The 955,364-nt window shown below is 48.6% G+C and overlaps 349 protein-coding genes across 349 annotated transcripts, besides 2 other annotated features; 171 read left to right on the top strand and 178 right to left on the bottom strand.

The window, feature by feature from the left end:
• Nucleotides 1-4,500: 4,500 nt before the first annotated feature.
• On the top strand, nt 4,501-5,083 carry N7473_008938 (uncharacterized protein; the record flags this gene model as incomplete). Its single annotated transcript, XM_057154877.1, has 2 exons — nt 4,501-4,522; nt 4,596-5,083. The coding sequence occupies 2 exons, from the start codon at nt 4,501-4,503 to the stop codon at nt 5,081-5,083; spliced, it is 510 nt and encodes a 169-aa protein (XP_057006007.1).
• A 6,370-nt stretch (nt 5,084-11,453) lies between these two features.
• Nucleotides 11,454-13,204, bottom strand: N7473_008937 (GMC family oxidoreductase; the record flags this gene model as incomplete). The annotated part of the gene is made up of 2 exons (XM_057154876.1): nt 11,454-12,745; nt 12,805-13,204. 2 exons carry the CDS (start codon nt 13,202-13,204, stop codon nt 11,454-11,456), a joined length of 1,692 nt encoding a protein of 563 aa, XP_057006006.1.
• Nucleotides 13,205-14,509: 1,305 nt separating this feature from the next.
• Nucleotides 14,510-15,955, top strand: N7473_008936 (uncharacterized protein; the record flags this gene model as incomplete). Its single annotated transcript, XM_057154875.1, has 8 exons — nt 14,510-14,543; nt 14,593-14,722; nt 14,862-15,072; nt 15,124-15,216; nt 15,295-15,408; nt 15,512-15,670; nt 15,700-15,798; nt 15,848-15,955. 8 exons carry the CDS (start codon nt 14,510-14,512, stop codon nt 15,953-15,955), a joined length of 948 nt encoding a protein of 315 aa, XP_057006005.1.
• Nucleotides 15,956-17,578: 1,623 nt separating this feature from the next.
• N7473_008935 (uncharacterized protein) lies at nt 17,579-17,779 on the bottom strand (the record flags this gene model as incomplete). The annotated part of the gene is made up of 1 exon (XM_057154874.1): nt 17,579-17,779. The coding sequence occupies one exon, from the start codon at nt 17,777-17,779 to the stop codon at nt 17,579-17,581; it is 201 nt and encodes a 66-aa protein (XP_057006004.1).
• A 2,383-nt stretch (nt 17,780-20,162) lies between these two features.
• Nucleotides 20,163-20,639, bottom strand: N7473_008934 (uncharacterized protein; the record flags this gene model as incomplete). The annotated part of the gene is made up of 1 exon (XM_057154873.1): nt 20,163-20,639. One exon carries the CDS (start codon nt 20,637-20,639, stop codon nt 20,163-20,165), a length of 477 nt encoding a protein of 158 aa, XP_057006003.1.
• Nucleotides 20,640-24,099: 3,460 nt separating this feature from the next.
• N7473_008933 (uncharacterized protein) lies at nt 24,100-25,309 on the top strand (the record flags this gene model as incomplete). The annotated part of the gene is made up of 3 exons (XM_057154872.1): nt 24,100-24,190; nt 24,244-24,553; nt 24,607-25,309. The coding sequence occupies 3 exons, from the start codon at nt 24,100-24,102 to the stop codon at nt 25,307-25,309; spliced, it is 1,104 nt and encodes a 367-aa protein (XP_057006002.1).
• Nucleotides 25,310-26,097: 788 nt separating this feature from the next.
• N7473_008932 (uncharacterized protein) lies at nt 26,098-27,145 on the bottom strand (the record flags this gene model as incomplete). The annotated part of the gene is made up of 3 exons (XM_057154871.1): nt 26,098-26,209; nt 26,285-26,545; nt 26,622-27,145. The coding sequence occupies 3 exons, from the start codon at nt 27,143-27,145 to the stop codon at nt 26,098-26,100; spliced, it is 897 nt and encodes a 298-aa protein (XP_057006001.1).
• A 1,193-nt stretch (nt 27,146-28,338) lies between these two features.
• On the top strand, nt 28,339-28,704 carry N7473_008931 (DUF1993 domain-containing protein; the record flags this gene model as incomplete). The annotated part of the gene is made up of 1 exon (XM_057154870.1): nt 28,339-28,704. The coding sequence occupies one exon, from the start codon at nt 28,339-28,341 to the stop codon at nt 28,702-28,704; it is 366 nt and encodes a 121-aa protein (XP_057006000.1).
• A 1,259-nt stretch (nt 28,705-29,963) lies between these two features.
• On the bottom strand, nt 29,964-31,231 carry N7473_008930 (MBL fold metallo-hydrolase; the record flags this gene model as incomplete). Its single annotated transcript, XM_057154869.1, has 5 exons — nt 29,964-30,440; nt 30,494-30,602; nt 30,678-30,818; nt 30,877-31,013; nt 31,169-31,231. 5 exons carry the CDS (start codon nt 31,229-31,231, stop codon nt 29,964-29,966), a joined length of 927 nt encoding a protein of 308 aa, XP_057005999.1.
• A 4,649-nt stretch (nt 31,232-35,880) lies between these two features.
• Nucleotides 35,881-37,998, top strand: N7473_008929 (uncharacterized protein; the record flags this gene model as incomplete). The annotated part of the gene is made up of 1 exon (XM_057154868.1): nt 35,881-37,998. One exon carries the CDS (start codon nt 35,881-35,883, stop codon nt 37,996-37,998), a length of 2,118 nt encoding a protein of 705 aa, XP_057005998.1.
• Nucleotides 37,999-39,023: 1,025 nt separating this feature from the next.
• On the bottom strand, nt 39,024-40,480 carry N7473_008928 (putative cytochrome b5 reductase; the record flags this gene model as incomplete). Its single annotated transcript, XM_057154867.1, has 2 exons — nt 39,024-40,300; nt 40,351-40,480. 2 exons carry the CDS (start codon nt 40,478-40,480, stop codon nt 39,024-39,026), a joined length of 1,407 nt encoding a protein of 468 aa, XP_057005997.1.
• A 711-nt stretch (nt 40,481-41,191) lies between these two features.
• On the top strand, nt 41,192-43,029 carry N7473_008927 (cytochrome P450; the record flags this gene model as incomplete). Its single annotated transcript, XM_057154866.1, has 3 exons — nt 41,192-41,324; nt 41,425-42,261; nt 42,341-43,029. 3 exons carry the CDS (start codon nt 41,192-41,194, stop codon nt 43,027-43,029), a joined length of 1,659 nt encoding a protein of 552 aa, XP_057005996.1.
• A 673-nt stretch (nt 43,030-43,702) lies between these two features.
• N7473_008926 (putative MFS transporter) lies at nt 43,703-45,232 on the top strand (the record flags this gene model as incomplete). The annotated part of the gene is made up of 4 exons (XM_057154865.1): nt 43,703-44,073; nt 44,129-44,590; nt 44,641-44,782; nt 44,834-45,232. The coding sequence occupies 4 exons, from the start codon at nt 43,703-43,705 to the stop codon at nt 45,230-45,232; spliced, it is 1,374 nt and encodes a 457-aa protein (XP_057005995.1).
• Nucleotides 45,233-46,219: 987 nt separating this feature from the next.
• N7473_008925 (phosphatidylinositol-specific phospholipase C/glycerophosphodiester phosphodiesterase family protein) lies at nt 46,220-47,588 on the top strand (the record flags this gene model as incomplete). Its single annotated transcript, XM_057154864.1, has 2 exons — nt 46,220-46,530; nt 46,583-47,588. 2 exons carry the CDS (start codon nt 46,220-46,222, stop codon nt 47,586-47,588), a joined length of 1,317 nt encoding a protein of 438 aa, XP_057005994.1.
• A 348-nt stretch (nt 47,589-47,936) lies between these two features.
• Nucleotides 47,937-48,260, bottom strand: N7473_008924 (uncharacterized protein; the record flags this gene model as incomplete). The annotated part of the gene is made up of 2 exons (XM_057154863.1): nt 47,937-48,106; nt 48,173-48,260. The coding sequence occupies 2 exons, from the start codon at nt 48,258-48,260 to the stop codon at nt 47,937-47,939; spliced, it is 258 nt and encodes an 85-aa protein (XP_057005993.1).
• A 1,335-nt stretch (nt 48,261-49,595) lies between these two features.
• N7473_008923 (uncharacterized protein) lies at nt 49,596-50,359 on the top strand (the record flags this gene model as incomplete). Its single annotated transcript, XM_057154862.1, has 2 exons — nt 49,596-49,902; nt 49,959-50,359. The coding sequence occupies 2 exons, from the start codon at nt 49,596-49,598 to the stop codon at nt 50,357-50,359; spliced, it is 708 nt and encodes a 235-aa protein (XP_057005992.1).
• A 494-nt stretch (nt 50,360-50,853) lies between these two features.
• N7473_008922 (uncharacterized protein) lies at nt 50,854-52,977 on the bottom strand (the record flags this gene model as incomplete). The annotated part of the gene is made up of 11 exons (XM_057154861.1): nt 50,854-50,971; nt 51,058-51,142; nt 51,235-51,504; nt 51,581-51,677; nt 51,741-51,870; nt 51,922-52,052; nt 52,106-52,191; nt 52,242-52,335; nt 52,384-52,558; nt 52,641-52,796; nt 52,856-52,977. The coding sequence occupies 11 exons, from the start codon at nt 52,975-52,977 to the stop codon at nt 50,854-50,856; spliced, it is 1,464 nt and encodes a 487-aa protein (XP_057005991.1).
• A 552-nt stretch (nt 52,978-53,529) lies between these two features.
• Nucleotides 53,530-54,474, top strand: N7473_008921 (uncharacterized protein; the record flags this gene model as incomplete). The annotated part of the gene is made up of 2 exons (XM_057154860.1): nt 53,530-53,688; nt 53,791-54,474. 2 exons carry the CDS (start codon nt 53,530-53,532, stop codon nt 54,472-54,474), a joined length of 843 nt encoding a protein of 280 aa, XP_057005990.1.
• A 435-nt stretch (nt 54,475-54,909) lies between these two features.
• Nucleotides 54,910-57,039, bottom strand: N7473_008920 (3-oxoacid CoA-transferase; the record flags this gene model as incomplete). The annotated part of the gene is made up of 8 exons (XM_057154859.1): nt 54,910-55,044; nt 55,105-55,326; nt 55,398-55,515; nt 55,576-55,607; nt 55,673-56,054; nt 56,116-56,302; nt 56,363-56,647; nt 56,727-57,039. 8 exons carry the CDS (start codon nt 57,037-57,039, stop codon nt 54,910-54,912), a joined length of 1,674 nt encoding a protein of 557 aa, XP_057005989.1.
• Nucleotides 57,040-58,165: 1,126 nt separating this feature from the next.
• Nucleotides 58,166-60,481, bottom strand: N7473_008919 (Zn(II)2Cys6 transcription factor; the record flags this gene model as incomplete). Its single annotated transcript, XM_057154858.1, has 3 exons — nt 58,166-59,681; nt 59,742-60,230; nt 60,282-60,481. 3 exons carry the CDS (start codon nt 60,479-60,481, stop codon nt 58,166-58,168), a joined length of 2,205 nt encoding a protein of 734 aa, XP_057005988.1.
• A 740-nt stretch (nt 60,482-61,221) lies between these two features.
• N7473_008918 (uncharacterized protein) lies at nt 61,222-62,912 on the bottom strand. Its single transcript, XM_057154857.1, has 2 exons — nt 62,672-62,912; nt 61,222-62,612 (listed from the first exon to the last, which is right to left on the bottom strand). The coding sequence occupies exons 1-2, from the start codon at nt 62,778-62,780 to the stop codon at nt 61,324-61,326; spliced, it is 1,398 nt and encodes a 465-aa protein (XP_057005987.1). The 5' UTR covers nt 62,781-62,912; the 3' UTR covers nt 61,222-61,323.
• A 449-nt stretch (nt 62,913-63,361) lies between these two features.
• Nucleotides 63,362-65,457, top strand: N7473_008917 (uncharacterized protein; the record flags this gene model as incomplete). Its single annotated transcript, XM_057154856.1, has 3 exons — nt 63,362-63,533; nt 63,942-64,762; nt 64,834-65,457. 3 exons carry the CDS (start codon nt 63,362-63,364, stop codon nt 65,455-65,457), a joined length of 1,617 nt encoding a protein of 538 aa, XP_057005986.1.
• A 194-nt stretch (nt 65,458-65,651) lies between these two features.
• N7473_008916 (uncharacterized protein) lies at nt 65,652-68,644 on the bottom strand (the record flags this gene model as incomplete). Its single annotated transcript, XM_057154855.1, has 6 exons — nt 65,652-65,940; nt 66,379-66,794; nt 66,849-67,047; nt 67,102-67,164; nt 67,433-68,541; nt 68,591-68,644. Coding segments are annotated over 6 exons (1,842 nt in total). The 3' UTR covers nt 65,652-65,939.
• Nucleotides 68,645-69,099: 455 nt separating this feature from the next.
• Nucleotides 69,100-70,844, top strand: N7473_008915 (uncharacterized protein; the record flags this gene model as incomplete). Its single annotated transcript, XM_057154854.1, has 5 exons — nt 69,100-69,334; nt 69,395-69,538; nt 69,590-69,696; nt 69,751-69,885; nt 69,945-70,844. 5 exons carry the CDS (start codon nt 69,100-69,102, stop codon nt 70,842-70,844), a joined length of 1,521 nt encoding a protein of 506 aa, XP_057005984.1.
• A 350-nt stretch (nt 70,845-71,194) lies between these two features.
• Nucleotides 71,195-72,393, bottom strand: N7473_008914 (DUF3431 domain-containing protein; the record flags this gene model as incomplete). The annotated part of the gene is made up of 3 exons (XM_057154853.1): nt 71,195-71,288; nt 71,342-71,923; nt 71,999-72,393. The coding sequence occupies 3 exons, from the start codon at nt 72,391-72,393 to the stop codon at nt 71,195-71,197; spliced, it is 1,071 nt and encodes a 356-aa protein (XP_057005983.1).
• A 1,059-nt stretch (nt 72,394-73,452) lies between these two features.
• Nucleotides 73,453-73,873, bottom strand: N7473_008913 (uncharacterized protein; the record flags this gene model as incomplete). The annotated part of the gene is made up of 2 exons (XM_057154852.1): nt 73,453-73,469; nt 73,525-73,873. 2 exons carry the CDS (start codon nt 73,871-73,873, stop codon nt 73,453-73,455), a joined length of 366 nt encoding a protein of 121 aa, XP_057005982.1.
• A 1,247-nt stretch (nt 73,874-75,120) lies between these two features.
• On the bottom strand, nt 75,121-75,909 carry N7473_008912 (putative allergen; the record flags this gene model as incomplete). The annotated part of the gene is made up of 1 exon (XM_057154851.1): nt 75,121-75,909. One exon carries the CDS (start codon nt 75,907-75,909, stop codon nt 75,121-75,123), a length of 789 nt encoding a protein of 262 aa, XP_057005981.1.
• A 2,919-nt stretch (nt 75,910-78,828) lies between these two features.
• On the bottom strand, nt 78,829-80,719 carry N7473_008911 (GMC family oxidoreductase; the record flags this gene model as incomplete). The annotated part of the gene is made up of 3 exons (XM_057154850.1): nt 78,829-79,043; nt 79,098-80,315; nt 80,368-80,719. 3 exons carry the CDS (start codon nt 80,717-80,719, stop codon nt 78,829-78,831), a joined length of 1,785 nt encoding a protein of 594 aa, XP_057005980.1.
• Nucleotides 80,720-82,855: 2,136 nt separating this feature from the next.
• Nucleotides 82,856-83,617, top strand: N7473_008910 (ankyrin repeat domain-containing protein; the record flags this gene model as incomplete). Its single annotated transcript, XM_057154849.1, has 1 exon — nt 82,856-83,617. The coding sequence occupies one exon, from the start codon at nt 82,856-82,858 to the stop codon at nt 83,615-83,617; it is 762 nt and encodes a 253-aa protein (XP_057005979.1).
• Nucleotides 83,618-83,701: 84 nt separating this feature from the next.
• On the top strand, nt 83,702-84,169 carry N7473_008909 (ankyrin repeat domain-containing protein; the record flags this gene model as incomplete). Its single annotated transcript, XM_057154848.1, has 1 exon — nt 83,702-84,169. One exon carries the CDS (start codon nt 83,702-83,704, stop codon nt 84,167-84,169), a length of 468 nt encoding a protein of 155 aa, XP_057005978.1.
• A 553-nt stretch (nt 84,170-84,722) lies between these two features.
• N7473_008908 (uncharacterized protein) lies at nt 84,723-85,223 on the top strand (the record flags this gene model as incomplete). The annotated part of the gene is made up of 1 exon (XM_057154847.1): nt 84,723-85,223. One exon carries the CDS (start codon nt 84,723-84,725, stop codon nt 85,221-85,223), a length of 501 nt encoding a protein of 166 aa, XP_057005977.1.
• A 2,435-nt stretch (nt 85,224-87,658) lies between these two features.
• N7473_008907 (uncharacterized protein) lies at nt 87,659-88,122 on the top strand (the record flags this gene model as incomplete). Its single annotated transcript, XM_057154846.1, has 2 exons — nt 87,659-87,832; nt 87,916-88,122. The coding sequence occupies 2 exons, from the start codon at nt 87,659-87,661 to the stop codon at nt 88,120-88,122; spliced, it is 381 nt and encodes a 126-aa protein (XP_057005976.1).
• A 500-nt stretch (nt 88,123-88,622) lies between these two features.
• Nucleotides 88,623-90,269, bottom strand: N7473_008906 (serine hydrolase domain-containing protein; the record flags this gene model as incomplete). Its single annotated transcript, XM_057154845.1, has 7 exons — nt 88,623-88,778; nt 88,850-89,371; nt 89,421-89,522; nt 89,581-89,689; nt 89,766-89,826; nt 89,883-90,107; nt 90,179-90,269. 7 exons carry the CDS (start codon nt 90,267-90,269, stop codon nt 88,623-88,625), a joined length of 1,266 nt encoding a protein of 421 aa, XP_057005975.1.
• Nucleotides 90,270-91,113: 844 nt separating this feature from the next.
• On the bottom strand, nt 91,114-91,873 carry N7473_008905 (uncharacterized protein; the record flags this gene model as incomplete). The annotated part of the gene is made up of 3 exons (XM_057154844.1): nt 91,114-91,484; nt 91,551-91,680; nt 91,769-91,873. 3 exons carry the CDS (start codon nt 91,871-91,873, stop codon nt 91,114-91,116), a joined length of 606 nt encoding a protein of 201 aa, XP_057005974.1.
• A 2,130-nt stretch (nt 91,874-94,003) lies between these two features.
• Nucleotides 94,004-94,755, bottom strand: N7473_008904 (uncharacterized protein; the record flags this gene model as incomplete). Its single annotated transcript, XM_057154843.1, has 3 exons — nt 94,004-94,383; nt 94,439-94,510; nt 94,572-94,755. Coding segments are annotated over 3 exons (636 nt in total), but the record flags the coding sequence as incomplete, so codon positions are not given.
• A 1,931-nt stretch (nt 94,756-96,686) lies between these two features.
• N7473_008903 (LysM peptidoglycan-binding domain-containing protein) lies at nt 96,687-97,323 on the bottom strand (the record flags this gene model as incomplete). The annotated part of the gene is made up of 2 exons (XM_057154842.1): nt 96,687-97,058; nt 97,132-97,323. 2 exons carry the CDS (start codon nt 97,321-97,323, stop codon nt 96,687-96,689), a joined length of 564 nt encoding a protein of 187 aa, XP_057005972.1.
• Nucleotides 97,324-97,743: 420 nt separating this feature from the next.
• Nucleotides 97,744-99,198, top strand: N7473_008902 (uncharacterized protein; the record flags this gene model as incomplete). The annotated part of the gene is made up of 2 exons (XM_057154841.1): nt 97,744-98,384; nt 98,427-99,198. 2 exons carry the CDS (start codon nt 97,744-97,746, stop codon nt 99,196-99,198), a joined length of 1,413 nt encoding a protein of 470 aa, XP_057005971.1.
• A 3,500-nt stretch (nt 99,199-102,698) lies between these two features.
• On the bottom strand, nt 102,699-104,763 carry N7473_008901 (MFS transporter; the record flags this gene model as incomplete). Its single annotated transcript, XM_057154840.1, has 7 exons — nt 102,699-103,246; nt 103,298-103,698; nt 103,751-103,900; nt 103,952-104,169; nt 104,223-104,235; nt 104,300-104,399; nt 104,502-104,763. The coding sequence occupies 7 exons, from the start codon at nt 104,761-104,763 to the stop codon at nt 102,699-102,701; spliced, it is 1,692 nt and encodes a 563-aa protein (XP_057005970.1).
• A 1,649-nt stretch (nt 104,764-106,412) lies between these two features.
• N7473_008900 (uncharacterized protein) lies at nt 106,413-107,429 on the bottom strand (the record flags this gene model as incomplete). The annotated part of the gene is made up of 2 exons (XM_057154839.1): nt 106,413-106,890; nt 106,948-107,429. 2 exons carry the CDS (start codon nt 107,427-107,429, stop codon nt 106,413-106,415), a joined length of 960 nt encoding a protein of 319 aa, XP_057005969.1.
• Nucleotides 107,430-107,933: 504 nt separating this feature from the next.
• Nucleotides 107,934-108,992, bottom strand: N7473_008899 (uncharacterized protein; the record flags this gene model as incomplete). The annotated part of the gene is made up of 5 exons (XM_057154838.1): nt 107,934-107,995; nt 108,048-108,497; nt 108,554-108,617; nt 108,690-108,754; nt 108,812-108,992. The coding sequence occupies 5 exons, from the start codon at nt 108,990-108,992 to the stop codon at nt 107,934-107,936; spliced, it is 822 nt and encodes a 273-aa protein (XP_057005968.1).
• Nucleotides 108,993-110,120: 1,128 nt separating this feature from the next.
• N7473_008898 (uncharacterized protein) lies at nt 110,121-112,530 on the top strand (the record flags this gene model as incomplete). The annotated part of the gene is made up of 7 exons (XM_057154837.1): nt 110,121-110,302; nt 110,369-110,426; nt 110,476-111,057; nt 111,120-111,495; nt 111,551-111,681; nt 111,742-111,958; nt 112,016-112,530. The coding sequence occupies 7 exons, from the start codon at nt 110,121-110,123 to the stop codon at nt 112,528-112,530; spliced, it is 2,061 nt and encodes a 686-aa protein (XP_057005967.1).
• A 218-nt stretch (nt 112,531-112,748) lies between these two features.
• N7473_008897 (uncharacterized protein) lies at nt 112,749-114,266 on the bottom strand (the record flags this gene model as incomplete). Its single annotated transcript, XM_057154836.1, has 3 exons — nt 112,749-113,326; nt 113,493-113,788; nt 113,845-114,266. The coding sequence occupies 3 exons, from the start codon at nt 114,264-114,266 to the stop codon at nt 112,749-112,751; spliced, it is 1,296 nt and encodes a 431-aa protein (XP_057005966.1).
• Nucleotides 114,267-115,696: 1,430 nt separating this feature from the next.
• On the top strand, nt 115,697-116,842 carry N7473_008896 (zinc-binding alcohol dehydrogenase family protein; the record flags this gene model as incomplete). The annotated part of the gene is made up of 1 exon (XM_057154835.1): nt 115,697-116,842. One exon carries the CDS (start codon nt 115,697-115,699, stop codon nt 116,840-116,842), a length of 1,146 nt encoding a protein of 381 aa, XP_057005965.1.
• Nucleotides 116,843-117,455: 613 nt separating this feature from the next.
• On the bottom strand, nt 117,456-119,548 carry N7473_008895 (MDR family MFS transporter; the record flags this gene model as incomplete). Its single annotated transcript, XM_057154834.1, has 6 exons — nt 117,456-117,917; nt 117,985-118,145; nt 118,219-118,722; nt 118,782-119,052; nt 119,123-119,201; nt 119,274-119,548. 6 exons carry the CDS (start codon nt 119,546-119,548, stop codon nt 117,456-117,458), a joined length of 1,752 nt encoding a protein of 583 aa, XP_057005964.1.
• Nucleotides 119,549-120,979: 1,431 nt separating this feature from the next.
• On the top strand, nt 120,980-121,828 carry N7473_008894 (uncharacterized protein; the record flags this gene model as incomplete). The annotated part of the gene is made up of 1 exon (XM_057154833.1): nt 120,980-121,828. The coding sequence occupies one exon, from the start codon at nt 120,980-120,982 to the stop codon at nt 121,826-121,828; it is 849 nt and encodes a 282-aa protein (XP_057005963.1).
• Nucleotides 121,829-122,195: 367 nt separating this feature from the next.
• N7473_008893 (uncharacterized protein) lies at nt 122,196-126,352 on the bottom strand (the record flags this gene model as incomplete). The annotated part of the gene is made up of 5 exons (XM_057154832.1): nt 122,196-123,906; nt 124,003-125,311; nt 125,369-125,600; nt 125,655-126,010; nt 126,070-126,352. Coding segments are annotated over 5 exons (3,891 nt in total), but the record flags the coding sequence as incomplete, so codon positions are not given.
• A 3,875-nt stretch (nt 126,353-130,227) lies between these two features.
• On the top strand, nt 130,228-131,044 carry N7473_008892 (putative extracellular soluble lytic transglycosylase; the record flags this gene model as incomplete). Its single annotated transcript, XM_057154831.1, has 2 exons — nt 130,228-130,373; nt 130,438-131,044. The coding sequence occupies 2 exons, from the start codon at nt 130,228-130,230 to the stop codon at nt 131,042-131,044; spliced, it is 753 nt and encodes a 250-aa protein (XP_057005961.1).
• Nucleotides 131,045-131,258: 214 nt separating this feature from the next.
• On the bottom strand, nt 131,259-133,146 carry N7473_008891 (Zn(II)2Cys6 transcription factor domain-containing protein; the record flags this gene model as incomplete). Its single annotated transcript, XM_057154830.1, has 4 exons — nt 131,259-132,134; nt 132,196-132,336; nt 132,435-133,022; nt 133,087-133,146. The coding sequence occupies 4 exons, from the start codon at nt 133,144-133,146 to the stop codon at nt 131,259-131,261; spliced, it is 1,665 nt and encodes a 554-aa protein (XP_057005960.1).
• A 671-nt stretch (nt 133,147-133,817) lies between these two features.
• Nucleotides 133,818-135,003, top strand: N7473_008890 (F-box protein; the record flags this gene model as incomplete). The annotated part of the gene is made up of 2 exons (XM_057154829.1): nt 133,818-133,954; nt 134,010-135,003. 2 exons carry the CDS (start codon nt 133,818-133,820, stop codon nt 135,001-135,003), a joined length of 1,131 nt encoding a protein of 376 aa, XP_057005959.1.
• Nucleotides 135,004-136,422: 1,419 nt separating this feature from the next.
• On the bottom strand, nt 136,423-138,048 carry N7473_008889 (cytochrome P450; the record flags this gene model as incomplete). The annotated part of the gene is made up of 4 exons (XM_057154828.1): nt 136,423-136,642; nt 136,703-137,396; nt 137,461-137,846; nt 137,946-138,048. Coding segments are annotated over 4 exons (1,359 nt in total), but the record flags the coding sequence as incomplete, so codon positions are not given.
• A 720-nt stretch (nt 138,049-138,768) lies between these two features.
• N7473_008888 (putative C2H2 finger domain protein (Kin17)) lies at nt 138,769-140,351 on the bottom strand. Its single transcript, XM_057154827.1, has 6 exons — nt 140,202-140,351; nt 140,107-140,145; nt 139,962-139,995; nt 139,877-139,909; nt 139,692-139,813; nt 138,769-139,637 (listed from the first exon to the last, which is right to left on the bottom strand). Exons 1-6 carry the CDS (start codon nt 140,218-140,220, stop codon nt 138,886-138,888), a joined length of 999 nt encoding a protein of 332 aa, XP_057005957.1. The 5' UTR covers nt 140,221-140,351; the 3' UTR covers nt 138,769-138,885.
• A 520-nt stretch (nt 140,352-140,871) lies between these two features.
• Nucleotides 140,872-143,153, bottom strand: N7473_008887 (uncharacterized protein; the record flags this gene model as incomplete). Its single annotated transcript, XM_057154826.1, has 3 exons — nt 140,872-141,431; nt 141,505-142,894; nt 142,968-143,153. The coding sequence occupies 3 exons, from the start codon at nt 143,151-143,153 to the stop codon at nt 140,872-140,874; spliced, it is 2,136 nt and encodes a 711-aa protein (XP_057005956.1).
• A 461-nt stretch (nt 143,154-143,614) lies between these two features.
• On the bottom strand, nt 143,615-144,631 carry nctB (negative cofactor 2 transcription regulator complex subunit NCB2). Its single transcript, XM_057154825.1, has 4 exons — nt 144,486-144,631; nt 144,390-144,416; nt 143,982-144,241; nt 143,615-143,910 (listed from the first exon to the last, which is right to left on the bottom strand). The coding sequence occupies exons 1-4, from the start codon at nt 144,505-144,507 to the stop codon at nt 143,791-143,793; spliced, it is 429 nt and encodes a 142-aa protein (XP_057005955.1). The 5' UTR covers nt 144,508-144,631; the 3' UTR covers nt 143,615-143,790.
• A 776-nt stretch (nt 144,632-145,407) lies between these two features.
• On the bottom strand, nt 145,408-146,677 carry N7473_008885 (SDR family oxidoreductase; the record flags this gene model as incomplete). Its single annotated transcript, XM_057154824.1, has 6 exons — nt 145,408-145,444; nt 145,494-145,864; nt 145,922-146,235; nt 146,286-146,333; nt 146,517-146,601; nt 146,669-146,677. The coding sequence occupies 6 exons, from the start codon at nt 146,675-146,677 to the stop codon at nt 145,408-145,410; spliced, it is 864 nt and encodes a 287-aa protein (XP_057005954.1).
• A 1,304-nt stretch (nt 146,678-147,981) lies between these two features.
• N7473_008884 (zinc finger CCCH domain-containing RNA-binding protein) lies at nt 147,982-148,692 on the top strand (the record flags this gene model as incomplete). The annotated part of the gene is made up of 2 exons (XM_057154823.1): nt 147,982-148,282; nt 148,364-148,692. 2 exons carry the CDS (start codon nt 147,982-147,984, stop codon nt 148,690-148,692), a joined length of 630 nt encoding a protein of 209 aa, XP_057005953.1.
• An 821-nt stretch (nt 148,693-149,513) lies between these two features.
• Nucleotides 149,514-150,643, top strand: N7473_008883 (non-structural maintenance of chromosomes element 1 family protein; the record flags this gene model as incomplete). Its single annotated transcript, XM_057154822.1, has 3 exons — nt 149,514-149,631; nt 149,700-150,319; nt 150,386-150,643. The coding sequence occupies 3 exons, from the start codon at nt 149,514-149,516 to the stop codon at nt 150,641-150,643; spliced, it is 996 nt and encodes a 331-aa protein (XP_057005952.1).
• A 1,964-nt stretch (nt 150,644-152,607) lies between these two features.
• Nucleotides 152,608-156,050, top strand: treA (alpha,alpha-trehalase treA; the record flags this gene model as incomplete). Its single annotated transcript, XM_057154821.1, has 4 exons — nt 152,608-152,619; nt 152,684-154,423; nt 154,478-154,765; nt 154,830-156,050. 4 exons carry the CDS (start codon nt 152,608-152,610, stop codon nt 156,048-156,050), a joined length of 3,261 nt encoding a protein of 1,086 aa, XP_057005951.1.
• Nucleotides 156,051-156,303: 253 nt separating this feature from the next.
• Nucleotides 156,304-158,710, bottom strand: cat1 (catalase catB; the record flags this gene model as incomplete). The annotated part of the gene is made up of 5 exons (XM_057154820.1): nt 156,304-157,398; nt 157,448-157,612; nt 157,662-158,077; nt 158,132-158,357; nt 158,423-158,710. The coding sequence occupies 5 exons, from the start codon at nt 158,708-158,710 to the stop codon at nt 156,304-156,306; spliced, it is 2,190 nt and encodes a 729-aa protein (XP_057005950.1).
• A 1,834-nt stretch (nt 158,711-160,544) lies between these two features.
• N7473_008880 (uncharacterized protein) lies at nt 160,545-161,477 on the bottom strand. Its single transcript, XM_057154819.1, has 2 exons — nt 160,938-161,477; nt 160,545-160,857 (listed from the first exon to the last, which is right to left on the bottom strand). The coding sequence occupies exons 1-2, from the start codon at nt 161,329-161,331 to the stop codon at nt 160,646-160,648; spliced, it is 606 nt and encodes a 201-aa protein (XP_057005949.1). The 5' UTR covers nt 161,332-161,477; the 3' UTR covers nt 160,545-160,645.
• A 378-nt stretch (nt 161,478-161,855) lies between these two features.
• On the top strand, nt 161,856-163,878 carry N7473_008879 (GMC family oxidoreductase; the record flags this gene model as incomplete). The annotated part of the gene is made up of 4 exons (XM_057154818.1): nt 161,856-162,250; nt 162,323-162,900; nt 162,954-163,619; nt 163,673-163,878. The coding sequence occupies 4 exons, from the start codon at nt 161,856-161,858 to the stop codon at nt 163,876-163,878; spliced, it is 1,845 nt and encodes a 614-aa protein (XP_057005948.1).
• A 315-nt stretch (nt 163,879-164,193) lies between these two features.
• Nucleotides 164,194-165,320, top strand: N7473_008878 (SDR family oxidoreductase; the record flags this gene model as incomplete). Its single annotated transcript, XM_057154817.1, has 3 exons — nt 164,194-164,213; nt 164,263-164,500; nt 164,553-165,320. The coding sequence occupies 3 exons, from the start codon at nt 164,194-164,196 to the stop codon at nt 165,318-165,320; spliced, it is 1,026 nt and encodes a 341-aa protein (XP_057005947.1).
• A 151-nt stretch (nt 165,321-165,471) lies between these two features.
• On the bottom strand, nt 165,472-166,020 carry N7473_008877 (cupin domain-containing protein; the record flags this gene model as incomplete). Its single annotated transcript, XM_057154816.1, has 1 exon — nt 165,472-166,020. The coding sequence occupies one exon, from the start codon at nt 166,018-166,020 to the stop codon at nt 165,472-165,474; it is 549 nt and encodes a 182-aa protein (XP_057005946.1).
• A 799-nt stretch (nt 166,021-166,819) lies between these two features.
• On the top strand, nt 166,820-167,465 carry N7473_008876 (DUF427 domain-containing protein). Its single transcript, XM_057154815.1, has 4 exons — nt 166,820-166,984; nt 167,045-167,150; nt 167,206-167,286; nt 167,341-167,465. The coding sequence occupies exons 1-4, from the start codon at nt 166,904-166,906 to the stop codon at nt 167,370-167,372; spliced, it is 300 nt and encodes a 99-aa protein (XP_057005945.1). The 5' UTR covers nt 166,820-166,903; the 3' UTR covers nt 167,373-167,465.
• Nucleotides 167,466-167,484: 19 nt separating this feature from the next.
• Nucleotides 167,485-168,113, bottom strand: N7473_008875 (uncharacterized protein; the record flags this gene model as incomplete). Its single annotated transcript, XM_057154814.1, has 3 exons — nt 167,485-167,788; nt 167,846-167,944; nt 167,995-168,113. 3 exons carry the CDS (start codon nt 168,111-168,113, stop codon nt 167,485-167,487), a joined length of 522 nt encoding a protein of 173 aa, XP_057005944.1.
• A 1,506-nt stretch (nt 168,114-169,619) lies between these two features.
• Nucleotides 169,620-170,183, top strand: N7473_008874 (cupin domain-containing protein; the record flags this gene model as incomplete). Its single annotated transcript, XM_057154813.1, has 1 exon — nt 169,620-170,183. The coding sequence occupies one exon, from the start codon at nt 169,620-169,622 to the stop codon at nt 170,181-170,183; it is 564 nt and encodes a 187-aa protein (XP_057005943.1).
• A 224-nt stretch (nt 170,184-170,407) lies between these two features.
• On the bottom strand, nt 170,408-171,448 carry N7473_008873 (SIR2 family NAD-dependent protein deacylase; the record flags this gene model as incomplete). The annotated part of the gene is made up of 1 exon (XM_057154812.1): nt 170,408-171,448. The coding sequence occupies one exon, from the start codon at nt 171,446-171,448 to the stop codon at nt 170,408-170,410; it is 1,041 nt and encodes a 346-aa protein (XP_057005942.1).
• Nucleotides 171,449-172,852: 1,404 nt separating this feature from the next.
• N7473_008872 (transcription factor domain-containing protein) lies at nt 172,853-175,078 on the bottom strand (the record flags this gene model as incomplete). The annotated part of the gene is made up of 2 exons (XM_057154811.1): nt 172,853-173,972; nt 174,027-175,078. The coding sequence occupies 2 exons, from the start codon at nt 175,076-175,078 to the stop codon at nt 172,853-172,855; spliced, it is 2,172 nt and encodes a 723-aa protein (XP_057005941.1).
• Nucleotides 175,079-175,708: 630 nt separating this feature from the next.
• Nucleotides 175,709-176,117, bottom strand: N7473_008871 (uncharacterized protein; the record flags this gene model as incomplete). The annotated part of the gene is made up of 2 exons (XM_057154810.1): nt 175,709-175,832; nt 175,903-176,117. The coding sequence occupies 2 exons, from the start codon at nt 176,115-176,117 to the stop codon at nt 175,709-175,711; spliced, it is 339 nt and encodes a 112-aa protein (XP_057005940.1).
• Nucleotides 176,118-177,157: 1,040 nt separating this feature from the next.
• On the bottom strand, nt 177,158-177,382 carry N7473_008870 (uncharacterized protein; the record flags this gene model as incomplete). Its single annotated transcript, XM_057154809.1, has 1 exon — nt 177,158-177,382. The coding sequence occupies one exon, from the start codon at nt 177,380-177,382 to the stop codon at nt 177,158-177,160; it is 225 nt and encodes a 74-aa protein (XP_057005939.1).
• A 1,513-nt stretch (nt 177,383-178,895) lies between these two features.
• N7473_008869 (putative polyhydroxybutyrate depolymerase) lies at nt 178,896-180,284 on the top strand (the record flags this gene model as incomplete). Its single annotated transcript, XM_057154808.1, has 4 exons — nt 178,896-179,117; nt 179,182-179,770; nt 179,830-179,973; nt 180,025-180,284. 4 exons carry the CDS (start codon nt 178,896-178,898, stop codon nt 180,282-180,284), a joined length of 1,215 nt encoding a protein of 404 aa, XP_057005938.1.
• A 725-nt stretch (nt 180,285-181,009) lies between these two features.
• N7473_008868 (uncharacterized protein) lies at nt 181,010-181,279 on the top strand (the record flags this gene model as incomplete). The annotated part of the gene is made up of 1 exon (XM_057154807.1): nt 181,010-181,279. The coding sequence occupies one exon, from the start codon at nt 181,010-181,012 to the stop codon at nt 181,277-181,279; it is 270 nt and encodes an 89-aa protein (XP_057005937.1).
• Nucleotides 181,280-182,727: 1,448 nt separating this feature from the next.
• Nucleotides 182,728-184,662, bottom strand: N7473_008867 (uncharacterized protein; the record flags this gene model as incomplete). Its single annotated transcript, XM_057154806.1, has 6 exons — nt 182,728-182,968; nt 183,015-183,723; nt 183,834-183,987; nt 184,044-184,082; nt 184,237-184,527; nt 184,594-184,662. The coding sequence occupies 6 exons, from the start codon at nt 184,660-184,662 to the stop codon at nt 182,728-182,730; spliced, it is 1,503 nt and encodes a 500-aa protein (XP_057005936.1).
• Nucleotides 184,663-185,576: 914 nt separating this feature from the next.
• N7473_008866 (uncharacterized protein) lies at nt 185,577-186,914 on the top strand (the record flags this gene model as incomplete). Its single annotated transcript, XM_057154805.1, has 3 exons — nt 185,577-185,704; nt 185,762-186,417; nt 186,473-186,914. 3 exons carry the CDS (start codon nt 185,577-185,579, stop codon nt 186,877-186,879), a joined length of 1,191 nt encoding a protein of 396 aa, XP_057005935.1. The 3' UTR covers nt 186,880-186,914.
• A 62-nt stretch (nt 186,915-186,976) lies between these two features.
• N7473_008865 (uncharacterized protein) lies at nt 186,977-188,171 on the bottom strand (the record flags this gene model as incomplete). The annotated part of the gene is made up of 2 exons (XM_057154804.1): nt 186,977-187,429; nt 187,452-188,171. 2 exons carry the CDS (start codon nt 188,169-188,171, stop codon nt 186,977-186,979), a joined length of 1,173 nt encoding a protein of 390 aa, XP_057005934.1.
• A 1,451-nt stretch (nt 188,172-189,622) lies between these two features.
• Nucleotides 189,623-192,105, bottom strand: N7473_008864 (uncharacterized protein; the record flags this gene model as incomplete). The annotated part of the gene is made up of 2 exons (XM_057154803.1): nt 191,891-192,105; nt 189,623-191,819 (listed from the first exon to the last, which is right to left on the bottom strand). The coding sequence occupies exons 1-2, from the start codon at nt 191,944-191,946 to the stop codon at nt 189,623-189,625; spliced, it is 2,253 nt and encodes a 750-aa protein (XP_057005933.1). The 5' UTR covers nt 191,947-192,105.
• A 9,170-nt stretch (nt 192,106-201,275) lies between these two features.
• Nucleotides 201,276-201,279: a sequence feature (Short protein (N7473_008863, KAJ5886189.1) was converted to a misc_feature.).
• A 54-nt stretch (nt 201,280-201,333) lies between these two features.
• Nucleotides 201,334-201,404: a sequence feature (Short protein (N7473_008863, KAJ5886189.1) was converted to a misc_feature.).
• A 2,317-nt stretch (nt 201,405-203,721) lies between these two features.
• N7473_008862 (uncharacterized protein) lies at nt 203,722-205,303 on the top strand (the record flags this gene model as incomplete). Its single annotated transcript, XM_057154802.1, has 6 exons — nt 203,722-203,802; nt 203,878-204,479; nt 204,583-204,644; nt 204,704-204,785; nt 204,835-204,944; nt 204,999-205,303. The coding sequence occupies 6 exons, from the start codon at nt 203,722-203,724 to the stop codon at nt 205,301-205,303; spliced, it is 1,242 nt and encodes a 413-aa protein (XP_057005932.1).
• A 490-nt stretch (nt 205,304-205,793) lies between these two features.
• N7473_008861 (type I polyketide synthase) lies at nt 205,794-212,419 on the bottom strand (the record flags this gene model as incomplete). The annotated part of the gene is made up of 5 exons (XM_057154801.1): nt 205,794-209,699; nt 209,787-209,996; nt 210,076-211,659; nt 211,769-212,063; nt 212,124-212,419. 5 exons carry the CDS (start codon nt 212,417-212,419, stop codon nt 205,794-205,796), a joined length of 6,291 nt encoding a protein of 2,096 aa, XP_057005931.1.
• A 1,551-nt stretch (nt 212,420-213,970) lies between these two features.
• On the bottom strand, nt 213,971-215,809 carry tpcJ (oxidoreductase tpcJ; the record flags this gene model as incomplete). Its single annotated transcript, XM_057154800.1, has 1 exon — nt 213,971-215,809. One exon carries the CDS (start codon nt 215,807-215,809, stop codon nt 213,971-213,973), a length of 1,839 nt encoding a protein of 612 aa, XP_057005930.1.
• A 1,343-nt stretch (nt 215,810-217,152) lies between these two features.
• N7473_008859 (uncharacterized protein) lies at nt 217,153-218,088 on the top strand (the record flags this gene model as incomplete). Its single annotated transcript, XM_057154799.1, has 2 exons — nt 217,153-217,597; nt 217,688-218,088. 2 exons carry the CDS (start codon nt 217,153-217,155, stop codon nt 218,086-218,088), a joined length of 846 nt encoding a protein of 281 aa, XP_057005929.1.
• Nucleotides 218,089-218,429: 341 nt separating this feature from the next.
• On the bottom strand, nt 218,430-219,857 carry N7473_008858 (uncharacterized protein; the record flags this gene model as incomplete). The annotated part of the gene is made up of 3 exons (XM_057154798.1): nt 218,430-219,031; nt 219,087-219,268; nt 219,331-219,857. The coding sequence occupies 3 exons, from the start codon at nt 219,855-219,857 to the stop codon at nt 218,430-218,432; spliced, it is 1,311 nt and encodes a 436-aa protein (XP_057005928.1).
• Nucleotides 219,858-220,827: 970 nt separating this feature from the next.
• On the bottom strand, nt 220,828-221,910 carry N7473_008857 (uncharacterized protein; the record flags this gene model as incomplete). The annotated part of the gene is made up of 1 exon (XM_057154797.1): nt 220,828-221,910. One exon carries the CDS (start codon nt 221,908-221,910, stop codon nt 220,828-220,830), a length of 1,083 nt encoding a protein of 360 aa, XP_057005927.1.
• A 2,661-nt stretch (nt 221,911-224,571) lies between these two features.
• Nucleotides 224,572-225,599, bottom strand: N7473_008856 (aromatic alcohol reductase; the record flags this gene model as incomplete). The annotated part of the gene is made up of 3 exons (XM_057154796.1): nt 224,572-225,190; nt 225,254-225,504; nt 225,558-225,599. The coding sequence occupies 3 exons, from the start codon at nt 225,597-225,599 to the stop codon at nt 224,572-224,574; spliced, it is 912 nt and encodes a 303-aa protein (XP_057005926.1).
• Nucleotides 225,600-226,181: 582 nt separating this feature from the next.
• On the top strand, nt 226,182-226,977 carry N7473_008855 (putative short chain dehydrogenase/reductase; the record flags this gene model as incomplete). The annotated part of the gene is made up of 2 exons (XM_057154795.1): nt 226,182-226,212; nt 226,262-226,977. The coding sequence occupies 2 exons, from the start codon at nt 226,182-226,184 to the stop codon at nt 226,975-226,977; spliced, it is 747 nt and encodes a 248-aa protein (XP_057005925.1).
• A 3,486-nt stretch (nt 226,978-230,463) lies between these two features.
• N7473_008854 (mannitol dehydrogenase family protein) lies at nt 230,464-231,972 on the bottom strand (the record flags this gene model as incomplete). Its single annotated transcript, XM_057154794.1, has 1 exon — nt 230,464-231,972. One exon carries the CDS (start codon nt 231,970-231,972, stop codon nt 230,464-230,466), a length of 1,509 nt encoding a protein of 502 aa, XP_057005924.1.
• Nucleotides 231,973-233,787: 1,815 nt separating this feature from the next.
• On the bottom strand, nt 233,788-235,602 carry N7473_008853 (sugar porter family MFS transporter; the record flags this gene model as incomplete). The annotated part of the gene is made up of 4 exons (XM_057154793.1): nt 233,788-234,184; nt 234,265-235,048; nt 235,118-235,443; nt 235,505-235,602. 4 exons carry the CDS (start codon nt 235,600-235,602, stop codon nt 233,788-233,790), a joined length of 1,605 nt encoding a protein of 534 aa, XP_057005923.1.
• A 1,638-nt stretch (nt 235,603-237,240) lies between these two features.
• Nucleotides 237,241-237,765, bottom strand: N7473_008852 (putative dUTPase; the record flags this gene model as incomplete). Its single annotated transcript, XM_057154792.1, has 1 exon — nt 237,241-237,765. One exon carries the CDS (start codon nt 237,763-237,765, stop codon nt 237,241-237,243), a length of 525 nt encoding a protein of 174 aa, XP_057005922.1.
• A 330-nt stretch (nt 237,766-238,095) lies between these two features.
• N7473_008851 (uncharacterized protein) lies at nt 238,096-238,503 on the bottom strand (the record flags this gene model as incomplete). The annotated part of the gene is made up of 1 exon (XM_057154791.1): nt 238,096-238,503. One exon carries the CDS (start codon nt 238,501-238,503, stop codon nt 238,096-238,098), a length of 408 nt encoding a protein of 135 aa, XP_057005921.1.
• A 2,105-nt stretch (nt 238,504-240,608) lies between these two features.
• On the top strand, nt 240,609-241,811 carry N7473_008850 (uncharacterized protein; the record flags this gene model as incomplete). The annotated part of the gene is made up of 2 exons (XM_057154790.1): nt 240,609-240,981; nt 241,039-241,811. The coding sequence occupies 2 exons, from the start codon at nt 240,609-240,611 to the stop codon at nt 241,809-241,811; spliced, it is 1,146 nt and encodes a 381-aa protein (XP_057005920.1).
• Nucleotides 241,812-241,931: 120 nt separating this feature from the next.
• N7473_008849 (oxidoreductase, short-chain dehydrogenase/reductase family) lies at nt 241,932-242,876 on the bottom strand (the record flags this gene model as incomplete). Its single annotated transcript, XM_057154789.1, has 4 exons — nt 241,932-242,140; nt 242,192-242,343; nt 242,399-242,599; nt 242,659-242,876. 4 exons carry the CDS (start codon nt 242,874-242,876, stop codon nt 241,932-241,934), a joined length of 780 nt encoding a protein of 259 aa, XP_057005919.1.
• A 553-nt stretch (nt 242,877-243,429) lies between these two features.
• Nucleotides 243,430-245,173, bottom strand: N7473_008848 (cytochrome P450; the record flags this gene model as incomplete). Its single annotated transcript, XM_057154788.1, has 4 exons — nt 243,430-243,596; nt 243,665-243,931; nt 243,993-244,653; nt 244,724-245,173. The coding sequence occupies 4 exons, from the start codon at nt 245,171-245,173 to the stop codon at nt 243,430-243,432; spliced, it is 1,545 nt and encodes a 514-aa protein (XP_057005918.1).
• A 1,139-nt stretch (nt 245,174-246,312) lies between these two features.
• N7473_008847 (putative serine peptidase, family S28) lies at nt 246,313-248,131 on the bottom strand (the record flags this gene model as incomplete). The annotated part of the gene is made up of 3 exons (XM_057154787.1): nt 246,313-247,576; nt 247,647-247,861; nt 247,925-248,131. The coding sequence occupies 3 exons, from the start codon at nt 248,129-248,131 to the stop codon at nt 246,313-246,315; spliced, it is 1,686 nt and encodes a 561-aa protein (XP_057005917.1).
• Nucleotides 248,132-251,687: 3,556 nt separating this feature from the next.
• Nucleotides 251,688-253,775, top strand: rglA (putative rhamnogalacturonase B; the record flags this gene model as incomplete). Its single annotated transcript, XM_057154786.1, has 8 exons — nt 251,688-251,943; nt 252,013-252,114; nt 252,167-252,434; nt 252,514-252,777; nt 252,834-253,055; nt 253,128-253,455; nt 253,626-253,682; nt 253,746-253,775. 8 exons carry the CDS (start codon nt 251,688-251,690, stop codon nt 253,773-253,775), a joined length of 1,527 nt encoding a protein of 508 aa, XP_057005916.1.
• A 191-nt stretch (nt 253,776-253,966) lies between these two features.
• On the bottom strand, nt 253,967-257,466 carry N7473_008845 (glycine decarboxylase subunit P; the record flags this gene model as incomplete). Its single annotated transcript, XM_057154785.1, has 2 exons — nt 253,967-254,247; nt 254,325-257,466. 2 exons carry the CDS (start codon nt 257,464-257,466, stop codon nt 254,192-254,194), a joined length of 3,198 nt encoding a protein of 1,065 aa, XP_057005915.1. The 3' UTR covers nt 253,967-254,191.
• Nucleotides 257,467-258,153: 687 nt separating this feature from the next.
• Nucleotides 258,154-260,241, bottom strand: N7473_008844 (putative phthalate transporter; the record flags this gene model as incomplete). The annotated part of the gene is made up of 8 exons (XM_057154784.1): nt 258,154-258,333; nt 258,442-258,903; nt 258,968-259,185; nt 259,255-259,400; nt 259,477-259,594; nt 259,671-259,799; nt 259,874-259,913; nt 260,018-260,241. The coding sequence occupies 8 exons, from the start codon at nt 260,239-260,241 to the stop codon at nt 258,210-258,212; spliced, it is 1,461 nt and encodes a 486-aa protein (XP_057005914.1). The 3' UTR covers nt 258,154-258,209.
• A 4,184-nt stretch (nt 260,242-264,425) lies between these two features.
• On the top strand, nt 264,426-266,053 carry N7473_008843 (dienelactone hydrolase; the record flags this gene model as incomplete). Its single annotated transcript, XM_057154783.1, has 3 exons — nt 264,426-264,672; nt 264,730-265,167; nt 265,218-266,053. The coding sequence occupies 3 exons, from the start codon at nt 264,426-264,428 to the stop codon at nt 266,051-266,053; spliced, it is 1,521 nt and encodes a 506-aa protein (XP_057005913.1).
• A 423-nt stretch (nt 266,054-266,476) lies between these two features.
• N7473_008842 (GNAT family N-acetyltransferase) lies at nt 266,477-266,985 on the bottom strand (the record flags this gene model as incomplete). The annotated part of the gene is made up of 2 exons (XM_057154782.1): nt 266,477-266,724; nt 266,781-266,985. The coding sequence occupies 2 exons, from the start codon at nt 266,983-266,985 to the stop codon at nt 266,477-266,479; spliced, it is 453 nt and encodes a 150-aa protein (XP_057005912.1).
• Nucleotides 266,986-268,226: 1,241 nt separating this feature from the next.
• Nucleotides 268,227-269,171, bottom strand: N7473_008841 (cysteine hydrolase family protein; the record flags this gene model as incomplete). The annotated part of the gene is made up of 1 exon (XM_057154781.1): nt 268,227-269,171. The coding sequence occupies one exon, from the start codon at nt 269,169-269,171 to the stop codon at nt 268,227-268,229; it is 945 nt and encodes a 314-aa protein (XP_057005911.1).
• Nucleotides 269,172-272,644: 3,473 nt separating this feature from the next.
• On the bottom strand, nt 272,645-274,250 carry N7473_008840 (MFS transporter; the record flags this gene model as incomplete). The annotated part of the gene is made up of 4 exons (XM_057154780.1): nt 272,645-273,817; nt 273,869-273,983; nt 274,037-274,099; nt 274,147-274,250. 4 exons carry the CDS (start codon nt 274,248-274,250, stop codon nt 272,645-272,647), a joined length of 1,455 nt encoding a protein of 484 aa, XP_057005910.1.
• Nucleotides 274,251-274,962: 712 nt separating this feature from the next.
• Nucleotides 274,963-275,926, top strand: N7473_008839 (uncharacterized protein; the record flags this gene model as incomplete). The annotated part of the gene is made up of 3 exons (XM_057154779.1): nt 274,963-275,077; nt 275,260-275,474; nt 275,681-275,926. The coding sequence occupies 3 exons, from the start codon at nt 274,963-274,965 to the stop codon at nt 275,924-275,926; spliced, it is 576 nt and encodes a 191-aa protein (XP_057005909.1).
• A 159-nt stretch (nt 275,927-276,085) lies between these two features.
• N7473_008838 (NAD(P)-dependent alcohol dehydrogenase) lies at nt 276,086-277,158 on the bottom strand (the record flags this gene model as incomplete). The annotated part of the gene is made up of 2 exons (XM_057154778.1): nt 276,086-276,872; nt 276,932-277,158. 2 exons carry the CDS (start codon nt 277,156-277,158, stop codon nt 276,086-276,088), a joined length of 1,014 nt encoding a protein of 337 aa, XP_057005908.1.
• Nucleotides 277,159-280,829: 3,671 nt separating this feature from the next.
• On the top strand, nt 280,830-282,758 carry N7473_008837 (fungal specific transcription factor domain-containing protein; the record flags this gene model as incomplete). Its single annotated transcript, XM_057154777.1, has 3 exons — nt 280,830-280,863; nt 281,006-281,405; nt 281,468-282,758. 3 exons carry the CDS (start codon nt 280,830-280,832, stop codon nt 282,756-282,758), a joined length of 1,725 nt encoding a protein of 574 aa, XP_057005907.1.
• A 2,168-nt stretch (nt 282,759-284,926) lies between these two features.
• Nucleotides 284,927-285,442, top strand: N7473_008836 (uncharacterized protein; the record flags this gene model as incomplete). The annotated part of the gene is made up of 1 exon (XM_057154776.1): nt 284,927-285,442. The coding sequence occupies one exon, from the start codon at nt 284,927-284,929 to the stop codon at nt 285,440-285,442; it is 516 nt and encodes a 171-aa protein (XP_057005906.1).
• A 1,010-nt stretch (nt 285,443-286,452) lies between these two features.
• Nucleotides 286,453-287,318, top strand: N7473_008835 (type 1 glutamine amidotransferase; the record flags this gene model as incomplete). Its single annotated transcript, XM_057154775.1, has 3 exons — nt 286,453-286,681; nt 286,741-286,967; nt 287,022-287,318. 3 exons carry the CDS (start codon nt 286,453-286,455, stop codon nt 287,316-287,318), a joined length of 753 nt encoding a protein of 250 aa, XP_057005905.1.
• A 292-nt stretch (nt 287,319-287,610) lies between these two features.
• N7473_008834 (aldehyde dehydrogenase family protein) lies at nt 287,611-289,211 on the top strand (the record flags this gene model as incomplete). The annotated part of the gene is made up of 4 exons (XM_057154774.1): nt 287,611-288,012; nt 288,080-288,552; nt 288,617-289,034; nt 289,098-289,211. The coding sequence occupies 4 exons, from the start codon at nt 287,611-287,613 to the stop codon at nt 289,209-289,211; spliced, it is 1,407 nt and encodes a 468-aa protein (XP_057005904.1).
• A 712-nt stretch (nt 289,212-289,923) lies between these two features.
• Nucleotides 289,924-292,686, bottom strand: N7473_008833 (Zn(II)2Cys6 transcription factor). Its single transcript, XM_057154773.1, has 2 exons — nt 291,873-292,686; nt 289,924-291,815 (listed from the first exon to the last, which is right to left on the bottom strand). Exons 1-2 carry the CDS (start codon nt 292,665-292,667, stop codon nt 290,988-290,990), a joined length of 1,623 nt encoding a protein of 540 aa, XP_057005903.1. The 5' UTR covers nt 292,668-292,686; the 3' UTR covers nt 289,924-290,987.
• Nucleotides 292,687-295,878: 3,192 nt separating this feature from the next.
• Nucleotides 295,879-297,028, top strand: N7473_008832 (methyltransferase domain-containing protein; the record flags this gene model as incomplete). The annotated part of the gene is made up of 4 exons (XM_057154772.1): nt 295,879-296,210; nt 296,359-296,379; nt 296,592-296,610; nt 296,661-297,028. The coding sequence occupies exons 1-4, from the start codon at nt 296,187-296,189 to the stop codon at nt 297,026-297,028; spliced, it is 432 nt and encodes a 143-aa protein (XP_057005902.1). The 5' UTR covers nt 295,879-296,186.
• Nucleotides 297,029-297,683: 655 nt separating this feature from the next.
• Nucleotides 297,684-298,916, top strand: N7473_008831 (FAD/NAD(P)-binding domain-containing protein; the record flags this gene model as incomplete). Its single annotated transcript, XM_057154771.1, has 1 exon — nt 297,684-298,916. The coding sequence occupies one exon, from the start codon at nt 297,684-297,686 to the stop codon at nt 298,914-298,916; it is 1,233 nt and encodes a 410-aa protein (XP_057005901.1).
• A 1,911-nt stretch (nt 298,917-300,827) lies between these two features.
• N7473_008830 (putative acid phosphatase) lies at nt 300,828-302,300 on the top strand (the record flags this gene model as incomplete). The annotated part of the gene is made up of 4 exons (XM_057154770.1): nt 300,828-301,019; nt 301,073-301,319; nt 301,408-302,195; nt 302,265-302,300. 4 exons carry the CDS (start codon nt 300,828-300,830, stop codon nt 302,298-302,300), a joined length of 1,263 nt encoding a protein of 420 aa, XP_057005900.1.
• A 338-nt stretch (nt 302,301-302,638) lies between these two features.
• N7473_008829 (MFS transporter) lies at nt 302,639-304,499 on the bottom strand (the record flags this gene model as incomplete). The annotated part of the gene is made up of 3 exons (XM_057154769.1): nt 302,639-303,658; nt 303,718-304,035; nt 304,086-304,499. 3 exons carry the CDS (start codon nt 304,497-304,499, stop codon nt 302,639-302,641), a joined length of 1,752 nt encoding a protein of 583 aa, XP_057005899.1.
• A 2,444-nt stretch (nt 304,500-306,943) lies between these two features.
• On the bottom strand, nt 306,944-307,165 carry N7473_008828 (uncharacterized protein; the record flags this gene model as incomplete). The annotated part of the gene is made up of 1 exon (XM_057154768.1): nt 306,944-307,165. One exon carries the CDS (start codon nt 307,163-307,165, stop codon nt 306,944-306,946), a length of 222 nt encoding a protein of 73 aa, XP_057005898.1.
• A 2,121-nt stretch (nt 307,166-309,286) lies between these two features.
• Nucleotides 309,287-311,059, top strand: N7473_008827 (DUF1996 domain-containing protein; the record flags this gene model as incomplete). The annotated part of the gene is made up of 6 exons (XM_057154767.1): nt 309,287-309,619; nt 309,672-309,894; nt 309,981-310,172; nt 310,233-310,779; nt 310,836-310,889; nt 310,954-311,059. The coding sequence occupies 6 exons, from the start codon at nt 309,287-309,289 to the stop codon at nt 311,057-311,059; spliced, it is 1,455 nt and encodes a 484-aa protein (XP_057005897.1).
• A 3,462-nt stretch (nt 311,060-314,521) lies between these two features.
• N7473_008826 (carbonic anhydrase family protein) lies at nt 314,522-315,440 on the bottom strand (the record flags this gene model as incomplete). Its single annotated transcript, XM_057154766.1, is given in 3 exon segments — nt 314,522-314,709; nt 314,721-314,891; nt 314,993-315,440. The coding sequence occupies 3 exon segments, from the start codon at nt 315,438-315,440 to the stop codon at nt 314,522-314,524; spliced, it is 807 nt and encodes a 268-aa protein (XP_057005896.1).
• A 20,649-nt stretch (nt 315,441-336,089) lies between these two features.
• Nucleotides 336,090-336,677, top strand: N7473_008825 (DUF3237 domain-containing protein; the record flags this gene model as incomplete). Its single annotated transcript, XM_057154765.1, has 2 exons — nt 336,090-336,498; nt 336,568-336,677. The coding sequence occupies 2 exons, from the start codon at nt 336,090-336,092 to the stop codon at nt 336,675-336,677; spliced, it is 519 nt and encodes a 172-aa protein (XP_057005895.1).
• A 2,280-nt stretch (nt 336,678-338,957) lies between these two features.
• N7473_008824 (ankyrin repeat domain-containing protein) lies at nt 338,958-340,460 on the bottom strand (the record flags this gene model as incomplete). The annotated part of the gene is made up of 1 exon (XM_057154764.1): nt 338,958-340,460. The coding sequence occupies one exon, from the start codon at nt 340,458-340,460 to the stop codon at nt 338,958-338,960; it is 1,503 nt and encodes a 500-aa protein (XP_057005894.1).
• A 1,124-nt stretch (nt 340,461-341,584) lies between these two features.
• On the bottom strand, nt 341,585-344,496 carry N7473_008823 (uncharacterized protein; the record flags this gene model as incomplete). The annotated part of the gene is made up of 5 exons (XM_057154763.1): nt 341,585-341,736; nt 342,169-343,418; nt 343,478-344,159; nt 344,238-344,438; nt 344,490-344,496. 5 exons carry the CDS (start codon nt 344,494-344,496, stop codon nt 341,585-341,587), a joined length of 2,292 nt encoding a protein of 763 aa, XP_057005893.1.
• A 2,473-nt stretch (nt 344,497-346,969) lies between these two features.
• On the top strand, nt 346,970-348,182 carry N7473_008822 (uncharacterized protein; the record flags this gene model as incomplete). Its single annotated transcript, XM_057154762.1, has 2 exons — nt 346,970-347,753; nt 347,869-348,182. The coding sequence occupies 2 exons, from the start codon at nt 346,970-346,972 to the stop codon at nt 348,180-348,182; spliced, it is 1,098 nt and encodes a 365-aa protein (XP_057005892.1).
• Nucleotides 348,183-349,941: 1,759 nt separating this feature from the next.
• On the top strand, nt 349,942-350,509 carry N7473_008821 (uncharacterized protein; the record flags this gene model as incomplete). The annotated part of the gene is made up of 3 exons (XM_057154761.1): nt 349,942-350,177; nt 350,236-350,318; nt 350,427-350,509. 3 exons carry the CDS (start codon nt 349,942-349,944, stop codon nt 350,507-350,509), a joined length of 402 nt encoding a protein of 133 aa, XP_057005891.1.
• Nucleotides 350,510-363,051: 12,542 nt separating this feature from the next.
• Nucleotides 363,052-364,449, top strand: N7473_008820 (MFS transporter; the record flags this gene model as incomplete). The annotated part of the gene is made up of 1 exon (XM_057154760.1): nt 363,052-364,449. The coding sequence occupies one exon, from the start codon at nt 363,052-363,054 to the stop codon at nt 364,447-364,449; it is 1,398 nt and encodes a 465-aa protein (XP_057005890.1).
• Nucleotides 364,450-365,183: 734 nt separating this feature from the next.
• Nucleotides 365,184-365,690, top strand: N7473_008819 (uncharacterized protein; the record flags this gene model as incomplete). Its single annotated transcript, XM_057154759.1, has 1 exon — nt 365,184-365,690. One exon carries the CDS (start codon nt 365,184-365,186, stop codon nt 365,688-365,690), a length of 507 nt encoding a protein of 168 aa, XP_057005889.1.
• Nucleotides 365,691-367,426: 1,736 nt separating this feature from the next.
• On the top strand, nt 367,427-368,276 carry N7473_008818 (uncharacterized protein; the record flags this gene model as incomplete). Its single annotated transcript, XM_057154758.1, has 3 exons — nt 367,427-367,564; nt 367,631-367,863; nt 367,961-368,276. 3 exons carry the CDS (start codon nt 367,427-367,429, stop codon nt 368,274-368,276), a joined length of 687 nt encoding a protein of 228 aa, XP_057005888.1.
• Nucleotides 368,277-369,254: 978 nt separating this feature from the next.
• Nucleotides 369,255-369,767, top strand: N7473_008817 (DUF1993 domain-containing protein; the record flags this gene model as incomplete). Its single annotated transcript, XM_057154757.1, has 1 exon — nt 369,255-369,767. The coding sequence occupies one exon, from the start codon at nt 369,255-369,257 to the stop codon at nt 369,765-369,767; it is 513 nt and encodes a 170-aa protein (XP_057005887.1).
• A 1,634-nt stretch (nt 369,768-371,401) lies between these two features.
• Nucleotides 371,402-373,905, top strand: N7473_008816 (uncharacterized protein; the record flags this gene model as incomplete). Its single annotated transcript, XM_057154756.1, has 2 exons — nt 371,402-371,886; nt 371,956-373,905. Exons 1-2 carry the CDS (start codon nt 371,488-371,490, stop codon nt 373,903-373,905), a joined length of 2,349 nt encoding a protein of 782 aa, XP_057005886.1. The 5' UTR covers nt 371,402-371,487.
• Nucleotides 373,906-375,490: 1,585 nt separating this feature from the next.
• On the bottom strand, nt 375,491-376,318 carry N7473_008815 (ankyrin repeat domain-containing protein; the record flags this gene model as incomplete). Its single annotated transcript, XM_057154755.1, has 2 exons — nt 375,491-375,947; nt 376,002-376,318. 2 exons carry the CDS (start codon nt 376,316-376,318, stop codon nt 375,491-375,493), a joined length of 774 nt encoding a protein of 257 aa, XP_057005885.1.
• A 1,502-nt stretch (nt 376,319-377,820) lies between these two features.
• Nucleotides 377,821-378,495, bottom strand: N7473_008814 (uncharacterized protein; the record flags this gene model as incomplete). Its single annotated transcript, XM_057154754.1, has 3 exons — nt 377,821-378,072; nt 378,138-378,424; nt 378,483-378,495. The coding sequence occupies 3 exons, from the start codon at nt 378,493-378,495 to the stop codon at nt 377,821-377,823; spliced, it is 552 nt and encodes a 183-aa protein (XP_057005884.1).
• Nucleotides 378,496-380,121: 1,626 nt separating this feature from the next.
• erg6 (sterol 24-C-methyltransferase) lies at nt 380,122-381,417 on the bottom strand (the record flags this gene model as incomplete). Its single annotated transcript, XM_057154753.1, has 3 exons — nt 380,122-381,016; nt 381,108-381,142; nt 381,214-381,417. 3 exons carry the CDS (start codon nt 381,415-381,417, stop codon nt 380,122-380,124), a joined length of 1,134 nt encoding a protein of 377 aa, XP_057005883.1.
• A 713-nt stretch (nt 381,418-382,130) lies between these two features.
• On the top strand, nt 382,131-383,374 carry slt11 (Pre-mRNA-splicing factor ECM2; the record flags this gene model as incomplete). Its single annotated transcript, XM_057154752.1, has 2 exons — nt 382,131-382,268; nt 382,331-383,374. The coding sequence occupies 2 exons, from the start codon at nt 382,131-382,133 to the stop codon at nt 383,372-383,374; spliced, it is 1,182 nt and encodes a 393-aa protein (XP_057005882.1).
• A 346-nt stretch (nt 383,375-383,720) lies between these two features.
• N7473_008811 (LYR motif-containing protein) lies at nt 383,721-384,236 on the bottom strand (the record flags this gene model as incomplete). Its single annotated transcript, XM_057154751.1, has 3 exons — nt 383,721-383,815; nt 383,923-384,099; nt 384,164-384,236. The coding sequence occupies 3 exons, from the start codon at nt 384,234-384,236 to the stop codon at nt 383,721-383,723; spliced, it is 345 nt and encodes a 114-aa protein (XP_057005881.1).
• Nucleotides 384,237-384,461: 225 nt separating this feature from the next.
• N7473_008810 (putative ribosome associated DnaJ chaperone Zuotin) lies at nt 384,462-385,932 on the top strand (the record flags this gene model as incomplete). Its single annotated transcript, XM_057154750.1, has 3 exons — nt 384,462-384,614; nt 384,686-384,826; nt 384,886-385,932. 3 exons carry the CDS (start codon nt 384,462-384,464, stop codon nt 385,930-385,932), a joined length of 1,341 nt encoding a protein of 446 aa, XP_057005880.1.
• A 1,139-nt stretch (nt 385,933-387,071) lies between these two features.
• N7473_008809 (uncharacterized protein) lies at nt 387,072-388,904 on the top strand (the record flags this gene model as incomplete). The annotated part of the gene is made up of 1 exon (XM_057154749.1): nt 387,072-388,904. The coding sequence occupies one exon, from the start codon at nt 387,072-387,074 to the stop codon at nt 388,902-388,904; it is 1,833 nt and encodes a 610-aa protein (XP_057005879.1).
• A 163-nt stretch (nt 388,905-389,067) lies between these two features.
• On the bottom strand, nt 389,068-389,797 carry N7473_008808 (uncharacterized protein; the record flags this gene model as incomplete). The annotated part of the gene is made up of 3 exons (XM_057154748.1): nt 389,068-389,082; nt 389,136-389,588; nt 389,654-389,797. 3 exons carry the CDS (start codon nt 389,795-389,797, stop codon nt 389,068-389,070), a joined length of 612 nt encoding a protein of 203 aa, XP_057005878.1.
• A 1,334-nt stretch (nt 389,798-391,131) lies between these two features.
• Nucleotides 391,132-391,329, top strand: N7473_008807 (uncharacterized protein; the record flags this gene model as incomplete). The annotated part of the gene is made up of 1 exon (XM_057154747.1): nt 391,132-391,329. The coding sequence occupies one exon, from the start codon at nt 391,132-391,134 to the stop codon at nt 391,327-391,329; it is 198 nt and encodes a 65-aa protein (XP_057005877.1).
• Nucleotides 391,330-391,479: 150 nt separating this feature from the next.
• N7473_008806 (class I SAM-dependent methyltransferase) lies at nt 391,480-392,424 on the bottom strand (the record flags this gene model as incomplete). Its single annotated transcript, XM_057154746.1, has 1 exon — nt 391,480-392,424. The coding sequence occupies one exon, from the start codon at nt 392,422-392,424 to the stop codon at nt 391,480-391,482; it is 945 nt and encodes a 314-aa protein (XP_057005876.1).
• Nucleotides 392,425-393,917: 1,493 nt separating this feature from the next.
• On the top strand, nt 393,918-394,298 carry N7473_008805 (uncharacterized protein; the record flags this gene model as incomplete). Its single annotated transcript, XM_057154745.1, has 1 exon — nt 393,918-394,298. One exon carries the CDS (start codon nt 393,918-393,920, stop codon nt 394,296-394,298), a length of 381 nt encoding a protein of 126 aa, XP_057005875.1.
• Nucleotides 394,299-395,677: 1,379 nt separating this feature from the next.
• Nucleotides 395,678-397,176, top strand: N7473_008804 (SNG1 family protein; the record flags this gene model as incomplete). Its single annotated transcript, XM_057154744.1, has 3 exons — nt 395,678-395,792; nt 395,873-396,958; nt 397,025-397,176. The coding sequence occupies 3 exons, from the start codon at nt 395,678-395,680 to the stop codon at nt 397,174-397,176; spliced, it is 1,353 nt and encodes a 450-aa protein (XP_057005874.1).
• Nucleotides 397,177-397,556: 380 nt separating this feature from the next.
• N7473_008803 (Con-6 family protein) lies at nt 397,557-397,948 on the bottom strand (the record flags this gene model as incomplete). The annotated part of the gene is made up of 3 exons (XM_057154743.1): nt 397,557-397,611; nt 397,694-397,819; nt 397,896-397,948. 3 exons carry the CDS (start codon nt 397,946-397,948, stop codon nt 397,557-397,559), a joined length of 234 nt encoding a protein of 77 aa, XP_057005873.1.
• Nucleotides 397,949-399,083: 1,135 nt separating this feature from the next.
• Nucleotides 399,084-400,963, top strand: phoD (phosphate:H+ symporter; the record flags this gene model as incomplete). Its single annotated transcript, XM_057154742.1, has 3 exons — nt 399,084-399,616; nt 399,690-400,189; nt 400,272-400,963. Coding segments are annotated over 3 exons (1,725 nt in total), but the record flags the coding sequence as incomplete, so codon positions are not given.
• A 1,845-nt stretch (nt 400,964-402,808) lies between these two features.
• On the bottom strand, nt 402,809-403,033 carry N7473_008801 (uncharacterized protein; the record flags this gene model as incomplete). The annotated part of the gene is made up of 1 exon (XM_057154741.1): nt 402,809-403,033. One exon carries the CDS (start codon nt 403,031-403,033, stop codon nt 402,809-402,811), a length of 225 nt encoding a protein of 74 aa, XP_057005871.1.
• A 551-nt stretch (nt 403,034-403,584) lies between these two features.
• Nucleotides 403,585-404,527, bottom strand: N7473_008800 (bZIP transcription factor; the record flags this gene model as incomplete). Its single annotated transcript, XM_057154740.1, has 2 exons — nt 403,585-404,454; nt 404,513-404,527. 2 exons carry the CDS (start codon nt 404,525-404,527, stop codon nt 403,585-403,587), a joined length of 885 nt encoding a protein of 294 aa, XP_057005870.1.
• Nucleotides 404,528-405,081: 554 nt separating this feature from the next.
• On the top strand, nt 405,082-406,710 carry N7473_008799 (uncharacterized protein; the record flags this gene model as incomplete). Its single annotated transcript, XM_057154739.1, has 4 exons — nt 405,082-405,651; nt 405,702-405,826; nt 405,891-406,392; nt 406,441-406,710. The coding sequence occupies 4 exons, from the start codon at nt 405,082-405,084 to the stop codon at nt 406,708-406,710; spliced, it is 1,467 nt and encodes a 488-aa protein (XP_057005869.1).
• A 971-nt stretch (nt 406,711-407,681) lies between these two features.
• On the top strand, nt 407,682-408,641 carry N7473_008798 (HpcH/HpaI aldolase family protein; the record flags this gene model as incomplete). Its single annotated transcript, XM_057154738.1, has 4 exons — nt 407,682-407,831; nt 407,883-408,034; nt 408,089-408,324; nt 408,379-408,641. 4 exons carry the CDS (start codon nt 407,682-407,684, stop codon nt 408,639-408,641), a joined length of 801 nt encoding a protein of 266 aa, XP_057005868.1.
• Nucleotides 408,642-409,129: 488 nt separating this feature from the next.
• N7473_008797 (RraA family protein) lies at nt 409,130-410,512 on the bottom strand (the record flags this gene model as incomplete). The annotated part of the gene is made up of 1 exon (XM_057154737.1): nt 409,130-410,512. The coding sequence occupies one exon, from the start codon at nt 410,510-410,512 to the stop codon at nt 409,130-409,132; it is 1,383 nt and encodes a 460-aa protein (XP_057005867.1).
• Nucleotides 410,513-411,887: 1,375 nt separating this feature from the next.
• On the top strand, nt 411,888-412,975 carry N7473_008796 (Acetyltransferase GNAT family; the record flags this gene model as incomplete). The annotated part of the gene is made up of 2 exons (XM_057154736.1): nt 411,888-412,863; nt 412,938-412,975. 2 exons carry the CDS (start codon nt 411,888-411,890, stop codon nt 412,973-412,975), a joined length of 1,014 nt encoding a protein of 337 aa, XP_057005866.1.
• Nucleotides 412,976-414,226: 1,251 nt separating this feature from the next.
• Nucleotides 414,227-414,481, bottom strand: N7473_008795 (uncharacterized protein; the record flags this gene model as incomplete). The annotated part of the gene is made up of 1 exon (XM_057154735.1): nt 414,227-414,481. One exon carries the CDS (start codon nt 414,479-414,481, stop codon nt 414,227-414,229), a length of 255 nt encoding a protein of 84 aa, XP_057005865.1.
• A 254-nt stretch (nt 414,482-414,735) lies between these two features.
• N7473_008794 (uncharacterized protein) lies at nt 414,736-416,926 on the top strand (the record flags this gene model as incomplete). The annotated part of the gene is made up of 9 exons (XM_057154734.1): nt 414,736-414,880; nt 414,945-414,997; nt 415,057-415,329; nt 415,385-415,462; nt 415,523-415,918; nt 415,972-416,027; nt 416,081-416,370; nt 416,441-416,526; nt 416,591-416,926. 9 exons carry the CDS (start codon nt 414,736-414,738, stop codon nt 416,924-416,926), a joined length of 1,713 nt encoding a protein of 570 aa, XP_057005864.1.
• Nucleotides 416,927-417,983: 1,057 nt separating this feature from the next.
• On the top strand, nt 417,984-418,412 carry N7473_008793 (uncharacterized protein; the record flags this gene model as incomplete). Its single annotated transcript, XM_057154733.1, has 1 exon — nt 417,984-418,412. The coding sequence occupies one exon, from the start codon at nt 417,984-417,986 to the stop codon at nt 418,410-418,412; it is 429 nt and encodes a 142-aa protein (XP_057005863.1).
• Nucleotides 418,413-418,944: 532 nt separating this feature from the next.
• Nucleotides 418,945-421,159, top strand: N7473_008792 (alpha-galactosidase D; the record flags this gene model as incomplete). The annotated part of the gene is made up of 5 exons (XM_057154732.1): nt 418,945-419,054; nt 419,106-419,395; nt 419,464-419,520; nt 419,571-420,369; nt 420,427-421,159. 5 exons carry the CDS (start codon nt 418,945-418,947, stop codon nt 421,157-421,159), a joined length of 1,989 nt encoding a protein of 662 aa, XP_057005862.1.
• Nucleotides 421,160-421,560: 401 nt separating this feature from the next.
• Nucleotides 421,561-422,545, bottom strand: N7473_008791 (PQ-loop repeat-containing protein; the record flags this gene model as incomplete). The annotated part of the gene is made up of 3 exons (XM_057154731.1): nt 421,561-422,122; nt 422,199-422,453; nt 422,514-422,545. 3 exons carry the CDS (start codon nt 422,543-422,545, stop codon nt 421,561-421,563), a joined length of 849 nt encoding a protein of 282 aa, XP_057005861.1.
• A 300-nt stretch (nt 422,546-422,845) lies between these two features.
• Nucleotides 422,846-424,536, bottom strand: N7473_008790 (alpha/beta fold hydrolase). The gene is made up of 4 exons (XM_057154730.1): nt 424,384-424,536; nt 424,050-424,307; nt 423,580-423,993; nt 422,846-423,519 (listed from the first exon to the last, which is right to left on the bottom strand). The coding sequence occupies exons 1-4, from the start codon at nt 424,446-424,448 to the stop codon at nt 423,261-423,263; spliced, it is 996 nt and encodes a 331-aa protein (XP_057005860.1). The 5' UTR covers nt 424,449-424,536; the 3' UTR covers nt 422,846-423,260.
• Nucleotides 424,537-425,622: 1,086 nt separating this feature from the next.
• On the top strand, nt 425,623-426,825 carry N7473_008789 (uncharacterized protein; the record flags this gene model as incomplete). Its single annotated transcript, XM_057154729.1, has 1 exon — nt 425,623-426,825. One exon carries the CDS (start codon nt 425,623-425,625, stop codon nt 426,823-426,825), a length of 1,203 nt encoding a protein of 400 aa, XP_057005859.1.
• A 472-nt stretch (nt 426,826-427,297) lies between these two features.
• N7473_008788 (uncharacterized protein) lies at nt 427,298-427,621 on the top strand (the record flags this gene model as incomplete). The annotated part of the gene is made up of 1 exon (XM_057154728.1): nt 427,298-427,621. One exon carries the CDS (start codon nt 427,298-427,300, stop codon nt 427,619-427,621), a length of 324 nt encoding a protein of 107 aa, XP_057005858.1.
• Nucleotides 427,622-428,191: 570 nt separating this feature from the next.
• N7473_008787 (S53 family peptidase) lies at nt 428,192-430,523 on the bottom strand. Its single transcript, XM_057154727.1, has 3 exons — nt 430,183-430,523; nt 429,138-430,108; nt 428,192-429,081 (listed from the first exon to the last, which is right to left on the bottom strand). The coding sequence occupies exons 1-3, from the start codon at nt 430,289-430,291 to the stop codon at nt 428,359-428,361; spliced, it is 1,803 nt and encodes a 600-aa protein (XP_057005857.1). The 5' UTR covers nt 430,292-430,523; the 3' UTR covers nt 428,192-428,358.
• Nucleotides 430,524-432,299: 1,776 nt separating this feature from the next.
• On the bottom strand, nt 432,300-433,325 carry N7473_008786 (NAD(P)-dependent oxidoreductase; the record flags this gene model as incomplete). The annotated part of the gene is made up of 1 exon (XM_057154726.1): nt 432,300-433,325. One exon carries the CDS (start codon nt 433,323-433,325, stop codon nt 432,300-432,302), a length of 1,026 nt encoding a protein of 341 aa, XP_057005856.1.
• An 841-nt stretch (nt 433,326-434,166) lies between these two features.
• On the bottom strand, nt 434,167-434,820 carry N7473_008785 (uncharacterized protein; the record flags this gene model as incomplete). The annotated part of the gene is made up of 1 exon (XM_057154725.1): nt 434,167-434,820. The coding sequence occupies one exon, from the start codon at nt 434,818-434,820 to the stop codon at nt 434,167-434,169; it is 654 nt and encodes a 217-aa protein (XP_057005855.1).
• Nucleotides 434,821-435,581: 761 nt separating this feature from the next.
• N7473_008784 (uncharacterized protein) lies at nt 435,582-437,105 on the bottom strand (the record flags this gene model as incomplete). The annotated part of the gene is made up of 4 exons (XM_057154724.1): nt 435,582-436,041; nt 436,202-436,377; nt 436,406-436,605; nt 436,658-437,105. 4 exons carry the CDS (start codon nt 437,103-437,105, stop codon nt 435,582-435,584), a joined length of 1,284 nt encoding a protein of 427 aa, XP_057005854.1.
• A 61-nt stretch (nt 437,106-437,166) lies between these two features.
• Nucleotides 437,167-437,364, top strand: N7473_008783 (uncharacterized protein; the record flags this gene model as incomplete). The annotated part of the gene is made up of 1 exon (XM_057154723.1): nt 437,167-437,364. One exon carries the CDS (start codon nt 437,167-437,169, stop codon nt 437,362-437,364), a length of 198 nt encoding a protein of 65 aa, XP_057005853.1.
• A 994-nt stretch (nt 437,365-438,358) lies between these two features.
• N7473_008782 (putative amino acid permease family protein) lies at nt 438,359-440,053 on the bottom strand (the record flags this gene model as incomplete). The annotated part of the gene is made up of 2 exons (XM_057154722.1): nt 438,359-439,821; nt 439,897-440,053. 2 exons carry the CDS (start codon nt 440,051-440,053, stop codon nt 438,359-438,361), a joined length of 1,620 nt encoding a protein of 539 aa, XP_057005852.1.
• Nucleotides 440,054-440,915: 862 nt separating this feature from the next.
• Nucleotides 440,916-441,248, top strand: N7473_008781 (uncharacterized protein; the record flags this gene model as incomplete). Its single annotated transcript, XM_057154721.1, has 2 exons — nt 440,916-441,093; nt 441,202-441,248. The coding sequence occupies 2 exons, from the start codon at nt 440,916-440,918 to the stop codon at nt 441,246-441,248; spliced, it is 225 nt and encodes a 74-aa protein (XP_057005851.1).
• Nucleotides 441,249-442,993: 1,745 nt separating this feature from the next.
• Nucleotides 442,994-443,510, bottom strand: N7473_008780 (uncharacterized protein; the record flags this gene model as incomplete). The annotated part of the gene is made up of 2 exons (XM_057154720.1): nt 442,994-443,016; nt 443,117-443,510. Coding segments are annotated over 2 exons (417 nt in total), but the record flags the coding sequence as incomplete, so codon positions are not given.
• A 164-nt stretch (nt 443,511-443,674) lies between these two features.
• N7473_008779 (uncharacterized protein) lies at nt 443,675-444,704 on the bottom strand (the record flags this gene model as incomplete). Its single annotated transcript, XM_057154719.1, has 2 exons — nt 443,675-444,280; nt 444,348-444,704. The coding sequence occupies 2 exons, from the start codon at nt 444,702-444,704 to the stop codon at nt 443,675-443,677; spliced, it is 963 nt and encodes a 320-aa protein (XP_057005849.1).
• Nucleotides 444,705-449,647: 4,943 nt separating this feature from the next.
• N7473_008778 (uncharacterized protein) lies at nt 449,648-453,876 on the bottom strand (the record flags this gene model as incomplete). Its single annotated transcript, XM_057154718.1, has 5 exons — nt 449,648-450,233; nt 450,293-451,750; nt 451,805-452,990; nt 453,040-453,498; nt 453,558-453,876. 5 exons carry the CDS (start codon nt 453,874-453,876, stop codon nt 449,648-449,650), a joined length of 4,008 nt encoding a protein of 1,335 aa, XP_057005848.1.
• A 2,205-nt stretch (nt 453,877-456,081) lies between these two features.
• N7473_008777 (uncharacterized protein) lies at nt 456,082-457,059 on the bottom strand (the record flags this gene model as incomplete). The annotated part of the gene is made up of 2 exons (XM_057154717.1): nt 456,082-456,753; nt 456,799-457,059. 2 exons carry the CDS (start codon nt 457,057-457,059, stop codon nt 456,082-456,084), a joined length of 933 nt encoding a protein of 310 aa, XP_057005847.1.
• Nucleotides 457,060-457,482: 423 nt separating this feature from the next.
• N7473_008776 (uncharacterized protein) lies at nt 457,483-458,706 on the bottom strand (the record flags this gene model as incomplete). Its single annotated transcript, XM_057154716.1, has 2 exons — nt 457,483-457,957; nt 458,015-458,706. 2 exons carry the CDS (start codon nt 458,704-458,706, stop codon nt 457,483-457,485), a joined length of 1,167 nt encoding a protein of 388 aa, XP_057005846.1.
• Nucleotides 458,707-459,293: 587 nt separating this feature from the next.
• fhpA (flavohemoprotein) lies at nt 459,294-460,556 on the bottom strand (the record flags this gene model as incomplete). Its single annotated transcript, XM_057154715.1, has 1 exon — nt 459,294-460,556. One exon carries the CDS (start codon nt 460,554-460,556, stop codon nt 459,294-459,296), a length of 1,263 nt encoding a protein of 420 aa, XP_057005845.1.
• Nucleotides 460,557-462,243: 1,687 nt separating this feature from the next.
• N7473_008774 (uncharacterized protein) lies at nt 462,244-462,985 on the bottom strand (the record flags this gene model as incomplete). Its single annotated transcript, XM_057154714.1, has 3 exons — nt 462,244-462,610; nt 462,668-462,801; nt 462,860-462,985. The coding sequence occupies 3 exons, from the start codon at nt 462,983-462,985 to the stop codon at nt 462,244-462,246; spliced, it is 627 nt and encodes a 208-aa protein (XP_057005844.1).
• A 1,209-nt stretch (nt 462,986-464,194) lies between these two features.
• Nucleotides 464,195-464,921, top strand: N7473_008773 (SGNH/GDSL hydrolase family protein; the record flags this gene model as incomplete). The annotated part of the gene is made up of 3 exons (XM_057154713.1): nt 464,195-464,454; nt 464,531-464,719; nt 464,774-464,921. The coding sequence occupies 3 exons, from the start codon at nt 464,195-464,197 to the stop codon at nt 464,919-464,921; spliced, it is 597 nt and encodes a 198-aa protein (XP_057005843.1).
• Nucleotides 464,922-468,078: 3,157 nt separating this feature from the next.
• Nucleotides 468,079-469,170, top strand: N7473_008772 (uncharacterized protein; the record flags this gene model as incomplete). The annotated part of the gene is made up of 3 exons (XM_057154712.1): nt 468,079-468,402; nt 468,453-468,753; nt 468,818-469,170. 3 exons carry the CDS (start codon nt 468,079-468,081, stop codon nt 469,168-469,170), a joined length of 978 nt encoding a protein of 325 aa, XP_057005842.1.
• A 1,448-nt stretch (nt 469,171-470,618) lies between these two features.
• On the top strand, nt 470,619-472,682 carry N7473_008771 (putative GABA permease (Uga4); the record flags this gene model as incomplete). Its single annotated transcript, XM_057154711.1, has 8 exons — nt 470,619-470,718; nt 470,789-470,934; nt 471,007-471,054; nt 471,112-471,259; nt 471,314-471,846; nt 471,906-471,992; nt 472,045-472,429; nt 472,492-472,682. The coding sequence occupies 8 exons, from the start codon at nt 470,619-470,621 to the stop codon at nt 472,680-472,682; spliced, it is 1,638 nt and encodes a 545-aa protein (XP_057005841.1).
• A 426-nt stretch (nt 472,683-473,108) lies between these two features.
• Nucleotides 473,109-475,217, top strand: N7473_008770 (uncharacterized protein; the record flags this gene model as incomplete). Its single annotated transcript, XM_057154710.1, has 5 exons — nt 473,109-473,306; nt 473,356-473,565; nt 473,620-474,101; nt 474,159-474,386; nt 474,437-475,217. The coding sequence occupies 5 exons, from the start codon at nt 473,109-473,111 to the stop codon at nt 475,215-475,217; spliced, it is 1,899 nt and encodes a 632-aa protein (XP_057005840.1).
• Nucleotides 475,218-475,539: 322 nt separating this feature from the next.
• N7473_008769 (putative GPI anchored protein) lies at nt 475,540-476,070 on the bottom strand (the record flags this gene model as incomplete). Its single annotated transcript, XM_057154709.1, has 1 exon — nt 475,540-476,070. One exon carries the CDS (start codon nt 476,068-476,070, stop codon nt 475,540-475,542), a length of 531 nt encoding a protein of 176 aa, XP_057005839.1.
• A 221-nt stretch (nt 476,071-476,291) lies between these two features.
• On the top strand, nt 476,292-476,558 carry N7473_008768 (uncharacterized protein; the record flags this gene model as incomplete). Its single annotated transcript, XM_057154708.1, has 1 exon — nt 476,292-476,558. One exon carries the CDS (start codon nt 476,292-476,294, stop codon nt 476,556-476,558), a length of 267 nt encoding a protein of 88 aa, XP_057005838.1.
• Nucleotides 476,559-477,465: 907 nt separating this feature from the next.
• N7473_008767 (glycoside hydrolase family 55 protein) lies at nt 477,466-480,270 on the bottom strand (the record flags this gene model as incomplete). The annotated part of the gene is made up of 3 exons (XM_057154707.1): nt 477,466-479,094; nt 479,148-480,057; nt 480,116-480,270. The coding sequence occupies 3 exons, from the start codon at nt 480,268-480,270 to the stop codon at nt 477,466-477,468; spliced, it is 2,694 nt and encodes an 897-aa protein (XP_057005837.1).
• A 2,115-nt stretch (nt 480,271-482,385) lies between these two features.
• Nucleotides 482,386-482,897, top strand: N7473_008766 (uncharacterized protein; the record flags this gene model as incomplete). The annotated part of the gene is made up of 2 exons (XM_057154706.1): nt 482,386-482,585; nt 482,639-482,897. 2 exons carry the CDS (start codon nt 482,386-482,388, stop codon nt 482,895-482,897), a joined length of 459 nt encoding a protein of 152 aa, XP_057005836.1.
• A 308-nt stretch (nt 482,898-483,205) lies between these two features.
• Nucleotides 483,206-484,539, bottom strand: N7473_008765 (MCT family MFS transporter; the record flags this gene model as incomplete). The annotated part of the gene is made up of 2 exons (XM_057154705.1): nt 483,206-484,162; nt 484,216-484,539. The coding sequence occupies 2 exons, from the start codon at nt 484,537-484,539 to the stop codon at nt 483,206-483,208; spliced, it is 1,281 nt and encodes a 426-aa protein (XP_057005835.1).
• A 618-nt stretch (nt 484,540-485,157) lies between these two features.
• N7473_008764 (uncharacterized protein) lies at nt 485,158-485,517 on the bottom strand (the record flags this gene model as incomplete). Its single annotated transcript, XM_057154704.1, has 2 exons — nt 485,158-485,380; nt 485,432-485,517. The coding sequence occupies 2 exons, from the start codon at nt 485,515-485,517 to the stop codon at nt 485,158-485,160; spliced, it is 309 nt and encodes a 102-aa protein (XP_057005834.1).
• Nucleotides 485,518-485,566: 49 nt separating this feature from the next.
• Nucleotides 485,567-487,425, top strand: N7473_008763 (fungal specific transcription factor domain-containing protein; the record flags this gene model as incomplete). The annotated part of the gene is made up of 3 exons (XM_057154703.1): nt 485,567-485,620; nt 485,683-487,302; nt 487,357-487,425. The coding sequence occupies 3 exons, from the start codon at nt 485,567-485,569 to the stop codon at nt 487,423-487,425; spliced, it is 1,743 nt and encodes a 580-aa protein (XP_057005833.1).
• An 881-nt stretch (nt 487,426-488,306) lies between these two features.
• N7473_008762 (threonine/serine exporter family protein) lies at nt 488,307-490,547 on the top strand (the record flags this gene model as incomplete). Its single annotated transcript, XM_057154702.1, has 1 exon — nt 488,307-490,547. The coding sequence occupies one exon, from the start codon at nt 488,307-488,309 to the stop codon at nt 490,545-490,547; it is 2,241 nt and encodes a 746-aa protein (XP_057005832.1).
• Nucleotides 490,548-491,553: 1,006 nt separating this feature from the next.
• Nucleotides 491,554-492,283, top strand: N7473_008761 (uncharacterized protein). The gene is made up of 3 exons (XM_057154701.1): nt 491,554-491,788; nt 491,870-492,092; nt 492,165-492,283. Exons 1-3 carry the CDS (start codon nt 491,578-491,580, stop codon nt 492,247-492,249), a joined length of 519 nt encoding a protein of 172 aa, XP_057005831.1. The 5' UTR covers nt 491,554-491,577; the 3' UTR covers nt 492,250-492,283.
• Nucleotides 492,284-492,613: 330 nt separating this feature from the next.
• N7473_008760 (uncharacterized protein) lies at nt 492,614-494,164 on the bottom strand (the record flags this gene model as incomplete). The annotated part of the gene is made up of 1 exon (XM_057154700.1): nt 492,614-494,164. One exon carries the CDS (start codon nt 494,162-494,164, stop codon nt 492,614-492,616), a length of 1,551 nt encoding a protein of 516 aa, XP_057005830.1.
• Nucleotides 494,165-495,141: 977 nt separating this feature from the next.
• N7473_008759 (anoctamin family protein) lies at nt 495,142-497,665 on the bottom strand (the record flags this gene model as incomplete). The annotated part of the gene is made up of 4 exons (XM_057154699.1): nt 495,142-496,821; nt 496,892-497,186; nt 497,280-497,433; nt 497,572-497,665. The coding sequence occupies 4 exons, from the start codon at nt 497,663-497,665 to the stop codon at nt 495,142-495,144; spliced, it is 2,223 nt and encodes a 740-aa protein (XP_057005829.1).
• A 2,112-nt stretch (nt 497,666-499,777) lies between these two features.
• N7473_008758 (uncharacterized protein) lies at nt 499,778-499,978 on the top strand (the record flags this gene model as incomplete). Its single annotated transcript, XM_057154698.1, has 1 exon — nt 499,778-499,978. The coding sequence occupies one exon, from the start codon at nt 499,778-499,780 to the stop codon at nt 499,976-499,978; it is 201 nt and encodes a 66-aa protein (XP_057005828.1).
• Nucleotides 499,979-501,381: 1,403 nt separating this feature from the next.
• Nucleotides 501,382-502,585, top strand: N7473_008757 (magnesium transporter CorA family protein; the record flags this gene model as incomplete). The annotated part of the gene is made up of 2 exons (XM_057154697.1): nt 501,382-501,935; nt 502,000-502,585. 2 exons carry the CDS (start codon nt 501,382-501,384, stop codon nt 502,583-502,585), a joined length of 1,140 nt encoding a protein of 379 aa, XP_057005827.1.
• Nucleotides 502,586-502,910: 325 nt separating this feature from the next.
• On the bottom strand, nt 502,911-506,361 carry N7473_008756 (aromatic acid exporter family protein; the record flags this gene model as incomplete). The annotated part of the gene is made up of 7 exons (XM_057154696.1): nt 502,911-503,025; nt 503,080-503,888; nt 503,938-504,027; nt 504,080-505,766; nt 505,822-506,106; nt 506,162-506,266; nt 506,318-506,361. 7 exons carry the CDS (start codon nt 506,359-506,361, stop codon nt 502,911-502,913), a joined length of 3,135 nt encoding a protein of 1,044 aa, XP_057005826.1.
• A 2,529-nt stretch (nt 506,362-508,890) lies between these two features.
• On the top strand, nt 508,891-509,721 carry N7473_008755 (uncharacterized protein; the record flags this gene model as incomplete). The annotated part of the gene is made up of 2 exons (XM_057154695.1): nt 508,891-509,035; nt 509,096-509,721. 2 exons carry the CDS (start codon nt 508,891-508,893, stop codon nt 509,719-509,721), a joined length of 771 nt encoding a protein of 256 aa, XP_057005825.1.
• Nucleotides 509,722-511,503: 1,782 nt separating this feature from the next.
• Nucleotides 511,504-513,897, top strand: N7473_008754 (uncharacterized protein; the record flags this gene model as incomplete). The annotated part of the gene is made up of 4 exons (XM_057154694.1): nt 511,504-511,507; nt 511,618-513,540; nt 513,599-513,785; nt 513,840-513,897. 4 exons carry the CDS (start codon nt 511,504-511,506, stop codon nt 513,895-513,897), a joined length of 2,172 nt encoding a protein of 723 aa, XP_057005824.1.
• A 2,324-nt stretch (nt 513,898-516,221) lies between these two features.
• N7473_008753 (WW domain protein) lies at nt 516,222-516,889 on the top strand (the record flags this gene model as incomplete). Its single annotated transcript, XM_057154693.1, has 2 exons — nt 516,222-516,732; nt 516,795-516,889. The coding sequence occupies 2 exons, from the start codon at nt 516,222-516,224 to the stop codon at nt 516,887-516,889; spliced, it is 606 nt and encodes a 201-aa protein (XP_057005823.1).
• Nucleotides 516,890-517,365: 476 nt separating this feature from the next.
• N7473_008752 (FAD-binding oxidoreductase) lies at nt 517,366-519,055 on the bottom strand (the record flags this gene model as incomplete). Its single annotated transcript, XM_057154692.1, has 2 exons — nt 517,366-518,745; nt 518,798-519,055. The coding sequence occupies 2 exons, from the start codon at nt 519,053-519,055 to the stop codon at nt 517,366-517,368; spliced, it is 1,638 nt and encodes a 545-aa protein (XP_057005822.1).
• A 562-nt stretch (nt 519,056-519,617) lies between these two features.
• N7473_008751 (Zn(II)2Cys6 transcription factor domain-containing protein) lies at nt 519,618-520,223 on the top strand (the record flags this gene model as incomplete). The annotated part of the gene is made up of 1 exon (XM_057154691.1): nt 519,618-520,223. The coding sequence occupies one exon, from the start codon at nt 519,618-519,620 to the stop codon at nt 520,221-520,223; it is 606 nt and encodes a 201-aa protein (XP_057005821.1).
• A 625-nt stretch (nt 520,224-520,848) lies between these two features.
• Nucleotides 520,849-521,118, top strand: N7473_008750 (uncharacterized protein; the record flags this gene model as incomplete). Its single annotated transcript, XM_057154690.1, has 1 exon — nt 520,849-521,118. One exon carries the CDS (start codon nt 520,849-520,851, stop codon nt 521,116-521,118), a length of 270 nt encoding a protein of 89 aa, XP_057005820.1.
• Nucleotides 521,119-521,934: 816 nt separating this feature from the next.
• On the bottom strand, nt 521,935-522,373 carry N7473_008749 (extracellular guanyl-specific ribonuclease RntA; the record flags this gene model as incomplete). The annotated part of the gene is made up of 2 exons (XM_057154689.1): nt 521,935-522,300; nt 522,359-522,373. The coding sequence occupies 2 exons, from the start codon at nt 522,371-522,373 to the stop codon at nt 521,935-521,937; spliced, it is 381 nt and encodes a 126-aa protein (XP_057005819.1).
• Nucleotides 522,374-523,314: 941 nt separating this feature from the next.
• On the bottom strand, nt 523,315-525,337 carry N7473_008748 (amino acid permease; the record flags this gene model as incomplete). The annotated part of the gene is made up of 8 exons (XM_057154688.1): nt 523,315-523,715; nt 523,776-524,147; nt 524,196-524,290; nt 524,344-524,523; nt 524,580-524,737; nt 524,803-524,929; nt 524,982-525,093; nt 525,151-525,337. 8 exons carry the CDS (start codon nt 525,335-525,337, stop codon nt 523,315-523,317), a joined length of 1,632 nt encoding a protein of 543 aa, XP_057005818.1.
• Nucleotides 525,338-529,790: 4,453 nt separating this feature from the next.
• On the bottom strand, nt 529,791-531,519 carry N7473_008747 (trehalose-6-phosphate synthase; the record flags this gene model as incomplete). The annotated part of the gene is made up of 5 exons (XM_057154687.1): nt 529,791-529,860; nt 529,961-530,303; nt 530,354-530,727; nt 530,802-531,171; nt 531,231-531,519. The coding sequence occupies 5 exons, from the start codon at nt 531,517-531,519 to the stop codon at nt 529,791-529,793; spliced, it is 1,446 nt and encodes a 481-aa protein (XP_057005817.1).
• Nucleotides 531,520-531,748: 229 nt separating this feature from the next.
• Nucleotides 531,749-534,288, bottom strand: N7473_008746 (uncharacterized protein; the record flags this gene model as incomplete). The annotated part of the gene is made up of 4 exons (XM_057154686.1): nt 531,749-531,782; nt 532,490-532,642; nt 533,024-533,137; nt 533,201-534,288. 4 exons carry the CDS (start codon nt 534,286-534,288, stop codon nt 531,749-531,751), a joined length of 1,389 nt encoding a protein of 462 aa, XP_057005816.1.
• Nucleotides 534,289-534,980: 692 nt separating this feature from the next.
• N7473_008745 (putative nuclear envelope protein Brr6) lies at nt 534,981-536,940 on the bottom strand. Its single transcript, XM_057154685.1, has 3 exons — nt 536,744-536,940; nt 535,748-536,664; nt 534,981-535,679 (listed from the first exon to the last, which is right to left on the bottom strand). Exons 1-3 carry the CDS (start codon nt 536,877-536,879, stop codon nt 535,320-535,322), a joined length of 1,413 nt encoding a protein of 470 aa, XP_057005815.1. The 5' UTR covers nt 536,880-536,940; the 3' UTR covers nt 534,981-535,319.
• Nucleotides 536,941-537,468: 528 nt separating this feature from the next.
• On the bottom strand, nt 537,469-538,488 carry cwc26 (putative cell cycle control protein (Cwf26); the record flags this gene model as incomplete). The annotated part of the gene is made up of 1 exon (XM_057154684.1): nt 537,469-538,488. The coding sequence occupies one exon, from the start codon at nt 538,486-538,488 to the stop codon at nt 537,469-537,471; it is 1,020 nt and encodes a 339-aa protein (XP_057005814.1).
• A 237-nt stretch (nt 538,489-538,725) lies between these two features.
• On the top strand, nt 538,726-539,333 carry N7473_008743 (MGMT family protein; the record flags this gene model as incomplete). Its single annotated transcript, XM_057154683.1, has 3 exons — nt 538,726-538,840; nt 538,915-539,041; nt 539,147-539,333. The coding sequence occupies 3 exons, from the start codon at nt 538,726-538,728 to the stop codon at nt 539,331-539,333; spliced, it is 429 nt and encodes a 142-aa protein (XP_057005813.1).
• Nucleotides 539,334-540,340: 1,007 nt separating this feature from the next.
• On the bottom strand, nt 540,341-542,439 carry N7473_008742 (serine/threonine-protein kinase; the record flags this gene model as incomplete). Its single annotated transcript, XM_057154682.1, has 5 exons — nt 540,341-540,778; nt 540,840-541,074; nt 541,132-541,210; nt 541,271-542,097; nt 542,267-542,439. 5 exons carry the CDS (start codon nt 542,437-542,439, stop codon nt 540,341-540,343), a joined length of 1,752 nt encoding a protein of 583 aa, XP_057005812.1.
• A 725-nt stretch (nt 542,440-543,164) lies between these two features.
• Nucleotides 543,165-544,106, top strand: N7473_008741 (uncharacterized protein; the record flags this gene model as incomplete). Its single annotated transcript, XM_057154681.1, has 1 exon — nt 543,165-544,106. One exon carries the CDS (start codon nt 543,165-543,167, stop codon nt 544,104-544,106), a length of 942 nt encoding a protein of 313 aa, XP_057005811.1.
• Nucleotides 544,107-545,101: 995 nt separating this feature from the next.
• On the bottom strand, nt 545,102-545,545 carry N7473_008740 (uncharacterized protein; the record flags this gene model as incomplete). The annotated part of the gene is made up of 2 exons (XM_057154680.1): nt 545,102-545,422; nt 545,471-545,545. The coding sequence occupies 2 exons, from the start codon at nt 545,543-545,545 to the stop codon at nt 545,102-545,104; spliced, it is 396 nt and encodes a 131-aa protein (XP_057005810.1).
• A 2,739-nt stretch (nt 545,546-548,284) lies between these two features.
• On the bottom strand, nt 548,285-549,361 carry N7473_008739 (zinc-binding alcohol dehydrogenase family protein; the record flags this gene model as incomplete). The annotated part of the gene is made up of 1 exon (XM_057154679.1): nt 548,285-549,361. One exon carries the CDS (start codon nt 549,359-549,361, stop codon nt 548,285-548,287), a length of 1,077 nt encoding a protein of 358 aa, XP_057005809.1.
• Nucleotides 549,362-550,191: 830 nt separating this feature from the next.
• On the top strand, nt 550,192-551,046 carry N7473_008738 (alpha/beta fold hydrolase; the record flags this gene model as incomplete). Its single annotated transcript, XM_057154678.1, has 1 exon — nt 550,192-551,046. The coding sequence occupies one exon, from the start codon at nt 550,192-550,194 to the stop codon at nt 551,044-551,046; it is 855 nt and encodes a 284-aa protein (XP_057005808.1).
• Nucleotides 551,047-551,843: 797 nt separating this feature from the next.
• Nucleotides 551,844-553,101, bottom strand: N7473_008737 (SDR family oxidoreductase; the record flags this gene model as incomplete). The annotated part of the gene is made up of 3 exons (XM_057154677.1): nt 551,844-552,180; nt 552,245-552,777; nt 552,843-553,101. The coding sequence occupies 3 exons, from the start codon at nt 553,099-553,101 to the stop codon at nt 552,085-552,087; spliced, it is 888 nt and encodes a 295-aa protein (XP_057005807.1). The 3' UTR covers nt 551,844-552,084.
• An 887-nt stretch (nt 553,102-553,988) lies between these two features.
• N7473_008736 (bZIP transcription factor) lies at nt 553,989-555,516 on the bottom strand (the record flags this gene model as incomplete). The annotated part of the gene is made up of 3 exons (XM_057154676.1): nt 553,989-554,080; nt 554,133-555,045; nt 555,115-555,516. 3 exons carry the CDS (start codon nt 555,514-555,516, stop codon nt 553,989-553,991), a joined length of 1,407 nt encoding a protein of 468 aa, XP_057005806.1.
• Nucleotides 555,517-557,742: 2,226 nt separating this feature from the next.
• Nucleotides 557,743-559,397, bottom strand: N7473_008735 (putative MFS monosaccharide transporter; the record flags this gene model as incomplete). The annotated part of the gene is made up of 2 exons (XM_057154675.1): nt 557,743-558,604; nt 558,655-559,397. 2 exons carry the CDS (start codon nt 559,395-559,397, stop codon nt 557,743-557,745), a joined length of 1,605 nt encoding a protein of 534 aa, XP_057005805.1.
• A 3,978-nt stretch (nt 559,398-563,375) lies between these two features.
• N7473_008734 (L-lactate dehydrogenase (cytochrome)) lies at nt 563,376-564,997 on the top strand (the record flags this gene model as incomplete). Its single annotated transcript, XM_057154674.1, has 3 exons — nt 563,376-563,481; nt 563,534-563,847; nt 563,921-564,997. 3 exons carry the CDS (start codon nt 563,376-563,378, stop codon nt 564,995-564,997), a joined length of 1,497 nt encoding a protein of 498 aa, XP_057005804.1.
• Nucleotides 564,998-566,550: 1,553 nt separating this feature from the next.
• N7473_008733 (uncharacterized protein) lies at nt 566,551-567,811 on the bottom strand (the record flags this gene model as incomplete). The annotated part of the gene is made up of 3 exons (XM_057154673.1): nt 566,551-566,889; nt 566,943-567,261; nt 567,321-567,811. The coding sequence occupies 3 exons, from the start codon at nt 567,809-567,811 to the stop codon at nt 566,551-566,553; spliced, it is 1,149 nt and encodes a 382-aa protein (XP_057005803.1).
• Nucleotides 567,812-568,386: 575 nt separating this feature from the next.
• Nucleotides 568,387-571,779, bottom strand: N7473_008732 (P-loop containing nucleoside triphosphate hydrolase protein; the record flags this gene model as incomplete). Its single annotated transcript, XM_057154672.1, has 1 exon — nt 568,387-571,779. The coding sequence occupies one exon, from the start codon at nt 571,777-571,779 to the stop codon at nt 568,387-568,389; it is 3,393 nt and encodes a 1,130-aa protein (XP_057005802.1).
• Nucleotides 571,780-572,789: 1,010 nt separating this feature from the next.
• N7473_008731 (uncharacterized protein) lies at nt 572,790-574,349 on the top strand (the record flags this gene model as incomplete). The annotated part of the gene is made up of 3 exons (XM_057154671.1): nt 572,790-572,802; nt 572,861-574,055; nt 574,106-574,349. The coding sequence occupies 3 exons, from the start codon at nt 572,790-572,792 to the stop codon at nt 574,347-574,349; spliced, it is 1,452 nt and encodes a 483-aa protein (XP_057005801.1).
• A 1,453-nt stretch (nt 574,350-575,802) lies between these two features.
• On the bottom strand, nt 575,803-576,386 carry N7473_008730 (uncharacterized protein; the record flags this gene model as incomplete). The annotated part of the gene is made up of 2 exons (XM_057154670.1): nt 575,803-576,019; nt 576,091-576,386. 2 exons carry the CDS (start codon nt 576,384-576,386, stop codon nt 575,803-575,805), a joined length of 513 nt encoding a protein of 170 aa, XP_057005800.1.
• A 2,165-nt stretch (nt 576,387-578,551) lies between these two features.
• On the top strand, nt 578,552-580,038 carry N7473_008729 (Rab family GTPase). The gene is made up of 2 exons (XM_057154669.1): nt 578,552-578,805; nt 578,889-580,038. The coding sequence occupies exons 1-2, from the start codon at nt 578,760-578,762 to the stop codon at nt 579,821-579,823; spliced, it is 981 nt and encodes a 326-aa protein (XP_057005799.1). The 5' UTR covers nt 578,552-578,759; the 3' UTR covers nt 579,824-580,038.
• A 1,555-nt stretch (nt 580,039-581,593) lies between these two features.
• Nucleotides 581,594-581,824, bottom strand: N7473_008728 (uncharacterized protein; the record flags this gene model as incomplete). The annotated part of the gene is made up of 1 exon (XM_057154668.1): nt 581,594-581,824. One exon carries the CDS (start codon nt 581,822-581,824, stop codon nt 581,594-581,596), a length of 231 nt encoding a protein of 76 aa, XP_057005798.1.
• Nucleotides 581,825-582,053: 229 nt separating this feature from the next.
• On the top strand, nt 582,054-583,905 carry N7473_008727 (uncharacterized protein; the record flags this gene model as incomplete). Its single annotated transcript, XM_057154667.1, has 2 exons — nt 582,054-582,093; nt 582,173-583,905. 2 exons carry the CDS (start codon nt 582,054-582,056, stop codon nt 583,903-583,905), a joined length of 1,773 nt encoding a protein of 590 aa, XP_057005797.1.
• Nucleotides 583,906-586,285: 2,380 nt separating this feature from the next.
• Nucleotides 586,286-587,469, top strand: N7473_008726 (DUF3431 domain-containing protein; the record flags this gene model as incomplete). The annotated part of the gene is made up of 3 exons (XM_057154666.1): nt 586,286-586,593; nt 586,787-587,356; nt 587,412-587,469. 3 exons carry the CDS (start codon nt 586,286-586,288, stop codon nt 587,467-587,469), a joined length of 936 nt encoding a protein of 311 aa, XP_057005796.1.
• Nucleotides 587,470-588,365: 896 nt separating this feature from the next.
• N7473_008725 (alpha-ketoglutarate-dependent dioxygenase AlkB family protein) lies at nt 588,366-589,517 on the bottom strand (the record flags this gene model as incomplete). The annotated part of the gene is made up of 1 exon (XM_057154665.1): nt 588,366-589,517. One exon carries the CDS (start codon nt 589,515-589,517, stop codon nt 588,366-588,368), a length of 1,152 nt encoding a protein of 383 aa, XP_057005795.1.
• Nucleotides 589,518-590,127: 610 nt separating this feature from the next.
• N7473_008724 (zinc finger protein) lies at nt 590,128-591,171 on the bottom strand (the record flags this gene model as incomplete). The annotated part of the gene is made up of 1 exon (XM_057154664.1): nt 590,128-591,171. The coding sequence occupies one exon, from the start codon at nt 591,169-591,171 to the stop codon at nt 590,128-590,130; it is 1,044 nt and encodes a 347-aa protein (XP_057005794.1).
• Nucleotides 591,172-591,980: 809 nt separating this feature from the next.
• On the top strand, nt 591,981-592,208 carry N7473_008723 (uncharacterized protein; the record flags this gene model as incomplete). Its single annotated transcript, XM_057154663.1, has 1 exon — nt 591,981-592,208. The coding sequence occupies one exon, from the start codon at nt 591,981-591,983 to the stop codon at nt 592,206-592,208; it is 228 nt and encodes a 75-aa protein (XP_057005793.1).
• A 318-nt stretch (nt 592,209-592,526) lies between these two features.
• N7473_008722 (uncharacterized protein) lies at nt 592,527-592,940 on the bottom strand (the record flags this gene model as incomplete). The annotated part of the gene is made up of 1 exon (XM_057154662.1): nt 592,527-592,940. One exon carries the CDS (start codon nt 592,938-592,940, stop codon nt 592,527-592,529), a length of 414 nt encoding a protein of 137 aa, XP_057005792.1.
• A 558-nt stretch (nt 592,941-593,498) lies between these two features.
• N7473_008721 (purple acid phosphatase family protein) lies at nt 593,499-595,049 on the bottom strand (the record flags this gene model as incomplete). The annotated part of the gene is made up of 2 exons (XM_057154661.1): nt 593,499-594,850; nt 594,914-595,049. 2 exons carry the CDS (start codon nt 595,047-595,049, stop codon nt 593,499-593,501), a joined length of 1,488 nt encoding a protein of 495 aa, XP_057005791.1.
• An 846-nt stretch (nt 595,050-595,895) lies between these two features.
• N7473_008720 (zinc-binding alcohol dehydrogenase family protein) lies at nt 595,896-596,992 on the bottom strand (the record flags this gene model as incomplete). The annotated part of the gene is made up of 2 exons (XM_057154660.1): nt 595,896-596,599; nt 596,653-596,992. 2 exons carry the CDS (start codon nt 596,990-596,992, stop codon nt 595,896-595,898), a joined length of 1,044 nt encoding a protein of 347 aa, XP_057005790.1.
• Nucleotides 596,993-598,577: 1,585 nt separating this feature from the next.
• Nucleotides 598,578-599,011, top strand: N7473_008719 (uncharacterized protein; the record flags this gene model as incomplete). Its single annotated transcript, XM_057154659.1, has 2 exons — nt 598,578-598,586; nt 598,685-599,011. 2 exons carry the CDS (start codon nt 598,578-598,580, stop codon nt 599,009-599,011), a joined length of 336 nt encoding a protein of 111 aa, XP_057005789.1.
• Nucleotides 599,012-600,344: 1,333 nt separating this feature from the next.
• Nucleotides 600,345-602,695, bottom strand: N7473_008718 (uncharacterized protein; the record flags this gene model as incomplete). The annotated part of the gene is made up of 5 exons (XM_057154658.1): nt 600,345-600,527; nt 600,587-601,068; nt 601,354-602,179; nt 602,234-602,542; nt 602,618-602,695. The coding sequence occupies 5 exons, from the start codon at nt 602,693-602,695 to the stop codon at nt 600,345-600,347; spliced, it is 1,878 nt and encodes a 625-aa protein (XP_057005788.1).
• Nucleotides 602,696-604,200: 1,505 nt separating this feature from the next.
• Nucleotides 604,201-605,045, bottom strand: N7473_008717 (putative short chain dehydrogenase; the record flags this gene model as incomplete). Its single annotated transcript, XM_057154657.1, has 2 exons — nt 604,201-604,709; nt 604,760-605,045. 2 exons carry the CDS (start codon nt 605,043-605,045, stop codon nt 604,201-604,203), a joined length of 795 nt encoding a protein of 264 aa, XP_057005787.1.
• A 1,155-nt stretch (nt 605,046-606,200) lies between these two features.
• N7473_008716 (uncharacterized protein) lies at nt 606,201-606,640 on the top strand (the record flags this gene model as incomplete). Its single annotated transcript, XM_057154656.1, has 2 exons — nt 606,201-606,260; nt 606,338-606,640. The coding sequence occupies 2 exons, from the start codon at nt 606,201-606,203 to the stop codon at nt 606,638-606,640; spliced, it is 363 nt and encodes a 120-aa protein (XP_057005786.1).
• A 447-nt stretch (nt 606,641-607,087) lies between these two features.
• On the bottom strand, nt 607,088-608,556 carry N7473_008715 (uncharacterized protein; the record flags this gene model as incomplete). The annotated part of the gene is made up of 4 exons (XM_057154655.1): nt 607,088-607,421; nt 607,474-607,638; nt 607,680-607,972; nt 608,329-608,556. The coding sequence occupies 4 exons, from the start codon at nt 608,554-608,556 to the stop codon at nt 607,088-607,090; spliced, it is 1,020 nt and encodes a 339-aa protein (XP_057005785.1).
• A 568-nt stretch (nt 608,557-609,124) lies between these two features.
• N7473_008714 (uncharacterized protein) lies at nt 609,125-610,540 on the top strand (the record flags this gene model as incomplete). Its single annotated transcript, XM_057154654.1, has 1 exon — nt 609,125-610,540. One exon carries the CDS (start codon nt 609,125-609,127, stop codon nt 610,538-610,540), a length of 1,416 nt encoding a protein of 471 aa, XP_057005784.1.
• An 853-nt stretch (nt 610,541-611,393) lies between these two features.
• N7473_008713 (uncharacterized protein) lies at nt 611,394-613,102 on the top strand (the record flags this gene model as incomplete). Its single annotated transcript, XM_057154653.1, has 3 exons — nt 611,394-611,611; nt 611,661-612,629; nt 612,691-613,102. The coding sequence occupies 3 exons, from the start codon at nt 611,394-611,396 to the stop codon at nt 613,100-613,102; spliced, it is 1,599 nt and encodes a 532-aa protein (XP_057005783.1).
• Nucleotides 613,103-613,846: 744 nt separating this feature from the next.
• N7473_008712 (putative C6 transcription factor) lies at nt 613,847-615,678 on the top strand (the record flags this gene model as incomplete). The annotated part of the gene is made up of 3 exons (XM_057154652.1): nt 613,847-614,707; nt 614,767-615,056; nt 615,114-615,678. 3 exons carry the CDS (start codon nt 613,847-613,849, stop codon nt 615,676-615,678), a joined length of 1,716 nt encoding a protein of 571 aa, XP_057005782.1.
• Nucleotides 615,679-615,789: 111 nt separating this feature from the next.
• N7473_008711 (cupin domain-containing protein) lies at nt 615,790-616,232 on the bottom strand (the record flags this gene model as incomplete). The annotated part of the gene is made up of 2 exons (XM_057154651.1): nt 615,790-616,156; nt 616,207-616,232. 2 exons carry the CDS (start codon nt 616,230-616,232, stop codon nt 615,790-615,792), a joined length of 393 nt encoding a protein of 130 aa, XP_057005781.1.
• Nucleotides 616,233-616,962: 730 nt separating this feature from the next.
• N7473_008710 (zinc-binding alcohol dehydrogenase family protein) lies at nt 616,963-618,182 on the top strand (the record flags this gene model as incomplete). The annotated part of the gene is made up of 3 exons (XM_057154650.1): nt 616,963-617,236; nt 617,290-617,548; nt 617,600-618,182. The coding sequence occupies 3 exons, from the start codon at nt 616,963-616,965 to the stop codon at nt 618,180-618,182; spliced, it is 1,116 nt and encodes a 371-aa protein (XP_057005780.1).
• A 107-nt stretch (nt 618,183-618,289) lies between these two features.
• On the bottom strand, nt 618,290-618,763 carry N7473_008709 (uncharacterized protein; the record flags this gene model as incomplete). Its single annotated transcript, XM_057154649.1, has 1 exon — nt 618,290-618,763. The coding sequence occupies one exon, from the start codon at nt 618,761-618,763 to the stop codon at nt 618,290-618,292; it is 474 nt and encodes a 157-aa protein (XP_057005779.1).
• A 722-nt stretch (nt 618,764-619,485) lies between these two features.
• Nucleotides 619,486-620,764, bottom strand: N7473_008708 (palmitoyltransferase YKT6). Its single transcript, XM_057154648.1, has 6 exons — nt 620,564-620,764; nt 620,430-620,488; nt 620,348-620,371; nt 619,916-620,285; nt 619,742-619,834; nt 619,486-619,690 (listed from the first exon to the last, which is right to left on the bottom strand). The coding sequence occupies exons 1-6, from the start codon at nt 620,582-620,584 to the stop codon at nt 619,655-619,657; spliced, it is 603 nt and encodes a 200-aa protein (XP_057005778.1). The 5' UTR covers nt 620,585-620,764; the 3' UTR covers nt 619,486-619,654.
• A 235-nt stretch (nt 620,765-620,999) lies between these two features.
• N7473_008707 (RNA helicase SLH1) lies at nt 621,000-627,041 on the top strand (the record flags this gene model as incomplete). Its single annotated transcript, XM_057154647.1, has 1 exon — nt 621,000-627,041. The coding sequence occupies one exon, from the start codon at nt 621,000-621,002 to the stop codon at nt 627,039-627,041; it is 6,042 nt and encodes a 2,013-aa protein (XP_057005777.1).
• A 128-nt stretch (nt 627,042-627,169) lies between these two features.
• N7473_008706 (uncharacterized protein) lies at nt 627,170-627,793 on the bottom strand (the record flags this gene model as incomplete). The annotated part of the gene is made up of 1 exon (XM_057154646.1): nt 627,170-627,793. One exon carries the CDS (start codon nt 627,791-627,793, stop codon nt 627,170-627,172), a length of 624 nt encoding a protein of 207 aa, XP_057005776.1.
• A 599-nt stretch (nt 627,794-628,392) lies between these two features.
• N7473_008705 (uncharacterized protein) lies at nt 628,393-628,638 on the top strand (the record flags this gene model as incomplete). Its single annotated transcript, XM_057154645.1, has 1 exon — nt 628,393-628,638. The coding sequence occupies one exon, from the start codon at nt 628,393-628,395 to the stop codon at nt 628,636-628,638; it is 246 nt and encodes an 81-aa protein (XP_057005775.1).
• A 663-nt stretch (nt 628,639-629,301) lies between these two features.
• N7473_008704 (uncharacterized protein) lies at nt 629,302-629,751 on the bottom strand (the record flags this gene model as incomplete). The annotated part of the gene is made up of 1 exon (XM_057154644.1): nt 629,302-629,751. The coding sequence occupies one exon, from the start codon at nt 629,749-629,751 to the stop codon at nt 629,302-629,304; it is 450 nt and encodes a 149-aa protein (XP_057005774.1).
• Nucleotides 629,752-631,064: 1,313 nt separating this feature from the next.
• Nucleotides 631,065-631,423, top strand: N7473_008703 (uncharacterized protein; the record flags this gene model as incomplete). The annotated part of the gene is made up of 2 exons (XM_057154643.1): nt 631,065-631,093; nt 631,156-631,423. The coding sequence occupies 2 exons, from the start codon at nt 631,065-631,067 to the stop codon at nt 631,421-631,423; spliced, it is 297 nt and encodes a 98-aa protein (XP_057005773.1).
• A 422-nt stretch (nt 631,424-631,845) lies between these two features.
• On the bottom strand, nt 631,846-632,846 carry N7473_008702 (uncharacterized protein; the record flags this gene model as incomplete). Its single annotated transcript, XM_057154642.1, has 2 exons — nt 631,846-632,401; nt 632,452-632,846. The coding sequence occupies 2 exons, from the start codon at nt 632,844-632,846 to the stop codon at nt 631,846-631,848; spliced, it is 951 nt and encodes a 316-aa protein (XP_057005772.1).
• A 1,009-nt stretch (nt 632,847-633,855) lies between these two features.
• Nucleotides 633,856-634,461, bottom strand: N7473_008701 (uncharacterized protein; the record flags this gene model as incomplete). The annotated part of the gene is made up of 1 exon (XM_057154641.1): nt 633,856-634,461. One exon carries the CDS (start codon nt 634,459-634,461, stop codon nt 633,856-633,858), a length of 606 nt encoding a protein of 201 aa, XP_057005771.1.
• A 1,353-nt stretch (nt 634,462-635,814) lies between these two features.
• N7473_008700 (fungal specific transcription factor domain-containing protein) lies at nt 635,815-638,424 on the bottom strand (the record flags this gene model as incomplete). Its single annotated transcript, XM_057154640.1, has 7 exons — nt 635,815-636,144; nt 636,221-636,837; nt 636,894-637,068; nt 637,128-637,315; nt 637,367-637,640; nt 637,696-638,264; nt 638,319-638,424. The coding sequence occupies 6 exons, from the start codon at nt 638,422-638,424 to the stop codon at nt 636,284-636,286; spliced, it is 1,866 nt and encodes a 621-aa protein (XP_057005770.1). The 3' UTR covers nt 635,815-636,144; nt 636,221-636,283.
• An 849-nt stretch (nt 638,425-639,273) lies between these two features.
• On the bottom strand, nt 639,274-641,019 carry N7473_008699 (alpha-keto acid decarboxylase family protein; the record flags this gene model as incomplete). Its single annotated transcript, XM_057154639.1, has 1 exon — nt 639,274-641,019. One exon carries the CDS (start codon nt 641,017-641,019, stop codon nt 639,274-639,276), a length of 1,746 nt encoding a protein of 581 aa, XP_057005769.1.
• Nucleotides 641,020-641,399: 380 nt separating this feature from the next.
• N7473_008698 (uncharacterized protein) lies at nt 641,400-643,872 on the bottom strand (the record flags this gene model as incomplete). The annotated part of the gene is made up of 2 exons (XM_057154638.1): nt 641,400-642,915; nt 643,000-643,872. 2 exons carry the CDS (start codon nt 643,870-643,872, stop codon nt 641,560-641,562), a joined length of 2,229 nt encoding a protein of 742 aa, XP_057005768.1. The 3' UTR covers nt 641,400-641,559.
• Nucleotides 643,873-646,731: 2,859 nt separating this feature from the next.
• Nucleotides 646,732-648,274, top strand: N7473_008697 (ADP-ribosylglycohydrolase family protein). Its single transcript, XM_057154637.1, has 3 exons — nt 646,732-647,182; nt 647,231-647,655; nt 647,719-648,274. The coding sequence occupies exons 1-3, from the start codon at nt 647,031-647,033 to the stop codon at nt 648,099-648,101; spliced, it is 960 nt and encodes a 319-aa protein (XP_057005767.1). The 5' UTR covers nt 646,732-647,030; the 3' UTR covers nt 648,102-648,274.
• A 728-nt stretch (nt 648,275-649,002) lies between these two features.
• On the top strand, nt 649,003-649,761 carry pfy1 (profilin; the record flags this gene model as incomplete). The annotated part of the gene is made up of 5 exons (XM_057154636.1): nt 649,003-649,030; nt 649,106-649,121; nt 649,224-649,308; nt 649,400-649,534; nt 649,630-649,761. The coding sequence occupies 5 exons, from the start codon at nt 649,003-649,005 to the stop codon at nt 649,759-649,761; spliced, it is 396 nt and encodes a 131-aa protein (XP_057005766.1).
• A 336-nt stretch (nt 649,762-650,097) lies between these two features.
• Nucleotides 650,098-651,288, bottom strand: N7473_008695 (uncharacterized protein). The gene is made up of 5 exons (XM_057154635.1): nt 651,168-651,288; nt 651,044-651,070; nt 650,919-650,967; nt 650,842-650,857; nt 650,098-650,780 (listed from the first exon to the last, which is right to left on the bottom strand). Exons 1-5 carry the CDS (start codon nt 651,196-651,198, stop codon nt 650,484-650,486), a joined length of 420 nt encoding a protein of 139 aa, XP_057005765.1. The 5' UTR covers nt 651,199-651,288; the 3' UTR covers nt 650,098-650,483.
• A 733-nt stretch (nt 651,289-652,021) lies between these two features.
• On the bottom strand, nt 652,022-652,597 carry N7473_008694 (uncharacterized protein; the record flags this gene model as incomplete). The annotated part of the gene is made up of 1 exon (XM_057154634.1): nt 652,022-652,597. One exon carries the CDS (start codon nt 652,595-652,597, stop codon nt 652,022-652,024), a length of 576 nt encoding a protein of 191 aa, XP_057005764.1.
• A 197-nt stretch (nt 652,598-652,794) lies between these two features.
• On the top strand, nt 652,795-653,244 carry N7473_008693 (DASH complex subunit DAD4; the record flags this gene model as incomplete). The annotated part of the gene is made up of 5 exons (XM_057154633.1): nt 652,795-652,797; nt 652,861-652,917; nt 652,973-653,017; nt 653,075-653,159; nt 653,216-653,244. The coding sequence occupies 5 exons, from the start codon at nt 652,795-652,797 to the stop codon at nt 653,242-653,244; spliced, it is 219 nt and encodes a 72-aa protein (XP_057005763.1).
• Nucleotides 653,245-653,645: 401 nt separating this feature from the next.
• On the top strand, nt 653,646-656,148 carry N7473_008692 (actin-related protein ARP5; the record flags this gene model as incomplete). The annotated part of the gene is made up of 5 exons (XM_057154632.1): nt 653,646-653,841; nt 653,904-654,224; nt 654,276-655,213; nt 655,263-656,039; nt 656,119-656,148. 5 exons carry the CDS (start codon nt 653,646-653,648, stop codon nt 656,146-656,148), a joined length of 2,262 nt encoding a protein of 753 aa, XP_057005762.1.
• Nucleotides 656,149-657,625: 1,477 nt separating this feature from the next.
• N7473_008691 (putative AMP-binding enzyme) lies at nt 657,626-659,410 on the bottom strand (the record flags this gene model as incomplete). Its single annotated transcript, XM_057154631.1, has 4 exons — nt 657,626-658,531; nt 658,583-658,719; nt 658,770-659,034; nt 659,093-659,410. The coding sequence occupies 4 exons, from the start codon at nt 659,408-659,410 to the stop codon at nt 657,626-657,628; spliced, it is 1,626 nt and encodes a 541-aa protein (XP_057005761.1).
• Nucleotides 659,411-661,992: 2,582 nt separating this feature from the next.
• On the top strand, nt 661,993-662,837 carry N7473_008690 (MARVEL domain-containing protein; the record flags this gene model as incomplete). The annotated part of the gene is made up of 4 exons (XM_057154630.1): nt 661,993-662,139; nt 662,227-662,330; nt 662,411-662,533; nt 662,678-662,837. 4 exons carry the CDS (start codon nt 661,993-661,995, stop codon nt 662,835-662,837), a joined length of 534 nt encoding a protein of 177 aa, XP_057005760.1.
• Nucleotides 662,838-663,983: 1,146 nt separating this feature from the next.
• nte1 (lysophospholipase) lies at nt 663,984-668,705 on the bottom strand (the record flags this gene model as incomplete). Its single annotated transcript, XM_057154629.1, has 2 exons — nt 663,984-668,238; nt 668,329-668,705. 2 exons carry the CDS (start codon nt 668,703-668,705, stop codon nt 663,984-663,986), a joined length of 4,632 nt encoding a protein of 1,543 aa, XP_057005759.1.
• A 1,561-nt stretch (nt 668,706-670,266) lies between these two features.
• Nucleotides 670,267-674,126, top strand: N7473_008688 (putative vesicle-mediated transport protein (Imh1); the record flags this gene model as incomplete). Its single annotated transcript, XM_057154628.1, has 4 exons — nt 670,267-670,389; nt 670,487-670,949; nt 671,023-674,032; nt 674,084-674,126. The coding sequence occupies 4 exons, from the start codon at nt 670,267-670,269 to the stop codon at nt 674,124-674,126; spliced, it is 3,639 nt and encodes a 1,212-aa protein (XP_057005758.1).
• A 320-nt stretch (nt 674,127-674,446) lies between these two features.
• On the top strand, nt 674,447-675,223 carry N7473_008687 (GNAT family N-acetyltransferase). The gene is made up of 2 exons (XM_057154627.1): nt 674,447-674,522; nt 674,621-675,223. Exons 1-2 carry the CDS (start codon nt 674,483-674,485, stop codon nt 675,106-675,108), a joined length of 528 nt encoding a protein of 175 aa, XP_057005757.1. The 5' UTR covers nt 674,447-674,482; the 3' UTR covers nt 675,109-675,223.
• A 573-nt stretch (nt 675,224-675,796) lies between these two features.
• Nucleotides 675,797-678,246, top strand: N7473_008686 (anoctamin family protein; the record flags this gene model as incomplete). The annotated part of the gene is made up of 4 exons (XM_057154626.1): nt 675,797-675,878; nt 675,976-676,129; nt 676,204-676,924; nt 676,987-678,246. The coding sequence occupies 4 exons, from the start codon at nt 675,797-675,799 to the stop codon at nt 678,244-678,246; spliced, it is 2,217 nt and encodes a 738-aa protein (XP_057005756.1).
• Nucleotides 678,247-679,109: 863 nt separating this feature from the next.
• Nucleotides 679,110-680,419, top strand: N7473_008685 (transcription factor kapC; the record flags this gene model as incomplete). The annotated part of the gene is made up of 4 exons (XM_057154625.1): nt 679,110-679,163; nt 679,380-679,395; nt 679,573-679,835; nt 679,907-680,419. The coding sequence occupies 4 exons, from the start codon at nt 679,110-679,112 to the stop codon at nt 680,417-680,419; spliced, it is 846 nt and encodes a 281-aa protein (XP_057005755.1).
• Nucleotides 680,420-682,089: 1,670 nt separating this feature from the next.
• Nucleotides 682,090-682,847, bottom strand: N7473_008684 (uncharacterized protein; the record flags this gene model as incomplete). The annotated part of the gene is made up of 2 exons (XM_057154624.1): nt 682,090-682,419; nt 682,638-682,847. 2 exons carry the CDS (start codon nt 682,845-682,847, stop codon nt 682,090-682,092), a joined length of 540 nt encoding a protein of 179 aa, XP_057005754.1.
• A 489-nt stretch (nt 682,848-683,336) lies between these two features.
• Nucleotides 683,337-685,195, bottom strand: N7473_008683 (GMC family oxidoreductase; the record flags this gene model as incomplete). The annotated part of the gene is made up of 3 exons (XM_057154623.1): nt 683,337-684,283; nt 684,349-685,059; nt 685,150-685,195. 3 exons carry the CDS (start codon nt 685,193-685,195, stop codon nt 683,337-683,339), a joined length of 1,704 nt encoding a protein of 567 aa, XP_057005753.1.
• Nucleotides 685,196-686,970: 1,775 nt separating this feature from the next.
• On the bottom strand, nt 686,971-687,372 carry N7473_008682 (uncharacterized protein; the record flags this gene model as incomplete). Its single annotated transcript, XM_057154622.1, has 3 exons — nt 686,971-687,134; nt 687,195-687,254; nt 687,366-687,372. 3 exons carry the CDS (start codon nt 687,370-687,372, stop codon nt 686,971-686,973), a joined length of 231 nt encoding a protein of 76 aa, XP_057005752.1.
• A 1,005-nt stretch (nt 687,373-688,377) lies between these two features.
• On the top strand, nt 688,378-689,379 carry N7473_008681 (uncharacterized protein; the record flags this gene model as incomplete). The annotated part of the gene is made up of 1 exon (XM_057154621.1): nt 688,378-689,379. The coding sequence occupies one exon, from the start codon at nt 688,378-688,380 to the stop codon at nt 689,377-689,379; it is 1,002 nt and encodes a 333-aa protein (XP_057005751.1).
• A 515-nt stretch (nt 689,380-689,894) lies between these two features.
• On the top strand, nt 689,895-690,542 carry N7473_008680 (uncharacterized protein; the record flags this gene model as incomplete). Its single annotated transcript, XM_057154620.1, has 1 exon — nt 689,895-690,542. The coding sequence occupies one exon, from the start codon at nt 689,895-689,897 to the stop codon at nt 690,540-690,542; it is 648 nt and encodes a 215-aa protein (XP_057005750.1).
• Nucleotides 690,543-690,818: 276 nt separating this feature from the next.
• Nucleotides 690,819-692,210, top strand: N7473_008679 (M20 family metallopeptidase; the record flags this gene model as incomplete). The annotated part of the gene is made up of 3 exons (XM_057154619.1): nt 690,819-690,899; nt 690,968-691,785; nt 691,850-692,210. The coding sequence occupies 3 exons, from the start codon at nt 690,819-690,821 to the stop codon at nt 692,208-692,210; spliced, it is 1,260 nt and encodes a 419-aa protein (XP_057005749.1).
• Nucleotides 692,211-694,283: 2,073 nt separating this feature from the next.
• fphA (putative sensor histidine kinase/response regulator) lies at nt 694,284-698,483 on the top strand (the record flags this gene model as incomplete). The annotated part of the gene is made up of 1 exon (XM_057154618.1): nt 694,284-698,483. The coding sequence occupies one exon, from the start codon at nt 694,284-694,286 to the stop codon at nt 698,481-698,483; it is 4,200 nt and encodes a 1,399-aa protein (XP_057005748.1).
• Nucleotides 698,484-699,624: 1,141 nt separating this feature from the next.
• Nucleotides 699,625-700,755, bottom strand: N7473_008677 (uncharacterized protein; the record flags this gene model as incomplete). The annotated part of the gene is made up of 1 exon (XM_057154617.1): nt 699,625-700,755. The coding sequence occupies one exon, from the start codon at nt 700,753-700,755 to the stop codon at nt 699,625-699,627; it is 1,131 nt and encodes a 376-aa protein (XP_057005747.1).
• Nucleotides 700,756-702,025: 1,270 nt separating this feature from the next.
• N7473_008676 (uncharacterized protein) lies at nt 702,026-703,345 on the top strand (the record flags this gene model as incomplete). The annotated part of the gene is made up of 3 exons (XM_057154616.1): nt 702,026-702,049; nt 702,100-702,335; nt 702,400-703,345. 3 exons carry the CDS (start codon nt 702,026-702,028, stop codon nt 703,343-703,345), a joined length of 1,206 nt encoding a protein of 401 aa, XP_057005746.1.
• A 262-nt stretch (nt 703,346-703,607) lies between these two features.
• N7473_008675 (putative RNA helicase/RNAse III) lies at nt 703,608-708,082 on the bottom strand (the record flags this gene model as incomplete). Its single annotated transcript, XM_057154615.1, has 7 exons — nt 703,608-706,050; nt 706,101-707,162; nt 707,214-707,361; nt 707,420-707,672; nt 707,743-707,791; nt 707,855-707,883; nt 707,942-708,082. 7 exons carry the CDS (start codon nt 708,080-708,082, stop codon nt 703,608-703,610), a joined length of 4,125 nt encoding a protein of 1,374 aa, XP_057005745.1.
• A 735-nt stretch (nt 708,083-708,817) lies between these two features.
• On the bottom strand, nt 708,818-709,024 carry N7473_008674 (uncharacterized protein; the record flags this gene model as incomplete). The annotated part of the gene is made up of 1 exon (XM_057154614.1): nt 708,818-709,024. One exon carries the CDS (start codon nt 709,022-709,024, stop codon nt 708,818-708,820), a length of 207 nt encoding a protein of 68 aa, XP_057005744.1.
• Nucleotides 709,025-712,128: 3,104 nt separating this feature from the next.
• N7473_008673 (uncharacterized protein) lies at nt 712,129-713,283 on the top strand (the record flags this gene model as incomplete). Its single annotated transcript, XM_057154613.1, has 1 exon — nt 712,129-713,283. The coding sequence occupies one exon, from the start codon at nt 712,129-712,131 to the stop codon at nt 713,281-713,283; it is 1,155 nt and encodes a 384-aa protein (XP_057005743.1).
• Nucleotides 713,284-713,537: 254 nt separating this feature from the next.
• Nucleotides 713,538-715,402, bottom strand: N7473_008672 (uncharacterized protein; the record flags this gene model as incomplete). Its single annotated transcript, XM_057154612.1, has 5 exons — nt 713,538-713,779; nt 713,852-714,063; nt 714,120-714,916; nt 714,970-715,161; nt 715,232-715,402. The coding sequence occupies 5 exons, from the start codon at nt 715,400-715,402 to the stop codon at nt 713,538-713,540; spliced, it is 1,614 nt and encodes a 537-aa protein (XP_057005742.1).
• A 1,011-nt stretch (nt 715,403-716,413) lies between these two features.
• N7473_008671 (glycoside hydrolase family 88/105 protein) lies at nt 716,414-717,517 on the top strand (the record flags this gene model as incomplete). Its single annotated transcript, XM_057154611.1, has 1 exon — nt 716,414-717,517. One exon carries the CDS (start codon nt 716,414-716,416, stop codon nt 717,515-717,517), a length of 1,104 nt encoding a protein of 367 aa, XP_057005741.1.
• A 3,043-nt stretch (nt 717,518-720,560) lies between these two features.
• N7473_008670 (uncharacterized protein) lies at nt 720,561-720,894 on the top strand (the record flags this gene model as incomplete). The annotated part of the gene is made up of 2 exons (XM_057154610.1): nt 720,561-720,704; nt 720,760-720,894. 2 exons carry the CDS (start codon nt 720,561-720,563, stop codon nt 720,892-720,894), a joined length of 279 nt encoding a protein of 92 aa, XP_057005740.1.
• A 432-nt stretch (nt 720,895-721,326) lies between these two features.
• On the top strand, nt 721,327-723,141 carry N7473_008669 (amidohydrolase). Its single transcript, XM_057154609.1, has 3 exons — nt 721,327-721,839; nt 721,896-722,140; nt 722,203-723,141. The coding sequence occupies exons 1-3, from the start codon at nt 721,468-721,470 to the stop codon at nt 722,972-722,974; spliced, it is 1,389 nt and encodes a 462-aa protein (XP_057005739.1). The 5' UTR covers nt 721,327-721,467; the 3' UTR covers nt 722,975-723,141.
• Nucleotides 723,142-723,993: 852 nt separating this feature from the next.
• N7473_008668 (aldehyde dehydrogenase family protein) lies at nt 723,994-725,793 on the top strand. The gene is made up of 3 exons (XM_057154608.1): nt 723,994-724,146; nt 724,207-724,986; nt 725,046-725,793. Exons 1-3 carry the CDS (start codon nt 724,108-724,110, stop codon nt 725,670-725,672), a joined length of 1,446 nt encoding a protein of 481 aa, XP_057005738.1. The 5' UTR covers nt 723,994-724,107; the 3' UTR covers nt 725,673-725,793.
• Nucleotides 725,794-726,810: 1,017 nt separating this feature from the next.
• Nucleotides 726,811-727,258, top strand: N7473_008667 (uncharacterized protein; the record flags this gene model as incomplete). Its single annotated transcript, XM_057154607.1, has 2 exons — nt 726,811-727,134; nt 727,196-727,258. The coding sequence occupies 2 exons, from the start codon at nt 726,811-726,813 to the stop codon at nt 727,256-727,258; spliced, it is 387 nt and encodes a 128-aa protein (XP_057005737.1).
• A 2,066-nt stretch (nt 727,259-729,324) lies between these two features.
• N7473_008666 (uncharacterized protein) lies at nt 729,325-729,698 on the bottom strand (the record flags this gene model as incomplete). Its single annotated transcript, XM_057154606.1, has 3 exons — nt 729,325-729,367; nt 729,422-729,538; nt 729,589-729,698. 3 exons carry the CDS (start codon nt 729,696-729,698, stop codon nt 729,325-729,327), a joined length of 270 nt encoding a protein of 89 aa, XP_057005736.1.
• A 1,647-nt stretch (nt 729,699-731,345) lies between these two features.
• On the top strand, nt 731,346-732,754 carry N7473_008665 (mitogen-activated protein kinase HOG1; the record flags this gene model as incomplete). The annotated part of the gene is made up of 7 exons (XM_057154605.1): nt 731,346-731,352; nt 731,377-731,540; nt 731,634-731,789; nt 731,848-732,204; nt 732,300-732,378; nt 732,446-732,629; nt 732,682-732,754. The coding sequence occupies 7 exons, from the start codon at nt 731,346-731,348 to the stop codon at nt 732,752-732,754; spliced, it is 1,020 nt and encodes a 339-aa protein (XP_057005735.1).
• A 2,138-nt stretch (nt 732,755-734,892) lies between these two features.
• Nucleotides 734,893-735,291, top strand: N7473_008664 (uncharacterized protein; the record flags this gene model as incomplete). The annotated part of the gene is made up of 1 exon (XM_057154604.1): nt 734,893-735,291. The coding sequence occupies one exon, from the start codon at nt 734,893-734,895 to the stop codon at nt 735,289-735,291; it is 399 nt and encodes a 132-aa protein (XP_057005734.1).
• Nucleotides 735,292-736,230: 939 nt separating this feature from the next.
• Nucleotides 736,231-737,927, top strand: N7473_008663 (uncharacterized protein; the record flags this gene model as incomplete). The annotated part of the gene is made up of 2 exons (XM_057154603.1): nt 736,231-736,482; nt 736,551-737,927. The coding sequence occupies 2 exons, from the start codon at nt 736,231-736,233 to the stop codon at nt 737,925-737,927; spliced, it is 1,629 nt and encodes a 542-aa protein (XP_057005733.1).
• A 486-nt stretch (nt 737,928-738,413) lies between these two features.
• N7473_008662 (uncharacterized protein) lies at nt 738,414-739,592 on the top strand (the record flags this gene model as incomplete). Its single annotated transcript, XM_057154602.1, has 1 exon — nt 738,414-739,592. The coding sequence occupies one exon, from the start codon at nt 738,414-738,416 to the stop codon at nt 739,590-739,592; it is 1,179 nt and encodes a 392-aa protein (XP_057005732.1).
• A 311-nt stretch (nt 739,593-739,903) lies between these two features.
• N7473_008661 (putative glycosyl hydrolase) lies at nt 739,904-742,645 on the bottom strand (the record flags this gene model as incomplete). The annotated part of the gene is made up of 2 exons (XM_057154601.1): nt 739,904-741,313; nt 741,368-742,645. 2 exons carry the CDS (start codon nt 742,643-742,645, stop codon nt 739,904-739,906), a joined length of 2,688 nt encoding a protein of 895 aa, XP_057005731.1.
• A 1,643-nt stretch (nt 742,646-744,288) lies between these two features.
• N7473_008660 (glycoside hydrolase family 76 protein) lies at nt 744,289-745,775 on the top strand (the record flags this gene model as incomplete). The annotated part of the gene is made up of 3 exons (XM_057154600.1): nt 744,289-744,397; nt 744,448-745,151; nt 745,206-745,775. The coding sequence occupies 3 exons, from the start codon at nt 744,289-744,291 to the stop codon at nt 745,773-745,775; spliced, it is 1,383 nt and encodes a 460-aa protein (XP_057005730.1).
• Nucleotides 745,776-746,267: 492 nt separating this feature from the next.
• Nucleotides 746,268-747,494, top strand: N7473_008659 (zinc-dependent alcohol dehydrogenase; the record flags this gene model as incomplete). The annotated part of the gene is made up of 3 exons (XM_057154599.1): nt 746,268-746,388; nt 746,454-746,744; nt 746,803-747,494. The coding sequence occupies 3 exons, from the start codon at nt 746,268-746,270 to the stop codon at nt 747,492-747,494; spliced, it is 1,104 nt and encodes a 367-aa protein (XP_057005729.1).
• A 248-nt stretch (nt 747,495-747,742) lies between these two features.
• Nucleotides 747,743-749,626, bottom strand: N7473_008658 (GMC family oxidoreductase; the record flags this gene model as incomplete). Its single annotated transcript, XM_057154598.1, has 3 exons — nt 747,743-747,823; nt 747,877-748,040; nt 748,090-749,626. The coding sequence occupies 3 exons, from the start codon at nt 749,624-749,626 to the stop codon at nt 747,743-747,745; spliced, it is 1,782 nt and encodes a 593-aa protein (XP_057005728.1).
• A 1,098-nt stretch (nt 749,627-750,724) lies between these two features.
• On the top strand, nt 750,725-752,531 carry N7473_008657 (catalase; the record flags this gene model as incomplete). Its single annotated transcript, XM_057154597.1, has 7 exons — nt 750,725-750,755; nt 750,815-750,944; nt 751,001-751,235; nt 751,294-751,386; nt 751,442-751,861; nt 751,914-751,998; nt 752,053-752,531. The coding sequence occupies 7 exons, from the start codon at nt 750,725-750,727 to the stop codon at nt 752,529-752,531; spliced, it is 1,473 nt and encodes a 490-aa protein (XP_057005727.1).
• A 620-nt stretch (nt 752,532-753,151) lies between these two features.
• Nucleotides 753,152-755,183, top strand: N7473_008656 (glycoside hydrolase family 1 protein; the record flags this gene model as incomplete). The annotated part of the gene is made up of 4 exons (XM_057154596.1): nt 753,152-753,529; nt 753,585-754,068; nt 754,130-754,741; nt 754,810-755,183. 4 exons carry the CDS (start codon nt 753,152-753,154, stop codon nt 755,181-755,183), a joined length of 1,848 nt encoding a protein of 615 aa, XP_057005726.1.
• A 445-nt stretch (nt 755,184-755,628) lies between these two features.
• On the top strand, nt 755,629-757,711 carry N7473_008655 (mediator of RNA polymerase II transcription subunit 17; the record flags this gene model as incomplete). The annotated part of the gene is made up of 3 exons (XM_057154595.1): nt 755,629-755,909; nt 755,973-756,358; nt 756,423-757,711. The coding sequence occupies 3 exons, from the start codon at nt 755,629-755,631 to the stop codon at nt 757,709-757,711; spliced, it is 1,956 nt and encodes a 651-aa protein (XP_057005725.1).
• Nucleotides 757,712-758,419: 708 nt separating this feature from the next.
• Nucleotides 758,420-760,039, bottom strand: N7473_008654 (putative MFS transporter; the record flags this gene model as incomplete). Its single annotated transcript, XM_057154594.1, has 4 exons — nt 758,420-758,771; nt 758,828-759,472; nt 759,529-759,790; nt 759,847-760,039. 4 exons carry the CDS (start codon nt 760,037-760,039, stop codon nt 758,420-758,422), a joined length of 1,452 nt encoding a protein of 483 aa, XP_057005724.1.
• Nucleotides 760,040-760,827: 788 nt separating this feature from the next.
• Nucleotides 760,828-761,168, bottom strand: N7473_008653 (uncharacterized protein; the record flags this gene model as incomplete). Its single annotated transcript, XM_057154593.1, has 2 exons — nt 760,828-761,000; nt 761,054-761,168. The coding sequence occupies 2 exons, from the start codon at nt 761,166-761,168 to the stop codon at nt 760,828-760,830; spliced, it is 288 nt and encodes a 95-aa protein (XP_057005723.1).
• Nucleotides 761,169-762,278: 1,110 nt separating this feature from the next.
• N7473_008652 (NAD(P)/FAD-dependent oxidoreductase) lies at nt 762,279-763,556 on the top strand (the record flags this gene model as incomplete). The annotated part of the gene is made up of 4 exons (XM_057154592.1): nt 762,279-762,300; nt 762,380-762,675; nt 762,723-762,911; nt 762,969-763,556. The coding sequence occupies 4 exons, from the start codon at nt 762,279-762,281 to the stop codon at nt 763,554-763,556; spliced, it is 1,095 nt and encodes a 364-aa protein (XP_057005722.1).
• Nucleotides 763,557-763,907: 351 nt separating this feature from the next.
• Nucleotides 763,908-764,853, bottom strand: N7473_008651 (SDR family oxidoreductase; the record flags this gene model as incomplete). The annotated part of the gene is made up of 4 exons (XM_057154591.1): nt 763,908-764,093; nt 764,170-764,326; nt 764,382-764,489; nt 764,543-764,853. The coding sequence occupies 4 exons, from the start codon at nt 764,851-764,853 to the stop codon at nt 763,908-763,910; spliced, it is 762 nt and encodes a 253-aa protein (XP_057005721.1).
• Nucleotides 764,854-765,419: 566 nt separating this feature from the next.
• N7473_008650 (phosphatase PAP2 family protein) lies at nt 765,420-766,691 on the bottom strand (the record flags this gene model as incomplete). Its single annotated transcript, XM_057154590.1, has 3 exons — nt 765,420-765,958; nt 766,025-766,545; nt 766,606-766,691. 3 exons carry the CDS (start codon nt 766,689-766,691, stop codon nt 765,420-765,422), a joined length of 1,146 nt encoding a protein of 381 aa, XP_057005720.1.
• Nucleotides 766,692-769,740: 3,049 nt separating this feature from the next.
• N7473_008649 (uncharacterized protein) lies at nt 769,741-771,644 on the top strand (the record flags this gene model as incomplete). The annotated part of the gene is made up of 3 exons (XM_057154589.1): nt 769,741-770,156; nt 770,212-771,272; nt 771,331-771,644. 3 exons carry the CDS (start codon nt 769,741-769,743, stop codon nt 771,642-771,644), a joined length of 1,791 nt encoding a protein of 596 aa, XP_057005719.1.
• An 879-nt stretch (nt 771,645-772,523) lies between these two features.
• Nucleotides 772,524-773,079, top strand: N7473_008648 (uncharacterized protein; the record flags this gene model as incomplete). The annotated part of the gene is given in 2 exon segments (XM_057154588.1): nt 772,524-772,705; nt 772,725-773,079. 2 exon segments carry the CDS (start codon nt 772,524-772,526, stop codon nt 773,077-773,079), a joined length of 537 nt encoding a protein of 178 aa, XP_057005718.1.
• Nucleotides 773,080-773,599: 520 nt separating this feature from the next.
• Nucleotides 773,600-774,458, bottom strand: N7473_008647 (uncharacterized protein; the record flags this gene model as incomplete). Its single annotated transcript, XM_057154587.1, has 3 exons — nt 773,600-773,816; nt 773,884-774,166; nt 774,218-774,458. 3 exons carry the CDS (start codon nt 774,456-774,458, stop codon nt 773,600-773,602), a joined length of 741 nt encoding a protein of 246 aa, XP_057005717.1.
• A 3,750-nt stretch (nt 774,459-778,208) lies between these two features.
• Nucleotides 778,209-779,693, bottom strand: N7473_008646 (uncharacterized protein; the record flags this gene model as incomplete). Its single annotated transcript, XM_057154586.1, has 5 exons — nt 778,209-778,793; nt 778,851-779,059; nt 779,205-779,241; nt 779,298-779,581; nt 779,633-779,693. 5 exons carry the CDS (start codon nt 779,691-779,693, stop codon nt 778,209-778,211), a joined length of 1,176 nt encoding a protein of 391 aa, XP_057005716.1.
• A 1,155-nt stretch (nt 779,694-780,848) lies between these two features.
• N7473_008645 (Oxidoreductase short chain dehydrogenase/reductase family) lies at nt 780,849-781,778 on the bottom strand (the record flags this gene model as incomplete). The annotated part of the gene is made up of 4 exons (XM_057154585.1): nt 780,849-780,938; nt 780,996-781,296; nt 781,384-781,679; nt 781,731-781,778. 4 exons carry the CDS (start codon nt 781,776-781,778, stop codon nt 780,849-780,851), a joined length of 735 nt encoding a protein of 244 aa, XP_057005715.1.
• A 1,599-nt stretch (nt 781,779-783,377) lies between these two features.
• On the bottom strand, nt 783,378-784,178 carry N7473_008644 (short-chain dehydrogenase; the record flags this gene model as incomplete). The annotated part of the gene is made up of 1 exon (XM_057154584.1): nt 783,378-784,178. The coding sequence occupies one exon, from the start codon at nt 784,176-784,178 to the stop codon at nt 783,378-783,380; it is 801 nt and encodes a 266-aa protein (XP_057005714.1).
• A 673-nt stretch (nt 784,179-784,851) lies between these two features.
• N7473_008643 (NADPH-dependent FMN reductase) lies at nt 784,852-785,496 on the top strand (the record flags this gene model as incomplete). The annotated part of the gene is made up of 1 exon (XM_057154583.1): nt 784,852-785,496. The coding sequence occupies one exon, from the start codon at nt 784,852-784,854 to the stop codon at nt 785,494-785,496; it is 645 nt and encodes a 214-aa protein (XP_057005713.1).
• Nucleotides 785,497-786,275: 779 nt separating this feature from the next.
• On the top strand, nt 786,276-787,327 carry N7473_008642 (uncharacterized protein; the record flags this gene model as incomplete). The annotated part of the gene is made up of 5 exons (XM_057154582.1): nt 786,276-786,317; nt 786,383-786,538; nt 786,597-786,700; nt 786,765-787,081; nt 787,137-787,327. 5 exons carry the CDS (start codon nt 786,276-786,278, stop codon nt 787,325-787,327), a joined length of 810 nt encoding a protein of 269 aa, XP_057005712.1.
• A 5,179-nt stretch (nt 787,328-792,506) lies between these two features.
• N7473_008641 (uncharacterized protein) lies at nt 792,507-793,382 on the top strand (the record flags this gene model as incomplete). Its single annotated transcript, XM_057154581.1, has 3 exons — nt 792,507-792,853; nt 792,920-793,149; nt 793,207-793,382. The coding sequence occupies 3 exons, from the start codon at nt 792,507-792,509 to the stop codon at nt 793,380-793,382; spliced, it is 753 nt and encodes a 250-aa protein (XP_057005711.1).
• Nucleotides 793,383-794,169: 787 nt separating this feature from the next.
• Nucleotides 794,170-797,410, top strand: N7473_008640 (ATP-dependent 6-phosphofructokinase). The gene is made up of 4 exons (XM_057154580.1): nt 794,170-795,035; nt 795,111-795,572; nt 795,647-796,790; nt 796,974-797,410. Exons 1-4 carry the CDS (start codon nt 794,295-794,297, stop codon nt 797,018-797,020), a joined length of 2,394 nt encoding a protein of 797 aa, XP_057005710.1. The 5' UTR covers nt 794,170-794,294; the 3' UTR covers nt 797,021-797,410.
• Nucleotides 797,411-797,481: 71 nt separating this feature from the next.
• On the bottom strand, nt 797,482-799,394 carry isn1 (IMP 5'-nucleotidase ISN1; the record flags this gene model as incomplete). Its single annotated transcript, XM_057154579.1, has 8 exons — nt 797,482-797,685; nt 797,748-797,887; nt 797,953-798,747; nt 798,911-799,058; nt 799,117-799,131; nt 799,195-799,215; nt 799,280-799,290; nt 799,370-799,394. 8 exons carry the CDS (start codon nt 799,392-799,394, stop codon nt 797,590-797,592), a joined length of 1,251 nt encoding a protein of 416 aa, XP_057005709.1. The 3' UTR covers nt 797,482-797,589.
• Nucleotides 799,395-800,558: 1,164 nt separating this feature from the next.
• Nucleotides 800,559-801,278, top strand: N7473_008638 (uncharacterized protein; the record flags this gene model as incomplete). Its single annotated transcript, XM_057154578.1, has 1 exon — nt 800,559-801,278. The coding sequence occupies one exon, from the start codon at nt 800,559-800,561 to the stop codon at nt 801,276-801,278; it is 720 nt and encodes a 239-aa protein (XP_057005708.1).
• A 250-nt stretch (nt 801,279-801,528) lies between these two features.
• On the bottom strand, nt 801,529-803,529 carry N7473_008637 (putative MFS quinate transporter; the record flags this gene model as incomplete). The annotated part of the gene is made up of 5 exons (XM_057154577.1): nt 801,529-802,608; nt 802,677-802,747; nt 802,823-802,880; nt 802,959-803,148; nt 803,252-803,529. The coding sequence occupies 5 exons, from the start codon at nt 803,527-803,529 to the stop codon at nt 801,529-801,531; spliced, it is 1,677 nt and encodes a 558-aa protein (XP_057005707.1).
• A 1,789-nt stretch (nt 803,530-805,318) lies between these two features.
• N7473_008636 (uncharacterized protein) lies at nt 805,319-807,217 on the bottom strand. The gene is made up of 3 exons (XM_057154576.1): nt 807,112-807,217; nt 806,501-807,065; nt 805,319-806,425 (listed from the first exon to the last, which is right to left on the bottom strand). The coding sequence occupies exons 1-3, from the start codon at nt 807,162-807,164 to the stop codon at nt 805,637-805,639; spliced, it is 1,407 nt and encodes a 468-aa protein (XP_057005706.1). The 5' UTR covers nt 807,165-807,217; the 3' UTR covers nt 805,319-805,636.
• Nucleotides 807,218-808,725: 1,508 nt separating this feature from the next.
• Nucleotides 808,726-809,215, top strand: N7473_008635 (alcohol oxidase; the record flags this gene model as incomplete). Its single annotated transcript, XM_057154575.1, has 2 exons — nt 808,726-809,068; nt 809,124-809,215. 2 exons carry the CDS (start codon nt 808,726-808,728, stop codon nt 809,213-809,215), a joined length of 435 nt encoding a protein of 144 aa, XP_057005705.1.
• Nucleotides 809,216-809,416: 201 nt separating this feature from the next.
• On the top strand, nt 809,417-810,715 carry N7473_008634 (glucose oxidase; the record flags this gene model as incomplete). Its single annotated transcript, XM_057154574.1, has 4 exons — nt 809,417-809,843; nt 809,910-810,124; nt 810,347-810,425; nt 810,498-810,715. The coding sequence occupies 4 exons, from the start codon at nt 809,417-809,419 to the stop codon at nt 810,713-810,715; spliced, it is 939 nt and encodes a 312-aa protein (XP_057005704.1).
• A 1,487-nt stretch (nt 810,716-812,202) lies between these two features.
• N7473_008633 (putative endo-1,4-beta-glucanase) lies at nt 812,203-813,545 on the top strand (the record flags this gene model as incomplete). Its single annotated transcript, XM_057154573.1, has 2 exons — nt 812,203-812,523; nt 812,632-813,545. Exons 1-2 carry the CDS (start codon nt 812,331-812,333, stop codon nt 813,543-813,545), a joined length of 1,107 nt encoding a protein of 368 aa, XP_057005703.1. The 5' UTR covers nt 812,203-812,330.
• Nucleotides 813,546-813,997: 452 nt separating this feature from the next.
• Nucleotides 813,998-814,447, top strand: N7473_008632 (GNAT family N-acetyltransferase; the record flags this gene model as incomplete). The annotated part of the gene is made up of 1 exon (XM_057154572.1): nt 813,998-814,447. The coding sequence occupies one exon, from the start codon at nt 813,998-814,000 to the stop codon at nt 814,445-814,447; it is 450 nt and encodes a 149-aa protein (XP_057005702.1).
• A 479-nt stretch (nt 814,448-814,926) lies between these two features.
• Nucleotides 814,927-816,222, top strand: N7473_008631 (cobalamin-independent methionine synthase II family protein; the record flags this gene model as incomplete). The annotated part of the gene is given in 5 exon segments (XM_057154571.1): nt 814,927-815,409; nt 815,486-815,874; nt 815,944-815,962; nt 815,973-816,134; nt 816,157-816,222. The coding sequence occupies 5 exon segments, from the start codon at nt 814,927-814,929 to the stop codon at nt 816,220-816,222; spliced, it is 1,119 nt and encodes a 372-aa protein (XP_057005701.1).
• A 411-nt stretch (nt 816,223-816,633) lies between these two features.
• N7473_008630 (uncharacterized protein) lies at nt 816,634-816,969 on the bottom strand (the record flags this gene model as incomplete). Its single annotated transcript, XM_057154570.1, has 1 exon — nt 816,634-816,969. The coding sequence occupies one exon, from the start codon at nt 816,967-816,969 to the stop codon at nt 816,634-816,636; it is 336 nt and encodes a 111-aa protein (XP_057005700.1).
• A 162-nt stretch (nt 816,970-817,131) lies between these two features.
• N7473_008629 (5'/3'-nucleotidase SurE) lies at nt 817,132-818,240 on the top strand (the record flags this gene model as incomplete). Its single annotated transcript, XM_057154569.1, has 4 exons — nt 817,132-817,321; nt 817,383-817,591; nt 817,666-817,896; nt 817,956-818,240. The coding sequence occupies 4 exons, from the start codon at nt 817,132-817,134 to the stop codon at nt 818,238-818,240; spliced, it is 915 nt and encodes a 304-aa protein (XP_057005699.1).
• A 554-nt stretch (nt 818,241-818,794) lies between these two features.
• Nucleotides 818,795-819,690, top strand: N7473_008628 (NPP1 family protein; the record flags this gene model as incomplete). The annotated part of the gene is made up of 3 exons (XM_057154568.1): nt 818,795-818,900; nt 819,020-819,143; nt 819,198-819,690. 3 exons carry the CDS (start codon nt 818,795-818,797, stop codon nt 819,688-819,690), a joined length of 723 nt encoding a protein of 240 aa, XP_057005698.1.
• Nucleotides 819,691-820,128: 438 nt separating this feature from the next.
• N7473_008627 (putative ABC multidrug transporter) lies at nt 820,129-824,961 on the bottom strand (the record flags this gene model as incomplete). Its single annotated transcript, XM_057154567.1, has 14 exons — nt 820,129-820,227; nt 820,284-820,723; nt 820,789-820,948; nt 821,017-821,223; nt 821,282-821,592; nt 821,650-821,743; nt 821,794-821,969; nt 822,019-822,293; nt 822,347-822,965; nt 823,025-824,075; nt 824,132-824,379; nt 824,439-824,601; nt 824,653-824,697; nt 824,752-824,961. The coding sequence occupies 14 exons, from the start codon at nt 824,959-824,961 to the stop codon at nt 820,129-820,131; spliced, it is 4,098 nt and encodes a 1,365-aa protein (XP_057005697.1).
• A 1,014-nt stretch (nt 824,962-825,975) lies between these two features.
• On the bottom strand, nt 825,976-827,979 carry N7473_008626 (fungal specific transcription factor domain-containing protein; the record flags this gene model as incomplete). Its single annotated transcript, XM_057154566.1, has 5 exons — nt 825,976-826,518; nt 826,598-826,797; nt 826,848-827,146; nt 827,204-827,386; nt 827,501-827,979. 5 exons carry the CDS (start codon nt 827,977-827,979, stop codon nt 825,976-825,978), a joined length of 1,704 nt encoding a protein of 567 aa, XP_057005696.1.
• Nucleotides 827,980-830,315: 2,336 nt separating this feature from the next.
• N7473_008625 (putative MFS transporter) lies at nt 830,316-832,053 on the top strand (the record flags this gene model as incomplete). Its single annotated transcript, XM_057154565.1, has 4 exons — nt 830,316-830,568; nt 830,631-830,743; nt 830,817-831,011; nt 831,070-832,053. The coding sequence occupies 4 exons, from the start codon at nt 830,316-830,318 to the stop codon at nt 832,051-832,053; spliced, it is 1,545 nt and encodes a 514-aa protein (XP_057005695.1).
• A 632-nt stretch (nt 832,054-832,685) lies between these two features.
• Nucleotides 832,686-833,679, top strand: N7473_008624 (uncharacterized protein; the record flags this gene model as incomplete). The annotated part of the gene is made up of 5 exons (XM_057154564.1): nt 832,686-832,779; nt 832,843-833,174; nt 833,234-833,295; nt 833,357-833,572; nt 833,637-833,679. 5 exons carry the CDS (start codon nt 832,686-832,688, stop codon nt 833,677-833,679), a joined length of 747 nt encoding a protein of 248 aa, XP_057005694.1.
• Nucleotides 833,680-834,445: 766 nt separating this feature from the next.
• N7473_008623 (MFS transporter) lies at nt 834,446-836,182 on the top strand (the record flags this gene model as incomplete). Its single annotated transcript, XM_057154563.1, has 2 exons — nt 834,446-834,793; nt 834,866-836,182. The coding sequence occupies 2 exons, from the start codon at nt 834,446-834,448 to the stop codon at nt 836,180-836,182; spliced, it is 1,665 nt and encodes a 554-aa protein (XP_057005693.1).
• A 2,162-nt stretch (nt 836,183-838,344) lies between these two features.
• On the top strand, nt 838,345-839,955 carry N7473_008622 (glycoside hydrolase family 76 protein; the record flags this gene model as incomplete). The annotated part of the gene is made up of 4 exons (XM_057154562.1): nt 838,345-838,444; nt 838,547-838,794; nt 838,865-839,314; nt 839,380-839,955. The coding sequence occupies 4 exons, from the start codon at nt 838,345-838,347 to the stop codon at nt 839,953-839,955; spliced, it is 1,374 nt and encodes a 457-aa protein (XP_057005692.1).
• A 443-nt stretch (nt 839,956-840,398) lies between these two features.
• On the bottom strand, nt 840,399-841,230 carry N7473_008621 (glycoside hydrolase family 75 protein; the record flags this gene model as incomplete). The annotated part of the gene is made up of 3 exons (XM_057154561.1): nt 840,399-840,656; nt 840,721-841,080; nt 841,135-841,230. The coding sequence occupies 3 exons, from the start codon at nt 841,228-841,230 to the stop codon at nt 840,399-840,401; spliced, it is 714 nt and encodes a 237-aa protein (XP_057005691.1).
• Nucleotides 841,231-842,991: 1,761 nt separating this feature from the next.
• On the bottom strand, nt 842,992-844,480 carry N7473_008620 (cytochrome P450; the record flags this gene model as incomplete). Its single annotated transcript, XM_057154560.1, has 5 exons — nt 842,992-843,242; nt 843,269-843,674; nt 843,725-843,967; nt 844,044-844,185; nt 844,263-844,480. The coding sequence occupies 5 exons, from the start codon at nt 844,478-844,480 to the stop codon at nt 842,992-842,994; spliced, it is 1,260 nt and encodes a 419-aa protein (XP_057005690.1).
• A 20-nt stretch (nt 844,481-844,500) lies between these two features.
• On the bottom strand, nt 844,501-844,913 carry N7473_008619 (uncharacterized protein; the record flags this gene model as incomplete). The annotated part of the gene is made up of 2 exons (XM_057154559.1): nt 844,501-844,652; nt 844,733-844,913. The coding sequence occupies 2 exons, from the start codon at nt 844,911-844,913 to the stop codon at nt 844,501-844,503; spliced, it is 333 nt and encodes a 110-aa protein (XP_057005689.1).
• A 1,877-nt stretch (nt 844,914-846,790) lies between these two features.
• On the top strand, nt 846,791-847,838 carry N7473_008618 (uncharacterized protein). Its single transcript, XM_057154558.1, has 5 exons — nt 846,791-846,856; nt 846,907-846,974; nt 847,027-847,409; nt 847,462-847,529; nt 847,584-847,838. Exons 1-5 carry the CDS (start codon nt 846,847-846,849, stop codon nt 847,772-847,774), a joined length of 720 nt encoding a protein of 239 aa, XP_057005688.1. The 5' UTR covers nt 846,791-846,846; the 3' UTR covers nt 847,775-847,838.
• Nucleotides 847,839-848,254: 416 nt separating this feature from the next.
• N7473_008617 (opsin family protein) lies at nt 848,255-849,161 on the bottom strand (the record flags this gene model as incomplete). Its single annotated transcript, XM_057154557.1, has 2 exons — nt 848,255-848,974; nt 849,036-849,161. The coding sequence occupies 2 exons, from the start codon at nt 849,159-849,161 to the stop codon at nt 848,255-848,257; spliced, it is 846 nt and encodes a 281-aa protein (XP_057005687.1).
• Nucleotides 849,162-850,280: 1,119 nt separating this feature from the next.
• On the bottom strand, nt 850,281-851,675 carry N7473_008616 (NAD(P)/FAD-dependent oxidoreductase; the record flags this gene model as incomplete). The annotated part of the gene is made up of 1 exon (XM_057154556.1): nt 850,281-851,675. The coding sequence occupies one exon, from the start codon at nt 851,673-851,675 to the stop codon at nt 850,281-850,283; it is 1,395 nt and encodes a 464-aa protein (XP_057005686.1).
• A 531-nt stretch (nt 851,676-852,206) lies between these two features.
• N7473_008615 (GMC family oxidoreductase) lies at nt 852,207-854,129 on the bottom strand (the record flags this gene model as incomplete). Its single annotated transcript, XM_057154555.1, has 2 exons — nt 852,207-853,835; nt 853,911-854,129. The coding sequence occupies 2 exons, from the start codon at nt 854,127-854,129 to the stop codon at nt 852,207-852,209; spliced, it is 1,848 nt and encodes a 615-aa protein (XP_057005685.1).
• Nucleotides 854,130-855,129: 1,000 nt separating this feature from the next.
• Nucleotides 855,130-855,659, top strand: N7473_008614 (VOC family protein; the record flags this gene model as incomplete). The annotated part of the gene is made up of 3 exons (XM_057154554.1): nt 855,130-855,193; nt 855,267-855,475; nt 855,537-855,659. 3 exons carry the CDS (start codon nt 855,130-855,132, stop codon nt 855,657-855,659), a joined length of 396 nt encoding a protein of 131 aa, XP_057005684.1.
• Nucleotides 855,660-856,058: 399 nt separating this feature from the next.
• N7473_008613 (aldehyde dehydrogenase family protein) lies at nt 856,059-857,570 on the top strand (the record flags this gene model as incomplete). The annotated part of the gene is made up of 1 exon (XM_057154553.1): nt 856,059-857,570. The coding sequence occupies one exon, from the start codon at nt 856,059-856,061 to the stop codon at nt 857,568-857,570; it is 1,512 nt and encodes a 503-aa protein (XP_057005683.1).
• A 299-nt stretch (nt 857,571-857,869) lies between these two features.
• On the bottom strand, nt 857,870-858,652 carry N7473_008612 (uncharacterized protein; the record flags this gene model as incomplete). Its single annotated transcript, XM_057154552.1, has 1 exon — nt 857,870-858,652. The coding sequence occupies one exon, from the start codon at nt 858,650-858,652 to the stop codon at nt 857,870-857,872; it is 783 nt and encodes a 260-aa protein (XP_057005682.1).
• A 484-nt stretch (nt 858,653-859,136) lies between these two features.
• Nucleotides 859,137-860,150, top strand: N7473_008611 (isopenicillin N synthase family dioxygenase; the record flags this gene model as incomplete). The annotated part of the gene is made up of 1 exon (XM_057154551.1): nt 859,137-860,150. One exon carries the CDS (start codon nt 859,137-859,139, stop codon nt 860,148-860,150), a length of 1,014 nt encoding a protein of 337 aa, XP_057005681.1.
• Nucleotides 860,151-860,582: 432 nt separating this feature from the next.
• On the bottom strand, nt 860,583-862,598 carry N7473_008610 (transcription factor domain-containing protein; the record flags this gene model as incomplete). Its single annotated transcript, XM_057154550.1, has 4 exons — nt 860,583-860,944; nt 860,999-861,472; nt 861,535-862,039; nt 862,102-862,598. 4 exons carry the CDS (start codon nt 862,596-862,598, stop codon nt 860,714-860,716), a joined length of 1,707 nt encoding a protein of 568 aa, XP_057005680.1. The 3' UTR covers nt 860,583-860,713.
• A 1,173-nt stretch (nt 862,599-863,771) lies between these two features.
• N7473_008609 (FAD-dependent monooxygenase) lies at nt 863,772-865,019 on the top strand (the record flags this gene model as incomplete). Its single annotated transcript, XM_057154549.1, has 1 exon — nt 863,772-865,019. One exon carries the CDS (start codon nt 863,772-863,774, stop codon nt 865,017-865,019), a length of 1,248 nt encoding a protein of 415 aa, XP_057005679.1.
• Nucleotides 865,020-867,363: 2,344 nt separating this feature from the next.
• Nucleotides 867,364-875,457, bottom strand: N7473_008608 (type I polyketide synthase; the record flags this gene model as incomplete). The annotated part of the gene is made up of 6 exons (XM_057154548.1): nt 867,364-868,200; nt 868,260-874,551; nt 874,610-874,943; nt 875,001-875,058; nt 875,118-875,204; nt 875,260-875,457. 6 exons carry the CDS (start codon nt 875,455-875,457, stop codon nt 867,364-867,366), a joined length of 7,806 nt encoding a protein of 2,601 aa, XP_057005678.1.
• Nucleotides 875,458-876,827: 1,370 nt separating this feature from the next.
• N7473_008607 (putative polyketide synthase) lies at nt 876,828-885,005 on the bottom strand (the record flags this gene model as incomplete). Its single annotated transcript, XM_057154547.1, has 1 exon — nt 876,828-885,005. The coding sequence occupies one exon, from the start codon at nt 885,003-885,005 to the stop codon at nt 876,828-876,830; it is 8,178 nt and encodes a 2,725-aa protein (XP_057005677.1).
• A 1,380-nt stretch (nt 885,006-886,385) lies between these two features.
• Nucleotides 886,386-886,796, top strand: N7473_008606 (uncharacterized protein; the record flags this gene model as incomplete). Its single annotated transcript, XM_057154546.1, has 1 exon — nt 886,386-886,796. One exon carries the CDS (start codon nt 886,386-886,388, stop codon nt 886,794-886,796), a length of 411 nt encoding a protein of 136 aa, XP_057005676.1.
• A 20-nt stretch (nt 886,797-886,816) lies between these two features.
• N7473_008605 (Major facilitator superfamily domain general substrate transporter) lies at nt 886,817-888,032 on the top strand (the record flags this gene model as incomplete). The annotated part of the gene is made up of 4 exons (XM_057154545.1): nt 886,817-887,073; nt 887,143-887,323; nt 887,509-887,758; nt 887,860-888,032. The coding sequence occupies 4 exons, from the start codon at nt 886,817-886,819 to the stop codon at nt 888,030-888,032; spliced, it is 861 nt and encodes a 286-aa protein (XP_057005675.1).
• An 85-nt stretch (nt 888,033-888,117) lies between these two features.
• N7473_008604 (uncharacterized protein) lies at nt 888,118-890,360 on the bottom strand (the record flags this gene model as incomplete). The annotated part of the gene is made up of 5 exons (XM_057154544.1): nt 888,118-888,351; nt 888,415-888,963; nt 889,031-889,643; nt 889,702-890,110; nt 890,171-890,360. 5 exons carry the CDS (start codon nt 890,358-890,360, stop codon nt 888,118-888,120), a joined length of 1,995 nt encoding a protein of 664 aa, XP_057005674.1.
• Nucleotides 890,361-892,672: 2,312 nt separating this feature from the next.
• Nucleotides 892,673-893,176, top strand: N7473_008603 (uncharacterized protein; the record flags this gene model as incomplete). Its single annotated transcript, XM_057154543.1, has 3 exons — nt 892,673-892,690; nt 892,788-892,857; nt 892,923-893,176. 3 exons carry the CDS (start codon nt 892,673-892,675, stop codon nt 893,174-893,176), a joined length of 342 nt encoding a protein of 113 aa, XP_057005673.1.
• Nucleotides 893,177-893,905: 729 nt separating this feature from the next.
• On the top strand, nt 893,906-894,451 carry N7473_008602 (uncharacterized protein; the record flags this gene model as incomplete). Its single annotated transcript, XM_057154542.1, has 1 exon — nt 893,906-894,451. One exon carries the CDS (start codon nt 893,906-893,908, stop codon nt 894,449-894,451), a length of 546 nt encoding a protein of 181 aa, XP_057005672.1.
• A 936-nt stretch (nt 894,452-895,387) lies between these two features.
• Nucleotides 895,388-896,156, top strand: N7473_008601 (uncharacterized protein; the record flags this gene model as incomplete). The annotated part of the gene is made up of 2 exons (XM_057154541.1): nt 895,388-895,555; nt 895,629-896,156. 2 exons carry the CDS (start codon nt 895,388-895,390, stop codon nt 896,154-896,156), a joined length of 696 nt encoding a protein of 231 aa, XP_057005671.1.
• Nucleotides 896,157-906,669: 10,513 nt separating this feature from the next.
• N7473_008600 (retrotransposon gag protein) lies at nt 906,670-907,233 on the top strand (the record flags this gene model as incomplete). Its single annotated transcript, XM_057154540.1, has 1 exon — nt 906,670-907,233. One exon carries the CDS (start codon nt 906,670-906,672, stop codon nt 907,231-907,233), a length of 564 nt encoding a protein of 187 aa, XP_057005670.1.
• Nucleotides 907,234-915,117: 7,884 nt separating this feature from the next.
• On the top strand, nt 915,118-915,462 carry N7473_008599 (uncharacterized protein; the record flags this gene model as incomplete). The annotated part of the gene is made up of 1 exon (XM_057154539.1): nt 915,118-915,462. One exon carries the CDS (start codon nt 915,118-915,120, stop codon nt 915,460-915,462), a length of 345 nt encoding a protein of 114 aa, XP_057005669.1.
• A 13-nt stretch (nt 915,463-915,475) lies between these two features.
• Nucleotides 915,476-916,007, top strand: N7473_008598 (uncharacterized protein; the record flags this gene model as incomplete). The annotated part of the gene is made up of 2 exons (XM_057154538.1): nt 915,476-915,631; nt 915,687-916,007. The coding sequence occupies 2 exons, from the start codon at nt 915,476-915,478 to the stop codon at nt 916,005-916,007; spliced, it is 477 nt and encodes a 158-aa protein (XP_057005668.1).
• Nucleotides 916,008-916,504: 497 nt separating this feature from the next.
• On the bottom strand, nt 916,505-919,282 carry N7473_008597 (OPT family oligopeptide transporter; the record flags this gene model as incomplete). Its single annotated transcript, XM_057154537.1, has 8 exons — nt 916,505-916,840; nt 916,894-917,183; nt 917,254-917,431; nt 917,506-917,769; nt 917,839-918,120; nt 918,166-918,282; nt 918,347-918,907; nt 918,977-919,282. The coding sequence occupies 8 exons, from the start codon at nt 919,280-919,282 to the stop codon at nt 916,505-916,507; spliced, it is 2,334 nt and encodes a 777-aa protein (XP_057005667.1).
• Nucleotides 919,283-928,184: 8,902 nt separating this feature from the next.
• On the top strand, nt 928,185-928,682 carry N7473_008596 (uncharacterized protein; the record flags this gene model as incomplete). The annotated part of the gene is made up of 3 exons (XM_057154536.1): nt 928,185-928,311; nt 928,386-928,601; nt 928,651-928,682. The coding sequence occupies 3 exons, from the start codon at nt 928,185-928,187 to the stop codon at nt 928,680-928,682; spliced, it is 375 nt and encodes a 124-aa protein (XP_057005666.1).
• Nucleotides 928,683-933,909: 5,227 nt separating this feature from the next.
• N7473_008595 (chitin binding domain protein) lies at nt 933,910-934,647 on the top strand (the record flags this gene model as incomplete). Its single annotated transcript, XM_057154535.1, has 3 exons — nt 933,910-934,020; nt 934,050-934,147; nt 934,185-934,647. Coding segments are annotated over 3 exons (672 nt in total), but the record flags the coding sequence as incomplete, so codon positions are not given.
• A 2,883-nt stretch (nt 934,648-937,530) lies between these two features.
• N7473_008594 (Zn(II)2Cys6 transcription factor) lies at nt 937,531-939,447 on the bottom strand (the record flags this gene model as incomplete). Its single annotated transcript, XM_057154534.1, has 3 exons — nt 937,531-937,941; nt 937,998-938,448; nt 938,516-939,447. The coding sequence occupies 3 exons, from the start codon at nt 939,445-939,447 to the stop codon at nt 937,531-937,533; spliced, it is 1,794 nt and encodes a 597-aa protein (XP_057005664.1).
• A 2,855-nt stretch (nt 939,448-942,302) lies between these two features.
• Nucleotides 942,303-944,755, top strand: N7473_008593 (uncharacterized protein). Its single transcript, XM_057154533.1, has 6 exons — nt 942,303-942,521; nt 942,573-942,586; nt 942,641-942,778; nt 942,833-943,073; nt 943,148-944,337; nt 944,389-944,755. The coding sequence occupies exons 1-6, from the start codon at nt 942,385-942,387 to the stop codon at nt 944,589-944,591; spliced, it is 1,923 nt and encodes a 640-aa protein (XP_057005663.1). The 5' UTR covers nt 942,303-942,384; the 3' UTR covers nt 944,592-944,755.
• A 384-nt stretch (nt 944,756-945,139) lies between these two features.
• Nucleotides 945,140-946,225, top strand: N7473_008592 (2,4,5-trihydroxytoluene oxygenase; the record flags this gene model as incomplete). The annotated part of the gene is made up of 1 exon (XM_057154532.1): nt 945,140-946,225. One exon carries the CDS (start codon nt 945,140-945,142, stop codon nt 946,223-946,225), a length of 1,086 nt encoding a protein of 361 aa, XP_057005662.1.
• Nucleotides 946,226-948,168: 1,943 nt separating this feature from the next.
• On the bottom strand, nt 948,169-949,693 carry N7473_008591 (NAD(P)/FAD-dependent oxidoreductase; the record flags this gene model as incomplete). Its single annotated transcript, XM_057154531.1, has 2 exons — nt 948,169-949,495; nt 949,626-949,693. The coding sequence occupies 2 exons, from the start codon at nt 949,691-949,693 to the stop codon at nt 948,169-948,171; spliced, it is 1,395 nt and encodes a 464-aa protein (XP_057005661.1).
• A 504-nt stretch (nt 949,694-950,197) lies between these two features.
• N7473_008590 (fumarylacetoacetate hydrolase family protein) lies at nt 950,198-950,897 on the bottom strand (the record flags this gene model as incomplete). The annotated part of the gene is made up of 3 exons (XM_057154530.1): nt 950,198-950,373; nt 950,435-950,768; nt 950,814-950,897. The coding sequence occupies 3 exons, from the start codon at nt 950,895-950,897 to the stop codon at nt 950,198-950,200; spliced, it is 594 nt and encodes a 197-aa protein (XP_057005660.1).
• Nucleotides 950,898-952,465: 1,568 nt separating this feature from the next.
• On the bottom strand, nt 952,466-953,710 carry N7473_008589 (uncharacterized protein; the record flags this gene model as incomplete). The annotated part of the gene is made up of 3 exons (XM_057154529.1): nt 952,466-952,748; nt 952,815-953,002; nt 953,270-953,710. The coding sequence occupies 3 exons, from the start codon at nt 953,708-953,710 to the stop codon at nt 952,466-952,468; spliced, it is 912 nt and encodes a 303-aa protein (XP_057005659.1).
• Between the last annotated feature and the right edge of the window lie 1,654 nt (nt 953,711-955,364).

Raw genomic sequence — 955,364 nt, 5'->3', positions numbered from 1 at the left:
TATTCCTACTTCTTTGTGTTTATTATATAATACTTATAGACTAAGGAATCAGAAAATATAATTTAATTAGTAGGTTATCTTATAAAAATGTCAAGAAAAAGCCTTACGTTAGCTGGAATTGTCGGACTTTAAGATTTTGAACTTGCGCTTATACGGATATTTGTTGGATAGTAATTAGTTATTTCTTGGATATCTATTGAATATCTAATAACTATCCAATGAATATCCGTATAAATCTCCTGAGCTAATTAGAGATTTTAACAGGGTGCTAAACTGTTTTATCCTATTAGGCCTTTGCTAGAATAATGTAGGGAATGTGATATATCGCTTCTTTATCTTCTAGTCGCTTCTAAGTTACGGTCGCGCAAGCTATACTATAAATAGCCCCCTGATCTCCCTTGCTAGGTTACTTTAGTAAGTACTTAAATTCTTCTTTCTCGTTTTATTAGTTATGCTATACACCTTACTTACTTCCTTATCTCACGACTATATCTTAATCCTAATATTCTAATAGTCAATACCTAGTATCCTAATATACTAAGTCCTTTATTGATCTAGATATCCTATAACTAGACGACTTTCTTAACTTCCTAAGCTAAGAAGGTAGCACTTCAACTCCTCTTTCCGATTATTCTCTGCCCCCTATATAACACCGTACTGTTTGCGCACCGGAATCCCTTCGTCAGGTTGGAAAGTATCTTCAAAAGCATTATATCCTTTTTAACAACAACCCGACCGACCCTGATATAGAGAGTTCCCGGAAGAAGTTTATCGAGTAGTAGTTAAAGACAGAATTTGGTAAGAAAAAGGACTTACAGAAGTCAATTCAATAGGAAAGTAAGTAAAAGACTTCCGATGTTTAGGACTGCTTTAATTAAGTTGTATATAAGAAGACTAGTGAGCCTAAGGTTATATATAGGCGCTGCTAGGCTATTCTTATCTATCTAAGTTATCGTCGGGCCGGGACGTCTCCAATAAAGATACATATAAAAAGTATTATATATACGAAGCCTCCTGTCCTAAAGAAGCAGGGTATTAATCAACTACTACGGGATATAGTTAGTCTTTCCCTGATAATCAAGAAGCCTTATTTATATTTTAACTCTCTTTAGCTGTATACTCAGATATCTCCTTTCGATTAGTCTATCTTTTAACAAAAGATTCTTGAGTTTATAACAACGTCGCGGCTCCTATTTCGGATTATCGAGCATACTAGTTTTATAAGTCTTCTAGACTATGCTCGAACTGCAGACTCAAAGCTGAATATTCCCTCTGCCCGGACTATCCGACGACTGCTAGATATATCAGTATAAGACTAATAGCAAAAGATACTCGATAAGCTCCCGGATAGATACCGGATCTTAATTGCACTAGATTGCTAGATATCTCTATTTAACTAAGTATTTATAGTACTTACTAGTTACTTTATTAATTAAGATTAGAACTATTATAAAGTACTACTTAGGTTCGAGTATCTCTATAGATCTTATACTAGTAGTAATCTAAATAACACTGTTATTCAGATTCTACAACACCACAAGATTGCTAACCGAGTTCTATTAATCACTACTAATAATACTACGAACAACAACACTATAATGACTGGTATCCACGAGACAGTCTAGTCCCTTCTTTAATCTAGTACCTCGATCTTTCGAGTCCCCTGTATTACTTATATTATCTAGCTTAGTCTATAGGAGCTCCTTAGGAAGCTAAGGGCAGTACCTAAGAATAATAAAGCTAAATCAGAGTAGTTAAATAAGCAAACTCTGGAACTCTAGGCAAAGTCCTCTGCTAATTCACTTGTGAATACTCTTAAAAAGGTAAAGTATCCTTCCTCTAAACCTCTTCCTTCTTTAATAAATAGTACTAAATACTACTATAGGTCCGAGGGTTTGCGGTATTTATTAATATAAGCCTATAGCGCTGCGAGGTATTCCTAGGACTCTAAAAAAAGGAGCCGAAAATAGTTCTAATTCAGGATATCCGTACACGCTGGAACTTAACCTTCTTGATACTCACCTGCGCACAAAAGCTTTAATCCTACTTTGATAAGTATTGTACTACAAATCAATATACTTATTTTAAGCTCAACAAGGAGAAGTAGCGCTAGGTTAAGTACCTTCTATTAGTCACTAAGCCTTTCTTTAACTTTACAAATATCTTATCAAAGACTAGGGACTGCACAGTACACTATATCTTTAGTATCTACAATAGACTCTTTACCTACCTTAAAGAGGCTAAGAAGAAGCTAAGATATAAGCGTGTGCGCTAGAAGAAAAGTATGCTTTAAGCACTTTAGCTAGCACAGAAAAAGCTCTCTAAGTATTACAGTGTAACCGACAACAGCCTATATAGTACAACCTATACGCTTACAATAATCCTTTACCTATCAAAGAAGCTATAGTACTTTGATAATAAAGATTAGAGGGGTAGGGATATTGATTTTATAAAGTAATATCAAGAAGTATTTCGAAATGAGTTTGCAATATATTAGAAACAGGCTTAGATCGAAGCTTAGCAACCTAACGTCTTAGAGACTATTAATAATACAGAGGATAAAGAGCTTATATTGCTTTACGATTCGCAATAAACTAAACTCCCTACTATTACGTTTAATAGCTAATAAGATAAAGTTATACGATATCTCTTAACGGGTAAGTCTCTAGTTTACTTAATCTAATAGTCTATTATAACTAATAAAAATAAAGGGTTAAGTAAGGGAAATCTATGTGTTTACTAGAAGGAACATAAACAGGAGTTTCTAGTGCTTGCTAAAATAGTACGAGATATTCTATCGATCCCTGCTAGTAGAGCAGGAGTTAAGCGCTTATTCAATTGTGCTCGCGATATCTGTTATTATCGCTGTGGGTAGCTGAAGCTAGATACAATTAGGGGTCTGATACTTTATTATTTCTTATCCAAATTTAAGCTGAAGCAGACAGAGATTGAGATAATAAAGGAGTATCTCTTACCTAGCGAAGCTGCTATGCTTGATCAGAGCCGTTAATCTACGCTATCGCTTGAATTCCTGGAGCCGATTAGTGACGATGAGGAGGAAGGAATCGAAGGATACCAGGAAGAGTTACAAGAGGAGGAATCGGACAATAATAGAGATAAGTTAGTTATCTCTCACTCCTTAAAGCGGCCTGTAGATATTTCAGATCTAGATAATAGTATCCTGCAAGGAGAAATAGTATTCGATAGTACACAGGCACGGACTAGCAGTAGGAGGATTCGGAAGAAACCGCGGCTTCCAGATAGATTTGAGATTGGCAAGCTATAGTACTATATATTAAAGAATGTCAAATTTATTTAATATATTATTAGTATGAACTTCTGTATTATAGTGGAGTAATTTATTCAACAGTGATTAAGAGACTCATTACAAAACATTACCTCGAAATTTGCACAAGTTATGCATGCTGAATGTGATCACGAGGCTTGGCATGTTTATACTGTTTTCAAATCCACTGGATATCCGCGGATATCCAACTTTTTGAAGTTGAAATCCGCATCCAATCCGCGCGGATAGTTGGATATCAGAATCGCATCCATATCCGCAATCTGCGGAGCGGATGTGGAGCGGATTTGGATTTTCGCGGATGCTGCCGCAGCCTAAGACTAACCGTTTTAAGATACCTATAGTTAATATCGTCGGCAGGGCTACTAATAGTAGCACATTTTACGTTGGCTGTGCGTTCGTGTCGGATGAGAAGGAGGATTCATACCGCTGGGTGTTAGGGGAACTCCGTAGTATCCTATATTCCTGTTCGATACCCCTTCCTACCACTATTTTTTCTAATAACGCGGATAGCCTGCTGGCTGTATTAGCTGCAGAGCTTCCTGAGACGAGAGCTTTGCTTTGTATTTGGCATATCCAGAAGAATATTAAGAAGAGATTAAGGCTTATAATTATATAGTATCTCCTTGTCTATCTTAAGATAGAGGGAGATATTAGGAAGGAAATTAACGCGAAGTGGAAGGCCGTAAAGCAGCTCTTCAATTAAGTTATCTTCGCACCTACAATAGCTAAGATAGAGACTGCTTAGGAGAACTTCAGAGAGGAATTCAAACACAAGGTTTTTGCAGAGGCAATTCGCTATATCACTTATCAATAGATATAGGATAGAATGCGGCAGCGTTTCCTTCGCTGCTACACTAACTAGGCCCTCCACTTCGCTGAAACCTCTTCCTCGCGGGTAGAAGGGGCCTACGCCTATATTAAGCGATTTACCAGGGTTTCAATCAGGGATTTGCTAAGTGTTATACTAGCAATTCGAACTAGTGTATCCACTCGTCACATTGCAATCAACTAAGCTATCGGAGAGGATCGTCAGAAGCTTCTAGATAACCTGCTTAGGCCCTTATTTCGGTTAGTATTGGGTTGGGTAGCTCCGTATACCTTATAGCTGGTTGCACAGCAACTAGCTGTATACCAAAGGGGGAGACTAAGCTAGCAGATTGCACTCACTACCATCGGCAGGCACTTGGATTACTATGTATCCACGAGATTCTGGCGGTAGTTGAAGCTGACGCACCTCTCGCAAGGAGTCAGTTCCATCGGCAATAGTGGCTACTAATATCTCAAAAAGATGATTACCAGCCACTTTGCCTAGAGGAAGTGCTTCGGATCAATGACCCTATCAACGCTACTGCTGCTGGGCGCCCCCGCGGAGGAGCGAATCATGCTCGAAAGGATCCCAATATAGTGGCTGCGAAGGAGGCTGCTAATGCTACTGCCCGGCAAGCAACCCCCCGCAGATCCACTCGGTTATCCCGGTCCACCAAGCGGGATGCCTCGGCATTTGAGACTGTGAGGAAGCGTACGGATCGAATTGCGCGCGCGGCTGCAAAGGATTCAGTGAAGAAAGGTGCTGCGAAGGCTTCGGCGAAGGAGAAGGGCGCTGCTGCAAAGGATTCGGCGAAGAAAGGTGCTGCGAAGGCTTCGGCGAAGGAGAAGGGCGCTGCTGCAAAGGATTCGGCGAAGAAAGGTGCTGCGAAGGCTTCGGCGAAGGAGAAGGGCGCTGCGAAGAAGGATTGGGTGGAAAAGGGTGTAAAGCGTGGGCGAAAGGCGCGGTAAAATCGATTAGTATTATAGTATCCCAGCTTCCTAATTAGGAAATCAACGCTGTTCTAAAATCTCTGCGGATTTGAGCGATTTGGATAGAAGAAAGGATGGTGAAATGAGGAGGTGGATGGGGAAATTCGAGGTTATTATAAAGGGCTGGTAGGGGTGAAAGGGCGTTGCCATGGAGTAGTGATTGTTGTGGCAGCAAGGGATATGATATTTACTGACCCTTACGTAGGCACATTGCTAAAGTCGAGGTGACACTATATGGAACATTCCAAATTTCTTATGTATTGAGATATGTATACATAAATAGCTTGGCATGTTTATGCAGAGGTCGAGTGTACCTTTTGGTGGTGGGTCCGCGCTAACCCGAAAGTGGTTTAGTATGTCGTGCCGTGAACGTTCTTGTCGTGCCGTTAACTGGATCCTTTATATATAGTCTTCTTACATAGAACAAAAAATTACAAGAAGGATTAATAGAGAGATTAGGCGCCTAAGCTAAAAGCAGTGTAACTTGTTAGCGTAGCCTACGTGCAGGATATCTCCTTAGCGGTGCCACTATAAATAACTGCTGAAGGGTCACCGACTCGGCAGAATCCTCGGGCTCTCCTGGGCCGAAGGCACCTCTCTGTGAATAGCCTCATAGCAAGATGTCGTAACACTTAATTGAATCTTGAAAAACTTATCAAACTTCTAGGAAATAATATAGAATTTATAATAGAATGAACAGGATAAACAGTTATATGAGGAAATCAAAGGTCTTCGGAGTGCTATGTAGCCTCCTGCCTGGATAGGTCAGCCAGATCGAAAAAGATCAAATCCGATAGATCTGATGAGATCTAGTCAAAGATAGATAAATTCGGTTGATGAAGTATGAATCTCCTAGGGAAGGATTTCTTGACGGGTTAGATGATAGAGGGTCAACAAAGCGGGGCGTTACCTACACACATAGGCCGACACCTTTCCATTCGTATTCAATCAGGAAGATCTTTCTATTCTAATAAAATATCTCTATCAACCTATCAACATCAACCTTTTGACTTCTGAGCTTGCTTAGAATCTTCAACTTCACATAAAATTTACAAATTGAGAGCTATACAATTAAAAGGAATTTAAGTACCATTAATACGGTTAAGTAATAGAATTTCTCCATGGTACCATAGTCATTCAAGTGAAGAAAACAAGTCCACGATCCTCGGAGAATCTCTAAGATGTATATCTATACAGAGATTCGCTGCTCTGCTAGCAATAATCTGGTGAGATTAAGGAATATTATAGAGTAATACTGAATTAATTTAAAGAAGATTCGTTTCTACTAGCTTCTAAACTTACCACTGGCTTTTCTTACTAGATAGGCAACTCTAGCTGGGAGAGGTCTGATATGATATTAGTGGAATTAAATATTTTGTTAGGCCGGGCAGGTTGCCTACGGTTGCACCACGGACCCAAGGGTGCGAGAGCGCTCACCACTAGCCAACCAGAGGTCGAACCGTTGGTATTGGTAGTATATACTTCGTACTAGTTGACAGTAGGGAAAAGGGTAACCGTTCACTAGTACTCAAAGAGTACCTAGATACAAGAGCCATACTTTAGTATAACAGTTTAACTTCGAAGAATTCCAAAGATGCATAGATACCAATTTGAATAAGTAAAGAGGTGAGAGTTGGGTATAAATATGTTCCAAGGCAGCGGAGACGTAGGTAGCCAACAATATTTCTTATACTAGGTGGTCAGAACATCAATGAGTCAATTTATAATTCTCTCTAGCACCCTGGGTACTTCAATTGCCTGATTCTTGATTGGTGGAACCACCCAATGGCCCTCAAGTGTGTTGCGACGACACTGGCTGGATTATTACTCTTACCACAAATGTAAATCTCGCTTTGACCAGATAGTTGTATACATGCCAGGATTCACAATTCAATCTTGAAATCATATTTGCGTCTGTGCGCAGAAGTCACCGCACCCTTCTTCGTACTGTAATGCTCCGAGAGCTCGAGCTCTCCGTCTGCCGCCCTCCAAACAGATACAGCCCCCGTTAAAGTAAACGTCAGCCTGCTGGTACGGAAATTTCATTACGTTCTTCTTCCATGTACAAACAGACGTCTATTAGATACGGTCGGACACCGAGGTAGGGGGCTACTAGTCCTGCCTAGTAGAATTACCAACCTGTCTACGGACAGCAAAGTTCGGGACATATATAAAGGAGGCCAGCCGCAAGCAACAATGAGAGTGCATCGACGTATTCTCATGACATTAATTGCCTGCTCGCCTAATAGCAAGCCCTACTCGGTACTATATTGATCTCTACCAACAGTTCTACGACGTTGTTGCCTCATAGCAAGAGTTGGAAAACTCACTGCGCAGCTCCAAATGCCTAAAAGTTTGTGAAATATACTTAACTACACGTTTCATATCCCCGGCTGACTCTGGATTTTGTCCCAGATATAGGAGAGAGGATTGATCCTACAGGAGATCAGTGTTCTCAGTCCAAAACAATCGCTACTGAAAACGACACTGGGAATAATGCTTCGTGTGATAAGTCGCCAAGTCAAGATACACTGAAAGAATATAAGGCGCACCTGGTACAGCTGGAACAATCCTTTAAGCAGGAACTGCAACGGCTAAAAGGTCAGCTGCATTGATATAGTTAGCCAAAACTCACAAAATTACAAGCGCATTTAACCCACACATAAGCACAACTTGAGTATCTCTTTGAGAAGTGGATAATTAGACAGTAAACGAAGTAGAAATATCCAAGAAAATGCAGTGTTGTATTTGATTCACTTCGGCTGACGATTTGCGCTTAGTTACTGGACTCTTCCTCTTTTGTACCACTGCTCGCCTTTAAGACGCTGGTTCGACTTATAAATGCGCTTTTCACCCAGCATCGTAATCACGAATATAGCGATGATAAAGCAAATGGGTTTCGAAGAGCTTTAGAAATCCGTGATATCCCTGTCACAACTTTGACAACTTTCTTCCGCAAAATCATAGCCCTTAATTCCGTGTCCGATCAACCGTTTTGCTTCATTGACCTGCCGGTACGGGAGCAACTGAAAATCAGGATTAAAAAATGTCGCTATGAAGTGGAACAGCTGAAGGAGAACATTAACTATCAACAAAACGCCGTGTATCGGAGGTACATTAAATGGTGAATATTTCTGGACAATATAATTTTGTATCTGAGCTATCGAATAGTGGTCTGTCAATACCTAATTAGAGTAGCCAACAGGGATAGGTGACGGGGTAATTCTCGCATTTTTCGCGTAACCGTCACAAATGCCAATTTGGGCGGGGAGAATCAGACTAGGTGGGGCGGGCGATGCACGACTTCTCTCACGGTAGTACTACCACCCAATCAGAACTTCTGATTACTTATACCCAATCCGGCATACTATTTAGCAGGACACATTTTAAATCGAATTTGTGAAAAATTCCGGGCCACATTAGTTAAAGTAGATAGGGCGCCGATGCAGAAAATAACGGGATATTGTCTTAACATATACAAAACTCCACTAAAATCATTTGAGTCAAATGAGAGCAGTAAACCTTGGTACATGTCGAGATCCTCACTATCCAGTAGGATTTTGTATCGTCATAATTATATTTCTCCTCCGGGGCCATAGCGCGTATTTTAATATCATTTTTGCGAAGATCCACTATTTGGGATACTGAGTTTTCACGCAACATGCCCTAGCGGCCGAATCTACGGTGTGATACGCACGACTGGTAAATTCGGCGTAGATGAGCTCACTGCATAACTACTTGAGGCATTGTGGCACCTCTCATCAACTTTTCTGTCAAAGAAGCTGTCAAAGAAGCTGCAATCTAGATACGAAAATAAACGGCCCCCGAAAAATGGAATCCCCGCCACGAAATACCACCCAAATCTCGGATGGCGTTGAGCCTACAGCAGAAGCTGGATTATGTGTGGACGAAGCATCAGAGGCAAAAGACACTCTTCATCGTGTGCAATTTGAATTTGTGAGCCTAATTCCAGATAGAGTTGCTCGCAGCCATGCAATGAAGATGTATTGGCGCCAGAAAAAGGGCGGTCGAGAACGACAAGAGAAAAAATGGAACGAAAATCAACGTCCTATCCTACCATTGTTGGTGAAGAAGACATCGGAACTCCAGCAACGTGTTCCGGAAGAACTGGGACTTCAAGAGGTGACCCTGGGTGAAAATAAAGACAGTGCCCAGAACATACAAAACACGACTTCACTGAATCTTTCGTATCAACTTTGGGAGGGGCTTCAATTTCCTTTCTCTGATATACTATATCGAGGGAAAAATGGCCGCCCATACCAAGTTACGGTACACCATCGAAAATTGTTCTATCACTGTCAGTGTTGTTGTGTATCAAGAGGATGTGAATCGGAAGCTAATCGCTCTTCTTTTTCATTTAGGGCTAGCCATGCATGCGGACGAGATCCATTCACACCTCAAAACAGACACAATTAGTCCATTTAGAGATATCTGGATGCCTCTAGATCTGTCAAACCCTGCCTCCTTCAATGGAATTATGGCACACGCAGCTGCACACTTATCTCAAATCCAGTACAAAGAGGGCAACCAAGACAGTTTGGAGTTTAAAACAGACGCTATCGAGAGTGTCAACAAATGGCTCAGTGATCCAGCTACTGCATTGAATGATGAGGTCTTTGCGGCTGTTTTAAGACTTTTCACATTCGAGGTCAGTCGATATTGGTTTCACTTGCGTTTGCTTGCCATATATTCCAGTGAATCAAAACTTAATTGACACAAATCATATTAGCGACACTGGGGAACTTCTGAGCGATCTGATTTGCACAAAAACGGGCTGCGTCAAATGGTAGAAGCAAGAGGAGGTTACAAAACCTTTGAAACCAATTGGAAGCTTCAGTTGGCTTTATCTGTGTAAGTTGATTGACAATTGGGGCGGCCACAAGACTTGTTCCTAACTACAATTCTGGCTGACAGAGTATATCTCACGCCGGAGCCAAGCTGGTATGGCTTTTCAGTGAAAGCGCTGAGTGATTTCTTTTGCGACGCACTAAGTCTTTCCTATCCACCTCGGTCTATTCAGAGCCCACGCCTAAAAGAAATGAATTCGCCTGATCTGCGGCACTTGGGAAACGCCATCAGCTTATTACGACAGAAATGTTCTGAAAAGAAACCACACGATAGAGACATCTATTCGGAACATGGCCCAGAAATGTCCGTTTTTGCAACCATCATTTTCATCTGCGTCGGAATTACACAATGGAGACATGAAGATGATATAAATACGTGGCGCATCGACCTGCCTTCCCTTGAATCTCTGCTCTTCACGTCTTATGAAATTTGGGTCGACTCGGAAGAAAAACTTTCTGAACTTATCTGGGATCAGTTTGCACACAGGAAAGAGAACCTTCTGCTGAAAAACCAAATTGTTACTTTAACGGGGTCTTTACGTGGCATAAATCCACTAGCACTCCATGGACTTGAGCTCTGTCTGTTAGATAGACTAATATTATGGATAAAATAAGACAAAAGTCACATCCTATAATAGCGTAGTCCTATAGTCGTTCGAGGCATTATTAATTAGAGCGTAAAATCCTCCAAATTGTCCATCTCAGCGACTCCAAACTATCACGTAGAATATGCAACAGGACAATAATTAACTATTTCTTTCTCCTTTGCTTGACCCTTCCAGCCTGAAATGTCAGAAGATTCTAATCCATAGCGTCAACACTATTTATAAGGGTCAGCGATCTCTGGGCGGAGAGGGGGAGTTTTCCCATTTTTAGGTAGATTGTATAAGGTAAGACGGCTCCCACAGAAAAGACCTACGACAGCAGTGGAAAACACCTCATCTTCAATAAATTACATCACCCAAGAATGCACCAACCGGGTTCCAAACCCCTAAGATAGCGGTTTCTCCGTTATCCAGAAAAAAACCAAGAGACCTTAGATCGCGAAGTTCAAAGTCACGGTCATCGGCATACGTATTTCATTACATTCCCCTAAGAGATTGCTGACCGTCCATCTGTAATCTAAACGCCCAGGACCTCATGATCAGTATTCATATCCTGATGACCTCCCGGAGAATGAATTCTTGGGACAAGCGGGCATGGAAGGAGCGTTAAACACGAACTATATCCGCATCTGAGAATGAAGTCGTGCGGTCCTTCCATGAACGAAATTTTAGACGTGAATGTATATAAAATAGAAAGACAATGGCAGCTCGTACGTTATAATAAGAAGCGCCATTTATGAGGACGATGAATGATGAAAGATGCGGTTGTTCACTACGTACATATTCTTCAATCTTAATAGACATTTCACTAACTCATAGGAAGCGGCAGAGTAAGAACGGAATTGAGCAATTGAAGAGTAGGGCCTATCGTAAATTCTAGGACCCCAATTTGTAGAGATCCGCGTGGTCACGCTTGATGGCATCAGCACCCTTCTCACCGATCATGTAAACGGTGTTCTGAATACGACAATCCGGGATCTCGGGGATAACAGAAGCGTCAATGACGCGGAGGTTGTGAATTCCATGCACCTTGAGACCAGGGTCAACAACACCCTGTTTGATGTCCTTGGAAAGACGAGCGGTTCCGCAAGGGTGGAAGGAAGTCTGGGAACGGTCGAGAACAGTTCTCTTCATGGCTTCATCATCATCGAGCGGCATATCCCAGGGATAGTCATCCTCAACGATATCCTTAAATCCTTCGCCGTTCTTCAGAACATCATAGGTAAATCTGATACCTTCGCGAATAGCGATGATATCGAGATCATTGCTGAAGTAGTTAAGGTTAATATTAGCCTGCTGAAGGGGGTCCGCGCTGTTCAAGGTCACCTCGCCACCTTCAGAAACAGGCCGGACAAGGTCAACCATAACTGTCATGTAACTGCCCTTCAAGGGATGGGGGAAGTGCCACTGGAACGCGCTACCAAACAGGGGAATGAAATCGAGCTCGAAATGCGGTTGTCCTTGTGGGCAGAATGGATCAAGGTTATTGTTCGCAGCCTTAGCCTTGCGATACTCCGGCGACTTCTCGAGATATGAGTCAATCCGAGGGAAACCAATCAGTTCTAGGAAGGGAGAGCCCATAGGACCGGCGTGACCCTTCGAATAAGTGGACAGGACTTGGTCGCGAAGTTTGCCTTGACGGAGGACGTGGCTATCCATAGAGAACTCATCTTTAAGACGAAGAACGAATGGAACACCAGGGTGGTCAAGCAGATGTTGGCCAACATGGGGGGAGTCGACAATAACGGGAATGTTATGCTTGTTCAGTTCCTGAGCCGGTCCAATACCACTAAGCATAAGAAGCTTCGGGGTCTCGAACACACCCTGGGATACGATAACTTCGCGTTCAGCATAAAAGTTCAATTCTTGACCGGAAGAGGTAATCACAGTGATACCCTTTACGGTCCGATCGGCGCGATTGATAATAAGAGACTTAGAGTGGACCTCGGGTAAAATAGTGATGTTGGATTTTCCGTCAAGCGCAAGGAAACTACCAGACCGGCGACCATGGTAGATTGTATTGACGCTATGCACAAGGCCACGCATTTCACCGTCAAAGATATTTTCGGTGATAGGCTCTCCAGTAGACTTCCAGGCCTTCGTGAGCAGCTCACGGAAGCCCTTCATCTCAGGGATCAAATCGGCGTGCGCAATTGGAATAGGGCCTCCTAATCCAATTTTTTTAGCTCAGGAGGATAGATGCCCGCGTCGTCATGATAGGTAACACTTTTGCGAAGGTAGTGGACAAGAGGTTCCCAGGTCCACTCTTTTCCACCATATTTCTCCCAAAGGTCATAGGTTCCCTTAGATCCAGGAACCCAGGAGAAGTAGTTCAGGGAAGAGCTACCACCCAAGGCCTTGCCGCGCGTATTAGGCTTCTCAACGCGCTCGTAGTCGTCACGCTTAACCATAGTGGTCTTGAAGGCCCAGTCATATTGGGAGCCTCGCAATTCCATAGCAAGTCCTGGGGTTCGGATCTCTTCATTGTCTTTAGAAGTGGCTATACCAGCTTCGACAATGAGAACGCGAACGTCAGGGTTCTCCGCCAGCCGGGAGGCAACTATATTGCCTGCGGTCCCACCACCAACGACAATGAAGTCGAAACGGGCACCATCTTGTGGAGACATGATGTAGAGCTCTGCCGGATGGATGGAGTCTAACAGAAAAGTGAAAAGAGAAGTTGAAAGATGTGAGTGAAATAATAAAGTACAGGTGAACCGGTCCGAACATCGTGGTTTTATATCCAGTTTGTTATCTGAGCCGGCCCATGAGCCTGTCATAGAATCCTAGTTTCACTATTTTCAATCTGCATATACAGAGGGGTTCCTGATCCATCATCAAGCCTATGACGACCGCCACTCTTCAACTACCACATAATTGCATTGGTGTTGTCCTGAAATTCGTCAGCCTTTTGTTCAAAATGTAACATAGGAGAAAGTGGAAATTATGACGAACCAACTAGAAGTGCTGTGAGAAGCTCACCATATCTTCGACCGGCTTAATTGTTGGCTGAAAGCCAGTGATCAGCGAGCATACACACTTTACAGGGGGTCTGGATGGCGCGGGTCCCTCCATGCATCCTACAATCTCCCCTTCGAGCAAGAGTAAACAGTTCAAAATGTGAGGGAAGCATACGTGTTCCTCATTCATGGGTACCGATAAATTCCAGGTGGAGAGCCAAACCAACTAGCCTTGATGCACCAGGTGACGTCGCCTGAGACTCCTGATTTTGAGTCCTTGCATAATCTAAATTCATCAGGTTAATGACCATCCGGCCCGTAGCCCCGAAAAAGCGGCACGACGATCAAAATTTAGACGCTTGGCCTCAACGCAGCACCTAAAGATACAGAATCCGTGGCGGATATCGGGAGTAGGAAGATGGGATTGTAACTGTCAGGGACTGATATCTCAGTGGCCCTTGTAATTGCTCAGTTGAATGTGACTCGTCAAAGGATCAACAAAGGTGCTCCGTATGGCATGAGTATGTGATTTTGACGCGTGAATATGGGGTTAGGAAATACTGTATGGCCAATTAGAGGCTTTGTACGGATCCTACCCGCCTTGCCAGCTTTGGTAGTACTACTAAATAAAGTAACATAGTTAAATGATGAGGTAAGTTGACATCTTGGAACACTTCACTAGCAGAATTTCTGAATTCAAGTTTATCCGCCATGTAGGACTATTACAGTGTGGTCGATGAGTTGCCAAATCTGGGCAATTTTTTATCGGCGTGGCTCGAGGAAGTCCGTATAGGACCATCGATACACGGCGTAGGCATATTGAGATTCCCTGGCACATTAAGGGGTGATGAATTATCTTGGATCAGTGATTGACTATGACCGGAACCCGCAAATTATTTTATATCCAACTGTCTTTCCTCCTACAATCGTTCACATCTTCTCTTTACTGACACTTACCTCTTACACGCAATCATGTCTGCCGATAAGTATTATACTCTTGCTGAAGGTGATTTTTTCTACGAGCCGAAGAGTTATGTCTACTAAGATTGAGATAGGATGTCCTTTCGCTAGCGACAGCACCGCAGTTTTAATTCGGAATCGTGGTCCGAGCGGTTTGGGTCTCCTTCAGGACACCCAGCTCATTGAAACACTTGCGCACTTCAACCGCGAAAGAATCCCTGAGCGGTATGAGCAATAATTTCTTTGCGTTAATTTGACATGTTGCTAATTGCCGTTGTAGAGTTGTCCATGCAAAGGCTGTTGGGTGGGTGAATTCAATCCCTATCTGCTGGCTTGGTGCGCATTAATCATGACTTTCTTCCAGTGCTTACGGAGAATTCGAAGCGAGTGAAGACTCTTCCGACTTGACTTGTGCGAGCTTCCTTAGCAAAGCTGGAAAGAGAACGCCGCTTCTGCTTCGTGTTTCTACTGTCGGGCCCGAGTCAGGCTCTGCCGATACTGCCCGAGATGTTCATGGCTGGGCCATGAAGATGTACACCGATGAGGGTAACCTGGACCGGGTTTTCAACAACACTGTAACATTTCGTCATTCTAATTTGGTGCACACAAGCTGATATTATTCTAAGCCCGTGTTTTTTATTCGCGACCCTATCAAATTCCACTCAGTGAACCGTTCCCATAAGCGAAACCCACGAACCCACTTGCCCGATCCGAATATGGTAAGTTTCACATGCTTTTTGGAATCGACAGAAGTACTGAACTAGCATCAATAAGTTTTGGGAGTAAGGCTCTTTAAGACCATATTATACACAACTATCACCGTATTGACACTTCCCAGCTTCCATGTCGGAAACCCGGAGGGAATTCATCAACTTTTGGTCCTCTTTAGTGACAGAGGAACCCCTGAATCTGTTCGGTTCCTCAACTCATATAGTTGACACACTTACAAGTGGGTCAAAGAGGCAACGAAATAGCAACTGCTATAACTGGCTCATACTGATCGATTATACCTAGAACGGCTCCTTCAACTACACCAAGATTCACATCAAGTCTCGCCAAAGGGTGAAGAACCTTACACATGAAGAGACAACTCGGATCGCAGGAGAGGATCCCGACTATATGATTAGGGATATGTATGAGGCCATCGAAAGAAAGGAATTTCCGGAGTGGGACGTTTTTGTTCACATGATAACCCTTCTGAGGCTCAAAACTACCGTTGGAATATCTTCGACATGACGAAGGTCTGGCCACATAAGGATTTTCCGTTGAGGAAAATCGGCAAAATAACTTTAAATCGCAATGTGAGTGATACGATCTTCCTATCTGAATAAGTTTGTGCTAACCGTTTAGCCCAACAACTATTTCACAGATATCGAACAGGCGGCCTTCTCGCCATCCACTATGGTCCCCGAATTTGCCGCTTCTGCGGATCCTAGGAAGACACTGATAATATCCTAATGAGATACTTTCTAATTTTTGAATTAGTTCTGCAGGCCCGTTTGTTCGCATACCCAGATGCAGCTCGCTACCGTCTTGGCGTCAACAACTGCCCACCAATGTGGCCAAAGCGCCAGTCTACTGCTACGGCGGTGCGTTGCGGCCATTCTCCAGTGCATAATTAATAAGCAAGACTGGTGCTAAATCATGTATAAGATTGACCGCCTCTGGGGCCGCCCTTCTACTGATGCCTTAACCTCCGTCCCGGTGACATGAAATGCCCTGTGTAATGAAACGCCCCCCAGGTACTCGCACATTCAAACAAGGTCACTCCTACCCCGCATATTGAAATATGCTATAGAAGAGTGTAAGAAAGGATCATTTGATTTCTTAGTTGATAGCTCGATTCAACACAAAATTACACCCTGTGAGCGTGGCAGGTTACAGGACCACAGGCACTACTCGAGAACCAGCTCTTTGCTACTACGACGCCAAGATCATCCACGAAAACACATGGGATAGATGAGAAAGTCTCCGTAGCATTATTTCGCCGAACTAGTTATCTATGTTGGATTTTAATATCATTATGATTGTCTTACCTGAGAAGATGCCAATTCTAGTGGAAGTCTTGGCAGTATAAAGGTACATTAAATAATAATACTGAAAAAGGGAATACACAGGAACTGTAACGATCATATAACTTAGTGTATGGAAATTTAGTGTATAGAAATTGCTACCGCCCTTAAACGGAATAGCCGCGCCACGCGACCTCTGCAAGTCGGTGATTAGCTGCTTTAAGGAAACATGACTTTCCTTGAAGCATTTCAGGACCACATCAAACTATAAGCGTATACAGTGCTGCAGGGAAAGTCATCTACCTATAGAGAAAATGCTTTACCGCTATTTATCGTGCCACTCTATCTATACCCTCTAAACTCTATGTCCGACAAAAGCTTATTATCATAACCTTAAATGAATAGCCTAGTACCTCCATCAGTCTTAGCGCGACATCATATGCTACAACTCAAACGACAATCAGATTTAGTTTAGCTCAGGGCTAGCCTCTTTAGACTTAGCTCCTTGTGAGAAGAAGGTTTACGTAGGGCCAGCCTCCAGTGCGATCCGAAAAAAATTCCAGCACTTCATTTCCTATCCCTCGGGGGATCCCGTTAACCCTAAACTCCACGTGACCTATAACTCAAGGCAGCAAGATATAGGGTTCTACCAAAAGCACCACAAACTACCGTTTAACCTTGTATCTTATCAACGGTCCTAGTAAAAACCGTTAAACGATGAAGTTTGCCCAGATAAACGTAGCGATGTTTGCTCGGCCGTTGACGGTCACGGCCAAATAGCACGTTCGGTTTTATCAAACTGACCGCTACGGCGGTGCGTAGCGGCCATTCTCCAGTGCATAATTATTATTCAGATTTCGCCGGCAGAATTCCGATTTAGCCAAGTTCCATTAAAATTTGGCCAAGTCCCATCGCTGTTGAATTCTTCTACACCACTACCTAATTTTCATGCATTATCACAGAGGTCTTGGAAATAGATCTTATACACCCAACAAATACAATCAATTCACTACTGCTCTCTAAGTACATGAATATAGGACATAGTACTAGCAAAAATGCATAGTATTCATCATTTTCGACGTCGCCGACGCAGGTTCCTTTGCACTATAGCTGGCGGAGGAGAATTACGAGGTCTTCCCTTCTTTGATGCATTCTGGCTAGCCCTGCGCTGTGTAGGCTCTGCCACGATGGAAGCTGGGCCATCCACGATGGAAGCTGGGCCATCCACGATGGAAGCTGGGCCATCCACGATGGAAGCTGTGCCATCCATGATGGTAGCTAAGCGTTCCCTAGCTAGGCGTTCCTCTGCCACGCGTTCTATGTATGTAGCTGCGTCTTCAGATTCAACTGATAGCGGCCTGTACGTTAGCCTACCTTCCCCCTGCTGTGATCGTTGTATAATGACATGGAAGATGGGCATGCCCTTCTCCTTGCTCGCTACTCGACAAAGTTGCTGGATAGTCAACACTGTAGGGTCACTATCACTAGTAAAACTAGTAGGTTCGAGCTAGCGCGCTGTTAATGGCCTAGTCTTACTAGTCGGAAATACGTCCCGAGCGAGTAAGGGAGTATCCTCGATATCCGCCGAGTAATCAGCGCTGCGTAAACCTTGTAGTCGGCGATGTAGATCGGATAAGAAGACATGTAGGGAGCTCTATTGCTGAGAGGATGATACGTATATCGTGGTATGGGCATCTATACTCTAGTGATTAGCATATGAACTAGAGAGATAGGAATATGATTTAGAGAGTAAGGAATATTACCCTTGATTGGGTGAATATCATAATCCACTACTTTTAGGTAGTAGGTTATATTGAATACAATATCCTCATCAACCGGAGGCTTAACCACTAGTGGTAGGCGCCTAGTATAAGCATTTCGGGCCTGGCTTGTAGTACTAGAGAGAGCCGCAAAGCGTGTATTGAGCTGTGGCGGTGCCTGTATACCCGGAACCGATGGTGCGCTGGTTGAAATTGATGATCTACCGGTTGGAATCGATGGTGTACTGGGTAGAATTGATGGTGTACTGAGTAGAATTGATGATGTACTGGATGAAATCGATGGCGACGGTGTATTTGCAGCTGCTGATAGTGTAGCTCCTAGTTGATAGATAGCAGCTAGTATAGTTTCGATAGGAACAGCCTGCTGGGATGCTATTTTTGCGATAAAAGAAGACAGATTTTTTTGAGGATATAGTCGATAGAAAAGATAATATAAACAAGAGAAAGGATGAGATGAACGATAGCAAGGATGAGATGAATAATGGAAAGGATGAGATGAACGATAGCAAGGATAAGATAGACGATGGAAAAGGAAATATCATAAAGGATCAGGATCCTTGTATTCAGCTGCTTCTACTTCCGCGCCCTGCTGCTATTGGGTGTTCGGGCCCCATCTAAACGCGCTAAGGGGCCTAGTACTAACCTCTAATATAGGTAAGGCACCTGATTGGTAGTATAAAAGGGCCCGCTCGCGTAGGGCTTTATAGACCTAGCGATATGGCTGCTCTCTCTCACCACGGAGCTGAATAAGAGGATCCTCAGGGTTAAATGGCTCGCCTACCTCCTGGAGCCCAATTTCATAAAGCTGCGTATGACACTAAGCTAGAGTAGCAGATGGAAGATATTCAGCAGGGTCCCATTCAGCTATATCCTGCTGGAGCCTAATAGAATAGTATTAGAAAATCACAGAATAGTAGAATATAGAATTATACTAGTCTAGAAGATTATAATCAAGAGGCTCCTGGCAATCAGGAACGCCTGGGCCAGGGTAGTAGTAATTCATAATCGGCTTCCCTGGGACTATATGTGGCCGCTTAGCCTGCGGGCGAATACGGTGTATATTCCAGATATCGTTAACAAATGAATGAATTCGAGAACGGAGAATAGGTATGTATATAGAGAGAAGTGCTATCTAGACATCGATTAGTATAATATTATAAGGAAATGTGTCGCCGGAATACTTCTACTTACCTGCTCAGGGATACATTGCTTTGAGAAGATTCTATTATTTAGTAGCTGATTGAAGTATTTATGATAAACGAATAGGCTCGATGTAGAAAGCTGTCCCTACCAGGATTCAATTCGCTGATTTTCAACACTCCGGCCGTAGATAAAATATTCTCTTAGCTGGAGAAGAGATTGCAATGTTGCTGGATCTAATGTTGATGGAAGCAATCTCGATGACGATGGAAGCGATCTCGATGGAAGAATATCTGATGTTAATGGAGGGTTTTGACGGAGCATAAGATGAGCATCACTAATTAGCACTGTTTCAGTACTAAGGTCGGTGCGAAGTTTTCGTGGTAAATACCTATTAGAAGCAGCGTAGTTAAGGTATTGACGAAGCACACTTACTGCGGTACGCGCAGATATTCCTACGTATATCCACATAATGCACCGAGAGTAGCTATCAATGGCTGCGTATATCTCAATCCCAAAAGGCTCTAGCTTTATATAGCCGTTAAGGTGCCACACTGTATTAGGCCCCTCGCAGGTGTAGGCCTTTCGCCGCCGTTGTAGGCCAGCTTGGCGCCGCTCAATAGCACTAGGATTAATCGATCGGTAGATTTCGTAGGCCCGGGCTCTATTATTATATAGTCGTTAGCTATATTCTCATCCGGAGCGACTATCTTAACAATGAAGGCGGTCATCTTACTCAGAGATGAATATTCTATGGCGGCGTAAGAAGACCCGTTGTAAACGGCGGCTATATCCTTCGATCTCTCCAATCTGATCTTCCGTCATAAGAATCAACTCGACCTCTTCTTCCTGCGCTTCGCGCTCGCGAGGATCGTCAATGCGGAGCCGAATACCAAGTTTCTTTCGAGTGCGGCGTAGGGTACGTTCAGAGGATGGCATACCCTTCTTCGCAAGGATCATAAGGATCTCCTCAGTACTCAATGATAGCCGGAGGAGCTCACATACGATCGCATCGCGAGCGCCTGCAGGTAGGTAAAGCCGGCGTGTACGGAGGCCCCAGGACTGTAGGCGCCGGGATATCGTATTCGTGGAAGCGCACACGCCGTGCGTATGGAGAAGGAAGATGCGAATAGCCTCATGCGAGCAATTCGAACCCGCAAGTTGGGTGATTTCCCTCCGGTAGGGCTCAAGATCAAGCTGGGGGCACATGGCGGAGGCCGAAGGATAGCGAGCTGCGAGCTGCCGAATACGGCGATTTCTGCAATAAAATCCAATCAGCATCAATTTCCTAATAGGGAAAGGCTTATCAATACTACCGTATACTGGAGGTAGGGGTGGTTGGGTAGGAGGAAGTGTGAAGAGGGAAGATAGTCATGAAAGCTTGAATATCTATATAGATCAAAGGGGTCATGTGACCTAATCTGGCTAGGGCGGAGGGAAAAGCGGTCAATTTTATGATAGGTTTTATGCACTGGAGAATGGCCGCTACGCACCGCCATAGACCGCCCTACCAACTTCTATTTTGAGACTGTTTACTTTTTGCTCAGTGGGCAATATTCAATTTTCCTCTTAGTGTTCAACGGTTAAAAGGGGCGCTATCTAAGGTCAATTTTTAAGTTTTACAGCTCTTTGCCTGTGCTATAGTTTGAAGGCTATTAATGTTAATAGTCATATATTTTTTATTTTTATCAATACCGTATATACCAGCAACTATAATACTCAAATAACAGTGTTGAAATCATCTCTTGTTTTTCAACAGTCAAACCACGAGTTATTAAGGCAGATTATAGATACAGTATCACTATTATCGACTGCCTTGCATGAATTAACTATGATTGTTGAACGAGATGGCGATTGTTTAGTCTAGCAAATACATTAATAGTCATAGGATGAGTAAAATATGTTCAGCATTCCCCGATATTGTTACTTATAGTATGGTGAAACTTCATATAGAGATTTAGTAGGCTTTAGCCTTTTTAAAAATTTGAATTCGCTGAGTCTGACGAGTGAAAGTTGTTTCCAACATTACCTTACTTAAGTTACAAGTTAAGAATAATTCTAGTACTAATATAAGGTATTGTAACATATACCGGGAACCTCCACCCCTCGTTGTTATCCGTATGATTCGCAGTATTTACTCCTATACCCTCTTAAAATCTGAATGGTTGGTTCTATTTCAACCAGCAGATTTCTTACAGCAGGCTGTGCTTAAAATTCCCCTCGATGTCTCCTATCTATCAACGTCAGGGGCGGACATCGTACGCAACCAGGTCGAGATCGACTGGGATCCCTGTATCTACCTTGTGGCGTCGGGCTAATAACTGGCCTTCTATTGCCGATAAAGCCGCTAAGCAGCAGTATCTTACCCCGCAAGAGGAGCAAGCACTGGTAGAATATGTGCTGCGGTTAGCGGACAATGGCTATCCGCTTCTAGTTAGGTTTCTACGATCGCTCGCTCTGGTTATTGCGCGCTAACGATCCTCGACTTTCTAGATCACAGATCCCCGCCTTAAGATCCGACCTCCGGGAAGAATTGGCCGCAGGACTTTTACCTACGCTACCCGCAGTAGAAAGCGCGACGGTTACGAGCGATCGATTGGAAGCGAGATGACCGGTAGATCGAAGACAAAGTCCGACCTCGGTTTGCTATTATTAGCCGAGAGCTAGCCGATCCCGCTATTCTCCCGGAAAATGTATATAATATGGACGAGACCGGAGTTCTGCTTAGCGTTCTCAAATCCCTCAAAGTCCTTGTCTACAGAGACGATTTGAGAAAGCATCGAGGGACTACGGTGAAGCGGACGCTAGTTATAGCAATCGAATGTATTTCCGCCGATAGCCGGTGCCTCGATCCTCTTATTACCTAGCCGGCCGCTACCTATCGTAGCTCGTGGACCACTCACCCTACCCCCGGATAGCATTTTGCCTGCTCCGAAACAGGCTATACGAACAAAGACGTTAGTCTGTACTAGGTGGAACATATGTTCGATCCGTAGACTCGAGATCGAGTAGGCGATCGGCCACGACTCTTAATCTGCGATAGTTTAGGAACTTATAAGTCTTTAGAGGTTATAAAATTTTGCCTTGCTAACCGTATAATCCTGTGTTATCTCCCCTCTTATATATCTCACAAACTGTAGCCGTGCGATATAAGCGTCTTCGGTCCTCTGAAAACGGTATATCGGGCACAGGTTGAGCAGGCATACCGGGCTAGTGTGAATACAATCGGCAAGCTACACTTCACCTATCTTTATAACAGCGCCTGAAATGAGGCATTTAAACCCTGGAATATACGATCCGCCTGGTCGAAGAGCGGCCTCTTTCCATTCGATCCGTCTCGCGTCCTCCGAGAGTTTCCAGCGCCCCGAACCGAGATACAGACCACGATCCCTGTGGATCCTCAGACCGTATCGTTTAACGTCTGTCACACTCCAAATACCTCTGACCAGTACTCTTTGCTTCGTAGCGAGGTAGAGAAAGACACTCAGAATCTGGATAGTGTATACAAGCATCGCCTGTAGACACTTAGCCGCGCCGCCGAAAGGGTCTTTGCGGAGCGCGCCTTGTTGCTGGAGGAGAGCCGGATCCTATTTAAGCAGAACAATGAAAAGATCTGCTAAAAGCCTAGTGGCACGACAGTTATAGGACACGCAAAAGTAATGAGCTACGAAGATATCGTTGAGGCGCAGAAGAAACGAGACATAACAGTGACGAAAGACCACATGAGGAAAAGCAGGTCGAAAGGCAGGGATAAGCCCCCTTCCAAATCAGAGGAGAAGCGTAAGGCTGAGCAGGAAATTCAAGCCTGGAATATGAGTGGTCATTGCTCAGTTTTAGATTTATAGACTTGTTCGGCATCCTAGAACTTCTGTGTTTCCGTTAATTGATCGCCCAGGAGTGGCTTATAGTAATTTCGTCTAGTCGAGTGTTAGATATTATATATCTCTGCCTGCTCGCGTATCGTTATTTACTATATAGTGATACCCAAAAACGTAGTTATCTAAGCTATCGGGATGTACTTATGCCGTCGCTGTAGGCAACCACTGTAAGTTGTTCGACAGCCTCACTGTTGACTAATTGACGCTGTTTGTAAGTTAGTTGTGGCTTGTACTTATGGGTCAGCCAGCATGGCGTTCCCGTGAGGCTGAGCTCCCGAAGGTGCCTCGGGTTCAATCACCTCTGCTTAGTCATTGCCGATTCAAGAGGAACGCATTAGCGATCTCGCCGCTGCGGCCATTTACCTTCTCTCACCGTCCGGCAACGGCGCGACTTTCAGTATGCCATTCCAATTTATCAACAACGATAACGTTTTCAATGATGCTACGAGGAAGCGGATCCGCAGGCATGCAGCCTTGGGGAGAAACAAGGGCAGGAAGATCTCACGCATGTCTAGGAAAGAAGTGTTGACGAACACCACGACAGAATTCCGAGTTCCCCTGATTATGGGTGGAACGTCAGTCGAAAGAACAGAAAGATATGATGAGATCGAGCGCCCGATCGATGATGGGCTTTTTTGCCCTGACCTCTTACCGGGCGAACCCAAAGGACTTGTAAAGAAAGGTGAGTATCGCACACGCTCAAAAGATCCCTGTCGTATCGCGTAGATTAGGCGTGAATGTGGATATTGATGAATAACGAGAAATTCCAAGTTATCTCCTTCCTGTGCGCGATGCGATTCTCTCCGGAACTAGATGACGGTCTCGACTATAGAGGTCTTGGCGTCCCAACGTGTGTCCAATACATGCTTGTTGACGAAGCCTGTACACTCTAATGGAAATCTCTCCGTGAAATGCATCGGTTGACTCGACTACAGGTTTCCATAGCTCGATGGCGACGGCCCTCTTCTGCCTGGATAACATAATGGGCAGATCGGAGAACAAGTTACAGGCACTGCGCCATGCATCGCGTACAGTCCGCCTGGTGAACCAGAAACTCTCGTTGAAAAGTGCGATCACTGACTTCACCATCGCGGCCGTAATCAGCATGGCTCAGTATGAGCACCACCAGAACCGATTCCAACAGGGTTCTGCTCACGTGCAGGGCCTGTGGCAGATTTCTCAGTTGCGTGGTGGAGTATCAAACCTGACTGGAAGCCCTTCTGGCTTAGGGCAGAAAATGCTGCGGTACGCCCCCGCAGCCAAACGCACCAATCGCGTTTATACTAATATTCCTGGAGGATCGATCTGGAGTCCTCGTTACAATTAGGCTCACCCACGGCGTTTACGCTTAAAGAGGCCGAAAATGGATGCAGACCCTTATCGGGATTCCCTAGCATGTGCCTGCAGTCAGATGACTCCATTCTGCCTCTAGCCTTCGGACAATACCCAGCCAGGGCACTGCCCGCCAACTATCGAGATCTGTTCGTCGACGTGTTGTTTCTGGCATCGTTGCTCAATAATGCGATTCTTGGCAATGCGCCGAAAATGGACGCCATTGAGTTGTACCAGGATATTATCTTTCTCGGCTACCGTTTAGTCAACCTTGGGCCACTTGGCGGCCTACCCCGCGGGATCTCGCGGCTTCAGAACAAAGTACACCTAGGCTTGGCTGCCTTCTTGGTGACGTTCCTGCAGGGGTGGGATGGTCGAGTTGCCCAAAATGATCTTTTGGCAGAAATGCTTATTTCAGAAGCTCGGCAAGCTTTCAACGCTGACCTGGATGGGCGGGAGACGTTACTCTGGTTGCTTTTCATAGGAGCAGCCGCTTCAAGGCTATGGAAGTATCCTGTGTGGGTTTCAGCAGCAAAATGCACGTTGCACAGCCTGAAAGTTATGAGCTGGCAAGACGCTAAGGTACTCCTTGCTGCATTTCCATGGGTTGATGCCATTCACGATACATCAGGGCAGGCGCTCTGGCAGGAGGCCAATGCTAGTGGCTAGGATTGTATATGTGGCGAAGGCACCTTCATACACATCTCTGGGTGGGCGATTCCGTGAGCAATCTATGAAGGTATATTTTGCGTTGGTCTCAAGCGCCTGTACTGTGCACTTTCTGGCTTCATAGACTGGGATACATGGTATTCGTTGCCGACTTCCATCAGATTTGGCCACTTTTCGTTTTGCCACCATCTGTGGTGAACTATGCAACAATAGCAGCACTAGCCACAGACATTTGATATGCCCGGTGCGCTCTCTCGCTGTTTGGACCCGCCACGTTCTCCACCACTGAAAGATCTCTACGCGTATACTGTTGTTTTTCATGGCAATTTGAGCCTTTGGCAGGCTTTTCTAGTCGGCAGTATCTTGTTCACGGCTATTGGCCTATCATGATTCGATAATACGTCTTTTAACCATCTCTTTCGAGGGAAAAGAACCGAGGGATAAGTAGTCCGCAGCTCCATATTTTGAACGTTTCACTCTCGATTTCCCACTTGAAGAAATAATGGGAAAACAATGACCGGAAGAATCCCCCGCAGGGTAGCTATAAGTGAATGGTAGTTTGATAATATTAAATAACATTACAAAACAAATGAAAGGAAAGTCAGGTAAATATAATTAATACATTCGCATCCTACCCTCAATGTTGTACCAGCCTCTAAGAAATCATAAGGACGTTGGCTCCCCTTCACCCGCCACCATCAACTGCCAGGATCCAGCGATGCCTTGCCCTCGCGAAGTGGGATAACCGGAGCGTACAAGCGAAGGTCGGCCGAAGAGCTTCGTCTCCTCTAAGAGAACTCATTCGGGAGCCTGGTCAATGTTCCCAATTCCTCGATAGTTTCCGCCCACAGCTTCTTCTGCACGGCTTGCCCCGCAGGCGACAGAAGATACGGAGATGGCCTGATCACAATGGGTCGTTAGTTACGATTCCTCTTTATGGGCTGATGGATAGGTAACACAGGGGGTTATTCATACTCAATGATCTCCTTGTCTCCGAGGAATCCTCCATGTGATTCTGGCCCTGCTACGACGGCCGCATTGACGAAGAGCCGCCCGCCGACCTCTACGGGCCGTGCGAACAGGGTCTTCACGACACCCATGACCATACGCATATGGAGCGGCAGAACATCGGTCATGTTGGTGTTGACCAAGCCTGGACAAACCATGTTCAAGACCACCTTGGATTTGTCGAGTCGCGGAGCGAGGCTGTACATGAAAATGGCACACAGAAGCTTGCTGTCATTGTATCTCTCATTTGGAAAGAAAAATTCCTTCGAGTCCATATGCTCAAGCACCGATTCGCCGGGCTTACAAGGGCGCCTTTTTCTCGAGAGATGTGGTAAAGTACATTCTGCTACCCACCCAAGTGATGCGGGACGGTTGGACAATCTTCTCCGCGCTTGCCTCGAGGTATGGCAATAGTTCGGCAACCAGGAGGGCATTTGAAAGATAATTCACTTGGGTGACGCGTTCGTGGCCACTTGGGCTTCGTTCGAGCTTGAGAAGTCCAATACCCGCGTTGAGGAGGAGGATATTGACCGAAGGCACTTCGAGCTGCAACACTTTGGCGAAACTTTGCACACTCTTATAGCTGTCCATGTCAAGCTCCAACACGGTGATCTTTGCGTGGATGTTAAGTCGCTGAAGCTCCCGTTTGCAAGATTCGCCTTTCGAGACGTTTCTCACCGCGAGAACGAGGTGAGAGACATGCAGCTTGAGTAGCTGGCGGGCGGTCTCTAAGCCGATACCTGCAGTAGCGCCGGTGATCAAAGCCGTTTTGCCATGGAGGTCGCTATTCGGAGGCAGCGACGTGACCTTAGGTTGAGGGAAATTCATCTTGGATGGAACGATTTAGACGGTGTTAATGTCGTAGTGGGAAGCGCGAAAGGCACCCTTCATCCCTTATATACGGTCGGCAAGTAATGCGTACTGCACTTGGTGAATAACAATTCATGATGACGCTTCACCCTGGTCCCATGGGACTACCGCGGAAACATGTTTCTAGATTCTCATTACCAACATGTCTTGTTACATCGGGAGATACTTCCAATACGGTGTTGCTGCTGCCTAATAATATTTCTCTGAAGGTAATAATAATACGACTTAGCTAGTTATTGACAACTAATAATATATCAGTTTCCGTTCAATCGGAGTCCAGCTTCGCAGTTCTCTTTGCTACGGGCTCCAGCTTCCGTAGGACTGGTATACGCCGCCCAACAGTCGAGCTAATTGACTGAAAATTCAGAGTGGACCGAATAAGGAAACCAGTCTCGTATTCGCTGTTTTATCTTTATTGTGGATCTTTTGATGGCGTCACTTATGCGGCCGATCTGGCCCGCATTAGGAAGCCTCCCTTCTATTGGAAGATCTAAAAAGTCGGAGGCAGCTTAATTCTCACAGCCGTTTCCTAATTGGTCCAGTCGGCGGGGCTCCGCAAATCAACCAGTCCTGATTGGGAAGTCTCTCTTCCATTGGACTGTTTCTGCATACGAGGAAAATCCGAAACCTTATTCAAGTTCGCTCTTATATAGGCCGGTTAGTCATTTCTCCTGACCCGCTGCGCACGATTTGCAATCATCACCAACTAACTCCGGCCGACACAGTTCGCATTCATAGCCGGAACGGAGTTAGTATAGACATTTGGCCACTGAGGCTGAGATGCGGTAAGTCTTGTGACGTTATGGCGCGCTGGCTCCGCCGAATGTTCTGGGCGTGGTATCTTAGAGTCTTCGCCGGCATCGTGAGCATCCGGCAAAGACAAAACGGCACTACAAGGTTCGGACGAAGTTCGTCCGGTACCACCGATGGTATGGCAGGCATGAAGGGTTCTTGTGGTCTCTCTTTGATCTATGTGGCGTTAACATAGCCTCTGTTACCGGTCGCCTGCTTCTCTCACTCTCCCACTATTTCCTTCACTTATCAATTGCACCACGTTTGATACAGCCCAACCATAAGATCACATCATTTCGGCGCCTCTCTATGATTTCAGTGTCCCCACCTTTGTCAAAGGACTGAAGGTGCTAGCGCACATGCTGGAAATGGGCGCGGATCACGCCAGGGAGAATGGCATCCCAATCGACGACATTGCCGGCTGGAAACTAGCCGAGGACATGCTCCCGCTATCCTTCCAGGTGCAAACAGCCAGTAATACGGCCAAGAACTCACTACCTCGCGTTGCTGGTACCGAGGCAGTTCCCATGGAGGACAACGAAAGGACCGTAGCCGAGCTCCAGAAGCGGATCACTAAGATTGTCGAGCTACTCAAGGCAGTGGAGGCAGTCAAGTTTGCCGGCAAGGAAACAGATCAAGTTCTCATGAAAGCCGGCCCAAAGGAACTCGAGTTTACAGCGAAGACTTATATCACCTGCTTTGCCCTGCTTCTATTTTCATATTAATATAACCTATGCCATCCTTCGTGCCAAGGGTGTCAACATCGGCAAGTCCGACTACCTGTCCCTTTTCCTTCCGAACCGAATCGCACCAAACCAGCATTCGTCAGAGTGAGCGCTCAGCAAAACTCCTTACCATGATTATGCTGCGCAGATATTGATCCTTCTGCATCATCGTAAACTTGCTGTGAGGTGACCCATTTGTTGTCTATTGTTATGGGGGAACCGTTGACGGGTCAATAATAGGTTGTTAGCACTGTGGTCCTCCTTAGGTTTTCATGTCTTGGTTGCATTTCAAGCATACATCGTTTGTTTCATCGGCGCTTTCTTGTTTGGCTTGGAAGCTCGTTATATAGTGGAGAGGACGGGAAGGGGCTTCATGAAAGGGAGAGAAACAGCCGACTATTCATTTGAGGAAGCAGATCGCTCTTCCTAGTCGCTCTTTACGCTCAAGGAATTGAGGCTCTTCGCAATCTTTCTTCAAGTACCCTATGAGTGAAGGAGCTTTCAGAGAAATAGGTATCTTGCGCAATAAAGCGGGTTTCTGAGACAGATCCTTCTATCTGTTCTGACCTTTGTGCCTCCTCGAGTAACCCAAGGGTCCTCTAAGACACTGAGGAACCGGTCCATTCCACATATCAACTATGAACCAACTCTGCAGGTATGAGTCATGCATAATCCAAAAGAATTAATGAAAGCAAAACTTGTTCACCGACAGCAATAGCGCGAATTCTGTAAGCGCTGGGGATGTAGGCATTCGTAGGTGCTCGTACAATATGAAATATACCTAACAAGCATCAAGATTCCGATACCAACGTAGAAGATCTTTTCCGCATAATCCCGATCGCCCATTTACTGTTGAGAAGAGGATATTTTTGGATGAGAGGGAAAGAAATGCGCCAACTAGGCAGCAAAAACTAAGTGTTGAAGACCGAGGGGGAGAAGGGGACTATAATGACCACTGAATATAAGAGTACTCTATACCCTCTATGAATATGACTACCTGTCATACCAAAACATTATGAAATAATACAGTCACCAGCGATACACAGAGCTGATTCCTCAACATCATCAGTGAGAAAATGCAACAGCCAAATCAGATGATGGAGAGAGAATGATTCAGATTTGTCTCGGTTACCCAAGAGCCGTCGGGAACTGTCCGACAGAACACATTAGAGATCACAAGCAAGGTCTATAAATCACTAGTGAACAAGCCAAAGGGGGCAGTTATACATATTATGCCTACTAGTGAATGAATTCTTGGGCTAGTTAGAGTCTCTCGCCACAGCACCTTTGAAATCCTCCAGAAACCTCCATCGGCCAGCTTCCTTCCATCCGTTCTTCTTCCACTCGTTGACTCGACCTGGGAAAAAGTCTATAACATCCAACAAGCTGCTATCATGAGCGATAATGACGAAGACATCCTCGCTCGCATCAAAGGGTATCATCTTTCCGATAGTAGCCTCTGCGACAGGGACATTGTGGCTTGGAGCAGGTGCCAATCGGCTGTAATAAGGCTCTACGCGGCTATGGCTCGGGTGAATTGCCTCAAGTACAGAACCGGGGCAGATCGTACCCTGTAAATACGGCGGAACGGAGAACGGCGATGGTGAAAGCTCACGCGGAAGGGGGAGATACTTGCTGGGTCTCAGGGAGCCGCAGTGGTGGCAGCCGTCAGCACCCATAAATATAAATGTCGAAGGGGTCGTACGCGCTAAAGCACACATATGTCCAATAGCGTGCTGAAGAGTTAAGTGAGCTTTCTAGACATATACGATAGCTGGGCCGCACTTACGCCTGGGGAATCCAGCAAGTAGAAACTGCCGTCACCGAAAAAGTCCATAGCGTGGAAACCGCCGATTTCTAGCCCTGCTGCAAAATCAATTTCCCGCAAAGGCCGACCCCTGAAACAATAGGTTAGTGTTGCGTCGTGAGTGAGATAGGGCTATCTCGATGTGGAGACCGAGGAGCAGGCCTACGCATAGTCACTTTCCAAGATCACTCCATTGGGATCAGCGGGATATCCAGGAAGGAACGCATCTTTGAACCCCGAACCGACGACGAGTTCGACATGGGACGGAAAGGTAGAAGGATCGCCAATATGGTCGGCGTGCCAGTGGCTAGGTATACCAGGACAGTGTTAGCAACACTGAGTATGTTCTCTGATATGGTTCGTACCTCAAAATGATGGAATCAATTTCGCTCGGCACGACACGGCCGTCTTCTTTGAGGATAGTCGCAATATCCTTCTCTACATCCATCTGCAGACCTGCCAACCCACTGCGAATGACCGGGGGAAGGACTCTTTGTCCGTCCTGACGCCCAGATCAAAAAGAACCTTCTTTCCCTGGGAGTTTTCGACGAGGAAAACGTAGGCTGGACAATCCAATGTCTCATGGCCCGGCAACGGATCTTTAACGAAAAAGGCCAATGGACAGCGAATGCGAGCTGTACTATTGACGACGCTCACATCCACTACATTTTGCGAAAGTGGAATCCCGAGATCTGTAGCAACACCAACCTTCTGAGCCATTGCTGCTTAAGGGGATTTCGGTGGTTCACAGTGAGATAAATATCAGCAGGTACAAAGCGGTTGTAAACATAGGAAGAGCACCAATACGAAGGGCGGAGGTTATTTAAATAATTTTGTCCTTCTCATTTCTAGTCCATAATCCGAAGGGATGGCTACAGACCCCACACACGGCAAGGGCGGGAAGCACGATCCTAGACAGCATTGATCCTGTGCCGTAGGGTTAGCGGCGTACCGGTAGCAATTAGCCTGGCCTAGCAAATCTCCAGCAAGGCAGCCAAATAGCAGCACAGGGGCCAAGAGAGGCAATATTAACTCCACATAGATCGAGGAGAGACCACAAGAACCCTTCATGCCTGCCATACCATCGGTGGTACTGGACGAAGTTCGTCCGAAACCTTGTAGTGCCGCTTTCTCTTCGCCGGATACTCACGATGCCGGCGAAGACTCTAAGATACCACGCCCAGAACATTCGGCGCAGCCAGCGCGCCATAACGTCACTAGAGTTACCGCATAACAGCCTCATTGGCCAAATGTCTACGCTAACTCCGCTCCGGCCATAAACGCCAACTGTGTCGGCCGGAGTCAGTTGGTGATGATTGCAAATCGTGCGCAGCGGGTCAGGAGAAATAACTAACCGGCCCATAAGAGCGAACTTGAATAAGGTTTCGGATTTTCCTCGTATACAGAAACAGTCCAATAGAAGAGAGACTTCCTAATCAGAACTGGTTAATTTTGCGGAGCCCCGCCGACTGGGCTAATTAGAAAACGGCGGTGAGAATTAAGCTGCCTCCGAGTTTAATAGGAAATCTTCCAATAGCAAGGAGACTTCTAATAGGGCCAGATCGGTTGCACACGCCACCAAAAGGCCCACAATAAAATACCCAATACGAGATGAGTTTCCCTATCCGGTTCTCACTAAAATTTAGCTGGACTGTTGGGTAGTAAATACCACAACGCTACGGAAGCCAGAGCCCGCCGACTCCCGCCGGTACTGAAAAATCACTTTTTTGACTACAGAACTGGAGGATTCTAATTGACCGGACACTGATATATTATTAGTTGTCAATAACTAGCTAAGTCGTATATTTATTACCTTCATAGAAATATTACTAGGCAGCAGCAACATCGTATTAGGAGTATCTCCCGATATAACAAGACATATTGGTAATAAGAATCCAGAACCATATTTCCGTGTTAGTCCTATTGTTGGAGCGCCTACTACACCTACATATAGCGGTCTCTGTAACAAGCCAAGAGGACATTTCGGAAACCACCTGTATATTCAAAGAAGGTAGCAAGACTGCGGAAAGGGCAGAGGAGAAATCTACCTAGCGATAGAGATTATCTAGACAAATTTAGTCATCCGAATCTATCAGAGTGTTCATAATTAAGAGATATACTGATTTGCCGTTGGTATGAATATTATAACAGGCCTAGATTGACTTTGTTAAAATATTTAAGGGTTTATACTGCTTTTGTTTGAAAAATACACAGCAAAACTAAAGAGAGTCGAAATATAATCACCCGGTCTCGGCCATTTTTCCACTGGCAGGTCTTGGGCGTGCTGGGTATCATATAGACCTCACCAGGCGTGGGTTAGGGTTAGGTTTGCAATATCGTTACCCGCCTAGCGCTAACCCACCGCAGATTTTGGTGTTGAACATAACGGTCACTAAGATAGTCAATAGAACAGGGCCACGTTCGTTATATGTCTACCTAGCTACAGCACTGATCTAGAAGATCGAGGATCGTTGGAGCGCGATGACCAGAGTGAGCGATCGGAGAAACTTGAGTAGGGACGGATAGTCGTTGTTCGCTAACCGCAAGACATATTCCACCAGCGTTTGCTCCTCTTGTGGAGTCAGGTACTGCCGATTGGCGGCTTTATCGGCAATTCAAGGCTTGTTATTGACCCGACACCACAAGGTTGATACAGGAATGCCGGTCGAACTTGACCGAGTTTCGTACGATGTCCGCCTCTGGAATTGACGGGCAGGAGACATCGGGGGTAATTTTAAGCACAGTATGTTTGCTGCAGGGTATCTACTGCTTGGAATGAAGTCATTCTGTGGACGACTTCGTTCAATCTGCAGCCCTATGGGATGTTCTTGGACGTGAGCCTGGACACCAGGATAGGGTCATCGATAACCTTGCTGGTAGCATCAGCAGCGTTCAGTCGCCCAGATTGCGTAATGCAGTCTACGGCTCATTTGTTTGCGTTTCTCCTCGATCATTCTAGCTTCTAACTACTCGACAGATCTTTTTAGCCGCGTCAATACGGACCTTGGTGCTAGGCTTCAACGAGTGACCGAATCCAAGGTTCAGGAATAGTATGCCCCTTTCTAGCGTGATAGAAATGCCGTGATAAACACAGCATCGGGCCTTGCCAGATTTCAATCTAATTGAGTCCAAAAACCATATAGTCGTTTATTATTATTCGGAAACGCAGAACAAATAGTATCGTCAATGATGGTTTTTTTTTCTCGGATGGATACATAGAAGGCCACGTAGACAGGGTGTATTCCAATTCCTACCTTCAGGCTTCATACGTTCAGAGCCACCTCAGCCCATCAAGATCTGGTGTGGAAAAGTGGAGAGTTTCATTGAAATAGCCTAGAATTGTTCAAGCGCCAACCAAGTTTTCCGATGTGTTTATATGCGATCTTGTTGAGAAAGGTCTTGTGGCTTTGAGTCTTAGGAAAGCCTAATTGTACTTGATGACACAATTTATTTATTTCCAAGAGAGTCTGACTGTGGTCGCCTATGAAGAGAGGCTTCAGTGTATTAGCAGCAATAAAGATAAATCATTTGAACTTTAGCATTGTGCTGGGTTGAAAGGTTGCTGGAATAAGGTGACCAACCACCCGAGGGCAACCACATAAGGGGTTGTTTATGCTTTGTTCAGCAGCCCGAGCCATTCTCTTCTAAAAATACCGGTTATTCAAAGTTACAAGAGTTGGAATTTATATCAGCACCAAATTCTCTTATTCCACAACCCCTTAAATCCTTATCGCCGTAATGCATTTGTACTAGGCTCCGCAAGGTATTTATTAGCATGTAATAGTGAAATACTAGTTAGTACGACTAGGAGCTTACTTACCTCGTGAAGATTGTCTCGTTTAATTAGAATTCTTCTTAACACAGTATTACGCGAAGTATGCTGATCACTGTGAGTAGTGCGTAAAGGGTAATAGTTACCCTGATCGTCGTTGTAAAAAGGAACAATGACGATATGTGCTGAGACGGCTAGTTCCGACCTTGTCGGTACTACTTCGGATTCCAAGAGTATCTTGTAACCGTATCGTTGCTACGGGTTTAGGTCCTATTGAGTATCTTGCAGAACGTGCCAGAGTACGCACTAATTCAGCACCGAGTCTTACCACGAAGTACGCTCCCTCACTTATAGGTTAGGTTGTCCTAAAGGCGAGCTATAAAGTAGAGTACGAAAGGTAGTTACTCAGTAATAATATATAATCAATCGCGAGGAACTAAATAAATAATGGTAAGATTGAGTCCTGATATATCTAGTCCTCCCTATCGGGTAATGATTGGGCTTAGTTAATCTATTTTATTTAGTTAGTTAAATCCTACTTGTATTGTTCTAGTTATTCTATATTATCCCACTAAAAATGCCTAAAAATAACAGAATCCAGAGCTAGGCAACGACTTCTACAGCTTCACTTGATTTAGTGTTAAGAGGCTCGGCATAGCATTAGCTTTACGAAAGGAGATAAGCCTTCAGTTTGTATTTTTCCGGATTCGGTTGATAATCAGTTTGAGGGTGGGAGGTCGGGGGCCTGGGTGGTCTGGGTAATATCACCAACACTCACCCTAAGGTCAAATCCAACGCCATTTTAGAGCGCAGGGCACGTTGAGAATTGACCGCGAACTGTAATGGGCTTAATTATGGCTGAGCGGACGGGAAGCCCTGTTCTCCACACCCTATGGTCGCATATACTAGAACAGTCATTTTGATGGAAGATATCAAGTAGAGTTCATGCATTGAACTGTCGTTTTCGACTCGTATAAAAAGCCTGAGCATGGGTCCTCGGTTTCTCAGAAGACCGCGTCCCTGCTGTCCATGTTCTTTCTGGTGGAATCCCATACTCTCAAATGTTTGCTGATGGAGATATGGCTGAATCCATTTTTGAGGGTTCACAAAATGATTCCCAGAATAAACAAGCACCCAGGTTTGAATGCTCGCTCATGGCCATGGTTCCTTCTAAAATACAGGAAAGATAAGCTCCCACATCCAGTATCGAGAGGCTGGAAAAGTTGTCCTACGACAATTCTCCCATCACGGCTCAGCTGCGAAGTTCTGGTGGCGACACTCATACAGTACTGTACATTAGTAAGCTCTGTTGTAGTAACTAGTGGATACTGAGACCGTTGCCCCGCACTCAGCTGAGCTAGTACATGACTATGACACCGAGTCAGCACCTGTTCTATACACCTTCCATTTTCAAGGATATGCTGACTCATTCAAGCTAGTATGGGGCTTTGTCACTTAGCTGTCGGAATCTTGGGCTATCTACCCTCTTTAGTACCTTTCATGAAGTTCTCAACAATCCTGTCTTTTTTGAGACATTGAAAAGGTACATTTTTTGGCGACATATTTCGGACAGCGAGTGAATGTCTCTGTACCCCACATGGAAGGAAAGTCACCACTATACGAAGCCGCATGCAGCGGAAATCTCGACCTGGTCAATACTCTCATCGAGAGCGGCGCAGATGTCCAGGAGACCAACGATCACGGCTGGACGCCTATTAACGCTGCATCGGACGAAGGCCACATCGAGGTGGTAAAGCTACTACTCGAGCATGGAGCGAACGCCAAAAAACAATCCGACACAGGCTGGACGTCGGTACATTCAGCTTCTGATAGTGGCCATGCCGGTATTGTCAGACTTCTTCTTGAGCATGATGTTGACATTACGATTCCAAATGTGGAAGGGAGTACACCTGTTCACTCTGCTTCTGCATTTGGTCATATTGAAGTGGTGAAGCTACTCTTAGAGCATGGCGCAGATATCACTGTCGCTGATGAGCGAGGTTGGCTGCCCATTCACGCTGCATCGGGAGGCAATCATGTCGATGTAGTGAAGCTTCTGCTCGAGAATGATGCAGACTTGACAAGTCAAACCCAAGGTGGAGACCCCCCACTTAGTGTGGCTTCTCACGAGGGTAACATCCATGTGGTGAAGTTGTTGTTGGAGCATGGCGCGAATGCGATGATTCCGGATAAAGATGGATGGACACCTGTCCATTTAGCTTCAGGGAATGGTCATTTAGAAGTAGTGAGCCTACTACTTGAGAATGGAGCAACTGCCACACTTCCAATTAACGATGGGAGAACACCCATCTTAATGGCCGTGGCTGGTGGTCACATCGACGTGGTCAAGTTGCTTCATGACCACGACGGCGATTTTGCGACCCAAGCTAATAGCGGTTTCACCCCTCTATCCATGTCCGTCTACGATGGGAATACTCAATTAGTGAGACTACTTCTCGAGTGGGGAGCTGACCCCAACACACCACGAATTCACGGATCTACCCCATTGTCTATTGCTTCATTCAATGGGTATATGGAGGTGGCCCGACTACTGCTGGATCACGGCGCAGATCACACGATTCCAAACGAGAACGGGCGGACACCTCTTTGTTTCGCCTCCGACATGGGTCATATAGAGGTGGTGAAACTACTTTTAGAAAGAGGCGCCGATCCAACAGTGAGAATCGACGATGGAAGCACCCCTCTACTGCTCGCCGTCATTGACGGCTACACCGAGATTGCCAGGCTACTTCTGGACAAAGGTGCTGATACCGATGTTCCAGGTCCCCTCGGAATCACACCTCTGGGTATGGCTGCCTGCGAGGGATACATCAAGATTGTGCAGCTCCTTCTTGATCAAGAGGCAGATATCGCTGCTGTGGATGAGGATGGAAGCACAGCACTACATGCCGCTTCGAGGAAGGGACACACAGATGTAGTCCGTTTACTTCTTGAGCATGGTGCGGATGTGAGGTTAGCAGATAAACGGACGAAAAGCACACCAATACATTTGGCCTCTTTCGGTGGATTCGTCGATGTGGTCAAATTGCTGTTTAATGAGGGTGCAGACATCACCGCTGTGGCCGATGATGGAAGCACCCCGCTACATTATGCCGCTTTTAATGGAAAAGTCGAGGCAGCTAGGCTACTGCTAGAGGTTTCGAGTGAGGGTCTTGATACTGGCGATCTCTATGCTCGAACTCCACTTTTCTGGGCCACAGCTTGCGGCCATGATGGCGTTGCCGAGCTTTTGCTTTCTCATGGAAGCTCTGTGGATGCCAGAGATCACTACGGCGCAACACCTCTATTGGTGGCAGTGAGAAACGGGAATGAAAAGGTTGTGAAACGACTAATATCACTGTCAAAAGTGGATGTCAACTCAAAAGACGTCCTGGGCCGGACGTTACTTGAGTGGGCGTCGAAAAGTGGAAAACCGGAAATTGTCCAGATCGTTCGCGAGCAGGCTGGGATATCTCATGAAGATGACTCTGAGATCAAGTTAGATGATTCGTCTGTCCTCAATGATTTCCAAACGGGATACGATTGGTTATGTGATGTGTGTACGCGGGCATCCTTGGGTAAAGAGTCATCATACCAGTGTGTCAAGTGTGCTGACTTCACGATTGATGTATGCGTGGAATGTTTTGAGGCTGGTGCTCGATGTCTAAACTTGTCTCATGAGTTGACGCTGCATCGGCGCGATGAGCCAACCTGAATCTTATGAGCTAGTGGCATGGTTTGATACTGGACGTAATGTATGATAGATGAACCAAGAATCTCTGATCACCCCGAAGTGAAACGTTTTCGCCTTATGAATGTTGCGATAGTCACATTTTCTCTCAGTAGTTATGAGTTTATAGCCAGGAAATGAGCTATGTTGTCACCACTTCTTGATACAACATCTTTCCACAAGTGGGATAAAGAGGGCCGATGCAAGACTCTCACTCTATGCAGGAAATCTGGAGGACATGGGGTTTTAATCGCGAAGCATCGAGACTAATATGCCTATTGAGGTAATTTTCTCGCCTCTTGCCCAAATTACCTCTCATCACCAATACCTCGGTAAATTCCCGAATCACCATAGTTTTGACGGACTCGGCAAGCCGATAGACCATGGAACGCTTCCACCCGAGACCCGATCAGTCGCATCGTTTAGTCTAAATTAATTTGCAGTATATCGTGCTATATTTACTATGCTCAATTCAAAACGCCATGCCAAAGAGCCTCGGTCCAATCTAAGTACCGACACATCCATCCCCACCCAAGCCTATGAAGCAAACGCCTGCATAAGCAAGCCCGAAAACCACCCCATCGGGCGCAAACCGTGCAGGTTTCAGGAAAGATAAGTGGAGAGAAGTGTTTCGGAGCTCCCGAAAGTGCGTCAATGGCTTTAACAAAAGCCAAACTCAAATCAAACTCAACATTATTATCAATCATTCAATTCAAATCAAATTTCGTTGGGCCATCGGACACGGTACCGCTTCAAGGAAGACGGGCCGGGACGTGCTGAGCTTTACTGGTGCGGTGATTTGTGCAGAGCTTCTTGCTGGAAAGGGTTGCTCCACATTTTAAACTAAATGAGGCTAATTACACTAAAAAAAATTCTAGAACAAGGTTGTTATAGAAAGGTGTTGATTTGAACCTCGGCATTTTCCCCTTTTGGCAAGGAACCCTACCATTATTATCTCATACAAGCACCACCAGTTAACTCCCTCTATACTATACATGACAAATCCAATTCTAGAAGCAAAACACCTCATCGCTCATCTTCGACACCGTCCCTGGCTTTTTGAATCCCAGCGTAGCCAGATTCTTCTTCGTAGCACCAATCATACCAGGCGGTCCACACAGCAGAACCTTCGTATCAGGACCAGGGGCAGGCATATGCTCACGCAGGACATCAGCATCCACAAAGCCAGTACCATAGTTCCAACCTCCCGGCGCGGTATCCAGCATATACCAAACTTTGAAATTACCAGGATACCTCCGAGCAAAGGCATCCAGTTCCTCACGCAACAAGATATCCGCCTCGCTGCGGTTCGCGTAGACCAGGCTGATCTGAGTTCTATCGGCGTCGTTCTCGCAGATCGCCCGGATCAGTTGATACATGGGTGTAATCCCAGTGCCGCCGGCGACCATGCCGATATGCCGCGCGACATCCTTGGTGTACTTCATCGCGCCCTTGGGTCCGCGGAAGGGTACATTTTCGCCGATCTCCAGGCCGGAGAGGTATCTGCTCATCAGGCCGTCGGGGTAGCATTTCACGACTAGCTCGAGACGACCGCGGTCGAGGTTGTTGGAGGTAGGCGTGTAGGAGCGGGTGACCGTGGCGCCGTCGACAATCGCCTTGATGGCGACGTGTTGGCCGATTGGTAGACCGAGGACTGTGGTTGGATCGGGGAGACCGAAGACAAAGCGGTAGACATTGGGGGAGAGTTGGTGCTTAGCCACTAGGGGTAGGTCCTGGTAGGTTTGAGGCTCGAGGAATCCACGCGTGAGGTGCGGGTCGACTCGGATGACCTTCTTGGACTTAATGCGTGGTGGGTATCGCATGAAGCCGGAGTCGATTTTGGTGAAGCGACTCGCCTGCTTGGCTGCGTAGACACCAATGGTGCCGCAGATGAGGCTGGCGGCGAGGAAGCCATTTACGAAACCGCCACGCGGGAGACGGATAAGGTGGGAAATGGAGGTTAGGCCATTGGTAAAGTGTGTGCTGGAGCTGTAGATGTAGATGGCTGGGATGATGGCGCTTAAAGTGCCGGCCACAACTGCCACAGTGCCTATTGACGAGGTCTTGGGGGTTTCCGGTGTGCTTTGTGAGACGACGCGCACTGCCTTGGGTCGCACGTATTGCTGCGCATCTTTGAGAGTGCCTACTAGGTAGGGTTGCATTATCTCGCGAGCGTCTTCAGAGTGGCCGACATCCTCGTAGGCCGCGGTGGCATCCTGACCTGCTACTTCAACGAGGACTTCTGCGCCACCAGGATGATCTTGCAGGTACTCGGTGATATCAAAGACTGTGCGCAATTAGCAATTGACTCGATGAGTATGTGGCAGAGCAACTTACCTTGTCCGTGAATGACAATCCAGGTATCAGTCTTGGTGTTATGCGCCGCGATTTCTTGCATAGAATACTCAGGCAAGACCACCTCGGCCTTCCATTGAGCTTTCAGCTCTGTCGTCTCTGTAGTAGCCATTCTCCAAGCTTGTGTTAGACAATATAGAATAGTAACCAAGTCAAACACAAACAGCGAAAGAGAAGAATAAATCAAGTCGCGGAATCACCGACCAAGACACAGCCCACACATATCTTCTCTCTAAAGATCCAATCAAATGAAAGAAAGTAACAATTCGGTCATCTTCCATGCATAAATGCCCCGTTCAATGTGTATCCACCATCCAAAAACACAATTCAACCTCGGCGCAATCAAACAAAGCCAGGAACAAACGGCACATCACTCCGTCGTACCCGACTGCCAACGACAACGGCACGCCGACTTGGAAGCCGATCCACCGCGATCCCGAGAAAAACGCCACTATCGCGCTGCATTTCATGTCTGATCGGGAATGGCGTCGGCCTTGCCAGGTACATCAGGTACATAGTGGGGGTGCAAATTGTGCAGTGGACGATCATCGCTCGATTCGAGTTGGGACGGTGGGCCCGCGATCGCAAATTGCTGAAACTGCCGAGGCAGGCCATCAGGCTGCGCAGAGGGATATTGCGCGTATGTAGGAGTAGTTGGGAATTATGCAGGGAAGTTGATTGCAAATTGAATGGATAGGAGTGGAGTTGGTCGGGTTGATTTGGATTGGAAATGATTATATTAGTTCGCAGGGTTTCCTGAGTGCTTTCCTGGGTGCTTTTCTTTTCTGACTTTGATAGTTTTTAAAGAACATAATCAGTCAGAATGATCGTCAAACAATTTTACCTGCTGGGAGAGCCTAGCTCTACAGCTCGGAATGTTGAATTTGAGGAGAAGCTTGACTTTGAAGGATTGCAGCACTGGATTGCTGGCCAGTTTGCCATTGTCGAGCCAAACGGTATGTTCCAACTGAGTTCCTTGGGAATGACAGCTTTAATCATCTTAAGGTTTTACGCATGTTAAGCATAATCACCAACATGACTAACCAACTCTTCCAGGCATTGGCTTCCAGTCTTCTGATGTAACAATATCCAGCGTCTCCGAAGTTCTCTCCTCCACAGACCCAATTGCCATCTCCATAGACGGCAAGCCCGTCCGCGAGATCCCCGGCCCCAAGGGTCTCCCCTTCGTGGGCAACTTCTTCGAGATCTACCCAGACCACTTGGGAAACCACCAGCGACTCTTCGATCAATATGGTCCCATTTTCCAAACGACCAACATGGGTCGCACAATCTACCACACGAATGACCCCCAACTGAGCGCTATCGTCTTCGCAGAGTCAGATTTCTTCTCTAAGAAAATCAATGAAGCTCACCCTCTATATCCCATCAAGAACCTAGAAGCAGGCGTCTTCCTCGGTGATACGGATACTCCTGAGTGGCGCGCTGCACACAAGTTCCTCCCACCGGCATTGGGCCCCAAGGCTGTGCGTCACTACGCGCCGACGATGCAATCTACTGTCGAAGACGCGTTCAACGTATTCGATCAGCTCGATGAGGCGGGCGAGGCCTGGAATGTTTATCAGTATATGCTGAAGCTGGGTTCGCAGGCGGTTGGTAAATTGGTGTTGGGTATTGACTTCAAGCACTTTACCAGTCCTGATGCGCCGCCTCACGAGCTCGTGTATCGCATTGCTGAGTCGCTGACGTTGAATAAGAAGGTGGCGGCGCGGGGTGATTGGTATGCTAAGCTACCGTTTGGTGATCCCAAGAAGCTGCGGGATGCGAGATGGCGTATCATTGAGATGGTCAATGAGTCGATTGCGAATGCAGAGCGTGGTGGTGTCGAAGACTTGCCCTTGCAAGATGCTGCATTGAAGGCGACTAACATGGTCGGTAAGTACTTCACCAATCCCTTATCTACATCCCTGCCTATATCTATATCACTCCGCAGCCTAACTAACGAACTATCCAGACTACGCAATCCGAGCAACAGACAACAAAGGCGAAAAACTCCCCAAATCCAGCCTCATGCAAGCCCTCGTCGTCGCCACAGGAGCAGGCTTCACAACAACCAGCTCCCTCCTCTCCTGGCTAATCTACTCCCTCGTCAACTACGACGGCATGCAAGAGCGCCTCCTCCAAGAACTAATCGACAACGACATCAACGCCGACACCCAAATCACCGCCGACCTCACCGACAAACTCACCTTCATGGACAAATTCATCAAAGAGACCCAACGCCGCCATAACCCCTCCTACCAACCCGCCCGCACAGCAAAGGTCTCTATGATCCTACCAGGCGGGTACAAACTCCCCGCCGACGCAGTCGTCATCCCAGCCCTGCACCATGTCCACAATAACCCCGCCATCTGGGATAACCCGGCTCGATTTGACCCGGATCGTTGGGATACTGATGTGGTGCGGAACCGTCATAAGGCGGCTTATATCCCCTTTGCGGCGGGTCCGCGGATGTGCATTGGCTTTAACTTTGCGCTGCAGGAGGTGAAGGTTTTCTTGCCGAAGTTATTGTATCGGTATAAGTTTACGAGGGAGAATGATGGGCCTATTGAGTATGATCCTATGTTCCAGTTGATTCGACCGAATAATTTGTATGTAAGGGCTGAGAGGCGGGTTAAGTGGCCGCCTAAGACGGAGGTTTGAGGTGGGAGAAGATGGTGATGAATGGCGAAGGATGTGAATATGAGGATGGAGATGGTCTGGCTTGAGCGTGTATTATATTGAGATGGTGTCATCAATTAATTGATCAATTTTGTCAACTATGATCCCTTTTGGGTTTGACGTCTAGCGTTTGATAGTCTTGTAGGTAGTCGCTGTTATTCTGGTTACCTCGGATCTTCTGAGGGGTGTTCCGTGTACGATTTGAGCTACAGGTAAATTCTGATTTGGACTTGAACTGAACCTTCAAAGAGGTTTTTCGAAAGAGGCAATTTATTCATTCCATGGCGATGTCATTGTTTTGATGTTGGCGTAAACCCTGCATTAGCGCATTGGCGTACACATCAGGCGTCTTGATGGCGCATCTAATCAAAGCGTGATCAACTTATGAAATTCGACCAATGAAAGTGCTTCGCTGACATATCTTAATTCTCCTCCGTTGACACTACAGTACATATCCGGTTTTAACTGCTGCCTGTTCAGATGGAAAAAATCGACTCCACTCCAAACCCCCCATTAGCCAACCACCGCACCCCGTTACCCGCAACAATCGCCGAATCCGAGATTCTCGGAGTTATTTACTCCAACGACATCTTCTCCGATCGCGTTTTCCCCCTCATCCAACAACTCCTGGTGACCACCAAACACGCAGGAAAACATGACAGCTCTATCGCACGCTCTAGACGAGCTCGGTCTGCGGACCATGTACCACTCCACCCGAGACGTCAAGTTCCTCTGCGCCCAGCGTTTCGTACGACTCTTCGCGTATGGCGGGTCAACGCTCATCCTCGCATCATATCTATCGGCTATTGGAGTCACGGATGACCGAATTGGTCTGTTTATGACCCTTACACTGGTCGGCGATGTGGTGATTAGCTTCTTTCTTACCCTGTTCGCGGACGCGATGGGTCGCAAGGCTGTGTTGGCGCTGGGATCGGCGTTGATGGCTGGTAGTGGCGTTGTTTTTGCGCTGTCTGGGAATTTTTGGGTGCTCCTTGCGGCGGCGGTGTTTGGAGTTATTAGTCCAAGGTGAATGGTCTTTTACTTTAGTATAACACTTCACTAACGAGTTTCTATTATATAGTGGTAACGAGATTGGACCCTTCCGCGCTGTGGAGGAGTCGACTCTGGCTCATCTTACGCCGCACGAGAAATTGCCTGATGTATTTGCGTGGTACTCGCTGGTTGGAACTGCGGGTACCGCACTCGGTCAATTGATCTGTGGGTGGACGATAAGCTCACTGCAAGACCTGCACGGATGGGCCTTTATTCCGTCCTGCCGTATCATTTTCTTCGTCTATGCGGGCGTTGGTCTTGTCAAGCTCATCCTTACACTTGCTCTGACCCGCAAGGTTGAGACAGCTAAGAAGCAGGAGCAACAGAATGGCGAAACTCGCCCGCTGCTTGCTGATCAGGCGCCCGTGGAGCAGCAGCCTGCACCGAAAAAGTCCTTGTTCGCATCTATCGAGAAGGATCTATGGTCGCTCGTGATTCGATTGTTTATTTTGTTCGGTATCGACTCGTTTGCGTCGGGGCTGGCATCTCTGTAAGTCATTGCACTCACTTGAAAAGCTTTGACGGGGCTAACTTGAACAGATCCTGGATGACATACTTCTTCCACCGCAAGTTCAGCTTGCCCGAGGGCGAACTCGGGACTATCTTCTTCGTGACGAGCTCTATCTCTGCGGCATCAATGCTAGTCGCATCCTCGATCGCTAAGCGTATCGGCAATGTGAAGGTCAGCATCTCTCACCCCACGCATCTAATATCCCACTAACAATCAATCTAGACAATGGTATTCACACACTTGCCCTCGGCAATCTGTCTAGCCCTGATCTCCGTCCCCAATAGCTTACCGCTAGCGCTGACATTCCTCGTCCTGCGCGCATGTTCGCAAAACATGGATGTCGCACCGCGCTCTGCCTTCCTCGCCGCAGCACTGCCCTCTGACAAGCGCACCGCCATCATGGGCGCCGTCAACGTGGTGAAAACCACCAGTCAAAGTCTAGGTCCACTGCTAACCGGCATTCTTGCGCGTAACAACATGTTTGGCGTGTCGTTTATCATCGCTGGTTGTTTAAAGGTTAGCTATGATTTGGGCATGTTGGTGAGTTTTGCGGGGAAGGAGGCGGAGAAGAGGAAGCAGACTGCTCGTGAGACTGCTGGGGATGAGGAGGAGACTCAGTAGGATGTGCAATGTCATACTTGTATCATACTATATTGGGCTCGTGCGGTGTGGGATGATGGTCGATGTGGTAACACAGACCACTGCCTTATGGTTTACTAAAAGCGTTTTGATTCATGTTTCGGGTTCAATAATGTTTGCATTCATGGCTACAATTTGATGGCATACATAGAATAACAAGAACTTTCCACTATACACCTGCTAGGCATATGGCGGTCGGAAAGATCACCGATGATGCCATTTGGGGGCTGTATTCCTTGTCAAAGTTAGCAAAAGAAACCAGCAGATTTTCTGTCTTTAGAGAGCGACTTCAAATTATGATCTGCCCTAAATGGCGATCATGTCTGTATTCATATCCCTAGTGTTCATATCTCTATCATTTCCAATTGCAAATTCATTTATTGACTCTTCCTATCTGACGGCAAAATAATAATGCAGGTACTACTCAGCACTAAGCATAAGCAGTAGTGCCAAGCATCTACCCTGCGCCACTCGATGTTCGATCCGAGTAGTTGTGTGGAGTTCCATCTTGGGGTGATACTAGCCGATGCGACCCCGAAAGTATAAGCAATACAGCCTCCATCCTGAACGTTATTTCCTTTCCATTCCATCCCACGGAATAATCCTCACACATTCGACAGTGACGCAAGTCCTCAAACTCCTCTTATTCTCCTTGGTAAATAAATTAAGCCGCCGGAAGTAAAATTCACCGGTCTGGCGCATACAACCCCCAAAAAAGCTCTCGAGTCGCACTGTTCCACGTTTAGGCAACCGCTTTTCCCAAAAGCTTACCTGGCCCATCTCACCAACCACATCTCTCGCCCCCTAGGTTACTTTTTGATTCTGTCTTTTCGCCCAGTATCGTAGGCAGAACTCAAATCACTAATGATGTGGTGCGACCCCACTAGCTCATTCATATAACACCCGATTTCCCGGATCGACGGGAGGTTATAGCAATCAAGCTTCGGTGCACTTCTTGTCTCCGTTGGTATGGCTATTCAAGGGTCCACCAGCTTCCAGTCTAGTCTCGACGCTGCAGCTGCACCGGCTGACTCGGTTCTGCAGGGGATCCCGGAAGAGGAGGAGGGTGTCTATCTGCTCCATGATTATGACCTGGAGGGTCATGCTCAGGAGTCGAATGCTCGAGAGAAAGCTGGCACTTCAAGGAAGAAGACATCACTAAGTTCTCGGCTATTTCCATGGAGTTGTGGGCTTAAGAAATGCGATTCAAGGCTCTGGTGGAAGAGGGCGCTCTTCTGTGGAACTGTTAAGCGGCTGTTCTGGATTCTAGTCGCTATCCTGTATTTTGAAATACTCTTGTCATCTCTCGGGCTCAAGACTGATTGTATACAGCGGCCTCGTTAGCCTCTTCTCCTTCGCATGGGACAGTATCCTCTCCGTCCTCGCCGATAGTCGCGATGCAGGCATCCTCCCCGGCCAGCGGCCCTCACTCTTCTCAGACTGGCTCACACATGGCGTAATCCCAATCGCCTGCCATTCACACAACGACTACTGGCGGCGGGTTCCGCTATTCTCAGCCTTAGCAGTAGGCTGCACTAGTGTGGAAGCCGATATCTGGCTCGACGGCGACGAGTTACTCGTCGGACATACAATGCGCACTGTACTCCCGAATCAATCACTGCGCAGTCTATACATCGACCCCCTTCTCGATATTCTAGAGCAGCATAATCCTGCCAGCAATGTCTCAACATCAGAGACAGAATCACCAATTGAAACAGACTTCGCGCCAGTCGGCGTCTTCGTCACAGAACCCAGTCAAACTCTAATCCTACTCATCGACTTCAAAGCATCCCCCGAACTCCTCTGGCCCCTCCTCATGAAAAACCTTCAACCTCTCCGCCAAAAGGGTTACCTAACACATTTCAACGGGACAACACTCATTCAACGCCCGATTACCGTCGTAGCAACGGGTAGCGCACCTTTCCACCGCATCCAAGACAGCACCACATACCGCGACATATTTTACGACGCACCGCTCGATAAACTCACCCTCGAACCCGAACCTGAATTCCAATCTACCACAAACTACACCTCGGATACAGAGCCATCATACACAAAGTACAACAGCTACTACGCCTCTGTCGACTTCCACGCCAGTATCGGATCTATCCCGCTGGGTCGACTATCGCAGGACCAGCTGGCTAAAATCAGGGCTCAGATTGCCGCTGCACATGACCGGGGCTTGAAAGTGAGGTATTGGGGTACACCTGGATGGCCGGTTGGATTGCGGAATTATGTGTGGAGGGTGCTGGTTCGGGAGGGTGTTGATATGTTGAATGTGGATGATTTGAGGGCCGCGAGTAGAGTGGATTGGAGGGAGAAGGGTTGGTGGGGGTGAGTATGTGTTATTTTTCTTTACACAGAAATCAAATATGGACTTCAAGAAATTCTCATGTTGAATGTTTATTCGTAGAGGAGTCACATAACGAGCATCTTACTAGCATTTCACTCGGTGGTTAAAAAGTAATACCCCTTCGCAGTCCTTCAAAGTCCTCCAATCTCGTCAGTAGATTACCTCCTATGACCCATTCATGACCAATTGGCTTTCTTATGGTCCAACAATTCGTCCATCTTTTGCCAACCTTCTGTTCCAAGAATTGCAGTAATCCAAGTAGCGGACAGTAACCAGGGCGCGCCCTAACAGCCACCATATCCTTAGCATCGAGTTTCTCAGACTCCAAGAGATCTAGACGAAGGAGATATGCATATCGAATCTCTTGAAATCGCCATAGTGGGATAAGTACCAACTCTGCAAGGAGATGGAAGTAATTAATGGAGCGTACTTGCCTTTATTATTCTTCTCTATCCCGGTGACAACTTCGAAAGGGTGGTCTAAGAATACCGCCTTGGCATTTGCTGGAATGAGGTGTTAAATTAGTTCCAGGCTAGAAGGATTCGTAGATTTCAATTTTTGGTACGTACCCTTGATCTGTTCACGAATCAAGTGTACTTGAAGTGGGTTCTGCACAAGAGCTTGAACTCTGCTTTCGTGGAACTTGATTCGAGTCATGATATAGATTTGAATTGATAAGCTTAATCCAGATAGTTTAAGTGTTGAGAAGCCTGGTTGGTTACAAGGAGGAATCGTGAGAGTGAGTGGACAAGGGGCTTGCTTAATAGAAGACAAAGAAGCAGCCCGGTACTTCCCTGGCGCTTGAAAGAAATCAAACGTGGGTTATCCCGATTCTGGTGCCCAAAATAGTTGAAAGTTCCTTTGTCTTTCAGGTCGATGTTTGCTTTGGAGCTTGGAATAAATAAGGTTGCTCTGGAGGAATCACCATGCCCATCATATGCAAATCGGATTATCAGTCTGTCTAATAGTCTTTCTACTCGTCTATCTCTCTTGACTGGTCTTTCGAATGGTCTTGCGAATGGTGTTTCTAATCAATGGACAAAAGAAAGATAATGTCGCCAGTTACCATAATCTCTCATTTTCTCGCATTTTAGTGATACACCAGAATATTCGTTCATCTTGGACAGGTGGGATCTTGAGAATGTCAGTTTTTTTTCGAGCTCCTCGTCTTGAGCCTTTCAATTTGACTCAAGACCGACATCTGAAACCTCGTTTCTCGAGTACAAATAAATAAGGCTGTGGCAGCCTCGGAATTCATGGTGATTTCTTTGTTCAATGCTTCTACTATTATACCGAGCTCGGAGCTTCAAAAATCATGGATCAATTTCGATTTCGTTTCTCAGCTGGAGTCCTGAGTTCTGAAATTCAAGTCCTTGATTAATTGCTGACTGTGGCCCTTCTTGCCCAATCTCTCAATTTTATACATCTACATCCTTGGCATAATGTTATCTCGTTATAATCTTCGCCGTCGTTCCAACGCACTACCCGAACAGCCCCCGAGGGTTCCCTGCTGGACCAAATTCCTCGCAAATCAATCACCGAGTCAGACATTGACATTTACAGGTCCTATGTAGATGAGATTGAGGAAGAAGAAGAAGAGGAATATGAGCCCGTTCAGCCAGCAAGTGTCAGAAGATGGAAGCGATGGGGGAGAGAGGAAACAATTAATGATTGCGTGAACCTTGATCCGGAGTGAGTACACTTCCACTAGATCAAATTTATGGAATTTTCTTTCAACGTTTGGTGTAGAGACGTTGAGGGTCTAATTGCGAGATGTCACGAAAGACTCCGGGACAATATTATGCCACATATTTTCGAGCAGAGACTTAAAGAATATGAGGCGATGAGGGAGGAGCGCAGGTAAGCCATTCTCCCAAAATTCTTCTCACATACAGATATTTTCTGATGATCACGAGAATAGACAGTTGGGTTTCTTCCGAACTGGAGGGCCTGAGTTGAGAAACTCTCGGACGCATAAAAGTCCATCGAGAAATGGAGCAAGAATTCGTCATTGGTCAAGATGAAGATTCAACAGAGCAACTACCCAACATCACAGCGAACTTGCAAGCATATCGATCTAAGAAGCTTGTACGGTATCCGAAGCTCGTTACTTATTGGTCGAATGGGGAGCAGCTTTGTGAGCAACGGCCTTTTGATTGGGATGAGTTTGAAGTCCTCAATCAAGCGCATGGTGGACATAAAGGTTTTTGGAGGGAAGGCGTAAGTATTGGAGGTTCTAATCTTGGTCTACGGTCTCACTCACAATCTCTTGTCAAGAAGGTTGGGCCTGGCTCCCAAGGTCAGTTTCCTCTCGTGACATTAGGTGGATTCCCAGGCTGGAGGAACCTTATACAGGTACGCTTTCCATCAACTTAAAGTCAAAAAGCGCACCGAATAAGAAAATCGCCAACTTTCTCGCACACTTGAAGGTCCATCTAGCCCTCCGCCTCCCAGGCTACCAATGGTGGGTCGAACTACCTTTCATGTACGACACCGGCGCAAGTTGCATGTCCATATACCACGGCGACCTAAACATGCTCATGGGCCCGCCCCGGATCCCCCCCAAACCCCTGGTCCCCCGTCCTCTACGCCTCATCCTACACAACCGCCTCGGGCGCTACACTGATGAACGTCATCGAAATAGAAGTCACCCTCCTCGACAGTCGCGATCCCAGCGCGAAAAGTCTAACACGCTGGACTCGAATGGAATGTACCGTCAAGCCGGGCTTTTACAGAGGCGCAAGTTCAATGCCTAGATTGGATGGCCCGCTTCTTAGGAGACAGTTTTATGTGGGTTCTGAGCCGCCGGATTATAGGTGTATACATCTTGCGACTTCTGAGGCGGCGCTTGCGCTTAATCTTCCGGCGAGGGATTTGGGGCAGAATCCGCCGCCGGCACCGCCGTTTACGACGAATGCTGTGCTGTCCGGGAATAGGTTGGGGCCGCATCCTAAGGGGTTGGTTGTGCCTGCGAACATAAAGAAGGCTATGCCGGTGCCGGCGGATCCGAATGAGGTTCCTCCTTGAAGAGGATCGTTTTGTTTTGGTGGGTAGGGGGTATGAGAAGTTCATGTACTGAGATTTTCTAAATTCGGTTCGGTGCAATGTATAGATTCATTGTTCGTTTCAATAACTTAGTAGTAAGACGACCAATCGCGTTTTCTTATGAACGAACTATAAACAACTAACACCCATCCTAATCCCTTTCAAAATACCAATCAAAACATCGTTCCAAAAGGTCATAACCCTCTCAAAGAATCATCATAAAGTTCGGGTTCCGGTCATCATTACATCCGGCATATTTATCATATTTCCCATTCCTCTTGTCACGATTCACCTTTGCACAGTATAGCACGTTAAATAGAATCCTGTCAATAACATCGTTATTAGCATCACATTCCAAACAGAGATGGAGAAAGAGAGGGAGAGGGAGAGGGGGTAGTGTCAAACTCACATAAACCACGCAAACACCAATAATCCCAGAATAATAGTATGTCCACGGTGGAAGTACGGTTTATCACGCGCGGGATAGTTGAACGCTGTAAAAAAAAACCACCAGCATTAGCAATTCCACCACAAAATAGGAGACGGTATAAGTTCTCGATGTAGTCTGGAGTCAAGGGCAACATACTAGCAACAAACCCTCCACAATTCGCGATCGCAAGCTGCAACGCAGACGTAGTCGCCCTCTTATAATGACCCGCCGAGTTATTCGACATCCACACCAGGATACAGGGTACACTAGCGTATTGACCCGTAGCCATGAGGAAGGTCATTCCATATTGGACGTGCGGGTTCTTGACGTGGGAGATGACGGCGTAGCCGATTATAGCGATGGGAAGGGTGAAGAGCATTACTGTGCCGCGGAGGCGGAGGCGATCGGAGATGAATGCTACGAGGACTGTAGATTGTTAAATGTGCGTTGTTTTGGAAAGATTGAGGTTGGAAGGGACGGGGGGAAGGGGGGGGATGGTTACCTGTGATTACGGCTGCGACGGCGTAGGGGATGACGGACCATAGTTGGACTTCGTTTGCGTCTTTGGCGAAGCCGAGGTTTTGGATGATTGTTGGGAGCTAGTGAGCGTTAATGACGGCTGTTTTTTTTAGAGCCGGGGAGGGGGATGGGACGGGACGTACGAATAGACCGAATGAGTACATTCCGGAGAGAATGCCAAAGTACGCGGTGGCCGAGAACCAGACTTGTGGCTCCAGGATACCTCGACGGACTTCGGACCATTTGAATGCGTCTTCTTCGACGGCCAGAGTTCTATGGTCTGTTAGATGATGTTAATTTAAGAGGGAATGAGTGACCTCTTACCCATCCGGTGATTTGGGGTTATCCAGCAGCAGTCTCTCCCGACCAAACTCCTTCTCCTCTTGGGTCAAGAAGGTTGCAGTCTCCAAGGAGTTGGGGAGGACGAGGAAGCTCAAAGCACCGCACGCAAAGGTCTATATGATCAGTCATTATCTATAGTTCCTCCGATTTTTCTGGGTGAACGTACCAGCAGTCCCTCGATGATGAGAATCCATCGCCAGCCTTCCAGTCCACCACGTGGACCAATTTCTGCCAGGCCTCGAGCAAGTAGACCTATTTTCATTAGCTTCATGCCAGAAAAATAACATGGCTTCGCCACTTACCACCAAATGCACCCGACAAGGACGCAGCGGTATAAAACAGACCAATGCGCAGCGCCAGGTCTCCGCGTCGATAGAAAGCAGACAAATATAGTACCTATAACCCATCAGAAAACGTCCGTAAAAGAAACTCGACACAACGTACCATGCCAGGGAGCAATCCTCCCTCTGCGATTCCCAGTAATGCCCGCACGGCGACAAAGCCGGCATAGTTCTTGACGAACCCCAGACACATGGTAATAATACCCCACAGCGCCGTCAAAAAGGGCAGCCACAACTTTGGCGAAGCCTTCTTCAGCACGAGATTACTCGGCAATTCGCTGTAGGTTGGATGTCAATTCTGGTTCTAGTTCGGACCGGGCTGGGCTAGGCTAGGCTGGACGCCTTGATGTGACTGCTCACCTGCAGATATACGTGAGATAGAACACGGTCAGGCCGACATCGTACTGATGATCAGTGATCTTAAGATCTTTCTCCAGGCCGATAATTTTGGCATTTCCAACGTTTGTTCGGTCGAGGAATGAGCAGAGGAATAGCAGTGCTAGCATAGGTAGGATTCTATCGCTTGATTAGGGGTTGTGACTTGTTTTTTTTCTACTCTGTCATGGGTGACTTACCGAGTATCCAGCTTAAATAGCACCCGTCTTGTTAGCTTCTGCTGGTGATCATGGTCGCCAAAGCGATTGAGTTCGCTTTGCTTGGGATCCTCCACTTCCATCACGCCTGGCTTATGTTCCATGATCAATCAATGCGTGATGTCCTCTCCGTCGAGTCCTTGGTGCGTTTTCTGCAAGGAGGTGGAGAAAGGGAGAGATGCAGAGAATGAAGAGACGAGAATGTCAGCGACCTTGCAGGACCAGCCCAGATAAAAAGAAGGAATCTTGCCCGCGCTCGGAGGCCAATTCTACAGCCGATTCATATTGAGTTTGGACACTTTAGTCTTTGGGTGTGTATTTTTTCATCTTGTTTCCCCGCAGTTCCCCGGATTCGCTAATTCCGTGGGGGGCGACTTTGTTGGGCTCCCTAGTTTCTAAGTGGATTGTTGTACATACCGAGTACGGTAGTTGAGTACTGTCGTGTTGCTTAGCCAGTTTGGCACTTTTAGCCTGCTTGGCTGTTTCAATGGTAAAATGACCGTATCGCCATTGTTATCTGAGCGCCCGGTATCGGCATCCAAAAGTGCACGCCGGACCTCGGGACTTGATCCTTCCCCGTTGCTTCAAATTGGCATTCGGGAACTTGGATCTTGGACCTTCAACACCTTCCTATTCACCACCTCTCAGAACAAACCATGTCCAAACTCTCCACCAGCCTAAAGGCATTGATCAATTCCCCCGCCGCACGGCCACATACCGTGCCCGCGCCTCCAAATATCGCTCATGTCTACCGGACTATCCAGCAGACAGCAGCGGCTAACAATGTCTCGCAGCCCTCGTGGCTTGCGCTGTCGGTATGTCGCCATTTTTCTAATCCAGCTGTACAATTCCAATCCCACCAAGATAGCCATAGCTATATCCCAATTCTATTCAAAGCACTAACACCTCCTACCTAGACCGCCGCAACAATGACCATGAACTCCCCCGAATCCCTCACAGCCCTCCACGAACTCATAACCACCACAAACCCCACAACCGCCCTCCCCGCCGCCGAACTCATGCGCGAAGTCGGTCTCAAATGCATCAGTTTCAACGGCATCCCCCGCACAATCAACTGCCTAAACGCCTTCCGCGCAGCTCTCCCCGAAGAAATCACCTCCAACCTCTCCACAACACCAACCCGTACCCCCAACCCAGAAAATATCGCCTCCATCTCCGCCCGCGGCCACGCCCTCTGGGACTCAATCTACCGACCCTTCGAGAAAAAGCTCTACTCGAAGCTTGGGGCGTCACACCCGGATCTGCCCGTGCATATCCTGCACGCGAATTACGGTGCGCTGTTGTCGGATCCGGAGCGGGAGACGGGGGCGTCGGCGGGGAGGGTGTTGACTTCTATTGTGGCGGTGGCTTGTTTGAGGGCGCAGACGGGTGTGGGGCCGCAGGTTTTGTCGCATGTTTTTGGGTTGAGGAAGGCGTTGGAGGATGGGAGTTGGGAGGGGGATGTCGAGAGTGAGGAGGGGGCAAGGTGGTTGGCGAGTGACGAGGGGAATATGTGGATTTTGGAGAGTGTGGATGCGATTGTGGAGGCTATTGGGGCTGGGAATGGGTCGAACTTTGCGCCGGGGAGGGCTAAGTTGTAGTGGAGGTGGAGAGTGATTAGGAGATATAGACATTCGTTGCTTGTTATGTTGTATATAGTATTTTTCGCTCTTAAAGGTAGACCGAACTCAAGGGAAGTCAATGTACATGGAAATATGATACAGAGGGATTCTAGAACATGGTAGATTAGAAGCTATCAGCGGAGTGAGAAGTACTCAGGTCTGAGTGACTCGAGAGTAATTGGCGACAGTGAGGGCATATCATGCACAGACTGATACCAGACAGGAAGCATCTAATATCCCATATCATACTTCTTATTTAAAGACGTTATCAATTCATTGCAGAAAACTAATATAATAGAGAGTCAGTCAAATCCATCATGATAAGAGAACAATCAGAATTCTAACAATGCATAATGCAATCTACTGTATATACAAATCACCCCGTATAATATGAACCTAGACTTCCATCCACCGTCACTCCATAATCACCAAATTCTCCGCAACCGTAAATTCCGCATCAGTCTTACTACGCACCTCCTCCACCTCCACACCTGGAGCCAACTCCGTCAAGGTAAGTTCACCCGTCTTCCTATTGACCTGGAAAACACACTATTCCCCACCAAAACAGTCAGCATCAATCCCAAATCTCTGGAATGGACATCCACTTACCAAATCCGTAATAATAGTACTAACAACATTCGCCCCCGTCAACGGCAAACTACACTTCTGCACAATCTTCGGCGATCCATCCTTAGCTACGTGGCTCGTGGCAACGACGATTTTCGTCTGGTCCGGGTTCGAAATGAGATCCATGGCTCCGCCCATGCCCTTGAAGACTTTGCCCGGAATCATGTAGTTGGCGAGGTCACCGTTGGCGCTGACTTGGAGGGCCTGGGATAGAAGTTAGATATTGAGGAAGATATTTATGAAGGTATATATGTAATTGGTTCGGTTCGACTTACACCCAAGATGGAGACGTCGACGTGGCCGCCGCGGATCATCCCGAAGGATTCAGTGCTGTCGAAGGTTGCGGCGCCGGGGACGAGGGTTACGGTTTCTTTGCCGGCGTTGATGATGTCGCTATTAGTTGGTTAGTGGCTTTATTTATGCTAGAATGTATGGGTGAGTAGGGATACTCACGGATCAACCTCAGCCTCGGTGGGATATGCGCCCTATTCAAATCAGATCAGTCAATAAGCACACAAAAAGACAATCCTTAACATAGTGATCAACATACCATGCCCAAAATACCATTCTCCGATTGAATCCACACCTTGACATCCTTCGGCAAAAACGACGGCGCAAGAGTTGGAATACCAACACCCAGATTCACATAATATCCCTGCTTCAACTCCTTCGCCGCCCGACGACCAATCCTCTCCCTCTCAATCTGCGCCGCATCCTTGACAGATCCGTTTGCATCGCCCGTCTCGCTCTCACGCAGTTTCTTAATCTCAATGTGTTTCTCGTCGGTGGCTGGTACGATGCGGTCCACGAAAATACCGGGGAGATCTACGTCGTTGGGATCGATTGAGCCGATGGGGACGATGTTCTCGGCTTCGACGATGGTTAGGGTTGCAGCTTTGGCCATGATCGGGGCGAAGGCTTTGGTTGTGTATCTATAGTGAGGGAGGATGAGTAACGATGTTTGAATGCAGTTGAAGACGGGGTTGTACTCACCGGAATACACAGTTACCAGCTTCATCGACCTTCCATGCCCGCAGGATCGCAACGTCGCCCGTCAGGGCAGTCTCCATGAGATACGTCTTGCCATTGAACTCGCGTGTCTCCCGTGGTTTACCCGATTCGAGCACCTTGCCGGATTCATCCATTCGCACGGGGATCTTTCCCTCCTGGATGAACGTGTCTAAAACAATCAGTACACTACATCTCGTCTTCTCTCCGCCTCAGCACTGTATAAACTTACGAACACCAGTCGGCGTGAAAAACGCCGGAATCCCCGCCCCACCAGCTCTTAGTCTCTCTGCAAGTGTCCCCTGCGGACACAACTCAATCGCAATCTTGCCTGACAAATACTTCTTCTCCAACGCCTTGTTGTTCCCTAAATACGACAGGATCAAGCGATCGATCTGACCCGCGTGTGTCAACGTCGATAACCCGCCTTTACCCGCCGCACCGGCGTTATTCGAGACGGCAGTTAGCGAGTGCAATTGATCCGCGCCACGGCGGTGCATCGCGTTGATTAGTGTTTCTATACCAGTCAGCTTATCAACACATAAACAGAATCTAAAACATAATCTGAATTTCAATCCGAGGAGTATCAGACTCACCTGCAACACCACAAAGACCAAACCCCGAGCTCAAAATCGTCGATCCACTCTTAATATCCGCAACCGCAGCATCCGCATCCTTATACACCTTCGACCCGCCACGTTCAATCTTCAGCGCGAGAGAACTAGCCTGCGCCGTCGATGAGTACCGGCTCTGCATGTGCGACTGCATGTTCGGCCGAGCACTTCGCAGCGCCGATGGCCGCGTACTAGCGACACCGACAGCGCATCGGGCGGCCAGGTATAGCCGTGGTCGGCAGGGTGTGAGCGCTTTACGCGATAGCGTTGAAGAGGATACTCGTAAAGATGCCATTTTGCGTTTTTGTGTTTTGGTTCATTCTAGAAGAGAGAGAGAATTGGAGAGAAGCTTGCGATTAAGAGCTCTGTTGACAACGGCTCTTCGGGGCTACTTTTGGTTGCCGAGTGGCGGCGGCCGAAAACGGGGCGGGTCGAGGGGTTGACCAACCAACCTACTAACTGTACTGTAACTAACAGCTCTAGTGCAGTTAAAGCAAAGGTCGGCATTGTTCGGGGCTCAGTGGATGTCCGGGTATTCTTTTTACTCCGGCGTCTGAGGGATTGATATCATTGCGCTAATTTACAGCAGCAGTTCGCATACTATACATCATGGTGTATTACCGAAAATCGTCGCAGCCGTGGCCGTATCCCCCTCCAAACCGACCGAATCTTACCAACTTGTTTCCCGGCCGGAGACTTCGAGTTCGAGCTCGGTCTACTTGATCCTCCTGCGATAATTCCCTTTCATATTCATGTCTTTTCCCACTATCCCACCTATCAACATTCTGCGGAGCTAACGTTCTTGCCTCCGGGTGGACATCATCTTCAATTATGTATCAGCTCTGTCTGCCTTGCTGAAGCTCTTCTTCGCGAAGCCGTTGCTTTGCAAGGCCCCGGCTAGCTGCAGCTTCGATTGTGCTTTCACCTATCATACTTGTACCCGATGGACCAGGGGTGAGCATTGTGTGATCGAGCATGGTAGGTGTTGTGTTGTAGGGATGTGCCAAGTAGAGCAGAGCTGTGTAGGTTTGTAAGATCGGCCGAGCCTTGAATCAAGAATAGAGGTTTTGATTGGGGTTTATGTTTGCATGGATTGATGTTATTTCCACGTTGGATAATCTTGAGGACATAGTTTTATCGTCTGACCACGTATAAAGTCATGGAATGGAGCATTGGAGTGTCTTTCGTGAGGTTCTTGGCGATGACGTTCTGTTGGACCCATCAGAGAATGGAAGCTGCAAGTTTGAGATGGGCGACTGAGACACCGAGAGCCAATCCCACACTTGGATACTGTAGGAATAGATGGTATATATAGAGATTGCTCAAACGGGGGTTCACCCCTTAGATGCTGGATATCAACGCTCTTACCAAATACAAAACTATATACAAAGCCCCAATCAGACAAATCCGACATAACATCCTCAAAAATTAAAATCAGTACTCGCAAAATCAAGCCAATCCCAACTAAGCATATCATCCACGGGTACATCCGGTATAGACGCACCAAACGCACTCCCAGCCCGATTAACCGCATCGATAATCTGATCATCCGACATGGCCGAGAACTGCATCGGTTCCGTCCACAGATCTCCCGGTGGGAGAACGGGTTGTGTCGCAGTCAGCGAGGGACCCTGTTCACTCAGACACGTGTTCGGTATGACAGGGTCTGGCAGATCGAGTGATCTTGTATCAGGACGAGGGTGTGAGTTCGACATGGCTGGTCCGCGGCGGATAAGTTCACGTAGGAATCGTCCGTATAACACTGACGCGCCATTACGGTGGGATGGCGTCGCGCCGATTCTTTCAAGGACGCCGGCTGTTTCTTCGATTAGGGTTCTCACGCTGGGTGCTAGACTTGAGCGGCTGTCGCCTGGTGTCACGCTTAGACTAAGCGCGGAACATGCGGCGAAGGAGATCATGATGACGGTGTTATTGGGCATGGATTTCAGGCGGGATTCGCCTTGGATAGCTGCTCGAAGGACGTTGAGTGCAGAGGAGAGTCCTGCTGCGCGGAAGAACCGTTTTACTTCGACGGGGGCTGTGGGGTGGTTGATGACGCCGCCGTAGGTGGATAGTTGAGTGTGTGTGACTAGAATCTCGACGTATGGCGGGAGAGATCGTGGACCGCCCTCGCTGATGGCTAGTGCCCATGTTGCGAACCAGCGCTCGTAGAAACTCTCGATGGTCGTTTTGATAGCCTGGGCAGCTTCGGATCCGGTGTCGACGATGCGATAGCTGTCGCAGCTTGATTTGACTTTTCTGAAAAGCTCGTCGAGGTCGCGGCGTAGAACGGCCATTGAGTTCATCGGTCCGTCGCGTCGATCGGCAATGTCGGATCGATGCCAGGCGTCGCAGTTCTCGATGAGCGCTGTTGGAGGGACAGTGTAGCTTCTTCCGCGAGCAAGGCAGACTCCTCGTTCGACCACGAATAGCGCAATCCATGTTCTCTCTCGCCGTCGGAGTAATCGACGACCCCATTCGGAGTTGGGATTGACATCATCGAATCCATCCATGTGTAAGGCTCGCTTGGCATCGATGCAATCAGCTCGAGCCAATCTACCTAATGATTCCTTTTCGAGGCTTGACGAGGGGGTGACGATTTTGTTCAAGGATAGGTCCAGTGCCACTGTCAGTGCCATGGCGATATATGAACAAGTATCATCATCTCCAAGCCGTTCTCCGGGCGCCATCCATGGTACATTGGCCATGAAGGCCAGTACAATTTCAACCGATCGGTATCGATGTGTTATCACACGCTTAGCTAGCCATTTGCAATGCCTAGATAATCTCGTAGATAGGGCAGCGGCAGACGGCAAGAAAAGAGCCGCTCCTGACATGATCGAGGTAAACAAAAATGACGACTGCGAGCGCACAAAGGATGCCGTATGTACAAGGGGATCCAGCCCCCATCGCGTATGTGCAAGATTTTGGTAGAAACTATAGCCGTCAGATTAGCAGGGCTTTATTCCAAATTCTATTCTTTCCGGTATGACTTACAAAGAAAACAAAGACTCTGCCTCGTCGAACGTGACAAGTCCCAGATCTACTGGATCCAAGTCCGGTCCAACATCCAAGTTCGCCTGTGCAGGTACAAAGAACGATTTTGCACTCACCTCGCCCGAGTCATTACTTTCCTGTGGTACTGTCGACGGCGCAACAGACGGGGGCATGGGTGACTTCTGGGCATGTCGAACGCCCGTGGGAGACAGTTGCAGATCCGAAGCCCTGGCCAGTAACTGTAGAGGATTCTCCGCATCATCAAGAGTAAGACTCTCATCTACCATCGCCTCCGGCAGACCGCGCACACGACCAGAGCCATCTGCAAATGCATCCGAATCACCCTGTAACTGGCCCTGGAATCGACTCAGCAGCTCCTGAAGTCCCGAGATAGCTTTTTGGGCATCATCCGGACTCGACGAGTCCACTTTGGGCCTTTTAATAGCCTGCTCAATCTGGTGTATAGCCTTCTCCAGGCCTTTGCGCTTACTACGATCAGTCAGCGTCAATCTCGTCCACAATAGCAGAAGCTATACTTACTTCTTCACCCCCTTTTGCCTCCCCAAATGATGGCTGGGAACAATACAATCCGCATTACTCTGTCGACACTTCTCGCAGCTCGAGTGGCCCGCCGGCCGGTTACAGCGGATCTTGCTCCGGCGGCAGTTCAGACATGCAGGTTGTTTGCCATTATTGGGCTGCTGGGCAGGCGACGAACTGCTCGCCGACCGGACCTCCATGAGTTTGTTTGCAAGCTAGCTGGAGAGGTCATGTGACGAGTTTTGTTTGTTCCATTTGCGCTTGTGCTGGGCTCTTTCCAGGTTGTGAGACTCGCTGTCGGCTCGGCGTCGGTTACGAGGAAGGTGGAGGAAACTCGACCACGCCGATTCTTGTCCACCCCCCGTCTCGCTCCATTCATAGATTCATAAGTCTCCGCCTCTTCAACCAGCCCTGCCGGGCTAGCTCAATCGGTAGAGCGTGAGACTCTTAATCTCAAGGTTGCGGGTTCGACCCCCGCGTTCGGCTATTCCTACAGATAACCTGAGATCATTTCTTTTTTGTTGTGTTGGAATTGGTAGAGTTTTGGAGATTTTAGGGCAGTTGGTGTACCATTTGATATTCTTTTTTTTGTTGACAATTTTTTTGGTTTGGTTTACATGTGTAAGATGTTTGTTTGCTTTGACTAATTGAGTGGAAGCTTGCCTGGATGCCTGGATTATGTTGTTCTGACGGGTCTGGGATACATATATCGAACATACACCCGCTTATGTTTGAAGCACTTAGGAAAACATTTTTTTCCTGCCAATCAATCAAACTCTTCAGACGTCTCTACTTGATCGGTTGCCATCTTTCCTGCAATCGTCCTCACAAACACCCCGAACGAACCCATACTAATTTACCAACCTACCCGGAAAGCTACACGAAGACTTCGGTTCGCTTCGCAGGCTTCCATCGGCATTAGCTATTTCGTAAGTTGACACGATGTGTCCACACACAAACAACATTTCAACAAAAAACCAAATTCATACAAATTGATCATTCATCCTCATTCAAACAAACTCGGTCGGGTATATGACAACATTTACTTCTGGCGCGGGCTCACCAAAGTCCACATATCCAGCGGCTTAATGCTAAACGCCCCATTGGCGTGCAACTTGTAATTCTTATCCTCCAACTCAAACGAGACATCTTTAATGATACTCGCCAATGTGAAGAACGACCACTGCCACGCCCACGCCTTACCAATACACTCGCGCTTGCCATTGCCGAAGCCCTTCTTCGCGGCGGCGGGCAGCTGGTCCCATTTCTCGCCGAGGACTTGCTCCGGCTTGAACTCTTCGGGGAACTCGAAGACGGCTGGGTCGCGGTTCACGGAGTTCAGGATTGCGATCATGGGCTGTTTGTTGGGGATTTGGTACTCGCCGCCCGCGAGGAGGATGGGGGTTTTGTCGTTCTCATCTTTGGGAGGGATGGGTTCGATGTTGAAGCCTGGTGCGGTTGCGGAGAGACGGATTGCTTCGCGGAGACAGGCTTCGACGTAGTTGAGCTGCTTCAGGTGGGCGAGGTCGATGGGGTTGTTGCCAACGATGGAATCGATTTCCTCCTGGGCCTTCTTGAGAGGCTCCGGGTTCTCCATTAGGTAGTACAGGGCGTAGGAGACGAGGTTTGCGGCGGTGGCGGCTCCAATGAAAATGGTCACGATCTCGTCGAGATGTTGCGAGTCTGTGAGTTTCTCACCGGTCTCTGGGTCGACGCCATTGAGGATCGCATCCAGCATATCCTTGCGAGTCTGGTCGGCATTATTCAGACGGCTGTTTTTGATGTCTTTGGCGTACGAGCGCATGGTTTTCGTGAGAGAAGAGAAGCGGCTCTGGTAGAGAAGATTGAGAAGCTTTGGGCGAGTTGGTCGCTTCATCGCTTCCATCGTAGCACCCTCCCATGCATCGACCATCTTCTTCGCCTTGACGGATTCCGCGTCCTTTCCGAGCACGTTCACCCGCTGGTTGAAGAAGCACTTCATGCAGGAGGCCAGCAAGATTCGGTCTAGATCATCGGTGGCCAAGGTACGCTGCTTGGTTCCGGATGTCCACTTTTTGGTCAGATCGGGGATGACCTCGGCCATGTCGACGAAGACAGCGTCTGTCGCTTCCTGAGTGACGTGGGGGTACATGATGCGGTGGGCAATGCCCCAGGACTTCATCTCACTGTGTTTGGCAGTGAAGAGACTGTCATGCACGGAATAGCGAATTTCCAGAACGGGGCCAGTCACACACTTGCGGAATCGTGTTTCGTCGCAAATTTCTTCGAGAAGGGCGACGCTGCCAATGAAGACAATCTGGTGACCCAGAGCGTTGATCTTGAAAATGGGACCTATTGCCCACGATTAATCTAGCTGGCTTGCGACAGCTATTCTCAACCTCTGCACGTACCATATTGCTTGGCCAGCTTGTTCAGCGAGTTCCAGGTCTCGTTGGGGTTGACGTCAAAAATGTTACCCAGCAGTGGCACGCCAGCCGGGCCAGGAATCTCAGTAGGCATGATGGAAAACGGAGTGGGGGATTATCGCTATACTATAACACAAACAACAAGAACTTCCACAAAAAAGAGCAGAGAAAGTAGAGGAAGGACCAGAGAGAACAGAAAATCAAGCTGGAGCGACACAAGAGCGACACAAGAGCGGGGGTGCAGGGACCTAAAAACTTCAGAGACCGGACCCTCTTCAGCTTTTCGCCTCTCTTCAGCTTGCATGTTTTCCCGATCGACAGATCTTATTGACCTTGTTCATTGGACCCAAGAACGGGATTAGCGCCTGTCAAGGCTCCATCGTTCATCACAATGTTCGGCGTAGCTGGCAAGATCGGCACGATCGCGATGTAATAGCGCAGATTGGCGGGCGCTGACCAAGCCCTGATAGGTAGTCCGCCAGAGCTATCTGGAGCCCATCTGCAGCCATCGGGGGCCACATCTGGAGAGGTCTAGCGCACTACGGGCTGTAGTGCAGCCATCGGGAGGCAATAGGGTTCGTCTGGAATGTCAGCCAACTTGCTCTCCGTAAAGTTTTGTGCCTTGTTCATGTCGCGCCCGTATCGCTCTCGGAGTCTTGCTCCATCGGTCCCCATATGCACATGTTGTTGACCGCTGTTGTGGCTTCTGCCCCTTCGCTCGGGTTGTGGGGAGCTGCTGCTTTGTGTGTTGTGCTGATGATCTTCTGGATGTTGATTGGCGTAATGGACACGATGTGCCGAATCACAAACAGTCTGAGTGGCTGCCAGCCGCAAGCTCGGGCGGCGAGTGGGTCTCTAGTCCGTGATTGAAGCGCTGGGACTCCGGGAGGCTTGTTGACATCATGTTGATGATCCACTTGAGGAGGCTGGGGCGAGGGTTCCCATGCTATGATGGTGCAGCTTCTTTCAGGGTAACTGTAGATTGTGTGACCGAGTTCTTGCAGGAATGGATCGCGGTCGAACTCGTCCAGTTGTTCTGCAGGTATCACAAACATGTCAAGTTTATACCCATACCCGCCGATCCCCGCTGATTGCGAGGATAGCCTCAAGCCATCGGGCAGGGCATCCATTCATATACCCAGGGAATTGACCCTGATTACCAGTCAGGCTCCCCTATTCCCAATTCGTTATAATTCGGTTAGAGTCGTTCCTTAAACCCGTAGTGCCCGTCGTGTTAACAGTTCCTCGTTGCCAGAAACACGCTCGGACAAGTGGGGCTCCCACGAAGAAGCTGCCACTCGAGCGCTGAAAGAACCAACTGTGACCGTCGACAATGAACGGCTTATACGCACGCATCATAGCACCCTCGGACCTTGTCCCTTTGTATATGAAACCACCGAGGCCGATGGAAAGTCCATCTGGGTAGTAAGCATTGGGCCCAACGTGCCAATGTACGACACACACGCCGGCGGACGCGAGATCCACATCCACCCGGAGTATTTACTCCCTCAGCTGTCGAAAGTGTATAGCGGGAGTCGCCCGGATCCCCTGCGTCGTGGAATCAATCCCCGACGGTTTCTCACAGCATCGGACTTGGAGTTATTGCGCCGGTTCTTTCCTGCAGCTGTTGGTGCGCGGGTCCTCATCTCGGGGTTTATTATTGTATTGTTTCAAACTCGCAAGGATATCGAGGCGTCATGGTTGGAGGGTTGTGTACCGTCGTTTGGACTGCTAAGACTGGGATACGGAATCGCAGTTCACTATCCCGCGGTCGCTGTCGCCGACAGTGGCAATGCAGTGGCTGGCTCGCCGGAGAAAAACGAGTCTGTCACATCCTTGGGTCTGAAATTGCGATTCGCAGATGATTCACAAGGTATCGCGGTTGCGACTCATGGCTTTGTTGATTTGAGAACAGCGCAAGGGAACATCGCGCATAAGGAGAAGAGTTGGCTGGCAAAGACCAAGTCGACATTTTCAAAGGCGACCGCGATAAAAGTCAAGGAACGTGTCAAGATGGGAGCTGCCGTGGACTCGCCGCTGGGGAAAAGCGTGTGGTTCGTTCAGGAGCCGAAAGAGGTAAGACGGACTGCCAACGAAGGAGAAGGCGAAAGGAGTTCACGAGACCTCGTGACTGCTAACATGATAAGAAAATCGGACATGTCACGACGACATACGACCATCCCCTCGCGTGCTCGTCCACATTCCCACAGACCATCGACCATGATACCTCAATTGTCACAGGAGATCATCTCCCGAAAGTCTTGAATCCACCGCGTGCACCTAAAATCATTGGCTGGGGCAACTATTGTGATGCATTGGATGGCAAGCTGGCCTTCACAATGACACTCAGTGCTCTGAGCGAGACACCCAAGCAGAAGAGTCGGATGGACCCGTTCGGCACCATGCAGAAGGCTGCCGTCGAGGGAACCGAATATCTGTGGAACAGAAAGGCGCGTACACAATCAGCTGCACTACTGTGGCGAGCAATGCACGACGGCACTGAGAAGGAGGGACTGTCGGGCTCGGTACTGTGTCTGGGAGAACCCACAGAACCCAATTGTCGTGCAGTCTTGTTCAAGCATTTTGAGACGCCAATTAGCCCCCAGCATTTCCATGTCAGTGGTGTGGCCTCTGCCCGGGGTGATACCTCGTGGTCGAGTATCGATGGAGGCTTTGTGCTACCTCCTGAGATCCGCACGGCTGAGATCATCTGTGAGACGGACGAGTCTACGGGGCTGCCACTGGAGGATCAAGCGTGGGATATTGAGTAATGATGGTAGTCAGGACTAGCACTTATATGTCATGACCATACTATTGCTGAGGCTGGAGTCACTCAATCGAGCATAAAAAGCAATTAAAGATCCAGCCAAACAAACCGAGTTGGAGATGGGCTAGTGTCAGAAATACTCATGGAAGGCTTTTTTGTGGAATGATCATTCTCAAAATCTCTCCCATTCCAGCTGATTTACAACATGAGCTTTGCTTCACGCACCCGGTCAAAGGCTGTGTACCAGGAACTCTCAGTGCTCAACTCGGCATTGAGCCCCAGAGCCCTCGCCTCACTCAAATCCAAATTGCGATGAAAGTCCACGAGTTTCATCATAATCCCTCTTGAACCAGTATTCCGAATGCTGGTGTACATGATCTCTTCCATGGGGCCACGCTCCTTGCACAGGGCCTGGAACTCCTCCTTGTGGCTTTCGACGTTATCTGGTCCAGTGACACTACCTTCACTAGGCCCGACATCCTCCAATCTAAAGTATCAGGCGAGGATTGGCCAGCGCTTCTCCCATGATAATGGGGCTGCATCATCGCCGATGTTGAAAGTTTGGGAATGAGCTTCTTCGGTATTCCCTCTCTCATTGCTGCGATGGCGTCAGCTTCAGTTGATGACAAGCTCGATAATGTTATCGCTGCTAAGCTTTCCGGCGCTGGTGCAAGCCAAGAGGAGGTTTATCACAAGGAGAAGAGCTGAAGTTGATAACCTACTAGGTTTTGTGGGTCCCCTTCCGGCTGTTTTATTTCACACCCGTGAGAAAGAGGATCTTAGCTACAGTAACTCGCCTGACCCATGGCCGTGAAAAGGCTTAGATGCCGAAGAATGTATCATTTCAAAGTTTGAACCCAATATGAAATTTCGTGGAACTCAAACTAAGCCCGAGTTTTAATTCTGGGAGTCAGGCATAAGCGACCAATCTTCAAATATGCGAGAGAATGGATCGACTTGAGTCTCTTCCATGTCAAATCCTATCCCCAGCATGCTAGATGGCCAAAGCTCGTCGTCTACCAGATCAGATCTGTCTGGGAAGGGCATGTCCATGTCTACTGTCACGACCGTATTACCCTCTGCCGGGGCTACCGAGTCGGCAGGGACCTTAGTTATTGTAGACAATTCTTCTGTAGTATCTGAATCGTCGATTCCATTTTGATTCTGAAGAAACTCAAGAAGTGAGAACTTGGACGTGGTTTGCCCTTCTTGAACTCCTAGTTGTCGCAGACTGGACCGCCATGCACATGTGAGTGTCTGAGAAAGCATTTGGTCTCTGTGCATATTGTAGAAACTGGTCACAATATCAAGGCTACTTATCAGAGTATTTATTTCCGATTGCTGTAGACAGAATATTAGCCATCGTTTCATACGAGCAGGGAAGATAACGCTTACGATTTCCGCGACAATTGGGTAGATCGTTGCCGGTCGCTCCAAAATAGAGACGATTGTCTGCAATGATACTTTCAAAGTATCGTCGTGGTCTAACTCCCATAGATTGGCGATGATATTGGCGCATTGGTATGCGTAGATGCCAATTGATTGATCCGTAAGTCTGGTAAGGTCGGCTTCACGCAGCGTATCGGACCATAAGCTGCACATTTTGATAGCATGATGTAGACAAATGCTTCGGCATTGCTCGGCGTACGAAAGTGGCACTTCTTGCTGAACTGGTTCTGGAACAGACTCTCGAATACCGGAGATCATCATTCTATAGAGATCGCAGTAGCATTGATGCCAGAGTGAGTGTAGACTCACGTATCCCGAAAGGTCACTTGTATAGGCACGGCAGAGAAGATTCCGTGAATTGTTTCGCAGATGATTGGGTAGACAGAGGGCAAAACCATTCAGCAGGTTATCCAAGTTTTGTATTCTGTCTCGTGCTGTATAGGGATTGGTTCTGGATGAGATTATTTTCTTGGTTAATCTAGATAGAATTAGTTCGGAACCCATCAAGTAGCGCGTAAATGTTTACTTACTCGAGAATAGCGTGCCGTATGTTCATGAGTCGAGTGATATGTCCCATGATTCCGATACCTGCCTCCAACTCGGCGTTCGCGTTGGCTGGCTCCAACACAGATGTTTCAATAGGAATATCAAGATCAAAATTTCTTCCCTCGCACGGCAAGCTGATATGCATCGTGCTTGCTGTGCAAAGGGTGAGTTCAGAGATTCCTCCAGCATACATCTTATCAAACATGAAAATTGACCACATCAGCCTTCGGCGGCTTTCTCTCAACACGAACGGCAGTTTATCGGTAGTCTCATGGTTCAAGCGCATGCCATATGCCATTCGCGTTGCCAAAGCGGAAGCTGTCCACATATGGGAGATTTTTCTCTCAAGTGAGTACCAGCATACCAATAGGACGATTAGTTGCAGGTTTTGAATTTTCATCTCGCCTGTTCGCGACCAGATTTGTGCTTCAATCTCTTCCAGCCATCGTGAAACATAGCTCTTATCAGCATTCTGGTTGATGAAGCGCGAGGCAATACCGCAGACGCAGCACAAGGTCACCGGATCGAGAGTGTCATGGTGAAAATCCCGCAAAAATGACGATTTATGGAGGAAATTGAACTGTGGAATGACGTGGAAGTACTTGAAGTATGCGTTGACATGACTTTCGAGGAATATCTTGTTTGATGCAAGGTTGATGTCCTTGACGGAATTGGACTGAGTGAGGTCAAAGACACCCGGAACTGACTCTAATCCATTCAAATCGCGGAGGTTAGATAATGTCGGTTCGTTCAGAGTGTTATTTCCAGGACATGGTGCTGGGTCCAATGGAATTTTCCGCCGCTTGCTGGGCAGGTATTGACAGTCAAGTCTACGCTGTTCACAGTTGCGACATGTCGGCCATCCGCCACTGCATCGGGACTTTGATGCACGGCAAGGACGACAAGCTCTAAGTCCACGCCGTCGCTCAATCCCGCCAATCGTGTACTTTGTCCGTTGCCTCGAGTTCGCCGCATGCGCTTGGTTCAGAGGTAAATTGATGCCAGCCGAGTCATTCGGGGCCTTCAAGAATGAGCAAGTGAAATTTAGTCTATTGCAGTTTGAGCAGCCGTTGAGCTCACCATCGCAGCGGACCTAACTCAGGTTAGTATCTGAGCTATAGATAATTTCCTCCTCAACGTACTTTTCGCTTCCTACACTGCAAACAAGTTTGCTTCTTGGTTGCATCATCCGCCATTCTGTAGAACTCCCAGGATCTCGCATAGAGAAGACTATGAGATGGTTCAAAGCAGCCTCTAAAATTCCATCCAATCGATGAGGACATGACTCTTATGTATGGCGAATTACCCGAGGCTATGATTGGGTTCGTGCCGACCGGTTTCCCCACACAAAAGACCACCTTGAGGCCTATCGTAGACTTTCCCCGCATTTGCACGTATTTAAATGCATTTTAAGCCACTTGAAAAACGTGGCTGGCGGCTTTCGGTCACCGATAGCCGGACTCTCACTCTGTGAAATCGCGGTAGTCGGCCGTTCGCCATTTGGTCTACGCATGAGAAATGAGGCTTTGGCAGCTTAACAATTGCCATGAGAAGATGTGATTCAAAAGTCAGGGTTCGCCCTCAGTAATGAAAGGAGATGTGAGAGGGCCTACGAGAAATCGTCTGGACAATCGAGCGACTGAAAATAGTCATGGCATTGTCATCAATCACAAAGCACTTCAATCGGACGCTTGCGTTGTCTTGCACGTTGATTGCACTGTCACAGCTCAACTATGGCTTCGATAATCAAGCGTTCTCGACAACTCAGTCGATGACTGCTTTTACTAAACAGTTTGGAGAATATAACCCAAAGACGAAGCAGTACGCTATCCCAGCCTACTTTCTATCACTGCTCAATAGCCTGAACTATATCGGATTCGCGGTCGGTGAGTGTTGACAGACCATTCTTGACGGCTGAATTAGGCTGATGAAAATGCATCGTCAAGGCTTGATTCTAGGCAGTATGGTCAGCCAAAAATATGGTCGGCGCCTTTGCATGTTTGTCATGAGTTGCTACGCTCTTGTCACTGCAACCATCACTGTGACTTCACAAAGCAGAGAGCAAATACTCGCTGCACGTATATTGAATTGTGAGACGCGCAGAAAAATCGAGTTTCTATACCAGGATCTGACCCTTACAGATGTATACATTGGCTTTGAGCTGTCTGTCGTCCCAGTATATCAGTCTGAGATCGTCCCAGCTCCGGTGCGTGGGTTTATTGTTGGGACATACCAGCTGAGTATCAATGTGAGTATACAATGCTATTATTTGGGGATGAATCATCAACTGACAATTACATAGCTGGGAGGAGTTATAATCAACAGCATCTGTCGTGGCACTAGCACCTTGGAGGGCAATAATTCCTGGAGAATTCCTTTTGGCTTATTCTATGTTATCCCCTCTATCATACTCTGTCTGATTTGGTTTATTCCAGAGGTAGGTATCTCTACCTTTCCGAGTCACTATATTACTCGTCTAAAATTCTGTCGTTCCAGTCACCTCGTTGGCTCCTACTTCAAGAACGCGTCGAAGAAGCCGAAAAATCCCTCAAGCGCCTCCGCTATGGAACAATGACTGACGACGCAATTGCTACCGAACTAGCGTCCTTGCAAGTTGGTCTTGCCATCGAGCCAGAAAAGGGTGCATTCAAAGAATTATTCCAAGGGGTCAACCTCAAGCGCACTGCCATTGTCATAGCAATCAGCTTCTTCCAACAAGCTACCGGCCAAGCCTTTGCCAGTCAGTACGGCGCGATATTCATCAAGTCGCTCGGGACAATCAACACCTACAATTTCACAATCATCACTAGCTGTATTGGCGCGCTGGTCTGTCTCTGCTCAAACTTTCTCAACGACAAGATTGGTCGACGAAAATTGTTCATCGCCGGTGGCATCATACAATTCGCAGCCTTGCTCACCATGGGTGGTCTGGGTACGGCTAATCCTGTTACTAGACAAGAGAGTTCCGCAATAGCCTCTATGGTTGCAATTTTCGGTGTCGGCTTTGGTCTAGGGTGGGGACCTCTCACATACGTCGTCGTCACAGAACTACCTGCGTTGTCGCTTCGTGATCACTCACAGCGCGTGTCATTCCTGACTAACATCGCTGTGAACTTCGCGGTGACTTTTTCTATCCCGTATCTTCTTGATGATAAATATGCCGGTCTCCACTCGAAGGTTGGATTTATTTTCGGGAGCATCGCAGTATGTGCCTGTGTCTTTGTTTACTTCTGCGTGCCAGATTGTCAAGGGAAGTCACTTGAAGAAGTGGATCGGCTCTTCCACGAGGGTGTGCCTGTGAGAAAGTTCCGTGACTATTATCTACCGCCGCTTGATATTGTCCCAACGGATAAGAAGGAGCTTGAAAAAGAGCATGAATCCATGGAAAAGGTTTGAAGTCTAGGGTTTAACGCGAAATAATGGCACAATTTGAAAGGAGGTCAGAGATAGAAAGCTGTATTGTGGCATTGAGACAGTCTCGAGAGGCAAGGGGGAGACTTTCAAATACATCTACACTTTTCTAGAAAAATGGCCTTCTTGGCCGCTACTTAGATAAGCTTTTACTGAGGCTTCTGTAAACCCCAGCCAGAATATAGGATGATACTGTGTCTTAATAATGGATGTATTCTGTGGTGTGCTTGAATGCCACACTCAAATAAAGAGACGCCAGGTCTCAAGTAGAATTAGAGATTAAGTTATGTTTCAAAAACGCTTCACATCGCCGAAAATATTCGATCTCTTGCCGATCAATGGATGGGTGTTAGAACCTGATTGAAAGTCGATGGATTCGGACCACACCAGCCATACAAATCGCAGCGACACTGTTCCTCGGTTGCACAGCTAGAATGATGGTCAGTCTTAGTTTCTGAATAATGAACAAGTTATCAACGTACTAGACAGCAGGCATCCCAAAAATAATATGCCACAGCTTCTCAATCAGCCAACCAATACCATAATTGTCCGTCATGTCAGTGGTAGCAATCCATTCAAGAATGCGAATATAATCACTTTGAGGACGTTCTTGAATTCGCTCCCTAGTCACGGCAAATTGTGCGCAGCACTGATGGCCGATATCAGTCGGTGCTTCGCTAGGGTCAATTCCAAGGAGATAGCCAAGAAGCTCGGGTAGTTGATTGATCATATACTGGTAGTCCCAATCAATTGTTACGGGATGTTCTTGGAATATTGTGCTTGGACAGCCGGGTCTGTTTGTGCATCGTAGATTTACGTAGCCGTTTATGCTGACAGCTTCGTAGCGGAGGTTTTCGAGCACATTTGGGGTGTTTGGTCCTCCAACGTCGTTGTGCCATTGCTCTTCTCGGCCGTGTATGAAGATTGTATAAGGTGCGAGGTTATCATAGTTGTCGATGATGTAGCTGAGGTATGCGCTTGCTTCGTGGCCTTTTCTAGAATATGGGACAAGGAATTCGTCATCGGGGTGCTCGTCTAGGGAGTAGACGTAAGGTGTGCATTTGCTGTTTGGTTTGGTTAGCTGTTGAGACCCGGACAATTTTTGAACGATGCTGAGAGAAGGTAGTAGCTTGACATACTAATCTTCGCAGAATTCATCTATCCAATCCGTTGATTCCGGTCCTGACCTTGCAGCCACAATACTGACGTCCTCGGCATTTTCGTGAGGAATAACGGAGCGCTGCAATCCACCGTTAAATATATTATCCAACTGGTAAGTATTTGAACTTTCCCCGTAGGGATCATTCTGTGATGATTCCTCTGCTGAGGTAGCTCCATTCAAAGTGGAAAGGGAGATTTTGTAAGGGCTCGTGTTGTCTGGAAAATGACCTGTGAGCTTCGGAATGAAAAGAAAACTCTTGGTGCAAACTATACCATCTGATAGTAGATTTTTCTTTTGGGCTTCTTCAGCCTGAAGCTCTCCAGTCCTAGACTGCCATGGCGTTTGATCCCTCTCAGACGCCAGATCTTGCATGCGATAACGGACTAGTAAGAAAATGGCGGGCACCGTCAACAATAGAAGGACCCTTTTGAAACCAACTGTGGGCTTTCGAAACATCGAGAGCCCGAAGGACCTCGATGAGCTTGGTCTGTACATGATAGAAGGCAAGGGCATGCCAAGCCGTTAGTCAATGATCTCAAAATATTCAGCGGGAAGATCCGTAATAAATTCTCTCTGACTGATCGTCGAACACATGGTCCCTGACAGGGACCGGAGATAACAGACGGCTAGTCATCAATATGTACGCTTTTGGGTGTTCCGTGGCGGGATCATCACTCTGAGCAAGATTTCGTGTTGCCATTTTCCCCCACACGGACGTTTCGGGCCACGTTCAGGGACGGAAACGGTCAATGTTACAGATCATAGTGTCCAGACCACGGTCGGTGCTATTTCACCCCTCGATATCGGTAAGATCCGATTGGACGTAGATTCAAGGATTCAACTTCCTCCAGCTTTCGATGGCATTGTGCGGGGACTGTATAATAAGTATGCTGAATCAGGTCTTGTGGGTGCTCCATAGGTACCACGGACGACCGCCACGTATGTAACATTCTCGCCTCGGCCTTTTCTACGAACAGGTAAATCACAGAGGTTCTTATCTATTAATTTGATTTTATCCTGCAAATGTTCGATCATCCCGTAGTGTCGTGATTGTCATCGGTGTGGCCAACATTGTCTTGGGCCGTTTTCGGCCCGAAGCGTCGAAGCACGTCCAGTCCCGAACTTCGGCATCTCCATCATCCTGAGATACTTATTCCGACACTTTAATTTTGCATGCAGATCTTGTGCCTTTTTGCTCATCTACTATTCTTGGCTATCAAATTCCACACTTGGTGAAAAGGTATCAAGAATGAGCGACCGGCAGAATCGTATTTTGTAAACTCATAATGTCTATGAAATGCACGCTTGTAACACAAGAAATGGTAACTTCCTTCGTCCACCTCACACTATTTTGGCATCGCAGTCGAGCATGGCAGCAAATTATTAGATGCTTCGTATTAAAAGTAACCTCCAATGTTGAAAAGCCGGGTGTTAAGTTCCAATGTAGTCTGTCCCATCAGTTAACATTTTCCTTCACTACCCATACTTCCAAGGAAGACATACCTCCATCAGACTCAGCAGCAAAGATCTTCCAAGATCGAATATACGGCATATCCTCATCAGGATTGGTACAGGTATCATTCACAAGAATCTTGCTCGGACCAGCACAATGTTCATAAAGGAACCCGCGAACTTCAGTTTCATCCTGTCCAAACGCCGAGGCATAAGAGTAAGCCCTCTGGCTCTCGTCAAGGCTGATGCAAATTTGGTTGCCCGTCCCTTCGGTGGTGATGAGTAGCTCGCCGTTTTGTGGCGCGTCGCCGCAGCTAAGGCCGTCCCATGCGTCGAAGTACCACCAGTCTGATGATGCGGATGCGAGGAGTGCGAATAGGGATTGTAGGAGAATATGCATAGTATAGAGGAGGGTGGAATATCTGCGTTGATCGTCTGTTGAGAGTGATTGCTGGGTATGTGCCTTATATGTCGTGGGGGACGCTTTGGGATGATTTCCGCTTTAGGAAATGGACCCCTTCTCAGATGTGATCCCTGGTTGGTGTGGAAGTGTTGATATCATTGGAGTCATGGGAGTATGGACAGGGGTAGATGGGATTTATCATCCACGTATGATCTATTGGTTGTATTGCCAAAAGTACACCCTGAATTTGTTCATTGTGATTTGCATGTAACTGAGAAACTGCGGTAGCTGGGCAGATAAGCGCTAAATTGGCCACCATCTCCTGAGGGCTTCCGATTCAACTAATTTTCATCATTACCATTTTCTTCAATGATGAGGGCTTGTGCTCGTGATAGCCCCTGAAAATCTGGGTACGTAATTATGCTTGCTCTTGAACCATGAACGTGAACCTTGACAAAGAGAATTCCATGTCCATGTGAAAAACATTCGAGAATGGTCAGGGATGTACTTTGGCAAAGCAAAATATTAGACACAAGGCTTTGGAAATGAGAGTATTTCTTTCCTTTTTTAAGCCTCGTCAACGTTTATATACTTCAAAAAAACCCCTGATAAAGATGCAAGTGAATGCCTGATAGGTGGATACTTCATGTGCTTACCTAACGCGATCCAATCGGGCGCCGACCCGATTCCTGAGTCGGTCTGAGTTTACACAGACTAGGTAGGCGGTGAAACAGCATCTACTAGTCGTCTTAAAAGGGAAAAGTCAAGACACTAGTAGGACTAAATAAGTGACGAGGTACGTATGCAATGATGCGGTCATGCACGCCACATCGCACACAGAAGCCACGACTCTGAAGCAGCCAGAGAACCTGAAACAAAGTGTCTATGCAGATATGGCGCACTTAGGCAGGTATGGAAGCAACTGAATTGAATATTTGAAAGATGTGTTCATTTTTAGAACCCAGTAGTAGGTCCAATTCTATGGTATGATATGGTAAGGTGGGGGGCTTAACATGGATATTTGCAAAACAAGAAATCCACAAGATCAAGGACCAGCCTGATAGTCTAGATCCACTGGGGGAGGGCGCATAAGTTTGTAACCGATAAAGGACAAGTACCAACTGGTATACACCACGATGTGAAACACCGGCGTCGAAGGCAAAAAAAGCAAGATTCTAGATTTTTTATACTTGCGTGACATGCCACACAAGCATCCACTTCACTCAAGTCAAATCAACGACGACTTAAGAGTAGTCAATGGTGACAGCCAGACGAACAGCGCCGGAGGCGAGGTTACCACCAATACCACCAATGTCAGTCTCAGCCTTGGTGTAGGCGTTGCTGACAGTGCCAGCATTGGAAGTGATAGAAGAGCAAGTAGAGCCGAGAGCATCGCAGATCTCCATACCCTGGACGGTGAGGCCGGCGTTCTGGGCGGCAATAGCAGAGACATCGAAGCCGGACCAGCCGCTGTTGACCGTGGAGCCGAAATCGAATTCACCCCAGGTGGAGGCGTAGCCACCATTGGAGTCGGTGGGGATCGAGCCAGCGGCAGCGGCGAAACCACCGTTGGTGTCCTCATCGAAGGCGAGATACTTGGTGGCACCGGCGGCGAGGGTGAAGGTCTTGCAGGCGTTACCGTACCAGCCGTCCATCTTGCCATCGGAACCGTACTTGTTCCAGACAGCGACGGTCCAGTCCTCGGTGTTGGAGCCCTTGAACTGAATCACGTACTTATACTGGCTGGCATCGGATTCAGAGACCTCGATGATGTTGCTGCCGTACGGGTTGCCGACGTTACCGGTGTAGGTGTTGCCGCTACCGCTGGCACTGGTGACACCGCCGAAGCCGGAGGTCGAGTAGGAGCCGCTGGAAGGAGTGTTGGTCCAGGCACCGCCGGAAGAGGAAGAAGAAGATGAAGCAGCGCTAGTGGTGGTGGTGGTTGCGACCTGGCGGCGCTCGTGGCCTTCGGGACGAGCGATGGCGCTGGTGGTGAGGGCTGCCAGCAGCAGGAGAGACTTGGCGAACTGCATTGTTGCGAGGGTTTGATATAAAATGAAGGATGTAATCACGTCGAGTGATCAGACAGAAAGGAATGTCCTGGACAAGTCGTAATGAGGGGACTTGTAGAAAGGAATGACAGAAGTTATCGAAACTTCCTGAAGCAAAAAAAAAAGGAATGTAGAAGAGAATGAAAGTGGTGTTGAAAGAGAGAAAAGTTTGGAAAGTAGCGGAGAGGCCCGTTATATACCTAGATTCTGTTTTCAGTCTTTAGTTCTGGAAGCGACAGAGTCTGATGGGCCCAGTGTTACGTCTCGCCTTCGCCTCCACAAAGCCCAAATAACCAGTCATAGACCATTGTGCCTGGTCCCCGAAAGGGGTTATCCATGGGCTGGTACACCGGGCTGCAAGGACGTCAAGGGCTGGAAGTGGTTTACGAATAGGAAACGACGGAGGTGCGTAGACATTTGGGATTCCAGAAGGGCCGATGCCGTGGGTTGACGTGTGGCCATTTGGGCCTGGTGGGTTACGGTGGCTTGCGGGCTTGGTCTCGATTGGCGCTAAGATCGGAGAAGAAGTCTAACAAGTCTGGCCAGTGGTTCTTTTTGGAGGAGTTTGTTTTCGCTGTGTACACACGGTAATTTTCTCATTGGTCAGGGATATTTCAGGCATGAAAGACGTTGTGGGGGAAGAAAAGGTGATTGTCGTGATTCGTGGACCCCTGATTTTGGGCGTTTGAGGTTACCACCACCCAATGTTCGGGGTTGTGTCGCCTAAGACTTTAGCGCTTTGTGTCTGGATCAATCTTTAAGACGGGAGACAAAGAATTCATTCTCTATAGATTCCTTGGTTCGGGGATAAAAAGACCTCTGTTTTAAAAATGGCTTCTAATACTGACACTACATTTGACAATAGGACTGAATTGGGTTGGACAGGTCGTCATTCAACTTTTAGAATACAGATTATGTGTCCAGCGGCACTTAAAACTCGGCCAAACCCCGTTTACACATGCTACAACACCGGATAATCGTAGTGGACACTGTCGTTAAACTTTGCATTGGCTTCATGGCTCATTCGCCTTAGCGATGCAACTTAGCGTCAAACAGTGGGCCACCGTTTGCTCGGCAGTGTCGTTCAGTGGGAGATCGCACAGTCTTAACTACGCGCTAGCGGATTCTTACGAACTGGACTGGATTCTAGACCTTCCGGCGGAGTCCTCGGACGCAATTGATCAGTGCAGGTTCTTGTTTGACCGCGCATTTGCAATTTCTCCCACCGTTCTTCGATCTGTGTGACTGTACGTTATTCTTGGCTTACATGGAATATTCACTCCCTATTCTTGGTTCAGGGGTAATTCGAATATTCTTGCGGTTACGTGGTTTTTTCCCGACTGCCGAATTTGCAGCGCCATGGACAGTCATAATGTGGTCAAGGGCATGAATTAAAGCATTGCAATTGGGTTATAACCCCCGTAAAGTGGATAAAGACAGGGTATCATGGCCAATGATAATACATTATAATGTCTTGGCAGGGCAAAGCAAGGCTTTGGGCCAATCACTACCCGTCGCCGATCACCAACTTTGGTGAGCGAGAAGAGATTTCCATGGGACGAGTCTAACAGTGCCCAAACTTTTTGTGTGTTGTCATTGTTTGAATGGAAAGAGTCTTTCATGTGTTGCTTTTAATAAATCTCATGGCCAAGCTGGGTATTTTCAAAGACTTTGCCGTCGCAGGTTGGGTGAAAGTGCCTGTTTGCCATCCATCATCGATGCCAGTGGACTGACTGAAGAGGCTGCTTGCTGTAGAAATCTGGCTGTTGATGCAATGTCAATACATTGTGTTTGATTTCCGCCATCACATTATTAACCGATTTCTTGGCGCTTCAGACTCGTCTGGAAACAATGTACCACTTCCTGGCAAACGATGGCTATGAATTCCCGATCAGGAAAAATACCCGGACCAAGAGGGATTGCTACACTAGACTACCCACTTGGCCATCTGAGTCCCATTCACGCCCTGAATGAGGGGAATTCTGGAATTGCAGTCTTTCTGGCCAACTTGTGTTCCCCCGACCTTCTAACGGCTTTGATCGACCGTTGTGGGCCTTTTTCGTGCGCGATCAAACTTTTGCGGACTCCGCCTGTTTTTCCGTCCCACTGAGGGGTCAGTCAAGAAGGTCTGGGCTCATTGGAAGTCTCAGCCGGTGAGAATTGAAAGAAAGATTCCTTGTTCTGGACTATTTGTATAGAAAAATGGACACTCGGCCTCAATTCTGTGATGATCTTTACGTAGGAGGGAGTCTTGATGTCATAGCATGTGTTTCGCCGAGACAATTGAAGTTTAAATAGAAACATGACATATGAGTTACATCCAAGATTAGGTATTTGTTTTGTTTCTATGATTAAGGCTGGGCATTTTGTTTATTGGAATTGTAAGTTCGGTCTTTCTTCAAGCATGAGAATTGTTGGTGAGGTCATTGTTATCTAGATCCGCCATGGGTCCAAATTTCGCACGCTAAACGATAGGGCAGCTCCTACAAAAAAAATCTCTTTTTGAAAGGGAAAAAAGTTATCATTCTCACAGAAAACGCTCTGAGTATTATTAGGCGATTAGAACATGTTAAGGGTCGGACTTGGTGGATTGTTTACTATTTCCCGATCGAGGACACGCTTTTGGAGAAAATTTTTATGCACATGGATAAATTGAGTTTGAATCCATCATAGAGACATGGGCTTCACAGGCCCTACATGAGACATGATCACATCATTCGTAACATACAGGAAACCGGAATCTATCCTTCCAACAATACAACATCATAAACCTTTGAACCTTTGAAACCCAATCAATGTACCTCCCATATTAAGACATTTCGGCCAGAGCGCAGAGACATATTTGCAAAGAGAATTTTTGGGGCGTGTCGTATCGATCCCAATTCTTGGAGATACCAAGTCCTAGAGGCGGTACTGCTTCTTGATCATATCGGCTGCCTTCTCGGCCACGGCGTAAAGTGTGCTTGTCAAATGCCCGCATAGTTGGAAAGGTAGGACGGAAGCATCGACAACGCGGACATTCTTGGTGCCGTAAACTCTGAGCTCGGGGCTAACAACACCTCCCCTGCTGCGTGGAAGCATGCTTGCAGTTCCAACTGGGTGGAAGTTCGACCGATCTGAGATGTTGTCAGCCACCTTTTCTAGTCCTTCGGAATTCTTTGTGCACATACAATTCATCTTAACCCAGTCGTCCCATTGGGAGTTGGAGGCAGTATCAGGGAGATTGTCCATTCCTGGAGCGAACTCTTCTGCCACAAAGTCGCTCAGAGGAGCAGTCGCAAATGCCTTACGAATAAATTTAGCCACATCGACCTGGGCGTCGAGGTCCTGTTTGAACATGAAATAATTCGGGTTGATAGAAGCTGGCGCAGAGGCGTTGGCGGATTTGATGTGAATACTGCCTCTCGAGAAAGGGAGTAGCGGCCAGTACTCAGACATGAACGATCCCGCGATTGGAAGGAGGACGACTTCGGCGAAAGGAACTTGCGCTTCGAAAATCAAGTCGTACTGAAGCTTGAAGGCGGCTAGAATATTTGCTTCTTGAACTGCACCCTTAGATGAGTTAGATACAACCTTTGCATACTCAGCCATGCTTGAATTGATATAGGAAGCAACGTTGGTAACATTCGATCCGTATATCTGGTTAGCAGACGGCAAAACGGAAAAGGTTGGAGAGCCGAGCCAAAATTCTGTCCCTTGAAAAGAAAGCCCGTTGTTCGTTTGATCCTGCAAGTTCTCACCAACAGTAGAAATGTTAACCTTGACAGGGATGTTATACGTACTGAGAATATCCGGGTTCCCAATACCGGATACCTCTAGGAGAACGGGTGATTTCAAGGATCCAGCGGACAGGATGACTTCCTTGGAGGCGTATATCGTCTCAACGCCGTGATGAGGATTGGTCACCTCGACTCCGACTGCGACTGCCTCACTGTTAGAATCGTTGGACCATATGATCCTGTTCGCCAAAGTGTTCGTAATGATCTTGAGATTCGAACGGTTCTGGTAGGGCCAGTAGTAAGCTCTGGCAGCATCTTCTCGCACATTCTCCTTCGTGTTGACTGTGTTAGGGTGAGAAGTAAGGCCAACCATACTACCACCGTTGACGTCGCGGTTAAAAGGAACACCTAGTTGGTTAAACGTTTGGTCAAGCATGGGGAGCATAGTGCGGTTGGTGATTTCCGTAGGCCAGCCCACTTTCAGCGGGCCGTTCTCTCCGTGGTAGGTGATATAATAGTCGGCACCTCGAGATATCTGGTTCAGGCTGGGTATCTGGAACATTTCGGACTTTTGATAGTATGGGAGGAGACTGCCCCAGTTCCATCCCTTATTTCCGAACAACTCCCAAGCATCAATTTGGACACTTTGAGCTCGTGTGTAAGACATGCCTAGGAAGAGGAATTAGAATCAGGGCGAGCCGTAATAGATAGAGAAATTTACCGTTGATAGTGCTTGTTCCGCCGATAGCCTTTCCAGCACGCATTATTTGTTTCGATCCGCCGGCATATTTTTGATTCTCGGTCTGGTAGGCCCAATCGATATGTGTCCCGAAAGCACGTCCATAGCCTGCAACATTGGTGACATTGGGATTGTTGAAGACTGAATCGCCGGCTTCGATAACTGCGACGGTAACACCCTTTATTTCGGAGAGTCTGTTGGCAACAACCAATCCACTTGTTCCTCCACCCACGATAATGAAGTCATATTTTTGTGCTGGGTCGTCCTCATTTTTTGCTTGCACTGTACCTAACAAGTAGGCCAGAGAAGCAAGTGCGATAATTTGTGTTCTCATTTTGCGAGCAATGGAGCAGGATCTTGAAAGCGTGGTGAAAGCAAGCCTGTAAAACTCTCGAGGGAGATGAGACTTGAGTTTTACCGGACGGTTGAGGGGGAGACCTCTATGTGTATGTTTCTGGCATTGACTACTGAGTTCCCCGTTGGGTTCCTGGCCAACGTTGGAATGCTCGGAATGGCATTCTTAGGAATGTTCTTCCAAGCATGGGTGATAATAAGCGACCGGTGATAATAAGGACCCCGCAACATGATCAGCATATTAGTAACCTGATAACATCATAAGAACACATAAATCACCAGATAATTGTGATTCCCGAGATACCATTTAGTAGTTAACTGGGTGGTCCCGAGACTATGGGTGTTGGGCCCAGGATCCCGATAATGTGAATTGTTGACGTCAAGGTTGTAAACAAATAAACATCCCTCCTAACCAGGTCGCGTCAACAAAATCAACTGCAGTATTTTGGTACATTACTGACTACTATACTCCGGGTAAACTCAGTTATGGAGCTTGCCATCTACTATGTAAACAAAGCCCTAAGTTTGGAGGTGACGTATAATCTCCCCTATCCCTCCTCGCTCGTACTATCACGTGATTAGACAGATTCACGGAGCTGTAAAGGGGGATTGGACCAAGTGCATTGTCTTTGCAAATACAGTTATGTACCATTGGGTACCTATTATTTAAAGGTTGATCAATTCTCAGGTAAAGAAGGGCTCTATAACATTGTGGTCCAGCATATAATGAAATGAGGACACCACGACATTGGTCGCAGTCAACATAGGGCTGAAAGTATATATCTCGGCTCGTGCAATTTAACTACGTACATGTGAGCACGCGACTGTTGCTCAGATTGAGTTCAGTTTTAATCATTTCAATTTGAATTCCTGTAAACAAAATGGCTAGAAGAGAACTTTCAAGAATGATTCTCAAAAGAATCAAAATATGGGGGTAAGATGGACTTAAGTAGATGAATGCGAAAAATGATGCCCGTCATCTAACAGCGGTGAGATGTTCGAGACCATAGGATGATCACATGACAGATAGGCTCAAAATAATGACCTTGATTCCTTTTTATCATTGACCTTATCGTCCAAAAAGGCCTGTGAAAGGTTGATGTTAAGGCTTGAGTAACTGAAGATGGTCATAGGGGAGCAAAACGATACAAAACTATCACAGATTTCAAAGCTGGCATAACCTGAGTAGCCAGAGTGTGATTGACAAAATTTCCAATGTCTGAAAGGTATAACAACACAGCCATGCTCGAGTTTCAAAGACTTGGGGCTGAGCAACGAATAACATGGCCTGATACTGTGTAGACAGTATTTGTACCGCTGTTTGTTGCATGCCGAGGGACGGTTCCTACCCTTGTCCATGCAAGAGCGATACACCTTTGTGGTCAGAGAGCCGCCCGGGTTGGTCGCCTAAATGTGACCAAAGTACTGGAAAATGAGTGGTGACCGAGAGGGCCTTTCTGGCCCCCATTGAGACCTAACCTCCAGCTTCTGCACGCTGATATAATCATGTTTGATTGGCAGCTTCGAAAGAAACAGGATTGGAATCCTCTGCCCGCTGTCGGTTTTCTTTCGACATCACCCGCCGAGTTGGCTGCTCCCCACTCTTCTGCTCCATGCCGACTTAGAGATACCCATCCTCTGGATGCATCTGCGACCAGCACCTAGTGCCTGACCGTCCACTAATTCGAGGCTAAAATACCCACCAGCTGAGCCAAGGCGCTCTCTCAAGAGACGTCAACGACTACCTGACTAGAATGGACAAAAGAGACTACACAGATGAAGAAGACCCGGGATCAGACTCATATCAGTTGCCGAAGAGGCCGAAGAGGCCGAAGATTTCCACCATGGTAGCTCTGCCACCCTGCAGCATGCCTCGTACACTGTCGCCTGGATTTGCGCGCTTCACATCGAGATGGCAGCAGCTATAGCCATGCTGGATGAGACTCACGACTCTCTACATACGTACCCAGTTGACAGTAATACTTATAAACTGGGACGCATCAAACAGCATAATGTCGTCATTGCAAGTTTACCAGCTCACCAGTATGGAATGAACAATGTGGCGAACGTTGTAACCAACCTCAAACGGACATTTCCATCAATATGAGCAGGCCTGATGGTCGGAATTGGTGGACGTATGAATGTCGCTGTGGAAAACCAGCAGCCTTTGCATATAGCATGCCGACAAGGGTTTGATGATGTTATAATGCTTCTCATCGACAAAGGAGCAGATGTCAACGCAGTTCATGGGTATGACAAAACACCGCTTTTCTACGCCTGCCAAAACGGCCATTTCTCTACTGTGAGGCTTCTTATCGAGAATGGAGCCAGAGTGGACTTTAGGGGGGCACAGGGTGCTGCCTTTCTGATCGCTGCATTGGAATCTGGACATTCGGATGTAGTGAGATTCCTTATTGAGAATGAAGCAGATGTGAACGCTAGAGGGGATAATGAGCTTTCACCTCTTTTTTTGGCATCGAAGATGGGACACGAGCCATTGGCCCAGCTTCTTGTTGACCGCGGAGCGGATGTCCACACAAGAGACAGAGAAGGGAGGACACCTCTTTTCTCAGCCGCACATCCAGGAATAGCGAATCTCCTGATCAAAAGGGGTGCAGAAGTTAATGCAAAAGATAAACAAGGAAATACACCCCTTCTGATCGTCGCTGGGGGCTTCCATGTTGAGTCACGGTCCTTCAGCGACGAAGGAGCCGACGTTAGCTGTGGAAATGAAAGTTCAAACCCTCCACCACTAATGACGAAATGCGAGCCCGTGGCGAAGCTACTTATTGAAAAGGGGGCCGACATTAATGTCAAAAATTCAATCGGAATTACGCCAATCAGCTTGGCCTTGATGAGGAGGGGGGAAAGAAGCTAGCAAAGCTTCTCCTCGAGCACGGAGCAGACTTCAGCGCGTCAACCGAGTTCGGAGACAAATAACTTGTTGGACGCCATCGGGAACATGGACGAATATTTCGTGAGACTTCTTATTGATGGCGGAGCCAACGTCAACGTACGAGATGATATGGGATATACACCTTTGTTAACCGCCACGGAAAGAGCGAGTAGTGAAGCCATCGTGAGACTTCTTATTGACGGAGGAGCCGACGTCAACGCAAAAGATGGGTTTGGAAACACGCCTCTGTTAATTGCTGCGATAAGAGCGGATAGTGAAGCTATTCTGGAACTTCTTGTTGATCAAGGAGCCGATGTCAACGCAAGAAATTATTCTCAACATACAGCTCTGATCACAGCCATGGAAAGAGCTGATGGTGAAGCCGTCGTGAGACTTCTTCTTGATCGAGGAGACAACGTCATCGCAAGGGACATGAAAGGAGTGACAGCAATCGGACTAGGAGCGGACGGCGGAGCTACCGAGGAACTTCTCATTGACAATGGAGTCACAGATCTATTCAATCCATACATATGATTCGCATTTGATATAATATCCAATTATTGGGTGATCTTGTCTCGCCAGTCCGGGGTTCATTTTGAACGTGTTGTCAATTTGTAGATCGGTCAAGGGTAACAATTGTAAGAAGCATTGTATCAATGAAGGAACCTAAATTTGTGGCATGCGTCTTTGCGTAGAGTTACTTTGAATAAAAAGCTTCGGTGATATCAATTCATGGACTCGTACAAGATTTTGACACCACGTGTAACATGTAGCCATACCATTACCCTCAGCCCCCCGAATTAATGTGTGGAAAGACCAGAAAATCTTCAGAGAACCATGAAATGTCAATTTCATTCCAGTGATGTGGCTGCTTGAAATGAGTTAATACCAAGTCACTTTTGATACTGCCGGTGTATGGACCTGTTCCGATATCATTTTGCCCCGACGCTCTTTTTGTACTGGCAGTCCGCAGTGACGGCGTTGCCGTGGCGCAAACTGTTTGTGCCCGTGTTTGTGAGGTTCATTGCGGCTTCCTTCCATGGGTGTTAGGGTGGTTGCGAGGGTGGTTTGTTGCTCCTTCCTCACGATGCTGGCGGTTGCCAGGGATGGCGAGCTCGCGGCCAGTGGCCGTGTTTATATTCCCTCTTCTCTCCTCTTCTCTCCTCACACCGCTGGTTGTCTTGCTCACTGTGTTGGCTTGCTCCCTTTGGCGTTCTGCTTGTCCTCTTACGAGGCTTTTCCCATTCCCCTTTTCTTTTCAGATTCTGTCGTCCCGATGGCCCTCCCAGCTATCTGCTCGCCCCGATCTGCCCGCCTCCTTCTCACTGGGACGGTAGAGACGCCAACTTACGCTTCGATCATGGCCAAGGCCCGCCCCGCTGTGAAGGACCCGCCGATCTACTTTCCTGGTTTGAAGCCCCTTGCCCGTCCCTGGCGTCTTCATCCTCAGTATCGAGCTCATGTCGATGACTTGAAGAAGAAACCCCTCCCCGTCGAGGCCAAGCAGTCCTCATTGCCTGTTCCTCGTCTGGGTGGTCGCCAGAACAGTTTGGCCGTGCCCCTTCCCCCCCCCCTGTTTCCATCCTGAAGCGTGCCGGGGCTCCCGCCAAGTCAACCGAACGTAATGTCTCCTTTGGGGATGTAATCGTGCATGAAGTTGAGCGGTTCCCATGTGCTGTCTTCCCCCCTCTAGCTTCGCGGTTTTCGAACCCAAGCGACGGATCTCCCTCCCTCCCCCAGTGGAGCCCATTACGGAATTGCCGCGTCGACAATTGCATCTTGAGGTTACTGTCCGAGGTCCTTCCTGGAAGGAATGGATTAGTTTTACCGCCTGTGGAATTGCCTTCGTTGCTGCTCTGTGGTTGCACGGTTGACTGGGGCTTGTTTTGTTTTCCTTTCTTTTATTTTGCTGCGTTTCGCTCTGATTTTGCCTGTGGGACCGGCCTGGGCTTTGCGTTGCTGCGTTTCTTGCTTCTTTGCGTTGCTGCGTTGCGCCCGCTGCCCCAGTGCGACTCGCTTTGAAATTTGCAAAACCCCAAAAACAAATGGGCCTTGTGCTCTCCCTAGCGTTGCCCCTTCTCGCTGTCTGTTATTTGCGCTTCTTGCTTTTCTTCTTCTCTTGGCGGATGGGGATCTTCGGATACCTGCCCGTCTGCGCTGATGAGGCCACAGGATCCACCCCTCCGAACGACGAACCCTCATCCCCCGAACGATCCCGTCGAATGACCTGAGTTGCAGAGGTTATGCCCCCCGGAGGCTGATAGGGGAGGATGGTGGCTTCGCCTTTGAGCGAAACAGGTCAGTTCACTTCACGGTTTGCTTTACTATTTGTTGACACCATTGATAGACCTTTGGGCGACTCGCCGGATCCCGATTCCAGACACAAGGCCGCTGGAGGCAGACCGGGGTGGATGGTGGAGGGCTCTTGCCCAGATCCAGGCGTGTCCTCTCCATTTTATCCTGAAGTGACTTTTGCTGACAAGCTCCCAGGCTTGAAAGATCCACGCCGGATCCCGATTGCAGATACAGGCCGCTGGAGGCAGACCGGGGAGGATGGAGGTGGACTTTGCCAAGAAAGAGACATGTTTTCTCCATGCCATGATGGAGCCACTGCTGACGACCTCGTTGACTCGATAGACCCCATGAACTCCGATTGCAGAAAGGAATGGCCGCTGCGGGCAGACCTGGGGGGATATTGCTGGGCTCTCGCCCAGAAAAGAGTGAGCTTCCATCATGTCGCAGCACAGCGCTCGTACTAATCTTCCTATATGCCCGAGGCCGTTGACGGAAAGCCGAGCAACTGTCCGATCAACTTCTTTGACAAAAGAGTGTTTGGCAGTTACTGGGGACGCAAGGAGCGCATCTCGTAGGGCTCGGTTGGAGCTTGCTGTCTGACAGTACCTGCATGTAGTGATCAATGCATTTCGTAATACCGAGATTCTTCTCTTTTCTCCTGGTTTACATTTCCATTTTCCATTTGAAATTCCTGCGTACCGTCCAACGTGAGATTCCATGGAGTGATTCTGGATCAGATCTTGCTCTTTGGGCTCGTGACCAGCGTGCTGCTTAACCGGCCCTCTTGTCAAACTGCTGGGGTGGGTCTTCAATCGGATGTCCACTACGTGCCTCGGGGGCAATTCAATTGCAGAGCTCGATAGAATCGTCAGCCAGCGTCGCAGCACATGAGCCACTGTAGAAGTCGCTGAGGCACGCAAACCATCACCTATCATTAGCTCGTGATCTATCTGTTTATTCCTGTAAGTCTTCTGAGCAGCTAGGAGCATCCATGAAGTGAAAAGCCGCTTGGAACCACTGGTGGTGGGACAAATACAGGCGAAATTCCAGGAGTCACTCTCAGAAGTGGAAATTTTGATTTTGAAAGGGAGTGATTTGATACGAAAAAACAGAGAAATTGATTCATGCGGCTATTGACCCACTCTGACGAACACCCTTTCGAGGAGCACTTGTCCAGACCACATCCTCTGAGCTCCCGTGACATTTGCCTCGTACCCCAAGGCGAGGTCGCGAGGGTTGCCTGTGGCCTGAGTGTTGGAGGCCAGTGAACCGATGACAGCGGCAGCAGAAGCACTCATGTGCACACCGTGGCGATGTTTTCAATCAGACCGTGTGCAATAATCTCACCCAGGAGCTCTGTAGAGATGATACCGCAGTAACCCATCAGCACCGCTGACAGAGTAACCGAGTCCGAAGGGGAGTCTAGATCAACGCAATTTTGCACAATGTGGACCACTGTTGAATCACCACACGGTATTGTGTGTAAGGAGTCAGAAGGGATTTTGGCCACTGCAGCCTTTGAAGGGGAAATGACTTAAGTGTGTGTGGCTCGAGAATTTGCCATGTGCTGATGTCCACTGGTCCATGTTGTAGAAAATTGCATTGATCTGGACTCTCTTTCGTCGAAGATAGTAGGTCAGTTTCGATTGTATCGGATTCGTGAGCTCAATTCACGTGTTCTGGGTCGCATTCTCAGATGGTGATGATGCAAATCCCCGAGTTCGGAAAATGGTCCCGGGTGAGCCAGGGGATAGCAAGTTGCAGCCTGTAGATGTCATCAATCAGATCTTTGGCCTAGAGGAGCTTGTCTATATGCTGGCTCTCAGCATCGGTAGTGCTAGTGTCATCGTGGGTTATGTTGAAAACCACTGCCCCGTGGAAGTACCTGACGCGGTAGCTGTGGTATCTCAATGACGGCCAGGGATTCGGCCATACTGTCTGGGAGACACCACAGGACAGGGTCTCTCTCGTATGTTGATCACAAGATAGAGGTTGGCAAACTTGAATGGGAGTTTGAGTTTCGCGGACACCTCAACGGTGACCTGTACCATGAAAAAGGCGAGTGCGAACATGGTGTCCATCGCAAGAAGACAAGTTGGCGCGACACTTCTCTCACATACACCGACAAACACTCGAAGCGCGTGTTCGAGGGGGTCAAGGCTTGGCGACGTTCCCAGAAATTGGCATTCTGATCTGAGCCTTCTGGGGAAGGAAGAGCCATCATAATTGCTGTCAGCATGCTTTGGGGCATCCAATGCGGTGGCTTTGGCCCTCTAGTCGACGATCCAGGATGGCCCCTAATTTAACCTTGTATTTGTGGTGAAGTACTCAAATGGGTTAGCTTGGCCTGGTCCGGCTTCCCGCTGCGGGTACCCTGACACGTGATGATACCCTTCGGCTTTTCTCTTAATCCGCCACCGATATTATCGACCAATGAAAACTAAGGATCATATCAAAGCCAACTACTCATGTTGTTGTCAAGTTGGGGCCGGGAACGAGCGCAGAATATCTTCAATATTAAGCATACGCTGAAAATTTAAAATAATGGGGAGAAAAAACTCAATGTTGTACTTGATTTAAATTGGAAAAATAGCCACCGAGAGGCTTCTATGAATGTGAGATTTGAAGGATGAGCTTATACATGGAGCATCGCCGAGATCCTCTTGCCAGGTTGACATCATATACTCTCCTTCTACAATCTCCCACTGACACCAGCGTTTTCCCTTTTGCGTAGAGCTTTATACAGTACCGTTTCTAACTCAATCAATAGACCTGTCACAGCGGCGTCACCGGGTGGCATGAGTTGAGTGAAAAGTGCAGCTGTAATCCCCGTTTGTTGATCGATCCACTAGTCGCCGAGATGTGGTCGTTAGAAAATTTCATGAAATTTGTTGAGAAATAGTTTGAATTTTATCTTACCCAATGTAGGTTCGGCAGCCCACTCCAATTCACTGTCCCACTTGGTCGGCGACCGGGAATGTCCTTCAACGTTATCGTTCCAGCCAAACAATGGTCTGCCTGGTCAATGTCATCGACTGACTTGATCCCAAGAACCCGTCGCATCTGACCTCCAAGCGGCTTGGGCATTGCCGCCCGAGAGGCATCGCTAAGCTGTGGTCGACATAGTATATCAACGCTTGCTTTTGTCAACAGCGGCTGTCCACCCCTCAGGAGAGCTGTCAGGAGTTTGATAAAGTCATTCGGTGTGCTCCAAAGTCCGATTCCTCCCAGATCATCTTTCAGTGGCTGGCCCAGAATGACTGGACTGGGTTTCACAGATTTTGTTCCCTGTCCAATACTCACACGGTTCGCCATCTCTAACTTTTGGGGGAGAGTCTCCGGATATAGCTCTGGATGGAAGGTTGTCGATGTAGCTCCGAGCTTGGACCAGATGTTTGACTGCATGTATTCTTCGAGTGAACAGTTGCAGACAGTTTCAATCTGCGATGATCAGTTGATACCGGTCCATAATGTGTTCAAACTAGCTTACCAAGCGCCCGGCCCAGTCCAAACCGGCTCCATATCCCCATGATGTTCCGGGTTCGAAGAGAAGTGGGTGAGTGTATCCATCCTTGTAACAAGAATAGTGAGTCTTTAAATTTCGAATTTGTAGAGAAGTGGCAGTTTCAAAAAAAGAACGGGAGACTTACCAAACTCCCGGAGAAAGTGTGTGCCTTTCGGCCCTCAGATTTGGACCACGTTTTCAACAGACTCGATGAACTGTCGTATACGAAGCCAGAAGCGTGACACACCAGGTCACTGGGTATTTGCAGATGGGATCAGTATATTGATGATTTCCCAAGATATGAGCCAGGAAAGACGAGGTTTAGCTTACCGGAGAGTTATCTTTCCTTGAACTGGTTGAAGCTCTGGTTGCATCACCCCTTGAGAACTACCTATATAACGTCAGTAATTGGGCTCTCCCAGAGCACTGGTGATGATATCCGTGTACTTGGCTTCATGTCTCGTAGGATCTGTATATTCTTGAGCTGCGGGACCCTTTCGCGAACATCATCGTCTAATGAAAGGACTCCACGTTCGACGAGTTGCATCACAGCTACCGCAGTTACAAGCTTCGTCATCGATGCGATCCAGTACAATGAATCTAATTTCAGGGGCTCTACATTATGTGCATCGGCATTTGTTCTCCCAGATGTGCGGCTGTAAAGTGTTTTCCCTACTCAGAAGCAAGTCAGACCCGGGGAACTCCGTGTTGAGTGCATTGGATGTTGATAAATTCTGTCATACCCGATCTGTCGACCACGATGAACACTGCACCATGCAACGATCCCGTCGAAGGATCTGTGAATCCGTCCAAAATGCGATCGAGGGAATCCATAACTCAATTTGGTTTGGGATGATCGAAAATTGTTTCTAGCTCACAAAGGCCAACGAGATGTTCTCAGTTTCAAGATATTTCTCATTGTAATGACTACCCGTCACATTGCCTTGATCAATACGAAGGTCAACTGTGGATGCTAGCCGAGGTCCAATTACTAACTCTCCACGTTTGGGCGACCGAGGCTGAATTCATGACTACAACATTCACGATATTCTTTACATAATGGAGGTTACATTCTTGTTATAAATGGCGAAATAATCGAGTTAAACATAGTACAGTCGGCTAGAGCAGAGAAAACCGATGTATCTCTACTCCCGGGTTGCTTTCTACTTTAGTCTTTTGCGCTCGCGTGGATAGTTGAATACGCCCCAGAAGAAGGGCTACTATATGATGAATCTTTGATGCTCAGGCTGCTATTGTTTATTTTCGTCGAGATTTCAAAATGAGGGGCTCATCACTTACACTTCATGAGCACGCGACTTCCCCGCACATCAGGGTCTCGCTCCCCGCTTCCCCGGAATCGGCGTTCTCGCGGAGATCTTGCATTGTGTTGTGGTTATTTCTCGGCAAAACAACGGAGCTTTTCAATGGCCAATCGCAAATTGTTATTTTGTTAGCTTCAGAGAGACTAGTAGGATTGTCATAGTTCCGTCGAGCTTAGTACATTCATCGAGATTTTGTAACTAGTTAGCGATTTACAGAGAGTGGTTGCAATTAGCGACTAGTAATACAAGTTATGATACGTGTAAAACCCACCCCCTCCTCCATCAAAGATAGGAAAAGTAGGCACTGCTCATTAGTCTGCCACAATTAATCATCTTTATATGGGAATCGATGCATCTTAGGACAACATCACCGATGCAGCAACGATACCCACAACAGCATTCAGCATAACCTTGTTTGACGACGCGCCATTACCCGTCGGGGTTGATGTCGACGTACCCGTGCTGGCCTTACTGGCCGTAGACGTTGACCCGGATGCATTGGTGGAAGATACCGCTGATGTACCAGTGGAGGAACCGGCAGAGGCGGTCGCCGAGGCTGTGGAGGTTGTGGAGGTTGTCGACGCGGCGGAGTTCGCGGCGCCGGTAGAAGCAGCGCTTGTAGAGACAGTCGTGGAGGTGGTCAGGGTAATTCCGCAAACAGCCAAGGCATCGAACGTGAATGGCATATTCCAGGCTTCGCAAGCTGATTCCTGACGAACGATGGCGTCTAAATATCACGCGACTTTTTATTAGTGATCGATTTGGATCGCGAATGGAGCGTGACGGAGCTTACCAGGTAAGACGGAGCTGGCGCACTTCGTTCCCAGGCAGCAAAAGTAGGTTTCGCGGTATTTCGTCTGGTCGCACATGCATGTCGCGTCGTTGGCGCAGGACCCGTTGAAGGAGCTATAGAAGCATTTATTCTGATCGGGACAAAATATGTCAGTCACTGGTATCCCTCATTGCGATGATTCAGGCTGGGTTCGTAAGGAAACAAAAGATGTCACTTACATCACAGGTAGCATTCTCATTCTGCTCTGTTTCGTTGAAGGCCGCAGCCACTAGAGGCGTGCCCAGGAGCCCGAGGAAGGTAAAAAGAGAGGAAAGACGCACCATGTTGGTGAATTTTAAGCGAATGACTGAAAGGAGCGACAATAGTTGAGAGAAAGTTGGATGTCTCTCCAAAATCTCCCGCACGGAACAGCGGCGGCCCCTTTCTTTTGTAGAGAGATGTGATTATCGTTTGAAGAGCGCTAGCTTACTTTGGGTGGGCTTTGCCATGGGTTTGAAGACTTAAGTTAGTTAGTGCTCTTTTCTGACTCAATTGTTTAGATGGCATTACACAAGACCCATCGGGTCTAAGCGCCTAGTGTAATTTCTCAAGAGCCGCGTATGCCAGGATAGAGGGTCGATTGGACTTCCGGCTGGGGGCTAAGCTTCCGGTCCACTCGCCATATGGGGTGAATTACTACATCGAGTTGGACTGAGTCGGGATAAAACCGAGCGGAGGATATAATTAGTCATTGACAGGGTCATCCCTATAACCTAACTAATTAACTAACTATTATTTTGACGCGTGATGTGCAAATACTGTATGCCCGGCCGCATGTCGAGGAACTAATGAAGTTGATCGTGTCAAACTGCTCTCCTGAAGTGATTTCACTCGAATGGGAGCCTACATTCATATCAGGTGTACAGCATCAACTCGGACGGAGGAAAGATCTCGGTCAGGCAAAAAGAGCGAGATTAATCGTTCATGAGAGACTTGAAGTGAGCGTCCGTGTGTATGGAGTACCTAGAGCAAACAAGAAACTATCCAGTCTTAGTGGTGGATTAGCCAATTATCCTGTACCAGGCACACCAATCAGCACGCTTGATTCCCACCGGCTACACTAACCGAGGGAAGCCATTTGCTTACTGGTGCATGTTTGCTGCGTATTTTGTAGCATGGAAAATTCGCCAGTACACACACACTCTCGCTGGCAGAGTAGCGACTAGTCCGTGCTGAAAAGTACACACTAGCTAGGAATCGTGAATTCGCATGTATTTCTTGGGCAAACACAGTTAGAAAGATTACAGCCTATTTATGACATGGGCTTTAAATTTTTGATGACTGTGCATCAGGTCATCGTAGCAAGGCTCTGAAGAAGTGCGACGTTTTGATCAGACATTGCAGGACCCCAAGACGTGCCGATAAGACGCGTTCTCGCTTCCGTCGTGTTCTCGGAAGGTGTACACGGGGTATCGACTTCGTGAGCAGCCAAGGCCATATGTCAATGATGAAGCCGAAGGAAACTGCCAATGACATCAGGCTACACATGAATCTACAAAAACACGAGAAATAAGACAATGATATCCAACGCAAAGTTTGTGTGGTCTCAAACACATTCGTTTTCCCTGCTTCCTATCCAAGACGACCTCGTGTCAGATATCTGGTCCTATACGGAGGAGGCTCATAGTGATAATTTTCGATATTGCTGACTGGCGAAGAGGATGTATTCATCTCGAAATCTCGAGTCACCAATATGCTGGGTTGACTTTTTATCAACAATGTGACAGCTACGGAGTACTTGGAGATGGGCCAATCAGGGCAACGGAATCAAAAAGGGGAGATTATTGAATTGAGTGATTGAATGATTGATTGATTAAGAAACATGAAATGAGGGTGCTTATGGGGGTTGAAATACCCATGAACTTACAGTATAACGGAGGTCCACGGAGGTTGAATATCCTGGTGCCTAATGACAACTTAAATGACTGAGATTCGCCATATAAAAGTGTTGCACCATCTAGAAATCAATTGACGTGATATTCATCCTTGTTTTGGTACGAGTAGCAACCCATTGGGGTTGACACTTTTGCTTTCTAGAGGCAACTTTGAATTGTCGGTCATGTTGCCTGTGGGATTGCGACGGTGACGGTCCCTGTTGGAACCTAGTTCTATGCTGCCAAGTTGCCGTTGCTGCCAATAACTTGTGCCTTGCCGTGTGCTGCTGATGAGATTCGGGAACAACCGATCGACGAAGACTTTTGTCGGGGGGATGCTGGCTGCAATAATAGCGCAGCATATTTCTATGGTCGAGGAGATCGATACGAAAGGAAGCATCTTCGGTCGTGTATAATTTGATGACATATACTAGGCGAACAACACCGGCGTCACAAGCACTGTTCTTCAGTTAGCAAAAAGTCAAGAGAATGAATATAGGATGGCTGACAATGCCCCCAGCGAGAGGAGAAAAACAAGTATCATTTTCTTTTGGTGTGATATGTGGAGTCTTGGAAATCATCACATTGGCAGATAGACTGCATATCGCATGGGCGAGGTACCAATTCACCTAGTATAGTTCTCATCGGAAGTAGTAGGACCACGATGTCGGACACCAGAAACTGAGAGCCAAACGCAATCCAGAATGGCAATGCTGGAAAGCAAGTAAAGCTACTGAGCTTGTATTTCCACGGAGTCCATGAGGCGCCAATCGGATGACACCTGAACGACGCGGCCAGTATGAAAGTCAGACCCATCGCCACAACGAACGTGGTGGGAATAACCGTAATTATAGAATGAGCAATGACGATTTCACGAGGACTGTTGCAGCTGTATATAGCAGATGTGATACAAGCCGATACTATAGACTCAAACCGCAAGAGGTTAGGAATGATGGTTAATGGAGCTGGGATGACGCGCCTTGATGGCTACTTGGGATTGAGCAATGGGAAGTGTGCTCTCGTGACGCCCGGTCCCGTACTTGACTCCTTTAGATGATTAGGTTTGCTCGAATTCGTGTCAAAGGTCAACCAACTAGGTCTGAGTCACCTATGACAATGCAAATAACATTAGCCATGGTTACAGCTGTGGCTGCCATGATCAACCAGTCATCCGCCCCTTTCAGCCGCAAGACAAAAAAGCGAGCCGCTATACGGAGAGTCACAATAAGAGCGGTAACAATAATCATGATGACTGTTACAATCACAACAGTTTCCCCTTGATCGGTGTAGTCCTGCATTGTTTAGCCTATGTCTTTATACCTTCTTACTTCCGGGAGCCATACTTGGACTCCATTAGTTGTTCCCAATGGGGACCCCCCGATTGGAAAAGGCTGGGTCTCACTTCCAGCTGTACTATTGTCGACGGTATGTGTTGACAAAGACATCGGTTTGGGGGTAAGGCTGAAGAGCCCACCGGGGCAAATAAGGAAGAAGGCTAAGAGTTTTCTGTCTGGACGGCGTTCTGGCTTCGGGGGACGTAGGGATTAATACGACTTCTTTTCTTATAAGATAGGCTAAATCATTCAAACAGGAGGAACCTTGAAACACGGCGACCCTTGATCTTACATCTTGGCATTTGATCCATGCCATCGCCCGATTCGACAGGAATTATCGCGAAGCCTGAGACCAATGTAGTGCATGCACCCCGCAACTTAATTCAAGGATAACGCGCAATTCCGCGAAAAAATTGACGGGAAAACCTTTAGAGTCTACGAATAAATCAGCCCAGGGTCAAAATTAAAGAGTGGAGCCGGATTTTTTACTTTTGTGGTATTCGACTACGGAGCCCCCTACCGCTCTGTAGTTGGCCTCAACCGAGCAAAGGTGGAGCCGAAACGATGACCGACGTTCGGGAGATATGGGTTACAACTCGGCACATCTTAACTAGCACGCCAACAATTGTCCAATGATTTTCAGGCTTTGCAGAAGGCTAGGTGAGAATCTCCCATGGTTGACGTATAAGGTGTATGAGAACAGGTAGTAGATTTCATGAGAGAAAAGCTAATGAGGTGAGGGACAGACTCAAACGTGAAATCCACCGAGCTGTTTTACCAAGTCTAAGCCGTGGCTAGTCGATCATCAAACTCAGTCTGGAACTTTCGCTGGCGTACAAGGTCCCTTTGCTCCCCTCGAGCATATTTAACGCCAAGGCCGATGTTAAAGACCTCTCTGATGTCTTTTAAGGTCATGTCTTGACCTCGGGTAAGTAGAAATACACGGCGCTGGGTAAAATATCGTCAATATGGCCATCATCCTTGGAATAAAACAGCCGCCAAATTGACCTACATCCAACCAGTGAAGCATAGAACGGGACTGAAGCCGAATGCTCCAGATGGTGTTATGTTTACCGCAGCAGGAGGTGCGTGCCTATTACGACCGTACCGTAGATGGCTATCGATACATACACTAACCAACTTAACGAAGCCTAAATTGGGTACCTTGTGATATAACCTAATAAGGCCCTTGATGGAACTCTTAATAAGGGTCATGATCGGAGTCCTAATTAGGGTCCCGACGAGGGTCTTAATACGGGTCTCAATGAGGGTCCTAAATAGCGCCGTAACGATGGTTTCATGAGGCAGAATGAAGCTCTTGCCCAATGCTGGGCGGCTATTCCATAAAGCTGAAGGCTGCATAGCTAAATGAGACTGGTGTGGCGTATAATGGCCCCTTCAGCGACTAAATACACATATATCGTTGCTAGGTATAGGAGAGCCAGATTTGACAGTCTGACTAGTGTGCGTGGACTCCTTAAGTAGCGGAGTATAGATACAATCTATACCTAGTGATAGCCACTATCTCAAGAGCATCGCCATGGTAAATCTCAGCTCAATAAGTCTTCTCACGGTGTGGGGCTGTATCTTGGCCAAAAGGTGCAATCGAAATGGCATTATGGTGAAGTAAATACAGTGTGTTGTTTATCGAAGGTTAGTCCTCAAGAGTTAATTTGACATCGCCCATGGGGGTTTCCGATTCAAAGGGTCGGTGCCAGAATATATTGTAGTCTCTCCAGAGTTATCACGCATGCTTACAGCTTGCTATTACGATCCATGATACCATATTCGTTTTTTATGATAATAGCTTAGCTGCTATCCTGCGACGGAATTCTCGAGGGTACTGATCGAATACTCCATTCACAAAAGACCAACACAAACATAGTCCCTTAACCACAAGCCCGAACAATCAGTCCCACCGTCGGATTCCAGGAATAGAAATCATAAAGTGTAATCCCCGCGTCGGACACAATGTCTGCGCACGTATCGCCGCTGACTACTAGGTGGAATTCATCGCAGTCATCTGTGATGCCAGACTCGTAGGGAGTTTGGGTTGTCACTCCGTTCCCGGTCGATGTCAATGTCGTGGTCGTGGTGGCTGTCGTCGTCGCCGACACGACTGTTGTGGAAGAGAAAATGCTGATGGTTGTGCTGATCAGGTTCACCGAGCTCACAGATATGGTGGTGAAGTTGACGTGTACGCAGTAGTATAACCCTGGTAACAGCTCGCAGCCGTCGCCGAGCTCAGTGACGATGGGATTCTGAGAGCAAAAGAAGATGGTTAGCCTACAATATTAACTATTACACGCTAGGGTAGATGCATGTCCACGTTACCCATTCCTCAAATTCTACCTCCGTCATTCCAAAGTACGTTTCCAACAACTCACAGGTTAGCCCAGAAGAATACTCAACCCATTGCGTGCAATCCTCAGTTGTTCTAGGTGCGGCAGTGCCTGCAGGGGAGACGAGATACGCCTCGGTGAGGGAGGTCACCAGACAATGCCAGAAAAGGTGCGCGAGCTTCATTATGGAAGGCATAGAATAGCGCTGTACGGGATGGTACCGCAATAGTGTGTGGATTTTTGAATGTTTACTGTAAGTTTGAAACTCGATTGCAGTAAGAGGGCGAGCAGTATGGCCTGGAAATGGCCTCACTATAACTGACATTCATACGCCAAGGACTCTCGAATATCGCTTATCAACTTAGAGCAGTTGTCCCTGTGTCGCCCATGGTCGACGCATTGAGTTGTTGCGCCAATCGAGAATTGACTTCTTGGATCAAGTAATCTAATTAAACTATTCCACTGGGCGCAAATTTAGCTTGACTCGCTTCCCCCGCGCCTTGTCATAAGCTTGATCCTCACCTCCAATCTCCCCCACCCGCAGCCAACCCCTCGCACGCCAACCACCAAACTACGGTTCCCATCTGCATTTACCGCTACAACAATGTCTCTCAACTCGCTTCCAGCTGAGATACTTCAGCAAATTGGGGAATATATCACATCACTCTCGACTCTAAACGCCATATCCCGCGCCAACTGCCGCTTTCATTTGATATTCGATCCGCTGCTCTATGCACAGGATGCCCAGCGGACGCGCGGCCAGTCTGCTAGCGCCGGAGGAGGTGCGGCTGCAGTCCGCTGGGCGGCCCAATATGGCCTGATGCGAACGATGCAGAAATCTCTCGAGGGCGGGTCTGAGATTCCTTCGCGGGGCCCCTGGATGCACGTCGTCCATGAGCCTGCGGGACGGACTGTTTACGGGGTGAGAGTTGACTGGCGGTTTCGAGACCCGGTGCCACCGCCGCATCCGCTGTGCCTGGCGGCTCAGGGTGGGCATGTGGATATCATCGAGTTTCTTTTGGATGTGAAAGGGTGCGATGTCAATGTGACTGATCAGCGGGGGTTGTCGCTGCTCGAGATAGCCGTTGTACATGGGCACGTACAGCTTGCGGAGGGGTTGCTTCGCAGGGGCGCGAATCAGCTGTCGGGGCGGCAGCTTACTGGAAGCCTAGCAAAGGTCGTTAGTTCCCCGATGCAGCTCGCAGTGCTCCTTGGGAAATTGGATATGATGCGCCTTCTCTGGGAGTACGGGTCGTTTTTACTATAGCAAAGTTAGATGGAGCTTAGGGATGCATTTGAGTGTGCGATCACGAAGCGAAATATGGAGGCTATATACGCTCTACTCAGCTACGGGGTGCGTGTGAATATAGGAGGGCCACACAGGAATTCGACGGGGCCGCTAGAATTGGCGGCCAGAATTGGGGACGTGGAGCTCGTAGAGTTGTTCCTGAGTGCAGGGGCGCGCCCTCGCTATGCTGTATCTGACACGGAGTGTGCGCTGGTGCAGGCAGTGATGAGAAGGGACGAAAAAATCGCGAGCCTTGTCATCAGCGATAGTACCTGTATGCAGAAAACGATAGCTCTGACGTTAGCCGCGTCGCAGGAGGATAGGCAACTTGCTAGGTTTCTCTTAGCGCGTGGAACGCATCCGGACTTCGATGACTTAGAGTACTCTGACGTACATTGTCCTAAGGGTTACGCGGATACTTGGCACTTTGCTTCACCTCTTGCTCATACGGTGAATGAGGGCCACGCGCATTTGGTGCAGCTGCTAGTAGAGAGCGGCGCAGATGTGAATGTTCCTTTCGAGGGCTTTGAGAAGAGCAAGTCGTCTAGACAGACAGGTTCAGTGCTTCAGCTCGCGATGGAGTTGGGCAATAGAGATATTGTGTCGTTTCTTCGCGAGAATGGGGCACAGGAAGAGGTTGAAAGCTACGAATATAGAAGCAACAGGCTGTGGTGGGAGGAAAACGACTCGCCAAACGCAAACGAGATCAGAATAAAGAGATTGCGGAGACATATGGGAGTCAACAGTTGTACGGGCTCTATATCAAGCTAGTGAAATTGTCTGTAACATTGATCTGCATTGACACTCAGCATTCTCTACCCCCCGTATCATATACCGCTATCCAAACTATATTATATGGCGATATTTGGATCACGCCAGTATCCAACCAGGTGGCCCGAAAAATACACGAGGCGTTGCTGTGGATGGACTATTCTGGAGAATATACGCACTCATGGAAAAGAAGACATAGGGCTCTGGAGCGTTTAGCAGTGCCTGCAGACGAGAATTCCAACTGAGTTTCATAATGTCAATCAATCAATCAATCAATCAATCAACACTCTATTAACCTGTTGCAGCCTAACTAGTGGCGTAATGGCTATGCAGGCGCTCCCTCCGGCGGAAGCAAGAGTGATCCGAATGCCAGCCCACACGCATGAAACAGTAAATACAAAGGAAAACGGCGTCATGCCATATAAACCAGCCCAAAAACCAGCCCAAAAACAGTATCCAAACGCCCTCAGAGCCCTCAATCCCACGATATATCTCTCAATCCGCCCTCACATTCGTCTGCTGCTTCCTCTGCATCCCCATCCCTGCTTTCCCTCTCCGGTGTCCGCATCATCCTCCTGCTTCGTTCTCGATTGGTGGCGTTCGTTGTTGATGTTGGATGTATTCTTCCACGACCTCTCGGTTAGCCGTGGGTTTGGCGTTCCTCCTACCCAGCGTCTTCACCCCCTGTGCCTAGAGTTTCATAATGTCCTTAGCGAAGTAATCAGCGAAAACAAGTCAGTTTTTCCCAAGCGTTTTGCGTCTTTGTGAGAAGACAACATCATAACATACAGCCTTCACCCGGCCAATCGCTATCGCTGCCGTCGGAGTCGGTAAGGTGGAAGAGTTCATGGTATAAGGTCGTGCTGAGAGACGTGAGCTCCAAAGGGTCTGTCTTTGCCCCTGCGGTTGGATAGTTGGTCGAGCACCTGGTTTGGCCCCGAAGGCTGTATCGCAGAGTTATGGGCATATGTGAAGCCCGCGGGACTGCCAGCCATTATTTATGAAGGCCACCATGAAAGTCAGGAAGTGGCTCTTCGACGCCTAGGATCGATCTGCGGGGGTTCCATTCGGCCCCCAAATGGCATACATATCAAGACACGAATGCGCGCTATCCTTTTTGGGTTTAGCCTGGAGCATTGTCATCTCAGATTCCTGTGCTTATGCAAGATCTGTCCGAATCTCAGACATTCTCGACTTCGATTGATAGCCTCAAAGAATCAAGGGCAGAGAATACATCTAACCGCATGATAATTTGAGTTTGAATAGGAAAAGCGACTTGAAGAGAATATCCTGCGATAATGTAAGAAGAACCCTCGAGCATCGCTATCTTTTCATGTGTGTCTCATTTTATCAGTTTCAATTACCAATGGTGGGAGTTCCAGGTCGCTCTAAAGGATGCCGTACCTGCAGGCGGCGCAAGAAAGGTGTAAGTCGACAGGCCCCAAGCTACATCGGAGGAATACCCCGGCTCTCATGAAGATAACCGAAGGTGTAGTGTGACTTGGTTCAGCCCTCGTGCGGACAATGTCGAAAGGCATGCATCCCATGCGAGGGATATGACAAGTCTTTGACTATACATCGATACTACGAAAGCAAACAAGGTCCAGAACTCTCAAGCGCCAAGGGAAACGATTACACTCAGAGCAGTTTACAGCTGAGCCCCACGCCTGCGTTTGTGATTTCACGGCCACAATCACTTTCGTCAGGAACCATCATGGACCAGGTCACTTTTTCCCGTGCCGCTTTGGAATCTGCCTTTGAAGGAATGTTCTGGCACTCATATCTACCAAACAGTCGATGTTCGGCTCTTCTTGATGAAAATCAGCGTACTCTTGGAGGTTCGATTAGTGTAGTGAGGGATCTTCTCCCACACAGTGCCCTCCTTCATACTGCTATTGGCGCTATGGCCCTCCGATCGGCGGCGAGTGTGGATGACAACCCACATTCGATGAAGCAACAAGCAATCAGGCTTCACGGCATTGCGTTGCAGCAGATGAGAAAAATACTCACCACCAATAGCAAGAATAATCTAGAGCTTCTTTGTGCTACGCGAGTATTCAGCTTCTACGAGGTACGCCACTATGCCAGCCAAGTTTCCTAACCGGCCATGTTACATTAATGACTCACTTTCCCACAATTCGAATTAGGCATTATATGGAAGTGACTGGGTTGACAGGAGCCAACACTATCGTAGCTGGAGTGTGCATCACTCTGGCGATCTGGCGCTGATGGTTTCTAAGCCCCCGATATATTATTGCACGGGCGTCGCTCATCGAATATTTGTTGATGGACGGGTCAATCTAGTACTTCTCTCTTTCATCGTGCCTTAGAGACAAGCTAACACTTCAACAGGTACTTCATGCACTTGTAACCCGAAAGAGGTCTCCTTTTTCGGAACACTGTTGGATGAGTGATCCATGGAAGTACCACGCGAAGACGGCTAAGGATTTACTGGTGGACATCATTCTTGAAATTCCCTCCTTATACGAGGGCATCGATCAACTGGAAAGCAAAGAGCATTTGAACTCGAACTTACGCCAAGAGCTTCAGCAAGCTGCATATTTTACCATCACCCGCTTAAACCGATGGGCTGCAAAATTTGCCATTTCGCTGGAAACTTCACGACCAGAGTGGCAGTCTCCGCCTAGTTTCACGAATGACCAAATAGCTGGGATACACCTCATGACCTTCTACTGGGCCACGCTTATGATCGCTCATGATTTATATCAGAGGGTTTCAAATGAATCGTCAATTAATTTCGGCATCGACGTCGACGATTGTTGTCGCAAAATCATCCGCTGCATCCCGTTGTTCCTCCATCCATCTACTGGTATTTTCCGCCAGCATCTCATGCCGTTCCCAGCCATGACAGCGATTCGGCATTTGAACTCGACACAGCCACCAATATTGAAACCAGAACGCGACTACCTTCTGTCAATTTCGGAATTTCCAGAGTTTGCTGGAATACGCAAATTCATGTTGAGTCTAGATCCACAGATATCCGGCGGCTTTCGAGGTTCTGACATAAACACGGAAAAAAGGGGTTTGATATTTCACCGGGTGAATGTATAAATTCTGGTTCTACTTCCTCGTAAAGGCTAGCCCTCATTTCAGTATTTAGGTTGCATTGATATTCTCTGGCCAGTGCAGGCGGCCAGGAACGGAAGGACGAGCAAGCACACTAGCATAATGCTAGAAGATTAATTATCAACAATCTTTGTCATATGGCTAGTATCAACTTGAGGGATACTACAATTAACCGACTATGTTCTGGGGGTCAATACTCCCTGATTGAAATTTGTACAGCATGCTTCCGGATATAAGGAATTTTAGAACATAAATACTGCTGTATGTTGATTTTTTGTGCCGAATCTGATATACCTTAGGCCGAAGTCCAGCGACTTCGTAGCTCAAAAGATAGATTCTAGGCCAGGTATATTGACTTTTCATAAGGGCAAACACTGTGCACTCATGGCCAATGTTTCATCATAGCTGATGGTCTAAAGTGACTGCTTGCCCTGCGTCTCGATAGGAAGGAAGCACATCGCCACAAACGAAGCCAGGATCAACGCGCCGGCGGCATAAATGGGCGCGACTGGATCAGTACTGGCATAAATTCCAATGATTGGCGCCATGAGACCTGCGATTCGGTTCAAGCAACTAGCAATACCAGATCCCGTGCCACGATTGGGAGCAGGGAAAACCTCAGGCGTGTAGGCATACAGAACACCGTACATGATCATCTGGAAGAATGACTCCAGTGAGGAACAGACTAGCTGGATATTTGGATCCTTCGAAGCCGTGAAGCAGAATAAGAGAATTCCTGTGATCAAAGTCGAACCGGCCATCGTTCCCTTGCGACCGATGTATTTGATATCGACGGTCACCCATCCGAGAAGCGGCCCGGGAATACCACATACTGCGGTGATGGCGTAGTTCCGATAGGTCTCGTAGGTGGTAGAGTTTGCACTCAAGTATTGCGGGAGGAAAGCGTTGAAAAGTGTGTAGCCCATTCCGATGCATGTCCAGCAGAACCAGATGAGAATGGCTAAAATAGGATTAGCAATGCTATAAGATGGGACTATTCGTGATAACGTACTTGAAAGTGCGGTTCGCTTGTTCTTGAAAAGCGGGGCAACCTGCTGATATGAGAATCTTTCGAGAGACCTCTTGATGATTTCTCCAGTAGAAAGGCCCTGTTTCTTATCCTCTTCAGGATATCCCCCAATCTCATTGAGAATTTCTTCTGTGAGCCATGTGGTGGTCTTGTTCTTGTAGGCAATTCCTTGAACAGCAGCCACAGCCTCTTCTTGACGACCTCTGGAGACAAGGAATTTTGGCGACTCGTACAACGTGAAGAGGAAGAAACGGCAGAGGAAACCGACGAAAGTCATGGCTCCAAGAGACAATACAAGGTATCGCCAACCCCAGTTGTTTGCCTTTGTGCATGTCGCATAACTTTCGCAGGAGAAGTTGGGGATGAAAGCCCAAGCAAGCATACTAACTTCAAGTCAGTTTCCTGACAAGGGAAAAAGTTAATCACATTACAAACCTGGCAATCAAAGTACCAGCGGACCACCATGTAGCCAGTCCACTGAGAATACTACTAGAATTGGGAGGAAGGCATTCCAGGAAGACGGCCGCGTCAACAGGCAAGTTTCCGCCGACACCGAGCCCCAAACAGGCATAAAGCGCACATGTGCTGCATTAAATGTCAGCTTGGTAAATTTTCCAGGCCTTGAGACACACTTACCCAATCCAGCTCGGTGCGCCACCAGCAGCAAGACCAAAAGTACCACAGATACAGAGGGTCATATTGAAAGCTGGGCGTCTGCCAATTGCGTCTGAAGCAATACCCCAAAATGAAGCACCGATAATGAGACCGACAAAGAGAGAGCAGGTCGCAAATCGAGAATCAGTCTCAGAAACACCAAACTCCATAGCGACCGGAGTCAAAGTGAGGGCAACACCCTGCAGTTTATCAGCGGGAAGTTTTCGACTAAATCAATGAATATAAGTCGTACCTGCAGCCAGAGGCTATAAAGTAAGGGGAATTTGTTAGTCAATAGCGCTTGCCGAGGCAATTGATGTGTAAACGTACTTGTCAGCAACCCAGCCCATGCCGCAGAGAACGAACAGCCCCCATTGGTATCTACCCATGCCAATGTCTTGAACGGCTCGATTGATGATTTTCGCTTTCCCTGGAGTTCGAGCCAATTTAGCTTTAACTCAAAGTGTGAGGGAGTGGACATCAAATCTAGTCTTTAGACGACATGACTTTTAGTCGAACTTGGTATACATACGATCGTAAACAGTGTCGTGGCCCGAAGCAGCGATATCGGATTCAACTTCAGCTCGGAGAGCTTCCAAGGTTAGCGTTGTACCAGCATGAGCACCGCTAGTACCCTTCTCTTGAAGGGAAGCTCTATCAAGGCTGGAGTTTGATCCATTATTTGTGGGGTCTTGAGTCTTTGGTGCAGAGCCACTGGCAAGAGGTAACACAACCTCGGGGAATCCTCGACGGTCGCGGTTGGTTAAAAGGTCCTTCCAATTCAAGTCAAACATGGTGCGCGGGTCTTAGTGATCGCAACAGGGCAACGAATAAAATTGAGGGGTGAGGTGATCGGTTGGTGCAACGGATTGATGCTACTCGCGCGAAGGGCTATGCTTGTCGTCTCGCTTTCGGTATGTCTTTAGTATATGGTTGTTAAATCGGGTGTGGCGTTTGGCGCGATGGTGGGTGGAGTCCGTCCGTAGATGCAAGGGCTCATCAAGGCAATTCGAATGGTAGTCGACACCGGAAAGATTGCGCGATGGGACAGCGAAGATTTCGAAATTGGCGCAACGGGAGTGAAAATGCAAGTATTTGCTGCTACTTTCGGAGCTTCGAGTTTGCGCTAGACGTTGAGTATGGATCAAGTTCTTTGACTTTGAAACTATCTAGCGGTCGATGGTCGTCGGCAACGATATTCTGGAAATCCGAAGAGTTGAGCCGAATCGGCGTGAAAAGGATCAAGTTGCTTAGCTGAGGTCGACCGATCGGGAGCAATAGTTAGAATACCTTCCTCAAAGAGTGAGGATTAAGGACGTCTGATCTCAGAAAACGCTTGAGAGAATCGGAAGAGGACAATGGAGGCAGAAAGTACGACATCCGCTTCTTATTATTATCATTAAAAACTCGCCAAAATCTTTCATGAAGCCGAAACAACCTTAGATAATATCAATTTACCCGTGCGGTGCATGCAATGTCGGCCAACCAGACAAGCTTCATATGGCCCTATGGGTCAAGCTACAGCCACTGATGTATGGCGTACGCCTCAAGTATCCACACTCGATCCACCGAGTCAAGCCTCGTTCGGAAGGACAATTGCAATCCGACATTCCGGCCATCTGCCAAGAATGCTAAGCGAAGATTGGACAACGCAAATCTCGCGGTTTTTCTCGGGCCCTCATGGGTCTTGAAATCAAGTTTATGCGTGTTATTCCGCTTATTACTGCTCCACTTAATGTCCGCCGCGAAAATTCTTTACATAATATCGACTTTGGCCTCTCTGAGTTCCCCGATCTACCCCGATTGGCCAAGGGGCAAATTCGATTGCTGAATAAGCCTATAGGCGTGCCTGGGTCCATTGAGGTCTCATTCTAGGCGGTAGCTATATTGGATGAGTAATGGTTCAATGGTAATCATTGAAATCAAATTGTATAGATAAACATCATATTCTACATGAAGACTCATAATGTCTTTAGAAATAATTGACTGCCATATGCACGAAGTCAAAGTGAACTGTTGACTCGAACAAACACATTAGCATCTCCAGCAAGGTGTCGTTGGTAAACAAAACATGTTTAGAGATATAATAGCATTGGTGAGGTATAAATATAATTTTCAGTAGAAAGGCCCCAAGAAAAAGAAACAGAAAATGCAAAGGCACAGTACAACCACAATCATGATTTGGATATTCGAGCAAAGGCTAAGCTTCGACGAGTGGCCCCTATGGAGAGCGACGAAATGTACATATAAGAGAGGCGGTAGGAGCGTTCAGTGGTGTCTTCGTAATTTGTACAGCTCTGTCGTTGATGTTCACAAAAGTGCTCAATTTGGAGCGTCATTTCGATGGGCCCTCATATTCCTCGTTCAAACCGGCTTCCAAGGTATTTTGATTGAGCTGTCTCGGCCTATTCCTACCCTCTATGAGATGAAACAATACCTGGCCCTACCAGTAGTCAATGTGATCTGCAGGTTTCTCTTGGACCTGAACTTCAAAAGGCAGCTCGCTCCCCAAAAGCCTTGCAATTTCATCTGCCTCAATTGGCCAATCGAACTGGACCACATACTTCGGGAATCCGACTGTCATCATCGGCTTTAGAAGATGCACCAAGCCATCCATGTTTGGATATTCGTCGTCAACACGCCCATCAGTTAGCTCGACGCGAAGGCTCTGCAGCGACTTCATCTCAGCAATGGCCTTCCAGGCAGACTCCCAGAAGAAAGGTATGTCCAGAGGCCAGAAAGGTTCCGCTACTGCCAGGTGCGTATCGCACCAGATAAGTTGGAGTAGGAAGTAAAAATGCACAGATCGAATGCTATGCAGGCGCTGGGGCAGAATGGTATGTTGGAGATCCACGACTGTCCGTGTTTGGCGGAAGCTGAGGATGTTTCGGGAGTAGAGTAGATCGATTGATTCCGAGTATCTGGATCTAATTAGTGGGGTTTTACATGATTAGGTGTGGAAGGCTCGAGCAACATACGCCTGTCGGCATGAGCGCAACAGCCCTAGTCTTATGGGGTACGGAGAATCGTCCTCGGGCTGGTAGCCCCCTAGGTTCGGATTCGGGGCCGTTGTGCCATCTTGCTTGTAGCGACCGCCCCAACAGCTGTGCCTCCGCCCCGGGACATCTGGGTCCTCATTAAAACAGCGCCGACTCAGAAGTCGTTGGTGTGCGCTGGCAACATGGAGTTCAGGATGATGTGCAGGAGCCAACACCTCCCGATAGATCAGATACCGGATCTCTTGTGGGAGTTTGGCAAAAAATGCAGATTGCTGCTGATCACAGGTTGATTGATGACGACTTTTTCCAACCAAGTCAGTGTTGCCAGGTGGAAGTTGCAGAGTCAGGGCCCGTTCGCGGACAGCTGGCAGGGGGCCGGGACGGTCGCTGCTGCGCGTGCGTCTCTCGGCTAGTCTCTTTTTCTCTCGGCGTCGAGTACTAAAACCCCATGACCATTTCATGGCGATGGCGTCTTAGTCGGGTTGGGTTAATAGTTGATGGAAAGAGGGCGGGGGGGGGGGGGGAGGAAGCAATGAATTTAAGTCTTACAGGTGTCAGGCTGCGTGCGAGGCGGATTCGATCTCGGCATCAAACCCTGGCGATTAATCTAGGTACGAGCATTGCAACAATCTGCTTTTTTGATGGCCAATAGACGGGCATTTTCTGGCCGGATGGAATTATCTTATTTTTGTCGTTTCCTATGTATGTTTTTTCAGGCGCCCAGGTATCACGGTGCCTTTGCTAATTGCCCAATACTGAGAGCTTGCATCTAAGGATGTAGCCGATCCCTGACAGGATACCAATAGTAGAGAGAAACTTCAAGCATTACAAGTTAAACTTGATTCCATACGGAGATAAACACCCATTCACAAATATAGCAGTCAAACTGAGAAAGATTATACCTCCCCAACGTATAAACCAGCGACACTTCATGGACCCCTATCCCGAAAGACTACAATCGATCCTTACCTCTGCACGACGTCCCCGTTCTCCTTAACCTCTTTCCCCTCCTTGATAAACCTGATAGCTATAGAACTGTCAGCATCATGTATCAAATCCACAATAAAAATCCAACATACCCGACCCACAAAGCGCAATCGAATCCGCATTGACTTGCGATTCCCGGTTGACATCGTCGCTTCCCTCCTGCGCCAACTTCCGACACCTATTCCACCCATACCTGATCTTCAAAATGCTCGGCCCGTCGACATCTAGTGACTTGCCCGCAACACTTGTATGCGACAGCTCGTGCAAAATCACTTTGTCAAGCAGCGAGTCCACGTCAATGGGCGTGAGCAATGTGTGCATCTTCGACAGAGCTTTGCTGACTCCCTGGTAGAACATAGCTTTGGTTTTAGCGTCCTTCAAGCTCTTAGTATCCACCGATTTCATCCAGTTGATGAACCACGGGCAGATTTGAACTTGGGACGGTTTATCACTGTCTTCAGACGGCAATGTGTAGGCTACGGTAATTCCGACGCCTTTGCATGCTTCAAATGAGTCGTTCTTCTCCATAACCTCATCGAGGTCTGTGTAAACGTTATATTAGGGAGGTTGTGAGTGTTTTTTTGAATAGAAAACCTACCCTTATCGTACCACTGGCCGCCAGACCTTGATTCGAAGCGGTCGAAGCCGCAGTACACCACGATCTGGTCATGTGTCAGCCACTTGCATCCCATTCACGCTTGACCTGGCCTGCCCAGCTGAACTAGAAGACTTACTGTATTGCCATCCGGGACCTCGTTGTCCTTACGATCCTTCGCCCTGATGAGCATCCCCAGACGCGCTGTTACAATCAGCAATTCGGCCCCGAGAATCAGAACATAAAAGCAAATAGACATACTTCTGAGTACACCCAGTCGTTTGCTATTTGGCTCTTCGCCGTCTTTCATAAACATCCACTTGACCACATTGCGGATGTTGTCCCTATTCGGGCCCAGGTCCTGATTCGTAATCACCTTAGTGAGTACGTCGTATTCATCACTCGCCATCGCAAAGGCCCTTTCCACGGCGCTAGAGACCATGTCGCCGATTTCTGGAGAGCAGAAACTTGTCATTCGAGGGTCAATCGGAAGAGCTTGTCCGGCTTACCATTTGTTTGGCATGATTTATCAAGCTTCCATGACAGCCCCTTAGCACTGACCACGCTGATTAGGCCAAAGGCACAAAATAGGCCTTTGAGAAACCTCATCGCCAACAATTAGACGAGTCAGATGACGGGAAAATTTGAGATGACTTGACAAAATGCCCGCAAGAAGGGATACTGGAAGATCATTGCACTGTCCGAATGGTAGTATCTTATATCTTCACAGATTTGAAAGGGCATCTGGTGGTCTGCGACTGGCCCCGTTCATCCAGCGACCTGAGTTTCATCACTGCAACATGGTGCCTGTGCGAGGGGCGGTGCACCGGGATACTGAATTGATAACCATTGCTAAATTTGTCGCGTTGGTTATCCAACATGCACAGTATGGCCCCCGGTAAGGCTCACTTCCATTCAACCTGCCAGTAAAACTTTCCCGTCGAATTATCTAGCGGTGACATGGCAGCATGCAGGGTCCAAGGAATGCATCATTTCCCGGGGACCAGGCAGAGTCAATATAGTTGATTGGGCAACTTTCCAGGCCCAGATACAATCCTGAAAGGCGTCCCATGTGGAAGCCCCCAATTTACAAGGACCCCCGGACCAACAACGTCCGTGCGTTGAACGCCTTGGCTCCGGCCCCTGCAGCGGGCTGCTCGGAATAAGAAGTATGAGACCGCCGCGATGTGGGGTCCGGTCTATCAAACAGGGTCTGGCGTACTACTACTTGTAGGTTTTTTGTAACTATCACCAGTTATTGACAATCTGAATTCAGATCCCATAACATGGACATCCATGCGATGGGGCTAAAGGGCCAGATTTGAAACATACGACTTCGTGTCAGATACAACAACTACCTCTGATTTGATGCTCAGGCAACCAGAAGGCAGAACAACAAAGCAGAGCATGGGTGGTGCTGGACTCTCAGAACTGTTTCTGGAGTTTCTGCCTTGACCCGATGCGTGGCGAAGGGGGGTTTTGAGGTATGGCGAAGGTATAAAGTATACCATGCAATCCGCTGGGGTCTTCAAATGCGCCAAGTGACATTTCCTCATGTTCCATGATCACAATGAGGTCTCTCTTTATGACATCGTTCTTGGTTTCGGTGGCCATGGCCTGGCCGGTTGAAGTACCACCACAGGAGACTGAGTCCCCGACTCGTGTTGAAGAGAGGGACATCGGCCAGGTGCTCGCGATTATCCCTACAACCACTGGGCAGATTGGAATCAACCCAGTTTTGGTGGATCCAGTGTTTGTCGCCTTTTTCTCTTGCTCTTTTCTTCCCCGAATGTTATCGCTTATGCTGATGGATACTAGTGCGACAGACGGACCATACGCTACATATTTCTCAAACTATATCGACAACAAGGGCAACGTAAGCATACCGTCGCACCAATTTGGGGGCATCCACTGATAATATCCAGTGGAAAGCAAAAGATACAGAACATATCACCCAGGTCCAAGTCAAAACCAAAGATAATAAGCCCACAACAGCTACCGTAACAGCCCCAGTAGCCGTTATGACCGGACCCAGTGGCGACCTTGACATCCTCATGACGCCCAAGCTCCAAACGCAATTGGAAAACATGATGAACAAGGCACCTGCCTGCTCGAAGAAGCGAGAAGCAGCATGTGGAATCACTAAGTTCCTCGAAGATTTCAAAGCCGACAATTCCGAGGTGATCAAAGCCCTGAAAGATGCCGTTAAAGACATCCAATTCCTAAGCGAAGAGGTGCTCAAAGCTCTGGGTACTTCTGCTACCGCACAGGAAGCCCAGATGGTTGCAACCGGAATAGGTAGCATGAGCTTAGTCTGGATGGCTTTCCATGTCTACGCAAAGAACCATCTACCGCTCGTGTTTGGTATTAAAAGGCCGCCGAAGAACAACTTGCCCACCACAGAGGACCCTCCTGCTGATCCCAAGAAGTGTCCGGCGGATGCGCCCAAGGGGAAGGATGCCCCGCTCTGCGGAGACTGCAAGGGGGATAAGAATGTTTGTCAGGATGTATGTATCTCGCCTCCCGCTGTTTTGTCCAGTCGTGACTGCTAATGAATTGGCTCATATAGGGCAAATACAAATACTGTGAATGTCTTGACGTAATCAAGCCCATTTTCTACACCTTTGATAAGGCTTGGCTCGATGCACAGGCCGATGCAATCAAGTATGCTCTTGCACATATGGACGACAAGCCTAAAGTAACCTGCTCCGACACTGGTTACAGCAACGCTGTCGCGGTTGACGTCTCTTTTGTCAACAGCCTTGCAGATAAATTCTGTAAGGGCGATTCGAAGAAAGAGCGACATATGACACTTGCTGGCAACGACATTTCGTCAGATGCGTATAAGAAATACACCTTTGACCTGGCGTACGCGCCGCCTAAAGATGTGAACGAGCAGTGTGACACAGATTGTCCGGGAGCGATCAAGGCCATGACATCTAACTGTAAGTTTTCCCTGGGACTAGAGAGCGATAATGTACTAACGGCATGGAATAAAAGGCCAAGGACTTGACAGTCATAGCGTGCAGAGAGGAGCAAACGTGACTCTTCCATGTGGCGCAATTTATAGCTACAAGATCAACATTCCCGATCGCCCAGACCAAGCGGACATCACTTGTGCCAATGGAGGTGTATGTAGCCCATCTGATTGATGATCTCGAGTGCCCCGTTAATGTCCATTTTCAATCCAGGACTACAGCAAGGCCATTGATGTGGACGTGTCCTTCTTCAAACGCATGTCTGAGAACTTCTGCGGCGGAGACCTCTCCAAAACCCCTAAGAAGGACCTGACCAGCGACGACATCAAGTCCAGCGCTTACAAGGGCTACAAGTTTCACTTTGAAACCGACTCAAGAACGGATTGCCTACCCGACTGCAAGGCTACGTTTGAGAAGATTGCTCCGAAGTGTAAGCCGCACTCCTAGCTTCAGCCACCAGTTCCCAGACACTAACAAAGAATTACAGGCCAAGGCCTCAACAGCCACTCAATCCAACCATCTGGGAGTGCCAAATTTTCGTGTGGGACCAGCTTCAGCTACAAAATCGAGAAGCCCGGTCAAGCACCTCCGACAACAACACCAGGAAACAAGCTCGGCTCGATCAAGTGTCATGGTGCCAACGACTTCGGCAGCCATGCAGACATCTCCCCCGACTGGCAGAACTCGTATACCGGGTGGGCGTGTGCAGGCACTGCTATTCCAGATAATATCATGGATGAAAAAAGTGCTCCAATTGTGTGGCAGACAAAGACAAATGATGCACCGTACTATTACTCGATATCGTGGGTCAACGGGTGCAGAGGAGAAAAGCAGAGCCCTTGGGCTCCGCTGGGGGATCAGAAGTTCCCAGATAGTAACGACCAAGTTACGTGCCAGAAGTTGCTGAGAAAGGATTTCACAGACTGTAACAATGGGGGTGTTGGGGGATATAGGGATGCCGGATGTCTGCGGTATGAGTTCAAGGCGCAGTATACCAAGTAAGGTGGAGCAAGGGTAAGAGGGAGGAGACTCCGGGTATATAGCCATGTTAGAACTGATTTAATATTAAGTTGCTTTTTGGGTTGCACACGTGAGACTCTTCGTCGGTATTTACCGCAACTTCAGCGGGACACTGAGAATCAAAGGAAAAGCCAATTCCATCCGTCCACCGAGGCGGATGAACCGGGAGTTCAAAATAGATATATGCGAATTCCAGCAAATCAGTACGTTGTCGCAGGCATGCCTAGTACATCTTCAAACCACTGCTCATTCCCCAAGTCCATCGACTGCATCCAGGTCATTTGGTCAAGATCAGGCACATGGTAATTGTGTGAGATGGTGTCAGGGTTGACATTCCGAGACATCCTGGTCTCTACATCTTGTACCTGAGACGTGAGGTGCCACCGAGGTTCAGCCCACATGCGACATCTGTTCAAAAGCTTCGATAGATATTTTAGTAGGTGGTCGTTGCACTGAAGTTCCGGCTCCTTGCTACTCATTTCAATTCTCTGCAGCATGGCATCGATGGTTGGAATCAGATCGACTGTGCTGCGCACCACCTGGCAGTCCCATTCTGGGTCTTTCAGGGTTGAGAGATATTTCAAGAGCGTGATACTTAGAATCATTTGCGACCAAAAATGAAAAGGTTGGCCGACAAGTTTCGAGCAGGGGATTTTGTAGAAACTCTTCAGCCATGACTTGATGTTCTCAACTGATAGCCATAAACACTCGAAACGTTCGAGTCCCAAATTGATCCCACCGTCATTCCTTTGTCCAGATGGATGCAAAGCAAGTGAGTCTGTATTGATGGAATATGCTAGGTGATTAATATATATTTCGACATAATTTGTTTGTGTATTAAGGATGTCTGTATGAGAAGCCCGAGGGTAACCCCGGTAAGAAAAAGAATTAGCGATTCGGCGAATGAGATACTTGACCAGCTCCTCGCCTGTAGATCTGCTTACCAATATGGGGATGGTCTGGCCGGAATGATGCGCGGAGCTCTTGCAGTTGTCTTCGCAGAGCTTTAATATAGAATAAACGAGGAGCCGATGCCAAGGGTGTTGATCCCGTGGAAAGGTAATCTGCTTCGTCTTGACGCCGGATATCCTCCGCTCTTTGCTTTAACAACTGTAACCGGACTTGAGATACGAATAACTCATCTGAGTGGCATGGTTTACTCATGGCAATGAGTCGAAGCGCGTCCTCTGTTTGTGGCGTCCATCGTAAGGCATCTTGACGCCCAAGATGGGACGAGATACTGAAAAAGAAAAGGTCAGTAAGTTAGTTTAATAGATGAAAAGACGGTACACGTACTTGGAACTCAGTATAAAACATGCCAGTACTGCCCGCTGCCTTTCCAATAACTCATGGGGCGTTTTATCAGCCGGGCTCTGGCTATTGTCATCAGCCCGCCCTTGGGTGATCGTCATCATAACTTCCACATCTTTCGAGGACGGCTTAAACAATCGCAAATCATATACAAGTGAAATGGCGAGCATCATGAGTCGCGAAAGAAGGTCTGCTCTGCCGAGGAAAGCATCCGTGCTCCATGTTAAATACGTCAACAGTCCCTGCAACAGGTCAATGTTTGACTGGACTTCAAGCAGAGCTGATGTGAATAAAACATGCTTCAACTCTTCAATTTTAGGTAGCCTTTCTTGTGTTGAGAAGGTGGTCACTGTGTGGATGGCTTGGAACAGGAAAGGTCTATTCTGCCGCAGATACCAGGTTGTCATATTCGGAGTCAAGTCGATGAAAGGGAAAAATGGCAGCATGCGCGATCGGAAAAAATTTAGTCGCTCATCTGCCTGGATCGATAACCCATAATTCGGAGACAAGGGGTACTGATTAGGCAGTAATATTGCATTTTGGTGCGGCGAGACTGTCGCAATGGAACCCGCTGCGAACGTCGACCCATCACTGAATGCAAGATTTGTGTCTGTCGGGTTCACTAGAGTACTGTTCGAATGAGACGTAGTCGATGAAGCGCTGCCATATCCATTGGTCGGTTGAATGACGTTGACAGCAGGTCCTGTCTCCCCCGAGCACCGATGAAAGATTGTATGGCAGATAATAGGCTCTCCATCTTCTCTTCCAGCCGAGAGAAATGCGTATCGGACGCCTCGGCTGCGGCTGTCTGCGCAATGCGCCTGCGAACCGATTCCGATGACTCACAGGTTTTATCGAGACGAATGCATCTAGAAGACGATTAGTGGGGAGTTGTGTTACAGGTGTTCCACTTGTCGACCTTTCACAATCATCACCGGGGGCCGTACGCACACAGCGGCTTTTTGCCTTGTAGCACTGCGTGCAAGCCTTCCCATAGGTGCTTGATTGGCCGTGGGATCCTGTTGATCTCTCCATCGTATCGACTGCTCATAAAGCTTGAGCTAGGCTAGAAAGTCCGGATACTTTCAGTTGATGACAGTTGGTAAGGTCCAGTGGCCCGGGCGGGAGATCCCGTTTTGCGCGTGTTGATCGCCAGGCCGGAGAGAGTCCGTCGGCTTATATCTTTCCACGCGTGATCGACCGGATTCCGCTCTCCGAAGTCCGATTCGTGCTGAGAATTATCTTCCAGGTTTCCGTTTCGTCCTGACGCCACCAAATATAACTGATAAGGGAGAATGAAATTGTCTACTAGTCTTCAGTGGGTAATTGATCTGAACGGGCCCTGTTCGATGGCGCTCAAACGCAATTTGCCTGAAGTTTTCATGGAGATACAAAATGTACAGTTGAATATACAAGACTAGCTCGAAAGCCCAAGCGGTGCATGCACATGGCCATCAGCCGTACGCCTAGAGAGGTAGTTTCGGGGCCCATGTTAGATCTCAATCAGAAGGACTTGAGTTGAACTACAAATTATCTTCGTTTCAATAATTCAGGGCGATATCATGGGGCAACAACGAACTGTACGAGATTGGGCAATTGCAAAACCGGAGTTCAGTCCGTTCATACCGTGAAACTCAGCCACCAAATCCGTGTACTGTACAAGCTGACAGTAAACATTAAAAATCCTGGGCATCTTGGACCTTGAATTATAATGATGGCGATACATACACCTGTTCTTCATTCTGCGGGATCACAAACTTCCACTTTACTCTCAAACGATACGCAATTATTTACTTCTTTAAAACCAGCAGCAGATTCCAATCACTCGTTTACAGAAATGTCTCCTCAAAATCAGGCGGCATGGATTCCCGCCAAAAAGGTCATTCCTTTCAAAGTTGGCGATGCGCCCTACACCCTTCCCGGTCCCGGCCAGGTCGTGGTCAAGAATGGCGCTGTGGCTATTAACCCTTTCGACTGGGTGTTGCAATTCATCGGCCCGGCACTTGCTGGGTATATCAAGTACCCTTTCATATTCGGTTCCGACGTTGCTGGAGAAGTAGTAGAGGTCGGACCCAATGTGGAGCGCTTCCACGTTGGCGACCGAGTGTTCGGTAGTGCTGTAGCGTTGGCTAAAGAGGTCAACAGCCCGGCAGAGGGAGGTTTTCAGCTTTACACCGTGATGCGACAACATATGCTTTCGCCTACCCCTTCTCACATTACCGATGAACAAGCCTGTGTCTTGGGGCTCGGTCTTGGGACAGCAGCGTACGGTCTATTCCACCCAGACTACCTGGGCCTCGATGCGCCCCAGATTCCCGCACTCATAAATGCTATGGGCAAGACAGGCAAGCCACGCACTGTAATCATCACTGGCGGTGCGTCGAGTGTTGGGAGCAATGCCGTGCAGCTCGCTGTGTCTGCCGGTTATCAAGTCTTGTCCACCTCCTCGGCCAAAAACTTTGACTATGTCAAGGGCCTTGGAGCCACCCATGTCTTCGACTACAAGAGCAAAACGCTTGTCAAGGATCTCCTTGATGTGCTAAAGGGCCATGAGCTTGTGGGTGCTTACACCATTGGCAGTGGCGCAGTCGAAGTATGCACCGATGTTATGAAGAAACATGATCCCAAGCTCACTAGAAAGCGTATCGCCGTGGCTGGTGCTATCATTCCTGCCAAGAAGCTCACGTCTTTCGTCGGGAAGGGCATATTTTTAATGGGCATGGTAGGCGGCATGATCAAGTCGACTGGTACACGCCTAGTCACTGGGGTTGAGGCTAAATTCATCCTCATCGATGGCCTAGTCGATCCCAAAGGTGTCGTTGCTCGTGTCTACATGGACTTCCTGCCACATGCGCTGGAGCAGGGCCATTTTGTACCAGCTCCTCCACCGCGGGTTGTTGGCAAGGGACTGAACAAGATCCAAGAGGCTTTGGATCTTCAGAGGAAAGGAGTCTCGGGGAAGAAGCTTGTCGTGATGCTGTAGTTGAGTGTCCAATGGCAGTTGGAACAAGCCCTCGCTATCGTGGAACAGGATGTCAGCTTCACTATTTTCCCAATATATACCCGATTACTGGTTTTATCCACGCGCCATGCATGTGCAGTACAGTTAATGGCCGTAATATTGTGTTCTAATCCTGTTGAGAAATCATTATTGTTCTTTAGACTATCAATTTTGAGAAGAAACGAGTTGCGTACCTTATTGAACAAGGAATTTGAACGGGGATCCAGCTAGCCGTGCAGCTGGGGCCACCGTGTTCGAAAATGCGGAAAACAACTGCCGAGCAGAATGGGATACAAGATCCTTTCTCAATGAGATCGTTAATGCATGCTGTTGTATGCAATTCTCGTGCTTCTAGTGTAGTTTCTCCGGTGTAATCTTTTGGCAACATGAAGAAATGGTGATATTAGAGATTCTATGGCTATCCAGCTACATTCCATCTTAATTAAGGCCAATCTTTCAATAGATTTGACGCAAAAATATTATTGCAGGGACAACATAAAAAGGTGAAATCGACAATGGAATGCTACGGCGTTGGTAGAGAGATAGCCGCAAGAGCCAGCAATAATTTGAACACACCCAAATCGCCACCCGGCAACTACTTTGCTCCATTCGTCCACAATTCCCTCACTCCTGCCTCCTGGATCATCGGCTTTTTCTCAGGCTTGTCTGGTGAGTCCTGGCTGATGGCCTGGAGGTCCTTCACTTTCCGAATGTCCTTCCATCCAAGACCAGGAGCAAAGACCAGGACAGCTATGCTGACGGCAACACCGAGATACATGACATTATCGACGCTCTTGGCGTAAGCCGCAAGGACTGCAGTCAGCTGAGAGCCGGAAACTAGGTTGCGAATGGAGTGTACACCGGTATCAATGATGATATCTGGAGAGATACCGATTTCAGCGATGCGCTGCTGGAGCTGACGACGAAGACTGTTGCTAAAGATGGCGTTTGCAGCAATCAAAGAAGTTGACGCGCCGATGTTCTGCCAGAAAATGACAATAGCCATGGCGAGGGAAATCTGCTCTGCGGGCACGAGGTTTTGTATAGCGATGAAGGGCTATAGAGAAGACATGGAGAAGACATGGTCAGCGGATAAAACCATATTTGCGACGGGGAGAACTTACAGCAGCTGCAGTGCAACCACTTGCAATACCGTACAGAATCTGATAACCAATCCAATTTGCAGCCGAGGTCGAGGGGCTGAGTGTTGATAAAAGACCGTAGCCAACGGCTGATATTGCGCCTCCCGCAAGCAAGAATGGGAGATAGTATCCCAGAACGGAGACTTTGTCGTGGGGGCACAAATGATTAGCATAAAACTTAATAGAAGCTAACTAGTCGAAACTAGATACGCTTACTCAGAACCCCCGAAATCACCGTAAATACGACCAAGCCGAGTGTGATTGGAAGCATATGCACACCACTCATTAAAGGAGAGTCATTATGAATAGCCTGAAAGTAGATTGCAATGTAAAAGTCGGCCACAAGAACACTAGAAAGGCTGAAGAACATCGTCATGGCCGCCGACCAGATGATCTTGTGCTTTAGCATTGCAAATGGCACCATGGCATTGTCACCCTGCCTATGCTCCCAGGCCAGGAAAAGAGCGAAAGTGACGACAGCACCAACCAGCAAGCCAATCACGACGGAACTATCCCAGGGGTATTGATTACCGCCGAATTGAAGTCCCAAAAGGAACATGACGACTGCGGGGCAGATGAGCATGAAACCTGGGAGATCAAGAGACTTGATGGCATTCTCGAGAATCTCCATGGGTGGCCTCTTAGCCTTTGGTTCGGGGACATTGTTGAAGAGAAGGAATCCGCCGACAACAGCGCCCAACGGGAGGTTGATGTAAAAGCCTAAACCGCGAACTTTAGCCCAAGGAGCGATAAAAATGGAGGGTGATGGAAGAACCTACACCATCGCCAAGACACCTTAGTGGTAAAAGCTCCACCAATAATTGGTCCTGTTGCAAGACCCAGCTGTCCCATACCCATGTTGAGCCCCATGAAAAGCGCCTGTTTTCGTGTTGGGAGCACTGCGGAAATGGTTGTCACAGCTCCATTAGCCACCCCAGCAGAACCGATTCCTGCGATTGTACGGCCAACAATAAACATGGGCGACGACTGAGCTGCTCCGCAAATGGCAGATCCAGCTTCGAAGATAAAAAAGAAAACTAGGAAAGTCCACTACATTGTCGTTTCGTCAGAATCCAAGTCACAAATTTACAGGCTGTTCAAGCCGCAGGCTATATCTCACCTTGATCGGAAACTGGCTATAAATCTTGCCGCTGAGAGGCTGGAAAGCTGCACTTCCGAGCTGATAGGCACCGCCATACCTAAGAATAGTAAATCAGCGACTTGCAAGAGTTATCTGCGATGTTCATAGAGGACAGTCGAACTGTACATACCAGCCAACGTCCACCAAAGAGTTGAACTGGGAAGTAATAACCGGAGTGGCCGTGGAAATAACAGCAAGATCTAGGAGGAAGAGAAAATAGGCCAAAGTAACTGAAGTTAGAATGAGCGTAACTGGGAGCCCCGTAGGGTACTCGTACTTGAGGTCTGCATCTTCGCTGGAAGGACTGTCTTCAGCACCGTCCTGCTTCTGTACTGAGTGATTGTGCCAAGTTTTTGCCCCATCTTGGGGAGGCTTGTCCAGAGAGTAAGATATCGTCTCCGCCATTGCAACAGAGTGTGTCGCAGAAATACTTTGGCTGAAAGGCTTGTGATGCTGCTATAGTGTCAGCAATTTAAATTCCCATGCCGTGCTAAATAGTGTATATATGAGGGACATTCTCCTGATGACTAACACCTTGCAGCAATTAGTTGTGCAAACTGCACAGGAACCCTGAGGATTGAGGTAATCGGAGTCTGCTTCCGAAATCCGGGCGCGTCGTAGAAGTCCCCTGTAGCAAGCAAGGTCATGATCTCAAATCTAGCGTAGGAGGCATCTAGCTATATTTCGGATTTGGACCCGAGTGCGGACCTGATCGGAGTCCATCTCCGAAGCCCCAAAAACCATCAGCTATTCAGGTCTACACTCAGAACTAATATCGTAAGTATCCAAAGCCCCTGACGGTTGCTACAAGACAGGGGAAAATTATGACTGGTTACTCGGGGACCTGAAATTAAAGAAAAGACTAGTTTTATTTACCGAGGCGGAGAAAACAGTAGTTCTTAGTCATCAACCCTGCCAAAATTGTTCGGTGCCATGGTCTTAGGGTCGCAATCCGACTCATGGAGGGGCAATCCTAGAACGAGACGGTTCATCGGGTGAAGAGGCCTGAAGGGGTTGAGAGTAAAGCAGCATGGCAGTAATTAAGCTGAAGAACAAACAATGAAGCAAAAACAAAAACATACAACAGCCAGGATTCGCATGTGGTCACCCACCATACTACTAACTGGCCGGCGTGTGGCTTAAGTACGGCTGAGCGGACGGGAAGCCCTGTTCTCCACACCCTATGGTCGTATGTGCTCGAAAGGTTGGAACATCAATCCAAGTAGAGCAGGAACGGCCAGATCAGCCTCGATTGGGCTCAGAAAACATGTTAAGCATATGGAGACGTCCCCCTTTTTTTTATCTCACAATCTCCGTCAAACATCCTATGTATTCCAACGGAACACTCGATTCTCGATTTTACATTTCAGTCTTCCATACTCGTCATGTGACCATCTTCATATCGAGTTGAAGGGCCCCGCCCATTCATCCCATTTACATTGACAATTGATCGCAATCTCTTGACAATTTCTGTGTGCTTTAATACAGACCCATCTCAATACCTAGATGGTCAAGCTCTGCATTGAGGAACTATGCCTGTTCGCGGCTTTCCATTGTCATCTATCATAGGTCACTGCAAGTAGAATGTGGGGATGTGGAGCATGGAGCATTGACCGCCAGTCACAATGAGTCAATCTGAATCACTCTGATTTAACTACCCCACGTCATAAGCAGCCAAGTCAGGTCCCTTTCAATAAATTTTAGCCCAGCGCTAAATGAATTATAAATAAGCCACTTGGGTCTACTCTATTCAACCATCACGCCATCCTTCTGTCCAAATATACAATATCCAACCTGTCGGAACAAAGTCTTTCTATCACATATCCATCATTCGCCATGTCAGCCCTTTCAAATCCACCCAGCCGGGCCAGCCCTATCGTTTTCTACGACATCGCCATGCGCCCTCCAGTCGAGGAAAATAGCTGCGCAGTAAACCCTTGGAAAACCCGACTGGCACTCAATTTCAAAGGCGTTCCCTACACAACCTCATGGGTGCCGTTACCCGACATTTCCAAAGTTCGCAGCAAGCTCAAAGTACCACCGTGCCGCAAGTTTGCCGATGGTAGCGACTTCTATACTCTGCCCATTATTGAGGATCCCGCCACCGGCTCCCTAGTTGGCGACTCTTTGGATATCGCGGTATACCTACAAAAGACGTATCCAAACTCAGGCGCGGGCGACCTGTTCCCCCCTCAAACGCTCGACTATGTCTACATCGCCGATCCTCCAATTATCGTACCACTATCGGATTGTCAGAAGGGTGAATTTTCAGAGTACGCCAAATTCAACATGAGTGTCGATGGGGCCTTTACTGCACATACACAGCTCTCGGTCCAGTGTTTTCCGTTCGATCCAGCTACTGCCGAGATTAGTAAGGCGGAATTCGTTCGCCGTGCGGGTGCTTCATCCTGGAAGGACTTTGAATTAGTTGGCGAGGCGCGAGAGAAGGTGAAGGACTCATTCCGGAACACGCTAGGTGAGCTAGCCAAACTATTCCGGAAGGACCCTAGTGGACCCTTCGTCCTCGGAACAAGGGCTAGCTATGCAGACTTGATTGTTGGTGGATGGCTCCGGATGATGCGGGCGGTTCTACCGGTGAGCGAATGGGAAGAACTGAAGAGCTGGCATAATGGTATTTTCGGACAGTTGCATGATGCATTGGAGGTATATGCGCAAGTGAAATAAGGGTTTGCATATAACTCGGTTAGGATTATCTCGGCGTCCGCCTTTCAAAGACCTACACCGTCAACAAAATGTAAAATCACACTTTCCACTCCAATTGGGTTCCGAAGTGGATCTAATTTGGCGTATCTGCTTCCTAATCAGAATAGCATTCTGTGTAAATTTAACGCCATATAGCGGATTTTGTTTCGATTGGATAGCATTTTGGTAAGCCATCGATTCCAGTATTGTTAAAAAAGAAAAAAAACAGGAATATGTAAATTGAAGTCTGGAGGTTTGATGACGCTATGTAGTGCCTTCCAAAGCCGACCTCGAATTGCAATAAAAAACTAACCGATAAAGATGCATACAAAGCAATCTTTTCGAAACATCACTCCTCGATCTGCAAGTTCTTCCCAACCTCAATCTGCAATAACCTCCTAACAGGTCGACTCTCAGCCCGACTCGATCGATCCTTCACCAACTCCAAGATAACGCGCTTGAAATTCACCGCCAGATCTTCCCAAACAAGATCTGGATTCAAAGCCTTAGCAAAAACACGCATCGCGGAGACAGGAACATTCATAACGTCGCAGACTTCTTCGGCGGAGAGGGGCTTCTGCATTGTCTTGATGAATTCCGCCTGCAAAGACGATGCGAATTCCGCGAATTCATCTTTCGTTTCAATCATGGCCTTTTCCTCTTTCCCTGGAATATCATCGGCAGTAGCAGGGGGTGCTGGCTCCAGCTTCTTCCCCGTCAAAATCTCATGAATGAATTCTTCGTCGAGAGGCTCGATGTTACCGCCGAATTGATCCTTCTTCCCAACTTGCCACGGAACACGCTTAATCTCCGCATCGCCGAGAACCTGTCTCGTGAGTTTGAGGTTGTTGGACTGAGTGTCCTCGTCAATTTCGTCAAAGTCCGCAGATGACAGCGCTTTGTACACCTTAATGTTTTGAACTTTCAGCGATTCGGGCTTGACGCGCCAAAGCGCCGCGATTCCATTATGTGTGATCATTAGCCTCTGGCAGGCTTCTTTCATCCGTGCCCAATCTTTACTCTTGCATGCTTCGGAGACTTGCTTCTTTAGTTCTGCGAAAGCCGCGGATCGCGAGGTGTAGACGCTTGCCGCGATGAGATCATCGTTGGCGCGCCGTTCACCTCCCTCTCCAAGATGCTTTAAGTAACCGATCATCCTAGTGTAGCCTTGCGACTGTTTCTCAAGTTTAAGTGGCAGCTGCGCGAGCAGCCGCGCCGCGACGGGCTGGAGATCAATATCCTCCGTCGTAAGCATGCGCATGAAGACAGTGATGATAGTCCGTGAATGCGCGAGCTGGATATTTCTCAGCTTGCAGAACTTCACCATTTCAGTCATGCGATTTGCTTTGATAATGGCCACATTTTCGTTCTTGGTCACCACTCGGACGATGGCTTTGTCGAGAAGTTTTTCCAGATTCCCATAGAATTGTCGGAGTGGCCAGCCTGTGTACGGGTAAAGTGCAACGACGGTTTCATACCAGATCCAGTCAGCGGGGCTTGTGGGAAGGTCGTTTTGGGGATTTAACCCGAAGAGTTGCCAGACCATGCTGAGGGGACGCACTCCTGAGCCGGCGATTGTCAAGAGATTACCAAAAAGCCCGCGCATTAGCCTTGTGACAGTATCCTCGGCTTTCTCTAGTTCCATGGGCTTCGAAGTCCTCATCGCCGCGAGCTTCGACATGGCGGCCATTAACAGGGCGCTCATCAAACGACCAGTCACCGGGCTTTCGGGTTGAATATCATATTCTCTGGACGAAACCGCTTGTGCAAGCGTGTTCCTCATGATGATTCGAAGTGCAGCGATGTGCGGTTCATTGCATTTCTCCATCCATCGCACTGTGTAGGGGCTTTTCAGGTTGACGAATTCATCCCAGCAGACCCAGGCAAGCATTGATCCGGTTCCTGATGATTGGCTCAGGTATGGTAATGCCAAGATGGGCTGGGAGGGTCCTACGGCGCTTTTCAGTGGACCGTCATGATTGGCTTGCGACTGTTCTACGATGATGCCGGCGTCGAATCCTTCCAGGTGCAGGATTCTCGAGTCGAGGGCGCAGCATTCGCTAGCAAAGTCAGTGTGATTCGAGGTATACTTTAGTGTTTACTGGGGGAGGGGGAATTTTCCAGAAGCGGGCTGACTTCGGGTTGGTTGCACATACCTAGCATCAATGGTCGTGTGGTTCAAATTACCCAAAAGCTCATGATAAAGCGTCGTCTCAATGTTCAAAAGCATCACACCCATATCTCCCGCGTATGTCTCAAGGTACCCCGAAAGAGTTTCAAAAGTCATGGACTTCACTGCCTCAACATTATTTTGAATGGTGGTTTGGCGAACAAGGCGCTTCAGATCGTGCGTTCGCTTCGAAGTCGTTTGAGAAGATATCATGTTAGCCAGGCATGAGATCACCGGCTCAAGGGCTTTTTGCATGTCTTTTGTGATCTTTCTCAATTCACCGAGCATATTATTCTTCTTCTGCACGGATTTTGGATCTCCAGCACGGTGTTCATGCATCAGGAATTTGGTGTAGTCGTCTCTCAATGGGGCTGCAACGACGCTGATTTTAGCGGAGAGTGCAGCCACCAGGGAACTGGAGAGTTCTTGTATGTCTTTCTGGTTCAGAAGCACCTGGAGCTGTGGAATTACAGCAGATATGTCTTCTTCCAGGTTTTGGATCCGATCGACTGAAATTTCATCGAACAACTTCTGTAGATCTTGGGGTTGCACCAACTGGCCGGTAGTGGGGAGGATGATCGAATTTGCGTCAGCGAGGTTAATGATTCGGTCTATCCTCGGGTCTAGGATAGAGTCAATGCCCACAGACTCGAGTACAGTTGTCATATCTGAGCCAAATGCTAGTCTCGACGTATTGAGATGTGCTCGATTGGCAATGCCTCTGTAGAAGTAGTACTTCTCGGAGATCTGAACCAGAATCAAAGACTGTGGTCCAGCAAGTGCCGTCACTGCATTGATATTCGCCGAATTCATCAACGAAAGAACACCATTGTTATCCTTGGGCTCTGTTTCTGGCTTGATTTGAACAATGAAGAGTGCATTGATTCGGTAGGTGGGTGCAAGATTCCGAGCATTGTCTGTCATTCGTTCGTCGACAATCACCACAGCATTTTTGAGTTGCTTGTAGTAGTCCCGGAGGGCATCTTCATTGGAAAATGGGACATTTAAAGGGACTGTTCCGGTTGCAAGTAGAATTGGGCCCTGGAGCTCGGCTCCAAAGATGCATGGGAGAACAACAGCGGACTGCTCCTCTCTTGTGGGTACCTCCTCGTCTAGTAGTTTGAACTCAAGACTGGTGCCGAACTCTATGATCTGTGTCTTCTCCAAATCAATGAAAAAAGGAAGAGTGACTGAATGGGTGGTGAATACGACATTTTCTTTCATGATGACCTTCTGCAGGCTTTCTGAATTCAACGCTGTGTCCTGTTTGACTGATTCAATCACTGGAACTGTTTCTGTATACATATTAGACTTCTTCGTAGCTTCCCTCGTTTGAAGATGGCAGTACTTACTCCGTGTAGTCGATTCGGGAGTAGAAATAGTGAAGTCGGCGCGTTTAATTGCTTCTGGGAAGGCAGGGCTGACCAGCTTGTCACTGTGGCACATCATGTTCCGGTCCGTGGTTGCGGCGGGTAATATCGAACAAATCAACGAGTCTCCATCGCGTTTTATTACCAACGGGCAACAGATGGTTGCGTCTCCGATTGTCGCTGCGTCTAAGGGCACCGGGATGATGTAAAGAATCTGTCAACAACAAGTCAGTCGATGCTAGAGACAAGGATAGATTCTGAATTTTACCTTTTCCACATGATCGGCGACTAGCAAAGCAGGGTGTGTTCCCAGGAACCTTGTGATGAGTGTAGACTGATAGCCGGAGATAAACACGCAGATTTCTTTCTCTGTTAGAGAGTTCTGGTTGATCTTGACGTAATCGAGGAGATCCTTTCCATTGAGAATATCTCCACTGTGGGTGATTCCCGGGAAGGTAGTTCTTGCAAGCCAGCAGCATGCATTACACGATTTATCCGCGAAGCAGAAGTCGTAGTAAGTGGGTGTTCGTTCTGATACTGCCAGAATCGTAATTTGATCTGAGACGACAGGGATCTTGAATGTTGGTGCTGGTGCTTGCATAATTTGAAAGTCCTCAAATACCTCTGCATGTTGTTAATATTTACTTCACCATCCACGTACTCATTGAAAAGAGAAGGCATACTCAGATGATCCTCGAAGCCGGCCATTCGCCTTAGAAGGACCTCGCCCATCTCGCCCAAGTCCATGGCATTGAAAAAGAAGTCTTCCGGGTAGGAAGAGATATCGATTTCTTCGATGCCATTTTCTGTCCGACAAAGAAGGATTTTCTCCGGGCTGAATGGGTGTGCAGAGCCGACCGGGAGATCTTCAAGGATCGTTTGAATCTGGGCCTTCGAGGTTGCGAGAGGGTTGAAGAAGGCTTTCCTGACTCGTTCCATGGCAGCTGGGATGAAGCCGATCGCGACCTGTGAGGAGAGTAAATACGAATGCTCATGTAAAATGCTGAGCGAATGGGCAAGGTATTTGTACCCACAGATGGTTGCTTAAGCTTTATCCTTCAGCCTCACCTCGTGAGTCAGTGCTGGACTGCGGACTCCCAAAGTTGATTAGCGTGAGTTGACGTGTGGTCCAAGCGCCGATCGCCTGGGAACCTCGCGGTGGCCTTAAAATAAGGCGTTGGCAAGCAAAGGAAGCCTGAAGCAAGGAAAAAATCTCAGTTCGACTATCCAAAGAGAAGTGTCTCGCTCTAAGGAGCAGGAAGATAAGTAAAACAAAGAAGGGCAAGGCCTAAATAGGCCAAAGCAATCAATCGCGCGCTGGGCCAAGAACCTGCGGTCTAAATCCAACAGGGGTTTCCTCGGGAGGGAAACTCCATCAGGTGTTGAATGAAGTGGGGTAGTAAACCTCGTTCGAAATACTATTTGTGTCGTGGCTTCCTTGTTTCTAGTATATCATTTTGAGAATCGGGAGCTTCAAGTCCCCTTCCCTACTCATGTAAGCCAGGACACCCTAACGTGTCCTCGCATGGTCCGCTTCGTTTATCTCCTAAACTGATTCAAATCATTGTTTTGGATTGGTTCCCGTTGGTAGAATAACCCCATTCTTGCATGTCCTACTGTATCAGCTTGCCGGGATACATAGTTGCAGGCACCAGGCACCGATGGGTTTCATGGAGAATTTCAGCACCTATTATAACGATGACTCATACAGTGATAGTTCAAAAGTCTGAGTCTAGAGACCAGAGGAATCACCGAATAGGTATACTTCCACTTCTTGGGCTTTGCAAGATCTTTCTAAAGGGCTCGGTATTCGATATACAGCATGGAATTGTTCGTTGTGTGGAGGACTCCATCCGTATAAATTGTTTATTACCCAATACAATGGCTAGCAGTCAAATGCTAAGCAGATCTCCCAGCTCTCCTTGTGTATTCTGACGTAGCAGTGGCATGTGGTTATAGCGCTCCCTAGCAAGACATTCCCACTGGCCAGCAAACACGCCAAAGCAAGCTCAACCGTATGAATGGTATAGTGCGCTGGCTCAAGCCGTCTGCCGAGGTGGTTCAGGGTTACCCGGATGTCAGGTGTGATGAGGTTCTGGTAGACGCTATGACAGTTAGCATGATTCTAGATCCAGATCCTCTCGACACCATCATGAGAACCCATCTTGTTGCCACCCTTGGTGACTCCATCGGTATAGCCTTGTTCAGCAATCCTGATCCCCCGCTGCAGGCCCTTCCCGCTTCGAGCCCGTTCATAGCGACGTCTTTGAGATCACCGGTGGGGGCATCGCCAACTCTTTTGTGACCATTTGGTGCATACCAGAGATGCTGGCTTGGATTGATGACAATAGGCAGCGAGGATCTTGCCTCATGCTGTGGAGTATACATGCATGTCCTGGGAACGCTAGGCCTTGGCTGGAGAGCCACTCCCCCAGAGGCCAGCAAGGTAGTCTTCGCCCTGGTCACAAACTCTGTCGAGTATTCCGCTGGAGATTGCTGGTATAAAGACAGAATTGAGGCATTGTTCCCTTTCTGCCCGCCTTTCCATACTTCAATCCGAAGCCACCGGTAGAGAATCACGGCCCAACCAGTGTAAATCCACCATCGGCGCGTGTCGGCAGTCCATGTCTCGGTTTCAAGTTCGGGGTTTGCGCTCTCGGGTAATACGCACAAGTCGAATCTCGGATATTTCGTTGAAGCTCCCCGGCCGCTGTACTTGGGGAGTTTGGAAGCAGTACGCCTTTGGAGTGAAGTTCGTGGAGCTTGGGCCTTGACACGGTGAACGAAGACACCCACGGTGGCCTAGTTGGTAAACATCTAGGTCGTCGTAAACCTCCGGCGGTGGGAGGTTCGAAACCGGGTGGTGTCGGTGTACTTGCAGAATCGACTCCACTCTCTCCATGATCGTCTAGTTTCATTACCTGACGGCCAGTGGGGCGGAGTTAGCGGGTGACTTGGGCCACTGTCCCACCTGGGCGGCGCGGTTTCGGTCTTCACTTTTTTTGTTATTTTTTTTTTTGGTAATTATTTTTTTGTTGCTTTGATTTTGTAATTGTTGATTTTTCGGTGGATGAGGAATTAAAGAGGATGAGATGGGAGTGTGTACATACGTCAGGGGAGCTATATGTGTCACGTCTAATTAAAGTTGCCAAGAAGACCGGGAACCGGAAAAGACCAACGTGGATCGAGTATAAGATATAAAGTCAGCAATGTTCGGTAGATAGTGCGAACAAGAACATGATAGATGGTGGGTAATGATATTCAATAACGGTGTACAAAATTATCATTATGGCGTAATAGATATCATGGAATTAATGGGGTTCGCTTCTATTATGTCCATAGCTCCTGCCGTGCATGGAACAGGCAGTGTAGGGCGGGTCAAAACAAAACACAACCCGGGCGTGGTGATCCAACATTGCGGGAGTCGGCCAGTTAGCAGAGGTATACTGTAGCTCATAAACCATGAGAAGAACAACTTGGGGGTATGTATGGGTCGACATGCTCCCTCTGATGTCTCCGCGTATTGGGGAGATGCAATACAATTTCCTCGCAAGTGGGCGCCAAGAAATGGCAGGGAAATAATTTCCGAAAAAGAAAGTGAGCCGCAGTGGAGCTCGGTCGATTTGAACCTGCAACTTTCCCGATTTGGCGGGAGATTCGCCTGATGGCTACGACATCAGTTCTGGGAATAGCATCAGCCACGATGGCACGTCCTCTACTTACACACCCCATTACTCGATCACCAGCGATCAGAATGGCTTAAAACTCGAATGAGAGATAAATGAGGCCATTTTGAGACTACCATTCGAATTTTAATGAATTCAATCCATAGGAAGGCGGTGGAATTACCAAAATTCATTCGCAATGGGGAATGGGAGAGAACTTATATAGGGTAAAAAGTTGTCTATTTAAATCCACCCCCTCCGATAGTCGAGTGGTAATGTCTGGACTCCCCTGCACTCCCTGTGATTAAGGTGAAAGTGGCAGTGGCTAACCTTCGACCCCAAAGCAACGGACCCGGGAGGGAGGCAGGACTTCCTCGGTCAGTCGTCACCTGGGGAGGTGTCGGAAGCTTTGCCAAGACTACACATAGGGCAGAAAAGTCATTGTGGTTACCTTCCTGGTCCCAGTACGCCCGTAGCTAGTAACATTGCCTATATCAAGGGGACCCTCAGTGTGTGGGATCAGCGTCTGCGATCTTTGAGCCTATACCGGTCTAGGACCCTCCAAAGCACTGTGAGGTGTGGGGATTTTTTTACATTATCTAACTTTTGGTATTTTATTTGTTTTCGTTTCTATTCCCACCCCCTTCCCATTTCCCACTCTTTGCCTCCATACACTTTTCTCCCGTGCTGATCCTTGTTACATCGTCCATTTTGATACTCCATATCAAGAATATGGGGTCCTGATCCCGAGGCTTGATAGCCCCACCACTCCCGCGATCATCTTCCCTCCGCCAATAAACATCCCATCCACACCACGCATCCACTCTCCGTCATGCTGCTCCTCCAATAACAACGCGCGGGAAATCTAAACCCCTACATCAGCGCATCTTAGCCTGAGTGATCACCATTACCCGAACAGGAAATTGGTTGCTGACGAGCTGATCGTCTTCTCCAGATACGACGTCCGCGATCAGCTTTGCCCAGATGGGAAAATCGTCGAGAAGCTGAAACATTGCGACCATCGTCTGTCGCTGCTGGAGACTACATCCGTACAAGAGCAGTCAGCTGCTGCAATGCCATGCTCGAATATAAAAATCGCCTCTCAGTCGCTCCAGACATGTTCTTGGAAGCACCGCAACTTCTTGACCACCGCATCCAACCTTCTACAAGACTACAATGGCGATTCTCAAGCCCACTTTGCTCACAGCACTCGCAGCAATGGTTACTACAACCCAAGCCCAATCCGCCAACCCCGGCGTTGGCAGCAACCCCAACGCCCAAGGCGCAACCGACGACGTGACGCCCAGCACCGGTCCAAACGGGTACACCCACACCATCTCCCTCCATCGCCTCTCACTCCTAGATCACCACTAACTACCCTCCCAGCTCCGAAGACTGGCTAAACACCGGCCTCACCAGCACCGGCTGGACACCGCCCTACCTCGCCCTCTCCTCCGTCCTCCACATCTCCCTCTCCCAATTCTACGCCACCATCGGCTCCCCCTGCGCCCAGTACGACCAATACTTCCAATCCGCCAGCTCAAAGTACACAATCGACCCCGTCATCCTCGCCGTAATCGCCATGCAAGAATCCTCCTGCAACGCCTCTGCCGGCGGACCCACCCCTGGCCTGATGCAGGTCTCCTGCGACAACTACCCGAACGGGGTATGCACGGATTCCATCCAGGATAACGTGGACGCGGGCACAAATTATCTCAAGTCTCAGCTTGATGCGGCGGGTGGGAATGCGATTCAGGCATTTGGCGCGTATAATGGGTGGTTTACGGCGGGGAGTGGGTTGAATGGGGATAAGGGGTTGACGGTGGATTATCCATGTTCAGAGGAGGGGAGGGCGAATGGGGTGCCGCAGAATTTGGATTATTTGCATCAGGTGCTGAATGGGTGGTTGATGGGGTTGGATGTTTATGGGGATGATGCTTGGATTGGGACTTATAGGTGTGATCAGAATTGTGATGATGGGAGTAATTGTTGATTGGATATTCTGGTGGAACGAATGGTTGAGAGTTAGAGTTATGATTGGAGATTATGTACATTGAGATGGGATCATTTGAACAATTTGACATCCCTTCCAGAGGTGATTGAGTAGAGAATCCACTTTGTACAGACATTTATGACGGGGAGATTCTTCTCCGGGTTAAAATAAACAACGCCAATCGAGATGTTCAAAAAACTACAGACTACAACCCCTATAAACTCTCCTCCGGCGGCGCATCCAACAGATTCGGTTCCACCGTCCTATCCACAAGCTCCATATAATGCTGTTTCGGAATAGTCAAATACTGAGGATCGAAATCCCTCAACGCCAGCGCCATAAACCTCTGTTGCCGAGGATTTACCCGGTGCCACACAGCCCAAAAGATCTCACTAAGGCGAATCGCAGACTCATAGCCCCGCTCAGAACCAAGCATCAAAGCGTTCTGACACCAAGCGAATTTCTCCCAATTCCCTGCTTCAGCGTAGGGATTGAGGATTTGGCTTAGTCCCCATAGTAGCGTGGAAAAGCCCCATGACTTCATGCTATCTTGGACACAGTACGGGACGGACCGGCCGATTTCGTCGTGATAGAACATTGATAGGAGTAGGTCTTCGTCTTGGGTGCGGTTGGTTGGTGGTGTGGATGATTGGTTAGTGTTTGTGTGGGATAAGACCAGGCCGCGGGCTTCGTAGATCATGCGGTGGCTGATGGAGAGTGCGACCCAGAAGACGATGTGGAGTTTTGCGTTGTCGAGTGATGAGAAGCGATAGGATGCACCGAATAGATTGTCTGTTGGGGGTAGTCGAGGGTTGAGAATTGTGCCGGGTCCGCATTCTGAGGGTCCGCCGCCGAAATCCTTTTTGTGAGCGGCGTACCATGCCATGAGGGCGTCTTTATGGGCAATACATTTTGTCAGAACTGTTTGACAGGCTTGATGGTCTGAGGCGTCGACGGTGTTGATTGCGTCCACGATGGGCGAGGCCTCGCCGTAGAATTTCATTAGGCCGTTTACGGGACGGTCGTCACAGGGTTTTGTGAGGTAGTCGTAATCTTCTGGGGACATGCCCGTGCCGGTGGTTGAGAATAGCTGGGGATAGTTAGCGAGAGGTTCTGTGGGAATTGATAGAGGCAATGAGACATCCACATACTATTCGTAGCTTTTGATGTTGATTATAGATGGCGTCGATTAAAGGGTTCCTCCCTGCTTTTCGACGAAAATGCCTTAGGATTGCGTTGGTGCCTGCAATATGCGCAACCCATACATGCAGCCCATGGGGGCAGTAACATGACTATTAGATGACATGCGTATTAGCTTCGATCGATCTTTATCTTCTGGAAAATTCGATGTATCATGCACGATCAACAAAGGGGAGAAGGGGGTGCATACCTCTATTTCTTGAAACACAATCGTAGTGTAAACAATATCGTCGCAATAGTTGTTTTGACTCATCATGGTGGAAAGATGTCGAATGGCACTATTGTACAACTGAATGCCATGATGGAAAAGACGTTTATCGTTTCGCAGCTTGCCCAAGTAGAAACAAGCCAACGCCGCAATCGCCTTATCCAACATCTGCGTCTTCTTAGGCAGCGCCGAGAAGCCCGAGATCAGATAATGCCACACATCCAGGTTATAGCTAGTATCAATACTCTGGGGGAAATAGATATTGGCAAATTCCGAAAACATCTGGCTGCGCATTGCTGGGCCCGAAGCCACGAACTGCGGCATAATCCATGGCTGCTGCGGGTGCGGCGGCGGGCGCTTCATGACTTGAAGCTTCCCCGCGCCCTTGGAAGGACCACTACCACTGGCAGCACCACCATCGGCAGCAGCAGCACCACCACTAGTGCCAGCATTAGTGGATCGTTTGGGCTTTGTAGTGACCTGATGAACGAAGAATCGGTCCCTGTCGTAGCCCAAACACTTTATCCCCGTCTTCAGGCACCGTGCGCACTCGGGTTCTTGTTGATCGCACTACTTTCCCAATCAGTCACCATCGCGAGGCTGTCACGTCACAAGATAAAAGGCGGGCGCCCACCTTGATCTTCCGCTTCCGACACGTCCTGCATCCTTTACTCTGCCACGGAATGCCACCCATCTTCGCTCCTGCACGATCTCTCGTCCCGGGGGTTGTTCGAGCCGATATCAATTCCAACTGGGACTGGAGGAAGACCGGGGATTCTTGGGAGATTTCCTGAGTCAGGAATTACAGCGGGCGGGCGGGTGAGCGGGGGTTTCTTTCCAGGGAGCTTTCAGCTTTGCCTGGGCCTTGCTGGTTGGTCGTGGGGCGGAAGGGGGGAAGGGGGGACTCTTGACGACGCATCCAATAAGATTGGATAACTTGAGGCTGACTTAACCGTGCTTGGTTTAGTCAAGGATGCGGTGGACATTTCGGCCAGTGCAACCGGAACGTAAAATTACAAATTCATACCGGTCGATCAAGTCAGCTGTGCTTGGGTGTTTGGTGGAGTGCTGAAATGTACATCCCTGCTGTTTAAATAAGGTAATAAGGTTTTATGCTTAGATTTGGTGGACTGGAAATTTCATGACTTGATAACAAGGCTTGAATTATTGTATTATACCAGATAGCAGCGATTCAGAGTGTTTTAGAGAACTAGTTTCCCCTAATGCGTGTATAGATCAATTACATAGGGGCATGCTTTACGTATCACTGACGTTGACCGGCTTAAAGGTCCACGACCGTATCCCGAATTGATTCTCTCAACAGCAACACTAACTTGCACAGCCCAATAATTGGGCTTTTTCCTCATGGTCCAGCACTGGCAAGTCATTGCACCCGCGCGCAAAGAAACAACTGGCGTCCTAGGCGAGTGGATGGACGCCCTAGCCTCAAACAGCGCTGGAGGACTCGTTCCACTCCTAGCAGTTCCACTTAATGCCCACCGGTCGGCCGATCATAACACCCAAAGCTATTGACCAGCGCTAACTGTATTACTCCAGTGAGCAAATTGACGGATTCGTGCCGGGCGAAAATGCCGAAGATAATGAAGACGGTGATTTCATCTGCTCAAAGCAAACACGACGGGACGGTCTCTCCCAGAACCACTCCGGCAAAGCCGCAAGAATCGAGCGTCACAATGCAACAGAAATCAGCATGACGAGCCCGAAATCACTTCTTAATTTTCCCTCTACGATTCATCACCAGATATTCTCATACCTTGATTTTGTGGAAGATGTGCTGAGATTCAGCTTGACGAATCGATACTTCTGGGCGGTCGGACTCTCGCATATCGAAGACCACATTATCAATTCTCTCGCGCCATGGGCCGGCGAGAAGATCATGTGCGTCAGCGATAAAAGCGACCCGCACGATTTTCCACCCGGTCTTCTCAACGCGACTCAGGCCGAAGAGGTCAGGGAACTAAACAAAGTGTACGATCTGAACTCATTCTCCATCCGAAACACCTACAAAAAGATCGGCGGGCCACCACTATCGCAAAGACTCCAAAGATGGTTCCTCGACTACGAAGCAAGTCACTACATGGGCTCCGCAAATCGAGCAGAAATTATGATGGGTCTCAAGCCCGAGATTCTAGAGTTCTATCCGCGGGATCAGCGGTGGATACTGCGTAATTTGACGACTCGAGAATACGTCCGGGGAGAAGTAATCGCACTCAAAGAGGAATTCATCCACGGTCCTCAGATTGAAGTCTTTGGTTTTGCGGAGGTGTTGATCTCGCGGATCTCTTGGTCGTCGGAACCTGAGAAGATTGGTGGCGGTGATCATATTACGCGGGGGAAATGGGCGGGTCATCGATTTGATATTACGCCGCTGGCTTGGCTTCAGGAGAAACACGGCATGGAAGGTTGGAGGGATGTTAGTAATGAGATATTGCGAGAGATTGATTTAACTCTCGGGGGTCAGCTGGGTGATGATTGGCGGGATCAGATGGCGAGGAATTATGGGGAAGCATGCGAAGCAGGCCCTTGTTGAGTATTCTTGAGTTTTATATTAGGCAGTGAGTGTGTAGACGAGTTTGAGGCAATAAAACACATTATAGATTCCATTACTTCAGGGGGCACTATAATTCAGTCAGATATTCATGGACCATACTCCATTCCATTTTTCAGACACTGCACACAATAAGACCTGTGAGGCAGCTCCATCATCTTTAAACCACTGGGTTATCAAATCCAAGTGATCAAAAACCAAGCAGCAATAATCGTGCCATCTCTTCGCATACATTAATGACTCAAATAAATTCCCGCGGCACTTTTCAATTCCGACGCTTTTCATCTTGGACGAAAGCTGAACCCGTGAAACGCCGCTGGAGGCTCAGGTGCTGGAAGGGGCTGCATTCTCCGATCGAGCGTTAAACACGGGGCATTCGTAGTACTCAGATCTTTCCAAGGTGTCGACTTTTCATTCGCACGATCACAGAATACGGATGGCAACTTGAGCGGTGGGCGGTAGTCGAGAACTTCATGTCATGCAGATATGTTAGTGCATCTGTTTGATAGGTGTGATATAGAGAATGCGTTGATTACCGTGTCGCAAATTCCGACGTCTTGTGCGCTTTCCTTCGAAAATATTTAGGCTGTAACAACAAGGTTGTAGATGAGCAAGACTATTCCTGTGTGACTTGTGTTTCTGAAATTTCGAGTTCAGCATACCAAGAAAGCAGGAGTGCGATGGCGGAGTATATGATGATCGCAGTTACCACGGAGCTCAAGGGGACACATGTATTTTGGATAGTGTCAAGGAATTTATTGCAGTCTCCGATGTTTTGGGGCAGGGAATTTTTGATATGGTGTGGGAAGTGATTAGTGGTGTAGCCTTGAAGGTAATCTGTGATCAAGTATGGAAGGTAATCCGCAATGTAAGATGGAATTTGTAGGGGAGTCATCATTAGGTTAATCTAGAACTGGCCCTGGGAAGGGGCGAGGCTTGTCTTATAAGGATAAGCTAATGACTGAATGTTAGCTCTTTCGCTTTCTATGTTTGGCTCGTTTGCTACTACGTGCGGAAGTTTTTTGAAGATGGCAGCTAAGACGAGAGAAGAGTTTGAATATTACAAAGAAGAAAGGGCCTCAATCTGCTAGATGATCTTCGCTTTCACCGATTATGAGCTTAATCATTGCCCAAATTCGTGACTGTGGTATAAATTGAGATGATCATAGTATAGTGGGCCTTCTTCGCCCCTGTACAGGTGAAAGAAGTATGTGTAGATATATTTTGTGTGGTGTGCCTTCATATCTATCACCGAGAGAATGCTGCATGCAAGATATGGGCCTCACCTTTTAGACATCTTATTGGCGGTAGATTGCTCGGCCTGTCAAAATAATATTCTAATACCAGAGAATTTACTTGCCCATTAAACCAAAAATCAAATTCCTAGGACGCTAATGTCATGTGCAAATTGGCTATATGCAATATGAAAAAGGTCCCTCCAGCAGTCAAGCCTCAATAAGACACCGATGTCCCTGCGGAGCCATCAAAAAGAAAGACTTCATAACCATATCCTCCTCCGACATACCTTCTTTAGTTGAAGGATGCGCATAAGGGAACTTGCGAAAGAAAAGTGCTGCACCAAGACGCAGCTCAATGCGGGCGAGATGCAATCCAATACAAACTATCGACATAATTAGCGCCGACAACAAAAAGAAATTCCAAAGCGTTTTTCAACACTCACCCCTTGAGCCTCCTCCAAAAGGCAACGACGCATCTTTCATATCCTTTGTCACATCCTCCCATCGTTCAGGCTTGAAGTCATTTGGATCTGGGAAAATCGCTGGATCCCTATGCATACTGTAAGACTGGGTGGAAACTGTAGTTCCGCCTGGAACAAAGTATCCATCAAAGTTGGCTCCCTCGGAAGGGGTAGACCGGGGTAGACCAAATGGGACTGCGGTATACAATCGGAGTGTCTCATTGATGACTTGATTCAAGTAAGGCAAATCACGCAGATTGCGGTCAGCCACTGGTTCGGGTAAGCTCGCTAATTCTTCGACTAGCTTGTCTCGGACCCGGGTATCGCGAGAGACTGCGTAGATGAGATATGTCAATGTTACAGCAGTAGTGTCGCTGCCTGCGACGATGTACCCTTGTGCCTCTGACCGGATCTGCTCCAGGGTGAGGCCACTTTTCTCTGAGTCGAATATCTTTGTGAAGAGGGTTGGCTTTGGGTCGTTTGGATTCTCGGCAATCATTTGCTTGTATCGCTCGATGGATTTGAATGAGTAGCTTCCGAGTCTTTTCCCTGCGTCTGCTGTTTTCTTGAAGACTGGGAGCGGCAGGTATCTGCCTAAGTTGACAAGGAGTGGAAAGGTAGTTCGAATGGGCTGGAGGCTGGAGATATGTTCGAGATCCAAGCTGTATTGAGTTTTCTGTTCAAGTTGTTTCTGATTAGCCGTCTTCCTCGAAATTTCCTTTGGTCACAAGAGATATTACCTCTCCAGCCTCAAGCATCCGAAACGACTCCCCAAAACTAAGCTCGCCAATAACATCCGTCGCCATAAACAACCACCACTTAAAAACATCAGCTACCCCCCGTTTCCCCATCTCCTCCGCTATCCTGTCAATAGCCATCTGCACCCGAGACAAGATAATAGGTTCCATCCGCGTAAGCGACGAATCAGAAATAGGCGACGCCAGCAAACGCCGACGCGCAGAATGAAAGTGTGGGTCTCCAGTTGTGAACATATTCTCGAAGCCACCAGGAACGAGCTTGCGATACCAGTCCGATTTCAGGAAACGACTGTTTGTTCTGTGGATTTCTTTGACGGCGCTGATGTCGCAGATGTCAACGCGGCTAGGGCCGGTGCGAACAATCGGGCCTGTTTGGGACAAGCTTTTGGTCAGCACTTTATTTCTGGGCTAGTCGCTTGGTAACAGACAAAGGACTAGGTCGATCACGTCTTCAAGAAGCTACTGACCATATTTCTCGTGTAGCTGATGAATGTAGAATGGGACTTGGCCGTTCAACCAGTAGTAGATATACACCAGGTCTGTCCATTTCGAGTTCTCGGGACCCGGGATCCTGGAGAGTGGACTAGCAACCCGTCTGTATAAAGCATGCTGTGGGTATAATTAGCCGCTTGGGCCCGATCCCATATCACCTATGTTAATAGCAGCGTACCAGACAAAAAAGCCCAATCAAAGAACTCAAAATCATCGGGATATTGCTGAAACCCTCCATGACTGAAGAACTGCAACTCGCTGCAGACCTTTGTGCTGCTTTTTCCAGCGAAAGATGGAATGCAAACTTCGGAGGATTTATCTCACTTATTGCATCCTGCGATAGTTAAGAGAACTACTTTTATGGATAACCCCCGCTTTCGGTGACACCACCGCTGACGGTCCGACTTGAGCGCGAGGGCGAAAGGGGCATGCGCGAGTTTGCGTTCGGTCTTTCGTCAAAAGCCGAGGAGGATGATCTGCATAGATGCAGATGTGGCTGAAGCGGGGCCGTGTTTAGGTTGCAATCGCGGAAAGCCACAATGGAAACTCCGAGTGAAGGGATGAGTTGAATGTTTTTGCTTTGTGTGATGCCGCGGTAGTACAGTTTCATTCTTCTCGGACTTACTATTGATTTCATAGTGTACGTTTTGAACAAACCACAGAAAGGATTCACTGTTGGAGTCTCTCCGATGAAAACGAAAAGAGCGGGTGGTGCAACTCGAAGTCCCAATATGGGCCAGAATAGGCTACCAGATATGGATCAGGGCCAGGTGGCATGACTTTGCAAGTATGAATTATGTTTGTATTACGAACAATGATCTCATCTATTTCGTGCAGGAGGCAGGGTATAATAAGGAAGTAACTTGAACCGAACAAACGCCCAATGACGACACTGGCCCAACCACACAAGAAAGCCTATGCAAGCTTCGGCCGCTTAGAGTTAAACACAGAGTCCGGCCTGGAGCGCTTGCGCTCTGCAGCTTCCATCTCGGCTTTCATAATCCTCTCCTGCTCTGACATTTTCTTCGGCTGAGCCATCACTGGTCCCTTCCTCCCAGCCAGGGGGTTCTTCTTGGGGCCCGATGCAAACACGTTCTTCGGTTTTTGCGCACCGCCAAAGGACATGGAGATTTTGGCTGGGGCTTGAGAGGTAGTTGGAGTTGAGGCACCTGTGTCTGTCGGGGCAGGAGAATCCTTGGCATCAGAAGAATCGTCCGTCGCTGGCACGGTCGTCGTCTGGGTTGAAGCTGGGGCGGCATCTGGCTTTGGCTTTGCGCTGAATCCAAAATTCAACTTGACCTTTTCACCCTCTTCCCGCTGCAGCAACCTTTCCTCGGAGTTTTCTTCCTTCTCCTTGTCTCTGGCCATGCGCTGCGCCCGCTCAACCTGCTCCTGGATTAAGCGCTGCTCACGCTCTTCGTCGCCTTTATCTTGTCGCTCTTTCTTCATGACCGCCTCGCGTCTGCGCATCGTCTCAGGGCTGTTATCGATCCACGAGATGAAAAGGCCCTTCTCGGTCTCTTCCACCCGACAAATTCCATTCCTTCCCAGGTATGCGGTGAAAGCGGATAGCGATTTCCATTCCGTAGCGTTCATGTGAATGTGGGTCTTGTCGGCGATGACTTGCTGGTAGAAATGATTGGCGTTGACCTGCTTTTCTCCGTGTGCTGTGGAGATGTTAGCAATCAAAATCATCAACAGGGTAGGAGGACACTGCGTACTTGTTCTCAAGAGGTCAACGAACTGCTTCTGGAACTCGTTGGAGAATTGTTTAATGTGTTTCTTGGGATCTTCGCCTATGAGCAGCATTTGTCGGACATGCGCTTCACTTTGGACGTGGCACCTTGTAGAACCAGATGTTAGCTCATGGACCTCGTAATAGACTGGACAAAGGGAAAGTACTTACTTGAAGCCATTCTCGTCGCGCATTTGCCGTTCGCTTTCGAATCGATGTCAGCTCGTGGACCCCGCAATGAAATTGTGAGACTTACCATGCCTGGCAGTACCATCTCAATCTGCCCAATCCTAATGATCAAAGAGCCCGGTCAGTATTCGTAAACCTCGGTATGCAATAGCTCGACGTCTGGAAGAGCGCAACGCCCCGGAAGAGCTCATAATCCTCCAATAAAGACTCACCTTTGCTCTTGATCTTGTTGCCAATGGCCTTAGTGCTGCCTGGGTGTCAAGTTAGCTGATTGTACCAACCAAACGGTAGTTCGAAGAAAGCTTACCGGCCTCTGCGCGTGGCATGTTCGCGGATGTGTGTTGTTATGGCGGAATCCTCCGGCTGAGAGAAGATCTGAAGAATCTAGGGGCTGGATTTGGGGTATTGAGACCTCAGATCGTGTCCAAAGTGTAAGGTAGTGGTGATTGTAGTGAATAGCCAGAGGTGATCTGTGACAAATTGCGGGCGGAGTGGCGTCGCGAGTGATAATCTCTGTCACGTGCAGATAGGCAAGGCAGGTCCCACCCAAATTTAAGCTACTCAATTGGTCTGCTGTATAGATCTGATCATATCCAACTACAATGATACAAAATATTCAGAAATACAGTTAGGAGAAACTTGAAATTTAACTCATGTCCCATATGAATCTGTGTACACTAGTCTAAGAGACCAAACCGAAACTCCGGAGTCCCCACCCAGCACCTGTATCATGAACCCGCTTTTCTAGTAGGCATCAAAGCATACGAGCACAAGACAAATGTAGACGAAACTTGAGAAAACACAAGGGTTTTCAAAAAATAAAAAATAAAACGAGAAAAAAAACAAGAAACCGACCCGCTTCGCCCCATGTTCCGATATTCCAGATGAAAAGGGAGCCATTAAGAGAATCAAACAGTAAAAGAATCAAACACGCTCAGTCGTTACACAGCCGTCACGGCTGTACTCGTCACGCCCACCTATGCCAGGGCAAACTCGTGGATGGCGGACGGGCCATTCTCGTTGTAATCGACCCGGGTCATGAAGCCCTTCGTGGCTCCCTGGTCGTTAACGAAGATGACCCGACCAGCCATCTGCGCACCGAGGAAGGTGGCTTCCTCGGCGCCGTGTCCGCCCTGTGTAGCGCTGGGGCCATGACTGGCGCCCGGGGCGTTACGATTTCCCTCGTGCTTGAACTCGGGGAAATAGTCGGGCAGCCTCAGACACTTGACGGAGTTCGGAGTCTGCGAGTGTCCGGTCGAGCGGTGGTGAGCGGACATGTTGGGGTCCATACCGGGGGTGCCAGGGGTGGCGCCGGCCATGGGAGGGTTGTTGTGGGTGGCAGCCACGAGAAGGGGGTTGACGCCGTGGGCCGCCGGGTGATACATGGGGCCAGGCTGCCCCATAGGTGCCGGGGTGTTGGTGCCGCCAGTTGGGAGAGGAGTGCTGAAGGCGGAGGGAATTTCGGATGTGAAGATGGTGGCGGAGGGGGAGAGGATGTACTTCTGGGTGATGACACCAAGAAGAGCCTGGGCAAAGCCTACACGTTCAAACCGTTAGTCAAACTCCAATACAGGGGTGAAGATGGAAATTCTAGAACAATCATCACTAACCTCGAACACGGCTACCGCATCCAACGATGATGAGGGAATCCCAAAGTTCGCTGCGCTTGGTCGCATCCGGAACGGCGAGGATGGTTCGGTGGATCTGAGTAGCGAGATCCTCAAGAATGCCGTTGGTTAGACGCTTTTTAACCTTCAGTAGAGGCGTGGCAAGTAGGAAGCGCTCGGCGCCAACCTCAATTTCCCGCGTGTGACGGATGTACCGGCGGGAACCGCTGGCAGGTGCGTTATCATCATCCAATGGGACAAACTCCTCGAATTGGAATGTCGCCTTCTCCTTCTGGTGGTTAGGGGCGTTCTTCTGCTTGGGTTCCGCACCACCCTTCTTGGTGGTCTTTTCCTTCTCGATCTTGGCAAGGTACTCGGTAGTGTCACCACTGACGATGGCAGCAACGTCCAGGACACCCTCGTCCTCTCCTCCATTGGTATCAGTACCAGTCTGGGTACCCTCGCCAGGACCACGAGGAACGAGGTCATTTCCACTCTGTCCGCCAGTCGAAGCAGCAGCGGCCGGATTCGTGCCTTGGTGTGCGGTAGCCGCAGCCCCGGGAAGTGGTGTACCGGGAGCTAGAATTTCGGCAATGTTGCTCCGCTTGAGCTGTTCGCACATCTCGCGGGTGAAGCCCTTCGGGCCAAGGAGCTCGACGAGTCGATCGGTCATGGCATCACCACCACATCCTTTCATTGCAATACCTCGGCCATGTTCGTTGGGGATGAAGTCGGTCACCGCAGTCACGTCGGCCTTGGTCTTTCCGATGTCAACAATCAAAGCAGTCGGCACACCGTAGCCCCACATTGTAGCAAGTGCAGAGTCCATGATATTAAAGGCGGGCACCTTGAACTTCTCGAAGACGAACTGGGTGATCATCTCACGATCGCGCGCGGTCCAGACTGGCTGGCCGATCATCAGGATCGGAGTGTGGAATGGGGGACTCAGTGCATTGTAGACGTGAGTCAGGAGGGCGTAGAAGCTGGGCCAGTGGACAATGCGTCCGTTGACGATCGGATACACGGCGCCTTCGTCGGAAGTCACGTCCTCCTCGTAGAAGGTCTCTGGCTGGGCCTCAGTCTTGTCGGTCGCGTCGGCGCTGTCGCCGGCAGGCTTCTCGGTTTTCTCAGTAGGCTCGTTGTTGCCAGTGCCATCTTGGCCAGCGGACTCGGCGTCCTTCATTTCCACGTCCGTCTTGGGAGGGTCGGTGGTTTGAGCGCCATTTCCATTGCTAGTATTGACTGTCTGGTGTCGCTCGCGGATTCGGTAAGGCTCGTATTCTCCCATCTTCTGGCCAGGGAACATGCGCGTGGGGAAGCGAAAGCGCGCGGGCGTAAAGGTTTCCGGCAGACCGAGCTGCGCCAGGGTCATTTGCGAACCTGGCGCAATCAGCTGGGGGGAGTGTTAGCTAGTGAACCTGTTGCTGATGAAAATAACATGACCAAGGGTATGAAGCTTCACGTACCAGGATATGCTCATCCTTGAAGGGTGGCATGTTGGAGCGTCTGCGAGCAAGAAACACGGGAGGCTCTTCGCGCTGCGTGCCCTTCTGGGGTGAAGTCTTCTCGGGGGAATCTTTCCGGGGAGATTCCTTCTGGGTGGTCTTGGGCTTCTTCTTCCCAGTAACCTTGAGCTTGGGGCGTTTTCCCATCTTGGCTTAGCGTGAAAGGAGTCTTGTCAGTATAATCACGTGGAAAGGCGGTGAGATTGTCGCCTGAAAGATGAGGCGGTGAAGCTGTCACGTGTGGATGAGGCGAAAAGGGAGAAGTTGGATCACGTGTTTTTATGGGCGCCTTATTTTTGTGGCCTGAGGCCCAACGCAAACATTTGGACAGCTCCAGAAACCAAATCTTTACATAGCGTGTATACTGCGCCAGCTACTTAGATTTTAATGATTCCCATATACTAGAATATTGCACAAAATAATAATGCTAGAGGTTTCAGCATTTTTCCCCATGATCCACAGCAATGTCTGAGTTTTCCGTTTGAACACCTACTTATCAGGCTCAATCAAGGGCATGACTACTAGCATATCTAGGGGAGAAAATATAAGTCGTATATCGGGCTTCACGGGTAAATTGTCTGAAATTTTCATAATGCATCAAAAAACATGTCATTAATGATATTGCGCCTCACTTGTATGCACTTTGAGTAGCTGCTGAAAATGAAAAAACCATCAAGAAAAACTCCAAGGCCGCACCATCCCGTAGAAACAGCAAAAATAACGCCCGCCGGTGTCCATTTTCCTCTATGACCAGCATGAGTTCGTTATGGAACTAGATGTCATCTTATTCCGGGCCTGCGTTGTACTTCTCAGTTGCAGACCGGAAGAGCTCCTGCTGTTGACGAAGGAGCTCCTCCTCGGATAGACCACTCTGCTCCATCTTGCTTTGCTTCTTCTCTCGTGACTATTCCGAACACAATGTCAGCTGCTGCAACTCAGAACGATCTGGGGATGGATAACATTGTGCGTGCGCACCTTCAACTGTTCCCGGTGCTCCTCGGCCACCGCAAGTACGTCCGGAATGTAGTCTGCAAAGCCAAGATCCCGGAGCGCCTTCTCAACATGTTCACATGCGATGGTCTTCTTGGCTTCCTTCTCGCTGATATCGTTGGCCTCAGACGAGATCAAGGTGATGAACTCGACGCAGCATTCCATCAGCAAGTCGCGCGCGTCCTTGGAGAAGGTCTGGCCCATGCTGGGAGGAAGGATCTCGGTAATGATCTTTTGGACCGTCGCTGTCGTCAACATTATTAGCAAAGTTCAACCAAACGCGCTAGATCGTTGGCGTTGGCGCCGGAAACAAAGGGTGCTCCCAAAGCGAAAGATCCAAATCAGATAGAGGGAAGATTCTGGAATGAAGTTTGCAGCAGTGTCTGGTCATACCTTTGGGAAGCGACAGGTCATCGTTGGCTAAGTGAGATCCAAACATGTCAGCTTGCGCGCGCGCGCACGTCATGAGTCTTGAAAGAGGACACTTACAACCAAACTCTCGATCGGACATGGTGTTTAAATGTGTAAAGGTAGATGGAATATATGAAAGATAACGTTCGCAGCCACGAGGAAAGACAAAGAGAGAGCTAGCGGCAAGGCTGAGGCGTGGCTCTTTTTTTCTTGGAGTTCCTGCGTGGGGCGGACTTGAAGCAATTAAATACTGCCCCGAGGCGCGCAAGACTCGGCTCCATATATTTTCCTGCCGGCAGATGCTCACCGCCTGCAACCACATTTATTCTCAATTTTTTTTCTTCAAGCCTGCATTTCTTTTCTTTCCTTCATCAACCACAGTCTGCTTTCGATACTTCCTCAAGAGTGGATTTCAATGTGAATTCACTCTTGAGGCTGGTCACTAATGGTAAGCTTGCAATCCCTCGTCACTTCCCTTTTGCTTTTTTACTATGATGAACATCGTTGTCGCCCCTATCATACCAAACCGTGGTGATTACACTGTCCTAGCCAAACGGACGAACTGATATCTGCTGTCTACTACTGCTTCTGCATATGACTGGATTATGAAGAATCTTCGACTGACTTCTTCAAGATTGCTAGGAACACAAATTCGATGATGGTGTGACGATCCAAATTATGGGGCCTTCGCTTGGAATTTTATCTTTTCATTCTGTTCCAACACACTCTTTTCTCGAGTATACACAATAGGTACGAATATCATGCCTTTTTCTCAATACACACACTCTTTGTATGATGATCATCCTACATTCCATGCTAAGTATGAAGGTGTTCTGCACCTAATGCTTATAAAATGTACCTGCTTTTCATCTTTCGGCTGATTACACCTCAATTACCCTTGACATTGCACCCATTGCTTTCTATGGCATTCGTACTGATTGCTGTACAGTTTCCTAGTCCGTATGATCTCGAATTTAGTTATAATCAATGACTTTCAAATCTATTCTTGGAAAGCCTCGAGCTCCTTGTCGTTCCATCTGCGTATTATTAGCACCATCCGAGTTTTCATAGAGCTGTAAAACATACGAGAAGAATCGCCCGCTGAGGTCCTTGGGTGCGTCCAGCACCAGCTTGGCCATAACATGACCTGGCTGCTCGGGCTTGACAAGCTTGCCGTCCTTGTGGGCACCTGCAAATTTGGAGTGCATCTCGGCGTCGAGATTCGTGGCGTGGTCCTCACGTAGCTCCCGTTGCATTTCGGTGTCGACCATGCCAGGCCGGATGGCCACAGAGGTGATATCGGGCTCCTCGTTGCCCAAGCTCATGGCGAAGTGGTTCATCGCGGCCTTGGTAGCTCCGTAGAGACCCCAACCAGGGTAGCCGGATACAGCGGCGCCAGAGGAGGTGAAGATAATCTTTCCCTTGGACTGGCGGAGGGCAGGCAGAGCTGCCTTAGCCTGTAGATTTGTCAGTGGCACAGTTCGCTAGTCTTGTGTGGAAGGACAATAGCATACGAAGGCAACCAAACTGAAAAAGTTGACATCGAAGTCTTTCTTCCACTGGTCGACATCGGCGGCAGCAATCTTGCCGACCTGTCCCAAGATGCCGTGGTTCAGCACCACTCCGTCAAGCTGGCCGAAGGACTTGATGGCGGCATCCACTGCCTTTTGAGCGAGAGAGAAGTCAGCCAGGTCGCCGTTGACCACCTCAACCTGCTTGGAGTACTGCTCCTTCAGCTTCTCGAGAGGCTCGACACTGCGGGCCACCACAACAACATTGTGTGCTTGGGGTGCTGTGAGAAGGTACTTGGCAATCGCAAGACCGATACCTGAGAGGTTGTCAGTCCTAGCTGGGGAGACATGGAGGGTGGACTCTGACCTCGCGAGGCACCCGTGACAATGATAGTCTTGGCTGCCATATTGAACGCTGTGAGTGTGGTTAGCGTCGAGTCCAGTAGACTAACAACAAATTAAGTTCCGTGGACAAAGGCGGTTCCTGCCTGCTGCCAGTGGCCGGCGATATCACAGCACACACGGGCTTTCCAAGAGGTAAGGATTCCTCGCACGCACGTGGCTGGGGAATTGACCGCGACGAGAACAAGAAACGCACAATTTGAATTACGATACACACAAGCAAGCTTGTACGTGGAACGCTTCGATATGACTGGATGGATGAGAACTGCAGAATGCTGACACTGAAGAGGCCGTTTGGGGCGGGGCTTAATAATCCCGCGGGGTACCTATGGATGGCATTCTGCTTACAGACGTCATGGTGCGCTAGTTTACGGCATTAATTAAAACCTTTGTTTGAATAATAGAGTTATTTTGTGGGCAATCCAAAAAGCTATGACCTATATGGAAGCTATAAAAATAAATCAAGGTGCCATCTTCTGGAAGGTCACTAAAACTATATTTGGATGTACTCAGTGTCACTGATGTAAGGATATATATCGGACCCTCCACTTCATGTACCCGACCTCGAAAAGTGACATCGACTGGAGAATTTGCACGAGTAGAGGTAGATTACCTATTCCAGGGTTGAGAATGGGTCGAGAATACTTTGATCCCCAAATCCAGCAAGTAGAGCATCAAAAACAGCCAAGACCCAACAAGACAATTCCAAGCATCAAACAAGGGTTATGACCATCTTCCAGGTCAGGCTTTCAACTCCCCCTCCTCCGATGGCCTAGTTGATATCCACCGTAAATTGGTGAATTATTGGTGTGCCCTGGAGGAAAGGACAAACAAAAGAAGAAAGTACTGGGCCGGTGTTGACGCTTCGAGCTCCACGGACGGCCGGGCACACCCCTAGGCGGGGGAGATTTTTTTTGGAGATTTTTTTGGGTAATATTATTTTTCTGGTAGTCAAAACTTATCCTAGAATGGTATATTGAATTTATCTCAACTCTCTGATATCTTTTTTGACTATGTTGGAGGGTGTAAATCGCTGTATCGGCGGCACTGGGGACTGGCGATGTTGTTCGGTGTCCGTGGATGGCGATGCAGGAACAAGGCGAAGTATATAGGGGAAGCAAAAATGGAGGTTCGATTCACGGGGGATACGATTTGTCTTATTTCGAAATTTTTGATATTTGGCTGTGGCTAGTTAGATATGGCTCGAATATTAGTCTAGTATTCCGTTATCCAACGGCTCCTGAAGCCGTGGTGAGGTAAAACCAGCTCGTCACTTTGAACTCTTGCTGGCTTGCGCAATCATGACTTTTCTATGGTTACCTTACGGAAGCTCAAATGCTCATGAATTCATTCAGGCAAATCTTCTCTATTGCATATTCACTTTCTCTAGTATATACAAGGATAGTAATTCCTGACACATCTCCGAGGCCCGAGTACCTCGGATGATAGTTGTTCCGACCACAGCTCCCTGGCTTTAGTCAGCTGCGCCACTGGAGCTCTCCAGAATCTTCAGGCATCCGATATCACCAAGCAGTCGTCCGCTCCCTCGCAATTTCTCGCTCCGTGCCTTCTGTCGCCTCCCCTTCGCGAACCTCCTCCACCTCTCCATCCTTACACCCTAATTTCACCCCGGCGACCAAAAACCTCCACATCAGCCCATCATGGCCAACTACCTCGCCTCCATTTTCGGTACCGAGCAGGATAAGGTCAACTGCTCCTTCTACTACAAGATCGGCGCATGCCGCCACGGCGACCGCTGCTCGCGCAAACACGTCAAGCCCTCGTACTCGCAGACCGTTCTCATGCCGAACATGTACCAGAACCCGGCCTACGATCCCAAGAACAAGATGAACCCCAGCCAGCTGCAGAATCACTTCGACGCTTTCTACGAGGACATATGGTGCGAGATGTGCAAATATGGTGAACTCGAGGAACTGGTTGTCTGTGACAACAACAATGACCGTAAGTCCGGCTTTTCGAGGATTTGATCTCATTGAGAAGCATTTGGCGCAAGTAACTAACATTCCTCTTTTTTCTCTACAGACCTGATCGGTAACGTCTACGCTCGATTCAAGTACGAAGAAGACGCACAAGCAGCATGCGATGCATTGAACTCCCGGTGGTACGCTGCGCGACCCATATATTGCGAACTATCACCCGTGACGGATTTCCGAGAAGCGTGTTGTCGACTCAACAGTGGGGAGGGATGTGTACGTGGGGGATTCTGCAATTTCATTCATCGCAAAGATCCCGGCCCCGAGTTGGACCGAGAGCTGCGACTGAGCACAAAGAAGTGGCTCAAGGAACGGGGTCGTGATGCTCGCAGCGTTAGCCGCAGCCCAACCCCTGAGCCCACTCGACGGAGATTCTAAGCGCTGAGTGGTTGAGTGACGGTGGTCTCTTTTCTCTTTTTCTCTTTTTGCAAATGTGGTTTTTTTTCATCTTCTTGTCTTCATACTCCCGGCGTTGGGCGAGGCCTATGGGCAATTCGATTCCGCTTTCGAGGGGGGTTCAGCATTTTCTTCTGCTGATTGGCATCTTGTATTTTACTTCATGATATCAAACCTACAAGGTATCGTTTTTAACACGGTTGAATAATGATTGCTCGCCTATGACTTTGTACTGCTGCCGCCAGTCACCTAACCGACAGCCACTTGGTAAACTAGTGAGTTAAGTGCCATCCAGGACTCGTTTAATCCTGTATAGTATGCACTTGTAATTCGGTTCCCTTGCATATGAAAGTATTGCTGACCACTAATTGCCACCATGGGCTGATGGTAAATATCTGTCACCATGTATACTCGATCGTAATTGACATGGTGAATGTTGTGCTCCGAATACTAAGAGTAGACACCTACATGATGCAGTTTATTGTGGATGAGTCTCATGTTCACAAGCCAAATGCTATGTTTGAATTGTTAGTACCAGAGGTATCAAAAGGTGGAATACTTAAAGTAATTAATGAATATCCAGAATTGATTTGCTTCGTCGGTTTGGGAAATATCCGATGATGTAGATGCCATCAAAGGACTATCAACTCTTTGTCTCCGGCAAGTCTTGGCACCCCACACGCGGCGCGTCAAATCGCGTCCCACCACGTCCTTCATATTTCAAGAAGTGAGCAGACAAGCAACGACAGGCCTTCTTCGACTTGGAATCATAGCCGCAGAGCTTCTCCATAGTCTTCGACATCATGGAAACCAACGGATACGATGATCGAAATCGTGCCTTTTTACAGGCCTTCATGGCACGTTCTACCATGACCTTTGAAGAGGCACAACCAGTTCTAGCAGCGATACTCTCTGCTAATCGTACGTAAATATCACCCTTTTTCCTCACATTAGTCCTCAAAAGCATCACTGACCACCGATACGCGCAGAAGGAACCACTGTCGACCCAGAGGGCATCACACACGAAGACATCGGCGCCTTCGTAGACGCCGCAAACTCAGCCATTTCACCCTTTGACCTAGAAATCCGAACCACCCGCCGACAAGACCCAAAAGAAGCCAACCAAGACGCACCAAATACACCCCCCGTACTAGTATACGCCCTCGTCAATACAACAAGCGATCCCCTAACCCAGCTCGCGACGACCTACTCCGCTGACGAAATCGCATTCGTCAAGCGCGTCCTCGACTTCATGTTCGACACAAATAACAGACGCCGATGCGAGGGGATGGTCATCACGCAGATGCAAGCCGTACAACTGGCAAAAGCGGGCGAAGATCGACGCAGGTCTACCAATGTTGGAACACAGCAGGAAGGCGGTGCTGCGCAGAACTTGACCATGACGCAGGCGCAGGATATGATGAAGTCTTTGGTGTCGGAGGGTTGGTTGGAGAAGAGTCGGAAGGGGTATTTGAGTTTAACTCCGCGGGCGTTGATGGAGTTAAGGACTTGGTTGGTCTCGACGTATAATGACGATGAAGAAGATGGGAGGAGGAGGAGGGCTCCTCGTATTAAGTTCTGCGCGGCTTGCAAGGATATTATTACGGTGGTGAGAATGCGATTCGAATCTGTCTTGGAAGCTGGGGTTTGCGGTGAACTGACTATCAGCTTATAGGGCCAACGGTGTGATGATCATGAATGCTTGGGTCGTCTTCATGATCACTGCGTGCGCAATTTCTTCCGCATGCAACAAGCGGAGAAATGTCCTGTCTGCAAGGAGGACTGGTCTGGAGAAAGCTTTGTGGGCGAGAGAGCTGTGGAGGAGGCGAGTCGCGTAAGACCGAGTACCAATGTGCGACAGCGAACCCAGGATACCCCGGAAGCAGATGGCGATTCTGGTGCTCCTGAAGACAGCGAAGAAGAAGAGGGGTGAACATGGGGAGACAATTCTATGATGACAGCATGATCTGGAATCTTCATATCGTGCGATATACCTCGCTTGATAAATCCTCGAATGCCTCGACCAAATGCCCTCCCTCTCATCCGCGCCATCGAGTTGCGACTCTGAACTCCAAGTCCCAACTACTCACGATGATACACGGCTATGGATGACCACGCTGCCCATATGGGCGCAAGAGAGAGAGCTGGTTCGCTCGGCTCATTGCCGAACATAGCATTGGTCACTGATGAGCGCCGATGGTCGCTCAGATGGCTGTGTCTGACAACTCGAGGACTGGAATTATTCACTATTCATACCATAGCCTAGACGGATTGGCTGTCTTTGATAGAGCCGGCTTATGACAACTAAGAGTTCAGAATTATTCACACCCATCCTGTTCACTTTTCTTCGTATGTCGAAACGCCCTGCTGGGCTCACACTTGTAGTACTCCAGTCGTGGTGGTAGCTGATTTGTCTTAGTCCCAACGACGATCAGGAACCGGATTCCACTTCGACAAACACCCATGTCAGATCGAACCCGGATTTGACGCATGCCCGCATGATCCCGATACGCTTATTTTCAGAGGTGCAGAGTCGTGACCCTACTTGGTATATGGTTTGGTTCATGCAGGGCCAATCTGCTAGCCGCCTGCTTCGTTTACTCGGTGAATGACCATCCTCGGGTCTACATTATAATAAAGTACGGTAAATATTTATGAATAGGAAAGAAAACCACCTCATAAACAACAGTCTCGAAAGGACCTCTCTACTGTAACTGAAAAATGTTGAGAATGGGGAAATGGAATCCACTTAGTGCCTCAGGCACCCATCCAAGCCTTTGGCGTTCGACGGTCGCACAGCTACCACAACCTTAACTGAATGAGAATACCTCTATCATGTCCATCATATCCATCAATTCCCCTGATTTAATTTCCCTCGAAAGTTCACAGGAGAAGCACCTCGTGCACCGTCCCTTTTCCTGGCCCCCTCATACATATAACCTTCGTCCTCTCCATAAGGACCTGCCTCTCCCGGCAAAGCCATGACGGGCTTTTGTCGGGCATTTTATGGGCCCATCCAGTGAGCCGTCCCGGACCCCATACACTCACCCCCACACCCCAAACTTTTCCAAGCCTTCCAAGGATCCTGGCGGGCTCAATGACGGTATGCCGCTTCCCCAACCGGCCGCTGCCTGGTTACTGGGACCGAACTGGGCCAGTCTCTCGGTGATGGAATCTTCGGAACACTAAAATGGAAAAGTACCGGCATCGAGCGGCACAAGTCGAACCCCAGAAACTTACACCACTAACCCAAAGTCAGCCAATATCGTCATGTCAGGAAAGATTCCTTGAAGGAGTTCGACCTTAGCCGGTTCTTCCGGTTGCCACCCATAATAATAGAAAAAAGATGGGGTTATTGGGAATTGCCCAGTCAAAGTCTCTTGGGTGAATGCACCAGCCTCATACGACATTCTCCACGACTCTCGGCTTGGCGGGGCGACTGCACTGACGACTCCACTGGGGAGGATCTGCAGCTCGTATTATTAACTTGCCTTCACTGAGTTTTGGTGTCGTAACTCCCATTGCAACGTGAATGTAAGTAACTTTGATTACTTCCCCACATTGAACTCAACGGATGAGATGGGCCTGAGCGATTTGGAGATGCAAGTACTGCTGGATCAAGGTCCAAGTGCCATGTGGTTCTGGGATCGGCGCTCATTTTCCTGAATTTAAACTGAAGGGTTGTTGCATTTAAATAGCTAGTGCATCGTCACTCTTCTTTTAACATCTTTGTATCTAGTTGGTTTCATCACCTCCATCTGTCTATCATCATTGCTTCCTCGCTTTACCACCGCCTCTTTCTGACAGGAGTATAAGCAGAAAGAACCCCGCTTCTTACCCAGCGGACGATTCACTCTTTCAAGACTGAGTGTCCTCAACGGGAGGATAGACTGCAAAATGCAGTTCAAGGTGAGTGACACACTCTATAATATGCATCTATCCTCTTAATGAACCAGTATTAACAACTGTAAAGTCTTTCCTCTGGACAGCACTGCCAGTGCTTCTCCAAGGCTCACTGGCGGATGCGGCTTCCCCAGCAAGCCGTGTGAACAGATGCCTGAAGACCTATTCAGGCCATGGTGCCTTTGCATCAACCAATGCCAGCAAAAACGTCTACCAGACCGACTTTGATGGCGTAACCTGGGATGACGACAACTGGCTCCTGACAACTACTACCTTGGAACAGGGTCGCTTCCAATCACGAGGCTCCGTCGCCAACGGCTACCTCGGTATCAACGTTGCCAGCGTTGGACCTTTCTTCGAAGTGGACGATGCTGAAATGGGAGGCGATGTGATTTCCGGATGGCCGCTCTTCTCGCGACGTCAGTCGTTCGCGACGATTAGTGGATTCTGGGATTCCCAGCCTACCACTAACAGCTCGAATTTTGGCTGGATCTCCCAGTACGGCAGTGACAGCGTTATCAGCGGTGTTCCTCACTGGAGTGGTTTGATTTTAGAGCTTGACAGCAACACTTACTTGGATGCCAAGGTTGATAACTCGACTATCTCGGGCTTTACCTCTACCTATGACTTCCAGGCTGGTGTCCTGTCTTGGTCTTACCAGTGGAAGCCCCAGGGTGACTATGGTTCCTTTGACATCAAGTACCGTCTCTTTGCCAACAAGTTGTATGTCAACCAGGCTGTCGTGGATATGCGGATTGTTCCCTCCCAGGACTCGAATGGAACTATCGCCAATGTCCTGGAGGGATATTCTGCTGTTCGCACAGACTTTGTGAAATCTGGCGAAGATAATGGAGCTATTTACTCCGCTGTGCGACCAAATGGTATCGCCAACGTCACGGCTTACATCTATGCCAACCTTACTGCTACTTCCAACGTGGATCTTTCTTCGCGGAAGCTGGTTGATAACAAGCCATATGTCAGCCACAACTCCTCCTCCATCGCCCAGACTGTGCCCGTCACTTTCAAGAAGGGACAGACCGTGCGTGTGACCAAGTTCGTTGGTGGCGCTTCCACAGATGCCTTTGCGAACCCGCAGGATATTGCCAAGGCGGCAGTTTCGGCTGCAGCCATGAATGGATATGACAAGTCCCTGCGTACTCACGTCGTGGAGTGGGCCAGCGTGATGCCCGATGACTCGGTTGATCGCTATGCCTTCCCCAACGGCACTTTGCCCGATGATAGCCACATTGTCGATTCTGCCGTGATCGCAGTGGCAAACACCTACTACCTCCTGCAGAACACCGTCGGCAAGAACGCCATGAAAATGTCCAACAGCACTACGCTCAACCGAGACAGCATTTCCGTCGGCGGTTTGACGTCCGACTCCTACGCTGGCCAGGTCTTCTGGGACGCTGATGTCTGGATGCAGCCCGGTTTGGCCGCGTCGCACCCCGAGTCTGCTCAACGGATCACCAATTACCGCGTGGACAGGTATGGCCAGGCACAGGAGAATATCAAGACTGCCTATGCCGGGTCGCAGAACCAAACTTACTTCTCACCCGATGCTGCGATTTATCCCTGGACTAGTGGACGGGCTGGAAATTGTACCGCTACCGGTCCATGCTGGGATTACGAGTACCACTTAAATGGTGACATTGGATTGTCCATCATTAACGAGTGGGTTGCCAGCGGTGATAACAAGACTTTCCAGGAAAGCCTCTTCCCTATATATGACTCGGCTGCTACTCTGTACGCCGATCTGCTGGTGCAGAATGGATCTTACTGGACGCTTAAGAACATGACTGATCCTGTGAGTCTACGATCCCTCTTTCTTCTCTGTTGATGACAATCTAACAATGTCCAGGACGAGTATGCGAACCACGTCGACGCCGGTGGTTTCACCATGCCGCTCATCGCCCAGACTCTAACGTACGCCAATAAATTCCGCCAGCAGTTTGGTCTCGCCGAGAACACAACCTGGGACGACATGGCCAAGAACGTCCTTGTCATCCGCGAGAACGGCGTCACCCTGGAATTCACCACTATGAACGGCAGCGCTGTCGTGAAGCAGGCCGATGTTGTCCTGAACACCTACCCTCTAGACTACACTTCCAACTACAGCGCCCAGGATTCTCTGAACGACCTCGACTACGTGAGTACCCCTTCACCATACCCTCCAAAAAGAAAGAAACCAGTCCAAGCTAACACCAACACAGTACGCGAACAAGCAATCCCCCGACGGCCCCGCAATGACATGGGCCATCTTCTCCGCCGTCGCCAACGAAATGTCCCCCTCCGGCTGCTCAGCCTACACATACGCCCAATACGCCTTCAAACCCTACATCCGCGCCCCCTTCTACCAAATGTCCGAACAACTCCTCGACAACGCCACCACAAACGGCGGCACCCACCCCGCCTTCCCCTTCCTAACCGGCCACGGCGGCTCCAACCAAGTAGTTCTATTCGGCTACCTAGGCCTCCGCCTCCTCCCCGACGACATCCTCCACGTGGACCCCAACCTGCCCCCGCAAATCCCCTACCTGAAATACCGCACTTTCTACTGGCGCGGATGGCCTATTTCCGCGTGGTCGAATCACACACACACCACGCTGGCCAGAGCACACAGTCAACCGCTCTCGACGGCAGATACCCGTTTCAAAAACGGATCTATAACTGTGCACGCCGGTCCAGAGTCAAACTATACCTCGTACACACTACCCGCTCGCGGCAGTGGAATCGTCATACCAAACCGCCAAATCGGCTATATAAACACCATCCCCGGAAACCTGGTCCAATGCCAACCGATTACAGCAACCGATTCCTACGAACCAGGTCAATTCCCCATATCCGCCATTGACGGCGCCACATCCACGAAATGGCAACCCGCACTCGCAGCAAACGTTAGTGCTGTGACCGTATCCTTCGGGACAGAGATGGGCCAATTAGTCTCAGGCTTCAAGTTCGATTGGGCGCAAGCTCCGCCCGTTAATGCAACGGTGATCTTCCACAACAACTCGCTTAATGATCCTGCCCAGGCGTATGCCTCTGGTTCGAGCAAGGATTACCAGGTGGTTAGCATGTTGAGCAATATCAAATTGTCGAATCCTTATGAAGAGGGGACGACGAATTTGGATGCGATTGCCATCCCCGTTGGTAATACTACTAATGTGACGTTGGCTTCTCCGGTGCCGGCGGCTAAATATGCGTCGCTGCTTATTGTGGGTAACCAGGCTCTTGATGAGGTTGATATTAAGGCGAAGAATGGGACTGGTGCGACTGTCGCGGAGTGGGCGATTATTGGGCAAAGTCAGAACGAGACGCAGTCTGGTGGAAATGCTAAGAGGACTATGAATGTTCGGTATGCGGCTGCTATGGCTGGTTCACGATCGTTTATGGATCGCCGCCAAAAGAAGGCTTCCATGAAGAGTGGATTGTGATAGCGTCACATGGAGGGGTTGACGATGATCGATCGAGATGATTTGTACATATACGTTTACACCGAGGTTTAGTTCTCGCATTGAGCAGAATATAATCTACCATTCCTGGTGTCATTGTGATTCTGATACCTGCAGGACGTAGTACATACAACCGTCGTGGCGTGACTTAGTTAAGATAATAATAGTGATAGAGGCAACCCAAAAGCAAAGCATCGCCCAATCGCGAGGATATAAATAGAGTGACTCTAATGGTCTATTCATCGAGCGCAAATCGATCCAAAAACTTGAATGTGAGAAGTCCATCCTTGACATGGTTGGCGAAATCCTCATCGATCTCATCGGCAACGTACACCCCGTCCCGATCACCAGAAATCTGTGCATCGTCCAACGCATGGGTGCCCTGGCCCAAGGTACCGATGGGCTTTCCGAAACGGAAAGCATCAACAAGGATTTCCAAGGGTCGACCAGCTGGGTACAACGAGCTCGCACCGGAGGCCTTGGCCGTGGGAGATGCAGTGAAAGAGTTCGAGTTGAACAGCCCTTCGGCACCGTCTGCAACAATAACAGCATCAAAGTTGATGGCATCGGTTGCCGAGTAAGTCTGGTTCACACCATCGGCCAGTCGTTCACCGACAACAACCACGTCGACACCCACTTCCTTGAGCAGGCCCTGCAGAGTTGCACCCTGCGCAATGGATGATGAGTTCGAAACGGAGGCAAGAACGCCGACTTTCAGGCCTTCCAGATTCAGCAACTTCTGTCCGAACGCACCAATGTTGGCCGTAGTATTGTCGTGGTAGTAGGTCGGGTCGGGCTCGGGCGCATCAACACCGATCGCCTCGGCAACACGCTTTGCAAGGTCATTGCTGATGCGGTTCAGCTGGATGATGACATTGTTGCGAACGATGGAGCTTCGGACATTGGAATTTTCGAAGCGCATTGCGTCCACAACGAACTGCTTCTCCGCGGGCACTAGGGAGTTCCAGAACAGGCGCGGCTGCGACCAGACATCCTCAAAGGTAGTGCTGACGGCACGGAGTAGCTTCCCGCTGGTGGTACGGTCGGGCGTGGTGAAGAAGCCGTTGCCGACGGTTTGGTTGGCCTGTTTGGGGGAGCCGTTGTTGAGCGTGTTGGGTGTGTAGGCATTCGGGTTGAGAGGGATGAACATCTGGCCAGCGCCATCGCGGTTGTTGTTGTGAATGGGGACGCGTGGGCGGTTGATGGGCAGCTGTTCAAAGTTGGGGCCGCCGTTCCGGTTGAGTTGAGTGTCCAAGTAGGAGAAGAGACGACCCTGGAGGAGGGGATCCTCGGTAAAGTCGACACCTCGGACAATGTGGCCAGGTTGGAACTGGGATTGTTAGCAGATGTTGAAGAATATCGAGGCGCAGCGGACGTACCATGACTTGTTCAGTCTCCGCAAAGTAGTTCCTGGGGTTTCGATTCAGCTGCATCTTGCCCAGCTTGGTGACGGGGACAAATTCCTCAGGAACGATCTTGGTCGGGTCCAGAAGGTCGAAACCGAATCGAAGTTGGTCGTCTTCGTCCATTATTTGAACACCGAGCTGTGGGCCATTAGCAAGATGAAGGTATACCAAAGATGGCAGCACATACCTCCCACTCTGGGAAACGGCCGGCTTCGATAGCTTCAAAAAGATCCTGACGCATAAAGTCCCCATTCTTACCAGACACCTGCTGTGCCTCCTCCCACACAAGACTGGCCTTGCCCTGCAGGCCCTTCCAGTGGAATTTGACCAACTTGGATTCACCGTCACTGGTGACTAGACGGAAAGTGTGCACACCAAAACCGTCAAGGTGTCGGAAGGACCGGGGAATACCGTGGCCAGCCATTGCCCACATAAGGGTGTGCAGAGTACTGGGCTGCTGGCTGAAAAAGTCCCAAGCAGAGTCGTGCGCAGTCGCTGCCTGAGGGATTTCGTTATCGCCCCGAGGCTTCACCGCGTGGATCAAATCAGGGAATTTGATGGCATCTTGAATGAAGAATACGGGAATGTTGTTGCCAACAATATCTAAATTCTGTCAGAGGTATGTCCTGTCGGGGTTTCAGGGAAGAAGATACATACCAAAGTTTCCTTCGTCGGTATAGAAACGAGTTGCAAAGCCGTGTACATCACGAGCGGTATCAGCACTTCCGCGGCTTCCGGCGACGGTCGAGAAGCGAACGAAGACAGGAGTCTCTTTATCCTTCGCAGAGAGGAACGAAGCAGCAGTGATGTTGGACCAGTTACCGTAGGAAGTGAATACACCATGGGCACCGGCACCACGGGCATGGACGGCACGTTCAGGAACCTGTCAAGTCAATTGATGTCAGTGAATGATGCTCCCTTCCTCCACAAAAGACAAGAGATACTTACTCGCTCATGATCAAAACGCTGGATCTTTTGGCGGAAGATGAAATCCTCCAAGAGAGTGGGCCCACGCTCTCCAGCCTTCAAGCTGTTCTGGTCTTCGATGGGACCGCCAACATCCGAGGTCAGGAAAGCGTCCTCGTCGTTCAAATAGAAATTGGACAAGAAATCTTCAGTGCCTGCAGCGGCATCCCCCTCGTCACGACGATGCAGGCCAGATGCCTCACCCGTCATGTAAGGACAGGCAGCATTGGCAATGCCAACGAGGCCCGTAAGGAGGGCAAGTCCACGCATTGTATTGACTGCGAGAGGTAACTCAATTCGAAAGGGAATAATATAATGGACGAGTAGCGAGTATAAGAATCTTTGTGGGTAACTTGGGGGGAGTTGGAAGTTTTGTTTAGAAGAAGAAGAAGAAGAAGCTATGCCGGGGGGAATGGAATCTATTTGACTGCCAATCTTGGAAAGAGCCAATGGCGGATCCCATTTAGTCTAATGATGCAGGACCAAGGAAACCACATGGGCATCGTGCAGGCACGACCGGCTCGCGCCTGCCAACCCAGCGGGGAGATGATTATTCTAGCAACAGCGGGCCCGAACAGTACTGTAGAACTCCAGCTTGGTGATACGCCTTGGCTGGTCGCCTGGTGGAGAAGATGTGGACACCGAATTGATCAGAGAAGTACAAGTCTCGGTATCCTGCAGATACAAAGATCCTGGACATTCTCTAGCTGGAGACCGTTTGTCCTCCGGCCGTCTCAAAATTAAGACCGAATCACCGATGGTTTGGTATCCACCAGAGAATCGAGTAGTTTGAACTTCCAATCATGTAAGACCAGTAAATGTAAGATCACATAACCTGACGAGTATCGTTGCAATCGACCAGCACGGCAAGGAAGCGATCCCCCACCGGCCGAAAGCCTGCAACAAACATCTTGGCGGGGCTTGCCCGGACTTAATCGGAGAAAAAGCCTAGAAAGGAGAACCAAGGACCGATCAGAGCATGTATCGAAAGTGGACTTGCAACTTGGCAGTATGTGATGGTGTTCTGCAGTTGATTTTCAAGCGAAATGGTCGAGCCCCGTTGTGCTTGGTAATAGCGTTGGTCTGGATGGGAGCCACTGATCTGCAGTGCTCCCTCCATTCAGGGCTGCCGGGTTTGTAAAACCTCAGATGATGTCGGCCTTGGCAGTGAGAGTGCAGTAGCATTGCAGCTACTCTCTTAGTGTAGCTAGCTGGTGTAGCTAGCAGCCATCCTCCAGTGGTGCATCCAATTTCCAAGTAGAGGACGGCCTGCATGACGTATCGCGCGGGTTGGGCTTCAAGGTGGAACCAGGGGCTTTTGCATGGTCGCAAATTGAGGCTTCGCATCCACAGCTAATTATTTTCCGATTGATGGTGTCGAGCATCTCAAATCATAGCCTGCCGATCTGCTTCATATACTCCGTACCTTCAGCCATATACCCGCGACATTGTGGTAGCAGGCAGCAAGTGCTGTTGATGGACACCGGGGTGAAAGGAGATTGCAAGTGACAGGGGTAAGAAATGCCGAGTTGCAGCGTTGCGTAAGAACCTCTTCGACAGCTATCTACACTGTCAATCTTCACCGTACTCAGCCCGATGGATTTCTCCCCGTAGTTTTACCGATCTTGGCTTTTCTGATCAGCCGGGGGAAGGGGGCCTGTGGCTGGCTTGCGACGCTTATGACTGGTTGATGCTGTGTGACGGCCAAGCGACAGGCCTGTTGCTACAGAGGCTTGAAAGAGAGGGGAGTGGCAAAAATAGACACCTCAAGACTTGTATTGTGGACGCTGTCTGTTTTAGCATGTTAGCATGTTCTTTGTCACCTGGTGTTGCCGAGGAGAATAGCTGGCACAGCTGGCTATTGGGCGGGGAAGCTTGGCGAGGGAAAAGAAATTATCCATAGGAAGTCAATTGGAGCTATGTCTATCTACTTACTGACAGCTAAGATTTATTTTTGTATATCCAGTTCGAACAAGTTGGAGACCTGGACGGCCGTACATGGATATCGAGTATTCGATTGCCCTACACGATACGTTCGTGGTCTAGTTGTCTCCAAGAGCTCCGGGACATATTTCTCAAAAACTGACAGCATTTGAATCAAAAGCATGCGACAACCCAAGCATAGGTAAGTATTTTTTAATGCAATACATAGGCTAGCACAACGACACAAAGTCCCTTCAAAGCTCTATACAAAAAAAATCTATACTACTTCCGCGCCATCGAGGCAACTCCACTCGTGGAACCGGGCGCACTGTGGTCCACAAACCCAAACTTCTCATACAAGGGAGCCCCAGCCTTACTAGCATCCACATACGCTGCGACCCCTTCACGATCGGCCAAATCACAACCCCATTGGACGAGCATAGAGCCAGCACCTCGCTTTCTGTAGTCCGGGTGTGTACCAAGCATGTCAAGATCTAACATCGGAGATTAGCACAGAATACTATACACACTAGGGTAGGTAAACAAGTAGGCGAACCCGGGGCCCATCACTTACAATAATGCCTCAAATCCCCCATAATACGAATCCGATCTTGATCGACCCCACCAAAAAAGGCCTCACATTCATCTCCAGGCTGCTCCTCATGCCAAGCTGGATAGCGACGACCCCGATCGGAAAGCTTGGACGTGTCCCATTTCGCATACGCAACTAACCGCGGTCGGCCCTGCTTGTCGGTGGACTGTGTATCGACCACTTTGATATATTTTTGGAAGGGCTTGTTGATCATGTCGTTGCGATTGGCATCGGTCCACCATTGGCGCATTGCGGGGGTGTTTGGGAATAAGTGTTGCATGTCTGGGTCTGTGAAGGCCGAAAACCATAATTCGGTGATGGTAGGGACATCTTCTAGAGTGGCTGGCTCGAGCTTGAGAGTGGCTGCGGTCGCCATGTTATGTTTGTTCGGAGGGTTTATGTCGTGGAAAGTGGAGGGACTGGGCTGGGTTTCACTTGAACGGCTTCGTGCTGTCAACAAGGTCGTCGTGAGTAAAATGCGGGCGTGGCGGTCGGTGTGTCCTGATTTAAAAGAGTTCGACGATAGAACGGATTGGAAATTCCTCGTTCTGACGCAGTGAGCTAAAGTAAGCCCCTCCTAAACTAATGCACGACTTCGCTTCGGTCTTACTGTGGCCTTGAAAGAAACCGGCCAATCACATTCAAATTGACACGAAATTGAGACGTTACCGTGGTACGAACGTGATTTGAGCTGAAAATAAGCTACTGAAGGATATTCATTTCAGGAAGTTGCATTAAAGTCTCCAGGAAAGTTAGTAGTTATCGAGCGAATAATATTGGCCGATGTTTTGTTTAGTCGATTCGACTTTCTATTCGGGGCTTATGCACTAGTCTACAGCCTCGTACTTCCAAGACCTGCCCCTCCTTGCAGTGTCCCGCATCCCAAACTAGCAACTCATCATGTTTCAAGACTTTGAAATTTTCTGTCAACTCCCTTTACACTATCTCATCGTGGGAGGTGGCACCGCGGGGTTAGCAGTCGCAGCCCGCCTCAGCGAGGACCCGGAGGTGAATGTGGGGGTGATCGAGGCAGGCCCTTCAGCTCTAAATGGGGAAGATGATGGTGCGATCACAGTGCCAGGCCGTTATGGCGAAACCATCGGATCCAAATATGACTGGCAATTTGAAACTATTCCTCAACCAGGTATTGGAGGGCGATCACTCAAATGGCCTCGAGGGCGAGTTCTTGGAGGTACCAGTGCATTGAATTTCATGGCTTGGAACCGTGGACACCGCGAAGATTATGATGCATGGGCTCGGTTAGGAAATGAAGGCTGGGGATGGGATGATCTACTGTAAATTGTTCCAAAGATCCGGTCGGGTCGCAGACCATTTTATCAAAACTTCGATTTGACTAACGGCCGCAGTCCATATTTCCAACGAAGCGAGACCTTCCACCAACCCAGCGCTGCACACCAAGAACATTACCACTCGTCCTATGATGCTGAATTCAATGGGACTGATGGGCCCCTTCATACTACGCATATCAAGCAGTACGGTCCAGCACATCAGTACTGGCATGCCACTCTTAATCAACTGGGGGTGGCCTCCAGTCGTGACAGCCTCGCTGGCTTCAATTGCGGAGCCTGGAACATGGTGTGCACAATGGATCCTCATCGCCAGGAGCGAAGTTACTCTGCATCGGCCTACTATGCCCCGATCGCCGAGAGGAAGAATTTGCATGTATGGACTGATGCGACCGTGCTGAACGTGCTCATCGAGATGGTTGATGGAGAATGGTCTGCAACTGGGGTGAGAGTGCGACATGGTGACAAGGAGATGGAAGTGAAAGCTGTTCGCGAGGTGATTTTGTGCGCAGGTAGCATACAATCACCACAAATATTGGAGCTCTCCGGCATCGGTCCGAGAAAAGTACTCGAAGCAGCTGGAATCGATGTGAAAATCGAGAACTCGAATGTTGGAGAGAATCTGCAAGACCACATGAGTATGGCATTTTTCTTCATCTGGACAGAGAACTTGGCCTAACAAATTTCTCAGTGACGGCGACTATTTTCGAAGTTCTACCAACTCTTTCATCTCGCGACGACATTCTCAGCGACGGTATCTTGCGTGAGGCTGCCGACCGGGCTTATTACGCTTCACAGACAGGACCATGGACCGTCTTACCCTGTTCTGTCGCTTATTGCCCTCTATCTCAAGTGGCATCTCCAACTGAACAGACCCAGTTGCACATAGACGCCCAAAAAGTTGCCCAAGAGACGGGCCGGTTGCAAAACGAACTTCTTGTCGAGCAATTCAATCCAACGAAGGAGTTGCGAGGCCAGCTCGAGTACATCTTTGATCTGGGTAATTGGAGCACATATTTCCAGTCGGAGCCGGGAAAGAAATACGGGACTTTGTTGCAGATGCTTCAATATCCATTTTCGAGAGGCTGCATTCACATACCCCCACGGAAAGACCAGTCACACAAGATTACAGTTGACGACAAGCCTATCATTGATCCACGGTACTATCTAGGACCTGGAAATATCGACAGACAGGTGATGGCTCTAGGCCAACGAATGGCCAAAAGAATTACTAAGACAGAGCCTCTTGCAAAAATCATACAACGGCAGGTCTTTCCTCCTCCGCCTGATGAGTCGACCTCTGAACCGAGCGTCTATGAGGATTTTGTCTCAAATTACACCGTCACGGATTGGCATCGTATGTCTCCTCTCCCACACATCCTGTTACTTCATGGCTAACGTTCGACCTAGCGGTTGGGACCTGTGCGATGGGAGGAAGCGAAGGGGCAAAGGCTGGGGTCGTTGATGACCGGCTACGGGTGTATGGAGTGCGCGGCTTACGTGTTATAGACGCTAGCACTATGCCTCTGCAGGTTGGTGCACATATTCAAGCAACTATTTATGCTATTGCAGAGAAAGGAGCTGCCATGATTCGGGAGGACTGGGCTGAATCTTGACTGATTGGGTGAGCAATTACGACGTCGGGATTTTGTCACCGTTTTGAAGAGACAGAACGATGGCCAGGGAATCTTTTTAGTTGTGCATAATCCAGACGATATAAAGCAAAGTTCAACTAGCCAGGTCTTGGATGCAAGAGTCGTCCCCCCACATGGAGGAGTGGGGGTGTATGGTTATCCGATTGATCTCGCCCATCATCCCGTTCTCGGAGTTATTCCGAATAGATATTACCCCATGCCCACCCCACGCTGGGTCATCCCAGCTCCTCATCGTTCAATAATCCACGGACCTGACGCATTCCAGGCACTTATAAGATGGCGTCGCAGAAGCCCTCGTATGGCACACAGTCCGTTATTTGAGGAGTACAAAGCTAACAGAACCAGTCATGTCCTAGTCACTGGCTCAACCGGCTTCATCGGCGCCCATGTCGTTGACAACCTTCTGGCGCGTGGGTTCGCAGTTCGTGGCGCCACTCGATCAGCAAAGAAGGGGGAGCAGATGAAAGCTGCGCGACCGCAATATGCCTCGAAGTTGGATTTCGTCGTGGTGGAAGATTTCACGAATGTCGGTGTCTTTGATGCCGCGATGGAAGGAATCGATGCTGTCATTCATGTTGCGAGTGTACGTTTGATCGTTCTCGTGGGCGCTTTCATATCACTAACAGCGGATACAGCCATTCTTCTATGATACCACCAACAACGAGCAAGAACTCATTCTGCCTGCTATAAACGGCGTCAAGTCTATTCTGGCTGCTTCGGCCAAGCCTGGAAGTCAAGTCCGACGTATCGTGTTGACATCTTCCTTCGCCTCGGTCGTTGATATCGACAGCAATCCTTCTCCTGATTTTACTTACACTGCTGCTCACTGGAACCCCCTCACATACGAAACGGCGATTGATCCCGAGTCTAGTTCAGTTGTCGCATACCGTGGATCCAAAAAGTTCGCGGAGCTTGCCGCATGGGAATTCGTCAAGAATGAGAAGCCGCAATTTGACCTAGTCGCACTCTGTCCTCCCATGGTCTTCGGTCCCGTCGTCCACCCAGTTCCAAATATTGAACAATTGAATGAATCCAATGCGGTTCTTTGGAGTGTCGCTGCGGGTGTCGACCCTCTTCCCGGTGTCCGTGTGCCTGCCTGGATCGATGCTCGAGATCTGGCTGAGGCACATGTTCAAGCTCTTCTCACTCCCGAGGCTGGTGGGAAGAGATTCATTCCTGCATCTCCTGAGCCGTTCTCGTATGAATATGCAGCGGACATTATGAAGGAAACTTTTGATTGGGCAAACGCCTCTGTGACTAGCAACTACAAGGCTGGAGAGAAGCCGCATGCGCCTTATGGTGTGGATGGGCAGACGGTCGCTCGGGAGCTTGGTGTGAAGTACCACAGCTTCAGAGACACAGTAGTGGACTTTACCAAGCAAGTAAAGGAAACTCTTTCTTAGATTGGTTCGAGTTAGCAGAGAGCAATCATAAGACAAAAAATCAAATACGAGCATCCGTCGGAGTTTATATTACAGCCATATTGATCGAACCCGATGTGCATCTTTGAGCAAACAGCAGCTTTGAATTTATTTAGTCCTCCAAGAAATCCACCTAATCCTCCTCTGCCGGGTCAAAGATAGGCCCAGCTGGCGTCTTCTCCAGTCGCTCACCATCCTCCGTGACAATCTCCTTGGCAGGAACAACTACAACGAACAGCCTAGCAACATCCGTGCCACGATTCACCCACTCATGATTTGTTCCTCGACACACAACAACATCATGCGGCTTAAGAACCTTCTCAACTCCATCGTCGGTGATTAGGCCCACAGTCCCAGACAAGATGACAGCATAATCCAAGCTCAAGGTTCGATGCATCCATCCGTTCTCAGCGGGAGGAAGGTCAAGAATGCGACAGGATGGTCCCTTGGTATCGGCCAGAGGAACGAGTGTTCGATTCGGGTCTGGAAGGTCGCGCATGTTATCCGCTGGGAAACCGCGCGACCGATGAATCTGCACCACGCCGAAGCCAGAGTCTGGGCCAGGAGTGGTAAATTCTGGCGCAGTCGTTGGATCATATGGAATGAGTGTTTCGTCGGAGGCGAAGTAGGCTTTGCCCTTGGAATCGTGGGCGGTAATAACGCGACGAACAGGAGTGTCCATTTTGATTGGATGTGCGATTGAGAGATGTAATTGATTACTTGAAGATATGATGTAGAGAACTTACTACATACTGGGTGACTGGCCTTTACTGTTACTTAAATACTAGACCTCTACAGATGCTTCCATTTTTTATCTCGGTGGTCTTGTGCTTATTTTTCGGGCAATAGTTAAACCTGAATCCGTTGAAGTGATTGTTAATCGAAGCATTTATAAGCCTGGGGCCAAAACGTTCCACTCCACCGTGGCCCTGAAGATTTGATTGGGAGAAAAGACCAGCGACTATCCTTTGTGTAAGAAAGGCGCTCAAGCTAACCTCCAAACAGTCGGAAACCCGTAAGAGAATGGCATTAACAAGGCTGTACCCGACTCACCAGCCTTCAATCAAGCTACCTGGCTCGGACAATCCAGGTGGATTAAGGCCGAAATTTTGACTAATATCACGATTTACCTAAATTAAAAAGAACTATAGAGAATATATGAAGCAAATGGAAATGGGTGACAAATTGAATAAAATGAGTCGCAAAAATAAGCCCCACAAGTTGAAGAGAGGTATTTGCTGTAGTAATTAATCTAAAGGATTAGTTCGATACGCTTTCAACGAAGCTTGAAGATCGTCGGAACAATGGGATTGTGAGCATACAGAAGCATTAACTAATCAGATCTCAAGCGAACAGAGAATTTCGGGGCGAGGAAACTCTTAAGTCACTTTCTCAGCGGGATAAGGAACCTCCACGTTGAAAGTTGAGTGTCGTCTTCCCCGCACCACTACTCCCGTGACATCCGTGTTCGCCAAACCAGACACTTGCTGACACCCAAACATCCGTCTCCAAAGCTCGACCATCATCAACCCATCTTACGAGGACACTATAGGAGACAGGTTACCATGCCAACTGCAAAAGCCAGTGTTGGAGACCTAGTGCTGGCTGAAGCTGATGCCTGGGAGACAGTCGAAGGGAATGTATACGTACGTTGAGGGAAAGGAACGGGGGGATCGAGCCCCTGCTGATGCTTCAAAATCCGGCAGTTTCCGCGCTCAGCCATTAAGGACCCGAATACTTTCCTGAGCTCTGATACGAAGACTTTCTGCCCATGGAAGGGTGAGGCAGAGTATTATTCGGTAAAGACTGGCGGTAGGTCAAAATTTGTATCTGGTTGTGAGTAGATAGTGCTAACGCACTACTTTAGACACCGTCATTCAGGATGCTGCCTGGTATTACGCAAACCCATATGAGAAGGCGACGAATATCAAGGATCATATCGCGTTCTGTAAGTCGAATCATTCTCTCATACTGGAAGACTGCGCTGATTACTATTCTCCAGACAAGTCCAAGGTTCTGGTAACTGTGGAATAGGGTGCTGTACCCGAGACTTATTTCACACGGGATTTCAGATTTTTCTTAGGAAGAACAGGAATAAATGTTCTATATTGGACAGCCGAATGAAACAATTAAGAGCCTCCGGCTCTCAGAAGAAAGCCCCAATACCCAAACCAACTAAAGCAAGCCAGCTGCCCGTAGCTTTAACATTTGCGGCTCCCTTGGACGGCTTCACAGACTCTTTGTGAGTGTCCAGTATCTTTACATCTGTATGTGTCGGGCCAGCAGTGCTTGTAGCGGTTGCATGGACATCGTTATGGAAATCCATCGTTTTCCATGTGTCGGGTACTATCGTGTGTCCCTTGTCGTACGCATTGGCAGTAGCACAATCAGAGGCGCTGGATGATTGAGCTGCGATATAGTCTGGGCTATCGGGGCAATTGACGTAGCAACTATGATTTTCTATGAGTAAGTGCTCTGAAATCAAGGCATGGCTCTTAGCAACTCACTTTGCAATATTTGCCGACCCTGAACATTTGCAATCCCAATTATCTGATGCGCATTTTTGGAGTGCCTTTTTCATGATCACAACGCAATTATCTACAATCCTGCTTGAAATTAGACTTTTTGCTTCGAGTAAAGTTCCCTTAGTACTTACTGTTGAGAAGCACACTGTGGGCTGTCACTTGGCACGGCTGCGCTCTGTGACACCGGTGTCACCTCTTGGGCCGAGGCGAACAAAGCTGTTGTAGCTAGTAGGAGGGTAAAATAGCGCATTTCAAGACCAAGATACTGTTGAAACCTAGGTTGAAAATTGCTAGAGAACAATGTAATATATATGTAGAAAACCGCAGTGCTTAGAACAAGAGCAAAATTAATCATTTTCCTAGCAACCCCCAGCTAAAGATATAGAAGGAGTGGTCCAAGGCCACGAAGAGGTTACATTCAAGTGGTGACGAAGGTAATGGAACCCTCAGACTTCTATCTAAGTGATCTGGGCCTGTTCCTGACGGCACGTTGGTGGGAGTGGAGATTGAAAGTGAGGTACATCCTCCTGGAAAGAGACTCCGGGGTCCTCTGAGGGGCCCAGGGATTCACCACAGTAAGGCGCGACTAAGTACCACGGATAGGGAGAGGTGCAGCTACCCATGGTAATATGATGAATCAAATCCCGACGAATTTGGAAAAGCGCTATAATCTCAAAGATGAAGAGCATATCAGATAATTGGATTTCTTGGCCTCCTCCTCTGAGGGCCGAGCCAAAGACAAGAAAAGCCTTCGTACCGGCTTGCCGAGCAAAATTTCGGCCCCCGATACTGTAGATCAATCGCTGGAGTCGATGAGATCAATCTGTCGCCTTAAGATCATGGACTCATCTCAGGGTCGCATTCCGTTGCCCAAAGGGGTTTGGGTTAAATTCTTCGGTCAACACCGATGCTTCCGTCGCCCAATGGAAATGGTACTGTGGCCGGATGAGGAATGTGAAGTCCTTTATCATTATCCTTATCGCCTTAGCCATATTTAACAAGCAACAAGGCTTGGATGGTGACGGGTACCTGAATAATGGACGGCAGATCTTCCAGGGTTCTAGCTCGTTGACAGCACGGAGAAATTAGCCGATAGCACGCATGCGACGCGAACAATATGCCCAGTGTTACAAGGGCTTTCTCTCATCAACCAAGGATCTGAGCCTTCACTTGGTGAATTTGGAATCTACAACATTGTCCGGCAAGTGTTTCGCTAGAGCCTTCGCCATCGGTACCTAGATCAATAATATTGAGAAGGTCGTCTCACTGGACTGACAATAGTTATCCCCAACTTCTCAATCGAAAATCGATCCATAATCCGGAAGGGGAAGGTCAGGTGTATTGTCACACGCTCGTATATTCCGCCGGCTTGGCCTGTTCCGCATACTGACCCCGTTTGTGATGTAGGTAGCAACTTGGCTAAATATGAGCCGGAGAAACTAGACGAAAGGATAGTGTTAATGAAGATAGTGAAGGTCTGGCTCGTTAGAGTCCTAAGCCCATTAGAAATATCAAACTCACCATTGTGGTTTTCCAAATGAACTTGCATTTTTTTGTTCTTTCCTGTGCCACCGGGTGAACCACCCGCCTCACAATCCTGAAATGATGCCATAATGATGCACGGCGCCATTTCTATGGCTCTTTCTTTTTTGACTCCAAGAATAGGATTTGAATATTCCCCATTGATTTCACTCTCCTTTCCAAGGTCTTATCATCTCTCCAGCTCCAAAGGTCATGAGAACACACTTGGCAGATAATGTCCCCGTACAAGAAAAACGACCTCCCCTATATCCACCGCTACATCACCACCCACAGTTCCGACGGCGAGGCAGTGTTTGTCTCCCATGCTCAAATCCCCGACTACATGCCATCACAGCCAGCCGGAGAAGATGGGGAGATCGCACTCCTATACGCTACAACAAGTGTCCCCGCCAACATCGATGATGAAGCTGATATCGCGATGTATGACGAGTTTCTCCACCAACCAACTGGGCTTACGACCGAGGAAGGAACTGCATTCCGAATGATCGATCTTCGACCTGGTAAAATTACCCCGATGCACCGTACAGTCAGCATTGACTATGGAGTTGTCGTGGAGGGTGAGGCCGACTTGATACTTGACTCGGGGGCAAGTCGACATCTTCGACGAGGCGACGTTAGTGTACAGCGCGGTACGGCACATTCTTATCGAAATCGGAGCTCGTCAGAATGGTGTCGAATGCTATTTGTATTTTTGCCCATGCAGAAGATTACAATTAAAGGGAAAGAAATGGGTGAAGAGGTATACAACGAGCATTATAAAAAGCCCGGGGAAGATTGAGATCTCTAACCCACCAGGTACCCATTTTTCTTGCAATTAAGAGAATTCTCGAGGCAATTTGAAGGGACTATCTTTTATACTCAATACCTGCCAGTATCTACATCATTCGTTTCTTGCTCGTTCAATCACATTTCGTCATTCTGGTTCTACGCAATGACTCGTTTGCCGCCAAAATAGATACACGTCCTCCTCTCCCCCATTGGATTGGCCGGATCATTCGGGTGTCAAGGCTGCGATGCAGGTCTTGACATAATTTGCGCTAATTTGTTACTCAAGTGGCCCTCCAACATCCTTTTATGCCCTTCGGAAATCTTGAGTCGTTCGTCCATCTGGCTCGCCACTCTTGCGATACACTCATCAAGACTTGGACCCCCTTCGAATTCTCGATCGTCTTTCATTGAATCCACTGCGACTTTCCACAGGGCTTCCAGGTCTTCTCTCCAGCCAAGCTCATCCGCAAATTTGCGTACACCTTGGTCACAAGAGCCTAGAAGACATACATCCTCTTTCCTGTTCCCGATATCTCCGGATCTTTCCATATTGATTAAAAGTCTCGGAGTCCCCTCTTTAACGAGGCGTGGTAGTTGTGAACATGGCGCAACCTTCAAACTCGTACCCATGACAAGCATAAGGTCAGCCTCTGGCACGAGTTTCTGTTTCTCATCAAACTCAAAGGGCAGGGATTGACCAAAGAAAACGACATTAGGCTTGACTGCGCCGCCACATTCAGCCTTCAGGCAATAAGGCACCTCGCCCTCGCGAATCGCCTTTTTCATCAGATCGTCAGGGTACTCGGTCTTGCATTTCCAACAATGCTGACTCTTCCAGTTCCCATGGGCCCAGAGAATCTTATCTGTTGGAACACCAGCGTCCTGCTCAAGCCCGTCGATATTCTGGGTGAAGGCAAAATGGAGCACATTCTTCTTCGCTAGGAGTGCCAGAAACGCATGAGAGATAGTCGGCTTGAGATTTCCGGGATGGCGAGCTTGTGCGATCGCGTAGAATGGCTCTGGAGTGTGAGAGAAGTAGCTGATGTGGAAGATTGCCTCAGGATAGGGCAGATTCAAAGGCGCGAGTCTGTCGTATAGACCGGTGTTGGGTGATCGGAAGTCAGGTATTCCGGCGGCAGTACTGATACCAGCACCAGCCAGGACAACGACGCGAGTGATTTCACCGTTCTTAATACGGCTTGAAATTGTTTGCAGATCGATTTTCTCATCCATATGTGCGGTCGCTTGTGACATTTTCTCGGTCTGGGAGGCCATGGCGAGTTTGCTGATTTGATCCTGTTGTCAACGAGCGACGCATTCGTCAACGGAGAGGATTATTGATTGAAAATTGTAGCCTAGCTCAAAACAAAACAAAACATCAGGTGATTTGGCTTTGTTTACCACTCGATTTGAGTCGAATTATCGCTGACATTGGTACGTCTTCACCCCTCAAAAGTGGGGCATTGAGGCTCATTGGGCAGGACAGCCTTCTGCAAGCCTGCCCCTCGTCGTCATGTAAGCACAAGAAAAGGTCAAATCCAGCCAACCTTCACTAGGTACATGTGCCACGTTGGTCAACTCCGTTGGCATTGCTAGATTAAATAAAAACTTTGATAGGCTGTCTCCGCTCATTATCCCGCAAGCCCCCAACTATGGATGCGTTCACGAGTAAACAATTTGCTTCCACAGCCGGCCTAAGATATGCCTTGACCAATTCCCACGCTGTCAAAAAGAGATTTTGAATTCCCCCTCCAGCAGCGACAGTGTGCTCGTACGCAGCCTGGAGTCCATTGAACAACAACCAGTCGGTGCCTGCACCCTCATGTATGTGCCCGAATACATGCAGTCTAGGTTGAACTCTCCATAATGTTCGTAGTAGATTAGCACAACCCAACTTTTGTAAGTCAAGATGACCAAGTGTTGGACCGTGAGTAATGAGTATATCAATTCCATCTGGCACCGAGCCAGTCCATACGTCTTCATTCCGGGGATATTGAAATGCCCAGTTACCGTGGCGTGGAGTACATGGACTTCCATAGACTCTGAGCTGACGTCCATTCGAACATGATATTGTCACTTCCTCATTTTCTAAGTAAATGATATCACCCCAGTCCAGTTGAGCGCGCTCATACACTGCAGGTGCTCGGCCTGATGAGTTGTTCCAGGATGAATCAAGCAATAAGTCATGATTACCAGCAATAACGATTTTTGTAGGATGAGGCAGGTCGCACAACCAGGCGAGTGCTGCCTGGAGTTCTTGAAAAGATCCAGATTGTGTGAGATCACCGGCGTGAATCAGGATATCTCCGTCTGGAATGTTGATTTGAGTATTATGAGTATCGGAGATGCAGACGATCGCGACTGGATTAGTGAGTGGTGTAGCTGGAATGGGTTTATGCCAACTGTAAAGCTTCCACGCGAGGAACATGCAAGGTTTGGCCCAGAACTTTTGCCATGGTCCAGGTCGCTGTCGGTCAAGGAGCTCTTTGAGGCTGGGCATGGTAAAAGAATTTAAACCCGGGGAAAGTTTTGGTGGTCAGAAGTAGGCATGTATGGCATGGAGAATGGCATTCTGCTCACGAATCCAGGCCATGTTGAGAGCCTCGAAGAGGAATAACATTATCCAAATAGGCTTAGCTTCACTATTGGACTAAACCATCCTTCTTACAAAAAGTGACGTCATTCAATAGCTCCGGGATCATTCACTCGGTCGGGAGCAGTCGCGTTTGTCAGCTCCGTCAATAGATCCATCCACTCTGGCGTGTCCAGCGCGATATGAGCGCTTTCGTCAAGCATTTGACCCCACAAGTCCTCCAAAGGGGCAAATCCAAGCTCGGAACTCACGAACTCAATTGGCTGGTCATGTATAGCGAGATTATGTACCTGTTCAGGACCGGCGAAATGGAAACCCTTGGAATCCTGTACATTCTTGGCGGCCGGTATAGCACACTGATCGTGCAAGACAGAGAAAGGAAGGCCAGGAGATGATGTCAATTGAGCTTGCATCTCACCGGATGAGACTGGTCTCTTTTCTTGTTTCCAATGCCGACGGAGAATGTCCATCATCGCGTTGATACATTTTCGGGCAACCGCCGAAGATTGTTGCGCGCGGCTTAGCAGTCGGCAGGCATCAAGAACCTCTTCTTTCCTTTTACAAGCAAGGATATCATCCCAGTTGAAACAAACATCGATAAGTAGGATGACCGCTGCCATGAACACATGATGCATGACCGCCCAGAAAAAGGAGCTGTTTGGAGTGAACAAAGGTTCTTCCTCGTCCATTATGCGCTTAATTTCCAAGACCTTCCGGGCGGACTGGAGAGACACAACGTGCGAATAAGAGTATTTCGGATCTTTAGCACCTCGAATGAAGTATTGACGATGTAGACGGCAAAGACGTGAATGGTAGGCTTGTTGTATCAAGGCACGTTGCCACGCAATCTCCGGTCGCCCACGGTAAATGTTGGCAAACTGGCGACGTGACGACGTATCAAATCGAAAGAACGTCGGAAGCTCCGAGTACGCTTGTTGAAGCTTGCGATCCAAGTCGAGTATAATTTCGTATGTGATTTCCTCGCCCTGAAGATGATGGGGCGCTCCTGCATCGACAATCTCCCGACATACCTCGGCCAATCTCAGACGATGCAGGCTGTAGGACATACACGTTGGGGTCGACAATGGCAACTCAGTTTCGTTCCCGATCGAGTCATCTTCAATATTCAATGGTCGCCGTACATTCATGTGTTGAGGTTGGATCGTGTATGTCCATTCCTGGGGCCCACTGAGGAAACCCACTAACCTAAGACGAGATTATTAGTGGGAGGACCTTTGGTAGCATGCGCAGAGAACTTACCAGTCATAAGATGCCAGATCCCACCATAATCGCCGCTTCAACTCGATCTCACTCTTGTCAAATCCCTTTTCTTGACGCGCGGCTACAACTTGAGGGCAATCGAGTAAATGGAGACCAAGACTTTTGGCCTGGCTCACAAGTCCACCCTGCGAAAACAGCGAGCTCACAGATGGGTTCAGGGTCAAACTAGACAAGTGATGCCCAATGATCATCGCGGCCTGTAAGCCCTCGACCGTTGGATATGCAACATAGTTGCTTTGAATCAATGCTGCGCCAGCGAGAAACACTGTCTCGCGGCTGCAGATCTCGGCAACATCTGGAGAGTCGGTTGAGAGCAGCTGATAGAACAAAGCCGTGGCAATAATGCTGAACAATAGTGCGATCTGATTCAAGTCCCCCGATTCACCACGAGCAATTGCTTCGTACAAGGCATGAATGTCTCGCTTGGTTCTGGCAGGAACTACAAGGTGATACTGGTAGTCGAGGTGATTTTTGTAATAGTCGAAGAGCCTTAGTGCATCAGCCTCCGAGGGCAGATATGATGCGAGACAAATGGTGGCCGGATGCGCAAGAGACACAGAACCGCTAGTGCGAAGTAGAGAATGGAAGCTGCCCGAGGCGGCGTCCGCGTGTTGTCGGGATGATGGTATGCGCTCATAGCCTGACAGCTCTTCTCGGAGCGCTGCTGGAACGGCACTAGGGACCCGGTGGCCCATGAGAATCTTCTCGAGGCAGTCGGCCGTCATGAGTGGATCCTCTCCTCTTCGGCTCTGACATATGTCCCGAGAGCTTCTTGTTGCCTGTATCATTCGAGACGCAGCAACAATATTGCAAGGTCTATCGTCCCCCTGAGGACCAGGGGGTACCCCGGGGCTCGGCTTTGGGTCATTGCTGCCATAACTGCAATCAATCCGACGAGATACACAGCTGCCACATGGGAATTGCCGGTCGCATTTAGTCTTTCTCTTCCGACAAGACTCGCAAGATACTGGGTCTTGTCTAGGCTGCTTTTGCGGGGTATCGGTAGTCTCGTGGGTTGTTTTGCGTTTCATGATCGCCGATGGCCGTTGAATATGAAGGAAGAAGGGCTGATCGGAAACAGTGATTGACTGGCAGGGAAAAAGAAGGCAGCAGGGCGTGACTCATGATTGAGGATTGACCATTCTGTTTGGATATTTTCAACAAAAGACCATACCCAAATGTTTGCTGCTCTACTGCTACAGAGGGCAAACCTGATCATGCACGATGCTAAACAGGTCGTATCCGCGGTAGAACGACGGCGGGAAGAAGCTGGAGAACGAGCTCGGACACTCCGCGGACGCTCCGGCCCCCACTCGATTCCTAGCCTCGTTGCATTTTGTTTTTTTGTCCTCGTACTTGCACATTCAGCACAATGAGGGATACAGTTTCATGAAATTCAAAGTAATTTTCAACTGACACATCGTTCTAGCCAAAGCTCTAGAGAGACAAATAAACCCTAGATGGCGCTCCATTGCCATAAATCTGCATTTGGGTTACATGTGGATTTTTCGTCGACAAAAGGTCATAGTGATATGGCAATTATTCGTGTAAATAGACAACTTGTTGAGAACTATGGATGGTCGCTATTGATATTTTCTGGATTTTCACTGTTGCTCGGTGGGTTGTTACTCGGACTCGCAAATTTTCGGGTTCCAAACCGACTAAACCGTGTATCGGAACCCTGTCACACCAGCAATGATAAGTTCGTCGCGATCTGCCTTCTTGTTACAACGCCGGTACCAAAGGGCCAGAGATAAGACGGCGAGGAGAAAGACAATGTTTACTCTAGCGTGTCCAATTAGTCGGGGCTTGTATGGCTTTCAATAATGCTGAAGCGACACAATAGTTCACTTACCCGAGTACGGTATATACGCCAGGTCGGTATCGAGGTGCATCTTTCTCGAAAACCAAGCTAGTAATGATGCCACCAATACCATCAAACGCAATTAGAGTAGCACTGGAAAATGCACGTGTCCACTGACCACGAATGTTGTTGGCCTGCCATGTCATGCAAGCAGCAACATAAACATGACTAACGCAGCGAATACTCATGGGGGCGCAGAGAGGCATTGAGATGCCCCAGCCTCGAATCCCATGCCCTCGGAAAGGATTATCGGGAGAAAGTATGCTATGGCATATGTGTTGATAGTCAAGCAGCTCTATGAAGAATTGGAATTAGTGGGAAAAACAGCCAGGCCTGCTTTTGAAAGACCGACCTGAACAATACTGCGTATCCCCAGATTTTAATATCAAGTGTTGGCTTCAAGAAACCGTCGAATTGTAAACGCCTCTGGCTCGGCATCATGTCGATCACGATCAATGCGGCGGATGACGAAAGCACATTCTTCCTCGGTGAGACATTTCCAACGTCCCGATGCTTTATCGGGAAAGTCAACAATGAGAATATAACAGAGAACACCAAGACCAACAGTTATCTGGCAAAGTTAGGATCTGAAAAATAGCGTCGGAATTATGGAACCATAACAGACCATTCCTTCCATTGTGAAAATAGAAAATACAACGCCAACCTGAAATTCCCTGAATACCATCCATATGAATCAGCCCAAAAGCTAGAATACCTGCCAAGGCCGATGCTACACAGCCTATACCGTAGAATACGGAGAATCGTTTCTGCAACTCATCTAATGAAATCGGCGAAAGCAGATTAGCAAAAGTCTGTACATGGAGGTATGTATATACTGAAAACTCACAACGAAGGTACCAGCAGGATAGCAAATACATGCATCCCGGGACATAACCAGCCGCAAAAGCTCCTAGGAGTATACGGATGGCAAGTACCTGACCCCAGGTTTTGGCGAATCCCAGTCCCTATGAACTTGATCAGCAAGAACATGCCCCAACATTATCGGAAAAAACTCACAAGCATCAATATTCCTCAAGAAAGAATGATAGACGATAAAAATTCAGGAGGTCCAATCTTTCGGATCAAAATCATTGATGGCGGTTGGAATGTCACGTAGGTGACAAAGAACATTAGGACCACGAGGGACTTCCCACAGACCATTAACGCCATACAGTTCGGGGAACACTGAAACATACATATCGATAGCCCACAAAATCAAGGTCTTTCAACATTCTACGCGCATAAGTTACTCTTGGCCATGGGCATTATGGCAGTGATTGGTCCACCCTGCGATGGCTGCCATTCCGACATTACCTCGATCCTTCAAATTAACCGAGTAACCCAGAGCTGCCCCCAAAACGAGGCGCAGATCAATTCGCCGCATTACCTGCTTCTCACGGTGGGAGAGATCGTAGTCATTCTCGACGAAATCCTTTGTGGCAGTCGCCGTTTCTGCACCCTTGGTTACCATGACGATCATTGAGTAGAGTGTCGATATTGTAACCAACGCAGTATCTGAGAGGCAAGGTGTGCAAAAGTTGGAAAAGGCCAACAATGGATACAGTCGTTTTATATTCGCATCTAAACACTACCTCGCTTTCCAAAGTCCCGGAGGCCTTTGGGCTCAAGAGCTCAGCGATTTCAGAAACATGTCGAGAAACGCAAATTGTACGACTCAGGCCACTAAGAATGTGTCTGTGTCTCCGGATCCGAATGATTTTACTCCAAGCATGCGGCGAAAATCCAGGAATCTCTTTCTCTTCATGTCAAAGTCATCCTTGCTCGAGGAAGGGACCGGTTGGATATCAAAATTGGCCTATCCGACTCGCGGGGTAGACAGGGATTTCTAGAAATGAGCAAGGATAGTGAAAGCTTCTGAGTTCAGTGTTGGCCTCCACGGCAGAATAGCGTCTCCTAGATAAGCGGGATTTCTGCTAATTAGCGCCACTCGAGCCTATGGTAATAGCCAGACACATGAGCTTCGGGTCGGATCCGATCCGCAACATGTACTTCAGCCGATCACCAGGAGGCATTGCATGAGAAAAGCTTGAACTGCCCTGTGTGGCTTGTCGGATCAAGGCAAAAATCGTAAGATGAGAATAATGAGAGTAAACACTAGATTGGGCATACTTGGAGAAAACCAGTGGACCCGAGGGATGAACAAGGAACAGCCACTCACCAGAAATTTATTGGCTTATGTTAGACGACTTTGAATTAAAGAAGAGATGATATAGTCGCTTTGTTGCTTGATGATTGTCGTTCAAGCTCAAACACAGAGTCGGTTCCGAAATGACTAGAAAGACGGCACCCACGTTAGTAGACAGGAGTCCAAATTGACAGTAACAACAGGATTAATTTGAAGGATCAATTTGTTTGAAAATTCTGGGCCAGAAATTATCATCTCAGCCAATTTATTGTTTCAAGTCTCCAGATGGGATTCTGAACACGGCCCCTGGTTACTGTTGGCAATGCCGCGGCAGTTCACGAGATTGCCAATATAGACGTCCATCAACTATGAGAAATTAGTATGACATTAGACTTCACCGATCTCTGAAGAAAAAGATCTCGGAACCGGTGTTTTCATCACATCGCTTCGACAGGGTTACTCCGCAAGTTCTTACCCCGCACTCCCGCACGCCACCATGCGACTCTGGGATACGCACAGGCTTCAATCTAACCCGAAAGGCAGAGAGGAGGCTATATGACACTTGGTGTCCACCAAAAGCTTTAACCGACTCTGTTCACGGATCCGAAACGTGGGGAAATCGCGTTATTCGCGACATTCATGGAGCTACGGAGTATGTCCCGCATCAAGAGTTTCGAATGTGACCTTGGTGAGTTGCCAAATCTGTCTAGTATTCAGCTTCACGATACGAGCAAAGAATAAGCGACTCGTCCTCTATATAACACTCGTCGTATGTCCGTGAGCAAGATCTTCGGCATTACAACTTCACGGATCATCTACACCTGAGATTTATTCCAAAATGACTTACTGGGCAACCCTGGCAGGGCTGGCTAGCTTAGCCGGAACCACTTCTGCAGCAGCTTTAGGGGCATATAATATCGACCCTAGCTCTGTTTCGGTATCCGGTCTTTCCAGTGGTGGATTTTTCTCGGCCCAGCTCGGTGTGGCATATTCGAATGTCTTCCAGACTGGCTTCGGTGTGTTTGCGGGTGGTCCATTCGATTGCGCCCGCAACCAAGCGGTAAATCCCCCATTATTCGGACCATGATACCGAATCGCTGGGTTAATTGACATGTTGAATACAGTACACTTCCTGCATGTACAACCAAAACCCATCTATAACTACGCCGATTGCCAATATGAAATCTTGGAGCGGCAATAAAATCGCCCCCACGAGCAACTTGCAGAACCGCAAAATATATCTGTGGGGAGGCTCCGGGGACACCACCGTTGGACCAAACGTAATGAATGCGCTGAATTCTCAATTGAGCAATTTCGATACCTCGGCCGATGTTTCATATGTAACAACAAGCGGTGCTGTCCACACCTTCCCAACTGACTTCGATGGCTCCGGTGACAACTCGTGCAGTATGTCATCTTCGCCATATATTAGCAATTGCAACTATGACGGTGCTGGGGCAGTGCTAAAGTGGATGTATGGCACCTTGAACGCAAGAAATACCGGAACACTCTCTGGTACTGTGGTGTCTTTCGCCCAGACTGGTGCGTACGGCGCTGCTGGCATGGATACTACTGGCTACCTTTATGTTCCAGCTAGCTGCCAGAGCGGAACCACGGTCTGCAAGCTCCATGTTGCTCTGCATGGATGTCTGCAAAGCTATAGCAGTATTCAGATGAAGTTTGTTCAAAATACTGGCTATAATCAGTGGGCTGGTAAGTGGAACCTTTCCTTGAATACCACGCAAATCTAACTTGTGTACACTGTCTCCTAGATACCAACAACATCATCATTCTCTACCCCCAGGCAATCCCTGACAATACCCTGCACACCGTCTGGAGCGGTACTCAGTTGAGTAACCCAAATGGCTGTTGGGACTGGGTGGGCTGGTATGGCACAAATGCTGATCAGATTGGAGGTAAATTAATTTCATCACGCCGATGTTTGAAGCATTTCTAACAACTCTTAGGAGTCCAAATGGTTGCCATCGTCAACCAAGTTGCGCAAATCATGAGTGGTAACAGTGGTGGTAGCACCCCCACTAGCACTACCACCTTGGCTACGACCACCAAGCCTACATCTACGACCACGTCATCGGGAAGCACTGGAACGGGTGCACCTCTCTATGGGCAGTGCGGTGGATATGGCTGGACCGGGCCCACGACCTGTGCTCAAGGGGTGTGCACTGCTTATAGTACTTTTTACGCCCAGTGCCTGCTACCTCTCTAAAGGTCGAGGGATTTCCTGCCACGGGAACTTCGCCGTTCTCTATTTTAGGTGCTTGCGTCACCCGGACGCATAACAAGTGCGTCTCAGCTTCGCTGTTCAAATAACTTACCTATCAATTTGAATTGTCATATAGCCCTGATGGCCTCGCAACTTCTTTGTTCGATTCCGTAATCTGCGTGAAGAATTTTTCCATTCCTTCATTGAGTAAGACACAAGTCAAGGCCAGAAATAAAGCAGTCACAACTAATTATCTAAGTACGAGAGTAACGGAGGTGACAGCTGTAGAATGTTTGATCCTGTTTCATCCACTAATTCTATAGGTCTCTATTAATGAGGAGCCATGCCCAGAGGCCAACTTCCCAAGCTGGGATGTTCGGAAACGGAGTGCCATAATTCATAGATTCATTGAAATTATCACTTGCTCTAAATGTAGTCACACTATACAAACCATCTACACATGAGAAATCCGAAGCGTAAAGGTACCCGGGAAACATAATATTGTCTCAAGATATCACAGACATAGAAATAAAAGGAACGCAAAGAAGACATTATATCTAAATGAGGCAGAAATAAAGCGGTGATAGCCCCAGAAGCATCTTCACCATGAACACAAGCCTAAAAAACAAACAAACAGCAAAAACTCTTCAATGTAAAGCTAGGACTTCGCTTCGCCATCGACCATAACAGCCTAGCCATGATAGGGCCTTTATTAGGACACACTACAAATGTCCACTCAAGCAAAGGCTGCTCCCCCAGTCGAGCCATGCAGTCTATTCCAGGGAGTGAAAAATCTTATCAGACAGGCGAATCCAACCATTCCGGCTGAAATTGCGAAAGTTGCCTTGAGGCCTGCCATGTACGCAAGTAGAACACCGTTTATGTCGTTGGGAAATGCTGCACGAATCTGTGTTGCTGCCGTTGCGATTACAGCCATAGGATCGACATCTGGAGCCGTTGGTGTTAACTTTTTGAGCATCGTGTTCACGAAGGCTTGACTGCACCGCTGAGACGCTGAAAGCTCCGAGTGTTTGGGCCACTGAATCAGATTCGTAGAGTAAATGAAGAGTCTCAGCGACATCTGATGGGACTTGCTCACGAAAAATATAAGCTCTCACTGTTGACATATCTTGAGAATCCGCAGTTACTTGGACAATGTTCATAGGAATCAGCCATGGAATAACAAAACCGAAGGCAGCGAGAATTTGATACCAATCCATTTTCCAGTCGGGGTGCCAAGTCCCATGTGTAGATCAAGCCGGTTCCAGTCGTTGCGATAGCAGTACCCACAAGCAAGACTGGTGTTGCAATGCCGGTTCTTTCCACAAACGCGCCTGCAACGATCGCTGCGATACTAAAGGTTACCACCGTAGGCAGATTCCGTACTCTGGACCCGATAGGGCTGGTATTGTCAATGCTTTGGAAGTAGGTTGGAAGGTAGTATAGGAGAATGAAATAGGAGCCGGCCAAGAAAAACATATATGTTGAAGGGGCCCAAAGAGAGCGCTTCTTGAGCAAGCGCCCCGCAAGCTATGCCCTCGACCGTTGATTCGCCAGACGCCAAAATCAGCACCATCCCACCAGTCGGCCAAAATTTCCTCCAACCCCATGCGACAAATTCCGAAGATAGCGAACTTCTCGTCGAAGATATCATGGATAATGTCTCCTGCGCTTGCACTTCCAAAATGTCTCCACTCCTAGAAGTGGCCCCCACCACTCTTGAAGAAATACCAGCCATCCTTATAGAGCACATTAAACCGCTTTCTAGATTGTGAGGAGCTTTCCTCGGATGAACCAAGGAATTCTTTTAGAAGATCCGCCAATGTCTTCTCCTCTGTATCCTCAGCTTTGCAGGTATGGTGCATCCAACATTGCTCACGTAGATATGGAATGGGTGATATTTTCCAAAACAGTGATCTGATTCTTCCAATTCGGTGGGTTCTATCTCTTTGTCGGCGTCCACTATATCTTCATCGCGCACTGCTGTGTCGGTGTCGAGGTCAAATGTTTGAAGAGGCAATTCGGGAAAGTCTCGGTCGTATGTTGTGATGAGATATGAAAGACATGTTCTGGCCACTTGGTAATGAGCCTTCGAGCGGGACCATCCTTCCTTGGCTTCCAGGTACTCTATCACTGAAAGATGAGGGAACCGCCAGACGTTTGATTGTGTATGAATGGTAAGGAAGTTCTTGCAAAGGGTAAGCAGGCCTTGTTCAGTCACCTGGTCCTCCAAATGGAACAGGTTCCCCTCTGAATCAATGTGGATGGCGGAAAGGAGTTCAGTGCTGGAAAAAGGCTTGTATGTGGTCATGTTCTATAGCAGAGCCCGCTTGGCAAGTGATTTATCAGGCTCATCTAAGCATTCCATCTCCGCCCAAATCTCGTCATACGCCGCTTTAATATCATCCGGAAGGGACTCAAGTCGCTTCATGAGGCTTGGTCTTGTTTAACACTCGAGGATTTGATGAATTTGAAGATATGCCCATTGGAACATTCCTTGGCAACGTTCGAGCAGCTTTTCAATGACGATCTCTTTCACTGATTTCAGGAAGGACTTGGACGGTTTTTGTGCCATCCTATCAAGTTCAGCGTCAAGGTAACTTCTGATATCCTCTTGATTGGTATCTGCGGAGATAGCGATCTTCAGACTGTCCTCGAGCTGCTTCCTGATGTCAGAGTCTGGTTGGCTGGAAATAAAGATTTTCACCGGGTTCTTAATCCGTTATGATATACCGATCGTCAGGATCACATTCATCCATGGCATCAATAATTAGAGTCGTTGTTCTGTATCCGTCCAAGCAGTCCTGGACAAGCTCCACGCACTGGTCAGGGCGGAAGTCGGTGCCATTTTTACGAGCCTTTTTAAAGGCCTCTGTGATTCGAGACTGGATATGCTGAGGTTTTTGCGCAGGAATTGAAAGTTGTCGGACAAAGCTTTGGAGGATAGAATCTGGTTGGGCACGTCGTGACCCGTTGCGATCACAGTAGAAAAACGCAAATCCTTCGTCATTAATAGCGCCAGTGGCGGAACTCCGAATTCGGTCCACAACACTCGATGTGAGATATGTCTTGCAGGTTCCAGCAGTTCCTTGGAGCCACAAGACTGCCGAAGACTTTTTGTTCTCCCAAGACCGGAAATCAGCATGCTGCAAAAGCCACTGACCCGTGCGGGTGGTTCTCCTCTCTCTGATATTATCGCGATTCTTGCCAAATGGAATTGATGAAATCCATTCTAGTACCTTGATACGTTTCGCTTCTTCCATTTTCTCGAGAATATAGTTGACATCTTGGTCAATCCGGAAAGTCGAACCGTTGAAGGTCTCCAACATTCCAATCATTCGTTTGTCAGATTCCGAGCTGCGCTTACTCTCACAGGTTTGAACATCACGAATAAGTTCGTCTTCTTGCTCTGTAATTTCTGCAAGAGCTCCAACCGTCTTGTCTGGATTCAATTCACGATAAATTCCAGAGTGCGTCTAACCATATTCATCGAGAAAAGCGTTCCAGAATCTGCGAGCAGCTTTAGTGCAGTGGCATAAATTTTCAACAGACCAGACTCGAGACTCTTCTGCGCGGTGTCCAAAGGTGAACCAGAGACCTGCGGGAGGTAGACTTGTTCATATACCTGCCCGCGACTGAAAATGCGTACAACCTTTTCGGTGGTACCAAGAAGTGCACACATTTGCGCTACCTCGGCAACAGGAATCTAAAAGCCGATTAGCGTATACGATTCACCCGTATTTTCGAAACCGCGATACCTACCTCCATCAAAGATTTCACAACAGCCCAGGCCAGGCTAGCCTGTATGGGTGCAAATTGAATTGCGACGTTTCCCGATGTTTCCAGCTTTTTCTAACCAGTCCACGATTCGGCATGTGTAGTCTCGCAGAACAATGTCCTCACCACCACAAGAGACCTAAAATTTCATTTCACATTCTTCTTGCTTCTGGCTCACCACAGCCACCAGATCGTTGATTATGAATTCAGCAGACACGGATCTAATTTCGTCCAGACCCAGATTCTTCAATATACCCTGCTTGGGTGGAGGTAACTGGGCCAGCGCATCTGGCCAAAGGTCTCTTGGGACGAGTTCAGCTTTGGGCTTTTCGTCGATAGCTATAGAATAACTCGCTGCTTTTTCGAAGGGGGCAATAGCAGACTGCTTGGAGGTGTGTGCTTTTTCAGGCACCTCTTTGACCTGGGACACATGTCCTGGTGCTGGTGTTGATGCGGGAGGGGCTTTAATCTTGGATAGAGGGAAAACAACTCAGTATGTTAACGTATCACCGGAAGATGGTTCTGTCCAACGAACTGGTGCTTCAACTGTCTTTTGCTCGACATTTTTATGCCTATGACGCTTGCTCTTAAGTTTCTTCAACATGTTATGCCCAACTTTCAAACCTTGTTTCGATTTCAGCGGAAAGGAAGTCGGATCTCGACACTGAGAAGCAGAGCTCGGCTTGTTGTGGAAGTATATTCCCGTCGATAAACAGGTGTGGTAAAAGATGTGCATGTCTGCCTTAAGCGAACCACCCGGACCCATTCTTCTTTCAGCTGGCGCTCGTGTAAGAGTTTTATTTGCCATCTGCATGGCGGGAGAGAGATCGTGGCTGCGCTACGGTGGATTGAGTGCAGATCAATCGGACAAACATGACGGATCTGTCGGAGCGCCTAAACCAGAGACCCCTCGGAATATCAGCCACCCTAGAGTGTATGCAAATTTAGAGGAAGAGGGCCATTGCATAGGGTAACTGTGTGCTGAAGCCCAAAAGGTCTAAGTGTTCAAAGTGGATTAGGGAGATCGAATAACGTTCTTACTTTAGTTCAGCTGAGGGTGTCAGTGCGGGACGAGGGTGAGATAGGTGAGAACTTTAGATCAGGGTGATAGGTGTGGGAGCGAGGTGAAAGCGGTTGAGGTGTTACAGCACAACGGCAACGGGAGCGCCGCTAAAGATGCCGTCGAGTATTGATGCCGATTGACAACCTCGTGGAAATTTTCGGACATCCCTTGTTCGCAATAAGGCCCTGAGTCTCTTTCTTCTTATGGCGAAAGGAATTCCAAATTATCTCCACTAATATATTGTTGAACATCTTTTTCCTTTCACATTCAACGATATGTATCTGAAATAACCATGATAGTTTGGGCTTTGATACATGCGATTTCAGTGGCTGGCTGGACGCTAAACCCTTATTAGCAAAAGGCCAAGCACAAGCTAGCTCACAATTTCTGTCTGGCCATGCTATCTCTCATATCCGCTTTCCCCCTGTTTTGTAAGTGAATAACTCTCAATAATTATGCAACCCAACTCACCAGCCCCAGGCTTGTACATCACAGGACTAGGATCCCAATATCCGCCATACTTGCTACGTTCCGAGGACCTTGATCAACTCGCAGCGCGCTTACACGATGTGAGCAGTCCAGGGTAAATTTTCCGAACTCGATTGCTTGGACATGGAAATTGTCTAATCTTGTGTACTAGAATCCAAAAATTGCTCCGGGTCAATCGTTCAACGGGGATTGAGACCAGATCTGCAGTCAAACCGTACGAGGCAGGATTTGCAACGCAGACGGACCCATCTTCAATCACCGAGATTGATCAATTTTTCCGTCAAGCTGGAGTCGACCTGGCCATCCGAGCATGCCAAAAGGCCCTCACAGAAGCACGGGTGTCTCCCCAGCAAATCACCCACACGATTGCGGTAACCTGTACCAACCAAGGTAACCCGGGGTACGATTTTCACGTGGCCCGTGAATTGAACCTCCCACCCCATGTCGATCGCATGCTTCTTCACGGCGTTGGATGTGCAGGTGGGCTATCAATTTTGCGAGCCGCGGCGCAGATAGCCGGTGGAGCAAGTCTACGACGGAAACCGGCCCGTATTTTGGCATTTGCTTGTGAGCTGTGTACGCCGAATGTGCGACATTATCTGTCTATGGCAGAGTGTAGCACGGATACCGATCAGGTCAACATCGCAGCGGCTTTGTTCTCGGATGCTGCGGCCGCTTTTGTTCTTTGTAATGAGTACGCTACAGCTCAGGATGAGAAAGTCACTCCTCAATTTGAGCTTCTTGAATGGTGTTGTGATTTGGTCCCGGACACCGCTGAGCATATGACATTTTATGCTGATATAGATGGTTTGTTGGTCTTCGTTCGCTCTTCTAAGTAACACGGGCTCATCTACATATGTAGGTTATCGAGCGAGTCTCGATCGAGATATTCCCAAATACATCAAAAGTGCGATCAGACCGATGTTTGAGAGACTTCTGCCATCATACGATGAGCAATTCAAGTCTCGTTCAACAGCAGAAGGACAACTGTTAAGCCCTCTTGGGATCTGTGATTTCGACTGGGCCTTGCATCCTGGAGGGAGAGCTATCATAGATGGCGTAGCAGAAGTCTTGCAGCTTTCTGAGGATCAACTGCAAACAAGCCGGGAGATATATCGCACACGTGGAAACTCATCTAGCGCATCGGTCTTGATTGTCTTGGATCGGCTTCGTTCCAAGAGTAAAAAGGCCCACGTTGTTGCTACTTCCTTTGGCCCCGGTCTGGCAATTGAAATGGCACTCTTAAGAAGGTGTCAGATGAATATGTGATGACCTCTAGGGCTCGAGTGCTTCCAAGATTTACGGTATGAATCAATATATGTATCTCACTTCCAAGTTCAAGGAGTCTGTAGCACTCTTAGATCCATTATTTCAGTGCAAACCCCATGAAAAAAGGTTTTATGGGATACGTTTTCTCATGCGGGATCTGTGACTTTGCAAAGACATCCCCCCAGGTATGCCGTATGCTTGATGCCGAAGTTCTTTGCTGCTGGTCCTCTTCGGCCGAGATCAACCGCGCCCAGAAAGTTGTGTAAACATGAGGGATAGCAATTCGAACGGAGCCAGCGTAGCCATGGTCTCGCAAGGGACGGTTCATATGTCTTCCATCGTACGCTGCCTCTGCAGCCATTATGAATGCTGGTGAGGGCAAGACAGGAGAGGAGGTTACTGAGTCTATGGCTTCAGAGTTGGCGTACAGGAAGGCATCATAGCGAAGGCCTGGTTCAATTTTATTCTCGTCACGAAAACTTCGAAAGAAACTAATAAGATTGGTTAGTAGTGCTTCGGGTGCTGAGAGTGAAGTATTATGAATTGAAAACTTGCCTGCAAAGATCAATTACTGAGGCCCCGTCCACAGATAAATCCTCTACCCACTGTATCTTCCATCGCAGTCGAATAGATGGGAAATTTCGAGGGAAAACTAGCGCAGAGTCCGTCGCATGAATGAAAAACTCTTTAAACCTTAGCCACGCCGATTCATCACCAAATGAGGTCCGTATGCACACAAAGCCCCACGCTGGTTGCTGTTCAAGGTGCTTCTCGAGCGCCTTAACCCATGGTAGCTTGTTACATCCCGTAATGTTTCTAAGATCATCTTTTGAGAAATTTTGCAGTTCAGCTCTCCGGATAGCTTTAACCCGTTCAAAGGCGACCTCAGCGTTTGCACGCGCTCTCCTCTCCGTGTCCATCTCCGCAAGGATCAAGTCAAGAGCAGCGTGAAATTTCTTTTTTGTGTTCTGCGACCACCGAGACTGATTCGTCATTTCTCTCTGGTCCTCAGGGGTACAATCGCCGAAAGGGGTATAGAGAATTATAATTGCTTCCGCCTCAGTAAGGTCATCCGTCCCGGCGGCCTTCTGGATTAGCTCGTCGATACTCAATCCGACGTAGAAATTGCAAAAAAAATTCGCGTCTTGCAAGGGCCATCGTCGTAGTATTTTTAGACGATCTTCGGTGGTGAGAATGGAAGCATCACCTTCGTTGACTGCTCTCTCCCACTTGTCGATATTATCTTGCGGCGGTTGTGGCCCACCAAATTCAAGGTCTGCCCAGTTGACCATGCCTCCTATCTTGTCAGTGGAATCAACGAAGTGAAAAGGAACAATACAGGGAGAGCGCTGTCGATAGGCCGGAAGTAAAAAGGAAGCACAAGAGGTTGGAATTCGATGATATGCAAGTGCCAAGAGACAACGGTTTCAGGTAGTCGTGTGACCGAGGGGTGATTCAGATTCTCATCCTGTTTATTGCGCATTTACGCGACTGACTACTCCTAGCCCCGCAACGCTAAAGCAGTTCCGAAGACGTAATTTAAGATCAAGCTTTTTGCAGGATATAGCTTATTTATCCAACGATCCAAGCACATACGACCATAGGGTGTGGAGAACAGGGCTTCCCGTCCGCTCAGCCGTACTTAAGCCACACGCCGGCCAGTTAGTAGTATGGTGGGTGACCACATGCGAATCCTGGCTGTTGTATGTTTTTGTTCGCCTTTTTTTCCTTATCGTTGGGATGATGGATGGTTGCCCTGGCCGCTTTAGTATTCAGCCCTTTCAGGCCCCTGAAGCGCTGACGTAGCCCACAGAAAATATCATAATAGGAAAGTATCTCTTTCCGCTTTATGTTAAGCGCGGGAAGATTGCTTTTCTGTTGTCGGCGAAACGACCACTAAAAACTGTCCTATCGCTGCCGTAGACTCGCTTCATCTCTTTCAAAACTGAGCAGTTGGAAAGAGTCTCCCTTGGCCACAAAAACGACGGGTTTTCCCCGGGATTCGCTTCCTTAGGCCAAGAATGCCCCGGGAGATTTTCCCATCGAGTGCCAACCCAGCCTTAAGTTGGTTGACCCAGCGTGAACTCACTCCCATGGCAGCGGTATACTCTCGACGGTGATTGCAATGCTTAAAGCACAACCCATTTTTTAAATGTCATTTCCACAGGAGGAAATTTTCAGGACAGAGAAAAAGTCAAGATGGGATGAATTTAGGATGGGAGGAAAACTAGAACCTAGTTAGGCTGCAACAGGTTAATAGAGTGTTGATTGATTGATTGATTGGTTGAGGAAAACTAGAAGGGAGGGAAATTAGAATAAGAGAAATTTAGCTACGAGGGAATATTTGAATAAGGGATATTCGAGGAGTGTAATTTTGGCACTATGCTAACTTTCAAGTTGGCTAAAACTAGGAGTAATTAATATTCCTGTCATTGTAATATTACCGCTTTGGGGATATTCGAGCTGCTCGGTTTAACGGAGATAAGACTAGCCAGCAAATGACTGGCTTTATTCTTATCTATCGTAAGAAGGCTCCAAGCTCCCATACTTCCTATACCTTAAGATTAAATCTTAAGATATAAAGAAATATTATTAATTGCTTGATTATTCTAGACTTCATATAACCAATATAATCGCAATAGGTATTATTATTTAACGCTCGCGCTGGTTGCTACGATAGAGAGAAAATCTCTCGTAGGTAACGTAATAATAAGAAAACGACTCTTACTTTACCAGCTTCAATCTAAACAGAATGGTGCCGTACACCCCTGAAGCGTGGGTTTGGCATGCTAGTAACACTTATCCGACGTTCCTCATGTTTTCCCGAGAGTCTCCCTTCATCATCAAAAACCATCTCAATATGGCTATCTGCCTGCCTGAGTACAACTAAAGTCTTCAGGGGTTTAATTGTTTTAATACCCGTGCTTGTATCATGCATCGATGGTATATGTGTAACGTTTGAGTGGAAAGCAAGTGCAACCAGATCTAGCACATTCTCCCACTGTGAGATGAATACACCTGAGATGCAAAGCGTATAGAGAACATAAGTCACTGCAATCACGATATAGCATAGGAGGATGATCATTGAAACCAGTGTTGAAGGAATGATGCCTGTCGTTCTGCGAAGGCCGTAGGCGAAGCCTGTGACAGCGGTTTGAAACGTTAAGCGGTGGTATTGCAAGTCCGAAGGAGATGCTGTAAAGAGTTGTCCGCCACTTATTTGCAGCACTTGATTGATATTGGTGATATTGCCTTGGAGGGTTTTATCGGCACTAACACGAGCCATACGATCTGCCAGAAGAACTGCAAGAATGGCTTCGATTTTCTCTGCCATGTACTGGCTTTCTCCATTAGACAAACTCGTTGCGGCTAACAGGATGTCAAATGGGCTAGAGGATGTGTTCTGTGCTGTGACGAGAGCCGGGTTGGCGAGCGAGGCCCACGCTGGGCTAATGCTCACGTGGCGGCCACGATACCGACTGGGAGATTCATCCTGTGGCTGGTACCAGTTGATTGGCTCGCCGTTAACAATATACGGGAGCCCAAGAAAAGACGACTTGATAGTCACATTTGCCCATCGCGCATCAATAGTGCAGGCATAAGTGGTTCTGCCTAGGGACTGCTCATCAATGGGCATGATTACGGCACCAACAGATGCGCGTACCAGGTTCAGATCGGATAGATCAACCCATGTGATAGGTGATGTAGCTGACCCAAGGCTGTCATTATTTAAGTTCACCGCATACTCAACCAGACTAGGTTGGTCTGTCTCGCTCGCAAGCGTTGGGAATTTGGGTGCAACTGCAGAACTTCCACCATTACAAGCAACATAGACTGCAGGTTGGAGCGCATCAACCGACCAAGTGATGTCCTGGTATGTGCAAAAATTCTGTTCCCTGATGCCGCCTCCTGCAGAATAACATCGAGCGCCATTCGCCCTGAGCCAGATCTGCCGGATCGTATTCACCACGTTGGCAATCGCATCAGGTTGTACAGTTGCAGTCGTAATCTCTGGTTGATAGAGTGTAAAAGGACCTCGGAACCGCGCATTTAGTGTTCTGATAGAGACTTCACCTGGGATCTGGACGCTCTCCGGCATTGCGCGGATACTTCCAAGGGCCTCATGTCCCCAGTACTTGAAGAAATTATCGGCAAGAGAGGTCCAAACACTCAAACTGCCGCATGTCTTCGGTGAATGGGTACAAGTTTTGTTATCTGTCAATGACAGAGTCGAAGGCCACAACTCCTCGGCGGTCGCATTTAGGCAGAAGGAGGTTTCGCCTGCTGGCCAGTCACCTAACGTAGGTTTCATTGCGGTCGCCGAAGATGGCCCGATGCTCACTCCGAGAAGAGTACATATGATAATTGCTGGGATGATAAGATTTTTCCGTTCAAACGTAGCACGAGACGTAGCCCAGAATTCTTTCGACCAGAGATAGGAGATTTGGTTAAACTGAAGTCCGACGGCGATAGAACCAAACGGTAATCCGTCGCCGAAGACCAGTTGCTTGACGGTCTCTGAGAACAATATTTTCCCCAAGGATGAAAGCATCAATAGTTCGTGTAATTTTGCGGCGAATTGTAATGCAAGTAGCTTCTCCGTATCCTGGCCGCTTGTCCCGGTGAGCTCTTTGCCTACCCACAACCCAGCCGCATTTAGAACGACAATGATTATTGCTGATGCTATCGCCAGCAAGTGGTGGACAGTAGCAAGCCAAGCTGATCCAGGTGCCCTGTTCATAAGCAATTCTATATCATCAAACCCTTCCTTTCTTGGGTATGCTGGCCATTGAATTTGCTGAAGCGTGGTCTTTAGAGACGTGACTTTGCGCCATCTATTCTTCCGGGCATTTCTCGGCCCAGTTTCAGGCTTCTTCACAAGTGACTGAAGCACAAGTTCCGTCTGGTTGACGCTTTTTAGGGGAGCTTCTTGTTGTGCGCTATCTCTAGTTAAGATTGTGCTATTATCCTTGTGAGATAGGGAACTATTCTGAATGTATCGACACTTTACCTTTTGTCACTAGTATTGTTATCCGAACCGGCATCAGCCTCATTTGATATCCTCATGGCCTGTATAATTGGACTAGACAAAGGAAAGTTTTGGTGTTGAGCATTCAAAAATTCGGTGGACGGTGGTCTCAGGTCCCGTGAAGTTTAGGTCTCTTATTCAATTGAGAGAAAAATTTTGTGCGATCCTGGGCAGCCACTCGCCCTATTTTATGCCAGTTATGGGGACGGGGTTGCCTGGTGGCTGGGGCAACCTCGCCCTTTTAGAGCGATGCCAAGGTAGGGACAAGCATAGCCACTACGAGAATAATGTAACAGTATCTTCCACCTTAATGCATGACCGGGGCATTGGTGGATGTGCATGGACTTTCTGCCTCGGCGCTTAGCCACCCTACACTGCCTTGGGATTCCATGCACTATATTCGGACTAAAGGGGGGCCAAGAATCCGAATTTTATCACACATCAAATAATTTGCATGAATTATTGAGAATATACCAGATCGTGACAGGTAGGAAAGTCACAATTAGGTTTCTATACTCACATCGCGAAATCAACCTCTAAATCCTAAGTTGTGTTGACATATTTTAAATGGGGAATTACCTCTCTGGGTGGGGGCGCACAGGTGGGTGAACACCCTTCTAAAGCCCGAGTCTGTAAAAGTGGCGAGCCGCCCACGAGCAGATGGTGGGCGCTAGGTGAGCACCACCATAGTATTGGCTATTGTATGTTTTTGTTTTTAGATTCTATTTTAACCGCTTTACTCCGTACTCTTCAGCCCCTTCAGGCCCCTTCAACTGAAGCCTTGGACCCCCGCCTTCAATTCTTCATCCGAACGCCCTGAATACCCCGGAAGCGCTGGCGTTGCCCCTCGGCTAAACCATCCCCGTCTCAAAGACTATCCTTCTGCCCCCTGACTTGGCCCCTGTCTTGGCTTTTTTCAAAGGCCGAAATTGACCCTTATCGGGGATGCCTAGCTGACCCGGAAAAATAGGTACTCGTGGCTTATTGCCCACCCATACCCGCGGTATGGGTGGGCCATGGCGTAATGGGAACTCACACAGCAGTGGGATTTTACTCCGTACACTCTACCACCTTGATTGAATCACTAGTGGAGTGTTGATCCGGTCCGCCTTTCCGACTCCCCCCGTGGCGGCCAACTTTGCTTCAACGTCAGCCGTTTCATTGCTAGGAACGCCTAAGTATACGGGTATCCAACGGATCTCGACGGGAATCTGGTAAAACGTGGGCGTTTGCTGCTATTGTATTGATCGGAGGGCCCGTATATGGTTATAGGTGCTCTTTAGCAAGTGCTGGTCCGACGACCACTTAGGATTTTCCGCCGCTTGGATAGCGGCCTGGCAGTCGGGGAATATAACTATCTTTGTAGGTCTCTGGTTATCAGGCTGGTTGACGAATTTAGCAAGCGCTATTTCAATGTCGTTGAGCTCGACAGCGTACACTATCGAATCGTCGGTGGTTCTAAGGTGTCGTCGTTCGAAGATGCCGTCCCGTGGGACCACGGCCGACGGAGGAACCATTCCTTTATACCCACTACTAGGTGTAGAAGAGGACTATTCGGACGCTGATTGAGCATATCGGCAGAGAGACTCTTAATATTATCATGCGAGGTTCGTACCACCTCTACATCTTGGTCAATGACGTATTGGATCTATGCCTCCCATTGCGCCAGAACAAACGCTTTCCGAGATATCCCATCTTAGTGATTTAGGACACCGTCTTTCTTCCACCGGAAGGCTCCTGGTGGGCTCTATCCCTCGGGATTCTTCTATCTAGTGCTACGTGGGCCCCTCATGGTACTCAAGTACTCAAGTTGCGGCCACTTCGGGCCTTTCGGGCCTGTCTAGATCCTGATGGCTGTTTCCTAGATGATATGTTCTATATTCAGCGTAATTAGTAGTAGATGCAGTTCAATATTTAGTACCGCGGCGCTTATCGACTTGAATGCCCCGCTAATCAAAATTGCCGCGCGACGTTGTATCCTAGCGAACTCGTTCACGATCCACGTGAGTTCACCGGCTGGTATCGACCTAGCAAGAGGACAGTGCCACGCCTATACCTAATAGGACATTTAGGGCACGACCACTGCCTAGTAAATTTCCTCATAGCGAGAAGCGAGGCACTCTATGTAGGACCTATCACTCCCTGGAGGGCTTAGAGGTTGCCGTTTCCTTAGTTACAAGCTTCTGCCAATCTGTGTTGAAGTCAAGGTGCTTGTCCAGCGAAACACCTAGGTAAATAGCCGACTAGGTTGGTTGTATCGAGAGACTATCGCTGACATAAAAGTATAGCGATTACAAATATCTTGGATTGAGCACTATATAAGTGGCATGAATAGCAAAGTGTAGTCTGATAAGCAGGGAGGTGGTCCGAAAAGCGATTCTTTTGTTAAGGAATTTAATACTAATAGTTAATAACAGATTTATTGTCATCTTCCTCCATCCTTTGTCTAATACTCGTCTACTTGGAATCTCGACCAAGTTTTATCGCTCGCAGAGCTATTAGTATTATCGTCGATCACAAGTCTGCGATTCGTTCGAGATTGTGAACAACATTCTTTGGATCTACCGCTTTCTTCCGAGACAGACAGAAGAGAAGCTTGCCTATAGATATAGGCAAGTGTTTCGATAATTTGCTAGCGATGTTATAATTAATATCTAGTCGAGATCACTAAGAGAGGGCTAGCATAAGTAGATATCTATATCTCCTAACTTAAAACGCACTTTTCCTTAGCAACTTATATGAACAAAATGAAACTAATTATAATCGGTAGAGAGACCGAAAATAACATTTTGAACCCTATTCTTATACTGTCGTTTTCTATAAATCATACTTTTATTAGAGTTAGTCTCGTTTCCAAAAGGCTAGAAGCGAAGAGAAATCACTCACATATGTAGGCAAGAGCCTAAGGAACACCGTAAGAAGTCTCCCTCTTCTTCGTTTCCACGATGACGAAATTGATAGCCGCGTTATCCTTCTCAACACACTAGCTATACCATAGGGAATACTTAGGGACTCCCTGTACACGGTACATCTCCTCCTTGTAGATAATCGACTCTAAGGGAAAAGCGGTGCCCGGACGAGATAGGGATCAGGTTTAGATCAGAGGTACGTTTGTCGGGGGATATAGAGTGCACAGCGCTGAGAAGTATCCCGAGCCAAAGTCGCAACCCGAGTTCATGCTTTCCTATCAGAGCGGGAGACTATGGAGTTAATCTTATTACGAACAAGCGCTCAGCAGATTTAATAAATCAGTGATTAGCTCGTAAATATTTCCTGATCAAACTAACCGCAATCGTATAGCAATCCAAACGAGGCTCGAAATAGCGCCTAGTCCATATTATAAGTTTAGACTAGATGAAAGACGGTTTCGACGTCTCAGAGTTAAATGGTCCCGACTGCTGATAAAGGGAAGAGACAGATTCCCCGTGAAGATGCTATAGAGAGGCTGGCCGTCTTATATCTAGTGGTTTAGAAAGAGAAGTAGAGGCAGGGCTATTGAGCAGATATAGCAAAGAGAGTGATAATTCTGAACTATAAAAAAGATCGCAGCAGGTAGAAAGCTCGGAACCTTTCTGGGTGTCGGAGGGGGAGTGAGAGTCATCCCGCCTAAGTGAGGCAGTCACGCTGAATGACCGCTCCCTTTCTAACGGAAACATAATCCCTCATTTGCACTTCCCCTACAGTGCCGCCCGATATTGCCTTCCATATCTGGAAACGCAGAGGTGCTGTTTGAAACCCTAATCACATGACGAACTAAACCTTATATAGGTAAGTCCGTATTTAAAGATTGGTTCCAGGTCTGCATGGTAACAAGAGTGGAAGTATTAAACCGTATAATCATGTACTGTTACATATCCAAAATAACCATACCCACCTTAGCGTCATTTGCTCTCCGTCCTGAGAACCCAATACCTGCAGTCACTCAAACCACTAACAAAATAGCAAGAAACATCTATTCCTGGCAACATAAGATAACAAATCCTCAATATAATACGGATGATATAACAGAAGTCATCCCATAGCGGAGTAAACTATACTCTTACAAAGTTCAACTTTTTTAAAGTAATAACCTACACTAGCTAAGTTTACCGGTTCCTCAGAGCAACAGAGTCAACTGGTGAAGATACTGTACAAAGATTCAGATAAAAAGAGTGCTAGTGAACTAATCCATCAAGCTTCATAGGGGTTAAAATGCCCTTACGAATACATAACTCGGAGGTACCCAGGTTGTAAGTCTTCGTAGATTAGGGTAGAGCCCCGGCCCCACACTACTTTAGGAGCCCCAGGGCTCATCCAAACTTAGATTCCTCATAGCTTCAATATCATCCAAGTTTCCTGCTACTGCTTCACATTAAGAGTAAGAGGTGTCAAAAGTACACGGCGCGGGGTTATTAGCACGATTGAAAATATCAACCAGCCACAGTGGTACCTGACAAGTCATTATATCTGATCTCTATTTTCCTCACGTGTCTCTTTCGGCCTAAACAATGATCGCGGCGCAGGCGGCGTATTTATAATGTTAGCAGACACCGTATCTATCAGGAGTAATTGCAGGGTTATTCGCTGAGTCGCAATGACACTTTCCGGAATCAATATAAACATCTTAGTGACATACTTCTAAAGCCAGAAGCGTCTGTAAGTATACAATCAACTTACACAGATCCACCACGTTGCGCGTGTGAATTTCAAGGCATTTAAATAGCGAACTTTGAAACTATGCCTCAGATATCCAACGCAAGCGTCGAGTACCTTAGCAAGTAAGCGATAAGTATATAGCTAGAAGCTTAATGAACCTAGGTAGTAAGAATATAGGTGTCTGAATATGCTTACACTCTCTATGTTCTCGACTGGTAATATTGAAATGCGCCTGAAGGAGAAGAAGTATCGCCGTTTTGGCATACATGTCAAGCGAAAAAAATTTCGATACTTTTAGTCGGTCCCAAACATTATTATTATTCACTTGGGAGACCTTTCCCTCCCTTCATCATCGAATATATAAACGATGCGTTCTACCGAGTGGGGTAAGTGCTACCTTAGACATACGTAGGTGCCCAAAGCGGCTATATTTTTATAGAAACGACGTAATTAGCATAATTCGTCCTTTAACATAATAGTAAAATGTATTGTGGTCGATGGGATATATTGCGCTGAAAGGTCGACTTGGTGGAATGAGTGTAACTTATACCTGCGCAGCGAGCTTTTAAGCGGATCTGTGTTATCCCCAGAGGCGATTAAAAATAGCCGACATCGCCAGTAGAGTAATAGTCACGAAATTGGTGCGAACAGCTTGTCGCGCAAGAATATTCAGCTCAGTCAGTGTCATACCTTCCGTTACCCTAATTCATCTAGATAGGGACTATCCATAACATCAAGCCTATCTTAACCCGCCTATATAACCACTAGTATTACCGAAGCGCAGCTCCGCCACGACAGTTGAGCCGCATTCTCTACAGACTCACCGCCTAATCTCTCTTTATAGCCTTTGCGAACTTAATCGGGCTGTCAACGACTCTAGGTTTTCACCTGCATAATATATTGCGTACCACAGAAGAAAGGTTGGCTCAATTGATGGCTGAACTTCTCACAGTGGTTAGGGGGATCGCCTCCTTCGCTCAGATACTCGGACTTGTTATCAAGAGTACAGAAGTGATCGTTTCATTTTGCTCCGCTGTCTATAATGCACCGATTGAGCTTCGCCGTATCAAGGAGAAACTTCTCAACCTCTAGATAAGCCTTGAAGGTATTTAAGACTAGCTAGATAAAGTCAACGACGATGACCTTCTGCCGCTAGATATATACTACATTCTACAAAACACTGTAGAGTCAGTTTTTGAAGAAGTGACTACGCTACATAAAAGGTGCAGTAAGTCGTTGAATGGCGAACCTCGGGGTACTGGGAAGCGATTGAAATGGGCTTTCGTCGAGAGACATCTTATGACCGGCATACTCGAGCGTCTGCGAGACTCAGAACGCACACTGAGTTGTGTTTTACAATTGTTGAACGTGTAAGCGCTTACGGTTGGTTGTACAAAGTTCACTTCTGATATGTTATGTATGCAGGCGACTGTTGCTATTGATATATGCATCACAAAGAGAGCTCCACCAAGGACGCAGACCGATTGCATATCAACAAAAGTCGATCACCAACCCACCGCTGTCAAAATGTCGACACCACCGAGAGACTGTAATAGGCGTTGACTCGTGGATCCATAAATTCAGACTCTACGGCTTTTTTTCGCTTATGTCTTCGGTCGATAATACAGAGTGGAAATCGCGGGTCTGTATAGGCTTCAAACCACCTACATGGATATTATCTAAGTCTATCGCAATTGATATCCATTTGGAAAGGGCTGGGTTTCTTGGGGATGGAATTCGTATTCTACCTGGAAGTATTCGCCTGCAAAACTAAGTCCCTCTAGCATCGCCGTTTATGACTGCCTGCTCCTTAGGAGATATTAAGTTGATTGCACAGTATCTAGCCGAGGGAACTGGACAGCTTGGAGATAGGGCTGTCTGCTGCGGAAAAACACCTCTTCTAGTAAGATTGATGTAATCTCTTACGATTTAATATGTCGTTTTTTTAATGTCTAGTTGTAGCTAGCTATCGAGGGGCAGTATCTGGATGCAGTCTAATATCTTCTGGAATTAGGTGCCGATCCTAATATCGGAGATGATAGTCAGATGTGAGTACATGATAGGACCCGAGTATTGTATAAGCCTTGCTAACCTCTATGAATACGATTGGGTAGACTTCCTATTTTTGTAGTAGCAGGGATGTTATCAGATAAGAAGAGGTTCTTCCCGCAGCTTCCCCTAAAGTGGGCTCCGTGGCTTGAGGCTTTTAAGCTCCTGGTAAAGCATGGCGCTTCTGTGCACGAAGTTAACCGCGACAAGACCTTGAGTATGCTAAATATCAACTATCTATTCGGAGACGAACAAACTATGGACTACTTCAGGATCCTTCTATTAGAGGGCTATATCTACTGGGAGACGGCTGATAAATCCGCTTAGTCGGCGGTTTTTACGGCTATCAGAACGAGGAAAAATTCTTTGTAAGCCTTGCAATTTCTGGTTAGAAATGGCGTCAATATGAGCAGAGTCTTTGATGATGGTAGGTCACTACTTTATCTAGCTGCGGAGCTTGCCGATGATGTGGAAGTTCTCGAGTATCTCTGCACTCAGGGATGTCTGGATGATCGTGACAGGCAGGATATGTGGGGTTGGACACCTTTATATTACAGTATTATTGCTGTTTATCTGCGCAACAGTCCAGATATACTCCAGAAGGTTCGATTCCTTCTGTCAAAAGGTGCGGATGTTAATATTAAGGGGAGGGTACAAGAAATCTTTTACTTAGAGAGAATGCCCGCTGATGAGTTTACACCTGGTGAGATGTGCCGAGCCTTGAGTCTTTCTCTGTATAGGAAATTTGAAGGTGAAGCCAGGATAGCGGGGTTGCTTTTGGAAGAGGTTAATGAAGGGACCGATAATCTCAGCTAGTAGGCTGGCTCGAGTATAATAATGTCAACCAAAATCGGTACTCTATGCACTATCTCCTGATATACACGGAGAAGCAAACGAGCTTATTGACGTTACGACACTTTCGTACGGGATCTCTATGTAATCCTGTCGGATCAGGCTACTCTGAGATTACAACACTCGGGTACCCCGGCAATTATGTACGCTCAAGGGTATTTCAACCCCCCTGAGCTCCTTAATTTATGTTCTTTCTCGAATTCAGAATCATATCTTTACTTCAATCAAAATAAATTCTTCTCCTTTCTGATTCCGTCGCTCTGATTGGCCAATCCTTAGTACTCCATAACTGTGTAGTCATTGACAAATAAGATTGTTAAGAAATTGAAATCAGGATTAGAAGATTCCGTGTAGTATATAGGCTTCGGTCACTCTACCTACCGCATTGCGGTTGAATATAAGCTTCTATTCGATTGTGTAGCGGACGTATCTTCGAGGGTCCTTATTGTATATGCCACTATCCTATTCGGCAAATGGTAGAAAATTGAGTTGATCCGACTACGGCTGATCTGTGGCACGATACAGTACGGGGCAGGACTATGTAGGAGAGTACAAGATTGCGGGCGTGCTACCGAGGTACCAGGAGTGGGGGCACACTGCCAATTTCCTATAGGTCGACAATCTGGGGTTGATCTGCATTTTTCACAAAAAGAGCTCTGGGTTATCCCAAACATCACTCTTTACTTGCTATGCTAGGTCGCCTAGAGCTGTATTCCGTAAAGGGTAGCCAGGAATGCATGATGCCCAATGAAGACCCGAAGCCGCCATATGGCGATAAGCGATAGTGATCACAAAACAGAACTTACTGTCAAGCCTTGCCTATCAACTTGACCCAAGATGGACACCCAGGGCAGTGTCAGACCCTCTGTGGTGAAGCAACTAAAGGATGGAGGAGGGAAGTTGACAGATTGCTAACTGTCGCTGGTTTGCTTAGTTTTGCATGGAGCCTTCTTGTCGAGAAGTTCTCGAAGTTCTCGTCATCCACGCTTCAGGAACTTGTATCGATACAGCTGGGGTACAAGATCAGGTAATATTACAATGTATATTCATAACTCGTAATTAACGCTATTCCACATTGGGTTTCTCTGACGATGTGATTAGGGTTTGAAAGAGTATCTCTCTGTTTCCAGATATGGAAGGCAAAAACAGGCGGCACTGTACCTTACCTTCTTACGTTCCGAATCTTTGTCCCGCTCCCCAAAATGCTTAAAATCTAGAAAGAGGAACTTCGCAAATGCCTCAGCTATAAACCGGCTGACTCGACTGATCACACAATCAAGATCTTTACGACCTATGTAGAAGGTTATGAATAAGACTAAATCCAGTTTCGGGCAACTGTTTATCTCTAGTCTTAATCTAGAGGATGTGCAGATGATGATCAGTCTCGAGCCCACTCTTAAGGACCGGAGCTTAGAGCCGTGACTGCTATTACGATACCACCGGAGCTTAGTACGTGATCCTGGAATCAAATAAGGAACACAGCACGTTACTACTGAAGCAAGCTGACGCCCTAGGAATGATCGATCGCGCTACATCTAGAAGTCTACTAAGAAAGGCTATTATCCGACTAATGGTCGATATACTGTTTATTTATGCTCACGATATTGTCACCTCGAGAAATTCGACCGCTGCTCGTTCTCTTTGCTTGCAGGTGGAGAGGCAATAGGGCTACGGTCTAGTGGTACGAGATAACCGACGTCACAGACTAGTTAGGGAGCCGGATTATGCAGTTTGGTATGGCGAGATCGAGGAAACCGGCGTGAATGTCGTTATTGTGGAAGCGAAGAGAAGACAATACGCATCGACTGGCCTACCACAGTGTCTGGCCTATATGGGTAAGTACCTTATCATATTTCTACTGTGATTGAAATTTAACTCTCTCCTAGTAGGCGTATATAGGTTACGGAAAGAGTCTGGCAAGGAGGACTGCGCTATCTATGGCATCGCTTCAGACGACTGAGAATTCACCTTCCTTGAAATTAATAACAAATTTAAGGTATGTTGCTATATGATCTTTAATAGAAATAGGCATCTCGGTCTAATTACTAAATAATGGTCCGAACGCCATCTCCAAGCCCCGACTAGAGACTACAATGAGGTTCTAGGTTTGCTCGTCCATTGTTTCCAGCAGTCAGCGACGATGTCGCCTACTTATTCGAAGGAGCCGTCTCGACATACTTATATCAAGGAGATCTCCGGATCTATAGTTTATTCATTAGCGGATGGAGATGTCTATATAGGTGATGCGTCGCTTTGATCCGTTTGATTTCTATTTTACCCTGCCTCTCTCTAGCTACTTAGGTAAGGTTAATCGGCTTTTATTAGTTACACAACTATTGAATAATAATTGTAAACGAGGAATTGAAGTTAGATAAGAGATGAAATGGATGTGTAGTAATATAGAGACAAACAAAAACATATCACAATTAGTCACAAGTCGTAGGAAACATAAATACTTAGTCGTAGATCGGCGCGCGACGCAGTGACGAAGGATTACATGCAACATCGTGGTCAACGTAGTCAGTATATACCACTTAGTCGCGGAACCCCGAGCAGGGCTCGTTTAGCGAGAAGTCCTCTAGGGGAATCCGATACCACTAAACGAGCGTGGCCGATTATGCCTACTACCGCTACTACTAGGCCAACTACTATTAGTGCCGGCTACTTTGCCTACCTCGCCGGGCATCTCCCTGCTCTAGGTTATACCGGTAGCGTGAGGCATAGCGCGTGGCGGAGGTATTACAGTATACTACAGGGATTCTAGTGTAGGTGCCGGAACGGATCTATCGAAGATCGGTACTGAATTCGCTATAATAAATAGGGGAACCTCCCAAATACCAAGCTTCCGCTAAGTAAAATACGTGTAGATAGATTAGTTAGTTCCGAGCGACCTGATTAGCTTAGATAGAGAGGTAGGAAGGCAGCCACAGAGCTCCAGCACCCTTCCCCTCTCTCTTCTCTCTAATCTCATTATTCGCTACGGATTGCACTCTTTTTCTAAAGACTATGTCCTTGTCACAATACTACATAAATAATATAGATGCGATAACTCTCTATGTTTGCACTATTAGGTACCTAATAGGTTAGCATAGGTTACCCACTCGACCCAAGTGAGTTCTATCGATTGTGCCGCAGTCAAGCCAAGAACTAGAGATAGGGACAGGCTTATTAAGGCTTAGTGCACGCTTATAACTAGTCGCCCTCTGTACGTGGCAGGACGACCCGTCTGATTTCTGAATTACTGAAGTCGCTCAGCTTTACTATATTACAGGCATAAGCCAGCATTGGGTCGTTTTTCTTCATAGTTACGGTCGACTTGAGGCAAGAGAGTAAAGTTAAGAAGATAGAAGAGAAATGGAAGAGATGGAAGGAGAAAGGACGGACAGGAGGGGCAGCAAGGAAAGCAACAAAGTAGTGTCTGTTCTCACCCCGCGAATAGCTTCCTCTCATTACAAAGGGCCTTTACGCGTTTTGGGGTTAGGCTTCACCTCTCTAAGTGAAGAATATTCATGTGGGTGAACTGCCACCCAAAGCCGCCTGCCACCCAATGGTGGGTGCTAGGTGAGCATCACCATAGTATGGCTGTTGTATGTTTTTGTTTTGAAGTTTTTGTGAATTAGTAGAGAGAGCTAGTTGATCAATCTGAAAATACCACGGAAGTTTGACTCTATTATTTTAAAAGTCTCTGGTTTTTGTGATTTTTCGCTAAGTGTTTGCTCTCAAGTTTGTTATTCACGACACGATTTCCTCGAAACACGCGTTCCCGCTCGGCGGACTACAACTTGGTTCAAGTACTGGATGGGACCCATACTAAGGAGCGACTTAACATTCTAACATCGTAATTTTTGCCCTCCATCGCAGCCACTTATCTGAATTAAAGTAAGATTTGCTGTGTCTGGTCTTTATTCCCGGGTGTCATTCAGTGTCATCCAATGTCATCCGGCTTGCATGCCCCTCCTGCGTCCCCGAACTTCGGGGAACGAATATCGGGAACAACCTCACGATAATTCCTGGCATCGCCACCAGGGGTAATAAAGTCTGGTCGGGAACAGTCGGCGCCGATTGGATTAGACCCCTTGGATTGCATAATGTAGGGCAGAGGCCTGACATGATGACAGCCTATCCTGCACAATGATAGTTCACCGTGTCGGTAGGCAGAAATATATAGTGCACAGACATTAATCGAAAACCTAGTATTCATAACGATCTAACGCCTGTTTTCCTGAGAGACACAGCGACTAGTAGAACAACCGAGGCAATAGACAATCACCGAGAGCATGGATATCCTCATCGTGGGCGCTGGAATCGCTGGTCTCGGCGCCGGAGTTGCTCTACGCAGGGCAGGTCACAGAGTGACGGTGGGCACCTCCCTCGATTCCAGGAATCCCGTATCGACAAGACGACTCAATTTCTAACATGCCGCTAAAATACAGATTCTCGAACAATCCTCGTTGATGCATGAAGTTGGCGCGGCCATCACCATCAAGCCCAATGCTTCACGCGTCCTTAAGTCGTGGGACTTCGTCCCCGAGCGGTCTGGTATGGTAGCCCTGCGCGGAATGAGCCTAATCGACGGTACCAACATGAAAACGCTCGTGCCTACCTATTACAAAGACTGCGAATCGAACTGGGGACTGCCTATGTATGCTGTTCACCGGGTTGATTTGCACACCCAGTTGAGAGAGCTTGCCACCCAAGTAGAGGGGCCAGGACGACCCTGTGAAGTACGAGTGCGGGCCAAAGTGGTCGATTACGATGCTAAGAACGGAAAAGTGACAACCGAAGCTGGTGAGGTCCTGCAAGCTGATCTTGTTGTTGCGGCTGATGGAGTACACTCAACGGCCGTCAAGCATGTTCTCGAAGACGACCAGATTGTTCAGGCCGGGGACACCGGTTGGGCGTGTATGCGGTGGCTGGTTCCGAGAGATGAGATTCTCGCAGATCCGGAGACTGCACACATGATTGTAGACTCGGCTACGAGATACTTCACGGCAGCTGAGGGTGCCGCTGGTTTGGTGTGGTATCCGTGCAGAAAGTAAGTCTTGTTGTGTATGCCCTTCTATATTCCTGAATCGCGATGTTGTCCAACCACGCCGATGGTTGACAATGTGCTGACTTTATGTGTGTGAAATTTGTAGCAATGAAGTCCAGAATTTCCTGTACCTCTCGCGGGAGTTCAATACCTCCCACGTCGGAGAAGGTAATTGGTGGGCTGGTTCCTGACGAGCTGAGGCACTGACGACTGATGCTGCGAACTAGATTTCCGAGCTATGGTGGAACCGAGCATGGCCCTGGAATATGCTGAAAAACACTTTGCCCCTGAGCTACACACCGTAATCAGGTGAGTTATCACTAAAATACTAAATCATTCATTTGCTCATCCCCGACAGGAAAGCAAGAGATGTCAAGTTCTGGAAGCTAGTAGCTAGAGGACCGATTCCTAAGTGGCACAAAGGCCGCCTGGTCCTAATCGGAGACGCAGCTCATCCTATGCTCACCTGTAAGTCTCGAAAGAAAGAGCCACTTTATGTTGCGGTTGGTAACAATAATACAGTCCAGGGCCAAGGTGGCGGACAAGCCATCGAAGACGGTGCCGCCCTCGGCATCTTGCTCGATCAGATTCATGACCCAGATGCAATCGAGGAAAGACTACAACTATTCGAGCAGGTCCGCCGAAACAGAGGATCAGCTCTCCAAATCTTGTCCAACACAAACCCGCCGGCATCACAGAGCGTTCGCGATGCTGCCGCCGCGTATCTCCCTGCTGGCACGAGGTTGGATTCCACCGACGACATCAACGACTATGTCTTTTCGTTTGATGTGATTGGGGAATGTAAGGCTGTGCTTGCCACTGCGTAGAGTTGTAGTTAGAGAGAGAAATTTGATAATGGGGCCGATTAAGATCACAAGAGATCCAGTGATAAGACTCGTTACTCCAGCTAGGTTATGAAAATTAGAATCAATCGTGGATTAGATCATGCAGAATTCAATGACAGCGTAATGAAAGTACATAGGATTGAAGCTATTAGGATACAGTAACATTCCATAAATTCAGCTACGTATGAAGCAGGTGATGGTTTCCTAGCCAATGATAGTGCGATAAAGACTGCTCCTGTTCAGAAATGGGGTAAAAGAGAGTTTCAAAGTCAGTTGTTCGCCCCCTGACTAATGTGAGAATTAGTGTCTCTGCTGGTCGTTTTCATGAGTGTCACCTTGCTCAGACTGTAATTTCGCACAGCCCTTGCGGCACATGACTTTGCCTGTACATCGCGGAAACAAAACGCATATTTCTATATCAATCTGTATATGTATTCACAATCTGGTCTATATAAAACAAAATCTACACACGCTAATTCGAAGAGAAATAAGCCAAGGCGTTCTCCATCTTCTCCTGGAGAAGTTGGACGTGCCCAGGCATAGGCAGCTCGAAATGATCACCATTAACAGAAAAAGTCTTCACCTCTCCACCGGTGTACTTCTCCCACCCATTGGGACCGAGGTTCTCCTGGCCCTTGTTGGGCACATGGCAGGCAAAAGTACCCAGTTTGGGATCCTCCATGAAGCCCGGGTAAGGCTTAGTCGGCACACCCTGAGCCTCCAGCTTCTGAATGTGAGCTGGATCATCCGATACGCGATTGATCAAGCCTCGCTCCGCCCAAATGACAGCCGTTTTGGCGGGCCGCTCGGATGCTGTCATCGGCGCCGGCGAGTACTCATTCATGGCGAAGAAGAACTGACGCATATGTTCGCGACGGGCTCCGAGGGCACTCCACTGTCCATCTCGGTTGACTATTCCCTCCAGAACGGCGTCACTGGTGTCAGCCTCAGCGAGTAGCTTGCCTTGGTCAATTGCCCGAGGACGAGGGCACGGCATGTCAATCAAGAGGAGGCCCTTGACTGTGCGCCCGGCCTGGGCCAGCTGGCGGGACATCTCAAAGGCAACAAAGCAGCCGACAGAGTATCCTCCAATCATCAAAGGACCAGTAGACTGCGCCTTAAGTAGCGCATCGACGACCAGCTTGGCAACACCATCGATGCCGACCTTGCTGTTCATGCGAGAGGGGCAACGGAGGAAGGGCGAGTCGATGCCGTAGACGACCTGATTGGACCCGAAGGGGCGCAAATGAATGAAGGACGCGACCGTACCGGTTCCATCGGTCATCATGTACAGCGGAGTGCTGCCGGCTTCAGGGCGGCCCTGTAGGAGGGTAATTCTGACACTAGGAAGAGGCGACGTGTCTGTGTCAAACCCCGGTGATAGAACCGACGGCTCCTCCTTCTCCACGTTGTACAGACTTGACGCTGGCGAGGTAGGGGTGAAAGGGGTGAACGGGGCGGCCGGCGTCATGCCATCTTCATCACCACTGGAAGGCGTGTCGCTGCTATCATTGGCGTCCGAGTCGTCTGGGTTACCACCTCCAAAGACGCGACGAAGGTCACCGATTGTGTGATAATCGAAAACAAAGGAGGCGGGCAAATCGACACCCTTCTCAGTAACGGCAGCAACGACCTCAATGGCCATGATGGAATCAACACCGATATCGGCAATCTCTGCGTCGTCAGTGAACTCGGAAGGATCACTTCCAGTTGCTGCGATGAGGCTTTCGAGAATAATCTGGAATGCCCGTGAGTTTGCAGTCTCCGGTTCTTTAGCCTTTTGCTGTGCTTTGCTCTGTTTGATAGGAACTGTGGCCATAGCAGCAGACAAATTCTCATGGGTCATTTTCTTTTCCTTGACAGGAGGCAGGGATACCGACTTGGGAGCTGCATGCTGGGGCCCTGTACCAACAGCATGTGGTCTTGTGCTGAGAATGTGGCGCCAAGTGGCCCTCTTGAACTGCTGGTATCGCAGGTCAGTGGACAGCATAACAATCTTCCACGTCTCCGGGTCGAAGACGTAGGCTGAGCAGAAAGCTGTGGTGCCTTCCCATCGTGAGATGTGCGTGTACGTCATGTACTCCTTGTCAGCCTTAACAGGCGCGAGCTGCTCGATACTGTCGTAGCCCATGAGAGCATAGGTCAATGGCTGCGGCGTATTTGGGTTACCGTTCACCATGAAGCCCGCCAGATGCAACAAGGCCTCACCCCAATATGGCGATGCCGTGAATCGGGTGCCGGTCGGGTCGGGTTTGATTTTGATCGTCGCAGCGGCCTCCTGATAGTCGCCCGCAACGTACGCCTCTTGAACGCCACGGAAGTCGGGCGAGAACTCGACTGCATTAGCGAACAGCGCGAAGAAAACATCGGGTTGCATGCGGTGACCTGAGCCATCCTTAGACAGTCGAATTCGCTCCTCCATCTTGGCCTTGATGAAGAAAGAGACTCGGTCCAAATCGGCCTGAGACTTCTCGGGGATTCGATATTTGACTACCACTGATCCGAGATCGAAGGTCTCGCCGGTTTTGGAAGTGGCCTTGAAAGTGGCCAGGACGACTTCAGACGAGGCGCTCTCCATGGTGGCCGTGGTTACCAAGTCGCCATCAACGCCAACAAGATCGCGAGTGAGCGGCGCGAGCAGATGGGGCTCGTGGAAGGTAAGATGAGAAGCTGTCACGCCAGTCTTGCCGCCACTATACTCGAACGCATACTTGGCCACTGTCGCAGCGGCGTCGCAGAAGACAGTGCCGGAAGCGAGACCGATTTGCTGCATCCTGTGACCATCAATCACGCCCATGAAGCCATGGTCAGAAAGACCAGCTCGGAAGGTGACTTTAACCTGTCCTTCAGGTGTAATGGTCTTGTTAACGAGGTACTGGGCCGTCGAGGTAAGGAAAGGCTCTGGTGCAGTTGCCATGGCTGGAGCAGAAGCAGGGACCATTGCGCCGTTGTTCTTGTCAGTGTGTGTGATCCAGTAATTCTTGACATCCCATGCATATGTTGGGAGAGTCAGCAGCTCGAGCTTGCTCTCGTATGGGGCGTGCAAGGCAAGCCAGTCCACGTCAATGCCGCTGGTGTAGGCTGCCACGAGAGTCTTGGAGATGATTGCCCAGTTGCTGTTGTTTGCGTCGATAGTGTGATTGATTCTAGCCGCTGGCGGCGAGAGTGTAGATCGAACAAACGAGGTGCACACTGGACCGGGGCCAATCTCGATCCAGAGAGGATCATCATTCTTAAGTGCGGACTTGACAGCGTTGAGGCCCCCGGAGAAGTCGACTGCTTGGCGCGTCTGGCGTACGAGGTAGTCTTCACTGAAGACGCCCGGTACATCAACCACAGATGCAAGCAAGGTCGACGCCACGGGAATCTTGGGCGGCAGATATGTCACGCCACTGGCGAGAGCCTTGTACTCGGGTAAGATGGCGTCCATCTGGAAGGAGTGGAACGCGAACGGGACAGGGAGCATCTTAGTGCGTAGATTGGTGTCCTGGACAGTCATACTTGTTTGCATGCGTGCCAGGTCCTCGGCCGTTCCACTGATGACGGTGGCCGTGGGGCCGTTGATGCAGGCCACTCCACAAGTAGTCTCCCCAAGCCGGGCGAGGTGCTCTCGCACGGTTGCCACGGGTGCCGAAACGGAGAGCATAGCCCAAGAGTTAAGCTCGCATCGCTCGAGGAGAAGCAGGGCACGCTGGCCGACGAGGTACAGCGTGTCCGTCAGCGAGAGGACTCCTGCCGCGTGCAGGGCTGCGTACTCGCCCAGACTGTGGCCCATGACCATGGATGGCTCGATCCCTGCCGAGGATCTCCAGAAGGCAGTCAAGGCAATCTCCAGTGCGACAACGGCGAGCTGGACCTGCGCAGCGTTCTTGGTAGATAAGTCAACGTTATCGGTGGTGATTATGTCCAGGAATGCCGGGAACTGGTGAGAAGCACAGATGGCCGCGCAAAGGTCGACGGTCTTGCGGAAAACGGGGCTTGTATGGTACAGCTCGCTGCCCATGCCTGCATAGTGGGAGCCCTGACCAGTGAAGGCGAAGACAACGGGAGGAGCGGATGATTTCTTGGCTGAGTTGCTGGTGCGTTGGATCTCAGCCTCGAGCTTCGAGACGGCGTCTTGTAGTGTTGAAGCCGCAATCGCGAATCTGAAAGGGTGGTGCACTTTTCGAGCAGTTGTCGAGTAGGCTACATCTTGCATCCGGGCATTGGGGTTCGCACGGAGCCACTCCGCGAGTCGACGCATGTTGGCAAGGTGAGATGCAGGTGTCCTGGCTGAACTGGCGATGACATGACTCGATCGGACGTCAAGCTCCTGTCGCTTGGTGAGACTGGCTTGGTCTTGCTTGTACTCTTCGATGAGGACGCTTGCGTTGCCACCCTAGAGACATAGGATACCGAACGTTAGCGTAATGATCCTTGCAAGAGAAATGGATGAATAGAGCAGGGACATAGTAGGTAAACATACAGCCGCGTCGAAGTTGTTAATTAGAATGCGCCTGGGCTTCCCATCCGCCGACTTGAACTCGGTTGGCTTGGTGGGAATCATAACGCTGGGATCGTCTCCGAGAATCTCCAGCACGTTAGGGTTCATAGCATGTGGCATGCCAGCCTGAGGCGGGATAATTCCCTTCTGAAGCATGAGAATGCTCTTGAGAATTGAGGACATACCAGCAGCCTGAGGTAAAATATCGCATATCAGTATGAATTGCCATTCGTTAACCAGCCTACTCCTGGTGCTGATTTCAGGAACTTACCGCTTCAGAATGGCCGATATTTGCCTTGATGGCTCCGACTGGCAGAGGCTTGCCGCTCGGTCTCGGCAGGAAGACCCTGGAGACTGCTCCCATCTCGGCCTTGTCACCAACCTGGGTCCCGGTACCATGCATTTCGATGTACGAGACATCATCGGGGTTCACTCGTGCGTTCCGGAGGACCTTCTTGAAGAGACTCTCCTGCGCGTTGGCATCAGAAGTTGTGATGGAAGTCGCGTTTCCAGAGTGGTTTCTGGCCGACGAGGCAATGACGGCCAGGATATTGTCATTATGAGCAACGGCGTCTTCAAGTCGCTTCAGGACGAGGGCACCGCTGAAGTCAGCACGGCAGTATCCGTCTGCGTCGTCACGGTAAGTCTTGCAGCCACCTGTTTCAGATAACACACCAGCCTTGCTCAGGAAGGTAAAGGAATGGGGATCAGACAAGATGGTCGTGGCACCTGCAACAGCCATGTCGACATCTCTTGACAACAGACTCATGCATGCCAGGTGGATGGCCGAGGTAGAGCCCGCGCAGGCCGAGTCGAGTGCGTATGTTGGGCCTTCCCACTTCATCTGGAAAGCCAATCGGCCAGGGCCAAAGGCACGTTGGATGCCCTGTAGTGTATAGGCATCACATCCCAGCGCATGATGGCTGACCTTGAGCCAGTCATCGAAACTCTGCGCGAAGAAGACAGCGGTCTTGTTAGGATCAGTCGTCTTTGTCTGGCCTGCGGAGTATCCGGCCGTCTCCAGAGCCTCATATGCGCTCATAAGGAAGTGTCGGTGAACCGGCTCCATCAAAAGCGCCTCACGCGGCGAGATCTGGAAGAACTTGGCGTCAAAGTGGCCGGGATTCTTGATGAAGCATCCGTGTCTACATGTCATGGTGCACTTGCCAGAGCTGTGCTTGGTGCAGTAGTACTCATCCAAGTCCATCCGCTCAGCTGGAATTTCTTGATGACAGTCTTGGCCGGTGACGATAACGTTCCAGAACTCGTCCATGTCCTCGCTGCCGGGCCCCTTGCCCGACATTCCCACGATCGCGATGGCGCCCTCTCGGAGGCCTACGCCTTCATTGGAAGCTGATGATGACTGCAGGCCGTCTTCGATGGATACCTGTCTTGTTGCTTTGAGAACACCATTGATGTACGCTGAGTGGCCACTGGGGCCCATCATCTTAACCTCGACATGCTCTGACGACGTGCCGAGGTAGGTATTAAGCTTTCCAACAATCTTGACGAGATCCAGGCGTTGTGACAGTGTTTGCAAAGCCGCAACTCTCAGCAGATGGCCCCAGCTGGAGTAGGTTGTGCTAGCGTCGTCGTCGGTCATGCCCCATACCTTAAAGCCTGGGCGAAGAGGCGTTTCCAAGAGAGCCGAGTTCCCGACAACGTAGTCCATGTCGGATTCAGAGACATCGAGAGTGTGCTGCAAGCCGCGGATACCGGCTATCTTGTGATTGGGGAGATTCTTCAATTCAGGGAATTGGGTGAAGATGAGCTCCAAGACTGAAGGTGGTCCAATGATGGTGTTCCAGCGGTCTCCCGTGAAGCCAACCTTGGCTCTCTTGGAAGAGGGAATGCCCTAAGCACCAGTTTGATTAGATTAGTCTGTCTCAAATCAAGATTGATCGACTCTCCCAGGACTTGCATGGTCCCGATGCTTCGATCTCGTGATAAGAATAAAGACTTACCACGTCATCTTGGAATTGCTTGAGCTTCCTTTCGAGCTCATCCAACGAGATACCCAAGATAGCCCAGCCCCAAACTCCAGGGCGGTCCTCCCGGGTTCTTGCCCGCCCAAACATTAGACTGCAGACTCGAACCCATACCCGGCCGGCCTCGATAGAGGAATCGTACAGAATGTTGAAATTCGTTGCGATTGGTACGGAAACAGCGTTCCAGAGACCGGCAGAGATACCAACTAGATGTGTTTCGGGCCTACCTTCGTCACCTGGGTGGAGCAATAGTGGCTCGCGGTTGGCAGTCCTTCGAAATGGGAGATTCAGGTTAGAGAAAAGGCAGTATTGGAGAGGGAAGAAGACCTACTCTAATAGCAGAACCGCTCTAACGGTATATAGTAGCATGGCATGGACAAGGCCAGCCTGATCGCTCGAACGACGATATTTCTGAGCGAGCTCTTGGAAATTTGAAGCATGTCCAAAGCTCTCTTGTAAAAAGCCATCCATGTTTCTCACCTCGGCCTTGAAGGCAGAGAACAGATCGTTCAAGAAGGATTGGAGCCATGGCGTCGTTGTGGCCTGGTCAAAGACATAGTCCATGCCATCAACCCATGAGTCTGTGAGGTCTCCAAAAAGGAGGACGGTGGGAGGAGTTGAGCCCATTGTTATTGCTGTTGTTTGCCTTCTCTAATTGTATAGATAGACCTTGGGGCGATGATGAATCGCTACAGACAGTGGAAACAATGGACAGTCAAAGACACATCTTATGTTTATGCAACTGCATTGACACCCTCTCAGCCTAGCACAGAGCGCGTAATCTAACGTGATCTTGTTCCCGATCATGGTTGGGCTGATAACGGCCTCGCCGTACCCGAATGTCTGTCCGAAACGGCTGCGTCCCCGATCCTCCCTGATAACCCTTGTTTCACCGAGATATTATGTCAGCTAAGCAACTCCCGCGTGGAGTAAGGTTCCTTTCGGGAATTTCACTTAACCAGGGTGAGGTACTTTTGCCCTTGTACATCAACGCCTCACTGTCAAGTTGCCATCCCGAATGGAGTTCAATACCCAGAGATCGCTTGTACTGCCCAAGTGAGGAACATTGAGGAAGTTGAACGTATTCCCCCGGTCATGACTTGCGGCCTGAGACATAAATACGACGTGGATTTCAGGAGCAAAGTGCGGTCTTGGAATATTCATGTCATGTAGCCCTTTCCCTACATCAGTAACCAGCATCCGTAACCAGAATGAGTGGTTTGAGTTAGAAATTGAGAGTATTCAGTTTGAGTAGAATTCCGTGCTTAAGATTGCTCATTCCCTGTCGCCCGTGGATGGAATAGAGAGCAAGTGATGTCATCAGGGGCATTAGATATTTTGAGCCGCCACACCCGAAGACGAAAAATCATACACAAGTGTTGCCCCAAGGCATCTCGAATGCCACTGGACCCTGCATCCCCCCGTGCACTGCTGGCGAAGCTTTCGCTTGGCTTTGCTTTGCTGGTGCATAGCGCCCTGTGTGCTAGGTGGCGGGGCGAAGAACTCGACTAGCTTCAGCCCGAGGAAGTGAAATTTTTGAGGGCTCACTTAAAAGATTTGCAACCAATATGCTCTAGTTGCATCGTGTACACATTTTTTTTCGGTAGGAATCGGCATATCGTCCATATTTTGATTGTGTATTGAGGATCTCCCGTCGCGTAACTTGAAGAGAAAACTCGAGGCTCCATATTGAATTTTAAGTTGGGAAAGACAAATAAAAGTTAAGTAGAGATGAGCGAAAATATGGAAATCTTTGAAAATTGTCAAGTACTCCACTGCTGCAAGTAAGAAGGTGGGAAAATTGGAATGGAAGCTGTGTTGTTGTGACATGAGGTTGATCTACGTCACGTGAGCGGGAGGATCTGGCGATTCTCCAATACGAGGAGTGGCGTCTTCCTAACAACAAATTCTGGTCAAGAGATCGCGAAAAACTATATCCTGAGATTCGCTACCTATACACACGCACACTTTAGTGTGGCGGGTATATGTGGGCTCTATATAGAGGAGAAGAAAATATGGGCAGTACAGGCTGCAGGCAGCAAGTGTGCTCAGAACGACTAATTACATAGCATGGATCGCGCGCCCAATCCGCCTGACTGGGGTGGGTAAACAACCCGAGCTTCATGACACGACCCAAAAGTACCTGCAGGTCTCACGGTCCCCGCTGGTGATGACACCTTAAATACCCGCATCAGTCTGCTTGAATGGCGCGGTTGGCTCCCACTCGTGCCAGGCCTTGCAAATGGGGTCAAGTTCCTTGGCCCAGTCACCGCCAATCGGCTTGGGAATCTTGTCCGCCGACTCCAAGACAGTCGCTCCGAAGCCCTGGCTGCTGTGCCAGGTAATGTGGCAGTGCAGAGCCCAGACACCAGGGTTGTCCAGGGGCCACGCGATGGCAAGGTATCCGTTACTGGGCATGGTGGCCGTGTCACGGCGAGGCGGGTTCTTGAACTGCCATCCGTACGTTCTTCCAGTCCATTGCTCGTAACCGGTGGAGAGGATGAGGAAGTCGTGGCCGTGGAGATGGATGGGGTGGGAGATACCGGTGAAGGGCGTCTTGTCTTCAATGACCAGAACCACCCATTCCACCTCGTCACGACGAAGGGAGCTCTTCGCCGTCGCGTTGGATCCAACCTGGAAAATGTTGTCGGTTGCGGGAATGGCCTTCAGGTCTCCGTTGATCACGTCTCCGAGTGCCGGGTTCGACCAGTTCACCCACATGAAGGATCCCTCGTTGACCCACCAGCGGAGGTAGGTGTTGTTGTCAACCCACTCGGGTCCAATGGTCTCGGTCTGGATGCCGGCGACGACATTTGCCAGGTCCAAATCGACAGGAACCCAGGGCTCCAAGTTGGAGGGCTGCTCGTCCACGCAGAGATCCCATGCGATGATTGCACCATCCACGCTTGCGCTGGTCGGGTCCGCGGTGCTTGACTTGTCGTATCTCACAATGGCGCTAATGTTGTTTGCGCCGGCGCCGTTGGGAATACACAACGGCTGGAAACCACTGCGCAGCCAGTAATCGGCCGGAGGTGCGTTCGCCTCGACAATAACGTCGTATCGCTGGCCCATGTCGATGAAAATGCTCTTGGTCTGGTATGGCACGATAGGCACGAAGTCCATGGCGATAACCGTCAAAGTGTGGTTGTCAATGCTGAATTGAACCCAATCCTCCTCTGCGACGTTGAGAAGTCGAAGACGATATTTCTTGCCCTGCTCAAAGTGCAACTCGAACTTCTTGCCATCGCTCAGGCAGTTGGGGTCAGCCTTGGTCGCGTTGAGCGCCGTGCAGTTGCCGGTGCCCATGCCGTTGATCAGACCAGTGTCAGAACCGTTGAAGGTAACGTTGAAGTTGGCGACAGTGGCCCAGTGCAGGTCGGCTGTTTCATGGTCCCAGTCTGTGATGAAGACGGCCCCGAGATCCTCGTCGTAGTCGGCCGTGGCAGGACCGTTGATGATCAGCGGTCCGTACAGACCATTGCTGTATTGGAAGCTGAAGTGGCTGTGGTACCAAGTTGTGCCGTACTGGTCGGCGTGGAAGCGGTACGTCATGCTTGTCCCAGGTGCAATAGGGCATTGCGTGACACCGGGTGTTCCATCATTAGCATTGTTGTTGAGCTGGCGCACACCGTGCCAGTGGATAGACGAGCCGTTGGTCTTGATGTTGTTGGTGACATGGACGACAATCTCGTCTCCCCAGTTGGCCACGATGGCTGGGCCGGGCATAGTTCCGTTGGCCGTCAGACATTTGCGCAGGTACCCGTCTGGGGCACAGTCGATCTCCTCAAGGTTCAACCAGTACTCGACAGTGTGGTTGGTGTAAAAGACCGTGTCGTAGTAATTGGTGTTGATGTCGTGCTCACCCCAGCATTGACGGGACTTGGGGCCGTTTTTGCATCCTGGGGTCAGGTTGGTTTTGCGAGGAGTAGCCCCTGGGCCAAGGGGGGCAGGGATCGATGCAGCCGATACCCCTGTTGCTGCAAGGGCAAGCAGGGAGAGGAAAGAAAGCCCTACCATAGCTACGAGCAGCAATTGACTTTCTACTCAGACAGGGAACTGTTCGAGGAAGCTTGAAGTCTTTGAACCAAGGACACGAGAAAAGTCCGGGTGCCCCCCGTTGTTTTCTAGCTCTTCTACTAATGAGCTGTTCCTAATCGTGACTCCTTTCACATCTCACGATCTATGCTGCCCGATATGAGAAATGCGGGCATGTAGTTCGTATATTGTTCGGGGATGTACTTCGGGGATCAGCTGACATGAGCACCATTCGGGTACGTAGGTACTCGGCGAAAGCCATCTTCGGGGTGGCATGCAAGATGGATGCCAAGAGTGAAACCTACACACCACAAATAGAATAATAGTTTGTGCTAGGAGGTGGGAAAAAATGTCGTCGTTCTAAGCGAGAGGTCCTTGAATGCTGCGATGCTTGAGTCTGCTGTTCTCGCCTTAGTCGATGAAAGCTCACTTCAATTTAAATAGCGACACCTACTATCCGTATCCAGTATAGCGTGATACATAGTGCCACCAATCAAAGGCAGAACATCAAACCAATTGCGTTCGTCCTACTAAGTAGGCGATTCTCCATCAAGGCCATCGATTGCAAGGAGAGTATGCCTTCCGGGGTGGTCGTTCTTCCTTGTCAGTTGGCGGGAGCTTCTTGGCTGCGAATGGATCCATGGTAAATCGCCAGCTCGAATGTGTATGAAGAGGCAACTTGGTGATCAACATCCAGGAATTCCGGCATATTTAAAGCTGATGGATGCAACGAATTCAATTTTCTCAAACTACCTCAATAGATACATAGCCTATCTAAAGAGATCATTCACTTGTGCAGGGAAGCTCAACCCGGTCCTATAACCACTTTCTCGGATCTTTGCCAACCTTCTCAATTACGGAAATAGTGAGCAGATTATCTGCGAAATCACCTCGCCAGTGGAGGACTTTGAGCAGCAGACTATCCTCAATATGGTTAAATTGCCTCGTTGTTGCTCATAGGAACGGATGCATGAATATATTATGCAGGTATATGAAACATCTCCGGGCTACTTTCCTCAGGTCCATGCGTTCGGACTATCGGACCTTCTAGAAGTAAAGCCGAGGGAGGAGCACAGCTTCAATGAGTTGTCTAACTGCTTTTGGTTATACAAAGATTTAAATCCGAGGGAAGCTTGAGGTAGATCAATGTGCTTACAAATGACAGCACACTTAGGTACCTAGGTACAGCTCTAGCTCGGACGTAATCCTGTCAGCTGCCGAGCTGAGCTGAAAGTTGTGGTTACTCATCATGGCATGACAAAGAAAAGCGCATCATCATTCATAATTCTTGCAAACTGTGTTCTCCCACAAACAATCTTTACAACATGGCGACCGTAACAAAGAAGTCAGTGTTGATCACCGGCTGCAGTACCGGCGGCATTGGCTGGGCCATGGCCAAGACCTTTCACCAGCGAGGGTTCCATGTCTTCGCCACGGCACGCGACCGCTCTAGGACCGGGAGTCTCGACGAGCTAGAGGATATAGAGATTCTTGAGCTAGATGTGACAATCCCCAAGACCATTGCGCAGTGTAAGGAGATAGTCACAAAACGAACTGGCGGGCGTCTCGATGTCCTAGTGAACAACGCTGGCGTTGAATTCAATAGCCCGTTACTTGACACGGACATTGATGAGGCGAAGAAGCTATTCGAAGTTAATGTTTGGGGTCCTCTTGCCATGGTCCAGGCATTCGCTCCGCTAATTGTCGAGGCCAAAGGAGTTGTTTTCAACCAGAGCTCTATCGACGGGGCATTGAATATGGTATGGGCGGGTAAGTTGTCCTCCTTTTAGTGCTTGCAAGCTACTCTTCCTGCCTCATGAGCAGCTTTACTCACATCGCAATTTGTGTGCTCTTTTGTAGGTATCTTTGCAAGCTCCAAATCCGCTGTCGCACGCATGTCAGAAACTTTGCGTGTCGAACTTGAACCACTTGGTGTTCGTGTCGTGACGTCCATATGCGGATCCGCTGATACGCCTATGTTCGGTAAGCCCGGTGGTCCTATGGAGATACCCGAGTCATCATATTATCACGGCGTCGAAGCGGAAGCGTGGAAAGAGCGGATGGATCATCAGCGTCAAGCCACGGATGTCGACGTGCTCGCTGGAAAGTTGGTCAAGGATATCATTGGTGGGACGAGGGGAGTTATATGGCATGGGGCGTTTGCTTCGTTGGTATGGTGGGCGAGCTGGTTGAATGTTACGCGGTTCGTGGATAGGATGATCAACTCCGCTCGGGGGTTGAATAAGGTCAAAAGGATATAGGGGGTCGACATCCTAGATTGTTGGAAGTGCTTGTCAGCAATTTGTTGCACTGAATCCAAAGTTGTGATAATTAGCCTCTATGTGGTATATATGCACCCGGAGCCAAACATTTAATCTGAAGCTTCAAAGGGGAGTGTTTTCAAGTTTGAAACCGCTTAATTTTGTCTCAAACAATATATCCAAGCAGTACGATCGGTTCAGGCCACACCTACCGGTTGAGCACTCGAAAATTACGATGTCTAATCATTGAAAAATAAGTGTCTTGATGAAATCTGGATGCTTGCTCACAGAAAGACTCCCTACCAGTCTAGGTACGAAAATAACATCATGCAGATACTGCCTTACTTCTTCAACACAACTTCCAACAGCGCCGTCTGCCCCTGGCCGTGAACCTCCTTCAGCTCAAGCCTCTCATCCGCTGCCCGTAACAAGGCCTCCCACTCGGCGCGAGTACGTTCCTTAGCACCCAGTCCCACCAACATCATTATATCCTGTCGTCGCATCGCGCGCTCTTCATGTAGAGGCGTCCCATCACCAAGGCATGGCAGCACTCTGTCACTGATTAGCACAGGGGTTCCTGCGGGCGAAGCTTCAAGGCCGGGGACAAGTGCTCGAAGAATGGAAATCGAGTCAGCATCAGCCCAGTTATGGAAGACGTGGCGGAGGAAAAATGCCGCAACGCCGTTTCCACCGGCCTGCTGCGGCTCGAAAAAGTTGTGTTGCTGCAGGTCGATGCGGCTAGCCACGGAGGGATCCTCCTCGCCTAAGACACGTCGGCCCTCGGCGAGCATCTTCTCACTGTCTTGGACGCGGAAGGAGAGGTGTGGGAAGCGGCGTGCCAGTGCGAGCGAGACGTGTCCGCTACCACCACCAACGTCGATAACTGTGCCCTTGAGAGTGTCCCATGGGAATATGTCACTAAGGACGTTGGGTTTACGGTCGACTGGGTGCCATCTCTGTCAGCTATTTTCAAAGAAGAAGAACGCTCATGGTCTTACTGGTCGTAACACCTGCCATAGCTTTGGCAAACCGGGCGGCCTTGTCTGGGTTTTTATCGTAATAATCAAACATGGTCGAGCCCAGACGCGTTGTGAATGGTGAGTGTACGAGATCCGAGACTTGAGGGGACGCCTTGATGCAGTCGGCCGTTGAGGAGGCAGATTTGAACATATCGTCCATGCTGCACCAATCAGGTCAATTCATTTCCACTAATTGAGGCGTCGATGGGAAATTGAGACTCACGAATATTGTCCAAGTCCAATCAGATTATCATCTCGGCCAAACGCAGCGCTGCATGCAGTGTGTGCGAACCAACCATCCTTCACCTCACGGAAGATACGGTGTGTGCAGAGGAATCTCAGCACCTGCAGCGCTCGGCCTGCATCCATACCCGCCTGCTTAGCGATCTCTTCCACGGAGATACCCTGTTCGCCCGCAACGGGCACGATCTTGAAGAAGTCAAACTCGAAAGCGACCTGGAGGGCAGCCAGGTCATTGCTTGAGCCCATAAGGCTGCGCATTATGCTCCGCGGGCCGACAACCAGAAGCCGCAGATCCTCGAGTGAGGCAGTGAGCTTGCTGCGGAGAGTGGCATATTCAGGCGTATCAGGCAACTCAGCCGAGTCTGGCGAGAAGTCTGGAGCAGGCAGGTTCTGAGAACCTAGCAACGTCTTAATATTGGCCGCGTGGGTTACAATGTCCAGCGCAAGAGCGAGGATGTCAGTTGTGTCGGTGGGGACATTATTGGTGCCATTGGTGAAGACGCCCATGATTGCGGTTGGGTGCGGATTTGAGCGCCATTATTACTCAGGGTATGAAGTAATGTTATAAAACCTCGTTGTGGATCTCTGTGAATAAGGAATATGCAGATGCCCCGCGCGAAGATGATGCCCGAGTGTAAGAAATAGCGTTACTAACACGGGAATTTGCTCAGAGAGAACACCCCCGAGGAGCCGTCCGTTCGGGGACTCTGCTGCCTGGACGGGGAACAGGGGTTACGCCCGGTGACAAAAATCGCGCTCCTCTTCTCGTGGTTACTATTATCGGTCTTCGGTCCCGAATCGCGCATCCGGGTCTACTATCTTTCTCTAGACTGGGATTATTCCTAGAAAGTCTCGAATCAGGCCCTCAAATGCATGTCTCAAGGACTTTTTGTCGATCTGAAACGAAAAAATTGAAATTCAGGCCACTCGGTTGGAAGGATTCAGGTGCTAGAAACACGAAGAAGGGTTCGACCTGTATGACCACATACAGGAGCGGACAAGCATTCAATGTGTTCACGGCTGAGGTACTGGGATAATCCGGAAGGTAGTGTTAGTAGCTACAAACTTGAAGCTGTCTGAAATGTATCTCAGATTTTTGTAGGCAAAGTTGATAAATTGCTCTCATCTAAGTAGGTACGATGTTCCTTGCGACTCCCTGGTTTTACATAAATCGGCTGGTCTGTTGAAGCTCCGACCTGATTACTCCCGTTCACAATCCTGTAAAGTAACTGTTGTGCTTGCAAGTAAGAAGATCCGACTTAAGGGGCTATTTCTGCCTGGTCGTTGTAAATCAAGATGTGTAGATTCAGGTACAGTATAGATATACAATGTTTTGCGAGTACTTAAATTTCATTCATTTCTCCCTTCATCAATGTCAACTGGCTCCATTCTTCATCCTCTATAATAAACAAATATGTTTGGAAGGAAATAAAAGTCGTCGGTGAAACTCCAGCCGTTCTAAAAGTGTTTGCAAGTGCTATACAAGCACTGAGTTCATGATCTCATCTGTCGTATGGAATGAAAATAGTCTCTTAACATCTCCAGCTTTTCGCTCAAGCCACAGTCGTGCATAATCACACGCAATGACAAATGCCATATGTCGTGAAGGATCTGGAAGGCTGGCCAACGCGTTGTGCTGATCTCGCAAATGCAGTGTGAGTTGCGACAACAGCCTCTCTAGTTTGCGGAATGACAGCAGGTATAGCCGCTGTCGGAGATCCATCTCATCATCCTCCTCTAGTTCAAATACTCCCCATGATAGTCGAGGCTCGATAATGTCTCCCAGAGACGTTGTGGTGCTACTTGGAGTGGCAACACTCGATTTATTTCCCAAAGACGCAAAATCGGCCACTGATGATGAGGATGAGAACGACGATCCCCTGCGTACCGTGGACTCATTCGCAAGCATCTTGAAGTCATCGATCACATACCCAATAAGCATAGTGACAGCCATAATGTGAATAGGCTCGGAATCGTCGCGACTGTGTATGCATCCCATAGATTCCTCTGATGATACGATGCATTGCTTCAATCTTGCAAGTTGCGCGTCCAGAGACAGCCGCTGATCATTGCTGCTGCTGGCGCCGCGCATCGACGCTAGTAGCTCCGTCACACCCGCGTGGCAGGTGCATTCACCCTGGCCATGCAACCCGTGAAACGTCCCCATGTCCATCACGTCGTTATTGTGGTTGGTACCGAAGAATGTATCTAGGTCACCGAGTGTGGGAGTGGGATCGGTCATTGAGAAGTGCCCAGGTATCATGCCTGTGCCGGTGGTGGTACCAGTGACTAGGCTGCTAAAGTCCAGCAGCTGTGTCGTAGTATGCATTGGATTGGTTTCAATGCTTGTTTGAAACATGTAGTCGTCCAGAATATTTGTGTTACTATTGTGTATCTCCACTGGCTCGTCCGATGTCACACAATCATTAGACTGGGTAGCAATTCTATTCGAGCTGTTGCTACTGGCACTAGTACTCGTGCGAGTATCGCCACTGGATGGCTGTCTTGAAGGCCTCCCCGGCCGTGAAGTTTTGCGTCCTCGCTGTGGAGGAGGGATCATGATGGGCGGTGCGTCTTTGTGTGTCCTTCGTGAGAGGCCGTAGATGCAATCAATTTCGTTTCGCTCACACCTCGAACAAGTGGGCTTGCGCTGGCTACAACGCACTTTGGATTCGTTGCAAGCGTTGCACGAGGCGCGTAGCCGCACCTTATTCTCGTCCAACATTGCTGGCCAACTAGACTCGATTTCTCTGTGTGATAAGGGATAGAGCAGGTGCATTACAACCTACTGTTGAATAAAAAATGACAGGGTTGGATAACCTAGTTTCTGTCGAGCTATGCTAGCCTTATGTATGCTGGGATAGCTCCCCTGTCCAACGGCATCATAACCCATGCTTGCCATGCCCCACTGTACACGACAACCAACAAAGGCCACCAACTTGAGTTGGCGCTGACCACCTTGAAATTTACCCCACCCAGACTGCTACCATCAATCCGTATCATTCCAGATCGAGTATACCGTACGGTGTTTGTCTGAAGAGTGTGGTCTTCAGCTGCGTGGCTGAATCGCAGGATCTACTGTCATGCACTGCAATTGGTTGCCTGGACTGGTAAACCCTGCACTAAGCTTTGGTAGCCCGTGAAAATGCTTGTTCGTCGAATTCAGTGGAGCAGATAACGGGAGCGTTCTCCAATTCCGCGAGCAACTAGGCGTTTCCTCAGACAAAATGTTTATAATTATGTTTTCATCTTTTGTGACTTGCAGATACGATAACGCCACCGAACAAATCGGCATACTGAATTTTCCGAAGCAACGTTTACCGTCAGCACTAGCTTCGGCCTGCCCGCCGCTTCCGCTCTGTTTCAGTTATATGCGGGGCCCGAGAAGGCTGTCGCCAACGCTTAAGACCGAAGGAAGCACCAGGGGAGCTTGAAAATAGTAGTTGGTGGACCCCTATCGCATAATACGAATGTCCGCTATTAGAACCTGCACTATTATAGCCTGAAGAACTATTCATTGGCTCAACGGATTCTTCGCCTCCGAATGGTTACATGTGCTCCTGCAGTCCTGCTTAGCCTATCTCGTATTAAACAGACCACGTGTGTAATTGGGCAGCCTAATCAAAACTAAGCCTAGTAGATCTTCATCACCGCCTACGTGCTCCGTATATGAGATAGTCTTGAAGGGGTCAAGGCTGACGGCTAACCAAACCTTGTCATACTGTAAGTTAAAACCCGCGGGTGGATCACTGGGTCGAGGGTCCGTGGGTTTTAAAACCCGACCCAATAATTCTAGAAAATGTCCATAGCACGCTAAGCCCGAGAGTTTTCGTAGATCTTACGATACCAGGCGTGCTATTGCTATGCATTTACTAGATTTGCTTTATTTACGCATGTGTTCTTTACAGTATAGTAATTACATCCGTCTATTTACCACTCAAGAAGTTAGAAGGGAGAATGAGAAGTTTTGATACCAATTCCCAAACCTGGGAGCAATAGATCTGGTATTTTGAGCTACCCGTATGGGCTCAATACGCCTCCATTCTCCAGTGGCGGGGTTACCGTCGTTTTCCGGATGGAATATGAAGGTCGCCCTTGATAAGTCAAGGCTTACTGCAATTAAGCGAACCGGTCATCAATTGACGAATCAACTAGAATAGTTTATAATGCTTGTCAAGGAGGAACTAACGACATCCGAATATTATTTCATAGTGCATGAATTAGATCCTTCGAACGAGCTTTACTTTGCATAAATCACGTGTAGGTACGTGCATGTTGATCTTGGCAGTTCGCGCGTCGGGTCGGATTTCCCCCCTTGCAGCGCTTGCAACCCTTGACCCTGCATGATCCAGGGTCGTGGCCATTGTCAGGATCGCCCGCAGGGCGTGGCAAGGTCTAGATTGACTAGCCTCGTTATTCTAGTCCTTTTTGGTGGAACCCTGACCGGGAGGAATAGTCACTCCTCATCGGTTAGTGGTATGATATTGAATATTCCAAGCGCCACTTTGAGTTTGGCACTTGCCGAGGTGCACTATCCCGTCGGTCGAATTATCTGAATAAAGAAGGTCTTTACAGGGTTGCGGGTGGTGAGACTGATGGCTTACTCTAGTGCCACGGTGATCTGGAAAGTCTCGTATCTGGTGGGCCGCGGGTGTGGCATCAGTCTGTGCTCTGGATGGACAACTAGGTTCCCGGGAAGTCCCGCTCTGGAAGTCTTCAGGACAAAGCCAGGTATAGGCGGGGGATAACATGATACGTGTAGGTTTGCGCCTCGAATCTGGGCCGACGTAAGTGTCATCTGTTTAACTTTCCAACCTTGTTAAGGCATGTCTTCAATGCAGATTTACTATCGGGACTCTAGACAGATTCTGGAAACGATCCTGCCCTTTTCAATAACGGTTAGAACCCTTTACGAATACTACTTAACCTGATGTTCATTCTCTCTTAGCGAGGGGGCTGAGCGTCAGAATCTACATGCTAAGCTAATATAGCGTGGCTTGGCGTTTCGCTAACCGCAAGATGCGGGCGGAAAGCTAGATCGGGCGATATGCCCATGATTTGCAGTGCTAAAGCTCACTCCAGGTGTTATCAATGGCCACACACAATCTGTTATTGTCAATATCTTGGAAATGTATCCATTGATCTAAGTGCCAAAATAATCAAGTTTATCCTCTTTCAAAGTCGCTCAATTGACAACTTCACGCTCATGACGATCTCAACTTTAGTTTGACTTCTGAGCGATCGACTTAATCAGTGCCTTGACCTTCTCCAGGTCCCACTCTTGCAGTGCCAAGAGGGGATTGTCATCCTTGGCCCAGGGATGTGCAAGCGCTTTGGTAGCGAGACAGTACTGAATTTGAACCTCAAAGGTTGCAGCACTAATGTTGCCGGTCTTGAGATCCGTCATCGCCTGTGCCAAAAGAGGCTCCATATCGTTATGCTTGACCTCCCAGCCCTCGCTTCCGAGGACCGCCTTGGTTGCGTCGAAAATCTGATTCTGCGACATGTACACGGAGTGAACATAGACTGGGCGGTTCAGGGTTTCCTCTGGATGCAGGAGAATATTTGCAGTCGCTGTGCCGACATCCTCAAGAGTCGACCAAGGAACAACGTTGTTTCCATCACCATAGATGGAAGCCTTCTTTCCTTGGAAGTCCAGGCCCATGAAACCAGTGGAGAGACTCCAGTCAAGGAAAGCACCGCAGGCGACCAGAGTGTATGTCAATCTGTTCTGAGCCGCCTGCTTCTTCACGGCCTCGTATGAAACCTTCTTACGGCCGAAGACAGGCATGTCATGAATACCCGGGAGTTCAGGGTCGAGTCCAAAGTCGCTGGTAATACTAATAAGGTGGAGAATAAGAGTATTAGCTAAAGTTAATTCCTTATCAATTGAGTTCACTTACAAGCGATACACTCCGGCCTCGGCGGCGGCGTCAATAAGTCGTAGTGGCGTTTCGACTTCAGGCGAGAAAGTCGTGTCGATGACTGCATCCTGTCCAACGAGTGCGGCGGATAATGACTCCACCGAAGTGAAATCGACAACTTCCACGCGCGCGGCGGTCGGGAAAGGCTTAGCAGTACGAGTAAGCACTGTTACATTGAATCCGAGATCCAGCAATGCAGTAAGCACCCGTGCTCCGACATTGCCACTAGCCTAAGATCTTGTCAACTTCGTTAACGATAAAGTGGTTTTTTTGCTGTGCTTACCCCAGCGAGGGCGACGTTATTGATCGTGTGAGGTATCTTCATGTTGACAGAGGTGATTGCAGTATGTCTTTCGATGAGAAAAATTGTTTAGATGGGAATAGCGACCGATAAACACAGGTATTAGATGCTATTTAGACGACGCCGGTGTATACATCATGAAATACGTGATCTGCATAGCAGCGGCTTTAACGGAGCCCGATGAGGATTTGACGCGGATTTGGCCGGAGATCGAAATGCAGAAAAATAAAGTTTCCACCTTAATCAAAAGGGAATATTCTTTTCCGGATTTGCTTTTTATTTCCGATTTTCTTTTTTTTAAAAAAGCACGTGCATTTGATGATCTCCGTGGATCACCTTCCATATTCGCGACGAAATAAGCATCGGTCTCCGAGTTTTAGACCGGCAAAACCGAACACGGCAGCCTGCGTAACTCCGTGCTTGTGTTTAATGGAAATTGTCAGGAGTAGTATCTTTGAATTGATCGTGCGATGATTGCATCGAAGTCTTACACATGTTTCACTGAAAATCTGCCCACTTCGAGACTTCTATGTGCAGCCATACGACTGTTGCAAATCACTCAAGCCCTGAGCTCACCCACGCAGATCATATTGAGTGAGAAGCATCATGTCCGAGTCAAAAGTCATCCTTATTACGGGTAAGATTCCAGCTGCGCCAGGAAATCCCACAATTCTGATTTCGTCTAGGTGCCAACTCCGGCGTCGGCTATGCAACAGCCGAAACAATCGTATGCCAGCCAGGCTACCATGTAATCCTGGCCTGCCGAGACATTGAGAAAGGAAATCAGGCGCGCTTCAAACTCGAAGCTACCAACATCAAAGGAACACTTTCCGTTCTCCAGCTAGACGTCGAAGATGACACCTCCATCTCCAAGGCCGTGAACCTTGTTTCTGAACAATTCGGACGAGTCGACGTCTTCATCAGTAATGCAGGCACAACTTCACCGGGTTCTACTGGACGGGAAAGGCTACAAAAGATATTCTCAACAAACGTCTTTGGTGCGATGCTTGTTACTGAAGCTTTCATTCCCCTACTCCTCCAGTCTAGTCGCCCCTATCTCATTCAAATATCAAGCGCATTGGGCTCGGTCGGGCTTGCTACCGATCCATCGAGTGAGCACAGCCTTCCACCATGGGATGAATACCGCATGAGCAAAGCTGCATTGAATATGATGACCATCCAAATGAATAAGCGACTTAAGGACAAGAATGTCCGCGTCTTCGCCTTTTGTCCAGGCCTTGTGCGATCAAAGCTGAGAGGCGATTCCGAGGCAGCAGTTACTGCCCAAGGCAATGCTGGTGATCCTATGGATTCAGCTAAAGCAATTCTGGAAATTGTATCTGGACAGAGAGATGAAGATGCTGGCAAATTTGTCTGGATAGAAGGATGTTACCCTTGGTAGTTCTGTGTTTCGCCGATGGATGGAAATAGCAATTGAAATTGTACGGATTGGTCATCGTGGACAGATGTTAAGTGAAACTGGTGCTTAGCTGCCCGTCATCGCTTGGCAATCTCAATGCCACCTTTATTCTTCCATCGCTGCACAGCTTCATATCTCTATTCTGTAGATCTCTACTCCGTACTTTCGAAGTGGGTTCTTCCTACCCCGCCCCCGCCCTCCAAGATTTTGTGATCGCAACTCCATCGTTTCTCGAATGTCTATCTCAATGATCTTAGTGGTCGCAATCCTTTCAAACTTAACCATTCAATTCGATGATACTCTTAAGCTTTGATATTCAAAGAAGCCCTCCTAACATCTACCATAACAAAAACATCGGCATATCGTCATCTCAGCCTACCTGCGGGGACCTCAACCCGCTCACAAAAGCCACGCCAAAGTCTAAATCGGCCTTGAAGATCTCAATATCCGGAACTCTATGCACGGACGTTGGTAATATCTCGTGTAATTCCTGATGCTTGTTACATAGAACAATAACAATTGATCAACAAAAGCATCCCTCGTCTGTGATAAATTTGAAAGCCCCGTGTCGAAACCCCGCTAAGATCTGCGACGTCAACGTGGCCTGATAGCTGAAAATGACCTAGGAGGCTAGCCCTGTCCACTTTGGGCCCTTCTGGAAAAAAAACATAATTTTTTGTGGCCAGACTAGCCATGTAAGGCCTCAATGCCTGGATTGACCCTTTATCAAGATATTTAGCTTTTTCTTCAGCATGTCCATTGTCATTAAATCCTCAGCAGCCCGGGTTGTACTTTCCTCGCTACACAAATCCTCCGGGTTACATGCACTAGTCAATGCTTGCGTTACACTAGAATAGGCCTTCATGATTCAATCTCGTATCGCTTATCGTCTCCTAATGGTCAACGGATCTCGGGCCATAAGCGGAGGTAAATCAAAGCGAATTTTTGCGTCTATGTCCAGCACTTTCACATGCTTGATTGCATGGGGCGAATTCAAGGAGACTTATTCCTAAAGATTTTCTCTACATAGGAGGCAAAATTATTCTCCAAGTATGAAATCAATATTGACAAAGTCGAGCGTTGACGACATATCATAGGTTGACTAAAGGCAAAAAACAACCTGGAGCATCGAACTTTATGACGTCATTATTTGAGTCGGACAGGAAGCGGAGAGAAATGTGGGCCGCCAATATCGATAAGATATGAAGAGAAACTGAGGTGACGAACAGTGAGTGACCATTCAGATGTGATCGACATAGCGATGCCTTCTCAGGTCATAGGTGTATGTATATACCTAGCCAGTCACGCATCATTGGATCGCGGAGGATTCTCTGGGGAATACACAAGATGATGACCTGGCGGAAACTGACAGTGTAGTTGGCGTTGTGCGACAGCATAGAGCGATGAATTGATAAACGAGGTTTCACGATAGACTTGAAAATACGAATGACAGTATTCAGAATGGAGTTCGATAAGAAGGGGCCTGTTCAAAGTTTCTCGAGCAAAACACACGGAAGATATATATCCGGACGATATGTGATCGTTCAAATGGGCCAAGGACGCCGGCAGCCCTGGAGGATGACGGGACCGAGTTCTAAGTGTTGAAGGATGTTGATAGCTAACAGAGACTGTTTAGAAGTGACAACACTTCGTTCAAGATTCAGTTTTCTTTCATAGCAGAGCTATGGTTAGATGGAGTACACAACAGAGCTCCCGCGGCAAGAATGTATGTTACCCAGACAGCTGGCGCCAAAGCTCCTGACTGACTATTCCAATTCACTCAGAAGGTGACGCCCCGTAACGCCGCTCTCTCTTTCTGTGCCTCCCTATGCCACCCCTCAGCCTGGCCAGCTAGAGGGGTGGTTGGATGATACTGTTCGATAGATAGCTGTCACATGGCCCTATCTATTCAGATCTTCCAAGCTCTAGATAGAACTTAGCTTCATCAACACTACTCTTACCACCCTCGAAGGTCCTTCCTTTTCTACATTTACATCAGATACCACCTTGCGTCCCGGGGCCAGGCCCGGAGTGAATAGGTGGAGTCCCCCGATGATGAACGTGGCACCATCCCAGAGCATGAGGAACCACACGAAGCCGCCGTCGACCAGCTGCAGGATGTCCTGCAATAAATATCAACTAGGTTGTGTCGCAGGATGGATGTCTTTTGAAGGGCTTTGCAGCTGCTCTTCCCTTTGGGAAATTTCTGCCATGAGAGACCTTTCAAAAGACCCTTTCTTTACCTTTCCTATGAATTTTCGGCAATCAAATTCAACTTCTTCTCGCGAGTGCTTTTCATTTCGACTAATCAATATCTCCATCTCTTGAATATGAAGATTATCTCCTACATTCCAGCTGTTTGAAGATCCACTATGCCCTCCAGGTTTCATGCACTTTAATGGCACTGTTTCACGCGTTTGACCGTCCATGGTAAGGGTTGATTGAAGCTTATGTCATGGTTGCCTGAGATATATACCTCAACTCGACCTAGGATGGCTTTCCACGGCACATTGAGGTTAGGTAGACGGCTTTAGACCTTATTACCTACCTATGATCCGGATAGCCAGAGGCCCGTGAATGCGTTCTAGGTACTCAGAAAAAAGCAAGACTCCTTTTTGAACACCCACGCGATATCGAATCCAATTTCCAGTAAGACTTGCAGCTTCTAACTGACAATAGCCTTTGCCTTCATCGACGTGATAATGATGCTGGGTTTTAGTGTAGTAGAATCAACATTATAATCCAAATCATAGGCTCTAAAGGTATGTTTGAGTATGATCTATTTGCTAGGTAGCGGATGCCATGCTCCCGAGACCATTGAGATAATGAACACCCCCTCATGCCTCTATTCTCCAAGGATAGAACACAGATTTCCTCGAGGATTCCAGTGTACTTATGAGGCGCCCTGATTATGCTATCTGCTTGACCCCTCGTTCCGTCCAAAAGTATTGGCAATAATTTCATATGCTCGATGGTTGATGAAGTAAGGTGCCGTTTTAGGAAAATCAAGCATCGGAAAAAATCATATTGCCGTTTTGGGATAATCAAGCGCTCGCAAGAATGTTTCGAGAATAAAAGTGAGGAACCATGGGGGGAAGAACGCCAATTCAACACCCGCCAGTGATCCTATCCTGGTCATTCGTGGTCTTAACAAAGTAGAAAGAACTTGTACGATTTCAGAGGACCTTATCAGACGGTATCGGAGTCAATCCTAACGCAGTGGAGATATACGCTACAGCGTGATGATTGTATGTAGTGTAGGTAGATTAATGAATGAGAATGAAGGACTTTTTTCTATCCTCGAATCTATCTCTATGTTCAAAAATCACAGCAAATTACCGAATCATGACGCAATAAATCCATAAACAAACAAAAAACAAATCGCTCGCTGACCCATATCTATCTTCATAAATGAACCACATACATATCCAGAACACACCTTTGTCTAGGGGCACACGTTTGTACAATCTAATCAATGTACTTGGGGATAGTCTTCAAGATACCATCCCTGGCGATATCCTCCATAGCAGTAGTCATCTCCTGGAGGAACCGCTTATCACTACGCAGATCATCACCAAAGAGGTTCGTAATGCTGAGCAGCTCGGTCGGGTTGGTACCGCCCGCGCGGGCCTTGGCCTGGAGTTCCTCGCGCATGGGGTCGTCGATCTCGAACTTATTGCCGTTGTCGTCAACGCCGTTGATGTAGTGGAACCAGGCTGCGGCGATGAAGCACAGGCGACGGAAGGGACCGGAGACCCAGATCTGTTCTGCGATGGAGGGCATGATGAATTGGGGGATTTTGCCGGAGGCGTTGAGGGCGACGCGGGGCAGTTGGTCCATGATTGTGGGGTTGGAGAAGCGCTCCATGAGGGTGTTGCAGTACTGGTCGATGTTGACGCCGGGGATTTCGGGGAGGAGAGGCTTGACTTCCTCTTGCATGTATTGCCAGATGAATTTGCGGAAGAGCGGGTTCTCCATTACCTCGTGCACGTACTTGAAGCCGGCCAGTTGGCCCGGGTAGCCGATTGCGGAGTGGCTGCCGTTGAGGAGGCGGAGCTTGTGCTTCTCGAATTGTTCGACGTCGTGCACGTCCTTGACTACCTGGGCGCCGACCTTCTCGAAGGGAGGGCGACCGTCGGAGAACTTGTCTTCGATTACCCATTGCATGAAGGGCTCTGTGACGACGGGCCAGGAGTCTTCGATGCCGAAGTTATCTGCGAGTGCGGTCTTGTCGGAGGGGGCTGTCTGCGGGGTGATGCGGTCGACCATGGCGTTGGGGAAACCGCCTTGCTCGGAGATCCACTTTGCCATCTCCGGGTCGCGCAGGCGTGCGAATGACTCGAGCATGTGGCGTGTGATGGAGCCGTTCTTCAACATGTTATCGCAGGACATGACGGTGAAGGGCTTGAGGCCTTGCTTGCGGCGGCGGACAAGGGCAGCGTAGAGGAAACCGAAGGTCGTGCGGGGAGCATTCTCGTTGGCCGGGTTGAGGTCGTGCTGGATATCGGGGTTCTCGCTTTGGAGCTCGTGGGTGTTCTCGTTGTAGTAGTAGCCGCTTTCGGTGATGGTGAGGGAAACAATGTGGGTATCGGAGTGAGCCATCTTGGCAATGACGGCTTCGCGGTTATCAGGGGCAAAGAGGTAGGAGTTGATGCTGCCAACGACATTGGCGAAGCTGCCCTTGGCCGACCGCTCGATAACGGTGTAGAGATAGTCCTGAGAGCCCAGGGCGTCCCGCATGCTGGCATCGAAGGGCTGCAGACCAACACCACAAATGGCGTAGTCGGTCACACCATGCTTCTGCATCAATTGATCGACGTAGACAGCCAGATGAGCTCTGTGGAAGCCACCCACACCGACATGGACGATTCCCTCCTTGACCGCGCCACCGCGCTGGTAGGTGGGAACCTTGACTTGGGTCTCACCCGCGGTCGCGATTTGCGCCAGGTTCTTGTTGTTGAGCTTCAGGGGTGCCATTGTGAAGGGAGGGAGGAACAGAGCTAGATGACAATGACAGAGGGTAGGGAGAAGAGTGAGGAGGAGAAAGAGGAATTTACAGAGAGATGGAGAGAAAAGAAAGAAAGAGCAAGATTGTCGCTTTTGACTCTGGGACACCGCCGGTTTTGACGGATCGCCGAAAAATGTGCCGGGAGCAGCATTACATCATGGGAGTCGGGCGGTGGAGATCTGGATCCATGGGAAAGTTGGGAACAGTGAGGAAGCTTTGGAGAATCTTGCGAATCTCTGGATCTTGTTTGGATCTTCCGGGGTGGGAAACAGTGGAGATAAGGGGAGGTGGAGCATCCATCTGGTCAATCAGGCCCATCACGGAGGCGACTTTCTCTTTTGAGACAGACAACTACTGTATAAAGTAGGTCATCTGCCCATGGAAGGTCCATAGCGAGATGATCTTTCTAGAAAGATACGGGGTAGATTGTAGTCTCGGATAGTGTGTTGATAGTCTGAGGGTTTGATGATAAAATTAGTATAAAGAGGAGGTCATTCGTAAGTGAAGAGTTTTTTGCCTGACAGAAAGTCAGCTGTCATTATTGGCCCCACACCGCCCTTCTCGGCCACAGTTGCCACCCTCCTTCTTATGTACTGCAGGTCACTTACACTGCATAAATCTACACCCAGCTCTCCCTGCCAGATAAACTCTCGGAACTTCGCCTAAAAGCTAATCCATGCTTCAAAGAAAAAAAAAAACTCTGATGCTTGTACTTCACAAGAATACTGTAGGAATGAAAAATCTGCTCTACTCGCCCGAAACATCGACAAGACTGTTTCGTCTCGCTTTGGCCCCTATTCCTGAACATTTCCTTTTTCCGATCCACAGCAAAGGATTTTGATCTTCATTTCCAGAAGGTCATGTGCAATTTAGATGATCCTTCCGTACTTTTTTTATATGGAGAATAAAGTTTGTTTACTCTCGTTCCGCCGGCCGGCTGTCTAGGACTCTAGGCTAGAATACCTGTACTATGTACTCCGTATGTACCCCTGAAAGCTCGACCCACTCCCTATTTTAGGAACATATACCGAGCCTCAAAGATATATGAATTAGTCTGGCCGTTGGGAGAAGCCCTATCTTCCGCTGCCTAAGTCTGGGGGTGGCCGGAGCTTCATTGCTCCCTTTTGTGTGAAGGTCATGCTAGACTCGATTTATGCTGCTCGATAGAAACGAAGCTACTGCGAATGATCGCGTTGGACTCTCTGCGATGGTCAGCATCAAGCATTGAAAGACTAGGAGATCTCTCGTCCGCATTCGGAAATATGATGACTGTTTAAGCTCATAACTACCCCTTGTCTGGAATATAGGATGGAGCTTGAGTTCCTGAATAGTAAACAATATCTTTCCCCCTCTGCGAAATACACAAATGTGAGCCAAGAAGAGGTACATAAACGGACTTGCAGTATCGCAAATGTGGTTGAGCCTCATATCAGTTTTTGAATTGATGTGGCGAATCTTGCTATGTGGCGGGTAAATCTCAGCTTGAAACCATGGGTCATATCAAAGCAATTCCATTGATTGTAGGATAACAGCGGATCCTGGTCTGGATAGCTCCCGACAATGCAAGAATAGATGACAAAAATTTTACGTTCTTCGTGTCAACACCAGAACGATTCGGGCTTGGCCGATAATGATATATCCGTTTAAAATCTAAGATGCCTCAAAATTCTTGTGAACCCCATCGAGACGAAGGTGTAGTGCGTAAATATGTTGGAAACACATCATTCACCGCGATGGCAACAAAAGCTTTATCGCCATTCATAATCTCGTTCAGAGCATCCCATTTAAACATGTCCAGGTTCCTGGAACTCCTTGTGTTCACCAGCAGGGCCCTTTTCTCCCAGTGCATTCGAAATCTCCTTCTTCTCCGTCCAGGTAATGGTGGGCTTCCAGCCAACACTCTTCCTGGCAGAGCTGACCTCATTGTAGAGCTCATCAACTTCTTCCAAGGTCAACCCCTTAGTCTCATAAATCATGGTGTAAACAAAGGTGATGCACAGGAAGCAGCAGCCGAACCAGATGAAGAAAATCTTGGATTGCAGGTTCGCATTGCCGGGTCCATAGTTGACAAGGTAAGGGGTGGCGAAGCTGAGTGCCCAGTTGAGGAGCCAGTTGGTGGCAGTGGTCATGGACAGAGACTTGGCTCTGACCTTGAGAGGAAAGATTTCTCCAGTGACGACCCTGGAATGGTGTTAGTTGATGATCAAACGGAGAGAGAGAGAAAGAGAAGAATGGAAAAACAAAATGTCTATGGAACGTACCAGGCAATCGGTCCCCAAGAGGCAGCGAAGAAGAAGATGTAGATGCAAATGAAAGCAATGGCAGCCTTCTGCGCAGCTTCGTTATGAACGACAATATTTCCCAGTGCATCTTGGCTGGTAGTGGTAGTTCCCAAAACAGCAACGAGGAGCTGAGAAATAGTCATGCCGATAGCTCCCATAAGCAGAACAGGGCGTCTTCCCCACTTATCAATAGCGTACAGACCGGGGATAGTCGAGCCAACGTTCACACAGCTAGTAATCAAACTGATAACAAACTCATTCTTGAACCCAGAGTTCTTGAAGAACTGAGTACCGTAGTAGAAGATGAAGTTGATACCGGTCAACTGCTGAAGGGCCTGAAGGAGACATCCAGTGAGAAGACGTTTTCCAAGGCTGCCCTTGAAACACTCGATGTAACCGGCGCTTCCAATGCTCATCTCGAATTCATGGTTTGCACGGATCTCGGCAAGTTCCGCGAGCAAAGCAGGGTCATCGCCAGAAAGACGTCGGAGTTTGGCTAGACTTCGGACGGCCCCTTCGTGGTTGTCTCTCTTGATTAGGTAACGGGGTGTTTCGGGGAGGACGAGCATGCCGACCACAAGGATGATGGCCCAGGCGAATTGGACCGCGATCGGGATGCGGTAGGATCCGGTATCATCGCGGTCATGGGTGGCGTTGTTCACGACCGCGGCCAACAGCAGGCCGACTGTGATGGCAAATTGATATGAACCGACGATGAAGCCACGGATCCACTTAGGCGCAGTCTCGGATTGGTATAGGGGAACTGATCAAGGAAGATTGTTAGTTAGTACGAGGACAGATCATGCGACAAGGAAGATAGACAATCACTCACTCAATGCCGAAATCAAACCAACACCAAAGCCTGCAAAGAATCGACCAGCGAGGAAAAGAGGAATAGCGGTAGCAGCAGTCTGGAAGACAACGCCGACCGTGAAAACACCAGTCGAGGCAATCAATCCCCAGCGACGACCAATGAAATCTCCCATAGGGGCAGCACCAAGGGCACCAAAGAAGGTACCCGCAGACAAAATGGATACAATGGCTGAAGACTGGCTGGAGGTGATTGTAAGATTGCCATCGGCGTCTGTGTAGCCCGTGGAGAATGTCCGATCCCAGTAGGGCATGGCGAGAATGCCGCTGATTGTGCCTGTATCATAGCTGCACCGAGCATTAGCTCCCATGTAGAGACAGATAAATTGAGAAACTGTATCAAACATACCCAAATAAAATACCTCCGAAAGCGACGAAACCACTGATCAAAATAGCAGGCCACGCCTTTCCTGCGGTTCCCTCGGGCTGTTTGAGCAGGATGCCCATCTTGTTGGTGATTCCAAATGTATATAAATATTAGGAGAAGGGAGAAGGGATCAAGGAAAGATGAAGAGTCCTGTGGAATAGAACCAGAGCCTGTGAGGTCTGGAGAGAATAATCTGGGGGATTTGACGTGACATTTATACCCCGCCGATCAACGCGGAGACCCCAGACCAAGGGAAGTCTCCCTCAACAAAACACCCTCTTACTACTAACAGACTTCATCAAGATGGTCTAGGTCTGACAACGGTCTGACAACCATATTGAGGTAGTATTCTTCCGGGGAGAAGTATATGCCAGACTAGTACACAACCAATTGTTAGTTGGCAGTGGAGGAGTGGGGCCCCTCCGCGATCGAGTCGGGATCATCTCGGAAGGAGCTCGGGAGAGTCCCTCGGTGAACTAATCATTATAGGCTATCGGACCACAGACCCATGCCCGAGAAGACGACCGGTTCCCGGGTTGAGACATTTTTAAACTTTGCTGGTCTTTCTGTAGTCTGTAGAGACCATATGCCGTGATTTTCGGAGTCGGGCGCAAAAAGCAACAACACACGGGCCGTGTGGCTATACCGGCCGGCGAAATTTTCCTGGCTGTGGTTGGCTACTCTTTTGCCACTGGGTGGCCAAGACTGCGGTATGCTGTTGGGTGATTGGATAGCTCAAACGCTAAATGATGAGGTTATGCATGTAGTGCTCGTCGGGGCTTTTTCGGGGAATTTTCTTTCTAGCTTAGATCCCCGCGCGCCCAGGTGGATTCCTAGATGCTACCACAGACATGAGAATTCTACACTATGCTAGTAGTGCTGATGGACTTTGGATTTTTGCTCATCAACTTCGCTGGTGAATTGAGAATGGCCAGATTGACAGTTGCAATTGAATTCGTACAACTTATAAGTCAACTAAAAGGTTACTTCCATGGTGATTGGTTCAGACTACCACGTTCGGGGGCGATTCCCTTCAAACCTTCTTGCACAGGCACGGAGACAGCAGTATGTTCCAAATCCATATCTTATATATGCAAAGGACTACTCTGTTCCGGGCAACACTTTGATTGGAAGGTCATACGAGGGTCATAAGCCACAGCCTTCCACTGATCCATGAGCGAGTTGAAGCCGAAACTTTACACCTAGTCCTCGCGCGACAACGTCTAGATTCCAAGCGCCTTTGACTCCTCCGGTGAACTGCTTTGGTTAGAGCCATCCGATAACTGAGCCTATCTTTCGAGTGGAAAGTGCAGTCGAAGTTCACGATTGGCTTCGACAGCAGTCGGCGGGTTCTAGGACTTCGCTGCTCCGTTCCCGTTGGGAAGTTAGTTTGATGCGTCGAACCCGAAGGAGCCATCCGAGTTCCGAGTGCTGGAGAATACGGGTGGAATGCGGGGTTTGGGGATGCCGATATCGTCTTCCTTGGGAGCCCAGACCTACTCACTCCCAGCGGGTAGAGACAAACTGCGTACCGGAGACTCACGGGCCGATACCGTAGGGGAAAATGGCGAGCGAAAGGTAAACTCAAAAGCCTATTTTCTGGTGCCACTGAATAGACTCTCTGATAAGGGCTACACGAATTGATTTACGAATGCATTTGTTCTCAATCCCGGGCTAGCTGCTGGTAATACCAGGTCATATTGAAAACAAGACCCTGATTATGACTTTCCCTGTCCATCCCGTCCAGCGCTACTCGTCGAAGACTGATAAACACCACTATACCCCTCGACATTCTCTGTCATCTCCTCGAACACAATCTGTGCAAGCTTTGAATCTTTGTACATAATCACTCCATGCGGGTTCTTAACTTCCATCAACGCACCCATCGCCCCGTTATACCCAGCATCAATGACCCCAGCATGGATCCCCACTCCAGACCGCCATAGCGATGATCTAGGAAACACACTTGCCATGCAGTTCAATGGAACGTGGACAGTTTCGTTGAAATCAACCAAATAAGCCCCTTGCGGTAGTGTGATACCCTGGCTGTCATCGTTGAAAGGCAGGCTTGAGACTTTGGCTGCTTGGCGCTTCGAGTTGTCGAAATCAATTGTTGCCGCTGATGTCCATTTGGAAACTTGGCGGAGTGTAAGGTCGATACCGCATGGTTGTTGCTGTTGAATGACGTTTTGCAGGTTCCGAACCAGTTGACGGTTGACGATTTGGAGACCGCTGAGAATCATAGCTGACCGGTAGATAGGTAGGATTTCGATACTCCCCTACAACTTTGGACATAAGACTGGCAATAGGCTGTGATATGATTCTCGAGTAGGTCAGAGGGATGATTCGAGTGAGAAAGTATCACTTCCATTTTCACTCTGACAGTCAACACGTCCCACCGCCTCTGTTAAATCTAAAGGGATGGCGTCCGTCTCCGAGGTAACCACGCAATACAAAACAGCACGCGTTGCGACGAAGATCACCATGTTTCCAATTGCTAAGCTCAAAGCAGTTCTATCACAATATAAAGTCCACCCTCATATCTACCCCTATTTATTCCTTCGCCAACTGCTTCAACAACCAAACTTCCCCGTCAAAATACCACCCTCGAACCCTTGACTTCTATCCCCCATTCTTCTGAAGAAATACACATTCAAAATCTCGATCCCCTTAACCTCCAATGAGAGCCATATAACTGCACTATTTTCGCTGACACCTTCGACTCGGTGGCCTTTTACGTCGGGAAGACCTCCCAATCTGTCCAGAGGGCCTGAAATCAGTTGCACGAAATGCGATGGATCGGATAGTTGAATGATGGTTCCATCTGTAAAGAAGGATATGGTCGGAAGGTAGTAGGTCGTCATCTTTGTAGCGCGACCGGTTGAGGTTGGGAACGAGGGTGAGGAAAGAGTGGCGCAGTAAGAGGTGATGTGACTCTCGGCCGCGGCGATGATCCCGGCTGTATCTTGCTTGAGGGCCATGATGATAGTTTAGTTTTCGCTGAGACTTGGGATTGTGAGAAATTAATGTTGAGGAGTGTGTCTAGGGGAATATAGATCACTTCAGTGGAGGGACCGAGTTCTTATAGAAGTCTTTGTTAAGTAGTCTGGCAGACTGATCTTGTCTTCAGTACGCTGTCCCTCCGCTGGTGGCGGTCGATTTCGGCCGATTATATGACAGATTGTCTGCTTGACGGGGATTTGGGGCGCTGTTGCCCGATTCTCTCACTATCAAATGCAGAATCGGACTACGCATTTACTCGTGGTCTAAAAAGGACGGACATGGAGCATCAGTGTGTGTTCACGAAAGAGCGGGTGTGGGCTTGATTTATGGAGTTGACAAATTGCTTCTAAGTTGACATTCGAAATCAATTCAACTGTTGTCTAACGCTGCTTTTGCTGACTTTTCTACCCAGATCCTCGAGTCTAAGAACACTGACTAAAAGGTCCAATTACCCATGAGATCCGTGTTCACCAAGCTGTCAAAGACTATCATATCGCTTTCCTGGCACGTCCACTCGTCCACTTCAAGACCGCCTTGCATGTCCGACATATTAGGGAGTTGAAGATGACCACCGGAGAACTGCAAAACGGTATTTATTCGTTCCACTCCATCTTCAGCATAGTTCTCTCCGTTTTGAATCTGTTGTTGCGATGTTTGCTCCAAAAGTCGAGATACCGAGTTTGCAGAGTAATTGATCTCGATCCTTGAAGAAGGTATAGCCCGTTGTGGTGTTCGGGGGAAAGGGCTCGGCTGAGGTGCGTTTGTCCCGAGCAGGCTTTGGCGCAATTATTTGTATCCAATGGCTAACCTCTGTGACGGAAGAGGTACTCTCACCACCAGATATCCTAGAGCGGCGGACAGAATCTTTATGCCGTATTTCGATATCATTTTTTTCTCAATCATGTAGTGCCTTCCGAGTGGTCCACGGGGACTAGGCACAAATAGGCCCAACGAGAATTCTAATTACTAGTGCAATCAATTTTCCAATATCCGTTGTTAAAGGTTTTCAAAGATCTTTAACCATTTCATTTAACTTGTATAATGCTTCCAATTGGTTCTCGCTTGCGATATAATCATACCGGCGCTATTTATGGAATGGAGAAGCATTGAGCCAAACAGGCGGGGCTAAGGTGTTTATCTCCGGCGAACAGGGCCCAGCCAGAGGGTCTCCGGTAAAGGTGCCTGCCGGAGATCAGTACGCGTCGATGGAGAAGGGTGATTCCCGGCTTCGGTATCACCTACCTAACCCAATCGCTGAAGATTTGATGAGATCGCTGCCTCGTAGTTAGGTATGAAGCTTGATGCCATGAGATTGAATGATAGCTTTGTTATTTGTCTTTTCGGCGACCGGTCCAAAAGATATACATTTGAATCGTTCACTTTCACTCAAAATCCTAACTAAACCCACGTAATGGACTAGATCCTTGGGAAACCCTCCACTCTGAAGAATCGAGAAACATCAATTACTCGACGTCATTTGAGATCAGAATCTACGAATACGACCGTCCATCCCCTGACTATTTACCAAAGAGAGCTCCCCCCAGCCTCAAAAACAAACTCAAATGATGACAACGTGGATCCCCGAGGCTATGCCGACCGACCACCCCATTGGCCACAAAAATCCTTAAGTCCATAAACCCCACTACCATAATGCCATTGGCTCCAAGCTCAATTGAGCTGACACTAATGCCACCTGCTGACAATGCCAAGACCCTATCAGCATCCCTGGCTTCTGCTTTACTAGCAATTTGCCAATTATTCAACGGGTACTTAAGTCAAACGTCTTGGCTCTATTCCCCGAAAACTGGTGCCTAGTCTAGATCGTCTTTTCGGGGATGTGCTGCTCCACAATTTGATGACTGCCAAGAAAGAGCTGGTTGGTAAGTGTGGCTTGGTCGGCGGGTTTCTGGGCGCAATGCTTGGCTTTAAATTATCGTACATAACGTTTTTGAGTTGATTTCCAATCTAGAATTTGGATTTGATAAAGGACGGAATACGGCCGCGCTGGGCTGGATTCTTATTTTTACTTCAAAGTTCTGGTGTTGTCCTTTTTTTTATATCGTCGTCGTCTTAACGAGTTATCATGATTCTAAACGCTACGTCTATGCAAGCTGTTACTTGGGGTGGGAATCCGCTTCAAGTTAACGTGTCAACCCTCCCTATTCCGCAAATCCTCGACCCAACGGACGCAATTATCAAAGTCAGCCTAGCAGCTATAGGCAGCGCAGATATTCACACTTACAATGGGGTCTACGAGGACAAAGAGGTACCGTGGGTTATGGGACAGGAAGCACTCGGGATTATCGTTGAAGTTGGGAATTCAGTGACCTCATTCTCTATTGGCGATAAAGTGGTTGTCCCAGATCAAACTTCAAATGGACTTGAGGATCTCTCGACGGCAGAATTGATGGGTTTGGGACTAGGATCGGAGTATTATCTGACGACGGGATGTCAAGGTTAGAAAAGTCTATCCTGTTCCCATGGACTTCATCCACATACTGATAGAACTGCAGCGGGATACGTCCGAGTGCCATTCGCAAACGACAATCTCTACCCCATTCCTCAAAACGATGCCGATTCCTTGAAATCTAGTGTTACAGACCTCGACCTTGACTATCTCCTCGCAACCGGCATATTCGCAACAGGATGGGGAGCCCTCGATCTATCCGGGTTCCAACCAGGAGACTCCGTCGCGATTTTCGGTGCCGGCCCCATAGGGCTCATGGCTGTCTACTCAGCTATCCTCCGCGGCGCCTCCCGCGTCTTCCTCATCGACGGCGATCGTCAACGTCTATCAATCGCCGAGGGCCTCGGCGCGATGCCGATTGACCTCACCCACTCTGAGCCAATCTCAAAAATCCTCCGCCAGGAACCAGACGGTGTTTTCCGGAGCGTGGACTGTGTTGGAATCGAAGCTGCGACCAAACTCCACCGGACAGAGGATAAAGTCCTGCAAAACATGACAGCTATCACGAAAGATGGTGGTGGGATTGGTCGAGTGGGTACTTTCAAGACTACGAGTAATTCATCGAGTACATCGCCGTGGCAGTTCCTACTGCCCAATTTCCAGCTTGCTGTGTCTGGATTGTTCAAGAAGGATCCGCAGGTTCGATCAGGTGTTATCGACTCGGCTTTGATTGCTCCGAAATTAATCGAGATGATCTCAAAGGGCAAGGCTAGACCTAGCTTAATTGTGAGCAGTATCATCGATGTGAATGAGGCGCCGCAGTTTTATGAGAGGGCTAGTCAGCATTTGGAGACCAAGGTTGTGATTAGGTTTCCTTGATCCGGCCAATACAGGCTTCTACCGATGAAATGAATTATGTCAACCAAACTTTCTTGTCAAAATATCAGATTTCCTTACAGCATTTTCAATACATCATCTTCAAGCTGAAAGGCTATCAAATTAATGGGCCGATCGCATCAACTTCGCAAAATTCTCAAAAGCGTCGCGACGTTTCTCAACAATTTCGTTGAAAGTCTCCGCAGGACCAACCGCACCGATAACAATCTGATCCTTACCCTCGAGGAGACCCCTATGCGCCGCATCGGTAAATTGATCCACAGGCATACCAAAGCTTCTGCCGCTTTCGCCCATGTAATCATGTAGCTCCGCTAAGACGTTTGTTAGAAAACCTACAAGAGCGAGAGGGGAGAGCTAGTCACTTTGCACGGGAGGCGGAGAGATCTCGATGATTTTAATTTTTGTGTTTCCTAGATTCTCTCGAAGGCAGAGAGTGAAGACGTTCAGGGCGGCTTTGGATCCGCAGTATGCGGGGAGCGTTGCGGCGGGGATGATGGCGATGTTGGTGCCGGTGCTGGTAGTTGTCAATACCCGGAGCGTCCGAGGATGGTATTCACAGGGTAGCTTACAAGATGATACTTGTTGGAGTGTCCTTCTCTCTGAAAACCGGGAGAAATGCATGCACAAGCGCAACAAGGCTAATGTAATTGACGTGCGTCTCGTTCTGGAACCGTTCCAGGTCGAAGGTAGCCGGGTCACTCAAGTCATACGCATTCTGGATACCCGCATTGAGGAATAGGCAATCAATGCCAGGATAAGATTTCATCACGCTGAATGTTCCAGTAAGCAATGCTGCAAGGTAACGGAGGACATCCAAGTGTGAACCAACCTCTCAGCAAAAGCCGGAGTCTTTGAAATACCCGAAATATCAAAAGCCACCCCACTCGCCTTGTCTTCGCCATGCTTGCGCACGAACTCATCCAGTCGCTCTTGTCGACGACCTACTGCCGTGACTTTGATGCCTGTCTCGATAAATCGATCAGCCATGGCGCGGCCGATGCCTGCCGTTGCACCAATGAGGAGGACGTGTTTGTAGGGGAAGGACATCTTGATGGTGGTTCTGCGTGTGTATTTCAAAGTTGATTCGTAGTGACTTCGAATCAAATCCTCTTTTAAATCCAATTTCAGGTCAGTTGCTGGGGAAGTGTGTGTATATAATGTAAGTCGTGGTTCGTTTCTCTTAGTTCCGTAAGGCCGAGTTTCCGTTATCTCCGATGTCATGCAGCCGGTACTCGCACCAATTTCCTGTTGTATTGAGACTACGACCTACATCAGGGATGATTTATTGTTGATCATTACTTGAAAAGCTGGCTTGCCCGTGAGTTTCCACTTCGGCTTTTGGAGATTGAAGGGGGGGGGTGGCGGGTCGAAAGATAGATTCCAACAGGAATAGACCCGAACACCGCTCGAGATCGAACGAATCTAACTAGGTCTTTTTGACGACTGAGAAAGGCTATTATAGTTCCGGCATGGGCCAGATCTTTTTTGAGATGGCCGGTGCATCCCTGATCAGAATGTGCAGTAAACACGTCCATTGCTATTCCCGTGTCATTCTTTATGTACATTGACATCAAAAGATCATTAATCACCCTGCCAGAACTTACTCCGAAGCATACAGCTTAACAGGAACACCATGGTCATGCATCATCGTCAAATTCGAATTTTTAATCGGTTCCAACCGGGTATCCGGATCCGCATTCTCAAGACAATCAAAATGCTGCATCAGCCGGACGACGGTATAACTTGCCTCGGTAAGGGCGTATTGCTCTGTAGGAAGATCAGCAAATGATTCACAACACGAATCATATCATTTGCAAAGAGGGCTCATCACTTACGACCAAGACAAATGCGCGGACCACCATTGAAAGGAAGATACTCCCATCCATGCTTTGCGTTCTCTTCCCAACGCTCTGGTCGGAAAGTGCGGGCGTCTTTGCCCCAGAGATCGGTGCGACGGTGCATGGCGAAGACGTTGTAGGCGACCATTGTGCCTTTACGCACGTAGACGGGGGAGCGGCGGTCGGGACCTCCTCCGACAGGGAGAGAGGTGTCTTTTGTTGCGACGCGGAAGTTGGCTGGGACTGGTGGTTGGAGACGGAGGACTGACCAGCACAGATTAGAAATTGTCATTTTAAATCCAAATGCAATGACCGGGGGACTCACCTTCATTCAGAACATATCGCAAATAAGGAATATCCTTGAGCTTGGTCTGGGTAATCTCCACACCGGCATTCTTATCCCCAAACGCATCCACAATCTCCTTCCTCAACCTTTTAAAAACAGCCGGATACCTCGCCAAATAAAAGAAAGTCGACGACAACAAACTCGCCGTTGTATCCCGGCCCGCAAGCAAAATATTCAACATATTATCCCTCAACATCTTCGGATCATCCGTTTCTGCCGCCAACGCCTCCAGGAAAATATACCTCCCATCCCCACCGTGCTTCTTCTCCGGGTTACGCTTCGCCTCCAGCGCAACATTAACGTAATGATCGACGACCTCGTGCACACGGCGATTCGCTTCACGGAATTCCTTGGGATTAATCACCCAGTATAGCCCCTGTGCGCGGGATCGCGCGGCGAGGTAATCCTGTGCAGTGGTGAAGGCGTCGGCGAAACCTTGGGCGTTGCGGACGGCGGATTTTTCGAGAACCCCTGTTGTTGTCGGGGACATGCAGCCAACGGATTCGCCGAAGAGGAAGTGGGTGGCGGAGTCGAGGGTGAGGAGGAAGAAGAGGCGTTGGATGTCGAAGCTGGTGCGGTCTTTCGGGATTAGGTTGATTAGGTGGGTGATGTGGTCGTCCAGCATGGAGAGGTCGGCGACCTGGTGAACAGTGTTAGTATATGAAATACATTCCTCAGTCTTTATTCCCCCTAGGGCGGTTTGGACATACCTGATCCCTCGTAAACTGCGGCCTCAACAAACCTCTCGCATGCGTCCACCCCGCCCCATCAAGCGTAAAAATACCATCTCCCAACAACGGATAAAACTGCTCATGTCTAGTCCCCAGACAAAAATCCTGAAATTGCGTCGCCAGGATAGCCTTCACATTCTCGGGCTCAATAGTCGTAAGTAACTTGCGCGACAAAAACCGCTGCGTAAACGTCGGGCCGTGGATATCGAATTGGTCACACATGTAATCAATCCATCTCTTCTCGCGGACAGCCTTGCTCAGCCGTAAAAAGCCCGGGATGCCGAGCCAGCCTGAGTTTCCCGCGGCTGGGGGTTGGCAGTGTAACTGTTTGGAGAGTTTCCGGTGGTGGTGTAACTGGACGAGGTAACGCAGGACTAGGAAGGTTGCGTATAGGGCGGCAAATAGGGCGATGGCCGGGCTGAGCAACATGATGTGTAGCTGATGTGATGTGGGGTGTGGCCGTTATTCTCCGATGCAAATAAGATATGTGGATCTAACACCGATAATATATTTGAGTAGTTATATTTGAGAAGTGTTAAGGATCGTGGACTGTCATTGTTCAAAAGAATAAAAGACTGAAAGGGAGAATATGAGTCAATCAAGTACCCAACATTGATCCAAAAAAAGTTTACAATTTCACACCTTTGAATTACCGCGGGGAAGCGGAAATCCTCGGCAGCACCGCACGTGCGATCGCCATGGAAGGTACCAAAGTCTAAATGCAGTTAGTTTGTTAACATTAGTTAGGTTAGTTTGTTAATAATAAACCTCCCTGGACTGGAGAAGCGCCGAGATCGCAAGCACACCAGAAAAGGGTTTAGACTACCCGCGGGGGGCTAAATAGATTACAACATTACATCATATCATGACATTGTCACTGCTTCTATTTGCCATTCACAGTACTAACTGGATACCGAAAATCAAAAGAGGCAATGTCTCTGCCTCCGTGATTTGAACCGCTAACCTTCTGGTTCCCTATATACTTTGCCTTGTTAGTGCATCGCCATCCGCGGACACCGAATAACATCGCTAGTCCCTAGTACCGCCTGATACAGCGTTTTACACCCTCTTAACACAGTCAAAAAGGATATTGAACCTCTAGAATCAATACAATATAACTGTCTAAAATCAATAGCTCTACTAGAAAGTAATATTACCAAAAAAAAATCTCCAAAAAATGAACTCCCCCCGCCTAGGGGTGTGCCCGGCTGTCCGTGGAGCTGGAATCGTCAACACTGGCCCAGTAGCTTTTTCTTTGATTGCCCAATCCTCCAGGGCACATCAATGGTTCACCAATCTAAGGTGGATAGACACCAACTAGGCCATCAGAAGGTGGCAGTTGATTATTCAACATGAAATACAATGATGGCTTGTCAAACGATCACAATTTCCTAATGATCCTAAGAAATCCTATGAACAAAAAAAGATCCATCGCTAGATCGCTACTATGAGTCTCCCTCCACCACGCCGATCCTGACCGAAGGCGCACCATTGTAGTGGATTCTCCTTCCCCATCCCGGAACAGAGTCCCTTCTCCCTCCATGGAATCCTCCCAGACCCCCTCCGGATCAATCCCGGTGCCCTGCAACCGCACCAGCAGCCTTGAAACACGGCAACCAAGACTTCAACGCCTCGTGAAAGAACCCCCGCGAAATCTTCCCTGGCCCAAACCCGGTAATCAAATCAAAACAATGCTCCGCGTTCTCCATAATATACCCAAATAATCGATCCTCCCCCGTCTCCACTCCACACTTAGGAATCTCCGTCGAAAACGTCACTCCCTGCGGGGCGATATCCTCGGTGGCCAGTGGTGACAGGGTACGCCAGGGATCGAACTGGCCGCCACTCCAGTACACGTTTGAGGGACGGATGGTCCAGCCTCCGGTTTGTTTGTTCGTCGCCTCGACTTGCGGCGTGCTCGGCAAGAGACCCTTTTTCACGGCGTCGGGAAATTGCCGGTTACAGGTGTATTGTTGGTACTCGAGGGTCTGGAATTTCGAGAGCAGGGAGTGTGGGCCAAAATTGTTGCTTTGGTAGTAGCCCCATTCTGTGCAGAATTGCCAGGTCCAGCTTATGGTGTCGGGGTCGGTGGATTTGGGGTTCAATGTGCATTCGAGTGGTTTGGTGGTGTCGGTTTGACGGCAGTTTGTGTCGTAGTTGAAGTTGACTAGGTCGATGAAGACGGGCCAGGAGGCGAATCGTTCGGCGACGTATTTCTTGCCCCGGTATGGTGCGAAACCGCGTGGTCCGGCTGGTTGGAGGGTTGCGGCGTCGGTTTCGAGATATTCGCAGAATGATCCGAGTCCGCCGTCGCCACCTCCCACTCCGTAGGCTTGGAAAAACCCGAAGATACCTGCCAGCGCAGCAGTGAAGTCGCCGTTGCTATTCTTTTCTGCGCCGTCGCCGAAGAACCGCTTCTTGATTGCTGCAGCGGCGGATGCGTTCTTGGAGAGTTCGTCGTCGATATACTCGAGTCCGGCTTTGATATCCTTGGTGCAATTCGAGTACCCTTTGGCCACCATCCCGTTGTACACTTGGTCAAAGTACATGCTCATATTCACCCGAGCCTCCACAGGAGCCGACGATGCATACGCCGCAAAGATAGTATCCGGGTAGGCATCGCGAGTGAAAGCCGACCGCATGCCGGAGTAAGATCCTCCCACCATCACCCACGGCTTAGCATCGGGTGTTAGATCTTCCTTGTGTCCGTCGAGGGTGAAATTCTTTGCGAAGAACGGGATATCGGCCAAGGCCTGCTTGTTCGTGAGGTATTTGAAGTGCTCGGGCGGAGTATCGACGCTGACGTTGAACGGCAATGACTCTCCGTAGTATCTGTACAGGAACAACACTTGGTTAGTGATAATCGTCGAGATGAATGTACTAATTAGATCACAGGACATACCGATGTTCCCACGCGATACCAATTGCGCCAAAATCTTCCAGCATCTCCACCAAGAATGAAGTCGAATTGCCCAAGTGCTGCTTCGCCGTAGCCTCGGCGGTAGCTTCGCCGACATCATACACAAAGACTGGTCCGCCTTGTTGATACCATTCGTCATTGACCCAATACCGATTCTCGTAGGTCCCGACAGAGGGATCACCGTGGTCGATTGGGAGCTATTCATTCCCTTCATCAGCAAAACCCACACAGTTAATCACTCAATGCTTCAATTATCTCACCGAAACAGTCTTGGCAACAACATTATCCGAATCGGCCTGATTCGCCTGGGTAGGAACAGACTGGCGCTTCAACATATGGTCAGGATTAATTCCCATTTCCGCTGCAAGCCTCAACTCTCGTCGAATGGCACCCATTCCCATCGCAGACGCTGTACTAGACAGTCCAGCCAAGGCGAGGGCCACCTGGGCCAAGACGGAGTAACGCATCGTTTTCGCAGTGCAATGAGCTGGACAACACCCAGAGTGCAATCTAAAGGTCCGCTCTTGATTTATTCAAACCCACATCTTGGGGGTGAAATGGCTGCTCTTAGTATATATGCAGTTGCCCACTGTAGGCCCACCAGGCTCGGTGCTCCAGGTCTGTTTTAATGGAACACCCTCGCTGAGAACAATACTACAAGAACAATACTACGATAACGATTGTTTGCGGAGGCTACTGCAGGTATCCCCGCCCAATCAGCTCTGTGAGTGGTCGAATGGGCAAACTCGGCAGAGGTACCCGAGACAATGATCAGCGATCGCGTGCGGACTGAACTTTGTTTTGTATTTTCTATGCAACCCAAACAATCAAACAGTCTTGGCGAGGCCAGGCACCAGCGACGTGGAACAATATGTACTGGCAAACAGCGTTTTCTTCCTGATTCAAGTTTGAGCTGTTACATTGGAATTGAGATTAAGATTAACCTTTTGCACCGGACTCCGCCACCAAGCTCGGAGTCCGTCGGTGCATACTACTACGTCACTTAGATAGATCAAGATACCACAGCGGAGGAAACAGTGTCGGAAGAGCATGCCGAGCAGACTCAATAGAGAGCAAACTAGCTGAGACCTCCCACGAAAGATAATTGCAAAATACGGGTTCTTGGTGGATGATGTTTATCGGTAATTTCCGAATTGAGTCAATCAACAGACTCAAGCTCTAAAAAAAAGGGACCACGCGAGACTAGATCGTGGCACGCGGGTGATCCGTTGGATCGTGATCCGAAACCAGAGATTGTGCTTTGCACGGCGATGGTTAGTCGGTCAGGAATGTTCAAGAATGTCCGACGTACCCACTAGAACAGTAATTAGACACTGACTCGTCCGTTGGTGGCGCTTGAGGGGTCGTGATGGATGGCTGCAGAGAATAATCGGTGGGGCTTGATATTGTTCGTTTACAGTGGACCATACCCGTCCAGCCTGCGAGGTAATCACCTCAAGACAAACAATTGGGACGGAGAACACCGAATCTCACCGCTGCGGAGTAAGTGACTCTTTCTTTGGGGATTGCGATCGGGCCATTTTGGTTTTGGCCAAGATGATCCGGGCTGGAAACGGGTCGTTGGAATGTGGCTCAACGGGGAAGAATGTTGACTGTTGCGTCCGAGCCACTGTACAAAATAGACGGTGACGTTAATTTATTACTAGTCAAGAAAACTACCAAGCCAATACTTTATTGGGTACATCCATTTAATAGAAGAATGCAGCGTATGGCATTATCAAGGAGACTTGACTAATCTGATTTGACGTATAAGTAGAGAACAGTGGCTTATTGATCAAGAATGCAACCAGGGACGATCGGCCTCGTGGGACCCAATTAGGAAATGAATGCGAAGCAGCTCGGCATTCTTTCTGTCTCTGTACTGGAACAGAAGAGTGTCTCCAGTGTCATCTTTGATCGTGAAGTTGGTGTCCAGAGTTTCAACGTTAATCACTGTTCAATTCGGAATTCTAAAGAATTGATCTTCGTAGATGACCACAACCATCCTAGGTGCTTGCTTAAGAAACGATTGCATCGCATCGCCCTGTCTGGTAATGTCCCGACGCTCTGCGAACCTCAATCATGCCTGTTCCACCCAAGTCCACCATATATATCGCGAACACTACGCTACAAAGAGCTTAAAAGTGCCATCATCTTCCACATCCATTATGCGTCCTCCACTCCCTCAAATATCGCATCTAGTTCTAAAAGTCTGCACAAATCCTCGTATGTTCGCCCACAAAACAACCTAGCCATTGTCACTGGCTGCTCCGCAAGCCTTGATCGAACCATTGCTATCTGCTATACCCAAAAGAGCCCAACTGCGATCGGTGTCGATCTCTTGGAACCCCACGACCTGGATCCCAAGGGGAAGCCAACATCCACTTAAAGGTACGATCACAACTCCAGAACTCCAGAACGAAGGAAAGCCGTGAAAAGTTTCGGTGATTCAAGTCAGATGGAAAATACAGTTGGAGTCGCACTAACAGAAAACGGCCCCTTGAGATCTATGATTTGCCATGTAAATTGCTTAGAAATATCTGTATGGATCATCAGGACTATAAGTTGAGCAGGTACTGGAACTACCATCTTAGTGGAAACCACCAAAATGTCGCGCCGTGGAAGGACCACAATCACAAGCATCGATTGGAATAATTGGCTACCTGGATGACATTTCTAGAGCAACAGTTTTCCCTGTAAGCGAACATCTTAATTGGGTAACTGGCGTCTGTTTACTGGTGATTAGGAAATCATACACTTTGTGCTGACCGCCCACCTCGCGTATACATGGAAGCAGGTGAAAGTGTCATGGACAATCTGTACAGAGCCGTCTGCACCTGACCACGCCTTTTCTAAATATCTTGGCGGGTGTCAAGGATAAAGATAAACCGAGTATAAGCCCCGCTATTCTCTAACATCCGGCACCCCATAATTACCCACCAGTGATGCTCGTGGCGCGCGCTGCTGTACCCCGCAAAAATCTTGGCGACGGAGAGGAGTACAGAATTGGACTTGCTGGATGTGTGCCCCTGAAGTCGGTGTTCTTGCAATAGACTGCCGAGCTAAAGTATTGAGCAGGTGTTGTGTTTGCATGATGAAAGAAAAGAAATCTCAGTTGAGCATTCCCTTGTACATGCGCACATTTCTTACTCGGAATCTCGCGACGACCTGGGTTTAATGTGCAGATTCCGAAGGACTGATACCAAGGCAATGTTTCAGCATTGACATGATACACTCTTAAAGACCCGCTGAAGCCCTGCGAAGGTAAAGGGCCTTCTAATAAGGCCTTTGAATATCTCTAGAAGGATTTAACTGTCTTGATCATTGTAGACAACAAATCCCCGGATTGTATCCCACTAGGCATAACACCTAATGTAGACGCGAAGAATTAGCCGTACACATAGAAGAACCAAGACCACCTTCGGCTTTCGCTACATATAACACCGACAAACCCCCTCATCAAAGATCATTTGACTTTGATGTTCTTGACAACTGGGCAAGAGGGGGATCCACAGAGGTTATCACTAACTAAGCCTCTCTCTCAGGCTATATCCTTCCGCCGGGCATTAACCCGACGCGTCGAAACAACCGTCTACCCCACACGGAATTAAAGGGTCACTCTTGGCAAGCCCATCTCAGCAAAGCCAAAGAACTCTTGGCACGTCAGGGCGGAAACCATTTCTTCCCTGCGTTTTGCCATTTTTGCACTGCGTTTGGGCGTTCGGAGAAGATCCGCATCCACAATTACCGGGGTAAGTCTAGTTGCCGTGACGAATGGAGGTTTCTCCCCGGTTTCTTCAGGCAGGGCTAGTCATCCAGATTGGTGGAACTGGACTGGAATAATTGGATTTAGGATGATCTTCGGAGGTTTTGGAGAAACGGAGGCTGGAGGGTGGGAATGTCCACCGTTCAGGATTGAGGGTTTAGGGTGAAGAGTTGGTGGTGAGATATTAAAGCGGATGGTGTGCTGGATTTTATGTTGTGAAGAATTGGATCGCTCTCCCTGGCATTTTTGGCAATACCATGTTCATCTCCGCGTTGCTTGTGGCCTCCCTGGCCCTTTGGGGCAAAGGGGTGGAGGCTGCTTTTGGTCTTACTACTAACTCTGGTACTTACGTCGTTGATGCTGGATCTGCTAATCCGCTGAAATTCACGGTTGATCGCACGAGCTGCGATATTACTTCGATTAACTTCTACGGATCGGAATTGCAGTATCAATCGACGGGTTCGCATATTGGTTCGGGATTGGGTACTGCTACTGTGACTGCGACTCAGAGCGGTTGGTTTTCCCCTTCGCTTTTATGAATGATATTATCATCGACTGGAATTGAGTTGCTGATTGTACTAGGTGATTATATCAAGATTACCTGCGAGACGAGTACCTTGACGCACTATTATGTCGCGCACAGTGGTGATCCTATTATCTACATGGCGACGTACACCACTGCTGGTGAGTTTTACCTCAGAAATTCAACGAGAGGATCAATTCTGACTATATACAGAGCCATCGGTCGGAGAACTCCGCTACATCGCCCGTCTCAACGCCGACCTCCTCCCCAACGAAGAACCCTTCGGCACAGCCTCCAACATCGCCGGCGGTACTGCCATCGAAGGATCAGATGTTTACCTCGTTGGCTCCGAGACCCGCAGCAAGTTCTACTCCAGCGAGCGATTCATCGATGACCAGCGACACTGCGTGTCTGGATCTGCGCACCGCGTCTGCATGATTCTTAATCAATACGAGACATCTGCTGGAGGACCTTTCCACCGGTGAGTTCCCTCCCCAGCTTTAACTAACCTTGACAATGAACTACCTATTGAGATAAGTATTGATAATCACATGCACCAGCGACATCAACACCAACAACGTCGGCAGTTACACCGGTCTATACTGGTACATGAACTCCGGCCACGTCCAAACAGAATCATACCGCCAGGGCCTGCACGGTCCATACCTGATGTATTTCAGTCGCAGCGGGACACCAAGTACAAGTATTGATACGTCGTTCTTCGCGAATCTCGGTATTAAGGGGTATGTCGCGACCTCAGGTCGAGGATATGTCTCGGGTACAGCGTCTGGTGCGGATTCGTCGTTGAAATGGGTTATTCACTGGTGAGCATCACCCTCCATCAGAAACAACTCAATTTGAATTCTCATGATGAGACCAGGTACAACAACGCCGCACAATACTGGACCTACACCTCCTCCAGCGGCAGCTTTACGTCCCCGGCCATGAAACCGGGTACTTACACTATGGTGTATTATCAGGGCGAGTATCCCGTGGCTACGAGCTCTGTGACTGTCACTGCGGGTTCAACGACTAGCAAGTCTATCTCCGGTTCTGTGAAAACAGGAACGACGATTTTCAAGATTGGCACTTGGGATGGACAGTACGATCTCCTTCCCTCCCATGCATCACCTCCACAGTTCCCACCCAATTAACCCATCATTTCCACAATCAGACCAACAGGCTTCCTAAACGCCGCCTCTCAACTCCGCATGCACCCATCCGACACCCGCATGTCCTCCTGGACCAGCACCTCCACATACACAGTCGGGTCCTCCTCCGTCTCGTCCTTCCCAATGGCGCTCTTCAAATCCGTCAATTCCCCACTAACAATTAAATTCACCGCTACATCGGCGCAAACAGGTGCCGCAACGCTACGTATCGGGACTACGCTTTCGTTTGCCGGCGGTCGACCCCAGGTTACTGTTAATAGTTATACGGCTGCTGCGCCGAGTGCGCCGACGAATTTGAATAGTAGGGGTGTGACGAGGGGGCATATAGGGGTTTGGGTGAAGTTTACGATGTTAGTTTGCCGAGTGGGACTATTGTTGTGGGGACGAATACGGTATGCTTTTTCTTTTTCTTCCTTTGTTTGTAGTTGTGCTTGTTCCTGGTGAGGGGAAGGGGAGGGAGGAGATTGTGTGGATACGAATTGGTTGCTGACTTGGCATAGATTACCATTTCTGTTATTTCTGGAAGTTCAGGAGATGAATTCTTGAGTCCTAACTTTGTGAGTTTATCCGTCTTAAAGATGGTTGTTGAGTACGAGTGTTGGAACTAATGCTGTCTCCAGATCTTCGACTGCGTGGAGTTGTTCCACTAGGAAACTGGTCTAACCCCGCTATTCTAGAGCTAGATAATATAGTCAAGTCAAGTCAAGTCAAGTCAGGGCAAGGCAAGAATAGCAGTATTTTTACTTTACTCCAACCATAAATCCAGCTTACGCATTGAATCTCTCAAGAATATTTTTTGATCATGTTGAATCAATTCATCAGCTCTACCGCTGTATAAAAACCCCAACCACAAAAAAAATCATCATCATAATGCGATACACGAAAAAAGCTAAAGCCCAAAAGAATAATGAAAAATGTTGAATGTATACACAAGAAGGAAAACACCGCGCGGAACCAGTTAAAGGAATCCGCGAATAGCAAAAATGCAAGGCCAGGACTGTCTATCTAGACCAGACCAGACCAAAGAGTTAAATCTTAATCACAACGCAACGTGGGTATCATATATCTATTCGGTGTCGTCGACAGGACCGCAGGTGCAGAAGAGGTTCTGGTCACCGAAGGCTGTAGAAGGAGTTATTAGTTTATGCTTAACAAGACAATGCATGATGTGGTATAGAGGGGGCGGAGAGATTGCTTACCATCATCAACACGGGTAACAGTAGGCCAGAACTTCTTCTCCACCAGGTAGGGCAGCGGGTACGCGGCCGTCTCACGAGTATAAGGACGGCTCCACTCAGTGGAAAGCAGATCACGCTGGGTGTGGGGGGAGTTCTTCAACACGTTACCCTCACGAGGCTGCTTGCCAGCCTCGACCTCGGCAATCTCAGCACGGATCGAGATCAGTGCATCGCAGAAGCGGTCCAGCTCAGCCTTGTTCTCGGACTCGGTGGGCTCGATCATGAGCGTGTTAGCCACGGGCCAGGACATGGTCGGGGCGTGGAAGCCATAGTCCTGCAGACGCTTGGCGATATCGATAGCCTCGATACCGCAGGTCTCCTTGAAGCCGCGGACGTCGAGGATGAACTCGTGGGCGCAGCGGCCGTGGTCGTTGGTGTACAGGATCGGGTAGTGAGGCTTCAGGCGGGAGAGGATGTAGTTGGCGTTCAGCAGGGTGATCTTGGTGGCGTGGGTCAGGCCGCGGTCGCCCATCATGTTGATGTAGTTGAAGGTGATGGGCAGGATGCTGGCGCTACCCCAGGGGGCGGCACTGATGGGCGGGGAGGAGGAGCTGCCGCGCTTGGTCTGCAGGTATTCGCTGGTCGGGTGGGAGGGCAGGAAGGGAGCCAAGTGGGCGGCCACACCGATGGGGCCGACACCGGGACCACCACCGCCGTGGGGGATACAGAAGGTCTTGTGCAGGTTCAGGTGGCACACGTCGGCGCCGATCTCACCGGGCGAGCAGAGACCGATCTGGGCGTTCATGTTGGCACCGTCCATGTAGACCTGGCCACCGAACTCGTGGACCAGGCGGCAGGCCTCCTTCGCACCGGGCTCGAAGACACCGAAGGTGCTGGGGTAGGTGATCATGAAGGCGGCGAGATCGTCCTTGTGCTTCTCACACTTGGCCTTGAGATCAGCAAGGTCGAGGTTACCAGTCTTGGTGTCACACTTGATGGTAACAACGCGCATACCGGCCATGGCGGCAGAGGCAGGGTTAGTACCGTGGGCAGAGACGGGGATTAGGCAGACGTTGCGCTTGGCATCACCCTGAGCCTCCTGGTACTTCTTGATGACACGCAGACCGGCAAACTCACCCTGAGCACCGGAGTTGGGCTGGACAGTAACCTCGGCCATGCCGGTGATATCAGCCAGCTGGGCCTCCAGATCGTCGATCATCTGGATGTAGCCCTTGGCCTGGGCGGCGGGCATGAAAGGGTGGATCTGGGAGAATTCGGGCCAGGAAATTGGGATCATTTCCGTGGTAGCGTTGAGCTTCATGGTGCAAGATCCGAGGGGAATCATGGAGTGAGCGAGGGACAGATCCTTGGACTCGAGGTGACGGATGTAGCGGAGCATCTCAGTCTCCGAGTGGTGGGTGTTGAAGACGGGGTGGGTCATGAACTCAGAGGTACGCTCCAGGCTGGCGGGGACGGAAGCGAGACCAAGAGTGCCGTCAACCTCGACGGGGGAAGCACCCTTGTAGGCGGCAAAGACATCCAGGATTCCCTTGACCTCATCACGGCCAACCGTCTCGTCCAGGGAGAGACCGACCTTGTTACCATCGAGACGGCGGAGGAAGATGTTGGCCTTGAGAGCGGCAGCGTAAACAGCGTCAGCCTCGGAGGCATCGGCAAGCTCGATGGCAAGAGTGTCGAAGACGGCACCACCCTCGACGTTGGAGCGGGACGGGATGTTGTAGCCCAGACCGACGAGCTTCTCACGGAGCAGAGAGGTCATGGACATGATGCGCTGGGCGATGGACTTGAGACCGACGGGACCGTGGTAGATGGCGTACATGGCGGTCATGTTGGCGAGGAGGGCCTGGGCAGTGCAAATGTTGCTAGTAGCCTTCTCACGACGAATGTGCTGCTCACGGGTCTGCAGAGCCAGACGAAGGGCACGGTTGCCCAGACGGTCCTTGGAGACACCGACGACACGGCCAGGGACCTTACGCTTGTACTTGTCGGCACAGGCGAAGAAAGCGGCGTGAGGACCACCGAAGCCCATGGGGACACCCAAACGCTGGGCACTACCAAACGCAATGTCGGCACCGAACTCACCGGGAGCCTTGAGGACGGTCAGGGCGAGGAGATCGGTAGCAACGCTGAAAGTACCACCCTGGGTGTGGATGGAATCACTGAGAGACTGGAAGTCGTTGATACCACCCTCAGTATCGGGGTACTGGCCCAGAACACCGATCAAGTGATCACCCTGGTCCTTGACCAGCTGGAAGTCATTGGCCATGATATCACCAACCACGAGGTTAATTCCGAATCCCTCGGCACGGGACTGCATGACGGCAATGGTCTGAGGGTGGCAGAGATGGGACACAACGTAGGACTTTTCGGCCTTCTTCTGCTTGGAGGCGGGCATGGTGGCAAAGGACATGGTCATGGCCTCGGCGGCGGCAGTAGCCTCGTCGAGAACGGAGGCATTAGCGAAGGGGAGACCAGTGAGATCCGCGGTCAAAGTCTGGAAGTTCAGGAGAGACTCGAGACGACCTTGGGAGATCTCGGGTTGGTAAGGAGTGTAGCTGGTGTACCAGGCCGGGTTCTCGAGGACGTTGCGAAGAATAACAGGAGGCACAATGGTGGGGTAGTAACCAGTACCGATGTAAGTCTTGCCAGAGATATCAATCTGCTTGCGGTAGGTGTCGAGCAACTTGAGCATATCGGTCTCACCCAGACCACCCTGGATGGGAGATCGGTACAGGTTAATGTCGGCATGGGGCTCGGAAACCTTGAGATCCTTCTTGGACAGGATATCCTCGGGAAGGACCTGCTTGACGAATTCATCAAGGGAGGCCGCAGGAGGATCCAGAACAGCCAACATCTCCGAGGCAGCCTCGGGAGAAGGGCCAATGTGACGGCGGGGGAAAGTGTCGAGGGGCTGGAAGATATCCTCGGGGTGAGGATCACCGTGGGCGTTCACGGAGCTGGTATACACACCACGGCGAATAGGCGAGGTCGTCGCATGTTGAGATGTGTGCAGAGCTCGGCGAGTAATGTTCAATGGAGCAACAGACGCGGTTCGCAGAGAGACCGGAGAAGGACCAACACGAACACGCGACCGCAGGGCCAGCTGTCGGCCGCCACGCAGGGCAAACCAAGAAGCTGCCATGCTGGAAAAGAAGCTACCGGGGAGAGTGACGGAGTGACGTCGGGAGTATTGGTTGAGGGGCGGTAGCCAGGTAGGGGCCTCAACACATGAACCCGAGAAGCAATTGGGGAGGGGAGAGTGTCAGAAGAGAAGAATAAGAGAAAGAATCAGAGAAATGGTATATTTATTAACTGACTCCATGGAAAGCTTTAATTTTTTTTCTCGGGGATGCCAATCAACTTTGACCGAGGGGCGGGCAACGGGCAAAAGGGAAAACTGGACGGGAAACACTGATAAGCTGATAAGATATGGCTATCAGACCAATCACACTTCTAATCAGGCTTATCTCCCCAACAAACAAGACAAACATCCCTGTCCTCCCGCTGGTTTTCCGTCGGGAAAGTTCATCTTGTCTCTCTCTTCTCTCTCATCTCCCCACCAATTTCCATCCCGATAAAGTCGGGGGATCCACATCGAGGGGGAATTCCACTTCCCCTCCGGCTTCGCGCTCCAACACTGCCGGAGCTCCCCTGTCGGTCTCCACGGTGAGGCTCCGATCGATTTGGAGTCAATTGAGATCTCATCTACTTCTCCTATGATGATTACGACTGGGACCACAGATTGAAGAACGCATGATTGACAAACTGCCCGCAGTATGGGGTGACACTAGGAACTACAGTGACATGTGATCCACCAGAGAATAACAGCCCCGGTTTCCTGCTTGCTCCCCGCGGGTCTCGCCATCCACCCTCCAAATCCTGGAACTAAATGGTATACCGGAAACTGGCCTCCCCCTCGATAACCCGTTTCCCCTGGCTAGCCTGGCGATTGCACACTCGGAACCAAAGACTCATAGCACACACAATCACAATAATCAAAACATTACACCTGCAAGAAGGAACAAGTCAGCACGGAACCCTGCAGAGGTGACCACACCGCCAAGAGCGAACCTCCCGATAAGCGCGATCCGGAGCGATAGGACGGAGTGAAACTTACGCGAGCGCGGCGTACATTCCCGGCCGATACCCCGGCGCGTCCTGGGTACGGAACACCAAACTACTGGCAATACCGCCGAGACCACCGAATCCGACCAGAGTCGCACTGGAGAACGCTCTCGTCCATTGTCCACGGACATTATTCGCCTGGTATGCCATGCACGTGGGGATGTTGGCGTTGGCGCCTGCTACGGTGAAGAACACGCCCGCGTACCGGGTCGCGTCACCCTTGGCGAAACCCATCATGGGCAGGCCGATGATGCAGAGCAGAGCATTGAAGATGAGGACCGGTGCGCGGACATGGAACTTGTCGCCGAACCAGGCCGTGCTGTACATCACGATACCGGCAAAGACGTAGGGTGGAGCGACGAGGCATTGGGCCGCGCCGACGCCGAAGCCCATGCCCTCCATCAGGATGATGGGGAGGAAGTAGGCGATCGCGTAGGTGACGGTAGTCAGACAGCTGTAGAAGTTGTTAGCAGTGGTCGTAGATGGTAACTAACAGCTTATGATTTGATGGCACGTACAAGAAGATCATAGCAAAGCCCCAGATCTTAAGATCGAGCGCAGGCCGCAAGAACTTCACCAGCGAAAAGGCTTCCAAATTTCCATCCTTGCGATCATTGTTAATACGTCGCACGATAAAGTCACACTCCTTCTGGTTCAGGAACTTCCACGATTTGGCCGCCCGATCGGGGAAATCCACCAGGAAGACGTAGCAGAGCAATCCGATTGCTCCGGTGATCTAGTATTGCAGTCAGAATAAACCCATACTCCCATGCTAATCATTGCCACTGGGTTCATCATCACATACCACACCCTCCAGAATAAAAATCCATCGCCACCCACTCAAACCATGCTGGCCATTCAACTGCATCAGTCCAAAGGCAAGAATACCAGACAGCGCCGAAGCCACACAGCCAATCAAGTAGAAAACGGAGAATCGTTTTTGCACGTCGTCTAGAACAAATGTCAGACAAACTACCAACGGAAAACTAATGGCAAGGAACGGCTTTTGCAGAGCAGGGCAACTTACATCGCGTATACCAGCACGACAACAGATAAACACAGCCAGGGAAGTATCCAGCTTCCAGGACACCGAGCAGGACACGTAGTCCGACCAATTGACCCCAATTCTTGACGAAACCCGTTCCCTGGAGGAATGGATGTTAGCGAAGACTCATGGATAGACTGGGCAGGTGGCTAGACCATAGGTAGCTACAAACGTACAATCATAATAACCGCCCAAGTCATGATAATCGTGCTCAGGAAGATAGTCGGTCCAATCTTGCGGATCAAGACTGTCATGGGTGGTTGGAAGAGGACGTAGGGGACGAAGAACATCAGGACGACGATAGACTAGACCCAGGATCCGCATGTTAGCATAGCACAATAGAATCGTTAGATGGTATTTGACGGAAGGGCGAACGAACGTAGCGATTTCCAACACTCAACGCCAACTCCTTCTTCAATCTAACCCACCCCCATACCCGGTCAGTACTGTATCCAATCCAATCCATTTGATCCTCATCCAAATTGATACAGTTCAATTCTCAGAGAATAAGTATAAAACTCACCCCGCAATAGCAGCAGCACTCAAATTTGTCCGATCCATCAACGAAATACAATACGCCAGACCCGTCATAGTGACCAGACGAAGATCAATCCGCCGAATAATCCTCTTCTGTTCCTCGGGCGTGAATTCTTCATCGTAGTCGTCGGGAGGTGTCGTCTGGCCTGTTTCTGTTTGGGCGATGTCTTCGATGCGATCTACGCTGCTTGGTTTTTCGTCGGCGGACATGGTGCGTGAGGTCGTGAAGTCGTTGGTAGAAAAGAGGAAAGGAAATAAGTAAAGGGGGTTGTTGGTTCCTTTGTTGGAATAATGGAGGGGTGCAAGCTGGGAACCCTTGCAAGCAGGGATTATAAGCATGGATGAATGGAGGGGTACTACTTGCATTTATCTCTCGGGGTCGGAGACTAGATCTGGATCTGGGGAACCATCGGAAAGAAAGACGAGGACAGACTTGACTGGACTAGACTAGAGAAACCAGTCACGATTACCCTACTACTCTACTAGCTAGCTAGCTAGTAGCAAGTGCCTAACCAAACGACTGACTATCCACTAGGAAACACAAAATCCTATCCAAGCGCTCGAGTACAAGGCTCCCATCTCCCTGCCCAGCCAATCTACCCAGTCTAGCCCTATCCCCGCCTCCGCCACAAACCCCCAAACAAAGGAATAGCCGACAGAAATCAGGAAAGTACCTCGGCGCATTGAGTCAATGTATGCCAAATAAACGCAGCCTGAGACAATCGTCCCCCGAAGAAAGAAAAAGGAGGGGGTGCCAACCCCACAGTCAAGGCTGGGCAGAAAAGTGTACGGGTCAGAATTAGCGATGGACGGCGTGGCGGGCGTAGACGAGGTGACGATCTGGGGTTGTTCGCCGGGGAGAAATGCGGGGAAGAGACCTTGTTAGGTGGGCTTGGCGAGCTTGGCGAGAGACAAAGCGGTGATACGTGTGAGAGATCTCGTGTCGTCAGCTATTTAAAATTATTATGGGAAGTGGGTCATATGGTTGTTATGGTTATGCTTTATCTAAGGTTTTGAGTTTAGGAGGGATTCTTTATCCTGGGAAGGATGGTTTAGAAGTTTGGGGTTGGTGCCCGGTGGTGGTAGGGTAGATGTCGAGCGCCTGGCTAGGGGGACTGTGTAAACTCTCCGAGACAAATCATTGGATAAACTTGCCTGTCTGAGCTTGCTAGCGTCGTTTAGCTACCCCAACCTGAACCGCCACAGTACTGTATTCGCCCCCACTGTTCAGGTCCGCCGAGAAAGCTAAGGTTTTGGAGGCGGGTGATGTGTATGCTGGTGCTGTTCAGCTGTTGCCTCCGCGAGCTAGGCTAGTCATTTGAGCCACGGGATGTATACGAGGTAGACACTACCTAGGCAGGGTCTTTGACTTTTTACCTTTCAGGATCATCAAGCTAGTAGATAAGGAAGGAGCGAGGTAAAACTTTGTAAAACGGAACTTGTAAAGTTTAAAAAAGAAAGACAGACAGAAAATGTCAGACCTAAAGTAGCTTGGCAAAAAAAGTACCGCGGCATATTCCGGATGTGTATTGTATGATCATGATTTGTTGGCATTGGCACTAACCACAACGCGTGATGGTTGCATGATGCAAAATCCCCTATTACCCATTCTTGGCTGGACCTCGACCAGACTTCATTCGCTTTTAGATTCATGTCGTATGATCTCATCACTTGGGAATAGCATAGCGTCTATGATATAGCCGACTTGGGAACTATGCCTACAAATCAGAATGCATGATCCATCATCGATCGCGGATTTGGGACAGGGATTGTTGATAGATATGGCAGGACAGCCGCATTGGCCCCACGTGGAGGGTATTACCCCAGCTTTTACGTGCTTATTATAATTATTGGACCGATTGGTTAGATTCTGGATAAGTGGGAGGACTAGAAGGGTCTACACGAGGTTATACATAGCTAATAGGAAGAATCCTTCGAATCATGCTATGATATGAGAAAGGTATTTCCATCGCCCTTACTCATTATACCTCATAACTACCGTTCCTCTTGTCGGTACTTGCAAATGAATCATCATTAGACTCCATGGAAATCACCTCGGTTCGGTAAAAGCTTCATATCCCCGCCTTTCGCCTGAGCCATCTGCCAACAGGGGTTATTCCTCTACCTCTTCACTAAACTCTCCGGCTGCTTCCGAGATACATCTCACTATCATCGTCTCAGAGCCAACCAGAGCACATCTTATGGAATTCCCGGCGACAGCCAAGGCAGCAATAATAGGACTGGGCTCGCATTGAACGTACCTAGCATCCAGGCCATTATGAGAGAAGGCTGCCAATCCTGAAAAACATATGATTGTTCCGTATTTCGTGTCAAAAGTTGCGTACCCGAAGGATTTGGTGGGGTAGGCATTCCAGGGCTATGGCTTGAGGTCGTTGGTTAATTTTAAGCGATATTCTCAGGCATGTATGTACCCCGACCTCGCCGAATATCGCCGAGTAGTATTGCGGTCGTAGCAAGACCAATAATATGACTGTCACTATCAGCCCCGCTAGAACGAATGCAATTGAGTATCTCTTACTTGGCCAGCCGAGTTGAGCATGTATTCGTACCGCATACTTATAGTCACGATGAAGTCGTTCATGCAAATCATTTGCAAGATAGCCACTATTGTTCTAAGGATAAACGAGGGCGTTGACATTTGCTGGTGGGCAGGTAAGACAGGAAGAGCACTCTTCTTTTGACTAGTCTCCTTCTAGTGTGTCTGCTTTTGACTATGTCCATTATTGGCCGACTGCTCCCTTCTTTGCCCGATACCGAAGTTCTGCCGGAATTCGCGGGGTCTCGCTGTAAACATGCCGTATGACAGATTACTTCGGCGTCGCCGGGTTCGCCTATGTATCTTCTTGGGAGATTTTTTGCTATTCCGGGCTTACTTTCAAGCCATAGGCCCCAAAGCGCACTTATGCATCAGTATGATAGTGATAAAGCCAGTCATTAGGGAGAACGGTGAACATTACCTGCACTGTACGAAATGAGTAGTTTGTTTCAATTCGATCGATGCAGCAGGAGCCAATTCACTTGATGTTAGAGTTCTTGTGTGCTGGTCAACCGCCCGTAGCTCTCTTTACTGCATTTGTGCCTCGCCTCGGAACTTAGACACGTCCGAAAGCATCTTCCCGGCCCCGAATACATCTCCACAGACTCAATATGATTTCTTTGAAGATTTTGCCCAAATAAATTTGCTGGGAAAGGTTTGCACTATCATGGTGGATGGTAAATTGTCGTGGCTAGGAGAGCCTTCCAGGTGTTGGAGCTGTGGAATGCTGAAATCCGGACCTATTTGGGACCGCGATGTCAGGCTCAACATAGAGATCGTCATCACTGGCTCTGAACACAATTGATGGTCAATTTTTCGCAATCCCAGCTTCGCTCTAGCGATGAATAGATGTGGCAGGAGGACGAAGGGTACGATGACACTAAGGTGAATGAGTCGTATGCGTACTCTCCAAATCCTCTAGATTTGGTTGAAATATATATTAGCAGACGAGCGTGGAAAGGACCGAAATTTCCCCTCGTGCAAATTTCTATACAGTACCGTACAAGAAGTACAGCCTCGATTATTCTCTCTCAGAGAGACGGCGAGAGCTTCAAAGGTTTGAATGTCTGGACTTAACTTTGGGGACACCAGTTTGTCGTTTTCCAGTTGTCATTGAGGTGCATCATTATGGTGAGAATTATGTGACAAAAAGTTGTTTTAAGGATCTTTTGCTCCCGAAGTTACTTTCATAATTTTGTTCACTCGAAAACTGAGCTCTTCTCATCAGACATTGCTTGATTTTATGGATACCGCCCTCTCAAGCTGACATGTTTAAGCTTAATAGGATCGGAGAATAAATGTGGGGCCAGGCAGTGATGGGACGTGTGGCCGATAAGGATGGCTACGAATGCGATAAGAATGTACCCAAAGGCTAACATGCGACCGACAGCCACTATACTGTAGCGAGAGGAGCTTCAGGATGACATTTCTTTTGATATCACGAGTTTCCCCATAATATTCCCAGGGTAATATCTCCCAAAATAGCCTCGTTCCCACTGGATTTGAGGTAGTCTGTGGCCAATTAATCTATTGAACCTGGCGAGTGCCAGGGAACTGCGACCGAAATGACGTCGATGCTGGGAACATGACAGCGCCAATGACGTAGGCCCGTTAGCTGTCAAACAACGATCGCATTGTCGCCGACCTCCCTCTTGACGTCTCAATTAATCACAGGTTGACCAGAAATATTCTCCGAGAACTCGATTGAAGATTATCGCAAAATCTTCTCATCAACCAACTGTCAACTCGAACTGAAAGCCCGCCCAGTGAGCCGACCGGGACTAAACAAACACTAGACCTACTTCAAGTCGTCGTTGGGCGAAACCCAGGACACCGAATGGCGACAGTTTCGATTAATGCTCCCGGCTTGAGCGGGGGCCTGCTTTATAACAATGGGTCGAACAATGCGAGGGTGTGCATCACCTCGGAGACGGGCGAGTTCGACATGGAGACGATCAAAAACTGGCAGGATGAAGGGTTCGATGTCGTTTACCTTCCGTTAGATGCAGGGGGTAAAGATTATGAGAGCCGGTTGAAAGGGGTCAAGGAAGGCTTGGGAGTTGGCGAGAACTATGCAGTAATTGGTAAGACATCCTGAAATAGGTCAAGAGAAACATATCGTCGAAGCTAACTATGAGCAGCTTATGGCGAGGCGGCCAATTATTGTTTGGATTACTATCTGAAATCGCAAAATGCTAGTCGTCTCTGTGCGTTGGTCGCATACTATCCCAGCGTTATCCCTGATACTCGATCCCGCTTTCCACTCTCCCTTCCTGTGCTGGTGCACCTAGCCGGTGATACTGTGGACGTCACTACTATCCCGGTCGCACTGGGCCTGCAAGGCAAGAAGAAACGCAAGACACGCCCTATCAATCCCGGTATTGGAACTGGTGAAAGACTCGAGCTGGCATACCCGGCTTACACCTATGATCATGCCCAGCCGGGCTTTGCCGAACATGATATGGAGGAGTATGATCACCTCGCAGCAGATCTGGCATGGACTCGAACAATCAAGGTATTGCGCAAGGGGTTCTCAAGGGAGGCAGATCTGGAGAGAAGATGGGAGGAGCATCAAGAGGGTAAGCCGAAAGCTGGAAGTCCATCGTGGCCTATGCTAATGGAGAATCAGGCAAATACTTCGGGTCTAACATCACCAAGACTATGGACGCGTATGTTTTGCAAAAGAAGCCTGCAGTCACGTATGTTCCCACTGTCAGCGGAGGAATCGGCACGCAAGCTCTACGCCGCTTCTACGAACACCATTTCATCGGCAAGCTTCCCCCTTCTATGCGTATTCGTCTGCTCTCGCGAACAACGGGAGCCGATCGTGTAGTCGATGAGCTTTACGTCTCATTTGAGCATTCCCAAGAGATCCCATGGATGCTTCCAGGAGTCCCTCCCACCAACAAGCGTGTCGAAATCATCATTGTCAGTATTGTCAGCCTGCGCGGGGGCCGTCTATACTCAGAGCACACATACTGGGACCAGGCCAGTGTGTTGGTCCAAGTCGGCCTTCTGGATCCGAAGCTGGTCCCGCAGTCTGCGCAAGGAGTTGATCGTCTCCCCGTTGTCGGTCGCGAGGCTGCTCGTCGCATTCTCCATGAAAACCCAGAGGAGGAACAAGTGGACTACCACAATCGCATGATTCGGCGTGCCCGAGCTCTCAGGAACCGGAGCGCCCGCGCCTCGCAGGCCGGTGAGGAGTCTGCTGCCGAGTTGAAAAGTGAAGCGGAAACTCCTATGCCCATCCGAGAGAAGAAGAAGGGTAAATCAGTGCAGGAAAAGGGAGACTCAGGACCAGCGCAAATCGATGCTAAGGATGGTGCAGCCGATGAGTCGAATGGAAATGCCGATGATGACGATGGGGCAGTCACTGAGACAGAGTCGACGGCTAAAGCCAAGCCGGAACCTGCCGACCACAAGGCTTTCGTCGAGGAAGGCAGTGACGAGAATGGGCAGTCATGACTGAGACTATTTGTTAGACTGCCGCGCTATGCTCGGTGGTGGTGAGTAATCTATATTGACTACAGGCTGAAGGTAATATGAAGCGAGCCACTTTATCTGAATTTCGTTTCCGGTTTTAGCGATAGTCATAAGTATTGTGACGACAAATAATTTGTGACAAACAGTACCATCGTGTCCTCTTTGGGATATACCACAACGCTTCAAAAATCTGTTCCAAATAGCATGTTTAGTTTAATAAAGTCGAAATCTATAGGGGCAAAGGATGTTACCAAAATGCGGTCGGGTAGCCAATTCTAGGTACGGCATGGCATGTCTTGCTGACCTAAAACAGTGAATGTGGGTAATAATGCGAGAGCAAAGGCCAATAGAAATTCACGACATGTATGATTCAGTCTCTTGGATCGAATATCAGAAGAATTGTTCTCAATTGGGAACTCTTCTCATAGTCCTGACAGGGGCCAACCCCTCACCACCATACTGTTCCAAGTCAATCACAATTGGCTCGACATCCCTGAATCCAAATTTCTCATAGAGCGCATGGCCATCATTCGATGATTCCAGCCAAAAATCTGTTAGCCCATGCTTCGCGGCTTCTTCAAGGCCTTGCTTGATCAAAGCAGAACCGATTCCATAACCACGATACTCTGGAAGTGTGGCCAAAACTTGCAAATCTATCTATCTAAATTAGTTGAAATGTCCAAAAATGGCATGTTGAACGATAACTTACGTCCAAATATCTTCCCAGACATATATTTCTTTCGCATCGCAACTGCCGACCGAAGGAATAAATTGGCGCCTTCTTGATTCGCGGTAGGCCGCCACTCGATATCCTTCCAGTCGTCAATCACCTTGGGCTCAAGGTAGAAATGCCAAAGGCTAACGGCGACAATCTTTTCCTGGCCATCTGAATCGGTAACCACGGCCTTCCACATATGCGCACTATTGTCATTTTGGACCTTATCGGCGAGGTCTTTCGATCGAGCAGTCGTATCGCTAGGGGGCCGAACAATACTAGCGAGATATTGTTTCTCGGCTCTGTCTTGCTGGCATTAGAGTTGGAAATATCCTCTATCGTTGCGAACGCTGCGCAATCAGCTTCTGTTGCGGCGACGATTTTGAAATCGAGTTCAGGCCTTGATGCAGCCATAGTGACAGGAGGCAGATGTGTTATTTAAATATTCAAAACTTGAATTGCACGCAAGTTTGGAGTGGAAAAGGGAGGTTCTGGGGACGCGTCCCTTATCTACTCCTGGTGGGGCCTTTGCGATGATTCACAATGCTCGAATTGACCCTAAGCCAAAGCTAGTGCCCGACTAGCAAGGTCGTCTCACACGAGCCATTATACCCTTTCAGCCCCACACACGGGAGACGAAAAGCGCCTCGCCGATGTTACCCTCGCCTTTGTGGAGGTTTCCTCGTAAAATTTCTATCAGGACCCGAACTAGCGAAGGCTTATCAACGCTTATACTAAGGCTTACCTTGAATCGTGGCATCTTCTGTGGCTGAAGTCGTGCATGGCTGCTTGGGCTAGAAAGTGGATATAACAGACTAGCGCTTCCGACCGTCTTTAGCCCCAGGGCGCAGTCCTATATGTGTCTCGGACTAAGGTTGAATGCCAATGGGAACTACCTCTTTATGGAAGAATTGAGACCAAGCACGCAGCCTCCTGATCAATGAACTGCTGTTTGTTAGGGTCTACGGTGGTGTGAAGTCAGCCACAGCAGGCCGCAATTGACCATCATCTACACTCGGCTTTAGCAGAGCCGCATTCTACCAGCCTCATTATATACTACTGTACCCTTCGTCCTACTAACCTGGAGGTTTCTTCCATATCTATCGAACTTTAGTTGTGGTTTCTTACACTGCGATGCTATATTAACCATCATCTTCATGCAGTCACCCTGCAACCCAGGGTATGCACTGGAGGATGAGACGTGAACACCCTGTCAGCCTTCCGATTTGAATGCACAGCCACAGGCCATACGATCCCATGGATAGATTACTCCCAGATCTTGAGCTTGGTCAGAAGTAGAGCAACAGAGATTCAAATTGGATGTATGTTGATTGGAATCCTACATAAGGCCGCCAACATGCACATTTCACTGGTTCAGGTGCGTGATAATGGAGGAAGAAACCTGTTAAAAAGGCCACTGAAGAGCTACGTATATTGAGACTAATTTGAATATTTCGACGCATTCTTCAAAGCCTCACAAGTTGACACAAATCCCCAACAATTTGTGACATTCCATTCCCACACCTCACTCGCACCAAAGGGCGTGCCTGTTCCCACTCCATCTCGCAACATGATACAGTCGTATCCCTTGCTGAACGCATCCGTCAACGTACTACCAACACACTGATCGGTATTCACCCCTCCCAAAAGAAGTGTGCTTATCCCCTCTCGTTCCAGGAAACTCTCTAATTCAGAGCCTGATCCCCATAGCCCAGACATGCGGTTCTTATGAAATAGTACATCCGGCTTTGATTGAGTGTTGTCCCCCAATATACCATGGCTCTTCTTGTATTCCTGATCGAAGGGATCGTAGAGTGCGGCGTTCCAGGAATCACGCATGAGTACGCGCCCGCCGGGGACCGTCTTGTTAGCAGCCGACTCCACAGTACCGAGATCCGTTCCGAGGCCCTTATAAAGTGCGGGGTTCTTGATTCGGACCATGTTCGGCGCTGAAGGGAGAGGACCATTCTTTCCAATATGATCTTTCGAAGATTGACCAGCTTCGTAGCAGCTGAAGGTGCGCATGATTGCTGGTGGCATAGTGCGTAGATCGTTCTCAGTCAAACCCCAGCACAGCCAAATGACTCGGATTCCGTGATGCCGAGCGGCTGGAATACCAGCGCTAAGGAGCGCATTCGTGGCTGCTTCTGCTGGAGTGGGCTTGTCTCCGGCTCGTGGTCGCACTGCTGGATGTAGAAAGAAATTCTGCAGGTCGATCAACAGGAGTGCGGTTTTCTCAGGATCGAGTCGAGTTGATTGTGTTGTGGTTCTCAGGCTGATGAGGTCGTTGGACTTTGATCCTCGAGAGAGGTCAATAGTGTTGCAGCCGGGCTCGTAACGCCAGAAGTTCGTTGCACCATGTCCAATCATTTGTGTAGGTACCATTTTGGTATGTTTGAGGGAAGTTCCCTCACAAGTTACAATTTTATCGTGGTTGACATTTTTTTGGTGGCCAATCTCATAGCGCCTTCTCGGGACATATCTCATGTAGAAAGAGCTTATCTAACCCCTTCCCCGCACCTAGTCGAGACGGATTCAAACAGCACCATACCAGATCTTTAATTTCTAATCTGAAGAAGGTCTGGCGACGTTTCGATACCAATACTGGTGTAATTCTTTTTTCAAAGTCCCTACAGGAAAGCTGCTCCGTTTGCCGAAATCAAGCATCTAGATTCATTTTCAGTCAGCGTATCTTGGAAGACCGGCTTTTGCTCAATGATGAAGGAAATGATGAAGAGGGAGCATTTCCACCCTTTCACATTGCATAAGAACACCATTATCTTTGCCACAACACATAATATTATTCCTCCATAAAAAGTTCATGGAATGCTGGATTGAGTACTTCATACACTCGGTCAATGTACATAGTCTAACGTCTTGAAATGCTTTCCCTTTTTTCTAAAGCCCCCGCTTGCCTTCTATCCAAATAACGGTAACCAGTCTAGATAGTCTATCGGCCGTTTCTGCAGACCAATATCTCACATTTTCCCTTTCGAATCACACAATTGCTGATGCTATACTAGACCCATGGCACTTTTTGGAATAGGACGAGGCTTAGCTACCTTTTCGTACTCGGCCATGAACCGCAACAAAGTCTCCTCCTCATCCGCCCTGGCCACCAAACATGAACCGAATGGTCCATCATTGTAGCGAAGTTGTCCTATCGGGACCGTGGCGACGGGATACCTTGATCCTGTTAGAAAACCGTGAGCCAAAATGACGCTCGATAAGGTATTATCTGCAGCGGCAGCATGAACACATAATGGAGAGTCTCCTGGAGCTGCCGGGATATTGATATTCTACTTGTCAAATAGCTCATCCAAAACAGCCCTCGCGGCTCGTCGAAGTTCTTGTTTGAGTGCGTCTATATGCTCCTTCGTGTCACTGCTGTTTAATGCTCCTTGCAGATCATTCTGCATTATGTTAAGTTTTCACTACACGCTCACAGGATTGTATCCTCCCTATCAACGTACGGGGTGGAATGGCAATTGCGCTATTCTCTCTATTAATTTTGACATATCTCCGACGCTTCTTACCGAGCACTCGTCAAAACAGTCAATGGGAATACTCTCCGACACCCGGGTACTTCGGCAGCCTGTACGCCGCTCGATCTATCTTAAGCCCCTCTCTGTCTAGTGTACTTGAGACTGGAATCGAGCGAATAAGTAGACTTAGGCCTAAGTCTCTTAGGTTTATTTAGCTATCTGAGTGGGAAGAAGGAAGATCCTACTAGGAGGACTGTTATGATATACCCTGGCATGAAGTTATTCCCAAGTGTTGGTGCCTCAGGCTTCCCAGACCTGATAAGCCGGCAGGCTTTCTGTGGAGGCTCGCTGGGGCTTCGGCATCAGTACGTGTACGAACTCCTGCAGGGAACACCCTTGACAGAGGTTACACAAGCCTTGTGGTTACTCCGCTCCCATCCTTCTACCAAGGATACATCTCCTTCCTGTTTGAGCGATGAGACTGTATATAAATTGACCCATGTTGAAGAGGTTTTACGATCCTCAAGAAACAATCTTTGACTATCTCACGTAATTGACTTGGCCCCGTTTCTCCTACCTGATTGACAGGCCTCTACCCTGACTTGTAGATTATATTCTTACAGGCACCCTAGCTACGTAGAAAGACGTATTGTAGGCGTCGCCGAAGCCCTCGATCTCTCCAATAATATCTTCAACCCGCAGGATCTCCTGAAGCTCTATAATCTGTCGCTTACGCTTAGCAGGGTTATCACAGCGAAGGCGAATGCTAAGACGCTTTCGAATTCGCCGAAGTGTCCTGCTAGACGTTGGCTTTCCCTGCTCCTTGAGGATGCGTAGAATCTTATCTGAGCGAAGAGCCGTTTTGTAGAGTTGCATAACAAGGTCATCGGTTTCTTCTGCTTCAGGAGCCCTTCTAGGGCGGCGAATACCCTATTCAACCAGACGATTGCTGATAGTGCGCCCTGTAACGGTAACACCGTAGTCATTAGAGAGGATAGCCGCGATAGCTCTGTCTGATTCACCACGGCGAGCTATGTTCGTAATATCATCTTTGTATAGGTCAATATCGATTCGAGGCGTCATGCTGAAGGCACCAAGGCAGAGGAAAGGGATCAGAGAGGTGTAAGAGAGAACATAATATGCAGAAGAAGAGATGCAGAGGAAGAGATGCAGCCCTAGGAGGGGGCCATGAAAGCAGACTAGATTGCCTATTCGGGTCTGTTGATGCCTAGTTTATCAGGTATACAGAGCAGGCGGTCTTAAAGGCGGTATGTGGAACGCCACTTTCCAAAGGTGGCCACTACTGTCCACCGTAGACTAGGAGTTAAGGACGACTGGGGACGATTGGAGGACGATTGAAGGACGATTGAAGGACAATTGGAGGACTATTGGGGGCATTAAATTCAAAACCCACAGGTGGTAATTAACAACATCGTTGATATTTCAGTGACGCCAAGCTGAACATCAGGTTCGTCCACTTTAGGCAGAGTGACTGTCACGTGACTAGACATCAGACACTCCCCATGTTTGACCTCTATCTCAGGGGAAACGCGCATCCACATGCGCATCGACTTGCTAGCCTCTGTGAGAGCCAACAGTTCAGCTTCAGTGGTGCTTGTTGTGACCGTTTTCTACTTCGCAGCCTTCCAATCCACCGGTCCTCCAAATATTTTGCAGAGATATCCCGCAGAGCTCTTGCGATCGTGACTATCCCCGTATGAGGCATCGCTGCATCTGGATTTTCCAAGAATATGTCGGAGCGGGGAATACTATTACACAAGCCCCCTATTCTAATGTAAAAATGCTACCTGGTACAGCGGTGAATGGTGGTGTCTCCAGAATTTCTTGATCCCTGCTGTAATCCTGCAGGGCGGATTGGTTTCTGGAAGGGTGTGAATGTCTGTCCACATTTCTGAGTACAGTGAGTATGTATGTATGTATGATTTCATTTACGCTGGCCCTGAATTGTTTACCTGGACGAAGCTTTACCAGGAACTGTTTACCTTTGCGAATATCGTTCAACCACCATCAATATCTCCAGATCAACCCGGTAGAAGCTTGGAAGAAAAAGCCCGATACGGCAAGGAATCATGATATGTGTAGAGTGACTGGCTTTCTCGGGTTTGAGCGGCGTACGTAAATGCTTCCAAAATGCAGTAAGTTTCTGTGTCTATTATGGCTGGGTAGGCCTAGATCTTCGAACCATAAAAGGGGCAATCAAACCAATCGTACATTTAGTGCTCGAAGAGACCTAGCCTCTACCGTGTCAGGTTTAGAATAATCGGAGTGGGGCGCTGGGAAAGAAAGCGGGTGTCTCTGGAAAGGAAACTGTTTTCGAAATTCTGTGATCTCTATTACAACAATATTGAAAACTTACAGAACGGCAATAGGATATTTCTCTCTCAAAGTTCCCCCATATCTATAAATAAGCGCTGGCACCGGAGTCATGCCCAGGGCAAGGAATCCTAGAAGAGAATTACCCCAACCCATTCCCAACACCTTATACATGCTAGGCCCAGCCAAGGGCAAAAACGCACCGAACAGACAACGTACAGCAATTAACCCCGCAATGGAGGACGCGGCAAACGGTCCAGAAACATCGATAAAGTACGTCTGAATGGAGGCAAAGATTCCGATCATCCCAAAGCCGAACGGCACCAGACCGATAATAGGCAGAATCCAATGGATGTGTTTATCCGCTGTCCAACCGTACCAAAAAAAACTGATTGGGATGAATGGGGCGGCAATGAGGCAGCTCGCGAGGCGCATCTCGGGCTTGTAAACATTGTTGTTCTCTTTAGTGAGGCGGGTGACTGTGTCGTCAGAGGTTTTAGCTACAACGGTGATGCCGATGATGAAACCAATTCCGAGGCCCAGGTAGGCGAGGCCGGCGAGCTCGACGGGCCAGTCGTATTGAGTGGTGAAGAGGGTGGTAATTGTGGTGAAGAGGAGATAGAGCAGTCCAAACACAAAGGACATGTAGAGCGTTAAGAAGAAAAGGATTGGCGAGCCGAGGACCATTTTCATGGGCCTTGTAATGCCGAGGAGAAGACCAGCAGTGGCGTTTGGAGCCTGGGATTCCTCGCTGTCGTAAACTGCATTAGCACTTCCACGCTTTTGAAGCGGTTTTCTGTGCCAACGGAGCATTACAGCGTGGTTAGTTTCCTGTCCAAGAACGAGGTTGACGATGGCCAGTGTTCCAGTGGCAATGAGTAAAACCCAGTAGACCCATCGCCAACCTGCACGCTGTGCGATAAATCCTCCGATTACTGGGCCTACCACAGGGCCAAGGAGAGGGCCAACTGTGAACATTGCATTTGCCTTTCCTCGCTGGGCAAGCGGGAAGAGGTCAGCGATAATGCCTCCTCCGATAGTCAAGCATGCTGAACCGCCGACACCGCCAAGGAACCGGAAGACGATAAGACTCGCCAGATTAGGTGAGAGCGCGGCGCCGAGCTGCCAGACGGCATGGAAGAAATTTGCACCATTCAATACTATTTGACGGCCATAAGCTTCGCTTAGAGGGGCCAGAATCAGTGGGCCGAGCTGAATACCGTCAGTGCATGAGCGTCATAATTGTGCTAGTCCAGAACTTACGGCGAAACCAAGAACGAAAATGCTGACAGCAAAGGAGTTGAGGATTTGTGAAGTAACCTGGAAGTCCTTATCCATAAGATGTATACCTGGGGCAGGGATGGATGATGCCAAGGGACTGAAGCCGTTAGTAAGTGTACCTCTTAGGAAGTACCCGAAGTGCTAGCATACCTAAGAAACGCCATGAGGCTGACAAGGGACAATAAAAGCCACTTTCGGCGCTTGGAAAAGTTTCTAGATTTATCAGCACATTCTATCGCGAAAGAGTGAATATTCCTTACTGTGGGTTGATGTCCTGATTCTCGGCTTCCACCGTAGGTCCAAAATCGTTCTTCTCCGTGTCCACTGCGGACCATGAATTGTTGGTGGCTTCCTGAGCATTCATGCCGGAAAATCTTCGAAAAAGCGTTATGGAAGAATAGCGTGGGAATTAAGCTATGGGAGATAGAGTGGTTATATAATTTAGCCAAATTTAGGGGAACAAAAATAACAATAAGATTGCGTGTAGTTCGGGCACCGCTGGGACCCTGCTTACTGTGCCTATTCTATGTGTACAATTCTACAAGGCTAGAGTACCATAATAACAATACTCTGCCTACTAGCCTACTACTCGAATTCATTCCTGAAAAGAAGTCCGAAAAAGGGGCCGTAACCCCGCGGAGGAAAAAAGGGCGATGACAATACTGCTCAGGTAGACGGACATAGACCGGCGTTAAGAGCAGGACCGATACCCCGGGGGCACCGAGTCAGCATCCTAGGAAAATACCTAGGAGCTAGCTACTATTCCGCATCCAAAGTTAATCTTCTAAATGGTCAGGCATTTCGTTTCAATGAGCCCGATTTGTGATGCGCCCGATGGCCATCGGCTCTGCCGACGCACATCTGTCGGATGTCTCAAACGCTCTCGAATCCTCACACCTGGACTGTCGGAATGGCCTCTGCCTGCAATGGTGCATACAAGGTACTACGTAATACTCCCGATACCTGTAGGACCTTGAGAGCATGTAGCTATATATTGTCACCGGAAACGATAGACACTTCGACAGATTCAACACCATCTTACAAATTACTCTACTATCCAGAATCCAGCACCAAAAATGTCCAGATGCACTGCCGCCAACAGTGCCGGCGATTTCCGCCCTACGGCCTCGCAGATCATCGACGACGAAGACCTCGAGAACAAGCTTCCCGACAACGTCATGCTCATCACTGGTTTCTCTCAGGCCTAGGTGTCGAGACTGCTCGCGCGCCCTTCCGCACCGGCGCAACCATCTACACCACAGCGCGCGATATGAAAAAGCAAAGAACGCCCTAAGCGACATCGCTAACAGCCTTGAGCTCCACTTTCTAAAGTTGACTTAACTTGCTCGACTCCGTCCCTGGCTGCACGGAAGAATTCAAGTCCAAGAGTAACCAACTTAACCTTCCGATCGAGAATGCTGGTGTCATGGCCTGCCCCGAAGGTAAGACCGCAGACATGTTCGAAAGCCAGTTCGGCACCAACCACCAAGCCCACTTCCTCCTCTTTTACCTCCTGAAAGATCTCTTGCTCTCCTCCTCTACCCCTGCTTTCAACTCCCGCGTCGTGGTTGTTCTTCCAGCGCCCACCGTAATTTCTCCATCCACCTCGACAATTTGAGCCTCGAGTATGACCCTTGGGAGGCATATGGGCAGAGCAAATCAGCAAATATCTGGATGGCAAACCAGCTCGAGCGTCGTTTTGGATCCCAGGGTCTCCATGGACTGAGTTTACACCCTGGTGCTATTAGAACAGAGGTATTACGCCATGTTTCAGAAAGACAGTTGGATTCGTAGGGCAAGGATGAAGAATTGAAAAAAGTCTGGAAAAATCCGCAGCAGGCAGCTGACACTACGGCCTGGGGTGCGGTGGCTAAGGGATTGGAAGGCAGAGGAGGTGTTTTCCAGAACGATTGCCAGATTGCCGGGGCGTGTGTTGCACAGTCCAATGGTCAGGCTGGACCTGGGTATGCGGAATGGGCGTACAATCCTGGAGAGAATAAGCTTTCGGAAAAGACGCTTGAGCTCCTCAATTTGACTTAGTTTCGATAGATTTGTGAAACGTACCTATGATTAGCAGATAAGTGCGATCAGAAGTAATCCTTGTTCAGCCGGTGAGAAAAACGTCTACTAGGGCTGCATTTTCTAGTCTAGACAGAAATGTATCTTTTGGAATTTTGATTTAAATACACCACATTTCTCCTAGTGCTTGCACAACACACCACGGTATCTGACATTGCCCCTCTTAAGTCTGTCGAGAGTCTTGTTGATACCCTCAGTCGACAGCGGCTCGCACTCAATAATAGCGCGAATGTTATTTCGCGCAGCAAACTTGAGCATATCGGAGTAGGTTTTCTTGGAGGGCATCGGCGACTGAACCTTAGCTCCGTTGACAAGAAACTTCATGTGAGGCAGCGCAAGCTGGGCCTCGGGGCCGGTCGCGGTGAGCGGGAAAATAGCAGAGCCCTTGGCAAGAATAGGAAAGAACAGATCCCAGTCGGGCAACTCAGCGGTGGTGACAAGGAGGTGGTGGACCTTGCTTGAGACGTCGGAGGTGAGGTCCGTCTTGCCACGGGTCGTCACGAAGCACGAGGCGCCGAGCTTCATTGCATCCTCCTTCTTGGACTCCGTCTGGCTGAATACCACAACTTCGCATCCCATAGCCCGAGCGAACTGGATGGCCAGATGGCCGAGACCTCCCATACCGACGATACCGACGGTGTCGGAGGGCTTGACACCGCAGAGCATCAGGGGTGCGAAGACGGTGATACCACCGCACATCAGGGGAGCGGCTTGCTCGGATGGCATGTTATCGGGAATGCGGAAGACGAAGGATTCCTTGCGGATGGCTCCAGTGGCGAAACTTCCAGAGTCCAAGTTAGCTGTTCCATAGTAGACCGGGGTATCGCAGATGGTCGGGTAGCCGTCCATGCACTTCTCACAAGTACCACAGCTGTCGAAGGGATAGCCCCAGCCGACGCGGTCACCGCTGGAAACAGATAAGTCAGCCGTTGAAGGATACGGGGAATGGTTGGTTGGGACACTTACACCCTCAAGCTCTTAACCTCGGGTCCAGTAGCTTCGACAACGCCAGCACCTTCATGGCCCAGAGCTATGCCGAAGGGGATACAGTGAAGATCAGAGCCACAGACGCCGGAGTGAGTAACATTTATGTACACCTGATCACCAGTGAGGGCGGGGCGCTCAGTGGTGTCTTCTGCAATGCTGCCGTCCTTCTGGCCGCGCCAGACGGTGAATTTGTAGACTGAGCTCATAATATTTGATATGGTATGAATGCAAGAACGATTGACTGCTATTGCAACAAGTTGTTTAGACTGAGGAAAGAAAACACATCTTATAACCAGAGACGGGATCAGCGAATGCATCATTCCTACGGTATCTGGCCTGCGGTTACGGTGGTGGCGTCTGCTATCCAGATCCGCAATACTCCGGCAATATAACTTTGTAAAGCATTCAGCGAGGTTGCTAACATGGTAACCGTGGAAGAGGCTGGCCCACTGGCTTTCTTCATGTGGATAAGAATCTGACTCTTCGGGTTTAACAAATGTGGGGTGCATTAATTACAACATATTTCGGCCTTAACTACAGGGTCTTTCGGTGTTAAGATTCTGATGACAGGACGGGTTAACAAGATTAATCAATTCTTCGGGTGCAGTTTAGGGTGAGGAAAATACTAATGAAATATCTATAATATCTATGGTATCCATGCTCCATTACACATGTCGCTCAGTGCACGTAACTTTGCGAGAAATCCGTATGAGCTTAATCAGCTTCCGAAATGATAATTAAAAATCGGCCGGGACAATCTTAGTTTTCACTACCTCAGACACAGTGAATTGACCCATCAGAATTTGATATACATACATAGTAGTAGTATGGCTCGGAATTGCATCTAACTAGTTAGTTAGTTAGAGACAAGATACTGAATTAGTCAGCACTCAACGAAATCGAATTTCTCGCCACCAACGAACTAACGATAAAATTCCCGGGTTAACGTTTTCAAATTTGCACTACAAAAACCTTAATTTTTTAAATAAGCGAGATCTCCATCGCTCCTTTGAGAAAACCTCTATGCGCTCGGCCGTTTTGTTCCAAATACCCAAGCAAAGAGAAACCCTCACATATCCGTTTGACTATCGTTCACCACCCCCAAGAAACAAACACAATTCATATTCTAAGAGAAGAAGCATAATAACACCCTAGGTCTAGCTGATTACTAGGACAAAATCGTTTCGGGGCAGAATTTGTCAAGAAGCTTCTCACAAGGCGAGATGAAGTGTAAGGATATACTCTATAAGTCAGGATAGAGGCCTGTCAATCAGGTAGGAGAAAGGGACCAAGTCAATTGTGTGAGATAGCCAAAGACTGTTTCTTGAGGATCGTAAAACCTCTTCAACATGGGTCAATTTATATACAGTCTCATCGCTCAAACAGGAAGGAGATGTATCCTTGGTAGGAAAATGGGAGCGGGGTGAAACACGAGGCTTGTGTAATCTCTGTCAAGGGTGTTCCCTGCAGGAGTTCGTGCACGTACTGATGCCGAAGCCCCAGCGAACCTCCACAGAAAGCCTGAGGCACCAACACTTGGGAATAACCTCATGCCAGGGTATATCATAACAATTAGCGACGTTCTTGCCTTAGTTAATCTCGACCTTGGTTATTATCGTCTCCTAGTAATTAGTTACGAGGAAGACAGTATAAGAGCCTTTGATTGCTACGGCAACAGAGAATAACGAGTTTAGGTCGCCCTATAACAAACAAAGGTGTCGGTATCTGTACAGCCTGTAGGGTAGGTAGCATTAAAGAAGGTTATATAAGTATATACATTTACAACCTCAACCCTTAACTTAGCCAACGCCTCCGCGGCCGGTTTTGAAACATCCCGTGTAATCCCACGAACTTTAAACTTCTTCAACAATAACGAGTCAGAAAGGAGACTCTTAATGACGGAACCTCCCTGAATGCTAGTAGCGCCAAAAACGGTAATAATCTGAGACTTAATAGCGATGGTAATACGAGCCTAAATTTTTGAAAGTCTGTGGAAGCCGCAGGGACCAGCTACATTTATATAGCCTACGGAGGGCTTTTGTTATGCTGTTACACAATACTAAAAATATTGTCAGAGCATTGAACTAGCACCTTTGCGCAAACTTTCCATCTCGCATGTCTTCCATTGCACGGGGGGTGTCCGTTTTCGGAGTTTCGGACGAGGTGACCGATTACCAATGTGCCGAAACATTAACCAGTTAACCGAGTCGTTAGACATGCGATGGCATGTTAGGTGAACTCTGCTTTAACGTGGCGTTAACACCGGTCCAATAACTACCGCCTTCACCTAGGATAAACGGCCCCATGTAACCTTATTCCTCAGCCCCGAATTGCAACGGCCGAATATCGATCGGCCTTAGAAATTCGGCCGAATTCCAACTTATTGGAATGCCGCCGCGCCAAAGCATTAGGATCACCAAACGTGCCGAACTCGTGTACCGACATATCACCCACACTCTCGTTCCCACCGCATTTTCATACCCAATTTTCGAATACATGATGCAATTAATCCACCAAACTAGCTAAAATCATATAAAAGACAGCTCTCCTTTCTCCCTTGCTTCCTTTTCGCTATCAATTGACCTCTGAATAGTTACTCTGTTTAGTGCGCATTGAGGGCTTAAAACTATGCACGATTTCGAATTGCTTATCAAGCTTCCTCTCGTGAGCAGCGTTTTCCTTCGCCTTCCTCTGTTGAATCGACCGATTCGCGTCACGAGGCTTCAGTATACCATCCTGGCTAAGCGATTTAACCTGCCGTTTAGTATATACCCGACGTTGGGGGTCTTGCGCAGCCCGAACGCGCCAAAGTGGATCCAGTGTCATAGCAAGCTCCTCAGGCTTATCTAGCTGGTGTTTGAAAAATTTGGCGATATTTCATTGCGCCCTCTCTAAATCCCTATTGAGATCTCTTATTATCTTCGCTTGATTCCTCTCGAGTGCTTCAATGGTAGCAGGAGGGCTATTATCCACGCTAGAAGATAGAATTTCCGGAGATAGAGTGCGTACACCTGCTGATCGAAGCTCTGGTGTATATAGCTCAGGAATAACCATCTGAGTCGTCAGATCGGCCACGATCTGACGACCATTCACTGGGTAAATACCACGATCTTTGAAGGATTGACGAATATTTCGCGGATTAAAGGCCCTTTCACGAATTGGTGCGATAATCCGAAGGAAATCTGATTTCATGCGGTCGGCCACTCCAAAACGATAGCCCATTATTCGTAAGCCGAAACTGCTGCTTATAAGTCAAAAAGGGCTTCCCATCGAGCGGTTGACAGAGGTGAGTTGAATGCGGTAGAAAGGTGTATGGGACAATCAAATTATCCTCGCATTTTTAAAGAAATTCAAGGTAGGATGCGCGCCGTGCCCGTCGAATATAAGATGTCGCATTTCACCCCCTTTTAACCGGTAGGTAGTAGCAGTAGCAGTAATAAAGCTATTCCAGCTATTCAAAGAGATATACCAAATCCTCGGCACCGTACTACTCGGGCCTGTGATGCCTGCCGCGCCTGCAAAAGAAAATGTGATGGGAAAATGCCGAGATGTTCGCAATGCCAGGCCCAATGCTCAGAAGACTGCTGTTACTCCGACAAGAAGAACGTGAGACGGAAAAAAAAAACTTTGTTCTGCCAACCAAAGAATTCAGAATTATGAGGACCTTCTTCGCGATTTACTGCTGTATTACAGATACCCTCGAGGGTACCCTCTCCATGTCGGCTTCGGCAGAGCCCGCAGAACCCCGCAGAACCCGGAAAGCTAACCTCCTCAGGGCAACGACGTACATATAGATAGCCAGCAACATGGTGCCCTGAGCGGTCACACTCTGTTTTTTCTCTCCACTCACGAGACGCAATTCTCACGGTTGATGAGGATGTTAATCGAAATCAAAAGGCGCGAGCCACCGGGTATCATGGTAAAACCTCAGAGGTAACTTGGATTAAACATCTGTCGTCGAATATCAAACAGGAAGCCGATAAGCTGGGGTTTATTGATCTTCAGCAAACATTCGACATTCCCCACAGCTCCACAGCCGCTGCTATCATTTAGACGGACTGTGCGAGACAGCGACTGTTGAGGGCGATCCCTTTGAGTTGCCCCCGATCTGGACGGTAGAAAACCTTATAAGTTTATACTTTCGTCACGTCAATTTGGCGCTCCCAATCGTTCGCGAAGATCTCTTCAAGAAGCAATGCAATGAACTATACAATGATGGCTCGTCGATGCCTGGCAAAAAGTGGATTGCGGTGTTTAACCAGGTTCTCGGCATTGGGGCGGAGCTTCACAATATGAGCCGTAGAGAAGAGCGGATTGACAGTAGCACGTTCCTCGCTCGGGCACAAACTGTTAACTCCTTCGACTATATAACCGGAGCTCACGAGGATTTACAGGAGGTTCAGGCTCAAACCCTTGCGGCCCTATACTTCCTGATCACGTCAAATATTGATAGGTATGCGCCCTAGACAACATTGCCTCGTTTTGTTAGCACAGAACCTGCATTAACTTTTACAGAGCCTGGAAAGTGATAGGCATAGCCAGCCGTTTGGGCATTGCTTTGGAATTGAACTTCCATTCAACCCATATTTTCTCCGAAAGGGAATCGTTCGACGCCCGGGTCAATCTTTGGTGGTCGATCTTCCGACTGGACACGCTACTATCTCTAATGACTGGCAGATCCTCTGGGCTGGGTGAGAACTCTTCAATGGCCCCATTGCCCCTAGAATTCTGTTCCGAAGTGCTCTCGCCCAATCAACTCTGGGAACGACCCCCACAGAATCGCAGTATTCGGTGGACAATCTATCAGAAGCAGGATGACATGGCAAATCAACGGACGCTTTTGCAAAGTTTGACCCCGAGCCACTCCCTATTCCAGTTTTACTTGGTTGACTTGGATCTAATCACCCATACCATAGCCAATCGGGTATTTGGTATTGACATATTTCAGGACGGGTGGAGTGATATAGAGAGACGCATCGCGTATTATAACGTCAAAATGGACCTTTGGCAATCTGACCTACACTCCGCTATGCAGTTTGCCGATGATCAAGGGAGACCACGCACCGGATCACTTTCGGCCTTCCAGGCAATATTAGCGCTTCAGTCCTACAGCGCCCGCATTGTCCTCAATCGGCCTTGTTTTAAGAGGTTCGGTAACAAGAAGGAAGTACAGTTTCCTTCTTCGAGTTTCGGAGGCCAGACTGCTTCGAATTGCTTACATGCGTCACTAAAGTTGATATCCCTCCTTCCTGATTTGCCTGATATGGATTGGTATTTCCTCATTGGGCCATGGTGGAGCTTGTTACACTTTGTTGTTCAAGCTCTGACTATTCTGCTTATCCACTTGTCACTCGGGCCTGGTATGTGGGGCACCGCTCACGAAGGCATTCCCGAACTACAGGATTCTTTGTCCGCTGCTGATGTGTCCGGTACTATCCTGGCTGCCGCGGGAAAAGCACTGCTCTGGCTATCTAGTCTGAGAAAGATTAACCGTGCGGCCTCACGGGCCTTTGATCGGTGCTATGCCTGTCTGCAGCTGGTTGCGGTGACCAAAGCCATCGACCTAGGAGACATGGCACGCGATTCGCCATTTTCAAATTCTCCCGCGAGTAACTTGTCGGGGCAGGAAAGCTCGGGCAAGGCGTCAAACCGAGCACTCAGACGCATCGGCGGCCCAATCATTCAATTTCTATTACAGCCCTTTGCGTCCTTTGGCCCCGATATCGATATACACGTCCATACATCTGACCCAGCAAATACAACCTTTGAAGACATACTAGCTTCTCTAATGGAAACGGCCCCCTAGATTTGATGCCATTTGGGCGGGCCGTAGGTGTTACGTACCAGAGGAACCCGATGAAATTGTGCTCTCAATGAAGGAAACAAAGCTGAGGGAAGGATCTATTAGTTACAATGAGTTCGAAAATTACTGTATTGTGCTACAACTAATACGAATAAAAAAGGGCCGTGCAAGCCGAATTACATCAGAATACCTTTCCACAGCATCAAAGACAGAATGTGTGTTCACCCAGTCAACCAGCTTCGAGTACTTTCGACACTTATGCGGAAGTGCTCTGCTCTCCTTTATCCCGTCTTGACTTGTGACAAAACAGTGTGGAGTCACATCGCTTTGACACGCAAATACTATACTCAATGTCTCAATGCAGTGGTCTATATGGTGCCAGCTTGTCTTCTCTCCACCGCTGAGAGAGGGCAAGTTGCTATAATCCCAATGATCTCAACTTATGAACTGCCTTACAAAATTCTGTCGGGAATCCTCCCTTAGCGCGACAATCTCCAAGTCGACCTTGCCGTGACTAACCAAGCAATGAATCTGATGCCCCTCTTACAGACCGCCAACCCCCGCATCTGGTCCCGAGCCCACTAGCCGAAAATCACCCACCATGGAAGATTTGTTCAATCCCACGAGATACTCTAGGGGCACGGAAAAGGTGCCAACTGGTTCAGTGAGCATAGCATTCGCCATTGAAGTAGATGACTTGAAGGGGAATTGGACTCACAATCCCCTAACGCTCCCCATGCTTTCTCCGCAGCAGCGGAGGGGTAGCCGCTAAACTCATCCGGCCTGAAAACGAAAGCGAAAGCGAGCGAAGGTAAAATTTGCAACGTGGTCATTCTCATTTTCACATGATGCAAGGAAAACTCCGTCAGAGTGTCTTTGTCTTTGGGTCAGATCAATTCTGTCTCACTATTCTTCGGTGGTGAGTTTTCGAGTGCTGCCCACTTATCCGAGTCCCCACTAGCTGTTGGTCCAGGCTTCCCCGATTGACCCTGAAATAGACCCTCCGCTTGGTTAAAGATACTTGGCCATGGCTTCGGGGATTAGGTGGCGCTTTAAGGTGGCCGCGCGGTCAACCTACCTAACGGGGAACTTGACCTGCTTTCCGTGAGAATCCGGGTCACCCTTGCGGTCCCAATGTGATCACCATATAACAGATTTGCTTTCTTGGCGCCAATACTGGAGCCTTTACTGAGATTTCTGGCTTTAAAGGTTAATTTGTTCTTTGTCGCTCTAGACCGTCGGTAGCGTGGACGATCATGCGGCTTATCTACGTGAGTTTAAATCCTTTGCAATTTCATCCACCACAATTGGTGTCTATTTCATTGTGACGTCGAGTTCAATTCCACCTATTTTGCAAACATACAGACATTATCCATCTAGATTTGAACTTATTCAGTGTAGAACGTTCCTGTGGCGGTCGCCACATGGCCAAGATGGGGTACCCACCATCGACGGAATTGCCTCATCTACCACGTGAAATTCTAACAAAGGCCGGTTAATTATTGAGACACATAATGCCGACTGCGCTTCTGAAGAGAAAGACTTCAAGTTCGGTTCTGTTCCTGCAAACCTTGCAGGAACGCAAACTCTGAAGTCCATTTTTACAGACCAAGGCAAATCATATCGACCGAGACATAAGGCGCACAGGGCAAGACCGCCACTGACAGCATATTCCCCAGTTTTATCGTTTTCTGCCAGGGGGACGAGCAAACCATGAGCTGTCCCAGCTGGGGTGAATGAAAGGTTTGGAAACTCGGAACCATTGGAGACGTTGGGGGATTACCATTTCCGGCGATGGCAACAACGTTCGAGACCATCGGATATGGAAGATGATCCACTATTGCCTTAGCTATTGGAGAACCCCATAAAATCTCAACTTCAACCGTTCTTACGGTCAAGGGCAGAGTTTTAGATTTGCCACGACTCCAAAATCTCCACCGAGGACGATATATAGCTTCGAAGGATGCACGATAATGGCCCTTCTTCTTCTCGTCAACCACTACAGTCCTTTCGACAATTCCTTCATTCTCTTGTTGATTGCAACGATCTGATCACTCTCTTTCAGATCTTGTCATTCTCTTGTCTATCTTTTTACCAAACGACATTCTCTTGGTCACTATACACTGTCCTTTTCGACTTCCTAGTCAAACGACTCCATACACATATACAAAATGATTTTCGCCAACGTTTTCATCGCCAGTGTTCTTGCTGCCACCGCCACAGCCCTCCCCCACCGTGTCCGCGACTCTAGCTCCAGTTCCAGTGGCAATGTCCAATTCGTGAACAACATGGGCTCAGACATCTACCTGTGGACAACCTCCTCCGACCCCGGTAGCATGAAGACTCTTTCTTCCGGCGGTGGCACCTACAGCGAAGAATGGCAGACCAACTCCAATGGCGGTGGCATCTCTATCAAGCTGTCCACGACCCAGGACGAGAACAGCGTGCTTCAGTTCGAGTACACCGTTGACTCTGACACGCTCTACTGGGATCTGTCTTCTATCAACTTGGATTCGTCTTCGGAATTCATCAAGAGCGGCTTCTCTGTTAAGCCTAGTGATTCTAGCTGCAAAACCGCTACTTGTGAGGCCGGTGACACCAACTGCGCCGAGTCTTACCAGCACCCTGATGATGTGAACACGCTCTCCTGCTCGGTTGATGCGCAGTACATCGTTACTCTGGGATAAATATCCCATGTCATTCTTTTACGCTTGAATTCAAAAATCTTGCTTATTATTATCATGGCGCTTGCGGTAGATTGTTTTTATAGATTTTTCAAGACTTGTATAGACAATAGAACATTACGATGATTCCATATGGATGACGTACCGACATTCACAACTTGAGTATAGTTTTGATATCAGCAATCAGTAGATTGAGTTAATCACCGAGCTCAAATGACAGTACATTTCCTCGAACAGCAGATTATGGAGGTTAGTACATGGATATGCGTCATGTCCAGTCCAGCCAGACACAGGTCACGCACGGGATAGCCTCCTCGTAAATAATGTGAAAAATTGATTTCCTCTCCCTAAGCTTTCACTCATAGAATCCTCAAGAAAGAATAAGTATTACCAGGCTAGATCAATTTTCAGACCTGACTGAAGTTGGTTGGTTGTTATCTGAGACCCTCCTCCCATCCGTACAGGATATTCTTCGAATGACGTCATGTTCTAGAACCCCGCCCAACGGCTGCTTGCTTTCTTTGTCCCGGCTCGATACAAGGCTTGATTGGATATTTTTGCATCGACCTGAGTGGAAATGCGTTAAATCAACGCGAGGCCAATCGATGAAATGGTTATTTTCCAAATATCATCAAAGTTCCTACTTCGATTCAGGCGCTGTTGCAGTGATCTCGTGATAAGCGATTTGACCACGTGACGAATATGTTCTGTTTGAACTGCCAGCAGTGGCAAGGTGAAAGGCATCTCTCATTTCCCTCAAGTTAGCCGCCGCACACTGCTCGTCACTATCACGTCTGAATTCCGTGGCCTGCCGTCGGATAAGATCACGATAACCCACGCCACGCGGACCGCGCAGTGGGGCCAAGCGCGCGCTCGCCGAGGTCGGGACGCCATCACCGCGGGGCCGAACATCCATAAAGCACACATCGAGTGGCACTAAGCGTTTCTGCACTTACCATCAAACATCCGGGGTATAGATCAAGATCCAGATACACACACATTCAATCGGCATAATGACCCGATCACTTCGCATCGCCGTTCTGGAATGTGATACGCCGCTCCCCGCCATCACGGACCGACTCGGAGGTTATGGAGAGATCTTTGCGCGATTGCTGAACAAGGGTCTCAAGGAATCTGGGGAGACGACGGTGGAGATTCAAGATGTTAGCAAGTGGAATGTCGTGAATAACCCGGTCTTTCCTGAGGTGAATGAGTTTGATGCTCTCTTGATCTCGGGCAGCAGTATGTATTTTCCCCCTCATCAGTCACGGTTGAGAATTGATATTAACGTGGTGTTCCAGAACATGACTGCTTCGCGGATGATCCTTGGATTGTGAGTCTTACTGAGTATGTTCGGGGAGTTCTTGAAGAGCACAAGAAGCCAGTTGTTGGGATTTGCTTCGGCCACCAGATTATTGCTCGCGCTTTGGGGTCGCGCGTTGGCCGTGGTGATGGTGGATGGGAAATTTCTGTTGACGAGATCACTTTGACGGATGCTGGCAAGGAGCTGTTTGGCAAAGACAAGCTGGTAATATCTCATTCATCCCAAAATTGCTATTTAACACCGTCTTACATATTCTAGTACCTCCAACAAATGCACCGTGACGTGGTCCACGAGGTGCCCGAGGGATGCGTGAATCTCGGCTACAGCCCTCGATGCGCGGTCCAGGGCCTTTACCAGCCAAAGAAGATCTGGAGTGTTCAAGCGCATCCTGAGTTTACCGAGTTCATCATGTCTAATGTCCTAGACGCTCGGCATAAGAACGGGGTATTCAATGACGAGATGTATGAGGATGCCGCTTCAAGGGCAGGAAAACCTCATGATGGAGAGTTTTTAGCGACGCAGATTATCAAGTTTATTGCGGAGTCTACAGCATAGAATAGTTAATATCCACAATATCAGTCTTTACATTCAATCAATCTCTTAAGTAGAAACCAGAAGTCTCAATCATAAGGGGTCGATCTTCCCCTGTCCCCGTATACCCGCTCAAGCGCTCGGCGGGGAAAGTGGCGACGGGCGGAAGACTGTAGCAACGAGAGACCGCGATAAGCGGCGGGACCACATAAATTCCATCAATGCCCCTCCTCTCCCTTCACCCTCCCTCGAAGTCAACAAGTTTCACAAAACTTCTCCCTCCCCTCCAAACCCTCCATATTTCACCTCACACACAATGTCAAACCAAATTCGCACCATCAACCCCGCGACCCACGAGGTCATCTTCGATAAGCCAGGTACTTCTCTGGAAGAAGCTGGCAAGATCGCCACCGCCTCGAAGCAGGCATTCCAGTCTTGGCGCGCCGTGAGCCTGGAAGATAGAACCGCGATTGTCAAGCGCGCTCTGGAAATCATTGACTCTCGCATTGATGAGTTGGCGAAGGAATTGACTACGCAGATGGGCAGGCCTATTCGCTACTGTGCTGGAGAGATTAAGACTGCCGCGCTGCGTGCGGAGCATATGATCAAGATTGCGAAGCAGAGTCTGGCGGATTTGCCTGGTGAGCCTCAGGACGGGTTTAGACGGATGGTTAAGCAAGTTCCTCTGGGTCCTATTCTTATTGCGTCTGCTTGGAATGTAAGATGAACCGCGTTTGTGCAAAAGGGTTTTGTATTAGTGTGAGGTGCTAATATACCGTCTGCAGTATCCGTACCTCACAACTGTGAATGCTCTCGTCCCTGCTTTGTTAGCGGGTAACACTGTGCTTTTGCGCCCATCCCCTCAGACTCCTCTTCTCGGTGATAGGCTATCCGAGATCTTCACCGAGGCAGGACTCCCCAAGAACGTCCTCGAGGTCTTGCAGATCGGAAATTTGGATGTCCTGGACCAAATTGCCCAGCTGCCGGAGGTCCAGTCCGTTTCTTTCACCGGATCAACTGCTGGTGGTATCCGTCTTCGCGAAGCAACTGCCAAGCAGATCAAGCCTGTGAACTTGGAACTCGGTGGTAACGATCCCGCTTATGTGCGTCCTGACGTGGACGTCAAGAATGCCGCGGAGAACCTTGTCGATGGAGCTATCTTCAACTCTGGACAGAGCTGCTGCTCCGTTGAGCGTGTTTATGTTCATGAGAAGATTTACGATGACTTTGTTCGCTATGTGCAGGAGGAACTTAAGGGGTATGATCTAACACACCTCCTTAGCCAGTCTATTGGTGTGGGTAGCAGCTAACAGCGACTCTAGATACAAGCTCGGAGACCCCCATGACCAAACCACCACAACCGGCCCAGTCATCTCCGCACCCGCCAAAGAAAAGATCCAATCCCACATCGACGACGCCCTGAAGAAGGGAGCCATCGACGCTACCCCAGAGAACGCGTCGTTCTCCCTCGCCAAGACAAGCCAGAAGGGTAACTTCCTGGCACCCGTCGTTCTGACAAACGTGAACCACGACATGGTCACCATGAAGGAGGAGACCTTCGGCCCCGTCATGCCCATTATGAAGGTCTCCAGCGATGAAGAAGCTGTTGCTTTGATGAATGACAGCGATTACGGTTTGACGGCTAGTGTCTGGACGAAGGATATGGCTCGTGGTGAAGAGTTGATTGAGCAGATTGAGGCTGGTACGGTGTTTATTAACCGTTGTGATTATCCTGCTCCAGTATGTTTCTCACTGAAAAATGTTGTTCTGAAAGGGGATGGGACATGGCTAACTGTGCTACAGGATCTCGCTTGGACTGGTTGGAAGACTTCCGGTTTGGGATCTACACTTGGTCCCCGTGGTTATGACGGGTTCGTGAAGTTGAAGAGTTATCATATTAAAGATGCTTCTGCTTAAAGCATGGGCAGAATGGCATGTTTGATGGCTTCTTTGTCACCACTATATCGCGACTATTTCATGATTCCAATTTTTAGTCGCAGTCGCAGTCCCAGTGGCATTTAGCTACCTATCGGTCCTTGCAATGATACAAATTAATAGATCATTTCATTCTTTTCTTTTGAATATCAAATCTATTACTTTCCTACTCTGCAACCTGTTCACCCATCCCATCCCATTCCCAAGTAACATTCTTTGAGAATGTTTCTTGGCACTCTCCCCGTCGTATACCAATCAAATCACAGACCCACTGGAGCGCGGTCCCGGACCGCGCTGCGCTAGTTCCGAAGCGCGGTAACAACACGTGACACTTTACACTTGTGAGCCACGTGAGCATCAAGCTTGCTTATTCTGTCAATCTATCGTTGGTCCCAGACGATGATATGATTAGATAGCTGTTTGCCGTTATTTTATGTCCCCTCGAGGCCTCAAAAGTCTGCATTCAACGCCTTTGGTGCCGTGCTAGCGGATCGAGTGATTGATTGACCGCGACAGCGACTTTTGAGTCACCTGGATCGTAGAATGGACATCTAATGGCTGTGGCGCTTCTGATACGAGTAAACGTTACCGCACGTGAGATAGGACGCTCTTGGGTATTGTACATTATCTCACTAATAGGTAGCACCTTATGGAGTGTTCACTTGGGAGACGGCAGCCGGGAGTACAAAATACATATTCAACGTCATCAATTCAGTTGACAATAAAACCAATTTATCAAGGTTCGTCGCCACTTTTTCAAGGAACATTTTGAGAATCATTTGTGTAGGTATTCATTGATTTCTTGTACGCCGGCGGAATATTTCAGGGCACAATCCCTTCATTTCCGGTGTAGCTGACGGCGGTATGTAGCCAAGCCACCTCAAATAGCGTGGTCTAGCAACCTAGCAGGTTGAAAAAAAGCCGCTCTGGCCTCAAAACTGGAAACTATCCTGCTTCACGAGTGAGGCTTCCTTCCTCATAAATAAGACGACGGACACAGGTCTTGCATTGACCCCAAGTAAAGTAAACACAATCAGGCACCGTCAAAAGGCTAGTCGACGATATATCCGACAAAATGGGAAATTAAAGCTGCAGCACTGAACTTGACATGGGGACGCGTCGAGCGCTATTTTCAACGGTGCGGGTATCATGAACCCCAAGGACGTAGATGTGGAGGCTTGTCCAAATGATATTTAGCAGCCCGCTTTGACATTAATCTCAAGCATGGTGTTGGATGAATCCAGCATGACGTTCAATGGCCACGAATGCATTGCAAGAAGGCTGCTAGCACGGCTAGCAAGAGGACTATCCTGGCAATGACTTAGAAGTTTGGCTGTGCATGCTCGACCGGAATGCCGGCTTGACTCGAATTTTCCTGCGCCGCTGCAGTTCTAGTCCTTGATGCCTTCCTGACTGAGAGTGTTCGAATTTAGACGAAGCGTGTAGCACACCTCTTTCGCGGGACTGGTGGGCGACAAGAAGGGCCAAGCGCTTGCGTCGCAACGTGCACTTTCTGAGTTGTTGTTTCGGCGATGCAATAAAGTAGGCTCGGGCTATGGTGCGCCTGGTGAGTGATGGGAGTTCGGTCATTTATGCCGTGGCTCATCGTGATCGGCGGTCTCACAAAGACATATTTCACGCTCAGGGGATCTGCGACCGAGATACCCAGGGATTTGGCTGGTCCTTAGACTTGACCCATAACCTTGAAGACTACCTTGAAAATTGTACAAACTGTACATCAAGTGACTCGGGCTGCAATCACGCAAACGATATCCAAATCTGTTTAGCCTGCATCGTCCGACAGATGTTCCACGGCCCAGCATCAGCCGCGGGGAGTTCCCACATGGCCTCTAGCAACAGAAGCGTTCGCTGCATATTACCTAGGCCAAAGTGCGTCGCCATCGCCGTCAAACGTGTCCGAAGACGTTCCTGCTGCTCAGGCTTCTCAAGACACGATCCCACGACTGCGATCGGCCAACAGAGACCAGAGTTGATCCTGGCTTGTGGCGAAATTTCGTCGAGGTAGGACAGCGCTTCAGTGACAGCCGTTTGGATGAGACCTTTATACATGCCGTCCGGGGCGTAGGTGTAGCCACCGAGCGAAGTGTACAAGTAGATGAGCATTGCTTGTTGGAAGACTAGACCAGCTAGGTAAACCTCAGGCTCGACAAAGGAGTAGGGCGACCAGCGTAGAACCTGAGCTTGGATGGAAGCGAACATGGCCATGTCGTCTGCTGTCGGAAGGGTGGGCTGGGTGTCGTCCATCATCCATTGCCGGCCGAGATCGAAGATACAGGGGATGAGGAGGAGTAACTCTAACCAGCAGCCACACAGATTGCCCACGTATTGAGTGCGGAGGACCTCACGCGCACGTTGTTCGAGGTCGAAGTTCAAGAAGACCTGTCCACTTAAGCGAGCGTCGATTGAAATCATGCTCACGGTCGCGGTGTAGACGTAGTACTCGATGACGAAGTCTTTCAACTCTCTTGGTACGGCGGTGTCACTTTGTTCGAGGAGCTTCACTAGTAAGGAGTGAGCGGCTGACAGATGATCGAAGACAGTTCCTGTCATGTCGCCTTTGGCAGTCTACCATTCTTATTAGTATCTGTTGATGAGTTGTTCTATTCAGTCGGTCGGCCATACCTCGGTGAAGCACATCAACAAGGCGCCAACCAGCAGCATCAGCGGGTTTGATTCTTTGCCTTGGATGAAATCGTTGACACCATGTCTGAAGAGCTGAATGGCTTTTGTATAGTGGGAGTTGGCCACAGCATCTGAATCGTCACGTCGTCGAAAGGCACGGTGCGCAGCACTCTGAGCAATGACGAGCTGGAGCAGGAGATCGCTGGTGAATGCGAGTGGTACAATCTGAACCAGAAACGGGTTGATAGGGGTAGTACCGTTGGCCATCACATCCGCCGTGTTGGCCAGATAATGCGAAAGCAAGGCGTAGCTCTCCGGGTCATAGCCAGGCAACATGGACAAAGTCCGAGGAACGACGTTTCCGACAGCCATACTAGCCACGAGTGCGTTTTCTTCCTCTACCAAAGTTGACCTGCGGCTGTCCATAGCCTCGACTTGACCCGGTCCCCGAGCCAGGTGCTCCTCGACAATGGCGGAAAGTCCCGCACTTGACGAAGTGGAGGAGTGGCGCCTGGACAAGGGACTACCGGGTAGTTGCATGGCATCGAGATCTTCGATCGACCCGGCGTAACTAGACCGTCTATCTCCGGGGATGTAACCCGACATGTCGTTTTCCGGGCCCGAGTTCCTCCTTCCAGGTAGGTTCGACGGCCACTCGCAAACCAGGTCATTCCGCCGGCACCCTGAACAGATCGGTCGGAGTTCGTCGCACTTCTTCTTCCTACGCCGACAAGACCAGCATCCCGTGCGGACGCGAACGATCCGCTGCACCCGCGGCTGTCGATCTGGCGGCATCGTGTTGGTGTGGGGGGTGTGAAAGGGAAGGAGATCGAACAGAACTTGAAGGGTGGCCGGGCTGATAAGAAACGTGCCGAACTCGTGTGGGTGTGGGGTAAAGGAAAGTCTATTTCCGCTCTCCGCCAACCTCCAAATTGTGTATACCAATGGATGGATAGAGAATGATTCTGTTCCTTGGTCAATGGTCAATTAGACTTAAGTCAAACTCGGTTGTTTCTAGTTATTTCTGCCAACTTCAAGCGAAGAATACAGCCAGCTCCACCGTTAAATACTGGCATACGGTCTGGTCTTATCTCGCCACGCGCTATCGCTATCAGCATTCAGCACCGACACTCGGAGACATGCGACCGCAAAGCATTAATAACTCCGTTGCTATCGATACCACAACTTGTGGCAGCCTTTCTTTATACTGTCATCCTTCAACAGAGCATTTCTATGCCGGACTTTCAGCGCACTTTCCACAAACAATGTGAAAGGAATGACCCCTGCAGCCTCCAGTTCCTATTTAATAGGCAACCAGCACCAATCACGAGTATAAAAAATTGTACCAGCCATCATTATCCTGGGCAATGTGAGCATGTTGTTTCCCTTTCCACGGCCCTCTCGTAAAGTCAATTTTCGTGCTTTCCATCGCGACATCGGATAAGTCGACAACTTGCCCTGCGTTCCCCTGGCGTTCAGAAACCCGTAACCTCGTGGTCGGGGTAGTGTTGATGCTGGCGTCGGAACGTATGGTAGTCTGTCACTGGCAATCAGTAAATCCATCTGCCTTGGTCGTGACGAATCTCCATACCGTTGCTAGCGGCCATACCTTGCCTGACTATTACCGGCGGCAAATCCAACAACCCAGTTGTCGCCTTGTAAGTCTATTTCCGACGGTAAGTTGATTTGAAGTGTCGGTGAACAGAATCCTGGTGGCAACCCCAGGAGATTAGGCAAACCAGTCGCTATCTCCAGGTCAAAGGTGTCTAGGTCAATCCGTTAGCTTGTTCGTTACGTTCCTCAAGTTCTTGTATTGCGACTTTGACTTCGGAGTCAAGAATGGAAGACGTACTGTTTAAATCGTGATCACGCCCTATCGCGGCCGGCCGACTCCTTGCTTTGCCGTTTCTCAAGTGAACACCAGCTCTAATATCATGGTCTTCAACTGTCGCGACTTCAAACGATAAAAGCCATTGATTGTTAGATCGAACCGTAAAGAGGGGGATCACTCGACAGTTCGGCATATGGGGATGGTTGTTCCTTACAGGCATATAGGCCCGTTCCCATTGGAACTTCGCTCATAGCCCCATTAGGAATGCCGGAACTCCATCACGTATTCATCCACGGTTTGCCACTACCAAAAAACTGGCTGGGATCCATGAGGATTGAGTAGTCGGTATCCTTTGCATGCTGGTTCTCAATAGAAATTGTGTAGGTGCAGATATTAGACATTTTGTGCGAGGGTTCAGTGGGTAGGGTTGAAAGAATTCGCAATCTATTTCTCAGTTCTGAAGAAATGACAGTGAAACTTCGAGTAGGGGGCAGGATTGCCAGGTCTATATAGTTATCGTAATAACATCCCACTGGGATTAAATTGGATCCGTAGTCTCTTGTTTACTTCTTTCCAAGCAAGTCAGATTGTCATCCACATATATAGTGAAAAGCCAATCTCAAGTGTTGAGGATCAGCAATAGAATGTGACTTTCATTTCTTTTGCGAATGACCTATAGGCAACTCCAATCCGCCTCGAATAAGCCCTGGCTTCACTGATGCAGGCCTTCTGAGTTTTTTTCAGCCAAGCAACCATTTTGACGATACCTACTTTAGTCTTAGTTATTGCGTCTGATTAATTAATGAGCACGAGTTAGATAGCGGCCAACATAATTCCACGAGGAGTACCTAGCAGCATACGGGGAATTGATATCATTGATAATACGCCCATCATCCATCATCCATAGACCGACTCTGGATGCTCGAGCTTGTGTTTGCGAGGCCTCGATGTATCATAAGCATGCACCGGAGAAAGCCCTTTTATTGTAGCTACTTAAGTGGCAAAAACCAAAAGCAAAGATTCTGCTAGCACTGATTTGCTGAAAAAATATCGATTGGTTGCTAGATCTAGTCCAAAATCCAGGTGGAGGGGTAAGGACATCTGATGGATGTAGTGTTCCACTGCGCCTAGAACAGGCACAGAAAGGATATCGTGGTATACTCAAACACCGATATATACACTCTTTAGCTTAAATGTTCAGGATAATCCCATAGTGAACTAGTGTTTCATAAATGATCAAGCTTTTGAGAATTTACGGTAATCAACCAGAGGGTTTACTATGCATCATAGAGAGGAAGGATCGATCTGGGAACTGAGATACATGCGGCATCATCAGATGCTAAGGTAGGGAAAGCAGAATTTTCTTGGCTAGAGGGCGTACGAAATTGAGATAAGCTAAGCCACCGCCATCAGCTACTTAATGCCCTATGCTCTAGCCTTGTCAAAGTTGATTGAAAGAGTTCTGAGTCAAAATACAGCTAGCTCACCTGCACCGGGCGGTTATAATCCGCATAGGTTTGGGCACGTGCTTACTCAATATTTCTGCACTCACCTGATCGTGCTGACCTATCAGCATCAGTAGTTACCAGGGCTGTTAGTCTCGATCAGGCCCCCGTGACTTCGAAAAGCACGTGTGAGTCCTTTCTAGCTTAACCGCTCATCATCTCTTCTAGAAGGCTTCGGAAGCATTCCCAAGCTCTGGATGTCTCAGCTTGCAACCTTAGATTGACCCACGAAATAAAAACTTGATATAGTAGAATTCGAAAACAGATTACCCCTTGGACACTCACGCTTTCTTTCCCAGTACCCCACTCCGACCGCGCTAAGCTAAATTCGGTCAGGAAAAGTCCCCACCATTCCAGATGTATTTCTAGTAGATCACCAAAGTTAACGTAATTACAGGTTCCGGCATTGGGAAGACCATACTTGCCGAAACGCCGGGGCCATACAGTCGATCGAAAAGAGTCTTCCCGTTGGTTCTCGGCCCGTTGCCCGAAACCTCCCTAATCCTGATTTAGCTAACTCGTAAATAATAGCTTTCTAAGAATAGATCCTTTTGTATTCTAGGACGACTGAATGATGTATAATATTTTATGTTACACGAAACTCTAATATGCTCCCAACTCATTGCCCCTCATTCCCATCGAACTCCATACGCATCCATCCATCTGCAGCAACACTATCTCAGGAATAGCTAGAATATTATGAACAATATCGCACTGCGACGACAACCCTCAAAGCTACCCTGCATCCATAATATAACACAGAGTCAGCACCAAGTATGTCTCAAATAGCCGACGCAGCTGAATGCAGCCTCAACAGAAAACCCGGGAGGAGAAATGGCAGAATCATCTACTCAATTCCAAATAACATCAAAGAACGGTCTGAACCATCAGTAGAAATGGGATAAAATCGGTCTTGAGCGCGTCAAGGAGCCAACCCGGACTCTGCTCGAGAAGTGCAGTAAAATCCCAGACGACCAGATGGACAACTATGTTATGCAAGTGGTATGTACCTTCCGCTCATCTTCGCCGAGCAAGATGTTCATCAATGATTCAACGTCGCTTGAGTATTGTTTATGAGTTTATATCTTGGCATATTGAGGTTCTCAAGTTACGAAAAAGTTACGATACAAATACTAACCTGTTTTAATAGAGAGATCGAGCATTTGCGGTGGTTCGTTGGCTTTCTTACCATTTCCACGAAGCTCATTATCCATGTTATGTTTTTAGTATTCTAATTGAACTATAGGCTGACTTTCCTTCGAATCCAGGCCCCCTACCCATGCATCGGATCTTTTCGTTTCCTTGAAATAACCATCTACAACTCCCAAGCATACCCCGAAATCCTAGCTAGATTGAAATCCAGCGACAAGTATCTCGACCTAGCTTGCGCATAAGGCCAGTAGTAAATTTGGTCCTTCCGGCTCTTTGTCAACCCCTCAATGTGAACCCCAGTGACAAACACACCTAATATATTCCCCCCGTATATATTCAAAGGTGTACCACCCTCCAACCTCTATAGCTCAGACCTCCGCCCCGAGTTTTTCAACTTGGGCTATGACCTCTTCCTCGACCGCTCAACCATCAAGGCCACTTTCATCCCCAGCGATATCTTCGACGACACCTCTGCGCTATTCCAGCATCTACCTAGCAAACTCAACATCATAAACGCAGCCTCCTTCTTTCACTTTTTTGACTGGGGACGCCAGGTTGCCGTCACGAAACAGGTGGTGAAGTTGTTACGACCAGTGCCGGGCTCCCTTCTCACTGGGCGGCATTCGGGTAATGTGCAGCCTGGGAAACGGGAGGGATCGGAGCTTTGAGGGTCAATTTATCGGCACGATGCAGTGTCATGGAGGAGGCTTTGGGGGCAAGTTGGGCGGGAGACAGGGACAGAGGGGGAGGTTGATATTACGGAGGAAAAGTGGGAGGAGTTGCAGACTCAGGAGGATAGTGATAAGGCGCTTTCAAGATGCAGTGTGTTATAAGGAGGGTTTGACACTATATAGATAGGACGGCTGTAGTGTCATTTGTGATACGGCCCGAGAAACCAACTGTGAGTGTCTGAGGGGTAATCTGTTTTCAAAGTCTAGAGAACTACTAAATTGTATAGAAAGGGGGTCCAAGTACCTTGGGGCGTCAAGGCAGAACGTCCCCTAATTAATTTTACGGACCTGTTTTGGAATCCGACAAGGCTTCCAACGAATCAACGGTTTCCCTGCGTTTCAGTGTTTTCCTAGTCTACCTAGCGCTGACTCTGGGCTGATTATCGGCAGGACGTGCAGTGGCTGCTTACAACAAAAGCTGAACATGCAGCCTTCGGCATTCTCGAAACCGTAAAAAGACTAGGCCACGTATGACTCAAGATTTAATACTAGTTTATAAAGAGCTGGCGTGTCTCACACTTTTCCCAGCATCAGCAATATATTTCTCATTTGTCTTACTCATATACGCTCTTAGAAAATCTATCCATACCCGATGGATCCCCTGAAAGTCCTCGTCTGCGGTGGTGGCTGTGCAGGGCCTGCACTGGCTTACTGGCTCGCCCGTAGTGGTCACCAAGTCACAGTTATAGAACGCTTTCCGGTTCTTAGGGTTGCCGGCTCACAAATTGACCTGCGTGGAGCAGGTATCGAAGCCGCCAACCGCATGGGGCTACTCGATACCATCCGCGGCAAACTAGTGGACGAGGCCGGCTCGGTCTTGGTGGACTCCCAAGGCAATGCCAAAGGAAAGATCATGGCCAACAATTCGGGCAAGGGCGCGCAGTCCTTCACCTCCGAATACGAAATTATGCGCGGGGACCTTGTGTGTATCCTCTATGAAGCAACAAAAGATAATGTGGAGTACATCTTCGACAAATCCGTCGAGCTCTTTGAGCAAGATGACAACCAAGTCACTGTTACCTTCTCAGATGGCTCATCGGACACATTCGATCTTCTCGTCGGCGCAGATGGTCAAGGATCACGCATTCGGAAAGCAATACTGCCACCTGGTACTCCGGATCCTTACTTCAGGTTTGGGTACCACGTCGCCTACTGGTTCGTCCCGCGTAGTGAGGGGGACGATAATATGATGAACGTTTACCACTGTCCCGGAGGCCGGATGATTATACGCCGGAGTCACAGCGCGGCGGAATCCCAAGTTATGTGTTTCCTCCGAGATAGCTCACCGAAATTATGCAGTATCCCCAAAGCATCTATGGATAAGCAAAAGGAATTTTGGACCCAGCAATTCCGGGATGCGGGGTGGCAAGCCGAGCGGTTCTTGGAAGGTATGAAAACAACAGATAAATGGTACTGCCAAGAAGTGGTGCAGGTGCGCACCGAGACATGGTCCAAAGGCCGCGTTGTCCTTCTTGGTGATGCTGCATACTGCCCATCGCCTTTCAGCGGTATGGGCACCTCCGCTGCTCTTGTTGGCGCCTACATCTTGGCTGGGGAGATTAGTCAGCACGGCGACGATTTTCCCCAAGCCTTTGCAAATTATGACAAGAACTTACGACCTTTTGTGAAGGAGGTTCAACAAGTCAATCTCTTCCTGCTGAAGCTGGGCATGCCGGATACATGGTGGGGAATCGCGATTCTCCACTTCATCTTCCAAACCATTTGTTTTTTTAAAATTCCAAAGTTGCTCTCAAGGTTTATGAAGGAGAAAGACGGGGATTGGCAGTTACCCGATTATCCAGAGCTCAAGGCAGCAGATAAATAGATCGAAAGAGACAAAGGGCTCTCTAATATAATATGACAGACAGAACGTGATAAGTGGATGCAATGATATAAACCATATACTCCACTATTCATGAATTTCCCGCAGTAGGAGCGGCACGTGGTCCGAGGGCGGCTGATCGAAGAAAGAACAATGTTGGTTCACTGGCTAATCTCTGTCAATCAATCTCATTATGCCCACCAGGCAAGACTGACCACGCTAGTTTTGGACTGGTCAAACTCGTATTTAGTTACTGGCCGATCCGGGGCCTTTTGGTAATCCGTATCAGTGGGCCAAGAGGGTATAAAGAGGTGATCATAGGGCTGAAATTCTGTGCTTTTCTCTCTACCCAATCTACCAGCATGAGCTACTCAGCATACGACGGAACTATTAGAGCCGCCAAAAGAGCTATCGGAGCACTGGCCCACATGCTTTGCAAAGGTGGGAAATGCCCTTATGCCGAAAAGACAGTTTACAGGGTGGCCACTGGGCGTTTCGGTAAGTATGGTTTGCCCAATGCTGGAACCTGTAATTACGGTAACTTTGGTGATCTACCAGAAATACATCAACGAGAGATGGGGGACTTTTCCTGACCGAATTCAGTTTAGCGCGATCGAAGTGGGACGCTGGGAAGGAACGCGTGAGTGTCCAAGGGGTAATCTGTTTTCGAATTCTACTGTACCTTGAAATCTCTAGTCTAGCAAGGAATGACAGTGAGAAATTCTATGACTGGACGCTGTTAGCAAAACCCAGTCTCTTGAATACCTTGAGTGATTGCTATTTTTAAAGGCTTCTTGGAGTCAGAGCACACTTGGCAGCATTTTGTGATCCCGCAGGATTTGAAGAACATGCGTTAAATTTCGATCTGCCATTCGCCCAGAATGACGATTTAGTTCATCGTGACTGCCCTTCAAAATTGACCGTGAATCCAAGCCACAACTGAATGATTGGGGGGTTTTTGTATGACATCTTCGGTTCGATTCGAGGAGGCAAGTCATGAACACACCATTTGTTTGCTTATTGCTCTTCTTTCAAGAATCCTCTGCGTATATCTCGGGCGGTCAAAGCTCTCTGATCCCGATCTTATCATCTTCCAGAAATGATGAAGTTTCTTCTTTCACCAAGTCCAAGACCTCGATTGTTCCACGTGGTGAGATATATGGCAATGACCTTTGGTCCTCTGGCATCTCCAACCTATCGGGGTCTTTTCCACATCCATGGCCTCAATCACCCCTATCGGCTTAGACCAGGCCAGAAACAAGAATTAACTGCCGACCCGAGCACGGGGCATCCCGCATACTCGATGCTTGACTACTAACTACTGCTAACTAGATCCTGGACTCAGTCCTTGGCCAATGCTTATCCTTCCTGATATTGCCTGCATGGAAAATTCTCGGAAGTATTCCAGTCCGCGCCCTCTTGTAATCTGCTATTCTGCCAATTTTTCAGCCAGTCATGAAGCTTTGGGGCGCAACGTGCCAGGAACGGGTGGGATCCACTTCCACAACCCACCAACCAGAAGTCAAATTATCAGGACAAGATGGGGCTAAGCTTCCCCGCTAACGCCCAGTGCGGATAGAAACCAGCCAGTAAATCCCGTCTGCAATGCAACGTGCAGTTCCCGTCTGCTGTTACAACCTTGTTGATTGCCGGCTTGGCCGCGACGGGCTCCGTCGTATTCTCTAAGCGAAGAGGGGCAATGACAAGCCTTGAGATGCGAATGCGCGTCTCTCCACTGGTTGCATATTGAATGGTCCACAAGAAGTCCGCCCGGTGCATGCGGCGCGAGATCCGCGAGGTATAAGAATGCTGGTCATTCGCCCGATGATCGCCCGGTCTGATTTCTTTCTCCCATCGTGAGAAATATTCCCTTCGGTAGAACAATCAATTGTCACCAGATCTAAATCGATCAAAATGTTCACCAAGAAGAGCCTCTTCGCGTTCGTCAGCTGCCTGGCCGTCGCCGCAGCTGAGACTTCCACCGTCGAGTACCCTACTGCCGCTGAGATCGCCGCTGCTAAGGCCTCGGTCCTGCCTTACTCGCCCGTCTCCAATGTCAAGGGTCTTGCTTTCGACCGTTTCGTCGATATCTGGATTGAGAACACTGTTAGTTATCTGAGGCATTGTTCTGTGGAGTGCAAGCTAATATATGCGATTAGGACTTTGCCACTTCTGCCTCGGACAAGAACTTCGAGGCCCTCGCCAAGGAGGGTATCCTCTTGACCAACTACTTCGCTGTCACTCACCCCTCCGAGCCTAACTACTGCGCCTCCGCTGGTGGTGATGACTTCGGCATGGACAACGATGACTGGCATCAGATCCCCGCCAACGTCTCCACCATTGCCGACCTGTTCGACACCAAGGGCGTTGCCTGGGGCGAGTACCAGGAGGGTCTGCCCTACGCTGGTACGTGAATCCAATTCAAGCATAACCATACCATGCTTGTCACGCATACCCTCAAAGCTAAAGCTGAAGCTAACCTCTCCCCTTACAGGATACCAAGGCTTCCGCTACCCGGAATCCGGCGCCAACGACTACGTCCGCAAGCACAACCCGCTCATCCTCTTCGACTCAGTCACCAACGACGCCGTGCGCCCCCGCCAAATCAAAAACTTCACCACCTTCTACGAAGACCTCGAGCACCACCGCCTGCCCCAGCACATGTTCATCACCCCGAACATGACCAACGACGCCCACGACACCAACATCACTTTTGCCGGGGAGTGGCTCAACCGCTTCATGACCCCCCTCCTCAAGAACGACTACTTCACCAAGGACACCCTCATCCTGGTCACCTTCGACGAAACCGCCTCCTACAAGCAGGAGAACCGCGTCTACAGCATTCTCCTCGGCGGCGCTGTCCCTAAGCACCTCCGCGGTACTACCGATGACACTTTCTACACGCATTACTCTGTTATCGCCTCTCTGAGCGCGAACTGGGGTCTTCCTTCTCTGGGACGTTGGGATTGTGGTGCTAACCTGCTTAACCTTGTTGCGGAGAAGACGGGTTATGTTAACTGGAAGGTTGATTTGGCGACTATTGCGGCTAAGGATTACTTTAACCAGACTGCCCCTGGTCCCCTGTCGGATGGTGTTTACTCCAAGTTTACTTCGCAGTGGCCGGCTCCTACTGTGAACGAGCGTTGCTCGGCTGGTCATGGTATTCTTGAGACGGTGAAGAAGACTTGGGCTGGTCACAAGGCTACTTATAACTACACCAGCCCTGTGCCTTACAGTGCTCCCGCTGGTATTAACGTTGGTGTTAAGTACAGCCGTACTCTGGTGAGTTTTACCATCTTTGATTTTTGGTTTTTTTGCGATACAGGATGGTTTACTGACAAACATGTCCAGAAAAACGGCAAGAAGGAGAGCGGCATCACCAACTAAATACGCCTTTTGCATTGACTGGTGCAGTACATTCAGTCGAAGGTACCCGATGATCTTGTATTATGTTTCGATAGACTGTACATATTAATTATGAACACATCCGTTTGTCCTCAAGTGTAATTCTGAATACAACTTACATTGTAGCCTTTGATTGAGTATCGAGAAACCCTGATGCAATTAAATTGACTTTCGATATTCGAAATAAAGTTTTATAAAATATAGCTTGCTCATAAGCAAGCGGGTATTATGCACGCAATGCAAACCAAAAAAGCAAAACAAAAACAAGATGCACACTCCACCAAACCTTGATCTAACACACCCATGCGAATAGATCTGATCTACCCAGCGGCATAAGTACTCTTCTTCCTCAACACCTCCCCAAACTTCCACAAGAAAATCGGCGCCGGAATCCCAATCGCAATCGAAACAAACGCCAACACACTATTCCCCCACCCATAATGCAACTTATCATACATATACGGCGCGAAAAGGGGGAACCCAAAGCCAGCCAACGATCTCAAAAATGCCGCTGCCGCAAGCGCACTAGCCGCAAACCTCGTATAAGCATCAACCATATACGTCTGCATACACTGGAACGAGATAATCGTCCCCGCGCCGAAAAGTACAGCGCCGATATTAGGCGCTATCCAGTGACAATGTGTCTGTGCGGTCCAGCCGTAGATGAAAAGACCTGTTGGGACGAGGATGGCCGCGACGCCGAGGAGGGGGACGCGGAACTCTGGTCTTCCGATGCCGTTGTTGCGGGCTTTGAGGCGTTTGTAGATTCGGTCATTTAGGGGCGCGCAGAGTTGGGAGCCGCACCAGAAGCCTAGACCGAGAGATATGTAGTTTAGGCCACCAATGCCGATGGATTCGTTGTAGTAGTCTTTGCCGGTCCAAAGGGAGGGGAACGTTGAGAGGACTAGGTACATTATTCCGTAGATGTAGGCCATGTAGCAGGCGACGACTTGGACGATAGATTGCGTGAGGAGGAGGCGGAAGGGGCGGATGAGGGATGTGCGGAGGACTTGGGCGAGTGTTTTCTTTTGCATTTCCGCCTCAGTTTGCCAGGTTGCGTCTCCTGTCTCCTTGCGGATGCGTTTCGCGCGATCGCGGAGGATTCGTGGGCCGTATGTTTCCCGAAGGAAGAAGAGGCCCATGAATTGGATTAGACCGTCCGCGATGGAGACGCTGTAGAAGACCCAGCGCCAAGAGGTGTTTTCGGCAATGAAGCCGCCGGCGATAGGGCCGAGGGCTGGACCGAGTAGTGGCGCGAGACTGTAGATTGCGATGCTCTTGCCTCGTTCTTCGGGCTTGAAACAGTCAGAGAGGACGCCGCCGCCGACGGCGAGGGGGCGCTGCCGCCTAGACCGGCGAAGAAGCGGCAGATGATTAGTTGGGTTTTTGTTTGGGCGACGCCGCAGCCGATGTTGAAGATTAGAAAGAATAGGTTGGCGAGTTGGAGAACGATTGTTCGGCCGTAGATTTCTGAAAGGGGGCCGAGGAATAAGGGGCCGACGGCGTAGGCGAGGACGAAGATGGAGAGCATGAGTTGGGATATTATTTGGTCGGTGACGTTGAATTGGGCCGCGATGGTGGTTAGGGCTGGAGCTACCATTGAGGAGGAGACGGGAGAGATGAAGGTGAATAGAGAGACTGTGATGGTGGCCGCCCACTTCTTGTTCGTGGGCCAGTTCTTGGGATTGTCGGGGTCATCGGGTCCATCCCATGTCACCTGGAGGGCTGGTTAGAATGGTGCAATGGATGTGACAGAGCTGAACTTACTAGCTTGCCGCCGTGACGAGATTTGGTTGACTTTAACGTCCTTGTCTGTTCTAGCTCTGACGCAGGCTGTTGACCTCTTTCTAGGTCCACATCTCGCTCGTTCACGATCCCGCCTCGTACCTCCTGGATAGTATCGACCTTGGCAGCCTCCAGCGAGGAATCGTCGGTCATATCGTGGTCATCGTCCTCGTGACTGTGATACACTGCATTGTCGTCTGGATATCTCGCAGAGTGAACCCGGTCCAGATCTGCTTCGTCAGGGTTGGACTTGGACATTTGTCTTGACTTGACCGACTCCGCAATCCCTCGGGAGAGCGACGGTGTCCGCGATGCGGGGTCATTGGTATCTGAGCTACCATCCGAGGTAGAATGAGAGCGTGTCGATCGGTGGTCGTAGTCGTCTTTTTCCGACATGGCTGTGTAGTCAATTAAGTCTATGCGGCCATGAAAGTCCAGAGAATGCAGGAATGGAAACAAGATGCGATTCAACGAGAAAGAAGATGCTTGTAGGTAAGAGGTAAGAAATACACGATTCCCCAGCAAAAAGTCAAACAGAAAAGTCGGCAGCAATCTCTATTTATACCACCTTATCACCGGATACCACACTGCCGTGGATAGACAGCATAAGTTCTCCGATCCCTGCACACGGTGATAAATCGAGTCTTAAACCCGCGTATCGATTGAAGAATTCGCTCTCCACTGCCCTCCACTGGCCCCCCATCGATCTCAGTTGTGTCCATCGTGATAGGCTGTACAGCAAAGCTTGACAGCAGACTCGCCGTCGGACCAGCTCCTGGGCCCCGCCAAGGAGTAAAAAATCAGGTCAACGGCGGCCTGAACCGGCATGGCCAAACTGTTTTGGGGGAAAAGCGGAGGCAAAATTGTAGCGGGAACGTGGAAAAACGTGGAAAAGAGACACTTGCAGGGCCGGTCCCGGGATTGCTGATTCATCGTTTCGGCATCTCGGCACGGTCACGTGGATGCTATCTTTATACATGAGGGTTCAACTATGAATTGGGTGTTTGATACTGATGGAGATCCGATAGGGATCTCCCTCGAGGAAATCCCCCGGTCGGGATTCTCCTAGAGGATGATTTCAGGGCCAGGTTGATTGTTCTGCTTCGGCCTATTTTAGGCCTTTCCTTCCCTTGGTTCCTTTCTCCTACAGAGATAGTTCTCCAAGTATTCGAACTATATTGTTCCTTTCTTCCCTGCTTCCTTGCGTAGTGGTGATAGATCGCCATCAGATACGAGTTTCAGTCTTCGCATAAACCTGTTGGTTGATTATACTTCGGAGCAGGTGTTGGCTATTCCATATGTAATACTGTTTTTGGTATCGGCTTCTTCCTACGAATATTATATGCGTGGCGGTCGTATTTGAGGGCGGCTGGATACATATCGTGGAGAGTTTCATCATCCACGAGAAGACATCCGTTGTTTTCTTCCTACATGAAGGTTATGAGCATTGGTTTGTTACCCAGCTAAACAATGTAAATTCATACTCAACCATAGGCCATCGATCTTCGCAGCTACTTAACATCCTTCTCCTGCATAATCATGACAGAACACATCTGTCTAGGTCATTTGCCAACCATCTTACTCCCAGGCGGCCCAAGTGCCGAATCCTTGTAGCCCCCAAAGTCCACCACAATCCTCTGTAGGACCGCGCCCGGCTCAAGAAGCCAGAGTAACAACTCATGCGCGCCAGTCTCAACCACACCCGCGAGCTCGACCACCGATGTCCAGCCATTTGCGATAACCGCTTGTTGCCAGGCTTTTCCTTCCTTGAACGGAGGGACAGTTCACACAGGGCGAACGGTTACAGGCGCCGCTCCGTCCAATGATTATGCGAATTGAATCGAACGCGTGGGGTCATGGTTGTGCGAGGCACCGAGACTAATGATTAGCCTCGCGCTTGAAGACATTGTCGTAGTATATACGGAGGACCATTTCAAAACTACTGCGCGGACCCACCAGCTTAGTTTACTAGCGGTAACTAGCAAAACTTGGTAATATAGCCCCTATTCGAATATCTCCCACCACACACACACTCTCTCTCTCTCACACACAACACCTACCACACCTACCACATCAATCTCGCAATGGCCGGAACTGATATCGCCCTACGTGCGCAGGTTATTTCTAAGAAGATATATACCCACAAGACCTCCGAGCAGATCGCGCGAGAGATTGGTATATCGAGGGCTACTGTTGATCGGATTTATGCAAGAGCGATCGAACGAGGCTTTGATCATGCCAATTCTATCCTTGCTGACGAATACGTGCAAGATAAACCACGCTCGGGCAGGCCACGGAAATCTGATCTTGCTAAAGATATCGCTATATCTAAGGTTCAGAGTATTTCAACGCTAGGGCGATGTTGGGATATTGCGTGCCCATTGTCACATGCCAGGGCATGACTGCGGAGAGTGTGCGTCCGTAATGCTAGATCTCGACGTACGACACGCCGTTCTTCGTCTCGGCACTGGTATAGCGGCTTTGCTTCGATGGAGATGACTCCGTTTCACTCGATGAACCTGGTAAAGCCTGGAGGCACGACGGTCTTGTTGACGGGTAGTAAGAGTTTTGCGATAGACCCATCACGAGCTCGCACTGTAAGCTCTGTGTATGATAGACCGGGCTTTGCAGAACGCCAATTAACAGTGATAAAGCCGCGCACGTTTGATCCATGACCTTGGGAGGATACAGACCCGCGCTCCTGTGAGACCTTCACATAGGAGGTGTCGGAGGAAATAGAGTACGTCGATGTTGTGTTTCTCCCTGCGAATATATCAATATACCTATAACTCTGTTGGCGGCATATAAGGATCCATGGAGATAAGCTGCAATGTTCCCTGTCAAGGATAGGATGCTGCACTGCCTTGAACGGCGACACCTATACCCTGAACACCCTCTGGGTCCGCCACATAGTTCAACGCCGGCATGACATTGGTGTTAGTCACGGGATCGTTCCATGAAGTGTAGCCAAGGTGAACCTGATTCATGACCGGCCTCCACTTGCCTCCTTTGATGTTGTGATATCTCTCAGTAATTGCGGCATCTTCAGCGAACAAAGTCATGGACTTCCTGGACCAGGCGGTTCGTGCTTATCCGGCCCTGCCGATAGCATAGCCCGTTTAACGCAGCTTTAGTGTAGAGATCCACAACGGTCTTACCGGCTAGTACCGGGTGCAAACCCATCTCAAAAAATGAAGCTTGGGTTGCCTGGTCAAGAGAATCGTAAACCCTTTGAGTCTGGTCCAGTAGATCTCTCCATTGGGCCAAGTTGTTCGCTGTTTCGTCGTAGTAGGTCGTGCTGAATGCAAAAGGCAGCTGGCTGAGTAGTTCGTACTTGCGGCGCGCGACAAGGGTTCCGTACTGATTGAGAATATCGGCAGTACGATCGGCAATCCGTTGGTTGAGTTCATTAGCAGCCCAATGCTTGAACAAGTCTGTGGTGGAACTCGAGCACCAACAGCTTCTATGTTGGCTTTTATTTAAATAGCCCATTTGACGTCGTCGCCAACACGTACAAACACCGAGCGCGTGTAGCAGAAGCCGATTAGAGTGATCGATATCCGTCGCTATAATCCGAGGCCATGTCGAGTCATTTGTCTTGTCGGATAGCTAAGCCTCCAATCGCGCGCCGTTTGGAGTACGGAGCGCACTGTCCTTAACGCGTTGACCTTGACACAGGTACCTACTGCTGAGCAGCACATGGTCCAGAATATTCCATTCATTTCATAGGATTGCAAGGAAGACTCGCTAATCTTTGGCTATGAGGACGAATCGATAGTACTTGGAACAAAGCTCCCCTGATTACTAGCCGCGGAAATCGGACATATGCCTGGTATGGTTAAACAGGATCATGCGAGCTTGAGACTGCCATAGCGAACGCGATTAAGCGGTTGTTGTGAATTCCAATGGCATTTTGTAAAGCCTGGATATACGACGAAGCCGAGCTAATGAGAAATTCTTGAAAGTTTCTTTCCAATGAAGGGATTCCCTTCTAACTGCTGGTCATAAAGCGCTAGTCTATATGGTAGTAGATATAATTTGGCGATTCATCTTTGTGAGCTCTCCTCCTTCCTATTTAAAGTTGATGTGGGGCGGTTTTGGTGTCCAATCCTTGGCACTGTGGCAGCTATCTTCGTTGACATTCCTATTCTGGCCTAGTGCCAATTCCCAGCCCTGTGTTCCTGAAGGATCCTGTAGCCCAGGCTGTCAATTTGATGGAAGGGAAGTGTTGGGTTTAATTATGAAGCGCATAAGTACAATGGGGTGCAAATTTTTGAAAATGTTTCCTTGATTGTAGGACTCTTATGCCGGCTGAAAATCCTCTGAAGCAAAGAGTTCAACTCAAAGACTTCAACTAAATAACATGGTAGGTTGCATATCACCCTTCTGCAGCGGTAATTCCCTATAATCTGCAAGCTTAGACTAGCTAAGAACTAAAAGATCTCACGAAGGAAGTTGACGGCAATATGGTGTCTGCAATGCAGGTCATGAGCAGGGGATAGTTCTAAATATTTATATTACTACTGTACCTGAAGGAGCGCCTCGTAAAAAGCCTGATGTTTTCCGCCGTCCCTGTGGATCCTTTTCCCTGTGAGACCTGTCAGGAGCCGAGTGAAAGAGGGAAGTTAGATTTTCAGTCTCTGCTGTACTCGTAAGTATTCTATTCTGAGCCTTTCATGGTAGGTCCTAGATTACGCTGGTATGGTGGGAAGCGGGTGTCGGCGTGATCTCGCAAGATGGGCCCTTTGAGCTGGGCAGTTACCTATAGCCCCATATGTCTTATTTACTAGCGAGGTCCGTGAAATGAGTCTTGTAAAATAAAACACGACTTGTTTACCAGTATAGGAAGCTGGAGGTTTTATTGACGTTTATTGGGTGAGGGTGGGCTTGGCTAACTAGATTTCCCAAGATGGATAGCTCCTATACCTAAGATTCCAACGCACGAACGTGTAAGCTGACGCAAAGTGCTAGGTTGTTAACCTTATACTCAAACCCCTGATTCATCAGAAAAGCGCTCTGTCATCAAATTTAACCCTCGCTACAAGTATATAAAGCCCAGCTGCAAGCAGGACGGTCAATTTTCCACAACAGCACTGTTGCCTTAAAATAGTCTCCTCTGGCATCTTCCTGTTTGTTTCCTTGCTCGGCCTCCTTCTTTCCTTTTTCGGCCTGCTGCTCTCAACATGCACTGGCACGATTTCTTACCAACGCTGCTTGCCGCAGTGTTGGTCAGCCCTGCCAACGGATTTCGCATGCCTTCCAGCACAATTCTGGCATATCTTCGTCGGGACCCGGTTGTGAGCCCGGGTCAAGTCTCGGGTCACGTCCATGCAGTCGGCGGTGCGAGTGGCTTCTACTCCACCCTCACGACGCAAGGCTTGACCAGCTCCAACTGTACTACCATGGTTATCCAGGATGACTTCAGCTCCTATTGGACGGCACCGCCAACGAGACAATGGCCAAATGGTAGCTTCTCTGCTCTGCCTCTAACCGGCCAGCTTACTTATTACCAGAAGGTGAGTCAAGTGGGCAGGTCTTCCGTGAAGTTTCGCAGCTAATAAGTTCCAGCGTGTGCCCGACGCCGAAATCCACATGTACCCGGAAAACTTTCGCGTTGTAGCAGGAGACGCCATGGCCACATCGACAACCCGCAGTAAAGACCAGACTTCTTTCCGATGCATAGTGTTTGATCCGCCCAATATCTATGGCAACCTGGTTACTATGACCGAGGGTTGGAATCGCTTGCCAACTATGGATTGTACAGTCATTACGCTTGCCGTCACCTTTCCGGGTACGTCTTCAATCTAATATCCCGGGGAAGGAGGCTTTGCCGCTGCAAGCTAAATGATGCTAACAGCTAACAATGGTCATTGACAGGGTGTTGGGATGGTGAAAATGTGGATTCTGCCAACCACCGTGACCACGTATCGTACAACACCGGACCGTACTCATCATGTCCGAGCACGCATCCCGTCCAAATCCCGGAACTTACCCTTGAGATGACTTTCGCTACCGAGGGTGCCTCCTGGCAAGACATATACCTGAGCAGTGGCTCCGCAAGTGGCTATGGTATGATTTCGAAGCTTTTTTCGGTATAATTTCTATTTCTCGGGTTAACGATCTCCCCAGGAATTCACGCAGACTATGTGTTCGGTTGGAAGAATGGCGGTGCTCTCCTCAGCAAAGCTATGGCGGATCCCACATGCTTGGGTCAAGAGGACGTGATGGATAAGGGGGACGGCGGGCCCATTTGTAAGACCATGTTCGAACACTTTGATAGCGATGCCAGTCTAGCTTGCGGAGCGGATGGTGTTGTCGATATTGTTCATGAGGAGGTTGGAATCTCACGACCGGTCCCGTCTCTACCCGGATGCAACCTACCCCATGATGATCCAGGCCTTCCGTCCACCAGACCTTCGTGCCCATCCACTTCTACCCCTGTTATAGGTGCGCCTTCTCGCCTGTTGTCGTGGTGGAACACGAACCCCGGACAAAAGCCCGCAACATTTGGAGTTTATGATGCAGCTTCTCTTCCTGCACCTCCAGGAAAGAAGGCTGGTCGCGCTATGACTCCTAATACCGGAACTATGTACCTTTGCACTGGTCAGAACTGGGACGGGCATAAGGAGAATTGGCCTTGGACAAAGGGTGTTTGTAAGACATTGACTGGAGCATTGTATGTCAGACTAAGCATGATCAAATCATCTAGAGAAGCTGCTAACTATTGAACAGTGCCTCGGGCATTGGATCCGCTGGTCCCAATGCTGGATACTGTAATTTCTACGGGTGAGTGTTCTCTCTAACTTGTGTATATTTACCGGGTGGGCAAATTCTAACAAAGTTCTGATAGGGAGGCACATTGTAAGGGCAATGTTATGCATTCTACGACGTACCCGGGATTGAACAACCTTCAAGACTTCGCTGGATCAAGCCTTCGCTCCTTTATGTGCGTCTAGGATTTTGGGTTGACTCTAGATTCTGGTGGTGGTTGAAATCAGAAACATTTCGGCCGGTGAGAAGACCGCGACGCATTTAAGAGATGAGGCGATAAGGTTAGAATCACTTCTACGTTGAAACTACGAGGAAGATAGTGTACTATATTCTTTAACGCATCGTAGGTGTGCTGTATAGATTAATTAATTCACTGACTAGGCGCTAATCGAAGATAACCCACGTGACTGTCTCTAATCTACATCCTAGAAGATTAGCAGTATCCAGGGTTAGCAAAACCTGGCAGGGATAGATATATATAGTGATCTGAGGTATTATGCCGTAAAAGCTGTTAAAAAACCCTTTTATTACTGATAAAGGCAGATTGAGCGCGGATAATATAAGGGGGTTTAGACAGGACCAGGGATAGCTTTAGAAATAGTTCGGTTCGGGAATCGGTCAGAGAGTGTTAGCCAATTTAACACGATATAATTACTATATGAGCGACTAGGCTAGGATGGATTTAAGGCGTTATACTTAAGTAGAGATAAAGATTTAGGGAGAGAATGCTATAGAGAGGGAAAGATATAGAGAGGGAGAGAGGTGTAGAAAGAGGTGTAGAAAGAGATACCAGGACTTGGCCAAGACGGACTCCTGTGGCGATGCCGTTCTTGGCTATGCAATCTCAAATAAGACTGGTGTAAAACTGGAAGGACTATATCCCACCTTTGCTGGTGATGACCTCGGGTCCCTTAAAGTGGATAGGGAGAGGTGGTATGTTCCGCTCCTGGTTCTTCACAGAATGCCACCACAACAGTTGACGGGACTATGGGAATGGGAGCGAACGAGCCCATATAACGAGGTATTTGTCGGTTCGAGTTCGGAAGATGTGTCTCCTACTAACGTTGTTAGATACCTTTTGTTTACTCCTCCCTCCTCGCATATACCCTTTCTCACCTGCGCGACGAGCACACCCGAGAATTTTGGGACAACTACTCGGACATTCCCCAACCAGAAGGATGTCCAGCGAATGCATCTTCTGTAGCGTGCGGCTCCGCCTGTGCTGCGCACCCAGATTGTCTGCAATTTTCCCATTCGTCCAAGAAATGCCGGTTTGAGAATTCAATCCGGATGAGACGGCCCACGCCCGAGAATGAAGATTTTGTATCTGGCTGGGACATGGAAAAACTAATAAGGCTCAAGCTCAGCATAGATACAGAATTTAGCGACTCTTGCACGCAGGCTTCTTGGTTAAGGCGACCGTCCAATAAGGATCCTGAATCGTGGGAATTACCAAGGGAGTACAGTAGAAAACTTCATTGGCAGTTTGAAATAGATTGATTTGTGGACAAAGCAGATGAGCAAAACGGACATCATTGACTTCCATTGGTCCAACAAATAAACAAAACAAAACAAAACAAAACAAAACAAAAAGAATGTGCTCTTGGTCCGTTAGCTGGAAACAGATAACGTTAGTCAGCCAGCCTCTGAGCTTACAAAATATCTGAAAAAGCCTTTAACCACATGGAATCCAGCAAGTCCCGTCACTAAGTGAACGGCCTTTCTGGACTTGTCCGTAATTCTAGACTAGAACAACCCGAGTGGTTAATGGAATTGAAGCATATACAGATTAAAAGACCGAAAGGAATGTTCCGTCAAGCAGGCGATATCACATTCAACAGCAACCACAGCCTCCCGGACTACAAAATTCGGACCTCATTCCGAGAGTCACGAACGAGGAAATGACCAACTGAATCACTGTCTTCGACTCTACAACTGAAATTATTAATAAGTTTAAGAAAGGTATATAGTATCTTCTATAGTAATTTAGATATACTAACGTAATTCACAAGCGAGCGGATCACCCCAAAACACCATACTAAATGCTATAAATTACAATTCTATATATTGACAACGACATAATTTTAGTATGAAATATCGAGGGATTATAATCTTAATGTTATTTCTAGCATACTGGCGTAGTGGAGGAAGACTAATCAAAGTACTGATAGAGATATATATATTTAAGTCTCAGATAGCAAAAATACCGCGTATTTTATTGTAACGTATCTACAAAATAGTCTATATGGCTTGAAAACTATACTGGCCTTTCCTGTGTCTCCCTAGATGCATAATTTAGAATTCTACTCGATATAAACACCTGGTGGTTGAAATATGAATGAATCAAAAGGCGGCATTAAGTATGGTATTTTGGGGTGATCCGCTCGCCTGTGTGATCCGCTCGCTTGTGAATTACGTTATAAAGTTAGCAGTAGATAATGATATAGGTAATATAGGTAAATATAAAGAGATTTAAAAATATTACGAATTCTCTATGATTATCTAAGATCCTATTCCTCTTATTAGTTACTCTAAAATATAATAGACTCAACTACTAAGATAAAGAATTACTAAGTTAGTTAAGTTAGTTAAATTCAACCCTCCTTATGACACCTGGTTGGTAAGGCACCACAATTTCACTCTACAGTACCGTAAGCTCAGGCTGCCTAAGTACGAATTAAGATATAGAAATAATAAGTTACAGCGTTGCTGATCAAAGTACTCCGTAAGGATTACATAGAAAGAAAACACGTGCTGTTAGTCTGGTTATGGCCTCTCGTAAGAGTATAATGCCGACGCACTATGTACTTCGTGCCTTTCGAGATATGATCACCATGGGGTGGGGCAAGCCCTTTGGACCAAATTTCCACGGCCCAATGGATACTTTCTCGGCGGATTTATTTTGAACTCGGCATCTGAGAGCCCGTCGCAAAATTTTCACAAGCCGGATAGCTTAAGGGGGCCACCGGCCTTTTTTCCGTACGCTCTATAAAGCATATCTAACTATAAGTCTTAACCTTCGTGCCAAGCCTTGGATTGACATCTTGATTCTGCGAGGATTGTAATCACACATCTCAAAAGGCGGAATCTTTGTGTCTCGGGTGTACTTGGCTCCTGGAATCTCCATTCTTAGGGGCTTACGAGTCAGCTGAAAAGTTCTCCGAGATCGCGATCCGGCCCCACATTTCCCATCTTGGATCACGCGCTAGCGTGGGCTTCGCGAGTCTTGTCACCGTCAAGACATTTTCTTCACTCCACGCCAAGGCAGGGCCCATCCGATTGTGCGGAAAGTGCCGATATGGATTGAGAGAAAAGGAATTCTCCTTGTTAATCCAAAGCTGATCCGTCGATTTGTGCCGTGCCATCCACATGGTACATCATCCTATTCTCCATCGAGGTAAAGATCAGCGTACTGGGAGATGGGACGAACGACGCAGATAAAAATTGTATGGCGCAAAATGTTGCGTTCCCCTGGTATTAGGTATTATGTACAGTATATACTTTGTGCAGTCTACACGGATACGTGAATCCCAACTATTGCTGCATCCACCTTCATTACAAGTCCGATCACGGCAATCTATGGAGGTTCCAGACATGGGTTTGTGCCCGAACCTCTTTGCAATAGCAGTCTTTTTCAATGATCAAACTTAGTTGAGCTCACTGGCGGCAACCTCGAGGAGATTGTCCTGGCCGAGCGCGTTTTGGGTGTAGCGGGCGTTGAACTTCAGAACGTGCTTGACGGCGTTGTAGCTCTGAACGTTCAGAGGGAGGGGCTCAGTGCTGAGGAACCAGGCAACATCCTCCGAGCAAGGGGGGTGGTGAGGGAGCCCGTGTACTGGTAGATACCGTGAGACTTCAGGTGAGCAGTAAGGGCAGTGAAGTCGAGATGGCTAGTCTTAGTGTAGGTGCCAGGGGTGGCAATGTCGTCAATGTGGGCGAAGACGGAGTCGAAGAGGGGGGTAGAGTAACCAAACTGGGACAGTTCGAAGACAAAGCCAACAACAGCAATGGCATTGTCTATTCAATTATTAGTATTGGCACACTGTGGGATAAAGTTCTACTTGCACATATACAAGTATAAATAGATCATTTTCAGGTTGGTGACAATGGGAACCTACTAGAGTTCTCGAAAACGAAGTGAACCTCCATAGGGTAGTACTCCTCATTGATACGGTGCTCAGAAGGAGTGTGGAAATGGAATTGAGCAAGCTTGTAAGAACTGTTGCCAGCGACGAGGGTACCGTTGGTCAGGACAACCTCAAGGCCGGACCCCAAATTCTCAAACTTGGCATTGTCGGTGCTGGGGACATTGAAGCGAATTGAGCTGGCAGCGGCATAGTCAATGTCCTCGGTGACAATGTCGATGGGAGACTGGTGCTTGCCCTCAGAGCAGGCAGAGTTTGTCTTACTGAGACCGTACCAAGTCAAAGGACCACCAGTGTTGGTATAGTTGAACGAGTTGACGTCAACGGTACCATCAGCGGAACGGGGCAGCAGCGAGGTGCCGTGAAGGCGCGACGCGGTGGCCGAGGCAATGAGGGGAAGAATGGCGGCGGTGACCTTCATTGCGATTGTATTTCGAGAAAAATGCTGGAAGAGATGAATGCTCTACTCAATAGAGGCAGGGCGAGGGAAAGACTGGGTCTTTATACTTCACATCATTCCCTATCAGACCCTATCTATTAACATGAAAAACACAGACTACCGCTGCTAGACTAAGTGCCGCGTTATTAACAGTCTGATGCGAATGTCTCATTGCGGAAATTATCCGTGATAGAAATATCTCTTCTCCTGGTATAACCCGGCATCACCGGGTGGTAGAGCTGTTCAAGCGAAAGGCAATGGATCCATAGCTCATTGTTTAGGTAAATGATCGACGGACCAGGGCTATCGAGAGTGGACCATTATCCATGAAAAACCGAAAGTGGGATAGTACGGAGTACACTGGGCAACTCTTCGTCTTGTACTTTCTCCACATGACGATTTTTGGACCAAGACCTCCTCCGCGCTATGGAGGCTACTTCGCGGTTCCTGTACAGTAATTAACTCCCCACTCAGTGGGGTCTTGGCCCCGATCGTCATAATTAGTACAACCTCTCTCTTCCAATACGAAATACAGTAGAACAGGAGGCCTCTGCTAGATGGCTCCATTACCTTATCTAGATCGGTGTACAGTTCGTAAGTAGGGCCTGTCGGGGGATTTCGGTCTTGGCGAGATTAACTTGAGAAAGAATCTAGCTCGGGTCGAGTAAAATAAGAACCCATATCCTACGGAGTCAAAATGCTGATATTTAGATTTATGTAGATCGGCTCATGGAAATGTTGAGGATAAGTGAACATGCGATAAACCGTGCCAAATATCCTGCCCAATAGGTGCTACCTTTCGTTAGAATGTGTTATGGGTCTTTCAAGTGTTTATCGAGCAAGTCATTCTGAGGTCCCGTCATAGCCACAGGGGTTCCTCGGCATAAAATATCCCGCTGCACTCCACAGTCCAGCTCTCCATTTAGGACCCACCCAAAAATCATATAGCGTGCTGAGAACTTCATCTAGAAAAAAAGCGAGGATTGGGGGAATACTGTGGACCAAGTGCCGCTAATTGATGGGGTTGACCAGTTTGTTGGGTCCGATTCGGAGGCTCCGGGTATCGCTCGATTGGGAAAAGCTGTGTCATTGGGGTTTGTTTTGAAGACAAAGGATCTCTTTTACCGTAATGTTTGTCTAGACGTTCCCGAAAATAAGCAGAGATCTGCAAGGTATTGAGCTTCCAAGACGATCTTAAGCTGTCGTCTCAAGTCCAGAGTGGGGGAAGAGAGCCTGCCAGTACGTACTTCGAGCCAAATGGATAGCACGGTCACCGAACAAGTCTAGATGGTAAGATAAATGTATCGCTTTATGGATAAAAAAAGTTCACTTGGACCGATCATAGTTTCTCCTCGCTGTGCGCCGAATTTCCATCTAGCCATGGTTGTATGGTAAATGCGCCCTCCTTCTCACCTTCCCTTCCTTTCGTTTCCACTCAAATCCCAGTAAAAAGATGAAGAGAATGGTGTGTTAACTGAATGATCGACTCGCATTCGGGGACCCAAGTTGAAATGTGATCATCGTAATTCTTATCCCACTGCAATACCGCTTTCCACAGCTAGAGCTGCCCCGGGACTATGTGGATGAATCATAAGTCGCCTTTTCCGTGTCATCGATGTAGAATCATGGCCATTCTCCTCGAAGACAATGCCAACGGCCAATTCTGCTCCCCTATTGTCAATAAAGCATAGCTTGCTGCTTGAACGTAGAGAGGAAGGGTGAATATTATAGCCCTGGCTGACAACCAAACCGCGATTGCTCTCTCCCGCAATCCTGAGTTTCACATACGGACGAAGCATTTCAACGTGAAATTCTATTTCCAGCGAGTTGTTTTGAATTCAGAAGAAATCAATCCAGAATACATTCCAACCGAGGAACAAGCAGCGGATGGGCTCACCAAGCCCCTGGGACCCTCTCCTTTCACCAAGTTTGCAGCCTCTGAGGAATTGGCACTGAAGCACGCATGAAGGAAAAGTTGTGACCGTGATGGCGCTCTTTCCACTATTTCTCCTCTTCGAGGTTTTGAGTGGTTTTGCTGAGGCTTGATCGATTTGCACTTCAGTATCGCCTCGCCAGCAAGACGATTCTGAGGGGGAATGTTGTTTTGAAGACAGAATTTAATCACTTGATCTTCCAAGTACATCGTGCCATGAATCAGCCCGTAAAGTTCCCTCATAAAGATGTCCTAAGCACTCGGTTGCTTCGTGGGAACAGTGATATCACGACTGTGGGCGAGACGCGACGATTGTAGGAACTACGGTACAAAAAATTACCGCAAAATTGGTGGTCACCGACCTCTGAATACCTTCACGCGAATGAATTTGGGACGATTTAAAAATCTTCATCATCTGCGCCTCGTCTCCGCCGAAGACTGACATTATTTTTTTGGATGGTTGGTGCATTAACTGCGTCTCCTGAATGGTCGGTAGGAATAGCCCTGTAGCTGCCACATCTCTACTGTTTTGTGATGATCAGTAAGTCGGAGCGGCAAAAAATAAGTTGGTCTGAAGTGCTATCGACCGAGAGCCGGCCGGACCCAAGGTACGATCCACTACGAACCGATAGACGTGTTCTTTGGAAATTGGGGGTAGGATGACGGGGAAGAGCTGATATCCGAATTATAAAACTTAGCCGCTTGCAATAGTTAGCACCTCCACCCCTTACTGAATTTCGGGCTACAGTGGAGCATATTCCTGCGTACTCTTGACTGATAAAACCCTGCTTTTATAGCCTCAATACCTAATAATATCACATCCCGATGCAATGGGATTTACGAGGAGACTTCATTGGGAAATGTCTCCCAAGACACTTGGATGAACTCCTCAGATTTCTTTTTCGCTTCGAACTTCGTATGCAGCCACAGTTCAAATTACATGGCTAATCATGGGATATATAGGTATATATAACCTATATATCCCCTGGCCAATCAGCAGATGAATATACTGATAATATATACAGTATATCTAATCAAAACCACACAAAAGATCAAATTGAAATAAAGGAGATCGCTAAATTGCTTATGAATCGATCTATCCTATCTGATATTGAATTTATCGTGGATACTGCTGCTACTAGTTCTGTTATAAACAGATTGGAATATTTCTATAACTATTGGCCTACAAACAAAACTGTTATATGGGGAAAAGCTAAATCAATTCAAATTAATTATCAAGGAAATCTTATAGTTAGAACTAATTCTAACTATATCTATATACTAAGGAATGTGCTATATATGCCAGAACTAGGCATAAATATACTAAGCACAAACTGCCTAGTAGATATGATATCTACATTCTATAATGATAAGGCCTATATTTACACAAAAGATATATATAATAATAAGGATATATATGCTATATCCTATCGAAACGGCCTATATTCTATATCTAATATAGATATAGCTACTAGAAATATATCTAGTAGAACTTGTCGGATTTACGCTGTGTGCATAAACCCTCGGGCGTGTGCTTGTAGGCGCACACAGGTCGATCGAATACCACGATTATGGAAGAGTGACGAAGGTGCAATAGAGGTGGGTCGGCAGCGAAAAGGTTGAACAGTGGAGGGTCAACGCAGTTTAATCAGAATTGCCTTGAGCTCTATTCGTGAGTGAAAATGGTGTCAAACTTATGACATTGTCGTCAAACTTGTTCAATTTAACTAGGGAAACAGGGAGTATTTATAACTTTGGGTACATGGCAGAATGTCACAGGAAAAGACTGATGAGAATCCGAAATAACATAGGGGCATACGAGAGTGTTAGGAAACTCGTTGCTTTTTCCATTTGATGCAGTAGTTGATAATCAGCATCGTATATCATGAAGCGGTGTATAGGGATACAGATTTATGCATCCAATTGCATTAGCGCGCGCATGCATGCATGCGCTCGCTTATTGCGGGGATACGCACACACACACATGTTGACAGAACTACTACATTTACTGCTATCAAGCAGAATAGTCTATGTAAGACTAATATTGATGTCCTTACACCTAAAGGTTTAGAAAGGAATCAAGCTATCCTATCTATTCAAACTGATAAACAAGCTATCATAAAGCTTTGGCACGAGAGATTAGCTCATATAGGGCTAAATCCACTACAAAAGATATTAAAACATGTTAATATAGATATATCCAAATAAGATATATCTAGATATATCGAAGATATCTGTCAAACGTGCCTATTAGCTAAATATAATAGATTGATCAATAAACGATCTTGTGATTCTACCGATTATAATATTGGAGAACGAATACATAGCGATTTAGGTGGGCCTATTAGCCCTAAAACCTATAACGGCTATAAATACTATATAACCTTTCTAGATAAGAAATGTAGATATCTAGACGTCAGATTAATGAAAACTAAAAATCTGGCGCTAGAAATGCTAAAAATCTTTAAGAATCGCTCTGAAAACCAGACGAATACTACCATCAAAGAGATATTTACCGATAACGCTAAAGAATATATTAATAGCGATTTCGCTATATTTATTAGGAGATATGGTATAATCCATCGAAAAACTCCTATATATACTAAAGAGCCTAATGGTTTGATTGAAAGAATCAACCTTACACTACTTAATAAGCTTAGAAGCTTATTAATTTATTCAAAGGCTAATCAAAATTTATAGGGAGAGGCCCTACTAGCTATGGTTTATCTATATAATAGAACACCACATAGGGCACTAGAATTCAAAACACCCTATAAAATATATAGGGATATACCCTCTACGATTAACCATATAAAAATATAGGGATCAATAGCCTACTATCACACTAATAAGCACCTAGCTAAGCTGCAGTCTAGGAAAAACCTAGCTATATTAGTGGGCTATAGTGATTATATGCACTATAAGCTATATGATATAAAGCTTCGGCGAACTATTTGGACTAGAGATGCAGTTATCCTAGAAGGAAAATTCTTGGCTACGCATCAAACTGATATCAATAAAGATATCAATATCAATAGGGATTATACTAGGGCTACAGAGATAGACTCTATCCCTGATAACCCTAAAAGACCTAATACTAGGGCTATATTACAAGCACGATTAGATGCATGCCCTAATCATAAAGTTGAGGTCCAAATACCGAAACTAAGCCTATATCACATCGATAAGGCCTATATATATAGTATTGACCAAACTACTATATCAGATCAGCTAAAGAAGCTATATAATCAACAAATTAATTATATACTATCTGCATCGGCCATAACAGAGCCGAATAGCTTTATCGAAGCTATGAAATCAGATGAAAAGGATCTGTCAACATGTGGATGTGCGATACCCCGCACTAAGCGTGTAGATAAGCAATTTACATCGGACCAATCGGGTATCCACCACTACACGATACGATGATAAGATATCAACTATCTTATCAAATGGAAAGAACAACGAGTTTCCTAACACTCTCGTATGCCCCCATGTTATTTCGGACTTTTATTACTCTTTTTCCTTGACATTCTGCTATGTACCCAAAGTTATAAATACTACCTGTGTCAACTCCAATGGATAGCTACTCGTACCAAAACAAGGGTGAACATCACGTCAATTGTTTTCTAGATGGTGCAACACTTTTATATGGCGAATCTCAGTCATTTATGTTGTCATTAGGCACCAGGATATTCAACCTCCGTGGACCTCCGTTATACTGTAAGTTCATGGGTATTTCAACCCCCATGAGCACCCTCATTTCATGTTTCTCAATCAATCAATCATATACTCAATTTCTCCCCAATTGATTCCGTTGCCCTGATTGGCCTATCTCCAAGTACTCCGTAGCTGTCACATTGTTGATAACCTGTTTCCCTAGTTAAATACAACAAGTTTGACACCATTTTCACTCACCAATAGAGCTCAAGGCAATTCTGATTTAACTGTGTTGACCCTCCACTGTTCAACCTGTTCGCTGCCGACCTACCTCTGTTGCACTTTCGTCACTCTTCCATAATCGTGGTATTCGATCGACCTGTGTGCGCCTACAAGCACACGCCCGAGGGTTTATGCACACGGCGTAAATCCGACAGGATCTATAGTATCAAGCATGCCTAGATGAAAATAACGAATTGCTAGCCCAAGACACATATGAAATCGTTAATATACTACCTAATATAACTCCTATAAAGGGTAGGTGGGTATTTAAAAAGAAATCTATCAAAAACCCTACTACTGTTAAGCCTAATTATATTACTAATAGCGATAAGACTATTAGATATAAGGCTAGATAGGTTATACAAGGATTCTACCAAAAGATTAGTATAGATTTCCTAGAAACCTTCTCTACAACGACCAGAACAGAGACCTAGCATATACTATTGATTATAGCTGTCAATAAAGGCTGGCCTATTATCCAATTCGATGTTAAAAATGCGTTTGTACACGCTGATATCGATACTGATATATATACTATTGTGATCTATGATGGGGCAAAGGGTGCATGAGGTTTTATTGTCTCTTAACGTAGAACTAAATACATGGTATGTTGCCGAGGGTAGGATCACGTACGCGGAAGTGATATATCACGTGCGCGGAAGTGGTAGGAAGGAGGAGGCCGCTTACCGTTGTCCGGCCCTGGCCGAGTGGGAGCCTTAGGAAAAAGTTTCCGGGGTCCTAGGATCTTATCCTCCCCTACCAAACTCGATTTCGCCCCGAGATCGTGTATCCGTATAAAGGAGCGCGCGGCCGGTAGTATCTATCCACGAATAGAAACAAAGCAACTAGATATATAAAAGAAAAGGAGGCAAAGCCTAAAACTTATAGCTCTCTATAAAAGAATAGCAGAAATTAAAGGACTTCTAAATATAGAAGGGGCCGGGCGTGGTCGGCTACGGCTATAACTTTAGGCAGGCGCAACTAATATATAAAGGAAGTAGCCGAATTTAGTAAACAAAGAATTAATAAAGGAATTAATATAATATAAATAGACGCGTTTCCTCTCTCTCGAGCAATTTCTTCCTACTTTACTATCCCTCGAAACTATAACTCCTTACTCTCTCTTATATCCGTAAGATCCTACTCTTAAAATAGGTAAGAGAGCTCTAAGATCTTAATAAAGCTTCTAAACTAACGCGTATAATAGTAATTACTCGCTCTTAAACTAGAAGTCCTAAGAAGGGACCCTCCTAAACCGATTCCTTACTCCTAGGTATCTTTCTGTCTATTAAAGTAAGCCCTTATACTTATCCCTCCCTAACCCTTAATACTATAATAGCTTATCCGGTCCCTTTCGCCCCTAGCCTTAACAGAAACTCCGAATATTAGGTTACTACTAGAAAGCGTAGTAGTACTACTACTACTACTTGTACTTAAAAGTATAAGGCTACTAAAGTAGCTAGTAGCGATAGAAATAATAGTAGTAGTACTATAAAGGTAGCTAAAGCTATAACTTAAATTAATACCCTAAAGGTAACCGGTAGCGGTAGTGCTACTATTAGAAGTGCTATTAGAGGTACTATTATAGCTAGTAGTACGCCTTTTAATACTTCTATTGCTTAGGTAGCTAATACTAACCCTTATAAGTAGAGGAATTCCCCTTTTTATATACTCTTACTAACCTTTATAGTCCTTATTAGTCTAGATTCCTGTAATAACCTACTAAAGTTAACTTTCACTTTTATAGCTAAGAAGGCTATATTAGCGGCTACGCCTATTCGGGATATTAACTAGCGCGATAGGGTTAAGCCCTTAAACACTTCTAGCTAGCGCTAGGTAGCTTACGTTTAATAGTATAGTCTTTAAGCTCCGACTAGTTCCTCTTACGCTAGTTATAGCCTATAGAAGGGTCCTTCTATATCTTATTACGTCCTTATTATTAGTAGCGACTTAGCCTTCTGTAGCGCTTATAGTAATTATTTGTTTAATTCCGGTAGTACGAACTATAGCTTACGCTTTAATTTACTCCCTAACTAGATTAAGGCGCCTTTAACTATTTAAAATCCTAACTATCCTATATTAAAGGATTCTTCTGTAAGTCTATATTATTATATTTCTGCGTTCTTTTAGTAGCTAACGTTTAAGAATTGTTAGGTTCTAACTTTAGTTAAGCGCTACACCGGGTATGCTTTTAAGGAGGTTAAGACTCCTACCCCTCCTGCTATTATAGCTATCCTAGTTAAAGCTATTAAAGTCGCTTTAGTTGTTCCTCCTACTCTCCTAAAGCTAGTAGTTACTCCTGTTACCTTATTAAAGGGTATAGATACTAATAAGGCTACTATAGCCGGTCCCTAGAAGAATACCTAGTTAACCTCTCCCCTTAAGGACCCTACTGTTTAGAACCCTATTAATATTTCTATAGCTCTTATAGCCTTCTATACCCTCCCGGATATAGTAGCTTATCTTAAAAGTAACTAGTAGGTTCTAAGTAAGTATCTTGTGAGTAAAGGGGTTCTTAAGCCTAAAGATATACCTATAAAGAAGAAGGAGGATAGTAAGGGCGATAAGAAGAACCCTTTCTTAGACTTTATCTAGTGTTCTCTAGTAGACTATAACCTTCTATTTATAATATTTGTTAATCTATCTATTAAGTTCTAGCTTTCGCTTCCTTTCTATAGGCCTATAGCCTAAATTATAATAGCTATAGGGCTATCAAAAAGGGTCCTTTTGTAAGTATTAGTATCCCGAGGCCTATTTTAGACTAACTAGGGAGGGTATTCCTCTAAACTCTCTTAGTTGCTATCTCCTTTAGAGGTAAGTAATTAAAGCTCCTTCTAATCTCTTATTAGCTTTCGCGATCTTTTATCTTTCGCGATCTTTTATCTTTTGCTGTTAGTCGCTTTTAGCGACGTTCGAGAGTGTTTTCTGCGATACTGCTATCGACTTTATTTATAGGACTACTACCCTCCCTTACCTACTACTAGCGTATACTATTAGCCCGAAAAGCCTTCTATTCTTCGCGAGTAAATATAGATAGTTCGTAGTAGGTAAGGGGAGAGTTGTCCTAAGTAAGGACTTTCAGAATCTCTTTAGGCCTTTTTAACTATAGACCTTTCCTGTAGAGGGCGCTTTAAGCGGCTTAAGACGTCTATAACACTTATAGGTCCTTTATATTAGCTTCGATAAGGCGAGATCTATTAATTAAATAGTAGAGGACGTAGCTATTCGGCTCTGCTAGCGCGTAAGTACTAAGTAGGTAGGCTTTAATAATTTTAAAAGGCCTAAATTATTTACTTTTGTACTTCTATAGTAATTTATTTCGGACTAAAACCTAGGTGTCTTTTTTAAAGCTTGTCTTCGTAACTAAACTATTACATACACGATTTATTCTGATAGCGCGCGTAAGTAAGAGTTTATTCGCTTTCTTATAGGTATCGCTAAGATTCTAAAGCTCTCCGACCCTTTCCGTAAAAGGTAGAGTATCTTTTAATAAATCGTTACCTAATAGTCGAGGGTAAATTCTGTACACTAGATAGAATAGACTAAGGCCGGTTACGGTATATTCGCGGATCCTAGCGGCGACGACTGCTTACGTTAGGTAGAGATCCTATACTTTTATTAGCTTTCCTATTAGGTATTTCGTTAATATACAACCTAACAGTCTATTTAGGTTTTCTACCTTTCTATTCGTTTAAGGGTAGTAAGGTGTAGTAGTTTTATGTCTTGTTTTTAGAAGGTTTAGGTAGTATATAACCGCTCCTGAAAGGAGGTTTTAGCTATTATCCGAAATTACTTTTATAGGCGCTCTATAATTCGTAACGATTTGTTTGTACAAGAACTCGCCTAAAGCTTCCTTAGTAGCCTTAGGGACAGCTTTAGTAACCGGCTAGCCGGTAGCGTAATTAATTGCTGTAATAATCTATCTGTTACTATTAGGGGTTATCGGTAGGACACTGATTAGGTTAATTCCCTAGCGTTAGAACAGACAGATCCCTAAGGTTACTATATACTAAGAGGTTTCCCTCTCTAGAGACTACTTAGAACCCTACGAAACTTAATAATTCGGGCACGAATATACTACGTTTTTAATATCTCTTCGTATTTGTGGCTACTACGCCTGTAGGCGGATAACTCTATTTAGGCTAGGCTACCCTAGGTAGCTAAATTCTAAATATATACAGTTTATAAGGTCTCTACAAAGAACAGGCTCTAAATATAGTGCAATAAGCCTGTCGTCGTAGGTAAAAACGAGTTATCGGTCTACTACGTTCTTATCCGGATAGCTACGAAAGCTTAAATAAGCTATATACCGTTAGACAGCTTTAGTAACAGATTTACGAGATAGTAACTCCCCTACGTTAAGGAATTGTACAGTCGCTTCTAACTATTTGTTTTCAGGGACTTTACTAATAGTTAGCGATTCTATCGGAGTTACAGTAAGAGTAACGTCCTAAATCGGCCGGGATTAGGATATATTAATTGGGCTATCTCTAACGAAATCTAGCCTCCTACTTAGCGTATCCGGGATTACTACGTCTAATCCCTTCCGATATTAAATCTTTAGATTATACTCTTGAAACTCGTCGACCTAGCGAGCTAAGCGCTTACTATAGGTCGTAGTAGTCTATAGGTATTATAAACTTACGTAGTCGGTAATAACTATAGTCTAGGTACTATTCTCGATATAGTGATCTTAAAGGCGTAAGGCTTCTTTTATTACTAAAAGCTCTTTCTTGTAAATAGGGTAATTTAATTCGGCTCTAGTTAACTTCTTTCCGTTGAATATAACCGGGTATAGCTATCTGTCCGGTCTTAGTTAATAGAGAACTATTCTAATTACCTATTCAGAAGCGTCCGTCTCGATAATAAAAGGCTTTGAGCGATTAGGTTATATAAGGATAGGTAAATCCGTTATTATATCTTTTATTTTCTTAAAAGCGCACTTATATATTACTATCTAGCGGATAGGACAAAACTTTTGCTTCCGGAGGTCTGTATCTGTTTCCTTAAAGAGCTTATAGAGTAGGACGCAGATTTTAGTAAAGTTTCTAATAAACCGACGGTAGTATATCGCTAGCCCGATAAACTAGCGGACGTTATAGACGTTCCGGGGTCTTAGCTAGTTCTGAATAATATCTACCTTAGCTAGTATAGGCCGGATAGACCTATTCCTAAGGATATATCTACAGAATTCTAATTCTATAGTCGAAAAGACGTATTTATCTAGTTAAGCTATTAATCTTTCCTGTTTAAGGACTTCTAGTACCTTTTAGAGGTAACGATAGTATTCTTCCTGTAAGTCGGAGAAGATAAGGATATTATTAAGGTAGATAACTACAAATTTACCTAAATATAGATAGAGGGCCTTATTTATTACTGTTTAGAAGGTCGCAGGAGTATTATAAAAGCTAAATAATATAGCGAGCTATTCGTATTTACCCTAGATAGTATTAAATATAATCTTCTATATTGTATTATTAGCGACCCGGACCTGCTAGAAGCCTAACGCTAGGTCGATTTTTAAAAGGACCTTAGCGCGCCCGACTTAATCTAAAAGCTCCTAGATACGTAATAGCGGATAACTATTCTTAATTATAAGTTAGTTTAGCGCGTAGTAATTAATGTATATCCGCTACTTTCTGTTAGCTTTCTTAATAAAAATTACCGGAAAGCCCTATAGACTAGAAGACAGCCGGATTAGGCCCTTCTTAAGGAGTAAGTTAACCTACTTTAGCTGCTCTTATATCTTTTTATTAGAAAGGGGGTATAAGTTTATATTTATAGGTTAGGTATCCCTAGTATCGATCTAGTACGTAATATTCTTTTCTAGTAATAAAGCGTCTAGGAGTTCGTTTCTAAGAACCTTTTTAAACTTCTGTAGGACTTCGCGTACTTTAGGATCCGAATACTACGGTACGATAGGCGCTTCTTCTTATCTGATAACTATTAGGAAAGTATTCGTAGACTCCTTTCACAGGGTATGTCGGAACTAATAGCTGCTTATTAGGTTAACTTAAGCTTCCGCTAGTTTATTGTCCTTAAGAGGAGCGATAGCTTCGACCTGATATAAGCGTTTATAATCCTATAGCGTTATTACTAAGGTTACCTAATCGATATAGGGATTCTTCGCACTAAGGAAGTCCCTTTTAAGTATAAATTCGAACTCTAGGAGGTCTAATACTTACGCTTAGATATAACCCCTCTAGGAACTAATCCTAATTAGGAGCTTTAGTGTATTATCCGTAAAAAGCGTACGTCTATTAGGTATTCTAATATAGAGTAGTAAGGTCTTCTTAGGAGCAGGGAGATATACCTTAAATTTCCTAAGAGTAGCTGTAGAAATAAACATATATAAAGCACTATAATCTAAAAGTACGCGGACGGATATATCCTTCCTTAAAGGTCCTATATTAATCTAATAGAATAGTAAGGTATTACCTATTAAGCAAAGAGTAGCTTCCTTTACCTCTAAAGCGTTTAGGGAAGGGTCTAGAAGGTTAGGGCCGGGCGGTATCTATATCTATAATACAGCTTTCGTATAGCTGATAAGCGTATTTAATTTGTCTAGCTGTAACCGTTTTTTGGCTTTCTATTATTTCTACTCTCCTGCTTTAGCGGACTTAGGCAGTTCTAGGAGAAATAGCCCCTACCGCTATAGTTATAGTATATATTACGCCTGCCTTTAGGCTAGTTTCTAGAGCCCTGATTACAACCGCTACTATAGCCTTATACTTAGCTAGGTCCTCTAGTCGACGGAGGGTTTAAGGGTTCCTGCGTAGACTGTATTCTGTTTATAGCTATCTTAACGTCCCTATTAGTATCTCGGGCCTTCTGCCTGTAATAGTAAGCGATAGTTAACCCTTATTCGTATTAGATAAAACGTTCGACGATATCCCTTAAAGCCTTAGGTCGGGTACTATCCTTAGCCTACTTCTTCTGTAATTTAACTTTCGCTCCTTTCCGGAGGTATTAGATAAGGATACCCTCTGAAATCTCCTAGTCGGTGTTAGTAGTAGCCTGCTAGAGGTCTATAGCGTATTCGGTAAAGGGTTACTTTACGCCTTGCTTAAGCTCTATAAACCTATCCTAGCGCTTTTCGGGTCCTAAATACTCCGAAAACTCGTAGAGGATCTATTCCTAATATTACTTCTAGGTAGAGATTTCGTCTCTATATATAGATAAAATACGCTACTAGTGCGATCGCTAAGCTTTTATAGCCTTTCTACCTAGAGTACCTTACGCGTAGATAACCTTTAGCTTATCGTTTAGAGTAGCTTTAGCTAGCTGTTCTGTCTTATAGAAGAAGCGTTCGTAGTCGAGGAGGTACTCTTAAGCGGTATTATCCTTAAAAGCTCCTGAATACTCGCGGATTTTAGGGACTCTTTTTAGAAGGGCCCTCTTAAGCGTAATCTAACCCGTAAGTAGACTGTTCGGGGTTAGGTTTAGATTTTCGGGCGTTACTAAGAAGGATAAGAGGTCCGGAATAGGCTATTCTACCGGTAATTACTTACTTTAGGTAATAGTAGCTTATATCTAGCGTTACGCTTCCTACTAGTTCTACTTAGCGATAGTCCTCGCGGTAGATTTAGCTATTAGGGCGTATATTATAGGGTCGTCCGCCTCTATAATAGCAGAACGTATCTCCCTCGCTATAGTTAGGGGTAGAAGGCTTAATACGCTCTCGGTTACTAACGAGATTAGGCGTTAAGGAGGTAGCTGTATAGGGTCTTAACTAGCAGGGCCTTATATCGGCTCGCTTAGGGTATTAATTATATACGTTAGATATCGTTAAAAATTTACGTTAAAAGTTCGCGGAATTATAACTTTACTATAGTCCGTTAGAGGGAAGTGTTTTCCTCTACTCAAAGTTTTACTTCCGATTCGCTTATCCTTATATAAAGTGAGGATTGTTCCGATTAGAAGGATACACCTAGAAACTAGAGTTTCTTAATAGGGTATCTACTAGTGTTCTGCCTGTTTAATACTTTAATAGAGCTAATAAGGGTCTAGGTCGGATTTTCGTCACCGATCGGCCCCGATCGCGGAAGCGAGCTTCTGTCTAGGTTTAGGGGTCAAATCTATTGCCTACTCCTAGATCTTAAGACTTTTCTAGCAGTTAGCCTCACTAGGCTGTCCTAAAGCTCTAGGGCGAGAGCTTCTAGTTTCGTTTTGCCCCCTCGTGAATCAGGGGGGATCGATCTTCTAGGAGGGCCCTAAATAGGACGCAAGCTTCCTCCTAGTGGGTGGTCGCAAAGGACTAACTCCGTTTAAGGGTTTGCTACTATATGTGGTCTATAATAGGGCAAAGGGTGTATAAGGTTTTATTGTCTCTTAACATAGAACTAAATATATCTAATGAACCGAGGGTAGGATCACGTGCGCGGAAGTGACATGTCACGTACGCAGAAGTAGTAGGAAGGAGGAGGCCGCTTGCCGTTGTCCGGCCCTGGCCCAGTGGAAGCCTTAGGAAAAAGGTTCCGGGGTCCCGGGATCTCACAATTATGATCTATCGGAATCGATGGATCAATAATGTGACACAATATCGTCATACAGCCAATTATAATCAACTGTGTGACAATATCCGAAAGTTATATCGTCAGATCTTGCTCATAATGACGTTGAATCGTCTAGGGCTAGCTTAGGGCTAACCTGCCTGCAACGAATATAAATATAGCCAACTTTTCCTGCTAGATCAATAATAATAACAAGCTTCAAATTATTTTCTCTGATCACCTACCTTGCTTCCTATACATACATCATAGCCTGCTCACAGTATCACTATTATTAAGGGCTCGGCTATTAAAGAGCCTTACACGCCTTGTATTATAGGAAAAGGTTATATACTACTGTTTAGTAAGGAGAAGCGTATTAAGACTAATCTAGGCGATTAGCTTTATATTAATATTTAGGGCCCGGTCTCTATTACTGTAATAGGTAGCGCTCGCTACTTTGCTACTATTACTAATAACGCCTCTTGTTTCTACTAGGTGTTTCTGCTTAAATCCTACGACGAGATTACTAATAAATTGTGTAAGGTCCTGTCTTACCTCTTTACTTAGTTTAACTACTAGGTAAAATCTATAACTAGCGATAATACCGGTGAGTATTACGAAGTTAAGGAAGTGTATAAATTTAATAGAATTAAGTAGGATTTAATATTACCTCGTACTCCTTAGCTTAATAGGGTCGCGGAAATAAAGAACCGCTAGCTCCTTAAGCCCCTAGTAGCTATTCTCTTAAAGAACTAGCTACCTAAATATCTCTAGGGCGGATTACTTCTCGGTGTTAATTATACTACTAATTAGCTATAGTATTCGAAGATTAGTATAACTCCGTATAAGGCCTTTTATAGTAAAAAGCCTAACGTTTTAAATCTTTATATACTCAGGTATTAGGCCTAATATTACCTGCTATTAGAGAAGTGTACTTCTAAGCTCTTACCTTATATAGCTAAGGCTTACTTTGTCTCTTATAATAGTAAAGGGTATTGTCTCTACGATATTTATTCGAAGAAGATTGTTACTTCGCGTAATATTATCTTTTAAGAGACGCTAATTAAGGATCTACCGAAGCCTACGTACAATCTTAATACGTATAATAGCAGAAATACACTACCCTTCGACTAGACTAAGTAGTAATATCGTTATATTCTAACAGAGTTCCTTAACCTAGCTATCGTAGTCTAGCGCGAATAGCAGCGTATAGAGGCTAGTGATTAGGGGGGTCCGAATTATCCTATTGTACCTACGCCTTTTATTCCTATAAGTATACTTCCTCCTTTTAAGAGAGCGGAGCTACTACTTACGTTGCTATAGCGGGAGCGGCTATAGGAATAATATAATTTCAACATATATGTGTGTGCGTATCCATGCAATAAGCGAGCGCATGCATACATGCGCGCGCTAATGCAATCGGATGCATAAATCTGTATCCCTATACACCGCTTCATGATATACGATGCTGATTATCAACTAATGCATCAAATGGAAAAAGCAAAGAGTTTCCTAACACTCTCGTATGCCCCCATGTTATTTCGGACTTTCATGACTCTTTTTCTGTGACATTCTGCTATGTACCTAAAGTTATAAATACTGCCTGTTTTCCTAGCAAAATAAAACAAGTTTGACACCATTTTCACTCACGAATAGAGCTCAAGGCAATTCTGATTAAACTGTGTTGACCTTCCACTGTTCAACCTGTTCGCTGCCGACCCACCTCTATTGCACATTCGTCTCTCTTCCATAATCGTGGTATTCGATCGACCTGTGTGCGCCTACAAGCACACCCCAGGGTTTATGCACACAGCGTAAATCCGACATATAACACCCCTATATCTAATAATATCGTGGAGATATCCTAAGGGACAGAATACACCCTCTTAACAACACAAAGTATCTTCTTACGGATAGTTCCTTTAATAACAGGATAGCTCATCTCCCGAACCTAACTTCTCGCCCCTCGGCTCTGATCCCGATCCCGATCAATCCGATTCCTTTCAATCCGACTCTTTTTACAACGTAGACGAAGGTACAGAGGGTAGTATAAATAGGTTAAATAGTTTAGAGGATAGCGGCCTACGCTGCTCTAACCGCGTAAGAGAGCCCTCTTATACTAGCAAGGAATTATAGGAGTATTTAGCCTTACTAAAGAAGCAGGCTAGTGCATCTTGTATTAATCCTGAAGCTTTTAGGGCACGCGTCGATCTTGATACCTACGTAGCCTACCTTAGGGCCTATATATTTTATACACGCGTAGAAGGCGCCGACCTAGACTATATCTAATTAGTCATTAAGGGTGCTTATACGCAGCTTTACGCTTTCGTAGCAGATCTCTGTAAGGAGATTCCTACCGGCCCTTATAAACTAAGTAGTTAGGATAATATAATACGTTACCTAGAGAAGGAAAAATAGCTTACTGCTGTATATAAGGAATTCGTTAAGTAGATCAAAAATAGTATATAGAGAGTATACGATTTGCTGCGGTATCGGAAGCCTATCCCTTTGCCATAGGTCTTTAAAGTTAAAGACGATAGTACTTATAAGGCTTGTCTAGTCGTAAAAGGCTTTCGCTAGAAAGAAGGCCGCGATTTCTTAGATATATATATAAGCATAGCTAAAGCTACAAGCTTTAAGCTCTTTACTACTATTATTACCTAATTCGGGTAGAAAATATACTATATAGACTTCGTTTCGGCCTTCCTTAATACGGAAATCACGGAGGAGATTTATATATACCTCCCGGAAGGATTCTGTAACGATTTCCCTAGCAAATATAGCTTATGTCGACATGAGTGGGTGCATAAGCCCCCAAGAGAGTGGGTGCATAAGCCCCCAAGAGAGTGGGTGCATAAGCCCATGAGAGCTATCGAACGTGACAGAATGCGACGGAACGTACACGTGACGACGGTTTTCAACGATTGACATCAACAGATTGCACACATGACGAAAGGGCTTCAACACTCTACATTTCTTCCGATTTCTATGAGATTCTGTTCTGGCGTATTGCCTCGATTTCATGAAGTTATAAATACTGCCTGTTTTCCATAGCTAGTTGAATCAAGTTTAATGATTGTGATGAAGTTGGAGTATTCTTCTATCATAAGTTAACTTCCGATTCTGAGCCGAATCGTACGACGACCTGACCTATACGATTCTTTGCCAATCGTATATTGATTTGACCAACCGTGCACACTCGCTTGCTTGTGCACGCAGAAGGATTTATGCTGACCCCGTAAATCCGACAGCTTATTACTAAAGACCTTATATAGGCTAAAGTAAAGCCCTCGCGAATAGTATAAGGTAGTTTATAACACCTTTATAGCGCTTAGATTTAAGCGATTCGAATCTAATTATTTAGTCTTTACGCTGTATATAAGGGATTATTAAATCTACGTTCTTATTTATTAATCTCTACCTATAATATTCTAGTCTCTATTAGTTAACTCATTGCATCGTGACAGAAACCCGCCTTAGGTTATATTACTCTTAAGCGAGTTTCCGGGATCACTCGAGGGCTCAGTCAGATCTCAACAGCCACGAAACCTAGGAAGCTAGAGATATATATTATCTCGGAATTACACAGTGTGCATAAACCCTAGGGGGTGTGCTTAGAGGCGCACACAGGTCGATCGAATACCACGATTATGGAAGAGAGACGAAAGTGCAATAGAGGTGGGTCGGCAGCGAACAGGTTGAACAGTGGGAGGTCAACACAGTTTAATCAGAATTGCCTTGAGCTCTATTCGTGAGTAAAAATGGTGTCAAACTTATGACATTGTCGTCAAAATTGTTCAATTTAACTAGGGAAACAGGCAGTATTTATAACTTTAGGTATATGGCAGAATGTCACAGGAAAAGACTGATAAAAATCTTAGAATAATATAGGGGCATACGAGAGCGTTAGGAAACTCGCTGTTCTTTCTATTTGATAAGATAGTTGATATCTTATTATCGTATTGTGTAGTGGTGCTTATCCGATTCGTCCAATGTTTATCGCTTATCAGCACGCCCAGTGCGGGGTATCGCATATCCATATGTTGACACACCCCCTCAGCTCTCGATGTAAGGGCAGAATGATATCAAAGTGAGAGCTGAATGAGATAAAACAGAAGAAGATAAGATAAAAGGGCCTTATAAGAAAGAAGGTAAGCATTTTATGTGGTTTTCAAGAGGTTTTCGAGGTTGATTCGGCTGGTGATCGTGATTGATCCGAAAGATATTGTATAAAGGCAATCGAGAGGCTTGATATGGTGAATTGACTAGTTTGTATGCTTTAGAATAGCTGATTAGCCAAGATATATCTTTGATAGTAGCGTTTAGTAAGTGCGTAGGGTTTCCACCCCCTAGTTTTGTGAAATCGGTTGATATAATAAGGTAGTATCGTGTAAAGCAACATTGTGTGAAGAAGTATTGTGTGAAGCAGTAGTAAGAGCTAGGTAATGGTAAAGATAGGGCAGTATGATTGACAGATGATTTAACAGTAGTTGATTCGTCCTCTTTAATCAGGTAAATGCCTGATCTCGTATTTAATCGGCAGATTATCGTTCCATCACTCTCTTCTAAAGTGCAATTCTTGCTGTTAAGGTAGATTCCTGCGCTTGCAGTACGTTCTGCTAATATTAGGTTGATATAGAATCCTAGGCAGTATACAACATTTTTCAAGGGAAAGGTTGTTCTGTTAAGAGATGTCGTTAGGGTGACTGTGAGCACTCCGTAGCCAAGGATTGTGGTCTTAGTGTTTCTAACTATAACTAAGGAAACAATTGGCGTATAGTTCAACAGTAGATCTCTGTTATTCGTAATATAAATTGAGGCTCTAGTATTATAGCACCAGGTGTCGTTTTTGTTAGCAGGAATCCAAATTGTACTTTATTGCTTTGCCGTTAAATCCGACAGCTTCTATATATTCTAGTACAATACGATCCTCTAGGGCTTACAGAAGCCTACCCTAGCTAAACTTGTTGACCTGTTTGTTAAAAAATATCGACTAATTGTATCGTCTATACACCATAGGCGATAGATTGTACACTAAACCTATTAGGGCCAAATACTCGGGGGCGACGATGACGATGCTTCCATTCAATTAGTTATCCCCGATGGTATAATAAATTGCTGATATCTCGCCATGTTTGTTTGCGAAGCCGGTCTCCGAAGCTTTAACTAGATTAAGCCCTTTAGCCCGAGCCTGTTGAATGTAGTAGGACGTAATTGTTTGTGCATCTGATATGCCATGAGGCGCAAAGTGTAGGCCTGCCTTCACAGCGTCGGCGTCAATAAAGTCAGGAGCAAGCGAAGCCGCCACTTCAGGGTGAATCATCTCCTCAGGGAGATCAATGGCATATAATAAGCTCAGTCGGCGGTGCAGTGCCTCCACACCGGAAGCTGTTGATGTGAGCTTTAAACCCCCCACGACGTTAAACCAGCCTTCGATGTACGCGGACACGGTATCTTTAGCGAGGCTCGTTGAGACACGGCGACCCGTTAAGCTAACCAATGAAACCGGGAGCAGGGCTCGTAGACCCTAATAGCTTCTCCGAGCATTTGTCAATGACGACAATCTGTCAGCTGGCGTCTTCCTTGGAGAGGAAGTCAAGCAAGCGCCTATACCGCCTCCGATGATACAGACACGACGTGCGGACAGGTTGTCATCAAGATAGGGATATCTAGAGTTGACGACATCATGCTATGATTCGGGATCTTTAATAAGTAATTGCCAACTCGATGAACTCCGTTTCTTATAAGAGGAGTCTAACTAGACGAACCGATTCGCTTGGCTCTCTAACGCAAGTACCCGTATCTAGCCGAATCTATTCCAATGGGGATTAGCTCATCGTATTCGAGAATAGTGTTATCTATACGCTTCAGCTTACCACAACAGGAAGCGGTGTACGTGGGCGGAAGGGCAAGACCGAAGAGGTCGAGATTTAGTATGCTATGACTTACACTAATTGCTAGGCGATTGGTTGTGACATAAATGTGTCCCTTCCGGACAAATAACGTCGTGGGCCAGACCTATCTCGTGTTGACCCGTATCACGTTCTGCGATAATCACGTTGAATTTTGGATTTGAGTCATTTCAGGCTCGTATTCGCAGGGTTTCTCTGGCGGGCGGAGACGCTCAAACTGTGGGCAATTTTCTAGAAACATAAAACCCGAAGGAAACCTCCACCCTCGTAAAATCAAAGTATCGCAATATAGTAACCAAAACATTCAATCTCCTCTCAACCTTTTCTGGCAGACATTCGATAATATCACACTATGGCCACCCCCACCCCTCCAAGACTCAACCACGTCTTCCATCTCCGATGCCACATAGGCAAAGACACCATCAACGCGGGCCAATACCGTTCCGGTCCACACCGACGCATCACCACGCTCGAAGGAGGTTTCCTACGAGGTATCCCAGGAACCCGGGGTGAAGGCCTCGACGCAACTCTCGTCGCCGGCGGAAGCGATTGGATACTCTTTGACGAGAGCACAAACACGGCGCACCTGGATGTGCGAACACAAGGCCGCACGAAGGATGGACAGTGCGTGTATATTCATTATAATGGATATTCGCGAATAGATGACTCTGCGCGGCAATTCACGAGCAGGAATCCAGACGCGAGAACGACCGAGTTTGGGCAGCATCACTGGTGGACTGCGCCGAACATTGAAGTTAGTGGTATGTTCGCACTCCTCTCACGGATGAATAGCGACTGATACAAGACTAACGATAAAACAATGCATATAGATCCCAACTTCAAATGGGTCGCTACGACGCAATTTATTGGCCGGGGCCGTTGGTTTAGGGAGGGGGATATCCAGGCTGTGGAATATGAGATTTTTGAGGTCGCTCACTAGGTTATTCAGGGCTATCGAGGAGCCCCGTGTACATAAAGACGAATATCTAGAGTGATCGGTTTCCCTGGTACCAGTTTGGCCCCTGCTCCAGTAAACAGGGTATTACTTACATTTGAGCTTGAAGCATTCTCCATGTAATTGAATGATCGAATGAGATAACCAGTCTCAGTTCTTCCCATCAAGAAAAAGGTCTCCCCAATCCAAAAGCTGTTTTTCAATAGAGGTCCAGCTAATATTAAGGGAGTTTAACAACCTTAGTCCCTTATTTTAATATCTACACCCTTCTTAAGGAGCAGCTTAACTATTTCTCAACGTCTACACTAGCTAAGGGTGTCTAGCGAACCTAACCTTTAACCTTAAGATTAAGCCCTGTTAATATAAGTAACTAGCAGAAAATACTCTAATAGTTAGACCTTATAGCTAGGAGTAGCGGGTTTAACCCGTTCTTAGTATAGATTTTAAAAAATGAATCTTCCTTGAGTGACTTTACAGCTCTGCCTTCCTAGCCAGATCGTACAGCTTATAGTAGTGCTAAACGATTGAAAAGTTTAATATTCAGGCGATACAAAGCTCCATTCAAATTGTCATATAAGTAGTAACAGGTTTAAACAAGCGCATTAATATCACTTTGGCGGTCCAAATGTTCTAAAATCAACTGCAACAGTTCAGTTGGTAAGGACAGTAATGATATACTTTGACGGGCTGTTCTTTATACTTCATCCGAATGAACAGAATGATAAATCCGTGGACTTGGATTATAGGATAACAGGCTAGAAGGGCTAAACAGTAAAGGGCTCCAGGTTTTGTTGTGGATTTTTTGGTGGGAGATGCCAAGACCAGCACGGACGCCATTGACTCATGTCAAAGCGAGCTGAATCGGTATAGACTAGTATGCATTTGGACGAATAAGAGCTATCGGAATCATACAGTAAAGATACTTGATTAATCCAAGGAAAAACTTCGAAGGAATGGAAAAGGGACAGGTTGAGCTGTCCCTAGGCGGTGTAACTGAGTATTCGAGTGACCGTACCGATGTCGAAGTGTTATGTACCCGCATGTTACATACAAACCATAAGGAAAATGGTCTGGCTCATGGACCAATCCTATTTCACTGTAATGTTCATCTCCGCTTTTCACGACAACTCACAAATCCAACCAGGCCACAGTTCGCTACACGATGGATCTCGCCGCGGGTGGTGAAATTGAACCCAGCCCTTCTCCGATACTAACTCCTCATGCTGGATTACTGCACAGAGTTCGCAGATTTCAAACCGGACCAGTTGATCGCTAATATCACAATTCGCGTGGTATTTCGCCAATACTTGAAGCGCCTCTCTACGGCGAGCCTTCGACACAAGCCACCGGGGACTTTCTGGCACGGTAAGTAGTCCGAGGGGTTGAAGACCAGGGAAGATGACTTGGATCAAGAATGGAATTTGCCATGATCAGGTGTTAGAAAGATAAAGTGTGTCTAATGTTGATATGACTGATGGGACGGCGCCGCAGTACCAGATTGACTGAAAAATAGCACGTGATAGCTCCTGGTGACGCAGGTGCGCAATTGTAGTGGGAGGAGGAGGTGGAGCAGCGGCCTGTACGAAGCCAAGGCAACGTTTATCGGAGGCGAGTAGCGAAGAAGGCCAGCGGCCATGTGTGGCGGCTTGAACAGCAGCGGCACATATCATAATAGCCGAATTCACTACAGCGCACCTCTTAGTATACGAAATTGAACTATGTATATCTCTGGCCACCAGTAGCTATTCACCCGGAAAGCTGTCCAATTCATCTTTGGCCCCTACGTCTATCACCTTGGGCCTGAAACCCTGAGTCTGGTTGACCTTATTTCAGATACTCGTTTTGGGTTCAGGAGTATGTCAAGATTAACGCTCTGTTAATTCCATCTCAGCATGTGCTTGTCTGAACGTATTGTTGGGCCCTGGCCGTCGCTTTCGATCTATTAACTGGTCTGTATACCACGTGATTGAATCTGTCTTATAGCTGGTCCCAGCATTAGACAGAATCCAACATCCAGGCTCAGGGGGTGTAACCTTTCGAAGAAGTTTCTGGAAGGCCGGTTGGACACCAGTATTTGGCCGATTGGGACGGCGATCCCACGGCCTCCTGATCTGATCTTGGCAAGCCTTGTATTGCTCTAGTATCCGGCAACCAGAAACTTTCTGTCCACCTTATCAACTAAACTACAGACAGGCATCGGGCCATATTCTGAGAGCATTTACATCGGCATGGTCAATAGTATAAGTCCACATAATCGGACTGGGTTTAGCAGTTATCTCCGGCTTCTGCATTGGCCCCATGCTGGAGCAAAACTTTCACAATCCTGAGATGGCCTCGTTCCGTCGCTCTAGAGATTGGCGTTCTACCGCCTTTATCTGGTTTGTCTGTATCAGCGCCATACCTCAGCAGTACTTTTACAGTGTCAAGGTGATCCTCCCCAGACGCCCAAAAAAGCGCAGTCCGCCCCGCGTTATCGGCTGAGTTCACGTCAACCCCATGTTTAACTAGAGTTTTGATCACATTCGTCCGGCCTTCTATTGCTGCCAGAACAATCGGAGTACGGCCGAAGAAGTCTCGGATAGTTGGATCTGCTCCGTGATCAAGAAGCGCTTTGACCACCAAGATATTCCCGTTACTTGCCGCAAGAGCCACAAATGTATGGTTATACTGGGCCTGAAAGTTAGGATCGACGCCGTTGCTGGTGAGGAGGAGTTCGACAAGGGCAGGATCACCACAATGCACTGCCCAATATAGAGGAGTTCGTCCCATGAAGTCCACAGACTCTGGATCAACGTCATGGCAGAGAAGAGCCTTAGAGACTTCTCGATGATTCCCTTTGACTGCTGCCGAGAGAGGGGTGGTGCCATTGACGTCTGGCTTATCAGCATTAACTCTTGCCGCAAGCAGACTTTCCACAATCTCCAGGTGCCCGTACATGGCGGCGAAGAAAATGGCAGTGCGTTCATTCGAGTCTTCTCTCTCGGGATTGAGTCCATAACGCAGAAAGTATTTCGCAAGGTCGATCTGGCCCGCTTGTGCGGCAATATCGAGAACTGTATGTCCATTGCAGTCGTACGGATTCAGCCGTTGACTGAGTACAAGGAACTCAAACATGTCTTTATCCCCTGTCCGTACAGCCCCTTCAACAGCACTGAGCCCGGTGTTAGCTTGGAAAATCTCGAGATTTGCGCCCGCCTCCAGCAGCATCTTGACGTTTTCCACGGAACCCTTTAAGAGCGCCAGGTAGAGTGGGGGGTCATCCTCTGGATTCATATCAGCACCGTGCTCGTTGAGAAGCGTAAATATGGGATCGTGTCCGTATTGGACTGCAAGCGAGATTGGAACACGCCGACAACGACCATAACCACAGTTTGGATTCGCCCCATGTTCAAGCAGTAATCTCAGGATATATGGATTGCCCTTCTTGGCTGCAATGCAGACGAGGGACATGTTTTCGTATCCGTAGGCGTGTTCCAGTTGCTCATCTGTGTCCCTCTCATCGTCGTCCTCGCCAGACACCGATCCAGTACTGAATTCAATAGGGGCACCATACACCAGAGACAAGCGGACAGTCCCTTCCAGGCAATTAGACACTCCCCACTTCAGAGCAGAGTTTCCTGAGTACCGAATATTGTGTCTATAAAGGACTGGGTTCAGGAGTTTGTAGAGGGTGCGATTAACCCGCACAAGAGCGTTGATATCCCTATCTTGGCCAAGTACCTCAGCAATGAGAAGGATCGGCAAATCGCCGAGATCTGTGAACTGCATGATCTCAAGGAACTGTTATATCACTATACAGAATTAGAATTGCTCTCTTTTATTCAAGGACGTTAGGGCGACGTCTGGGTACGCTTACGAGCAATGCAGGGGCAGTGGGACATGTGGGCCGTTCTTACAATAACAAAATTGGTTCCAGGTATCTCAGGCGAGTCACGTTACACTAACGTGGGAGACAAGCCAAGGCAAGGTCAGACCAGCTGAAAGGGCATCGCAAAGGCGGAGCAGCAAGGGGACATGTCCGCATCACGTGAAGCGCCAAGTGTAGGACCAATGACAGCGAGGCTTGGCGCGAACTGGCGACGCGCGGGCTACGCAAGCTCCGCACGTCGACGCCCGGAAACGAAGTGAAGAAAGTGAGGACAACTGTACTGTAACATTATGAGGATGACAGTGATATTAGACTATACGGTGAGGAAGGGACGTGAATGTTTGTAGAGAAGATCAGCCAGCTTTTAGTATCTGTTATTTCCCCCGGTCGCAACTCATTCCGTCTACCCCCAATTGAATCCCTAGTAAGTTTCCTTTTCCAAACTGCCAGACCCCTACTACTTAGGCCTTTCTTTGGGATGGCTTATTTCCAAGTATTTGGTTTTACTGATCAATTTCCTGAGGCTATCTTTCGAAAGTCAGACAATCTACCTGCCCTTATCGATACCTGCGGAACAGCCACTTCGGTTGCCCTGTCTGATCCTCTCCAGTCTTCTCAACAGCTAGCTCCATCCTCGTCAAAACGCGTTGGCCCTCGTTTCACCGGGTCTGGATACTGTACAATACAGATTCTAAGATGGAGCAATCCTGCTTACGACTTACGGAATGGTGGCTACAGACCGAGTTTCGGGTAAAGGATGATGCTAGAGCTTTGATAGACTCGGATTATCTATGATTTGAGAGGGTAACGGTGACGAGAAGTAGCGAGGCGTATTAAGTCTACGTCATAAATAGGATATATACTGGTAGGCACGACTAACTACACTATATAGAACGACGGCACTTCTACTACTTTATACTTTATATAGAGCTAAACGATCTTCACATACGGGCGGATAGACTATATACTCTATAGATTAAACTATACTACGTTATCTACCGTTTGACTGATTTGCTTAATGCTGCTATTGATCTTGTGCGGGCAAGGAGGCAGACTGATTGTCCAATACGTTGAAGGACCCCGAAAGGCCCAATAAATCGTGGGATTGACTTCTTGGAAGGTTGCTTGAGCCTGAGGATTTTGTAGAAAGAAAGACGAGATTGCGGAACTCGTACTCTTTGGGCTAATGTTATGAATTAGAGAACTTTACTTGCGAATCCAGAACCTTCTTGTTACGATATACTACATGAGGTTGTTCAGCACTGGGGCTTGAGGCCCCGGGCCTAGCAGATTGGAGGCACTTCGGCAACAACTCACCGACGATCCGTTATTAAACTCCCCGTGAGCACCTACAAGGAAGGTTCCTGATGAAGGGTACGCAAAGCATCGTGTTTATCCCGCTCCCCCTCTCCATTCAACGATGCATTTCCTTCCTGCTCTGGACAATGAGACTGTATATAGATTGAGTTATGACGAGGAGGTTCTAGGCTCCTCAAGAAACAGTCTTTGACTTTTTAGACAATATGACTTGGTTCATCTCTCATATATGGCATGTGTTTTCATCGCATTCCACAAAAATTCAAACCCCAACCCAGTCGCTCATCTCACTCGTAGCAACCAATTCTAGAATATTGGTCATTTCCCTCTTGTCCGGGGCGATTATAGTTTGCCTTGCCTTTTCGCTGTGCCAGATCTTCGGGTTATAAAACTGTATTGGGAGGTCCTCGTTGACGAGCTCCAGGCTGTTCATAATGAAACCCGCAAACGTCGAAAAATCCGAGCTTGCGTCTGTTTCTGATTTCCGACTTTCTGCAAAGTCGAGGGCCGTCAAGAATTGCTGAAACCAGAAGTTCTTGTGGGTGAGTGCGTGAACCAGAGGACCTGATACTCCCGAGAAGAGCTCTTTTGCGCGTTGAGCCCGGAGCGAGGGGGCTTTCTCTGAATTCTGGGACTCTATGTCGGAAACAAGATTTGTATATAAGAATAGCAACAGGTGTTTATGGTTTTCAATCACCGGATTTCTTGCATTAAGCTCCTGCGAGCAATCCAGAACGAATGTCGCGCGAAAAGAAAGCTCTTCGACTGAAGGTTCGGGGGGGTTCATCTCCGTTAGAAGAGCTTTCATTCGTTGCACAAAGATTGGATTGTCATTTGAAATCCAAGATTTTTTAATCAATGAGTTCAGAGGCCGAATATCGGGGGAAATATATTGTGAACGGGCTTCCATGCTGTCCCATACCTTTCGAGAATAGCACCGGTTCCAGCTTTCACTATCGATTTCGACCAGCTCCTTGAAGCCGCTGAACGGAAGACGAGAGACTGGACTTATGCAACCAATCACCTCCTTTTCTGATTGCGGATAGATCATATATAGAGATCGTAGGGCAATCTGCACAACCTGAAGCCAGAAATATGCTTGTGTTTCGGAGTACGAAGATATGAAAGGGTAGCTTTTCCGTAGGCGCATCGTACTCCTCTCAAGGGCGAGAAGTGCCCGCGCTGTGACGCCGATTCTATGCAAGTCCCTTTTGTAGACGTACTGGAGAATCCCAAACGCGTATCGCAGCAGTCGGTCGGGGTCCTCTTGAACCGCGGCCAGGTCAGTTGACCGATCAGGCATGAATGATACCCACGAGAGAGGCTTCAAGGTCGGGGGTAACCAATTTTTGGTAGCATAGCTAGACCAGAACTGGCTACTCCAGTAATACTCTTTCCAAAGCTCGGAATCCATGAGTATGGGGGAGTGGCGCAGAACCCCATAAAAGCCCCTCAGGCCCGGAAAGTCTCGCATCCCCTTCTGCTTCCGATAATCTTGAATGGCATAATGTGTTTGCAGAATCCAGAATAGGACCATGGTCCTGGTGCCAGTCAGATTGTCTTTCATTGTCGAGCAGTGGAGCCTTTTCTCTTTGCTTACTTGTGTCGCGTTTTTTCAAACCATCGAGATGACGTCCTGCTCTGGACGTTCATATACCTGTCAAAGGTACTTGCAATATCAAAGCAAGTTTCTCTGCTTCTCACGGATGGTAAAGGGTTAATCGCGTGTTCACCCACTGATTGCAATACAACCATGCAGAGAGCTTTTATAAGGTTATAATGACTCCAGTCAATAAAAACACCATTTTGTAAATATTCCCAAAAGACTCTGGGATCCATATCGTCCTGAGCAATTTCCCTTTCAACGAGCCTCTGTAGAGCGAGATCCTTCTTTGAAGGCCCAGATGGTGGAAGTCGACGGGAATAGTCTCTGGGGTCTCTCATTGTAACGAACATGTCTTCTAGTACGTTAAATGCCCCTTCCGCGGACTTGGCGTCCAGTCTGTGAGTGAGTACCTTTCCAGAAATTCTGCCCCTATAGTTCTCAAGCTCCTTCTCATATTCTTGGCGAAGAGTATTGATTCTCGCTTGCTTGAACCCCCAGTCAGCTTGCTTGTTGAAGGCAATCCAGAGATACTTTGCCCCGATGTTGGCCATGTCCTGCAGTAAATGAGAAAAGGACACTGGCACTCGATCGGCGGGATTTCCACAGTCATGAAGATAGATGACCAATGTGGCTGGAGCGAGGTGGTGCCACGCTAGCTGGCGAGATTTTTGATCACCTTTTTAGGCCCGGATGTCAGCGTCCGTATTTTTTTCCTAGGGGTCTTGTAAATGATCTGAGGGTAATGAAACTATACCTCCTATTTCCCAGATGTGCCAATTGTAGCCTTTTGGGTACACCACGGTCTCGACATTGACGTTGACGGTATGATTCGGGTGCTCTCGGATCTGCTCGAACTTCAGGCGATCGAGAAACGTGGTTTTGCCACATTCATAATCACCAATCAGGAGAACCTTGTATTCGACGGGTGCAGGTCCGTAGAGCCATTTGGCGAGAGCTGCGATAAATCGGGTTAGCTGGGTAGGCATTCAAGCTGGAAGCAACGTACCATTCATGGTTGTTTGGCGGACAAACGGAAGTTCTTGCAAATATACTGATCACAATCTGGATTTTGAGCCTCTTGGGGGGACATACACACAATTCATTAACGCCCGGCGGCTGCGCTAAGCTAATTCTGAACACTGACCGCCTATTGATCCCTGGAGACCCACTAAGCCCTAGTACTTACTATCATAGTCTTTGAGAACTGATGCCTGCTTGTTGAGTACTCTCGTAGATTGCCCAGAAACAAGGCTGGACACAAAGGATAACGATTATGCCCGACCGGGCTTCCAAATTTTCGAAATCATATCTTTACTCGAGATGGTTTTTGGAGGCCATAGTTGTATCCGACGCGTAATTTATTCGTTTTGTGATGACTCGATCCCTTTGACCTCGAGGGTTTGCAGGGTTTGTCGTCTTCTTTGGCCCTGCATGAAGCAGGCCGGGGTTTTCCTGTCAGGACCAGGCCTTGTTCCTTTCCTTTGTGCTTCAGGGCCTTATAGACCCTGTTCTGTTCCCTTCTGCCTTTCTTCTTCTTCCTTCTTCCCTAGATAGACCAATTTGACTCAGTCTCCGTCTCTCTCCGCTTCCTGTGCCAGCAGTGCCGTGGGCGCTGTCATTTTGACTTGCTCGTACAGTGGTATTTCCATAGGTCTTCGTCCACGTTGACCTAATATTCTGCCGGTCAAATGATTCCTCTATTTCTAGAATCAGACGACCAAAATTCATGATTCAACTTGACATATTGTTCTAAACATGTTTTCTCGATCTTCATCAGGATTTCATGCCGAGCGACTAGAGGGTGATTTCTAGCCTCGAGAAGTTCAAATTAAAAGCGGAGTATCAGCGGTAGAGCACGGGTAGTCGAAGACGTATGGAACAGCATTGTATTAACTTATTCGTAATATACTAACCCTAGACAAGGGAATTGCTACACACACAACGGCTTTTACTAACTAACTAATAGTTTGTTAGTTAACTTCAAAGCTGCTGTGTGTGTTACAATTTCCCTAGACGAGTGTAACTAACGTAATTCACGGCCGAGTCGTACACCTGGTCGAACCGTAGGAATACCATAGTAAATGCGATAATTTGGATTGGAATATTTCAACCCACAGGGGTTTATATAAGCTGATCTGACACTCCAGTATCAAATATGTTACATTAAGCCTATTTATGAGGCTAAAAACTACTGTGAAGGAATCTAAAATAGGTATATAAACATGCATCACCTTGTCGGCGTGTATTTTTCGTAATGCATGTAAATAACTATGTGTTAATTTATTGATAAACTTATACTAGTCTATACATTACCAAGAACTAACCTACCGAAGCTCATGCAATATTATGTTTTCTCGTTGATATACAGCCACCTGAAATATCGCGTTTACTATGGTGGTCGGGGTGGACGGCTCGACCGTTAACATTGACTTCCCAAAAGTTTGGACACCCTGGGACCTATATTGACTTGATTACATAACATTTTGCCGGTCGTAAACCCTTCACCAGCACTTCTTGCTATCGATAACTCTCTCAGGAACCTAGCTCATACTGCTCAGTCAGCTCTGGTATGCATCAAATTGGGTGGGTCATTAACAACTCATGGTAATATCGCGCTGTATACACCACTGCGTGTTCTTAGATCGGAGATCTGGGAAGCGGTATGTTACTGTCCTAGACGGTCTGACTCAGACCATCGGAGTGTGGATCCTGAGAGGGTGTCCAATCTTTTGCGTAGAGCTCCTTGTCCGCCAGATCAAAGAATAAGCATTAGAAATCAACATGGCCAAAAGAATTTCTGGTCTCTTATCAGGAATTTTACTACGGAAAGACAAATAACTGTGATCGGCATTTCCGAATTCCTAATACTAGTTCAGCAAATATAGGTTGCTGAAATCGAGCAAGAATCGATGTCATGAAGGTAACCTAACTCCGCTCACTCTTGTTGCGGGTTTCGGGTCATCGTCTGCGAAAAAGCATGAAATCAAACCGAAAAAAATAGAAAATTTCGCTGGTACCCTCCGAATACGACCGTCGATACGGAAATAGTGTAGATCTATCCTATTACGGAGTAGAAGTAAGACGATCCGCAATCCCTGGTGGAGCCTAAGCTCGTGATCAGGACCATCTCTATGGAGTAGGATTCAGGTTATATGTTAAGAGTCAATAGCCTTGTTGCCATTTCCCATCCCCGCTTTCCCGTGTTCCTATGGGGACAGCTGTTTGTCTGGGTGATCATGGAGGCTCTTTTCCCTTAACACCGGAAAGCGGGTCCATCTATCCAAATTTGGTGCCAAATCTAAATAATTATGTACGACACCTGACACTGCCTGAAATGGGAGGTGACTGCACCGGTATTTTCCACATGCAATCCCCACCGCTGAGATTTTGCAAAGGGAATTGCGTCCCCCCAACACAAAATCCCGCACTTCCTCCACACTGACAATGTTTGACGGCTTTTCAGTCTTTCACAATCTTCAACAATCCATGGCGTCTTCTCCCCGCCAACCCTCCCTCGATGCTGAGGATTCCAACCCCAAGGCATTGGTTACGTCAACGAATATTGAGGACTTCTTCCTCCCAGTTATCCTTTGCCTCCATGACAGTGGTTCCTCTGCGACAATCTTCCAATCTCAACTCCGGCATATGGAACAGGAACTTGGTAATAGGTTCCGTTTTGTATATGTCAATGGTCCATTTCCCTCGAATCCAGACCCAAAGGTCCGCCTTGCCTTTGAATCAACTGGGTCATTCTACAGCTGGGTAAAAGACATGCCGAGTTCAGGTTCAGAAAAGGAAGACCTCCCTCAAGAGGAAATCGACAGCATCGACAGGGTCCTAAACCAAGCAATGATGTTCGAGGGCCGACCGGATAGAATATGGGGTATCTTAGGCCTTGGTCAAGGCGCCAGGTTAGCGGCTGGTTTGATTTGTCGCGAGGGTGATCGGCTAGAAACCGGCGAGAAATTCAGAGCTCTGAAGAATCTGCAGTTCGGAATTATTATCAGTGGAGCATGGCCGCCAATTATGCTCACGGAGCAAAAGAAAGGATGGATAGACGTTCTCGGCTTGCAGCAGCTCCCAACTCTATACGTTTGGGGAAGACATGCGCCTGATCATAAATCATACATGAAAATGGTCTCCAAATGTGATTGGCTGCATACGTACACACATGAGTTGGAAGGGCCCCAATACCTGCCGGTGACGGAGAAGGAAACAGAGCAAATCGCGAGAAGAATCATTAATTTGGCTCTGGTGCCAATTATTTGGGGTAGGCAGAGCATATTCTTCACCTAGTTTAGATTATGGTACGTATAGATTGACTCGTCCTGCATCAACCTGGATGCGATTTTACACAGAATAGTCTGACCATTCCATCCGTGCAGTCTGTGTGATCCCTTTCCGGTTCCTCTCAACGCCTGATTACGGGGTCGCGAAGCTTGCACCACTCACAGGAGGCGTGTTATCCGAATTGCGAAATGCAGTGGTTTTGGTCCTGGACACTCGTGATTTTGGAGTTGCTGATATCTGGAGTGTATTGACAAAGGCGCAACTTATCTCGGTGTGGAGCGTGTATTCTTGTGGACCAGGCCCAGCAGCCGCCCAACGAGGGACACATCTTAACATCATGCTCGGCGTCGCTGTCACTGATACGGCCGTGGTTGTGGAACGTCTCTTGACCGCCCGGGTTCCAAAATAAGCTCTGCTAAGTCCTTTCATACCCAGGTCCCAATGGATGGTAAAGCTTTTCAAGAGCAACGGTATCGTGCTATGGTTCTACTGTCCTACAACAGCAGCATACATCAGCGTCTGCCACTCATTATTCCGTGTATTGATGTCTGCACGGCTGTCAATCACCATTTCCATAGATAGTACGGGCTTAAATATTCATACCGCTCTCAATAAAGTATATATCGCCATATCTCGGTCATGTATAGTCTATAATCGCCAAAAGCAGGGCAGTCTTCTCATCCCCACCTGTCCCTTCTTTGGATCAGCTAGAAAAGCGTTCGGAAATCAGCATAATGCAAATCTGTCCCTTAAATTTTGAGATCATGAAGTATTGTCCAAGAATCGTTATTGAGTGCGTCAAAACGAGCACTATGCTTAGCCAGAAGTCGAATCGTGGCCCCATGCCCCTGTCCCGCCGCAAGATGGAGGGGAGTTTACCCTGTCTTATTGGGACGTGAACATCCAATTCTTTCTCTTTAATTAAGAACCGTAGGATCTTCACGCTTCCCACTATCGCGGCAGAGTGCCGTCCCTCTTCATCGATTAAATATGCGCTCTGTATTTAACAATGAGCCATAACATTTCTTGCATCCCCCAACTAGTTGTCATATGACGAGAAGCGTTCAGTTCACGTAAAAGCGTGTATCGGTCGGGTCAGCCCCGTTCTCTGCGAACTGTTTAATGATCGTCCCGCGGAGGAGCGCATTCCTCCTCGATTGTCTCAGTATTCGAGGGTTTAGCATTCCTAATACCCATCGTCTCCACCACCTGGACCGGGAGAAATTTCAAGGGGTAAGACGGTCGAAGCGTCCACACAAGATCCATTTTCTTGGCGGAGAAAGATAATAGCTTGATTAATAGCAATGAACACACTGTCAGACGCCGTGATCCGCAGATCTACAGCCAAAAATTCTCGCAGAACGTGCATGTGCTTCCGAGTTCATTAGTCACCTTTCTCTCACCACGCTCGTTTCTGTGCATTTATACATATAATATAATTACCGTACTTTTAAGACTTGGATGAAAGATACAATCTGTGATGGTCGCTCATATTCTAACCAGTTTGGCATAGAAGGGTGATTCAAAGGAATGCTTATTTGGAGGCTCTTTGGCCCGGAATAGGAGCGCGAGTTTTGTCCGACTGCCATTGATCTACGCAGGAATCTCCACTTCGATCCATCCCCTTCGGTACGGCTGCGCCCTATCTTACTTTCTTCCCCCATCGCACCTTCCAATATAATCAAGTTTAGAATATTTGCACAAGTTATCAATGCAAAGGGTGGTTATCCAAAAAAAGAAAAATTCACATCCACTCTCTCTTGCGCTGCCATTGCTGCTTCGACCAATATTTAGCTCTCCTGCATATCTCAGGGTGTAGCGTGTGGCCGTACAGTCTCGTATCCTTATCCAGGCGCTTCTTGCGATAGCTTCTTTAGCCTTTCTTTCTGCAATTGACCGATTTATGTCGGGTGTTTGTTTAAATACTAGTCTGGCTAATGCTAAGGCACAGATACGAGATAATATAATCGTATACCGAAGACTGACTGGATATTGAGTTCGAGAATACGAGTCTAATCTCCGATGAAAAGCATTAGTCAATATCTGATATTCTCTTGGAATACGCACTTTGACAGATACATAAATAGATAGTTGCTCTACCCTACAGACAATAAAATAATCTCATCGGATTCTTCAACCTTCTGAATAACATTTTTAATACTTTCACCATGAAGTTTGTTTCTCTTGCTCTTGCTGTTATGCTCCCTGTGGCTTCCTTGGCTGGAGCGGAAACTAGTCATGGTCTCGAGAAGCGAGACGTTTCCGCTAAAACCGTGGTCGATGGTCTTGCCTATAGACATTGCCCGAACACAGCATGCACTCTTATGGGTCGACTTAGCGCGGGAACTGCTCTGCATCTATATTGCTACACCAGATCAGGAACAACCGAGGTGCATGGCGACTAGTAAGTGGTCCCTTCGTATAATTTGACTTGAAGTCTTAAATATCTAAAAAGACCGCAGCGGCTGGGCCCGGATATCTCGACCCGCAAATCTCGCGAACTCCTGGGTGGCTCTTGCCAACGGTGACTATGTTACGTGGTATAGTAAGTCTATGGATTCCATCCTTGTGAATTCAAACGGCGTTGCAAGTCTAACTAGTGCTTCATTCTATAGGTGACTTGCCCGCTTGCAGTTAGCCTGCCTTTCTACAGAAAGTCTCGGGACCTGGATTAGCTACGGAGCTGACCTTCAACTGCTTTGTATCGCTGTTCTACCGTATTATTTGCTGTATTAGTGCCTTCACCTGTAGTACTTTATAAGTATTTCTATGCATGATTTGATTTGATTTGATTTGAATATTATTTAACGTCGTCGGCAGGTCACGTGACACTTGACCTGCTACCTCCCAAGGGTAACCAGACGGACGTGCTACTGTACCTAAGCGAATGAGTGTGACAAGCCAATCGAGATGAGAACTGAAGTCTACACTCGGTGCTATCTGACGAAGTATCAAGTCTGGGGAAAGAAGAGAAGAAGAAGATGCGGGGTGAGAGGTAGGTCCTTTTTTCACCCGCTGAGGTAGCGGAGCTTATCAGGTGCCACAATATTTTGACACCCGCTGAGCTATTATTGATACCCGACATGAGGTTATCCACGAATGCCGGTGCCTCAGGCCACCAGGACCCTGGTAAGCCGCCAAGTTTTCGGTGGAGGTTCGTTGGGGCTTCGCCACCAGTACGTGTGCGGACTCCTGTAAGGAAGGCCCTTGTAGAGGTTACACAAGCCTCGTGTTTCACCCCGCTTCTATTCCCCTACCAAGATACATCTCCTTCCTGTTTTGAGCGATGTGACTGTACATAAATTGCCCCATATTGAAGAGGTTTTACATCCCTCAAGAAACAGTCTTTGACCTTTCTGAACAATTGACTTGGTCCCTTTCTCCTACCTGATTGACAGGCCTCTATCCTGACTTATAGAGTATCTTTACACTTAGTATGTTGACGTGGAGAACGCGCGGGATAAACTTTCCCTCCTTAAGCTTTTTGTAAACCGTATGTTGGCCTAGTTAGATTGAATCAAGTCTTGCTTTAGCCCCTCACACTGGTAGCCTGAGGCACCGGAATTTGTGGATAACCTTATATCAGGTATATCGTTACATTCCTCTCTTAAACAACGTAAGGATAATATTAGAATACTATTACAGTGAAATTATACTGTCTTCTCTTTTCTTTTTCTCGTTTTTTATACAGCTTTATATTATAATATAGAAGACTACGTGAGCCATATCGCTTACTTAAGGGGTCTAAGAAGTTTGGCTAGTGAAATCAGAATTACAGATTATCCTCCGAGAATACCCTACTATTTATAGTTAACCCTACCTACTTATATCACTTTTCTTTAACTTCGATAATCACCTAGCCTTAGGGGCTAGTGCTTCCTATAGTAAGGTTCTAATCCTAAGCTAATTAGAGACATAACGTAGTTCCCGGCTTACCTGATAACCCGGTTAACCCGATAACCCACCCCCATTAGAAAATTTCAAAATCGATAATCGCAACTAACACCAATTAATCTAACTAGATAACACGATTTTTATATGACGTAATCCTGTGGCCAGTTTGTCTATATCCACTGCAGGTAGGCGGAGCCCTCCTGGTCGGTTGAATCGGCTGATTAGGCAGATCGACCTCCTTATGCGATACTACCTTATTAGCTTCTACTGGCTGAAATAGCTGCTGAGCTAGCTGTAGGCCCTCTTCGATTGATAGGCCCCCTTCGTGTGTAATCCGTCTAGTCGATCGAGTGCGCTTTTGACGTTTCTTTTTATTCGTTGCGCGTAGATCGGCGTTCTCCTTCACTGGTAGTGCAGTGTTATACAGTGCAATTTTATGGCCCTTGAGAATCTGATTAACTACTATATTTAACGGGCTTGGAGGGCTTTTTGACCGCTGATCTATTAGATCTTTTATTATTTTAGCCTGCTTTTGTAGCTGGGCTACTGTTCTAGGCGTTTTTGGTGTGAATTGGCTAGATCTGCTGCTTGGTCGGCTTGATGGGGGTGAAGGCGTTCGAAGAGATATAGTAAGTGTTGGAGCATTCTTCTATCATAAGTTAACTTCCGATTCTGAGCCGAATCGTACGACCTGACCTAACCCTTTCGACCTGACCTATACGATTCTTCGCCAATCGTATACTGATTTGACCAACCGTGCACACTCGCTTGCTTGTGCACGCCGAAGGATTTATGCTGACCTCGTAAATTCGATATATCCTTTAGCAGATTAGGGTATTTATTAGAGTAATACTTTTCGCTCCTATAGTTAAAGTATCGGTTACGTTTCCTGTCCTCTCTAATAGGGTTTAAGTAGTCCTTCGCCGGTATATTCTTATTAGTCTAGGGCTTTCGGGATCTTTTATTATCTTAGGTTCTCTTAGTTAAATTCCTCTTTTAATTTATCTTTTATCGCTATAAGTCCTAAAAGTAATACGTAATATCGATTATCTCCTTATAGGTCGCCGGGAGTTTTATAATATAGTAGCGGATATTATTCTAAAGGTTATATAGAAGTTTCGTAAAGAAGGAAAGGGCTCTCTCTTTCTTAGCTACCCTTAGGAAATAACGTTCTAGGGTATCTAAATAGACGTAGAACTCTTATAGGTCCTTATCTTTCAGCTAGCAGGCCCTTTTAAGCTAGCCTATTACTTTAGATTAGAGACTAGCTACGTTCTTAATAAGGATTAAGGTCCTTAAAGTAGAGTTAATCTTCTTTAAGGTTTCGGTCAGTCATCGGTACCTTTTTATTAATATATCGGTACTATCTCTACTAACAGGTTATATCTATATAGCTTAATACTCTAAGGATTTAGGTCCGACTATTGTGATAGCGCCTTAGATCTCCTTCGAATTGCTATTAGAGGTCTAGGAGCTATTCTTATTGTTATTATAGTAAAGAGTAAAGAGAAAACGTAGGAATATTTTTAAGCTTAATATCCTAGCCCTTTCCTAATAATTCGTAAGGGTCCTAGTACAGATTCGATAGAGTTTTGTCTAGGTTTCGTCCTATAAGCTATAATCTAAGCGTTTCGGCTTAGTCTTATAAATCTTCAAGCCTCTACAGCTTTTCTATAGTAGCTTAAGTAGCTACGAGGTTAGTATTAAGATCGGTCGGGGTTAAACCCTAGTGTTACGCGGTGCCGACTGGTCACTGTGAGTTAGAAGGTCCTTGGGTTATACTTGCCTAGTTCCAACTGCGGATTCCAAGAGTATCTCGCAACCGTACCGTTGCTATGCTAAGCCTTACGTCGGGTTCGGGTTCTGTTGAGTATCTTGCAGAACGTGCCAGAAGTGCGCGCCAAGTAAGTCAATCACTAAGTATTGCTACCGAGTGAATCCCCTACTTGTAGGTTGGGTTGTCTTGAGGTGAACTGTGAAGTGCAAAGTACTAAAGGTAGTAACCAAGTAACAATGTGCAATTGATCGCGAAGAACTAAATACATAATGCTAAATGAGTGTCCTTATATATCCAGTCCTTCCTACTCCCGAGCCTACCCCCAGGGGGTAGCCCTGGAGTAGCCGTATACTCCTGCGTCTACTCCTTAGAGTCACGCCGGGAGTATATCCTTAGAGTCACGTGCTGGTTTTACCGTGTTCTCGCATTTAGAGTGTAATCTAGGTGCGGGTAAAATAGTGGGCGTTTCCTGCGTCGCGCTAACCGTCTCATTACGTAAGTGGGTATTGTTTGTGACAGTTAGTCGCAGGCCGTATCCTGCTCCTGTTCCGAAGTATTCTCTTAGGGCCTTCTAGGGCGTGCCCGAGTATACCGAAACGTACGTAAGGACGCTAAGCACTAGCGTCCGTAGGATAATTAGCTCGCGGTTGCTCCTTAACTTCCTACAGTCCAACTGCCCCTTTTAAGGTTCGTAATATTATCCCCCCTCTTCCTGTCCTTCGTCCTCGAAGGATTTAAACGTTGGTCCCCTCTTAAGTAAGTGTATATTTTTCTTTTCTCTTTCTGATTTTTCGTTGTTAGCTATATACCCCTTACACTATACCTGTTGATAACAAAACTCGTAAACAGAATAGGCTTATCTAGTATCAATCTATTCTGACTAACAGGTCTGTTTCTGAGTCGCCCTGCGAATATTACTTCTCCTGTGGTGTTAATTGTGTGATAGACTCGAAGTATCGTAACTATACTGAGTACACCTATTGCGGTCGTAAATACGCAAAGAAGTTTTATAGCGAGTCCGAGTGGCAGAAGGTTCTCTGTGAATAGAAGAAAATTGATAATAAGCTTACTTAGGCTAAGCAACAGCAAATAGAAATAATAATAAAGATTATCCGCCTTTGTAAACAGCGACAGTTCTTGCGGACTCGCAACGATTAGATATTAAATCACGATACCGAAATAATAGAGCAGTTAGATACTAAGAATCCTCTTAGTGCCGAGGATCTTACAGAGCTAGGCTGTCTTACTGATAAAGACAATACTCGCACGCTTACCGCTATATCAGAGAATCCTACTCTAACCCAGATACTTAAGATAAACCCGTTATCACCGTCTTTCTAGGGCGACTTGTCCTTTTCCGTACCTAGTAGCGTTAGTAGAACTGCTGAACGAGCTAGTGGCAGCCTATCAGGTTCTCGATAGGTTCCTATATGTTTTCCGAGGTATCGTATCCTCGCTATTTCACTAGGTAGTAAGGTTTTCCGCTAACTTTGTTTGTGTCTAGGATTTCCTTAACTTCGTACTCGTTTTCTGTTTCTTCCTCGATTTCAATATTAGTAGCGACTTCGGCGTTCTTAGGTGCTTTTTCTAATAATAAGATATAAAATATTGCATAGATACGTTGTATACTTTCGGGTAGTCTTAGTCGATAATTAAGTAGTCCTGTTTTTTCTTCAATTTTAAATAGTCCTAGTTTGAGATAATCGAGTTTTGCGCTAGGTCGTCTAGTACGAATATTACGTCGCAAAAGGTAAACTTTCTCCCCCTTTTAAAAGTCCGGCGCCTCCTAGCGCAATTAGTCGTAGTAGAATTTCATACGTATATTAAGAAACTCGATATCTCGGGATAGCTATAGGTATAATTGTTTCAATCCGGTCGCCAGTAGTCGAGATAATTCTGCGAGTGATTGTTTTCCAATTAGTTCTCTGATAATCGTGGGATTAAACCTATAATTTGCGAAGAATAGTGTCTCCTTAGTCGTGGAGTGTATAGCGTTATTATACGCGAACTAAGCTATTAGTAACAATCCTGTCTAGTCGTCTTGCTAGTAGTTCACATAATATCGCAGGTATTACTCTAATATCTAGTTAACTCGTTCCGTCTGCCTATTAGTTTGCGGGTGATAGGCTATAGAGAGTCTATACTCAATACCTAGTTAATCCGCAAGTGATTACTATATATTCGATATAAATAGCTTGTCCCTGTCTAAGGTAATCTTGTTCGGTGTTCCGTAGTTAGCGAATATATATCTTAGCAATAGGTTAGCTATCCGTCGTGCATCGATAGTCTCCGTCGTTAGAATCATATATATATATTTAGTAAGTCGGTCGACGACTACTATAATCATATCGTTACCCTCCGAAATAGGTAGTTTTGTGATAAAGTCTATTATGATCCATTCCTATAGTCGTGTTAGGGTTTCTGATTTTTCCATTTCCCTGTATAGTGCGTATCGCGATAACTTATTCCGTTAGCAGGAGTTGTATCGTTGGATATATTTCCTAACCTTTCGATACAGTCCTAGAATATAATAGTTTCGTATAATTTTCTCGATTATCTTCTCGATTCCTAGGTGTCCTTACGCAAGTTCGTTATAGTGGAATTGGATAATTTCGTTCTGTAGGTTCCTAGGAACGTACACTAAGCTATAGATATAGACTAAGCTATCCTTAGTTAGCGCAGTGTTATTGCCTAGAATCTTCTGAATTAATTCGTCGGTTTCGGTACTAGCTCTGATCCTTTCTAGCTATCTATCGTCTTGTAATTCGCTAGTTACTATAAGGATTTAGTAGTTATAAACGATATTCCCTTCGCTATCTGTGGTTAGGATAGCGGGTACTATTTCCTTAGTTCTAAGCTCGTAGTCCGGGCGTCGACTTAACGCGTCCGCTACTACGTTCTTAGTTCCCTTGTAGTATATAATCTTGAAATCGTATTAGGCTAGTGTTTCTGCTTATCGTGCTTATCGTCTCGTGAGTACTTTAGTTATTATAAAGTAAGTAAGATTGTAGTGATCCGTCCTAACGGTCACGGTATACTTAGCTCCTTCTAAGTATACTCTCTATATCTAGAATACTAACACTATAGCTAGTAGTTCCTTATCATAAATATCGTAGTTCTGTTCTACCGGTATCATCTTTCGTAAGTAGAAAGCGACAGGTCTTAGCTTATCGTCCTTTCCTGGCTGCATAAGTTATGCTCCGATCGCAAAGTCTGATACGTCGGTTTCTATAATAATCGGTATATCGTAGTTAAATATTGCGAGGATTGCTTTGTCCTAGCCTTATCGATAAAAGTCCTTAAGTTAGTTAAATACTTTCTCTGCCTTATTGTCCTAATAAAACGGTACTCCCTTCTTAGTAAATCGGTATAGCCCTACTACGTGTTAGCTATAGTTAGGTACCAGTTTCCGGTAGTAGTTAGCTAATCCGAGGAAGCTTTATACTTCCTTAACGTAAGTTAGTGTTAGCTATTCAAGAATACTCTTAACTTTGTTATTTTCCATCCCTAGTCCGTCGGGACTAATAGTGAATCCGAGGAAGCTAGTTTCCTAAACGTAGAATTCATATTTCTTAAGCTTAAGCGTTACTTTTACTTCTCTCAACCGCTGTAGCACCTTCTTGTTATATTCGATATATTCAGCCTCCGTTTTAGAGAAAACGAGGATATCGTTAAGGTATACAATAACAAACACATCGAGGTATCCTTATAGGACACTAAAGATAAAGCGTTGAAACGATACAGGTATATTAGTAAGACCGAATAGTATAACCTTATACTCGAAGTATCCGTACTTAGTCCTAAACGCTGTTTTCCACTCGTCTTCTTCCTTAATACGCAGTCGGTTATATATATTAGTGATATCGTATTTACTAAAATACGTTGCTCCTTGAATAATATCTTAGATTTCGTTAATCAGCAGCAATAGATATTGGTCTTTGATAATAATATCGTTGAGTTATTAGTAGTCAACGCACATTCAGAGTTCTCCTCCCTTTTTCGGTACGAACAGGATCGGGTATCCTGCTAACGATTTTAAATATTAAATAGTTCCTTTGTTAAGATTGTCGTTAATATATTCCTTAAGTGTCGCTAATTCTTTCTGCGATAGTTAATAGATAGGCATAAACTTCGGTTCTTAGCCTTCCTTGATTTTAATCTCGTAGTCGAATAGACCATACTCTAGCAGCTCACTATCCGGTAGTAGCATAAATATATCCTAGAATTCTTGATATTCTTCAGGGATCTTATATTCTTCCTCTAGTGATCCTGTTACACAGAGAGCTATTTCTTCGTGGTTAACAAGAACGTATTCCTCGAGTTCCTTGTTAGTTATATCTGCTCGCTGTTCCGTTATAGCGATATTAGTGATATCGCTTACTCGTTTGTTAGGCCTACCTCCTAGCCGAAAACTCCTCTTAAGTTCGCCTTCGTAAGGGTTCTTATAAGCACCTGCCTCCCCCGAGCTAGGTCTCTTGTTCAGCGGTATCGGCTCGTTTTTTCCGGTCCACACTTAACTAGTCTATCGACACAAGCATCCGTCGAAGACTATGTTTCCTACTCGCCAGTCGATAGCTAGATTATATTTCCTCAGCCATAGTACTCCCAGTACTAAGTCGTATTCTCCGAGGTTAGTGACGTCGAAGTTAATAACTTCAAAGTGGTCTCCGATAACTATTAGCAAGCTTCCGCTTTCGTGTGTTATCCCTAGTCCTAAACTTTCTCCGTTCAGGCCGACAATAGGTGCTAGCCGGGGTTTCTTTTCTTCTTTGAGCTTAAGGTAGTCTAAGCACTGTAGGCTTATAAAGTTCCCTACAGCTCCCGAGTCGATTATCGCTGTGATTGACCGGAATATAATATTAATAGTAATCTTTATATATCGTCCCTATACTATAGCGGCTAGGTGTTGTAGTTCGTTTATCCTCCGGTCTCTATACTAGAGTCCCGCGTATTCTAGTTTCCAATTTAATTTCTTTTCCTAGCGTAGCAGCTTAGGTTCTAGGCTTCTTTCGATTTTTCCTTAATAATACATTATACAGTTATCGTCGTAACAGGCCGATACGGTTCTAAGACCGTAGTCGGGGTGTCTTACGTATCCCCTGTATACACATTCGTTGCTGTTGTAAGGACATTATACTTATTCGCGTACTTCTTCCGTAACTCCCCTAATATTGTTAAGTATATCGATAAGTTGTTGTAGAGTATTAGTAGGTAAGAGGTTAGTTTCAGTAAGTGCTTATACCTAATTGATTTAACTTAAGCATTCGATAATCAAATCGTCTGTAGGGTTCTCTTAAGGCTGTTTAGTCGTATCCGTCTCTAGGAGCTAAGGTGGAGTTTCTAGGATCTCTAGGGTTTCTAGAGTTTCGATTAACGTTTCCAGAACTGTAATACCCTACTCCTAGGAGTCTTCGGATAGTTCCTAGGAGTCGGTAGTGTTCTAGGGACCGTACTAGGTCTACCCTTAACTCTCGATATTCTCTGTGCTATTCTCGAAATAGTCTTCTGCGTGCTCTACACTAATTAGGCCGCGTTCTTATATAATTTCCTCTAGGGTCCTATCGACTTCCTAGGCCTTAGTATCGTCGTTATTGCTACTAAAGGTGTCTGTAATTTTGCCCTTCGCGTTCCTTTCGCAGAATACCGCCTACCCTTCGGACGTAGTAGTAGCGACGCGTCGTTATCTAACCCTAGGTTCCTTCCTAACTAGTAGTGCTTCTTCTACCTACTAGGTAACCCGGTCCTGCAGGTGCCTATACTCGTCAGGAGTAGCCCTAATAATAGCGTCCTTCAGTCGCTCAGTGTCTTCCTAACTAGCCCTAAGTTGCTCTTTAGATTTATCGTCCTATATTGCTATCTATTCCTTGTCGCTAGTGGCTCGTAGCTGTTAGGGCCGGACCTCGTCGTGGGTCGCCCTTAGCTGTTATAGCTTTGCGTTATTACGTCTATTGTTCCGCTCACGCGCCTATAGCTTTGCGTTATTGCGCCTGTTATAGCACTCACGCGCCCGATGTCCTGCCTTTCCACATTCAAAGCATAAGTTGTTGTCTTTGCGCCGTTTTTCTTCTTCGGCTAGGAGCCTCGCTACGTCGAGCTCTATTAGTTATAGCCTGTAGGGATCACTATCCCTGCTAGGTCGGTTTAGTCGTTTATCGTAACGATAGTGTAATAGTCGGCCAGTGCCTCGGCGCTATCCTTCGATTTCTCGCTTTTCTATTTATCGATCGTACAGTCGGTTATCGATACAGACTATAACGTCGATAAGTTTCTCTATAGTATCGGGTCGGTCGATTCGTGTAAGTTCGTCCTTAATATAGGGTTTAAGTCCGTGATTATAGTACGGAATCAAAGCGTAGTCTTCCTACTAGAGTATCGCTGCAAGTTGCATAAACTCGGCCGTGTAGGTTAATACTAAACTAGTCTAGCGAATACGTTTGAGCTTTCGTTCGGCCGTCTTCTTAGCGTCGATATCCCCGAAAGTACGTTCCAGATACTATCTAAACGTAGTATAACTACCGAAAATAGCTTACGTAGTCGAGGACTACTCGCTATTAGCCTTTTCGTAGTATTCGCGAATATAGGGTTTAAGCTAATCCTATACCTACCCTCGTAGGTAGGCAGACACGAAGATAACTCTACTTGCCTCTGTGAAGAGTCGTCCCTTGTTAACGTCGATATAGATATCTATCTGCGTTAGGAATCCTTGTAGCTTGTGTCGGGTACCGTTAAAGGTCTTAGCCTTTAGAAGCTTAGGTACCCCGACCGAAGTTGCTAGTGCTAAAGCGACGACTTAAGCATAAAGCTACTCTAAGTAGTCCTTTACACTAGTAGAGTGCTAGTTGTAGTTACCTCCTAAAGCGGTTAAGTCGTTTTTGAGGTCATAAACTAGCTTCTAGAGTTCTTGAATTTGTCGTTCTTTCTCGTCTTCCCAATTATCCTCTCTCGCGGCTAGAGGGCGTGGGGTTTTTCCTCTCGGAGTGCTATCGTTGCCTACTATAATAACTTTTGCTTCACAGTTCAAAGACAGGGCGATCAATATATTACGCGGTGCCGACTAGTCACTGTGAGTTAGAAGGTCCTTAGGTTATACTTACCTAGTTCTAACTACGGATTCTAAGAGTATCTCGCAACCGTACCGTTGCTATACTAAGCCTTACGTCGGGTTCGGGTTCTGTTGAGTATCTTACAGAACGTACCAGAAGTGCGCGCCAAGTAAGTCAATCACTAAGTATTGCTACCGAGTGAATCCCCTACTTATAGGTTAGGTTATCTTGAGGTAAACTATAAAGTGCAAAGTACTAAAGGTAGTAACCAAGTAACAATATGCAATTGATCGCGAAGAACTAAATACATAATACTAAATGAGTATCCTTATATATCCAGTCCTTCCTACTCCCGAGCCTACCCCCAGGGGGTAGCCCTAGAGTAGCCGTATACTCCTACGTCTACTCCTTAGAGTCACGCCGGGAGTATATCCTCAGAGTCACGTACTGGTTTTACCGTGTTCTCGCATTTAGAGTGTAATCTGGGTACGGGTAAAATAGTGGCCGTTTCCTGCGTCGCGCTAACCGTCTCATCACGTAAGTGGGTATTGTTTGTGACGGTTAGTCGCAGGCCGTATCCTACTCCTGTTCCGAAGTATTCTCTCAGGGCCTTCTGGGGCGTGCCCGAGTATACCGAAACGCACGTGAGGACGCTAAGCACTAGCGTCCGTGGGATGATTGGCTCGCGGTTGCTCCTCAACTTCCTGCGGTCCAACCGCCCCTCTTGAGGTTCGTAACACCTAGTCGGTCGCAATTAGGATTTCTTCCGCGATATAGGGAGGGTTCGGTGCCCCTTCGGTAGAGGGAGTAGAATAGGTCCTTAGTGCTATTTCTCCTAGGTGATTAAAGAAGAAGAAACAGAAATTGTAAGGATATACTCTATAAGTTAGGATAGAGGTCTGTTAATTAGGTAGTGAAATAGGGCTAAGTCAATAGTGTGAGATAGTCAAAGACTGTCGGCCAGAAAAGCGGGTCATATTTCCATTAGGCCAAAAAGGCGTACTTAAGCACAGTCTTCAGGCTTTATTTGGAGATATAAGAGATCAGGTCGTTCAGGGGCCGATATACCCCCTACTATATGCTGACAAAGACTATTTCTTAAGGATCGTAAAACCTCTTTGATATAGGTCAATTTATATACAGTCTTATCGCTCAAACAGGAAGGAGATGTATCCTTGGTAGGGAAATAGGAGCGGGGTGAAACACGAGGCTTGTGTAACCTCTGTCAAGGGTGTTCCCTGCAGGAGTTCGTACACGTACTGATGCCGAAGCCCCAGCGAACCTCTACAGAAAGCCTGCCGGCTTATCAGTTCCGAGAAGCCTGAGGCACCAACACTTGGGAATAGCCTCATGCTAGGGTATATCATAACATAGAGATTAAGCGTTTAGCGGCGAAGGGTATTAAGGCGATTATTACGGTAGATAGAGAAGACCCGATTGTAAGGAAAAATATAGCCTTATTAGCGAAGATAAGTATATAGAAGGCCTCTCCTAGACCCTTCGATTTTTCTATCCGAAATCTCCTACTAAATTACCTCTCTAATCTACTACGACTATAGAGCGTAGGCCTTAGGATCGTTAATACGTAGACGAAGACTAAGCTACTACCGTAGTCGCTTTAGCGTAATAGGGGCGATTTTAAAACCCTTATACGTATTAGAGGATTAGTAGGATCTCTTTATCAGAGAGATTATTATGCACAAGGAATCGAATACAGTCGCAAAGGGCCTAATTATTAGCTGTAGTGGGGGGTAATCGGCGAAGCCCCTAATCCTATAGGCGACGGGTGTAAGTGTATGGTAGGAGATATTAATCGAATAGCGCCGGGCGATTTCTATATAGATACCCTTAGTAGTTTCCTACAGGTTAAAAAGCTCGACGATTTCATCCTCATAAGGGCTTAAATCAATAAGAGAACGCCCCATTTTAGTATGTAAATCAAAAAGGAATAGATTGATATTGATGATTAATCGGATTCGGGTGGTAACTATAGTGTAGAATCGGGTAGTATAGTAATTCATAAATATCCTCACATTTTCATACTCCGCCGAGCCTCGGCTGCGCCATCGTGATCGCAGCAGTGTAACCCAAAAAAAAGCCACTTTCGCATAGATAGCACTAGTAAATCAGGCTTCTAGAAAGGCCACCAGTCTGTCAGCGATAAGCCTGCAGCAAGGCATTCTGGAGTTTAGTCGGTGTGATACTGATGCAGGAGGATAGTGGCCCGGCTACCCGGGCGGTAAGGGAAAGCGGTAAATGCACTTCATCAAAATATAGTGGCGAGATGATCCCTATTTCCCGCTGTACATAGGGCGGTTTGTGTCGGGCACTCGACGTGGCGTAGCGCAAAGCTGGAGTGGATCAGGCGGTGAATATCGGCGGCCAATAAATGATCGAACGCTTACATCAATAAACTAGTTATCATCAAATTGAGCAGATATCATCCTATTAATATACCGTAGCTCCCGCTCTTCTCATCCAATTTTGCTCCCTTTGTACCCTCCACACACATCCCCTCAAAGCATTCACAACAGAATTCCGTGGTCATTGAACGCCCCTCAGCGATGGGATTATTCAAATCATCAGACCAGGCCACACGACCTAGGTTCTTGGAACTTAGGTCTTCCAAATGGTTCATCACCCTCGCCGTCTCCTTCGCCTCCACCACAGATATCTTCATGTACGGTCTAATCGTGCCAGTCACGCCAACCGCGTTGAGAGAACGCGTTGGCATCCCCCCAGAAAAGATACAAGCATGGACATCAATTCTCCTCTCTCTATTTTCCGTATCTATGCTCGCTTTCTCACCGATTGTCGGGTATATCACCGATCGAGCCGGATCACGAAAATGGCCTTACCTGTTTGGTCTGACTGCCCTGGCGGCAGCAACAGCTTTGCTATGTATCGGATCAAGCATTGGGCTTTGGATCGCTGGACGGTTATTACAGGGAGCCGCGGGTGCAGTTGTTTGGGTTGTTGGAAATTCACTGATGGCTGATGCCGTTGGTCGAGATGGTCTTGGCCAAGCTATGGGATATATGTCGATGGCTACTAGTATTGGAATACTTACTGGACCACTCCTCGGAGGTGTTCTTTATGAGAAGTGCGGGTATTACTATGTCTTCGCCCTTGCCTTTGCATTGATTGGGTTGGATGTTCTCATGCGATTTATGTTGATTGAGAGGAAGGATGCGGTTCAATGGCTTGCGCCAGAGAGGAGGCCACTCGTGCCAGCGCAGGATGAATCGGGTGTTACAACAGACTCACCTGCCGAAGATTTTTACGAGCGTATGGGCATCCTTACAAGCTCTTCGCGTCTTATGGTAGCCCTCTGGGGTAACTTCGTCGTTGCACTATTTATATCCTCCTTTGATAGTGTCCTCCCGCTATTTGTGCAAGGGACATTCCAGTGGAAGCAAAGTGGCCAGGGTCTGATCTTTATTCCACTCATTGTGGCGCATGCCTTCGATCCGCTGACTGGGTATATCATCGACAAGTACCCACAGACTGCTCGTTATATTACCGCCGGGGCATTCTTCATCATGGCACCCCTATTCGTCCTTTTTCAACTTGTGAGGAACAACTCTATGCATGACAAGATCGTGCTATGCGTTCTTCTTAGTGGCGTTGGCCTCTGTCTGTCTGTGACAGTACCCCCTCTCGATGTGGAGGTTTTCAATGTCGTGGAGGAAAAGGAAAAACAAAGACCTGGTGCTTTTGGTTCGGGTGGAGCTACGGCCCTGGCTTTCGGCTTGACGAACATGGGATTCTCTGCCGGCAGTCTTGTCGGACCCTATTTTGCTGGCTTTATGCGACAGGAAGCTGGCTGGGGCATGATGAGTTGGGCGTTGGGTTTAATGGCTATGCTATCGGGTATCCCGATCTTGCTCTTCATGGGCGGCCCAGATTTGAGCAAGCTTGCAGGGTCAGAGGATGAGGGCGTCACCGTTTCTGAACCCTGATGGTCTAAGACGGTAGGCTTTTCCGTCTTGCAACTCACTTTAGAAAACTAAACAATGAATGAAGCAAAAAGTAAATCTCATGTATCATATACAGCCGCGCGTGTGTGTAACTCATTTACGCTGTCCTCTCGTCGAAGTTAATTTCCCAACTAGACCAAAATACGAATCAGTACTCAGCCTAGTGGGTTGTGGTTTAGAACCAAACTATCGAAACGATATATAGCGTACCACTAACTATATATATATCTTCATATGTACATGGCTAAGTGAACTTAGAACCTCACCAGGTCCTCCCAACAGGGTTGACATGCTGTTGAACGCATCGCCAACCTTTCTAATGAGGTATTACGCAATTTTTGACTGATTAACAAGAAATACGATGATAACGACGCACACTAATCCACTGTATGTAAAGGGTTTAGCGGTAATCTTTACTTTGCTCAGAGTCCCCATGGCAGCCCATCCCAAATTTATTCCCTATATAATAACGCCGCAGATTGGGCACGAAGTATTTCTACTGCTCTCCATTTTGCCATTTTGTGGAGTTTTCGACTATTTCGGCCCGACAAGGACAAGGGTCCGATTATGCTTGCCTAGAAGCCAAGGCACTATTATAAGTTGAAAAAAAATCACGGCTACAGCCTGGGTAAGTACCAGGACGGGATGATCCGCAGGCGAACATTCTCCAGCTCGTGTACCAGTGGCTGCGTGATACACGAAATAGACGCTAGCTAATGGTGCTCGATAATGCGGATGACAATGGTGTCTTTTTTCATGCCAATAAATCAAATGGACGAGAGCTACTAGCAACACTCTTGCCCCAGGCCGAGTATGGATCAATCCTAGTCACGTCCCGAAATAGTCTTGCGGCGCGGAATTTGGTGGGGAGTGATAGTGATGTGATCGAGGTTCAGCCGATGAATGAGGAAGAGTCACTCGCCCTTCTACGCGCAAGGATTTCACCCTCCCAATCTGGAAACCCCGGAGAATCCGACGAGCACGAGATAGCGTTAGTCCAGGCAGTAGAGTATATCCCACTAGCCATCACACAGGCTGCGGCGTATATTATCAATCGACTGCCCCTCCTTAGTGTCTCCACATATCTTCATCTTTTCCATGAAAGCGAATCAAGGCAGACAAAGCTTCTCCAGAATCAAGATTCTACAGACCTCCGGCGCGATTACAGCAGTCAGTACGCGGTGATCACCACTTGGCAGATATCGTTTAAGCAGATCCGCTAGGTACAGCCTGCGGCGGCAGATCTCCTGGCGTTGATGAGTATGTTCGATCGGCAGGGAATCCCCGAAGATCTGGGTCGTGACAACGATCAAGACATCCTGGACTTTCACGATGCCTTGACACTATTGCTCAACTATTCTCTGGTTCAACGAGAGAACAACAAGCGGCTGTTTGATATGACAAACTTATGAAATTGTCAGTCCGATCGTGGCTAGAGATGCATCAGTAGCTCATCAGCTGGCAGACCAAATCACGGGGAATTATGGCACGGGTATTTCCAGATGGCGCGTACGAAAGCTGGACACAATGTCGGTCGCTCCTTGCCTATGCCAAAAGTGTACTGAATTCTATGTCTGACATAGAGGGTGAAAATCAATTGAATACTGCTACCCTTTTATCTAATTGTGGATTATTTTTAAGTGGTCAGGGTGCTTATGAAGAGACGGAAGCGATGCATCGACAGGCGTTAGGAGCACAAGAGAGGGTACTTGGACGCGAGCATCCTGACACACTCGGCAGTATCAGTGACCTTGGTGATGCCCTCTTCAAGCAAGGGAAGTATGAAGAAGCGAAAGCGATGCATCGACGGGCCCAGACTGTGGAATTTAGTAGCCTCATGCGGCAAGGACTCCTGCCTAGGAAAATGTTCTCCACTCCTCATCCATTGCTTCGATTATCGAAAGGGCATTATGGGTCGGGAGAGACACATGATCGTGACGTCGATTGAAATATTGAGACAATAGTTTCTTTGGCGTCAGTGGCAAACCAAGGAGCTGTCTCAAGGCAAAAATTAGTGATTGTACATATGTCTCAGCCATAAGTAGAATTGATGACTCGATCCCTTTGACCTCGAGGGTTTGCAGGGTTTGTCGTCTTCTTTGTCCCTGCATAGAGCAGGCCGGGGATTTCCTGGCAGGTCCAGGCCTGTTCGTTCCCTTTGTGCTTTAGCCCTTTATAGGCCTTCTTCCTGTCCTGTCTGCTTCTTCTTCTTCTAGTCGTCTTCGTCTTCCTGTTCTAGGTAGACCAATTGACTCAGTCTCCCTTCTCTCTTCGCTTCCTGTGCCAGCAGTGCTGTGGGTACTGTCAAGAATATAGTGATCTTGTAGTTTGTAGTAAAGGTCCGGACCCTACCTGTCCAAGTGCCCCCCTGGAGATTCGGTGGCATCCTAAGGTTGTGAGTATGCTCACCGGGTGCCTCTAGGGCTTACATAGGTAGGTCTGTGGATGGAGAGTCCATAGTAACCAATGACCCGCATATATCAAATGCAAGGTGACTCATAGATCCAGACAATCAATCTGGGATATGGTCAAGTACTATACTCAGTGAGCAAAGGGGAACATGTGAAGGGAGATCTTAAAAGGGTGAAATCATTTCTCATGAACATGTCATCAATCTAGTTTAAACATCTCCAAATTTCTCCTGCTCGCGTGGGCTTTCAACCGCGGCGGCATGTTGAGGGAAGGGTGCTGGATCCTTCGTATGCGGATATTTCTTAAACAATGCGACAGTCGGCATCTGGCTGGCAATTTGTAAGGCAGCAGAATTAAAGTGATGAGGCAGTGCGCAAGGCTGGCAATTTGCAAGGCAGCAGAATTAAAGTGATGAGGCAGTGCGCAAGGCTGCCTTGGGGCCGAAGCCAATGCAAACAAACATCTGGAACACCTTTAAACACCTGAAATCCAGTATCCAAAGAGTCAACTCTACAACTCTAGAACAAAATTTCCCACCCATTCGAAGATGAATCCATCTGCAAATTACGCTCTGTCGAGTGTTCGCAAGACACAGTTTTTGATTGCTGGGTTTTCGTTGCCGTGCGCGATTGCGGCCGTTATTGACAAGCATGGCAGCGCCGAGACAATCTTGCAACTTACCTGGGTACTTACTATTTCTTATGATAAGTTTGTTTGGACTGAAGAATCTCAACTGACACTAGCGATATAGTTGATTATTTCCATGTGTGCGTCCCTGCTCTTCCTGTTCAACCGCCGCAAGGCTACGACGCAACAGTATCCGGTATATGAGATTCTGGGTGACCTGTCCCTCCTCATCCTCTTTGTTGGTGTCTGGATCGCAGGAATTGTGATTTTGGCTGTAAAAGAGGTTAATCATTGGAGGGCGACCTATGCCCTGGGGATCCCCCACATCTACACGAATCTGTCGTGTCTTATTATGTGGTGAGTAGATTCTCTACGTATTGCTGTATCTCAATTTGCTTTGTAATTTTTCTTCGAATGTTTCATACTGACGGTTGATGCCATTTCCCCTCAATAGGCTGTCATATGCATACACTTTCTTCATCTCCATCTACCGTCGCTACCTGGCGCAGCTATCCAAGGCACAGTGCTGGCGATCTTGGGGTACTACTTATGTCCAGTGCCCATCGTGCGATCGATCTGCCTCAGCACTTATGGGATCAAATGCTAGATGGTCGAGAGAGATCTCGGAGAGAGGCGCCAACTCCTTTGACAACACCCCTGGGCTTTACACGGATGACGAGGCTGAAGCTCAGACACTGCTTCGCGGTGACACCCACGAAGCAACAAAGCAGGAGACCGGTACTATCAAGTTGACCAATGATACTGTCTAGTGTGGATGTGTTTTAGCAGTGGCACTGGGGTTGCGTTGTCTTGCGAGAAGCAACAGGGCGGGTTTGATGCCAACCTTCGAAGGTTAAGCTGATGCGTTTATGATTGAAATGGAACATTGCTAGTTTCTTAGGGTTTTCCATTCTAGGTTGAGATGAGTCTTTTTGGGGGGGGGGGGGGGGGGGGGGGGGTTTGACAGGACTTGTTATGCAAATGTGCCATGAAATATTTGAATAGGATTGTTGAATTTCAACTGCTTAAATAGTGCAAACAACGTCCAATGTCAAATTGACAACCCAAACAAACAACACAAATGTGCCAAGGTGACAGCAAATGAGCATTCCAGCCCGGACGTATTGTAATTATGTAAGCCTGAGGCTGACAACAGGATGCCTCAGGAGCAACTTTCGCAATACAGATTGAATCATCGTTACAAGCCTGTTTATTGGACGAATACTGTACAGACCGCTCACGGCTGTCAGATTCCCCTTTTGTTTGCCTTGTTTGCAGGATCAACATTCCAGAAGCTCCGAAAGCCATACAAGCCCAATACAGTAGCTATTTTTGTGGTCATACTTATGGCTGTACTGAAATACTGCCGAGAAGAGGGGTCAGGGGTAGAGTAACTGTAATAGGCATAGCGTGTTTCGAACGAGGGTTTCGAGAAAGAATCTCTGTGTAAGTGGTAAAACTGATTTCGATTCTTAGTGTATGCATATGCGCTGACATTCCCTCAATGCCAAAAAGTGCGGTCTAGAAAGAGGGTAGATAATCTGCTTGGAAATCGCCATTGATTGGTAAGCGTTGACTGGCCATGGGCTCGTATTCATGGCGGGGCTCAAGTGGGGTACGCATGAATATAAGTAAGGTCAAGGTACCAGCATCATCAACTACCTCAATCAAGGATCTCGTCACAATTACAACTCTATTGCTACATAAACCACAATCTCAATCGTCGAGATTTATAATTGACCGACAAAATGACCTCCCCCGTCTACAACTACACAGTCCCCACCTTCATCAAGGGCCTGGAAACCCTCACCCTCATCCTCAAAAACGCCGAGGACTACGCCAAACAAAACAACATACCCCTCTCTGACTTCGTCAACGCCCGTCTCTACGAAGACATGAAGCCCCTAAGCTTCCAAATCCAATCCGCCAGCAACACTGCTAAGGGCTCTGTCTCCCGCCTCGCCGGCATCGAAGTCGTCTCCATGGAAGACAACGAGACTACCTTTGAGGAGCTCTACGCGCGTATCAACCGGACCATCGATGTGATCAAGGCTGTTGACCCAAAGCTCTTTGAAGGGAAGGATCACACTGAGTTTCAGACCAAGTTGGGACCGTATGAGGTTACGTTTACAGGGCAGTCGTATGCCAATCGGTTTGGCCTGCCGAATTTCTTCTTTCATTTGAATATTGCGTATGCGATTTTGAGGAGTAAGGGGGTGCCGATTGGGAAGATGGATTATTTGAAGTATTTTAATGCTTGATTTTTATGATTGTTAAGTGGGGTAAAATGAATGGATTCTAAGTCGTTATTCAGTATGGCTAAAAGTACAAATTTGAGATTCGTGTAATAGGATGGTATAATAATAATACACTGAGTGAACAAAGCAAAAACGGGTTGCTGAATTCCCCCATAACTGGATTGATCATGATCGAAAATCAGGCATGACCTATCATTGTTATTGACATGGGATCAAGAGAGCCAACAATTAAACATGCCTTGGCTCCCTTCGAGATCGACTTAGCTTGATGCTGCTTATGCTTGGCCAGTCGCGGATTACTATCATCGTCAATAAAGATCATTGGTCAAACCATCAAGCAACTTATAGGAGCCAGAGTCTGAGTCGCGATGGAAGAAGAGGCATGTTGTTAGTTGACTTCACTGACAGCGATGTCAGCAGTGTACGAGGGGAACAAGAATCCACAGAAATAGCTCATGATGGTCAAATATGGACCATTTCCCAGACAGATCAACCCTCGTATCCGACATCCGTGACCTGCGACCAGTCATTGCGAGGCGGTATTCTCTGATCCCATGGTCTCCTTGGTGCTTCGGTCAATGCACTTGGAGGTATCGTGACAAATCGAACATAGAAAAGACTGTCGGAACCACAGAGAATCTGTACTGACAAGAAACACGGGGAACCGGCCAAGATTCGGCCAACAACTTGTGAGCAGGAGCAAACAATTCCCACATTTCCCTTCAGTGGAGCCGGACGAAGCGACAGATTGGGACACTCTTAAAAGCACCGAGTCAGATGCCGGGGGAATGGTAAGGAGCTGTGGCGGCAGGGGCCCGTGCAGGTATGGATGGAGGTACGCTCTCGCATAGATATGGTGTGGCTTGAAAGTGTCCCTAAACTCAACACCGCATGATTCAACAAGCCTTGCCAGTAAAACTTCATTGATCACCTCATCAGCGTGCCTTGGGGAGTTGCGAGTCGCGTTTGCAATGCACACTACTCCTCTACCATAAGCAATGGCCCACCCTCATCCTTCGTGATTCGAGAAGTACAGTGAGAGTTCGAAGAGCACACGTGGCATGCGACCGAGCAATGTTAGGCTTTGTGTGCAAATGGAAAGGGACGGAGGGTAAGAGCGGAACCGCAGTTGTTTCGAAGTCGTCGGCTTGGTGAGAACTCGCGCACATTATCCAGGAACAGTGGTGTTGCTTGAAAGAGCCTCTAACCTAAGCACCGCATGAGTCAACAAGCCTTGCCAGTACTATGACAATAATCAAAGTGAGATTTCGAAGAACATATGTTGAATGTGACCGAGCAAGGTGACCGAGCAGGGTGAAAGATGGATGACCAAAGCCCATCGGTAAAGGGGTCCATTAGATGCGTCTCATAGAGAGAGGAGAGCCTATCGTGAGTAAATCGACTGAATCGAGACGGGAAATCTTGGCCTCGGCGATCCGGAAGGTAATCCCGCCCAATCGGGGCTGACCGATGCATTCCGCCTTCAAATGCGTCCATTTAGGGAACTTTCAAATTATTGCGTCACCACCTACATATGCTCCACCTTTCCTTTTATCTTATGTTTATAGATAGACCGAGGACCCCCTCCACCCCAAAAACGGGACAATCTCAACTCTCCTTTCCGCCACGTCTGTCTCGGCTGCCGTGCGATCAGACAGTCGCGTTCGACCTGCTGGTAAGATTGCGACCTTTCGAGTCGTTCCTACCGCCGACCAGCTCCGAGATGCCTGATTCGCAGCCAGAGTATTTTTCACCGGGAATAATACATTCAGATACTCGACCAGGACTGCGTTTGAATCCCTCAGAGTGCTCGATGTCTGCGTCCCGCCCCAAGATTGCCATTCCAAGAGTGTCCCAGCTTCAGTCCTACGGCAATCGACGCGTCAAACGAGCTTGTGTCGAGTGTAGACAGCAGAAGGCGAAATGCAATGGACATCAGCCGTGCAACCGGTGCACCAACTTGGGATCATTCTGCGCCTACGCCAAGGGAAAGAGAGAGACGATAGAGAAACGGCTACAGGACCTGGAGAAACAGGTTCAAGCTTACAATTGGCTTCTGAAAGAGATACAACCACGTGCGGAGAGCCGAGACCGAGATCTCATCGCCAGGACAAGGGCCCAAGTACGTTGCATCTTTTCCTGATGCTCTAATCCTCTAATGGCCGGTCGCTAATCTTTGAGTATGAAAAAGTATTCTGGCCTTGATCCAGACGATCCGCACTCTGACGATACGACCCATGATTCCACCCCTGGCTCCACCCTCGTTCATACCCGCTCCTTCGGTATTGAGTATATTGAGGAAGATTTCCATAAGGACAAAGGGTTGCAGGCAATCGGATACATGGGCGGGCCGTCGGAGATGTCGTGGATTAATGAGCTATATCAGGCTCTGGACAAAGACACGCCCTTTCTCGACACCGAAGGATCGAATAAGCCTCAGTCCTTGACATCCGTCTGTTATTTCCTTGATGATGAAGAGCTGGTTCTCGATGCGAGCATTGACCCTCACGGCCGACCCCCGCGTCAAGTCGCCGATAAACTGCTGGATTGCTATTTCTTCAGTGTTCATCCCTCTTTTCCCATCATAGCCAAAATTCCCTTCATGCAGCAGTATGAAATGTATTACACACGATCTGATTTGTCACCAAACAAACGGTGGCTCACAATTATGAATCTGGTGTTTGCATTGGGCGCTAAGTTTGCGCAGTTAGTCTCAAAGCCATGGGCGTCCGAGGCCGACACTCCGATGACTTGCTTCACCAGGGCCCGGAAGCTGAGCTTCAGCGAAAACCAGCTCCTGGAACACCCAAACCTTCAGCAGGTCCAAGTCGAAGGTCTGACGGCATTTTTCCTGATGGCCATAGGTCATATAAACCGGTCTTGGAAGGCCTGCGGCGTTGCAATTCGGTCGGCCATCGCTTTGGGGATCAATCTACGCAGTGAGAGCAAGGAGACGTCAGACATCTCTAAAGAGATAAGATACCGTGTGTGGTGGTCCCTCTACACCGTCGAAAACACTCTATCAATTATGACAGGCAGGCCCACGAGCACACCAGACAACTTCAGCACCACACCACTGCCCATTCCTTTCAGTGAAGAGAGATTCCGCGAGCCGGTGGCCTTGCGATTACTCACAAGCTTTAGTGCCCGTGCACACTATATGAAAGGGTTGATTTCCGAGCGGCGAGTCATTTCCGCTGCCTTGGATTCGCCGGGCTTGAGGCACCCGATCCTCGGGCCCAACTCGCTGCACATCGCGATGGACATCCCGCCCAGCGACTCTTTCTACTTCTTCTACTTTGTCGACCTGACCTTGATCATGCGGCGCGCCATTGACTCACTCTACAGCCCCGAATTCGCTCGACGGCCGTGGCACACCATCAGCGCCGCGATCATGGATTTGGTGAAGGAAACGGATGAGTGGCTGAGTAGTGTGCCGTCCATTTTCCAATTCAAAACCCACCATGCATCCACCGATTTTGAGCGCCAGCGATGGAGTTTGGCGTTCCGGTTCTACAGCTTGCGCATTACCCTCAGTAGACCGTCGCTCTGTCGGTCGGAGCGACAACGTGCGCCCAACGAAGCGTCGGCCCTGAGTCAGCAACGGATTGCCAGAATCTGCATCGACTCTGCGTGCCAGTTACTGGATCTTTTGCCCGATAGACCGGATGCCCTCTGGCTCATTCAAGTCTCACCATGGTGGTGTGTACTCCATTATCTCATGCAGTCAGTCACCGTGCTGCTGATTGAGATGGAGTTCCGTGCGCGGTTCCGTACGGACGGGGCCTCGCTCATCACGTTGCACCTTGAGAAGGGGCTGGAGTGGCTGCACGGCTTGGGGTCGATCAGCGTCCCGGCCCAACGGGCGTGGGCTGTCTGCAACAGTATCTGCAATCGTCTCTCTTTCGGACCGGGCCCTCAAACCGCCACGCTGTCTGATATGCCTATGCTCTCCCCGGAACGAGATTCGCAGGGATCCGGCACGTCCCTGCCCGCACTGTTCTCCGGTTACGACGTTGGTGAATTATCGAATGGCGGCATCTTCGCGGAGCCATGCGTGAAGCTGCCACATAACATGACGGTCCATCCGGCCATAGAAACTCCGTATGATGAGATTATGGTCTACAAGAATGCGGATTAAGACGATATATCGCTACGGTTCTATTATCTTGACAGAACCCGTATGTGCTCATAACCACAATTCTGCGGTGTGGCTCTATATACAAGGCCTAATCTGTACGGTGAGCGTTACTTGGAACGTGACAGTCATGACGGAAGCATAGATTAACTTATGAGTTGACATATACCAACTCTTTCTCGGTTACATACCCCCGTTCAATATGGCGCGATTCGTACGAAGCCACTTGATGGTGTGGTATTTTCGAGACCACAACAAGGTGAGGGTAAATGATCATCCGTATGAAGACCACATACTAACCACATTTCGCACAGGTATGTAACGAACCAGAGTCTTTCGGAACCCGTGTTTCCGGGCTGTGGGAATCGTAATGACTCAGACTGACAAGCTCTCCTGCACTCGTGGTCTGTGCATGATGAAGCCTCCGCCGTGCCAATTCTTCGGTTCCAACATTGAAGAGCAACACCGATAGTCTGACCAGTAATTACTGACTAGCATACCTAGCTATCAACTTACTTGACAAATTACTCCAATTTGATCCAGAGAGACGCTGTTCTGCCGTCGACGCACTCCAATCCGACTATCTGACTCCATATCATGACCCTGAGGATGAGCCCGTGGCACCAAAATCTTGCGACTGGTCATTCCTTGAAGCAGATCTTTCCGCAGACGTCCGGAAGACGATCACGTACGCGGAGGTATTCGATTTTCATGAACAATCCGGCGGACCGTCCCAGCTGACTGCGCCATTGATGGCATGGACCTGGGTTGATTTTCGTCTCTCATGGTTCTTCAAGCTTTCATTGGTTTTTCCTTTGAGGGCTTACTGATGCATTGTCCGGGCCTCTTTCTCTCATCTTGACAAATCGGCGAGCTGTCATGTCATTTCCTGGAGGCATTTTTTTTTTGTGGTGAAGTTATATCACTGATAAGATTAAGCTTTAAAGGAGAGGGAGAGAGTCTTGGAGCTATGTCGCCTAGACTATTCACGGTAAGTAGGTAGCAGCTGTGCAGGAAGTTGTAGATTGTTGAAGGAAGAGAGGGGAGAGGAGGTACAGTACATGTGTCTTTATCGGGTGGACACGACCAACTCGACGTTCCAGCTAGCAGTCAAGTTTGAGCATGTCTGATTCCTTTGCTCGGTCCGCCGGAGGGTTAGGCTCGAGGAACTAATATCTTGTGTCATGGGCACCACGCCGTCAGCTTTTTGGAAGATCTTTGGGACCCATGAAAAAATATGTGGTCAGATTGACGATCGGAAAGAATTCTAAGTTGACAGAATTTCTCCTGAATAATACTAGGCTATTAATCCTAGTCTACGAATAGGATCGAGGATAGGACTAAGCGGAACTAATCTTGGATGCAAACATTGATTGATTGAAGAGAAGAAACGAATATACATCTACTAAGACAGGTTGAAGTACTTCTGGAATAGTGCTACAGTACTTGGTGGATGCCTATACAAAACATTAGGGAAAAGTGAGTCACTTTTTATAATCCCTGCTAGGTGATAAATTACTGCTCTGTATTTTGAAATATACTTCATCGCAAATATAGCGTATACAGTTCATTCGTGAACCGTAATTTGTCAAGTTTGAAGAAGAGCAATGATTTCCTCTTTATTCTTAGGAATTCGAATATGCTCGGCTGCTGCTAAGGGTAGCTCGCCATAGTAACTTTTGCCAGTGGACCGCACAGTAGGGTCGGCGCCCGCGTCTAGGAGTATTCTGACAAGGCCCGGGGAACCACACTCAACAGCATAGTGTAGAGGAGTGCCCCATTCAGTATTAATGTGATTAGGATCGAGCCCCTTCGCCAGCAGAAAAGAAGTTTTCTGCAGTTTTTGGCGTACACGTGGCCGGAGGGCGTAAAAGAGGTATTCCTGTTCGAGTCTCGCGCCGTACTCGAGAAGGACCTCAATCCAGGATGTATCTTCGCTACTTACGATAGCGCCGACAAGGATGGATTTCCCCGACGGTCCGATACGGTTAGGGTCTGCGCCTCGCGAGAGAAATTCGCGAGCACATGCGAAATCGGCCATGAATCTGTTAGGATCAAGAGTTAGCCCGCTGAACTCGATTATTAGGCTTTAAACCTACGCTAGAATAGGCTCGCTATTAGATACGATCGCGTTAGGATCTAGTCCATGATCGAAAAAGAGGCGAACAATACCGACGTCTTGCATCAAGTTGATTCCGGGAAGAGAATCTATCGCCGATATTGATAACCCAGCGCCAGCATCAAAAAGTGCAGCCACCATCTCGGTGTGCCTCTGTCTAGTGGCGTTCGCGAGCCCCTCGTTAAGGTTCTCGGCAGAAGGTCGCCGGGTGGCGAGGGCTTCCTGGACTTTTGAAAGCTCCCAATCGTAGCACGCGTCAAGAAATTCTTCGGCGAAAGAATCATTTTCGACTTCCATCGTGCAAGTGAGATGGAATCGCGTGTAGAGACAGAGCGTGTGGTAGTGATGACGTAACAACAGGAGAGCGCAGGCAATTGAGGTGAAACCCAAGGGAAAGAGCTCGGTATCCGACGAAACGGAGATAGCAGCAAAAGAGATTTCTAAATCCGAAGATATGAGAGAGAGAGAGAGAGGGAAGAAAAAAGGAACGTGACTATCTGCGCGAGGGATAACCTTACGTTTGTGTCACCTGACAAATGAGGCTACATCAAAACACTAGATACGTTCGTGTGCAGTAGGACATTCGCATAGACCCTTATATCCGTGTACGATTGAACCCGCTTTTGGAACGAGAGTAATTACCTGTTTCAATTTCATGAAATGGTGCCAGAGTGAAAACTAATCGTCTGTTTTGGTGCACTTGCTTGAAGACTCTTTCTGCCCCTAAACGTTTTGATGAACGGGTGAAGCTTACTTGTTTAAGTCGAGCCTGTTTTTGCTTAATTTCGTTGTCACGAATATCGCTAAAGCATGCCAAGAAACGCCCAAAGATAGCGAATTTTGCCGAGTGCTGTCTCAGTAGCTAAGGCATTTAGTCTATTATAACGTGTGGAGAGCTTGCTTTAGTACGCTAAGCGATTTCTCGCGGCCCTCCGGTCTCACCAACAAGCTAATTGCTACGGCGAAGCAATATCACTCCTGATAAGTTTGAGTCGATTTGCGTTAATTTTTTGAAGTGATTAAAAGTTTCTACCCCGTTACCGGTAGTTGTAAATACTTCTAGCCGCGACTCTCTCACATGAGTGCAAAAGTTGTATAGATCACCAAGGGTCGGGCTTATTCTTAACCAGAGAGACTAATTCCTATCGAGATTGTCCTCTGCATCCGGGGACTTTGAAGAAGGCGGCGTAGAGTCAGTACCTCTTGTCAATCCAGATATTACCGACCCGGGCGACACGATAACGAAATCGTAGGGACTGACGCTGACAATATTTTCTGATCCGTTCTGCATCACCCTGAATGCTGAAACCAGGCCACAGTTGCTCGTTGAGCTAATTGTTACGTCTGTGACTTTGCAGTTGAACTGAAAATCTACCCTTGATTCTGAAGTAAATGGGTGATAGGTCCAACTATATCTTTATATGGAGAATACCGACAACGTTCGAGGAGGGAGAACGTATTTAGAGATTGGAGGTCGTGGAATTGTGTGCAGATGCATCGTCGGAACTTCACGGCGCTATGCCAAGGACAGAAACCGAAGCTTTCATTCAACTCGATAATAAGGCAGTGTTTATCACACAAGATACACGATGAAAGATTATAAGAATAAACCAAAATGTCCGAAATAAAGAAGGGGGAATGCGAGAGTGTTGAAATTCTCGTTGCTTTTTCGTCTGATGCGATTGTTGATGATTGGTATCAATAATTGATATGCAGGTTGACGCATACGCCCCACATTGCTGATCCGATGGCTTATGCACCTACATATGTTGACAACCCCTCATTATTTTCAAGGCAGTTTATATCTTTAGGCTCTCAAGGGGAACCGAGGCAGGCCCCCAGATCTTGTCAGAGATCTTCAGGTAGAACCAGAGCCAAACGCTGTTTTTTTCGAGATACAACCTTCCACTCATAGATCCTTTCGGGGTTTGACATGTAAACTCATCACTCCTCTTGCTATAATCCATGCTCAGAGGCATAGAAATCTCAGTATCCTTCGATTCCACAACAATATCTGCCATCAAACCGCTAAATTCAATATCGCCGCAGATCTGGAGCACAGAAAAGATTTAGCTTCACTATATTTAGGAGAGACTTGCAGCGGGATGAAACTTACAGTCACATCTCCAATACTCGTAGTGATAATTATATCGATATTCTCCTTGCTCTTTTTGTAATCCTCTTCATCAAGCCGGTGGGTGGTTATTTCATCTCCAAAACGGGAGATAGCTTTGATGTGCACACTTTCAGTGAGGCCTTCCGGAGTGTATTCTTTTTCGACAGGTCCAACGATAGAGCCCGATTGTCCTGTTTCGATATTGTCCCACTGAGCTATTTGCACACCATCTCTCGTTCCGCGCTGATATATTCGCTGGCCTTCCTTCTCAGGTTTTTCCCACTTAACTATATATCTTGGTAAGTATAGTAAGAGTAGAACCGTGGTAGGTTGCGATTATCAAACCTTCAGGGGCCATTATCTGTGGTTGAGTGAGAAAGATAAATAAAGGATTAGAAAAAGAAAAGCAGGGGAGGAGGGATGAACGGGAGGAGGGAAGGGCGGGGGAGTAGAATTAGTTATAAGCACAAGATACTCCGTACATCGCAAGGCTTCCCTGCTAAGTGATAGATCTGATGCCCTACCTTCCTTTTGGCTACATAATTCACATTCGGCCAACTTATACCGCCCTTTCAGGTCACACAGTTATGTATCTGCTCTATGCCCCACCTTTCGGCTATATATGTCACATACCTATGTCCTTTGGCCAACTCATACCGCCCTTTCGGGTTATATAGAATGTCCGGGTCTATCCCCAAATACGGTAGTAAATATTGGCATTAGGGTTTGGGAAACAATTGAAGAGTGTAGGTGGTGACACCACTTTCGGGACGTAGTGTACAGTTCTGATTAACGTATACAAATATTGCGTATCAATATGGAATAAAAGAAATAATGGAATAGCTGAAGATCATATGTAGAAAACTGGCTTTCGTGCGTGTTGTGTTCATCATTAGAAGACAAACGAGAGTGGTTAGTCGTAGATACCAATCAGTGCGGCAACGGCGAAAGCCACGGTAGATTTGCAACTTCTGTTCAAAAACACTATTATAGAATAGGTCTTAAATCAACAAAAATCTGGGCTTAGTGGTACTCTGGACACTGCTAAGAGTGCGCAGTAACAGCGTGCAGGGTTGACTCGGCAGTAGAGCTTGAGTGATGTTACCAAAAATGGATACCGTGGGTTTTCAACCAATAGGGTCTTACAATTGTAGTTTTTAGACTGAGGACAGCTAAGCGACGCCCCCTTCCATCTGCAAAACCCCACGCTCTACTAAGGTACTCAGGTCGGGAAATATTTGTTCCATGCCTGACAAATGATAGTACTTGTTCGGTTCCGCAGCTCGTTAGATTCAACAGGTTTTACGGCTTTTAACATGATTGTGAGGACTAACTATAGTATCGACCGGAAAGGTACTTAACATTAAAACGAAATGGAGACCTGATATTAGGGTTTCTATACCACTTGTATGGGACGCAGTCCCAAAAGCGACAGCGGCGATGATCTCTTTGTTAAAGTCGGCGTATTCGGAGGGCAAGGGTATGATGGGGACTCAAGAGGAAGGCGACTGTCATCAGGGTATCTACGCGACGTGCCGCAAATTTGTTTACAGAAGGTTGCAGGTCTAGGACAATGCCAGTTCTTTGCTCATTACTCTTGCCTCAATAAGTATTACATATCTATGATAGTGCAAAAGAAAAGTGGGAAAAGAAGATAGAAAAAAACATCAACGTCGCCATCCGTAAAGAAACAAAGACGGGTCAACAGAAGACAAGCCGCATTAGTACAGCAGGTATTCGGAAAGAAATGACAAGGGAAGAGGAATAAAATACATGTTAACATGGCAGAGGGTAATGAGGTACAGACTCCGAGTCAAAGAAGTCGCAGAATGAGGTGCAAGAGATGGATAGGTGTGATCGGGTCCCAGAAAAAGGCGACGGAGAAAAGGAGAATGGCAGTGCGGTGTTTTTGTATGTCACTGGCCAAAAAAGGGAATCACAGTTGAAATCACGCGAGATGGAATGCAACTTTTTAAGAACCAATTTACTCGGGCTTCTTGCCGACCATCAGGTACATGGGGGTGAACAGGTTCTTCTGAGCGCCCTCGACCAGGCAGTCAGCAGCCAGGGCAAGGCTGTCAGCGGTCTTCTGCGAGCCCTTGGGGAACAGACCGATGGTCTCACCGGCACCGACGAGGCGGTGGGCAAGGCCACGGCCCCACCAGGTCATGCGGGCAATGGTGAAGAAATCCCAGACGGAGCCCATGTGCTTGAACGAACCGGCCAGCGGGTAGTACCAGGGGGTAGCATCGGGGCGGGCAGCCAGATCCTCGTGGTGGAGGAGCTCGAAGCCAGCGTCGCGGATGGCCTTCAGGCCCTCGGAGATGGTAACCATGTTGGAGATACCGTCACCCTGCTCGATACCGAGACGGATACGACGGTGCTCGGGGTCATCGTTGTTGTACTCGTCAGTCATGAGCCACTCGTAGACACCGAACTTGCCGCCGGGCTTGAGAACACGGAAAATCTCGCTGTAGACACCAACCAGCTCGGGAGCGTGGACGGTGGCCTCAATGGCGTAAACGGCATCAAAGGTGTTGTCGGGGAACTTCATCTGCATGAAGTCACCCTTGACGAAGGCCATCTTGTCGGACAGACCCTGCTTGGCAGCGTAGTGGGTAGCGCGATCAATCTGGTAGTCGTTGTTGTTGAGACCAGTGACGTGAGCACCAGAGAACTTAACCATCTCACGAGCAGGGCCACCAACACCACAGCCAACATCCAGAACCTTCATGCCCTCGGTGAGACCGGTCTGCATGGCGAGGTAGTGCTCGTGACGGGCGATGGCCTGGTTGAAGGGCTCGCCGTAGGCGAAACGGCAGAAGTGGAAGGAGGAACCCCAGCCGTACTCGTAGAAGTCGGTAGCCAGGTTGTAGTAGCTGTTGCAGGTCAGTAAATCATGTATCCAAAGTGGAAGGCCTCCGTCTTGCGCAAAGCGCAATTCCAAAGAAAACAAACGGGGGTACGTACTGTCGGGTCAGGGTGGCGTATTCGGCACGACGAGCCTGTTTAGGGATTCAAGTCAGTCAAATGGTCAATTCAAACTCAATGCACCAAGTCTATCTCAATAACATACCTCACGGGTCTCAGCAGTCTCCTCCTCGTGGCCCTTGTTGTCCCAGTGCTTGAAGTACTCGTCGACAGCAGCCTTCTGGGCAGCATTGTCCTTTCCGCGCAGGGCAGTCAGACCGCCACGGACCTTGGCCGACTTTCCGTGCATGGCCTGGTTGAAGGCAGCATCGCGCACAACGTCCTCGTGTTCCAGAGCAGTGGGAGCCATTGTGAAGAATTGGGGGTTGAGGTGGGTATTAAAAGGGGGGAATCCGAAGGTGGAGGAATTGGGGGAATTGGAAGGGGAAAAAGGGACAGCGGTCCGTTAAGTAATAAAATAACAGCAATTGGAGAGATCCAGAAGCTGTGGAGAAGCGAAGAAGAGTGAGTTTCAAACAAGAGAGAGAGTGAAAGGTGGTCAAGAAGGAAAAAGGATAAATAGGGTGCAGTCTTGAAGGGACCAGGACAACTTTTTGGCGGACAGGAAAAAGGCCAGAACCAATCACGAACCCCTGAATCGGAGGGGCACAGGCCAGGTCAACTGCCAGCCAATCATGTGGTGTTGGTTAGCTGGCGGGACTGCGAGTTTCCGGGCGGTGGCTGCGTCGGAAGGAAAAGACCCCGGCGATATTCTTGGGTGACCTGATCTTGCGGGGAGGATGATAGACAAGATAGACAATGAATGAGGTCAAGATTAGGATATAGATCATCTAGACAGATATGTCGGATACTTTAAGGCTTATTCCGAGATTCTATCAGATCACCCCAGTCTAATGGCCTGGATTTCTCATCAACACATGCAAAGAGGCGCATCTCTGCACGCCGATCACGTGCTACACCAGCCACACACCGCCACCGTCTATCGATAATCAGGCTCATCTTTGTTCGGCTTCTTCTCGACTGAACTCCGAGAGTACCTCCAGCTCACTCCACCACTCCACCATGCCTCCCCAGATCAAGCATGATCTCAACCGCTCCGGCTGGGAGTCGACAGACTTCCCGTCCGTGTGTGAGAATTGTCTTCCCGAGAACCCATACGTGCAGATGCTAAAAGAAGATCACGGCGCCGAGTGCAAGATTGTAAGTTTTTGCGTCTTCCTCAAGCTCGAATCAACACACCCAAGCTAACACATCATGTTCAGTGCACTCGTCCCTTTACCATCTTCCGCTGGAAGGCTGACCGCACCTCGCGCCAGAAGCGTACCAATATCTGTCTGACCTGCGCGCGTCTGAAGAACTGCTGTCAATGCTGTATGCTCGATTTGTCATTCGGCTTACCGCTGCAAGTCCGCGATGCCGCGCTCAAGATGGTCGCACCTGGTCCCGACAGCTCGATCAACCGTGAATACTATGCGCAGAACCATGAGAAGGAGATCGAGGACGGAATCGGTGCTATCGAGGAATACGAGAAAACAGATGACAAGGCGCGAGAGCTGTTGCGCCGCCTGGCCAACAGTGAGCCATATTACCGGAAACCCCGCCGCATCGAGGGACCCTCATCAGCAGCGGGCGAGGAGGGAGAGGAGGCTGGCCCATCAGATCAACCACGGACACAATCTCGCTATGGAAATGGACCGGGTCCGGTACGCACAAACGAGGGACGTCTTGGGAATAGATTGCCTGGCCGTGGAGGTGCCCGTGGAGGTGCCCGTGGAGGTCGCGGTGGTGGCCGGGGTGGCCGTCCATTCCCCAGCACTGCGCAGTTGCCCCCATCAGCGGAAGACATCAAGCCGCCTGCCGACCCCAATGTGACTTCGCTATTCATCACAGGTGTTGAGGACGATCTCCCAGAACACTCACTGCGCTCCTTTTTCGCCGAGTTTGGTCAATTGCGCTCACTCGTCTGCTCCCATCGCTCGCACTGCGCTTTTATCAACTACGTCAACCGTGCCGACGCCGAGACCGCTGCAGAGAGTTGTCAGGGCAAGGCCGTCGTTAATGGTTGCCCGCTGCGCGTGCGCTGGGGTAAGCCTAAGCCGTTGGATAACATGGACCGTGAGGAGCGAATCCGAAATGCTCGCGATGGCCGAGCGGCCGCCGGTCCAGCCACAAAGGGGGCTCCTGGCAAGAAGGCGATCACAGCGGCCGGCGAGGGTGCCGGTCAGCAAGAGAAGAGTCAAGGCTACGCTGTGGCGCCACCTCCGGGTTCGGGCCAGGTCCAGTACGCCAGTATGTCTGGTGACTAGACGGCGTACAAAATTTCTATTTCTTTCGAGTTTAGGTGATAATGAGGATGACAGTGGCTTGCATGATGCGGATTCACAAAGCGGGCGTTGATACGGAATTGGTTCCTGGTTCTTGTTTGTATGTATGTGTATGCAGTTCTATCGAAATCGAAAATACCCCGAGACGCCAAAAGTGATATGATACAAAGAGTCGGGTATATTATAATACATGTTTCGGTCCACCGTAGCTGGTAATTTTTGCTTCCTTTCCTTCCGTGCACCCAGTGCCCGTCAGGGGACTCTGGGGTCGGAAGTCAGTCATCGCTCGGAGGTGTCTGCAAGGTGGCCGATGGTGAGGTCACGCGAATTAGGAAGAGCAGGCCTTGTGGATCTTGACATCCTTGTCGCCGACTTTAATTGAATCGTTGTCGCCGCGCTCGATCTCGTCGTGGATGCGGAGTTCTAAATGCGATCAGAGTTAGCCATAGGTTCGACGATAGAGGTCCACCCTGCACAAGAAAGCTGCCAGCAATGGACCCTCCCCTATGGGGACACATGATTCCACGTACGCCACTTAGCAGACTCGTCGCCATCCTCCCGGGCGCCCTGCACCAGGTTGTGTCGCAAGATGTTGGCCACCTCGATGGCGTGGTTGATCTGCATGCCGGTATCGATGGCAACACGGCGGTTCTGGTCGAAGTTACGGCGGGCCTCCTGGCGAGCAGCAATCATCACTCGTAGATCATCTAGGTATAATATGTTAGAACTCATAATTGACAGATGTATAGCGCAGGGTGATACGGAACCAACCTCTAAATGCGACCCGGGTAGCGCGCAGGATTTGCCGGTAGGCGCTCAGGGCAGAAAGACTGGGGGCAGACATCTTGAAATATTGAAACAATCAGCAAAAATCAATTCCGGTAGGTTGTAGAGCGAATCCGACGCCAGTTGAATCAAAGACGCAGGTCATGAAGCATTGAAGCATAACGGGATTATCCGCGTTGTGATTGGCGGGCGGCCATCTGTGGCAGAAAAAAAAGACAAGCAAAAAAACCCAACCACTCCTCCCACAGACGTTCGAGACCCTCCCATTCACACACTCTCTACAATGGCTTCTGTGCAGGTTGTCAACGTTTCCCTCCCGTCCTTGCCTTCGGGCTGGACTGCCGACAAAGACTTCAAGGCTGTCGGTGGCCTCTCTGCTGCTATTCAGCGCAACATTGAGCCCGTGGGCCCGCACTTCCTTGCCCACGCTCGCAGAGTATGTTTCACCATGAAACGGTTGCCTGTTGATGCGGGCAGCAATGATTTCCCTTTCTAACAAACTTATAGAAGCGTCATGCCCGCACTTTCTCTGAGGATGAGCGCATCCAGGCTCAGCAGAACGTCAAGAAGACCGAGGATGAGGAGGATGAGGACATCTCCGAGGATGAGGACCCCATGATGCTCGCCCGTGATGCCAAGGACTGGAAGGTCGGTTCCATCACCTTACTTTGAAGCTGTCTTCTGTCATGATACTAATTCCCTTCCAGGCCCAGGACCACTACGCCGTTCTCGGCCTGACCAAGTACCGCTGGCGCGCTACCCCCGAGCAGATCAAGCGTGCCCACCGCAAGAAGGTTCTCCGCCACCACCCCGATAAGAAGGCCGCCATGGGCCAGCGTGATGAGAACGACAACTTCTTCAAGTGCATCCAGAAGGCCACCGAGCTGCTCCTGGACCCCGTCCGCCGCCGCCAATTCGACTCCGTCGACGAGGCCGCCGACCGCGAGCCTCCCAGCAAGAAGGATGTCCAGAAGGGCAACTTCTACAAGCTCTGGGGACCCGTCTTCAAGGCTGAGGGCCGCTTCTCCAACAAGCAGCCCGTTCCCCAGCTCGGCGATGAGAACTCTACCCAGGAAGAGGTCGAGACCTTCTACAACTTTTGGTACAACTTCGACAGCTGGCGCTCGTTCGAGTACCTGGACGAGGATATTCCCGATGATGGTGAGGGCCGTGACCAGAAGCGTCACACCGAGAAGAAGAACGCCAATGCCCGCCGCAAGCGCAAGTCCGAGGATATTGCCCGCCTGCGCGAGATGGTCGATGAGTGTCTCGCCTTGGATGAGCGTATCAAGAAGTTCAAGCAGCAGGCCCGTGCCGGCAAGGACGCTAAGCGCAAGGCCAAGGAGGAGGAGGCTAAGCGTTTGATTGAGGAGCGCGAGCGCGCCAAGGCTGAGGAGGAGGAGCGCAAGAAGAACGCCGAGGAGACTGCCAAGGCTGAGCGCGAGGAGAAGAAGAAGGCCAAGGAGGCCGCTAAGAACGCTGCTAAGAAGAACAAGCGTGTTCTCAAGAGCTCCGTTAAGGACGTCAACTACTTCGCTGACGGCGAGGCTTCCCCCGCCCAGGTTGACACCGTCCTAGGTGATGTTGACCTTGTCATGAGCAAGATCGATGTCGATGAGCTTGCTGAGCTGGCTTCCCAGCTTACCGTCGCTGGCAAGGACAGTGGTGCTGTTAAGGCTGCTTGGGCTGCTGAGTCTAAGCGTCTCGTTGAGGCTGGTAAGCTGAAGGATGGCGAGGTTAAGGCTTTCGCTTAGATTATAGATTGAGGCTGGCCTGGTACATGGGCTGGCTGGTGATGACCGTTTCCTCTTTGATGTCCTATAGAGATGAATGAATTCCTTTGGAATGTTTCCATAACCGTCCTCATCGAAAACTGTAGTCGATACTATAAACTTTGTTCGTCGGTACGTAACCGAACATACCTATACTATGCACCGAGTATGTGAGTAGGTCCAAGGTGTCTCGGAGGGTGAATATTCGTTGCTGAGAAGGTCTGGATTGGAATCCCAATTAGGCAATAATCAGGGTTTTGACTGGATTCCAGGTCAAACAATCAACTCCCCCCTCTGATGGCCTAGTTGGTATCCACCATAAATTGGTGAACCACAGGTGTGCCCTGGAGGAAAGGGCAAACAAAAGAAGAAGAAAAGTACTGGGCCAGTGTTGACGCTTCAAGCTCCACGGACGGCCGGGCACACCCCTAGGTGGGAGAAGCTTTTTGTGAGTTTTTTTGAGTTGATATTATTTTTTAATAGACTATCTGGAAGATATCTATGTTTTATTAATTTTAATTCTTGAATAGCCCTTTTGACAGTGTTAGAGGGTTAAAAGGGGTTGCTTTATGGCACTGGGGTGGGATGGCGATGTTTGTCGGTGTCCGTGGATGAGGATGCACTAACAAGGCGAAGTATATAGGGCATGACAAGGTTGAGGGTTCGATTCACGGAGGTGGAGAATTTATTAATATCTGATTTTAAATGTTTTGGCCTTTAGGCATATGGATGGGAATGGGAATGGGAATGGCTTGATACCTATCGGGGTTGTTCAAGCTGAAATATATATCGGTAAGCTGGACTACTTGGTGTTCGACCACGTCTAGATAGTGCCAACCTGGAAACGATTCCCCTCCACAATAATATACACCTGTAGCACCGCTTGCCTAACAATCCATATCTCTAGACAACACAAACTGAAAGCAGATGCTAATTGTTACTTCGAACTTCAGATATGTAAAGAGTTGGACCCCTTAAAAAGAACCGGGATTACGTTATCGGATTGCAAACTCGGCGGACCCACACCGATTGGAGTAGATTCCCGGTCCGGGCCCGTCTCAGCTCTGGGGAAATCTACAACTTCCCGTCTACATCCATCTCCGACAGATAAGACCCCAGTTATGCCACCAGACAGCCAAGCAGAACAACCTCATTATGTTGAGCCAAATGAGCTCTTACCAAGGGATTACAACTGGACATATGATCAAGACCCTGGAACATGTGATATTTTTACCGCGGATAGTTTCCATTTGAATGGTTCTGGCTTTCATGCAGGGGGTCTGATTCACCCCCAGTCATTGGATACTTCCGATCTATGCTTCCTCGAAAATACATATGATGCTACCAACACGGCGCCGGCAATTCCTTTCATGGGACATGAATTGGGAAATGATAGTTTTCCTGCTTCGGTATCTTCTCTGGATGGATTCTCGGATATGATGAATGTGTACTCCGGTACAACGAGCCCTGGAAATGGTCTACTGCAAGACACGCCCAATACTCAACTGTTGGATGGCTTTTCATGGAACTGGGAATCAAGCCCTGGTGTCAGCGATCCGATCCCGGCCTCGGAACCCATTGAACAACCGGCTCCAGCATCTCTCTCGCAACAAAGACCTGCTCCTGCGCCCCGTACCAGAAGTGGCCTACCACGACGCAGAAGTCGATATCTTGTCTCGCAGCCTGTCCAAAGGACTCCTCCTATCCAAGTCCCTGGAGCGAAAGAGATGGATCCTATGCAACGATGGCAGGAATCTCCGCCCGAGGATGAACCGGCTTCACTCACTGCAATCATGAATGCCATGGACGAGATGCCGAACAATCGCAGCCCCGGGCAAGCGCATGGTACCAGACCGACCAATGCCTTCAAACACTATCGTCAATCTGCCTCAATCACGAGTGGAGAATTCAGTGCCTCTTCTGCTGACTCGGCATGTTCATCGGCCGGACGGTCGACACCCCAAAGCAGCCGCAGCCGCAGGTCCAAGGGACGTGTGGCTAAGAACAAAGCGAAGCCGTGGAACGATACCAAACCACGGATATTTTGTTGCACCTTCTGCTGCGACCGCTTCCGGAGCAAGTATGATTGGGTGCGCCATGAAAAGTCTCTACACTTAAATTTGGAGACGTGGTATTGCGCCCCTCAAGGCCCGTCCGTATTCTCCGAGACGACCGGTCAAGAACACTGCGCATACTGCAATGCTCCGAACCCTTCTCGTGAACACCTCATCGAGGAGCATAGTTATGAAGAATGTCAGAACCTCTCCAAGGCGTCTCGCTCATTCCGACGGAAGGATCATCTCGTTCAGCATCTGCGTCACGTACACCAAGTCAACACCGTCCCGCTCATCGACGAATGGAAGAGCGAATCCAAGAATATCACATCAAGATGTGGATTCTGCGATCAAAAATTACTTGACTGGGACGAACGCATCGAGCATATCGGTGATCACTTCCGCTCCGGACTCACCATGAAAGACTGGAAAGGCGACCACGGCTTCCCACCCTCCATCACGGCACAACTAAGAAACGCATTCCCACCCTATCTCATCGGCACCGAGTCCGAAAGCATGATCCCATTTTCCTCGACTAATGCAGCTGTCCGCGACCACTACGCCCAAATGTCTGCTCGAGTGGAGGCATCAAAGGGCTATGGGAATACAGGACAAGAATCTGCCGCAGCTGGTGCCGGTGCCGGTGCTGGCGCCGCCGATGCGACGAAGTTACAATTTGATAATTTCTTGGGCAACTTTACGCGCCATTTGGGCCAGTTTGCCAGACAGCAGATGCAGAATGGGGTTATTCCTACGGATGAGATGTTTCAGCAAGAGGCGAGGAGAGTGGTTTTTGATTGTGGGGATGAGTGGGATCAGACTATTGCTGATAATCCACAGTGGTTGTCTTCTTTTCGGAGGTTACATTGTGAGAATGGGGAGGATGGATCTAATGGCTGATTTGGGATATAGAATGTATAAATGGATAAAGGGGTTGCTTTCTCATTTTGGGAGCTTTGATTGGAAGATATCGTCATGTCAGACTTTTTATGGGAAGGACTCAACAATGAGTCATTCCACCTAGGGGTTGAGGTCGAAAGATTTCAAGGCAGTATCTACCGATTCAAAGATCGTGAACCTTCCGAACAATTAGCACCCATCTAATAAAATATAGTAAGGAAATCAACTCACCAAATCAACCCAAACACCCCCAGCAAACCGACACTCACTAACCCCCCTCTTCTCAAATCCACCCTGCTCATAAAACCTAACCAAATAATCATGCGCAATCAACACAACACTCCTCACACCACTCACACTACCCATTTCCTTGATATACTCAATATACGCCTTAACCAAAGCCCTCCCAATTCCTTTCCCCTGAAACTGCGGAATCGTGACCACCGAGTGAACAGCGACATTCTCACCCGCGGGATCATTACCAATGACCTGTCCATCGACAATGACGGGTTCGTTGACGGGTAGAGAGTGCCAATTCTCTGGCATACCCATCGATGCTTCTGTGATTGTGTTGGAGGATATTCTTGCACCGATAACGTGGCCGATTTGTTGGTCGATGCCGGTTTGGGTTTTTATGAAGAGGCCGAGGCTTAGGGGTGGGCAGGCTGTGAGGCGGTATTTGAACTGTGAAGTATTTAGTGGAAGGACTTCATTGTGGGGGATATGTAGGGGTTTGATGGGGTTTGTACCTTTTCTTCAGAACAGCGCTCTTGTTCGGGGAATGTGCTTTCGACTGCGACGCAGGACTTTACGTCGCTGATGGTGAGTAGTCGGATGTATGCGTTGAACCCTGATAAACCCGGGCATTGCGTGATGTGATCGCTTGGAGACATTGTGAAGGTTTTGCTGGAATCAAAGGAATTGAGGGAATCAACTTCATGTGGATATTTGTAGAATCTGTACGCTTTATGCCTCTTATAGAGTTGTCTATAGTGAGGTTTCTCGCATCTATTACTCATACTTTATGCCCCCACATTTCACGCCCTTCCGCACCCTACGCCCTGGATGTGCGGAGTCAGGGTCCTGTCATAGCGATGATGATTGGAGCACCTTTGATTGATGGTGAAAAAATTTAAAACCGAGATGGTAGTGAGTAAAATGCTTATACTTTATCTAAGTAAGCCAGGCGCCTGTGGTGACAACTTAGACCGTGTCAGCGTTTCCAGGAGCATGGGCCTTGCTTCCACCACAGGAAATGACACGCAATGGATGGAACAGTCACTTTAGTCAATTGGTCAAGGTGATTGAAATTCCAATCATCGAGAGTAAAAAACAAGTCATGACGACGAGGAAACAAATGAAAGTTTTATTTTAAACCTTTGCGCTTGCTCCAGGAGCTACGAGATTTCAACTGGGATTGGCGTTATACCTAACCCCTTTTCAACCAGAAGTGGACGAGCTTGCGGGACTCGAGGGAGGTATCATTAAGATTTTCTTTCAAATGTAGTTGCTATACAGGCCCTAATGAAACTGGAAATTATCTAATCGCCGGAATCAAAGACCCGCTGAAGAGTTGCGATGCAGACTGAATTGAGACGGAACAAAGACGTCTGCTCTTCTCTTCTATGACTGAATATCGACGAAAATGACCTGTAAGTAAGGCCCTTTAGGGTGAAATGTAACTTAGATATAGTAACCATCCTGACGGTGATTGAAGGTCAATGTGTAGAAGGTTTGGCGAGCCATGATGTGTGTTGACGTGTCACAAGTAAAACAATGTCAAGCGAGATATGGGTGGCAGGCATTGATCAAGAAAACAGGGAGACCGACATGAAGTTGTCTTGAACAAGGATTTGGAGAAGGATGAAGGTCAAATGGGAGTGGATGAATTGGCCCAAATCCTGGGAGGAAGGACGGAGGGTCCATGGTGGGCGTGATCCGTGTTCATATTGGACTGCGCTAGATTCTGAGATACATAAGTCGATATACGATCTAGAGGACACTCGGTAACTCTTACAATTTTGGGGTTCATTTTAGGTTTCGGTGAATTTGGAAACATGGTACTCGAAACAGAAATCGTGGAACGAGTGGGAGGCGTGCGCATGTCGTAGGCTCAATTGAAGGTCTGCTCTCTAATTCAAGCCCCTTGGATTTTCTGCTGTGCCCCATAGTGACAGATTACTCAAGAAATTTGACGTACAGCACGGCTGCCAGAATTTCGTCCATGATGTCAATCGCTGGGCAAGATGGCTGGAGTTCGACTGAACTAGACACGATCGACAGTGTGGAGTCGCATCATGTGGAGCGTGGCACTTGGGAAACCGGCACATTATGCGTCTTCGGCCGGAAAGCTGGACTTGATTTGCGGCCTGGTTCTATTATTCGTGAGGTTAGTGGTATGACTCGATTTCATCTCGTAGTTTAATTTTGGAAAATTATACATAAATAAGAAGGGGAAGTGATCGACATATGAGTTGCTTGGTTGGCTGAGCGGACGTAGGCCTCGCGGGACAGGGTCTTCTTAAGCAAGCTCATAAATCCTCATGCTTTCCAAGGTTACTATAGGACAAAGGTCTTACTTTGTAAGATATAGAAGATACCAAGTTTCGCTTCCCATATTGCTTTTCGTTTGAATTTTATGGCCGATCCTCAAACCGCAGTCACCTAATTCCCTGTCCCATTCATCCTCGTTGAACGATTTCAAACTCCAGGAGTACATCTCTTGAGAAATAATCTTCCCAGTTGCAGTCTCGATGACGCTCAACTTGAACGAGTCGATCAATCTGTCCTCGTTTCGCAAAGTTGTTATCGGAGACTTATGATACTCCAGATGCGGCCATCGCTGGGAAATCTTTCGCATCTCAGTCGCGTGGGAGACTTGTAAGTTAGGGATGTCTTGTTCTTTGGAATCCAAGCTGTCTTCCTCCTTCAAGATAGAAATGGCAGCGACAGGATGGCGTGTTCGGGAATGATCTGTTTTGCGAAGCGCTTTCACGACTTGTTGTAGATACCTCTTTTTTTCACCCGGCGCTGTCAAATGTCCAATACTGCCTGCCGCAAAAATGATCAGGTCGACTGTATTTTGAAGTTCTGGGTTGTCATCAACAAAGCTCGCCGCCGTAGTATTGCGCCATATCAGAGTTGTCGAGGGTTGCAATTTCATTTCCAGAAGGCTCTTGGCGCGCTCAATCATCGCTTGACTATGATCGATACCCCAGATCTCGATTCTGTCTTGATTTTCCAGGGGCTTTTTTGTTTGTGCATGCGATTCCATCTTTCGTAATATCCCACGAATGACTCGACCCGTGCCTGTCGCCATGTCCACTACTCGCAGTGGCTCCTGAATGGAACTGTTGCTCGATAGGAATGGGGATAGTAAGCTGAAGAAGAAGTCGTCATCTTTTGCCAGTGCAGTCGGACCAACGATATCTTCAACCCACATGTCGTAGAATTCGGCCCAGTAGGGACTAGTGTAAGCATAGCTCTGGCCGTGAGTGGTTTGTTGCCCGTCTATCCCCATTCTGCTGCACTACCGGTACAGTACTTAGTGTTTTGACGAGAGTAGACAGATTCATGTTGATTTTTCAAATAAGTGGGATATATAGGTACTGAATTGTGGTCTAGAGCGGGGGTGTCTGACTCTTTATTACTCATGCTCCAGTCGTCCAATCACAATGCTTTGCATCGGGCTGGATACGAATGGCTTTCTTCGGATTGTGCTGACTCGCCAAATACGAATACTTAATGAAGAGCAGTTTGATGGTGTCGTGTTGCAATGTCACCTTGAATTCGTCTCAGTTATGCATTACGGTGGTATAAAGAGTTGCGTGAAGACTGGGTCGCACAGACGAGCCCGTAACAGCGGCCAACCTATCAAATCTGTGCGTGAACAGGACACTGTAGACACAGTCGTATCGGCTATCGAACAGTCTGTCAAACATCCCTATTTAAACAGGTCCTATGTTCAGAATCCCAGTGACTGTACTCCAAATAAAAAAACCTAGCTTGTGGCAAGCATCTCGTATATCAATCGAAAACCTCTCTCGGTCGAGTCTGACCGGTCTCCACCGCCACAACAAATATAGAAACAATTTGATCACAACTCCAGCCAGGAACCCGAAACTCAATATTTTCCCTCGCATCCAAATAATCTCGTGTCTCGATCTCTAGCATTGTCGAGGAACCAACTCAACCCCACCGGACTCCGAAGACCCTGATGGCGATCGCCTCAAACTCTCCTCTAACGGCGTGCTCGAAGGATACGTACGCCCGGTACGCGTAAGAAGCGGAGCATCGAGGGGCCAGCCCCACCAACCTCGAATGGTACCCGCGACGATCACCGTGTATGATCTCATCGGAATGGCGGTTGGCAGGGTGAATAGTGGATTTCGATAGAATTGAGGACTGTGAAATGCTGTCTGCTATTTCGATGTCTTAATCACGTTGTCAAGGTTAGACATGTCTTGTGCTATTCGAGTCTCTCACCTCAGCGTGGCGTGGGTATAAGTTTTAGCTGTGTGGAAGCACTGCCAAGCCCAAGTATACGTACACATGCAGGAACTGGCTGCGTGCTTGGCGGGCTGACGATCGCCGGCTGATCGCTGAAACATGGTGGCTAGGGACTCGGAGTGCAGGAGTCCAGCACGGAGAGGTTGGGGGTCGGGGGTGGTCGGTGCTGAATTGTTGCTCCCGCCACTGAAGAAGCCAAGTTATTAAACTGGGGCTTGGCTGCTGTCAGTCCACTTTTTTTTTTGTCTCTGCTCCTCGGTAGATTCTCGATTCTTTTATCTAGAAAGACCCTGGATTTGGTCGCATCATATATCATTCTGCTTTGATCCTATTGCTTTTCGTGCTGTGGTCTTGGTATGTTCCCTTGGCTAATATGAGGAGCTGGATTTTCTGGATGTCGCTAATAATACATTGACAGGTCTGCCTTCGTTACTAGACTATTATTCTAGTCATCTCTCGTTACAATATACCATTTTCACCACGACCACTCTCATCACAACCAACATGCCCTCCTTCTCTCTCCGCGCCCTCACGACCGCCGCATTCCTCTTCACAACCACAACAACCGCCTTCCCTCTCTTCCCAAGAGAAACCCAATGGTCCTTCAACCTCTACCCAACACAAGCCTGCAACGGCACCGGTGAGCTCCACGCCGGCAGTGGAAGTACCGGCTGTCGCGCGCATCTGGACAGCGTCGCCTCAGCTTACACACTCAACACGGTCGCGGACGGTTGTCGCATCGAGTTTTACGATAACACGATGTGCGATGGAAACGAAATTTCTGATCTCGCGGGGCCGATGACGACTACACAGACGTGTCGGGTGCCTAATTTGCAGCGCCGGTATGCTTCGTATCAGGTTACTTGTGAGAAGATTGAGGTTTGAAATTGAACTTGGAGATGGATATGCATTTGATTTTGGATTTTGGGGTTCATGGTTCTGAATATGGAGTTTTGGTTATTTGGGAAAGGTTAAACATTTCGGAGGATACGATGTGAACGATTTGATATCCTCGGGCTGGTTCCTGGGGATTACTGTTAGCGATAGACAATATATGATTACTGGGATATAGATTTTGCGAACTGGGTTGCACGATTTACACAGTTTCCGCATGCGTGATTACCGAGAGTACATAACCCTCAATTTGATACATGTAGACTCGATTCTACCTCAAATCCTGCACGCAGCATACGAGGCCTTTTGGCTTTTCAGGTAAATGATCCCAATGTAAATTCATCTATCCATCACATCGTATACCTAGCAGTGATTGTGATTGGCGAATACTGGGTGGACACGAATAATCTCAAACTCCGATCCGCATCCATCCACCAATCAGGGCTTGAAGAATGACTGGGGTGATCGCGGCGGCACATCCTGCGGGAGGGGTTAAGTTTCGAGAAATGCAACGCCTTGTTTCGTCTTTAAGGCCTTGATCATGTCGGAATTGGATGTATTGAATTTGAAACGAGTAAAGTGTACAGAGTGCAGGTGAATACGTGGTGACTGCATAGACATGATTGATGATCGGCTAATTTGGCCCTGAATTAGAGGCAAATACGCGGGGAGATGTGATACATCTGGGTATCGCCGCTGTACAGGGAGGGAGATGGGAGTCGACTCCAGTCTATGGGATGCAAGAACAATTTTTCCCCGGAGCAGACTTCAAGTACTAATAATCTGAATCCCTCTAATGCCAGTCCTATATTCCGTACTTCTCGCTCATAGGCCATATTTCGGCCACTTCTCTCGGCGAGAACCACTGGCCTGAAATTCTCAATTCCCGTTCATTGAGTCCGTCGTAGCCGACCGGGTAATGTAAGTCGGAAGTGACTTCACCATCTGGCCGAGAACGAGTAATGTAAGTAGTACTGGAACAAGTCAACTGTCAATCGCCTAGGTTCGGATATATGAAAATACCCCCTCGTGTAGACAGCTAGCTACACTCAGGTATCCATCTCTCGTCAGCCATCAGTCAGCACCTACCATTTACGGACTTTGTATACAACTCGGCACAAGTCTTATCCTAGATATTAACAAGACAGGATATTCATACGCCTCGTCATAAATGCTCATTGGTGAGAAGGATCTAATCATGTTCATTAGAGTTGTCAGCCCTCGGAGGTAAGTCAGGGTCTGGCCCGAAACGGCAGTTCTCCGAGCATCCCTTGACTCGCCGGAAACGGCTGTCGATGACATGATTCTGATATTTGCCGTTTAAAAATGGATGCGCCGCGCACAATTTTGTAAGACGAGAGAAAAAAGACATGTTTAACGAGATGTCGGACAAACCAGAGGTTGAGGCTGTGCCTGCGGTGTCGTTTTTCGACCCTGCGCTGAAGGAGGTTCGACGCCGGGTGTACTATCAGTGGTGTCGCACTTGTATGTCGAGATATCAATCTTTGGTTATTCTCTGGGGAAATTTGAAGACATGGACTAGTCACAAGCTAACAACATCTCAGTGTCCATTCTCTGCATCTTCGTGCTGGCCGTGCTGTCCATCTTCTGGGGTTCGCAATATAGCACCGAAAGCAAATATACCGAGCTCAAAGTCTGGGTCGTCGACTTTGATGGTCAAACAGACGACTATCGGGCAAGCAATCCTCTTGTCGGACCTGCCGTTGTCAACACTGCAAAAGAATTCATCGACACGCCCGCGCTCCATCTAGGCTACATCATCAAGAACGCCAGTACCTTCGACAACGACCCCTGGGCCGTCCACCAAGCAGTCTACGACGAACATGCCTACGCCGCAGTCATCATCAACCCCAACGCGACAGCCCTCCTACGTGCTGCAGTCACCCAACAAAACACCAGCTACGATCCCACCGGCGCCATTCAAACGGTCATCATCTCTGCTCGCGATGAAAACACATACTACAGCTACGTCCTCCCAGACTTGACCACATTCCAAAGCGCCGTCCTCGCCTCATTCGGTCCACAATGGATCCAAACTCTCACCACCAACAAAACAAACCTCACCACCATCCCCCCACAAGCCATAAACCCAGCAATCGGCTTCACAAACATCGACCTCCGCCCCTTCACACCCGCCGTCGCCGCACCAGCCGTCACAATCGGCCTCATCTACCTAATAATCATCGCCTTCTTCAACTTCCCCTTCCTAATGCCCATCCACGCCCAACTAATCAAGCCCTCCGCGGGAAACCCACCCCTAAAGATTCCCCAATGGCTTATCTGGCGCATCTGCTCCAACATCGCCGCCTATTTTTTCCTGAGTTTCTTCTACAGTCTGGTTAGTTTGGCGTTTGGAATTCCATTTTCGAATTCGCCAGCTCCGGATACGGTTTCTGCGAATAACCCCAATGCTTATGGAAAGGGCTCGTTTGTGGTGTTTTGGATGCTGAATTGGGTGGGTATGACGGCTTTGGGGTTGCCGTGTGAGAATATGGCAATGGTGCTTGGGTTCCCGTGGAGTTCATTTTTCTTGATCTTTTGGGTTATTACGAATGTGGCCACCGGGTTTTATGCGGTGGAGTTGGCGAGTGTTTTTTATCGGTGGGGGTATGCTTGGCCGTTGCATCGAAGTAAGTGATCTCCACCTGATTCGAGTTTGATGAGGGAGATGTGCTAATCATTCTCGTCTTTTTTAGTTGTTGAGGCACTCCGGACTATCTTGTTCGGGACGCATTCGCGGATTGGACTCGATTTTGCGGTCCTGTTTATTTGGATTGCGGTGTCGATTGCGTTCTTCCCGGTTGCGACCTTTATTATGCGGTGGAAGATGAAACGGGGGTTGGCGTGAGATGTTGAGAAGCATAATGATGATGCTACATCTACTCCATCTACGATGGGCCTCCGCAAGTATAGGACTCGGAGGTCTTATCCGCAGTCCCCATTTGCAACATTTGGTACTCATGCTTTCTGTACCTTTGTACATACGCTCCCTACTGATAGACTCGTTTTACACTGTCCAGATAAAATATCCAAAGAACAATTCCCATACTCAATAATGTTTAAAAACAGAAACTAGATATTCTGGAGACCCCAATCTTATTCAATTCAATCTAAATACTCTCCAATCAAAAACAATATAATAAGCTCGAGACTGTACTGGATAGCACTGGTACCTACTACCAACACCATCACCGACCTTATTCGGCCGGCTCACCCATCTCATTGAGCTTATCCTTGGCACCGCGACGACCCCCCCTCACTGACACGAGGGTTATGCATGGCACTAGTGCGATCAGTAGACGTTCTGTTTGGGGATCTTTTCGCGGAAGACCAGTTTTTCGTCTTGGGAGGGCTGGTGTACGTACGCTTTCAGTCCACGCTTGACATTCTCCTCGTGACGCTCCTCGTCGCTCCCGTAGTTGGACATCTTGTCGGCTTCTTGCTGGGCGTGGGCCCGGGCTTGTTCCGAGACGCGGGGGTTGTGGGTTGCTCTATCGCAGCAGGAGTGGTTAGTCTCAAAGTATGAGGGGAGAGATAGGTAGAGAAGGGAAGTGTAGGGAGGCTTACGCCTTGTAACCCCGCAGCTTGTTTTCTTGGCTACCACCACTGTTGCGGCCCATGTTTGATGGTGATCGGGATGGTTTGGAGTAAACCTTCAATTTTGTTTTTGTTTTGTGATTTTTTTGGTTTTGGTTATGATAGCTCCTGTTTTTGGTTGGGAGGGCTTTGTGCATAAATTGATGGGTTTAAGTATTTGATTTGGTGCGCCACGTGTGGCCAGGGTGGAGGCGGAGGTTGACGTTGTGGTGATGATGGGATGACATGTTCATCTGTGGTTTTTTGGGATCCGTGGAATAGGGATGAACGGGTAAAAGATGTGACTTGGAGATGTTTCGATGGTGGTGGTCCGCTGTGGCAGAGGGCGATGCTTCTAGACCGGCATGGAATATTGATTGAGAGGTATGATATTGATATGAAGTGGCATATATGAGGTAGGACTGAACCTCGGCGGCGATATTGTAGTTGAATGGATCTGTGAGCTTGAAAAACGAATGATGTCAGCCAGAATTCGCGGTATATGGTGAATGAAGTCATATTTGGAAATTTGTTGAATACATGGCCAATATATGGAGTTGTTGTGGGCATACCTCCTCTTATTATCATAGGACAAGACGAGTGACTATTGCAAACCGTAGAACGATAGGAAGAAGTCCAGAAACACAAAGACTAATGAGACTCATCATCTGATGCCTGTATACATAATTGAGCTCACAGATTTGGCATTGGGCTGTGATAAGCTTTTTAGCTGACAGGTGCCACTGCGGGAGGCAGGAACGCCTCTCCATCGCGCTTGCCTTTCTTGGGATTTACTCCTTGTACCCGTGCTCGAATCCTAGCCTCTGAGTGGCCGGATCAGAAGTATGAGCGTCGAATCTATCTCAAAAGGTTGCGGCTCTTCACCATCGTTACCCAACCAGTGACACAACAATACAAGGAGATACAACCACAATATTCAATACAACATCTCTTGTTTGTTTGTCTCAATATTTCCTTCTTCCTCCTTTTGGCCCCGGCAACGGTGTAACCGTCATCGCTCACTCTCACTCGGTTACCCTCCGCTCTCTCTCTCTTCCACGTTCCTTTTTCTCTTTCTTCCTCCACCCTCCTCCGACCTTCTCTCTTCCTCTTCCCTACCACCCAGCTCACCTTCCTCACACTCGTTTTCACTACATCAGCCTCCAATAACCCATCATCATGACGTCGCACGCCGTTGACCACGACGTCGAAGCGGCTCCTCCCACTAACAGCGAGCTCTCGTCCGTCATGGACCCGAACGAACGCCGTCGCGCCGCCCTGGCTCGCATCGACGAGGCCAAGTTCGGCTGGTACCATGTCCGCGCAGTCATCGTTGCTGGAGTCGGCTTCTTCACTGATTCCTACGACATCTTCGCGATCAATCTGGCTGTCTCCATGCTCGGTGTCGTTTACTGGCAGGGTGCCAAGTCCGGCGCTGGCAAGCTTCCTTCCAGTGCGGACACTGCTATCAAGGTCGCAACCTCTGGCGGTACTGTCATCGGCCAGCTGTTCTTTGGATGGCTGGCTGACCGCATCGGCCGAAAGCGCATGTACGGCATCGAACTCATGATCATCATCTTGGCCACCCTGGCTCAGTCGCTGTCCTCGGATTCCCCTGGCATGTCCATCGTTGGCGTGTTGATCTTCTGGCGCGTCGTCATGGGTATTGGCATTGGTGGTGATTACCCACTGTCGTCCATTATTACCTCGGAGTGAGTTCCCTTCACGTCCCCTCGCGAGGCATAATACCCTGCAATGTTTTTCCACTTACTGACTTGGTCTGAGGTTTGCTACCACCAAGTGGCGCGGTGCCATGATGGGCGCTGTGTTCGCGATGCAGGGAATCGGCCAATTTGCCGCAGCAATCGTCGCTCTCATCGTCACCGCGGGTTTCAAGGAGTCCCTCATGACTGCCAAGGATGTCGCCCACTGCAGTGGTGTCTGCCAGCTGGCAGTTGACAAGATGTGGCGCACCGTCATAGGCTTCGGCGCGGTTCCGGCCTGCTTTGCTCTCTATTACCGTCTGACTATCCCCGAGACTCCTCGCTACACCTTCGATGTGACCCGCGACATCCTCAAGGCCGACGAAGACATTCGTGCGTACATCAAGGGTCACCCAGAAGGTCACCCTGATGAGATGCAGCGGATCCGCGTTCTGCGGAATGAGAGCATCGAATACCTGGCACCCAAGGCAAGCTGGGCAGACTTTAGAAAGCACTATGGTCAGTGGAAGAACTTCAAGATTCTTCTGGGTACTGCCGGTTCCTGGTTCTTCCTGGACGTTGGTAAGCTTGATCCACCAATCCCACCAATTCCAACACTCCATTGTTTGGCAGAACTGATCTAATTTTATCTTCTTATCTATAGCCTTCTACGGCCTCGGTCTCAACAACTCCATCATCCTGAGTGCGATTGGCTGGACTGGTGGAAAGAACGTGTACGAGACTTTCTACCGCAACGCTGTCGGAAACTTGATCTTGGTCTGTGCTGGTGCTATCCCTGGCTACTGGTTCACTGTCGGCACCGTGGACACTATCGGCCGCAAGCCAATTCAAATGGCCGGTTTCATTATTCTGACCATCATCTTCTTCGTCATCGGTGGTGCATACGATTCCCTGAAGACGCACAATGGTGGCTTGTTGGCGCTGTATGTGCTGGCCCAGTTTTTCTTTAACTTCGGCCCCAATGCGACTACTTTCATCGTGCCCGGCGAATGCTTCCCAACTCGCTACCGCTCCACCTCTCATGGAATCAGCGCAGCCTCCGGCAAGGTCGGTGCCATCATCGCACAGTGCGTCTTTGGTCCCCTGATCCACAAGGGTGCCAAGCCTGGCTCTGGCGCTTCGCCCTGGCTCAACCATGTTATGCAAATCTTCGGTGGTTTCATGTTCTGCGGTGTCCTCACCACTTGGCTGATCCCCGAGACCAAGCGTCGCACCCTCGAGGAACTGTCTGGTGAGGATCACGGTTCCATCCATGAGAGCCTGACCACCCACCCCGCCGAGAAGCCTGAGGAAGGCACCGTCCCCAAGCAGGTTCCTGCTACCACCACTGTGCAGGGTGAGTAAAGGGCGCAGTGTAACGCAACACTGAACTCGTCCGCACACTACCAAGGACAAGTTTGGTCGCAGAGGCAAATGGCATACTCACGATGAGGATGTTTAATGGGTGGTTTGGTGGGAATGTCATGCGATCAACTAGCGGGATCGAGTCTGCGTTTTGTTTCTGATTTTCGCATGTTTGTGCTGGAGGATTTGTTTAGATATCTCAGGCCTGGTGTCGAAGCCTGGAGATATCCATTTGATTTACCATAGTATCCATATGCGGGCTTGCTTGCTATGCTGGATAGCTAATGCAGTGGTACTGGATTAATTCGCTAATGTAAACAAAATGTTCAAACAAACCTTCATGTATTCTTTGTAGACTAGCTTGTAGATTCTGTGTCTTATGTCTGGAATGGGCATATGCTGCGATCGAAAAGGGGTATCGCAGACAACGTCACTGGGTGATTCGGAGCATTTCCGTTGGACTTGTGTAAGGGTGAGATACTACCATACTACCACGTGAGATTGCACGTGTTTATTGTGTAAGTGGGCTTGTTTCTGTATACCGTTGGTGTGATTTTGTTTTAATGATTCATAATGAGGGATGTATGTCCAGGTTTATCTACTTGTTCTGTTGGGGTGAGGGAAGATAATTCATGTGTTCAGAGGACTATGGGTAGCAACCTGGAGTAAGAAGTATGGGAACGGACGGAATTTTAGTTGGTACGCGCTTCATTTATGCATGATGTGCTGTTGAGTTTGTCTTGCATAATGAAGATGTATGATCGTAATCCTGATGTACTAATCATTCTGTACCCTGATGCTCAAGATCCAGTGTTATACTACACCCGGCCGTCGATTACTCACCCGCCCCTATCAAACCTGACTCTTATACATCCGGTGAGATGTACTCGAGTAGCTGTACTGTTTATGTACACTCAAGTTCCTTCACAGTCGGAATATCACTCCCTCCTCCGCGTGCTCAAACTTCAACATTTCGTCCCGTGTAGAAGGCATGTAGTTGACCAGATCGGTATATCACATCCAGTGTCTTCCATCTGATACACCCGAGTGTTTGTACAATGGTATGCACCATCAAAGCACATTCTCATCATCATAAGCAGCTATAACACGCTCCTTCCAAGACACCTTCCTCTTCTCCAATCTCTTTACCTTTTTATCACCGATATTCTCCTTAAGTTTTTCTTTCCACTCGGTGACTGCATCTTTGCTTGTTTCATATGCGAACATGGCAGACACAACGATCACTAAAGGGACAAGGATATACCATGGTATCTTGGGGGGCTTGCAGTAGCGTTTGCCACCGTTTGGGGGTTGGTTCGGACATGCTGGGGTTTAAGGGGGGTGGTTTCAAATTCGATGATATTGGAAATTTGCGATAAGTGGATGTCGTTTTGCTTGGCTAACTTCGAGTGATGCCGGCCTTTATATGTTGATTTTTTTTGGTTCGATTGCGATTTTTGGTGAGGCTGAGATCGATACAGGTTGGTAGATACTTGGGGCGGGGCAAGGCCGACTGGTGTGACAGGGTTGTAAGATTATTTGGTGAGAACCTTGATTGAGTGATTGTCTATGATATTATTCGGACAAATTATTTTAATTCAGATTGCTTTCAGACATATCGCACGTTGTCATTGCAGTCTAGCGAGGCTGTGACCGATGGGAGAGATACTCGTGGAGTGGAGTTGAGGCCGTGGGTTTTATGGGGTAGTTGGATAGAGCCCCTTCCAGCCCTCGACCTCATCTATTCGATATTCGATCTGAACCCATCGACCATACCCGATATTCTTTTGTGTATTCCATAACTAAAAATTGACGATTCAAGAATACAAGCGTTTGTTAGGAGTCGTTCGCAGATAGCTTAATCTCCTTCTCGGCTGCCTCTCGCTTTTGCCTTTTCTTATTCTTCCTCTTGTCCTTCCAATCGTGAACTTTCTCGCTGCCCACCACCCATAATAAGGTGACGGGCACCACAGGAATGAGAACGAGCAGAAGCGGAATGGCGATGTACAATGGCACGGGGAGAGTGTTGACATAACACCTGCCACCTGGTTGCTGAGACATAGAGGGTTCACGCGTTCAATGCGGAAAGATGTGAGTATCTGACTGTGTTTGGAAGTCTGGGTTGCTGAGACTAGATTCCTAATTGTCTTTTGTGTGCTGGATTAAGAATTGGCAAGGCTGATCAGGGGGCGGGGTAAGGTTGACAGGGTCCGACAGGGATTAGATGTTGGGATGCTTGGCGAGCAGGGTATTCAATAGATCGACGATATCATACTATATGCGCCTAGAAATCCTTTAACGCAAGATACTACACTAACCATATAACGCGCATAGTTGTTGTGGCCCGGTGGCTCTGCGGTGGAAGGTAGTGGAGATATAAGAAGGCCCAGGATTCGCGGGATAGCTGCATTTTAGGATCACAAAACAACAAAATAGAGTCTATTTTGGAGATTATTTGAATGAAATGTTATTTTTAGACATTTATGCCCGGATATTCAATTGACATTGCTTGCAGACACATTGACGTATAAGACTTTCCAGGATTGTAACCGATGGCTCTTTGTGATACACCCAGAGCCCGACAGAGACTCCCACTGAAGCGAAAATCCCACTTAAAGACAAATATCCAGGAGAGCCTGCGATACTGTCTCATTTTTGACCTGACATCCACCCTTCGAGTTCGGGACACACCCTCCCTCGAGAGTCCGAGCGAGAGCTTCCAGTTTCTCTTCACTGGTAGCATACTGCATCAAGAGCTTGTATGCGCTTTCGCAAGGCAGTCCACCGTCTGCGCCGTCTGACTTTGACCCACTCTCCGAACCGGCCAGGATCTGTGAGACATCGGTACCAGGATTGGCGGCGAAACGAACTAGAAGCTTGCAGGGTGCAGATGGCGGTTGCGAGGGGCTTCCTTCGGGACTGATCGATTCTCTCGGCGACGATCCTCCATGATTGGCATTTTCCCGTGTGTTGTGCGAGCTACATATATCTTCCTTCGGTACCGAGATTTGTTCGTGAGCTTGAATTTGTCCGGTGGCATCTAACCCATCGGTGAATTTGGCAACGCTTTCATCGGATAGAGACCTGTCCGCTCGAGGGTTCGTTGTGCAGGGCGCCGAGCATCGCGGCTGAGATGATGGGCCACTAGAAGATTCCCCTTGCTGGGCTTTATTGCAAGTCTTCTCTCGCGTTGCGCGTTTGCGGCATTGATTTTCGGTTGTCTCTATCGCATCACTAGAGCACCTTCTCCTAGTCACCCACTCGTTGATCGCTGGGTGATCTAAGCCGATCGCTAGCAGTAGCTCGCGCAAATAACTATTTTCCTCTGCAACCTTCTTCGCGGCTGATTGAACTTCGATGGTTGCTCGGATACCATCTTGTTCGAACTGTCGAAGTCTTCGTTCGAGATCAGCGGTATATTCTTTCTGGCGTGCTCTGTTGCGACGTTTATTTTCCCGCAGGCGCATAGTGCGTTCGGTTTCCTAGGTCCCCACTTAGTTTAGAGGCTACAATATGCACATAAGAGCTCGAGTGGATTACCTTATCGCATGACATGATAAGAGGAGGATCGAAGCCCCTGATCCGAGGGGGGAAATTCAGGGTCTGATTGAGCGAATTTTGGATAGACTGTGGGAGGAGAGAAGATGAAAAATGTGAGTTTCCTGTGCAGCCCCTCTTTTTCATGCTAAAGTTACGTGACCTCGATTTACTATAGCAAATGAGGCGCCAGATCAGACTACCGTATTTCACCACAAGCAACTTCATCTAGCACACAGGCCAGCGGAAACCGATTTTCTGGGGGTGAGACGGACAGGCCCCAAGTGATTGGTTAATGTTCAAATGACGACATATTTTGCAGCCAATCAATCTCAATTTAAGTTACCCACTAGAAGCTTAAATGCACTCTTATCGCGACCTTTGCTACGGTTAAGGGAAAGCTAGAACCATCCAATCATCATGCAGCTGTCCGTCCCTGGTGTCTGTGCCAATCATGTTGAGTGTGTCCGTCCTAGAAGTATACCATAAAAGGTTGCCTCACTCATGGATATACCTAGGCAAAAGAAAGTGCCATAATATTTCACGTCCTCGTTAGAATCCTGTCACTCGCCATGACAACGAAGGTCGAGTCGCTTCACGGTTCAACCCCAGTTCCAGGGGCCAACACCAACAGCTCTGAGTTTCACAGTCATGAGAAAGATCTAGAATCACAAAAATCTACAGCTAATCAGGAGGAAGCGACTCAGTCGACATCGTCACAGCTGGAAGAAAGCTTGGATCCTGGCCTTGATGATAACTCCAATGTCCCTCGCCTTCCACTCCTGCGACTATTTTGGTTCTTCTTCTACAACTTCGGCTTATTTGCCTGGGGCGGTCCTGTGGCACAGATCTCTCTGATCAAAGACAAATTGGTCATGCAAGACAAGTGGATCAGTCTCCCTCGATTCCAACGAGTCTTTGCGGTCTATCAGATTCTTCCAGGGCCAGAAGCAGCAGAGCTATGTATGTTTTTTGGGTGTCTGTCTGCTGGTCGCTTAGGTGGGATTGTTGCTGGAGTCGCTTTTATCTTACCGGGGTTCCTTTTGATGCTTCTTGCGTCTTACCTCTATTCACTGGCTGGATTGGAAAACAAATACTTCAACGCGTCATTCCGAGCTATCCAGCCGATAGTGTCCGCTATGGTGAGTGCTGTTTCGAGCCACGCAAAGTATTATTTACTGAGGATGACTAGATCCTTCGTGCTACGCACAAAATCGCAGACCACTCTGTGATTGACCACAACACCCGGAAGACGAGCCCTTATCTGGTTATTGCGGGTCTTTGCACGGCGCTTAACAGTGCTCTGCGCATCAATGTGTTAGTTATGGATCCAATCTGAACTCGACTTTTTTGCGCGTCCTAACGGGCGGGATCCATATAGTTTCATCTCTATCGGCCTCTACGGAATCATATACAGCTTCATAACCCGCGGCAAACGCATCATCGCTCTATGCCTCTTCATCCTCCAGTACGTCGTATACGCCATCTATGTCGTTTTTCGAGGTGTCCCGTCACCAGTCTCCCTTGCTCTTGGAATAGCAAAGACCCCCTTTCTTCCCAATTTATTTGCACTGGGCCTAGTAGCTGGAAGTCTCTCTTTCGGCGGTGCGTATACCGCCATACCGTTCGTTCAAGTTGAGGCTGTGCTGAAGGGTGGGTGGCTTCCCGCACACATTTTCCTGGATGGTATTGCCATCGGCAATATCCTTCCAGCGCCGCTCGTTATATTTGCTACGTTTGTGGGTTATCAGGGTGGTTTAGCAGACGGTGGTGTTGGAACTGCTTTCGCTGGTGCAATCCTTACCACTCTTGGCATGTTTTTCCCATGCTTCCTGTTCACAATCGCTGGCCATGATCTGCTGGAAAAGCTTGTTCGCAATAGCGTAAGTCATGTCTTCGAAAATATGTCGTGCCATTCTAATTTCCCCTAGTTCCTCTCGGACTTCTTTGATGGGCTCTGCGGTGCAGTCATTGGCGTAATCGCTATCATTGTGCTACAGATGCTACAATCAAGTCTCAAGATGACCAATGGCAGCGCAACAGCAGATGTCCAAAGTGCCTCTGTGGTAGCATCCGAAAGTGCTTCAGCTGCCGTGCTCTACGTCATTGCATTAGCAGCTCTCTACAAATCTACCAACAAGTACACGCCACTGGTTCTTGTTATAATCGGTGCTATTGCGGGACAGTTTTTGTTTGTTTGAAAATGGGGGGATGGTGGAAGGCCGCAGTGAAGTTGATGACTTGAAAGGTAAGTGGAATGAAGTCATGAACCAGGTTAATGGGCGTGGTGCAAAGCTGGTTTGATGCTAATGATGCTAATGATGCTCGCACAGATAAAATATGGTCCACAGTGACCCTGAACATGAGTCACTTCGGACGTGGAAATAGATATCATAGGAACACATTCCTTATTGTAGCTTAAACTTCTGCTTTAGTCTATCAATTGCCGAAATATCTTTAAATACCGGCTATGTCAAAAGGTATCTCCATTTCAAGGACGGATATGATGATGCCTCGCTATGTGTGGGATTGGATGGAGGAGCCAAAGTGTGCGGTTCGGCAAAAGTTTCGCCTGCCGAGACCGGCCATTTGACCTCATAACCAGACCAACCCACAGAATTATTGGCCAAATATTTGATTACAATCAATCCCGGTAAAAGAGAAGGATTATCTAGCTCAGTTCTATACACTCCCATGATACGGCAGCCTGATGCTATGAGATTGATCATGCTCAAGGAATCTGAACCTGGACGTTCCATCGGTGTCAATGGATAAGTAGTTCCAAGAAGGTTGAGAGTTATTCAAGTCAATCCAAATTGAGAGAAAAAGAAATCAAGCCAACTCATCCAAGTTCAATCATTAACTCAAGAAACGATAGGGCGATTGGAATCGAACCACCACATGCTCGCTCGGCTCTACACTGGAGACTCAGCTTCAGTTGGGCTTTGTTCGGGTTAAATCCAGTTCCCCGGCCCGTGGAGTAATCAATCATTCCATTTAAACGGTTATGGCTCACTTACTCTGGCATTATCTACTTTCATACGCATGACCCTGACTGCTTTTTCATGGTCACATTTGTCACCCTTAAGTTGGTTTTCACTCAGAGTCCCATCGTGCTCGGGTATCCTTTGGAGCAATTTTGACTTCATTTGTTGAGTCTTATAAACACACAATGTCATACCCATCGGCGGAAACGGCTTGGGTTAAAAACCCGCAACTACGTCTACTCAATGCTCTACAGGCCAATGCTAAGCCGATCATGACCTTTCTTGGGTTGCCGTCCTTTCGCGCGGCACAAATCGTCGCGCAGACTGGTGTTGATGTATGTTTCTCTTAACTTTGATTGCTGGTATATCTACTCATCATTCATTAGGGTATTATCATCGACTGCGAGCATGGCCATATAAGCGATGATTCGATGCACAACGCGACTGCTGCCATCGCTTCGTTGGGAGTGTCGCCCTTGGTTCGTCTCAGAACGACCCATGCTGATTTGATCAAACAAGCGTTGGACGCCGGTGCCCAGTGAGTAATCTCCGGAATTGTATCATGTTTTTAGTTTACTAAGTTGTGACAAAGCGGAATTGTTGTACCGCAAATCAATACTGCCGAAGAAGCCCGGACTGTCGTCTCGCATGCCAAGTTCCCTCCACAGGGAGTGCGAGGGCAAGGTTCAGCTTTCCCGGCTATTGCACATGGGATCGATCTGCCAACGTATATCAAGACAGCCAACGAAACGCTTATTACTTGTCTACAAATTGAGTCGAAAGCTGGAGTTCAGAATGTCGAATCAATCTGTGCTGTTCCTGGTGTTGGTCAGTAGTTCAGTCCTATCCAAGTCCTCCATTGCTCACAAATGAAATTACCAGACATGATTTTCATTGGACCCAACGACCTCGCATTATCAATTCTTGGCTATGTTCCAGCAAGAGGTGATGAAGCTGAATTCGTCGAGGCTATTGAGAAGATTGTAGCTGCGGCCAGGAAGCATGGCAAATGGGTCTCCCGGTTATCAAATACCGGGGCCTTGTGCAAGGAGCATTTACAGATCTTCGATAGTGTGGCGTTGAGTTATGATGTTCGTGCGATTCAAAATTGGTACACGGCGGAATTGCAAGTCGCACGCTCTTGAGAATATTGATGTTGGAGAAATTGACTTGCCGATCTAAAATTGAAAGTCGACAAATTAAATTCGTATACACAATGTACAAATAAATGGATTGTCTCATTTCTTGAAATTCCGCCATGATAAGCATGATTTTTGATCAGAGGTCCTCTTCAGCACCGTTAAGCTCTTCACTAGAGTGTCCAGATCCCGAGTCGGGCGACAGAGGAGACTCAATGCCACATTGAGAGCATGCTTTGTGTGTCCGTAAGTCAAATGAGTGTCAAGTGATTACCTCGATCTACCTTAGATTCCTTTGCACATACGATGAAATGGGCCTTAGCTCTCTCCAAGGTGTATTGATGGCAATCATTACCTGAATTCTCTGATGGTCCACGGGTGCGATGGCTGTTTTGATATGAACTCCTGTTGCATAGGAATCTCGTCTCTTAATGAAACCTATCATACTGTCACACAGATTTGCAGCCCAACTGGGACGAACTGATAGACATCGTTCAATCCTTGCGCTGTAAGGTATGATACCCAAGTTTCTTGCGTGCCTCAGCAACCGTCGCCCCTCCAACGATCAATTCCCGAATTCCAGCTTCGCTCTTCTCAATCTTTCGTGCAACTTCAGCTACCTCACGAGCCCGGGCTCTAGGCACAATGACGACACCGTTTGCATCGGCAACCACAATATCTCGAGGTTCGACGCGCACCTTGCCAATGCCGACCGGCTCATTAACGCCGCCGACCTGCACACGATCTTTACCAGTTCGCATCCAACGGCCTGCAGTGAAGAGAGGGTAGTTATCGTCGATTGCACGATTCACATCACGACAGACGCCGTCGATAACGGTTCCAGCAATGTCCCGAAGACCGGCGTACTGCGTCATGATATCGCCCCAAACTGTGCAATCCGTGCGACCTCCGTTATCAATGACAACCACATCACCCACTGCAACGTCGTCGATGAAATCGCCTACACTTCCCGGTGGGTTGCTAGCGGGGACGTAGCGCACGGTGAAGGCCGGGCCGACTGTGACCTTTTTGTAATCAGTCAAGGGCATGATGTTGAATGCTTGCCCAGGGATGCCGAGTTTGTCAAGGGCATCGGAAACACCGGGTGTGTCTGAATCAGCGAATAGGGCTACCAGCTCCTCATCTTCTGGAGTTCCTTTCTTGGGGTTCCCGATGGAAGTGGACGCAGTCTCTGAGCTTTTCTCTGACCTCGATGCCTTAGCCTTGTTTATGGCATCGAACTGTCTGTCGTGCATAACCTCGGAAACGGGCTTTCCCGCGCGAACCTTTTCAACCATGAGGCTCTGTCGACGATCGATTCGCTCTCCCAAGTCTATGACCTCTTCAATATGTTCAGTCGAGATGAACACTGTTCCGCATCGATCGGCAATCACATAGTCATCTTGCTTGACTGTCACACCGCGAACCTGGATAGGCGTCCCAGAGTCAACTTGGACCATCCTGTTACGCGCACTGATCATAGTGACTCCACGGCCGTACACAGGATACCCGACATTCTGACTCCCATCAATATCACGGCTCATTCCATCAATGACAGTTCCACGGATGCCCTTCACCTTCGAGGCATTGGAGATAATATCGCCCCAGCATGAAATGCCCTCCAGACCACCGGCGATGACCAGAATACGGTCATCCGTTGTTACAGCACTGATGACAGGTGTGATCAAATGAGTGGTCGGTTCAGCATCTGTCTTTGGGCCCAGTTGAACTGTGCTAGCGCGTCCAACAATCTTCGGACAGTCCCAAAGTGGGCGAAGGCCGTATGTGGCACCTTGAAGCTTGAGGAAGTCGAGGGCATCGGAGACCGTGTTGGTGTCGAGAGCCAGAAGTCTCTCTAGGATAGTGGATTCCGTCATATTATTGGCTATTTGGTGACAAATAAAAGTTATGACATTCGAGGCCTTGTCTTGGAAGTCGACAAAGATGAGATTCACGGCGTTTTAAGAATTGACTTGTTAGTTAGTTCTTGAGATTATGGCAAACCAATGATCGGGAACAGCTCAGTTACCCCGACAGTCAAAACAGAAACAATAAGTTCCCGTTCAAGGCTTTACTCACTGCTGAAGAGTTAGTCGTAGCCATGAGCACGCCTGGTTGGGTTGCTCGGCGAAATAGTCTCTTGCCGAGTTCCGCCTTTCCTCCTACCATATCCCGGGCAACAAGGATCCATCCACTCCAGCCCTACCGAAAATTGACAGCGCATTATCGCTATTCCATGTCCCTAGGGTAATCACGGCATCTTCAGCTGCGGAAATTCTTTGTTTCCTACACGGTTCAAGTGGTAAGTGTCTTCGGAGTTGCTCACACCACTGTGAGGCCGCGTAGGGCGCTTGGTCACCTTGTCACTTTCTCGATGAATCGTTTGGGCTCTCAGGGTGCCCTAAAAGCTCCAAGTAGAGGATATTGGAGTAAAATGAGCGGCAGCTATCACCCATAGGTGTTTTTCATGAAGGAAAGTTATCGCAATCCAGAGATATATTTTGTCCAGCGGCGTCATACCCTGCGGCGGGATCCCGCATAACATGGATATCTTTATTTCTGCACAGGGACAAAGGGATGAAAAGACGCAGCATGCCTAGGTAATACACGTCGTGGCCCACTTGGTTACTTGCCAGTGGAAAAGATAATTCATTTCCAATAGCTATCCGTGTTCTCCAATTCTTCAGGTTCCTTAGCATAGCAGTGAGGCTCCTAAAGAAACGCAGTTGCTCCGTTGCAACTGTACCTTGATCAAGACCCATTGCCAGTGTCCAGTCCAAAATTTTGAGAATTGTGCCCAGCATGGTACTGACCATCGATGTGCAGAATGAAATTGGATGTTCACGTCTAAATAAGACTGTGGGGTCGCGGAACCTTCCATTTTAGAGTTAGTGGGTGGTACCTACCCTGGCATACCCAGGCATCCCCCTTCGAGTCGTAGCCTGGCATCATCTTCACAAAAGTTGGTTCCATCTCGCTCGCCCTTCTCTTTTCTCTTCTATCCAACGCGGAGTGAGAGAGCTATTTCCCGCCAGCCCCGAAGGGATCGCAAACTCTTTGTGACACCACCCATCCGATTTTTTCACTGCCTTCGCTGCTCCAGCTTTCCTATCACTCACCTTCGATCTCAACTGAGAAGCAGTGATCCTTATCACTGCTTTTACTCTGCGCCACCCCGCCTTCCACCATTCAGGCACCGTCCTTTGACTGGCCAGCCCAGCATGGTGCTGTATCACACGAACCCCCCTACAAATGCCACAGTATGGCTATGAGGATATGTTTTACTCCAGCGACGAAGGTGAGACATTGATAAGTCCATCGGCGGTACGACCAGACGTTCCCATTCATGGACAAGCCTTTGCAGGAGCCAGTCAAGCACACGCCATCCTCAATAATGGATCCTCATTGAAAGAACCGATGCCTACGAGCCATGGTCATACCCCGGACTCCAGTGATCCCAAACCCATTGTGATACCGGGCAAGGATATCCGCATCACTCGGATTGCCAACACAGCTAGCGAGCATATCGCTGCTTTACGTCTTGTCGCGGACTCTGTGGCACATCAGCAACAGCTAGCCGCACTCGCCATCTTGTTCAACCCTTTCTTCTTGGGCCTGATACTACCTGTGGCAGTCGTGATTCACTATTTCGCATACAAAGGACACATCAAACTACCGACCCTGGCTTTCATCACTGTTGCAGTGCTCATGGCATTTGTGACCCTCATGAAACGGTCTGTGTCAGGATACTTGCATGCAGCCGAGAAAGTGGGCACACGGAGGTGGTTGTACTGTCTCGAAGAAGCGACTACGAAGAAGGCACGAGGACACGATGCATTGCATTTGACGATAGGAGATTGCAACTGCAGGCGTGTCCGACCGCGGGAAGGTTGTCAGAAACGCGATCTCGTCCTTGTCGCCCGACTTGACCCATCTGATGAGATAATCGGTACCATTATTCTCAGGGTTATTCCCATCACGCACTTTTCCAATCCGGTAAGTCAATCAAATAGGTCTGAGAAGCGGTGCCGGAAGAGTCTGGCCCCCTTGCCCAACTGCAAAGCAATTATTCGCGCATGGACTGTGAAGCAGGGTCATCGTGGTGCTGGAATTGGAGCATGGATGCTCAAGGATGTTATCTTGTTGTGTTTGAAGTATGGTTGGATGGGCCCAGAGTTTGCGAAAGACCATGAGAACTCGGCGCGTGTACTTCCACGACGACTGAACGGTTGGTTGGACAAGATGGAGGCTCGGCGAAAGGAAGGCTGTTGCGGGATATTGAGAGTTTATCGTCAACACCAGAGGATGTGGATGGCTGGGCGTTGCCAGATATCCTCTAAGAACCGTTCCAGAGTCCTCTCAAACATGAGGTTGGGTTAGATTTGGCTTCATGCCATATGGTAACTACAATGGGGAATGTGGATATTGGCTCATTGTTTCGGACATTTCTCTAGCAAAAGTACATTTTCGGATCTCACGTACAATGGCTCAGTAGTTAGACCAACAAATACATATTACGCGTCAATATTCAAATACGTGAAGTAGTGGCCGCTAGTTCAGACTACTCAAGTGTACTCGGGATTTCCCAATAAGGCGATGCCGAAGCGATGAATACGTCTCGTACTTATGCTGTAGAGGACAGCTTCGAATGTATAGCTCGGTCATCAAGTTCACAAAAAGAAGCATCAATAACTCTCTTCTCTCAACACGACAGTTTCGTTCAACTCCGACTCTTTATGAATTACTGTCACTGCCGAACAATCCCCGACCTCATGCCGAGATCCATGCCGACCCTCCAACGCCGGCTCAATCCGTGCCATAAAGGCAAGAATATCCATTGTACATCCCGCCTAATACCCCAGAACATTGCACTTTAGCCATCAACTGAAGAAACAATAGTATACTTCTTCCAGAAAGCTCTGCCAATTTACCGGGATACCTGCCAACTTGCCAGGTTTTTTCCCGGGTGGCTTTTGTTCCGCCCGAAGCCGATTTGCAGGACGCTAGAGTCTGGGCGACGGGTGAGGCGTGCAGTAGGCGCATCGATGGCGTGTTCAAGGGTGCAGGGTGACGAAGGTGTGAACCGGCTAAATTGGGGCTCGACTTCTTCCATGAACAATGTGGGACAAATGTGGGATGTGGGGATTAGTTACCGAGTTAGTAAGAGGTGAATAATGATGATACAATTTGCTTGAATTGGCTGGCTTGGTGTAGCATGTTATTAGTGACTTGGATATAGATGGATGACGAGGCTGAAAATATTTACGCACGGGAATCGACTTGGTCAGTTTTCGTACTGCTTGAAGAACGTACTCATGCTCTGAATTGCCTATTCGCATCCCCTTGTCCATCTCCATCCTGCTTGTTCCGGGGGTGTATCCGCAACTTCGGGTGGACCCGACCTTCGGCTTCGCCAATGAGCCCACGTTCTCAGCCCTCCTCCATCCAGAATGCGGGCGCTGCCGACAAGCTGGTTGTGACATTCAAATTATCCCAACGCCTCAACCCGTGTATCTTTGTAGTGGTGAGAGAATTGGTTTTTTTAGTTGACAGTCATTCGGAAACCAAACTCGGGATTCTCAACACAGATATCAAGCCACCCGAGCCGTGATCCCGAAGCCAAAAACCTCGGCATCAGCACGGCTCTCCGAGAAGAAATTGCAATTTACCCAGGGTTCACCCGGATAAATCCCCGCGTCCCACAACAGAACACTATCCCGGCCTAACGTCTCAATGCAGCGCAGCCACTGACGGCAGTCCAAGACCAGGTTCCTGGCCGGAACACGCGGTGCTTCGGCTCGCTCGGTGGATACTCCTGCCATTCGAATGAGCATTTGATTGAACATGGTGTGACTGCTCTGGATTTTGTCTATCCGGTCGGGCCACTCAGAGACAAGGAGAGGAGCTGGCCCCCATGGGGATAAAGTCGGGGAAATTTAGCCAGTCGGCCTAGCGGACTGACTTGGGACTCGATGAATAAATAACGCGCACTTTCCCGAGGGATGAAGCGGGCGCGTTTCCGTTTATCAAGCTTCCTCCTGCTTTGTGAATATTGGTTGATAGGAAGCAGTCGGGAGCATATACTATCACAAAATTCACCATGGTTGCACCGCTTCCTGGAGAGACGGCCATCTCGGCCAAGCGAGCTGAGCTCGCAGGCAAAGGTGGAATATTGGGTCTGTTGAGTAACAAGAAGACGTCTGCGATTGGATTATTTGCCTCACTGGGTGGTCTGGTGTATGGATGTAAGTCTTCATCACCATACTACCGGCGGGTGGGAGTCTATTCTCTAACAGGCTCGATCACCAGACAACCAGGGAATGTTCGCGCAGGTCTTGACCATGAACTCGTTTACCAAAGCCGTACGAACCCTCGTCCGACATTACTTCAGATAAAGCAGGGAAAATCTAACTGTCTCTAGACACAAGGATACGCTGCGACGACGAGTATTCAGCAAGGCATGTTGACGTCGATCCTCGAGCTGGGTGCTTGGGTTGGAACCCTGTTCAACGGTTATCTCGCCGACGCTGCCGGTCGCCGGCTAACTGTCCTGATTGCGGTCGTCGTTTTCTGCGTTGGTGTGATTGTCCAGGCGTGTACGCAGAATAAGGACTATGTCTTTGCAGGTCGGTTCGTTACTGGTCTGGGTGTGGGTAGTTTGAGTATGGTCGTGCCTCTGTATAACGCTGAGCTGGTGAGTGAATATCCTCCATATTGGGTGTACCGAGTCGATCCTGATCAATAAGTAGGCCCCGCCTGAGATTCGTGGATCGCTTGTCGCTGTGCAGCAATTGGCGATTACATTCGGTATCATGGTTTCCTTCTGGGTAAGAAAGTCCACCTTCGCTGTCTTGATAGATACACAAACAGACAACTAACTAAGGTAGATCGGCTATGGAACAAACTACATTGGCGGTACCGGGGACACTCAATCCAACGCAGCCTGGCTGGTCCCTATCTGCATCCAGATCCTGCCCGCTGTCATCCTAGCTGCGGGTATGATGTTGTTCATGCCACAGTCACCACGCCACCTGATGAATACCGGCCGCGATGAAGAATGCCTGCAAACACTAGCCCGTCTGCGTGGTACATCGACGGATGACCTGCTCGTCCGAATTGAGTACCTCGAGATCAAGAGTCTGCACCTCTTCGAGAAGGAGACTGCGGCCGAAAAATATCCCCAATGGCAGGATGGATCGTTCAAGAGTCGCTTCCAGATCGGACTGCATGATTACATGTCGCTCATTACGAATCCTTCGCTGTTTAAGCGGACTACCGTTGCTGTGAGTATTCCATCCACGCGTCGTGTTGGACCTCATACTGACTAAATAATTAGTGCATGATCATGGTCTTCCAGCAGTGGAATGGAATCAACGCCATTAATTACTACGCGTACGTGCTCTACCATCACAGACAGTCTCCATCCATTGATTAACATCAACCAGTCCCTTCATCTTCCAGGACATGGAACTCCCAGGAAACACAACCACCCTTCTGGCAACGGGTGTCGTCGGCATTGTCGAATTCCTCTTCACCATCCCCGCTGTTCTGTGGGTCGACCAGATTGGTCGCAAGAAGATCCTGATTGCTGGTGCAGCTGGAATGGCCATTTGCCACTTCATCGTGGCGGGTATCATCGGGGCTTATCAGCATGAATTTGGCGAACATCGCGCGGCAGGATGGACGGTTATTGTGTTTGTGTGGATATTTGTGATCAACTTTGCCTACTCTTGGGGTATGCATCGACTCCATCGTCGAAAACTATCTTCACCTGTCTCGAGGCGAATGCTAACGTCGTCTTACAGGCCCCGTTGCATGGATCGTCACCTCGGAAGTCTTCCCGCTCAGCATGCGTGCGAAGGGCGTTAGTATCGGTGGTAGTAGCAACTGGGTATGCTCACTCTTCATTGAATCCCGCTAATCATGAGTTTGAATCCTCGCTTACCAAATTACAGCTGAACAACTTCGCCGTCGCAACTGCTACATCACCCTTCCTCAGCCAGAGCGCACTCGGTGCTTTCATCTTCTTTGGCTGTATTACTACCATCGGCATTTTCTACGTTATCTTCTTCGTCCCCGAGACTCGTGGTCGCACGCTCGAGGAGATGGACGAGCTCTTTGGATCGTCTGGTATGGCTGCTGCTGATACTGCCCGTAAGACGCGTATCGAAAGAGAGATTGGACTTCTGGCTCTTGTGGGTGTCGAAGGCCCCGAGAGTGAGAAGAAGATTGAGGAGGTTTCGCATAGTGAAGAGTATAAGCGTGAAGACGAGGGAGTGAAGCGGAATTAGGTACCGCTAGGTCTTTCAAGTGAACTACCTGCTGTGCTTGTCCTCCCACCGCTCCGTTTCAATGCTACATGCTTGTGGTGAAGCAAGGAGGTGTACATATCGACAAGGACATGGAGATACTGTAACCGTATACCCATACATATACCTATTTATCATTTGCTGGAATAAATTGTTATGCGTTATAGACTGAGACCAGTTCCTCCGATTGCCTCCTTACGATGTTCTTGGCTCATACCGCAAGGGCCAGCTCCATTTCGAGTATACTCCTATCCCGAGTATAGAAAACCATGATCAACGATCTTCCAAACCCTGCGAGGTCCGATCCGTGTGGCGCAGAACTAGCCGAGCTGTCATGCAATAGGGCTCGACTTGCATGGTACCCATAGAACTACTGACGACAGGCATCTGATCTATCATACAATCGAGTATCGCGTATGAAATTTCTAATTTGGCCTTGTATATTGTATGCCCTTTCCGCGTAATAAGCCCGGATACAGTCCTGGTTAAATGTGAGACTTGTACATGGAATAAGCCTTCTCCAGCCAACCTAGCCAGACACTAATACATAGAGATCCAATTCCAATCATCAATGACAGCATAAATATTAAATATAGTACTGGGTGGGTCTTTAGTGAGCTTCCCCACGAATAGGCGTTCTTGCTGGCTCGGGTACAACCTGGAAGGCTGAAACCTGACCATCAGCAGCCAATAAACTGCCTAAACGAGATGGGGCTGGGCAGCTGGGGCCTGGTTTGTCTTACCTGAACCTGTGGGTGCTTGCGATTGATTGATTGATTGCCTGGTTTATGTGTGTGATATGTACGATGTCTGGGTCCGGGGGCTGATTGATGTTGGACATTTAGTTTCAGGTGGGACGATTTTCACTTTTCTTATTTATGAGTTGGAGCTGCTGCCTTGTTTTCTGACCGATATCCTTGCACTTGCTTCCATCTTGTTTTTCCTCCTCCTCCAACATCCATCGACAACAAACCTACCGAATACAAGCTCATCGTCTTGTCTCCTCTCTCCACCTTCGCTGAACCCTCACACCACCATAATGGCCGCCCTCTCAAACTGCACCGGCAACGTCTACGTCCTCCCCAACATCACCGACGCAGCCTGCGGCGCCCCAATCTCGGGCAACATCACCAGCGCCTTCGACTCCTGCTGCAAGGGCAACTCCCCCGTCAAGTACGAGAACGACTGCGGCATCTACTGCCTGGCCCAGGAGCAGACTGTTGACGAGTTGACCAAATGTCTGGAGCAAAAGAGCGGCACATACTCCATCTTCTGCAACAACCGCGGTAACGCGACCGCAACCGCTGCTGCGACTACTACCAAGGCTACCTCTACTGGTACCTCGACGGGCACTAGTGCGGCTAGCACTAGCTCAGGTGCTGCTGTGGCTAATCAGCCTATTTCGAAGACTGGGCTCGGTGTTATCGCCATGATGTTCTGCTCTACCCTCATGGGCATTGTCGCCTAAATGGACCGGCGTCGAGGATAATGAGATGCGGGGTTGTCACGATATAAAGCCGAAGGAAACTTCGCGACCGGCGTAAAATCTGGTCCAGAACTGTTGTGCAATCTCGAGCTTCAACCTGATCATTTCAGGGCCATGCAAGACACGGAAAAATACGATGCACCCTCTCTCCTTCACCGGGTTACGCAAACATGGTTATTAAATCGCTTTTCTCTTTCTTTCTTCCTGTATAAGTACTTCCGCACTACATAATGAATCTAATTTAGTGGACGCTAATGTCTCCGTCGAAATCCCGAACAATATCCCATGTTCTAGCCTATTATCTTGTATCGTGGACAGACTAAACCTCGACCTGCAGATCATCCTTTCCCCACACCTTCGACAGCGCCCGATTAGGAAATTCTCCGGGGTTACAATAATCTTGTTTATTTTACCCCGCTGCAATGGCATTCAGGGACCGGAAAATGTGGAGGTAGGATCTATATAAATAAAGAAGAATTGACGGGGAAGTAGAGTCATTCAGCGGTCACACAGGATGCATAGCACGTCAATTGTTCTGCAAGCTCTGGTGGCGGCGCCTCTCGCCCTCGGGGCTGCGTTGAGATCCCGACTTGATAATGGTGTCGCAAAAACACCGCCAATGGGGTAAGCTGATGCCATAATACCGCAGTTCTGGATCTTGCTAACTGTATACAGGTGGAATTCGTACAACCACTACTCTTGCACACCTACCGAGGCTATTATTCAGTCCAATGCGAAAGCCTTAGTTGACCTTGGCCTGGCCGAACTGGGATACCGCTATGTGACGACGGATTGTGGCTGGACGGTCGCCAATCGCACTGCGGATGGGCAATTGACCTGGAATGAGACGCTGTTCCCGAGTGGGTTCCCGGCTCTTGGGGAGTATATCCATGGGCTTGGGCTGTTGTTCGGGGTGTATGAAGATGCGGGTATTAGGTCCTGCCAGACGGATATGGAGCAGGCAGGTAGTTTGTGTGCGTTTCAAAAATGATTGGCCGTATTGTCTGGCGGCATAAGTTAACAATTATTCCAGACCACGAGGCTCAAGATGCTGCGCTCTTTGCTTCTTGGAAGATCGACGCGCTGAAATGTAAGTGCACTATTACTATCCACGACGGCACTCTAGCTGACAACCAACAGACGACAACTGCTTCTCCGACGCCGCAACTGGCTATCCAAATGTCAACTACGCACCAAGCACTTCGCCCAGTGCACGATATGCAAATATGACTAAAGCTTTGGCCGCGCAGGGTCGCTCTGTGCTCTTCCAGATTTGCGAATGGGGTGTCGATTTCCCAGCGCTGTGGGCACCAGCTCTTGGCCACACATGGCGTATCGGCAACGATATCATCCCAGCCTGGCGAGCTATTTACCGAACCTTGAATCAAGCTGTTCCACAGACTTCCTTCGCCGGGCCCGGTCAATGGCCCGATCTGGATATGCTGGAAGTTGGAAATAATATTCTTACTACCGCGGAGGAACAGACCCACTTCTCGCTTTGGGCTATACTGAAGAGTCCATTGGTTATCGGAGGCGCTTTGAAGGATGAGACCACTACTATCAATACTGCCTCTCTGGCGATCTTGTCAAACAAGGATGTTGTATCTTTCAACCAGGACTCGCTCGGTGTCAGTGCTACTCTGAATCGCCGGTGGTCCGAGGAAGGGTGTGAAGTCTGGAGTGGACCGCTGTCTGGTGGTAGGACTGTTGCGGCGTTGATCAATTGGGCTGATACATCGCGAGATTTGACACTCAACCTCCCGGATGTAGGCATCCAGTCTGCTGGTACATTGAAGGATATCTGGGCTGGGAAGACCGTCAGCAATGTGAAGAGTTCTTATACGGCCACAGTAGCCGCCCATGGCGTGATGCTTGTGGAGCTCAGTGATACGACTGCTGCTGGCACATACCCAACCGCTAAGTTCGGCACGTCAAAGGGGTGAGTATACCCATGGTCCATGTCTCATGTGCAGAATTACTTACTAATGCTTTATAGAAATTCGGTTACCTTCAACTCTATCTATGCCAACACCACTAGTGCCAATCACACACTCTTGATCACGTTCTCCAAAACATCAAAGAAAGCAACCGGCATTACTATCGAATCCTCGTCGACCCAAGCAAAGCGCACAATCACGGTTCCAGCATCCAGTAAGACAGGCTCGAGTTCCATCTCGCTATCCGCCGGTTCCGCAAACACAATTACCATCAGCTCAAGCCTTGCCATTGATTCTATCCAAATCAAGTCTCCAAGCGGCACTTACTACCCTTCCACCGCATTTACCCTCGCAGGCTCAGCGACCCTCACTCAATGCGGCTCCGGCTACTGCCAGCCCGTGGGATCAAAGATCGGCTACCTGGACAGCACAAACACCGCCAAGATCACAGTCCCCGCGACGGTTTCCAGCACCACCTCCGCCAAGTACCTTGAGCTTGACTATATCAACAACGATGTCGCCTTCTCGAGTTCCTGGGGTCTTGGTGCGAATTCGCGAAACATCACTGTCTCAGTGAATGGCGGCAGTCCTGTTCGACTTGAAGTTCCGCTGTCTGGACGCCATAGTGAACTCTTTGGACCTGGACTTGGTTGGTGGGACACTTCGTCCTTGGGCATTTTGATTGATGGATGGAAGAATGGTGACAATGAGGTTGTTGTTGCCAATGTGGCTGGCAGTGATACCTTCCAGTCTTGGGGTGCGGACTTTGTCGGATTTAGGGTCTTTGATTAGGCTCGTACATTGAGGTGGTTTGGGTTTTTGAAGGCCATCGCTAGCTTTCTACGGCCAATCCTGTCACCGTTTAGCCGTCGGAGACCCTCATTATCAATTTAACCTATCACTGCCGGTGGTTGTGTATACCTGGCGAGAGTCGCTGATTTTAAAGTTCCTACCGTCCGTGAACTACGGCCACTGTTTGTCGCGGAAGGTGGTCATACCAACACAGGGGTGACTTTATCGTCCTGAATATCTGGATAAGTGGTTGAAAAGGCTATTCATGGGATGTACGTACATCAGTAATTCCAGTGTCAAGTGTAGCAGATTTTACCTTAGCTAGCCCTAAATGGGATATTTGAATCTCTATCGTTTATCATCATGACATTATCATTCCAAGTACTATAAAGTAAGTAGTATTACTCGAGCACAGCCCTTAGCAGAGGTTCGCTCTCTCTGTCTGCCGTCTTCGTCGCCTCCCAATTCCTCGCCAACAAGAACAACAATATCTGCATCAGCGCAAATATCGCATTGTCCACCGCCGCCCACCCAACCATCTGGTACCAGCTGAAGAATGCTCCGTGAGAGATTATATCATCAAAAGAAAAGTCCAGGAACTTGACCCGCATCGTCCACGAGATAGCTACTACGATAAAGACCACCCCTTGGGTCAGGAGCCCCAGGAGACTGAGTGATTTCAGGTTCCCGACGGGCAGGGTACGGATCTCCCGCGCTTGGCAGGGGTATGCGGCGATGGCCAGTATCGTGACGATCGGGTTTACGAAAAGTAAGTGCCAGCCACTGAAGAACGCTTCGCCCCATTTGCGATACCTGTCTTCGCGGGGAACGAAGAAGTCATTATCGATGGCGTCGATGAAGAGGGGAATGATTGAGTTGGCGGCGAAGCAGATATAAACGGTCAAGAGCCAAAGTTTGTAACCGATGTGATTGTTAGATGGGAACCACAGACACAGTATGAAGCTGTTCTCATTAGCGGTTTTATACGGCAGACTTTGTGAATGTCATAGAGATTAGATAATGGAGCAGAGAAACTCACAGGAGGAGATGCAAGGCCCATACAATGGTGAACTGGGCCAGGTTCAACCAATCGCCGGTCGTCGGCGGGGTTTCGATGAGAAAATCTGCCTGTTCTGTGTTGTTCACTAAGATGAAGAACTCAAGCGTAAATTGCTCGGTCGCGCTGATGAGGTTCAGCAACAGGTAGCCAAGTGAAATGCCTTGGCAATCCTTGCGCACCCAGATGCGGTGCAGCTGAGGCAGGTACGAGGCCCCGCTGAGTAGGATGAGAATTCTAAGTAGGAGTCAGTCTTCTGCCTTGGATGCGTAGATAAATGTAGTTCCAGTGACGCACATTCTCAGCCAGTCTGGAATGAGTTGGGCCATCTTCTGCGAGGTTCGCTCATCTGCCTGGAGATGGGAAGAGGATAGGACGAGATAAGAATGAGCGAGCGGGAAAAATCTCACTAAAGCCACGGTCTCTTTAACCCATCACGTAAGCTCCAGCATATCGAACCACTATATAGCAGTATTCCTTCATGGAATTATTGCCTTATTGATATTTCCGATCCCATCATATATCAAGACTCAACTATTTTTCTTACGCGCCGAATGTGCTAGGTCCAGTCTATATGATCGAATGTGACGAGCTATCTGGAAGAGGATACCTGGAGAGTGGAAGGGATCGAGCTGATCAATGCAAATGTCTTGAGATATGGACGCTAAAATCTCATTTTGAGGAGATATATATTTCTTGCTCCACCTAGGCGTAGGCCTGCACGAAATCAATGCCATGTATTCCTCGAAACCCGTCTCACATCCTGAGATGTATACATTTGTAGCTATTCAAGAAATGGGAGAACATCGTCATAAAAACTCAACTACCACCTATTTGCAATCACTACTCGTGGTAAGTAGTACAACTACCGAAAGGGGAAGGTTTTGGAATAGGAGGGTGGGGGGATGATCATGGGTCGGACCAGTCTTAGGTTGACTAGAAAGTCCGGAATCTCCATATTCCTGGCGAGGAACACATTCGGTATCGAAAATCTCCCCCTGTCTCGAGTGAACCAAATCCAAAAGAAAGCATGAAGCAAGTCGCCTAATATACAGGGGCGGTACCTTCGAATTTCATATCCATGAAGTATTGAACCGCAAAGTTGAAGAAAACATGATCTTGAAGGAGAGCCGCATGACCAAGCTGCGGCAAAATCAATTGACCGGCATAAGGGATCCATGCAGCTATACTGTCCGCTTGATTTCTCTGGACTTCGATATCGTGGTCTCCATCGACGATCCAGACTGGGCACTTGATCCTAGCCATTTCCTTGGGGCCCCAACTGGGTTCGGTTACCCACATACTAGAATCATGGTGTTAGGTTCCTTTTGTCTTTTAGTTTGAAAGTATGAATGATACTTACAGGCTGATACCATCGTACATAGCTGCACAACGAGAAGGTAGAGGACTAAGTGCCTCGCAGCTGTACGGGTCGGAATCCTCCCGCTTTCGTAGGCGAGAGGAATCCGTGGAAAACGTAGTACCGTTGGTAGCGAAGTCGGCGTCAAAACTCCCAGACTTCGAGTTGATAATTGGATCGTTTGTGCCGGGGATACTCTGGTTTGCTTGGATGTTAGCGCCGTGGGCAAACACCCGTTCAATACGGGAGGAGTAGTTCATTGCTAGGTCGAGTCCAGTAATAGCGCCATCACTCCAGCCGAGGACTGCAACGCGCGGGATGTCGAGATGGTCGAGTAAGGCGATAGCGTCGCGAGTGAAATCGTCGTAGTGGAATCCGTCAAAGTTGGCATATGGACTACGACCTTGGCCTCGAGTGCTATCAAAGATGTTAGGTCGCCAAGCTTCGCTGATCTCCTCGAGGGAGAAGCGTACTCTTGTAGAATAACTCGTCTGGTCTGGGCCAGCATGTTTGCTTGCTGGTACATCTGGTTGCTGTTGCCGATACCGCCGTGGAGTATGAGGACTGGTGTATGTCTTGACTTCTTTGGTCCCATTGTTGTGTACCAAATATCAACACCAGACGAGAGATTCAGATATTGACCAACATCTCCATTGGAGAGCGGCTCTAGCTTAGGCTCCCATTCCCAGCGAAGTACCGAGGCATTGAATGCTGGACCCGGATGAAAATTGCTGAAAATTGTCAGTATATGAGCGAGTCTTTTTGGCTTTTTGAGTCCATTGTCATAGATACGGATTTTGAACATACGCAGTGGATAGGCCACTGAGCATCAGTGCCATCAGCCCCCGGGAAAGGAGTTGGATTGCCTGCATCTTTTTGGGGACAGCTTGGGTCCTGTACGCGGTGATCGGACGATCTCTAATTAGAAAGGCAGCCTCACATATATAGGATACATTTCCGCGCGCAGTCTAGTCACCACATCTCACCACTAGTTAAAAAAAAGTGCGAACGAGTTTAGATAATCAGGCACCAGGAATGGGGTTTGAAAGGGGGCGGGTCCAATCATCAAATTTGTACGGCTGACGGGTGTTCGGTACTAGCGAAATAGTTACTGCAGTTCTTCGGACGCTAGGAGGCCGCCCGATTGGAAATCCGAGGACTTGTAGATAGCCACTTCGTCCATTTTTGAAGTTTTTAAGATGCCAAAAAATCGGCTCCAATACTCTTAGAGCTCGGGAATAGTTAGAGATGGACTCTTGAATTCAGTGAAATATCGAGTCTTTGGCTCCTCGCCTAAGACTCAAGCACCTGAAGACATATTACACCTTCCCAACGTGGATACAGGTTCATGGTGGATTTCTTGGCAGCTGAGATCCGGCAGCCGACAGCGGCCATCGAGCCGATCCCCAGAGGATCCCGAAATTGACCAAGTCCAAGTACTCCGTACTGCAGTGCGGATCCCGTCTTTGCTGCCTCAAAGCTAAGGCACCTATTGCATCCCAGGCTTCATGCGGTTTAAACAGGCTTATGTTGCAGCTTTGCTCTACTACTGTTTGACTAGTAACTCGGAAGTCTCCCAAGGCGTATCCTCTTCTCTGCGCGCATCAAGAGGGACTCGGTGTTTTATCTTGATTTTCGTAGTGGAATGGGGTTAACGGCGAGAGGAGGTTAGGTGGCATGAGAGGGCCAGCGTGGTGGGATTCGTCGTTTGCTGCAATTAATTCAGATTAGCCTAGATTGTCCTAGCACATGTCTAGGCCTGAGAAATTAGGCACCAGAACGGCTTGGCAGCTCCCGTTGAATCGCTGACGCTGTCACAATCATGACGCAATCCTCAATTCATCCTTGGCAACATTCCTGAACTTGGCCATAGAACCAAGAAGCCAGACAATTTCCTTGATGTAGCATCTCCGGTTTTGGCAGGGTACATAAAGAGGCTCATTTCTGCGTCAATGGCAGTTTTTACAACTTAACATTTACCATACTCATCGAATTATTGACTCTTCTTCAACCTCCTTCCCCAACCCTATCACCACGTGATCCAAGATGCTCGGCCAGACTCAAAGACCCGCGGTGCGTGTCATCGGCCGTGTTCGCTGCCAGGTTAAGCCCCGTGTCTCCAATGCCCGTTTCCAATCCACCTCGTCAGGCCCGGCCACCTCCGGTGCCAATTCCGCCCTGATCGGTGGCGTCGCTGGTGGTGCCTTTGCTGCCGCCGCCGGCTACGCATGGTACTCCTTCTCTGGTGCAAAGACACTGGTCGACACCAACAAGCAAGCCAAGCAATACCTCGAGCAAGCGAAGCAAAAGATTGCCGAAGCCGCCCCCGAGCCCAGCGAATCGTACGCCTGGTTCAAGAAGACTGTGACCCGCTATGCCGTGTTCATCCCCGGTGCCCGCGAATACGTCGATACCGCGTTCAAGGACCTTGAGAAGATCAAGGACAAACATGGAGACGAATTCGACAAGGTGATCCAGGATGCGTACAAGGAGCTGGCCGATGTCTCGAAGAATGGTGGTTTCGATAGCGACACGGCTTTTGCGGCATTCCACGTTCTGCAGAAGCACCTTGATCGTCTGCTCGACCTGGCTGGTGATGTTGGCGAGGATATTCTGGACAATCACCCAAAGATCAAGGAGAAGCTTGGTGGTAGCTTCGATCAGCTCAAGCAAATGGGCGATGCCTATGGGCCTCAGGCTAAGGAGGAGGTGAACAAGACATGGAACCAAGTCACGGATATTGTGAAGCGCGGCGCAAGCATAGACGCGGTTGCGGAGATCAAGAAGTTGATCGACGAGAAGAGGGAGAAGCTGCAGAAGCTGGGTGATGAGGCTTGGCAGAAGGGTCTCGACGAGTCTCGCCAGTTCCTCGAGAAGAACCCGAAGCTGAAGTCGCTCGTTGATGAGAATGCCGATGCGCTTAAGAAGGGCAATTTCCAGGACTTGTGGGGTCTGTTGAAGGACAGTGCTTCTTCTGGGAAGACGGAGAAGGTGGAGAAGTATGTTAAGGAGAAGGTTGATCAAGTGAAGAGCGGCGGGTTTGGCGATTTGGATAAGTGGTTGGAGGCTATTCCTGGTGGTTCCAATATTCTTCCTCAATTGCAGACGCTGCAGACCGTTGCACAGAAGAAGGGTGATGAGGCTGAGAAGGTTCTGAAGGAGACGTTTGAGGAGATTCAGGAAGTCTTGAAGAAGCGAAAGGAGCAGGTTGAGAAGATTGCCGAGGAAGCGAAGGAAGATTCGAAATAGATCCTATATCGCTATAGCATAGCATTTTTGTACAAATCATATCATTCTCAACGAAGATTTACTTGAATAAACTCAATTCTAGCTTCAGTTTAGTGCCATGGTTTTGAGAGACATGAACGGCCGGGCCTACCCAGGGTATTTCCCTGTCAATTTGCATGTTTATATCCAGACCAAATATCGGGTCTGCGCGTAGCAAACTCGCTATCCGTCCATAGAGCATGTAGTGATTGCGCCTCCGCCAAGCCTCATGACGGCGCCACTTATGTTTAACGTCATGATGATTGCGAAGTCCAAAGTTTGATATACTGGAGAACCCGCCAATCAGCATCGACCTGGCAACTACCATTCGAGGAAGTCCCGTTTGACATTCAATATTTATCACAGCACCAGCACCAAACATATCTCTCGTCTTCTCATCATCCTCCACATCTTGAACCTCCCAACCCACTTACAACCAGCACCCATCTCCAAAATGGAACGCAGACCCTCCGTCACCCAAAAGGCAGCCTCAACCAACAAAGTCCCAACTCCCCACACAGCAGCCCCAGTCACACGATCTGCGTCGTATTCCTCACCCCAAGAAGACTCCAACGGATCAAACTCGGGGGAGAAGGCAAAAGAAGACGAAGGAACTTACAGTCGTCAACTGCAGACTGCTTCGACGGAACTTCTGAATGACGAGAGAGTGGGACTCGGGTCGAAGGCTGGACGGACACTTCAGAACGTTTTGATGGATACGGAGCATCGTTTAAAGGAGCAGCGGCGGGAGTCGCTTCATAAACCGGGTCATAAGTAGGTAGTCCCTTGAGGAACGAATGTTTTTTTGGATTCATGAGCGCTGAATTTTCTGAAGGGCCTTGACCACTGGTCACCCACACTGAGGGACGTTGGCCTACTACACCGCACGATGACCGATTTGAGATTCCGTGTCCTTGAAATGAAATGTTGCTGTGCACGCAGCCATTCTGGTTAGACTGCCCTTCTATGGGAGTCAGAGGGGGATTGAGGATGGATCACGGCTTACCATAACGATTGAAACGAATGGATATTCCCAGCAATGAGATATGAATTACAATGGCCTCACTAGCTACTATTAATATGCAGATCGCTACGAATACACGACAGTTTGACAAGAATTATGCGTTGGCTCCGCATTACCAAGACCTCCCTTGTGATCTTTGCTCTCAGAGTCCAATAGTCTTGCCCGTGTACTCGTTCACGCGTAACATCATGGGGAAAGAGAGGACCTACCAGTCGAGACTTCCTATCCCAATAACACTGAAACCACATCCGCACGAATAAAACGCCCTCGATGATGTGGGACTTACACCTCACCGATCAATACCTTGTGGGACATGTCCAAGAATACAGAAAAAGAATGCATTATATATCAGAAGCGAAATAGCACAATATGAATTTATATACACGCAACCAGCATCCAGGACTGTCCTTGAACGCAAGGAATTACGAGCTCTAGATCAAAAATGAGATCTCACAGTTTGAATAAATGCAAATGCAAATAGCAAAATGTATTTACTGCCCTGTAGCAGCCTTAACCATGCTCTCGAAGTTAGGCGTTCCAAGTCCAGTAACAGGATCCCAGCCCGCAGTAGCATTCCAGCTAGCATAAGGAACAACAGGACCACCGTTCGAAGGACCACCAAAGCGTCCGTTACCATCACACCCAGTGCTTCCACCAGTAGTAACATCGTTCAACACAGCAGTGTTCGAGTACAACCACGGGTTCAAGAAACCCATGGTAGGTTGACCAGCTTTAATACGGGCATCGTTGAGCAGGGCAATAACACCGGCGAAAGCAGGCGCAGAGCAAGATGTACCGTCAACCTTGGTGAGGCGACCCTTCTCGTAGATAGCGTAGTTCTGGCCCTGGGCGGCGACGTCAGGGAAAGCACGGCCGTGGGCGTTGAACAGACCAGCTTGGCGGTTACCGAGCTTGTTGAGATATGTGCTGACGGCGTCGTTTTGCCAGTCGGGACGCTTCCAGAGGTCGGAGAAACCGCCGGATGAGAAGTAGACGGCCTTTTCGGGGGAGGTGTGGGTGGTTGCGCCGACGGATGTGACCCAGGGGCAGGCGGCGGGGAATTGTGGGGGGAAGTGAGTCGTGTTCTTGCCGTCGTTGGTTTGACAGGCTGCGCCGACGCCGGAGTCGCCTGAGGAGAAGATTACGGAGACACCGCGGCTGCCGAGTTGGGCGATCAGGTTGCAGACACTGCGGGCGTAGCTTGCGGGGACGCTCTGTGAGTAGTGTTAGCAGGGAATTGTGAATAATTGACTTGGTAGTTGTTTCTTACCTGCTCGTCCTCGCCGTAGGAGGTAGAGATAACCTGGGGAATGTCTTTGTCCTCCATCTTGACGACATTCTGCAGGAAGTCCAAGTAGGGCTCATTGTTGTTGTTGTTCGGGTCAGGCTGATCCAGATCGGGAACTAGGGGTGCACGACCACCAGTGCTGAACTCAGTGACTGGGACGGGAGCGCTGACACCGACAATATACTGCAGATCCAGGTTGGCCTCGCTGCTATCAGACCTAGAGTTCTGGTCATTGAGACCGCCGTGATACTCGATGACAGTGAAGTTCAGGCCCTGGGCATAAGGAGCGATATCCTGCTCAAAGAGAGCAAGGTCGGAGTACCGCGCATACTGCTCCAGGTAGCTAGCGAAAGCTACCTTGTTGCCATTTGTATCATCAGCCTGGTAGTCGCCGACCTTGTACAGGTCCTTAAGACACTGGGGGGTAATAGCACTGTTGCAATCGGTGCTGGCAGACTGCACAGCCTTTCGAAAGGTCTCATCAGCGGCCTTTGCCTTACCGTGCAGGGTGATACGGTTAGGGTGTAGCTGGCCGAAACGAGTGGTAGGTGTAACAAGGTTAATATGGGCGATAAGGGAGTCAGGAATGGAGTATTCCAGGGTACGCAGGCGCTCAACTTGCTTGTAGCGGTTGACATAATACTGGAAGTTGGCCTCCAGGAGGTGATTGGCCTTCTCGACGGTCGTCTGGAAGGACATCCAATCGGCATCTTGTTGGATATCGGTGATTCCACCCTCCTTGAGCCACTCAAGGACTGCATCCACGGAAGAAGCAGTGGGCTGCAACATGCGCTTCATCTCATCGTGAGTGCGGAAGTGCTGGCCATAGTTCGGGTGATCGGGTGTCGACATGTCCAGCACGGCTTGCTCGAACCCGGCAACGTCACCCTGGGTCAGGGCAACCTGCAACTTGATGGGTTGGTCCCCGCGGGGAGTTCGGGAATAGTGCCATCCTATTAGAAGGGCAATCAGTTAGCCATCCCACCCAAGAGGACAAAGTAATATGCAAGCAAGACGAGTAGATTACCTTCAGGAACAGCGGCGAGCTTATCGAATACTTCAGCTGCAGCAGTGGATGTCAACAGCGACACAACCGCCAGCGACAAGGCGCCTCGGTTCAACAGAGACGCAAGCATATTTGGAGACAAGGCACGAAATGAAGGCACACGACTCCGAGCTTGTCTTGACCACACCACAGGGATAACCTGCAGCGAAGGACCAAAATATAAATAACCAAAAGGATCCCGGGATGGCGGACACGGGAGAGAGGGGTAAACCCGTGTAGGACTATTTATTATGATCAATTATGGTTGCATTGGCGGAGGGAATGAACAAGAGTGGACCAGGAATGTGGTGCAATGAAAGTCCTCAAACTCGCAGCCAAGCCAGGCCAATTTGGCAAGCTTTAAGTCAAGCCGGTGGACCCTAAGGCTGCCCAGCCGGACCTCCTCTTCTTGGCCGTGCAGAGTCTCATCGAACTGACATCGGTGGACCCTGACCGACGCGGATGCCCGTCGGGGGCGATGCGAGATTCAGGGCCCAACGGCCCCTACCCAATCGTTCGTCTTGCAGCCTGCGGTGCTGCGGCGTCCTGCCGCTCGTCACCACAGGTTCAAGTTCTCGTTGCATCGTCGTACCCGTTGGGAAATGATTCTGTCGGGGGTATAGCCGGTGATGCCATCGAGAGGGGGGAACTATGATGTTACTCGCCCCCCTCTCCTTTCCTGTCGGCTGTTTGAGACATTTGTGACCCTCCTGCGTGGTCGCGCAGCAATGGGTGGCAGCGCAACCCCCGGCCCCCCGGTTTTACGGTGTCGCGATGATCGGCAGGGGAGAAGGATCCACCCGCTTGGCACGACAACGAAAAGCGAGGGGCCGGGGCCCTGCGTGAATGATCCAGAGGGGCTGGGCTTCGGGGGTGATATGAGATGAGCCAATGGGACTGGCGATTGGGGGCTCAAAGTTTGACACCAGTCGCATGTTTATTGTTCGCTTTATCGCTTTGAGCCAGTTGATAATGGCTTTGTGGCGGACAATGGAATGCCAACATCGCGGGCCCTGCCAAGATCGCATCCACTTGGCGTGCTGATCGGGCGAATGATGGCAAAGCTGGCAGGCCAATCACCAGGCGGTGCTCCACAAAAGTTGGGGGCAGCTATCGGAGACACGCGATGAAATTGGCCGATTGTACATCGCAATGGACAAATGGTTGAGCGATATGAGATACGGAGTAGACGAGTAACCTCATTTGCCTCGGCAGCATGAAGTCGTGTCAACAGGGGTCGTTGTCCCCGTGATCGGGTGATTGCAAAAGGCTGGCTCATCTCTCCATGGAGATCTGAAGGATGCCGCCAGGGTCACCTGCCCCGCGCCTCATTAGCGGCTGTGGCTGGATAAGCGTTCCTCCAACAGCCACAATCATCGCCCTTTGAAGGTGAAGAACCTGTTATCTCGGACGCTGGAAAACCAATTGATGTGTGCAATACCCCTGCCCTGGGCTCTGTTATTTCTGCACCATCCAGTTTGTATTGCGCCATCTCTGGTCCTACCTATCCGCAGTCGAGGTGTCAGTCCCACGTCCTTCCGAACTCTGTAGTGTGACCGAAGACGGAACAGCTGGTACGACTAGACAGATGGTCAAATTCGAATATTGCAAACTGTGAATCGAGTATGTACTGACTGCTTTGTCTCAAATACTGTGCAGGTTACCAAAGCGGGGAATACGCACGGTCGGGTTGATGCAGGTAAACAGGAATAGCTGCATTGTTATAAAAAGGAAACGTGAATATTCAGAAATACCCAAAGCGGGACACCTACCTAAACCCAGGCAAGACACCTATGCGCCATGTAGTAGTCGGAAGGTATTCGAGAAATATGATCTATGCGTTAACACACGCCACTATACTCAAACCCTAAGCCATACCCCCTGCCTCTTACCCTGTTGTCTGGTTATGCTTTGCTTCTTAATTTGCTTTTCCATGTGCTCTGTTCTGTGCTAAATGTTTCTTTTTTACTCTTCATTCATAAAAAGAACTTCCATGGTTTTAAGTTGGATAACCGGGGACTCACTCCCGCAGCTATTTGTAGAAACGTATATGACAACACGCTGGGAAGACAAAAGAGCCGGAACTGTAATCAAGGAGACTATCCTTCACGATCCCCGATCTGTTTAGCAATTGCAATCATATCTTCTTCTCCCAGAGCCGATTCCATCGCCTGGGCGTATAAATTCCCACACACATCCATCAGTGGCGATTTTACGTTCGCTGAAATAGCAGCAGACTGAATGAGCTGCGTGCTATTATAACAATCCTTCAGCGAAGCCTGTGGAGACCAGTCCTGGCTTAGCATCTTGCTGACTTTAATATGGGAATATGCCGACGCCATAGGACTCGCCGCCACGACTTTTCCGAAAGCTTCAAGATCAAGGCCCTGGGCTTTGGCCAGGTTCATAGACTCTGCCAATCCAACGGTGAGAGCAATCAGTAATGAGTTGATGGCGTACTTTGTCTTCAAGCCGGAACCGATTGGACCGCAGTAAACAGCAGAGCGTGTGATGGGTTCAACGTAAGGTTTGATAGTCTTGGCGAGGTCGGGATCTCCAGCCATCATGCCAACGAGGTGACCTTCTTCAGCAGGAACCTTGCTGCCACTGACTGGCATCTCCACAAATTGTCCACCAGCTTTTCGGATCTCTTGATCAAGAAACTCGCTGAATTCGACCGACACTGAGCTAGTATTGACTAATACTTTGTCCGAAAGAGCCCGTTTGAAATCGGTGGTTAGGATTGACTGGATTGCTGGGGCGTTGAAGAGCATTACAAAGATAATGTCTGAGCTTTGCACAACTTTGACGGGTGTTTCTGCAAATGAAACCGCGTCAGTTTGCTTGAATGATGCATATTTGGCAGGACTTCGATTCCAGGCCATGACAGGATATTTCTTGGCGAGGTTACGGGCCATTGGGGTGCCCATGACCCCAAGCCCTAAGAAGCCAAGCCGCATATCTGATGGGCTAGCCCAGTGGATGGTGAGTTGGCGGGTCGTCGATGTGGATGGAAGGTAGGCGATGTGAATAACTTGCCACGAGTCGGTTATGGGGGTAGAAGTTTTCGGTGGAGTCGACGGTTCAGGAAATGATATGTAGAAACACGTATGGAAACCAGACATTTCATATCGAAGCCTCTCCTTGCAAGAGGATATATCGAGTTAGCGATCCCGATAATAGCCGCTCGCTGGGCTTATAGACATGAATTTTGAAGGCGCGACTTGGGAACCTTGAGTGAGCCGAAGCCGGAATCCAGACCTTTGTGGAGCCAAGTATAGATTGCAATCAATAGTAGTCTGTCTATCTTGAGGGATTCTTTCTATACATCGTAGGAATAGTCAATGATAGTGATAAGAATTGTCTCCAGCGGCCGGTTCTGTTCGCCGCATAAAGTCTGCTTAGACGGCAATCTGTTCAGGAAACCTGGATATTGATAAGTGGATTCTGTTATCTCAAGGCGATTCTTCTCAACGTCTGAGAAACCTTTACCTTGGGCATTTCTATCCTCGGAGTTGCATTGCAGTGGGTACCGCAAGATATGTACCGCGCAGACTGGATCATGGTTCTCATCCCTAATTGTGGGGCCTTCCCCACACCGTGTCAATTACAGGGCGCGAATATCCACATACAAAATCCGTGAATTGTCGGCTGTCCGCGGCATTTGGTCTCTATTTAAAAGCAAGATATTTCACTTCAAATATCGATTAGGCGCTGATCGTTGAGGATAGTCACAAGTCTTGCTCGAGTGACACGTGGCTGGAGTCATTTATCTTTCTCTGCTTCATTTTCAACGGCGGAGGACCCTTTGCAAATTCTCTTCCACGCAGTGACTCAAAAATATTAGGAATAAGAAATAATTATAGGTGGCGTCTGGCTTGCCTTGGTCAAAACAAAAAAAGGAAACATGGACGACATAGAATTGCTAAATTATGGCTTCAAGGATATTGAGATCCGACCTTAGATCTAGATTATCCATGCCGCCAGCCCAACAATACCACCCAGAACTCCCTTCACCATATCCGCATTGGAACCTGCCACCCGAACAGCCGCATTTGATGTGCTGGCACTGGTCGCACTCGAGCTCGTGGAAGAAGCGCTGCTCGAGGCTTGAGAGCTCGTGGTCGCAGCCGCGCTTGTCACGGCTGTCGTCTGAGTGCTCTTTGACCCAGCGCTAGTGCTACCACCGGTAGAAGAAGCGCGAGTTGAACCGCTGGTCTTCGTTGTCGCCGTTGTTCCCGTCGTCGTAGCATTGTGGCCGGTAGCCGTGGATCCTCCGGTTGTGGTAGTAGAATTTCCCGAGCCCGTCGTCGACGAAAGGCTCACGACCTTGAAGCCAAGAAGATCCTTAGAAGCGTCCTTGGAGAAAACATCCGTGGCCTTGCCCGCCGCCTCACCGGAGCAGGCACTGTTGGTGAAAAGAAGCATGTTGATATCCGTTTCGCCCTGGGCATCGATTTTGAATAGATGACCCTTAGGGTTATCGATCTTGATGCAGTCGCTGGGACCATGGCCGGATTTAGTGTGGTCATTGTCATCAGCATCGTTCCATTTGATTTCCCATGCAGCTGCGAGGGGGGCAATTGAGACTGCCATGGCGAGGAGAGCTGATGACTTCATTTGGGTGGTGTAGCGTGTATAATTGTCGCAGTACGGAGTCGCTTTTTTGTGGAGAGGGAACAATTAAGGTGTGAAATCGCAAAAACAAACACGAAGATCGTCTGGTTCAGCGGGGCGTTCTCCCTTTTTATGCGGAATTGCCCAAGAGGCTCTTAACCTTTTGTGTTATTCTTGACTCCTCGTTATGCCAAATCTGGGGTCTGGGCATGCAGATCGCTCGTATTCAATGTACCACCAACCAGTTAGGATGCAAGTGTGGCAGCCACGGTCGCGGGCGAGCCGCTTTTCTTGAAATGAATGGTGAGCCAGGCATTTGTACCTGAGCAAGAAAATGGGGGCTGAATACGGAGTAGTTGCCGAATGAATGTGCGTAGTCAAGCATATTTAGGTATTCGGAATTGGCTTCCATGTCTCGTACGGTGGGACTACCTTAAACCTTAACGCCAAGGCGATCGTAAAAATGTAACGTTTTCATTCAGCTCAGGCAGGTCAGCCAGGCAAGGGACTTGGCGCTATTTTGAAAAGTACTAGCTGTAAAATTTATGGGTTCGTAGCCCTCATCACCTCGCGTCCTGCCACCATTGCTCGCCCCCGTTAAGGCTGCGTTGTATGTAATCTCAGACCATATCTTGCCTGCCACCAAACCGAGGTGAATGCGCCTGCATATAATGGCTCTGAGTATCCTCCTTCGCATCCAATAATCTATTTTTATTAAGGTCTTGGACTGTTCGGATGTAACCCGCTCTACGGTACTGATACTATCAACAGTGGACAGTTAGGTATTTTTTGCATAAAGGGCCAATCACGCAAACATTTGGACTGCTCGCTTGAAGAAACCCAGAAAATTCGAGTCCACCCAATGAAGAACAATGACAGAGGGGGTAGATTGATCGATCAGCAAGAGTTAGACCCTTCATTCCCCACTCCAGGAGCTTCATAGAACGAGACAAGGTACGAGGATAATCAGGACCGAAAACTTTCTTCTGCTTGGCCACGCAGTCTCTGAGAAAGGCAATTGCTTCGAAATGTCGGCCAGTAGCTTCCCATAAAGATGATAGAATGGTCTTGCTAGCCATCATATTAGGGTGGTCTGCACCAAGCTTTGTCATTCTTGTCTCCATCACCTGCAACTCGAGCTGCTCGGCCGCCTCGTGTCGGCCTAGATTCCACAGGGACCACGCCAGGTTCGCAAAGCTTGATAGCTTGAAGGGATTATCATGACTGAGAGTCGATTGTCCGCAGCATCTATTTGATTTGGATGTCGAGCTTTTCAGCCTCTTCAAAGCGGCCTTGGCGGTTGTATGTCAAGGCTAAATCGGTCATGGTTGCTAGTGTGCGGCCGGGATCAGTGCGGCCGGGATCGCTCTGGCCGAAACTTGACTCGAGAGCCATCATCACTTGTTCAATGAGTTGACTAGCTTCTTCCCATCGTTCCTGCTTCATGTATGTCTTTGCGAGGTTATCCATGGCCACTAGCGTGTCAAGATGATCCTGGCCAAATTTGTTGGACATGGGGAAAGAGGTGTTGGCACGTTTCCCAATTTTCATCTCCTTCAGCTGTAAAGTGACCCCACAAGATATGGACGAGCTGATCCTTCCACCTCTCGAGCTGATCACGGTTCTTTAGCCATGCCCGTACAGTCAATTGCACCAGTCGATGCATCGCGAGAAATGCCGGGTCCCTCCCTACTGAAATTAGCGAAAAATCTCTGAGGGTTATGATATCGCTGTCCAATCGATACTCGGTATCAGCGATAGGGGTAGTGACACCAAAATTCTCCGGGTCTCTCGTCCAAGGAATTTATTTCCTGAATTTGCCGAGCAAGTAGAAGATCACGAGGAATCCCTTGACGATCGAAGAAATGCATGAGAGAAAGGAGGTCCGCTGCCGAAGGTTCAACTCTTCGAATGTACCCAAACGAGATTTGCCAGGTCATCAATACGGAATTTTTCGCTTCCCAATCTCGACACAGCAGACCTGCCTCATGATTGAGTATTTTGGCTGCTTCCTGGTCACTGTGCTCAATTTTGTTCAGGTACTGCGAGAGTGAACAAAACGGTGAGCGATGGGTTATGTAGGCGGCGGCTAGTACAATTGCCAGCGGGATAAAATCGAGGGTCTTGACTGGTTTTTCCATATCCTCCAGCTCTGCGGATATAACAAGCTTCTTCCGTAGCAGATCTCCCGCTTCGACTTCGTTCATCGGTCGGACTTTGATGAGATATTTATAACAGATATCCGAGGAAAGTCCTCTGTTTCGACTTGTCGCTAACATTGGAACCATTTGAAGATTCGAGGAAGTATCTAAGCGGCGGCTTTTCTGGGGTGTAGCTCTGCATGTCCCTATGGCTTTCTATGCCAATTGCCTGGATTGCTCAGCGAAGTGGTTTGCGAAGAAGCTCATCATCGTCCACTTTATCAAGGATGAGAACCCAATTGCCGATCTTTTCGTCTTGAAGCCAGTTGCCAACGAGCTGGCGACCTTTGGATCCTGCCTCAGGAATTTTAGCTCAGTCGGCCAAATCGCGAAGACTTTTTCATAACGGGCGGCATTGCTGGCATGAACCCAGAAGATCCAAGTGTCTGGCGATTTCTTTCGAAGCCTATGACAGTACTCAATAGCGAGTTGCGTCTTCCTGCTCATCAGTCAGCGTTGGAGCAACTAAAGCTCTCCCTGCATTGTTGTATCCTAACCCGACATCGCCTAGGCCAGCGAGGGCTAACTGTGAGCCCAGGATAGAGGCCATTTGGGCCATCTGATCAATAATGGCATCTCGACCGACAAAATCTGGATCTTGTGGAAATGGGACGGTTGAGACAGGACTGGGGCGGAGCTCTGGTACTTCTATAGAGGGGCTGTTAGCCAACTCAACTCTGCATGTGGGGTCTTCAATGAGATTTCCCTTGTGAGATGTGTATTGATCCTTGGTTGATCGCCACCTGGACCCCGGAGTTTCTCTCGCTAAATGCGACAGACCCCATGATAAACCATGCGAAGCCGACTTTCAGTGTTTTGGGTTGGAAGTCAGGAACTGTAAACCCGGGAACTCAGACACGTAGGAAGTGCAAAGTGAATAATGTTCAGCCCTGCATCAGGTAACGTTGGCACTTACAGCTCTATCTTTAGCTCAAGATTATCTAGGCTCAACAGACCCACCTGCGGAGCCATTTTTAACTTTGCATGACCGTTTCTGGCATTCTATTGGACTAGCAAGAAGTAGAAAGAAACAAGAATACTCTGGGTTTCAAAGATGCCTGGGAAGCCAAGTTCTAATGAGACTCTGATCTAGATAGTTATGGGTCATGTGACCCATAGGGCCAGCGATCAGATGAACACCGTCCACGATTGCAAAAGAATATATTCAAATTAATTCTGTTGACAGATACAACAATATCAACAATGACGACGCCTTATGTACAAACAGGCCTCACGCCTCAACGAATACTGTATGTCCCAGCCAAAGCCGAGAGACCCTAACACCACCGCATCTATCCCAATCCTTTACTCGATCTAACCCAATCACACACATACCAACTCTACTTCGAACCCGCCTCAGACCTAGGCTCAACAGTCTCCTCCTCATTCTCCAAATGCTGGGCATAGAACATCTGCGCAATAGCATCATCAGTCTGGAGATAAGTGCGACTACCCTGAATAAACCAAAACGCAATCGCAATGACCAACATAACACCAAACACAGCAATAGCGTAGTTCATATCACTAGGGGCCGGGTTAGGACCACCGGGGAACAGGAAGAAAACAGTCGTGATAACGCAGTACACGACACTGGTCCAGTTGAGCCACGGACCCCAGCGACCGAGACCCGCGGAGCCACCGTCAGGCAACTTGTCGCGGCCAACGACGAGCAGGGCCATGATGGGCATGGCGTAGGAGACTGTCAGCGCGATGGTGCTGACGGAGAGAATGGCTTCGAGGACGGTGTTGGCGAAGAGGTAGAGGATGCCGACGATGGCGATGACCACGCCCTGGCCCCAGAGGGCGCGGACGGGGACTTGCCAGACGGGATCGACGTGGCTGAAGTACCGGCTGAAGGGGAGACCGCCGTCGCGGGCGAAACCCCAGGTTAGACGGGAGGCGGTGGTAAGGATGCCGATGCCCTGGCCGACGCCGTTGAAGATGAATAAGGCGAGGAGGGTGGTGCCGCCCTTTAGGCCGACGGTTTCGAGCATGAGTTCCATGAAGGGGAGGTCGGCGTTTGTGACATTGTCCACGCTCTGGATGCAGAATAGGCAGACTACCATGAAGATGAAACCGGTGATGGCGCCGAAGAGAACGGCCATCCAGATGACGCGGGGTGCGTTGCGGCGTGGGTTGGGGATTTCTTCGACCATGTGGATGACGGAGTCGAATGCGGTCAGACCGTAGGCGGCCTGGACGAGACCGGTGAACCAGGTGATACCGTCGGGCCAGCCGGTCTGGTTGATCCAGGTGCCGAAGACGAATTTGCCAGGTTGGAAGGAGAGGTCGCTCTTAACGCCCACGCAGATCAGCATGACGAGGGACATGACGACGAAGAGACCGGCGAACCAGACGCCGACGAAGTTGTTGATCCACGGGAGGATCTGCTCGCGACGACAGCTGACCACGTTGACAAGGGTGAGAAGGAAGACGACGGCGATGAAGACGACAAAGTTGAGCCAGCCCTGGCTGTTACCTGTCCAGTCTGGATTGAACATCGTCCTCATGCCGAGAATGAACTCGGTCATGAAAGCGACCTGCGACGCGGTGAGCGTCCACCATCCAAAGGTGTTGATCCAAGCACACATGTACGAGACGAAGCGGCCCAGAGGGGTGCTCCACAGTCGATATACCCAGTATGCCTGGCCGAGAGCCGTGGGCATGCTGCTAGTCAATTCGCCCAGGGAGAGCGCAACACATAAATTGCAGCCAGTGACCAGCACCAGACCCCAGAGGATAGTAATGGGACCGCCATTGGTAAGACCGCTGCTGAGATCTTGAGCAAAAGTAGAGTAGGTTCCTATCAAAGAGAATCAAAGAGTTAGTTAATTGTCCAGCATTTTTCACTCAAAACCCCTATACACTCGCCACATACCTAGAACACAAAAAGCCAGTGCAAGCATGCTCCAGATACTGAATTTGCGGGTCAACGCCTGGGCATGGCCCATCCCTGCGAGGTCGGTAGCATCCTGCACATCCTGATCATTGTCGAGCGGCACCTTAAGGGGAGGCGAGTTTGATTCCACGTCCATAACTTGGTGAGACTTGACTTCCTTCAGCCGGAGGTAATAAAGATCGATTCACGGGGCAAGACAGTAAACCGCGCGCCCATTTTCTGCCTGCAAGGTTGTGGGGGAACAGAGAAGGGGGGAGGGAGAGAGATGGGATGGGGGGACTAAGCCGCGTTTCTATATAGCTTGCGAATCACGATTGATCGACCCCCTCTTTTACTCGCTGTCCGTGGGTAGGTTCTCCCTCTGAGTAGTCACTGCTTGGTCCTCCACAGAATAATGGACCTTTCAGCGAGAAAAACCTAAGAAAAGAAGGCTGGGCTAAGCGGGAGACCAGGCCCTGGGTCGTGGTTGCTGGTATCTGTCACTGGATTGTGCCCCAGGGAAAATACGGGGGCGGCACAGATAAAGCTGGGGAGGGATGGGCCAATGAGAATGGCTCCTCAGACAAGAATTCACGGGGTCAATAGTCGACTTCGCAGAGATTGGTCATGGACTTGTGAACTGTTGGTAATGGAAATGCTCATCGCGTGTCGTCTGGAATTTTTTTTTTGCGGGGGGTTGCGTTCCGCCCTCGGCAGGACCTCCTGCAGTGGGCCGAGGGCCCAGTTCTTTGCATCTTTGCATCTTGGGAGGTGATCCACTTTGATAAGAATAGTGATAGGCAATATCATATTTCGAGTTGAATAGTCATTATCGGGAATGGAAGTGGATGGTCATGTATTGAAGAGACATATGGTATTTGAGCGATGTATTCTGTTTGGTTTGTATAGCTGCAAGTGACTGTGAATGCGCCCGGGTAGGGACTATAGGAAGCCCATACACCCCAACAAACATTCTCATCAGTTCCTCGGTGGCAAGAGAAACTGCACTCCCACCTACCATGTCATTCCTGCCCTATAATCCAATAGAGACCATGCAAACGCCTCCAAAACCTTGCAGCCGCCCTCCTGCCATGCCAACATCGCCGGGTCTTCAGTGGCAATGCCAATCCCAAAACAGCAAGTCCATGCGGATCGATAAGCCCGTTATCGCGGCAGCGGCAAAAAGTCCGCTGGGATGTATGAGACTGACATGACAGACACTGTGGACAAAGGCAGACACGAAACCGATATCATGCCTATCAAACAGTCAATCCGGTATCTGAGTATCCAGACAAATCTCCATAGTCAGTGGTGTCGATATCCCGATGCCGGATCACAGATCACAGGCCTAATGTCCATATAGAGTATGTCCAAGGACCGCAAACTCAATTCCTCTCCTAGGCGCAGCCGATGTCTAGCTAGTGCTAGGCCGTTAGTCCAAGTCAAATGTCTAGCTGGGTTCAGAATCGTGAAGACCCGATCGTGTGACGATTTGTTTTCCGGAGGAAAATGACCCGCCAAGACATCGGGGAAGCGACCAAAGGATGTAATTCATGCGATTCAACCAGGCAGGCACCGGTATTGATACCCTGGTTGCCGAGATATCTGGGGGACCCAGATGAAAATGGATCCACTTCTGACGTTCAAGAGGGGCCTAAACTGGAATAGAGGCACTTATCCATTGAATGTGGCGGAACGATCAGCATGAGCTTGGCCGCGGGCGATGTTGATTATTACATAGCACAAACCCATTCCGAATCCACGTTCGTAGCTGGTCGATCCGGGACGTTTGCGCCGGAGGCTATCCAGATCTGTTCGTGTCCCATCATTGGTCTGTATCGCCGCTCGGTCTTGAGAATTTCTCCTTCTCTTTCCCCTTTTGGGAAGCTGTCGAATGGAGATGGGTGTTTTCGTCTGGGTCTGTGTATGCCTGGAGTTGGGATAGACTCGAGATCGATGGGTATGGAATGCGGGGTGAGGGGAATTACCTCGACGTGTTTTCGTCAAAGAGTCAACATGTCGGTCAACATTGTATCTTCACGATATCCCCCGAACGTGCACATCCTGTCTGCTTCACGATCAACCTTTGAGGCTTTGCCGTGCCGACGATAGTCAGGCACCATGCAGCCATGCCAAACCCTTTTAGGCATGTATAGCCAGATCAGCCTCTGAGTTTGATTATCCGAGCCGATACCCGCGCTGGAGGCCTGAGCCCCGAGCCACCAGCGTCTGTTGGCAGACCTTGTTTTGATCTCCAAATATCTTGAGTAACCGGCATGAATAACACCGATGGTGAGACGGTGAGATTCCGGGAAAATGTCTGTCATTTGATGCGTTCTTTTTGCGTTTCGTGATGTGGCGCTTGTTGGATGGGTTATTTCCCGTCGCGGTACTTCTATCAATCCGGGGTATTAGCAATTGAAATGGAAGGAGTGGTGTTTGCTGTGACTAATTGATAGGTTCTCCGACGCCGATGTACGGATCTCGCCGAGTGCCTGGGTGAAGCGAGAAAGTGAGTTCCCCAGTGGGAGGGTGCTTTAGTCGGCTTGCTTCCTTGTCTGAGATGGTTACACGCCCGTCGTGCGTGAGAGAAAAGGACTCTGCGTAACCATTAATGTGGCACAGCATTAGTCTCGGACATTTGTTACCGCTTAGGGGCGACTCCTGGCATTTCCTCGTTGTGCTAGGCTGAGTTGGCCTAGAGCTAGCTCAAAGACGAAAGTGGACGATGTTGGTCAGGACTCGACTGCATTCGAATTCGAAGATAACCAGCACCCGATCTTGTGAAAAGGACTATGCAACTTGATCACTACCTTGTCAGTGAATTTGGAAGGAAATAGGTGATTGAAAGCACTTATCATGCTTCTTATGTATCGAATCCTCTGAAGTCTACCCGGCGCGACTTTTTCCCAATCAGGAAGGCCGGCAGCACGTGTGTGAAAAACAGCTCGAATCACCTCGACTGACTCAACTAATTTGAAAAATTCGTGATGAACCCACACTTACCTCGTTAGCATCATGCCATCCCAGCTATACCCAGGCTGAGCACGTCAGTCAGTCAACGCCACAGCTTCGATTCAATCCATCGCCGCCTTACCCACGCGGCATCCCCCAGGCAGTCTATTCACCAGTGTGAGAATTTTTCACGAAGCGAAGAAGTTTGTATGAATCATCCGAGTCTTGGTAATTATATTAATGCTTGAACCACTGTCGGAAACACCGACTGATAATGAAAAGTCAAGTAGGGGAATCTCGAACACAGAAAGCCAAAGCACAAGCACAAACACAATGACACTTTTGTTGTTGTTGTTGTTGTTGTTGTTGTTGTTGTTGTTGTTGTTGTTGTTGTTGTTGTTGTTGTTGTTGTTGTTGTTGTTGTTGTTGTTGTCACCAGGACTCGAGCATGACACAAATATCACAGCGATGATGATGATGGGAGAGTGGCCGAACGACCAAAATGCATAAGCATAAGCATAATCCGAATAAAACACCGAATCCACGAGACTTGTCCACGTCTCTCCAAACGCCGATCCAACCCAAACAAGGAGAGAGCCAGAAATACAGACCGTCTTCATGACCATGACCAGAACGAGAGTGCCTGAACCAGAAACCATGAGAAAAACTCCGCCCGCCAGCGGGGATTGCAAGAACCTCTAGTTATATATCGCACGTCACGGTCATGAGCACAAGCCAAGAGAAACAAATAAAAGCAATATGCAAAACGAAATAATCGAGGAAAGCGTCGAGTCGAGTCGAGTCAACGATGTCAGCCCTCCATTCACGACCGACCATGCTTCGAACCCCTCCACATCCCACCAGGAACAATCCCCTGCTTAAACATCGCCAACTCCTTCTGCACAGCCATATTCTCCTGCTGAATCCGCTCAATATACGCCAACGCATTACTCAAAATCTCCGATTTCTTCAATGACCCCGCTCCCGCTCCGACGCCTGCCGCACGCGAAGATTTCTGCACGCCAGCGGGCGAAATGGCTTTTTCCAGGGCGAGGAACTTGGCGTTCATGTTTGTGCGGTAGCGCTTTTCGATGATGTTGTGGGCGGCGCGTTTGGCGGCATTGCGGCCTTGGGGGTCTTGTGCGATTGATGCTGATGTTGATGGGGGTTGTTGGGCAGAGGAGGAAGAGGTGTTGGATTCGTCGGAGAGACTGCGGGTTTTGCGGCGTTTGTCGGTGCGGGTTTGTGGAGGGTTGTATTGTTGGGGTTTTATTTCGGGGCTTGAGGACCAGCGGGTTGATGATGTTGACGTTGTCGGTGATGTGCTGGTGATGGAGGCGCGGGTGGTTGGTTTTGTGGATGTTGGGGAGGTCATGTCGATTGAGGGGCGGGCACTCATTGACCAGGATTGGTCGTCGCTGTCGAGGTCCTGGGTAATAAGGTTAGTCCTGGATTTTTGGATGCTTGCATGTGGTATAATTGGGGTGATGTCATACTGAAGAGAGCGAGACGGTATCTTCGGCTGTGGGCATGCTGAATCCGCTGATAGCAGTTGGTGTACCGAATGAATCCATGAAAAGATCTTTCGAGTCGGCATTGGTCAAGCTATCTGCAAAGTCGAATGAAACGGGGTCCATTTCGGCGGGGTTCAAGGAGAACAGGTCAATGGCGCTGTCGTAGGACCAATTGCCGGGCAGAGGGTCGGAAGCTTTGGTCGTGGGGAAGAGCTCCATGGGACGCGACTGTGGACTTAATTGTTGGTTGAGGTATCTCTCGTCTTCAAGGGAGAGATTGGATAAGGCGGTGCGATTGAATGCCATGGTTGGATCACGTCGATAGGATGTGGCGATCATGTAAGGAAGATATTGGCAGTGAGTGGCAGAATATATATATCGGTGGCACGAGTCAAAGGTACGTCGATGTTATGCTGTAGCCTGGCTGTTGGATGTTGTTGTGATTGTAGACTGGAGTTGGGTAGCGGGAGCCGGGGAGGAGAAATATATAGTATCAAAGATGATGATAAAGAGGATCGAGGACGATAATGTTTTGGATGATGAACCATGGAAACAAAACAAGAATCACGTTTCCCATCGGCCATGTCAGGACCGTTATATATTGCTCCGATTTTTCTCGAGCAGACAAGATCGAAAAAGGACAGGGAAAAAAACTGTAACGGACCAAGGGGAAGAAGCCGGACCGGATGACGACTCAATTCGTCTGTTGTCCTTTGTCCTTTGGGTTGGCCGAGCCTGACAGCCGAGAAGAATTGACTTGTGATGTCAGGTTTTCTGGCAGGTCGAAAACAGAATCGACCCGATTGGAAAAGAAAATGATAATTGATTAATTGATTAATTGATTGAGTAGAAAAAGAGAATCCACTCGTCCATTCCAGTCGTTACTAGACCCTGTCTCCTCCCGGCCGTAAATGGTGTAGGTGTTCCGGGCAAGCTAGAGACAAAAGGTCGAGATTATCATTTTGAAGAATGCGATTCGCTCGGTGCAATCGAACCGAGATCACCTTAGCCATCAGAAAGCATATTGACAAGGTCCTCGGCCGGCTCCGAGGGGAGTCGATCAGCCGTAATCAATTCCGAGTGTTGAGTGTAGGAGGTCCCGTTTTCATAGCAAAACTGAAACTGGTCCCGTATACAGTGTGGCCTCCTACGTTAGTACTGTAACTCCCTCTATAATTGGAGAAATGAAAAGTCACTACTAACTTAACTAACGTGGGGCGCAAATGTCACCGGGTGGGGCCGAAAACCCGCGAATAACCACTGGATCCGCTTACTCGGCAAGTGCCAAGACTTTTGTTCCGGCCGAGTCTCGGGCCCGACAGCTCAACGGTTATTCCAAGTCGTGGCCTTTGTCTAGAGCATTGAATACATGTACGTAGTGCACATTTTTGAGGCATAGAGTACCGACACCGTACTCTCTCATCACTTAACTAATTATAATTTGCTAATTGTCGCTTCTGTCCTCCCCCTGGCCGGAAAAGTTCATTTCCTTCTCACTACACAGTTACTTCTGTTCCAATTCCAACTGCTAACTCGCCTGGTAACCCTGCATGACGCGGGCGATCCGCTGCACCTCAACCTGTCAGGCCAAATATGACACATGCATATTCAGTTGGACACCCAGGGCCGTTAGGCCCGTTACAGAATAAAGCAGACTTTCTGCAGTTGGCCGGGATGCAATCATGTACAGTATTTTGGCAGAGGCAACAAGACATGGGGAATAGCGAAGCAAACCATGCAAAATAGTCCTCGATGCATACATACTGCATAATGCAAAAAGCATGCTACCTAGTACTGACTAACACAAAATTTGCTACGCTGAAGATCAGTCTGGACTCGACTCGACAGGGATTTTCATCGAGTGCAGAAATGCAAGATGCAAGTATCCCTTGTAGTTTCCCTTGTAGTGTACCTTGTAGTGTACCCGATAGTACGTTTCAGCAGGAACAGCCTTTTTTGGCGGAAAAGCCACTCTCATCATACTTGGACAGGGTTTGTGCAGGGCGCAATATTCCCTTAATTCTTCAATCTATCTTCAATCATGGAATATACCTTGCTAGAGTGGTGGTGGAAATGGTCGTGGTTCTCGCTAAACAAAACCCTGTTAAACCTCGGGAACCCGACACATGACACACTGTAGATGCCAACCGCCCGGTGGCAGGATCTAATGATTCGTGCGAGAAGGATGATACTCCAAGAGTATACCTTTTATTCGTACGAGAGATGTCCCATTCATCCATACCAATTCCCTTGTCGCTGCTTCTTTCTCTTAGTACCAAAATATGTACGTATCCCAGCACGATCACTGTCCTAGGTACCCCTAACAAATCATGCACATACTGTATACCCCTCCTGCTGCTACAGTATGTTCACTGCTGCATCAGAATTTGCGGGACCTACCAGTACCTACGGACCCAATTCCGAGCCCGTGCATCTCACCCGGTGGAAACTAGAAACAAGTGGAGGCAACTCTCTCCGTACACTATACCCTTTACACTCACTTCACACTGTATCCAAAATTGTAGTATGTAAGCTAATCCTCAATCTCGGTACACTATCTTAGCAACACCGATTAGGCGCAATCTAGTGCACCCCGTCCGTCCGTCCGTCCGCAGTGGAACCCATTCAACGGACCACTCCCAGTACTCCTAAATCCGCTGACCCAGCCCTGGGCCACCCAAGGCCTCTAACTAGTAACTACAGCTCCCGTGGCGTTGCCACGTTAAGCCGTGGGGTGATCCGGATGTTTTGTTTCCTTTCAACGTGGGCGTTAAGAAACGGGGTTTTTGAGCCCGTGGTCTACCGAGATTTTCTGGTTTTATGTGGGACGGAGCATTTTGATGGCCTCGTGACAGGTGTTTCTGTTGAAGACACGAAGTGAATCCGGGATGGGAGATCTGGAGTGGCAGGAGGAATGTTTTATCGGTGAATGGTTTTGGTAATGGTTTTGGTTGTTGTGGTGAGAATGGTGAGAATGCTGCTGGTGGTCTCCTGATGAGAGGGAGGAGTTGGCACGATTGAGGCTCAGGTGAGGAATTTGCATCGCGATTAGGTTTCCGTGATATGGGATTGAGATTGTGGTTGACAGAATGCGAAATCTGGCAATACCAATTAGATTTACCTGTTGATTATCTCGCAACAAACACATTCCAATCATTCACATTTACGAATTTCTACACTGGCAAGTCATTCCAATTCTAAAGATCACATCTGACAGCCTCACCAGATCTACATTCACCCTCAACCTTGGCCTACCACTTACGATTTCACTAAGCCGCCCTAAACAGCCGGCCCCGGCACCGACCCGGGTGGAGCAATGCCGTCAAACTAACTAGTCCCTCCTGCAAGCTGACCGTTGCCCTAGCCCAAATGCCACTGCTGTCATCGACCCCCCTTTTCTTTTTCTTTTCTTTTTTTACCCAGCCAATTTTTCCAGCACAGTACCTGGCTAGGGTCGGTCCACGCGGAAAGCTGTCAGTCCGGGTGGAGAGCTGTCATTGTCGGGCTCTAGATTGAATCAAATCGTGTCAATCGTCAACTGGGCATCCACGGATCGTGAATGGATCGCACTGCCGACTTCAGGCGGATTTCCCCGGATTATGGCTTCCGTGGCGGGATCTACGTCGGCAGCTACTGGGACGTGGTCTATTTGATGGTGTTTATGGGGGGATAATGTTATTACCGCTGTGATGTCAGGGTAGTTTGGACCTGTGTTGTCGTGTTTCTTCAGGACAGGCTCGGTCTGTTGTGTCGGTAAAGTCTGTTGCACGATACAGGCCTCTCGGTGTGCAGGGGTACAATAAGATTCGTGGTAATTTTCATTGCCGAATGATACGGTCTCTTCCTCTGTGAGCCATAACATATCATCGGGTCGATTCATTCTCGAAATCATGATGATTGGCTCATGACAAGTCTGCATAGTAAGAAGTTTCCGGTTTGAACAAAACAACAAGTGAGACTGACGATGAAAAGGATATCCTAGTAGTTGGATCGCAGAGTCAGCTTCTCTCCATTGCATATGCAAAACGAAACAGCTCTCCTGGATGTGAAACTTGTGTCCTGCTCGTCCAAAATCGTGCCGCAACTCACGGCGAGGATGCCCCGCATCCATACACTATCGATTATACTGCAGTGTCAATCACCTAAGCAAGAGTTCATTCACTTTAGCTTATGAGCATGGACACAATCACAGCAGTGACATCTGCTGTCAACGACTTAGTCCCCAAGATCGATGCATCCTTGCGCGATAAGCTCGACGTACTACGAACAGACAATCCGACCGATCGGATCAGCCCCGCACTGCACATCCACAGTAAACAATTTTCCCCGGATTTGTGTTATGGGGGACCTTACAAGCGTTTAATAGAAGCGGCAGAAAATATTAGTCGTCGGAATTGCGAGGGACCGACTGAGACCATGGCTGATGGAATCGTTTTCAAATTTCACAGTCAAAATGTCTTTTTGTGAGGCCTGTCAGAATCGGAGCTGCATCGCCCAATACTGTCAGGCTTGGAATTTTATGCAATGCTTGCCTGCCGGGACCGATAGCCCGTCTAACTTTTGACTCGGCCGATCGGCCGGGCAACCCTATCTTAAGTACACACGTTTTATACATGGATCACGACTTTCATCAGAGTTGGGTGCGAGATAGGGCATAATCTTTTATTTCCCTTCTGATGACCCTGTTTGCCCATCACTATTGAAGCCGATCAAGAATAGCCAACTAATCGAGGTGCCTAGGAGTCCACTTAATCCACCCAATAACAACACAATCAGGTTGGATAGCTATACATTAGTGTTATCTCGTGTACGTAAGGATTTATCACCATATATGCTGTATGTCGCGATACGAGGAGAAACCTATTTGGGTTGATAGTGTCTAGTTTGCACAATTGACGAATGGGAGAAACGGAAATGATGAACAAGAAGATGACATAAAAGAATTCATTGATTGATGAAGGAAAAATCCGTGCAAGGGGGCCAAGGGGCACGTTGAGGTCTCCTTACCTGGTGGAGCAGGACCTCGGGATGAAAGTAAAAGCTGCCGAGGCCCGCGAATATGTAAGACAAAAGTAAGAGCACAAACTAAAGTACATACAAAAATGGATTGGCCACGACCCAGAACATTCGAGTGATAAGTTACCACTCCATTTCCCGGGACAAATGTTCAACTCTGACAAATGAAAAATAGGCATAGACGCACACACTCCTTCTCTCACGATATCTTCGCGATGTTACTTTCCCTTTCACTGATAATCACACCCCAGTCAGAGAGGACTCATTCAGGCGCTGGCATATGCCTTTCCGATATCTGACAAAGCAGTGCCGTCACTGTTAAGGAGGTAGCCTGGGAAGACTCCGAAGTAGGCGTATCGCTCAACGTAGGGCTGGCTGTCCATCCAGGGCAAAACATCTTGCAAGAATGCAATCTGCTGTGCGTCAGTACCGTAGCACTGGAACTCAGTAACCCAAATGGGCAGGTTAAGAGTTGCGTGGGCATCGGTGACATTGCCCTTGAACCACGCAGCGTTGCAGTCCTGATACCAGTGAATCGCTCCGAAGTCCAAAGTACAGCTAGTACAGTTGCCAAGGAAGTAGTTCGTCCACTGCTTCGTGTTGTAGTTACCACCGGAGGATGAGCCAACGTTGTTCCACAGGACGCTCGGCATGCCTATCTTAACAGACCCGGCAAATGGCTGCATGTAAGTCATATAGCCCTGCGCAGCTGCCGCAGGCAGAATGTTAGAAGAGGCGGAATATATAAGGTCAGGTTCATTGAAGCCAAGAATATGCTTGGTGTCGGCGGTTTTAACGGCAGCAGTCCAGTCTGGGTCGGCACCACTGGGGAGGCCCCAGAGCATAGGAACACTGGAAAGTGAAACTGGTCAGCTCGAGGTTCCTTGCATGTAAACACATGCACAACTTACAATTCCCAAGCAGATGGTAGACCATTGGATGGGAATCCCCAATCATAGCCCCAGGAGATCTTGCTATTGCCGGCGAAGAAGGTCGTATACATGGCGTTATCTTGCGGGTTGTTGTTGTTGTACGCAAGACCACGCTTAGCCACTGGAGTAGTCGATGAAGTGTACTGGTAGAGGTTCAATCTGTTAGGGCCTCCACAAGTTTCGCTCGAAGCACCAGTACAAGCCATGTTGCACTGAGCATTGCCATCGGGGGCAGGACCATTTCCGCCCTGCACCTGGTTACCACAATAGCACTCATCGGCATACTCCACACCAGCGAAAGTGAAGCCAAGAGCCTGGCAACCAGCCTGGCAAGCTTCCACAGTCATCTTCGATGCTCCGCCAGGTACGGGGATCCCGCTAGGGAGGGCGCGTTCAGAGATGTTGTCAGTGTAGCAACCCAGCGAAACCCATCCAGTTGCTCCAGAGGTAGAAGTAGCCGAAGCAGTCCCCGAAGTAGCTGAGACGGTTGATACAGTCGAGCTTGCCGTGGCAGTAGTCGTAAACGCGGTTGTGGCAGTTTGCCTGCCGTATGTGTACAAGTCCAGTCGGTTCGGCCCTCCACAAGTTTCCGTCGAATCACCATTACAAGCCATGTTGCACTGAGCATTGCCGTCGGGGGCAGGTCCATTTCCGCCCTGCACCTGGTTGCCACAATAACACTCACCGGCATACTCCAAACCAGCGAGAGTGAAGCCAAGAGCCTGGCAACCAGCCTGGCAAGCCTCCACAGTCATCTTCGATGCTCCGCCGGGTACGGGGATCCCGCTAGGGAGGGCGCGTTCAGAAACGTTGTCGGTGTAGCAACCCACCAGTGCCCACCCGGTAGTAACTGGAGCGGTGGAAGTGGCCGATTTAGAAGAAACGGATGTGGCTAGAGTTGTCGAACCGGACATGGTCATGGTAGAAGAGATTGAGGTGGTCAAGGATGTAGTCGTGCTGTTTGAGCCGGTTCCGGCAGCAGGAGCCAGGTAGGCGATGGTCTCAGCATAGGCCGCAAGGTTATCGCTAGCCAAGGCCAACACCGTACCATCCTGAATCACCTGGTTGATCGTACCAACAGTGCTCAACGCGAAAACCTTCAAGCCGCTGGTGCTGCCTTCAATGCTGAAAATGGCAGCCTGGCAGTTCTCGGGAGTCGGATAAGCTGAGCACGTGCCGATATAGTTGTTGAAGAAGCTGTACAAGCCGGCGCCGTAGATGCTGATTTGTTGAGTATCGAGGATACGGAGGCCAAACGCGTCACCACCGGTGTAGACAGGGTCCCGAAGAGAGGAGCTGACTGAATAAGGTCCATGGGCGGCGTCGGGGTTTGGCTGCCAATACGGCGTCTCGGTCTGGATGAATCCCGCAACAATGTTGGATGCACCAGAGAATTGATATTGGTACAAGGAATGGTGCTCAACGGCGGTTCCATACCTTTAGTGATTGGGTTAGTATATTTCCGTTGGTATTGGGGCATCTGTTACTCACAGCCAGATATTGCTTCCTTCAACGAGGAGCCCACGGCCTGTGTATACGGAGATTTGGGTGTTGGCCGGACTATCCATATCATGGTCTGCTGTCCACAGCCAAACATTCTCCAAGTACACATTCTTGGCGCTTGATCGGACCCAAAGGGACATATAAGCGGCTTCGCATGCGGAAGAGACCGCAGTGGTTGTCGGGCACTGCTGAACTTGAAGGTTTGATCCAGCAAAACCACCAATACGGGAATGGACGTCCCACATGCCAGAGCCTGCGGTGGCAGCCAGATTCCACTCAACCAAGATCGCACCGGGAGTCGAGCCACGAGTTCCAACGATGGTATCCGACCACTGGAAAAGGCCGGAGTCCCCAGCATTGCCAATTTGGACCACTGCTTTGGGTTGATTGATGTTTGCGAAGTTGCTACCAGTTGCCAGGAGAACCGGATAGGCCTCGCCAACGATGCGCGAGCCCGCTGGGACCATGAGAGTATCGGAGACAACGTAAGTTCCCTGGTCGATATAAAGAAGTTGGTTGGATGCCGCAGCAGATTGCAGGGCAGCATTCAAGGCTGCCGTGTCATCTGTCTGACCATCTCCCTTAGCGCCGGCGGCGCGAACACTCAAAAAGGAGGCCACGGGGGAAGCTTCATACTGAGGCTTGCTCTGGGTAAGATAGTTAGAAGTTCCGCTGGCCAGAAGAGCGCTAGGTCGGGAAGCCGGTTCCATGGGCCCTTGGAACTTGTGAGGACCACTTGGAGAATAGCTATGACCTTGACCCCAGCCGCTAATTGTCATAGAGCCAGAGGACCCGGCCAAGATGGCGTTGCCATTATCCTGTACTGCCGTGGCCACATTGCTGAGCTGTATGTTCTCAAGCCAAAGACTTCCGTTGCTATAGGAAGTGCTGGTGTATGCCGTGTCCACGAACTTGGAAGTATTTTGAATGGTACTGTCGAGGATGACAACTGATCCCACCGCCTGGTTGTCGATTCCACCATTAGAGATCGATATAGCAGTGCCGCAGTTGTTGATGTTCAGTCCTTGGTAGGTCCAACCCCAGTTCCAAATCTGGTTGATACCAACCACTGCGTTGGAGATTGTCAAGCCTCGCATGGTGAACTGCTGGCTGCCGATGTTGAGTCCATAGGCACCTCCAACCGTTGTCACATCAGACATGAAACCGCCAGAGCCTTCTCGTTATTAGCATTAACACTATATGAAGATAGATAGCTGCCATACCGTTTTCAATGAATATCCCTTGGTGCTGAGTCCCGGACGCCGAGCTCATCAGAATTTTGACATTCTGAATGGTGGTCGCCTGGGCAGTTGGCCAATGGATACCGGTGGCACCCACGGTGGGCGGCACAGCAGTAAGGTCAAGAACAAAGTTGCGTATTTGACGATAGAAGACGTTGGTAGACCCCCAACCCTGATTTCCCGTGCTTTGGTACTGATCTCCATCAATAATCCAGGTTGAGGGAAAGTTGGCGCTGGCCTTGAGAACCGGGAGATCATTCGGGTTACCAATCAGCTGAGTGAAATAGTAATCAATGATGGACGAGGAAATGATGTAGGTTCCAGCTGGGAAATAGACAATGGCAGGAGTGGTTGTAGAGGTTTGACCATTAGATGGTCCAATCCGTCCTCCGGCGCTAATGGCCGCGTTAATGGCCGCGGTGTCGTCAGTCACACCATCACCTGCGAGTGTTTTAAGATCAGACCGCAGTCCTTGCAGACTATTTTTATTGGAGACATACCCTTTGCGCCATAGTCCTTGACATTTCGAAAGACGGTGTAGGTAGACGGATTACTGTTGAATGCAGCAACACCGCGATGGCTGATACCGGCCAACCAGTAGGCTGGGTCTGACACAGCTCCACGAGCAAGGATATCAACATTGTTGGTCGCCTTAGCAGGAGTTTTGGTCGCGGTCGCGGTTGGATTGAGTGCGTGAGTCACATAGATAGAGTATTCCGAGAGAGCAGAACTGACCACGCTGCTCACAGCAGGGATGTCCACAAGCGCATGGGCACCAGACAGTCCCAGAGAGACCAGAGCCGCTGCAGCAAACTTCATCTTGAGTTACTGACAGTAACACTAGACTTGGATGTGCCTTGCAAGATGAAGACATCCAACTTTACAAGGCGTAGATGGCCTTTTATACCCATCTTGGAAGCCGTGAAGACTTACAAACTATCGCTGAAGGCTCGGCCAGCGAAAAATGAACTCCTTAGCTTCAATTGCGCGCGGAAACTCGGTAGTGAACACGATTGGCAAGTGCAAAAATCAACTGCTCGTGGAAAGTCGACAATGGACACAATTGGAAATTGCAAGGCTCCGTTAGAGACAGTGAGACCGTCCAGGGGGAGAAGTTGTCCGGACGCCTCATCACAATGGTCGTTGCAGAGTCTCCGACACTCCGCCGTTTAGATGATACTGATCTCTGATTGAACAATTCCCTCGGCAAAATATCCCCAAGAGCTTTGGCAGCTATCATCAACCCCAGTTTTTATGCAGGTACTGATGCAGACTGTGCGGACTCGGTGCCTTCGGCGCCCATCGGTGTGGATGCTTGTTTAAGTTGTCTTGGATGTTGCTTTCCGTCTTTTTGAAGGTCTCCGACCGGTAGATTGGATTCCTGCAGGGAGGATGTTCTGTTGATCTCTCCATTTTCTCCTGGCTAGGTAGACGGGCCCTGTTGTTCTAGATTGTTTCCTTTTCTCCCTTCCTCTAGAAGAAGGTGAGAATGTCAGATTCCCCTTCCTATTCCCAAGATTCCTTGTCGACCCTGTGCGCAGAGTCGCTGGCCACGACAGGCCGCCATCCTGTCAGATACATTCTCATTTGCGCTCAAACCGATATTCCGCGTTGAGGGAAACCTCATTTCATATGATCGAAAAAGCCCCCCCCCCCCGCCGAAGCCATAAGCTCTTCCTGCATTCTGCAGCTCCGATGGCTGAAGAATGGGGACCCTCGGCCCAGGAACGGATTTTCAGACCAATAGAGCGGGGCACGGAGGAGGGAGGAGGGCCATTCTAGGTTAATGCAAGGGTATCACACTAAGCATTCGTGAGAATTAGGTATCAAGAGTCATTTCTGCCTCTTTGGGCCTCGCTAGTAAGACGGCAGCTCTTCTGGAAGATGGCACGTTGTGGAACTGGAATCATTTGCAAGGGTCGGTCAATTCCCCGCATCCGCGCGGAGCCCCGCACTCTCCACGGGACCAGCGTAAGCCAACTTCTTCAGCAGAGATGAAACCCTCCTCGTGAGAGTCCGGTAATGTCGCGCGAAGTTCTGCTCTAGGCTTATCATCTGTGTTGGGAGATAATAGCCGTCCACACACTGTCGTTCCGGAATGAATACGGGGATGATGCTAAGAGGAAAATGCCGTGGGACCGGTGATTGGATTGCTGAGTCCACGCTAATGCAAGCGATGGGGAAAAGGTCTTCGGCAAAACAATACGAGCCCATCCAAATTCTCGCATTCGCATAGAACTTGATGTGTTTCTGGACAGAAAGCTTATTGTCCGACTTATTAGCTTATTAGACATCTTACAAGGATGGTGTACCATGGGAACGTCCATGATAGTAGATCATTCATTCATCAACCATAGGTCACCGTAGTCTATGGACATTATTCGCTTGTACAGTCAGTAATAACCGTCGTCTAAGTCTGGTTCTCGTTACAACAATCCTGGAGGCTTTGGCCTCTTTTATCGCTTCAACAATCCTTTTCGTGAACGGGAACCCGGGGTGCTTTAACGTAGCTCCGTTATATTTCCTCTTATGAAATGTAACCGGAGGTACTTATATTAATCGCTGATCCGGAAGTGTCCGTATGAATCATACTGGAGTTTCGACTCCCAAGAAAGCTTACTGCGGCCAGGTTATATTAGAAGCCGGTAGTTCGTGAATTTTTTCTTAATCTTCCGAATCCGAACTGTCACGGAGTCACGGACTCATGGACAACCGATGCTGGTCACGTGTGCCAACAGACCTTGGCATGTTGACATCAAGAACGAGCTGGAGAACCTCGCCTCTTCAAGCTTTTTGTTTGTACGCGATTGATTATGGCCTAGACTCTGAACACAAAGTCGATACATCAAGTCGGAATTGTGTCCGGTTTTTGGGGCGGCTTTTCCAGGTGTCCTCTTGACTATTTCGTATTTGAATATCCACATTTCCGGGCATTCAATTGGATTTTCCACGCCGCCTTCGGACTTTGGAGCTCTACCTCGCGTCAAACCGAGCACAATATACACGATTTAGACGCTGAGCTTCTCAACCAATCAATGCTTGGATAGTAGTTTCATAGCTTTCCGGCTCCCGTCCAAGAATCTCCTTCATGGCCGGTGATACAACAGCCGTCTCTCCTTGCTTAATAGCCTCCCAAGCCGTAGCCCATTCTCTCGAAAGGTTCACCCCATGGTATGTATGCTTGTCCCCGATTTGCGAAAGACCCTCGTACTCATCAACAGAAATCTCACGAATCTTCAAAGACTTTCCAATCGCACGGCCCAGAATGTCAACAGTCTCAGCAAGCGAGATCTCCCGTCGACCAGTGAGCAAGACTTTCTTGTTCAAGTACTTGAAGGTCTCGGGGTGATCGATGTAAGAAGTGATCAGTTTGGCGGTCGCTTCGCCAAGTTCGTCACGTTTTACCCATGAGACTCCTGGTCCGGTTCCGGGGTGAGGAATGGTGATTTCGTTGGGAGGGTTGGCTGGGTCTAGCCATGCCGTGTAAATCGGGAATGATTCTGAATAGAGTCCTTCACGGACGGAGGTGTAGGTGACTTTTTCCGTGAGTCCAGCGAGATATTTTTCTGTTTCGAGGTGTGCGCCCATGACATGGGCTACACTGTGGACCGTTAGGTCGCCCGCGAATCCCAGGGACGAGTAGAAGATATGTTTCACGCCGCTTTTGATCGCAGCCTGAATCGCCGTGCGATGCGCCTGGTATCGTCAGTAAAGCCCTTTGTATAGAAATGAGATTCTTACATTCACTCGGTGCTCGATCTCGAAGGATGCGTATGAGATGAGCATCAAAACGTCAACTCCATCAAAAGCATTATTAAGTGTGGCCGGCTGGTCATAGTCTGCAGATCGCAGTGTGGCACCAACCTGGCCCAGGTTCGTCCACTTCTCCGGGCTACGTGCAATCAAAACCAATTGAGTTGCTGAGACAAGTTTCGAGAGGTGATTGACTATACTCGTTCCGAGACCACCAGAGGCGGGGAAGACTCCAATTCTAGGGGCCATTTTGGGAGTGCTTGAGCAGAGTTCTGGACAGGCGAATCCTCGATGTTAGAATGGGGTTCTAGAACAATTAAGATGCGGTGACGCTTTTTGTGAAGTTGAAGTCAATCACTTCAATGATTATGATAATGTTGCAAATTCCTGTTTCTTGGTGTCTTACGATTGATCAGCAGTTGATTATAAATGGCTTCCTTCGGTCGGGTATAACGGCCACCGAAGATTGTTCATTTTGTCTGTAGACCGGAAATACTTCTCGGAGTTATACAAACGCCTCTCATTGTAACTTTAACTTGTGTAATAGAAAGTTTGTGCAATTTGAGTATTCTCACTCTTTACAAATATCACTCTAAAAAAGCAAGAATAAGTCGACAGCCGAATCGATGAATCTTGAAGCCCCACTTGAAATCATCCCAAGAAATGACATCATCAGACCTTGTAAGACAGAATGAACCGCCCGTTATCATACTCGGTGACAGTATAATACTCCTTCCGCACGGGATTATAGCTCAAGTCCTCATTGCCGGCCATGAACCACCCAGGGAACTTGGTAGCAGTATTACCCTCCTTCCAAGTGAAAAGATCACCGGCGGCAGGATCACGACCGTTGCTCCGTGACAGATAGAACTTTCCATCATAAGAGACACCTCCTTGCATCTTGAGAATGTCCACGCAGTGAGCCCAGCTGGCAGTAGCCAAGCCGTCACTGTTGGTGCGTAGTCGGCGAGTCGTCGAGTCCAGCTGGTACTTGACGAGTCGGATCGGGACGGGATCTTTGTTGGCGTCGACTTCCCCGTCGCGGACGAATTCGCCAACGAGGAGGGTGTCGGGCTTGTCGCTGCGGTCGAGGGATATCCAGGAGAAGCGAAATGGAGATTTAGATCCGGGTGTCCACTTGTACCAACTGCAGAAGTGTTAAAGAAGGAATTGAGAGAATCAAAGTTGTGTTCGTGGAACGCACCGAACTTGTGGAAGGACATATTGATATCCATCAGCCGAGTATCCCTTTCCGTCCTTCATCTTCCCAACGCCATCGGCAGTCTCTACCTCCCAAATATTATCTAGATCAAAGGCACGAATACCATTGTTGGTATCAACAACATACAGCAGATTACCATACCACATAATACCACCAGCGTGAATAGCGATGGACTTGAAATCATCATCTGCAGAAGGATACACAAGAAGAACATGGCGATACTTGTGTGTCTTGCGATCAACAAAGCTCACCCGCACACTGTCACCCTGTTGATACCAGCTAACAATCCACGCTTCATGGTCATTCCACTTGCCAGTGCCGAGCGCGTCGGCGGAGCTGGTGATACCCTGTGGCGTCCACTTGGTAGTCTTGTAGTCGCCCGAGTTCCATGCCCAGGCTTCATTGGGAGATCCGGTTCCGACCGATGGATGGCCTTGGTTAAGGTCTCGGTTTGCGGAGTTGAGAACGGCGGTGACACTGACGTTCTTGCCGGTGCTTTCGAAGTGTTTTGCTAGTGCTGCGAGGTGGGGGCTGTCGGCGGATTCTTGGAGTGTGAAGTCTTTGGCGGCGATGACATTTTTGTTCATGCAGTATCGAGAGTCTGCTGCGAAGGTAGCTGGGAGGGAGAAAGAGAGCAGAGCCCCCGTCAGCTGCAGGAAAGAAGAGTACCGCATCTTGTCGGCTTATTGTTTGCTTACGATATGCAAAAGATATTTGTGAACACAGTGGTTGTCCATGAATATTTATACTGTAGTCCAGGAGATTCGGCGGATGTTGAAGCGCCCAGGGGTTATACGAGCTTTCCAGGCCTCGTATACCAGCATGCGTCTTCAAAATCCATCTTTAGTTGCATGCTACTGCTCATCGATCAGGTTTGTTGTATTCAAAGGACTCGTTAAGATGCGATCGTCGGCAATACGAGACTTGGCAGGCCGCGGATCCAGCCAAGCCCGGGCGGACAGCCCAAAAATAGCCACTGCATGGTTACAACGCCCTCGTAAAGGTGACTAGCGGAGAATTTGGCTCCTTGGCAATGGAGCTGAAACCCGGGGATGCTCGCGTCATCAAGTCTATTCTATTCTAGCATAACTGTTGCTCACCTGGATTATCTCGACTAGCCTGAAGAAGTGGTATCTCGCGTGATGAAATTCATAATTCGTAGATTGATTCGATTCTAGTCAAAGAAGATTGAGGAGAGAGGTATCATACAAAAACGCCATATCTATCCAATGAAAATGCAAGAGGGAAAAAGGAGCCTCTTCTAGTTGATACCGCCAGTGCCGAAAAGTTCCATCTTAATGCGGTCGGCTGCCACGCCCTTCTCCTTGAGAGCGGCCTGCACGTCGGTCATGAACTTGTCGGGACCGCAGATGTAGTATTCCGTGGTAGGAGCGTCGACAAAAAGATCCTTGCTGGCGTCCAGTTTGCTCAGGTCCACGCGACCGACGTGATCGAAGTCGACACCGTGTTGCTCGTTTTCGGTGGGGTGGCTGGTGAAGAAGGTGGCCTGGAGGTTGGCGTGGCTCTTCTTCAGCTGGGCGATGTGATCCTTGAACGCGCGGGCTCTAGAGGTACGGGCACCGTGGATGAAATGCAACTTGCGGTCGGCAGAGGTGGACTTGGAAGTCAGGGTGTTCAAGATGGAGGTCATGGGGGTTAAACCAACCCCGGCAGAGAGGAGCACAACTGGGGTATTGGGTTTCACGGCAGTAGCAGACAGGAAGAATTCACCGCAGGGGTGAGAGACCTTGATGATGTCACCCTTGTTGTACTTGTCGTGCAAGAGGTTGGACACATAGCCGGGGTGGGTTGCGGCCGCAGAGTCGGTGGCGGGCAGACCCTTCTCCTTCTTGACACTGATACGGTAGTAGTCCTGGGAGTGCTGGTCGCTCAGCGAGTACTGACGGGGCTGCAGGCACTCGAGCTCCGGCACCTTGACTTGCACAGAGATATACTGGCCCGGTTGGAAGGCTGGCAGAGGCTGGCCATCGACGGGAGCCAGGTAGAAAGAGGTGATCTCCTCCGACTCCTGAACCTTGTCGATGATCTTGAACTCGCGCCAGTCAGTCCAGCCTTTGCTTTCTTGGTAGATCTGCTTCTCACGGCCGATCATGATATCGGCGAGCTGCCAGTAAGCGACTCCCCAAGCCTCCTTGATCTCGGGTGTGAGGGCATCTCCGAGGACCTCGCCCATGGCCTCAAGCAGAAATTTGCCAACAATCTCATACTGCGCAGGCTGGATGTACAGGGAAGCGTGCTTGTGGCAAATAAGCTCCACAGCTGGTCCCAATGCACCCAGGTTGTCGATATTGGCGGCATAGGCGAAGAGAGCGCCAGCTAGAGCACGGGGTTGGTGGCCATTGCGCTGGTTCGGGACGTTGAAGACGTTGTTCAGCTCCGGATGGGCGGCGAGCATGTTCTTGTAGAACACTGTCGTGATGGCTTGGCCATGCTCAACAAGGACCGGCACGGAAGCCTTGATGAGTTGAAGTTGGTTGGGGGTCAATCCAGCGACTGAACCCATGATGATTGTTTGATCTTGATGTTTTGACGGATGTACGAAATAATCGAGAGAGTTGTCGAGGTACTGCGCAATTTATAAAAGAGTCGGATGCTTGCTTGTTTCCACTCTGGTATAAAGTAATCTGCTTGTAAGAAATATAACTCATCTACAATGGGCAGATGGCCAGCTATTTATTCCCCACCCCAATGAAGGCTTTTTCTCGTAGCGCGCAACGCGAGCAAAGCCCGGCCGACGCCAGCGAAAGAGCCATCGACTCATCGGCGTACCCGCTGGGCGTCTAGAAATGACGAGAAACTCTGTTCCTGTACCTGGACAAAAATCAGGTGTTCTATGGTTCGGTGTGGTTGAAAACGATTTGACCCGAGAAAAATAAACATCTCCGCGGAGGAGCGGAGGAGCGGAGGAGGCTTAATAAAGCGGTGGCAGTAGGCAGAGGCTGAATCGTGGTTTGATGGCTCTTTCGCCCGGCTGGAGAAAACTCGGCACAGCACACGGGCTCCATTTTTGGTGACACCCCACGGTAATTCGGGGAATACTAGAGAAATTTAAGAAGAACGGATTAGATTTCACAAGCGACCGAAATAATGATTCTTTGTGAGAACTCACGATGTTAGTTACTTATGAGGGCTTTCTTTCAATAAACAATTTTCTATAGCAACTTATAGGATCGTGATTCTGCACAGATATCATGATATCGCGTATTTTTTTTGCCAATCATCTCCTTACAATATGCAAGTTTATCATAAGCACATCCCACTGTCGATAATGACCATGATGACGTGGCAAGTCAAAGATAGTCCATTAATAATCCATACTATATGGATATTCGCTATACTTCTCTTACTCCTGCATCTCTATACCACTCACTCCTGATGTTCTATATACTCCATCCTGAATCCAACTTACTCAAATAGGACTAAACCCCGTTTGCGTCTCGGGAGTGACCCGTCGCGTCCTCCCCGAGCCAACCAATCGAGCATTTTCTGTTTGTCACGAGGCGCCCGCCCAACACCAACCGTCAGCCCACTCGACGAGAATTATTCGGTCACTACACGTACATGCCATATTTCCTGTGCCGCATTGCCGCCGCTTTTACGAGAGCGCTTAAAGTTATGCTTACTGCATAGGTAAATTTAAGTCCAGGCTCAGACTCACCAAGCTGGTCGGTGTCATCACGTGATATCCCAGTGACTGGGTCCCTTTCTATATAGACTAGTACTACTCCGTACGGAGTACAGTACGTTGCGAAACTGGGGCACTGGGAAAGAAAGTGTGTGTCTAGGGGTAATCTGTTTTCGAAATCCCCTGTACTGTCATTTGAGAACAGCCTACGGAGTACACTGGCATGGTATGCTGCATTCATCCCCTTTGCAAGAGTTCGGAATGAACTGTAATTTCCGGCGGCCACACTGCCATATAAAAAAGGTAAGCCCGCTCTAAAGACATTTCCCAACATGCTAGTATTGGCCGCTCGAAATCAGTTTCACCGCTTTACTGTTATAGATTCTGTCTGGAACCCTCTTTGAGAGCCGGCTAACCTGCTACAGTTAGTTAGACTGCCCTAACCTGGTCACAACTGACGATCAGCATGGACGCCGACCCCATGATCGCGCAGCACCTGCACCACCCCTGAGACTGGACACACAGGTACTGTATCGCCCGTCCAAAGGGCCCGCACGTCTTACTGTCATAGCAATGCTAGACCAGCCATCGCAGCGCCTACTACCAGGCCCGGGTTACCATACTTGAATGCCTCATTCGCAGCACCAGTCTTTGTCGCAGTCTCGACAAGAGAAGGAGTTCCAGTTGAGGAGGCATGGGCCCCAGTATTCCGGGTACTAGTACTTGTTGTTGTCGTAGCAGTCACGGCCCCAGCAACGCTCGTGTTGAAACCCAGTTCAACAGAAGCGGCGGGCAGGGTGACTGTAGACGTCACAGTAGTCATAGTGGTCACAGGAGAACCGCTCTGGACACCAACGCCCGGAGCAGCTAATAGAGTAACACAAACTGCTGAAGCTCGAGCATCCACGTAGTTGCACCCAACTGAAGAAGTGCTGTTCAGAGATTAGTCTTGTCGCAATCTTGCTCCTGATTTATTTATCATGACTCACAGTGTCTCCGAGGGTTCAGTATATGATAGTCCAACATATGATGGGCCTGTGACAACAGCCACACCAGTAGAAGGAAGCGAGCAAAGGGTGGCCTCGCTATCACACTTTATATTGTATGTCGTGTGTGTGGCATCCTGCAGCAATGTGGTTGTCAGTATTAACCCTCTAGAGTCGAAGTATCATGGATCGTACGCTTCCAACAGTAGAGACAGTATAGTCGCTCAGGATAAGAAACTGGTCCAAGAAAGGCGAGTCGGCAGTTGTTTGAGCAGAAGCGGCAGAGACTCCACCCAAGGCAAGAAGAAGCCGAGGAAACATCTCGAATGTATTAATATTACTTTGGTGATATTTTTGGGTGAATGCGCGATAGACCGTGGAGTGAATTAAAATCACAGCTCTATAAATGTCTAAGAACCAGGGGCTTTTAACTATGGAAGAGCACACCATTGCGTTTGGAACTAAATTGATTGTTGGCATTTTTGCGCCTGACAGGCATATGTGGGCCCCACTTGTGCTAATGCAGTAAGCGGTTTAAACTAACGAAGCTTCGGAGAGTGCCAATTTTGCCGAAGGTCCAATCAGCGACGAAGTCCCCGGAAAGGGGAATCCAACTGATGAGGTGTAACCGGCCCCTTACAAAAAAATACTATTTTTTACGGACCTTCGTGGAGCGAGGGTTCGCCACCCATACAATACTGCCCACCCAAACGATATCGTATATTTACATACTAAACCGCAGATTTCAACACCACTAGATCAACCACATAACAACGAATTAGTAATTAAAATTAATATTGGAGCTTAGCCATATTACTAGCTTAGATACATTGGCTAGAATTAGTTTAGATCTAAGCTTACTCGCTTGCTATCTATACTTAAGGTTTAACCGAACGTAGCTAATCAAAGAATGTACAAACGTACTTTATTAATTATATTTTAAACACTATCAAATTAAAATATAGCGACTTTAATATAGGATATAATATAAAAATATGATTTAGACATTGTTGTTGACGAATAAGACTCGTAGAAAGAGAGAGTGTTAACTATGTAAAATCGCGATATCGTTTGGGTGGCGGATCCTCGTGGAGCGAGGGTCCGTAAAATATGTAATTTTTGAAAGGGGCCGGTTAGTCTGTATATATCGCGAGTCAAAGCGTTGGTGCTGCCTAAGGGGTAATCTGTCCAAATTCTAGCGATTGGTAGTAGTGAGCATCGGCAGAATGGTTCACCCGATACCGGAACTTTCAATTACGGTAATTTTGGCGGCCTCCCAGAAATACTTCAAGGAAATGATTCCTGACCGAATTTAGTTTTAGCGCAATCTGAGTGGGGCGCTAGGAAACAAAGCGTGTGTCTCTGAGGGGTAATCTGTTTTCGAATTCTACTGTAACCGTAGTAGGAAAAGCGCGCAGGGAACAGCCTATAAGTTGTCCACTTTGAAGCAACATACTCAAATCTGACACCCAGCTACGAACCAAAAACCAGGCCCCTTAAAGCAAGCGAATGAGAGGAAGGATCCTCAACATGACTCAGAGTTTGTCGATCCTTTGTTTCGGCGACTCCCTTACTGCAGGCTTCTACCATCACGGGCTGGGGTATCATCCGTATGCAAAGAAGCTCTATGAGTGCCTTCAAGCAGCGTTTCCAACGGCCGAATTTATGATTGAGGTGGATGGAGCTCCGGGAGATTTGGTTACATCTCCTCCCGGATCATTTCTATCTCGGATTCAGGGGAAATGCGTGACGAAGAAATATGACTGGGTTATTGTTCTCGGCGGGACGAAGTGGGTTAACCTTATTTACCCTATACACTGCATATTTACTCACGCATATTTACTCACGCTGACTTCTTTACACTAGTGATCTTGGATTTGGCAACGACCCTGACAAGATATATGCCGCCCTTCAAGGGTGCTGGAATGTTGTTCTTGCTACAGGCGGCAAAGTACTTGCCTTAACAGTCCCTGAGTGTGCAGCTGATTCTGCAATTCTGGACCAGAGACGGACTGAGCTAAACTCATATATCCTCGGTCATCAAGCAGAGCAATTGTAAGTTTCTCTGGCCTCTCAGTGCGACGAAGGGGATCTCTAAAGCTTTGATAGTTACACGTTTGATCTGAAGAGTAAAATTCCGTATCGTTCTGCGACTCATGCATTCCGAGACGGGATATTTGACGATGGCTTACATCTTACACCGGCCGGATATGATCTGATGGGGAATATAGTAGGGGCTCATTTGATTAATCTCTGAACCCAGACGGGGCAATACAACGGGGATAGAGATAAACGTATATTGCTGCTAAACGAGATATTATAATCAGAACGCCCATTGTACGTCAAATAGTGTCTGATGCAGTCGAATATCATACAGTACGTTGCGAAAACGGTGCAACCGCCTCCACTCTTTGAGTGATTCTTGAGGCCCGCCGCCAATCTTCACCTTCCTTACATTAATATCCGTCCTACCAAGAGGTTTTTGATCCTGTGGTTGAATGTGCAGACCGAAGTGCATAGGATAAACTGTCTCCAGACCGTATCCACTATCAGATCGAGTGGAGGGCTAAATTGAATAATCGAGTTGTGGTCAAGGATACAAAACAGGACTGACTCAACCGCCTGGATCCTACTGGGAACGGATAAAGAGGATGCTTGTAATATTATACGACGGAAGACAGCCCGTGGCTGACCGGTGAGAGTGGATGATACTGATATGGAGCTATCGGTGAACTCCCAACGGGACATCTGCCAGGGCATTACTGCCAAATTCGAAATCAGATTCCTTTTCTTGCACACGTAGATTGTTTCCCAACCCCTAATTCAAACTACGCTAGGCTAAATTAAATTAGCGGCCTCCAGGCTCCTATAGAAACTGTTTTGTCTTGCATACTGCGTTAGTTAGTCTCGGATTTACGGGGTCGGCATAAATCTTAGGCGTGCACAAGCGTTTGTACACGATTGGTCTAGTCGTACGATTCAGCAAAGAATCGTATAGGTCAGGTCAAAGGTCGTACGATTTGGCTCAGAATCGGAAGCTAACGTATGATAGAAGAATGCTCCAACTTCATCAAAGAGGTCAAACTTGATCTAAACTAGCTATAGAAAACAGGCAGTATTTATAACTTCATGATATCACAGCAAGGAATCAGAATATAATCTTATAGAAATCAGGAGAAGTATAGAGCGTTGAAGCTCTTTCTCATATGGGATCAATCGTTGAAGATCATCGTCATGTGTAGGTTCCGTCACATTCTGTCAAGTTCGATAGCTTTCGAGGGCTTATGCACATTCTCATGTCAACAGTTAGTTATACTGAATTTACAAATGAATACATGCCTGACATTAATATGTATCCTAGATACGACATAATACATACACCGCTCTCTGAAAACTCCAAATACGGACTAGTGTGTCTTGGCACACGGGGCAGAAAAATTCATCGAAGAGTAGAGTTGTTGCACCGGTTTCGCGACGTACTGTAGTTTGAACACAACTTCCTGCGGAGAAAACTTGGGTTGATTCCTAACAATATGTACCCGCTTCACACCCCCCAGATTCTTTAGTAAAAAATTACTAGGTAGTGACGCATGCTACCCGCACGAGGAAACCCCGCAAGACTCGAACTTGAATTTCCCAGTTACAAATTCAGCACTCTAAACGTTCAACGCAATCACCGCCTATAATTTGAAAATAGTTCGCCTGTTGTCCTTTAATGGTGACAATAGGGTTGCTGATCTACCGATTGCTCTCTAGCCACATATCTATCGATAAAAATCACTAGCGCCCTTCTGCTACCTTTATTTTTTTGGCATCTCGACTATGTATCTACACGGGCAGAAGAAATGAAAGACTTAGGAGTGGTATGGAGCACACCAAGATAAATGGGTGATCTAAGCAGAAAGGGCTAAGAAACAATGGGACCAAAAGACATTGATCTGATCCTGATGATATGCAGTCAACTATTTAGTTAACTAAGTTAACTTAACTTAACTAGTCTGGTCTTCTGACTAAGAGCGCTAATTTGGAAAGGGAAGGCCAAGAAAAAACATGGTAAAGTCGTTGTCGGAACACTACTCTTGACGACCACTGAAGGGTTTGAAACGTTTCAAGTGGAATCTGATAAAAGAATGACCTGATCATTAGAGAACTCGTTGGCTGTGGCCTGATACCTGATTGTGGAAGAAACAGGAAGTGAGTGGGAAGTAGTGATATTCCACTTCACCGCCTTAGTAGAATGTTCTATTAACACCAGCGAAATAATGCCACGTCCCCGCCACCTAACATGCCATAAAAGATTTTCCACCCATCGGAGTCTTGGGATTAAGACGCAGGAAATTGCCCGGATCTGTCGGTAATGTGTTTAAAGCCCGGCGCTGATCCCCAGTTCGCAGCAAGACATAGTCAAGCACCTTATCTCCTATGCTGCATCGCTATCAATATGGCGGGGTAAGACCAATCGTATCTTGAGAATTATATGGAAGTGCATGTGCCTTGCGCTGTTTCTTGACAACTTCTAACTTATGAGAACATGCGAGCGACAGAAATTGGACATCTTCTTATCGAAGGACCAAGACCTGATGACTCTCTATCGCTCGCTATGATCTCTTGAAACATCTGGTTCCGCAAGCTCCGCGGAGTAGCATTGAATCTCAATTATTATCCTGTAATTGTAGTAGATGAACGAGTTTAGAAATCTTGTAGAATTTCTCTGTCTCAAATGATCCAATAATGTCCTGCTACTTCTTAGAATGCCGAAGTACCTATCAAGGAAAAGGGTGATTTTACAATGAACCCTTGATCGAGATTGCCATCATGGATAGGATTAAAGCAAATTTCCGATGAACCAATAATAATTGACGACCGACCTGTCATTTATCCTTACAGAGACGTTCATTTAGTGGGAATCCATACAAAGGCTCGCATGCTGGTCGCAGACAGCCCAGACCTTTCCGTTTGCGGGAAAAGAACTCCTCCCCACTTAAGACTAATGTGGGCTCTCACAACACATAAACATGGGACAACCGTCCATTGACCTCATCACTGTCCTTTTAATAAATTCCAATTCGACGGTTTATGAGTATGAGGCCCAATATGGGTATTCCAATTTTAGGTAAAAAGGCTATTCCTTAGAGATGGGATCGCTTTGTTAGCTGATGCTCGTATCGTCTCCGCTTTAACAGTTGTGTCGATGATACTTGCATTTGGTAAATACAGGGCAGGGGTGTCAATAGTGACGTCGGCGATGGATAGGGAGATTTAATAAATATCTCAGAACTGACTTGAAAAGCCATAATGAAGATCGATGCTGGATCGAACTAATTTGTTTCGAAGAAGAATCGCTATTCTTCGAGAACGCCCGCCTGAACTAGAAACCTACGATTACCCTCGTTGAAAGACATCAATCCGCAAAGATGATGTTCCACAAGCGTGAGCCTTCACAGGTCTCTACACTGGCCGGGCCTTCTGGCCCCGGAGGCCGTAGCCAGCTGCCTATGCTACAGATGCCAGACAAGATGCGCTTCAATGTCCTGTGCATGTTTGGCGAGTTTGTTGGCACATTCCTCTTCCTCTTCTTCTCGTTCGCTGGAACTCAAGTCGCCAACACTCCTATGCCCGAACCTGGATCTTATCCGAATACCTCCAATCTCTTGTACTCGGCTCTGTCTTTCGGTTTTGCTTTGACTGTCAATGTTTGGGCTTTCTTCCGAGTTACTGGTGGTCTTTTCAACCCTGTAGTAAGAATTCTCGATGTGAATACATAGAACGAGAGGCTGACGGTAGATAGGTGACACTCGCTCTCTGCTTGACTGGTGGCATGCCTGCACTTCGTGGTTTGATGGTCTTCCCTGCCCAACTCGTCGCCGGAATTGCGGCCGCCGGTGTTGTTAGCGCCCTTTTCCCCGGTCCTCTAAATTGCGCCACTCGATTGGGTGGTGGTGCCTCTATCTCGCAGGGTCTCTTCATCGAGATGTTCTTGACTGCTCAGCTCGTCCTTGTCATTATCATGTTAGCCGTCGTCAAGCACAAGTCGACCTACCTCGCTCCTGTCGGCATTGGTCTTACTTTCTTCGTCTGCGAATTGATCGGTATGTTTTCACCATCCTACCCTCCCATTACCATTCCTACCATCTAACCTAACTTCTCTCGTAGGTGACTATTACACCGGCGGTTCCCTGAATCCTGCTCGCTCTCTGGGTCCGGACACCATCAACCGCAGCTTCCCGGGGTATCACTGGATCTACTGGGTTGGTCCTCTGCTTGGATCACTCCTGGCATCTGGCTTCTACCACCTTCTCTGCTATGTTCGCTGGGAGCACATCAACCCCGGTCAAGACTACAACGAGTGGGAGATCAAGGCTCGGAAGGACTCCATGGGTGCCTCTGAGCGCACTATGACCGATCCTGTTCATAATGGCAATGGCACTTACACTAGCAACGGTAATACTACCAATGGCTCTGCCCGCCCCCCGACCTCTGAGACTGCTCCCGAGCAGCAGGTTTAACTACCGACAGAGATAGCACCATTGCGAAATGGTGCAATATCCAGCGGGATAGGCGGCTGAGGTGTCGAAATTTTCCTCTGGAGGGGTTTTGTGCATGATTGGGGCTGTTGTTGAGGTTATGTCGTTGTGATGGGGGGAACGCAGACGCGATCTACTTTTGTCACCACGCTGTATATCCATTTTTACTTTTGTTTTCTGTCCAGTCGATACTCTAATATATTAATTACTTATTTCTCATCCACTACGCTGAGATTGACTGAATAATTGAGGTTGAATCGCTATATTGCTAAAGTATAGAAAGATGCACCTGGTGATGTCCGGTATGTGACGTTTGTCTTGGCAATGATTCTGTCACTTTTGAGTTTTTACGGGCCTCGTCTGTAAATACCCTAAATCGTTAGGGTAGGGGGCGAGGTTCCGACTTGGCTTTGTGTACTCCGTACGGAGTAACTTTTGGCGGCATCCTGCGCCACAGTGATCGTTTACGTTAAGGGATTGGTCAGGATTTTCCGCTAATGCAATACTAGAAAATCTGAATCGATGTTCAGAGATGGTAGCATATTTCCCAAACCAGTCAACCGTTTCAATGTATCTTTGTTTAACCAAAAGGAGCCTACAAAGTTTTATTGACTAGATAGGATTCAGGGTGTGTGTGACCCCAGTCAACAATACGCACAAGGATTATACTAACATTTTCTGAGAATTTCATTAATACACAATGATTATACTAAGATACTGTAGCCGTACTGTAACGCTTGCTTCAGTAAGCTGCATCCTGCCTACAGTAGCGCGGGCAAACCTGCGTCATGCCAGCCGTGGTAGCATCAAAGAGCACACAAGAAAGGTAATTCGCCTGGAAATTTCCGCCATATCCTGCCTCCTAAGCGATGCCATCTTGACAATTAATTCAGCGCGCCAGAACAACTGTGGTAGGGAAAGGGGTGTGTGAAAAACGGACATTGACGCTCATTTGACAAGCCACTCACCAGTCTAGTCCCCACCCAGCCACCATCATCAGCCTTGTAGTCCTGCAAAACAAGCAAAAGTCGGACCTCGAGGCTCAAGGGGTTGATGAAAAGGTTTCTGCGAGTGAAAACTTCGAACTAAACACGAAGGCTTATCTGTTACAGGTAGATCTGCAGAGACAACGACCTTAACGTGCAAAACCACCTTAAAACTCATCCGCTTACTGTACTGGAAGACAGGGGTTCAGTTCATACCCCGGCCTGTTATACAGTAGCTCCAGCCCACTAGACGAATCGAGGATTTGCAGATCCACCAATTGTCCAATCTCACGGGTTTACGGGCATCCCTGCATGCACTGATTATCAAAGACAGGCTCAGCTGGGCTTCTAGGCTCAATACCTGTCGGGCTCCTACATAAACCTAAGGCAGCCCCTCGACCATGTGCATCGATCTTCCCGACCGAGTCTAATTCGCGTCTCGACATGCATTCCGAGCCATCGACGGGAGATGAACGGGACTCGGAGGCCGGCGGCGTTGCCGTCGCGCCCGAATTCGCGAATCGAAGTGATTCGCAGTTACTAGGTGAGTCTGCTAACAGCGGGAAATACAAAATCGTTCGGTCGCATGCTCATGCTTGTTTGTCCGCGCCAAGCCAAAATGGGGTACAAGCAGGAATTGAAGCGACAATACTCCACGCTGCAGATGTTTGCGATCGCGTTCAGTATCATGGGTCTTGTACCGTCGATCGCCTCGACTATCGCGTTTTCGCTTCCAGCGGGTCCTGCCGGCATGGTTTGGGTGAGTTTGCGGCTGTGTCGTACGACGAAATATCGCGTTGCTTGTTCGGTCGCTGATTCGCGATCGAGATAGGGATGGTTTACAGCTAGCATCTTCATTATTATCGTTGCGTTGGCTATGGTATTTCTTGTATCACTTTGAACTATGAAGTAGAACCTGTGATTGACAAATTTCTAGTCAGATCTAGCATCTGCAATGCCCACGGCCGGTGGTCTATATTGGTGGACCCATTACTTCGCTGGCGACAAGTACAAGAACCCTTTGAGCTTTCTGATTGGATATACCAACACACTGGGCCTGATTGGCGGCATATGCTCAGTCGACTGTATCTCAATCCTTACACCTTGGGAGTGAATAGATCTAACGTCGGCCATCCTAGATACACTTGCTCTCATGATTCTTTCCTGTGTTTCCATCGTTGGCGAGTCGGACTGGACACCATCGCGTGGCGAAATCTACGCTGTTTATGTGGCTTTGATTCTCATTCATGGAGTTTCTGCTGTCGTCACCGGCCGTATAATGCCGAAGATTCAGACAGCCTGCATTTATATCAATATCGGTCTGGTGATTGCTACGGTGATTGCATTGCCCGTCGGAAAAGTCGCTCGAGGCGGAACGTTGAATTCGGGGAAATACGTTTTTGGCCATGTTGAAAATTTAACAGGGTGGCCGACTGGATGGGGTTTCATGCTTTCATGGCTTGCTCCGATTTGGTCTATTGGCTCATTTGATTCCTGTGTGCATATGAGCGAAGAGGCTTTGCATGCTGCCAAAGCTGTCCCGATGGGTATCATGTTCTCGGCTGGCTCGGCACTTGTTTTCGGCTTCCTAGTCCTGTCTGTCATGGCTGCTACCATGAATCCGGATGTGTCGCAAACTCTCGGTACTAGTTTCGGACAGCCCATGGCACAGGTAGGAGCAGACCTTTCTTTCCAAGCCTTCCAGTGCAGAAGCTAATTGGGGCTCTGCAGATCTACTACGATGCACTTGGCAAAGATGGTGCTTTGGCTTTCATGATTGTACTGTGTATCGTTCAGTATCTGATAGGTCTCAGTTTGGTGAGTCTTGGTGTCTCATCACAAAAGGCAATCGGTTTACTGATTACCTTAGCTCGTCGCTACATCACGCCAGGCATGGGCCTTTTCACGAGATGGTGCATTCCCCTTTTCCAACTTCTTCCGCCATATCAGCAAACGGATTCAATACCAGCCTATTCGTATGATCTGCGGCCTTATTGTGGTATGCCTCATCTTGGGTCTGTTGTGCCTAATCAACAATGCTGCCACGAATGCCTTGTTCTCCCTGTTCGTTGCCAGCAACTATCTATCTTGGGGCATGCCGATCTTTTGTCGAGTCTTCTGGGGTGGAAATCGATTCCAGCCTGGCGAGTTTTATACTGGCCGATTTAGCAAGCCAATTGCGTGGATTGCTGTCGTCTACCTACTTTTTGGTGTCGTGTTGTCCATGTTCCCGACCGCGGGTCCGAATCCAAGCCGTGCGTATTCATCTCCTTTCCTGTTCTTTGAACTGTGGGTGTTGACTGTGAGTTTTGTGCAGCACCCGACATGAACTATACCGTTGTCATCAATGCCTTTGTCTGGATTGGTTGCATGGTCTACTACTTCCTCTTTGCCAGGCATTGGTTCACTGGCCCACGAATGACAGTCGACGAAAGCAGTTCCATTGTTTCGGAAAGCACTCCTGTCACCTCTGTCTTGGGTATTTCACGCTCTCCAAAAGAAGAATGATCCTTTCGAACTTTCGGGGATTTCATGGACCGATCCTGCTCTTTTTTGCCATTCTAGGCTGAATGCTGGATAAGTCGGGAAATATATATCCGTCCAATTAGATAGCGTTACCATTATTTCGAAAGTCTCCCAAATAGTCGTACTAGAGCTTCCTAACAGTTAATTAAGAGAATTGCGTGCAAAAGATAGGGAACCTACGTACAATAGTATCAATGTAATTGTTTGTTAGATTAGCAATAACCCTCGTGCGGAGAGTGGATTTTTCGCTAAAAATAGGGGGCCAAGATGACGTCGAACCCCCACACTTCCCCTCAATCCCGAGCCAGGGGGATTCTTAAACTCAGCAACGTTGACCCAGGATTACTTGGCTTCAAGCTTAGGTTCGACTGCAGGAAATACCCTTGTATTCAGCCTTCGACCACTATCATGAGTCAAGATCATGAGGGTCCAGCAGAGTTGGAAGATAGTGATAGCTATGACTTTCCCCAACCACCGACCAGGGGCTTAACGGACAGATCACAACAGAGCATCCAATGGAAGCCTTCATCGCGGACGGTCGAAGAGACACTAGCTGAGGGACTCTCCAATGAGGATCTCTGGCTGTTGATCCGGAGATTCAACAAGGTATGCACAGAGACTAGCTTCGATGTCGCCGGAGCTAACATGTGATCAGCAAATATACCATGTGAAAGCTGTTCAAGATTCAACCAGTCAGAAGCTAGATTTGAATCGAGTCGAAGATGAACAGTTCCCGCCTGAGAAGCTGCGCATGACTATCGAGCGATTCTATACGTCGGTTGTTGTTGGCGTGATTGAGTTCGTTCGACATGTTGGGAGGCTGAGATCTTGGAAAGAGCCTGGGCGGACTTCTGCCTTTACATTGGTATGTTGCTTCTCGCTCATATGATGTAAATGCGGAGAGACTTACGATCAAAAGGTCTATTTCCTTTCATGGTACATGAATTTACTGGTTCCAACCCTACTGAGCGCCATGATGGCCTTGATCATGTTTCCACCCATTCGACCAATTCTCTTCCCCAGTGCTCCAGTTGTGAAAGATTTAAATTCACCAGCCGGCAAGAATGGCCAACCTGAGTCCCAGGACAGTCTCACTGGAGCGCCAGAATCTCACAAGGGCGAGGCTGCTGAACAAGAAGCCAAGAATATGATCGACAGTGTCGCGACGATTGCTATGGAAAGTGCTGCTGCAAAGTATGGCCAGGCTGTACCTCAAGATCTTGATGAAGTACCTCCTGAGTCCGAGGGAATTGATATCGCAAATAATCCTGAGGAGGCTGTGCCGGGGGATCTTGGAGATGACAAGACAAAGAAGCCTGTGAGGACAAAAGTGGCTCGGGGCACTGACAAGGCCATGCGTGCAATCAGTGATATCACAGATATTTATGAACAGTTCGGAAAGTGAGTCAAGCCTTGCCGGATATTAGGTTGATGAAGTCCTCCACTAACGCGAGGAAGTCTTCTGTCACCCACCCCACCATTCCTCTTGGTCACGCCACGACTACGTCTCTCGGGTATACTGGGCTTCATCTGCTTAGTATTTCCGTTCACTTCAAGTCATTCTATCATCAAGGCGGTGGAATTTATTGTTGGACTTGGATTCTTCGGTGATCCACTCTTCACGTTTGGAATGGCGTTGCTGAATCGGACAATCCCTAACTGGAAGGACCAAATGGACATTCAAAAGTATGAACATCAATGTGAAGATATTTGATACACTGCTAACATGAAGCTAGGACACTATTGGAGGGCGTTCCCACTAACGCCCAGTTGACCCTGACGCTTTTCCGAATTGGAGAAATCAACTCCGCCCCGTTACCACCGCCACCAAACTCTGGAGACAATGAGCCGTCGTGGCCAATTCGGCGCAAGAAGTCCCAAGCCAAGCTTTTGACCCATGGGAGCAATCTTGACCTTTCAACCGGCCTTCAAACGCATGACACCAATGAGTCTCTCCCGCCACCCAAGCCAAAGAAACGTTTCTTTTACAAGCTCATGAAATTCGTCCGTCGCACTATCGCAACGGCCATTCGAGGACATATCGCCTTCGACCGCGCCATGGCAATTGCTGGTTCAGCCCACACAAAGAACTTGATAACAATGCTCCAAAAGAAGCATTTTTCATCCAAACCATTTGGACCTCTCAAATTCGATGCCAAATTCATGAAAAAGAGAGGTGCAGCGGTAATAGACTCAACAAAAGAGCCACCCATCCTTTACTTTACGACTTATCAGTCTGCGGGACTGGATGATCTAAGCATCGAGGCTCGCAAGAAGAGTTCGGTTCTCTTCCAGATCCCCGTTACGGAGATCCAGGAATTGAAGAAGACTGAGGGTCTGGGATGGAAGGGTAAATTGATTGTGGAGTTGACGGCTGGCAGTAAAGAGGCAGCTGATGGCCTGGTGGTTATTGGGAAGGAGGAAGCACAGTCGTTCCATCTCACGGGTATGAGGTCGCGAAACATGCTGTTCAACAGATTGGTGGCTATGGATGCGCAGTTCTGGGAGAGTCGTTGAGGAGGATGTGTGATTATGATTTAAATTGACGACGACGAATTGATAAGTACATGACGCAATCTATGTCTAGGAGTTTGAAAAGATCGCACTTAAATAAATGGTGAGAACTTTGACAAAATGTCATTCATTTCGAGAGAAATTGAGTATTGCACTATGTATACAGCGAACGCCAGTAAAGTATCCCATATTTCTAGCCAATGCAAGCAGAAATTTTTATAAAAAGTCGAAAAAAGTCGTGAAAAAGTGTCGCCGCCATAATATGTACTTGAAGCGGATCACAAAGGAAACACCAAAGGAAACATCATACAAGGCTGACCCCTTTTTACAGGGCAACCATAACACCGAGCATACCAGCCATACCAGCAAAGGCAGCACCCATAGCCTCAGGACGGGCCATAGCACCACCAGTGCTAGTAGAGGAAGCACTGGAGGAGGTAGCAGTGCCGGTAGTAGAAGAAGGAGCAGTAGTAATTGTGGAGGCAACGGTGGTAGTCTGGCCGTTGGAGTTGGTCGTAGTGAACTGGCTGACCCAGGTGGAGGCACGGCTGGCAGCATCGGAGCCAATGGACTCGCCGGCAGACTTGATAGAGGAACCAGCAGTCTCGGCGGCAGAGGCAATGGATGCAGCATCCTTGGTGATGGAGCTGACGGCAGCGGCACCACCGGTCGAGGCGGCGTTGGCGAGGGAGGTAGCTTCGGCAACAACGTCGGAGCCAATGGACTGGCCGCCGGAGGCAGCGGCAGAAGCAACGCTCTCGGCGGCGGACACGATGGAGTTCACGTCAATGCCATCGGGGTTGGCCATGGCAGCGCTGGCGAGGAAGAGTGCGGAGGTGAGGATGGTGAACTTCATTGTGGATTGAGTTATTGGAGGATGTCCTGAGGTGAGGGAGTTTGTATGTGACTGAGATGGGAGGGAGGTTATTTCTTGAAGTATAGATATATACAACAGGTTCGGACTGGAACTAGGCCCCTGGAGATCTTTATATCTACCGAGAGAAGTGCCAATCTCCACCCGAATATAGATAGAAACAGGAGAGTTTAGTCACTAGGATGCGGGTTGGCTGTGGCAACATGACCTCAGCCGTTTGGGGAAAGCGAAACGGAGCAATTCCCTATGAACGATCTGCATCAGCTGGGCTGCGCCGACTTGTACCAAGTAACGAGACGGCCGTAGAAACTTGGACAGGCCAATCGCCATTTCATGGCTCCACTTTCGACGTCGGTGCGGCCGATGATTTGTTCGATATTATTCGCGCCCCTATGGTCTCAACACTACGGGCGAAGGACCTAGATCCAAGCCCTGCAGGTCGGATCTCGTGCTTGTTTGTCATTGCATGAACGCGTCGTCCTGCACATGAGCTGGGGCAACTTGTCGACACAGCCTGCTTGTCAGTACTGATTTTAGAAACGAGCAAGTGCTGGATATTCTGCTGCCTTCCAGATCTCCCAACAAACCTGCTGTGGCCGGAACCCACCGCATGTGTTGCCCACCACAGCCTCCAATTATTCACCCCTGAGGTGGAGATGAAGCCCACTGGGGATGATCTCCACCGATCAGCCACTGACTAGGGAACGAAAGTGACCAGGCGGGTCTCCATGTTCGGGGTAGAGTGGGCGCTCCGTTTTCCTGCATCAGGTTCGGTTTCCGATGAAATAGGCCAAGGAGCCAAGAGCCTTGTATGACGTTTTCTTTTGGCGGGTCGCACCGCAAAACAGGAGAGGGTTTGGGATGATGCAGCCTTTGGACTGGATCTCCTCCGGACGCCACCGAGAGGCGAAGCACTTCGAAACCTCACGGAAGTGTTGGCCTCAGGCATCACTGCCACAGCCACGGTCACGTGTTTCTAAAAACAGAACTGACACCTGAAGTCTCAGGTATCAATTGCAAGATGCAGTCAGCGTATTCCTCTCGTATGAAGGGCCTGGACTCCATAATGGATGCCTGAACAGACAAGCGAGCTTGGATCGCTGTTCCCAACCGTTCGGTGCAGTTGTTAGCCTACGATGAGCGTCCTACGGCCGTATCAGGCAATGGTTACGTGGAGGCCGGAGACATGGACAATAATGCGAGCTGACGATACGCCAAGTCTCAAATGGAGATTAGGAGTTATGGAGTGATTGGACTAAGTCAATTTGCATTGATATTATTGGTATCTAAAAGTATAATTCGTGCCATGCGATATGTTCAAATGTGATATTATACACACACCAAACACCAAGAATCAACCCCAAAAACCAAAGCGTCCTAACCGGCAAATTCACCATAAGCCTGAATTATACCTTCCCATCCCCCAGCATGATTATCCTCCCGCGGATTAGTCTTTCCATCCAACACAATGACCTCCGTCATGCGCGTGCTTATCGAATACCAAATGAGATTCTGCGGAGCACCTGTCACTCGCATCATATTTGCTTGACACTTGCCCTGGCAAGGCTCATTATACAGACCGTTCCAAGAGCCGTCGAAGAAGGCCCATGCGGCTGAATTGTACAAAGCGATATTCGATCCTCCATCCACATTGGTTGCTAAAGCTGTTCGGCATTTATCATCGTTTGGTCCACACCATGAAAAATCGGGGTCACCAATCTCAGGATCAACGGTCCAAGGAGCTGGTGCTTTCTCGAACTCGCCCGATCCTTGTATATATGGCGACTCGCTTTGGAGCAAGCCTGCGAAGACGTTTGATGCCTTGTGGAAGTTGTAGTTATAGAGCCAATGGTGCTCGGAGCCCGTTCCGGTGAGCCAAGTCCCCTTGGTCGACTCAACGAGAATGCCACGGCCAGTGGAGATGATGGTGAAAAGGGACTTGCTGTCCAAGTTATGATCTGCCGTCCACCCCCAGAAGTTCTCAATGTATGCAGAGGAGGTTTCAGTAAGATGCATTACCATGTAGGCAGCCATGCAATCCTTGGGATCTTGCGACGTGCACGTGGTGGATATGCTTGTTTCAGCAGTGCCTCCAACCGTGACCATAGTGTTCCAGAGTCCTACGTCTCCAGGTTGCTGACCGGCTGCATTGATTTCAACCACCTTTGCGCCGGGTAGAACCTCGGCGACGGAGAATCTCATATCCTGGATCTCGATGGTACCCACGTCTCCAGGATTACCAACTCGGATGACTGCTCTAGGATTGTTTGGATTTCTGAAGGAATCGCCGTATCCAGAGATAACAGACCATACCTCACCAACGATCCGAGACCCGACCGGAATAAGTAATGTGTCTGAGACTCTGTAAACTCCGAAAGGAATGTAGGTGATCTTGCAGTTTGCGGCATTTTGAGCCAAGATCGCATTGAGCGCCACGGTATCGTCAGTGACTCCATCGCCCTTGACTACATGCCCGGGAACAGTCTTCACGTTGACAATATCCTGACCACTAAATCCAGCATAGGTAGGTTGAGCCTTGGTGAAGTACCTCCCATCGACAAGCAGCTGGGGAGACCTGTGAGTATTCCACGCTCCTCCGGGCGCATACGCTCCAGGTACCATAGTTCCCCAGACCCAAGTGTCGACATGTGCCGTGGCCTCTAAACGGGTGTGGCCATTGGTATCGACTGCGATTGGCTCCTTGGAGTTATACTCAAGATTCTGAATGAGGAACTGACTGTTCTGGTGGCCAGCGTCATGCGAGGAGTCATAGAATCGAATCAAGGGTCCAGAATTTGTGGATATCGAGTCCAGGATGACCAAGCTACCAAGAGCATTCGTCGTCATGTTGACACCCGTACCGCATGATTCGAAGACGGCTCCTTGCAAGAGCACCGTCCATCCACCAGAGGCTTCGAATGCAGTGCCACAGCCGATAAAGTGAACATTCTTGAAGTTGACTTGCTGGTTTGAGTTGATTATGCCGGTCGCGCCACCAATGATAGTCTATAATCGTAAGTGGATGTCATTTTAGTGTGGTGGAAGTATGTTCGACTTACCACATCCGTCACTGCAATCGTTGAGCCGGCCACAATATTGATACCCGTGTGTCGACTCGGCCCAGTCGGCATGTGGACTTGGATATTGGTTAAACCAGCACCCTGAGCCACTCCCCATTGCAACGCAGTAATCGATTGACCCGGCGATACTGCAGTGGTATCAAGGATAACATTTTTGACCAGCATCATAAAGCTGGTCTCCGGATTGCCGTTCATCTTATCATAGCCCATAATAAGGAACTCGCCTTGGAAGTTAGGCCCAGCCTTGATGATAGGTGGGTTGTTTGGATCGCCAACAATGATAGTGCCCACAGTGAGAGTGAGCGTGCTGCCAAGTTGATAGGTACCGCCGGGAAGGAAGACTTCGGCTGGATTGCGAGTGACACCCCGTCCCTTGCGACTGCCTCCATTCCCATCGTCATCAATTGCCTTTTGCAATCTCGGTGTCTGGTCGCCAGAGCCGTCGTTGACAACAGAGTAATCCATGGCATTCCGGAATACAGGATACCGCTTGGGATCATTAGTGAATGGGGCGTATCCCGCACCTTGTCCATTATGATCCTGAGCATGAAGCCAGTATACATCGGTCGACTGCTGTGCAGGTCCGGGACATGTCTTCACCGTGGGAGCAGCCGATGGACTGGCAGGGGTTGTAGGGCCAGCACTACTCGGGTGGGCAATTTCGGTGGAGCTGCTTGAGGTTGCAGGCTCAGATGAGCTTGCTGGAGCTGGTGGAGGTGACTGAACCGGTGGAAGCGATTGAACAGGTGCAGCGGACTCGACGGGTGGAGATGATTGAACAGGTGGGGATGATTCAATTGGTGTTGGCAATGGGGATGAACTGTCCGGATTGATGTCGCTAGATGGCGCAAGAAAAGAGCTAGTCTCTGTAGGTGCTATCGCGTCAAGCCTATTCAGTCATTGTCAGTATCATATAATATCCCCGTATTCATGCTCAAATCACATACTCAGCTGCCAGACTCAAAAACCATGGCGGTACACTTATTCTGTGTGCTTCCACAACTCCACCTGCACCGGCACGAACTTCTGCAACAGGAACAACTGCACCAGACACTGCGCCTGTCAAAGCGGCCACCGCAGCGAGAGAAAATTGACACCGCATCTTTCATAGATCTTGGTCTCACCCACAACACACCGCAGAGAGGAGAAGAAGGTGAAAATAGAGAAAAGGACTACGGAATGAAACAAATAAAAGTTAGGTCCCAGATTCCGGTCACATAGCAACACGCACGCCGGTTGTGCGGCATCCATATGGACTGGTATGCCGGCGTGGGAATCTCGCCCATCAGGAATGCGGGTTGACGGCAGTGCAGTTGCTCGGTCTGCATGGACACCCCTTGCGCGACCAGAGACTCGAAGAACATCGCCGACCAGGTTATTAGAGCCGAAGAGCATGGTTTTCCTTGCGGTAGTTCTAGAGGTCAGGAGATTTGTCAAGTCGAGACTTCTATGCTTCGGAGTTCCATAATCGTCATTGTTGAGCCGAAGTTTTGATTTTACCCGATTCGGAACGCGAGGCGAATGCCATTTAGATTTCGGCCATGTGGTAATCACCCTGGTTCTTCTAGTAGACCAAATTGGTAGCCAACCTCATATTGCTCTTACAATAGAGTCTGGTAATCACCACCCACTTCCAATATCTAAAACATCCAATGCAGACCCAGAGCGCCCTTTTTAGTAACACGTGAAATAGTGGATGGCTAAGGACTAAGGTTGAAGCAAGTAGCAACCAACAGGTGCTGAAAGGTGATGGATATCACTAAAAGATCTCTTTAGAATGGCTATGAGCGGCGTAGAAAGCACAAAAACGTCTTCTCCATCGCTTCATTCAGGTTGCTTGCAAGAATTTCTGGCGCTGCCATTAACCTTGGGTGAGTTTATGTAATGTGAGAGGCAGTCTTGGTCTCTTACTCTCACAATATTGTATTCCATAGGTTTTGAATCACTTTTGCTGTAGGAAATAATTTAGTTTCCTATCCTCAATAGTTGCTAGATATCCAAAGCTCTAGCACATGGCATCGGCTAAATCCCGGCCTTCTTGCCATAGAGCAACGCCTTGCGTCTGTAATATTCTGTTGTCTCAGCTCAGCAACTAGTGACATACCGCACATAGTGACTGAGGCACCTGACAGCAGACACCGAAGAAAGGCACAGTTTTGCGTCTAACTAGATGGCAATGAAGATGACTCTATGGTGACGAGTCGCTGACTGCGGCATCACATTCACCACTCCCAAGCGTCCGCAAGCTACAAGTTCCTGTGTTAGATGAGCTTGGTGTTTTAAGCAACTACCCAACATCAATTTTGATTCTGGTCCTAGATTTAGAAGGTGACTGGTAGATCACGGTGTGGTGTACCCATTGTACGGTAGGGTGAAAAACGGCTGGGAGAGGCTGCAGCGCAAAGGTTTTGTGTCTTGCGTCGCTCAGCTTTGAATATACAGGCAAGCTGCAAATCACTATTACTCGACGAATTCATGAACATTAGACATTAATGTTAATGAGGTTTCAAGCTCCTGGTAAACGGTGTGTTTCGCCTTATCGCTAGGTAGACCAAGCTAGGTTGTCTAGATGATGCCTATGGATACCCAATACACTTAACCGATTAGAGACCAGCATTGACATTTAACGAATCTCTAAGACCCAACATGGAAGCCCAGGCATTTAATTCTAGACTTAGCGAGACACTTGACCTTGCATGGTAAGGATCATCTGGTAAGGCCACGGGCTGCAAGCATGGGAGCTGTGCTGATTGGGGGCCTTAAATGCGAGCATCGGCCACGCCTACGGCAGCCGACACGCCAGCCCCCGAAATAGAACAGAGATCATGATAGGATCGACAAACGGGCGTTCACACACATGGCTGCGGGAGGCTTGTTGTGGCGCTGTAATTTGCGTGTGCTTCGCTCACGAGCTTCGCGATTTTCTAATCCTAGGGTAGGTAAGAATCGAGACTGACACACCATGTCTCATTCCCCAGGTGATTCATCAGGGGTTACATGGCAAAGTCATTGTTATCTCATCGCTGGAAGCCTGATGAACATAAATCTCCATTTTCTTCAGGACTCCAGCATTGGTTCAAAAATGTATAAGTATCGAGCTTCGCCAGTCTGATTTTTTCTCCATCATTCAGCATCTGCAGGATATCACAATCGCATACATCATTCTAAGCCTCCAATACCTTGACTCCGAAGCATCGTTACACAAAATTAATCCAAAATGAAGTCCGTCATTGCTACCATTATTCTGGCCGCCAGCTCGGCATTCGCCGTCCCTACAGCAGTCAAGCGTTCCTCCAGTTTCCAGGTCACCGACTTCTGGGCCATCGCAGCTTACCCAGGAAGTAGCGCTTCTATGCACTTTGCCCTCACTGATCCTAACTACCCCAATGACACCCCCACGGACTGCAACTTGATCTGGTATGATTGTTCTGCTCTTTTTTTTGTAAGACCACATCACTAATGTCACGTAGGACTTATGGCCAGTCGCCGAAACAGAGCGCCCGATGCAACAATGGGGAGTACTATATTAAGTTCCCGCAAGGTGCTCCCGACTACAATCTGTTCACTCTGGAGCTTGAGCGAGTGAATGGAACTACTACAGAGGACCGCCAGATCCTGCTTAGTTCGAACGCCAATGGGGGTGCCCCTGGAACTAAGTGGATCTGTGTGAATAACCCTTCGGAGAACATTAGGATTCGCTGCGATTACGACGGCACTCTGGAGTTCTGAGCTTGATGATCAACAATGAAAAGTGAGGAGAAGGTAGTGGCGGAAGATGTTCGTTTTTTGTTTCTCTGGGTGCCGTACCATGTGTCTCCAGATGCTTTGCTGCTTTTGATAGACTGGGGTAGAACTAGTTTGCAGGATAATGAATCAATCATTAATTCTGTTTTCTTGAAATCTAAATCTTTCGAGTAGTCTAATTCTGCCAAATCATATTATAGTATCAAACAGGAATCGCCCGGGGAAACAGTGGTCGAAAGTCAGTGATGAAACCTCTAAGTGTATAGATTACATGTACCATCAAAGTACCAACCCTATACTCTTCCAAAAATTCCCTGGGGGGTCACAGCTTTAGCCGCAAGTCCAATGAATCCACCAACAATCGTCATGGAGCCACTGAAATATGACATCTCAGCGAACCCATAATGGTTGATTAAGGCCCCATTCACGGGGGGTCCAATAAGCGCTGCAATGGAGGCACATCCCATGGCCATCCCCAGGTATGTTCCAAATTCCTGGGGGTTCTCGACGCAGATGGTGAGAGCTGCAGTTCCACCGGAGATGATCGTTCCAGATGCGAATCCAACTGCGATAGAGTAGACCACCAATGCAGCTGTAGATTCAGCTTTGTCAAAACAGAAAATGACAATGCCTGTCGCAAAGCCACCAATTGTGAAGACGTTTAACCGGCCAAACTTGTCAGCCAACACACCCGGAATTACTCGGCCAAATGTTGAGGCTGCGTTGAGGATGGCAAGCAGGTACGAGGCAAGTGTAGTTTCCATGCCTCGAGATACCGCGTAGGTCGGAATATAGAACAGCGGAGCAAACATCCCAACGAACATGAAAAACATGGCGGCAGTAATCAGACAGTATTTCAAGCTCTTAAAGGGCGCAGCCAGGAAGAATGCAGATTTTCTTGGTGGAAGGCGGGCCGTTACGGTGACACATGAGAAAGCAAGCATGGGAATAAGAATAAAGCCAATGATTCGTACTGACCAGCCAAATCCCAAGGAAGTACTGTCCAGCATCTTTGAAAGTGCAATGGGTATGACCACACCTCCAAGCGAGGATCCTGCTACCACTGCTCCTAGAGCAGCGGCTCGCTTTTTATCGAAGTACTGAGTGACCGCTGCCATAGCTGGGAATTGAATCAAACCCATAGCAATGCCCGTTAGAATTCCTTGGGCGAGGATGAATTGCCAATACTCCTTGCATAGACTGGTCATCATAATTGCGAAGATATACAGAACAGCGCCGGGCCGAATAACCTATGGCGATGTTAGCAGAGCTGTCTCGTTCTTCCATCAAATCGAAAACGTACCCAACCACCATATCTATCGAATAACGGTCCTCCAATGGCACCGGACATAAATTGAAGACAAGAAGCCAACGATCCTATCCAAGCCACATCGTCTGCGGATTTGCCGTTGAGCTGGTGGGATAGATAGTACTCTTCAAAGACCCCGAACGCATTTGCAAACCCCAAAGCGGAAAAAAAGATGCAGGAGCCCCCAGCTGCAGCAAGCCAAGCTCTGAGACCACCATCTGGGGCAGCTGGAATATCTTTTGGATTTACATTGTCGTTCGTGGAATGTATCTCCTTCGACGCCAGAGATGCGTCACGCTCAGGATCTGTGGACGGCATAAAAACAAATATATGTTGCAAGGCGTTGGACAAAGATGGTAAGCGACGAGACTTTCTTGAAGGTTGAGGGTAGATAATCAGTTTGTTATCAGATAAGATCTTAGTGTGACTGGCATTAAATAGAGCAGAAATCTAGTATTTATATAGAATTAACTCCATACCAGAAACGATTCGTTATCCCTCGGTGTATAGATCAATTGACGGAATCGGACTCGGGAAATGGTAGACGAGACGGACCAAAAGCGCAATTGCCGAATGCCAAGCTGACAGCCTTGCCATCTGCTTATGTGCATTGAGCGATATTTTTCTTTCTATCGGAAAGAATTTATGAGCAGACCGACCGCAGCAACCTAAAGAGCAAGGGAAATTGCTTTGTTGTGTTTGATTGAGGCTTAAGCCGATCGCGACGCGTTCCTTCCCCATGGCCGAACCCGAACGCCGACGGAGGCGGCCAGCTGTGTACGCGATGCTTCGTAAAATGGCCGGTCAATCACTATTTGCTGACTTTTAGCAATGCAGCTCGTGCACACTGTGTCGAAGACGCAAAATCAAATGCAATCGGGAATCTCCATGCAGCAACTGCATTCGTTCTAAAAACTCGAACTGCGAGTATGCGCTTCAGTCGCCGCCGCCTAGGCGAACCACAGCTAGCCTGGCGGCTGATCTTCGGTGGCCGCCCGAATCTAACGGGTCTGAATCCTCGATTTCTTCTGAACTGCCAGCCACGGTATGCTTGGGCAATGCTTTCATCGGTCGGCCATCAATCTCGGCGGTAGCAGCATCGTCAACAACAAGCCCCTCGACATCAGTTAGCCTAGGGTCGATTCGAGAAGCCGAGTTGCTAAGGAGACAGATAAAACAACTCGAAGAGCAGTTATCCAAAGCAACGCACGGATCGACAACTTCGACCCCAAAGACTCCGAATGTGGACAGCCAAACGGTGACAACTTCGTCACGTCTAGCCGGGACTTTCCACATGAATCACGAGACTCCCACTGATGGCCATGCACACATAACACGATTCATGATGCACAAGACTCGTGTTTTTGGACAGAGTCACTGGATGTCCGGTGTTGCTCAAGTAAGAGCTCCCTTTATCATTGAAAAAATTTTGATTGAACCAGCAAACTTACTAAAGCCTAGTTTGGAGATATACTTCTGATGATCGATCCCATTGCCAGCGATGAGACTTCAAAAGTAATACTCGACATGCAAAAATGTAAAAGCCTGGCCAAGATCATCAAAGAACGACGACGACCCCCGTGGCCTACACCCCTGACCTCAGATTTGCCCCCAAAAGAAATGGCCGATACACTGGTGGATATTTACCTGCGAACGATGGAAACTTTCTATCGAGTCTTTCACATTCCAACATTCACACGGGATTATGATGCTGTTTGGATTCCTGGAGCATCACCCGATACTGCGTTTCTTGTTCAATTGAAGTTGATACTGGCTATTGGTGCGACAATGTACGATGACCGATTCACGCTACGACTTTCTGCCATTCGGTGGATCTACGAGGCGCAGACCTGGATTTCAGAACCCGAGTTCAAATCCAGGTTGAACATCCAGTTTCTGCAGACTCAAATCTTACTCCTCCTCGCACGTGAAACTGTTGGCGTCGAAGGAAGTTTCATCTGGATTTCGGCAGGGGAGCTGGTTCGAAATGCCATGTACATGGGCCTTCACCGTGACCCGGAACACCTCCCCAAGGGGACAACCTTTGTGGCGGAGTTCCGTCGGAGAATATGGAATACCGTATTGGAGATCTCACTCTATTCAAGTATAGAGTCTGGTGGAAATCCTCTACTCTCGCTCGAGGACTTCGATACGCATCTGCCACAGAATTTAGACGATGACCAAATCATGGTCGAAAACTCAATACCGAGCCCGGAACATTCGTACACGAAAATGTCAATTGCACTTGCTCTGCGACAGATGTTCCCTGTTCGATTGGCTATCGCGAAACGATTGAACGGAATCAGTGACCACAGTGGATACACAGAAACTCTTCGATTGGATGCTGAACTCCGGGCATCTTACAAGACTTCCTGCAAGCATTTACAAGGTCAAAGCAGTGAAGGTACAGCCGGGCCGTCAGACTTTCAGAAAAGGTTACTTGACTTTACCCTACGTCGTTATCTGGTTGCGCTACATTCACCTTATTTTAACGCATCACAGCATGACAGCACATACGCGTACTCAAGGAAGGTTATCGTCGAAAGCTCACTTAAGATTTGGAACTACGTTTTCTATAGCCCATCCATAGCGACATCCGCTGGATGTGTCGAGGGAGAGACGCAGGAGAACCAAGACTTTTGGAAAATGGCAATATGTGGAAACGGAAATTTGCGGACGTGTGCCGCTCAAGCATGCTTTTTGATTGCTGCTGATCTCAGAGCCCAGCTAGAAGAGGAGGAAGGCCTTGGTCCTGTGACACTCAGACCTGATCTACTATCGGTGATAACCGATTGCAAGTCATGGTCTTTGGATGCCCTAAGGGCTGGTGAAACAAATGCCAAGGGTTACATGTTTCTAGAAATGGTATCAACCTTGTTAGGTGGGCTCAAGAATGGGCTTCGCAAGGACCAGTTGAGCCAGATGCTTGTCACGAGTGCCGAGGAGGCACTGGCAAACTGCATCGAAATATTTGAGGAGGTGCTTAGTGAGGGTTCGGACGAGATCGGTACCAGTCTGGATGAAGTGAATGATCTCGCTCCGTACTCCCTACCGGAACTTATAAGTGACTGGGGCTTCCTGGTAAGTTTGAATATTGCGAGAGAGCCACTGTCCATTTGCTAACATTAATCTCAGAGCCAGCAGAATCAATTCGACTTTGGTGTTGCCGAGCCGATGAATTGGGTTTACACTGGGTATCCCTAGCCTACTGTACAAAACCGGAGTGTATCATGCAGCAAATGCACAGAATCAGCTCATTTTATTTTGAGAAATCTTTCAAGCTCAATATGGGGTCTCAAATCGTTGGGGTGATCGGACAAGTATTCCGTCGGGATGACGTTGAAGAAAGCTCAAAACTCTAAGGCGACGGACAAAAGTCTAAATTTCTTGGGATCGATGCTTCTTCCTCGATCAGTTGTGATTGGCTCCAGGTCTGATATGGTCGTGTGAGAGCCCTGGCAAGCGGGAGTATGCCCGAGAACCGCCGCCATGAGCTCATCTGAGGAGTCAAAATGGCCACTTGCAACCTATGCTACAACCTGCATTCCAGTGGGGAACAACGCGATAATTCTACTCTCCTTCGAAGCGACTGACCGGGGGGATCACATCGATAGTCAAGGTCGCTAATATTCACGCGTGCAAAGAATATTGTATCGTAAGTTTGCTATTTGTGTGGTATCTGAGACTTGCATGACAACCAAACTGACTAGCCAAGTTGTCGTTGGTGTTTCTTCATGCCGTCCTAGTGAACATACAGTTGCCTAGAGCGCTAACAGCATCGCCGGTCGCCATGTCCGAGCCAGAAAGAAGGAATAGCTATTCCTCGTCCAAAGGCAACGGCACCAACGACAGCAGTGACGATAAACGATCTGTCTCACCTGAAAGGTTGGAAAATCAGAGTAATGAACAATCTAGAGAACACGAGAGGGGAGAACTCCCAGAGGGGGGGCCAAGGAGCACCTCGACATATCCACTTTCGATCTCAGGCCAATCTGACACATGAAGCCGAACGCGAACAACCACGTGAAGACCCTCGCGCAGAATGGGGAAAATCACAAAGGCTCGCTGTGCCACATCGCTCGTCCATGCCGTACCTTCACGAGTCCGCAGATATAGCAGATACCCCATTGCAAGATCGAGAGGGCGATAAAAAGGAAGAGGTTGGCAAGGAAAAACGTTCGGAGGAAACACCACCCGAACAACCGCCTCCAGAGGAGGCTGTGCCAGAAACCTTGAGTTTCGAATACGCAAAGCGCAGAATTCGCCCAACTATCGAAAAGCTAAAGCAAAAGGCTTCCCAACTCGGCGAACGGCTAGGCCGACCAACAGCGGATGGAGATGATCTACATCCCGGTGTGTACCACGCCGACTGGGCCTCCGGGAGTCAACCACCGGTGTCAGACATAACGGACAATCCACACAAGACTTATGAAGAGAAGCGACAAAACCAGGCACAAAGTAGCTCCGAGGCCCATCGGCTGGTGCGCGACTTGACCCAGAGTCATTCCGGCAAGCGGCGCAAGTCACGACCGAAACCATACCCCCATGGGGACATGAGTTATATTGGTGGTGAAGATGAATCAGCGATGGAATCCGGACTGCGGTATCGTTCTGGTGGTGGTGGGATCCTTTCACAGCTGATAAAGCTCAATGGTGGGAATCAGCAGGGAAGGGGAGGTATGGCATCGCGGACTCCTAGTCAGTCGTCTTTGTCTGGACCGGCTTCTCGATCCGATTCGGAGTCTGGAAGGCAGACTCCTGGGCCTGGGAAAAAGGGCAAACCACCGAAATGGTACAAAAGGCCCCCTAACACGTCGACTTCAACGCTAATTGGGGCGTCGGGTGGCCTTAGCGGAGCAAGTACTCCAGTCTCGAGCGAGGTTCTATCTGCTGCATCACAGCGTCGAGGCCAGCAGGCTGAGCGCAAGATGAATTTGGAAGATGAAATTAGAGTTACCGTTCACATCGCGGAAATCATCTGTCGACAGCGATATATCATCCAACTATGCCGAGCATTGATGTTATTCGGTGCGCCGACTCACCGGCTGGAGGAATATATGCAAATGACCGCGAAGGTGCTGGAGGTTGACAGCCAGTTTCTGTATCTTCCGGGTTGCATGATCATGTCATTTGATGATCCATCCACGCGGACGACAGAAGTGAAACTCGTTCGAGTAGGACAGGGAATTGATCTTGCTCGGCTCTCTGATACCCATCTCATATACAAGAACGTCATCCACGATGTAATTGGAATCGAGGAAGCTGTACAGGAATTGGACGACATTATGAAGAAAAAGCCTCGATATCCCAAGTGGGTTGTCGTGTTGGTGTATGGTCTGGCAACTGCAACCGTTGGTCCATTTGCATTCAGCGCTCGTCCAATTGACATACCAATTATCTTCATCAACGGACTATTGGTAGGGCTCATGCAACACTTGGCCGCGCCTCGATCAGTTCTATACTCCAACGTGTTTGAAGTCACATCGACCGTGGTAACATCCTTCCTGGCTCGCGCTTTCGGCAGTATTCCACGGACGGTCATCGACGGCAAGCGCCAATATCTTTTTTGTTTTTCAGCAATTGCACAATCATCGATCGCATTAATCTTGCCTGGATTTCTTGTCCTATGCAGCAGTCTCGAGCTACAGTCTCACCAGATCATCGCCGGGTCGATACGAATGGTATATGCGATCATCTTCTCGCTGTTCCTGGGTTACGGCATCACAGTTGGCACTACGGTTTACGGTCTCATAGATAACCACGCGGTTTCGGACATTCAATGTCCCCAAACAGGCGCTTTCAAGAATCCATACGTGCAGCGCTTCCCGTTCGTGACTATCATGACTGTCTGGCTCTTGATCATCAACCAGGGGAAATGGAAGCAACTCCCACCGATGACAATCATAGCGCTGACCGGCTATATCAGCAACTACTTCAGCACCATGAAGCTAGGTTCGAACTCGCAGGTCGCGAACACCGTCGGTGCATTTGTTGTCGGAATCATGGGCAATCTGTATAGTCGTTTATGGCATGGGCATGCTGCGACCGCGATTTTGCCAGCTATCTTCATCCTAGTGCCGTCTGGCCTCGCCGCGACGGGCTCTTTGATCTCGGGTGTTCAATCTGCGGACCAGATTAAGCAGAATATCTCCTCTCATGGACCGGCGAGCTCGACGCCTGGAGCAGGATTGGCGTCGAGCAGCTCGGTGTTTAGCCTGGGATTTGGAATGATCCAAGTAGCGATTGGAATCACCATCGGGTTGTTTATCGCGGCGCTTTGTGTGTATCCATTTGGAAAACGTCGGAGTGGATTGTTTAGCTTTTAGATCAATACTATGTGGATTAGATTTAATCAAGACAAAATTATTGGGCTGCAATGAGACATGGAATATGCTTTCAGACTTCCTTAATCCCGTAGGACTTCCATCAACTTCTAGAACAGAGCCTAATTGCCGATGTCGGGCTTCGAGAAGCATACCCTCCGAATCCACTCGTCGTGCATATGCGAATAAGACACTTGAATCCTTCAATTCTTGGTTTCCCCCAAGGTAGCCGAGATTTTCGCTGCGAAAGAGTCCTCTGAAGAGGAATAACTCCTACACGTGGGCTATAAATACGAAAGCGAGCATGTAGGCACTCGCCAACAGCACATGGGCGCAGATAAGCGAGGTGGCATGCATAATCCCGTAGATCTTCACGCCTCGCCAGAATCATGGCGAACCCACGAATCCAAATTTAGTACACCATCAGATAATATCCTCCGCCATCTATCCAGACTTAATCACACTCCCACAAAGTTCAAACCAACGGAAATAGACCGGACACCTAAACACAGCCAAAACACAACACAAAGCTAAAATCCTCACAACAAACCAAGCATCGTGCCAACCTCCTCATCCCTGCTCCCATCAGCACCAAAACCAACACTAGACTCCCTAGTCGCACTAACAAAGATGAAGAAGTCCTGTGGGACGCAGGGCACCATCTTCTCCAATTTCCTAACTTAGCTAGCGCCCGGATCAGCAAGCGAATCAAACCCGCCGCGCCGAGCATGTCGTGCCGATCAAGACGGTGTGTGGTTGCCCGCCCGATCGGAGGATTCCGATTTATGCAGAAGCGCAGGAACAGGGTGGTATTCGGATTGGATTTGGGTTTGGGGGTTGCGGATGCGGTTGGAGCCGAGGGGGTGGTGTAGGACCTAAGGTAATTGAATTGGTGGGGAAGTAAATAGATGGATGGATCTGCGGGATGGACGGATTTAGTTCCCTGGTAGAGGTATATATAGCTCCGTTCAAGGTACGCAATTCAGTTCTGTTATTCACAAAAGCTTCAGATAAACTCTTCCAGCTATACATCATGGTCAAGCTCATCTCCCTCGCTACCCTGGCTCTCGCCAGCGTAGCCATCGCGAAGCCAACAGTCTATCTGATCCGGCACGGCGAAAAGCCCGATTCCGGCAATGGATTGAACACGCAGGGCCTTGAGCGCGCGCAGTGTCTGCGTACCGTGTTCGGTGCTAGTTCGGGGTATAACATTGGGCATATCATGGCGCAGACGCCGTTGAGCAGTACGTCACGTCCCTACAACCGAAGACCGATGTATAGCTCGGCAATAGATGTTAAGGTTCTAACTTCCTTTCTCTGTACAGGTGGAAAGCGTCAACGCCCGTACGACACCGTCGAACCCCTGGCCGAGGATCTGGGTCTCACCGTGGATACCTCCTGTGATCGTGATGATCCGGGCTGTGTCAAGGATGTTGTTGATGGATATACTGGTTCTGGCAATATTTTGATTTGCTGGGAGCATGATGCTTTGACGGATATTGTTAGTGAGCTTGGTGATAAGGATGCGCCTGATTATCCTGATGATAGGTATGTGGAAGACAGATCTGGAGAGGGGATGTGCGGGGAGTAAGGTTGTGAGATGGTGCTAACGGGTGATAGCTTCAACATTATTTGGACTGATCCGTCGCCGTATACTACTATTACGGCGGAGACGAGTGAGAACTGTCCTGGGTTGGATAGTTAGATGGTTTCATCTGATTGGCAGGTGGATCGGAGGGGAAGCATTGTCGAGCGCAGTTTGTGTACATGTAGATAGCATTGCGGTTGAGACCTAATGAGAGGCATGGGTTTGGATGGCATCTTAATGCCGAGCTCTTAGAACTCAGATAACTCCGAAATATACATACATAAGAACCTCCAGAGAGCCGTGAATAGAGATCTAAGCACTAAATACACGTACAAGGTAGCCAAAACTCAGATCTAAATAATGATCAATAACCCGCCAGGCTATGCATCAGCACAAATCACATCCAGCGACCAGTCGCTGAGAGACCAGCAAAGAGAATGAAACAAGGTCGACCCGCCATAGTCATAAAAAAGACTCAAAATTATTTGGTTTCTATCATTGCTTCTGGTGTAGTAGTGCCAGCACCTGCGTCAGTTGCCTGGGCCGTGGAAGTGGTCTGGTCCTGCCAGACAGCGTAAGCAAGTAATTCAAGGAGATGGCGCTCGCGATATGTGAAAATGAGGACTCCGTCCTTTTGTAGAAAACGCTTGGCATGTGCGCGGAGAAGATCCGCATTTGCCGTGGAAGATGAGGAGAGACGGAAGAGGGCGTCTATTGAGATGGTGACTTCGTGTGGTGTGGTGGTAGTTGGGAGAAGATCCCTGAGAAGCCCACGAGTTTGTTTGCCACAAGTCAAAGACTCGCAGTACCTTTCCAACATGCGATTCTGGACGATAAATCGCAGCATTGAATCCAGCGAGTCCATCTGCACAAGGGCTTGTGGCAGATCTGTATCAGGCTCTGCAAGACCGCGCTGCATGGCGATCGCATATTCCAAATCTTCGAGCAAAGGGGTAAGTTGCATCCGAGTGAGTGAAACATCCATTAGAAGAGGTCTGTCATAGCCGAGCTTCTTACGCCAGAAGAAGTTCACGGCAATCAATGAAATGATACACGGAATCAGCACGACATATCCCCACCACCGCTCAGCAGTGACTATAGATCCAGCACCGGCAACCAGGCCATTAAGCCCGTTGATAAAGGAATGCCACTGGAATCGGCGGATACGATTGTGTAAACGCCGCCTGATATCGTCGCCTGGCTGCGAGGCTCGGACAGCTTTGAGATGTTGATGGAAACGACGGATGAGGTAGCCGGACCAGACGGCATTAACAAGACCGAACATTGCTGCGAGACCATTACCAATATATCCCGAAAGCAAGTTGCTGGCCTTGAAGACCCGTGGATTGGCGCCCCCAATGGCCATTAATGTGCCGACCCCAACTAGCACTGACCCAAAGCCCATCAGAAGGTCCATCACAATGCGGTCGACGATCTCCGTACCCATCTCACGGTCGCTCACACCCAGTCTACTCTCAAGAAGTTGCACGACCCCAGTATTCTTGCTGTGATGCTGTCGCAATCTTTTCAGATTCTCCCGCTCCGTCAGAAGCAGCTTCACATTCCGCAAACTCAGCCGGAAATCCTGCATCGCAACGAATACCATGCCCAAAGCACACGTACCACCGATACCCATGAGTACAGCCGCAAAGGTCGGCACGGGGATCTGATTCCACACGTTGGCCGCAAAGTCCGCGGCATTCGCCAACTCGAGATAACCCACGCTTGCTAGCAGACTATTCCTGAATTGCTGCTGGTGCAGCAAATGGAATCGCCCTCGGCGACGGACGAGTGTCACGGCATCTTTGCTTGCCTCCTGTGATTCCTGCCATGTGATATCACTCGCTTCACGGAGGAGTTTGGGGACAACGGGTGGTGCGGACTCTAGCACTGCCAGTTCGAGGTCGGAGTCGGCTTGTCCTTCCGGGTCTGCGGGCCTTGTGGACATGGTGTGTAGATTGGAGGAGCAGTGTGGTTGTATCTGCGAGGATGGAGTGATGAGGGTGTCGGAGGAAGCCCCCGGTGTTGCCATGATTTGTGTGGTTGGCGTGGTAGATCAGATAGTAGATGGTGCCAGATCATGCGTGCTGTACGCAGGCAGTTACCTGCCGAAACGGGAGGTTCCTTGAACGCTGTAGCCAAGGGTGGATGCAATGAGGATCAGGTCTATGGAAGAAAGAACAAAACACGGGGAGAGTCAAAATGGAAAAGTATGAAGAATCGGGAGGATAATGGGGAAAGGGAAAATGGGGGAAACGCAAGCGGGCAGGGCAGTGGGCGCTGACTGGCCAGTTGAGCCCCGGTTTACTGTTTAGTGGTGTGGATCAGCTTGGCATCGCCCTGTAGGGCTGAAGGAGGATTCACGCTATTTTGGGTATACTTTTGGTCTCTGGTACACTTGTAATGATTATTATAAATCTTCTAGATATTAATGAGAGAAAATTTTAGACCTAGAGTTGAAATATAGAAGCCTCCCACATTTGGCTTCTCAAGGCTGCTGTCATAACAACTCCTGAGTTTTTCTTACACTCGCCACCAGATCACCACCGGCAAACTGGACCCGGGCGACCCGCCCAGTCCCACCAGAATAGACGCAATAATAACAGGCATCAGTAATAATCGAAATAGCTTGCATTGCACTGTACTGGAATCTATCGATTCAACCCCTATTTTCTCTACGTCACTGTAAAACGATCCTTTAACAGAAAGGCTTTTTGTTCATTTTGCTTGTATACCCATCATAAGATCCCCGAACCTATACAAGGCATCATAATTCTACGCATACATAAAACTGAATGGAAGTACTTCGCACCGCTCAGTAAAATGGATCACGATTCAGCGAAAAAAAAAAACCCCCCCCCCCCCCAAAAGCAAATAGCAAATAGCAAATAGCTCGAAAATGCAATCTATACATTCAAAAACGCCTGAAAGATGCCATGTAGATCCAAGTCCAACTCAAAAAATATAACAAAAGCTACGATATGATAAGAACACCAATCAATGCACAAGCTATGCATGTTTAACCTCCTTAACCTCACCCACACCCTTTCCACCACTCAAAGCACGAATCAGCTTGACGCCCGCGTCCGCGGTATCGCACTCCCTCGCCTCCCAAAACCCAGCCTCCCGATCCGACCCTCTCAACACCTCATCCTGCGGCTGCTCACTCGTCGGCGAAGGCGATCCATCCGGTGACGCAGTATCACTACTGTATACATTAACCCGCTCATGGAATCGCACACGCTGTCGCACGCGAGACGGCGAGTCCGGACCGCCATGTCGTGACTGGTTCATTTCCAGGAATGATTTGCGCACCGCGTAGCGACTGGCTTCTTCGCGACGGAGCGTATCGCTGAAGATTTTTTGGAGCGCTGTTGAGGCTGTGAATCTAATGCCGAGGTAGACTTGTTCGGCGATGAAGACGGTGAGGAGGAGGGAGGAGAGGCGGACCGAGGACATGGGGCCGCGGTAGAGGTGGACGATTGCCGCTGTGGAAAGTGTTCCCATCCAGGAGAGGAAGTCTAAGCCCAGGAGACAGGGACCGATTGAGTCTGCGCGGATGGGAGGTGGTCGTTGGCATTCTAGTGTGAGTTTGAAGAAATCTCCGCGTACTTCGAGCCAGTTGTTTAGGAGGAAGCCGAGCGGGACGAGTGGCCAGGCCACGCCGAAGAGAGCCAGGTAGCCGAATTGCACACACATCTCGAGGATGTCTTCTTCGACTTTGTATTCGTCTGCGTCGGCTTCGCCGCGGACGCGTCGGAGGAAGGAGGATTCTTCGGGTGAGTCGATGAGGAGTAGATCGGTGGCCTTGGAGAAGCTGCGTTGACGGGTGAGTCCTGCCTTGCGTTCGCGGTAGTTACGCCATTTCTGCCAGAGGACGTGCTTGACGTATGGTAGGACGATTTCTTCCGCGAAACTGAAGACTTGCGCTGTCATTGACAAATAGATGACTTCAGCCTGGAAGCGGGATGTGTCAACCTCGAAGCCCTTGTGGCTGGCTGTGTTGATCCCCACTCGACGGAGGATATCCAAGTGTGGGACAATCGCATGGCCGAATGGGACATAGACGTATGCCGTGAGTATTGTAGGTAGGAAAGATGTAATAAAGTGCATGACAAAGGTCTTCTGCGTCTGAGCGAGATCATACAGATCCTGCGTGCGGTAGTTCTCGTAATCGGTCAATCGCGTCGCAATCCCCGTGAGGAACGAAGTAATCGCCGGCAGTGACAACGAGAAAAGGATTGTTGGGACAAACTCCAAATATCCCTTCAACGGACCATTATATACCTCCGAAATAAATACCTCGCTGGCGAAAGTGACCACGATCAAAGTGCCCAGGGCAACGCTGGCCACACTCGCAAATGGCAGTAGCAGCATCTGGCGTAGAAATTGTTTCCAGCCGGGGAACGTTTGTGTTACTTGGCCTGAAATGGGATCTTTGACTTCTTTCTCCCATTGATACTGCGAGCGGTTGACCTTCAACTGGCCCACGCCCTTGACGTTCCAACGGACACTCAGATCTGTCTCGCGGATCTTCCAGAACTCCACGAAAACGATACACCAGATCATCAGCGCACTGCCGTAGATGATCGAGTACGGGCCGAGGAACCACCATCCTACGATTCCCATCGCGGCTGGGGCGACCAGGAAGAGTGAGTAGCAGTGAATGAAGGCGAAATAGAAGGCAACCTGTGCGAACCAGCAACAGAAGATGTTAGTGAATGACTAGTATAACCATGGATTATGATACCAGTCTCACCTTCTCACCAAACAGTGCTCGGATCGTATCCAAATCCTCTACAGTCAAGTTTGTTTTGCGGTTCCACTTGCTCAGTAACTCCGAGCAGGCATCGCGATCATGCAAGGGAAACGAGGCAGTGATATTTTTCCATTTTCCAAACCCGGGCGTGATTCCCGCGCCCCCGAGTTCTTTTCGCCATGTCACAGCATGATAAATAGACCGGATTTCCTCTGCCGGTGTTTCAGCGGAAGCGATGGTATTCTCATCGCCGGAGGGCAGAGTATATATAATGCCGAACAGCCAATCTTTTATCCTATACAAATATCAGGCATTTATCCGAATGCGATCAAAAGAGACGGTTTTATATTGGGCTATATCTTTTAGCGGGATATTGTGTGAAACATACCTCGATTGGTGTACCATCTTGCCTAGATGATCTCTGGGTACGCGAATAAATACCAGTAACGCGAAGCCATGCCCATGGCGGATCTGCACTCGAAGACCAGCTTCTGTGAGGTCATGGATAAGAGTGCGGAACTCGGATATAGCTTGTGCCTGCTCTATGCGATCGTCAGTTCCGTATCATTTGAGTTTATTGTGCGGGATACTCAGATGACATAGCCGCATAGAATGTCCTTGAACAAGCCGGTATTTCATCGCTGATCTATGCGGCTCATTTGTCTTTGGTCGGGTCTTACCTATATCGCCAAACTCATATTGTAACACCCAGTCCACCCCGAGATTATCGCTCTCATCATGACCGTGCTTCTCATGCCCCGCGAGCCAAGACATCTTGGTCGGGCTTTGTGCAGTATAGCCAAGCAAAATTGTCGGTACTTGCTGTTATTAATTGGAGTCTGTTTTGGGATACCAATTGTATACGGGAGGTGTGTGTGGTGTAGTCAAAAGAATGGACGAAAAGACGGTGAAGAAACTCAGAGGTTAGGATGAGGAGAACAAAAGTGAAAGATAATTGGAGGTAAAACGAGGGGAAAGGGGAAAGACAATGGGGAGGGGGAATCCAGCCCTGTGTACGGAGTAAATGCCAGTACAAATATACAGATACGGTACAAAGGACAAGGTATTGGTTAAGGACGCGGAGTTCAGTTAAGTAAAAGCAAATTTCCCTCCTTGATTATTAGGCACCGAGAGTAGTTCAATTGGGGGGATTTATTGGTTCGCGTATGACCCCTATAATACCTCGCCCTAATTATAGAGTGGAGAGGCGGTAATATTGTATTTACCAGACAACCTCCTTTGGGTTTGTACTCCTGTATTTACTTTCCCTTCAGGAAGCGCCGATCGGACTTGGTTTCCATTGACTTCTCTGCAGGAGCCCGCAATTCTGAATTGCGATCGCCCGTCGTCAAGAACTGTATATTGTTTATTTGGATAATTACCTACTGGCCTAGGGTCGAGGAGGATCATATTTAAGAATTCTCACTATACTAAGTTACTTATCAAACTAATTATATCAAAACTCCATTTCACACTCGTAGGCGCTCGTCGTAACGCCCGTGTCGAGTGTTTCTGACTCCTGCAGGAAGGGCCGCTGACAGCGAACCACGGATCCACGGGCCAAGCTTCAGCCCTACAGGGCAAAGCGGGAAAGATGTACGGGGAAAAATCATGTCACGATGATGCCTATTTTGCCACCAGACATGCCCCTCGGCAGGGAGATTGCATGATAATAAGCTTCCACTGTACTATAGTAGAGAAGGAGCTCAGAAAGGCAGTATTTTATGGCTGTCAGTGGCTGCTACCACATCACAATATCCCGACTTAGCGTGGCTTGTTTCCTGCAGGGCTGACCGGAACTCCCCGCAAAGGAAAATGAAACCCTGCAGCCTCGCTAATTCTTGTATCTCAGCCTTGCAGGCCTGTTGAATAATAATCTCAGGGTAACGAGAACGAGATTCCACCATCTTCCGTGGCCCACACGGTCGGCCAAGGCCAATGTTGAAGCGCCAGGATGAACGTGTCTTGACAGAGGCTATAAACAGCACTGTATAACCAATCCAACACTAAATTTGTCCTCCATAAATTTCAAAGACTATTCGGTGGAAACTGGAAAATATTCGTCTTCCAGGAATCATACATAAATTGAAGTAAATTCCTTCTAGGGCATCTTTCTCGCACTACTCCGTACAACTTCCGCATTGCCGAAAAAAGCTGCTGCCTGAAGCTCTTCGCCTGCCAAGAGCCCCACGCTGGGGCATTCCGTTCTTCTGTCGCCAGGCGTTAAAATTACCAGACCCATCGGCTAAATCGGAATTCCTAACGCCGCCCCAACGAAGGACGATCATCAAGTCGGTACTGTACTGGTCAGATTCCCATAATATCTAGAACTTGAGATTTAACTCAATCATCACTGGAATAAGCGCGATCACGGAATATGGAGTAAAGTATACAAGTTCTCCGTCAACAGTAAAACGAACGGCAATTTGTCCCCGACGCCCATACTGGACGCCAAGCCTTCCACTGCTTTCTGCTGGGTCCATGACGGCATCACTAATTGATTGTCCGTCCGAGCTTCCGCCAATGGTTCATTTTATTGAATAGAAAGAAAAGCAATTTTTCAATTTTTAAGCGGTGTATAGGCATCAGCGTTCAACACCCGGCGCCTAGATACCTACACGAACCATATTCGAGCAGCGCCTGTCCCAACATCCGAGGTTTCCAGCGCGGACTTGGCGTCTATATATTCAAGGGCGAGCGAATAGTGTCAACGAGAGAACCTTGTCGGGGAACAATTACCTACTAATTCAGAGGTTTTAATCGCATTCGTCGCGCCTGCTTGTTCTGCGCGGTCATCATCAACTACCGTTGCCACGCATCTTCCAGCTCGACGACCAGTTCAAAACTAATCCTCGGCCCATGCCATTCTCCTCGATCCTCGACATCATGGCTCGTCGATTTCTCCGCGGGCAGAACATGGCCTTTGGGCTGAGTGTGTTTCTGTTCACATTCATGTTCCTCCCAACATTCTTGATCTTGTTAGCTGTTGTGGTCTTTTTCGTGCTGGCTTATCCGCGGCTGCGAAAGTCTTATGCTAGCGACGGGGACCGGGAGGTGAAACCACATCAAATCGGAGAGCATGAGTGAATGATAAAAAAGATGTGTTGAATCAATTTGGTCCTGGTCAGGTAAGTGGACGATCAAATCAGCGCTGTAATCATCTGGTGACTAACATGGAAATGTAGGGAATTTCTTGGCCGGGCTGGGCGGCATCACTGGAGTCCTTGGGATATGCATAATGTTGAATTTCTTTTCCCGACTTAATAATGATCTGTTACTGTGCGATGTGGGTGGAGTTGATAGTTTTTGTGTTATTAATGGAGATTTCCTCCCATCGGCAGATTCCTTGTTTGTCCAGGCCCTGCGCCTAGATCTGTCGGCCTATAAGAGGCCTCTGCTTCCCCCTGCCTGTTCTGCCTCCTTAGAGATCTCTAGATTGATCGGTTGACTGATTTTCCCCTTCTGATTGCTTCCTGCGTGTAGGTGTAGACGATGCCATCAGTTATCACTTTTCAAATTCATGTTTTATTATATACATCTTTCTTTGTATGATATACCAGTGAGTTTATACCGGAGTTGGCAAGTCTCAATCCCGAGATTGGACGCGCGGTCCAGCCAGTATGCCTCAACATTCTCTTCTTGGCAAATACCTTCATAAATTACATTGGAGTCATTTTCTTCATTGCTTAGGCGTTATTTCTTGATTCATCATTTGTCTCGTCCCCAATAAGAAGACCTTGAAGATTTCTGGGTTTCGAACTGATGGAATCTCAACACACTCGAATTGGCTGGCCAACCTCTTGGATCTGGTTCAATAGCATCACACCTTCATGATGTGCCTGCATCATCCATTATTGTATATTCGATGTCCATTTCCCCTCGAAATGGCGATGCCTAACACCAAGATCGTGGTCTGAACCAAAAATCGGATCCCCGGTGCCGGTGCCAGAGTTTGCCCCGGGGTCCGTCCGAAGAGCACCCGTGGACCCAACCGGTCATTCGCAATCATCAAAATCGAATCTTCCATTGGATTAAATCTTTCTAGAGACTCCATTCTAGCCCCTCATCGCTTGGGTCAACGGGTAGGGCTGGCAGGGGTGCCCGAATTCCGGAGGAACGTGGTTAGAGCCTGTGCCTGGAAGGGCTCGCGTTATATTTCCTAATTTTCCTTTCATTGTCTTCTTCTATCGCTCCGACGTCGTTTTTCGCTTGATATTAAACGCCGCGTATCGATTGGGAAAGCTTATGACTGGCCGCTTAGTGAAGGGTCCAAGCTAAGGTTGTCTCGTTTCGGTGGTCTTTTTCGAAGACACCCACAAAATCTCCAACACTATTATGGGCTGAGCGAAGACGCTGTTCCCACCGATGATCAACATCTCCAATTCCCCAAAGACGACCTTTGTTGATGCTGTCCTCACTTCACCGATGGCACTAGGTCGACAGCCAGACTATCGTATCACCAAGCGAAACGCTGCTCTGTGATCGTCAGGATGGCGATGCAGGAGCCCCCCGAAAAGGCCTCCCTGCTGATGCCGCAAGCACCGCATGCCCGCTTCAGTTTCTTCTCATCCGACACCAAGCAGGCTATCAATGCATCATCCTGGGCCTCTCTCTTCCCCGAGGGGAACCAGGATGTCATCTTCCAGGAAACCCAGAAAGCCCGCCCAGAACCCCGCCGCCCTGTCTGGTGGATCGATGTGCATGAGGCCACCGAGGAAGACGTCGGTATCGTAGCACAGGCCTTGTCCATTCATCCCCTGACAGCGGAGGATATTGCCATTCGTGAGCCCCGCGAGAAGGTCGATGTCTTCAAGAATTACTACCTTATCTCCTTCCAGACACTGGCTTCTGCCTCTCGGCCCGCGGGAAGTGCGGACCGGTTGGGGATGCCTCCTCCGGCAGAGATGTACATCCTCGTTTTCCAGTACGGAGTTGTCACCTTCTCGCCCAGTGGGTGCAGCCATGTGAGCCGGGTGCAAAATCGGATTCGCAAAATGCATGATCCTTCCATTTTGTGCAGTGACTGGATTTGTTACGCGTTGATGTATGTATACAGCCTACCCAAATGATCGTCTCCTGTGGTAGAATGATAACTAACAATATCCCAGCGACGACATCGTCGACAGCTTTGAGCCCTTCACCCGCGCCGCGGAGGCAGAATCCCAAGCCATTGAAGACCAAGTCTTCATCGCCCGCATCGACGACGTGAAAGAACTCATCCCACAAGTCGACATCCTCCGCAAGAAAATCACACACATTGTCCGCTCCCTACATGGCAAAGTCGACGTGCTTAACGGCTTCGTAAAACGCTGCCAAGCCCCCGACAAGCTCCCCGTCTTCCCAGACGGCGATCTACTGATGTACCTAGGCGATGTGCAGGATCACCTAGTAACCACATTGTCCTCGTTGGCTCATATTGACGAGATCATTGGTCGATCTCAAGCGAACTGTTTGGCACAGTTGAGCGCAACCAACTTGCGAATTAGTTTGACAATTAATTCGGCAATGAGCAAGGTTACTGTCCTGGCAACGATCTTTGTGCCCTGTCATTTGGTGACGGGTATGTTTGGGATGAACATTTATGTTCCCGGACAAGACACGCCTGGTTTATCTTGGTTTTTTGGGATCGTCGGGGTTTTCGTGGCTTTTATGATTATTTGCATGGGAATGGCGGCCAAGTTTAAGCTTTTGTAGTTCTCGATCGTTGAGAGATCTCGGTCATAGAGGTTGGACTGCATTGGGGTGGTCTGGTTGATGGAAATACGCATAGATGGAATAGACAGATTCGATTATGATATCCAGTGACTCTTGTGCTCCTAGATCGTCCTTGCGGTTTATCCAGGAGGCATAGCCGGTGCCTCAAATTTGGATTGTAAAGACTTTTTCTACGGCCCGTTTGGTTCAATGGCCACTATTTTGTGCGTGTCTTACTGACACTTTGTGTGATGAGAGCCTTTCTTCAGAGGTAACCACAATGCTGAAATTTTATGAAAATTTTCGAAGGGTACATACGACAAACTCAACGCCCTTCATCCTGACTTGGTCTCTGTAGCAGATGAGCCGACTCCTCTTGTTGCAACCTCCGCCGTGGATACGCATCGAAGGTTAGCTCTCCAACCAGTTTCCGCATGTTACTGTAAAGATTAGCGATCAACAACGAAGCAATTTACGGAGACGGATTCACTTACTCGAGGAGATCCTGCAAGCTGAAGGACACGACAGACCTGAGAACTTCAAGTGCGACAAAAGCCGAGAAAGAAGGGTCTTCAATATGTGAGATGTTGAGCAACTTGTCGTCAATCTTTTGCATTTGACGTGCCAGTGGGAAGCTTTCTGGTGTTGATAGGTATGGTGGCAACGGCTGAGCATTGGTGATCGCAGCTGACAGGTGACATAACAACGATGTGATCTGATGAGAATTGAAATCCGCAGACTTCAGAGCAATCTCTGCGAGCTGCGCCATCCACGGAGCATCGCTCTCGTGCTCTGAATTTTCACTCTCAATGGAGAGAGCATCCAGGTTCTGCGTTGTGTGCGCCATAAGCGACATACTAGTCAGAATGCGTTGTATTTCGGAAATAATATTGTCGTAGATCTCCTTTGGGAATTTGCCGCCGATCGGAGGCTCAAAGGTACTAAAGTGACTATGCATGCGTAGACCGGTGAGAAGCATCATCTCTTCCTTGAAGATCTTGTGTCGAGACTTTTGGAGATGATGTGCAGGCGAGGTCTCGTCTTCTATATTGCCTAGTTCGCCTGCGAGCCACAGCTCTATTGTTGAGTGCATGGCACTATAGAATCTGGCGAGGACGAAGAGACTCCGGCCTAGGAGCTTGCGTAGCTGCGATTTGGCAGTAATCGGGTATGGAAAGATGACCCAGAAGAAGGATATCGCACAGCCTGCGGCGACAGCGGCTAGTTTGTACGGCCCGAACAAATAGATTGGGTAGTATGGTTGTCCATTTTCCTCAGCTGCGACGACTCCCAGTTTGGCAACCTTCATTTGTGTGAGATAGGCACTGGACGAGGAGAGAGGTGATGCATACCTGAAGTTCGTAGCCGATAATCACATTGAATGTGACGATAGCGATGACAGATGGACCAAAGTACTGGGGTATTTTAACATAGGGATAGTACTATATGAGTTAGGTTAGCAATTGTTCCGCAGGGCACTTGTCTAGGACATACCAAAATCACATTAGCAATGTACAGAAAGACAATAACACCTGCTGTCTTCCCTTCCACAATGTACCACACAATGAGACTGAGAACAAGAGATATGACGGTTGCAATGATACGAGCAACGAATCCAAACATTGTCTGGCCGCTAGTTGGGCTCATGCCGATGACAATAACAATCATCGCCCAAATACATCTCTGGCGAATGAAAAAGTCTTGGGTCTGACGTAAATAGGCGAGGATTCCAACAGAAAACGAAGCTGCGGATACCCGGAATCCAAAGGTACTCTGATCGGACTTGATGACATGCGAAATAGCTCGCAGTACCATGCTCCCCTTCTCCCAGATATTCGCCGGTGGGAGGTGTTCCGGATCGGGGAAGCCAGTCAATGGTGATTCACGATGGATATTCGAAGGGTCCACATGGGATGATTGCCTGCTGGCCGACAAATTCCCCTTCACCCTGTCCTTCTCGCCGCGCAGTGAGAACCACTCCCGGATAGAAACCTGCCTTGGGAAGATGAGACGGGACCGTTTCATTGTCCCATCAGCCACCTTGCCGTTGGCAAACTTCATCAAATTCAATGTGGCATTGAGCATATCATCCTGCAGATGGCTCATGTACAGGATGAGGAAGAATTCCTGGCGTACGTCGGGGTCACCTGCGGGAATTGTGTGACCCGACCCAGGCTCTGTCTGGTCGGTATATTTCTCAGAAGCCGAAAAGGCCTCTAGCGAAGCTAGGGCCCGTGGAAGATGTTTCCTTCGCGAGTAATAGCTGCGCAGATCCTGCTCAAAGCGTGACGTAAAATCTGACTGAAGGGGATGGAGGTTTTGGCCCCTTGCTTCCTCGTCCCTGGCGGGTGATCCACCTTGATGCGGCTTTTTTTGCTTATCCAAATGCTTAGCTGAAATAAGCTCCAGGGTCAGCAAGAAATGAACCAGTCCCAGCTTGACAAGTTCAGCGGCATCCACAAGCCGTGCGTGATGCGTCTCCACTACTTTTTGGATCTCCGAGTGCTTCAGCGCATTCTCCCCTGTCCCATTGAGACTTTCTGCTCCGTCCTCGCCGTCACGCGGTCCTTCATTCTTGATTATGCTCTCCAGGATCTCCGGCAGCATTGACATTCCAGCCAGTGGAAGAAGTAAGCTTCGGAAAAGCGAAGCGATTGTACTCAAATCTTCGGGGGATAACTTGCCCCACGCAATCTCGTCCTTGGAGTAAAACAGGTCGGCATGCAACTTGCTGTGTAGGCCGTTGAGTTTGTTCATAGCCGCCTGTAGCTGTTTTTGCTTGCATTGCAGATCAGTGTCGCCCTCGCTCTGCATGTCTCGAGTGCTCATGGCGGTTCGAGCTCGGCGGAGGAATCCGTTTCCTGAAAACAACCCAGTGGCTGCACTACCTGCAGCGAAGGATGTTTGTGCCTGCAACACTCCTTCAACGGAAGAGACATATTCTTTGATGTCGTGGAAGACATTGCCTCGGCTGGTGATGGGGAGGATGAGAAGAGATACGCCGGTAGCGATCGCAAAGCCAATCATGAAACCCTTTAATAATTTCGAAATAAATTCCAGGCCCTCTGACAGGGTGATGAATGTACCAGCACGAGTAAGAGTCACTGAAGCAAAAATCGAGAAAGCGACCATGGGGTCTTGCAACTCCATCGGTTTCAGTGCGCGCAGTGCATTGGCCCCCCTTTAGATGCATTGTCAGTTTCATCAATGACTACAGTTCAGTAAAACTTACTCACCAAATCATAACAACAAGCCATATGGCAGCTACCGCACAAGCATCGCTACTGTACCCAGTGCGCACAACCTCACTTGCGTCAGCAGGAGTATTGTGCGCCCTTGCCTTAACGGAACAGAAGACAGCTAGGCAGCAAAGTGAAGCAGATACGCAGGTGGATAGTAGGTCGAAGAACATGATCTTCATGAACTTCGCCCGAGGCATCAATCCCTGCGAGAGCACCGAAATCAAGGCTGATAAATAGCCAATCGTTGTGGTAATGCTCGAGATCGCATCGCTTTGGTATCTTTGTATCGTTTTTAGTCGCAATTTTTAGAATGAGAGTCACTCAGCATACATACATAGCAATCGTGATCGTAGGTGCCAAAGCACCTTTTAGCATCATGAGAAAGCTCCGAGAATCAAGGCCGAGCTTTTTCCTCCATTTCAACGGATTCAAAAGACTCCTATGGTTCGGTTAGAGTATTCGTGTGTAGCTATTCCGACGTTGTACGTACTTGATTCCCCTAGACGTCCCCGCCTGAGGTTTGCTGTGAGCCATGGTTGGATTACAAGCTCGCGGGAGACCATCTAGAGATCTTCAGGCTCTCTTCCACTTGGGTGAAAGATTCGAGATGTTGACTGCTTCTCGGAGTGGTAAAATGAAAGAGCGAAATGAAAACTTGACTCGATATGTACTATCGGAACGTAAGTGGCTGCGTTCGGATCGGGTTGCCGTGTAGTTGCTCCGTACCGTACCGAACCAAGTGCCGATGGGGCACCGGGACGACAATTATCGGGTATCGATCGCACCTCCACCTTCTATTCGATCTTGGGGGCCAACAAAGTCCGTCAATCGTGTGATATTGCTCCGCAGCCCTCGTTCTGGACAAAGTTTGAGGAGAAAGTTCGATGGCGGGAGGATCAATCCGGAAGTCACGTGAAGGTGATCGCCATGCAACTATTACAGCTGGGATTTCAAGGTGGAGATCCAGTTTTCTCTTGAATTGCTCCTTGATGGCTCGGATTTCTTCAGGTCAGTATTATTTGTCCGTGGAAAGCAAATGGATACTATCGTATCTCGGAATGGAGTTGACTATCGATGAAGTGGGGCGGAATGGACTTCTCCCGTTGTTCACCCATGAGCTGGATAGACAACCCTCAACTAGAGATAGCTAACTAGCGAAGAATCTGTGGTATCATCGAGCTTGCTCTTATCATCCCTCTTTTCTATCTCTCCCAAATTTCTCAATAAAGCAATCATCGATCGCCGACGAGTATACTCAATTGTTCTACCTGTAAACACGGAAATGGGTGTTCTGGGCAGAAGATATATTGTTGGATAATGAGCGGTGTTCTTGACAATCAATCACCACGTTGTCTGGTTATTCAATGAGTGACATCACAAGACAATGGCCTAAACATAGGGCTTTAAAATATTCCACAGGTAGTGGCCGTCTCCATTTAATTTCCCTCGGCGCCCTGAGCATGGCAAAGCTTCTCACAGTAGTATGTCATCTACATCATCAGGATTAGTAGGTAGGACTACACCACCACCAACGGGGATTTTACCTCATCGCCACCAATATGCCACCCAGCAGAGTTACAATATGTACCGTCCTAGAGCTAATTAGCATCGAAATACTCGGCGGAGCCACAATCGAGCACGATAATCATACGAAATGGCAGTCAGGGCAAGAATCCCATTGTTTGTTACCAGTATGACGCTGCCTATAATAGTCACAGGCGCACTTGGTCTCAGCGGGTAGAATCTCGTAGTCCTTGGACCAAGTATAGCTCGGGCTAAAAGGTGTACCGCCGACCGGTTGTGTGACTCTGTTAGTCACGCAGACTGCGATGTTGTGCAGTTTGGCAAGGGCGCTGAGAAATCATTTGATGAGTGTTATAAGAATTCTTAAAGGAGACATAGACTTGACCAGGGAGTGTCAACATACCCTCCGGCAAGAACGAGGAAGACGGGAATCAAGTTGAATTTCATCTTAAGATTGTGGCTGAATATGGAGTGTAAAGTTAAACGGGATTTGCTGTGACTGACGGACTCAGGTAGCTGGCACAAGCAAACTATTTAATCTGGAAGATGCGGTTTTTAATAACACTGAGGTCCTTCCAATTATCACGCAAGATATCTATCCCCCGATTCCGATAAATTACTCTGAGACTCGGAGCAACAGTTGGATCAACTTGATCAACAAGTGACTGCTTACTTCTTGACCACGTGCGATCAACAAGGTCAACATACTAGATACAGTCAATCCTTCGGCGATCCCGTTGTCTCAGAAATTAACCTTAAACCCCAGCGTTGCCCGATAAGGTCTAATAACGAATCGGGTGGTTGATCTTCGGGGTCTTCGGGATCTTCGGGAGGATCCCTGGCTTTCTGCAGGGCACCTTAATCTGGGGATATTTCGGGGAAAATCACCACGCCGTTTCGGGATCGGTTAATTTATGTTCATGGGGCCGGAAGTGAGACAACATGCTATGAATTGGGGATTCACCCCTGGTTCTTGGTCAGTTTTTGCCGTGTGAAGTATAAGATCAGCATTTCAGAGGTGCCTTCATGGATAAAAGTACGGAAGCGATCTATCTAAGTTTTGCCAAGAGGAATATCGTTGCACATCTACTTCGGGGCGTAGATCAAATGAGACATTCTAACTTTCTGAACTTTCTGCTCAGGGACGGGTCTCACATTCGCCATCCTGCAGAGTGATTATTCCAGCAATGGGAGAAATCCATGGAGCCACGCGCTGATACCGAGCGTAGGGTTACGGCTCCTTCCGGCGACGAGGTTAGAAACGTAGGGTCGAGGCTATAGAAGCGTTGAGGGATTTGTCTTGGACTTTGACTTCAAGGACCCTGGTGACGCACATCATAACTGTATCAAGTAGAAAGCCTCCATCTTGCGAGATTAGACCTGCTGGTATCGTCGAGCAGGTTGATAGCAAAAGAACCTCACGAGGTAACAGCTTGCCAATCCATATAATAACAAACTTGCCCCGTGGCAGGGCAGGTATGTAGAAGCAGAAATCAAGCTCATTTGCAACTTCCGCATTCCTTATCTCCTCCTGAAACAATGCTTTTCAACATCATTGTCGGCTTTGCCTTGGCCACGAGTGCCATTGCGGCCCCGTTCACAACATCTGGTCTCAACAGTACCAAGTGGACACCGGATCATATCCTCCAGCCAGACGAGGTCATCCTTTATGGCGAGGACCGAAGTGAGTGTCCAGTCATAAAAAGGCCCACAAATGAGTTGACTGACAGAGCTTCCTTCACAGTGGAAATCGTCCATGAAAGTGTCTACCACGCACTCCTGGCATCGCAAGCGATTTCGCTCGATGTCCCCGAGGTCGATGATACACCCCACAGTATCTCCAACAGCGGCCGAAACGAAACCAACCTGAATGCCCGTGCCGACTGCGGGTACACCACTGCCGTCGTCACCGACAGATCTCAGACCTTCATCGACTGGGACGTGCAGATGTCCCCCGTCGTCATCGGCACTGGAGCTGGCATGGACGTCTACGTCAGTTCCGGCTACAGCGTGAGCAATGGTATCAGTGTTAGTGCCGGCCTTGACTGGACTGCCATCAAAGATAAGCTGGGCCTTTCAGTGGGCATCGACTACTCTCGCACTTGGACCACCCAGACCGTGATCAATATCAAGGGAACGGTTCCGAATGGCTACTCTGGAGTGATGATCACCAAGCCCATCAAGACTCGCAGATTTGGCCGCCTTCTGACTGGTTGCCTGGGCCATCAGACTCAGAAGGGAACCTTCTCGGCGGACTCTTACCAAGAGGGTGCTTATGCTGGTGTGAAGTGGGTTTCGGGTGCTATCACTATGTGCACCAAGAAGCAGTTCCCTCTGTCTCGTTGTAATGGACTTGGAAACTTCGTTTAAAGGCGGTTGGTCTGGACTGTTGAGTCGTTTACCTTGTGACTCGGTGCAGCTTATGGAGCGGGATACTGTGTTGATTCCAGGATGGCGACCGTAAATCTTGATGACAAGACCTTTGAAAAGCATCACAAGAGAACCGCTGAGATAGAGAATTTGAAGGACTTTTAGATTTTGACAATATATTTGTTGCTGGATGATTCAATGTTGCCGTTTGACTGGTCTTTCTCGGTAAGTGAGATACCTCGGAACGGTCCGCCCGTAGCCATGCGCAACTCTTGCCGGATTTGTAGAGTTGTGCATATCGCATAAGCCGATGCCTCTGTCATGGTCATCGTCATTGTCATATCAAATGAGTCAGAAACTCTACAATTTAAAAGCTGTTCCCACTTAAGCACACGCAAAAATGAGTCGTACATACCCATTTAGAAGCGTGGCGAAACGGTGGAAAACACAGCCACCACCACCGCCACAGATGCGAAGGTGCAAGCCACCCGTGGAGTTGTGGGTCACGAAACGCGGCTTGACTCTGAGCACGAAAATAGTCGCGTGAAGAGATACCTTTTTTAGTAGCGACCGAGGAGATAGATAACACTGCAAACGGGCTGGCCAGAATTAGAGTAAGATTTTCTGTACGGAGTACAATGACTGGCAAAGCTGTCAAATCGACTCAAAACTGGGTCAATTCCTGGGGGAAACCGGCAGGATGACATCATGTGGACCCCCAGGAAATCGTTGAGCTGTTGGATTGGCTGCTGAGCGAGACTACCACTGGTCCGCTCCGGTCGTATCGCCATCCAGCATGATACGAAAAGCACTAGAGTGTTTCGAGGAATCAATTCGGAGCGGAGGTCAGACATCTTACCGCAGTAAGACTTTGGGATTATCGATGAGGTTCAAGCTCGGGTGCCTGGCAGACCGTCTCAGTATGGGAATACTGCAGCAGTATCTGCATTGCTAGACAAGCTCGTCAAGCTTTGCTTGAATGGATTGCTTGTCCAGTCCACTGAGCTTCTCTGTCCTATGCTCTCTGGCACCGCGTGAGATTCTGTCTTTTTCTCACAATTTGGGGCGACCTCTCACACATCGTCGATCGGGTGGAGACCACATAGCCAATCATCATAGCCGCGGTAAGGCCACTGTCGGACATTGTCCATGGTGGAGCTGGATTCCCTGCGAAGGCGCACCCTTGGCAAATCCCTATAGGGATCAGGCTAAAGTACGCGTCATTTGCCGTGTTGCTTTGAACGTTTCACGGGGAGGGAAGGCGAGGCATTTCAATTGAATACTGTAGAGCATTTGACATCATGGGCTTTCTGGCTGGAGACGATGCGAGGGATATGCCGACGAAGCCAATTTCTGCGCGAAGAATGGGCCTGTCAACTGTGGACGGTACTCGTCAACATTCGTGGATCATCGGGTGATCTGCCAGCTTGCTTTTTGGTACTGCATATTCTGGAATTTGTGGAGAGTTGTGAAGTCTGGAAACCTCGGTGGCTTCATCAGCCAGTCATAATTGTCAAATTATCGTCAATGTTTTTTGAAAGTCCAAGAATAACAATGCAGTCAGAATCGCTTCACTGGATTTTCTGGAACCACAACCCTCAGCGCCAAGACCTCCGCCAAGGCTCGCGATAAATAAGGCCAGGCCCGCTCTTTCCCTTTCCCCCTGATCTTTTTACATTTCGTTCTTCGGGCTTTTTGTCTGTCCGGACATCTTCCCCTGCTTCACATTCCTCCAGGCTTGACTGCCTTGCGCCTTGAATCAGCTTCTGGTTCCTGAAATACATGCGTAAGTTATTTCCACGCTCAACCTTCTGAGTGTGACTGGCCCTCTTTATCTCCACTTATCTCTATAACTCGATTTCTCAATCGCACGCGACTGACCCAACAATGACACAGACCGTATCAACTCGTGGGCGAAAGCTCACGCCTCTTCTCGCGGCCTGCCCAATCAACCCTCCACCCTACCCCAGGCCACGAGCCAGATCCCCGAAGTCGATCCCACCACGGAGTCTTCTTCCACCTTGAAAGATGATCAAGTGACTGTCCCAGTCGAGGACCCTGCTACTACAGCAGGGTCCATAGAGGAAGAAAAATCTCAAAAACCCGGCCTCGTCACCCGCATGCGCAACGGGACAGGTCGGTTCTACAACCACACCAAGAATGCCATCTGCCACAGCTGGGTCAACGTCCTGCTGGTCTTCGTGCCAGTTGGTATTGCCGTCGAAGCTGCCGGCCTCAACCCAGCTGTGATCTTCGCGATGAACGCTGTGGCTATCATCCCTCTGGCGGGCCTGCTCAGCCATGCTACCGAGAGTGTGGCTAGCCGATTGGGCGACACCATGGGCGCCCTGATCAACGTCTCATTCGGTAATGCCGTCGAGCTGATCATCTTCATCATTGCTCTAGTCAAGAATGAAATTCGTATCGTGCAAGCTTCCCTGCTGGGTTCGATCCTGGCAAACCTGCTGCTGATTCTGGGTATGGCATTCCTGCTAGGTGGCTTGCGATTCCAAGAACAGATCTATAACAGCACCGTCACCCAGATGAGTGCCTGTATGCTCAGTCTGGCTGTGACCAGTCTGCTCCTCCCCACTGCTTTCCACGCCTCGTTCTCGGATGCCGCAGAGGCCGATCGACGAACTCTAAAGGTTAGCCGTGGCACAAGTGTGGTTCTCTTGCTGGTGTACATTCTGTACATCCTCTTCCAGCTGAGAACCCATTCCTACCTTTATGCCAGTATTCCTCAACGCATCATCGACGAGGAATCACACCCCGGCGTCCTGGCAGACTTCATGAACAGCTCTTCCGATTCGTCGAGCAGCTCAAGTGATGAATCTGTCGACACCACAAGTTCCTGGACCACTGCCAAGCGCATCAAGAGGGTTATGAAGAGCCGTCGCCGTCGCAAGTCCAGCACCAGCTCTAAGGGAACCACCTCACGCCAGTCCGTCCAGAAGAAGGCCATGATTGACGAGACCCCGAACTCGGTTGGCAACTCGATCGCCAGTAATGAAGCTAACTCTTGCGCCGTCGACATTGGTGACGAGATTCGCTATGATGCTGATGACGATGCGGGCCAACCCTCCGAGTTCCGCTCGCGAGACTTTGGTCTTGCTATGAATCGCATGGAAAGCGCTCGCAGTGAGAAGGAGCGCAAACGCGAACGCAAGAAGCGCAGAGAGCACAGAGCCGAGAAGTCTCGCAGCCAGCCTCCCACTCAAGAAGAACAGGGACAGAATACTCAACCTTCCATGAAAGGATTCACCTCAACCCCCAACTTTGCTGGTATGCCTGGTGCCGGAGAAACGGAGCAGAGGAAACGCTCCCCCTTCGGCCCTATTCCTACTCTCCTGTCCAACACCGTCTTCAGTTCTCAAATTCCTGCCCAGTCCCCCCAGCTGGGGGCTGCTGCCTCGCGCCCTGGTCTCTCTCGCAGTAACTCGCTCCCTGCTCGCGTCAGCCGCCAGCCTCCTGTTGGAAATGCCGTTCAGTTTGCCCGTGGTGCTGCTCGCGTGGCTGGTCCCACCGACCCAGTGGCACCAGAGACTGCTGTTGTAGAGGTCGAACCGGAGATGTCGCGCACCGCCGCCATTGTCATGCTACTCCTGTCTACCGGCCTGGTCGCTGTTTGTGCCGAGTTCTTGGTTGATGCCATCCCCGACATGATTGAGAATTCCTCCGTCAGTGAGGCATTCATCGGTTTGATTATCCTGCCTATTGTCGGTAATGCGGCAGAGCACGTCACTGCCGTCAGTGTGGCTATGAAGAACAAGATGGATCTGTCTATAGGTGTTTCCGTTGGAAGTAGTATCCAGATCGGTATGTGTTTCCTTCCCTATGCATCTCCCTTACTATATTCTAAACTACTATATTACAGCTATTTTCGTCACCCCGCTTGTCGTCATCATAGGCTGGTGCATGGACAAGGACATGTCCCTCTACTTTACCTTGTTTGAGACCATCTGTCTCTTTGTTACCGCCTTCGTGGTTAACTTCCTGGTCCTGGATGGCCGGAGTAACTACCTCGAGGGCGCACTTTTGCTCGCTGCCTACATTATCATTGCGTGAGTCTACCACCCACGCCACTGATTTATCACGATTCCTCTAACATTTACCAGTTTGGCGGCTTTCTTCTACCCGGGCAACAACGAGACTAGCAACCTGGCTGGCTCTTAAGCCCTCTTTGCTAGGTGGGCTGACCACTGGCAGTGTCGCTGTTTCGAGAGTTCTCGAGACAACTTGCACGGAGTTCAGCCCACCAATACTGGCTAATAGCGTATCAATCCTGACCTGGGATTTGGTACCATCGTGGCCCTGGTGATGACAGCCATCTCGCTATTTTACACACCTCTTATGATATTTCCCCAGTCGCAGACTCTAGTCACAGATTGGACACATTCAATTAGCTGCTTCAGTAATTCAATATTTATTCCTCGGGGTGTCTGCATGTCTACCCCTCCAACTACTGAAGAATTTTTCTTTCCCTTGTGGCCCATTCCAGTTTTCGTCTCTTGGCCTCTTGGCTCCCTGTAGTCATTAGTCTCCTTCCGTCCCTCATTAGTACGTTGGTACTGACCCGCCCATATCCCAACCCTACAGCTATGAATGATCTCGCTTCCACATGCCAAGCCACACTATCACCCGACACCGAGGCCACCGACTCGTCAAACCTCGCATTGTCCACACCAGCCACGTGTGATCCCCCGAGTGGCTGTGTCTCGTTCTGCCTGAGCCACATCGTGGCTCGGCATGCTTGCTAGCGCCCGCACTAACCGCCGAACTAATCGTTTAGTTCGTGACGTTGCGGTCAGCTTTTGTAACTAACCACTGTAAGAGAGCGGTATTGCAGGATTCTCGGCATTAGGTTTGTACTGCACTTTGAAGACCGCTACACTTGAAGTACTGTGGTTCTGTTCTACCCTTCCCTTTTTGGGAACGTGTACCCTTATGCGCTTGCCATTTTGTTATTGTACTGCTCCACTACAAACCCCTTTCGGCCTCGGCGGTCGAGTTGCGTACGGAACAAGAACAGTATTCATGTACGGAATATACAGCCCCTCCTCCTTTTTTACCCTGCCATGCGTGATTTGCCCTACCTACGAAGTTGTCTTTTGAGCAGTTGTAGAGAGTACAGTATTGTACTGTAGTCATCTCAATTCCCTGTTCCACGTGATTTCATTCTCTGCGCACAGCGTGGCCGTGCTACGGTGCTAGACGAGGTGTTTCGGCTAAGCGGGCGGGTTAGGCTGAAGGGCTGCAGGGTGCAGGTAGGATGTGCCCCGAGCGCTTTTCGCCCTACAGGGTTCAGGCGATCAGGAGGGTAAGGGACAAAGGATTGGATCGTGCCAAGGCTTGTCGTGACTCGTGCGTGGACCATACATACTATACTGTAGTTATGTCGGGTATATAACTCTGAACGGATTAGAGGACAGTTCTATACGGCAGCCTGATTGCCACCAATTCGATATGGATATCATCAGAGATGTGCGGTATTCAGCTCACTGGCTTGGTCGCTTGATTTCTTGTCTTCTTTTTTTTGTTCCCTTTTGTAGTCAGGAGTCATTGTCATTATGGTATGCCCGCCGAGCCTGAAAGACTTGGCCCGCTGATGGTGACACATGGAGTGTCCACCTTGGCGCGTGCTGACGGACAAGTAGCTACTAAATAGCAGGGGAACATATCTCTTGTCGCTTGCTGACTGCCCTTGTATGGCTTCGGTATTAATTGGGGGTTCCCGGTCTGCTAGCACTAGCACTGTGGTGGATATGAGTCCCCGGCCGTCAGGGGTATTTTCATCCAAGCTTGGAAGTTACGAATGATAATCAAAATTTGAGAATTCATTCTAAGGCGTAGAGATACTTTTCCTCGGGCACTCTGCATCCTATAGCGCAGAACCTGAGTACTGAAACCGAACTCTATACTCTGTACGGAGAATATTCAATGCCAAGCCACATCAAATCGCATCTGCCTAGTCGGCCCGGGCCAGGACTAGGCGCCGGAATTTAATTTCTGTCGTACTGTATGTATTCAATGTATTGTACCCATGGAATTACTCACTATTGGTAGTTTCACTGGTTCCGATTGACTGACTAAAGGCTTGTTCGGCGCTAAGAACATCCTGTGCGCTCCACAGCCCGGTGGATTGTGGCTCCGGTTATTGTTGTTTTTTTTATCCCTCAACGGGGTTCCGAGAGGCTCCATGACTCCTCTTTTTATTGTCTTGGGGGGTATGTGGAGGTTTTATTTTCAGTTTTAAAGCGGAATAGGGGAGACTGAAAGGATACACTACACTAGGTTACTTATATTAATCTGTAATCTGTCCTTCGTCCGTTTCGTCCTTTCGTAGACGGCTTTTATAGCGCTGCAATAATCAGCCCCCTCCTCATCAATTCATAAAGCTGTCACTCCTCCACTTTGTCTGATTACATTCTATTTCTCTTCTAATTCCTCACCTCCATCCTCCCTCTTCCCCCTCCCAACCTACATCCCATCACATCAAAATGTCCTACTACGGAGGCGACCCCTACAACCGCCCACCCCCAGGCCCCCCTTCAGGAGCCTACGACCAACGCCCACCATACGACAACAGACCCCCCTATGACCGCGCTGCCTACAGCGCCCCGCCCCCAATGGCTCGCCCTCCACCCGGTCCCCCTCCTCCTTTACCTGCCGGCTGGCACCAAGAGTGGGAGCCGAACATGCGCCGCGCCTTCTGGGTCGAAGATAACACTGGCCGCGCGCAGTGGGAACCTCCCTACCAGGGACAGGGTTACTATGATGGTTCGCGGAGTGTGCCCCCTCCTGAGCCCCAGGGCGGATATTATGCGGCCCCGCCGGGACCCCCGCCTGCTGGGTATGATCAGCGTGGGTATGAGGGTGGTGGATATCAGCAGCAGCCGGCTGTTGTGGTTGAGGAGAAGAAGAGTAGTAACGCTGGCAAGTACCTTGCGGCGGGTGCGGCTGGTTTGGCGTTGGGTGGTATTGCGGGTGCTCTTATTGAGCATGAGCGTGGTAAGTTTTGAATCTTTGAGTGATGGTTGATGGTTACGGCTTTTTGCTAATGTAGTTTGTAGATGAGGATTCCGAAAGAGAGGAAATCGAGGAGGCCCGTCAAGAGGGGTACTACGACGGTCGTGAGGATCAGTCTTATGAGGACGATGGCTGGTGATGTTCTTGCGGCGTAAATGAAGTGTTGTTTGATTTGGACTTTGATATGGATATGGATCGCGGATTCGTGATTCAAGACGGGGTTCTCGCATCGGTTCTAGTATTGCAGTGAAGATTTAGCTATCGGTTTCTATCAGCAGCATTTTGCATTGGACGGTTCTTACTTTTTCATCGCATTCCGGGACCCTGTTCTTTCTTGAATTTTCATTGCGATTAACTCGCAGTGAATGGTTGACCTATTGAGCGCAGTCCTATATCCACAGGCAAAGCCTTTATCTCTACCAGAGACAGAACCTGACTTCGATACCAGTCCATCCCAACATCTGCCCATGCTACAACAAAACAAAGATAGATACTCAGTTTGCATACCACCCGAAACTCGTAGACTCGCAATAGCACACATGGGTGTATTTGGATGACGCCAGTTTTGAACACAATGTTAATAGCTGACAATCTCCATGACAGTATATGGACAGCTCAAAAATCCAAAATCTTCCCAGGGTTTAACAACCAATGTGGATCCAAACTCCGCTTCAACGTCCTCATAACATCAATAGTAACAGAACCAAGTTCCTTCTCCAGACAATGCTTCTTTCCAAGTCCAATCCCATGTTCACCCGAAACCGTGCCATCCATTTCCAACGCCCGATCAATCATAGTATCAACGCATTTCTTGACGCCCGCCACTTGCTCCGGAATATCAGGATTATACATAACCGCCTGATGGAAGTTTCCATCACCGACATGTCCCAGCACAGTCGAGAACAATCCCAACTTCGAAGCGTCTTCCTTCGATTGTTCGACAATATCAGCTAGATTGGAAAGTGGCACTGCGACATCCGTAGACCAGATTTGCGTTCCTTCTGGACGGACGGAAAGAATTGCCCACAGGGCTTGTTTGCGTGCGGACCACAGTGCTGTCATGGTCACTTCGTCTAGAGATGCGGTGAAGCTGGATCCACCGTATGCGGATGCGATCGCCTTGGCTGCTGCGATACTGTCTTCGACGGCTCGTGTTGAGCCGGAGAATTTGATGAACAAGGTTGGTTTTTCGGACCACATTTTCCCGGCTGTACCGCCTGTTTGGTTGATTACTCGCATTTGGACATCGTCCATTAACTCCAGCGCTGCGAGAGCAACGCCACCACGGATCATCGATGTAGCTGCCTTCGTAGCTGCTGCAACGGAGGGGAATGCTGTCGTTGCCACGCCGAAATGAGAGGGTACGATGGCTAGCCTCAGTGTCACTTCCGTGATAATACCGACTGTCCCTTCTGAGCCCGTGAAGAGACCATTGAGATTGTACCCAGCCGACGTCTTCCGTGGTCTCCGACGGGTCTTGATGACAGTTCCATCTGCCAGAACGACCGTCAAATTAACAACCCAGTCTTTCATCGTACCATAGCGCATAGCATTCGTTCCACTACAATTAGTCGCAACCATACCACCAATATGCGCCGTGGGACTCGGATCCAGCGGCAAGAAGAGACCCGTAGATTGCAGTGTGTCGTTTAGATTCACCCAGTTCACGCCGGGTTGCACTACGACATCCATATCTTCATCATGAATAGCGATGATCTTATCCATGCGGGACATGTCGATGCTGAAGCCTGAGTAGGGCGCGCTGAAGTGGCCTTCGACGCTTGATCCGGCGCCGAAGGGGATCATGGGGATCTTGTATTTTGTACAGATTTTGGCGATGAGAGAGACTTCTTCAGTGCTTTTGGGCATGATGATGGCGACGGGGCGCGTGGAGACGTTGGATGTCGATGCTTCTGAGTAGCTGTGGCTCTCTAGATCATCTTTATCCATGCTGACGGCGTCTTCGCCAAGGAGTTCCTGGAGTTCTTTGGCAGCCTGGTCACTCGTCAGTACAATGAAGTCGAGATGAACAATCTTGGTTGCAAACTTTGAGCATTGTTGGTTTATCGGCATAACTTGGAATGCTCTTTGTTATGCTCTGCTTTGGGTCCGAGCTGTTTAGGCTGTAGAACGCGGCGGATGTGCCGAAAGCACCGACAGCTAGACCGATAACGCCACATAGGACTGAGCTGGCTTTTCCAGGTGCCGCTGTTGCAAACCCCCGTCTCGGTGCTAATTGAATGGTTCGCGACCTACTCTGCACGCGGAAGAGACGAGGCGCCGCCCTTAACATAATTCCCTTCATTGTTGCGGACTATGGTCGCGTCCGCGTTCGTAAGCAAAAACGAGTCTTGAGCTTGATTCCAGTGATGAGTCAGTCACATCAGATCTTTGATGCAGCTCTTAAACCTCTGGGTGATGAGAGTTGTGAGGTGTTACCCTTACTCTCGTTACCAGCCCCCTGATAGGAGTGGAGCCGGATTTTCCCTTTGGGTGTCTTTCCGTGTGGCTGACCAGTCATCAGTTGATTGGCCCGCATCGATCTACTCCAGCCTAGTAAACAATATAAAAGGTCTGTTATGCACCGCAATCCTAGATGGAGATCTAATTGTGTTGACGGAGATTTCCTTGTTGTGGGAAATTCCTTGTTTTTTCAAGCCCTGCGTATTGTTCTGCCGGCCTATAAGAGGACTCGGTTTGCCCCTTTGGACTGCTTCCTTTGCTTTTCTGTATATAGGCGTAGAGTACGCCATAAGATATTATCTTGAGATTGGTTTATTTATCTTGAAATAGAGAGGTTTCGAAATGTGGGCAGATATATGGAAACAGACCACCCTGGAACTCAGCCGGATTCGAAGGCATTCTTGATGTTGTGGAGAAGTACCCTGAACCAATATCAAACAAACGCCAGCGTGGCTGCCTTTTCCAAGTTTTCGAAATTTACTTCTCTCCGATGGAACTTGGATTCAGTCACTCCCTATCATCATTCCCGTCATTATCCCTTCATCACCTTCACACTTCCTTCCATCCCCTCTATCTCCAAGCATTTCAATCAAGATGGCGCCGGTCCTCTCCACGCCACGCCCAGTCGTGGAGGTCCTTTGCGGAGACCAGTCTGCGGGGAATGCAAAATCGTCAAAAGGCGATGCTCTCGTGACCGGCCTAGCTGCTCACGATGCGAAGCTCAAGGCAAGGAGTTCAGATACCCAGACGACAGCGACCCGAGGGCAGAAAACCCAAGCTCCATTGCGGATACCAACCTGGATACCCCGGCTCCAAGCATCGTCGCCTTTTCCGCACCTTCTCCCTCGATCACGCCTACCTTGCCTGTGAACCGGAGACTGTCATCTCTCTCCCAGAGTGCTCCCAGCCAGAACGCTCCAACTGACAATACCCCCACTCAACAAACTCTCCACTTCGAGAACGTGTCTCTGCTTCCCATGCTGGATGCGGAGGAAATTCGTGACCGCTAGTTGAAGCCGTACTTGATGATGGGTACTGGCCAAGTGCCTAACTATTTCCAAGCTTGCACTGTGCAGTACCTCTCGTACGTTTTGCGATCTTACCCCTGCCGGCTACTAGACAGAAATATTGTCCCACCATTTATCCATCCAATGCAGCTTTCGCGGGAGCCTGCCTCTCCCGCTCTAGCGAAGTGCTCCCATATCGTGCGCTTGTGGACGGATCGCGCCCCCCGGCAGCGAGGCCATTGCCATTGCCACGCCGAAGAGCGTGATTGACCAATTGATAGCCGAGGTAGGCAGTGACACGAAAAAGATCATCATAAATCTATCCAGCACGTCAACACACCTCTCTAGAAACAATCAATTAGCGATTTCGAACTACTGTGCTCATTCCAAGCTGTCCTCGTCTACATTCTAATGGCATATTTCTTCCCAATCCACGACACCGCCATCCTGAGCGAAAGCGATATCGGCAGGCTCCAGCAACTCGCCTTCTACTCCGCCAAACGAGGACTCACTTGCCCAGACCACCCAAATCCGTCCAGACTGGGAATCTTGGATTGTGGCCTCGGCCAAACGACGTACACTGCCGACCTTATTTCTTTTCACCTGTCATTACAATACTTCGAATAACATGCCAAGTTTTGCATCAAATGTATTGGCCGACGTCCTGGCTCCTGAGAGCAAGGCGTTATGGCAGGCGTCTGATCGGGCGTCATGGGTGGCGGAGTATAACCGTCATTTGGCTGAGTGGCCGGATGGGATGGTGGTCATGGGTGAATTTTGGCGGTCTCCTGAGGCCGGATCTGAGCAGAAATCTGGGCGCATTGAGCGGTGGTTGAGATCGGCAGATGAGTTTGGGATGATGCTTTTGGCGGTGACGGCGCATCTTCGTGGGTGTTGATGGGAGAGATGATGATATCAAGTGGTGATGATGATAGCGGCAAGGTAGTCGCGTGTTCCCTCCTACTGGGTTCTTTGGGACAGATGGACCAGATATATTTTAATGTTAATATTCTACCTTGAGGATAGTTAGCAATGTTGATGTCGATCAAATTCCCCCGCAATGCACCCCGCTGATCCCTGTTCGGAGTGTAGATATTCCGACCGTGTCTGTGCGACACTGTTTAAAACCCCAACCCCCTCTTCCTTGCATACTCTCTCCTTCTTCTCGTCTCCATAGCTCAGGACGCTTACCTGTGATTGAATTCCGAGTTCAATGACACCAAGCAGCTCTCGAAACTCCTTTGACTCAGCCCTATCATCAATCTGATATCGAATCCATTCGCCCTAACCACAACAATGATCAGAGCTGATGTGCCTATCACGTCGCGGTCGGCGATTGGCAACAAACCCAGTCAACCCCACATTAAAAGGTTCTCATAAGATCATGGCTTTGATCTTATCTCCGTAGCTTTCCAACGGGTATCTAACCCCGGCGACGACAAGCTCCCACATTTCCGTTTTTGTGCGGGTGTCGATTGCTGTTTGCCTCTTAAGTACCCATATCCAATCCAGAAGACATACACAGCATGTTTACACGATGCTTCTCCATTTGTGTTTACGTGAAAGTCAGTCTTCTACATTTATATAGTTTTTCCATGTCTACTACAGCCCAGTGAAGTCTGTAGATACAATCAATGCACCTGTATATTCATTTCGTAGCCATGACTCGTTCATATTCATCTCGATAAGCACGACTACCCTTTCTTGTGGTAATCTAGCAAGAAACAAAGTTGTTACCGCTGGCACCAGTGTGGGTAATAACACCAGCCAACTCGTCATTTCCGTTGAAAACAACACGGTCCGCACCGGGAGAACCACCAGTGTACACCTTGCCGCTGCTCAAAATCGGGAACTCATAGTAGGTGCCGGAAACGGGGAAATCGAAGCCCTCGTAGTTGTTGTAGACGTGGGGGTAGCTGTTGTCGGTGGTACCGGCCTCGTGCAGCTTGTAACCGCCAGCCTGGGCGGCGCTGACGGCGCTGCTGGTGTAGCAAACTGAGCCGCAGGTGTAGGCGCAGGCGCGCTCTGCCAGGGGTGCGGCGATGGTGGTAGAGATGAAGAGGGTGGCCAGGGCCAGGATCTGGAGGGGTTGCTGTTAACATCGGATTGGGAATTTCCAGTTTTGGGGACGATTGTACCTTGGAGTACTGCATTTTGAGTTGGGTTGATTGATAAACTTCGAGTGGATCACTGGGTTTTTCGGTGTGATCTGCGATACTTGCTTCTCCAGTAGATCTGGGATATCAGTCGGTTTATATAGACACGACAGAGCACCTTGATTTATCGCACCGAGACCTGCATAACCTAGTGAGCATCTCGAAACATGACTGCAAACAATGTTACATCTGACCATCCAGCGATATCACAATCTCATTGGCATTTCCAAGATACAGCCAGCAATGGCCCTACTCACCCGCACCAAACCATACTACAACAGGAATATCCGCCGATCTGCAGCACCCGCGCTAGAAGGCACGAAACATCACGAGCGAGGTACAAGCCTGCTATGATTGGACCAAGCGGCACAGCGTGAGTGATCGAGTGGTGATTGGAGTTCTTGCAACATGCAGCGCCCTATCCGAGGGCGTGCAAAGGAAATGATCGGCCGGGTTTGACATCTTCGGGGCGTGGGCCCTTGTCGGTCACTTAGTACAGCTTATGTGGACCGAGTCACTTTGTCGGATTGTTATCGGGCCAATGGGTAGCGGCCGTTGGGGGCACGATGTGAATGGAGTTGTTGGCGGATCTTCGGGGTGCAAATGCGGGGGGTGTTTGGGGGCGGGAAGAGCGGTCGCTGAAGAATTGTTCCGCAAGTTAGTACAGAAGATGGGATTGAGAGAACCGAAGCGAGATACGAACATAACTTTTGTTGCAGGAAGTATACTGTACCTGCTAAGGGTGAGTTAAATGTTTATCAGACGGCTCGGCGTCCTCCGCCTGAGAGGGAGAAGCGGCGTCCCGACGGAATCCCGCGGTCATCTTCTTGATCTAATCTTGACTTGGCATTGGGGTAAGATGCAGACATTGATTAGATTCGGCAATTTCATTTGTCTTGCAGAAGGGATATATTGCTAGAAATAAGCAGCGTACAGATTTACCCCACAACAATATCGCTAATGCGAGACCACCACTGCCGAGGCTTCTTTGGCTGATTGTCTTCTTCAGCAAATTCTCTTCTGCCGGTCCAAATATCCATTTCCTCCAATTTGACCCACTGAGTCTTGTGCCAGAATTTGTAAACAACCACAAAGAGAACAAACACTGGTAGCAAGATGTAGTTGATCACAAAATCGGTGGAACTGAACGGGTTCAAGAAGCACGTGTATCCCTGGAAGAAGACTAGGAAGACGTTTGCAGCCAAGGAAAAATAAGTCCCGTAAGGATATAGTGCAGCCCGGTAAGGTAACGCGGCTGGGTCTTGTCCCTGGGCAACTAATGCACGACGGAACCGAATGTGGCAGACGCCAATAACGGCCCAGACGATAAATGTAGCCACTGCGTATACCTTGTGTTAGTTGCAGATCATGTAAATGGCGGTGGGCGAGATAAACATACCACCCGACAATGTTATCAAAGCAGAGTAAACCTTGCCAGCGCTAGATGACTGTCCCAGGAACACAATGCAAGCGAAGACGTTAGTGAAAATAAGACCGACCCAAGGCACGCCGGCTCGGTTGGCTCGCCCAATGAATTTTGGAGCTTTGCCATTGCGTGACATAAACAGGAGTGTTCGAGATGCCACATATAGTGAACTGTTTCCTGCGGAAATGACGCTAATAACAATCAGAGCGTTGATCAGATGGGCCGCGGGGAGGATTCCAGCATCTTGCAAGGCGATTGTCAGAGGGGAGCTGGCAGTTTTGGAAGTCGATCCCAGCAGTCTGTGGTCGTTGGATGGAATTAAGATCCCAATGAAGAAGATGGTACCTGAAGAACATCAGCCTTGTAATCATATGGGCTAGAGGGTTGACATACCAATATAGAAGATAAGAATGCGCCAAAAGACCTGTTTGATAGCACGCGGAACCGCCTCTTGCGGATTCTTCGATTCTCCAGCTGTGATTCCAACCCTAAAGTCTGGTCAGATCCCGAGTATTATTCAGTGTCGAGGATCCAAACTTACATCTCCGTGCCTGCATATAATGTTCCTGCCACGACAAATGTCTTGGCGACTCCATTGATTGAATCTGCGAAGGCTCCTGGGTCATGCCAGTACCTGAACCCGATTTTCTCAGGGCCAATACCTCCAGAACTTATGCAGATAGCAAGAATGAAGAACACAACGAGAGCTATAACCTTGATTCTGTGCACGTGTTAGTGCCTTGTCTTTCATCGTGGGATTTGAAAACCAGTGTTTACAGGGAAAGCCAGAATTCCATCTCTCCATAAGCTAGGATTCCGAGATTGGACAGGCCGAGGAAGAGGAACCAAAAAATGAGGATCCAGCCCCATTGCGGTACTGCTTCAGTCCAGTAGCCAATAACGAGGGATATTGAGTTGTATTCATTCGCGAGGACCTTGGCGTCGCAGAGTCGTCAGTTTATCCATCCATGGTGGTCATGTGCCTGCAGTAGATACTAACCGTAACCCAAAGATACCAATATGCCCAACCCAGCGCAAACGCAATCGAGTCATCGATGAATCGCTCCGCATATTCAGTAAATGATCCAGTCACAGGAATGACAGTCGCCATTTCGCCCAAGGATTGCCTGTTACAGTGAGCAGATTGCCAAGCAGCCAAGAAGCGGGACAAGTGCTCACATCACGAAGAATACGATAATTCCGACCAGAGAGAAACTGATCAGGGCACCTGCTGGACCACCCTCATGCAATGCATTTCCTGAGCTGACTAACAGTCCAGGGCCGATAATTCCTTTCTTGCAAGTCAGTTATATCAGACCAGATATTGCTTCGAATTGAAATAACTAACCTCCAATGGCAATCATTTGCAGATGCCTCGACTTGAGCTGCCGCTTCAACGGCTCTGCGAATGGATCTTGCACTCCAGACTCATCGTCGCCGCGATTTGTCGCACGTCCCGAACGCGAGCTGTTGCTTTCTGCATCCTTGGCTGGTGCCCGGTATGCGGTCGCGGCATAGTCGTTTTTATCTGCCATCGTGGCAGGCGCGCAACTTCCAAAGGCTGCGGTGATTATTTGGCGCGATAGAACAAAACATAAACTGTCAAGCTCACCCGGGCTCTTTAAGAGCCCGACACCAAGACTTCAACATCTCGTGCCCAGAAAAACGTGGGGCATAGTGTGACATCGCGGTGACCCATTTCGGGCGGCGTTCATTTGCTGCTGATGTCGTGATAAGCCCCCAGTCGGGGACGAGCGATGATCGCGGGGCTTGAAGGGGATTGTCCTGTGTTACTATGAGCTTCGCTGGATGATATTCGTGTAGAAACTTACTGAGCAGTGTTGTCACGACTTGCTTGTATACTCCAGGACTCATCTCAGCCGCCCTCATAGTTTCCTTGTTCGATTGGCGGCGCGCAATAATTATCTGATCTTCGTACTACCAGATCAAGCGTAGTGTGGATCCAATCTTGGTAGAGTGGAGCATCGTGCCTGGCGGGCCATTTAGCGGTCGCACGTCATAAACTCAGTTATGGGATCATTGTCCAAACAGGGGTATGGTCTTGGCAATGTAGGCACTATATATAGTGGGTTCCCGTCAGTTAAAATCTTGTATATCTCCAGGTACGAATAACCGATTCGAAATGCAATCGAATCGAGTCTTCAAAGTATATGAAGTCCTTCGACAAGGCGACTTTGCTGCTACTACCATTGAAGGTGGGGGACTTACTGCAACGATCGTGTGGCAGTGATATTGGGTATTCCAATCACGAATGGAAACAATTACTGGCAAAGTGTATCCTTGGACTGAACTTTTAGTGTTTATTTGTATGTTAACAAGGATTGAATTCCATGTCAACGAGTCCAGTGCATCTCAGAAATGCCGAGATCAAATCGTAGTCTTTGTGAGATATTATCACCGATACAGGGACCCACTGAACGTAGTGGTGAGGTACGAGAGGGGAGAAATGGGCAAACTGGACGACAACATCTCAGCAAACCGCGGATCGGTACTAAGAAAACGGGGTGCTGTGAAGTCGTTGCAGATTCCTTGAGACAAGGTGGCCCTTGGGGGGATTTCAAACAAGTCATGCGTGTCTCGAAAAAGGTGAAATCTCGATGTCCCATTCATCGTCTGAATCGAAGTCAGGAAATTCGCCCGCAGATACAACTTCGGCTGGCAAAGATGCCTGTCTGGCTTGTCCATTCCGTGCCACGAGTCAGAAAACTCCACCCGTGACGAGCCAGTGCTTCAACACAGATAGACCAAGCCCAGTACTTTCATTGACTGCCTTGTGAACCAACACATTCCCAACTGTATTAAAGGCCCAGCACAGTAGTGTATCACGGTGATCTCCCGGTATCTTCACTCTCCCAGTATGTATTTCACCTCGTTCACGTTTTTAGGCCTCGCCCAGGTAATCTCTCCCTTGGCTCCCCTTTCAGGCGGATGGAAACGGGCAACCGCGAGGTACGAGGTGTAAGATTTGGCGATTTGAGGGTGGGGAATCTCCGGCAGGAGACCAATTTATATAACGAGCGAAAAGAATAGATTAGCCGATGATCAAAGACAAGGACTGAGTCTGGGGAAAGAAACAGACACTATCCCCAGCAAAAATCATAGTCACGATCTTCCAGTTCTGCACCTTTTGCAGTGCCACTGGCAAACTTGAGTTCAGGGAGAATACCCAACGTCCGAAGATCTGAGAAAACTGAGATAAACCTTTTGCAAAGGTCGATGAACGAGCAGGGCTTGTGGCACTTGTATTGACTCCCACAGACCCTCAGACTGGCGTTAATTTGAAATCATCAGAGGCTTCAAGAATCCTTTGTGTCATCACGGGGCCAATTGCACCAACGAATGGGAAAATTTTCAAAAGCTCGGGGGGACGGTGGAGGGAATGCAGCGCAGTTTGGAGTTGCTGATAATCAATATGACAAAACATAACCTACTCACACTTCGACTCTTGACTGATCATCATTCGGCGCTTATGAACTGGATTGCGCATCTCAAAAAATCGGCTGCGGTGATGAATTCAAGACCGGAGAGAAGATTGCACACGTTGGTCGGGGTATTTCTTGCATCGCATAACATACCGCGGAGATAAATTTTGATTGGAAATCGTATAAAAGGGGCAGTTGATGACTGTAGCAAGATTTAGACCATTAGCAAAGTACACCAAATAGACTGTAACACCAGAGCAGAGCATAAATTACTTGAGAAATGCTGAGTTGAATTGTCTGCAATCCATTTTTCCAAGATCGTCCGGAGCCTATGGCTTGACATGGAATCATATGCAACCGCGGGACCAAAAGGTCTGATCATTGCGCTCAAGTTGACCCTCGTTGTAACGGACGTCACTCACCATTTGCAACAATCAGGCAGGGCTATTCGATGCTAAGAATGGTCAAAAAGATTGGTTTCCAAATCTAGATTCGAAAGTGCCCTGGTGTAAATTGGATACGGCCATGGCATCCTGAGCATTTGATGTACACATACCTTCCATGCTCAACACCCAAGTCAACTCCACGACCATGTTCTTCTCCCCAATACCCCCTCGTGTGGGAATAGACCACTCTGTTGCTTTTTGTCAGTAGCTGCAGATGTCAAATTAAATCTCGATGGTGGAGGTGCTGAATACCCGAAGATCTTAGCATGTCTTCCTTAGCAAGGAGCCAAAAAACAAGAATGGGTACCATAGGATGATAGAAGGTACAGACATACCCTGGGAAGAGAAAAAGACGAGATATTTTGGGTTGTCAACGATGGGGTAGTGGCAATGATAAGGATTTTGCTCTCAAGCCAACGAGACCATGTCAAAGAAAGATGTCAAGACAAAGCATACCCGGCTGTAATCGACAGATATATGCAAGTACCTGCAAGGAGCCGACATGACAGACAGAAAATGCACACATCAGATGAGAGACATGACAAGTTTTTCAAAGACAAAATAGGCTTACCATAGGTTATGTCGAGAAGTGGGTCAACTACTGGAGTGACGTCTATGCTGATGGGAAAGTTTGCAAATATCATGAAGACGCGTTCGACTGCTGCCCGACGCGTCAAAAAGAGGTTTCATTTGATAAAAAGTACACGATAAAATAAAGCACACATAGAGAATGACAACTGGCCAAGAAGTAGCCCGCAAACTAAACAGTTCCAGTCCCGAGATAAAAATATCAGTATCATCATCAAAGCGAACACACCCCAGGGTGGAACGCACATGTGGCACAGCATCACAGCAACCTCGCCGACAGTCACTAGGGTAAATCATGATACAACAAGGATTTGAAAAATAGAAGCTGCTCAACCTTATCCATGACATCTCACAAAACATGAAAGGGTTTGAGGGAGCAGAGGAATCGGGGATGAAGTAGACAGGAATGTCCAACAACAGTCAGTACATTTCTTCGTAGGGCTCAGACCAGTAAGGGGTTTGTAATCACCGACCTGAAACAGTCTAATGGGCCTCAGAAAGAAAGTCAAGGTATTTGGGTCATCATTGCGCTACAGTAGAAGAAATATCAGCCTTAACGAAGAGGGGAAACCAAACCTGGGGAAAGAAAAAAGAAAAGAAAGATGGAATGAGGAGGGAGATATTAATATTATTCTGGCAACTCCAGATCACACATCCAGGCAGGAAGATCACGCTGGTCGTAAGCCTGATCACGGAGTTATCCAATTATGAAGCTGAACACTCGTCGCTTCCTGATTTGGATGTTTGATTTTGGGATCATCACTCATATTGTACATAGACTGGATTGAAAACCCAAGCAACCTGCGCGCGAGTCTGATCTCGAACGTTCCAAGCCGAATTACGATTTGAAAGTCTCGAGGCCGTCGCGGGTCATGTAGACTATCATACGTTTCAAATTTAAGATTCATTCAGTAATGAGAACTTTGGATCGGGGCAGTCAAAAATTTAAGGTTGGGGCATATGTTCATGAAGTATACAATAAAAATAAGAAAGACGCTAGTCCTCGCTAAGCCCACTAGCGCCTTTTCCAGGCCCCACCCAGTATTATTTAAGAGTCCGAAGAGCATTGATTTTCCTTCTCCCTTCTCCTTCTCCTTCTCGGGATCAAAACTTTCTATTGTGACTATGTCGTGTGGTTTATAACATCTCCAAGTCCTTCCCGAGTCCTCCATCTCCCTGGGCGACGACGGCGACATGAACCACCCCTCAAATCGCAATCTTCGTTGAGAGAAGCCAATGGCTCGTCCATCGACGAAAAGATGGCAAGATTCAATCCTTACAAATTTTCAGTCTCATTCATCCCGATTTCGTGGAGGGGCAAACGACTGTGTTGCGCTGACGACTAAGCGTGGGATCTGCCGCGGAGGCCACGCAACCTCCCCCGCGGGGCCAACACTCCATTTCAAAAAAGGTTTTCACTCCAAATCTTTTCCTTTCATCATGTCTTCCTCTTCATACCCTTCACCATCATTTTTCATCTCTTGGTGGAGGGAAACCCCCGAGGGGCGTGATCAACATGGCTCTTTGGGCTGGCCGCATCGCTGAGCCAGCTTCTCTATAAAGGTTTGACCCCACTTCGCACTAGTTCCATGTCAGTAACTGATTTCTCGTCTTTTATGAACAGTATCCTGGAATATTCTGAAGCTTCAGACCAACTTTAGTATGGAAAGGTCTTGCTCACCTGGTATGTGTATTCACAAACTCTCTCAAGAACTCATGCTTTTGCTGACGCTCTTCCGCGCCCAAGTTCAGTGCGGCATACAGAGCTTCTGACATCTCAGTCGTGTTGGCTGGATGGAAGGGGATGCTGCCATCTCTCATGAAAGTTGCTGACCCCGCGAACTCTGAGAGTACGAGGACGCCTTTCTTCTTGTCCTGGCAAGCCACATATTCGAAAGAAACGAGGTTCATGCCATCCCGCGTCGATGACAACAGACATGCATCTGCTACAGAATACAGTGCAGTCAGCTCTGTGAATGGCACTGATCGATGCATGTACAACAACGGTGTTCCCTCGGGGGTGGCTGCATGACATCAGCTTCAAGTCGTCATGACATGGGTAAGTCTACTATACCGTGCTTGCCGTTTATCTTCCCAGCCAATGTACTAAGTTCTGTTTCTAGTTCTTGATACTCTTTCACGTCTTCACGACTTGGGACCGCGACCTGGATGAGAACAACCTTGTTCCGCAGTTCCGGGTGGTCATCCAAGAACGAGTCAAAGCCTTTCAGCTTCTGCGTCAAGCCTTTGATATAGTCGAGTCGATCGACTCCCACAATGACCTTCATCCCTTTGTACCGCTCTTCAAGGGTCTTGATACGGTCTTGGACTTCTTGTTTCTGCAATGTGTCTGCAAACTTGTGCGGGTCAATACCAACAATGTATCTACCTGCGCATATCAACCGGTCTTTATACTGGATCTGGTTTGGAATCTCGGTATGTGCTCCGCTGGCAAAACTTAGTTTATTCGAACATGGAAATTGGCGGGGTGGCATCATCATGGACGCAGGGCTGACACTTACAGATTACTGGCACAGGTGTCGATGAAGTTCTGCTTGTACTCGTCCGTGTGAAACCCGATCAAGTCGCTCGACAACAATCCCTCGATCAAGTGTTTCTTGACTGGCAACGTTCGCCAAAAGTCACCAGCTGGGAATGGCGTGTGGAGGAAAAACCCGATGGCACAACGTTTATTCTTCGTCTGGAGTCGGTTGCGGAGAAATTCCGGCAACAACATCAAATGATAATCATGCACCCAAATCAGGCTTCCGGGCTCTGCTGCGTCGGCGACTGCATCGGCGAACAACTCATTGACTCTTCGATACGCCTGCCACGGTCCATCTTCATACACCACGCCCGACTGATAATGGAGGATTGGCCACAAAATTCGATCTGCGATGTTTGTGAGGTTACCGCGCTCAGCGGTGCGGGGTCGCGGGGTTAGGGCTTACTCGAGAACATATTATAATGTTCGTGCGCCAACCCGCTATCCAAAAAGATCGGTGTCGCATCGTGTTCATCCAAGCTCTTGCACACTTCCTCCCTGTCCTTGCTATCCTTGACCTCGATACCGGGCCAGCCAAACCATCGGAATTCGGTCGACTTGGTCAGCCCCGACAATGCGGTGACCAACCCGCCACTCGAAATCGACGATTGATACGTGCCATCCACGCGTTTGATCGACAACGGCAGTCTATTCGACACGATGATCAAGTTACGCTTCGATTCATGCGGTCCCATTCTGAATCGAGAATATAGTCCTCGCCTGCTTGTGCAATTTTCGTCTCGCTTTGCTCCAGGTATTGCTCTCCGGCTTCCAAAAAATCGGTCTTTTTTGTCTTTCCTGGAAATTTGCGATCAATTCAACTTCCAATCCTCATGGGAAATGAAAGAAAGATTGCTCGGGTCAGAAGGAAGGAAGCTTCTCATATCGCTGAGTGTTCACATCGCCTCTTGCCTCAGATGGCAACTACGTCTTTCGGAAATCCGGTCCGTCGCCATGTCTAGACCAGTCACAGTCATCATCATTCCCGTTTGTCACCTATCTTATCTATCTCTTGCAGAACATATTGGGTTGGGAGGGTGGGCTGTTCTGCGTAGTGATAGAGTGATAGACTGATAGACATAGACCGGATAGACGATAGACGATAGACTTGGGCATTTTGGCGCATTTTGGAGAGGGCGGGCGGGTGGGACTGTATATACCTGATTGTTTTGTACATATTCGGTTGACTTGTACATATTGAGGGTTGACCTGCACATACATGAAGGATGTACAAGCTGGTCTTCTACATCCCTCGACCCCTTGGACTACTTGGACTACTTGGACGACTTGGAGCATGCGTGGGTGGGTGGGTGGGTGGATTGCACATACTCCTGACCTCTACATACTGTACATACTGCACGACTTGCACATACAACATCTGGAGAGGGTGGGTGGAATGGTTTGCACATACAATGTCCTGTACATACAAGAGGACTTTCACATACTGTTTGAGTGGGTGGGTGGGAGGATTTGCACATACTCATGTCGTGTACATACAGCTGACTTGTACATACAGACAGCCTTGCACACACTGGACAGTTGGAGAGGGTGGGTGGGATGGATTGCACATACTGTTGTTTTGTACATACTAGCGACTCGTACATAGCTGACGTCGTACATAGCTAGACTTGGGCAACTTGGAATACTATTTTTATTTGTACATACCCAAAATCTCGGAGCAATGCAGAAGATTTGAGAGTAACTTTTGTGTCAACACTTAGAATAATCTCCAGGGGAATATCTCGAATGAGGTCAAGGAAGACGTTCAGGAAGACATTTGAAAGGATGTTCGGAATCGTATCCGGAAACCAGTCTGGGCTATTATTTAGAATATTATCCAAAATAGGAGACTCAATAATCCCGGGTTGTCCGAAGACGAACTCGTCGTCCATACGTAATGGGACTTGGTAGTCTTGCCGGTCTGCTGTGATAGCTCTCCAATTGTGCTAGAAAAGTCTCCCAGCAAGGAAGGCATGGAGAGTTAAATAGAGTCTAGAACAAAGTTTACTATGTTTATTTTGAAAACAAATTGCTGCTCTGAAACATTCCCATTTTCATTGAATTCTATTCGTAAGGCTATTCCTCGTCGCACTCATAAAGAAGTAAACATTCCATCATATGCAGGTCAGCTGTCAAACCCACGGTTCCCCACAACTCTAATGCTTATTTCCTCTCCGCCTCTGCAGCCACATGACTAACACAAAACAAACGATTCCAGCCGCATATGCGCATCCTGCAAACGCAATCAGACCCCAATATGCGCCTTCGCAACGATGCAGAATTTCTCCTGCGATGGGCACACCGGTCAAGGCGCTATCAAAATGTCAGCAAGATTCATTACCATAAGCAAGAGCGGACGAATTGGAAAGGACTTACCCAAAACTGACAAAAGTATATACAGTCGTATAATACCGTCCATAATTCTCCACGGGGCATAATTCCCCAACGCAAACAGGGACAAGACTGATATTGCTTCCACTCGCAAAGCCAAACACGACCGAAAATATGATGACGGCGACAACATTCGTCCCAGCAGGCATCCACACCGCCAATACCGCAACCAGACACAAAATATTCGTCAAGAGCAATGTATTAAACCGGCCAATTCGGTCCGCAAGAATACCAGGTAACCATCGTCCGGGGAACGAACCCGCGTTCAAAAACACAACCATCAAATACGATAGCTGACGCGGGATACCATTCGCAAGGGCATACGAAGCGATATACTCTAACGGAATAAAAAAGCCCCATTCAATAAAGAACACACCCAGAGTCGTCAGCGCAAGAACCGGATCTCTCAGAATCGTCAAATCCGGTAGAAACACCTTCGCGGACGGCGGCGAGGGAGTCTTCGGTGGGAAATTCGCTCGAACAAGTAAAAACCCCGGAATCAATAGCACAAGCGTAATCAAGCCAATAATCCGAGTCGACCACGCAAATCCCACCTTGGGGGTAAGATTCTCCAAAACAAGCGGGAAAACCACACCCCCAATACTTCCCCCTGACAACGCAAGACCCGTCGCAGCACCACGCCTTCGACAAAAGAAATGCCCAATGCTCGCAACAGGAACAATGAAAATAAATGACGTCCCCATTCCACCCAGAATCCCGATGACAACCAAAAAGTGCCAGTACGCGGTGCAAAAGCCCATTAACACGAATGTTAACACGATGAGCGCTGAGCCAAGCCACATCAAGAGCCGCGGACCTTTTGCGTCGAAGATGGGTCCTATTTGGATTCCGCAGAAAAAGACGAGGAAGTTGTAGAGTCCGAAGATCCAGCCTATATGGCCGGAGCTATGGGAGGCGAGTTGGTGTGTTGATATCCAGGCTTGGTAGATGCCGATGCTGTTCATGAGCCCGAGGCCGCCCATTATGGAGCTGAAACTACCTAGGACGACCAGGTTGGCGCGGAGGCCGCCTTCGGGGTAGCTGTCTGCATTGATTTTGGGTTCGTGGTGCATTTGGCTCCTGTGGTTGTCGGATATATATCTTGGCGGTGATGGAATAGTTCAGTTCAAGATAACTAAGATGGAGATAAAAGTAGTTACAAGGAGCAATTTTTAAGTACTGAGTACCTCTTATATACCCTCTAATGAACCTCAAATCTATTCAATCAAAACTATACTCTACCTACCTTAGGTACCCATTCGGCCAATATCCGCCGTGGGTTTACAAGACCTCAGTATAGAAAGCCGAAACGCGAGTCCATGGAAAAGTCGGATTCGAATCATCAATATCCACATCCACACGAAATTACCCAGTCAAACCCAAGAATCAACGAAGAGATTTTCTCATAAAAGCGTGAACGCCATGAAACAAGACCAAACCACTGTCTTTCTGATGCTTCGAAAGCGGCGAATATGCCAAGCCTCGGCCATGACGGCCGCTCGGCGACGGAGAGTGGGTAAGACCGGGGAATTTTATGGGTCTCGGCGAAGTATGTATCAAGCGGCGGTTTGCCGAGTGGGCAGGAGAGTTGGGAACTTCAGGGACCAGGGGTGAGAAGTTGGCCCAGGGGTTCTGAAACCAGGGAATTTCATGGCAGACAGGCACTGTCGAGATGCTAACTACGCAAGAAATTTATCAGCACATGATTTTCAAAGTCGTGGATTGTTTATGTGTAGCAAGATTGTGGTGGTTGGCAAAGATATCATATGTCAGATGAGACCCGTATGGGGTATTTCAATTGTAGCTGTACCCTGTAGCAAACAAAAAGAAAAGAAGAGCGTTGAGCCGTCATTAACCAAGACAAGTAGAGAAAAAAATACAAGAATAGAGTCGAACCGAAATAAGAATGAAAACACCCAACGATGGTATACAAGAAATGTGCAAACTCCAGAACTCGAATCCGAATTCATGTCACGCGCCCAACCAACCCTAATACAAACCCATGCAACCCATTATGCTGCCAAAGCCCGACCGAAACCCCTCCCAAAAGAAAAGACGCCCAAAATAGTACAATCCATACACATGGTAGGTGCCATGCTATGTACTAAGCAAACTGTCGATGCATCCGCTTCGAAGGACTCGGCGTACGAAGATGCCCCTCTCGTTCGCGAGACCGCTCCGTAACGAAATCCATCGATCGGGTATTCTCCAGCATGAGCGGCGCGTCTTCTCTCTCGGCGTAGTTCTTAGTCGGAGAGGCCCGGGGGTGGTCTTGTTGGCCGTAGAATCCGTATGCCGGGTTCTGTTGCAGGTGGAGGGGTTGGCCGTGCATGTTCGGATTGTAGGAGGGTGGGGGTGGATAGTCGTGTTGTGGGTAGCCATGGTTGAGGCGGTGGTTTCTGAAGGAGCGGAAGGACCAGTTGCTGGCCCATGCTACTGTGCCGATTGTAGCGAGGAAGATTATCTGGATGGAGTAAGTAAGGAAGTTAGTGGAAGTGCAAGAGGGATGGGAGAGGGAGGGGGGTGACTGACGATTGCTTTCCAGGAAATAGGTTCAATGAAGCTGTCGATGATTTGGGCCATCGTTCTTGCTGACAGCATCGCTCGTCTGACATGGGTAGGATCCGTATCCATGCATTTTCTGTCCGCTGCGCAGATAGGTACCAGACCCGGGACGAGGTTTCCAGCCGCGCATTTATTATCTTCGTATCGCTGCATGCACTCGGCGATATTGTGCAGAATCGAATCCATCTCCTTGCTAGCCACAGCATCAAACTCGTTCCGAATCTCGGACACAAACGAAAACACCATCCACACAGCAAGCGAGAACAGGGATAAGTTCACAACAAGCTGAGCCCACCATGACAGGATAGCAGGCACGTTGGGATGCTCTTCCAGCAGAGTCAACAACTGCTTGAAAAAGGACATCTTGCCCGGTCCTCCATTCTGTACATTCGGTGTCTTCTCCTGTTTGCCCGTCCTCCCTGGCCGACCTTCACTGCTGCTGGGCCTGTCCCTGTCACTCTCGTCATCGTCGTACTCATCATCCACACGCACCCTCCTGCCAAGCGCCTTATCTCGTCGCCGCCTCTTATGTATCCGTCGTGCGACCGCATTCGTATAGTGATTCGTCCGCGGGATCTCCCCTCGCCCGGGACTGGGAGCAAAGCGGCCGTAGATATTGAACAAGGAATTGCGCCGCGAGCCCTTCGACTGCTGCTCCGGGGTTTCCTCGTTATCAGCTACCTCCGGCGAAGACAAATTCTCAGCCCCCGATGAAAAGTCCACATCTAATTTCCGCGGCGTCGTGAACGCTGGTTGTCCGAATACCGACGCATGCGTTTGCGACTGTGGCCGTTGCGGGGAGAAAAGGAAGGAGGATTGCGAATTCGGAGGTCGCAGAGCTGGTATCGCCGGTTTTTCAGGAGAATCGAAGATTTGATGTGTTCCTATAAGATAAACAGATGTAAGACAGCGGTCACAATGGCGAGGGGGGAGAGTCCTGGCGGACTCGCGGTGAACACATACGCTTCTTGTTGTCTTGCTGGGGCTGCTTCCTGACTTGTGAGAAGGGCGAGGTGAAATCGACAGGCCCTGCGCTTCCGCCGTGCCATTCGTAGTCCATCGGGATGACGCCTCCAGATTCAGTGCGTGATTCCATCATGGTGGACGCCAGGGTGGATCAAAGATGGGATCTGGGGTTTGGTGGTGAGGAGGAGAGCGGGATGGTGGAGCGGGAAGTTTTTTGTTTGGGTAAACAGACTTCCTCCGGAGCAACCTGGGCGGAGTGGCGGGATGGGATCGGGATGGCCGAGGCTGGGCGATGGACTTGCCACGTAAGGGGAGTGCAATTATAGATTTAATTCACCACAATAAGAGCTTGTTTATGCTTGATTTAGATTTTGAATATCTGTCTTTAATCTGGGATTCGTGTTGATATGGTTATAACTTATCTGCATGGTCGCATGGCCTACAGCGCTATCTGCAAGCAGCCGCATTACTATAGAACAAAGCAAAACTCCCGGAGCAAAGCTATGGCAAGATTTGGAATATACAAACAACCACTCGGTCCAACTGGTATTACGTTTATCAAGTACGAGCTCGATGACTATGGAGGCATAATTTAATAAGAATGAAGAAAAGGGCGCCAGCACCCAAACCGATTTGTATACTCCACCCCCATGCAAGACCATACCATATGAACCACATACAAGATCGCTAATTAACCCCAACTCATCAACCCATAACCTCTACTACTCATCCATCTGCCACTGATAATCCAACGCTTCAAACCGACTCTTCTTATTCCTCGCCGCAAACCACTCCTTCTCAAACCCAATCCCCCGATCAACCCCATCCCACCGATGCCCAGGCCTAATCCCATACCGATTCGGCTGGAACGCACCCCTATACAACGGTTTCCCCGTCACACTCGCCCCCGGCGCCCTTTTCTCCGTCAAAAACTGCGCCGCAGGATCATTCCACCGCGCCACATCCTTCAACTCCTCATTCAACGCGTCATCCTCAATCCCCCTCGCAACAGGCATAGCCTTAATCTCGACTAACTCCTGCCTCCGATTCTCGCGCGCTTGTCGCTGGACATCGCCCATAAGGGCTTCGCGGGCGGCTTCTTCTTTGGCCTTTTTTTCGGCTTCGGCGCGGCGGGCTTCGGCGCGTTTCATTGCTACGTTTATTATCCGGCCGGAGGCGTCGCGGTAGATTGTTTCTTGGGATTTGGAGTCGAGAGTGGATGGGTCGCGGTAGAGTGCTTCTTCGGCTTTTTTGCGTTTTTCTTGGGCAAGGACCATTGCTGCGGTGTCAGCGGCTGTTTGGAGGCCGGCGCGGACGCCGGATTCCATGCGTAGTCCGGCTTCACCGTCTTCTTCGGTGTTTTCCATCAACATGGGCGCGTCGTCGTCTTCGTCTGCGGCTCTGGCTGCGCGTTCCGCGGCTGCGGAGGCGAGGATTGCATCTGCGGCTTCTTGGTCGGAGTTTGGTGCTGCGGTGGTGGACCCGCCGAGGGTTTTCCAGCCGGACTTCTTGGTGCGGCGGAACTCGGCGCTTGTCATGGATGTGTCGATTGAGGGTTTGTACTCGTCATCTTCGAGGGGGCGGGCATTGCCGAAGACTGGGGCGTCGTCGTCGGCGATGATTAGGCCTGAGCCGGCGGTGTCGGTGGCTTTGGTCTTCTTGCGCTTCTTTTTTGGGCGCTCGGGTGCTGGGTCTGCATTGAGGTAGTTTTTGGCGAGGTAGTCTGCTAGTGAGCCCGGCATGACTGCTGAGAGGAGATATGTAGTGGGAGGTGTGGATGTCTTTCGAGCTGCGGAGCTGTTGGAAAGCAACTTGATTTGCGTCGGCTTATCGATAGTCGGAAAAATATGATTCCGAACTGTATCCAGCTTAGCCCAGTTTCCCCAGGAAGCATGTAGGTAGCATATCTTGTCAGGTCTTCGACTCTCTTTCATTCGAGAACTGGTGACGTGAAAAATCACTACCGGACTCGGATCGTCATGCCTCGCTCCGAAGAAGCTGAAGCGTGGGCCAACGCCGTGTACGCCGCAATCCAAGAGATCCCCCGCGGCAAAGTCACCTCCTACGGACATATCGCCCTTCTGCTCGGCGAACGTATGTACCCACCAGCTCCACGCGTACCAAAACAGGTAGTGTACAGCAACTAACTGATGCATGGAACACCACAGCCCAGCGGCCACGTCAAGTTGGTGTGTGCCTGAAGTCTCTGCCCAATGCCGAGTCCGGTTCACACTTTCACTCGGGGAATGTCCCCTGGCAGAGAGTCATTAATTCCAAGGGCATGATATCACACCGGTACGTCAAACCGACTTTACTTCTTCCCCAGAATATGATCAAATCAACCTCATATCTTGGAAATGTCGTGTTGCATTTGAGATAATGGCTGATTAGCGAGTACAGAGGCCCCGGAAGCGCAGAACGCCAAGCAGAAGCGCTCATCCAAGAAGGCGTCGAGGTAACCAGGGACAGCATGGGGGAATTTTATGTGAACTTCTCACACTATGGCTGGTTTCCAAAGATGCTGCCGAGTGAGGAAGAAGAAGGGAAGAATGATGGGGATGGGGAGCTGTTCGTGCAGGATTCTTAGTTTGATCCCCCTCATGCAGCATTGATGAACAGATCAACACATGTACAGATTCACAGATGCACAGAGAATGCATCATGATACCCATGAAATAAACAAGCAACTTAATCTCTACGTCGCACAGAATACCCACATCCGTACATATTTCTATACATCTGAAGCTACACTCTTAATTCAACTTCTTTCATTCACGAGTTCTACGAATCAAATACATTTCTCAAACAAAAAATCACACCCAAACGCTGAGGTCATACAGTCGTCGCATTTCTAACTCAACTAGATACGCAGAGCAAGTCCCGGAAACCACCAATCGGGGGAACCACTATCATCACCAATCCCTCCAAAAGGACAAGAAAGGACCAAATGGGACCAGGATCTACCTAGTGAATGGACCGATGACAGGCCCACGCCACGAATTCCACTCAATACAGTATAATGGGCGAAGACGAAAAAGGAAAGGACATCAAGTTGGAGCACGAGATTCTATGGGCGTAAAGTAGGACATGCGTAAAGAAGGGGGGTGAAACGAGATATCCGGGAGAGCGGGCATCATCGGGCATCATATCAATGATGGCCAAATTGACGGAATTACCTGCGGAGCGGTCGAGGGACGTGATGCAGGTGACGGGGGAAAATAGTTGAAGTAGAAGGGAAGGAATAGAGAAACAAAAAACAAGCACGTCGGCCGACCAAGTTTGCGCCCGAGAACGGAATCCAAAGTCGAAAGATCATAAAGACTCACATATCATCACTGTTGTTTGAAAGGTAGGTAGAGTAGGATAGGATAGGGTAGATAGGGGGGACAGCGTTAGGAAGAAAAAAAAAGAAGTGAGAATCATCCAGCAAAGCAACTCCGACAGACCGTCCCGTCTAGGGTGTTAGTCCGTCAAAGATGGAAGAGAAAAAAGGCACAAGGCAAAAGAAGAGACAAGAAAACCAAGCAGAACCAAAAGGGGAAGAAAAACTCGCTGAGATACGACAAATCCCGTCACGCTCGTAGCATGGCTCTTCTAGCGCCGCTTAACTTCCGATGCCCACCCATCAATCCCTTCGCCTCGCGTCCCGGGTGTAATGCCCAGGCTGATTCCGTCCATACCCGGCGTATCCTGCATCCACTCGTGCGAGGCCATGCCACCGGCATTGGCGCGCTTCTCCGGCGAGAGGTCCAGCATGGGTAGAAGGAACTCGCTGATCCGCATGGCCTCCTCGACGTTGTAGTGGTATTTCTCGCGGAGAACGTCGGGCAGGGCCCAGTGGCGCAGACGGTGGATGTTGCGGAGGTCACCCTTGCGGTTGAAGATCTCTTGCGACCATTTACCGGAGAGGCAGAGGGACTTCGGGAAGGGACCGAGGAGCTCGATGATCTGGGCGATGTGGTCGTCGTCTTTCCCATATTTAGTTCCGGACTGAGGGTCGAAGAGGTAGTCGCCCGTGATAAGTTCAAAGACCTGTGCTTTGTTAGATATCGAGTTATGTGGTGGGCCCCGGCTCCAGTCGCAGCATTCTTACCATGCACGCCATACTCCACACGTCCGTGCTGGCGCCCCATTTCGCGCCAAGTATAACCTCTGGGGAACGGTATTGCCGTGTCTGGATATCGTTGGTGAAGTGGTGTCCAACCCAGCATGCGTTACCCAGATCGGCAATCTTGACAGAGATGATGCTGGCGTCGATCTCCTCTTCGAGAGACTTTGTTGAGCTCTTGTCGAGGGAGATGCCGGACACTTCTCTCTCCAGGAGATCACTGTATGACCTGTTAGCTTTGAGATACATTGCGACGGCCTTGGAAGGCTTGACATACGCTGTCTTCTCTCGCGTCTTCTGCTGCTCATCCTCATCCTTGATCCCAAGCGCCTCCCTCATCGAGGGCTCATTTGGTGCTAAATCGCATTGGTCAATCAAAAACCCATAGACCTTCATCCTCAGCGGGCTTGACTCACTCGGATCGTTCACCATCTGGCTCAGACTGCTGTGAGAATTAGAAGAACTGTGCTTAAAGTCGAAGCTGCTAAAGCTGGTATTCAGCGGACTCGGTAGTGGTTGACTGCCGGTAATGAGTGTGCGCCGGCGCCGCCGTCCATTGCGGTTATCTTCCTTATCCTTCTCCTCCGCCTTCTTGGCCTCTTCTTGTTGCACATGGGCCCGGACAATCTGTTCCACATCGCCAATCTCAATCAACACGTTCTCCGGCTTGAGATCGGTATGAACGATGCCACACTCGCGGTGCAGATAATCCAATCCCAGTAATACCTGCTTGGTAATCTGCTTGACCAAAGGCGTGGGGATACCACGGTGGTTCCATCGCTTGATCAACCCCAGCAAGTTTTCACCCAGCACCTCAAACACCATACATACGTGGACACCGTTGGGACCCTTGTGTTCGAACGAATCCAGCAGGCTGACCACATGCTTGCGACCTGGGTGAGAAGGCTTGGCTTGGACGATCCGGTTGAGCAGCTTGATTTCATCGATGGCGGTCTCCGTGTAATGAGCGGCGGAGCGCACCACCTTCAGCGCAACGTGTTTGCCCGTGGTTGTGTCCCTGGACAGCCAGACGGTTGAGAAGTGGCCCCACCCAAGCTTGCGCACCACGACGTAGCGGCCATTGTTGTACGTCTCGCCCACGGCCACCGGGTGATACCCACCCTTGCAATAATCTTCGGAATCCTCCTCCTCGGCGGTAGTTTCGACCTCGTCGCCGGATGAAGATGAGGGTGAGCGCGACCCTGGCGCTCCGGTGGATTTGGAATTTGGCGCGGCGCCGGTACTGTTTGTCGACGAGAGAAAAAAGCGATGAGTTTCAGGAAAAATGAAAACAAGGTAACCATGTAAAGGTATCGCGATCGAAATTCCGGAGAAATAACCAGATCGTAGATCACCGCTGGCTGGAGGGTGATAAAAAAAAGTAAAAAACCCAAAAAAAAAACTGCACTCACGATTCTGTGGCTTCGCCCGCCTCGCCCGACTTTGCATCATTGGTGACGATGGGCTTCAAATCAGTGCCCTTTCTCCTCTTCTTGCCGCCGTTGCCATTGGCAGCGGACGCAGCAACACTGGCCATTTGTTTACCCTTGTTCAACACAGCCTTTGTGAGATCAATGCCCTCCATGTTGGTAGAGTTGGGGAAGAGGAGTTAGGTGGTGGAGGGGGACCACAGCTGAGAGCGAGAGAGAGGCGGGGCACCGGGATGCGAGGTGGTTGGTTGCGGGAGAGGGAAAACGAGGGCGGTGCAGCGGAGGTGAGAGAGAGTTGGAAGAGGGGGGAACAACCACAGGAACAGAGTAAGTAAGAGAGAAGAAAAGAAGAAGAATAAAATATCGAGATCAACGAGATGAGAGATGGAAAAAGGATGTCCAAATTCCAGTTGTTGTTGTTGGGGGAAGAGAGGAGGAAGTTGGGTTGAAGAGGAGAGATTCCGCAAGCAGCGCCCAGTTGGTTGAAGAAGTTGGTGTGCATGCGACGGATGTGGCGAAACGACGCATCCAGAGTAAAGAGAGAGGGATCCGGGATGAGTAAACGGGATAAACAATAAACAAGAGATGTCAGATCAGATCGAGATAATAGTTTGTAATTTGTAGGGTTTAAATCTCGAATCTGAATCAGGCTGATCGAGGGACTCTACTTAATAGATCACGATTGTGGTGCCCAGCAGGGAAAAAGGGACGTGGCTGGTGGATGGCGCCAACCAAATGCAAATGTGATGGCGCTTATAGTCAGGATAGAGGTGATGGATTAATAGAGAGTGTTATATCAGTAATAACAATAAATATACTATATACTATTGATCTATTAGCAGTGTAACTATTCCCTAATACTATCTAAACTTGTCTACTGATGTCACTTTTCTCTGATCCTCCCCGCTCCAAAACAATCAAACAAGCTAAACATCTAAAACATCTAGACAGCTATCCTACTGCTACACTACGATTCAATCTCACCAACCACAGCTCATCCCATCACGATCTCCTCCCCCCTACGGGGTCTATCTCTCTCTCCACCATGTCCAACCCTTATCACCGCCGTCCACTTCCAGACTACTTCATCTCCTCCCCTCTCGTCGCCCTCGTCTACCCACTCCACCAACTCCTCCTACACCTCCGAGGTCCACCCCGACTCCCACCTCCACACGCAAAGCCCGTCCGCGTCGTCTGTATCTCCGACAGCCACACCCTCGAGTGGCCCGACGTCCCAGATGGCGATCTCCTAATCCACGCCGGCGACCTCGCCAACGACGGCTCCGTCCGCGAAATCCAAGCCGCAGTCGACTGGCTACGCTCGCTGCCGCATCCCCAGAAAGTCGTCATCTGCGGGAACCACGATAGCTACTTTGACGTCCGCTCACGCTGCGAGGAAGACCGCGATGAACAGTCCTCGGCTTCTTCGTTCGCCGCGGTCTCCGCATCGACCGCGTCGATCCATTCTCTTGAAGAGATCACCGCTCCTTCACGTATCGACTGGGGCGATATCCATTACCTCCAGCACTCGGCCGTGACGCTCTCTTTCCCCGGTGCCACCGACTCACCATCCACTACTTCATCTACATCCTCGACAACACCACTCACAACCTCCCGCCCCCGCGAACTAACCATCTACGGCGCCCCCCAAATCCCAGCCCTCATGGCCCTCGGCCCCGAACATGCCTTCACATACCCGCCACACCACGACGCCTGGTCCCGCACCATCCCCCTCGAAACAGACATACTCATCACCCACACCCCCCACAAGCCCACCTCGACATGTCCCCCGTCTACTCAACAGGCTGTCCCAACCTACTAGCCGAAGCCTGGCGCGTCCGACCCGCCGTCCACGTCTTCGGCCACATCCACAACTCTGCCGGCCGCGAGCCGATCTTCTGGGACGAGGCACAGCTTGCGTGGGAGAGGTTGTGTGCGTCTAGACGGCCGAGGGCGAAGTATACGCGGTTTGTGTCGTTGGCGGGCTTTTTGAGGGATCTGTTTGATTTGTCGGGGTGGGCTGATGCGGCGAGGGTGGTGTTTTTTGGGTTGATGGGGGTTGTTTGGTCGAGGGTTTGGGGTGGGGAGACGCATGGGGGTGGGTGGATGGTTAATGCGGCTTGTATGTATCGGAGTAGTGGGCGACTCGCGAATCCGCCGCAGGTTATTGAGATTTGATTTGTGATGGGGGTGTTTGGGTTTATAGTTGGAGCGTGCATAGCGAGTACCTTTTTGGGGTTGTTTTACTTTGGATGCATATCTCGTTTAGTTTTTGTACGCAGGAGTCTCTCAACTCTTAAGTGAGCTACTCTTTTGGTTAATTCCTACCTATATGATGGCATAGTATTTGACTGTGAGTAGTCTGGTTCCGTGTTATCGAGTGACTTGAATCCCCGGGGCAGCCTAGTACCGGTGGACTGACCGTTGCAACACTTGAATCCTAACGCTGAGCATATCTTGAATAAGTCTTCTATTATTGCACCTAATTTTATATTTTACACATAACCTTTTGAAGCATCAAGTACATTCGTTGCAAGTCCATTACCTCACAATGAACAAGTACTACTAGATAGTGCTGAGGTCTTGGAATCTACTATATACGTCGGATGGATACGCCGAATAAGTTAATATATGAAGCTTCTGTAATTGTGATGGAAGTTATAGGTACCCAGGTTAGGTTACGGTGGGTCCGAGAGTTCTATATTGAAATTATCCCAACAGCGATAATTAAGTAAGATGGTAGCAAAGCAGCAAGGTTCTTCCTTTGCAATTCATGCATTTGGCTGAGATGGATCATTTCCTTCGTGGTTTTCATGCCTAAACCTTCACCCAATCGTTATCACCTCCATCGGTCTCCTCCATCTCGGGATGATGCACGATCACTGGTGGAATGTTTCCGTTCTCATTCTTAGTAATCATTGCAATTGGCCATGCCCATTTCAATAGGACATTCATCATTCGGTAGAACTTTTCTTGATCAATGTTCTCAAGATATGGTATGCCAGCTGGTGGTACTAGGTGGTACTCTGAGAAATCCAAAATTCGAGTAAAACCGAGATGGAGCTTGCCATCGTAATATCCAGTAAGGACACGACAGAGTCCTGAAAAATCACAGACAAGAGTAATGTCTTTCATCCACTGTAAGTACTGTATAAGGCTAATATATTGATAGAATGTCGGACTTACCTGAAAGAGTGGGATGTAATCGCGTTGTTCACCGTCCTGAATTAAGGTCTTCGCGCGTATCATGGATTCTAACATGGTATAAACTAGGGCTATCACTTCATATTTTGAGGGCCGTGAATCATCGATGCATTCCAGAACAGAGGCCCTTACCCAATCATGACACCAATTGTCCGCAAGTAGTTCGTCTCCACCTTTAAACTGGGCTACCTTAGTGTCGAATCTTCTCTGTGCGTAAGGGCGTAGATAATAGGGTAGCGTATCCAAAAATTCCAAGTCCTTTTTGAAACGATGGTCTTTGCGTCTTCCCTGGGTCTTACAGCCGGGGCAACTTAGCAGAGTAGAGTTAGATGGAAGACCTTGGACGCCGGTAACTGGTAAGAACTCAAGAACTTACTCGTCACGAACCCAGCCGTACTTGCTTTCCGGGGGATGAAGCCATCGAAATTGTTTCCGAAAGTCTTCCCTCCCGTCAAAAGAATACAAGTCAAATGTGACGTAGAAGGAAATTGGGAACCCGTTGTATACGCGCCCTGGGGACTCCTTTCCATCTTTTGCGTCCGCTTCCTGTTGAAATACACCCATCCAAGCCCGATTCAAAGAGAGATCTCGTTTACAGGCATCGGAGATTTCGAGGAAATCAGTTCTCGGGAGGAAACAGGATTTGATAGGAGGGGATGTCGCTCCAGTTTCAATGTCCAGTTGATGTACGTCGATTTTGAGACGATTAAACTGTGTGTCCGAGATGTGGGGATTATAATTTTTTGAGCGTGAGTTCTCTTGGAGTAGTCGGAGAATGCTTTTGAACTTGTTGCAACTTCTTTTAAGTTGCGCTGTGTCAGTTTCCGTGTTTCTAATTCGTTTCAACTTGAATTAGACAAGAGTGGAGGAAGAATGTGAATGAGACACAGGGCGAGACAAAATAAGGAGAAGAATATTTCTCCTAGTAAATTTCTTGCTTTAGAATGATTGGACCTCTGGGAGATCTGAAATAATTCCTATTCGGGGAGCCGATACCAATCTTGGACAGCGGTGCCGCCATATCAGGTATGGTAGGCTAGGGATCCAGCTAAGACCGACTAGTACTCTATGTTTGCTAGTCTTTTAGGATTCGTCACAACTCTTTTAGGATTTGACTTTGTCTAGCAATCGGACTCCGATTACCCGAGGCACTGCTTCTAAGGCTCTAGGCTTGCCTATCGGGAAACTTATAGATGATGCTCTACTAGACTTTATCACTAACTTACACTCAAACTAGACCAAAATTCCGGCTACCGAATAGGAAATGTAGAAAGACGTGAAGAAAGACGTGAAGAAAGACGTGAAGAAAGACGTGAAGAAAGACGTGAAGAAAGACGTGAAGAAAGACGTGAAAGACGTGAAGAAAGACGTGAAGAAAGACACGTAGAAGGACATACAGAAATATAGAGAGAAATACATAGAGAAACATATAAAGATATGTAGGAAGACGTATAGAAAGACATGAAGGTATGAATATATGCGCCGTACACCGTGTTGATCCGCAAAGCCACATGTCTTGGGACCGGCAATCTTCGGAAATGATTATTTAATATCTTTGCTAGACTGTGGGCTTTTAACTGGCAGACGATTCATATGTTGCAGATGAGAAATAACTTTGATTGATCTGGGACATACTCGCTTAGGTAGGAGACGAATAACTCCTATTGACTTGGTGGCTATTGGCAATGTCGTCGTAGGGGCCCGACACTGTTAAGTAGTGATCGTTCCTATTTGATGCGACAGTGCCAGGCTCCTACGATTAACGTTGCACGGGAAAAGAAATATCTGCGGAGACATGCTGGCCTTTATACTCTAGAAACCGATTCCACATATCCTGGATGTATGCATTTTAAACTAAAAAAAGACATTTGAGGTTACTGCATGAAATAGGGACAGTCACTACTTCGGAACTAATCCAGCTTCTATACATCGGAACCCAATTGCAGATATTCTTCGTGTTTCCTGTAACCTTCTATTCACTGACACGGCTCAATCTAACAGCACTTTCGCAGATGCAATATCTCCAAGTCACCATCTATGACGCGGATGCATGCAGCGACCTCAGTTGTCTTCCCATGGTTTAAAAGCGTATACATCTAGGTCACAGATAGTGATATCTGTGATTCTAAAGCCCTTAGAAACATGGATATCTGGGACCGGTTTCCGACAGCTAGCTTTTTCCGACGGATATCTTCTTCTAGTCTCAGATGGGATCTAACTCCTTTAAGTCTCAAAGGAGATATCTTTGGAAATAGGCCAGCTTTTTTCTTCTTCTACCTACACCTGCGGGACTTACGTCTTAGTTTGTCTCTAGTCTGACCCACGGTCTGGCAAAGAGGTTGACCGATCCTGTCCGAAGGGTGCCTGACCGGCTATTCGGTTCAATACTATACACGACCCACATATTGAGAACGTGATATTCCTCGATGTCTTTCTATATGTCTTTCTATATGTCTCTCTACATGTATTTCTTCATCTTTTTAGACCGCCTTAGGTAACGCGAAACGAGAGTTTAAATTCTCGCGGGGCATACTACCTAGGTTTACCAGAAAAATATATCAGGTCAGCAGGGTAAGAATCAACCCGATGACCTGCGCAGCGGAAAGCTCGCATCTTAGACCACGCAGAACCAGTTTTCTTTCGCATAGCTGTAATTAAACAATAATTGATTCAACATGCAATTGAAATAGTGATATCCCAGGAATCTCAGCTCATAAATATGAAGTTGGGTAAAGGCAGGAGTGAAAAGGTACAGGTCGTCAGCATCGGAAGTCGCGGCCATTGAATGTTCGTCAATCACTGAAACTCAACGACAAGCTTTGTGCCGCGACCTTCTCCCTTGCGAAGTGTCGCTAGACTTTCAAAGATCTCTTTGAATCCGCCCTTGATCGTTGTGATGGGTGGAGGTCTGACAACGTCAAGGCTCAAGGTGGACAAGTTACCATAAAAATTGCGGATGAGCTCGCGGTCCGCCGACATCACCGGGAACACGGGGCCAAGGGGCGCCAACAGCTGGAACTTACGACCGAATACGGTGTAAACCATGAGGAAAGTATAGGTCACGTTTGCCTTCTTCGGCTTTCCTTGGTCAAGCAGTGTGACCACTTTGCCCTCCCGCAACACATCAGCACAGAAGGTGGTCGAATTGCCTTCGGAAAAGCAGTCTAGAGCTTTCGTGATGTTTGGGTAGGCCTCCTTGATTTCGCCAATGGATGCAGAGGTCCGGTAGTCATATACCTCATCTGCACCATAACGCTTTGCGAGGTCAAAGGAACGTGGCGAAGCCGTTGCCACAACCCTGTATCCTGCTCTCTTGGCTAATTGAATAGCGTAGAGACCAACGTTCGAGGCCCCCGAATAGATGAGAATGGTCTGTTGGTCACCTTGAGCGCTTCGTCCATTCTCAATATCCGCCCATGGGATGTCAAGGTACGAAAGACTCAGCAACGCAGTGGCTGCCGAAAGACCGTAGGTGGTGGCTTCGCTTAGGGTCATTTGGTCAGGCACCTTCCAGGCCAAGTCCCCATCGACTTTAAGGTACTCTGCGAATGAGCCAACATCGGAATATAAGCCACCGTGAACAAAGCCAGCGATTCTGTCTCCAACCTTCCAGCGCTGCCCTGATTCCTTGCCGACGCGAGTCACCTCCCCCGCATAGTCACAACCAATAACAGAGTTGCGGGGTGAAAAGGAATCAATGTCCTTGTAGTCGATCGGATTCAGCGCGACAGCACGCACCTTAACCAAGACCTCATTATCGGTAATGCTTGGGATCGGGACATCCTGGACATTTGCACCCTGCCCAAGCGGACTACCGAGAGCGAGACTCAGTAAACGTTTAGGCAAGAATCGATTTGTGATGACCGCTTTCATCGGGGCGGGTAGTTTTGCAATGTCGGGAGCTCAGGTAGAGTTGGCAGGAGAAGGAAGACAGGACAGTACTGAACAGATGACTCGTGCGTAGTACTGGGTTGAATGAAAAATTGTTCTCGAAGAATAACGTCAAAGCAGCAAGCGACTAGAGAACTCTTAAAAATAAAACCCACTCTCATACGCTTACTATTCTAAAAAGGTCGGATGAACCTCGTCCCGGCAGGAGCAAGGGGTAATTAGTAGACGATTAGCCCATGGCTGTTGCAATTGCATTCCGAAAGCGATCAGCAAGAAGAACAAAAAGAGTTTAGCCACCTCCAGAGATGTGTTGTGGTGGGGAATGCATTTTATTCGTATGACCCGGAGGCGGAGTGGAGTAACTCAACACTCCACGGCCAGGTTGACTAGGTTCCACGGAACTGCCGACATGAGTGGGGACCTCGGCGCATCGCCGTGGCCTGGAATGATGAGTTATCATTCGACTGCCCGACCGGGTGAGTCGCTCTTAATCACTCATCTACCCGGTTCCGAACCTGGGGACGGGATCGCCGATCAACTTTAGTCCCGACGATGAGTGTGAGTTGCCTCATTCGTGGTCCGATTTGGTGAGCATGGACGCTCACCACACTTATCCGACCCGACAACCATTCAGCGGCAACCAAGCAAGGACAATGATCAGGTTATGGCCATAGAGTATCGGGCTGCCGGCGGGTTTACACCTGCCCGATAAAACATACAAATACCCTTGCCTCAGGATATCCCTCGTTAGTATCTATCTATCCTCAAGGCAACTGATTCGCTCTCAACTCCTCTTTGAACAAACCGCTGCAATGACGACCCTTCAAACCGTTCCGACTTCCTTTGTCTCCGTCAATGGACTGAAAATCGCTTACCGGCGCTTCGGGGCAAGCAGTCCATTGCCTTTGGTCTATGTCAACCATCTTCGTGGTAGCATGGATACGCTCGATCCGCTTCTGTTTAACAGCATCGCCAAAAGCCGCGAAGTGATTGTCTACGACAGTGCTGGTATTGGACACAGCGAAGGAACCGTGCCAGACTCCATTCCCGAGATGGCTGCGATCGTTGTCAACCTTCTAGCTGCGCTTGAAATTCCAAAGGCCGATTTCATTGGCTTCTCCATGGGCGGTGGTATTGTGCAGTATATTGGATATGAACACTCTCAAATTGTCAACAAATTAGTCCTGGCGGGCACTCAGCCGGGAATCGGCGAAGGTGTAGCTTTGCCTCCCCGGGAGGTCTTGGAAAGCGCTGGAGCAAATAACGACCAGCCACCAACGGAGGATGATATGATGAACCTTTTCTTCTATCCCTCCGAGACCAGCCTCGCCCTCGGCCATTCCTGGTGGAAGCGGATCCACGAGCGCAACGTCGAAGGTGAACTCCGGAAGGCGTATCTTACCGGGACCGGGGCACAGGCACAGCTCGCTGCGATTTTCAAATTCACCACCGATACTCGCAATTTTGAACGTTTGGCAGACATCAAAGCCCCGGTTCTTGTGACGAACGGCCATACGGACATTATGTCGCCCACTTCAAACAGTTTCGTGCTCCAGCAAAAGATCGCCAATGCCCACCTGCATCTTTATCCTGACGCAGGGCACGGACATCTCTTCCAGGTGCCGGAGGTCTACGCAAAGGAGCTTGAGCTGTTCTTGAATAACTGAGTTGTTGATTATTAAATCACTTCTATCGTTGGATCATATGTGTTGGCGACTCGGCAGGGGGTGCCTACATATCGAGGACCGAGGGCATAGGTCGCGTGCGATGATGCTAGTCAACACAATCACTCGGAGGAAGGGTTTGATGCCACTATTTGCTGCTAGATTACCTCAGCTTTCACTATAAATCATTTCCTTGGTCTTAATGAAATTGAACTACCTTAGCTCTTCTGCATATCACGGCATTTTCATTTTTCTTGAAAGCCCCCCGGCCCTACGACAAATGAGGCTGCAGAGTCTGCAGGTCAAGATTGAGCAGCAACATTGCGAGCTGTCCAGCTCGAGTCTCAAAATTTAGAGTCTGGTATGAAAAGAAGATTTGGACTACAGGCCCGTCAGCCTCGTGGCATCTCGTTGAGTGAGAAAACCGCCGTCACACTTTGAGATGATCCAATGCCACTGTTACAAGTAGTCCATTTACCGTTTCCATCGTTCTTGGGCGAAGAGACGATAGAACCCTCGGGTCGACTACCCAACACCATGCCCGTGCAAATCTCGTGATCGATAACAGTATTGTCCTGTTCTCGATGGTGGCATTTGGGTTTACTTTGCACTGTGTGAAATTATCAGCAACCCCGATGGAGCTCGAGAACCCCGCATCGTTGAATGTACATGTTGAAGCTGCTTCAAGCTGTATTTTAGTTTCAACACGCAGACAGATCTACTTCTATGCAGTTGGCGGTCATGGCCTGATACGTAATCAAATGATGGATGAACCTGGATTAAAACTGGGCACAGCCCTATTTGCGCTCTGTTTGGCTCCCAAGCCCATTCAAAATGCTGTAACAAAACGAATGCTGGGACAATCAGAGAAACAAACAGCGCCAAAGAATTCAAGCAAGGAAAAGATCTGTGACGGCCGACTATGTGTGGAAGTGTATAATTCGAGCCAAGCGTCAAAAATGAACGCTGGTAATGAGAAAGAACGATAAAGATTGTGACGAAAAGTGCTGCTTTGAACGAATCGAGGTAGGGCGACGGTAATTATTTTGCCTTCTGCCGATCGTGTTCAGCCTTCTCCGCGACGTGGATCTTGTTGGTGATGTCCGGCAAATGAGCAGCAGACGGGAGCAACATATCCTGCCTGTAGGTTAGCAAGGCTGAATTGGGCCAGTAGTTCATATATCAACCGGGAAATGCCTACCCATACAGTCGACCAGCCAAAAGTTGAAGCCAGCCAAGTAATTAAAGCGCCACCTCCTGACCAAAGATGCTTCTTGGGGCTTGATCGGAGTGCGTTGTTGACCACGACTTCGGCATAGGAATTGACATCCATAGCATTTTCCTCTACCCCAGCTCCAGCCAATGCAGGCTCAATCACATCCTTTGCAGGGTAATAGAGCGAGTTCTCGGGTAGACGTGGCGCACTCGGGAGGTTGTCAAAGAACTTGGTCCTAATGACGCCTGTAGTGACGAGGATTGCTCGGACTCCCCAGGGAGAGAATTCGAGGCGCATCTGGTCGGTCATAATAGCAACTGCAGCTTTGCTTGCGTTGTAATATCCTGACCATGGGAATGGCATTTTGCCGAGCACCGACCCAATGTTGATGATTGTTCCTTTCGAGGCGATCAGAAGCGGTGCAAATGCTTGAGTCACGGTGCCGACAGCAAAGACGTTGACATCAAACATCTTTTTGGCGACTGAGACATCCGAGTCCAGTAAAGGCATACTATAACCTGTTAAACCGTTAGTACTTAGGGACAATTTGTGAGAAGAATTGCTTTGAAGGGGTGAGACCTGCCTGCGCCCGAGTTGTTGACCAGGATGTCCAAATATCCACCGGTCGCAGCCTTCACGGTTGACACTGCTTTTTTGATTGACTCTTCGTCGGTGACATCGAGCTGTACAATTTCGAGGCCCATGTCCTTGAGATGTTGGACTTTGGCGGTATTCCGAGCGCTGGCGAAAACCCGAAGGCCCTTCTTGTGGAAGGTTTTCGCGAGAGCATCACCTATTCCACCTTCACTGCAACCTGTGATGAGGACTGTCTTCTGACCCATTTTCGCGGTGAAAGATATTTTGGTGGTGGTAGAGTGCCTGGTAGGTAAAGCAACAATACAAGTGATGTCGAAAATAGAAGCACGCGAGCTAAATATATAGCACGCTTTCACTCCTCTGTCGTTCTGACGGACGAACTCCAGTGAAGTTAGACGAAGTGAACATCTCCGGTACTACCTTATTCCCGGGGCGCAGATTAGAAATCATGAGTTCATCGATTCCGCGTAGAATCAAACACGGCCATTGATTGAGGCAAAGCTTAATGGTCGGGTCATTGGACTGCCACCATCGGGTTGCTTAGAAGGCGTTCCCGCACCGGCTTCCATCTTTGCCCCGACCGCCAGCTAACCGTTTTAAGTTTGCTTTCGGCCCACCTACGCAACTCAAGCGCAACCCCAGCGGGACCCATTTTTTCTAAAGGCGCACATCCTGTTATGGCCTAGACTCAGATTGTGCCGAACAACGTTTGGAGAACTAGGTCCACTGATCCCCGATATACCCAAATTTACGACTATTCGAGGGCGTCAACTCGTCAACTAAGGCAAGCCCGACCTCAAAGCCACCCTTGCACCTGTGTGATTGCTGTGCAATAAAGACACCTGAACTCCGTAGTCGGTGGAGTTTATCGCATGTATAATCGGGGATCCGAGATCCCCTATCTACTTCTTCAACTCCGCATTTCGCTGTGGCAATGTTATACATACAGGAAGATACGCTAAAGGTACAAATGTGAATACATGCCTGAATTTGAGGCCTCGAAAGAATTCTTTCAAACAAGATGTCAAATCGGGAGGGCAAGATCACCACAGATATTGTACGGTAGTATGTATAGACACATCTTACATATTTCGCCAAGTAATTGGTGCTCAAACTGATGAGTTCAGCAAGTTTACACAATTGTTGAAAAATGCAGGGCCTCCTCCACATCACCACGTTGAAACCCAGGTGTTCGACCCAAGCAAACTCCTCTGGGGATCAATGCTATCAAAGTCAGAATGATCATTACGAACAAGGCACAGAGGCGCAGACTTACCTGATATAAGACGCGAGACATTGATATTGATCTGCCCTTCCGAGCGTCTTGTTGGCTCACCCCCTGACAGGACCAGGAGCACATTCTTATCGCGAAGATACCCCTCTAGATCTTGCAAGTCAAACCAATCCCCCTCTAGCTGCTTTCGTAAATCTGCCGTAACCAGTGATAAGGGGTCCTCCACAGTGCCCCATCTCTGGAAACGAGGGACAAAGACACCTGCGCTCCCGTCAGGATAATGGGTTCCCGCGCGCCCCAATCTGAAAAAGGGGACTTCCTCCCATCCGTCCAACGGCTTCCGGTTTACTTGAGCATATATTTCTGCTTTGAAGTAACATGTCAGGCGGTCACGGTTCATCATAGTGAAAATGAGCCCAAAGGGCCTTTGGAGTTGATCCATGCCGAAGGACGGATTGCTTAGAGCCAGGTGTCCCTGATAAAGAGCTGCTAGGAGAAGCCTTTCAATGAATTCGGTCACGTCTATAATCGAAGTTCCAGGCGACTTGACGGCCACCGGTAGGACATCACTTTTAGTATGATATACGCCGCTGTCCACCAGGGACAAGTGAAGGGGGACGTCCAGAGACAAGCGCTTGGTGGTAGGTTGTGGTGGGGATGGCGGCAAGTCAATTGCTCTATTGGAGTCAGCCGGGGTCCTCGTCCCCTCGTCGATGCTTGCCCCGGATGCCAAAGAAAGAAATGTCTTCATCGTATCACGTAAATTGGTGGTTAAAGCAGACTGTGACCTAAGCACACCACTCTGGACCAGCTGCTCACTGAGCGACAGCATAGCAGAGCTCATTTTCTCTATCGAGGTCTCCAGAAAGGAGATTCGATTCCTGAGGCTTTCCACTGATGCTTGCTGTCGTGAACGATATGCACGTTGTGCCAGGCGAGTTTGCATGCGCCTCCGCTGTCACAAGTAGTTGATCCGGTCAGTACCCTTACATCTTTCGTGGAGGTCGATCAATAGCCCACGAACCTCTTCAGGACTTTCGTTTCTACCTCCATCGTCTCGGGGAGCTCCGCGGTTCTTCCCTGACGGTGCGGCCTTCCTGGATCCACGTCGCTGGCGTTTTTGTGGCGCCGGTGCCGTCGGTTTAGGAAGGGGTGTTTGGTTTGTGTTCGTCGGGTTTAAGTGTGATGCAAGCCCAAGAGCTAAGACGCCATGACTGGGTGATGGCGTACTATTTTGAGCATTCTGAGTGTTATGTGACTTGGGCAGGAAATAGGAGCGAGCTGAGAGCAATGAGATGATATCAGAGGTCGCGGACTCGTGTAACAAAGGGTAAGTAGGTTCGGATGAGGATGTGCTTTCATGGAACTCATCCCAATTGAAGGGAGGCAGGTCGCTTGGCAGCTGCACTGGTAATTGTTGGTCCATGATGTGACGGATATCGTCACGGTCACATTCAATCGAGAGCCTGTCGGCCAGGAGATGAGATAGCCTGTATTAGAACCCGACCAGCGCTGGCTGATCGTCCAGACAATTAAAAATCAGTAGACAAGCCGTTTCGAGATTAGTGAGCTATGGAGTGATTCTACCCGGGACTGGAAGAAGGATGCCCCGTGGAGGCAACCCGGAAGGCTAAACTTTAGCTCGGCAAGATCACTCATCAGTCCGTCCGATGACGCAACGATCCAACGAATCACGTCCCCGTCCAAGCTTAGGTCATACGAAACTTACATGCTTACTAATGAGTTTAGACAGGAGAACGAAAGGCGAGCAGCACCCTAAAAGCTGAAGAAACTCGGTCCTGGCCGGCTAAATTGGCAATTCGATGGACAAGAAACGGGAAAATGAGAAGGGGTCTCGCCCATCACTCGACCAGTGACCGCTCATCAGCTTAAAATGAATATGGCCGGAGGTATGCCTTGTCTTGCGCCGTGCTGCCGATCCCTGTGCGTGCCATAGTCTCCAAAAATACGAGCCCAGCTTTGCCTTGCAACAACCGTGTATCGGATCTTTTCTAAGCGGGGCAGGGTTGACTAGTTGACCTTGATAGCGACGGTAGCCAACAACGACTAAGACAGCACGGTGCTGTAGGAATGTGGCCGCAGTCTGTCCGACTCGAAATGTCAAAAATCAGGGATTACGTGTGTTACGATACACCTTACATGAGGTTATTCACAAATGTTGGCGCCTCAGGCTACCAGGACCCTAGTAAGCCGGCAAGCTTTCGGTGGAGGTTCACTGGGGCTTCGCTGCCAGTACGTGTACGAACTCCTGCAAGGAAGACCCTTGTAGAGGTTACACAAGCCTCGTGTGGCCCAGGCATGTATCGTAACAGTTGAAATTCTAAACTTCTTATATTCTTGCCTTATAAAATAATTTGGATTTAATACTTTTTCCCTACTCAATTTGATATTGAGATTAGATATCCGAGAAGCAAGAAGTGTTTGCCTGTAAGCCTACAACAAGAAGCGAGTAGGAAATTTTGTAATATTATTTATTAAGTTATTCTAAGCCGACAGAGCGCCGGTAGTCGTAGATAATTTCTAAGTATTAGAATTCTGACAGTACCCGGTTGTATCTAGACGGATATTATCGATTGACTAGGTTGTTCCGTGAGCGAGAAGGCTAGGTTTAATTTGACTAACTTCGTTACGACGCGCTCGTATTAACTACAATCTCACAGCGCGACCTTAGTACGCCTATCTAGTCCGTTAGCAATATCCGAAAAGGGAATCTCTTCTAGAAGTGGCTGAATCTTCCTATCGGTAATCAAGCTAAGCACCTTAGCTACCTTATTAAACAACGAACCTGTAGAGTCTTTAAGAGAAACCTCTCGAGCTACTAGCTCGTAAGTGTTTAATGTTATCTCTTTAGCTGCGAGCCTAACAAGAAGAATTCGTCCTCCGGGCTTTATAGCAGTCACAGCATCACAGTCGTAGTGCCTATACCTGCAAAATCCACAATTACATCTAATTTAATTCTAGGCAGCGTGTCGAGGCTTTTGACGTATACTACTACCCCGGACTCTAAAGCAGGGAGATATTTATTAAGGCTATTATTAATCCTATACACTTTTGTGCCTACGTAGGACGTAAGTTAGACTCCTGAAAAACCTAGGCTACCTAGGCCTATAATAGCAATAGTTAAAGATAGCGATGCATAGGCTTCGAGAACAACATTATAGTAGGCAGTAGCGATAGTATCGGTAGTTACAGCAGCATTGATTGAAAAAGGTTGCATTGAAGAACTTCTCGCTCTCGCCGATTATTGAGTTTATCATACTCTACTCTTTCAGAGCAACAGTGGCTTCGAACACGATTATCGAGACGTCCTGCTCTCGATCACAATTGAACCAGATCAAGAAATTCCAAGTGTATTCAAGGAAAGCGGGTTATTTCGATCACCTCGAAGATTTTAGACATGATCTTAGAATGTACAGCTTGACATTGAAAGACGAAACCAAAGGGTATATGTAGACAAACACGGCACTTTTCATCGACGCATTCTCAAACCAAGCAGAGGTAGCGCTCAGCTCTGGAACGTCCTGTAACTGACCAAAATGGCAGATTGGCATGAGAAATCATAAGTAGACAGAACAAACACATGACTAGACCGTTCAAGTTAAATCATATTTATGTACACGAGTAATCCTTTTCAAGCACGGTTCTCACGGTTCTCACGGTTCTCACGCTGCTCCTCCTCCGATGCAGGGGAACCACCACCCTTCTCCGGATCCTCGGGGCTAGCAGCCGCAAACCCATACTCGATAGCCTTTTGCTCAATCTCCTCATCAGTCAAACTAGGCAGCTCATGCGAAGCCTTAACATAGCTAATCTTCTCGCAATAGCCCTTGGCAAAGATAATATCAATCTCCTCCAAGGAACGGCCAGCAGTCTCAGGATAGAAGAAGTACATAGGCGGGATAAAGATGGCGTTCATAGCAGCGAAGAACAGATACGTGCCCCATCCAATGTGGGCCACCATGACGGGGGTAATCATGACAACGGTAAAGTTGAACAACCAGTTAGAGCAAGTCGAGACGGCATTGGCCTTGGCTCGGGTGCGGATGGGAGATAGCTCGGCTGGGTACAACCAGGGCAGGGGAAGCATGGCAGCGCCGAAGAAGGCCATGTACAAGAAGAGACCGAAGACAGCGCCCTTGGCTGGGCCGGTGCCGCCAGGGATAAGGCAGGCAAAGACGATGATCATGGAGACCATTTGGCCGGCCATACCACCGATGAAGAGCTTGCGACGACCGATCTTCTCGATGAAGAACCAGGAGAATGTGGCGAAGATGGCGTAGACGATCATGTTGATACCGCCGATGAGCATGGACATGAATTCGGTTTGACCGAGGGATTGCTTTAGAAGGACGGGGAGGTAGTAGATGACGGCGTTACAGCCGGACAGCTGTTGGGCGATTTGCGAGGAAGAACCGATGAGCATGCGGCGGAGGTGCTGAGTACGGCCACCAGTGAGCAGGTCGGAGTAGCCAGCACCCTCGGCGACACCAGCACTGAAGAAGAGTCAGTAAATATTCAAGTTAACAGGGATGAAATGACATACGCTTCGATAGATTCAATGACAAGCTGCTTCTGCAACTGAGTCTCACGATCGTCGATCTCCTTTCCAGCCAGAGCAGCAAGCACATACTCACCCTCGTGAACCTTACCCTTAGAGATAAGGTAACGAGGCGAGTCGGGCAAGAAGTACATGCCGATAATAATAATAAAACCGAAAACAATCTGGAACGCAATCGGGAAACGCCAAACCAGATCAGGGGGACCGTACGAAGCACCAAAGTCAATCCAGTAGGCAATCGCCGTACCAATAGCAATAATACCACCCTCGATACAAATCAACAGACCACGGTTGCTAGTACGAGAGCACTCAGCCTGGTAAGTAGGGATAGTAGAAGTGTTCATGCCATTTCCAATACCGGTGATGACACGACCGAACATGAATTGTAGCAGAGGGATATGGCCAACGAAGGAAGTGACCTGGATAACGACGCCAATGACCATGATAGCGGCGCCGGAAATGACCATCCATCGACGACCGAGACGGTCACCGGCAAAAAGAGCGAACATCGCACCAAATAGACAACCTAATTCGTAGACGGCGGTGATGAGGGCTTGCATCGTCGAGTCACCCTTGGCGGCTGTGAAGACGTCGTCGAAGGCGTTGGCTGAAATGATACCTGACATTACACCTTGATCGTAACCGAATAGGAGGAAACCCATTGTTGCAATGGTGGACACTGTCAGGGACAGTGGCCTGCCGGACATGCCAGCAAATTTGGGCGCCATGATGGAAATGTGTTGTAGTTGTCGCAAGTATACGGCAGCGTGTCAGGAGTATATATGAATAGTATGCTGGTGATATGTACTCGAAAACCCCCCACGTGTAGATATCCGATCAAGGGAAACGAAGAAGGGGGAGATCGAGGAGAAGAAGAATGGAATTAATGAAAAAATATGGAGCAAGGGGAGCGAAACAGGTTGTAGGCCCGGGGCAAGGGCGCTCTATTTAACGAGCGACCTCCTCCACACCACACACAAAAGTGGCAACGAGATGTAATCGTGGGGCCCTGTAAGATTCTTTCCCCGTGTCTAACATGTCCATCGTGTGCAGACTCTCCTTACACTCCCGCGAAGTATTAAGTGGCTCCCGAACCCGCCAGCCGACCGATACAGGCTCCGCTCCACCCAAACCTTCACACTTGCTGGTCCGGCGAATGGGGGCTCCGCTCGGTGGAGCCAAGCTGTCGGATACATCAATTATAAGCAGTTAAGCATTTTCTTGCAGACCCGCCCAGCACAGTGCGAGTCTGGTTGTCCCTGATGACATCAAAGCTACCCAAACTAATGCATTTCGGGATAGTCGGGTCAACCTCGCTGAAAATCATGATTCGCAAGGACGTTGTGAAGTGGAGGGAGAGTGGGTGTGCGAATTACGTTTGTCGTCGACGTGCTGTGACGCTGGAGGGGGTTGAGGTTGAGATGTGCAGTGGCCTAGCCAGACATAGTGCATGCACGGAGATATTTTGCAACTTCCTGGAACGGGTAGTTAGAGAAAATACTTGAAATTGAAATACTGTCAAAGCATACATATGTTTTTCTATCCACGCTATTGATAACGGCAAGGTAAACGGTAGGGATATCACGCATGAACGGAGAAGCTCCAGCAAGAAGGTCGAGTATAACCGTTTCGCAACCATACCCACGGTAAGAGAAATCGGAATTTGATGCAGATTCTTATTGCGGGGACCACACTACTATTTCAACTCCAACCTGTTAAAACTTGGAGTAGTTCCATCATTTCTGCCCTACCTCGGAAAAGAAGCGTGATATGGCCACTATCACTACACGTACCAACAACCGGTATAATACATTCATACTAAAGACTTACTGCCACAAAGTATCCTATCCCGGGGACATCGACATCATGAAAAAAGCTTCCAAAGATACAAGTATCAGCGGACATCCCCGCTTCCAAATAAACCCTCAAGCCACAATCCTGCCGTGCGTGCAGTAGTGTGCGCCCAACGGCGCAGAGCATGAGCGGAAAGGGCAGGGTGCATACCAGCCCCGACGATTCGGCACCGCAGGCAGCAAAAAGTACTCGGGAAGCCGTCACCGTAAACCCGAAGGAGGGCAGCGACCGGGCAGTTTGTGGGCGATGATGCAAGAATGCACCGTGCGCGAACTAGCGGACCCTCCCAGCGGATCAGTGGGGCTTTAGGTAAGGGCCCATTATTGGATCTTCGGGCGCGACTGTATCAACATGGATGGATGGTGCACAATTAATTATCAAGTTGCCTTTGGGTTGTTCTCTTGCTTTCTACGCGCGTTTCGAATATATGTGCATATCTCACGCTTCATAATGAGGGAAGTTTGGCATGTCTTCATCTCCATGGATCTTATCGCACGCATCACTGTTGGGTCCGACTCGGCAATTTTCATTATGATCATTCATCTTGCGTTATGCGCGGTGGAGATTCCATGGAGTAGGGGCTCCGCCGGCCTGCTTTCTGCATTACTGAAATCGAATCAGCTTGATTGATTTCAGTCGATAGCCAATGATAGAAAATACGATACATAATTGCGACGGTTTCAAAGTTCCGTGTTTTGGTTCGTTTTGGCTTCTGCTTCGAATTTGCTTGTTTCCTAGAGTCAATGTTGTAGTACAACACAAGCAATACACCAAAGTAGACTTGAAGTTTTGTGGTGTCTGGATTTTGAATACATAATGCTACGCTCTCACGATTGAATAATTCTTTACTTATTCAGAATTGCGTCTTCATCCACAATTTGAACCAGCCGAGGAGAGTAACAATCCGACAAGACACTTTTTGTCCCCCACACCTATGGTTTTTTTGACCCAATAATCCCATGCAGTAGCCTAATAAAATTCTGTTGAAAAATCAGATATGTATGCCATTTCAACACTGTATACGGACCCGCTCGATGATGTCGGGAACCACTTTTCGGCTCGGATTTTTCTGGAATCTTGCAGCTGGTCCACATCGGACAAAATCTTACAAGAGTGATCTGTGGAAGTTCGAATTCTTGTGATAAAGTGCAATGTTATTTCCGCTATATTACAGAAAGCTACAGGCATCGTGTCCTCGTGGGATATTGTTTAACCCTGCGCTATTGAGAGACTCCTTCCAGAGAAGTCATTAGCGACTACTAGTTTACCGAAAATAATATAGTAATGCGGAGCGCGACCATACTGTTGACGATATATATTGTAGATCTTGGATATCTTAAACAACGTGTATCGACATGCATCATGTCGCATGTGACAACGCTAGACATGTAGTATTACTTGGTGTTGTTCAATTAAACAATATCGCAAGAGAATAATAATTACAAAGATACTCGGAAAATATCAGCGCAGATGACATGGATGTTCGTGCAGCCTGGATATGCGGAGCCCCACCTCGTGATGCGAGCAACGTCATCCTGGTCAAAGTCGGGATACTGAATGAAAAAAAATCATTGAGAATTGACCGTGGAAACAATTCCCGCGGTTCAGTAGCAAAATCAGTGAAATTGACCAAGGATACCACAAATTTGTTGTTATACGAGCTATCCTTGCCACGAAAGAGGGATCTCAGCCCCGAAAGAAAGGAAATACTTGAGCACTACGCCGAGTTGAAATTATAGGTTACGACAACGCCACACCCGCTGCGGATCTTTACCGGACGGGCATATGATATCAGGGCTCCATTCTATACAACTACTGTAGAAATTCCCCCGTTTTGGACCAAGCTGAAGAAGCGGAGGGGCGGAGATGCGGATGCCTAATTATCAATAGTGCGGCGATAACACTCGGAGCATCCGGCAACGCCGGAAAAGGTACTTTGATTGACTTCTTGAGTATAGATGAACTGAAAAGGCATATGGTTCGATACCGATGCTCAGATTTTGATCGGCCAAGGTTGATGCTGGAGTTGCCGTTATCAGATTGGAGGTAATGAATACCGGAAAGCTTAACATGGTGCTCTTCTGAGATCTGAAAAGATAGTTAATTCGGTTTTGCATGTCTAGATATTTCCTGCCTCAGGCCGACATGACGCCATGTAGTTTCCGGCTTTTTGCCTGAGGCAGAAACAACTTCGGCAGGCCTTCGCTTTGCGCCTACCACATTCCGATCAAATGCAGATCAACTTGGAATGAAATGTAGAATGAGTAGACCCATTTTGCATCTGCTGATGACTGACCTTATATACGACTGTTTCCCCCTGAACACAGAATCCGGAAACGAAAGTCCATCCGCGAACTGCTCGGGACAACAGTCTCCGTGGCCCGACTTGTAATGCCAGTAACGTGACTGGCCCGCGGTGAATTAAGCCGAGGCTGATAGGCCTCAGGTTTCATAGTCAGTATTCAAGAGCGCGCGGAGTGATCTGCTGTGGTTTGAAGAGAATATAAGATCATGATAGATGTCGCGGATATTGCGGTCGGCATACTGATGATACCCCGCCACGGCTATTTCTCTCGCCCGACCATTTCGATCGAGAGCCTGTATCGGGATGATCAAATCTTGTTCCTTGATGGTTGGATTTGCGGCGAATCAGAACCACCCGAATCGGCCGAGAAGCTCCCCGCAACTTTCTCTCCCCCGGACTCCAATAGCCCGAGGTCTTCAACTTCACCTTTTTCTTCCAACATCCCTGCCCTTTTGACATCTCTCACATTTGTCTTGTTCGCATATTCTCATACCATTGTATGCGATAGAATTAGACCTTGTCTTTACACATACATTCCGCTGCCAATATGAGCCAAAGATTGACCGGCGCCGCGGTCGCCGAGCACAACTCCAAGGACTCGTGCTGGGTCATTGTCCACGGAAAAGCTTACGATGTCACCGAGTTCCTGCCAGGTTGGTATCCCTACCGTCGATTCTTTCGTATATTCTAACCGGATCAATATAGAACACCCCGGCGGCCAAAAAATCATCCTCAAGTATGCCGGCAAAGATGCGACCGAGGAATTCGACCCAATTCACCCCCCAGATACCCTCGACAAGTACTTGGACAAGTCCAAGCACCTCGGCGAGGTCGATATGAGCACCGTGGAGCAAGAAGAGAAGGCCTTTGACCCAGAGGAGGCCGATCGTCTGGAGCGTGTCAAGCGGATGCCTTCGCTCGCCGCATGCTACAACCTCATGGACTTTGAGGCTGTCGCTCGGCAAGTTATGAAGAAGACGGCATGGGCCTACTATTCCAGCGGAGCAGACGACGAAATTGTATGTCATATCTCGACTTCCTCCACCAATTCCAACGTGATCAATGGGCGTACTAACTAATTACCCGTCTTAGACATTGCGCGAAAACCACCACGCTTTCCACAAGATCTGGTTCCGCCCCCGCGTCCTCGTCGACGTCGAGAATGTTGACATCTCCACCACCATGCTCGGAACCCCCTGCTCCATCCCCTTCTACGTGACCGCCACCGCACTTGGCAAGCTCGGCCACCCCGAGGGTGAAGTCGTGCTCACCAAGGCCGCCCACAAGCACGACGTCATCCAGATGATCCCAACCCTCGCCTCATGCTCCTTCGACGAGATTGTCGACGCCAAGCAGGGCGACCAGGTGCAATGGCTCCAGCTTTACGTCAACAAGGACCGCGAGATCACCCGTAAGATTGTCGAGCACGCCGAAGCGCGCGGGTGCAAGGGTCTTTTCATCACGGTCGATGCTCCCCAATTGGGTCGTCGCGAGAAGGACATGCGGTCCAAGTTCAGTGACCCCGGTTCCAACGTGCAGTCTGGTGATGATGGAATCGACCGGTCCCAGGGTGCTGCCCGTGCTATTTCCTCTTTCATTGATCCCGCGCTATCGTGGAAGGATATCCCCTGGTTCAAGAGTATCACGAAGATGCCTATCGTGCTGAAGGGTGTTCAATGTGTGGAGGATGTTCTCCGTGCCGTCGAGGCCGGTGTTGAGGGTGTTGTTCTCTCCAATCACGGCGGTCGTCAACTGGAGACCGCCCGCTCCGGTATCGAGGTCCTTGCTGAAGTTATGCCCGCTCTCCGCGAGCGCGGCTGGGAAAAGCGCATTGAAGTCTACGTTGACGGCGGTGTGCGCCGAGCCACAGATATTCTAAAGGCGCTCTGCCTAGGCGCCAAGGGTGTTGGTATCGGTCGGCCCTTCTTGTTCGCCATGTCCGCATATGGCGTTGACGGTGTCAACCGCGCTATGCAGCTGCTCAAAGACGAAATGGAAATGAACATGCGTCTGATTGGTGCTACACGGATTGAAGAGCTGAACCCCAGCCTGTTGGATACACGCGGTCTGCTCGGTGGGCATGCCGGTGCTATTCCCTCCGATACGCTTGGTCTGGGTGTGTACGACCCACTCGAGGCTCCGCGATTCAACGAGAAGGCCAAGCTATAGGGTGTCTCGATTTGAATGTCTTTGCGTGGTTTGGTTTGTGTTAATACTTGCAAGCATTTTGTATTGAATAATTCCCCCTGCCTCGGTCAGGTGGGACGCGTGTGTATATACCCATGCCTGAGATTGGGCATTGAATGTCATGATAGAAAATACAGACATTTGCATAGCTTTACATTTGGATGGTTTTTCATAAACTTTTTCCGGGTTGTTAAGTAATTCCATGATTGGGGTGATTATGAATGCCGATGAGGAATTCCAGCCCGCTGTCCCGTTCCGTCCTCGGGCTGTGAATAGTCCTGGACTGTGCGCTCTGCGACCTCAGCTCTGATTCTTGTAGCCAAGGGTTCAGAACCACACATCAACAACTGCCCGGGTCGTCGAGTGGGTGAGGAATGACGCTTCGAGCCATCCGATTACTCAGTTTCTAACGCCTTCTTCAGTATGATTCGCGTTTAGTATGTCCCACTATCCCTTCGCTGCTCCCATATCAAGTCACTAACAACATCCCCAGGGGTTCACCCAAAGCAATTGACTACGCGAGGCCCGGATCGCTCCCGGGCTCGGGCCTCTTTTTTTCTTTGTATCTTATTTTTTGTTTTCCTTTTCGTCTACAGGCCTGGTCCACAAAGTGCAAGATTTCTCTAAAGTGCGGCTGGCCTATCTTTCTTTCCTTTTTGTGTATTTTTTAGAGGATGTGTTCATATCTGGCTGTCATCACAATTAATGCACTCGTTTGCAAAACCTGTGAAGCTAGTGTTAAGTCTGGAATTATTGGGTTGGGTGTTGCTGTTTAACCATCTGTCTAAACCTTTAGGAAGGAACTGGAAGAGGTAGTGATCCCATGTGGAATCGCAGCCTAATCATTAACCTATATTCCTTGTAGTATTACCTGTATACCGTGATTGGTTTTTCGTTTTCGAGCAGTGTATAAATAAGCTGCCCTCGGATGTCCTTTTTACTGTCTTCTTAGATGTCTTTAGGTCTAGATGTTATCCGTTGACACCTTTGTAAGCTTCCACCTCTTGAAAAGGGACGTGAGACATGTTAGGTAAAGATCGCGCTCGCGAGTTGCTCCTTTCCCTTCTGATCATCAACCTCCTGACGCGAGAGACCGATGGCCTCATTCTTAGACGACCTAAAGCACTTAGTACCAGACCTTTTCAAGCTTCTCCTTCAAAACAAATGTGAAGGGAAATGGCGAGGAAATATTTTGACTGCTTTGTTTCTACATTGTGTTGATCGTGCCTGTAATTGAACTTATTAGTTGTGACCTTCGGTCTTCTATCGATACGATCGTCTATTCATATTATTTATCTAACTCTGGGTTGCCCTCAAAAAATGCTGCAGTGCTGATTGGTTGCATTCCAATCCTGTACTTAAGCGAAAATGGTTTCCATTGTTCTATTTGCCTATGGCAACTGCTTGATTGCAAGCTGTCTCGCGCAGCAACTTTATTGAGCAAGGTGACATCAAAGCAATAAGTCTTTATCCAATGGCGTTTACTTTACCCCCGACGCCGAGATGAAAACATTCGATTCCCGGTCAGTCATTACTCAGACCTTCACCCAGTCGTCATTATTTTCGTCTGGCTCCTCCTCGTTTGGCTCCTCCGTGTCCTGCTGAACATTTGTTGGAAGATCAATGACCACCGGGATCTCCTCTTCCTCATTCAAACCACCCAATGCAATCGGCCATGCCCATTTCAACAGCATATTCATCATACTGTAAAACTTTTCTTGGTCGATACTCTCTAGGTAGGACATGCCAGCAGGCGGCGCTAAGGCATATGCTGAGAAATCCAAAAGTCGGGTTAAACCAACATGGAGCTTCCCGTCATAATATCCACTGAGGATACGGCATTTGCCTGACCGATCCGCGAGGAAGAGTATTGTCTGTTCTCGTCAGTGCTGCCTAAGACCATTTTAGTGTAGAATGGCAGACTCACTGGGAACTCAGGGTTGTAACTACATGGTTCGGCATCGTGGATTGGCGTCCACGCGCACAACATGGATTCCAACATTGTATGAACCAAGATTGTCACTTCGTCTCTGGAAGGTCGTGAATCATCGCCGCATTGTCCAACATCCCCAGAAGCCAATACATGACTTCCATGGTCCACGAGGAGCTCGTCTCCATCACTCAACAGGGTGACTGTCACTCCAGGGTCGAGTTTCCACCGGCAAAGGTATTTCAAACTTGAAGGCACCATGTCCAAAACATTGAATTTTTTTTCGAGAGGATTGGTCTGCCTTTCCTCAGCCTCACTAATACAAGAAGGTTAGATAGAACACCTTGGGTTCGAGTGTGGAATTGTGAAGCTCACAGATCATAGATCCATCCGTATTGGCTTGGCTGTCCTCCTTCAGAGGGACTGAGATCACGAAACGGGTTTACAAGGTCTTTATTCCCTTCAAAAGAGTATTCCTCAAAAGTAGATACGAGGTACAGAGCAAAAAGCCCGGGTTCGTCACTGAAGACGTTTGTTTTATCATTCGGCTTAGTCGTCTCATAAACAGCCTCCCGCCAAACTTTATTCAAAGAATCCCAATCTTGTTTGCAGGCATCGGAGATCTCTGGGAAGTCGGTCCTTGGAAGGAAAAAGGTGTTGGCAGGAGGTGATATAGCTCCAGTTTCGATATCCATATCATGAACGAGGATCCCAAGGCGAAGCAACTCCGTATCAAGGATGTAAGGATTGTAATCTTTGTCGCCAAATTCCAGGGAATATGAGTCACTAGGGTTAGGAGGCAGCGATCGGAGGATCCATTGCAACTTCTTCCAGGACTTTTTCAGTTGCGCCGTGTGGGTTACCATTTTGAGGAATTATTTTGGAGGTGGACTAGAGGAGGGTGAAGCTGAATGTAAATGGAACAAGGGAGAGGTCAGGGAAGAGGGAAACTTCCTCTGGTGAGTAAATAGTTCCAGAAATCTACCTGGCGGGGGATACGACATAATTCCTAAACGGGAAGCCGACCCCAATCTTAAACAGCTGTGACGCCAAATTAGGTATAGTAGGCCACCAGTTCCATGGAATCGCGACCACCTAAAATCTACACAGGTCCCGTTAATCACATTGTTTTACCTCTAGAGAAAGCTGCTTGTGTATACGCGATTCAGCAACGCTACTGAATAAGGCCACAGAAAACTTCAGTAATATGTATACAGCGACCTTGCACTGAGTTGTAGGATAACAAAGCGCCCGTACCAGGGACAAGACGACAGCCAGATCAAAAAGACGCCACCATCCGGTGCGCAACATTTTTAGTTGGTCCCTTCGTTTAGTTATTACTTCGACACTGAGCAAGGAATGATCCAGAAACAAAGATATTCTTCAGCATTGGAACTGCTACCAGACCATGCCAAATGACCACTACCGGATTTCAACCGATTTACCGCCTCGGGCTTCTAGAACGAGCGCGTTCTTGCCTGGAGCCTCGTGAGCCTTGAGGGTTTCGAAGGTCGCGCATCTGCCTGTCGTACCACGCCACTCGTGCAGCTTCCCTCGCAGAATCTGCTTGGTGCTGCATGTGACCTTCCATGGCAGCATGCCTTCTAGCTTCCAACTCCGCAAGCCTGTCGTCCCTTGCTCGTTGGTCTTCACTTGGCGATGGAGGGCGAGCGGGCAACGACACAGCCAGGTTCTGAGGAAGTCCAGAGGCCGGACGGTGCGAAAGGGCAAAAGGAGCAGGCTGTGGAAGGCTAGAGGGCACGGCCTGAGGAGGGCCGCCGAGGGGCTCAGGCTGAGCATGGTCAAAAGGCATAGACCGTGGCGGAAGACCAACGAAGGGAGGAGTTCCACGTGCCGGAAACTCTTGCTCGGGTTCGTCAATGTCCATGGCATCTTGCTGAGATGGCATAACCGGATGCGCCAGGCGAGGAGCTTTGACATGGCTGTAGTAGATATAACCTGGCTCGGGATCAACTTCAGTCACCGTGCGCCGGTCGACCCAGGTCAAGACGTGTTCCTCCTGCCTGACATCCTCAAAAAGCCCTCGAAGGACCTTTGCGCTCTCAAGCCGTTTAACCGAGGTCATAAACTGTTCGTTCCAAGCTGCCATATTGCCGACCACGATCAAGACCTTTTGCGCACGGCTCAAGGCTACGTTCAGCCTCTCCTTGCTTGCCACAAAGCCCAAGGACCTTATGTCCTTGCCGGGTTTCGTCAAGGAAAGCAGGACAATCGGTGCCTCCTGCCCCTGCGCAGCGTCAACCGTAAGATTGTCGCGAACTGCTAGGCTACTATCCTTGAGCATGCGGGAGATAAGCCGGCGTTGAGCCTTGTAAGGGCTGATGACCATGACATCTTCAGCACTGATCTTCTGACCTGCGGCAGTCTGGAACGAATACAATTCAGCGAGGAGATGCCGAATGACCACTGCCTGCGACTGGTTCTCGAACGAGGTGCCATGTTCCTCCTTCTCCGCATAACCGATGACGCTGATGAACAAGCGTCGGATACCAGCTATGTTTTGGCCGTGGAAGTGGTGGCGCTTCCTTGTAAACTCATCCCAGGTATCCCCTACGCGCTCGGGCTGACTGTTGATCGGGCTCGCGGTCAAACGACCGTTGTAGATCTGCCGATTGAACAGGGCAAGGATCTGCGGGTGATTGCGATAGTTGACATTGAGAAAGGTAGAAGGATAACCGCACTCGCCAAGACGAGCCATCAAGGAGCGCTTGAGGTACTGCGCACCCTCATTTTGCTGACCTTCCGAGGTGACTGTTGGCGGAAGCTGGTCAGGATCACCAAGCAGGATGACAGCGCGGACGGTCTCGGCATTTTTCGTCAAGGGGATCATATGATCCCCTTCCAAGCATTGACCTGACTCATCGCAGATGACAACGTCTGGCTTGAACGCCAGCCGCAAATCCTCTTGAGCGGAAGTACTGAGCGTGCTTGCAACGACTCTGATGCTCTTCATTGCGAAAACTTGCCGCATCAGGTGTTCGTACGCACTCCGGAACTTTATCTGCTCTTGCCCTTGGACTCCTGACTTGCGATCTTTTTCCAGCAATTCCAAAAAGATGGCGCTCCACTGGTCCGTTGGTGTATTGCGGGCATGCTTCAGAACTAGCGTGTGGGTCTGGCATTTCTCAATTTCGCGCTCCACGTCCGAGAGTTCAGGCGTGTTGTTCGGTCCCCGCTTGGCACTATCTTGTCGGATCGTCGCGAATTGGCATGCGGGCGATCTGAAGCGAACGACTGTGCCACACCAGCTTCGAAAACGCTGGTCATTCTTCGTCGCCTCGTACAATGGATGGAAGAGATTATCCACACCTTTGTTGGATCCCGCAACTACCAGAACCTTAAGACCGAGTGATGCCAGGGTGAGAATAATGCGTTTCGCGGTTCTGGTCTTCCCTGTACCCGGGGGGCCCACGATGAGATGCACACCTCCAGGAACCGCGACGGTCGACTTCCTCACTGCTTGAGCTTGCTCAGTGTCGAGTGGCACGACCTTCTCGATATGCTTGAGATACTCATCCTGCTTGGCTTGCTCGATGGATGATATATCGCGAAGGTTTAGCTCGAAGTAATCCGGACAGTAGGGGTCGACCTCTCTCCCATGGCCAAGGACCAGTTTTCGCAACGAGTACCCTTTGTTCTTGTTCTCTGGCATATCTCCAAAGCATTTCACTTGGCCAACGGCTTCGAGGGCCACTAATTGCTCGTTGACCGGTAGCAAATTAGGAGTCACAATCGCAGTAACTACGAGATCTTGACCCTCATATGCTTGAAGCTCGGCTCGAACAAACATTGTGAAATCTGCTTTGAAGGAATCGTTGTCACTGACGACCAAGCCCTCGAGATTGAGCTCTTGCTTGGCTAGCCGTGTCTCTAAGTTGGCGGGATCTCGAATAGCGAACCTCACCTGTGTCGAGGAGGACAGTGTAGGGAACTGCTGGGCGTTGACGGTCACATCGACGTACCACCAGTCATTTTGGCCGGCTGTCCGCAAACGAGCTTTATGGACACGCTCAAGATTGAAGATCTCCAAAAGCGAGGCCTTCTGGTAGTCCCGCTCATTTCGCGTCGCTGCTACCAGGATCGAGCTTCTGTCCTCTTCATCAATAAAGAAGGGATCATGCGGTTTCAGCTCAGCGTAGCGGTCATGAGAATCGAACAGCCATGGCATGGGTGGACTGCGATCGGAGTTTTCTGTCACTGGGTTTCTTGCGTAGAACCAGTAGGCTTTAGGCTGTGGCTCTGGTTGACCATCAGCATTAGTGCGGACAAGCTGCACGAGTCGTCCCAGCCGATTGAAGCAGGTTTGGCCTTTCTGGACATCCTTCTCCTCATGCGGGATCCAGATGACGGCCTCGTTCTCTTCCCAGCGGACCGAATTGAGGATCTTCCAATCCCTACGTTCTGTATTGTCGATGGGTTCTTCTCTCTCCGCGGAAGGAATTGGTGGCTGTGCGGAGGGTCGGATCTTGATGAACGCAAGTCGAGGTCGCTCTATCTTTAACCGATGACGGTACTGGTTGACGAAAGCCGGATCATCTCGATCGAAGCCGGTCTCAATCGAACAGTTCTTGGCAGTGAATACCACTTGACCTCGTTGCTTGGTACGGAGTGTGAAGGCCACTCTCGGTTGCTGCGAGTCAAGAACGATATGATATTTGCCGGAGAATAGCTCGTTTCCAACCGTCATTTGGCATGGTCTCCACTTGATTGCCATAGTCCTCAGGTCGGTAGGGCAGTCATAACCGAGCGGCTTATCGAAGGGATCGGGGGCAAACAACGCGTTGGCCATACTGCCAGCAGTGGGTACCTCCATTGCGCGAGGAGAAGGCAGAGGAGAGGAGAAATAGAGAGTGTAGTGGTGGTTAGGGGGGATGGAAAAGGGCTTTCTAAGAAAGCGCCTGAGGGGGGATGAAAAGAGTCTTCTAAGAAGACGCCTGAGAGGAGGGCAGGGAGGAGGGCAGGGGAATCAATGTGGATGGGGATCGGGCAGGGAACAAAGGACCGAGCAGTGCGGACTGGCAGGACATCCAGCTTGATTTGATGCCTATCGATCAGTTCATCAGTAAATCAAGTATATGCCTGGTGGTTTGAAGGCTTCCAACTCACACTTTGTGAGGCTCAGGCGACGCGAAGCTTCGTCTGGACAAGATGTGTGGGAAGACGAAGAGCTTGCAGAGGATTGGTGGGAGATGTGAAGACGAAGTGGGAAAAGCAAAAGAAGAAAACCTCGCTGGATGGTATTACCCACGCGTCTCAGGCCTAAGGCCGCGGTGTTTGGCCGCGTCGCTGACTCTACTTTCCTATTTGGGAAGGCGCGCTGGTAGTGCACATGACTGAGCCTGTCCAGTCGCCTTACCCTTTTTATTCTTCTTCTTCCTCCCCTTCTTCCTCTTTCTCTTCCTCTTCTTCTTCTTCACCAACATCACCCCCACCAGTCATAGGTATGCTCAATAGCTTATCGCCTGGTCATTATTCCCCTGCCCGATACACTGACACTATGATCCCCTGCCCGACTCCCTGCCCTCCTCTCAGGTGTCTTCTTAGAAGACCCTATTCATCCCCCCTCAGGGGCTTTCTTAGAAAGCCCTTTCCCCCTCCCCCACAAACCCCCACTTCACTTCCCTCGTCTCTCTCCTCCCGTCTTGTACCTCCGGTCTCTCGGTTCTCTCGTGGTCTTGCCTGAAAGTTCCTTTCAGCCCTCTTTGGTGAGTTCAGACCGTCCTTGTCCAGTGGTCTCAAGTTTGATCATCTCAGCTTACCAGAAACAGTCAAAGTTGAAGTCTGCCCATTCATACAACGGCACTGGTCACTTTCGCGGCCAAAATGTCTGACAAAAGTGCGTTAAGTACTTCAATTCCCATGGGATGCGATCAGTGAGCTTACAAGATAGATAGAGTGGTTCAAAACGGAAATGGGGAAGGCAAACTTGCCCTTCGACACGAATAGTCTCGAACGACTTGCCACACAGCTCAAAATCAAGGGCCCAATCATCAAAGAATTTGACAAGACGGAAATGTTACAAGAGATGAACCTCTTACACAAACGTCCGGACGAAAAGCGTTTGAACCAGATCTTTGATGAGGCTAAGAAACATGCTCCGTTCGGTAAAAAAGCGATAGAAGTCAAGTTCAGCGACATCCTTGGTTGGGGCTCGGGTTCCACCGTCCAACAGTCATATTTCCTGACCTTGAATGTCTACTTCATGTTGACGACCCCAAACGAGCTATGGAACCCCAAATCGAAGCTCGGGGAGCTTCTCGCCTTAACCCCCCATGTCAAGAACAAGTCGGTGAACATGCTCTGCAAATTTGGGGACTTGGAGGCATACCTCGACGATATTTCCAAGTATGAGTCCGGCGATTCTCCGTTGAGGAACATCTACCTGGGGATCTTTTCTTTAATTCGCAAGGCTCAGCTTCGCGGTGTCCTTCGCCAGACTGGAGGTCGTCGCCCGCAGACTCGAAGTCAGACTGCGGCAACGAACAGTGGGAAACGTGGAGGCAAACGCAGACGTATACGCCCTTCCATCAAACATAGGAATAAACGCAAGAGAGGTCATTCGCCCACGGAATCGAAGAATATTGAGCTGGCAACTAGCAAGGTGGCAGATATGTTCTCCAAATTGAACCTGAGCGACAAATACCCCCAATTCGGTTCGAATATCCGTGAGCATGTGAAAGAGCGATCCGATGAGACCGAGAGTTCCACGGGCGCTTCAGCAATTTTTCGAGACCTTGAAGTTAAATCTGCCAGGCCTTCAGAGAGTGTCGAGTTGCCAACAGCGGAGGATCCCGTCAACGCAACATTCGTCGAATTGTTGCGGGCTTTCTGCATGGCGATTCCGACACCGCTGGAGTGGACAAGTAGCAAGCCCCCATTCACAATGACTCGGGGCAAAGCACGAATCACCGCGGTCGCAGATGGACAGCTGAGTCAATTACCGGATTCCAAAGAGTTTTCCCACGCAATACTTGAGGTCAAGCCAAACGTCCTTCGGTCGCGCTACTTCGGAAATATCCTAAGGCAGGTTGGCTTGGAAATGGTCACTTGGATCTACCACTGCAACGAAGCCGGCAAGCCACTTCCACGGTAAGACTGTCATGTCCGCAAGTCAAGTTCTGACAATGCTGACTCTTTAGATATGTCATACCTTGCCAATTCGGTATTGAGGCGTGGATCTTCGTCGCTGAGTGCTCGCCTGCTTATCTGGAGTTTTTGAAAAGCGGAGGTGCACAACCCGCGCGGGCTTGTCTCCCCATCCACCTTTGTGGTCCTTTCAATATTTATGACTATAAGGATATGTTCGCCTTCGGTGTGGGTATCTATGCACTCACTCTTCAGATCACCAATGATGAGTTTCCGAATTATGGTAAGGTGAATTAGAGGGATATGTTAGAGCTTTGAGAGCGCCAGGCGTCCACGGATTCGTGTCTTGTGAAGTAGACTTATTTATTCCATTCATTAGCAATATACCATTTTGTCTTTCAGTAATTCCAATAAACCCTGGCATGTATGAAGATCTCACTCAATAGAAAATTCCTTCGTTCAGAGATGTCTTCAACTTATTCTCTTTCAAAATATCTTGAAGGCGATGAGAGGAACGTTCAGGTTCGAAGTCATGGATGTCGGTTCTATCGGCTCATTGATACGCACAGTAGACTGTGTTCTATAGACCGCCGGTGTTATTACTGGATTTCACGGTTCAAGTATGATAGGAGAGATGATTTCGAAGGTTTGTCGGGATTTCAACTGGCTCAGGCGATATGATCACATGCAACACATGCCTCCTGGGACTCAACTGGAGGCCATTCCGCGCAGCAATGAACCCTGGAATACCTTTATTGAAAGCTCAGAAGAAACCCACACGCCAGTTTACACGATGGAACAGGGTGTGAATCAAGAAATAAAACTAATTTCAAAAAACAATTTGTCTGACGGCCCGCAAACCGCCCAAGACAATTCGCACACGAATTACAGCATGAAGAGAGTAGTCTGTCGTCCACTTTCACTTTAACGATAATGGCAAGTTTTACACGCTTCCGATTGCCTTAATTTTTTGATAGCGAAACAGTAGCTGACCGTACCCATGATCGGGTACGCCTTTCACAGCCGACAAATGAAAATGATTCATATCCCACCAGACCTTGTTCTCTGCGGGCTTTGAATACAATCTACATGTACTTCTGAGATAGGTCAGAGAAATCTCGCGAGAGAGGTATGCTTGGGAAGGACCGTCAATATCTGTTGGGACCTGGATGTTTGATTGATTTGAAACGACCCACTAGACCGCCGGAACGATTGTTATTTTGTCGCCAACTATTGAAGTAAAAGAATGCAGAGTCAAAAATTTTCTGACGATTAGAATTTAGCCGCTACAATCATAAGACTACCACTAGTAGATTCAACCCTATTTACCGCCTTGGACTCCTAGAATGGGTAGGCTCATCGCTTGAGCCTCGTCGACGTTAAAGGTCCCGCATCTGCATGTCATACCATTCCAGTCGCGCAGCGGCCCCCACGCCCACGCCCCACACCTTTTTCTTGGCGTCAACAGACATCTTCCATCGAAAAGTCGGGAGCCTCAGCTCGTTGCCGGAGTTCATGTTCCCCTGCCAGACGAGGAGCGGCTTGATGGCGAGGCAGTACTACCTCGCGTAGTACTCGCGTCTTGATACGAATTCAACTTGGAAACATTCCAGCGAGCTCCGGGAGCACACGAACGAGAGCGCGTCGGTGAAGATCAAGAGGCCATTCCCCGCGAGTTCGAGCATCTGTTTCCGCTCAGTTTCCGCTCAGAACCTGCTTCGGGGACCACAAAAACGACGGGCGCAGGACCTCAGTCTCGGAGGAGAACTTGGAGACGAGCATGGACGATAGCGACGGCGTGACCATTCACATGATGTGCAGCTAGATCGCGGTCATTGGCCACGCGCATACGGTCGAGGCCAAGGACAAGGACCTCGTCGTTAGCAGACAAGTGCGCATGTGCGAGCCTATGATGGTGGGTATGATCCGGGAGCCCGTGTTCAAGCCGATCCACGACGGGAAACACGCTAATGCAGTGCCGATCAGCCTGCAGTCCGTGTTGCTGTACAGGGCCGCGATATGCTACGAGACGAACTACCCGGTCACGATGTACACGAACTTGGCGATGCTGGAGCCGCAGAACCACTCGGCGATGATGTTGTTATGCCCGAGCTTAAGCACGACGTTGTTGACGTTTAAGCGTCTGCGCGTATATAGGGTCACCCTTATAGCCCCGATATTAGAGTTACTTACCCTTAAGGACGGTCCTGTGGACTTAGTCTGGATTGAGCTCTCGTTCATCCATCTAGTACAGAAGGTGTAGGTGGCCATGCAGGTCCCTATGATCAGGTCCAGGTCGTCGTTCATAATCATCCACACGTTCATATCCTTCATTCAGAGTATGCGCTAGCACTTCATATAGAACAAGAACAAAGGGCCGATCGGCTCTCCGAAACCTCTCATTAATCGATTTCGACGCCACTGTCGGTCTGAAACAGTGGAGTTGTATGACCTCGATATTCCCCGAGAGCGAGAAGTTTTTGACTATAGCTGCCTTAAATTATTTTATGGACCTTATTGTCACCTTCGAAATGCCTAATGCGTATAGGGCAATAACAATCAAGGTAAGTTCTTAACGAAAGGCATTACTACATTGTTGGTCTAATTTGTCAAACTAGATAATGCTGGAAGTCCTTCGCAGAGCTAGGGAAGTTCCTGCGGCTGTTTCAGATCAGCTTGCAGCGTATTCCCATTTCTTATTTACATTTGCTCTTGCTACAGCAAGGTCGGAAGACTCTGCACTGCACACTTTTCGGATATTCCCGCTCCTCACCCGCTGGATACTAACGCTCTCCAAAACCTCTCGATCATCGGGTTCGAAGCCACTGTACACTGGATCATTGATGACTAGGACCGGCAAGCGTTAAAGAGCGTCGGGGGCAGGGAAATCATAGGTATATTCATTCTTCTATTCCTGAATACGTCGCTCTTTCCTCATCTTTTTCTTCTCCTTCATCGTTTTCTTCTCCTTACTTCCTACAGACCAACTTCTGCGACGCCATCCCATACAGTCGAAACTGACTGGAATCTTGCTGTCGGCGAGATGCTCGCATATTAAGAAGTGGAGTTTCGGGTATTGATAGCCAGTATCCCCCTGTGAACACCAGCACCTGATAGCCACCTATGGCGCCAATCGGGCCTGCATCCGCCCGGCTTCCCACACTCTCCTGCATATTCGTCTTTCCTTGACCCTCCGTTCATACTTCGCAAGGGTCCTACTTTCCTTGACCATCTATTGAAGATTCGAGAACGAATTTACGACTTTGCCGGTCTATTCAGGAACTGTCCCCTTGACTTGAACATCTGGACACCTAAGCAACGCAAAAAGCTCAAGGACTACGTGCAAGACCCCGAGTAGTCTAGATGCACATGTTTGAACGACATACATTCTCCTAGGCCTTGTGATTGTCTCCTCCAGGATGAGCCCGTGCCGGTTCAACTCCTTCGAGTCTCAAAGGAGGTATCTGCGGAAACAAGCAAGCTTCTATACTCCAGAAACTATTTCCAGATATCCTTCGTGTTTCCGAGGGCCTTGGAGTCGTTAAGATATCTCCTTTAGCACTCGAGGGGGTTGTCTGAGCGACTCTAAGGCCCTCGGAAACATGAAGAATATCTGGAAACGGTTTCTGGGGTGGGGAGGTTTCCACAACCCCCTCGGGTGTCAAAGGAGATATCTATGGAAACAAGCTCCCCACTTCAATGTGTTACCACCGTACACAATACAGGGGCGGAGCATAGAGCGATAACGAAGTCTCCGAGCATCGTCAAAGGGTAGTCTAGTGAACAGACTCGCCTCTACCCAGGTTGTGGATATGTAAAAAGATATGTAGAAACATGCAGCAGTCTCCACTGATATACTTCCCCTTCTTGTTTTTTGAAAGGTCTTTTGAAAGGTCTTTTAAAAGGTCTTTTTAAAGGTCTTTTTAAAGGTCTTTCTTGTTGGCTTGGGTATCATTTTCGAGTCTGTCATTCAACTTGTGATTGATAAGATGATTCTAATTATGAAACCCCACTGTACCTATTCTCCACTCCATCAGAAAATGGAACGCAAGTTGGCGTGCGATTAGCCTCAGCCTCTATCTACGGCGCCGATCGTAATTTTCAATGAATACGGATTCAATCATGTAGTACCAGCAGAGCATGGTGGCAGAGGATGTATGCAAGTCATAATTTTGCTAGCGCCCGCATCAACCTCGGCATTAGTGAGTTGTTAGTGTGAACGGAGTTGGGGAAACCCTGCATGAGGCTTAAAACACGAGTATAAGAATCAACCTAAGAATATTCACCAGTTTGACAGATGACCCAAATCATTTTTATGAAAAATTCATTCAGCCGATACTTAAGTGAGTCACAAGCAGTACCTTTTTCACATGCCCTTGCGCCCCTCTGTAAGCCCTTGACTCAGAATTTGTGACTTGTCTGGGCTGAAATAAGTTGCAAGGAGGATCAACCCGCAGCTGACCCCCTACAAACCCCAAACCTTGGAACACGATCGATCGGCTGATTCCGCTTTGTTTGGGTCTTCCTTGTTTTTAGCGGATCGCGGGGAGGGACACTTTTTCATCTTCTTTTTCTTCATCTTTTCACTTTTTTGGCCCATTTTTCGAGAGTTTCTCAACTGCAGTTTTCATTGCTGCATTCTTTCGGCCCTCCCACCCCGATCATGCGAATGCGAACGGTCGGCCCCGCTCGCCCCAACCCCGCGCCATGAGCTCCTCCCTCGAGGCCAAGATAGTCGTGCTGGGCGCACAAGGTAATCCCCCTCTTACCTAGAAACAGACAAGACTTTATCTAGTCTTCCAGTCTGAGTATATGTACTAACACCCTCAACTCCAGGCGTCGGCAAAACCTCCCTCGTCCAGCGCTACGTCCGCAACGCCTTCAACCCAGCCACCACCACCTCCACCGTCGGCGCGTCCTTCGTCACCAAGCGCGTCCTCGACACAACCTCCGACACCACCGTCCGCCTCCAAATCTGGGACACAGCCGGGCAGGAGCGTTTCCGCTCGATATCACGGCTCTACTACCGCGGCGCACACGCCTGCCTCCTCTGCTATGACATCACCGACGAAAACAGTTTCCAGGAGATGGCCGGCTGGCTGCGCGAGCTGAGGCGGAATATCGGCGGCGGAGGAGGAGGAGCAGGCGAGGGCGATACCGACCCGCTCGTGATTCACGTCGTCGGCACAAAGAGCGATATCGTCGCCGTGGACCCGGCTAAGAGGCGTGTTCCATTTGAGCGAACGATCGCGTATGTCGCCGAGCAGTTGTATCCGAGTCGAGCTTCGACGCCGCCGCCTACGGCTGGGATGGGCGGTATGAGCATGGGACTGGGCTTTGGATCTGCTATGTTTGGGGGCAGTGGTGGGACCGGGACGAGTGCGTCTGGTGCTAGTCCCGGTGTGTTACAGAGCCCTGATAGTAAGCGCAGTTCAGCGTTCTGGGGCCAGGAGATTGGGTGGGATTGTTGTCATGAGATTAGTGCCAAGGATGGAGAGGGCATTGATGAGGTTTTTCGGGTGATTACTCGGAAGTTGGTTGAGCAGCGGAATCGGCGTGATGCTGAGTTGGCGTTGTCGGCTGTTGGGACCCCCGGGATTGATGTGCCTATCGGTCCGTTTACGCCGGGTGGTGTTGATGGGACTGGGAGTTTTAGGTTGGGGTATGGTGATAAGAGACGCAGTTGGTTGGGATTGGCGACGCCGACTGTGGGGGAGGCTGAGGAGGTTCAGGTGATGAATACTGCGCAGAAACGTGGACGGTGTTGTTGATTTTTTTATTGTTTCGTCTGACTTTGGTCTTGGTTGTGTTTTGATCATATTTTTGCGATGATATCTCCGGAGGTGGGCTGCATTTAAAGATTGGCGTTGTTTGTTTAGCGCTGGATCTATCGGTCTAATGATTTCTTCATCTCGAGTTGTTATGCTTTGCTTGAGTATTAGTCTTCAATTCAAGTTCATCCTAATAAATTTTCTTTTTACTCCGATTGCTGCACGCTGTTGTCTATCTCTGACCAATACGTTGTTGCCCATAACTGGATTGACTTCGCGGCCAACTTGTTAAACCGAATTTGCCTATTACGGGTAAACCTACCTTGAATATGGCATGTCTATCTTCTCCCTGGGGATGGGTAAGGCACTACTCCGACCACTAAAAGCCAGTTCAGACTCAGAAAGCACAGTCTCGCGATTAATATAGCTCGCTTCAGCTCGTTAAGGAGAGGTGATATGTCATAGGGAGGCACGTCTCTTGCTGTGTAACTCATATCACTTCAGAAAAGTCTTCACCGTCGGTAATTAAAGAGTTGATACCTAGATTTGATCAAGAGTAATTAGATTGAGATGCAGATAATCATAGTCAAAATAGTATGATATCATGCTATGGACATATCACCTCCTCGATACATTGATAATTGTCCAGTATGTCCCTCAAATAATAGGAAACCTGCCTTAATTACGCATCTGGTGTACGTCATTCCAGCCTGGGTTTTAATAGAAAGGAAATTAGACTGCCTAGGTCAGGGATGATTTTGCGGCTCTGGCCAGGGTAGAAGGCTAGTCCAGACAAGCACTACATATGAGGCCCGGGCGCTCCCTTTCGCCCTCTCATTGAGTCATAATCTGTACTGGGCTAAAAGGCCAATTTTACAGGTCGTTGATCTGTCGTAGTCTAATGATGGTGCCTGATTCACCTGGTGGCTTGTTGGATACATTGCAGTGGAGGGCCTAGGCAGGCCCGAGTCCTGAGTACCGGTGTAGATCAACAAACAAGCAATTTATCGTGGGCCAGTTGGGAATTTCTTCAAGCTATCTATCACATATTTGATTAATTTTCTGTATCTTTAAAAGATAAAACAATTTGTCAATGGTCGATCAGATATTCTGAAACCCACTCATAGTTCCGAATGATGTCACTGGCACTCCAGTGGAGTGGATCTCCGGGGTAAACATTAAAGACTGGCACGACTTGACTGGCACTGGACAACCTCTCAACTTCCGAGCCAGACAATTGGCTTTTGACCCTGCATCCATGCAGAATTTCACCCGGGTTTCAAAGGCATCAAAATACTTTCCGACCGTCCTGCGGTTGATTCCTCGGCCTGCACTGCCCTCGCGCAGGGGAGTCCAAGTTCCACCCCCGTCATTGGAGGGAGGATTGGAGTGTCGACCATGTGTCCTGCTGGTTTCTCCACTTTCATACACTTCCGCAGTGCGCATTGGACAATCTCACAAGGAGACTCAGCCTCACCTCTTTAGTCTCTTGGTATCTCTGACTCTGATCCTGACCCCTCTCTCTCGTGTGCTGGTCTGCTGTTCTCGGGTACTCCGGACTGAGTGCTCCGGTCAGGACTCACGACAAGGACTGGACTACCGTATGTACAAATGTACTCGGTACTTTCTTCGACTATGCATGCGTCACTGACCTCTGCAGTACCTCTGCTGAGCCGTGATAAGTTCCATCCGACTCTCCGGAACTCGCCTGTTCGCTAATCTACATTCAACACTGGCCGCCACCTAATCTCCCCTCAACAGACATGCAGGTTAGCGCGCCTGGACTGCCAACCCGATTCCCCGGCTGTTCGCCTCTTTTCCTTTTTCCCCAGCAAACACACCGACCAACCCATGACGACCCAGAGTGGTCTGTGCTGCTGCTGTTGCTGATGAAAGCTCCCATGTCCCGACTAACCATGGGCACTGCCCACAGGCACCTTGAACGACGCAGGGAGAATAAGAGCGGTCGGTGATAACCCCGGTCTTCTTGTTGTCTGGCATTCTGGGCATTTTCTTCTTTCCGTGCTCTTTTAATTTCTTGTCCTTTTCCAAGACCTGGCTGTTCCCTTGGTATGCATTTGTCTATCGGCGACTGTGATTAACTCTAGTTCATTACTGCTATCGTCCATCTTTCGACCCCATCTTCTTATCTCCGGCCGTCGACTCGTGTGACTGACTTCCCTCTCTCGTCGCTCCCAAGTCCACCTCTGACCGGTATCCAACAATCCTAATGGCGGAGGTGGTCGCCGTTATCGCCTGTGTGGCAGCAGGTAAGTTATTCCCAGACATCCCCAAATCGCTGCCATGACTCGTCCGGAGCGTAGCTAACAACAGTCGGCTCAAAATCAGTCGTCTCCGCCTACCAAGATGGCCACAAGCTCTTCGGCGCCATCAAGAAAAAGTGGAGGGAACATCGTCGCCCCGAGACCATCAACACCGAGCCGACCACCAACGATCTGGATTGGTCTCTCCGGCGGGGGGAAGAAGAGATCATGACGCAGTGGAATTCCTACGCCGGTCAAATGGGCCGCCGGTTCGAGGACGGCGACCGCGTGGCCCGCGAGCAGATGAAGGATATAGTCATCGAGCTGCAGCGCGCCCTCCTCGCGAACCTGCGCGAGAACAACGCTCAGCTCAATATGTTTGCTCTCCTTCAAGCTTCCGATCGCGGTCGGACGGATACCATCTGGGTCTTCCATAATTTGCAACAGCGACTCGCCCAGGCTGCCTCGATTCCCTCGCCATTAGATTTCGGCCCGGTCCCATTCGATCCAGCGTCAAGGCTTTGGTACTGGATCAATCTGATTGAGAATCACTACCAGGCTCAATTTTCGCCTTCCCGATACATCCAGAGTTTACCTTCTTCCCCCGGAGGTAGGCTCATATCGGGAGGCATGTCAGGGTCGCCCCCTGATATTATAGGCTTCCTTCGTCAGATGGAGGAACAAGCGTCGCCGTCGCAATCTCGAAGATCCTCCGGGATTATTTCCCCTAGCAGTCCCTATCCTGGTCGGCGACAGTCTTCGGGGGATATGTACAGCCCATGGCCCGAGTCTGGCTCTCGCTATGGAAGCTTTGTGCCTGGAGCGGGGCTCGCGCCAATGCCCGAGATGCCTGATCAGCATTATACTATTATTGATCGGCCGCGGGAGGGCTCTTCGGGTTCAGCCGGCATATATGGAGCTGATATGGATTATCTTCAGCGAGATCGAATCCCTACAGGCCGACCACAACAAACTTTCCATCGAGATCAGGCGCGGGAAGAGATGCAGGACTATCTCCACGAAGATCAGCCTTCTTCCGCTCGTCATGAGATTCCACCTTCACAATCTGTCCGGAATAATAAAGACGTCGACCACCTCACTCTTGAAATGACTGAAAACCCATGGATCATGGATGCGACTGAACCGACAGACACGCACCGGCAACGAACCTATAGCCCTGAGCCTATCCCTGAACCAGCCATGCCTGAAGTCGTATATCGGACGAATATTGTCGACACCAGACACCTAGTCGGCATGGAGTCACCGTGGGCGGCGCAGCCGACTCCCCCTCCAATCCCCGAGCAACGTAGATCCACCATGATGGACAGCGGTTTCGAGTCTGGACGCTGCATCCCCCAAGTCCGAGCCGAAGAAACTATCCGACAAGAACACTACACAAACCCATTCCCTCGCCACCACCACCGTCCTCCTACACAAGACCGTCCCCTTCCACACCTTCCCCTCCCCCAACGCCAAAACTCCCACGACGCTCCTATCCCAGTGCTCACAAGCACACCCTCTCCCTCCCCACCTTACCCCCCTCCAGCCACGAACCCAGCACACCCCCTCCATCTCCTCCACAACCTCCACAATCTCGTCAACCTCCTCCTCCAACCCCTCATCAACCCGCCCCTACTGGCCCCCCAGCACCGAAAACAACTACGCCGGATTCTGCAAAGGCGCCTGGAAAGTCCAATCCGGCCTCGGCGGCTTCAAAGTCCACTCCGAACCAAAAGGCTACTACGGAATGGAATCGAAATGGCGCTGTGGAACGTGTTTCTTCGAAATGCCCCTTTCCCCGGACTCAACGCGCAATAATCCGAATTATGATTCGCGGTTGTTGACGCATGGGGGGGACAGGGATTAGGTATAGATGGTTGTTTTTGGCGAAGAGTCATATGAATTGTAAAAGGAGTGTGAAGCCGGGTGGGGGGTTGTTTGGGTGTATTTTTTGTTGTAGAGATCGTGGGGGTCCTGTGCAGGGTTTTGGGGGGTTGGAGAAGCTTATGCTGCATCTTGGAGCTGAGCATCGGGATGCTTCTGGTGTTGGTGTGGAGGGGAGCTCGCTTTTGGAGGGCGCGAGGTGTGTTGTTGGGAGGGTTGCTGGTGTTGAGGAGGGGTTTGATGTGAATATTCCCCCGGAGGGGTTGAGGGGGGAGGTGGAAGGGGGAGTATTTGATTTGGGTTTGGGTTGTTTTTATACTTGGAGTTGACCATCCTTTCCAAGGGTTGTTTTGGGTTGGTTACTGTTTGAGATATCTGGGTTCATTCATGGTTTGGGGCGTTCATGGTGTCAGGTACCTACATCCATAGGTTCGAGTATCAAAATCCCGTCCATAGACCATTCATCTAATCGGAGATCAGAGATTTCATTCACAAAATTAACGACGTACAATTAACCTTGCCTCATCGTCAAATCAAGTCAAGTGGTACTATCCCAGTCCAGACTGATAGTCGTGTTTCAGGCTAGTCCCTAGTCCTAGCTGTACTATAGGTAGTACTTAAGCTTTTTGGTGCAGCCATTCTGTAACCTGTTTAAGACCATGCGGCGTCCTTTAATCTAATTTGATTCGTTTTGTTATTGATTTTCTGCAGGGTCTTCCGGCCCATTAGAATGGGATATATAGTGCCGCAGATAGATTGTCATCTACGGCGCAGCAGCTTCACACTTAGTAACTAGAAGAAGATTGTAGAGTATTCATGTTTAGAATAAGTATATGACCAGGTTTAAACTATTTTTCTATATGAGACTCTATCGATTCACTGTCCTGTGAATAGAGGTAAATAATTCTAACCCAACCTCTTGGGCGGTTGAGTGGTTTCGTATTCGTATGCTATACGGCCGTACATTTGAACTCGGGCGGATCCGCCGAGTCGGTCGCCGACCGTAGCATAGAGGTTATTTTCGGAGCAGATGTTTGTTGATTAGATTGATTCTCGAGGCAAACAATGGCCCGAGTCAATTGTTATGTCTATGGATACCTTGCATTGGCCCTTTTAATTTTTGAGCTCATGTGGATTAGATCCATATGTATTGTGCTTACTTCATGTTCGGAGGCGGCTGACAGACCGGGATATATAAGCGACACTGTTGTAGACAATTGATTTGTTTTTTCTCTAAATTGAACTAGGTAAACATGAGGATTTCTATTCCCCCTTCTGGCCTTAGGATCTATCATGACGTATAATTTAGGAGAAAGTGGTGTGTGGTCAGTGGTGGAAGCTGCACAACACAATTGAAGTCCCTTGCAGCGAACGGTAGATAAAAGGCTAAACTAGACGCCGGGAAATGGAGTTCCAGGGGGTACTCTAGGGTAGTACACAATCAGATGGGAAATTACAGTAAGCAGTACCTAAGAATTACCTAGGAATTGGAGTGTTTATTGTGAAGACGATCTGATCTTCGAGTGAGTATGTATACAGTCAAGATTATGACCCTGAAAGATCATCTCTACGAAGAAACTGCCGATCAGATGTGGTCCACAGCCGAGATTGAAAAAGGATCTTTTAATTTAGTTTGAGGTTGAGGGGTCCAGGGGGAGGTGGTCACTAACATCGGGGGAGGGAGATCAGCAGATGAAGTACCGAAGAAGTACCGTCTCTTAATAAATAATGTGTGTGTATACTTAGAAGTACTTGTCTCACCTGCGGACAACTGTGCATCGGACCCCCTCAGGCCCCAGCTGAACCAAACAATCGACTCAAATCAACCGAATTAAACCAGATTCAACCAATGAGCATCTCTAGTCAAGTCCACTTTGTCCCCACGAATGAAATTGTCCCAATCATCCAGTCGCCCTGACCTGAACCACTTGCCCGATAGAAACACAGTTAACGCAGTTAGTGTGCACTTGTGCACTGGTGCACCGTGGAAAGTGGTCGGGTGCTGGGGCTGATGGTCTCGTATTTTCCCTTTTTTGCATTTTCAGTCTTCTCGAAGTTATTCTCCGTGACTGTTTTTCGCTTTTCATCAGGGTGATTACTACTACTGTTGACGGGGAATTTCTCGAATCCCATCAATTGCTTACACCCCCCGTTCTCCTCCTCCTCCTCCTCTCCGCCGCAAGTGGTTCCGCCTCCGTTCCTGACAACTCGCGTCCATTTTCTCTCCTCGGCCTCCTTTCTCTCTCCTTCCCCCCAACTCTCGTCACTCGTTTACCTCTTTTTCCCCCGACATACACAGTCACCACGGAATGCCATGAGACTATCACTTCGAGTCGGTTCGGCCGCCGCGCTCATTATTGTCGCCCTCATCCTCCTCAGCCGTCGTCTAGGCGCTCCCGAATCACCCAAGGACTTCTGGCGCTTCGATACTTCATCCTTCCGCGCCGCTCTACGACCAAAACCCGCGCAAGATGTTGGACGCCGGAAATGGGGCATTGGAACAGGCCACTCGGCCGTCTTAACTTATCAAACTTCCGCCATTGAAATCCCCAATGAGGGTATCATTGTCATGGGCAAACTTCGCGAGGAGGACACTGCATGGGTATCCGCAGAATTGGCTGAGTAAGTGTCATCCAACTTGGGGGGAAATGTCTTATTACTGTCTCAGCCACTGCACACGCCGTTTTCTTTCTTGTCAGGGGCGACCTCGTGGACTTGCAGACGCCAGACTCGCCCGTTCGGGTGGACTCTTGTCTTGGCTAGACCCTCCCCAATAATTCTCAAGACCAGGCTGACACCGAACCCACTTCTCCAGATGGCGCAATTTCGTCTACACCGTTGACGACACCAACGCGCCCGCACACACCCCCAAGAATAAGGGTCGCGAGGCCCTACCCTACCTCCAATACATCGTCGACCATTATAATGATCTCCCCGCGATTATCATTTTCCTTCACTCCCACCGCGACGGCTGGCCCGCCGGCTGGCACACCGATACCATGGACTACAGCAATGTAGATTCCGTGCGCGCGCTGCAGCGCGAATTCGTTCTGGCCGAGGGTTTCGTCAGTCTGCGCTGTCAATTGTCGCCGGGCTGCCCCGCGGAGATGCAGCCTTTCCGCCAGCCTCCAAAGCCAGGTAACACGGGTGAGAAGCATTACGCCGAGGCTTGGAAAGTGCTGTTTGGCAATAACGACGTGCCCAAGGAAATTGGTGCGCCGTGTTGCTCTCAATTTGCCGTGTCGCGCGAGCAAGTGCTTCAACGCCCGCTCAGCGATTATAAGCGCATGTATGATTGGGTGTTGAATAATGATCTTCCCGATGAGGTGACCTCCAATATTATGGAGTATTCATGGCACATTATCTTCGGCAAGGATCCTATTTTGTAAGACCTGACAAACGCTTCGCTGGTTGGATCTCATTTACTGATTGTGACACAGCTGCCCGGATACTTTCCAGTGCTACGCCGACGTCTACGGCGAGGAGGTCGTCATCTAATCGGCTGCTCTCAAAAGCCGCGAACTGCAAACCCTACTTACGGACCCTTCAATTTCTCCCTCCCGTCGTCTTCTTTCAACATCCATGTTTGTATTCCATAAAATCATGCCCCCCCTTGACCTGTATTTTTTTCTTGATGGGAGGGACCCCTTTTTTCTCCACCTTTTTTATCCCACCCTTACCATCTGGTCCTTCTCGTCCTTGTCCTACCTTCCACACCAGCTTATCCGTCTTGGATAGTATGGTCTTGGGAATGGGGAACGGGTGAACAGACCAGACTGGATTATCAGTGCACATGACGACTTCCAGCTTCGCTGTTTATTTCATTTGGGAGCAATGTACATGGAGTTTCGTGATGAACCTTGAACCTTGAACTTGACTTTGACATTCACCTTTTATTCTTATCTTTACTTTTGCCGCTGGCTTGAGCTTGTGTCTGTTGGCGCTGGAGCCTGCCTGGATGCATTGCTTCTGCGATTGCAGGTTGCAGGACGTACATTTGTTTATTTAGGCTTTCGTGGGGATGTGTGTTGGGTTTTGCTTGGTGGTTTGGTGATGATCGTCTACTTGTGATGAGGTGCTTGGATTAGCTTTGTACATGAATAGAAATAAAATACTTTTTTGAATGGTGTTTACTCGTTGAGGGTTGGGGATGATTGTAGGACGGTGGATATTAGAGTAACACAGAGGCTTCAGCTAGGAGTATAAAGGAACAAAGCATTATTAATCGGCCTTGTTTTCTAGATGTCTTCTAGTGTCTTTCTACATAGAGTCGACATGGCCCTTGACATGCATATACAACCTTCGAGAACAGGTTTCTAACCACCGCGGTCAAAGCCCCTACCAGACAATCTATCCACAAATTCAATCTCTATACAATTACAAATGTCCTCAGTCTACTCATCAACACCCTCCTTCAACCCCCCATCTCCTCCTGCTCCTCCATCTCCATCTCCTCCATCTCCGGTACAAACCATCTCCTGCCTGCTCTCATCCCACCTCCAAACCGGACCACACCCAACATTATACCGATAATAATTATTCGTGCCCGCCGGCACCATCGCCCTCCGAAACGTAATATTAATCCGTCCCCGCACCGCATCCCCCTTGCGTTTCGGAATACTATGCAGCCAGTGTGTTTGCGTAGGCCCACGCATGATGACCATATCGCCAGAGGACAGGGCAAATTTCAGCGGACTAGCTTTAGGAACTTTCACCGGTATGATAGGCCGGGTTGCAAGTGTTCCAGCCCCTCTATGTTTCATAAGAAACTCACGCTCCCCGCCTAAACTCAGCGATGCGATGTCCGGGTTCGAGCCGAGGAAGCGCTCGTCGTCTGAGTGGAAGGATATACTGTCGTTACCCGAGGAATAGTAGTTTACGAGGCAGAAGTTGTAGCGGGATCCTGTTGTGATTTCGATGAGGTTTTTTAGGTGGAGGAGGCATGTTGGGATGGGGCGGGGGGTGTATTGGTATTTTGTTGGGCGGATGGAGGTTTTGGATGTTGTTTCGATGAGAGTGAGGTTCGAGAAAGGTTGGTGATTGTTTGGAGGATTGGCGGTGGTGGTGTTGTCGGGCGGAGATGTTTCTTCGTCTGATTCTGATTGTTCGGTGGTTGGCCTTGACGTCCATTGCGCTGTATCATCCACCCCAAAAACAGTCGTATATCTCGGAGTATTGATATCCGTGTCGACACCCCCACGCTTAATCGTGTATTGCACGCGGTAAAATGGTAATTCGCGGCGGAGAAACTTGAATAGCTCGTTAGCTGTGGGTCGAGTAATGTACGGTCGGAAATAGAGGAGGTCCAGATCTGGTTGGTTGCTTATAGCGTGGCCTTCTTTCGCGGGTGTACCGTGGGTGAGACTGATTGAGATGTATGCGGGCAGTTGTGGGATTGGAATTGGGTAGCTGGGATGAGTGTCTGGGGGACCGATGTCCTCGTTTTCGTCGGGTGGTGGTGGTGTATCATCGTTGTTTGGTTTGGCTCGTTTTGCGGAGTTGGTTGTGGTTGGTTTGAAGAATGCGTCAATTGTGCGTTTTGACATTGTATTGATAGTAGAGAAGTTGACTGAAGGAGGGTATTCCGTCGAAGAGACGCGTGGATGTGTCGAAGTCGGAACTCTGGTTTTGACGCGCGATAATTAAGCTTGTCGGGTGATGTCATGCCGAGTGGACCTACGGCCGATCCGATCGGATCTATGTATGCACTTTTGATCTTTCCGGTCTGGTCAATGGAAGTTGGTTAACTCATTCATGAGCGAGAGAAGAATATATGAGTCTAGTTTGAATCCTCCTCAGCACAAAGACAATTCATCTGTCGCTCATCATGCAGCGAATCTTACGAGCTCCAATTGCTCGGTGGCCCCGCATAGTCCGCGCGGTTCGAATCCGGTTGGTCAGCCTTGATTGGCTGCCCTGAGATCATGATATTCCCCGTAAAGTTGCCATTATAGATCGTGCGACCAGTGATGTGAATTAGGTGGTGTGAATTAGGTATGCACTCGCTTGATTGAGTGTGCACATGATGACTACAACTACGGCCTATCATCAGTTATTTGACCCTGGTGCGGATCAGATGCCGGAGAAATAAAGAAAGGACGCAAGTCCGTGCGATATCTCTCATTTGTAAGTGCATTCAACTGCTAACATCCATGACTAGTCTTCCTTAGCGTGGTTTTGTTGAGGACCATATTTTTGATAGGCTTCATGTTCAATCAGATCAACGAAAAGCTGTAGCAAGGGTCGTTTCTGCTCAGCCTCGGCGTGGTTGAAAAGCCCTAAAGCTGCTTCACTCGATTGGAGATATTCCGATCTGAAAGCATCCCATAGCGTCGGATCCATAACAGGCCTAGGGTAGAACGGGTCGTTACACCAGAACGCTGTGACGGCCCGTCTGACACCCTCTTCATCGATAGACATGTCTCTGCAACAGTTGAAGTCCAACACCCACACGCTATGTTCACCTAGCACATTTGAAAAGACATCAATGTCTCGTTTCTTGCCGCTATTGGGTAGAGCAAGGACAAACTCGATATCACTTCCGTCGATGTGACCAATCCAGTGCATGACCGCTAGGGTCCTAGCCATTATCCGTGCGTAATGTTCTCTGTATTCAGGCGGAATATTTAAGTCCTCCATCTGGTCGGCATGGAGTGGAAAGTTCCGTAATGAAAACCCCCGAAATTGTGAGGAGGTTTGAGACTGTCTGCGAACCCGCCGTCGGCCCAGATAGGGCCTAATGAGGCAATCTTTATTTGGTTCACTCCTCATGATGTCGTCAACCCTCTGAGGGGGACAGTACCTTTCGGTAAGGAGCCTCCTAGTCACCTCGTGGAAGTGTGGAATTCTCTGTGACTGGAGAATATTGCATGCAGTGTACCCTTGTGGAAATGATCGTAGATTTGACTCCCACCAAGCGCGATCGGTAGCAGGAATAAAGCGATCACAGTCGGGGACCTGAACTTGGGGAGTTATCGCATAGCGGGCTTGATGGAACCTGCTAAACTCCTGGATACTCTGGATGACTCGTCGATGCATATTAAAGTCATTTTCAAGGGACCTGAAGGGACCGCCGTCTTCTCGCTTGTATGCAGAACCACTCGTCGATGCTGCCCATACAGTCCCACAGAAGCCAGCACCAATCATGTGAAGGGTAGGCTCTGGCATTGCACTGAAAATTGTGTTATGATTCTCGTCCATGTCTTTGTGATGTAGTTCTCGATATTTGTTGAAGGGGTGAGACTTATCAAGGGGAAGTAGTATCTTATAATGAACTAAGCTGAAAAGAGCCCTTGCCGTTGGCCTAAAGGGGATCCGCCACTACTGAGTTTAGTTATGGTACCCCAGGTACCAAGCCTCTTTTGGAAATGTTTACGTTCTGGGAGTGTCATTACGTGTCATGTGACTTTTGGTGATCTATCTAGTCAGGGAGATACTCTCTTCGGCTCTCCGACTCCGAGACGGTCATTCGGATTTCATGAGCAATGTTACGAAAGCTTGCTGGAGTTCTTTGCTCTTTCCTCAGTGTGTAAACATGAACCCGTAGACGGTACGCTAAAACTTTACTGGTGCGATTTCTGGCCGGGTTCTCTCTCACCCTGGTCAGCGCTTGACACTATTCACTTTACATTGATGCTTTCCACTTGTGGTGATTAGATTATATAATCTCCTAGGCTCCAATATAGATCCATCTCCGGCGCCCTACCTGGACAATCTTGCTACCGGTAAACGTGATAAGATCTATTTGCTGATCAATAGGGCATAATCGTATCGCAACATAGTAGTCCCTTCATTAAGAGGTCTCATTCAGCTGAGGACTATTATTGGATCGACTTGATTGCGGGTTTGAAGTTTGCTTAGTATTAAGTAACGATGCCTGATCAAATAATACTAGAACCGTTTATCACACGGGCAGCAACCCGCCATTCATCAAATTATTATGCTACCTACTTCTTTTTCTGCCGTCTCCTCTCTTCACCATTGACTTTGATGCCTGTAGTCCCATCACCATGGACAAGTCCGGCGTTCGACAAGCTGTGAAAACCTTCATTGAGACTAATCATTACTGTCCCAGGCCAGTCCTTCCAGATTCTTATGCGCAGAATCTGTGGAAGATTTTCTCTCGGCGATATATTTTTACAAGTCGAGAGATTCTCCGTGGCACTTCACTACCGGACTTGGGGACACTTTTCATTCAGGCGGTAGCTGATGAGTTGAAAGGGCCTGGACAGCGTTGACAGCCTGGTGGCAGTGGATTGCCTCCGGCAAATCAGCAAAGGGATCGAACCGCAGAGGCAAGGAGCATCGTGGTAAATGGGGTAGACAATTGCCGAGATCACAGCTGAGGCTCATTTGGTTTGACATTTTTAGATGCCAAGAAAGCTGATTTATGTCTGCTTGCTTTCTTGAATTAGAATGACTATTCTTACTCTATCAACACGACCAACACGAAAGGCTAGGCAATTGAATACCACGTTGTTCCAGTTCCCAAGCTACATGTCGACCATCACACGAGAGAAATGCAACACAATGAAATAGCACATGAAATCTTGATCTCACGCCAAGACCTCAAATATATCCGAGTCCACCGTAGACGCAATCCTAACGCCAACACCCGAGTCGATCCCAAGTAAAACCCTCAATCGAAACCGGCCAGCTTTGGTGATATAGATCCCACTAAATGAAACCGAGGGGGGCGAGTGGCCGATGACACGGGCGATGGTCGACGTCAAGTTACCGCTAAGCAGGTTCGCAGCGGCGTTATTCGCGGCGAGTCTCAGGGAGAGGTGGATAGCTTCGGATGAGCTTGAGCTCTCGGATAGTGATGACGGATTTGGTTGTTGAGGTGCCGGAATGCCTATCGTAACGCTGAATGGTTGGCCGGTTTTGATGGTTGATGGCGGGCCGCGGAGGAAGCATAAGGTACTCCCACGTACCGGAGGCCCGGGACCCGCGATCGATGGGTGCATTGTCGGGCCCTCGAGTGGTCCCATTATTAAAAATTTAAATCGTACGATTTTTTGAGTTGGTTGATCGATGGTGTTTGTTTGCAATACAGTTGTGGTTGAGTGAATGGTAGTAAGAAGGTGAAAACCGATTGCCGAGCTTTTGCCGATGAGGAGAACACATCGACCTTGTAGATCGGGAACACAGGCGTCGGGCTCGCTTGGATATCGCTGGGCGCTTCGCTTCTGTGAAACTTCATTTGTTAGGGATTATTAAATGGACAGCGCCACGATGATCGGCTATCGATCGTCGATCGGATCCATTCAGAAAGAGGCTATTTCCAGATCGGGTTGTATCATTTCGCGATCCCGATCTGACAGCGATCATAAGCACTGTCGTTCCGGCAGGCTGTTTGCCAAGTGTGGTAAGGATAACGTGGACAAGTCTTCATTGACCTATTTTAATAGGGTGGTTATCACGAAGGACACCAGTATATACATTACCAAACATGGTCAAGCAAAATTATATATCACATCAAATGTAAATGATCGTCATCCTCTCCTCCACCCACAACACGGAATCTACTGCTTCACAAATTGGCTGGCGTGGCTCTTGTAAAGAGTGCTCGAGTCCAAAAGGGTACCAGTAGAGGACTGATAGAAATCAACCTGCAGGTTGTGCTCGTCGACGAAGCGAATAGTGGCATAGCTGTAGTCGGCTCCGTAGGCAAACTCGGTATAAGACGGCTCGGTACCGGGAGCGTCGACACCCTCAATGTTGCCAGCACCACCGGCAACAATGTACATCGGGGCCTTGGGATCCTTCATTCCGTTGGCGTCGGCGGTACCGTTGTAGACAGGGGCGAATCGCTGGGAGTTGTGCACGTGTCCGAACACGCCCAGATCAACACCGTACTGGTAGAAGATTTGTTCGAATGCGGTCTGGCAGGAGGAGCAGCCGTTGCTGGTGCCGGTGCTATACCAGGGTCGGTGGCCGGCGACAATCACCCAGGGAGTAACGGTGCGGTCAACGCTGGCAAGATCCGCCTTCAGGAAATCGGTCTGCTGGTTAGCCTTGCCGAAGGGTCCGCTGTTCAACTTGGCAGAGCCGCTGGTTCCATCGGGCGCGTTGGGGAAGTCGGTCTCGGTGTTGATCATGACGATGTGGGCCATGCCGTACTCGAAGGAGTACCAAAAGGGTGGGTTGGCGAGGCTGCGGGCCTGGGCAGCGAGTGACTGTGCCGTGGTGTTTTTCGAAGATGAGGAGAACGGCTTGGGCATGGTGTTCTCGAATCGGTGCATGAAGTCAGTAAAGTTCTTCTGACCCTCAGGGCAAAGGTCAAGCAGGTAAGGGATTTCCGAGCAGTCGGCCTCGTGGTTTCCGGGGCTGGCCATGTACAACTTGCGCCCTGCAACGGGGGCGAGCTGGTCATAGAATTGCTCGAGGATGGCCTGGTATGCCTCCTTGCCGTCGAAGATATTGGCGAACTTGAGGTACCAGTCATCGGCGTAGGCAAAGTCACCAGGGTGAATGACAATCTCGTAGTCATCGACGGTCCGTGCAAGAGCGCCGATAGTGGTGTGGTTCAGCTCGGGCTCAACCACGGGAGCAGTGTCTCTCTTAGATGTGGTATAGCCATCCTTGCCGTAGACGCCCAGATCGATAACCACGTCCATGCTGAAGGCGGTCTTGTCACCGGGAGTACGGGGACTCAGGAATTGCTCCACGCTGGAGTTGCCAGACACGATCTTGTAGTAATAGGTAGTGGCTGGGGTCAGACCGGTCAACACAGCATAGTTGGACCATGTCCGCGAGGTGGCATAGGTGCTGGAAGTCGTCGAGCAGGAGCGCGAGGTCAGGCTAGTGGCAGAGGTACCGTAGACCACACAGCTCTGGTTGAGCTTTTCATAAGTGTTCCATCCCACGGAGACGGCTGCCATAGAAGTGTTAGAATGATGATCCTAGTTATGCATTGATTGGACAGTGTTCATCTCACAATTGGGCCCGTAGACAGCGAGACGCTGCTGGAAGGGGGTGGTCAAGTCGCTGGGAATAGTGGGATAGTTCACACTAGCCACAGCAGAGGCTGCCAGAAAGGGCAGAGCCTTGACGAAAGATACCGAGCCGACCATGATGGACAGTTCTCAACAGTCGAAAGATTGTCGAATGTATGTCTGTCATGCAGAGACCCCATCATAACCGAGAATGCCGATCAGGCGGGTTATATACTTGGACAACGAACATTCCCAGTGCCTTGACAGACCATCGTGACTGCTTTGGTCATTCAGACCCGTGCAAGTGCAGATCATCCCAAGCCAATCATTCTGAATAGGAAACCCACGCCGTTCGCAAGGACTGCCGTCTTCATGCTGATCGACAATGTGGCGTGCATACTGCAAGACTAGATCGAGGAGGAGGAGGACACCCGAAGAGGAAAGGACCATCAGGCACGTAGGCCATCAGACCCAGTCTTTCTCCGAAAACGCCTCCACATCCGTCAAGCAAAGCCAAACGAGGGCTGGCTAAACTTGATTCGTGATAAGCTTCCGGGCGTCGGAGGTTTCGTGGTGCCCGGCGGTGCCTGTCCCGTTCCTGGCACGTGGGCGGAGTCGCGATTGTGGTTGCTTGGCCATCGCGTTAGTCTTGACTTATCTTCATCACCTGGGGCTGCATTGTCAGTCCAACTTGGTCAAACCACCGAGACTGTTGACGACGACGTTGATTGACCCCAGTGAATGTCTGGATCTTTCCGTGGTTCGGAATATTCCACTCCTGCAGAAGCAATTTGGAACTTCTCTCCAAGCCCGTCGGCCTCGGTGCATCCCGTCTTAGCGTGACCAAACTAGTGTCCGGGTGTCAGCGGCTATCCACTGTTGCTCTACGGATCTCCGCAGGCGAGTCTTCGGAGTCCACTGTCAAAAAGTATATGGAGCACAAGGCATGATTGACATTAGAAACTAGCTACCGACCCTCGGGGTCTACTGTTGTACCCCGTCGGTCTCCGCGATACGCACCACATATTTCACAGCCGACGCCTTGCCCGCCTCCAGGTCTCGCAATGCGCCCTCGAGTCCGTTCAATCCACCCGGGCGCACTTCATAGGGATGTCCTGAGAACCATCCCTGAGCCAATCCGCGCCCGATGAATTGGAAAAACGCGGCTCCGAATTCGCGGTCTTCGATCGTCTTGCCCACTGTCGGATCCATGTGTACCGTGCCAACCATGGTCTTGTCAATCTTGATACCTTCAGGAATCACGTCGCCCTCCTTCGTCGGAAGTACGGTGCTGATGGTGGCTGGTGCGGTGAGAGCGGCGCTAAGATTCAAATAGCTGCCATGCTCGGAGACTGCGTCAAGTGCATGGTGAATTGGTTTGTTACCAGCTGCGGCCTTGATCTTCGACTGCACTGCCTCGTCTCCTTCGCGGTAGTCGATGATGGTGTCACCCTTGGATCGGTCAATGAGGCCCTCGACGAAAGACGCGCCCCTGCCAGCAACGACGATCAATGGGTGAATGTTGGATAGCGTTGCGAACTTGATACCGAAAGCTCCCACTGCGGTGGCACCGCCGTATATCACCAAGGGCAATGGCTCGCTGGTCGGATTCCACGGCAGCGGAAGACTCAATCGTTGGTAGAGACCCAGCGCCGCGGTCATCGCAGCAAGCGGGATGGTGGCAGCCTCTACTCGCTTGTTAGTGGGCTACACCCAGTGGAAGTCGAATATTTCTTCTCACCTTCGAAGCTTGTCTTTGATGTCAAATGGAAAGTTGTGTGCTCCCACGCGATCGCATACTCTCCATAACTCCCATGTGGCTTCATCATTTCGTGGAACGCCGCCACCTTGTCCCCCTTCTTGAACCCAACTACCCCTTCGCCCACGGCCTCCACAAAGCCAGCAATATCATCACCTTGGTTGCTAGGAGGGGCATCGGGAATCCAGCGCGGAACTTTCCAGTCCTTTGGATTGGTGCCAGAAACCACCACACGGATAAGCACTTGGTTTGGCTTTGGAACGGGAACCTCGGTATCCCGCACCGCCACCGTGACGGTTTTGTCAACAAAGGCTTCTTTCATATTGACACTGTGAACTTCTGTGTTTGATGTGTGGTCGAAGCCTGATTACCCGCCGCCCTCTTTATATTCCACATTCGACTCGGTCGGCGGGGCACGAATGCTTGATTTGTAACACCCTTCTTCCCGGTCAATTACCCAGCTGAATCAGCGTTTTGAGATCAGCGTTTTCCTTTCCAAAAGTGTCACTCATCTGATGCTGATACGTAACAATCCTTGTTCCAAGTACCCAAGGATTGCATCGCTGTGCCACTCACTACTCCTCCAACAACTCGAAGACGATTTTTATTCTGCCACCAATATTGTATGCATTAGCATGGGTCTAGAGGGAGCTGATTATTATATATATGTATATGTATATAATATTACCCAGATCGGGCGAACATACCTGCATAGAGGTGTTGTTACCTCGTGGCTACCCGTGCGAACCGACACAGGACTTCCCTGCTACTGGCTGACTTTCAAGTGCTCTACACCTGCTAGACCAAGTCTGTCAATGACCAGATGCTATGAAGCTCAGTAATCATTGACTAATTCCCCCTTTGACTTCATACAGCTAGCTCGTCCGGGTCGAGCAAGTGGGAGAATAAGTTTGTCCATTGATAAATGCTGTTGAACACCCCCTGCCATCCTCAAATGCCGGCCCTTCCGATGCGGTCCATCCACAGTTCGGCTTCTAGCCGCTTGCCAAGTGTTTTAGCATTACAAACCAGCTCATTTTGAGCAACAAGCCCACCAATATTTGTCCATGGCCTATCCCTTCGAGATACTCGTCCTTGAATGTGTCCTTGAATGTATTATTCATCGGGGCGAAACTCCCCGTCCTCTGTGCCCGGGTCCAATTCCGTGTCGGGATAATCCGCAAACCCTTTCGCCCATTGCTTTGTACGTAGCTTAATCTAACTCGAGTTATCTACTTTAATCTTATCTAGGCTTTTACTTATGTATCTAAAAGTTGCGAGGTTTCATGAGACACGATAGATAATCACCACACAGCAACATAGCAACTCTAGCTAAAGCCAAGAGTTCAGAAATTAACAAGACTAGACTACTCGAGGAGAGAGCTTGTTTTCTTTCATGAAATAATGAGCGCTATTTTCAGGGTGCCCACTGCATTAAGCGGCATCCATGTCAGCTTCCTAGCAGTCTTACAATCCTGCGCCGCGTCATCCCCCGGTGGGTCCGCAAACTAGTTTATTGATGAACAAGTAAGGTTGTCAGGCTGAAGAAAGGGTATATAAGATATCAAATCAACAAAGGGGTGTACTAAGCTAGATACAACCTTTCCAAAATTCAAAAAAAACTATTTCATTCATCATCATAAAGTTCAGCGTTATCCCGTGCGTTTTGGCTTTGGCCTTCTGTGCGCTCGCTGCCCCGGGCACGCTAAAGCCGTTTTTGAAGCGTAACCCAACTGGTTCCTTCAGCCTCGTCGCATACAGCCTTGAATCAACAGTTGTTGACATCTTCTACTCGGATAGTATATAAAGGCTGTGTCGAATGCAAATTCATTCTTCTAAGCACAAGTTTCTAGGCATCGCTTATGCTGGCGATTCATCGAAGTAGACCTACGGATCTGTCACCACCGATGGCACATGTGAGTCATTCCAAGACTTCTCTTAAGTTGCATTTGATATAAATATTCACGTATTCACGTTGATCACTGACCTCATTCGGTTTTAAGTCGTCATCAAGAACACGGAAGTGATTACGACTGCCACTACTTCTGGTGTGACTCTCGACTCCGACACCATGTTCTACATTTTCTACATTCGTCCCACAGCCGATGAGGTCCTGCCTGTCGGCTTCACTGGAAATGGCGTCACTGCGCCTGATGATGCTGTCACCACCAACTTCATCTTCTATGGCACATACTTGATGTGGGAGTATGATGACGGCTCGTTGTCGGATTCGTTCCGGGCTAAGGAGACCAACGTGACCGGTGTCTATGAGCTCTACTATGATTTCTCGAACCTGTATCCGTCTGGATATAAGACTCCGGTTGTGAAGTCGTCGTCCTAAGAGTTCAAAATTGTTCGTAGATAGTGTGGGGTCACGTAACCCTGGCCACCCCACAATTACTTAGGAACCCCCGGCTCTCATCCCACTTAGATTCTTCATAGCTTTAATACATCCAGATTTCCTGCCTACTTGCTTCATATTGAAAAAAATTGTGGACTGTCTGATGTGAAATAAGATTGAGCGGGGGGCACACATCACAGTCAGATTAATGGGCGTCTATCTGTATCCTGTTATGCAATTATTCCAAACACACTAATAGTAGTCAGCCACGGGAATGGAAAGATCAACTATCATACAAGGCTTTAAATAACTCAGAGGAAACAAACCTCTGCCATATTTTCCCCAATTCCGAGTTTTGACTAAGTTGACTCCAAGTAATTTTGATGAAGACTGGCGAGGATACAAAAACCTACATATCCTATCGCTCGCTAATGGTTTTATGCGCGTATGCAGCGCGTGTCTAAAGCCGTAGTTACGAACACGAGTCATACTGAGCATTACAGTTCGCGCTAGCACATTAATCCGACGAGCTCCCACAATAACCGTAGGCATTAGACGCGCCACAAAGACAATTCTCCGAAATAGCGCTTGTGGGAGTTGCTGCAGTGGTGGTTGAAGTCATAGTAGTAACTGCAGATGCATGAGGGCTTATTGTTCGGCTGGATATATGTCGTGGAGCTTCCCACGCTTGCGTCAACTGTCGGCGTGAGGCTAAAGTAGGGTTCTGCATGCAAGCGCCGACAGCTCACGGCCCAACGTGCGCGTGTCACTGGCGACAGCCTGTTGTGGGCTGACCTCGACCTTGTCCTGTCAGCTTGCCTCTGTCCTTTTACAGTGGGATGTAATAACTATGAATCTAGCTGGAGGTCACTAGGTGATAGGGCTATTACGCCCAAGTCACGTCTCCTCCGTCCCTTCGTGTGTGCCTCAATTCCAGCTTCCTCGTCGACGGACACGAGCCGCACAACCCTATCTTACTACCGGCCGATCTGACAGCCTCGTGCGCTTGCCTTCCTCAGGGGCTAGTATGGCTTGTTACGACACGGGTATTCCGGGGTGACCCGATTTATCGTACTATAACATACGAAGGACGGGAGTGGATAGTCGCTGAATAAGCCAGGTCTTAGTGGTAAGATACCACCTCCCAGCTCGATACTATAGTCTAATTTACCTGGTTCTAATCCAAAGAGGTGTACGCCAATTAAGTAGATTTTGTGAGCTAGTGAGTAGTGAGAGTCTATATGGAATGTGACTTCCCGAGCTGCAACATGAATGCTATAAGGTTGTCCGAACTTCCCAAAGTATTATCCAGCGTGTATGCGAGAAACAATTTTCAGGCATAGAAAAGCGCTAATGCAACGGTCTCAACGGCTCCAGATCCCAAAGCTATCTGGATACCACAGACACCTCCAAATTCGGGAAAGTCGCTGTAGGTCGGTGGCAACATTTCTCGACGCACATGCTCACTGGTCTCCACGCAGCCTAGTGGCAGGACCCGGCCCAAGCTTGTTATGAACTAATGGAGGAAAATGTTAGTATTGAGGCATGTTTAGCAACACCCTGCAAGCGCCTTACTTCAATTCCACACAACTTGGTTTGATAACCATCAAGAGGCGCCTTATAGGCAGCAAACAGGACCATATCAACGATCTCCTCGTGCTGGCGGACTTCAAACTGAATAGTATGAGTTGAGGCCATCGCGATCTCCTGAAAATTAGAATTTTCACAGACGCGTTCTGTTGAGTCATCTGCGAAATTGAAGACAAGGCCCTTCATAGTTCGCTTGTATGCTTCGATATTCGCGGAATCGCCATAGGCCTGGATTTGGGAGAGCTGCCGACCGGAGAGGTTCACAAAATACGCCGGAGGCTCTAGAACACGAGGAAAAGGGTTATCAAGAAGGGGGAAACGATTGTGAGCGCCGTTCCGGCGGTTCTCAAGATAGTACTTTTCCCGTGGCCAGTCGAGCGGTGGATGGCGACCAATCCACTGGGTGTGTTGCGTAAAGTCAATACCTGGAGGCCCATGAGCATGAATAGGGCGAAGGTATTGATCTGCTATGATCATAGAAAATGTGGTGATGGTTTGATCCTTGAAAATAGAAATAAGAGCTTTGTCACGCGAGAATCTCGTTTCAAAGAAGTTACTCACGCTAAATTCCCCTGCAATACCAACGACCTCTTGTCCAGAACGGACTCGCAAAACCTGCACTATATCACCGTCGTCGAGGTTTCCGAGAACATAGGCGGGCTTTCATAAGCTATCATGAGTAATAAACCCAATACCACGAATCCTACGCTCCTTCTTGTTAAGTGCTGGGCTACCAAAAGATAGGCACAGACCAAGGATCACCTTTGGCGAGTCTAAAGTGATCTGGCTAGTCAATTCACTTCGATTTCCAAACAATCGTGCGGAAAGTTCGTCCAGAAGCAGGAATTCGACGCCGACGATCTGACTATCAGCTCCGAAGTAGGCGGTGATCTTGTTCAGGTGGCTCTTTTTGACAATATCTGGAACGAAGTAGACGGTTGACGCTGCTTGGGGCATGTCGCCTAAGTCCCTCGAAATGAAGATTGTGCAGCGAGAAGCTAGCTTGCGCATTTGAGTAGAGACGATGCCGGTTACTGGGCGAACTGCCGCATGTCGGGTCTCAATTTCACGAATGATTTTTTCACTGTTGATCCATATTCGACGTCTGTTGCTGAGTGTCATCGAGTCTTTCGCAAAATCGACGAGGCAGTCACTATCATCGAGCTTCCCACCGCCCGGCGCCGAGGTCTCTCGGATTAGACGGACAAGTTCATGGAAGGGATAGGCAGAGGTTTCTTGTCGCAAGACTTCTGCTAAGGCTTCACCTCCACACCAAGGGGCATCAATAAGCATGCGGGATCTCCAAAAAGTTTGAGGCAAGTTCATCGAGAGCTCTCTAAAAGCCGAACTTGCCAGGAAGACGTTGAGCACTGATTGAGTGGGAAGCATCTCCAAGATAAGTAAGCGTACTTCGGTCGGGATGGCCGAAAGGGCATCGGAGTGGACTTTTGCGTCGAGACCTGAACCAACTTGCTTGTCGCACTTGATGTTGAATGACAGGCCTTTTTGGGAGGTCTCCAATGCGGCGTTAACCAATGGCCGTAAATCAACTTTTCGTTGAGGATTCAGTACTGTCCACTATAACCGAATTGAGGATCTTCAACACTAGAATACAAGTCTGTTGCAACATACCTCTGTATTCTCCACGGGATTCCAGTATTGTTCGTCTAATCGGTGATGTTGGCAAGATGGACCGTCGAATGCATTACCGAATCCCCAATTGTAGTCTTTCGAGTCTCGTTCTTTACCAGTGACTTCGAAGACAAGCAAGACTTCGCTCAAATCCAACGGCCTGGCTGCCCCTACCACTGCCTCATGAACTCTGCTCAGAACTTGCAAGCAGGCATCGTGAACTAAGTAACCTTGTGATCTTATGAAGTCGCAACCGATAGAGGGACAGAACTTCCAGGGTCCATCTTCCCTATCATAGTGAACCCGTCCCTATGATTAGCACAAGAAGTCAGCTTGATGCGACATTTCGGGCTCGCGAGCTATGGCTAGAATAGACAGACTCACAATCGGAGTGAGCAGTGTGTCGCTCTGCAAGTCTTCGGCGTTCGCATCAGGGGTACTCTCCCCATAATGGGAGAGCATTCGAACATTTTGAAGCCACTTTCAGCAGCGACCATGTATGTGTTAGACCTTCGGGTCAACAGGAACACCGGGACCCGCAATGATAGACTCACCTTGGTGTCCTGGAGGAGGATCAATTTTTGATCGTACCCTTTTCGCGATTCACATGTAGCATAGTGACACATGTCATTCTGAGAAATGTCCTTGAAATACCTACTGTTTGGGCAGAATTCCCTATTCGACTCAGGACATACCGAGACCCGGAATCTTCCACGAGGGCAATCACAACGATCCTCAAAAAGTGAATCGACTACATTTTCCAACTGATCGCCTTCTGAATGAAAGGTCGATGCTTTCACAATTCTTTGCCACGTCGCAGCGCCGCCACAGATGTAGCAAAAGCATTCGATCGAGGGCTTGGCTTTCTCAGCTTCTATCTCCCTCTGGAATTCGAGTACTCGTTTCATCAACGAGTCAGACATCATGGCAGATTCAGATTCCAGGAGGCAGATTGCTGAAGATTTAGATTCGATACACAGTGAGGGAGTGCCACCGTCTTGTGGGTGACATTTACCTTTCCAGATTCAGGTACATGCGCGCCGAAGCGAGGGGCGTCCAGCCGGCTTAGCTTGGTTAATCAGCAAGTTTCAAGTACGTCCTTAGGGACCTCCCTCGGAAGTTGGACGTTGAAACCTTCCTGGAACGAAATCAGGACATGTCACATGATTCTGGGCTCGAGAATGAAATGTGGGAGAATAATAATAATACTAATTGCTTGTCCCGTCGGCCTTCCTAAGTTGGGTTTAGCACGGTAGCACTCAATTATTTCTGACGGGGCCCAGCCTCCGCCCCATCCCTACCTAAAAACCAACCGTCTTAGCTATAGTAGGATATGACTGAATCTTATTGGATCGAATTGGTCCGCCCGAAAGGGCGTGATGCCAGTCATGGTGTCAAGGAGGCTTGACAAGTTCCCTCGGCGCATCCCGCGGCATGATGGGGACTCGACGGCGTTCCTCTGTTGTTTTGTCCGTTTTCTTCACTCTGAGAACCTTAGCGAGGCAAGCTGAATGAAAGTGGAGTTGTTATATGATGTGGATGGGGGGAAAGAAGAGAGTGGAATAAAGGCAAAGGAACTGAGATTTCTTGTACTAAACTCTCAAGGCGGAAAATAGAAATCCTAATTGATAGAGCTGCTTTCTCATCAAGACATCTTCGCCTTCCCATTGGACTCTCCTAGCACAGCACAATGACACTACCTGGATGTTCGGTTCCGCCCCTGCTTGTCACTCTTGCTATCCTCCTCTGCTTGCTTGACAAGACTATTGAACATTGCTTCAAACAAATTGCAGTCTTTAAGCGTTCGTGGGTCGGACAATTACTAATGCAGTTATGCAGCATTTACCCTTGCACAGGATGGCCGGGGAGAAATTATACCGAAGATCACGTCAATTCCGGTTTTATCTTCCAAGCTTGACTGACGAATAAATACCATTGTCGGCTTAATTCAGGCCCCCCGAAACTAATCACCATGGCTTCACCCCCGCGGCAGTCACAATCTTGCCAACCGAGTCGTCCCGCTCCCCCTCCACAACCTGCTTCAACAGTCGACCGCCAACACTCGGATGTTTAGCACCCATCTGGATCGCCAATTCTGGGACACCTCCAAGATTCGTCGCCAAGATACCCGGTCCCACACACCAGACCTTCACCCCATCCGCCATCAATTTGTGATTCCAGTCCAGCATCAACATATTCAGTGCCGTCTTGCTGCAGCGATATCCGATGGTTTCAAAGTCAAGTTTCTTCGGCCACCCAGCTGGCAATGGCGGAGTTGGGAAGTACTTCTCCCCAGCTTGATTGATCGCCGATAAGCCAGTGACAAAAATCAATCGCGGGTCCGCGGATTTGAGTAGGAGCGGCATGAAGGTTGCGGTCATGACGTGCGTGCCAGCCACGTTGATATTATAAGCGTTCGTGAAGCATTCACGGAGCGATGTTTTTCCACGAATGTAGTCGATGTCGAATGTGGCCCCTACAATGGTTATGAGTAGGTCGGTTTCTATCGGCGTCAGGCATACTTACCGGCATTATTTAGCAGCGCATCGATGTGTCCAACCTCAGATTGGACCTGAGCAAAGGCCTGATTGATCGATTCATCACTTGCGAGGTCGAGCTGGACTAGGTCGAGCGTGTTGGTTGCGTTTGGAGATTCTTGTCGAAGCTTATCAATCGCTTCCTTGCCCTTTTCAACCGACCGACTACCCATGAAAACATGGTAGGCTTTGTCAGATTCAAAGAAGGCCTTGACGGCTTCGTAGCCAAGTCCACCGTTTCCACCAGTAATCAAAATGACCTTGCGAGATGCCATGATGATTGTCTGCCTTGGCGATGAAGTTTGTAGCTGACCGAACCGAAACCGTTAAGCGCATTTATTGTCCTCTTTTATACTACTGCTTGAATTGCATTGCTTTCTACCGTGTCATTGTCCAAATACCGATAGTTCCGCTGTCAGATTCGTTGTAGTATACGGCATGGGGGCTGCCAAGACCTCAGGCGGAGATAACCAGTGCCGGGCCGGAGATAGCGTTTATCCTCACTGTCGGGTTTTGAGAATCGGGCTTGGAGTTTCCTTTCTCATGGATTCGATACAGTACGTAAGTAATATCAGCGGGAATCGGGCACAATCCAGTGGGATCTCCTGAGGAATTGAACTTGACTTCACAGGGGGGACCAAATCCGATCCAACGTCACATTATCAGACCCTTGAAGATGACTTATTGTCTGTGTACTGACATCCCCCCTTGACTGTCAGATTACGTTCATTTTCCTCTGTATTACCATTCTCATTACTGACGAACAGATTCTAGCTTACTGTACTCATGACACACATTATGTTTGCGTTCATTATTAGGGTACATTATCTAAGTCTATCCTCCTCACTGCTCATTTCCCCCTTCACCATCACACGTTCGGGCACGACTTCATGCAATTGCCCCGAGAAAGGGCCTTCTGTTCAACCTTTTCCTTAACCTTCGAAGGGAGCAGGACGAGCATCTTCTTCGAACTCTTAAAGTCCTCCTCATCCCATACCTTCTCAATATCCGCCATGGGCCTGGCCACAATCTCGTACGGGTCCTGCTGTAGGCGCTCCATGAGCACAAGCCCGGTTTGAAGCTGCTCTCTCATATTGGGGGTAGTCAGAAGCCAGAGCGCCAGAGACGGGTCGATGATTGTAATATTCTTCGCAGCGATCATGGCAGCGTCCAGAACAAATGGGTCACCTGCGCGAGGTCCCCAGGCAGGCGCGTACTTGATCTCCTTGGCTGGAAGAAGGCTGAAAAGAGTGCCATTGCCTGGAGCGTTGTTAATCTGGGTTAGGATTTGATTGCCGGTTTCTCCGCCCATGAAATCGAGCACGATGTCGATACCCTTCAAGTTAGGGATGCGAATGGGGTTTGTGATGTGGGCGCGAATATTCAGACCTGGGACGGTCATGAGAGCATCGTTATCATCTGAAATACCGATGATAGCAGAAGCGCCAAACCAGCGCGCGATGATCGCCGCGACTCGGCCGTTGCAGGTGGTGACACCGATGATCAGGACCTTGCGCTGTTGGCAGCCGTGGAGCAGTGACAAACTGGTGAGCCAAGGACCCAGTAGACCGGCAGCGCGGATGGGATCGGTATTCTGGGTAAGCTTAACGAGGTTCTCCTTGGAAAGGTTGATGCGTTCACTCAAGAGTCGGGGCCCGCGAGGGAGGACATAGTACATGTCACCGGTAGTTTTGTTCTGAACGATGCCCTCGGTGCTGGGATCGAAAGGGATGTTCTCGAAACTGGTGACGGGGTGTTCGTGGGCGGCGCGGTTTCGGACTTGTTGTGTGATGCCGACGGCGAGGACGTGTACTTGGATTTTGTTGTCGGTGGGATTTCTGATGTCTCCGTTCATGAGGGAGGGGGCTGAGCCCCGATTGGTGATTCTGGCGACTTTCATTTTCATTGTGCTGGTCGGAGGTGTGTTGTTAGGTGGGTGAGGGTTGGTGATGGAGCCGGTGGGTGTCGTGAGGAATGAGGAGGAGAGGGATGGGAAGAAAAGAAGAAGTTTGCTTGGTTGAGAGAAATGCGCAGATGTTGAAGCATCTCTCACTTGGGACTGGAGGTTTGCCTCTTTGGGATATTTGCTCCAGTCTGCGTGAGTTTCTCGCAATTTGTTTGCTTCGGGTGTCTACTCACACGCTTCCTATCCACACGCTATATCTATCCCCACCATAGGTTGGTCCCTAAAGATCATCGATTGCTAGATTTGATTGTAATTTCAATCCCCTATGCTTGAGAATGACCGCCGCTGGAAACTTCCATGAAAGCAAGAAAACCTATTTGGGGACATAGGAAGTTGTGTTATTTATTTTAGCTAAACTCTATGGGCATCAGCTTTATTTCCAACCTTGACTTTCGACCTCTCCTCCTTCATAGATGCTAAGAATCTATTCAATCCTTCCTCCAATGCCTCTTTGCCAACGGTGAATGTGATACGGAACCAGCCATACTGCTCCGGTACATAGACATGACCAGGGGCAATCATAACACCATTTGTCATGCAGATATCTGCAATTCTCAGCTCACGCTGTAGGTAGCCTGGAGCTTCGGGTGAGGCCACCTTCAAGCCGCTATAGTCTGACTGTTGTATAGATGATTTGGAGACCAGTAGGTAGCGTAGGTCGACCCAGATTAATAGGCCAGCATTTCTTGGCGCGGGTCAGTTTATGCCACAATCCACGATGGAATTATCGCACTTACATCTCGTAGTAGGGAATGCCATGCTTGGGAAAGAACGACGTTGCCGTCTTGTACCGGTTTACCATGAGCTCCCTCTTCTGGCTCGTAAATTGTCCCATCCACTGCTTGTCCTCCATCATAGTAGCCCAGGCATCTTGCAGAAGACGGGGTGACCACGAGAATACACTAGTAGCAAAGAACGTTAGCGAAGTGCAGTGAGAAGGTACCATTGTTGCAAGTTACCTAATGCTGGACATAGCACCCAATATGCCTTCATTTTTCGTGTAGACGAATCACATGCGTAGTCCATTGGCACAAAAGTCTTTTCTTGCGCCATAGAGCAATGCATGCGGAGTGAATCAATAACATCAACGAGATCCAGGGTGAGGATAGAGGTGAACGGAGTCGGCTTTGGAATTGCGGGGTTCAGGAAAATGGAAAATGCATAGATCTCGTCAGAGATAAAATGTAGATTGTTCCTACCACAGAAAGAGGCGGACTCGCGCAGTGCTTCAGGAGGCTGCAAATCCAGGTTAGTGTTGTAATCCGCTTCAATGGAAGGAAAGGGACGAATATAACACCGTCAGAGGGTTGCATGGGCTAGAGATCAGTTATGTTAGATAACCCGCTTTGAATTGTGATCAGGTTCTATTTGAAAAACAAAACCAGGCTCCCACACTTGAATTCGCATTCACTCTTGAGATCGAACTCTCTCCCGCACAAGACTTCGGCAACACCCACTGTGGCCGCCGACAATTCATTCCAATTACCGGTGGGACTGCCGAAGGCCCAGAGCTCGAAGCGACTATCCTTTCAGGTGGTGGTGACTGAAACGCTACCCGAGACTATGGGATTGGTCATTTATTCGCCAAATACACCCTTCTGGCCGAAGATGGGATTTTGATCAGCGTCACCAATGAGGGGACGATTAGGAATTTCGACTATGAGCCGAAGATAGAGGGTGATAATCCTAACGAAGCCAAGCAAGAGTCGAAATGGTATGCTGGGGCCAATCCAAGATTTGAGGTCGCAGAGGGCCCTCATGGCTGGTTGAATCGTACATTGTTCGTCGGAGACCTTCAGCCCTTGACCCGACCAAACCATGTCACAATTGATGTTTACTCTGTGGAATAAGAATTGCCTGATAATCCTGCGTTGACGGTAAAAAAGGAGGCAATATATACCCTCCAAGGCTGTTTACAAAATTCATGGATGATAGCGAGTTCTCCCTTCGCAATTCACTCTTGCCCAGTCTCTTTCCTCAATGTACATATTTGATCGATCAATGCGTGGACATCCGAGTAAAACATTTTGATGGACGGGCTTGCTGGGCAAGACCTGCTATGTTTTCTGATATCAGGGGAAAGTTAAGTGAAATAGGTCCTTTTTAGATTGTTATAAAAGGTTCAAATTAAGGTTTGGAACATCTAGATTCGACAATTCCAGCCGCAAAAAGTATCTGACGTCAGGACCAAAGCCTTCCTCGCCTTGGCCCCACTCAAGGCAACAGCAAGTGACTCAAGAAAAAAAAAACCACGCGACAAGAATAAAGAAAAGAGCTAGCGTTTGAATGAGTTCTCTGTATCAACTTTCGCCAGTTTTATTTAGGAAAAATCGCGCCTGTGACCCTCGATCGGGCTAACAACCCCCCGCGCATGGGACACGGTTCTCCATGAGCTCCAGCGGGCCTTTATTCGTCGCCCAAGAGGCGCTGTGTTTGTACGAAATCAGCACCATCTACAACTCTTGTCCGCGATACCTCTTCTACGCTCTCTTGATCGCAAGTTGTGTGACTCGATGGACAGGATGGCTCGCCGATGTCTTTCTGGGAGCTGCTGCCACATATGCTGGCACGGCCGCCATTGAGGCATTCATCCTAGTGGCTAGTCCACAGTCTAAACCAGAGCCGGCACCAGTCACTATTCCATTCATCTCTTATAACACAACCCTATTGAACGACTTTCCCCAATTGATTACAGAGACAACTCAAGTCATGATTCAGCCTGCTTCGCTCGAGATGGATGGCGATGCGGTACTTGCCATTGTAGTGACAGGGTACCTTGTCTTCTTGCCTCTACAATGCTGGTCTCGCATCCTGACCCATCAAAGAGCCCGAAATGTCTTATTCTATCTCTGGAACCTCTTGATGCTCGCGGGTTCAATCTGTGCCCTGGTCAACGCAACCAGGAAGTCCAATACCCCCACGCAATATATGTTCTGCTACCCTGGTCTCCCTCCTTATGATCAAACGTACAGCGATGGCTGGCAATCATCTTGGAGAACGTCAACATGGAATGAAAGTGTGTGGGAAACATTCTCTAACATAACTCGATGGAATCTTCTCGGAGATATCTGTTTCAACCCTTGCTTGAACTCCACCCAAGCCCTTCGCCAGTCGACATCACTGGAATCTTGGGTCGCGAGCAAAGATTCGGAGCTTGCGAATCCAAACAAATTCTGGAACAAGCTTGTGTACTCGAGAAGGTATATCTACAGCCTGATCGTACTTTGTCTTGTGTTAAATTTGGTTCACTTGACCTTCAAGTTTCTTCCGTACCGATCGCGCATTCCCTCTGCTCGGATTGTCGTTATCTGGAAAGAAAGGAAGAATATTTGGAACAGTTTCAAGGAAGAACTAAAAAATGCCCGATCAAAAGCCGAGGAGCAATCAGAATACAAAGAGGCAGGTCTCTCCAGCCATGTCAAAATATCGCTGTGGGGTCGTCTACGCCCTTTTTTCAGCTTGATATTCCTCAAAGCTTCCATGCGCGTCTCGGCAGATTTTGCAATTCTTTTCGGCCTTGTCTTTAGCATGATCATCAGTCCCTTCACTATCATTGCCTTTGTGGCTTGGGCAGAGTGGACTATATACAATGATGGACCTGCGCAAGAAAGTCCCCGACAAGTAGGACAGTGGTCTTACCTAGTATCGATTGGTCTGCTTCTAATCTCTGCTGCGATTTTGACACTCAAGTACCGTCTTGCAACGATATCTGAACTAGATGAGGAGATTGGAAATCTGAGGGATGGCCTGGAGAGGCTGGAGCAAAGAAAGGAGGAAAGACTGCGGTCGGAAACGGCCCCTTGACAGCATCAGAAAATCATACCGAGTATAGTTGATAATCAGGGTGAGAAAATGATGGAAGATAATTTATTTATTTCTTACGATTATATCGTAGGGTCAGGGTACGTCTATTTCTTCATACTAAAAAGGAATTATGATGGGTCCTGTTATCTGTGAGAGAGAATTTTCGACCATTCGGTGACTCTGTCTGAGATACTGATTTCATCATGAAAACATCTCTCAGGTTCCTAAGCTCACTTACCCCACACAAAATCGCGATTCTCATCCCGATATTGATCTGTGTTGCATAAGGCCTAGATCCGTGCTTTCAGTCAAACAATCTTCCAACTCTTCTTCCAAAGTCGCGTGATATCGCGAGAAATAAACTGACACACTCAGTGGCGTCCCAGCTGCAAATCTGGAGTCCGAAGCGGGACCCAGCCCCGCAAACCTCCACTAGCGGCCCCCGCAATTCGAGGAGAAGTTGAGCTCATCGCCTCTTCCTTATCCTGAGACATCTTGAACAAGTAGCCGATCACTTGGCAGCCATGGCATTCGTGCGGGGTGAGCCGCCTGCTAGGATAGTGATTGGCTCCGTCGGCAAATCAGTTGCAAAACCAGATGCAAAGAATCTGTCATGGCGTTTTCTATTTGATGAAGTCTATTTCCTTTGGCCTTGGACTTTAATCTTGGTTCTCGCTTAGAGATAGTGTTTGAATCACGGCCCGTCCAAGCTCATGTTACATCTCACAAGAGCCTCGGTGGTACTAACCACCCCTCAATGTCCGTGCTGCAATGGCGATCTTATATTATCGCTGTGAACCCAGGTCGTTTTCACCTCGTAGGGCATTATCCCTATTGTGATTCACTTTCCATCATGCAGGGCACTGGTATGAAACCAACTGAGGACTTTATCGAGCATGTATCGCCCGCAAATACAAACGACGATTCCCAGGCGGTTCATGTTCCTCTATGGAAATCGATGAAGAAATGGCCCAGAGTCATCGCGTACAACCTGGCCCTGAGCTCTGCCATCTTGCTGTATGGATATGATCTAGTTATCGTGGGAACTGTCTCAGCGATGCCAGCGTTCCAGTAAGTTTGCACCTTCATTGTGGAAAGGGCCTCGTCTGACCATCCAAAGGCATCGCTTTGGAGAGCGACTTGGTGCGAAATACATTATACCATCGATGTGGTTATCGTTGTGGAACGCGGCTAGTCCGATCGGAATGATGATCGGAGCCATCTTCGGTGGACATTTCCAGGATCGTGGGGGGCGCCGCCTGGCACTCGCGACAGGAAGCTTCCTCTCAGCCATCGCAGTCGCCATGTGCTATGTGGCAGATCTACCCGACGATATGGACTCTCGAAGAGGTTTATTCTTGGCTGGCAAGTTGTTCCAGGGTATTTGTATTGGCATACTCCTCTGTGTCGTCCAGACCTATATGTCGGAGGTTTTGCCAGTGCTGTTGCGAGGACCGATCATTGCCTTCCTGCCAATTTTCACCCTGTTGGGTCAACTAATCGGGTCCATCGTGGTCTACACATCTCTCAAGCACAAGGACGCAACAAGCTATCGGATCTGTTTCGCATCCCAGTGGCCTTTTTCAGCAGTCCCGTTTGTACTGGCTGCACTACTCCCTGAAAGCCCGACGTGGCTAGTTAGAAGGGGAAGATTGGACAAAGCGCTGAAAGCACAAAAACGACTCGATACTGCGCACATCGACTCGGCAGCCATTGTTGATGAGATACGCACATCGATCTTGGTCGAAGAGGAGGAGAGGAAGACACAGACTTACATGGATTGTTTCAAGGGCATTCACAAAAGGAGAACGCTGATCGTTGCATTTGCCAGCGCGCTTCCTCAGCTCTTCGGCCTGCAGCTACTCGCGAACGCATCCTACTTTATGCAAATTGTCGGCATGGGGTCTTCAAATAGTTTGATATTTTTGATTCTTGGAATTGGGCTCGGCCTGATTGCCAACGTTGTCAGCTTGTGGGCGCTGAATGGTTTCGGAAGAAGGTTCCTTTGCCTTGCAACTCTCGGCACATCTGTGGTTCTATGGCTCGCAATGGGCATTGCGGGATGCTTCGCAGGTGTGGTGACCATCTGGTGAGTCCCCAATGCTAAAGATATTCAAGCTTTTATTCAAACATTTCTAATCACATACCAGGTACACTGCTGTGACCATGATGATCGTCACCATGGTTTGTGGCCTAGGAATTTGGCCCGCATCTCACGTCGTCGCAGCCGAAACCTCGTCACTACAACTCCGTGCCAAGTCCCAAGGTATTGGCTGGTTTGTGAGTGGAATTGCGTCTGGAGTGTTTTCTATCATCTTGCCGTATATCTATAACGCAGACAAAGGAAACTTGAGAGCAAAGACAGGATTTGTGATGGCAGGATTCGCAGCGGTCGGAATGGTCGCAACTTGGCTCACCGTTCCTGAAATGAAGGGTCGTTCTCCTATGGAGATTGATCGCATGTTTGCGCTGAAACTTCCCACGCGATCATTTAAGCAGTGGAGGAGTGATGTTGTCCTGGAGAAGGATATGGTCACTGCGAATCAGGACGCAAGACCGTAGAATCCTATTTACCACTCGTTATGCCAATTCTAGTACAAGTTTCAAGTCAATGAATTCTATTCTCTTAATTAAATTCGGAACCAGGTTCTCAAATACGCGATCAAGAGCTTTCAGAGGGTTTTGTATGTTGAAAAGATCTGTGGGAGTACAGTGCGCCCTGTTTCAGTGACTCTCGTCGGATTCTTTGCAAGTCCCCAATAATATTATTGATTAGAAAACAATCGAGATCCAGTATCTAACCAGGAAGTTGTGATGGAGCTCGTATTGTTCTCCAGGAAGTGGTCTTGGAAATAAAAGGCTGAAGGAGGTGAGGCTCTTTCAAGGTTAATTCCCTTCACTGCAGGAATTAGTATATATAGTTGGCTGTACTAGAACAACCCTTGAGAGTGAGTACCTAGAAACACCCTGAAATGAGGTTGGCAATTTTATATGTTGATGATATATATCCTGCGATGTTTTTTCCGCGGCTTGTCTCGGAGAATTTCACCTTAAAGTCTTCAAGGTATTCGTCGATGGAATGAATCATGGAGTGGAAGCGCCAAGATTTTGTGGATGCGGATAGGCTATCTGGAGTAAAGTTTGTCCGTGCCGGAAGGGCCCACTTTACCTGGCCTTGTATTCTATTAGAACGACCTGCAATGAAGTAAGTTCATTGTATTTTCTTTGCTACTTAATTTCATAACAGCTTTATGATCCTGGAAGTTGGACCCAAGTAGGTCAGGCCCAGTGTAAGATCTTTTATTGATGGCTGAGGCGGAGGGCCAAAGTGCCCAGCCACATACGCGAGCCACTCGTTCCTCGCTCGCATGCGCACCGTGCCGTTACAAGCATCTACGCTGCGATGGCAAAATGCCAGCCTGCAGCCGCTGCACAGTCGATAAGAAAGAATGTACTTACCATGCATCGCGACGCCGGGGGAATCCAAGGCCAAAACAAACACAAGAATCTTCAACGACAACCATGTCGGACCGTTCCCCGGCACCTACCTTCGACAGCCAGGGATGTTTCGATCTTCCGCCAACCCTCACCCTGTCCGAAAATAATGCAGATCTGCCGCGACGAACTTCTGATTCGGTTCTGCTGGGCCTGTATTACGAATTTTTCCATGCAGCTCATCCGTGTGTTCTCCCTCGTCAATTTTTGAATATTTACTCCAAGGAAAGCGCAATTCAGCCACTACTACTTGTTTTGGATTACATCGGCTCTCTGTTCGCAACTTCAATACCTTCCAAACCGCTGCACCAGGATATAGAGATATACCTGGCAAGTATTCGGAGCAGGACACGCTCCATCACGGGGTTCGATGTGCAAGCTGTGCTCCTCTACTCAATCGCCATCTACTGGTGCAACGAGCCAGATACTGGCGTCGAACTCCTTGATGAAGCCATCCGGCTGGCATTGGAGCTTGGGATGAATCGACGAGAATTTGCCCAGGAAAATCACAAAAATGACCCAATCTTAGCCGAAAGCTGGCGGCGGACTTGGTGGCAAATCTACATTACCGACGCACACATTGCTGGCAGTACACATAAATTTCCATTTCGTTGTAGTCACATCGAAATAACCATTGATCTTCCTTGCGAAGAGCTTGATTACGCTTCAGGTGTGAGTGAAAATATACTATTTCAGAATCTGAGGCGAGAGAATTGACATTAAATCCATAGACTATTCCGAGGCCTAGATGTCTCCAAGAATATGATAACCGTGAATTCTTCTCCGATGATGAAGTGGGCTTCTCGTCCTATGCGGAACTCATTGGATTGACGAGGGGAATCGATCAAGCATTGTCTCCCGGAGCCACGTCTGATGTCCAGTTGTACTCTTCCATGTGCTCAAACGCTGATACAAGTGTTACCGCTTGGCATTCACTTCTCCCTAATTCCAAGAGAACTATTTTGCGTCCTGACGGCACTGTTGATGAAGTAATGTTTAAAGCAGAGTTCATCATGCATACGTCAGTTGTCATACCACTGAAGCTTTGGCATCAACAACTATGACTGATTCCATTTAGGTACACTGTCGAGATTCATCGGCCAATGTCATCACTTGCTTATAGTACTATCGAATCCGTATCCCGTTGCGCTCCACTGGCGCCAACGGATGCCTTCAATTGCAGCAATTCGGCCGAGCGCCAATTGCACACCATGAAATGCCTTGCAGCTATTGACAAACTCGATTACATTCTTACCCTTCCTACGAATATCAACACCCACTCACCATTCATCATCTGCATGCTAGCCAATGTTACCATTGCACATCTCTCAGCTTGTCGATTCGTCCTTCAGGGGGCAAAACGCACACGATGTCGGGAGAAGATACGGCTTACTACGGGAACATTGAAACGCTTGAGTGACCACTGGATACTGGGAAAACGAACATACCGGGAGATCGGTATCATTGCCCGGGAAATACTGTGCTTGATGGATAAAACGCCGGCAGCACGCGAACCAGTGATGGATCAATCGTTTTTTACACCATCGGTTGATCTGTCCTCACTTGCATTTTTACCCGGGCCGGACTTTGATTTTTGTGCATTTTTTGATTCGAGCATTACAGGTGGCACAGAACCGACCTAGCAGCTGGTCCTTTGAGATACCTGGCAAGCATTTGATTTATTATTTCAAACAATAAGCTATGCAAAGAAGTCACCAAGGAATCTGCTTCATATTGATGGCTATTTAGAGATATCAACGATATTCTTCATCAATCTGAATAAGCGCACCCATGCCATCGCGCTCCAAAACATCAGTGTCCAGAACTAGAGTAGCAATCAAGGTCGCAGGCTCAGTCTTGCTCGCATTGTCGCTGATACGGTGGTGGCAACCCGGCGCCTCAAACCAAGTCTCTCCAGCCTTGATGACCTTCATCGGATCATTGTTCATCTTGTTCAACAGCGTACCGCTGAAAACATATGCGGACACTGAGCTGCCGCCATGCCTGTGAGGCGGAGTTGACCCTTTTGGTGGAAATTCCACACGCAAGCCAACGATGCTTTTGCCGGGGCAATTCGCAAGTTTGTATTGGTAGATGATGTTGATGTCCGGCATCGGACGGCTGGGTATGTCATTAGCTTGCATGCAGATGATAAGAGCTTGTTCACTCACCTGGCATCATATGTTGGCTCTTCCATCTTGAGTATAGCCTCAAGTTATTCGTAATTGGCAGTGTTGGCAAGCTTGAATGTTGGTGTTGTGTACAGTTCCATGGTGGTTGGAATTTGCCTCGAATTTATAGCTGGATGGGTCTCTGAACATGGCTGTACTGAGCTCAATACGAACTCCAGTGTTTCGTAGAGCCGACGAATCCGAATAGCCTACGAGAATTTCTGTACCAGTCTTGAAAATGGGCCCCTTCGTGAGTGACTGTCACTCGCTCGTGGTATCCTTGGTTGAGCGACGCGGGTTATCTGATGGGGTAGGCTGTCTATCAATAGGCTATCACCGGATTCCTGGCACAGCCGTGCAACACAAAAGCTGCGCGAAACAAAGTCATCCAGTCTTGATTATTGATCCTTCTGGCTAATTGACAAGGGAAATCCTCTCTTTCTTGCCACCCGATACTCAGTCCTGAAATAAGCTAAGCACAAAGTAGTCGAAAATGTTCGGGTCCGGAAATCAATGACGAATCCCCCGTTCCGGAGAGATAGACTATGATAGCCTGTTCCCGATGCCAGTCATGTTCGCTGATCGGGCCGGCTGACTGTAATCCATCTGGCGAAAATTCGTACAGGCACAAGGTATTGCTTTATTTAAAGGGCCGAGCAAAAAACCGGTACCGAAGTTCATCTTGTCAAAGCAATCAACGGTCTTCGGCTTGCCTCCCTATACTACCGTTTCTCTTCTCATTGAATTACAATCACCATGGCACAAATCAAGATCCAGTCCGGAATCATTATGACTGGCATCGGAAAAGCTCAAATTGAGCACAACTTGGCAATTCCAGCGCCTGACCCAGGTCAAGTCTTGATCAGAGTACGAGCCATAGCACTGAATACCCCTGATTGGATGGCACTGGACTATTTCGGGAGACCGGGTGCGGGAATGGGCTTTGACTTTGCTGGTGAAGTTGTCGAAGTTGGAGCTAAATGCGAGATTTGGAAGATCGGGGACCGAGTAGCTGGATTTGTACATGCCTGTATGTCTTCTGCTCCCAGCCTCTTACTGATATTAACGAGAATCTGATTCTAGGTCATGCTGCCAACTATGCGAATGGTTCCTTTCGGGAGTATCTACTGGCAGATGCTGACCTTTTGATGCGCCTACCGGATCATCTATCATTTGCAGAAGCTTCAACATTAGGCATGGGGGTCAGTACCGCTGCCCAGGCGCTTTATCAGTGGCTTTCTCTGCCGCTGCCAGCCTGCGATGCAAAACCGTCCAACGAGACTGTTCTGATATATGGCGGAAGCACCGCGACCGGAAGCATTGCGATACAATTAGCGAAACTGTGAGTCGCTTCAATCCCATCTAACCAATTTCGTATGCTTAATGCCCAAAGCTCAGGACTCAAGGTGATCACAACCTGCTCACAGCAACATACCTCCTGGCTCCGATCGCTGGGAGCTGATGAGGTCATTGATTACCGTAACCCCAGCGCTACCGAGACCATCAGATCACTAGTGCAGAAAGACGGCCTGTACTCGATTCTCGACTGTATTGCGAGTACTCAAACGGCTGCTTTCTGTTATAAATGCTTCTCTGTGCCCCGGCATGCATCAGAACTGCCTCCGTCATTGATATATGCAGGACTGATGATACCACCAGAGGAACCACCACGCCCAAATTCCCTTCCACCATCTGCCGACATCCACAGTCTCTGGAATATTGTGTATACATGCTTTGGAAGACGCTTCACCATGGTGAAAGAGGAAATAGGACTGAAGCGAACGTGGGAGGCGTCAGCAAGTGACAAAGAGTTTATGGTCGCATTTTATCGGCGTGTCGAGGAATTTCTTCAAAACAAAATGTTACAGCCCATGCCTATTGAGATTCGTAAAGGGGGGCTTGTTGGCGCTCTTGAAGGGGTCTCCGAAGTTCGGAAGGGGGCTGTTCGTGGGAAGAAATTGGTTTATGAGCTATAGGATGGTCATACATGTTGTTTTATTGCTTTGCTTTCAGAGATGAGTGCTTCTCGATCTCACAATTATTGCCTCAGAGAAGCGTTGATTAATACATAAACTCTGTTCACCTAAATGTACAGAGAAAACAGAAGTGCGACAAAACTGCCGACAAGCGGGAATGCGCCTGGGTATTGACAACCGCTCGAGCCATTCTTCTTGTCACTACTGCCGCTGCTAGTAGTACTGGTTCCACCAGGCTTAGTAACGTTGTTGACGCCAACAGTTCTGGTCCAAGCAGGCTTGGACCTATCCGTATTGAGCTCGTCGGAATGATAAGAATCGATGGTTCCATCGAGGGTAATTGTCATCTTAGCCTCGACAATGACTTCCCCATCGCAAAAGTTTTGATTCTTGGGACTCTCATCACAGCCCTGAACAGCTTGGATGTAAGCATTGAGGGTGAGCTTAGCTGTCTTGCTGTCGAACACAACGTCGAGAGTTGGGTCTGGGTAAGAAACGTTTGAGCCCATACCGGGCCAGTAGTAGTTGGAAATCATGTAAGCCGTCCAATCGATGTCCTTCGTTCCATTGCAGGATGTCATGTTGAACTGTATGGGGTAAGTTGTCTCAAAGGTGGCTTCGCTTCCGTATTGGGTAAAGGTACTCGAGACGTTGTAGGGCGCTTTGTTAGTTTCTGCAAGAGTGAGGTTGAAGTCATCGTGTTCCGTGAAAGAGGAATTCCAGGAATAGGCAGGTATGTAGACCAAGTTATTAAATATAATAGCCAATGAACCTGTCAACTCACAAAGAAGAGAACAGCCCCCAGTCCCAAGGCATTTACTTGATTTGCTCGCTCGCGTTCAGCGAGCTAAAATTGAAATCCACATCCCACAAGGTCAGAAAAGCGCTCAGGGGATTGTTGCCAATATTGTATTTGCTGCTCCGTGAGAGCCAGGATGGTGTCGTGTTTAATGTCGAATGTCTTTCCCTTCAAATTTGGGCACCATGTGGCGTCACTCCCTTGCTCCTGCGCAGCGATGCCGCTGAAGGGCTGAATCTCGATGGTCGTAGAACCATTGTAGTATCTAGAAAACGTCAGCAATGGATTTTTGAAGCAAGACACTTTGAGAAACTCAGGATGCAACCGAATGGTATAGACCATTCATGGTCACATTGTCCGGTCGGAAGTTCAAGGAAGAATCGTAATATGCATCGCTTGCTGCAGTGACTCCTGTTGCCGAGGCCACTCCCAAGGCCATCAGCCGGGCTACGAAAGAACCTCGCATGTTGTTCTGATTTCAAACGAATCACCCGCCTTGTCGAGGGGCAAGAGAATGAAGAAGAAGAAAGACAAGGAGCGCATAGGCAGCAGCTGATCCAAAGAATTACACAAAATCATCAAATGCATAGCTTCGAGGTTTGATTACATGAATAAATTCGAACCCAAGAGAAAAACACAATCGCTATCGCATCGAACTCCAGCGTATGACAATCTACATAACAACGCAGCAAGAGTTCTGCTTCTTGGCCTAGAATGGTATTAGCAGATGGAGTCTAGGTCTTTGATGTAGAAAACATACCTGGGTATAGAACATCTTACTCTGGGCGGACAGACCATCACTTTTGGCGACCAACGAGTCGATCTTCTCACCACGCTCCAACACACTCTCAATCTATATAAGGATCAGCATGGGACCTCAATGTGTATAGTCATATAGGAAAGCATGATGTTTATAACCAGCCGAATGACGTACAGTCTTGTGCAGCACAATCTTAGTCTCATCCAGCTCTTGCTGAATCTTCATGATGCTGTCGGCCTGACTGGGGTCCTGGTATTTGACAATATACTCCTTCAGCTGTGGCAGCGGGCATGCGTTCTCGCGGAGGGAGGGGTCGGAGAAGGATGTGCGAGGGTGCTTGGCGAGGAACTCGTCGACAATCTTGGACAGAAGCTGGTGCGCAACGAGCGCGGGGTACTCGCCATCGGTGACGATAACACCGGCGACACCTTCGGTGCGACCGTAGGCGTGGAAGGTGTATGACTTCTCCTCAATGTCCTGGCGCTGCCCGGGCTTCGTTCGCTCTGCGACCGTCTTGGTGAAAAGCATCATGAACTCCTCATAGCTATGATATCGTGGTGGTTAACAACGGAAACAGATGGGCTTCGAAGATATCTATAGGCATACTTTTGACGAGTGAATCGAGAGAAGCTATGAGCAGTTAGTTTGCATGATCATTAGAAGTAGGCGACCGGCAGTAAACACCTACCTGGTAAGGTCCTTCTCTCCGCATAGCTGGAGCGCAGGCTGAGTATCGTTCCGGAGAACCTATCATAGAAGCAAGAGATAAGTCCATAGCCTCAAATCACCCGACAGGGTAATCATTTCGACGAAGATACATACGCCCATATAGAGAACCTTCATGGTGGCGGGGAAGGTCGAGAAGCTCGCACAAAGAACGGTGGATGGTGAGCGTGGGAGATGGGGACAGGCAAAGGTGTTAAGTATCGTAAAACCTTGGGTGTCAAGGCTCTAGGCGGAAAGATTATCGTTCAAAGCGTCAGCTGCGCGTGGTCGTGTTAAAGGAGGTCGGGAATCGGGGTGCGCTGGAGGGCCAACTCCCGATAGCCGCGATGATGGCACAGGGTCTCCGCAATGGCGGCCTGAGGCAGCAGAACCCACACCGCCCAACCGGCCGGTCGAGCCCTGCAGCGGAGCCCTATTGCCTTCTTGGGACCCCGTTAGTTAGCCTATGTCTTAAACCCCGCCAGTTTTCCAACCTCTCTTCCTTTCCTTCATTTCCTTTCATATCTGAGAGAATTCCAAATCATTCAACAGCATGGATAATATAGCAGCAACCGAGTCGCAATGGCTCGCTCAACTGGCTGCGATGCGCCAAGCCATCGCCGACCTGAAGCTCCCGAAAGACCTCCCCCGCGATTCGATCAGCTATGGCAGCGACATGGAACTGGATCTCGACGACGAGTACTCCTCCCCCGGAACGGTGGACGATGTCTGGGATATTATCAGCTCCGATGACGAGACGGATAGCGGTCTAGATGACTATCACGAAGTGAACGAAATTCCCGCGCCTCAAATCACGGCCTACGATCGGAGTTGGTTGGAAAACAAATGTCTCGATGTTGCCATGAGGAACCCTCATATGGATGCAGCGGAGCTATCCCAGCAGATTATTGCGGCTTTGGCGACCGATAGTGACGATGCGGAGCTGCAAATGGCCCTCGCCGAAATTGTTGGATTCGATGACTTAGACCTGGTCATTGAGCTTATTGCGCATCGGGAGGAAATACTATCGGACAAGCCTCAGCGAGTGGAGGCCCAAACAGACGGACTTGCCGCAGGAAGACTTCAAACTCGAGCAGAACGTGAGCAGGCTCTACGGGAGCGTGACTTCCAGCATAAGAATGCTCCTTTGCTGGCGGCACAAACTCGATCTGAGCCTCACTACCCGCATGTGTTCAAGCTCCATACGTCTGGTAACCTTCTCTCTGCCAACGGGAGGAAATACGGTCTGCCTGTTGGAAGCAGAGAAATCGAGGAGCCGAAATATACGGAGTTCGAAATTCCAGCCTCTAGTGTCGGAGCAGTGCGACCGAACCAGAAGCTGGTGGAAATTGCTGGGTTGGATGGTCTCTGCCGAGGAACATTCAGTGGCTACAAGGCTCTGAACCGCATGCAGAGCTTGCTGTACGAAGTTGCCTACAAGACAAACGAGAACATGCTCATCTGTGCGCCTACCGGTGCTGGTAAAACGGACGCCGCTATGCTTACCATTCTCAATGCGGTTGGGAAGAACACCTCACCCAATCCGCTGGAGCAACCGGACGCGACCGAGTTCACCGTCCAAGTGGACGATTTCAAGATTGTCTATGTTGCTCCCATGAAGGCCCTGGCTGCGGAAGTCACTGAGAAGCTGGGAAAGCGCCTAGCTTGGCTTGGAATCCAAGTTCGCGAACTTACTGGTGATATGCAGCTAACCAAGCGGGAAATCGTCGAGACTCAAATCATTGTCACCACCCCTGAAAAATGGGATGTGGTGACTCGCAAGAGCACTGGAGACACAGAGCTTGTGCAGAAGGTGCGGTTGCTCATCATTGACGAAGTCCACATGCTTCATGATGAGCGTGGTGCCGTTATTGAATCGCTGGTCGCCCGAACTCAACGTCAGGTCGAGAGTACCCAGTCGTTGATCCGTATCGTCGGTCTTTCCGCCACACTTCCAAACTATGTCGACGTGGCAGATTTCCTCAAAGTCAACAAGATGGCTGGCTTGTTCTTCTTTGACTCATCCTTCCGTCCAGTGCCTTTGGAGCAGCACTTCATCGGAGTCAAGGGCAAGCCCGGATCTAAACAATCCAGGGAGAACATTGACACGGTTGCCTTTGAAAAGGTTCGCGACATGGTGGAGAGAGGGCATCAAGTCATGGTTTTCGTGCATTCGCGCAAGGATACGGTTATGACTGCTCGGATGTTGAAGCAAATGGCTGCGGAAGATGGGTGCGAGGATCTGTTCAGCTGTCATGATCACGAGGATTACTCCAATGCTCTACGGGATATGAAACATGCGCGTGCCCGTGAGCTTCGCGATCTCTTTGCTAGCGGCTTTGGAACACATCACGCTGGTATGAGTCGCAGCGACCGGAACCTCATGGAACGCATGTTCTCTCAAGGCTTGATCAAGGTCCTCTGCTGTACAGCTACACTCGCATGGGGTGTTAACTTGCCGGCTGCCGCGGTAGTCATCAAGGGAACCCAGCTGTACAACCCCCAGGAGGGTAAATTCGTTGACCTCAGCATTCTCGATGTGCTGCAGATCTTTGGTCGTGCTGGTCGCCCACAGTTCCAGGATACCGGTATTGGCTTCATCTGCACCACCCATGACAAGCTGCAACATTATCTGTCTGCCGTCACTGCACAGCAGCCGATCGAGTCAAAATTCTCGAGCCGACTCGTTGATAATCTAAATGCCGAGATTTCCTTGGGAACTGTAACCTCTGTCTCCGAAGCAGTACAGTGGCTGGGCTATTCATACCTGTTTGTTCGCATGAAACGCGAGCCTCGAAATTATGGCATTGAGTATGCCGAGCTTCGTGATGACCCGATGCTGGTGCAAAGACGCCGGCAGTTGATTATCCAAGCTGCGCAGACTCTTCAAAAGAGCCAGATGATCATCTTCAATGAGAAAACCGAGGACCTCAAGGCCAAGGATGTCGGTCGCATCGCGAGTCAATATTACGTGTTGCAAACAAGCATTGAAATTTTCAACGATCAGATGCGTCCCCGGTCGGGCGAAGCTGATGTGCTAAGGATGATCAGTTTGAGTGGTGAATTCGACAACATTCAGTCCCGCGAAAGTGAATCGAAGGAACTGCAACGCCTCAGGGATGAAGTCATCCAGACCGAGGTCGAAGGAGGAAACGACACCCCACATGCAAAGACTAACATCTTGCTCCAATCCTACATTTCTCGTGCTAGGATCGAAGACTTCGCTCTAGTTTCCGATATGGGCTACGTTGCACAGAATGCGGCTCGTATCTGTCGTGCGCTGTTCATGATCGCCCTGAACCGACGTTGGGGATACCAATGCCAGGTTCTGCTGTCTTTGTGCAAGTCAATTGAGAAGCAGATTTGGCCTTTCGATCATCCATTCCACCAATTTGATTTACCACAACCTGTTCTGAGGAACCTCGATGAAAGGCTGCCCACATCATCCATTGAGTCGATGCGGGAGATGGAACCGACTGAGATTGGACAGCTTGTTCATAATCAAAAGATGGGCAAGGTTCTTACGAAGCTCTTGGACAATTTCCCTACGCTCAGCGTCGAGACGGAGATTGCGCCTCTCAACCGCGATGTCCTTCGCATTCGCCTTTCCATATACCCCGAGTTTAGTTGGAATGACCGCCATCATGGAGCTTCTGAGTCCTTCTGGGTCTGGGTCGAGAACTCCGAGACTTCGGAGATATATCATCATGAGTATTTCATCCTCAGCCGCAAGAAGCTTTACCATGACCACGAGCTCAACTTCACCATTCCATTATCTGATCCCCTGCCGAGCCAGATCTACGTTCGCATTATCTCTGATCGCTGGCTGGGTGCAGAGACCGTCAGCCCTGTGTCTTTCCAGCATTTGATTCGCCCAGACACGGAAAGTGTATACACCGATCTGCTGAACCTGCAGCCGCTCCCCATCTCTGCTCTTCAGAATCCAATCCTGGAGGAAGTCTATGGCCAGCGGTTCCAGTTCTTCAACCCTATGCAGACTCAGATCTTCCATCTGCTATATCACACTTCAGCCAATGTCCTTCTTGGATCGCCCACCGGTAGTGGAAAGACCGTGGCCGCTGAGCTGGCAATGTGGTGGGCATTCCGCGAGAAGCCCGGATCCAAGGTTGTGTACATCGCCCCAATGAAGGCCCTGGTGCGCGAGCGTGTCCAAGATTGGCGTAAACGCCTAACGGGTGCGATGGGTCTGAAGCTTGTGGAGTTGACCGGTGACAACACCCCGGATACGCGCACCATTCGAGATGCAGATATCATCATTACGACTCCTGAGAAGTGGGACGGTATCTCTCGTAGTTGGCAGACCAGAGATTACGTGCGCAAGGTCAGCCTTGTGATCATCGACGAGATCCATCTCCTGGGAGGTGACCGTGGTCCTATTCTGGAAATTATTGTGTCTCGTATGAACTACATTGCCTCCCAGTCCAAGGGCTCTGTCAGACTCATGGGTATGTCCACTGCCTGTGCCAATGCCAGTGATCTTGCCAATTGGCTTGGTGTCAAGGAGGGACTATACAACTTCCGCCACTCCGTCCGTCCAGTCCCTCTCGAGATTTTCATTGATGGATTCCCCGAGCAGCGAGGCTTCTGTCCTCTGATGCAATCCATGAACCGTCCTACATTCTTGGCCATCAAGAACCACTCTCCTGAGAAACCGGTGATCGTCTTTGTTGCATCTCGTCGACAGACCCGTCTTACTGCCAAGGATCTGATCAACTACTGTGGTATGGAAGACAATCCTCGCCGCTTTGTCCGAATGTCTGAAGATGATCTTGAGTTGAACCTTGCGCGCGTCAAGGACGATGCCCTACGAGAATCTCTCAACTTTGGCATTGGCCTGCATCATGCAGGTCTGGTGGAGTCTGATCGACAGTTGGCCGAGGAGCTTTTTGCAAACAACAAGATCCAGATTCTGGTTGCAACCAGTACTCTTGCATGGGGTGTCAATCTTCCAGCTCACCTTGTTGTGGTCAAGGGCACCCAGTTCTTCGACGCCAAGATCGAGGGCTACCGCGACATGGATTTGACTGATGTTCTCCAAATGCTTGGTCGTGCCGGTCGTCCGCAATTCGACAACTCTGGTATTGCCCGTATTTTCACTCAAGACTCGAAGAAGGCCTTCTACAAGCATTTCCTGCACACTGGCTTCCCAGTCGAGTCTACGCTCCACAAGGTCTTGGACAACCATTTGGGTGCCGAAGTTTCTGCTGGAACGATCGGGACGAAGCAAGATGCGCTTGATTATTTGACCTGGACATTCTTCTTCCGCCGTCTCCACAAGAACCCATCTTACTATGGCCTTGAGATTTCCGCCGAAGAACAGAACACGATGGCAGCTCAGGCTACCGCTCAAGAGTTCATGATTGATCTAGTTGACAAGTCGCTCAATGACTTGGCCGAGTCGTCCTGTGTGCTCGTGAATTCTGCCACTGGCGAAGTCGATTCTACCCCCTTCGGCAAGATCATGAGTTACTACTACCTCTCACACAAGACCATTCGGTACTTGATGTCCCATGCAAAGCGTGAGCCTACCTTCCAAGATGTTCTAAGCTGGATGTGTTCTGCCACCGAATTCGACGAGCTGCCCGTCCGCCACAATGAAGATCTCATCAACGCTGAGTTGGCTCAGAATCTGCCACTGTCCACTGAGTCTATGGGTGATATCCCAATGTGGGATCCCCACGTCAAGGCCTTCCTATTGCTACAAGCGTATATGTCTCGCATCGACCTCCCCATCTCCGATTACGTCGGTGACCAAACATCCGTTCTGGATCAGGGTATTCGTATTATCCAGGCCTCTATCGATGTCATGGCTGAGCTTGGATATATTCCCGCGTGCGAAATGTTTGTCACTCTTCTGCAGTGCATCAAGTCTGCCCGTTGGCCAGAGGATCATCCACTGTCTATTCTGCCTGGCATTCCAGTCGAAAAGCCGCCTCGCGGGCTTCCATCTTCGCTTGCCAAACTGTCTTCGCAGCCCAAGTCTGCCTTCTTCGATTTGGCGAAGAAATTCAATCTTCATCCTGGATTCACCAAAGCGGCTCCTTACCTGCCGAATCTTTCTGTCCTTGTCAATGGTATCACTGCGAAGGGATTAAGTGTCTCTATCACTCGTCGCAACCCATCTGCAAATGCGGATCACCGCATCTACGCCCCTAAGTTCCCGAAGCCACAAACTGAGGGTTACTTCCTCATCGTCTGCAGTGCTCGTCCAGATGGATCGGATGGCGAGTTGCTCGGTCTGAAACGAATTTCATGGCCATCTTCCAGGCAGAACGGTGACTACAAGTCTCGCGGGGGTGCTGGTGCTGGTTCCAGTCGCGGCGGAGGCTCTCATGGCAAAGCCCGCGGAGACAATGGCACACTTAATGTCCGCTCGATTGTCAAGTTCCCTGCCGGTCCCTTGGCTGAGTCTTTGTCACTGACTACTGGTGGGGTCACTCGGGTTAATGTCAAGGTCATCAGTGACTGTTATCCTGGCATGATATGGGCACTGCCTAATGTGGAGGTTGAGGTGGCATCAAGTGCACCGACCCAGTCGGTTGAGCCTTCTTCTAGTGTGAGCCTCAAAGGCTGATCTTGTATATACTTAGATGAGGCTATATACATCTGCGTATGACTAGCATTTACTGTTCCTCGCCTCAGGCAATAATTAGACTCATTGATCCGTTGGCTCATTACGTATCGCCGAAGTACACCGTTCACTTATAGCACGATGCACTTCGAGGATCCAATCTTCCGGTGCTTTCGAGTCGAGTCCCCGGTATCCCCGAGAAAAAGTATCCCAACGACAGTTCGAAGAAGTTCTGCAATATTCTCGTCGGTTTCCGCAGAACATTCGAAGTAGCCAGCCAAACGATTCTTCTTCGCATACTGCCGGAGCTGTTCAGAAGCTTTCGTCAAGGTCTTCGTGGATCTCGCATCTTCCTGCTTCTTTCGCAGATCATTCCGACACCCAACTAGAATAAGAGAAGCATCTTTACCCTTGGGCGATTTTTTGGAAATCAAATAATCCACTCTATTCTCAACTTCCCACCGAGTGTCATCCACGTACTCGAGAGCGAAGCAAAACAATACGAGGGTTGTCTTTGGATATGCGAGCGGCGTGAGCCTTCCATACGTTGAATACGAGTTTTCCCAAAAATCAATCAACCCAGACTCGGGACTTTGGATTTCAATTGACGTGATAGGGCTGGGTTCGCCAGAAAAGTATTCTTGAGGCTTGACTTTGCCGTGATAGTGAGCTGTTGCGTATTCGGAGAGGGCTGCGATGAGGCGTGTTTTCCCACAGGCTGATATGCCGTCGACGGTAACTTTGCGGCGATTCATTTTACACAGCTGAATGTAACCAGCCGGCGGTCATGAACCCAGTCGGTGGGTAGTTTTGAGGACTGATACGAAGAAGAATGCTGACCGTGAGGGAATTTTAGGGAGGGGAAATGTTGTGAGAGTCGTGCAGACTCAACATTACGAGGTCACCTGATGTGCGGGCAGTAGATGATTCACAGCTATGCAGTTTCAACCGCACTATAGAATTCTAAACTTTAGGTAGTTCATCGCAGCCTAGGCTATTAATACACATAGTTTGCTAGGTTACATTTCAGCTCTGGGTCTAAGCTCAGCTTAATGTTTTAGGTAGCAATCCAGCCTAAATGTCAAATGTTGCTTGATTTTGTATCGCACTGAATACGAGATCGCAAACCTTCCCTTGCAGATCCTTATATGGAAAATGATCTGCTTGTCTGTTTATAGATTAGGGGTTCTCTAGGAATATCTATGGTAAGGAAAGATCTCTTGCTCTTCACACTTGGTTCTTATTTCGCCAGCCTTTTTCCGAACGGACACTCAGCAATTGGCTCTTTCTCCAATCCTCAACCAAGATGAAATCATTCTATATCTCGTTCTTGCTCTCTCTAGCTCCATCAGCTATGGCTGCCGTGGGAGGTCGTTGCTCTAACAACTGGGGCGCGGACTGTATCTGTCTGGACCAAGACGTCTGCAGCGGTCAATATGGTGGTCAGCCATACACAGGCAGCCCTGGAAATTACCCTTGCCCCTCTGACCCAGCCAATGTCATGGCCTGTGTGATCAACCCCTGCCCAAACGTTGGTGGCGACACGGGCTGTCGCTGGAATGATCCTGGTGTATGCGGGAGTGTTCTCTCTGGTAAATGAGATCCCCTTACCCAACCTAGGTTGGTTTAACATAAACTGACGTATTATACGCAGACCCCGTTTGCCCAGGTGGTAATGGCTTTGCCTGCTGTCAATTGTGATGACGCTGGTTTTTGAGTTGTGTATGATTGATCGATGAAATGGATTTGACGAATCTGAGGGTCACTTTGAATATCTAAGTACAATAGCAATATGAAATGAGTATGACGAACTTTGAGTATGGTCATCTGGCAATCGAATCCCAGAATGAAATGACCTGAAATCCTCCAAATTCTTTCTAGATTGTGTTTCAGTCACATCGAATTTCGGGCTGTTCACAGTTCTCTTCCAAGACTAGGGATTGAGAATGCTGTCAAAATTTTGGCAGGTCCACTGATGATTTTGACCAGCTGGACTGGTCCACATTCCCTCCATTCTGTACCATTTCCTCCATCCTGTACCATCTTCTCCATCTTGTACCATTTCAGCAATTAAAGACATCATCCTTTCAGCCAACGCGACATGTCTGCAGATAACCTGTCTGATTTCTAGATTGGCCCTCCAATCATCCGTTAACTTCGCAGCGCCCAAAATGGAGACATCCACCACCTGGTGAGCGACATCGAGAGCCAGTGATCGGAGGTTCATAGGGACTTCATAGCTTAGTTGAAAGGCTCGTTTGATCTAGAAAAGCCATCGTCCTGCACAGAAGCTAGCCGAGCCCAAGCACAATTTACCCGTTGTGTCAGCGCCTTTGAATTTGGCCGCAGCTTCCTGGCGGCGCAATATGAGGGACATGGCCTCTCCAGCATGACGAACCCATTGAGCCATGGCCTGGATAATGGCCTCCTGATATTGGCCAGTACTGGTTTGCTCGAGGGCATCGTGGAAGATCAGAGTTCCAATGTACTTCCAGTGAATGAGTCCCAAGCCGAATAGTTTGGCTGTGAATGCGTGTAGGTTCGTCCAGCTCTCAACATCTTCGGCATCAACAACGCGGCCGTAGATTCCTTCGTCTGTGTAGAGAGCAACCGGGTCAGTTTTGGGGATGGTATGCTGAGCTGAGATGTAATCCTCATATCGATGATAATCTTCCATGCATGAATTCAGACCGTGTAAATGTCTCCATGGCATATTCAAGATCCCCTGTTTTGACTTGGTCAGCAAGGCAAAGCATTCAAACTTTTCAAAAAGCCGCAGTCACATTCAAGATCCAATTTTCGCCCTCCGGTAATTTTGCAGCTCCATAATGAGGCTTATCATTGTGTTATGAGCTTCATGCGCGTGGGGAATCAGCTCCACCAAACCAATGATGACTTCCCAGAGTCTCTGCAGGAAGTATCCGGACCTGCCGGAGCTCGACTCATTTCCCACGCACCGGAGGGAAATTCTGTGGATTCGTCTTGCAGCCGAAGGTGGCCGGGCGTGAGGATCTCCCTGTAACATGTCTAGCAGGATCGCTCAGAGCTGCCTCTCTTCACTTCCGATCGTATTCAAAGGGAGATGTGACAGGTTAAGTCCCCCTCTTGGCTCACCTCAGTCTTGTATATTCCACAGCTGAGGACCATTGTGAAGCTGAGCTCTGGTTAAAATATTCGGCGAAAATTGGCGATGATGGTAGAAGAAGGGGAGGATTATGGTTTGAGATATCACGAGTAAAGTCGGTCAAGGTCAGAGGAAGGAGAGTAGAGGATAGATTTGAATGGTGCGAGATCCGCGGAAAGTTTGATATCAATTGCATCGTTTCCGCTGCCTTCTGAGGTTGTCTGGCCGGCTAGACATCTGATCTCTGTGGCGACCTTCTTTCTCGATGTTTCCGCCTTTTCACCCCAAACATTTTGACCGCAGCCACTTCGATGATTATGCTTCCTCCCTTTCGTTGACAAATCTCCAGTGAAGTTGGACACATCTCTAGTCACTCAACCTGGTCTATCCTGAGTAGAGGTGAGTGAATTACCTCGGATTTAAAATTTATTTCTCCTGACTAGTTTTAGTTATCGGCTTGTTTGACCGCCGATTCCCCCAGCCATGTTCAGAACGCTTGAATCTCAATCTGGAGATCAACCGGCGTGACTCTACCAATAACCAGAACAACCAGCGTCGCCAAGCCCCTCGCCCTCAATGGATAGCTTCATTTATCCAAAGCAGGCCTCGTGAGCCGGCTAGATCCCGTCAAGATCAATCTCGGTACCGCGCCCCCACCACCACAGCTTGGCCTCAACCGAGCGTCCAACGCCGCGAACCGCCCCCGGCCAGACAGTATCAGTCCAGGCGTCCGACTATGAACCAACAATCCAGCTGTCTCACAACCCGAGGTACGGACCAAAGAACAGCTAGACCCAGAAATCCGAGTCCACCACAAAGGGTTCAAGCGCACGTTGTTCCATCTTCCTCTTCTTCTTCCTCCTCCTCCTCCTCCTCCCAGCAGCAACGGCGACGAGGCAGCCATGCATCCATTCAAACGATTGAGTCATACGTGAGTATACCCCTTGGGCTAACCAGCCATGTACCTTCATATACTGACCTATATAATATCAGTGGTCTCTACGGGAACTGCCATCACGCCATGAGCACCGTCACATTAGACGTAGGCAAGCTGAAAACATTGCTAGTGTCACGTCCTGGATGGACGACCATGACGGATCTGCTCGGGGCCACTGGATGGACTCCCGTGCAAATGCTTCCCGAAGGGGTGCCAATGCTAGGAATTTTCATGATCGCGTTGATCGCGCCCGTCCGGCCCGAGTCATTGTACCTGAAGATAAACCAGAAAGTTACTTTGTTGCTTACTTCACCCCTGGGTTGAGGCGAGAGATGCTGCGTGCAAGCTACCATTCGTACTCGAAGGCTCTAGCTCGACGAATGGGGGATCGATTCGAGCAGAGATTCTTGGATATCTTTTTCAGATAGAATTTTACAATCTCTATTACTTGTCTTGCTGATACAGTAGTGTCATCAACAACGCTATGGTCTTCGAAACCACTGTCCCCTGGCGTGTTTTCTCGATTGTGGACCACGAGACACGTGCACACTCATTCTTGAATGAGTTCCCAATAATTGTACACATTCACTAGACACAAGGAACAGTATTTTGGCATCTATAGCTCGATTTCATCTGTACGCCGGTCTAAGAGCGCCATGCTCTGTGATTCGATCTCAGATTTTAGCCGTTCCAAGAACTACCACATGGCAGGTCGACCTTTTCTAGGACCGGATCAACCTAAGCCTCTATTCAAAGCTCATCCCAAACCATCTCTGAAGACCACGAAACTTCTCCTCATCGCTCTGGAACGAATCAATCACCCTTGTTCTCCCTCCCATATTCAGTTTCACCACACCGTTGACATACATAATTTTCCCAACAATAGGGATCGCCTCTGCATCATCAACAGCACCCTCACCATCCAGCAGAGGAAGACCATCTGTCTCTCCCCCTCGAATGAACCTGACAATCCAGAAATTCCCTTTGTGTCGGGCATCCCAGCTTGTATACCGATTCATCACTTCGTAGTCGTCTTGGAAAAACTCGAACTCTCCAAACGCATAGAAGGAATTCCATTCCTTCGTCGGCCCATTGCGGTACTGATAGATCCAAAGCTTTTGCTCTGGGCGTGTTTGCTTGGGCATATTTCCATAAACTAATTGCACTTCTTGTGTTCCGAGGTTATGAATAGGTTGTTCTGAGACAAGTCTCAGCGGTCGCGTTGGTCCATCTCCGCCGAACGCGGCATCGACGTGATATTTATCCCCTGTTGGAAGTTGGACGATATTCACAATGTGTGTCCTATGTCAATGTCAATACGGTTTTTGGGTGGGAGTTTGCGGGCATCTTACCATCCCTTGAATTCACCTTGAGGGACACCATCAATTCGTGCCCGGTTGCGCACTCCTGTTGTATAGACCGAAAATCCCAAGCCTAACAGAGCGTGGTAGAAGAAGATACTGCACTCGAGACAGTAGCCTCCCCGCTTCGATGGCTGTGAATCTGCCGATCCCATGAATTTGGCATAGATGCTTTCTGGACGAATTTCGATGACTTCATTGTTTGAGTAATGTACTGACAAATTGTCGTATGGGAAACGAGTGATTTGACCCCGGAAAAGAGTCGTTAGACCTTCTACAGTCTTGGGGAAAGACTGCGGGTTTTGGATGAATTGATCATATTCAGCGGGAAGGGCGAGATACTCAAGATATTTGCTCAGCTGGGCTGTCGAGAATGCAGACGCCATAGTTTATCTTGCAGTCCAGTAATTTTTGTCAAAGCGATTGAATTAAGGAAAGCATTATATCCATAGATTCGGGATTGCATGCATGTCCTTCCATTTTTGCTTCTGGGTGTTTTAGCCCCTGGTGAGTCATCGCAATTTGACTAACTAACCTAGTTAAGTTACGATTTTGCGTGATCAGCCAAACACTGCATGTTAGACTAGGCCTAAAATAGGCACCAAATGAACGACATGATCCGTATTTAAATGTAAATGAATAGCGAGCCTTGTACCAACCCGCATAAAATGCCTGTGTTAAAAGGTAGGAGTATGGCCTGGACCGATAAGTATCCCCCCTGAATGTGTAGGCACCACCACTCAGTCCACAATTAAGGAACCTACCACGTCGCCTCCTATCAACGTACTTGTAAATACCGCGGTCGTCCTGGCCTCGACCGACCAAAATACTGTAATAATACCATACAGTACCTAAACCGGCCCATTCTACTTCCAGCGCTTACCTAGCCGCCTATATAGTAAGGACTTGGATATATACAACTTAAGGGTTAGATCTGATGGAGATTTCTCCCCCCCTCAGATCGAGGTTTCCGTCGCCTGCCTCTGTGAAACTAGAGAATTTGTCCCTTTTAGCCTCTGTTAGCTGTTGCTTCTTCCCTCTTCCCTTGCTTCTCAGGAAGTCCTGGCTCAAAAAGGCAATTCACAGATTCAGCGCTTGCCTCCATGTGATGAATGTCCCACTCTGACCAGTTCTTTCTCTCCTTTGCTGTCCCTCTCAGTGTATCCAGTCCTAGTAGAATTTGATTTTAGAGACTTCGCCACTTCAGTATCTCCGGTCTTATAGACTTAGTATGTTAAGATAAAACCAAAAGATTGGATTTTTGGTGTTTACAAACTTTTCTGCCTTATCACATTATCTCATACACATGACTTGGCCCCTCATCAAGATGTTTTGAAAGCGGACTTCTCCCATTCCTATCTCTCTGCCTCTCTGCCTCTCTGCCTCGTCACCGACTCAAATGTCATTGTTGCCGCCCGATAGACAACTGCTAAAGCTCAATGATGGGCCACAGTATGCGTTCGATTTGAATGACGCTGTCGGGCCAATCTTCAACCATCCATCCCATGTGCCTCCATGATCCATGCGGAGACATTCGGTACCGCAAAGCTTGTTGCCATTTGTGTCGGCAAGATATTTCTTAATGGCACCTGCAATAGTGTCGTGCTGTGCTGTGGTGTCGCAGTTCCGGCCAGAGGAGTAATACACCCAGGACAAGGATTCGTAGGTGCCATGCATGGTGCTGCAAGAACCCTGATTGGATAGCTCCTTGATGGTACTAGCGAGAGACTTTGCCATACTAATCACAAAGTTGGTGATCACGACACAGGATGCAGTAGTGCTGATAATCCGCTCGCAAACTCTGACAGGAGTCCTCTCCACAAGACCAGTGTCAATGCCCCTTGTGCTAAGATTGGTGCTTGCCGTGGTAGTTTCGTTGAGACTAATTTGCAACCACCTGTCTGGTGCCGGCTGCCCATCGATAGATGAAGGCCAAGTAGAGGCCTGCACTGAAGTTGAAAAGCAGCAGGCTGCCATCAACAGGCCTTTGAGTAGGAGCATAGTAGGCAATTCCGTTTAGTAGAATAAGGCCGGCAAGACAACAGAAGCGAGCGATATCGTGAATGCGGTCCAGAAAGGTGGTCATTGCTTGAATATCTTGAAGCCCTGATCTGGAGTTGAAATTCCACGGACAGCGCTGCCCCTTTTATAGTTTTGAAGATACCAGTTCCCTGAATGTTCACTGTTCTGTAGGGATGTATAAACCTCGAGCAAAATCAAAGGTCCGCTATCTCAAAAATGTGTTTTGGTGGCTATGTCCACTACATTACCCACTGTAAGGTTGGGGGCCGTTTAGGTGTGTGTTCAGCTTGCGGCCCTAGTACTGTATTGTGGGTTCTCTCGGAATCTACGGCATAGCAGCCGAAGTGTGCAGATCACTTTCTCATTCGCATTACTGCCGCTGATAGGCCGATAGTCAGTAGACTGTCCACGGCGCTATATCTAGCGACCCGCAGCTCTCCTAGAATTAGGCAACTCTCGGCCCTTTGTCCTAAAGCAGATGCTAGGTCAAAGATATACATATCTAGGGGTGGAACGTGGTCTCGGGGTGACGGGAGATATCAATCCCAAGTGGAGTGAAACATATCTAGCCCCGAGGTCGTGTTCACCATAGGCGCTGGATACAAGGCAAGCACATATTGCAGATATTATACTTAGACTCTATCGGGGAACTTTCACGACGGTGGTGTCGCTTAAAACACACTTTCCGTCATTTTTACGATAAAGATATTACGCCGATCACCGGATGGCTCGGCCCGCTCGGCCCCATCGATCACGGCCCAGGTTTCCAATTACAAGTTGTGAAAGCTACCACGGGCCATATTGGCTTGTATTTACCGTTGACGAATAGGGGAAACAGGATCGATTGATATGGGGATCAGACAAAAGAGTTGATTGATTGATGAAGGAAAAATATCCTGGTGTGGTGGAGCGGTATTTCTGGATGAAAGTTGCCGAGGGCGGCGGATATGTCAGAAAGTACGAACGCAAACTAAAGTTCAAACACAGGTGGATTGGGCACGAGAGTATTATACTGTAGTTGTAAGTCACTATTCCATTTTGTCCATAACACAATAACATTTGTTCTAGGATACAGTACCTAACGTTGTTGTCTTTTTCTTTCTAGAGATACGCTTAGTCAAATCGTCTCAAATACACATTCTCTGAGGGGTATCATGGGGAAGATGAAATGTTAGATTTGATAGCACTTGTCACCGCAACTATTGAAGGCCATCGCCAATTAACGGCAAGCGTGGATTTTCACAAGTATCAAATCATAACCAGGCGTGCTTACAGGGTTTTGCCATGTCCACGCGTTTTTCCTCGTCTACTTTCCCTTTTCGACGAAGTTGACTGTGCTCGAGTTGGCGCAGAGGCAGGCTGCAGGCAAATGAACGAAGTGGGCTACGGATTTTTCTGATTGGTCATGTTTCAGATACAGAAGTTATCAGCAACTTCATAACATCGGATGTGCTTTACGCTACTTTGATCCATATAGTAGCGTGGTTTTCGGATTCAAGGAACTGGATATCTGCCGTGATAAAGGTGCTATTCCTTCCGCGGATTAGGTTCCTGACCTGAAGCTGATCTGGTGAAACGTCCGTGGAGTTTGTAATTAGGCTCTGATCAAGGTGCACGGTAAAATGGTGCATTCAGGGCCACCGAACCCAAGAAGGGCATTCTCTAGAGCAAGTTTCTGTGTCAGTCGGCCAGCCCGTCTGCCTGACATTACTCCTAAAAGAGTACTTAATATACATACCCTCTTTATTCCAAACTATCCCAAACTAGCCGTGATTCTCAATTTGAGAATGATATCAAACACTCAAAAAGCGATATCAGATCCTAGCAAATGCCGTTGTAGTTCCTCAAAATCAGCCACGTCTGCACCCGTCAAAACGAAATCATCTCCTTGGTACAATGAGTACATCGTTTGCGCGTCGGACGGAAAAGGCATTGGCAAATATGCTGATGCATAACCATCCACCATATCTCCACCGCTTTCAAAATTCCACGCACTAATGTAAGATGGAGGATGATCCCCAGTGGAATGAGGTGTCGGGATGACCTGACTGGCCGAGGAACCCAAGGGCGATTGTGCGTTGCCATTGGATGTTCCTATTCCTTCGTGGAATGACTCGACTAATGCAGGGATGTGATCATACAGTCGTTCGATCTGGTCGTGGCGAGACCTGGCTGCCTGATTGTTGTAACCAGCCAGGAAGTTGAGAAGTTCTAGGGATTCCGAGATTCCAGGGGTTGGCTTTAAGAATGTCAAGTATTGGCCTTGGGTATTGTTTGTTGACTCGATGATTGCGGCGAGAAGCATGATAAACCCCGCGGAGAATATGGCGTCGAGATCAAAAAAGCCAAATTTTGCTTTTGAATATCAGTCAGTTGAGAGAATGAGTCCGATTTAGGCAAAGAATACCAACCTATCATGTCCTCCTTCTGCGCCTGTAACATGAGTTCTAGTGACCGACGAGCAGCCTCTATGCAAGTGCAAGTGAGCTGTTTAAAAGCATTCCCACTATTTGAAAATGTGGTCTCGCCGCTGAGAATTGCCTTTGTCAAGTGCAGAACGATCGGTCGCAATGTGAGAATTATTGACTTTTTCGAATTAGTCGTGTGCGTTTTCTTGAATTTTCTGTCACCGGATGATGCCATACCTGATAAAGAATAGTATACAGCGATATACTTAATCGTTGATCTTTCTTCGATGACTGCTGGTTAGGCACGGTGCCAGAAAAGCCAAGACCCTGAGGGATTTGTCTCGCGAGTTGATTGAGTGTCGAGATAATATCCTGGACACCGGCAACAAATTCATCCTTGGGACATGATTCCTGGCTGTAGATGACTTCAAAAACTGTCAGTATATCGAAAATTAAACTTTAGTGTCAATAATTACCTGAATATATTCGAGTTTGTATCTGGGCTACCTCAAGGTTGATCTGTAGTGCAAATGGGTTTGGAAACCCAGGTGCATCCGCAGGGAGGGATGCATCCACAAATCTATCATCAAGAGCGAGTGGGCAGCCATTCAAAATCATTGAGCGCTTGTCCTGCATGTGAACGGTCCACCACAGTCGGCTAGCGTGAGTCGCTTCTGATCGACGTAGCTTTTGCATTGTCTGTTTTCGATGTAACCTATGCAACATAGCTAGGCGAATTGCGAGACCAATCTGTAAAGGATAGCTTAGTCTTGGCGACCACTGGATTAGGAGTGGAAACACCCACGTAAGAAGCGGCGTCGTCCCTTCGATCAATATTTTGTAAATAGACTGTGATGATGGCGAGGATCTCGATTCCCGCTACGCCGTGAGCTCGTAGCTCCGAAGGGCATGGAAGGAGATCTAATGCGTATTTGAATAATGTATAGCCCGGGGGAGAGTTTGAGGCGTCCGACTCCCCTCGAAGCAGCCTTCCAAGGGCGAAAATCAACAGAGCCTGTAGGAATCCAATACTGGGACTTTGGAGACTTCCCTGTGGATCCTCGTAAACTATAGCCAATTGATCAGAAGCCTCGCGTGCATCGAACAGGTGCTGTGTTTCGCCGAAATAAAACAAGACACTATCGAGAAGTCGATAGGCTTCTTCCTCGGATGGAAGGTTGGGCATCACATATAAACCACCTGGAGCTTGTCTCAATTTCAGAATCGGTCTTTTCGAGGGAAACAAACTTTCCCTTGTCGACTTGCAAGGTGGCTGGGTGATTGCTGGCGATTGAACTGATCGCTGCTCAAACAAAGTTTGTACTCGGTTTCCGAAATCCTGGCTTGAACCAATGTCGCGCTCAGTAGTGATACCTGGCAGTCGTCAATTCAGAGCATGATAGCTATTTGCGTGGGGAAAATACATACGCTGTATAGGCTGTTCTGGCTCTGATGCTGGTAATCCAGTGACTTGATGGGAGGACACAGTTCTTGCGGATGGAGAGTCTACATCCGATCTCCCTATCTCTGTCATGCTGGCAATCAGTATCCTCTTTCATCCCATAAGAACTATCTTGATCATATACTGACCTCCATGTGAACCCGTAGACTCATACAAAGCCAACCGAGCCTCTAACTCACGAATCTTCCTACGCAAAATGTTACATGATGTCCATCATTTCAAAAAATCAGACATACCCTGTGGAGTAAAGCCGCCCCGCATTTGACTCCGGATATCTGCATTCCAGACCCCTCCGCGAACAGTATTCACATGGGTAACCTTCCGAGCATTTAACTTTCTTCGATTTGCACGTCGTGCAGCTTGTCCACGTCAATGCCGGATTTCAAAGATCAGCTGTAACAGGCAAAGAGGCGAACTTACGCGGATGGTAACCTAGAATGTCTGCGTCTAGATGATCGAAAAGGCTGTGGCGTTCTTATGCTTTGTGACATTGTCAATCCAGTGAAATGTATGGAGCATGCCCTGAAGTGGAGATGGAGTTGATGTGTTCCGATGTCTCGGAGTCAACCGAAGTCCCCTCGGTAGCGCGGGCCGTTATTTTCCCGGGATGATGCTATTTGGGGCCAGGTTCTGACTCCATATTTTGCCAGAAGCCTTTATCCACCTCTAGGTCTTGATCTCTCGCGTGAAGTTCAATTTTAAATAGATCAAATTATCTCACTTGACTTAGCATTGTGGATTTCGCGGTTGCCTTCCACAAAAAATGTCAAAAGTTGGAGCTATATATCTAAGGTGCCTGTCCCTGGCGCGTTGTACGGGAGCCCTCGTGAAGATTCGATCTTGAATGCGAAACTTATTCTGTCTTTGCCGGGGATAGTGATCACTCGTTTCATTCAATATATCCCCGTTGCATTGTAGAAATTATGAAGCCTTCTTGCTCTTCCACAATTCCAGCATCAACCTCAAAGTATCATTCGAGTCCATCACATCCATTATCAACTCCACCATCCTCAACCCCTTGCCCGCTCGCATCTCCTCTCTCCCCAAAACACCCTCAAGTTCTCCCCAGTTAGTCGCCCTCGCCGTGTAGACCGGATAATCAGTATCAGCCTTGCCCGCACCAAAGAACGACGGTGCTTCCAAGAATCGCCAGGATGCGACATCATTATACGATTCCTGCGGACCGTGGATAAGTCGCTCAATCGTGTAACCGTTGTTATTGATGATGAAAATGATCACGTCTAATTTCTGGCGAATGATGGTACTTAGTTCTTGCGCTGTCATTTGGAAACTGCCGTCGCCTTCGAAGAGGATTGTGCGGCCCTTTGAGAGGGGGTGGTCATTAGACTGAGCGAGATGTCGCTGGGCGAGTGCGGCGCCTTGCGTGGCGGCGAGCATGTATCCGATTGAGAGCCAGATGCCGGAGTTGATGAGGGTTGTGTTCTTTGGGAGGACGAAGTCACGGCTTCCGTTGCTAGCGGTGCCGGTTTCGGTGAGGATGATGTCGCCTTCGTGGAAGAAGGAGGACATGCGGTACCAGAATGTGTCTTGGGTTAGTTTGGCGGTTGGGTCGTTTGGTGGGAGGGATTGGAGAGCATGGCGTAGATTGGGTAGCTCGGGATATGAGGCGGGTTTGGGAAGTGGGTTCTCCTTTAAGGTTTCGAGAACCATTTGGAGGATTCGTTGGGGAGATACACTCCATGTGCGGCCGCCAATGGTAATGGCATCCCTCTCGATTGCGATGGTTATTTCCGGCTTGGGGACGGTGGCAAAGTAATACGTGTTGACGTTGCTGTGAGCGGGCCCGATATTGATTATAAGGTCGCAGGAGTCGACATAGGAAGTGAATGTGTGAGGTCCGACAGTTCCATGAATTCCATGGAAGTTTGGCAGCGTCTCATCAATGATTCCCTTGCCGAACGGTGTTGTAGCGGTTGGAAACCCAGTGGCTCTAATGAGCACATCCGTCTGACCGGAAAGCCCATATCGCGAAGTGCCCGCATCCACTAAGATAAACTGTCTTTCGGAAGTCCTCAGACGATCGAGGATAATATCACAAACGTCTTGTTCGACTCTTGGATCGCCCGAGGCCGGGGTCACTTCCAAGGCCTGTGCAAGTGGAGTGCCTGGGATAATAGCATCAACCATATCCATCGGGACCTGGAGATAAACAGGCCGAGACTGGCGTAAACACTCGCGAATGACACGGTCAATCTGCGCAGCTGCATTCGCAACATCCGTAATATCCTCCTGCGCAACAGTGACTTTCTCGTACATCTCAGCAAAAATTTTAAAGTCACCCGGCATTCCACGACAGAACGAATGATGGAGTTTCGTGCCATTCTTCTGATCATTCTGCGGGGGAGTCCCAACGATATGGACAACCGGTGCCATCTCTGCATATGCACCGGCAATCGCATTAATAGCAGACAACTCGCCAACACCAAACGTTGTCACAATCGCTCCGATGCCCTTGATACGCGCGTAGCCATCTGTGGCGTATCCAGCGTTCAGTTCATTGCAGTTTCCAATCCACTCGAGTCCCGAGGGGATCACATAGTCGAGAAGCCTCAGGTTGTAGTCTCCGGGGACGCCATGCACGGCGTTTAATCCTGCCTTGCGCAGACGGCGGAAGAGATATTCGGCGACGGATATTCCTCCTGTCATGGTGATGGTCTTGTGTGGATGATGGATGGGAGTATCAAATGAAGGGAGATGGAACAGGGTGAGAAAAGGAAATCTGAGTTTAAAAGGGCTCTTTCCATAAATTATCTTCCAACGTACTTCGGATCCTTCCGCAGAATCGGGACCTCCGAACCCCACTGCAGCAAACGAAATGGAGGCGATCCAAATTGTAGATGGTGGGTTTGATCCGAACTCTTTGTGAGACCGTCGGTAGCTACCGAAGACTCCCCACTTCTATCCGACACAGTCCCCGAGGGTAGCTAACCACCGTTACAATGTCCAATAAAGAGAATCAGACGAGTAGAGACAGTATTTGCATTCAACTAATAACTATTCAGATGAAAAAAAGGACTTCATTGAGACTCTAGATTAGATAAATGTAAAATGAAAGTAGCAACACGCGTCACAAACCCCAACCCAGATGCAAATCAAACGCCCTCGAATAAAAACCAGAGGCAACAATACGAAAAGGGGGAATCAAAAATGAAAGTATATAAAAAACACCACTCCCAATCTCAAATCTCAAAGAGACTCAATCTGCAACTCCTGCGACACAGCATGTTTATGTCCAAAGCTCACATCCGTAATCCGGGGCGTCATCGGCCTACGCTCAATCAACCGCTCATTCGAATGAAGATAGTCAACGCGTGCACCGACTGGGACAATCATTTGACGTTTTCCCCGAGATACGGATATCGAGCGTGCTATTGAGACTTCGATGGTTGGGATTTTGCGTAGTGATTCGGTGGGTTCTTTTGTTTCGAGGGCCATGCCGATTTCGATATCGATTTCTTCGGGTTCGGAGACGAATGGCATGCGGGGTGATGAGCCGCCGGGGGAGATGCCTGGTTGGGGACTTAGGGATCGTATTATGGGTGATGGTGTTCGGTAGAGGTTGTCTTTTGATAGGTTGGGTGTAGGGAGTGTGCTGGTGGGTGGTGTACTTGTAGGGAGTGTGGAGGATGATGATCCTTTTTTGGCTGCGGGCCGTGGTGGAGGCTGTTGCTGTTGCTTGGTTTGGATTTTCAGATTTGGTCGAGGGGGCCGCATATCTGGTCTTTGTTGAGGTCTTTGCTCCTTTTCTTGAACCAGGTTTGGCGCTTTCTGAGGGGTCAGGTGCGGCATGGGAGGTTCCTGAATAGGTGGACGTGTGTGCATTCTAGGGGCCTGTAAAGAAGACTTTCGCTCTTGATAAGTTGGCTGTGTTTGCGAGATCGGTAGTTGAGAGGGCCGCGGGCGCAGTGCAGGGATGGGCTGTATCGGCTTCTGCTCTACCTGAGAGTCTGTACGCGATCGAGGAAGCGCCAAGCTGGCCGATCGACGCCTGGTATTTACCGGGGGTGCAGATGGCTTCGCTTCACTCTGAGGACTGGGAGATCTCCTCGGTGACTCCGAGACTTGTATATTGGGGGTGACTGCCGGTTGCTTTGCCGTTTGAGGCCGTTCCTCCACTTCTTCCTTCTTGACTTGACTCGGTTCCTTCCCAGTGTGAGCAACAGCGAGTTTTGATGCCATACGGGGACGCGACTGTGGCGCTTTTAGCTCCGGTTTGATGGCAGGCAGCGGTTTATCAAGAGACGACCGTGGCGTGCTGGACTGCGAGGAAAAGATATTTGGAACGACCGGTGATTCAAACGGTGAAGCGACATTGATATTAGGTGTTGCCCTTCCCTGATCCATAGATGCCTTAGATGGACTCTCAACTGGCAAAGTATTCGATCTCAACAGCGGACTCGGGCCACGTGAGAAGTTCTGTTGTGTGCCGAGAACTTGTGTCGCTTTCGACGGCTGGGAAGCTGGGAACAAAGTAAAACTCGATCGTGCGGGTGATGTCGCTCGGCGCTGAGGAACTGGAGGTGGTTTTGCAGCCAAAAAGACCTATATACATCGTTATCACCATGTCCGTTCTATTTTGCTATGTAGTATCCCACAGATCGTAGATACAAGAGATGGCTAGCGTACCTCATTGTTTGGCATGCGCAAATTGTCCAGAGTCTTGCTCCTCCTGGCCAGCAGAGAGGGTCTCTGGTTCTTTTTCATCACTTGACTGAACATCACACTATAGCGCTCCATTTGTACATCTGGAATGTCAATCTCGAGCAGACGGCTCTTTTCGCCTTTCTCGGGGACTTGAGGCTTGTTAGCCTTCCTTCCAGGAAGCGAGAGTTTGCGACTTCTTTGCGGACTGGAGTTTGTTCCAGCTGGGGCAGCGGTAGAATCGACTTCGATCATCGGCCATTCTTCGATTGAACCTCGTCGTTGCAGTGGCTTGTTGCTTTGTTCACTCTCTGGCTTTGGGGCAGGTTTTGGAGGGACTTTGGGCCCATCCATTGGCATTGCAAGCGCATACTTGGCTTTGAATAACCCCCCAATCTTCCTCCATTTACTCGGTTTGTGCGGCAGCGGTGGCTGACCGTCCTTTTCCTGTGAAAAGATGTCCGTCTTGAATCGAGGTGGTGGCAGGTTGTCTCGCGAGTCAAGCATGCTGGGACTTCCAAGGGCAACACCTATTCTAGGTATACCCCCAGGGCTACCGTCTGCACCTGCACGCGAAGGAAAGACTTCATCTGGAGGTGCCGTTACTCGAAAGTCGAATGATGCCGCCATGGCTACATTATTTGGTGGTTTCCTGCTTCCTTGTCCATCCATATGTCTCGGCCGGGGAAACTCATATTGCGCCGCCTTTCCATGTTCTGGTAATTGCCGTGATCCGTTGTTCTTGATATCGCGGAGGTCGGCTCTTGGGAGTGCATCGGTGTAGGTCAAGACAGGGAATGATATCGCATCCGTATCTGGCGCAGTGCGGGACTTGACAGCCGTCGTAGCTCTCGCCATCTCTCGAAAATGCTAAGCGCTTAATATTTGGTTCTTTCGTAGCCCGGTAACATAGAACTAGAGAAATGAATCACAAGCCTGATAAAGCAATATAGTCGCATGCAGAAACAGATCTCAGATCTGTCGAAAGGAATGGACGGCCTTCCAGAAGGCCACAATGCGGAGTCGAATCAAAAGCAAGTCGCAAAAGTTCGCGCGAGCAAAGGGGGCGCTGGCATTTTAAATGAAATGGCTTTGCAGGACCAGCTAGAGTGGCGTCGGGCGATATCGTCGCTTGGGTGGGGGTGTCATTACGCCAAGCTGTGTACTTGAGACACTTTGCCAACGTTGATATTACCATAAATTGGCCTTTATTATTTATCCATGGTCATTTGATATCAATTGACGCTAATTATTGACGGTCGTATCGTATTGCATTCGCGCTCAAGCATTTTTCCTCAAGCGCCGCCAGCCATCAGATCCAGTCATTGTGCCTTTCTACCAATGGTAGCAATAATGTTAGCTTTCTGTGTCAGGCACGTCTCGTCTGGTCTAGGCTAGACTGGGGGCGAGCCAGCTGAACTCAACCAACAGGAGTGCTGCGACGGCCGGTAGGAAAAAAAGGAGGGGCCAGATATCAGCCCCAGCTCGATATTAACGGCCCCGTCGCACAAGAAACAGCGGTGCTAGTCTCTGACACGATCCGCGATTCGATCGACCAGGATTCCGCCGCCTTGTTAGCGCCGCAACGGTTGGATTTTCAGCAGCGGAGCGGCTTGAAAGGCCAGCAGCCAACAGGGGAAACGGGCCTCCTGGTGATGGGCCTTTTCTTCTGGTGAATGCGAGATGCTTATTTTGCGTGGAGCGAATGAGATCGCTTGTTGCGGATTGATTGGTGATTTGATTAGCTCAACCAGTTTCGCTACCGCATTCGGTGCGGGCCAAGTGGGAGCCAGGGGGGGGCCACCAAGTGGGAAAGAGGCCAAATGTCCACCGGGGGCGTGTTTCAGCTCTCCTGAAACTGAGACAAGACTTTGTCTTTTTGAGTCAGGGGTCCGGTCCCATTCTGAGCATGATTTGACCGTCATTGATCCAGGGTGAGACTTATCGTCTGAGCTGAAATTGATAAAAGTGTCCGGCCATTAAGGACGCTGAAGAGATAACTCTTGAGATAGAACGGAGGAATGACCTGAACGAGGTTGTCTAAACGGTGGTCGGTCGCTGGCGCACGGGCCGTCTCAGCTTTGGCGCGTCGGCTGTCGCAGTGCGGTCATTTGTTGCACGGGAGAGTTTTACCTTTGCGATTGTGTGATGCCAAGAGGGAATTCTATGCCAATCGAGCGCTTATTGTATCAGAGGGGGATGAGACGGTAATATGAGAGAGGAAATGGGCAATCAGGCTAATGCCCTCGGCAGTCAAGGACGCCACGGTTTGAGGCATGCAGCCATCGGCAAATACGTACAGTACTGAAAAAAAGGGTCTATTTGATCTTCTAAATGGTTTCCGGTTCAAGTATCTCCTAAAATTCAACCTAGCTCGCTCCAGGCTCATCATTTACTGAATCCTGATGATATCAACGGCAGCAATGAATGTCTCGTCAACCCTGAGCCAAGTAAAATATCATATTCCCCCGTTCTACCCCACGGCGGGTTAAAATTTTGGTCTCCGCAGCCACAAAACCATTCACCATATTCAAGCGTCATCTCCCGTCTGTGCTGAGCGCACTGTATGTACTTGTCGACCCGTCAATGTGGGCCTGTTTCGTATAGCATGATAGGACCCCTTCGTAAATGCCGTCATGTGCCGTCGTTGGGGAGTATCAGTCGATCGATCGTCTCTCCAGATGATGTGGAGCATGGATCTTTGTTTATTTCATACGTCATATTCTTATTTGAAGGTACGGGTTTGCTGGAAATAGAGGACAACTTGGTTATAGATAAATGGGTCAGGATAAGACAACCCAACAGAGGTTTGTCAAAAGCAGCAGTATGAGAACTTACTGGCACCTTCAACAGAAGCTTATTAACTATCGTACTTATACACTCATTGCTCCTGATCATGTCCTGAAAACTGTCTCATATAGATTCGATGTCAAACACTATCGCATACAATGGTCTGGTCTATATGTTAGCTTTGAATGGCCTTCAGGCCATGATTCAATGATGTCACCACCTAGATTTCTCTATATGTGACAAAAAGCATCAAAGAACACACTACCGTGGGAATATCGCTGTATATGTCATCTGTGGTGTATTGGTAGCTATGTTCAGATTTTTCATAGTTATGGCAAACAAAAGCTATCACCGATTTCTAGGTCAAAAAATCACTCCCACCCCCCTCCGATGGCCTAGTTGGTCAACATAAAGTTGTTGATCATAGGTGTGCCCTGGAGGAGTGGGCAAAAAAAAGAAGAAAAATACTGGGCCAGTGTTGACGCTTCCAGCTCCACGGACGGCCGGGCACACCCCTAGGCGGGGGGAGTTCATTTTTTGGACATTTTGTGGGTGATATCAATTTTCTTATAGTAAGGTCTTATCCTAGAGTGTTACACTAAATCTATTTAACTCTCTGTTTTCCTTTCTGACGGTATTATGAGGGTGCAAAAGGCTACATTAGGTAGCACTAGAGACTGGCGATGTTCTTCGGTGTCCGTGGATAGGACTAACAAGCCGAAGTATATAGAGGAGGACAAGGTTGAGGGTTCGATCCATGCGGTGGGAGAATTTATTGAGATTCATTTTCGTCGGTGATTTCGTCTTTGAGGTTACTGGACGATATCATGTAGTGCGCAGGTCTCATTTTTGTGTGGAAGTTCTTAGTGACGAATGCCCGGTCTACAAGGTTAGGCAGCGAGTGTCAGCCGCATAGTGGGTTTTAACATGCACTAGACACAGCTGTGCGGCTCTAGCACCAGGCATTCAGAACTCGAGAATTCTTCCAATCGAAATCAGACTCTAGTCTTACTTCCACTAGGCGTCTTCCCATTGCCAGATTAGGAAAACTTGGAGTCTTCACGAGTGGTTACCGTATGCCCGTATTGTGGCTGAGTCACTGAGTCGTCGAGTCCAAAGGCAAATTCTCGTATTGATGAGCTGAGCGCCTAACAACGTCCTGATTCAAGAACTCGCTGTCTTCGAACCTTTCACTCAACATTCACATCAAACAAGACATCCTCATCATGACCCCATCAGGACGCTCACGTGCTTTGGGTGCGATCTGGGGTACGTGCATCGGTGATGCGCTGGGCGGGCCGATACAGTTCCAGAAGCCCGGCACTTTCAAGCCCATCAAGGAACTGGAATTCGTGAAGCCATTCAATCAGCCATCTGGGTATGTATCAAATCCACATATATCACAGCACTAAGCTAACAACGGTAGATCGTACTCGGACGATGGTTCTATGACCCTTGCTCTCGCACAGTCTTTCGTGGACTCGAAGGGGCAATATGACCACGCTTTATCAATCCAGAACTATCTTGACTGGTTTAATCATGGCCGGTTCAGTACTACGAATAAAGCATGGGATCTTGGAAGATCTACCCGCGTCGCACTGAGAGTGTGGAAGGCCCAGGGTCTCGACGATCTGGCACTCGCTCAGCAGAAAGTCAACGAGCAACTGGACCAAGAAGAATCTTCGGGGAATGGAAGCTTGATGCGAATCTCACCTATCGGGGTCGCTCTTTGGAAGGACTCTGACCGTGCAAAGAGACTCGCCCGCGAGCAGAGTCTCATTACTCACCCCGCATTGGCTTGTCCGGATGCCTGCGAAGCTTACACCCAGGCAATTTGCATGGCGATGAATGGTATGTACCCTTCACCTCAGCGTTTCCTTTCTCTCATTCGTAGCTTAACTGACTCGCCAACAGGAAACACCAAAGAAGACATTTGCAAAGCTATCACGCAATTCCACTTTACCCATCCCGCCCTAGTCACCCGATTCGCCCGCTACACCTCCATCGCAGACTGGAAGGCCAAGTCCCCCACCGACATGCACAGCAGTGGCTGGGTAGTCGACACCCTGGAATGTGCGCTCTGGGGATTCTTCAAATATGAATCCTGGGACGAGGGCGTCTTGGCGGTGGTCAATCTCGGCGGAGATTCGGACACGGCGGGCGCTGTTTATGGCGGTCTGGCAGGGGTCTATTACGGGTACGATGCTATTCCGCCGCGATGGGTGCATGGGATGCAGAAAGGGGGTTTCATTCGGGATATTGCTGGAAAGTTTGCTGAGGTCGTTTCATTGGAATAGTCTATTCACTGTGTCTTTCAGAGATGCTCGGAGAGGGAGGAGTGTTGCAATGTTGGCCTGGTGCATATTAACTCTGGCTATTGTTGACACTTTTTTGACACCCGTTCCGAGGCTCCACTATAAATTGGAAACACTGGCCGATCGGTGTGCTCGGGTGTTTTGACTGCTTTTACGGATTCATGGAGACTTAGAGAGATACAAGTCTCAAATTTGTGTCCAAGGAAGCCGTCTACTCACGAGCGTAAGCCTATACTTTCATATAGTTGTTGAGGTCTAGATCGGCGGTACATGTAGGTCATGGATAGACCGCCACAGTATAGATAGTAAGCACTTCTAGGCAGCTCTTGGAGCTAGCCTTGAAGGGCTGACAAGACCGGGATATAAAGAGCAAATTCAGTTACATCTACAGGATGAAGCTCCTTACTTACAGGTCAACGCATTCCAGGTACCAGACACGTGCGGCAATTCATGACATGCGTAGAAGCATGCAGATCTGCTGTGTCCTGAAGCCCCTGGCATTCATGGGGGGATATGACGGCCGAGCAACAATCTATGAAATAAGATCTAGCCAATAAACAGAAAGTATAAGACAGGCAGTAAAATTAAAGCCTAGGATGAGTCAATACACCGGCTGCATCCATAGTGTAGAATGCCATGTTCACCGTTCCCGGCAAAGGGATCGACGGGAAGCGCGCTGGTTTGGCGGGGTCTTCTTATTTACCGCCAACACAGAAATCCCCCCACTTCAACCTCCGTCGTCACCTCCCACAAGCTCTCCTCTTCTTCCTCCTTATTTCTTTCTATTCTTCCCCTCTTCGAGAATCACTCAGAGCCTTGCTCTCCTTCATCTCCTTTCCTTCCGTACTCTCCTACTTCCCCTCCACAACCACACATCGTCACCATGGGTGCTCACTCCGCAACTTGGCAAGGTATGTGAATCAACTCCCGACCAGACCGTTACTTGGACTTCCCCTCACTAACGTCTTTTTTGTCCCGCTCCCTAGCCTACGTCGACTCCAGGTACTTCGATCTCCCATTCCTGATGCAGCTTCTGTCACCTGTCTCGACGATAGCCAGCCCCGTCACGATCCTTAATCAATACTAACCTCGCCTCCTCAATAGCCTGATGGGCTCGGGTCAGTTCGACAAGGCCGGTGTTCTCGCCGCTGACTTCTCCGGTCTGGAGGCTGCCAGCCCCGGCTTCACGGTACGATTTCCATACTTTATCTTCTCAATTTCTCAGTCTTGAAGGACAGATTCTCCGTGGTGGCAATGATACTAACACGGAGACCCGATAGCTCTCCCAGGAGGACATCAACTCCCTGGCCTCGGCCTTCACCTCCAGCGCCAACGCCTTTGCCAATGGTTTCTCCGTCGGCGGCGAGAAGTTCGTTTGCATCAAGGCTGACGAGCGCAGTCTGTACGGCAAGAAGGTATGCCTCGCCACTTTCTTCGGTCTCCATGCTGGAGCTGGAGCTCCCTATTCGATCCATCGAAAACTACTGACCCATTCACTTTACAACAATAGGGCAAGGAGGGTGTCATCATCGTCCGCGCCACCGCTTGCACTATGATCGCTCACCACGGCGAGGGTACCCAGACTACCAACGCCGCTACCGTGGTCGAGAACCTGATCGACTACATCAACAACCCCAAATAAACGGGATGCATATGGGAATCGCAACTGTGGATCATTTTGTTATCACATAATAGGGCTGTGAAGAATATGAAATAAAGGAGCATTGAATTTTTTTTTCCTTTTACAACTTCTACTCGCGCTTTTCGCGTCTGCTGTTTTTGTGCCCGTCCAGCTTTATATTACATGTTCCAATTCCGAGTCCGACTGCCGAGGTGGATCGGCTCTGCTTGACCTTGGCTTCTATGCTTTGTTCCCTATGTATTTTGATTAATGCCGACCGTGCTTGTCTGGTTTGGGGATATGTTTTAATGAAGTAGATACTTTATTTGGAATCGGTTTACGTCCTTGTCGGGAGATGTCATGAATATCTGTGTGCTTCTATTATCTATTATGGATATTGAATACTGCATCCAACTGGGATCTCATAATCGAGGCAATCACCCAGCTGGACAGAATCAAAAGGTCATTAGTAATTACATCAAGGAATAGCTTTCCCCCATAGCCAAGGGGCATTACCATCTCGTCTGCCGCATGCCAATCCATTTACCACCGGACAGGACAGCATTCAACGTACACCCACACCACTTAACAAGCGAATCGAATCCACATATCCAAACACTCTCCCTCTAACCCTCCAAACATCCATCCCCACCGAAATCAAATCCAAATCTTGGTCTCGTATCGTAATCATGCCCTCAACACCCGTACCCAATTCAATCATACAAGCCTCATCATAAGCCTCATCATACAGGTAACTCAGCATTACTCCGTCCCCCAGCCAAAACCTCCAATCCACGCTTAATATAAGGCCCAACAACGGGGATATTGCCCGCAAACTGGCCAATCGTAACCAGGAAATCGCCGAATAGAATGAACAGTCCGTATAACTCGATTAGGAAGCCTGTTAATGGCCAGCGGATCAGGATAAGGATAATTCCGGCTGTGAAGGCGGCGGTGCCTTTGAGTTTTTGGGGACGGGTGAAGAAGACTATTGTTTTTTGGACGCCGATTATGAGGGTTAGGCCGATTAGGAAGAGGATCTAGTGAGGGGAGGGGTTAGTTAGGCTTGGTTTGTGTTTTAGGAGGGGGGAAATGGCGTACGTTGCCCATGGCGAGTCTGGAACAGCGAGGTAGTGGTTAGCATGAGATTTTGAAGCGAGTGTCAGGGGAGGACGTACAATGATCGGTCGAAGAACATGAGGACTCCTCCGAATAGGAACAAGCCACCTATACACCGAAGGAAAGGATTAGTATGGCGCGCGCATCGCGGTGATATGGTATATCAGAGGGACTCAAGGCGTACCGGCCGAGCAGAAGACAACACCGATCTCTATAACCAGCAGTTAGCATTAACGAAGCCATGATAACAGTTGCGCCCAAACAGGAGGTGACCCCATTCTATTGGCGTCGATAAGGAGAAGACATACTCTGATTCTCTGATAACCACATGCTAGGCATTTTGCAAGCTGTGCGATTGCAAGTATCGTTCTGACAGATAAAGTGGAGCAAGTATAAGAAGGAGTAACTTCACCAGGTCGATGCTTCGAGTAAATCGGATGTCCGTAAACAGAAATAGAAAATCAACCGTTTTCTGCCCTCCTCCGAAGGCGGTGTGGGTTCGGTTTTAAGCCGCGTCGGGCGGGTGTCGGTTTTTGCTTTCCGCTTATATTTTGTGTGGGATACTGACTACGACAACAATGGGGTCAAGGGTCAATTGGGTTGGATGTTATCTGTTTCTGTGATTGTTTCAGGAGCAGCATAATGTCAAGCTGTTTTTTTGTGATAATCTGCAGCTATAGATACATGGTTTAACTGGACCAGCTCCATGCTGGCTCAGGCACACATGCCAACATCCTCGACATAACACCCCAAGGCAAAATGGTCTCATCTTGACTGATTACTATCCTCCCCACACTCCAGTATTGTCTCAGAACAATTTTATAACACGCCGCGGCGACAGTATCCTCGGATGCTGTAACTGACGCTCCTTTCCCTGGGGCGTCGGTACTAGTCGAGTGCATCCTGGCACAAGGCGGAGAACAACAACGGTTACGAATAAGCCGGAGCGCTTTCTTGAGCCTGCCTCGAAAGGGGCAGGTGGGGTGGAAAGTGCTTGACTGTGTTGATCGGACATCACTTGTAGCAGTTTTCAATCTATTTCCATGTTCACATAATTATTAGCGGAGTTCAATGGAACGGTCGTGTGGATGAAAGCGTACCTTTTCGAGACGCGTTGTAGATTTTGGAATAAATTGTATGAACAGTTGCCGTGCTTCGCTCTTTACTTGAGCACTGTGTGAGCTCCTCTTGTTTCGAGGTAGCTCTCCGGTACACCCTGGGACAAGTTGCGAATGACGCCAAAGATCTCCTTGTCGTGATACCGGAGTCGCGTCTTGGGGTCGGTGTACGGGCCCGAGAGACCGGTTATATCGCAGTAGTGGCGCTTATTGGAAGGATCCAACGACGGCGCAGACTCAATGTTGGTGTAGGTGACAGCAGGTCCGCTGGGGAACATTGCGCGGGCATTCTTCTCCAGCACGAGTGTTGATAGGTCGCGAGCCGCCTGTGCGAGGTTGGGAGCCTTGCCGGCACCTTCAGCAGGTGATGCGGCGCCGTCGGTGGTCGCAGTGGCTGATGTAGCAGGGAAAGGGGTGGTGGCGCCGGAATTGACCTGGGTGGCCAACTGGGAAGCTTCCTTTCGAGTGGTCTCTGAGATGATCGCTTTGACGTTCTTGTTGCGGCGCTGGGAGGGCTTCCAGTGCGGGTTGCGGAAGGGTTTGGGGACAGCGGCGATATCGAGTTGGCTCAGAAGAAGCTGGTGAGCCTCGTCATCCTTTGCGGGTGTAGCGGGTGCCATAGTTGAGACGTATAGCGAGCAATTAGGATAGTTGTTGAATAAGGGATGTTGGATAGCTGGAGGCTGTTGGAGATCCTCCCGTTGGAGTGTTCCGTATATCTGCACGTGACCTTGGAGAAAGCCCAAACAAACCGCCGCCATCAACCCGATTCCCTTGACGAAGATCGAGATATTCACGTGTCCCAATCTATTTCATCATGGTATGTTGGCAGTGGATGATCCAGTCGAATCCAGGTTCGAGATGTGTCGCTAATAGGACATAGGAGAGTCCCCACGAGCACCAGCAGGCAGTTCTTCTGTCGCGAATCATTACCAACGTTGTCAGTCGCCACAAATACATCTTGAGTATTAGTAGAGATCTAACCTTTCCAATAGGAGAAGCTGAACGAGGCCATTATGGTCATGAATAAGAGCCTCCAGGTATGTTCGCCTTTCCATTTTTATCTCGTCTTGGCCATGGTTAACAAGCGTGTATAGGAGGTCAACATTCAAAATATGAACGTTGAGTTGGTCGCACAAATGTTCAAGAACTACCAGTCCAATGTTCTCTTCCATCTTGAAGGTATGACCTTTTTTTTATTCCAGAAACTATGTATTCTATTCTAACCATTTTTATAGCTACCGAGAACCTCAAGGAGCCTTCCTAGGGAGATTCCACCACAGCTATGGTAGAAATTACGAAGAAATGAACTTACGGATATCTAAACAACTTCTTTTCCTGATCTTCTGGTTTCGTCATTTAGGTGTAAATGTAGTTCTCTTCATATGGTACTCGGCGTAGCTTGTCCTCCGAAGATCAGATCGCAGATGCTGGATAACGTATCGGTTCTTGGCGCAGCCTCCAACCTCGCCGACCTACCGCGAAAGAGCGGGCCTAACTCCGTTTGCCGCTTCACTTCCCTTCAAACGTCAACCTGGTTACATACGAGCAGTCCATCCTCTATATCCCCATCCTGCGACCGCCCTGCCATGTTCTAAGCGCCTTCCAATCCCGCAACCCGATCCTTGATCTCGACGGCTCCTGGTTTCCGCGCTGGCTCAGCCCACAATGACCATCACCTCCGTACAGACCCTCCTACCGGGTCGCTACTCTGTCAATGTTACAGAGAAGCGCGCCGAAAAGCCTCCACCGCAGACACATACCGTTCAAGATTACCCATTCAAGGGTTATCAACCTCCGCAGACCGATGGATGGGAGCGGAGCAAGGCTCATCCCGACACCAGCGCCATTGTTATCGACAATGGTTCGTTCTCTCCTGGTTGTCTCTGTGTGCAGTTTAATGCTGACATTTCATCTCTTGTGCAGGCTCTCACCTCGTCAAGGCTGGCTGGTCCTTTGACAAAAAACCTCGATTCGTCCTGCCCCCCGTCATGAGCCGCTACCGCGATCGCAAGCTCGGCCGTCAAGCCCACTTTATTGGTTACGACGCATACGTTGATGCGACTACGCGTGGACAGTTGAAGAATGCATTTGATGGGAACTCCAGCGTCGTCGGTAATTGGGATGTCATGGAGGGGGTGCTGGATTACATCTTCCTGAAGATGGGTGTTGATGGCGCCAACGGAGGTGTTGAGCGGCCAATTCTCATGACAGAGCCAATCGCTAACCTTGGATATCCGAGGCGAAGTAAGCTTGTATCTTACATTGCAGTACAAGGGTTGAGCTGACAGTCCGCAGTGATGAACGAAATTCTATTCGAGTGCTACAACGCGCCTTCGGTCGCCTACGGAATCGACTCGCTCTTCGCCTACCGCTACAACAAAGGAACCGACGGATTGATCGTTTCATCATCGCACACCTCTACACATGTCATTCCGGTCCTCAATTCGAAACCACTGCTCTCAAACTCCTCCCGTCTCAACTGGGGTGGAGTGCAAACCGCCGAGTACCTAGCCAAGCTGCTAAGGCTGAAATATCCTACATTCCCCGCGCGCTTGACAGATAACCAGGTTGAGGAAATGGTGCACAAGCATTGTTACATCTCTCAAGACTACGATCGTGAGTTGAGTGGATACCTCGATTGGACTGGCCTTGAGGAGCGCAATCATGTCATCCAATATCCCTTCACCGAGCATGTTGTCGTTGAAAAGACGGAAGAAGAGCTAGCCCGGATTGCCGAGCGCAAGAAGGAGAGTGGCCGTCGATTGCAAGAGCAAGCAGCCAAGATGCGCTTGGAGAAATTGGTGAAGAAGGAGCAGGAATTGGAGTACTGGAAAGACTTGCAGGTCCGCCTAGCTACAGAGACGAAGAAGGAGATTCGCCGCGTGTTGGAGGCTGAAGACCTCAAGGACGAGGCTCACCTGGAACGGATGATTCGTGACCTCGAAAAGTCCATCAAGCGCTCGCGCAATCGCGATCTGGGCATTGAAGAGGAAGAACAGCAAGAGGAAATGAGCTTCCATCTGATCGATGTTCCCAACGAAGAACTGGATGAAGCTGGTCTGAAAGAAAAGCGACACCAGCAGTTGATGAAGTCCAATGTTGAGGCGAGGGCCCGCGCCAAGGCTGAAAAGGAGCGTGAGAAGGCTCGCGTTGAAGAGGAGGAGCGTCTTGATCGGGAGAAGCGTGAAAACGACTTTGAGAATTGGATTGCTGCACGCCGTGCCAACCGACAGGTGAGTATATTCTTGCTCCTAGATTGGGGCTTTCGTCTAACAAGAATAGAATCTACTGCAAAAAATCAAAGATCGTGAGCGTTTCAAGGCCGATCTCGGCAACCGCAAGTCCCTCGCCAGCCAAATGCGCATGAAGACCTTGGCCAATCTGGCTGCAGACGGACCAAAGAAGCGTCGTCGCGGTGGTGATGACGATGACTTTGGTGCCAACGATGAGGACTGGGGTGTTTACCGCACCGTCGCAAAGGACGAGCAAAGTGACGACGAGGAAGAAGAGGACCTCGACGGCATGTTGAACAACGTTGAGCAGGAGCTACTGGAATACGACCCCGAGTTCACGGAGAATCACACACTCGCCGCGCAATCAGACTGGACTAAGAGTCTGGTCCATGCCTTCCTCCGTGGACCCTGGCCATTTGACCCCGAGAGCCAACGCGAAGCCCATCAGATCCATCTAAACGTGGAGCGTATACGCGTGCCGGAGGTTGTCTTCAAGCCTTCCATTGCAGGCGTGGACCAGGCAGGTCTCATCGAGATTGCCGCTGATATCGTCAACCAGCGATTCTCCAACCCTGTCGATCGCAACCGCTTGCTGAAGGATGTCTTCCTGACTGGTGGTAACACCCTGTTCACCGGTTTTGAGGAACGCTTCCGCAGAGAGCTTCGCGCGTATCTACCCATTGACGCTGAGCTAAATGTGCGCCAGGCTGCCGACCCAGTCATGGATGCGTGGAAGGGTGCGGCTCAATGGGCTGCGGGTGCTGATTTGGGTCGGTCATCTGTGACCCGGCAGGAGTACTTGGAGAAGGGTAGCGAGTACATCAAGGTGAGTTTTACTTGCCCCATATTTTGAGCCTAATCTTGGTTTCATTTCTTCTTTGAACTGACATTGACATTTTCTATAGGAGCACGATCTGGGCAACGTTACATGGTAAACGCGGTCTAACAAGGCAAGAAAGAGGAGTTCAAAAACCTCGGGCGCAATGGAGTCGAGTCGCACGGGAAATTATTACTGGTTTGGCACTTGGGCATATTGATGTTCTGCAGGGTTGTTCTTCTAATCATCAAAATTCATTTTTTATTCGAAGGGGGTCTATACCTCTTAGCAGTACCCCGACAATTACCCAATATTTTCATTATCATAGACCCCTTGTGCTGTGCTGTAGTCTAAACAAAATAGTCGCCCGCAAGGAGACCAATCTAATTTGCGGTCCCTTAACTCTTTCCCTTGCTTTAATTCAGGGCCTCAAGTTCAAACTCATTTCATATAAGTTGGGGATGGATCTATTCTGTCTTAGACATGCGTCTATGATCTACCTCAACCTTAATTTGCCGTGTTTCCTGTCCCGCGGAACGAGAATGCCTCAACTCAAACAGGACTTTGTATGGGGGCCACATGACCCTTCTTCTTTTGCTCATACCCAATGAACCGAACCGAATCATCCAGAATTCCAGTTTCGAGCCAATGGTTTCAATGCTTTCAATGCTTTCCGAGTGCGAGTGGCGAGTTACTGCGAATCTGGCTTCTAGTGATGGGAAATTAATTATTTTGTTGCCGACGGAAGCCGGTCCTTGTTGATGAGTGCATGTTTGTACATGTATACAGTCGATGAAAACAGTTTACCCTTTAGACACACTGACTTTGTTTCTCGGCCCGTATCCGAGTATGCGCTAGTCTTCATAAGGAAAAGCCGTAAGTAATGTAATTTTAAGAATGAATTCATTTTGGAACCAGAACCATGGAGTAACGGAAATTCCTGTATATTACACGTATCATAAATACACTGCGTACCTTGTGTCTACCTCCACTCTCTGGGATTGCTAGAATCATATGCACGGAGACTATGATATATCATGCTCTGGTATATCCTCTATTCCTTCGTTTTGTCATGGATAGGATTTGCGCTCAAATGCCACTCCACGTGAGTAGTAAAAGCATTACAGTCGTGTAGCCTGAAGAGAGACTGACCAAGAGAGAAGAAGATCGGCTTATTATACAGAAATGTTGAACAGTAGCAGGTCAACGCAGAATGGCCAAGTACGCCCAGAGTCCTATGTAAGACCAAAAGATTCTCAAACTTATGAAATCAAATCGTTGTATTTATTTCACTGTGGAAAAATGCAGTACTTATAACATGAGGTAGATAGTCAAAAATCACAAAGAAAGATGATGAAAATCTAGAGTAATATAGGGGGAATACAAGAATGACATATCTCTGCCTAAGTATATGATTTAGTGTAAGATCGTTGAAGATCAATCTGATGTAATAGAAGAGCGGTACGCATGAAGCTTCTTCGGCGAGAACGACTTTATTTCAAGGGAAATAGGGGCCTTAGTCTTCAGGCAAACACAATCAGCCCCACACATTGTATCAGGCAAGTCAAGTTGAGATAAATGTGACCCTCGGTCCATTAACAAAACATAGCAGAAATCTCGCCTTTATATAATGCGAGAGTCTGCATTCTCACCACGCCTCCTTTAACATTTCGAACGAAGGGTTTCTCGTGCCGCGCCAGAATCAAACGATCCAGGGAAAGCTTCACGCAATCATGACACCGAACATTAGCATTTTCAATGAATGGCTGCAGCGAAGCAATAAAGTTTTTCTCCTCATTGTCTGCCACGGCATTGGGAACTAACTCCACAAGCAGGACTGGTGCAGGTCTACCATTCTCGCCAATGAGAGCAGATTTCACGGCAGGATGGTTCTCAATCTCAGCTTCAATCAGCGAAGCATGCATCCCATCCCCGTGGGAGAAGTTAACATAGTCATCGCCGCGACCAATAAACTTCCACAGACCCTTATGGACAGGGTGCTCAACCAGCATGTCATTGGTTTCAAAGCGCTCAAGGTCCGGGTTTACTTTGAAAACTAGAGGGACTAAACAGCCCGGCCGGCGCACAAAGACCAACTCATGCAGGTTGTTAAAGCGGGGTACAAGCTCAGCGCTTGCGTGTGCCTGGAAATTGATGTAGTCCCATGCATCCTTCTTGTTATGGAGCTTAGTCAGAAACAGCCCACCTTCTGTGCTACCAGCCATAGAAGCAATGTGGATATGTGAGACTAGCTTCTCGCCAGCTTTCGCGTTCAAAGGTGCGCCAGTGTAGAAGAGGCATTTGAGTTTCCGTAGAGATTGGAGACCATTGTCTGTCAGACAGAGCTCCTCGATGAGGCTGGGTATCATAAGAGCGCCATCTACTCGTCCGTAGTGTAAAATGTTCACGACGAGATTGGCTGTCGGTTGCACCGCGGGTCCGATCACAATGGTTGACTCTAGGAACGAAGCCATTGCGAGTACCATCAGCGTTCCCACTAACTAGAATAAAATCAGAAGGTAATATCAAGGATTCAAAGAAGCATTTCTTACATGCAGGGAAGGGAGTGGCGTATACCATCTGTCCTGGGCGAATTTGTGTAGCACAGAAAGCTCCAGGTCTGGTAGGGAAGCCATTATATCTGGCACAGCCATCATTCCGTGCGACCACGTTAAAGGTTTAGGATTACCTTCAGCAATCAGCATATAAAAACCGGTTAGGTATAGTTCGATGACAAACCAGTTGTGCCTGATGTGTGAAACACAAGCCAGGGGTCATCTTTACCCTCTTCCCATGACTTAGGATAGGTAAAGACAGGGGCCTCTTCTTCCTTCATGATTTCCTCGATCTCAGGAAACGTAATGACCTGAAAACCGTGTGTCTCTTTCAGTAGCCCTGCGACTTTATCTGCCATAGAAGCCGGTCGCAAGTAGATCTTGCAGTTCTTTACACTAAGAATGCGATTTTGAGCCTCGGAAGTGATGAGAGGAGAGGGCATTACCATCTGATCCATGGTCGAAATTAGCGAACAGTCATTCATTATTTTTCGAGTGTTCACCTACCACTTTTTGCAGCTTTGCCGCGGCAACTGCAAGTATAGGGTATCGCAAATCCTTGGGACCTGCATATGCAAAGCACTGGAACGTCCCGAGGGTTTGAGGTAGATTCTTTCTCAGCCACTCCGCAGCGTGGTTTGCGTAGTTATTTAATTGCCAGAAACTAAGATCCCTATATCCTTGCGAAAGATCCAGTTCATTAACCGGCAGGGAAACCCAAGGCTTGCTAGAAACCTTGCGAGCTCGGGATTCGATAACTGAGACAAGAATGCGCTTTCCGTGCTCCACGCCTGCCAAAGGGAAAGTTGAATCTGTCATTTTCATAAGATTTAACCTCAGATGGGAAATGTGAAGTCGAGAACATAGGGTGCCACGCAGGCTTTTAAAGGATTCCCGCTGGGGCTGAGAATTCGTTGCCGTATTATCTTTCCAGAAATGGTATATGGATGGAAGTAAGCCCAGTGAAATTGTGCTTGCAGTGGATCAGAATCACCCGAGCAGCCTATAGTAGAAAGCGGTCGCTTACTGTTAGCATAGCTCTACTCCGTACTCTTGTTAATGAGAGCTTGTCGATGGGAGCTTCAGGGCCTGAGAGGGGCCAAGAGGTATAGTCAGCGTGATATGGTCTGTCTCATACGTACTTACATGCGATCGGAGTCGTTGAGGTTTGCTTCAGCTTAAACGGGAAGTTCCACAAGTCAGCAACGGCGACACGAACAAGAACCATATTGGGCTACAGGTATTAGTCATGATCAGCTATAGCGCAGCTTTTGTAGTGGAAGATGCGAATGAACTCCATAACAAAAGCTGTGTAGTGAAAAGGCCAGGAGGCGGGTTGGCGAGCATAAAATTATGCACCAGATCACCACCCCTTCAAGGCCCCAGCTAGAATGTTCTGTTTAGAATTACAGTATGTTACATCGACTCTAGAGCAGAATACACATCAATACGTAATACAACCGAGTAGGGTCTTTTGCTGTAACCGAAAGGGGCTTAGCGTATTACTCAGATACAAGCCAAGAAACAATGTCACATTGTCCTAGGGGTAATCTGTTTTCGAAATCGACTGTACTGTGCCGATTTTCCGAGCTGGGAGTCTTTAGCTTCGGCTATGGTTATTGAGCTATGTAGCTATGTAGCTGGTTAGCTAGCTAGCGAGCTGTCGACTTCCTAGCTGAGCTAGCCACAGTAGTAGCAGGAATACAAAGCCGTACATCCGCGTCGTCCAGTTACACACCGGCATTTGAGGTTGAGATCATTCCACTGACAAGCCGCTAACTAATGAACTAACTAACCTAGTTACTTGACGATCACTTCTGTCAGCAGAAAGAGACAGTCAAGAAAAGTGGAGAATGATTTTCTTCACACTTAGTACTCCTGTCTATACTTCCCTAGCCCATAGAGTGTCATACTATAGACCTATAGACCTGTAATCCATTAATGTATGTCTCATGCCAATGTCCAGTCCTTTCTTACTTTTTCTACTTACTCGGTCCAATTTTGACTTTATGGATGTACGCCAGCCCCAAGGGATAGATAATGAACCCCCTCCTTCCCTCCCTCCCTCCCTTCGATCACGACAAGTGCCAGTGCACGTACCCCGCCGCCACACAACCCAATCATTCAACCCTGGCCTAGTGTCCTGTCTATCAACCCAGACATTGGAACTGACAAGGCTGAAAAAGCCACCGTCGATCGGGATTGATGCAGGGAGATCCCCGCTATTGGGTGATTGCTGCAGCCCAGTTCACCGGGCCAGAGTTTGGAGTCCATACAAAGTATATCGAACCGAGTGCCGTACTGTAGCTCACGCCATGTCCTGTACTGCTTTACTTATTATGGTTTGTTCTTCTGTCGCGATGGTTCTCCCACCCGAGCTATAGCTGCGGGTGGTGTGATGTGCTTTGCAGATGGTTATTGGTTGATTGTATGATTCTACTGTAGAGGAGGGATATTTTGGCTTGACTTGATGGGTGTTGGTTGGGTGGTTTCGGGCCCGTCTGATGATCTTCCGCGGCGTGCCGACTGGGGATCCTAGTACTCCTTCTTCAGGGAATAGTGAGTTTGTACTATAGGCAGTACTACTGTATAGGGATGGTTCTTCTGAAGATTTGAAGTTCGGATTATTTCTTTTTTTGGACTTGTCTTGCTTTTTTGTCTTTCTGGTGGATTGGATTCCTCCCTTACGCACGAGATCATGACATACCGATGATCTTTTCCCCTCTTTTCGAGTCGAGGTCGTTAGCGAAGTACCTCTTTTTTTTCGTGCCTTTTTGTTTTTTGTTCTTGATTTGGCTGGATCGGCGCTGGGATGTGGACTCTATACCCAGAATCAAAGTATCTCTCTTTTACTTCAAAACATTCAAGATGGTCGATAGAAAATATGAACTCGACAAATTGGTAGTATTGGTAGATAGTGTTCTCGCAAATAGTATCCAACAGTTCGTATCTCCTTTGTGTAATCTTAGCCCGCACCACTGACTTCATGCAGAGGCCATCATGACGCATCTGGGGAAAAGCCCGGGCATTCCAACTGCACTCCATCATGCCGGGTCTGGCCCTGGCGTTCGCTGTCCTGCATTTGACTCGGCGCTAGTCATGTTTGTGTCTCATGGTTCTGACGTCCGGTGGAGCCGGTGGTGAGGGAAGGAGGGGTGGTCTTGGTCTTTGTTTTTGGTTTTTGTTGGTGGCTCTCTGTATTGAGCAATAATATAAATCTCGCCTCCCAGCTTGGTTCCTTTGGTTTGGTTCTCTTTTCTATCGTCATCCCACTTGTCTAATATCATCGAAGCATCCGGTCTTGGCATTGTTCCGACCTGTACAACTACCTGGAAGTATAACACATATCAACATCAAAATCAGACTATTACAGTGTCTTGATACTATACTATCATATACCCGTCGCCATGATCTTCTCAACTGCTATTGCTCGGCCATTACAGCTGGTCACTCGCACTTTGCAATGGTCCAGCGCTGTCATTGTCATGGGCTTGACGTCGTACTTTATCAAGCAAGGACCTAAGGGCCAGCACCTTATCTACCAGGAAGTCATCGTATGTCCTGTCCTGTTCTCTTTTGCTCTACCCCTCGTCCAATTCAAAATAAACACCAGCAACAGAAAACTAACACAATCATTCTAGGCGGTCCTCTCCGTCGCATTCTTCCTTCCAGCCTTTATCTCGCCCTTCTTGCCAACCGCACTGAGCAAATTCGTGCTGCTGATTGACGTCGTCTTCTCGTACCTGTATGCATACATTTTCCTCGGATATGGATTCCATCGCGAATCTCCTGGTTGAGCATACTAACAAATACCTATTCAATTAGCTGGTTGACTGCCTTTATCTTCGCCGCCCAGGACTACAACCAACACTCGTGCTACTTCAACGCTCCACCTGGTATAACCTGCAGCCGCAAGAAGGCTAATGAATCTTTCATCTTCCTTGCTTTGTATGTTTGTCTTTTTGTTACACAAATCTGCACATCCCCCGCTTCTCTCCCTCCCCCCACACTACCATCATGTTCTTCTCGTCTAGCCCAGCCCACGTCTTGACTATATTGGAGTATCCCAATTGCTAATCCTTGACAATACAGCATCTTCACCTTCTTCGGCATGTTCCTCGAAGTCGCCAGCCTTTGGGCCTACCGCAAAGAAACCGCCACCGCCGCCCCCATCGCTGAGAAAACCCAGCCGGGTGTACGGCCTCCTCTGGATGCGCCGGTTGAGCAGAATGTTCCGGCGGGAACTGTCTAAGTGGCTTGTGCTGCCTAGCGGTACGAAGTACTCAGGTTGGTATCGGGTTTATCTGCTTTTGTCAGGTGGATTGGCTGTGATGCTTATTTTGTTGGCGGGGTGGTCTTGATGGGTTGTTGATTGATCGATTGATGGTTTTGTTTTTGAGATTCCCCTTTTTCATATTTCTTTTCTTTTCTTGTGGGTGGGATTTGATGTGTGATTGATTGGTGGCTACGAAGCAGATGACGGGCCGTGTTTGCATATAATATCTAATGGGGGTGGGTAGACGAGCTTTCTTCGAGTTCGACTATTAGTATTTCCTTATTTTAATCCAATGACCTTTTGAATCTACTGGTTTATTGCCTAACGTGAGAGTAAGGATCATTCTGTCTCATGAACCTACTTCTGCTCATTTGCGGCTAGATCTCCGGATGTGTTTGTACCAAATTTCTCACAGAACATGACATGCCTAGAGGGCCGAGGAGGATTGACTCTATAGGTAGACCACCACCAGTGATCAATTCTACATCTCTTCATGTGGTTTGTTCAGTTATGTACTAAAACCTATTGAGCTCCAAATTTCTAGCTACTGCTGAAAATCGATTAATGGGTCCTTGCAGTTGATGAGACAATACTTAGAGGTAAGCACCTCCAGCAAAGAAATAGATTTCCACCAAGGTCCAAAGAACGCTCGACTCCACTAGAGATCTTTACGGAACATTGCCTGGAAGTGTAGCTAGATAGGTATGCATCGGGCTCTACCTATTTACAGAAGAGACTAAATGGAGTTCGGCGAATGCCTGGGAAATATATTTCTCTATTCTATCTACAACCATCGCACCATCTCCACACCTCATCCATCACCTTCACAATCAAACAGCTCATCAAAACAATTAACCGCCAGCAATAGGGTGTATCTTATGCAACAGTAACAATAACATAAGCGAAAAAAAAAACGGATCAGCTGATAATGCATCTCAAGTCAAAACAATCAGAGCAAGAAAGAATAGATGCTATGTTGAATTGAACGCCGGATATCCGCACGGCGAAACCAAAAATGCAAGGTAAAGGCAGGGCAAAGACGGTGTGGGGTTGCTATACACATGGAACATGAACATAACCAGTTGTGGAGTGTGGTTTTCGTTATTGTCCTGCAACATCCGTTTAAATACTAGCTCTCCGAGGAGCCATCGTCCGTTGCAACTTCCGCTTTTCCTCCGTCTCCTCCGGAATCGGTAGAGAACCCTCATTCTTAAGACGATCCAGGAACTCCTTACCATACGCATACCCGACTTGATAAATCTCGTCAAATTTACCAAAATCAAGCGTTCCATACGGATCAATTGGCGGACGCATGTACAAACATCCGGCGGTGCTCTTCGCTCGTTCGAGGTTATCGATCGAAGAGACGTAGGCGAGACGGGCTTGGATTTCGGAGAGTGTGGGTGGATTGGGGATTCCAGAGAACGGGTTCCATCTGTTGAGCATGGACCAGAAACCGGAGAGAGAGTCGCCGTAGCTTTGCGGGGTGTTGTCGTCGATGGAACCGACGTCCACGGCGAAGATGACGTCTGCACCGAGACTCTTCATGTGAGCCACTGTTAGATTGTCGATGTAGCCGCCGTCAAGGAGCATGCTGCCTTCGTCGCAGATTGGAGGGATGAGGCCGGCGAGAGACATCGAGGCACGGACGTAACGCCACACGTATCCAGAAGAGTGATACTCAGCACGGGAGCGGCTGATATTCGTCGTGTTGCAGTAAAATTCAAGCCAGAAATCTTCAATCTGGCTGTCGCCGAAGGTCTTGAAGATACCACGATTGAATTCGTGGCCGGTAGTGTATGAGACGGTTGGGTAGGTCAAGTCCAGCGCGAATCGCCACATGCTTCCCATGCGACCGGAGAACTTCTTTGCGCGACCATACATGGGGACCACATCTGCGTCCCGTGCGTACAAAGCACCGATGAAGGAACCAATGGAAGTACCTCCAATTATGTCAATCGGAATGCCAGCCTCTTCGAGAGCCTTGATCACGCCAACTTGGGCAATTCCTCGAGCTCCACCACCACCTAGGACAAGGCCGACAGACTTGCCACACAGTCGCCGGGCCAAACGATGGAAATCTCCCTTGAAAGGGGTCTGCGGCGAGTAGAGCGGGGTTTGTTGGATTCGCCGAGAAGTATACTTCTGAATCTCAGCCTGCAAAATCTGCACCCGCTGCTTGAGCACGGTGCCAAACTTCCTAGTCTGTGGGTGTGAGGGCTCTGTCGTGAGGCGGAAGGCCATCTGGATGTGGTGATGGCCACCGTTAATCCACACTCGGTTTTTGAGCCAGCGGCGGGTCAATCCAGGCGAGCAGTATCGCTCAGCGTGTAGAAGCACGAGCTCTTTCCGGGCGGTGGTCTTCATGCCTAAGAGGAAACGCTCATATTCACCGATGCGAGGCGACGACTCAGCGAGACCGACCAACAGAATGGAGTCTGCCTGCGCAATACAAGTCTGCGTCCAGGGAGAGTTCACATTGGTATCCGCGATGTACAGCACGAGTCCATACTTCTCCTCGAGGTCGGCAAGGTACTGAGAAAGCTTCAGTTTACCCATCTTGCTGAACGCATGTCGGCCCAGGTGGTTCAAAATGGCAGCCTGATTAAGCGAAGTTACTCCTCTGGTCACGCCAATCTGGTGAAGCGCGTTGAGTAGCCGGTGTCCGAACTCGACCACGGGAACGCCCGCAGTCACCGGAAGGATCGCGACTGTGCGGAGATTGACAGTTGATGTAGCAGTCTGAACACCACCAACAGAACCCTGTTCGATGCCCTTATCGGAAAGAGGATGCTCGACTAGATCACGCATGCGTTGGGCAATCAACTTGGAAACTTGGATCGTAATTCCAGGATGTTCTTGTGCCAAGCTGTTGAACAGCGAGCGGGGGAACTTGGCCAATTCGGTGTCTCGGATGGCATGTAGAGTAGCTGGCCGAGTAGACTCGGTCATCACTTCGAGTTCGCCCACACTTTCGCCCTGACCATACTCGCCGATCACCGTCATCTTGCCCTTGGATCCCTCCAGGACAGACCGCAGTCGACCATTCAGCACAAGATAGATAGCATCACTCTCGTCTCCTTGGTGGTAAATCACCTGGCCCGCATTGACTTGCACCCATTCCAAGGCAAAATCGATGTGGAGCAGCAGACGCGGCAGCAAACTAGTCAATCGCTTGGCCAGCGTGAGCAGGGCAATCGGGTACCTATCCGCGATTCGCTCGAGAGATGCTCGCGGGAGGAATCCAACGTAGACATCGGTTTTGGCAACGACATCGGTGTAAGACCGATAGGAGGCAAGAGCACCGACGTATCCCTGGATACCACCTGGCTTGATCAGGTATAGCGATTTGCGGGAATGACTCTTACGCCGGGAGTCACCAGAGCCATTGGAAGCGGAGACTCGCGAGGAGGCCGTGATGGTACGTGTCAGATTGGGGAACAACTCCTCCTGAGCTTGCGAGATTGGCCCATCAGATGGACGAGAGCTTCCAACGAGATCATCGCCACGCTCATTGACCGGAATGCCAACGTCCAAAAACCCGTCGATGACATAGTAAAGACCGGGATGGCGTTCGCCCTGCTCCACAAGAACCGAGCCCTGGGGGAAATAGACGACCTCGATGTCGTGGCGTAGATCCTCACGGAGGTTGACAACCGGAGAAGTTCCTCCAGCGCTGGTCACTGACATGGACATCATGGATTCGGTTTCGCCATCTCCTGACCCCTCATAGGGATCAATAAATCCAAATGCGTTTGAGAAGACTGCCTTCTGTCGACGGGAGTCGTACGAAAGCAGCTTAGGCGAAGCTTCGCCGGAATTGTGGCTACTATTGCGCAAGGCATCACTAGTACTCTCGGTCAAACCAATGGCTTTCATCATACAATCCAAGATCGACTCCCGGAACAGAGTATCTTCATCGATCGAATCCTTGCGCTGGAACGGAGACGGACGAAGGTCCTTGCGTGCAGCTTGGAACAGAGGGCGTTCTTTCTCAGTCAAGGGACTCTGCAGCTGAGGGCTGATGTGGTCACCGCGCGGGCCAAATCGAGATAGCTGAATAGTAGAGAGCAAATCACCGGGACTGACTCCCATCATATCGCGGTCCATGAATGCAGTTGGCTGTCTGTGGGGGGTGAGAGGGACGGGGCGACTGTTCCCCATCATACGGGCTTGTAGAACAGCTTCCTTCCTAAGGGAGCTGCTGGAGCGCCGTCTTCGTCCGACAGAGGGGTTGTGCAGAGCAATCCCCTTGCAAACTTCCTCTGGTCCCAGGCGGTCCCGCTCTCGCATGAACTTGTCCTTGAGACGGTCCAATGCGCTGCCTCGTAGATCATTGGGAAGGTCCCATGTGGTAAACTTGGAGATTTGTCGCTCAATTCCCAGGACATCCGTTGTCAAGCCCAGGTAGGAGTGGGCAGTTGCAAATGTCACGCGTTGAAGACGTGTCAGGATGACTTGAACGATGTGTGCAGTTGCTCTAGGGTAGACCCGAGTCAAGCGGCGGAAAGCGCTCGCGGGTATGATAGCAATCGTCGTATCCACAGTAGCTCGGGCGACAATGTCCGGGTGAACCGACTTGCGGCGCTTCTTGTTCTGTCGGTTGAGGTTGGGTTCAGGTGTGTGGTTGGGCAAGCCATGACTTTCTCCTAGATGGAGTGGAGGAACTGCTGGCAGTCCATCCACGTGGCCATTCATAGTCCTAAGGGGATCGCCATAATCCCGAATGGTGGACTGAGGGCTCCCGATGACCCCGACGCTAGGGCTGACAGGAAGGGATTCGGCATGAAAGTTGGCTGGGTCGGGCCCTGCGCTAGAGGTACTAGAGCTAGAGCTGTGGGAGTTGCGGAGTTGGATGTCTTCCGTGAATAGAGACAAGATAGAGAAGAGCGACGACATGGAAGCACCGTTTTTCACTTCGGTGAGCAATTGGTATCCCTGCCGACCATGCATTTGGTTGTCCTCCTCGTCAGATGTAGCATCGTCATCCAGGTGGAGATCCTCGGAGGAGCCCATTTTGTTGCCTTGGCGGGTGGATTTGACGAAGATCTGAACCAGTCCATCCACCACCATGCAGAACCCCTTCTCTTCCTCCAGCATAAGGGTCTCTCCCGCGATCAGCTTCCTTGTCTGCATGGTCCGAGTCAATTCGTGAAAGACCGGCCGTTCCAAATATCCAAAGACCTTGATTGCGCTGAAGAATTCATCGAGGTAATTTGACAGCCCTGGTTTCGTGTCGCCTTCTTGAACATCGGGAAATAGGTCGATTTGTGCTTCCTTGCGTTGAGGCTCTGGAGGTAAACGGCTATACATGTTCAAGAAACGGTAGCGGATGAACCAGCTGACGGTCGAGACTAGGACGAGGATGATCAACATGCTAAGAGGGACGCGATTGATTAGTTACTTGCCAATCATATTGGGAACCCGATTGAGTGGTGGGAGAGAGAAGTGCAGTATGACAACTTACAGGGTCGTGAAGTTCATGGTGAACGTCAAGCTCATGGAAAAGAGCGTAAAGAGCCATGTAGGCAAAGTGATGGTGGTAAAGGCAATGGTCCAGTATAATCCACGAGGAATCACCTGAAAGATGAAGGTGAACACCCAAGCTATCCACCCCGCCATTGTCGAGGGAGTTGGTGGGAGGAAGGGCGGGGGGTGGTGGGTGGGCACGGCGGATAGAGCGGTAGAAGCAGTAGGAATTGCAGCTGCAGCGAGTGACAGACCCGAAGAGGAGGCGGAGGCAGCGGCAAGGGCAGCAGCAGCAGAGTTTAGGCCAGTTGAAGATGACGATGAAGCCGCCGACGTTAGAGTGAGGGCCAGGGACGGGGCCAGGCCGGTGGCCATGGTTGGAGACTCGGCGACTCGATGAGGGGGGATCCAGTAGGCCAATAGGCCCAATCTGGTTAAGGCTGGGTAACTAGGCTCCGCTTCCTAGTTTTTTGGTGGTTAAATTGTACATGCCCGACCGACGTCAGTCTAACTCAAAACCGAGCCTCTCGGTACTAGGGGGGCCCAAGATGCCCAAGAGAAGAGTCGCATCGGAAACGTGCGGGAGCTATCGGCGGTGGATGGAAGAGAAGGAATGAGGGGAAGGAGCGATGGGGAGAAGAGAGGAAAGAGTAAACCTCTGGGTGCCTCTCCCCCGAGTTCCCCGACCGAGGCAGGCGGTGGTCAGGTCGCATGGCCGATCACGAGCTTGGACAAGGCACAGTCCTGTAAGGAAGGTATGTATAGAGTACAAAGAACATACATTATAATAATATAAAGTCATTTAGTATAAGATACATACATACCTACATAGTATATTACCCTTAGACCTCTAAAGCTTAGATGAACCCAGTCCTTCAGAACGAACGAACGCCCGGTCGATCACAACGTGCCTCGATCAGCCCCCCTGGTTTGGTTGCCGATGCAAATAGATGGGGGTCCAGACTCGGGGCCGAGTATGTATCTACCATATCCACTTCAAAAATTTAAATCAATGAATTATAAGATTGCCGTTATGTTTTGTACTGTAGTCCAAAAAGTAGTTATGTCCTTCTTATAAGTAGTCGATCTCATTGCAAAGTCGTATCTACTTCTAGTCACTGCTGGGTTGGTTAGTTGCTCTATCTACTACTGATTACTAGAGTCCTACATGATAGATTCTTTGGAATCACTTTCAATCTTATGTTGATCTACTTTCCTAGTTTCATGATCCATTGCGACTTTGAACAGCCGCATCCTATAAGCTAGTGTCGAGGAGTTGTAGGTACCAGACCGAGAATAAATTCGTATATTGCAATCTCCATTGACGGCAATATTTCCATCAGGCTGTGGTACGTGATCTCAATGGGACATTTAGTCCTGAATTCCAAAGCTAAAGGTGCCATGGACTGACTTTAGGTAGTACATTAACGCCTGGATATAGTGTCTTCCGCACGAAATGAAGCTATCAGGGCTACATGAGGGCCTAAATAACCAAATACCCAACAGTATGGAAGCTTCCAATCTGTTAATTCAAATTTGAGATACGAAAGTCATTTAATCAAATCCAAACATATTCTAGTAACTTTTGGCACATTAGACTTGATTTGAAAATTCTAATTCTTTGGCGCTCGGGCTGTACACATGTCTATTGAGTGCCAATAATATATACCTCCCACGATCGCATGTACCCTTAATTGAGATAGCATACTTTAAAAGCAATATTTCTTCCGACAAAACGTCTCTCGAGCAGCAATTCAACGTCTTCAATTCAAATCTGACTGCAAGATCAAAACAAGCAGCTTCTAAAATTTAAAATCTGGTATACTAATAGCTGACGTGTGCAGTTCCCCAATGTCTTGGCATCCCACATGGCCCATTCGTGGGCAGTCAATCTGCTTGGCTGAACTGCTGCCCTCCGCCGAGACCTGGACTCTCCATGCTTCCGCCTCCGCTTTCACACCATCTTCTGCTCTCCTGCATCTACATCGCCCTTTTCCTCCTCGCCTGCTTTGATCTGGTGGTCCTGGTCGTGCAAGGACCTGCCGCGGTGATGTTTCAGGTACGTTCCTGGCTCGAATCAACGTCCACGCGAGCTCCACATGGTTGCGACTGCAGTACAACACCCTATACTAACCCGACTACCCGCGGCTTACCAGCGCCTCCGCGACGCCATCGACTCTCGCATCGCAGAGGAACAGGCACGTCAAAAGTCTGCCCAGGATAATATCTCCCGATCGAATTCGGCTCGCCGTCCGCCGAATAGCAATCTCTCTCCCGGTCAACGTTCCCGCCCCCGACGCAATACGGGGACTCCTGTTCGCGGACCCGACCCTAAAGAATTTGAGGCGGAATTTGCGATCGGAGATGATGAGGACTCGAGTCGCTCGGCGACGCCTCGTTTAGAGACGCCGGAGGATGTTTCGGAGACCACTACCCTCGCCGAGACGGAGCACGGCGAAGATGGTGAGAAGGGCAAGACAAAGGCGCCCGTCGATACACCAGGAAAGGAGAATGCTTCAACTGCAGAGAAGGGGCCAACAAGCCAGCCAACTATTGAACTACCGGCAGAAGTGAGGGGAAAGTTGCGCAGGCTGGATAAACTCGAAGTCCGATACCATGGTATGGACTGCTGTTACCCTAGTTGTGACGGTGCGGGGGAAGGTCGGATAGCTAACTGGGTGCTGTTTTATAGAACTCCTCAAGGCATACCGCGCGGCGCATTCGCGTGTCCTCTCGATAGAACCATTCGAAGCTGCTCTACGCGAAAACACCCCCCTCACGTCGATCGCCGAGCCGAAGGCCTTCACCGAGTATCTCAATCAGATGTCGCTGAAGAGCGACATGGTTATCGATGAACTTAAGCGTGTGACAACCGACCGTGATGACTACAAAAAGAAGCTAGAGGAGGCTCAAAAAGCAACCAAGGCTGCACACGACGAGCTGACTGGTCTGAAGAAGGAGAAGGAGGAATCTACAAAGGAGACAAAGAAGTCACCCGAACAGAAGGAAGAAGCTAGCGAGGACTTCTTCTCATTTGATAATGAGGTTCCCCGGCTTGAGGGAGAATTGAAGGAGAAGCAGGAGGAGGTCGACACTCTCAAGACCGAAGTGGACAAGCTCAAGAAGGACCTTTCTGTTGCGCGCGAGTCAACGGAAGGAATGGTTCAGAGCTTGGAGACGTCAACCCGAGAGCTTGTGGAATTGCGTGACACCAAGGATAAACTCGATGCCGAAATCAAGACCTTGAAAACGTCCAACGAGAAGGAGGTCCAGGAGCTTAGGACCAAGCTTGCGGATACCGAGTCGTCGCTGGAAAAGGCCACCACCGAAGTCGAGAAGCTTAAGACCGAGCTGACGGACAAGAGCGGAGAAATCGAAAAGTTGCAGGCCCAGGTTGCTCAGGCAGACAAGACCGAAACGCCCGAGGTCGATCCTAAACTACTTGAGCAGCTGGATGAAGCTAAGAAAGCCAAGGATGCCAGTGAGAAGAAGCTAGGTGTTGTCCAAAGCTTGGTGGACACCTTCAAGTCGCAGCTCAAGGAGGCCGAGTCTCAGGTTTCGAACCTGAAGAAGGAGGTTGATCAAAAGTCCGATGATTCTTCTAAGCTCCAAATGATTGTCGATTTCGTGGAGGCAGGCCTAGACGGAAACACAGCTTGGAAGTCTGCCAAGGAGAATGTCGCCGCTGGCAAGACCGCCGACTTTGAGGAGATCCGCAAGAGCCTTGCCCCAGTCGAGAAGGCCGTGGAGCCAAGTGCTCCTGCTCCGGCTGCTGAGGCCGAAACGCAACCTGCTGCTAGTGGAGGCGCTGGTGGCAAGAAGAAGAACAAAAAGAAGAAGAAGGGAGGCAAGGCTGCAGAGGAGGCAACCAAGCCGGAAGAGACCACCACTGTAGAGCAGCCCGCCCAAGGCATATCTGCTCCAGCAACTTCTTCTAAAGACCTTGACGAGCTCAAGGAAAAGATTGAGTCGTTGACCCAGCAGTTGTCCGAAAAGGAGGCAGCCATTGACCGCCTCAGCGCTAAGCTCAAGGGCGAAGAGGATCTCAAGGAGGAGATCGAGTCCTTGCGTGATGACCTCATCAACGTCGGACAGGAGCACGTCGAAGCCAAGGACAAGATTAAGGTGCTGTCTGCCGAGAAGTCTGCTCTGGAGGAGACCATTGGCAAACTGGAGAAGGAGCTGGCTGAGATCCGCACGAGCAACGCCTCCAGCTCGGCCGATTCCGAGAAGCTGCATAACGACTTGAAGGATGAGTTTGAGCGTCTCAAGACCCAGTCGGCCAGCTTGGAAACCGATCTCTTCGCTGCTCAGCAACTGGCTGCTACGCGCTTCAAGGATCTCACCGATCTGCGCGAGACCCTTCAGAAGGTTCAACCCGAGCTGCGCAATCTACGCGCTGAATCATCCGAGTTGAAGACAATCAAGGAAACTCTCGCTAGTAAAAATGGCGAATTGAGAAACCTCGAGTCTAAATGCGATGACCTCCGCGCCGAACTGAAGTCCTCCAAGACTAGAGTATCCGAGCGTGATTCGGAAGTCACTACTTTGAACAAGAAGATCCGCCAAGAGACGGATAGTCGCCTTAAGGCCGAGGAGCAGCTCACGGTTGCTCAGTCTGAGCTGCGATCTGCCGAAGCTAGGAAGCAGGACGCTATTAATGCCAAGGACAAGACCGCGGGAGACCTTAGCAAGGCCCAGGATGGGCTGAAGAGCTCACGCGTGAAGATTCGTGAGATGGAGGAGCAAATGTCCCAGTTGAGTAAGGAGCTTGAGGGTCTGAAGGAGGAGATCCAACTCAAGACTGCACAGCATGCTAGCGCGCAGAGTCTAATGGGCAGCATGCGTGATCAAACTGCTGAAGTGGCCATGCAGATGAAGGAGGTGAAGGAACGATGCGATAGTCTGGAAGAAGAATTGGCCGATGCTCATCGCTTGCTGAATGAGCGGACCCGCGAGGGCGAGACTATGCGCCGACTGATCAATGATATTGAGAGTCGAGCCGAGGCCAAGGTGCGCGACTTCAAGGAGCGCATGGAAGCTGCTGTTGAAGAGCGAGACCGTGCCGAAGATGAAGCCAGTACTCAGGGCCGTCGTCGTGCCCGGGAAATGGAAGAATTGAAGGCCAAGGTTCGCGAAGCTGAACGGGCACTCCGTACCGCCGAAGAGGACAGAGAGAATCTCGAACAGTCACAGAAGGACTGGCGTCGTCGTCGCGATGAACTCGAATCTCAATCAGAGCGCTCCACCGAGGAACTAGCTGAAACTCGCCAAGCTATGACCTCTCTCCGTGAACAGCTTGATGAAAGCGAGAAGCAAGTACGCGATCTCGAGAAGGAAAAGGCCGAGCTTCGCCGCTCTGTCGAGGAAACCAGTAACCGACTGGAGAAGCTGCGTCGATCTCACAAGACGTTGGGTGAAGATGTCCGCCTCCGTGGACTGGACTCTGGTCGTCAATCTTCACGGTCGTCAATGGACTCTGGTTCTCGCCGGCCAAGTGGCGTCCTCTCTCCTCCACCTCCACAAGACCGCAGTACGTCTAGTCGGAGAAGTGAGACCCCCTCTGGTACTGGTGGTGGTCCTAGCGGGTCGATCGACTACATGTACCTGAAGAACGTTCTGCTGCAGTTCATGGAGCAGAAAGATAAGAGTTATCAGAAGCAGTTGATCCCTGTGCTGGGGATGCTGCTTCATTTCGACCGGTATGTACACCCGTTCTATGTATCATCCACGTCAAGACTAATGATTTATAGGACCGACGAACAAAAATGGATGTCAGCTATTATGTCCCGCTGATCTCCTCACATTGAATCCTCGTTATTCATCTACCCTTTCTCGTTGTCATTGGTTTGCGGTGACTGGTCTGCACATTCTCATTGCTTTCTTTTCTTCTTCTACATGTATAATATCCACCGTTAGCAGTATTTATTCAACTGTGTAGAGGGGCTTTCGAATAAATCCTCTGCATTTTTACTCGTCATTTCCATTCATTTCCACTAGCTTACTGATGTACGCCCTGCAATTGACATGTCGAGTGGGTCTCGGGAGCTACCGAAGTCGACACTCGGCAAGATCATAAATCCATGTAACGCTGCTCCAAATTTCTCCAACTGCATCAAACAACTCTTTTGTCGCTATCTACACTCTCAAAAATGGCCGACCAACCTACTATTCGCCTTGCGACAGCAGAGGGTGTGTAACTATCGCGTCCAACCCTCCCTTTCCTCCATTCAAATCTCCCCCTCATTATATCACCACCTATCGTTACCCCACTGACTCAACCCCCACAGACGTCCCCCTCATCCTCCAATTCATTCGCGAACTCGCCGACTACGAAAAAGCCCTGCACGAAGTCGAAGCCACCGAAGCCTCCCTCCTCGCAACCCTCTCCTTCCCCAATGACACCCCCAAGCGCGGCTCCGTCTACACAGCCCTTATCACCCCGCCACCAACAGCCACCAACCCTGCCCCAATCCCCGTTGGCATGGCCCTCTACTTCTACAACTACTCTACCTGGCGCTCTGCCCCTGGCATTTACCTCGAGGATCTTTATGTCCAGCCCGCCGCGAGGGGAAATGGGTATGGTTTTAAGTTGTTGAAGTACCTTGCGAAGCAGGTGTTGGAGATCAAGGGACGGCGGTTGGAGTGGAGTGTGCTTACGTGGAATACGCCAAGTATTGAGTTTTATAAGCAGGTTGGGGCTAAGGCTATGGATGAGTGGTTGAAGATGATGGTTGAGGGGGAGGAAGCGTTGCTGAAGTTGGCGGAGGGGGTGTAGATTGTCATGGAGATGTATATGATTCACGGGTCATTATGCGAATTTAGGTTTGGATAAAAGCATTGAATGTTCAAAGAAGCGCTTTTAGGTTCGATTAAGCTCATGAATAAAAGGCTTTGTTGAATGTACTCAAGTTTTGGTATATCAACTACTTGGAGTACTATGCTGGATCGGAATATGCTATTCTAGGAAGGCTGAATCAGGTCCTATTGGGCTAATGTACAGATCTCGTCATTTTTACATACACACTGAGGGTTAAGACAAGTTGGTTGCAATAATTCTGCACCAAGAACTTGATTTGTATTGTGCTCGGACCGCTTCAATGTGTCGTGGATATCTACTCCGTTCTGATCTCACATTATAGTACTGTACGTACTCACGACCTAACATATTGTGGACCTGTTTAAACTCTAGAAATCCATAGAAAATTTTTTTTGGAACGAAGAGATAAAAGGCGCCAAAATTGAAATCATATTCCAAGGTTAGCCTATAATCTAACCTACAAATAGTGAACTACCATTCCTGATAACCCTGGTTTCAAGCTACCCAGCCAGACCGCCAGCCAAGCTTCGCGGTGACGTCGTGCAGTGACCCGCCGATCGGACGTGCATCTCGGGCCCCAAAAGTGACGACAACCTTTTCTCCCCTCCCCTCCAACTCTCATCTCCCGCCAGATTTCACTCCCGCAATGGCGACTGCGACCGAAGCAAATGCGTTGGGGTACAATCTGAAGGTGGACTATGTGATCAACTACAACTTTGGTGATTTAGGTAAGTTATCAGCCCTCGGCAGCCACCAAAAATGTGGTTGGAGACCCGATCGGCGGAGCTGAACGGAGAACCTAATGTGTTATTGTACCACAACCAGACCAGGCGCAGGCGATCGCACAGCTTGAGAAGCTGCTTCGGGCCCTTGCCAATGCGGGCCTGGAATGTGAAGTTCGTCAGGGTGATGAGACGTCGCTGCTAGTCTTTGTTCGTGCGTCGAAGAAACGGCTAAACCGGGCGGTGTATCGGTCGCGGTGAGTTGATCATGGCCTGTGTGCGGGGCATCTTTGAAAATGGCGTTCTGAATACTAATCTACTTCTATTTTAGAGTGCGCGACTGGCTCTATGGCATTCGCAATGCCGAACCAGAGCCGGCTAGCTCCATCGAACCCCAGAATGAAGGCGAGCGACTGCGGGCGATCAACCATATGATCACACTCCCCACCGAAGAGGGCGGCGCCGGTATCACCCCGAACCACGGCGAATGGAAGAATGTTACTGGCCTTCTACCTTTGCACGACGAGGAGACCAACAAGAAATGGCTGCACGAATGGAGCCAGAAGACCTTCCTGTCGGAAGATGACTTGGATCAGATCCGGGACAAGTTTGGAGAGAGCGTCGGGTTCTACTTTGCTTTCCTACAGTCGTACTTCCGGTTCCTCATCTTCCCGGCTGTGTTTGGATTCTCGTGCTGGTTCCTGCTTGGTGGCTATTCCATTGTGTATACCTTGGTCAATTCCTTGTGGGGTATCGTTTTTGTGGAGTATTGGAAGAGGAAGGAGGTGGATTTGAGCTGTCGCTGGCAGACGAAGGGTGTTTCGGCTGTGGAGACCAAACGCCGCGAGTTTAAGCCCGAGAAAGAGATCCGTGATGAAGGTACTGGTGAGATGCGGGGAGTGTTTCCTGCGACGAAGCGCATGCAGCGCCAGCTTCTTCAGATTCCGTTCGCATTGCTTTCTGCTATCGGGCTGGGTGTTATCATTGCAACTTGCTTTGCGATTGAAATCTTTATCGCGGAACTGTATAGTGGTCCTTTGAAGAGCTACTTGGTATGAGCGGCGTATTTTCCCCCCCCGACATTCCTATTTCCTAGACTAACCGATGGCTCTAGGTCTTCATCCCGACCATTCTTCTCTCTGCGTTGGTACCGACTATGAGCGCGGTGCTCGTGTCTGTTGCCACCAAGCTCAATGACTACGAGAACCATGAGACCGATGAGACTTATGACACTGCATTGACCCAAAAGGTCTTTGTTATCAACTTTATCACTTCCTATCTGCCGATTCTTTTGACAGCATTCGTCTATGTGCCATTTGCCAGCCACATTGTCCCTCATCTGGACATCTTCCGCCTCACTATTCGGCCCTTCGTGTCCGATGAACACGCTACTACTGCTGATTGCTCTCACTTCAAGATTGACCCCCATCGTCTACGAAACCAAGTCATTTACTTTACCGTTACTGCCCAGATTGTTGGATTCGCTATGGAGACCATTGTCCCGTACATCAAGCAACACGCACTCCGGGAATACAAGGCGTACAATAAGAAGAAGAACGGCAAGTCGGAGAACAATGGTGACAAGGATTCTCCTGAACGGTCGCCTATCATGACCTACGATGATCCCCTCGAGGAGAAGGAATTCTTGAAGCGCGTCCGTAACGAGGTCGAGCTACCCGATTATAAGGTGACCGATGACTTGCGCGAGATGTGCATCCAGTTTGGTTATCTCGCACTTTTCTCACCTACATGGCCTTTGGTCCCGCTGTCATTCTTCATCAACAACTGGATCGAGTTGCGATCTGATTTCTTCAAGATCTGCATGGAGTTCCGGCGACCCACGCCACTCCGATGCGATACTATTGGCCCCTGGCTGGATACTCTTGGCTTCCTATCTTGGGTGGGCAGCATCACCAGCGCGGCGTTACTCTATATGTTCTGCGGAGATAACCAGCTCGGACCAAACGGGGAGCCCACAGACATCAAAGGATGGGCATTGCTGCTGGTCATCTTCTTCTCAGAACACCTGTACCTGATTGTCCGCTACGCCGTGCAGACAGCCATGAACAGACTCGAGCCCCCCAACGCCCGCAAGGAGCGCGGCGAGCGATACCTCATGCGCAAGAGATATCTCGAATCGACTCTCAAAGCCGAAGCCAATGAAGAGACCGAGAAAGAGGATCTTGTCTCCGAGGTCCCACCGGAGATTACCCGCTCCGCCCTCGAGGCGGACGCTCGCCGTAACTCCGGACACTCGGCGGATCCAGCGGAGAGATTCTGGATGCGTCAGCGTGGCTGGACTGAGTCAGCTAAGGTGGGTGCGGGCATTATTCAGGCCCAGCCTAGCAAGGGAAATGCCAAGAAGCAGCAGTGAGAGGATTGTCGTGATACAGTCTAGACGGGTGTTATTGGTCTCACTTTTGGGTATGGTACTTTCGGTTCAGACTTTGAGACATGTCAGCGGCTTTTTGTGGTGTCAGTTACGGGCACATGCGCTTAGAGATTACGATTTTGTGTATATGAAGCTTGAATATGTCGAGTATGAGTTGCAGTCAAGAAACAAGAGAACTGTTCACTGTACTACTGTAGCTGAATGCGGCTTTGATGCATAATCCGAATCGGGTTAGGCACGTGCGAAATTGTTGTGCAAGGTGACGTAAGACTTAGTCAGCGCGGAGTGTATGCATCGCCCGAGAACGACCGAACTACATGGCAGAACCAGAAACGAGAGATCAATCAATCAACTGCGTGTGCAATCAGATACCAGCGATTGAGATAATTCTGCTAGCTCTTGTGAATGAAGAATGATCTGATCTTTCCCACCCTTTCATCCGAAGTTTTCTTTTCATCTGAAGTATTCGGACAGGTACCTGGAGTCCTCCAGACACCAAGTCGTCGCCGCCCTCACCGCCCCCAGTGCCCTTCTTGCCCCTAACACCCACTCAAAACCACACCGCCTGGCAACCTCAAGATACCGCCTACGATATGCGGCACTTCGGCATCGGAATATCAAGATGCCGGGCTCACGCCCCCTCCCGTCAGGAAGTTCCCGCCTGACTCAGAAATCCTTAAGTAATCTCTCCCTCCCTCCTCCTGCTTACAGCATCTCCATCTGCTTACCTCATTCATCAATCTACACCAAAAACCACCTTCACCACGCTCATCTGGGAAATTGGAGAAGTGGACAAAAGTCGCTATCCAATTCTCTATCGTTTAATACCAATTTCACCCCTATCCATGCAGCCGGCGTTGGCTCCAGCACCGCATCCCAGTATGCAGAACCCTGCTCAGGTAAGCAACCCATCCTCGACGCGTTTGTCATCAGATCGATCGTCCCGCGCCCATGTACATCGATCAGATGGCTGCATGGCCATGACGGAGATGCACCCACCTCCTGGGAATCATGTCTGTCATGATGTCGCGTCGCTGTGTGCATCGCACCGTGCCGCGTCATTCCGGGTCTCGCGATCGTTTTTGGGACATTTTGTACTGACGTATTCACTATAGGACCATGCGGACCAGGGTACGTGATCTATACAGTCCTACCTGGAAGCTCGATCGTTTCAATTGGGATCAGGGGAGGATCGGTCATGGCCTCGCTGGGGCACTGACCGATCACCCCGACTGTGAACGGTGGCCGACGCCTTTCTAGGTGAGGCGCAATGGCGCGTGTCAAGCTGCTAATTAGATGCCCATTCAGTGCTCCATGATCAGCTTCTGGCTGCTCAGCACCAGATGCACCGTCCCCAGGGTGGTCCTGGCCAGCAGCACCTGCAGCCTAACACTGCCAGCCCTCGTGACCAGGCCAACATTGACCCTGCTATCTCTGGCGCGATGATGGCTGCTGCTCCCCAGACCCCTACCCAGCCTCAGCAGGGCTCGCCTGATGATGGTTCCGCCAAGAGCTATGGCAAGCGTGAGCTGTCGACCTCCAAGCGTGCTGCCCAGAACCGTGCTGCTCAGGTATGTAGTTGTTACCATCATGATCTCCCCTTCCATCCCCCTTCAAAGACTCAACTAATTGTTCTTTACAGCGTGCTTTCCGCCAGCGGAAGGAAACCTACATCCGCAAGCTTGAAGCTGAGAACAAGGGTGTTGAAGCTCTTCGCGAGCAGTTCAAGGGCCTTCTGCACGAGAACTACACCCTGCGTGATTATATCCTCACCCTGCAGGGCCGCCTGATGGAGTCCTCCCTTGACGTTCCAGAGGCTCCCCCAAACATTGACCTCAGCCAGCCTCGTCATGACCTGTCTATGGCTGCTGCCGCCATTCCCGACGCCGGTTCTACTGGCCAAGTCCCTGCTGCTCCTGCTCCCCAGCAGCCCCAGCACCCTCAGCACCCTCAGCACGCCGGTTCTGCAAACGATGACATGAACTCCCTGAACCGCATTGCTGTCGCTGGCCTCGGTATGCGCAAGCACCCGGACGACAACGCTTTCATGGCCGGTAACTTCCAGCACAACAAGCGTGTTCGCGTCGACGACAACCAGGGCGATGGCTCCGACATGCCCAAGCAGGAGGCTCACCACGGTCTGCCAATCGCTTAAGCTGATTTGCCATCGACACACTTCTGCGTTGCTTTGCATTACCCGTCCCGTTTCTGATCCCGCCGATTTGATATCCTATGTTTGTTTTGTGCCACCAATCCACCAATTTCAACACCCTCTCCCACACCTTTGTCTGTTTCTCTACCCATCTCTGCTCTTAATCTCCCGACCTGAGTATTCCTTCTTCGCGATGTTTTTTTTTTTTTTCGGACGGTGTGCGGCGCCATTCATGTCTACTGCTATTTTCTCTAGCTTTCTGGGCTCGGCGGTGTTATCTTGTTCTTCTTCTCCATTTTGTAGCTCTTAGCAAGGGAGATCCTTTCAACGGAGTACGGGTTTTAGCCAATGGGATCTTTTCAATATTGAATCTTGTATAACTTAGTTTGTAGTTCTTTTGTAGTTTGCATAATCCCGAGATTCTGTCCCGCCTTCCATAAAACCCATGGTGAATTGACTGAGGTATACTTCTAATGATCTCGTCTTCATGTTGATCTTTGTTTCTGCCTGTCCACGCGCTTGCAATACTCGTCTGTGGAAACTTCGCCCCACCGCTAACTACCTGTCGAGCCATTCATCTTAATCGCGCTTGTGTCCATCTGATCAAATAAAGTTGGTCTTAAGGCACCCTCCATTCTTTGGACATACACCATGACAAAGTAACCCTTCTCGCAGGGGTCACAAAATTAAACCATCTCCTTGACCCTTCCCACAGCCTCCTAACCTCACAACTAAACTGACTAGCTCCTCTTACAGTCTTTGTTGTTCGGACAGATGGATAATTTACTGATCCGGTTTGTTGGCATGTTGCCGCTAAAAACTTGAGTATTTGAAGTAAGACATCTGCGCAAATCAAAAATCGCCTCGAACACTCGACTTCCTTTGAGAACATTGAATGCCGTGAATGCCCTATCTATTTTGAGACAATGAGAAAGAAAGATGGGTGGTGATTGGGCCAAATTCAATTAGAGAATAGGGCAGCAGGGCATATCAATGAGGACGAAAAGCGGGCTTCGAGATAACCTTAGCCTCATTAGATTGGCTAATTTTTGATTTGGTCATACTAGATGTCGAAGGCAGATTTATCCTTGTTATGGACATTTGTTTTTGTTTGGTTCATGGGTGAGACGATTATGATATGATCAGCTATCAGGCTTCATTATTTTTCTTTATCACTAAGTGATTTCAAACAAGATTGCTTCATAGAATTGAACTAATCCAAAAGATTGAGGCTAGCCTCTACCTCTGAAATCCATTAAATCGGCCATGCTAAGTGCAGCATCCATATGCAGGAACGAATTTCGATCGTAATATATCAGGAAGTAATGAGTTCGAGGGAATAGATGCATTTTCTTCTGGAAGATTGTCACTCATGCCATGCTCAACGAATAAAGAATGGAATAGACTTTGACTGAATCTGGTCGTCCGCGATGACTGAATACTCCACAATTGCTTTTCACTCTCTCGGTCAGTTACATATCGCCCGTAGTCATGCTCCCTCGTTCTTTTGTCCTGGTTGTCCGTGTGGCGGATTCGGCTAGGCGATAACTTCTGCGTTGGTTTCCATCTCAACGGCGATTTCTCGGCCCAGACCCGGACGTGTTCGTGTCTAGGTATTCTTACGATCAGCATATATTTCTCAACATATCTCCATTCTCAACGATAGTGTTGGACTAACCGTTGCGTCGATTGGCGATCCGCAAAATGAATTCCTCCGTAATGACTCCACGTTTTAGACCCTGCTTCACTATGGAGTCCTCGGCGTCTGCAGTGGGAGAACATAGATCCAACACAAGATCCGCGATGATAGTTTCAGCCAGACGGTGCATTTCAAGGAGACATGGATGGTCCCAGATCTTTTGGGTAAGTGCGCGGAATTCCCAGCTGGACCATGCCCGCTCTACCCATTGTTTGAAATTGTTGATCGCGTCGACTTGAAGAGCTAGGTAGTCGTACTTGTCTCCCAATTTGTAGATCTCGATGTCTAGCTCTGGATCGTCTGCCTGTGATTGGAAATAACCGTCTTGATGTCTCCGTACTTATACCTGTAAAAGCGGAAGATTATCACTTATACAGATAGTTAAATTTGAAGTATCCCTGAGCATAGGCGGAGGGACTTGAGTCGGCTTGCTGGATCGAAAGACAAAGTACCATCAGATCCCCAATGACAGGAAAAAGGAAGGGTCCAAAGTTCGCTTCCGCGGCCAATTGGTTGGCTGACTCCAAGACCGTTACGAATTCCCAGGATCAAGCTGGGGATCTCTGTACAGGATGTCGCGGGAGTCTCAGTCGCCGAAACTGCCCGAAGAACCACCGCAAGGAAATACAAGCTCTGTGAAAGGGATTCAGTGTGCTGGCAGGAGAGAAACAGACCCGGTAGTCGAAGCCGTAGTTGTCTCTGCCACAGCTGGTAGATCATGATTTGGATCATGGCGGATTTGCAGCTGCATTCAAAGCATGAAGCACAGAGACAAGGATCCATGGAGGTGATTGGTTGGAGAATCGTGCTCCCTCAAGTCACCCTGGGTCACTGTCCAGAGGACACCGCTCTCTCCAATCATATGGCCCTCGTGCAAGATGCGAAGGTGTGGAGGTGAGGTAAGGTGGTGACAGCACGGGAGCATCCCTGGGAATGTCTGGAGGCTATAAGAGGATATCGGAAGTGTTTGGACATGCCTCTGTATATTATATCGAGGGGTTTTTAATATATGAATGTAGAAATGCGAGTGGGGTAAGGCAAGGTTGGGCGCTGGAGAGGGGAGTGAGGAAGTTTTAAATCAATGTCGGGCAGCCGGTAGGGAAACAAAGCCGGCAGAAAGGACTCTCTGACGAGGAACTTCCCAGGAAGTACACAATCAAAGCTTCATTTGAGATACGTAAACAACACAAACATCGTGACATTGGCAAACTCCCCACTCTACTACTGATCCAACCCATACTCCTTAATCAAGACATCTCCACAAGTAGCACCAGTAACATACGCCGTAGCCTGAGTATGATTATTCGTCATAACAGGAACGACACTCATATCCGCCACCCTCAAGCCCTGCACACCAAAAACGCGGAATCCATTATCAACAGCCGCATCTTCCTCCCCCTCCTTCCCCATCTTCACCGTACCAGTCATATGCCAACTCGAGGTCATATGATCCTTCCAGAACTGCAGGATATCCTCGTCAGATTTTGACGCGGGTCCCATGACTGTCGCAATAGTATCCTTTGCAAAGGCCGGGTGCTCGACGACTTCGTACAGGTGTCTGTACATTTCGATACAAGCGCGGCGATCGTAGGGGTGTTCGAGGAAATGCGGGTCGAAAAGCAGGGGGTCATCTGGGTTGGATGATTGGAGGCGGACTTCGCCGCGTGATTGCTGGTTCATGAGGAATACGGCGAGGCAGACGTAGCTGAAGTCTGGGAACAGATCGGGGACTTGCATGTGTAGTGGTAGGCCGGTGGCTAGTTCATAGTGCGGGATAGTCTCGCGGTTCAGGAAGTCTTGCACTTCGGCTGGTAGTGCTTTGAATTCTTCTGATGATGTGATTTTGTCGGATTTGAACCATCCGACGCCAAGTTGGTTGCCGTGACGGGCCCAGGGTCCTGTGCCGTCTTGCTCCCATTGTTTCATGGCGGCTTCCATGGCTTCGGGGCTTTTGAAGAACGCGTTGCGGTCGTTGGTCTCTGGTTTCCGAGTCACGATGAAGGTCACGAAGGGGTGGTCCTTCAGGCCCTGACCGATAGCTGGGATATCTTGGATGACAGGGATGTTGAATTTGGTCAGCTCTGCGGCTGGACCGATGCCCGAGTGCATGAGGATCTTGGGACTATCGAGAGATCCTGCGGAGATGATCACATCCTTGGAAGCAAAATCTGGAAGATTGAAATTAGCGATTCATACTGCATTTATAAGTCAATGCTCCAGGAAAGAAACTTACATTGTTTTCCATTGGTCTCAACACCAACAGCCTTCTTACCCTCAAAGATAACACGCTGCACTGGACTATCCACGACGATGACTAGGTTCTCCGGTGCATCCTTCACCAAATCCGCAGCCGTAGTCCGCACACCATCACGCACAGAGTTAATAAACAACCCCATACCAATAGGATTTCCAGAATTATGATCCATATTCCGCTCGACACCAGCCTCCTCAAAAGCATCCAGAATCAACGGCAAATCAGACTCCCACTCCGCCGCATACCCAATACCAAGCGGACCCTTGTCACCATGATCCGCCGCCTTCGGCGCTCCATACTTCTGCTGCTCGGGTGTCGCAATCTTCCCAAAGGTCTCCAGAGCCTTGAATCGGGAGTGAATGTTCGTCCACGCAAAAGTATCATCGGCTACCTCAGCAGCCCATTGATCATAATCATCCCGAGCACCGACAGTGTACACGCCGAAGTTGATGGCCGAGCTCCCGCCGAGACCTTTTCCGCGAGAGTAGTCGATTTGACGACCACTGCAGTGCTCTTGCGGTGTGGTCTTGTAGCCCCAGTTTAGGTTGGGTTCCATCATTGTTACCCAGCGTTTGCCGGAGACGCGGAGGGTCTTGTCATCGTTGCGCGAGCCTGCTTCTAGGAGGAGGACGTTGGGCCGTTTGGCTGATTTGGCTAGGGAGGCTGCGAGGGCACATCCGGCTGGGCCAGCTGTTGAGAGAAAAAGAGAATGAGAATGAGGAGTTGACTCGGTTAAACGTATCATGCATGTGCATTATGCATGAGGGGGAAGTTACTTACATCCGACCACGATGAAATCGAATGAATCGCGAGAGTGCGAACCCATTTTGGTATATAATACTAGCCAAATAATACCAAGCTGAATATAGATCACGGAGTAATGATTTGTGGAGAGGAACAGAAGCACAAACCAAGAGGCGGTCCTCGCATGGCAGTCAGTCGACCTTATATGCACTCCCACCCCCCACCGATCTGCAGCCTAGCCTTCCCCTCTTCAGCTCTATCATATTCAACACTCTAAATTAAGTTAGACACCATAAACCAAAGTAGAATAATGGCTGTATCATGCATGATGCCTGATATTAACGCATATCCAGTGGAGATAGTCTGGTCCAGGCCTCCAACAATGGTTTAAAGCTGACCGCGCCGACCACTAGCGCGGAGTGGGACGGTGTCGATCTGAGTGGGCCTTGCCACTAGTTCAGGTGCCAAGTACAGTATGTGCAGTAGTGGTTTGGATATGTGGCTCTTACTGGTTGTGAAAATGCATCCGGTGGACTATGCGCGGGAGGATGGGTTAGTGTACAGTACCTAGGTGGTTAATAACTTTAGATGTTTGGGTGGACGGAAGAACTCCGCGCTGTCGTGCATAGCTCTATTGAAGAGGGACCTATTTAGTGAATGTGGTTTGCGGAATGACTGTAACGGTAATTGCTGTAGGGATCAGTTGATTCTCGTTCGCTCTGCTTATTGCTTACCATAGGCTGAGTCTCATCTTACGCTTGGCCTTTCTTCGGTTGCGTCTTGAGGGCTGAACCTCACTTGTGATTTATCCTCCTGCCTGTTTGAGCAACAACTGTATATGAACATTTTAAATGAGGCAATCATCATTAAGCACCGAATCTGGTAGGATCATATCGTTTTAGAACGATGTTTCCAGCCTAAAATAGCAAGGTTACAGTGTTGGTTCCATCCTCTGATTGGATCAGTGGGTGTTCGAGTCTTGATTCCTTCCACCCAACAATGAGACTGCGGGGTTACAGTAGAGGAGCGCGCTTGTCAAACCCCGCAATCTGGCTCGAGCTTTATAAGCTTACATGGTCTCGAACTTATGCCCGCATTTTGCATATTCCGGTTACAATTGCAATTGTTTTTGCATTTCCAAAGCACCGATCGGAGAAATGGGTTGGAATTTCATGTAATCAGGCATCCAGGCCCAGTTCCAGGACTCCAAAGGTAGGCAAAGCTTGACCAAGACATGGGCTTGGTTTCACGCTGCCTTCGAGGCATTTCCAATTTTGCTTCGGCCTACAGAGTCAAACGCGCGCTTGAAAATTTATATTGTATATTGCTAGGCCACGTTGCTTGTCTCAACGGCTCAAACAGCTGTTTCACGCAAGCTTCAAGGACGCGGAGCCACCTAGCCGAGCTCGGACGACCGAGTACAAATTGTCAAGGACAAGCCTATCATGAATGAAGTGATCATCGTCAGCAGGTACTGCCGCGATGCGCAACCCGAATAATGCGGATCAAGTACAGCACAGCAGACAGCCAGCGACACGCGACCGTTACCTCGCTTAGTGCTGGAAGCTGCCGGTTTGCCGGCCAAGTGGAGTGATCGTCACGGCCGCCACAGACTAGCGGGTGACAACGGCGCGCGGTTGTGATCCAGGAGAAATGCTTTGCCGTGATGATTCGAGATGCCGGATTCTTGGGATATAGGGTGAGGGAGAGAACATTAAGGAAGAGGTCCTCGATGGATGGGAGAGTCACGAATGTGAATTTGAGCTTGAGGGTTTAATGGGATGCATATTAGTCAATTACCTCCAGCTGTGAATCCAGGATAGTGGAGGAGGACGAGGATCATCGCTCGTCCTTTCATTAGTCGGTCTCGATGAGCATGGCCATACGCATCGTCTTTCTGCGAAGTGTTGAAGTTCGGATGTCGGCTCGAGTTGAGCCCGGTGGCTTGCCCGCCTCCACCGCCACAGTTACCACGAGGCGACCAATTGCCATTGTGGATGGACGAGACAAGAATTTCAAAGCTTTGCATAATAGTTAGCAGTCATGCAGGTGGTCAGCCTGGTCATTGATTAGTAACGAACAGGGAAGGTGAGGATGATTGTTAGCGATGGTGAGGATATCGTAGTCGTCGTCCTGTCGTACTAAAAAAAAGTAGCAGCAGCACTGACCAGAGCAGACGGAGTACTCCGTACTCCAGATTCACTAGCAGTACTACTCCCACGAGGCTGGCCTCAATAACTAGGTGTACTTACCAATCATGTTTCAACTATTCCATAACCTTCGAACAGTTCCAAACTTCCCCCGTTCCAGAATAACTCGTCTGTGAGAAAGTGGCAAAAGACGAGGGCGCCCCCGCGGAGAATTTGGGAATTTGGGAGGATCCGAACTTTTTTGGCTTTTTTCCTCTCGTCGACTTTTTGGGGACACTTGGGCCTCTTCACGCAACGATTCGGAATTTTAAACTTTGAGTCGAGGCTTGTTGGGATCACTTCTCCCCTCTTCTTTTCTTCTTCCTCTCTTCTTCGTCTCGTCGCTTGTCCTCGACCTTGCCCTCCTCTTTAACTTGCTCACGCTCTGCTGGTCAACTCGTGCGGAGAAGACAACGGGGATCCAGCACGAACCCACCGGGGCTCCTCTTTTTCGCCCCTCCGCATTTTTCGCCTGGCCCAAGTCGAGTCCGATCTCGACATTCCTCCGATCTTCAACTCTTCCACTCCTGCAGCATTCTCCAACGTTGACGATCATATTATAACCACGAGCTTCATTGTATTCTCGATCAATTGACCCCGTGTCTTCCTATTTCATCGCCGCCTTTTCTCCGACCGCAGAGTTACATAAGAGTCCGCCACGGGTGGCCACAGCTTGCGCGCGACATTGCCATCTCGTCTCAGAATAATTGGCACGCCGGCTACAAAAAACGGAAGCGAAACTGGAATCCTACCTTCGATCGCATTAGGACCTGCGTACTGCGCACTGCGCAAATTCACGCCAGTCAACCTTCTGCTCCTCGACCGCTTCTCCACCTCATCCCTCCCTCGAGACCGTCGTCTTCCCTCGACTCTCGCGTGGATGCTCCGCTTCATCTCTCACAACGAAACCAGATCATGGCGGTGAAACCAGTCCAGTCGAACCGATTATACTCACGACTACGGTCTCTCCCCATCGGGGCCCAGCCATCATCCTCACCCTTCCAATTCCAACCTCCCACTGTATAGCATCCATTCCACGGTGCACTCGGCCCGCCCTGCGCGTGCGCCGCCATCCATGGTTGCTAGCGAGCTTTCCCAGGCCCCCGATGGCCTCATCGGGGGCTACAAGGGGGGTAGCTTACCCGTGCGCATTCTCATGATTGTCTTTTCCTCCATCGCGCTGTACAATGCGATCGAGTTGTTCATATTACTGTTTTTGACATTTCAGCATTACCGTGGTTTATATTTTTGGACACTTTTGCTTTCGGTTGTGCTGGGTGTGATTCCGCATACAATTGGATATATCTTGGAGTTCTTTTCGTTGGCGCCGTTGTGGTTGTGTTTGACCATCTCTACCATTGGGTTTTATGTTATGGTGCCGGGTCAGTCGGTGGTACTTTACTCCCGACTTCATCTTGTGGTGCAGAGTCATCGGATCTTGCGGTTCGTGTTGTGGTTGATCATTATTGACTCTGTGCTGCTGTTGGTTCCCACTACGGTGCTTACTTTTGCGACCGCTTACGTCGGTACGATTCCTATCATCCGTGGCTATAATGTCATGGAGCGCCTCCAGTTGGCCTGGTTCTGCGCTCAGGAATTTGTCATTTCGGGCATTTACATCTTCGAAACGGTCAAGCTACTCCGACTCATGCCAGACAAGGACCACAGACGGACGAAAATCATGTACGAACTGCTGGCAATCAACTTTGTGATCATCATGCTGGATGTGGCGCTGTTGGTCGTCGAGTATATTGGTTACTACTCGCTGCAGACAACACTGAAGCCCATGGTCTACAGCATCAAACTCAAGCTGGAGTTTGGTGTCCTTGGCAAGCTTGTCTCTCTGGTCCAGACACATCGCTCACAACCTACTTCGTCGGAACACGAGGAGTATCCGAATTTTGTGGATCCGACTCAATTTACGACGGACGTGACACATGCTGCCCCCGTGGAGTCGCGGAGGTCACGGATCGGAGCGTGGAATGCCATCTCGATGGAGAGTTTACCCTCGTCGGAACAGCGGATTCGCCCTTCAACGCGGTCGAGGTTGTCTAGTGACGGCGGGGATCCATCTTGATAGGCATTGACCGTATCTCACCAAACTCACAAGATGCTCTAGTGCATCGTAAATACCCGCAAATCGCTGTGAGTACAGCTCTCTGGCTCCCAATTGAGCAGCCAAGACGCGTTATCGCGGACTCGCGCCCATACAAAGGGAGCAAGCTGAGAACAGAGACTGATACTCTATGCGCACTTACATTACCCGCGCAAATATCCTCAGTTTGCCTTGTCCAGGACATGTCATCGACTTCATGAGTCTTCCCGCTACGGCCACCCTCTGTATGATGCTGCATGTATTTGTCCATATTCGATCGGGCTCTACACAAACATAATTCGTGTATCATAACTTCAAAAATGTACAAAATCATCGATTGATTCATCTTTACCCACCTCGAAGATAAAACATCCCTGGCTACGTGCTGATGACGGAATTCCCAAAAGCTCACCCCACAGCAATCCATCCCATCTGCTTCTCAATCCATAAATCCTCAATATACAACTTGCCTTCATCGCCAACACCATTGTCCTAAAATGAACACATCCGTAACAATCCACCACGGCCCCTCCTCAACAATCCCCCCCACCGCATCCCCAGGCCTCCTCTTCCTCCAACGCTTCCTCCCCGCCGCAGACTCCCTCGATTCAACCACCCTCCCAATAACCCCCTTCTTCACCCCCAACGCCCCCATCCTAATCGGCAGTAACCCGCCCACCAGCGCGAGCGACGCCGTGCCCCTCCTACAAGTCCGTGGCCGCCATCTTGCGGGATTTAAGCATGATGTGCATATTGCTTGGGATATGGATTTGAATCCGGACAAAACACTCAATGGAACAACCACTACCAGTAGCGATAGTACTGATAGTACTCGTAATGTCCCCACGACTGGCGCCGCCCACGACGAATCAACCCTCTATGCCCCCCTAACAAGCGGCGTCCGCCTCAAAAGAACGGTCATGTTCGAAGCAACATCAGAAACAGTATTTAAGAATGACCCGGATCAGTTTCCTGTTAAGTTGCGGGAGTTTAATATCCTGGATCTTGAGGGGAATAACACGGATGATTTGCAGATTGTTGAGATGAGGGTTTTTTTGGATTCGAGGCCTGTGCAGGCGAGGGCGGCGCGGTTGCATATGGAGTCTGCTTTTGGGGAGGGGGGGACGCAGGAGCCGCCTGGTTAAACATGCAGTATAAGTACTAGCATGCAGTTTGTTGGTTTGGAGGGGGTTGGATGAGAGGGGATCCACGGCGGAATACTGCGGAATGGATATCGCTGATTTGGAGATTTGGATAGACTATAGTCGGGGTAAGGTGGGGGTTATGTCGTGGTGAATTGCTTCCTTATCTTGCGGGGGTTTTTGCCGATCGGCAATGGAGGGGGTTTTAAAGGAAAAGATGCCTTTCTCCATGAATTCCGGAGGATGGGTTGATTATTCTCATCAATTGAAATGGTCAAGATGAAGCAGGCTGATGTCATTGAAAATGTCCGCAAAGCCTTGGACAAGTACGAGGCGCGGCTGAGTGAGATCAATCAGAAGGTATGGTAGAACAAGGACAAAATATCTCACACGCCTATAGCGATATACTAATCATTTTCTGGGTACAGATCTGGTCTAATCCAGAATTAGCCTTTGAAGAATACAATGCCCACGACAACATCTGCGCCCTCTTCGACACTCTCTCTTCCGAAGGATACACAGTCAAGCGCAGCGCCTACGGCATCAAAACCGCATTCGAAATCACCTACACCCTCGGCAAAGGAGGTCGCACCATAGTATACAACGCCGAATACGACAGTCTCCCCGGCATAGGCCATGCCTGCGGCCACAATCTCATCGCGACAAGCTCCATCGCCTCTTTCCTAGCAACATGCGAAACAATGAAAACCCTCTACCCCGACACCAACTCTTCCCCAGACTCAATCGGCTACACAGTCCGCCTCCTAGGAACTCCCGCCGAAGAAGGCGGCGGCGGGAAACTCCTCCTAATCAACGGCGGCGCATACAAAAACGTCGACGCTGCGTTCATGGTCCATCCTTTCCCTGTGTTATCCGGTGCACCGGATTTACTCAGTTCCAGTTCCTGTTCGGGCATGTATCTGGCTAACAATAAGGTCGCGGTGACGTTCACGGGTAAACCGGCGCATGCTTCTGCGGCTCCCTGGGAGGGCGTTAATGCCCTTGATGCGGTTGTAGCGGCTTATGTGAATATTTCGATGCTTAGGCAGCAGATTCTGCCCACGCAGAAGATTCATGGTGTTGTGCTTAGGGGAGGCGAGAGGCCGAATGTTATTCCTGCGTCTACGACGGTGGAGTATTATATTCGGTCTGAGACTGTGGGGACGTTGGGGCCGTTGACGGAGAGGGTGCTTAGGTGTTTTGAGGCTGCGGCACAGGCGACGGGGTGTACTCTTGAGTATAAATGGTACGTACAAGGCTCATTGCGAACAAAGTTATATCCACTTGCTGAGTATTCGTGTTCTTTCTAGGGAACCAGCTTACAAGGACATGCTAATCAACCGCCCCATCTGCGAAGATTACATGCACGCCATGAACGAAATGGGGTATATCACTATCTACGACGCGGCCGGTCAGGAAGGCGGGCTCAGTGGAGGATCAACAGACATGGGCAATGTTTCGTATGAAGTGCCCGGCTTTCATGGTGGATTTTATATCCAGACGGATGGAGTCAATCATACGCCGCAGTTTACGGCTGGGGCGGGATCGGAGGAGGGATTTCAGAGGAGTCTTGCTTGTGCGGCTGGGATGGCGGTTGTCGGCTGTCGGGTTTTGGGGGATGATGGGTTTGCGGGGGCTGTTAGGGATGATTTTGAGAGTAGGAAGAAATGAGGTGGTGAATTGAGGAAGTATACATAGTATGAGAAAACTTACGAGTTGTTTGTATTATCCTCAAGTCAGGTTCCTATAATATACCTTAAGATATCCTTCTTCTCAATTACACCTTGAAGCAGTGTAGGATACCTCGCTAGGCCAGGTATCCATGTATCTGACAGACACTTGTGGAACCGGGTAGAGTAGTCAATGCCAGTCGAATTCCAGAGCATCCTAAAGAAACACGTTCCCATTGAAGTCTCTGCAAGACCGTGGATATGATCATCTTGGTTTCGTCATGGATGTGCTCATTGATATTTTGAGTTGATATACACGTTCGATACATTCATAGATGACGTTCTTGATGCACATCTATCATGGTTCGAGCGGATTCTATTCCCATCTCAGGTACAGATATTTGAATAAGGTTACCTATCCACGCGATGTGGCAAATGATGGGAATAGTTGATGACTGATGTTTCGGGCATCACCGATGACTCGGCCGAAGGTGGCTTTCCCTCATCTCGCTTAGACAGAAAAGGGTACATCCAGTGGTGGGAGATTAGGTTAGGAAGTATTCAGTACATTATGATGGAGGATAGTATGATGGGCTGTGTATAGATTGTGCTAAATATGGGGCTTCAAGGGTTCGTGATACGCATGGTTCGGTATGTCACACTGCATAGTAGCGACAGACACGAGCTTTTATGCTGGATGATGTAGTTAATTATCACTCATGTATACTATGTATTATCGTTCCATACTGATAGTTTCGATTGGCTTGAAATTGATACATCTCGAAACATCCCTGCATTATACAATTGTTACTATAGTAGTACATTCTGTAGAATGGAGTGTGATGTCATCAAGGACCAACATGGACACGAGTCAGGGTTGGAATCCTGAAATCTGAGGCACCCAATCCGTCCACCCAGTCACGATGATGCACTTTGACTCCACTTTCCACTTCCAACTTTCCACTCCTCCCACTCAACTTACGCCTTTGAGGTCTCGGTGCATCATACACAATTTACCACTAGGCACTTCCTTCAACAAGCCACCAAACTCGCCACATTCTGCAGTGGTACCGAAGACTTGCCCCAACCTGACCAGGCTCCTCCGATAGAAGCAATCGAAGGGTCTTTAGCTTAGCCACCAGAAAGCTCTGCCCTTTTACCAATAACCCAAGTCGTCTAACACCAGTGGATTCATTTGTGGTTCCCGGTTGTCGCTGGCTCGCCGGGCTCCAATCTCTTTCCAATCTCCAGTATTGGGCCCAGTCACTAATTTTCTCCGGCACTCGCTCCTCCAATCATGAAGCCACATTAATTTTCATCCTCGGCTGCTCCGTCGCGTTTACCAGTCTAGTGGTGCCATTCCCGTCTTGTTCTGCTTCTTCTTCTGGGGCCAAGGTGTAAGGTGTGGGTTGAACTTGACAGGCAACCTGCGCATCATTCCTTGTTCGCACTGGCCCAGTACACACTACTACTAAGTCCGGACTGTACGGTAGCCCGAAAATCCGCACCTGCTGCACTCGAAAAGAATCACGGACCCAAGTTTTTACCCTCTCCGCTTGGTAGCCCCTCCATAGGGCTTTTTCTTCCCCTCCCCACTCGGTCCTGTCGGCCTCTCCAGATCGCCAGCCCGTCCACTCCCTTGGGAATTTACATCCTTCCACATACATATCGCTCTTGAGGTAGAGACAGGCACACATCTACTTGTATATTGGATCGACAATCGAGCAACGCCTCCTGTGGCTGCTAGATCCCTGACCTGATGATTCCTGTACCAAAGATCCACCCCGCCTTTCTTAGGATTCCAAGTATCCTTCATTTATTGGATATTCGATAATCGTTGCGGTGTGCGGATCAGATACTCTAGATCTACAAAAAGAGTCTCCATCCAGCTCCTGACAAACACCTCACCGTCAATCCGACGTGTCGTACAACAAGCACCACCGACCTGAATCAACCATCCATTCCACCGCCGCCTCGCCAGCTCCGTTCGTAACCTCTCCCCCGCCGACGCCATCTACCCTCGGGCAGTCTTCGCGACGTCGGCCACGTCTGACTTGGACAAACTACATTCCAAATGTCGTCGCAAAGCCCAACGAACTCGAGGCCCGGCACCGCGCGGAAGCGGTCGGAAAGTGCATCGACCCCGTGGCCGGCCTTGATCGATACCACCGCTCGCCCCGAAAGCAGAGACCGCGCGCAATCGGTGACACACAACGAAGGACAACGAAAACCACCGAGTACGGAGTTCGATGGCACGGATCGCGTGTTTCCCATTCGGTCGGTTGTCTCCGTTGACCCGACCGCAGCGCAACCCACCTCAGCCCATGCTCGGGGAGCGTTGTCGCCAACCCGTGAAGGCGCTCGCCAGTACTCGATCATCGATGAAAATACTTGGCAGAACCTGCAGTCCCAGCCTCAGCAATCTCAAGAACCGACTATGCCTACGGACACTCTACGACACGTAGCAATTGCATCCAACGATACCATCGACTTGGCCACCCACTCTATGGCATCTCGAGTTGCCCAGCATCCGGAGATCTATGCGAAGGTCAAAAGCGACAGCCAATCTGCAAGGAGTGGTACTCCTCAGCCGCCATCGCACGGACCGGCTGATCCCAAGGAGTCGTACGGGCATGTCACGGCGCGTTTCAAACATATCATGACGGAAAGTGGGCATGCCGTGATCACAGGGCGAGATGGGGAGGCATTTCAGTATTGTGAGGATGAGCCGATTCGAATTCCTGGCGCAATCCAGAGCTTTGGAGTTATGATCGCGTTGCGGGAGGAGTCTCAGGACCAGCTCGTGGTTCGGGTGGTCAGTGAAAATTCGCACGAATTCCTAGGCTATTCACCGAAACAGCTCTTCGAGTTGAAAAGTTTTTGTGATATCTTGAAAAAAGACCAAGCGGATTCTTTGCTGGATCATATCGACTTTGTCCGTGACGATGCATACGACCCCAGTGTGGACGGCCCAGAAGTTTTCGGTTTGACTATCCCAACACCAAATGGCGAGAACCGCCGTTTCTGGTGTGCGACGCATGTCAGTCAGGCGCAAAAAGATTTGATCATTTGCGAGCTGGAGTTGGAAGACGACGAAACAAACCCGCTGAATGTGAGTGGCCTGGAAACTCCCTCGAGTCCAACTGGAACTTTGGGGTCCTTCCCGAGCGCGGAGCAGTTCGCTGGTAGCACGGTCAACATCAGCCAGCCGCTTCGGGTTTTACGCAATGCTCGACGACGAAGGGGCGAGGCTGCCGCCATGGAGGTGTTCAGCATGTTGTCACAGATCCAAGAGCAACTAGGTCGAGCAAACGACCTTGATACGCTTCTCAATACCACGGCTGGACTAGTCAAGGAGTTGACAGGCTTCCACCGTGTCATGATCTACCAGTTTGACAGCAGTTGGAATGGATTGGTTGTGGCGGAGTTGGTTGATCCCAAGGTCACTATTGATCTCTACAAGGGGCTTCACTTCCCGGCATCCGATATTCCTGCACAGGCACGTGAGCTGTACAAGGTCAACAAAGTTCGACTCCTATACGATCGTGACCAGATCACCTCACGACTTGTATGCCGGACGCTGGAAGACTTGGAAACGCCCTTGGACATGACCCACTCCTACCTCCGCGCAATGTCCCCAATTCACATCAAATATCTCGCTCACATGAAGGTTCGGTCGTCAATGTCAATCAGTATCAACGCTTTCAATGATCTCTGGGGGTTGATCTCCTGCCACTCATATGGAAAGGCCGGAATGCGTGTTTCTTTTCCCGTCCGGAAGATGTGCCGTCTTCTTGGTGACACGGTCTCGCGGAATATCGAACGTTTGTCGTACGCATCTCGTCTCCAAGCTCGAAAGTTGATCAACACCGTGCCTACCGAGGCCAACCCATCTGGCTACATCATTGCTTCCTCTGATGACCTGCTACAACTTTTTGATGCCGACTACGGTGCTTTGTCTATCCGCGACGAGACCAAGATCCTCGGTGATAATAACCACTCACAAGAGGTGCTTGCTCTTCTCGAGTTCCTTCGCATGCGCCAGATGAATACCGTACTTGCATCGCATGATATCATCAAGGATTTCCCTGACTTGCAATACGCTCCTGGTCTCAAAGCAATCTCGGGATTGCTGTACGTCCCACTCTCATCGGGTGGCAGCGATTTCATTTGTTTCTTCCGTAAAGGTCAGCTCACGGAGATCAAATGGGCCGGCAATCCATACGATGTTGCAAAGCGAAAGGAAACAGCAGGATACTTGGAGCCACGCAGTAGTTTTGCTGCATGGCGGGAGACCGTCCTCAGCCAATCGCGTGAGTGGTCTGAAACAGATGTTGAGACCGCTGCCGTCCTCTGCCTGGTCTATGGTAAATTCATCAAGGTGTGGCGGCAAAAAGAGGCTGCCATGCAGAACTCTCAATTCACCAAGCTTCTTCTTGCAAACTCCGCCCACGAGGTTCGGACCCCGCTCAATGCGATCATCAACTATCTGGAGATTGCGTTGGAGGGTGCTTTGGATTCGGAAACTCGAGACAGTCTGATAAAATCACACTCTGCCTCGAAATCCTTGATTTATGTCATCAATGATCTCCTGGACCTGACGAATACCGAAACGGGCCACCAGCTTATCAAAGACGAGACATTCGATCTTCAAACTACGTTTCGGGAGGCGACTGACATGCTTGCTGGTGAAGCTAAGAGGAAGAACATTTCATACACTGTGTCCGCCAAGCCCGGTCTGCCTCGTCTGGTTGTGGGCGATCAACGTCGCGTTCGTCAGGTTTTCTCCAACCTTGTCTCCAATGCCATTCAGCAGACAACCTCCGGTGCTGTTACCGTTGAGATGTGGCGGTCTGTTAACCAGGACCTGCCCGGACATGCGGCTGTAGAGATGATGGTCTTGGATACAGGTGCTGGCATGTCGAAATCCAAACTTGAGGCTATTTTCCACGAGCTCGAGCAGGTTTCCACGGATGACAATTACTATCAGGAAGAAGACCCAACAACCGCACAAAAACCGCCGGAGACGAAGCGCGCTCTAGGTCTTGGGCTTGCCTTGGTTGCCAGAATCGTTCATAACATGCAGGGTCAGTTGGGAGTCAAATCTGAAGAAGGCAAAGGCAGTCGATTCAAGATTCTTTTGCAATTTAAACTTCCTGAGGGGGCGTCGACAGAAGCACTGCCTGATGCTGTTGTGCCCAGCTCTGCGACTGTCCCACCCACGCCTAAGATCTCCGATCGCGAGTTCACATTGGTGGGCGGAATTGCTGAGCGCCGCGACGGTCGACGACGCAGCTCTGAGAGTCTTCGCAGTGGAGGCAGCTCTCGTAGCGGTAAGAGTCACGCCGATCGTCTAATCAGTGCTATCCAAGAACCTACCATGGTCCAGCGCGCCTTCAGTGATAGCTCCGATGTGCGCCAGGTCAAGCTATCAACCAGCCCACCTGTGAGTACGAGCCATTTATCGGCCACTATGAGTTCGCCACGGTCAAATAGCTTGCGGGCATCTGTCACGTATGACCCTTTGGCTAGCTTGTCCACTGTTACCCACACTCCTCCGCTTGTCCTGCAGCCGTTCAAGACTCCACCCGCTCCGGGTACGGCAAATGTCACCGATTCCGGTGTGCCGATGGGAGCTGTTCGTGTTTCCGAAAGGGATGTTCAACGCAGGGTCAACCAGCAGGCTGAGCATCAATCATACTTCCCTCCGATCCCTGTTTCGACAGGAAAATCACTCGCCACTTCGGCATCAGCCCTCGCTCCTTCAACAGTACCTACATCGGTTCCTGCCACTGAACCCGCGCTGCTACACGTCCTTGTCGCAGAGGACGATCCCGTGAACAGCAAAATCATCCACAAGCGTCTGACCAAACTCGGTCACACTGTGGTTCTTACTGGCAACGGTGAAGCTTGCGCAAACGCCTTTACCTCAGCCAGCCAAAACTTCGATGTTGTCCTGATGGACATCCAGATGCCCATTGCCGACGGGATGACAGCAACTAGGATGATTCGTGAATTCGAATCAACGACTCCAGATGCACTGTCCCACAAAGCCCAACTGAATGAACGCATACCTATCTTTGCCGTCTCGGCATCACTACTCGAGTCAGAGAAGCAGACGTACATTGATACGGGCTTTGATGGTTGGGTCATGAAGCCAATCAACTTTACACGACTCAACGTTCTCTTGAGTGGTCTCTGCGATCATGATGCACGGGCAGCAGCTTCGTACAAGCCCGGTCAATGGGAGAATGGTGGTTGGTTTGATACATAATTGATCAAACCCCGTCACTGGATCTCCCACCGACCAAAAAGCTCATCGAATACCATTTTAATCACGCCGTCACCGCAATGGTGCTGTATCTCCTTTATCAGCGCCTCCCCCCTCTCATCTGTTCTTTCCTTTTCCATTTGCCCTCTGAGTTCTCCGTTTCTCATCAAAACAGGCAATACATCACGCCGTGGATGATTTTTATTGATCTTACGAATGTTCCCTTTCTCAACTGGTGCATTTTGTTTCTTGGTTTCGTTTTTTGTCATGATTACCTTGCATACCCGGCCATGTATACGGGAAAAGGGCTTGGTGGATGGATACCCGTTTGGTGTTATTGTTGCTGATTCTTTTTTGTTTTGTTTGAATTTTTGGGAACAATACATATACCCATTTCATATGATATCTGATTTGATTTATGCCTACTGAGCTCACTGTTGGTTTTCTCACTTTTTTCTTTTCTCTCTTCATGTCTTGAGTTGGGTATATCCGTAGGGGGGTGGGTTTTCTAATGTATGTCTGTGATATTCAGTGGATTTGGTCATAATCATGTATCATGTATCATATTGGCATGGGTAGTTGTCATTATACGAGTCAATGTAACTCAATCATCTTATGAAAATTTGGCGCTGCATCCTTGTAGAAGGAGTACAAACACTTTGAAGCATAGAGTTGACAGTCATTTAGAATCGGTTCGTAGTTCTTATTTGTCTATGCACTGGCCGGACGTAGTTCTACGTAGATATATGGCAAATTTGCAGCCGCTCCAATTGCCTGACGTCAGCAAGTATTTGGACTACGCCGCTGCCCGTAATTCGAACACAAGAAATGATGATGACGATGCATTAAATCAGATAACCGCCCAAGGAACGGGAAACACCCCTCGAACGAGACAATGAAAAAAAGGCCGCCTAGAGAAAAGCCACCAAAATGAAGGAAATCCACCAGAAGAGGATGACAAAAGGCCATCCCAAAGATCGAAGAGCCCAGATCACCAGAATCAAGAAGAATTTGACAAATGACAAAGAAAATGACAGAGCCGCGGTGCAGCAGTATGGCCCAATGCTAGTTCAGTATAAATACAAAACTTTTGATAAAAGTTCAAGGACTGGATTTGAAGAAAATACCAATGCAACGCCAACGCCTAATTAGACTTTGGTGACTCGAGCAATCTCATTTCCACCGTGGATTTTGTTTCTGAAGATCCGATTCGAGGCCGAGAATGGTTCTCGGAAGAGAGCGTGGAAGGGGAGAGGACACATATATCGACTGGGCTGATCACGTTATCATGCGATGAGGTCTCGCGAAGAGCTTCGTGGAAATCATGTGTACTATTCGGCACAGAAAGAGACCGGTGTGAGACACCGACGTGCACGAAGGCGGGTATTTCCTCGATATCTACCCTCGGTATCCGCGAGCGTGCGGAGAGCATGTCGAGGATGTTTATATCGCTTGATCGGCGTGGACCACCGCCGGAGTGTTGTTGTGGTTGTTGGCAGACGCAGGGTTGTGTGCGGGTTAAAGAGCGTAGACGGTTAAGTACCGAGAATTCGAGTTTCAGTTTGATGCTGTACACTACTGTTTTGAAACCGACTTGGATGTAGTGGAGTTTGTACTCGGTGATCAGGAGGAGGCAGTTGAGTATCACGACTAGCACGTTCACCCAGATGAGATGGACGATGACTTTTCGGCCTTCTTTGCCGCGGACTTCGAGGACGGGGCCTAGGGCGCGGAGAGCTTCGCGGATGTAGATGCCGCAAATGATGAAGTCTTGCATGCAGAAGCCTGTTAGTTGGATGCGGTCGAAGATTGCGGCTGGGCGGGCGAGAGCGGCGTTGTTCTGGCTGAGACCGAAGAAGAGGACTGTCATGGGTATGTGGAGGACCAGTGCGTTGAGGATGATCATCCATAATACCCAGCTGAGCTTGTTGATATCGGAGATGACGAGATGAAGTCGGGAGTAAAGGACTAGGGCTTGGCCGGTGACCATTGCATACCAGCCGAGGATGAAGGGAATGGACATTGGCAGGTTTGGGGCCACCGAGACGAAACGGACCATAGCCGGAATCGCATGCAATAAAATTCCCCAAGACGAGACTTGCATACTCCAGAAATATAGACCGCGGTAGTGTTTGAAGGTGTCAAAGGTAACGACCCCGGTTTCTAAGGCATTATACGCGCCAATTGCGAACATGGAGACAACCTGTAAAATCCCGATGTTTTTCATCAGGATCGCCCCTATATCTGGGGGTAGGCTGCTCATGATAGTATCCATGGTGGCATGGGGCAGAGAGTGGCTCCTGGTACATCTTGTCAAAGGATAAGCATTAAGTCCTGCAAGAAGAGTAAATGAAGGAGACAGGGGAGCCTGAGGAGATGAAAGGACTGGCCGGGGATTAAAAGACACCCCGGCAATGACTCAATCAAAAGGGAGAGCATTCAGCATTGTGTCAAAAGCACGAAGGCTAAAAGGGCAGTGCACGACCACGGGCCCATTCCGTGTGGGCCGCCGTGGTTGACATCGGATTCTGGGGTGTGCTACTTGGTCCGACTGCCGGAAGTTCAGGGTCGGAGGCGGTCCTAACAGGGATAAGGTTGGCTACAGTGGAGTACAACGGCGCGTGGACGCTCAGGTTATGGCGGAGTCTGGTATCTTGTTGCTATTGGGATACATATCGTGTGATAGCGGAGGTGCTAGCCAAAAAAGCAATGTGATGGCTCGATCTGGCCCCGATAGAGGCCCTAGGGGGATGAAAGAGTCAAGCCAGGATCTCCGTGGGATCTCCAACGCTATGAATGATAGCGCAGATTGTAGAGATCCATCGCAATTGGGCGATATCATGGATCTGCTCGGCAGCTTGTCAAGATCCATGGAAAGCACGGAGTTAAGGCGGTTACCTGGCTGGGGAGGCTATGATCGCAAGTGGCTGCCCCCTTCCACATGTCAGATGAATTGACCTTCTTTGGGTCTGATAATGGGAGAAGCTGACGGCGTTGAACCGCAATGCGAAGCTATCTGGTGCTAAGCAAGGATGCGGTGGGGTTGGCACTTTAGGAGACAAAGAAACTGGCCGCGGCGGGTGCATCTCTCCATTGGTGGAAGTTAGTGGCGTTAGCGAAGGCGAGTCTCGACAGCTCAATTGAGTTATGCCCTGCTGCTCTCAGTATGAGCAGCTTTCGAGAGTTGTGGTCTTTTCTTTGTATCAGAATCTGGATCGTCTGGTCTCTGATGTTAGTGGCGGTTATTAGTGGTGGATTGTGATGGGTGGATTCTATCGGGGTTTAGGTCGTTGAGATGTTATGTAAAAGGCAGATATGCTCCGAACTGAAGGCTGTAGTGAAAAATTAGTTCTAAAGATAGCCTCTTAGTTCAAGAGACTTCTGTGTCAAGTAAAATAGATGTATGATGTACAGCTGAAGTAATTAGAGAAGTAAACAGCAAAAGGGAAGGCGCATGACGGCAGATCAGGTGGTCCGTGCGGCGGAGGCCAAGCCGAGCTTCGTCAGTTCCACTTGGACCTGAACATCTACGCAAGAGACACAAGATGGTGTCTTTCTGGCCCTGGAAGGTAAGTCGACCTTGCTGATCTTGCTTATCATTCCTCGCTAACTTGTTTAGGGCGACGACAACTCCCCCGCCTCCTTTGAAAAGACCTTGTCAACGTTATCCACCAAGATCGCCCAGTCGACCACGCGACTGGACCAGCAGCGCCAAACAGCCCGTCGGTTCAAGGCTCTTTGGACCCTCTATTCGACCTTTGCATATCTCTTCTACTCGATCGTGCTTGCGCTGGTACTAGGATGGGAGAGCTGGGGTGTCAAGGAGTACGCCGCTATTGCAGGCGGCCCAGTGCTGTACGTACCCGGTTGACTCTCGCTTCGATTTGAGATGCCGGCTAACAACATGTCTCTTCTGTAGGATATACGGGGTACGAACGGCCGGTGCTCGTCTATTTGAATACCGCATCTCCAGAAGCCAGCGCCATGTCGATGAGCTGAGCAAACAGCGTGACGAGACTATCGAGAAGCTCAAAGTCGCGACCAAGTACAACTCTACTCAACAGTTGCTGGAGAAGTATGGCGGCGAGTCGCCAAAGACTAGCCCCAACGCCAAGGGTGGTCCCGACAACCGAAAGCCAGGTACACCTTCGCAGAAGCAGCAGCAGCAGCAGCAGCAGCAACATGTAGCCCGTACGGGGCTACCCCCTCCTCCAACCGCGAACATCCGCCGTCCTCCTCCTCCTGGCCAGTCTCCCATCGGACCTGGCAATCCTCCCTCGTCTCCTCCCAACCAACCTCCTCAACAACAGCAAGCTCTCCCAAACACACCCTCCACACCTCCCATCCCTCAACAATTCACCGACGAGCCGGGCTTCGCGCCAAACGCGTTCCCAAGCTCCGGGCAGTACATCGAACAACCGCACTGGTACGATCGACTCTTGGACGTGCTCCTTGGTGAAGACGAGATGCAGCCACGCAACCGCATGGCCATGATTTGTGGCTCGTGTCGCCTGGTCAATGGCCAGGCACCACCGGGTATCAAGACTCTCGAGGAACTGGGCCGCTGGCGGTGTGGCAGCTGTGGGGCGTGGAATGGCGAAGTGAGTGAAACGACGAAGATTTTGTCGACCTTGAGGCAGAATGCCGGTCCGGCTGAGGGTGCGTACGGGCCGAGTTCCACCGCCGAGGCTGATGTCCAGGCTGGAGATGTCAGTGATGAAGAGATGATGGTTACTGTTAGCGAGGAGGATGAGCAAGGTGACCGGGATTCTGATCAGGGCGGGGAGGGCGAGTCCGATCAGACGAGCGCAGAACCAAAGGCTGAACCTGTTCGTCGGTCAAAGCGTGGCAAGGGCAAACAGTAGATACGGCTTTTAGTACTATATTATTTCATTGGCGCAGTGCATACAATGGCTACTAGTAAATCGACGAAGCCAACATTCTCAAGCAACTTGAATCTACTCGATTCGCTATTCAAATTTATTTAGCAACGAAAAGACCGTCCCTGTCTAGGTTGAATCACTACCCCAATAGTCTGTTCAGGATGAATCCCTTGCTCACCAATTCGAGCAATCAGGTAGTCATCCAAGCTAATCCAAAATCGCTAAAATCATCAAAATCATTGCATCAAGGAGCGTTAACGAGTCCAGCAGCCGACTCAGCAAATTGTTGAGCGTGGAACTTCTCAATGACCCACAACGCGGTCTTGATCTCAGCTTCATCAGCGGAAGCACATCCCTCAATTATGGCAACCTCATTCTTGTTCATAGTTGCAGTGCACCGATAAGTTGCAGCAACGCCCTTCGCTTCAACGCGCCTGGACTTAAACACCAGTTGGCCAACGGTCTTTCCCAACACATCCTGCGCCTTGTTACGTGGATGCTGGACGTCCACGTTCTCCGCAATTACGCGTCGCACATATGAAAGTAATCCCAATCTCTCGACGAAAGCAGTGCAGTGGGCGAGGCCCATGTCAGCGCCTGAGTCGATGAAGATCGCGCCAAGGGTGCTTTCGACGATATCTGACATGAATTTGTCTGGGCGGACGCGCGAGAATAATTCCCAGGGATACTTGGATCCGTACTTAAGCTCGTGGAGGATTTCTTCGCGCAGTTCTTGGTGTCGGGCCACGGATGCATCTCGGGCAGCGCCAATGGCTGGGCCGTTAAAGCGGAGGAATTTCCATAGGGAGATATCATCAAGGGTCATCTCCATGCAGAGGAATGCCAAAAGACCCGCGTTGACGACAGAGTGTTTGATAAGGGTCATCTTGCCCTCCGGGATCTTCTGGTTTAGCTCTGCGAAGACGGAGACAACCACCATATCAAGGACTGCGTCGCCCAGGAACTCGAGTCGCTGGTATGATTGGGTACGCATGTCATGCTCGCAGGACGAATGTGTCAGTGCCTCGGTCAGGAGTGAGGCATCTTGGAAGTTGTACCCAATCAGACTGCCGATGAGCTCTGGGTCTAGCAGGTTGCTAGCGAGATCCGAGGCCTGTTCTCTTGGTGGAATTCCTTCCTGAATGTCTATCTCCGGCAGGAAACGGTGGAGACAAGCTTGAGCTCTCCGCATGCCACCATCCATGTATCCGGCACCAATCAACGCTTCAACGACGTCTGCCAGTACCTTCATGGACAATTTACGCTTGGGCTGGGTACCTGCCAAAGCTGATTTGGTGGATATCAGCGGTGCATGCCACTTCCGAGGCGTAAACCGGTCGTTCAGGATGAACTGATCGAGACCAGTGTCCAGTGCTGCCCTCGCCAGCCGCTCGTTCTTGATGAGCTTATCACGGCTTTCGGAAAGATACCCCTCGTGCCAAGTTGGTTGTGAGAAAAATAGCTTACAGCTGACCGTGAATTTCAGCACGGAATCACCAAAGAATTCATAAAGCTGATAATGCGTCGTCGCCTGGGCGAGTGGCGTGGTAATCGCCGTCAAGACATGGCTAAGGTCCTGGATTCCAGCACCTTTGAGAATAGTCTCGTTGAGTCTATGAGCGACGATAGTGGCCTCGAAGCGATCAAGAATGGCGGAGATACACAGACCAAACATGGACTTCTTCCATGGAAGTTTATCAACCGTGCAGCCTGCAGCTGGGATGATGTGAATCTTGGGAGGGGCTTCTTCCGATTCATCCGCCATTTGGGATGGGTTTCGATACTGCAGGAGATTTCGTCGCTTCGGCAAGCTCCGGCATTCAATTTCCAATGTTCCCGTCTCATGCCACATGCGAAACAGTCGTGGTTCACTGTACTTTGCTGTGTCGCGAATAATACCAACCGGAGAGATATCATTGTCACGCGCGTAGAGATCTACAGCTTTTTCAGTGCCTTCGTAACGCTGAATCCAAGCTCCTAGTTGTTCAACTGGGATGTTTGGAACGAAAAGAGCGACATAGTCTCTACCAGCTCCTTGCAAGCGAGACGAGGGGGCTTGAAGGTACATCGCGGTGATGGTTCTCATATGCTGAATAATCTCCGCGGTAGGCATCGGACTGATAGGCTGACTTGGTCTAAAAGTCACAGTCATGCTAGTTTCATTCTCCCAAAAGAATGTAAGAGGATCTGGCACAGGCACCCATCTAGGTAGTACGATCGACGTCAACAGGTCTTCGTTAACTACACCCGTGCAATTGTCTGAGACCGTGATGCTCGTCTCATGAAGCTCATGGTTCACCCAATCTTGAGCCAAATCGATGTAAGGATCATACTGCGCGGAACATTCGATCAAAGCCGGCATTGGCGTGTCTTCCGTGAATCTCAGCTCTGGCTTTCGTGTCAATGGTAAAAGATTATCGTTGGCCAGGCCGTACTCCCAGAGTGATTTGTAGGCTTGGAAAGCTGCTTCTTTTCTGGCTGCGATCTCGGTGCACCACCAGCTTTTGCCTTGTGTTCGCCGGACCGCGGGATGAACTGAGTTTGGCAGAGTAACTGTGCCTCGGATGAGACCGCTCAAATCGTCTTCAAAAGAGAACATGGGCCGGTTATCGACGTATTGGTCAACGGGCAACAGGGAGCAAAAGTGGTGAAGATGTTGCATAGCATCATCCGCAGAAAGTCGCGCACTAAAATATGTCAGTCGGAGCAACCTTTTAGGCAGACATCAGGATCTTACCTTGTTGAGGCTACAAACAGCCATTCATCAACAATCTCTTGCGTTGCCTCGAGCTCACACGCTTCTCTATGTTGCCTCTCTTCCTGTTGATAGGCTTTAATCATGGTTTCCTCTAATGCACGCCATTGGGACAAAATGAGTGAGTCTTCTTCGGTGGATAGCATAATAGCATATGTAGAATGCTCATGTCGTGCCCGTCCACGGCGCTGAACGAAAGACTTCACATTGGCTGGTTTGTCGTAACAGATGACCAGGCGGCACGAGCTAACATCCAGCCCTTCCTCGAGGACATCAGTAGCGACGATCAAATTCTTCCGACCCGCTTTGAACTCAGACAACGTGTCACGTTGCATGTCTCGAGTGAGCAAATCTCCCAAAGACTCGTTCCGACTACTGGACCACCCGACGTATGATGCACAGCGGAAGCGATCCATTGTCGCAGGATGCAGTGATAAAAATCGAGTCAGGACACTCACTACCGATCGTCTCTTGGCAAAAATGATGCCAGAGAACTCGGGATGATCTATTTTATCAAGGAAAGAGAGCAATATCTCCAGTTTTGGGGAGATGTGAGTGTTCACCATGGTGTTCTCCGGCAGTGGCATACTAGCAAGAAGCTCCAAGAGATAGACCCTTTCTGCTCGGTCTAATCTCGTCATTGAGCCATCATTCTCTATTGATCGCCGCAGCTGATCAATTGATGCCTGGATGAAGTAGTCAACCGCCCAACCACCAAGTTCGACGTACATATGAAAGCTTCGCTCCAGAAACTTTTCAAGCTGCTGGCCGCAGAATGTTTTTCCTGTTTTGACAAAGTTCTCTGCTTCCACTGTTCTCTCTGAAGGATCTAGAATCAGTTCAATGTAGGGGTCTTCATGTATGTCGTACGCTTTCACACATTTCACAAGAGATGGAAGCAATCGGCTCCCAAAAATACCCTTTTCAACCTCACAGGGTGGATAAGGAATGCACTCGAGTTGTGGTCGATGGACATGCTCAAGTAGCTCAGATCTGTGTCTTCGCGGTGTCTTGCATATGGCGTCTAAATTCGCTTCTATCATTCTGCAAAACCTGTCAGTCGATTATCCATGGTTCGAGCTTGGGTCCTTTTACTGTAGCTCTCGTGGTTTCGATCGGACGATAGGACTTGCGGTCAGTCCCAAAATCCGGGGAACGGCATGTGTGCCGAGCTTGGCTCGCGTCGGGTGGTAGTGGTACTGCATGATTTTGTTTGCCGGATGGCCTCGAGTACAATGGTGGGCTGGCAAGCCACAGATATTAGCGTTGCAGCAACTCGTCCGTCTTGTATCAATACCTACCCTCGTCGAATACAAGCAGGGCCAACTGTGACATCCGCACGAATCCATGATTCAACGCATCGGAAAGAACCGCATGGGTGGAACAAACCACCCGAATGTCTTTGAGGGCATTGTTCCAAATGGCTTGTTCGGTCCATCTTTCCACATTGTCGCTGCCAATCAAGACTCGAGTCTTGGCAGATGGTATTTGTGAAGCGATGACCTCGTGCTGCTGAAGACAAAGAGCGACCGTTGGTGCCAGAAACCACACCAGCTGGAAATGTGTTAGCCAAAGACAAGATAGAGGTGGTTGTATAACAGAAATGGGATAATTCAATATTCACCTTGTCTGCAGGGCACCGTTCGAGCTCGGAGATGATGCGCATGACAGCTCTAACACCCACATTCAACGATTAGAGTTGCAAGCATGAGGCATGCAGGTTGGGGCATACATACATGTGAGTTTTTCCACTGCCAGTATCCATCTGCAAGATAAGATTATCAGCATTAATAGAGCCACTTACCGCGGACCGATCAACATACTGCGACAATGATGTTTTGTTGTTGACTAGCTTCTAGCATCTCTAGCTGATACCCGCGGGGTCTGTACCCTGCCACATCACTGCCAGTCAAATTGACAGGAGATGGCAAGTTGTGATCAGGACTCTCATCCATGGCATCCATTTCGTCCAATTTTGCTGAGATGGAAACAAAGAAAAAAGGGCGAGATGCCCGCAGTGCTGGAGGAAATGGTCTCAAAGAAATTAGGCGCTGGACGAGGCGGGCCACTTTGGTTGGCAAGCGGGGCCGCTTCTTATCGGGTCTTATCGCTACGGGAGAGCATTAAGACCTACTGCGCCAACACGCACTACTCCACACCAGCTAGTTGAAATGAATAGAACATCATGTATACAATTTTGTTAAGAGATCGCTCCGTTGGGAATCTCGCTTTTGAAATGCAAATTGTTCACATGGATTTCAGTAGCTATAATGCCTGGTGTAATCTTACGCTCAGCTTGTGACATTCCAGTTTCTTGCCCGCTCCGGATCTATATATATCATCTACATGGATCTTGTTGAAAACTGTAACCCAGGGTTCCGTGTAGGTATTGGAAGATCTGAGGTTTTTTTAATTGAGTCCCTTTCTACTCCGTGGCTCGCTATTCAATCATGTTAGTCTTTAGAATTAGTTATCTAATTATCTAGGAAGTTACTTTATTGTTGATGTCATGTGACCGTCCTACTTAAATTGGCGTGCTCAGCATGGTCCCCCTGATGTCCTGGATCACCACAACCGTAAGCCCGTTGTTTTCCCAAATATTCACCAGGTAATCCTAAAGCACCCTCAGATAATTGCCTAGCTCATATCATTCCTCAAAAATGCTCACATCTAAACCCTACGATTATGTTGCCTGGGCATTAAGCACCCGGATCTGGGAGGATTGGACAGAACTTCTTAGCACTGACGGTGACATCTACAATGACATCGGAGTCATTCTCTCTGAACAATTTATCGATCTTGAATGTACCGTGTTTGATTTTCTTTACACAGGCGGTTTCAATACCTGCTTCGTTCGCCAACAACTGCGGCGCTGTTATACGGTTCCCAGAGCCTGGTGCTGTCATGTTCCCTAGAGAGATAATCCGCAATGAAGTTGCTATCATGCAATTTATCTTGGAGAATACTTCAGACAAAATTCCAATCCCAGTCCCGGTGCCTTCTATCGCTCGCTGGGTAGAGACAAAAAAGAGTCCCTCAGACCTGGGACCTTTGATTGGTATGAAGTATGTTCAAAACGTGGGGAGTATGGGTCGTCTCCTTGAGATGCTACGGCGCCAGGGAGGGCAAAAGCCAGTACTCAATTTAGACCTCAAGCCAACTAGGTTAGAGGGCCTCTATAGAAACCTAGCTAATATCATCCTTTCGCTATCTACACTCCATTTTGGTCAGATAGTCTATTTCCAAGTATGATGATTCTACATGGGAAGTGCTCGATCGACCTCTGTGTTATACTCTATGAACGAAATTGCGCAACTAGGGACACCGCCACGCTCGAAACTACCGACCACAGCATACGAAAAAGCGTCAGCATACTTGAGAGCCTAGCTGAACTACAATTTCTACACCTCAGATACCAGAGAAACGAGGCGAATATACCGGCGGATATCGACCCAGATGTCTTGGCGGATGACTTCATACGCAAATTTGTGGCTAGGTTTCTCTTCCGGAAAACTGTTCGAGACTAGGAGTAGAGAAAGCAACAGATGTTCCATAATAATAGCCTTTTTCCTGTCTGGTGTGACGATTTTCGACCCGAAAATGTTCTAGTTGATGAAGCCGAATGCATCGTTGAAGTGGTGGATGGGGAGTTTACATATGCTGCTCCGGTGGAATTTTCTTATGCGCCACCTTGGTAGCTTCTTCTTCGAAAGCCGGAAGATTGGAATAAAGGCCTCGATGACTGGTGTATCTAGTATAAAAAAGCGCTCTAGACATTCCTGGAGGCAATACAGACATGTGAAGATGAGGCAATCCGGAAGAAGTTGCTAGTAGAAGGCCAGCGGCTATCTAGTCGGATGCGGGACAGTTGGCAAAAGGGAGACTTTTGGATCATGTACGCCGCGAGGAATTATTTTGCCTTTGACACGATATATTGAAAATTAATTGACCAACGGTTCTTCGGATTGACCACAAGTGAAGAAGGCAATATTTGCGATACATGGCGGAAGAGACTTCACCTCTTGGAAACAGGAGAGAAGAAGCTCATGGAGGAATATATGAATCTGAAGCTTGAAGATAGAGGCACAAGGCGTCTCTTATGGGACCCAGATGAGTACACCGAGGAGTGGATCGAGAGGTTGAAGATAAAGAAGCAGGAGAGGGAGAAATTGGGGGATGGGGAGGAGAAGTGAGGTCAAGAGAAGCATCTGTCATGATATTGGCGACAGGGTCATTTCATATACATTTCTCTCATTCAGGATGGACCGATACTGGGTTATCAGGCAATTTAAGGACTTCATTTGGGCATTGTACATTAGTCCCACAGAACAATCTCCACTTCGTTGCTCCTGATCCCCAGTATTCTGCGGGACTAATCTGCGGAACATCTAGTCATTCGAAAACCAATCTAGTGCAGACATCAAGAGATTCAATGATTCCGGAGAAGCAGTCAGAATATTCCATCGAAGCCTATCCATATAGTTCGCTGTTCGCTTTAGAACTCTATGTAGACGAGTTGTATGGGTTTAGTTTACACTATGGCCCCCGCATTTCATTCCAACCTCCCCAATTCTCAGAAACACGCGCCCTTTCCCACGCCACGACCTTCTCTAACTCGCCCAGGTCTCCTATTTTCTCGTTATTTGCACCATTCAGAAATCTCACGGGTGAATCTTTATCCTCGCGATCTAAGGTTCATACCAAAAAAGGCTATTTTGCGGGAGCCACCGGTAAATTAGACTCTCGCACAGACCAACCTGAAACTCAATTCCGCAAGAGGCCGTGGCTCAACTTCGGAAGAATGCCCATTATTCGTCCAGATAACAATTTAACTGCCACCACTGAACTCAAGGTCAGCCCTTGTTGTAGGTGCTCTCAAACATACAGCCCTGTGGAAGACTGGGCTAGAAGCCCAGAACATAAAGCGGATGCTGATTCCACGCCTACTGCTACCCAGCTTTCCGAGTCAACTTCAGTCTCTGAGATGGATCTAGCACAATAGCACTGTCAATATATTAGATAATGATGCTTCACCGAACTCGAATGTGACTGTCGTCAATCTTGAATAATCGCTGGCAAAACAGCAAACTCATGGGTCGGACAAGGCGCAAGTTTCACGAACAAATCGTGGCATTATATTGTGTGATTGGCCAGACGCGTCTCTACAAAGAGGTGCATGAACTGGAGGTGGATCTGGATGTGACCATGTAAAAGGCGAATTGATTGTTCCGGCAGATCTTGTCGTCGCAACCGAGGTTAATTCTTCTTATGACATTCACCAATAGGTGATGTGGAAATTGTTCACACGAGGAGTAAGGGCGATGCAGAGATTGAGGCTGAGTTGAAATGGAGTCGGTCAGAGGTCAAGCCTGTGGGTAGTATGTCCAGTCAAAGGAGGCTCAAAGAAAAGGGCTTTGGTATATTCGAAGCATTAATCAAACACTGGGGGAATGAGCCAGCAGAGAATCGAGAGGATAGGCTCAATGTGGGAGATTCGAGTACAAGATCGACGGAGAATTTCAATACACTCCCTCTGTAGTTCTCTAAACAGTTCGGAGTGACTGATCTCATGCGGCTCTGTGCATATCGGGAGGTTGTTTCTCCGGTCGGACACCCTTTTGGGATGTCAACATCTTTCCTCTCCTCACATCTTTCGGGAATCGAAATCATTCTTAATCCTCCTCTTCAACTTTCATGATAACTCATGAGTCATACTCGGGGACTTCAACTGTCTCTACGGCATCGGCCTCACCATCGCCAGCGCGCAGTGAAGCAGCCGAAATTCTTCTCAGCCCCACGGGGCATGCCAATGTCAACATTGTTATCATCGCCTCCAACAAACCATAACAGTACTTCTTCCCCCAAGAGCCAAATCTTTGATACCCGCCGATCCAAACATTCCCTTCCTTCATGGGTCCATACGTTATCAGGCGATATACCTCCAACTTGCGCTATCCTCCATCTCCGCGCTCCACTTCACCGCTGGACATCGCGCCACAACTCCACCAGAATGACCCACCCAACACCGATAATCGTCCAAGTAGAGGGACCCTCCGAGGAAACAAAATCCGATCACGGATCTCATCTGAAAGATCAACTGGAATGTATTCCAAAGCACACAAAATATCTCCAAGTCGAAGGTGATACCCCCTCCGACACGGAATGGACTATCCTCAGATCCCATTTCGCCAATATCGAGTCGCTCTATTTACGGGCTGGTTACAATGAAGATCTCAATGACGGGGGTATCCCTCTTCACTGGCCGTTACAGAAACTCGAGTTTAGTGATTCGGTGAGCGAGGTTTTTCGGAGTCCGTTCGTTCTGGAGGGGCGTGTGTCGCATTTGAGTTTGTTCTTTACTTGTGGATTGCGTTTTGAGGGTTCAAGCAGTCATGAACTGCAACTCGAACATAGAGAGCGTATTAAGCGTGGGGAAGTCGAAGGAGATTTTATTACGCTGCATGAGGGTACACCTGATGAGAGGAGGATTGAGGTTACCTACCTCCCTTCTTTGGTATCTGATCATATCAATAAGATCTTCACTGATCCGAAGCGAGGACTGAAAGAACCACCAGCTGGGCCATTCGGTTTGCGGACGCTGGAGATTTGGGAGAATGATGCTATTGATACTTTTAATCGTATGGCGTTATCACTGCCTCATCTTGTGGGGAATCTGAGAACTCTCCGGATCAGGTCGACAAGTGGTCTGGACTTTCACTATACAAACGAACATTTGTTCCGTGAGATTCTTCCTCAACTATCAGAGCTTCAATCATTGAGTCTCTCCGTCGGGGATGTGTTCCAAGATCCGAACTACCTTCCAACAATCTACAAAATCTTCCCGCCCAACTTGACAGAACTGTACTTCCGTGGCCCTTCTTCACTGTGCGAGTCGAACGAATGGTCTAATTGGGTACAGGCATTCGAGTCGAAGGATTTTCTTCCCAGCCTACAGAAGCTTGCGTTTGTACTTGACCTGCACTATGGAGAGGACGCATCAGGCCGGAAGACAGAGGGTCCGGCTCCAGCAGCGCTGCTTTATCAAGCACGCATAGCGTGTCAACCGATCTACGACATTGCCAGACGACGCGGGATCAGTATTGTGGAAATGCCAGCCGAGCCGGAGCTCGAAGCTCTACTTCGTCCTGTGGATGAGCGTTGGTAATATGTTTAGCTTCTCGGATCTCCACTCATGAGTACTGCGAATTACGAACATCTCCTCTACGAATCTACAAATGTCCCTCTTCATAATTTCGACATAAGACTTCAACCTCTGAGTTGAAATCTTCGTAGTAAATCCATCATTATTCATGGCGTATATCCGTATATAACATATCTTAATATATCACGTACACCCAATCACCAACCAACCCAAGGATTTAACCAACCCAAGGATTTAATCAAACCCAACTATCCATTCTAGTACACATATCGGAAGTTCAAGTTCTCCTGATCAGTCTTATCCTCAAAGGCGTGAATCAGATTGGGATCGGCAGAGGTCAAATCCGCCGCAGCCACGAGCTCATCCTTGCGCTTGTTGGCGCGCTTCAGGTGGAAGCGGAGGTAGATGACTGCCACGGTCATGCAGGCGTAGCACGCAAGGTGGACACTCCAGGCAATGTGGTACCGGGGTGCGTCCCAGTCTAAGAAGACTTGTGGGCCTGAAGAGAAACAAATCGATTAGTATGGCGGGTCAGAATGGTTGGGGGGAGGGGATGGGATGGGGGACGTACCAATGGCGTTTCCGGCGGCCCAGGAAATGAATGTTGCGGCGACGACGGTGGACTTTTTGGTTTGGCCGGCGATGTTGCGGGAGACCATGGACAGGCAGAGGGTTTGTGCGGACCAGAAGGACAGGGTGATGTAGTAGCTGATCAGGAGGCCGACCTTGGTGGCTAGGGTGGTGTTCTTGACGGTCATCAGGACGATGGTGCCGATGTAGGAGCTGTCAAAGAGTTAGCAATCGCAGTCACTACCGCTACCATGGGGTCAAATACTCACGGAATAACGAAACCCAGCATAACCAGCAAGTTCTGCTTATACTTCTTCACCAACCAAGCCGAAGTGAGCAGAATGACAATAATGTAGAAACCCAACACCATGGCCAAAAGCTGACTCTGCAGGGTGGTAAACTTGAAACTCTTCATGATAATACCAGCAAAAGCACCCAGACCACTGGTAGGCAGGGTAGTGAACATCTGGATACTGCAGTAGCACCAAGTCTGAGGATCACGAAGAGCCTCCCACACCTGGTACGAGCGGAACTGTCTGTTCTGGATACCGGTCTGGTTGGAACGCAGACGCTCGACCATCATCCGCTTGTCTTCCTCGCTGAAGCACTTGGCTCGCATGGGCGAGTCGGGCATCCACCACATGACGAACAGTCCCCACAGGACGGACAGACATCCGTACGAGAGGAACAGTGCCTGCCAGGACTTGAGGACCTTGTCACTGCCAATGAGGGTGAAACAGTAGGCCAGCAGACCGCCGACAATCTGTTGAGCGCCGTTCATCATGTACCAGTAGGTAACGGTTGCGGCTTGTTCTTCACGCTTGTACCACATGGAAGATAGTAGGACGAAGGTAGGCTGACAGCAGGCTTCGAAGATACCCAGTAAGGTACGGACAATCACCAGGCCGGTGAAGTTGTGGCAGGCAGCGTGGAGGGCCAGGATGGTACCCCAGAGGCAAATGTTGATGCCGAGGTATTTGGCGATGGGGACGCGTTGGATGATCCAATTGGTGGGGTATTCGACGGTCAGGACGGCGATGTAGATACAGGTGGTGAGCCAGGAGTACTATAGTCGGGTGAGCATTGTGGTATATCGGTGCTGACGAGAAGAAGACTAACCTTCTGTCCATCCTCGAGATGAGCATCGGTCTTGATACCCATGATGGAGGAGAAACTCATGGTACCCTTGTCAAGGGCCTGCAGGAAGTAGGTCAAGATCATGATGACTAGGACACGACGGTCAATCATCTTCTTGAGGCGCTTGTCGTCTTCAGGGCTGACATGTACGCCACTGCTGGCGTACATTTGGACCTACCATTTATTCTGCATTAGCTTGGGATATCAAATATGGTGGCGATGCGATGATAAGGTTCAATCTCACCTCCTTGTCCACTCGTGACAGATCCATATCCTCCTTCTTCAAGTCATCGTGGGACAACACCTGCTCGACATGGGAGATATCCCGAGCAGTCTTGTCCTCACCCATCTCAATAGGGTGTTGGGTAGTCTCTGGCTGGATCCCCAAGTGGGATTGAGAGCCGTTGTGAACCATTGTCAGTGATTGAAGTCGGGCAAATCGCCACAATCACACAGGTAAGGCACACAGGTCGGGGCACGAGGAAATCGAGACCAGCAGGGCGATCCCTCGAGACTTATAAGCGACGGTCACACGTGGGAGAGAATAACTCTGACAAGAACTCACAAGCAACAGCCTTTGTGGCGTCTCGCCAGTTCAAGCAGCGGGCCAAGACGATCATGTGCCCAGTTCAGTCCAATCGTGCTGTTCTCCCCTTGTTCCTTCTGTCCATCTCTGCCCTATCAAGCCCTCCTTCGGTTCGCCTAAACCCGAGTATATTATCCGAGTCACCAATGAATTCACCCCATGTTCTTTTCCCCGGGGTTTCTTGGCGCGCGGAGTAGACGTTTCCCCCAAATGGGCTCCACTTGGCACTTGAAATCGCCCCCACGCGGAGAGTTGGCGAGTGGACAAGTCCGGGGAAGCAATCCACCGAGCGAAGGCTCCACGCCTCCAGCCTGAGAACTCCACCCTCTCCTCTAGCGGCGGTCCAAACGCCTGATTCCCGCGGAATCCTTGGTTGCTAGGCGTGGCTGGCCACTGGTTGCCGAGCTCGCTACTGCAGGCTGGGCTCCATCTTCGGTCAGCGATACCCCGAATGATGCTTGGCACTTGCGGGGGAGCGTGGGGATTCGTGGATTGAGGGGTACGAGAGTTCTTCCGCAAATCATCCGTGGGGGAAGCTCCGGTGTTGGCTACTTATTTGGTGCGGAGGGATGCTCGCTAGCATGATTCAGTGATTGTCTGAACAATTTCTATTTCTTGGCTGCCAGCGAGCTGTGCAATTGCAACCGATTGCCAGAAACGATCGACCGAGCGACCGAGCAAGCCGAGGAAAATAATACTGGGGAGTGCATTATCGACCCAGTGGAAGAAAATCATCGCTTGTTCACTTCGACCAGTCATTGAGTTTTCTCTTTTCTGAAAAAAAAGTTTCCTCTTCCCCCGCTCTCTCCTTCTCTTCTCCCTCCATCATCACTCTTCACAATGGCTTCTACTCGCCTGCCTGCCCCCGAGGTCCACAAGTCCGTCAACCTCCTCATTGACAACCTCGTCAACATCAAAGATGAGACCGGCAGGTTCCTCATGCCCCTAGCCGACGGTCGCATCATCGACACCAAGTCCTGGCATGGTTGGGAATGGACCCACGGCATCGGTCTGTACGGTCTATGGAAGTACTATGAATTGACCGGCGACGAGCGTCTATTGAAGATCATCGAGGACTGGTTTGCCGCACGATTCGCCGAGGGCGGAACCACCAAGAATATCAACACTATGGCCGTGTTTTTGACTCTGGCGTATGTCTACGAGAAGACTGGCAATCCTACATATCTGCCTTGGTTGGATGCGTGGGCGGAGTGGGCGATGCATGATCTGCCCCGGACCCGGTACGGCGGTATGCAGCACATCACATATCTCACTGATAATTACCAACAATTATGGGATGATACCCTGATGATGACTGTCATGCCTCTCGCTAAGATTGGCAAGCTGCTCAATCGTCCCCACTACATTGCCGAGGCGAAGAAGCAGTTCCTCACACATATCAAGTACCTATTCGACACGAAGACGGGTCTTTGGTTCCACGGGTGGACGTTTGAGGACGGTGGTCACAACTTTGCCAATGCGCGCTGGGCTCGGGGAAATAGCTGGGTGACTATTGTGATTCCGGAGATTATTGAGCTGTTGGACTTGGAGTCCACCGATCCTATCAGGCTACACCTGATCGAGACGCTGGACGCACAGGTCGAAGCTCTGCAACGTTTCCAGTCCGAGTCGGGCGCTTGGCACACTCTCCTCGATCACCCAGATTCTTATCTGGAAGCCTCTGCTACTGCGGGCTTTGCCTACGGTATCCTCAAGGCCGTGCGCAAGCGCTACATCAGCGCAAACTACCTCCCCGTCGCTGAGAAGGCTATCGCTGCGGTGCTGAAGGATGTGGATCCCAAGGGTGAACTCCTCAATACTAGCTTTGGCACTGGCATGGGTGATTCCTTGCAGTTCTATAAGGATATTCCCTTGACTTCCATGCCTTACGGTCAGGCCATGGCTATCATGGCTCTGGGTGAGTACCTGCGGACTTACCTGTAGGCTAGCTACGGACTTCCAATTTGTTGCGTGTTCATGCATTGTATAGACAGGCGGTGGCGGTGTAAATAAAGGATAGACTATTTATGTGTGTCAATGAATCATGTTTGATGTATAGATTTGTGTTGCTAGATGACTAGTCCTCGAAAAGGGTAGCCTAAGGATCTCTACGGTAGTAAACAACTCTCAAGACCCTGTCATGAATAAATTAGAGCCAAATACTGCGATTAACGAATGTAAGCGGGAACTTGGAGTGGACCTGAAGTCATCCGAGGTATTCCATTAATTAAACACGTGAGCACTTTATTGATAATCACGAAGCCACAGCTCTATTTACCCAAGGGCGTTTTGTTGAATTTCATTAGCTGAAAACTGACTACTAAGCCACACAGCCACGAGTAGTAACCTGAGACGTGGCGTTATGTTAATATGAGAAGATCTAGGGAAAGACGTGGGGAAAAATCTGGAGAGAGATGAAGATAGACGCAGGGCATTCGAAAGCAGAATGAACTACCTATTAGGGATGTCAAAAATTTCACAGACAACGTTGAGCGCTCCATCATTTGGGGCTCACCCGAGAAATATCTCGAGCATTCATATTTGGAGCTTCTCGCGCAGATCCTCGGCATCAAGCTCCTCCGGACATTTGAAAGCAGCACGTTTGAGAACAATATATCGGAGGAAGAATGAAAAAGAAGAAGCTCTTTGCCCCCCCCCTCTCCAAAGCTGCCGTTCAGTTCATGAACGCAGCAGACGAAGCACAAAAGCGTTGGGAAAAGCATACTCGGACAAGCAACGATGAAGAGTCGGACAGTGAGTACGACGATGACTCTATCTTCTGAGAAGTTCGCAACCAAGCTTTTGCAGGCCGGGATTCCCTTCAATGCGCTGGACTCTAATGTCATGGTTATCGACATATCGAGCGAGAATCAGGTGATACGCGGAGTGACTTGAACGAGAGATAGGGGAACGGAGAATTCCGCACTGGAAAATTTGTAAAAGGTAGATTAGGAATCATCGACTGAGACTGGGTTATGCTATACTGGAACGTCTGCTACCTGAAAGTAGGCAACGAACATTCAGTATGAATTAAATCGAAATCATTGAATCCTAATGTATGCGTTTGGCAAACTACACGCCAGTGTTCTATTTTCATTCAGGCCAATCATTCGCACCAGCCTAGATCAGCGATGTCTTGGTGTTAATAATCATTGCCAGTGTGACTTGTGTCACATTCATTCTTCCGGCCGATAAGAATTACCAAAGGATATACGGATATAGGACAAAAGATTCGGTATGTTCCTGTTTGCTTACGATACGAGCTTCGTGGCTTCCTTTTTGGCTGGCTGCCATAAAGGTTTGGGCTTTCTCCTACAAACACAATTTTCTTTGGCTTATTCTCTTTCTTACCCCTCTACATCTCTCAGGGAGATCCCTCTTCAGTAGGTAACTTCCGCGATTTCCTACAGCCCTTTTGGCGGCTTTTCTACCACCTCTCTCAACATTTTCTCACAACCTCTTCCCATTAACTTCCATCTTCTCTGATCGACAGATTTTCTATCAGGTATATATCGAGCATTCAACCAAATTTATCATCAAGTACGTCGTCGACTAACGTGTCGACTATCGCTGACGTCAACCATAAACATACCCGGTATCACCATTCATTTTCATTTCTTGCCCATTTTTCACCCACCCTATTGCAACCCTCAGGTTTCTGGTCTCTTGCAACAACGCACTAGCTATCTCTCTAGCTATCAAGACATCGTTGCTCTCGTGTTTCTTTACATAAATGCAACATATGACACTGTTGTCCTAGGAGCACCAAGGTCACGCTAAGAAGGAGAATCGCCACAAAAGCGTCGAAGCCAACATGACAAAGGTATTCCTCTATTCCGCTCTACCTCATTGTCTCATCAAGGGAATAAGCACGCTCCCCCATGGCTTATTTAGGTGGCCGCATGAATTGAAGAATCACGACCAACACAACTTCGGTCAATCCGTCTATTGAGAAAAGACACTGGGTACAATTTGATGCGCACATCTGGCCCCAAACTGAAAAGCACAGAGGTGTCCATGCCATTTGAGGATGAGGGCCTCAAGTCCATGCTGATGAATCATGTGCACGAAAATATCAACTCGCCTACTACAGTGGACACCTGGCCATCGTGTCTATTACAGTGCTTATTGTTGATGAATTGGCAACAGAATGGAAATTTCTGCTAGTCTGCGAGTCAGAAACTAAGAAGAATGCCTGCGGAGATCAAGAAGTTGTCACTACACAGAACGATCCCGCACTGGATGGCTTCGGCGCCCGAGCCCTCGTACTCCTGGGAAATGCCCGGGATGACAATTGCTGGGCCCGAAGATCGCCAAAACGCTACTCCCGTTGGGGTCGGGTGTCGAGTGCTTCATATAGCGAGTGAAATAGATGCCATTCACGCCGGAAACCAAGTTTCCGACGGCGTCTTCAATGAAACCCACATCTTATGGCAGATTTTCTTCTATTTACAGGGCAAGGTCAATACTGTTTTTCTTTGCTTCCATGCTGTTTTCTGATGAGCATAGACACCCGATGTTGTCCTTCCAGGCATTCGCCGCGGTATACCCTGGCTTGTATACTGGCGGATAAGTATTCTTGCCTAGTCTCACAGATCAAGTGGACACTCTCTTACATCTATTAGGAGTTAGACGGAAGAAAGCTATGATCCCGTATCCAAAACAGGCCAGCAAGACGTTACATGTACTTTCGCTTCCTTGCAACGTATATATACGGCAAGCAAAATAAAGTACGGCCTTCACCCAAACGGTCGACCTCCGCCAAAACAGCCGGTCATGCTCGAGTCCATACGAGGAGTCGAACGCGTTTCGGTCTTCTGCACCCTTACTTCTATATCTCGTTACCTTCTACATCCTTTATCTACATTATGAAAGCTTCATAACTTCAGAAACAGGATAGGAAATATTTTATTCCCGTTCCAAATCCTAAATCCTAAATCGTTCTTCTATCACCTCTTTATTCTCAACCCGAGAAACTCGCACGACAATGACTCCACCGTTTGCAGATGAGTACCGCTACCTAGACATCACATCAAGTCGTGTGGTGGCGACTCTCGGTGAAAAGGGGATTAAGTACGGCTTCTGTGGCGGTTATGCTGCCGGTTTCATCGTCTCTCAGCGCGTGACCAAGGTAACGTCTTCCACTATATCCACAAAAGAGTAACCAGATACTAATGTACGTTCAGGATATTGACGTTATCGCGAGCAAGGATCCCACAGAGGCCTTTCTGGCACCAGTGGCGGTGGAGGAGATCCTCAGCGCACATAAAGATTTAGAGGGACGGTGGGAGCTGGTCAATCGAGAGGTGGAAAAGGAATAAGACTTGGTGAACGGGTCCGATGCTCATTACATATTGAATGCCCCTGGGTAATCATAGCCGGACTTTTGCAAATGGGTGGGTCAATTGATTGACATCTCAAGGAATGCCAATTCGAGAGAAGGTATTCCAGTGCATGTCTACCGGCCAGCTCAGAAAGAAAAGGTTTACATCGAGTGGCACCGTTAAAAATGGTGGTGGGACTGACTTATAATGTAGAATCCTCAGGTCCAATGAATTGCAGTTAGATGATAATAATATCCAGGAGGTATAATGGCTCTCCAATCTGATTGGCATGAAAATAAAATGTGTAAACGACTTTGTTATCTTATCGGCGATACTCGCGTGTTCCTGGCGGGGCATCGGCGGTCTCCGACTCGGTGGCTGTAAAAATCGAGCGGGGGGAAATTGATCAACTCAGCCATTGCGTGGCATATTTATTGCTCGATTTCCCCAGATTGAACGAGACAGGATCGACATAGTCTATTCTACCTTCTGTGCCTGGACACATACTTACCACTAATTGTGCCCCCCGTCTAGCACCGCCGCAAACCCACTGCCAAAGTGTTACCCAGCATGCTGTATACGCACGCCACCATCATCACGGTGGATGGCTCCCGTCGAATCATCGATGATGGAGCCATTCGCGTCAATGGCGATACTATCGCCGATATTGGCAAAACTGCTGTGCTTAAGGAGCGATACCCGGACGATGAGGAACACGATCTGTCCGGTCGCATCATCATCCCCGGGTTGATCTCCACCCATATGCATACAGCACAGACCCTGCTACGAGGAACCGCTGATGACCTCGAGCTGGTGTCGTGGTTGTGCGAGCGTATCTGGGTGCTGCAGGGTAACTTTACCGAGGCAGATGGGTATGCGGCGGCGCGGTTGAGTATTGGCGAGATGTTGAAGTCGGGTACGACTTGTTTCTTGGAGAGCATGGTAAGTACAGACCGAATGGATGCGATGAATTTGGCATGACCTGACTCGGTATTTAGTTTGCCGATCGATATGGCTTTGATGGTCTGGCTCGTGCTGTCGAAGAGTCAGGCATTCGGGGCTGTCTCGGCAAGATTGTCATGGACATTGCCAAATATGCCAAAGATGACGCCTGGGCCATGCATCCGGGTTTGGTTGAAAACCGTGAAACTTCCCTCCTGGGCACCTTGAAGATGTGGGAGAAGTGGAATGGCGCTGCCAATGATCGCATCCGCGTCTGGTTCGGTGCCAGAACTCCTGGCGGGTAAGTTTGTACAAGCATTGGGGAATTTTGTTGGAATTGTGCAAGATACTGACTCGCCACAGCGTCTCCGATGCCCTGTACAAAGAAATGACGGCTATTTCCCGCGAAAAGGGCATTCCCGTCACCATGCACTGTGCCGAAGTCAAAGCCGACCGGGACTTCTTCGCCTCGGTGTCGCACACCCCCATGTCCTACTGTGACTCTGTTGGCCTGTTGAGCCCCTCCACTGTGCTCGTGCACATGGTCCACCTCGATGACTCAGACATCAAGACTCTGGCAGCATCGGGAACTCACGTTGCCCACTGCCCTACCTCCAATGCCAAGCTCGCCTCAGGTATTTGCCGAGTGCCTGACTTGCAGCAGGCGGGAGTCAACATTGGACTCGGCACGGACGGAGCTCCTTGCAACAACACCTGCGATCTCCTGCAGGAAATGAAACTGGCCGCGATCATTCACAAGAGTATCTCGTACGATCCGACCGCCGTCCCTGCCGAAACCGTCCTCGAGATGGCTACTATCAATGGTGCCAAGGCTCTGGGCCTGGATGACCGAATTGGCAGCTTGGAAGTCGGCAAGAAGGCCGACTTTGTCGCCATCGATGTCCGTGGCATCCATAACCAGCCCTGGCACAACGCCGCCAGTGCAGTGGTGTATACTGCAACCGGTCGCGACGTCGACGTGGTCGTTGTCGACGGTAAAGTGCTCGTCCAGAATGGCGAGCTCCTGACCATGGATGAGAAGGAGATCGTCGAAGAGGCCAAGAAGCGCAGCCGAGAGGTGGTTGAGCGTGCTGGCCTCTCTAGCAAGGTGAAGGGTCGCTGGCCCGTCGAGTAGAGAGAGGATTGCCTTCCCTCTACTCTGACACGGAGCATTGACTCCGTGCATTATGGTTTTGATTTTTTGTGATTCTTTCTGACTTTCTTGAGGAGCCATTGGCGAGCACATAGCCGGTCTTTCTTGTATTATTAGTTCTTTTCTAACATCGCAATGGCATGATACCCTCATCGTTTTATTATATCAAGAGTCCACCTGGTATCTATGCCTCCCTGAATAAGCCAGAGCTCTATTAGTTCCAGGAATGAGTTCCTTTCAGCGCATAAGCTTATCGCGCTACGAAATTTCTCTATGTAAGCCTGGAAGTATGTCACCCACCTTGACGCAGGCTTTGACATGTCTCAGACAGAGCCTGCTACTCTCTGAAATATGGTTTGTTTTCTAGGAGTCAACTTTACTGCACTATTATCGATAGCGCCAGATCCGCTCTGAATGCAGAAGTTATTGAGGATTTAGTACAACTCACATGCAGCTAGCTACACCATAGACACTAGGTGCCGTCCAGATACTCCTCTCTTCATGCAATGCCGAGATCCTGACCCGAGATGTTGACCGAGGTAGCTATTCATTACTCTCATTCGATGCAAGCCCTATCATAAAGTTCAGGGATTTGAAATCATCCAATTTGTATTCAGACCCCGCATTCTCCCCGCAGCTAAATCACAACCCCGCTTGTCACATACACGACAAATAGAATGAGTTCTGAGCAATGATAGTCCAATGATCAGAAAACCTTAGCCGAATCAAATCATGTGGAGTCGGATAGTCGCCAATAGCTCGGTGGTTATCGCATCCGACGAGCCTATGCGGTTGGATCAGAGCTCACTTTCAGATCTGCAGGATCGATGATGGCTGCGGACTACAGATCAATAATGTGACTGATAAAGCACAGACCACTAATCGTCGGCTGGGAATCTTTCCGCGGGTATGGGTCCGTAGGCCGTGTTTGCTGAAGGAGATAGCCGAAGTGGATGTATAAAGACTGGAGGCTGGCTGACTGTCAAGCGGTCTGGAGGCCTAATATTCTAGCGCTATTTTCACCCCTTCATTCCCCACATCTCTATTTTCTTCTCAAACTTTTCTTCACTCTGTTCCAAATCATTTGACTCCTTAAAGAGGCAGAGAAGGTTTAAATGGCAATCTCCGAGAAGAATGGTCCATTGGACTTTACTGTAGGCGTCCTCTCTTCCAAATAGATCATTGAAACAAGCATCTAACCTTAAATCGCACAGACATTCCATAATGTTATTAACAATGAACTGACCTCGACCGCTGTGACTCATCACGGGATCAATCCGGCCACCACGGAGCCCAATCCGGAGGTGCCTGTCGCTACTCAAGAAGATCTGGACAAGGCAGTCGAAGCAGCCCGTGCCGCTTTCAAGACGTGGTCCAAGGTCTCTTTTGAAGAGCGCCGCGCCGCACTCCTGGCCTATGCCGATGCCATTGACACTAACATCGATGGATTTGCCAAGACTCTCACAATGGAGCAAGGCAAGCCTATGACCCAGTCTACCACTGAAGTTGGCATGGCAGGTGCGTGGATTCGGGGACTCACTGACTTTGAAATCCCCACGAATGTCATCGAAGAGACTGAAGATCGTAAGATCATTCAGCGTTATACTCCCATGGGTGTGGCGGGTGCTATCGTGCCTTGGAATTTCCCGGTCCTTTTGGCTATCGGCAAGATCGTATCTGCTGTGTATACTGGAAACACGGTTATTGTGAAGCCGTCTCCATTCACCCCATACTGTGGCCTAAAGTTGGTTGAGCTGGCTACACGGTTCTTCCCCCCTGGCGTTGTGCAGTGTCTGAGCGGCGATGATAGTCTGGGTCCTATGATTACCGAGCACCCCGGTATTGACAAGATTTCCTTTACTGGATCGATTGCCACTGGTAAACGCGTTATGGCCAGCTGTGCTAAGACCTTGAAGCGTGTTACCCTTGAATTAGGCGGTAATGACCCGTCGATCATCTGCGAAGATGTCGATATTGATGCGATTATACCTAAGGTAGGTCTATCTTTGTCGGACTTAACTGAATGAAGATCTAAGACTAATGGTCTCTATAGATTGGGATTCTCTCCTACCTGTGTAGCTCCCAGATCTGTATGATGATTAAGCGACTCTATGTGCACGAGAAGATCTACGATCAGTTCTTAGAGAAGTTAGTTACCTTCGTCAAGACTCTTAAGGTTGGAGACGGTACCGAAGCCGACGTCTTCTTTGGCCCTATCCAGAATCAAATGCAATTCGAGAAGGCCAAGGACTTGTTTAGCTCTATCTCTACTGAGAAGTTGAAAGCCGTTCTTGGTGGCTCGATCGAGGAATCCAAGGGATACTTCATCCACCCGACTATCATTTCGAACCCGCCCGAGTCCTCTCGTGTGGTGCAGGAGGAACCATTCGCCCCTATCCTCCCTGTTATGAAGTGGTCCGATGAGGATGATGTGATCGCGAAGGCTAATGCGTTGGAGACAGGATTGGGCGCTTCGGTCTGGTGTAAGGACTTTGAGCGGGCCACTCGTATCGCCGACCAATTGGAGTCTGGTGTGGTTTGGGTGAACTCGCACTTTGATGTTGCGCCTAACGCGCCGTTTGGTGGGCACAAGCAGAGTGGTGTCGGTGTTGAATGGGGTCTGTCTGGTCTGTTGAGCTACTGCAACTCGCAGACGCAGTGGTTGAAGAAGAGCTTTTAGTTGTGTTATTTAGCTTTGGTCCGTAGACATATGTTACATACAAGATGCCGAACTGAGAACCAGCGTGGTATCACTTAACCTCAGTAATTGATTTGACTTTCTCAGTAGTGCGATATTCACTCACCTGTCCAAGCATTTTCACAGAACCTCTTAGGTGATGCGTCCCTTAGCTTCGGATTTAGTCCTCGAGGTCCGAACATTTTTATCATCCACTATCCAGCCCTTGAATCTTCCAAAAATCTACTTTTCTAGCAATAAACAAAACGTGCAATCTATCTCTATTCAGTACGGGTAGTGTAGATTGCTCCCAATAGTTCTGCAACCACCCAGGTTCTTCAGGATACTTTTGAACAAAAATACTTCAGAGTCCAGCGGTAGCGGTCAACTTTCACGCTGTATTCCACCGCGCATCTGTTTCTTTGGACCCCCAGAAAACATAACAAAATGCACAGACGACTTGTACTGGTAGTATTGCTTGACATAATCTATCAGCTGGATCACTTTCAAATAGGCATCCTCACAGCTTGAATCATCGTCATGCAGATCGTTTTTATCTGTTCGTCATGGAAACCTCGCAGTTTTTCAGGCGACAGCAGGGTTGTTATTTCCCTTCCTGTGAAAGGGTTCAATACGGCCCGATGATGTCACTTCCAACCCCCAAATTATCTTATCAGAGCAGTAGAACCCACCCTCAAACACAACTAGGCTAACACAAATAGAAACACACCGACAGTATTCTGCATGACGTTCTCCACAGGAAATATTGCGAATCAGATAGCTCGAGATAAATTAACGATGACATACTATTCCCTCTGTGGCTGGATGGATTGGAGATTGCTAGCGCCGATCGTTCCACGGATGACGTGCCGGGCTTAGCGCCACTTCATACAACCCCTGTCACCTATTGTCATCCCCATTCTGGAAGGCGACTTTGCACTTGGCATACGTCCGTGATGATATCTTGATCGTCTCATAGTTCTATCGAACTCCTTGTTATTTAAGCTTGTGAATATTCCATTCTTGAACTTCATTTCTAACTATATCTTCAATCCGAATAAATATATTGCGACATTCAAAGATATTTTGTCGGAGCAAAACACATTCAACCACAGTCAAACCTACTGTACCAACCGCGACAATGTTCCGCCGTCATCATCGCCCAACCACTACTACTACCCGCGAAAGCAAACCCTCCCTCATGACCCGTCTAAAGGGCCCTAATGCCCGTACTAAGACGGTTAAGACCAAGACCACTACTACCCGTCACGGCCCTGCTACAACTACCCGTCACGGCCCTGCTACAACTACCCGGCATGCTCCAGCCACCCACCGCACAACTAAGCGTCGCTGGGGTAGGACCCAGCCGCAACACCACCACAAGCGCAAGGTGACCATGGGCGATAAGGTTTCTGGAGCTATGATGAAGCTGAAGGGAACCTTGACTGGCCGACCCGGTGTCAAGGTACGTTCTTGAATAGCTGGTTGATTAATTTGGTGACAGAACTGACTGTTATCATTATTAGGCCGCTGGTACTCGCCGCATGCACGGAACTGATGGTCGTGGAAGCCATCACCATGTATATTAGAGATACCCCTTCCTCCTTTGTACGATATGAGTGATGAGATATGAAATGTTTTATTATACTTGCTATTGTGAATCCATAATAACGTCTATGCTTCTGGTGCCTCACGTTGAGCTTCAATCTTGTCGCTTGCCTAAGTATTGTGAAATTCAAAATTAGATGATATCGATTCTTCTTGTTCTCACTTCGCTTGCCCAAAAAAGGGCCATGTTAGGAGGCAGATCATTATTTGGTGAATCCCGAGGGCCTACAGTAATCATACGGCTCCGCCCTGGACCACCTGGGATTGACTGTGGTCTTTTATGGTTTTATCAAGTTTATCGTCCAGATTGCTAGGCAGTAGAGTCTACGTGGGCGGGCCTATAACCTGCCAAGATGGTAAAAGCCATGCAGTGTTGCATATGTCGGATTTACGGGGTCTGCATAAATCCTTCGGCGTGCACAAGCAAGCAATTGTACACGGTAGGTCAAATCAGTATACGACTGGCGAAGAATCGTATAGGTTAGGTCGAACGATTCGGCTTAGAATCGGAAGTTAACTTATGATAGAAGAATGCTCCAACTTCATCACAATGATTAAACTTGATTCAACTACAGTAGCTATGGAAAACAGGCAGTATTTATAACTTCATGAAATTGAGGCAATACGTCAGAATAGAATCTCATAGAAATCAGGAGAAATAGAGTGTTGAAGCTCTTTCGTCATGTGTGCAATCTGTTGATGTCAATCGTTGAAGATCGTCGTCACGTGTACGTTGCATCGCATTCTGTCAAGTTCAATAGCTCTCGTGGGCCTATACACCTACTTATATTGACACACCCCCTAAGCTCTTAATATAAGGTCAAAGTGAGAGCTAAATAAGAGAAATTAGAAGGAAAGGGATTCTCTGTAGGTAAGATCTCCATACCTAGCTATTGAACAAAGGCAGTATGTTTTTCTGCAGATAAACGCTTCGTGAGGCCGTCGGCGATTATGTCGGCCGATTTAACCTATTCGATTCGTAGTCGGTTAGCTTAGACTTCCTAACGAATCCAAAGCTAGTAGATATCAACATAACGAAGTTTAGTCTGAAATATTGATTTCTCGCACGTGAGCAAATCAACTAACTGTCTGCTGATTATCGTATTCGATTATATCTAATTAGTTAGTTACGAATTAGATAAAGGAAAAGAGGCGTTTGATCTAATATAACTACTTAACCGCGTGGCTAATAGCTAGCAATTCGGCTTCTGTAGTCGGTATAGTAATAGTCTTCTGCTTACGCGATTTCTATTTAATTAGGCTACTAAACAAGCAGAAGATAAATCCTTCTAAGCTCTTGCGATCAGAATTATCAGTAAAGCTTACATCTAAGGCGGTAGTAAAGATGCAGGGTGTCGGCAACAATGAAGCGAAGACGGATGGTGAGAGATGTGTGGGAGGTCAAATGATTTAGAATTGAGATCGCACAAATTTAATGAGAGCATAAGCTTTTTCCTCTCGCTGAATACAACGAACCATCTCATCCCTGTGTAGCATAATATAGATGAAGTTTGTCACATTCACTGTTAGAAGCTACAGGGAGAGAGGTCTTCACCAGGAAGCATACGGTGACAAACCTGAAAGTAAAATACAGAAGTGAGGAAGAGATGATGGTCAGTAAAACAGATCTAAATATATGACATTTTCCTGCGCATCCACCGTATTTTTGAGAATCATCAGTTTGGCTCCGACTGCATCCATTTCGAATCAGTCGCCATATTCACAGGATCATAAGAGGCTGATCGTAATTAGGTATTTAGACTAAGTGGTAAGTCGTACGGTTCTCAAGCAGTCATAGCAATCAATTGTGCGAAGTAGATTGAATGTATTACATCAGAGAATATGAACAGCGACTCGAGGGTAGATTGAGGGTACTAGACGTCCTCAATGGTCACGAATAGGGCCACTTGGTATGGTCGAGCTTAGTAAAGTGCTAAGCAATAGGTTCCTTCTCGCAGATGTATGCCTTTGTCAGATTGACATCATGGAAATCGCGCCAAATATCCTTCAAAGTGAATTTACTACTCGACATGAACTCATAGAACCGCTAGAAGACCTGGGTTAGATTGATTTTCAGCCGGCCGTCGTAACTATCCTTGTCAGCTCCAGATAACGGCCAGTCGGGATCAATTGCCTAAATATACCTATAGAACATCTCTGCGCCTTCGGTGCCGCATGATAACCGAGCTTTATCTGTTAGCAGGAGGAAGACGTTGCCAAGAATTCCGGATCTGAGTTTTTCGCGGCGACTTCGAAAATCCCTAGCTCTTAAGTTAATACTATCGTCTCGCAATAAGCAGATAAAACTTACTGGCGTAGGAAATCTAATTCTTCCTGAATGTCATCCTTAGGCTCAAATTCAACGATTTCGGCCTCTTTCAGATCTTGAATCTCCTTAGAGCTAATGACAAACAAACTCATTGCTAGGACTCCGTCGAAAAGCGCCTTAAAATCCTCCTATCCGACCATGCCCTGATGATGATAGAGAATGAACCCCTATCTTTTGTTATCGATAATCTTCTACCCATTCTTTGGGTATGTGCTCCGGTCTTCGCCGTCTCTCCGCCTGATGTTCGTCGTATTCTTTCTTGAATTTCTCGTAATAGACCTTATCTAGGTTCTGAAGTGCCTGTCTGGCGTAAGGACCGCAGCTTCTGCTTCTCTCTTCTTGGCTTTTAGGTCGGGCCGCCGATGAAACAGCAACGGTGTTCTGTCCGATATAACATGTTGTTCTCTTAGACGTAAGATATGGAAGCAATCACGGATCAGACGACACTCTGGCCAGGTCAGGGAGTCTGGAGTCGAAGCCGCTTTATGCCATAAGTCTTCAAGTGACAAGCCGAGGTATTTGTGGGCGTTAAATTGCATCTCATCGAGAGGCGGCCAGTCCATCATCTGGTGCTTTTCCTCGAGTGAGATATCTCCCAGAAATTGAATTGCTTTGTCCCAGAGAGGCTCTAATAGAACAAATTCATCCAATGATTTTGCCATGTTGAGGGAAGAGTACCACAAGCTTAGCCTGATAGTGGACTGCATTTTTTACGAGAGTCGGACGTAGGGCGCAAGAGTGTTTATATATGCGTGGTAGCTAATTTGCGTATTGGAGGTTTTTTTTTTTTTGTTAAACTTGATAAATACCGGTAATTTACTTGTGGCCCGCTCTCTTTTACTATAACGCCCGAACCGCAAGCGTATAAAATACAATAAAGTGAAAAGGAGAGCAGTATAACTATCCAAACACGTATGTTATTCATAAGAGATTTCCCTACACGAGCTGCCCGCATAGCTTAGCTACGATCGTACTGTTAATTAAGTGACAATCAGCTCGTGCCGGATCTACCGTAAACGGACTTCTTAAGGGCAGGGGCATCCATCGTCGCGTCTTAGGTGAATGATCGAGCGGCATTTTGGGAAAACTCAATGGTTTTGATAATGGAGAACGCAACCATGAGATTCCATAGGGGAAATATGCAAAGGAGCTAAATTGCTATTCTTTAAAAAAGGGCTTGATTAGCTAGCTAATGACTTCAAGCGATGGTAAGAGCGCAGTGCAGATGATTGCTCCGTTCGATAGCCTGCACATTGCGCGGAAGAATAATGCTTTACACTCCATCACCAACGGCGGCCGGAGAAAAACCGGATTCGATTGAGGGGTAAGATCCACATAGGGTCAAGGAATCTGCAAATCATGTTCCGGGGATCCTCTTCCACTTCAGGTTTTACACCATAAAATTTCATAGACTCACTGTAGTAGACTTGGCGGCTACCTGCCTTCTTTTGAATGGCAGGAGGAATTTTCCTCAAATAAAGTTGTCCCTTGCTGATCTTGTCACTGGAACTTGGGCGGCAGCTGGATCAAGTTTATTAGAACACCGCACTGACTACTTAGCAAATCCTCTCTGGGCACACTTCCCCGAATATGGCACAATCTGTTCGGACTGAATTCCTAGATGGAGCTTTTTTGACGACAACAAGGTATTAAATCATTACTTTCTAAAGAGGATAAATGTGTTCTGATATCAGTTAGATATTCTTCAATACAGCCTCTGCAGAGTAGTGTGTCTGGGCATGTCTGGTAAATTGTTCTCTCATCTTTGAGGTTTGAAAGTTGAAACTGAAATCATTCCTCCAAGCTCTGCTCAAGACCGAAAAAACCATCGATTTGTCGAAATGCAAAAGTATCCAGAGCCATTCGCAACGGCAAGCATGGCTCGACAAATATTGAGAGAGGTCAAAATATTGAGACTCATGAAGCATGAAAATGTTCGTGCGGCAAGATAAATCCGTTTCCCCTAAAGTTTTCACTAACTGAATAGATTGTGGCTTTGGTTAATTGTTTCATCTCTCCTTCGCAAGACCTGTACGCTATTCCAGAAGATACACCTGAAGATCCAAAGCCTGACTAACTCTAGTTACCTCGTAACGGAACAAATGGAAATTGATCTTCAATCACTTTTGAGGTTAAAACCTATTCAAGGAGAGTTTGTCCAGTACTTTTTGTATCAGATAATGGTTCGTCTAACCCGCCCGCTCCTGCTTCCAATATATTTCATCGCTGATAAGGCTCTAGCGCGGACTTAAATATATTCATTCAGCCGATGTTGTGCATGGTGACCTGCAGCCATGCAATATCCTCCTGAATCGCAACTGCGACCTCAAAATCAAAGGATATGGGAAGCCGCGAGTTCATGGCCCTTGGATGAGTCGCTATGCTTGCACTCAATACTACACGGCTCCCGAAGTCATGTTGGCTGGCCAAGGATATGACGAGACCATTGATGTTTGGAGTGCAGGTTGTATGTTTGCCGAGTTATTGCAGGGAAAGGCCCTTTTCCCTGGTCTAAACGATATTCACCAATTTCATTTGATCACGGAGATGTTAGGCACGCCGTCAGAGACTGTCACGGAGAGGATGACCAGCGGAAATGTTTGTCTATCCTCTATATTATGTTGAAGCCACCACCTATGAATGGGATGGTTCACGAAGATAAATCAGTGGCCTCTGACATATCTGTGTGACAGGCTTCCAACTTCATTCAGTCACTTCCGAAACATGCAGGCCAACCGCTGTCAAACATCCTTCCCGGAATTGATCCAAAAGGTACACCTATTTTCTGCGCCCAGTAACTCTCTCTCGTTTTCGTAAGCCTGACTGCTAATGATATTAGCGACTGAGTTATTGGAGAATATGCTTGTTTTTGACCCACGAGAGAGAGTTACAGCATCCGAGGCTCTACATTTCGCCTATCTAGCCCCTTATCATGACCCTACTGATGAACCGGAGGCTGAAGAGAAATTCGATTGGACATTTAATACTGCAAACCATTCAGTTGACGTCTGGAAAGCGGAGTTGTATGACTACAGCCCCAATTGATGTCGAGTTCAAATGCTGATGATACGATAGGCAAGCCGAAATCCTCGACTATCATAGGGAAGAGACGTTGCGAGAAACCGTCCAACGATGGCTGAAGGGGTGAAACTGGCTATGGTTGACCGTCAACAATGCGCAACTAATTAGTTGCAATTTAATCTCGGTACTATATTATGGTATCAACCGTTTCGGATATAGACTCATCCTGTCTCTTTATTGGGCGGTTCTGCATCTTCCATATTGATTTGTTGGGACAGAGAACTATCTCCGAGACTCGGGCTTTCCCTATACGAATCCTCGATTGCATCGGTAGAGTAGGGACATAAGGACGTGAAATACCGTCCTGGTGTGGATGCACTTTTCCCGTTTGAATAGCGCCGTTGTCAAGTTACTCGATCAGTTGCGGAAACAGCGTAGTCGTCAGAGTCGAAATAGCTTTGTTCCTTCCAGTTGTTTAGTTAGTACGTGTCGTAACAGACTATATTCAAAGTACCTATAATTTTTGACTAAGCAAGCCTCCCATGTGACATCTTTCCGTGCTCGCCGAGGTGCCGTTTCTCACTCGCCACAGACAACAGGTTGAGAAATGGTGTCAGCACTTTTGCTTCGAAGCAGGACAAAGCACCTTGGAGTGTTGACATTCTGCCCAAGAAGCGATCGACGTGCCTCTTAAAAGCTGGCAATATCTCTCCTTTGTACCAATTATCGTTTTCAAAGTGGACATCCCAGTTCTATTTGCCACGATCCCATCGGGTGTAACCTCGAGAAAACAATGATATTCATCTCTATAGTAAGGAATAGCCCTCCCATATGAGTCTTCCACTTCATAATATTTCGATTCACACTCAATTTCGACTATTGGTAGACCATTGGCGGTGCGACCATTTGGACTCATAACTGTAAGTATTCTGGGGAGGCTTGGGCCTTTTCGTCGGGGCAGGAATCTTAACAAACCCGATTCTGAGGCGGTAAATGATATGAATAGTCGGCATGTGTGAATGGCTAGGTATTTTTTCGGCTTTCTCGTGAGCCGAACCGCTCCCGAGGCAACCGAGCCTGCATTCTACCCGAGTGATCTGGGAGACTGCCAGACTAGTTACGCTGTCAGGGAAGAGTCCACAGATGGAGAGGCGGCTTCTGGGTGATTGGCTTCCAGATGACATAAAAATTCCCTTCGCTTAATATTTCGTATAATAGCCCTGATTCGCAAACAATCTATCCATCCTTGTCCCTATACTCGATATCAACGCATCAATCTTCGCCTGATCTAATGCATCCTATACAGCACTAATACACACTTTGAAATAGGCCTAATTTGCTTCTGATCTTCCTATTTGCATCAGGTCTGGATATATAGGCACTTCCATTATATTCGGAGGAAATCATCTATGAGTTCGAACGTTTGTCACCCCCATGCCTTTTGACCTCCCTGTTCTCTTCTAAAAACAAAACACGAGGCGCTAATGTTCCAGTATGTTCGAGATAATAGGGGAGAAGAAGTGGAGTCGCCGGAAAAGCGTCAAGAAGGGGCAAGCACTGGATATTGAAGTGGCCCAAGCTCATCAACCACTAATTCACCTGGCAGAATATATACATAGAGGAAGATCATGATGGCGTGCAAAGATTGCTAGAAAAAAGCCATTTCAGATGCTCCTCTGTCACCTATTTATCGTGAGGCATAAATTGTGATCGCGCTTCATCAAAGCCTTCCACTGACCTGCCTGATGGTCAATCGACTCTTTTTCTTGGTTTGGAACTGATAGCGAAGAGTTACCCAATGTCTGTTTTTCCAACCTCAACGATTCAAGCGAGCTTGCCATGCAAGGAAGAGATCTCACTCTATCCGTTTTTTTCAGTTGAAGCTGTCAATTTATTGCCTCTCACACTCAGCCGCCCGTCAGCCTCGCTTTGTGCGGTTAGGCCATTCAATTATATCGTCACACGTGAGCTCCAAGGTATGGCGGCAGGATCAGACATCAAGAACCTTTTTTTTATTCCTGAGAACCCATATTGAGAGATATTTTCGCAGGAGCTGTAGACCTGAACCGCAATGGAGAATTTTAGCCAAGCCGAGTTCCCCAAAGACCCTTCGCCTTATTCAAGAATGGGATTGCTTTTCTTGCCGTCCGATGAAGTTTCCAGCGGCGAAGTGGCGCGTGCTCTGGAAGTCCCTCTACATCCTGAGCGCGGCGACCGAGACTTTCCCTGACATTCATACCAAGCGGTTGTACCAGTCGCTCACATATGACGACCGAGCTTGATGCGATGCTCCGCCAACAGGGCGCAGTTCAAACGAGTTGCGCATTCCGGATCTCATTAGAGCACCTTCACAATGAGCGGATCACAAAGGAAAAGTGGCGATTGCTACTCCCTACCGTGGAAGTCCAGCAGTTTCATAAAGCCTTGCACATCTTCTTCACCATAGCCCAAATGGCGGAGCACAGTCACCAGCGTCTACACGATATCGGCAACCCAAGTCTACGGATACTCAACCTCGGAAGAATACCAACCATGCGGCCGAACGGGCGTCAGAGGAGCCCGCTGATCTGCCTAACCAAGTGTGGTCTCGTGAATGGCTCGTTTGCCACAATTCGAGATATCTATCCTTTTACCACAGCCCACCGCGCCAAGCACTCCCAGTAGCGCTTCTCGTCGAAGTCGAGGGATACAAAAGCCCGATCTAGCGGTAGGAAGAACAACGCCGTCCGCTCTTGCCAATCCTACCCGTTTGCCGCGAGTTCAATATCGATAAGCAGCGATGTTCCTGCACGCAATTCCCTATTTCGATGGCCTATGCCATGATTCTTGCCGTGCAAGGCAAGTTTTGAGCGACGAAGCGGAGACGACTGCACTACACCAGCTATTATTCCTGTCCGAGAACAACTCGTACTTTATATGTCAGCTCAATACCAAATACCTACTATTTTCGCGGCTGTGGGAAATTGTACCCTGCAAAACGGCTGCATACAGCTCGTGGAGCTGCGATTCATGGTGCTTGGTTTCAGAAGTATTTCAATTCGTGCGAAGGACCTCCTTGACATCAATCAACGCACCCATGTTCCTCCTCAATATTAGTGTCATAAAGAAGTTAAAATCAAAAACACGCGAAAACCTATGGGGTCCATATGACATTGACAAATATTCTCTCCTTTAGCGGATCTTCTTGTGGATGTTTCCCAGACCGGCGTTTTATGTTAGCTTCCTCGGCCTAACAAGGCATCAATAGACCTTGTTTCCTCTTCTGAATAGATTGAAATTGTCATTTTCTCTTTCCGACTTTCTTGCGTAGTCGTAGTCCCACCATCAGTACAAATGCCGAAAACAGCAGTCCCAAATAGAAAAATCGACAGCGAAAATCCCAATGCTGAGTCAGTTTTGGTGGCTGAGGTGACCTAAAGCGGCCTTGGAAATTAGGACTCCACTTAGTTAAATGTCAATGCTTTGTTCACTTTGTTCACTTTGTTCAGACTAACTCCTCTCAGATTAGCTCCGTCCCATTGCCGAGTGGCTGTCGTCAGCCAAGGGCGTATACTTCGTGTACTTCGTATAAACATTCCAGGGCATCACCATATGTTCTTTCGCATGGCAATTGTGCTAGTTGCTGGCATTCTTGGGGACCTCCTATCTGCTTCACCCTTGGCACACTCCTCCTCATCTCCTTTGGCCCGCTCGGCCATTGTCGACCTCGGTTACTCCCGCTACCAAGGCATTGCACTAAGCAATGGCGTTGATGAGTACCTGGGTATGCGATATGCCAAACCTCCTCTGAACGAGCTGCGATTCCGGGGACCTCAGGATCCAGAGCAAACAGATGGAGTTGTGGATGCGACTGCGGTAAGCTTGCGACGTTCAGTGCCAATTGTCAAAAACTCTCCAGGACGAGCAAGACTAACAAGCAGCAGTTCGGACCCGTCTGTGTCGGCGTGGGTCAACGTACCAGTCAATCCCTAGGAGAGGACTGCTTGTTCGTTAATCTCTGGCGCCCGTCTAATGCGACGACTGACTCCAATCTTCCGGTGTGGTTGTTCATCCAAGGAGGTGGGTACGCGGACAACGCGAACTTCAACTTCAACGGTAGTCAAGTCGTCAAGCAATCAGGATACGACATTGTCTTTGTCAATTTCAACTATCGTGTCGGCGCCCTTGGGTTCCTGGCTAGTGGGGATATCCGCAAAGATGGTGACCTCAATGCCGGTCTGCTGGACCAGCGCAAGGTGCTCGCTTGGGTGCAGCAGCACATTCGTCAATTTGGCGGTGATCCTAACCATGTGGTGATTCACGGTGATTCGGCTGGAGCAGGCTCGGTCGCTCACCATCTCACTGCATACGACGGCCGCGACATGAATCTCTTTGTCGGCGCAGTGGCAGAATCAACTTTCTGGCCTACCCAGCGTACGGTCGCGGAGACGGAGTTCCAGTACGAGCGGTTTGCGCAGGACGTGGGCTGCGGCGGAGTGGACAATACTCTCGCCTGTCTGCGCTCGGTCGATATCATGACTATCATGAATTATGATATTGATAAGCCCTTCCCTGGTGGAAGTGACTCGCCGCCCCCATTGTGGTACTTCTTGCCAGTGGTGGACGGGACCTTAATCAAGGATGGCCTGTATAACTTGTTTTTACAAAACAAGTTCATCCATGTGCCTCTGATAGTCACCGACGATACCAACGAAGGCACTCCATTCGGATACAACGCATCCAGTCCCGAAGAGGTTGCCCAGTTCATGAAGAACAATTACCCAAGACTTAGCGATGAGGAGCTGAATGGGATCAACGAAGCCTATCCCGTGACAGATCCTCTCCCCAAGCACGCTCCATACTTCCCATCTGCGGCTCAGGCATACGGCGAGTCGACCTTCACCTGTCCCGGGAACCACATGGCATCCATGATGGCCCGATACTTCTCCTCCTATAAAGTCTGGAACTATCGGTTCAATGTTCACGACCCGGCAGAGACTGCCAACGGCATGGGGGTGCCTCATGTGTTTGAGTTGCCAGCCATCTTCGGGTTGGGAGACACCAATCAAGCGTCCGAGTCCTTCGCCAATGTCAACGCGAAGATCGTGCCCATCACGATGAACTATTATCTCAGCTTTATTATGGCGCTCGACCCCAATGTGTATAAATATGAGGAGGCGCCCGTCTGGAAAACCTGGGGCATTGGATATGGGCAACGACTGAAGATTCAGACGGGGTTGACTGAGATGGAACCAGTTCCTCAGGATCAGTTGGATCGATGTACGATGTGGAGAGGACTTTCCAAGTCCATGGAGCACTGATTGTAATCTTATTTTCTCATGCGTTGGCCCTTTCTTGCACTCGACGTGTCATGGTGACACCTTCATTTTGGTCGGCGTTGGATCGGTTATCATTGTATCTTTTTCTGATTGTATACTTCAAGATCACTGGATGAGTCCTGGCATGTAATCAGACTTTTCTGGTCTGGTCGGGCTATCATGTCCGAGTTATATTCGTCTTTGATCTCTAAGATTTCCCCAAGTGACTTGGCGCTTTTGTTCGGTCTGACCCGTGGTACATCCGGCCAGTCCCGCGTGTCATTCTGCTTTGTCTTCCACTCGCAAAGTGAGGGGTAGAAGACCTCGACAGCCACTGAGATGCGACTGGATTTATTCTTCCTTGAAATCTGGGGAAGCTCCACTGGCCCCACCTTTTGTCTCCTCGTCATGACCTGATTTCGCTACGAACACTTGAAGATGTGAATTATTTTGCCTGGTATATACTCATCACAGACCACCTCTGGCATAATGAAGCCACGTCCGCAACCTCCCGAATCGTCATTTCCCTCCCTCGCAGTCGAACTCGTCGAGCTCATCACGGGCCATTTAGAAGCTGATGGCTTACTAGAATTGCGTCTGACCTGTCGTGATCTGCAGAAGAAGACATTCCACCAGTTCGCGCGCCGCTTCTTTTCATCCATCAAGACAGATCTTTCCGAAGAAAGCCTCGGTCGCATCGATTCCCTTTCTCGTCATGAAGAACTACGACCATATGTCCATGGCCTGGCCTTTATGCTTCAAAATGGCGTTGGTCGCGGGTTAGCCTGGGACAGACATCCTTGGGGTCCCTTGTCAGCGCCTTTAGAGATCGAGGCGATCGCACGATTACGCGATAATCTAGTCGATAAGTTCACGAATTGTCGGTCGTTTTTCATCTTCTGTCGATATCCAGAGGGGCATCCCGATATGAATAGGGTCACCATCTCGGATGCGGTCGCGGTGTTCTTTGCGTTGGTTGTTGACGCGCAATTACCGGTGAAATCCTTCCATTTGATCTATGCAAATAAATACTCTCGCACATTGGTCATGGATATGCGCCGCATGCCGAAGCTGATATACCGACAGCCAGAGTTTAAAATGGTTTGGTCGAATTTGCGGAAATTATCTCTGGAGCAGTACCTGACCCTTGACAATGTCGGGTTTCTACTTGAACTTGTGCTGAGTGCGCCTAACCTCCAGACACTACTATTGAACCTCGGCTCCCATGATCTGGCTAGTGAGTTCATGCATGAGCTAGCGGAGACTGCTTCGTTCCCGCATTTGCAGGAACTGGCGTTGTTCAGAACTGCGGTGCAGGTCCCAGATCTGAAGAAACTACTTCACGGTCTGCGTGGGAATCTAACTGCGCTGACGCTTTATCATGTGTCCTTGACGCCGGATGAAGATTGGTTGTCTGTGCTGAAAGAGCTGGGTCAGAGCTTTGGCTCTTTGCAAAGCATCTCGCTGTATTATTTGTGGGCTACTGCTCCGACGAAGGAGTTGCTTTCGTTTCCGGATATTCATAAAGCACCGGAGCTTTGTGGTAAACCGAAGCAGCGACTGAACATGCTTTATTCGGAAAATCCTCAGAGTCCTACAGTTCTCGGGATTGAATACTCGGGTTCGAATATGCCTGATGTCTTGAGGTTGTTGCAGGCCACTACATGATTTTTGCGGATCCTCTGATTGGTGATTCCTACATTTGCGGATGACTACTTGACTACTTCATGGACTTGTTCTATATTGTATACAGGTGTTGAATTTGGAATTTGAGAATTGAGCTTTCTGGTCTGTATCTGATTTCATTCGTGGTGCATCAGCTAATGTCATTTATTAACCCAACATTCACTCTGCACATATTCCTCCAGCAAGCAACCAGCTATCTGTGAAAAATCACTCTGCTTCAAGTGCAGGATTTCAGTAAAATGTAGCAAGCCACATCACCCGCGTTCCAACATATCCAAACTCTTTCAGCAGTCCTACTTGGGACTCTTCAAACTCTGCTTCTTCACATTGCGACCAGACACCTCAATCACAGTCTGCTTAATATCCCCTTCAAAGCCAACCGACAACCGAAGCTTCTCATTAGGCCACAGTGTCACATAATTATCTGACCAGAAAACAGGCGTAACCTCTGCGCTATTCGAAGAATTGATCGCGTTCAAACGCAGGAACACGGCCGGGACCTTGGACTTGTTCTCCAGCTGGACGTCTGCGTACGTCCAGCCATCCTTGGTTTGGGCGTTAACCGTCTGCACTGTTGCTTTAACGGTCGCGGAAGGGAGGCTCTCTAGTTTTTTGTAGTCCGCGTAGTCGGTGACTGGGGTGGTGTACCAGGTTGATTCATCCCAATTGAGGACGTCGTTTTTGGGAGAGAGCCAGTACACGTTGCGGCTGATGTCTCGCTTTGCTTTGGTGTCGCGGAGGACGAGGCGTAAGAAGGCGATGTCCTGGATCTTGTCGATTCCGGTCACTTTTTGGAGTTCTTTGGACGAGTTCGGCACTGTGGTTGTCTTGACCTTGGTTCCGGAGATCGTCTTTCCATTTGCATCGATCAGATCAATGGAAACTTCTCGGTCGCCTTGTAGATCCAAGGAATGGTTGATCAACCACACATTTTCACTCTCATAGTCATACGCAACGTGCTCGAGGCGATTGCCAACCTTCGTGCCAAAGTATGCTCCTATGGGACTCAGATAATAGTCAAACAATTGCCAGTGGAGGTTTGGCCAGGCACTATTCAGCATCCAGTAAATGGATCCAGTTGCAGGTCGAGACGCGTTTTGTTTGGCTGAGTATGCCTCGTACTGCGCCCGAGTCGCTTCGTAATCGGCCATCTGACACTTCAAGACATAATCCTCGAGATCTGTTGCCTTTCCATAGCGACCGAAAAGAGCTTCGTTGTAGATTGAGCGATCAAAGAACTGGGAGTCATACCGTGACATATGGAAGAGGCTGGAATTAGGCTTCTTCCACATTGTGTCCAGATCACTGTCAGACATGAATTTCTTCAGACTGCCCATCTCGGGCGTCCCAACTCCTGCTCCAAGCTCGGAACCGAACCCGAATGCGGCTCCTTCCTGGTCGCCATACCAGTAGTTTGGAGGAACCCAGTCATATGGCCCGTCCATCTTCATTCCAGATGGACCCAGAGCTTTGGGGTAACCACGTTTACTGGCAGATGCGATGATGGGATTTTTCCAGTCCATAGCTTTCATGGCATCTAGATAGACTTCCGTGGCCCGGTCGTTCGGCCAATAGTCGGAGCCCACGAGGAATCCCAGCATAGAAGGATGCGCTTGCATCATCTCTGCTTCGTGGAGCATTGCGGCTTGGGCAATGGGGTAGTCTGATTTCCCCCACTTGACACCCTGGGCATCGTTATTGTACTGTGATCCGGTTAGTTGTTTTTCATGATACAGAACTGCGACAGGAGATCTTACCTCCCAACCCTCCCATTTGTCACAGCATTCCCAGCCAGCAAGAACCATCATACCCATTCGGTCAGCAAGCTCATACAGCTCTGGATGCTCCTGCTTGCCCTCAAGACGAACAGTGTTCAGCCCCATATCAAGCATGTACTGGAAGATCTTCTCCACACGCCCCTCATCAAACCGCATAAACATATCAGGTCCGTAGCCGGCGCCCATTACTTGGAATTGCTGGCCATTCACGACGAATGCGGTATCATTGTGTTGATTCACATAGGATGACACTTGCCGGATACCAAATTGTTGGGCTTGAGTCTTGTCCGAGATTGTCATAGTTTTGTTATGAAGAAGCAAGTTGGCTTGGACTGTGTAGAGTGGCTGCGCACCCCAGCGGGCAGGCCACCAAATTGAGGCATTCTCGACTGAGACCTCAACTGAGACTGTTCTGCTCTCGCCAGGCTTGAGTTCGACCGATCGAAGGATAGGGCCAGCTTTGGACCCGGTCGGTGGGATGATGGTGCCATTCACTGACACTTGGACAGTGTTTTGTGAATGATTGACCAGATCAGTCTTCAGCGTGACGTTCACCTTCTGGTTCTGGCCAGGCTTTGTGAAATCAGTGATGACTCGGAAAGGCGACATTGAAGCAGGACCTGTCTGAGAAATCTCCACATTTCGCCACACGCCCGTGCCGTTATCTGAAGGATAGGGGTTCCAGTCTACGAAGCCCAAGGCGAAATCTCGTAGATAATTCGTTGGATAGGCTCTGATGAGCAGACAGTTTGTTCCATCATGAACATGGTCGGTCAAATTGTACTTATGACCGCCATACGACCCCTGCTGCTCATCGCTGGTTGCGATCCGCTCACCATTCACGTAGATCTCGGCTTTCGAGGTGATCCCGTGGGTGTGCAATGTAAAGTACTGGTTGTCGCTCGGGTTGAGTGTAAATTCCTCCCGGTACAGCCATGGAGAACGGAAAATAGTCTCCGAGGCCAGTTGGTTCAAGTTGTCTGAATAGAATAACTCCGTATCGTCGAACACGCCAGCTTGGAGCAGGCCGGCCATAACGGTTCCACGCGGCCCGACACGATGCCAAGTAGACACATCCACACCGGGCTGGGACAAGCGAGGCATATCGTTTGGGGCGTGAATACTGGACTGGAGACTCCATCCTGGGATGACGGTGATATCACCGGGGGATGAAACCAGAGGTGGTGGGTTGTTGCTGGCTGCGTGTACCCCAGCCAGGCCCACGAACAGGGCGCTCAATGCTTGGGACAGATTCATATGTAGGTTTCTTGTTCTTACGGTTCAAGGCCGATAGAGATAGCCTTGGTGTTCTACCATTCAGTTAGGATCTTCTCGGGATAAATACTGTTGTTGATCACGGCTATCGCGTGTCACCAGAGGAGGGTGAAGTTGCATCGTGAGCGACCGGTTGAACGAGGGGTTTCTACAACCGTGGCAGATGGGATGTCTGATTTGCATCATTTACTGCAGGGAATTCCTCAGTCTGGACTAGTTCCTCTCGGTGATTCCGGGGAACCGTGAATTTCTCCGGTTGAATCTGGCGATGGGCGAGCAAATTCCAAACAAGGCGAAGGGTTCATCAGCACTAAGACTGTCTGGTGTCTTGGCAGGGGAATCAGGTCGGTAAAGTATCTTTCGGGGTGTCGGACCTTGATATGGCACCGATGAACAGATTAGAAAGGCTTAGTAGCGTGGAGGTAAAGCTTCTCCGGTCATGGGTCTCGCTTTGGCGTCGGAGATGGATACTGGTGAAGAATACTGTTGATGGATCGGAAGTTTGTACTTAATAGGTACTGGAAAACGAGAAACAAATATTTCTCCATTTTGGGAAGCCGCCCAGGTCGACCAATGACTTGGATTCTTCCACGTCTATAATCATACGTCTTTATACGCTTAAACAGAGTACATGTCCATATTTTTTTAATCGGCATGCGACATAGCCGCAGTTAAAGCAAATGTGAAGGAGGTTTCAAGTTGGGATGATTGCCTGAAGATTGAATAGATTACTTCTGCCTGAATATCAAGGTGTCAATTATCCTGGCACCACCCACTTAAAGATCCCAGATGGATCCTTTGACCTCCTTCCTCACTTTGCACTCGGGCTCAGCATTCACCTCGCATGATAGAGGGCAAGGGCTACTGGAGCTTCCTCTGCCTTATTTTATCTTTGCCTCTCTTCAAATTGTAGCAAAGGGGCGGGGCCCGACCATTCTCCCCTTCCCGGAAAGGGATAGACGCCCAGGCCATGACGAACACGGGAATGCGGCCATTGTTGCATCACTGCTCGCTTGCGGTCAGAGCCCATGAGATAATCGACTCCATCGCATCAAGTATTGTCCATCATGATTGGATTTATTCTAGCCATTGTTCCTATCGATTGTATCGCAGCGATTGACAGCTCGCTGCCCGCATTCCACGCAGATCCGCATCGTGGAGCAGAGCGACCTAGAACCATGGAAGCCACGATACAATGACAGCTTTGGGGTTGCAGTAGTCCCTCTTCTTGAACCACTTCCGGGCATCGTGACAATGGCCTCCAGGGGAGTTCCTCGTGCGGCTTACTGTGAGACACAGGGGTCTTTTTCCCCTGGGCAAGGGTGCCACGATGATTCGAGGGATAAAGGCGTTGTTACCATGCCAGCACTCCTAGCACCTGTGGAATGTGATCGTCTTGATCCACGCGTGGCTTCTTCTCATTGTGACTGACGTTGCGCTCGTTTCTACCTTCACGTCCTTCTTCTTTGCATGTTATTTTACATGCAGAAGTTAGATTGCCGTCGCCCACGGCTTGCATTGAGTCTCGATCGCATTCTTCTAACGAACAAAGGTTGAAAAGCTTCTTCGCGTATCGGGGGCGATTCTTCCACCTCGACTCTTCATCGATCGCAAAGCAGCCCATCATGAGAGTGGCCGGCCACTCAACTCGACCCTCATGGGCGAGTCTCTTGACAATCGGCCTAGCTGGAATAGGAACCGTCAACGCTGTTGATATGGATATCGAAGATGCAGGTGAGATTTCCATGCCCAACTCCTCGGTCTATCAAGCTAACTGGTGTTAGACTCTATCAAGAAAGCAGCGAAGGAAATTGCGACAAACATGATGACCTACTATACTGGAATGAACCCTGGCGACAACCCAGGTAATTTGCCAGATCCATACTACTGGTGGGAGGCGGGCGCGATGTTCAATGTCTTGATCGATTACTGGTTCTACACTGGGGACGACACCTGGAACGACATCACCATGCAGGGTATGCTTTGGCAAGCCGGCGATAATGCGGCTTTCATGCCCAACAATCAATCCAAAACGGAGGGAAACGACGATCAAGCGTTTTGGGGATTTGCAGCAATGTCAGCTGCTGAGCGAAACTTCCCTAATCCCCCAGATGGTAAACCCCAATGGCTGGAGATGGCTCAGGCTGTCTTTAATACCCAGGCCCCACGTTGGGACCCTTCGACATGTGGGGGTGGACTGCGCTGGCAGATCTTTACTTGGAACAACGGTTATAACTACAAAAATACCATCTCGACTGGTGGTTTCTTCAACCTCGCTTCCCGACTTGCCAAATACACCGGCAATCAGACATATTCCGACTGGGCAGAGAAGGCGTGGGACTGGATATCTGACGTCGGTTTCATGACAAATGACTATCATTTCTGGGACGGAGCCAGTGATTTGAGCGATTGTCAAGACATGAACGAGATTGAGTGGACCTACAATAGCGGGGTTTTCTTGCTCGGCGCAGCCAACATGTACAATGTGGTATGTACTTCTCAACGGTGTTGCAAATTGAGAAGTGAACCTGACTTTCAACAGACCGAAGACCCCAAATGGAAAGAGCGAGTGCAAAAGATCCTCGACTCGGGCGATTTATTCTTCGCCAAGACGCCACCGAATGTGATGTATGAGCGTGCTTGCGAAACGGTGAATACGTGCATGGTCGACCAGCGATCCTTCAAGGGCTATCTCGCTCGATGGATGGCTGCCACCACTCAAATGGCCCCGTTTACCCACGATCAGATCATGCCGAAGTTAAAGGCATCTGCACAAGCAGCTGCCAAGACCTGCACGGGAGGCGAGCAGGGGACTACTTGCGGCCTAAAATGGACCGATCAAGCGTGGGATCACACCAAGGATTTCGGTCAGCAAATGGCGGCCCTGGAAGTTGTTCAGGCCAACCTTATCAATCGCGTTGCTCCGCCAGTGACCAGCGATAATGGTGGTACTAGCAAGGGAAATCCAAATGCTGGCGGGAAGACACCGCAGTCGAAGCCAGAGGCTCTAACATACAAGATCACTACTGCAGACAGAGCCGGTGCGGGTATTCTGACTGCAATGATGATGGTTACACTTGCTGGATCATGCAGTTGGCTGATTTGGGACTAGATATCATTCTTTTCGTTCGTCCGCTTTCTTGTGCAATGTACTCGCGTTTGAACTTGTTGATTCGATTCATTGGTTTCGGCGTGGAATGGAGTTCTGTGAATAATTTGACGGCTTGATACATACCAAATTTGATTTTCATTTCCTCTTGACTTCAATTCCGGGTTTAGCCATCACTGAATCATCTTCTATCTTCTTGGTCGATGTCAGGACATGCTAACAACGGAACATTGCCGGGTCTGTGGATTGAATAAGTCGGATATACGGGATTATCCTTCCCCACATTTCCCCCCTCCCCGGAAGAAGAGGGGAACCAAGGCAGCAACAACACCATGATGATAGGATTTCAGAATAAAGAGGGGTTTGTGGCATAGCGGGGGTTTTCCGCAGCCGCGTTCCTCGGTGTCTGGCCGGCTATGGTCGAGGATACATATATACCGAGAGTCTTGGTGCAACGGAGATGGAAACACACAAAGACTTGCCTGAGCAGTCGCTATGGGTTCAGTAACGGAGACGCAGCACTATGACATTCCTACCCACTGTAAAGCGGGCGTCGTTGTCAATGAGGGACCGGGCTTTCACGTCGAGGTACAAATGGTACCTGTTCCCGAGCCAGGTATGGGGTACACGTGCAGATCTAGCCATCGTCAAAGCTAACGGACCGACCTTGTTGTCATCTAGGACCCGACGATATCTTGATTCGACTCAACTTCACGGGACTCTGCTCATCGGATATCCATATGATGCAGGGCGACTTGGGTAATCCTCCCATGTCTTTCTTCGGCGTTCGGTCCCCGGGTCATGAAGGGGCTGGAATTGTTGTCAAAGTCGGCGCGAATGTGAAGAACTTTAAGCTTGGTGATAGAGCCGGGATTAAGCCACTCACTGATACGTGTGGATCTTGCCATTTGTGCTGGGATGATAAGGAGACATACTGCAAGACGGCGATTCATACTGGTTTGATGACTGCTGGTGAGTTCGAAGACCGTATAGAATCTCGGTGTTCAGTGAAATCTCACATCCAGGCAAGGTACATACCAGCAATATCTAGTTTCTCCCGCACGATACGCATCGCCAATCCCCGATGGTGTCCCTGATGAAATCGCCGCACCGATTATGTGCAGCGCAAGCACAATCTACCGGTCGCTCCTTGAATCCAATCTAAAATCAGGATCTTGGGTAGTATTCCCCGGTGGCGGAGGTGGTGTCGGTATCCAAGGCGTACAACTAGCCAAGGCCATGGGCATGCGTCCCATCGTCGTGGACACCGGAAATGAGAAACGCGACCTATCAATCAAAATGGGCGCAGAGGCATTCGTCGATTTCAAGGAGGAAGAGGATCCTGCTAAGGCTGTTATCAAGGTCGCGGATGGAATTGGTGTGCACGGCGTCTTTGTAACGGCTCCAGCTGCGTATAAGACGGCGGTTACGTTTGTTGGTGATCGGGTTGGATCTATGGTGATGTGTATTGGACTTCCTGCGGTTGGGTCTGTAGTTCTGGGAACGGATCCTTGCGAGTATATTTTCAAGAATCTTAGCATCAAGGGGACCTTGGTGGGTAGTCGGAGGGATACTGCGGTGGCTTTGGATTTTGCTCGACGTGGGATGCTTCAACAGATTAGTGAGGTGTACCCACTGAATAGGCTTCCTGAGGCGGTTGAAAAGCTCCGTAAGGGGCAGGTTGCGGGGCGAATTGTGGTCAATTTCAATTGGGAAGAGTGATTGCTGTTTGTGCATTGTGTTGATGGATCGGGGAGATCGGAGTCTGTTTTTGTACATAGTGGGATAAGCGAGAGTGGCCAATGATTGAAGTGTACACATGTCATTTGGTTATTTTGTCGTTTAATTGAACGCCGGATAATGAATTGAATCTATACAAATCTCAAACTGAAGAGCAATAAAGATAAGTACAATCTAATATGCACACCTCTAGTTCAGCGCGACTAGGGTTTTCTCAGTACCGGAAATGTTTACAATCTGCTGGAGACAAAGTAGGGGATACCCTGGGTTTCGTAGAGATCCTTGTGGGCAGCCTTGATAATATCCGCACCCTATAGTCATCGTCAGACCTTGTCATATATTCATTTGCAGGGTTATGGCCTACCTTTTCGCCAATCATGTAGACGGAGTTCTGGATACGACAGTCAGGAATGACTGGCATGACGGAAGCATCGGCGATTCTCAGGTTTCGAATTCCGTGGACTCGGAGCTTCGAGTCAACCACACCCTGATGGATGCTCTTTGAAAGACGGGCAGTACCGCAAGGGTCTTGGCAGTATGTTAGCGATGTTCCGAGTTAAAAGACAAGTATACTTACGGAATCCAGTCTGGCTGCGGTCCAGAACAGCGCGCTTCATCTCATCATCGGAGTGCAGAGGCATCTTCCAGGGGTACTCGCCAAGGACGATGTCCTTGAAGCCAGCGCCGTTGGTCAGAACATCGTATGTCCATCGCACACCCTCGCGCATGGCGAGAATGTCCAAGTCATTGGCGAAGAAGTTGAGGTTGATGTTGGCCTGAACCTGAGGGTTTGCACTGTTCAGAGTAACCTCACCCTCAGACAAAGGCCGGAGGAGGTCGACAATGACAGTCATGTAGTTGCCCTTGTCAGGCATGGGGTAGTGCCACTGGAAGGCCGTGCTGAAAGCACCAACAAAGTCCAGCTCGAAGTGAGGCTGGCCAGCGGGTCCGAAGGGATCCAGACCACCGTTGGCAGCCTTAGCTTCACGGTAGGCGGGGTACTTCTCCAAGCGCTCATCAATGCGAGGGAATCCAACCAGCTCCAGCAGTCCGGAGCTAACCGGACCAGTCTTGTCGCGCTTGTAAGCGGCAACAGCCGCGTCGTTCAAGGGACCAGCACGGAGCAGATGGTCATCGAGACCGAATCCGTCCTTGATTTGGAGGACGAAAGGCACGATGGGGTGATCCAAAAGATGCTGGCCAACGTGGCGAGAGTCGACGACGGGGGTGATTCCGTGCTTGGCGAGCTCATCAGCGGGGCCGACACCACTGAGCATAAGAAGCTTGGGGGTCTCGAAGACACCCTGAGACAGGATAACCTCGCGGCTTGCATAGACGCTAATCTCGGTGTTGGAGGCTTCACTGATGACAGTGACACCAGAGCAGACCTTTGTGGCTGGGTCAATGATCAGGCTCTTAGACTGAACACCGTACAAGATGGTCACATTCGGCTTGTTCTTCAAGTACAGGAAGCTGCCCTGGCGCTCACCCTGGTAGATGGTGTCCACGCAGTGGGTCAAGCCTCGCATCTCGCCGGAGTAGATATCCTCGGTGAGGACTTCTCCCTTTGACACCCAAGCCTGGGTGAGAGCATCGCGGAATGGCTGCATCTCTGGCACTAGTTCGGCATGAGAGATATGCACAGGACCGCCGGTTCCGATCTTGCTCAGCTCAGTCGGGTACAGCTTCTCATCGTCGTGGTAGGTTGCACATTTGCGGAGGTACTCCACACAGTTATCCCAAGTCCAGTCCCGACCTCCAAAGTCTTCCCAGTCGTCAAAGGTGGGCTTGGAACCGGGAATCCAGGTGAAGTAGTTGGCACATGAACTACCACCGAGAGCCTTTCCACGGGTGTTGGGCTTTTCAATTCGCTCGTAGTCGTCACGCTTGATCATGGTGGTCTTGTAGGCCCAGTCGTACTTGCTTCCACGGAGGTTGAAAGCCTTGGATGGTGTGGTGATTTCATCGATCTGGTCGGGATTGGGGATACCAGCCTCCACTACCAGAATGCGAACGTTGGGGTTTTCGGCGAGGCGACCAGCGACGGCATTGCCAGCGGTACCACCGCCGACGATGATGAAGTCGTACTCGGAGCCGTTAGATACCATAGCCATGATGGGAGGTGTAGTTGATGTTTTGAAAGATAATGGTTAATTGAAAATGATCTTGATAATGATCTTGATAATGATCTTGTTCCAATTCTTTGGAATTGTTGATGGGGAAAATATGTCGAGCTGGAAAACCAGTCATCTTTATATCCTTTGAATAGTTTCATGTTTGCGATATATTCAATAATATTGACCTTGCCGGCATCCGAGACAGAGCATGTTGGCCCCGAGTAAAGTCCGGGGATAGCAACAGCGTCGACGTCGATGAGGGCTTCACGTTATCGAAATGCCTCATGAACTGTAGCTCTACGTGAAGCAGTAGTATTACTGGATGCGGTACAGGGTCTAAGATCGCATAGGGCGGCCAATAGTAAAGATGCGCCCGACGTGCGCCCGGCATGCCGACTGTCCCGATGGAAAACTTCACGAATCAGAAATCGGAGAACAACCGTCTAGACCCATTTGGGGACTTCCCCTCATGAGGGGGTGACAGGAAAGTGGAGAATTTCTCCAATAATCAATAATCCTTCTCCGCTTTCTCCCATTCCAGTAGAGCAATTGACCAATCATCGCACTTCGGTTGTAGTAAGCAAACAGTCATGGACTGAGGCTGGTGATAAATAACGAACTCGGGGAATCGCGGAGATGACTCGGCGGCTGAAACTCGGCGATGAATATTATCTGCACTGAAATGTGGTCTCCCATCATTCCAAACCACCTCGGACCACCCCTGAATCCCCAGGCAGCGACCAAAGAGTTGAAAAATTGAGTGACGACTACAATAATGAAGCACGGTTATAGCGGCATCATTAAGATGTTACGGATGTCGGCGAGAGGGTTTTTTGCTGAACTGACTGTGAATGCTCACCTCCTGGGCGCAGATGGTTTTCCTATCTGCTTCCGTCATGCATCGCTCTAGTAAGGTTCATCAGATGGGACGGATCGGCTTTAATTCGGAGGGCCATTCTTGACTCCTCCCATATGCACTGATAAGGAAAACTATGTATAGTAAATTGAGTGTTATAAAAGCCTTTCCATTGCCCAGTGGATGCAACAACCTACAGATGAACAGTTTTTAACTGCACTTGAAACAACAAATTCCCAATGTCGAATCCTCGTTTCACCTTCGCAGAAGGTACAGTATTTCACCTACTCGCAGCCATTGCCATTGACCTCCTTCTGACATCCTCCAAGGCCAGCCGGTCTCTGACCCTTCCACCAGCATCACCTTGCCTACTTTGGGTGGTGGTGGCATTACAACTCTGGGCGATACACTTCTCATTGAGACTTTGACTCATTTCAACAGAGAGCGCATTCCTGAGAGGTGTGTATTCATTTCATCTCTTTCGTCCCAAACACTCACTTACGGGAACTTTACAGAGTTGTCCATGCTAAGGCTGCAGGCGCCTGGGGCGAGTTCGAAGTAACTAATGATGTTTCTTCTCTCACTTCGGCCAAGTTCTTGAATGGAATCGGCAAGAAGACTCCAGTTCTGTTCCGCCTTAGTACAACCGGCGGCGAGAAGGGTAGTGCAGATACTGTCCGGGATGTACGAGGTTTCTCTGTCAAGTTCTTCACCGAGGAAGGAAACCATGACATTGTGGGAAACCATATTGTGAGTCTTCTCTAACAATTTCACCGTATATCAGAACTCGTGCTCTAACGCAACCAAGCCGGTCTTCTTTGTTCGCGACCCCATTCGCTTCCCCTCCCTGAACAGGAGTCACAAGAGACATCCTTCAACTAACCGTCCCGATTGGACAATGGTAAGTCTTCGTTGACGAGGATGCACTCTGTTGCAGCTAATAACGGATTCCTCAGTTCTGGGACTTCCACGTGAACCAACCCGAAAGTGTTCATGCTTTGATGCATCTCTTCGGGTCCCGAGGCATCCCTGATTCGATTCGTCGGGTCACTGGCTTTGGTGTGCATACTTTCAAGATGGTCACTGCTGATGGTCGATTCCGCTATTGCAAATTCCACTTCCGGCCCGTTGACAACATCACCCATTTCTCGAAAGAAGAGGCCACTCGCATGGCCGGTGTGAATCCCGACTTCCATAACGAGGATTTGTGGGGTGCCATCTCTCGCAAACAGTACCCTGTCTGGAAGCTCTATGTTCAGGTCATGGAACCCGAACAGGCTGTGAACTATGGTCGTGGTCTTTTTGACATCACCAAAGTCTGGTCTCATAAGGAGTTCCCGCTGATCGAGGTTGGCAAGATGACTCTTAACAAGAATGTAAGAGCAAACTTTTCATACTCTCTGATCAACTGTGTACTGACCCATCCAGCCCGAGAACTATTTTGCCGAAATTGAGCAAGCAGCATTCTCACCTTCGAATATGGTACCCGGCATTGCGATGACTCCCGATCCTAGTAAGTCGACCTCAATTGGCCCACAGTTTTACTCCTCTGACATTTTGGAAATAGTGTTGCAAGCTCGTATGTTCGCTTACCCTGACGCCCAGCGGTACCGTCTGGGAGTCAACTACACCCAACTCCCATCCAACCGCGCCGTCTGCCCTGTCTACGCTCCATATGAGAGAGACGGCATGAGCGTCCACACTCGCAACTATGGCGGCGATCCCAACTACGTGCGTAGTACCTTGAGCCCCGGTATTCCCAGCCAGGTGACTTCAGATGTGCGACACACCGAGCCCATTGAACGCTTTGCTGTCTTGGGCCAAAACGAGATTGCAGTTGATGATGAGGACTATGTGCAGCCTCGAGAGCTATGGAATAGAGTTTTTGATGAGAATGAGAGGAAGCAATGGGTTGAGAATGTGTCGGAGACTTTGGAGGCTGTCCCTGCTGAGTTGAGACAGGCTGTTATTGCGATGTTTAGCAAGGTCGACTCCCGTATTGGACAGTTGATGACGGCTAAGGGTAAGGAGATTTCGCATCTTTGAACAAATTGTATAAATTCTATAGATTTGAATTTCGCGACGGGGATCGTTGTTTTAACGAAATTAAAATTCTCTCATTAAAAGGGAAAGAATCACAGGTAGATGGGGAATACTACGCTAATGCATTTGAAGACCTACTGATCGTGCTGCACTATCGCTAATTCTTTCCTAAAGACGTAGAATCCCTCTGTATAACTAAGTTCTATTTCCAAACCTCGGCTTGTATACTCGGCGGTGTCTTACATGGCCGAGAGACTTCATGTTCCGGTTGCGGATCTTGGCTGCCAACCGTGCTACGAGACAATGCAACCAAGATGCGGAGGCCGTCGATCTACTCCCTCTTTTTACGCACACCCCGCATCATCAAAGAAGTTTTATTAAATTAGTCTGAGCCAGCGCCATACCAAATAAGTCTGCCTTTACGAAGTACGACAATCAATACGAAGTACGATGCTCAGCATCCGATAATTACCCGTGGTGCAGGGATGCATTTTGCGGGGTGTGGGGCTCGATGACCCAAAGTAAACGCGTAAATGCTAACAGTTGTAGAATACTTAAGAATGACGTGCTGCTGACTCTGAGAGGTCAAAGTTGTTGCTTGAATCTCTAAACAGCACTCAAACATGCGAATGGCTTCCATTGCTGCCCTGGGCCTTGCCATCGCTACGCAGGCCCAGGAGATTTACCTCACAACCACAGGATACACTACCCGACCTCAGTGCACAAAGTCTACTGCTTCACCAAGTTATCACTTCCAACCATTCTCCTATTCACTGAAGGAGACAGTCCGCTATGCAACTTCCATTCCCTCACCAACTACTACTAAGACCTACGCTCCGGTATACGAGGATGCAGCTAAACACCTGAGAACGACGGTCTCTACATCGAGTTGGGGCAACTGGCTTCCTGGCCAAACGGTCATCAGTGCAACAGATAGTAGTAATCCCTACGGACAAGCTGCGTGGTCGTCTATGTGGTTGAATGCGGGTCTGCAAAACTATGTAAGTCATGAGAATCAGACTTCAATAATTTAACATGTACTAACTTTAGATCCAGACCACAACTGGGATATTTTCGACTACCGTCAGTCCTACTCCAGTTCCAACCAGTGAGCTGGTCCTGCCACCTCGAGACTATTTTGGGCCCACAGACTGTTACAACTTTCCCGACGACTTCATTTTCGGTGTGGCCGGCAGCGCTGCTCAAATTGAGGGCGCAGTTGCCCTCGAAGGACGCTCACCATCCCTCCTTGAGAAATTCGCCTCGGCCAGTTGTCCCAAAGACTATGTCACGGATGAGAACTACTTCTACTATAAACAGGATATTGAGCGCCTGGCAGCTATGGGTGTGGAATACTACAGTTTCAGTATTCCATGGACCCGCATTTTGCCGTTCGTTTTGCCTGGTACTCCGGTCAATAAACAAGCAATTGATCATTATAACGATCTGATCGACACTGTTCTTGATGCCGGAATGCAGCCTGTCGTGACCATGCTGCACTTCGATAGTCCTCTGGTGTTTGTGGCCAGCGATAATATCGGTATGCACATTGTTTACCCAAAATAAGCCCCTCTTTTCTTTGCAAGCTCTAACTCCTGCAGCTCGACATCCCGACATCGGATATGCAAATGCTGGCTATCAAAATGAAACTTTTGTTGATGCGTTCGTCAATTACGGGAAGATTGTGTTGGCTAATTTCGCAGATCGAGTCCCCATCTGGGTCACATTCAATGAGCCATTACTCTATGCATTCAATTTCCAGGGTGTTGATAATGTTATACATGCGCATGCCCAGGTATACCGATTCTACCACGAGGAACTAAAAGCCACTGGAAAGATGAGTCTCAAGCTTAACGATAACTTTGGCGTACCAAAGAACCCCAAAAATAACAGTGACATCGATGCCGCCAATCGATTCAATGAGATGCAACTTGCCTTTTTTGCAGACCCGATTTTCCTCGGAAAACAATACCCCGATTCAATTTTGCACACTCTTCCCGGTGCAAGGCAGTTGAATAAGACTGAATTGAAATTCATTGGTCAAACTGCCGATTTCTTTGCCATTGATCCGTATACAGCTACGGTTGTGTCGCCGGCTGATGAAGGAATCACTGCCTGTGCAGCGAATAAGTCCAGTTCCAATTCACTTTTCCCATACTGTGTCAATCAAGAAACGAAGAACGTATATGGGTGGAATATTGGCTACAGGTCTGGTGAGTACACGACTCCTTGGCCCTCCATCTCTACTTACCATGAGCCACATATGCTAATGAATTTTCAGAGTCATACGTTTACATCACACCAACCTACTTCCGCGAATATCTATCCTACCTGTGGAACACATTCCGACACCCGATCCTAGTCTCTGAATTTGGGTTCCCCCTATGGAAAGAGTCTGAGAAGGAGCTCTCGGACCAGCGCTATGACTCGACTCGCAGCACATACTATCTCTCGTACATGTCCGAGATCCTCCGCGCTATCCACGAGGATGGAGTGCATGTCATGGGTGCTTTGGCGTGGAGCTTTATTGATAATTGGGAATTTGGGCAACCGAGTCAATTTGGCATTCAGGGAGTTGATCCAAAGTCTCAAGAGAGGTTCTATAAGAAGAGCTTCTTTGACCTGGTTGATTTTGTCAAAGCTAGGCAGCGCTGATGGTGGCTTCTTAGGTGCCTACTCCCTGTTAGGCAGCAGTATCGCAAGTATTTCGTCTTGAGGTTCGACGTATTCTTGATGGAAGGGGAGCATAATTCAATCGTGTCTCCATTATGACCTCAACATACAATCACTCTGTTCTTAAACAATTAGAGGATTCAGATGTAAGGATTCAGAAGATAAAGATATAGAGACAGGTAGATGCAGGGCCTACCCCGTCCTGGGGTAGTTTTCAATTCACATTTCAATGAGTTATGGCAAGAATCTCCTCAGTTCCTCAGCTGTTCGGCCGAAGCCCCACTGCAGCTCCTCTCGCAGCACGTGACATCTAATCTGCCTTCCCCGATCCACCGAGCAGCTCGTTCTTTCTTCCCGTTTATAACTCACACAATCGTCGCATCTCTTCGACCAGCCAGCTGCACGAACTGCGCTGGCCATTGCAACCATGGTCGAATCTTTCACCCTGCCCCTGCGCCCGCCTCCTGAGCAAAGCGAGCGCCCCGACACCCTCCCCGTCGAGATCGCCCAGATCAACAACCAGTGGGGTTCCTTTCGTGAGGTGAACGAGGAGGTTCTCCGAGCCAAGATCGCCGAGGAAGAGGCACGCCATGGCGTGCAGCAGGACGAAGAAATGGGCGATGGCGAGCAGGAGACTGGAGACGCTGATGCGACTGAGCGTCGTGAGCAACTGTACAAGCGACGCCTCGAGATCACCCAATTCGCAATGTTTGTCGCATTCACCCCCGTGAAAACCCTTTAAAGCAGTGTAGCTAAGCAATTCCTCAACAGCAAGTCACACCAGGAAACCATGCTCGCTCTTGATTTCATTTCCCTGCTTCTGTCGAAGCATGCACCGCGCCAGGCCGAAACCTCTATGTCTCCTTTGCTCAAACAACTCGCGCCTCTCGGTACCCTCGATTCCGACTTGGTCAATCCTCCCCCGAGACCCGAGTCAGCGATAAGGGATATTGCAACAGTGTCGAGGGGGTGGCGGATTCAGAACTTCGAGGCCGCGTCAAGCAAGCTGTTGAGTGCTGCCACCAGACTGAACGGCGAGATCGAATCAGAGACTCGGTATTGGAGTGAGGTTCTGGCCATCAAGGATAAGGGATGGAAAGTCTGCAGACACCCACGGGAAAGACAAGCACTAGCTGTGCAGTATGGGTTCATCGAAGGTATGAATGAGTTATGTCCTGCGCCAGCACAGAGTACCGCCTTTCTCTAACCACTTCATACCAGCTACACCTATTTTCCGCGATCGCGGCCTCGCTTCTCTCAGACGGGCAAAGGATGGAAGTCTGATCCTGGACAAAGGACTGCTACCCACGGGGGCGCGTCACGTCCGGGTCCGGGTGCAACAAGGAAACCAAGTCTTTGTGAGCTCAAACCCATCTGCGAGTGGCGCTAGTGACACGGACCCGATTGAGTACCGCATTCTCCAAGCACGAGACTCGGTTTTCGAGGAAGAGCTATTCCATGAATTGGTCCGAGAAGCCAGGGCTATGGCGGGTTGCAGCGTGACCACCCGTCAAAATCTTATCCGCGTCCCTGTCTCTGACGATATGGAAATCCTGTTGGATCTCGTCGATGCCGATACACATGGCGTTGGTCTTGAACAAGATTCCACGCAGGGGGATAATCAACTCGCGGATGGATTAGCTCATGCAATTCGCATCCTGCTGTGCTTCGCCCATCGTCAAAATCTACGTCGAAGAACACAACTCCCCCGTCCTTTGACATCGATAAGACCTACAACACCCGAGTACCATCTCCTCCGTCCCGCTTTGGCCTACCTACAACATCTATCACATGTGAGGTGGCTGAAGTCGTTCTTTTCCGATATCTATTCGGTCTTGCAATCCGCCGGCCTCGATATGCCTGAGTGGGCTTCGAACTCATATGCTAGCTGGAAGAAGTCACCTACATCCCCATCACCGGCTACACTCGAAGCCCTCGTCGAGAATTTCCTTCGACCGATCGAGTCTACTTTCGGCGGAAAACTTCTCACATCTCGTGGCTCATTCACCGTCGCCATTCGGACCAACCTCTCATCCATGCCCTTTGGCACTCACTACGACGTTTCTCTGAACCTACCCAGTGTTCCAGATCTCAAGTCTCCTGGCCGTCTGGGATTGAAGGACGAGGTCGAAGCAGTTATCACCCATCTTTTGCTTCTGGATGTGGTCTCGAGCATTTCATCCAAGCCGCTGCCATCAACGTGGGATACCTCAAAGGAGCAAACGTGGGATGCAGTGTATCCTCACCTAGGCGAGCTGATACTGCCTAATACCAACCCGGAAAAACACAAGAAGATGAAGGTCACCCTTTCTCGTCATGAAATCACCCTCACAACCTACATTGTCCGCAGCATTGACGGTATTGGCCGTGGGACTACCGAGCTGCGGTCACACAATGCGGCGACCCATCTTTGCAAATTCCCACAGTCATCATATGGGACTCCTGCTGCCCAAGATTATTCCTCGGTGATGGACTTTGTTGTCGCGGAGGCATCAAAGGGGCACCCATGAGGTGGACCAGGTTAGCCACGGATGATGTGACTCTCTCTGGATTTCAGTATTTTCCTATCAACATAGATACCCTATTAAGCGCCCGATAATGAAGCTTCTTTATCTTTATGAGCCCAACCTTTTAAAATAGAAAAAAAAAAAAAAAAAATAGACACCAAGGTGATTGATCGCCCAGACCCATTTAATTTAGTACAGAACTCGTGCAGAGATGCAAAAAGATTGTGGACTCACGGGGAATTGAACCCCGGACCACTCCCAGTTACATTCGGATGAAACATCCATGCGAAGGGAGTATCATACCCCTAGACCATAAGCCCAATCATGGTGGAGATCGTCGAAATAATGTGTCGAGATAACGGAGCCATTTCGATGAATAGGAATTCATACATGCAGGTCCAGGTTCATGGGTGGGTACAGGAGAAGTGCTCCGTATGCGGCAGGTCCCTAATCCTTGTTAGCCTGAGCTATATCTTATGACGGGATGGGATAAAGCACAAGGATGTTTTACGGGGCCTAACGTGAATGGATCATGGTAGATTGATGCCCCAGAGATGAAAGGCCCAATTTTGGAACGTAGGTATTCCAGTGGCCGCAGCAGTAGTGCACAGAATATGTATATACTCAAATTATAAGGGTCGTGGAGAACAATATTCACAAATACTTGAAATATTCTGTCATTATCATTAAAAGGTCTCGTATCGAGTCTAACTAATAGAACCACCGGAAGTCATCACTGGCAGGACCCTCGTTCAAATTCTCGGAAGGAATATTCATCGCTTTGACGTGGACACCTTGCCTCTGATCTCTCTTCTTGTTGTCGTACATCATCCAGAGACCAAGAGCCAGGGTCAATAAAATACCAGTACCACCAAACGCAGCCGTGGTAATCAGCGCAGGGAAATACTTGGGTGCGTCCTGGTTACGGAAGATGTTGGAGCTTACAACTCCCATAAGGTTGGCGACGGGGACGGCGATACTGGTAAGTACAACACGTCTTCCCTCGTTGGCGATATTGTTGTTGTACCAAGCGTCAAGCAGAACGGAAGGTGCCGATGTGCCCCTGGAAAAATTATTAGCGCAAATTCAGTAAATTAGGAGAGAACCGATCGAACTTACCAGACCATCATGAACGTAGCGAAGTACGCAACACTCAATTCGTGTGTAACATCAATGGCAGCGTAGATGATAAATCCAATGAAAGTGAACAAGAAGCCCAGTGCAATGAATGGGAATCGCCACCTGGTCCAGTCACTGCAGAAAGCCAAAATCAACAACATCGCGGCGCCGGAAACATTAGGCGCCACGGTATATAGGTTCGTCTTGACGGTGCTGTAGCCAAGACGCTTGATGATGACTGGAAGGAACAGTTGAACTCCTTGCAGTGGCACACCGAGACAGATTTGAATGGCTAGAATGGCCCAACTAGTCCAGTGCTTGAAGATGCGGAAGGCATCCCGGATGTTCAATTTCTCGTCCACGACGGAAGAACTGTCGATCTGGAGGCGGAGATATGCAAGTTCCTTTTCCTCTGGTGTAAGGAAACTGGCTTCCGAGGCTGACTTGGGCAGATACCAAAGCGCGAACAGGGCGAAGAGGATGGTTCCACAACCCTCGATCAGGAAGAGGTAGCGCCATGATGCGAGGGGGCCTGTGTGGATGCGGAAGACGCCGAAGGCTAGGAGGCCCGAGAATGCTGAGGCGATACTTTGCGCGGCGTAGAAGATGGCTAGTCGGCGGGCTAGTTCTCCTCGACGGTAGAATCTATAGAGATAATTAGTCTTTGCTAGCGATATAGGAGTATGTGGGCAACAACTTACGTGGTCTGGTAGTAGATAACCAGAGGAAAGAAAGCACTCTCCGACATGCCCAAGAACCAGCGGATAGCAAAGAGACCGCTGAAGTTGTACGCAGCAACCACCAGAATAGTGCATGTACCGAATGTAAGCATCATGCATGGAAGCACGATATTAGGTCCAAATTTCTTGCCGAGTAGACCGAGGAATGGTGCGGTAAGGACGTATGGAACGAAGAAGATGCTGAGAATCATATTATACTGGTTTCCTTTCAAGTGGAGGGAATCTTTGGAAGCGAGGTGTGAGATACTATCATGATATATGGTGGAGTTAATGGCTTACCTTCAAGACCCGCTGTCTTTGCATTTCCTAGGTTTGACTTGTCCAGACTGTTGAACAAGTACATAATTGCCAGGACGGGAAGCAGACGAAGGTCGAACTTCCAGACCAAAGCCCGCTCCGCCTTAGGGTCGATCTCGACACTCGCGATAGTTGTGACCGCATGGGGCTTTGAGGGCGCTTCAGAGTCCGCCATGTTTTCAGGAACAGTATGATCGTTAATTTCCATCATCCTCGTGGAAAAGCAATATCAGATATAACATAAAGTCTCGGGGTCTTATCGGAGGCCTTGCGGGGGCGACAGTATGCATCACCTAATAACCGGCCCACCCCCAGATAAGCCGTGGAGACGACGTGGGCTTGGCGATTTCTTACAGATAAGCATACGCCAATCGGGTGGTGGCAAGAACCAACTTGACCCTAGTTTATCCTATCGTGGGCTGAGACAGACGGTCAATCTCCGTTATTATTTGAGTTTGTGAATAAACCTAATGGCCGTGGCAATGGAATGGTCCATATCGAAGGTTTCTGACTTGCCGAGCAACAACACTATTCCGTTGGAAGAAAGACTGTTGGTGTCTGAGTGGTTCGCATTCACTTCTACCCGAGGAGTACCCACCAACGACTCTGACAGCCTAGAACTGATGGGGAAATGGACCGATATCGGGTAAACGCCTTGCCGCAGAACGGCTGGTAAAGACCCTGAAGGGCGCAGCGAAGAAAGTTACATATGAGATCCAAAATCTAAAATCACTTCCAGTCTAATTATGGATGGGTTGTGCCAACATCGGAAGATGAAACGGGTGATGAGGGGATGAGCTTCATGGCTATCTTATTGGATGGAGGTACAGCATTTACTAGTCCGATGTATGCAAATAGAGAGGCGGCACGCGCATGGGATTCGATTTAGCTAGACGGACGGCGTAACTTTTTTTAGCTCCGAGACCTTAATAATATATGAGCCGGGAATTATGAGAAGAAGGCTTACCCATCGCACTGGTGGCTTCCCTCCGTTGCCGAGTCCTTGCATCCACTGCTGCAAAGCTTGGGGTGGCCAACGATACCAGGGTTCGTGCAGTGGAAGAGAACGTTCTTCACATCCTCGTTCTCCAAATCAGTGCCTTTCAGAACAGACTTCAGGTCCGCTTCAGTGAAGCCTAGCAAGGGTTAGCCACGAGCAACCCGGGAGTGCGAAGCGCCTTCAGCTTACCCTTGGACTTGATCAGGACATCGGAGCAGTAGTCGAAACTTGGGGTACACGACTTGTCTGCCAGGCCAGATGAGACCAGGGCAACGAGAGTCAGGAGAATGGAGGAGAATCTCATTTTGGGTTCTTAGATCCTATGTTGATAATTTAGGATGAGAGTCTGTCAAGCTAGAACTAGGAAAGAAGCGACATTAAATCCTTCTCATTGTCTTTGAGCATATGTTTGCCTGAAAAACAATCCTCTTACATTCCAACAAAGCTTGGTCCCGCATGTTGCCGTGGAACGCGAGATGGCATGTAGATACGCCATTGCATACCAAGGCCTGCAGAACGCTATATTCAATCTTCTTGGTTGCCTTTCATCGGCGAAGCCGGTTGTGAAGAATACGATGATGTAGACACATTTGGCGAATGACCCTGAAAGCAAAAGGGTCAAAGGCCTGCATGGGGCCAGGGGCCAAGGGCCTTATTGCATAAGGGTTTGTCGTGCCACTCGTAACCCCATAACCCCATAATCCTGCATGCAAGGGATTGCCAGTTCCCCGGAGAGAGAGCGTCATACCATACGCAGGTCGACCCCATTGATAATGTTAGCGCGATACTTCCACCCCTTCCTCATGACTAATATTCTGCCACCGTTTTATTGCGACTTCCTGTAATTAAACCATCTCGATACAATATTACGGTAGGAAGGTTGGTGGGTAGGTGGAAGGGGTTGAAACATGCGGTATTGCTCTAATCCTTTTTAGGAAGGCGGTTAAAGACGGTATTAATCATAAAGAATGGTGGGAAGTACCACACTAACATTATCAATGGGGTCGACCTGCGTAGATAGGACTTTCGCGCATCAATCAATTTCCTGCGGCAATTTTGCCGAGAAGCGCCCGATCTGCTTGGCGCTAATAGTGATAAAGACTACAGTATAGGCAAAATTTTTGGTAAAATTGCGAAACATGAAATTTGCAGGAGTTCTTTTTTGGACTGGGCCAGGAGCCAGGTAAATTTTATTATCAGCTTTGCGGTGAAGAAATGCCTGGCAGAGATATACCTCTCTCACCAACTGTTACCAAGGAAGGCTAGTCTGTCCCAACCAGGCAGTTCCATCCGCAGGACTCATCTTACCTCCAAGAGAACCCCGCATGACCTAGACCTTCTGTTGTCGACAAGCCTAGGACCTGCAGTTTCCAACATATTTGGGAGGAAACATTAATTTCTCTTTCAACTCATCATGGCATCTGACAAAGAGCTCGGTAAGTTGACATGAAAATGACACCGGCACGTCATTCACGGGATTTAACAACAAAGAATGTGGCTGATATTTCACTCCAGCGAGTCTTGTAACGGCGGATCCAGGCCTTCCACGACCAAATCCAACCCAATCATACTGGCAACATATCCCTCATCCCCTCGCGAATACCCGGTCAGAAAGTCTACCTAGCGAAAGAGACTATGCCATCATTGGATCCGGCATCACAGGGTGCTCTGTCGCCAAGACCCTATTAGAGCACCACCCGACCGCAACAGTCACTGTCCTCGAGGCTCGTACACTTTGTTCTGGGGCGACAGGACGCAATGGCGGTCAGATGGCTGCTAATGCAGGAGAAGAATATATGCATCTTGCCGAGGTTCATGGGCCGGCAAAATTGCAAGGTTTACGCTTCTGAATTTGAAGAAGATGCAAGAACTGATAGAAGAATATGATGCTGTTGAGGCTAGCGAGATGCAGAAGCTTCAGAAGTTGCGTGTCTTTATGACGGATAGCAAGTTTGAGGATTTTCAGGAGAGTATTGCGCGTCTAGAGGCGGATCATCCTTCCATGAAGGGTATCTATACAATTCTTGATGCTGATACGGTACTCAAGGTCAGTGACTGTTGGCTGTAGTTTTATTTCTGATGTCATCCCTAACAATTTCCATAGGAATATGGGATCCACGGAGCTTCCGGCGGTGCCTTGCTCCCAGCCGGTACAGTGTGGCCATATCGTCTGGTCACCAAGGTTTTCGACGCCCTCCTGAAGAAATACCCAGGTCGACTGACCATTGAAACCAACACGGCCGTAGAGGCCGTTGAGTACGATGAGAAGTTCCTAACGCCCATAACGTCTGTTTTCCCCTATACGTTGCGCACATCTCGAGGACCAATGAGAGCGGCCAGCGTGATATACTGCACAAACGGGTATAGCGGACATCTCCTCCCATGCTTACGGGGACGAATCCACCCGTTCAAGGGAACCATGACAGTTCAGGATCCAGGTACTTCGATACCTAATCAAGGAAAATTCGTGTCATGGGGATTCCATTATCCGCCAACATATGAGCCAGACACTCAGCGTCACGGATATGGATTGTACTACCTTGGTCAAAGCGCCAAGACGGGATATTTCTATTTTGGAGGCGAGAACACACGCATAGATGAAGCTGTGTCGGCGGATGATAGCTTTGTTGCTTCGCATTCTGTTTCTCATCTGCAATCTGTTCTCCCGCGGTTCTTTGGAAAGAGAGGATAAAGCACCTTGGAAGTTGGTTAGTTCGTGGAGTGGCATTATGGGATTCTCATCGGATGGATTGCCGTTAGTTGGACGACTTTCACCAGCCTTGACTGGTCGACGTGGCGAGGGAGAATGGATTGCGGCGGCTTTTAATGGCTATGGGATGGCTAATTGCCTGATGGCTGGAGAGGCACTGGCGTTGATGATACTGGGGAAAAAGTGAATGATTGGCTTCCTGCTGCTTATGAGCTCGGTGAGCATCGATTGCAGAGTATCCTTACTCCACCAGAGGCTGTCAAGGCCTTGAGCTCAAAGTTGTGACAGTAGTCACCTTTAAGAGTCCAACAGAGACAACGCTATCTTGACGCCCTACCAAGCTACCTCCTCCCCATCATACTGATTATTCCCGGACGCATTCTCCCAACCAGGGACATGAATATTCAAAAACTTCCCATTCTGATGGGGTCCAGTTTGCTGCACGATATCCAGAACCTTCTCTGCTCCAGTCTCCACTGGCAGATCTGCTCGAGCGCTGCCCAGGTCGGTACGTAGCCACTGTAAGAGTCAGTAAAAATGTTTCCCTGTAAGGGCTGTAAGGGATTAAAAAACGAGATGCTGTGTGGGAACTTACACCTGGACTGATAGCTAATAATGTAAACCCCTCGGCCTCGTATTGCTGAGCATATTGCACTGTCAACATGTTCAGTGCGGCTTTGGATATTTTGTAGGCGGGTGTGGGGGATTGTCTGTAGACCTCGGCTTTTGCGAAGGAGCCCAGTGTTGTTGATCTAGATATTATTAGCTATATTTTCTCTCTCTCTGGTGGTAAAGTTCGTCACTCACATATTGATGACAACTTTCTTCTCGCCCTTGCGCAATAGAGGTAGAAAGGCTTGCGTGACATTATGAACAGAGGTAACGTTCGTATGGAAGATATCATTCAAGTTATCCCTAAACAGCGGAGTCAGAATCATCTCGTTCCAAGGACATATCTCAATCCTTACATTCCCTCCAACCCAGTCGAACTCCAATCCATCAAGCCCGCATTATTGATGAGATAGTCCAGCCCCTTCCCTTGCAACTTCCCCTCCACCAATTTAGCTGCTTCTTGGATGCTGGACTTATTTGTTACATCCAATTTGACCAGCTCAACTCGGCCAGATGAGGTGTTCACGAGCTCCGTGAGTTGAGGCGAATTGTCCTGGCGCGCGGTCGCGATTATCTTGCCTACTTGTGCGGAGGGCAGGGAGGCTAGGCGGGACACTAGAGCTAGGCCGAGACCTCTTGATGAGCCGGTGACCAGGTAGGATGCCATTTCTTGTGAAATTGGGAGTTTGGGGAGTTGGTTTTGGTTTTGGTTGTTGTCTGGAGGATGTCAATGGTCCCGCGATTTAACAACGCTGGACATTGCGGATTAATAACGCAATCTCCGTGCTTAACCCCGCGTTCGCGACTGGGAAAGCCGTCGATTATTAATTATCTATTAACTAACTAACTTAACTAACTATAGTTAAGTTACGTAGTTATAGTCTCTTACAAAGCGAACACCTTTAAGAAAACCGATTAGAAATTCAAGTCTGGCAAGTCTCATCTGAGATTAGTTCTGTCGAGTGTTGGATATGACATCATTGGAGATGAGAGTGAACCAGATCTAAACACATAATTACACATGACTGGAATTAGGAAGGCCATGTACTTTGTGTCTTGTATTAATGAAAACGCCGTGAGAATGTAATGGGAGACATCTCTATCCTTGGCTGATGGCTGTCCAACCATTATGTACATTCATTATGTACATTCATTATGTACATTCTAATAATTTGACATTAGAAAACTGATGGTCCGCAAAAGAACGTAAGGAGGCGTCAACCAGAACCTCATTTACACCCTTTCGCTATCAGCTGCTTGCGCAGGCTGCTCATGCACCGGGATATTCTCAACATCATGTACGGGCTCGACATGACCAGCGCCTGAGCCATTGGAGACCTGGGCAGCCTTATGATCGCGCGAATACGACCAGCTGTCCGTTCCCAAAGAGCTGGGGAATCCAATACCACGAGCAAATGCCCGTCGTTGGCTTCGAGGACCCCACGCCCAGCCTGATCCCCGCTGGATGGGCAGGTGGTACATGCGCATTCCGATGTAGGCGAAGAAGATTCCGATCAGAGCGCCGCAAATGATATCAAATCCGTGGTGACGGTAGTTGAACCACCGAGAGGAGGCGATGAAGAATGCTACAGCGGTGGGGAAGAAAGTGAGGATCATCAGGAGCACAGGGGGTGCTGCGCCGCGCGTGCGAACGGAGGTGCGGTCGTCGCTATGGTCATCGCCCTCGACGGGGAATTGAGGCAGATACGGGAATCCAACGGAGAGTTTGGCAGCAAGCCAGAGAGTCAGGTAGCCGAGTCCAGCGAAAGAGACTATAAAGGCGTCGATTAGCGATCGATCTTCCCCCTTGATGAAGCCACACCCAGCTCAATACTTACGGGATGAATGTCCACTAGGGAAGCTGGAGAACCCATCAACACGCAGGTTATACCCCTGTTCCCGGCAAATCTTCCAGTCCACCAACACCGGAGCCCCTGCGAGGCGCTCACCGAGACCGCCGACCGCATAATCCGCAATCTTCCTCACATCGGGGTTACACCGCGCCAGCAGATCCGGTCGTGGCTTGCCCATCAGCGTTTTCAATCCCTGTGTAGTCATCCAGGCACCTGCCAGGGCCAGTGCAAGTCCCATCCAACCGGCATTCCATTCCCAGAACTTGCGTCGCAGCAGTTGCGATTTGGACGCCTTTGCGCCTCCGACAGCTGCGGTGCCGGGGATGAGTAGCGCTGCTCCCAGGATGACGATCACGGCCGGGGCCAGCACCGAAACGAGGATCAGGGTTGCGGTGGAGACGGTTTCATGTTCGGTGAAGGGGAAGGAGATGTCCGGGTCTGTGAGGGAGAAGGGACGCTGGTTGGGGTCTTGTTTGTAGAATCCATAGCCGATCAGGGCAACACCACTATTCAATCGATCAGTCATTGGGCTTTCACACGGGAAGCTTTAGGTGTCAGAAATGTACACAATGAAGATCCAGTCAATGATATACGACAGTACCAGCAGCTTGGAGATGTGCGCGATCGCAGCCTTGGGGGATATGGGGCCCATATTCCCTAGCGCTTGTCGACGGACTGCGCTAAGCAGGTCCTACTTGTATATATATTCGTCGATACCGATCTGGTGTCTCGTCGGAGTCAACTAGGACCAGCGATATGCGCAATATCGAGTCACGTCGTTGCGCGCGTGCTCAAGTTGAAGTGTTTTTGAGGCTGCGGGCGCTAAGCAACGAATCCCTAAAACGATCCTTGAAAGGAAGGGGGTACCGCACACTTCCCAACGGTCGCAAAATAACCTCGGGCGGGTTGCAAGGAATTGGCGAGGAGAACAGAATGATGTAGGTCGAAAGAGATGAAATATTAATTATTAAGAAGGATGAACAAAAAAAAGGTAAACGACATCGCAGGGAGGAAGATAATGCAGGGTCCAAAAGCCTCTTTTCTTCGGTAGTTTGTCTAGTTGCCTAACGGACCCTAACCAAACAATGAATAATCCTATAAGGAACGATCGGTAACTAGGGAGTTGATAGACCAATAAACCCACTGGAGTGACCTCGTGCAGCGAGTGCAAATTCCCCCTTGAGGAATGAATCCCCCCATTTTAAGGTTTGCTGACGCTAAGTGTCGTGGCTGAGGCGATGAGGGCGACGCTTAGCTCTCTCGATTGAGCGTAGTTTGCGTCTTTGAATATTGGATCTCCAAGAGGTTCTCCACAATGGGCAGGTCAATGGCTGTGCTTATGGAAAGTGTTGCGATTTCTTTCGCTGAGATGAAAATTTGGGTCCCTAGCATCGATCAACCACAAAGCTTGACTGTCTAGTAAGTTGTTACAAGAATAGTTATTTCTCACGAGAGTCGGCGTGCTTAGGGACTTGGAATAATAATAGCATCAACCAGGTGTAAACAGTTGAGGCTGATGTTCATTAGGCTATCTGACGGGCATAGCCTGGCTGACAGATTGTTGCTTCTGGCAACTAACTAACTTAGTTAACTACTGTAGTTAGTTAACTAACGAGGTCTTTCACTCTCCCATTCTTCCTGGTCCAGTGACTTTTTCCTTGACTTCACTGCCCAACTATGCTCTTGACAGGCTAATAATTGGATACTTTATTATACTCTATCATCATGCTATCCTTCTCATTGAAATCGGAGAATTCGATGTTTTGGACCGTCGTTGACGTCACACATGGCTTTGCCCGACCTTTAGTCGCCAAGACGGCACAACGGTACAAAACGCTACATTAGTATGCAGACACGATAGATGCAGTTAGGTACCAAATAATGTGCCTTGAGTTCAGTTTTCTTTTTGAAGTAACTCTCGAGGTCAACAGAGGGTCTGTGCTTCTGTGGACCAAGGGACTCAACGGACCCGTTCCCCTGGTATTCAACAAAGTTAGCTCCTACCAAAGTGGCAATTGATACTCCGTACTACTCCTTGGAATCTCCATATACTGTACTCACCTTGCCAATGTACTATTTAGGCTTTTCAGGATCCCAGCATAGACCGTGCAATGTTGTTAGGCTGAATTCAATGGACTCCTGTCTCTAAATGAGTAGTTTGTCGTTGAGTTGTTGTGCTCCCTACCTCGTTGAGTATCCAGACAGATGGTAGTTGTCTATTCAAAGCTCTGGGGCCTTGATGTTGGTTGAGATGACTGAACAAGCCCGTATTAGGTTAGAAGGAAGGTTAAAAGTGAGGTTATTCCTGGGCCCCTATGCATATGCTCTTGTGGCTTGGAGGGCAAGCAAGGCACTATCAATCTCATCAGGGTTGCCTTGAGCAGGCTGGCATTTGACTTTATGCTTCCTCGCCAACTAGCACGTAGTTCTTTTCATGATCTTTTTAGATTGATCGCTCGTCAGCTGTTGGATTGTCAAGTCTCTCGTCGGTTTAGATACGAAACAACAGGGGAATAAGTGCGTGAGTAACAACGTTGCAATTCTGAAGCTCATCGATCGAAATCGGTTCGTGGACGATTAGTCTGATGTCATCGATATGGCAAAAGTACCGTCGGGTTCCATATACGCACGATCCTACTGTAGCTTGCATTGATTGCCGTTGAAACGTCCCAAGTCGAACCTTATCAAAAATACTCAGGTCCTAGAGCAACATCTGACGGATTGTTGACCAAGTACCTCCTGAGTCCGTGGAGATACAAAATGCCAGACTACGGTTTGGCAGACGCCAAACCAATGATGATAGATGGAGATGTTTATCCATGAAGCCAGAGCGTAGCAGGTGGGGCAGGTCCGGCACCCCACGGATCAAACAGCCTGCCAACCAGATCCACGGGATTTGCCGATCTTGGAATGGACGGTAGAACCTTCAAGATCTCCAATCCCGTTGGTCGAAAACTGATTGACAATACGTTAGTTAGATGGACGGATTCGGATGGTGTGTCTCTCGCAGCGAGTAAAACGCTCTCTTTATAATTAAATTGGGTTTCTATCTCTTTAAGGTCACTTTTGGTATCCACTTCCCGAATATGAAGTAACTATGATTCAATGCTCGACAGGCGGGGCACGGGAAATAACGAGTAGGAGAATATCCCTACTATATCTGGGCGCTCATACAAAACTGCTTGAAGCCCCGTCTGCGAAAAAATAACTCGAAACTCTTCCATTAGGCGGAAAACCAGACATACCCTGCACAATCGCTCCCCCTGTTTCCTGTTCAATTAAATCCCGAAGAAACGAGAAAGCCGTCTCCATGTTCTGTAACCGGTGAGCTGACAATTTGATAAGAATCCCGTTTTAGTGTTGGAGAACAAGCACCTAACATGGACTTTTTGCCTCTCTTCCAGTAAGAGCTCCAAGCGGCCAAACAACGAGCTTATTGAGCGCTTCCAAGGTCTTTGTGGCCTTTCCTTTCTTCACAGAGAAGCTGACCCCAAGTCAGCATATGATAACCCGTTTTCGAGCAGAGAAAATGGACCGGCGCTATCACCAAGGTAGGCGCATACTCAAGGGTAGATAAGTGTCTGTAAGCTAATATCATAACCAGTGTCTTTGGAACTGCGGGAAAGATGAATACTGGGGGTCATAGGTCGTTCAATGACTGTACAGTACCAAGCTCAATGAATGTCTTCTTAGCGCAGAACATGCCGCCTCAAAGCCAGCGCTTTCAGTCCTACCAACAAGGATTGAATTACTCTGCCAAGGATTTTGACCGGTCAATTTCCCCGAAGAACAATTCCGGGAATGAGAGTGCCCAGTTCACTCAAGGATGGCTTCCTAACTCACAACCGAACTGGAAAATTGATAATAGCTCCTTCAGCCAGCCAATGCACCCCCATCAGCCCTATCATACGGATCTATTTGCGAACAACCCTGCATGCCAGCCGAGCCAAATCGTTCACTGTGACTCTGGCTACGAGACTTGGGATGAGCCGCCGAAACCCTTATTATCCCAGGATGGATTCTCCAGACGTCAAAGTTCGGAAAGTCTAGTCAAAGCCATGTCACCTCAAAGTTTTTCTACGACGGCAACGGGGATACCACGGGCTGAGAGTGAGAGGTAAATCAAACCCCGCATCATCTGTTTGGCTTTTCAATATTAACGCTTTCCTCAGGTTCCGCTTCCATACTTGTCTTCGAGCCTCGACTGCGATGATCACAGACTCGAAGGAGGCACCCGAGTCTTACCTTAACAAGGGCCAAATCTACCATCTACGATTAATCGACACAACGCCGCCTAGCTCGATTACCGAAGCAACTAGGTACCGTACTTTCGTCCGTGTTTGCTTTAAGGAACAAGAACAGCGAGTCAACGCAGAATCATACTGGCGGTTATGGAAAGAAAGCCGGGGCTTAGCCGAGTCAGATAAGAAAGACTCTGAACTTCGAGCCCTCGAATATGCTGGTCAAAATGGTCCTCAGATGCAGGTTGAGGAGGAGTTTCTCGATGGATTTACCGTTTCTTGGACAATCAATCCAATGACCGGCGTGAACGAATGTACAATCCCAGTCCGATTCAACTTTCTCTCTACCGATTTTACGTTGGCAAAAGGGGTAAAGGGTATATCAGTGCGACTTTGCGCCAAATCGGATCAGCTCAACAACCTCGAGACACCCTACGAGCCAGAAATTTGTTTCTGCAACATCAGGGTTTTCCGAGACCATGGTGCTGAACGAAAATTATCCAACGACATTACCAATCTTCAAAAGAGAATCGCAAAATTGACGGAGCAAATTGGGAAGACTTCGCTTCACGAGCCACCGAAGAAACGCAAGCGGGGTAGCGTTGCCGCAAAAAGTATGGGTGACCTCAAGGGTTCCGATCAGACCCTGACCCGTGAACATGGCTGGTCATTGGACATGGGCGGGGATCCAGCAGCAGATAAGCTTCAAATAAAGCTGGCCAATCTTCGCAATATGTTATTCTCAAGTTCCTCGGAGAGCGTGCTGGGTCTTCGTGGTAGCAAGGAGAATGATCCTGAGGTGCATGTCACTCGATTGCGATCTACGGCCAGTCCTGGGCTCCGAATTACTGCGGCACAACGAGGTAGCACTGCCTCCCTGGATGAATCGCTGAGCTCTGTACGTTTGGGCTTGGACAGCATGGATACTTCTCAAGATGGCTTGTCAGTGGCAAGTCTGGAAAATTCTGGCCTGCGACGGTCGCCCATGCCTGGTATGCTTCATTCCTTGTGCTTTCGTGATACATTTAACTAATTCGTCATTGAATCTAGTCGCATGCTTTTATATCTATCGTACAAGGAACGGTCCATCCTCGGATCGATATTATCGCACGATTTATCTGAGAGAACGCACTGCGCATGACCTGACTCAAAGGATCTGTGAGAAATGTGGAGTCGACCCATCAAAGATTGCTCGCATGTTGCACACCAATCAAGCTGGTCTTGAGATTTTGGTCGACGATGATTTTGTTCAACAGATGACGGAAGGTCAGGATATGATTGTCAAGATCGAGGAACTTTCATTGAAAGATGGCAGCGCGGGATCGCTGCCTAGTGCGCCTTTGGGGATTTGGTTGGAGTATTGATTCTATAGAGACGATGTTAATACCATAGCATCTCATTCTCCTTGGAACTTGGCTCTTCTTCTATTTGGATTTCGTTACATACCCGGGTATAGGTGGTTAATCAAAATAATTATTTTGCATTCGTTTTCGCACTACCAATTGATATACACCGCGATACCTTCAACGAGCAACTACGACACACTCAGTAATCGCCAGTATGGCCGCAGTACATTACCGTATGTACCACACACACAGAAGCTCTTCTTACGGATTGTTTTATCTTTTCCCTTTCATTGAGACGAGAGTGCGTTTGGGTGTTTTGATTGATAAGCCTGACCACATCCATGTTGTAGATGTCTAGAAAGAGCCAAACCCGCTTTGCCTGAATATATATCTTGACAGGTGAACCTTCAAAAACCTACACCAGGCTGTTAATGCTTTCCATAACATGTCTACGGATACATAGTACACCTAATTAGCTTGTGAAAACAATCGTTTAGATATTAGCACGCCCGTGGCGCTATGTTAATCCTATATATAGGGATGCTTACAACCTGCGGACCGGATTTCCTATGCCAGGTCTTGCCCCTCCCCTTTCCTCCGAATTAGTGCTCAGACTCTCGCCGCTTTTGCTCATGGAGTAGATCTGAGCACGTCTCCGATCGGCTCACTGAGCAAGGCTGATTCACTCACTGAGGACTGCCTGGCCAGTACCTCAATAAAACGCCACACGCTAGTCGTACCCACAAACATTCTTTCCTGTAGATTGTCCCTGTAGCCCGATCAGGAAGCACCCGTCGGGCATCAATAACTTAACGTTCCAACGGCTACTCGCTCACACATGACCTCCTCACCCACCTGGGCGCCCTCGACGAGCACTTGGAAGAAAATCCCGAGACCATGCAGCAGGACCTGCGGCGCTTCAACGCCAGGCATATGCAACGCCAGGAGTCATCCGACGGCAGCACCAACAGTCTGCAGTCCCCCACGGCTCGGTCTCGCTTTTCGTCCGACACCTTCAGTCAGCGTAAAATGCGCCCCACTCAGCCGGCCTATAGCCCCGGGTTCCAGCCCGACGACGCGTGCGCCCTAAATCAAGAGCAAGCCTCAGATGTCCGGCCGCTATGCGCAGCAGCTGCACATGCAGGGCATTGTCAACCCGCTTGCTCTACAGGGTGGTCCTCAACAGCAACAGCAGTGGTCCAATAACCTCGGCTTTAATCCTTTTGATGTGATGGACCTCATGAACTTGGCTGACTATGCCAACTTGTCATTCGATGACAGCCAAATGGCCTCACTCATGTTCAACAGCCAGATGCCCATGAACTACATGCCGTCGGGGTTTTTTGTCGACCCTAAGAACGACTGCGAAGACTTCAACCAGTTCCTCAATCGAATCCGACGGAGATCGCCTCCATCTGATTTCCTTTTGCCTTTTTATCGCTGTATGGCGTGACGCATGTATACTATACATGTTTCTTATTTGGGTTCTGGTTCTGGGTTCGGCTTCTTTTTGTTTCTGGGGCTATTATCTCCCACTATCTGGTGCAATTGGGTGTCCTTATATCAATCACTGTACTGCTAGGCGCGGCGGTCATTTTCGGGTTTGGCTCTGCGGTGTCTTTTTTTTTTTTATTTTTTATTCTTGACTCTCTTTTTCAAACCTACTCAGAAAAGGAGATTCCCTTCTCTAATTGATGGCGTTGGTTGGTCTTCGTCATGTCACCGTTACACTATTTTCGATGAAATCAACTTCGATCCCAAACTCTAGCAAAACTTGAAACAGGTTGGCAGAAAACCAATGAGAGGATATCTATTGTAAGACGGAGGCAGGTGAGTACGACACTAGGAGATGCGCGATCAATAATCTCGGAGGATTGCCGAGAATCGACTGTAATTTGCAGATTGCAGTTGGCGGATTATGACAAGTTGATATGTCCAAAGATGCCAATAATCACAGATCCTCCGAATTAATATTATCTACCAAACTGATCATCATACGAGTGCCTAGTATTGCCGTTGAAGTCGACTCCAGCGAATGCCTGTCGCCCCCCATCCTTTGTAAACGTAACCAACCACTTGGACTGTTTGGGCTCATGAGCTAATGTCCAAAACATGTCTGCATGTGCATCACCATCGAGCTGCAAACCAGCTGGTCGTCCATCGGGTTTGCGCTCATCGACGAAGTAAAACCTGGGCGCACGAGTCAGATACAATAAATACACCTCCTGACTGGGAAGTGCAAAAAAAGAGATCGAACCTGTAGCCATCTTTACCATATGCGTTGGCGGCATATTCCACAAGCATTGCTGCAGCCACTTTCCCAAGTGCAAAGGGCATCACGCCTGGGATGGCGATCTGGTTCAATGTGTTCCCAGTATATATGAACGCTGTGGGTGTTGAAGTGGGAAGCATTCTGAAACCTTGTAAAGCCTGCTGAGCGGCGATATAGGCACTATCAAAACCGACTGTGCGAGCAGCATTGATCGTTCCCAAGGGAGCGGAGAGAGGGTCGTCGTGAGGAGTTATGAGACGGTTAGCCCCTTCGCACGTCAGCTAGTCACATAACCAAGAGAGGTATAAAATGCACAAACCGTTGAAAACGACGATATTGGGAACGCTAAGCGCTTTCCCTACGGTTTGAAATACTGATGGAACAGAATTGGGATCAGACAGGTCGGCCTGGATGTTGAGATAACCTTCTGATGAAAACCCTTCTGACAAATTGCGAGCAACTAGGGCGACCTTGTAGCCATTACTTGCGAACCTGGATGCGACGGACCTTCCAATGCGGGGCCCGGCTCCAATTATGAGTACCACTCCTGTGAAAGGCATCGTTCCAAAACGAGAGGCAGATAAATGGATAGGACAACACTGCTAAAATTAAGAACGAGAAAGTGCGCTGAATTGGTGTGATATGCAGGCAAGCTAGGGAAGCACCATATAGTTTAGAATGGCAATATGAAACGTTAGGCGAAAGGAAAGCCCTACAAGCTTGCATAACTACGTAGGAACAACTCGAACATTGATAGTGGGGATGCCATTTATACAGTATCCCCATTTCCGCATTGATTTCAAATCAGTCCGCATTGGTCTTTTCTTTGCAATCATAGTGGAAACTCAATTTACCCCTTCGCAATCCGGACTATACGTTTAAACAACCCCACTATATTATTAATCATGGCTGCGGTCCTTTTCAAATTTAGCGGCGTTTGCTATTCTAAATTTGAGACTGTTGAATACCATTCCGCTCGCGACTGAAGCGATACGCAAATAAGTGAAATCAGGCTGAATAGCATGTAGTTCAGCTGAAGTTTGCCCATCCTCTGAGGGGTTGAACAACGGATTATGCAGCAAGGAGGTGTGTGTAGAAATGGCATACTTAGGCCGCCACCGAATTCAATTACAGTAATTGTACCCGAAATGATAGCAAGTCAGGCGGCCTGGAAATATGATAACGCAGATGACTGCAGATCCACATCGAGACGGAAACCCAGGGGTCTACTAATTACAACGGATGAATCACCAGAGCACAACCGGTATATGTCGGGGTACAGCTCGTATAAGTTAGGAACTCGTCTGCCTGGCTCTATCGCATCAGGTATAATTTGAACCAAAGTTGACGACGACGACTCTCATGCAAGGGAAGAGAAACCCAGGCGGTGCATGACGACAAAAGGTCTAGAGCCCACGAACAACAATCAGTGAATCTACACTACTGCCACTACCGCCGCGCCCGCTCAGCTTCCTTATCTCCGCCTGATCCGAGGTCATTGGAAATCAGCACAGCGTGAAAGTAAAGAGAAGTGAAGAAAATAAGGCATCTCAAGCCTGCCCCGCCGTGCCGAAGAGATCCCGATCTTATATACGCTTGTCCTTCTCGCTTGCATACCTGGTCCTCTCTGTACTTCCCTCAGCCCTACGGCTTTGTCCAACTAGCTGTCCACCACACCTAACAGGAACCCCCGCAGATCTTTTCATTCACACTCGCTGTGATATACCGTATAGTATCGAAACCAATTTCTAACAGTACGGAATTACCAGGATTGATTGGAAATCAATCTGGAGGTTGAATACCGTATATAAACCCTCAAGTTTCCTGTCTAAAGAAAAAAAGTAACCTTCCTCTGAATTACAACAGTTTCCAGTTCGTCTAGCCTCTCTAGGGTCATGGTCTTCAGCCTTCCGCTAGAAGGAAGCGAGTAGACCTCGCCATGACCCTGATATTGGGTCCTTCCTACTGACTCGCGACCCGACCCTCAGGGAAGATTTCGTCAGGGTCACCCTGACTACGACACTGACTACCCTGAATTGCATAAATTTTTCACGCCTTCCCTAATGAGAATGGATAAACTGCTGACACATACTCATAAATTAACTAACTACGTAATCCACCACCGAGTGAAACACACTACCGAGTGAAACACCTAACCCCATCACAAAACTTTCAAGTAGGATATCTCAACCAGAACGCATTAACCAGTTTAAATATAGCGATTTTTACATGAATTGATTCTGCGGCGAATCTCCCTACACTCACTACACCTAGGCCAGGCCCTGGTAGGTTGCGGATTCGCCGATATAGGCAATTCGCCCTGCGCATGCGATTCTATCTCACCATCTTCCACTGGCTAGTTTAGCTGTTCAACTAGCTGTAGCCCCTCTTCGACGGTTAAACCCTCTTCGCAGGGTATCTGCCTAGTTGACCGATTGCCCTTTTCCACCACCTTCTCATTCGCTGCGCGTATATTCGCCTTTTTTTTCGCTAGGAGCGCGGTGTTGTGCAGCGCTATGCAGTGGCCCTTGATGATCTGATCTAGCATAGTTTTTTGATGAGCTCGGAGGGCTATTTGACCGCTGCTTTAGCAGGTCTTTGAGCACCGAAGCTTGTATTTGCTTCTGTAGCTGAATCACGCTTCTAGGTGTTTTTGGCGTGAATTGGCTAGATCTGCTGCTTGGCTGGCTTCTTGGTGGTGGTGTTGGTGTTGGGAGGGAGATATTTAGCTTTGAAAGCACCCTTTCTACATCGACTGGCACTAGGCCACTAGCTGCGAAGCTAGTCTGAATAATAGCCGGCTGTTGGAAGGCCTCTAGCCGCGCGCGTTGGTAGTAGATGTGAAGAATGCGCAGGCATACAAAGCGGAATAATATCGTTTTCTGCGCAGATTCGGTCGAAGTGGGGTTGTAAGGTGGCTCCCGTGGCGGTCAAGAATCAATAGTCGAAACCGGCCTCGTACGCGCGAATTCGTGTGTGGGATAAATTGCTTTTGTAGCCAGCGAAGGCCTATCTCATGGGTAGTCCAGCCGTTCTTCGAGACCTCAAACCGCCAGTCTTTTAGTAGGTTATTAAACCAACCCGCGATGGCAACTTTGCCCTTAAAGATGATACGTGGCGGTAGCGAATAGCCATGTGCGCAGATAGCTTCGATAGCAGTAACCCATTCGCGGTTCCCTGGCTGTAAGATAGAGCGCGGACCGTAGTATTCCCCTCGAATAACCACCTTTTGCGCTGATATAAGGCCCATCGCGAATCCAGTCTCATCAAAGTTGTAGATATCCTCTGGTTGGATACCCGTTGTCATCGATCACGCGTTGTACGGTCGCCAACCACTCTCGAATCGACTTGGATCTTCATTTAGAGCACGCTGGTAATTGTATCATCTCGAGAAGCGTGAGCGAATCTCTTCGCGCCGATTAATAAACTTGGATGGCCAATTCTTGCCTACTATAGGCGAAGGGTCGGTTCCACGCGCAGCAAGAAGGATATTAGCCATTTCTTTTATAGTGGTGGGCATAGGCGCTGCTCCACGTGAATCCATAGAGAGAATCCATTTCACAAGCAAATCCTCTTCTAGTTGGGTCAATTTATGACAATTTGCGCGTGTGTCGACGCGTGAGGGTAGGCTCTTAGCCCGTCGAGGCAGGTCACATAGAACATACTGAATTGCCTTGCAGCTGCACGAATCGATTGAATTGACCTTTTTGAAAGGCTTGTAGAGCTAGCAGGATCCTGCCCTCATGCCCAGTCGCTTTTTGGCGGGGTTCAGTGCGTTTTGGCGGCATAGTAGGCAGTTGAAGTAGGTAAGTAGGTAAAAGCGCGAGATTTTTAGTGGGTTGTTTCAGTCGGTAGTGGATTACGTTAACTAGGGCAACTGTGCCCCGAGCTTGGTAGTTAGACAGATCACATTGAGCAGAGTTTTCCCGCTTCTCTACCCCTATAAATATAGACATGATAACTAGTCAGAATACCATCGTTTTCATCATCGTCAAATCTGCTACCTGGTAGGATTACTAGTGGACACGCCTATTTCATCTTCCAACAGCATCATTTAATATCCTAAGGACGAAATTTGAATAAGAGATTGGAAAAATAATTTTTAATAAAGCGAAATCCGGAGTAAAATTATATGAGTACGCAACAACAAATTGTGAAGATAGATATGTGAATTCACTCAGATGATATCACCAGCAAATAAGAGTCTTTATAAAGGTCCAGTATGAAGCATAGCAGAATCCACGAAGCAACATTCTCACGGAACGGATCTCCTATTATCCATCATATTCCAAATCCGAGAACTTCTTGTATTAGACAAAACTTGGCATAATCCGGTAAGAAGTTATTACAGCGTCCAACCTATTCAAGTAGTCTAGCTCATAGTCAACAGCAAGGTCGTCCTGGACCCATATCTGCTGGAGAATGTTTGGTAGTCCATGCAAGCTCCTCAAACTCGAGGTATGTGTTGCTCTTTCAATATGCTCGAGAATTCTCATTCTTCGCTCATCTGTCCGAGCCTCGCATCCAATAATCAGCAGCGGAAAGGCCGGATTGAAGGCCTCCAGGTCGTCGAGACGTAAATACGCCCTCTCAACCATTGCGTCAATTTGAGGGGAGGTTCCTGAAAAGTTCCGCGATGCTCTCTTAAGGTAAATTAGAGCAGCTAGTTTGAAAAGCTCTATTGTAGCCACCCAGGCTGTGCTCAGGCCAGACATGGTATCCGATATACCTTCTGGTGCCAACGGGACAATATTAGTTATCCTGCTTTCGAGGCAACGCAAGGAACTTTCGTATTCGTCGTTGTGGTATAGTAAGTCTGTCGGTTGTCGAATCATCTCGAACATGAAATACAAACATCGAAGAATTTCATGTGAGCAGTACGACACATCTTTAACCTATCTCATGTTAGATAAATAACGGTGCAGAGATGAATGTTAATTCTTTAGACTAACCTTTCGCAACTGGCAAGTACCCTGGTCCACAGGTACAGAATTTTTGATTCCTTTAATAGACTCTTCATTTATAAACCAGTGTCGGATACTGAACCGGCTCATGACCACATGATACTCTACCCAGCCTAGAAGTCCGGAAAATTCGCGTTGCAAATATCGGCTGTCAACGCATGCGTTGTCGATTAAACGTTTAGCTTCGCTCAAATGACCTAGAATGCAAAATCCGGTTTAGCAATGTCTTTGAAGAATCAGGCCACGTATTTCACAACAAGGCAGCACAAGAACCAACACAGTAGACCGGATCAATCGTTCTAGGCTAAGCAAGTAGAAATAAATAGACCACACATCACTTACAGAACCACACGGATACTGCATTTGGCATTCCGAGGATCTTGAGCGTTGGTAAGTGTTTGTTCAAAAAAGACATAGACCCAAGCTCGAACATACCTCAAGGTGGCACAGTATCATATTAGCCGCAATATGCTGAACTACCGTGAGACTTTCAAAACAGGGAGTGCAAGATGTGACCAGTGCACGGAGAGCCCGCGCTTTGAACCGAAAAACGTCTTCTTGCAGACCATGCCGGTGGAACGTCGAGAGCGCCAACGCCGATTGTAGCACAGCCATAGAAGACGGTGAACTATCTAAAAGAGCTAGACGCACCAAAAGACTCAAGAATTTGTTCTCGTCAGGTTCGAAAATAGCCAGGGTGGAGGACGCAGTATATATAACTGCAAGTATTAGCTTGGTCAAATTCTACAAAATACTAGTAGTATACTTACAGTGGTCAAGAAGTTCTCTTTCCTTATAACCTAGGTTGATTGGGAGCCATGATAGCGCCATCGGCGGATCGAGTCTTTGAAAGGCAAATCCCTCATGGCTACCAAGTCCTATTTCTGGAGCATTAGTTGGGTGATAGGCAAATTCCGTGAGAGAGTCAACCTTGATTCATCCGTAGGTAATGGTGGAGCTGGATATCCCACGATGTCGCATTTACAAAGCTCGTCTGGGAGACACTTTTTGCCGTCCCAAATCCATCCTGAATGGAATGAGTCAAGCTCCGCTTCGTGTTCGTAGCGTTTGGCCACGACAGCCGCAACCCATACTGACATGGTATATTGGCCTTGGCGCACCTGGAACAACGTGGGCGTGTGCGGTTGCAAATGGCTCTGGAGTCTGTAGCGCTTGAGTAAGTAGGGCACTCACTCAAACGACAGGGGACAGGGGACAGGGGAAAGTACCTCTGCAAGCCCAGCATTCGTTCGCATGCATTGTGGATTGATTCCTTGACTGCGTAGGTTGACATAAAGTGTTAGGCATAAACAAAAAAGTTGCCATGTTTTCTCACTTAAATGCGCTGCACGGTGGAGCGCATTCCTGATTATTAATGCGCACTTATCTTTCCGCTTTGAGAAAACCGGCAACTTTTCTGTGTCTTGGCAATTTAAAGTGGACCCTCGCTTTAGACCGCCAGAGTTTGGTCCAGAACCTTAAATGAACACAATTATAAATCACAAGTTATACAAGCCCGAGGCCTCCAGCGAACCCTCCACCCCTAGTCTCAAAAACTGGACGCCACCGGATAGCCCAATAATGGGGTCGGCCGCGCCTCGTGCTACCGTGGAGGATCTTAAGCATCTTTTTGATGTGCTTGAAAAGGCGTTGTCTGATCTTACCATGAGTGATGCAGGAGGTGAGAGGGCCACAAGCCCAGGTCCGGAAACTGCAACGCTCCAAATACCCTTCTCCAAATGTCAGGCCCTCACCGCTCTCGCTGGTGAGGGCCTTCCACAGTCTAATCAAATTGCAGTCTAATGATAATTTTTCCCCTACCTACCAACCTTTGATGCTATTTACAGCGCCATCCCCTGTCTGTCTATACAATGAAGTGGCTGGCCGTCATCAAAACCGTGATGAAGCCGCACTTTGACCGGACAGCACACCGATCGAAGATACACGACCAAGAAATCATTTGATACTTCAGCCTTGAAAAATCCTTCACCACTTCTCCACATACGGCCGCAGGTCCATCTCAAACGCAAAGGTCGTCCGCGGCTGCGTATGCAGATGCCAGTACGAGTTCGCAATCTAGAGCACGTCCATCAGCTTGCTAGCCAAACCAATTGTAAAGTAGCTTCAACTTACAGCGTCAGGACTCAGCATAGCATCCTCATGCTCAAATGTCCAGCCTTTTGTGCGCGGGATTTCGATAACCCCATCGATGATGGCGTGAGACACATGCACGCCCTGCGGTCCAAACTCGCGGGCGAGAGACTGCGCCAGGGCGCGCAACGCGAACTTGGTGGAGGCAAAGGCTGCGCACTCCGCGGACCCTCTCATGCTGGCCGTCGCGCCGGTGAAGATCAAGGTTGGCGGATGCGGTGATGTATCTCTTGCCTTGAGGAGGAGTGGCAGAGTCCCCTGGGCGAAATTGAAGCCGCCCTTTCTGTAGATACGGTCAGTTTAAGATTCGATGTTAATCTTCGATACGAAACAAAATGCGACGAAGTAGATAGAAGGAGGGGAAATGTACGCCTGCGAAGCAAGAGCACCCGAATAATCTTCCTCCGTCAGCTCCAGGAACTGTTTCCGCACAAACCCGCCGCCAGAATTAAATATTGCCGCCGCAAGAGCAGAACCTGAGTACTGGGTCGCGATCTGGTCAAAAGCGGACTTGACGCTGTTCGAATCGGCGAGGTCGGTGCTGATGCCCACGGCCTGGCCGCCACCAGAGTTGATTTCCTTGACGACTGACTCATAGCTGGCCGGGTTCCGGGCCAGAAGAACCACAGAGTAGGCTTTGGCAAACCGTCTGGCGACGGAGGCGCCCTGTGCTGTTGTTAGGGTAAGGGATGAAGCCCGAGACAACAATGAACGCACCGTTCCGGGACCGACGCCGGCAATGATTGCGAATGTCTTGGAGGCCATGTTTTGTGTTTTAGAGTTGTAGATGAAGAGAGTGGTCTTGAGTCAAGTTTCAGGTTTTAAGTTGAGCTGCCGAACTGGGCGATTATAAATCGTCTATTTCGGTCGCGTGAAATCGCCGACGCTTAGAAATGCGAGGATCTTCCGGGGATTGTTCGTTCGAGTCCAGGATCCTTGGGTTCCAGGAACTTCGAATGCCTTTTCCTCGCCCCATTCCGACTATATTGCGCAGGGCATTTGGGCAGTACTCATCACAGGTTATCCCTCTAGCGCTATGAGACCAGTGGCTAGAAGGGCCTGTAGACTTCCATACCTCCTCGTATTCGTGACATTCTTTGCCAGCTCAAGCTGGTTGTCTGGGGTGACTAGGTGAACTAGGAGTCTAAGGGTCACGCTAGTCAGAGCTAGTCAGGTTGAAGCGTTTTGTGGTATATGTTATGTCGGTGGCGGGAACCCAACCCACGACTCCCAGTTTCATAGCAAATCCTCAGCAAAATCCCTCGCCTAGGAGCCTACTCGGCGTGCGTACCACAGCACAGCCGCTACCGACCCTAATCAATCGTAGGCATAGCGGCACGATCTGTTACCAATAGTCGCAGGCGTATCGGCGCGACTAGTTGTCGACAAGGTAGCAGTATGGTGCTAGCATATTCTTCACATTCGGGCTGTACGGTGCCAGCTCGTCTCTCTCGCAGCTATATCGGCGAGTTTGGTTCTCGACGGGTGGGCAGTATGGTGCTAGCATCTCGCAGGCACATCGGCACGAGTATAGAAGTCAAATGCGTTGCAGGCAAAGTCGTTGGATCGCACGATGGGGCCAGGGAAACCCAGCTATCTTATCGTCTCATACGGGGACACACTCCAGGGACACACGCCCACAGGCTGCAACCCCCGTTAGATGGTAGCACGGTGACAGCGTATCATGGTGTGTAACAAAGATAAGGGGAAGCAGAAACCTTAGCAAGTCCTTGTCAGCGCGCATTTCGTGGAGTCGGGCGGGCGTGGACGCGTCGGGAGACCAATTCAACGCGTCCACGAAACCACTGCGACCGGGGGATTCTTGGTTTCTTCATCAGAAGTCGAGTACTGACACCGGACACCACGAGAAGGTGATAATCCATCGTCCTGAGAGCTGACAGCAATGCTCTCATCCAGCGTGCTCGCAGGAGGCATAGCGCCGAAGTGCTTCATCTTCTTCTATAGATCATGATCTTCTGCAGGGGTCCACGGATCCCAACGAATTAAGATAATTTGCGATTGAAGTAGATAGGCTACTTCATCCATGGATCGTCGACGATATACGATACGCCAAAGTGATCGCATTAACTAGTCATTTACTTTCATACAGGGATACTGCCAAGACTAAATGCCAGGTTAGAGTAGCCGTAACCGGTATAACATTACGCAAAAAGGAATCCGGGATTGTATCGAAGAGAACAAGGTTGCGAAACTTATTTCGAGCGGACTGGTATCTGCTCCCAGCACATGTTATTCCGCAAGCCAACAAAACAGAAACCATTTGATGAAGACAGGAAAAACAGAGCCAATTCCAAAAAAGACACTAAGTCCCTAAAGGCATTTACCATTTCAAGGAAGCAAGCATCAAGCAGCTGGGAAGTGCCTGTATCCTACGTCCTTTACAAAGGTCTGTTGCCAAGGTCCCTGAGACTTGTGCTCGGCGAGCTCGACATAAAACTTTCCATGTGCCTCGCCACTGATCTTAGAGTATGCAGGAGTCCCATCAGCCTTCCGCTCATCGGCATAATAGAATCTGCGTTTCGTCAGTTTCAAAACTGCCAGAGGGAGGGAAGGAAACGCATACTTGAAGCCTTTATCAGAGTATGCGGCAGCGGCAGAGCGCATGATGTGGGCCGTTGCAGATTTGCCCACACCACCATCCAGAAGACTTGCAATTGTGGTCTCGTTGAGTATGTTGCCAGTGTAGATGAATGTCTTGGACCTATGGTCAGGGAGTCTGTCGAAGCTTAAAGCCGCCTGTTGTGCAGCGACAAACGCACTAGTCGTGTTGACGTGCAAGTCTCGACTAAAGTCAGCCAAGGGAATAGATAAGGGGTCCGCTGGATTGTTCGGAGCGCCGGCAGATGCTTCAAGTGTGTCAGTGGATTTCGATAAAAGGCTTCCATGAGGAACATGCTCACCATTGTAAACAACAACACTTGGCAGACCGAGCGATGCTTTGACTTTCGAAAAGATGCCCTTCACGGAATGAGGATCCGATAAGTCGGCGGAAATGTGGACCTGGTCCGCATTGCTGTCTTCTTCCTTTAGGCTTCTAGATGCAAGGGCAACTTTGTAGCCCTTCGCGGCAAAAGCCCGAGCCACATGCTGGCCGATATTGGGTCCCGAGCCGAGAATGAGAATAACCGGTGGTGTACTAGCCATATTTGAGTTTGTATGAATTGATGAGAAAGAACGACCATGAGGAAGACATATAAAGTCTTATTATATTTGCTTCAATGATCAAATAGCAGTTCCTTCCGTGTTATCAATCCGCCTGTTCGCTAGTTTTGCTCCGTTTGCTTGAACTTAAATCATAATCTCCTTCTAAGCTGACGACCGCTCTGCGGGTGGGTCTCCGGGTGGGTCTCCGAGCAAGTGAGTTTTGTTTGCATCCTAGTTTGTGCTGTTTGAATCGATGACTATAACCAATCAACGCCCCAATGCTCAGGCGGGTTGCTGCATAGTCCGTGGTTTGTGATGATTACTAGGGACTAATAAACGCCGATGAAATCATAAGAGAATTCAATATCTAGCTTACCAAGCGTTCGGTTTTCTCGGGTGCCGAACTGAATAATCCATGTCCTGATGCTCCCGCCATTGAAGTATACCGGTACTTTTAAGCAGACCAACCCTCGATTTATTAGAAATCGAACCATGGGTACAAAGACAATATTTTATAAAACTGACGACACTCCTGTTCTCGGAATCTTGTTTCTATTAGTGCAGAAGGGCTTGTCAAAAACCCGAACTTGACAAGAGCTCTCTATGCCTCGTCTGTTCTTTTGAGGGACTCGAGATCTTTCGAAAGTCCTCTTACATTCCTCGCTCACGTACGATGTCTAAGGTCGCTATCATCACCGGCAGCACACGCACACCTCGCGTGGGAACCAGTGTGAGTAACTGGGTGCTGGAAACGCTTAAGAGCCGACCCACCGCTGGCCAAGAGTCCGATCTGGAGCTTGTTCCCGTGGAGATCGCCGATTACAAGCTGCCGATATTTGACGAATCGGTCATCCCAGCCTCGGTGCCGGAGAAGGCACAATTTCAGCACGAGCACTCCAAGCGATGGAGCGGCGCGATTAAGTCGTTTGCGGGGTACATATTTGTTGTGCCCGAGTATAACTTCGGAGTCGCAGGTGGATACAAGAATGCGATTGACTACCTGTATAACGAGTGGATCGGCAAGCCCGTCATCGTGGTCTCCTACGGCATCCAAGGTGGAAAGACAGCGTCCGCGCAGTTGTCCAGCATACTGGAGGCTATGAAGCTCCGTGTGGCGCCGACCAAGATTCAGCTAGACTTCCCAGGTGGGCTGGGGCCAGAAGTATTCGGTGCCATGAACGAGGGCATTCTCGGGAAGGACACCAAGAAGTCGTGGAACGAGGCCGCAGTGAAGGACGAACTGTTCAAAGGATGGATTGAGTTTGTGGGACTGCTGAACGAGAAGGCTAAGGAGGATGCTCAAGCCGATAAGAACTAGAAGTAGACTGTTATCTGGGTTTTATCCCTTCTTTGAGCATGCGATGCTCAGTTCTCGTGCCGTACGATGCTTGCAGGACGCTGTTGGACATTTTGTTTTAAAATTAGAAATATAAATTATGTGTAAAATTTCCCACTCCGTAACTCCGTAGGGGAAAAACAGAAAGAGGATTGTTCATCTCACTACTCGTATCTTGCCTTGCTTGTAATAAAGATAGCAACGGAAGATAGGAGCTTATATATCTAAACAATATAAACAAAAAATTAAATAGATACCTAGATCGAATGACCTATACGCACCCTTTATATGGCGCCGCTATGTAAAAGGTACATGGCGGTTATGACGGTGTGGAGGACTCGTGAAGAGAACGATTTGGATTCCTCAGCCTTGTATAACTTGTGATTTATAATGCTGTAGTGTGTTGTTCATTTAAGGTTCTGGGCCAAACTCTGGCTATATCTAAAGCGAGGGTCCACTTTAAATTGCCAAGACACAGAAAAGTTGCCGGTTTTCTCAAAGCGGAAGATGACTGAATGCTCACTTATCTTTCTGCTTTGAGAAAACTGGCAACTTTTCTGTGCCTGGGCAATTTAAATTGGACCCTCGCTTTAGGCGCACCATGTAACATCATGACGGATTTGAAATCAGCAAAAGCGAGCAAACGATGCTCAAGGTCGATATATAAATACGTGCGCTATTGCAGCTCTTCTGGGTTCATCAACTCTCAGAGTCATCCTACAATCCCATCTCAGTCTTTATAAATTTTATAAACCATCACAATGTCTTCCTGGGTGATTACCGGAGTCTCCCGTGGCCTTGGCGTACGCTCTCATCCCTGCTTCACGCACAAGACTCGTGGAACTAATCCACATACTTCATCGTCTAGTTCGAGTTCGTCCGCCAGCTCTCTGAAGACCCGGCCAATGCCGTCTTCGGCCTCGTCCGCGACAAAGCAGCCGTCGAATCCAAGGTTGCCGCTGAAATCGGCCGGAAAAATATTCACATCATTCAGGCCGACACCACGGACCCAATGGCATTGGAGGTGAGCTAATGAATAATACATTAAAACCGAAGTCGAAACTAGCCTAAAGATTTCGCAGAAAGCAGTTCAGTATGTTTCGGAGAAGACCAATGGCGCCCTTGATTATGTCATAGCCAATGCCGCGCTTCAATCTAAGACTGCGCTGGTTGGCTTTGATACTCTGTAAGTTCTAGGCGGAGTGACCAAGGTCCCTGGGATAGTTGATTTGGTATTAATTTCTCAACAGGAGCCGCGATCCAGAAGCTCTTGAACAAGATGTGATTGACCACTTCCGAGTCAATACCATCGGCGCCGTCCATCTTTTCAATGCTTTCATGCCCCTGATTTTAAAAGGTCGGGCGAAGAAAGTGATTGCCATCTCCACGGGCATGTCGGACCCTGAGATGACACTCAAAGCCGATATCTACCAAGCCGCATCCTATGCAATGAGCAAGGCAGCCCTTAATATGGCCATGGCCAAGTTCAGCGCCTTGTACCGTGAGAAAGACGTCCTCTGCATGGCTATATGCCCTGGTGCTGTAGACACTGGTAGTCTTAATATTGGTATGTAGTCGTCTTGACAACTGAAATGGAATGCTTTTTGCTAACGTTATGGTAGAAACGGAGGAGGAGGGACGGTTGGCTATGGCTATGTTTGGGAAGTTTAAGCAATATTCACCCACCTTCCACGGACCTATGAAACCAGAAGCCAGTGCCAAGTCGGTCTTGGCTCTCGTGGATAGGGCTACTGTTGACGGTGGTTATGCAGGCGTCTTTCTCTCTCATACGGAGTCTAAGCCGTACCTTTAAGACTGTGTATCAAGAACTGTAAGGCTAACAGATAATGTTAATATGCTGATTTGTTCTTGTGTCCCATTTAAAGTACACCATGGACCACGGCAGATACGTGCCTTGGCTAAAAATTGCCCTAAGTGGGGCTATAAGTGGGATCTCTACTCCGTAGAGGGTTCCTGTCAAGGCATCTACATTTAGATGCCTGGAAGGGAAACCTCAACACAAGTAAAAAGGCTTATTCAAAAGACATATTTCAAAAATATTACATACGGGTTTGATCAAAACGATTAATTCGTAGTTGGACATACGAAGAAGGTATAAGAAACAGTAATTTATGAGCACATGTTGGTAGATTTATCCATCCTAATTTAGGAAGGCGTGAAAATTTTATGAATATGCGGGACGTGAGGGTCGCTCTGCGGGTGACCCTCTAAATATTTTATGACCCTCAGGTGCGGTGAGGGTCGTAAGCTTACGACCCTCCTCTGGAGGGGCGGGTCGCGGGTCGCGAGGAGAGACCCACGGTCCGGGTCTTGACGAGGTCTACATGGTTCCCTTTACGGTGCAGTCACACGTGGTCCAGGAACGCCTGTTCCTTCAGCCTGGCTCCATTGGCCCTGGGCGTCTGTAACACAGCTCCAGGGTACCCCCGGTCGGCATGCCCGAGTCATTCAAACTGTCGGTGGCGTACACTTTTTTTTGTCTAAAAATATCGTTGTATTCTATATTGTGGAGAGTTAGTGAGGTTGGCATGTAACGATGCTGAAATATATTTTGAATGTATTAAGTAGTTGCACCATATGATGATGACGATGATGACGATGATGATGATTTCATTTGCCCGATTTAGCTCGCTCTAAGTGCTGTTGCTATGCGGGAGTGCTGTCAGGCGGCCCAGGCCTGCCGACAGCTTTAAGGTGGTCGCCAGCCCACTGGACGACTATTTATTGGGCTCGCGGAGCGAGCTCCTGATTGTTCATCCAGAATATATGCAAGCAAGCAAACACTGTAAACAAAAAAAATCCAAAACGAACGTCTACCCCCAAGGCCGTTCCACAACACGGGCTCTCCTTCACTAGACAACCCCTTTCTTCCCACCTATCTTCTGCCCAGCCATCCGGGCTGTCAGCTACCGCTCTCGCGTTCGCTTGCATCAAGGGAGTACAGTGGACCTGGCACTGCACTCCTATCGGGCACCATCCTTCTTCCGTCACACTGTCCTGAAGGGTCATCCTATTTTTCGTCGCCGTCTTCCACGCCGAGAATCATTGGGTCGACTGTCTGGTACTGGCTCAAGAGACACGGCCAGACCATGAATTCGGCCACTATTGTGCGGGCCTCCAGCCGTGCCAGGAGCTCGTCGCGTCGAAGAGAGACTCCGCAGTCAGATAGAGCGTTTCTCATCCAGTCGCGCTCATTCGGGAGCAGCGGACTTGGCGATGCAGTCACGCAACCATGAGATTAGCGTGATTAACTCCGGACATGACTAGAGAGTCTCTAACTTTCGGCTTTCTGCCGTCCGTGTTTCTCTTTTTGGCTGGTTTGTGGATCAAGTTGAGAAATGTTTGTGGTACCCAATAACTGCTGACCTCTAGCCGCTGTTCGTGCTTGAGATTCCGAAAGGCAGATATGTAGAGGCTCTCAATCGATACGCGGTACATTTGAACAAACGAGAACTGAATTGTGATCGCTCTTCAATTGACAATGCGGTGTCGATAACTCACGAAGCGAACGAAAGCAAGTGCATTGATCAAGATGGTCGACTGCACAGACTCTGTCTCGGCGCTCAAGGAACCCACTTGGTGCGAAGGTACGTGTGGCAGTGTGTGACCAACACGCGGGTCAAGTCCTGATTGGCCGTGTTTTCGTCATCGAGCACATAGGATTAATAAATCATCGCCTATTCTCGAGGATATAGAAAGACCATCTCATCAATCCTTTAGGAAGCAAAACCCTAACTGGAAGTAAAGGTGGCAGGTGAGGAAATACGCCAAGCTGCAAGGGCGTTGGGATATTTGGTGTCAGTGGACATGGGGGATGTCGTACCTCCTGGTATGGCTTCCTAGGATATGGAAACGAGTAGTAGCCTACAACGCCATAAACTTTTGTTTTTCTGACACAGTTGACGTACGGAGGAAGCACACAATTTCGCGAAATCTCAATTGGAGGATATATTATTACGGCTTAACTTTGTAGACAGCTCCAACACTCTAGGTCGTTCCTGGTTGGTCAATTGTGTGCTGCAACTGCGCCAGTCAGGCCAACATGAACCAAATAAGTACCCTAATTGGATTCCGAGCCGATCTTACAACAACCAAGTATAGGACAAGAGACGTCAGTGATCTGCTCGACTGGAGATAGTAACGAGGTGGAGTCTTTTGGCTTTCATGATGCATTCTCACTAGAGAATTTCGCGCGCCCGTAAAGTACCCCTCCTCGCTCATCACTATCACATGGCTTAATGCATTCCGGATTATAAAGTCACAGCAAGCAGAGACCCAGGCTTTGATCTCAGAGAATATTGCTTTTCAACCAATATCAGGCAACAAATCGAGTGAGCAGTCCCAGCCCGCAACATCTAAGACCCCAAGATTACATGGATTCACTGACAGGAAGTACTCTCGGTCAGCCCTGACATGCCAGGTATGGCTAAAATTCGGGGCTGGCCAATATTATCAAAATCTGTGCTTACGGAAGTTTTCTAAGACGAGGTGCAACACTTGCAGGTGACACTTAAAAAGGAGGACATTGTTTTGGACAAATGGAACAGAGACGCAGGTCCGTTTGTTTATACTTCATGTTTCGCGTTACCCATCGCCATTCTCTCGACAAAAGCTTGTCTATTGCGACCATACAGATGCTCAACCAATCACTACACACCCTCCATTTCCTCTCCCAACCAACCAGCCAACCAACCAACCCCCCTCTTTTGTTTTGGCTAACCAAGCAAATGTTTGTAAATTTAATATAAACGAAGATATTAATTTAATGAACCCATTTGTTGAAATTAGAAGACAGAATTGGGCGCGTGCCTAAAGATATTCGGGCCCAGCCCTGGGGGGCACATAGTAAAAAAGTCTTGGCAAAAAGGGGGGGAGATAAAATCTTCCACCCCCCCCCCCCCCCTCTTAAGTAGGTTAAATCCTGAGACATTTTGATCGGGGTTTCTGGATCTTTTATCAGCATAGTCTGAATTATCTGTCAATTAAATTAGATTACAAAATATATTAGTAGAAGGGCTAAACTTTAAGGGGTCTGGTTTGGTGGTGGATTTTTTGATGGGGATACATAATACGGCTACTGTTCCTAAGTCTAGGGTTATTACCTTAGCAATCTAGTCGTAGATTGGTCAGTGGAACATGCTTGCGGGCAGACTGGTCAACATACTAGCGGGTTGTAAGAAGATACTCTATAAGTCAGGATAGAGGCCTGTCAATCAGGTAGAAGAAAGGAACCAAGTCAATTGCTCTGAAAGGCCAAAGACTGTTTCTTGAGGAATGTAAAACCTCTCCAACTTGGATCAATTTATATACAGTCATATCGCTCAAAACAGGAAGGAGATGTATCCTAGGTAGGGGAATGGGAGCGGGGGAAATACGAGGCTTGTGTAGCCTCTACAAGGGTCTTCCTTGCAGGAGTTCGTACACGTACTAGCAGCGAAGCCCCAGCGAACCTCCACGGAAAGCTTGGCGGCTTACCAGGGTCCAGGTAGCCTGAGGCATCAGAATTTGTGAACAACGTCATGTCAAGTATATTGTAACAGAAACCTATGCCGTCGTGCCCCTAATGAGGTTAAAATTAGGAGGGGAGTATTATCACGGGCCAGTGCCCGATGTTAGTCACGTATATCACGGACCTTGGCATGTTGACGTGGAGAACGCGCAGGATAAAGTTCCCCTCGTTAAGCTTTTTGTAATCAGCATGTTGGCCTACCCGGTGTGCCTGAAATATATATCTTAGTTGGTGAACCTTCAAAACCCTACACTAGGCTGTTGATGCTTTCTGTAACATATCTACGGATACATAGTACACCTAATTAACTTATGAAAACAATCTTTTGGGTATTACTACGCCTGTGGCGCTATGTTTATATATAGGGTTACCTATCCAGACTACCCGTAAGTCAACATTTCCAAGTCCATCCCACGTCAATTAGAGTACAGCTAATATATTGCTTCATATAGCCAAAAATATTGACTGCTTATATACAACTGGGCTTGTGGTTTAGTGGTATAATACTCCCTTAGCATGGGAGTGGTCCGGGGTTCGATTCCCCGCGAGTCCAGCTTTCTTTTTGTCTTTTTGTGGTCCTCAATGGGACCTGGGATTGTTAGTTTTTTGGTCAGGAGTTGATATGTGGCGCTAAAACGTCCCGAGACTAGCTTCTCAATCAGATTGATCCACCATCTGATGATATCCACTGCGTTTATATTTGCCGGTTGGATTTGCATTTTTTGTGTAGCCTGACACGAGCAGAACACTAATCACTATTCCATTCATAATCAGGCTAAAGAAATTGACAGAAGCAATAGTCTTGCTCTTTTCCTCAATATAGATCTACAGGAAAAAACCAAACGGTTGAGCCCCTCAGAAAGCTACAGTATCTGGATTCGGCGTTCTTATGCAGCGAGAGAGATGCTAGTCCATGATGCATGGCCAAAAGTACCAGGCGTACCACGGTCCATTCAATCCAATTATGCAGCTATAGACTCAGTGTTTCATATCATTCGTTGTTCCATATGCCCATTTGCTGTTCTATGACGTAGGCGACTAACCCATGGGTTGCTGATCAGCCGCCAGTGGAGACTCCGAACATCCCCGGAAGATAGCCTATTCGTGGATCAGTTCGTGGAGGGGTTACGCTCAGCTAGCGCCGAGATCTATTCCGAAGACTTTCGTTGTCAATCGCAATTCATGGTATGCATCTGATGTTTTGGATGGACGATGAGCTCCACCGTTCTCGCAGGTCAACCAACGATAGACTATTCTCCAGCACGGAGTGATGCAAGACGGCATGCAGTAACAAACCTACCTGGGAGAAGTACCATAGCAGTGGTATTTAGGCAAGGCTGATCCTCCCTCCAACATGTCCTTTCTATCTGGTGGTCTACCACTCTTGATTCTCTTTTGTTGAGGGAACCTACTACTACTACTATATATTCCACGCAATTCGCTTCTATCTAAGCTGCACACGATGGCACTCAATGGCAAGGTTGCTTTGATCACCGGGGGCGTCAAGAACCTTGGAGCAGAGTCAGCGCGCGAACTTGCAGGTGTTGGTGCGGATCTGGCCCTCCACTTCAACTCTGCGAGTAGCAAGAAAAATGCAGCCGAGCTGGAAGCCGAGTTGAAGCAGAAGCATCCAAACTTGAAGGTTGCATTCTATCAGGGCGACCTGACCTCCGCGGCTGCCGTGGACAAACTGTTTGATTCGGTTCTCAAGGACTTTGGCAAGATTGACGTCGTTGTGAATACGGTGGGCAAGGTGCTGAAGAAGCCGATCACCGATATCTCAGAGGAGGAGTATGATTCGATGTTCGCGTAAGTTGTCATGCTGCTAATTTACTGTCAATATTGGTGCTATGGTTGACTTGTATAACGGGATAGAATCAACTCCAAGGCGGCCTTTTTCATTCTTAAAGCAGCTGCCCGCCACATCTCTGATGACGGCAAGATCATCACTATCGTGACTGCTCTGCTGGGTGCTTTCACAGGATTTTATACCTCCTATGCCGGGTCGAAGGCGCCCGTGGAGCACTTTACCCGAGGCGTTTGCAAGGAATTGCAAGCACGGCGTGTGAGTGTGAACAATGTAGCTCCAGGCCCGATGGACACGCGTAAGTTATGCCAGATTATTGTCGAGTATGAATGTGACTGGGGCTGACTCGAAGTAGCATTCTTTTATCCCCAAGAATCGCCTGAAGCGGTCGAGTTCCACAAGAGCAATGGCATGGGAAACCGCTTGACCATGGTCCAGGATATTGCACCAGTGATTCGATTCCTGTGTACTGACGGGGCGTGGATCACTGGCCAGACCATCTTTGCGAATGGCGGGTACACGACTCGTTGAGGGATGGACAGAATGTTCTGATGTCAGATGAAACGGATGATATATAATGTATTGGAGATGAACCCATCAAGCAGTTTTTCGAAAATGAGTGCGTCAGAAAGTAGGGTCCTTTGGCAAGAGCAAGACGTTAACAGCCTGGTATTTCAGGCTCACAAAACAATTGATGGCACAGAAGGCAGTGGATCCCGGAGAACGGAGATAGTATTAACCCGCATATATTAGTCATTATTATGCCCACATAAATTGCCAGATAACTAGGGGCTTTATAGCAAATCAGACTTGTTGATATCCAATTGGTGCGCACCATGATTTACTAAGCAGTATTTCCGTCTAAGTTAGTTACAATGCTGTCACCTGAGGTCACCTGGCTGTAGAGTTGCCCTACTTCCAAGCCCTAACGTCGTCATTTGGATAGGCATGACCCCCTGAGTCACCTGACTGAGCTGCCCGCCCTAAACCCAAAGTAGAAAGAACGGTGACATCAGACCCCGACTCGTATTGAATGGCGTCGCCAGTACGGAGTACTTTTTTTTTGGAGGGGAAAGTTCAACATAACAGCTTCAGCCAAAAGGCTCCCAAAGAGCCAGAACTTGTCCTTCGTCACCTCCCCCAACTTGCTAATCAACCTCTTTCAATCAAGTTCCAATCGTCATTGTTTTGCCCCTCCTTGACAGCTGCCAACAGGTCTATCCGGTCTGTGACGAAATACCTTTGGTAACCTCCCCACTTCTGCTTTGTCTCACCGGAATTGGGTTCAACCCCCTCCCACTGGCCGTCATTAGCTTTACAGCGTTTAACTGTGGCCAGTTTCCAGTTCAATCTGATCTCGTCTTTCATCCATCTCATCAATCCCTTGAAGCGGTTTGTTCCTCGACCTCTCCCCGGGAAGGTCGACCCTCTTCAATTCCAAACATGGAGCCCGCCAAGCATCCCGTCGATCCCCCCAAGAAGCGCCGCATCGGTGTCCTCACTTCTGGTGGTGATGCTCCTGGTATGAACGGCGCCGTGCGGGCCGTTGTCCGTATGGCCCTGCACTCCGATTGCGAGGCCTACGCCGTCTTCGAAGGCTACGAGGGCCTGGTCAATGGCGGCAACATGATCCGTCAGATGCATTGGGAGGATGTCCGCGGCTGGCTGTCGCGCGGTGGTACACTGATCGGTTCTGCTCGAAGCATGGCCTTTCGAGAGCGCGCTGGTCGTCTGCGGGCGGCTAAGAACATGATTCTGCGTGGCATTGATGCTCTCGTGGTCTGCGGTGGTGATGGTAGCTTGACTGGCGCCGATGTCTTCCGCGCCGAGTGGCCGACTCTGCTGGCCGACCTCATTGCGGCTGGTGAATTGACCGAGGAGCAGGTTGAGCCCTACAAGGTTCTGAACATCGTTGGTCTGGTCGGTTCCATTGATAACGACATGTCGGGTACCGACGCTACCATCGGCTGTTACTCGTCTCTGACTCGTATCTGTGATGCGGTCGATGATGTGTTCGACACTGCGTTTTCGCACCAGCGAGGCTTTGTCATTGAGGTGATGGGTCGCCACTGTGGATGGCTGGCCCTCATGTCCGCCATTAGTACTGGCGCAGACTGGCTGTTCATCCCCGAGATTCCTCCTCGGGATGGCTGGGAGGATGACATGTGCTCCATCATTACCAAGGTATGTTCCCGAACAGAGAATCAGTGGCGTATACAATCAAATAACTGACCAATTGCTTTTCTTTCCAAACAATAGAACCGCAAGGAGCGTGGCAAGCGCCGCACGATCGTCATTGTCGCCGAGGGAGCGCAGGATCGCCAACTCAACAAGATTTCGAGTTCGACCATCAAGGACATTCTCACACAACGACTGGGCTTGGATACCCGCACCACCGTGTTGGGTCACACCCAGCGAGGTGGCGCGGCTTGCGCTTATGACCGATGGCTCTCCACTCTGCAGGGTGTTGAGGCCGTTCGTGCTGTCCTGGAGATGACGCCTACCTCGCCATCGCCCGTTATCACCATCCGCGAGAACAAGATCATGCGCACTCCTCTTATGGAGGCAGTCCAGGCTACCAAGGAGGTCACCGAAAAGATCCACGCTAAGGATTTTGCGGCTGCCATGACTCTGCGTGATGCGGAGTTCAAGGAATACTATCATGCTTACCTGAACACAGCAACCCCGGATCACCCCAAGATGATCCTCCCCGAAGGCAAGGTAAGATTGTGAAGAAATGGCATAACTCGATCCGCTCCTTGGGGACCAGATTCGCTGACTTTTCCGTGCTAAAGAAAATGCGCATTGCCATCATTCACGTCGGTGCCCCCGCTGGTGGTATGAACCAAGCTACCCGCGCCGCCGTGGCGTACTGTCTGACCCGCGGACACACTCCCCTTGCAATCCACAATGGTTTCCCCGGTCTTGTCCGTCACCATGCCGACAAGCCGATCAGCTCTGTCCGTGAAGTTCGATGGCTTGAGTCTGATAGCTGGGTCAACGAGGGTGGTTCAGATATTGGTACCAACCGCAGCTTGCCTTCGGAGGATATGGAGGGCACTGCCAAGTGCTTCGAGCGATACAAGTTTGATGCTCTCTTCGTGGTTGGTGGCTTTGAGGCCTTCACTGCTGTCAGCCAGCTACGAAAGGCTCGTGAGAAGTACGATGCTTTCAAGATTCCTCTTGTCGTGCTGCCCGCCACCATTTCCAACAACGTGCCTGGTACCGAGTACTCGCTCGGAAGCGACACCTGTTTGAACACCCTAATCGACTTCTGTGACGCCATCCGGCAGTCCGCCTCTTCGTCTCGCCGCCGTGTTTTCGTGATCGAGACCCAGGGAGGCAAGTCTGGCTACATCGCGACCACGGCCGGTCTAGCTGTTGGCGCAGTGGCCGTGTACATTCCAGAGGAGGGCATTGACATCAAGATGCTCTCACGCGACATCGATTTCCTGCGCGACAACTTCGTTCGCGACAAGGGTGCTAACCGTGCGGGCAAGATCATTCTCCGCAATGAGTGTGCCTCAAGCACCTACACCACACAGGTGATTGCTGATATGATCAAGGAGGAGGCCAAGGGCAAGTTTGAGTCGCGTTCGGCTGTTCCTGGTCACTTCCAGCAGGGTGGTAAGCCTTCGCCTATGGACCGTGTCCGCGCCCTGCGGATGTCCATCAAGTGCATGCAGCACATCGAGTCCTACGCTGGCAAGAGCCGGGATGCTATTGCCGCGGATCCCTTGTCGGCTACCGTCATCGGTGTCAAGGGCTCTCATGTCCTCTTCTCACCAATGGGTGGCGAGACTGGACTGGAGGAGACCGAGACTGACTGGGAGCGTCGTCGTCCCAAGTCGGAGTTCTGGCTCGAGTTGCAGGATGTAGTCAACGTCTTGTCTGGCCGCTCTACCGCTCGGGCTGTGGATACCTGGACCATCTACGACAGTATGTAAACCACCAACAATCTCCCATATCTTTCTGGAAATTTGCAACCCATTGGACCTTTGCGCGTTTGCCCGTCATCGGATCTTCAACCAGCACGTTCATTGTGCAACGATGGTGTTTTCGGTTTCTCTCCCCCTTTTTTCTACTGGATGTTAACTTTTTTCGCTTTTCTTCCCCGTTCAGATCCCGCTACGGTTCACGTTATTCCTTCCGTCCCCAGCTCTCCTTGAAGGAATCACCCATGACTTGGTTCACCATTCTTCTGACCGTCACCGGAAAATCAGCGACGCCTGACCGTCCTCCGCGGAAGCTTCGGCCTTCGCTTTGATACCAAATCTGCCGTTTTTCAGCTGAGTTATGTCTGCTGGTGACGCTCTTCATTCACCTCAACGTCACCACGATAGACGCCTCCCATTTATGCTTGTATGATGATACGCCACGCACCGCCCAGATGCCATATTGACCTGGACAACATTCGTGCTTAGTTGTGAGGGGCTGTGCTCTGCTCTTCTCCTTGCCCTTGTCTGTCCCATTTTTTGTGTTTTTTTTTGGACCCTGGCTCCAAACGTACAGACAGTTATCGCAAGTAGATCTGCAAAATACAAAGACGTTTAGCCAAACTCTGCTTCGATTGTAGATCGGTCATCTAACACTTTACTCAGTGTAAAGTTTGAATTAACCCAGCTTAAGATGCTTGAACTGGGTATGTTGCATTACTGTTATAGACTAAAAACTGAGATTGCATGCTGCATGCTACATTATTATATCCATGAGAGACAGACGCCTATATGCTTTCCCCCTACTTGGATGGGTTGACCGCACCTTCCAACTCATCCAAGAGATCCACAGTCTCTGCAGGATTGGCAATCCAAGCGGTTGTCGAAGCCAGTCGGGCCTAATTAGATATTCGAGTGAGCTCATTTAATCGTTCGAATTGAGATCAATGTTTGTTCATACCTTGAAGTCGTTGGCACCCGCAGACAAGAATTGATCGCCAATGTGAAGCGTCTTGGACGGATCGATACCACCAAAGTATCGCTGGCAGGCTCGAACACCCCAGGACTTGTCACCGATATCGACAAAAACGTCATTTCCGCCTATAAGCCGAGAGTTAGTGATGCAATCCTCCTCGAATTGAGTAAAGATTCGGAGAAAAACTTACCGTTAAAGGCGCAGAATGGAAGTCGCGCACCGACCGCAGATCGTTCTACGGTATTCTGGACAACGAGGACGGTCTCCTCAAGTTGTTCGCGGTTAATCCGAACTCCATTAACGGGGTAGACACCCACAGCACGATCCTTCCGCAGAACCGCAGCTGGAAGGCTGAGATTCGTCGCACAGGCTCGCAGAGCGGACTCGGCGAGATCGAGAAGTTCTTTGATATCATCGTCTCGCCACGCGCGCATCTCATCGAGTAACCATTCCTCCCTCGGCACATAAGTCAATCGGACATCCGACTCTGAATCAAAACGAAATAGGAAATTACTCTCCCCACCCATAACGATGATACCTTGTTTCTGGGCGGGGGTCAAGCTAGTTGACGCATGCACCGCATCTAGCAGACCCTGCAGGCGACCATAATATTTCGGAGCCTCTTCGTACCCGGCCGCAGTGACGATACCCACCTTACGGCCTTGCTCGAGAAGACGCATGATACGTGGGATAACGGGGTTATCTGCCGTGAGGCAGGCGCCGTCATCGTAGAGGGTTACATCTCCGTCGAAGGTGACGAGCTGGACCTCGCTGGAGCGGACGAGACCCTGTAGTTGGGCGGAGTTTAGGATGAGTCGGATATCGTTGAATGAGGGCGCGACGAATCGGCGCCGGCTGATGAAGCGGCGCTGATCTTGGTACTTGAAGGCATCTTCTAGATGTAGGCGTGTGAAAAAGGTCCCGACTGAAGGCACCAGTAGCTTTAGCTTGGATTTGCCGGGGGCATTGCGTTCGTGATGTTCGACTGTGGGGTGGAGTGATTAGCAATCAGTATTTTGGATAGAATGGGTATGATTCAAGTGGGATTGATGCCTGATTGACGGTGGTGATCATCACGTCAATGGGATAGTTATTGTGTTGCCTAGTGGATGATCTGATCCCTAGAGGCGAAGCGAGGCTAGACTTACTATGATCGAGAATCAGGTTCTCGACATCACGCATAATCTCGGCATAGCGCTGGTGAGTATCAGCAGCAACAGTGTTGAGCCGCTCGCTGGATTCTTGCGAGATGGCGATGGGCTGGGAATGCAGCACAAAGGGGACTGCGAGGAGACCCTATTTTCTTGCTTAAATATCGGGATAGCATACAATAGATAGTAGGTTAAAGGCGTACCTTGATCCATTCGATCTAGAAACATCATCAATATCAGCATTAAATCCATAGAAACCTAGGTGAATGGTGAGGACATACCAGTTGATCGCGGCGATGAGTCTACCCCAGAAGATGGAAGTCAGTGAGGGGGGCGATCCTGTGAGGGGAAACCAGTCGGGCGTACCTTGAGGGCATCTAGTTGGTGGCAGATCAGCAGGCAGGAACATTAAATGATTACGCCATTTGATGCAAATCAGCAGTTGGAGAGGCTTACATTCAACACGATAGCGAGTCGTCATGGTTGTTGGCTGATTTGCTTTAGTTTGGAGGTGTGTCGATCGATCAGGAAAGGTGTCCAGGTGGAATTGAGGGGAAATAATCCAACAATAACAAGCGGATGAGATGCGAGTGGACAGCCGCCCCGGTGCACGTCCCTCCGAGATCCTAATAGGGTTAGTACGGCTATATGGGAATCAACTGGTCAATTTATTGAATTACTGCCCACCACCAGGACAGCAACATGTACATACGTCAATAACTATTGTCCGAGTTTAGCTAGTCACTCTCATCAACTGGTCGGTACAATTCCGCAAGATAATCCTTGTAGAGTAGACTAACTACGGGCATCACAGAGCCGGGCCAACCACAGCAGTTCTATTCATCACACTAAATCAATTAAGTTGGTTAGCTTACCCCACTAAGGTCGTAAATCCATCTGACTCACACTGTCTCATGCTTGAGTCAAAGAAGAATCTGAGGAAATTTCCCAAGAACGTCGTTAGTTGACCCCATAGTTAGATGATTGTAGTTCATCTATTGGGTCAATATGAACAAGTGAGGCTTAATTCCTACTATCTCCATTACCCATATCCCCGATTGGAGCAATCAAAGATCCATGTAGCCAAGGCACACCGCTCAGCCTTGTAATCCTCTCACCTTGTCAAGGGAAGGTGCATTACGAAGTGGCGGTCGCTCACAGCCTCGGCGAACGGTCGGAAATTCCATTGGGTGAATTAAGTGATCAGTTACTTCGTCGTATACTGCCTACTCTGGTTGAGGCTTCAAGCGAGAAAAAAAAAGCCAAGGTCTAGATGGCCCGACCATCCCAGGATCTTGGATGACGGATTTTAGGATTACGAATGCCTGATGAGACACGATGACTCTTCAGGCAGCACTGCCACGACTCTCGCTCGTGTCCAATACGATTCGGATCTTGGCCTCCGAAATTGAGTACGAGGTATCGAGTAGTGAGGGACATAGACATGTATAAATGCGTGGCCATGGATGCCTGTATGTATAGGAATTCATCAACCAGGCAAAGACATTCTCAGCATACGAAGTATACAAAAGCTCATAAATTCATTTCAATCACCCACCATCCTGAACGAACAACATCATCACCGTCCTCAATATTTAGTATGCTCGTCGCATCAAGGCCATCATTCAACACTATGTCTTCCACAATGGACACCCCAGATAAACACAATCCATTCGACGTCCCTCCACCCTACAATCCCTCTGAAGCAGGAAGCTCCAACCCCGAATACCCCCTCGACGAAAAAACCTTCCTCCCCCCAAACTCCTCCGAACCAGGCCTAGCAATAGCATCAACCCTAACCCGCGGCCTCCAAGTTCCCTCCCGCACAGCAGCCACAACATCCGGCTTCGCCTACCCAGCCGAGCTACTCGAATACGGCATCTCGCAAGACCACTGGGCCCAATTCACCCAAGTCATCGTTGACGAGGCCAAGCTTTCGCGCCAACAGTGGAGTACCGTTATTGGCAAGGGTCTCGGTACACTTGCTATTGGCGGACTGATGATTGGAGTTCTTAGCGCTGTCCCGGCGATTTTTGTCGCGAGGAATGCGAGGAAGAGGCAGGAACAGCGGAATTTGATTGCTGCTATGGCTGGTGTGCAGGGGGAGAGGCTTTCGAGGCATATTTCGAGTTGGAATGAGACATTTTTCAGGCCGAGGGGAGTCGTTATAAGGGTTGATTTGCCTGATGAGTATATAGGGGATATGAGTGGTATGGATCTTCATCGGACGGATCGGAAGTGGGCGAGGTCAGACCAGGAGGCGAAGGAGAAAGCGGCGCTTAAGGCGAGGATTGTTATTATTCCACTGGAAGGCGAGGTTTCGGGTCGTTCTTCGATTACGAGGGATGATAGGAGACAAGAATAGGCTGTCTAAGCCAAGGGTTTTGTTGATTGTTGGTTGTGTTCTATTTTAAAAAATGGGCAAGGCGTCGGGCGCATTCTGATTATTGGCTTTTACATGTTGAGAGTCTGCTACAGTTATAATAGTATCCAGTGATTTCATGTTTAGAATCATGTTCAAATTCAATTGAATTCATCATGGCATCTCTCATCAGATGACATAAGATTGCCTCTCTGTAGATCATCGAAATTAAAAAATGGATAAGATCCCCTTCTCAAACATGGGTCGACGCATCCTTTCGCTCCACATGCTGCGAAGTGCCATGCTGAGAAGTCATAGCCTCCATCTTCTCGTCAACAACCTGATCACGCTCCTCAGCATCCTGGTTACCGTATCGGCCAATGCGGTACCAAGGCAGCTCGAACAACCGGTCCATGCTCTCCAGAGATCGACCAGCAGTCTCGGGGATAGTGAACCAAACCCAGATACCACCGATAAGGGTGATGGCACCGAAGAGCCAGAAGGTTCCCTTAGGGCTGATACCGCCCTCGGCAACGGGGAGCAACATGTTAGGGACGGCACGGGAGTTGCCATACTGGTTGGCGAAGTGCAAGGTCATAGCCATCGAAGTGGCCAGGGCACGGATGCGCAGAGGGAACAATTCAGCCGTCAGCAGGTATTGCATCGAGTTCCAGCCAAGGGCCCAACCGAAGCCAGACAGGTAAATCATGGCGATCGCGCCCTCACTAGCGCCCTTCTTGCTTGCAGGAAGCTTGAAATTCTTCACCACGCCCATCTCAGGCACGGCAGTCAGGAATCCAGCAATGTAGAACATAGCGATAGCCTGCAAGGTGATTCCAATCAATAGTGCACGCTTACGACCGATCACATCGACCAGGAAGAGAGCACACATCACTGCTGCCACCAGTTTAATGATTCCAAAAACAGCCGTGACCAACAGGGTCTCGTTGCTACCAGTGACGCCAAGCAGTTTGAACAGATCAGGGGCATAGAGGGTGATAGATCCAGCACCCGACCACTGCGATAGAATCTGCGCCATCAGGGCCAGGTAGACACGGTAGAGGTTAGAGGGAATCAGGAAGGTCTCCTTGATAATACCCAGAGGACCAGCACCCAGAGTCGCTTCCATCTCGATTTGATGGGCTGTTTGAATCGCGGTAATCTCACGAACCACGTACTCATGGTCGGTTGGCAGATTTCGAATGCGGGAGAGGTTGGTGATGGCCTTCTCGAACTGACCACGCTTGATCAGATACCGGGGGGATTCATATTGGAAGAAAGAGAGACAGAAGATCAATCCAGCGAAGATGACGTGGAGACTGGTAGGAACCTCCTGCTAGCTGTTAGTTCTGCTCGGAGACATGCGGAAATAAAGCAGAAGCGAGACGAATCTGTCCTTACCCATCGCTTGTGAGTGTTATCGCCCATATGCACTTGACATCCATAGTTGGCGAAATATGCAAGCACAATTCCTAGGAAGGAATAATTGGTTAGAGACAGATCGATGTATTGTAAAGACCCGAGGCATAGTCCAATCGACTACGTACCGAGATATACGAAACCAGTGAAGACACAAGTGCAAAGACCTCGAATCGCTGCTGGGGCCTGGAAAAAATTTGTTAGTCGTGTTGCCCAGAATTGAATCGCAGCCAGTCAGCGTTTTGCTGACCCGTTGCTACTCACAATTTCCGCCAGATAGATCGGGGCGACGACCACGGTCTGTCCAACACCCAGACCAGCAATAAATCGACCGGCATAGACCGCACCGAGATTGCCATTGTTGCCCATGAAGATGGCAGCTCCAATGATCCAGATGAGGCAAAGCTGTCGAGTAGCCCAGATACGACCGATGCGGTCGCAAACCAGGAAAGCACTGCAGTGAGAGAGTCGAGTAGTTAGTACATCATCCGTGCAAGGCAAGACATATCTTGCGGTCTGGCGTATTCCCCTCCTCTCCTCATATTTCTTTCACTTACAAGAGAGCACCACCGACGGAACCAATCTGCACCATGGCCGAAACATTGGCCTTGATGTTGGTCTGCTCCACGGTGCTGTAGGAACTGTAGTTGATATAGCGCTGGAAATCCTTAGAGTTGAAGGCGCCGGAAATAAGACCCTCATCGATCCCACGGGCAGCACCCATCAATCCGAAAGAGACAACCGCAAACCATAGCTTCCAGTTGAAAACTTCCTTGGGCTCGCCCAGGTTCTTCAAGCGGAAGATGTTGACCGGCTTCTTGGCTCCGCCTGCCATGATGAGCTATTTGAGGGAAGAGAGCTCGATTTAGCAGGAAGTGAAGGGAGGAGGAAGAAGAGGAGGAAGAAGAGGAGGAAGAAGAGGAGGAAGAAGAGGAGGAAGAGGAAGGTGAAGTGAGAGAGGCGGGCTAGAAAGAGACAAACAACGGGGAAATCCAGACTTTCTTTAATACTTTTGGATCACACGATGATCCTCGCGAAAATTCTCCGTGGTACTGCGGGGGAAAAAATTCGGGGTACGGGGCCCCAAGGGACATGCAGCACGAAAGCTCGGACGACCACACGAGTCGGTAATTGAGCCAGTGGTAACCAGTCCAATGAGGAGTAACATCTGGACCTTGTTTGCCCCTCCTCTTCATTTTCTTTGTCTTTGCCCTCTTTCGGAGAATTCGATCCACCTTACTTCCGAGGAGCACGACGCATAAGCACCCCAGAATCTCCGATTTGCGAACGGCTCTAGAACACACAGCACCGGGGGTTGACCGAGTATCGGTGGGACAAGACGGGGTCGGCCAAGGTTGAGTGGACAGCGCCAAGGGAGCTTGGATGCCGAGATGACATGTATAATGGACGAGCTCCACGGCACGCAGCTGCGATTCGACGGCATCGCCGGGTTGGTTGGGTGATTCTGGCGTTGGGGCCCCGAGGGGTTGCAGCCGCGTTGGCCCCGGTAAAACTACCACATGGTCGCAGATGGTGTGGGGAGGGAATACATCGTGCGGGCTCGGCTGTGGTGTGCATTTGATGTGCATCGATCTGCCCTGTTTGGAAAGCCTTTTCGGCGATCCCGAGGCTGATATCCCTGGATTGGTGATTTTGGGCGCTTCTCTCTGGCATCAAGGCGACCGATTTCCTCCGCCTTGGCTCATTTTGCTCCCAGTTGACAGTGTTAATTGACTTCCATCATTTCTCTCTGGCACCCGCATTAGGAAGCCAGTGGGATAGAGATGAGACAGCAGTGGATCCTTGGCCCATGGACTAAGCAATGAACAAAGTTTGCCCTGGCTGGGGCTCGGGAAACTTCCGGTGGACGTGCCGCACCGCCAAGAGAGGGCGAAACTGGGGTTGGCCGGATTTCTTACTGATCCTGACACCCTGATTGGCTCATGGTCATAAGAGAATGGCAGGCCGCTGGAAGAGGTAAATCCGCCGTGTACTTGGCGTGGGGGACGAGGTTTGATTTGGTCGATGCTGGTTCGTTGATGTGGTGGAAAAAGTCGAAGGTTTGAAGTGGGACGAGGGAGGCGATCGGGGAAATCTGAGCTCGGAAGGTCACCACATGACTGGCACATGACTGACATTCTCCTAGTAACTACCTACTGTATGCGTTCTTTGTTCTGTCAGCCTTTGTAGTTCTGAACCACCTATTCCATTATCATAATTAGCGCTGTCTGCTCGTCATGTCAGTCGCTTTCTGACTTCAATGCAAATTAAGTTTACCGGCGACGACTCGCGCCATGGCGTGGCGTGGCATTCATGATATACTTCGTATTCCCTGTCAGTCTTGCCTGAGAAACTATATTTTTCCGCCGATGCCAGGAGATTCTACGAGAGAACAAGCAAGAAACATGGTCCGGGCATCGGCAATAGTTAAATTTCTGTGCAGTACCAACGGCTTTGATAGAAAGAGACTTCGCCTGCTTCGGTGGAGTGGGCCAGTAGGGCTAACGAAGTGAGCTGCCGCTGGCTGGACTATTCTCGACTGTCCAGATTGCACTGTGGATTCTATGAGGCATTTACGGATCTCGGTGAACGGTGAAGAAGCTGTAGACAGAATTATTCAAATGCTTATGATGTTATTTGCATTTCCTAATCGAGGGCCCAATTGGGCGTGAATGGTACAAGATTGCATAAGAGAAACATCAATGGAGCTCAGATTGACTTGAAAAATCAAAGAGAAAATGCCCCTTGATCAGTATCATCTGTATCATTGATATATGAGCCCTTTCACCCTGTATACCTGGTTGAGCGAGCTCCGGCGGAAAATGTGATGATATACGCGGCGCTCGCCTACCTCGGATGTACCTCGGACAAACCACCCCCCCTATCCAATCAAAAATCCATCAAACGTGGCGTATCAAAGTGTCCATACCCCTTGACCACGCTCATTTCGTCGACATCGGCAAATTTAGTCTTGAAGGTCCAACCCCCACTGAATTATGGATCATTTGGCACCGATGATCGGATGTTTGCTTGGATTGTGATTGCCATAGACAGCTCCCCAATATGCCTAGCTCAGAGACTGTCTCCCCACTGTTCAGTGTCTCGGGACCCATGAGGAGATTGGTCTGGATCGGCGGTTGAATTCGCTCCATTAGGATGTATGAGCACCACCGTGCTCGTGGGATCGAGGATAGATAGTCTGGGATTTCTGCTCCGTGTACATTATTTCCTCCGCCTTCGAGAGAGGGCTTCAAGATGTAGTTGGCTGATTTGACTGGATCGCATGCTAGCTTTCGGGCGAACAGACCCTGTTCGGATTCGTCTAAGGGATAGACTGGTACAAATGTCTCTCGGATGGCTGCCGCGTCCGACGCGGATAGGAACCGCTCTAGTGCCCCCGGCGCGGTGAGTGCCTGTTGAACTTTCTTGAAGGTTGTGATGTGAGAGAGGAGAGAAGGGCATTTAATCGCCGCTGATATCTCGAGCTGCAATCGCGCTTCCCAGCCGACGTGATCGTATTCTTCTGCTTCATACCCTGCGCGCAGGTACACCACTGAGATTTCCACGGGTTCTGTCGATGCGAGCCACGGTGGGTGGAAGAGTAATACTCGATCTTCTGTAAGCCGGGCGTATTCCAGGATATCGGCGCCAAACTCGAGACGATACATTGGCACGGGGTCGTCTCGGTTCCAGAGTGCATACTCGATGGGGCGCTCGTCTGCTATGTTGAACTATCTCACGATTCGAGTTATGCATGGCCCAAGCAAAGGATCGGAGATTCAGACTGATTGCTTTGCGATACTCACGTTATTTGGCTGCACGATCATCAACACTGCCGTCTGTCTGGCTTCTTCACTCCTTGGTTTCCCATAGGTGGTATGCGCTAGAGCCAGGCAGGAGGCGAGTGATTCGATGTTCTCATTCTTTGGGAGTGACGAGATGTTCAAAAAGTTGTCTCTCCCATTATAGACTCCAGTTCGGGCAAGATAACGATGCATGTTTCCCACTTTGTTTGCATGGGAGCCCCCAGACGCGGAGAAGGTGTTCATCTCGACCTGTTTCAGACTCGTTTCAAATACTGCACCTGGGTCCCGAGGTTCAACACCATCGTTCAAATGGAGCATATAGTCCGAACGGAAGATCCCTACGGAAATATTCTGGAGATATCCGGTTTCTCTAGCCGCTTCATAAATACTCCATAGTGCCGCGGCGAGGGGCTCGACGGGGATGATTTCTTGAATCACGTCGTGGATCCACTGTTCATCCTCGGCGACTGAGCAGTAAAGCCGATTGAATGTTTCCTGGATGTCGAGCGCTTGCTGGAATTTGGCTCGAGGCAGAGGTGTTGGGAAGCACTGATACGGAGGTCCTCTTTATCAGACACCATCACAGGTTCTTTGAATGAAGGGCGTCCTACCGAGACCCCGACCGGGTAACTGTACACGCTGCACTCCGTCTCCGAGCGGACATGCTTTAGCAGGGAGCCATGATTGACTGCCAACTCATGTTAGCCCATCTGTTCGGTTGGTCGAAGATTTTTCTCGTGAGATTACTGACTCTGTTGCGATTTCTTAGTACTGAGGCTAAGCGAACAATGAGGGGTGGAAGGTGGGGGCTTTGTTTTCTGTCAACGAGTCTCACCTGCCAATCTTTTATCTGCGCGACCAGCGACAGCGTCTGTTCTTCACTGAATCCATTCATCTGGGCAATGAGGTCTGATTTGGATCAGTTTTGACCGGTCGGAGGCAGTCAGCAAGCGACTTTGTCTGCGGTGAGCTCATACTCGAGAGCCAGATGCCAGGTCCGTTCACAGCGATTAACAGTGGGGGCCGCTGATCGCCGCGCCACCGAATCACCAGCGAGTGTTAGGGAAGATAAAGAAACGTTCTCACCCATAGTACCATGTGAAGAAGTTCATTCATCGCTTGGGTTGTAAAATAAGATTTTTTTTCTTCCAGATTCTGCTTGTCTCACCTGATCATGTGGTGGATATGAAGCAGTCAAGAAGATCCTATTCGTGACTTGTCCCCACCACATGTCTTTTGTTTTCGTGCGATTTGTATTCGGTGATCAAGATCGCTTGAGTGCCTTTCGAAAGACTGTCTTATGCATAATTTGAGAGAGTGATATTCTGACAGGTAGGAATTAGAAAGTGATCTGATATCTTAGTTCTGCCGCTGATCGCGTTGATTGCATGTTGACGATATTCCAGATCAGGAAAGTCATTGCGGGGCGATGCTGAAGAATGTATAGCCGAATACTTTTTAAGGGTCCTCGAGCCCCATTGGGTGCAGGAATTCTCGGATATAATTAGTATCCACTATCTTTTCCAGAACCGGATATTATGATAGTTATTTGTCCTTGTGAAAAGGTAGTTGAATAGCCCTTGGAGCCTTAGGCTTCTGTACTATACGAGGTTGCCTGCCTAGGCTTTCGTTTCCCGCCGTCTGCCTCCTATATACACAAATCTTCCTCTACCTTCTTCATGACCTAGATGCACCTGTATATATGGTTGACAAATAGGAGCAATATTTCTATACTATGACCGGAGATCACGGAAGAGATATATCCGTAAGGAGCCAAGATCGCCCGCGAGGATATTATTATTTCCATCTAGGAAAGTCATCATCCAACAGTGCTGAAGTATGTATGGTCGATATAATTTTGAAGACTGCCAAAATATCCCGGGGCTTAGCTTCCATCCGTGACCTCCTATATAAGATACCTTATTTTACATGACCATATCATCTATAATTCCCTGAAAAGGAAATTATGCCTATGCAAATAAAGTTGTGAGAACATGGCCTGGACAACGACGGAAGAAGAGGACCCGTAGGTAATTAAAGTCATCGGATGGAATGAGAAATATCATGAGATAGAATGTCATCGTGGGACAATGCTGGAGGATCGATGGACAAGTCATTATTACCAGGAATGTGGGATAGAAGTATTGACTTGGGTCTATAAAAGGGTATGATCGAGACTTCGATGAGATATGTCACGAACTTCCACTCTGTACGCTGAGTTCAAGATGATCCGTTTCCTATATTTCCTTTCCACCCTATCAGTTGCTGCTGCAGCCCCTGCGGGCTCTTCTCCAGCTTTGACATATGACTATGTCATCGTTGGAGGAGGTACCAGTGGCCTTGTGATTGCCAAACATCTCTCGGAAAACTCCAACGTGCCTGTCCTCGTCATCGAGGTCGGTGGTTCCGTTCTGGATAACACCAATGTTACCAGTATGAATGGATACGGACGTGCCTTTGGTACCGACATCGACTGGCAGTATAAATCCGTTCCCCAAACGTGTGGTGGGAACTCCACCCAGGTCCTTCGCGCGGGTAAAGCGTTAGCTAGCACTAGTGTGATTAATGGTATGCTTGACCATGATAATATGCTTGGACGCAAAGCTAATGTTTTATGCTATAGGAATGTCGTTCACCCGTGCGGAGCATGTACAGATCGACGCTTGGCAGACCATCGGCAACAATGGCTTGACATGGAATGCCCTGTGGCCTTAGTACACGAGGAGCCAGAATTTCACTCCCCCCCTCCGAGAAGCAGCAACTCGCAGGAGCGGCGTACAACGGAAACTTCAACAGCGAGACCGGTCCTCTTAAGGTTGCCTTTAGCAACTTCCCTGCTGGCAACGTCACTACATATGTGAATGAAACCACGCAGAGTTTCGGCATTCTTTTACTCCAGACGTCAACGGAGGCAAGATGCGTAGCTTTAGTATCTTCCCCGTCACCATCAATTTCGACAACTACGTGCGAGAGGATGCGGCTCGTGCCTACTACTGGCCATTCTCCTCGCGTCCCAATCTCAGTGTCCTCACTAATTCCTTCTTGAACCGCATTGTCTGGAAGACTGGAGCCACCACAGATTCCACTAACCTAGTGATTGCTTCGAGTGTTGAGGTAACCTTCGCGAATGGCACTGTTGGTGTGGTTGGAGCCACTCAGGAAGTCGTTGTTTCTGCGGGTGCTTTGAAGACACCTGGTATCCTTGAGCTTTCTGAGATTGGAAATCCTACTATCCTCAGCCAAAATGGGATTCACGCTCTAGCCAACTTGCCGACTGTTGGCGAAAACCTGCAGGATCAGATCACCACTACCATAGGTGCAGATGGAGTTGAAACTGTTGCCGGTGCTTAGATGGTCGTCTATCCCAATGTCGACGATATTTTTGGTGACAAGGCCCAGTCCATTGCAGATGCTGTCACCAACAACATTTCGCAGTACGCACAACGAGTATCTGCAGCAAGCGGGAACACGATGAAGAACATGGACCTCCAGACATTGTTCAATGTTCAGTATGATCTGATATTCAAGCAGAAGATCCCAAGGCGGTTGGTCTTCAAGACTGTGGCCACTGCTTTCATTGCGCAAGCCGAATACCGGTCTCATAAACGATTGCCTGTTGCTGAGGTCTTGTGCTCTCCGTCCGGAGCGCAGGCTTTGAATTCGCTGTATTAGGGACTTCTTCCTTTCGCTCGTGAAAACGTTCACATTTCCTCATCTGATCCAAAAGCTATGCCGACCATCAACCCTAGCTACTTCATGCTTGACTGAGACACGGATAGCTAGGTTGCTATTGCAAATTACATCAGGAAATCCTGAGAGACTGCCCCTCTGAAGACTCTGATCCAGCAAGAGACTCTTCCCGGGTATACTGCCGTTCCCGAGGGCGCCTCTGATGATGTTTGGAAGCAGTGGCTCGTTACTCATTGTAAGTTTCATGATGCACAGTTGAGAAGTGCATGATTTCAGGTCAGGATACTTTCCTGAATTGCTTCTGTAGACCGTTCCAATTTCCACCCTATTGGCACTGCCGCGATGATGCCTCGGGACATCGGTGGTGTTGTGGATGTCAACCACACAGTCTATGGCACCGCTAAAGTGAGACTTGCCGATGCTTCTGCTCTTCTATTCCAGGTCTGCGGTCACCTGGTCAGCACCCTCTATGTCGAGGCCGAGAGGGTGGCAGATGTCATCAAGAGCCAGTCTCCTCTTTTCTAATTTGGTTTAGGATGTTGCTTTTCTCGTAAGTCCTAATCTTCTTTGACCGCGCGACTCTCGATGGTGTTCGGTCAGCTTGGAGGAAATGCTTCGACTTCCGATATTTGAAAAGGGTACCACTGGACACACAAGGGTGAGATAGATGTTGCGTGTATCAAGTACGGTCAAAAATTGTTAGATAGCTGAAGTATACATGATGATGATTGTCCTAGAGACTTTTTTAAAGACCAAGAGCAAGTAGATTTTGCATAAATGCATTCTTGTAACCATTCTTTGACAGTTTTTTTTCTCCCATATTTCGCGAAGATCTGAACCACGGTAGCAAGTGATGATAGACCGAGAGACTACTATAAATCACCGAAGACAAGGATGAGAAGATATCATAGCGCAACACCGAAAGAGATCTGCCCGTATTCATGCACAAGAAGCGAATTGACATCTGTAGTTTCAGCAGAGTTTCCCCGCAAAATACATCGCAGCTGTGATGCATATCGAGGGAGTGCTGCTTTAAACACGGGGTGATACCAAAAGACCCATGTCGCCGAGAAAGCAATATGAGTATCGGTATTTCGCATGAAATTATTTTCTTTTCCACGAATCTTACTTCACATTTTCTGAGCTGAGTTGCATCAATTCCTTCACTGTATCGGCATTAAGAGAATAAACCCAGCGTGATCTTGTCATTTGACTCCCCGCAGACCTCTGTCCAGTCCCAAAAGAACTTGCTAGGACGGAGATGATCCCATGTCCTCCGCGTTCGATGTTTTCTCCGCAATTTCTGGGGTTAATTCAGCCAACTCCGTGTTGGTGGCGGACGCCACGAGTACCCTGACAAAGGTAAATGGTGACAGTCACACCACTAAGATAAAATGAAGCTACAAATTGGATAATGTGTCACAGGATTATTTGAGTTCATCTGATAATCAGACTTCCGATGCCTATATATCCGATTCCTGGCTCAATCGTCATGAAGAACGAGCTTTGACCAGGGCAAAAAGCTAGCTGGCTAGTCACTGTCCAGCTCTAGATTTTGGCGCTCCTCTTTTTGTCGGAGAAAAATATTGAACGAGAGATAATTAGGTGCGTGGAACACTACACATGTAGACGCCTGGAATTATTTATTCAGGAATATTTGCACAAATAGGCAGTTTTGCCAAGGGCGCCTAGCGTTTCTGTATTTTTCCGACCTCTGCTGCTAAGGAAGGGGCGGGTCGCATCATGTGTTTCGGAATTTAGCCCATTCTTGTCAATTCCCTAACATCAAATTGCAGGAATATTCGGCAGCATATCCGATCTCGACACGGACTCTTCGAATCGGTCGGCTCGTGGCGCTTTCCCCAATATCTGGAGGATTGTTGCATGGTGCCGATTCGAAGGATGACGACAATTTAGCCCCACCTCGAAAAACGTGGATCCACGATCCATCAATGCTCCCTGACAATGATCGTTTCGAATCCTGAGTGGAGACTCATCAATAATTCTCCCCAGCAGGTATAAAGTCGAGCGCCTCTGTCGATCGGAGCGGGATAGCAAATACCTGCAACTCCGAAAAAAAAGGGCGACCGAAATCTTCTATCCTTATTGCAAAGACAAGGAGTGATCTCATAATCATTATATGAAAATGCTGAAAGTTGTTGCCCCAGTATTGATGGCTACATTGGTGGCTGGCCATGGTCACGTCACAAACATTGTGGTCAACGGGGTCTCCTATCAGGGCTGGGATATCAATTCGTTTCCCTATTCAAGCGACCCCCCTACAGTTGTCGCTTGGGGTACTCCCAACACAGGCAATGGCTTTATTGCGCCAAGTAAGTAAAAATAATTCTCCTCTTCAGTCTCAAATTGATCCTGATTCCTCCTCCCGTTGTGCGATATCCCTCCGATTGGTGATACCTTACATCTGACTGGTTGACTAGGTAACTACGGAACATCTGATATCATCTGCCATCTCAATGCAACCAACGCAAAGGGCCATGCCGTGGTTGCTGCAGGAGATAAGATCAATCTCCAGTGGACAACCTGGCCTGACACTCACCATGGTCCAGTGATTGACTATCTCGCAAACTGTGGTGACTCATGCGAGACTGTTGACAAGACGACATTGAAATTCTTCAAGATTGATGGTGTGGGTCTCGTCGATGATACTACTGTTCCTGGAACCTGGGGGGACGACCAGTTGATTGCCAACAACAACAGCTGGATGGTTGAGATTCCTCCCACTCTCGCCCCCGGAAACTATGTCCTGCGACACGAACTCATTGCCCTGCACAGCGCTGGGAGTGAGGACGGTGCTCAGAACTACCCTCAATGCTTCAATCTGCAAGTGACTGGCTCAGGCTCTGCCCAGCCCTCGGGTGTTTTGGGCACGGAACTTTACAAAGCAACGAATGCAGGCATCCTTGTCAATATCTATACCTCGCTATCAACCTATGTTGTACCTGGGCCCACGCTTATTAGCGGGGCTGTCTCTATCACGCAGGCCACCTCAGCTATCACTGCATCTGGAACCCCGGCCACCGGAGCAGGCGGTGCTGTGACTACCAGCGCGAGCGCAGGACAGACCTCATCAACCACTACGGCACGAACTATCACATCCGCCACATCGACCACCACGAGCTCAGCAACCACCCTGACAACTAAAGTCAGCACGAGCAGCACAACCCTTGTCACCAGTAAGACTACCACAACCGCCGCTTCGGATAGTTCAACTCAAACCGTCTATGGGCAGTGTGGAGGAAGCGGCTGGTCCGGTGCCACTGCTTGCGTTACGCAGGCTACTTGCACCTCGATGAACCCATGGTACTCTCAATGTGTCCCAACAGCTGTTTAGGGGCAGCAAAGTCTTCAATTTGTTCTTTAGCTTCGTTTGTACGGCAGGACCGACTGTTTCTATGTGAAGTATAGCAATGAAAGCAAAATTTTCTTCATATGTTGTTTCCTTTTGATGAGGGGAATCTTAGACCAGTAGCGCTGGACATCTATTTCAGTGACCAAGTACAATATCGGAAACTGACAAACCTTTCATCGTGGAACACAGTGAATATAAATCAGAACATCGCCCTAAGTAGATTAGTATCACAAAACTACCCTTTGAAGGACCCGTTTGATAGCAGAGGCTAACTGCGACATCTTATTGGACGAAGACTGGTCTTTCACTCCGAGTGGATTCTTTCCATACCCGCTATACCCGAAATGACTCCCCCTTCACCGCGACGCGACGCGTTCGTTTCGTAACTGTTCCATCTAACATCCTCCTACGCTCGCGAGTTTCAGCATTTTACCATGGATTCCCAAGCTATCAGCCTCCCCAAAGGCTATAAACTCCAGCCTGGCTACCCTCCGACCTCCCAATACCTTGAACTTCGCTTGGTTTCCGGACTCTCCCCGAAAACACCATCCCAGGCCGCTGCAGTTCCCACTGGCAGCTGGTATGGCTTTTACGTCACTTTCGAAGCCACCAAGGGCGATCCACAACCGATTGGAATGGGAAGGATAATTGGAGATGGTGGCTGGTATTTTCATATTGCCGACATGGCTGTGCATCCTGATCACCAGAGGAAAGGCCTCGGGGATGTGATTCTCAAAGCGCTCCTCCAGCATATTCACCGAGAGGCTCCTGCTGATGGAAAGCCATATATCACACTGTTTGCAGACGAGCCTGGTCGGAGGCTATACTATAAGAATGGATTTGTGGACGCGGCTCCTGGTCAGCTAGGCATGTGGCTGAAGTGAACACAGACAGCCCTAGAGATAATTTGGATGACAGGTAGACTCGGAACAATTCATGAATGATATTGATGAAGGTTTTGTACGATTTAAATTGGAGAGGCTCTATTTTCCTTCACTCAAATACCATGTTTATCGGCCATTCAGCCTATTCTCGGCCACTCTTGTTCCCCACAAACTCTCTCCGCCTGTCAGTTATCTGCTCAACCCCGCAGTCTCACCTACAAGTCTAGAATTGCGAAGGCGTGAGACGAATAATCGGGTTTGACGACTCATTGGTCAGAGAAGTGTTATCATTACAAGACATCCATGCTCTGTCTTACAACATGTTCAGAATTTCTCAGCAAAGAACATTGGGGTCATTGGATGTCGGCGGGGAGGACCATCTCAATGATGAGCCTCAAGATCCCCACATGCCACATCATCCACAATCTATTTAAACCCCTCGATAAGCCCACGCGATAATATTTGAACTGTAAAATATCATGGCTCCTCCATTCCGCACTGAGCATGTTGGCTCTCTGATGCGCCCAGCAAATCTCCTGGCGGCTCGCTCTGCTGCTGGTGTCACATCTTCGTATTCTCGATTAACGGAAGATGTTCAAGCTGTCACTGAAAAGGCGATCGCTGAAGTTGTCGCCAGGCAAATCGAGCTAGGCATTCGCCCAATCACCTCTAGAGAATATGAGCGAAACATATTCTACTCCGGATTCTTTGAAAATCTCCAGGGCATGGAAGTTGTCGAGGCAATCCCAGTTGACCAAGGCTATCGCACCGGCTTTCCAACCCTCAAGATGCTGAAGAGTCTTGGCATTCCTACTCGCGATTCTGTCGTTGCTGTCGATCGCATTAAAAACACTGATTCCCCTTGTCTATCAGAGTGGAAATCTTTGCGGAGCCGACTTTCTCAAGAACAGTGGAAGGATTTCAAATTGACCATGCCTCCAATAACGCACAGCCATATGCAGGTAATCCATTTCTAAGGCTTTTCATTGCCATTCTACATCATCACGTTGTACAAACTAACAACATCCCTACATCTAGATGGCAATTGGGACCGCCTACCGTCCAAATGCCTATTCATCAGACCAGGAATACTTCAAAGATCTCGCAGAGGCATATGCGGCCGAGTTTCTTGTACTCTACAACGAAGGGCTGCGTTCAATCCAGATCGACGACCCGTGTCTTTTGTTCTTCGTGACGGATGAATTCCGATCTGGCTGTGTTGCGGATGGTGTAGACCCTGATGAGTTACTCGACCAATATATCTGGGCACACAATCAGTGTCTACTCGGAAAACCCGCAGACCTTCATGTTGGACTGCACCTGTGCTGTGGAAACATGACCTGTTCAACTCATATCATGAGCGGATCGTACGAGCGCATTGCCAAGAAAAAGTTCACCGAATTGGCTTATGATACGTACTACCTTCAGTGAGTCGCTGCCATCATCTGAATTGGGCATTGATGGAAAGACATTGCTAAGTAATATTGGCTTTCAAGATACGACACCGAGAGGGCTGTGACTTGAGCCTCTCCGCCATTTGCCCACCGGCAAGAACGTCATTTTAGGCATAGTTTCTACCAAGTCGCCGGAGCTGGAGGATTTGGACGTACTTGTTACTCGTGTGAATTCCGCAGCGGAGGTCATAGCTCGTGGACAGGGTCGCAGTGTGGATGAAGTGTTAGAATCAGTCCGCAATGCGGATTTGCTAGTATGAGCTCCGGCAGGGGCAGTGGAATGACGATGAACATTATGTGGGAAAAGCTAGTCTTGGTTGAACGACTCGCTAAGCGAATCTGGGCTTGAGCTTTTCTACCATCATTCCATTAGGTGTGAGTTGCAGAAATTTGAAACTTTGGTAAATCGGGCAATAGTATCCATTCTGCTTCATGGGTCGAACATGGTCTTATCGAACCTTAGGCTTCGGGTATTTTGCGAAAAACCTCGCCCAAGGACGTTCTAGATTTCTAGAACGATCGAGATTCAACGCCTATCGCTGCGATGAAGTCCGATCCGAAGGGCACTGAAATGGTTAAAACCTAGTGCTGACAATCGCATGGACGCTATATATTGAGGCGGTGTCACGGTCTTAGATGATTTAATCCCTCTAGGTAGAAGACATTTTAAATCTACCATCCTTTTTCTGTCATTATTTCGGAGATAATGATCGATATCAGATTAGCTTGAAACTATATCACCTTAAGCGAAGGGACGATCTGCAGATACAAATCAAGAATTCCAGCCAGTTCAGGGAATCGCGCCGGAAGCCGAAGAAACTCCGGGAACAAAGCGGGGATCCCGCGGTTGCAATGATCGACCACATGGCTGCCCCTGAGACTCTCGTTGGACTGTCTGATCGCTCCTTCAGCGTACTCAGCATAGTAGTGTGCATAAGTCAAGACCACACGACCCGCACGGTGCTGCCAATCTTCACCAATCCGCGTCATTCGTACCTGACTTCTTGTGGAGTCGCTAAGGAACGCGTCGTGGATGTCTGCCTCAATCCAGAAGGCGATCGTCGCCATCGGCCGTTCGATAGCCGTGAGATCCACTCTCAAGGCGGATAAGCCGTTGGATGGTTCGATGACTGAAACGTATAAAATCCAGACCCAAAATCCTTGAGCGAAAGACGGTGACTGCTTGCATTCACTGGAAGGCTACCGTGGATTTGAACTCAGACTAGCAAGATGCAGTTCAACACGATCGCGGCCCTGTTGGCCTCGCTATCAGTTGTGGGATCCGTTAATGCAGTCAACATCATCTCTTCCAACGACGATGGCTGGGCCGAGGTGAACATTCGAGCTCTCTTTGACACCCTCACTGCTGGTGGTCACTCCGTTGTGGTAGCTGCACCAGCTGAGAATCAGAGCGGAACCGGTGAACCGATCATAGAATCTCCCCTTACTGCGATCAGTTACTGATACTGTTGATCTCCCAGGGTCCTCCCAAAAGACACCCACAACTCTCACCGAAGCCTGTGAATTCAACAGCTGCCCTTCGGGTAGTCCAGCTGTGGGATACAATGCTTCCCAGCCTCGTCTGAATTATATAAATTCGTATCCGGCGACGTCTATGAAGTACGGCATCAACTCGATTGGCCCTCGGTTTTTCAATGGTGCCCCCAATCTCGCGGTCGCTGGTCCGAATGTGAGTCGAGAAATTCCGAGAGAAGCTTGGAATTTGCCCAAGTCAAATGTGCGAATTCTAATTTCATCCTCTAGGTTGGAAACAACATTGGCCTGGCAGTCTTGCTGTCCGGCACCGTTGGAGCGACCACCTATGCTGCATATAATGCGGGAATCCCAGCTGTTGCATTCTCTGGAGCTACCGGCTCCCAGACGGCATGGAACGCTTCTGCAACCTACCCGGATTACAGTCAAATCTACGCAGATCTTGCGCTCAACCTGACAGACCACCTAGTCACCTCTGGGGCACCTTATCTCTCAAACAATGTGAGTATTCTCTCTACAGCGACTATTATATTATCTGATGACTAAATCACATCTTTTAGATCTGGCTCAATGTGAACTTCGGGGCCGTCTCTTCGGAATGCAGCAAGGCCGAGGACTTTTCATTCGTGCTTTCACGAATCCATGTCGCGATTCCCCTCATCACTGCCGACGACGTGACGACCTGTGGTAGCTCCCGGCTGCCGAGCGAGATCGCAGTGTCTCTCAAATCAGGTTGTTACGCAAGCGTGTCAGTCGGCGTGGCGGACACCAAGGGAGACGCGAACGCCACTATGCAGGAGGTTGTTCTGAAGAAGCTGAGCACTCTCCTCACTTGCTTGCCGTAATTGGTGGAGCTTTTTACACATGTAGAACCTCCAGCACCTATCAGCTGGCCATGCAAGCCCATGCAATGTACTATAGCTTAGGCTCTATGTTCCTAAATGCTAGCCACACAACTTAGTGCACAAAATGACCGACCATTTCATGCGGAATGATCATTTTGTGTCCGTCGTTAATGAAGTAGTCAATAAAAAGTGCGCTATATCACGGAAGGATGGCCAGACTAACGATATAGATAAACAAAGTCTTCATCAGAGACGAATCAAGAAAGGCGGGGAACCCACGAGGAACATAATCGGCGAGATACCTCATCAAGGTGGGGTACCGAACTGTCGGCCACCATCCCATTTCGGGACTGAAGACCGTTTCGGAGCTGGATGGTCTCGGAGCCCGTGCAGATCTTTGTCTATCATGCTGTGAGCTTTCGAATCGGAGAAATCCCTATTAACCGCTGAAAAATCTTAGACAGGGATTGCAAGATATATAAATCAAGCCTAATCCCTCAACAAAAATTTCCAACAACCAGCTCCTTGTTTAGAAACATCAGTACCAAGAAGCCATGATCTTCAACCGAGTCCTTGGCCCTTTGGCCGTATGCTCCTTGGCTGCGGCGAACCCCACTCGCAAGCTCGACCGTCGTGGAACTATCGGAAATGCTGATATAGGTAAATTGCCCTTCACGATTCCTCGGTCCTTAATATCGAAGTATCACTTGGATTCCATTTCATTATAGATTGAGGAATGCTTCTTCAGAGTCCTTTACTGACATCTATTGCTCAAAAAGTTGGCTTTTCTGAGACCGTTCCGTCTGGTACCACTGGTGAGGTCTATCTCGCCTACAAACCTCACTTGTATGTGCAGAATGGCTGTGTGCCATTCCCAGCTGTGGATGCAAGTGGAAATACCAAGTAAGTCCGTATATATTGTCATTCTGGGTGACTTTCGAAAGCTTACTGTTTCAGCGCTGGTTTGAAAACGACTGGTGCTTCCAACGGTGACTGCAGTAGCAGCACAGGCCAGGTTTATGTTCGTGGCACAACCTATGGGGATTACTATGGACTGATGTACGCGTGGTATATGCCCAAGGATGAGCCATCCACGGGCCTTGGCCACCGTCACGACTGGGAGGGAGTCATCGTGTGGCTGTCTAGCTCTTCAAGCACCACGGCTAGCAATGTTGTTGCTGTTTGCCCTTCGGCTCATGGTGGATGGGACTGCTCTACCGATGGGTATACTCTTGATGGCACCTCGCCATTGATCAAGTACTTCAGTATCTGGCCTGTGGATCACCAGTGTGGCTTGACAAGCACAGTTGGCGGTACCCAGCCTTTGATCGCATGGGAGTCCTTGCCTACTGTGGCCCAAGATGCTTTGGACACCACCGACTTCGGTGATGCCATCGTGCCATTCATTGATGCCCACTTTACTACAAACTTGGGCAACGCCAGTTTCTGAGCAGAACAAAGGCGTTCCGAGACCGATGCTTGCCAGGTACATAACCTATCGAGAGTGAGCCTTCCATCGAACAGCAATTGTTCCCGCTGGGCCTAAGCTATAAATCCATGGTTTGATCCCACATTCTCAATACACACCTCACATGAGTATAATGGGAGCGTGAGTTATTGTTGATGAAATGAAGAACTTTTTGTATATGAGTCTATCCGAATAGAAAGAGACCACCCTCGTTCAAAAAGGAAAAAGAAAATGTTGATTGAATAAGAAGAATGATCTATAAGGGATATATAAAGAGCAGGAATTTCTATGTATAGTGAAGGAAAGCGTCCAGAGTGAGAAAGAACCAAAGAACGGGAAATGTTGACAATTTGAGAAGCGCTTTGATCAACCGTGGGAGAAAGATTCAGACGGAGGATGGTACACGGTTTTCTGTGTCCATTATTCCGATCGGGCGCTTTTGGTCTTCTTACTGCGCAGTTTCATCATAAGAAACACGCAAGCATAAGACGAGATGCAGAACAAGGCGGTGATACCAGTCTAGAATATTTCGTCAGTAATGAATCGGAACAGTAGACAAATCAAAAATAACTTACATCTCTCCAGGAGTAGTATTTGGCTCGGAGGTTGAAAGTTTTGGCATAGTCAGCACCTGTGGAATACTGACAGAACGAGCAAGTGCTTGTAGAGTTTGCATCCAGCAAGTAGCCCGCTTGTGTTGAAAGGAAGTCTGCCATGTATTCACCGCAGGTTTGTCCAGAAGGAGCCCTGAAAGTGACAAATTCCGAAGGCTCGCATTTAACCTGGACATCCCACAGAACTTCACCCAGAAGGCCCCCAACAAGGTAGGTGAAGGGATCCAGATAGTAGATCCAGTAGCGCCAGAAGGCTTGCAATTGGCTGTAGGGAACGACGACACCGCAGAAACTAATCATGCCTGCGCCCAGCAAGACCGGATTCATAACAGCCGCAAAGTATTCGTTGGGCGCATATGCAGCGATTGCCTGACCGATGGAGGTGTACAGGAACTCATAAACTAGAAGCTTGTCAGAACCGCATCGGATGGAGAAGACAGAGGAAACAAGACAACGGAATGCGTACAGATCATCTGGAGATAGAAATGGCCAGAAACACTGGCTCCAATAGGGAAGCCTACGGTGAAATAAAAGCAGACGAAGTAGAGCGTAGCACAAATAATGAGATACGGAATCTCGGCGACGGCTTGAGCACCGATAAAGGCAAGCCAATGGTAGGTTTTTGACTAGAGGATATTAGCCACTTCGGTCACCAATTTTCTAAGGGTGTGACCTTGGATCAATATGGCCATACCTTCTTTTCACGCGTCTCAAAGATATCACGATTAGCCAAGAAAAAGGGTTGCATCTGATTGATGCAGCCCGGGGCAACGAAAATGAAATTGAAGATGGCAAAGAGTCGCAACTGGAGAGAGAAAGTTCCATCTCCAACCTTCCAGAAGGTGAAACCGCTGAAAAGAGCCGCGAAGATATGGAGGATAATCTTATTCCACATGTAGTCCTTGAAAGACAGTTAGTTTCAAAGGCGACTTGATTATAAAGTGATAGATAGATCATACCGGTGAGCGCCAAATCTTGATACTGAGACGCGCAACAACCATCTTGAACTGAAACCAGTGAGAGGTAGCGAAATTGGCGGTGTCTTCCACATAGTTTGGATCCGCAAGACCGGATTTGTTCAAGGCCTCAAGCTCCTCGAGGGCCTTTCGTCGCTCCTCGGATTGACTCCAAACCTCAACCCAGTCTGTCTTCTCCGTCGAGCCGCTTCCTTGTACAACATCGATGATATGCTCGGCTGGGTTGGCATCAGGTGGGCAAGGTGCGCCGTTGCGTGCGAAATAATCCAGGATCTTGCTCGATTCATTGCCGGCTGCAGGTTTGAAATGTCAGCGCTAGATACAAAACCTGAGTGCTTGACTAGACCCACTCTCTCCAAAGTACGTCATTCTTCCGCCCTTTGCAAGAAGCAGAAGACCATCGAATGCGTCGAACAAGACAGCAGAAGGTTGGTGGATGGTGCACTTCCATAAATTAGCACCAGAAGAACTCAAAGGTCTCATGAATATCTTACCAGCACAGCTTGGCCTCCGTCAACAAGCTTGCGTAGGAACCGCACGATATTGTATGCACTCTGTCCATCAAGACCTGAGGTAGGCTCATCCAGGAAAAGCAGAGAAGGCTTTGCCACAAGTTCGACACCTAGGGTCACCCGCTTGCGCTGTTCAATACTGAGACCGGCACCCGGAACTATTGAATGTTAGTTTCTGTGAATAAAAGAGGAACAAATCGCTCTGACCTCCAATCAAAGCGTCCACGATATCTCCGAGTTCCAGGAGGTTGATAATGTGATCCACGTAAGCAATTTTCTCCTCATGTGAAACTGTAGACGGTTGACGAAGAACGGCAGAGAAGATGAGTGCTTCCCTCACGGTCGCTGTTGGCTCGTGTACATCCAATTGTTCGCAGTAACCCGTGGTTCTTTGGAAGCTAATGCCCTGTGGGCGCCCGTCGATCAGGATTGATCCATAAATCTCACCCGAGTCCTTTCTCTGAGCAAGAACATCCAATAGTCTGTGAATTTTGTAAGCAAAGTCCCTGAGAAAATGGTCAAGAGAGTCACCGACGTTGTTTTTCCAGCCCCGGAAGCTCCCATCAACGCAACGAGATTTCCGGGCTTCACATAACCAAACACTTTGTTCAAAAGCTGTTTCTTTTCTCCATTGAACGGAACTTGGTAATCAAGGTCATGCCATGTGAAGATGGATTGTTTTGCTGAGCCGGTGAGGGCCGGCGGGTCTTCCTTCTTCTGGGCCGTAATATTCATCTTTGGGTCAGTGGCTCGCTTTTTCTCACTTCCACGCTTGTAGAGCAAGACGGAGGAGCTGCTCTGGCTGTTCTTAAGCTCAAAGCCCATCGATGTCAAAAAGATGAAGAATAGCCAGAATCCGACAATGACTCCGAAGCTGCGCCAGATGTGGCCGAACGAATAGCTGTACTGCTCTCGGATGTAAGCCTCGCCATCAATGATGCCGTCGGCATTGCTTCCAAGCACTGAACAGCCTCGGTGCGGCGAGGCAGCATCTGAATAGCCAGAACCGTATGGGATATAGTCAGGCTCTTTGCAGACAAGTTGCCGACCGACAAACTCATTTGCCATGAGCGCCTCGAATGCGTATGCTCCCGGGTTCAGGTAAAAAATCCAGCGGAACCACACGTGCATCTTGTTGAACGGCACCAGATAACCTGAACCGATTTGGTTAGCGGATGGTCTACTCAAGGGAATGTCCAGATCTATAACATACCTCCATAGACAAAGAAAACCGTTGAAAGAAGACCAGACATCTTGGAAGCATTTCCAAATCGAGAGCAGAGGGCGCCAATCGCTCGGAACAGCTGGATGAAGCACAAGGTTTGCACAATGATAATAATCCAGTAAGTGAAGAACCTTCCGGCATCCATTTGCAAAGCCGCCATAAAGTACAGGATCAGCGAGAAGCAAGTCACTTGAATCATCACAACTGGCACATCTGTAATGGCATTGGCAATGCAGAAAGCTGTTGGGCGGTAAAATCCGAATCGCTTTTGACGGGAGAGAATTGGGCGACCCATGAAAGACGCGGTCGTCTCAGACAAGGACTCGAGAAGGAAGTAGAGGACTGGGAAGAAGAGCACACCGGGGCGCAAGAAGATAGAGCTGCTATCCTCGGCGAGGTTGTAGAAGATAGATCCACAAACCAATGCCTGAATGATAGCCGAGCCGACTTTAACCATGAGGGAGAACTTGTCTCCCCACATGATTTGGAACTGCCGCAAAGTGCAAGAACGAACCTGATCCAGAAGGTTTGCCGTGTAGACACTCTGATTGCGAGGAAGATGCTGTTTGCGCTTTTCGCTGGATACGGCCATCTTAAGATCCTCCGTCTCGTGGCTCAGCTTGTCAGGGGAATCAATGGAATCCAGTTGCTCTTGGCAGATATAGCTGTCGCGGTATCGAGACTCGAATTCTCCCGCAGTATTGGGTACTTTGTCCTCCCATCCGGCACGGACGATTCTCTCCGTGAGGACGGTAACAGACGTAAGAAAATCCGCAATATTGGCGCCCTTAGGACAAGTGAAGCCAAGTGACTCGAAGTATCCCTTAGCCAATCGACGAGGGCCATAGTAAGTCACTCTGCCTTCGGCCAAGACGAGAACCTTGTCAAAGGTATCGTAGATTCCATTTCCAGCTTGATAGGTGGTGGTAATGATGGTCTTTTGATTCTCGTCTGCTTCCCGTCGCAGCAATCGTGCAAACTCCACGGCAGCCTTTGAGTCGAGACCACGCGTAGGATTATCCCACATTTGAACGGGGCTCTGTTTCACCCAAGGTTAGCTCATGAGATGGAGTTTAGAATAGTTTGATTACTGACCTGCCCTGCCATCACTTCGGCTAGAGACACGCGCTTTCGCTCGCCTCCCGAAACTCCGCGAATGAACTCATTGCCAACACGAGTCTTCTTCGTATGCCCGATACCGAGAGAGTCAAGAATAACATCGCGTTTTTCCAAAACATAGTCTTTGCGGTTGGCTAGCGCCTCTGGTCGCTCATTGGGAACTTTGTTTCGGAGCGCAAACTTCATCGTCCGGTTGACGGTGAGAGTTGGGAAGTGCAAATCATCTGCAGAGATAAATTTGTTAGCAAGGCGACATTCAAGTTAAGGATAACTATAAACTAACCTTCGTTGTTGAACATGATCTGCTGACGGAATTGCTTTGCAGCTTTGTGATCCATACTTCCATATCGAGTCTCACCACTGACTTCATCAAAAGTCTCTCGGTCATTTGCAAGAACTTGTAGAAGGGATGTACAGCCAGATCCTGGACGACCGAGAACCAGAAGCTACATTTGTTAACCTCAAAATATTGCGGGCGGCAAAATCACGTTACATACCATTTCCCCTGGCTTGACTTGTCCTGACACATCTTTCAGAATTGTCTATCATAGTGTTAGTATTTACGCCCAAACCCTTATTATACTGTGATCTCATACCCGTTTGTGTCTCTGCGTCCGTTTGAACAAATCGCCGAGCTGGCGGGGGTCAACCTCTGACCACAACGTACTTCCCAATGCAGCATCTGGTGCCGTCACTCGAACATTAAGATCGCGAAATGTCACCGTGAGGCGTTTGCGAATACTGCCATCATAGCCAGCACTTTCCAAGTCGGCAGGTGTTATCGTCCCTGATGATGGAGTATCCATCTTGGCTGATTTAGTCGCCCAAAATGGAATTCGACCTGGTGACTCTTCTTTTCTTGTACAATAGATGTTTTCAATCAAACTTCGTATCTTATATCGTGGCTTGATATTCCAAACGGGGAGAAACTTAAAACATGATGTCAATTGATATTTAAAAGACCATCCCCAAAATTGCAGCGCGATGTCTAAGCTGCAGTACTCATACTTTTACATCCGTATAGCCGAGAAGTGGGTCCTTCGGAGATCCGGCCTTATCATCGTGCCTGCAATCTTCGATAATCCGGGATTAACAGTAGGGCGCACAACGGAAATATCTGCGTAGGCCATCGGGTTTACCCTTTTCTCCCCTTCTTGTACCATCGTTTGTCAAGACGAGGGCTGAATAATGGATCCACTACGGGGTTTATCCCTGAAGAGCTTTGTCAGAACGCAGCTATCACGTTTATCTTCGGATATAAACCTATTTTCGACGATCTCGATCTGAAATATTTTCCGAACTGTGTGGATCATCAGCCAAAGCTCAGTCACCGAAATACTAGCGGCCCTTCTAGAAGGCCCATTTTGCGGCAGTTCTCAGATCAGGGGCGGCGAGCTGTCAATACAAGCTTTGACCTCTAGTTTGATTGTGCCTTGATGGATTGCGTAGCCTCGGCTTTACATGGAGTTATGGCCACCTCCACCTAGCAAGTGGCAAATCCTTTTGATCCCCTTTGATTTTAGGGTCGACAGATCAGCAAATCTACACTTCCACGTCGTTAGTTGTGCTCCTCTGTTTGTTTATGTATTTGTTTTGCTCGCTTCCAGGTTTTCAGATATCTGATAAGTCGGTTGAGACAACATTTTAGCATTAATTGCATAAAGATGCCGGATTTTGTCATAGTTTGTGTCAAAAATGATCGTTACTTACTTTGCACTCCGGCCAACTTCAACCGGGAAATCTATTAGATATTATACAGGTAGGCCAACAAAGAGAGCTGAAACATAAATCCCCCAACCTGCACGAAATGATAAACACTTTTAAGGGAATGCAGAATCTGCAGCCTGATGTGTCGAGAAAAAGGCCTCCAAGTCCATAGTCGAAAAATCAAAGTTCCAACCCATGTCAGACTGAGTAAAATCAAGTAGATCCTCATTTGAAGCCCCCGATCCCCCCGTCTCCGGTCCATCGAGTAACGGCAAATTCCATTGTGGCGTTGATAAGTCTGGTTGTTGGCTGAAGAAGGGTCTTTGAGGGAGTGATGGGTCTGGAGGGACCCATGACTGATTATTGTGGTTTCCTGGGGCCTGGGAGATGGAAGTTGGTCGTTGTATGTTCGATGAGGAATATTCTTCGGCTTTTGGATAGGGTGACCACTCATAGGAAGGGTTGATCTTGCGCAGGGTTGTTTGAATGGCTGAGATGGTGGCTTTAATTGGATCACCTTCTCGCATCGTGCTCAGGCTTTGTAGGGATGCGTAGATCCAAGGTAGATGGGTTGTGGCTGTGGTTGGGTCGTGAAGAAGGTCGTATATCAGGGTGAAGGTCGAGCTGGCGAGGAAATATCCGTGGTATCGTAGTTGCTAAGGGGAAGATCAGTGAATAGTCTGGAACATGGCTGGGCGGACTGAATGTACCTTAACAAAGTCATTACTGCGAGACGCTTCGCATAGATGATGGATAGTTTTCTCTCGCAGCTGTAAGGGTGTGATTGCAGGCCTCATTCAACCAAGTCGGCATCTCGGTCGGGCGACTTGCCGAGCCCCCGCCAGGCTGTTGAAGAGACGTTTGCATGTCCCTCTGCCAGTGACCACGGAAAATCAGGAAGGGGCGGAAGGTCAGAAGGAGAGTATGATAGTATACTGTTGTTAGTTAATAGCCAGATCGATCAAGACGGGGTAAGAGACCTTACGAGTAATAAATATCGTCTGACGGACACCTAGAGAACCCGTTTGGATACTCCCATTCAGGCCAAACCCGAGCGCCTGCTGCATCTGCACCTCATGGGCACGAAGGTCATGAGCGATCGATCGAGCTACTCGCCACATGTGCAACAATGACTCGTGTCGTTGGCCGTAAATCTCATCACCGGAACGAGAAACAGTCTTGCAAAATTCAGTCAAGAGCCGAATGAACGGATCTTTTGCATATTCAATAGCGACATCCCTCAAGGACAATGAGCTCGGTCGACCGACGTGAAAGCAGAACCACCTGGAATGCCAGTTAGCAATTTATTTGATCCAATCTTTTGAATGAATGGGGACAGACGTTTCGAAGGAATAGAGAGACCAGAATGTGATTCGTCGCTCTTCAATGGTCTCCTGGTCTTGAGTGTCCTCATGAGGGACGTCTTTGTGCAGGCCAGCAGAGAGGGCCTTGCGAGCGGCTGATCCCAGATACAAGAAAGCTGAATTCGGTCGACCTTGTTCATTCTGGTAGTTCGCGTATTGACTGGAAGACTATGTCAGTTTTGAAAGTTCAATCGAGGGTGGCAGGGGCCGACATATCATAAGTAATCCGATTTGCACGGTCTGTAGGTTTACAACGTCATCATATGAGACCAACGACGCCTTGACACGATCAAAAAGAACATCTCCCCAGGCGAAATGATCGGTGCCTAGCGAGCCCGTTGCTAAGCTGATCAAGATGATAGCTTGAGTAAGGGCATCGGGATGAATAGTAGGGGATGGATTGTAGAGCTTCTCCAAACATTGCTCGTAGTAAGCCTTGGGGCGATGAGGCAGCATATGATAGAGATGAGTTAAGAATCGTGAGAGAAATAGCTTTGCCAGCTCATATGGCAAGAACATCATAGGGATGTCACTTGGGATGTTGGACTTGCCGATCTCATGAGTATCTGGAGTTCCGAAGAAGATGCGTCTGAAGCTGAACAAGTCCAGGCCAGCACTTGCTTCTTCCACTTCGCCAGAAGGTGCCGGGTGAATGGTTGGATTAGAAACAAGGTCACGATAGGTGTGTTGCATTAGTGAGAAATGCGAGGTTGGCCCATAGTATAACTGCATCTGGCATGAAGGCGATGCCATATGAGTTGCCGATACACTATTGGGGAACTCAAGCATCATCGATGGGCCTCCAGTTTTAAATGACTGAGTAACTGGCGGAGAGACTCGCTGGGGCTGCTTGTCCTCATTATCAGAATGTGGATATTCATGCTTTTTCCTCCGGTGTCGGATGACGTCTCGGTAGACACAGGGAGTGTTTCGCTGCTGGCATGTTTTGCACCTGGGAGGAATTGTCAGATCATCATCCACTGCCAGTCTATTAGACCCAAGGGGCGCAATCTCACGGGTTCACTCCATTACACCGGATTTTGCGTTTTCGACACTCCTGGCAGGCCTTAGGAATGCGCCAACCCGCAGTGGGGGGTTTAGACGCATCAGCCATATCCGAACGACAAGGATGGCAAACTCGGCACTAGGGTCCTGGGCATGCAGGGGTGATGTTCCAGTACGGGCAGTAACCAATTAGCCGAGCAATGAAATTGAGAGACACTCGGCCCCTAGTGGCTTTCTGTACAATGGCTATGGGGATTGATTCTTGTGTGGTGGATATGAAAAGGGCGTGGGTTCATCCGCTTCATCCGTCTATATCCGAAGAGTCACGTGATTACACGGTCGCATTGCTTCATTCATTCCAATGATAAAGGAGACAAGTCCTCACGATGAAATCCCACGAAAAAAAATCTATAAAATTGTCTCAAGAACCAAGGGCCGTGGGGGTAAGTGGACCTGGAACTAAGTTGTACTGGCTGTATGCGGTGCTTCTCATTCAGACAAGGGACTAATTATGACACAGAACTGAGCAAATCCACTCAAAAGGACCGACGTACCCGATGAATTGATTGCATAATAGAGACCATGATTGTGACAACAGGCTCCATGGCCTAAGTCTATGGTCTGAACGTTGGATGTAGCCCAATTTGGGTGGATTCTGGCAATAGAGGCAAGGGAGCCACATACTCTCATATTCTGAAAGTTCAGATGATCAGCAAGAGTAGTGGACTTTCCCCGAATAGAAGAAGATCCAAACAGACTATCATAACGGACCTCAAGGGACTGACTCGCCAACTCAGATAGCCGATGTGCTTCCGATGGTAGTGACCGTCGGAACCCCCGTGTCCGCGTCAACAAGGCACAGCTGCTAAGATGTCGGCCCTGGCAGTTTTCACCTGATCACTAATAACGGAGTCACTACGGAGTACAGTAGTAGATATGGTACTCTGTAGAGTGTGGAAGATGAAGAGTCTGGTAGAGTCAGTTGGCAGTGGCTATCGTGGCGTTGCCGAGACCGTGTCGGGTAGAGCTATCGGCACTTGATGCTCACGGGTGACAGGCCGAAAGATGGAAAGATTATTAGGCTTGGGCGGCAATGAGAAGCAGGCTGAGTTGCTGAGTTTCTAAGTCTCTTGAGTTTGAGTTTTGTCTGTAAGGAAGTGCTTCAAAGGGCTCAGCATACATGCCGTACTGTAGTGTTGAACACACGCGGGACTGGTCCCGCTTGACGGTTTATCTTCCTGTCAGCTCCGTCCGGGGTTAACAGGGTGTCCGGGGTAGAACCCGAACCATTCTCGCTAAAGGACTCCATCGGATCGGAATTGTACCAGTCATTCGGAAGCAATCCGTACTAGCGTGACCCCGTCCATGATTCACCTCCACGTTTATCCTTCCCCATGTTTTGCGATGGGACCCTGAGTCAAGTGTGGATTGACCCACTCCAATTATACAAAGCTGGAGAAGGATGATAGACACATAGATTATCTTAACTGTGATGTCTGTTTGATGTACGGAATAATAGAGCTGCATAGGAGACTAACAAACACCTGCGCCCAAATCTGCATCATGATGATTGGCCTATTCTTCCCTCAAACTCTCCGGTCCCGCCAAGTGCGCCTCCCACCGAAAAACAACGCAAGTCACCAACTGCCAAGCAGACCGACTCCGTTCATTCTATGGATGGCTCATGCCCTTTGGGTCCTTTTCCGAACGAAGAGGCGTCGATGATTCTTGGCGCCGGCAAATCCAGATCAGAGGATAGCCTTCTAGCTGAGACTGGGGAAAACTCGTACCGCGGTCAATGCATACCTTATTGCTCAGATTTGCCTTCCCCATAGTCTAGACATTCCCCGCAACCCCAGATTCGATCTAGTTCGGGACTTCCGAGCGGGAGATAAAAAATGAGGGACCTACAGCAGACCGGGGAGGACATAAAGCTATAAATGAGGACAGGATGCACCCGGTGATCGTTATAAGCGACTGCTTGGCAACGGATTCTCACATTTCCACCCCCTCCTCTGCGCCCGTGAAACCTCCTAGCCCCTAGATCCCTACTGAATTCTTTTTCTTCCTTCATGGCTCCGACCATGGCGATTCCTGTGGCCGACCCTGAGGCTGCCAGGGATGAAAAGGCTATCTCTGATCATAAGGAAGACCTCATGACCGAAGTAGCTCGCGATGCCGCAGAGCGTGGCCATCTGGCGACCGATCAATATGGACATCCCATTGTCGAGTTTGACAAAGCCGCCGAATCCCGGCTGCGATTGAAGATTGATCTGTATATTGTTCCTACGGTGGCTTTGATGTATCTTTTCTGTTTCATTGATCGGGCGAATATCGGTAAGTCAGACTCATGGACAAGTTCAACCAGACCCCAAGCTAACGAAAGACAATCTGTGCAGGCAATGCCAAGCTGGCCGGTTTCACCAAGGATCTCGGATTGAAGGGTTACGATTACAATGCAGTACTGTCTATTTTCTTCGTCGCATATATCATTTTCGAAATTCCCAGCAATGTAAGGCATACTCTGGTCATCTGGGCAGTTGGATCCCAGGAAGAACTCGACTGACAACGCATCTATCATATAGCTCGCATGTAAGTGGATTGGACCAGGATGGTTCCTTCCTGCTGTTACGCTAGGATTCGGTATCTGTTCGGTTGCGACAGCTTTCGTCCATGACATCCACGGTGCCTCTGGTGTCCGTTTCTTGCTCGGCATGTTCGAGGCTGGTCTGTTGCCCGGTATCGCCTACTATCTGTCTCGATGGTACCGCCGCAGTGAGGTGAGTCTCTGTCTTCGCCTGTGTGAGTATTGAATATCTTGTCGCTAACAAGATCTAGCTGGCTTTCCGTCTCTCCCTGTACATTGTCATGGCCCCTCTCGCCGGAGCTTTTGGTGGCCTTCTCGCTTCCGGTATCCTCACCCTGGATCACTTCGGCGGTCTCCGCAGCTGGCGCATGCTCTTTGCCATCGAAGGCATCATCACCATCGGAGTGGCTGTTCTCGCATTCTTCACGATGACCGATCGTCCGGAAACTGCCCGCTGGCTCTCACAGGAAGAGAAGGATCTGGCCATTGCCCGTGTCAAGTCGGAGCGTATCGGAACTACCGAGGTTCTCGACAAGATGGACCTGACCAAGACTCTGCGAGGCATCTTCAGCCCCATCACTCTGGTCACCGCGTTTGTCTTCCTGCTGAACAACATCACCGTCCAGGGATTGGGATTCTTTGCCCCGACCATTGTCCAGACTATCTACCCGCACGCGACCGTGGTGTCTCAGCAGCTCCACACTGTTCCTCCCTATGTCGTGGGCGCGTTCTTCACTGTTCTGTTCCCCTTCCTCAGCTGGCGATTTGATCAGCGCTTGATCTTCTTCGTTATCAGCCCGCCCCTGATGATGACTGGGTACATCATGTTCTTGGCCAGTGAGAACCCCATGGTCCGGTACGGAGCTACCTTCATCATTGCTAGTGGAGCCTTCGCCTTTGGTGCCCTCTGCACCGCCCACGCTTCTGCGAACGTGGTCTCTGACACGGCTCGCTCCTCGGCGATCGGAACTGTTGTCATGTTCGGCAACATCGGTGGATTGATCTCCACCTGGTCTTTCCTGCCCTCTGATGCGCCCAACTACCACATTGGCAATGGCCTGAATCTGGCAACTTCCTCCATGACTCTTGTGCTTGGCGCGAGCTTGTGGATGTGGATTTTGTGGGACAACCGGAGACGTAGCAAGGTTGATGTCAATGCTGTATTGGCGGGTCTTTCGCAGAAGCAGATTCAGGATATGGATTGGCGCAACCCTGCTTTCCGCTGGCGCCCGTGATCTCTCCATCTCTGTGATGGGACGGTTTTTATGATGTTTTCGACTCATAGGAAGGACTTGATGTCTTTATTTTCTGTTGAGGGTGTATTAAATTATTATGAATGTGAATATTGCTTCAATTTGAAGCACAATCTTTGGCACTGTTCCCTTTTGAGTCTTGAGTGGTATTTTGTAGTAACCTCAAGCGAATTCAGTAACCAGCCTCTGTAAGTGAAATTTCAGTGAAGGTTGCCGAGAGAACTGGGCAGCGGCCTGCTGTAGGGGGTCGATTGTGCAGATGGCGCCTGATATCAGACACGTGGTGTAGGCTAGATCCGCTTCTCACATGCGACGAGGCTGGATTTAGTTTCTGACTTAAACAAGCACGAGATGATAAGCCTCTACAATGTATTGAATGATGAATAAGTACAAGAAAGAGCAAATACCTCGATGTGGACATCTTCGGTGACTTGCTTTTTCGAGAGCCCGACTCCCGGTTCGGGTTTCGGGTTTTGTACTTGTCAGGCTGGGCTTCCTTCCCAGGCCGGTCCCGGGGTGTCACCACGAGAATAAATATGCGATTGTTTACCCAAACTTCCAAACCTGCCCTCCAAGACTCACCAGAATCGAAAACCAACTATTAACCAATCTTCATGTCTTGTGAAGCGTGCCGTAGTATTCCGCCCGTGACGGCAAATGGATACACCCCCCAAGGCCAGTTTGAGAAAATCGCCGGCCTCAACACCTGTAAGATGACTATCCCCCCTCCCTCGTGAAACTGCCTGACGAGTCTAACCAAATATCTTCCAGACGTCACCGGCAAAGCAGATGCAAAGATTGGACTCGTAGACATCTACGATGTCTTTGGAATGGCCAGCCAGACCATCCAAGGTGCGGATCTGCTCGCAGCGAGGCTGAATGCAGTGGTGCTCATCCCGGACTTTTTTGATGGAGAGCCGCTGAAGCATGAATATGTTCCCGCCAACACCGAGGAGAAGAAACAGATCATTGCGGAATTTATGGCCCACAAAGCCAATATCCCGCGCAACGTTGGTGTGGTGATCGAGGCCGTTGAGGAATATCGCACCCGATTCTTGTCTGTCCGGAAGTGGGGTGGGTTTGGCCTATGCTGGGGTGGAAAGGCAAGTCTGACCTTCAAGCAAGATGATGCCACATTTAGAGACTGACTACTGTCAATAAGGTCACCGTTCTGGCGTCTGGCCCCAACACCCCGTTCGCTGCGTCGGGCCAAGTGCATCCCGGGTAAGGCCTTTGTTCAGACTCTAATGAACCCTACTGACCAGAAGCTAATGTTCCTCCACAGAAGGGCCGACCCGGCGGATGCGCAAGCGCTGTACATTCCTCATATCATGCTGGCCTCTAAAGATGAGCCCGCTGACGTTATCGCGGGCTACGCTGACTTCTTTGCCAAGGGCGAGAAGGAAGGATATGTTGAAACATACAGCAAAATGTGGCATGGATGGATGGGTGCTCGAGCGGATCTTGAGCAGGAGGAAAGCCGGGCTGAATACGCTCGTGGGTGAGTTTTGGATTGACGTGATGGTTACTGAAAATTGGATACTGATTCATCATTTCTATTCCAGGTACAACCAGCTGGCCGACTTTTTTGAGAAGCACCTCTCTTGAAAGCCCCATGTTAGACAAGTAGCAGTGCCTCCTTGTGTACGGAGTATATCAATATCTGATTCAACAAAGCGCACATAAACCTCCTGCGCGGACATTCTCGCCGCAATATATTTCTTCTGTTGTAAACCACTCGCTCTCTGTAGGTGATCCAAATCTCAAGATGCATTGGAATTTTTATTCTAGCTCTTTGCTTTCTTGATCTGATTTGATAAATTAATCTTCAACGTAGAAAGAACGCACCAATGATGTTGTTGGCAACTTCACCTGCAGGCAAGTCGGAAATGCTGCTTAGTAAAACATGGTGCGCACCAATTGGATATCCACAAGTCTGAATTGCTATAAAGCCCCAATCTGGCAATTTATGTGGGCATAATAATGACTAATACATGCGGGTTTAACTATCCCTAAGTTACTCCGGGATCCACTGCTGCTTCTGTTCCGTCAAGGCATGAACACCTGAGGCACCAGTGATACCTCACGTGATCGGGGAATTTCTTAGGCCGTCTAGGTGCGACTTGACCACTTTAGGCAATTTTTGAATCTTCGCCGCTGGTCGAAGCATGAAGACCCACTTGTTCGACAAATAGTGCGCGATGATTCACCCAATTCACTCAAAGCAATCCCGGTAACGGGCCGCCAACGGGATCAAAATGAAAACACATCAAGACTTGAGAGGAGAACCGGCTCATCAATGGCCATGGCATTTGGTACATATTCGATGATATTTGCCTTGATTTGATGGACGGTTCTCAACCTCATTTGACTCATGGACGCGACAAAACAAGCCATTCAAGGCGTGGTTGAGATCCATCGCTCTTCGCCCGAGAACCATCCTGCTTGTGAAACGGTATCAAATTATGAGCAAGCACCATACTCTCTCCCAATCAAGCCGAATGAAAATGACCCGTCAGAGCAAAAGGAGGGTGACGTTGTCGGCGAGGCTCCGTACAGCGTCCTCCCTCATAGCGAGAAAGCGTTCGTGATCGTCGTTGGGTCCTTCGCCGCACTGATTTCTCCGCTGTCGAGCAGCGTGTATCTTCCGGCACTGAACTCTCTTGCTCGGGATATGGACGTTTCTGTCTCCTTGATCAACCTCACTATCACGACCTACCTAGTAAGGCTACCCATTTCATCCCGCTTCTGCGACCACGAGCCGGCGAATATGCTAATCCACAATCCTTGATAGATCTTCCAGGGCTTGGCGCCATCCTTTGTCGGAAGCTTGTCCGATGGCCATGGCAGGCGACCTGCTTACATTGCCGCCTTCATTGTTTACCTCGGTGCCAACATTGGCCTTGCGCTTCAGAACAGCTACCCGGCATTGATGGCCTTGCGTTGTCTCCAATCAGCCGGTAGTAGTGGGACGATTGCCCTGGGCAGTGCTGTAGTAGCTGACCTGACCACACGCGCAGAGCGAGGAAAATACATCGGGTATGCTAGTATGGGGATTTCTCTGGGTCCTGCTCTCGGGCCAATTATTGGTGGACTTCTGGATCATTTTCTGGGATGGCGGTCCATCTTCTGGTTTCTCGTGATTCTCTCGGGAGTCTGTTTCATCGTCATTCTTCTCGTTTTGCCTGAGACGTGCCGCGCTGTAGTTGGCAATGGTTCCGTGATTCCACCTCCGGGGAACCGCCCTCTTTGGGTCATTTTGGCACCTAAATTGCGATCTCGGCGAGATGAGAGGTCCCCAGACCCGACAACCATCCAGAAACCCAAGCGGCGACCGAATCCGATCTCCTCATTACTTATTCTCGCCCAGAAGGAAGCTGGATTGATTTTGCTGTATGGGGGGCTGCTGTTCTCGGGCTACGTGGCTGTTCTGAGTACGCTTTCGACCCAACTGAGCAGCCGCTTTGGGTTCAACTCCATCCAAATCGGACTGTGTTATCTTCCAATTGGACTTGGCAGTATCAGCTCTCGCTGGACTGTTGGAACCCTGCTAGATTGGAACTTTCGAAGGGAAGCACACCTTCAGGGTATGGCCATCCACAAAAATCGACAACAAGACATCGAAAATTTCAACATTGAACGAGCTCGGCTGGCTATTGCACTACCCATGATCTATGTGGGGTCACTCAGTGTCCTCGCCTATGCCTGGGTGATGCAATACCACACGTCGCTCGCTGGTCCCATTGTGATGCTGTACTTCATGGGTCTCACCACAAGTGGTTCGTTCAATACACTGAACACGCTGGTGGTGGATGTGAATCATCAGAGCGCTGCCACGGCTGTGGCTGCTAGTAATCTTTGTCGGTGCTTCATGGGTGCTGGTACCACTGCGTTTGTGGGCCCCCTGATCGATGCCATTGGCATTGGCTGGACTGGAACTATCGTGGCTGCTCTCTGGGGCCTGTTCAGTCCTATGCTGTGGCTTATTTTTCTGCGTGGGCATTCGTGGAGGCAGGAGCAGGCGGCTCGAGAACAGCAGAGGGAGAACGCAAGTGAGGACCCACAAGCCAGACCTGACCTTGAGAAGGGAAGTAGAGAAGTTCAGTCATAATCTGGGGAAAGCTTGCTGGTACAGGATTGAATCCATCATTTATGTGTACCATTATTCGAGCACCAGTGTACTGCATATACGCCGACCTCTGTGATAAGCTATTTTGGAAAACCCTAGATGTGAACACTGCTTACAAGACACCTTCTTTGTGTAGCTGCTCATTCATGATCTACGTATCTTACGCCCCGATCCAAGGATGAAGATATAGGCCCGAGGCGTTAAGTTATCTGCCGGAAAGGGTGGAAAACGATGGTATTTGGACTAGTGGATACGGTTGGCTATGTAAATACACTGACGGTCCTGAACAGCTTTGCTCCGTCATTATCAAGGCACCAAGGCATCCTAACACCCTTTTGGAACGAAAAGTCAATGCACAGACCACTGCTTACTGACGCGGCCTTTTGTTTGTCTCAGAAGAAGCCTTTCACGAAAATATTCTGATAAGCGCGAAGCGGAAATTGCCATTTCGAATGCATCCACTTCAGAGCGGATATGCCCCCACTCTCCTATCTCGGCATCAATCTCCACAAGCGATACCCTGACTGATGATTCACCTCCATAAGCCCCGTTGCCGGTTCCAATAATGAAGGCAGCAAGTTAGGCCCTGAGAACGAGGCAGTTCATTTGAAGCAACTGCCCCGCAGTGATTTGAGGGTACTTTGTCCAGACTCCAAACGATTACTGCGGTGGAGAAAGGAATCCAAGAGCTTGCGGATTCTAGGAAAACGCCACCATCTAAAGAGCTTGCACGTTGCAGCACAAAAGTTGAGGCTATTCGCCCCAATGGTGTTCAGAGGATTGGAGCTACGCCTAGGGCCGCAAATTGAAGTGGTCTACAAAATATTTGGCTTTCATGATTCTTATTTGGATTGCCTGTGTGATCATGCATTCGACTGGTATTCAAACCCAGAGGTTCACGTCGAACTATAGTCACAAATTCACATTTCCAGACAAGCTCAGTACAAGCAGGGTTATTTTTTCGTCAGACGGGTCGTACTTTGTGTACCGTGTTTCTGATTTTCCCAGATTTGAGTTTCGTGTCACGGCCTCTGGGAAATTGATCCGACAGCTACACTTCGGTGTCTACGACAAAATTCTTTCCATGGCTCTTTCACCAGACGGGCAAATCATCGCACTGACCGTCTATAACAGAAAGAACAAGGCTTCCCAAATAATACTTTGCAATGTTGCTGATGGGAAAGAGCTGGAAGTCATACCCACTGTGGACACGAGCACGGTGCTTGCGTTTTCTCCTGACAGCCAATTACTTATAAGTGGCCATATCGAGGGATTTCGATCGTGGGGAAACGACGTGAACACAGATGTATCATCGGCCTCATGAATGGATGTGGGAAGGATACGTCAACTCGCAGGTTAAGTTTGATGGCTTTTCTCATAGTACATCAAGTATTTCCTCCTGCTAATATCATTCGATGACATCCTACATCTTTTGTTTTTGACACTAATTTAAATCGCGTGAAAAATGGCAAATGGCTGGACGAGGGCATTGACTTGCATATATACAAGGTTGCTGTTTAATCAAGATCGGAAACAAGGCAAATCATTGGCCGGACCGAGAGTGGAGGCGATTGCGCGGCATTCGGCTTCTGTGGAAGGGGAATAACAGTGTGTGGGTTTTCAGGACCTGCTTTTCGTAAAGAGTCAAGCCCAGCGTTATATTATTCCGTGCAGACGATCGCCAAGAAATCTCGGAATTATTGTCGATGCCAACTCCCGGTGCCCTCTCCATGCTCAGATTTCCTGATCATCGTAAAACAGCGAAGCTTGGATTAGCTTGGCGGGCTCCGCTTGCCGGTTATCACGGGCCGATTTCTTTCTTTACTGACGGAGTCCTTCTGGGCGCGTGGCCGCACCCCACAATGCCACAATGAGTGTTGACGACGCTAGCGCCGAGGATTACGCATGCTCCTGGCGCTATATTTAATTTTCTATGAGGTACAATGGAGTACTCTGATTATTTCTGTCGAATATCTAGGAGTCCCTTTTCTCCAAGTGTTGCCAGTCAATAATGGTCTTTGGAATCGATCATTGAGTGTGCATCTGGATCGAATCCAGCTAATCTTTCTATGAGCTATCTCCGCTTCTAGAAAGAAGACCCGCTCGACCTCTTTTCAAAGGTACATACATTATCAAAAGCCAAGATGTATTTGCCTGGTTTTGGGCGTGGGCTGAAGCGCCTGGCGCTCACGCTTCTCTTGTCTAATCCGACTGGTGCTATTGATTTGAGTATCAATGATGAACGTACGTCAATCTGTGTCGTATGACCATTGCAGAAAAGAATGATACTACGAATTGATGGGGTTGAACGATTGAGGCGTTGATTGCTGATAATATCTGAAATAGAATCCATCAAAGATGCCGCCAGCACGACCACATACGCTATGATGACCTATTATCACGGAAACGAGACCGGCCATATTCCTGGAGCATTCGCAAGCAAATGGTGGGAGGGTGCAGCTCTGTTCTTGGCCCTACTCCAGTATTGGCATTTCACAGGCGACACAACTTACAATGAGGAGCTACGGGTTGGATTACAATGGCAGTCTGGTGACGATGGTGACTATATGCCTAGCAACTATAGCAGTTACCTGGTAAACACTTGTCCTAGCTATCTCCCGGATCCGCTTATGCAGAACTGTGTTAACTCTAACCGGCGAATAGGGAAACGATGACCAGATGTTCTGGGGGCTTGCTGCCATGACGGCAGCCGAGCTACAGTTCGCAGACGTTTCGGATGGATTTTCGTGGCTCTCGCTGGCCCAAGGTGTATACAACACTCAGATCAAACGATGGGATACGACTGCATGCGATGGTGGAATGCGTTGGCAGATTTGGCCCTATGAATCGGGTTATACCATGAAAAATGCGATCTCCAATGGTGGTCTTTTCCAGCTTTCGGCTCGACTTGCTCGGTACACGAATGATGCGACATATGCGAAATGGGCCGAGAAGATCTGGAACTGGTCATTGTCTTCCCCACTACTCAGCAACTCGACTTGGAACGTTGCCGACTCCACAAATATGGATGATGATTGCGCAACTCAAGGAAACACCCAATGGTCATACAACTATGGCACATATATGATGGGCGCCGCCTATATGTATAATTATGTAAGACATGATGCCTGAATCTATCTATCTCGATAGAGTCCCCTTACTGACGGATGAAACATTAGACAAACGGGAGTTCCGAATGGCTCTCTGCCGTCAATGGACTCATGAACAAAACCTTTGATCACTTCTTCCCAACCAGCAATGGCGGTATTTTCGAGGAAGTCGTCTGCGAGCCTTCAGAAAGCTGTAACGACAATGAGATTCTTTTCAAGGGTCTCGTTTCTTCGTGGCTATCATTTACAGCTCTCTTGGTTCCATCGACATACAACACAATTCTGCCATACCTCCAAACCTCGGCCAAGGCTGCTGCCTTATCCTGCACGGGACACAATAACAACACATGTGGAGTACGGTGGTATCAATCGAAATACGACGGATGGATCGGCATGGAAGAGCAAATCAGTGCCACTAACCTCTTTGTCGCAAACATGATTCAATTCGACACCAGTGGCCCGGTCACGGCAACAACGGGTGGAGATAGTACGAGCAACCCTACACAGGGTGAGAATGATACGTCTTCATCAACAACTAAACAAAGTACCATTACGACGGGAGATAAAGCTGGTGCTGGAATTTTGACTGTTGTCTTTGTCATCGGCTGGGTCGGCTTGATGAGCTTTACAGTACTCGGAGGCTGAACATCGGGTACTGTGCTACATTTTGGTTTCGGAGTTGGATTGGTTTGATTATCGCTATTGAATGTTTTATACCTGTGTTTATTGTCCATATTATAGAGAGATTTGCCTACAAGGTGCTCCTTAACTGTGTATTATAAGCCATGGCAAAGCCCGGTAGAAGGACGGCGCCAACAAACTATCCTGATTCTTATTTGGTATTAAGCCGATATAGGAGCTTGACTTAAACACGGGGTAAAAAAATCCTCGGAAATTACATATCATCGGAAAATATTTCTGTCTACCCGGTTGAGAAGCACCACGGATGTCAAAATTCCATTGTAAGATATGTTGAAAGTTGGCCAGCCGGTGGCGGGGATAACGTTTGACCGAGAGCCGGTACACTCCAACAATTTCTATCAACAACCTTCCATAAAGAGGGTCATGGAGTGCCACTTCTGCCAGAACTAGCTTTTCAATCCGGCCACAAGCTTGTCGCCCAAAGCCTTGATGCTGTCCTCAAAAGTGTTGCGATCTCCAGCCTGCCAGTTTGCACTGCTACCTGGAACAGCATCCTTACCGATGAAGCCTAGGTATAGGACATCATCCGGTCCATGTCCGTTGTTACCATTGATACCATCGTTGGGATAGCACATTTGTGCAAGCGAAATAGAGGCTTCCCCGGTCGAGTCGAATCCATTTGTGTCACCCCAAATACCGTACAGCTATACTATGTGAGCATTTCATCCCCGAGAAGGGCAGAGAGTTCACATCAGCGAGTAGACTTACCACCTGGTTATTGCAAACAACAGCCATAACACTCAATGGCTCCATGCCGTATTGCTGAGGGTCAAAGTTGGTGTTTCCAAAAACGACGTAGGGGTGGACATTTGCATCCAAATCTTGGATACCATACTGGCTCAACTGATCCTTAAATGCAGTCTCGCCTTGTCCAGTCTCATCGCTACCACAATCACCACCCTTGTCATTTAGACCATCGCAGTCTACATCCATGTTGTCGTATTGGCCGCCATGGCCAGAACTGTGGAGATAGATGGCACCATTAATGTCGCCGCAGTATGCGAAGGTTTTGATGCCATCGATGCCATCAGTGAATCCCCCTGCAAGCTGCTTGTTGCATTTTCCAGTCTAGTTTTGTTAGAGTGGTGGATAGGCTATTGGAATGCCAAGTCTTTGTCTCACCTTGTGGTTGTTATAAATCTGCTTGAGGTTATCAGGCAGATCGTAGGCCGAAGTGAGACCAGCCGATAGAATACATGCGATATACAGAAACTGCATTGCGGGAGTCCTGAAAATGATCGTTTATCTCGTGGACAAATAGTTGGGCCAACGTTTCCCGCAACACGGGCATGTCGACGCGCATTTATATTCTCCAACCTCGCATTAGAATTCTGTCTATGGGCAGTGGATATTGGTTTGGGGCTAAGTGTGGGATATACTAAAAGAAAAGTCAAATTTGTAGTTGAAGAAACCTAAGGTTCACTCCTCGCGGTGAAGGTTCTAGATACGGTAACTCCTCGTGGAGTGAAACGAAGAACATAAGCCACTTCCAGCTAAGCTGATCTGCAAAGGGACCCAGAGGTGCTACGGTAGGACACCGATGTTCAATCGCAGGCATCAGTTCTTAAGTAGTCTTAATGCGCAGCCAGTGAGCGGATAAAACATCCGAGTTTCAGGGTCCAGGGTCCAGTTTCCCAAATGGGGAAATGGCTTAGTGTGAAACACAATACCTATGTCGATCCCATTCTTGCGTCAATGACGATCATGAGTTCTCTGAAAGATCTTCATTTATTAAAGACCTAGCTGTAGGAGTTGACGAACCGGGCGAAACGAAAGATTTGTTCGCGGAGCTCAACAGGAGTCGGGAAAGCAATACAGTAATAATTAGATCCATCGATGAGTCGGCCCCGAGATTGCCGATCTTTACTTGTTCGGTAAATGTCCAATGTAACCATGAATAAACATCAATGATTCTAACTAGTTAGCTACTATGAGAGCCTTGTAGTCATGATACATAGCTTGTCAGTATATCAATATACATGCCAAAATTGACATAATAGAGTTCGTTCACGAGCTAAGATGCACGAATGAAAACGCCGGGCATACAGTTTCATTTCCGAGAGGGCCCCAGAGGAGCTCATTGTCTTTTAATCTACCTCCGATGCGATAAAATATTCGGTTTGTAAGAAAATGAGACTCGCAATACGGATGCGATGTGACGGTACTAGTATATTGAAGAACGGGGGAAAGAGCAGAAGAAAAGACGCAAACGACAGCCAGCCTACCAGATACGAGAGGGTCTCGGCGGAAGTGACAACAAGCTTCAAAATAGATCCTTCTCGAGATAACCTTAGTCTCAAAGGCCGAAGTGTGGTGTCGATATCTTGATACTCGGCTGGGATTCGAAATGATACTCAGGATAGCCAGTTGTAGCCAGAGAGACCCTCTGTTTTGCCTCGAGTAGATCCCGATGTGTGGAATGTGGGCCCAAGGTGACTAATCTTCTCGGATATGCTTCGTACAGTATCTCCTCCTTTCTCCGGTTCTCCACCAATCTTACGAATGTCAAACGAGCCGGCAAAACCAGGCAAAAATTCCTTCTAAAACCCCCCCCCGAGACAAGGGCTCACTGCAAGCTGGTCTGTAGCCACTGGTGCAAACCATCCTAAAACCCAAGTATAACTTCTTTCGCCCGCAACGCCTATTTACGACAGACGTGGAACATTGCCACAAATGAGAGACGACGGAAGCGAGTGGAAACGGTTTTCCCATCCTGACCCGGATGACGAAGAGCTGACGCCCAGAAGGCTGTGCAACTTATGCAAGAAATCGAGCTACAAAATGGAGGGTTAAAATTGGGGGCTCGGGCTTAGCACAAAATTTCTGATTATAGACTAATTTTCGTTATCGATTCCGTTCTACTCAATGGGAACTCCATGCCAGGTGTCAATCGTCTGGGCCTTCTCATGTTTGTCGCCCACGATGTGGATATCAAGCTGAAGCCATGGATCTCCAATAACCCAACGATTATTCGGTCCATTAACCTTGAAGCGAATGGTCTGAAACATTCTCTAAATCGGGGGCATCGCTTTCCTCCCAAGGATGTTCCTTCTCCACTGTTAAGATCAAAGCTTCATGGGCTGGGCTTCGCGTTGTGACATTGAACTTCCAGGGAACTGGATGGCTAATAACACCTGCCTGAAATTCCGGCTTGACTTCGACTTCTTTACCATCCTCACACGCTTTATCAACATTAGACACTGCAAGAGACCGAGCAATGCTGAGATAAACTGTGTGACATCAGCGAGAAACTGACCGGGGCAAACACGACGCCCAAATCCAAAAACAACCGCATGTGGATCCATCTCGGGCTCTCGTCCGTCGATTCCCAGGAACCGCTCCGGTTTGAATACCATAGGGTCATGATAAACTTCGGAATCATGTGTCAATGCCCAAATATTAGGCATGATTAACGATCCTTTCGGGATATAGAAGCCATTTAACAGGTCATCCTCCACAGACACATGTGGGATTCCCATAGGTGCCACTGGATGCCATCGAAGTGCTTCTTTCACAATAGCATCGGCATATGGAAGCTTGCCTCGGTCGGCTACTGTAGGTAATCGGCCTCCCAATACTTGATCAATCTCCTCCTGAGCCTTGCGTTGCACTCCAGGGAAGAGGGTCATAGCCAAGAAGAAGGTTTCAATGGAGGAAACGGTCTAATAATTGTTAGTTATTTAGTCCAACTCTCCGTGGAATCAAAACATACTGTATCAGCACCGCCAGTATAAAGAGACCCCGCGGTCCACTTTGCTATAATCTCTTCCTCGGACCCAACTAGTGGATATCCTGACGCCTTGAATAGATTCGAAAGGTAAGACGGCTGGAACTTCCCACTATTCATACGTCGTTGAACAAAGGCGTATGGCTTATCCACGACATTTTCGAGCTGCTTCTTCCATTCCTGTGCAGTGCGTTTAAAGGCAGCCCCAGGGAACCAGGCTGGAACATACTTGACGGTAAAAATGAGAATCGATGTCCAGGTCTTCGTCGTAGGTAGAATGTAGGTAGAACTCACGAATTGGAACCATATCCACTAGCCACACAACTGGCGTCCCAGCTAAGGAAAAGCGCTCTAGGGCAAGGTTCGCCATATCGACCAGTGGGTCTCGCGTATGCTGCTCAATGCTATAGCCATATGCAATCTTCAAAATAACAGCCCCGGCTTCCCTAAACAGAAGGTGATGTTAGTCTCTATCATACTATTCTTCCTTATACCAATATTTGACCCGCACAGAATAACTTACGTCTGAACATGCTGGGAAAGCTTTGACGGGTCTTGAAGAAAACGTAATAGAACACGTAATAGGAAGCGATGGACCTCAATCTCTTGTAATGAGTTATACTGCGCTATAGCTGTCTCTGAACCGAGATAAGGTTGCATCGCTTTACGGTAAACACGAAACCGGTCAGAGTAGGTTTGCATCGCCAAAATGTGCTCCCAACCGACCCTAATAAAACCCATGTCAGTCCCAATCAATCTTTTTAGAGCTCAAAGTCTGACATTTGGGATGCGAAGACCAGATTAGGACGTGAGGAGTGCAATGCAGTTCGTTTGTTTAAGAGTTCCGCCGCGATTTGATTATCATTGATGATTACAATAGTTTGTCCCAAGACAGTGACTGAGCTGATTGGCCCTGTTCAATTTTCATGCGTTAATGCTCAACGCTATTCAGGATATCCCAAATGCCAGGGCTGGATCTCCCTTGAAGCTTACCATAGAGCTCTTTGTGCTTTAACCAATGCATCCAATCCTGGGCGCCCGGAGGCGGCAGATCCGAAATATTACCCACAATCGGTTTCCCTACGGGTCCTGGTGGCAAGGATCCAGCATATTTTCTGCGGGTCAATAAAGCCTTGACTACGTAGATCAAAACAGCCCCCAAGACCGCGTTCATGAGCACGAAGACATGACGACTACACGTGAGGCGACAGGGTGGGCCGGACAAGCTGTCGGACAAGGAGAAAATGAATGTCAGGTACCAAGGCCCAGGCCGAAGAAACTCTTTTTATATAATCCATCTATTATCATTGGTCATTGGTTGGAGCTTCCGTCCAGGAGGTTTTCCCTCGTTGGACACAGCATGGATGGCACCTGGATCTCCACATCCACATTCCCCGTGCGCCACCGCCGCAACGCGTCCCCACACCTTGATAGTTACTTTGGTGTTGATCGTTGACGGCCGAATTGATCAAGGCTGTGTAGGGAAGGGTCATTCCAATATACAGTATTGCATTGTGTTTTGAGATTTTGGAGGTTGATCGCTAGAAACTATCCGATCGGCATATCCATCGTGTTTGGTAGTACCCGGGGCTCAATGGAGTCATTTATACTACAGTGGGCGCTTTGTGGATTAGGATGACAGCTTTTGAAGTATCTGACTGTTGGAAGTTGATCAATCACAAATGTATTCCCTGATGTCCCCCCTCATTCGGAAGTCCGGAGCGGGACGGAATCCCACCCTCGGGTACAGCCGTTTTCTCCTTTCCAGGTGCGCCATATGTATCAGGTCCTGCCTAGCACGGTAGCACCAGGATCCTTCTAACAGGCGCGAACGAATTGACACGTAATCATCTGTAGATCGACTATTCTACTAAAGGTAACCCGAGATTGAGACTACTACTAGGGGCTGTTATTGCTACGGATTCCTTTGGCCCCGAAGCTATGGCCCCAAAGCTAGTGGCACTACACTAATTCTAGTATGGAGTAGTTGCATGTTCATTTCGCTTCGGCCCGCTTTATGACTTCCAGTATGTACCACTGGAGTGAGAAATGCCACGCAGCCAACGACCCAGCTTAGGGTTTGAATTGATATGTCCACGCTTCAGATCTCCTTGGACTGAGCCGTACGCGTGCCCGCCCTCTAACCAATGTTGTCTAAGTGAAATCACGGCGCCCCAATTTGGGTTTCGACTTTTCGTTCCCAATCACCCTAGCGGAAAAGGCGCCATGGCGTGCTTACGGCGATATGGCCCGTTTTCATGCTTGGCTTGCTTGGCTCTCTTTGTGCACACCATCTAATAAGTATACATAATGCCATTGAGCTCGGGCAGTAGCCCCAAATTAGTGGACAGGGCCTTTGAGCGCCACGGGTTGCGAATGGCGGATCCCAAAAGCCAAAAGTGCCACCGAGAGAATCAACCCAATAAAACAGTTCGGATCACGTTTTGCATGTCGAGGTGCGAACAATACCTTACCTGTCTTTAATGGACACCAAGCCATTCAATCCTCTTCCAATGAGGACTACAAAAAAACTCAGAAAACTCTAATAAAATGCAACTCGAGTTCTTTCCTTGGCCTTAGAAGTTAGAATTTCACTTTGGTGACCGCGATGTCAACGGGGACATTGGCGAATGGACCTTTTGGGAGTCTCTCATCTTGTGCGGTATGTACACTTGGTTCTCTAACGAAAAACATCCATTGAAACTGACTTCTCTCCCTCTCTTGTCAGCTCAAATGTTTCTCTACTGCCTTGAACCAAACGTCATGCGTCGCATCCAACTTGACATGTATTTGCCTGGATGCTTCTTTCATTACACAGGCGACGGGGTGCATCAGCTTACAATGTGGTGTGAAGTCAGGACTCTGTGAGTACCGAAAGAACTTACTCCAGCTATGCTCTGTGTTCTCATAGTTATCGGCGGCAACAAACATCACAATGTCCACCTGCCAGGTGCCAGAGGCCAGTCAGGCTAGGACTTGTCCCGTCTTAGCTGGAGTCCTAGGAATGCTAGCTCTAATAATGGTTTTGCTGCTTCAACCGACAATTCGGGTACGATGATGGCCTCATTCCTGCGGCTTTGGTTTGTGCCGCACCTTTGAATTGCGTGATGTTCCCAAGTGAGGATCAGACTGCCGTCCCCACATTGCTTGATTCTGACTTAATATAGTGCAACGGCTCGGACTAGGTAGGAATATCTGGACGATACCTTTTGATCATATCACGAAACAGTTGGAGGTAAAAGTGACGCTCGATGATGTTGTTCTTTGCTAATCAATTTCTCGTGTAGTTGCTCTACGTTGCCGAGATCTGCTATATGGCCGCCAAGGCCCTGACGCAGTTATCCTTCCTTACATTCTACCTTCGAATCTTCCCATCTGACGAGTTCCATCGGATCACATACTGTTTGATGGGTCTGTCGGCGTGCTTCGGAATATCCAATACATTCGTGACAATTTTCCAGTGCAACCCAGTGTTGTACTTTTGGTCTGGGGGGACCGGTGAATACACAGGCAACTGCATTGACATCAAAAGCTTTTCGTGGTACAAGGCAGCAATGCAAATTGCGATGGATATCTCGATCATTAGCCTTCCGATTTGGCCGCTTATTCATGTGTCCGTTAACATCAAACGAAAGATCCAGATGATCCTGATGTTCGGCACCGGCTTTCTGTAAGTCTGCGGTCTATTCAGCCCGCGCTGTTTCATACTAACTGGATTCAAGTATTACTGTCATAAGCTTCCTGCGATTACGATCTCTCGTCATATTCTCAAAGTCCTCCAATATCACATGTGAGTCCTTCACTTTCAGGTCAAACTTGATCATATCTCACAGCTTTACTATAGATGATAATACGCCAGGGATCTACTGGAGCGGTGTGGAGTGCGACGTTGCAATCATTTGCGCGTGTATGCCCTCCATACCGTCCCTCCTCAAGAACCTTTTTGCATCAGCGTTCGGCTCCCTTCGAAGAAATATTATAGCAACATATTTCTGCCTCAAAAAGTTCCAAGTGCCGGTAGTTCTGTTCCACTAGAGCAGATCAAGATTGATACCTCGTGTCAGGTTACCAGCTCAGAGATAAATCTTGTCAATGGATCGGGTACCCCTGGAAAAAAAATGAGTGGCTTCAAACATGCCTCATAGAGATGAATTCTTCTACTAGGCTCTGCCGCGCTATGCGTGTGTTTAATTACATACCTTGGGTAAGTTCAAATTCATGCTAAAATGCAATCTCCACTGCTGGCTACCTACATATCAGTGATCACCTAAACCGCTGCAATTGGATGAACACAAAGCCTGGCTATGGACAACCGCGATAAAATGACTGGTAGATCGAGTGCCCTGATCCCATTAATTGATTACCTACTTAGCCTATCCATCCACCAACACATTATCTCCAAACATTGACGACCACTCATCCGCCTCGGTCGCAAGCCCAAACGCACAACACGAATTTATTCAACCTGATGCTCTGCTCCAACACAGGTGGGGAGCCCGATAATACACCACCCATCTATTCGGCTGGCCGAGAGGCATCTCCCTTAAGTGCGGAGGCAGCCTCAGTCTCTCGGCTCGGACGACTGTCACTGAACGCAATACTCAACTTGCGGTAATCCCACCGGCGAGCAAGGATCAAGACGGCGAAGCTGAGCACCGGGACCATGAGGACGTCCAGCACTCCGAAGAAGATCGAAGTCCCCGTCACACCGATCTTGTTACCACCATCAGTCAAGCCCCAGGCAATCGGATAAATGATCCACAGGAAATTGGTCCAGCCCGACAGAATGATGTAGTCCTTGTCCACGCCAAGGAGCTGCGCAGCCTCGCGGCTCTCGTTGATAGTGCTCATGGCGAGAATGAGCCAGGCGAAAGTGCCAAAGGCAAAGAATCCCCATTTGTAGGAAGTGGTCACATATGCGCCGGCGAGGTAACTGACAACCCAGTACAGGGAGAGGGCGATGTTGCAAATGATGGTGGTCCAGGAGACGCCCGAGATGAGGCCTAACCCAAGGGCGAGTGATGGGAATGCAACCAGCCAGTGGACATATTTGACCCAAAACACTTGCCGGATGATTCCATTCCCAAGATTGTCAACTTGTGGCACCGCACTCCAGCCCAGATCTGAAGCTTGAGCAAAGTAGGTGATTGCGCCGACCATAAGGACGAAGGTGAACAGGTAGTGGAAGACTCGCTCGCTTTCCTTCGCGGCGAAAGACATGACAAGACAGCCAATCTACCGAATGCGATTAGCATCAGCTGGAAATACAACAGGTCGGGTCCAAAGGGAGCCTTACGAGAGCCAAGCAGAAAACAGCTGTAACTGCCCAGAGCCAGTCGGAGCCATGCACTGCCAGAGCCTCATCAACCCCCATGACGGGGTTGACCTTCAGGGCATCGTTTCCACGGGGGAAGAGATCCATTCTCAATGGAAGTCTAGGGATGTTGTTCGATGAAGTGAGTGCCCCTGTGGATCTCCAACAAACTGCCGGATGAGTTGATCAGGGCGATTAATGGAGCTTGACACCTCAACGACGACAGGGACACCCGCCTCTTATAAAGAGCAGTTAGCCAATTCGGCCCCTGCTTCGGAGATAAGATGAAAGGTCGGTTGCATTATTGAATAGATGCACCGTTCCCACTGAAATGGGACATACTAGCGCCCATCTATCAGGGTCGGCGATATTGGAAAGCTCCATTCTGCGGCCCTCTTCCAACGAAACAGCGGCGTGGGCTGCACTATGGGAGCTCGGAACAAAGTAGATGGAAATTGATCTACACGGGTGCTATTTGTTTCTTGCCACTAAACCGAACCAGCCCTGGAGCTCGATTTCAAATCCGCTGCTGCGGGAGCCCAAGCTTGCACCATGTACGATGCACCCCGTAGATCCCGAGACAAAGAAAACCAAAAGCAAATAACTTCAAACATTACCCCTCGATGGCCGGTTCGGTATATTATTTGTTGTTGAGGTGGGGCCATCGAATGGGGCTCCATTAGAAGGGAATGAAACTTTTCTCCGACTATTTCGCCGTCCATCACCCCCGTGCCGGCGACCAGCGGTGTGGCCCATAGTAACGACCAAGTAAGCGCTGGGGACAATTTTCAAAAAAATGCTCATATGTCACACAGAGGGAAAAACAAATCACAAAAGGTGATGGGAGGGGTTTACCGGCAAAACATTTCACCTGCGACCGTCCAGCCCTTTGCCTGGCTGAGAAGACCAAGTGACCAAGAGCATGCCCTCGAGCCCATGCACCCTTTGGAAGAGGCAGGTTACTCAAGGTTAAGTTCAAAGATTTTCGTGCATGGTGGAAATTATGAGAGGAATCTCAGGCGGGGTCAAAACTGGAGATTACGAAAAGGGCCCTAGAATGGAGAGATAGTCTCTTCATTTACAACTATAGACCTGCCAATGTTAGATATTTCATTTCATGTTATGTACATGTTGGTAGTGCATTTCATCCCATGCAGTAGTGTCAGTCACTTGCAGAAGGCAACAATAACATATCCCTTGGCCAAAAAGTAAGTCGTGCGTATGGTCTCAATTCCCAATAATATCTGGCAGGAGCGAGTGAGTATAGTTCCAAAGTATCCCAGAAGCCTGAGAGATAAATGCAGCACCCGTATACCAGGTATGGCGCTCGCCCTGAAGACTGTTCAGTCGATTGTAGAATCCGCTCTGAAGGGCTTGTTTTGACACCTCCAGCTTGAACGGGGTATGGCTGCGGAACTCGACAAACTCAGGAGACGGGCGAGGAGAGTAAATGGGTGCAGTAGCTTGGAGTCGCTTGATTATATTTGCCACGTCGGCTTGAATCTCCGCTTGCGTCAGGGGGCTGGGGCTCCCATACCATACGTACCACAGCCCAGGGATTCTCGATTCGGTGATTTGATAAGGTGCCGGCAATTCAGGGATATTGTGGGTGGCCGTGCTGGAATTGGCATTCATAAACCGATACCCGGAGGGGAGTCCGGTATTGTTCACCAGCATGGTGTAGTAACTGCTATACGTCCACTGAGAAAATATTGATTCCTCCTTCTCGTTTAGGTCGAATGACTGCATGTTCTCCAGAAGGGGAGGAATGCTGATGACAAGTTTCGACACTACGATGAGCTTGTTTCCCGTAGGCGTCTTAGCCACCAAGAGCACCTCAGTCTCATCAGTAGGCCGTTTAGCGGCAAGGATTGTGGAAGACAAAAGCACGTTGGAAGAACCTAGCCTGTCGAAGCCTTTCTCGAAGATCAATTTGTTGTTGTGGTTTGGAGGCACCACGTCGTGGCCGGCTAAGCCAGAGAGCAGCGTCGAGTCAAACATCTTGAACACATTGATGGTCAACTGTTGCAAGAAGTTTGTGAGGCCCTGACTGTAGAAGTAGGCGGTATATGCTAAGTTGGACAGATTGTATTTGGCAACGAAGGTCTGGAATGGCAAAACGAGGTCCTCAGGAACAGGATCTGGGAGATTCCAGCTGTACGCAAGATACGGATACTTGTCGAGCTGCTCTGCGTATGCGGTGAAGTTGTTTGCTGTTTTCACCATCAAGGGTGTGCCCGTCGCAAAGTCATAGAATGCGTTCGTCAAAGGGGCGATGGAATAAGGTTCCCCGGAAATGCCGAGCAGCTTGAAGTAATCCCATGTGGTTGTGCTGTTCCAGAACGCCTGCACCCCGTAGTCGACCGTCACTCCCGTAGTGGGATCGGTATATGTGTTGACATGGCCACCGAGAACAGCCTCCTTCTCGATAAGGACCACGCTGTGTCCTAGAGCTTGCAAATTGACAGCGGCATACGTCCCCGACGAGCCCCCTCCAATCACCGCGACATCTCGAGTTATGACATCTTGGGCATCATAATGTGTCGCATCAAAATTATAAACGGTGCTAGAGGCAACAATCGTGACTTCTGCAAAGGCCAGTAGCCGTACTGTTGCGACCATTGTATCTCACGAAATCAGCAGGCTGGCAGTTTTTGTTATTTCATTTACACCGCTGAATGGCCTTCAAGGCCTTTTTATCTTATACCCCTCCGGGAATGGCGGAAAGATCCCTAGATTACGGGGATTAAATTCGGAGTATTTATCGCTGAATACGAGATATTGCTCGTGTGCGTGCCGCTTCTCGAAGCTAAAGGTACACTACGCGTGTGAATTAATCCGAGCTTCCTTCTCAGCAAGGGGTATTTCAAGGGAAACTTAAGAGCCTAATCTCGAATCAGGATTGGATCTCGCTCCCTTCCAAGTCTTGAATACATTAAAAATAGGAAAGAAGGGAAATAGAATGATGGCAGGATTTTGGCTTATGGCTTAATATCTACGAGGCCATCATTGAAGCATGTTCGTGGGGCAGTGACTTAATGATTGAGTTGATATGTATCAGTAGAGAGTGGAAAATTAACCTGCTATAGGCGTCTATAGACGTCGAGTTTTAGATCTTGCTGTATTTAAGGGACTCGAATACTCAGGGGCATATTATGCATGCAAGTTCGTCTTGAGTGAAAGATCTTGCTTGATCATGTCTGCTCCTTTCTCTGCGGCGGCGTAAACCGTGGGCATGATTGCAGCACTCACTTGCATCGGTAGCACGCTGGCATCGACAATTCGCAGCCCTTCAACGCCTTTCACTCGGAGTCGCTCGTCCACGACTTGGCCCATAGCACATGTCCCTAGTGCGTGGTGATAACTCACAATTCGATTACGAGCGAACTGTTGTGCCTCGTCTTCATCCTCGAGATCAACCTGCGGCGGTGGATCCACTCGCTTGCCTACTTTCCCTTTGAGCAGCGATGACTTGAACACACGATCGGCAAAACGAATGCCAGCCGCCAGAACATGTGCATCCGCCGGGTGAGAATGGAAGCCAGGATCTATATCAGGCACCTCCAACGGATCTGAAGAGCGCACATGAACACTGCCACGGGATAGAGGGTACATATTGCTGACAATGAGAGCATAGCATGGTGTATCTCCGGGAGGTCCAGAAACCAGCTTGGCACAGTTTTCAAAGCCCGCTGTGATGTTGAAATTTGCGGGTGAGCCCACTAACTGTATGTTAGCTGACAAGGGCGAGTGCACACGGGCGGCGATTGCCTTGTTCTGCTTGTCCTGGAATTCGGTGTCTTGAGCAGGCAAAGCGGTTTCCGTGGTAATCATGGACAACACCTTATTGAGCTCGGTCTCGTTGACCTGGGAGGCGAATGGTACAAACCCCATAAGACTGGCTGCCCCAGACAAGGCACCAGTATGCTCCTCCCGATAAAGTCGAAATTGTTCCTTCGCAAAATTTGGATTGAGAAATACGGAGTCAACGGAAATTTCTCCATGCCCCAGCTCGTACACCACGGCAGACATCGTCTTCTCCTGGAGATTGTTTCCCACATGCGGGTTGGCGAGCACGCATGGGATGTGAGCTTTTTCGAGCACATTGGGGTGCCCAATTCCAGATAATTCGAGAAGTTGAGGGCTCTTGAAGGATCCTGCACTGAGAACGACCTCTCTTTCGGCAAATACCTTTTGCGCGACTCCGTCATGTATCAACTCGACTCCCTTGGCCGTAAGGCCGCCAGTCGTATTCTGTTCGAGAATCACACGAGTGACGGTTGCTTCAGGGATGATTCGTAGGTTTGGCCTTTCCATTACACTGGTCAGGTACCCGTTTGCCGCATAACTTCGAACCGGTTTTGCCGTCCTGTCGATGGAGAGAAAAGATTGGAAGAACCCCAAATGTTCGCCGTTGTTTGGCTCGTCTGGTCGCGCGAGGCCAGACTCTTGATCCAGTGCACCAAGAAGAGGCTTCTCAAAGGGAACATGCCAGGTTGGAAGAGACGTGTGAATCGGCCCGCTGGTTCCGTGGAGACTCATGTCTAGTGGGGAGATAGTGGCGTCGCGCTCCACAATGTTCTTCTCGTTCTTTTCCAGGTACTGATGACGCTGGAAGTAAGGCAATAACTCTGAAAATGACCAGCCATCAAGTTCTAGCTCTATCGCCCAGTCATCAAGGTCTTGAGCACATGGACGCGTATATGTCATAAAGTTAATTCCGCTGCTGCCACCGAGCATCTTCCCTCTTGGAAGATGGAAGACGTTATTGCCTGCGGCTTTCTACATATCAAACTGCGGTTAATCGCGGTTGCCTGTTGAGGTGACAGATAGATTATGTAGCAGAGAAAAGCCTACCTGTGGCAGGCTTTGGAAAGCCCAGTCATATTCTGGATTGTTCAACATCTTTCCAACCCCGGTCGGCATTTCCACATTTGCATCCCCAAGTCGCGACTGCCCGGCTTCGAGTATACATACTTGAATTTTGGGATCTTCCGATAGACGAGAAGCAACAACAAGGCCAGCAGTTCCTCCTCCAACAATGACAAAGTCAAACTTCTCCGTGGTAATAGTCATTCTCACAGGTCCTTTGTGATTGACAATTTCTTTTAGTTTAAAGATAATACAAAACCACGTTGGTGGACAAGGAAGCTCACAGTGAATATTCTTTAGAGGAGAGTCACTCTTCTGAGCTAGTTTTCTGGGGCATGATGACCAGCAAGGCGGGGGATAATTTTGGGCTGTCAGCAAGATAATTACTCCGGCTCTATCACGCGTGACATAAGCATTTGAAACACTGGACACTCCCACATTCCATTCTATTATTTCATTACCATAGCACATCGGACCTGTGAGCAGATGATAGTATAACTGAGGGTATGACGGCACGAATCGGCGCTACACTTGACCAGCATGTGTTATTACTTCCCATTTCCTCGCGTTAGCTCAATTTGAGAACTTAATCAAATGTATGACTCAGCTTTTATTGTAACTAGTTAACTAACCTAACTAACTAGTTAGTTTACTTAGATAACTAGTCAGTTAACTAATTGACTTACTCTCTAGGTATTAGAAAAGGGCCCCAAAATACTCTCAATAGACATGGGATATTCGACAGGCTGATTAGCTGCATGTTTCATCAAGCCAAAGTTCTCGGTAGCTCTGTCAAGTAATAGCTAGCTTGGTCAGTGGTGAAATATGCTTTCCATACATGTATCTATTTCTTTTTGCTACCTGATGGTCAATTCGAAGTAATGCCCGGGGATTCGGTTAGTGCCTACGCGTCTAAACCCGGGCTGTTGGTTATGTTTACACAATGTTTCTATGCCCCTGAATCATACATTTAGGGCCCCCTAGAAAGCCGGAGAAACAGAAGCTACATACCCTTGGCCAGAGGGAAAACTCCGAGCCGAAAATAGCCTCAATTCACGTAGAAAGTAGTCGTGGGTTTTCGTAGGGGTTTTCCCCAGGTGACACGCAATATATATTCCCGCCGCCAGCCCCAAGCACCTATATTGAAACCACACCACAGCAACTGAATCCAGCCTCCAAAGAATCCGGTTTTCAGATCATCAACATGCCTGTCCCTGCTATTGGAACCCCCGTGGGCCTTGAGATTCCCGTCAAGGACACGAAGCGTGGTATGGGTTATAGATTCTGATACCTACTCTGGTTGATCGATCGCTGACCCAGGGCTATGTGGTACCACCACAGCTTCCGAATTTTACAGCACTGTCTTCAACTGGAAGTTTTCCAAAGAAAACTTCGTTGGTGCCCCAGAGGAGTACCTCCTCGTGTTCAAAGTCGATGGCGAGATGTTTCCCGGGGGCGGCGTCATCAAGAAAGTTCCAGAGGGAGAGCTCGGTGTTGGTGGTGCTACCAAGGTATTCTTGTATGTTGACAACATCGAGAATGCCATCGAGGTAAGCGATTGAATTGCTTACAGCTGCTTTCTTTTGCATAAGCTAAAACGAGTGGTTTTAGAAAATCGAGGCCAATGGCGGCGAGACAACCAGTGAGAAAGAAGCCGAAGGTGATCGGGCATTCTACCAGTACTTCCAGGACACTGAAGGTAACACTCATGCCGTGTACACCTACAACAAATAGGCGCTGCAGGAAGGAGATGACTTCATGGGGATGCATTTAATTCGCCCAGATTTTACTCGAGATAGCTATCTCAACGCAATTAACATGGTGGCCCACTATATGCAAACCGGCCAGTTACTCCATACTGCAGTCTTAGCGCTAGGTGGGGGCTGCGGAGTATCTTTACAGGCACCGATTGATCCGGAGTATCATTCTCTTCATTTCTCCCCAGATGTCAGCGTAGCCTTGTAGCGATTGTTCTGTTTACCTGTAAAGTCATTCAACATAAGATTATCTTTGTCTCCGGGCCGTTACGTTTATTGAAGTCATGGCTGCTTAAATACACCCTTCTTAGTAGACTATCTTGAGACACCATCATCCTCTCCACCCATTCAACCACAGCATCCATAATACAGCGAAATGGCCGTCGCCCAGAGAGCAGCTGAGCTGCTATCCTCTTTCCCCGAGACTTCCGTCTACCGATGGTCATGCGATGACACCTCGCGTCGCTTCGCCGTAGAAAACCCAGCAACGGGAAAGACCATCACAACCATCCAAGCCGGCAACGTGGAAACGACCAATGCCGCCATCGAGGCATCCCAGGCAGCTTTTGTCAACTGGAAATCACGCGCACCGCAAGACCGATGTAGCTTCCTCCTGCGCGCATCCGACGAGGTTCAGAAGAATGCCCAGGAGCTGGCCCTCCTGCTGTGCCTCGAGAACGGAAAGCCATTCAAAGATGCGATTATCGACGTTTTCTTCTTGATTCAAGTCTTCAAATATTTTGGGTCAATTGCCGATAAATTGCCGTCGGAATTTTTCGATCAGGGCAATGTCTACTCCACCATCATCTACGAGCCGCTGGGTGTATGCGCTGGCATCATTCCGTTCAATTGGCCTCCCATCCACGTTGGTGGAAAGCTGGCACCATGTTTGGCCGCGGGAAATACGATGATTCTGAAGCCAGGTGAACAAGCTCCTCTGACTGCCATTCGCATCGTGGAAATCTTGCAGACCATTTTCCCACCGGACGTGGTTCAAGTCGTCCCAGGATTGGGACCAGACGTACCCCAGGCCTTGGTCAACCACCCGCTCGTGAAGATGGTTTCCTTCACAGGTTCTTCACCTGTTGGAGCAAAAGTCGCATCGGCTGCGGGGTCATCTCTGACGGCCACTGCGCTCGAGTTGGGTGGCAAGAACGCCTTTGTTGTGTTTGATGACGCGAATCTCGATACAGTGGTACGTGACGCTGTTGAGGGCGCATATTTCAACAAGGGTGAGGCCTGCACAGCCTCTTCCCGCATTCTTGTTCACCGGAGCCTCTACCAGCCCTTCGTCGACAAGATGACTGCCGCCGTATCGAAACTGCAAGCGGGAAATGGTCTTGACGACGCAACCCACGTTGGTCCAGTGGTCTCACAAGAGCGAAAGCAGCAGATTTTGGCCGCCATTGATCTTGCTAAAAGCCAGGGAGCCCGTCTGGCTGCTCAAGGCATCGTTTCCACTGACGCTGAAATCGCCGATGGCTTCTTCGTTCCGCCTACTCTATTCGCAGACGTGACGCCCGAGATGGCCGTCGCCGTAGAGGAGATTTTTGGCCCGGTCGCATGTGTCAGTGCGTTTGATACCGAAGACGAGGCCGTAGAGATTGTCAATGCCTCCCGGTATGGTCTCTTCGCGGGTGTTTACTCGACAGAGTTTAGTCGTGCTATGCGGGTCGCTCGACGCGTGGAAGCTGGTGTGGTCTTGGTCAACAACTACTTCCGTGGTGTTCTGGGGACACCATTTGGAGGCGTGAAAGATAGTGGACATGGCCGAGAGCACTGGATTGGAACGCTACGGGAATGGAGCCAGATTAAGAACATCCGCTATCCAAGTGGCTTAGGGGCCCCGTTGCCCCAGTGGAGGGCCATTCCCGAGATTTTCCAGTAGACGCATGAGCACAGCTCTCGTTTATAGAATCTTTGTTGCTGCCTACATTGTAGCAATTACTTAGTTCTTCCGAGCCGGGTATTATCTATAGAATGCGAGAAAGTTTCTTGAGGCACCTCAGTGTGTTTGCAAATGTTCATTTCAAAGCTCGAAATATAGACACATGAAATGGTTAAAGACCTATTTCAACACGCTTTGCAAAACTGAAACTGACGCATAAGCTGTAGGTATGGGACTAAATATAAGATATATCTAACGAGAAAATCTATGACCATAATAAAAACCCAAAGAAAGAAAGTCTAAACCTCCACCTCTAAACAGGAAACCAAAGGCTTCAAATCCAAAGCAACAGAGAAGCTGCTGGTCCAGCCGGCGTCTGTATCTTCCGCCAACTCCCGAATCTGCTGTACCAAAGGCAAGAGATCCTTTGTCTTAATCGGTACCCGATGATGTCCATCCCACTCAAGAAGTTTCGCAGTATCTCGCCGACATGACGCGTAAAGCTGTCGGTGGCGATGCAATCCCGAATCATGCAGGCCATGCATGTGGATAGTTGGTATGGATAGAACAGAACCCGGATATAAGTCACAGTCCGGATCGAGTGTTGCCAAAGGCGCACTCCCGGCAAGAAGAATACCGAATCGGAAGTTGGCTTTTGAAAGACTGCGACCTTGTTGTTGGCGATATAACAAGCTAGCAGCGAGTTTAGCCCCCTGACTGAAGCCCAGCACACCTATCCACTCGCCAGTGGCACCTTTCATCGTTTCGAGATTCATGACATTCTCGAGTACTCTGTCTAACTCGGTGACTGTTTCTTGTGACTCGGCATCGCCAGGAGAGGCCTGCAACCATCTCCAGAATGGGCCCCATTCTTTGTAGACGGATAAAACATCAGGGCCAGCTGCAGAGGGAAATGGGGCTTGTGCAAAGACGAAGCGAAATTCATGCTGCAGGTGCTTAAGGATGCCCCGGCATTGAGCGCGGAAGATGCGAGCGTTTGTGCCACCGCCGTGGAGGCACAGAATGCGTGGTAGGTGGAGATCAGATTCTTCTCGAGCCAGTATCGTTGGTTTGAACTTCATTGCCACCTAGTTTTGCGGATCTTGCCCCCTTGCTTCGTGGGTGGCCTATTGTATGTGGTGATTCCGATATCTCCGAGTGCTGTACTACCGGCGGAGGGCTGTGTGCGTTGACCGGTGCCTCGACTATACACAGAGAAATATATGACTATGATTTGATCACCTTCGAAAGAATTGTTTTGATCTCTTGAGATCAATGTGTTTAAAATCAGTCTTACTAGGCGGGCAAGATCACCCGGTAGTGATAAGGTTCCCTGCTTACTGGTAATGAACCGCCGGATAGAAAGTCCGCTGGCTGGTCGACGGACCAACAATACAGAAATATACGATGCATGGGATTATATAGGAAGAAATGAGACAGATAATCCCAGAATTGAGATTATTGCAAGCTCAGCTACACAAAATAAATCTACAGTCATAGAGGGAAAAAAAAGAGGAGTGAAAAGCATTTGAATTTGATCAACAGTCCAGCTCCCCGCCCGCCACCATGCCTTCATTCGTCCCCAAACAGTCAACATCGTCATCTTTCTATCTCCCATCTGTGGATATTGCACCTTTCCTCAAAGACCCCACTAGCCCAGCATCCCAGCAGGTCGTGGAAGATATCCGTGCAGCATGCATTTCGACAGGCTTCTTTCAAATGACCGGCCACGGAGTGCCTGCATCCCTCCAACAATCCGTCTTCGACGCAGCGGCCAAATTCTTCAAGCTGCCACGGGACGTTAAGACCAAACTCGACGCCCGCAGTAACCTTGGATTTCGAGGCTATGATGTGATGGGCACACAGTTGTACGAAGATGATGTGCTCCCTGACCTGAAGGAAGGATTCTTTCTGGGCCAGCATATTTCCGCTGATGACCCTCGTGCTCAGGCACGCCGGTTCTTTATGGGCCCTAATGTCTGGCCGCCTACCGAGCTGCTAGATTCCGAGGACTTCCAAGAGCCTATTGAGAAATACTACGAGGCTATGACCCGTTTATCTCATGTTGTGCTCGATCTCGTCGCTGCGACACTCCCCTACGGCCCACACGTCTTTGACGAGTTTAAAGCTAACGACCCGGCCTGCCCTATGAGACTCCTACATTACCCTCCAACTCGTCTATCGGGTGAAGCGCAGAAGAGGCAGTTAGGTAGCAGCGCTCACACGGATTTTGGCGCGGTGACGCTATTGCTGCAAGATGAGCACCCAGGACTGGAAGTGCAGGACCGCGAAACGGGAGAATGGATCGGTGTTCCACCCAACCCTGCGGCGTATGTTGTCAATATGGGGGATATGATCAGTCGCATCACTCGTGGGGTGTACAAGAGTAGTATCCACCGGGTGGTGAACAAGAACCCGACAGATCGATTCAGCGTGGTCTATTTCTTTGATGGGAACATTGACTTCAAGTTGTATCCTCTCGATGGTGTTGGCGAGGATGAGAAAACGCCCACTGTCGAGGAACATATGATTGAGCGAACTATGGCTTCCTACAACATGACCAAGAAGGAAGACTCATGATTGCATGGAGGAAGGAGGTTCAGGTACTTGGGCTGCGAACTTATCTGGATACCAGATGAGAAAGGTTCAAGAAGCTTTCAAATCGACTCTTTCTCAACAGCGACCGATAGTTTTGCCTTAAAGTTTAGAAATTGTATACAGGACTAACCTTGTTTGTGTGAATGATCTTATTTCACGTAAACATTTTCTTATTTATGACTTACGGAAGAGCCAAAAAGATTCATCTGATCCCTTGGGCGTATGCTTTCAAAAATAATCTATAGGATGACACATGATTTTATGCTTCCACTCGTCTGTGTGTTGAATACTCACTAAAGGCTATTTTTCTATTTGTTTTTTTCTATTTTTAATTTTTTTTTACAATTTATAACATTTTTCATCATCGTGGCAAGAGCGAATAAAACAAGGAGACATGAAAATTTAGTCAAAGATGGGCGATCCTGCCCGAAACAAAACGTGATTATTCTCAAGCTTATCAATGGGGTCTAATATGTACACAGTAACGAAGCCAATTTGCCAAATCTAAAATGTAACTTCCATAAATAAACCCCAAAACACCTTCATCAACTATTCGGACTACCCGTACCCACACTGTGATTAAACAGCTCTGCTGTTTTAGAGATGCATGAGCGTGGAAGCAGATCCAAATAACTCTGCTCGGGATTATTCACGTTTTTCAACTCGCGCAAAACATGGAAGAGCTCCTGTAGCCGCGGCTGAAAAGCCTCATTGTGCATCTCGTTATACAAGAATTCGGCACAGAGGAATAGAGGGATCGGTGTTAAGGGATGGACCTAGTGTGGAGAGTCAGCATTCTGGGAATTTTTATTCCCGTCTGATGTACACACCCTTGAAAATGGTAGATCTCGTAGGGTAGATGCAAAACTAATGATGTTGGTGGATGCCTCTAATGCCCGATATTGGTAGTGGGATCCATCCGGTCCTTCGGCTGTATCTGTCATCGCTTTGCAGAAGTAGATCACCGTCGCTTGGCCGAGAATATTGGCGAATAACAAAAGGGGGTCGTAGGATTCTGTGGGTGCTGGGTACTGCGACAAAACTTGGAGTCGGTTCATGAGCATGCTATCCAGCCACCGGCGTTGCTCTGTCAAATCCATGGTCATGTCTCCATATGCCTTTGATATGTGATAGCGTTGACTTTGCAGAAGACTGCGGCCACAGATGGTGGCTAGGATAAGACACTCGTTAAACGAAGATCGGACTTTCAGAGTCGGCTCTGTCATGGCCTCCGATAGGAATGGTCCTAGATCGTGGCTGCCACTTTGAAAATCCGCATCTGGAGCTGGAAGTCGGGTGCAGATCTTTGGATGGTTTAGCAAACTGATACGCGCGTTTAGAAATTTAATAATGAATCATCACCTACCACATGTTCATTTAGTGTAATCGGCCAGTCATCACGCATACTAATAATATGGTCGAGAAAATAAGTCATCCAAAATACTCGACGCCTCTCCTCAACCTCGACAAAGTCGCCACATTGTGGCGAGGAAGGGCCACGCTTGTCGATGGGATTGTCAATCTCATGATACCGCATGGCCTGCACCAAGCGAAATGCGCGGCCGGCACTCATCCACGCTTGACGGTGGTATGTTCGCATATACTCAAATGTAACAACCAGAACCCAGGCTTGGGCTAGTGCAGTCTCACTAGTTTCGACGCTTAGATTCTCTAGCGCTTGCTTAGTCTCCTGGTACAGTGGCTCGACTAGATGGCGGGAGTGAGCGGAGAGAAGTGATGCCAATGTCCACATGGCATACTGCAGGCATCGTTGGGAAGCCGACTTTGTGGTGGACTTGGACCATGATAGGTACCGTCTTTGGTGGAGAATTGGGATCGATTGATGCACGCGGTCCAAATACAGCTGGTCTCTGGTGGGGAATAATTAGCCGCGCTTAATTGACCAGGGATAGGGTAAGGAGGGAAAGCATACAATTCAGCCTGCATAACCTCTGACAGAGGCACTGCCGACGCAAAGGACGAGTCAGGTTCACTGGGCAGAGCCACCAGATTCGAGTCAATATGCAGCCCTTGCAGCCCATAGCCGCTTGAGATAAACGTCTCATGGTCGGAAGCCGAAGACACAGTTCTGCCATCATTATCATCATTGCTGTTTTGGGAATTGCCCAGCAGATCCGACCGTTGATGGGACTGATAGAGCTGATGGGGCTGGGGAGGCAAGCGGGTCTCCAGCATGGCCTCCAGGTGCACAATGCGGTTCTTCAGGGCCTTCAAGTGGCCCTTCTTGGGGCCTCGGGTACCACGTTGGGTGACTTCACAGACCACATCGGTCTCTCGACAGACGCCGCACTGGGGGTGTTGCCCGTCGCAGCGTAGCTTTCGCCGTCGGCACTCGTCACACGCAGCGCCTGGGCGTTGGCGCCCGCGTGGCACGGGCGGCGTATCTGATTCAGTATCCGGTAGTGGCATGGATAGGCGAGTGAGTATTGGAGTACTGGAGTATTGGAGCACTGTGGTACGGTCGGAGAATCTGACGGATATTCTTTTCCCGTTACATTTAGGAGTTAATGGGCGAGGATGTGAACGGGGGTGGGGTACAGAGGAACGGCAGTACAGAAGGGAGAATGTCAAGGGGCCCAAAAAGCAAAAGACTCGGTGACACAGATATGGGCATCAGGCCCCCTGTCTTCACTTTTTCTCTTCTTTGTCTGCAGTACAGTCGATCAGGGATCACCGATGCATCATTAATAAGCACTTCGTATTACCTCTCCGTATCTCCTTGGTCTAAATGGTCAATGGTAGACTGGAGGCCTAAGCGCATCATGCTCCCCTCTCCAATTTACCACCACCGTGTCCATTCTCGACTAATCTTTCACGATGGGACACCTTGTTTGGTCAATGCTCACCTCAGTCTTTCAGTCTTACGAAATCTATTAACCGCAGCAAACGGAGTTAGTAGGGGGCGGGCCAGAGGCAGATCGCCAGGCACTGCATTCTAGTGCTGACAGACAGAGTCCACACACCCCCAACTCAAACCACCAGATCCGGCTGATTCGAGTTTCTCGAGCTCCCCCCACTCATCACTCCATAATTTTGCCTTTACAATGTGTTCAGATCGGCCCGGTTCACCCGAACAAGTGGCCCCACTAGGCGGATGCTTGGTTGTGGAATTATGACGATCACCAATGGTAATCACCTATGGAGATCACGGACGGAGTATCGCTGTCCCGACTCCCGTCGTTGCGATGAAGAGTTCAAAATTGCAGTATGAATATGAAGGCATTGATAATGACAAAGAATAAAAGATTCTTACAAATACCATGATAGATGCCGAGTCTTGATTTCTCATCCAAATATCGGAGAGAACGGAGAAAACGGAGATGAACGGGTGCCGATGCTCAGTAACGGGACCGAGATGAATTAGTTTATCCGAGAATGAGAAATAGAAACTCCGAGGCCAAACAATACGTCCGAGATATACAGCGCAACAACAATAATAATAGAAAAGACCGGGCTCATTCAAGCTAGGCATCACTGAGTCCAGATAAGGACAAATGACATCGTAGAGTATGGTGTACCTAGTCTTCATATTAGGCGCTATTCTCGCCTATCTATTACAATGTAGACAATTTACATCGCAAAATGACCGTACAACCAGCAGAGTTCCTAGCAGGAAAGAGGATCGCCGTCGCCGGTGGAGGATTTGCCGGTCTCTCATTTGTACTTGCCCTTGACCAACTATGGCAAGGCTCAACCCTGGACCGTCCCGAAGTCCTCCTCTACGAGCAGTACAGCCGCCACGAGTCCCTTCAAAAGGACCCATATACACTATGTGTCAACGGAGCTAGCCAAGATGACGGACTGGTTGCGATTCAACAATTGGGATTACTAGATGCGGTTCGCGAACACTCAACCCTCAATGATGGCGACATCCGGGTCTGGTCGGACAATTGGAAATGGCTGTCATCGATCAACCCGACAGCGTATGGAAACCTCCCAGCAGCAACTGTGCGCATCACCCGCCAGAACCTCATGCGCATTTTGGTGGAGAAGGCTGAGCAGACAAAGACCGTCTTGAGATGGGGCTCAGCCTGTACATCGGCCGAACGTCTATCGAACGGCCAAATTCGAGTGTCAATCTCCGAAGATATTGGAAGCGCAAACAGTTCCACGCTGGACTGTGATCTTCTCGTCGCGGCCGATGGTGCCAACAGTCGCATCCGAGCCTCTTTCCGACCCAACGATATGACAACTCAGTACGCCGGTGCAACTCAAATCGGCGGCATTTCATATCTTCCCGGGGGACTCCCCAAGCCCATCGACCAGGACTTCGTCCTCCAGATGTCCTCGGGCGAAGGAGTCTGTTGTCTCTACCACCCGTTCGACAACAATACAATTGCCTGGGAACTGAGCACAGTGGGACCTGAACGCGAGGCGAAAACCAACTTCAATACCGAAGAACTGAACGCCCTAAAGCAGGAAGCCTTGAAAACCGCCTCAATGTTCCAAGATCCCTTCAAAACTGTCGTAGAGGCCACAATCCCCAACACTGCATTCATCCGTCCCGCGAAGGAGAAGCCCGCGTTCCAACACGATGCTCGTCTGCATGGGGTTATGTTCATCGGGGACGCAAACCATATTCTCAGTGCCTTTGAACCGCTCGGTGCCAATCTGGCACTGAAGGATGGTTGGGATTTGGCCGAACAGCTCTGTCGCAATATTTCCCTCGATGCGGCAGCGGCCTCGTACGACAGGCTGAGTATTCCGCGCTTTCAGCATAACTTCAACTTTTCGCATGAGCGGATTGGTTTTGGACACTGCACGGGGAGTAAGTGGATGTTTTACAAGTATGGTATGGCTGCACAGCGGGCGTTAAAGAAGGTTCATTGAGATCGAGTGGCGAGTTGATTGTGACCAGCTGTTCGGCTTTGGCGTTAAAAGTCACTTTCCTTTGCATGAACGAGATACTTAGATCCCAGAAAATTGACAATAGCAAATTTCATCTTCTCTGTAGGTCAGGTACAGCGAGGTTTCAACCTCAAGAAAGTCCACCTTCCAAGGTTTTGTAAATTTCGTTTCGTGTTACCACACTCGTCTGAAATTATCGTACTAAACAGGTCGTTAGCACCAGTAACCCCTTTTTTCTTCCTCTGCCGTACTTCAATTCTGTATGAGACTGACATTATACACGAGTTCAAGTGGGTCTTTCCATTCAGCCTTTATTAGCAGTTATAGTCTGTCGACAAATTACCCGTCGCACTGCTACCTACGTGCTATCCATGTATCACACGTTACTCGGAAGAGCTTGGAGAACAGGAAGCAATGCGCAGTCGCGATTGGACGCGACGGGCATTTTTCGGAGAACTCGAGGCGTTTATTTAGCCTCCTACACGTTAGAGAAGGAAAACTATCGACGGGTGCGGCTTGAAATCGGACAAGATCTTGAAATTTCAAACATTGTTGTTTTTCATGAAGAACCCAGCAATTGCCCGTCAGCTTCGCTATTTGGAAGTACATAGCAGTTAGGATTTAGGATTTGACCGTAATTTTGACTTCAATGTCCCACCCAAGGAGCCTCGACAGCTCGGTCACGATAATCTTGACAAACTCAAGATGACCATCGAGGGAGCTGGGTTTGCTGAAAGCGACGAGCAGCAAATGCTGTTATATATACCGCTACAAAACCCCTCTGGACGACCTGTGTACGTGATTCACCCTTAGCCACTATTTTTCGGGCTAGTAAGTGATTTGACTAACCGACCTGCTAGGTGTTAAGGCCTCGGCTTAGCTAATATAGCCTTTAATCAAGCTGTTGCAGCGCTCTTAATTTCTATTATACCTAACTTTAAGTCCCTCTCTGTCTTCCCTGTTAGTGCCTATAGGCGTAATATCAAAGAATATGCTTTATTCTTATTACTCCGTCGTGCAAACACGGCCCGAGGCGCACTTCCCTATCTCTAGAACCCTAAAGAGATCATTTTCCTTCCGAACAACTTCTCACCGGGTAATGATAGCTTTCATTACAATATATAAGGATTATTATGATCGATTAAATCTAGTCCGACGACTCCCCGCTAAGGAATTTGTTTCTTTCATAATCGCATCATAGAATAATAAGGCTAGAAACCCCCCCGCCGCGAAAATCGGTGAATTATAGCGATATTAGATTTACCCACTCCAATGTGAATAAGCGTGATTTATGTTATATTATTAATTCCTCTAAAGTATTGCGCAAACTTATATCCACTATTAGGGGGTGTGTATATCCAGAAGGAGGTAAGGCCACTGCTAACCTTTCAACGCTTATAAGATCTCTTTAGAGACACCGCTACAGTTTAGAAGAGCTTGATCTTGATATTGACGATAATCTCTTTCCGGGGGAGATTTATATTGTGAATAGTATGGAATGTCATAAGCAGATATACGAGGACGTGTACCTGCAGTATAAAGAATAATAGGAAGGTGAGATAGCCGAGCTCGGTGTTAGTCTAAAAACGGTACCGTCGGATATTTCTAGATTTCTCTGATAGATTTTCCTAAGTTGAAATGCCTGAGTCTGGGTGTTTATTCACTTTGCTTTCTAGTGCGGGACATAGGCCCTAATCGACTGGATGCGGGATCAGTCTCTCTCGTGGACCTAATACCTTACACTTTACAAAGTCTTCGGCTCTACGGGAAGGGAGAATAGGGTGATCTACTGCTTAATCAGGGAAAGCATCGGCCAGATTTGGATGTTGATGCTCTTTTGGAGATACTGGTAGCTGAGAAAGATTGAAAAACTGCCAGGATTGAAAATGATTGAGGGATTTGACCCTGTCATCCAACGAGCAAAGGAGGTTCCTGATAGTTCATAAGGGGAGTGGGATCATCCACTTCTTTGGAAACAGCCTGAGCACTGGCTAGGTTGTTAAATGAAGCTCAATGTATTAGGCGACAGCTACCCCTGGAGGACGCCCACGCCGATAGGTTTAGGGTTTATGTGCGGCGCCGAGTCTCAACAAGCCACAACACATGGGAAGGAATGAGAATCACCGAATAAAAATGTATTGAGCAATCTATTATTTTGATGAATAAAATGGCACGGCCGGAGAGAACAACCTAAAAGGGAAAGAGGTAAACAGAACAAACATGTGTCGTCAGTCACATGACCACCATCCCACCAATCTTTTTTCTATCTTGAAAAGGCAGCCAGATGTATTTTTGCATAATGAAAGAAAACTGAAGGAGACAAGGATCATGCCTTGAATCGATCCCACTGAACATGTGTACTCTTGGCAGCAACATCAGCCGCGAGGGCTGCCAAAGACGGGCTCTGCATGATACCGAAGATGGACACCTCGGCACCGGCATGTTGCAGCAGCATGTTGCGCAGCTCCACAGAAACCAACGAGTCGATACCGAAGTGGGCGGGCTTATTTGCCAGGTCAATGTCGGAGGCAGGGAGCATGAAGATATCCGATAGCTTCTCCGCGATCGCAACGCCGACAAGGTCAACCGCCTCAACCGATGAGGACGCGGCAGCCAGTCGACTGCCCAGCGAACCGGAACCGTCTGCAGCACCCGCATTCTTCTGGCCACCCTCAGCCGGCTGCAATGCTACGAATCGAGCATCGCGCCCCAGAGGAGAGTCACCGTCGATCTTCCAGTGCGAACCAGGTCCAGTGTGCAACCCGATCACGACCTGAGGCTCATATGGCGAGAGGATAGCACTGTCCAGAACGGCCAAGACCTGCTCCTCGTTAATGGGGATATGGCCAATACGCTGAAGACGAGACAGAACGCCAGCTGTCTCCTGAGCGACGCCAATTCCCTTGACAGCGCCGAGGTCAATTGCCACGGCTGGGAGACCTCGCGCAACACGCCAACGGGCAAGCGCGTCTTGATAAGATCCGGCTGCCGCATAGTTGGCCTGGCTGGCATTGCCGGTGACACCGACCACAGACGAGAGAATCACGAAGAAATCCAAACTTCCGGGGGTGTCAAATGCTTGATGCAGGTTCCATGTACCGTGGACCTTTGGCTGGACGGCCGCTTGCCAATTGGCCAGCGACATCTGCTCGAAAACAGTATCCTATAAAGGTAGAGATGTCAGCAAAAATATCGCCTTGGAGCTTTAAGGGGCTCACTCACTTGCAACACCATGGCTGCCTGGATCACACCACGAACGGGCGGGAGGCCAATTTCCTCACAACGGCGCAATGCGCGAATAAGATCGTCCTTGTCCGAGACGTTGCAACTCACAGCCCCGACCAGAGCGCCAGTCGCACGAAGATCATTGAGGAAGACCCGATTATGACCGCCACGACCAGCACTTCGCGACATGAAGATCAGATTCTTGGCTCCACGTGCTACCATCCAGTGCGCGATCGATCGACCAATTCCTCCCAGGCCACCTACTATGAGATAGGATACTTCAGGGGAGAACTTGGCCGTCGGAGTTCGCGGACGGACTGGCACCATCTCTTGTGGCCCTGTGGAAAGGACAACCTTACCCATATGCTTGCCGGTCTGAAGCAAACGGAAGGCCTTCGCAAAGTCGCCCATTGGGAAGGCCGTGACCGGGTGCACGGGAGCAATTGCCTGACTCTCCAGGAGCTGAGTTATCGCATTCAGCACGCGATGCACCTCGAGAGGGCTGTGCTGCATCGAGGCCAAGAGATAGAACGCTGAAAAGGAAACCTGGCGAGTAAATGGTCGCATCTCGAGATGACTGTTAATTTCCAGGTCTCGCTTGCCAATCTCCAAGAAGTGGCCGAACGGAGCCAGCACATTGAAGCTCTCCTGCAGCAGGGGCCCGGCAAGCGAATTGACAACGGCGTCAACACCACGGCCATGAGTAGCAGCCAGGACCCCGGCAGCAAAGGATGCATCGCGACTGCTGAAGATATGGTCATCTGGGATGCCGTACTTGGTTTTCACCAGGTCACGTTTCTCAGCAGATCCAACGGTCGCATAGATCTCGAGGCCCAAATGCTTTGCGATCATGATCGCGGCTTGCCCGACACCGCCAGCTGCGGCGTGAATCAAGACAGTCTGGCCACGTCGCAGACGAGCCATGTCAATCAGGCATATATACGCGGTGCAAAAGATGACGGGCAGCGAGGCAGCATCCTCGAAGCTGAGCCCTTCGGGCATATGCGCAACGTTGGTCCACTCGACACGAACACGACTGCCGAAGGGTCCACGTAGCAGACAGAATACTTTATCACCGACGGCGTAGCCATGGATGGCAGCCTCAGCCCCGACACGCTTTATGATTCCAGAGCACTCCAGGCCCATGACTCGTTCGTGGAGCTGGCCCATGGCCACCATCACGTCACGGAAGTTGACACCATAAGCGCGTGGCTCGACCTCAATTAGGTTGGAGGGGAGAGCAGACTTGTCATTGATGGCAGCCATCGCAGGGTCATCATCGAAAGCAATAGTGTCCATCAAACCAGGCATCCCAACGTGCATGCTCAGAGGGCGGTCCAGCTGGTACAACGGCTGACTGACTAGGGTCGACGGGCCCTGATCGGCAACATCATCGGGGGAGACCGCCTTGCTCCGGACCTGGTTCTTGAGAATCCTTGGGATCAGGATGACACCGTCGCGCACCGCGTACTCGAAGTCGCCAGGCTGAGGATCGACAGTATAGCTTTTCTCGGAGGCAGTGCTACCGAAGCTTGCCTGCAAGACTTGCAGGATTGCAGGCACGCTATCCACAGACCAAATTGGAGTAACGGGATCCAGATCCAAAGTCGCGAAGAGGCGAGTTGGATACTCGTTCCGCAGAGCCCGAAGGAATCCCTGAGCGAGTGCCAGCTCCGGGTCCTGGCAGTCGACTGCGGCGCCCCGTGTGACCCAGAGCAGACCTTTGGAGTTCATAACCATTGTTCTGATACCTTCCATGGTCTCCGTATCCAAGTCTCTGAGGAGAGATTTCTCGATCTCTGCCACAAAGACGCAGATCTTGCCTGCAAGTGAGGCTAGGGGCAGTGATTCAATAGCAAAGATATTGGGTCGCGAACCAGCACCGGAACCAGCCTCGGATATTTCGTGTTGCAAAGATGCCAGCCAGGTCGAATCGAGAGCAGGCTCCGCCTTGTTGCTGGTAATGAGCACAATATCTTGCGACGGGGGTGGCTGCGTCGGGGTAGCAAACGGCACAGTTGCAAGCATCGCACTTGTCGTGTACATTTCGATGGCTTCACAGTCAGGAATGTGGACATCCACTCCACTAAATCCTGAGGCTTTGAGTGAGTGTTCCCAAGACTGGAGACTGAGCGAAGGACAGTGCTCGCCAGCAAGCTCATCATTGTCCTGCCACCACTCAGAAAGCAGACCGAACACGAATTGCCGGTCAAGATCATCTTGGGTAGTTTCAACCAGAAGCAGCTTACCCCCTGGCTTGATGAGACTGTGTACATGGCCCAGGCAGTCAGTAATGGAGTTATTGGAGGACAAGGACCGGTCGGCAATGACAAGATCGTAAGCCTGCAACTCGAGGGCCTGGGTAGAGGGGTCCTTTTTGATGTCAAGGGTCTCAAGGGCCAGGATATCACTCCATGCGGCAAACTCTCCGAGAGCCGCGGTCTGAGATTCTTCATCCCATGACTTCTTGGCGATGTGGTAGGATGCAGCCAGTGGACCCCCAGACTCAGTCGTGCCTAAAGCCTGGAGCATGCCAAGTGTTGAATCGGAAGATAGAGCTTCAATCTCGAGGATGGATGCTCGGGGGTTCCTGTGTACGATCTGGCGCAGCAAAGCAGCGGCCTGTGATAGAGTCCTCGGGTGATCTTGCTGCTTGTACTGCTCCAGCAACCCGTCGTCCAGAATCAATTCCATGGCCTTTTCGCCACGAAGGATAGCATGCAGGTTCTGCCCCAGACGACAAACTATGCTGCCCTTAACGCTGGCTTTGGCAACAAGATCAGTCCGAATCTCGCGCTCAGCCTTGGTGTCGAGGAGCCAAGTTGCGCTGCCAGGACCGAGCTTTCCTTCCTTTGCCTTGGTTTCCTGATCCTGCATCCATGTGTAGAACTTTTCAAGTTCAGGACCAACTTGACGCACTTCATCTGCCGAGATTGTGGCCAATGCTTCCTGGATGAAGTAGAGACACACACGTCGGAGATCAGTTATGGATCGAATCTCATCTTGATCAAGCTCGTGTCTGAGGCTAGCGGTCTGGATCCCGAGGCTTGCATCAGGAGCCCAGTGGACTGTGGTACAGAGCTGTTTTTCCCATGGCTTGTCATCCCCCGTGGAGGCGCTTCTTCCCAAGGACGAGAAAATCAGATTCTTGATCTCGAGAACGGGCTTCGTGCCATCGCCCGCGTCTTTGTCGACCATGGTGATGTCGGCTTCAATACCCTGCGCATCCGCACGGTGCAGGAAAGTGTCGGCCTGGAAGGCATGGCCGATCTGGCTGCTGATCTTGCTCGAAATCCAAATGCGCTCAATTGACTGGAAGACTCTTGGCGAATCCTGGCGGGACTCTGCGCCTGGAAGAGCTGTGAAGGTGGCCTGGGCGGCTGCGTCTAGCAATGCCGGATGCACCACATGGTTATACGGCAGTTCCTTGGCCACTGAAGTATCAGGAACAACAATCTCGCTGATAGACCGCATCTCCTTTCCTGACTGGATAATGCTCTTGATGTTCCTGAAGGTCGGTCCGTACTGGAGCCCGAGCGCTGTCAAGACATTCCACATGTCATCAGGTTCGATCCGTTTGGCGTAGCCAGCCGTTGGGTCCAGCCGTTTCTTGTTCTTCTCGAGCCCGAGACCTGTCGCTTGCTGTGGATCGCCAAACTCGACCAAGATCAATCCGTGGGCATGTTGTGTCCACTCATTATCAGCGGTCACCGAGTATATCTCAAATTGCTTCCAGCCTCGCACGCCGATTGCCTTTTCATCGGCCGGTCGCAACACAGTCTGGATCTCGAGACCGTCTGTGGTGTCCGGAATCACGAGGGCCTGCAGGACATCCACATCCCTGATCTGGTAACCAGCAATCTCCCTGGGACTTGATTCGCCTTGTTCCTCTGCGATCAGGTCGATCTGTTGCCGAACTGCTTCAATAGCAAGAGAGATGAAACCACACCCGGGGTAAAGGATATTGGACTGGATCATATGATCCCGGACCCACAGCGATTCTGTGGGACGGAGGATGTGTCTCCACGATGGCACGTTGAGATTAGTACCAGGGACTAACTGGCCAAGAAGGTGATGAGGAGCTTGGGAGCGCTCTCTCAATGCCTTGTTAACTCTCGGCTCAATCCAGTGCCTCACTGAGTGGTTCCAAGGGTAAGGGGGGAGATTCGTGAGCACTCGAATCTCAGACCCCTTGCCATGAGGGAAGTTGATTGCCTCCATATCAACCGGGTAGCCCTCGCGGATCAAATTGGCTGCCAGGGCTTGAAGGCTGTCCATCGCATTGGTGTGTCGAACGAGGCAGCCGTAATACGGCAGCTTAATGCCTTCGAAGTCCGGAAGGCCTAGTACTTCCTGGATAGGTCCTCCAAGGGCAGTGTGCGGGCCAACCTCGACAACTAGGTCAATACTGGAAGGAGAGGCATCCGACTCAGGGTCAAAATCGCCCAACACCATCTCCGTAAACGCATCGACGAAGAGCACGGGTTTCAGCAAGCTAGCAACCCAGTGGTCTGCGTCTGCAACAGTTGTCGCATTGGTCACGCGGTAACCGGTTACTGGGGATGCGTAGACGATTGAATCCGTACGGTTCCCCATTTTGGCTCCACCATCTTGCATATTTCGGAGTGCCTTCCGGTAGTCCTCCGCAATAGGCGCCATGTGGTGAGAGTGGTAAGCAGTTTCCACTCGAAGTCGGCGGCCAAAGACTCCATCCTTCTGAAGCACTTCCTCCAGCTCCAGTACAGCGGGAAGATCACCGGCCACTGTTGTACTCGACGGGCTGTTAATGCAGGCAACGACGGCTTTCGTATCACTGGTGAGGTTTTTCAAGTAGCGCTCGGCTTCACGATGACCGAGACCTACCGCAATCATACCTCCTTTGGCAGTAGAGCGCTGGCTCAAATCAGCCGCCAGCTTGCTGCGGAAGTATGCGATTCCCATGGCCCTGCGGAGAGTGATTGCCCCAACTGCATAGGCTGCCGCAATCTCGCCACTGGAGTGACTGGTCACAGCGGTGGGCTTGATGCCCCAAGTATCCATCAGACGAACCAGGGAGATCTGCACGGCAACACATATGGGGATACTAAACCCGGTTCCGTTTACTCGAGTGCTTTCGGCATCGCGGTGAAGCTCTTCCATCAGAGACCAGTCCGCACCAAGGTCCTTGAGAATAGCATCGGCCTCCTTGATCGACGCCCCAAAGACCGGGTAGGCTGTAATCAATTCCCTCCCCATGGCATACCATTGAGCACCCTGTCCAGTAAACACCATGCCAATTCTCGGCTGCAGTGAAGCAACCTTGGACGCCCGGAAGTTACGGGACTCGAGTGCTGTAGCAGCTGCAGCAATACCCTGGGTAATAGAAAGAGGGTACGTAGCAATCCAAGGGAAGACAGTACGACGTTGTCCCAGGGTGTAAGAAAGTTGCTGTAGGAGTGCCTTGGCATCTGATTCGCTAAGACCCTTCTTCTCCTGCTCGTCGAGGAATTTCTTCAGGTTAGAGACGATAGCTTTAGTAGTCAGTTCGTCTTTGCCGCTGAGGATGAATAGGTTTGTCTCGTAGCTTGGCGATGGTAGTGAGTCAATGCCGTTTTGAGCACCATTGCTCTTGCTGAATGCCCCAGTGCCCAGACTCTGGAGCCAATATTCTCCGTCTTCCATGATGACATGTGAATTGCTTCCACCGTAGCCAAAGTTGTTGACAGAAGCACGGCGAACAGTCCCTGGAAGAGCAGGCCAATCTTCCAATTCTCTGGCAACCTTGATGCCCCATTCCTCCAGCGAGAGCTTCGGGTTGGGATTCTTAAAGTTGATAGATGGCGGAATCATGCCGTGTTCCATGGCCAGAGTGACTTTGATGACACTGGCGAGTCCACTAGTCGCCTCAGTGTGGCCGATGTTCGTCTTCACAGATCCAATACGCAGAGGCTCGATCGCGGAGCGTTTCTTGCCTTGGAAGACTGAAGCAATCGACCCGACTTCAATTGGGTCACCCGTTGGTGTGCCAGTTCCGTGTGCCTCGAAGTACTGAGTGCCGAGAGGGTCAATGCATGCCCGAGCGTAGCAGTCGCGCATCAAGCTTTGCTGGGCGTCTTTGCTCGGTGAGGTGATGGTCTCGGTCTTGCCATCCTGGTTCAGCAAAGTTTCACGAATAACGGAGCGAATTGGGTCGCCATTTGCAATGGCGTCTCGGAGACGCTTGATAACAATTGTGGCCACGCCCTCGCCACGACCATACCCATTGGCACGAGAATCAAATGCAAAGCATCGACCATCAGGCGATAGGAACCTACAGGTCGAATCCGAATGTTAGTCATGATCCTTATAACTTCTATGGCATTACGTACCCTAAAGATCCCATTGCCTTGAAGTTATCTGGGTTGATCAAGATGTTGGTACCGCCAACAACGCTCATGTCACTCTCCTTGCTCCGCAGACTCTGAACAGCCTGGTGCAGAGCGACGAGGGCAGTCGAGCAGCCAGTGTCAATGGTCATACTTGCGCCACGGAAATCGAAGAAATGAGAGATGCGATTAGAGGCCATCGCCGTTCCTGAACCAGTCAGGAGATATCGTGGAAGGTTATCTTCATCGCGGATCAAAGAATCTCTATAATCATGAACAAATGTGCCGGCAAATACAGACGTGTTTGTGCCCGCGACTTGCGCGAGTGGGAGACCGGCTGTTTCTCAGGTAAGCTCTCTATCACAGAAGAGTTGTAGCGGGTGACTCAACTTACCATTCTCCAAGGCTTCGTAAACCGACTCTAGTTGCAGCCGGAATTGAGGATCTAACGTCTATCGGTGCATCATATCAGCCATCTCCCTTCGTAGCACGCCGCGTGGATCAAACTTACCGCGGCAGTTTCGGCGGAATAATTAAAAAATGCAGCGTCGAATAGTCCAACATCCTCTTTCATGAAGTGAGCACCTTTGACATGCATCTAATTGCGCCCATTAATACCTGTCTTCAATCCACATCAGAGGCAGACAACCTACTGTGCTCAGTTTCTCGTTGTTGGGATGATAGGCGCCCTTGGGATTGAAACGAGAGGCTGAAATCTCGCTCCAGGCACTTTTCCCTTCGGCCAGCAAGTCCCACAAGCCTGAGGGGTTGGATGCTTCACCAGCAAACTTGCATCCTATGCCAATGATGGCGATGGGCTCACTAGCCCAAGCTGGCCCGGCGCTTCCCATGGTCGTGTGGAAGAAATGATTACAAAAAAACCGTGGGTGGGAAAGCAACCGAGAGAAGAGAGTCCAGAGAGGATGCTATAGGATGATTTCAGGTCGAGTAGTCTATAAGTCTAAAGGATGGATGGAAGGTGGTTTGGTAGAAACTAGCTGGTCAAGATGGCTGCTTCGCGGTTTAACTGCCCAGTATAAGGGCCTTGTTCCCGACCATGGTGGACACGCTGCAGGAACCGGGCTAGAACATGCAAAGCGTGTAATTGACACATCTGGAACGACTTTCCGGCGTTTTTTGGTCTGTATTATGAGGTGAGATACGGTCGGGGCGCGCCTTGTTGAAGATGTGCCGGAATAAAGAGACGCGTCTCCCTCCGGACTTGCAAAAAGTCCGCCTAAAACTGCGGCCCGCCCAGGGGTACTTTCAGCGTCAAACGAGTACCTACGGCTGTGAGACCCTGTCCCGCCTTTAAGGACGGTCTTTTAGATATAGACGTAAACTCTCAAAATAAAAGGCCTAAATCGTACCAACATACATGGACCGAGTGTTCACAAAAATGAGTAAGTAACTTCCATGGACGTTGATAATAGATGCAGATAACACAACAGTGATGGAAAATATATATCCAGTGAGATCGACAAGATTCCCTATGAAATTTTCTCTACATTCTAAGTAATAAGACAGCAAGACGTTATTCCAATGAGCTACGAGCTACTCATCTCTTTTAAAATAGAAGACGGTAACGAGAAAGCTAGAAGGAGTATTGAGATTGGGAGCTAGAGTATAGTAGTTGTCTGGAGTATTCCCCGTAGTCTGTCGCTCTCCTTGTAGTTTTCGGCATCTCATGTTTGTTTGCACTGTTTGTTTCCTAGCCAAAGAACCTGATGGCTTCAGAACAAATCAGTTTTCAGGCACACAATAAACACGTTCTACCAACTACAGTTGGCTCAATTGATTTTCGAGATGGAGATGACTCAGTTTCAAGAGGCAAATAAACCTTTGGGCCTGGTTTGAGAGCCGTCACTCACTCTTACGTCTGATGCGACCGTGGAGAATTGATATGATTTGTGGTGCTTCGCCCTGCAAGCCTGGAATTATTTACTATCTATTCTTTGAACAAAGATAAGGTAAGGTGAAGTAACTGTACGACCGAGTGGGATCTTTTAATTAGAAAACATATAGTAAATGACTATGGAAGAGATATTGAAAGGGAATCAAAGAGAGATCAAAAGAAATACCGAAACCTAGCCATAAGGATTTGGATCTACTTACTCATAAACACCCGTAGCAAAAACACAAGAATTAGAAATGCACAGCAATATATTCCACGGAAGATCAAATCTAGTATCAACAAAGCAAAACTGCTGAAAACATCAAATTACGATGAAAGAAATCCCATCTCCTTCCAAGTTCTGACATATCCCTCGACAACCTCCGAACTCAGCGGCCCCAGAGAAGCCATGGTCTTCGAATGCTCCTTGGTCTTGGTCGTATCCAAAATCAGCCCACCACAAGACATGCGCTCGTAGTCATCCTCCAAGAAGTACACAATGCGGGAAGCTGGGTTCTCCGACTCTTGCAGTGGTGAACGGGTAATCCGTCGAAGCCAGTTGCGGTATGTGACGATCGCGTTGGTGGGGATGCCAAGAGCACGCGCCAGAACGGGAGACATCTCCTTCCATGACTGACCAACTGGATTGTCAATGTGATAGACGGGGTATGCCTCGGGTGCATTTTCTTCATTGCCAATATGCAACAATTCCGAAATGGAAGCTGCAGCTGCGTCGACAGGGACCCATTGCATCGTCCCGTCCAGGTCGGGCCATGCGCGCAAGGACTGGGCAGACTTCACCATGAACGGAAAGTGTTCAACGGGATTCCAGACACCACTGGTCGTGGAACCTGCGATCTGACCTGGGCGGACGACCATCGGTCGGAAGAGAGCAGGATATTTGTGCAGTGTTTCATCCAGCATGCGCTCGCAGACCCATTTACCTTCACAGTAGCCCGTAGGCAGAACGGCAGAGATGGGCACCCGCTCCTCGGGAATGCGCCCTCGGCCTGCATGGCCAACAACACCGATAGAGGTAACAAGCTGGAATCCAATGCGGCGGAAGCCATCATCGGACTGCGAACAGCAAGCGGCGTCGCGTGCCAGATCCAAGAGATGACGCATGGTCTGGAACTGAGGGAGGAAGCCTGGAAGAGGCCGGGTGCCACTCATGGGCCAGGCGTTGTGCACGATGTGCGTGACATTCTGCACTAACCATTGATATTCAGACGCCTCGATGCCGAGTTGCGACTGGGAGGTGTCCGTTTCAAGAATTCGGAGCTTGGAAGTAGCAGCGGAAGAAAGGGAGATACCGCGACTGGAAAAAGCATCAGCTTGTCGGGTCTCAACTGCCGTGAAGCCCCTGCGACGGTTCACGCAAACAACGCTTTTGACGTCGGGATTTTCAGCAAACGCAGCAGCCAGATGCGAGCCCAGACTGCCAGTGGCTCCGGTGACTAACACAACAGCATCATGTAGGTTCTGACACGATTTGCCATCTCTCTTTGCGCTGGCCTCGTCCAGACTGGGTGTGGCCCAGGCTGCCGTGTGCTCAGCGACGTACTTCGCGGCTTCCGCTTCTCGTGTCGCTAGATCGCGCGTTGGCTGCTCAGGCAACTTGGCCGGTGATGGTGAGATCGGCAAAGGGTTCATGACAGGACCGCTCGCCAACGCAACCACAACTCGCTGAATGTTGTTCTCGGGTAAGTGTCCATCAGTCCAATCGACATGACCAAAGCCGGCGCTCTGGAGATCGCGTGTCCATCGTTCAGTAGGAACAACCGCATGGGTGCGTCCATCGTCGAACATCCACCAACCTTCGAAGAGACCAAAGATCAGGTTAGACAGTGGAGTATCTTCGGTCTGTTCGAGCATCATGAGCATGCCGTCCGGCCTCAGGGCCTTGTGAACGTTCTTCGCAGATTCGACCAGGTTGTGCGTTGCATGAACGGCGTTACTGGCGATGATGATATGTTGGCCACAGATATCCTCCGCAGGGACCTTCTCAATGTCGTGGACAGCAAAGCGCATGAATGGGTATTGCTTGCCCATTGTTCGTCTCGCTGCGGCAACCATAGATGGGGACAGATCAGTGAAGGTATACTCCACTTGGATATTCAAGGATGCCAGCAATGGCACGAGAATCTGCGTCGTGCCACCCGTTCCGGCACCCATCTCCAATATCTTGAGTGTTCCTTGCTGACTCCTTGAATTTACATGATTGGCAAGAAGGGCGAGGAAATCGCCCATCTGCTCTCCAAGCAGGGCGGCGAAAGGGTTGTGCCGATAGTGTCCTGCCATAAGTTCACGACCCTCGCTCGAACCGAAGAGAATCTTGATACCGTCGGTCTCGCCTTTGAGAATCTTGGCCAGGGGCTTTCCAGCATGGTATATCAGTTTCGCTGTCACTGCCCAGTCCGGGAATTCGTTGATGAAGTCCTCCATCAGGGCCTCGCTGGGCTTGGACGGCACTGCGACACCAGTCCTTGTCACCTGGCCGCTGGTAGGATCAACATCGAACAGACGAGCGTCATCCCCCAAAAAGCTGTATAGCCATTCCACAAGGCGGTTGTATTCTGGCTGGTAGGGAATGCGGGGGAGATTGTCGCCCTTGGTCGCAGATTGCAGAGAACAGTCTAGCTGCTCAAAGGCCTCCACGATCAAAGCAACACACAGTCGGCTGGTGCCAGCAATGATGTGACTGTCCACATTGTCCACATGATGTTGCCGAAGCTTCTGATCGGTGCTAATTTTGACCTTGCCGAAGCACTCCAAGATATCTGTGGACGTGAGCTCGAGGCTCTGATTGACAACGGCAGACTTGACTGGATCAGGTGTAGGGATCCTGGTGTCTTCACCGGACGGGGGAGTGGCCAATGTATCACCTTCACTGCTTGACCAGTCATCTTCGTCCGAGGAGGACTCGCTGCTGGCGGCGTCTGCTCCAGCATCACCAGCGGCAGCATTGCCGCCCTCGCCGAACAAGACACCAGAGATGACAGTGACAAGTTGACGAACACTTGTGGCCTGCAGCAGAGTATCCTGATCCATCGCCTGTTTGAAGACCACCTGGACTTCGCGAGCAAGCTCCATGCCCATGAGCGAGTCGATACCAATGTCGGCGACCTCGGTATCTAGAGTGATCTCGCTGACATCCATACCAGCAACTGTCGCGACAAGCTTTCGAATCTCATCACTGATATCAGGTCGTCCTGAGCTTGCGGGCTTCTTCTCCTTCTTCTTCTTTGGCTGCTTCTTCGAGTGATTGGCCTCACTGCGAATGATATCCCGCTGTTGCGTGGTGAAGCCGGGAGCAATAGACACGTCATCATTGCCTGCAGCTGGCACTGGTGTCGAAGCGCCTGCCACTGCGCTTGTCGAAGTGCGCAAGACTGACTTGTCTTTGGTAAGTTTGGTGAGCATTCTGCTCATGGAAGCCTTGGAGATGCGTGAGTACTGAATTCCCAGCATCACCTCGGCCAGTTCGCTGGTTGCAGCATCAAACACAAAGACGTCACTCAAGTAAGTCGTCTCAGATTGGCGAGTATTGCGGACATATACGTGCCAGTTCTCTTGGGACCGATGAGTGCTAATAATCTGCCGAGGGGACCGCATTGACAAATCAATACCCGTGGCGATATACATGTCACCGTGCGCCAGATCCGTCATGCAGTTGACCCAGATGCCAGCAACCTGACTGAAGCTGTCATCGAGCAGGGTGTCTAGCAGAGTATTGCCGGCATATCGACCCACCACGCGACCGGCACACTCACTCGCAAGACCAATGACCGAGCGAACACCGCGATACATGTCGGCATAGTCAACGAATTCGCCGAAAGTCCGGTAGACATTACGACCTTGCAGAACCTCAACATCCTCATTATCGCCAGCTGAAGCAAGCAACTCAAGAGCGCGAGTGTGTGGGAAGAGACGCTCGAAACGCGCGAACTCGCCCGCGTAAGATGGGTCTTCTGCGGAGCGTACACGAATACGTCCCTGGACATACATCTGCTCATCACGCTCGGACATGACGGAGGTGCTCGAAATGCTCCAGTCCCATTGTGTCAAGTCACCTTCAGCAGACTTGAAGTCCAGCCAGACAATGCGCGAAGGATCGACGCAAAGAGGCGAGTGGTTCACCATGTCATGAACGGTGGGCTGCAACCCATCTTGCTTCCATTGGGGATGAAGACTGAACAAGGCCTCGATTGCCATGTCGACCTGGAGTGTACCCGGGCAAATGGGCGCCGTCAGGGCGATGATGTGGCCTGAGACAAACTTCTTGTACTCTTCCGAGCCCGTGTTGATCCGGAAGCGGGCCCGCTTGGGTGTGCGCTTGCTGCTGGTCTTTTCCTTCTCATCAAGGTAGCCGATGAATGACCAAAGGCCAAGACCCCTCTGGTCATCCTCTTTGCCTTCGGCTGGCCTCTCAATAGGACCCAGAAGCGCTGCAGCCTCCTGGATGGCCTTGACTGGAGACTTGAGATCCAGCCAATGTCGAGACTTCTCGAATTGATACGGTGGGAGGACAAGACTGGCGTATTCGTTGGTCTGGGACGCGTGGTGTGGCCAGAAAGAGACCCGGAGGCCTTGTTTCCAAAGAGAGACCGTCGCATCTGTCAAGCCGTCAAGACCATTGCAGTTTGTGATCTTCACTGGCTGGAAGCCGTGCGAGCTTCCTCCAGTGTGTAGCGCACGGCTTGCCATGACTGTGATTCCGGAGCTGGACCCGGCCTCCAGGAAGATGGCCGAGGGGTGCTTCTCCGCGAGGCGCTGAACTGCCTGACAGAAGAAGACAGGCTTGCGCATGTGTTTCGGCACGTACTGGGCTGTCATCTCAGGGCTTGAGGATCTCGTCTCGGTTGCAAGCTCAAGTGGGATCGAGGGCTGGTTGAACGTCAAGTCCCGGCCAATTTCTTCGAGTTGCTCCACAAGAGGGTCAACAAGGGACGAGTGGAAGGCATTGGTGACATTGAGTCGCTTGCTCTTGATGGCTGAGAACTTTTCCTCCTGTGCAATGGTGTCTGCAATCGCGTCAATGGCCTCCGTGGGACCTGCCAAGGTGAAGCTTCTCACTCCATTGTAACAAGCGATGGCAGCCGGGGCGACCTCAGTATTCCGCTTGCTAAGACGACGGCTAGTGTCGTCTACGAGTTCCTGAGCGAGTGCTGCGTCCGTCTCGATTGCCATCATAGCACCCTTGTCCGTGCCCCAAGACTCCCGAATCACGCGAGCACGTCCTGCCACCAATCGAACGGCGTCAGAGAGGCTCAGAACCCCCGAGATACAGAGTGCAACGAGTTCCCCAAAACTGTGGCCGACAACGGCGGCAATCTTTCCAAATAGGCCGCAATCAATCCACGAGCGAGCACACGAGTACTGCATGGCAAAGAGCATTGTTTGTACGCGGACAGGGTCTTCTTCTGGTGAGCTTGAGAAGATGCCGGGGAAAATGCTGTCGAGGCCGAAGGACTGCATCACAACATCGCACTCGTCAAGGTGGTGTCTGAGGATAGCCACACTGTCATAAAGATGCTTATCTAGGCCAATATAGGTCGAAACTTGGCCACCGAAGCAGAGAATAACAGGACGCTCCGCCTTGGTTGGCTCGATGGACAATGGGGACTCGGTGGAATCCCCAACCGCGATCTGAGAGAGCGCATCTTGCAACTGCTTGACCGAATTTGCGGCGAACGAGATCTTATGGCCCAGTGATGGGTTACAGATCCGGTCAACATTGAAAGAGATGTCGGCTAGGCTCAAAGACCCATGGACCACGGATGGATTCTGCAGGTAGGACGCCAGCTTTCCGGCATACCTCTGAATGCTGCGTGCGTCAAGACCAGAAATCGAAAAAGGGAACCGACGCTGTTGCTCTGCAGTTGCAGCACGCAGCCCCCTTATGGAAGCATCTTCAGCTCCAAAATTGTGGTGTTGAGACTGAGTGACCACCATCGCAGCATTTGAGCCACAGGCGCCATAGTTGTTCAGCAATGCCTTCTTGCTGGTGCTATTGCTCCAAGGACGAAGAGACGTGACGACCTCTAACATATCAGAGGGCGAAGCTTTGATCCCTGGATTCATGTGTGTGAAGCTAGCCTGTGGAGGGATGAAGTTTTTATTCATCATCATCAGGACCTTGATCAAGGAAACGGCGCCTGATGCGCCTTCGGCGTGTCCAATATGACCCTTAACGGATCCTATCGGCAAAGGAGTTGAGCGAACACCAGGTCCGCCCACGGCATTCTTGATGCTCTCATACTCAGCTGGATCTCCAACCGCAGTTCCTGTACCATGAGCTTCGACCAGAGAGATGTCACTTGGAGCAACCTTGGACTCGCGGATGACATCTTGAAACAGTTCCGTGAGAGATGGTGAGTTTGGCACAAACATCGGGGTGCAGTTCTGGTTTTGATACACAGCCGAGCTTGCAATGCAGCCTAGGATTGGGTTTCCGTCGGCGATAGCATCTGACATTCGCTTGAGAAAGACGCAGCCAATTCCCTCGGCTCGACAGAAACCATCTGCCTGCGCATCAAATGGCTTGCATTGACCAGTTGGACTCAGGAAACTGGCCCCAGCCAGGTTCTGAAACCACAGGGGGTTTGTACAGAGAGCAACACCACCTGCAAGGGCCGCATTGCATTCTCCCGTGAGAAGATTGCGGCAGGCCATGTGAATGGCCACTGCAGATGATGAACAGGCTGTGTCGATGGTAATTGCAGGGCCCGTCCATCCGAACCAGTGAGCAACCCTGCCGGCCAGGAAGCTCTGCAGATTTCCCGTGGCTGTGAAGGCATTGGGGCTATGGCATGCCACATTATGCTCATAGTCAACTGCAGGCGAGCCGACAAAAACTCCGACATGGCCTCTGGACCTTTCTTCTTTCCGTGGACTCCGAGTCGCCTCGGTGAAGTAGCCAGACTGCTCGACTGCCTGATATGCCGCCTGGAGCAGGAGGCGTTGTTGTGGGTCAGTCGAGGCAGACTCACGAGGGCTGCGCTTGAAGAACTTGTGGTCGAAAGCGTCAGAGTCCCGGATAAAGTTGGCATACCACTTGCGGGACGGATCTTTATCACCCTCGCGGAACAAAGTGTCAAATGCGATGCGGTCCGGAGTAATGAGTTCGTGCTGTGACTGGCCGGTCTTGAGCATTTCGGCGAATTCATCAAGATCACCGGCCCCAGCAACATTGATCGCCATTCCTACCACGGCAATATCCGAATCATTGAAAGAAACATCACTGCATGGCTGTGCTGGCGGTCCCAGAACTTTGATGGCAGGGCTCGCCTTAGTGCTGCCAGAAAATGGCTGCACTCGTACCTCTGCAGGCAGATCGGCAAAATGGACAAGCCTCAGCCCTAGAGAACGCACTAAAGTTGGTGGAACACATCGATCCGGGCCAAAAGTTGCGATAGTTGCTTCCGAGACGGGGTCGAGGAGAGCCCTCTTGACCGACGCAAAGGTGTCATACCACTTGCATTGTTGCATGAACACGGCACTCAAGGCGACCTCGTGCATAGGACCGGCATCGGTACCGACAGGCTTACCATCTCCAGCATTCGTGTAGGTTGGCAGAGCGAGATGGGAAGCATCTGGAAGCTGCAGGCCAGGGGTGGAACTCAAAAAGCGGAGGAATGCCTCTGTCTTCTCCTTGGTATCGGGTTTCGGGCTGTGGATGTTTCCCTTGAGGCCAACCTCAGCAGTGGTGATTCCAGCTGCTCGCAATCGCCGTATTAGCCGTGGCGCAGCCCTTTCCGTCGTCGTCACCGTGCCCCGTGCTTCGTCGTAGAAGACAGAGGTGTATGCCTCGGGGAAAAGGTCGTCGATCACCCGCTCCATTTCCTGCTTCTGCGCGGCAGTCCGCCATGCCGTTGCAAAGGACTTGGAAGGGCCTTGTCCCTCCTTCTTGCTCCATTCATCTTGGGCATCGATCAGGGCGCCACCCACCATGGCAAGACGGATGGCCACGGCTCCATATTCGTCGACCTCGTTGGCGGTATGGGCACATGCGATTGCGAACGCGCCCAGGAGCCCCATGCAGAACCCCAAAGTTGACGTCTTCTTTTGACCAACCAGCTTCGCGTGGATATCTGTTTCTGCTAGGGCATTGCTGGCCTTTCGCTGCAGTTCCAAATATTGGCGGTATTGCGTCAACTGGGTGAGGACCACTAAAGGTGAGAGCACCACGCTCGGCAAGGCCTCCAGTTCGCGCATAAAGTCACCTCCTTCATTGCCGCTGGTAATTTGTTGGACCCAGGCGTGAAGGTGTGCAATAAGAGGTTTCCCTTTGGCGCCGAGTGCATCGGTGATCTCAGGGATCTGTTTGGCTAGGGTGTCCCAGTAGTCCGGAAGCTCTGCTATAGTCTTGAGGATCCATTCCCGAGCAGGCCCGTCTTGTAGTGTGCTTTGAATCTCGTCCAGGGAATCTTTGTTTAATTTCTCGATTTGTGATCCGAATAAGAGAATAGTTGTTGACTCGCTGGGCTCGGTAAATTTGTTCATCTTTTCGACAGGTGTCTAAGTCTATGGATTGTTGAATCTGAGTTTACAACGTTAGAACTCACTCAATCACTGACTCGCACCACCTTGAAGGGCCAACGGTCTTGCATACCGTACAAATAGTGTATAATGACTGTGATAGGTGATATGAGATAGATCCAAGGGGTCAAATTCGCTTCTCTGTATTAACAACCATAGGTATAGCTATCTTTTTATGGGAGTCTTTTCCTACTTTACGGCGGCGAAATGATGACGGATTTCCCTTAGTGAAGAGTACAAACAAGGCGGACATATTTGGTGCTCCTATTCTCCTGATAAATTCCAATCTTACTCTCAAGTGCTGTAAAATGCTTCCGGGGTGACAGCCGGAAGTACTTTGTAGAGAAGAAATAGTCCGTACGTTACTGCGAAGGATAAGGCAAATAGGTAGACGAATAACTAACAAGGTAGCTAGGTAACTAGTTACCTAGAGTTCCTTAAGATGACTAAACCGGCGAAGCACCCAACCTTCCATCAGCCTTCTTCGTATCGACAGATCGCCCTGCTTACGGTCATCTCTCACAGCATAGACGGTATCTCCGATGCTGATGTTGATCCAGATTGAAACAGGGGCCTGTCACGCTACAGTATCTAACCGGTTCGGAGACGGGGAATTTCAAACTTGTTTTAGCCAGACAGACGGGTGGGGATGGAGAACACTTCTAAGCGCCCATGTCTGCTTCACATGATGTGCATTTCGGAGAAATAGATCCATGATCTTGATGGCGCAGCACTTGCCGAGAACGCGGCAAACTAAAGGAGAAATTAAAAGTCCGAGTGTCGATCCTTCGTTATGCAGGGATCGACCTCGTATCTAGTACTCTACGACAGTATTTAGGCGAAAAGCTTATCAATCGGTGTCCCCTTGCATGATTACATTACAATGGGAACGCAGCATGGGTAACACGGACCATATCGAGCACTGTTCATCCCCTGGCAGATACGATGTCGATCACCTCGACTAAGCCAAAAGTACGAAAATCCGTAAGTTCCGAAGATGCCGTCCTGACTCCTGTGGGATCCACCGGCATGCATTGGTTTTCTCTGACTGTTCTTTTGACTTTTGCTTTCTTTTCTCCTTGACATTTCACAATTTAGCTACAGTGTAATAAACTGAAACTCCGATGAGAGGTTGGAAGGCTTTTGATCTGTGAGAGTATATTTTTATTTTTTTCGCTCGCGTGGATGCCTACTACTTTCTTTCATGTAGACGTCAAGGATGCGGCCGGGTAGCTGGCAAAGGTCAGTAAAAAAGTAGAAAACCCATTGCGGACGCACTTCGAGGTTCTTCATGGCTCGCTTTCAATCCTGGAATATCGAATGGTATAGAGTAAATTGACGAGTATGTCAACCACCAGAAGAAAAGGGCGAAATCGGTCTAGCCAAGACAGCTCGGGTGAAGATACAGAGAAGGCGTCACCGTCAGCACCACCGGCCCCCATCCCGAAGGATCCCAACCTAGTCGAACGGAACGGCCCCAACGATCCTGAGAATCCACAGAACTTTGCGCCAGCCAAGAAATGGCTCATCACGGTGTTATTCAGTTCGATGACAATGTGGGTGACATTTTCCAGTAGCATTTTCAGCGCTGCCGTTGAAGTCATCGCGAAGGAATACAATGTTTCCAATGAGGTGACGACGTTGGGAACAAGCTTGACCCTTTTGGTAGACGCCTCCCTGCAGTCTTACCAACATCCGAAGATCGTCCGAGGACATGCCTTAATGTGCACTTCACTCTGTAGGGATTTGCTCTAGGTCCCTTGATTTGAGGTCCCATGTCCGAGCTTTACGGACGCCTCAAGCCACTTTATCTCGGGTATGCCGTTTTTGTGATTTTCCAGATCCAAGCGGGCGTGGCCCAGAATCTTCAGGCTACCCTGATATGTCGTTTCATCATCGGACTTTTTGGCACTTCTGCATTGGCGGTCGTTGGTGGCGCATTTGTCGACTTTTGGGGCCCTATGGATCGAGCTATGGCCGTCTGCTTGTACGCCGCTGCTACCTTCGTTGGACCCATATTCGGGCCAATCATGTAAGTCAACTGGACTGATATCAGCATTCCTTCTACAAGGATTTTGCTGACACCCTAGTGACCCTATAGTGGTGGCTTTCTGGTCGAATCTCATCTTGGGTGGCGTTGGTCGGCGTGGATCACCATGATTGCGTCCTCATTCTGCGGTGTCATAGCGTTCTTCATTACACCAGAAACCAACCACCCGGTTCTCTTGCAGCGGCGTGCAGCACAGTTGCGAAAGAAAAACAACAACACGGCCTACTACTCCGTACTTGACAAGAGTGCATCATGTTTCGAGACATCCTGACCAAATACCGCTTTCGACCATTCCAAATGCTGGCAATGGAGCCAATCCTCGTTTGTTTCACGATCTATATCTCCCTTATCTACGGGATTCTGTATCTATTCTTCACTGCATAACCAATCTCGTTTGCTGGAAATCGCCACTGGCAGTCAGCTGGTGTCGCTGCTCTGCCTTTTCTGGGTGTTATGGTGGGGATTTTCCTTGGGGGTATCTTCATCACGATCACTACCAAGACTTACTACGCCACGAAATTACGCAGTGGTACGGTTCGGCCCGAAGATCGTCTTCCACCTGTGATGCCCATGGCGGTACTTTTTCCTGCCGGCCTGTTCTGGTTTGGCTGGAGCTCGAATCCTTCAGTACCCTGGACGGCACAAGTCGTCGCCGGGGTCCCCATTGGTGCGGGCATCCTCGTCATTTGGCTACAAGGGCTGAATTATCTGATCGATGTCTATCTAATGTTTGCTAACTCGGCACTTTCGGCTAACACCTTGATTCAGAGTACCGTGGGTGGAGCTTTTCCCCTCTTTGCTACATGTACGACACACTGGGAGTGGCCTGGGCCGCATCGCTGCTCGGATTCCTCAGCATAGCAATGATCCCGATTCCGTTTGTATTTTACTTTTACGGGCCCAGGATCCGCGCTCTAAGCCAGTACACGCCCAAGTTGTAAAGAATCGGCTCCTCTCCCATGGGATCTATTTCAAATTCATAGCTAATTTAGTAGACAATGTACATAAAGTGGCAGAACAGGCTATCTAATACATATAATTGGCTCTCTTATAGCCTCGGCAAGTGCCTTCCTGGTCTAGTTCATCTAGAAGCTCCCGGGCAAGATTGTTGATATCTTTCAAGTTGTCAAGTGCGTTAAACAATGCGGCCAAACCATCTGCTGTATCTTCCCCACCTGATGTGACCATACATGGCGAGTTAGTGTGAGAAGTGAGAAATTCCACGGCCTGTGAGAGTGCACTCGGCACAAACGGGTGGACCTGGAATGTTGGTTAACGACTTTCCTAAAATGGACCATAAGCATGGATTACTGTCAGACATACCTTGAACCGCCCGATTCTTGGAATGACTTTGGCCAGATGTACCAGCTCAACCGCCGCCCGGAATGCTCTCTGCTGATAGGTCGATGCCCTAACCTGATGTTCGACAGACTGCCAATTGGCAGTCTCGGTTGTCGTGCTTAGATAGATTATGGCACCCTGAGCTAGTACGTAGGTGAAGGTAAGCATTGGATCGATGTCGAGATTTGATGCAGGCGCAGGAACCGATGGGCCATTCCACTTGCCACTACTACTGGAGCAGTGGAAGCTTTGGGCAATTGACTGACGACGTTTCTCCACGGCTGCTGCCAGAGAGTCGTGTCTGGACCAGAACTCGCGTGGCTCACATCCCCCCTTGGACAAGGTCACTACTGATGCGAGGCGCCGGTGGGACATGCATCTGCCACATAGTGTCGCGAGGAGGATGCATTCAGCAAAAGGGGTTGCTACTGGCGCTTGTCCATTGCCGTCCAAGACATCAAGTAAGAAATCAGTCTGAATCGGTTGATTATGTTGGAAGTTGGTCTCGGGTGCTGGGAGACGGGTGTGTATCTGATAATCGTGAGCCAAATCAGTTAACTCGAAATGAATCCCTCGGCTGATGGAATCGTAAACTTACTGTTTCTTCGTCAAGAGTCAATGGCCACTCATTGCGCCAGTTCAGAAATCTATCCAAACAGTATGCCATCCAAAACACTCTTCTTTTCTCCTCCCTTCTAGCGAAAGGCTCCTGGGTTGACTGAAGCCCAGTATGCTCATTGCCATAACCAACGCCTTCTCCACCCTCTGTAGTAAATCCTGTCACAGCAGATGATGAACTTGGAGAGTCAACGTCAAACAACCTCGCCAGCTGGACAAGCCGAAAAGCTCTGCCAGCCGTGATCATTGCTTGGTCTTCGTTTTTGCGTAGAAACTCATATTGCGCGAGAAGGAGCCATGCCTGGATTTGCTCCAATGGCATGTTGTTGCTGGCAGACCGAGGTCGATATTTCCTACTTCCACCAACACATCTGCTTTCCAGCGCGCTAAGCATCTCGCGCGTGTCCAGATAAAGGGCATCCTCGATCTCCCGAAACTGCGAAGACGCGGCTGCAGCTGCGGTATGCATCGCGCGCTGAAGACACGCTTGGGCAGGAGTGGGAGAGTGGCTCGGGTCTAACGCCCATTCAAAATATTTCTGCTTGTGCACGATAGGGGAGACAAGGTGGACACGTTCGAAGTACAGTTGATCCCTGAGACGTGCATTGTTAGGATGGCCACATCCACTATCCAGGGTAAATGGAAACCTACAAATCTGCTCGAACCAAGGCAGGGAGGCACAGATTATCTCTAATGTGTGTTGGGATTGCTTCGTATTGCTTCACAGGCGTCGTTGTTCCTATATTGGACATAATGATGCCACCAGCCGTATGCCAATCCATGCAGGTAGCAGATATAGCGTCCACATTGGTGAAATCAGGCGATAGCTCAGGGAGTTCTTGGAAGTCGGACAAATATGTAAGATCCGGTGATCTACCATCTGTCTGGGTGAAGAAGTTTCCGATGTCAAAAGAGTCTTGATTCAGTATAGTAGTGTCTCTCTCCCGAATGGGGACGGGGATTTCTTCAAATGGAGGTGTTGATACTGGTGTGGTTCGTTGCTTCGTCGCTTCCCCATCAAAGCCATCAAGCTGGCCAACAAGTTGACGTTCGAGCATTGCTAAGGAAGGGCATCGTGTTAGGCATTTTGGTTATTCTTTCCAAACAAAACGATACTTACCGACTCGGCTTCGCAATGCTTGAAGCTGCCCTTTCTTTGGACCTCGTTGTGGGCGTTTCTCATTCACTATACACGCCGTCCCATTCTCTATACAACTTCCACATATTGGCCGGGCACGATCACATCGTGCTTTTCGCCTTCGGCACTCCTCACAGGCCAAACCCGGCCGCTGCCGGATACTGGCTGCCATTATCAGCGTTTCCTTTGTTGAGAGTAGTTACTGCCACAAGGATACCCTGCTTCGCTGGGTCTAACCGATTATGTGTGAATAGCTATGTTTTTTTGCGAGCACAGGCTGAAGATTATATTTAAAAAACGTGGCGTGATTAGATTCCACTGCCCCTCGTATTTACGGCCCTCGATACCACATAAATGATACTATGATATTTGGACCGTCAGAACCCTACCCAGGGGGGCGAATGGTTCGCCTCTGATATCCGATGTACGTAAGAAATTAGTTCGTCTGGGATATTGGACGTTTAATCAACTTGCAAGGGTACCTAAACGGTAATACCAACCGGGTCAGATGTAGTGAGTGGAATCCGTATCAGAATCTTGGTCAGCCGCTAGAGCCAAAGCAGGCATACGAACTCGCGTGGTCTGGAGCAATTGAGGGGGTTGTGGGCGGCACCGAGACAGGCAGACGGTTATTGAGGTCGAATCAGCGAGTCTGACACGCATACACGGAGTAGCAGTACATTGCCTGATGAGCTCAGCTAGCGCGCCTAAAGCGCTGGCCATGGATGCAGACAGTATACTCATCTGCCCGATATGACTTAGATGGTGTAATGGACATGCAATCTCACTAGCACGACTCCATACATAGGCCCATGGGCCATAAGCAACCGCCTAACCAGGATTTAATTCAACCGGTGCCTAGATCTGCAACCCTGCTTTGGATAGACTTCGTGCTTGGAATGCATTCTCGTGTTGAGATACGATGGTCGGGCGCAACTACTGATGACAAAGTCAGCCACGAAGCCGGCTGATCTGCCTTCTCCGCTGTGCCTATTGGTTGGACAAAAATAAGTGGGAATCTGGTTTTCTGTGGGCGAGTTTGCTCACAATACCTACTTTTTATTCGATACGAGCGCGATACTAATGGAAGAATCAAGCTTTGAACAATAGTAAATAGGCCTATTGTTCAAACCCCCCCCTTCCCGTAGAGTCTAGCGTTGTCAATGGCACGGCTCGCTCTCTGGCCGCCCATTCCCAATCCGGAGCGGGGTGCGACGGCGCCGATAGCGGACCCTGCATCCGCCCATATAGATCTATGCTTCTAATGTTTGTGAAGAAAGTATATGGTACACTCCCTGCCATAATTAAACCGATTGCATAGATTGCCTTAGCGCGGCGCTGTCATATTTTGGCGACATAATGGTACCCACGGTCGCTGATAAATCTCAGTCCCTAGCCTGCTCCCGCCCCCTCCCCTCTCGGCCATTGTTCATTCCATGACTCTTTCCCACATGTCCACTGCCCATTCTTTAGTTGTTGTCTTAAATCCCATCACACCTTTTGGTACTATAAGCCCAACATAGGCCCCGACGCTTTTTATAGTAGTCATTCTAGAAACACAATGTCTGATTCGATGGTTCCAAACAGCTACTCACAACGACTGGATGGAAGATGTACTTTGCCACGTATTAAACAACTTTTCTAGCGACCAGTGTACTGGATAGAATTAAGCGTAAGGGCTGTCCATATTTACCAGAAAACCTAGCCAATATTATTTTCAGGGAGGCTGATACAGCGGCCTATACAATAGTTAGTTTGTGTCCCGGTAAATCTCTACCTAGCCAGATGGATATACGATTATTAGAAAACTTACGGTATGACTCGATCTGATGTTTCATAAGATCAGCCTAGTAGAACTAAGATGTCTATAAGAATCAACGGAACTGATCTAGGGGCCTGATTTTTTCCGGTATAATATAGTAGTGCTCGATCCCTGCATAAAGTTGCTTATAGGAGTCTAAATTCAGTGGCAGAAATTAAGTGATCATCAGAAATACTCACACCTATCATCGTCATCAAATTGAACCACTAACTTCTATCATAACAGCATTTAATCGGTTTGGCCGAATCTTATCATCCTTAAAAATGGTTTGATAGGACTGGAGAGAGTGGTAGCTCCTGTTAAAGATGATATTTTGTCAGTACCTAAGTCACTATGCCAGGACCGACTTATAGGCTCCTCATGTGGCACCAAATTCAACCGTGAATCGGCCTGCTGGAATATCTGCCTGGTTAAAAACTTAGCCCAGGCCCACGTTATAGTCCTCGATAGCACCATAGTAAGCGTTTCCAATTCCATTGCGATCCACCCAGTTGCTGGTCGCCGAGTTGTAGCTGAGGTAACCTTGGAAGTTGCTACTTGTGAGCCAAGACAGAATAGTGTTTGATCCTCCAGAATTGTAATTCGCATTCATCACGTTGCCGTAGATTTTGAAAGGAAAGTGATTACTTTCGCGATCCGTGTATGGTGAAAGGTCGGGAACAATGGTAAGCTTTTTCGGTGTATGTCGTTCTGTTTTTGATTTTCTTGGAATTGAATGTGGACAGGGAAATTATAGCATCGTATAGGATTAGCTTCCCTCAAGGTATACTGTACTAGCCCGGCTCTCCGTTCTCCAACGGCAAGCACAGCGCGAATCCAAAAGTTTGTGATATTTACCAGCGGAATGGTAAGTCTATGTGCGCCACCGGGCTTTCTGGTAACACATTTGCACGATTGCTAATTGACTCATAGTTTTGCATGGCACACAGGAGTATTATCACACGTTCGACCGTATTGGAGGCAGGTTCAACAGCGAGATTGGCATGGAAGCATTCCCGGCTTTGTCGACAATTTGTCATTTTGTCACCAAGATCTCCGAACTGAATTCCCACTCACGAACGCTCGACTTCCATAAAAAGGCTGATGGTCATGCCTGTCGTATTGCGCTTGATTTGGCAGAGAATTTTCCCGCGACAGCCGGATTGAAGGTGAGCATCCCTAACTGAGTCAAATCATTTCGCCGTACTTCGCTAACCCATCACGTCATTCGCACAGTCACAAATTCACTTGATGCAATTGCTCCAATTGCTATCTGACGGAACAGAAGCAACAGTGGATCCCGGAAGAAGGGATAGTTATAACGTAATTCCCGGTCACCCTGGCCACCCCATCAGAAAACGCGTCAATCCACCAACCTACCAATTTCAACCATCTACCATGCCACCAATTCGCACTGAATCCTTCCAGAAATCGGCGAATAAAGAGGGCAAGATATTATTAGCCCTTGACGATATTCAAAATGACCGCATCAAATCTATTCGTGCAGCAGCAAAGCTATACGAAGTTGTTATTAAACCCGCATGTATTAGTCATTATTATGCCCACATAAATTGCCAGATAGGGGCTTTATAGCAATTCAGACTTGTTGATATCCAGTTGGTGCGCACCATTATTTACTAAACAGTATTTCCGACTCTATCGCTTAACGAGGATGGCGCCGGCAGTGGGGCGATGAACGGCGCTGGCGGCGCCCTCGTGTGGCAGCTCAAGGACTGCTGGCCGGCACATCATGGGCCATTGTTGATTGCTTGTTTCGCAAAAAGCCCGCATTCTACGCTGTTTCGCAGGCAATGCGACCTTTCGCCATTTCTGTGCAACGTGTGCAGAACAATATGACTATCTGCCACGCAAGGCCGAGCAAGTCCTCTTCATATACCCTTTGAGTTGCTAACGGCATGGTGCAAGATGCCTGCGCCAAAATCGAGATGCGCTTCATGCCCGTGGCCACTGGCCAGGTTATTCGTGCTCCTATTGTTAAAGGTGGCCGCGTCCTTACAGCGAAGGTAACGACAGAGATCTTGTCTGGCATTATCGACAAGATTCACGAAGAGCCTTTCGTCCTCGCCGCGCGGCTCCTCGTTGACGAGGAGTGCATCTCGCGAGACGTCAACTGGCCGCAGCCGCTCAGGTATCTCTCGTTTGAAAAACGTGGGGTCCTTGTAGGTGCCATGGAGCCGGGGATTTACAAGGTCATTGATGAGAGTCTGACGAAACGACTCATGGTCTATAAGAGGGACGGGATTGAACTGAGTTATAACTGCATTGATATTGTCCCCAGATATCCTGGAATCACCAGAGGCATGAGATTGGAGAAGGAGAACGGAACTTATGTGCCAAATTATCGATATCTTCGTTCTGACGATCATCAGCCAGCACGGTATGAAGGGAGATCTGGTGTTCAATTAAGGAGATCCACAGGCAAAAGTCTGAGTAGCACGTAGAATAGGTGACAAGGTGGGGAAATACCCCGGCAGCAGGCATAAACCAAGCATCAATACCAGGTACTAGTAATGACAGATGTGAAAAGTCACGATTAGCAGCAAAGCTTAGACTTCATGGAGTCAGTGACAACACGAGACATGATGCAGTCGGTCCAGCAATATGACCGTTGCCTTGTGACTTAGGCCAGGGATCGCGGGGGCATAGACACTGGTGAGGATTTAACCAAGTTGTTATCAGGCGTATCGCTGCTCCTACGTTGAGCATTACGGTCCTAGTCCAGGAGTGCTCTTTGTCCGGACTGGACCCCAGAACCCCTGCATCTTATTAGCCTGAGGCAGCAATTGTTCGATATATCATGGGGGCCGAAACGAAAAAGTCGGCGCCAAGCTCAGTGGATGAACGTGACAACCAGTCTTCCGTACTCGTTTCCCTTGTTTCGCGTTCTGAATGAATCTCACTTTCGTTGATTTTGCACGATCTGCACGACCCGTGGACAGTACATGCACGGCGCCTCCCCACAGTTTCTCCACAGGTTACTACCCGCCAGCTCGTCTATTATTTGTCCCTTGACGACTAGCACACTCAGGGTGATGACTCGATCCCTTTGACCTCGAGGGTTTGTAGGGTTTGTTGTCCTCTTTGGCCCTGCATGAAGCAGGCCGGGGTTTTCCTGTCAGGGCCAGGCCTTGTTCCTTTCCTTTGTGCATCAGGGCCTTATAGACCCTGTTGTGTTCCCTTCTGCTTCTTCTTCCCTTTCCTAGTCGTCTTCGTCTTCATGTTCTAGATAGACCAATTGACTCAGTCTCCCTCTCTCTCTCTCTCTCTCTCTCTCTCTCTCTCTCTCTCTTCGCTTCCTGTGCCAGCAGTGCCGTGGGCGCTGTCACAGGGGTATTGCCCAAAATGCTGCCAAAGATGAGTCTGAACCATAAAATACTATGGACCATCCCAAACAGAGTGCTCAACATCTTGATCAGTCCCGGGGCTGTGGACAGCTAGCCCGAGGTCCACCTGGTACCACCGATGATCTTCCAAGTTTGGAAGGGATCAAGCCCCCACTGTTCTTTGTTTTTATGATTCTGGTCTACTTGGGTCTGCCGCCCCTGGTATGTTTTCCACTTTCTTTTGATCCCTTGTTCTCCACTTGTCACCCGTAGGTAACTAATCATTCCGAACCAGCTTCGCTACATCATCGGTCACGTCACGCCGACGCTGTTGATTCTCCAGCTATCTCAGCAGGATGAGGCTGCACCGGAAAAATCAGAGAAAGTGATTAAACAGCGAGCCAATTTCAGAAACGTTGGAGACATTTTTCGCCTCATTTATCGGGCTCAGGATCTATACACCTTCGTGCGCGCACTGGTCATCGGCTCCATCTACGGGCTGGCGACTAGTGCCGTCACCGGCACGCTAAAATGGATTCTGTTTCGACATGAGTTATTCACACCCTTAGCTTATGCATGTTCCTGTGCAATTCTATGTCAGCTTCATCTTGTTTTCACTTGTGCTACTGTCTCGGCCAAGCACATCCCATTTCGGTCCTTATGGAGAAACACTGGCCAGAACCGGTGGAAGCACCTGGTCATCCCAGCCTTGCTGTACGGTCTTTCACGGGCCTCAATGGAACAGCTCTATGATATCGTGACGATGGCTATCACACTTAGTCTAGCGGAGGCCCAATTTTGCCCCCTGAAATGGAAACTGTGATTCCCTCTTCGACCAAGGAGCGAGGTATGAAGATATCGGAACTGACTGGCGATTGGAAACTACCATCCGGTCTTGAGGCATTCACTAGTTTATTCAAAACCCTTGCAACAGCAGGTATATACAGCTCATTGAACTGCACCTTAAGAAGTGTCTTGCACAGATAGTCCTTGAGTTTATTGTCATTGCGTTCATGATGGGGGCAACTCTTGTGTACCCATTTGAAGATGAAAGAATTGCTTAATTCTCCGGCGACATGGTTTGTACCTGCTGTCCTATTCCCCTGCATTGATTTAAATCCTAACCCCTCTGTATATAGATCTCTCTGGTGGATATAGCATGCGCACTTTCACCCACTCCTCATCTTACAAGCGATATTTGGAACGGGCCATCTAGCCTCTAATACGATCCGCTGCTGTGACCAAGTGTTCGATCCAAGAATCTAGCTAGCAACAAGTTTTCTAGATACCCACAAAAAAATGCATAGTTGAGCACCCGAACTAGCAATCGAAATATGGTGATAGATCTACCTGAGTGAATGAGTCTCTTAGGTCGGCGCATCCTATCTTACGGCGGTCGGTAATATCCGGCTAGATTCGTGGCGTTGATCTCTCTCAACTATAGAGGGTAGAAGAATTTGTACTTGGCTCGTCAAAAGCTCTGTCGCTGAGATCATGCCCTCTCCAATTCCTGCTTCACTGCATCAGTAATATATTCTCAGAAATACGGTCGCAATTTCACAATGAACAATATTAATGTAAAAGTATGTACGAAGAACTCCCAACCTCTTTAGCATCATGAACAGTCCCTTTTTCGATCTACAATTGGTATTTGCGTACTCAGTTATAAAAAGACCTTAACATCTTTGCACCGCATCAGCAATGTTCCACCGCTACCCTCGAACCGGAGCAAAAGCAAAGTCCCCGCCCACAGGCACCACACCGGCCTCAACAATGGGTCCATTGTAGATCTTTCTTCCCCACACGGTGTACCAAATCAGGCCAAGGAGGAGTTCACCCAGGAATACCACGGCTGACCAATTCATATTCTCCAGAGTAACAGGCAAAGTTGACGGGAAGAAGGAGAAGAATATCGTGATAGTCAGGAAAGAAATCGAGGAAATGTTAATGACGATACCGAATCGACCGAGAGTCCAGGGTCCGTATGGAATGTTTTCGTTCTTGATCTTTTTTATCACCATCAGAATGATGGCGATTTCATATGATGCAAAAAGACCGGCCGTGTTAAGCGAGATAATCGCGTTAAACGCAGCTGTTGATCCCACATTGATGACGCAAATTCAAGCCCGTGATAAGCGTACAAAGAAGGACAGCGCGAACAGGCAGTCCTGAGCCTGGATTGACCTATTGAATAATAAGAATCAGTTCAAGTAACACAGAGTGACAAAGTGAACGAAGAAATGGAAAGAAAAGGGGATGGTTACGTAGACAAGAGAATCCGCAAATGGTAAGCCCTTATCTCTTGCGAACGCCCAGGTAAGGCGCGATGCAGAAGCTAGAAATCCAAAACTTGCACAAATGACAAGCACAATTGGAATAGTGGTCATGACAGATGTTCCTGCGTGGGATTTTATGGCATTGAAAAAAACCTCAATGAAGTCGTACCCAGTAGGGCTTTCCAGGACCGACATGTCACCCATGCAGAAAGAAATGCAAGGATAATAGCGAATCCGAGGGAACCGTTGAGTAATATTGTGCTAATCATACACCATGGTACGATTGTTCAGGCATTAACAACCTCCTCCGCTATAGTAGGTGAGCCAAGATGTCAAAAGGAGAAGGAGAACGTCTGCTTACCCATATGACAAGGACCGTCATAACCTGCGGGAATGTTTGTTAGATAGTTGTTCCCAACATTCGGGTGATATTTTCATACCGATGAAGGGAAGATTTGTTCCAATTAACCCAATCAACCAGGTAAGTCCCGGATTTAACTTTTGAAATATCTCAGGAACCACGCCAGTTGGCAACTTCTCGTAAACGGCAAATTCAATTTAACTCCCTGCGTTACATTTTGATATCGGTCTCGAGTCTGTTCGACCAGTATTGCGATGTTGCGCGCGTCAAAGGGTGTTGGGCCGGCCCCAGGGGCTTCCGGCGGCCCATTGAAAAATCTGCCATCGAACAGAGAGCGCGTATTGAACGCCAACCACGCGGCGCACGACCTTCTGAAAGAGCTTGGAAGGGGTCAGAATACAACTAGACCAGCCCCCAAAGTCGTCAGCTTCCTCCGCCAGGTGGAAGACCTGACGAAGGACCTCCTGTCGACGCCCCTGACCGATTGGCAGCAGGAGCTCGAAGCGCTGCGCCGAGACCTTAAGCAGGAGATTACCCTTGCTGTTAAGGCCGCAGCGGAGCCGCCAGCACGGCAGACGGTTCGATCGTTCGCCGAAATAGTCCGCACAATGCCTACGCCGGCGCACTATCTCTCCTCGAGCAGCTTATCGAGCTCGCCGACGCGCCCGGCGGAGGTAGCACGTAACCGCGAAGTAGTGGTCTGTCTTAGCGATCGTTCGCAGGTTAGCGTGTTCCGCTGTCTAACGAGCGCCGAACTCACTAAGCGTACGAATCAGGCCCGGGCGAAAGCAGCTAGAACCACAGACACGGCGCCCCTCGCATCGGTAATAGTGCTCGTATTACGTTAACTGAAGTCTGGTGATCTCCGCTTCACGATGCGCGATACGAGAGAGGCCGAGGTTATGAGGATCTATCGAGAGAAATAGGTGAAGGGCCTTTGCAGGACCGTATTCGTCTATATACCGACCTAGGGTGTGATTGTATACGACGTGAATGTGCGATCGCTTAGCATCAACAAGGCCTCGGAGGCACTACTACAGGAGAGGATTATCAAGGATCTTCTAGCAGCGAATAACTATAACTAGGGGGAAGCGGAGATCGCGAAAGTTAGCTGGCTGCGTATACTAAGTAGGAAATCGGGCTCGCTTATCGTTAAGTTCACCTCTCTAGAGCCGGCTAACGTAGCGATCGATAAGGGGGTCCTCTAGGATTGCGACAGTCTGACGGCTGTCTTGTATAACAGGGCGGCTCGTGTGCGGTAGTGCTTTAACTGTCAACAATATAGATATATAGGACCTACCTGTGCCAACAACGGTAGATATGTGTACTGCGCTAAGGGCTATCAGTCTCGGGACTGCCCACAGAAGGACAGCAACGCACTAAAGAACAAGTGCGCTAATTGCGAGGGCGTATATACTGCGTAGAGCACAGAGTGTGAGGCTCGTTAGCGCGAGGTTGAGCGTGTAGGGGAATTATCGAAATACCGTAGGAGATATTATTATATCCCGGCTCTATACAGCATCAACCGACCGCCGCCGACCTTGCACTCGTTGTCTGCTAGCTCGTGGGGTACACCGAGGGATTCGTTATCGAGCGAGGAGCTCACTAGCGGCGTCGAGAGTAGCGGTCTCGCGCCGGCCGCACGCCCTAGCAACGGGGGTAAGGGCACCGGCCCTACACTAGTAAGCAGAACAGGCACTAGCCTTCAGGCTAGTTAGTATATAACTAATAAGAGCGATAGATCGGTGATAACAGCGTTATCCGGTAGGAAGAGAGGGAGACTACGAAAGACACAGAGGCCTGACCGTTAGCCGATGGAGACTAAGCGACGATGAAGCCTTACCGATAGAGGGCCGCCCCTAGGAGCAACCGATCGTCCTCGACTAACCGATATTCCAATTTTCGACCGAACCGAGCGCGTTTCAATTCTCTGCAGGAAGCACCTTCGCCCTACTACTAGCCGGTGCGATTAACTTCTAACTAGAAGGGCCTAGCTCGCAGGCGACTAGCACCTAATCAAGGGCGAAAAGGCTAGGGCCCGCACCGCGAAGGCACGCGAGGCTAGGGCAAGGAAGGCTGCTGAGAGAAAGACTAGTAACAACACCGATAGTATAAGGAAGTCAGCACGTATAACAGAGCTAGCGGAGGAGGCGAATCAGGAACGTATCGAATCAGAACTTAGCTCCGAGCTCGATAAGGTCAACATACGAGACCTAGAACGCCAGCTAGAAACCCACAAAAACGATCAAGACTACTAGCTATCGTCACCGCCAGCGCGGGCAGGGGATAGGAAGCGTAAGCAGCCCTACAGTGAGGATCTATCTCTTAGTATTAGATTGTCTGGGAAGCGTAAGATATACAACAGGAAATCTTCTATATCTCGCCACTAATGAATCGTCACGACCGATAACAACACACACTAAGGGACCTTAAAATATACTAGTACAACGTGCACAGATCGAAGGATATGGTGATAGCGTAGTTCCTGCGTGAGGAAGAGGTTATCAGCGCCGATATTATTGTAATCCAGGAGCCGTGGGAGAATCCCTTCTAAGACAATACTCACTACCCGTTGAAGCAGACGCATAAACTGCTCTATCTAGCGGCTAGCGAAACAGGCGACAGGGCGAGGGTGTGTATATTCGTTTCGAAAAGGGTAGAGTATACCCACTTAGCCCACTCTCGCGACTATTAGGAGATTCGTGTTAAATATAAACTAGGGGAGCTTCGAATTGTTAACGTGTATAACGACTAGCAGCAAGGAGCAGCTCTCTGTCTACTACAGGAGAAGCTGCTGCCTATCCGCGAGCAGAAGGGGGCTTCCTACCTAGTGCTAGGAGATTTTAACCTATACTATCCGACCTAGGGTGGCGATGATACCTTACGTGATGCAGACGCTAAGGATCTCCTAGATCTTATAGAAACAGCCGGCCTAGATAACTAGTTAACACCCGGCACTATCACACGCGACTAAGTAGGCTATTAATTAACAATAGACCTCGTCCTGGCGTTATACTCGCTACGAGAGCAGATAATAGCGTGCGAGGTTGATGATAGCGTGCACGCTAATTCCGATTACCTTCTAATACTCACCCTGCTCGAAATTAATGTACTAGAGGCAGCAGATCCTGTTAAACAGCGGGACTAGAAAGCAATAGACGTAGAGAAGTTCCTTACCTTCGCTTTAGCTAACATTAGCGCGATGCAGCTACCGAAAGAACCTACGCCGCACGAGATCGACTACGCTGTCGATTATCTTCTGGATATCGTACAGCAGGCGGCCTACGTATTAACACCCTAGGCAAAGCCGTCAGCGTAGGCCCGCTAAGGCTAGACCCCCGAGTGTACTGAAGTAATCTCGGCGTTGCGCAGGTAATACCGCTAGTATATACGCACACACAGCGAGGAAGACTAGGATAAATACAAATCAGTGAGGAACGTAAAGGGAAGGGTGATTAGAAAAGCGTTAAAATAGGGCTTTCGCTAGTGGGTGCGAGACACAGTTGATAAAGGCCCCTACGGCCTTTGGAAGGTGTCAAAATAGGCCCGAATAAGAGATCGGTCGACTAGTAGTAATATCCCTTCTCTAGAGAGAGCAGACAGAGGGTTAGTAGAGACTTACTAGGAGAAGACGGATCTGCTTCGTTAGGTCTTCTTTCCTCTACCGCTAGCTGCCGACCTCTCTGATATCAGCCCGAATATAACCCTATATCCGAATCAAATCACCTTCCTAGCGATCTCTCAGTAAGAGGTTATTAATACAATTAAACGAGCTCCACCTGATAAAGCGCCTGGTAAGGATAGTATCCCGAACCGCGTATAGAAGATGCTGGCAGATAGTAGCCACGACTTCGTGGTGATCTTGACAGCTATCTTCGACGTATATATACTAACGGGCTATAATCCTTGTCACTTCTAGGCGTCTGTTACGGTAACGCTTCGTAAGGGCGGCCCACGAAATTTTCGGTAACCGAAATCGTACCGGCCAGTTATGCTATTAAACACTATCGGCAAGATCCTAGAGTCTATCATCGCTACACGTATCGTATAGGCCGTCGAGGAATATAGCCTACTCCTAAAGACCTGCCTTAGTGGCCGGAAGGGGATCTTAGTAGATTATGCGATCTAGCTGATCCTTGACTGTGTGCACCGCGTATAGGGGCGGGGTAAAAGGGTGTCGATGCTACTACTTAACGTGGCAGGGGCCTATGATAATGTCTTACACGAACGGTTACTGCATAATGTAAGGTAACTCTGTCTAGGCCACTTCGCGCTATGGATTATATTATTCCTTCGCAATAGGAGCATACGTAATAAGTTACTAGGATATCTCTCAGACAGCTTTCCCACACTTACTGGTATCCTACAAGGCTCGCTAATCTTACCGATTCTGTTATTACTATTCAACGCCCTACTTGTCTCGGCCTGTAGCACACATAGAGGTAGAATAAGCGTGGTATATAGCTTTGGATAGGTTAACGATGTGGTAATTGTCGTAGAATTAGATATATACTATAGCAATATTAAGCTACTAGAGAAAGTGCTAGGCAGGGCTAAGTAATAGGCGAAGCGATATACAGCTAGGTTCGTACCTAATAAGTTCGAATTAATCCACTTTAACAATCAGACAGAGAGTGAGATAACACAATCTACCGATCCGAATAAGAACGAGACAGAAACCAGTATATAAACCGATATTGAATCCGATATCTTCGACTACACAACGTAACACCCCGAGGGGAACGACCGGATACCTGTTCAATACAACTACTTAACAATACAACCGACATAATCTACTAAATACTTAGGCGTATAGCTCAACAAACGCCTCGATTTCGATATATACCGTCACAAGCTACTTGCTAAGGCTAACGGCAGCCTAGAAGCACTCCGGGCGATAATAGGGTCGGTATAGGGGGCCTCACTAGTAGCAATACAAAAGGTATACTAAGCAGTAGTCGTGCTATAGATACTCTACGGAATATCTGTATAGTACTGCCCTGCAGCTAGATCTTTGCCTGTATAGGAGATAAAGTATACAGTCTGTCACGGGTTAGACCCGCTTCTTACTATGTGGCCCTGCCACATAGCCTTCCCCGCACGTTCCGTTCTGCCACCGCCCTGTCTGCTTACTTCTATTGTTGTTCCGCTTGATCCACTCCTTCTCTTCTCCAAGCTTTTTGTAAACAGCATGTTGGCCTAGTTAGATTGAATCAAGTCTTGCTTCAGCCTTTCACATACAAAAAGCTTCCTTCTCGTGATCGAGTCGTACTAGCCAGCCAGCCAGACTTTCGTTTTCCCCTAGCCAGACCCCCGATTCCCCGCCGAAATGGACCAGAACCAGCCCCTTTTTGCTTTAATTCAGCAACTCCAGCAACAACTCGTCGACCAGCAACGCCAGCTAGAGACCCTCGCGCCTACTCGCTCGCATTTCAGACTACCAGACCCGCCTAGATTCGACGGCCGACCATTTAGTCTAAAGACGTGGCTTCCAGCTGTTCAAGCAAAGCTACGGTCGGACGGCTTAGCCGGTCAACAAGCATTCGACTACGTATACGATCGCCTTGAGCCACCCCAGCAAGCCTCAGTCTTACATCTTCGCGAAACCAACCCGACACCCGAAGCAGTCTTCCAGTATTTCGAACGTCTTTGTCATAATCCTCGTGAGAAACAAGATGCAGTTCTCCGATTCGCCAATATCCGCCAGAAAGACGACGAAAGCCTAGTTGCCTACCTCGCCCGATTCGAACGTCTATCGCACGAAGCTAAGGTTCACCAGCAGGATCTACTTCGTACGATTACGCTACACCGCGGACTACGCCCCGCGTTACGCCAGATTCTTGAGCAGTCGTATGACACTCTATTCGATCTCGAATACGATGATTATATAGAACTACTCCAACGTCATGACCGCCGCCAGCAGCGCCCGGTCACCCAACGCCAGAACCAGACTAGCCAGAACCAAACTCGCCAGACTCAGACTCGCCAAAGCCAGCTAGACCTAATGGACCTTGACCCAGTTCGTATAAACGCCGCCCAATCATCACCAGTTCGAGTGAAATCAAACCGCGTGCGCCTATCAAAACCGCCACTCCCACTAGGCTTTAATAACCCCGCTAATATCGCCGAGCGCGCGAAGCACGGGCTTTGCTACTACTGCGGTGCATGTAGTCACTGGATATCTGCGTGTCCTTTTCGACTTGCCGCGAATAAACGGTCTAAATCCCTCAGTTTAGATTCAGCAACGGACCAGTCCCGAAACGACCCCGATTCGTCGCCGTTTTGGAATTCAGACGGTTACGACTCAGATCACCCTTCTGACCTAGGAGGGGGGTAATGTCACGGGTTAGACCCGCTTCTTACTATGTGGCCCTGCCACATAGCCTTCCCCGCACGTTCCGTTCTGCCACCGCCCTGTCTGCTTACTTCTATTGTTGTTCCGCTTGATCCACTCCTTCTCTTCTCCAAGCTTTTTGTAAACAGCATGTTGGCCTAGTTAGATTGAATCAAGTCTTGCTTCAGCCTTTCACACAGTCGACGAATTTACTAAAGTTCAACAACGTACGGCGATTCTTATCAGCGGTGCCTTTAAATCCACTAGTGCGGCAGCACTTAACGTAGAGCTCTTTATTACACTAATACACCTACTTATAGACTAAATTATCTAGGAAACAGCAATCCGAATCCAGACAGGTGCTATATAGGCCTAGCCGAAGCATCTACATCGACAGCGATCCCCCGGGGAGATCAAAAAGGGGGGATAGAGCCCTCTCGAAGCCCTTAAATAGAAGAGAGACGGTATTTTGAACCAGCAAGGGATATAGGAATCGCGCAAAGCGTTTGTTCTAGCGCTATAGGAGGCACGGATCCTATGCACTATCGAGCACGACGTAGAGGCTGCGCGGGCCTCGTATGATAAGATCGAGAAAGAATCTCTCTAGCAAGCTGTACTAGACCGAACCTCGACGGTCTTATTCTTCACAGATAGAAGTAGGTATAAAGGCTAGGTTAGCGCTTCAGCCGTTGCCCTACGTAAGGGCGTCTTTTAACAGCGATATTGTCAACATGTGGATGTGCGATACCCCGCACTGAGCGTGTAGATAAGCAATACACATCGGACCAATCGGATATCCACCACTACACGATACGATGATAAGATATCAACTATCTTATCAAATGGAAAGAACAACGAGTTTCCTAACACTCTCGTATCCCCCATGTTACTCTGAGAGTTTTATCAGTCTTTTTTCTTGACATTCTGCTATGTACCCAAAGTTATAAATACTGCCTGTTTCCCTAGTTAAATTGAACAAGTTTGACACCATTTTCACTCACGAATAGAGCTCAAGGCAATTCTGATTTAACTGTGTTGACCCTCCACTGTTCAACCTGTTCGCTGCCGACCCACCTCTATTGCACTCTCGTCACTCTTCCATAATCGTGGTATTCGATCGACCTGTGTGCGCCTCTAAGCACACCCCAGGGTTTATGCACACGGCGTAAATCCGACAGATATCTTAGAATAAGTAAGGAATCCACAGTGTACGTTGCCGAGCTTAACGGCATTGAAATAGCGATTGCTAAGTTCATTAACCAACAACAACGTAGTATAAGGCCTATAAGGATAGTCATTTTCTCCGATTGCTAGGCCGCTATCTAGGCGGTGCAAAACCTAAAGCGATTGTCGGGCTAGTTATTACTGATCGTTATACACGTTGACGATTCGAAGCTCTCCAGATAACTCGGTCTTCACGCAGACCTCCTAGTAGTCGCGAGAGTGCACAAGGTGAGTATATTCACCTAGCTTCCTTAAAACGAACATACACACTCTCGCCCTACCGCCTGTTTCGCTCGCCACCGGATACAATAGCTCATACGTCTGTTTCAGCGGGTAGTGGGTGTTATCCTAAAAGGGATTCTCCTACGGCTCCTGGATAGCGATAATATCGGCGCTAACGACCTCTTCCTCACGCAGGAACTGTGCCATCACCATATCCTTCGATCTATACACGTTGTACTAGTATATTTTAAGGTCCTTTAGTATGTATTGTTATCGGTCGTGACGATTTATTAGTGGCGAGATATAGAAGATTTCCTGCTGTGGAACCTACGTCTCCTAGCTAAGCGAATGTTAAGAGAGATATCTTCGCTATAAGGCTATTTCCTCTTCAATCTTTCTAGCGAAGGTTAGTATTCTTTATCCCCGTTCTCTTCGTGTCTATTGAGAGATAAGGCAAGGTCGTTACTAAGCTGTTGTTCTAGGTCTCTTATATTAACTGTCACGGGCCAGTGCCCGATATAGGTCACGTGTATCACGAGACCTTGGCGTATTGACGTGGAGAACGCGCGGGATAAACTTCCCCTCCTTAAGCTTTTTGTAAACAGCATGTTGGCCTAGTTAGATTGAATCTAAGTCTTGCTTCAGCCCTTCACATACAAAAAGCTTCCTTCTACACCTAGAAGTATCATTGGTCATTGGAAAAGCCCTAGGAAAGCGACCTAGGCACTCATTGGAAACACCCCTGAATCCCAAGCGATTCAGTGACGAACACATATCGGAACGGAATCCTCGCGCATAGATCTCTCAGCGCTCGAGACGGATTAGAAAGCCCTAGAAGATCTCAATTCCTAGGCACACTGGAACATTGGACGAAAAGCGACCGAAGCATTACCGGCACGCTACACAACCCCTAGGCGCTATGCAGCACCAGGAATCGACGAGCCCTCCCGGGTGGGCGCAAACGCTATTACAGCAGATAGCACAGACCCAGGCTATGCAGAACGAAGAAAGGGAGCGGCGTCACCAGCAAGATGCTGCTCAAGAGGAGCGGATGCGTCGCCTCGAGGCAATGCTGGAGCATCAGGCCTCACTAGCCATAACGACAACCACGACGAACGAAGGGCAGGCGACACCTGCACGATCAGCCACCGAATCGGTGCCGGTTCCCCCACGAACAGAGATTGTTCACCGACCGAAACCACGTCTCCCGGACCCAAAACCATTCGGTGGAAGCACGAGCGATTGGCCAACCTGGCGCATTTCGATGGAGAACAAGCTTAGTGTGGACGGCGAAGCTATCGGTTCCCCTCAAGACCAATTCATGTACGTATTCTCTAGACTAGAGAAGCTCGCCTGGAAGAATACTGGAACCTTCGTGAAACTCCGCCGGAACACTGGCGAACCGCAAGCCTTACTCGGCCACCTTGAGAATATCTACGGAGACCCGAATATCAAAGCACGCGCAGCAAGACGACTCCACTAGATTCGACAACCAGAAGACATGAGCTTTTCTAGGTTCCTTCCTAGACTAGAAAAGGAATTCGCTGATGCAGACGCTCTTGAATGGCACGACGAGGCAAAAAGGCAGATCCTTCTTAGCGCGCTCAATAAGACTATGACGAATGCGTTAATGAATCGAGGCATCCCTGCTACCTCGGCGGACCTGATCTCCCGGCTTCACGAGATCAGCTCAGATATGGATGCCCTTAATATCAACAAAGAGGAACGAACACGTCGTCCGCGCTCGCCTAGACAAAATAGCGATGAAATGGATTGGACACCGACTGTGTCGGTAACCCGTGCCGAACTACACACGAAACACCGCCGACCCGAAAGCGGAACGCCGAGACAAGCTTAATGGGTTAGTCAGGACGAGATAGATCGGCGACGTGCTGAAGGGAAATGCCTACGATGTGGAAAATCTGGATACCTTATCGCGAGGTGCGCGCTCCTACCGGCACAACGGCCGAATGGTACACGTATCGCTACTACCTCGAGCAAGAAGGGAAAGGAGCGCACGGTCAAAGTGAAGAAGTCGAAGCCTGCAAGTGACTTAGATTTAGTAATAACGGCTTCTGACGACGAGAGTGTGACTACTGAGGATGAATCGGGAAAAGAGTAGCTCCTGTTCTAAGTCGCGAGCAGGAGCAAAAGGGGGGTCGAGAAGCTACTGGAACGTGAGACATTACCGTTTATAGTCGATGCTAGAGTGAATAGAATCCAATTTACACAAGCTCTCGTCGATAGCGGCTGCCGCTGCTATGTAACGGTAAACGAGTCTCTAGTCCAGTCGCTCGACCTCCCGCGCATTGAGATACAGCCACGAGTCCTTGACGGGGTGGTGCCGGATCAGTACCGAATCACCCACATTACCCATTTCGACCTCGACGTCCACGGCCAGCAACAAGGCCGCGTGTTTGCGTATATCATCGGACCCCAAAGCGACAGTATGATACTTGGGGACCTATGGCTACACGACGTGAACGGACGATATTCAGCACGGAAAGGATACCTAGATATCTTCATAAAGTCTGGGGAGCGGACAAGATGTTGGAACCGCGCGGATCGCACTATCGGGCCCCCTGGAGTGAAGGCGCTACGCGTGGCACAGACAGAAGCTTCTTCTATCCAACAGCTTGTACGGAGCGTATCGGATGCAAATCGTTTGCAGATCGGTAGGGTTTCGTTAGACGATATCGAGAAGGTATTACGACCAAAGAAGTACCTCGATCTAAAGGACAAACTACCGAAACACTACTAGCAATGGCTTGCCGCTTTTAGCCAACAGTTAGCTGATCAGCTGCCTCCACACCGGCCAGGAATCGATCATAAAATCCCTCTGAAACGCGATCGAAACGGTATCGAAGAGCCACCGCCATATGGCCCTCTCTACGGCATAAACAAGGAAGAGCTTCTTTACCTACGAAAGACCTTAACAGACCTGCTTAGGAAGAACTTCATACGTGTAAGCCAATCGCCTGCGGCAGCACCGATCTTGCTAGTTAGGAAGCCAGGCGGCGGCGTACGATTCTGTGTTGACTATCGGGGGTTAAACGAACGAACAGTAAAGAATCGCTACCCCCTACCACTGATTCGAGAGACGCTACGGAATATAGGCCACGCTCGCTGGTTCACAAAGCTCGATATTATCGCAGCCTTCTATAAGATCCGTATCCACCCTAGAGAAGAATGGAAGACTGTATTTCGGACGCGATACGGGCTCTACGAGTGGAACGTAACCCCGTTCGGATTGACTGGCGCACCAGCAACGTTCCAGAGGTATATCAATCAGACTCTGCGGGAGTACTTAGATGACTTCGTGTCGGCCTACGTTGACGATATAATTATCTACACTAACGGGACGCTAGCGGATTATTGCCGAAAGGTCGGCGAAGTCCTGCAGAAACTAATAGACGCTGGCCTTTAATGTGACATTGCGAAATCGGAATTCGAACAGGACTCAGTGAAGTACCTCGGCTTTATCGTCGAGGCTAGAAAGGGGATTTACGTCAATCTAAAGAAGGTGGAAGCTATTAGGGCATAGGAGAGACCGAAGTCTATACGGGATATACGAAGCTTTATTGGGTTTGCGAACTTCTACCGGCCATTTATACCACGATTCGCCGACCTTTCGGCACCCTTAACACAGCTAATAAAGAAAGACGCTATATTCAAATAGGACGACGATTGCCAACAGGCCTTCACGGAACTAAAAGAGCTCTTTATAAACGCACCAATCCTAGCACATTTCGAAGAGGATCGTCAAACAGTCGTAGAAACTAATGCCTCCGGCTAGGCAACTAGTGCGGTTCTATCGCAATATAGACCCGACGGGCAGCTACGGCCATGCGCCTACCTATCTCAGAAGCTATCCCTAGCAGAATCAAACTACGAGATCCACGATAAGGAGCTTCTAGCGATTATACGTGCTCTGCGCGAATAGAGACCTAAGCTAAAAATGGTGCCTCGATTCACTATCGTAACGGACCATAAAAACCTTCGATACTTCGGAAAAGCACAACATCTCAACGAACGGCAGATGCGATAGGCAGACCTCTTAACAGAGTTCGACTTTGACCTCCGTTATCGCCCTGGCAAGCTTGCAGTAAGGCCGGATGCACTATCACGACGGAGTCAGGATATGCCTAAGAGTATCACTGACGAAAGGCTGTCGAATCGCTTCCGAATCCTACTTAAAAGGGTCAAGATCAAAACGGGTCGGCTAAAACTTCAATCAGCCGACAGCTAACCTAGTGAGGAGATCGATTTCGAAAGAGATATCCCCCTCTTTGATGAACCGGAACTTCAGACAGAATAGAAAAAGGCAAGGGCGTCTGACTCGATCTACCAACGAATCTCCAACGCTTTGCTAACGGGAGAGCGCCGAATCGCTGCCGAAACGAACATTAAGACCAGCCTATCGGAGTGCCATTTAGATGATCGAGGGGTGCTTCACTTCAGACAGCGACTCTGGATTCCAGACAACGAGGTTCTACGCACAGGAATTATACAGAAGATCCACGATTCACACGTTACGGCGCATCCTGGGCGAGACGCTACCTATTCGATACTTTCTCGACGGTTCTTCTGGCCAGGAGCGGCGAAAGACGTACGACGTTTCCTCCGGAACTGTACAGTGTGCGGACGGAGCTCAGTATGGCGAGACACGAAACATGGGTTACTGAAACCGCTACCAATCCCCCAGCGAATCTGGGCTGAAATATCCGTTGACTTTATCACCGGGCTACCACCCTCCGGACCCACGGGAGCAACGAACTGTATGGTGATAACAGATCGGTTGACAAAGAGCGTGATTCTGATCGGAATGAAGAATACAACAGCAGAGGATGTAGCAGAGGTGTTCCTCACACACTTCTATATGCATCATAGGGTGCCACTAGCGATTGTGAGCGACCGCGGCCCGCAATTTGTGAGTTCCTTCTGGGAAAGAGTATACGAAAGGCTATCGATTCAACGCCGATTATCCACTGCTTTCCATCCCCAGACCGACGGTGCAACAGAGCGTGCCAATCAGGAGATCGAACGAATTCTACGCGTGTTCACTACATACGCACAGGATAACTGGAAGGATCTACTACCAATAGTCGCCGTAGCAATCAATAATCGTGATGCCGCTTCAACAGGAATCTCGCCATTCTTCTTCACCCACGGTTACCATGTTGATCCGATTGGCATTGACGAAGCAGGGCAACTACAAGACGCCCTGACCCCACCACGAAAGGCAGGCGAAACGTTCGTGAATCGCCTACGAGAAGCTACCGATTGGTCCCAGGCCGCTATTGCTTCCGCGCAGGCCCTTCAAGAAGAGCAAGCGAACCGACGTCGACAGGCAGCGCCTATCTACAAAAAGGATAACTGGGTTTAGCTAAATCTGCGGAACGTACGCACACAGCGACCGTCAAAGAAGTTAGATTGGCTACATACTCGATACCGAGTAGTAGACGTCCCGTCGCCGTTCACAGTCCGACTTGATGTGCCTACTGGTATACACCCAGTGTTCCATATTGAGTTAGTTCGCCCAGCAGCAACGGACCCATTCCCATCTCAGTTAGTAGACGATTCACAACCACCACCACTACTAGTTAACGGAGAAGAGGAATACGACGTAGAGCAAATCCTAGCCGTACGAAGGAGGAAGATTGGGCGAGGATATCGTGACGAGGCGTTAGTGAAATGGAGAGGATGGGCAGAACAGACGTGGGAAAGGCTAGACTCAGTGCAGGATTGCAGCGCCTTGGATGCCTTTGAAGCGCAGCACGGCACCGTTTCGGATGTGATTCGCCAGCAAATCGGCACCGAAGCCCATATCGTCGTGCCCCTAACGAGATTGAGGCTGGGAGGGGGGTATTGTCACGGGCCAGTGCCCGATATAGGTCACGTGTATCACGAGACCTTGGCGTATTGACGTGGAGAACGCGCGGGATAAACTTCCCCTCCTTAAGCTTTTTGTAAACAGCATGTTGGCCTAGTTAGATTGAATCTAAGTCTTGCTTCAGCCCTTCACATTAACCTTATCTAGCTCGGAGCTAAGTTCTGATTCGAGCCGTTCCTGATTCGCCTCCTCCGCTAGCTCTGTTATACGTACCGACTTCCTTGTGCTATCAGTGTTATTGCTAGTCTTTCTTTCAGCAGCCTTCCTTGCCCTAGCCTCGCGTGCCTTCGCGGTGCAGGCCCTAGCCTTTTCCGCCCTTAACTAGGTACTAGTCGTCTACGAGCTAGACCCTTCTAGTTAGAAGTTAATTGTATCGGCTAGTAATAGGGCAAAGGTGCTTTCTGCAGAGAATTAAAACGCGCTTAGTTCGGTCGAAAATTGGAATATCGGTTAGTCGAGGACGATCGGTTACTCCTAGGAGCGGCCCTCTACCGGTAAGGTTTTATCTGCGCCCGTCTCCATCGGTTGCGGCCCGTCTTAGGTCTTTCGTAGTCTCCCTCGCCCTCTACTAGATAACGCTATTATTATCGTTTTAGCTCCCTTATTTAGTGTATACTGACTAGCTTATAGGCTATTTCCTGTTCGACTTATAGTTGTAGGGCTAGTGCCCTTACCCCCGTTACTAGGGCGTACAGCTAGCGTAAGACCGCTACTCTCGACGCCACTAGTAAGCTCTTCGCTCGATGATAAGTCCTTTCGTGTTCCTTACGAGCTAGCGGAGGAAGGATATAAGGATACTAGCAGCTAGTTAATACTATACGGTGCCGGGACGTAGTAGTATCTTCTACGGTGTCTCGATAGCTCCGTAATACGCTTAATCTCCCGCTAGCGGGCCTTACACTCCTTACTCTACGTAGCGTGTGTACCCTCGCAGTTAGTACACTTCGGTATACTTCCTTGTGCGTCCTTCGAAGGGCAATCCCGAAACTAATAGCCCTCCGCACAGTATACGCACTTAGCGGTGTTGGTATAGGTAGTTCCTATATATCCGTATTATTAACAGTTGAAGCACTGCTGCACATAAGCTAATCTATTATAGACTTCAGCCGCCAGGTTATCACAGTCCTAGAGGACCCCCTTATCAATCGCTATATTAGCCGGCACTAGAGAGGTGAATTCGACGACTAACGAGCCGCTTTTCCTAGCTAGGATCCGAAGCTAGCTAATCTTAGTGATACCTGTTCCCTCGCCCTAATTATACACATTGCTCGCTAATAGGTCCTTAACTACCTTAACTTAGACGCCTTAGAGATCGTCCGAGGCCTTGTTAATACCGAGGGAGCGTACATTAACGTTGTGTACGATATTTCCCTACGTTAGTATATAGACGAACGCTGTTTTGCAGAGGCCCATCGCCCACTTTTCTTAGTGAACCCTTATAACCTCGGCCTCTCTCGCATCGCGCATAGTGAAGCGGAGATCACCCGATTTCAGCTAACGCGACGTAAGGATTATCACTGACGCTAGGGCTAGCGTATCTGTTGTTTTGGCCGCCTTCGCTCGGGCCTAGTTAGCACGTTTCGTAAGCTCTGCGCTCGTTAGACAGCGGAAAGCGCTAACCTATAAGCGGTCACTAAGGCAGACTACCACTTCGCGGTCACGTGCCACCTCCGCCGGGCGCGTTAGTAAGCTGCTCGATAAGCTATAAGAGGATTGATAGTGCGCTGGCCCTAGTGCCCTAGCTGCTGCTTCGGCAAAAGACCTAATAGTCTGTCTTGCTAGGGGTTCTACCGCTGCTTTAACAGCCTGGATCTCTTGCTTCAGGTCTCTGCGCAGGGCTTCGAGCTCCTGCTGCCAGTCGGTCAGGGGCGTCGACAGGAGGTCCTTCGTCAGGTCTTCCACCTGGCGGAGGAAGTTGACGACCTTTGGGGCTGGTCTAGTTGCATTCTGACCCCTTCCAAGCTCTTTCAGAAGGTCGTGTGCAGCGTGGTTGGCGTTCAATACGCGCTCTCTGTTCGATAGCAGATTTTTCAATGGGCCTCCGGAAGCCCCTAGCGGGACCGGCCCCACGCCCTTTGACGCGCGCAACATCGCAATATCGGTCGAGGAAGCTCGAGACCGGTGTCAAAATGTAGCGCAGGGAGTTAGATTGAATTTGCCGTTTACGAGAAGTTGCCAACTGGCGTGGTTCCTGAGATATTTCAAAAGTTCAATTCGGCGCTGAAGTTGTTGTTTTTGATCATATCACTAACTTAAGTGATTTAGGCATTGAGCTTAATAGAGAGATAGATGAATATATTTTTTTATTTTCTAATAAAGTTTTCTTTTATAGTTATTCTATCGAACGACTCAATTTTTACGGTCGTATATTGACAGCGCCCACGGCACTGCTGGCACAGGAAGCGAAGAGAGAAGAGGGAGACTGAGCCAAATTGGTCTATCTAGACCAGGAAGACGAAGACCACTAGGAAAAGGAAGAAGAAGCAGAAGGGAACAGAACAGAGTCTATAAGGCTCTGAAGCACAAAGGAAAAGAACAACGTAAGATACTATACGCTATGTTATTAGATTTTTTTGATCAATTAGGTAATACTTCTTTATGTTGGGTTTTGGTGTGAAATGGACCCTGTTACCAGACCACGGGTGTACCAGGACGCAGCAGCTTCCTACATACTACCCGTCTAAATACTGATCCTGTTCTAGCCCGACTCCGGCTAGACCAACATGAGAAGCCTTAAAAGGGAGAGAATCTTCTTAAACATGCGAAGTTTGATAATCTTCCCATATGGAAAACATCATCCATGTCTCAAAAAATGAAATTTATACTGTCTGTGCTTTGCATTGTCGTCATGCTGTTCACCTTGCGCCCCATGGCACTGGGCTCTGTCATGAAACCCTTACATTGTCGAACGTCAGGGTTATATCAAAGGTTTTCCAACCTACCATTCAATACTGTGCTACGCTCCTTTTCCGATTGCCACGGGTCCGAACTATCTGGTCCCAGTTTTGGCCACTTCGTGAAGTAGATTGAGTATGTGTACACGCCTAGTAATAGTGATGACTACCCTGAACTACAACATCAACGCAATTTAAGCGCGGATGATATGCATCTTCTTAGACGGGCGGTACGAAATGCGGGCTTTCAGGGTGACAAGGAAGTGAAGATCATCAAATGCTTATGCAAACCAAATTAGATCATGATTTGGGCTACAATATTGCTGATAGTTGTAGGGTCTGGTAAGAGGTTTTCTTGGGCATTGCCATCGGGAGATTTTCTGTACAGAAATCTGACCTCTAGCATCTAGGAGATTTGGCATTACACCCACCCACATCACACAAGCTATTGCCGCCATTATCGTGTCCATGTCACCAAATCTTGAGAGGATGGCAATGACACAGCCTTTCCATCACTACATTGATTTTGAGGAAGAGGAAGAATGGGCCAAAGATATTCCGCTCGTTCAAGTTTTCCGATATGCCAATTCCCGCCCAGAGGGAACTCGCTTCCTTCAGAAACTGCGCCGTCTATTTGATCAATCGAGGAGATCGTTTTTTCATTGATGGGCGGTTCTATATGCAACCATATTTGATTGCTTGCCTCGAGCTCTTCAACAAACTCCCATCCATCGAGTCATTTGGTATCGATATGCTTGAGTCAGACGAGGACAACGGGAAGCAGACATGCGAGCACGCAATCAAACATCAGCAAAATCAGAATCAACAACTCCGCTCCGGGCTCGAGCTGTCTCTTATGCGTGATAGTATCATGCAAAACCATAACCGAACTACAATACACCACTGGAGGAAGGGCAAGTCTTGATAGGGGATTTTCCATGTTCAATCCAAAAGCCTTCCTCAAAGGGCTATCAGCACCCAAAAAAAACGACAAATTCTCGATATCGATACTGAAGAATTCACTTCGACATACCCTGGTGGAGCGACGTCTCAATACTCCTTTTCCATCGACTGGAATGAATATGGAGGCCCTGGTGAATTTGATTTTGACTTATACGAACCCGATAAACTCGATGAAGAGACCCCGAGCTCAGGATGCACCGATACTTCACATCGACTTGCAACTACGATGCGTCACTGAAAGAATTTGTGGCATTGAAACAACTGAGTATCGGAATTGGACTGTTGATTTACTTCGCCCAAGGCGTCGAGATCGATGATGCAAAAAGAGAAAGTGTCAGGTTAATCCACTGGCTGTCAGATAGCCTGGAATATTTGTCTATTCGAGGCTACGACAAGGGAGGAAATGAAGCACACGATAAGGAAGTGGCTGCGTCAATGGCCCGATTTGCCTCGGGTTCTATGAGGTTGACGGAGATCAAAGGGGTTAATGAGATTATTTGCGAATAGTTGCCATGTTGAAAACCCGGATGAAAATGTCCATTTATTATGGTCTTTGGAGGAGGTAGGATATTCTGACTACTAATAATATATATATAGTCGATGTTAACTTGAATACAAACAGTACCTCTCTGGGACACAGCAAAAAGCGCACTCTAGAGAGAGAACATTCGACCAGTTGGTGAGATAACGAAGAGTACGTTAAGACAAGCTATCTTCGAATCTAGGTACACTTGGGCTAATTGACTTGAGCATTAAGTTTTATCCCTCCAGGGCGCGTATGTTTCCCGGGCCTAGACACTGACCACGCCCCATCAAAAAAAATTTAGGCTTAACCTCAACCTTTAGAACAAGGGATTTCCACGTGACTACCCTAGAATATTATGTTGTATTTGAATAGATCAAGCTATAATATGAAAAGACCCAAAAGACGCGATCAAAAAATTTCAACATTCAACCAACTTAGGGGTAACTCGATTTCCCCTTCCCCCAACCCCGGGACGGGCCTAAGCTGTAGGACACCAGTCATAGTTGCCATCCGCATTATTGCCCCACCACGTCGGGAACGGATATGAAGTTCCACCAGCGCCGAAAACAGCAAAAGAGAGAATGAAGAGAACTGTCAGACTGGCCCCATCGAAAGCACCCGTCACCAAGTATGAATAATCCTTGAAGATGCGAGGACGGTAGTTGCGCAAGTAGTACTGAACATAGAATCCAGCGAGGATCCAACTGAAGATCACACAAGTCTGACTCTGGTTGTACGGGATATAGCCAGCATACTGAATGAACTGAGGCAAGTTGAGCTCAGAAAGATCGAAGCGCCCGATCTTAGGGATAAACTAAAATGCTTGTTAGCTTTCCAGAGTACATAGCAAATTACATGTGTTCTTACCTGGTAAAAGATCCGGTGAACTATGACAGCCGCCGCTCCAATGACGAGACCGAGAGGAACCACCCAGTACTGTGCGCCGTACTTGTAGAGATATGAAGATAGGGCCCATGAAGTTGCGTTGGTGTTGTATGCCTGCATCGTGGCACCGCTCCAAGAAGAGGTTCCATTGCTGTCAGCGAGGACTTCTCGGTTACCAGCCACAATAGAAATCATGACGACGTAGTTGATGAATCCACCGAGGATAGTGCCCCACATTTGTGTTAATAGCATAACACGGGGAGGAATCTTGACTATTTAGATACAAAGTCAGTAAATTGCCTAGATTCAAGAAAAGATCCAGAAGGGCGATCGTATACTAACGGTATTCGCCCATTTTCAGGTCGTTAGAGAGGTTCACTGTGTTACTAATAACATTGTGCGACCATGCAGCAAAGTACATGTTTCCTATCGGGCGGCCTGGAATAACGAAGCCTGCGATCATCTTCGATAGGTTGTTGGTCGCAATACCGTTGCCATACCGCGAGTAGAGAATAGTGCTCTGTTGTAAACATCATCCATCAGTTTCAAGTTCTACATCCTAAAGAGTTATTCATTGGGTGATAATGAACTCACAAATGGTGCGATAATGATCCCCACCATCAAGGCCACGACATAGGCCCAAGCCGGAAGAGTGATTTTCTCTTTCAGGACGACGATAAGACCGAGAATGAAACTGACGAAAAGGATCACAGCATACCACCACCACGGTGCCTCCTTGTAGTGCTTAGCCATATGCTCATGGTGCAGATCGTCATATCGACCTTCTTTAGCGCTTTTGTATGCCCTTCGGATGTCTTTCCCCCAAAAGAGAACGCAATGGGCGATGAGTGCACCGATCTAGGAAAGAAATTAATTCAATGTATCTCTAAGAGGATGTATCTCTAAGAGACAGGCATCATCACTTACAGCGGCATTAGCCATAAACATGGCGTAGGCAAATGTTCCAGCAAGTTTTGGCGTGCCGTATTTGGCAAGAAGATCTTTGTCAAGTATACCGCCAGGAAAAACTTTTGTGGTAGGGTATTTCTTACCCTCTGCTGTAAGCAGTTTCGTCGACATAAAAGGAAGTGATTTCGAATTCCAGCCGTTGCCGTAGTAGATAGCAATCATAATAATAAAGCAGGCACCGAATCCTACAGCCTGATGGGTCTGTAATTTCAGAGGGAGCGACGTTTGGAAGGAGGTGATCTAAATCTGTTAGCATTTCTATTCATTCGGAGCGCGCAGACATACGTATTGCCAGTCGAAGCTGAGAGAGAAAAGGCCCAATCCCTCGTTATTGGTCGCTCCGCCAAATAGGTTAGTGAGAACTTTACCAGTGTTACCGCTCGCTTTTTGCGCTGCTAAGCACTAGACGACAATATGTCAACGTTTGGATTTAGATCCACCGATCACATTTCAGGACGTCACATACCGGGATCGAGACCGAGTTTAGCCAAGGAAAGATGTAGGCTGGAATGATCTCATAAAGCGCCATACCCGTGAAGGCATACCAGAAGTATCGGAGTGGCTTCGATTTCTTCACCTCTTGCCAGTGAAGTGCCTGGAGACTTTTCACGGTGGGCAAGGTACTCCAGTAGACAGCTTCAGTGTGCCAAACAGCGATTGGCCGCATTAATCCCGCAAGACCGTAGCCAAACATACCAATAGAGATGGTGCTCAAGATGACTGTGGCTGGTCTCAACGGCAAACTGTAGAAGAGATCTTGAGCGGCGAATACTTTAACAGCGTCCGCAGCATTAGAGGCGGATGTGGCTGTAATAGAACAGATCGCATGCTCTTTTAGAGTCCAGGGTCCATGATTGATAAATTTCAGTGCAGTGATCCACCAGGGAAGCTTTCCCTGGCCACCTCGTGCTCTCCACCGTGTCTCGAACCGGTCACCACGCGGCAAGACCTTAGCCCATGCGTTACCAAGAAAGTAGGCGATCAGGACAATGAATGTGCCCTGAATGGTAATCGCAGTCGGCTTGAACTATATCAATCATATAGGCATTAGAATTGCCATTGAAAGCACGAGTATGACAAATGATTAGCTTCTTACCATATATATCTGGTACATCACTGCTTGGAAACACGACAAGCCAGAGGCCAAGAAGATGCTGCGGAAGGTCAAAGCCTTGTCAAAGTCATCGCGCATCGGCAGCAGATGAGCCGCTGCATCTGCACCGGTGACAATCACGATATTTGCGCTCTCACGATCAGCCTCGACTCCATAATTGTCGGTCGTGAGTTTTGTCTCGTGCTTCCCCGGGGTGACGGAAACAGTCCCCTTCTCATCGAGAACCTCTTGGGAGGAACCGGAGATACCATCTTTCTCCAAATGGGTTTCAGGGACGATAGGTGACATGGTGTCTGGGATTCGCCTTTCAAGCTTCAAGAAGTCTGCCCAGGCGCTGGCCCATACAAGGTGAAGGCTAAGGCAGACTTACACATATCGCCGTCCTATTTAAAAGGGATCCTCTGGAGTCCATGCGGCCAGATGACTTGTGATGCCATCCGATACCTGGATGAGCTAATTTCTGCAAAGACAGTGGCTGACGCCCGTTCTTTGATAACACGCCCGCACGAAGCTCGGTAGCAACCTTGAAAGATAAGAGGAGGTAAAGCTCAAGAGAATCGGCATCGTCTAATTATTTTCAGAGTTATCTAGAGTCTTGACTGGACTAAACACTCACGATCTGACATTTCGATCGCTCAATGAAGACCCTCACGAGAATTCCCTTTCATTTTCAAGTTGGTTCTCATAAGTGTTCGAAAATATCAAGGTAGGCATTAAATTTAGGTACTATCATAGGGAATTGCGACGCCACTGCTCGGCGCTTGGCAATGATGATTAACGTAATCTGTTTACACCGTTGTACACTGTAAAACAATCTAGAATATTTTAGTTCATGCAGCACGCAATAGAGTCCCATACACATCCCATCTTATGCGGCCGACCCGTCGGTGTTCCAAAGGTCTTCCCCAAAATTGGCGCTTGGTCCTGCGCTTGATGCACAAACTAGGGCCGAGATGTGGTATTGTAGCCGAGCATAAGGAAGGTTTATGGAGCCGCTAACCTTATACGGTAGTTGTCATTTCCCCGTTATCCGCCATTCCCAAGGTTTTCACACCAAGACCTATGCCACAACTTTTAGTTCTCTTATCACGCAAGCCGAACTAAGCTCACCAGTGGCGCCACGCTAGTGTTGTCGCAGTGTTACCTTCCTTTTACGGACGGAAACAGCGAATTCTAGGAACTTGGGGGGGGGTTTGCTACGGAAGACGAATACCTACTAATCAACGACTACTCCGTAGCTCGGCGTAATTTGAAAATGCTTCTGGGGTACCAAAAACAGGATTCACCAGGCCTCCTTAGTTTTCTATACAACTTTTTCAAGCATTTCGACAAGACAATTGCTAGGGAGGGACATACTGTACTTCGTTAAGGCATTAATATTCTGTTTCGAGTACTCCGTATAAGCCTAGGACCATGCCGACGGGAGAAGAATGCCTCCTGGGATACTTTCGCAATAACAGAAAGTGTTCCAAAGCAGTTGAAAATCTTGTGTGGCCTTATTTCTATCTAAATTGTATCCATTTATCGTACCCGTCAGGTGATTGAGAAGTACAAGGCCCCCGCAAGGCCCCGTCCACGCAAGAGCAATTTGTCCCGCAATGTGAATGAAGTAAGAGCTCCATTTTATACGCCAGAATTTTGCCCGGAATTAAAATCTCTGCTCGACTCCACACGATACGGGTTCCCAATTTTACAAATGATAGATTTCCGGACGCTCCTACCCAGACTCCTGCCCAGAGTTGTCCAAGAGCTGACGGATTATACTCCGACGGGACTGTCTCAAGCAGATCCGTTATTGTTCAGGGAATTGAACATCAATGGGAGAACTTCGCGCAATTAATGGCCTATGATGCCGAATCCTGCATTCGTGGACGTCTGCGCCAAGCAATTGAGATTAAGAATGTAGTCTGTGTCCTATTCTCTTCCGCGAACTTTTCTAAGAAATTCGGGGCAAGTCACGTGTGATGGCTTCGGCCCTCTGAAGTTTCATCCCTCTCAACTGGTTGCTGATTGAGCTTGATAAGACAGTTACATCCACTACTTTGCGCAAATGACTTGGTACAGGGTACTCTGTGAATGTGCCGGTGTATCTTTCCAACTAAGGTGAGTTTTGCGCCTCGGGATAGTTCTGGAAGTCCGATGGCAGACATGCTTTTTGATTACAATATATTATCATTACCTAACTAGCTGCTATACATAATGTAATTCACAGGCGAACTGGCCACAAAAGCGAGCCGGCCACCCCGAAACGCTATACTTAATGCTATATTTTAACCACTAAGTCTTCCTTCCCCCGATTAAAATTGCAGGTCCTCCGTTTTTCTAGGCAGAGTAATAGAATGTCTACGGAGTACAGATTAACCCTTTCAGAGTATTCATTTAACACTTTACCTTAAAATACCGCGTAATTATTACATTTTTGTGACATCAAGATATACACAGTGACTACGCAAATGTTTCAACAACACCCAAGGACCTACTTTCCTACCGCCTACGCTAGTATATACCGCTTTCCTAATACGCGCAGCAGGAAATAAACATCGCCACAACCCAAAATAACCTAAACCCGACCCAACCCAGGCCTATTGTGAGTTTGGGTTTGGGTCCGAACCTTTAACCCAAAGTTGGGTTTTGGCGATATCTACTCTAATTTGATTATAGAGTAAGTATATCTTCATAAATGTAGATATGTCTGTTGATACTTAAGGTTATCTTCCCACACTATACTAGTAGTTTGAAATGTTCTCTAGATCACATATGTTTAGCACATCATCTTGAATGAACGTGGCTGTAAAAATATGAAGGTAGAATTTATCGCACTTAGTATGGTCTTTTGGGGTGGCTAGGACGGCCTACCTAGTGTTCAGATCGGCCAGAAATTACGTTAGTGCATTTCAGAGTGACAGGACAATACCATTACTATATAGGGCATCCACTGTGTATGTACAAATCAAGCCCGCGTAACATTGCGCCACCTGGCTGAAACCCCTAAATATGTGGGGTTTAGCGCCTTAGTGCGTAAGCACGCACAGATCACGTAATCATCCACCCTCGGCTAGTTATCTCCCGAGCCTTCATTACTCAAACTTATCTGGGCTGAAAGTTGATAACCTACGAATAAATAAGCTGCTCCCCTAAAAACATATTTTGAAAGCTCCATGAGCTGGAAGATTAAGTTCACTTTCAATACAGGTTCCTCTAAAGAATGTCAGTCACGTATTACTGGCTCAATCACAAAAGTCGTCCCTAATCCCTAGGGTCACGTCTAGACCTGGGCAGAACCCATGGGCCGGCCCAAATGGGTCAACCCATTTAGGCCCATGGGCCGAAAAATCGATTTCCTGCCCATTCGTGGGCCGGCCCATTTGGCCCATTTGACCCATTTTAGGGCAAAAATCAGTGTGCATATGGCTTTCATAGCTTATGCAATTTACGCGAACTATTGGCTGTAATGCTACCGTAACAAGATTAAGTATACTTCAGTTGAAAGGGGGTGTTTTAATATTACTACAGAAATAAACTATATCTTATATCTATCTAACAACCTTGAACGCTTTCGAACTCTTCCTGAAACGCGCTGTGTGTTTTGCTCAGGCAAATCAGGCTCTCCTTTATGCGTAGGCTCCTCCTCAGGCTCGTCCGTAAGCTCTTCCACAGGCTCAATACTCCTTCGCCTCTTCGAATTATATTACGAAGGGCCCTCCTTATTGTTACTAATCTCTATAATATCCTCTTGCGTACGCTTATCTATCTCTTCTTGTTAGAGCTCTCTCTCAGACTCACTTGCGTACTCTCGAACGAAAGCAAGCTGCTCCTCTTCTAGATTAAACCGAATACTATATATAAGAAGTATTAGATCCTGGATAGTACTCGATTGTAGTGAGCCACGACGATAGTGGCAGATATCGCGCGCAGAGTTAAAGAGACGCTCTACGCCTGCGCCTGTGGCTAGGACAGAAAGGGTATCTCGAGCGAGAGCTGCGAGTACTAGAAATCTGTGCTTATGATCTCTCTAGTATTCGCGCGGCGGTACTAATACTGTGCCTGCTTAATGAATTAAGATTAGAAAGAGAATTTAGTTTAAGAATATATAATACGAGAACTACTTACTACTCTTGAGATACTAAGTAAGCTTAGAGACTAGTGCAGTAGGCCGACTATTACGAGCGAGTAGTAGATCAATCTTACTCGTAGGCTTCGCGCTTTGTATACCTCTAGCCCGGGAGAGAGAGCTATAAACACTATCTTCGTAATGTTTTACTCGGTCTTTGAGACTTTATTTGTATTAAGCAGCAAAGTCTTTTTTATTATCCTGCTAATCTAGGGTTTAAAAGAATTTAAGCTTATACTGCGGCGCTAAAATAGTCCTAGTTGAATATATATCACTAAGACCCTTAAGGTCAGTTATCGTGTAGTAGTCTCTAAGCTTACTTTCAGCTGATCTTAGAGCCTTAAGCATTTATTGTTTCTATCCGATCTTCTTCCGTTGTAACTAGCGAATACGGTTCTCTAGATAATCAAAAAGACGATTATATATACTGAAAACAGTATAAATCGTTATATCTTTAGTCTTTGAGAGGGCAGTAGTGAATTTGTAAAAAGGCTGAGTGATACAGATTAGGTAATTAATCTGCTGTTACTTATCCGATGTAACCCGAAGATAAGTATAATAAAATTCAGAGCAGAACGTATCAAAGATAGGTTGTAGCTTCTTAGCCCGGCGGAGTATAAAGAATATCGAATTCCAGCGTGTCTGTACGTCCTGAATTAGGAAGAAAGGTGTATTTAACTAGAGGTTTTGGAAGGATTCGCGGCGCTGAGGGCTTGTATTGATAAAGATAGCGAGGTTTCGGATCTTAGTAAGAGATTGTGTAATTAGTATTTATTCGATAGGTAGAAAGAATAGTAATAAGATTAAACCTTTTTTAATGTGTTTGCTATACTATACTCCCTTGCTGTTTAGCGAGCTATTTTCGTATACTCTTCAGACCAGACTGTGTCGATATTCTTATTCACTAGGTTAGCTTTTAGTTGACTAAGGAGCTGCTTTAGGCTTAACTAGATTATATAGGCGAGGTATAGTACTCGGATAAGCTAAGTATCAGAGCCTAGGCCCTGAGATTGGAGAGAGTCTTACAGAGATAAGATAAGAGTCGAATTATTAGACGTATTGTCGGTTGTAACGGCTAATACTCGCCCTTTAATCTTATACTTTTCGAGCAGATTTAGTACTACTGTGCTTAAATAAGCCCTAGTATAAACACTAGTAAGAGGCTTAAAGCCTAGCAAAACCTCCCGATATTCCTAATCAGCGTCAATAAAATAACCAGACACTGCTATAAAGGCCTGTTAGAAGAGGGAAGTCTAACAATCTAAGCTTATTAAGAGCTTTGCCTTTGGCGGGAGCTTCCGAAGTATCTCTTTCTGCTGATCTTGTGCTTTTGTTTGAATTCGACGTTGTAAGGTTCTTCGAGAGGGAAGGCTTATAGCGGTTAGCGCTTTCTGGGCTAGTTGTAGAAGCTTGAGAAATTCAGGATATTCGACAGTCGTAAAGGGAAGCTGTAGGGTAGTAATTGTAGAGATTAGTTAGTGTTCCTAACGAGTCTCACTAAATGGTTCTGGTGCGGTTTTTGCCTAATAAGCAGGAAAGTTAGCTTCTATTTAAGAACTATTGATCTAGGGACTCGCCTGCTTCTGTAGTAGGTGCCGGATGCTTAAGTGGCCCTTTGTTTTGTATATTACCTGTTCTAGGTGTCTTCGTAGGGCAGTCGTTCCTTGTTTCCCTGCTGTCCCTGCTTTGGTATAGACTATAGAGTTCGGATGATTCAAAATAGCTCCGTAGTGCTTGTATATCACCTTAGGTTGCCTAGTAACAAAATAGGTAACCTATTCGAAGTTAGCCTATATACCTGCCCGCTGGCCCTTTCGATCCTAGAAAGTAGATTGATGCTCAGAGTGCCCGCTCTGTGTCTGAATCCACTAATCGACGAATTGTTCTTTATTTATATCTTCGTATATAACGTAGGTTTGCGCTGGATCTGTAGAGCGCTTGAGAGATAGGGGAACAGAAAGAGGCGGAGGAAGGGGAGTTATTTGGCTTATAGAGTGCTCGGGCGCGATACTTTCGGAAAAAAGATAGGACGAATCATCAAGCTCGCCACTGTCCGAAAGGGGTACTGAGTAGATATCTGATAGTTAAGATATAATAAGAGTTAGTAAGAGAGCTTAATAATCCTAAATGAAAGAGAGATCATAGTTCACTATAAGAGAGGAGAGAGTAAACCCTATATTTCAGTTAAACTACAGTCTTCAGATAGCCTAAGTACTTACGATAATGCAGTATACTAGATATAGTCTATATAGACAGCCCGAGATAACGCGTCTGATATCTTTCGCGATAATTAGCTAATTAATCTCCTAGCCCTATATTTAACGATCTCTTATTAGTTAGTCTAATAGGCCGGCCTATAGGCCGGCCCACTAGCCTTCGAAATTCGAGTAAAGGCGTCCCCCCGGTTTTTATCGAATCTACAACTTTTTTCTCACTCTTCTGCGTGTACCTTAAAATGAATTTAACCTACTCCCTGCGCCAGGATTATGAAATAAAAGGCTTTTATAAATAAATTAGACTATTCTCCGCTATATAACACTGAAAACCCTACACAAAAAAAATGATATAAATAATATCCATCCAGATGTCAAAAAACTAACACTTAGAGCAGAAGGATACACTCAATCATCAACACAGAGTTATATATTTCTAAGTTAGACGGGAGTAAGTAAGTCGTAATCTATTCTGTAATTTGCCATAGCTAAGGGCGAAGAATTGAGACAGCTATAAATTACGCTAGTAACTTTAGATATTTTGCATATTAATTATGCATATCTGGGGGCTAAATGGGCCAAATGGGCCAAATCGTGGGCCGACTGACCCATTTATGGGCCGACCCAAATGGGTCGGCCCACGAGGTTTTTGTCCATGGGCCGGCCCATGCCCAGGCCTAGTCACGTCAAATCTTGAAGCCTGCCTATAAGCATCTACAATCCGAGGAGCTGACAGGAGTTCTTGGTTGTGTGCTCTTTTGGTGGATTATCCCTTTTCTCAAAGAGGGATACCACGGCTTTTTAACACAATATGATTTGCCGAAAATTGATCCAGCACTGTCAACAATACTAAGAAAACGGTCAATTCGGGCCTGGAATCAGAGATGTAGTAAATTTATGGTCTTTCAGGCTACCAAAACATGAGGCTGTAAAATTCACTAATGTTATTCTTAGCACGGCCAGAGACCAGCTTCACCTTGACTCGTGTAATACTCAGTTGTTTCTGGGGAGAGTTCTTATCGCCTATTCTACCCCGCCTTTTCTTGATGGTCTTCCGCTATGCACAGCCTATTCTTATCAGTGTCGCTATTCGGTTCGTGCGGGAAAGGAGTTCCCAGGATGAAGGCATTTATTCAGGATATTGGCTTGTTGTACTTACCGCTCTGATATATTGCGACCTTGCGGTAATTTCCCCCTGAATTCTTGCTAGACTACCATCTTTAACGGGGCCCTCGTATAGGCTTCCACGTTATCATACCGACATAACCTTAACCGGTTGCAAATGATGACACGAGGGGCTATAATTAGCCTAATCCACGATCAATCACTCAGAATTGGAACCTTATATAGTCACAACGGTGAAGCTTTAACACTTATGAGTGCGGATGTTGACAAAATTGAGGCCTTCAGAGATATGATTTATGAGACTTGGGCACAAACTTTGGAAGTATCAATTGGGACGATCCTCCTAGCAAGGCAAATCGGGTAGTTCGCCCCTTTGCCCTTGTTAATTGTTTTTGGTACTCCATAAAAAACTTCGATGAACTTGATGAAAGCTAAATCTCAGCAGGATGTTCCCGAATGAGCGCATACGTTGCAAAACATCTACAAAGAAGACAAGAAGATTGGAGTGCCGCAACTCAAGAGCGCCTTGCTATGATAACTTCTATACTTGGAGGGATCGAAAGTATGAAGATTCTAGGTATTGAGAAGGCTACAAGCTCCCTCGTCTCGAATCTAAGAGCTCGAGAAATCCTCATGTCAATAAGATTACGATGGATTATGGTGGCATACAATGCCAGCGGTAAGTTACTTGCTCATTGTTCCTTGCTGTTATGTACTCGGGTTTCATGATCGTAGATCGATATATGCGTGCGTTGAAGCTGACAGTTCGAAATTAGTAGCAAACGCGTTGGGAATATTCTTTCCTGATTTATATGGCATGACGCCGTTTTCCTTTGTATTTACTGTTTCATGTGAGTGGGCTGGCGTTCGGATCACTCTTGCTTCCGCCGGAGGAAGCGCCTGCGTAGCCATTACGCCAGTAGTTAGGCTGCAACAGGTTAAGAGAGTGTTGATTGATTGGTTGATTGATTGATTGATCGCGTTGGGAATATTTTCACCTGTTTTGACGTTGGTGCTGTTCGCAATTTCTCAAAATGGGCAGGGTGTATTCAACGCTGATGTTTTCTTCACCACCATTGCTCTTCTAACTCTTGTCACTCATCCAGCAAACATGGTCATGACTATTATACCTCGGGCAGTTGCCTCTCTGGCAAATTTCGAAAGAATAGAAGCCTATCTAACCCAACAATCGTTACAGGATCAACGTGTAACGAAAATGCCACCCGCCAAAGGAGGGAAATATAATCTCCATCCTGGCCAGCGGCTCGCGATAGTGCTAGAAAACGTCAAGATCCTACTACGCTCCAGGTCGCGTCCTGTTCTCCAAAATGTGAATTTTCACATAAACGAAGGGTCTGTTGGCAGTGGAAAGTCAACCCCGGCGATGGCAATTCTCGGTGAAAGAATCCCCTGCGAGGGAACAGTTGCCGTTGCGGACAGGAACATCGCGTTTTGCAGCTCTTCAGTGTGGCTCCCGAATGCCTCAGTCCGAGATGTTATTTGTGGTGGATCTACACCAGTAGATATGGAATGTTATCGGACTGTCATCAAAGCCTGCAGCCTGAACCTAGATTTAGAGTCCATGGTTCTCGGAGATATGACATTGGTTGGAAGCGGTGGCATCAATGTATCTGGGGGACAGAAATCTCGCATTGTAATGTTATCTACCCATACACTACTTGCAATAGTGCTGACAGAACTACCAAGGCCCTTGCTCGTGCTTTACTCTCGGTGCCATATCATGGTCTTGGATGATCCATTCAGCGCTGTTGACGGGGCGGTCGAGAGCAACATTATCGACGCCTTGCTCTGTCCAGAAGGACTTTTGCGCAAGCTACGTCCCACAGTTTTTCTTGTCGCAAATGGAGGTACGTGCCTTATGATTCTATATTTTCTAAATTAACCTTTGTGACAAAATTAGTTCAGTATTATTCCTTCGCAGATCAGGTGGTTTTGCTAATCGACACACGAGTACACATCCTGAGTCCTCAGGATGATCGCCTTCAGGCACATTGTCAAATGACCAAGTTATACGTTTCACAAAACACAGAAGATATTGAGAGATCCGGGCCAGGAGTTAAATCACAGTTAGACGAGACACGAATCACTGATGCTACTGCGGGCGTATCAAGGAGGATCGGCGACTTGGCAGTGTATGGTAAGTTGGATCGATATGTTCGAATGGAATTGACGAGTCTAATGTACAGTCAAGCCCACTACTTTGAATCGGTCGGAATGATTAACATCGTGCTTATGGCGAGCTGCACTGCAATTTATGCATTTTGTGTCACCCTTTCGCCGTATATCCTCAAGTGGTGGATTGAAGCCACCCCGGAAACCTCATGGTTATATATCTTGACTTATCTTTTCGTGTCGATAATTGCTTGGACGGCAACAAATGGGACTATGTGGTTCGCCTTCTTTTTTTCGATGAATTTAACTCGGGTGTGCACTAACCATTATTCCAAGGTCAACGCATATTGTCATCGCTTTACGATCTGGCTCTACCCTTCATGCTAAGCTTCTTAAAAAGGTCATGAAGTTCGTGAGAATGCGAGATTAATTATGGAATCTGGAATACTCATTCAAGCAGTACTCCGCTTTCGTACTTTTCAGCCTCCGAAGTTGGTATCATATTGAACAGGTCTGGCAAATCCCTTCCATGTCATAAGACCAATGCTAAATTTCGCTTACCTCAGATTTGCCCAGGATATTCAGCTTGTCGACAAGCAATTTCCTCCTGCGTTCGCAAATCTCAGCGTTCGTACGTCCCACATGACGCAAGCTAGCAAATTGCTCATTTTAACCATCGTGTATCAGAAATTTTCAAATTAATCATGCAGGGAGTTATTCTCTTTGTTTTTGAGCGAATTATGGCAATAACTTTGGAGTTTTGCACTGTTCTCGTCTACTTCATTCAACGAGTATATCTAAGAAGCTCTAGGCAGCTGCGTTTCATTGACCTAGATTCAAAGTCACAACTTTATGCAAGTTTCATAGATACAGTGAGAATCGTGAGCCAAACCCGATTTCAAGCAAAAGAGCTAATTTCAGTTCAGATCGATGGGATTGCTACGATTGGGCATTCGGATGGCAAGCTACATTCAAAATCAACAACATCGAAAAATTGGACATTTCGCAGAGTCCAGTGTATCTTCTCATGTGTTTACAAAGATGGCTCAATGTGGTGTTGGACCTTTCAATCGCAGTAATTGCTGTGCTTTTAATTGCATGGACAGTGATGTCTTGAGACACAGCTACATGGACTGATATAGGCATTGCGTTAAACATGATCATTGCTACGAACACGACGTTAGTTCGCTTGGTTGAAAGTAGGACTACCCTTCCGAAGATAGAAGGCCGGACTACTTGCAGCCGTCACTCTGTTGGCCAGAAAAGGGATCCATGAAAGTCAAACATATATCAGCAGGCTACAGGTCAGTATCATTATAAAGCAACATCATTAAAGAATGATATTGATGTGTTCTTTTTGTAGCCCAAAAGGCCCGGTGCTACGGGATGTGAACTTGGATGTCCAAGCTAGCCAAAGCATCATTATATGTGGTCGAACTGGAAGGTATCTGATCTTCTTGCGACAATTCCCCTGTCGATAAAGCCATCTAATGCTGCCAGATTAATTTGCAGTGGCAAAAGTACTCTCTTTCTTACGCTGCTGCGGTTACTCAATGCCAAAGCTGGCTCGATAGAGGTTGATGGCGTGGATATATGTCATTTGCCGGTACATGTTGTACGGCGAAGATGCTTTATTGCAGTACCTCAGGATCCATTCATACTGCCCGGGGCGAGCGTTCGGTTCAATATCGATCCATACGATGAACATGAAGATGAAATAATCCTGAAAGTTCTCGGAAAGACCAGGCTTTGGTCAGATCCATCTACATCCCAGCTCCAAAATACTTCCCCTGGCAATCCGGAGAATCTGCTACTTTACGGCACACCGCATTCTGGCTTTCTCAATCAACCCCTAAGTACCTTTTTGCCGGGCTCCACGGGCCAGATACTGATGTTTTCCTTCGCACAGGCACTGCTTCGAGCACAGCCACCAACTCGCAACCATGGACCCGCAATTCATGAACGAAAACCAATAGTAATTCTTGACGGAGCAGGCTCTTCCCTGGACCTGGAAATAGAGGCCAAAATTCAAGAGATGACGAAAGAGTACTTTACAGACCAAGGGCATACGGTTATTTCCATTGCACATAGAGTGAACAATGTGCAGGAAAACCCACGACCTGAAAGGGAGTCTATACTCTGGATGAGAGATGGCCAACTCGATGAGCCCCAGACCTACAGCAAAGGAATCATGCATACTGGCGGCGGTATTGGTGATATTTCTTCACTAATAAGTAGATTTAGCAAAACTATTTGACATATTTCAACTGGTTTCGTGGGTGAGAACGGTTTCGGGACTTACTTACAAGGTCGGCACAAAGACCAAATAGCATGGTAAAACTGCTGCAGTGTTTGGATATCTCTGATACATAGCATAGCTACGTACACCATGCTATTCCTTTCAATGCTGTCATTATTACAACAACATCCATCAATAATGTCCGACCCCTAATACACGTGAACCTAACACCTTATGATGCCCACGTTAAGTCCCGATATAATTCTACCACGATTATCGCAGTCAGGATCACTAATTGCTTCCAGAATTGCCCCGGAACAGTGGAGAGTATAATTCAAGCTAAGCCTCGATATGACTCTAGTATCATTATCTAGGAAGCGATGCAATCGACGCCTAAGAAATGTATAATATCCTAAGTGATTTTATGTAGTTGTATATAGCCGCTAGCCGTTATGTTAGATATCTCCTCTTTGGAGAAAATCTGATGCTTATCCTTACTATTATAGTAATATAGCCACGACTAGTGAAGTCGAGTATTACTAGTCACCTAAGCGTGAAATTCCTTTGGTGTTTCAGAATCAGTGAATTGCTTTAGTATCTAGTTATTAGAAATAAGGTCAAAATTGTAGCCTAATACTTTAGCTTCGGATACTGTAGTACTATAATGTATATTAGAGGTATTATAAGAGCTTATCCTCTTTCTGGGGCGGTATATACGACTAATATACTATCCAATGATCTAAAATACGGTGAGTGAAAGCAGAATATAGGTTATAATTACTAGAGCTAGAGGCTTCCACCACGTTTTAAACATTCCCGGTCTTCTTACTATAGACTCCTTCCCCTTTTTATGTTCACATTCCGAATCTTCTGACCCGAACTCCCCTTCTAATCTCTGGTACTATCGAATTAGGAACATAAGACCAAGAAATAGGGATAAGTAATACGGCGAGGTCGTTTTGTCCAGGCGTAGAGGTATTCCCGTTATTGGACCCTATGGGTGAGAGAGGATAGTAAGGTCTATCTATATAATCAGATAATCCTGTCCTATAGACGCGCTGACTACTATGATGTCTAAGGAAAGCATAGGATCCGGGCTAAGAGTGAATGGGATGGCTGAGTTCTACTATAACTGCACTATTCGGAAGCGGTGTAATGAAGGCGTAATTGCCGAAAAGGTTCCAACACAATTTTCCTGCCCTAAGTATGCGGTCGTACATCCAAAGGGAGGCTGTGAAAATGATAACGCTCAATGTCAAGCTAGAAAAATGGGACCGTGAATGCCGATCATAACGAGGATAAGTATAGAGTATATAATATGAATCAAGTAAAATACTAGATTAGTCAACAGCTGATATAGACTGAAGTATCCGCTCAGGTAGGCATTTATACTCACCTTCATACTGTCTGCGCATAATCCATGGACCTGTGGAGAGACCAATAATAACTATTGAAAGACTACCGATTGCACCAGCATAACTCTTTCTTTCGTGCATGTCGTCTAACAACCCGGTCATAGACCACTTGGTCAATCATAGAATGCCGGGAGAAAGACTGGTAATAATACAAGTGTAGCCAGCTGTCATTTATAGGGGAAGCAACTTGTTGTAGGATTGCGCTGCTAGTGGAGCGAGTTGGGCATTCTTGAGGGATAGGAATACTAGGAAAGATACCTTTGCGACTAATATCCTAGACGTTAATTGTTATAATTTGGTGAAAGAGACCAATTTATGCCTAGGAGGTATATGCTCACCAACCAAGTCGTTTTGCCAACTAAATTTCCATCAGTATACGATCTTAAAATGACGTAGTTAGGCAGCTCAACATATTCGGTAGTTAGCTTAACGTCCGTCACAAGTATTACCAAGTTGATGATCCAGTAGGTTATGTATAGAAGGAGTCTGTTGAGCAGAAGCCCAAAAATCTTACGCGACAGACAGCGTCGCAGAGAACTATAACTAGTAAGCTGTGGCGATTTGACATTTAGGCTATACTTGCCGTACTTCAAGATTCCTGCGAGATGTTTACTGAAGATGCTAGGCTTTTCTCTAGCATAGCGGATGTATATAATACTGAGCCAATGGCGAGCCATGAACAGCACAACGATTCCTCCTACGGCAATGGCAAAGTACCTATTGCTCCGTTCATTGTGCGTTTGAAAGAGCCCATCCGATTCGCTCATTTTAATACAAGAGAGCTTTTGATATAGATATCGGTGCAAGGAATAGCGATGAACAAGTAGTGTTGGCAGCCGGACGAATTCCTGGTGATTAGTTCCTTTTATGTTTAGATACCTACGTAACCTTTTCCTAAATATGTCCATGGCAATCACACTGGACTACCCGACGATGATATTGTTCTTGTCGGCTCTTGTCGCGCTCTTGTTTCGCCGAGGGAGGAATCCAATATTCAGTCGGCCTGACGAGTAGGAATCCGGGTAAACACCCGACAGTGCGAGTTATTCAGTTCTAGTAACATGCAGGGAATTTCCCATTATGCTGCCAAAAGTAAATCTGAAACTTCACCACATACAGCTAGGATAGACGGAGATACACCGGGCCTTCTCATCGCCAGGTCGTCTGGATCCTGGACTCCTCTCCCGGCCAAACAGGGTAGATAAGCCCTAACCTAGTTCAAGTAATCATTGTTCCCTGCAAAGCCCTGCGTCCTGTCGATCCTATCCACATTTACCCCAAATGTTGGCTATCCTCCACATCTTCGGCCAGATACCGGGCCGGTCTATTTGTCCGCCCCCTGTTCCGGACCATGTCGAGTTGTCATTCTTAGGCGTGGGCTTACTGAGTTTGCTGAAGGAGCCTTGTAGTTGACTTCAACAACTCTCTTCGATCTTCTCAATCTTGACTTTCCTAAGGTATTTTTTTTTGCTTCCTTGAATACCTTTTCACAGACCATAAAATGTTGTCCACCACAGCATCATTATCGCTGCCCTATCTGTCACCACCAATGGCAATAGCTACCTGGATAAACCGATGAGCCGCACGGGTTGAGCGCGACAGTAGGTTTTCTTTGAAATATAAACTCTTCCGCATTTCCAACGAGTTTAGGTCTCTAACATGAGCCGACCCCTAACCAGGCTGGAGCTGATACGTGTCCCGAGTGCACTATCCTAGAGCCGGTCGATTCGTGTCAGACTCTAGATTCCGCGCCGGTCAGCCGATCTGGCCCGCTTAGCTACAACACTCACGTTAGTTAGTGTTGATTATAACTAGCTAGGAGCGAATTGGGGGTTGGGGGGGTTCCACTCTCGCTACATATATGGTCGATGTGCAGTGGTGCAGTGACGCTAACAGTGACCACGGAGGCATGTTCTCGTACCGCATTTGCCAGGACCAGGATATCATAGATAAGTTCTTGGACTCGAGTTATCTTCCCACGGATGACAAATAAGCAGGCAGGCGAGGACCACTTCCCGGCCGGCCTGCTGCTCTGCAAAGATGTCGACGACCGGACTTCCGACCATAGTCCCGCCTGCACCGAAGGCCAGCCCTGCTACCGGAAGGACTGGTTCACGTGCAAGGCCTTAGATGGCTCAAAGTGCAAAGGTCTCGATAACGCCGCGCTCACGTCTGTTACACGTTTGCTCCGGACGGGTACAAGGTCAGCCCTAGATCAAGCTTCCCTCAAACTTTACCTCAAACCACACTCTGTTCTCTTTCAAGTGGGATTTATTCCAGACCCGGCAGATTTACTTGACTTGCGCCGACATTGCCATCATATCCTAGGTGATCAAGTCCTCAAGGTATGTGACGTCAGCCGCAGGAACGTGCGGTTTGTGGAAGTGGAGAACGTGTATATGATGTTTAATTGGTGATTGCATGTTGCTGAGACGTTCTTACTCTTAATGTGAAGCAGTAGCAGGAAACTTGGATGATATTGAAGCTATGAGGAATCTAAGTTTGGATGAGCCCTGGGGCTCCTAAAGGCTCCACCCTAATCTACAAAGATTTACTTCTCTGTGGAGCATTAGAGCGATAGTTTACCCAGCAACAAATGGTCACACGGGATATCTTGTTCCATTCGTATGTGTATGTAAACTCGCCAATTTCGCGATTTCGGTGTCGTAAACACCGAGTATGGGCTTAATCAACGCAATAAACAGCGAGTATATCAGAATGCTTTCAATCGTCGCCACTTTTCTATTTCATCAAACAATATTATAATTTTGACTTTTTTCTGCTTCCCTCACTCGTTTGAACGACATCTAGTTGATACACTTCTATTTTTTCCAAGTACTAACATCGCCTGTCTCAGTATACGAAACTAAGAGTCACAGCTGCCTATGTATCTATCAAAAATCAAACATGCTATATTCCGTGATAAGATCACTTATAGTCAGAGTTCATTAGCACTTTCACCATTATATCTTGGCATGCTATTATTATTTTGTCGCTAGAATTTCATTCAGTTCCTCTATGAAGTCCTCTGTTATCTCGTGTCGACCTCCGTATCCCAAAACCTATGCTATGCATTGAGGCAGCACCAGACGAAGAATAGAGCAGAAGGGGACAAGTGTAGTGTAATTCTGTGATTAACGAGTTAGCGAGTAGTGTATCTCCAATGAATCAATCAACATTTGCATCAAAATTGGTTCCGCTTGGTCTTATCCTGGTCCCGTTCGCCTACTAGGTTTACCAGCCTATACTGTTCTCAGCTTGCTCCGACACTTACTTTTGAGCTATTCGAATTGTTGGTTGTTCAGAAAGCTTTTCTCCTTTCCTAGACTTAACTGCCATCCAATCAGCCCGGCTCAACTAGGTATATGTATATCTGATGTTCTGCATTCTATGAAGAAACTACTGACTTAGTTACCTGCAAGGACCACATCACCAAAGTATCACCGACCGGCCCCTATGTACTTTTGTCAGCACCAATTTGTAACATGATATATTAGCGTCTGGTAAATTCGACGGAAGCGGAGACAGTGCATTCCTTCAATCAATTATTCTAGCACCGGCACTGCCTAATAAGATGCCATTGTCGTCATTTTGCTAGAATTAGAGACACAAAGTACGTCAGGACGGGGCCTTGGGCGGTTCAGTTGACCAAGCTGACCATCAGACATTTAGGAGGTTGTGAGACGGCCGACTGAAACCTGTGTAGCATGACCTTGGACTCGTCGAGCGGGATGCCGGGTTCAAGAAAGAAGTGCCTCCTTTTATGCATAGCCAGAGGTCTGTAGTCGCCAAAAATGGAACGAATGGTCTAGGTTTAAATATTGAAATGTGTTCGGCGGATTCCCGGAGGTTTTTCCAACTAGTCACGTATCCGTGCCCCTGTAGTCACGAAGATCCCTAGGGGCTAAAGACAGACTGGAATAATAAAACCAAAGCTCTTTTCAAGATGTTTTAATTAGCTATGGATTTGTCATCTACCAAATACATATGTAAATCCTGTGAACGGTAGCTCTTACCGAAAAAGATTTACCGGTGTCTACACTTCACTTGCAAACAGTGATACTCAGATCTGCGGATTTTACCACTTTATATATTCCACTAGTCTTTCGTTGCAGGGTAATATATAGTCAATCCATAACTGCTACCCTCCAAGCTTGTGATACAACGTGCGTCTCTAGTGCAAGGCCTTGCGTAGGACGCCATTCAAAAGAGACCTCCACATACACTTCCAGTAGCAAGGTTGCTGACACTGCTTATTTGGTTTCTAACGACTCCGCAATTAGCTCATACGGTCGGAAATGCTATCGTGAATACTGTGATCCAACAGCGAATCGTTCATTGAGTGGATCAGGACAGAGGAATCGTCACGGGCCATCTTCTCAGTATTCTATTATCTACAAGACCGATCCAAGACCAGGCACGATTGCTGTGGAGCCAGCCATAATCGGTTTGAAATCAAATACGAGCAAGAAGCAAAGACGGCGTGTCTTCTGTAACATGTTAACGGGTCATGCAGACTGTTCGCGGTCCAAGGCTGCCGCCTCGGAAGGACATTAACCCGAGGTAGACTTCGGCAGGACTCATCAAAACCCGAACCCAACCCGAACCCAACCCAACCCATGGGTACCCATTTTAGTGTAAACAGGGCAAATATGCCAAGTCTTGAAATACGCTACGTTCAAGGCCAGAAAATAGGCCTTTATTATAGGTAATTTTAATATTTATCTAGTATTCTATCATGTTCGATACCCAGATGTCATGAATGATATGTAAGATACCAAAAAAGAGAGACGTTGAGAAAGTGAATATATTACACTATTTTGAGGTAAGCAGTGGTGGTGTGCCTGTACATGTCGGATATATATTTTCATAAAATATCTTTTGTAATTACTTTCATAATCTCTACCAGGTAAAATCATCTCTAATTTTTGGTACATATTAATTCAACCTACTATAACATATTCATGAAATAATAGGCGATTTTACCCAGTGGAAAACGGGTTATTGGAATATGTAATCGAATACACTACATAAAATTTATGTAAAAGTTATGAAAATATGGGTTGAAATGGGTTAGGATGGGTCCCCATATATAACCGATAATGGGTTATGGGTTGGGTTGGGTTCTAGGGGTCCGACCCATAACCCACATGGGTTGGGTCTTGGGCCCAGACCTTGAACTCATGATGGGGTTTGCCGAAGTCTACCCGAGAGTAGAGTGGGAATAGCTTCTTGGAAAGAAAGGATTGGATACTAGGAGCTTTACTATATAGAATCCGCAAATTAAGTCATTGAACAGTCTAAAATGCAAACTCATTCTTCGCACGATTGCAGGTAGATGAGCAGGCCCCTTGTCCATGCTGCTGATTTTCCACTCGCACATCTCGTGGGACATTCCGACACGGGACGAGAAATCTCCAACCGTGTTGTTCAGGCCACGATCTTGCCTGGTCGGACAGCGTTGCGTTAAGAGTGGGCAGGAAATTGTTAATGGTTATTGTGCAGTCCAGGCCAAGCAATGTCCTGCAGCGTTCTAAAAGTAGTGGAAGAAGGTGTGATGGCGAGCCTCGAAATTGTGACAGCGTGTGGTGGATGCCCCAAAGAAGCTCTCGGGGGTCAATGACTGACTCGACAAGCCGTTGAAGAGCTTTTGGTCTCAGAGACCGTGTGACTTCGACGACGGAGGTACCGAGGTCCAAGAGTTTTTGCTCCTATCGCACTCCTAATCAGTCCAAGTGTTCCTTGGGATTTATATATTGAAACTTACAATTCCAATTCCTTGGGCATCCACTGCGCCTTGTGATGCCGAACTTATTACGCCCATGATAACTTTACCCACTAGCACTGGCAGGTGAAAAGGTAGTATCCTATCATCACAAGCACCAGGGCGCGTTGCATAGATAACAGATAATTTCCACATCATCTCTTGCAACCACTGCTGTGTGATGAGGATTTCAACCTGTTGAATTTCTAAGACCCCATGAAGTGAGATCTTCTTGCAAAGACTTAACTGAATGTCAGATATTGGTAGTCTTTCAAAGGGTCCATCTCCTCCGCCAGCAGAAATCCAGTCGTAGATGTTCGCAGTAAGTTTCTCGAAGTTATGGATCTGACTGGTGAAGCCGTACGTCAAATTTGGATCTTCAGAGCAGAGAACCTGTTGTTTGCTGATAGAGCTGCTGAGAAAGACCGGCTTGAAATGCTGCAAAGCGTAGTCTCTGTTTCTCAGTCAGCGGAAAACATCCTTAATCTGGGGTTTGGCATTCTTGCCGTTCCGTAATAAACAGCAGCCAGAACACTCGCCGCCTCTCCTCGGCTTCCTCCTCATTTAACTCTGCATAAGTGGATTCTCGATGCAGGCCCAGTGTGAATGCCATCGATGTAGCTTGGCGCAGATAATACCATGCGTGCCTTTGCTTGTTAAGGTTTCTGTAAGATACAAAAAGGAAGAATGAAGTTAAAAGCGCCTCAGTGCTAATATCCTCCGCGATATCGCATTTTTGCCGTGCCCGCACAGCTTCGGACAACAGCTTCTCTGCGGAGATCTGTAAGTGGCTATTACCCAAGTTCTGCCGCCGAGCTGCATCTGGGACTAGAGCGTCTCTATCTAGCTTCAGCTGAAAATGTGCGGCCACACATAGTGAAGCTAAGAAGGTGTATCGCTGTGGGGACAGTAGTTCCGGCTGTTGACTATCCAAGTACAACTGCTCTCGGCGCATCACCGGCATAATAGGGAATAAGTATTTCAAATAAACATTGACGTGTGCCAACAGGATCTGCGGGGAGAGACGGCACACGTGTGAACGTGACTGGCCCCGGCCATTTGCTGCTTCTACTGAAGAACTGGTTGATGCCGACCGAAGTCGAGAGAGGGTGCTCGAAATGTCGTGCGGCGAATGTTGCGTATCGGTGATCAGGAAAATCGACGGCGTTTCTGAGCTCCTTTCAAAAGCCGGGGGATTGGGAAAGCTCTCCTTGTCGGCGTAGAACTGTGCTTGAGGCGGATCATTTTGGGCTGAGGGCGGGGCTACGGGGTCCAGGGGATAAAGCGTTCGAAACTTCAGTCTGTTACGACACAGGATATCCCTATAGGAGCAAGACAGAAGCAAGCGCTGGCACTTGTCGCAAGGCATCCCCCGCGAACATTTAACCTTGCGCCGTCGACAGTTGTCGCATGCTCGTTTGAGGGAGGATCTGGACGGCGAGGTGAGGTCCATGTTGGGCGAAGGCCAGTGGAGGTAGGTCACAAGTGATAGTCGGAGGTAGGTGAAGTGATAGTCGAACAACAGCACTCCGTAGGTAGGACGTAAGTAGGTAGATAGAGAAATACTCGAAAAGGGATGGGTGATTTCAAAACCAAATCAAGTAGAATACACTACAAAGAAAGAACATCTGGGGAAGTGGGGAGCAATATAGATTCAAAAACGCATAGGCCCCTGCACTATTTGAGGCCTTAAGACTTGCGGCTAGACTTCCGCACGACCCGGACTCAACCCGGGCTGGGTTGGGTTTTGGGTCGAAGACTCCGACCCAGCCTGGGTCCGGGGCCCCAACTTGGGTCACAAACAATGCAAACATAAACTATGCAAAAATACATATGTTCTAGGGTCGTTTTCACTAAATTATAAATAGCTACTCTCTCTATATATTTCTTAATATAATAGGCTATAACCTATAAAGAAAGCTGATATAAGCTGTATTGTACAATACTAGTGCATAATTTATAATCATTTTATACTGGTTTTTCTGTAAAAATTGGGTCGAATTGGGTCATGTTGGGTTTTATTGGGGCCCCAGCATTGGGCCCGGGTTGGGTCCGGGTTAGAGAAGTTCAACCCGGACCCAGGCTGGGTTGGGTTTTGGGTCGAGATCTTCGACCCATGTTGGGTTATGCGGAAGTCTACCTGCGGCTTTCCATAGCCGCCTCCTGCTGTATTGACCGGCGACCCAGATTTAGTGTTAGCCTGCGCCTGTTTCAGGTCCGCGCCTGATGTCCACAAATGCCTGTTCGTACACTCATACTTAATATTGAATTCTCGCTGCGAGGTATGAAAAAGATTCACCTTTCCCTGGGGATGGGATTGAGTCTACTCCAGCATCTTTTAGCACGAGTGCCCCGAGACCGATCGTACTTGGACCCCTAAGCTCATACTCCAGTCCAACACGACTAAACCACCAATGCGAGATCACTCGGTCCACACATCTTACGACCTTGCACTCTTTAAGAAAGGCCCAGCAGATCCCCTGTCTATGACCGTCTTGGCAAACTGGGGCGGCTTAGGAACCCGGCCTAGCCTGCCAGCCTGCCAGGTGCTTTCGGCTGCACATTGAACCTGAAATCCGGTGCCCCAACCACCGGTGAGACCATTTACAGGCAGACTTGGGAGAGTTTGGGTTCCAAGGGTCGGCTCCTTAAGTTGTTTGGTGTTGCTGGTGCCAGGGGGATGCCAGACTAGCCGTAGCAGGCAGGATCAGGAGATCTTGATACCCGTTAGGATTAGTCGTTGGTAGAAGCCAACACGAATTGCTAGGAACAGCCTCTTAGCAATGTAGACCTATTGTTATTACATTGGTTGATGCTTTTGACCGACTAAAGCGAGCCGGCCACCTCAGAACACCATACTCAATGCCATATTTTGATTCCTCTTTATTTCAACCACCAATCCTTTGCTTCCGTAAGAATTGCAGGTCCTGCATATTTCTAGGCATAACAATGGTATATTTAAAATTTTACGCCATTCAGATCGTTATTTCAGCACTTTACCATAAAATACCACGTAAATTTTACACTTGAGACATAATTATATATATCTCTGTTCAGACCTAAAACATTCCTCTGCTACTTCAATAGAAGATTGAAAATGCTGTATAGATTATATTTGCCAAATTTTTAACCTAAATAGATATGGTTGTTCAGATATGAAGTTGTAATTTATCGCATTTAGTATGGTGTTCTGGGGTGGCCGGCTCGCTTGTGTGGCCGGTTCGCATATGAACTACGTTATGCACAGAGTGTGTTCCTAGTTTTCTATCTGAACTAAACTGCTATTATTTTCAGATAATCACACTCGCTAGGTCTTCGATCATGCACTTAATTGGCTCTTTTTCAGGGCACGGATAGCACTGAGGTGTACGGATACGGACCTTGGACCCAGAGGATGCCCGGCAACAGCCGAGTCAGTAATCGGCCCCTTACAGAAAAATACCATTTTTTCTTTTTACGGACCCTCGCGGAGCGTGGCTCTGAAAAATATGTAATATTTGTAAGGGGCCGGTTACACAGTAAAGGTCACAAATGCGGCCATTGGGGGTTACTCCGCGGATCAACCGAAACCTTGGAACTGGGTTCGAAAAAAGTTTATTGGTAATCAGTCCCGCAGCAGAGTGGGGCTGCAAAACGTGCCGAAACATTTGTCAAAATCCATGCATGTCCCGAGTCTTGCCCAGAAAGATCTCAGGTCAATTGACCAGCACTTAGACCCAGATAATGTATGTGACGCTGGGAAACACTGCGTAGATAGAGTAGACTAGTTAGTTTTGAGCAATCTGACCAGCGGAGACGGAGGAATATGAAATGAAGGCAGGCGCCTCAGATCCAGCACTTCTCACTTCTCTCTCCACTCCATTCTCAGTACTCGCTATGAAATGCGCTCTTTTCTGGAAGAATAGAGTCTTGTTAGAATATACGACAGACCACCTATGGATAGGTATTGTAATCTTGTACGAACTATTTATCTTCCCGCAAAATCCGTAGCGATGGAAATTCGATTTGTTTAGACGAAAGTACTCCGTAATGGGGATCAAATCAATACAAGTACCACCAGTTCAGCTACAATGCCTTCTAATGGTTGTTATCATTCGCAGCGTAGTGATTGAATTGAAGAGTACGCCTTGGCCGTAAGGATGCTTATTCTGATTTTACACTCGTCACTTTGCAAGGATAGTCCAGAAAAAATAGCTAGCAGTGACTGACCGAAGGAAGGCTATAAGCACAACGCGTTCCGCGGCGTGGGTTTGCTGGCAAACCATGGTTACTTTACACAGTAGCTTCTGTGGCTTTGCGGGGAATCGGATCAATTTTAGCGCCGATCCCGAGGCCTGATTCGAGCTCCGAATCCTTTCGTCACCATTACCCCTTGTTCTACCTCAACGTTATGGCTAGCCCTGGGATATTACACAACTCGGATGTGCGTTCAAAAAACCAAGGTGTTAACACAAACATGTCTGTACGATGGCCGTCGACCAAACAACATCTTAGCTCAAACTCGAGAGTGTGTGATCGCTGTATTCAGTCAGTGTGAATAGCCCGTGCAGCTCACCCTATCCGCTGACTTTTCAATAGGAAGAAAGTGAAATGTGCGTCTTGGCGTATCTGGGAAGGCCTCGGCTATAATTAATTCTGCAGTTTAGGTGACTTGAAACGCCCAAAATGTTCTAGGTGCCTCGAGGCCGGCACTTCCTGTATATATTCCTCCCAAAGACGAAGACCTGGCCCAGCAAAAGGGACACGTCAAACTGGGAATCGAGCTGCCGATGAACCTTTAACAGGTAAGACGTGCTGTGAATTTCATTCAGTTATCGTTCGGACTAACGCGTTTTTAGAGGACGTTTTGCGCCAATCTATTCGCTTTGGACAAGACGGGATCGCCTCTCTCTCACCGCCTGTCTCTGTAGTTGGACTGGCTCTCCATCCAAGTCATGTTTGTACTGGTGACTCGTCTGATGTTTCGATACCGTCGCTCGCATCTCACGATCCTGGTCCTGGTCTGGATCCGTCAGGCCAATACACGGCTCAACTCACTTCCCAAGATCCTGTCCTTTCAACGGAGCAGGAAATGGAATTGTAAGTCTGGTAACTTGCTAAGCATGCAATCAGGTGATGACTGTCTGTCTTGTCTATGAAAATAGACTTCATAGCTTCTTCAACCGTGTTCAACCTTCCGTTCGCTTGTTCAAGGAAGATGAATTCCTCCACCAGTACAGTGCCGGAGTGATCAGCAGATCTTTGCTTCTCACAATATTCCTTTTAAGAGCCAAAGTTCTAGCCGACCACTCCTACTGGAGCGCCGCTCAAGTTGACAATCGTTTGGGTCAGTTGCTGGACGCTGATTGTATTGAGTATCAGAAGTTCCGCGATCCGTTTGCTCTGGATAATTTCCGGCAGTCGATTCTACTATCTTTTTATGCGTTCCACGAATATCCTGGCCAAAAAGGATGGACGAGGATTGGCTATTTAACGCGCAAGGCTCTTCAGTATGGACTCCACCAAATTGATAACCACGATCGGCATGCACCATTTGATAGCAGTCTAATTGGAGTGGACGACCTTGATGATTGGAGGCGCGCTTGGTGGTGTATTTACTGCCTCGATTCCTACTCCAACATCACAGCTGCTACGCCTTTCGTGGTGGAGGCTGAGAGCATTAAAACGGCTTTGATTACAATATCTTCAACATCACCTACGTCGGATCCCCACCAAGTTCTATGTTATTTGCCTGTCGATATTGGGTCTATCTGGGGAACGGTTAAAGATGTCGGCCATGGTGAGGAAATGATTTCGAACATGCATATCGTCACTACGACTTTGCTTAAGGAAGCCGCCACGATACGCCGCCTGCTATTCCAGAATTCTTCCGAGCGCCTCTATGCGAGGGCGTCGTTACTAGAGCATAATATCTGCGCAGTCCGGCTTGCCTTACCCGCTCGCTTCCTTGACGAAGGCAGAAACGTGTTAGAGCACGAATCAAGACTCGCGCACCAGTCGCGGCTCATATGTCTGATTCAACTTCATGCAGCTCGCCTTATCTTGTGCGTCTCCGGTTGTTCTGAGCAGGATGAGGAGGAATGGTCACGTCGCTGGCGGCAGTCTCTACAATACTGCGAAGATGTTGTATCAAGCGTTGTCCAATGGGATGCATCGCTCTGCACGTCCGTTGATCCTGCTATTTGCTTTATCATATACGCCGTTTTGGTCGTTTTGCATTTACATGCGATTGACGAATCGGTTGACATCGGTTTGCTACCGAAACTCGAGGCTTATAAGAGTATTCTTATACTTTTCGTACGACAATTTGCCTCGGTCTGGAAACTCCCTAAACTTTTGATCTGTAGGTGACCTGTCACTGACCCGTTCAACTTTATCTCACTTCGAATCCCAGTGTCATTTGAGAGCCTGTCCCATATGTTACCCGGCCCCGTGTCCTCCGGCACAGTTCGCCCAATCATCAATCAGTTACACGGAACGCAACATCAGGCTTGGCTAGGTTTTCTTCCTCTTCCCCTCGAGTTCAGAGAAATCAAGAACGTAAATGAATCTGAAGATCTGTTGGCAGAGGCTCCGGGGTTCTATAACTGGGTTTAAAAGACGCTTTACATCAATTTGATGATACCAGCATGGCGATACACAGCGAGGATTCTGAATCGGCGCCAGTCAATAACCCTCAAGCTGTCTAATAATTTTATCTAGGATGAACAATTAAGATTCAACCACAGTTCTCAGACAATGCAGGGACTATTTTCGTCGTGGCTGCATTCGTTATGTGTTCTTGCCTTGTATCAAAAATAGCAATATCAACACTCATGGGACGCGTACAAAATTGAGAATGGGGATGACGGGATGTTGTGGTCCAGGTAGCGCTGGTAAAGGATAACTGAAATATGGGTGGAAAATGAGCCCAAGTATAATCCGTCGGAAGTATATGTTGTGCCGCGGAGGGTATTGCTCCGCGCGCTGGAGAAACTCAGCGGCACGATCAAAGACCATCAACGTACAGAGCGAAATATAGAAACGTTGTCATGCCTGCGAACGGCGGCACACTAGCAATAAACCCTCATCGTCTCTTTTCTTAGTGTCAAATCCAGTCTCCTAGTAATCAACAAAACATACGACGTCAGCAATACGGCGAAGCAATGTCATTCTTCATCCTGGATTTAATTGCCTGTCTACCCAAGTCCTGGCAGGACTGGATACTCCCACCTGCCTCAATCCCGACCGTGGCCAACGACCCATCCAAAGTGCAGCTCTCTCGCATCGCTCATATCTACGTCGAACATAAGGATCTCGCGAAATTCGATGAATTCGCACAGGATTTCGGCTTTGTGAAGGCCGAACGCAAGGGAAACACTATCTACTACTGCGGGTACGGCAAGGACCCATATGTCTATGTCGCCTCACAGAGCGCAACGGGCCAATCCAGGTTTATAGGCGGCGCCTGGGTAGCCAAGGATGAGGCAAATTTCCAAAAGGCAGCGGCTATGCCTGGCGCTATCCTCAAGGAACTTGATGAATCCCCTGGAGGTGGTAAGATGATCACCTTCTCGCGCCCGAATGGGACGTTCTTTCATGTTGTGTTCGGGCAGGCGGAGCGCAGCGTGAACATTAATTCAGAACAGCCGCCCTCGGCTACGCATATCTCTCAAGGGCCGTACAATACCCCTTTTGAAAAGAATCGACTTGGACAGTTCCAACGGTACCAGGATGGTCCCGCGCTGGTGCACAAACTTGGACATTATGGTTACGTGTGTCGCGAATTCGACACTGAACTTGACTTCTACACTTCCAACTTCAACTTTGTACATTCCGATATCCTCAACCTTCCGCGATTCCCGCACGTTGACGTACTAACCTTCATGCACCTGGATCTTGGACCCGAATTTTCAGACCATCACAGTCTGTTCCTCCAGCGGGCACCTCCGAACGTCCGCAAGACATACCTTCACCATAGCTCGTTCGAGGTTGCCGATTTTGACGAGCAGCTAATGGGTCATCAGTATCTTGCAAAGAAAGGGTGGAAAGCCGTCTGGGGCGTAGGGCGTCATATCCTGGGTAGCCAGATTTTTGATTACTGGTACGATAGCAGTGGTTTTAAAATTGAGCATTATGCGGATGGGGACGTCGTGAATGAAGAAAACCCGACAAGGAGAGAATACGTTGGGCCAATGTCGGTGTGGGGCCCTGAAGTACCAAAGGACTTTGGCGCAAATAAAGCAAAGTAATGCAGGACCCCGACGGCTGGTATTCGGCGCAATGGTGCAAGCCCGTCGCGACTGGCTTATAGTATTTATTATGTTGACCATAATATGTGAGCCGTCCATACTCTGTTTATAAATGCCTTACTTACTTGCCTTGTCGAACTTGTTGTGTCCTTCCGCCTCAGAACGAGAAGGTGATTTTTGAAGTGATTTGATAACCTTAGTTGCCATTGATTCCTTATTACGTTGAGTAAGTGTTATAGTCGTGAATTTGCGCACACGACAGTTACAACTTCCAACACAATTAAGTCGAAGATAATTTTCGAAGGTTGGAGCCTTTACGAAGTATCCATGATTTGGTGAGACTAGCAATCTAAAGATTTTCAGTTCCCCACGGAGGAACAAAATTCTTGGCAAGGGTGAATGATAAAGTATTTATCTGCATCAGTCTTTGACCTCGATGAAATGCCTACTGGCGTTGTATTGACTGATCAGATAAAACTGGTGTTACGCTCAGTTACGAGAGGAAGAAGAGCAACCAACGTAATAGCATTTGACGAAACAACTAAGCGTGGGAAAGGAAATAAAGAGAGAGTGCGAGGGAGTGAGAGACGTACTAAATACATGAGGGATATCTGCGCCAGCAGGCATCGATATCAGGCGTCAAACATCACCACATGTGAATCGTCACATGTGGCTGGCTGAGATCTGCAGCTCCTCAATATCCCTCTTTGGTTTACATGCAATTCTCGGTATATCTAGTCCCCTCGTGCTAGTCCCCCGAGTCATGGTATCCTCCTGGGTATTTCAGTCCCTAAGTAGTTCACTAGTTTAGTCCATCCGAGTCAACACTCTTTTCATCTCATCCCTACATTGCCCCTTTTGATTTCTTTGTTCTCATTGGCTAATGAATCCTTGGTAATCCTAAACTGAATAGGCCATTGCTTTTAATGTTTATTCTTCCGATCGTCGCTTAACCTCGACAACTAGCGGGCCCTTCAAATCTCAGCGGGCCCTTCAAATCTCGGCTGCCCTTGCGTTTTCTTCGATACTTGCCTTATCCATTCCCAATTCAACGCACCATGACTACAAAGATGTCGTCCGGTACAAAAGAAGGTGTCAAATCGTTCCATGGAATGAAGTTAGTCCTTTAATCTGATCAACAAGATCCTTGTAAAGAACCCACTCGCACAGGGTACTCGGTAGTCCCGTTGACAGTCGATTCCAGGCTATCATCTTGCCTCAATGCCCCGCTCGACATGAAAAAATGGCTCGTGGCAATTGTAAATGACGCTGGGCCTCAATGATTTGATCCCATTTCTGCTCAGTATAGGCCACTTCGGAGCCACCTATCAAATGATACATCTTAGCGGATAACTAAGTGTAGGTGTTAGTGTAATAACAAACATTGTCACACAATACATATATAGAATAAGGAAGGGCTTATGCGGATATCAAACAGTTGATCGAGGCTCTATGACGATTCACATGTGACGATGTTTGATGCCTGGTGTATAACTACGGACCTGCCAATCAAGCGCCTGAGAGAGAATAATGCAGTTCCAAAATTACCTACACATATGAGCGGCACACGGTGATGCTTTGAACTGGTACCTTTTAATAAGTCCAAAGCTCTCCAAGAATTGTGCTCTAGGACGAACAACCAAGTGTTCTCCTATCTCCAACTGTAAGCCCTGCTTGTTGACGTCTTAAGATACAGGACTGACCGCTAACAACCAAGGATATGCGGACATGCAAAGCTGGATACATCGCAGCAACATTTTCGCTGCCCTATCAGGAATGCACCCCCCGATAATAAATTCATGAGTGTGGAAATCCGACTCTTGTACACAAAACTTGTTGGCTTTCCCTGTGTCATCATGATAAATGCCTACGCAGGCCAATCTGCAGCCTCTGAATAAGAAATTTATGGGGTTGTTTCTTTGATTTCCCGTAGGTCGAAATTCTCACGCGGTCACCGCTGAGGCTGCCTTGGAAATGAAATAATCTCTCCCTTTGATCAACCGCACCATAACGCTCCAGGGGGTGAGTCCGAAAACCTGCCCTGTTCCACCCGTAGAGCCGACCGGAACCATCATCAGAATACATTGTCCCTGGTCATAAGAGCGTCGTGTCGTCCGTCCGGAAATATCAGCAATGATGTTCGCTGCGACAACTGCTGCTTGTTCTTGTGCCTTGAACGACAATCGCATCGAATTGTTTGTGATGTCGCCTGCGGCGAAAATTGGCAGCGGAGCTTGCCCCTCTTTTCCTCGGATGCGAAGCTCTTGGTCAACTTTGACCCATCCTTTTTCGTCAAGAAACTCCTGAGGCACAAAGTTGTTGTTCGGGATGGCTCCAGTCGCGGAGATATATAGATCTGCTTCCAACTTCTCCTCGTTGTCTAGGAAGATCTCCCAGCTGCCAAGGCCCTTCACAGGAGGAGTAGTCTTAATCACTTTACGGGACGATCGGACAACCACATTTTTGTTTTTGAGGAGTTTCATCGCCGCCTCGCTACCTGAAATTTTGAGCATAGGGAGCACCCTTTCCGTTGCCGAAACGATGGTTATCGAGACTGGTTTTTCCACCTCCATGGCAGCCTCGGCGAGCTCACCAGCCAGCTCCACGGCAATTGGGCCACCGCCTCCGATGACAATGCTTGACGAAGTAGATATCAGTTCCTGAGCGGCTTTAATCCGAGACCTCATGTCATCACTATTGGACGCTTTGAAGGGAATCGGCGTGCTCCCGGAGGTGATGGAGGATTCGGTCGTGCTCCCAGACGCGATAACAAGGTAGTCGAACGAGAAGAGGCCCTGGCCATCTACAAGGACTGTTTTTTCCTCAACGCTCAAGGAGGTCACCTTTCCTTTGACGAATTTGAACGATTGTGACGAGTACTGCCGGAACGCATCTTCAATTGAAATCAGATATTCATCCGACCGGAATGCAGCTGGTTTTGCTAGAATCCGCGGAGCCGCTATAGGAAAATAAAATGTCGGTGACGGATTGATTAAGGTGACTTTGATTGAGAGGGTGCTGTTAAGAAGACTGTGTGCGATGGGGAGACCTGCAAATGAGGCTCCAATAATCACAACATCAACCTGTTTCGTCATTGCGCCGGGTTTGAAGAAGAGATCATCCTTCTGGAGTGCTACCGATTCACTATTTATCCAACGAGACGCATTTTTTGCCTTGTCAAGTTTCCGGCCCGCTTTCTCTTCCTTTGTCGCCCCTTCCAATTTTTCTAGGGTTACTCCGCCAGGGTTACTCCGCAACTCCGCGGAGGAACTGTAATCTCTCTCAATTTGGCCAGGCTCGCTTTATTACTCTTCGGGCCGAGATTGCGTTATTTCCGGGATAATGTCTGGCAACTCCAGGTCTGTTCCTCTCGTTTTATCGCGTACAGTTCGACACTTACTGGGCTTCGGGAACATCATGATTGAATCGCTGCTTGGCCCGTAATCGTGCTTTATGCTGTTCCACCATGGGACCCAACTGAAGGAGGTGTTATGGCCGAAGTAGGATGGATTACTAAGCTGGTTACTTCCATATCTTAACTACGCAGTCACTAAATAGTAATAACATCATTTTTTTGCCTCCAAGCTTATTCCGTAACAGGAGGTCAAGCGAGCATCCCACGGAAGGAAAGCCACGGGGGTGCTATAAACACCGTACAGGCGGCAGCATGATATAACTAGTAGCTGCCATGAGTTAAAAATGCAGCGCATCAAATGACCTCCTAAAACAAAATGATCATACAGTTCGTATACGTCATCAGCACATAAACGATATATAGCTTAAAAGGCAGAAATAGAATTTGCCTCATTCATATTAACCAACGGCTGAACCTATACCAAAGCCTTGATCTCACCAGCGTCCAAGCAAGTTTTCTTTTGACCGGAATAATGCACCTCCAATTAGCACTTGATTTTCACACGTCACGCAACCGGAACTGGCTGTTCTCATTCTGGCATAAAATAGGGCGTATTATCACATGATAGAGTCCTTCCCGTCGTTAAACCTGACCCTATTCTTCAACGTTTCCAGTCCCGAAATATCAATCTTGTTCTGGTCACCATCTCGCAATAGCTGCCGCGGTTTCTGGAATATTCCCACCCCCGCTCCGGTTCCCGACATGACTATCGTGTAGGCCGGAAGGGTTGTGCCTGGATTCGAGTCAAAAATATGGGAGAGAGTTCAGAGAGGAAACGATGAGAGTAGACGTACTTTGACTCATCCAGCTGAGAATTTCATCTGGGAAAAAAATCATATCTTTCTCAATCACCGTATTCTGCTTCACTTCTCCATTGATCCTGGTAACGAGACTTGTCGATGCTGTCTCCTTGGCAAAAATAGTTGGGCTCACGAGGACCGACCCGATAGGAGCAAACTTGTCCAAGTCCATGGCGTAGAAAAACCGTCCACCGGACTGTTCGGGGAGCTGGAAGAAGCGGCACGAGAGGTCATTACCAATTGTATAGCCGAGGATATACTCGGAGGCTTCCTCCGGTGTGATATCGCGGCACTCGCGCGAGGTGACGAAGACGAGCTCACCCTGGTTCTATTAACGATGGCTGGGTTGGGTCATCGTTATGGGTAGGCTTACCTCCCAGCCTGGCAGATGCGAGGCGCAGAAGCGACTGATGGGATAATGCTGGCTTAGTCTACACAGATAGCTTGGGCGGGACATTGAGCTGATGGGTATTAGATATAGGGTTTCTGGCAGATAGGCATTGGGTGGCGTACGTTGGCATCTTTCGGGTGGCTACTATAATTAAGCCCAACGCAGTAGATTGGTATGTCTACTTGTGGCAGAGGCGGAAGGAGCTGTATATCATTTCGTCAGCCCGGTAGTCCACTCGAGATTGAAGCGACAGCAGACATTGGCTGTCTTTGTTGTTGTCCCATTTTTGCCCTGAACAAGGTACTCATACGTTGGATACCCCTCTAACGACGATCCAATGGCGGGGGTAGTCGAGGCACATTTCGCAAAGAACTTGCCGCAATTCTCCGTCTGGAAATGACAGAATCGGAAGGAAACCCATTGGTTTGAGGAATAGTAAATAAAAAAACTATCAGCTTCCGAGGGAAACAGCACTTGTACGGAGAGGGAAGGTTTAAAAAATGACTCACTCAGGTGACAAGGGACCACTCGGCATTATCCAGAACGATTCTGGCCTTTCCTCATTGTCGCAATTATGTTGAAAAAGTACGCCAAAAGTTGAGAGTAGCACCCTTGGACCTAAGGCCTTGAGCAGTACCTTAGACAGAAATAAATGATGGAACAACTCACCAGAACTATAGCAATTTTATGTTACGCTCAGTCAAGAGAGGAAGAAGATCAACCAACTTAGGAGAATTTCACGAAACAACTAAGCATGGGAAAGGAAAGAAGCAGAGAGTGCGAGTGAGTGAGAGATGGTGCAAGTAGACAACTACATGGTTGATGCCTGCGGCCGCAGGCATCAACGCCGGGCAAGAAACATCACAATATGTGAATCGCCACGTTCTACGGAGTAAGTCATAAGGAAAAGGTATTTGTCCGGACATATCCCCCCGTCAGAATAAGCAAAGACATGTTGTACGTAATCTTGCTAAGCTGCGGCTCCCGCCGTATGGATTCAGGGGTATTGAACGCGAGGCGGACTTGGAACCTACATCTATCTACATCATCAATTTACTTTCTGCTTTTGGAGCATACATGTTGTCCACTTAACTGTGTATACAGTACTAGCTGGTGATACTAACACTTTCAATTCTAGGTGCTCAATTTCAGAGGCCCTCCCGCTTTCCCTCTGCTTCCTTCGCGTAGCCGCTCCGTCAGGAATAGGTGTATCCATCGCCGATATCCTTGAATTCCTCTCCTAGTAATTGCAGGTCCTACCAAGAAAGAGCCTGAACGGTGAATGGGTGCATCGCAACCTCACTCAGGCCGTCCGAAGGAGCTTACAGAGGACGATAAAGCTTGAATCTTGTATGTTATTGCTGAAATATCATGTGTGAGGCACGTATGTCAAGCAACAACGCCAATGAGCTTCTAAGAAGTCGCCCGTCTGTCTAATCGTACTAATAATCCTGACTGCTTCCAAAACCAAGCTGCATGGGTTTGCCATTCGGGAGAAGGAGAAGCCCATGAAACGTTGAAATGGCGTAGTAGTTGTGGTACGAATTTGCCCATCTCCATTATCGAAATGTTTTTGCCAATGCAGGTCCGTGCGCCATGTCCGAACTGTAGGAGCGCGACGAGTTGGTCACTTCTCAAGTAATAAGTGCTTGGGTAGCGTTGCTTACCGCTAGGAAATACCTTTCCATTGCTTTTAATGCCTCTGGCGATGCCTCTAACCAGCGTTCAGGTCGGAAGGAATCGGCATCTTCGCCGTAGATATCTGTGATATAATGGATAACGGGGGCAGAGATGCTGACATTCGTTTGCCCTGGTAATCTGTAGCCGCAAATTTCGGCACCTTCCGGGGGTGTGAATCTCTCAAGCGGGAAGCCGACACCTGGATGAAGTCTCATTGCTTCTTTCATTGTTGCTTGCCTAGTATATAGCGTGTTAGATTGTAGACATGCTCTTGCCCAGATTTCGAATTAGCCTTACAAATACGGTAATTTCAAGCACTCCTCATATGTGATAAACTTCGAAAGCTGCTTGTTTCGGTCTGCTTCATCTATTTCGCGTTGAATTTTGTCGTACACATGCTGATTTTTGACTATGTAATAGATCATAGCACGCAGAGAAATTGCAGTGGTGTCACTCCCGGCTAGACTATATGCAAAGGCGGTAATCAGCACCTGACGAAGTACCTCATATAGAAATGGACATAACCCACAGATTGTTAGACAAATGATTGATCATATCCCTGTGGAAAATTTTGCCCGAACGTTTCTCCTTTTCTCTCAACTGAGCAAGGAAATCAGTTCTTTGGGTATTCTTGTTCTCAAAATCGTGATCATATCTATCAATCTCATCTTCGGTGATCTTCAATCAACCGCACGATCAATCATGTTAGTATTGAATTTTAATGTAAAGGAGATCAGGCGGTTGTGTTGCACCCTTACCTTCATAAATCGATCAAACGTATCTGGCAGCAAATTAAGCCGCTGAAATGACCTGCTCATCAGACCCTTTTGCAGCAATGGGATTAAAAACGGCAACTGGCCTACGATTTTCACATATTGGAGGCCAATATCAATTTTTCCGATCATGTCATCGACATCACGTCGTTGCTCCGTAAATCCGAAGCGTCTCTGGAATGTGATAGCACCAATGACATCAAAAGCATACCATTGAAGCCACATTGAAAAATCAACTGGTTGGCCTTCTAGAGTGAGCATCGCTTCCATGAATATTTGTGTGCACTCGTCCGCGTAGACTTCGAAGTTTTTCATGTTTGTCATCGAAAAAATCTGGGCCACAGAACTCTTCAGGCTTTTATGATAAACAGGGTCACGGGCGGTGAACATGCTGTCCAGAACTGCGCCTTGATAAACGGGCGCCATTGCAGCATAGAATGTAGTCTTCCAGGGAACGGTTAAATTCATGACCGTCGAAGGACCTGGTGTACTTACTTTGGTAAATTTGCTCCCTATCCCGTATATTACCGGAATCATGTTTGGATCTGCAACAGAAACCTCATTCGGCCCAACTCTCACTATGGGCCCATATTTTTGGTGAATCTTCCGATAATTTAAGGGACCATCACCGTTATAGACCATCAAAAGGCGGTAGAGATAGGAGAATCGAGCGAGTACAGGGCCTGGGAGCGATCTGAGACCTTCGCGAAGTGATACGCGGACATAATTTAGAATTAGTATCACTACCAAGCCGACGGCAACGATACGTAAATTAGGCATGAGGTCCTGAAACATTAGGGGTGGGCGATAATAATTTGGATATATTGTAACTGAATGCTCTGAATTGGCAAGTTCTGACTCGTTGTCGTCACTGCCGTTTGCTTTATGTATGCAAAACTATTCCGAGGTACTGTCCTTCTTATGTTATCTATAATCGGGTTAATTTCGTAATCTTCCGTGGAGAATATGCATTCATCTACGCCGGAAGAAGCTCAATTGCTTTTCAGTCATGTTGAGTTGTGACCGGCATTAGTTACGCTATTTTACGCTGTACAAGTACAAAGTGTGGCAAGTCATAAACCATGGTTGCACGGATCCGCCGCGGAGGAACAACAGTGGCATTCTCCGTAGACGGACTTGGCCAGTCCTGGGGTAACCCCAACATCCGCCCCACCCTTAGGTGGAAACCTGGGTAGCAAGAAACAGAAAGTGGGAAAGAAAAGTCGCAATGTAGAAGAGACAAAAAGGGAAGGCAGAAATTGATGGCGGACCAGGGACATGTTTATTCTGACCACGATGTCAACAGGCGCGTGCTGTTGAATATATACGTCCATCTAACGTGGACAGAACCACCTTTTCAGTTGGTTTTGAAATTACTGAACCTCTCTGGACGAATTCCATTTCCTATAGGTCCCGCTAGGGCTGCAAGGTCTGCCTAACTGAGTGAGGTCACGTTCTGTCCTTTCTTTCGCAATCCAAGTGGCAATATTTCTCAAATTTTCTCACTAGGAACGAACTATACTTCACGTTTTCGACGTCGACTGTGAAGAATGATTTCGCTATCGGCTCGAGCGGCTTTTTTTGACTCCAAGGGGATCTACACATACACGGTAGGTTGATAACATCCACGCTAGTTATATTTAGGACTAGTTACCTACTAGGTATCCGCGTCGCCTAACACGCGCACGCGGCACTATTGGTTATTGTGAAGTATCAGCACAAGCTGAAAGTGTATGGACTAGTATGCATATTTAACGAATGAGATCAAGCGGAATCAATTCAGGATTGGAGTATTGATTGATGTGATATGATGAGTGGCACGCAGAGGATATGTTAAATGTACCTCTCCAGAGTTTTGACTAGTCCATAGTTAATATGTGGATGGGACGAATTCCGCCGTGTCTTAGACGATCCATGGGATACCCGAGAGACTTAAAAGTTGATGGCGATCTATCGCCACTACGCAAGGAAGCAGGGAAGAGAGGAACAATCTAGTTCGAATACGTGGAGAACTATCTCTGCAGAAGAACGGAAACAAAGGAAGGGAAGGCCTAAATAGGCCGAAGCAATTAACCTGGTC

The sequence above is a fragment of the Penicillium subrubescens genome (assembly GCF_028828155.1).
Source record: "Penicillium subrubescens strain IBT 31985 chromosome Unknown utg000006l_segment0_segment0, whole genome shotgun sequence".
Taxonomy (NCBI): Eukaryota; Fungi; Ascomycota; class Eurotiomycetes; order Eurotiales; family Aspergillaceae; genus Penicillium; species Penicillium subrubescens.
The sequence above is the reverse complement of the archived record's forward strand: the minus strand, read 5'-3'. Positions and strand labels throughout refer to the sequence as shown.

Excerpts from the sequence above, each read along its gene's own strand:
- N7473_008876 (XM_057154815.1), top strand. The coding sequence starts at position 166,904 with ATGCCAACTGCAAAAGCCAGTGTTGGAGACCTAGTGCTGGCTGAAGCT. Across the intron at positions 166,985-167,044 it reads CAGTCGAAGGGAATGTATAC|TTTCCGCGCTCAGCCATTAA; the intron begins GTACGTTGAGGG and ends AAAATCCGGCAG. Across the intron at positions 167,287-167,340 it reads CAAGGATCATATCGCGTTCT|ACAAGTCCAAGGTTCTGGTA; the intron begins GTAAGTCGAATC and ends ACTATTCTCCAG.
- N7473_008745 (XM_057154685.1), bottom strand. The coding sequence starts at position 536,879 with ATGATGGAATCACGCACTGAATCTGGAGGCGTCATCCCGATGGACTAC. Across the intron at positions 536,665-536,743 it reads CCAGCAAGACAACAAGAAGC|GAACACATCAAATCTTCGAT; the intron begins GTATGTGTTCAC and ends TTTATCTTATAG. Across the intron at positions 535,680-535,747 it reads CTATTTCCTGGAAAGCAATC|ATAATCTTCCTCGCTACAAT; the intron begins GTCAGTCACCCC and ends TACTCCATCCAG.
- N7473_008918 (XM_057154857.1), bottom strand. The coding sequence starts at position 62,780 with ATGCCTACTGAGATTCCTGGCCCGGCTGGCGTGCCACTGCTGGGTAAC. Across the intron at positions 62,613-62,671 it reads CAAGCTGGCCAAGCAATATG|GTCCCATTTTCAAGATCAAC; the intron begins GTACGTGCAGAG and ends CGTGGGCAATAG.
- N7473_008636 (XM_057154576.1), bottom strand. The coding sequence starts at position 807,164 with ATGTCCGCTCGGAGACGGAGTGCAGCGTGTACAGTTACCCGGTCGGGG. Across the intron at positions 807,066-807,111 it reads GTTACCCGGTCGGGGTCTCG|AGGACCTCCGTATCAGTGCT; the intron begins GTAGGACGCCCT and ends TGTCTGATAAAG. Across the intron at positions 806,426-806,500 it reads TGATCGTGCAGCCAAATAAC|TTCAACATAGCAGACGAGCG; the intron begins GTGAGTATCGCA and ends ATCGTGAGATAG.
- N7473_008593 (XM_057154533.1), top strand. The coding sequence starts at position 942,385 with ATGGCTAGCCCTGGGATATTACACAACTCGGATGTGCGTTCAAAAAAC. Across the intron at positions 942,779-942,832 it reads TGCCGATGAACCTTTAACAG|AGGACGTTTTGCGCCAATCT; the intron begins GTAAGACGTGCT and ends ACGCGTTTTTAG. Across the intron at positions 943,074-943,147 it reads ACGGAGCAGGAAATGGAATT|CTTCTTCAACCGTGTTCAAC; the intron begins GTAAGTCTGGTA and ends TAGACTTCATAG.
- N7473_008729 (XM_057154669.1), top strand. The coding sequence starts at position 578,760 with ATGAGCTCCTCCCTCGAGGCCAAGATAGTCGTGCTGGGCGCACAAG. Across the intron at positions 578,806-578,888 it reads AGTCGTGCTGGGCGCACAAG|GCGTCGGCAAAACCTCCCTC; the intron begins GTAATCCCCCTC and ends CCTCAACTCCAG.
- N7473_008668 (XM_057154608.1), top strand. The coding sequence starts at position 724,108 with ATGGCAATCTCCGAGAAGAATGGTCCATTGGACTTTACT. Across the intron at positions 724,147-724,206 it reads ATGGTCCATTGGACTTTACT|ACATTCCATAATGTTATTAA; the intron begins GTAGGCGTCCTC and ends TAAATCGCACAG. Across the intron at positions 724,987-725,045 it reads TTGATGCGATTATACCTAAG|ATTGGGATTCTCTCCTACCT; the intron begins GTAGGTCTATCT and ends TGGTCTCTATAG.
- N7473_008618 (XM_057154558.1), top strand. Across the intron at positions 847,410-847,461 it reads ATGTTCGGCACCGGCTTTCT|TATTACTGTCATAAGCTTCC; the intron begins GTAAGTCTGCGG and ends ACTGGATTCAAG. Across the intron at positions 847,530-847,583 it reads AAAGTCCTCCAATATCACAT|ATGATAATACGCCAGGGATC; the intron begins GTGAGTCCTTCA and ends GCTTTACTATAG.
- N7473_008888 (XM_057154827.1), bottom strand. Across the intron at positions 139,910-139,961 it reads AGATGGTACTGCCAGGCATG|CGAACGGCAAATGCGCGACG; the intron begins GTAAGTCTCACA and ends TCGATTCGAAAG. Across the intron at positions 139,638-139,691 it reads CGTTGACCTCTTGAGAACAA|CACACGGAGAAAAGCAGGTC; the intron begins GTACGCAGTGTC and ends ACATCTCCACAG.
- nctB (XM_057154825.1), bottom strand. The coding sequence starts at position 144,507 with ATGTCCGATCGAGAGTTTGGTT. Across the intron at positions 144,242-144,389 it reads TGACCTGTCGCTTCCCAAAG|CGACGGTCCAAAAGATCATT; the intron begins GTATGACCAGAC and ends TGTTGACGACAG. Across the intron at positions 143,911-143,981 it reads AGCACCGGGAACAGTTGAAG|TCACGAGAGAAGAAGCAAAG; the intron begins GTGCGCACGCAC and ends TGTTCGGAATAG.
- N7473_008787 (XM_057154727.1), bottom strand. The coding sequence starts at position 430,291 with ATGCTTGCGTCTCTGTTGAACCGAGGCGCCTTGTCGCTGGCGGTTGTG. Across the intron at positions 430,109-430,182 it reads GCTCGCCGCTGTTCCTGAAG|GATGGCACTATTCCCGAACT; the intron begins GTAATCTACTCG and ends CCCTTCTAATAG. Across the intron at positions 429,082-429,137 it reads CCTACGGCGAGGACGAGCAG|AGCGTCCCCGCAAGCTACGC; the intron begins GTAAGAAACAAC and ends CACTACTCACAG.
- N7473_008640 (XM_057154580.1), top strand. The coding sequence starts at position 794,295 with ATGGAGCCCGCCAAGCATCCCGTCGATCCCCCCAAGAAGCGCCGCATC. Across the intron at positions 795,036-795,110 it reads TGTGCTCCATCATTACCAAG|AACCGCAAGGAGCGTGGCAA; the intron begins GTATGTTCCCGA and ends TCCAAACAATAG. Across the intron at positions 795,573-795,646 it reads TGATCCTCCCCGAAGGCAAG|AAAATGCGCATTGCCATCAT; the intron begins GTAAGATTGTGA and ends TCCGTGCTAAAG.
- N7473_008833 (XM_057154773.1), bottom strand. The coding sequence starts at position 292,667 with ATGCCGCCAGATCGACAGCCGCGGGTGCAGCGGATCGTTCGCGTCCGC. Across the intron at positions 291,816-291,872 it reads TGTTGATGTGCTTCACCGAG|ACTGCCAAAGGCGACATGAC; the intron begins GTATGGCCGACC and ends TAAGAATGGTAG.
- N7473_008669 (XM_057154609.1), top strand. The coding sequence starts at position 721,468 with ATGCTGTATACGCACGCCACCATCATCACGGTGGATGGCTCCCGTCGA. Across the intron at positions 721,840-721,895 it reads CTTGTTTCTTGGAGAGCATG|TTTGCCGATCGATATGGCTT; the intron begins GTAAGTACAGAC and ends CTCGGTATTTAG. Across the intron at positions 722,141-722,202 it reads GGTGCCAGAACTCCTGGCGG|CGTCTCCGATGCCCTGTACA; the intron begins GTAAGTTTGTAC and ends GACTCGCCACAG.
- N7473_008697 (XM_057154637.1), top strand. The coding sequence starts at position 647,031 with ATGACCCCATCAGGACGCTCACGTGCTTTGGGTGCGATCTGGGGTACG. Across the intron at positions 647,183-647,230 it reads CCATTCAATCAGCCATCTGG|ATCGTACTCGGACGATGGTT; the intron begins GTATGTATCAAA and ends TAACAACGGTAG. Across the intron at positions 647,656-647,718 it reads AATTTGCATGGCGATGAATG|GAAACACCAAAGAAGACATT; the intron begins GTATGTACCCTT and ends ACTCGCCAACAG.
- N7473_008790 (XM_057154730.1), bottom strand. The coding sequence starts at position 424,448 with ATGCAGGCAATCCAACTCCTTTCCCGGGGGCTGATGGCACTGATGCTC. Across the intron at positions 423,994-424,049 it reads AGACGAGTTATTCTACAAGA|CACTCGAGGCCAAGGTCGTA; the intron begins GTACGCTTCTCC and ends CATCTTTGATAG. Across the intron at positions 423,520-423,579 it reads ATGTACGATGGTATCAGCCT|TATGTGGGTAACCGAACCCA; the intron begins GTAAGTATCATT and ends CCATGATTCTAG.
- N7473_008880 (XM_057154819.1), bottom strand. The coding sequence starts at position 161,331 with ATGGCGACCGCAGCCACTCTCAAGCTCGAGCCAGCCACTCTAGAAGAT. Across the intron at positions 160,858-160,937 it reads GGGGGATTTGAGGCATTATT|ATCTTGACATGCTTGGTACA; the intron begins GTAAGTGATGGG and ends CTCCGATGTTAG.
- N7473_008708 (XM_057154648.1), bottom strand. The coding sequence starts at position 620,584 with ATGAAGGTTCTCTATATGGGC. Across the intron at positions 620,489-620,563 it reads TGAAGGTTCTCTATATGGGC|GTTCTCCGGAACGATACTCA; the intron begins GTATGTATCTTC and ends CTTCTATGATAG. Across the intron at positions 619,691-619,741 it reads GTAAGATGTTCTATACCCAG|GCCAAGAAGCAGAACTCTTG; the intron begins GTATGTTTTCTA and ends ATACCATTCTAG.
- N7473_008687 (XM_057154627.1), top strand. The coding sequence starts at position 674,483 with ATGGCCGACCAACCTACTATTCGCCTTGCGACAGCAGAGG. Across the intron at positions 674,523-674,620 it reads TCGCCTTGCGACAGCAGAGG|ACGTCCCCCTCATCCTCCAA; the intron begins GTGTGTAACTAT and ends CAACCCCCACAG.
- N7473_008761 (XM_057154701.1), top strand. The coding sequence starts at position 491,578 with ATGGTCAAGCTCATCTCCCTCGCTACCCTGGCTCTCGCCAGCGTAGCC. Across the intron at positions 491,789-491,869 it reads GGCGCAGACGCCGTTGAGCA|GTGGAAAGCGTCAACGCCCG; the intron begins GTACGTCACGTC and ends TTCTCTGTACAG. Across the intron at positions 492,093-492,164 it reads CCTGATTATCCTGATGATAG|CTTCAACATTATTTGGACTG; the intron begins GTATGTGGAAGA and ends AACGGGTGATAG.
- N7473_008695 (XM_057154635.1), bottom strand. The coding sequence starts at position 651,198 with ATGCCTAGCATGTGGTTATCAGAGAATCAGA. Across the intron at positions 651,071-651,167 it reads GTGGTTATCAGAGAATCAGA|AGATCGGTGTTGTCTTCTGC; the intron begins GTATGTCTTCTC and ends TGCTGGTTATAG. Across the intron at positions 650,968-651,043 it reads TGTTGTCTTCTGCTCGGCCG|GTGGCTTGTTCCTATTCGGA; the intron begins GTACGCCTTGAG and ends TTCGGTGTATAG.